The sequence below is a fragment of the Ambystoma mexicanum genome, chromosome 10 (genome assembly GCF_040938575.1).
Source record: "Ambystoma mexicanum isolate Mex_15411 chromosome 10, UKY_AmexF1_1, whole genome shotgun sequence".
NCBI lineage: Eukaryota > Metazoa > Chordata > Amphibia > Caudata > Ambystomatidae > Ambystoma > Ambystoma mexicanum.
The window spans coordinates 729,527,824-730,558,977 of NC_090932.1; the positions used below are offsets into that span (position 1 = coordinate 729,527,824).

At 45.9% G+C, this 1,031,154-nt stretch overlaps 2 protein-coding genes across 5 annotated transcripts; one reads left to right on the forward strand and one right to left on the reverse strand.

Annotated features, from left to right (window-relative positions):
• Positions 1 to 49,502: 49,502 nt before the first annotated feature.
• Positions 49,503 to 895,576, reverse strand: LOC138491689 (glutathione hydrolase-like YwrD proenzyme). Of its 4 annotated transcripts, XM_069618367.1 has the most exons (13): positions 895,496 to 895,576; positions 774,178 to 774,268; positions 512,607 to 512,753; positions 440,211 to 440,364; positions 367,656 to 367,809; positions 335,995 to 336,201; positions 299,559 to 299,711; positions 270,771 to 270,858; positions 261,185 to 261,356; positions 134,383 to 134,545; positions 89,180 to 89,350; positions 60,048 to 60,132; positions 49,503 to 49,841 (listed from the first exon to the last, which is right to left on the reverse strand). In XM_069618367.1, exons 3-13 carry the CDS (start codon positions 512,704 to 512,706, stop codon positions 49,597 to 49,599), a joined length of 1,692 nt encoding a protein of 563 aa, XP_069474468.1. In that variant the 5' UTR covers positions 512,707 to 512,753; positions 774,178 to 774,268; positions 895,496 to 895,576; the 3' UTR covers positions 49,503 to 49,596. The 4 variants fall into 4 exon arrangements, with proteins under 4 accessions (XP_069474468.1, XP_069474469.1, XP_069474466.1 ...); XM_069618368.1 differs by lacking the exons at positions 774,178 to 774,268; positions 895,496 to 895,576 and adding an exon at positions 644,909 to 644,927; XM_069618365.1 differs by lacking the exons at positions 774,178 to 774,268; positions 895,496 to 895,576 and adding an exon at positions 526,743 to 526,937.
• Positions 767,161 to 792,799, forward strand: TM4SF4 (transmembrane 4 L six family member 4). The gene is made up of 5 exons (XM_069618369.1): positions 767,161 to 767,492; positions 774,198 to 774,287; positions 781,594 to 781,730; positions 784,136 to 784,325; positions 785,393 to 792,799. The coding sequence occupies exons 1-5, from the start codon at positions 767,319 to 767,321 to the stop codon at positions 785,408 to 785,410; spliced, it is 609 nt and encodes a 202-aa protein (XP_069474470.1). The 5' UTR covers positions 767,161 to 767,318; the 3' UTR covers positions 785,411 to 792,799.
• Positions 895,577 to 1,031,154: the final 135,578 nt, after the last annotated feature.

Consider the following 1,031,154-nt stretch of genomic DNA (forward strand, 5'->3'; position numbering starts at 1 on the left):
TTAGAGTGTAAATAGAATTGTGGTAACCTTTATTGTGGTGTTGATTCATGTGAGAGGATATGTTAACAATAAGAATAAAGATCAGTAAGTACGTATAAATATAAGGGAAATGTTGTTAATTGTCTCTGTTTGTATGACGAGCACCCATGGTACCTGAATGAATTTAAGCATTGAACAAGATTTGAAAACTCTGGTTTTCTTATAATCGGATTTCAGTAATTGATGCATCTCCGGTGAGAGGATAGAGGATAAATACCCAGGGAGCATGAGATGGTTAGGCTTGTATTGATCATATGGAGTTGCCTCTTTTGTGAATGAAACGTTGCATAGTGAGTATTTTTAGTGTAAATACATTGGTACAGGACTTAACTGTACTGATGTACATTTTTGGTAGGAGAATTTTTCCCATGTAAGTAACACGTACATTAATGGTCGACTTACGATTGCTTAACATCAAAAACTCACCATTGTTTTCCAGCTCTGGTATTTTCCAGGGTTGGCCCATTACTGAGATAATTCAAAGGTAGTGAAGCACGCTCATTTCAAACTTTTGAACTATGGGTTTTTGCCATGGGCAGGCCGTCACGTGATGACTTCATTGTCACATGGGGCGGAATTGAGGAACAAGTATTATGTGCACCATTAGTCACGTGATCGGGCAGATCGCGTGACAAAAGTAAAAGATGTAATCTAACGCATCGCGGGACGGGAGGCTGTGATTGCAGCCAATGTGCCGTTCCCGCGATGCGTTTAAAACATACTGTGTTTCATAAATACCTGTGCTGATGTTTGTAGGTGAAGAAATGTACGTTGGGTCACGTGATCGGAATTACGATCACGTGACTCAGTGACTTTTTATTTAAAATGCACCGCGGGACGGGAGGCTGTGGTTGCAGCCCTTTTGCCGTCACCACCTTGCATTTGGGACTCCGTTCGAGTTGTAGACAAGTAAGTCTGTGAAGCGGGATTCTGGTCTAGTGATTTATTGACTCAGACATAGTTGTTGAAACATGTAGGTGGTGTCTGTGAGGAAGTTTACCGCCATTATTGTTTGTTCACAGAGTGACTGCAACGTTTGGTTAGAATCTTTGGAGATCATTCAGGAAGTGAGACTGAAGTCAGAATTGACTGAATAGACCTGGGATATTTCCAAGGTCAGTAAAATTATATATTGGTGGCTTAAAATTCATATATGGGAAATGGGCGTTCGCTGTACTCCAGAGACAAAATTAGTACAAATTTCTGTTTTTTGTCAAATTATTTTTAGGATACAAGAATATTGTTATAAACATCACATCAACACGTGAAGAAGGGGTGAAGATAACCCCGAAACGCGTAGTGGACAAACATCATGTGATTGTGATTGTGTGGGAAAAATAAAAACCCCCTTCTTGTTGCGAAATTCATTCTAGAAAGCATAAACTTAGTACATTTTGCTGAACCTTTCTTGGGATAAAAAAATGTTTTCTTAAAAAAAACATTGCCTGTTATAAAGAAGAAAAAAATCTTTTTGCTCTTGTTTGTTGAAATATTTTTGTTGTACTTGGTGAAAAACATTGTAGGAATGATGAATATAATTACCTACTAAAAGACATTTACGGTGTATGTGTTTTTTATGTTTTTTGAAACTTAGATTTAAAAGAGGTAATACATTTTTCGAACTGATTGAAATATCTTGAAGAGATTTTTTCTCAATTAGAGTGACCAGGTACATGCCCCATAGTATTTTGTGGCATACAATTGTATTGGTATTAAGTGCCCTCAGCATTGCAACGCTGTTAAAGATTCCATGTTTCACTTCATGTCTGTGTTGCTGATAACTGCTCGTCTTCCCACCGCAGGTGGATGACCATTGTCTTGATCTGCTGTACCACGTGGTTGAAGACCATGAAATCGAGCCCTCTGGCCTGTAATTTGCAAGGATTTATTCAGTTTTTCTGCAGATGGCTCCTTTTTGGGTTTGGAATGTGTGGTCAGTCTCTGATCTTGGCTGTGAGCCCTGGCCTGCAGTTCTGTGAAGCCTGGTTCTACCTGTACTTGTCTCTCGTCGAGGCCTGTGGCTTCATGTAATCCCAATTATAATCACACTATGATTTCTACAGATCTATACCGTGCTATGTTTCCCATAGGTTAGTTGTATGTGGTCCTTCCAAGCTTATTACATGATCCTGTATTTCAATAAGGTTAGTTTCAACAAGCATCTGCAAGCTTGCTCTGCATCTCTTTGCTGCCTTGTGTTCAACGTTTCTGCACCTGGCTAATTGAAAAAATAATAAAAAGCTTTTGACAGTATGTGTATGCAGCTGTCCTCTATCTACAGAACTGTGTAAGCATGTTCTTTGTGTGCGCGCGTGTATTTTTGTGTAACTTCGTGTTTGGCTGCGAGTATACTTCGTGACTAACGTTGCTATGTCGTGGTGTCACTAGTGACGTCAGCAGCATGGTTTCACAGCATTAGTCAATGTCATCCATCGAGGCATTTGGGTCAACGACCAATGTTGAAGCACCTGTATCCATAAACACATTCACCGGGTAAGGTTTGAATGGCTGTCTGAGGGAGTATCTTTCTGCGTATGTGGATGTCACTTGACCCTCCTGGGGGCTGTCCGAATAGTGAGTGGCTTTGTACTTTTTTGACTCTGTGGACCGTCATGTTCATGGGGGTGAGGAAGGGCATTCCAGGGACCCTCTCTTCATCCCGGATCCTCCTGCTCCTTCTCGCAGGTGTCACCGTACGGCAAATATCTCGTCCACTCACTTCAATAAATGAACACTAACTGATGTGTCATCTGCCTCCCCAAATCTCTGGTGCCTGCTCACACCAAAATGAGGAGAGCATGATTCTCCCACAGGCTGGGAAATCATGAATCTTGGCATGTCTCTCTCACAGTCACCCTAATAACAACATGAAAGGATCTGAGCGAGATCGAAGAACAGACAAGAACTTTATAATTTCAATCTAGCCTCCAGTTATAGGATTCCAAAAATCTCTCTCTTCCCCATTTAACCAACGCCACCTTTCAATCTACTAGGACCTACACACTACATACATATTACATACACACACACACACACACACACACACACTTTATACCTGCCAGCCCCAGAATCACCATATTAAGCTCAGTAGTAATTCTCAGAGCTCATTGCATGGCACAAAACATGTTTAGCACAGTCAGATCCCTCCTAAACCAATTCAGACCAGTTGCTCTTCTGGTGTCCCATCCCCAGCAGCCAATAATAGATCTTGGGTTTTCCTCTGTGGGCAAAATACACATGCAAGTGTCACCACCACCAATCCCCATACTGAGGACTTCAGTAGTTTAGGCCTGCACATATCAAAACCACAGGGTTTGCACCTGCTCTCCTTCTACCATACAACATGGTGGAAGTGCACTGCACAAGGCGGCTTTACATTGCATTGCATTGTCAACTTTTGCAGTCAACCAATCAACGGGGGCTGCCACATCCATACCTCCATTGTCACCCACCCAGGATTTTTCTCTGGTTTGCATTCAAAGTTTAAGCCAGTCGTCATTCACAAAACGGCCCTATCTGGGTCTGGCTGTTGTAGGCTTCTCTCTCTGTGGCTATTAGGGGCAATGTCTACATATGGCAGCAACCGTGTCTGGCTCCCTATCTTGAAGGAAAACCTAGTTACTGTCACTATGTTGTACTATTGGGCGCATTGCTGGATTTAAATTGGCTCCATGTTGGGACACTCACTGGGTACGGCAGTCTGGACCACACTCAAATTTGCAAGTGCTGCCACAAATTCGAGACGCGCACACAGCCATCTGCGCGATTGGACTCATATAAGGAACATACACCCTCATTATGAGTCTGGGGTAATATTTGGCTGAATAATAATGTCTGGCGATATCACTGATGTATGAGACCTTGGCTGGAGCGTGCACTCACCATTAGCGGTAACAGTAACCCCGTCTAGCAGAATTACATCTGAAACTTCGTCCACAGCAGTAATTGTGCCCATATTCGGTGTAATTACCGTTAGCGCCATACATTCAGGGCCAATTACATTGGCAGAATTCCAGTCGACGGAAATAGCACCAACTCATAATTCAGCGGTATGGTAAAAGTGGCAGTAATTCTATTACTGCCACTTTTACCATATAGCGTCAGACTCATATTGAGCCCCATAGTTTGTGGTGCCCTTACCGTCTCAGGGGCGCAGCTGGGATTCACACCCCTGACAAGGCCTTTGACGTGAACAACTCCGTAAGCATGTCAAGAAAAAAGGTGAAAAACACAGGGACCTTGCACAAGAGGCCCAGATTAGGACCTTCAGCCTCACAGTGCTTTCCCACTTCTCTAAGGCTGGTCTCGAATTTAAACTCTCTTTGGTGGTACGTGGAGAAAGTGAGAGGGGACCCCCTTAATGAAGGTGCTGAGATCGACTGCACAGTTCTGTGGAGCGCCACTGGCCCCTCCGGAAGAAAGGCCGCAGGAAGCACACTTACATCAATGGGGCCATGCTGTTTGTACTTGTTCAATAGGAGCCTGCCCCTGACCTTTAAAAAAGGACCTGCAGGAGGTGTTGCAGGAGAGCCTCAAGTCCAGACTCCGAGGTGTGATGCTGGCTCACGGCCGAGGTGCAGGCTGGAGGAGGGGCGCCGCGCGGGCCCTGTCTCGTGCATGTAAGAAGACACGGGACAACTGCTGCGTATGACTCCGGAGCGGGAACTGCCTTTCGGCGGGCTCCTGCTTCCCTTTATTAGCTTGCCCACGTGACTGAAGTCACATGGACATCACATCCCTTATCAACTTTAGATAAACATTCAACATGTGAAACATTAACACTAATCTAGAGATTGCGGCTGGAACAAAGTCTCATTGTTGCTGAGATGCGCTGGCTCCCGGTACAGCTTCTTGGTCACACGTACATGCCAGATGACGTATCCTTTTAGCCTTGTGGATGGCACAGGTCGTCTCCTGAGTGCGTAGTGTTCTCCACGTTCTTGTGGGGGGTTTGGTGTGTGTCACTGCCCCTTTCTTCTTCATTTTGGACAGGAGGCCCCGGGGATGGTTCCTCTGTGACTCCCTCTCTCGTAATCGGGCTGCCTGTTTGTGGCGGTTGGTCTTCTGCAGGGTTGCTGTCTGCTTTTCTTTCTTCCCATAGGGTCGGCGGGACTTTCTGTTCTGAAGTGGGAGACATTTCTGGTTACTGATTCATTCCCATGGGTGGCAGACACGAGGCCGTGTTCATGATGTGAGACTGTCCATGGTGCCGACTCGTATGGGAGTGACATCTTCCCTTTGTGTGTTCTGGTCTTTACTAGTACTGTGTCACCAATTTGGAGATCACTGGTTGTTGCCGTTCTGGCCAGGTCCTCTTTGGCGTTGTGTCTGCGCCTTCTGGCTTCCACGCTTTCTAGGTCGACTGGGGCTGGTCTCCAGGAGTGGTGTAGGTGCAGGCTCTCTTGGATGAGGACGCCAAACATCATGCCTGCTGGGCTGACGTGAGTTGAGGAGTGCAGTATCAGCCGTTATGCGCGTAGGAATCTGTAGAGCTATGGGAGCCACTTGGGACCTTTGTCCTTGGCGATTCGTACCGTCTTGTTAATGGATGCAATGGATCTCTCGGCATCTCCATTGGCTTGTGGCCAGTATGGTGTCACATGATGGTGGCGTATTCCCAGGTCGTCCATGAAGCGTTTGAAGCCCCTGCTTGTAAATGGTGATCCGTTGTCACTCCGGATCGCCGACGGGATACTGTGTGTTGTGAACATTTTCTCTAGTGTGGTGGTGACCGACGTGGCATCCGTGGAGAGGACAGGTTCAACTTCGGGGTACCTGGTGTGCTCATCAATCACTACTAGAAGGTACGTTTCATTGGCGATCGTGCAAAAGTCAACGCTGATGGAGTCCCACCTGCGGTTGCTCCGGGGTGGGCATTCTATGGGTTCTGGCAGTCCTGGTCGGCGTGTGGACAGGCATGCGGAGCAGGTTTCTACGTGGGCTATGACTTTTCTTCGCATCTGGGCCAGCCATAGGCATGATTTGAGATATGCCTGTGTTTTTACTATGCCCTGATGCCCTTCGTGCGCTAGTTGGATTGCTCTCTCGTGTAAGGACATTGGTAGTACAATCCTGTGACCTTTCAATATTAGGCCGTCTACTGACACGGACAGCTCGTGGTGTATTCCAAAGAGTGCGTGTATGAGTTCTTGAGCTGGGAGCGTCCTTCGGGTGACAGCTGTCAGGAATGTCTTCCATTCTCCTGATAGGACGGCAGACTTTGTCAACTGCAGGCACGGGTCTTTGTCTGTTTCTGGTTGTATCTCCTCCAGTGTCATGGTTTTTGGTCTGGCATTTCTACTATGTTCAGTCGTGGTGGCTGGACGTGGGTGGCGGGACAGGTAGTCCGCTGGGTTGTCAGCGGGTACTGGACATTTAAGTCGAACTGTTGTACTTGTAGTAGCCAGCGTTCAATCCTCGCCGGGGGGGGGTGCTGAGCCACCGAAGATGGGGATGAGAGGTTTGTGGTCGGTTAGTACTTTCGCCGGGTGTCCTAAGATGTATACGTGAAAGTGTTTGCACCCCCAGATAATGGTTAGCACCTCTTTTTCGATATGGGCATCGTTTTTATTCATCGGCGTGAGTGCTATGCTTGTGAACGCGATGGTGTAGACTGTTCCGTCTTGTCTCTTTGCGTCAGCGCAGCCCCTAGCCCTACCGGACTGGCGTCGACTACTAGTTCCGTGGTGCGGTTCATGTCGAAGAACGCCATGGTGGCATCACTTGAAATGGGGTCTTTAATCTTTTGGAATGCTTGTTCTTGAATGGTGCCCCACTGCCATGGAGCTTTCGCTTTTGTGAGTTCACGTAGAGGGGCTGCGGTGGTGCCCAGGTCGGGAATGAACCAACAGCAGTATGTGGCCATTCCTACGAAGCTTCTGACTTCTGACACTGTGGACGGGGCTTGCACATTTTTGATGTTGTTGACCTTGCAGGGGTCTGAGGAGACACCTTGCTCGTTGAATATGTGGCCGAAAAAGCTGAGTGATTTCTTGGCAAACTCACATTTTTCTTCGTGGAGTGTGAGCCCTGATTCCTCCAGTCGCTGGAGCGTCGCTGCTAGCCGGGTGGTGTGTTCAGCCTCTGTTTTACCATAGACCAGGATGTCATCGCTGACGTTGGTCACTCCTGGCAGGTCTTGGAGCACTCTGCGAATCTCTTTCTGAAAAACTTCTGCTGCAGAGGAAATGCCAAAGTTGAGGCGACAGTAGCGCCGCAGGCACAAGTGTGAGGAGAAGGTGGTAATGTAGCGTGATTCCTTCGCAATGCGGATCTGGTGGTAGCCTGACCGAAGGTCAAGCTTGCTGAAGACAGTTGCGGCTGCTAGGTCTAGGATTATTAGTTCGTCTATTGTAGGCGTGATATGTCTTTCTCGCCTTATTGCTGCATTGGGGAGACGCATGTCAATTCATATGCGGACTGCAATTGGTAGTTTCGATTTTGCTGTAACTACCATGTGGGAGACCCATGGGGTGGCACCTGATGTTTTGTCAATGATTTTGAGGTCTTATTTCCTAAGCTCGGCTTCCACAGCGGCTCTCATGTGGAATGGTACCCTCCTGTGTCGTACTGCCCTGGGTTCAACTGTCTGGTCAATGTGGAGTTTCACTGAGCGGCCTTTGAGGCATCCGATGCCGGTGAAGAGTTTCTTGTGTTTCTTGAGCAGGTGCTCAATATCTTCGGGATGGATGGCGAGGCTGAATTGTATAACTTCTAGGCGTTCCGCTGTGGCGCAGCTGAGGAGAGTTTCAATTCAGGCATCAACAACGTGGATTCATGTCCTGCAACTGATGCCTCGATGCGAGAGTGTCATTTTGAAGTACCATGCCACTGGGAGGGGCTTTTTGCATCTAGAGGCATAAAGTAGAACCGAGCGCCGTCGAAGCATCGGTTTGGGCTCGAGTTTGGTGAACCTGGAGACAGGCATGACGTTCACGGTGGCCCCTGTGTCTATCATCATGTTGACAGGAATGTCTCCTACCAGTATGGTGCATCGTCGTGATCTGGTACTGCTGTGGTTGTTGCTGTTTCCTGGGTTCACTGCTGAAATCACGTGCGCTCTTTCTTCCTTTCGGTTGCGGGTCCGCCTGTGGTGGTCAGGGGATGGCTCTCTGCTGGATTGGTCTTCGTCGCTGCTGGGGCTGTCTGAGTTTTCTCCATCGATGGCGCGGGCACGCATACTTCTGCCGTATCGTGTCCCACCAGTTTGCCTCTTTTAACGGTGGGCAGGTCTCTCCGGGTGCCTTGTGTGTCATCAGGTTCTCACGTCGTCTCTGTATCGCGCAGTGTTCTCCCTGTGGGTAGAGTCTTTGGGTTGTCTGGAGCTTAGACACACCGACGCGTAATGATTCTCTTTTCCACATTTGCGGCACGTGGTGCCATATGCCGGGCATGGGTTGTTTCTGCTGTGTTGTCCTCCGCACCATATGCAGTCTTTCGGCCTCGTACTGGGTGGTCCTGCCCGTGGCTTCTGTTGTCTCACGGCACTGATTGTTGAGGTGTTGTCCTTTGAAAGGTCGGTGTCTAGGGGCAGGCGGCTTACGGTCTGCTCCATTTCCATCGCGTACTCATCTGTCCTTTCTCGCAGTAGCCCTATTGCCAGGATGGTGTCGAGCGGGAGGTCTTCTTCTGCGAGGATGGTGCGTTTTAGCTTCTCAGAGGATAGCCCATGTATGACCTCACTGAAAATTCCTCGTTCGGGAAGTCGCACGATAGTGCCATTTCTCTCCGGCGGCTGAGGAAATAGTCTTTATTCTCCTGGGGGCGTTGTCGGGCCTGGCTCATCTTAAACCTTTCAAAGGCATGCCTGGCTTTTGGTTTGAATTTCTTGGTGAGGACGTCCTTGGCTGTTGCATAGTCGTCGTCAGTGCCACGGTTCGGTAGGGCATTGAAGATGCGAAGGGCCATCGTGCCTAGGTTGAGCATGAGAAACGCTCTCTTCATTTCTTCGTCATCGATCTTGCGATTGTGGAGTGATAGTTCAAACTGTTGTAACTACAGTTCGCACCAGAGGCCAGTTCGAGTGCCGAATGGCTGGAAGGGTTGCATGAATGTGCCTTGTGTAGTGTCCAGCCACCTGCTGGTGTCTGGGTTGCGGCCTTGCAGCCTCAGCGGCATACTGATGTTGTCCGTCATGGGGACTTTAGCAATGCTCCTTTAGACGCTTTTGGTGAGCACCCGTATAGTGTCCTGCTAAAACCTTGACTTTCAGGTTTCTGGTGTGTGCTGTGCGGCTCCTAGCCTGATTTGTAGTGGTGGTTCCCCTTGGTGTGGGGTTGTGGATTGGGTCTTGTGGTGCTTGTGCACATAGGCCAGGGGCCTTGGTGGCCAGTCTCTTGTTTGGGCCACGTGGTGCGCCCTTGCTGTGGAGCTGGGTTGATGTGCCTTCTGTGCCTCTTTGGGGCACCTGTGGCCACGTGCTTAGGCAGAGTCCTTGGTATTGTGTGGCCGTAGAAAGAGAAAAAACATTTTTTTTGAAGCGCGAGCTGGCGCCTGTGCTGGGGCGCTTTTGATGTGGCTCACGCGCATGTGTGGCGGCTGGAGAGGGGTCCTTATTCCCTCTCTTGTTCCCAGCGCGGCGCAGTGCACTTACTTCTGTGTTGTATATATTTTTTTCTGCTTCTCCCAGGCTTCCCCCTTGTGTGGCTCGAGAAGCTCAGCAGGCCATGGGGTTGCCCGGGAGGCACGGTCATTGGGCGGTTCGGGAATCCCGCCTCATCGCCAGTGTGATGCTGGTTCACGGCGGAGGGGCAGGCTGGAGGAGGGGCGCTGCGCGGGCCCTGTCTCACATATGTAATAAGACACGGGACAACTGCTGCGTATGACTCCGGAGCAGGAACTGCCTTTCAGGGGGCTCCTGCTTCCCTTTATTAGCTTGCCCACGTGACTAGAGTCACGTGGACATCACACCAGAGAACTCCAACCCTCATTTACAGATGACACTACTTATCTGCAAACGTATTCTGGACTATGAAGAGCTCAGGCACGGATGAATGCGTTTAGCACCTACATTCCAGATTGACACTGTTTACATAGAGTAATAAGGCAAAAGCCACCCCTTGACCTATAATACAGACTCCACGAGGGCTTTCCTTTGATGTTACACTTGAACCTCTTAGCATCAGACGCAGACATACCCCAGAGATAATATAGGTCATTTGCCCAAGACGGCACCAGCTGCAATATCTCAGCAAGCCAGTTGTGATCCCAGTACAATCCCGAGCACAGAGATGCAGTCTTTCATGTGTCCAAGAAAAACAAACCGAGTTTCAATTGTGGTTGGTTTGGGACACAATGTGTGGCTTGTCTGCAAAATGAGACAGCAGGTAATTGCCTCACTATTGTTGCAATTAGAAGCAGCCTTATAAGTATAATTGAACATTATAAATGTATCATTTTGAAGAAATCATATGCTTGAAGCAATAGGAGTTGGGGGATAGAAATACATAACATGCAGCTATTTGAGGTTCCATAATTTGACAATGTGATAAAGTACATAATTACCATGGGTCTTAAGAGGAGCGAAGAGGCACTGAACAGAAGGGTACACGCATAAGGCTAAAAGGTGATGATTGAGACTGAGATAGTCATTTGGAGCATTGAAGGCTGATGATCTAATCACACACAGTAGTGTGTCGCTGCCATGCATTTAAGGTTTAAACAATTACCAGTGGAATCCCTGACCTCAGATGCCACAAGACAACAAGATCATGGAACCTGTCTGGGCTTCATAGAGCCTTATAGTATATATATGGTTAGGCTTGTGCAGTTCATGTAAAATATCTTTATGAACATCATACACAATCAGGTATGCGATCGCTTCAATGCAATGTGAGGTGGGTGGCAAAGTGAGTAAGAGTGGGAAAAGGCCAGGAGTGGGAAGAGAAAGAAACTGCAGAGTGGGGAGTAATACAGAGGCAAGCCTCAGAGTGAGGAGAGAAAGAGGAAATGCCTGAGTAGGGAGTGAGACCGAGACAAGCCCGGAGTAGAGAGAGAACAAGGAAACCCCAAACTAGGGAGTAAGACGTAGGCAAGATCCAGAGAGGGAAGCAAAGTACAATTCTCCTGGAGTGGGAAAAAACAAAGAGAGAGAGTCCCAAGTGGGAAATGAGAAGAAGGAAAGTCTGAAAATGGGGAAAGACTGAAAGCCACTTTGAGTAGCCAGGAATGAGATTCGGACACAAGGGATTCATGATTTTGGTCAAAGACTTTTATTAAAATAAAAGGGGGTGAGGAAATGCTTCTCTGTCCCTGCACAAGAGGTATTTCCCTACATAGAACCAAAGCTACGGGTCTGTCAATGTCAGAATGTCCAAAGCAAAACTGTCTTGTGTCCAAAGTACTGTGCTGGCCCTCACATTCTAACAAAATAAAGTCTAAAGTGAAAAGGGTAAAACTTTGGCCTTGAGTGGTTTATAAATGTTCACAAAGGAAAATGTGTACCTCCAAAACAAAAGTTGCAGAAGGATAGATTTCCTTATTCCAGAGAGTGATTCTCTCTTCCCATGGATTTCTGTTCCCTCTGTAGTATATTCACAGATATCGGTTTCTTGAGTTTCTCCTTATCCACAAAACAACTAGCACACAAAACAACTTGGCTCTTTGTGTTGTAAGGATGCCTGGTGTACTCTCCTGCCAGGTGTTCACTCCTCTTCTTTTTGAATTCATACAACCTTTTGCTAGTCTTGATATATCCTTCTCGGGATCCTTTTACATAGAGGTATTTCTCCTATGCTATTTAGTTTGTCCTTTCCCGGTAAGCTTCCTCACCAGAGCTTTCTCACAGGAACACTGGTAATTGCCTGGTATACTCTCCTGCCAGGACATTCTTAAATTGACACACTTGTAACTTTGTCCTGGCCTAGTGTGTTTCTCTACCAGGACTTTCTTATGTGAACACGCTTGTAATTGCCTGGTACACTTTCCTGTCGGGGCTTTCTTGAACACACTTACAACTGCCTGGTATCCTCTCCTGCCACAGCTTTCTTGAACACACTTGCAACTGCCTGGTATACTCTCCTGCCAGGTCTTCCTTGAACACACGCGCAACTGTCTGGTATACTCTCCCACCAGGACTTCTCATAAACATACGTTCAGCTTTACTTTGTCTGTTTTACCCTCTTGTCTCGCCCACACTTCCAAACATTATGTCTTTCTGTCTTTGCTGTATATAATATTAGGTCTGCCTAATATACTATCCTGCCAAAGCTTTTCCTTAATATGCAAGTCTTCTACTTCTCTTCGGTTTTTCCATTCAACAAAATGCCTTCTGGCTTCATCTCTTTTCAACACTTCATTTGCTTTCTTAATGCTTGTCTTTACTGTATCTAATACTGGCTCTGCCTGGTATACTATCCTGCCAGGGATGTTCTTAAGTATGTATTGCATACACTCACAGACTGCTAAGTCATTTACTTCTCTTCGGTTTTCCCATTCAACAAAATGCCCACTGGCTTAGTCTCTTTTCAACACTTAATTAGCTTTCTTAATGTTTATTTGCATGTGGCGTGGGAACCCATATGCCCCAGTGTCCCTTTTTAACTTTCGGGGACTCACTGGCTCTTGCTGGCTTATTTCTTTCTTCCTGTGGCAAGCCAGTGTCGGGCAATCAGCGTCTCTTCTCGCCTCGCAGCTTTCGCTCTTTGGCTTCTTTGACTTGTCTGGCTCCTGTGGTTCTTGCTGAGTTCTTCGGCTCCTTGTCAGGCTTTCATCAGGTAAGCATTGTCGCTCAACAGCTATGAATGCCCAGGAGCCCTGTATTGGCTTTTGGCATTCTAGCAGCGTGTCTTCTTTCGCCAATGACCTTCCTCATCTGCCTCCTTGAGCCAGAAGGCTCCAAAACAGCTCTTGCAGCTCCACAGTCTACCGGTCTAAACTGACAGAAGGAGCCTTCTTCCTCTATCAGCGCACCTCCAGTTAGCTGTGGCCGCAGTTTAAATATCCGAGCTACAGGTATGCGCACCGAACAACTAGAGAGCAGACTGTACTCTTTGTCTTTTCCACTCAGCATTACCCGGCTCCTCTTCCTCATCCCAGTTTCCTTGTAGTTATGACAATGGTAGTCCATGCCTGATGCTTTACTTCTAATGTCTGGGTAAGTGTTCTTTAAGAGCAAGTCAGCTCTGACTGACATGCAGTAGAGTTTAGAAAAGTATTTTCATGAGACTTCCATACAGAATTTGAGTAAAGATCTTCTGTGTTCTTCTTTAATGGATGAGAGGTCACCTCTGGGAAAGGAGTGATGACACCATCAGATTCATCACACCACCCAGAGCGGGAAGTGGAAAGCAGAGAATCCCCAAAGTTGAGAGAGACTGAAAGAAACCAGACTTGTGACTGAGAAGAAGGAAATCCCCAAATTAGGGAGAGGGTGAACAAACTGAGTGGGAAGAGGAAAGGAGAGAAGCCCAGATTGCAATGAGACGTGAAGAAGTCCAGCTAGAGTCCCGAGACAGCACTCCAGTATGAGACGAACTGTGTGACTAACTGTAAACCTAAGCAAGCAGCCATAACCTTTCAATGGGTAGTTCTCATAATTATCCCTTGGCTGTCCTAGTTTGTTTTTAGAAATAGGGAAAATTACTAGGTTAGTGTAGGTTTCCGGATAGAGGACTTCACTTTTTGTGCACACATTCTGACATTCACCCTTTTTACCTTTTTACTTGTTTCTGTGATAGAGTAGGGTTTTAGATTAACAGTTTAGAGAAAGATGAGCCCCTTTTTTCCTTTCAAGAGAATAAAAGTCGTAAAACTCATACCTCCTTGTCCTTCTCCTGTTTCTGGCCTATCACAACACACAAATCTTCCACATGCACTCATTGGGCCTCATTATGAGTTTGCCGGTCCGAGTACCGTTGTATCCGGACCGGTAAACTCCGAGTTGTGCTCGCGGGTGCCTTTCATTCCACCAGGTCTGAGCTGGTGGAATGAAAGGCACCCGCGAACACAGCATTTCGGATGTACAGGTACCGTTGATAACGGTGCCTGTGCATCCGGCCTCCCCATTCCCATTGAGCCCTCCTGGGCTCAATGGGAATGGGGAATAATTTTTTCCGGCACCCAGGAATGGGCAAATACCGGGATTGGCAAGGCCATACTGACCCGTTAATTGCCCATTTCTGGGCTTTGAAAAAAATGCAACTCCGGCGGCAGCCATGCCTGTTTTACAGGCACGGCTACCGCCAGGGTTGTAATGAGGCCCATTGTCTTTCACTAATAGGCACTGCAACCTTTTGGACCTGCATATTGGTGACAACCAGTGTGTCACCAGCGGCCCTTGCTGGAGCCTGTGGTAGAGATGGTGCCTCCAGCACCATTGATTCTGCCTTCACGTTCCACTTGAACGTGCCCTCATTGGTCTAGTCATTTTCCTTTCCTACGGCCGCACCAGTTTACATCTATGCTGCGCAACTTCACCGTTGCGCGTTGCATCCCACGTTCTTGCCTCTTTGGGTAAGATGCAGTGTTTTCCAACCATGTGCTCTTCGCTTCTCTCCTTATTGTTGCTTTCTGTGCTTTGGCCCTCACTTGCTCATCTCTATCATCTTTGGATTCTCACGATTTTCTCTCAATGCCTCCCACACTGTGGCTCTTGTTATTCCCCTCATCTCGTGGTTATTTTTCCCTTTTGCCTTGCCTTTGTTTTCTTTTGTGCTTGGCTTCCTGCCTTTGTTCTGGCAGGAATTTCCTCTGCCTATTTACTTACCAGTTTTTGGAGGACGTTGGATTGCTCTTCCACTCTCTCGCTGGTCCCGCCATCTCAAATTGTGTACTGCTGCGAAAGGATATTGCCATCCCGTTCTGAATTTCAGGATTCCACAGCTACTCTGCAACACACATATGAGAAGGGTTTATTTTACAAGCCATTCCGGCTTTTTTTCCTTTCAGATACGAGTCTATTGCCTGGGCTATTGCTCTACAGGCATAGTGGCTTCTTCCCGAGATCGACCGTACCTCTACAAGGATCGGAAGAAAGGAACCTTACCACCTTTGGATGATTCCTCCATTCAACTAAGTACAGACGAATCAGGTGAGGAGGGGGCTGAATTGGACAATTCTGACAGTTTGCAACGCCTATCGCCTACCATCAGTATTGCTACAGTCGTACAAGTTCAGGAACTGCTTGCTGCAGTGCAAGGACTGTCCCTAGAAGTCCAGGGATTAAAAGCTGAAAACGCTGTGCTCCAAAAAGTAGTTTCAGCCCGAGAGGATAGAACTCCTGATCTTCCCCAAGCCAGATAACCAATATGGTAGGCAACACACTGGCTTGGGCTACTCCCTTGGTGACTGCGGCCAGTCCGGTCCTTCTGGACTTTAATTTTTTCATCACACTTCTCAAACAGAATTTTGAGATACCGTAGGTGACCTACACTGTGAGAACAGAAAAAGAATATCGTGGCTGAGTACCTCAAAAGGAAATACACCAAACACGGGTTACAAAGCAACATACTAAGTACTTTATTTTATACTGAATCCAGTTACAAAAAACAAAGCAAAATCAGATAGCTATCGGCCCTTTTTTTTATGATGACGTGCATGTTTCACTCTACCTTTAAGTTGTTGCAACGCTTCTTTTTTCCAATTCTGCAAAACATCAAATGCTGCAGGTCTAGCCTTTTTCTTTAACAAGACTGACTCCAAATATTCAATACGAGGGATCTCAAAACTACCATTGATTGGCCACTGAAGTTCAGAGGCATGTCTGGTTTGTCTGTGCCAAATATCATTAAATACTGTACTTCCAATGCCATACTTACAGTACATAGTACATGCCGGCGACCCCTCCTGTGGTGCGGGGCGGCTAAATTCCAAAGATTGTCTATCACTGCGGAATAATGCCCTAAAGCAGGTAGACAATTTCCCAGGCATATCTCAAATTCTTGGTGTTACCTGGTCAATAATTGTGTCTGCAGATACAATGCGCCAAAATTCAAATTGTCAGGGTTAAATTAAGAATCGGGTCACGACTCACCTGACCAAACCTAAGGAGGACCGATCGGTACTTCTAAGAATCTTACCTAACTAATCTTACATCGTGTATGGTGATTTCGGCAAATCTGCCCGCCTCGATAAGTGGACCCTCGTCAAGATGCCGTCTCGGACCGCACGCTTATCGTCCAAGGATCGGGTCGTGCAGCGCTGTTGACGTGTCGCGTCTCATTCAGGGGGCCCCTTATGTCACACCGTCCGATCCCGGTCTGATAGCGTGCGTCAACCTTCAACAATCCGGCATCAATCTTGAGGGTCCCTATTCAGGCGCCAACTGTGAAAACAGAAAAAGAATATCGAGGCTGAGTACCCCAAAAGGAAATACACCGAACACGGGTTACAAAGGAACATACAAAGTACTTTATTTTATACTGGATCCAGTTACAAAAAACAGAGCAAAATCAGATAGCTATCGGCCCTCAGTACAACACAACGAACTCCAGCGTGGTTCAGTGTGTTCAGTGAGAGACGGTGTACATTAGAATGCATTCGTTTTTTATACATTTAGTGGGCGCGATGTCCAGCCCCACTTCGGATTACTATTCCTTTTAATGCATCACCGATCTAGGGTTCGTGCCAAGTCTCAAATAACCGCATATAACTGGTTTGCCTTTAATACATGTATCAACAAGCATATGCAATAACTGTGTATTCTAAAGTTTTCCATGCAGGCCTTCTTAAACATTATTACAATGTAGTTAAACAGATGTTCTTCATTCAGTATTTGAATACATTGTCTCAACATATGCTCGTGGATTAGTTTTCATTGTACGAGTAATCCTTCTACACATAAGTCAATGAAGGACAAGGTCTCAGTTCATGACCTCAACAAGTGGCCTGCAGGCAAATTACACATTAGCTATGTACAGAGGTCAAGACGGCCATGTTGCATTCTGAAATGACATCGTCCACCATTTTAGCTCACAGGGTGACTTTTACACAACAAATCCTAAAATGGCGGTTTGACCTAAAATGGCGGCTTACATGGATTTAAGGTCAAGACCTTGCAACACAGATTTCTTTCGCAAGCGACTTTCGAGCAGCTTGGCGTAGGCCAATATTAATATAGTTATTACAATAGGAGGCATGATATACTTTCTATTTTGACTACACAGCCTGTGAAGATCTCCTGGACATACATCAAGGGTCTTCTGATTTGCTCACCTATATTAACAATTTTAAGAGGACTGCGTCTGAAGCTTTAGGAGAGGTTTGCATGAAGACCTTAAGGACGAATTGGCACGCTTCGCACGCCCTTCCTCCCTAGCTGACCTGATGTCTTAAGTCCACCAGATAGACTTCCATTTATAGGAAAGAAGCTTGGAATGAAGAAGACTAGTCAAGAACCAGGGATTCTCTCCGTCAATCCAAGGTCAGCCCCCTCTTCCTCCAAAGGAAAACCCCAAGGAAGAGCCTATGCAGATAGGGTCAGCCCAAGGCCCTTTGTCATCTGCTGAAAGACGCTGAAGAAAAGATCTAGGTCTGTGCATGTACTGCGGCTCAGGCAACCATCTCCTGAGGCATATCCAAGAGGTCCGACAGAGGAGGTCGGGAAACGAGCAACCCCGACCTTAGCTTGGACCTCAGGTCAGAGTACTCAACAAGGCCCTCTGAATTCCACTTTTACCAGCCTCACCCAATCCGATACATGCCTCATGTTGTCTGAGTGGTACTGCAGATCACCAAGAGGTCCATTGAAACTTTGGCTCTTATTGACAGCGGAGCAGCAGGAAACATCATGGATGTTGTATGGCCAAAAAAGGAACATATTCTCCTACAAATGCACTCTGAAAACCAGGCAGTTGATGGAGTAGATGGGAAACCCCTTTGCTCCAGTCCCATAACCCACACTTCATGCCCTGTGGATCTTTCTTTATTCGACCACAAGGAAACACTCTGTTTTGATCTTATAAGGGCAGCTAATTTTCCGGTAATCCTGGGTATCCCATGGTTAAGAACCCACAACCTTCACATCGATTGGGCCGATAACACTCTTCGCTTTGACTCTGGGTACTTTCTCAGACATTGCTTCCAGCCCTCTGTCCAGCCATCTATCATTGTCGGATGCTCAGAAGGGAATTCTTCTATCGCTGGGTCCCTCTGTATTACCATGCAATATCAGCGGTTCAAGGAGGTCTTCGAGGACAGGGTTCTCAAAGAATTACCTCCCCAACATCCTGAGGACTGTGCTATTGAAGTTGTAGCCAACACTCTAGTTCCTTTTGGCCATATGTTCTCAATTACCATACCTGAGAAGAAGGTTCTGAAGACTTACCTGGATGAAAATCTCCAGAATGGACTAATTCAACATTCCAAGTCTCCTGCAGGGGACTCGCTCTTCTTCATCGCCAAGAAGGATTTGCAGGAATTGCGAGACTGAATTGACTACAGAGGTCTCAACAAGGTCACTATAAAGGATTGATACCCCATGCTCCTCATAAGGGACATCATCGAAGCGGTGGAAGGGGCTGTCCTTTTTTCCAAGCATGATTTAAGAGGAGCATACCACCTCTGGCGCATTCATGCAGCTGACAAATGGAAGACTGCTTTATGGACCCCTTATGGACTTTTTGAATACCAGATCATGCCTTTTGGACTGGTCAATGCGCCAGCCGTATTTCAAAGATTCATGGACCGACTTTTTTCGATCTATTATTTAGGTCTGTCATTATCTACCTTGATGACATTCTGGAGTTCTCTCGATTCAGAGAACCCCATCAGCAACATCTCTCTGAAGTCCTGGACTGTTTGCAGAAGTACCAATTATTGGTTAAATGTGAGAAGTGTGTTTTTCGAGGAATTAGTGGTTCCCTACTTAGGTTTTGTTTTGTCAGATAAGGGCATTGCCATGGACAAACACAAGATCTCAGCAATACAGCAATGGCCATCCCTTTCATCTGGAAAAAAGAGGTCCAACGTTTTCTGGGACTAGCACATTTCTACAGGAGGTGTATTCCTGATTTCTCCAAGGTAGTCCTCTCCATTACCAGCCTTCTGTATGGAATTCAGCAGTTCAAACTGCCTTTTGCAACCTCAAAGGCTGTTTTTGTTCTGGTCTCATCCTTCGCCAACCTCATCACAGTCTCCCCTTAATACCCGAGATTGACGCCTCTGCTGGTGGACTGGGTGCTGTATTGAAACAAGACCATGGGAGCAGCAGCACCCCATTGCCTATGTCTCCAAAACCTTCAACCAAAGTGAGTTAAACTATTCGGTCACCAAGAAAGAACTTATGGTGATGAAGCAAGCATGTATTGTTGCAACCCACTTTCTTGGCACTTTGGGTAAGATGCTGTGTTTTCCATCTGCGTGCTCTTGGCTGCTCGCCTTATTGTTGCTTTCTGTGCTTTCGTCCTTGCTTGTTATCTCCTCTCATCTTTGGATTCTCACGATGTTCTCTCCCTGCTTCCAGCACTCTGGCTCCTGTTACTCCCCTTCCTCTCGTGGTTATTTTTTCCCTTTTGCCTTGCCTTTGTTTTCTTTTGTGCTTGGCTTCCTGCTTTCGCTCCAGAAGAAATGTCCTCTGCCTATTCACTTACCAGTTTTTGGAGCACATTGGATTGCTCTTCCACTCTCTCGCTGGTCCTGACATCTCAAATTGTGTACTGCTGCGAAAGGATATTACCATCTCATTCTGAATTTCAGCATTCCACTGCTACTCTGCAACACGCATATGAGAAGGATATTTGTTGCAAGCCATTCTGGCTTTTTTTCCCTTCTGAGGTCTTTTCGGACAGGAGTCTATTGTCAGGGCTATTGCTCTACAGGCATAGAGGCTTCTTCCCAAGATCAACCGTACCTCTACAAAGATCGGAAGTCTTTGAAGAAGAAAGGCACCTCACCACCTTTAGACAATTCCTCCATTCAACTAAGTACAGACAATCAGGTGATGAGGGGGCTGAATTGGACAATTCTGACAAAGTGGTCGAAGTGTACGAAAAGAAGTAGTGGAACTATGTTCCCAGCTTGCCTGCCCCTGCTCCCCACAAACCCCATCGCCACGCACAATCCAAACCCCCCAAAAAAACACACCTGGTCTTTAAGGGAATGTTTGCTGCAGTGCACTGAAGTGCAAGTATAAACTTCTTCCTACACTTGTATTTTAAAAGTAAAACATTCCGGAACAATTTGTTTTTAAAATTATAGTCGAAGAATAGCAAACTTGATGGAATTTCGTCTAGAAATCCCAGCAAATTGAATACTGTTACTGCACAAAGTAAGAATGTGGGAACATGAAAGGTCTTTATGATTCTGAGTCATGCAGATCCTTTGTATTCCCTATTTTGGTGTCCCATAGGACTCCATGGGGAAATGCTGTATTACCACGTGTGTAATATGGCCTTTATTATTATTTTTTGGGGGCGTAATTACCTCTGCACAAAAGCAGGTGGAATTGAGGAGTTTCGGGTTTGTAACAAGGAATTTAGTGCAGCAGTAAAACACACTTCTGTATGTTTTAATGTTGTCGCCTGTGATGAATCCTGCAGAGTCATCACTAATCCCCAGCTGAAAGCCCTCGCCCATGTGGCCAGAGGAAGGCAGCCACTACCTGAACCTTACCCTAGGGGAGGTATTCTGAGGGTGGATCACATCGGAGAAGATGGCTGTCGGGTGAGAGTGGTGACTCCAATGGGAGAGAGGCGGTATACTTATCTTTCTTGTGAGGAAATCCCCTTAATTCTAGAGTTTTTAATGGCCTGCTGTCATTACTCAGAATCATTTTATTATAAATCTCTGAAAGGCACTTTCATTAAACAAAACCCTATTCAATCTTCATGTGTACATGGTAAACCTAGGAAAACAAAAGATACAAATGAATAGGTCCAAGGATGCTAGGCTCAGAACAACACCTCCACATGTATTATCAAACTCTGCATTGCTAAGGAAGGAATCACTCTTCAATAGTATGTTGTAGAGATAAATCTCATTTTTTTATATTAGAGTTGTGTGCAAAAAGACATAAATCCAACATTTAGAGAAATTAAGACATCAAAATGGTTTGCTAAAACAGAACAATCAGACAAAAAAACAGAAAGATATTTACAACACACAGTGCCAAAAAAACATTTTTTGGGACAATCTCCAAATTGTGTGTGTGCAACAAACCCGACTCCTATTAGGATTTGCCAAGAAATTCACATATTACAGTGTGCATATTCAAGTCAACATTTGTGGAAAACACATAGAACAATGGTGGGTACACAAAATTATTTTTCTTGCGTAAACAGCATTAATGTGCTGTAGTTTTGGGGGGAGTAGTGCGTCCATTCATTCATGGTAAACCTAGAACATATGAAACATCTGATGTGTATGGTAATAGTAATTTAAATATAACTGCTCAACCATGTGATTTAAAAACAATTGAAACTTCCTTGGAGTAAATGTCCTAGAAAGCCTCAGGTACTGTGACAAGGAAGTGGAGCAAAGAGTCCCTATGGGGCAAATGTGAGATCAAGAATAATGAGCAGTCTAGTGGATTCCAACCTAGTCAACTACGCAGGAAATGTAAATCCTCTGAAGACCTGTGCAAGGGAAAGGAAGAAGGAGAGCGAAAGAAGGCTACAGAATGAGTGCTGCGGGAAGCGTGAGGCAGAGGAAATCCTACTTAGGGTCGCGGGGAGATCGAGAGACACTCACCAGAAGCGGGTTGATAACGTTTGGGATCGGAGGAGCAGAACTCCGGAAGAGTAAAGGCAGATGGTGCACAGCAGGGCTGTGTGAGGAGACGTAGCCCTGCAGACCTGTTTGGGTCTTGGCAACGAAGGGCAGGAGAGCTGACACAGAAAACTAATGAGACTCTGCCCAGAAGATGGAGCATTTTGAAAGCATTTAGAAAGTAGTTTTGAATACGGACCAAATTGAACTGAAATGAAAATGCTAATATGGTGCAGTTCTCCTGACATGAGATGCCACTTGGGGGAAACTTGGGACCAGTATTGCCTAACCCAAAAGAAATGAACAAGAGAACAACAGGGGCAAGCATAGTTCAATTCTCCTGACATTAAGAGGTCAGTTGGTAAAAACCTGAAATGCCAAGAGCCAAAAGAGATTGGAAAAGAAATAACAAGGCAACATTTGTACAATTCTATTGACATGAAGTGTCAGTTGGGGGAACCCTGGACCAAGCATTGACAACAAAGATTGAAAGATGGGTTCACAGACAGAGCTTTAACAACCCCTCATAAATGGGATGTAAGTATGGGGGAAATTGGCACACGTAAGTACTGAAGTCAACAGAGTTGTGTTGTTGAAGGAGTACAAGTATGTGAAACCTAAAGAGAAAGTGAATGTCGAAGAGAGGCCTGATATGAGTATCAGGTGGTGAGCCTTTTTGAAAGAAGGTATTCCTGGCAGGATAGTAAACCATGATGTCAAGAGTTTTCAGTTTGAAGAATGTGTATGTTGTACAGAGACCTGATAAAAGCATCAGGTAGTGAGACCTTTTTGGGAAGAGATACCTGGCATGAGAGTACAACAGTGGATCTGTGAGAGCCAAAAGGGTAGACATTCCTGGCAGGAGAGCAAACAAGGATATCAAGAGTTTTCAGCTGAGAAGCTTCCTGGAAGCAGAGTGTACAGGGACATGCACTTTGAAATAGTGTGATAAGAGAGACTTGGTCATATTAAGTTGAGGTTTCAAATAAACATTTTGTCAACCAGAAATTTTGAAAGATTGGCCTTTTGCCATACTTGAATCATCATTGGAGAAATAACATTTGTTTAGCTATCATGAAAAGTAGGAAAGACTTTCCTTTATCATACTCAAACCAGTGTTATGAAATAGACATTTTGTTTTGCCATCCTGAAAAGACTAAGAGAGACTTCCTCTAGCCTATATTTCAACCAATGTTGTAAAGGGAATATGTGTTATGCCATCCTGAGGAAAGTATTAGGTAAAATAGACATTTGAGTTGCTTTCAGAGACTGGCTTTGACACAAAAGATTGCGAATAGTTTTCCTGAACCAATCCAGGGGAAGGGATCCAAACCCTTGATGTATGGATTGTTTTGGTTGAAGTTATGCGTTTAATTTGTTGCACTGATTTGAATTGAACTTTGAAATATTTACCTTGCACTGTTAAATTGTATATGTAGTGTGAGGATCAGACAGAGATTGGACAAAAGGTCATTCTATTTTAGTTTTAGTGTCATAGGAAGGGAAATTCACAATAGTATAGGGAAAGTTAGGCCTTCATCCAAACCCCATTCTGTTAATAAAATGACTAATGTTGAAAAAGTTGCCTCTTTGTGTCCGCCTTTCATTTCTGACCCCTCACACGCCAAAGTAGTAATTAAGCCCTATTTGTTCTCTCCTACACATCTGGTCTTCTTCCCAAGCTATGGGTGGTATTCTCAAAAAGACATAAGGCGATCTTTTCAATTATGTGGTTTCAGTAGCATGGAATCCATAGAATGTAATGATTTTCTTGTAAGTGAGCATCATGGATGTGTTTGCTGCTTTTTCACTTACAAAACTTTGAAGATCTTTTTTCTTCAGGAGTCACGGTTACTACCACTTTTTCTTCTGTTACTCAGGCTAGTTACATTAAGACACTAAAATGCCACCTATAAGCCAAAACTATTTAATTGGAGTTGCAATATGGGGATGGACAAAAAGAGCTTTTTCAGGGGTTGCTTGGGTGTTTACTCTCCCATTCACTGCCCATGGCCATGCTAATCCCTATGACCATTCCACCCCATTCCTGTCCCTCCCTGCCCATAACAGATCCTCCTGAGCTGGGCTAGGGCTATTAAGCAGTAAATCAAACTTTGTGCTTAAAGTGTCTAAAAATGTTATAACAAAGCAGTCTTCTGACCAATTGTGCATTTACCCATAAGATGTATAACCAGTATGTGTGTCCTTTACTGAAGTCTGTTAAAAACAAGCCTCAGCAAAGCCACCAGTTTGGGCTTGTGTATAGGTGTTAGATGGGCATTTACCAGGCACTGCTATTATATGGCGATTACATCATTTTGCAGCAGCGCCCACTAATGGGCAGTTAGAGCCATTACGGCTGTGCCTAGCAAATGACTACCCAGTGCCTGCACAAAATAGTTGTCATTGACAATGCCTGTTTTTTTACAGCCCTGACAAAACATGTTTTAGCTCACTGTTTGTGGTAATCCCCGTTGCACACCCTTGAAGGACCTCGTTTATAATCCATTTTTCAATCTATTTTGGCACATCAAATCTAAACACAGCCCCACATTTTTAATTTGTCACTCGGTAACTCAACATTTTCACTGCAACTCTAAGTCCAGTTGGATTTTGGAAAGCATTGTTTTGCAAGAGATTATGATTTTCTTATATCACTATGTTTTAACGGCAGCGCGCAGTGTGCTATGTGTGAGGATACGTATAATACCAAAGCAGTGTTATGATGCACCCAGATAGATGCATGCACCCACACACACAGTGTCTCATGCATACACACACTTGCTCTCACACACAAATCATTGTATACTGACATTCAAAGTGGAGAACCAGTACACTGCCACTACACATACATTTGTGCACACCATCTCATTCATACACACTTAATAATTGATTTCTTCTGATCCACAAATCACTTTGACCAAAGAACAGGAGTTTACAATTACATAAGTAATGCACTTATGTTATTATGTGCACACAGGATGACTGATGCTTGTATAAATGTTATTGTTGAAGATGAAAGAAGAGCCGAAGCTACAAATACACTTCTAAGCCTCAATTCTGTGAAACTGTATATTACAGGTGTTAATGTTAACCAACTCAGTGGTATTTCCTCATCCATGTATAAAGCAATTCCAATATTCAAATCAGTAAAAAGAAATGTGGCAGGTACACCAGGCACTTATCAGCCTAGAAACAAATTCATACATATGTTCCAACACAAGTTCCCCGGAATTAGATATGGTTGCGGCATCACCAAGTTCTAATCAATAACATAAGCAAGTGACGCCCATGTGAGGGTCAGGCTACAGGCATACTGAAGTGGCATACCTGTGGAATGCTGCCAACATGTTTCAACCTGCAGGCTCAGGGAGTGGGGGACACAGCTGGTTTAAGATTAGTGTTGTTTTATTACGTCCTATTTGAAATCACGGTTTCAAAAGAATAAAGCGATGTATAGTACATTTGGGGGTCAAATTTATTGTGTTCACGGCTAGGAATGCCCGGTTCCCCGTCCAGTTTATCTTTTTAATGTTCTCTTTCCTTTGTCTACTCTGTGGCCTTCCAACTGTTAGGATAGGAACACAGGAGAATGTTGGAGCAGATGGGGAGGGGAGCAGATTTCAACCATTGTCATCTAGAATGGCTTGGACCTTTCTCTTTATTTACCACCACATTCAGGAATTTAGAACACTACCTCTGAGCAGGTACCATCAAAAAATGTTGCAGGCAAATCGCGGTTTGAAAAAGAAAATGACTGTACATGTTCATGGTCTTGCAATCTTGAGATCTTTCGAAATGTGCTTATTGAAACAATCATATCTAAGTGGCAGCTACTTAAAACACAATATTGGGCCTCATTACAAGTATGGCGGTAGGGCAACAACGGTGCCAGTATCGCTACTGCACCGTCATACTAGGAGTTCTGCTCTCGGGTGCCTTTGCAGCCACCAGGTCTGACCTGGTGGTTGTACTGGCAACCGCGAGCAGAACATTATGGTAGCACCGGTACCATTATTAACGGTAGTGGTGCTACCACCCTCCCCATTCCCATTGAGCCCTACAGGGCTCAATGGGAATGGGGATGTACCAGGCCCGGCACCTGCGAAAGGGCAACTGCTGGGTCCGACTGGGCCGGAATAGCCTGGTAATTGCCCATTCACAGGTGCCGGACCCAGATGCGAGTTTAGAGGTCGCCTTGCCGGTTAAACCGGCAAGGCGACCTCTAACCTCGTAATGAGGCGAACACCCAACAAGAAGATTTTGCTGCAGAAAAAGGGAGAATGTATTTATGCATTAACATGCAGAGAGAATAGTGCCACCTGTCCTATTGGTAACAGAGAAGAGGAACAAGACTAGACAGATAAGCAACTAATTTGATTAGTGATAGGCACAAATAGTGTATCTATTTTTAATGGCTCGTGTTTTGTCTGCTGAATTCAGTATAGCTTCTAATGCCACGGCGGAAAAACTCAACAACTTTGTTTAGCAACTGAAATTGAGAAAGATTTCTTTTCATAGCAGTAACAATCATGCATGTTCCAACAGAAATAAATATATGTAGAAATGTACTATTGTTTAGCAGGGGATGCACAGACTTCAGTTTTGGTGACTTCTAAAAAGGCTCCACAAATGGCAGAAATCTTATTTAATAGTGTACACTATTGTTCCTGTTGCTTCCTTTTTATGGAATTGTAAAGCATTGATTATAAGCAGCACCATTGCAAGATGGCTGCCTCTTGTGAGTGTTAGTCTGGTAGTAGAGAGTAGCAGTGGGTGGGTCTGACTTTAAATAGAGTCCTTCTGGCACTGGTGCCCAGAGGATATTGCAATGGATCAGCCATTTTTATTGCAAAGGGGGCCAATGCATCTGATATGATAGGTTATTTATAACACGCTTAATACCCAGAGGTTTCTAAGCGCGTACCTGGGAATCGAACCTGTGGTGCTCTGTGTTGTCTTGCTTCCAAGGCGAGCACGTTGCCCATAAGCTATCCAACCGAGACATAGGCATCTATGCAAGCATTATAGCTGCAAAGGAAGACGTGCGAACAGCTGCAAATTGTTAGGGGATTCATCGGGAATGGCTTACTGAGAGCACTACCCAGATGGGAGAAAAGCAAAGAGTTAGCAGTGCTGAGGGTCATGAACACAGGGGAAATCAATGGAAAGAAGAGGGTGTAAGAGTATGGGCAGCGTAGGATCGGAATGGGGTCAGTGCACCAGAGGGGGCAGGGCAGCATAACGAAAGACATGGACAAAAAGTTGCCTGCACTCCGAGGCACATTGAAGAAGGGGGGCCTGAAAACAGGGGAAGAGCAGCTGGCCCCTGGCCAACAGGAGCAGCAAACAAGATCACATGGAGGAAACATGGAAGAGGATCCTGTGAACAAGAGGGAGCATATGGAAACACTACATCCATATCTAACATCCATTTATTTTCTTATATCCTTTTTAAGTCATTTCTCCCATGCATTCTCCAAGGATATAATCTATGCTATTGTATCATAATGTTTATAAATCAGTGAATGTAGAAGAATTTTGAACGTATGTTTTCAAACGTTATGTTGAATATTCTTCCACGATTATTGTGTAATGTTTTAAGTCCTTCACTGATTGCTTAGCAACACGCTGTTTGCGCCTGGCACATGGTGCTCAATGCCTCATCAAGGAGAGTCTGCAGCTATTCCTGGACTTTCATGTGAAACAAGATTTACTATCACGTACAAGGTGATTCAGGCATCAATGACAACACTGGGATGCAGTTCAGTTTACCCTGATGAAGCATTATTTAGCCTATCTGAAACAGCGTTTAGACACTCCTCACTCCATGTTCTCTGCATGTAAAACAAGTTATAAATAAACATTTGATGTATACCTTGGTTAGTGTAGGGGAGCATTCAAAAATGTCCTGTAGGGAGTTTGCATCTCTATAAACAATATTTAAATGATGTGTTCCCTATTTTTCTGAGGGACCCTGCAGAGTGGAAACGTTGCTTGTAAAACCCGCAAGAGACAATGATTAGATTAATGTAGAGTATGACCCTGAATCTTTACGAGACGTCTGCTGAATTCTGTTGTAGGCAGTGTATAGCCTGAGCTATTGGAGCAGACTGGAGAGTTGCGGTAAAGGCTAGACAAGATCTCTCCGATCGTCTATTTGCAAAGGCCTTGGCAAGTTTTTCTTCATGCTAATCTAGAGTCAGAGCTGCCTCAACACAGGCAGGATTAAACAGGACTTGCAGCAAGGAGACTAGGCTCAGACAGGTCCCGCTAAACTGGAAATATCTTCAACTTCATTATTTGACAGATGCTTCATCGGCCAAAATGGCTACCGTCAATTGATATTATTGAAAAAAGGCTAGTACCAAGGGGTTACAACACACCTCTGGGAATGGAATGACTGGTCGTTCCCTCATGCTCCTTCCATGAATTTCTAGTTCATTTCAGAGCTGTACTGATCATTTCCAGAATGAATATTATGACAACGAATGTCATGGGTAAATGCTTTACTGGATCCTCCTGAACCCATGACATGTTTCTTTAAGGGCGAGGCATGAATGAAACATCAACATTTGTATATGTTCACACCTAAAATCAAGATGTTCAGGTTCAGCTGCTGCATGATTTCTGGTCTGTGATCTAACTAGAAGCAGGTATTTGGGACCATTCCTGATATTCCAATATGTATGTATGCATTTCTCAGTGTATTCAAAGAGAAAACCTCTAGTTACGAGATGAATTCTTGGGTTGTTTCCCCACAGTGAAAATACAAGTGCAGCATTGCAATTATTCAGCCAGAATTTACTCTGGACAAAGTGATCCTTGTCCACTGCCAAATCGCATGCAGAAAACAAATATCGTTTGTGCCACAAATCAACAGGTTCATTTTCAGCAAGACTATCTGATCTGCCAACTGAGCCGAAGGGGCTGAGTCTGGCAGTGTCCACAGATTCCCATATGGGAAGTAGATTCAGAAAACACGTGGTTGCATTATGTTCAGCTAATTTCTGGTATCATATTTGATTGCCAATTTGGAGGCATACGATTACAATCAGGAAATCTTTCATCTCTACAACAAGGCACTTTTTTAAATCTTGTTTTAAGGCTCATGGTGATTTGTGAGGTCAAAAGTCCAAATATGTACCCCTGGCATCTGGACCATGGCCCTCATTATGATTTTGCTGCTCTGGATAAAATGCCGGAGAAAAAATGCTGGTAATTCCAGCACCAGCATTTTCTCTGGACAAGCAAAACACAAGTTTAACGGTGGGGGCCACAGATCTGACCTGCCAATAGATAAAATACCGGGTCCGGCAAGGCCGTAATGACCCGGTAATTGCCCATTTCTGGGCATCGAAATAAAAATGCTGGCGGCAGCCATGCCTGTATTACAGGCACGCTACCACCAGCCTCCTAATGAGGCCCTATGTGTTTGCGAAGTAAGGAAACGGATCCATTGGTTCCCAGCAAGATAAACACATGCCATACATACAACATTTCTCTATTTTAACACACATGGTAAGTGAAAACAGGAACAAAACGTTTTCCCTTACCTAGTGTTTTTTAGCCTTGAAGGCACATGCCAGCTCTGCAAATAGCGTTGGTTTAACAAAGGTGGTGCCTGGGCATTTCAGACTGTAGGTAATCGGATCCATAATATCAGACATGCTACCTATAGAATTAGCACCCAATCAGAGTGCTCCCCTAATCACAGTAGACAGGTGCAGACCCTCACTGCTTGCCCCACCAACAGGGAGGAGTGCACCCAGTTTAAAAGCTCACTGCCCTAGTTGCCCAGTGTTGGCTGTAGGAGCATGAGGCTCGTGTTTAGTGAACGCTGAAAACTGGTCACAAGGATGATTATTACTGAAAGGTTTTTTTTTTGTTTGTCCCTAGGTTAAATAGGTGTTGGGGGGGTGTTTGAATGTTGGTTTTCTAGGGGCCAGGGTGACTCTTGGTGACGACTTACAGTGCTGGTATTCATGTGGTGTTCCTAGTGACTGACTCTTGCCTCATGGAGGATAAGTGGGTGTGACATAATATAAAAAAGAAAACATTTGAAGAATACTTTATTTCATTAAGGTTAATAAGCATTCAGCAGTGCAAGAATCATACTTCTCTTGAACCAATCACGAGATCAGAGCAACAAGCAAGAGTTTGTGTTCCACCACCCTCTAATAAGATAGTTCCAATAATGTGTCTTGTCAATATAAAAGGAAGATCTACAACAGCTTCGATATTGCTTCCTAACTTTTAGTATTTGGCATTGGAGAATGTGGGCAGTTGGCCATACACACAACTTACAGGGTAATTCATAGAATTTCGCAGAAAAGTGTCGCAAGCGGCTGGCGCAGAGTGTCCGCGTGCGATTGACTGCGCCAGGCACGTGCGCTAAAACCGATTTCCGCGCACAGCGCATTCATGGATTTCATGCTCCCAAACCAGCCGTGGCGCAGAGTATCGCAGCGACCCTGCAGCAGCGCCAGTAACGCCCCCAAGAACGCCCTCGCGCAAGGAAAAGCCAGCAAAATCGCTAAATCATCGCAAAGGGCTGCGCTAACCCTGGACCAGTTTACAGGGCAGCCAAACAAGGAACGCAAAGCGGGTAACGTGCATATCAGGGGTACACGTGAAGTCATACACGCGATTAGCCAGGGTACGTGTATTACAGGGGTACGCGGGAAGTTTAACACGCGATTGGCCAGGGTACGTGTATTACAGGGGTACGCGGGAAGTTTAACACGCGATTGGCCAGGGTACGTGTATTACAGGGGTACGCGGGAAGTTTAACACGCGATTAGCCAGGGTACGTGTATTACAGGGGTACGCGGGAAGTTTAACACGCGATTAACCAGGGTAAGTGTATTACAGGGAACACGTGAAGTAATACACGCGATTAGCCAGGGTACGTGTATTACAGGGGTACGCGGGAAGTTTAACACGCGATTAGCCAGGGTAAGTGTATTACAGGGAACACGTGAAGTAATACACGCGATTAGCCAGGGTACGTGTATTACAGGGGTACGCGGGAAGTTTAACACGCGATTAGCCAGGGTAAGTGTATTACAGGGAACACGTGAAGTAATACACGCGATTAGCCAGGGTACGTGTATTACAGGGGTATGCGGGAAGTTTAACACGCGATTGGCCAGGGTACGTGTATTACAGGGGTACGCGGGAAGTTTAACACGCGATTAGCCAGGGTAAGTGTATTACAGGGGTACGCGGGAAGTTTAACACGCGATTGGCCAGGGTACGTGTATTACAGGGGTACGCGGGAAGTTTAACACGCGATTGGCCAGGGTACGTGTATTACAGGGGTACGCGGGAAGTTTAACACGCGATTGGCCAGGGTACGTGTATTACAGGGGTACGCGTGAAGTTATACACGCGATTAGCCAGGGTACGTATATTACAGGGGTACGCGGGAAGTTTAACACGCGATTGGCCAGGGTACGTGTATTACAGGGGTACGCGGGAAGTTCAACACGCGATTGGCCAGGGTACGTGTATTACAGGGGTATGCGGGAAGTTTCACATGCGATTTGGCCAGGTACGTGTATTACAGGGGTGCGTGGGAATTATCACACGCGATTTGGCTTGGTACGTGTATTACAGGGGTGTGCGGGAATTATCACACGCAATTAGGCTGGGTGGGTCCTCACAGGTGTTCCCTGTACACCCTCCACAGCCCCTGCAGGCAGCCCACAAAACAGGGGACTACCCTGCACACCTGCTCATGTCCCCCTGCACCCCCACCCCCCAGCAGTGCAGGGGCACCCTCCACCAGGCCCCCACTCATGTCTCCCACCACCCCCACCCCCCAGCCACCAGGGGCACCCTCCACCAGGCCCCCACTCATGTCCCCTATCACCCCCACCCCCCCGCCACCAGGGGCACCCTCCACCAGGCCCCCACATATGTCTACCACCACCCACACCCCCCAGCAGTGCAGGGGCACCCTCCACCAGGCCCCCACTCATGTCTCCCACCACCCCCACCCCCCAGCCACCAGGGGCACCCTCCACCAGGCCCCCACTCATGTCTCCCACCACCCCCACCCCCAAGCCACCAGGGGCACCCTCCACCAGGCCCCCACTCATGTCTCCCACCACCCCCACCCCCCAGCAGTGCTGGGGCACCCTCCACCAGGCCCCCACTCATGTCTCCCACCACCCCCACCCCCCAGCCACCAGGGGCACCCTCCACCAGGCCCCCACTCATGTCTCCCACCACCCCCACCCCCCAGCAGTGCAGGGGCACCCTCCACCAGGCCCCCACTCATGTCTCCCACCACCCCCACCCCCCAGCAGTGCAGGGGCACCCTCCACCAGGCCCCCACTCATGTCTCCCACCACCCCCACCCCCCAGCCACCAGGGGCACCCTCCACCAGGCCCCCACTCATGTCTCCCACCACCCCCACCCCCCAGCAGTGCTGGGGCACCCTCCACCAGGCCCCCACTCATGTCTCCCACCACCCCCACCCCCCAGCCACCAGGGGCACCCTCCACCAGGCCCCCACTCATGTCTCCCACCACCCCCACCCCCCAGCAGTGCAGGGGCACCCTCCACCAGGCCCCCACTCATGTCTCCCACCACCCCCACCCCCCAGCAGTGCAGGGGCACCCTCCACCAGGCCCCGACTCATGTCTCCCACCACCCCCACCCCCCAGCCACCAGGGTCACCCTCCACCAGGCCCCCACTCATGTCTCCCACCACCCCCACCACCCAGCAGTGCAGGGGCAGCCTCCACCAGGCCCCCACTCATGTCCCCTATCACCCCCACCCCCCGCCACCAGGGGCACCCTCCACCAGGCCCCCACATATGTCTCCCACCACCCACACCCCCCAGCAGTGCAGGGGCACCCTCCACCAGGCCCCCACTCATGTCTCCCACCACCCCCACCCCCCAGCCACCAGGGGCACCCTCCACCAGGCCCCCACTCATGTCTCCCACCACCCCCACCCCCCAGCAGTGCAGGGGCACCCTCCACCAGGCCCCCACTCATGTCTCCCACCACCCCCACCCCCCAGCCACCAGGGTCACCCTCCACCAGGGCCCCACTCATGCCTCCGACCACCCCCACCCCCCAGCACTGTGGGGCACCTGCCAGCAGGCCCCCACCCATGTCCAACTCATGTCTCCCACCACCCACACCCCCCAGCACTGTGGGACACCTGCCAGTAGGCCCCGACCCATGTCCAACTCATGTCTCCCACCACCCCCACCCCCCAGCCACCAGGGTCACCCTCCACCAGGCCCCCACTCATGTCTCCCACCACCCCCACCCCCCAGCAGTGCAGGGGCACCCTCCACCAGGCCCCCACTCATGTCTCCCACCACCCCCACCCCCCAGCAGTGCAGGGGCACCCTCCACCAGACCCCCACTCATGTCTCCCACCACCCCCACCCCCCAGCCACCAGGGTCACCCTCCACCAGGCCCCCACTCATGTCTCCCACCACCCCCACCACCCAGCAGTGCAGGGGCAGCCTCCACCAGGCCCCCACTCATGTCCCCTATCACCCCCACCCCCCCGCCACCAGGGGCACCCTCCACCAGGCCCCCACATATGTCTCCCACCACCCACACCCCCCAGCAGTGCAGGGGCACCCTCCACCAGGCCCCCACTCATGTCTCCCGCCACCCCCACCCCCCAGCCACCAGGGGCACCCTCCACCAGGCCCCCACTCATGTCTCCCACCACCCCCACCACCCAGCAGTGCAGGGGCAGCCTCCACCAGGCCCCCACTCATGTCCCCTATCACCCCCACCCCCCCGCCACCAGGGGCACCCTCCACCAGGCCCCCACATATGTCTCCCACCACCCCCACCCCCCAGCAGTGCAGGGGCACCCTCCACCAGGCCCCCACTCATGTCTCCCACCACCCCCACCCCCCAGCCACCAGGGGCACCCTCCACCAGGCCCCCACTCATGTCTCCCACCACCCCCACCCCCCAGCAGTGCTGGGGCACCCTCCACCAGGCCCCCACTCATGTCTCCCACCACCCCCACCCCCCAGCAGTGCAGGGTCACCCTCCACCAGGCCCCCACTCATGTCTCCCACCACCCCCACCCCCCAGCAGTGCAGGGGCACCCTCCACCAGGCCCCCACTCATGTCTCCCACCACCCCCACCCCCCAGCAGTGCAGGGGCACCCTCCACCAGGCCCCCACTCATGTCTCCCACCACCCCCACCCCCCAGCCACCAGGGTCACCCTCCACCAGGCCCCCACTCATGTCTCCCACCACCCCCACCACCCAGCAGTGCAGGGGCAGCCTCCACCAGGCCCCCACTCATGTCCCCTATCACCCCCACCCCCCCGCCACCAGGGGCACCCTCCACCAGGCCCCCACATATGTCTCCCACCCCCCACACCCCCCAGCAGTGCAGGGGCACCCTCCACCAGGCCCCCACTCATGTCTCCCACCACCCCCACCCCCCAGCCACCAGGGGCACCCTCCACCAGGCCCCCACTCATGTCTCCCACCACCCCCACCCCCCAGCAGTGCTGGGGCACCCTCCACCAGGCCCCCACTCATGTCTCCCACCACCCCCACCCCCCAGCAGTGCAGGGTCACCCTCCACCAGGCCCCCACTCATGTCTCCCACCACCCCCACCCCCCAGCAGTGCAGGGGCACCCTCCACCAGGCCCCCACTCATGTCTCCCACCACCCCCACCCCCCAGCCACCAGGGTCACCCTCCACCAGGGCCCCACTCATGTCTCCGACCACCCCCACCCCCCAGCACTGTGGGGCACCTGCCAGCAGGCCCCCACCCATGTCCAACTCATGTCTCCCACCACCCCCACACCCCAGCACTGTGGGGCACCTGCCAGCAGGCCCCCACCCATGTCCAACTCATGTCTCCCACCACCCCCACCCCCCAGCCACCAGGGTCACCCTCCACCAGGCCCCCACTCATGTCTCCCACCACCCCCACCCCCCAGCCACCAGGGGCACCCTCCACCAGGCCCCCACTCATGTCCCCTATCACCCCCACCCCCCCGCCACCAGGGGCACCCTCCACCAGGCCCCCACATATGTCTCCCACCACCCACACCCCCCAGCAGTGCAGGGGCACCCTCCACCAGGCCCCCACTCATGTCTCCCACCACCCCCACCCCCCAGCCACCAGGGTCACCCTCCACCAGGCCCCCACTCATGTCTCCCACCACCCAGCAGTGCAGGGGCAGCCTCCACCAGGCCCCCACTCATGTCCCCTATCACCCCCACCCCCCCGCCACCAGGGGCACCCTCCACCAGGCCCCCACATATGTCTCCCACCACCCACACCCCCCAGCAGTGCAGGGGCACCCTCCACCAGGCCCCCACTCATGTCTCCCGCCACCCCCACCCCCCAGCCACCAGGGGCACCCTCCACCAGGCCCCCACTCATGTCTCCCACCACCCCCACCACCCAGCAGTGCAGGGGCAGCCTCCACCAGGCCCCCACTCATGTCCCCTATCACCCCCACCCCCCCGCCACCAGGGGCACCCTCCACCAGGCCCCCACATATGTCTCCCACCACCCCCACCCCCCAGCAGTGCAGGGGCACCCTCCACCAGGCCCCCACTCATGTCTCCCACCACCCCCACCCCCCAGCCACCAGGGGCACCCTCCACCAGGCCCCCACTCATGTCTCCCACCACCCCCACCCCCCAGCAGTGCTGGGGCACCCTCCACCAGGCCCCCACTCATGTCTCCCACCACCCCCACCCCCCAGCAGTGCAGGGTCACCCTCCACCAGGCCCCCACTCATGTCTCCCACCACCCCCACCCCCCAGCAGTGCAGGGGCACCCTCCACCAGGCCCCCACTCATGTCTCCCACCACCCCCACCCCCCAGCAGTGCAGGGGCACCCTCCACCAGGCCCCCACTCATGTCTCCCACCACCCCCACCCCCCAGCCACCAGGGTCACCCTCCACCAGGCCCCCACTCATGTCTCCCACCACCCCCACCACCCAGCAGTGCAGGGGCAGCCTCCACCAGGCCCCCACTCATGTCCCCTATCACCCCCACCCCCCCGCCACCAGGGGCACCCTCCACCAGGCCCCCACATATGTCTCCCACCACCCACACCCCCCAGCAGTGCAGGGGCACCCTCCACCAGGCCCCCACTCATGTCTCCCACCACCCCCACCCCCCAGCCACCAGGGGCACCCTCCACCAGGCCCCCACTCATGTCTCCCACCACCCCCACCCCCCAGCAGTGCTGGGGCACCCTCCACCAGGCCCCCACTCATGTCTCCCACCACCCCCACCCCCCAGCAGTGCAGGGTCACCCTCCACCAGGCCCCCACTCATGTCTCCCACCACCCCCACCCCCCAGCAGTGCAGGGGCACCCTCCACCAGGCCCCCACTCATGTCTCCCACCACCCCCACCCCCCAGCAGTGCAGGGGCACCCTCCACCAGGCCCCCACTCATGTCTCCCACCACCCCCACCCCCCAGCCACCAGGGTCACCCTCCACCAGGGCCCCACTCATGTCTCCGACCACCCCCACCCCCCAGCACTGTGGGGCACCTGCCAGCAGGCCCCCACCCATGTCCAACTCATGTCTCCCACCACCCCCACCCCCCAGCCACCAGGGTCACCCTCCACCAGGCCCCCACTCATGTCCCCTATCACCCCCACCCCCCAGCCACCAGGGGCACCCTCCACCAGGCCCCCACTCATGTCTCCGACCACCCCCACCCCCCAGCACTGTGGGGCACCTGCCAGCAGGCCCCCACCCATGTCCAACTCATGTCTCCCACCACCCCCACCCCCCAGCACTGTGGGGCACCTGCCAGTAGGCCCCCACCCATGTCCAACTCATGTCTCCCACCACCCCCACCCCCCAGCCACCAGGGTCACCCTCCACCAGGCCCCCACTCATGTCTCCCACCACCCCCACCCCCCAGCCACCAGGGGCACCCTCCACCAGGCCCCCACTCATGTCCCCTATCACCCCCACCCCCCCGCCACCAGGGGCACCCTCCACCAGGCCCCCACATATGTCTCCCACCACCCACACCCCCCAGCAGTGCAGGGGCACCCTCCACCAGGCCCCCACTCATGTCTCCCACCACCCCCACCCCCCAGCCACCAGGGTCACCCTCCACCAGGCCCCCACTCATGTCTCCCACCACCCCCACCCCCCTGCCACCATGTGCAGCCCCCACCAGGTCCTCACAATGTGCGTATTGGTCAGCCTCCACAGCCAAAAAGCCCTACCAAGTAACCCATTCACCCACATGGAAATGGAAATCACATGTTACACCCCCAATGTTCATGAAGCAAATGAACCCATGTCCGTCACACACATATTTTCCAATTGAATGGGAAAACACACAACATGACATGCATGAAACCAATGAGATGAAACCACACAGTGAACAATGTAAAAAAAAATGTATTAGAAAAAAATACAAATGCTAAAGAAAGAAAACTAACTACAATGTAAATGTGAAAAAAGAAGCTGCATGTCCGCATAAAAACACAAAACTAGAAAATCTAATCCAAAAAATGTTGTCCAAAGTGAAATGTCAAAACTCTCCGTGCAACAAAGAACTATGTACAAAAATAACAAGTGTCCATCATCACAACAGAACTAAGGAAACCTCCTAAAAAACCTACCTAAATATCAACTATATACAAAAAGTGGAGCAGTGTCCGTCGACTCCAAATCATAAGAAAAAACAAAGGAAACCTAAAACTAAAGAACTATGTACAAAGGCGGTGGGCAAGTCCAGCGGCTCACTCTGTGGTGTTCCGGGCCAGGGCATCATCGAACTCCTGTTCGATGTCCCGGAGGCGGTCCAGTTCCATGGCCCCGAGGGTCCGCAGGGACGACGCCGTGTCCTCCTCCAACCCCCTGCGGATTGCCTCGAGGCACTCGGCCCGCCTCAGGGCCCTCCGCATGGAGTTCTCCGCCCTGACCATTGTGAGCCGCGCCTCTTCCGCCCGCCGCCGCTCCGCACCTATGGCGTGGCCCAACCGCTGCCACACGGAAGACACTCTCTGTCCTGGGTCCTCCTGCCCTCCGGCCGATGCCTGCCCCTCCGATGTCGAAGGCCCCGAGCCTTCATGGCTCCCACCATCTTGCTGCTGCTGCTGCTCTGCCTCTGCCCGTGCACTGCCTCCTGCTGCCTGCACATCCTCCGCCGGCTGGGGTGCAGTTGTTGATGTGGCCACCCCTGCTGGACGTCCGACTCCCGACTGTGGCAGAGATGCCTCCTCCACCAGCCTGGCCGCACTGTCAGAGGCAGCTCCACAGGGCACCCAGGTGACTGATGGGTGGGAAGATGGCACAGAGGACGACTGGCGCGTAGGGGGTCCAGTTGAGGAGGGGGTCGGAACAAGCCCCATCAGACGGAGGAATCCGGTCTGGGTGACCTGTCCCAGCAGGCTGACGTGGTCAACGAGCCATTCGAGATGACGTGCAGTCTCTCCATGAAAAGACTGCAGGTCACCTCGCATGGCCCGTTGACGCAACGCCACACCAGCCAGGACAGGCTCAACCCGGACCTGGATAGCCACGTCCGCAGGCAGAGGAAGGCCAGTTGACGTCAGCTCATCCCCTGCCTGAAAACGGGTCTGGACGTAGGCATCCCTGCTGGTGCAAGATGATGCAGGGACAGGATCGGGGACAGGATTGCACACAGGCACCTCCGCGGCCGCCTGTGCTGCCTCCTGTCCCTGGTCCTGGACTGCACCACTAGCACCAGTGGGATCCCCACCTCCAGACCCAGTCTCTGGTGCTTGCACGGCCTCCTCCTCCACCAGACCCCCCACCAACCTGGATGACTCTGTGCCATCTTCCCCTGTTGGGCCCTGTGGGGTCCCAGCTGCCCCTTCTGCTGCCGAGGAGTCCAACTGCAACCTCCGCCTCTTGGACCTCCCCCCGGCAGCTGCGGCCTGGGACGCGGCACCGGACTCCTCACTCCCCGACGAGATGACAACACGGGAGGGGAGACGGGCCTTGCGTCTCCGGCTGGCGGTCGGATCCCCGCCGCTGTGCTCCACAGCACCTTCTCCGCCCTCTTCATCAGTTGACGCTGCAGACAGGGAGAAACAAAACACAGGCATCAGGGCACTGTACAATGGACACATACACGCATGACAGTTGCACATGAGTGGCATTGGCAAACCTCAGACATGTCATCACAATCCCCAACAGACATGTCATTGCAACTGGCACACATGAGCCATACCACAGCCATATCGCAACTGCCACCACCATCCCCACACATACAACAGCATCAGCAGCCAAAGGGGAGCCATACATCACATGCAACACAGGAAGTGCACCACACATGTACACACACCACCACACTTGCATGCATGTCTACACCTCTGCCAAGTGTCGCACTGTTCAGACGGGCATCCATGTCACATCTGCCAATCAGGCTTCCACATACCGCTGTCACATGCATCCATGTAGCATCACTGTTGCACCTTTGACAAATACACACACATGCACATGTACACAGTGCTCATACATGCAGCCGAAAACAACATACATGCCTGACATCACGGACATGTCTACTTACATACACATTCATCCAAACATGTGTGCACGCACAACTGCATTTGCCATGCAAGCCCACACACACAAGCACCATCCATGTCTCACACATTACAGCCCTCGCATGTGTCAGCCCCACGGCCCTGTACACCCCCACCCATACTCCACCCCATACAAACAGATGTGCAACTGGCACAATGGGGAATGATCACCACACGCCCTGCTCACAACCAGGATGCATGTACACTCACCGCTCGACTCCAGACGGCTCTGCTTCTCTAGGACCTGGACGTGGAGCGCTGGGGATATGCGTTCCAGGACCCCCATCTGTTCTTCCGACAAGTGGCCCCGGCGCCCCTTGGCATCCGCTGCCTTCAAGAGGCGCCGGGCCTTGTTCAGGGTCCTGGACCTGAAGTCCTCCCAGCGCTTCCTGACATGTTGTAAGTCCCGGACTGCCACCCCCTCCGCGTTGATGGCAGTCACGATGTCTGTCCAGATCCGAGTCCGTCCTTCCTTGTCGGCGCGGGAACTTCCAAAGAGGGCATCATACTGCCCCAGGACTTGCTCCACCAGGACACCAACTTCGGTGGCACTGAAGCTGGTGCCCCTCTGCCTCTCTGGCCGGGGGTTGTCAGTGGTCACAGATGGTGTTAGCCCCGACATGACAACCCCAGAGGCAGGAGTGGGTGGGCAACTGGGTCCTGGGGCTGGGCTGTGGAGCGATGGAATTCCAGTCGGGAGTCTTCTGTTCCAGCAGGGGTGGTCACAGCAACAGCACCCCTGGCTGATGTGCAGGCAGCAAATGGCAGTGCACGTGGGCAGCAGGCAGTCAGGCAGCAGCAGATAGCAGGTGGGAGCGTGCTCGGGGCTCTGGGGGGCAGTAATTCGGCCTTCTGGGCAGGAGCGTGGTCTCCCGTGTGCTCACGCGTGGCCAGCTTGGTACGGAGTGAATTGGCACGTGAAAATCCTGCACGTCAGCGTGAAAACCGAGGAAAGGCCCTTAGCGCGTAAGCGCGTCAGCACGCATACGCGATTCCATTGGACCAAAGGCCCTCAGCGCGTAAGCGCGTCTGTGACGTGACCCGCACGGGTGTTTCCCACACAGCACGTGATGACAGAGCACACGTGGAAAGACTGCACGTCAGAGTCTCATCGCGTGTAATTGGACAAAAGTGCGTGTACACGCGATTGGCCTATGTACGTGTATATGAGGTGTGCGCGGACACTTACACACGCAAGTACGTCAGCGCACCTGTATCCCGGTGTACGGCCATTTCCACCAATCACACGCAATGAGACTCTGACGTGCAGTCTTTCCACGTGTGCTCTGTCATCACGTGCTGTGTGGGAAACACCCGTGCGGGTCACGTCACAGACGCGCTTACGCGCTGAGGGCCTTTGGTCCAATGGAATCGCGTATGCGTGCTGACGCGCTTACGCGCTAAGGGCCTTTCCTCGGTTTTCACGCTGACGTGCAGGATTTTCACGTGCCAATTCACTCCGTACCAAGCTGGCCACGCGTGAGCACACGGGAGACCACGCTCCTGCCCAGAAGGCCGAATTACTGCCCCCCAGAGCCCCGAGCACGCTCCCACCTGCTATCTGCTGCTGCCTGACTGCCTGCTGCCCACGTGCACTGCCATTTGCTGCCTGCACATCAGCCAGGGGTGCTGTTGCTGTGACCACCCCTGCTGGAACAGAAGACTCCCGACTGGAATTCCATCGCTCCACAGCCCAGCCCCAGGACCCAGTTGCCCACCCACTCCTGCCTCTGGGGTTGTCATGTCGGGGCTAACACCATCTGTGACCACTGACAACCCCCGGCCAGAGAGGCAGAGGGGCACCAGCTTCAGTGCCACCGAAGTTGGTGTCCTGGTGGAGCAAGTCCTGGGGCAGTATGATGCCCTCTTTGGAAGTTCCCGCGCCGACAAGGAAGGACGGACTCGGATCTGGACAGACATCGTGACTGCCATCAACGCGGAGGGGGTGGCAGTCCGGGACTTACAACATGTCAGGAAGCGCTGGGAGGACTTCAGGTCCAGGACCCTGAACAAGGCCCGGCGCCTCTTGAAGGCAGCGGATGCAAAGGGGCGCCGGGGCCACTTGTCGGAAGAACAGATGGGGGTCCTGGAACGCATATCCCCAGCGCTCCACGTCCAGGTCCTAGAGAAGCAGAGCCGTCTGGAGTCGAGCGGTGAGTGTACATGCATCCTGGTTGTGAGCAGGGCGTGTGGTGATCATTCCCCATTGTGCCAGTTGCACATCTGTTTGTATGGGGTGGAGTATGGGTGGGGGTGTACAGGGCCGTGGGGCTGACACATGCGAGGGCTGTAATGTGTGAGACATGGATGGTGCTTGTGTGTGTGGGCTTGCATGGCAAATGCAGTTGTGCGTGCACACATGTTTGGATGAATGTGTATGTAAGTAGACATGTCCGTGATGTCAGGCATGTATGTTGTTTTCGGCTGCATGTATGAGCACTGTGTACATGTGCATGTGTGTGTATTTGTCAAAGGTGCAACAGTGATGCTACATGGATGCATGTGACAGCGGTATGTGGAAGCCTGATTGGCAGATGTGACATGGATGCCCGTCTGAACAGTGCGACACTTGGCAGAGGTGTAGACATGCATGCAAGTGTGGTGGTGTGTGTACATGTGTGGTGCACTTCCTGTGTTGCATGTGATGTATGGCTCCCCTTTGGCTGCTGATGCAGTTGTATGTGTGGGGATGGTGGTGGCAGTTGCGATATGGCTGTGGTATGGCTCATGTGTGCCAGTTGCAATGACATGTCTGTTGGGGATTGTGATGACATGTCTGAGGTTTGCCAATGCCACTCATGTGCAACTGTCATGCGTGTATGTGTCCATTGTACAGTGCCCTGATGCCTGTGTTTTGTTTCTCCCTGTCTGCAGCGTCAACTGATGAAGAGGGCGGAGAAGGTGCTGTGGAGCACAGCGGCGGGGATCCGACCGCCAGCCGGAGACGCAAGGCCCGGCTCCCCTCCCGTGTTGTCATCTCGTCGGGGAGTGAGGAGTCCGGTGCCGCGTCCCAGGCCGCAGCTGCCGGGGGGAGGTCCAAGAGGCGGAGGTTGCAGTTGGACTCCTCGGCAGCAGAAGGGGCAGCTGGGACCCCACAGGGCCCAACAGGGGAAGATGGCACAGAGTCATCCAGGTTGGTGGGGGGTTTGGTGGAGGAGGGGGCCGCGCAAGCACCAGAGACAGGGTCTGGAGGTGGGGATCCCACTGGTGCTAGTGGTGCAGTGCAGGACCAGGGACAGGAGGCAGCACAGGCGGCCGCGGAGGTGCCTGTGTGCAATCCTGTCCCCGATCCTGTCCCTGCATCATCTTGCACCAGCAGGGATGCCTACGTCCAGACCCGTTTTCAGGCAGGGGATGAGCTGACGTCAACTGGCCTTCCTCTGCCTGCGGACGTGGCCATCCAGGACCGGGTTGAGCCTGTCCTGGCTGGTGTGGCGTTGCGTCAACGGGCCATGCGAGGTGACCTGCAGTCTTTTCATGGAGAGACTGCACGTCATCTCGAATGGCTCGTTGACCACGTCAGCCTGCTGGGACAGGTCACCCAGGCCGGATTCCGCTGTCTGATGGGGCTTGCTCCGACCCCCTCCTCAACTGGACCCCCTACGCGCCAGTCGTCCTCTGTGCCATCTTCCCACCCATCAGTCACCTGGGTGCCCTGTGGAGCTGCCTCTGACAGTGCGGCCAGGCTGGTGGAGGAGGCATCCCTGCCACAGTCGGGAGTCGGACGTCCAGCAGGGGTGGCCACATCAACAGGTGCACCCCAGCCGGCGGAGGATGTGCAGGCAGCAGGAGGCAGTGCACGGGCAGAGGCAGAGCAGCAGCAGCAGCAAGATGGTGGGAGCCATGAAGGCTCGGGGCCTTCGACATCGGAGGGGCAGGCATCGGCCGGAGGGCAGGAGGACCCAGGACAGAGAGTGTCTTCCGTGTGGCAGCGGTTGGGCCACGCCATAGGTGCGGAGCGGCGGCGGGCGGAAGAGGCGCGGCTCACAATGGTCAGGGCGGAGAACTCCATGCGGAGGGCCCTGAGGCGGGCCGAGTGCCTCGAGGCAATCCGCAGGGGGTTGGAGGAGGACACAGCGTCGTCCCTGCGGACCCTCGGGGCCATGGAACTGGACCGCCTCCGGGACATCGAACAGGAGTTCGATGATGCCCTGGCCCGGAACACCACAGAGTGAGCCGCTGGACTTGCCCGCCGCCTTTGTATATAGTTCTTTAGTTTTAGGTTTCCTTTCGTTCTTATCATTATTTGGAGTCGACGGACACTGCTCCACTTTTTGTATATAGTTGATATTTAGGTAGGTTTTTTAGGAGGTTTCCTTAGTTCAGTTGTGATGATGGACCCTTGTTATTTTTGTACATAGTTCTTTGTTGCATGGAGAGTTTTTACATTTCACTTTGGACATTATTTTTTTGATTTGATTTTCTAGTTTTGTGTTTTTATGCGGACATGCAGCTTATTTTTTCACATTTACATTGTAGTTAGTTTTCTTTCTTTGGCATTTGTATTTTTTTCAATACATTTTTTTTTACATTGTTCACTGTGTGGTTTCATGTCATTGGTTTCATGCATGTCATGTTGTGTGTTTTCCCATTCAATTTGAAAATATGTGTGTGACGGACATGGGTTCATTTGCTTCATGTACATTGGGGGTGTAACATGTGATTTCCATTTCCATGTGGGTGAATGGGTTACTTGGTAGGTCTTTTTGGCTGTGGAGGCTGACCATTACGCACATGATTGGGGATTGTGAGGACCTGGTGGGGGCTGCACATGGTGGCAGGGGGGTGGGGGTGCAGGGGGACATGAGTGGGGGCCTGGTGGAGGGTGACCCTGCACTGCTGGGGTGTGGGGGTGGTGGGAGACATGAGTGGGGCCCTGGTGGAGGGTGCCCCACAGTGCTGGGGTGTGGGGGTGGTGGGAGACATGAGTTGGACATGGGTGGGGGCCTGCTGGCAGGTGCCCCACAGTGCTGGGGTGTGGGGGTGGTGGGAGACATGAGTTGGACATGGGTGGGGGCCTGCTGGCAGGTGCCCCACAGTGCTGGGGGGTGGGGGTGGTGGGAGACATGAGTGGGGCCCTGGTGGAGGGTGACCCTGCACTGCTGGGGGGTGGGGGTGGTGGGAGACATGAGTGGGGCCCTGGTGGAGGGTGACCCTGGTGGCTGGGGGGTGGGGGTGGTGGGAGACATGAGTTGGACATGGGTGGGGGCCTGCTGGCAGGTGCCCCACAGTGCTGGGGTGTGGGGGTGGTGGGAGACATGAGTTGGACATGGGTGGGGGCCTGCTGGCAGGTGCCCCACAGTGCTGGGGGGTGGGGGTGGTGGGAGACATGAGTGGGGCCCTGGTGGAGGGTGACCCTGCACTGCTGGGGGGTGGGGGTGGTGGGAGACATGAGTGGGGCCCTGGTGGAGGGTGACCCTGGTGGCTGGGGGGTGGGGGTGGTGGGAGACATGAGTTGGACATGGGTGGGGGCCTGCTGGCAGGTGCCCCACAGTGCTGGGGTGTGGGGGTGGTGGGAGACATGAGTTGGACATGGGTGGGGGCCTGCTGGCAGGTGCCCCACAGTGCTGGGGGGTGGGGGTGGTGGGAGACATGAGTGGGGCCCTGGTGGAGGGTGACCCTGCACTGCTGGGGGGTGGGGGTGGTGGGAGACATGAGTGGGGCCCTGGTGGAGGGTGACCCTGGTGGCTGGGGGGTGGGGGTGGTGGGAGACATGAGTTGGACATGGGTGGGGGCCTGCTGGCAGGTGCCCCACAGTGCTGGGGTGTGGGGGTGGTGGGAGACATGAGTTGGACATGGGTGGGGGCCTGCTGGCAGGTGCCCCACAGTGCTGGGGGGTGGGGGTGGTGGGAGACATGAGTTGGACATGGGTGGGGGCCTACTGGCAGGTGCCCCACAGTGCTGGGGGGTGGGGGTGGTGGGAGACATGAGTTGGACATGGGTGGGGGCCTGCTGGCAGGTGCCCTACAGTGCTGGGGGGTGGGGGTGGTCGGAGACATGAGTGGGGCCCTGGTGGAGGGTGACCCTGCACTGCTGGGGGTGGGGGTGGTGGGAGACATGAGTGGGGCCCTGGTGGAGGGTGACCCTGCACTGCTGGGGGGTGGGGGTGGTGGGGGACATGAGTTGGACATGGGTGGGGGACTGCTGGCATGTGCCCCACAGTGCTGGGGGGTGGGGGTGCAAGGGGACATGTGTTGGTGTTCATTAGTTCAAGGAGACATGTGCCTTTGCTGGGGGGCATGCCCATGTTGGGTGGGCTGCCTGCGGGACATGACCAGGGATGCAGGGTAGTCCCCTGTGGTGTGGGCTGCCTGCAGGGGCCGTGGAGGGTGTACAGGGTACACCTGGGAGGACCCACACTGTCAAATCACATGTGGGACTCCCCGGCACCCCTGAAATACACGTACCGTGCAGAAATCGCGTGTAAAACTTCCCGCGCACCCCTGAAATACACGCGCCCAGGCTATTCGCGTGTAAAACTTCCCGCGCACCCCTGAAATACACGCGCCCAGGCTATTCGCGTGTAAAACTTCCCGCGCACCCCTGAAATACATGCGCCCAGGCTATTCGCGTGTAAAACTTCCCGCGCACCCCTGATATACACGCGCCCAGGCTATTCGCGTGTGGAACTTCCCGCGCACCCCTGAAATACACGGGCCCAGGCTATTCGCGTGTGGAACTCCCCGCGCACCCCTGAAATACACGCGCCCAGGCTATTCGCGTGTGGAACTTCCCGCGCACCCCTCAAATTCACGCGCCCAGGCTATTCGCGTGTGGAACTTCCCGCGAACCCCTGAAATACACGCGCCCAGGCTATTCGCGTGTGGAACTTCCCGCGAACCCCTGTAATACACGTAGCCCGCTCCCCCAGGCCCGATCGCGTGAGGAACTTCCCGCGCACCCCTCAAATTCACGCGCCCAGGCTATTCGCGTGTGGAACTTCCCGCGCACCCCTGAAATACACGCGCCCAGCCTATTCGCGTGTGGAACTTCCCGCGCACCCCTGAAATACACGCGCCCAGGCTATTCGCGTGTGGAACTTCCCGCGAACCCCTGTAATACACGTAGCCCGCTCCCCCAGGCCCGATCGCGTGTGGAACTTCACGCGAACCCCTGTAATACACGTAGCCCGCTCCCCCAGGCCCGATCGCGTGTGGAACTTCACGCGAACCCCTGAAATACACGTAGCCCGCTCCCCCAGGCCCGATCGCGTGAGGAACTTCACGCGAACCCCTGTAATACACGTAGCCCGCTCCCCCAGGCCCGATCGCGTGAGGAACTTCACGCGAACCCCTGTAATACACGTAGCCCGCTCCCCCAGGCCCGATCGCGTGAGGAACTTCACGCGAACCCCTGTAATACACGTAGCCCGCTCCCCCAGGCCCGATCGTGTGAATGACTTCACGCGAACCCCTGTGATGCACGTACCCTGCAAATCGCGTGTGACACTTCCCGCGCACCCCGGTATACATGCACACGTATTTTTTTTCAGCGGGTGTCCGTGTTTGTGGGTACCCCTTTGCACGTCATTTTTCCTGGAGGGCCACAGTATGGGACATTCATCATGGCAGTATATAGGTGCTATTTGTTGGCGCACCTTTTGGCGCACATTTCTTACAGCCGCAGAGACGCTACCGCCTCCTTTCTTGTGGCGGTCGTGTTTGTGCCTGTGCGCTGGTTTGAGCGTGCGCTTTTTTCCCCTATTCTATTCCATGAATACGTGTTGTAGGCGAGCGTGTGGGCGTTCCGCGCACTTGTGCCCTGTACTTCCCCCGTGACGCCCACGTTTTGGCAAGTTGTTCCCCATTCCGAGTGTTACGCCCGTGTTCCGCCTACTTTTATTGCGTGCGCCGCGCTATGTGCGAATTTCGCTGTGGCCTGTGCGATTTTCGCTGTGACCTGGCGCACGCTGTTAGATGGCCTGTGCGCCAACGTGCGCCAACGTGCGCCGCGCACTTTTTTTTCGCACATCCGCTGGTTTTCTCGCGCACGGCCTTCCATGAATCGACGTGCGCTGCTTTTCGTGCGATTTTTGCACGTTCACTGCGATTTTCGCTATTCCACTGCGATTCGCACGTTTTTGCCCACTTGCGCCGCGCTAATTATTCCATGAATCGGCCTGCATGTATGTTGGATGTTAATCATTGCTGAATGTAAAAATTACAGTGGTTCATAATTAACGTAACTTTCTCCAATTATCCTCAATCAGCCATTTTACAACCATCGTAGCTTCCAAGCCTTTAATGATGTTCATGCCACTAATGAAAGGTGGTCTCATTAACCTTTTCAGTGTTGCATCTCAAAGGAAACATTTTGGTAGGGGTTCACCGGGACCTGGTGGAGCACAGGACCTTCTGCCCCATTCCCCCAAATTAGGATGCATATATACACACCTTGGTGCAAAACACAACCACCTGTTGAGCGTGTCTGGCGAGTTTCCTGCCTAAACCTGGGGACAGAGAGTGAGGCAGTCCAAGGGGAAAGGTGGAGTTAGTGAATGTAACTGATCCATAGACCACCCACACTGGGTCCCAACACTGAAGAAGGTGACATTGTCAGGCAAACTCCCCAGACCCTCTTCCCATCAATTCTAAAAAAAAACACAGGCTGAGGGATAGAGAGGAATTAATCCCCTGGCATGGAGAGAGTGTAAAACTCAATTTAAGCAGTCCAAAGGCCACAAGAAGAGAGAGGAAAGATTCTTCCCCTTCATTGAAAACTGTCCAGACATTTGGTTTTTATTCTTGTCCAGAGATCCAACTTACTACAGGGAAGCTTTCCTGTGAATTTGAATGCAACCACAGTGACCTACTTTGTTTTGGTCCCTAGATCTCAGGAAGCAGAAAAAAGACGCATTAGAGTATCACTATGACAAAGCTTCATGATCAACAAACAACACGTGGGTGAAAAAAGTTGCAGCGGCTAGACATTGATATGTTTTTCTTAATGAAAAGCACATCTACACCTTCTCAAAAGCGGTTAAGATGCCATAATTGCATGCTGGATACGGAATCTTCAGGGGCGCCGTAGAGGGCACAAAGGGGAGGGTCACAGTGGGTTTCCAAATGGTGGATAGGCCTTATGACAACTCTAGCCCGATCCCTAAGTTCAAGTCAAACTCAGGTGTCAGTCAGGCTCTTTGGCAATCTCAACCATTGCCCCATCAGGGCCCTAGTTGCTAATTATGCACCCAGGGCTGACCCACAGGGAGGAGTCAGGGCCTTATACAACCCAGCCAGCTCAGACTGGCAGGGTGGGGAGTTTGAGTAGGTGTTTTAGAAAAGTTTTTGATGGTAAGTGGACAGTAGGAGACATTTTGGGAGGATGATTCTTCTGGAGTGAAATCGGAGGCTGGAGGGGGAAAGTATTTTGGAGAGAAGAAGGAGATGTATTGAGGAATTATGCAGGAGAAAGAGTTCAGTAGGGCAGGTAAAGTCAGAGTTATTACATTCTGGATGGGAGTATTGAGCCGGGTGGAGAAGAACCTTGAGAAGAAGAAGAAGTTGAAAAGTTAGAAAAGAGGAGTAAAGTGAGGGTGATTAGCTGGGGTCGATGGGAGATACGACATGAGACATAGGAGGGAAGCCAGGTTACCTAAGTAGCCAGCGAGATCAGTGTGGTTCCAGTAGACCAGGTTGTGTCCTGGTTAGATTGTAGAGGCAGGGGAGGACGAAGACAGTGCTGCTTCACCAAGGGGAAGGGACCTTGCAATATATGCAGGAAGGAGGGTAGTGATCCCAAAACCGCGACCCTAGTGAAGTGGGTGGTCAAGAAATAGGGACATCCAAAGAACGGTTGTCTGGCTCCTGGTGGAGCTGACCTCTGAAGATGAAAGTGCACCTGTTCTTGACCCTTCTTACCGAGAGCCAGAAACATTGTCAAACCAAAAGCCATGGGCCTTGGAGAATCCCCAACTTGAAGCCTCCACCACTGGGTTCATGAACCCAGAAAGCCTGCAAGCTGAAGAGAAAGATCAGGGAACTGATACAGACTTCAAACGACGGCTAACAGGGGCCAATTTCTTGGAACTGTTGTGAGATATTTGTCCTGTTATTTGCACATCCTTTTGAGTACCCACATCACGTTTTGGATTCTTTTCCTCAGCCGGGTTTGAGCGCTGAACACCCAGAGAACATTGACCTTGCTGACAGTAGAGCTATTTGTAGTCGTTTATTCTTACCCCTATCTGCCTTAATTATTCCCTCTGATTCCATATACCTTACCTATATAGTAATTATGTTTTACAATAATCACATATTGATGCCCAGAATATGTTTTTGATTTGCTCTTGTGTCCAATCTTGGTAGTCTCAATGATAAGTGAATATGCATGCTCTAAAGGAATTCAAGGGTTAATAGCCCATTGCACAACCATCACCACGGGGATCTGAACCAGCCCACCGTACAATGCCATTGTAATCGGATAAGGATGTGTTTCTTGAGCTCCACCAATCTCCCATAGTGATGATCTGACCACGTCCAAATAGTTTCCTCTCTTGACCAGTCACTGGCCACTGAACTGTGTGGCCTCTAGCTCTTAGCTCCTCTGTGACATCTTCTGCAATTCCATCTTCAAGAAATAACTTCCATACTCCATCTGAGAAAAAGGCATAAGTATGTGTGTTAGTCACAACTAAAACAAAAGACTCAGTATGAACTAATGAAGAAAATGATTAACACAAATACGTCAAAATATTAATGTGCGAGTTTATTGCTACAAAATTACATATATTTTCACTCCAACACTCCCAAAGTCACAGCCTGAACCATGCTTGTGGGATACATTAATAATGGAGGTAACCCTGCAGAGATGGTGGATTGACGTAATGAAGCAAGTTAAGAGAGGTGGACTTATTTGTTTCTACTACTTAATATAACACAATAAAAGTTGTGGACAGAGAATGTAGAGTTTACACAATTCCTCTGTAGTTTATGGAAAAAGGTGACATGCACTGATACTGTGTTAAGTAGGTGGCGGTCCTAACTTTTAAGCAAATACATGATCCGTACAGTTGAAGCTAAATTAACAAGGTTGAGAATCTTGTGTGGATTGATATTTGTGTCAAGAATGTTCTTATACCGCTTCCTAGTCCAACACTTAATTTATATTTTTAACATTGTTTTCAGGCTGAGGTATAAGTTAGAGACTGGTGAAGAGGGAGTCAGGATCCTGGGACCCCCCCATCCCATCTAGTTCATGACAAGACCGAAGGCCAGAAATCATTGCAATCACCCATTCTACTTTGGGTGATTTCTGAGTGCATGAATGATCGATAAATGCACTGAGAGGTATCCCCTCAGTCAGCCATACAGACCAGGTGCGGTACAAATCTATCCATGCGTGATGGACAGCCTGGACTAAGCCCCCAGAAGCCACGTTGCTGACGTCATTAGAGACACCACGACATAGCACCGTTAGACATGAAGTACACGTTGAAGCTGCACCGTGCAACACAAACACACACTTGAATACATGAAGAGCACAAGCGTACAGCTCTACAGTTAGGGGACAGACACATACATACTGTCATTAGCCGAATGCAGTAATGCAGAAACCAAAAGAGGCAAGAGATCTTGAGAAAAAGCTTGCAGATGCTTAAACGCGAATAACTCTATGGAGCTGCGGGAGCACCTTTCGGACCTGATAGAGCCACGTGTAACTAACCTATGGAGAATATAGTATAACGTGGACAGTGTAGAAACTGCATTGTAGGGTTTAGGAACATTACAGCAGGCCTCAAATCATTGAGCAAGAGACAAGCTGAGCTGATTCAGGCTGCACAGGGAGCCAGACGTGTGGGACAGAGCCCACCACCAAGGACAACAGATATGGAGAAATTCCAATCCTCAGACGATAAGGGGACCAGCTGCAGAGAAAGGGAATAAATCCTCATAATTCAGAGCTGCAGAGCTCAATCTTACGGTCTCTAAACATGTGATGCAGCTGAAGCAGACAATGGACAGTGATCACTGGTGAGAAAGGGGAGCCGATCCCAGGCAGTCAGACACGGACTGCAAAAAGTATGCAACAAGTGTGGCGACGAGCGGGACATGGTCTCAAAGGCAAAGGTGGTGTACACAAGTTACAATACAGATGCATAATCATTCACATCACCTTGAAAAGGAGCACAGTGAGGTGAGAACCATTTTGGGTCCCAGGCCTGGGAACGTCAGCTCTAGCCAATCACAGTTTAGTACCCAAGGGGTGGGTAGCAACGGGAAACAGACAATGGTAAACCCATCATTCTGCAACAATGTAGTAAGTTAGATTTTGGGGAAGAGACAGGCCAGCCACATGACATGTAAGAGCCAGTAAAATAGCATGTATGTGTATCCATATAGGTTATTATGCTCCTAACAGCCAATCCCACGCCGCAATAGGTTTTTGGAGAGAGGTCCAAGTGATGACGGAGCAGTGACATGTTTTCTAGACAAAACTGGCCTGTGTGCCATTTACTGTGTGGCATGCTGGAGTTTTCCTGAGTTCTTGTATCGATCTCTGTTAGTTTTGGCTGGAATAAGCCGCAGTTTGAAATTGCCATTGACTGAGTCCTCTGTGTATACTGGGGGAGGGAGTTGGGCCCTCCAAGTCCGCGAAGTCCCAGCATTGCTTTGGCATACCTGGGAGTTACCCCCAACAAGTTGGTAGCAGAGTCGATGTTTCACTGCATCAGCCCGGCACAAGGTCGTCTCCTCTGCCATGGAACCTGAGAGGCTGCAGGACCCTCGCACATTTCGAAAAGATGGGAAACATGTACCCATGAAAAGGCAGTCAGGAGCCAGTTTCGAAATCATCCTGCCCCAAGTCAGCAAGGAGTCCAGGCAGACGAGGTCAGGGAAGTGAGCACCTTCTAAAGGATACGGCAGCCAAGCAGCGCAAGCAGACCACGGAGTGTAAGTATTGACCCACTCGAACGGCAACTGTGGGTATCGAGTATCGTTGAGTATTGTCAAAGCATTGTATAATGTTGTCAAAGTTATTAGGGACAGGAGCTGAGGTAGAAGTCCTTTTTTTCTATGTTTCGGGTACATTCAAGATTAAACGTACAGTTCTGGTGAATAACCTAGACTATTGACTCAAGGGCACAGATGACAGAAGATATATAAATAGTGGTGTTCCTGTCGGTTGGGCGTTTTAGCTCGGGTCACAGATGACGGTATCCCTGTAAGGGGTTTAGCGAAGGAAGCTGGCCTACATTGTGGAAAGTGAGTGGACTGGTTAAGTCTCCTGGAGTGAGACTTTTGCACACTAGTTGACGTGTATACACTGCCTGGAGGTGAGAATACAGCTGTGGGTTTTTTGTGTGTTTGGGGAGTAACGGGCTATAACAGTGGGTGCGCTGTATTTGATTTGCCAGCATTACCTTGGTTAGTAACTGGTGACGTCACCCATAGGTTTGCACATAGGACACAGAGAGCATGGGACAGTGAGGTGCTAGTTTTTCAAAATTGGGATTGGCAGACGAGGTGAAGCAGTGGGGGTGCGCTGAAGGTGAATGCACAAGATTGTGGGCGTGCCTGAGGAGGCATTGACGGCGAGTTTATGAAGGGGCGCTGAGTGGAGCATGCCTGGTAAGTTGTGCAGCCAGAGAGGCTCGAAGTAACCTGAAAAGTATTGTTATTACATTGTATCTTGCTCCCTAAACAGCGGACTGCCGAAACCCCCAACTTGAGGTCAGGTAAAGGAAAGAAAATTTAGAAGGGGAGGTGCGGGGGTGACACACCCCTACAGCACCTGTGTAAGACATGTCCACCTTACCGGGAAAAGATGTGTAAATATAGGATAGAATGGTCCAAAAGTACAGAGAGAAAGTTAACTAAACCATGGCCACCTTGCGGAAGTTTCTCTTAAGACGTGCAGCAATCACTACTGACACACAAACAGGTTGCCAATAAGGGCAAGAAGTTAGCAAAACGCTTGGCATTTATCCGATCTGTGGTGCATGTTCCACGAGGGTGAGGACGATGCAGTGAGGCGGCAGTGGATGCTGATCCAGTATGAGGTGAAGGAGGCAGGGGATCACGCCTCCGCTACTCCCCATGTCACTCTGAGTGTAGTATCTGATGACACGGATGATGAGCAAGGAATGTACCCAATACGGGAATTGAGAGCAGCAGACGGGTAATCAAATACGACATATAAATCACCACCATATACAAAGGAGGAAGGGCCGAAAGGTGCAGGGCAGCCAGCTACTGAATAATGGATAGGTGAAAGGACAGATTTGAGGGGGACAGACGAACAGAACCAGATAGCATGAGCACACAGGGAGCACACGGGGCAGGAGCACAGCGGAAAGAGACGGAGTTGTCTGGGCGGAGGAAGCAGGTACGACTTGAGGGATATTGACCTATCACGGACTTGACATCTAGAAGACCGAGTTTCGTAGACGACTTTTGCAGTAATATGACAGGGGAACATGGCGCCTGTAGGGTGTGTCTCCCCGGAGTACGTGTGACTATGCGTTTTTTGCTGGATGCAGATGTACTGTGTGCTGAATGGCCTCACACAGTCCTTGAGGTTGATCTCCCGTCATTGATTTTCATTTATCAAAAAAAGAAAAGGCATAGGCGAGCACACTCTCCCCTTGCAGATGGTCAAATTCATCATAGGAGGAAAGAGCCAAAGAGTGGTGTATGAAGGGCCAGCAGAAGTGGGTGCATGAGAGAAAAGAGCTGACAGGAGAGAATATCGGAGAAAAAGAGAATAAGGAAAGTGTGGAGTGAAGAGGAGGTGGAAACAGAGGCATAATTCCAAATGAAGAGAGAGGGTATAACAAATGTGACCAACCTGGGAGAGACAGAGTCAAAAAGGGCAAATGGAGGAAGTGAGAAGTTGGAATGGTCACGAGGAGAGGGGAGGGAGTTAGGAGGGGAGATGAAGCAAGCAAGATCACTGCAGGGTATCAAGCAGTCTCTTGGATCACTCAACTAGTGTTCATAAATCTTTGTTAAGTTACATATGTGCATCGTACCTGTAAACATCCACACTACAAATTGGTCCAGGCAAGCTTATTCCTGCTTGCCAATGTGTAGTGCAGAAAAGGAGGATGTTTATCATTTTCTCCTTTTTTGTCTGATACTGATGCCTCTTAGAAAAAGATGGCTTCTTCCTATTTTAAAAGCAAACAATATGGATACTTTAATTGCTGCCCTTGAGTTCTGTAAACACCTATTTGTGTCTCAAGAGTTTATGCGGTTGCATGCTATTTCACCAGAGCCCGGAACTGCCGGAGGATGTAGTGTAGATGAAATAATCTTATGATTTGGTTTGGATCTGCTGTCTTTCTACTGCGTTATTCGTGGTTAACTGGTTTATGTTTTATGATAATGCTGTACTGCCTACATTTTGATTTTAGAATTTAACAAGTATATCTTAAATATAGTGATTTGCCTTTAATCATTTGTTTTGATATGTGTTAGATGAATTTGTAAGATTTTTATGTTTTTAGTGGATTTTTATAAAACTGCTTTTATTGTTTCTTGATAACCGAAAAACAGCATCAATCAATCAATCAATCAATCAATCAATCACGAAGAAGAGACAGTGCAGCTAAAAGAGTGCAGAAAGACGGGATGTAAAGAGGTCCTGGTAAGGGACCTCTGTTTAACCTTTGCTCGCCAGGGCTTTGGCAGAGGTGCGTACCAGTATTCTGAGGTGCTCACTATGGGAGGATCAACAGCTCCGTAGACCCAAAAGATTTGGAGAAGCATGACCCAAGTGTGGCAAGATCTAGCATGGAGGTTGGGGAGGACCACTTAAGGAAAGCTCAGCAGCCTGACTTCATTGTCAGCGGCAGAAACCGGTCTATGGTGGCGGAAAATGAAAAGACCCAAACTAAACATGAAAGTGCAGGAGACACTTAAAACCTTGTTGAGTGTGACTGGTTTAACAACCAGGAAATGGGACATTAGGGAAGTGAGGTATGGACTGATGTACTATGATCCCCAACCAAGTTAGAGCTGCTTATTTGCAGTTTCTTTCAATACTTCTCCACACTTTTATCCAGTGCAGCCCAAAACCTGGGATCGGTTTTTCTCTAAAATAAATCTGAATGTACCCTAATTTCTGAGTCCTGATTTGCTTGTTAATCACTCATCTCTGCCTGTGGCCCCTTTTCATCAGCATGTGGGTGAGGAGCGGGAGCGACACTCAGAGAAAGACATGGTAACTATGTTTAAAGATGTGCTGATGAGACACTAAGAGGAGCAGGTACATCAATAGTCACCAAGTATCACTTATTTCTGACTCATGTTTGAGGAAAACTGCTCTTACACCAGAGCCAGTCTGAAGGGATTATTGCACACTCCTTCCTCTGCAACTAGCCCAAAACACCTCACTACAGCAGCCTATGGTAGCACAGACAGTGGAAGGCGAACTGCTCGACACGTGCCAGTGGGGAAAGGATGATGGCCCACCACAGTTTTGACCGAGTACGTGGGAATCATGACCAGCTGGACTACAATAATACGATTGCCTCTTAAAAGCCTAATCTGCCCCGCTGGTTGTCAAAAAGAGCCACGAAGCTTTTGGTTCTGTTGGCAGAAGACACATCTAGGAGTCCCACATTGAGCAAGTATATTTATTCAAATGAACTCGCATGCAGGCTATTGAAAGAAGCCTCAGTCCCAACCCCAACAAGAAGACACTGGACAGAGGATGTTGATGAGGTTCCAAGTTTGTCTCAGGCACCGACAATAGGAAGTGGGGTGATGGGTAGTGGTAATGATAACAGTGGACCACAAGTGAGCAAAAAAATCCTATTGGGAGGGCTACCTCCTTGTATAATTACATGAATAGAACCCCCAGCTCTCACACGAGAGTTTCCCTCTTTATTTCAATTTTTAGGCTTTTCCCACAGAGCGGAACCACTCCCACCAATTTGTCATGTTAAACCACATACCACAGCCACTGCTACAATGGTTCCGTCTTTCGCACACAGCCGAGCCCTTCCCTCAATGGTTCAGGTTCTTCTACAGAGTGAAGCCCCTCGCCGCCATTCTTCAGGCTCTCCCACAGAGCCAAGCCACTCCTTCCAATAGATCAGGTTCTCCTAAATAGCTGAGACGTGCCTCAATGTAACAGATGTGCAATAAATCTGAGACATTCCTTCAACTACTCCTAGTCACCCACAGAGAGAAATTCCCTCGCTTTTTCTAGCTCTCTCGCAGAGAGCCATTCCCTCAATGTTTCTAGCTCACCCTCAGAGTATAGCATATTCCTTAATTTTGTATACTTGCCCACAAAGGGCAATCATTTATTACCTCTTTTGGTAATGAATGCGCCCATGTCAAGCCGCCCATGAGAGGGAGTGATAGGAATGGAGCATGTTCTCCAGCACTCCATTCACTCGGTATCCAGTGATGTTAATGAATTTCAAATAACAAATAACTTTTTTTAACGAACCTACAATACCGAAAAACAATTAATTTTTTATTAAAAATATATATGGGGTGGGGCAAGGGATTAAATTGGGTGGGGAGGGGGGTTAAAAAATGTTAGGTTCGTCAAAAATGTTTTCGTTATTTCAGTTTTCGTTAAGATAACATTCAACCCAGTCACCCCCATCCTCGCGAATGACCATCTGAAGACAATACAGGCAGTGTATGCAGAGAGGCGGCGTCAAATGATCTGGGCTGTTTCTTAAATGGAAGGACAGACAACCACCACAGACTACTGGGGGCGTGGCAACAAAGCACTGCACGCGACTGTCAGTGGTGGGGTATGAGCAGGCTCAGACGTTTGGAGCACTGACCGCTGTTTCTGACAGCCTGCCTGACAACTGTGTTGGATGTCCAGTGCCTTGAAAAGGACACTGGATGCCTCATCAGCATGAACATGGAGGATGCCCGTGGGTGTCGGTTCGTAGGAAGCTGGTGCCGAGTAAACATAGGACACTGACTCCACTGCCACCTGCTGCTTCTCCTCCCTGAAACCACCAGCTGCCGAAGAGCCACCCCCTAAACATCTTCTGTGCACGAACCTTTTCAGAAATCAAAATTGGTCCAATGTTCATGCACCTGCTGTGGGCACCAAAAGCCGTACACTGTTGGCTAAAAGTTGTACCGGATGGTAACGCCATGGTTGTAGCCCTAGTTTAAGGCCTGGGCTTGGCTAGGTCCTTTAACTCAGGCTTTTAGGCCAGTGCCATTCACTATAAATCAGCAGGTGTTATCACTAAAATTATAATACAGAGTGGTGTGAGAGCAAGACAACAGAAAAACCATGGGGGCTTTCCATACCTGCGTCTTTCTCCCCTGCCTAGTTCACTTTTTGTGCTTTAAGAATCACAATTTGAGCTGTGCCCAAGCCCAAATCATACATCCAAGCAGCACTAGATGAATCGGGGAGAAAAGCCAAGATGCAATGGACCAATGAGGAGCACTACATGCTGTGGTGATCATCTAGGTGATATTTAAATCCAGGTAGGTGGCCATGCAACAGGTATTCTAAAGCTCAGCTGAGACCCGCTAAAAATGAAACGTTTGATGATGAAAATAAATGAAGTGTAGAATCACACAAGTGGTCGTGTGACAGTGAACTGGCATTTTTTTTTAAGTGCTTTTGGCAGGAGTGAATGTGTTAGGCGGTCTGGATAGAAAACCATTGTCAATGTGGTTTGCCAGGCGTAAATAGCAGGCGGCATGTAGGCTTTTTTGCAAAACGTAGTGCAAAAAAAGATGTAAACGCGATTTCTCAACGTCTTGCAAATGTGTAATACTGCATTGGGGGCATCGAAGGACCTATAAGTGCTAACACAGGTGGGCCCATCCAAGCAATTACCACTTTTTAGGAAATGATCTCGACCATGCTCTGATCAAGTGTCCAAGTCAGGAGTGCGTGGAGACAAGGATTTGGAAAGCAAGCTTTAAAATCAGTGACCACCCACTATCCACAAACGTAGTTGTGCTGGTTTCCTCTGCTGATTAATGGGTTTGGCGTTGTTTGATTGAGAAAATAGTGCTTGCAATAAAATGTACGAAAAAAAACTGACCGCATGAGCGTTTAAGTGGGCAATTAGATCGAAAACTGTGAAACACGCATTTGCGTGCTAGAAAGCACATGAAAACGTTGAAGGAGTTGAAGTGATGGCGCAGAAAGTGTGAAGATAAAAAAAAATATATAGTTATTCATTGCAGTCTTTCTAGTTTATGGGATTAAAACACTATTGGAACAAAAAGAAGCTTGGTAAGTGATGCAAAATAAGTAAAATGAAATTAATTAAAAATAATGTAATTGAAATATGTAACCTGACTGTGGCAATAAGACCCGAGGAGGAGGGCCAATACTGCCCCAGGTTATGCCCCTGGTGGTGTAGTTATAGACCCAAACGTATTGAGGGCCTTAACGAAGCCCAGGTGGCATTACCGCGGGCGGTATTGGCCCGCCGACTCGGGTCTTATAGCCATTAGTACCCCGGCGTGTTAGACCGGTGTACTAATGGCATTCTGTTTCGCCATGTTTCCAAACAGAAAAAAAAGGTGAAAAAAATGGCTGCAGGGAAAGGGAAAACGTAGTCCATTTTCCATTTCTATAGCGGCCATCGGGAGCGGACGCGCTGGGAACAGAAGTATTTCCAGCACGTTCGCTCCTAAGAAAAGAAGAAAAAAGAAGGTAAGTGGGGTTGGGAGGGTGGGGAGGGGATCGTTTGCGGGGGAGGAGGGTGGAGGAAAATAAAAACGTACTTTAGTCCCTGGCGGGGGACGAAGGCAGCCTCCAGCCATGGGGAGGCTCAGAGCGGGGATTGCCCCGTTTCGAGCCTCCTCATTGGCTAAGGGGCTGCCACCCCCCTCGCCTGGAACAGAGTACCCGGCACGCACGGGATGCACCAACGTACCCGGGAATACCGTGTGGTATGGCTCGGAAAAGAGCCAATCCACACGTAGTATTCCCGGTGTACAGCGCGCGCCGGGTACTAATGAAGAATATCTTATTTAATTTATTTAGGCAAAACGGCACGCAGAACATGAGAAAACTAGCTGAAAATTAGCTGAAAAGTATGCAAATATAACCATGCCTGATTACCTATCTAGCATGTCCTTCACAGTGAACTTCATTACAATGTAATTAAACGAACACTGAATGAAGACAATACAGTTTCAAAAACGAATTATTAGTGAAGAAATGTTTTTGGAATTTTTTTAAATGTTAAATTTGAGTGTTAAAATAAACTGTATTTTGTTATTTGTAATTGGAGGGAAAAGGGTCAATTTGGACCACACAAAAAAGGTCAATTTGGTCATTAGGTCAAAGGTTTTAGATCAAATAGGCTAATAATAATTAATGTAGTGTGAATGGCCGCATTCCTAGGCAAATTGGGTCAGTAACGGCCCACTAAACCAATTCTGTTAGGCACCAGTGGAGTGACGGCCTCTGGGAGGGCTTAGGTCCGTTATCAACCCCGGCCTGCCCACATACAGGTGCTAGTAGTGTACATTTTTATTTAAACATTTTTTTAGAAGTGTTGATGAAATGAAAAGTGGGTCTCCGTGCAGAACCCCTCTTCCATTTCAGTAGTTGCTGGGGATGTGTCAATGGAGCACACAGCATCGCTGGAATGAGAAGGAAGTCTGTGGTACAGTTGGGGAAAGTTGAAAGGGAACGGATGTGGGGCGGAGGGTGGTTGAGCGCAGTCGGCAAAGACATAGGCATGGTGGCAAGGAGAGAATGCACTAGGGTAGGCACCAGCTGTCCCTGGTGAATGTGGAGCCATAATGGTTATTGAAGCCAGCGTTCATTGGCTCCGGATTGACTGCCACCGTGCTCCGGTGTCCTAATGTACCCCATTAGAATGAGACATACCTTTCTTGCTGTACTCCACATAACAACGTGCTGCATCAACTGCTCGCTGTGGATTCATCCCAAACTCTAGCATGTTAAGAAGCACCTACACAAGAGAATAAAATGCATGATCTGAATAGCAATATACTGGAAAAACAAAGCAAAGTACGTACACAAATTCTCTGTCAAACGTTAAATCCCACCATTGCTATTTTGGGCCCTCACCAGTACAATTCCTGGCCACCCAAGAGTGGAGATTGGCTTTTTTTGGACATTAAAATGCTTCCTGGGTGTGCATGCCATTGAAGAAATTAGACAATTGTATTGGCAGCCTTATGCAAATGTGGCACTTTAAGCTGCTTGACAAAACATGCGTTTCTGTGCCCAATCTTACCTGGCTTTAGTATTGCACACGAGACAATGGCCAGATTGATTTGACCTTGAAATGTGGCACTTCATTTTGGAATATAGAAATGGTGGAGTTCATGGGTGGAGAGGGTGCACTAAAGAGACATCCTTCTGAGAAGAATGAAACAGGAAACAGCACAGAATAGGGACATTATAAGTGTACATGTCGAGAAATGATATGTAGCTCTACAGACATTATGTTACCGGTGTAGACATCAGAACTAGCTCTATACATGTCTCCCATATAGGTTACACTTTAAACCATTAAAAAAACATTGGGAAGTGGAAAGTGTGAAAAACAATCAACAAGAGCAAAACTGGTGCCCCCAACTGAACAAGTGGAGACTCGAAAACGGGTAAGCAAACCTGGGGATTTGGTTGAAAAATGAACAATCATTGTTGTAGCATTACTAATGAAATGCATTTACCAGCAGAGATGAATCAATTCTGTTGAGTTGCTTCCAATAACACCAGAGAGACTAAGTCCCTTGTAGAGGAGGTCCCAAGTATAGCCCACACTCCAACCGTCCATTTGGAAGTACCAGGAACATTCACACCGACATATCGCTGCAGCACACCACAGAGGAGGACGGAGGCCCAGCCTCTGGAGAGCCCAGGAGCGGCTCCAACTACACACGGATCAGCTGTGCACCGGATTGCCCCGTCACACAGAAATCCTCAAGGGTGAGGTCTTTTCATCAGTACCATATAGGTATGCGTCTTGAGCACACCTACATCCAACTGCAGCAGCCGCAAGCTGTTATTTCCACCCGAAGCCGAAGCGCACCGCATCGAGTGAATCGCCTGACCTTGGCAGATTCTTCCGCCTGACTCCGTAATGGCGGGCGCATAGCAACACCAGAGCGAGGCTCTGGCCGCGTGGCTTCGCTGCTGAGCAACAGAAGCTTCTTTTTACCGCTCCACTTCCTCCTGCAGGTTGAAACGCCGGCCTCACAACTAAGGCCCATACAAAGGCCCCTGTTTGCCCCCTGTTTGCGCGCTGGAGCGCCCTACTCTGCCCGTCCTCATACTCGAAGTATGTTCTCTGTGCCAACGTCTCAACTGAAGTCTAGAGGAGTAGGAGATCCCGCCATCCACTGCAGTAGTAGCAGACTCTAGGATCGATGGCCGCGGGCCCTGCCAGATGCAAGGTAGGCCATATGCCTCCCCTAGTTGTACTCCAAATTTCGGCAGCATGCCTGTTTCTTCTCATTCCTATAGTGCTTGGGCACCCACATGGGCCCTCACTAGCAAACGGCATCTAGCCTGTTTTTTACTGCCACATGTAGTAGAAACAGTAATTGTACCTGTTGTAATTATACAATTGTAATTGTAACAACACCCCAACTTGCCAGCTCGTGCCTTATAGACTCGCTCTCTGACACACTACTACTGGTCTCACACATACCACCCTAGCTCTATAGCTTTAAGCACGACTCAGAACCCTTGAACGCTACCCCACTATATGACTACCTTGATTGTGTTGTGCCCTATGTTCGCTAATAGACCACATTTGATTTGTGTTGTGCCCTATGGTCGCTAATAGACCACATTTGATTTGTGTTGTGCCCTATGGTCGCTAATTAACCGCATTTGATTTGTGTTGTGCCCTATGGTCGCTAATAGACCACATTTGATTTGTGTTGTGCCCTATGGTCGCTAACGGACTACATTGATTGTGTTGTCACTCGCTCACCTTTACTGTGAAGTTTGCACATGCCATCTTTTAGCCTGGGTGTGACCTCTAATTTAGGTTAACCCTTTGTCTAATTGCATCTGTTCACAATTTTAGCCTAAGTGTGATCTCTGATTTTAGGTGAACCCTTTGTCTAACTGCATCTGTTTGCACATGCCACTTTTAGCCTGAGCGTGATTTCTAATTTAGGTGAACCCCTTCCACTGAGAATTCTCCAAGGTCTTAGGCCTCTGAATCTAAAACACTGCCGGCATTATACCAATTGTTGTGCCTTACCTGATATTGCCTTATACTAGTTTGCACCTAACTACTACTGCTGCTGCCACAATCACCACTAGACGTTAGTTGCTGCTCCCTTCTACTACCGCTACAGCCAGAATAGCCCCGCTATACAATATTCGATCCACACTACTGTCGCTGATCCCAGATCCAAATCGTACAATGTACCTTAGTAAGAGCCAATCAGCCACCCTACCATACCTCCTCATACCCTTACTACACCTTGCCATCTTTACTGCTGCCATAACTATGTACCCTGCAGAAAATGCACCTTGTCCAACCTTAGAAAGAAACACCAGACTACGAGCCAGACTACCCCGCCTCTACGAGCCTATCTACCATAACAAGAGACCCACCTTGAAACACACTAAAACCCGCCCGAACCAAACCACACCCTGCTACAACTCCACTCAACCCAAACTCATCCCTATAACAATCCAGGACACACCCAACTCTACCACTATATCCAGAGCCTTGATCAACGCGAGATCGCTAGTGGCCCACGCCACAGAAATAGCAGACAACTTATCCTCAAAGAATCTCGACCTCCTAGCAATCACCGAATCATGGCTGCACGAAGCAGCAGGCCCAGCACTTTCAATAGCTATTCCAGAAAATTACCAAATAATCAGAATGGACAGGCCCAACAATAGAGGAGGTGACCTAGCCATCATAGCTAAAACAAACCTCGAGCTAAAACCACTGCCTCAAGCACCTCTCAAATCCTGCAAGCTCCTAGTAGCCAAACTGCCTATCTCCAACTGTCGCACCTTAACCATTTATCTAATATATAGGCTACCTGGCCCCATTGGCTCATTCGAAGCAGACCTATCCATCCTCCTAGCTAACAATATAAAAGACACCTCCCAAATATTATTGCTAGGCTACCTGAACCTTGGGTTAAATGACCCTGATGACAAACCAGCACAAGCCATAGCCAACATGCTGGATGAACACGGCCTAATCCAAAGACTGCTCACCCCCACCCATAATAAAGGTAGGACCCTGGACTGGATCGCCACCCTGAACTGCGATACCATCATCACCAAAACCACTCCCCAACACTGGACAGACCAACACCTCATTGACTTCACGTTATCTCTCAATAAAGAAGTCAACAAAGAAAGAATCATGGCACCACCACTGCCCACTAGAGCAACAATAAATATAACCCCAGACAACCTCCTACTACTACTACTACTGCCAACCCTCAATGATCTTCCCGACAACCTAAATCCAGAGTGTCTAGTAGAAAATTACAACAATGCCATAAAGAAAGGTCTAGACATCATTGCCTCTCTTAAACTGCAAAAGAGTAAACAACAAGTCCATCTGAACACCTGGTTCACCCCACATCTGAAAGAACTTAGATTGCACAAAAGGAAACTTGAAACCCAATGGCGCAATTCCCCCATTGAAGAGAACAAATCACAACTTGAACTTTTTGCAAACAACTATAAAAAAGAAATTCTACTCACAAAAAAGAATCTCTTCAATGAAAGAATCGAAAAATCTAGCTCCAACACCAGATAACTATTTGCCATACTAAGGGAACTAGAATCCCCCATGCCCCCACCAGACAATATAATCAAGGACAAAGCATGGTGCACCAGCATCCAAAACGCCCTAACTAATAAAATCAAAACTCTCCAAACTAAAATCGCACTAAAAAAAGACTCCCTCACCACCAATGAAGCATCTCCCAGCAACCACGCCAAAACAACCAACCCTCCATCCCAGAATCTCTTCAGGTTCACCAAAATATCTATCCCAGAAACAGAAAGAGTTATAGCCTCACTTAAACCATCTAACTGCAAAGGCGACAACTGCCATCCCCAGGTAATCAAGGATGCTGCCAGGGACCTAGCCCCCTTTATAACCAAGCTGATCAACGCATCCTTCTCTTCCAACACCATACCAAGCAACCTCAAAGAATCTTGGGTCTTGCCTCTCCTCAAGAAGCAAACCCTAGACCCTGCTATTCCCACCAATTACAGGCCCATCACCATGGTGCCGTTCCTGTTAAAGATAATAGACAGAGTAGCATACCTACAAATTCAGCAATATCTTGAAACTCACAAACTATTAGGCACCCGCCAATCGGGCTTCAGACCACAGCACGGTACTGAGACAGCCCTAATCGATCTTAAAACCCAGATCAATGACATCAACGACAAAGGGAAAAACCGCCATGCTACTCCTCCTCGACCTGTCGGCAGCGTTCGATATAGTGGATCACGCAGTCCTGTGCGAACACCTGGCCTCAGCTGCCCACTTCTCGAAAGAGGCCATAGCCTGGATCCAATCATTCTTGGACAATTGAACCATGAGGGTCTTCTCTACCCTAGCCTCAGCAGACCCCATCAAAATAACATGCGGGGTACCCCAGGGTTCCTGCGCCTCTCCCACCCTCTACAACATTTTTACCAAGCCCCTATTTGACAAGTTGGACAGACTGGGTGTCTCATATACTAATTATGCAGATGACACCCAGATCCTCATACCCCTTTCGGGCAACTTCGACTCAGATACGGCCTGGGTAAACAAAATATATCTCATCATTCAGGCATGGGTGGCCACACACGGCTTATGTCTGAATGATGAGAAAACCAAAATCCTGCTCCTCGGATCCAACACTAATCTAAAAAAACTCAGCTCCAATTATAAGGCCTTCAACATTGATGGCAACACCATCCCAGTGGCCAAAACAGTGAAAGCGCTAGGCTTTCACCTTGATGCAACCATGTCACTAAAAAAACAAGTCAACTCACTAGCATCCTCTACAGCCTACACATGCAAGCTAATCAGGGCAAGTAGAGCCTTCCTCACCCAGGCTAGCTGCATCATCATTGCCAATGCCCTAATACTATCCAGACTTGACTATTGTAATGCCATGTACCTAGGAGCCAACAAATACATAACCAACAAACCACAGACACTACAAAATAACGCTCTCAGAACAGCCCTTAACCTACCCTCCAAGGAACACATTTCCAACAAAAGGAGAGAACACAAATGGCTCAAAATCTCTGACCGCATCTCTCTCAAAACGGCATCACTCACTTTCAAATGCTTAAACAACGCAGCCCCCCCCTATCTCACATCCAGAATAAAGAAAAAAACTTCCTCCCGCCCCACCAGATCGATTAACTCCTACTGCCTGCAGGTACCCAATTTCAGACAAAAGAAAACCGGCGGCAGTAGTTCCATGTCTTGGCAGCCCAACATTAGAACGCCCTCCCACTCAACGTTAGGGCAGACCAATCCTACTAACACCTGGCTGCGGTCCAAAGATCCGCAGACCAATCCTACTATCACCTGGCTGCGGTCCAAAGATCCCCATGACTAACCCTGCCATCTCACCTGCCCATGCCTTTGCTCAAACCGGACTGCTATGCACAGCATTAAATATGTAAATATGTAAGTTCAACCGTACTGTCTCTATGCACAGCACTAAATATGTAAATATGTAAGCAATTTATTAACTATATGTATATATGCACATTCCTTGCAATGTAATGCTAAGCCTCTTTTTCATGTGTGCCTTATCCTGCAACTAAGTTTTTATGTAATCCTACCTTCCTGCTCTCTGTTGCGCCCTGTTACCTCTGGGTTTTGCGCGCCATACTAAATAAATAAACAAACAAACAAACAAACATATGCGACGTATGAGGAGCAAATAAACCAGCAGAGAGCCACAGTGGGGCTCTGTCCAGTACCAATCAGAAGAACAGCACCTTTTGAAGTACCAGTACCAAGGAAACCATGGACAGTAAGGTATCCATTGAGCAAGCCATATCAACCAATAAAACAAAATGAATATCATCTAAATACAGTTCCTGAAGAAACCAAGAAGGTCTTAATGGAAGACAAATGGTGACGTCACAAGAACCTGGACTGACTCACATATATAGGAAATGACAACCAGAGAAGAATGTAAAGAGACGAAGCGCCATGAATAAAGGATATCGTGAACCTAAAGTGAAAGGACAATGTCAAACATAAGCTTAAGCCATGAGCATGGTGAAGATATTCAACCAAGTTTACACATGTACATATGCTTGGAACCGCAAGAAAGCTAACAACATCGTGCGACTTGCTATGCTTAGTAGAAAGATAGTGCAGCAAGCGCCACTATACATAACCTACCTCAAAGAAGTACGTTATATAAGTATATTTCCACTTTGCACAAGAAGCAGAATCAACCAAAAGGTTACTAAAAGGCCACATGAGAAGAGTTTCATATTTGGTGAAATCAAGACTACAGCGGCAGAAACGAAACTCAGCAGAGTCAAATCGTGCCTGGAGAACCAAGGTCGTATCTGTCAAGATGGACGAACAGTGGCTACAATTAATTGAAGCAAAGAACAGAATATACTGCTCTGAAGGGTCAAGATAAGAAGCCGAAGGCAGGTGGAGGGTGAAACGAAAATCAAATACACAAATTGTATGAAGAAGAGGCAAATTCACGGTGTCTGAACCACGTGACCAGCCGAGCGAGCAGAAGTAAGCCTTTCACACCTAAGCATCAAGCCTTATCGTACCCATCCTCCTTAACTTTCTCGGACCAAGAGGCAGACTCAAGGCCAAACTACAAGGCAGTAATTGACACACGGCCACAAAGGTGATGAATAGCTGTAGCATAAATTGAAGGAAAGCTGGGGTACAGACTTACTCCCTGCACCTGGTCTCATTATTCTGCGTGCTGCTAAGCGAAGTGGAAAAGTACGGGTGGGGTTGGTGCCAACCCAATCACAAGGGACCAAATAATCTAGGGTCCTACAGTTAGTAGAACCAATGAGACGTCGTACTCTTTGTGACGTCTACAGTAGTTAGTTTGAAGGTAGGGCTTAGATGCCCCACCTGACAGTATTTACGCAATCCTCTTACTCCGTTACCAGATACAGATATAGTACCTATAGTAAAGTTAGCTTTCCTGACCCAATAGAATTGTATGCCAAATTTTAAGCATTACACGCCGACATGATGTGTTTTCAGTATAAATGTTATGATTTTTATGAAGTTTGTTGGAGTTGAAGCGAGAAGGAAGATCGCGCCACTGCTGATATTTATAACTCTCAGTTTTTTGTACTTGTCATTGAACGGACTCAATTTGCCAAACCGTCGAGTTGTCATTATTGATTTGGTGTTGGAGTATTTAATCTGCACCCCCCAATCCATCTCACGGGTGCTGCTATCTTGTCTTAAAGTGCTTCTGTGCAAACCCAGACTCTATGAGCCGGTTGGGGGTCCCGGAGCACACTTGGTAGCAGAGATTGATGGTTATCGATTATCGATTAGAATAAGACACCCATTGACCGTCAAAATAAAGTAACGCTAGGTCCTCGGTAATATCAAGAGTCCTTTGCCATCCGTCTGAGTAGACCGTGAAGCTCCCCGTAGACAGTGGTAGCATAAAAGTAAAATCTGCAGAACAAGGTCTGAAGGGACTCGTGTTACCCACATAACCCCTTCTCACTCCTACGGGCAGCTGAGCGGGTGAACGGCCGGAGAAGGTGGTGACGAAGGCAGTGATCCCGAGCATGCAGAGAGGAAACATGCGAACGGTGAGTGAAAAAGACTAAATGCTTTGGCAAAAAATATATACCTTAGAACAAGTAAGGGAAAAGGTAACGGAGGGAGGCGGGAAAACAAAATATAGTCAGAAGTAGAGTGGAATGTATACATATATAAGGGGAAGGAAATAGTGACTCAAAGGGTGACTAAAAGTAGCAAAAGAGGATACCGGGGAGGACACCCGAGAAATGAGGGGATACCGGGGGGGGACACCCGAGAAGAGAGAGGATTTGCCTTATTCCTACGCTTTAATGTAGCAGCTAGAAGAAACTTGTATCCAGAGTCCTGAATGAAGAGGAACAAATAGGTCACCAGAGCGGTTAAAGATGCCTGTGAAAGGGATACGTTTAAACTCCATGTCGGGGTAATATTAGAGGCAGAGGTATATGTGAACAGCTGGAGTTTGTCTAGTCTGTTAACGTCTGTTTTATGTGTTATTTGTTGTGACATCGTAGGTTGAAATTTTCCTTCAAGAACTAGCATAAAATGTACGCGATTAAGTAACTGAGATATTGTAGTGTACGAATTGATGTTTATTGATTAAAAAAGGAGATATCAAATTTTTGTGGAAAAAAACGGGATTGGAGCTTGCGACGATTGGTGCTCGCTCATATTGTTGGAAGTGGTTAAGTGACGGAAGACATTTACAGTGTTGTATAAAGTGAAAGTGAACAAAGTTAAATATGGAAGACATGACTCCATTAGTACACCTGTGCAAACAGTTGCCAAAACACGCACCTAAACTGAAAAAGTACAGTGCGGAATGGGTTAAAGGAACCCCCCACAAAATGTTTATGCCTTGGGCACAGGGTAGATCCTTATCTAAAATAGTCTTGCAACACATGATGACATACTTGCACGCCACATAGACGGGCAAAAAGTTAAACAAACGCCTAGCTAGTCTAGAGTTGTGGAAAATGTACTAACAGGATAAAGAGGAGGAACCGCCAGTAGATTGGATACTTAACGTATGTACAAAGGGGGTGTGACGCCCTCAGAGCCACCCGCCCCATCTGAAACGAAAACTGAAGACAGTAAGGACAAATACCCGTTAAGAGAACTTAAAGCAACCACACGGTATAGCAACCCGGCATATGAGTCACCTACGCAAAACGGTGATGAAAATCTAAAAAAAAATAGAGATAGAGATATCACCTCCAAAGTCCCGAGGGATAAGGAGAGACGTGAGAACGAGAGGAAAGACCAGACACAAGCCAGTACATCTTTCGACACGGAGAGGGAAGGCAAAAGATGGAAAGGGAATGAGGATAGAACTGATGAGATAGCACTCACACAGAACGAATGGATAGGAGGTCAGATTTTATTGAAACTCAATAGTAAAGGCATTGATGACGCGAAACAAAAGGAGAAGCTAGATGATGTACAGAGAAGGGAGAAGGAGAAAGAAAAAGGATTGAGAGATGAAAGAGTAAGGAAAAAAGATAGACAGACGAGAACAGTTACATTGTGAAGAGCAAGAAAGGCAACACGATCGTAAACAGAGAGTAGCCAATGATCAAGACATACAGAAGCAGCGAAGGATAGAGGAAGAACAGAGGATACGAGAGAAAAGAATAAAGAGACGAAGGGATGAGGAAAGCCAAAGGGCAAACAAACATTTAGACGCAAAGAAAGAGGAAGAAGATAGGATCAGAGAAGAAGCGAGGAAGCGCAGAGAGTTAGATGACGATGTAGAACGCAAGCAAAGACAGAGAGCATGCAATCTCGAATATCTGGAAAGAGAGGTTAAAAAACCTGAGCCAGTAGTAGATTGGGAAGATATAGAAGAATTCTTTCCTGAGTACGATTCAGTACCAGGCACGTCTAGGGCTAGTATCGAGGATGACTTCAACACCAGAAGCATCAGAGACGATCGATAGAAAATATGATGAAATGGGGCTAGAACAAGTACCCCAAGGGGAGGGGGAAGACGAGCGCCTGGAGAGCACTCAGCTTTACGATACTGAGGACGTATGATAGCAACCTCGTGTGTTTTCTCAACCCCCCCTTTACTGTTTTTCCCTCCTCACCACCCCTCCAGCACTATCTGAAATGTCGTCAGGCCTAGTATGATAGTCGCTTGTTTTGTTCCTCCCCTCCCTTTCTGCACCCCTCTCTCTCACCTTTTGTTTTTCTCCGGCTCTACCAGAAATGTCGTCAGGCCTAGTACGGTAGTCGCCTGTCTGTTTCCATTTCCTTCCCATTCTCCCCCCTCCCTTCCTTATCTATGTCTTAGCTCTTGCACTATCTGAAATGTCGTCAGGCCGAGTATGATAGTTAATTTTCCATCCTTACTGTTCATGGCCTGTAAGAATGTGGTTGTATTTTCTTTTGTTCCCTCCCTTGCCTTGAAGCGCTTTGAAACACATTGTGTTTAGGCCATGGGTGCACAACATATGGCCCGCAGGCCAGTTGCGGCCCGCCATGCTCTTTTGTCTGGCCCGCGAGGCACAAAGACTTTCCTAATGGAGGGCGGCCCGCGGCCTCCCTCCATTAGAAATTCTTTGTTGTCTTCCGGACTGGACAAAACACTGGCCCTCATTGGCTCAGCACACACACGCATCACGTCGCTCCTACGAGCCACGTAATGCGTGTGTGCTGCACCAATGGAGGGCCAGCACTACGGCTGGCGTGGTCCATAAGGCTTGATGGCGAAAGGCATTTCAGCCTTGGACCACGCCAGCCGTAGTACGATTCCAGCGTTCCAGCTTACCTGCCGCTTACCTGCCTGCCTTCCAGTACGTCTCCGGTAAGTGGTCTGTTTGTGTTTGTGTGTCGGATTTGTTTTGCTTTATGTTTGTGTGTGTATGTATGCTGCGATGGGGGGGTGTGTCGGATGTGTATGAATGTTTGGATTTGAATGTATTTTGTGTGTATGTTGAGATGCGGGGGTGTGTCGGATGTGTATGAATGTTTGGATTTGAATGTATTTTGTGTGTATGTTGAGATGCGGGGGTGGGTCGGATGTGTATGAATGTTTGGATTTGAATGTATTTTGTGTGTATGTTGAGATGCGGGGGGTGTGTCGGATGTGTATGAATGTTTGGATTTGAATGTATTTTGTGTGTATGTTGAGATGCGGGGGTTTGGGGGTGTGTCAGATGCGTATGAATGTTTGGATTTGAATGTATTTTGTATGTATGTTGAGATGCGGGCTGGGGAGGTGCGGCGGATGTGTATGAATGTTTGGATTTGAATGTATTTTGTGTGTATGTTGAGATGCAGGGGTGTGTCGGATGTGTATGAATGTTTGGATTTGAATGTATTTTGTGTGTATGTTGAGATGCGGGGCTGGGGGGGTGTGTCGGATGTGTATGAATGTTTGGATTTGAATGTATTTTGTGTGTATGTTGAGATGCAGGGGTGGGGGGGTGTGTCGGATGTGTATGAATGTTTGGATTTGAATGTATTTTGTGTGTATGTTGAGATGGGGGGTGTGTCGGATGTGTATGAATGTTTGGATTTGAATGTATTTTGTGTGTATGTTGAGATGGGGGGGGGGTGTCGGATGTGTATGAATGTTTGGATTTGAATGTATTTTGTGTGTATGTTGAGATGCAGGGGTGGGGGGGTGTCGGATGTGTATGAATGTTTGGATTTGAATGTATTTTGTATGTATGTTGAGATGCAGGGGTGGGGGGGTGTCAGATGTGTATGAATGTTTTGATTTGAATGTTTTTTGTGTGCTGAGTTGGGGGGTGGGGGTTCGGGTCTGTATGGGTGCATGTTTGTGTGTGTGCTGAGTTGGGGGTGTGGGGGTTTGTGTCTGTATGGGTGCATGCTTGAGAGTGTGTGTGCCGAGTTGGGGGGTTTGGAGTTGGGAGGGGTGGGGGGTTCGGGTCTTTATGGGTGCATGTTTGTGTGTGTGCTGGGTTGGGGGGTGGGGGTTCGGGTCTGTATGGGTGCTTGTTTGAGAGTGTGCTGATTTGGGGGGGTGGGGGGTTCGGGTCTGTATGGGTGCATGTTTGTGTGTGTGCTGAGTTGGGGGGTGGGGGGTTCGGGCCTTTATGGGTGCATGCTTGAGAGTGTGTGTGTGCTGAATTGAGGGGTGGGGGGTTTGGAGTTGGGGGGGTGGTGGGTTCGGGTCTTTATGGGTGCATGTTTGTGTGTGTGCTGAGTTGGGGGGTGGGGGTTCGGGTCTGTATGGGTGCTTGTTTGAGAGTGTGCTGATTTGGGGGGGTGGGGGGTTCGGGTCTGTATGGGTGGATGTTTGTGTGTGTGCTGAGTTGGGGGGTAGGGGTTCGGGTCTGTATTGGTGGTGGTTTGTGTGTGCTGATTTGGGGGGTGGGGGGTTTGGTTGGGGGTGAGGGGGCCATGGGGCATAGTGTTTGGTTGGCGGTGCGGGGGCCATGAGGCATAGTGTTTGGTTGGGGGTGAGGGTGCCATGGGGCATAATGTTTGGTTGGGTGTAAGGGGGCCATGGGGCATAGTGTTTGGTTGGGGGTGAGGGACATGGGGAATAGTGTTTGGTTGGGGGTGAGGGACATGGGGCATAGTGTTTGGTTGGGGGTGAGGGGACCATGGGGCATAGTGTTTGGTTGGGGGTGAGGGACATGGGGCATAGTGTTTGGTTGGGGGTGAGGGGGCCATGGGGCATAGTGTTTGGTTGGGGGTGGGGGACATGGGGCATAGTGTTTGGTTGGGGGTGAGGGGGCCATGGGGCATAGTCTTTGGTTGGGGGTGAGGGGGCCATGGGGCATAGTGTTTGGTTGGGGGTGAGGGACACGGGGCATAGTGTTTGGTTGGGGTTGAGGGGGCCTTAGGGCATTGTTTGATTGGGTGTAAGGGGGCCATGGGGCATAGTGTTTGGTTGGGGGTGAGGGGGGCATGGGGCATAGTGTTGCACTCCAAGAGTGAACCCAATAATAAAGCTAAAACAGGCACAGTTAGGAGATGTTCATCTTTGGCTTTTTGAGGAAACCTGACTCAACGAAGGCCATACTCTTCTTGGGCAACCCAAATAGCAAACTGTAGCAGTCCAAAATAACGGCATGTCCAATCTAGGGCCAATAAAATATATATAAGTTAATTAAACAGGCGAGATACAATAACTAAATAGAAATAAATTATAACAATGGAAAATGTGTAGTACAAAATGTAAGTTTGAAATGCAAATAAAAATCGTTACCCCTCAAAAACATTCTTTTTCCATGTGTTTAGTACAAATTGGGGGTTTTAAAAGCCTCCTGCCACGCCCCGCCTACCGCCCCGCCCACATTTACTTTTCGGCCCACTATAGCCCTCATGTAAGGTACTTTCGGCTCTCTGTCAAAATCAGTTGTGCACCCCTGGTATAAGCGCTATATAAATAAACTATCATATCATATCATGTCTCCCGAAATAATGGGACTAGAGAACAGTCCTTAGATAGGTTGGAAATAGGTAGGAACAAAGAGGACGCAAGAAGTTGCACGATTTGGGGGCAGACAATGTCTGACACCGAAAGTGAGGAGCATGAGGAAAAGGAGGAAGAGAGGAGATGCAAAAAGCGATTTTCAAGGGGGAAAGGAATAAGATGGTCAGACACTATTGAGTCTGCACCGAAGGCATCAGGATCAGCCAAGCAGTCAGACCGACACAAAGAAGTATCTCACGGTCAGTGGGGGGTGTCTCCATCACCCTATGTGAGCCGGCTGAGGATATTGCCAGGTAGACGGCGATGCGGGAATGTTACTCCTGCAATAGACAGAAGAACAATGAGAGAAGAGAGAGAGGGCTATACGTCCAAATTTCCATTGCTCGAGAAAGGTGGAGCAAGACCACAGCATATTCCATGGCCACACATGGATCGGGAAAACCTGAAAAATAAGCTTCCAATGCTGACATCGGGAGCCGGAAAATGGATACACGAGTTAGAAAAAATGGCGGGAGGGAACACGTTAGCTATAGGGGATATCAAAGGTCTCTTAATCGCCATACTTGGTGATAGAGCAGACAATGTGTGGACACGGGCAGGTTACCCTGGTGTGACCACAGTTAATACCGCACATGATGGAGCAACATTTAACAATTGTAGAGCCGCAGTGTGGAAAGCATTACGATTGCTGTATCCAGATACTTCTGATATGGGAGCTATCATGACTCGGAAAATGAAGGAGTTGGAAGACCCGTTGATTTACATACAGAATTTCCAAGACGCGTGGGTACTAGATACTCGGGAATCCTGGGGGAAATCTATACCCTTGTTCTACCATATATTATGCCAAAAGCTGCAAGAACCGGTGCAGAAACAGCTCAAGAAATTTGTAGGAATCGAGGCCAAACGATGGTCGGAAATACAGCTGACCATCGCACACTATTCAGGCTACTGCAAGAAAAGAATCGCAAAAAGGAAGCTGCACGGGAGGGTGAAAAGGCAAAATTAGTGCAGAAGAAATTGTCAAAATATGCCCTTGAAGAAGCAGTGATAACTAGCACAGATGGATTGAACATGCAACAAGCCAATAATCCCGAGATTAATTTCTCTTTAGGCCAAGGATACCTATGCACAAGGAAAAGGGACAAGTATTTCCCTTGATGATACACACAGCTGCAATATGAGGGAAAATGGCTTTGATAGATGATTGTGATGATGAAGGCCGACAATGGTGCACAGTAATCGCCATTGAAGAAGGATACAGATTGACTGACGTCACTGCTGACGTCACTGCTGACGATCTATTTGATGAGCAAGCAGATGAGGGAGAAACAGCAGTTGAGGTGAACCTCGCCTTTTGGGTGAGAATGATCAAAAGAGAAGTGCCTCAGAGAATGATGCTGGCACAGAACAGTCCTGAATGTTTCGAGGAAGACATGGCCCAGGTGCCTGTCTCAGTGTACACCACAGGCCCCCATGACGTAAGCTTACTGAAAGGAATTGGAGAAGTAAAAATTAAACTGAAGCCAGGAGCAATTCTACCAAAAGCACAACAATATCCCATGTCCAGGTAGGCAAGTGAAGGAATTTTTAAGACAATTTCGGCTATGATGGAGCAGGGCATCTTAGTGACGTCAGAGTCGTCATGCAATACTGCAGTTTACCCTGTCAAGAAATCAAAGGGAGGGTCTTGGAGGCTAATTCAAGATCTGAGGCCAATAAATTATATTGTTGAAGCCGAATTCCCTTTAGTCCCGAACCCGGCTACAAACCTATTTAATATACCTGTTGAGGCAAAATATTTCACGGTGATTGACTTGAAAAATGCATTTTTTCTCAATCCCATTGCACAAAGACTCACAAGATCTGAAATCATTTACATTCAGACAGATGTGTCTGAAAAGCATGAGTCTACCCCAGGGGTACTGTGAGTCACCTTCTATTTTTAACAGAGTCCTGCAGATGGACCTAAGAAATATTGCATTAGAGAGTGTTGTCCTACAATATGTGGATGACATCTTAATTTGCAGCACGACAGAGGAACAATGTAGACACGATTCTGTTTAGCTATTGACTATATTGGCTGAGAAAGGATATAAAGTTGACAAAGAGAAGTTACAATACTGTCAAGAAGAAGTGCTATACATAGGTCAGCTAATCTCACATGAGGGGGAAAGAGCTACCCCAGAAAGAGCTGAAGCCATACTGAACACAGCCAAGCCACACATGGTAAAACAGATGCAGAGTTTTTTAGGCCTTTTCAATTATATCAGGGCATGGGTTTTCGACTACAGCTCATACACCAAGCCTTTGCTTCAAGCTCTAAAGAAGGCACAAGTGACAAAGGAAAAGATTGAATGGTCTGAAACCATGGAGGAAGGATTTGCTGAACTCAAAAGAGCCATTTGCACGGCACCAGTTTTAGGGATTCCCAATTATGCAGAGGAATTCTACCTGTTCTCACACACGAATGGCAGTGTTATGATGGCAGTGCTCACACAGAGAACCACATTGGGGTACAAACCCCTGGCATACTATAATGGAAATTTGGACCCAGTGATGAGGGGCCATTTCCCGTGCAAACAAAGTTTAGCTGCCACAGCATTCACCATCGAGAAGGCTACTACCATTGTAATGGGATGCTCAATGACGTTGTACGTCGAGGACTCGCTATTTGCTATTCTAGAGAAACCGAATGGGCACACTGACATCTCAGAGAGCTTCTGCTTATGAAGTTATCATATCAAACCCATCGATCAAAATAGTCCGATGCAAAATAGTGAACCCAGCTATGTTCATAGCCGAGCCAGTCACTGAAGGAGAGCCAGTACAAGACTGTGCAAATTATAAAGAATTCTATGATGAGATTCCCAGATTGAAAGAAAATGCATTGGCAGCAGGAGAAATTGTCTTCATTGACGGTTCTTCGAGAATCGATCAAAAAGATGGGCAAAGATATACAGGCATAGCTGTGATGAAGCACACAGCAAATTGAGAATTTTGAGTACTTCTTAGTGCACGAATACCATCTCATTATTCAGCACAAGCTTCAGAATTATCATTGTTGATAATTGTGATTGAGAATCACGCAGACCAGGAACAGTTTACAGCGACTCCGCATATGTGACATCAACAGTGCATGCAGGCTTAGCGCTCTGGAAAAGGAGGGGCTACCTCTGAGCGGACGGCACGCCAGTGCAGCACGCAGCCTTATTGGACAGGTTGATTAAGGCACTACAGCTCCCAGTGGGCATAGCGGTCGTGAAATGTGCCGCCCACATGAAGGGGACCGATTTTATCTCACGAGGAAATCAAGCAGCAGACATGGAAGCCAAGCGTATGGCTTCCAAGAGTGAGACAATTATGGATGTAGAAGTCACTAACACAAATGAGAAAATGATTGTCGCACGGAGCAAACCTGAAAGCTACAATAGTATGGGACAGACACAGTTAATGGAACTCCAAGGGGACGCACCACAGGAGGAGAAGAACTTATGGAAATGGCAACGGTGTTCTTTAAACCCCTCTGAAAGCTTGTGGCGACAAGAAGGTACTGGTAAACCAGTAATGCCTATAGCCTTGTTAAAAATAGCGCTGGAGCGGCTACAGCATCCAGCACACATGACAAAAGAGAATCTAGCGGCAACGCTTGCGGAAGACTGGTTCATGCCGAACTTAGCAGAGCATGTTGCTTTTTTTATGGTGAACTGTATAATTTGCCAACAGTTCACAGCTGGGCATACACTAAAAGTAATCAGAGGAGTCATCCCAAGGCCCAATGGACCTTTTCAGCTCTTGCATGTCGATTACGTGGATATGATTCAAGTATGTAACAGGTGAAGGTATTTAATTGTTTGTGGTGTGTCCATTCTCTAGATGGATAGAAGCAGGTGCATGTACACACCCAGATTCTACCTGTGCAGCCAAATTCCTAGTGAGAGAGGTATTTCCCAGGTGGGGGGTATGCGAAGTCATGAGATCAGATAACGGGACTCACTTTGTAAATTAAGTTTTTTAGCAGATTAGCTTGTTGCTTGGTATAAAGCACAAGTTCACGTTGGCGTATCATCTGCAAGGTAATGGGATATGTGAGAAGCTCAACGGCTTATTAAAGGAAAGGATAGCCAAGTTGAAGCTTACTCTAAAAAAGGGATGGTTGCACTGCCTTCCTTTGGCACTGTATGCACTCCGGAATCAACCTGGTTCCGACCATCATCTTACGCTGCACGAAATAGCCACAGGAAGAAGAATGCACACTCCACTGACACCCCGAGACAGAGCTAGATGTGATGCCTTACTGTAATTTCAGGCCAGCTGCAGCGATGACGAAAAGGGTGCAGGGCAGCACGGAACACAGAAGGAGATCTTACTGCAGACACAGCTCAAGGACTACGTCTTCCATCCATCTTCCCTGGAGATACCGTCCTGGTAAAGAATCATACGAGGAAGAGGTGGGATGAGCCAAGGTTTAACAGTCCCTTTACAGTGGAAGACTGCACTCCCTCTGCAGTAAAGTTACAAGGAAGAAGAGCTTGGATCTTTTTGGGTGACATCAAGCCATACATCGGAGAAGGCCCACTGCCAGCACCCCACCGTGAAGAGACTACAGACGACAGGGAAGAACCACAGCACATGCAGACGAGATCCATGAGAAGGAAACAAGGACGCATGAGCAGCAGCAAAGCAAAGACAAAGAACTTCTGTGCAAAAGTTGTGGCTTCATCTCGAACATTCCTCTGAGCATAAAAGAGGATAAAGACATATAAACGGACACTGTGTGCGTCCTAGTTGCAGTGTGAAGAAGAAAAGTGCACATGGAAGCCAAAACATAGTCTGGTGACTTTGAACTTTGGACTGAGGCACACTGAAGCCTTGATTAGAAAAGGATATGCCAAATATTGATCAAGGAAACATAAATTGGAAGAAAATACAGTATCCAGATTCCTTCCACACAGAGACCTTATTCAGAATCACTTATGGTGTCCCACAGTTGCGATATCACCAAAGATGAACTATCATATTTCGATCTAGTACTAAGAACATACCCGCCATTGGTAGGGAGGCTCACCAGTGTCACTGACTTCCTTCAATATCCTGAAAATGAAAAAATTGTAAGGAGGCTGATAACTGTAATTGTCGAACAGTTCCTCCTACTTCTGGAATACAGCGAGGTAAAAGCAAATGTCCCAAGCGAAGGAAGAAGCGAATAGGCTTATCAACATACTATTCTTTCGCCTAATTGAGGAGTTTCCAAAGCTTGTGGAGAGACCTGCCAATGTTGACGTCCTCATATTCATCAGAGACCCAGCAAAGTCTACCCAGCTAAGCATGCTCCTGCATGGTATTGTAGTGCAAATTAAACTCTCCAATATCCACCAGAGTTTCCGGAGGAGACCGTGAAGCTTTCCGCCGAGGGACAAATCGCGAGAGCAGTGCCAAAGATTTAATTTCTTATTTTTATATTGACAAAGGACACAACATGTCTTCGGAAATTAAGCAGATCAGAGGCATGGACTAGGAGTTAATATATTTTGAACATGCAGAGTAAAGAGACTTACTGAATTATTGCTTGAGTTTGACACTTCCCATAGCCCGACAAGAGAACTGTGTCCAGAAATACTAGACAATCCAGTGTTCAGACAAAGGGGGCCAATTGTTTAGTACCTACAGCTCGCAACCAGAACCAACAGAATCCAGAGATAATATTCTTTACAAGTTACATTAAAAGTTAGCATATTTCAACAGATGATCGAGATGGGGATTCAGAGCAGCAATCTCATCCTCTGTAACGCTCACCTGATTCCCGTAGAGGCGCCGGTCTTGACTGGGCGTATACCGTATCTTCAAAGGTGATGTGTAACACACGGCTGGCTCTTTGGGCTGGACCTCTGTGCACTGTATGTCTGCCTCGAAGGGTAAGATGTCTGCAGATAGAAAATATGGGATTAAGGAACTGGGTTATTGAATGTCTCTCTCTTCTTCCCTTTCTCTTCTCCTGTAGAACCCCAAAGGTTAACGCTCTCACCTTAGGTAAGTGAACGCCGTGCTCTCCATCTGCCTCGGGGCAGGGTGCTGTAACCAGTTTCTTCACTGGATAAGGGGAGCAGGCCTCTTGACTTCAGAGGACTGCTGTCCGTCGTTTACTGCACGAACGGTAAGTTTCGAGTAATTCTAATGTCTTTAAAGTCTTTAGTAATGATGTTTCTTGTTTTGCAGGGTTCCGGCGATGGCGGATGACGGGCTGAAGTGAGTTGAAGATGAAGCCCGAGTGATGAATAGAAGCGCCTGGAAGCACGTAAGTAAGCGCTTGTTGCCTGCTTCACGATGCGCTCTAACTGTCTTTTTATTTTGCAGGTACAAGTTCAGAGCGGCTGCAGGGTGCCGGAATACCCACTGGGTTAGATGTGGAAAGGAGTAATGGCACGTGAGTATTAAAGTTCCCCAATGTCTTTAAACGCACCTTGTTTTGTCTTTCAGATGCGGGATGCAGCGCCGAAGGCCTCCGGAGCGTGCGAAGAGTTGGTAAGCTTTTGTCTTTCAGATGCCGGAATGCAGTGTGAAGACCTCCGGAGCGCACGAAGAGTAGGTAAGCCTTTGTCTTTCAGATGCCGGAATGCAGCGCGAGGCGTTGGTGACAGCCGATGGACCAGGTAAGTGAAGAGCTGTCACTGAAGACCGTAATGCTAACCTGTTCTTTCTTGTCTTTATAGGTGTTGCTGAAGACTGGATTCAGGATGGTAAGCCTTTTTCCTTAGGCCCAGGATCAGATGCAGAAGACACGATGAGCGTTCTGCTGCAGAGGATGCAGAATAACGCAAAGCAAGATTCATCCATCGGGTGTGGTTTAAATAGCCTCCTGTAGTGCTTAGGTTTCTCCTTCCACAGCCACGCCTAGGTAAGAAAAGAGTTCCTGCTTTCCAGAAGAGTTCCGGTGTTCTGAATCTAGGGAGTGGCTCCTGCCCCACCCAACAGGAAAAGTAGTTCCAAACAGAAGAGGATCAGAGGCTCAACTGGCAGGCAAGTAAGCAGCATGGTCTGCTGCAGGTAAGTCCACCCAAGCATTATGAGCCCGGCGCTTCCAGCGCTGGGACTGGGCATATTTATGAGCCTGGTGCCACTGGCGCCAGGACTGGGTCCAAAAGGTCCCAATTGGGACTGGTTGGCACTCGGAACCTGGGTTATGGATCTGCTTCCAAGGGAGTTGGGAAAACCCTGACCTTTTGGAAGCAGAGATCATGACATCCTCCTCCAGGTGGAGAGACGTCCATCCTTTCCTGGAAGTAAATGCTGCCAATGGACCTACAGGGGAATAATGTATTTATGTATTATATTTATCATTATTTTGCTGTCACCGACAATCAGAACTGTATTTTTTATTGGTGTACAAAGCGTTCCAATCCCAGTGCATCCACCTTATGTTGCATACATGAAACCTATGAAAGCACCCAGACCTTACATAATCATTTCCGTCCCTAGGAAATCTGATGGTGGAATGAGTGAACTTGAGATGGATGTGATTAGCAATGACACACACACTCCTATGGTGGCAATCAAAGTGAAAAGCCGGAGATAGGGTCAGCAGAGTATGAATGTAAAATGGTTACTGCCAACCACACGCACGCAAACATTGAATGCACACACACCAGGCCTAGTGTCAATAACTGCAGATCCACAATCCGAAGCATGGAAGAAGAAGAGACTGCCAACTATGAGAAGTTCCACTACAAGTGAAGTGAAAAGACAAGTGGAAAAAACAGAACTCCTGAAGAGACAAGAGGAGTCGGAGAATAAACCCACAGAGACCACATTAACAAGCACATATGTTCCAGCGAAAGGGACAAACACAAGTTCTACAATACAGCCATATACTAGCCCAATGACAGAGTGGATATGGACACTTTTGACCAAAAGAGAAGGAATGCAAGAGAAGCTGGAGAAGAAACCAATAGAAATAACATTAATGAACACCTCTAATGCGACACAGATGGAGGAGAAAACTAGCTCAAGGGACATTTCACAAGCACAGCTGATAGCCAGGAAGAGGCAAGAGGAAATAGAAAGGATCGTCAGGCTTTCCTCCACTCAACTAGCACAGATGAAGATACCTGCATCATGGACCGGGATACCAGAGAATCATCCATCTAGGAAAAGCCAATCAGATGCAATCATGGATGTAGTTATAGCAAACTACATGAAAACCTTAAGGATTAAGAAAAGCATACACGGAGACGACAGTGAACTAAACGATTACTTGGACAGCACAGCACATTTGGGAAACAACATTTGGTACCAGCACATGAAAGAAGTTGGAAGATGAATTTCAGAGGGGGAACTTTTTGTTTGTGCACTCCTATCGTATAGCATGGGGAAGTCCAAGATCTTCGTAGCTGTAGAGGTTGATGTCCAGTTACCTCAACTAAGGTAATCTCCCTTATTTTTGTTTTGGGGGATCTGTTTCTCGCAAGCGGGAGAGCAATAATTAGCTAAATATAACAAAAAGAAGAACCAGATTACCCCTCTCGTCGCCTATAAATATAGGGTTGTGTGATAGTTTCTATTATACAATTAAAGACATCATATTTTCTTTAGACATCAGACTACATCACAGTTGTCACATGACATACCAGGACACGTTTGAGATTACTGATTGACCACTCTCCACTATTTACCTTGTCCAAATTACTTTTTAATCAATCTTACAAAAATACAAAAAGAATTAGGTTGTTTTCTAGTCTTCTACAATAGTCTATTATAGAAGACTAGAAAACAACCTAAGTCTTGTATCTAACTGCTACAATCTAATGTGGTGTGTTGTATCTATGACAAAGAACCCCATCACAGATAGATCTGTGTTTTAATTATGCTGAACTGTGTTTTTCGGGAATAGTTATTCTGTTTTTATGTATAAATATGTATTGCTCACCTGAGGAAGAAGAGATCTGTGGAACTGCTGAATAGAATGAAAAGAGAACATTTCTTTTCTGCCAAATCAGAAGAAGCTTTTCATGCAATCCCATATGAACACAGACTGTTCAGCCTCACCTCATCAGTTTTCACAACAATCTTCATTCCAAGTTGGAGCAAACACTAAATGGTTGCAGATAACCAGATGGGAGTTACTGCAGACCATCAACACAACCATAAAAGGATTCAACGCCATAAAGGAAGAGTTAAGGGCAGTTCGACTGATGACTCTCCAGAACAGATATGTCCTTGACGTGATCACAGCTATGGATGGAGGTGTTTGTGCAAAAATCGGAGAATCATGTTGCACATTCACACCCTCTCATGACGAAGAAAATAGAATCTTAACAGAAGCCATAGGTATGCTGACGAAGCAACAGAACCAGATGATTGATGAAAGTGATGAAGCTGATGATGACAGCTGGTTTGGATCACTATTCGCATGGGTTCCGCAATGGATGGCAGATGCATTCAAGTTCCTAGGAGCCCTGTTAGTGATGATATTGCTAGGAGTCTGCGTCATCAAGCTAATAATCTCAGTGCCAGAAAACTGAGAAAAAAGCCATTGGGATGAAGATCATGATTGATGTCAAGCCAGGTTGGAAGCCCAAAGACTTGACTGACTTTGTGAAGGCCAGCATTCACGCACCAGAAGGAACAAAGTTTCGATATCCCAAGAAGGATAGAAATTATGTGGGAAGATGGGTTTACTGCAGCCCAGATGGACAGGGTCAACTAATGACGTGAAACAAAGACGAACATGTGAGAACAGCAGGAAGTTTACAAGGAGTCATAAAGATATGGACCCCAAAGAGACATTTCTTTAGACCATCATGAGTAGACCCAGAAGATGAAGAGAGAATGGATACAAACAATGAAGCAAAAGAGAAACTGAAAGAACTGAAGAAAGAAGGGAAAGTGGTCAATGAATCGCCCAGAGGGTGGAGTGTAGAGGAGGTCCCAAGTATAGCCCGCACTCCAACCGTCCATTTTGAAGTACCAGGAACGCTCACACCGAGATATGTGACGTATGAGGAGCAAATAAACCAGCAAAGAGCCGCAGCGATGCTCTGTCCAGTACCTATCAGAAGAATAGCACCTATTGAAGTACCAGTACCAAAGAAACCATGGACAGTAAGGTATCCATTGAGGAAGCCATATCAACCAATAAAACGAAAGGAAGATCGTCTAAGTACAGTCCCTGAAGAAACCAAGAAGGTCTTAATGGAAGACAATGTTGACGTCACAAGAACCTGGACTGACTCACATATATAAGAAATGACGACCAGAGAATGACGTAAAGAGATGAAATGCCATGAATAAAGGATATTGTGAACCTAAAGTGAAAGGACAATGGCAAACATAAGAAGCTTAAGCCATGAGCATGGTGAAGATATTCAACCAAGTTTACACATGTACGTATGCTTGGAATCACAAGAAAGCTAAGAAAATCGTGTGGCTTGCTATGCTTAGTAGAAAGATAGTGCGACAAGCACCACTATACATAATCTACCTCAAAGAAGTACTTTATATAAGTATATTTCCACTTTGCACAAGAAGCAGAATCAACCAAAAGGTTACTAAAAGGCCACACAAGAAGAGTTTCATATTTGGCGAAATCAAGACTACAGCGGCAGAAACAAAACTCAGCAGAGGCAAATCGTGCCTGGAGAACCAAGGTTTGTATCTGTCAAGATGGACGAGAAGAGGCTACAATTAATTGAAGAAAAGAACAAAATATACTGCTCGGAAGGGTCAAGATAAGAAGCCAAAGGCAGGTGGTGGGTGAAACGAAAGTGAAATACACAAATTGTACGAAGAAGAGGCAAATTCACGGTGTCTGAAACACGTGACCATCCGAACGAGCAGAAGTAAGCCTTTGACACCTATGCATGGAGCCTTATCGTACCCATCCTCCTTAACTTTCTCAGACCAATAGGCAGACTCAAGGCCAAACAACAAGGCAGTAATTTAAACACGGCCACTAAGGTGATGAATGGCTGTAACATAAATTGAAGGAACGCTAGGTTACAGACTTACTCCCTGCACCTGGCCTCATTATTCTGCGTGCTGCTAAGAGAAGTGGAAAAGTATGGGTGGGATTGGTACCAACCCAATCACAAGGGACCAAGTAATCTAGGGTCCTATAGTTTGTAGAACCAATGAGACGTCATACTCTTTGTGATGTCTACAGTAGCTAGTTTGAAGGTAGGGCTTAGATGCCCCACCTGACAGTGTTTACCCAATCCCCTTACTCCATTACCATATACAGATATAGTACCTATAGTAAAGTTACCTTTCCTGAACCAATAGAATTGTATGGCAACTTTTAAGCGTTACACGTCAATGATGAAGAGTTTTCAGTATAAATGTTATGATTTTTATGAAGTTCGTTGGAGTTGAAGCGAGAAGGAAGATCGTGCCACTGCTGATATTCATAACTCCCGTTTTTTTGTACTTGTCATTAAACGGAATCCCTTTGCCAAACCGTCAAATTGCCATTATTGATTTGGTGTTTGAGTTTTTAATCTGCACCCCCATCCATCTTGCGGGTGCTGCTATCTTGCCTTGAAGTGCTTCTCGGCAAACCCCGACTCTATGGGCCCATTGGGGGTCCCGGAGCACACCTTTATTACCCACTTGCAGGGGCATTACACAGTAGAAGTCGTATTTGAAGACTTACACAAGGAAAGACAGATTTAAATACAGTCAAGAGTGGGTAAGAAAGCTTGAGCTGAATACAAGTTTACCTCAAATGCCTCGACTAGATAAACTCAGATATATAAAGTGATGGTTCTCTTTTTTATGTATTTCCTTCTAGGGAACCTTGAAAATGAGATGCCTGTAAAAAGAAATAAAAGATGGCCCGAAAAAGAGAATCGAGATTCAAACATAAAGAAGAATGTTGTCTTTTTTAGATAGAATGTTAAAAACTTGATAATTTATGTCAAAGGTAGAGACCTGAAGAAAGCGGATAGCGACACAGATTCCGCTGAAACCTGTTGACACAAAAAAAGTTCAGGGAGATGACCTGACCTCCGAGACAGGCTGATTGGGTAGCAGGCTTGGTTGAATTATATCATTTTAAGAGCACAGTGTGATTTTGTAAGATTAAAAGTGTGAACAGATATACACACGGTTCCATCAATCTGCAAATTAGATTGTGTACTTTTAAAGAACACGAAAAACTAGTGATTGTAATTGATAAGTCACACGGCAAGGACGCAATAAGAATAAAGAGGACATAATTTAATTCCAAGAGTGTGCACCTATTTTTAGATGTCAGAAAAAGTAATGAGAGAGGACAGGGTGAGTCTCTTATCTATCGCCTCACCCAGATGGGCGACACACAAGTGCTTACTTAGAGAGAGTATCTTCTTGAGGGACATTTAGACTCTTTGATCATGGTTTTAGCGTGAGCATGTGTTGGGAGTAATGCAGCAGCAAACGATTTCTATATATGTTAAATTAGATATTGCTGGTCAAGATAAGGGGCAGTGAAAAAAGGTGAAACTAAAATGCTCACAACGATGAAGTGCCTTTTTGAAAGATGTTTGCTTGGAAATGTCATTGCTGTTTCATAAATACAGAGAAATACAGATAAGCACGGTCTGTTTCCCGGTCTGCTTCTGAAATCAGAATGCTTGGAATTCAGCCAATAACTGCCCTCACACTCACAGTATTTATTGGCTCCATTCTTAACGTTCTGATTGCCTCAGAGAAGGCCAAAAATAATGTACTTATATGATTGAAACTCGCCATTTTAGAACAAATCCAACTGTTGAAATGATTAACTTATCTTCCCCGCTTCGTGGCTCGCCACCTCCTGACCCGCGCACCGCACCCCGATGGGCCCGTAGGCCGCGTTTGAAGAAACAAACAGCCTGCATCATTCCCGAGTGCCCAGTCCACCTTTCCACCATGGCCCTCAGGTAAGCACTGCGCCCCGGTTGCCCATGCATTTGAATTTGCCCACAATTTCACCCAGTGCGGCCCGTGATTCTGCGAGGCTCCTTTCCCAACTTTCCCCTCGAGTACTGCCTCCCGTGCCCACCCCCCCACTCCCATTGGCTAACCCCCTCCTTATACTGGACTTGACCTGGGCAGCCCTCTGCCCGGCAGCCCCTGCGGCTGGGGGCCCGAGGCGGGGGGCGGCTCCTACATTGGCGGCTCCGGTATGTGTCTGCAGGTGTCAGCAGGGGAAGCCAATGAGGCCACCGGACACCGACAAAACTGTAGGTGCTGGCATGGGATGGGGGTAGAGCAATTGCTCTACTCCAGAAAGCTCCTGCCACTCTAACTTACCTTTCAATGGCCTACACTGCTACAGACCTACGCCATGCATTATTAGAGAGATATGTGACCACCAGCCTAAACCTATTCATGGCCGGACAGCAAACACTGCCTGCAGTATAATGATAACTAAGTACCATACCCCGAGAGAACCACAAAGATTAGCCTGTACCAAATCTAGACAGAGGTGTGATTGTTGGCATGTGCCACACTTGGATGTAATTTCCGAAATGTGATTGTTAGCATATGCCACACCTAGATGAATTCTCAATTTTAGTCTGCGCCAAATCTAGACAGAAATGCGATTGTTAGCATATGTGATCCTTAGCATGCACCACACTTAGAATTCTGAACCTAGCTTGTGTTGCATCTAGAAAGAAATGTGACTGTTAGCTTATGCCACACTTCGATGGAATTCTCAAGTTTAATATGCGTCGCATCTAGACAGAAATGTGATTGTTAGCATATGCCACACCTAGATGAATTATCAAGTTTAATCTGCGCCAAATCTAGACAAAAGTGATTGTTAGCATATGCCACACTTAGAATGAATTTCAGAAATGTGATTGTTAGCATATGCCACACTTAGATGGAATTTCTCAAGTTTAGACTGTGCCAAATCTAGAAGGAAATTTGATTGTTAGCATATGCCACACTTAGATGGAATTCCCAAGCTTAGCCCGCATCGCGTCTAGATAAAAATATGATTGTTAGCATACGCCACACTTAGATGGAATTTCAGAAATGTGAAAGTTAGCATATACCACACTTAGATGGAATTCTCAAGTTAGTATGCGTTGCATCTAGACAGAAATGTGATTATTAGCATATGCCACACTTAGATGGAATTTCTCAAGTTTAGTCTGCATCAAATTTAGACGGAGATGTGACTGTTAGCATATGTGATTCTTAGCATGCACCACACTTAGAATTCTGAACCTAGCCTGCGTCGCATCTAGATAGAAATGTGACTGTTAGCTTGTGCCACACTAGTATGGAAATCTGAACTTTAGCTCACGTCGCATCTAGATAGAAATGTGATTCTTAGCATGCACCACACTTAGAATTATGAACCTAACTTGCGTCGCATCTAGACAGAAACGTGACTGTTAGCATGTGCCACACTAGTATGGAATTCTGAACCCTAGCTTGCGTCGCATCTAGATAGAAATGTGACTGTTAGCATGTATCGCACCTAGATGGAATCCAACAATTGCAAGGACAGCAATGCCAACTAACCAACCAACTAACAATTCCATCCCTCTGCATACACCTCTCAAACTATAACCAAACACAACCACAAGCCTAAAACGCAGCAATCCGACAAACTTCACAACAATGCAGCAACAAAACAAACCACACATAGACTTGCACAACAGCACACTACGACTACGGACCATAAAACACCCCAAGCCCAGCCAACGGACCCACCGGGCTGAGGCTGCCAACAGCACATCACTGCTCTCTTGCACTTTTCCAGCTTATTCCCACTAACCCATCCCGTCTCCTCCCCTTTTTCAGAGCCGCCAGAGCGCCAGGGGACCACTTCGGTGGTGATAGTGCGCAGTACAAATGTCCTTTAACATTAACATCTACTCCACGTGGGGCGTGGCGGGCGCACTCGGGAAGGGCTCAGGGACATTTACCTGCACTGTATGCCACCAAAAAGGGGGGACTGGTATTCGAATAGTTCTCATTTTTTGGGGTTGTGAGGTTGCCAGGAGATTGGGCTAGCGCCATCCGCGCAGTCTAGTCCCGTTAAAAGAACAAAGAAAAACAAGATGACCGCTGCCCAATGGAAAAACAGCGGGCAGTTTCAGCCGCAAGCCCCAGTCCAGCAGGTAAATGGTGATGGTGCAGTGCCCTTCCCCCAATGTGAATATTCCATTTGAAATCAATGTGCTTTCCAAAGCAGAGGCCCAGGTGGCATCTAAGAGAGTAGGTTGTCCGAGAGTCTCAAGGTTGACATAACTAACATCTTAGAAGCAAATCTAGCGGGAAACTGATTACTTTAGCACATGTCAAAAACATGCATATACTTCTGGGAGAACATCTAAGTTTGGTAAATAAAAATTCCAAATGCAGTTCAACTCCCACAAGATTACTAAATAAGGTGTGCCTTAAACTATAACAGGCAAAAGGGGTGTTCGGGTCTCTGCAGTGCTCTTCCTTTAGAAAAGAACGATTAAAAAAATAATCATAATTAAATTGATGCACAACCTCTAAGTCAAAATATGAATGCTGTTTAATTCATACAAAGTGCCCGAAAATTGCCAACACGTGTTTCTTCTTCAGGCCTAATGATTGGAAAATGCTATTAATCATGTAATCAACAATAGATTTGCAAATTTAAATGTCCCTGCCCTTGATAAGCATTGGGTTTATTAATATATAGTGTGTAAGCATGAGTCTGTTAACTTAACGATTGAAACAGAGATTGCTGGCTAACAAGCTAAATAAGCTGCGAAGATTGCCTCCAGGCCGTGTAACATGGAGAGGAGACAGATGACTCATTGAGAACCAAAGATAGCGACCCCATCAGGGAGAGCAATTCAATGCCTTAAGCTATGTTCGCATTACCTGCACATGTCCTTGAGGCTGCATGAAACCCCCAACTACTCCGAAGGAACTCAACAGCTCGCCGGTGTCTGCGTGGGTTGCCATAGCAGGCAAGATGGTGTGGAAGGGACGTTTCCCTGGTGACAGGCAGTTCGGATGGCTGGGGGACAGCGAGAAACCAACGCCCCTGTTCTGGAGAAAGAAAATATGTATAATTGCTGATCAGTCGAAAATCGTCTGCTGCTCAGATGTTCAACTCTAATGGACATATTAAATGACTCATGGAAGCAAACAGTTTGATTAATCTCTGTAGAAGTACCGAGCGTTCAGAGCCTTGAAAAGGCATCAATAAATGCTGAGATAATCTCCTGCTCATCGCATGTTATTGAGACACTCCTATCCTTTCAGGTCTGTATCTAGACATACAGCTTTTCTTTCAATTAAACGTAGACTAGGCTCTTTCACACCGCCTTGAAGAAATCAAAGTTGATAGAACATCTTTATACAGGTTGCCAATAAAACAATAAATTGAGGTTAAGACTCTTTCTGGTCGACAAAATCTTATATGCATTTGTGATTAAACCCCTTTTTGAAATCGCCAATTAACAAGTAAACTGAGTTCAATACTCTTTTGGAATAATTCCTGAAACAATGTGACCTGTTTTAAATTACCACTCCACCACCATTTTCAATCTGCAATTCGTTATTGGCTTCGGTATTGATATTAACTAAAATACCGCCAGAAAAGACATCGCAAAATAAATACCTTGTCTTGTATTTACCACACAGAATTAGACAAGTTCAGAGCTAATCTCAGAAAGAGACCCCAACACAAAACCGTTGTGGGCCAGGTAAACTTTTTTGGTGGCCAGAACAACAAGATCAAACTGGCATGGAAGGGAACGGAGAGATTGAATGGTGCAATGAACTTAACAGCAAAAGCATATAACTCAAACATGCACACGTCACACGAAAATAAAGTATACCCGTGACTGCATCTTACAACATGGATCACAGGGTGTCTCTACTGAGGGAGAGGTGGGAGTGGAGAGAGGGAGCGAGAGAAGAAGAAGAGAGAGCGAGCGGAATAAAGAAAGATCGTGATAGAAAGGGAGAGAGAAATAATATAATGGCTGAACAGCAACTGGTGATTTGGAGTCTCGGGCACATCAGCAGACAAGGAGGTAATCCAGGCCCAGGATAACTAGGGGCGGGGCAGGGCAGACATCTCTGAATGTCCACTGGCAGATGGACGCCCTAGTCCACATTTTTTCGGGAGGTTATTCCGGACATACTGTGGAAGACAGACGATGAGCTAGCAGGAATCACCTACAGGGTTCATCGATTACCAGCCTGGGCGGTCCACATCCTTTCACGTCTAGGCCACTGGCAATTTCCTAACCACAGAAGCACAATGTTCAGGCACGTGAAAGCCACCCGGCGGCATCACCTTTCATTAGGTGGTCGCAATCGCAGGCAGTCGGCTCCTGCGTAGATGCCGCAGGTATGGCAGGATTTGCAGACCTCTTACCCAGGGCAAGACTATTTAAACTTTGACCTTGTGCACAAAAATGAAGCAAAGGAGTTTAGAGCCATTTTTCCTGCTTGAAAAATAGGCTTCCCCCAATCTGTACTATCTAAAAATGTTTACACTTTGGCAAAAATGAAGCAGGCAGTTTTTGACTATGTTGGTTATGATATGATATTTTATTTGTATTGCGCCCATACGCAAGTGTTTCAGAGCGCGACGAGGCAAAGGGGGGAAACATGGGACGACAAAACAACGATCTTACTAGGCCAGTGACATTGAGAACGTGCAAGTGCAGGGGAGAGGGAAGGGGGAAAGTGCGACTGCTAGGGGGGAGTGGAAAGTGCTGAACACGTGATAGAACAACAGCAGGTAGTGCGGCCAGCAGGTGGTAAGTGCAAGAGTAAGGTGTAGACAACGGGTGTCTGATAAGTGCTGGAAGGGGACTGTAGGTTTGCAGATACAGACCCAAGTGCAGGGGTTGGCCGGAGGCAGTGCGGGTGTGTGGTTGTGTAACATACAATAGAAACCTAGCAAACGCATTTCTCATAATCCTACGCAGCAACCATACTACAAAAAAAGTCTGCTTCATTTTTGCCCAATTACAAATGCTGTAAAATAATACCAATTGATACAATCAATTTCTCCATTCACTCCCATAAAAGCAACAACACCAAAGAATACTAATCATTTCATTTGCTAAATTATTTTCCACAAGTGCAAAGTTGTAACAGTCTGGCCCAGGCTGAGCAGTCTAAAAGATGGCTTGCAGATGAAATGGCGGTACGCTCCCCCAAAATGGGAACACAGGTTCCTTACTAGAGGGAAAGCAGTGTCACCAGGAAGACCCGCATTCTACAATTACTGAATGGAAGGGGGCATGTCGGGAAGGCAGACCGTTGTAAAGCTCAGGAAAGGCAGTGAGACGTGAGGGGGACAGGGAAGTAGACCACACGTTATAACCGGGGGTGCTGGAATACAGCAACGAGGACTTGGTGACTAGTCCATGGTATCAAAGCAGGACTGACTGCTGTGACTTAGGCGAGGCATGAACGATCTGCTGGAAGTATTGCAGCTTCTTAATTACCTCGATATCCGGGCTACACCTTCTAGCCAGATACGCACAGATATGCTAGGCTAGATTATTTTCTTTTTTTGGTTCCTAGCTCCCTTCAGGACAGGGCCAAAGATAGCAGTGAGGAAATGTCAGAGTGAGGAATTAACAAACCGGATACTCAAGAATAAGGCTTCAGGTAAGATTATTCTATAAAACAAATAAACCCAGGATTCGGGTGTCCACTGGGTAGAAAGATGAAGGATAATCAAAGGAAGTAGAATGGAGCAATTCCAGCTTCCCTGAGATCCGGAATCTGCCCGTACCTCCTCCCTCACTTTCCTGGGGCTCTGCCTCCTGGCGATCAAAGAATCACCGATACAAAGGGGTGTCACTTGTCCCCTGCACTTTTGGCAGGTGTGGTTTGGGTCTCTCGGCTGCCCTGGCGTTACTGCTGTTGTTGGTGTAGTCAGGATACTGAACTCTCTTTAGGTGTTTCTGCCCCCCTGCTGGACATGTAGGGTCCGGTCTTGCTTCAGGTCTTGTCGCACTTCGGCCACATGCCTCCAGATCTCTTCCCTGTCTAGAGGGTGGGGAGACCATGGGGTGCTGGTGACACAACCCATTGTATGATGTTGGAGCCAGGAGTGGAGTGGGGAGCATGCCCTGTGCCCCCTCAACATGCCCCGGCTGTATGGCAGGCCCTTGCCATCGCCTCTAGCTCCTTTAATGAACCTCCAAGCTCGGGGCAAGGCGCCATCCCACATGCAACCCTGTAGCACCATTGCTCCCAAAGTATGCCCAAAAAGTGTTGGCAGAACCACTACCTTCTGGAGGGCATTTTTATGTGGCACTCCTTAACCCAGATCATGTATTATTAGTGTTGCATGATGAGAGAGGTATGTTCCATTTGGACCACTAAGAATGCTGCAACAATAATCCTCGAATCTACAAAACACATGGTGTGCACTGGAAAGGGTGCTACCCACTGCAATAAACCATCCAGCGAAGGCAGCGCACCAAGAAACTCTTACTATAATTGATTTCAGTTACCTCGGAGTGCTGCCATGCACACACCTGAACAACAGAGCTCCGAGTAAGCACTAGTGCTCCCAGGTGGCGACAAGGCAACCAGTCTTAATCAATGGGTGACAGAATCAATCTGATCCAAAACATAATTATGATACACTAATGAGAATGGTTAGGCATGGGCAGTGCACAGAGGCGAGGCCTTAAATAATCTGGGAGCTTGGAGAGAGGTGCGTGGGTTTTATGAGAAGGAGGCTGAGTGCTGGCGAGTGATGTTATGGTACCTTATGTTTTTAAGTGCACGTTCGCCCGAGGGCATCTTGGCTTTGGCAGCATGGAGCAGCAATTATAAAAAAGGAGGCTTAAAATAGAAGAGTTTTCAGTAACCGCCGGAAAGAGAGATAGTCTACCGTCACCCGGAGCAAATAAGCAGAGCGTTCCAGGTCTCGGCAGCGGCCACCGAGAAGGCATGACCCCCAATACAGGACAATCTAACACGAGGGACAGGCACCCGGATGGCAGACTGAGATCGAAGACAGCAAGCAGGCACACGGCATGGAAACTTTCCTGTAGATATTGTGCCCCTGGCCCATAGAAGGCACAATGAACGAGGCACATGGATTTGAAAAGAATCAGTTTGTCAATGGACAGCCAATGGAGCTGTCTCAATAGATGGGACATGTGGGTGCCAAACTGGGAGTTAAGAATAGCCCTGGCCGCAGCATTCTGAAGCAGCTGAAGTCGGCTGATGAGAAAATATGGCTGAGCTAAGTAGAGTGAGTTGCAATAGTCAATGCTGTGAGTGAGTTGCAATGATGGAGGTGGATGGGAAAGGATCCCAAGGCAGATTTGGATGATGGAGGCTGGAGGGAGGTGGCCAAAGGAGGAGAGGAAGAGTGAGGTTGAGAACAAAGAGGATGTGATGCGAAGGAACAGCACAAGGTAGGAGTTGGCTGGAGGAATGGATGAGGAGTAGTATATTGGAGTGGTGGCAGGAGGAAGATTAAAGGGAGGAGAGGAAGATGAGGGCACTGGGCAGATGGTTGGAAAAGATACTAGTAAGACAGAGGAGGAGTATATTGAGGAGTGTTTAGAGACGAAATTGGGAGGACGGAGGTATCGAGCATTAAGGAGAAAGGTGGGAAAGACACACATGTGGGGACTGAAAATAAAACAAGTGGTGAGAGGGAGAAGTCAGAGGAGGAACATAAAGCCAAACTTGGAAGAGTTGAGATGGATCAGACATGCTGCAAGCTTGAAAAGAGAGTTAAGGAAGGGTGGAGATATGAGAACATGGGAGTAACAGGGAGGCACAGGATGAGGGGAAGGAGAGAGACAGGGGAGAGAAAAGGACAACAAATTCAGCTAAAATCCTCTTTGGCCCCAGATCATTGCGACTTGTAAGGAGGTAGAGGATGATGATATATTGAGCACTATAGCAGGCACCTAAGTCAGACAGGAGGAGAGGACAACTTGACCCAGCTTGTAGAAAGGATTAGCTGGAAAGCTTTCAGTGAAAGGGCTTGGGCTAGTTCTGTTGGCATACATCACTATGTTCTTCTGCTATCCCTGCTTAGTGGTTAGGGCAATGCAGGGCCAAATAACAGGAAAGTGGTCTCTGCAGAAGTTAGGGATGGGGAGCCTACCATCCGAGATGACTGAAAGGAGAACCACTGGAAAAGGGATCCCTGCACTCATAATTGCAAAACCAAGAGACTTTTATCTGTTTGATCCAAGGCATGAACGGCCTGTTCAGTTGTTTTCTTGAGTCAACCTGATCGTCCTTGAAAATTTAGATTCAAGATCACACACCACAAAGACTTTGTTATAATGTTCTGTCTGGAAACCAGAGACTTTCTTGGTTAAACTATGCCGGGGGCCAAACGGAATTGTAACATGACACCTTGACCAGGTGGAGATACCCGTTTAAAAAGCTCCGAGGCTAGTTATTTACTAAGCTGGGGAAAGAGTTTGAGATTTAATGTTCACATTTGAAAGAAGGGTGTATTTTCCCTTATTAAATCTTCCCCTTCGCTTACAGTTCCCATTGTGCATTTCTGATTTGTATCCAACTGCGCTTCATGCCAAGCTTTAGGGTTGATCCTCAGAAGACTGGCAACCGACTACCACAGCTGCTATCAGTATGCACTGGGGAGATTCTCCCTCTGCAGGACCTCTTCATTCCCAGTCTCAGCTTTCTTTACTGGGTCCCTCTTCCTTATCTATGTGGCCCGGGTCACCTCTCCACCTACATTTCAATCTTGTTTTCATGTGGGTGGTTCTAGCTTTCCATCTAGCTAGATTATTTTTCTTTCTTCTCAGGTCTTCTTTCTGCTCTCTCTGCCATCTGTCTCTTCCTTGCTCTGGTCTCTCCACATCACGCCACTTCTTTTATTTCCTCTCTGTCGTTTATACAGGTATTCGGACACTCTGGCCTGTTCTCCCCCCTCCAGAATATTTCTCACTTTGTTACTCCTCCTTCTCCACTCCAACACTTTCTCAGCCCCTTTTCTCCCGCTTGCCCCTCCCAGGATTTTTCCACTGCCTGTGCACTCCAGCAAACTCACTGCCTCTTCCATTCTCTCCCGCATGCACAACTTAACTGCTCTCCCCAGCTCCTCTGTTATTTCGGGTTTGCGACGGTCTCCTACTCTCCCTGCCTTTGCTATTCTTTCCTGTTCGTTCTCTCTTACTCTTCCCGCCTCTGTCATTCTCTCCTTCTAACTTGACTCACCTGCCCTCTCGCTGCCTACATCTTTCATAACATTGTACTAAGCCTTTTGTAATCCGGCTTTCACCTCTGATCTCAAATATGGTTCTTTCTAATCAAAGCAGTTTTGCATTCAGCAGGAGAACCAGCAAAATTATCATGGATATAAAGCCTTTCATTGACCAATCAATGGCAGAGCAATCTCCCATTCGAGGCTAGCATTAGCAACATAGAAAAGTCGCATGACCATGTATATAGCCACTCATGTGGGCTTACAAGGAGCAGCACTGAACTCTAACTTGCGAATATACTTCTCTCTGAAAGCCATTGTATTTATTCATAACACAGCAAGCTGCACATGTTGCCTAGGTGTTCCAGAGACCAGATTAAAAGCCCTCATTAAATGATGAATGAGAACAAGTTTGAAGTGAGATCACTGATGTTATGGCCATTATAACCCATAACCTTTCCTGGGCAAGCATATGGTCAGGAGGATCACACTGGATGAACAAAAGACTGAACTCGGGAAATATGATTCCCATGGTTTATTTACACACTTGGAAGGGAAATGACAGCACAATGATGAAACTAAAACCAAGTCACTCACACTGGGAGTGATAGCATCTCACATTCCGGTGGCTTTGCAGGATTCCCAGGTGTTCACAAACCCTGGAAAGTCTCTCCAATAGCCTGTTGCAGGTTTTCAAACCCTGGTGCCAGGCCTGATGCCGCAAAGCTCCACTGGTAAGTCATGTCTCTGCAACCAACTATTGACATAGTTGCCAATGATCTTTCGGTTTGACGTGGACAGGGAGTTGCAAACCTCTGCTTCCCAACACTACTTATCCAAAGGCCTTGTCCCTCTACTTCCACAAATCTTGTGGCTCTGCACAGCATTCCTGTCCTAGCCTCCTTGTCTAGATCTGTTCCTACTCCCACCTTCTCTAACTGCTTGGGCCAAGCCTGCCTACTTATTTCTGTCTGGCTGGTGGTCTACACTCCTCCTTTCCTCAATATTGCTCTCGCCATCTGTTCTTACCCCCTATGGGCCTCATTCAGTTCCAAACGTAGCCACCTCTACACCTTTGTGATTTCACTGCCTCCTCTTCTGTACTATTGCCATATTCTGATGTTGCTACCTCCTCCTCTTCCTCTGTGCCACCTTCACCACCTGATGTAGCCACCTCTTCCTCCCCTGAAACACCTTCGTTTGCAGTTACTATCTCCTCACCCATTGTACCCCATTCACCTTCTGCTGTTACCATCTGCTCTTTACCTCCTCCTGTCCCTTCTCCCCCATTACCTCCAAAACCTCCTTGATGCTCCAGAAATCGCCCATGAACTCCCCAACAACTCACACTGAGTGAATGGAGCCTCTGCTCTTTATAAGGCTCTGTTCCCTCCCCCTTGGTTGACCATCTACTAGTGTCTGCATCAGGGTTCTGCAATTGTGGATAGGCTGGAACGGGTTGCCTTCTCCGGGGTCACCTGGGTTTACTTTAGGCTTACAGGGCTGGACCAACCCTTTATTCGGTCTGGCCGCAATCTTAGGATTCACTACCCCTCGCTGTTAATACCTTGCACTCACTCGGAAGCACTCAGGTCTCCAGTTTTCCCAGCATGTGAATTGGCTGCTGGAACTCCTCTTGCTAAACCTTTTAACTCTCCTGAGTGTGTACATAATACTGGCTCCCCCCAACTTGCAACTTTTATACACTTGCCATGCGAATGCTCTATGTGGGGATAATGGAGCAGTAGGATTGTAGCACCCACAGTTTGGAAAGGTTCAAACCAGCAGCACTATTTCTAACATGGGTCTTGGGAGTTTACAGAGCGTATCCATGGACCTTTGAACTAACCTCCTTGCCACCGCAGAAAGTATTGTATAGGTGAAACGGACTACTTCTCGAGTGAAGGGTTGGTTTTCTCTCTCTAGAACTTTGCGTATGTGTAGAAGGAGCTTCAGGCTCTACGTTGGGAGGAAGTCCACAAGGAGGGCCCCAGTGCTGATCCCTGCCAAGAGAGACCATGGTATTCGATCCCATACCTACCCCAGGCCCATCATCCAATGGCTCAGGGAGGCATGCAACCCTTCCGCCTGCCCCATGAGGTCCCCTGAACCAAGAAGTGAACCATGTCATAATTTGTAAAACTCGTCATGTCTTCAGGTAATTTTATCATTTTCATTTCTTTTTTATTGTGTTTTGGATTTCACAAACCTTTTGCATTACAGAAAACACAGTTCATATTACAATTATAGCATCTCTAAAAACAAGTTAAAAAAAGGATTTCTTAAAATTCATCTACCTCATCAGCGATCAGCAACTCACTATTGTACGATTCATTATTTCTTGGAGAACCCTATAAAGAGCTATAGTTATTGAAGTAAGAGAGCCATTGAGTATTCTAATCCAGAAGTAGTCCAATGATAAAAAAGCAACCACAGCAACAATTCTACTTTAGTCGGTGGACCAGAATTCTGCCTGCACCTTAGTCTTATACAAATTACAATTTCTGGGCTCCTGACACCCATCCATGAATATCGCAAATTTCACCATTGATGAAGACATTCATAGGAAATCTAAGAAACGTCTCCCAGAGCTTCTGACAAGGAAATTGTTCCAGATAAGGCAGTAGAATTCTCAATTTCCTTTCCTGTGCAGGATGCAATTTGTATAATTTGCCTGAGGAAAGAGTCACGTGAGTTAATCCAGTCCTTTTCAAATACTTTCGCCCTACATCGATTTTCTTTCGAATGTTTCAAGGGAAATCCTCAAATCACACAAAATGTTCCTGGACCTGCTTACCAATTAGCTTTTGAGGAGAATCAATCTGATAGAACTTCATACATAGAGTTAGGGTGGACAATATAACATTTTAAAATACAAGGACACGGGGGGCGCTGTTGCGCACTGTTAAGATGGCTGCCTGATTAGTGAGCTCCCGCTCCGTCTCGGAATCCTGTTCTAATTAATCCTTTTCGGAGCCGCCGTCAGACCCATACGCCGGGGTACAGACTCACTAGAGCCCCGTCCTGCGAGCCTGTAAATCCTAAAATACTGCGCTGAGAGACACCAGAGCTGTGAGGACCAGAAGTTTGGCCGGCCTCTACTGCAGACGTGAGCCGCCTAAGGGCTCCACGAGGAAACATCTTGAGGCTGCGGTCACAATCCAGCACCAGGCCATGAGGGGGGCAGGGCCTGTTGACTCGGCCCGAGCCCTGTGGCCGGACACATTGTCCTGGAGAGGCCCTGGCCATGGGGGAGAGACGGCGCCGACGCCAAAGCGGCGCTGCTGCAACAGAGCCTCGGGGTCCCCGCTTGTCCTACAGCGCCCCGCTGGTGGGCGGCGGTTCAGGGGCGCTGCATGAGACACTTGGACCGGGCGGATCGGCGACGCGACCCGTCCCTCACCCGGGGGAGAAGAACTACTACGCCGGCAGCGGGTAAGAATACCCTGCGATTCGCCGCCCGCGAACACACAAATCATCTGAGCTACTGCATACCGACGATAGAGGCGACCCCTGTGGGGGGTACGGCCCGGCCCGCCCCGAAACACCGGCGGTTCGAGCCTGCGGATGCCCTCGCCCTCCCGGGTCACCGTGGGGGTAAAACAGGCAGAAATTGAAGCCCGAAATCACACGCAACCCGATTGTCAATCCTGCAGCCTGGAGCACCATACTTTTGTGCACACTACGGCTGAGACTGAGCTGGCTCCTAGCCCATATTTAGAACTGTGCCTGCGACCCACACCTGGCAGGCACGCCCCATAAAACGGGGGCTGGTGTGGTGGGCTGCTGGGAGGCGGGGGGCTGGTGCTCCCGCTCAACTAGATAGCATCCTACTGGCCTGGTCCACGATTGCGGTGCAGGTTGCGCCGATCCTCCCCGAGCTGCACACCACACTTCGGTCCTCCATTGACTTCTCGGGAGGTGTTCACCGGCCAGGACACAGATTTGAAGACAAGGGCAAGGCGGGGAGAGACCCCCCTCTGGCTAGTTGGCTGCTCTGGACACTGTTAAGCCTAGAACACCCCTCTGAACTAAATCACAGTGAGTGTGGTGAAGTAATAGTTGGAGGACACGGCCCACACGAGTTGACACGCCAGGAGCCCTGTGACAGGGCAGAACGCTGTGCTAGAACCGTGAGAAGGTGAACACAGGCCACGGCCAGGAAAAGAGATTGTGGCACAGCACATTGCGACTAGTGACATGGGTGAACCCAAAAATCGAGTAGGGGGACCAAAACCCCTAGCAGCAAGAAGAAAGGCCCTATGGATGTATACACGGCCAGCCAAACACAGCCTACCGGTGCAGATACACCCACCAATAATATGGAAACTCAGAACCCGGAGACCAGCGATAAGGAAGACAGATTAACAACAATCGTCCAAGATGGGTTTCAAGCAGTCAATACGAAGTTGGATGACATAGTGTCCACCATTGGCTCCCTAAAGGCTAGGGTGGACAAAGAGAGTGCACGTGTAACTGAAGCAGAACATAGAATAAGCACCAATGAAGATGCAATCGCACATCGTGATCATGATATCACCCAACTAGAACTAGCTATGTCCAAAATGCAAAATAAGTGTGAAGATCTAGAATCCAGGTCGAGACGCAACAACATCCGCGTGGTGGCCATCACGGAAACATTCGGAAGAGGCCAAATGGAAAAACAACTTGAACAGCTTCTTAAAACAATATTTGGCCAGGAAGCATTTTCCGAACATTTCCTGATTGAGAGGGCGCACCGCACGCTGGCCCCGGTCCCTAAACCATGGGCACCGCCACGCACAATAATCGCCAGGCTCCTTAATTACAGGGACAGAGACTTAATCCTTAGCCTGGCTAGAGAGGCTGGAATATTACAACATGATGGAAACCGGATACACATATACCTGGACTTCTCTGCCGGGGTCCAATCAAGTAGAATGAACCAGTCAAAAGACTCCTTAGAGAACGACAAATACCATACACTCTTATGTTCCCCGCCAAGATGAGGATTCAGCACGCGGGCAGGGTGCATTTCTTCGAGACCCCAGCTGAGGCCACGCAATACATTGAGGCTTCTATACCGCTCCCACCCAGGGGAGACAGACCGGCTCCAAATAATAGACCCAGACCAGGAGATTAAGGTACTTTTCTTGTTTAGCGGGTTGCTGTCTGCTCTGCTACACCATTAGGGCTACGGCCCTGGCGGTGCCTCGATTATGGCGGCTCCACTCCATTTGGTTTACGGAGATGTGGACACGATTGGGCAGCCACGTGATGCAACATGGCTACCCCCGGAAAGATCCAAGAGTTATTTTGGGTACATCGTCGAGTTGGGGTTGATGATGTGGGTGGGAGTGCATTGGCTGGAGGGGGGAGTTGGTTGATCTTTGGTGGGAAAAAGTCAGCTGAAGGCAGAAGTTCTGGTCACCTGGTGAGGAGTGACCCTGGTTACAGTTTGTTCACGGTTAGCAGTTTGTTCTATGTTATAAAATTGGCTGCTTCGGGAATGGCACCGGTCGTTTGGTACATACAGCACAATTTTTATGGTCAAAGATTCGGAAAGATCTATTATTGCTCGATACTGGTGACATGATGAGAATAAAGCTGCTTACTTGGAATGCAAGGGGTCTAAATAACCAAGTGAAGGTCAAGAAAATTGCTAATTATGTTACTAGACATGGCCCTCTGATACTAATGCTGCAAGAGACACACACAATGGGGAACGCAGCGTTTCTATACGGACTACTCTACACAGGCCAGATGGGTAATTACTCTTATTCACCCAAAATTGGGGTTCGGGCTAGAGGGGCATAAGGTGGATCAACATGGCAGATATGTGATTGTGTGGGGCATGCTCGCGGGGCAGCAAATGCTTCTAGTTAACACATATGGCCCTAAAATAGACGACCCTTCGTTTTATGTGAATATATACCAACTGATCAATGCCTATGGTTTGTCAAATGTGATATGGGCGGGGACTTCAATGTGGCGCTTGACCCTGTGCTGGACAGGTCCTCCAGGGTTACCACAGCCCCTAGCAAAACAGCTTCCACCCTGAGTAGCATTCTCTCACAACTGTCAATGATAGATGCCTGGCGTCTGTTACACCCTGGAGACAGGAGATATACTTATTACTCCTCAGTCCACGACTCTTGAGTCCAGGATTGACTACTGGTTTGTTACATCAAGCATGTCCCCTGCGCTGCAGAGTTGTGCAATTTTGCCCCGTACGTTCTCTGACCACTCCCCAGTGATGATAGAACTTGAGATTCAGGACACCCCTTGTCCCGCTAAGAGATGGAGAATGCCGAGCAGAATGCTGTGTGACCCCGGGGTGTGGAAACGGTACATGTTGAGACAGCAGAATACCTCATTAACAATCTGGGCACGGTACGCAAATATTCCACTGTGTGGGAATCATTTAAAGTTTGGATCAGGGGGGTGTTGCTGTCCAAATCGGTTGGCATGTTGAAGAACGTGCGGGCTGAACTGGCGGACATCGAATGTAAACTAGTGGTATTGGAGGGAAGGTATACCCAAACGCAAAATAGGGAACTACTAGCGGATATACATACACACTTACAGGAATTCTATAAACTGGCCGCTACGGAAGTGCAGTACATGGCTGCCCCCATGCGTGCACGCAGGTACGGAGAAGGCAACAAGGCCGGCAGGACACTCTCTAATCTTCTCAAACATGATAAGCAACCACACCAAATAGCGAGTATACAGACGCCACAGGGGGTAGTAATCATAAGGGAAGAGGAGATAAATCAAGAATTTGTCAAATTTTATACCAAACTATACTCGAATCAAGATAAAAAATCTTTGAAGACATTGAAAATTATCTGGCAACTCTCAACCTTCCCCAACTCGCAGAGGCAGAGCGTTTAGCGCTAGATCAGCCGATATCGGTGGAAGAGGTTACAGAAGCTATCAAAACATTAACATCGGGTAAGGCACCAGGGTCTGATGGGATAGGGGCAGAATTTTATAAAGAATTTCATGCAGAACTTGTCCCGATACTCTCCAAGTGTGGGAGGAATCCCTTGAATACAATATACTGCCCGCAAATATGAGGGAGGCAGTGATCACAGTGCTACCCAAGCCGAGGCGACCACCACAAGATGTGTCTTTCCTATAGGCCTCTATCACTTATAAACCCTGATGCTAAAATATTCACAAAAGTAATGGCCAATAGACTCTTACCAGCGGTCCCCGTCCTGGTCCACCCTGATCAAAATGGGTTTATTCCTGCCAGATCCACCTCCCTGAATCTCCGCAGACTCTTCGGGCTAATGGCACAGATAGACCCTGAGAGGAATGCTGCTGCAATATCCCTAGATGCTGAGAAAGCTTTCGATTCAGTTTCCTGGGTCTATCTTCTAAAAGTGTTGGAGGCATTTGGGATTGGACCGAACTTCATTAGATATGTTAAGTTATTATACACTGAGCCTGGTGCTCGAGTTCTGACCAATAGGTCCATCACCGAAATCTTCTTGCTGGGTATAGGCACCAGGCAGGGCTGCCCGTTCTTGCCCCTGTTGTTTGCATTAACCATGGAGCCTATGGCAGCTGCGGTGAGGCTAAAACACTCTGATGAAGGCATAAATATAAAGGGATCCGTCCAATTGATTTCACTATACGCTGATGACACCTTATTCTATATTCGTGAGCCTAACACAAATATAGCGCCCATAATGGCGGAAATACAAAATTTTGCTGACTACTCGGGTTACACGGTTAACAGAGCCAAGTCTGAAATATTTTCACTCACGCCATCCACTGAGTGCCCTGAGGAGCTGCACGGGTTTAGGTGGTCGGACCTGCAGATCAGATATCTGTGAATCCTGGTGTCTAGAGATAGGAACACACTGTACCTGAACAATCATGAGGCCACACTGCAGTCCATCACCACAAAGCTTCAGATATGGGGGCGCTTTCCAATATCTCTACATGGCAGAGTAGGGTTCTTAAAATGATAATCCTGCCCAAACTACTCTACCTGTTTGTCAATATTCCCATATGGCCGGGTAGAACCTTCTTCGCCAAGCTCCGTTCCATAGTAGTGATGTTCCTTTGGAATGGGAAAACTGCCAGGACAAGCTGGGAAAAGATGACTGAGCCAGGGCGGTATAGCGGCCCCGGAATTTGAACTCTACTACCATGTGGCCCAAGCACAGTTTGCAAAGCATTGGTATGATACCGCGCAGGAGACGCCCCATGCACTAATAGAAGAATTTACTACACACTCCACGAATATTCAATCAGTCATATTTGATACACAATACAAGGATACGTGCGAATATAACCCAGTTAGCTGTACGGTTAAAGCATGGGAAACCATATATAAAAGATTGTAAATAGAAATGCCATATAATCCAGAGATACCTCTTTGGAACTACCCAGGTATACCCCCCCCCCCACGCATGACAGCACTATACAAGAATCTTGGGACCCTAATAGCGAAATGAAAATAGGGGATATGTTCATAAATGGCAAATTTGCGACCCTGGGGGAAATAACAAGAGTGTTCGGAAGTGGGCCACTCACGACACTTCAGTATTACCGCATGCGGTCTGCATTTAAAAAAAAATGGCCGCTATTTCCAGACGAACCCCAGCCACACCCATGTGTTCAGATGGTGACCTCTATGGGAGGCCTGGGAATATCTAGGCTATACGCGGAGGTACAAGCCCAAACCCCCACGATAAACCATGTAAAAGACAAATGGGAAAAAGACCTACAGATACCCATTGAGGACGAGAAATGGCATAGATAGTGTTCCTTGACTAAGAAGGTCTCCCTAAATGCTGGCCTGCGGTTAATCCAATTTAAGATACTGAACAGGATGCATTACACCCCAACTAAAATAGCGAAATTTACTCCCAATGCATCGGATACATGCCCTAAGTGTAATATGCCACAGGCAGGAGACTTTCATATGTATTGGGAGTGTCGGGTAGTGATGAAGTTTTATGAAAGACGTTGCTGTAATGCTTGAAGATATCACACAGATCCCACCAGAGCTGAAACCCCAAAAATATTTATTTGGTGATATAGGCAAATGTTCCGAGAAAACTAGAAGATTGTTTAATGTCGCATGTGCAATTGCTAAAAAGTGTATCCTGCTGAAATGGAAAAGTGCGAGCCCACCCAATATGAACCAATTTCTTCGTGAACTGACCTATATAAATGAATCAGAAGAACAGTATGTAATGTCCCGACCCACAGCTTGCAGGCCTAAAGAAATATGGGGCCCTTTCCGAACTTACTTATGCACCCTTGCTTCCGATGATGACGAATCTATATAATTTTGTGTAAATATTGTGACCATGATACTTATACTTGCTTTGAAAATGTATGCTATTGACGATGAGGTGCTATGTGTTCCTATGTTGCCACTAATACAAAGAGTTTAACAAAAAAGAAATACAAGGACACCATTTTACACCTTATCGAGGCTCACAATGAAGTAAGGCCCAGTTTGTATCTTATTCTGGCTACTGGTACACTCTGTGGAAGTGCCAGAACTCTCCTCTGAAGAATTTCTTCTGGACAAACAAGCATTGCACAATCATCAAGACGCCAACAGTACAAGCCATACACAATGGCAGGCACAACATTATAAAAATGCAACAAAGGAGTTGCTAAGAAAATGACAGAACTTGTGCTTGATTCTTCACCCCTGAGCAGGAAAGAGAATCATTCTCTTTCTTAGCAAAGAGAATAATGAACAGTTGTTTAATTTGTAAAAAATTTAGAATCCAAGGTAGTGAAGATATTTAGTGACCTTCAATTTGTTTCCATCAAGGCTCCAGCAACAATGTGAATATTTTTCCTCCCTCCATAGAAACCAATTATATTCGACTTAGCAACGTTCACTTCCAATTAATTTCTTTTAAAATAGTTGTGAAGTGCATTCAATGCCTTTTGCAGCCCAATAGACGTAGAATCAAACACAAGAATATCATCTGGGTGCATCAGATACTGTACGTGTGAACAACCAATGCGTTGGGGGTTGTATAAAGGATGATCACAAATCCGACACATTGGGGCCTCATTACAAGTTTGCCGATCCGTTAACAATGGTACTGGTAAGCTACTGGCACCGTTGTTACCGGACTGGCAATCTACGTGGTCTGCGAGCGGGTGCCTGAATGGCACCCGCTCGCAGACCTTCACGGATGAACCGGCACCATTCATGAATGGTGCCGGTGCATCCGTCCTCCCCATTCCCATTGAGTACAATGGGACTCGAATGGGAATGGGGACTAATATTTTCCGGCGCCCAGGAATGGGCAATTACCGGGTCTGCGGGGGTTGTAATGCCCCAGTAATTGCACATTCCCAGGCACCGGGAAAAAAAATTACTCCGGCGGCAGCCATGCCGGTTTTACCGGTACGGCTACCGCCGGAGTCATAATGAGGCCCATAGAGTTTAAAGAGACAGGGAGCAAGTATGCATCCCTGTCTCACGCCTCTATGTGTCTCTATCGGGGCTGATTCAACCCCATTCTCAGGTAATTTGATAAGAATTCTAGTGTCTGAATGAAGGGGGATAATTAGCGAAAGAAGGCTCTGTTCAATAGCCCAAGAATCCATCCAATTTTTACTAACGCCACCCCCTATTTATAAGCTCAAAAGCAGTGGTCCACACTTTCAGTGTAAACATCTGAGCGTTCCATACATGTAGCTTGTGCCTGCACGCATGCTGTCAAGCACCCATTCTATTGGCAACCCAACTCCTTTTTAAAACCCGGTTGATGGGCGTCTAATCTACCTGATTTCACGGCGCAGACGAGCGGTCTCCTTTTTTTATAAATGGGTACAATTATCGCCTCTCATCAAGACAATGGAATCGTTTTTCCTGTAAAATGTGCTTAAATTAATTTGAAAGGACACGTGTCCATAATCAGAATCACTCTTTAAAACAATATTCGATATGCCTTTGGGATCTGGAGCACAGGAATCTTTGGCTCTATCAATACGCTCTTTTACCTCTACTTGTAAAATATTTAAAAGCCATGGTCCTTCCAAAATGCGATCTCTCAGTAATACTCATTTTAAAACTAATCAGGCAAATTAAGAAATTATGGCATGAAACATCAACCAAGATAAAAGTATTATCTATAAAATTGCAAGTACATTTTTCCAGTGTCACAGTACTGAAAGATACAGATCAAATATTCTCTTTATTCTTCCCCATCTACCCTGTTTTCAATTGTTGGGAGACTTCATTCTGTAAAAATTATAATTGAGCCCTAAATACTTATACAGTATTTGCCAATGTGAACACATATATGCCTAACAGATGTTATAAACACGCTTAATTCTAAAGCCATCAAATTTACTTGGGGAGGGAAAAACGCACACCTCAGTTTACAAATTAAAATAGCTGGTGAAAGACGGCCTCTCTTGCCCAGACTTAAAGAATCCTGAGCGGGACATTTTCTTAGGTTCCATTTTTGACATTGAACATAAAATGCGAGTACTTTGATTTCTCCAGTGTGTGGAATAGGCAGAGCCTCGGGCCGGCGCACCCCAACAGTAAATGTGTTTGCTATTCTTTTAGTTCCCTAATGAAACCTTTTCGTGGCAGCTGCAGGGCCCAGAAACAATGCTGGCTTTCTTCTGATAAACTCGTGAGAAAACAGACACAAACAAAAGAAATGTAGTGTTTATCTGAAATGTGTGTACATTGCCTGGTTGTTCCTTCAACTGAAATATTCCAAAAGAATCGGAGCCAAGTCCCTATTAAAAGAGACGCATGTAATTTTAGTCCCCAAATAACCAGATTGCTTGCTTATACCAGCACTTGTTTCAGGTCTTTCAAGGCAACTGTATCAATTCCCAGAATAAATTATGCATCCAGCATGATGAGAACTGTGATGAATTGCTGCATCAGAAAAATAATTAAAGAAAATAAAACACAATTGCGTGGGTGGTGTTGCTGGAATAGCAAAATAGCCATATCAAATACATGAAAATCTATTTTTGAACTAAAGTCTGTAAGAATCACAGATGGTCCATGGCATTGAACCATGAATGGCAAAAAAGTGAGAATAAATGCAATTAATGAATACTATTAATCAAAATGATTGTAATGTTAAGCAACCTAATGGTCATTCCACTATGTCTCTCCAAGTGTTTCCTGTAAAACTGTTAAGAAGCGCAGCAATTCATCCGTAATGCTCGACTTATTGGGATAAAACCATAGAGTGGTAGCAGTTATCCCAACTGAATACAGTGCACACGTAACTGAGGTTGTCACATTTGGGTCTGGTTCATTTAAAAGAAAAACACACGAGCAAGGCTAGGAGTGTCCAGTACATGGCAAGTTGCTAGTGTTCATACGGGTTTGCAAAAATATGACATAGGAGCACAGTCACAGTAGGAGTTGAACTTTCTACAGTGATTAGTATCTCTTGTCGCTGGCAAACACTTTACTATGAAAGGCATTAACTAAAGCCCTGAATGCGTGGTAGGCTCTTCCTCAGAGAGCGTCACTGTTGAATACTAGGAAATGCAAGGTTTACCCAATTGGGTAGGTCTATGCTTAGAATGCATTTGCCTCGGAGAAGCACTCATATGTTGGATAGATCATACTTGAGTAAAGAATAACTAGTCTACTCACAATATGGCAGCCAGCATGTTCGAGTGATTAAATATAATGGCATAGATTGGTAGTACAAGGTTTGCAATTGATCTGAGTGAATGCAATGGTGTATACCCTGCTCTTGATGTGTTTTTGTGCCCCTCAGCCCTGCTGTCCTCCGCTGGACTTCCTTCTTCCCCAGTGTTGACCTTCGTCCCGCCTCCCAAGCCCTACCACCAACCCTGATTGGTCCTCTTTGTTGCTTGTGCTGCTTGGGTTATCGGAAATTCACGCTCCCTGCTCGCACTTCCACCAGCTGACCAGGTGACCGGATCTGTTGTTTGAGACCCTCTGGGCCCATTTGCTTGATTGTGGTGTGTTTTTGTGCCCCTCAGCCCTGCTGTCCTCCCCTACCCCAGACTTCCTCCTTCCCCCGTGTTGACCTTCGTCCCGCCTTCCAAACCCTCCCGCCAACCCTGATTGGTCCTCTGTCCGGTCTTACCTAACCCTCCCAGGGCAGCCCCCTGCCCGTGCAGCTCTGTGGCTAAGGGCCCTAAGGCAAAGGCCGGTTACTCTTTGGCGGCTCCAGCTCATGTCTGCGCGTGTCCGCAGGGGAAGCCAGTGGACAGCCGTCAACCAGCAGTGACTAAACAAGGTAGGAGTGGCCCTGGTTAGTTATTAGAGCATGCACTCTACCTGGACAACCATGCCTCATAGCAGATTCTCAGACATAAAGGACTCTCAGATTTAGGGGTGTTGTTTCTAGGTGTGTTCAAACAAAATTGCACTATGAAAGTATTTAAAATTGCATTGTGAAACCTAGGCCTTTTCCCCCCTTACACGACTCTCAGACTTAGTTGTGTCTTTCTAGGTGTATTCAAACAAAATTGCATTGTGAAAGTATTTTAAATTGCATTGTAATACCTAGGCTACCCCCCACACCCCCACTACAGGACTCTCAGACTTAGGTGTGTTTTCTCCAGTATCTAAATATCACTGTGATAGTAGTGCCATTCTGTGGTTGACATTGTCTGAGCGCCTGTCGTCTTGTCCAATTGCCTGCTATTGTCTCATCTCTCCCTGTCTCGTCTGCCTGTGCCCCTCCCTGCGTCCTTCCCTAGTGTTCTCCCCGACCCCCCCCCTTCTTCTCTCCTATCCCCACCTTCTCTGTGGTGCTCTCTGTCTCTCCTAGCTTTTCAAACTGCTTCTCTATTGAATATCCTGCTCTCCTCACATAATCTGGTAGGATGAAGTTTAAAAAGGATATCCTGGTCTTCAACCCAGTCCTCCCTTTCGCTGACACCTATATCAGTGCCGCCTCTAGGCAAACCTTCACCCACATCCTCTGTCGTTCCCTCGCCAGGCCTATTGACTCTTCATATGGTCTCTGTGCTTTCTCCTTTCTCTTCTTCTCCCATCAATAGTGGCACCCGGTGGGAGGCCCTCCTGTCCTCCTTCTACTCCTCTAAGGTCATCATTAACGTTTACTTGAATGGTACCGTCTTGGTCCAAGGCCCTCAGGCCAATGCTCTCCTCTTTGATAGATGTTTCCCACACCTCATCAATGTCCTTCCTTCTCCTGCTGTCCCCTCTCTTCCCTCCACGGCTTCCTCGCCTTCCCCTGATGTCTCCTCCTTGGCTACTTTGCCCTCACCTCCTTCCTCTTCTACACCTCCGCAGGGCATACCTCTGATTTGTATCCCTCCCCAGAAGTCTTTCAAGGACAGCAACCATCTCCATATTGCCACTCTTAACTCAAACAGCTGACCTCTGCCGCCTCCTGGAGGAACTTGACCTCTATGTCCTCAGTCTCACCGAGACATGGTTAAAGGCCAGCTCTGTCACAAGCTTGGACACTCTCCTCGCTGATGGTCTACAAGATCCTCACTCTGCCCAGGTCCAACTGCTCCAGAGGGGCTGTAGCCCTGATCTTCCCAGAGTGGATTCCTGCTTCTGTCATTCCTACGCAGGCCTACTCCTCTTTTGAATGCCTCGTCTGCAGGCTCTCTATCTCTCTCCTAGCCATTCCCTTATTGTGGCTACTATCTATCGGCTACCTGGTCAGATCTCCTCCTTCCTCTGAATGGGTGGACCTTTCCTCTTCCCTCCTGGTCTCGACCACTGAACTCCTCCTTTTTGGAGACTAACATCCACCTGGATGCTTCCTGTCCTTCCTCTGGACTCTCTCGTGACCTGTGTGACTCTCTCTCAATCTCTATTCTCTCCTCTGGCCTGACTCACTCTCCCGGGCACACTCTGGATGTTCTGATCTCCTCAGACCCTCCCCTTTCTATCCCTCTCACCACTCCTCTCTCCTGGAGTGATCACTTTCTCCTTTCCTCCCACCTCACCCTCTCTTCCACCAGCCTAAGCCAACTCCAGCACTGCCACCCACCTTCTCGGTTATCTGACCCATTAAGTGTGTGTCAGTTGAGGTTTTCGCCGCCACTTTCTCACCTCCCTCCCCCTTTGTCTGACACACACTGACACAGCCCTTTCCATGCACCACCCTGCTATAGCTGATACTCTCGATGTTCTTGTCCCTTTCACGAGGATCCGCTTGAAGCCCAAAGCCAAGTGCAATTCTTCGTATGACTCAGACCTCATCACCCTCAAACGCAAGTGCAGGGTGGCTGAGAAGATACATCCTCCAACACACTGGCCTGCCGCCTGCTGCAAAGGCAATATGGGCTCTCTGTCCGCACCAAGATGAGAGCTCACATCCAAGCCTGCGTCTCTGCAGCATCTAACAACTCAGCCAAACTCTTTAAAATCTGCAAGGAACTGGCCAATCCTACTGCAGTCTACCTCTCCTCTCCTTTCGCAGGTCCTCTGCAGGGCTCTGGCTTCTCATTTCATTTCTAAAACTGAGGACATCCTGTCCTTCTCTATTCCTCGCCCTCTCACCCCTCTACTTCCTGCTCTTCCTCTGGCCCTTCTTCGGCAACCTCTCCTCCCTCCTTCTCTGCCTTTCCCCTGTTCTCCCCAGACAAAGTTTCTAGACCAGTCTGATCTATGAAAGTCTCATCAAAACAGGTTCATCCCTGTTCCTCAAAGCCATCAAGAACCACATTGACTCCCTGGCTCCTACTCTGGTCGACTTCTGCAACCAATCTGTCACCACTGGAGTCTTCCCATCCCCCTAAAGCACTCCCTTGTGCACCCTGTTCTTAAGAAACCCTCTGCCGACCTGTCCTGCCATGATAACTATCGCCCAATCTCCATCACTCCCTTCCTGGGCAAACTCTTGGAAAAGTTGGCCATCTCCCAGCTTAATCTTCACACTGAATCTGTTGGTTGTCTTCATGACCACCAGTCTGACTTCAGAGCTGCCAGAAGCACAGAAACTGCTCTCCTGAACATCTGTGAAGACCTGCTCTCCATCCTTGATTCCAACACCCCTGTGTCCTCATCTTACTTGATCTCTCTGCCTTTGACACCGTCAACTATGACATCCTGCTCAACAGTCTCCGTGATAACCTGGGTATCACCGGTCTGGCCTTGGTGTGGCTGACTTCTTTCCTCTCTGATCGACCCTCCCAGGTCCAACTTGGGTCCTTCCTCTATCTCTATCTGTACCTGTGGTGTCCGCCAGGGGTCTAACCTCCCTCCCTGGCTGTTCAACCAATACCTGGCACTTCTTGCCCACCGCATTGCCTCTCTCTGCCCCAACTTTCAGTGCAATGTGGATGACACTCAGCTCATTTTCAGGCTACCTTCGGCCACTTCTTCTCCATTTCTCATCCCTGGCTGTCTGTCTGCTATCCATGAGTGGTGTGCCGCCAATGATCTCTGCCTTAATGCCAGTAAGACTGAGATTCTCCCGATTGGCACACCCGCACCCTCCTTTCCTGTTACTCTCTGGCCGGCCTCTCTTGGCCCTCTTCCTGCTCCCACCTTCGAGGCTAAAAACCTCTGGGTCATTTTCGACTCCTCACATCTCTGACATCTCTAAGAAGTCACACTATCAGCTGCACCTCCTCAGAGGTATTCTTCCTTTCTTCTCCTTCTCCCAGAAGCTCACTGTCTCTAGAGCTCTAGTTCTTTCTAGGCTGGACTATTGCAACAGCCTCTTTCTAAATCTGACTGCTTCTAGTCTCCGCCCTCTGCAACTCATCCAGAACAGAACTGCGAGACTTGTCCTTGGCCTCAAGCCAAGGGATCGTATCTCTCCAGGACTGAAATCCCTGCACAGGCTCCCAGTGGCTGCGAGGATTAAGTTCAAGACCCTCTGCATTGTCCACAAGGCCTTCTGGGGCCTGGGCCTCAATACTTCAACTCTCTCTTCCTAAATATCTTCCTTCTCAAGCTCTTTGCTCATCCGCCTCCAACTCCCTCAGGGTCAGTCACTTCTCCAAGTAACGAGTTAGTGGTAGATCTCTTTCTTCGGCTGGGGCTTCCCTCTGGAACAGCCTCCCTACCTCCCTGAAACTTGAGGAGAACCATCTCTGGTTCCGGGAGCACCTCAAAACCTTCCTCTTTGCTTCTGATTTCTCTCCTCCTCTCCCCTGCTGAACTCGTGGCTGAAACTGCACTCCTGGCCAGCCTCTGATCTTGGGCCCAGGTCCCCTCCCCCTCCAGTTACACAGCTGCACTGCCTCCCTGGCAACCCCCGCAATTGGGGACTGTTTTCTGTATCCCTACAGTCCCCCACCAGCACTTGACATCTGATGTCTGCACTTACACTTGCACTTGCCACCAGCTGGCCCTACTTCTGTTATTGTTTATATGTATTCTATTATCCCATGTACTGCACTGTCCCCACTCCCCTCCCACTGCGACTTTTCCGCTTCCCCTGCACTTGTCGATCTAAATGACACTTGGCCTAATAGGATCGTTGTCTCTGTCTTCCATCTGTTCCCCCTCCCTTGCTGCGCCTTGAAACACTTGTCTATAGGCGCGTTATAAATGCCATATCAAATCATATCATAATATATTATCATGTCATCTCTTATATTGAAATGTTATTAATGACACTTAAGCAGTGCTATGTTACCAAGCATTGTATATTTGCATAGTTTTACACTGACATTCATCATATGATACAAAATAAGATTGCCTCAAAAGTGAAGTAAAAAGTAAAAAATATTAGTCCTTAGATCTAATGTGAAAATGGTTCATAGTTGTAACATTTGCAAAGAGTCGCTATAGTCTGAGTGTTCATTTTGATACCAGAGAACTCTGACGACTGCACATACTGATGTTCTTGGGTGGGTTGAAATAACCATTACAGCATACAAGATAATTGTCTAATAGCACATTTCAAATTGTGGCAGCATTCCCAGGGAAAACATAGATTCACTAGTGGTGAAGGAGGACTGGGGAGAGATATGGGTGGATGTGGGGAAGAGGGGCGGAATGCTTTGGTAGTCCCGGAATTAGAGAATGAGCTACTTGTATGTTCAAATAGTGTTTCCTATGGAAGGTGTACAGTAAACATGAGTACAGTGCATTGCATACTTTAAAAAATGAAATCAATTCTATGTCCTTTTTAAGGCCTGTTTCGGTAGCTTGAAGTGCAATGATCCCATATGTTTCTCTTTGGCTCAGCTTGAGTTCCAGTTTGAGCACTTTTCCGGCTACTCGGAAAAGAGGGAAGTTCAAGGACTTTGGAAGCTGTTTTTAGTACAGTGATGAAAATGGAAACAGAGGTGTAAATACTCAACCTTTAAGCTCCAATGCATGTATGACTGAGATTCTGCAAAAGGCCACCAAGCATGTCTGTGAGCACTCTCTGTGGGCAGCAGCCCGATTGTCTCACTACCGTCCACCCACCCCCACAGGCATTCAGTACCATTCTTACTGTCTAAAGCCAAGCCTCTTCTAAAAGGTCTGATACACTTCCCAAAACTGTCACCATCGAGCAACAGCCACCTGGAGCCCCCCTGCTGAGTCATCACTTTCCCCAGAATTGCATTGGCTAACGAACAAACTGCTATTTTGCACCCTAGAAGTGCCATTACCCACCTGTTCCTAAAAGATGACACAGTATGAAAACATTACAGCAGATTTAAACATTGTTCTAGTGTGAAATGCTTCCCTATATTGTAGTTCTGTCCCATTCTGATATAAAGTGTTGGCCCATTCTGAAATGTTCTCGCCTGAAAGATTGTTCTATTCTATAATGTGTTTTCTTCTTTGCCTGTTCTGAAATGTGCTGCCACATTCTGAAATCTGTGATCCCATTTTGGAACAGGCTTTCCCATTCAAAAACAAACTGCCCCATCCTTAAATGTGCTGCTCCATTTTGAAATGTAGGGATATCCCGGGGTACTGTCACTCTGAGCTGTCTGTTTTGAGCTGTTCACCTCCAATAATTATGCTCTCTGATGTCTTGCCCATACCAAATCATTGCATTCTCAACATCACTCTTCACCCTGAGTCAATGTTTATCTTGCATTGTTCTCGACAATTGAATCACATAGCTGCATCTACTTGCAACATTTCTGACAACGGTTGTACTATGTACGAGGACACTGCTGATGTCCTGTGTTTAACTATGTTGGGGATTTATCGGTTATTTAACCAGGGCAGCTCCTTTAGGCCCATCCAGATGCAGATTAGCGATTAATCACGAAGTGGCTTAGTCTAATTTCTTGATTTTTCTTATAGTTACTTGTTTTGGTTCATAATATGACATGATCTTAAGCTGAAGTATCTTTAATTTGATTGTTTGTGTGTTTTGTTCTGTGCTTTTTATGCATTTATTTAATGGAAGTTTAATTCCGTAATAAAGTAAACGTGACTTGACCATGTACGATATCGAGACAGCTTTAATGGCACAGAAATCGGGGAAAGCGACAGGTCTGGATATGATCCCCATGAATATAGACAGGAGGTGACCGCATGGCTCCCGTATTTGTTTAAACTATTTAACGCTTTGCTGGCAGCTAATAAAGTACCCTACTCTTCACCATTTACAAGAAAGGAGTTAGGGGTTGTCTGGCTAATTATCAACCCATCTCCCTCGTAGATGCGGGGTGGGAAAGTGTTTGCTAAGGAAGTGCTTGGTCACTTGGTAGCATGGAATCTGGAGGCAAGGCACTCCACCATCTACAGGTCGGCTTTCAGCGTAACATTAGTACGCTAGATCAAGCCTTGAGGTTCCAGCTGATTCTGGATAAGTATTTTGTATCAAAGTCCATGAATATATAAGCAGTCTTTGCTGATTTGAAGACTGCGTTTGACAGTGTACCCGGAAAGAGACTCTGCAATGATTTAATTAACAACGGTCTCCCCGCTGGTATTCTAAGAGCTATACAGTTACTCTATAACAACAATGGGCGGTAATCAGGTATACACCGGATGGCCTAACTTCCTCTAGAGTCAAAATTGACATGGGAGCCAGACAGAGTTGTATCCTTGCACCCTCCTTGTTCTGCCTCTTTATCAATGGGGTTATTGATCGGTTAGTGGTTGAACAGACTGATGCCCCATTGTTGGCATGTGAGCAAATATATCGATTCTCCTATTTGTCGATGATGCAGTTCTCCTTTCTTTGACTCATAGGGGCTTACAGAGGCAATTAGCATTTTTTTAAAGTTTATGTGAGGAAAATGGACTCACAATAAATGCGCAGAAAACACAGAAAACACAGTCAACAGTGTTTAGTACAAAAGGGGCTAAGAAAATCCCCAGGTTCAAAGTCAGTCTGGAAGGTGGTACTAGGTGGTACAAGCGCTACTTAATAAAATATCTCTCCTACAAACCAGAATAGAATAAAAAAATATTACTGTACCAACCGATATAAATTTTGCCAAGCATCTTGACCTACCGACCAAACTCTGCAATCCGTTTGAATTTGCCCCGGTCACCATAAGTGAAGTAGAAGACATCATATTAAGCCTTAAACCATCAAGATGCCAAGGAGACTCGTGCCCTGCAACAATCATTAAAGAAGCAGAGAAAGAGCTAGCACCGTTCATCACCTCTCTAATAAATGCCTCCTTCAAAACATGCACAGTACCAACCAACCTAAAAGATCCCTTGGTCCTACTGCTTCTCAACCAAGACTAGACCCGAACATCCCTACTAATTATAGGCTGATGACCACAGTACCTTTTTTATTGAAAATCTTGGCTAGGGCGGCATACCTACAAATACAAAGCCACCTAGAATCTAACAATCTTTTAGGGCTTCGACAATCAGGCTTCAGACCACGTCATGGTACAGAAACAGCTCCAACATTACAAGATTCCTCAAACCTTCATAAGAGTTTACTTTGTAACCCGTAACCCAACCATCTAAGTGTTTCAAACATTCACACACCCCGGTAGCCCAAGGGGTACCATCATGATTTTGAGGGTTCTAAACCTCTTAAGGTACTGGGAAGGGGTCTTCCCAAATCTAGCTATTCATGCTAGCTTCACACACTCATAATCCTGTTTATCCTCCTCCCCCAACTCCATTACAGCATCACTTGCAACAGGGGGAAGCCTAGAGAAAAGCCAAGGAATAAACTGATTCCCTAAAATACCTTGAATCCCATGATTGTACTCAAACATTGCTAACCAATCCAAAACATCAAGTTTAGTCTCATACATACCAATCATTTCCTTTGGCATACAGGGTCACTTAGGGCTTGAAGACCTAGAAGACTCTGGGAGAGAAGCATTTTCTACAGACAATTTCTTCATTTCTAGTTCATGGTTCAGCTCCATTTCTCTGAGCCTTAACTCTTGATGTTTCATGGCAGTTTGTGCATCAATACATTTCACTTCTAATTCAAGTCTCATTTTCTTAAGTACAATAAACTCAGGAGTAGGTGTAGGACCTGTGGGGTCCCTGTGGACAGAGATTGTGGTTGCTGAGCAGGCAAGGGAGTAGTAGGAACTCTTAACAAAGGGTTATCAACTTCTTCTTCAACACTCTCAGAATCAGAAACATAAGTATCCACATTTGCTGGAGGGTAGGCCCTTCTGACCCACTCTCCAGACTTTGTTTTCCCAATAATTTAGCAACCAGTTCAGATTTATTTCCTTTACCAGAGAGACTCCTCTCCCTACACATGGTTCTCAGAACCTCAGCAGTGTAGTTTGAGATACCCTCTACAGTGTAGCTTTTCATATTTGACATGATTTCTTTGTTAATAGAATTTGTGGTGTTTAGCCGTGTGGTTAGTTGACCCAAAGCAATTGCAGCACTCCAAGTGTAATCACTCTACTTTCAAATCCTCACCGCTGTACACCAGTGTTAGGCAGAATCCTGTGCAGTGCCCTTAGGGACCACTACACACAATTAAGACTACAAGTGGAAATACAAGTTCACCTTTGGTACAAGCCTGCACTACTATGTTAGAGTGGTAGCAGTAGCGGAGCAGCCAGGCTTATCTCAAGAGTATATGAGCTTTAGCAGAGATTACACAAAGGACCACAATTACTGTGACTCAAGCAAACACTGACTTAACGTTTCAGGTAAAAAAATATAAGTACATTTATTTTTAAACCATCTGTTATAAAACACTTCACTTCTATAACTTCGAAACCACACGTAAAATACACTACACACAACCAATTTCACTTGTGCCAGTAAATTCAAGGTAAGTACATTAGGATTTGACAGACCGGTGTTGCAATACTAACGCGTACCCGTGGATAGAAAGGCTCACGAATTTAAAACTCACTTTGTACTTAAGAATTTCAAACAAGGGAAAAGCGAATAAAAATCAAAGGCAATACTTTTTCAAGGCAAGGAGTCTCGAGGACTTGTTCAAAGATTCAGATTAAAATCAATAGCCATGCGCCAGTGTCAATGGAGCAGATGCTCAGTTGCTGAGGATCACATGGTGAACAGTTTGAGATTCCAGATGCCAAGAGTTTGTAAGATTGTCAAATGGAAGGAAAAGTTATAAGAATGAGGGAAGAAAGAACAAATCTTCGTGGAGGAAAAGGGTTCACCCCGATTCCGGCTGGTCAGACGGAGAGAATGGCCAAGTGTGCACAGTACCTTATTCCGTTGGAGAAAAGCTGGTGCCACCGCAGTTGTTCCTGGTAGTTCCTGCAGACTCACGGTTCCTGCGGCTTCAGTCGTGGGAACAAGAAAGAGGACATCTGGAGCGATCTGTCCTACCCAGGGATGAGGCCAGGAGCAGCGAAAAAGAACAATGATAAATAAAAGGTGCGCTCCTTTAAATCAGGAGAGGGCTCTTCTGATGGCTATTTGGACCACTACAGCACAGCAGTGATTTCGACCCAGGAGAGGATTCTCTGACTGAAGAAAAGACGGGCTGGTTGATCCCACCAGGGTCAAGGGAACAAGACTCCGGACTGGATCTTCTCTTGTCGTTGAAGGGTAGATAGCTTAGGACTGCAGCAGGGCTTCACCGGGACTCGGGGTTGCAGCAGCTGTCCTCTTCTCTGCTTCTCTTCGGTTCCTTGCAGTTCCAGTGGCGACTCGGACTTCTAGCCCAAGAGTCCTGCCTTTTATGCCAAAATCCCCCATTACACAGCCTGGCTGTCAAACACTCAGCAGGGGGGTTGTCCAGCCCAGACAATCACCTCAGCCAATCAACACAAAGTGTGACCTGGGTCTCCAAGGAGACCCTGTGCAAGGGGTGACTACATCCCTCCCTCACATTCAGCCCACCTAGACACCCAGACGCCAAAGGAGGGCTTCTGGTCAGAAGCCCACCAAAGGTCGGCGAACAAAGGAGGCAAACCTGGTTTGCCGCGCATAGAAAGACCCAAGCAGGATGTTAACAAAAAGAAATGGTGATTAAACCCAACCGGAGCCGAAATAAAAAGTATTTGGGCTAGCGGGTTTAAAGTTCGAGGCTACTAACATAGCCTAAAACAATACCACGTCATGTAATATAATCGCGGTAGGAAAATTAGGGTATATACCACTGCCACCAGCCAAGTCTTAATGTTAAGGGAGCGAAACAATGCTCCAGGAGGTACAGATAAAAAGGGCTAAGAATTAACCCTTTCCAATACTAGATGTAAGATGTGGTGTACTGGATCTGTGGTTAAATGACTATGTAAAGTTAATGGTAACTTTACCCTTTTCTGGGGGACAGTCGTCAGCCCCAGAAATGGAGTTCATGGGAAGTCTAAAAGACAACCCTGTGTCACTGCACTGAAGGTGGTGTGTAACACACAACAGAGTGGGACTACTGAAGTGGTGTACTTCAGAGTCCACAATCACAACAACAGATGAAATACACATGGCAAAGCACAGGTAAGAGTGGGGGAAAAGCTCACACTCTTACCAAGTGGAAAAAATAAACTCCAGAAACCCAGCAAAGCTGCTGGGGGACTCACTAGGTAAGGGAAATTAGCCATAGAATGAGGATTCTCCCTAACACTAGCCGATAGGACCATGAGGGTTTTCGCACCTACTGCCATGGCAGAACCTGTCCCAGTCTCCTGAGGAGTACCGCAGGGTTCTTGCATTTCCACTACACAATATAATATCTTCAGTAAGCGACTATTTGACCATCTAGATTGCCTGTGTGTCACCTACACTAACTACCCGGATGACACTCAAATCCTCATCCCCATTACAGGCTCCTATGACATAGACACCAAACTCCTTAACAAAATATACTTAAATATTCAGGCATGGATGGCCATCCACAGCCTCTGCTTGAATGACGACAAGATGGAGCTACTCCTTATAGGATCACAGACCCGCCTTGTTAGGGAGAATTCTCTGAAAAGGCTAATTTCCCAAACCTAGTGAGTCCTCCAGCAGCTTTTCTGGATTTTTGGGGTTTATTTTTTTCTCATTCTAAGAATGAGACTCTTTTCTTCCCACTCTTAGACATGATTTGGTGTTCCTTTGACTTTGTATGTGTTTTATGGGCTATGGGGTCCTTTACCCCATAGGGCTTCATGTGTTTTTGGTATATGGGTTACACAGCACCCTACGTGCCGTAACCCAGGGGTGTCGTAGCGACCCCCAAACATAGACTCCATACCCTGGGACTGACCACTGTCTCCCAGGGCATGTAAAGTCACCATTGGCTTTACTAGTCTCAAATTGTGACCAGAACCAGTACAAACCATCCTATTGTGGACGTACTAGTCGGGCAATTCGATTGCCCCGGGGTCTGTTGTTGAGGGGGCACTGTCCAGTCCCCCCCGACCGAGTTTTGGCTGGTGGCAGTGGATACTACTTTTTATATTCGACCGCAAATATATTCCTATGGGATTTTCCCATTGTTCGAGGCTACCACTTTTTAAAATAGCCTCGAACATACCGCCGGTTTAGTAAATTAATATAAATTCACCGGTTGGTATTTTTTGCTGAAACTTGGTTCCAAAATGGCGTTTGTGTTCGCTTCTGTGACTCCAACCCAAGTCGAGCCCTTTGTTCCACTTTTTGGCGGGCTTCTCCACAGAATCCTCCAAAAGTGGTGCCACGGGTGTGGGAGGGGGTTTAGGCACCCTGGACTGAGTTGCCTCGGCAACTCAAGTCGCACTCTTGTGTGATTGGCCCAAGTGGTGAGCCCCCCGGCTCACCACTTAGCATGTTTGAGTGACAGCTAGGCTGAATGAATGAATGGGGGTTTTCTGCATAAAAGCAGGGCTTTGGGGACTGGAACTTCAGAAGTCACCACAGGACCTAAAGAATCTGAGGAGGGAGAAGCCGAGCCGACCTGCAACGACGACACCACCGGTGGAGCCCTGCTCAACCGTCTCACCACTTTTGCCGACGACAGAGGAGATCTCCAGTCCGGAGAGTCTTCTTCCTTTGACTGGTGGGGATAACCAGTTTGCCCGTCTTTTCGCCTTCCTGGACCATCTCATGGCCGCCTTGCCCGTGCCAAGCACCCCGGCAACCGGAATACCACGGTTTACCACTACCGCGAAGAAAAGGGTGGTACCTTGGAACCGGGAAACTCCACGGCTGGTTTCTTCCCTGGCAGCACAACGACCTTCAGCTTTCCTCCACGTCGAGACCTCCTCTTCCTCTGGACGAAACACCGACTTGCACCCGCTGCCAGGAACAACTGCCCCTGCTGGAGCGTTCTTCCCACTTTCAGGTACTGTGTCCCGCCTGGCTTCCCTTGCGACAGATCGTTCGGGGTGACAGTAAATCCTCGACTTTCTAACCTGGGTTAGCCTGGGACCTGTTAACTAACTTTTCCTGACTTGATCTCAACCTTTTTGCGAACTATTTAGAAAGACTCTTTTGGCATAACCCCACTGTGTGATCCTGGACACATTTCGCTTGCTCTCCCTAAGAGTGGGCCTGGCATTTGAACTTCCTTGCTCTCCAGTAGACCTTGCCTAACCTGCCTCACTGTGGTTCTTTGAAAAGTATTGAAATTTGTGTGCTTTCATAACTGTGCCTTTTTCCCTCCCTTTTTAATAACTTATTAGAGTGCCATTTTATGTTAAGCGCTCACCTCTGTCTGGAAATAAGTGGTGTTTCTCATTAAGACTTGTCTAAAATAATGACTGTGTGTTGAAGTTATTTACCTCTCTTTGTGCTAGTGTAATTTACAAGTGTGTCTTTAAATAAATAATTATATACTTTTACACCAACGCTCTGGTCAGTGTTTGCTTGTACTACTGTATCTCTGTACCTATTGTGTATACTCTATATACTGCCTAACTCATCTTGAGAGAAGTCTGACTGCTCAGCCACAGCTACCAGGTGAATCTGGGTGGTACAGACTGCTACCAATTGGGTTTACTGCCAACCACCTGTAGTCCTAAATCTTTTGCAGTGGTCCCTAAGGGAACTGCACAGGTTTCTGCCCAACACGCCTTAATAAGCTAGACAACCTATTCAAAACTTTGAATATTGATGGAACATTTTCAAAGTCTCGATGGAAGTCAAAACACTTGGCATTTATCTTGACTCTCCCCTCTCTCTTACTAAGCAAGTTAATGCGACAGCCTCAACAACAGCCTACACGTCCAAATTGATCAATGCCTGCAGATCATTTTTATCCACCGACAGCTGCATTACCTTGGCGAGAGCACTTATCTTGTCAAAACTGGACTATTGCAATGCCTTATACCTAGGTACTAATAAACGTAATGTGAAAAAATGACACGTGCTTCAAAACAATTCAACATCCGAAAGCTAACCATATGTCCTCAGCAAGACACAATGCCCATTGGCTCCCACTGCAGGACAGAATCGCCTCAAAACGCTAGTCATCGCTCACAAATGCCTATCAAACTCTGCTCCAAAATACCTAGTAGACATATTTACTGGAAATCAATCTAATAGGCCTACTCGGTCTTTTCACACACACTACTTAAATATTGCTAGATTTAAGATACAAAAAGCAGGGGGCAACAGCTCCCCAGTACTAGCTGCTAAACTCTGGAACTCCCTGCCCACAGCCATTAGAGCGGAACCTTCCTTTTGGATCTTTAGGAAAAAAGTAAAAACCTGGCTCTTTGCACAGGACCGATAAGGTTCCCCTGATTCACATCTGTAATTGTTTCCTCACAAAATGCCCGTCTATGTACAAATACACGTTTGATGTCATGTTTTCCATTTTTGTCTCTACTCGTTTGTAACCAGATTGATTGTAACTACGCTGTATTCCTAAGTAATGCACACGGATACCTTTGGGTTAGGTGCCCTATATAAATAAATAGACAAATTGTGCAGGTTATGAGCTACGATTATTTGGGGGTATGATTAATGGCCAATTTTGCTTCGAGCGACCAGGTGAAGCAGGCAGGATTAAAGTTGACCACGTGCAGTGGGGCTGTATTTAGATTCATACAGGCCCATGGGGCGGGTCCAGTCAGCGTTATTTTACAGATTTACATGAGCCCGGTTCGGCAGGCTGCCCTTCATGGGGCCGAACTCTGGGGCACATGTAATTTAGGCATGCTCCAGGTTGCGGAGCAGACATTTATTTAATTAGTCCTAGGGCAGCCCGCCAATGCGCCCAATGTCCCGGTTTTATGGGAATTGGGTTCACAGAGCATTGGCTTTGTTTGTCGAACGAGGCCGACATTTCTACAGGCTAGATTACGATCAAATGGTTACTACAGAAATGCTGTTAGGGATGTTCTAACCCATCCGGGAGGTCCTGATTTACCCTGGTTTCTGGCCATAAGAAAGGAGCTGACTGCTATGGGGATGGAGGGCTACTGGTTGCAGCCCGATTCAATCCCAGTAAATGTCTAAGTGCTATTTAAAAAGGTTAATGCAGATAGGTCGGAGAGAGAATCTCAAGCGAAACTTGTGTGCTCAGCCAGTTTAGTCCCCTACCTTTATAGAAAAGCTGCTCCTGGCTTCGAATGTTATCTAGATAGAATGCAGGCAAAATTAATGAAGGTTCTATATATGAGGTTGTGCCTTGGTATCTTACCTTTAGCCAGCTTAAAGCACAACGGGAACCCAAGCAATCCTGCAGTTTGTCCCTTCTGCCCTAATGAAGAAGAAAGTAGTGTGCACTTTATTTTGTTTTGTCCAGCCTACGCTTATATCAGGAGGAAAGGTTTGATTCCGCTTTCCAGAAGAGGATGGTTTCCACTTGATCTACTTGATCTTGGCAGCCCGCACTCGTATATGCAAGTCTTCCTTCAATTTCCACTATTTTGATCGCGTCTGAGTGCGGTCAGCCAATTTCATCCCTCATGGCATAAATGTGCTGGAGCGATTGCCCGCACAGTGGACGGGTGCAGTGGGCATGCCTGCAGCGCACCAAAGGCGTGCTTAAGGCAAGTCCGTCTGTGCACGGCCAGGCCATGTGATATGCTTTCTATGCAGAATATGCAGCCATCTACTCCAATAACCTGTTGGCTCTATACACACAATGAACCGACAGCTCAGGCTCCCCTGGCCGCCTGTTGGCATCAGGGGTTCAAAGTTTCCCTATTCAGGGAACCCCATGAACGTATTAGCCACCATTCACATTTGCTTAACGGAAATCTGATTAATGTCAGATCTGCCGGAGCTCACCAACATGACATTTATTCCCTTTTGGAAGACTGATTTTTATGTGCATAACTGAAACATGGTTTAGTTCAGCTTCTGGCCCAGATATTGTTCAGATGATGCCTATCCAATATTATATTTTACTTGACAGACCCGCCCCTAAAACAGGGGGGGGACTGGCATACATTTTTCCAGACCATGCGGAGGTGTTCCTCTATTCCTATGGCTTATAAATTGCCATGTGAACTATTACTAGTCAGACTTCAGTCTTCCCTGAGTGCCTCATTTCACGTTCTTATAGTTTATAGACCACAGCTTGTGTTACAAATCAATTTCTTTTTTTAAATTTTTTTTTTATTTATTTATAAAGTTTACACATAGATAATCAATCAAACAATCAGAACAATAAATACTCAGCAAAAATACACAGAATAACAGAATATTATATATACATAACTTGTAATAAATCAGTAAATACTCAGAAAGTCATCCCACATCTTTCCGTACAACCTCAACTTCCCTTGCCTCTTGTAAACCACCCTTTCCATGGATGCAAGGGCAGACATCCCCTCAACCCAATCATCAAGAGAAGGCGCATTCCGCGACTTCCAGCCCCTGAGGACCAACTTTTTGCCCAGACAAGCTCCACGGAGTAAAAACTTTTTCCGTGACACAGAGAGATCATCCAGCAATTCTCCACCTCCCAAAATCATTGTCATAAAATCCAATTCAACATCCAAATTCAAAACACGCAGACAGGCACCACAAACATCCTGCCAAAATCCCTGTACACGCACACATTCCCACAACAGATGTTCCAGACTTCCCTGTCCATTCCCACAACACCAGCATTCATCCGAGTCCATCAGCCCCCTCTTAAACATTCGTTCCGGGCTCCAAAACACTCTATTGAGGATCTTTATCTGTCTTGACCGTTCCACCAGATCAATTGCACAGAGTTTAACATTCGCACACATATCCAGCCACATCTCAGGCGAAATCTCACACCCCAACCTCCTTCCCCATTCATCTCTCAAATCAGAATTTTCCTTATAAGCAGACACAATACAATTATATATCCTGCTAGCAATGGAACAACCACCTGGCTCCCTCTCCATAAGATAGAGATTCACCATTGAACTTCCTAGCTCCGCCACATCACCAATACATCTTTTCAATTTCCTGAAGTCTTCAGTTCTGAAATTATCAATGTGAAACTTTGCTCGTAACTCACGTTCCCCAATCCACCCTCCATCCACCAGAACATCATCAATCCAGAGCACCCTGCCTAGAAACCAATCCGGCCAGAATAAAGACCTTCCCCCGATAGCAATCAATGGGTTCAACCAAATGGATGAGTGAATGGTCCTTGAAGCAACCGAGCCCAACAATTCATGAACCTGTCTCCACGTCTCTCTCAGAAAAACCGTCAAAGGCGATTTATTACATGACTTGTTTGTCGCCGTGAGAATTGCCCTTGGAGGGAGCGGACCCAACATACTTGCCTCTGCAATTACCCATTTATCAGGCAAATCCATCAAAAAAGGCACAATAAAATGACTTGAAAAGGCTAAATGATATGCCCTGAAGTTCGGTACTCCCAGACCCCCTTTTACTACTGGCAACTGAAGTTTCCACAATTTAAGCCTAGGCGGCTTATTATCCCACAGGAATGACTGCAACAAACCATCAATTTTTTTCCAGTAATGTTGACCAATTTTCATCGGAAGCATACCTAGAACATAATTAATCTTTGGAGCTGCATTCATTTTGATAGCGTTCGCTATGAAGCAAAGACCACCTCAAGATGCTCATTTTCAAATCAGTACATACCTCATTCATGTTTACCACAACCATCTCATCCACCAGTGGGGTTAGCCATATACCCAGGTATTTCAGTTTCTTTTCACACCATTGAAACCCAATCCCAGTAATCAAGTTCTTGTCACAATATCCTGAAATTGGCAACACCTCAGATTTAGACAAGTTAACCTTAAATCCAGCCACCACATGAAATCTATCCAAAACATTCAGCAAGGCCGGAAGGGACACTGTTAAATTCCGTAACAACAAAAGTAGGTCATCCGCATAAAACCACAACTTTTGGTCAGCACCATGAAAACTCAGACCCTGTATCCCCACGTCACTCCTTAAGGCAATCGCCAATGGTTCCATGGCCAAAACAAATATCAGGGGGGATAAAGGACATCCCTGTCTCGTACCCCTCCGTAGCACAAAAGAATCTGACAATTGCCCATTAGTTCTGACAGCGGCAGTCGGACAAGCATAAAGCAAGACGATCCATGAAATAAACTCCTCTCCCAAATTCATAGCATGCAATACTGAAAAAAGACAGTTCCAATCAACACAATCAAACGCTTTCTCCGCGTCCAAGGAAAGCACCGCAACATCATCATCCATATCCTGTGCATGTGTCATCAACAACAATAAGTTCCTAATATTGCTAGATGTCCTCCGGCCATGAACAAAGCCCGACTGATTAGTGTGCACTAACTTCACAAGAAGATTCTGCAAACGAAGGGCCAATAGTTTTGCAAGGATCTTATTATCAGTATTAATCAAACTGATCGGACGGTAATTCGAAGTCAAACAACCATCTTTACCCTTTTTTAGAAAAAACGATATAATGGCATGACTAGTAGAAGCAGGAAGCAAACCTCCCACCCTGGATTCTATGAAAATATCCCGCATAAATTCTACCACTGAATCAGGGAAGATTTTATAAAATTCAGCAGGCAGACCATCCGGACCCGGAGACTTGCCCGAGTTCAACTTCCCAATCGCAGTTTTCAATTCATCCACAGTCAAAGCCTCACTCAGCATTGCATTCTCCAAATCATTCACTCTAGGTATCTCCAATCCATTAAAAAAGGAATCATTCAATCCATTGACATCCAACTCACTTTGATAGAGTTTCATATAGTACTCCTTAAAAGTCTCATTAATCAATTTCGGGTCACAAGTCACCTGACCATTCTCTCTTTTGATAGAAGTGATAGATCTTTCTGATTGCTGTTGTCTTAATTTATAGGCAAGCCAGCGATCGCACTTTTCACCATAATCAAAATAAGAACATTTCAATCTAAACAAATCCTTTTCAGACCTTGCTTTGAAAGTCTCATTCAGCTCCCTCTGCAGTTCCCTAAGTTTTCTCCTTTTCTCCAGATTAACTGAGTCATTTATCAAATCCTTTGAAAGCTGCTTAATATTTTGTTCCAAATCCAAACTTTTCCTCTCTATACATTTCCTCTTGCTACTGGACAAACTCAGGATCAATCCCCGCATCGTACATTTAAATGCCTCCCAGACTGTCCCAACACCAATTCCTTCTGTCCTATTTTCCACAACAAATTGATCAGCCTCAGACCTGATTTTATCTACTATCTTCTCATCCTGAAGAATTGAGGTGTTCATTTTCCAACAAAAAGATCTGGAAGTATCAAACTGCAAACCCATATTCATAAACACAGGTGCATGGTCAGTGACAGCAATACAGCCAATCTCACAGCTTACCAGATTCAAGGTTGCTGATCCAGCCGTGAGAAACATATCTATATGAGAATGTGAATCATGAGAGCTAGAATAAAACGTGTATTCTCTCAAATCAGCATGAAGCAATCTCCAACAGTCTTCTAAGGCAAATTCAGAAATAAGTGAGCTAAAAGAACAAAATGTCGGATCCCTCCTGCAAACAGAACTGGATCCACTCCGATCTTTGACAGTATCAATAACCAAATTAAAATCTCCCCCCAGAATAACATTCCGGCAAGCAAAATCCTGCAGCATTTGAGCAACTTTTCCAAAGAATGAACCATCATCCACTGAGGGAGCGTAAACATTGCAAAGAATAATCTGAATTCCCTGAACTTCCACCAAAAGTGCAATGACCCTACCTTCCTTATCAGAGCTAGAGTTTAAGACCTTAATCGGGGAATTCTTCCGAATCAGAATAGCAACCCCTCTACTCCTGGACGAATAGCACGAGACAAAAAATTCCCCAATCCATCCTTTGCGTAACATATTAACTTCATCCAGCAATAAATGGGTCTCCTGAAGGAAATAAACATCACTGCGCATATCCTTCAAACAATTAAAAATCGTTTGACTTTTGAGCGGATTGTTTAAACCATTTATATTCCACGAGGAAACAGACAACTGGTCACCCCTCCCAGACGGCATTGCAAGGGAAAGGAAAAAACAACAAAAAACCAAATCAAAAATACTGTACTTATAAATACCAAAAACCCTCCCCCACCCCCACCTGCAGAAGTATGAATCCAACGTCAACAAGAACTAACAAACCCCAAGTCACCCCCGATTCCCTTCCCAATCATATATAGACTTCCCAAACCAGAAAACACCAAAGTTTAAAAGAGCCCATGTAGACTACAAGGAGCCCTCCAGCAAAATACAACCTAAATCACAATTAAAAGCATCCCAATCACTGAAGGTGAAAAGGATCGCAAACAATAACTATATCTAAAACTGAATAAATACACCCGTCAGAGCATCTATCTAATTATCACTAACCCGAGAGAAGAGAAATGCCTACCCCCTCTAAAACAAAAAGAAAGACAAAGAAGAGGAAAAAAAGGTGAAAACAGCAACATAGTAAAATAGTAAAGCAAAAAACAGTTCTTTATGATTTTGCACCACTGGTGGAAGATTTATCTTTGAAATATCCAAAACTGTTTCTTTTGGGCGATTTTAATTTGCATCCAAATATTCCTACAGATCTTTTGGGCAAAAATGTTGTGGCTCTTTCAGCTGATTGTTCTTTTTCTTTGAGGAACCACCTTCCAACCCACAATGGAGGGAATATGCTTGATTTTATTTTCTAAGACTTTAGTGACTTAACTATGTTTAAACCCTTTCCTGTTTCCTGGTCTGATCATTATTTGCTTCCTTTTTCTATCTCTGTTAAGACCTATGGCTGGGGTCCCAGTATGTCATCACAGACTCCTCATTTTTGGGTAAGTATTTGCCCAACGTCTATCAGCGATTTGCTGATTTATCTGACCCAAGAAGGAGTAGTGAGTACAAACAAAGATCCTTTTACTGCCCTGGTTGAAGCCATGAATGATACTGCAGATCCCCTGGCCCCTATGAGATCATCTCGCGGTTGTTCTAAGCCCTTTGCCCCCTGGTTCTCGGGAGCACTAAGGTTACTAAAAAAAGACTGCCGTCAAGCTGAACATAAATGGCACATTGATTTTGCTCCTTACGCTAAAAAGATGTATACATATGTCCTTACAAAACACCAGGTGGCTATAAAAAATGCCAAATCATGTAATTATGCCACCGAATTTTGACAGCAACATGCTCGGCTAAAGAACTCTTTCAAGTTGCAAAGGAACGTTCCGCTTCCGTGCGACCTTTAGCTAAGGCTTTACACACGCAAGTCCATTGCCATCGGATTGTTCCTTTTTCAGGGATAAAATTAGCAACATTCGACAAATGATTGGGCCTAATATGTCTGATCCTGTTAACCCCTGTATTCTAGTTTCTGATACTGAAATGATTCGGACCAGTGCTTTTCGGTTTAACAGAATTACGGACACTATGGTTTCAACTTTGTTATTGAAACCTAGGTCCGCCTCTCCCATTGATCTGATCCCTCTCTGGATCATTCAATCCATTTTGACAGTATTGATCCCAGGACCCTTGAAGCATGCAGTTATTTCTCCACTGCTAAAGAAGGCACATCTTGACCCTGCGGTGGTAGAACAAAATGTATCAACCTATTTCTCTACTTCTGGCCCTTATGAAGCTGATGGAGGCTATTGTGAATCCACAGTTCTCTGATTTTCTGGAATCAAACTGTCTCCTCTACCTGTTTCAATCGGGATTTCAGCCGTGCGTCGGAACTGAGTCTGTTATGGTCGCAATTATGGATGAAATTGTTTTGCTTCAAGATGTTGACCTCTCCGCAGCTTTCAATACTGTTGACCATGGGATTTTGCTGCAGAGTCTGGAGAAGGCCAGAGTGGCAGGTGTTCAGCTTCACTGGTTTGCTTCTTTTTTTGGCAGACCGCCTTCAGACAGTCTCTCCCTCCCCCTTTCATGTCCCCCCTGCAGTAGTTAACTGTGGAGTTCCCCAGGGGTCGACTCTGTCCCTCCTTTCATTTAATTTATGCATGCGACCACTAGCAGACTAGGTCACAGATCATGGTGTACATTTCTACTCTTATGCCGACGATACGCAGATCCTTTTTTGCCCAAATGCTCCTGCTTCTGGCCCTCCTTCTAGACTGAAGGACTGCCTTTCCTCGGTTGGTAAATGGATGGCGAAGAACTGGCTCAAGCTCAACAGAGATAATATAGAGGTCCTCTTGGTCGGCTTGACCCTGCTTTGCATCAGTTCTCACCTATCCTCTATTTAGCGCCTAGATGCATTCTGGACTTAGTTTGGGCTGTACAAATACAATGACCATGCAACAAGAACATACAGGTTTGTGTGTGGTGCTGGGTGTGTTGGTAGGTTTGGCTTCGTACACTATGTGGACCATTCCCATAAAATGTTAATTTCATTATTTATATTTTGATTGAATCATGTTTGCATGCTTTTATTTCCTGAAAAGAATGGCTGTGTGTGTATGAGATGTGTTCACCATATCGGGGTGTGTTTATGTGTACGCCTCAGTAGTGTGTGTTTTTTTGGTCACGGCTTGCCTACCATGCATCGTTCTGTGCTGGTTCCTTAGCAATGTGACGAGGCACACTTGTGCAAGTGATCTGTTGCTGGCCACTTGCAGGTAAGAGCGTGTGCAGTCCTGTTTGGCTCGAATAGGTGTTGCACTTGCGGTCATATATTATGGCAGTGGTTCAGGTCTGTTTGACATTCCAAAGATTGTCGTTCTCTGAGTTGTTTTGCATCCTGCAACATTAGCTCATGCGGTGTCTTCCTCATGGGTCAAGTCCTAAAACAGAAAGTGGGGGGACTCATTACCATACCATTTGAATGTGGTCTTACCAGAAATAAGCATATCAAGGTGCGCTCTGAAAAAAGTCGGGAGACTTCTGAAAAAAGTGGGGGATTCCGTCCACCCACGTGTACCCTCGACTTGAGCCCTGGTCTTTCTTCCTTGTGCTTTTGTTATCCCAGTGTTTCAAAGGAGGTCAACATATCCCAGCATGCAAGGGTACGGCAGGACTTCACGACCTACTGACAGTCCATAGAAACACATCCAGGTTTTTTTGGGTGCGTTCTGCATGCCCCGGATAAGTCTGTGCTTTTTCTGAGCTGTACTGGGCGAGCTAGATTTGTGTTTTCATGGGCACATGCAGACCGGTTGTGTTGATTGTGTTTGTTGTCATTCTTCAGGGTAAACGTGTGACATGCTCTTCACTGTAGGTTTGCACGTCACATAAATGTTGACATGTGGTTGGGTGTTCCATTGGGTAATGCTCAGTCTGTAGTCCTTAAAGTATCTTTGTCCCTATCCTTATCGTCCCATGCTCGTACTACTCTAACTAGTCACATGTGCATCCCTCCATCTCCACAACTCTGAACCAGCCCGCTCATGGCAGATCCCATGGTAAGAACTTGTAGTTGCCTTCTCACATGCCATTCATACCATGTACGTATCCATTCTGGCACGCGTAAATGTGAAACCTTGCTCTAATGGCATGACACTTTTCCGATTGCAAAGCTTCATAGGCTTCAAAGCCCCGTTATGCCAACCTTTCATAGACTTGGGTGACTCTGCCGCTTGTGACATCACAAAGCAAACATGGCTGCCGGCGTTCCTTGCAGATGGCTGTTCATAGCGATCTCATCCCTCCAAAGGAGTACTCATAAATGATGCCATTCACAAGTATTGCAATGGCATGCTTGTTTGCACTTCTTGTTGGTGTGGTTACTCCTGTCAGTTGTTAATTGGACATGTGTGTTACTAGCATGTCATGTGTCATTCTTATTATCCCAATGTGTGCTGCATAGACAGGTTGGCTTGCCTGGCAGGGTGTGGGCTGTGTGATACTTGTCCGTCTGTGTTGTCTTCTCGTGGATACTCATAGATTCTGCTCTCTAGGTCCTTCCATGTTATGGGGCCAGTAGCAGTTAGTTACTGCTTTTTGCATGCTAGGTTGGCTAACAGACCCTGGCACTGTATGTGGTTTAACTGCTGCATGCAATTAATTTGTTCGCTCCAGTGCAGCAATTATTTGACCGCATGCCAGCATTTCAACCACTGTTGGTGGTAATCATGATGGATATACCAGGGGATTTCATATTTGCCTGAAGATTTGTTCCCACTTGGTGGCAAATTTAACCACTGGTTGTCTTCGGAGGACTCCTTCCACCACCTTGGCGCTGGCTTTTAATGTCAGCAACAAGATTTTATCAACCACTTTGGGGCAACAAGATTTTATCAACCACTTTGGGCGGTGTTACTCTCCGACATGTGGTAATATATTTTCTTTGACTTTTTTTCTGTAATGTGGTTTTCACCTTTCAGGCAAGGCAGGCACTTCTCCTGCAGACACATGGTGGATTGCTAGGCGGAAAACTTTCTTTAATATGACCCCATATTTTTCTTGGATGGGAATTGATGCTGGTAATGTATTTTCCACTGGCGATAATTGTACCACCAGAAGCAAATTAATGGTAAACTGCTGCAGCCCATTTTTCAGCCTTGTGATATTTGCCCCTTCTGTAATTGGCATAATTAACCACTTAACCCTTGAAGTAGCACTGCCACACTTTCAAATATTAGACCCTTTTTCTGGCTACCAAAGCCTTCTTTGGCACTAGCCAAGCCAACCCAGCAAACCCTTACCGCAAACATTTTGGTGGGAGATGCTATCATTACCAATGCTCATCTCTCCCACTTTCCCTCTACCTTGTTCGAATCTACCCCTGGAGATTAGACAATTGAACTAGCATCCTAACTAGGGCTTGGGCAAAAGGTTTTTATTTTTCACGACAAATTAACGTTTGTTGCAAAGCATTATTTAAGAAAATGTTTACATTTGGTTAATACAAACTATATTTAACAAAGTGATTCCTTTTGGCCTGAAAAATCTTTCTTAGATATTTAACAAGTGTATGTTTTGTAGATGTTATATTATATATAAATATATATTGTATATTTGTATATTTTATAGTTTTGATGAACAAACAATTGTTTGGTTCTTTGTTTTAACGGAAGTTTTGTTTGTTTTAGGTATGATGTGAAACCATTCAAGGTGTGTTTTATTTAAGTAAAACATGGCAAACTGAACATACCTTCCTCCTGTTATTAATATATGATAACTTATCACCATATAGGAAAATCATCATCAACATATTAGTTCAGCCAGATTCACAGTTATGTTGTAAAAAACATTCGGTGAGGCCAGTAATGTTAAACATTTTTGCTTTTTTTCCTTTGGAATCATACACTGACTTTCCTAAAGACGCTAGAGCAGAATTGGTAGGTTTTTTGTATACAAAAAAATGCTTTGACAAGGTGAAAGTGTAAGCCAAATGGGGGTGATATGCAATACCGAGCTGAATTAAATCTGAATGAAAAACGCCAATTTTGACTTTTCACTAATTAAATTTACCACCATAATCCTGACTCTCTCCTGCCCCTGCGTCCCTGCCAGGGCCATTTTCCTCACCTTTATGTTCATGGGGTGGGAGTCAAAGACCCACAGCTAGTCCACATGGTTTCTTAGAAGCTGTACTTACTCACCTTGTGATAGCGATGGCTGAGCAGTAAAGGTAAACACTTAATTGGGGAATAAATGGCTTCAGGATACAGCAGACCACATTAGAGCATTTAATGCATTAGTGTCCACGGTAATATTCTGTGAAGGTAAGCAAAGAATCTGCAGGTTACAGGTGGGTTTCGTTAGAAAAAGTGTTAAGAGGTCAGAGTCACAGCCATGGCTGCTGGGCTCACAGCCAATGGTTGAATCAATCAGGACTTTGGAGTACTATGTTAGGCAGCCCCTACTGGGCACTTTAGGATCTGTGACCGCACAAAAAGGTGTTAGTCTCCCATTGGAATGAAAGGAAGGGACAGACCAACTTCTTACTGGCAGAAGAGGATACTGGTTCTGATGTTGCAGTATCCACAATGTTACCTAAAGCCCCAAATTTAAAGGTAGGGCCTCAGACCTGAATTATTCGGATGTCTCATGAGATGTTTCCAGGCGCTAGCATTCAATGATTGTGGTCCACTTGCAGGGTCTTGTCCATGCTACAATATATAGTGCCGCAAATAAATAAATAAAAAACCTGAAATATTGCTTTGATAACTTAGTTATCAGCACATAAACTAATTGAATTGAGAAATGGTGGAGCAGGATGTGAATTGATTCACTAGTATAAAGGATATCAACATGAAATGACAAAAGGGAGTTGCACATTGATAAAGCTATGTTTCTTTAGACACTAAAATAGAATGATACCGAGTTAGAGTTAGAAAAATATGTACTCACTTGCAGGGTAAATCCGCAGCCGGAAGGAACTAATCCGGTGCCGAATCCCTTGTAGATGCTGTTTATGAAGGAGCAGGCATTGCCCTGGGCATCCACCACCGTAAGGTAAACCGTGTCACTGCCAGTTTGTAGAGGGCTCCCATGACCATATTCATTGTTTGCTCTAAAATGTTAATAGAGAAATGCTTCTTAATAGAAATGAAGATGACACGTAGTAGCTTGATCATACTTGATCTTAGCTGCCTGATAATTTTAAATACATGTCAATATGAAAACATGTTGCATAGTTCATAAGTCTGGCCCTGCTGTAGTGCACTAAATGTAAAATCGGTATTTTCCCTCTTACATGGTGAATGACCACTGCCACCATGCTAGGAGTCAAGACACTGCACACCAAACCCCGCCCCCCTCGTACGAGCTAGAGGGGACGGTATGTGAAGGCATCCTGCTTGTCATATATCACAGGAGTGGCTACTCTGCCACTGAGAAGGCAGACCCGAGCTCCTAAGGAAAAGCAATATGGCGGTCATAAGTGGGATCAAGTACCACCTGGACTGGCACCTGTAGAAAAAAACTGATAGCGTAACACATCACGTGGCCTGTAATATGCAAATTAGTTCATGCTTGCAGATGAACAAACCACTTGATTCCGGTAGACTTGTAATCCCAGGCGAAGATCTGCATTCCCCTTGTAAATAATAAACACTAGAGCATGCCCAATAAAACCTGTTTCATCTATACAGTACATTCACAGCTAAACACGTGTATAAATCAATCTGTAATAACACTGTGCCCCCAATCACTCACGTGGGCAGGTCGTGCAGGCATAGGTATCTAGAACGCTCAACACGATGCCGTCTAGAGTTGCCATCCACATTAATTCACCTCCATTTCTCACAAGCGTGGCTCAGGAAGAGCTACTGAGACTTCAGTGATTGAAGAAGGCCACATTGGAGCCTGCATTTGTGAATACACCCAGCAACCAGGGTTGGACTGGCTTATAGGGAACTTTGGAGATTTCCCGGTAGGCCTCTGCACCCTGGGCCTCTTTTGTGTGGTATACTATTTTATTTCCAAATGTTCTCACATGAAAAGGGTTGGGCTTGCTGAAAATTTGTAATATGGGGCCACTTTGAAAATAATTTCCAGTGCCTCTTTTAGTTCCCAGTTCACCCCCGACAACAACCCAAGCTGTGCACAGCAGCAGTCTACCACAGTTTCTCCAATGATATATGATATGATGTTTTATTTATATTGCGCCCATACCAAGTTTTTCAGAGCACGACGAGGCAAGGGAAGGGGGAAGAGGGGAGGACAAAACAACGATCTTACTAGGCCCAGTGACATTGAGAACGTGCAAGTGCAGGGGAAAGTGCAAGGGGCAGTGGAGGAATGGAAAGTGCTGAACACAAGATCAAACAACAATAGGTAGTGCGGCCAGCAGGTGGCAAGTTCAAGAATAAGCCGCAGACAACGGATGTCTAATAAGTGCAGAAGGGGACTGTAGGGTTGCAGATACAGACCCAAGTGCAAGGGTTGCCAAGAGGCATTGCAGGTATGCAGCTGAGGGGGCAGGCATCTGGGCCCAAATCAAATTGTTAATTTGCATTTTTAAGTAACTTTTGGTCTCACCCTAAGTTACTAGGGGAATCCAGACGTGGACCCCTTGCTCACTATTCTTAGAGAGGCACAGATCCACCCTACTGATGAGGTCCAACCAGACCGAACCACGTGTCTGGGGTTTCTGTTGGTACTCTTGTTCAGAGGAGAATTGCCTAGCATTTCGGTGCTGGACTGCCCCAGGGCAGGCCAAAGACTGATATGTTTGGGATATTTCTTCTCTGTGAAAGATAGTGAGCTAAAGACTCTGGGTAAGTCTCTCGTAACCAGGACTAATGTCTGGCAGAGGGACTCACAGGACCCCCTTGTTAATTTGCATTTTTAAGTAACTTTTGGTCTCACCCTAAGTTACTAGGGGAATCCAGACGTGGACCTCTTGCTCACTATTCTTAGAGAGGTACAGATCCACCCTACTGATGAGGTTCAACCAGACCGAAACACGTGTCTGGGGTTTCTATTGGTACTCTTGTTCAGAGGAGAATTGCCTAGCATTTCGGTGCTGGACTGCCCCAGGGCAGGCCAAAGACTGATATGTTTGGGATATTTCTTCTCTGTGAAAGATAGTGAACTAAAGACTCTGGGTAAGTCTCTCGTAACCAGGACTAATGTCTGGCAGAGGGACTCCCAGGACCCCCTTGTTAATGTGCATTTTTAAGTAACTTTTGGTCTCACCCTAAGTTACTAGGGGAATCCAGACGTGGACCCCTTGCTCACTATTCTTAGAGAGACACATGTCCACCCTACTGCTGAGGTCCAACCAGACCGAAACACGTGTCTGGGGTTTCTGTTGGTACTCTTGTTCAGAGGAGAATTGCCTAGCATTTCGGTGCTGGACTGCCCCAGGGCAGGCCAAAGAGTGATATGTTTGGGATATTTCTTCTCTGTGAAAGATAGTGAGCTAAAGACTCTGGGTAAGTCTCTCGTAACCAGGACTAATGTCTGGCAGAGGGACTCCCAGGACCCCCTTGTTAATTTCCAAATTCAGAGGGTAGCCAGGTGCCCAATGCTGAAGCAGACAGAGATCAGCAGGGGAGAGGAAGAGCAAATGCAGAACATCTAACAACAATAACAAAATGGGGGCCCAGTAACTACGTGTCCGCCTGCTTACTTGGTTTCCAGGGAAGGGTGCATGCCCTTCACATAACTTTCCTGGTCTCCAAGGAGAAAGTGATTAGAGTAACAAGTTCCAGCTGGGGAAAATACCATACCCACTCTGTCTTGGGTGGCCGTGGCAGGAGGACACTCATCCTTACCCATATGCCTTCTTTATGTAGGGCCACCTGTGGGCAAAACGGGAACACCCAGAAAATGTCCATGCCATCCACTCTGTCACTTGCTGTAGCACTAACTACTCTGGGTGTCTCGAGGCTACCATTTGGGAATCTATCCTGATGAATGGAGCAACGGAAACACTAGAATAGAGCCCACAGTGTGTGGAAATAGTTTCTACCAACTATAGTCAGGTGCGGCATTACTTTCTCATCAGAAGGGAGCTTGCAGACAGAAACCAGGGTGATGCCTATTCCAAGGGTCCAGGGCAGGTGCAGAACAGATTTGCATGGCACTTCCACTAGATGAGGCATCAAGGAAGCGCCTATGCAGCATGAGGAGCATTGATGAGGCTGCTAGTCATGTGACTATGCCATGCCACTCAGTTGGTCTGCCCACCACCTGTTTCTCGTGCCTTCCAGGAAGCTTCTTTTCCTTTGCAGGTGGTGCCATGGTGCAAGGGGATCTTGGTCATGTGAGCCAAGCCCCACCCATGAACTTGCCTTGATCTTTCCTTTCCTTTCTTAACTCTTAGATCAAGGGTGTCTCTCGACCAGGTTGTCCAAAGTGAAGGGCAGATGAAGAAAAGGGCAATTTCTGTTGGGACGTGTTCGGACTGGGAGCAACCAGGACGATAACACCTGCTCTTCTATCATTGGGTATCCTCCCTCAAATCTCTTCCCCTCTGTCCATCCCTACCATCACCACTCATCGTCAAGCACACCACTCACCAACAACATCATGGACACTGCATCGTGTTACCATAGAGCCCATCAGCAATCCATCATTCACAACTGCAAGAAAGCTGATGCTTGCCAATGTCTGCTCAGCATCAGCAATCAGCCATGTGGAAAACACTGCCGACTTCATCACCACACGTGACGTGGACACCATTTTCATTACTGAGACTGGAGGACTTCCACCACCACACACATCCTAGATGTGCTCATCCCCAATGGCTACATAATTGTACAACAGACCGTCCAGACAAGATCGGCAGAGGCCTCGCCATCATTCACAATTTCATCATGGCCATGCACCAAACTGCATGTCTCCACCATTGGCTCTTTTGAAAAGCTTGCCTGCCACTTCCCACTCTCTCTAATGGACACAGTCACTTTTCACCTGATTTACAGACCACCCAACCAAACACTTTGTTCATTGAAGATTTCATGGACCTGGTCAGCACCATGTCCCTCAAGCATGCCAACAACATCTTCCTCGGTGATGTCAACATACCTGGCAAACCAGCAACTATGTCAATGAAAGAAGATCTTCACTGACTTCTCAACACTCTAAAACACGAAAGACCCAGCTCACAGTAAATGTAACATCCTCAACCTCATCATCAACGCTCTGTCCACCCTCCATTACAGCTCTCCAAATCCTGCTCGATTGGTCGCATCATCTGGCAATCTCCTTTGCCAGTAGTCACACCACACCAGTGTATTAGGGGTCCTCTAAAGGCATGTAATCAATGATTTACCAGTAGTAGTTCAAGAAGGAGCGTACACCAGGCAAGAAATAACACAGTTTTTTTTTACAGCTGGGCAAGCACAAATCAAACAGCACAGTGGAACAGAACTGGTTGCTGGGAGCTGACAAACTGGCTAAAAGCTAACAATACTTTTATACTGCTAATACAATGTGTATACAGTTAGAAATAGTTGCACTTCAAACTTCACGTCTTCACGGTTGTCACAAAGCTGACTGGTTAGAATACGTCATGCCCCTATAGCTAAACATTTGTTAGTTGGACATGATTGGAGTGAAACAGATCTGCTCTCTCCTGGTTTGTCTCCCGTCTGTGTGGCACCACATTGCCTCCCGCTCCACCCCGCAAACTATTCGCAATTAGTAATAGCATAATTATGCTGACCTCCGGATCTTTATTCGTTTGACATTGGTCAGCCAAAGAAAAGAGGGAACATGAGACACCCTGAACTAGTCGGAAGAGTGGCAATCACAGGGCACCTGCCCAATGAGAAATCTCACAAACACCATTCTGGACACACTGTGTACTCGTTGCTTTTTGGGGACACTAAAACCTACCATTTGTTGCTCTCGCTTAGAGGTCGCTGGCACTGTATTAGAACAAGTCACCCAGTATGACTACTTAGGAGTAGGGTTCACAGATACAGGCTCATGGACAGCTCAGACAACTAGGTCACATTCCATTCTTGAAAGAAATGGTAGTGGCCTTAAGACATTCTTCATTTCCCATGGAGAGGGATCAGTGATTGATATTTACTCCATCCAGACTGTACAAGCTGTACTCTATGGAGCAGAGATTTGGGGTCACACTAAGAGCTCTAACTTAGAATCAGCAGAGAACACATTTCTGAAAAAGTTACTCAAACTGCCGTACAGCTTTCCGAATGCTCTGCTCCATATGGAATGCAGCCTTAACCCCAGTATCGACCAGTTGGCATGGAAACAGGTTTTTTATTGACTTAGGGCCTCATTACACAGAAGGCGGTAAACCATGGTGCTATTAGCACCATGGTTGCCGCCGGTACCATACCGGCACCACCACCATGGAGAAAAGGGGAATTACCACCCCATTCCAAGGTTGGCGGGGTGGTAATTCCCCCTTTCTTCATGGCCCTTCCCCATTCCCATTTTTGCCCCATAGGGAATAATGGGAATGGGGAAGGCGCTAATTACGGTACCGCAAGCACCAAGATCCCTTTGCGGGACCCAACTTTAACGGCTGGTCTACACCAGGCGTTAAGGTCGGGTCCCGCAAAGGGACCTCGTAGTAAGGCGGTAAGGGTTAACGGTCACCGGTACCCTTACCGGTGACCCTTAACCCTTACCACCTTCCATGTAATGAGGCCCTTAGACTTTGGGGGTCTCCCGGGCTTGTCATGTACAAAGCAGCATACAAAGATCTGATGAACTACCTTCTGGACGTTCACTTCAATGGTGGACACATGTTAGGCAGCATCTCAAACTGGCCGGCATGGCAGAACTATGTCATAATCTGGATATTCTATGCAGTGGTGCCAAAGGAGACATCAAGCAGTTTGTCAAAAGTGATACCCAAGAATGTCTCATTGCTGCATGTCTGAACCTAAAAGTAGGGCTAGCGTACCTCTCTACAAAACCGGTCTTGGGGGAGAGAGATAGCTGGACTTGGTTTCACCAGCCCAAGCCTGTACCCTCTTTGTGGAGTTTAGAACTGGTACACTGCAGGCTGCATCTTTCACGAGTGACTGGAGGCGTAGCAATACAGAAACCTGTCCACAATTTGGTATAGAAATTGAATCTGTTGTTAATTTTTTGCTCTTCTGCGAGTGCTACTGTGAGTTGAGGAAGATGTGTTACCCCTGTTCAGAAGAGCAAATGTGCAATCCACGCAAGAAGCGAATAACCTTTGTAAATCTACGTCTGTACTGAACGATATATATTTCATAGTTAAATGTATCTATCGTGCCTATTTGCATTTGACGTTGCCTCAAGTTAATGGATGAACTCACGCTGGATTTGAGCTTTTTTATTGCAAGTCCTATAATGGAGATGGCTTATGAACTGTGTATTTTATATTGTTGCATAACATGAAATGATATTTAATTGTATGTAATTCTTTCTTATGACCTATTTGCATGTGTGTGCTAAAGGCAAATTTGCCAAATGAAGCTTACTGACTGACTGACTTACCATTTGATTTGCTCTTCTCAGAGCGCCCATTCATTTCTCATCCTTGTTTCCATGCCCACTAGCAAAGGGGTGCTTTGAAACAGCTTTTGGTGTTATGCGAGTGCCTCCCCGGGTAAGGTTGATTTCCCCATCTGCCATGAGTCACTGTGGGACTGGCTCAGCAACCTTGATTGTATCGTCCAGTGCTGTTCCCAAGGACACATGCAGATGACTGATCACCACTGCCAAATACTACCAAAACACCATAGCCAGGGCCAACAATGAAAGCGGAGACCTCTTCAAAGCCATCATGCACTGCATCAACCCTTTGTTCATCAATAAGATCCACTAACACAAACACCAATGCTACAGCTGACCTGACACTACACATCCCATCTTGCAAAAACCACAACAACCAGGACAACTTTCAAGACACACACTATGGAAGACCTCACTGCCATCCTAGCATTGCTCAAGGCTACATTGTATGCAGACGACATCCTCCCTGCCTCCATACTCAAAACACTTCCAACTGAAGCACTAAACTTACCTCACAATCATCAACAACTCCTTAACTCAATGCACCTGCCACTCAACCCTCAAGACTGGAAAAATCCTCCCGCTTCTCAAGAAACTAACACTGAACCCTGATGACTTCAGCAACTGCTGCCCTGTCACTCATCTTCCAATCCTAGGTAAGTTCCTTGAGAAAGCAGTAACCACACAACTCCTTCAACACATCAAAGCCAATAACCTCTGTCAGTCCTACTCATCACACCCAGATACAGCACAGAAAAAGCTGCCATCAAGGTGACCGACCATGTTCTTAAAATCCTTGATGATGGCCATGCTTGCAACCTGGTTCTGCTTGACCTCTCATCGGCATTTGGCGCAGTAGACAATCAGACACTCACCGGCAATCTACACTGGGATCATGGGGATCAGCAAGAGCATCCTCAGATGGCTCAACTCGTCCCTTGCTAAAAACCACCAGTCTTTACATGGCACTGCTTGGATCCCTCCTCACTTTACACAATATCCACATCCACAAATAGGTAGATGACACTTAGCTCTAACTGAAGATATCCTCTATTGAAGACATCCAAAAGCTCAAGGCATACCTCTTCTTGATCCATTCATGGATGCCCACTGCTTACCTGAAGCTCAATCCCTCCAAGACAGAATTTCTACTGCTGACCAGCAACAACGAATTCAGACCTGGCTCTCCGCTATGCACCACGAGTGCTTCACACCACAGTCCCCTACCTGTGCCAAAGACCCCGGGGTTAGACATCGACAAACACCTCTCCTTCAAACAGCACTTAACAAGGAAGGCACAAACAGGTTGGTACCAACTTTCTCGCCTGCGGAAAAACAAGCCTTTCATCCTAGAAAACAACTTCAGATTTTCTGTCCAAGACTTGGTCCTCTCCCACCTGGGTGGTATAAAAGTCCCTTTGGAAGGCCTCCGAGCGACTACCTTGGCTCCTCTTAGATGTGTCCTGTATGCTGCAATCAAATGATGCAAATTTAATGAAATCACAACGAACCTCATCGGACTGCACTGGCACCTGCTGCAAGCTTGCATCTTCTGCAATTCCTGCTACATCATCTACAAGGCTATCACCCTGAAGTCCCCAATCTAACAGTGAGAAACACAACATCTCCGGAGGCCTACGATCCACCAGAAGTAAGGACATGTGCAGAATTGAACTCTGTCGGTGCTGGAAGGAAAAAAAACAAAGACTGGCCTTCTCTGCCTATGCTCCAAGACTCTGGAACCTCCTCCCTATCAAAATCTGACTCACCCTGTCACTTCTACAATTCAGGAAGGCACAGATGTCTTTAAGGGAGGGCAAAAGGGGCACTTGTTCCAGGGCACCTTGGGGGGGGGGGGGCAAAAGGCTTCCTGAGCTAAAGAAGTCAGTTCCCATTGCTCACCACCCTTACATAGCACACATCAGAATAGTAAATAGCATGCTGCTGCGGCTCTAAATGTATTGCCTATCTGTTGTTGACAAGCACATTCTGCTCTGATCAATTCATCCTGTGATACTTTCTCTGTGGTATACATAGTGTGTGTGCTCATAACAGCTCATTTTGATTGCTGCTAGAGAGCATATCAAGCTATGAGTTGTGATCGTGATGAGGGGGTGCAAACAGATATTCTGGAGACCTTCCTCCATTTGGTTCAGTGGAGGGGGGCCCCAAAGATGTCTGTGCCAGGGCCCCAAAAGTGCTTAAGATGGCCCTGCAGGATGGAGCTCAAGACCCCTCTCTTTAAGGAATAGCTCCTCCCTTCCATCAAGGTCCACACAGCCTCCACATCCACCCTACCTGAGATTGGATAATCTGATCCCCAATGTTTACTCTCATAGTTACTTGTAGATCCATTCCTGGTAATTGCCCTCTTTCCCCTGTTGTTAGAGCTCCACTGCCTTGTTTCTCTGCTCCTAAACTTGCTCTTTGCCCTCCTATTGTAAAGCGCTTCATTGCTTCCTCGAAGCTAGGTCTGTACTCAATAAATACCCTAATAATGAGAATAGTCCAGAGGTGAGCGCACGGCAGTCTCTCTGTACTCAATTCAGGTGCTTATTCACCTGGCAGGGGAGGCACTACCTAAACTGTAACTGTGGTTCATTATTTCTTCCCCTTATATAAACATAGGGCATTGTGCTTCATTATTGCAAGGACTTGCTCCCATCATCATGCATCCCTGGAGATTGTGTCACAGCGCCCCTCGACTCCAAGCCACCCTCCATTGAAGGTATGTGGGCTTAGAGAGATCCATAGCAGGCTCCACTAGCTCTGGCCCATGGTGGCAGCATCCCAGGGTGGTGTCCCCTACAGATGCTACACTCTCTTCAGCCCTTTTCCAACTGTTCATTGGTAGCCATTGAATCTGGCCGGGTCCATCCACTCAGCTTTCCGTAGGAATGACCCACTCTATTCTCTTCTCACCAGCATACTAAACATCCCCGCTGTGGAACACACCACAGTCCAGCCATCTCTGTGCTCCTGCTGGTTCCTCAATAGCTTCTTAACTAGTTCTTGCAACTTTCCAGAACACTACTCATAAACTCACCAACAAGACACTTTATACCAACATTATTACTGTACACTCATTAAATCTATAGTAATAAAATAGATGTCCTGGGTGCTTTTTGTTTTGCTCTGTGGAACCACTGGATCTTAATTGAACCCGGCGTACACTAACATTACCAGAAGCACTCCAAACATATTTGAGATTGATCCAACTTGGAAGGCGTTTTGAAAACATTTGCTCACATATTTTAAAAAATACCAGAACAAACACGTATACTACTGACATTGTATTTAGAGAAAAACATTAGAGCAATTCATAAATGATCGCTTCAGGCTGTCTAAAGAGAAATGCAGTGAATCTACAAAAAAGCAAAATCAATATCTTGATAATAAATAGCTAACCATCTTTAGATATAGAAGATTCTTGGGTGTTAACATGTGTAGAACTAAAATTTGTTGACACAGCAAAAGTACAATGATGCCAATGTGTCTTAAAATTGAATTTGGTGGAACCTTTAAATAAATTATGTTTGCCTGTTCCAAATTGATATTGAGTTAAAATCATTATTGTTATGTCCTTGAGCATTGCCATTTGCACAATTGCAGTATTAGCCTAGAGAACCTCTCAGTGAGCAACTATCAACTAAGCAGACAGAAAAATGGGATAATGTTTCAACCTCCGGAACCTTGGTCGGCCTATCAATGATATTAACTACCTCCTTGGCTTCCTCCTCACCTGAGTCTTCTGGAGAAGTGTCGCGGCGGTAAACCTTTTTCCCAATCTTCTTTTTCTTAGAGAAGAGGTATGGCCGTCCGCGGTAAGAAGCCACCCTGATTCCCTGCCAAGCAGGGAAGCAAGAGGCTTCCTTCCCGCAGGGACCGGGTAATGAGGGAAAAAAGCGGATGCTCAAAAAAACCCTCGGAGAAACAAAGTCACGATCCTGTAGTTTCGGAGAGTGATGTGAAGTAAAGGTAGGATGACTGGAGCGAGAATCTTGAGCAGGAGTCGGAAGGCGAGGCAGGTCCTTGGCAGAATCCAGGAGTGAAGGATGAAGGAGAAAGAGAGTGCAAGAGGCAAGGAGAAAACCAGAATGACGGCGGAGCACCACGGAAGGGAAAACAAGGGAGAAAGCGAACGGCGAAGGGACGCCGACTGGAGACCAAAGGGTAGCAAAAAATAGCACGAAGGAAAAAACACACGGAGCCAGCAACTCGGAAGAAACAAAGTTGCAACGCACCGAACCCGGAACTGGGCGGTGCTTAAATAGTGAAGCCGGGAAAACCAGAGAAAGACTAGAGCGGTAAACCTGGAATGGACAGGGAAACACAATGGATGACCTAATGACGCCGCCAACGCCAGGCGTTCCATAGCCCCCACCGGCGACTAGACGCTGGCGGCATGACATAATGACAATTGCTTGTTGAAAGTAGAAGGACAACAAACCCACATTTTCAGTGCATTACTAGGATGTTCCCTATAAGGAAGTCAGACAGTGTCCATACATTCCCAAGCAAAACATATAGGATCAACCCATCCAATTTTCAAAGGTGACATGTGATGCATTTCCTCTATAATAGTGACCCTCCCACCTTCCCCACTAGGCTGCAAGAAAAAGAGGTTCATGGTGAATGTCTTTGGGATAGTGTGGTACCAAGAGTGGCGTGGTCCAAATAGATAATAATAAGGGTTTTTATGCTGGTGCTTATTCTCAAGATGATGGTGAAACGCTGATGGGCGCACAGGATGCAGGCTGGCAGACAGAGAAGACGGCTGGGAAACCTTGCCGATGGTTGTGGAGGAGCCGTCTTCTGTTTTGGTGTCCGCAATATTCCCTCCAACCTGGAGGGGAGTGCTTTGAGAGTCTGCAAGGGGACAGCATGCTGCCGATTCTGTGCAATGCTACCAGTTGCGAATCAGTGGAGTAGCTGTGTTATGCCGGTTGTGGGCTTTGATATCCATCCCACGTAAGTGGCTGGGAAACCACCTGGCCCGAGTGCCCACAGGTACGGAACAGCAGTTTCTCACATGGGGAGCAGGGGGTTCCAGCCTTGGGTTTACTTTCACTCTCTCAGTGAACCATACATCTCTGAACCACTGCGGGAGCACACTCCCAGTGAATCATAGCAAACATACTGTGACTGAATGCCATCTTGTGAGTGGGATAGCCAGAACCCTTTTGGCTTCACTAATGAAATTAAGCTAGTAATTCTGTTTGTGAAAGTGGGTTCTGCCATTTAGACCCCACTTTCATAATGCTCCATGACCAAAACACAGTGTACCAACATAACTTGCTGGGATGGTTTACGGACATCCCCAAGCAGTTGCCTTGCAGTAGCAGCAGGGTAGGCTTATAGGTCTCATTTGTACTCCTGAACAGAGCTGCTGAAAGGCAAAGTTCAAACGCATAGGGGTGACTGTTTAACTATAAGCACCGCTGGTAAAAAAAATATCATAATTATGTGCCCTAGAAACCTAGTATAGGTTGTGAGTAGCTAAAGATAAGCCATGTCTGCTTATGCATTGGTGGCTACTGATATTACACAATTATATAGCCACAAGCAATTGATGTACTTTTATTGTCAGCTTGATGAACGATCACTCATTCATTAAAGGACCTGGTATGTATTAAACTGTCTGGGCTGGCAGGGCTGGCTACAACTACAATAACCAAGTGTATCCTACCAGGGAAGCCCTCACTGATCCCCCTGCAATGGCTTGGTACATCCTCCAGGGAACAGGAATATTCACTGTGGTTTCATTTGGGAACTGGCACGTCAAAGACAGTCCTATCATTACAGTGTCCAATTTTCAACGGGGTTCTGATTACCGGAGTAATGTTGATGTGGGCAGACAGAAGAAGGGGGTGGAGTTGGATGTAGTAATGGAAAAATCAGTCTGGTCTCCATATGCGCTGAATACTAGGGGGCTGGCACGAACAGTGGGTTTCTGAAGATTCTGGACCTACTTGAGTGCATGCATTGGACCTGGAGCTACTTAGTGAAGCTCCTATGGAAACAAGACTTGTTCTTGTCAGATTTCTGCATCTGGAGGTCAACTAGGTGATGGTTCACTCGAGATAAATACATGCAATGGAAGTGACTGGACATTGAAGTAGGTAAGTGGAGTCATCTCAAAGTGAGTGGGGAGTTCCTTTCTAAAGACACTACTGAGCCAAGTGAGTGGATCATTACACATCCTAAAACAATATGGTGGGATAAGTACCACCCTGACATTGATGTTACGGGACTTATTCAAGGCTCCAGAGCCCAGCAGGTTGGTGCAAACAGTAATTGCCGAATCGGGGTCCAAAACTATTTTAATAATATACACTCAGCTACAGAAGAATTGGCTGTCGGTGGCATTTCACTTTAGGTTTGTGGACGTGCATGAGACTTGGACAGTACAGAACGGCAGCCATGATCATAGCAATGGAGGTAGAACAGCAGCCATGCTGAGAAGTGGTGGTGCGGACTGAACACTGATATGTTGGCAAGAGTACTGGTGCCCACAAGGCTGTACAAAGATGAAGCAAGCCACTGTCCAAGGCCCAACTAGTCTAAACACCCAGAATTAGATCAAGAAATGGGTTTAACTCCATCAAAATCGGAATAGCAACCACCTGACTGTCGAGTCCACAGTTATAGTACCATTAGGTGTGATGGAAAGCTCCCAAAGTGGAGGTGGTCTGTGTTACATGGGTGGGCCAAGCAGTATTGTATCAAGCTCGGAAGGTTATGCAAAACCATGCGGCCAGGATATGCTGTTAGAAGGTCCATTGCAGCGGTAACAGATTAAATATATCATACTGAGTTTCTGTATGAGGTTCATTGTGCAGAACTCTAGAAAAAGCTAGAGGCTTTGGTGCTAGGGTGCGCCTCAATATTGGGATAGGGGTGTTATGCAGACTTTTCAACGCATTTCTGCAAAGCTGTATGGAAATAAACCTCGACTCTGAGTTTGTTTCCCTTGTATATGTCCTTTTCTCGCCAAAGCTTACATAAGGTATAGGGCAGGCATTGATGACGCACTAGGGGGAAGGTCAGTAGACTCAAATTTGTGTGCTTTCCAGGAAAGCTTTGCTTAACCCCACAGCTATTTTACTGAAGACTAAATAGAATAGGAAAGAAGGTAAGTGATAACTGTCCGAGGTGTAGGAGTTCCAGCTTGTCTACATGGAATCCCAGGAAGGGGCCAAATACTTGGTTGAGACGTTCCTAGGTGGTACAGTTGCCAAGTCGCCCATGGGATGTTTATTAGGTTTTTCCTTAAAAGACCTGATCAAAATAGGAAAAATATTACAATGGAGTTGGTCCTAGCCAGAAGAAGAGTAGCCATGCACTGGACAGAATGGTTTTGCGATCTGGTGTATTGCTAAGAGGCATGATCAGACTGCTGTGATTTGGTTGCCATCAAAAATAAAACCAAGGACATTCAGAATGTTCTGAGGACATCTCTACTGCCTACAGTAGCTTGAAATCTGCAACTGAGTATTTGTATTTGTATGTTCTTTATTTGTAGAGCGCGCCGGACCCGGAGAGAACTGGGCACTTCGTTTTTGGTTACATATATGTGATACTGTTAAGGTGCAGGTATATAATGCATAATGATAATAATAATTCAAAGATATACAATGAGGTAGATGAAGGGCATGTGATAATTACAAGATATACAATGAGGTAGATGAAAGGCATGTGATAATTACAAGATATACAATGAGGTAGATGAAAGGCATGTGAAACATTTTACAGTGCACAGGTATAATACAGCATGATGTAATCATTCTCAACTTTCTTTTATTCGTTTGAAGTGTAAATGTGGGATTAAAGGTTGTCAAATTATAACCATATAATCACGTTAAATAAATAAAAAAATAAAAAAATGCGGCATAATAATGACAATTACAAAGTATACAGTGTGATAACTGAAGAGCATGCGGGATGAGCATAGCTAATAGTACTAGGAGGTTCAGAATCTATACAGGAGCAGGTTGTTGTAAGTGTAGAGGCAGACGGCGCAGACTAAGCAGCCAGAGTCAGTTAGGTATTTAATTTTTACTAGAGTGCATCAGGAATGTCATGACATGTGAGTGATTCAGGTAATGCATTGATAGTTTGCTTCTTTCAGATCATGTGGCTGGGTGGGAAGGAGGCTTTGGTGCATTTGGGCGAAAAGGTGGGATTGAGAACTGAGATTTATTATTTGTTGATGAATTAAAACAAAGTTGTGTGTAATAAAAGTCCAACATCATATTTAAGTAGTCTACAATATGTGAGGGTCAGAAAATATCACAGTACGTCTTTACCAAAATGTAGGCTCATGGTTGGCCTCTCCCCTTTGTACGTACTTCCACGTGACATCCTTATTGTTTTAAATATGGAGAAATTCTTCGACGATGTGTTTAAGTGTTCTAGAAGTGGATTGACAATGGCAATTCTTTGTCATGAATGCAACATTCAATCCGTTAATCCTCGTGGCCATTCGACTTTACGAAGTGTGATGTGCAGTTGAGGGATGAAAAAGAATTCAGACCAGCAGCAACAAGCCACACCAGGTAGCCCATTGGCCCTCTTAACAGTAATGGTTTGTTGGGTTAGTTCTTTGGGTAAAAGGATAGCTCAGATCAATCTTGCTTTAGTATTCAAAAGAGGCACATTGAGAATGGATGTGCTGTGTTCCAAATGCAATACCACCATAGGTTCACACCTACACATGCCTTGGTCTTGCTCAACGATTCAGGGTTACTGGCATGGGACCTCCAGAGAGCTTGAATGGGTTTGGGGATTGTAGTTGGAACCTAAATGGGCCCTGTTAGGTAAATAAGGGGATTTGACCTGCACCTAGTTCTGCCACTCCCCATCACTGAGCAATGTCTCTTTTAGCTGTTCCTCACCATTGGCCCTTCCAACAGCTAAAAGAAACATTGCTAGGTGATGGGGAGTGGCAGAACTATCCACTGTGGCGGAATGGTGAGCAACCTGGATAATAGTATGGAACATGAGAGTGTGGTGTATAAACAAAGTGGCTACCCACAGAAGCATAATACAATTTGGGGCAAGAGATGTGATGTATTTGATTAATTTGTCTCACAGATGTTAAGTACAGGGGATTTTCCTCAGAATGCACGTGATGGAATGAGTACTGCCCTGCAGGAGTACAGGAATGAGTAGTGGCTACATCTCCTTCTCAGTGTCCAACACTGCTACTAAACCATCAGTTATTCCGATCATAAAGATGAAACGGGAACAGCCAAAAAGATATACCTCCTTTGCCTCTTTTGGTAACGAGGGGGAAGGGAAGGCTATACTCTTCAGGAAGGGTGTGAGATGATACAGGTAAAACAAAAACAACAATAGCGCAATGGTACAAAAAAATATATTGTCCAATCAAGGTTCTATTAAAAGAGGACTTTAATCAGAACAAACAACACAATCAACAAATTAAAAACACCAAGACCAATTCCTGTAAAAGACATACAGAGAATGTAGACTTTATTTGATGGGATCGGTCTGCCAGAAAATGGACCTGATGTGACAACTAGGCTTGGATGATCTTATTAATTAGAACTTCAAAGCACTCGAACTTCAGGTGATTAGATCAGGTTGAACCTCGGGTGAACTTTTCAAAATGTTTGCCTGAAGTTCGACCAAATGGTTTAAAGAGGGAAATTTAGGTTAAACTCTTCTTCAGTCTCAGGCAGCTTTCAGAGAGGCAGTAGGTGGAGGAAGGCATAGGAAATGTATCAAAGGATTCATAAACTTGCCCGGAGTTAGAGTAGCTGACTATGAAGGTGGTCAGGGGGAGTTAGTGAGTGACAGGGACCCAGTTAGAGAGTTCAATGTAGGGTTGGTTTTGCTTACAGAGCGCTGTGTGGCACATATTCTGTGTTTTGAAGTGAATGAACAAGACAAGTGCCATCTGGAGAGAGTTTAGGGAGAGGAAATCCCTTAGAGGGAGAGCAGCTGGGGTGACTGCAAGACACCCACAAATGTGTTTTTTAATTTCCCTGAGGGCATTGTGTCAGGTCAGAAGAATGACTTGGACCAGAGGACATGTGTTTTAAAGGGTTTTATTTAACTTAAAGAAACTGCCTTTCTAACCCTATTGCTATAAGGGGAGTTCCCTTCCTAACAAATTATACTAAAGGTGGTTGTCAATAGTCAAAATAACAAACATGGGGGCTCATTCCGAGTCGGGTGGTCTGGTAAAAAAAGTGCACTTTACCAGACCGCCCGACTACGGGTTTGCCAGTGGGGCACCTTGGCTTACCTCCAGCTAAAAGCTGGAGGTAACCCAGATTCCCTACTGGCAATAAAAGCCCTCATTACTGCCACTGGCAATGCCGGAAAATCCCTTCATGGAGTCTAATGGGACTCCATGAATGGGGATTTACACCGCACCGTCGGCACTCGTAATCAGGCGCCAATGCTGCCAGACCAAGTGCCGGAAACATGAACAGCCTTTTCTGGTATCCTAGCGGCTCTACCGCCAGGATACCTGCAAGGTTGTAATAAGGCCCTTGGTTCTCTGTCCAAATCCTATCCACTAAACTAGCCTTATCACTTATAAAAACATCAGAAAGTTGGGCAGTTCTGCCTTAAGAGTTGTTCCCCCCGCCCTCTCTCAGGGTTTGGAAGAATCCCTCCAGGTTTTAGATCCAAGGCTTTTCAATAGAAAATATTTCTCCCAGGTTTAACAGTTCTTGCCCAGAGGTGTTGCTAGGGTGGGGCTGAGGGGGCTATAGACCCGGGTTTTTTGGTTGTAGACCCAGATAGAAGCTCAGGGGTTACAAGCAAAAAGGCTAGCTCGCCCCCGGTCCAGAAAATCCCAAAATTAGCATAGCCCCAGTTCTTTTCCAGACCTAGTAACACCCGTCTTGCCTATCTTGTCAAAGTTTCAAAGGTTTATCTGGTTAAAAGTAAAGTATCAAGTTCCCAGAAAAAGATGAACAATCCAAGTTGTCGTAGGTGAAGGGATACCTCCATAATGCCTTTTCACCTCTTACATGGGATTCTCCACCCCCCAATACTTTAATGTCTTGCTTAATTCTGTATTACCCTTGTGGTTTTTGTTTCTCATGTGTCTTATTGGGCCCCTCTGCCTTTGATTTACTGTTCCCCATTGACTCCAAGAAGCCGGATGGATATGTGTGGTATTTTTGTGGATTGGGCTGGGTATGGACCTGAGGATTATTCTTGGGAACTGGCAGAAGCAGTACATGCACCCAGATTGGTACAACAATCTCACCTTTCACAAGCAGGAAACCCAGGTCCCGAGTGGCCCCCTGGGAAGGGGGTAATGTTAGGGAGAAGGGCAGTCTGGGGGCCATTTCTCACATTGTCAAGGCCTTTTGTGGCAAGAGCCACCAACACATGCTAATAAGCCCTGGAGGTCCTTGCGCTGGGGCCCAGACCATTCTGTTGAGAAACTACAAGCCCCATGAGGCTTTTGGGAAGGTAGTGCACGGATACACGCACATGTGCACCTGAAGACTTTTAAGGAAGCCACTTGCCCGTGCCAGGTGCTGATGATACTTCCTGATGAGGCACGGGTGAGCGGTGTGTACCGGTGATACGTTCATGATCCCAGGGGCAGTGGCGGTGGAGGAGTCAACTATGAAAGGTTATCCCAGGCTGCAGCGTGAGTTAGAGGCAACGTGCTACATGCGCGGTCAACGCAGCACTCCTGGTGGGCTTGGGGTCCCCGCAGGAGTTCTCCTATGACCCCCAGTGCATGGCAGAGAGTCGCCACGATGTCACGACCAACAACACTATTTCCACTGCATTCATCCACTCGGGGTGGCAATGGCACCCCAACCCTAAGATAAGTAACAATTGTGTATGTATCAGCGTTATTCCACTCAAGACAAGTGCTTGCTAAAGACTTTCATGCTATGGGAACACGTATGAGTTCATGCAGTAGAGTTTACCTGTGAAGCAACAGGGTTTTGGGCAGCAATACAACACACAGAGCTAATCTGTGCAGCTCATGGAACTGGGAGGCATGATGTTTATTTGGCATTAAGTGAGCTATGCGGCAATGTATAGAACTAAGAAGGCTGGAACCAGGGCAAGTCACATTAGGGCAGGCTTCTTCTGTTTGGGTCACGCTCAGTTGAAGGAGACTATTGTGTTTATGTTTGCTTCCCTCATGCTGCTTTTAGATGGACGTTCCCACTCTTCATGCTTCCATTTCATGTGCAACATTATGTTTGTTTATTTCATCAGTGTTTGTGATTTGTGTTTGTGAACATGGCAGAGTACAGAGCTTCCACTACAGGTCTGGTGCAGCTAAGAGACAGGAGTAGGGAGTGTGTGGAAAATGGAATCTAGGAAGTACATTTATGTTGTTGTGTCTTTCCTACATTTCCCCCTACCTATCCAATCATGTTGGCTCAACCGCTTTCTGGTTTTCCTAACCTTCCCCATACCCGTCCACAACCTCTCCCTATCCCTCTTGCCTCCATTGGCTGCCGCGTGGTGTTCTGTTAGACTCACATCAGGCACCCGTGCCAACCACGGTGGGAGGGTCATACTCGGCTTCCATGGCTCGGGAGGAGTTGTCTGACCACCCTCCCCATCCCCCAAGCTTGAAAATAACACAATTGAGTTAACAGCATAACCAATAAAAATAAGGACACACACATTCACCCAGATTGAGAGAACAATAAAAGAAAATCAAGCAAATTAAGTTTATTTTGTTAATTGCTTTTTGCCGATTTACCACACTGACCTTATGAAGACATTTACAGCCCATTAAACTGCTTTGTTTAGTATCAGGTGGATATAAAAAGTAGGTGTGTCATGAATTGCCTAAAGTCTCGGTTTATCGACAAGTGATGTATCCGAGTCAGGAATTACATCGAGCAGGAACCAGGCTGACTCGGTAAGTGTAAAAGAAAACAGGCTTTATTCTTCTTGGTTACATAGCATAGTCAATAAAAGGTAGGAGAGTAAGTAATAAGCCTCTGCCCTGGTTCCCAGTCTATCTCCAAGTGCCAACCGACACTCTCTGGAACCCTCATGCCTCCAACACTCTCAGCTTCACTTTAACATTCTATGAGGCCCTTTCACACACAAGCACTAGCTACAATCATACAAGGATACCACAAAAAGGGTTTCAACGTTTTCTTTCTAATATTGGATTATGCTGGTGTCACAGATGGCATCAACAACACACCAACTCACGAAGACAATTGAAGAGTTTGTATATTTCTTGTAACCAACAGGGCTACTTAAGAGCCATCTCTCTCATCTAGAAACTGACATTCTATGCCTAACCCAGGCATCCCTAAACCCTGGGTTGGTCACTACAGTTCAGTAACCCCTGCTATCTACAATCTATCTGTCTCCATATGATGGCCCAAAGGTGAACACCTCTCTATCTAGACTCCATAAGTGAACAATCTAGAGTGTCTCTGTTCTAAGATTCCCCAAGATGGAAATTAAGGGTCTCCTGCCGCTCAGACACTAAAGCCCATGTTGTTTTTATGCGTCCTTTCCCTACCATCCCTCCTCCTAGTTCTTGCAGTTACTCTCCCTTTCCTCCTCCTACTCTCCTCCCTTCTACTTCACTTCTGTCTCTCCTTCCTCTCCCTATTACTCTCTCTTCTATCACTCTGTGTTGTTGCTCTCTTTCTGTTCAACTTCCATCCTTTTATCGTACTTTCTGCTCTCCTTCTCTCTCTCTCCCCTCCAACTCCCTTCTTTTCTCAAATACGTCTCTCTCCCCTCCAACTACTCTACTAGTACTCTCCACACTAGTTTATTACTACTCTCAGCTCCACTCTACTACTACTCTCCTATCCATCTACACCTTCTCCCTCAGTCAGCCACATTTCATATCTCTCTCTCTCTCTCTCTCTCTCTCTCTCTCTCTGCCACCGGTCTCTGCAAATGACGGTCAACGGTAGATAATGTCCCAGTTTGGGTGAGTCCTTCTCAGCCTGTGGAAATGTCGGTTTCATGTGGGTGCTGCTGCGCAGCTCCCACACCGGTAACAATAATGTCCATTAATGCGCAGGTCTCATTGACTTACGCGTGGTGCTGTTGCAGATCATTCTGCCTGGGCGGATGCAACCCCTGGCCCTGTTCCGCACTTGCACTGATGTTTCTTTTCTGGTAGGACATGCTGGGGCATCCTTCGTTCAGTCTGCTGCCTGTCCTCTGCTTTTCTTGACTCTATGGCTCTTTGGTTGTGTGCTGGATTCTCTGGTGCATTTGCTCCTGGCAGAAAATCAGTGGCCAGAATGGTGCTGTGCAGGAATGGGATAACAGATAGTGGTACTCTTGCCAAACATATTAGCACAGGAGGAAGGGGTAGCAGGGTTAAAAATTGCTGGGAGCTGTTTAGCCTGATGAAAGCCTAGGCAAGCCTGGTTGACTTGACATCAACAGCTAGCAGGAGCTACATTTCGCTCCCCAAGTCAACTGGTATAATGTAAACATACATGTGTGACATTAAATCTGTATGGTTGACAATGCATATAAATGATTATTAGGACACATCTAGAAGACATTTAAAGCATATTTGGAGATCAATCATTGACAAAGTTATAGTTTGCATCTGATATGGGAGTTACATTTGCAGAAGCTAAAAACTCTTCCTGGTTCCCCAGAATTCGCTCCTGCTTACTGAGTGATGCTGAATACCCAGGAGCTGCTTTCAGCCCCTGCAAGTCAAATCTTTATTGCGATCCCTCGGTAGGAATTGGGGCCCTCCCAACTCTCACTCCCTGCCTCTTGGCTAGGACTAGATCTTTGGCTCGGCCACACATAGCAGAACTACATGAAATGTGGTTGTTGTGAAGGCTTTAAAACGGAATTACACAAAGGGAACCTGTTTGCCCCCCATGATTATCGGTCCCCTCAGTGTAATTTAGTGGGTTTTCCCAAAATAAGTCCCCATGTTTAACACGTGAAACATGAAATTCATTCAAAATCAAAGTATTACACTGGAGTTTTATGGTAGTTCACTATAGTAACTCAGACCCCTCACAAAGGATATGCATCAAATACAGCGATATAGGGAATCAACTATAGAAAAAGGGATGCAAACCTGTGGATATCTATTTGTGAATAATATATGCCTCTCATCAACTAATCAATGCACTGTTTTAGGAGCTGTCCATTCAACATTAACCTCTATTTATTGCTGGCTCTTGTCTGACAACCATGTAGCAAGAAATCTCTCTTAACGTATAATCTTCAAAACAATATCAAACAAACGACATGAGTGTCAGAAAACCTGCTCAAGTCGAGGGTACACGCAGGGCGACGGAGACCATCCACTTTTTTCAGAGGGTGGACTTAGGCCCCCCCTCCCTCAGCTAAAATGATAAACAGTGAATGTCCTCTTTGAATTTATGCATTAAAGCCGACCACGGGGATCGAACCACAGTCGTCAGGTTTGTAGGCTGGGCACTTCACCACTGCATTATATAACCTGATGAAAAATAACAAACAATTAAAGGTAAAATGTTCATTTCAGTACTGCAATTCCCAGGGAAAACATTTGTATTGGTTCTTGGAGTTTAAAACATGCACATCTTTTAACGTTTTCAAAAACACTTTTAGAAGAAAAAATCCTCGCTGGGCTTTGTGTGTGTGTTGTTTTTATGAAAGGCAAATGACATTCGTCCTGTGCAATTTTGGTGGTTATGCAAAGCAAATGTAATGAAATGTGGATATTTCACCTTGACATGCCAATTTCTGGTGACGTCACATCCCATTGCATTTGTTGACAAGTCCCCTCACTTTAATTGTTAGCACTTGACCCCTGGAAGAGCCTCAAGTGCATGCACGTGGTTTAGTTCAGCTTTGCTGGCCTGCCATTTACATCAAAGCAGAGTTCGCACCATAGACCGTGGAAGGGCAGGACAGCAATAACCTGAGTAGTGTTAATAAAAACCGATAGCGGAAGGCGGGGAGGAACAGCTGGTCACGGACGGAAACTCTTCATCTTCCAAGGAAAACCTTTGGCTACAGAAGCTGAATGTTTCAGAAGAATGACTGAACCATTTTCCGTATTTTATAGCGCTTTTGCCAAGACCCTCAAACACTATTGGGGGAAGGGGATGTTCTAAAACCCGGGATCGTTAAATTAATTAAAATGTAAAACAAGGGTGTATACCATTTAAGCTTTCTTTTAAGCTCTGGCGAATTTTAGCTCTCCAGCTCCTCATTCAAATAGCACCAAGATTTTGGGCAGCATGTTCTTTCATGCTGGTGGAAAACCAAAGGATTCTTGCTGAATCAGTCTGACTTAAGAACCAGGTAAAAGAAGGTGGATTCCAATGTAATACATTATTAATGCCGTTTGTAAAGCGTAATTTACATGCAGGATCTGTGCTTTTTCTAAAGCGTATTCAGAAAGTGAAGAGTAAAGGTGATTTCGGCTATGTTTTACTCTTCTCGTTTCCGCTCTGTTTTGGAAATGACAAAAAAAAGGCACAGGTTGGCACCTTTTGCAACGTGGATGGAAGGTTTCGGATTAATCCTAACCTCTGGCATTGCTCTGGGCAACCCTCCAGACCATCGTTCTTCTCCTGCCATGTCATTACAAAAGGGGAAAGACCATATGCAAATCAGGCTTGCTCCCACCCCAAAAGGGGCAGTCCAGTCCGAACTGCTTGGCCACATCCCTTCTGCACAAGACCACAAGTATCCCCCCAAAAATGTTTTGGCCTTGTTGGGCCTCATCAGTGAGGAGTAGCTTGGGTCTCTAGGCCCAGCAGGCACGGGACCCACTTATCGGCATATCCGTCCCACTCGGGGTGACTTATGCAAAACAAAAGAGGTGATGGCTGGAAGGTTTGGAATTAATCCTAACCTCTGTTCCTCAGCAGTGCCAGTGTTTCAGATTTATTCAAAACCTTACACCCATCCCTTTTTTGGTTGCAGTTTGTCTCCCTATGTGAGAGAGGGTATGCCCAGACATGGGTGCCTTGCTCGCTGCGCCATAAGGAACCAATCCGCACCTCACAGAGGAGGAGGCACAACAAGGCTGAAACATGTCTGGGGTTGCTTGTGTTTCCATGCAGAGGGGACCTGGCCTAGCAGTTCAGTCTGGCCTGCTACCATTGGTGGCAATACCTGACTGATTTGCATATGGCTGGACACCTTTTGCAATGGCACAGATGGGCAAAAACCAATGGTGTGGAAGGTTGCCCAGAGCAGTGTCAGTGGTTCAGATGTATTCAAAATCTTCCACACATCACTTTTTTGGTTGTAGTAAGTGCAAACTGACACAGTCCCCTCCAGTGCAATTTAGTGGCCTACAATATGACCCCATATGAATGGTGAGCAACAGAGCATCTAAATTAAATCAATCGAAGTATTAAATTAGTCGTTGAACTGGAAAAGATTTATATGAAAAGTTCTTTTATGTGTAAGAAACGTGAATGATTGTTTGATGTTAGACAAAATAAGAAGCGGACAAATGACTGATTAATGAAGACAGAAGTTGCAAGTTAACTGCAAGAGGCTGGATAGCCGAGGGCTGAAAGCTCCGATCACATCCCTACAAACCGAACAGCAGAAACAATCAAACAGTAATATTTGTGCATTTTAACCAGTACAATTGGCAACATCAACTCAGCATTCCAGACAATCTTTCTTGGCCCATTACTGCAACTCGGAGCCCCTGGGGTAGACTCTTGGCAGCGTTTCAGTCTCTCATCACAGATACGACACCCCTGCTGTCTCTACACGCCGATGCAATCGCTGCAGTAGGGCTCTTCCTATCCCACGAACACCCCCCTCTCGGTCACCTTTTCTTAAAGAGCCAAGCGCAGCAAGGCCAACAATAGATGGCAGGAGGACACTATACAAGACCACTTTACTTACTTGCTTGCCAGCAACATTAACCTATGCATAGTCTATACTTAACTGCGTCACTTTCACCTCATTTTTGGTAGTAACAGAATCAACAATTAAACCACCAAACCTCCAGGATTTCCCGGGTACACTTCCAAGCTCCTCAGGAATCCAACATTACATTGTGGTCTAGCTTACAATTCTCCACCTCTGCCCTGGAATACATCACAATTATCACAACACTTAAGTGCATATCCGCCTCCTACCTTTTGCAGAACTACTGTCCATCTAATAGGACTGACATGTACCAATGCTAGCACAAGAAATTCTTCCCCCGCTGCATCCCATCCTCCCTCCCTCCCTCCCTCCCTCCCATCATGTGTTTGCAGCATCTATTTCTTGCATTCCCATTCTCTCATCTTCCCCCTGCTTAAGTTCTTTGCTCCAGAGGAATAAGGTCTGGACACCCCGGGTGGTGGCATGGTGCACCTCTCCACAGACAAGGGTAGGCGCTCTGAAACTACTACAGATTTTCCACAGTAGAAAAGCATACTAATATAACATAATGTACTTAACATATAACAGGCAATGAAACACAAACTGATTAATTAGCAACTTACTGTTGCTGATTACAGCAAAGTACTGCAAACAGCAAAACCTTTGTTTTATTCAAATGTGGCTTACCTCTTTTTTCCTCGGTGGAAGAATACATTTTCAGCAGGAACCTCAGAGTACATATTTTCAGTTTTGGGGTATGGCTGCAACTGCAAGACTGGACCACAGGTATTTTGTTTTGGAGAAGGGAGTTGTGTACTACACGTTAGGCGTATATAGATGTATTGATATGATATGATAGGTTATTTATAACGCGCTTAATACCCAGAGGTTTCTAAGCGCGGGCACGGGGATCGAATCTGTGTTGCTCTGTGTCGTCTTGCCTCCAAGGCGAGTACGTTGCCCCTGAGCTATCCTACCGTGCTAATAATAACCCCTTGACCTATTTTACTGGATGGGAATTTCTGACCTGCAGTGTACAAGAATAGCTTGGCAGGAGGCACTTCAGCACTCCGGGCTATATTACATTACTTGGAATGTACAATGATTTATTTTTTATTTTTGTATCCTACACATGTGAAACCCCTAAGGTGTCTGTGCATTGGGAACTGAGAATGTACACAGTCATCGTTAAACTGAGAGTCGTGTGGGGAAAGCCTGTGGACACCAATGGAGTGACTGATGTCAAAGTCATTTTATGCTCACTTCGAAGTCCTGAGTCTGTACGAAACAGTGTATATATTGTTCAATGTCACATACATTTTAGTGCTATGGCGAGTGTTGTGAAAAATGAAATGAATACCAAGCCAAGTGTGCATTATGGCCTTACTGATACAAGCACATAACCATTTTCTTGCAGCCAGATTTCTTTAAATAAACTGTAGGATATGTGTGTACCGACTGCCTATCTTGGCATGATAACCTATCCGGAATGAATGTATATTGTTATTCTATGTTGTCATAATATGCATTCTGCAATTAGACAAGTGTAACACGATATCCAGTTAAAATGTCGAAAACATTTTTTCGAATGCAATAATGGGGAAAAAAAGAATGGCGAAAAAAAAATTCAAATGTTTTTTTTATTTATATGTTTTTTTTGGTTTAGCTAGTAAAAATGAATTGTAAATTTAAAAAACGGGGATTGGTGGGAACACCCTATTAAAAAAATAAAAATCATTTTTTTCTGGGTTTTTTTTGGCATCATGGCATTCGAAAAAATGTCATTCGACATATTCACTATAAACCGTGTAACATTTGTATTATGACTACATAAATACACTGAAAGTGATAATTAGAAATTACCTTTGTAAACGTTTAAAAGGAGGCTAATGACAATGGGCCTCATTACAACCTGTCAGGTCTGGACCGCAGTGATTCCGTGACGGCGGTAACAAAGTTTCCGCGTCCGCAAGGTTGCGGAAAGACCGTCCGATTACGTGCTGTCGGTCGCGCGCACCATACGGACGCGGAAACGTTGTTACTGCCATCACGGAAAAAGCCACGGAAATGGACATAGCGCTGCCACAAGTAGCATAAAACCCGTGTCTGCCACCGTCGCCACGGACACGGAACCGGAAATACTGTGATTGCCAAAACAGGAAACAGAGAGGCGGCCATCATATAAAGCAGAATCCATTGCCATCCAGAGTCAGCACAAGCAGAACCACACTGTGAGAAGGTAAAAGGGACCACCAACATGTCTGCCAGGATTCCAGCCCAGAGGCAGCGCAAACAGCCCTTTAATCAGGCGGAGCTAACTGTTCTGGTGGAGCACATAGTGGAGCATGCAGAGATGCTGTTCAGTGCCGATCAACGGCGTGCCACACAGCAGCGGAGGAAGGAAGTGTGGGCGGAAGCAGCACGCAAGTGCACCGCTGTGGGCGTGACTGTGAGGAGTGTAAATGACTGCCACCAACTGTGGGACGACCTCAGGCTGAGGGTGCGGAACCTGACATATGAGTATATGTTGATGGCATGACTGGGCCAAAGGACTCATTAACACCCCCCCCAGGCAGTGCATGACTGGGCCAAAGGACCCATTAACAACCCCTCCCAGGCAGTGCATGACTGGGCCAAAGGACCCATTAACAACCACCCCCCCCAGGCAGTGCATGACTGGGCCAAAGGACCCATTAACAACCCCCCCCCCAGGCAGTGCATGACTGTGCCAAAGGACCCATTAACTATTGCGGAACACCATCTCAATTGCACGTGGTACTGTCAGCTCAATGTGGGTGCAGTCAACTGCACCTATGCAATTTGGCATGCCTGCTATGGCATGGAAGGCCAACTGGGTGGCAATGACCTCGGGGAGGGTATGGGGTAGGGTTATCTGTTCCGACACATGGCACAACAGGGCATCCAGTACCTGTACCAGGATTTTTGAGAAACAGGGTTGTGATATGCCGTGCAGCTCACCAACCGTGTGTTGCTAGGTGCCAGTGCCAAGGAAATGCAGTACAGACACAACCTTCAGGAGGGGGGGTGGCGGTGGGGGTGTCTATGTGGCTGCTGATGTTGTCCTCAATCATGGTGGTGATGTACAGGATTGTTGGATGGTCCAGCCGGTATAGTGTGTGGATCTGTCCTGGGGTAAGGTTCCAGGGTGAGGCCCTGATGCGTGGTATTGCAGGCTGCCTGCGGGGTTGTGCCGGCTGGACAATGGGGTTTGCCATAGGTGCAGGGTTGGCTGGTTGCCGCCTGCACCTCCTCCGCCTCCTCCTCTGCACCATTACTGCCATCATGTGCAGTGCTGCCTGTTGGTTGAGTAGGCCCAGTCCCTGTGCTACTAGAGCTGCTGCCTGCATGGTTCTGTGTTGTGTTGGGCTTGGTGTGGCCCATTTATAGGCTCCCAGTGGGCTGCTGGGTCCAGCTGGGCTGATTTGGTGCACCTGTGCCCTGATTCAGTTCAGCAGGCACTGTTTAACGTCATGTTCGCGGTGGCAGCGGTACCGCCACCATGATCACGGTTTTAACGCCATTTTTCAGGCGTTGTTTCCATGTCCGCGCTAGTTGTGATGCTTGCGGTGTTTCGTATAGTCGGAAATGGAGGGGTTTCTGTGCAGGCAGACTTTACGGGACCCTTAACTCCGCGGTGGCGTTTAGGGGTGATGCTATTTCCGGGGCTGCAGGTCATGATTGGGCAGACGCGGTAACGGTGCCGGCATGGTTTTACTGGCGGCGTTAACTCCAGACCGATGTACTTGTAATGAGGCCAAATGTTTCCTTTTTTTGATTTTTGTATACTTGCTTTTGCAAAAAAGCCTAGCACCCCTGAACCACCCATTTCTCCACAAGATATATTCCCCCTAGTCATGCAGCTGTCAGCAATGGATAGAGTGGCTTAAGCAAATGCACACCTGATAATGGAACTCCCCCCCCCCCATCCTTCATTGAAAGACGAGTGTTTAGGGGCTGCATAATGATGGTATAGCTTCCAACACCTGTCAAATTTGAGGGGTTTTGTAGCTTTAAATCGGTACCTTAATGTCACTTAAAGTGTATTCACTGAATTTCAAGGGTTTTGCAATGCTATCCCTCCCACCACCTGCAATTCTAACTTTATTTCTTCTGATAGCATAACTGATTCATATACTTTGTATTTAATGTGTTCTTAAGCTATACAACATGGGGTTTATGAAGTATCTAATCTTATTTGTGTCCAAAAGATAAGAATAGATTACTAATGCAGTACTGGGGCAAGGAAGAGGGAGATGGGTAAGGAACATGTTACTTACCTGTAACTATTATTGTCCAGCATGGGTCTGGCATGGATTCACATGCTCATGAATATTCCCCATCGTCAGGATGGGAATCCTCAGGAAAAGAAAAACAGTTTCACTTGCACTTACAAACTGTTTTCCTCCTCTAAAACAATCACTGTCCTCTGGGTCATAGTGCCCCCATCCAATAACAGTCCTCTCCTTATGCCCCTCCTCTGGCAGCCATCTTCAGATTTGGTAAGCACGTAAAGTGGCAGTATGACCAAGAAGAGCCGCATAGCGGACAGAGGGAAGGTCTGCATGTGAATCCATGCCAGACCCATGCTGGAGAACAATAGTTACAGGTAAGTAACTTGTTCCTTCTCCAGCATGGGGTCGGCATGGATTCACATGCTCATAAATAACTAATACACAGCAGTAAAACATTACACAACCACGGGAGGTGGCAAGGCTCAACAGAAGCAATTAATCCTTACCGCTGGAACAGACTCACCTCAAGCGAAAAAGTTGTGTAGCACTGCTTGGTCGACTCTGGACTCCTCCCTGGAATCCCTGTCGACGCAGTAGGACATTTGTGAAGGTGTGCGTGACACTCCACGTATCTGCCATGCAGATGTCCAGCAGGGGCACACCAGCAAGGAACGCCATCTTTGCCGCTATTGCTCTGGTGGAGGGGGCTTCCCGGACGGCCAGGTAGAGGTCGGTTCGCCAACCAATGACAGTGCATGATACAGCCGGAGAGTCACCTTGAGATGAAAGCCTTGGACAAGGCCTTCCCATGGTTCACAGGACCAAAGTTCATGAACAGCTGTGAAGTTTTCTGAAAACTCTTTGTGCGTGCCATGTAGAACTTCATGGCACGAGCAACGTCCCGCGAGTGCAAGGCCCTTTCAGCGGGTAATGAAGATTTCGAGAAAAAACAGGTAACATCAAAGGTTCATTGAGGTTGAATTCCGAAGAAACCTTCGGCAAGAAGGAGGGGTCAGATATGGCTGTTTGCAGGATAGGTCCTGTATCTCACTCACCCTTCTGGCGAAGGTGATGGTTACAAGGAACTTGAGAGGGGCCGGATGCACAGGCTCGAAGGGAGACCCATAAGCCTCGTCAGACCCACGTTGAGTTCCCATACTGGGGCAGGAGCCTTCACTGGTGGGAAGGATTGAAAAAATCCTTTGAGAAACTCCTTGACGAGTCGATGAGACCAAAGTGAAGACCTTCCCGGAGACCTGGTATAGCGGGAGACAGCTGCCAGATGTAACTTGATCGAGGCGTGCGGCAGTCTGGCCTTGACCAGGGATAGCAAGTATGGAATAATCTGCAATGCCGTGACCCTCAGAGGGGTAATCTTCTGTGACCGGCACCACATAGTGAAATGCTTCCACTTTTATCAGTAGCATTTCAAAGTCGACCACGCCCTGGCCTTGGCAAGGACCTCCCTGCAGTACGCAGGCAACTCATATCCTTGAAACCAAGCCCTCTCAGGTTGAGTGATCCTGGGTTGTGATGCAGGATTGCACCTCCTTCTCTGGTTAGAAGGTCTGGGACCGCCAGTAGTTTGACGCAAGGTGACGCTGAAAGGCTGAGAAGGAACAGATACCAAATCTGCCTCGGCCACGCCAGGGCAATTAGTATCATCCTGCACTGACACTGTCTGAGTGTGTTGGTGACTCATAGCAGGAGAGGCAACGGAGGAAACTCATACAGAAACATACCTTCCCAAGGAAAGGAAAACACATCCCCCAGGCTCCTTAGTTGGTGGAATCTGCTGGTAAACTTCTGGCATTTGGGGTTCACCGCCGTTGCAAACAGATCTATCTGGGGCCTGTCCCAATTGGTGAAGATGCGGTCCACCTGGTCTTGCCGAAGTTACTACTCGTGGTAGGAGCGCAACTCCCTGCTGAGGGAGTCCGCAATGGTGTTCTTGACTCACCCTAGATGAAGAGGGATGAGTAACATTTCTTGTCCGTCGGCCCAGCTCCACAAGTCCTGCACTTCCCTGGAGAGCACCGGCAAACAAGTGCCACCCTTGTTTCATGATGTAGAACATCATGGTGGTGTTTTCTGTGAAGATCCTCACCACCTTGCCCTTCAGAGACAGAAGGAATGACTTGAGTGCCCAGAACACTGCCTGTAGCTCCAAGATGTTGATGTGGAGATTCTTCTCCTCCGGCAGCCTCTGCCGTGCAGACGCCTGATGTGGACTCCCCAGCTTTCATGGGAAGCGTCCCTGGTGACTGTTTCCTGGAATGAAACCCCAAGCGATGTTGGAGCAGACACCCCACCACCTTATCACCCGATGGAACTCGTCGTCCAGAGTGATCTTGTCTGTGAAGTTTCTGGGCACTTGTATCCAGCAAGCATTCAGGAACTCCTGAAGTGGTCTCATCTGTAACCTGCAGAGCCGGATGAGGTAGATGCAGGACGACAACATGCCGAGCAACGACTTGTTGGTCCGCACTGTGGCCGTCTTCATCGACAACAGCTGCTACACCTTCCCCTGTATGGCCTCTACCCTCTCCTCCGAGGGTGATGCCAGGCAGGACACTGTATCGAGTATGGCTCCCAGGAACAGTGCGTTCCTTGATGATGTAAAGCAGGACTTTGGATAAATGATGGAGAATCCTAGATCCGTCAGCAGCTTGACGGCCAGCTCTGTGTGTCCGACGGCCAACTCTCGTGAGCGGACCCGGATGAGCCAGCCATCGAGATACAGGCATACGTGTATCCACCGTAGACGCAGATGGCCCGCCACCAGTGCCAGGCACTTTGTGAACACTCTGGGGGCCGACTTCAAGCTGAAGAGAAGGGCCTTGAACTGGTAGTGCTGCCCCTGCACTACGAAGTGCAGAAACTTTTGGCGTTTCCTGTGAATGGGTACATGGAAGTAGGCGTATTACAGGTCCAGCAACGTCAATAAATCCTCTTTTCAGTATTGCAACGTGACAATCCTGAATTTCTGAGACTTGAGGTACTTGTTCAGACGCCGTAGGTCTAGAATGGGCCTCCAGCCCCCTGTTTTTTTCTGACCAAAAGTATCTGGAATATACTCCAGAGCCCCAGAGTCACTGGGGAACCAGTTCTATCGCCCCTTTTCGTAGCATGGCCAGTACCTCCTCTAGGAGCTGAGGGATGTGCTGCTCCAGACGGGCCACCGAAGGGATCCGCTTACACCTGTGCTGAAATTCCAGGGCATGTCCTTGGGCGCGAGTGTCCAGCACCCATCTGTCGGTGGTGATCTTTTCCCACTCACTGACGAACCTCATCAGCCGGCCTCCCACCAGGGTGCACGGATTGGGGCCCGATGTCCTGGCTGGTACAGGGTGGCTTAAACTCATCTGCCACAGATTTAGCATCACCATTCTGCTCTTTATTGAGAGGGCCTGCATGTCTATTGGGTGGGGGTCTGCATGCACATGGTATATATGTTGGGAAGCACAAGATGTGCAGTCAGATTGTAATTCCCGCCAAAACGATTTGGTCCAAAAATATACTGTGACAGATACATGGACAGCCTGAACATAGCTAGAAAGCTTCTCTCTGTGTGGAACACTGTTGAATTTTGACGAATAATAGAATAAAAGTCCTCTATTTAGCATCAGCCTTGTATGAATGCACATTTTTTTTACAGACAAAACACTGATTGGGAGGGAATTGGCTTTGAACCGAGGTACCAGGGTTGGACTGGCGGCGTCGGCCCATCGGCCATGGGCCGATGACCTTTGAGGCCCTGGGGGGCCGGTTTTCATGAGGCCACCCCAGGGCCGTTTTTTTTCCCAGTAAAAATGTTTTTTTAAAAAAAGAAAAAGAAATCACGTCAAAACTCAACTCATGTCTCTTGTGGTCCGCGCAGTGCAGCCCAAGCTGGACCATTTTTTTTTAAAATTACATTGTTGATGTTGACTTGTTGCTTGCTCATGTGTGAAAGATGCAGTGTGCGGCCGTCACTAGTACTGCCATGGGCTGTGGCGTCTATCCGCTCCCGCCCCGGACCCTGAAGTAAAATCACAGACATATCTCCCAGGCCATTACAATTTGCAGAAAGTAACTGGCACCCACTCTGCAGGGGGCGAGCGGGCGGGCTGCGGCGGGGCTGAGGCTGCTGTCTGCTGAGCTGTGTGCAGAATAATTATTCATCATCAAAACAAGGTAACAACACACACGCATTGTTACCTTGCTTTGATGATTTGATTAGCATGCATCATTCATATTATGAATGCATGCATATCAATGCATCAATGGCAAGAGGGCCGGGGATGCCGGCGGCCGTGACTAAGGCGTGGCAGGCAGCCTCAGGCTGCAGCCACTTGACTCCGGGGCTGCCGTACTCGCCTCGGGCCGGCTGGCTGCCCTGCTTCAGGTGCTAAATATTTAACACCTACTGGCTTGGCTGCTTCCTGTGCCTGCTGCTGGGCTGGGAGATGCCCTGCGTGTGGGTAGCCCCCTGCCCCCACCAAGAAGTTCATGCCATGTAATAACAAGTTGCTTTCAACTTTGCACTTTGCAAAGTTGAAAGCAACTTGTGCCTGGGGGCTAGGGATGCGGCTAACGGCTGAGTAGACTCTGTGCCGCCACCACAACACCAAGTGGACTACCACATGACTCTCTCTCAGACAGAGCCAGAGGATAAAGTTGGGCCTCTTCCTGGCCCTGACATGATTTTGGCCAGCGGCAGCCACCCACAGGACACGAGTCACGACTGTGACACCCGCCGTCCAGCACAGCAGCAGCAGGCCTTGGCCCTTGGGCCGTGTGCAGCAGTAGGACTAGGTAGCACCACTGGTAGTGGGCACACAGGGCACCGCACCGACCACAGTCTCTACCGGCCCACCCGGCTTCCACCCGGCTCAGCACTTGCTCCTCCACCTCTGAGTCCGAGGTGCAGTGCAGCCTCCGCTCAGGTCGGCCCAGCCCCCAAGCACACAGGCAGCCAGCAACAGCAGTGGAGAAGGAGAGAGACCCCCTGAGGCAGTCTGGACTGGAACTACTAGGTAAGATAATCGTGCCCCTGTGATCTCTGACCCCATGTGCGTCTGCCCCCTGAAGTAATACATTGCCAGTCAAGAGCCAGCCCTTTGTTTGTAATTGTAACCCACCTCTGTCCTCTGCATGCGATCTGCTCTGCAGCTGACCCTCACAGTTTCATTCCATGGTTTGGGGACATTTAAGCTCCTTTATTGCACAGTTAAGTGAACGTCCAAGGAAAATTATTCAATTAGTCAGGACGCCTTGCCACACAATCCTGCCGTTCCTGTTAACATGTCTTTCCTTATTAGATCCCGCGTGAACAGGCAGGCGGCCTGATCTACCAACATTTCCTCGAGTTTATCATAAAGTAAATGTGCAATGCTGCACTTCAGACATTATCATCATCACACCCATTATCATCATCACACCCACTTAAACACGTTGCGCTAGCCTCCCGCCTCCTTCCAACCCTCCCCAGAGAGTGCCCAGATTATTCTTGCCCAGCCCAGGGTCCAGGGATCTCTGTTGCTCATCACATCAGAATGTACGGGTCTGCATGACTGCGTCCTTGGCTCCCACCCTCTGAGTCTGGCCCCACACCTCCTGGTAGGAAAGTACAGATGGATGGGCTGGGAGTTAAGAAAAGGCAAGTGGCCACCTTAATGTTGCAAACGTGAGCCATCCAGACATCTACTCAGACCCGAGAGTCCCCCTCGTCAGCGTCCAGTGGCAGTTATTAATGTAGAGCATTTCATTGTTAGAACCTGCATTTGTATATATTTTCAGGCCATGAAGGAAGTGTGGTATGCATATGGTGAGCAAAAGTAATTGGACGGGACCCATGCTTTGAACTGTAGAGTTGGTGTGCGGTGCAGAGCAGCACCGCCCTTTGCTCGGGCAGTGCCAGTGAGGCGCCCAACCTGCGCTACCGAGTCAGCACATACCCCCATAAGCACTCTGTGCCGTGCATGCCCCGATCTCGCAAGCTCGTGCCCCTTGTCAAGTTGCCAGTAACAGTCACACTGCATTTAAGCCACCCTATAGGCTATGTGATCGTGCAGTGCAAGGCAAGGCACATCAGGGAGATCCACTTTGATAGTGTCAACTTGATACTCTCGGATGTTTCATATGCTGCTTGTCAACTCACTGCTTCATCCCATAAAAAAGGTGCCTCTGTTATGCAGACGAGAACCCCCCGCCCCCACCTCCACCCAGAATATAAGCAAGCGGCCGGTGCCTGCCCAACCCATCCCCTGGACTGTGACAACACATTTTTGTTTTAATATAACCCTTGTTCTAATAACAAATGTCATAGAATTAACCAATTTCCCAACATATAACCTCTCAGCAACAGTCGCTCAACCTGCTGGGCCACCATGGTAGCCGAAACTGCAATGTTCTATTGCTCCCTTATTGCTATCCTTCCTACCAATGGTATGTCTTGCCTCTGGCACTATATGTGAGGATGCAACATGCCACCCGGTTTCGAGCGCATCTACCCTCAGCTAGCTGCAGGAAGAACACCTTTTTTTTGCTGTAGTATTTAAGAAAGTGGGCCCCCCTCCAAAATGTGTCCTGCCCAAGTGCCTGCTTATTGGAATGTCTCTCGCCGCCCCACACAGAGTAGAACATGGAACGTTGCGACGGCGCTTCTCTGATAGTGGTGGTGGTTAGGAGAAGGCACAGTAAACTAGGCCCAAATGATGTGTATGGAAATAGCCTGTCCTCCATAGACACTCTCATGTGCGCCATGTGACAGAAACCATGTTGACACCATTTAAGAGATACGCTAATTCTAGCCATGTGATCCGTGTGTTATAGAAGCATCATTTGACATGCATTTGCATGCCCAATAGTTATCATGCTTCACATTGCAGGACTGTGTATTTAGTGATCTTTATTCTGCACTTCGATGCACATATTACAAGAACGTAACAAGTAAAATTACAAATATTTGCAGCAGTGCAAAAAAATGTACGCTTGCTGGTTTAATAATGCACAAAAAATGCTAACTACCTTTATTAATAGGGACCTGGTGAGTTGTTGCTCTACCTCTATGTACCGTTGATATGTTAGTTGGCCTTTGCATAGCACGCATCTCCAACTGGTTCTGCTTCATAGCACTGTGATAAACAAATATGAATGTGTCTTGACGCCAAGCACTTGTTTCATTTCTGCAGGGCTGTCGCTGATGTTAGACATTTAAGCCACCGAATTTGCAGTGCATTGCTTTAGATCCCTGCCAGCAGAGAAGATGCAAAACCAAAGTTGAATTGTTCATTCTCTTTTTTGTACTGCCCACCCCAACTGCTGCTGTCTGAGTTTCTCTCTCAGTGGCAAGGGTGTTGCATTCCAGGAGAGTAATAGTGCCCCATTAGTGCCTGGGGTGGGGGTGGGAAAGCTGCATGCGTAATGCGTTGTATGATCTGCATTTTCTGGTACAGCACATAATGGCCTGTACTCACCCGTTGATTGCACAAAACCATGCTAATGTACATTCCCACCAACGACCCGTCCCTGTCTGCAAAAAAAAACTCAATCCTGGGATCTGAGCTAGCTCTATCAAGCAGTAACATCAAACGTTGGCTGGCTAGTGTTATCTAAGCAGTCTGCTGAGAGTTAATGACTCAATTTCTGCTGTAAAAGAGCCCCTGTTGTAAAAAACATGTCTTAACTAGGTGTGTCTTTAGCTACTTGATGTATAAGTAAAATGTTTGTCCTTGGAATTGTTCCTTGCTCTGAAGTCCTGCTAAAAACAAGCAATGCCAAAGCCAACAGCGCTGGCTTGTGTATTGGTGAGGCATTTGCCAGGCACTGACATCAAATGCCCAGGTAGTACCATTAGGGCAATGCCTGCCAAATGCCTATTCCATGCCAAAATTCTTGGCTTTGCCAGTGCGTGCTTGTTTTAGGTCGATCCCAACCACCCTGCACACATCAATGTTCACTACTACTAGGTGAATCCAAGTCGTTGTATGCCAACATGTTATTACACTCAAATTTAATAATTCATCACATTCTCCCTGCGATAGAATTTCATATGGGCAGTACAATGGCAGCCATGCGGTGGAATTCGAGCAGGAAGGGAATAGGTTCTTACCTGTAACTCAATTTCTCCAGCATTGGTATCTTTCATGGATTCACATGCTTAGAATATTCCCCGTCGACAGATTGGGAACACTCGGTACACTTATAAAGCCGTTTCCCATAGGAAAACGTTTGACACTTTTGTGTCCTATCTACGTCATTTTGGGCCCGCGCACGCATGCCCCACTAGGACGTAGCGATATAAATGCCCCGCCCCTGCAGCTCCCTTCAGATTTCGACTCCACCAAAGCAGAATGGGGTGAAACTGAGATATACAAGACGATTGCATTCCGGGGAGGCCAGCGGGCGCATGTGAATCCATGAAAGATACCAATGCTGGAGAAATGGAGTTACAGGTAAGAAACTATTCCCTTCTCCAGCATTGGATCTTTCATGGATTCACATGCTTAGAATAGAATGCACAGCAGTGATCCTGAAAAAGAGGAGGTGTGAATGCAATCCGGTAACCTCCCAAGCATATGTATAGCGAACCACGCTTATGTAGGATGCCAATTTAAAATGTGCAACAGTACATGCACAGATCAATACCTATATACACAAATATAAATAAATATATATATATATATATATATATACATCCTTATATACATCCACATAAACATATGTCAAATTAAGCACAGACCCTTCTTGAAAAGGGCTTAGCTTATTGAAACAGATGGCACAAGACCGCTCTTCCCATTTTTATTTCGTCCGCATGCTGCCGTTCGAGCGTTCGAGGCAGTAGTGGCGGGTAAATGTGTGAGGCACTGACCATGTCGCCGCCTGGCAAATGTCTCTCAGCGGGATTCCTGCCCACAACGCCATCGACGACGAAGTTGCCCTTGTGGAATGAGCTCTCGGACGCCCATGAAGCGGCTTTCCCGCTTTTGAATGACAAACGGCAATCGTCGACGATACCCATTGGGCCAGTCCTGCTTTGAAATTGCTTTTCCTTTTGCCGAAGGACCATATGCAACGAAGAGTTGTTGCGTAGATCTAAGTTGCTGAGTTCGATGAAGGTAAAATTTTAGAGCTCTCTTGACGTCCAAGGTATGCAGGACTTTTTCCGCAGCCGATGAGGGAGTCGCGAAAAAGGTGGGCAGGACAATAGAAGAGTGCTTATGATAAGCCGTAGGAACTTTTGGAATGAAACGAGGATTCGTTGACAGAACCACTTTGTCCTTAAAAAACCTTAGGTACGGAGGATTTATGACCAACGCTTGCAACTCCGAGATTCGCCTAGCTAATGTTATAGCTATGAGAAAAGCCACTTTCCATGACAAAAACTTTATCGACGACGTGGCCATTGGTTCAAAGGGTGGTTTCATTAACCCTGCTAGCACCATATTCAGGCTCCACTTTGGTGAAAAGTGTATAACAAGAGGGGAACATCTGGAACAAACACCTCATGAAGTGCTTCACCAACCTGTCACTAAACAAGGGAGACGACTTCCTTCTCCTTGTGAACCTAGAGATGGCTGCCAGGTGCACCTTTATTGATGAAAAGGATAATCCGCTCTTCGCTAGGTGTAGCAGATACGGCAGAAGCTGCTCGGGAGTAATCCTTAGAGGTTGCACTCACGTCTGTCCTTGACACCACGTACAGAGCCTCCTCCACTTACACTTGTACGACTTGTTAGTGGAAGGGGCTCGCGCTGCCTGCAGGATCCTCCGACAGTCCGACGAAATGCTCAAGGCACCAAATTCTGAAAAGTTAGGAGCCAAGCTGTGAGATTGAGACTGTCTGGATTGTGATGCCACACTGTTCCCTCGCTCCGGGACAGGAGATTGGGAACCTTCGGGAACGTTATTGGTTGATCAACTGACAGGTGAAGCAGGTCGGAAAACCACGGCTGCCTCGGCCAACACGGTGCCACTAGGATGACCCGGCACCCGTACCTGCGTATCCACAGTAGAGTTCTCCGTATCAGAGGGAACGGAAGGAAGGCGTAGAGGAACTTGTCTGTCCATGGAAAGGCGAACGCTTCCCCCAGTGAGCCTTCCTGTGGCCACCTGCTGGCATACGTTTCGCACTTCTTGTTCCTCTTTGTCGCGAAGAGGTCCAGCGGAGGCCGTCCCCATTTCTCGAAGTCTTTCGATAACTGAACGCTGTCTATCTCCCATTCGTGAATTTGGTCCATATTTCTGCTGAGCGAGTTTGCTTGCTTGTTCTGCACCCCCGGAAGATGATGAGTTACGATGGATATATCGTGTTTCAGAGCCCAGTGCCACACCTTCTGAGCCTCGGTGGAGAGGGTTCTGGATCGCGTGCCCCCTTGCTTCCTCAAATAAAACATCGCTGTCGTGTTGTCTGTCAATAGTCTCACTATGGACCCTCTGATGTGAGGTAGGAACGACTTCAGGGCCCAGCACGTTGATGTGTAGGAGGGATTCCCTCTGAGACCAACAACCTTGTGTTTGTAGAGTGCCCATGTGTGCTCCTCAGCCTGTCAGGGACGCGTCCGTCACTATGGTTAGCAGAAACTCCGGCTCCTGTAGGGGTACCCCTCTGGATAGATTCTGGAAGCTTCTCCACCACTGAAGAGCTAGTAGGAGCTTGTCGTCATCGACGGTCAGTTTGTCCGACCAGAGCCCTTGGGCCTGCGTCCATCGGTCTGCCAGAAACTCTTGCACCGGCCTCATGAACAGGCGGCAGTTGCCCACCAGAGGAATGCAGGACGCCATAGCGCCCAGAAGTGACATATTTTCTCACTGACAGTCTGGTATTGATTTTCAGCTTACCTGCCAATCGATTGAGTTTGGTGATTCTGTCGAGAGATGGCCTCACTAACCCTGACTGGGTCTTGAACTGTGCGCCCAGGAACACCAAGCTTCTCGACAGCGTTAACGAGGATTTCTCGAAGTTTACCGCAAACCCCAGCCAATGTAAGAGGTGCATGGTGGCCTGCAAACTTGTGTGAGTCGACATAGGGGAGGACCCCCTCACCATCCAGTCGTCGAGATACGGGTATACATGATGGCCTTGTTTTCTCAGCCAGGCTGCCACCTGGGCCAAGCATTTTGTGAATGTTTTGGGAGAGGATTTCAGCCCAAAGGGAAGTACTGTGAACTGGTAGTGAGTCCGCCCTACCACAAACCTTAGGAACTTTTTGTGTCGCTGACACATAGGTATGTGGAAGTACGCGTCCTGCAGGTCCAGAGACGCCAAAATGTCCCCTTCTTGGACTGACCGAATCACTTCTTGGAGCGTGAGCATCTTGAATTTTAGGCTTTTCAACGATTTGTTTAGATCGCGCAGGTCTAGAATGGGACGCCACTATCCGTTGGGTTTATTCACCACAAAGTATCGGGAATAAACTCCTTGACCCCTCTGTGACGACGGAACCGATTCTATAGCACCGTTTTGTAGCATAAGTGCTACTTCCTGCTGCAACACGCTCAGATGGAGTTGAGCTACAAATGCCGGTGGAATGTGCGTAGGGTTGCTTTTGAATTGCAGGGAATGTCCGTATCTTACAGTGTCCAACACCCATTGATCCGTTGTTATCTGCTCCCATTCGTTGATGTAGCACGAGACCCTGCCTCCCAGAACGTTCCAACGCCTGTCATTGCTGGTCCTTGGTTTGCTTATCCCTCGTCGACGACGAGTAACCTGTTCTCTTCTTGGGGGCCTGGTAGTCCCGGTGTTGTTTTGCCGCTTGAGAAGCCCGTCTGTATCCCTGGGAGGGGTATGCTGGCCTACTGAAGGATCTGTCTCTCGATGCCGAGAATCTGGAATTTCCTGATGCTCCTCTGAAGGTACGAAAAGACTTCGACCACTTTGAAGGGCCCCCAAGGAACGCGCCGTGTCCGAGTCCTCTTTCATGCCCTTCAGGGCCTCGTCAACCTTCTCACGAAGGTCTCCCTCAAAAGGCATATCCAGCACCTTGTATTGCACCTCTGGTCAGAAGTTGGTGCATTTCAACCATGCCTGCCTTCGGAGAACCACACCGTTATTCACCTGCTTAAACCCCGATTCCGCGAGGTCCACCGCGATGTTTATGGCATGATTGGAGGCCTCTTCACCCTCTCTGACCAGTAACATCGCCGCCTTACGATGTTCTTCCGGAAGATGCTCCAGCATAGGAGCCAGTCGGTGCCACATCACCCTGTCGCATTTGGCTACTATAGCCAGGAAATTGGCCGCTTTCACAGTGGTAGCACCTACCGACAGCACTTTTTTGCCAAAAGCATCCTGTCTGGCATCAATTTCCGGGCGAGCCGTGCACTTGTGCTGGGCCCTCGCCTTTCTCGCCGCCGCTGCCGACACCACTGAGTCAGGAGTTGGTTGGGATGAGAGACACTTGGGGGTAGACTCCGGAGCCTTGAATTTTTTCTCTAGCCGACCTTTTATCGCTGGTTCCGAGAAAGGGTGGTGCATGGTCTGCAGCCCCTCTTGCCACACATGATCCAGGATGGGTACTGTAAACACCGACCTTCTCCTCTTTCCCATGTGGTCGAAAAGAAAACAGTCCTTTTTCTCCTCTTCCTGGGCCAGGCTGAATTCTGTACAAGCCTTGGCCATCATGGTGTGAAATTACCCAATATCGTCCAGGGGAGACGGCTGAGCCGGGCTTCTCGGGGCTTCTAATTCTGCTTCGGACTCCCAGGTTGGATCCCTGGAGGGGGATAGCGAGACCTCCAATAAGGCTCTACTGTCTGAGTCTGAATCCATCAGCTCTCCTTCCTCGCGGCGTGGAGCTGAGAGGTCTGTAACCGCTGGCAATGCCGTGGGGGTTGACTGAGGTAGCCGATGAGACGGGCCCGGGTCGTCGATGGTTGACCTTGCCAGAGTTTCTTGAGGTAGTCTGTCGTCCAGTGTCTTCAGCAACGTTTGCAACGTGGATAAGACCTCCAGCGACAAGAGCGACTGCGGATTGAGCAGAGGGGTAGACCCCGGAATGCTCCCGGAGAGAGGCCTGGTAATCCCTCGCAACCCGAGGTCTGCAGGGCCAGCTATTCTCACCTCCTCCTCTCCAGAGGACACAGACAAGGCCTCTTGTTGCAGTAGTATCTCCAGCAAAACTGGGTCGTAAACCTCTGGTCGCCAAGCCTCTTGCGGAATGTCCATCGACGAAGCAATAGCTGGACTCGTCATCGTCATTTGCGGTCCAAGAACGGTTGAGGCCAATTGTGCCAGTGGCAGAGACGTGGTCGACCACTGCCCTGCCATCGACGACGGCAGCGGTCGTGCTGATCCTTGAGGCGTTCCCGCCTTATCTGAACTCGAACTGCGCTTCTCTGCATCTCGACTCGAGGTCGACCTATGACGATCGCCCAAGGAGGATTTAGATTTTTCTTTTCTGTCTTTCTTCGTTGAAGATGAGGATGACGAGGCTTTCTTCGACGAAGAGTCTTTAGAATGGCTTCTCGATGATTCCTTCTCCGCCGGTCGTGATTTCTTCACCGGGGGTTCCGACGATGTCGAGCGGCGCGGGGCCCCTGAAGATTTTGACACTGAGGCCACGCTGCGCGTGGAGCCCACCTCTGAAGGCAGGTATTCCCCCGCTCCATCGTTTAACCATGCCACAAGTCTCCGACTTCGATCTTTAAGAGTCTTCTGGGAGAAGCCCTTACCTATGTCACACTTGTCCGCCGAATGATGAGGGTGTAGACAATATATGCAATCCATATGTCCGTCGCCCTCGTACACCTTCTTCAACCCGCACGTAGCGCACGGGCGGAACAGCGCTTTTCCTGACATCAGGAGAAACTCCACAGCACAACTTAGACAAAATAGTAGACTACACGAGGTGCTCCCACTACTTTGGAGACGGTTGAAATCTGAAGGGAGCCGCAGGGGCAGGGCATTTATACCGCTACGTCCTAGTGGGGCATGCGTGCGCGGGCCCAAAACGACGTAGATAGGACACAAAAGTGTCGAACGCTTTCCTATGAGAAACGGCTTTATAAGTGTACCGAGGGGTTCCCAGTCTGTCGACGGGGAATATTCTAAGCATGTAAATTCATGAAAGATCCAATGCTGGAGAATAGCAGTTTTCAGCAAGAGTGACATGGGTGAGGCAGAACTGGGACAATAGGCAGGCAGCATGAAAATGTGTTACAGTGGTAATGTGTTGTAATGTAACAGACACATGAACCCTCCATGAGTACCATTTTCTGTAAAGTCGTGAATTGATGCGATTCACTGATGATGGTTCGTGGGCCACTTTTTTTGAGGCGAAGGGTGGGCCACTTTTTTGAAGAGAGGGGTGGGCCACTTTTTTTGGGGTGTCCAGGCCTATTTCTTGTCCCAGTCCGACCCTGCGAGGTACTAACAATATCTTTACAGAACCCCAATTGATTCTGGGAGGCGATTGTGGGCATTTCTCTCCTTTGCTTTTATCGAACACAACACTTATTACAAAATACATGCATTGCTTTGGAAAACAATGAAACATCATCAACATAGCCCACAAACCTCCCAACGTTACTGGCATTGTGCAAAAGAAACCGGTACACTAAGCCAAATGGCTACTTATTAGTACTTTTCCCATCTTATCCAAGTTGCCGCCACCCAACATTACCCTCCAACATAAGGCTCTTGCCTCCTTAGCTGGCCCCTCCCTCCATGCTGCTTTTACTTCTCTTGTTTGTAAGAACCGCTCATTTCCTGTTCTTCCTCTTCTGTTTCTATGTACCGTGTTGCTTGCAGTACAGCCGTAAGCCATTTTAAGTTTTCATATAATATCACTACATCCCTTACTTAAAATAAGAACATATAATCACTCATCTAAATAGAACCTTTTTATGAATTGGAACTTTCAAGAGTACGTCTAATTTGAACAGGGCCAGATCAAGAAAAAACATTGTTAATTATTAAATGTGTTAAAATAATAGAGCCATTTAACCTTTACATTTATATAATGTTCTACATCGAGAAAATTGTCTTGTGTTGTAATGGATATGTATGTCATTGCACGTTGCTATAACAATAGGCGCATATTGTGTCCTTTTCCTCGATTTGGGACTTAGTAAAGAAAGGTTATTTTGTCATAAAAGGAGGGTTTTAAATTTCTACCATCCTTTGTTATTGTAAGTACCAAAGATGCTAATATTCTAATTGCCCCCTAAGGTCGTGCTAGCCCCTATAACACATTTGACAGATTTCAAAGTCCCCACTCGTTTGCTTGTTTTATTCCATAACTCTATTTATGAACATGTCATTCAGTTCAGATGATACACATCTAGTGTACTTACAGACTATTACGGTATGCCTCCACAGTTAATATTTTACTATTCACATTTAATATTATTGATATACTACTTTATGGCTGCATGATTAATAGCCCAAGAAATCAATCCCTGGCCATCTGCGTAGCATGGCCTTGGAAGTGCTGCAATAGCAGAGGACTGCATGCTTACGCAAGCAGAACGTGTGGCCACAGGGTCGGTAGGCACTCCCGGAGGCATTTCCAAACACAGCCTAGAGCGATTCTGTTCACACCCCTTTTTCAGGAATGCTGATGCAAACGAAATGTGAGTTCATATTTTTCTTGTCATAACTTGTTCACCTTAATGTGATCAATGTTTCAGACCAGTACAAGCAATCTGCATCGCTTCAATGTCCTGTTATGTTTGTAAATGTAATTGTTTTTTTATAACGCGCCTAATACCGTACCTTAGTTTGGTTTCTAAGCGTGGATCCAGGATTCAAACCTCTATTGTTCTGCGTGGTCTTGCTTCCAAGACCAGGGCGTTGCCCCTGTGCTATTCTCCGTTCACCGTTGACATTGTCCATGTAGCATTTCCCAACCGGGCTGACACTAAACACTGTCATCTGTATTTCAGATAAAACTTAGTGAAGGAATTGGTACTATCAGAACAAATTTAAAGAACTGGGCTTCAATTTACAATCTGAAAGAGTAATGGAGTTGGAGGGAATGGATTTGAAAAGGGATGGGGCCCTACAAGTCTCATTTATCCCTGCCACTCATGGCTTAAGATCTGCCAAACTTGTCGGAACACAAGAGGACGTGGATGACCACAATTGGGCTCTTGTCACGCCCGCCTTGTGGAAAATATCGGGACCATAGCGGCTTGAAAGTTAGAAATAGGAGTATCCAGCAGCTACGCTTGACAGTTGTATTCTGGAACTCCAGTGGAAGCCAAAATCTATTTAGTAATATCGATGCTATGCAAATCTTGAGATTGTGTAATATTTTAATTCAGGAGTCATGGTTGTTGCAATCACCGGTTTTCGATGGCTATCAGGTGTTTACTCAATTGGACAGGCCCGTAATGGGGGGAGGGCCTCGGGGGCCTGCTGATTGCAGTGGGCTCTACCTTAGGATTGAGGGCCTCTCTGATCTCTAATCTTCCATTCGGGATGATGGCTTTGGCACTAACTTCTTCAGAAGGGTCAATACATTTGCTGATTATGAATATCTATTGGCATTGTGGAGTGGCAGATTTGCAAGACTTCCTCCAGGTCATATCTGATTGTATTAATAGATGGGCTAACTCTTTCGCAAATGGACGACTTCTTGTAGGTGGAGATATTAATTCAAACTGTATTGTCCCAGAAATATTTGATAAAAATTGTTAGGTGATTGGGGGGAGCTTCCCCAATGAGCCAAAAGTACGAAATGGTTGGATGTGGTGGTCAACCATGGAGGCGTTGGGTTTGAGTGTAATTAACTCCATGTCAATGGAGGAGGGAAATAATAGCCCTACGTGGCGATGAGGGGAATACTCCTCAATTTTGGATTATATTTTTGCTGATGCAGTCTTAACTAGCTGCTATGTGAGTTTCTCAGTTCAACAAAATAACTGGAGTGACCACACAAACCTTACTGCTGAATTTAATTTGCAGACTAAAACGTGGCAACGTACGTCTGTGAGCAATCTAGAATCTACCTAGGCAGGGAATGCCATTCGGTGGTCAAATCAGAATATTGCTATTATGAAGAGTTGGATGGTGCTATTAGAGGTACCCCCTTAGAATGGAAGGTGAGGGTATTTAACCCTCTGTGTTTTGATTATTTTATGGGGAAACTAAATGAACAGTAAAACAGAATCGTAAATTCTCTACTAACGTCAGGGGGAAACTACTCATGTTTATAATTTTGAAATGGTAGGAAAATGCATAGAGACAATAGGGCTCTGAAGCTTGCTAATAAGGGAACATAAATCTTGGGTCCAAATTGAAGAAGTTAAAAGAAAAATACAGAAACTTCTGTAAATCAAAAAAAACAATGTTTTGCAGTTAGATGCGGAATGTATGCTTCACACTTTAAATATGATTATTGTGCATGCTGGGTTTTAGTTCATAAACTGGACCCTTCATTTCAGGCTATTGAACTAAATGCAGTTACTGAAACCCAATGGGTGGATTTCTTTAGAGATATCTACAGGTATGGATCAATAGATATCCCACTAGATGCAGAAATCAGTAACTACATTACTGAGCCCCGTGGTCCATTAAGATTGAGTGTGAGGACAATAGGGATTTAATAATGAGGTGCAAGAAGTATTGTGCCCCTGGCCTAATGGCCTTACAAATTAACCTTGAAACTGGACCCAGTAAATTGGTCTAGGGTGCTGTATAAATTGTTTGGAAGTATTATGGATTCAGGCATTCTCCCTGTGTCATGGTCTACTGCTAATATTGTTCCAATATTTAAGAGAGGGTCAAGGGATAACCCATAACATTATCGGCCTATTTAATTAATTGATGCAGATTGCCAAATGTTCTCTTCGCTTCTTTGGGCCATGTAGAGAATTGGGCGAAGCTTAATGGTAGACTTAGTCCTTTTCAGATGGGATTTAGGAAAGGACACTGCACAATTTTAAATGGTCTGATGGTGAAGGGCCTCCAAGCGTCGGCATGGAATAAGGCAATCGGAGGCACTTACTTGGCATCCATTGACCTTTCAATGGCCTTTGATAAGATATCTATGAACAGACTGTGGAGTAAACTTGCTAGTTGGGGTCACCCTGGTGGATTGTTGAGGCTCTCGATGGGCATCTATGAGTATTCTGGAATTTGCGTCAGATTAAACAAGGATGGTGCCCTCTCAAGCATATTAAAACCTTTACGGGTTTGAGACAGGGATGCAACCTGGCACCATGCTGGTTTAATCTCTACGTTTCTGACGAAGTAAATTACTTGATGGGGGCTGGACTGATTGCACCTAGGATAGGCTTGATGTGTGTGGAATGGTTGGCATATGCTGATGATTTTTTGTTATTTGACAACTCTTGGACCGGCCTACAATGCCTCCTGGCCAAATTCTCCTTATTTGCTAAAGATAATGACCTTGTGGTTAACCCTAGTAAGATTAAGATTGTAGCCTTCACCTGGGAAAATAAAATGAAAGGAAGAGTCTGGTCCATGGAGAATAAGATGATTGGAACAGTGGATTCTCTAGTTTATTTGGGATTCCATATTAGTGCTCGGCAAAGATGCTCTAATATTAGAGAGAGCCTACTAAAGAAAGGGAAGCTCCTGATTAATCGGGTACTGGAAATTGATAGGAAATACAGGTGTTTTTCAATAAAACCAGCTCTTATCTTTTACAATGGTAAGATTGTCCCGAAACTAATTTATGGCCTGGAACTGGCGGATGTACCTATTGTGAAGTTTGTCACCCTTATTGAAGCCAAGATTTGGCATAAAATATTGAAAGTGCCAAATGTCATACCGTTAGTGGCAATCGGATTCGATTTGGGGATTGTCTTTATGAAGGCACGTGTGCAGTGGCAGACACTTGCCTTATATTCAAAACTAATTGAGCCTATTCCTCATTCCCTTTATGAGCTTCTAGGGAAACAACTCCACTATATGAAGAACAACGGTGACTTCCTTTCGCAGTTGGAAGTAAGATCCTTAGCGATCCTGGAAAATGTGGTGATGGATAGGGCTGCTTTATTGGCTAACCCAAATAAAGTAAGGAAAGTTCTATATGACTACGATTGGTCTGTACCAGGACTTATTCCATTTGTTCCCATCCCTGCATGACTTGGTATTTGATCATAGAAGGAGGGGGGCCCCATCTATGATTCTCTCTCAGGTCCCAAACAACTACTATAGAATGATTCTACTGAGATTAAGATGGAATCTTTTATTAACTAAAGAGATCCTCTGAAGAAGAGGAAAAATTACTGACCTAGAGGCCAACTGCAGATTGTGTAACCAGGACCCTATTGAAACTGCATGACATCTGGTCTAACACTGTGAAGCTTTAACTACAACTAGGATGAAATATTTCGCAACTATTTTTGATTGAGTCTATAAATCAGGTTCACTGAACTGTGATTATATTTGGAATAAATGTCTCAACATTAACTCTATTAAGAAGGGTTTAGCTGTGGCAGGTTTTATTAAGACTGTGAATCTGATGAATTGAGTTTGATGAATTGAATTGATATTTATTAATTTATGTTAAATACTGATGAATTGATATCTCTTCTTTTTTAATATTGCTGCGCTTAGATTATGAATTTGATTAATTGAAATTGATGAACTGATGTCTTTTAAACAAGTGTAATTTTTCACTTTCCCTTGCCATATTTTTTTATTACGGCTGGTTTGAGATTAGTAATTTGATGAATTGAACTTGATGAATTGATGTCTTTGAACTAATATGTGATGTTACTGTTGACTTTGTTCTATTTGATGTTCTATTTGATGCATATGTATTAATAATGCTCCAGATTGACTTTGTAAAGGTTTTTTTTTATACCAAATACAAATAAATAAATAAGTTATGTTGACAATAATAGGGTGGAGCAGTAAAGTAAGTGACACATTTAAGATGGAAAAGCTATCTAAAGTCTATTTGCATACCTTTTGTGAATGCTTGAACAAGTAGGGGTACAGCCGAAGACTCCCTCTGGTAGAGTCTGGCAGCGCTCCTGGCGCATGGCCAACTTACAGAGCTTTGAATCATATGTAAAAGTGAAGTGTAGGGTGGCCACTGCCACCTCTCTCTCGCTGCTTTTCTCACGCCATGCATGACGCAGCAGATGACGTAGCTCCATTACAGCTCATTCAACCACGTAGGCTTGCATCAGAGCCGTGGTTTTCTGAACTGCTGAAAGCAGCCCGACTTAAACTCAGAAAGGCGGAACGGAAATGGCGTATTGCCTATGATCCCATTCTTAGAACTCAGTATGAGGCTTGTTCAGCAGCTTGTTTGACAGCCATTATAGCTGCAAAAAAATCTTATGTGTCCCAGAAAATTGAGTCATCCTTGTGTCAGACAAAAGCCCTCTTTTCTGTGGTTAAAACTCTTTCCTCTTTAACCAAATGTGTCCCTAATGTCACGCTTACTCAGGAACTCTGTGACTCGCTGTCGCAGTTTTTCATTATGAAGATTGAGAATATCCAAGCTAACATCTCAACGGCGGTTAACACTTCTATTCCTGAGAATAAGTCTCCAGAACTTAGTGGGCTAGCTGTACTGAACGGTTGGTCTTCTTTTCCTGTCTTTTCCGAGGAAATGGTATCCACTGCCATTCAAAAGATCAAGGGGCTCATCATGAGTTGGGCGTTATCCCAGCGGTATTCCCGCTGGGATACCGCCCGCGCTAATAGCGCTACTGCCAATGGGTCCAGCACTATTAGCGCCGGATCACCGGTTTGGCAGAATGGGAATTCCCCATTCCCCATTGGGCCCAATGGGAAGTTTCAGCGCGACTACCATCAGTGGTATTACTTTGGGGTAACTACACTGAAAATCGCAAATTCGCTGCAGATTTACCTCCAGCACAGAGGAAACCTGTGATTTGGCAGACACTTAAATGTGGTGGTAATAGCGTTACTGCCACATTTAAGGGTTACCGCCAAACTCGTGATGACCCTGCAAGTCTTGTGCACCCTCTGATGCCATCCCACTGGTAGTCATGAAGGAGATCTCCCCATATCTCCTGAGGGAGATCACAGTGGCTATCAACAACTCCTGCCAGTCAGGATGTGTCCTGTCAGAACTTAAGGTCGCTACGGTGATCCCTCCCTTGAAAAAGCCTTCGCTGGACCCTTCTATTCTATCTAATTTCCGCCCTATTTCTCTTCTGCCTTTTCTTATGAAGCTTTTGGAGTCTTTGATGTCACCTCTTCTCTCCTCCTTTCTTGAGTCTTCTGAGCTTCTTGACCCTGCCCAGTCAGGCCCTACGCCTGGCAGGGGCACAGAACGTGTCCTGGTCTCTGTCCAGGATGACATGGCCAGGCTGGTGGACGCAGGAGGGGTTGGCCGCCTGATTCTACTAAATCTGTCAGCTGTGTTTGACACTGTAGACCACTCTACCCTGGTGTCCCGCCTGGCCCAGATCGGAATATCTGGTCAAGTGTTGGCCTGGTTCTCCTCGTTCTTGGCCGACAGAACTCAGACTCTCTCTCTTCCCCTCTTTTCATCTGGTTCCTGCCACCTTAGCTGCAGGGTTCCGCAGAGCTCTGCCTTGTCTCCCTCCTTCGGCGTCAGGTGCTACTCTTATGCCGACGACACTCAGATCCTGATCCGTCTAGATCTTGATCAGGCGGGGGTGTCGTTGTGCCTTCATCAGTGCCTGACGGCCATGGGGGAGTGGATGAACCACAATTGGCAAAAGTTGTATGGAGACAAGTCAGAGGTGCTGGTGGTAGATCCCCCCCCCTGATCCCTCACTTTAGATATCCTCTTTCTGGCCTTCCTCTCTCAGCTCCCTTCCTGTTTCCGCAGTTAAGGTGAAAAACTTGGGTGTGGTTCTGTCAGCATCCCTTTCCATGGATGCCCAAGTATCGGCAGTATGTTACACTGGCCGTTTCCAGCTTAACATATTGAAAAAGGTGTTCCCTATGATACCAGCCCCTCTTCGTCCACCAGTGGTTGCAGCCATGGTGTTGAGCCGTTTGGACTACTGCAATTCCCCCTAATTGGCACAGCCTAAGGGGTTAGTACAAAGACTCCAACATTTGCAAAATCTCGTGGCACGGGTCGCAACAGGGTCACCTTATGGGGCCCACATTTCTCCTGTTTTACGGGCGCTGCACTGGCTCCAGGTGGATCAGTGTATTGAATTTAAGGAGCTCTGCATCATCCATCAGGCACTGCATGGCCAGGCAGCGGAACATCTCTGCACTAAGTTCATCCGTTATCTCCCCAAGCACTGCTTGTGATCTGCTTCAGCAGGCGTGCTTTGTGTGGCCTCCTTCCGTGCACGAATTGGTGGCAATACAAAACTGTCTAATCATTTGGCTTTTAGAAAGGCTGTAGAAACATATCTGTTCTAGATGACTGCTGCTAACTGGCTCTTGGCTCGCTGTCCTCCCTCTCCAGCGCCATGATACCCTCGGGTGACCGTGCGCTATGACAATTTCCTTAACATAACATTAGAATGCCCGATGTGTGATGTGGCAAAAGTTTATTTCACAAAAGTGGCCATTTTGGAATCAGGCACAGCTATTATTGCTTTGTTTAGTTACTTATGTAGAACACTACATTCCACTGTTCAGCTGCTTCTAAGCACATTGGAAGGGTGTACAAAGAGAATAATACACAGAGGTGGCCGGTTGATTTTTAAAATGGTGAATCGTGAATGTGTTCTCCCAAATTACTGCAACCAGGCAAGTCGAGAGTGCCACCGTGAAACCACTAAGCAGGGTTGACAGGGCATTTCCCATCGGTTAAATTTGACTATAAGGTTTGCACCAATGCACTCTAAATCTAAGCAAAAAGGGTTTCATTTAATGCTTTGCAGTAAGTTTATGATTCGAGTTTGTTTTTTTACAATTAAAATGTGTTATGCAAGGTGTGCATTGCGAGTTCGACCTGTTATGCATATGGTAACTTTTCTGTGTTCTAGAATCTTGGCATGGGTGGGCTGAACCATTGGGGATGGCACTGTCTGTAGATGCCAAAATGTTTGTTCCTGAAACTATTGCAACCCGGTTTACCATGTTTCACTAGCAGCAAGGCTTGCGCAGGACGATGACACCCCTCGTACATCATGGGCAGCCACCTCACCTGCCTCATCTCCACTTTGTAAGTTCTGGACCACTGTACCCCCAATCAGCATAGAATCCTGGAAGGGCGGGTAAGACTTTGCCCTTAACTCGACTGGTGACCCCAATCATTTCAGAGCTTGCCACAAAGGCCCCCATACTTGCTGTACTTACAGTACCACAAACTCAGTCGGGAGCAAGCTCCTTCGCGCCATATTCCCAGCCGACCGCTCCAGAGATCATGTGGGCATGCACTGGCCATAATGGAGAAGTCTTAACCGCGCGCCCCATTTTACCCATACTGCGGTGCTCCAACCCAGGTGCTAGTGTGTAACCAATGGCAACAAAATACAGTAAGGTCCTCACGCTGCATTAAGAATTAGTGTTTCTCATCTGCTACAAAATATTAGCATACTCAGCCTCTCTGTAACCTCGGACCAGCTCAGTGTATTAACATAAGATACACACAACAGCTTTCAACACTTGACAACTTAACAAGTTCAACTTACACAGCACCATGGCAGCTGATAGTACGGCACCCCACTGTCCTTTCTCTCCGTGCCAGGCCCACCCCCACTTTTGCAGAAAAAGATCCTTCTTTATACATACTGAAAAAGCCACTAGTGGAGGCAGACATGTTCTACTGCAAGCCAAGATGCCATCTTACTGCACAATTTAGGCTGTGGTGCAGCACAGCATTTATGTTGCCCTGCTTGAGTGGGAAGGCCCAGGTGCAGGCGAAGAAGATGAATACTCCAAGGCTGTGTCCAGATTGCAATAATATTTTGGACCCAAAGTGAATATAGTTTTTTAAAGACACCCATTCTTCCAGGGGATACTGCGAACAAGCAAACCCGTGAACACTATGGAGCTGCCTTCAGGGGTTTAAGTCCCACCTGTGTTTTTGGGGATCTTGCTTCATCACTCAGAGACCCATAAGGTGTACCAATAACTCCAAGATGCATGAGCGTCTATAGCCAAATTACTATGGAAGAGGCTATACCATAGCCCAAAGAATTGAACAAACTGCTATTTATATATGGCAAATGAAAGTAGACAGTCGAGTCAGGTGACAATAAGCCCACAGCGGGCAGTACAGAGACTAAATGCTTTAGGAGTGGAAACCCCCAACAGCTTGCCAATAGCTCGTTTTGTACAGCTAGTGGTGTGTCTTTCCCCAAATGCAAACAACAAGGGCAAGTTGCACGCTAGGAAAAGAATCCTCCAAAACATGCAGAGCTGAAAGTAGGAGTCATGTATTTGAAAGCTTCGTAGTTGGTGTAAAAGGCACCTCTGATCTGCTCAAAGTGGAGGGCACTGAGATTATGAGGATGATTGAGAGCAGATCTCTTTGGACTATCATATTTCAAAACACGGATGAATCTATGTTGAATAAAGAATTGCCAGACCATCAACCACCGAAACTGAGTCAATGATGTGTGGTGAAGTCAGAATCCATTTACTTGAGAAATTCTCACAACTATAACCAACCAGGACAGGGAGCCTGTATATACATTGCAGAGAAGGGATATTTGCTGATGGGGTTGAAGGGACAATGGCTAATTTGGATTCAAATTCAAATTGAAGCAGGTGTATCAACCATGTGAACATATTAGAGGTATCCGATTCATGCAGCAGGAATATCCAGAAGTGTACATTGAGGAAATGGGGGAACCAAAGGATTTCAATCACAGCCTGAAACTCAAGGACAATATCCAACAGGTTGTACATAAGGTATGGTCTATTCTGTGCAGCATACGGGACAACCTCCAACAGGCGTTGCACATCAAGTTTAACAAGCGGTCATCAAGGAGATTGAGAGATATGACTGGCTTGCCCCTGTTGTCCTTGTCTCCAAGCCCAACAGCAAATTAAGAGTTTGTATTCATTTGAGAGACCTCAACAACTCCATTTATGTAGGCAGACACCCACCACTTAAAATAGCAGAAGTGCTGGCCATGTTCGGTCTTGCCAACATGTTCACTGTGACTGATTTGTCTTGGTATCCAGTGATTTTCTCGAATACAAAACATCGAATGCAAAAGCATCAAATGCGAAAGCCTCAAAAAAATGAATTTCTTTGTAGGTAAAGTTTTTTTTAATTAAAATGGTTTTTAAGGGGGAAAAAATGGGGTTAGGGGAGGACCCCCACCCTTTAAAAAAAGAAACAAAATGCATTTTTTCGATGCATTTATTTTCGAGGCTTTTGCAATCGATGCTTTGGATGTCGAGGCTATCAATAGGAACCTTTTTCTTCTTTATAACATGAAGTAAGACTTGCTGAAGACTATGCCATTCGGTCTAGCCTCCACTGCAGCAGTGTTCCAGAGAGAGACAAAATGGGTACTGCATTATATCCCCAATATGGTAGCATTCCAGGAGGATGCACTTCTGTATGGAGCCCCAGAAGCTGAACATATCCACACGCCCAGAAAAGGGTTTGATCGTCTGAAAGAAGCAAACTTCACAGTGGAGACGGGCAAATGTAAACTAGCCTAGTTGATGCCATTAAGGTGGAATCCCCTTCCAGAGACAATAACTAACTGTGTTCCTTTCTGGGCTTTGCTGAAAATGTCCACAGGTTTGTGAGGAACTTTGCAGCCAATAACTCTCTTAGGGCCTGATTCACAGAGCGTTTTCCAATGGGATTGTGTCAATATAAAAACGCTTCTGTGAATCAGGCCCTTAGAGTCCCAAATAAAAAAGGTTCTGGATTTTGACTGGTCTGAGGAATGTCACCTGGCGTTTGAGGGTATCATGCATGACCTTTCTAATGATCCCACTCTGGGTAGATTTTTGCAAACGGCTGGACCATCCTCAATGTTGATCCTAGTAGATTCAACCCACCCTGACCTTGGTTGGCACCTGCTTGGAGAGAACAGTCGCCTTTGCCTCCAAGACCCTCAATCAGGTGGAAAACAATGACTCTGTAGTCAAAAGGGAAGCCTTCGCTGCAACTTAGGCCATTCGGTATTTCGGGTGTTATCTATAGGGCAACACATTTGCAGTCCATTCCGACCACAAACACTAATTACAAATACTCTCATGTGAGATGTGGCTCAATGCGTCACCAAATATATCTAGATGAATATTAATCCTACAGTGTTTTGATTTGACATTAGCAGCCTGTTAAGAATGTGATTGCCAGACCCGCCTTCCCATTGACTCGCTGTACAAAGTTATTGAGAATTCTGACATGGACATGGTAGTGGCCAGTGTAGGTCTGAATGTCATTTCAGGCGATATTGGGGAGAAAGCTCAGACAGGGGATACCACACTCCTGTGCATCAGGGAATAGGCAATAAGTAGGTGTCCCAGTAAGTCCACTTTAAAAAGGGAGTGGAGGCCCTGGTATGAAATGAAAGGTGAGAAATGCATCTTTGAGTGGAAGTTGAGAAGAAATAGCAAAAATATTCCATCTGACAGCTTGTGCAAACAGACCATGCACCTGGCTCATCAGGTGCACTTAGGCTTCAATCTAACTAAAAAGGAAACTTCGCCAAGCGTCTGGTGGCCAAGGATGCACTTTAATATGGAAAGGCTGCTTACGCCATGTACTGACTGTCAATAGCAACAGGAATACATTTCATAGAGAGCCCCTCCCCTTAAGCAAGTAGAGCCCTGGTTCAAAGTGGCCGCAGATGTTATGGACGCCATTCTGATGCTATAATTGTGTTGCCCATTAAATACTGGTTTTGGTGGACTACTGCTCTAAATGTGTTGAGTGGCGCACAGTAAAAGAGACCACCACTATGTAAATGATTAAGTTCTTAGAAGGCATCTTCGTTATTATAATTATTATTATTATAAGGGTATTTATTGAGCGCGGCCTAGCTTTGGGAAGCGATAGAGCGCTTTACAGTCATAGGGAGAAGGACACAGCGAGGGAAGCAGAGAAATAAAGGTGTGGGGAGCTAACAGGAAGGCAATTTGGCAACATTGGGGGAAGACAGTGGGGAGCAGATCACATCACCAAGTCTCAGGTAGGGTGTGGAGTGCACAGTGTGTGGACCTAGGTGTTAAAGAGGAGCAATTCCTTAGAGAGTGGTTCACCTGGGAAATCATCATAAAACATGCAGTACTGTTCACCTGCGATGCAAGGCATACGTTTAACCAAAATGAATCAATCAGGAACCCTAGAAAGTTCCATTATCACTTCAGGCCAACGGGCTCGGAAAATGCTAAATCGCTGGCTGAAAAGTGGTATCCAGCTAGCGGTGAGGGGAAAGGCTGGTCTGGAGAGATGTGGTAAGGCACATGGTTTGGGCAGACTGCCCCACCTTGCTGCACACAGTCGCAAAAGTGTCACCCTTTGTGTCCTTTAACTTTGTCCCAGCTGGCCAGGTATGGCTAGTACTGTGTCTGTAGATCGGTGTAGCAACATAGATGGAGTCGAGGTGGCTAAAGGCTCTTACAAGCAACGTTTTGACCACAATCATAATCTGAAGGTGTAACTTTGGGAGACTGGCGAATGTGCTCCAATGTGCAATTCCCAGCCTAAACCTGAGTGCTAGGGAGATAAATACTTTGGTCCTTAGAAAATAAAATGCAAATAGCAGCAATGTGGTGGTGTTGGAGGTTGGTGGTGTGTGGTCCATGGGATGTCCTACCAAACACAATGCTAAGGGTACTCCACTGTGGTGCGATGCTTCTGATTTGGTACCTTCTGTGCTTCTGTGCTAACTTCCTCGTCCCGGTTAGTGATTCCACCAAGTGCTCCCCTACTCCCGAAATCGCTCTGGCAGGTAGGATCAAAACCATGGAGCTGGGCTCCATTGCACGTCCCAGACCTGCGGCTGTCCATGTGGATTGGGGCGTCTCTAGGGCTGAGAGTGCAGGCTTTCCGAGATGCTGGTTTGGCTGAAGAGCTGGGTGTCTAAATGGTGTGCATAGTTGTTGTGGCATGGGGGAATTTTGTGGGGTCAACCAGTTGTGCCTATGGAATCTTATCTTTGGTTTAGAATCTGGGGGCAGGGGGTAGAACCATTATGATTTGAGTTATCGGGAGATCCCAATAAAATATGTCTCTGAAACGATTGCAGCCCTGCTTACCTTGTCTCAGTAAGCAAGACCACAAAAATCGGACTGGGGCAGGCAATTGTCTCCGGCACCAATGAAAAAGTGGCACACAGTTGCAAGTAGCAATTCAATCCTTTTGTGACACTGTTTGAATGGTACCGAAGGGGGAGGGGAGGGATTGATAAATGTGTATTTTAAAGAATATTTATTCAATAAGACTGGTCAAAACTACTGGCTGCATGGTGAAGTCGCTTATTAAACTGGCCCACACGAGCCAAGAAAGTGTCCCACTTTTACCAAAAAAACAGGCCGACACTAGCATTTTGTTTTTTTGGTTCGGTCATTGCCCTATTGCCCTACAGGCCAGTCTAAGCCTGAACAAAATGGTGCTACAAAAGTAATGTTGCCCTCTTGCAACAGCGCCTCGATGCCTTAGGGTTGCCAGAGAGCTTATAGATAGAAAATAGATTCACAAAAGAATGTGAGCTAGTAGTTCAATAATGATGGTCGATTCCCTTTGTTTTAAATGATGATCCGGTTTCAGAAGTGGCTTCTGCGTAATGCTGTGTCCCAGGCATCGGTGGTGTGTTATAGGGCCTTCGTAAACTCAGAATAATTCCCTTCTGTGATTTTAAATGTTGACAAATTCGTATGGGGGTATCCGCAGAACAAGACCTGATTCATGGAATAACTTGCGTGAAAAACGCAGATTTGCGCGCCATTCTGCCCGAAAATCCCTGTTTGAAGTATGGGGATATTCGGTGCGCAAATCTAGTTTATTCCTATGTGCTTATTTTGTTGGTGCTATTTTTGTTCATCACTGCATTGTCACCGAGCTTTAAAATCCCACCATTTTAAGATGTTTTGATTGTAGTGCAGCACTGCTCGATGGACGATCTACATACAAATCACCGCAGGTGTTGTCGGCCTCTTGTGTTATGGAAACTGACGCCACTGCAGTCGAGAGTTGCCTTTGCTCTCCCGGCTGCTGAGTTGTGAAATCACTCAAATTCAAAAAATTATTGTTTACTTCTCACTTTCTTCTTTTAGAAGCGTTCAAATATATGCTCCACTGTTACAGTGTCAAGGAATCACATCGATTTAATGGTTTATATATTAAATGGGTCCTTTTTAGGTTAGCCAAGCATTGCAGGCTTCAAGGACACCCACAAAGTCCAAGGGGTGTATTGACAGTTTTGGCTTTCCTGCAAATCAATATATACACCGTGACGTCTGAAACACGGGACAGGGCGTGTAGTATTTCACAATACAAAGGGAATCCCGCTGCATGAACACAGGCTGTGTGGAAAAAAAACGCAAGGCCAGGTCAAATGCAAGAATCGTACTGTCAGAGTTAAAAGGCCTGCTATCAAACTATCAGGAAAAGACAAACCGAATGAAACTCATCTACCAGCTTGGCTGTACCGCCAAAGGATGGCGCCCCAGCTTATATATCATAACACCAGTGCAGGGGGCACGCGCGTCGAGCTTGAGTCCGATGATTGCCCGGGAATGCTCAACCAACAGCCATTTCCATGGCGTCCCGGGTGTTGCGTTAGTGTCATGAGCAGGCCTGCTCTGCTGGCAGGGTTAAGTAAACTACCCTTATCTTAAGCACACAATGGCAGCCTAGCACACACTGATACACCGCCATAAATGTTTTATTTAGAACGGCCCGCCCCGTGCACTGTTGTCAGACTTGTAAACCGTGTCTAAGGGCCGAATTCACAAAAGCGTTTTTATCATGCAAACGCCCACAGGAAAACGCTCTGTGATTTAGGCCCCAGCGTTTAAAGCTAATGAATCTTGTTGGGATCCCCTGAACTGCACAGAATGTGTGACACACTCTGAACATTCTTGCACACTTCCATCGCCATCGGACATTTATGTATCATTCTAAGTGAATAGGAATCATTTAGCGTGTAGCAGCAGCACAGTTGCGAGTTTAGGACCCCTTATGAGTATAAAATGATTCTCAGCCACTCCGCTTGAACTCCGTGTGTCCAGGGCCATCTTGAGCACTTTGGGGCCCTGGGCACTGACATCTTTGCCCCCCCCTCCACCACCAAATCAAAAGAATTAAGGGATCAAGAATACTGGTCGCGCCCCCTACCCTTCACGCTCACAACCTAGAGGTTGATATGCTGTCACGCAGCATAATAAACACGTTTACTCCCTTTAAGTCCCCTTACCCTCTTCATTCTTGTTCTAATCAGAACGATAAACAAGTAGCATTTGAAGACCAGCACATTACCAAACATGACCATTTTTAAACAAAATATTATAGAAGGGCGTTATGCAAAATGGGAATGATTCTAGCTTCATTCTCTCCATCTTCAAGGGAAGTATATCAGCATACCAATCAGTTTGATTTAACAAATCTGGTTTTGTCTTTTGTATTTTAAAGCTTTAAATACTTCCAAAACAATGGCTTGTGACCAGTGCCGGCCTTAGTGGTAGCAGCACTCCGGGCAGAAAAATAACAATTTGGCATTGGCAACCCCCTCCCGCTGCACCCCCGGGCAATTGGAGAGTGGGGGGGTGGAATGTTTCTCTTTGTGGTGGGAGAAGTGTCATTTTAAAATTAAATGCGTTCACGGGAGCCGCCGCATTTAACAACAATAGGGTGCAGCAGCACCCTATTAAGATGAATATCGCCCCACTCCCACGCCGGAGCAGTTTGGTATTTATCTCAATGGGGTGCCAACACCCTGTTGTTAAATGTGCCTGTTTCTGCGAGCGCATTTAATTTAAAAAGGGCACTTCTCCAACCACGCCAGCTCAGGGGTGCCTTTGAAAGGCTTTGAAAGACTCCCCCGAGCTGGCGCCCTGGGGGGCTGATGGCGCCCTGGGGGACTATGTCGTCCTAGGCGGTCGCCCGGGCCGCCCTGCCCAATGGCCGGCTCTGCTTGTGACATTTTCATTCATAAACATGCATATAAACCTATGACTTTCATCAAAAAGCAAACCGTTTCTTGTGTCAAACAAGCAGACTTTAAAATATGCTTGCCCGAGGCCTGCAACATCGGGTCCGCTCTCTTCTGTTTACCTTCCCGAAAACTCAAATAGCCTAAATAAGAAGAAAGATCAAGTAATGGGCTAAACGATACCAGCAGCATGCAAGAAGGCAAACCTCACAGAAAACACCACAGTAATGTAAGATATATTAGATGATTCGACCAGGACCACTGTATCGTCTGCTGGCAAAGCCAGGATACAAGCATGAATGCTTTCATTCCATAGTCTTGAATTTGGATAACAGTTTATGCCATCGTTGGAGGTGATTGCCTAGGTTTTACAACACCCCATCTCAACAAAGCAATTTCTAGACCTTCACCATACGGATGATGTGTTAGTTTTTATAGCAACCCCTACCTGGTGCAGGTACATTGCTGATAATAGCAGATGCTGTTCTGCAAAACCAAGTAAATATGCAGACAGGTTTATAAACTTCAGACATATGAAAGCCTCAGCCAGCCTGGCTGGAATGTGATATTCTAATTTTGCATTTGAACACATATCTCTGCAATGGGTGCTTCACACACTGAGCTAACTTCTGAACCATTGTGGCAATCGATTTATCAATATGCATTTCACCACTGCCTATTGCACATGATCAACATAATTCCCACAGGAAGGAAAGAATGCTACAGAGTTGTGCCACAAGGAACACACAAACTATGTATACCACAGTGAACACAGAAAGCAGTACATGATGAATTGATCAAGCAGAATGTACTTGTCAAAACAGAAAGGCAATGGGTTTAGAGCCTCAGCAGCACCCCATAAAATATCCTGACGTGTGCTATTTAAGGCTGGTGAACAATGGAATCTTACTTCTTCAGATCAGGCAGCCCAGTGGGGACCCCCTCCAAGGTGGGGGCCCTGGGCAAGTGCCACTTTTGCCCTCCCATTTAAACGTGTCTGCGTGTGTCCACTGCCATGGTGGCAGCCCTCTGAAGCAAGGGTGGAATCATTTTCCATGTCCTCAGATCAGAATGCAGGCGAGACATATTAAAGCATGTCTGAACATCTTTTGCCAATCTTGCGCCTTTTCTTCTTTAGAGGCGGTCTTGGTGGCAATGAGCGGATTTACTGTGTCAGTGAAGCATCCATGCTATTCTCTAAAAACATGGCTTAACTCGAGCATGAAATTTAACGCCTCAATGGGTTTATCTCCAGCATAACATGTTCATGCCGGTGTAACACTAATGGATCTACCTATGGAATCCACCTGAGTTTTTACACCTGGTAAAGCAGGCAGAATCAAAAGGAATTCATTGTAAATGGCCCGTAATCATTCATTGGAAATGCATGCTTTTATTTCACGCTCAAATGCCTTTTGATCCAGTTCTGTATATACGCACAAAAGTTTGCACAGTCGATTCTAGGGGCACGATTGAGAGGTCCGTGCAAAAATTGAAATGTGTTGTTCCAAGCAGAAAGAACACATTTCTTAAATGCACCATATTCTGACAGGGAGGGAAAAATGTGGTGTAGGTACATAAAAGACTAGGCTTTTGCCTGAGCCTGATTTGCGGCTTGACTGTAGCAACCATCAGGAATGCAGGGCAGCCACATGGTGGGACTTATCCCTGCAGCACTGGTTTAGCATGTCAATAAAAGGAGTTAAAATATGACACCTCTGAGGTGCTGTTAAATTCCACTGCACACGGTTTACCTTTATAAACCTAGCATTCCTTAGACTGCAGCACCACTTTCCTAGTTTAATGAAAGTTTAAGAAAACTTTATTAAATTAGAAAAGTGGCAGTCTTGAAAGAAATGCTCGCAATGCCAATGGAGGGAGCGGTTTCCCCCACAAAGTGTAATTTTAGCAGCGGTTGCTGCTGGAAAGTACGACATCTCCCCTCCAATACTTCCACACACTTCAGAATGGTGGTGCTGGAAACTGGTGCGGGAGAATGTCTTACTTCCACACTCTTGTTATCATTAGCTCAGAATCAGCCCCTGAATTGTAGGAAGTTTTGCGCAGATTCATAGTTGGGGCAAAGTAAACAAATCAATTGGGCCATTCAACCTGAACTATGGGACAGCAAACAGGGCTCCAAAAAATAAATATATATCATAAATAAAAAAAATTACCTTTTTAAATCAAGTTCATATGGCGAAAAGTCAGTCTACAAAATGTGGGAATAACATAGGGTACTAAAGCGCACTGTATACCACTACAAACTGAACCATTAAACTCGTAAGTATAAACACTCTATCCATGTCACTAAATACTCTACCTCAGCACATACTTCAACTATGGTACTGAAGACTGCCCCCCAATACCCCAAGTCTTTTAAACCCACCACAAATTTGGTGGTGTGAGTTTTCGTGGTGTGGACTTCCTCAGGCAGAGATGGAATGAAACTTTGGAAAAATATTACATCTCATGTAGCCCATTCTGAGATGCCTTCCTTCTTTATTTCTTTATTTGGGCATGTCTATGTACCTGATTTGTAGCTTGTTTAGAGAGGCCTGCCTGTCAGATCTTCAGTAACCCCCCCCCCCCACCCCGTCCTGCCGCCGACCCCCACAGCAACCCAACCCCGGCAACCTAAATTAGAGGATCAGGGATTGAATGGTACAGGGTTTAGTGGTAGAATACAAATGTGAAAGTGCCAATGTTCACATTGAAAAAAGGGGAACTGATACAATGAGTTAAAACAAAATTTAAATGACCAATACTGATGTTATAGCTTATAATGATAATGCATTTCTTTTAATTTGATGCTCCTATTCAATAGGAATACATTAATTATTCCAATAGGAGGAATCTGAATTTACAACACATTTTTAATCACATTTAATTTATGAAACATTCATTTTTACTTAATCAAGTCAATATCTAAGTGCCAATGCAATGAACAATGCGACATGAAATATAACATTCAATACATTTGGAGTATCAGGGCTACATGAAATACAAAACAACACATATGGCTACTATTATCAAAATAACACACCAATTGCTTATCTTGTGAATGAAGGTAACTTCTCTAACTTTTGAAATACATTATAATGGCCTATTTGATGCAACAAACAAAGAAGTGCACACTGATATGAACACCAGCAATGCGATGCATCAGCTTAGCATGGCAGCAAAAGATTGTATGATTCACAACACCTTTGGATCAAAGAGCGCCTTCTGTACACTTTCCATTTTTTTCTTATGCACCGTACATGTCGACTCGGTTCAATATAATCCACGTACTGATCATAATTTTGAAGATCGTATCCATGGATACATATGAATTCTACATGTAAGATTCACACCAAATTCTTAAAACATTTTGGGAATATGTTTAGGTGTCCTCACTTATGCTGATAAAAAGATGGGTTCACAAGTCCATTCATCTGTTGCTTAGGTTGAAACAGTAATACAAGTGCACTGTTTAGAGTGTTTGACCTTTCGGCATGCTTTACTGATTGTGCAACAGATCTTTTCAAGCCATTTTACCGGCCTGGGTGTCTAAATGAAGACATAGGCACTCGGACAGGTTTCCTGCCTCTCCCAGTCAAACAACCAGTATTTCCACTGTAAATCCCTTTCATGATGTCACGCTCACGAAATATTCCAGGATTCCCACAGTAAACCCATTTTATGATGCTATGCACATAATATATGCAAACCAGAGGTGATAGCTGGAATGTTTAGAATTAATCTTAAACCTCTGGCAATTGCTCTAGACCATCATTCTTCACCTGCCAAGTCATTACAGAAATGGGAAAGACTATATGCAAATCAGGCTTGGTCCCACCTCAAAAGGGGCAGTCCAGACTGAACTGCTAGGTCGCATCCCTTTTGCTCAAGAGCACAAGCATCCCCAGACATGGTTCAGCCTCATTGGGCCTCATCATTGAGATGTAGCTTGGGTCTCTAGGGCCAGCAGGCACAGACCCATGTCTAGACATAACCGGCCCACTCGGGGTGACAAAGCAAAAAAAAGCGGTTATGGCTGGAAGGTTAAAATGAATCTTAAACCTCTGGCAATGGCACAGAATATATGCCAGTATTCCCACTATACGCCCCTTTTGCAATTCTATGCCCACAGTATATGCCAACTGGTCTACTGTAAATCACGTTCATGATGCAGTGCACATACACCCCTGCCAAACACATACAGAAGTCACAACACAGAGTCACATACACACTGATGCACTCAAACAAACACATACAGAACAACATACGAAACGTGCATGCAGACAGGCATGAAAACACTTTGATCAGCCTTCTCACCGGTTCAGAGCAACATGATTCAGAAAGACTGGCATAGGAGGCCTGCTGGCAGAAGTAATAATACACACGTGGCAAAGGCTGCAATCTGAAATTGATTGCCTAGCAATCAGTGAACTGCAGCGAGGGGAGCCTGATTGGCGCCACTCATCTTGCGGATGGACTCCCACACCAAATTCATTGCCAATTTAGTGTTATGAAAACAGGGAGTTGCCTCTCAGGACGCGGAGGAGGAGCTCAAGGGGTGGCCTTCCTCCTGGATCTTCTACTAGGCCCACATCATTATGTGGGCCAGGACAGAATTATAGGAAGGCAAGGGAGGGCCAGGGAAAGACTGCACATTACAGATGACACACAGTGTGAAATAAAGAGAAGGATCATTGCACAGTACCTCTGTATCTGTGTATTTTGGGAGCAAATATAATAATTTTCATATCTCTCATCATTGCCTCCATTAATATACAGCATAATTACTTAGTATAAATGTGCAATTAATGTCCATGTATGGGGTTGGGAAATGGAGGTGGGTAGGAATGGAGTCAAAGGACTATTCCTCCCATCATGGCATGCCTGCTGACAGTATCATGTAAGGGTGATGCAAAAGCACGAACGGATGAATGCACTAGAAGAAGGAAACAGCAAAACAAACTACTGAGGTCTCCGAATCTGCAAGCCCACACTACATAGGCATAGGAAACCTTTGGCCAGTTGGTTTCACTAGTTTACAGATTAAAGTTTCTTTAAAAGCAGTTGGGAAATGTAGCTGCATGTCTATTGAGCATCATGGCTGCCACTTTCTGGAGCCCAGCGCAGAAGACTAGCATATGCATGCGCGCCAAGGTTACAAACAGCACACACGCTGCCAGGAGAATGGGAAAAGACGCTCCATGCCACTGTTTCGCACTCAGATGGGATCCTCTCATTTAAAGGTGAATTAAATTGTCTCCCAAACTGCCCCGGGGAGTTGAACTTTTGGAGAGGACCCTCCTGGACCGCTGTATCTGGCTTTATTTGGCTAAAATCTTGCGAGCCGCTTGCCGGTGTCACGCTCCCTCTACCCGACCCGCTGGCACTTCCTGACTCCTTCCCGACTCCCAGCCCACCATCCTCCCCTGATTGGCTGTTTTCTCCTGCTTGCTGGCCTGGTACCCAGACTATGTGTCATGCTCACCATTGTCTCCTAAACTGCCCCGTGAGTAGAACCTTTGGAGAGGACCCTCCTGGGCATCTGTATCTAGTGTTATTTTATTTAAATCTTTTGAGCCGCTTGCCGGTGCCACATTCCCTCTGCTGACCTTACTTCAACCTTGTGACTCCCTCTAGCCTCCCAGCCTGCCCTCCTCCCCTGATTAGCCTTATCGGTGCTTTAGCCCATCCCTCCCAGGGCAGCCCTCTGCCCGTGCAGCCCCTGCAGCCAAGGGCCCTGAAGAAAAGGGCGGCTCCTACAGAGGCGGCTCCTGATAGTGTCTGCAGGTGCCAGCAGGGGAAGCCAGCGGCCAGCCGTCAACCAGCAGTGACTAATAAGGTAGAAGTGGCCTGGGTGAAGAACAGAGCAATCACTCTACCCTGAAAACCCTGCCACAGAGCAACCTTACCCTCACTAGAACAATACTGTTAGTATTAGCCTGTGCCACTCTGGAATAGCGCTGTGACATTTGTGAAACCTAGGCCTTTTTTCCCACTTTACAGGACTCTCAGATCTAGGTGTGTTTTTCTGCGGTATTTAAATTGCATTGTGAAAGTATTAAATTGCATTGTGAACGTTTTAAAATTATATTGTGAAACTGAGGCCTTTTTTCTCCCACTTTACAGGACTATCAGACCTAGGTGCGTTTTTCTGCGGTATTTAAATTGCATTGTGTAACCAAGGCCCTCTTCCCACTTTACAAGACTCTCAGACCTAGGTGTGTTTTTCTGAAGTATTTAAATTGCATTGTGAAAGTATTTAATTGCATTGTGTACGTTTTTAAATTACATTGCAAAACCTAGGCCCTTTTTCACCATTTTACAGGACTCTCAGACCTAGGTGCGTTTTTCTTTGGTACTTAAATTGCATTGTGAAAGTAGTGCTGTTCTTTGGTTTTGCCTTCTTAGCAAAGCATTCATCTAGTAAACTGTTCTACTATTGTCTGAGCTCCTTTCGTCTATTGTCTCGTCTCTCTTTGTTTCATCTGCTTGCTTCCCTCCCTGTGTCCTTCCCTAGTGTTCTCCCCACCCCCTTCCTCTTCTCTCCTCTCCCCCATCTACTCTATGGTACTCTCTGTTTCTCTTATCTCCTATCTCCTATTTCCTATCTTTTCTTACTGCGTTTCTATCGACTATCCTGCTCTCCTCACTAAATCTAGTAGGAAAAAGTTTAAAAAGGACATCCTGCTCTCCAACCCAGGCCTTCCTATCGCTGACACCTATACCAGTGCCTCCTCCAGGCAATCCCTCAACGACATCCTCTTTGTCGTTCCCTCGCCAGACCTATGGACTCTTCATATGGTCTCTGTGCTTTCTCCTTTCTCTTCTTCTTCCATAAATGGAGGCACCTGGGTTGAGGCCCTCCTGACCTCCTTCCACACTTCTGAGGTCATCATTAATGTTTACCTGAATGGTACAGTCTTGGGCCAAGGCCCTCAGGCTAACCTTCTCCTCTTTGATAGACGATTCCTGCACCTCATCAATTTCCTTTCTTCTCCTGCTGTCCCTTCTCTTCCCACCACAGCTTCCTTGCCTCCCCTTGCTGTCTCCTCCTTGGCTAACTTGCCCTCCCCTCCTTCCTCTTCTTCCCCTCCCTTAGGCTTCTTCTACTCCTCTGCAGGGTGTACCTCTGATTTGTACCCTTCCCTGGAAGTCTTAAGGACAGCAACCTTCTCATTATTGCCACTCTGAACTCTCGCTCAGCAGTCAAACACTCCTCTGACATCTGCTGCCTCCTTGAAGAACTTGACCTCGATGTCCTCAATCTCACTGAGACATGGTTGACGGCTAGCTCTGTCACGAGCATTGACACTCTCCTCCCTGGCGGCTACAAGATCCTCTCAGCGCCCAGGTCCAATCGTTCCAGACGGGGTGTAGCCCTGATCTTCCCTGAATGGATTCCTGCCTCTGTCATTCTTGTGCAGGCCTACTCCTCTTTCGAATACCTTGTCTGCAGGCTCTCTCTCTCTCCTAGCCATTCCCTCACTGTAGCTACCATATATCGGCCACCTGGTCAGATCTCCTTCTTCCTCTCTGAGTGTGCAGACCTCTCCTCTTCCATCCTGGTCTCGACCACTCAACTCCTCCTTCTTGGAGACTTTAACATCCATCTGGATGCTTCCTGTCCTTCCTCTGGACTCTTTTGCGACCTCTGCGACTCTCTCTCACTCGCTATCCTCACCTCTGGCCCAACTCAGTCTGCAGGACAAACTCTGGATATTCTGAACACTACAGACCTTCCCCTTTCTATCCCTCTCACCACTGCTCTCTCCTGGAGTGATCACTTTCTCCTTTCCTCCCAACTCACTCTTTCCACCCCTCAGGCCAAGCCAACTCCAGCGATGCCATCTACCTTCTCGGTTATCCGACTCATGAAGCTATTGTCAGTTGAGGCTTTCGCCGCCACTTTCTCACCTCCCTAACCCTTTGGCTGACTCACACCCTGACACAGCCCTTTCTTTGCTCCACTCTGCTATATCTGATACTCTTGATGGTCTTGTCCCTGTCATGAGGATCCGCTTGATGCCCAAAGCTAAGTGCAACTCCTGGTACGACTCAGAACTCATCACCCTTAAACCCAAGTGCAGGATGGCTGGGAGGAAATGGCATGCTTTCTGTACATCCTCTTACAAACTGTCCTGCCACCGGCTCCAAAGGCAATACCGGCTTTCTGTCCGCACCAAGAAGAGAGCCCTCATCTAAGCCCTCATCTAAGTCCATGCTCTCTGTGGCATCCAACAACTCGGCCAAACTCTTTAAAATCTGAAAGGAGCTGGCCAATCCTGCTGCAGCCTCTACCTCTCCTGTCCCCACCTAGGCCCTCTGCACGGCCCTGGCTTCTCCTTTAATTTCTAAAACTCAGGACATCCTGTCTTCACGCTCTTCCTCTCCTCCTCCCCCCTCTAATCCCCTCTCTTCCTCTGGCCCTTCTGTGGCCACCTCTCCTCCCCTCTTCTTTGTCTTTCCCCTGTTCTCCCCAGATGAGGTTTCTAGACAAGTCCGATTTATGAAAGTCTTGACAAAACAGGTTCTCCCCTGTTCCTCTAAAACCATCAAGGACCACATTGACACCCTGACTCCTGCTTTAGCTGACTTCTGCAAACACTCCTTCACCACTGGAGTGTCCCCCCCCTTCACCGAAGCACTCCCTTTTACTCCCTCGTTTTAAGAAACCCTCAATGACCCCTCCTGCCCTGCTAACTACCGCCCAATCTCCATCACTCCTTTCCTGGGCAAACTCCGGGAAAAGCTGGCCATCTCTCAGCTTAATCATCACACTGAATTGGTTGGCTGTCTCCATGACCATCAGTCTGGCTTCAGAGCTGCCAGGAGCACGGAAACTGCTCTTCTGAATATTTGTGAAGACCTGCTCTTCAACCTTGACTCTAATACCACCTGTGTCCTCATCTTACTTGATCTCTCTTCTTCCTTTGACACGGTCAACCATGCCATCCTGCTCAACCGTCTTCGCGATAACATGGGTATCACCGGTCAGACCCTGGCTTGGCCGACCTCTTTCCTCTCCGATCAACCCTCCCAGGTCCAACTTGGGACCTTCCTCTCTTCTGTCTCTATCTCTACCTGTGGTGTTCTCAAGGGGTCTAGCCTCTCTCCCTGGCTGTTCAACCAATACCTGGCACTTCTTGCCCACCGCATTGCCGCTCTCTGCCCCAACATTCAGTGCTATGCAGACAACACTCAGCTCATTCTCAGGCTCCCTTCTGCCACCTCTTCTCCTTCTCTCATCTCTTGACTGTCTGTCCGCTATCCAGGAGTGGTGTGTCACCAACAATCTCTGCCTTAATGCCAGCAAGACTGAGATTCTCCTCATCGGCACACCTGCTCCCTCCTTTCCTGTTGCTCTCTGGCTGCCCTCTCTTGGCCCTCTTCCTTCTCCCACCTGTGAGGCTGAAAACCTTGGGGTCATCTTCGACTCCACTCTCTCCTTCTCTCCTCCCATCTCGGATGTCTGTGAGAGGTCACGCTACCAGCTGCACATCCTCAGAGGTATTCTTCTTTTCCTCTCCTTCCCCCATAAGTTCACTGTCTCCAGAGCTCTGGTTCTCTCTAGGCTGGACTACTGCAACAGCCTCTTCCTAAATCTGCCTGCTTCTACTCTCTGCCATCTGCAACTCATCCAGAACAGGACTACAAGACTTGTCCTTGGCGTCAAGCCCAAGGATGGTATCTCTCCAGGACTGAAATCTCTGCACTGGCTCTCAGTGGCTGCAGCGATTAAGTTCAAAACACTCTGCGTTGTCCACAAGGCCTTCTGGGGCCTGTGGTCTCAATACCTCCAACTCTCTCTTCCTAAATATCTTCCTTCTCGAGCTCTTTGCTCATCCGCCTCCAACTCCCTCAGGGTCAGTCACTTCTCCAAGCAACAAGTTGGTGGTAGATCTCTTTCTTCGGCTGGGGCCTCCCCTCTGGAACAGCCTCCCTGAAACTTGAGGAGAACCATCTCCGGTTCCGGAAGTATCTAAAGACCTTCCTCTTTGCTTCTGCTTTCTCCCCTCCTCTCCCCTGCTGAACTTCAGACTGAAACTGCACCAGTCACCTGGCTACCCTCTGATCTCAGGGCCCAGGTCCCCTCCCCCACCAGCTGCACCCCTGCACTGCCTCCCGGGCAACCCGCGCACTTGGGAGCTGATTCTGTATCCCTACAGTCCCCCCAGCTCTTGACAACTGATGTCTTCTCAAAAGTGAGTTTGTCACCCTTCAAAGAGCTTGGCTGTTCATGATAAATTACTACGGGCGGTGCAGTCATGGTCCCTTGCTCTCGCTGCCTATTGAGATGCTGCACCTCACTAATGATGCCCAACAAGGCGGGGGTTGCTGTTTGCACTGCACTCTTGTTCACAGGAGAGTTGCCTGGAATTTGGTTGCTGGACTACTGTTCTGGGTGGCACCAGACTGGAATGCAAATTGATATTTCTCCTCTGGTATAGCACAGAGAGATGGAACATGATTGTAGATCACCACGAGTTATCACCATCCCATAGATCTGGTGATTTTTTTATTGTTTATTCTCAGTGCTGGGGCTCTCTCACTTTTGGCAAATTATTCAAGGAAACTTTGCACACTGACCAAAATGGAAAAGAAACCACACAGGAAGCCCCTTGGACTCCGAGGTTGACTGTGCACTCCACCACAAGAGTCAATCCATTTATGCTCATGTGGTATCGCCCACGTCGTATCAGGATTAATCCGGTTAGATCCGGCATGGACAGTCATGAAGAAACACATCTGGATGGATCTGTCAGAAGGTTCAACCGATACAGAAGCAGTCTTCAGTATCAGATATGACACCAACACCCCACTCCACTGAAGACTGCTCTGAGCAAGAGAAAAGGGAAACGCCTTTAAGTAGAGTCCACCATACAAAGTTATACAGGTCAAAACAACGCAAGTCACTGGAGAAAAGGGTGGAAAATGGAGTATCAATCAATCTCACTACAAGACAAATACATGGTAATGAGGGCAAAAATGAGCAACTTGTTGGCACAGTGGCGTTTGTAATGCACAAATGCTAATGTTTTATAGAAGAGAGAACATGAACCACATGGCCCACACCTTACACAGTAGAGGAAAGCATAGAAAGAGTACCAAAACAAAACAATGCTCTCCTCAATAAGTCAATTTAGGTCAATTGTAATAAAGACGGGAAGCCAATGGAGTCTGGAGTTGGATTGAGAATTGGAAAATGCTATAAATCACTTTCATGAAAGCCCTGTTCAGAAGTACATTTATCTTCTAGCATCTGCATTCCCTTTGTAATGCTGGAGTTGTATGCATTTTGTATGGATTTGTCAGTTATGCTGCGGGCAGGGAGGTTTGGACTTCTTTAGGTAGAGAGAGCATGTGCAAGTTTTTAGAAGAACAGATATTACTTGTTCGACCTGTTTGTAGTAAATGTAATTTATACTCTGTAAGGGAGGCTTTTATTGTTTGCACAAAGAATGAAAATAATGGAATTCGTATTTCTACAATTTGGGCACTGAAGGCCTTTCAACAAATAAAATCAGAGGAAACAAATGATGTGCCTATTCAGCTGACCATATCATGAATTTGGGAGCATTATTTTGTATTTTCATATACGTCTCAATTATTACTCTCAAGTATGTTTGCTTCTTTTGTTCATAGCTGGGAAATATTGTGTTATGATGCGATTTTGTGGGGGCTACTGTTTTTTGTTTATCTATAACAAAATAATTGAGATATATATTATACGAGAAACTGCACAGGTAACAGAGACTGTTAACATCAGCATGCTGAAAGCATACCTCAAGTCATCTGAAGAAATTAAGAAGACAGCAAGCCTTAAAGAGAATCGGATCAAGGATCAAGGAAAGGCCACAAACATTCTTGGACTTTGAGCATCCTTAATATTGCCAAGTTCCTACAAAAGGAGTTATATCGGCCATTTTTCAGTCCTGCACTGCAGCGCACAGCAGCATCCCTCCTTTTCACGTGAACCTCCACAGCTACCGTCCTTTTTCCAGACATCTTGCATGCAGAGAAGAATAGACATCAGAAGTGTGTGTTTGATGATGTTTAAACTGACTAAAAGATGTCACTATTTTAGGCATTTATTATTAGCAGGGCGTTTCCGTAGTCTAACCGTGAGAGAATAGGGGCCCTAGCAATTGTTATGCTGTTTTGTTTGTTTAGCAGGGATCTAATTTTTCTCCGGAGTTTCTGGTGGTACTGACAGTTCCTTTTTCAGATAGGCTACTTTGGCTTCCGCTCCAAGTGATGCCTGTAAGTAGATGCCTAGGGCCTTATTCCAACCCTGGCAGTAGCCGCGTCGCCGGTAACAATTTTTTAGCGGGTCCAAGAAAAGGACAATAACCGGATAATGCCGACCTTGGCAGACCAGGTAATTGCCATTTTCTTGGACCCAGTAAAAATCAATCCCCATTCCTATTTGAGCCCCGTAGGGCTCAATGGGAATGGGGAGGATGCTAACAACGGGCCGTTAATGATGGGCCCGTTGTTAGCATCCTGGCCTGCTAGCGGGTCCCGCTTTTCACGTCTGGTCGGACCAGACGTGAAAAGCGGGGCCCGCTAGCAGGCCTCGTAATAGGGCATCCCCTGATAAACGGTGCCGGTCCCGTACCAGCACCGTTCATTACGGGAGCGCCAGGGTCCTGATGAGGCCCCTAGTGTCTTAACTTTTTCTGATACCATGATTGGCGTCTCTTTGATGTTAAATGAAGAGTAGGCTGGGCTAAGTATTATTCTGGCGCAAGATGAGCCGAAGATCATTAGCTCTGTTTTGGTACCATTAAGGAACATCGAGTTAGCTTTCATCCATGATTCAATGGTGTTATATAGATGTTAATTTGTCACTGTCTTGGTTGTAATCTCCGTTGAGTTAGAATACCAACTGAGTATCATCGGCGAAGTTGGTAAAAAATATGCTGAGATGAGTCAACAAAGTGCATAAGCAGCGCAGGTACAAATTAAACAATAGTGGAGAGAAGCTGGCTCCCTGTGGGACGCCACAGTCCACTGGAGCGTCTTTATCTTCATCATCCCCATGATGGGTCACAGGACCAGAAAGTAAAAGGGAGTGGGGAAAGATGCACCGGAGGATGGGTCCACCACCGGGCAGGGGAGGGAGGCACCAGGGTGGTGCCCCAAATTCAAAGGGCAAAGCTCTCCTGCCAAAGGAACAAAAGCCCAGGTAAGGCAGGGGAATAGAAGCACATTTAGACAGGATGTATACGAATACAGTTATTTAATTTATGCCAACACACACTATGAAAAATGACTACTACCAAGTAGAGTTATCACACAAGAATAATAAACAATAGATACATACATACATGGTATAAAAAGGTTTTCAAAAGAGAGACCAATGGTTGGTTCTCCGGAGGCCTACAAGAACTGAAAAGTAATAAAACCAAAGCATTATATAAATGGAAACATTTGCTTCTGGACTGTGACAAAGAATTATATAATACTCAGATCAAACATTTCAAAAAGGCAGTTATTACGGCTAAGAAAAACTATCTTGATGAACGTATTGCCAAAGCTCAGTCTCAACCTAAGGAGATTTTTAAAGTCTTCAGGGAGTTCGATACAACCAAAATAATAACGAAAATAAAATCACTAGAGATGCTAACTAGTGCAATCTGGTGCAAGAGGCCATGGATGCCAAACCTAGTAAAATCAAAGCTGGACTCTTACTATCCAATAAAAGCGACCCACAAAAGAACAAATCTCTAATTTGCCTAATCTCAAAATCTGGAATCCAGAAGAGCTTTTTTCTTTTAAACCTATAGATGAACCGGGCCTCACGGTGATCATAGAGAAACTTAAACCATCTAATTGTAAGGGTGCTGTTTGGCCCGCATTAGCTATTAAAGCATGCTTGAATTCTATGATCTCCATACTCTGTAGGTTTATAAATGCATCTTTTAGAGCCTGCTTGGTGCCGGCCTGCATTAATCAGTCATGGGTAACACCACTGCTGAATAAACCTAGCCTCCCACCTACTGATCCTCTAAACTACCGTCCTATCTCTAATTCACCATTTTTGCTGTAGGTCTTAGAGTGGCTTATACACAAGTGCTTGCCCACCTAAGATCTGTCAACATCCTGAACCAGCGGCAATCTGGTTTTATAGAAGAACACGGGACAGAAACAGCCATGCTAGATTTAAAATCTAAGCTTTTACTACATATGGACCAGGGTAAAACGAGTATGCTGATGCTGTTGGATCTATCTGCTGCCTTCGACCTGGTGGACCACACTGCTTTGGTTGCCAGGTTGGAGGAGGTAGTGGGATTCCCATCCTCGGCAGCTCAATGGGTCAAATCATTTTTATTATGGGAACGCCTTTGGAGAGTCAGCATTGATATAGCTCATGCTATTCCGAAAGAACTGGCACAGGGAGTACCGCAGGGAGCCTGCCTCTCCCCTATATTTTACAATATCTTTACCGTTCCGTTCCTGGACTTTCTGGACATTAATGGCATCGAGTTTACGAATAATGCCAATGACACCCAATGTGTCATCCCTCTCACTGGTGTCTTTTCAGAAGAAGAAACTAACATTAACAGGATTTACGATCTTGTTCACATGTGGATGTGTGCAAATGGTATGTCATTGAACACGAGTAAAACAGAGCTGATGTTTGTAGGAACAGAACCTAAAACTCGTAAACTGGAAGGTCACTACACACAAGTCTGTACCGGGGATTGTATTATAGAGGTAAAAAAATAAAGTAAAAACACTAGGGGTCGTTTTGGTTTGCAATTTGAACATGAAGGCTCAAGTTGGCAGCCTTGTCGCCTCTGCAGCATATTACATTAAACTCTTGTCACATGCTCGACCTTTACTCTCAAGAATAAGTAGCGAAACTCTGGCTTGTGCATTAATAAACTCTAGATTAGATTACTGCAGCAGTCTGTTGGAGGGTCTTTCTAAAAAAGAAACCAACAGACTGCAAGTCATGCAGAATAATGCAGTGAGAATCATTGCTGATGCAAGAAAAGAGATCATATATCAGATGCAGAAAATACCTACACTGGCTTCCTATTAAGGAAAGAATCTGCTTCCGGCTAATGGTGATCACGTTCAACTGCCTGAAAAACTCGGGTCCATCTTGGGAGATGTATTAACCCACTTATGCTCTGCCCTGCGGCATCACTGTGTGCTGATGGTGCCAGAATCCAAAACCTATGAATATGGCGTTCTACAAAGCACAAAAAGATTGCTGCCAAATCTACCGTGCATGTTGTCAGTGGTGGAACAGAGACCGCACTCTTGAAACATGTCACTGGGCTGCACAACCAGTAAAAATGGAGCCTGCATGAAAAGCAGTGCTTTACTGAAAGAAATCCAGAATCTTGTTTCAAATCTTTTCTTGTTTGCTGAAACTACAGAATGCCGGTCCAAACACCATAAAACATCCAATATTCTTGCTGGGTGTTACTAGTCACTTCATTCAAGAAATCATTATGAACATACAATGCCATGAAAAGCTAAAGTGGTCATCAAAACACCCACAGCCAAAGTGCCTGCCTGTGGGAACTGTCCAAATCTGGGCGCAGTAACAGCGGCCGCCTGAATGACTGTTTCAAAAGCCTGCATTAAAACTGTAAACTTGTGCCACCGAAATCTAATGTCTGAAATCTAAGTGACCTATTATTGAAAGTAACCTAGGTTGTAACTATTTAAATCCCATGGTTTAGAATCTGGAATCAGTGTTCTAGCTGCTTGTTTGAAAATTACAAGTTTATTTAAACCAAGAAAAAAATGTAACAAAATAATTTAAATTAAGCCTGACCCCAAGCCAAACCAGTAGAACAACTTCCCCCACAGGGGCCAGGCACCTCCCTTCTGCTCTCTTCACCAGGATATCACACCCATGTGATGATTAAGGGGTGGGAGGAGAACTTGGGCTGCTGTGGGAAGATGACAATAGACTTCCTCCAAGTCAAGGAGATGCTAATTAGGAAGGATCGTAAATGGCCTCTGCCAGAGGGAAATGGGAGGAGATTGCTCCTGAGCTGCAAGAAGAGGAAGGAGGCGGGGACAGACAACCTTTTGTTGATTCACAAGGACAAAAAGCACATTTCTAAAAAAGAATGATTATTTACTGTGTACAATTGTGAAAAATATGTAAACCCCAGACTGGTGAATCTAATTTTTGGCTGCACATTTTAAGAGGAGCCAGAACTCTGTGCTATGTTCTGGGAAATAACTGTGGAAATTATGGTTTTATACCAAATGTATGCATGTCAAAAGCATGAAACTTCACATGCTTATGCCCATATACAATGCGCACAATTGTGGAAAATTGCTCCGAAATTGGACCATGTGATCAGGATAAAAAGGGCAGAATTTTGTCAAAAGCAGACCCAAGATCCTACAGCGACGGGGCTTGGAAGAGTATCTGCTCCACAGAATATGTGATCTATGTATGTTATTGTTATAAAGGTTGCACACAAGTAAATATGTATTATACTAAAAGTAGATTTCATGTTCAAAGGGACAAGGGGAGGATTCCCTGACTCATAAAACCACATCATCATGGTGACTCCCTGTTTTCTCCTCCATTCAAGGGAGAGAGGAGACTCTAGCCAATAGCCTACCTAGGGGGTGCGCTTAGGAAAATCCAGCACACACACCCCTTTACCATATGCATAAATAGAGAAAGCCGAGGACTTAGAAACACACACAGATTCACCCACTAACCGATTCCTGGCAGAGCACCCTGCGAGAGGACCATATATCTTCCTAGCTCCAGACTCCAGAAACTTGGCAAGCAGAAAGGCCCATCTATAGCTGAACCATTCTCAGCTATGCCTCAAAATTCCAGAAACCAGAATTCACCCCAGAAATCTAAGGGGAACAAAAGAAACAGCCGGGCTGTGCTGTAACTGCTTTCCTGCTAAAGAATTATTACCAGAATCAAAAGACCCAATCCAGTTGTGCCGTGCTGTGCCGTGCTGTGACCAGATAGCTGTGACCAGAGCCATTGAAGACCCTGTCCAGTCCGGTGTGCCCAGCAGAATTTCTGAGCAGAATCCCTGATCTTGATGGACCAGAATTCCTGACGGTTCTGTTCAAACATGTATAGTGAGTATCCATAGAATAGGATTGTCACTCGCCTATCTACTGTCCATAGTAATCCCTATTTAAATCCATCCTATCTTAAATTCAGAACTGCATTGTTAGAAATCTTTTTGAATTGCCTGAACATCCCTTCTATCTTCCTTCTGTACTAGTATTGTTAAAAATATCTTTGCACTGAGATATTTCATCTGAAGAAGGCAAGCTCCTCGGCAGGCAAAAACCTGATCCAGTGGCACCCTGGTCTAGTGGCTGTGCTTCCGTGTGGTATTTGCTTCTTCATAGTCATCCCCTAGTGTGAAGAAATCCAGTTTGTCTTTTGAAAGTGCAACCCTGTTTTCCGATTTTACACCTATTTGAAAAAAACGACCTCCACGAAAACGTTCATAACTTTCTCCATGTTCATGCTAGAAACGAAACTGCTACTTGTAGCTAACATCCACAGCTTTCCATAGAACCAAAGACCGCATCTCAAATCCATATAGTTTTCTCGCAATCGCGATAACAGCGCATGGAAAAGTTTGCAGTGAATTTTCGTTTTGGCAAAATATTACACGTGTAAAACAGCTTCCAATTGCACCCGACCTCAATTTTAAGTTTTCACATTGCTTATTAGTGTCAAAACATTGCTAGTGTTTGTCTGCAACCATACAAAGCAGCTCCCATTAGAATTTAAACAATTTCTGTAATTTATTCCATATTTAGAGTTTTATCCAATCCATTCCGACATAACTTTAAAACCATTTTGACAGTTTGCCAATCATTTCTGTTTCTCTCTTGCGTTTGCTGGGGGGAAATTGGGATTGACATTTGTTTGAATTCTGCATTCCTGAATACCTGCTCTCTCTCCTCCTCCCCCTTTACATTGCATATTGGGGGGTTGAGGGGTGTGCAGGGAGAAATAGTAACCACATTGCTATTTGATTTGGAACACACACCCACCAAAGTATTATTTCTGTGCTGCATTGTTTTTGCTAATTATTACTCCTTGTGATTAAAGAGATCGCTTAGTATACATCACCCCATTAGTGATTATTGTATATTGATTAAACATAGTGTGATTATATTGTGAACTACATACATAAATATTTTAACTTTGCAAACCAGCCTGATTCCTGGTTCAGTGTGACCGGGGGGGGGGCGGTTCCAAGAGTGGGGCGTGATATAAGTGGTACATCGTTCAGAATAAAATAACTTTTAGACACAAAATAAATAAGGATTTCAGTTGTGCATTACACACTAGGCATTGATTTAGGTGAAGTGTCGGATTGAAATCACTTACAATCTTTTCTCAAGGAGGTTTTGATACCAAAAGCCATTAATTACAGCCTGAGATCAGCTAATTGCTCTCAGTTAAAAATCCCCCCTGTAAATTAGCTCAAGTAAAGAATTGGGCCTTCTTCTCAGCTGCGCCAGTCTTGTGGAATAGACTGCCCATTTTTCTTAGCAAAGAGACTTCAATCAGAGTATTCAGAAAGGGTTTAAAGGCCCTCTTGTTTAACTAATGCTCCCGCCTGGTGCCAGCCTTGTGGAATAGACTGCCCATTTTTCTTAGCAAAGAGACTTCAATCAGAGTATTCAGAAAGGGTTTAAAGGCCCTCTTGTTTAACTAATGCTCCCGCCTGGTTCTCTGAGCTCTCCAACATTCCGTTACTGTTCTTTAGAATTTTTATTTGTTGTATACGTTTTGTCTGCCTAGCGCCCTTAAACCCCCGGGTCAGTGGCTGCGCTATATAAACTATAAATAAATAAAAATACATTCACTTGTAAAAAGGGCATAATATTCAACACAAACTCCTGCAAAGGAAAGGTATGTTATATTATGCACTTAAAGATCGACACAGCTTGACCCCTAACTAAAATTGCCCAGCCCTAAATTGTTTGGGGCCTTTTTCCCGATAGTTCAGGTAAAAGTTCCACAGAAGTTATGAAGCAGGAAATAATGCAGGTAGCGTTTCTGTGGTCCAGTGAAGGGTTCTTAGGATTAGGGTACGAGTAAGACTAACTACCAAAAGTAGCCCCAACTTTCAGAGGTCTTGCGCAAGCAAGTAATGGCAAAGCCAATATTGTTAGAATTAAGGTTTATTAGCCCATTGACTTATAATGGGAGTATACGGGTAGGTAAGGAGCTCTGTCATTTACCCCCATACTCCAATTCTTCCCCAGACTTGGCAGGACAAAGGAAAAGGGTCTGAGGTTGCTTTTCCCGCCGAAGGTCGCAGTCCTCGATTTGCAGGGGTTGCAGGTGTGAGCTATTCTTCGGTTGGTGTCTTTCACTGTTCCAAGGACTCTCGATAGAAGAATGCAGCAAAACTTGATGCAGGACCCCTCTCAGGTCTGGACTCGGATTTCTGATGGTGGTCATTGCAGAACAGCAACGCAAAGGGACTCAGCAGCCACAGTCAGACTTTCTCTCCTATCTTGGGTCGCCTCAATACTAGGACGCTGAGATTTCGTAGGGGTCAACCTCGTAGTGCCAGCTGAAGATCCCCCAAGTTCCAGGTCGAGACTCCGATCATTAATTCCGGCAGCACTGTAGCCCACAATCGGAGCTGGTCAGCCACCGGACAGTTCCAGGGCATTTCCTTTGGCAGGGCACCAAGCAGACGTCAGGAATGGATAGTCCCTCCACTCCAAGGGTCGCAGCTCCTTCGCAAGACTGCTAAAGATCATGAGCAAGACAGGGCTCCTCCAGGACAGCAGAAGAAGCTGGTCGCCAGACCTCCTTCAGTCAGGTCTCAGGTTTCTTTGCGGGTCTCACAGCTGGACAGGATTACTTGGCTCCTTCAGGTTTCTCCAGGATCTCTGAAGAATGGGTGCAGGGTTCCTCTGCTTATCATTAAAGCCAGGTAAGAGCAGCTGCCCTCACTAGCCAATAGTAGGACTAGCCCACACACACCCCAGCAGTGGTCCAATCGATCACTGGTGGGAAAATTCATGTATACCACTCAGACACACCAAAACCAGTTGGTGGATTGGGACCAGACAGTCCCAGCCCACATCCTGCCAGCAAACACACACAGCCCTCCAGTAGCCCGCCAAAAGCCCCTGCTTTCCCGGGCACTGGAAATCCTTATAAGGATTTTCCTGGCCCCTCAGGCCAGAAAGATGGCTAAAGAACCAGATGGCAAAAGGACAAGCGAATAATCTTGTGGCACAGCCATGTTTGACCAGTACCCACAGTTAGTAGCCAAATGCGGTTTACACAGTAAGGCTAAAACGAAAATTCCCAAAAAGTGGGAAAAAGTCACTGCTGCCACCAGCTTATCCTGTTAGCACACCTAGGGTAACCAAAAATCCTCTCAGTGTTAGTTTGGGGCGAAAAAAAAATGTACCCCATTGTACTGCAGTGTAAGCTGCATTGTACAATAATAAAAAAGTAACCAAAAGTAGTAACACAGTAATATGACTAAGGGAAATCATTTTTTCCAGTACTGACAGCCTGAAGGACATGTCAGTTTCCCCATGACATATGAACAAAAGCAAGCTTCGCTGCACTGCAAAAATTGCAGGTCAGAAAAATAAAAGCAAAAGGTTTGGGGGTTCCATAAAGTGTAAGGAAAGGTGCGGTAAAGAGAAATCTTTCCTCACACCCAGGTGTGGGCGAAACTGGCTGAGCTGAACAAAGGAAGATTTCCTCATAAAAGGGGACGTCCAGCAACAGAAAGTCACATTTTCAGACGCAAGCAGATCTACACGGATATGCATGCTGAAGGGTGGATGGAGCAATGGATCTGAATTTAACCACCACACCCACCTTAATGTAAGCAAGAATAGGGAAAGAGCAAAAACAAGAGAGGTAAACTAGGCGGCAAGATGGCACTTGGTAGTCGTAGGAGGAGACGATGGCACGTGTCAAAGGAGAGAATGCCCCTTTAGACACCATAAAGGGTGCCAGCCAGGAATGAATGGAAAACCTAGTGTGGCTAACGCCCAGCTTTCCGATGCAAATAGGACTTGCCAACAGATCTCACGGACAGTGAAAAGCCCACTGTGCAGGTGCAAAGAGGAGCTCTGGAAGATGAACTGGCTGGGAACAGGCATCACTCTCCCTGAACACGAGGTCTCCAAAAGCAAACCTTTTAGTGTTGTGAATTGCTTGGTATGTTGTTTTCTTACAAGCAAATAAAACCTACACCTGTATAATATTTTACAAAACAAACATCATTATGCAGTGTATTCAATTCAGGTACATACGCTCTAAAAGGCATGGTATGCCAACACTACGCAGCTTAAAGTGATTCTCAGGTTCTGATTGTCTAAATATTATAGCTCAAAGTACTGCCTCACTTTCGTAGGTCTCATTCCCTCCTGGGATACCCTACCCTAAAAAAGAAATGTTCAAACAATGTTCCCAGCGGAAAGTCTTCAACCTAGTCTACAGTCCGTAGCTTCCTGGCTACCCTAAGCTAGTAACACGATAGGATTGGTCAAAGCAAACAGTTCTTAAATCCTAATCTTAAAGTCCATCCCTATCCTAATTCAAAAATAGACTTGTTCCTTTGTTCTCTCCAGATCAACCACAGGTCCCTCCTAGACCATGGATTTCAGGCTTTGCAAATGTCCTTTTCCCAGAACTTGATTTTAGGAATTAGGATTAACAGTAGGCCTGAACCATAGTCTTTGGGTTTCAAAGTTCACAACAGACCTCTCCCAAAGTCCTTGAGCTTCGGAATTATCAATGGGTCTCTCCCCTAGGCCTTGGGTTTCAGGATGCACAGCAGGCCACTCTCCTAAGGCTTGGTGTACCAGATTCACAACATGCCTTTGCAATAGGCTTAGACCTTCTGCATTCAAAGCAGTCCTCCCTCCTAGGCCTTGGGCTATCAGTATTCCCCCCTGCTCTACTAGGAACAGGGGCAGTACTATTCCCTTTCTATCCACTTGGTGTCAATTAGGCTTTAGGGCTTGGCTCAGTGCTGTCCTTACAGGCCCCTCATAAAATGGCTTCAGGTGAGTCAGATTTCCCCTTGTCAGGCCTTCTTCATCCAACCATATCCTCCTGGCATCTGACTCTTCCTTGAGTTGGACCAACCAAGCAAAGGTTCCCCCTCCTCAGCATCAAGAGACTGGGGCCTTTTCCTCACTTTTCCTTATTGCACACTGCAGCAGGGACTCACAATCTTCCTGTCAGGATACACAATCTGCCCTGATCTCCCTTACATTTTATAGACCCTCACCAGGTACCAGGTACTCGCTCCCCTTTCCTGATTGCACCTTTCTTGAAAATGCCTTGCCTTTTGGCCCCTTACTGTTCTCTCTCATTTCTCCCTTTCGGTCTGCTTTACTCACATTGGCAGACATGACATCTAATCCTCCCTCTATTTCTAGACTAGTGGAGGGATTAAAATGGATGGCAGCCATTTTGGATGCAGTTGGAACCAAGTTGGTGGCTCTGCTTGGTGGTGTGCTGTGATCTACATCATGAATCTTCTCAAGGCCTGCTTCTTGGGCCTACCAGACCTATCTAGTCTTCCAACTCATTCTCCTGGGTCTCCTGGGTCTCCCTGTCCTCTGGTTGCACCCAGGTATTTGCTTGTGGGGAATTCCGGAACTGGAGCCACATTACTCCAACCCAGTGGTAGGCTATGATGAGGGGGGCCCTTTAGGTATTATGTATTTCTCCTGTCTATCTCTCTGTTCCCAAATTATATTGAAGCTGTCCAGAATCCAAGCTGGGTTTTCCTTCATAGGAACTGATGATTTATAGGAGATGGAGTCCAATGTGGCTCTTCGTCACCTCGAGCCCCCCCCCCCCACCCACCCACAGTAAGTAGCCAATTGTGGTAAAGTGCCACTTCACCACAACAACAGTCTACCAGTGGGAGCGGTGGTGTTGTTGCCATTTTCTGTGAGTTTGGGTCTTCTGTATTAGTTTAAGTGATATTCATGAAAGCATTCAGCTAGCAATGCTTATGTGCAGAAAGAGGTAGAGCATTTGTATTATTTACATGGATATTCCTGTTGAGTATGGGAAATATTTGCTTCCTGTTTGTCTATTTTGATTGTGATTTGGGGTGATTGTCCTTATTAGGGAGATGGGTGGCAGAGATCAGGGCAGATAATTGGGTCGACTGCATCAGGATTGGCTAGGTCTGTTCATGGACACCAACGCACGTTGTATTGATGATGGGAAACATTGTCCCAATGGGCCCGTGGCCAAGTACCCTTCAAGAAAATGTATATACATTTCATAATTTTGCTTGATAAATGCCTTGACCTTTTCCCCACTAGCAGAAATAAGATTACTAATGAAGCAACCTATCATTTGAAAAGGATCCATTCTGATGCAGGAAGGGCTCTTTAATCTTTAACATTTCTGGATATGTCAGTCCTTTTGGGATCTACTCTAAAACCTCTCCTAATTAAAATGGACATTCTGGGATAGGGAGGGAGGTTTAACTTGCGAGGTCCTTCAATCTGCCGACAAATGCTGTGCACTTTGCATGCCCAGAAGTTAATGGATTAGCTCTGTTGCCCAGCAGGCTCATACGCCATAAGTCGCTGTCTTGCCCAACTACACACATCTGTGCGCAAGTGCCCTGCCAAGCTGCAGCCCTGGCACTGCTTCCACTGGCGACCTGCGTGGTACAGTAGCTGGGTTGTTTCCATTGACCCCAGACATACCCAGAGTGGTGGACACCCCCTGATGACACAACCTTGGATGTGGATCCATTTCCACCCTGCTGATTCTCCAGCTGCTTGAACTGCAGCCCCTGACATTCTGTGTCATGGCTTTCAAATCGGTTACTGGTGCCTGTTGCTTCATTTTGGTCAGACATTATTTAGACGACCTAGACTATCTATTAATTTCCCTGATGAAGAAGTTATTTTGTCAACGTCGAAACCACTGAGTGCTCTTTTTTGGAGTAGCAGGAAGTCATAATTGGCAATATTGAGCCATTCCAGTCCTCTCCTGTCTACATTTCAAATGATAAATTGTTTCTTTTGGCTTTGTTGTTGTTTTATGTGTGGGGTGAAATGGCCCCTGGATGCCAGAAATAAAGAGGCCGGATTCAGCTATGAGGCCTCACCAAAATAAAAGTTACACGCAGAAATGATGCTGAACATAAGGCCTAGTAAATTCAAATCATAAGGAAAGAAAGTGGGCCTAAAAATGGGAAGATGACAAAATGTGTGCAATGCCTTTCATGAAGAAAGAGAAAGACACGTGGCAATAATGTATTGACAAATCCATGGAGAGCTGCAGCCACAGATTTAGAACCCGCAGGCAACAGCATCTTAAAGGAAATGCCAGCATTGTTTTTTCAAGTAGCCGCAGTGACACAAAGCATTTGACATGTCAAATAAATAAAATGTCATTTCGTTTTTCCCTCATCAAGATTAATAATGTGTACAGCAAAATGCTCGCCAGACTTTCAAAATGTGAATTTGGTTTCTGCCAAGCACAAGCTCACAAAATTGACAATTTTAAAGCAACTTGCATGAGTTTTTGAAACTGTGTATTTTATAAGGTGTCATTTTAAATGCATTTAGGTACGAGTTTACAGGCTGTTTGCTTCCAGACATTTTTTCAGATGTGAAACCAAGCTCTATCCGCCCCGTTGCCCTGGCTGCCTTCATTGTCAGTACCGTTCCTTAAATATACAAGAACAAAATTACTTCTAGATTAGAAATGCAGGGAAGACCAGATAAGATTGTGTCTGTTCTGCAGCCCTTGTGACCTCCAGGTCACAAATCCCATAAAAGGTGCATTAGCATGGCCATTAGTGGCCATTAGACCTTGAGGGGGTAAGATAATGTAAATGCAGATCCCTCTCCTGATGTTATATGCCTGAAGAGGGGAAGTGAAACTTAAAAAAGGTGGTGGCCAGAGACAAAGGAGTGAAACTGCACATTGCTTTTAAATAGGAGAATCACATTTTATCACATAATATGAACAATGTACATCGCACAACAGTCATTCTAGGCTTTTATTAAAGGTGACAGTTAACCTCTTCTAACCATGCTAAAACGAATTTGGTGGGAAACACACAACTAAAGCTATTCATGAAAATGTGATGTGGGCCTTCCTGTGATTCTCAGAGATGTGAACATTGATAAAAGTATGCCAATGATTCATATGCCGCCTGTAAAGTGCCATATTTTTCACTCATGTGGTTCCAGAGTAAATTAAGCAAAACTATCTCCGCACAGAAAGGACATGTGGAGTCCATTCTATTCTCATCTGATTTGCTTTAAGGAATAGTTGTCAAAATGTATTCATACATGTAAAGTTTTGGAAGTTAAAGGTACTTGCTATGTTAAGATATTTTGAGTCCAAAAACATGACCAAGCCCACCTGTCGGAGTAAGATGATGAAGCTCTCTCCTCCCCTTGCTTCCCCAAAGCACTCCCCTACCCCCATGTCCTATCAGCCCACAGGTGGGAGGAGGGTAGGGAAAGCTAACCAATCCCTCCTTTTACGAGAATTATGATATTTGTTATGTCATTTGCCCTATAACTAAGCCAGATTGGATGAGAGCTGGAGTTCTTCCATGAATTCCAAGAGGTGACCTGCTGCCAGAATCTGGTGAGAACATCCCAGCAGAGAGAGGTTTAATCTTGTAGTGGTGCCAGGGGACATAGAAGCTGATTGGGGCCCCTTGGAGGGAAGAGAGGAGACCCTTGACTGACCCAGTGGCTGTCCCAGCAGTGTGCCCTGATACTATGTGATGGCCAGTCCAGACCTCTCCTGTAAGTAGAACAACCTGAAAAGCTATAGATTTTGTATACCATATCATTTTAAAGTATTGTTTAGTTATTTCCCCATTGAAAAATCCCTGTTTGCATGTGTAGATCCTTAGCATATTTATCAAAGTAAATCAATTAATTCCCCCATTGAATTCACAGGATCTGTATTGGTGGCATTCAAAAACCAACAATCTTTTCCCAGTGTGTTATAAGCCAGTATAGACAAAGATTTGCCAAAAGAATTAACCCCCAACCCTGCTTCCAAATGTGTGCACAGGATGTAAGAAAACCAAATTCCCTATTGATACCCTTCATGTTAAACCTGAAGTGGAAAGCCCAGTAGTGCCTTTGCATATGTAAGTGTCAAAACGAAATTGCCCTTGTGTACCCCTTGTGCTCTGAAAAAAACAATTTCCTATTTGCATTGTTTTTCTTACATTGAAATTGTGCTAAACATCCCCAAAATTGATTTTTCCATTTTGTTCTGAAAAACGAATTTTCCCATCTGCATTTTCTTGCTCACGTTGCATCTGTGACTCCAGCCCAAAAAACGATTTTCCCAATGTGTGCTGACCAGTATCCCAAAGCCCTGCCTGTCCTTCCTAGGTGTATAAAAATGAATTTACCATTTCTTCCTATTCTTTCCCATTACAGCTGTGCTAACTAATTCAAAACCTATTTTAACATTGTGATCTGCAAAACAAACGTTCCCATTACCTTTCTGTCTCCCATATTGGTTCTGTGAGCAACACTCAAAATCCGATTTTCCCCTTGTGTTCCCACTCCCTGCCACTGCCTTCCATTCAAAGTAAACAAGCCTAAATTATGGTTGGAGGGCAAGGGTTGCTGGGAGAAAAGCGTAACCCTACTTGAATTCACTATGTGCCTTGAACTGTTCTTTCCTTCTGTTTTGGTGGGTGATGTAAAAAGAAACTATTGTAACTGCATATTGTAGTGTCATCTCTGTGTTGGCACTTTACAAAAGGATGTTGTGTTTTTGTGCTGCTACGTCTTTGGTGGCGGATGTAATCTGTTTGTCCCAAATTTGATTTTAATGAATTAATACAAATCTTCTTAATGCATACCGGCCTGGTTCCTGGTCCATTGAGGCACCAGGTATTTGTTGGGGTTGTGTGCCAGACAGGTTGGAGGCCTTACCACATTGAGCACTTTATTATGCGCCACATTCATTGTGGGGGAAGGAGCTCCCTGACTTGGGTGTGACTGTATAATAAACCGCGACATATGTAAAATGCTCCCTGATGTAATTTTTTTTGTACACAGTTCTATTGAATGTACAATTTATCTGTGTACATGGATGGATTGAATGTGTTATATGGGTTGAATTAATTGAATTCTTGAATGAGTAGTTGTAATCTGTCATTGTCTGTATCCCTTATGAAAAATGTTTAGATTTCAATAAATAGGATTGATTTTCACTTATGAGTTAATAATTCTAATGTACTGACAATCTATTGTTCCAGACCTCACCTATTCAGATATCACTATCTTCTGAGGACAGACACGGTTTCAAAAAGTGCACTAGTAATACCAACCCTAAGAAGGGTTGTGACTGACCAGGAAGTGACCACATACATCAGATGGAGCGGGAATTAAATAATGTGTACGCGTCATAACATCACAATTCCATTACTCAGTCCATTATCCACAAAATATCATGGCCTCAGGCCTCCCCCGGCAGCCTCCTCATGGGAGAGAGAGAGAGTTAAAGAGGTCAAACGCAGGCAGTGTCCATCTTAATTTGCTCATTGGCATTTAGACAGCTCACAGCCCGCTTCAAAGCGCTAATTGGAAAGACAGCTTTAGGGAGTAGGAATGGGTGCCTAATTGCATTTAATAGGTTGGGGGGAAAGAGCCATCACGGTTGTTGCTTGGTAATGGGAGTGGAAGGTAGATTCTAAACGTCTCCTAATCCTGATCCTAACCATCAAAGTGACATCACAGAGACCATATGTGCAGCAATCTCTTCCCAAAGTTGCAATAGCTGATGGTAGCAAATGATGATGATTATGATGGGTTTAAGTAGCCATTTCATAATTGCCAAGAGAATGTGAACAATGACTGACAGCTGAGCAGTGAGTAGCATGTGTTTGTCCTGCTAACCCTGCCAATATAAAGCAGCAGAGTACCCTCAAAGAGAACTATTACTTTTTAGCTGGAGTCAGAAGTCTTCCTGCTGCAAACCTCAGCCACTGCAAGTGCATTGTGACAGGTTTCAGGTCCTGCATTTATAAATAAGCTAAGTAGGGACCCCACCATTTCCGTCTTGGTAGCCTAAGGGTTCCTACTCATAACACTGTTTCCACCTACATATCAGTGGTTTAGTGCAAGTACAAAGATTCGCCCTGTATCAAAGGGGTTACCAACTAGGGTTTCTTAGTATGGGTGTCGGCCCTAAAAACCAGGCACCTGCCAGTTGAGGCTAAATTTTGTTTTATACCAGGTCAAATACAAACCAATGAACAATAACAAACCCTTCCTCCCATACCTGGAAGTATCCCATCCCACATCAGGGGGACCTCTAGGACCATGCAGCAGCGTGCAGTTCTCGTTGTTGCAAATCTGAGCTTCTGCATGCAGGGCATGTTCTCTTAGTAACAAAGGGGATGACCCAGTGATATCTCATTGGTGTTTAATGAAACATTGTATATTTATTTGCATTTGCCTCTGCTACTGCCACACACAGCAGCTACCTGAAACCTCCTCATTCCAAGGATGTGTCACTGTGGTACTAGCACGCTTTGCCTCCAAGAGCAGAGACTGGGCTCATGCCACACTGTTCTTCAAGGTTCCCACCAGAAGGAATCAACAGTCTCCATTACCCAAACACTGTCTGCATGTTACTAATTAGCTTGTAATGTATTGTGATGTACTTGCTCTATGGCACACTCAAAGTCGAATGGGGGGAGGGAGAAGTGTCATATGTTTAACTTACTAAACAAGGCAATTTCATGTTTTGTCTTATCGGTTGCCTTTTTCTTGTGCTAAATACCATCAATTAGCAAGGATGAGCTCCCTAAGAAATGCATTATTGTATTGCTTGGGGTGGGGGACAGAGGACTTGCATATGCATACTTACACAAAATAAATTAGCAATTTACAAACATCTCAAATCATCTAACACTAGCAACTGCATTATGCAGTACAAGTAAATTCCATGCTAGTATTGCAATTCCCATTACCTCTGAAAGCTTTAGATCAGTGGTCTTCAATCTGTTTTACGCTGAGCCCCCCTTGAGTACAGGTATTGGTGCTGGGCCCCCCAGGGGCAATTTCTGCTTATATTTCCTATTACAAGCAGCCAATGTACTCTGTTTTGGAAGATCCTCACACCCCCCCAGGATACCATTGCCCCAGAGGAGGCAGCCCCACACTCTGAAGGCAACTGCTCTAGATTATATAAACTGTGAAATCCTGCTGTGCCGCTTCATAGAAACTTAAATCTCTGCACTCCACTAGCTTATCTCTTGAGTATCCCTCTCTCACAGGCAACTCAAATATCGATTGCCTAACTTATCAAAACAGCACCTGTCAAAGGATATCTCTCTTCCTTGCCCGGCTGCACAAATATAAGTGCCCTATGGTTTCTCTGCTCTCGGCCATAGGGATGCATAGCATCTCGGCACATGCATTTGCACATCGTGGGAGAAAGAGTATATCCATGCCACCAGCTCACATTTTCAAGAAACAAACAGAACTCTGTGTATCCCAGCTGCTGCCGTAGAGTACATGGAGATTGTTTGGTTCCTTCTCAGATTATTGGGTGAATACCATATGGAAATGTAAAAAGTGCAGACCACCCACGAAAGCAGCCCACGCTGCAGAGGCCCACATGGAAATGTCCAGACATACTCGTAGGCAGGGTCAGACTGTGGCAAAAAATTGTGTCGGGCACCAATGAAAATGTGGCCCTCGAGTACAAAAGGCAATGAATTCCTTTTGGGACAGACGGTTTGAATAGTGCCCATGGGGGAGCTATTTGATCAAATGTAATGTAAATATAATGTAAATTGTGCAATGTAAAGAATATTTATTCAGAAGACTGACTCCGATCCGATACCCGCACCAAAGCTCAGCACCCGGTGTATACCGAGTTGAAGCTGCCAACAGAACACCGCTCCTCTCACTATCCTACTCCCTTCTTCACCTTACTAACCCATCCCACCTTTATCATTTACAGATCCGCCTGAGCGCCTGGGGACCAATTCCGTTGGTGACGGTGCGCGGTACAAATACTTTTAACATTTAACATTTAACAATGGTCAAAAAATGGAGGAGTGAAGTTGAGTGTTGGCTTTGTTGCCTGTCGGGACGTGGAGACGTGACGCTGCTGCCTGTGAGCAGTGTTAGTTTTCTCCACGCTTCTCCCTGACATTACACGCAGAGCATTTACTTGTTGCCCCTTCGAATCGAGCCTGTCTCAGAGGACTATACATTCAGCTCTTGGTGCGAGAGTTGCTGGGCAGGTCAGACTGAGTTAAACCGACGTGCATAGAGGTTAAACTCATGGCAGAACTCAGCCCTAGAACGTGGAACCAATGGAAAAGAATGCTTCCTGACAGTAATGTGGGTACCTCTTTAACGAGGGAATCATTGTTGCAACAATGTGGCTACAAAGACGTGGTCACAACGCCTTCACTTCTTCAACGTGCCAAGTCAAAGGTGAGTGCATCCCTGCATGACTCCTTTGTCTTGTCAATTGAACACTTATGTGCAAATGGCCCTGCCGGCAAAGGATCGATGCAAGAAGGCACAGGACTCTCTGAGCTGTTGTGGGGCCATAGTATTACTGTGAACCAGGAACCTGAGTCACCCACTAGCCTCCATAATCCGTGCAGCCCTAACAGCGAGCACGACTGGAACCAAGATGCGTGTGGGCAAACAGAGCCACAGATAGTGAGTCCGTATTCCAAGCAAACTGTTCAAACGGTCTGCGCAAACTCCACTCCACATTTGCCACTCGATAATGGAATTGAAACGCAGGGTCCATATTCTGAGGCTATCTGCAAGAAAAGGAGAGGAAAACAGTGGGGAAATAGAAATAAACCCCATATTGAACAAACTAAAAGACGTCCTCAAATTCATGTTTATAGAACAGGAACTGAAGATGTCTGTGCAGCGTTCAGCACGTCTTTCGTTAGACATTGCTGAAATTACTAATTTAATGCAAGATGCAGAAAAACGCAAACTTGTATTTGGTTCCACTACTTTAAGAAAGCCCCAAAAGATAAGGCGGTGGATGATAGCCTTGTGGACTCACATAAGACATTACAACAAAAACAGAACAAACCCCAGACCGACATATCCACCCTCGAGCATCAGACTACTACTCCATCATTAGAAATACTGCCTCCTTTTTTTTGATTGATTGATATTTTATTTCTATTGCGCTCGTACACAAGTGTTTCAGAGCGCGACAAGGCAAGGGAGGGGAACAGGGGAGAACAAAACAGCGATCTTACTAGGCCCAGTGACATTGAAAACGCGCAAGTGCATGGGAGAGAGGGAGGGGAAAAGTGCATGGATGAGAGCTAATGCACTACAAATAATTGTATTGGAATCCCCACCGCCTGAGCCCCATTGATGCCAGCTCGCCACGCTTGGTTAATTGTGAAAATTTGCATAAGCAAACAAGAACCAAACTAGAGGCACATACTCTTGTCCAATTCAAACAGCACAAAAAAGAGAATTCAGTCTCTACGGCCCAAGAAGACGATTTCAAACCTTAACATCTACCAGCATCAATGATAGAACTCCAAAATATACTCATGGTGTTATGCTCACCTGGTCTCTGCGGGAGTGTTGGGGAACGGTTGCAGCCCTCCATGAACTTGAATCACCCCCTTCAGGCCTCTCCCTCAGTAGAAAAGCTTGGAGAGGTGGTAGGTGGTAATACTGCACCTGCGTGGAGATAAGAGTGTGTGAGTGCGCCAATCTGTGATTGTTGTACCTCTCGAATCCTCCACCCGAAAGTACGGTTTCTGTGAGCATACGCCGGCCCATAAAGCTCACCTGTGAATTATGGAAGATAGCTCTCCGTCCTGCTACTTCTGGCAGGGGCGCGTCGAATGGGAACTAGTTCCTTCACTGATCTCTGATAAAGATTAGTCCAGTCCAGCTGCGACTATGCTTCTCCTTATGATTGGTAAGTCTTTCTTGAGCTCTTGTGATGCTGTTTGTTCTGTTTAATGTCTTTATATGTTGCTCCTATTTATGCCTGCAATAATGTCTCTCTTCTGTTTTCTTCCCTTAGATGGAAATGCGGCCTCAATGCAGCTGTGAAATGCGAGACGCGGCCGGATGGAAGATGGATGCTACCGCAATGTTCGACAGCAGGTAAGTGATGGTTTGAGGAAAAGCGCAAAGTATGGCAAAGCGCAACCTTAAACTGACTGTTTTTTCGATGTCTAACCTTGTCTTCTGTTTTTCCTTGCAGGCGCTGCTGTCAACGATGGAGCGTGTCATGCTGCGGTGCCAAGATTAAGATTTCGGCGTTCCGGAAAGTGTAAAGGTGAATACTTGGTTCGCCAAAGAGATGTACAGTTAAGAACAGCTTCCCCCAGTTGGTAAGTATGCTGGCAGGAAGCAGGATGTCCAGGAAACAGGATCTTCAAAGGTAAATCTGACCTCAAGCGACGGTGAGCGTTACGCTGCTTGCAAGTGCAGAATAACGCGAAGCGTCTGTCATGCGGATCGGGGCAGCTTATATAGCTGTGATCGTGGGCACGCCCATTAGGGCCGGTTTACCAGCCACACCCTGCCACTCCTAGAGAGTCAGCACGTGCAAAGGCAATCCATTAGCAGCCACACCCAAGAATACACTTGGGGCTGCTTAATGGATGGAATGTTCAAGGTTAATGCATCCTGCTTAATGGATGGAATGTTCAAGGTTAATGCATCTGAAGTGCTATGTCCATAATAAAAGCTTTTTGGTGTTAAATGGATGTTCTCGTTTAGTTTTGTTCATGAACCTGGTGCTAAAGGCGCCAGGACAGTGTCCACCCAGGTCTCCTGTGCATGCGACCCCTGGATGCCTGTGCCCCTGACTTCATGACCACGACACATGGCTATGTTGAACATCTCTCTAGCACCATTTATAAAATTATATGAAGGGATTAGCGAAGCAATGAAAGATCAGGATACCTTGTTAGCGCTAATACATCCCAAACAAATATTCATGGAATCCTTCTCAACTAATCTACAAACAAGACTTGACATTGAAGCAGAAAAATCAATGATGTGTCAAGCACGATTATTTGATTTGGCAAGAGCTGAACAGTCAGATAAAAACACCTTAATGACTGCACTCTTGGAAACTGCAAAATCTTTAAGAGCAGAAAGACTAACTTCCACATCAAAAAAAGCTGAAACGAATATTCTGCACAAATAATTCTACCTCAGACAATGCATCACAAAGAGAGTCGCTTCGTACGTCATTTCCTGAGAGGTCGTTAGAGAGGGTGCAACCTGCGAATAAAAAGAGAAAAATGAATATAATGATTAGAATCATAAAACAATAGATCTCACAAACCTCGAGTTCAGCGGATGCTGATGGAACCTACAAAAGATCTGAATCAAATTGCTCCCTCTAAATGATCCACAATTGTCACTGTCCTCCAAAAGAAGACAGGAGGGTTATTATTCTTTTGAACCTACTATGCCCACCTTAACAACCTCAATAATAGGAAATTGAGAGAAAGAGTCTTTCTCTATTTTTTGAAACAACAGCCTACAGTGCTGAAACAAGTGTCATGTGCTCGCATCCTAGACCAAAAGAAATCTAAGAACCTTCCCAACATCAGAAAATCTCTGCCAGTCTTTCTTAATGGAATAAAACTTACATAGGTATGCTCATATAAATACATAGGAGTGCTGTTGAATATGAGCATATGTGAACAAGCCTGGATGTCAATCCTTAAAGCTACAACAGACTCCCTCGCTAGACAAGGATGGATCCTTCACAGGAAATATGGAAGTTTCTCACTGTGCCCCCTTATGACGTTCTATCGCCAAAAAAGTTACACACATACTAATCTACGCAGCAGAGGCCACCTTAAATGTACCCTGGCAGATATGGGACAAACTAGAAGGCTGCTTCTGGAGAAAAGTCCTATCCCTTCTACAAAAGTTTCCGACTATAAGAATACGATTTGAGTTGGCACTGCAATCATTACACTCCATCGTACTCTGGAAATCCTTGGATTTATATTGGAAAACATTAAACGAGGACCATATACCTCCGTTAGATATATTCAGATCAAAACTTAAGGCTGGGCACAATGAGCTATTAAACAAATGGAAATGCAAATGTGATGAATGGCTGAAGACCTTAAATACCACAGCAGAAACCTTCAAAAATAACCTGATGCTAATCAAAAAGAAAATACAGTCCCAAGATTGGATTGAAACACAAAAACTCAAAGCCCAGTAGAAACTGTCTATTAACTGTATGCATGACATTCGAAAACTGAATCAACTTCAAAAGTACCTCAGACTATTTCCCTGCTGGAAACTGCATAATCTTTATTTACGCTTTAGATTAAACCTCTTACCAACAAAAGTAGTTCTGGGATTCACAAAGCAGCTAGGAGATACTCTGCAAAAAGACTACTCAGTTGGAGTCCCTATATCATATAATAATGGAGTGTGAAGCCGTGGCTGACATCCAAAATAAATATCGAGCCCAGATTCAGCGACCCGTAACACCACTTGCCTGTCATGATGCCTACCCCCGGGGAGCCAGACCAAGTCCAGCAACGACGGAAGCAGGCATCAAGTTATGCTAAGCAAACCCAACAACCCCTGCTAGGGGCTATTTGGGTGCAGTGCAGCCATAGACGCCAGGCTCATAGATTAAAACTTACCTGATGCAGACCATGCTGCAAACTCACCTGATGCAGACTATGCTGCAAGAGCTCCAAGCCAAAGGAGGCTTGGAAGGGACTACTTTACCTAAGGGACTATTTTTTACTCGGGTTAGGCTGGGGAGGAATACTTAACCTGGGACTACTTTGGAGGCTATTTAAACCACGCCCGAAGAGCAGCACATGCTTCGCGTTATTCTGCATCCAGCAGCGTAACGCTCACCGTGCCTGCAAGTCTGCATCCAGTCTTCTGCCACGCCCGCCTCGAGTCCGGATCTCCTAGAAAAAGGGGAGAGAAGGAGAAAAGGTTAGAACAAGAGCAATACCTTTGATCCTTACCTGAATTCCCGATACATCGCGCCTTCAAGCTGGAAGAAAGAAGTTATTTTATGTGCGTCGCCTCGCCTGCAGCAGCGCCGCGCTGAACTCACCGGCCTTCGCAGCATCTTCACATTCCACCACATCCTTCTGCATGCTCCCGCCGCACACCGGCAGAAGACAAGAACAGCAAGGTGAGCCAAGGGAATGCACAGAGGCAATATTAATTACCCCCCATAGACTTACCCGATTTACCACCGGGGGTACTATTCCTCTTCACGGGTCGGCGCAGCTTCCACTGCATCCTCGCCGAACCCCGGCCCCTAAGGGGAAACAAAAGGACAGCAAGGTGAAACAAAGGGACAAACAAGGGGAAACCTCCTCACCACAATAGACTTACCTGATTTTACCGCCAGAGGCATTATTCCCGAGACTTCATATTTTCACTCAGCGCCTCAATAAGGGAGAAAGCAACAGGTTACATATTGACATTATTTTATCAAACTGTGTTGGATAATACAAATCCTTACCTGAATATTACCGGTTGCCACGAGGACCTCTTCGCTAGGGTCAAGCTGCAACCTGCAAGGAATCGGACAAGAGTGAAAGTCAGACATTTGAACTCTTACGAACTACATACTTACGGCGTATTGCTGGGAATCTCAGAGTCAATATTGTTCTGGAACTCACCAATTCCGTCGAGCCAGTAAAGCAACTGGTTATCAACGTGCCCCTCCGCTCAATGCAGGATGGAGAGCTCATCTTTCCAAACCATCAGGTGAGACTATAAGAGGGGACATCAAAGGTGATCAGTGGGGTGAACAGCAGGAGTGGGGGAGGGTTAACGCTCAACTCCATGGGTGGTTAATTCCATTTCTCCATTTGCAGAAGAATATTCCTACGGGCCAAGCAAACGAAGCTAGGTGGGCCAGTCCAGTCCGTCATCTCGGCACTACGCGTCACATTGGTGGAGGCCGCAGCTGTCCAGTTCAGATCGACGCCCCTGTGGGAGCCAGGTGAGCGTAACATTGCCCAAGATGAAAGATGGCCTAAAATCCTCTTGGGTCAAGACAAGTCCACAATATTTGCAGTGCTAGGATTTTGGAATGATCTATCAAGTTCCAAATTATGGAATGAACTGTAACAATGTGGAAATAGATCTTCCGTCCTTTCCTTCTGTGTTCTTAGAGTTTTGGAGGCATACAAACAATTCCAATTGTAAAGAGCAATGTCCTCCAGTGATTATTTTTAAAATATAGTTTTTATTAACATTTTTTAAGGTTATTACAACAAACATGTCATTTCAATTCGATACCATTCCCAGAAAAAACTTTCAAACAATAACCCTTCCCCTCCCCCCCCCACCCTGCCCTAGCCAGTGAACAGGTGCCGATTTCAAACTTGTCTTGCAGGGACGCATTGTGCAATTATTAAGTTTGGGCTGTCAAACAGATTAGTGCACACATAGTCTCGGGCTCAACCTAGCAGCACCCCGTGAGGGGGCACGTGCCTCGTACAACGGATACCTGTGAGGTCCCCAAATTCCTCCTGGCTCAGAACCCAAACAGGCCAACAGATCAAGGGCTCACCCCTCAGGCCAGCCGCTCGTACTTTTCAAAGAAGGGGAGCCAGAGTTCCTCAATGTTAGATCTGGTTTCATCCAGGACATGGGTCCAAAATTCCATATCGTATATCGTCCGAACCTTCGCAACCCATTCCCTCTCATCAGGCATGTGCGGATTCCTCCACTTCTGGGCCAAGCAGCTCCTGGCCGCCACAAGCATGACCTGTAACATGTGGCCCTGGGTGTCCTCCTGGTCATCACCCACCTCGATGCCAAATAGAAGCAACCAGGGACAGAGGGGCCTAGAAACACCATCCACCCCCCTGATCCAAGAAAGGACCTCTCCCCAATATGACTGTACCCTCGGGCAAGACCACCACATGTGCATGTAATCCCCTTTTGCCTTTCGGCATTTCCAGCAGTGTGGGTCGTAACCCGGGCTCATCCTGGCTATCAACTGTGGAGGGTAGTGCCATCTGTGTAAAACCTTCAGAGCTTTTTGTCTGTACTGGGGGGAGGTCGTTGAGCGGTGGGCCCGGATGCACATTTTAGTCCACCTTTTATCATCTATTGCCGTGCCCAAATCTTTTTCCCATTGTGTCTGTGCTGGCGGGGGATCCCTGGGTATCAAGAGCAGGAGGAGCTTGTACAAACGGGATATGACCCCCCTGGAGCCCCGTGTGGAGATTATCGTTTTCTCGAAGTCTGTGAGTTCCCTCCTGAGTGTGTCCCCCCATGAGGGTTCGGAGAGGACTCCCTTCAGTTGGAGGTAGCGGAAAGGTGAACGCTTGTCCAGCCCCAGGGCTTCCTCCAGGTCCAGAAGGGGCATAAAGGAGCCGCCCACCCACAAGTGGCATGCCCTAACAAGGCCCACCTCGTACCACCTCTGATACACGACCGGCTCCGCCACCTTGGCTATGAATGGTGGTGCCCAAATACAACTTAATGTGGAAGGCCAGGTTGTGAGCCATCTGTAGAAACCCCCCTCCTTCCAGACAGACCACAGAACGCCCAATACCGGGTGGTCCAGAACCCGCCTGCGGATGTGTGTTCTAGGGACCCACAACCACTGAGCGTGACCGGGGCGAATAGCCTATTGTCCAGTGCTACCCATTGCTTTTCTGACTCAGGGTTGAAATGGTCGACCAAAATCCTCAGCTGGGAGGCCCTGTAATATGTGTCAAAATCTGGGACTCCCACCCCTCCGTCTTCCTTGGGCCTCGTTAGGACGTCATAGGAGATCCTATGTTTTTTCCCCGCCCAGAGGAACCTGAGCAGGGTGCGTTTCATCGACTGTAGGAACGCGACGGGGACCTGAGTGGGGAGCATCTGGAAGAGGAACAGGAATTTGGGAAGTACCACCATTTTGATCAAGTTAAGTCGTGTCATCCATGAGAACTCCAAGACTGCCCACCTCTCTACATCTCTCTTGACCTCAGTCCACAAAGGGGTGAAATTGCTAAGGAAGAGGTCCTTTGGGTCAGGTGTGATTTGAATGCCCAAGTGCCGGAACCCCTCTCTCTGCAATTGGAAGGGAAGACCCTCCACATACTCCCGCTCGGTGTCCGGCAATCGACCCCCCCATAAAAGCCACAGATTTGCCCAGATTGACCTTGTACCCCGAGAGGCTCCGATAACGCTCCAGTGCCCGCAGCACATGAGGGATCGTCCGTGACGGTTTAGTGACGTAGAGGAGAGCATCATCGGCAAACAGGCTGATCTTACATTGGATTGCCACCCATCTGTACTCCAGTGATAGCCTCGTTGTTACTCACCGAGATCGCCCAGGGTTCCATGACAAGGGCGTATATCAGGGGGGATAGTGGACAACCTTGTCTCGTTCCTCGCTCTAGGGGAAAGGCTTCCGATTCCAATCCATTGGTGGCCACCCTGGCCGTCGGTATTGAGTATAGTGCCGCTAACCATCCCAACCACCTCTGACCCATCCCTATTGCCGAGAGGACCTCCCCCATGAAAACCCAACTAACCCGGTCGAAGGCCTTTTCTGTGTCCAGGGACAGCAGGAGGACCCCCTCGTCCCGGGTTTCCCTTGAATGCAGCACATGAAGGGTTTTGCGCAGGTTGTCCGAGGCTTATCTATTTAATATGAAGCCCGTCTGGTCTGGGTGAACCAGGCGGGGCAAGCATTTCTCCAGGCGAGGGGCCAGGATCCTGGCAAATATTTTAGCATCGGGGTTTAAGAGGGAGATGGGTCTATAGGAGCCGCATTCTGTGGGGTCTTTTCCTGACTTGGGGATTACCGAGATAAGGGCCTGTGGGAATGTGGGGGGATCGTCTCTTTGTTGCGGATTTGGTTGAACAATTTGGCCAAGGGTTCAGTCAGCATGGGCTGGAATTGTTTATAGAAATCAGCCTTATACCCATCTCCCCAAGGGGCCGTCCCTGCTTTAAGTCTCTTGATAGCTGCCTCCACCTCCACTGCTATGTCCCCCTCCAAGCCTTGCAGCTCGGCCTCCGTTAAGCGGGGTAGCCGGTGTTCCTCCAGATAGGCCCAGATCTCCTCTGGCGATTCCCCCTCTTGTTTTGTGTACAGGTTCCTATAAAAGGTTGCAAAGGAGCCCACTATCTCTGCCTTTTTATTGAGGGCCCTACCCTCCCGATCTTTAATAGGTTCAACCCTCCTCTCCAGTCTACAACCCCTGGCTCTACGTGCCAGTAGGGTCCCCACCCTATCCCCCTTTTCGTAGTACCTTTGTCGCGTGTATCTCAGTTTCTTGACCACCTCCCTTATGAGGACCGTGTGTAGAGCTTGGCGCTTCTCGTGCATTTCCGATAGGAGGGATTCCTTGTCAGCCCCCTCTTGGGTAAGCCTACCCCGCAGGCTCTTGAGTTCCGTCCGCATCTTGGCCTCAATGAGCCCTCTTTCCCACTTACGCCTAGAACCCTCGGCTATAAGGAGACCACGAAAGGTGGCCTTCGCCGCCTCCCACACTGTCACCATATCCGTCTCCCCATTGTCGTTTGTCTTGAAATACGCCTCCATTTCGCCTCTCAGGAATTCCCTGAAGACCGGGTCCCTCAGGAGCGTGTCATTACACCTCCACTGGGCTGACCTGGGGTAGTGGGGGAGCGACCAGTCTGCCACAAGAAGCTTGTGGTCAGACCACGTTATTGCCTCAACTCTTGGGGCTGTAGCTACCCCACTCCCCTCTTTAGAAGTAAAAAGAAAATCAATTCTGGTGTAGGTGTGGTGTGGAGGGGGAGAAAAATGTGTACCCCCCGGGCTCCGGGTGTGCCGCTCGCCAGACGTCCTCCCAGTAGTGTTCCCTCAGCAGGGTCTGGAACGTTAGGTTATCTTTAGTTATCCCTTTCGGTTCGGTTGCCCTTGCTGTCCACCAGTCAAGCCCGGGATCTGTTATGAGATTGAAGTCGCCCCCCAGTATCATGGCCCCTTCAGCCCATTCATCCATTACCCCTAGGATCTGGGTTAGGAAACCTATCTGGCCTGAGTTGGGAGCGTAGAGGGTGGCCAGGGTTATGCGTTCCCCTTCGTAAGTACCCTTAATCCCCAGGAACCTCCCCCCAAAGCCTCTCTTGGTTTCTGTATTAGTAAGGTGGAGTGTGTTGCTCAAGAGAATCCCCACTCCTTCCTTCTTTGAGCTTCTGTGGGAGGCCCAGAAGTTGGCATCAATGTCCTACCCCCTGATGGGTGATTCCTTCCCCTGTCTGTAATGGGTTTCTTGGAGGAACAGCACCATTAGCTCCTGTTTGCCGAACATATTACTGGTCAGAGACCTCTTGTTTTGTGAATTGAGGCCCTTGACATTGAGTGTGCCTATCTTGCCTTCAACCATTGTCGTCTAGGTAGTCCATCTCTAACTTCACCGTAGTATAATGCTTGCGTGCGACCTGCTGTAAAATGGAAGATTCCTGTTCAGACTGGCTAGTCCCCTCAACCCCCCTGTGAATCCCTCTAAGTGGTATCGTTTTGACCTTGATGGTCATTCTCCCCCCTTCCCCCTTCCCTTTTCTCCCTCCCCCCCCCGTCTTGAGGCGTTCGTCCATATCACCCGATCTCCTTCGGGGACGGTCAACGAACCACCAAGGACTCTACCCCAGCCCCGGGTAGTGTGAACATATGGATAACCCATTCTCTTTAAATCAGAATGATCGTGTGTGAACCTTTAAACCAAACCTGTGAGACGTAACCTTGCTCTCGAGGTCCCCCGCCTCCCCCCGTGTCCCCCGGCGCAGACCCGACGCGCAGGTCCATCGAACCAGATAACAAACATTATGGAAAGAAAAACAGTGGACATACCCAAAACTCCCCGCGGGTCTCGCTTGGCTCCGATGTGGCGCTCCTCCATGTGGCCCGCAGGTCCCGGCCCTAGAGAGCCAGCGACATAGCCCCCATCGGCCATGGTCACTGGGAAATCTCATGCTCAGATGGTGAAGTGGTGTTACAGTCACTTCAGGTGGTCCTCAGAGGTCGATGACGGGTGCCTGGTTTTTTGGAACTTGCGCGCCCCTTTGACCTTGGTCTTGCCACTGGGTTGTCCCAGTCTGTCGGGGCCCTGCGGTGGGTTCCTGGCCTCACCCCCAGATCCGCCGGACGAATCGGCACGGTCTCCCACCAGGTCGCCAGTGGCACGCAGAATGTCCTCCTATGTCACCAGGTGGTGTCTTTCCCCCGACCACTCGAATGCCAGGTAGAAGGGGTGACCCCAGCGATATCTGACCCCCTTACCCTGTAACCATCTGGTAAGGGCTCCGCATTTCTTTCTCATTGCGAGGGAGAGGGCCGAGAGGTCCTGGTAGATTGCCACCTTAGAGTCTCCGTATTGGATATCACCGAAGTTCCTCGCCTTCTCCAGGATCCTGGCTTTGTCCTTATAGTAATGCAGTCGGGCCAGCACTGACCTCGGGCCTCTACCACCTCCGCCGGCTGGATGCACTCTGTCAAGTTTAATCTCGGTGTCAGCCTCCGCCCCCATGACGACTCTTATGATATCGTGAACCTTGCCTTCCAGTGCCTGCGGGCTCTCCCCTTCGGACTCCACAAGGCCAAAAATATGCAAGTTGTTCCTCCTTTCCCTGTTCTCCATGTCGTCCACCTTGAACCGTAATTCCTCCTCCCTTCGATGTACCTCCTGGAACCTGGCCTCCATTTGCGTCTCCAGGATCGCCGTGGGAAGTTGGTTGTTCTCAACTCCCTCCATGCGGTCTTCCAGGGTGGTGACTTTAGAGAAGCTGTCCACTATCCATCTACGGATCAACACAGTAACTTGCAATTCATCCATTCGTACAAACGCACAAGCACACTCCCACATCTATCCACACAAACCAGCTATCAAGCCATTCACCCATGTGTCTACACACACACAAAGAGTCACTCAGTACTCAGTACCTCCACAGACACACAAAATTACATACGTCAGTTCACACGCAACTAGCATGCCTAGGCATCAATCTCTAGAATCACACATATACTCTGCAGCCATTGTTCCATTTACTCATCTGCATAAACACACACACGCGCACCCCTGCACATACGCACACACACATAAAAGAACAAATATAACAATTATAATATATCACCATAAATGTCTTGCAGTAGTGTTGAAAGTTCTCATATAAAAAACAGAGGAAGATCACTGGCACAGGCCAACGAGTATTAGTAAAGCCTCAAAATGCCCTATCGGGATCTTGATTGAAGTCTTGAGACCTTACACTCAAATAATGTATTTTTGGTAGTTGTATTATGCAGAGGCAGAAGATAACCCTGAAACCTGTGTGTTGAGCAGTGGTTGAAGTGGAAAAGAATAACCACCAGTACTCTGGCTGCATGCAAAAAGGGGGGTGGCAGACCGACGCAGTGGCTGAAATTGTCATTTGTGAAATAATCAACCATTATTGTCTTTTAGGCTCACATCACACTGTATCTTGGTACGTGTCGGCCTGGATTGAGGCTGAAAAGCAGAATGCCTTGCGCTTAAAACACCAGGAAGTGCAGAACATTATTTAGAACTCTGTTTCAACGCAGTTCTCTCAAGAACGAACTACGACAAAAGGAATCACTCTGGTCTCCCTGGCTACTTGTTGAACCATCTACAGAGTAAAACGCTCAGCAGCCAGACCCCTGCTGAGAGTGGAAAGATAGGAACACATCACCCCAGAGTTTTGGACCCTTCCCTGGCTCCCAGTTAAACTCAGAATCTAATTCAAAACCATCTGCACCGCCCATAGATCCTGAAAGGCCCCTTCTTGTGAGTGAACTACCCGCACACATCAGACTTGCCCACACTCCCTGCTCAATGAGCACAGGACCGCAAAGCTTCCCTCAAACCCCAGACCAGCAGGTGACAATCACTAACAACAAAATACTACTGAACCCATCTGACACCCAGGACCATCTGGCTTGGCAATTGGCCTCACTCACACACGGATCGCACTTGCTCCCATGCCCTCCACTACAGACAGGGGACAACAAGGCCTTTTGCTCGGCTTCGGAGCGCTAACTTTACATGTATATTGCTGTTGTCCAGTCGAAGAGAAAACATTTACTGCGGCCAGTAAAGTGGATCAAATGGAATCCTCCCATGCAGTCAAGTCATCTTAAATGTAAATCACCAGAGATCTTTGTGCAAACGTTGTGCATATGTTGGAATTCGGGCAGGATTGTCCATTCCTTCGTTCCTTATTGTAATGTAGTGCCCCTTTAAGAGGGGCGTGGTGAGTCCTGAGGAGACATGGATCATCACTGTGTCACGAAGTTAATAAAAGGGGCCACTGCAGGCAAATGCGGCACTGCAGTGGAGACCCAGTTGGCGGCATCTCCTGGCTCCGGTCGTCTTTGTGTGTGCTGTATTACTGCCGTGTGATCACGGCCCTGTCAACTGCCTGGGCCTGTGTGACCACAGTGCCGGGGCGTTGTGTACTGTGTGCCCCCAGTGTACCATTGCCAGCGGGTGCCCCTGCTGCCAGAGGTTGCCCCCTAGACAGTCATTGGCTGCGTGTCTGCAGCCAACCCAGGTGATCCTGGGAACTTGTATTGTGCTCCGGTGCCCTGGAGCGCCCTCATAACATTGGCGACGAGTGGTGCGCAGCCCTGGGCCCCCGTGCTAACACTTGGCGCAGCATTTGATTGGGTAATAGTATCGTCTATTACGCTGCAGTCGCTGCTGTGATGCAGTGAAGTTTACTCTTTCAGCCAGGAATCCTAGCCTATAGTAGTGTTTTTGGAGTGGGGTACAAGAGTCCTACGAGATTGCCAGATTGGTCTTGTTCCCTCCTTTGACCACACATTGGGAAGACGAGTTCCTTCAAAAAGACAGGACATTTTCTTTGGTTCGTCCTTACTCTCCCTCCCACACCACACCAACCTCCACTCTAGCCAGGATGCATACATACCAACAGTTTCCATTCGTTGGACAATATCCCAGTCCTGATTTCAATTTAGCATTTTGGGACATGTAGTCTACGATTTATAATGGGAAAACCAGGATTACAAAAATCCCACAAAGCAAAGCTAAAACCAGGACTGGGCAAAGATCTCCCGAATTAAATGGGTGATGTTGGCATATCTGTAAATGATGGATACTTCCCTGCATCTGAGTCTGCAGGCAAGTCACTTTAAGGGGTCCTAAGTACATAGTGCAGAAGCAATGCCGTCTGCATTACAGCAACAGCGAAGAAAGCTTGTTTTGCGCCGAGTGCCATCTAACAGAAGCTGATAAAAGATAGGAAGAAAACAGGATCTGACCACCTTCGCTTCTTGAGTTTGTCATAAAAAATACAACATCCCGAGTTCCTTTTGATTTCTTGCTTGATATTGTAGAGCGCTGCACCACAATCCAAATTGCTTCTAGTCGCTAAGGACACATGGAGCTGATGCCAGGAAAGAAAAGTCAACAACTATTCAAATAAATTTAATAGGAGAGATTGAGAGTCCGTCTAAAAGCCAAGAGGCATGAGCTATTTTGTTTATAGTTTATTTGTACGTTTCTTTTTGTGTCTCAAAGTGGCCAGTGACTTTATACGTGAACGGTTTCCAAGCGGAGACACTCTGCATGCTGATACATGTTGAAACTGTGTGGTTTGCTTCTACCATACCGAAATTCTTGGGTTTCTGCCAGCTTTCTCTAGAAGTGGCCAAAGTGCCCTACCTTGCGCGAGGCCCCACGCAGCCTCTCTTTCAATTCTAGGTCACGCTGCCGGATGCGCTCGAGCCTGGGCGGGTCCTGCTGGAGTCAGTTCAATGGAAATCACGGTTCTCCATGGCAACAAGGGCACGCCCATCGACTTGTCCAAATAGCATTTCACCACTTGTCAAACAAGTCACGGGCTTCCCTTACTAAACACAGCCATGTTCAATTAGCTATATTATGTTAATGTCCCGCACACGGTCCTGTGGATCTTGGAAGAGTATAACTGGAGAAAGAGAAGCTGGCAAATATGAAGGGGTCCATCGCAGATTCATCACGCGTCCAAGTCCCTGTCTAGATTAATCAACAGCAGGGGCGGGGGGAGGGGGGATCACAGGTGAGTGTAGTGGTTTGTGAAGCAGCACTTGTGTACAGGCGCGTTATCAATGACATATATCAACACACACAAAGCTTTCTGTACAACTGTCTTTCAAAAGCTGCAATGTGTTCAACAAAATGAACTTGCAATGCACCAACCACACGTGACAATACACACAATCTTTTTTTTATAGCAGCATGCTAGGTAAAACAAAGTATGTTTCGAAGGGTGCAAAGGATAATGCTTATCTGCAAAACCAGGACAGCGAAATCCAGTTACATACAAGGATCAAAAACAAGCATATGTTCTTTGTCACAATACAATTTCAAATACAAAAAAGGGAAACAACTGTTTATAGTTTAATATCAATGAACTCTACTGATTTACCATAAGCAATTACTGAAGAAGTTGAAACATAAGATACGTTCTGCCGCCACACCACGCCACATCACGGCAAATGGCTTCTGCTAGATCCAGTTTCCTATGCTCATGGCCACACACAGAAGGGCAGATCACAGTCTACTGGGTTACAGGCTAAAGCCAGGGCCATATATATGTAAGCATGAAACCTTGGAGATGTGAGTATGATAAGGTTTACCAACTAGTAATGGGGGCAAGCAGTATATATTGGATTGTGTCATGCAAAGTATCTTCTGAGTAAGAAGGTTTGACGATCAGTAATGTTGAGAAACTACTGGCCAGACTTATCTAACTCCACTCCTTCATTTACCCATACCAAAAGCCTTGATAAAGAGCCACAAGGTCGAAACACGTGTCGGCTGACCACCCCTAGGACCATGAGTTCATAGCGAACAAATTAACAAATCTGCATTTGTTACAAACCGCAAAGAGCATGGAAAATCCATTTTTTTTCCAAAAAATCAAAAACGCAAGGTAGTGTAACGCTCACCTGGTATCCACGGGGACGTCACTCAGCCTGTTCTGACCTCTTATGACCTTGAACCCTTCCCTGGAGGCTATTCGACTGGAGACTGGGCCTGAAACACAGGATTGGTATAGTTTAACTCCCTATTGTCTCTGTGTGCTTGAACCCCTTCTTCCCCGGGGTCCAACCCTTCCCTTTGATCCACAGCTCACCTTGTTTTCTTGGATAGTGTGATCTCCGTCCTGCTTTCAGCGCAGGGGCGCGTTGATTGATGTGGGCTCGTTGCTGCCTAGTTACTTCACTGGCAAAAGTCCGACAGGTAAGTATAATGAGTCTTTTGAACAGTTCTCTAACTTCGTTCCTTTCCTTCCTTAGATGATGGCCGGCGTCCGGGGATGGCGGCGTGCTGCTGAGATGAGTAGTGCTGAAGGTGAGTGAGAGCGCGATGCACCCCTTTCGTATTTGTATTGAACTGAGTTATTTTCCTGTGTCTTTTAGGTGCCGCAACGTTTTCAGAGTGGATGCCGGTTATGAAGAACAAATGTGGTGAGTAAGCGCGGTATGCAGCGCCTCTAGATGTTTCCACGCTAACCTGGAGTGTCTTTTTCCTCTTGCAGATGGATGAGAAGTTCCAGAGACAGAGTTCCCCCAGAGCGGCTGGGATTCAGGTAAGCGTTTGAAGCTCATACAGTATTTAAAAATAAGCGAAGATTTGCAGAATGCTTACTAATGCCTTTTTTCTCTTCTTTTCCCTTTTCCTTAGGAAGCGGTGTGCCGGGATGGGAATGACACCGCCGAAGATGCCCGCAGAACAGAAGGAGCGATGAATGATGGGCAGAAGCGCCGCAAGGTAAGGCCGTTCCTAACGGTGTTCTTGTTCTTGCAGGAGCTGAGCGCAGAAGAAAGATGCAGTCCTACTGGAGACCAATCTGAACACGGTGAGTGTCACGCTGCAGGTGCAGAAAACACAAAGCATGTTTCTCAGCCTGGGCAAAAGACTAGACTGCACATGCAGTTCTGGGAACCGAAATATGTGGGGGCATCCCTCTGGTCCCCATCAATGCACTACAAGTCCAATCTCCAATATTATCCTATGGGAGTGAGTGAGTCTGGTGGTACAAGTGCCAAGTCTGACTCCAAGTGGGTCTTTGGAGGGATGGAGAGGTCCTTGAGGGCCATGTAGGTGATCGCGGCCTGGCTCCAGCCTGACATCTTGGAGGGCTGGGGACATGAGGGGCAGGAATCATGACAGGTAGCCAGGAAACCCCTTTTTCTTCTTATATAGCCTCTCACCCTGTTGAGGCCTTAGGGCACTTATTAAATGAAATGTTATTTTATATTGTAGTATTTAAAGACTAAGGTTGTCTTTGTAAGGTAAGCATTTTAATTGTGAGCTTAGTTGAACTAAACAGTTTTAAAATTAAATGAGCATGCATTGTAAGCGTTGTAAAAGTAAACGGCTTCTCCATACAAAGGTGAACGAATGCTTACATGCTTTAGCTTTCACTTTGGTGTGTTAAATTGGACGTTGGCTGTTACGTTGAAAGCATAGTGAAAAATGATATGGGCCAAGTGAGGGTGTCTCGCTGAATGAAATCTTGCTGTGAAATTGCATTCCTGCTTTGAATGTAAATGCATGTTTTCTGCTGTTTGCATCTGCGTTTCTAAAATCAGACTGTTTGGAATGCAGATAGTCATAGAAGTTATCGATTGCATTTCAAACATTCTAATTGGCTCATAGGAGGTCAATAATGACTTTCATGTGCTGACAGTAATACCAAACAATATCATAATGCCTTGCACATGAGAGTACCCCACGCATATGATGGTAATAGCTGGCAAATGGTGTGAGTACCTGAACTTTTCTCAGTCCCCTAGTCACTATCCCCATGTCAACGCCTCATTTCATTATCCATTCATCACCTGGTACACTCAATCCAGACAACCACTGTATATTGTAAAGGTGCCCTATACAGGAAAAGCCTTCATTTCCAATGTGTCCAATGCATGTCATTTTTGTTAGAAATCGCAGTTGATACCAATTGTTGATATATGCCTATGTATAGGGCCTATATGAATAATACCACTATTGGCTTTGTCAATGCATGTTTGCTATGTGATGGGAATTTTGCATGGCTTCTTGAGCCAGTTATTCTGATAAACACTGTATCACAATGCACAAATATACACCCTTATCTATGCCCGATAAAGACCACTTGCAAATGTGTTTGTCATTATGTCTGCATTTGGAGCTGGCCACACTAATCTCCCACACGAGTGGCGGAGCCAGGGTTGGGGCAGGGGTGTGGCTGCCCACCCCAGAGTCTCCCCTGGTGCCCAGTCCACCCCCCAGCCTCCCGCTGGTGCCCTATTAGACGTCCCCCCGCCCCCTGGCACCTAAAGCTGCCACTGCTACTGGCCCACACCTCTACATTCTCCTGCCATAAGCTAAAGTCATTCTGATCGCATGCAGATCGTAATTTACTGGAGGAGAATTGGTCTCAAACAGTAAGCTATGATTCATGCAATGTGCGTGCGTTCACTGCACACAGCAGGGTGCCCTAGCGTAAGCACCGCATCCGCCCCATGGCGAAAATGCACATGCATCTTCGCCCACATTGATTTCAATGGTGGCGGACAAGCAGGTTACACTTTAGTGTTCACTTAGGTGGTCCACTGTGTGTAATATACACCCAGTAGGTGTCCTCGGAGTTGCTACACGTGGTTGAGCATTCATCTGCATTGGGGTCCTTGTGGAGGGCGCCTCGTTCAGGTTGTACATTCAGGCAGGACTCAACCTCTGGCAGCAAGGGGGTGTGGCCAGAGAGCCATGGAGTAGGTCGCGAGTCTGTGAAGCTCCTGCAGATCCTAAATGATCCGGGCGAGTAAGGGCAGTATACGATGACCACTAATACTTCAATTGGTCCCAAAGCTGTCGGAACATCCCCGGAACTGAAGAGGGGCAAAACCGCAATACAAAAGTAATTGGAACGTAAAATGCAGACTGAAACCTTAGAGTGGTGCGGGACCGTGTAAAAACAAGATGGCCGTGACACTAGGACAAAGGACCAACTCGAGAGAACAAAGCCCGGGAAGCCGAGCAGCAGTTCGTACATGAGGAATTAGCAGGTGGGACACGGCGGACCGGGAAGGCAAGGTCAGAATCCCCACTGAGGACTACACTGGGCACTAGCAGCACTAGCAGCAGAGTGGGGAAGCCCAGGGTGCGTGGGGGCTGCCCCAGAAGCACAAGTGATTGCAAGCGGGGAGCTGCGCGCCCGGCCGGAGAGCTCCATGGATCCATAGATCGGCCCTACTGCACAGCGGAGGAAGAGCGCGATGCACCAAGAGCACACGAAGGAATATATATATATATATATATATATATATATATATATGGAAATAATAAAAGCCCGAGCCGGGCCGGCCCGGAGTACAGTAACACAGCGAGGAAATCACAGCAGAGACAGCGACCTGGAAGGGGCAATAGACCCCAAGCTGTCACGGGACCAGGCAACAAGCTCCTGATGTAGGGAGCACAGGGAGCTGCATTGGTACACAGCGAGCCTGACTGGGCCCAGAGGTCCCAGGGCCGACCCAGGCCGAACAACAAAGAGAGATGGGCCGGGGGCTCGGAGTACACGAGCGCGGCCCATGAGCCGGGGTGCCGCTGTCACCGGATGCCCCGGATAAACACTCGGGTACGCCAAAACAATCAGTGACGGGCGGCGCCTGGGTAAGGTGCAAGCCCACCGGAGTGAGGCGCGGCGGGAGGAGCACCCGCTGAGCTGCAGTGCAACTTGACTGGGGTGTGCGGGGGAGCAGTGGAGGACGGCCTGGCGCCGCCCCTGCGGCCGCAGGAGAGTTGCTTTGGGCCCACACAAGTGGATTTTGCAGCGGGCCCATGTACGTGGAATTCAAGTTGGGCTATGGGCACATGAAACTTGCAAACATTGGAGGTGATACTAGAGACATGTCCTGAAAGTCCCAGAAGTGGGACGGATTCACCTGCAGAGAGGCGTTACACGGCCCACAAGACAGCACCACGGCATTACCCAGTGAGAAAACTGCCAAACAGTGTCTGGCAGCAAGGTTGATATGAATGTTCAGGGAAAGGGAAAGTAGGGAGAGGACTTCCAGGTGGAACCACACCAGAGCACGCCAGGCACGTCCTGAACAGCCTAAACTAGGAACGCATAAGAACTTGAGGCACTGGTCTGGGAGACCAGCGAACACTTTGATAAGAGGCTCAAGATCTAGCTGTGACCCATTATCGCACGTGGTCGCCATAACTCCAATCATAACGTACACACAATATTTGGACTCACAGAACTAGACCCGGTAGATACCTGTGCCGGCCGTTTCCCCTGAGGGTACAAGTAGCCCTGTGACAAGTGCGACCAGGGGGCTCAGGAAGAACAAAGAGGGGACGGACTGTAAGAGACATCCTGAGCCCCGATAACAAGGTCCCCACATAACAGAGAATGTTAAGGACAAAGGCGGGCTCTGGTTCCCAAGCCACACTCGAGCGAAGATGACCACCAAACTGCTAAAGAGCAAAGGGAAACAACCTACCATTGAGACGGTCACCAAATCACCACAAGTGATGGAAGGGGCCAGCGGAAGGAATCAGAACACTAGAGAAAGCGAAAAGATGACGCCCAACGATCAGCAGATACTGGACGCCATAGCAGACCTGAAAACATCAATGGGAAGCCGGATGGACACGGCCATCTCAGACCTGAGGACTGGGCTAGAATTCAAAATCGATGCTGTGAGTGTGGACGTGAACTTATTAAGGCAATATGTACAAGCCCTGGCAGAATGCACAGGGACCCTGGAAAAGCTAGTGAAGGACAACACGAGCTCATGCAAGACTAATGCAACAGACGTCCACATGCTACAACAGCAGATGCGCAATCTTGAAAATAGAGCAAAAAAAGCGGAAGGGCGGGCCCGCAGAAACAACCTACGCATAGTAGGGCTCCTGGAAGGAGAGGAGGGATCCGACCCAACGAACTATGTGGAAAATATGCTATTGCAGGAGATAACGGATGGAGCACTGAGCCAAGGGTTTGCAGTGGAAAGAGCGCACAGGACCCTGACTAGGAGACCGCCACCAGGGTGCCCCAACGCGACTGATCATCGCAAAGATCCTGAATTATAAAGACAGAGAGAAGATCCTAGAACACTTCCGGAAAGGAGGTACAATCAGCAGGGCATCAGCAACTGTCACTGCAACCCTAGACTACACACTTATGGTGCAAAGACAGCGAATGAACTACGGGGCCATGAAGCGCAGGTTACGTGAAGCGGGCTAGAAGTATATGCTGTTATACCCGGCAAAAATGAAGCTGCTCCTAAAGAATAAAGCTCTGTTCTTCTGGTCACCAGAGGATGTGACCACATAACTGGATTCCAGGAACTGTCCGACAGGCTCCGCAGAGCGAGAGGAGAAAATGACAGAGAAATGAACAGGAGCCACGCAAGTGCTGCGCTGAGATGGAAGAACACGGTCCAAAAGTGGTAAGTACTGCTCACACAAAGACACTGGGACTATACTATAGTGAAAAGTTCATGCGACTGACGGGTCGGTCCGTATTGCCACTTTACAAGGAGATGTTAGCGCAAGGTATGAGGCTGCACCAATGACAAGCAACCTACCCCCCCGGAGATATAGTTGGGATACTCTTAGGACGGTATCCCCCTGCTGAGTACGGAGTACCGGTTATACCGAGAAAAGGGCTAGATGCGGGGTAGCCTGAGATCCAGGGACGGAGCTGAGCAACAGTTTGGGGAAGTTTAAAAGGGAAGGGAGGGGAAACAGTTGCGGAGGGGTAAAATGGTGGGACGGAATAGGGCGGGAAAGTTTGAAGGGTTAAAGGGAGAGATCGGGAAGGGAGGGGGGTGTTGTGTAGGGGTATTAAGGAATGGGGGAGGGAAGAGGGTGAGGGAGGGATCAATTAAGATGACACAAGAGCTTAATATGGAAGGTCCACAAACACAACTGAACCTGCCTAGGAAAAGGTGGGGGAGAAGGGTGGGCGGAGTAGGATATGGCTGAAATGGGGGACCTCAGAATTATGACCTGGAATGTACACGGGTTAAATACCTATATCAAGTGTAACAAGGTTATGATGTATTTACGCCGGCAAAAGATAGATATAGCAATGTTACAAGAAACCCACCTAACTAGAGAGAACATAGAGTTGATGAAGAGGAAGTGGAAAGGGACCATAATGGGAGCCACATATTCAGTATACCCCAGGGGGCTCCTTATATTGATCGTACCCCACGTCCCGTTCAAACTGTTGCAACATGAGGTAAGAGAAGATGAGAGAATGGTGCTAGTAAAAGGGATAGTGGCCAATAAAGTAGTCAACCTGATTAACATCTATGCCCCAAACAATGATACTGCACCTTATTTTAGAAATCTGTATGCCATTGTTAGCCCATACATGGAAGGAGCGGTCATAATAGGAGGGGACCCTAACTGTACACTAGACCCCAAGTTGGATAGGTCAGATGACAAAATAACCAAGCCTAACCCGGCTGCACAGGCCCTGACCACACTCATACGAGAATTCCAGCTCACTAAAATATGGAGGAAGCTCCATCCCAAATGTAGGGGATACTCATATTATGCAGCCCCACATGATTTATACACCAGATTAGACTACATACTTGTGTCTAGTTCCATGGTAGAAGGGATTCATACCCCACTGTTGGTGACATGGCAGATCTCGCCGCCCAGGCCTAGGATTCCGACATGGAAACTTTGTGCTGAAGCACTGAGGGATACTATGTTCAGGGAAGACCTCAGAAAAACAATACATGAATACTTTGAACTAAATGCTGGAAGTGTCGCGTTAGCTGGCACACTCTGGGAAGCATTGCAGGTAGTAATAAGAGGGGCAGCGATAGCAAAGTTGACTGGGCTGCTGGGGCGCATAACGGCAGATCTGCAAACCACAGAAAAAGAGATTGAGGTTAAAATGCAAGAGGGTCCAGACTCCCCGGAAAAGACTGAGGCGATAAGACACCTGCCTGAAAAATGTAAATCCCACTGGGAGAGATTGTGTAACCTCAACTATAGGAAATACATAGAGAGACAGCGTGCGGAAGGGGATAAACCAGGCAGACTATTAGCCTGGCTGTGTAAAAGCGAGACCCGAGACAGGTGATCCGGGAGAAGTGCTGCAAGGATGGTGCACTCGAGGACACACAAGAAGGAGTAAATGCGTGCTTTCAGAGATATTATCGCGAACTGTATATCGATAAAACAGAAGTAGAAGAAATTGAAAAACAAAGTGCTGGAGGACATCATCCTAACCAGGCTGGAGGAAGCCGATAGAGAACGGCTTGAGGCACCATTGGAATTGGAGGAACTGGAATATGTAATCCGTAACCTACCCACCAGAAGGTGCCGGGGGCCGATGGCCTCCCAAGTGAATTTTACAAGACATATATGGCAGACCTGCTTCCACCACTGTTGGCCATGCTAAACGAGGCGTTCGAACGGGGTAGGCTGCCGGAGACTCAGAGAAGCGGTCATCATCCCGCTCCTCAAGCTGGGCAAAATGGACACTGATTGCGGATCCTACAGGCCGTTGTCAATGTTAAATCAGGACAGTAAGATCCTTACCGCGGCAGATAGATTGAAATCACTGATAAGCGCCCTGATACATCACGATCAGACAGGATATGTCCCCCAGCGGAGCATTTCTGATAATCTTAGGAGATTACACCATGTTATAGATCAGACCACTGAAAGCTCCCAGGAATTGGCGATAGTCTCACTAGACGCAGTCAAGGCTTTTGACGACTCTCTTAAATGCCCTGGTTACTAGCGGTCCTGCAGAAGATTGGGATAGGACCTGTGTATCTGCAATGGGTGAAATTACTGTATAGTGCGCCGATTGCAAGAGTCCGGACAGGGTCAGTGATATCAGAGAGGTGGACACTAGGCAGGGGAACTAGACAGGGCTGCCCGTGGTCTCCGATGCGGTTTATTCTAGCACTGGAACCCCTGGCGGCATACCTCAGATATCAATATGGGGAGGTGGGCATCACACGAAAGGCGGACAGCACTTGATATCACTGTATGCAGACGACATGCTGCTGTACCTAAGCTACCCTGAAGAAAACGTACAATATATACTAGAGATACTAGACCGATATGCACTAATATCGGGTATAACGGTAAACCCACGGAAGTCCATAATATTCCCACTAAGGAGATATAGAGCAATACCTCAAGATAGGTTACCGGTGTTACAGATTAAATGGTCGACAGACACTTTCAGTTACCTGGGGATAAATGTGTACCACAAAGTGGGGGATGAACATAGAAATAACACAGAGCAAGCAGTAGAAGGGATTCAACGCAGTATGACATTCTGGACAAGGTTGCCACTAACCACGATGGGGAGAACGGCATTGCTTAAAATGATAGTATTGGCCAGGCTGCTGCACAAGTTCGCAATAGTCCCGTACCTCATACCTAAACGCTTTTTTAATAAACTACACAACATCTGTAGAGGGTTCATCTGGCATAATACTAGAAATCAGGTAGCCCTATGGAAATTACAAAACCCACATGATCGGGCGGGTATTAAGCTACCCAATTTTGAGGTGTATTACCTAGCAGGGCAATTACAATATGTGGCTAGATGGCTCTCCAAAGACACCACTTCGGAGTCCAGACTATTGAGAGCGGAATGTGCACTGTATTTCTTAAATGAATGGATGTGGGTAGCTGAGCCCCCGAAAAGCAAGAGAGTGGCGCTACTGACCCTGGGTAGGAAGATCTGGCATAGGACCTGTGTGATGCTGGGAAGCCAGACACCGTGCTCCCCGCAGGTCCCTCTTGTGACATTAAAAGAGATGGATGATCAATTGAGACGTGCTATAAGGGAACACGGGAGCCGGTGGGGGTGACGACAGTGGGAGATGTGTGGCAAGGAGATGGCAGAATAGAGTTTGATAGCTTAAGCGAAGACACAGGCCTACATAGCGGGCCGTATATCACGTATGCTAGACTGATGGCATTGTTAAAAAAGACATGGTCAAAAGTAGAACTGACCCAGCAGCCAGACGAGGTTATAGAATTGTTCCAAACGGTGTCAGACGGGGGTCACGGGGTCTCCAGTATTTACGAAATACTGATGTCTAAAGTGGGGAAAGAGGTGGCTCAGACGAGGCGAGACTGGGAAGAGGAAAGCGGGGAAACAATAAGCGATGGGTTATGGGAAAGGGCGCAGGGGTACCACAAAAAAGTGTCGAGGAATGGTCGATTACGACAAATTCAATTTCATATTACTCATAGAGCATATATGACCCCAGGGAGAATTGCTAAATTCACAAAAGCGGCTACACAACAATGGCCAAAATGTGGGGTAGAAAATGACGGGACGGTACACATGTTCTGGGCTTGTCCCGAAATTGCTAAATACTGGAGGGAAATAGCAGATCGACTGGCTTCTAAAAGGATTGAACTAGTGGTAGATTCCTTGTGGGCATGTATGGTGGGGGGCTTCCCTAGACCACGCAAACTCAAGCATGTGTGCAAACTCAAAGACCTGGCCTATATTCTAGCCAAAAGAAGGATAGCCATGGGATGCAAAGCTCAGGCGAGACCCAATGTAGACACCTGGTGGAGGGACCTTCTGCAGTGGGCCGAGGCTGAAACGGTGGTCTGGAGGGAGGCAGCATTTAGAGGGTGCGAGGAGGAAACAATCATTGATGGCGTGGCAGCATCTGATTGCATCTCTCACGGGTATAGGACCCGAAGAATTGGACACGGATAGCTACCTGGATTATGGAGAAGAAGAGACAGTTGTGGATAAGTGGACCATGTTGGCCTCTGTATAGTGACTCAAAGAGGGGGAGGGGAAGAAAAAAGGGGTGTTGGGGTTTGAATAGTTTATGCACCATGTTAAGGTGCACTGTTTGTTTATGATGAAACAAATAAAATGTTTAAAAAAAAACAAAACTCTGGCAGCAAAGACAGTGCCTTCCTGACACTAAAGTTAGCTCTACCATGGACTGTGCACCAGAATAAAGTGACTGCTCCCAGCAGGCTTTATGTCACTCCAGTCGCTTGCTGCAGACTTGTTTCTATACCGTTAGAACCGCAGTTGCAGGTGGAAGCCAATGGGAAAGCTCAGATAGCAGGCTGTAAACATTAGAGCAAGCCTACATTTGAGCTTTCCCTCAGCATAACATAGCTGCTCCTTCCTCTCTCTTTCCGTCACCCACCAGAATCCGCCCACCTCCCATTCTCAAGCACTCCTTTATATAAAAAGAATTCACTTAACAATGACGTCCTTTTTATCTGCCTAATGGCCATGCTCATATTGTGCCCGCCATGGAAATAGAAAAGAGACTGACAGTGTACCCACTTTTTCCCATGGTGACCAGCATCCATTTTGCACTATTATTTCTGCAAAGAAACTCAGCCACAAGTGTCTTTTCATCAAAGAAAAATGTGTTTGAAACAAAACTATTGGCACCACAGATATTTTGCCAGCGGCCCAATGGAAATAACCATTTAGGACAGGCTGTACTGGCCTGCAATGACCCACAAGCCCTCAATCATGGATTACTTTTTGCTTGGGCCATAACTCGAGGGGTTAAACCCAAAGATGTATTTTGTGAATGGAACAGCTAAGTACATAATCCCCGTTTTCATTCTCTGATGTATTGCGTGTGCACACATAGACAACTGCTCCCAAGGACACAGTTCCCAAGGTGGTGCAGGGGTGGCGTTGATCTGAGTGAAATAATACCTGCAGGTTTCCAGCAGTGTTGGCACACTGCTTATGAGCTAGTGACACAACCCCATCACAATGCCCACATTGAAGACAGAGGGTGGGTTTAGCCTTAAAAGGGGCAACTAATCTTAGCCTTATGTACCTTTCCAAAACAAACATGTGCATGATAACAAATGCTGCTGGGTCAATCTGCCTGAGTGGAGCAAAGCCATGTAACACGGGTGGCAGGCAGTTACCATCCCGGCGGTATGGCCTGACACCGAAGGCCGTATTCACATTAGTACCTGTGAAAAGTGCTACATTGCCACAGGCATACAGCTTCAATGCTGAGAAACATTCACCCATGAGCATTCTTTGCAAAAGTGAAAAAAACACCCAAGCCAAGATGGTCAGCAGGGGCAATAGAGCAGGGGGCTCAAAATAGAGCCCCTTTTCCATTTCCATGATGGCCAAAAAAGAAAAAAGGTTAATCTACAAGAAGCAGCTAAGTGACGGCGCTAACCTTGAGGCAGAGGCGGCTGGCGTTCTGGAGAAAGGCAGAGAATGGGTGTGTCGAACTGGATACAAGCCGGATTATGGTGGCAGTGGAAGAGCAAGCATGATGCTTCAGTGCACGTATGATATTTGGTATAAACAGAATGCAGGCTTTCACGGTTAGATAAAGCCTGCATTCTGGGCATCCAGAGGGCCTGCAGAATTGTACAAGGGTGCCAATTTAAACTCTAAAAATGCAGTCTCATACACCTCATTCTGGTCCTCTATCTGTAGCACCCTCAGATTCACCAAAACATCCACTTATGGTGTAAAATAGCCAAACCTCACAACACAATTTAGATGGGTGCAGTAGTGCGATCATCCTGCTAAAAGTGACGCCATCTGACCAGCAGCAATACCTTAAGATCTGCCTTTTAAAGAGTGTCACGGGAGGGCAGGAAGCTGACGCGCACAGTGGGTGCCAATCAGATTGAGAAGCTTGGTGGACCCTGGCCGGATATGTCATTTTTTAAAATTTCATCAGTGGCATTATTCATACATCCTTAAATTATTCAATTCACTGCCGAGCATTGTCCATGGATGAACACAGGGGGGGGTATTTAGGGAGCGGGTCTACTTTTTTGTGGCAGCGGTTTGGTGGACAGCGTTACAGTGACTCCAAAATAAAAAATCACAAACAGGGTTTATGGCTGTGTCTACTGTAAGGTTAAAAGAAAAGGGACAGGGTTGTCCTTTATGAAAGGACACCTCAACACCTCCTACCTCTGCTCTGAAATGCACAATAGAAGTTCAAGCATTTGGGATACTGTGTACTCCAATTAAATCATTAACTCTCAGAAGACTGCTTTTAACAAACAATGGCAGGCACTTTAAATGCAAAGCCTGATGGTAGGACTTGATCAAAGAGTGCGAGCTGTGGAGGTATTTTGGACGGGAAAAGGCAGGAATGGGTGGGAATGGCCGTAGGGATTAGCATGGCCATGGACAGGCAATGGGTGGGCTTCATTAAAATTATGCGTGCAACGCAGGGCCTTCTGGTGGGCTGTTAGGTAGGCATGCATTGGCTACGGGGACTAATGGGTGAAGGATGGGACGCAGTATGGGAGAGATGGAAAGAAGCGAGCAAGTGAAGCGTCCAATAGAGAAGGCTGCATGCGCTTTGTCATGCATTCTAGTACATCTGAATAAAGTGTTAGCATCTTACTCATCACCCTATACCTGGGTACTGGTACTGCCTTTCATCTTGGAGAAGTTCCAGTCCTCAAAAATGTGAAGAGCAGGTAGTGAAGGGCAGGTAGAATCACCCAATTCAAAGCCCAATTGAAAGCACAGCTCAACCTAGGGGACTTCGACCTAGGCTTTAAAGACCCCAAAGATCACCAGGCTACCCTCATCAATAATACTCTTTCTGAATTAGGCTTTACCCAAAAAGTATTTGGCCCCACCCACAACAAAGGGAGACCCCTCGACTGGGTAGCAGACTACAACTGCACAGCCTCCATCACCGATAACTCCCCTCAATCATGGTCCGACCACCATCTCCTCAACTTTACCCGCGAAGCCTCGAGCCCCATCACCAACAATGTGCTAGCCTCAGCCATCCCCACGAGAAGTAAAAAAAATATCACAGTGGAAAAACTGATACCCTCTCATCCTCCCTACTCTTAACCAACTCCCTGCTTCTTCCAACCCTCACGACTTTGTAGAAGGCTATAACAAAACTATGCGCACTGCCCTAGACTCCATTGCACCATTAAAACTAAGAAAATGTAAACCGAAAAAGCATCTCAACCACTGGTTCTCCAATCACCTCAAAACCCTTAGATTAGAAAAACGCAAAATGAAGCAAGCTTGGAGACATTCTCCCACAGACCACAACAAAATATTGCTCAATAAAATAACGTCCAACTACAAAAAAGAAATCATAGCCGCCAAACAAGAGTCGTACAACCTGAGAATCGCCCAATCCAACTCCAGCACCAAAGAGTTGTTTACGATCATTAAAGAACTGGAAACACCTGTGCTAACCCCAGACACCTGTGTGAAGGACAAACAATGGTGCACCAGTGTCCAAAATGCCATCAACAACAAAGCCACAAGCCTTCAAACTAAAATCAAAAATAAGAAAGACTCCTTAGCCAAACCAATCAACCCCACTAACACGACCCTGCGCCGCACGCCCCAACACCCTCTGCCCAACCCCTCTCGCTTTAGCTTCTCCAAAGTCTCCACTCTCGAAGTGGAAAAAATCATTCTCAGCTTAAAACCATCTAACTGTCAGGGCGACCTTTGCCCCCCACAAACGATTAAAGATGCAGCAAGAGACCTCTCGCCATTCATCACAAGACTCATCAACGCCTCCTTCTCCTCAGACACCGTCCCCAGTAACCTCAAAGAGTCCTGGGTCCTCCCCCTTCTCAAAAAGCCTTCTCTGGACCCCTCCATTCCCACCAACTACCGACCTATTACCACAGTCCCCTTCCTGCTCAAGATATTAGACAAGACAGCCTACCAACAAATCCAAAAATACCTTGAACTAAACCATCTCCTTGGTATCCGACAATCAGGCTTCAAACCCCAACACGGGACAGAAACAGCCCTTATCGACCTGAAGGCTCAAATTGACACTCTTAGAGACAACGGAAAAACAGCTTTACTGCTTCTCCTTGACCTCTCCGCAGCATTTGATCTAGTTGATCACAAAATCTTATGCAATCACCTGGATTCAGCTGCCCACTTTTCCCAAGAAGCCATCGGCTGGATCGAGTCATTCCTCAGCAACAGATCCATGCGTGTCTTCTCCACCACAGCTGCCGCCGACCCCATCCCCATCACATGTGGAGTCCCCCAGGGCTCATGCGTCTCCCCTACACTGTACAAGGCATTCACGAAGCCCCTGTTTGATGATCTAGATGGTCTGGGTATCACCTACACTAATTATGCCGATGATACCCAGATCCCCATCCCGCTCACGGGAGATTACAACCATGATTTGGCCTTGGTGAAGAGGGTGTACCTCATCATCCAGGCATTGATGGCATCTCACAGTCTATGACTGAACTCATTATACTTGGTTCCACTACAAACCTAACCAAACTGGACCACAACTACACCAGCTTCATTATAGACGGGAACACGATCAAAGTAGCTAAGGAAGTGAAAACCTTAGGAATATATATTGACTCCTCCCTCTCCTTCCATAAACAGGTTAGCTCTATGGCATCCTCCACGGCCTACACATGTAAGCTTATAAGAGCAGCCAAACCCTTCTTATCCACCCAGAGCTGCATTACTCTAGCCAGAGCCCTTGTATTATCAAAACTGCACTATTGCAATGCCCTCTACGTAGGAGCTAGCAAACAAGTTACTAACAAAATACAGACGCTACAAAACAACGCTCTCAGAGCAGCGCTCACCATCCCCAAGAGAGAACACATCTCCAACATTAGGAGAGCCCATAACTGGCTCAACACAACAGATAAAATCCTGCTCAAAGTAGCCTCACTAACACACAAATGCCTCAACAACGCTGCCCCCCGCTACTTAGTCGATAGAATAAGTAAACACACCTCCAACAGACCTACTAGAACCTCCAATGCTAATTTTCTCACAGTTCCCAGATTCAAACGCACCAAAATGGGTGGCAACAGCTCCCAGGTGAAAGCAGCACAACACTGGAACTCCCTACCACCTTCTCTAAGGACACCCCAAACCTACACACACTTTAGACGTAACTACATACACTGGATAAAGAACAATGACCGCTAATTCCTTTCATCCCACCTCACCGCTACCTACCTGGAAATATGCATATTTGTAAATCCGTAAACTTTTGCCTTTTCATGACTGCTTCAATCATCTATTATCCATTGTATTTACTGCATTGTATCCATAAAACCATTGTAATTAATGTACTGCATTGTAACATGTAACCAACCTGCGAATAAACTTGTTGCTCCTGCGCCCTCATACCCTCGGGTCTGGTGCGCAATACAAATGAATAAACTAAACTTAACTAAACTAAACCTGCATTGTGTGGCTTGTAATCCTGGATTCCTAGTGGGAAGTGCATAAATACAAGCCTGACAATGCAAAGAAAAAGCCAGGATAACGTGAGCCTCTCCTCAAAGGCACAAGCTTGTGTGCACCAATCGGCTTACTTATGGCAACTTCTTGCAATGTCATTTTTTATGTTAACCTCTAAGCATCAAAGACTGATAATGCTCCTTGCAATGCTCTCTTCTGTGATGTGACTTCGGTTGGTTTCAACGCATTTGCAATATAGGAGGTTTGCATGCATTTTGCCCCGCAGGGCCTGGACAGAGTTCTAATAGATGAGTTGTATGCATCTGTAATGAATGGACCTACAGTTTTATTGCATTTTTGTTATTTGTTAAAATGCCATCTGCCACTAATGTTACCACAAAAGCTGAGAAGGGGGTTGAGTGGGGGAGGGGGAGGCACAAATGATATCGTAGGGAAGTGTGCGTACTGCAGGCTGCTTCTAATGCGCTACCCCATCCAGAGTGCCCTGCGAAACCATTTTGTAAAGTGGACCACCTTAACCTTAATACTGAAAGTGAGAGAGAGAGGGGGCACAGCAATCCATAGCAAACGTTGTTGGAGCATAGTCCTTCATCACAGTCCAGTGAAGGAAGAGGTTTTCATTTATTTTCTCCACACCAAAGGAGTACTGGCATCCCCTTCAGCTTGTAGAGGTCCGGTACTTAAGACCGGCAGAATTATGAGCAATGGTGTTGAGGGCTAGTCAGGGCGGCCGGCTTAAAGATCTGGCTGTTTGGAACAACTGTTTTGAGGTAAAAAAAAATCCTAACTTCCAACTAAAGTGTTCTGTATTTGTGTGTAATAGTTTCTGAACGTTATAATTTTGAACATTCACACTTTACGTTTTCTGATCAATCACCAGCACCATACAATCGTTGCAACTTGATCTACCTCTTCTGTATCCTATGAACTGCATTTCAAGTAGATGTTGAGAGGGGCAGCAGTACAAATACTATATATGCCTGTTGCCCTAAGGACAACATTTGCGAGCTCTCTAGCTGAATAGCAAGGGTGAGCTCAAATAGGAAAAGGGAAATCAGGGAATTAGTGAAATAGTTTGCTGGCTGACTCTCAGCATCTGACTTTTGGGTAAATGTAAATGAACAGAGATCCCAAGAATGCCACTCCAGCTACAGGCGGGTCTATAATTGAAAGCCGTGTAGTCTTCTGCAGATGTCCCAATACCCTAGCAGCAGAATTCCTGTGCATAAATGAGAGCATCTTGATAATATTTAGCAGAAGAACAAGTAACTTACCCCTGGTAACGTTCTTTCTACTGGATGTTCCTCCCACGTATTCCTTTGATATTTCCAATATACAGCTTTGCTGTTTCAGAATATTTGTTTCAGCAGGGGGCGCTGTGTGTCGCTGCTTGTCGACTTGATGTCTCTAGAAGGCCTCCGTCTCAATGTCAACGTGCAGCGCCCGTTGGCCTCCGTTCCGATTTTACGAGTGAAGGATTATCTTGTGTCCGACGGTTACTGCTCCTTAGAGAGCGTAGACTGTAACCGCAAGGGAAATTCTACTGCGAGGTAAGTTAGGAGGGGCGATAAGGAATACATGGGAGGAACATCCAGTCGAAAGAACGTTACCAGGGGTAAGTAACTTGTTCTTCAAATGGATTGTGTCCTTCCACATATTCCTCATCTTTGATACACTCCCAAAGTAGTTTAACTAATTTGGAGGAGTGAGTAGAATTTAGTAGGACATGACATTTCATGTGTATGCACGGAATGCAACACTGCTTTGCCAAATGCAGCTTCTTGACCCCAAGAAGTCTTAACTGTAATGTTTAGCGAAGGTGTGTACAGACGACCATGTGGCAGCTGCACATATATCCCTTATTGGACTCCCCTCTGTAAAGAAGAAGAGGTTGCCATGCCCCTGGTCCTAATGAGCCTCTAGGTGTTCCGGAGGATCTTACCCCGCCAGTTTGTAGGATGCCCTTATTGTCAATATAATACATATGGATAGAGTTTGTTTGGTTATAGCCAAACCCAATTTGTGACCTGAATAGCCCACAAATAACTGGTCATCCTGTCTTAACCTTGTCATTCTGGAGATGTAAAAGCTCAGTGCACGTCTAGTGTTAAGCCTGTGAAGCCTTTCCTCTTCCTTCCCAGGATGCGGTAGAGGATAATATCTTCTGAGCGAGATGAAACTCAGACAACTTTGGGGAGAAAAGTGGGCTTCACTTTCAGTACCACTTTGTCTTTATAAAAGATAGTGTAAGGAGGCTTGCAGGATAAAGCCTGTAGCTCAATCACCCTTCTGGCTGAAGTAATTGCTACCATAAAGATGTTTTTTAAAGTTAGTAGCCTTAAAGTACAGGAGTGTAAAGGCTCGAAAGGCACTCCAATTAAAAAGTTTAACATTAAATTGAGATCCCAAAATGGTACTTGAAAAGGGATTGGAAGGAAAACATTTGGCAGTCCCTTTAAGAATTGCACTATTAGAGGAATCTTAAAGTAAGAAACCTCCTGTGAATTGCGCTTAAAAATGGAAAGTGCAGCCAAATATCCCTTGATGTTACCAATCTGGAACCCCAGATTTGCCAGATGTAGCAAAAATGATAACACCATCTGTGTAGTACATGTAAATAGGTCAACATTCTTATCTCTACACCAGCTGCAGAACTTGGTCCAACGGTAGCGGTACAAAGATTTACGTCATCCGGGAGGTCCCTATCTTTGTAGCTCAGCCTCTCAGAAACCATGCGAGAAGGCTGAGTTTCCTGATATCCGGATGGAGAACCTGACTCTCCTCTCACGAGAGAAGTTCCTCTCTTAGTGGAAGACATATTGGAGGGCAGATGGACATGTCCACAAGGTCCGGGTACCATGTTCTCCTGGCCCAATCCGGCGCAATTAGAATCATGGATTTCCTGAACTTTCTCAAATTCCTGATTACGTGAGTAATGCCGGGGACTGGAGGAAATGCGAATAGGAGTGGAAATTCCCAGTCCACTACGAACGCGTCTCCTAAAGCTCCTCTTGGGGGAAATTCCCATGAGCAGTACAGATTGCACTTCCGGCTGGTACCAATCGCGAACAGATCCACTTGACGGGTTCCCCAAAGAAGGAAGATCTCCTGAAGGACTTCCTGGCTTAGTTCCCACTCATGGGAGACTGTGCTCTGCCTGCTCAGAGTGTCCGCTGTTGTGTTCTTCTCTCCGGCTAGGAGAACTGCCGACAGAGAGATTCCTTCTTGAATTTCCCAGAACCAGAGCTGTATTGCCTCTCTGCACAATGGTAGTGACCCTACACCTCTTCTCTTGTTGGGTAGTACATGACCACTGTGTTGTCTGTCATTATCAGGGCATTCCTCCCCGTGCAGATGGCAGAAAGGCCTTCAATTCTAGTTTAATTGCCCTCCTCTCTAAAGGGTTGATATGTAGTTTGGACTCCAATGGAGACCAACGACTGCTGATTGTCAGATTGTTGGTGTGGGCTCCCCACCCCGTGAGTAAGGCGTCAGTCACTACTGTTATCTCCTGCCATGGTTGCCAAAATGGTTCACCTTTCAAGGTGTTCTCCCAACAGGCCCACCACTGAAGATCCAGTAAGACTCTGCTCAGGATTTGTACGAGGTCCGACATTTTTTCTGAGAATTATGACCACTGAGTGCTGAGAGCCCATTGGAGAAATCTCATTCTCAGGTGAGCCTTTGGCACCAGGAAGAAGCAGGATGCCATGAGGCCGAACAACCTCAGAAAATCAAAGGCCGGTAGTTAAAACCCTACTTTATTAACATCCAAATAAAGGTGGGACAGTATAAAATGCCATTGCTCTCAGCGTGCTTATCAAAAACAACTGTTTTTATACTTACTATTTTTCATAACTGACATCATGCAGTAATCGTAGCTACCAAAACTGACGGGTTTACCGGGATTGATTAAGGGGATTGACTACATATACATTCTATAGCGATTACACTTTTGATTGGGTAACAACAATCTTATGGCTCCCCCTCAGACCACCCCTAATTGATAATAGTAAAATGACATAATCTCTGCAATAGACCATTAGTTGGCATAGTGTGTACTGGGCGGCTTAGCTTTGGGGGGTTTGATTGGTTGGCTTTCTACTGACCAAACTTTGGCAACTGATAGGTTGTCAAGAAATGAGCCTCACAGGAGTAGGGGAAAGAGGTCCATGTAAAGCTTTCCCTTCAGTTAAAGAAAATATCATCCCTTATTCCTAGGCCATGAACTAGGGTGGTTTCTTTGTATTTGACCCTCTGTGGCGCCTTGTGTCTGGGAATATGCGTGAGGAGTGATGCAAATGTCCCAGCTGTGTTTGTTGCTCATGAACAGACAGTGTTCTTCAATTATGGGTTACGTGTGATGAGACCGGGTTTGGAAATATTTCACCCTGCATTTTTTGGGATTTTATCTAATATTAATGTGAATGTTACGGTTCCTTTCACTACTGGGGACACCCCTGGGTTATTCTTCATGTAGTCTTTTGACTTCTTGATGTCCTGCACCTGGTTTACAAAGGCAGGTTGTTCTTTTAATTAACCTAGGAATATATCGCTTGCATCTTGGAAATTGTTATATCGTACTTCTGCTGCAATGTTCCTATTCTCCGTTTTTCATGGTAACCTTGGCTTGGGTTGCTAACTACTACCTGGGCTATGCACATATGTATTTTGTTATTTCAGCATTTTGAGTTCTTGTGAAGCCGTCAGCCCTTTCCTTTACTTAGAAGCATGTTGCGGCTTCCATTTTGGAAAAGATGGCTACCCATTACTCTTGCATTTCTATGTTAGTAAGGTATATTCACACATTGTTCATCTTGCGCTCAGCGTATTCATTGCTTATTTTAGTATTCTTCATGTCTAATGCATGTACATGTGTTATTTAATTGTCGGTTTGTTTATTCTTGACATCTTGAATTGGTTAGAATGTGTCCATCTCCTGTTATACCTGCCTGGGATATGGGCGGTATGGTTGCCCTAGTGAGTAATGCTTCTCACCTATGTATTATTGGGCCGGGGGGGGGGGCGGGCAGTAGGTATGGATGACGTAACCATCTGCATCCAAACACCGGGTTCTCACCATTAGCCCCTCTCCACAGATAGGTGCAAAGTCTGGTCGCTTGCAGGGCCAGCTTTGCTGCTCGTGTCCACGGAGTTTCTTGCATGCAGCTTCCTCTTACTGTTTCCACCGCGCTTCTTGCAGGACATGCTGGTGAAACCATCATCGCTGCAGCCACAGGACACCTTCATGAGCGACACTGCAGGATCCATCCTACAGTACTTACTCGTGCGACCTGCCTATGAGCTTTGCATATGCAAAAGAGCTGAGCGGTTGTAGCCTGTATGCTCCAACACCAGGGGGAATGGAGATGACACAAAACCAGGCAGCCTGCTCCTTATGCCTGCACCTTATGCCAGCACGTGAGACGTACAACATGGCCACTACCACAGGAGGTCAAAGAGGTCTGCTATAGAGGACGTTTGGGCAGAAATAGGCAGGAATGGGTGGGATTAGCCATAGGGAATAGCGTAGCTAGGGGCAGGAATGAGAGGGCTCATAGCCAAACATCACAAGTCCCCTCCTCAAATGTCAATCGTCTGTGCCCTTCGTCAGATGACAGAGTCCTACCTAGATATACATGAAGCTGTATTTGAATACAATAGATTGGGCTTTATAGGTGTTGCAAGCGATACCCAATTGCACAAACTAAAAAGGGGTGGTGCAGCAACAGGTAATGGGTGCGGCAGAAAAGGCAGGTAAAGTTCCTGGGATAGGAGGACACAGGCAGCAGAAAGGGGAGTGGGCCGGCGCAGACATAAGGTAAGTGGGGTAATGTTCAGTGGAGAAAGCGTTCTGTAGAAAGATCAGCCAGAACCGGTTTTTACTCAAATTCTGAAGTAGACGTTTCCTGCAACATTCACAGAACATGTATTCCCATTAAGCAACTAAAACATCAGCAATCAAATCTTACCTGTGCATGGACACGAGCGCGGAGCGTCTTTTGGAGTAGTCTTTGGAAATTAGCTCTTGTGTGGGCACGGGAACGCAGGCAGGATCCGTACAGTACCACATTGAATCAGATACACTGAGCTTTAGAGCTTCAACCAAAACATGGAGATAATCGGCAGAATTATGATGCATCGCTATGGAAACCGAGAGGAGAAAAACAAAACTGAGAAAACAGAGCACAATGTTACCTGCAACAATTTATCATGTTTGCTTTATTTCTTTATTTTGCTAAATCAAATGTGTACTGAAAGGCACCTATTTGAAATAGTGTGCTTTCTTATATATGTATTGGAACCTGAGCATGTGCATAGCCATCCTTACCCTGAGACTCTGGGCAAAATAGTCTTAGAATGTCAATGAAGAGACTGATGCTTTAGTAACTGTCTGGATATTCAAAGCTAGAGGATGTCCGAATCAGGATGTATGGTTTAATGAGTGTTGTGAAAGATTAACGGAGCACCAAGCCCAGTGTACATTATGTATTTCCTTTTTTTCTCATCACATATGTATTTGTCAAATATAAAATACCTTTTGTCATTCTTATGTTCCCAAAACACTCTTTAATGTTATGCAAAGCAGGCTGGAAACCTCGCTGATGTTATTTGTCGCCTTCCCATTTCCTATAAGAGTAAAATAGGCGTGTACCAGAAAGTTCATCTTGAAATAGAAAACATGATAAAATATCAGAAAATATAGTACATCCTTATTCTAGGTCTTGGTAATGTGCTTTGCAGACTAGGGCAAATGCAACATTCTTATGATGGCTTCAAAAGATACTGAATGTGATCCTTTGCAATGAACATTGTAAAACTTTAAAAATAGCCAATTTCCAACGTTAGTAAGATTAAATAATTTCATGTTTTGTTCATGGATGCTGCTTTTGCAAAAAAAGCACAGACTCCTACCCCAAAGATTCCCGTTTTTTTCCCTCTGCTCACGCAGCTGTCATCAATGGCTGGGGTAGCTCTAGGCTCTAGCAAAGACACACACCTGACCTGACATCACTCTCACCCACATAGAAAGAGACAGAGAGCAAGACACATAGGGGAAGAGAGAGAGAGAGAGAGCAAGAGAGCTAGATCAGAAGGATGATGATGATAAACCGGGTGCAGCTGGTTTGTCAATATTCTTCTCCATTTTTTTTTCCAAGTGTCCAGTTTTTCGGATGCAACTAATAACAGTTTTAATTTGTTTCAGGTGAGTTTATTTAAGTGTTGCTCACACAACACCCAGGCCCAGAGAGAACCATAGCTAATGTTGATGGCCCAGCTTCCTCAATTTGAACATATCGTTGACTTCTCTTTGCAACAACACTACATTTGAAATGGTAGCAAGTGATCTCTTCTGGTGAATAAAGTAAATGTTTGTTTACATGATTGTTTACAATTCGTCAATAAAATACGAAGGTTAGCTTAGTGCGTAAAGTGCTAGCTGCTCTGATTGTTGCTGAATCCTGAAAAGCCTCTGGTAATCTGTAGAAGGCGCTGGGGTCTGAGATTATGCGAGGCCTGTCTGGTGAGGAGCAGGAGCGAGGACAGCTTGCAGCGCTACTTCCATCAGCGGCCGGTCTTGTTTCTCTATTTCTCTGACTCTCTCTCACTCTATCACTCTCTGATTAATGGCCACTGCATTGTCGATGTCAGTCTTGGTCTGCCTGTGGCTCCTGATAAAAAGTATGTCCACACCAATTGCTAATAAGCGCAGAAGGACGATACCACTTCAAATCAAGATCAGGACAAGTTCTCCATGCTAGTGACAAGGTTGTGCATGCTGTCTTTCTGTCTGCAATCAGTAAACTAGACCTGTGGTCCGTTTTTCCTGACTAGTACTGATAAAGACTGGCTACAGTACAATGCAAAAAAGGTATCGGGCGCCCCTCTCTCGGAAGAACATGGCATGATAACCTGTTCTTCGTTTTTTACCCACTGTGAGAGTCCCCATCTATCGCTTTTAGCTCACTGTACTTTTCACAAATGATGAAAAACCATTTGCATATCAGGTTTTTGTGCCGCCCACAAGGGCAGTCCAGCACTGAAATGCCTACATACCTCTTTTCTTCTATATCCACGTCTCTTGATTCTCTATACCCTGTTACTCTGTTCCATCCTACCCAGAAGCATAGTCTCTGTTCTGCCGAACGTCACTGATGCAAATCTGATGCAGACTCAGACTCTACTATGCTTTCCTCTGTGCACTCTGCCTTTGACATTGCTCTTAAAGTCTCACTATTCTGACCTTCTCCATTCCTACTCTTCATATCCCCACCGTCTCTTCCAAACACTATCTCATATTTTTCCCCCACCTTCTTCTGATCCTGCTCTTTCTTCTTACATCTCTGCTCATGATCTGGTCAGTACTTCTCTAAGGGCACTATACTTCATAACAATATCTCGTCCTCTTCCTGCCTGTCCTCTTTATTGCCTTTAGCTGTGGCTTCTCTGTCCACCTTCATAACTCTTTAGTCGATCCACTCCTTCTTCGCTTTCTTGCTGCTCTGCTTAATGCCTCTTTTATGAACGCTGTATTCCCCTCTCCCTCTCCTTTTAAATATTCCACTAACCTTCCCATTTTTAAAAAGCACTTGAGCCCTTCTCTTTCTTGTAGCGTCCACTTCTGGATTTCGTCCTCATCCCTTCACTGAGACTGCTCTTCTCTCTCTGCATCTACTTCTCTACTTTCTGCACTCTATGCCAAGCATTCTTCTCTTCTAATACTCCTCGATCTATCAGCAGCCGTTGGCACTGTAGATCACTCTCTTCTTCAGTCTTCTGGGTCCTCCTTTGGCTATCCCGGGCCTGTTCTAGCCTGGTTTGTACCCTGTCTGGGTGATCGCACCTATTCGGTTTCCTGGGCGGTTAATGTACCTTCTTCTCTTCCCCTCTCTCACGAGGTCCTCCAAGGCTCTGTACTTGGGCCCCTTCTATTCTCACATTACACTAGACCTCTTGCTGCTATTATCTCTTCTTTTGATCTTTCCCACAACAGCTATGCCGATGACACTCAAATCTTTCTATCCTTCTCTTCCTTCTCCTCCCAGATCCATGCTACCATATCAGTCTGCTGTTAGCCATTCAGACTTGGATGGCTAAACCCTACTTGGTACTCATTTCCTCCAAAACTGAGGCTCTATTTTTCCTGCCTCCTCAATCCCCCGCCCTCTGCCCTGTTTCCATTTCTTTTCCTCCCTCTCTCCTACCTACCTCTTCTACTGTTCATAATCCTGCTGTTCACTTTGCCTTTTCTCTTTCCTTTACTTCTCATATCTCCTGTCTTTCTCGCTCCTGTAGAGCCCACCTTTTTAAAATGTGCAAAGCATGTTCTTATCTTACCTTCAATGATACCAAACCTCTCATTTCCGCTCTCATGTTCAGTCGACTCTTCGCTGGCTCCCTTCTCACACCCGACTTAAGTTAAATTTTCTATGTGTGGTTTTAAAATCACTACATAATCTTTCTACTCCTTACCTCTCTTTGCTGCTCTCCTATTTCCTGTCCCGCTTTCTGCGCTCGCAATCCCTCTTTCTTTTTACTGTCCCTCATCTCCCTTATGCCCAGTCCTGCTTCTATTCCTTTACTCTTTTAGCCTTCACTGGAACACTCTGCCACTGGCTCTCCACTCTCTTCTTACCCTCTGTTTTGAACCCACCTTAAATAACTATTTTCTTTCCTCATGATGACTTTATTGTTTTTTTCCCATGCTGACCTTTGGTGTACTGTTTTTATTATACAGCTTTTTTGCATAAAGCGCTATAACCAGTGCTTAATTTGTGCCAGTGGTTGCCGGTGGCCAACACCGGCAGTCTTTTTTGGGCACCGGAACATGATTGGGCCGGCTGGCCACGTGTAATTGCTTCGGCTTCGTTGCAATTGCTTTGTTGTTCAACTTTCTTTCCTGCAAGCTTTAGCTTCCATCATAAATCATTCATTGCTTTGCAGGGCCTCAGCCTGGCCGGGCCTGGGAGTTCACGACAAGGACAGCCAATGAAAACCAACATTCTGTTGTGTTTGATACATTCTGTATAGTAACACAGAATGTATAGTTTTCATTGGCTGTTCTTCTTGCGAGCCACTGAAATGACATGGTGACGTGGGGGGGGGGGGGGGTAATGTGGGTCTGTTGAGTGGCGCGCCACCCTCACTTCACTTGTTGTTGTTAAGGCGTGGTTCACTGGTTGCAGTGACTCGTGAGAGCAGAGCCTCCCTCAGTCTCCTTGCACGAACGTGTGGTCCCGTGACGTGCATTGCGGCCTAGAAGGTCTATTGCCTAGTTGCTTCGCGTATGTTTAATTTCCAGCTCAGTAAGTAATTTCTTTTTGGACTGTGAAAAAAATGATGCATTTTTTGTTTGCAAATATTTTGTATCATCATGTCGGCTGCCGCCGGGCCTACATTACATTATTATTGCGGCGGCTCCGCGGCCGCTGCCGTGGATATGGTGCCGGGCCCGTGGCCGTGGCCGCCGGCGCTGCAATAATATTGTAAGTAAATGCTGCAGCAGCCATCTGATCATGATCATGATATGAGCCTCCCTTCTTCATGCCTACATGCGGCGGCCCACCGTAATCAGATGCTTAACCTGACAGCCATGATGCCCAGCAGACACGGACATCCATCCAACACCCCCACTTTCTAAAATGAAGGCCCGCGCCGCGTTCCTCCCGGCTGCAGCTTCTGCCTGCGCCTTGCGCTCGCGTGCTCTGACCGCTTTGGGCTTTCTAAAATGTCAGCAACCTGCCAGGTTTTATTCATGAGAATTTGGGAACCTCTGCCGACCTTTTCATTGATGAGGGGGTGTATTAAACGGCTAGAGGTATTATTAGAGGCAGTGTGAGTGGATGGACGCTCCCGTACCATGAGAGATGAAGTGGCGTATAGATAGGCCTCTTCAAAGCAGGCTGCGGCCTTTCATTGTGTCAGAAACGACACTTCCCGCCTGCACTTTCCACTGTGTTGACGCGAACAAACGTGCTATAAAACACGATTTATCACCTCTTCACGAGTAAACATCAGCCACGGCGTTTCTTTTTTCAAAGCCCGTTTCCAAGAGAGCCAGAACAGATAAAGGGGACGTGCAGTGCTCCTTTCTGACAAGCGTTTAGTCATAGGACGCAAGTTTCAGTGCTTTCTATGAAGGCACTGCAAATGTAATAAACAATGTCAAAATCTCCCATAAATCTATACAAAGTGGGTTTATTGATAATGATTTGTTACTGAAATAGCGCTTTCGCAAAAGCGCTGTAAATAGAGAATGTACATACACATTGGAAGCTGCAGAGGAATGCAGAGGAGTTAACAGTCCACTTTCTGTGATGTTGTCAGGGTGAAAACGGTGTGAAGTCCTTTCCCTATCAATATATTCAAAGGGCATATGATGCCATTTCCTGTTTGTGATGGTGTCCAACTAAGGGCACGTGAAGTCCCCTCCAATACAGCTGCTGTTTTGGCAAACTGACAACGTTTCTCGCACCCAGTAGCATGAAAGCCAGTTCCTACCTCCTTGGGAGGAGTGGGGGGTTGCGGCGAGAACTGCTGACTTGCCATGGGGGCAGATTGCAGCCCAACGCATCTGCCGAAACTGAATTACTTCAGCAAACCTGGCGCACACTGTTCTCCCGCTATTGTTCCTAATTCTTTTACAGTGGCTAACTACCATCAATTAACAGAAATAAAGACAGTTGATAAACGAGGTGCACAGTGGGGGAGTGGAGCCTGCTTCAGCATAAAGTGCTGGCATTTGGGACACTAGAAGAGGTTGGGGGCATCCCATAATGACGCACTAATATAGCACAGAAGACACAGCTGAAATGTGGATGTGACGGGTGTACTCCCCTCACACGCGACCTTTTTTTCCTCTAAGCCCCATTTATACATGTTTGAGTACACTTCATTGGTGTCCCTTCCAGGTAAGTGCCACAAAAGATGTATGATGTAATCTCCATCACCTCAATATAGATGATGGATTAGTTTCTCACTCCGCAAGCAATTATTGCTGGGCTGGTTTATTTATTTTGCATTTTTTAAAGCACTCACAGCCCCCGGGCATGGAGATGTTGTTACAGGTATTGTTTGTTTTTCAGTATCGTAATTGTTTTTTTTTGTCTTGGCTGCGTATTTATAATGCGCTTAAAAACCCAGAGGTTTCTAAGCTCGGACCCCGGGATCGAACCTGTGTTGTTTCGTGTAGTCTTGCTTCCACAGTGAACACGTTGACCCTGAGCTACCCTCTACTTTTGTGGCCGATTGTGAAACACTGGTTTACTACTGTCAAACTACATTTGCGTTTTTTTGTCTTTAAACGCACCGTTTTCAAATGGGATTACCGTACACCCTGGTTCAAAAAGGCGGCATCAAACACGTTCTCACATTTGCCAGAAAAAAGGCAAAAACGTGTGTTGTAATGCTTGGATGTGTAACTGGGGTTTATTTAAAGCGGGTGATGTAAATCTCAGTCAATAAACATGTGACCCAAGAGTGCCAGAATGAGTGAGCGATAATCCATGTTGGGGCCGGATATGGTGGCCGTGGCCCGCGGCCGCCGCAATAATAATGTAGGCATGAGCATGAATTGATTGAATCAATGATCATTCATGCCTACATTATTATTGTGGCGGGCGGCCCCGGGCGCCGTGGATATGGTGTCCTCCGGCCGCCCGCCGTAATAATAATGTAGCCCCGTGGAATGGATATTGTGGCTGTGGCCCGCGGCTGCCACAATAATAATGTAGACATGAATTGAATTTGAATCAATCATGCCTACATTATTATTGCGGTGGTCATGATGCCTACATTATTATTGCGCTGGCCCCAACCGCCGTGGATATGGAGGCCCGCGGCCGCCGCAATAATAATGTAGGCATGAATTGATTGAATCAATCATGCCGCAGAATACATTATTATTGCGCCGCCGTGTGGATAATATGGTGGCATTGGTGGCCCGCGCGCGGCCTCCGCAATAATAATGTTGAAGCAGACTAGTCAGCAGAGCAGAGGAATCAAGTCCAGTCATCAGCCGCCATTTCAAGTTTCTTGGCTATGCACTAGTCTTGCCGCTTGGTGATGGACAGTGTTATGAATGCCAGTCAGGATTAATGTCTATCCTAGAGTGGGGTGATTGAATGGTGATTTTGAAGGTTTGTACTGGAGCAAAGTGATTCCGCGTCGAGGGCCTCCATACTACAGTTGGGTGATTGATTGGGGTTTAAAGTCTATCCTAGACCTAGAGTGTGGTGAATGATAGTTTTCACGTGTTGTGCTGGAGCGGGGTTGTGGGCTGGTGGTGGGCCGATCTAGGTAGGTCTAGCACTGAACTGGCGCGGGCCGCGCATCCGCACTGTTGGGCGGGGCCGCGCCCGGCATTAAGGGGTCAATATTTTTTGGGCACTGGCACTTATTTTTTTACAAATTAAGCACTGGCTATAACTAAATACAAATACAAAAACACAGCAAGCTACCTACTTTGTACTAGTGGATTAGAGGTTGCTTTACAGCCTCTACCAGCTCAGCTCCAGAGTGATGTAGGAGGGGTTGTGTTGAAGATTTTTCAGAGAAGCAAGCACAGGATCATTAAGGATACTGTGTCTTCAGGTAGCAGAAGTTGGATGCTCTTCAGATCTGTGAATACCATGTCCCTTCTATTAAACCCTACCATCAACTGTGCTGCCCTGTTCTGGAACAATATAAGTGTTTCAAGGTTTTCAAGGCAGTTAGGAACTACCATGTAGATGCTGCCACAGTGGACCAATCCTGGATAGAGGCAGGGGTCTGGTGGCTTCCACATTGTGTTTAAGGTCTGATTCTAGACAGCCTGTATAGATGTGCAACCCACTTTATTTGGTATTTATAGTTGCTCCAGCAAGGTTTGCTGTTAGTTTCTTTTCGAGTCTCCCACAAAAAGGGAACAATGCAACAGGAACTAATTATACCTTTATCTCTGATTGCCCATTCATAGTCTCCATAAAACACACCAATAATTTGCCCTCCTAACGTGAGGCAGTCCAAATCTGGAAAATGTTATACTTCTGCAGAGTCAGACATTTCATAGTTACAGAGGGAGGGGGACATCTGCTGAAACTATCCAAACATTTGTGTTCCTAAGAAATCTAGATTTGGACTGTCTCTACTTATTACTGCTCCTTAGCAAAAAAATATTTTTTCCACATGCCCTACTCAATGGCCCACTATGCCTCACTCCCTAGCAACAGCCTACATTATTGTGAGAGTAGGTAAGGAACATGTAACTGTAAGTCACAACTTTACTGTCTAGATGTTCTAGCACCCTGTTCAATTCTCCTACGGACACTGCTTTACCTCTCATTGAACTCCACACCTCAATCGATACAAACTTTCACCCAAAATCTATCTGCAAAATCATACATGGAATGTGGTCTAAACATTAATTATTGCGGCCCTACTAATTGATACGCCCCCTTCATTTTAATTTGAAGCACTCATCTCTAGCTTTCCACGACCTAGCTTCATACCATTAGTCCCAATAACGATTTGCTTCTTTCAAGCAAGAAATACAAAGTTCCTTAAATACAGATCTGATCTCATTTTGAACTTGCAGAAAGGCCACTCAAAATCCAACTAACTTGGAACTGTACCCTTCGAGCAGATGACTAATGAGACCTCTTTACCACTTTCCTCTTAAACTATATCTCCACAATTGGCCTCTCTTAGCTACTCCAATTACCAACTCATAATGCTGGGGATGCTTGTAAACCTGACATCCCCTGTCCATCACCCCTTTCCCTTCCCTCCAACAATTATTCCTCTGATCCATTTTGACCACACAATAAACACCCTATTGACCAATGGCCCCACCCAAACCAAGATCACAATGTCACAATTCAAAAGAAAGCAATTAAAGCCAGCCTCAAACAATGTCGTGTATATTCTGTGATATAAACACAGGGCTTGAGGCTTCATTGTGATATGTTGTGCACAGTGTCAATGTCTGAATTATTAAATAAATAGATCTCCAGGTCACACTTTTGACTCTTGACAGGGTTGACTCAAACCTTCATCTTTTTGGATGAAGTTAATAAACTGAGGATCTTTCAATTGGGTAATAGTAACACCGGATCCTACAGAGATATTATTGGGTAGGGTGGCAATTCCAAAGCCATGTGCACTAGGTCTAAAAATACGGGCGGTCCAGATGTCTGCTTCAAGGAGGCACAACAAAGGTGTTTCAAACTCTGGTTTATACTTACCTGGATTGAACAAACAATTGCCCTGGTCAATCCATGTGACTGAGTATTGCATCTTAAAAAATGTAGTTGTAATGCACAGACTGAGCACAGATTGCCCACCTTGAATCCAAGTACAGATGGACACAGTTTTGGGGCCCATGGTGATCAGCGTTGACAACTATTGCAACAATTTCAAATACATTAGGCATCAAAAATGCTGAAGTAGTGCACTAGAGGTCAATGTTGAGTCACTGATAATAAATATGAAGGGAATTGGGTTTAACAATAAGGCCAAGACTGGACAAAGGCTGATCATGATATATTTTAGATGTTCAAAGAAAATATATAGATATACCTTTCACGTTCAAATCTTCCAATAGATTTAAGGTCATCAAAGCAGTGAGTCCTTGTCCATTTGGAGGCAACTCCCAGACTTTCACACCCTGCAGGAATGATACAAAACCATCGGCATTGTTAATCAAATTGTTTCCTTCCAGTCCTTGTCTCAATTAGCCTGACCGGCCAAATAAATGGAAATTGTATTTTGCACATTAATAATCAATGGGACTCATTACGAGTCACCCGGTATGGAAATAACGGTGGTGGTAAACCTGCCGGCACCGTTGTTTCCATACCGGGTGATCTCGAGTCCTGCAGGCGGAGGTGGAAACACCGGCCCCATCACGAGATGGTGCTGGTGTTTCCACTTCTCCATTCCCATTGAGTCCTATGGTACTCAATGGGAATGGGGATTTACCGAATTCCGCCTCTGGAATTCCCGGGTCACCGGGGTTGTAATGCCCCAGTAATTCTGGGAATCACAGAGGCGGAAGGGTAATACGAGTCTGGCGGTAACCTGCCAGAAATTCAGGCACAGTTACCGCCAGACTCGTAATGAGGCCCAATGTTTGAAAAAGAACTGGGAGTTTTCGGCTTAACAATGAAAGCCTAGTTCCTGGTACTGAAGTCAATCACGAAAACGTTTTAAACATATCTTCAATAATGACAAAGAAAGGGCATATATCTATGGGATGCCAAATTCACAAAAATAAGGACTACGTGTGTTTGCTGTTTTGATTAGGGTACAGAGTTGGCATATTTGGAAGTTCCCACAACATATCAGCGTTTACATCTTCATAATAATTGGGATACATGTATAATTTGCTCAACATAGTGATAGAGATTACACCTGCCCAGATCTATCACTCATCAGCAAAATGGGTGTTGCAGCAGGATTATACCAATCATACCTCTAACTTGACATGACACCTCAGCTGCAGTACGCAAAAGTCACTTTCCCAATAGGAATTTGACAAGTGCACCTCTCACAGAATGGGACACTAATACTGAAAGCTGCCCCTCAATGTAGGGCAGTGGTCTTCAAACTTTTTTGGCCAGGGCCCCCCTGAGCAAAATTTGGGCAGGTCGGGACCCCCCAGAAATGCCAAATGCACAGTATATATTGCACGCCGTCACCTGCTCCCATCACAGTCGCTGGGCTCCCTCATCCCACTCCTACCTAGTCGCTGGTCTCTCCCCACCCCATCACACACCCTGGGCTCTCCCCACTCTGCTCCCACCACTATCCCATGGTTCCCGCCCATTGTGCTCCCACCATAATCCCTGGGATCCCCCATCCCGTTCCCAACAGTCTGAGGGCAAGTGGCGGCTGGTGATTTTTTATTTTTTTTTTTTTTTAAGTGGAGGGCATAACTATTTCTGCCAAAAATGCAATAGCGACCGAGCATAGTGAGGGAGCTCGAACCAATAAGGGGAGGTTAGGGGGGGTTTCCCCCTGTGAATTTTTTTAAATAATGGGTTAAAATGTTGCATTGTAGAGCATACTTTGAACAAAAAATGGGTAAATAGCCAAACAGTTTGCAATTGGTGCTGGGAGTCCAGGGGGCAGGCATTGATATTGATATTTATATTTTATTTCTATCGCGCTCGTACACAAGTGTTTCAGAGCACAAGGCAAGGGAGGGGAACAGAGGAGAAGAAAACAGCCATCTTACTAGGCCCAGTAACATTGAGAACGCACAAGTGCGAGGGGGAGGGGAAAAGTGCATTGAAGGGGGGAGAAATGGAAAGTGCGAAGCAAAGGAGAAACAGATAAATAACAATAAATAAATAAATAATAAAGGCAACAAACAGTGGTAGTGCAGCCAGCAATTTGCAAGTGCTACGTTTAAGGCAGCAGACAGGGTAGGTCTGAGAAGTGCCGGAAGAAAGATGGTTCTCCTCAAGTTTTAGAGTGGCAGGGCGCTGTTCCAGAGGGAGGCCCCAGCCGAAGACAGAGATCTACCCCCAGCTTGTTTCTTTGATAAACGACTGACCCTGAGGGGGTCTGTACCCTGAGGGGGTCTGTATGTCTGAGGAGCTCCCCCTCAGACATACAGACATGCAGTGCCCCAGCCAGCATTTCCAATGAGCTATGCAATGCTGGCGAAGCAAAACGCCCCAGCACTTGCATGGCTCAGTGAGCATGTGCGGCTGGGGAACTAAACTAAACTGTCAAAGGGAAACTGTTTCCCTTTGACAGTTCAGCCAGCCCAGGAGCACTCCATTAGCTAGATAAAACAGTTGAGGGAGTGCCCACTGTTTCACTGGGCAGGCTCCTTAGCTCCTCCATAATGGGTGAGGGGCCACTGGGTGGGCGCCCCCTCGCCATTATGGATGAGCCGCCAGGCTCGGACAGGCCTATAGGGCAATGCCTGTATCAAAAATGTAAAATGCTAGTGTGGGCCAGTCAAAATGGGCCACCATTTTGGCCAATGTGGACCAGTTTGATGAGTTACTTAACTATGCAGTTAGCTGTGTTTTTCTCAACTTTCCTCTCCCCGTTCTACGATGTGCGGACTAGTATTTGTAATGTCCGATTTACATCGCACAATAGGTTTCTGTACTGTATGAATTTTTTCCTTTTAATTTATTTAGTTACGCACCTTTACGCTTCCCGATTTAAGTTACTTCTTGTCATTGAATGCCTAGAGATCTACACCTTCATTACAATATAACCTCGTTCCAAGATGGCCGACCTTGAGGCCCATTTACTTCTTAGTCCTTTTTCTTCACCTATTACTTCAGTCCTCTATTTATCTCCATGGTCACATGTAGTCTCCATGGTTTGTGAACAACAAGCCACTCGGCTGAACAGACTCTGCTCAGGATTGCCCCCCCATGCTCCAGGTAAGCGTGAATGCATGTGCATTTATCTATCTAGGGACCAGGGAAATAGTTCCTTAGTCTCATGATTCTTTTTTTTCTGTTTTCCTTACACTTTCTTTAGTTGATACTCTAACTGACCTATTACTGCCGGATTCTTCAGCTGTTGACCGGCCACACAATCTTGACATCAGTTGCATATCAGCTTTGAGAATTGTGCCATTTGCACATTCTTACCACGGTAAATCTTTACATTTTTTGCCTTGATTAAACACCATATTGTGTTTCCATTACTTCGTATCAGATTGCTAGGTATATTATACTAATCAGGACTTCATTCCTGTTCAGTTTGGCTATTCGTATGACAGAATTCCCACATACTGAGGCACCTCTGTAGTGACGGCGGGATACTTAAGTTCTACATCCTTATGTGGGCCGCTGTATTGATTATTTTCCGCCCTCCATATTTTGGTTAGGTATGTTACTCAATTTTTTATCTCACACCTATGACTGTTACGTTTGAACATTGAGCTTGGCATTGATCAGGCTTTGTTTTCTTTAGATTTCTGGTATCTTTTTGGGAATTAGCCATGTTTTAAGGAACTAACTGATGTACGAAGACTGTCTATCTATTTTCACCGCTCCGTCCGGTTCTCTGTTTCCGGCACTTTCTACTCACAGAGGTAACGATTTTTGTATTTCTTCCATATTAGATTGATACAGCCTAAGAACTATCTGTGTGTTGTTTTACCTACATATTTAATTTTCTTTAGCTTATGTTTCACCATCCACGTGATAGATCCCATTAGAGGTAGTACTCTACTAAATTACAGTATGATGGACGTTATACAGTCAATTTTGCAGGAAAAGATGCTTCAGTAGACCTTCAGCCGCTCTCTCGAGCAGGGGCAACCTAGTTAATCTTATAATGTTGCATGAATTACAATGCATATTAGAACATGCTACATTGTTTCAATTCCCTATTTTTTAGGGACAGATTAATGTTCTAAATACAATTAATGCCATTTATTTTTTAACTGTATACATTTAATATGACATGAACAGTCTATGCATTGTGCTTACAAAATTTTCTTTACTGAATATATGCTTTCCTTTTTAAGAGTCCAAGTGTGGCCTTATGAAGAAGAGGAGAACTTCCTCGAAACGCGTCGCTAATCAATTTGGACTCCATTTTTCTTCAATTTGAGCTTTATCTATTGATACTGTTTCTATGCACTGTAAATAATCTTTGTCTGAACTATAATTCTTGCTGAATATAATACAGCCTGACTATAAAGATATATATTTTTTTATCTCACACTCCTGTGTCTGACCATATGTGTTAGAAACAAATGTATGTACAATGTATATAACGCAGTTTAAACAACTGTATTGGATTAATCCAAACATTTGAAAGTGTGCAGGGGACGGGAGGGTTCCCAAGTTGAATCCTCTTTCTGTTTATTATTAACTATGCAGTTAGTAATGTTGACCGTTGTTGCTGAATATATCACAATTTACTTACATTTTAACACAAAGCACCCCCTTGGGTACTATTGAAACAGTGGGCTTCATTAGAACTCTGGCGGTAGCTGTGCTGGTAAAACCGGCACGGCTGCCGCTGGAGTTGCATCCGCGTCCGGCACCCGCGAATGGGCAATTACCAGGTCATGCCGAGTTAGGCGGACATAATTGACCTTTCGTGGGTGCCGGTACCGGTAGATCCCCATTCCCATTGAGCCCCATAGGGCTCAATGGGAATGGGGGGCTCGGATGCACCTGCAACGTTCGTAACGGTGCCGGTGCAGCCAACGAACTGTGCTCGCGGGTGCCGCACGGCCTACCAGGTCAGACCTGGTGGGCTGGCAGGCACACGCAAGCACAACTCTTACTATGGCGGTACGGTAGCCACGGTGCCAGTAGCTTACCAGCACCGTTGTTACCATACAGCCATAGTTGTAATGATGCCCAGTCTGTGACTAAAGGAATGAATATCCATTTACAACTGTGGGTCACTTTTTCATTGTTGCCTGAGACAGTTTCATGCTTCAGCCCGACCATGTGAGCCACCCCTATCATTTCTACGAATTTTTAAATTCATGCTGAGATCTCAGGGCCCCCCAGGGATGCACCCGCGGACCCCTAGGGGGTCGCGACCCACAGTTTGTAGGGGTAAAACAAGTGGAGAGGACACCACCAGAAAAATATTGAGTCTACATTGCTCCACAACATAGACTGAAACAAGTGTGCCCTATAAAGGACACCAACACTTCAATACTGAATATGGATTATACAGGACAGGACTGCATCACCACAAACGTTAAAGGATATGATGTGATTGGTTATTTATAACGCGCTTAATACCCAGAGGTTTCTGAGCATGGACACGGGAATCAAACCTATGTTCCTCCGTGTCGTCTTGCTTCCAAGGCAAGCATGTTGTCCCTGAGCTATCCTCCCGAGAAAAACTGCTGTAGGCCTAACATAAGTGCACTTCATACAGTTGTCACAGATGGCACAGAAAAGAGAGTCTCAAGGACGGTTCAAGGGTTTTTTTTTAAAGTCTTTGTGAGGCCTATGGCCATCGCTCTCTCTCTGGACTTCCCATGAACCTCCTCTCTGATCCAGGCATCCTTTAAGCCCTGGTTAGGTCTACCGATCGTTTACCCATATAAAGACCTCCTCCCGCCGCTGAGCGGCCGCGGAGTCAGAGGCAGAGTCTTGGGGAGAATATCTGTTACCTGCAATCCTTCCTGAGAAGTAGTATGCCACCAGTCCACTTTCTATCTTCACTGAAAGAATCATAGAAAGACCTCCTGCTGCCGCGGAGCTGTCGAGGAGTCGGAGGCAGAGTCTTGGGGTCTTTGGGTCCTTTGGAACATTGGAGCGTAAGAACCACAAAAGACTCCAGGACTTCATGAAAGATGAATAATCTGTACTGGTAAGATCCTGTGCAACATTTAGATCAAACATACTGTAAAGTGGCTTTGGTCGACTTAAGCTTTCGGTCGAGACAGAGAAACTAATCTGTTATTGTTACCATCGTGACTGAAAAACTGTTTCTCTTATTCTCAGACTTGACCTCTAATAATTGGAGCTTTCGACTCCCACCTTGAAGAAAAGTGTGTTATAGTTGAAACAAAATACACTTTAATTGATAAAGACGGGCCAGCGGGACTATAACCTTTAACCTGTTTAAACGAAACGGGGACTCTTGGTTCCAATTTTGTTTCCCTGTTATCGATAGAACTTGGATCTGTTTGAAACGAAAAGAGGACTGCGGGCTGAGTGCCGTGGACCCGTTGTGATAAGGTGGGAGCCGCTGGAGTGAAGCAGGGACTGTGGGTTATAGTCTTTGACCCGCCTCAAGGTAATTTCTAAATACATACAATTTTTACCGCTGTCCTGGAAAAGCAGCAGCCATTGGAACAAAACGGGGACTGCGAGTTTATAGCCTTTCACCTGTTTAAATGAATCTGTAAATATACATAATTGACATCGCCGTTGTGTTGTAAGTGATAGAAATAAAACAGAGGAATTAATTTACAACACAAAAATGAAGGGCTATAATTTAAATAGGCACAATGGGAGGACTTGATAATCGAGCACCAGAGCTTAATGACGCAGTTGTGAGAGACCACAACTTACCAACTATCAACAGAACCATATTTAAATCACCACTACCCGATAGATAAACTAGTTTCTTTGGAGTACAAAGTATATTTCCAAACGACAAACACTTACCTTCAGGTTCTGGTCTACCACATTCAATCACGTCCTCTGAGGAAGGTTAAAATCGCAGCTTATCACATTTTACTTAGACTGAAGTGTGTGAAATTAGGATGAAGCTGCCCCCTGCAGGCCAGATGATTTGGACATGTGGATTTCGAGCCAGAGAAACACCCTGTGACACTGCAGGTTGGAATTTGCAGAGCAAATTTAAGTAACAAGTGGTGAGTTACCTGAATGACCATGAGCTTGCAAGACTTTCGAAGTTGTAGATGGCAACAACGTGAATTGGATGCTCTGAGAGCCTACTCCCTCCTAATCCCCTGGGGACTGTTAATGACACCCACCCTCTACCCCCATGTACTCCTGGTGCCCCAACATTGAGGAGGTCATCACACAAATTTGTATGGCTTTTCTCTGGGGCTTTTCATTGAGAAAGCGGTAGCTGCACAACTGCAGCAAAACATCAACACCAACAATCTCTTCCAAACCTACCAATCCGGATTTAGACCCAGATACAGCATGGAGACAGCAACCATACAGGTGCTCAATGATGCCCTCAACATCCTTGATGACAGTCACCCATGCCTCCTGGTTCTACTCGACCTCTCGGCCGATTTCGACACAGTAGACCACCAGACGCTTACGGACACTATACATTGGCGCATGGGGATCAGCAATCTTGTCCTACGCTGTTTCAAGTCCTACCTCACCAACGGCAAGCAGTTTGTTCCTATGTCCTCCTCTAGATCGCCAATGCTACCCGTCACCTGTGGAGTCCCGCAGGGTTCCATCCCCTCCCCAGTGACCTTGAGTCTATACATGGAGCAGCTGGGAGCCCTCCTAACCACACACAACATCCACATCTACCAATACACAGATGACACACAGCTATACCTCAAGATCAACTACATCAAGGACATCCATAGGCTCAAAATCTGCCTCACACGAAACCAGTCTGGGATGTCCAGTGCATACTTGAAGGTCAGCCACTCCAAGACCGAATTCCTACTCCTCACCAAGAACACGAAACATCCAGACATACAGACCTGGCTATCAACCATGAACTCTGAGGGCTTCACACCCGAGCTCACCTCCTGCGCCAAGTCCCTTGGGTTCCAAATCGACAAACGCCTCTCCTTCAAGACAAACATAGGTAAGAAGAATCAGACAGCTTGGTATCAGCTATCCCCCCTGTGAAAGGTCAAGCCCTTCCTCCCTGCGGCAGCTTTAGATCCACTGTTCCAGCACTGGTCCTATCCTACCTTGATGGGAGCAATGCACTCCTCAAAGGCCTTCCGTCATCCTCCCTTGTGCCCCTGAGAAGTGTCTTACAGATGGCTGCACACCTCATCCAGGCTGGGAGGATAGCTCAGGGGGCAAAACGTTTGTCTTGGAAGCAAGACAACACATAGCAACAGAGGTTTGAATCCCGGTCTTGCGGTTAGAATCCAGTCTCTGTATTAAGCGTGTTATAAAAGAACAATTATAGGGGTCTACGCAGATAAGACCACATCACCCTGGCCCTCATCGACTTTCACTGGATCCCACTGCATGCACAAATCACCTTCAAGTCTTGCTGCATCATCTGTAAAGCAGTTGCCCTCAAGCAACCCAGCTACCTTGTGGAAAAACTCTGCATCTCTGGTGAACAGCGCACCACCAGAAGCCAGAATGCATGCATACTTCAAATCCGCCACTCCAAAAATGAAAGGACCAGAAAACAAGCCTTCTATGCCTATGCCCCAAGACTATGGAACCTCTTCACCATCGACATCAGACTCGTCCCCACGCTCCTACAATTCAGAAAAGAACTCAAGACCTACCTCTTCAAAGAGTCTCTTGTCTTCAACATTTAGGACATCATGTCCACCCTAGGTGCCGCCCACCCCTCTCCTCCTCGCCATCCGGTACAGCTGTACCCCTCCTCTGTCCCCCTCTGTATCCTACCCCATGCTGTATATCTGTTCTGTAGTTACCACTGAAAAGCACTCCATTATACATCTGTAATGTTGAAGTACTCTGTTATGTATCTGTATTGGTGTATACCTCTGTAAAGCGCTCTGTTGCTTATCGAAGCTAGGTCTGCACTCAATAAATACAATAATAATAATAATAATAATAATAATAATAATAATAATTGGCTGAGATCCTCACTTGTTTTAATTCTGTGGGCCTCTTTTAGTGGGAGTGACAACCCCTGCCTGTTAACATTTCCTCTCTTTCAGCTCCACCAGGAGATTTTCTTCTGAAGATGTCCCCATGTCCCAAGGTACAGTCACTATGGACCACTAGACATTTGATGAAAACTCCCTCTGTTTGATCCTCATTGATTGATTTTCTTCCTGCTTCCATGAATTCTTGTTTTAATGTTAATTTCTTATCCCATTGTTAAAGTCTTATGCTGCTCGGTTTTACACTGCAACCAATAATACAGCTTTTGTCCAGCACCAAAATGCTACCTAGGAGTTCAACAAGTGCTCTTTCAAATAAATATACTATACCATACCACACTTTTTCTGGCCTTCTCTTGGACCCCTGGGCACCAGACATTTGGTAATTGATAGTTTCTCTGCATCACAGATTTGTAGGGGGTGGAGGGTCTCGATTTGGAGTACAAAGCCTTCAGCCACACCTGGTTTGTTGAACAAAACCTCCTGGAAATGAAATAGGAAATCTAATAGAATGAATTCCTGGGTTATCTTCAGATATTTTGGAACCATCTTTTTCTCAGCCACTCATGCAAAGCTATCTGTGACAGGGTAGCCTGGTGAGATGCACCAAGAGGCTGACAGACTCATAGTGTTTAGCTAGAGTAGAGAATTTCTCTTCAATGCAAGTAACAGCAATGTGTTTTTGAACCGTCATCAGTTGGGTACGCAGGAAGGGGGCCTTCTACAGCCAGTACATTTCAGGCTTAGATATGTTGATTGGTCTCCTCCAGCAGGCCAAGACAATGGGGGAGTTTTGCCAAACCTGACCCACTCTGCCATTCTCTTAGAGTGAGGCCTGGGGTGTTCTTAGCAGTTTCACCACTTCTCTACTCCCTGAAATACCTCTCTGACCCCTCGTAGTGTAAACCCTTGTCCACCAGTGAGATTGCAATATCTCATACCTCCTGTTGCTTCCTCAGAGTTCTGTCCTGGACCAATCTGGTCTGCTGGAACCTCCCAGTACTCTCGTGCTAGCTAGGGGACTTGTTCTCCTCCTTAGGTCTAACAATGATATCTCACCCTCTAGCTCGTTCCTGTCTGCCACAGATGTTGAGGGCCTCCACCTCATTTCTCCTTCTGGATGGTTAGCTTTCCGATGGCACCTCTTGCCCAACCTCGCCACCAATCTTGCTCTCCTTCTATTAATCTGCCTCCTCCACTCTGCAATTACTCGGTGGGGACTGGATCCCTCAGCTCTTCTGATATTCAAATGTAATGCTGGAATTACCATACCTGAAGAGGCGACCAAATTCATTGAGGAGCACTTCCCGGGATGACTCGCACTCTATATATGCACCGGGAGGCATCCCGCACAATGGCCTCCCTGATACCTGCCATTCACGACAGCCCTGACCACGGATGGCTCCTCATTTTACGCCCTTCTACTGGAGGACACCTCACATTGTTGGGACCACCACTTGAAACCACCACCCCCCCCCCCCCCGGAAGCCTGCTGTGCCATACGGCTTCCCCTGGGAGTCAGCGCCCAGATGGACTTAGGTCATACATCATGGTCGAATAGACTGCACTGGTCCACAACCGGGTCCCAATGGGACGACCCATTCGGCAGGAACGAAAGAATTGCTCAGCGATCCTAGCCCAAAACGACCAAATCAATACCCCAGTGCGTGAGCGCTATTGTTCGGTTGGCACCAAAGCCCCCAGGCGAAGTTGCCAATGGTTAAGTGTGGGTTCAGTTCACGGTTGGGATTCATCCCTCCGATTGGTGCAGGGGTGCGGGTGGGGGGCAGTGGGGATTACATTAAGGAAATTGCTTGGCGAGCACCCGGGAACTATATCTTGCATACATCATATGCATGGACCATTTGATTATCGCTACATGCACAGGCCAGGGGACAGAGGAAGTAAATGGCTGGCCAATCACCCTTAATGGTAATACACGAACCGGGGAAGGGTGGCCAGGACTGTAACTTGCATGAGCTGGAACATAAGAGGGCTGGAGAATCCTGTCAAAATGCGGAAACTGCAGCTCTACGCAGAAAGACACCATGTCAATGTACTTTTCCTACAGGAGACAATCGGCCTCGCACTCCCATGCGAAAAGTTTGCCAAGTCCGGGGGGGTCTCAATGTTACTATACTACATACTCATCCCAGAACTGGGGTGCCATGATCATCATACACAAGAGTCTTCAATTCAAACAGCAGACAGTCCATATCGACCATGTGGGGCTTTATGTTTTATTATTCCGCACCTTGCAAGGCAAAGAGGTGGTATTGCTAAATGTGTATGGTCCAAACGTAGATGATCCCGATTTCTATGAACACCTACCCACACTTCTATCTGGGTTCCCTCTGGTCCCGATACTCTCGGTGGGGTGGGTGGTCTAAATACCATCCTTGATGTCCACTATGATAGATCTGGTTCCAAGCCCCGACAACTATCTAAGGCTGTCAGAACTATCCTTAGGATACGAACTCACTTTCCATTGACGGATCCATGGCACATATTTCATCCTGACTCCCGTACTTTCTCCTTTTATTCATCAGTACATGATTCTCACGCCCACATTGATAAGTGGCTTGTCACAGACACCCTATTGGCTACCATCAATCATACCGCTATCCTTCCTAGGACGTTCTCTGATCATTCAATGGTCACTATGTCCTTTCACTGGTCCGCGGACGCACCCACGATCAGGACTTGGAGATTCAAACCACATTCCCTACTGGACGTTTCATTTGAAAATGAACACAGTCTCTGTCACATCTCAGTCCACCCTATGGGAGGCATTCAAGGCTTGCATAAGGGGTATGGCAATCTCTAGAGAAGCTGGGTGCTCCGGACTCTTAGGAGGGACATTGCCAACAGCGAAATAAGCTTGCCACCCTTGAAACACAATACGCTGACACGCACTCACCTGACAAGTTAGCAGACATCAGTAGTCAATTGAAAACATTCCGTACATATGCCGAACGCAAGCACAAATTCCTAGACAAACCACAGGCAGCGCGTCGATATGGCGAGGGTGAACGCCCAGGCCAGGCCCTCACCAGACTGGTCCGATCTGAAAGGGGATTGACGCACTTCCCAGTGGTAGGAAAGGCAGATGGTACCCTAGCTCTGACCCCACATGAGGTCAATGAAGAATTCCGTTCTTTTTATGAGAAACTATACGACAATGATGACATAGACACAGATGACGACATTGTGAAATTTCTGGGCGACCTTCCGCTCTCGATCCTATCTGCCGACACCACGGAGGCTCTAGACACATGATAACTGCAGAAGAACTTTCAAATGCCACAGACTCACTATTCTCTGGAAAAGTGCAGGGATCCGATGGATTCCTGATCGAATTTTATAAAAATTGTAAATCTCGTCCACACACTGCTCGCCCTTTGGAACAAAGCTTGCCTCACGGGAACACTAACACCATCTCTCCGTGAAGCTATAATAACAGTCCTCCCTAAACAAGATAAGCCCTCTACGAAATGCAGGTCGTATCATCCCCTCTCGCTGATTAACTGCAATGCTAAGATATATGCCAAGGTCCTAGCCATCAGACTAGCTCCATACATGCATTACATCATACACCCAGATCATTTGGGGATTATTCCAGGCCGCTCCACCTCATACAACCTGTGCCGGCTATTTAACATACTAACCCCCATCGATCCCAGCGCACTAGCTGTCGCTGCGGCCCTTGCTATGCAAAAGGTGTTTGACTCCGTCTCATGGAGGCTTCTGTGGCAGGTGCTCGAAAAATTGTATTTTGGTCCCCAATTCAGAACATGGGTCAAGCTATTATACTCGGCCCCAGTGGCGAGGGTTCGCACTAACAATCTGTCCTCGACCCAATTTCAGGTAGGGAGAGGGACAAGGCAAGGATGCCCTTTCTCGCTGTTGATATGCCCCTGGCCATGGAACCGCTAGCCGATTGTATATGCCAATGACACTCACATCGGGGACTGCGCCTTGTCGGCTCCCCCGAGATAATCTCATTATATGCAGAAGATGCCCTTCTTTTCATCAGACAGCCTGAAATAAATCTTTCCCCAATACTGAAGAACGTCGTCCAACCCGCGACCTTTCAGTTCTCTGAGTGAACTGTACCAAATCAATTCTCTTCCCGTTAACGGAGGCTGCGGTTCCCCCCCTGACCTTCAGGGCTTTGTCTGGGCCCAATCCAAATTTTCATACCTAGGGGTGGTGGTCACGAGAGATCCTTCCTCCCTATATGAGAACAATTACGGCAACTACCTGACCAAATTGGCTAGGAAGTGTGCCGGATGGGCGACTCTCCCAATAACCATAGCAGGCAGGATTGCCGTCCTCAAAATGGTGATACTACCTCAGCTCGTATACAGATTCTTGAATGTCCCGATCTGGCTGGGCCGAGATTTCTTTACAATGCTAGCCCAAACCACTAATACATTTCTCTGGCATTCGGGCGCGGTCCGCCTGAAGCTTAAAATGCTGATGACCCCGGTTGTGAAGGGAGGCCTCAGAGCTCCCAATTTTGAGGGGTACTGGATAGCCTCCCAAGCTCATTATGCATTGTACTGGTTTGTCCCCACATATCCGCCCCTGCATGTGAAACTGGAACATCTAGCCGCAGACGAGGTTGATATCCGCTCGTGGGTGCTGCCCAGCTGCATCGGTCGGTTCAAGCACTCAGACCCAGTTGGCGCGACGGTCCGTGTCTTAGCCGAGATCTGGAAACAAACGGGCAATACACACCCATTTCATGGAGACTTCCCCCTCTGGAACTTCTTCCCCAATGCCCCCAGGGTCGACTCCAGAACAGTGGATCGCTGGGCAACCGCAAACTACTTAACTACCCGTGATCTATTCGAACAAGGGGTCGTTACAGAGTGTAGTGAACTTCCTAGACAACTACGAAGTAGACACACCTGTTGGCTGCAGTTTGCAGCCTACGGCGAGTGTTAAAAGCTAAGCTCCCGGACTTCTCCACTATACCAAAAGATGACCCAATCCTATCAGAAATCATTAGCACCACGGCCATGGAGGGTAAGGTGTCCAGAATATATACTGCATTGCAAACCCAAACATCTCCACCGCTCACCAAACTTAGGGAAACCTGGGCCAGAGACTTGGGGGTCGAACTGATCGATCAACGCTGGGACTACATCTGCATCCGCCGGCGGACAATTTCCTTCAATTCCCGTTTTAAGCTAATCCAAAGTAAACTTCTACATAGATTCCATCATACACCAGCTAAGCTTCACCGAATGTCCCGGGAACAACCGCACACATGCCCGCATTGCAATACACACTATGCAGATTACATACACATGCTGTGGGCATGCCCTCAAGTAGCCCAGTTCTGGTTCACAGTATGCGCTTCTCTATCAGACATGTAGGAATGCACCATCTCCCCATCACCACTAACCTGCTTCTTTTATGACTTGCCTTCATTAAGCCGTGACTGCAAGAAACTGGCGAGCCTGGCGCTCCTCCTGGCAACCCGCTGTATCCTACTGGTATGGCTTCAACCCAGGCCCCCCCATGCACGAACAATGGCTGCGCGCACTCACGTGGGCCTCAGATACTGAGGAGTGCTGGATATTGACACAGCCGAGTAGGTCTAGGCCGGGAGATATTTGGAGCCCATTTCGACAATATCTCTCCCCCCATCTGAAGATTCTTGTGAAGAAATGGATGCACCCCCTTCCTCCCTCACCCCACTGTTTAGTGGAACTGCATAAGGAATGCATGGTTAATCAGATGCTTACTGTTCATACATGTTCCAACTTTACTATGTCCCCCTAGATGGTTCCAAATTGCAAATGTAGATGAACCATGAATGTCGTTATGATTAGTAATGTTGAGAGTGTTCCCTGATGTGATGCCAAGCTAAATGTTAAATAAAGTTTTTTGTTTTTTTTCAAATGTAATGCTGGAAAAGGTCTTGGTAAGTATGGAAGTCCTCCTTTAAGTTTACATTTCTTTCAAGGGGGTGAAAATGACAAATCAAGTTTTCTTGCTTCAAAATGGTGTCTTCAAAAAGTCTCTTGGGGTCTCTCTCCCAGTGTCACTCATAGTCTGTGGATGCCCAGTGGCTTTTAACGGTATGGTCATGGTTGCTGGTTGCTCCTTCCTTGTTGACCACTGAATGGGCGGCCCCTCTGTGTGTCCCAGCCTTTCACATTGAAGCTTTATGCCCTATTGCAGGATGTCATTCAGTGTTTCTCAGAGGCCAGGAAGGTCCCTCTGTGCCTAGGTATGGCCATTCTTACCTCCCTCTCCAAGAATCCTGATCCTAGTGCCCCACAAGCAGGTTTTACCTTCCCCATCACCAGTTTGATGCTCACTTGTGCCTACTGGTCTACTTTTAAAGTCTGACTTCAGCACTCGAGCTGGCTCTTGACTAACCTCCTCTTCACTCTGCCACAAACCTCTTCTTTATCTGAATTCTCTCAGACAACTGGCAGGCTGTTGTCTTACTTTCAGACTATCAATGTCCCTGCTCCTCTAAGGGACCTCCCGCTATCCTCCTGTCCCACTTCCCGCTCCTACACTTCTCCTTTACATAGTCTTTCCTTGTTGGCAGCTCACCTCCTTCCTATCATCTTTTTCACTCTCCCTTCGCCTCCTTGAACCTCTTCTGTTCGCTCCCTTCCTCTTTCATGTTTCCTTGCTTCAACGATTTCCGTTTTCCCCCTCAGATCTCTCTGCATCTGTTCCTGCAACTTCAGCTCTCTGCACCTCCACCTCATCTTGCACCTTCAACTCCCTCCACACCAACACCTCTTGCACATTTAGCTCTCTCTGCCCCTCCACCTCTGAACTGCTTGCTGCTCTGCTGCTGAAACACTTTCACTCTCTGTATCTCTGCCCATGCTTTTATATGGCTTTGCTCCTTCCACCTATGCCAGGCTTACGTTTATTTTTTGACGTGTGTCTAATAATCATTTGTGGCTTGGGATTGATAAAACTGGAAGACTCTTGGGAATTCAGGTGTGGCTACCGATTTCCTAGCTGAGCACTCTGCTAGGAGGAATGAGCCTTTGGTAGACCAGTCCGCCATCTTGGAACTCTCATTCCCACACACGTACATTGAACCACACATGCAGGGTTTAGGTAAGGGAGATGGTGGGCTGGCAGCTCCTCAGTGGGCTGCTGGCGGCCCCCTGCATCTGCGTGGGAGAGGTTGCATCGGGAACCACGATGATAAATACAAACTCCCTAATGTCAGTACATGATTTCTGCAGGTCTGCATGTACACCAGCCACCGCGGTTAACTCTGTCTCTTGTGTTAGTCCATTTAAAGGATCAGTAGTGGAAGCAGCGTCAATGTGGCAGTGCTTTGCCCCAGGCCACCAGTACTGTGGGGTGGGGGTGAAGACAAAGGGATCCTACACATACAGTCCGAGCCCCCCCACACACCAAAATGGGCCAAGCAGGGGACACTGCCACTTAACCACCTCCAATAGGTAGCTAACATGTTATCAGTAGCTCACTGACTGCATTTATGTAGCTTGCTTACTGCATAAAACAGTGCCTAACATGCTGCCTACCCACACTATCAGACTGAGCGAAAATGTAATGAAACCAAATAAAAGGGGCACTGGTTATAGAAACCCTCAAATAGGGTCATGTCTTCCACTCTGCTGCTAAGAACGAATTACATGGATTACTATATGGCTCCTGGTCCCATGTGTTCACCATGAACAGACTCAGCAAGAAGGATAAAAAGAAGTGCACAGGCAGCTGAATGCAAGAAACCCAATGGAAAGTGCTCAATGCTCTCTGATTTCTGTGGGTTCGAGGTGAGGAGCCCGGGAAGCGGCAGTTTGCTGCAGGAGTTGAATAAAGGTAGTTCATTCTAGTGCAGGCTCTTGGTCTTAATGCAGGCCTATGCCTGGTAAATGTGCGTGTGCGCTGGATATCCTCACTACATGCCGCCTTCCCTCAAGAGTTGAATTAAAATAACCCACAGAAATCGGACAATGGCGCGAAGGTGGGATTTCTCTGTTGAAAATAAAGGAAGACAGGAATATACGTTGCAACATGCTCTGCAAACGAGGTGGTGAATTGGTGCCAAATTCTACTAACCGCCGGGATGTCAGAAAATGAAGAACCAGGTAGTGCTGCAGCTTTTCACCAGCCTGGACCATTTGATGTTGGGGCCCTGATGGGAAAGATGGATTCGGAGATTTGAAAATTAACTACATGTCCACAATGAGACCCCGCCTGACAAGTTCGCTAGGCGCCTGCTGGTGAATCTGGTGGGAGATGAGGTGGAAGACCTCATTCCCACTTTCCCGCCTGAATCTGTGGGAAGCTACAGTGGCCTCAAAGAAGCACTGGGGAACTACTTTGACCCCAGTGCAATATTGACCACGAGAGGCACACATTCAACGTGGCCTGTCAGATGACTGGATGCAATCGCCACCCGTCTTCGAAAACTAGTGGCGCATTGTGAATTTCACAAGTTCACAAATGAGGAAGCCATCAGACTGAGGATTATAGGAGGGTCCTCCTTGTTCAGGAAGAAGTTACTATGCGAACCGCTCCCGCTGGCAACGATATTACAAACGGCTAGGATGGTGTTACGAACAGACACGCAATCTTCATAAATCGAGACCGGTAAGACTCCAGGCCGAGACCAGGCCTACCAGCTCTCTTCGACAGCACCAGCTTGGACAAAGCCTACCAGCAACATCACACCCAGAGGGTTCCCCTCTTCTGGAAGATGCTACAGGTGTGGCCTACAAGTTCCTCACCAGGAAGGTGCGAGAGATCCTGCTTTTGGACAAGCCTGTGCCAAGTGTGGTCGGGAGAAACACCTAGCGGTTGTCCGCAACTTTCCACCAGACTTTCACAGGGATACAGCTCCACAATATACCGGTCGGAATCCAGTGCACGCAGCACCACTGGGAGAAGAGACGCAGTCACAAGGAAATACCTTGTAAGACACTTCAGGCATGTGACCGCGAGGTCTCCAGAGCCCTAGCCATCTACAGAGGGCACCCCACGGGAATATGTATATATGATGAACGGCATGACCTCAACCTCGGAGGGCGACATCACCTTACTAGGGGGTGATCACTGGGCCAAGTTCATCATTAATACTGGCGCAACCCTCAACATAATGTGCATAGGGGAACATCGCAAAATGGTGTCTCCACCCCAGCTGAGGTAATCGGATCTCAGAGTCTTCCAGCGGGCTGCGAGAGGTCCCATGCAGAACCAAGGGAAGTTCGTCATGACAATCCGCTACAAAGTGAAATGTGTGGAAGCCAAATTTCATGTCCTACAAGGGGAAGTACCAGAGGTAATCTGCTAGGGCTTCACACTCCCCTTGAGATGGAAATTGCGGCTGTCGTACACTATGCAACATGGACTATCAGTCACGCAAGCTTTCCCGACACTGTTTGAAGTTATTGGATGCCTCAAAGGAGAACATGTGACACTTCACATCGATTAGTCTATAACGCCCGTGGCTCAGCACCCGTGGAGAATTCCAGTTCACCTGCAACCTCATGTGAAGACGAGATACAGTGGTTACTAAAGGAAGGAATAATTGAACAAGCTGATGGTCCGACCCCCTGGGTGTCTCCCATATATGATATGATATGATAGGTTATTTATAACGTGCTTAATACCCAGAGGTTTTGAAGCGTGGACCCAGGGATTGAACCTGTGGTGCTCTGCTGTGTCATCCTGCTTCCAGGCGAGCATGTTGCCCCTGAGCTAACCTCCCGAGACATAGTGGCTGCACCCAAAGGAGGATCATCTGACAAGATACGCATATGTGTGTACTTGCGAAAGGCGAACAAGGCCATTGGGCATGAGAGGCATCCAGGAATGTACCTGGATGACATGATCAGCCTGCTGAATGTGGCAAGAGTATTCTCAAAGCTTGACTTGTACAAAGACTACCACCAGATCATGGAAGACCAACAATCTCGCTAAATCACTACATTTGCCACGCCAATCAGACTCTTCAGATACAAGAGACTCAGTTTGACATCTGCTCGGCAGCGGAAATATTTCAGGAGAGGGTACGAAGAGTGATTAAACATGTTGGCAACTGTTTCAAGTACAGTGATGACATCCTGGTATTTGGAGCCACCCTCGCTCAATGCGATCAGGCACTTCACCAAGTAGGCATGGGGCTTACAGAAGCTTGCCTGACACTGAACAAGAACAAATGCGCAATTCATAAATCTCACCTCAAATTCTATGCACACATTTTCTCACAGGAAGGCATGAGCCACGATCCATGAAAAGTGACTGCCATATCCCATCCTCGTCACTGGAAGCCTGCGGGGACAAGGGCGCGGAGTGTTGGCATCCCGCTGGGGGTGTGCTGGTGGTGTTCACATCTATTTTGCACCAGGAGGGCTCCCATGCGCTGCTTGCCATCTGTTGATGGCCACGTTCCCTCTGCTATTAAGAACCTGGACCCTGCCCCGCTAGGCTAAAGCCCGCGGGGACAAGGCCGTGGGTTGTTGGTGTTCCGCTGGGATCCCCACACCAGACAGGAAGGACTGTCCCCCCAGGCAGATCTGAGGTGAGAGCGACCCGAAACTGGGAATTAGATACAGCAGGGAGTTTCAATATCTGAAAGAGAATTGTCATAAGAGTTACAATGGAGACAGTGGAGTCTCCACCCACTTCCACCTTTCCTCACTTTTTTCTTTGTAACTCTGCCCTTCTTTCTAACCTGCAAACTCACCCGGACTCTAAAACCAAACGCAAGATCAAGGTGGCGTGAAGAAAAGGAGGGTCATTACGTGATAAAGGGTAATGGTCACTCCTCTGATATTGTCATCGAACCTGGTAGGACCCCTGCCCCAGTAGCTGCTGCCTCCTTCATCCCTGCTGCAGAGAGATATATTTGCGAGTTGTCCAGCAAGAAATCTAACAGTATTTCCAACCCGTTAGGGGACGTTTACTCCTGGACATTTGAATCTACCCATTTCTCCAACCCCACTGCCTCGGGAGGGAAACCAGTGGCCCCAGCTGACCTCTTTGGGATCTACTGAATACTAAAGCCAATTCCCCCGTTGCAAACCTTGGGGAAGGCAGCCCACTATGAACAATTGAAAGCCTACACACAACACAGGTTTGCTCCCCAGTCCAAGGAGACCAAATTGTAGGGCAGCTGCAGGGATTTCTGATGCACTGGACAACGGAATTGAGAAGGCGTTCATTGGTCTATCAAAACATACCAAGGACTGTGTTTTACCGGCTCCCCCTTTGGTTTCAATAGTGCCTCTTGTCTTGCCACCTAGGTCCTCTTCTGGCACGGTTCATCTGACCCCCGATTTACGGACCACAGCCCACCTTCTGGCTACTCTTGTACCACTTGTACCCCCTGCACTGAAGTCCATGGACTAGGATATGGTCATTGAGGGAGTAAACAAAGAAAAGCCCTCCCGCAGCTCCATCTGCAGTTCCATCTGCAGCTCTTGGAGCGAGTCTATGTCGGGTGCCAGCTCCTTAATCCGATGAATCCCTCTTTGGGACCCCAAGCCTCAAAACCAAGGCATTTCACTTTCCATGGATCCCCCATGCACAGAGGGCCAACCTGCTTGGGGTTGATGTTATGATCTTGTGCTGTGCGAGCTGGCAGTTATTACAATGCTGTTACTAGATCTGATTGAGGCCCAGGGAAGAGGAGAGGGTGGGAGGGGAGGAAGAGAGGGCACATTGGGGAGGGAGAGGGGGGTGTCCCCTGGTACTGCTACTGTGGGGTGACATCCCTCACCCCCCCTCCTGAACATGTTGCCTCCTGTTTACAAAGTTTCCACCCTGATGAGCCAGCCCCAGGCTGACGAACTCCTAAAATCTAACACACTTGGAGAACCTCTGAGGCCCCTTACTGCGCATAGCAAACCCCTACCTTGGTGGACTGTGCCCCCAGTATTTTGAGCATTAAGCGCACCAGGGTGAGTGCCATTGGTGCTTGTAACCATCAATCTGGGAGGTGTTCACCCAAGTGCCAAATACAGAGGGGGCCAAGTGGGCCTGATGTATTTCTCCATGGGGTACCAAAACTGTCCCCTGGTAGGCGAGAACCGAGGGACGCCATCTTGAATAAATGCCTTCACTGGCTCCACTCTGTCTGGGACTGCGCCTTTGTGACCCGTGAAGCAAAGATGGGATGTCATAGATTGATCAGTGACAACCCCAAGGATTCTGTTAAATTAGTTTTCAGGGATGGACGAATGGCCAGGGCTGTTCTGGAAAGACTAAAGCATTATGGCAGGTCCTGCAATTGTGGACTTGTTGGCAGCCTGTCCTCCGACCCTGGTACTGTGGAACCCCTCAAAAAAAAATGCTCACCAATAGAGTTCTATCTGGTGGGAATCTCATCCCACTGGCCATTCGGTAATCAGGCAATTAACCCGGAACTGTGACTGTGGAAATGCGATCTGAGAATTGTTCCAAGCCACTAAACAAGGGTTGTGTTTTGCTCTTTTGTAATGGTCTCAGGGTTGGTAACGTAGATCTCGATTAATGTCCTTAGAACGATTTTACCCCTGAAGCCTATGGGTGTTCTAATGCTTTTCTCTCCCCCTGATCCATTTTCTTATCGAGTATGTCTACTGGGCATGTATGTATGTGTATGATAATGAAATGCTTTGATGGTCACCACGGCCGAATAAAGTTATGTTTAACATCACATAACATTGTCCGATTTCTGTGGGTTCTTTCAATTCAACTCTTGAGGGAAGGCAGCATGCAGGGGTATATGCAGCACACATGGACATTCAACGGAGCCTGCAGTAGGTTGAACTATGTTTATTCAACTCCTGCGGCGAAGCTTCCCGGGCTCCTCACCTCGCACGTGCGATCCTCGCGCATGCTCATTGGGCCAGCCAGCAGAGCTCCAGGTTCCCATTACCTATGTCCTTGCCAGGACACTACAAATGCTGTGGGCAGAGAGGTGGGAGGGGACAAGGGAAGAACCAGGGAGAAAAGCAATGTGTGGGCGTTGATTGTAATCAGCAGGGACTGGTATGGCAGCACTGGGACTTTGGGTCAGAGTCGAGGTGTGTGCTCATTTGTGATTGAAAAAAGGATTAACTTTCAGACAAAAAGAAAGGCCACTCCTAACAAACAGTGCTACTATAAACAACATTCTCACAGACAGAAGTTTGGATTCCTGGACAGGCAGAGAAAGAACTTGTCCTAGCTATCAGTGCACTGCTTATGCGTTAGTGAGCCTATCAGGGTGCATTCAGTCTTTCAGAATTAGTTCTAATTACAGAAAAGGTGGGAGGCTAGGCTCTAACGGTGAAATAATGTCATTTTGATATACAGAAAGCACCAATCAGTGGAAGGTAGAGACTCCCTTTCAAATAATTCCAGAAGGTTAGGCTACGTGAACACGTAAAGTTAAACGACACGTCACGTGGCAAAGGTAGCCAACAACCCTGCACAACGAGTAGCAGTGCTGGATGTGTAGTGTTCCCGGAAATGAGACCCGAAGGCACACTGTCACCGGGTCCTTGCCCTCATGGCATCATACCATTACTGCGACCACTTCACTGGGACCCCTGGAAATGTCAATTTTTTTTTTTATTTCGACCCCCTTTACACCCCATATATGTGGAGGGTGGGTGGCTGCGGGGATCGCCTCCTGCAAATATGTAAGTTCTAAAGGGGGTCGAAAAGGCAACATTTTCGGGGGTCACAGTGAAGTGGTCGAGGTAATCACATAGATCCCTTGCTCATCACACCTCAGTGTGCTTCTGCGAACCTGAAACTGACGTGCTAGCAAAGCTCAATGCAGGCTCTCAGGCACTGCTGGAAAGTTAAGTCTAGAAGAGGGAGGAGGGAGCAGGCTAGTCTTGGGAGGATAGCTCAGGGGCAACGTGCTTGAGCAACACAAGTTCGATCCCTGGGTCCGTGCTTATAAACCTCTGGGTATTAAGCGCCTTATAAATAACCAATTATGAAAAAAATTATATGTAAAGCAGCAGAGGTCTTCTTGAGAGTTATGTGTCACCCTTTCAAGCCAGCTCATTACCTGTTTTTCCACCTAACAGTCATGTTCAGTACAAACTGTAGCCTACTCACGTGGTGCTCTCTGTCTTGATACTAAGCCAATGGATCGGAAAATCACATCAAACAGCAAGTGAGATTCATGAAGAACCCCAGCGTTTCTGCACTGTCAGGCAACCCAATGCTTTTAAAATAAGGCCTGTGAAATGTTATAACAGAAACGATTCAAAAATGAAAAAAATAAAAAACCAAGCTCTAGAACATGAGAAGGAAGACCACCTGTGATTGCATGTCTTCCATCACCTGTCATTTGACATCAGCAACGGTACCCCTCCTAATACTTGTCTGCAACCTTTGGCTCTCCAGATGTTTTGGACTACAACCCCATCACTCCTAGCCAGTTTAGTCAATAGTGAGGGATCATGGGAGAAATACTCCAAAACATCTGGAAAGCCACAGGTTGCAGATCCATTCTGTAGGGACTCGGAGGGGTCCCATAGCTCCTGAACAAAAGAATTCCATAGGGGCTCACGCATAGGCATACTCCTGGGCTCAAAAGAGGCACCCCATAGGGTTTTTACAGGAGTTTCTAAAAAGGAATCAGAGGTGTCTTGTAGTGGCTTAATGGTGGCATTCTATTGTAAGTCAACAGATTGCTCCCAATTTGTGGTCAGAGACTGTCACACAACATTTCTCCCTAGGACGTGGACCCAGAAGGGCTCCAAATAATTAAAATACTCGATACCAACGTGAGGACCCACGTTCTGTGTGATTAAATATATTGCCCAATTGAGTTCAAATTGTGTACAGTTGGCTTAGATCAAAATGCTTTTCGACTGCGTTTATTTACCAATTACTGACATTTGGAAATCATCATTCATGAAGATACAGAGGTGAAAACAACCTATTAAAAATGAGAGGATAGCAAACTAATATCACAATAGATTAATGGCAGGAAAACAAATGTCAAGAAGGTTTAGTGACACTCAGAAGAAAACTCATTTGGATTGGATCAAGAACTAGACAAAAGCCCCCAAAAAACCTGGCGATTTACCCGAGGGGAAGACTAATTGGAATATAGTAAACCTCTTCTACCATAATTGGGTGTGGCAGACTAAACTGACCTGTAGCAAGTTTAGTAGCCTTTAATATTGTAATCCAATGTTATATTGGCACAAACATCACGTGGCAAGAGACCCTAACTTTAAGAGTAGATCAGTGCAGGTAGGAAGTGCATCTGCTCTATAGTTTTGCTCATTTTATTGACTGTCTGGAAACAGAAATTGCACCACCATTGGTAGAATATGAAATTGTACTCTTCGCTCCTGTCTAATGGGCAGACAGTGCCATGACTTATGAAGCTGCAGGGCTAGAAAGGTGATGCTTTATGACAACTGTGCTGCAGGTTCATTTTTCCATGACTCACTGTCTAATTACAGGTTCGATACACAGAGCAATTTAGAGTAGATACAGCAATATTGAACAATGACTCAACTTGTTCTGGTTCCAGATGTGGTCTAGCAGACATATGTCAGTGTGGTGCAGATTTCATGTGTGCTCTGCATGTAAGGACAGAAGGAAATCATTTTGAAAAATCAAAAGCCTTCATCACTGTTCACGTATGCTATGTCATCAGAGCCCACAGAATGTCCTTATACGTGTCCTTGCCTACGGCAAGCCATTGGCACACACGACTATGCCTGCACTCATATGGGCTGGGTGGGAAAAGGAGGGAAAACTGTTAAGAAGCCACTTTCCAACGACACTGTTACACCATATCTGCTAGAATATGCTTTCCGTACATAGAAGCTGGTACAGTCTCTAGCATATAATTGGTGGTTGTTGTTGCAAGCTTCGGGTGTCATAAAAGCACATAACATTACAACATTTCATATTACACGAGATACTTAACAATCAAGGCCAAAGGGGAGTTGTGGAGTCCATGCTTGCACATATCAATACAACATGTATAATATTTAACTGCTCATGTTTAACTTCCTGTCGTATCTGGCTGTATCTAGATTGGTGTGTCAACTGTGACAAGGCAGTAGGATTACTTATTTACTCCATGCTTTAATCCAGAAACGTCACACAATGCCTGCCTGAGACATGCTCCTACAAAACGTTTCTGCCATGTAGATGCCACAAACCCGATGGTTTACCAGACACGATTCCTCTGTCTAATCCACGTGCAAATTGGACAGATGAACAGAAAATGTTGGACTGTCTCTCCTCTACTGGGGCACAATGGGAACATTTTCTAAGAATCCAGTTTCCAAATGCCTGTCAAGGCAGCCAGCGGTAACAGAAAATGAGCAGTTTTCAAGTTCTTCTAATAGGTGGTAAATGCCCACCAATGGCCTACTCTCAATGTGTCTAACATGTATTGCACGGTTCCATGTGATTTTACCGGAAAACATTTTTTGGGTGGATTTTTTACTGAAAAACATCAATCGGAAAAAAAGCACTGCATTTTTTCTTTTTGGTTTATTTGGGGGCTTCCCCCAAATCCCAGTTTTCCCTATGTTTTAACCCCCACAAACCCTCTCCCCACCAGTTGTAACCCCTTACCCATGTATATATTTTTTTTAACCAATGTTTTTCGATGGATTTTTTCTGTAAACAATCCATCAAATGGTGGTGCATTGCATAAATCCGCATATTGCTGCTCTGTAACTTGCAGCCTGCCTGGTCTCTCTTTACTTGCAAGGTTGGCCCCACTGCCCTGTGTCCATGTTTGCTCCAGAATCTTAGGGTCGATTCCGATTTGCGTCTTAATGTACATACAGATTTGCTGACTTGTCGAGTCCAGTTTGCATTAATATCACAAGGGAAGCCCAAATAATCAAAGGTTCTCACGTGTTCAACAAATTCAACATTACATTGGTGCTCTTTTTCGGGCAGACCATGGTTTTTGTGACCTTGAGTTGAAGGCCTTTGCAAACACAGAGGTCTATAAATCTCCCTGTTAGCTTTTTAGCCCACTTATTGTGTTTGGCAGCAGGACCACATTGTCTGCTAACAACGAGATCGGTATCTTTTCTGTGCCAAGTGTGGGTGCGTTCACTTTTAAGCCCAATAAATCTAATGCTATTTCGTTCACATAAATGCAGAATAGACTTGGAGCAAGAACATATCCTTGTCTAACCCCTTTCTCGACAGGAAAACACTAGAGGGTCATCATGAGTTGGGCGGTAACCCTTAAATGTGGTGGTAAAGCTATTACCGCCACATTTAAGGGTTTGCCCAATCACGAGTCTGGCAGCATTTACCCCCAGCTCCAAGCTGGAGATAAATGTGTCGGAAAAATTCCCATTTTCTGGCGCAATTAGCACGCACTAATTCCGCCGAATATTCCGCATTGGGTCCAATGGATCCATTGGGGAATGGGGAATTACAGTTACCGCCCAACTCGTGATCTAGTGCTAATAGAGCCGACTGGTTGGCGGTAACGCTATTAGCGCGGGCGGTAACCCAGCGGTAATACTGCTAGTTTACTGCCCAACTCGTGATGAGATCCTTTGTGTCCTCTCCGCTAGTCCCCCATCTAACAGAGGTACTATTGTTTTGCCTTTATCAAACTAGGTGAAATATTTTGTCTCGCCAAGGCTGTCTTCAATTCAGATCTCGTTACTCCATCGAATGCCGTTTTTAGGTTAACAAGGCAAAGACCCAACTTTTCCTTTTTTGAGTCAAGAGGTATAACCTGGATCCCTATTCAACAGACATTTAATTTGTCACTTTATATGTATCTAAGTCTTTGCTTTACAGCGGGAAATGGACAAAAACCAGGAATATTATAAGGTGCTTTAGTGCTTTACCAAAGGACGCAAAACGAAGAGGTGCAGGATAACAGGAGATGAGAAGGACCCTTCAGGAAAGATGTTGAGTATGAAAATTATCAGGGGGACATGTGCCAACACTGTAGAGGCTGATGGGGAGGGAAGGCATGGTGCCTTACTTAAAGAGATGGTTAGAACTGGTTTAGCTCCATGGAATAACAGGATACAAACTACAAGACAAGCATTGGCACGCGCGTATGATTATATTAAAAAATAAAGCAGCACAAAATGGCCTTAAGGAGAATTTATTGGTCATGAAAATGGGGATATAAATCTAGGAAAGTTACTGTGAGTAAAAGGGCAGAAGATCGGATATCAGGAGATCTACAAATTAGTTGAGTTAATCGAAATGTCACTCGTACTTAAGCAATATTATCCAAGCCGGGGGTGGGGCATAACCAGGCAAAGTAATGCCTGAAGTGAGGGCTGTAACGTAAGCCCTGGGGCATTACCAGGCCCGCTAATGCAACCCCTGCTCGGGTAATATTGCTAGTAGTTCCCCAGCATGTTCTACCTGGGTACTAATAGTGGGTTAGTTGAGAAACGTGATTGCCATTTCCCACCCATTGCCGGGTCAGTGACGTGCCGGAACACTAGTGTTCCCAGCTCCATTCCCGGTGCCAGAGAGGGAGCAGGCCGTGCAAGGTAAGTGGGGTGGGGGTGGAGAGGAGATGTGGAAAAAGGGGTGAGGATGGGAGGAAGATGAAGGAGACGCAGGCAGCACTCACCTGTGTGTGACCTGTGATCTGGCAGGGGAAGAAGGCAGCCACCAGCTCCAAGGAGGCTCGGGACAGGGGCTGACCATGTGGTAAAGCCGCCGTTCTGAGCCTCCTCATTGGCTGGGAGGACTAAGCCATGCCTGCGCTTAGTGCTAATCTCTAAAAGTACACCGGGATTGGACGATTTGTGAAGCGGTAGACACTTATAATGTTTAGTGAAAAACTATGCAGCACAAAAACATAACTTCCACAATGTAGACGAAGAAAGTTTTTGTGAATTTGTTGTGGGGTTAAAACAGGCTACAGGGGTATACCCAACCACAATGGAATGAGAGCAGGGTGGGTTTGAAGAAGTGCTTTATATGTTTTTTTGTTGTTGTGATAAGAGGGGCATTTGTTATTTGAGGCTGTGGAGGGTGGCTTAACTTCATTGATATTCGAGGAGGGGCAAAGGTTCTGTATATTTTTAGAGTAAAATGTAGGAAATGGATCAATCTGGTCTACATTGCTTTTTGAATGTAGATATGCCACATGTAGATATTTTGAACGTCCACATTTCTTAGTTAATTATTGTCGTATGTTTTTGTAGTTCATTTTAGCTACTTGTTTTTTGGAATACAAGTAGCTTTCATAGAGTAGGCCTTATCACGAGTCAGGTGGTATCCCGGCGGTAATACTGCTGGGATACTGCCGGGGCTATTAGCGTTACCGCCAAACCCCCGGCGCTCCTAGCGCCGGATCACGAGTTTGGCGGAATAGTAATTCCCCATTGGGCCCATTCGCAAATTCCCATTCCCCATTGGGCCCAATGGGGAATTTTCTGCGTTACTACCGCTGGCGGTATTAGCGCATGGCAGTACTACTGAAAATCAGCAAAATCACGGCAGATTTACCCCCAGTTTAGAGCTGGGGGTAAATCCTACCAAACCCGTGATTTGGCGGACCCTTAAATGCGGTGGTAATAGCTTTACTGCCGCATTTAAGGTTTACCGCCAAACTCGTGATGAGGCAGAGTGCGTGATTACGGAACATAATAACAGTAGCAGTACATTCTTTTGGAGAAAATAGGCCACAATCAATGCTTCGGTTTCTACAGACTACATCCCAATCGTTGGCCATAACATGTGCTACGGACTTAGTAAATGTCCTTTTCATATGAAGCTATGTCACAGATACTGGTGGGTACTCAGAGGAAACCGGCAAGGCTGGAAATTCCAGGATGACGGCAGGGGTTCCCATTTTCAAGCAAGAGTTCCTTATTGGGACAGATATTAATTATATGCTACAACATCATTAGTACTGCCAGCGACGAGTAGGCTCATGTTCTATTAATGGCCAAGTGCGTTGTCTTTGATCTATGAATAGATATCCCATAAATGATGACAGTCTACAAGGCTCTAATTAGCCGGCGCACTCACTTCTGAAGTGAGATCAGTCCATCCTCACCAAGAAACTGACCAACCCAGTAAGAAATTGAACCCTCATCAAACCAGTACACTTAGGGCATGGAGACATAATAGCTAACCTTATAGGTTGTGAAGATGGGCTGCACTTGTTCAGTCTTGTGGTTTTTCAGGTCCTCCAGGGTCATTACTGAACCATTGCTCTTCAGCAGTTGCACGATAGCCTCCGCAATCCGACCTTCATAGAATCCTTTCTTCCCCGATTTTGACAGCTCCTGAAAAAGTAACGCAATTTAGCTTAAATATTATGTTTAGCCCTTTTTATAACACACAGTGCAGTGGTTTTATAGTGCATATCGTAGAGGATATGTGTTCTACTTGTACATTTTTTTCTATGCGTGCCCTACTTGTAGTGACTGCTGGCCACAGCCTGCAACCATGTCCATTGATCACTGTGCCCGCAGGAAAGTATCCCCTAAACTCAGGGACTGGTGCTAGGCATAGAGAACCTAGTAGAAGGTAGTGGCCAGTGGGCACGGTGCCCAAGCCATGGCCCCAGGTCACGCCCGGGCTCCATAACTCCATCCGTCAACTCCTCATTCATGAATGCTTTCAATCAACCAAACGATTTTTGTCCCACCTGTCTGCAAACATTTTCCATAAGATTATTAAAAGACCAATGATTTTGGGTCTCACTCTGCTGTCCAAACCTCATTACCCGAATATTATCTAAAATGGAAGGCCTCTTCCACAGAGCTATGCACTTTGCAGCGGCTATTTAGCAAAGAAACCTCACTTATCTAGAAGGGTGATGTGCACAAAAACAAATCCACATTATTCCTGCAATAAGCAAAATTTGGGAAATGTTTGTGTTACGCGTGGCCCCCCATTTGCCTAGAAGTCCCTATCCATCATACTCAGCACCAAATCCTAATTTATATCTTCTGAAAGAAGGGGAAACATGTATATAAGCTCCCACTGAAGAAGCAAATTAAGTTGTAGGATTTCTGCTTGACACGGCATCAGTACTTAATTTGTGGTGGTGTTTGCCAGGGCTGAGCCCTGGCACTTATATCTGAGCCCTGGCACTTATTGTCTCAGACTCAATGCCAACGGTTCACAACATAATACAGTTGTATTATGTTGTGAACAGTTAGCAACTTTCTTTTTTTAACTGTCATTCAGTCTTAGTCACACAACATGCAACAACAGTCTGAGCCACACCGGTGATGTTGTGCTAGTTATTGGGTTTCATGACCAATCCTGGGGTTTAGGGTGCCAGTGCTGGGAGATGTTGGTGGTCATGCCAGCACACTGCCATATTTGGCCTCGCTGACTAGCAGCACTGGTGCAGAAGGGTGGGTGGCTTTGGTGTGTGGTGCGCGCCACCATGGTACCAGGTGCAGCTCATTAGTTCAGGAGCCAGGCTGACGACATGCAAATGTAGATGTGCCAGTTTTAGTAGGACTCTCGCTTTGCTGGGCCTCTGCAGCTGGGACTACTAAGTGTGCACGTCCAGGTCCTGGAATATATTTGGGCACTGGCACATACTGATTTACAAATTAAGCACTGCACGGCATGACGTTCATAACACAGGACTGGCAGTATGCACTTTACAAATATCAAATAACAATATATTCAAATGTGTTCATTTGAACTTGCTCTTCATTGATGTAATTAATGTTGACGTAATTCTTGACCTATAAAGCGCTCATCTGTTCATACGTTTGTTAAGTTATTATGCTTCAATGGAGAAAAAACACGAAGCAAATACAATCCAACACTCCAATGGTGCTCAACGTGTCTGACATGAGTAAAGAACATTTATAGGAAAAAACTACAGTTGAGGGGTTTGCAAAAGTGGCCATGTTTCGGCCTTATTGACTGCTAGAGTTACGTAACAGTAAATGTGAACTTATTTGGCAATGTGATTGGGAATGCAAAAGCTTTTTTAAGAATAGGCAGATTGTTAGGTCTTATCAGACTGTTTGTTTTACTGAGCAGCCTTGTTTTGTGAGACTGATTTGCAAGGAAATCACCAGTGTAAAGATTTTAAATAGCAAGTAACATGTGCACCGACTACTTAAAAAAACACGTTAAAAATGAATAAAAACCGAAATGCCTATTTGTAAAGAAAGATGCCAAGGGTCTTGTTCTTCAAAACATATGATGGGATAATTGTATGTGAGATAAAAACCTCTGTTGGTTTTCCTCTAGCAGTAGTGAATAATACATGCGCCATAAAACCGTGCCCTGTACCAGGCTGTCCGCTGGCACAAACGGTTAATGATTAACACAAGATTAGATAGGAAGTTCCTGCCGAACAGGTCAATGAACCTGGACTCATTTTCTTCTTAAGGGAGCACCCGCACAGCAGGCATGCGGTGCAAGTCCCTTGTGTCGACAGCAGCACCTGTATCATCTATGTGCGTAAAACAGGTAACCGCTAGCCGTCACAAATGAGATTATCAATAACTCATCATAGAGTCATTAATGATCTGGGTTCAAACTCACACTGAGGTCTCTGGCGATGCCCTACCCATACTGTGCAATGGCAGCCACTGATAAGAACATTCCGGCCATCATTACCATAGATTTGTATGAGCTGGGCATTCCAGCCATCATTACCATAGATTTGTATGAGCTGGGCATTCCAGCTATCATTACCAAAGATTTGTATGAGCTGGGCATTCCAGCCATCATTACCATAGATTTGTATGAGCTGGGCCTGCTTCTTAGCGTTGGGGGAGAAAGCAAGCACGCACGGACCGGAGGAATCCAGACTATGTGGAATTCTGTGTGGATACACTTTCAGTTTCCCACCTCGATCAGGAAACCCTAAGGGGATTTTCTGGTCCAGAGTTTTCACACCCTTTCCCTATGTAAGGGCTCATTTAAGAATGGGGCAGATGGGGCGAAATCCAAATTAAACATTTTCCAGAGGCATTCTTTTGGCTTACTGCACAAAACACCCAGACTTGCCTATAGTGGAAAATGTCTCTTTAATGTGACAGGCCAAAGCTTACAAATAACCACTTACCTGGCTCCCATGGCCTTACAGACTAACAAAATATTTTAACAACCAATTAATAATTCAACACTTTCATTTGTCTCAACAAATAAATAATGAAATAGTTCCACTTCCTCCCTAATTATCCCTTGGTCCCAAATTTCTTCTTACCACTTCTCAAGACATCCCGCTTTCTCCCCGGGGCCATGCTCCTCCAGGTTCAATACCTGTTCCCCGGGGGTAGCCCGTTTGTGCAAACAGCACCACCCCCATCCTTTCCCGCTCTATTCCCCATTGTGCTTCCCTCCCCCACATCTAAAGGAGCCATGCCCCCGGCAATCAAACAACTTCAAAACCCATAAAACTCCCTTCTACACCAAACTCCACCTCCCTATGACCTGCAGCCAGTCTGACCTGCCACATCAGCAACAGAAATTTTACATCACAACTTCCCCAACTAATGCCCCAACCTGTCACACAAAAACTGCCCAAAAACCAATAAGCACCTTAACCAGAGACTAACAAACCCATGACAATATGAAAAGTGGGATAACCAGAACCGAGACTAAATTAAAAGGAACCCCTCCCTAGAAATTAAAACCAGTTGCCTGACAGAGAATTAAAAGGGGTGGAAGGGCGGGGTGAAACTCACATCCCGTCGCCTGCTCCCGAACCTTCCCTGACCCCTTAATTACCCCGCAGGGCGCTCTATGCGCAGGCCAGCTCGCTGGCCTATGCAGCGCCAAAATCACCCCAGGGGGAAATGCTTTGCGTTCCCCACTGGGGCCCCCTTTTGGCTTACTGCACAAAACACCCAGACTCGCTTATAGTGGAAAAGGTCGCTTTAATGTGACAGGCCAAAGCTTACAAATAACCGCTTACATGGCTCCCATGGCCTTACAGACTAACAAAATATTGTAACAACCAATTAATAATTCAACACTTAAATTTTTCCCAACAAATGAATAATTAAATTGTTCCACTTCCTCCCTAACGATCCCTTGGTCCCAACCGTCTTCTTACCACTTCTCAAGGCGTCCCGCTTTCTCCCCAGGGCCATGCCCCTCTAGGTTCAATACCTGTTCCCCCGGGGTAGCCTGTTTGTGCAAACAGCACCACCCCCATCCTTTCCCGTGCTATTCCCCCATTGTGCTTCCCTCCACCACATTTAAAGGGCACATGCCCCCGGCAACAGAAAAAAACCCCACTGAGGTGTTCTTTCTGCCTCACCCCTACCATTTCTTTCTACTTCAAACTCCTGCTATCTCTTCCACCTGCAAGGTCAAATCCGCTAGATAATAAATATTCCCGAAAACTGAGAAATGGACACCATGCTCTCTGAAGGTCATGAAGCCTTTATAAACTATTTCTTTGTGTTCCAAAACCTTATCCGCCACTGAGGCTCAAAATTTTACCAACTCTCTATTTATTCCCTTCCTCGCCCTCTCTATTCCACCCTCACTTCTCGCTCCCCTCCAAACTCTCTGCGGCAACACCTTAGTCCACACTACACATGCTTGGGGCCACATTTCCCGGATCCATACCAAATCCCTTTTCATTTTATTTTTTTAAGAAGAGCCACACCTGTATCTCTTACCAGGTCATTTTCCCCTGCATAAATGATCACCCCCTTTGTAGACCCATAGCGTTCCCTCACCCCGCCCACATAGGCAGCAGCTGATCCCATCGAAGCCCCCCTAAACCGGACCATCTTACCAATGCCACTTTTTAGCTGCAACCCAATTGCCTGCCAAAGACCCTTTTCTCTGCCTCCTTCCCCGCCCACTTAACAATAGAGTGGCCCACAAACCAAATCTGCTGCATTTCCCCCGACCTCCGCGCAGCATCTGAAAAAGAAATTACAATGTCACTTTCCATTCACGACCACCTCACCACATTCCGCCCTCCCCTAGACCCCTGACCATATTTCAAACAGCCCCTTTACCCAAGCCCTAATATACCCTTTGTAGTTCCCAGACCTCCACCGTCCTAAAGTCTTCACCTTATCAACCAATAAGCCCAACCAGCTACTTCCAGGTGCCTTACCCATCCTAAATCAATGAGTTTCACACTCCTCCACCTTTCCCACACCGCTACTAACATCTTCCTCATTCAACCCATCCTCACTTGGCCATCTCCTTATTTCTTCTACAGAAACACCCCTGGTCCTCTCCTACCTGTCCCCCTATACTTCGCACCTTTAACACCCATCCTTTAAACAAATGCACCTACTCCCACCTAGACCCCCTTTCTCCTCTATCCTATTACCCTCCTGCTCACCCTTGCCCCCCACCTTCCCTCACCTTCCTACTATGGCCCCGTGTTGCCCACCCTGCACCGGGGGCCCACGTGCACCCCCGTCCATGCAGGCCCTTTTCCTCATTACTCCTCTCCGCCGCTGCACCAGGGGCCAAACCTGTGCCCCCGTCCATGCAGTCCAATCCATATAACTTACTCTTCCAGTCCCTTGTGTCACGTTACCCCATTTTTTCCACCTGCACCAGGGGCCCTAGTGCACCCCCGTCCATGCAGTCCCATCTCATCATTTCCCCCTGCTGCACCTGGGGCGCTCCCGCACCCCCATCCCTGCAGTCACCTCTCTTCCTTCCCCCCAGCTGCACCAAAGTTCAAATGAGCTAAATTCCTCCCGTGCTGTGCACCCTATCCTGTGCCCTGTCTCCTTGCGAACCGGGGCTACTACCGCACGCTCAAAGTTGCAATATCCTCTTAACCTCCGTCAGTCTCTCCGTATTTACTCTGTGCCCTAATAACCCTCTCCCATCCCCCTAAAGCTTTCTCACCTTGTCGTGCAGCAAGCATGAGGTCTTCGCCACCGTTGTCCATGCCCTCCAAACGACGGCCACTACCCTTTAACATTTTCACAGTTGCATCCCCCCTACGGCCCTCTCCGCCCTACCTAAGCGTCTTCCTCCTCACCCCTTTCCTACCCCTTTGGGATCGCCCCCAAAACCTCTCACCAAACTTTGTGCCCCCCCTCCTTTTCGGATAAACTGAGCCCGACCTACAGGCACCCCCCCGCTTTAACTGGCATGCAGTCCTTCCCCCCCACCTCCTTGCCCCGCTCCTCGCCCTCTCCCACTGTCCCCTGCCTGAAAACAATATGCGATCGGATGCCGACCCGCACACCTGCTGCACTCCTGTTTAAATTTGCACATCATCCTTGTGCAGCCTTCTTTATTCAAAGCCCAACATGCTGCTGAGGGCTGACTCCTGCCTCCTACCCCCGTCCCTTCCGGGGAAGGGCGACCAAGAAAGGGCCGGTAAGGCAAGGGTAAGCCGCTTGCCGTGTGTACCGTTGGAGCTGGCCTCGTCGGCACCATCCATTGCAACCAGAGATCCTTATCTATCTCCCCCCAAACCGCATGACTGTCCTCCGCCAACCTTGCTCTGAACTCATCATAAGGCGCCCAAGCGAAGCCCCCAAAACTTGTAAATGCCTTTCTAATCACATCATGTATTTCAGCAGAGCCACGCATCGCTCCGGAAATTTCTTGCAATAGACACTGGCGTAGATAATAAATGCTGAGGTCCAATTTTCAATTGTCACTGGGACCTTTGGGCGCGAGGCCAGTTCTTTCTCCTCTTCCTTAGAACCCTCCTTTGCTCTCATTTCCATATGAAGCAGCTTAAAAACATCCACAAATTCCCCATGCCTGAATCTTATTCTTAGTTGCTGCCATCAAGTGTGCTCCCAAAGGTGTTGTGATGCCCATGTATGGTAGCTTTTTCTCCTTGCCCTTCACTTCAACCTCTTTTTCCTTTGAAACCTGTACCTCGAGTGCCAATGGCTCAATCCCCTTGTCCGTTTGTACCTCCACCGAGCAATTTTCCCTTTCTCCCACCAAGGCTCCAATAGCCTGTACACCAATCACTCTCTCCTCACCCCATGCAAACCAAACCCTTCAATTCTTGCCCCCATTCTCATGTCCCCCCTCTGCCATGCAGTTGACCAGTCCCTATCCCGCCCATCTCTTTCAGCCCTGCCATCGCCCGTCTGCAGCCTGACCTCCGCTCCGATGCTCCTCATCTCCTTCCTTACTGGGCTCCTGCTGCAGGGACAAAACATGTCAGCAGTCTCACCCAGCCAATCATTCCCCTGACCCCTTGCCCACCAACCCCTTTGCTCCTCTCTTTCACAATCCCTACTAAAACCCCTTCTCACCCTCCCCCTTCTCCTTACTGACCTATATCCTTCATCCCCCCCTTTGCCCCAGATATTCCTCCATCCCATCTTCCTCACCCCTGAAATACCATTGCTGCTGCAAACACATGCTCATGCCAAGTAGATCCTCTTCTTGTGAGCGCAGGGCGTCCACCCTGCCAATCCTTTGGCGTCTTTTCGGCAGGGCTGCAGAAACCCCTTCCTCTCCTCCACCCTGTGGTCTTCCTCGCTAGGGGGCGTGCTGTGCCCTCTAGACTGTCCTTGCGCAGTTCGAGGAGGGGCCGTTCCTAAACCCTTTCCATATTCATCGTCTGCAACAGCAGGGGCTGCTCTGTGCCCTCCACCTGAAATTCTCCTAGCCGGGGGGGACCTCTCTATCATCCTCCCACCTGCACTGTTCTGCATACATTTTCCACCCTTGCCCCTCTGCCCCGTCACCCCTCTCTGCACCCCGTCACCTCCGCCTTCCTGCCCCACCCCACCTGCCCCTTTTTGCAAACTCCTGAAGTACCCAATCTCCGCCTGGTCATCCTGCCCCAGATCCATATCCGCCCCCTCACCCAAATGCACCCCCCCTCTGGATGCTCTCCTGTCTCCCTCCTCAGCTTCCTACCCCGGATTCCCAGACCTCCCCTGTACCGCCGCAGGGCTGCAAGCCACCACAGCTGCGAGAGCACCATCAGCCGCTGCTCTCCGCTGCGGCCTACCCCCCCATCTACCTCTCCCGTGACCTCAACCACCTCCCCTTCCAGCTGGCCTTTGAATGCCCTGCTAATAATCTCCAAAGCTTCCCTAAGGGCCCTAGCATCCACCAGACCCTTCTTTTCTGCTCCCAGCCCCACCATCCTGTTTGAGCAGTGCTAATGCGCACCTACGCAACGCCCCGCTGAACTACCTAACTAGTACCAAGCTTTTTCCCCCTACCAAGCGCTGGGCAATCTGAGTAACCTGAAGCTGACCATAGACCGACAATGGCCCCTAGAAATAATCCGACCACGCTTGTAATAGAAACAGGAAGGCTGCCAAAGTTACCTGGCCCGCCAAAATAATGTATTGTTCCTATAATCTCCTCTTATTTAATTTGTGTCCCAACCTGACAAGCCCACCAGAGCCATAAAGAAGGCCAATATCCTCTAGTACAATTCCCTTCAACTAATAGCTAAAGACAGCAGTCTCTCACAGATAAACATGATATTTAAATCTGATTATTATTTTTTTTATATATATCCTTCCCTAAATGTGGAAGTCTGGAAAGATGCCCCTTGCAGCTATCTGGTCCACCAAAATTGCACCCCTGTTAGGAAAGATTTTTTAATTGTGGGTAATTTTCCTTCCATGTGGCAACCCCTAAACTTTTTGCTGTTGTTTTCACCATGATCTAGACTTTGCCATAGAAGTGCAGGCTTCTGCCGCACTCCTCTGGGCTTTCACTCCATTCTTACGGGGAAACTGACATGCCCTTAAGACAGTCAGTACCGGGAAACGTTGTTTTCCGTAGTTTCTTTATCATGTTGCAGCTTTCGTGCAACATGGCACAAGAGGGCACTGTAAGCTAAGTTACTGCTCTCTTGGGTCTCTAGTCTTCTACAGGCCCTAGATATTCTCTTTGGATTGTAAATGAACGGTGCAAGTGAATCACGGACGGGATTGGTGGCAGCGATCGTTTCTTGTGTTTTTGAGCTCCTTTTGGCGTTTTAAGCGTGTTTCTGGCGCTTAGCCCAAAATGGTGGCCTGGCTCCCAAAATGGCCAGACCACGAGGCTCTTTGTCCTGTCGATCTCCTGAGTTCTCACAAACAAAGGAATACAGGAGCCAAGTATCCTGCAACCACGAGGCTGAACCGAGGAATCGCTGGTGACCCGCTGAAGGACTGCTCCTCTGCACTGCTGTCGCTTTGTGAAACCCTTTCTACCTCTGATCGAACAAGAAGGCCTGTACTGGTACTTCGACCCTTGGAATAGTGGGAACAACTATTCTCGGCATATTCACCATCTCCTGCACGTAAGCCTTCGGAAGTGTCTCTGGGCCATCCAGCAGACTGACCAGCCTACCCACGAGTCTTGCTCTGTAACCGCCGTCAGGTTGTGTTGTATTACGAGTCCTTGTCACTCTCACACGATTCGTACACTTGGCATTCCCAGGTCTGAAGTGAGTAGTGTACATTTGGCTGAAATACACACGGCCGCTCCGTTGCCCTGCTGTGGTAACAAACTGCGCGGGTTCACTGCGTTTGGGACGCCCTCAACTCAAGTTCTGCTGCTGCAGAATCTACACGACGACGAGCCGTCCCCTGCTCCTATCTGAACCTGCCAGCACTGAAACTGACGCGGAGAAGCCTGGGTCTGCTTGCATCGGGGACCGGTGAGTAGCATTGCTAGGAACTGGTCGCCCCCCTGCAGGAGCCCATAGCTTTTCCCCGCTGTGTCTAACAGCACGCCTTTCCGTACTCGCACTCTGCTTCTGCCCACAGTGGAGGCTGCGCTTGAGTCGCGGAGCTCTGTTCATCTTCATTGGTTCACTGAACTAAACTGCCTGATTCCCTCGAAGAGGCTCCCCTTTTTGCCCGTTGGCACCAGCGTGTGCAGGTACTTTTGAGCACAAGGCTCCACTCTTCGTAGGGCTTGGACTTCCATTTAGTTAGGTGCCTCTGAAGGCGGACTGGGTCTAATTATTATTCACACTGCCTGTTTTCCTCCCCATCTAGGTGGTCTACACATTTTGTGCGTCTAACTCGTTAGACTCGTTTGTATTTGTATATATATTGTATTGGTTTGGTATGTGTTGGTTTACTGGAGTTTTATTGTGATTTCTCGCTACGGTCAATGTTACAAAGGCCTTGTAATAAATGTGTATATATTTTAAATATAACACCTGCTTGGAGTAATTTGTAAGTGTCCTTGCTTTGTGTGCTCATTGCAGGCTTTCAGTCACCCTCACCCCTCTTGAAACCTAGTCTTGACCGCCGCGATCGCTACCCTGATTGGTCTGGCTTGTCCAGAGGTTACCCTGTTCCAAGAAACTAGGCTGGCCTTCTGAACCTCTGCCCCTCCAGGACAGAGTTCAGAAATCTGTCTTAACAAATTGGTGTACAGCGGTCAGATACGACTAAAGGTGTCCAGTGTTGCACACGAGCAAAGGCATTTCAAGTTATTCCTACCAGGACAGGTAGTGAATTGTCGTAGTATAACTTTTAAAAGGCCATAGTCCTTTCTAACAGTATGGAAACAAATACCCTGTTAACTTTAAATGCTTCTAAATCCGAAACATTGAAAAAGATGTGTGCGGAGAGAGGTGTCTCCTCTCAAGGCACCAAATTGGATATGATCCAAAGAATCGTGGCGTGGCAAGAAGCGCAGCTTGACGCTATAACTTCTGAGGACCGTGCAGAAGGAGGTGGGGCTGCTCTCACTGGTAGAACCGACGGTTCTGCCGCTGCACTGATCCACCGCGACCACGAGGAAAGGGAGGATGAGATGTCTAATGTTTCCTCTGCCAGTGTCGATGGGGAGGCCATGCTTGAATTCAAGAAGCAAGAGCTGCGGTTTAGGCAGAAGGAGCTTGAGTTCAACATAACCAAACTAAGAATCGAACAGGCCGAAAAACAGAAAGACAGGGATCACCAGTTGGAACTGGCCAAGCTTCAGGTTGCAAATGGATCCAAGGGTCCTGGACATGGGTCTGGGGCCTCCTCTCATCCACGGTTTCCAAAAGATCTGCTCAGTGTGTATGAGGAAAAGAATGACATTATGGACTGGCTGAATACTTTTGAGTATGCATGTGAGGTTCAACAAGTTGACAATGCTGATAAAATTGCCTGGTTACTCAGCAGACTGCCCCATTCTGGCTGTAGTGCCATTATGGAAATGTCAAAGGCTGAGCGAGCAGATTTTGCAATGTTAAAGCAAACTCTCATTTTAAAGTTTGGAAAGACTCCTGCCCAATATTTAAAACGATTCCGAGAGTATAAGAAAAAAGAAGGTGGTACTTGGGTATCTTATGTAACCCAATCCTTAAAAAACTTGACTGGCTGGATCGAAGGTTATAAGGTTTCTACCTTTGAAGGCATGATAAGTCTTGTCATGCTGGAACATATTTTTGCATCTTCTTCCCCGGAGCTTAAGCAGCATTTGGCCGATTCTTAGGAGATAGATCCTAAGAAGCTGGCCATTGCCGCAGATTTATGGGTGTCACATCGAGTGTCCCATAAGGACAAAACTCATCCTGGTAAGCAGGAGGAAGGGAAAAAGTCCAAAGATAAGGAGGGTGGAGAATCTGATAAACCTTCTTCTCAAAAGGGCCATAAAAAGAAAAATAAGGGTAAGACACAAGAGAACTCACAGGGTAGTGGAGGTCAGACTCCGAAACAGAACTCTGGTTACAGTAAGCCTCCCTATGTAAACAGACCCAAAGGATCTTGTTTTGCTTGTGCAGCAACTGACCACGTGAAGGGGGATCCCCGGTGTAAGGTTAGACCTTTGGGGGTCCACTCCGCTAATCTGGCCTTCTCCTCCTACGAGGAAGAAGAGATTACAGGAGCATCCTTCTCCTCAGACTCCTTCCCCAGCGGGATAGAAGCTGAGGTAGTTTTAGTTTCCCTAGGTTCCTGGGAGCCTAAAGTCGCAGAGGCTTATGCTAGGATTCCAGATAATACCAAGCGCTACTTTAAAGACAGTGTGCTGATCAATGGAGTGGATACTCCAGCTCTTAGGGATAGTGGGTGCAGTCGAACTGTAGTGGATTCTACCTTGGTAGACTCAGAGGAAGTTGCCAGAGCTACTCTGATGCCCACTAAGTTGGCTGACGGCCCACCTCGCATGTTCCCAGTAATACCTGTAAATCTTACTTTAAATGGTACAGCATTCAGGATTCCAGTGAGCATTCAGAGAAACGTTCCAGGAAAGGTCTTGTTAGGCAATGATCTCAGAGCTTTAGGGCTCGTAGGAGACACTGCCGACAGACCCTGCACACGGTCTCAAACACGGGCAGCATTGGCCAAGACCAATATGCCGCCCCAGCCGAAGGGGAAATCCAAGGCGAAAGGAGTAAGCAAGTCAAGACGAAGGAAAGAGAACATTCCCCCGAGCTTGCCTACCACTGCGGTGGAGGAAGTTGGTCAATCGCCCGGGCCTGACGAGGAGGTGGCGATGCCTGAAGTATTTGACCCCAACGACCATCCGGAACTAAAAGACTTGTTAGTAGAAGGTGGTCCTGACAGGGAAGAATTCAGTAAAGGCCAACGTGAGTGCCCATCTCTGGAAGGCCTAAGGAGACAGGCCTGCTCCCAGCTTGAGGGTGAACCTCCTGGGACGCATCAGATTTATTGGGAAGGTGGACTCCTGTATAGTAAGCCCACAGAGTCTACAGAAGGAGACCATAGGAGATTGGTGGTTCCCCTTGCTGTAAGACCCTTCCTCCTGAAGCTGGCGCATGAAGTACCCCTTGCTGGTCACCTTGGTATTAGGAGGACCAAGCAAAGGTTATCCATGCACTTCTACTGGCCCAAGATGGGAGTGCAATTAGAAAGTCACTGCAGGAGTTGTGCCTCCTGCCAATTATCTGGTAAGAGTGGCTCAACAATCCAAGCTCCATTGGTACCACTCCCAGTGGTGGGAATACCATTCAAAAGGGGAGGGATTGACATCGTTGGTCCCCTTGACCCGCAGACATCCTCAGGCAATAGGTTTATCTTGGTGCTAGCCGACTATGCCACCAGATATCCTGAGGCCATCCCATTGAAAACTGTAACTGCCAAGTCAGTTGCAAAAGCGTTACTTGGCATTTTTACTAGGGTTGGCTTCCCTAAAGAAGTTGTGTCTGACAGAGGCAGCAACTTTATGTCAAAGTATATGCAGGCTATGTGGAAAGAATGTGGGGTCACCTACAAGTTCTCTTCTGCATACCACCCCCAGACCAATGGTCTGGTGGAACGTTTCAACAGAACGATAAAGAGCATGATTGGGGCTCTGGAAGAACCTCAGAGAAGAAAATGGGATCTTATTTTACCATGCTTACTGTTTGCCTACTGAGAGGTACCGCAGGAGGGTGTTGGCTTCAGCCCCTTCGAACTTCTGTTCGGTCATCCTGTACCGGGACCCTTAGCCATAGTCAAAGAGGGATGGGAGATGCCCACTCCCCCTGTTACTACCAACGTAGTAGATTATGTGCTGGGGCTCAGAAAATGGATGGTACTTCTGATGGGCTTGGCTAGTGATAAATTGAAAGCAGGACAAGCGCTGGTGAAACATTGGTACGACCAGAAAGCTTCCCTCATCAACTTTACACCTGGTCAGAAAGTCCTGATCATGAATCCCATAAGGCCTCGAGCTTTACAGGACAAATGGTCAGGCCCTTACACAGTGGTGGAGCCCCTGGGTGAGGTTAACTATTTAGTGGTCCTTGGAAGGCCTTGACAGGCTCCAAAAGTGTTCCACGTAAATAGGCTGAAGGCTTTCGTCCCAAGAGTCGAAATCACAGCACTGCTACTGGATTCAGATGTTGAGGAAGAGGAGTCTGAACCTCTCCCCGACCTGTTCCAAAGCGGTCCTTCAGATAGCTCCTTTGAGGGTGTCCGAGTGGCCCCTCACCTGACTTATAATCAGCAGGCTGAGGTGAAAAGTTTGCTTAGGCAGTTTTCCCCCCTGTTTTCACAGTCGCCTGGTTTGACACCTTGGTGCAAACATAACATAGACATGGGAGACAGTGTACCTACCAAAAGTAGGGGATACAGGATGTCAGACAAAGTACGGTCTTACATTAAGACCAAGGTCAACAAGATGTTAGACCTTGGGGTGATTGAACCCTCTAGTAGTCCTTGGTCCAGCCCTGTGGTTTTGGTTCCAAAAGCAGGCACTTCTGAATTGAGGTTCTGCGTGGATTACAGGGCTCTGAATGCTGTCACCAAGACAGATGCACACCCCTTGCCTCAAACAGATGAGCTGGTGGATACTTTGGGTGCCTCCAAGTACCTCAGCAGGTTTGACCTCACTGCTGGCTATTGGCAAATAAATTTAGCAGAACATGCCAAGGAGAAGAAAGCGTTTTCTACTCCAGACAGCCTTTACCAATTCAGGGTAATGCCGTTCGGGTTGAAAAATGCACCTGCCACTTTCCAGAGGCTTGTGAATCATGTGTTGAATGGGTTGGACGAATTCGGTCTTGCATATCTGGATGATATAGCAGTTTTCAGTGCCACCTGGGAAGACCATTTGAAACACCTTCGGATTGTGCTCCAGGCTCTTCAGAAAGCACACTTGACCATAAAGGCTAGTAAATGCCAGATTGGACAAGGCTCAGTGGTTTACCTTGGACATGAAGTAGGTGGAGTGAGGATACAGCCTCTTCCCAGTAAAGTACAAGCAGTACAAGACTGGCCTACCCCCACCACACAGACCCAAGTGAGAGCCTTCTTAGGACTCCAGGGGTATTACCGCAACTTCGTGGCACACTATGGCACCATAGCTGCCCCTCTGACTGCCCTCACCACTCCGAAGAAACCCAAGAAGATAACTTGGACCGACGAGTGTGAGAAGGCCTTCACTGGCTTAAAAGACTCCTTGTGCCAGGCCCCTGTCCTCAGGGCCCCTGATTATCAAAGACCTTTTATTGTGCAGACGGACGCCTCTGACACTGGGATAGGAGCTGTACTATCGCAAGTAGATGAGAAGGATAAGGAACACACTATTGGTTTTATTAGTCGCCAGCTTAAGGACAGAGAGCTCAGATGGTCCACAGTGGAGAAAGAATGTTTCTCTGTTGTGTGGGCCCTACGGAAGCTGAGGCCCTACCTCTATGGGACCCACTTCACTGTGCAAACTGACCATAAGCCCTTAAAGTGGCTAATGAACATGAAGGGAGAGAATCCAAAGTTGCTTAGGTGGTCCATAAGTCTACAAGGCTTCAACTTCACTATTGAGCATAGGCCAGGTGTCCAACATAGCAATGCTGATGGGTTGTCCAGAATGTTTAACCAACCTGAACACAAGACTCATCCAGGGGTGGATTAGTTCCCCCTGTCCATAGTCTGGGAGGGGCGAGTGTTAGGAAAGATTTCTTAATTGTGGGTAATTTTCCTTCCATGTGGCAACCCCTAAACTTTTTGCTGTTGTTTTCACCATGATCTAGACTTTGCCAGAGAAGTGCAGCCTTCTGCCGCACTCCTCTGGGCTTTCGCTCCATTCTTACGGGGAAACTGACATGCCCTTAAGACAGTCAGTACCGGGAATCGTTGTTTTCTGTAGTTTCTTTATCATGTTGTAGCTTTCGTGCAACATGGCACAAGAGGGCACTGTAAGCTAAGTTACTGCTCTCTTGGGTCTCTAGTCTTCTATAGGCCCTAGATACTCTCTTTGGATTGTAAATGAACAGTGCAAGTGAATCACGGACGGGATTGGTGGCAGCGATCGTTTCTTGTGTTTTTGAGCTCCATTTGGCGTTTTAAGCGCGTTTTTTGCGCTTAGACCAAAATGGTGGCCTGGCTCCCAAAATGGCCAGACCACGAGGCTCTTTGTCCTGTCCGCTGACTGTCTTGCCCCCTTCACCTCTCCCAGGTCGAGCCGACCCAGGGCCTTCCTTATTTGGGCATGTACTTTCCCGCGAAACACAGATGCTTTCACGGGCTTCTACAGGCCTGGTGTGTGCCTCCAGGATGGGGGCTGGGATGTCTGGTCCCAATACACATCCTGGGCGCCAGAGAGTCTAGGGTGGTGTGAATGCCTGGGACCCCCGTGGTCCGTGATGAGGTCCACAGATGGTGTGAGTGTTTTATGAGCGGATCTCCCATTGGGTCCCCTCCGTTTTGGCGCGAAGGGAACCGTGGATAAGAGGGGGCTTGAAACGCCACTACCATGTCGATCTCCTGAGTTCTCACGAACAAAGGAATACAGGAGCCAAGTATCCTGCAACCACGAGGCTGAACCGAGGAATCAATGGTGACCCGCTGAAGGACTGCTCCTCTGCACTGCTGTCGCTTTGTGAAACCCTTTCTACCTCTGATCGAACGAGAAGGCCTGTACTGGTACTTCGACCCTTGGAATAGTGGGAACAACTATTCTCGGCATCTTCACCATCTCCTGCACGTAAGCCTTCGGAAGTGTCTATGGGCCATCCAGCAGACTGACCAGCCTACCCAGGAGTCTTGCTCTGTAACCGCCGTCAGGTTGTGTTGTATTACAAGTCCTTGTCACTCTCACACGATTCGTACACTTGCCATTCCCAGGTCTGAAGTGAGTAGTGTACATTTGGCTGAAATACACACGGCCGCTCCGTTGCCCTGCTGTGGTAACAAACTGCGCGGGTTCACTGAGTTTGGGACGTCCTCAACTCAACTTCTGCTGCTGCGGAATCTACATGACAACGAGACGTCCCCAGCTTCTATCTGAACCTGCCAGCACTGAAACTGACGCAGAGAAGCCTGGGTCTGCTTGCATCGAGGACCGGTGAGTAGCATCGCTAGGAACTGGTCGCCCTCCTGCAGGAGCCCATAGCTTTTCCCTGCTGTGTCTAACAGCACGCCTTTCCGTACTCGCGCTCTGCTTCTGCCCACAGTGGAGGCTGCGCTTGAGTCGCAGAGCTCTGTTCATCTTCATTGGTTCACCGAACTAAACTGCCTGATTCCCTCGAAGAGACTCCCCTTTTTGCCCGTTGGCACCAGCGTGTGCAGGTACTTTTGAGCACAAGGCTCCACTCTTCGTAGGGCTTGGACTTCCATTTAGTTAGGTGCTTCTGAAGGCGGACTGGGTCTAATTATTATTCACACTGCCTGTTTTCCTCCCCATCTTGGTGGTCTACACATTTCGTGCGTCTAACTCGTTAGACTCGTTTGTATTTGTATATATATTGTATTGGTTTGGTATGTGTTGGTTTACTGGAGTTTTATTGTGATTTCTCACTACGGTCAATGTTACAAGGCCTTGTAATAAATGTGTATATATTTTTAATATAACACCTGCTTAGAGTAATTTGTAAGTGTCCTTGCTTTGTGTGCTCATTGCGGGCTTTCAGTCACCCTCACCCCTCTTGAGACCTAGTCTTGACCGCCGCGATCGCTACCCTTATTGGTCTGGCTTGTCCAGAGGTTACCCTGTTCCAAGAAACTAGGCTGGCCTTCTGAACCTCTGCCCCTCCAGGACAGAGTTCAGAAATCCATCTTAACACCCCTGACCCCACTTATCTGTCCAGTACCAAAATACGGTACAATTTTCAGCTAAAACCGCCACCTGTAGGCGTGCCTCAGTCACCGTATGCCCAGTACAGCTAATTCACTTCCCTACAGCGTGCGGCCCCTTTAAGAATATTAACCTGCCTCTCTGGCTGAGACTGGCTACCGCACTGCTGAGACTAAGAGCCTGCCGACAGAGCTCGCGTGCAAGCGGAACAAACCGCTGCTACACCCTCTCGAGGGCAAATCAAATACCAGGCTCCCCCCCCTAGAAACCATGCAAAAACGCGCCCGGACCAAACGAACTGAACTCGCTGGTGCCAACAAACCGAAGGGGAAGCTGCTCCCCACTCACCCACGGGCACCCCGCTAAAACCCCCGCACCAGCCAAACAACGTACTACTCGAGGTAGAGAGGTTGTCTTATGTACGGCACCTCCAATTATATATATCTTCTTTTTTTTATTGAACTTACTAAATAAACCTACCCGCCTTCCTCTCTAACTAATCTAACCTTGCCTCACCTACAAAAACGAAAAATACGCGAACCCAGGCGCAGGGAAGGCTTGGGCACAGGCGACCAGGTCAAACTCACGTCCCAACCGTCGCCTGCTCCCGAACCTTCCCTGACCCCTTAAATAACCCAGAGGGCGCTCTATGCGCAAGCCAGCTCGCTGCCCTGTGCAGCGCCAAAATCACCCCGGGGGGAAATACTTTGCATTCCCCCGGGCCCCCACATCTGCATCCGCTTCAGTCAGAATGTGGCAAACAGACAGAGTCAATATCAAGATGACAACTCAGGCCAAACCCTCAAGAATCTGTTCAAATTCAAATTCGAATTTAATGAAAAAAAATCTGCCAATAACATTGGTTAATATTAAGGCAAACTACCACGCAGGCCCAAATAAGGCTGGGAAACTATTGGCAAGATACTTAAAAGTAAAAAGAGAAAGAACAAAAATGTACTCACTCAAAATTGAGAAATGGGAATCCCTCACTGAGAACGGGGAAGCAGCACATGTTTCTACTGATTTCTACAGTTCTCTTTACTCCTACCACTTTAGACTCTCCAAACATACAGACAGCAGACCTGTTTCATTTCGTATTCTGTTAAATAGGACAAGTAAAATGGACCTCGAATTCCCGAATACCCCATCACAAAAGTAACCTCAACTATGAAAAGTGGGAAAGCGCCAGGTCCAGATGGCTACCTAGTGGAGTTGCACCAGTTCTTCCTGAACTGTCGTTCTCCTAAGTTACTAAAATGATGTGAACATTTAGCAACAATGCACCCCCAGAGGGACCTTTGAAGAAGCCAATATAATTGTCCTACCGAAAGACAACGAAGACCCCACCAATCCCAAAAACTACCTCCCATTCTCACTTATCAACGTTGACTGCAAGATCTACGCCAACATTCTTGCAACCAGATTAGAGAAAGTCCTACCAAACTTGATAAAAAATGATTATGTAGGATTCATCAAAGGAAGGCAAGCCAATGCGAACACTAGACTCCTATCCGACATCATAGCCCTCGCTAACCCTCACTTAGAACCAAGATTGATTATGTCTCTAGTTGCTCAGAAGGTGTTTAATCGTCTAGAATGGAACTTTCTATTCCAAGCACTGTGGTGGCACGGATTAGGCGAGGCCTTCAGTAACTTGGTCAAATTCCTTTACCACCCCTGAGGGCTTCAATCTCAGTCAAAAGTACACTCTCCTCCATGTTCCCCATCAGAAAAGGTACTAGACAAGGCTGCCAACTATCACTTATTCTTTTTGTACTGGCACTCAAACCTCTGCTGGAATCTATTAGAAATGACCAGAGCATTACAGTAATCCAAATCCAAAACCATCAATTCAAAATAACTGCATATGCAGATTAATTTATTCTTATTCTCCCTAACCCCGACTCTTGTCGCGTGGTGCGCTATGACACACATAGAGAACTATGAGAGAGTCTCGGAGTACAAGATAAACAAGGAAAAAACAGAACTCCTACCGCTATCAATTACATGCATAAAAGAGGACTTGGAGGATTTAGAACTCTGCTGGAAAAAAGACCACATTAAATATCTGGGAACTGACTTCAAACCAAATTTAGAATCAACCATTTCCAGAGCCCAAACCTCCACAATTCAGAAAATAAAGAGAAAACTAGAGAAATGATGCCCACTGTTTCTTTCATGGTGGGGTAGACTGGATACAATTAAAATGATGATCACTTTGATAATGCTATGCCCTCTTGCAATGATCCCCATCCCCTTTAACAATAAATTCTTAAACACAGCTGTCTCCACTGAGCGATCACAGACAGGTAGGAGACCCACTGATGATTGGGCAGGCATTGGCCATTTTCTTCCCAGAGCTCCATAAAGCAGCAGGAGCCCACTCGCTAATGCAAAAAGCGAAGCCCTGTGCAATTGAGCACAACGCAAGAGACAAGACTAATGGTTAATAGGGAGAGTGCTATATGCCATGAAGCTACGCAGCCAACTAAGATGCCTAACCCAAAGATAAGCACTCTGTCACCATGCAAAAAACCTAATTAGAATTTATAAGGCAAGGGGGGAATGGAGGACACACGCCGGGGTGAATGAACAGGGGGGAGGCTCAGGCACCTGAGGAAATTAAGGGGGAGACAATACAGACCCAATCCCAAAGTGGGAGGGACAGGGGAATACATTAACACCACCAGAAGCCTTGTTAGATAAACCAATGAAGCCAAATTTTATCAGAAGCAGATCATCAATTTCGAAGCGAGGGCTACAGAGGAGTGTCGTCTCTGCCCCTTTTACTCCCTATACCCAGGAACATTCTCCTAAGAAACAAATAGGAAGCAGCATAGAAGCAGGTTTATGCCCCATGATGCTATTTGCATTGCACCCATGAATAGCATGTGGACAAAGGGGAGATTGCTGTAGTGCTAGATCTGAAGGTGGACTTTGGGATATAGACACGTCTTTTCATTTATGGGAATTACAAGCTACAAAAAAACCTGTGCATTGCAATGGAAAATACATTTTCTTTTTTATATTACAATATTTTCACCTGCTTAGTAGACCCCAGTCCCTCGTGCTACAATTCATTTTACCCTCAACTTCCAAATGTAGGGAGAGAAACACTCAGAATCTGAAATCTTACGTTGACCTGTGGCCTGGAACATCTTACAGTGGGATGGCCATAGTACACACTGTAGCTTAATCAGTCAAACCCACACCTGGCACACTTGGTCAGCCCACTCAAATCTGTCACTGAATGTCAATATGTAATAGAGGGCTGCCCGGAGATCACCAAATATCAGTCTGTTAGGCAGCAACATCTTTGCCATTTAAGAGCTCAAACAAGTGCCCATTAGCGCGTAAATTGCGTTTAACCCTGGGACGCTCTATAGACGGTGAAAAAAGGTTCCATAGAACAGAGCTCCAGAGACAAAGTTACTGGCCGAGATGTTGTTAAGTAATGCATTTGAATACCCCTGCTTGTAACCTTTTTAGACTGACTGCATAGCATCTTCCTCACAAGCTACCACACATTTCAAATGTATTTCACACACACTAACGCTACTGGCCTTTGGTGCTTAAGGATAGACATAAAATAAAATAAAATCAGCAAACATCATATGATAAGATAAGAGGAAATGCAATGGTTTGTAGGTTGTTAAAATCAATATGTTTCAGGGAGAAGAATACTTCAAAGGAAATGACAAGCACTTGCATGTGGAGAAGTGGGAAAAGGGATCAGACCAGTACTGATCCTGCCAGGAGTTTGGAGTGGGAAAGACATGGACTAGATAGGTAGTGGCAAATACAGCAGACATGTAGAGGCAAAGTGATAAAGCAAAAAGAAAGAGGTGATGGCTGGAAGGTTTAGAATTAATCCTAATCTCTGGCATTGCTTTGGGCATTGGGCAACCCGCCAGACAATCGTTCTTTTGCCTGCCAAGCCATTACAAAAGGGGAAAGACCATATGCAAATCAGACTTTGTCCCACCCCAAAAGAGGCAGTCCAGCCCGAACTGCTAAGTCACATTCTTTCTGCACTAGCTCACAAGCATCCCCAGGCATCTTTTGGCCTCATTGGGCATCATCATTGAGGAGTAGTTTGGGCCTCTAGGCCCAGCAGGCACTGGACTCATGTCTCGGCATACCTGTCCCACTTGGGGTGACTAAACCAAAACAAAAGAGGTGATGGATGGAAGGTTTATAATACATTTTAACCTCTAGCATCGCCTGACCAACCCTCCAGACCAGAAATGTTTAGACATGGAGGGGGAACAATTACAGGGACGAGGAAATATTTTTATTATTAATGATAATAATAATAATAATAATAAAAACGGACAGCATCTGCATGCTTCGATCCAACACCACGAGGGATCAGGACCACCATTTGACACCCCAGAAAAATGGGTGCCATATAAATAAACATATGTGACATTACGTCAGTGCGTATGGGAGTGTGAGTGTATACAATTACAATACAACACATCCACAATGCATTTAAAACATATTAGAACTTTGGCCCTCATTACGACCCTGGCGGAAATCGAAAAACGATGGCGGAAATGCAATACCGCCATCGAATAGCGCTCGGTGCGACTATGACCCGTCACCGCAAAGTACGAAGCCATTAGCGACACCGTAGTGAACGCCAACGCTAACTGCACCAAGCACGCGCGCGCGCGCCATGCCAAACCGCAAACACCACCATGGTGCAACGGTACGCCAATTCCGACCCTAGCGGACATGTACCTAACGCCATCAGGCATGGCGGAATGTACCATTCCGCCATGGCGAGAAGTACGGCATCGCGAATCAACCGTAAACGGCCCCACTGAGTGCCTGTACACCGCTCCCTGCCCACAAAGTACAACTCCCGGTAGGTGCAATGAAGTCACAATGCAACCATTGAAATGTACAAAGCACCCATGCATGCCAACGAACAAAAGCAACACAAGAGGGGCCAATGGGAGCTGCAGGTCACAGAAGGCACGAATACAGAAGCCATCCCAATGGACATGACCACAGTCCCCCACCAAGAAACGCACGCAAACACAGGCACCTGTGCCCAGCAACATTCCGAAAATCACATCATTCCACCAGTCCACCTGGCTGACCGGCATCTGTTACACAAAACCCAATCCCCCGCCCCTGAGCATGACAACATTCAAACTGTCATATAGGCAGCCCCCATCCCTGACCTCACGGGCTCAGTAGGCAAACGCGCCCAGTACAGTACCACGCAACTAAACCCCGAAGCTGGAACCCAATGCAGATCTCCTCACAATACATCGCCCCCCAAATAGGCATATGCCACATCACTTGCAAAGAAAAACGCTACACGGGCCAAATCAGAATAGCAATTTATGCACATCAAAGACACCAAGCCCATACAGCCATCAGGCCATGAACTCCAAAACACTAATCACCATTGTGGGCTGCATCCGCAAGAAATGACCAGCCACTACCTGTGTGTCGCCCTGTACCCCCATGGTACACAGAGCCACATTCACGTACGAAAAGGCAACATGGAAGCGCACAGAACCGCAGGGCTGTCCCAATGGGGAGGCACTAGTCCAGCTGAAAGGCCGAAATGTTGCTCCGAGACACCAGTACTGCGTAAGGGCATGTGGGCCATTGGCGATCGTCCCATAAGATCGTAATGCTGCTCCACCGATTAACACGAAGCAGCAGGTGTCGGGAGTAAAATCCATCTGCAGGAGTGGCATACAGATGGCAGTGGCAAAAGGGGAGGAGATACCTGTCAACCAAAAGAAAAGAAAAAGAACAGAATGGCCATCAGAACTACATTCGAACAACTCACTTCAATGATCACACGAAATCCACAGCCATATGCATGCTAGCCCACTCAAAAGGATCATCACCACCCCAAAACCACTTGCGACTCATAACCATCTATATCGAGGTGCAAACACCATCACAAACGAGTGTACCTGTGCATGCGTCTGTCAAAACAGAATCCATCAGATGGGAATGTCAACGTGCATGGACACAAGTGTCTGAGGGCGCCTCGAGACAGGGAGGGCTCAACAAGGCCAGATAGACGATGGTCCCACTATGGCAGACCTGCATCACATAGCGTAGGGGAGGCGGATAGATCCCAAGAAGCCCTGTACATGGCAAACTCTGTATCAAATCACCTGCCCATGCATCCATTCATCATTCCCTCATCCCGGGATCAAAACGCCTGAATAATTACTCACATGACATTAGAAACATCCATTGAGTCTGTGCGTAATGCAGCCTGCAAAATCCACAGTGCCCCAGCCCGTAATTCCAGTGTTGTGAAGTAACATGTATTTGGGAACGGCCGGCCTCATCGCCCACGTAGCTAATGCGCATCCCAAACTATTCATATCAACCATTGCTCCCTCGCCATGGGCCCTGTCTCAAGGACATTGAACAATAGAACGTTATATTTGCAGTCAGACCTGTGGGCATCTCCTCGCCGCCAGCTGAAGACCGAAAGCGCCGCCCTTCGAATTCCTCATTTGCAACACCACGTCGGAAAGGCATCTGTGGCCGTTTGAAATCACTAATTATTCCATCGAGTGCGGCTGTGTGTGAAAATGGCAACTGCCTTCACCCACAAATGGGACGCCCCGCCCGTCGTTGCAACTCGGTACAGTGATGCATGAGGGCCCACCGTTACTCGAGTACTACGTTCCACTGACCCTTCACAAGTCTGTTCGCGACTGCACAGATAGTATGTGCAACAATGGGACCACAGCAGAATGAACATATCAACCAATCTTACACGGCCATCGGGTACAAATACATGATTGCAATAGCAAGATACCATTCCCCGAATTGCAGCGTTGTGCGCGGGACGTGCTCGGCCAAAGGGGAGAGCAGTTTGCACAGGTGGAATTAATCACCACAGGTGGAGGCCATACAGCCTGAAAACACATAAATTGCACAGCCAGTCTCCTCCCACAACCACACCGAAATGCTACCGGCAGGACTCGCGATGTTGGCCCTGGGGGACCTGATAGCACTGCAAGTGCTCCAACTCCAAGAGGAAGACGAACACCAACTACAACCGGCCGCACGGAGGAGACGCAGGAGGAGGAGGAGGCCAAGGCAGGGCCAGCAAGGGCCGCCAGCACAGCCACTACCACCACGCAGGCAGCCCGCAATCCCACGCCTCCGAGCACATCCGTTCAACCTCACTGATGAGCAGATCCACACCCTCTACCGTTTGGACCGGGACACCATAGCCGCCATTGTGGACATGACACAGGCTGACCTTGTCAGCATGATAGATAGCCCAACCGCCATCCCACCCCTACTGAAGGTGGTGTCTGTACTCCACTTCCTGGCCACAGGCACCTACCAGCACACAGTCGGACAGTTGCATGGCATTTCTCAGCCACTGTTCTCACGGACACTATTGCAAGTGCTCGATGCCCTCCTGCAGCACGCAGACGACTACATCTCCCTACCACGCTCGGAGCAGGAAATTACAAACACGAAAGTGGGATTCCATGCACTTGCCGGCATACCTGGTTGCATTGGTGCCATCGACTGCACCCATGTGGAATTGGTCGTCCCACATGCCATGGAGGCCCAGTACCGCAACCGAAAACAATTCCATTCCCTGAATGTACAAATGGTGTGTGACTCCAACAGGATCATTACACATTGTTGCGCCCGATTCCCTGGATCAACCCATGATTCTATGGTCTTGAGGAACTCTACAATACCACGCTACATGGAGCGACACGCAGGGAACAGATCCTGGCTACTCGGTGAGTCTCATTACATGCATGATGATGTGGGGTATGTGAATTGGCAATGACCTGGCAGGAAGGGGGGGGGGTGTGCGTACGTATCAATGGCATTCCACATCATACGTTTCTCGTCCACATACAGGTGATGCTGGATATCCACTGAAGAGATGGCTCCTCACACCAGTCCGGAACCCACGGGACCAGCATGAGGAGGACTACAACCATGCCCACTCACGTACCCGTGTAGTCATAGAACAGGCATTCGGCCTACTGAAGACTCGTTTCCGCTGCCTCAGCAGGTCTGGCGGGGCACTCCTGTACCGCCATGAGAAGGTTGCAAAGATGGTGATGGCATGTGTCATGCTCCACAACATGTGCGTACGTAGAAATGTGCCCATGCCCCCTGACGCAGAACTGCAAGCACCTGAAGATGGTCATGATGAGGGTGGGGATGTGGCAGCACCTCATGGAGTCTGCGAGGCACCGGAGGCCCGTGACATTCGTCAGCATCTCATTGATGTATGCTTCTAGCACTCACGCCTGGTGGCTGATACATGGACACGGGACTCGTGGCACTGCGTGTGTCTGGGACATGCACAATATGGACTGTACGCCTATGATGGCCTAGTACACAAAGATCAATGTCCACACATCTCATTGGTTGATCGTGCACTTTTTATGGCATATGTGATGTCATGTTGAACACCCTATCGACCCGCCACCCAAGTGAGCCCAACACACCCCCTCCACCCCCCTACCTCCCCCCCGAACACCAGTGTCCAAAGATGCTCATTGTCAGTGGGCTGTCGCTATTGCAAGCCCCCTCTGCGGGTATCAGGGGCACCCCTGCCTGTGGAGCGCAGGTTCCTTCCAGATCTACGTTGGGGGCTGCCCTGGACGGAGCTTGCAACGGATGATGTGTCTGCCTGCTCACGTCCATGCATGTCCCTAAGGGTTTGCGAGAGCTCAGTGAGCACACGGCGCACTGCGGCAAGTTCGGCACATACGTCCTTGGCCGTCGCATGCAGTTCCCCCCTGAGGCTCTCGGTGCTTCTCTCCATTTGGACTCTCAGGCTCTCGGTGCTACTCTCGATTTGTGCCCTAAGTGTCTCAGTTGATGTTTCTATGTCTGCCTTAGTGGCCCCACATTCATCAGCATGGTCCTTGAGGAGCGTGGCCAGTTGCTGCTGTTGTTCGATCAGCTGGTCGAGGGACTGTTGCCTCTGCTGGGCCATGGCCATTTGCGGGGGTGTCACAGAGGGGCTGTTGTCCTCATGTTGCCTTGCCACAGGGCTTGTGGGGGATGGCCAGTCGTCGTCTTGTGGGTGCACCTGCGTGGTATCCTCATGTTGTACGGGATGGGACAGACAGGGGGATTGGGACAGGTCATGGAGGGATCTGTCTTCGACATCCCCGTCTTCTGTGTCGGAGCATGCTGCCATCAATGGGGTGTCACCTATGGTGCTGCTGCCACCAGAGGCAGTGCCTTCTGTGGCATCCATTGGGGGGACCTGTGGTGGTGGTGTTGTGGGCATGCTGGCTGCTGGGGTGCCTGTTGATGTTCCCTCCTCTGTGCTGCCACCTGATTTGTGCTGCTGCCGTGTCTTGATGCGTGCAGCTGAGGTGGAGGGTCTCTGGCCGTTGGTCTTGGCCCTCTTTGCAGGTGTGCTGGTAGGGGTGTCCTGTAGCTCGTCGTTTGGATCGGACCCTGTGGTGGAGTAGAGGAGGGCGAGGGTTATTGGTGGGTCTGTGGGAATTGGAATGGCATTGTATCACATGCATTGGGGTGGTACCTGAGGGTGATTTGGGCCGGGGCCTTGGAGGTGCTTTGATTTGTGTGTGGAGTGAGGGTGCAGTTGTTTGGCAGCCTGCAGTTAGGGTGTGCCTGCTGCACGTGTAGTGCGTGTATTAGGGGTTTTTAATTATTTATGTATTTATTGTGGGTTTTAACGTGCGCTATCAGGCCGATGTGTGTGGACGTTCTCCTGGACATGTGTTTCTGTTGCACTATGTGGACGCATGGTACTTCACATGGATGGACTGTGTGGATTTGGCATTGTTTTTTCTGGCCCACCTACCTGTATCTTCGGATGTCTGCACTCCTTTCTCCATCCCTCCGACTCCCTCTATGCTCTCCATTCCGATGGTGGAGGCACAGATTTCTTCCCAGGGGGTCAACTTGATGGGTGATTCAGGACCTCCCCCGGTGGCTGTGGCAATGTTGCGGTTGGCAGAGAGTATGCTGCGGACGCGTATCCGCAGGTCGTCCCATCGCTTGCGGCATTGCTGTGGGGTGCGGGGTGCGGTCCCCACCGCACTTACCCGCTGTGCCACCAGAGCCCATATGGCCTTCTTGTTTGCAAGTGCCGTCCTGGTCATTTGCGTGCAGAAGACGACGGCAGCATTCTCCTGGAGGGTCTCTGTTAGCACGGTGAGTTCCTCACGGGAGAAGTGGACCTGCCGCTTGCGGTCGCACGCTTTCTTCGCTGCTTTTCCCATTATTCTTGGTTTCGCTAGGGTGGTTGACGGGTTGGGGTGTGTTTCAGGGTAGTGATTTTAGTGGTTGTGTGGTTTTGGTGTATTTATAGGTGTACGCCGGGATGTTTCCCGTTCCGGGCCCATGTTTTAACTTCCGTTTCCGTATATTTCCGGGCACCGTACTTTCCGGTAGGCGCACACTGCGGTGACCGCTAAGAGGGGTGGCGGTATTGCACCTGGGGCGCCGTACGGCGGCGGTGTGGGCCGTTTTGGGGTCATTTCCGCCATCGCGGACTTTGCACTTCCGCCATGCCGTGGTGCTCGTGCCCGATGGGTCGGAATGGGCCGCACTTTGCTCCTTCGTGCAATGGCGGAAACGCTATTTACGCTGTGGCGCTCCGGTCAGTCGCTTTCCGCCAGGGTCGTAATGAGGGCCTTTGAGTGGAATGTTAAAGCCCACAGCAAATTAGAATGCAGGCCTTCTTAGAAATAATCGCTGATATGCCCATCCATTCTTTTGCCTCCATGGATGTCAATTGCCACTGCCGATGCCTACCACTGCACTCTGTCTCCTCCCCCTCCCTCTGGTCTCCTTAACTATGATGCCACCATTCTTGCTTGCTGCACCCTGCCACCAAATTGCAACCTCACACGCCTTCTATGGGCCCACTGCATCCTCCATCGAAACAAGGGGCAGTCTTTCAGCATGAAGCTGATTGGCCTTTCTTTCCTTAACTCTGCTTTTGGACAAAGTAGCTTTACCACCAGCACCAGGCTCTGTGGCCGGGTTTGAAAAGCGTTCAATTGCATTGTCACTGGACAATACTTGTACCTATGCTACCTTAACACTCCACGTGCACACTCGACGTTTGCTCAGGGTCCTAAGTAGGGCTTCCGGTACAAAAGTAATGGTATAGCCACACAAACGGCCTTTAATGCTTAAACTGGTCATAGATAATGGAACAAGAGATTGTTTGCCTCTTGTTAAAGTTAGACATAGAACATGCTATGTACTAGTTGCTGGGTCCCCAGGGGAAGCTCCTCACACTTGTCCTTGCTTGTCATAAAGCATCTGTATTACACAAAAATGCCTTTATCTAGGACTCCTAGAATACTACATGGACAAGCTATAAAGAGTACAGAATGAGGTGGCTAAACTACTCCTCAGGATAAAAGGATTCAACCACATTAACCCACATACTCCCCATGCAGCATTGGCTCCTGGTCACAAAAGAATAGGCTTCAAACCCCTCTGAATGCCTCACTGTACTTATCATTGAACTGGGCCACCTTGCTTCACTAGGATTTTTCAGCATTGCACAACATCAAGGACTCTAAGTCCTTGTCCTCAACAACAAAAAAACAAGGGCATCCACTTTCTCCATATTTGCATGAGATCAAACAGATGATCCTTGTAGTTGATGTATTAGTCCACTCAGCCACATATCCAGCTATTCGCACCTGTTCAGCTTGTTGATCCTCCCAGTTGGGAGCAAATGAGAGTCCCTTCCGGTGTTTTTATATCATCCCATCTTGGGGATGTACTGAATTGATTTGAAGTGGCATAGACCCCATCCCTTAGCACCTGCTGATTCTCTGAGCTTATGAGTGTGCTTGGATTGTCGTAGATAGTGCTTAGAATGGGGGAATTTAGACTGGTAGTGCTGGAGTTGTGGGTGCTGCATTACAAGGGTATCATTATAGTTGTCTTTTATTACGTGCTTAATAATAAGCCCAGGATCGATATTCGAACGTGCGTTGTCTTGCTTCCAAGACAAACGTGTTACCCTGAGCTATTCTTCCTCTCCTTGAATGTATCTAGATAAGAGTGAGGATTCTCTCCCATGTGTCACATAAAGATACCAAGTACGAACCACATGTGACAGAGGCAGGATTTAAAATGTTTAACTTGAAAATGAAAATGATGGAGGGACTACATTAAAGGGACATATAGATATGATAGAAATACACTACGGAAAAAGTGTAATGAGGTAAAATTAGTTAAGAAGACGCCCGATATGGGTGGAATTAGAACAATCTCGCCTCCCACTTCCCCTGCGTTTCCTGCCACATGTCTCACCTCCATTACGCCAAACCTGGAGTGGCACCTTGGCCTCCACTAAACACACCCCTTACAATCTGGGACTAGGCGTTAAAACATAAGGGCATCCAGAGGGGGTTGGATCCTTCTCCCCAATTTTTTACAATCTGGCCTTCTCTCCTGGATTCCGTCCACTGAAATTCAAACACTGGACTGCGGAGGGTGAGGGGGGCTTGAATCCCTTAATCAGCTTTTCGAGGATGGTCAGCCACGCTCCTTTGAACAATACAAAGCAGCCTTTCACCTAATTGAGGCGGAGAGGTTTCCCTATATGCAACTTCGACACTGGTGTTCCCACCCCCAAACCCATCAAGCAGCAATGCGCACCCCGAGCCCTCTTGAACTTACACTAAAAGAACTACCAGTTCGGGGGAAGATCTCCACGCTCTACAAATGTTTGCAGGAAAACACACTTACTACAAGGGTTCCCTACATTTCACAATGGGAGGCAGACCTGGGACATCCGCTTGAAGACCAAATGTGGGTGTATATGTGGTCTAGGACTCACTCCTCATCCTTCTGCATCACTAATCGGGAATGTGCCCACAAACTGCTTCTGCGTTGGTACTACCCTCCGGTACGCCTGCACCACTTCAATCGGGCGCTGGAGCCCCGGTGCTCGCGCCACTGTGGACAGCCAGGATCATACTTCCATATGTGGTGGTCTTGCCCAACAGTACAAGCCTTCTGGGGTCAATGCATTGCTACTATAAAGGACATTACCCAGGTGGTGCTCCCAGTGGTGCCGGAAACCATCCTACTGGGCGCCGCAATACCAGGGGCTTACTCGAGATCGGGAAAAACAGCCAAACTTCTTACACAACTGTTGCTGGAGGGTAAAATTACAGTAGCCCACACTTGGAAGACAACTGAGGGCCCCTCGATGACTCTTTGGTGGGTCAAGCTCTGGGACCGCCTGGTCGCGGAAAAAGTCACGGCAGCCAAGCCGGGCCTTTCTGCATTGCTTTGCAAATATATGGGCTCCATTCCTAGACTATTATCAGAACTTCCTGGCTATGATCCACAAATCCCAATTGGCAAGAGGGATCCTTCATTTGGGCAATGATCTGCACACGGACACGCCCGCTCCACTGGGTCCAGGGCAAAGTTGAGTTGGTGGGGGTGGGAGCCACAGGGTCTCTGTACTATGCTCGCCCAGTCTCAGTTGATTGATATGAGGGTTACTTTGTGCTTCTGATATGCTTTTATTGTTTTCATCTGTGCTTCCGGTTTAAAATAAACACGTTAAAAAAAGTAGTTTAGAAAGAAGTGCCTCCATTGATGACATAAGACTTTGTAAGTTAATGAATGTGATTCTATACTCGCCAGGAAACCCTTCTGCAAAAACAACATCTATTGCCTCGAAGAAGGTTCAAATCAGGGACGGACACATGCAAGGCTTACTCCGCTTCCGCTTCTACAACTGTATATACTTTTTGAAGAGGAATATCAACTGGTGCAGGCGGAGCCAGTGAGAGATAGGTTTCCCTTAAAAGCTTCTGATTGGATGGATTACGCACATGTATTATATGTTATATTGTGGGGATTACTAGAGTACATTTCTAATATTGTAAATGTACATGTAATTTAAAAAGTGTTTTGGAAAAGGTGTCACTTCATGCAGACTGGTGATGATGCAGTGTCTTTTGCAAAGGGATTGGATAATAAATGTCGACATATAAGTGTAAAATACAAATCTCCACTTGGGCGAATGATGCAAGAATAACATTGTCACTATTCACACAATCAGACAGACACCAGATCATGCGGGTTTAGAGTTAGTAGTTTTAGGTGCTTTTTGCGCCATTGTTTGCTCTTCTGGTGCCGCCTTTCTGACTAGTGGGAGTTAGTTTTTAACTGGTCGGTGTCCGAGATGCAGGCTTCAGCATGGAGTTGGGCGTCACATTTTTGTTGAGATATTCTGCACTGTCTATATGAAAGGGAATAAATACTTCCCTTCAGGAGACAGGCTAACATGGCCTGCAGCAGCTCATAAAACATGCTTATTGGATACTTGAAATTAAACAAAGTGTATTGTGGACATGGCAGCCTAGTCCATAGGATTTGGGATTGGCAACTGGCACGCTTTGGTATTGTCATGGCCACGTGATCAACAACCAACTCAAAGCTCAGAGAATGTGTTCAGCGTGATCTATTTTACAAAGAAAATATGACATGGGTTTAAGGTAGACTGAAATTAAGGGTGTGGAGCACTTAAAGAAAACAATGGCAAGTGATCCAGGCGTGCTTAGTCATTCCATCCCACTCTTTTCTTTGTGCCGCAACCTGGAGGTCAAATAAACTCACTCACTGTCTTTGATGTTTTAAGTGCCTCAACACCTTTTTCTTGTACTGGTTAAGTGGCCACTCCTTCATTTCACTTGTCAGGATATCGCTCTTCTTGGTAGAATATTCATCCATTTTGTGGATCGAGGGGTCTCCGAGTCGTGGGATTTTTTGATGTAGCCCCACACCTCACTAGGCTTGGGAATGTCAAGTAAGACTAAATTAAAGGTTTTCTGTTTTGCTCTTTTTGCACCACATGGTAAAGTAAACACAGAAAGAATATCTAAAGAAATAAAGGACGGAAAGATTCTGCAAAAAAGGTATTACTAAATAAAAATAGATCCATACCTAAATAAGTACAGCTTGAGGGACCATTAATATAGGGTTTACTGCTGCCTTTTTCCAATTACAAATCTTGGCCGCGCCACCAATCAACAAAGTCATGGAATGAGAAGCCATTAAGCTCCACAGTAAAACCTGGTATTGCTGGAAAGTTAGAGTATAAGTAGTCCTGATGAATGCGGAGAAGCAATTTCAAGCAGAAACCGATCCACTATAAGAAGGAGTGTACAATCATTTTCAAGGGCACCATACTTCGAAGAGGAAAGGCTTTCACTTTTGTGCTTATTCAATGAAACCAGTGCAGATATTAAGAAACATGATTCTAACCAGGTGAATGCATAGTTTATTGAGAACTATATTTGTTATTCTTTGCACATCGGTAGAAACAGATATATACAACACAGGTTTCACATAGCTTTAAGAGACATGCTATTTTTCACAAGAAATAAAACAAACTTCAGGGGATCTCTTTCCTGACTTTTTGATAGGTTGTGCATGGTAGCAAGTCTTAGTTCCCTTTTATGGGAGTCAAAGAGTTTTCCTTCTCATATTAAACAGACAAAGGAACTTCCTTGTTCGTGCTCCATTTTGGCGTTGTATAACTTTCAAGGCAAGGAGGTATCTCTCTTGACTGCCTCCCCGTTCTCCTGTGGGTTATGACGTTTTTCATATGCGCAGACGTAAGTCTGTTTTTGCTATTCACATACCCTGATCAGATCTTGGTGGTCTATGCTCCCACCTCAAATGAAATTGGAGTTTTGACAAAGAATCTATTGTGGCCTGGTTGACAAAGGATTCGGCTCTAGCTGGTACAGAATGCAGCCACACACCTCCTCCAGTGTATGCCAAAATGTGATCACATTTCACATTCTTTGGCTTCACTTCACTGACTTCCAGTACCCAGTGGGGCAAAGTAAATATATTTAGCACACAAAGCTTCAGCTGACTTGAGATCTTTTCCCCTAGCTGTGAGACTAAAAATACAACCTACTCCAAAACACCTGCAATTAGCAAATAATACCACTTTCAAGTTTCCCTTTTTTCAAAAAATCATGGACTGGCGTCAGGTGGCCCTTTGTTCTGAAATGTGGATGTCAACCAGTATCAATTGCAAAACATCTCATTGACAGCACAGGCATCAGCATCTGGGAAGAGATCTGCCTCCCCTCTTCCCCAACATGTAATGCCTCACCTCTCATGCAATGTTAATTATTCTTAAACACACAGCATTTCCCTTAAAATGCCTCTAAACAAACCTAGTTTGTTTGTTTATTATGTATAGAGCGCTCCACACCCTAGGGTATCTGGGTGCATTAAAAGACAGTTTAGCATCACAGTTTGATACATACATAACAGGAGAAAAGCACTGTGGCGTCGGTACAGATACAATCTGACACGGGAAATGCATACAGGCTATAAACAAGAGCAAATGACTTGAGGTGAAAATAAAACATCAGTAGACGACAGTTTACAAAGGTCATAGGACAAGTGCGTATTCAAGCAGGAATTGAAGGCAGACTCATCTTCTCCAAGTGTTCCGAAGAGGAGTGCCATTCCCAGATAGCCATTTTTTGGTATTGGACCTGAAGCTTTGGAAGGACTGCAATGCGTAGGTCTATGGGGAGAGCGTTCCAGGCTAGGGAGGCTTGAACAGGGAAACTGTTGCCTCCAGCTCTTTTCAGGTTAAACCGTGGAACGGTAATGAAAAAGGAGTTACTAGACATGGTAGGTTGAGATGAGGTTTTTCTTGTGATTTTCTTGCTGAATTATAGTGGGGCCGGTTTATTGAGGCATTTATGTGTAATAGAGACTCATTTGAAGTTAATCCTGTCCTTAATAGAAGGCCATTTGTGATTCCTTCTAGTTTCTGAGATATGGGCCCTCATTACGACCTCGGTGGTAGCCATGCCGCTATTAGCGGCATGGCTGCCGCCGAAATCGCGTCCGGGTACACCGAATGAGGAATTACCGGGCCATTCCGAGTTCGGAAGGCCCGGTAATTTCTCCCTCCAAGGACCCGGACCCGGTCCTTCCCCATTCCCATTTCAGCCCCCATAGGGCTGAATGGGAATGGGAGAGGGAGCAAACAACGGGCCATTACGAGTTGGCCCGTTGTTTGCTCCCTCTTCCCCTCGCGGGACCCGGTAAGCACGCCTAGTTTGACCAGGCGTTACTTCCTGGGTCCCGCGAGGGGACCTCGTAATGAGGCGGTACGGGGTAAACGGTGCCGGCACCTTTTACGGCGCCGTTAACCCTGTACCGCCAGGGTCGTAATGAGGCCCATGATCTCTCCTAGTATGTCTGTGGGCCGAGATGCTAATTCGGTAAAGGACAACTATCACATATAATTTATGCTGTTCATGCATAGATCCGCAACAGTCGCCACCAAGGTTATCTATGTTGATGCGCTTTCACAGTGCCCACACCGCATGTATTGGGGTTGCCCAATTATTGAAGCGTGGCAATACAGTTACCACACTCTGGACTGGTTCGTCAATTTCTTTCATCACACTCCAAAGTAGAGTTCTGAGTTTCTTTTCTTTTGAAATCTTTACAGCAATCGTTGTTCGTCCTATTTGAGGGCTCCACAAGTTTTTCATTTGGGCCTGAAATAAGTCAACCCCTCTCTCACCCTTGAAACCTTGAAAGGTAGGAGATCCCTTAGCATATCCAACCAGTTAGCTGTAGATCTGAGGCAATTCTGCAATTTATCATAGAACAAGGAATCACTGTCTTAGGAGCCTCCACTATCCCAATCAAGCATTTGCAAAATAAGCTTTGATTATATGAACTGAGCATATTTTTTATTGACTTTGATATTCAATCGTATTATTACTGGATTGCTATTGAGCCACTTTTCCATCCAATTTTGCAATAAATCTGGTTTAAACTATTTAAATGACTGTATGTGCCATCAGATTTAACATGTAGGCCCGTTTCGTGCAATAATTAGTTTGTAAGATGGATTTATTTCAGTATTTTTCGAAGTTTAAATGAATGGAGCCGGGGACTTCTCGTCATTATACTATGATTTCTGCCCATTGGTGACTGCATTTAGGGTGTCTCTTATTGTTGTTCTTACACTCAAAAACATCCTAATTATTTAACTTGTAGAATGGTAGACAACACTCTTAGTCCTAAATACCAATACATTGGTATGTACACTTGGTTTCATTTTGTGGGCTGATTTAAAATGCCCTGATCAGGGAGCACTGAGTGCTAGACTTGCCTGCAACATGTTTATTGCAAATGCGCAATGTGGCCTAGGAATATGATTGCACTATCCAAAGCTAAAATAATGCACTCCTTACTGGACGGGCGTGGCTTATGTTGTTCTCATTTAAAACTCAACAAAAATGTATTTCTTTAATTGTTTTTTTATAACGCGCCTAATACCGCACCTGAGTTCGGTTTCTAAGCGCGAATCAGGGATTCGAACCCCTGTTGCTTTGCGTGGTCTTGTTTCCAAGACCAGCGCATTGCCTCTGTGCAAAAATAGAACTGTACAAAATGCAGCCCTCTGATTATGGCGGCAATGACATATTATACCTATATTAAGACAGAGTTTGTGCAATAATTGTGTTTTAACATATGATGGTAACAATCAAGGATTTTGTTTTGTAGACGTGCTGAGTACAATTATGTAATGATTATGTAATTAGTGTATGATTGTGTTTAAGTATTTATTTGTATATATATTTATTATATTTGTATATGGTTTTAACACGCAATTTTATATGTTAATAAAAAAGAAATTACAAGATGCATTGATGTCAGTTATGTGGTGGCCATTGGGCCCCCATATAACCAATGTTTGCTGAAAAGCCACAATGACTGGCGATGCTGTCTTTTGAAATGATCTCTACAGCAGTGAACTGAGTGTCGACCTCCCACACACGAATAATTTCAGATGACTTCATACAGAAGACATCACAAGAATAGCATTGTTGTGTTTTTATTGGCTTAGTCTTGCTTCCATTGCAGTGCCTGCGCGTGCATGCCAGGGACAACAATGTCATCGGTTTCATGATGTAGGCCTCGTTTTGCCTCTCTGGAAAGGCTACACATTTCTTGGATTATGAAATAGATTCGTCCTCAGACATGAAGGAACTCCTGACAGCCAAGCCATGCTATGGTGAGGGCGTAGTCAGGCGGCTGTAAATAACTAATTTGGTACATTCATTGGCATTGTATTCTAAATATAGGGTGCACTGCCCGCAAGTACCAGGTCACCTACACATTTCTTACCTTGAAGGTTTCTGCCAAAAAAGGATTTCGGAAAACCTGCCCATGTCTGGGGGCCTCTCCCTCGATCAACAGCTCGGCCCCGTGCTGGTTATTCGCTGCCTGCAGGGTTGCCCAGTCTTGCTTCCACAAGTAGGCCGTAATCTCTGACACAGGGAACCCCTTTTCAGCCAGTTCGATGGAAGGTTGCAATATCTCTGCCAAGGTTAGCTGTGGGATACACAAAGCCAAGCACACAAAACGTTTAACCTCTTTAAATGTCATCATTCATGTTAGCACCACCTGCATAGTGGTAAATACAATGTTTGCATTGTCATAGGATATTCTCATTTGCTCTCCAATTAGAAACATAGCTCAATTCAGAGACCTCAGCTCAAAAACTATTCATTTAGAAATATTTATTTCACGTAGTTGTGATCAAATAATTGAACTCAACTGACTTCATTGTGAGTTTGCAAAGGATTTGGCTGAACAAAAAGACTTGGTAATTTCGTTTTTCATTCAGTGGTAAAATAAAAAATGCAAATTATTGAATTAAGTGTTTCACTGACACAGTCCATGCTTGTGCAGTAGGACAGGTAGCTGTAACCCCACCCATTCTTCAACCTGCATTTATATTTAGACGAAGCAGACATCCAGGGTCAGACTGGGCCCAAAATAGTCCCTTGGACGAAGCGAAAAAAAGTGGGCCCCATATATAGTAGCAATTTGTGACCTTACAACAAACTGAGTAGTAACAAGGTGGGTATTTTAAGCACAGTCCGTAGAAAATAAAGTATTTTAAAGCCCATTAGGACAGTAACAGATTGAAGCCACTACTTGGCACCAATGTACCCAGCCCCTGGGCATTGCCCCTTTGCCCCATGGGCCAGTCCATGCCAGCGGATATCTCACACCGTGGACAGTGCATGGCTTTGCTGCACATAAAAGTGAGCTTCCCACAGAAGCCACCATATGAACACCATGCAGCAAATGCAACCGGACGATCCCCAGATGTAAGCAGCAAAAGAAAGGCACAGGGCTTTGAGCAAAAAGGCAAACAATTCAGACATGAATTACAGACAGCAAAAATCATACCCTTAATGAAACAGCAGGTAATTCACTGATTGAGGATGACATTATGTGAAATGGTACAAACAATCTTCCAAAAGGAATAGTAGAATACCAACACAAACCTGGCAATATTTGTTACTGGAGCAACAAGGAATGAAGGTTATATTGTGGGGTGAAATAGCCCTGAATGCCATAACTAAAGGCCGGAGGCAGTGGGGGGAGCATGCCCCTCAGTAAAAGTCCTGTGCTGGAGTAATGTGCAAAATGAGGCCATTGCCAAACAAAAAGGAGAGAATTTGGGCCTCAAAACTTGGAGATGTCTAAAAATGTTCATTGCCCGGCATAAGGGAAAGACAAATGCTATAATTTGCCAAAGTATGAGAAAGCTGAAATAATATTCTCCAGAACTACAGTTCACAGAACCCTAAATGGGATGGCAGCATTGTGAGCTACAGTTACTGTGAAGCAGAATGCACTTCAGCAGAAATATTAACGGAAATGTGTAAATCCGTTTTTCCCTTTATATTAAAGACAATGCTCAGGAAAATGTGTGCAAAATGTGTAATAGACGAAGTTAGGCTTTGTCCGTCATGAGCCCATCACAAGAGGAAACAATAAGTTGCAGAATCTACAAGGAGATGTTGAATTGCAGCAGAGGGAAAGCCATTCACGGCTGGAATTGGCAAAGGACATTTCCATTGTGTCTTTAAAGGAATACTTTGAGCTTTAACATGTACAGCTAAAGTCTTTAAAATATATATTATGTTGCTCTTCTGTAATAACCGTTTGCAGGTAACCACTGTGCGAGGGTTTTACATGTTGAAATTGTGCAATTCTAAGAGTTGATTTAAATGTTAAATCCTTGCAGTGAGGGGCACGTCGAAATCCTGGTTTAATTTCTCTGCTGTGGGTTCCCCAACTGTGAAACTAGATTTCAAAGCTCCATTGTCAGGGGGACGAGATGAGGAATTCTCCTGCCCCTCCCACCCCTCAGGTTTGATGACAAAAACCACTTCGGCGTCATAAAGCTGGCCATTAGCCCTTGAAGCCTTTGGCTAATCTAAACACAGGAACTCCTCTTGATGTCAGAGTCAGAACCAGATCCCTTCGAGGGGTGGGGGCCAGAGCTAGGGTTAGTTGCACAATCATTGCACAGAATGGGAGTTATGCCGTTTATGGGATAACTTGGGCAATATTAATCGCACACGATTCATGTTTGGGTTTCTGAAAAGCTGTCAGTTGGCCGCTTCTGGTGAGCCAAAAATGATTTTGGGGACACCAACATACCAAATGTTATGAGGAAAAAATTGATTGTGATCTCTGTATTAATGTGAGAACCATAAGGATTTGAGAAAAGATGTAAAATGTTAGCCATATTCCACCCACTGCGTGTCATGTTTTTCATTAATATAGTTCGGGAGAAAAAAAGAAAATACTGTAGCTTCACACTAGTAGGTCACACAGACACCAGACAAGATTGAAAAATGCAGTATTAAAAAATGCTGGCATATGTGTCATAATATGATGAGAAAGGGAATTTGTCATACAGTGAGATTTCTGTGTGCAAAAACCAGCCCCAGCCCCCTGTGCCAGTTAGATGATGGATTGGGTTTCCTCCCTTGGCTTCCCAGAACACACCCACCTTCTCTGGACCTATTGGCCCACGGATGGGAGGGGACCCTTCAATACTGCCCAATCCATTCAGCGAGAACTATGACACATCAGTGATATCACTTGCCTTATAAATGAGTCACTCTGGCTCAAATCAGGACTCTCCCGACCAATTCTTGACGTGTGCAGCTGACCAAATCTGGAACCATAATTGCAGAGTGAGGCCTACATCTTGGAGTGAAGCCAGGAGCTGGAGTAGCTGACTTGGGACCACTTTGGCGGACAGAGAGAATCCTTGACTGAAACCTGGCTGTTCCAGCAGTGAGGCACTGATGCTCCCTGGTGCCCCATTCAGCCCTCTGTTGTAAATATAGACATCCCCAGCCATAGATTAAATAAGCCCTATCTTCTTCAGCATTGCCATAGGGATGCCCCCATGGAAAAATCCCCCATCTTCTTTGCTTGTGTAATTCAGTCATTTCCGATTGAAAAATATTTCACTTGTCTGTGCAATGTAGTAATTTTCCCATTTAAAAAAATCATTTGTCTCCTATGCACTTCAGTCATTTCCCCTTGAAGAATCTCCAGTTGCTTGTGTAGATCCCTAGTATATTTTCTCAGTAAATCAATTAATTTCCACATTATTTCATTGGACCGAGATATTTGGAATTCGAAACTAAACATCTCTTCCCAGTGTCTTGTGAGTCATTATAGTTATAAAGTGTTCCCCCAAAGAATTAAATTCATTGTGAGCTGAAAAGGGATTTGACCGTGTGTTTAAATGGTGTTTTCACAAAATTAATTTCTATTTGCATTTGTCATTTTAAACCCAAACCAATTTCCCTTTGCGAGTATTCTCTTTGTCTAGAGCCTACCTGTCATCTGCCTCTGTCATTTGAACTGAAAACTGAGTTATCCGACTGGGAGTTCCCCGTGCATAGAGCTGCCTTTCATTTGCAGCCTTAGTAAAAACGAGTGAAATTTGCATTTGCTTTTCTATGGAAATTTTGCTTAATCTTTTAAAAAACGTTTTTCCTAATCTATTCCTCTTCCCCAACATATTTTGATAACGAATTTCCAACTGCATTCCCTTTCCATTTGCCCATGTGTTGCATATTCTGAAGTTGATTTTCCTATTGTGTGCTGGCGAGTATGTTCTGAAGCCCTATTTGTCTTCTAGTCTAAGCAGCATGAAGTACCCTTGTGTGCTGTCCCATAGCAGCTGTCCTAACTAAATAAAAACCCATTTTACCTGGTGTAGGAAAACAAATAGTTTCATTAATTGCTGCCTCCCTATATTGTTTCTAAAAACCCCGCTCAAAATCCGATTTTAACCTGGTGTTCCCATTCCTTGCCACTGCCTTACATTCAAAGCTGACAAGCCTAGTGAAGGTCTAGGTTGGGGAGAGGGGGGAGGGGTTGCTGGGACTCATGAATCATTTGCGTGCACATGCATTTTCCTGTGGGTTGCATTCATTTTCTTGGTGTTTTTAACTGTTGATAGGAGTGGTGAAATCAGTAAAGTAAATCCTTGTGGCATACATGTTTCAGTTGTCTTAGTGTGCCAATTGACTAAAAGGACTCTAAATTTGTGTTGCCACACCTTGGTGGCTGTGTATTCAATATGCCCATTAAATCACAAGTTAATAAAATCTTAATTGATAAAACACCGGCCTAGTTCCTGGTCTATTGTGACACGGGGTGCTTGTGGGGGGTGGGTGAAAGATGGGCTGCATGCTTCCTTAAAAAACGATTTGGGATTGTAAAAATAAAAAGCGGTTTTATTGTGCGCCCCATTCAGCGCAAGGGAAAGAGATCCCTGACTTACATGTGCTGTAATATATCGTGACAATACATGGACAAATCTTTCCATCAAATAATAAAATGTATATACGTGTGCAAAAAAATAATGAAAACCCTGAAGAAGGCAGACAATAAAAACTGATAATGTCCATATGCCGAAACAAGTCAGCCTACTATACATGAATAATATGGTTGAAGAATAGTGGGGCAGCAGTGCCTATTTATTAGAGGTACTCATAGTTGTATAGCCAAACACTTAATTCAGTGAGCGGAAAAAGATAGCACGCTGCCTCATCCTGTGAATAAAAGGCAATGTGAGCACCACAGCCCCTGTGGCACACAAAATTGGCCTTTCAGTATAAATTGAATAAATGTGCTCCCCAATTTTGTTACTGTGTTTTATTTAGAGACTTTGTGTGTTTAGACAGTGATTTTGTTTGATTCAGATAACATAGTTTTCAGTTTTATGAATGTAGCCAGATACAAATAGCAAACTGAAAAAAGTGCCACTTATTTTAGTTTGCCATCAACCTATGTTGATAAATACACTACAGGGAACTTTCGTTTTCAGTAATTTTCTATTTCCTCCTGTGGTAGTAAGGGATTTCTTGTATATTTGAGCAGCCATGTAAGAGTTTAGCAATTGCCACTAGTCTACCTATAGTCTGTGGGACATAAAGAGGTAAAAAGCATTCTAAATTAGAACAGCACTTCACGTGGAACTTCATTTACCTAAAAATGAAATTATCTTTTTTAGGTCACTACACGCATATTGTATTGATTTTTATAACACTACCAGCCTAACTTTCGAAAACGAAATTGGGACACTAACAGCATATTGTACTGCTCTGTCGATCGCTACCAGTCTCTGTATGTACATTTTTGTGGTGAGTACTGACCTATTGCTTTGTTGGTCGATAGCAGCATATTTTACTGCCTCGTTGATCGCTATCAGCCCAATCCTTGTGCTATCTCCACTGATCTGCCTGAATGATGCTGATTCATGGCACACTCTTCCCGCACTCTTGCCCTCACGGCACTCTCCTTACTGCGAAAGAGAAGGAGGTGGGAGGCAGGGTACAGGTGCTAGAGAGTGCCCCAGGCAGAAGTGCCAGAGGTGCCTGCTGCAGACAGAAGGTAAGTGAATGGGCAGAGGAATCCCAAGTGAAGAGGGGGTCCAACACTCAACAGGTAAGTGCACGCCTGAGACAAGTCACTCAACAGGCAGATGTGAGCCCGAGGCCAGTGCAGGGGGTGTGTGGATGCTGGTGGTGATTGGGCAGAAGGCCAGGATCCTATTTGGACTCCTGAGGGGCCTGGCTGGCACTCTCAGCACATGTGTGGATGGCTAGCATAGTAGGGAGAGAGGGAAGGAGGAGAAGATGAAGTCTTGAGTTGTTTGCAGAACTTGAGGTGAACCGGTTCAAGATGGAGATAGAGATGGAGACTGTTCCAGAAGAGGGAGCTAGCGGAGGAGAGAGATCTGTCCCCAGCTCTCTGCTTGGAGAAACATTTCCCCAGCAGAGAGTTGGAGAGAGAAGATCGAAGGGATCTGGAATGACAGAATTTAGTGAGAGAGCTGCAGGTAGCGTGGTTACATGTCCCAGACAGACTTATGGGTGATTTGAATTTGATCCTTGAGGCAACCATGAGCCAGTGTAGAGATTTTAGAGCTGGAGAGATACGGTCCCTGGGCTTGAGGCCAAGGATAAGTCTCACAGCCCTATTCTGGATTAGTTGAAGGGGGTGGAGAGGAAGGTTGAGGAAGAGGCTGTTGCAATAATCCAGCCTGAAGAGGACTAGAACTCTAGAGACATTGAGTTTCTGGGGGAAGGTGAGGAAAGGGAGAATGCCTCTAAGAAGGTGGAGGTTAAAAGTGGGCCTTCTTGGCAAAGTCCAAGATGTGAGGAATGAAAGAGAGAGAGGAGATGACCCCGAGATTTCTGGCTTCAGTGAAAGGAGGAGAGCCCATAGAGGGCGACCAGAGTGCAGGGGGAAACGGGGAACATGCGTCCCAATAGGAAGAATCTCAGTCTTACTGGCATTAAGACAGAGATAGTTGGAGTGCACCAGGGCTGGATAGCAGATAGACGAACAAGTTACTTACCAACTGGTAACGTTCTTCCAACTGGATGTTCCTCCAACGTATTCCATATCTTTGACATGTAATGGCAACAGCTGTGCTTCTTCAGAAGTTTTTCGGCAGAGGGCGTCCTGTGTCAATAGCGTTGGGTCGATGTCCCTCGAATGTCTCCGTCGAGGGCGACATCACCGGATGTTATAAATAGGACGTACGATGCCCGTAGCCTCAGTTTATGTTTTTTCCTCCATAACGTGTGGCATGCTCGTACACAATGCCTGCATGACTGCACATAGCCTTGAGGGAACGCAAGCTGCAATAGCATAAGAAATTCTCCAGAAGGGCAGACCGTCAGGGTGATGTGGAATACGTTGGAGGGACATCCAGTCCAAAGAACGTTACCAGTAGGGAAGTAACTTGTTCTTCGAATGGATTGTGTCCTCCAATGTATTCCACATCTTTGACACATCTTAGACAGACTCCCAAAGCAGTACCAGAAAATGGAGGAGGGAGAAGAATTTAGAATACCCAATCAGATGGCAGAATAAAGAACTTACCAAAGGCCATATCTTGACCATGGAGCGTATCCAGGGAGTAATGTTTGACAAAGGTGTGGATAGAAGCCCATGTTGTTACATCACAAATATTCCTAATAGGAACTCCCCGCTGCAGGGCTATGGAAGTAGCCATGCCCCTAGTGTAGTGAGCTTGCAACCCCTCAGGAGAGTCCTTGCCCGCCAATCTGTAACATTCAGTAATGGTGAGGATAATCCACCCGGACAAGGTCTGTTTGGTAACAGCCTGGCCCAATCGGTGTCCAGCGTACCCCACAAAGAGTTGATCGTCCACTCAGATCCTGGACATCCTAGAAATATAAAAGCTCAGAGCTCACCTAGGGTCCAACCTATGGAGTCGCTCCTCTTCCTTACCAGCATGAGGAGGAGTATAAAAAGCAGGAAGTACCACTTTCTGTCTTAAATGAAACTCAGACACTACCTTAGGTAGAAAGGATGGATGTACCCTCAGTACAACCCTATCCTTGTGGAACAGAGTAAAAGGTGGCTTAGATGAAAGTGCCTGCAATTCACTCACTCTGCGAGCGGATGGAACCGCAAGCAAAAAAAACGTCCTTGAAAGACAAGTCTCAAAGGACAAGAGTGCAAAAGTTCAAACGGATCAGCCATAAGGAATTTCAAGACCAAATTCAGATCCCAAACCGGCACCTGAAACGGGGACGGTGTGAACACATTAGTGAGCCCTTTTAGAAATTGGGAAATCAAAGGAATCTTAAAATAAGAACATTCTTCAGATGAGCGCTTGAAGATAGACAGCGCCGCCAGGTAACCTTTAATGGTACCTACTTGAAGACCACTGTGGGCCAAAGAAAGCAAGAAAGACAGAACCATGGGAATGGAATACTGAAAAGGATTGACATCGTGTCGCCTGCACCATTCGCAAAAAGTACGCCAACGGCAACGTTACAGGGATTTGGTTGCAGGCCGCCTGGCCGAAAGCAACACCTCCATCACGTCATCTGGGAGGTCCCAATCCTTATATCTCAACCTTTCAGACACCAAGCCTGTTGAGAGTCTTGACCTCTGGATGGAGAACCCAAACCCCCCCCTCGCACGAGAGAAGATCCATTCGGTAGGGAAGACGGGCTGGAGGGCAGATGGACATTTCTAGAAGGTCCAGGTACCACGCTCTCCTGGCCCAATCCGGAGCAATGAGGATCATGTGGGATCCGAACCTCCGCAACCTCTTTGGCACCTGAGGATTGACGGGGACCAGAGGAAAGGCGTACAGAAGTGGGAATGACCAATCCACGACGAATGAATCCCCTAAGGCTCCTCTCAGAGGAAATTCCCTTGAACAGAATCTCTTGCACTTCCGGTTGGCACTGGTCCTGAGCAGATCCACTTGTGGGGTTCCCCAAAGGGCGAGGATGTCCAGAGGGACATCCTGAGCCAACTCCCACTCGTGAGAGATCGTGCTCTGAATGCTCAGAGCGTCTGCTGCCGCAGTCTCCTCTCCGGCCAGATGAACTGCAGAGAGTGAGATTCCTTGCTAGATTGCCCAGAATCAGACCTGCATTGCCTCTCTGCACAACGGGAGTGACACTACCCCCCTTTTTTGTTGAGGTAATGTATGGCCACTGTGTTGTCCATCATGATCAGGACACTCTTCCCCCGCACAGATGGCAGAAAAGCCTTCAGGGCCAGCCTGATGGCTCCATCTCCAACAGGTTGATGTGGAGTTTGGACTCTGACGGAGACCAACGACCGCTGGCAGTCAGATCGTCAGCATGAGCCCCCCATCCTGTGAGTGAGGCGTCTGTCACCACCGTCACCTCCGGCCAAGGTTGCCAAAATGGCTCCCCCTTCATCAGATTCCCTTCTCTGGCCCACCACAGAAGATCCTGCGAGACCGAGAGTGGAACCTGAACGGGATCCGACATCTTGCCTGAGAATTGGCACCATTGCATCTTGAGAACCCATTGCAGGGATCTCATCCTCAGTCTAGCCTCTGGCACCAGAAAAATGCAGGATGCCATGACGCCGAGCAACCTTAAGAATACGAAAGCCGGAAGACTGAGCATGTTGAAATTTGTCCACCATCTGTACAATGTGATGAGCCCTTACCTTGGGAGGCGAGCACTTTCCCAAGGACGTGTCCAACACAGCCTGATGTACTGGAGCTGTTGTGAAGGTGTCAGATGCGACTTTTTAAAATTGAGGGAGAAGCCCAGCTTGAGGAAGGAGCAGCAGGTGAGGCTGAGATGATCCAGAGCTTGCTCGGAAGAACGTGCTCGGATCAGCCAGTCGCCCAGGTAGGGGTAGACGTGAATCCCCCTCACCTGAGATACGCTGCTACCACCACCATTAGCTTGGTGAAGACCCTCGGGCGGAGATCAATCCGAATGGCAGGACCCGGAACTGAAAGTGCGAGCTGCCAGCCGCAAACCTCAGGTACTTTCTGTGCTTTGGATGAATCAGCACATGAAAGTAAGCATCCTGTAGGTCCAGAGACAACAACCAATTTTGAAGTCGAAGGGCCTGAAGGACCTGAGAAAGAGTGACCATCCTGAACTTTCGGAGGAACTTGTTCAACCAACGCAAGTCCAAGATGGGTCTCAGTCCCCAGTCTTTCTTTGGAATAAAAAAATATGGGGAATACTATCCCTTGTTCCTCTCCGCTACACGCACTAGTTCTATAGCGCCTTTCTCCAACAGGGTCAAGATTCCTGCACAAGGAGCGGATCCGGAAGCTTCAAAGAGAGACTCCCCGGTGGATTGTCGCGAGACTGCTTTAGGTAGGGAAGGCAGCAGCCGTGGGCTATTGTATCCAGAACCCATGCATCCAAAGTAATAGCTCGCCATTCTTCGAGATGCTGAGACAGACTGCCCCCAACCGGCGTACAATGGAACATGGCCTCATAGCTGTTTTGGAGTGTCTGTTGCAGCGCCTGAAGGCAAATAGGCAGATGCTTGAGTGGCTTTGGCACCTCCATTTCCCCGACCACCACGGGTACTTTTTTGTTGACCCCTTTGATTGGTGGTTCCTCTCGTCCTACCAAAAGAGGAGTAATAACGAAAGGAACACCCCCCTCCACTGTTGTCCCCTAGGACGAAAAGGCGGAGGTTGACGCACTGCTGCACTCAAAGATTTAGCAGCAGCTTTGGAGGTCTGCAACCTCTCAAGGCTCTCGTCAGCCTTGCTGCCAAACAAATGAACGCCATCAAAGGGCATGTTCAGAAGATGGGCCTGTACATCCGGAGCAAAACCCGACTTCCGCAACTACGCAAACCTGCATATAACGGTGCTCACAGCCATGGACTGTCGGCCGTGTCCAACCCAGACTGAAGGGATTCACACATGGCATTCATGCCATCCAGCACGAGAGCAAGGAACCCATCCCTTTCTTCCCCCTTGGGAATATGCTCAGCGGCTAGAGTGACGCAATTCCACAGAGTGTGTGAAAATCTTGCCATGACACAAGTGGAGTTGGCCGACTTCAGCGCCATACTCCCAGCAGAAAACACCTTGCGTCCCCAACCATCAAAGCGCTTGTCATCCCTATCAGGAGGGATGGTAGGGTACGCTGCCTGCCTCGAGGTGGCCGTAGCTGCCTTTACTACCAAACTCTTGGGACTGGGGCGAGTGGACAGGTAGCTGGGGTTGGTACTGGAAGGGCATTATTTTATAGTTAACGACTTGTTGACCGCCGGAAGAGACTCTGGGGTCTGCCAAGTAGCCGCCACCCTTTTTTGCAAAGTCAAATGAAAAGGCAACACTGGGTCAGTGGACGGACCTTGATCCAAAATATAAGTTAAGTCAACCTGAACAAATGTATCTAGAGGACTAGACTAACCAAGATACTCAGTAACCCTAGCCATCAGTTTATAGTCTCCTATAAAAGGATTCAGCATGAGCCCCAGGCTCAGGCCTGCCAAACTCCACCTCAGGAGATGTGTCTAAGCCACTGGCATCATTTAATGATTGACGTAACTCTACCAACTGACTGTCACCTGAAAAGACAGGCGCCACATCCGGCTCAACATGTTCAAACTCCAAATCTGACCTCTCCTCATCCTCATAGATATCCAGAGGAAGAAAAAACTCCTGCCTAGGGACAGAAGTGGGTCTGGAGTCCCCCAACAGGCCTCACCGACTTGGATTTAGCCTTCCTTGGAGGATCCACAGTACCAGGGACCTCCATCGGCAAATTCCGGGCAAATGTCCCCGAAGGCGTCGAGGGCGCTGACGGCTTCGGCATCGACAACGGCGCCAACGGCACCGAGGGCTGGAGTGAAGGCAAAGCAGCAACCTCCATATCCGACAGACACGGCGTCGACCTCAAGCCCTTACCAGACTTCTGCGGTTTCGCCGGGGACGAAGACCGAGACCTGGATCTGGCAAGTCTCTGGCGATGAACCTGAACCTTGTCCGCACGGGACCTCGACAGTTCCCGATGTATATCGCGCTGAGGACCCAGGCCCGAAAGGCGCACGAGCATCAGACCGTGACCGTTCCCTGCCGGCTTCTTCCGAAGGCGCGGACAGAACTGTGCGCTGGGATTGAAAAATTGCTAGCATGTGCTGCCTGAAGGCCTCCCATTCCTCAGGAGTCGAGGATTTAGCGGGACAAGCCACTTTGCTCACAGCGCCATCATCTGACGATGACGGGGAAGGCAACCAGTGACACCGCTTCCGGGAGTGCCGAGACGAGGAAGACGAGTGGCGGGACCCACTCTGTGATCGAGACCTCCCTTTCACAGCTTTTTGGGACTTACTGGGTTTAGTACCCCGACCTACCTGTAACTTTCCCTTACGCTCAGGCAAGGCCTTAGCAGTCAGCGACTGGCATTTCGAACAGTCGTCAGTGTCATGACTCTCGCCCAGACACCACAAACAAATGCAGCGTGGGTCTGTAATCGACATCTTAGACTTACAGTCCCAGAAAGTCTTAAAGCCAAACCGTGGAGTCAGAGGGGTAGATGAAGAAGACATATGCACGAAGAATACACGAGGCGCGCCGAGTTCTCGAAGCAAACACGTTTGTGGAAAAAACAGACCTGAGGCTACGGGTGCCATGTGTCCTATTTATAACATCCGGTGACGTCGCCCTCGACCGAGGCCTTCGAGGGACATCGACCCGACACCATCGAAACAGGACGCCCTCCGAAGTAGCACAGCTGTAGACATTACATGTCAAAGATGTGGAATACGTTGGAGGACACAATCCATTCGAAAGTCAGGTATGATAGAGGAGAAAGAATAGGAGGAGGGGAGCTTGAAGAAGAGTTGTGTATTGAGGGCAGAAGGCAGAGATCAAGTGAGCAAGAGGAACAAGGTAGCAGTTGAAAAGCCAAGGCGAGAGGATAGAGCCCTGGGGAACACCACAAGTAGAGAGAGTGGTGGTGGTGGAGAAAGAACCCAGAAGCACCTGGGAGGGGCGGTCAGTGAGAAAGGAGGTCAGCCAATCCAGTGCCCGGTCTGAGATACCCAGGGTATTATGGAGCCGCTTTATGAGCATAGAGTGGTTGACTGTGTTAAAGGCGTAAGAGAGGTAAAGGAGAATGAGAACAGCAGGAGAATTAGAGTCAAGATTAGCAAGCAGTTCTTCACAGGTGTTCAGGAGAGAAGTTTCCGTGCCTATGGATGCTTGGAATCCAGATTGATGGTCATGTAGACAACCAACGAGCTCACTGTGCTGGATCAGTTGGGGGAAGAACAACTTCTCCAGGATTTTCCCCAAAAAAGGGAGTAGTATACATAGGGCAGTAGTTGGTTGGACATGAGGGGTTGGCAGAAGGCATTTTTAGAAGGGGGTGCACAAGGGAGTGCTTGAGAGAGGAGGGGAAAGAGTCAGAGGCTAAGGAGTGGTTATAGAAATCGGAGGGAGCCGGAGCGAGGGCAGAGATGTTGTCCTTAATGGTTCTGGGGGAACAGGGAGGAACCTGTTTGGATAACAAAAAGAAGATTGTAGAATACCTCTATGCTCACATGCCACAAGAAAAACAAGTGTCTTTTACAAGCTTCAGGATGGGCTTTTTTGGCAAACGCTCAAATGTCTAATGGATCCCCCTTGTCAGTCTTCCAGCTGTGGGTTTTCCAGGTTCTCCAGCCCTCTTCTGCTGAGTCTGAGATACAATCTTTTGCACCTATATATATATACTCTAAAAAAAGAGAAATGACAGTCATCTGGGGTAAGTAGGAGGTTCATACAGGGATCAATGAAAGGTCTACGGGTATTTGTGCTGGTTTTCATTGTTCCCTGTTTTCGTGCAGCACTTTAACGATCGATTTCTCCGCCTACCTGGTCCATGACTGATTCTGCAGTGTGTCTGCATGATGTGGGGATCCTCCTGCTCACTGTCCATCAACCAGAAAGATGTAGTACTCCTATGGGGATTAGGTGCCTATCACCTTTCCTTCCAAGAATGTTTTGAAACCCAGTCCATCTTCAAGCCTGACAGATTGCAAATACCTATATTGTTCTCCCAAGGATGAAGAGATGATAAAGTAAATGTCCCTGCCCATCAGTAATCACCAAGGGGAAGTGGCAGCCTTCTGCCAGGAGAATGAGGTGGTGTGCAACACTGTAGCTGCAGGTAAGAGGCAGAGTAAATCTCCTAGCATGGGTAATCCATGGGAGGACAATTGATCAAAACAGGGGGGACACTTGCAAGCACTTGCCGAAATGCTTTTGTGATCCAAACCACTACCTGCCTACTTTAACCATAGCTGTGTCGACATCCTTAATCCCAGCTCTCCCATGTCCCAGTAAATACGAGGGTGAAGTCTAACGAGTTCAAGACTTTCATGACACAATTTGAGATTCATTTTTGAAACAATCCCATTGTGTAAGCGTCATACAAGCGAAAGTTTTGATTATCCGCTTTATCTTAAATTCCACAGTCATGGCCTCTCCATATGTTGAGGCATATGACCCCATTCTCAGCAAGTATGCCGTGGTTTTCACTGCTTTACAAATTATGGCATCATAAATAACAGTTCTGGGTGTTAGTAGCATTGCATGACCTGAAGAAGTACAGGTTACAATCTTGTGTAGGGGCCTTACAGCAGAACTCAGGGATTCCTTAAGCCAAGCTGTATCCCCTCCTGACAAACTAACAGAGTTAATCATCTCCGGAGTTCAATTAGACCAGCGGTTAGGAGATCGGAAAGGTGGACGGAGGAACTTTGAACCAAGATTACCCAACTTCATAACAGAAAGATATCCCTTTTCATGTACTAACAGACCAAAAACCATACCATTACGCAGTAAAAGAGGAATCCTAGAATTGGAAGAAAGTTACATAAGAGTAACTAGAACTCTGTTTTAACTTGGGGAAAACAGATCATTCAGTACGTCTGTGTCCTGAGAAAATTCCCAGTAAACTTTGAAACAAAACCACTCATCTGTAGCGTGGGGTCTATTGATGAACCATAATCTTCACTTTCTAACCCCTTCCCATCTGTCCAAATGCCCATGATAACTAACACCACTTAAACATTTTAATTACCATTGCAGGACAGGAAAACACTGGGATCAGGCACTGACAATTGTAGATAGAGGGGCCACAGATAATTTAATCAATATCAACTTTGCCTAGTCCCCCAGGGCCCAAACTATTGCTAAGATAGTGAGCCCAAACATTCAGGAGAAATATCATTCCTTACATCAGACCCTGTCTGGCATCAGACTCTACCTCTTATGACCTGCTCCTTGAAATACCCAAAGACTCTTCACTTTGATGCCAGAGCTGCTCCTCATTTTCAAGTAATCCTGTCGATCCATTCACTTGATACTCACAACACAGTGCTAGACGGGTGACGGCTCTTTATAGTTACATTGATTGAAATTAGGCAGTTTCTCCTCCACTCCACTCTTTGATGCATGCGAACCAGATACCGTGCCCCTGCATCGAGCATACGATTGCCAGATTTAATTGCTACCAGGCACCCAAATGATATATCAAAGGAGGTATGCATTGACCGAGAAAGAGCACCATCTTGAAACAGTATGACAATGATAACCTAGCCAAATAATTGCACTTCTCGTGGAGCTTCGCATCTTCGCTATCCCCAAAAACAATGAAACAGAATTGAGGCATTGTGTGGACTTTCCTAAATTTAACGTTATCATGATCGAGAACAGATGACTGTTGCCCCTGATCCAGATGTTGCTACAGCAAGCCAACTTTGCCTGCATTTATACCAAGCCAGATCCAAAAAGGGCCTGTAATCTTGTTTAATATTTATCCTGGAGGTTAATGTAATATGGCATTTCTGCACCAGACTTGGACATTATGAATATTTGGTTATGCTTTTAGGCTCTGCAAAGCCCCTCCGGCATCTGAACCCTCCCACTATTAAGTATTCCAGGATATACTCTGTGTACATGATTATCTACCTTGATGACATTCTGGTGTTCTCCACATCCCTCCAAGAACACAATGGCTATGTCTGAGATGTACTACACCATCTGCACCTGTATATCTTGTATCCCGAAATCACCAAATGTACCTTTCATCAGCAACTCAATTCTTTTTTGGATTATATGCTCTCCCCAATCGAGGTGGAGAAGGAATCTAGAAAGATCCAAGCTGTTCTGGATTAGCTACATCCAAAAACACTCAAAGACCTACCATGATTCTTAAGTTTTGCCAATATTTATAGGTGTTTTTTTACTCCTGAATATTCTCACTTGATACTGCCTTTAACACTCATACTGAATAAGGGCAACCCATTTCATTCCATTCAGACACCAACACAAAGGCAGCCATTAATGCTCTGAAAACGCAGTTTACCACCACCCTGGCCTGAGAATGCCAGATGCATCCTTAACCTATACGGTGGAGGCGGATGCATTGAATCTTGCAGCAGGCGCTGTACACTGTGAAAGGGACCCTGCCTCCCTGAGGTCTGCTAGCGGCTCTTCATGCCCAAACCCTGATGATGTTGAAAAGAACTATTGCAATTTGAGCTAGATCTTCTCGCCATCAAACATGCTTTCCTAGCATATCGTTATCTCTTAGAAGAAATCATGGCATCTAGTAACTTTTCTTAATGATCTTCAAATGCTATGGTTTCTTAAAACTGCAAGAACGACGAATCAAAGATAAATATGATGGATTCATATCTTTGTCCCTCCTGACTTTCAGGCAACCTTCCGACCTGTCTCACAGAAAACAAAAGTTGATGCATTGTCAATAACAATAAATATCATCCAGATTAGCCCAACGGCATTCCCTTTGTACCTGAAAGCAGAATAATTTCAGTTACTACCAATCCCATCGAGGTATATGATTAAAAGTTGAAATCATTGTATACACCTCACCAGAGGAAAAATGTCTTGCCAACAACCCCTGTCATCAAGAACAGGGGCTTGCTATTGCATGAAAATAAGGTATGTATAAATGTATAATGACACCCACAAACCAACAGTCCTGCCTCCACCTATGCCACGACACTCTAGGAGTGGGATGTCTCAGGGTGAGGGTACAGTTATGTCGAGTGGAGAAGAGTTTGTCAAAAAGCCAATATAACTAATTGCGCTTTCCAAGTCGTCTCTTGCGCACTTGTGTTGTGCTAAAAAACACATGCTCTATTGCCTTGGCCAGATGAAAATGAACATTAATTTTAATAGGTTTTCTCTGGGTGGGCAGGTGCAGGTTTGCGTTATTAAAACAGTGAAGAATTTTCTTCAGCGATGAGGGCTAGAGAACGACCAAACCTAGTGCACAACATGAACCGCACAGGTTACCCTCGTTCTGACTAAGGACCCCCTGCCTAAATATCTAGGGGCCTTTCCTGTTTGAGGTGAATTACCTCCAGAGAGAACATCGCTGAAGAAAATTCTTCACTGTTTTAATAACCCAAACCTGCACCTGCCCACCCAGAGAAAACCTATTAAAATTAATGTTCATTTTCATCTGGATGGCAGCCAACACATGCAAAAACCAAGGCGGTAGGGCATGTGTTTTTTAGCACAACACAAGTGCGCAAGAGACGACTTGGAAAGCACTATTAGTTATATTGGCTTTTTGACAAACTCTTCTCCACTCGACATAACTGTGTCCTCCTTAGTGTGAAAACGATTTTGGGCAACACACAGTTGAAATAACCATAAATAGTCCCTGTTGATTTTGTTTAGTCAGGGTGAGGGTAACCACACACCTCGTACAGAGAGATCTGTTTTAAAAACATGAAACAAGGTATCCAGGATCACGTCCCAGTTCCGTTCAGTTTATTTCGGATATAAGTAATCCATAAAACATAGGAATAGGTGTAATATATTACAATCACAATGTTCGTAAAAGATCAGCATACAATATTTATAATAATAACATTGGTACATCATGAAATTGACTAATACATGTCGGCATCAAGCACAAAGGTGTACACCCAAACATTTCAAACAGCTTGTAGAGTAAAATGCATTAATCATGTTCCCTTTGCACAGGCTTTCCTCAAAAATCTAGCAAGGCCAAATGCCACTTTTACCTCAGAAAATGCTAGTAAAAACAGAAAGGCTGGTTTGTAGTGTTTAATGCCACTTTCCCTTAGAATCACCTGTAACCACATTTTCCTAATCTAAGAATAAATGGGACAAAAGATATTGACATGCAGTAGTGACAACATTGGCAACAAGGAATTAAGAGACTGACCAAGTTGTGCCATGGTGATTTCTATAAACTTTTATTCAAACGAAAGATAAACCTAACATTCCTTAACTCTAATGTGATTTCCCTACCTAAACTAAAGAAACTCAGGTACTCATTAGGAAGTCTGTACAAGTCCAAATAAAAAAGCACTGCCCCAGTTAGAAAATGCTCCCAATGCTATCCCTGTCACTACAGTAAACAATAATAAAGTTCTGGTTCTCCTCTTGACCCAGGAGAATGACCCCCTTCTTCTGGATGTAAAGTTTCCCAAGACGTCAATTTTTCTCAAAACAAAAGTTCCATAAAGTCTGAGGCTTTTTGTGATACAAAAAATAAAATAAAACAGCTCTACAGGATCCTCATGGGGACAATATTCCTTATAGTGTTTTAGCAAAACGTGCAACTTCTTTACGGAAGTTGTCACGCTTTTGATTTTCTTTATGTTCTTCATTACGATCACAGCGGGATGACAAAGATGCTCCCTGAGTCCCTCTCAACTCTCCAGAGCCACACCTTTGAGGAGCTGAGCAGGAAATTGTGGTTCAAAGTGATTCACTACTTTCTAGTATTTCTTCACATTTACAGTCTCAAGTTTCTCGATTCCCCAGATTTTACCAGGTTACTTTCTAAAAGAAAGGACCTGATTCTCAACTTTTCAAAAAGAAAGGCAGCGACAATGGTTTTCTTATTATTTCAAAAGGGAGTGTCAACTCTGTGGATTGAAGGGATTGGACTCTTGACGGGATCTGGTGTCGACTTACACACTATATGTGTCTCTTTACAGGGTCCCCAACACAAAGCCCTGATGAAGGCGGCAATCAAGCATCTACAGACCGCCGAAACGTGATGTCATCAGGGAACAACTCGATCTGGAATTGACAGCTCCTAGACATTTAACTATATTTGTTCCCACATCAAAATCTTTAAAATTAGATCTTACCACGTTGGCTTTGAAAAAAGACCCTGATAAATACCTGTCTACTGAACACAGTTTCCATTTAGGGTAGAAGAATGACCCTAGTTATCCCAGTTTGAATAATATGGGTTAAGACTAAAATCAATGAGTAAACGTTGACGCAAAGGAATAAAGTCAACCATTTCTTATCCTCATCATTCTTTTTAATTTAATTGTGTATTAGATCTGAGGACAAGTTGTAAAAATAAGGACACAGGCTCTCTAGATCTATATTAGTCTCTTGAAGCAAATGTAAGGAGAAAAAGAGACCTAATTGGAGAATAACAGTCCCAGAAAAAAGAATATGTACAAATAACTTGAACTTTTCATTTCTATTCCTTGTCTTTTTACACAAGCTTTTTGAGCATTTTATGTTCTGTCATATACTAATCAAATGTGAATTTTTTGATCCACCACTGCACACCCAGGTACAATGTTCCAGGTCTGTCTGGAACTTAAAAACTATTATTATTTTGGATGGAGTGTCATAACCATTTGCAAAAAACCTCAGGGTTGTTGATTTTATGATACTGTAATGACTATTATTAAATTGTGATTTGAATTCTCTTTTTCAATTCTGTGAATTCTTTATTTTCAGAAATCCTGTCTTATTAGTATTAGTGCTAGGGACTCGTAGACCCTCACTTGTGGATCTCTAACTCAAGAGACACGATAATATGACTGAAAATATCCCAAATGGATGGGTCTATTCAGTGAATCACACCTTTTCCTTTGAGTATAATATAGAGGTACACCCTCTTGTTGATAGGATCTTTTGATAGAGGGTGATTGGTTTTTGCTCTAAAGACAACCGAGATTATTCTGCGGTGTGTGCAGGATGTTATTACCCACGTGTTTTATGATGTTATGTCTTGGTCAACGATTGTCCTTGAAAGTACCCTCAAGAGCTCTGTTCTTCTCAATCATGCCCCAGAAGACCCCTGAAAGGGTTTCAGTTCCTACAGCGGAGTTCGAGAAGATAACACCTCATATAACAATTCAGGGGGATGAGTTTGGAGTTTTAAAGACAGACTCAATTCACAACCGCTCAGGTGAGTGTTATCTCCCTGTTAGTTAAATGTTCTTTATTCTTGCTTGCTTAGTTAACCATTCTTCATACTAGCTTATTGCTGCTTGTTTTCCAAGTCTCTCTTAGCTTACCCTCGGCTCCCTCACTGACTTAACAACTCCTGTTACCTGGTTTTGGAGTCAGGATGCTTCACTGGTTCTGCCTGGGATCTTGTGACGATATATCGTTTTTCTCTCATTGGCCACTTGTTTCCTGAGCCATGTACTCTTGATTGTTCTGAAGTTGGTAATGAACTCGACCGTCCCTTCTGTACGGGTCATACACCCACCACCACTCTAGATGCTTCTCAAGTCCATTTATGTGACTTTGTGAAAGGCCTGGGTTAGCGGTCTATGCGCAGTTGTCGGACCTCAAGATCTACCCACCACAGACCACACCACCACAACCCAATCGCCGTCCTTCCAATGGGCTGACTGAGATGACTTTCCGGGCATCTCACAACCAACATAGGTTTGTTTCGCCAGGACGTTGTGCTGAGTCTCTTCTTCCTCTGCCTTACTCTCAGACACCAGATTTCACTTCTATAACGTTTGGCGTTCTGCCTCAAAGCGTGACGCCGTCTCCTCTTTCTGCTTCTGCTTCCACTACTGCCAAAACATAGTCAGCATGCAAGATGTTGTCATGTGTTCCCTTGAACCACACCCTCCACGTCTCTCCCTCGAGCTTCTCCGGTCTTCATTCTGCTTCTACCCTGACCTAAATCTCAATCTCACTTTCCAAAGCTTTCTTCCTCTCTGTCTCTCTTCCCCCCTCGTTTGTTTCTGGCATCTTAATATATCAGGGTCCGGCCTACCGTAACATCAGTTTCATTGACAAGAGCTGGTCGAGCATTGTTCCTGCTTCACTGTAGCATTCTTCAGTTCTTCCTCGTCCCTGTACTTATCACATTAAGATTGTCTGACCCAGCACAATAATACATGGTTTCCGATATAACTCTAGAAAAAAGATTTTGGGGCGTTGTCAGTACCTTATTGGGTTGGGAGTTAACGGGGCAGTGTTCCCGGATTAACGTCCCTGTTCCCAGGCGGGGAGTTCCTCTACACAAGGTCCTCCCGCATATTACCACCCCTAGGGGGACTATTGGTTAACGGCCGCACTGCCTAGTCTCATTGAAAGGTTCCCGGCCCTGGGGAAAAGTAACACTATCTGAAGGATCGTCACAGTCCCCATATAGACAGTGTGAAGTTTTGCCTTGATATGGGTAATTTTTTCATCTTGATGTAATCGACATCAGTGGGTCACGAAGACCGAAGTGAACCGAGGTACTGACAGCAAGTGAGTCAAGAATTGATTTTATTCTATATGTATTGGATCCAGTTTCCCGTAACACCATATATTGCCCCCGTATGTATCCATCAGGGACCGTTTTATCTCTGTAAATTGCCAACATATGGTTGGCCTGGTAGTGTTGTATAATATTCGCAAATCTGAATACTACCCCTGATACCTGCCAGACTTTCACAGTTGACTTTTCAACATGGTATTTGCAGGGTAGCCTATGATTAAATCATCTGACGACTAAATAGTCAAAACATTCAAATGTATCAAGTGGGTGGTCATCCATATAGATTCATGACACTTTCTTTCTTACACCAGAAATACACATAACAAAACAGTTATTATGAATGGCTGTTAGGCCCCTTGCTGACATGCAGTGGAAATATTCATATTTAGTTGTTGCAGTGACTATGGAATCCTTGCCAAGAGGACAGCATCCTCTGCATACCTTAAAACTGGCAACATCCAACTCCCACATCCAGGCAAGCCAGCATTGTAGCTTCCAAACTGTTGGCAAGAGAGTTTAAATATAGGTTTATGAGAAGGGGACACGACACAGCCCTGTCAAATCCATTTGGCCACCTGAATACACCTGCTCAGTTCGTCATCAGTCTTATAATGGACACAAATCCTCAAGTCAGTCTGTAGGGCAACGATCATTGAAAGCAATTACGTGTCACGTTGTAAGATGTATACCCTTTCCAAGATGTGTCGAGCACGTCCTGTGGGGTTACTACAACTGCTGCCTATTGCGTCCAGGCACTAACAGACTTGTAAAATGGATTTTAATACAGGTCTAACAAAATACATGGGAAAAACAGTAATTAGGCCTATAATTACTGTTATTCTAAGATGTCTTACTTTGTGCCTTTTCTAGCCTTGCCCAATGCTTCTACTTTAGCCAACACCTGTTTTCCTCACTTTTTTAAACTCCCCAGACTTCCCAAAAACTTTGCTACAGATCAAGGTACTGAATTCGTAGACCAGCTCTGGAAAGGCATTAGTAATTGTGTGAAGATTAAATTGCATTTTCCATTAGCATATCGTCTACAGAGTGACAGAGCAAATGAACATGCAAATCATACTCTCATCCATAACTATCAATGCTATGGTACCCAGGCCCCCTCGGATTGTATGTGCAATTTGCTGAGTTTGTGTACAATAAATCACTACGTACCTCATTGGGGAGGCCAGCCGGACACCTTTCCCAAGTGGCATGTGGCGTCAATGTTTGATTGCTCCTGAATCCTGATACACCAATGGGTGCCTTCCCAAGTTACAGCTATTGATATCTTTATACAACAAATCCAAGACGGTTTCCAAACCCAAAACTATCATCATGCTCAAGATAGTAGTCAGAAGAAGGGCATCAAGAAAAGACAAATCGCACCTATGAAAAGTCCCATCAGGTCTGGCTGTTGTGAAGGCATCAGGAAAAGGACACAGACAACTGAGGAAAGTTTGGGCTGCAAACTTTTATTAAAATCACAATGAGGTTAGTGTAGGGCCTTTCTTGCCCTATGCTGAGGTGGGATTTCCCTACCTAACTAAAACTAATGATATTCTGTGTCAGAGAGTCCAAAGTAAATGTCTGTCTTTGTCCAAAATTGATACTTGCCGTCACATCTATTTGTTCAAACTGTGTAGGGATGTCAGAATCAAATGAAAAAGTGTTCAAACAAAGGTTCAGAGCTTCTACCAGCACTTGGTTGGAAAAGGGTTTCTCCCTTCCCCAGGATTCCAAATAGTTCACTTTCAAACACAAGGGGTTCCCTTCCTCTAGCTTTCAAGTCTCTCACTGTTTTCATAATAAAACAATTCCTCTGGATTCTTCCCAGCTTTCAGGCTCTTTGGCTCGTTCATCAATATCATAAAGTTCAACTCTTTAGGTTCATAAGGTACAAGCTTCTCTTGATATTCTACCATAAACGTATAGATGAGTGAAGTGGCTTCTCTTTGGTGGGGTGTATTCGGTCTAGGTGCAGTTGTCAGACCACATGGCCCACCCATTACAGCTCATGCAACCGACACACCTGATTGACTTCTTTTCCACAGTTACACCACCACTGCTTCCGCTCAACAGTGGTATTGGACTTATATTCTTGCAGTCCTTGTCAATACTTGTTTTGCCATCATTCACTTGCTGGAAGACCTCATCATTTGGCCACAGTTTCAACTTTCAATTTGTACAGTTCCTCATTTCCTTCTTGCTCTTGCGAATGCCCACTTTTTCTCAATTTCTATAATTCACAGATCTTTATATTCATTAACAATGTTTGCTTTCCTTAGTTTCCATGATTCACAGTTCGTTTGTATCAAAAGAACGCTTTTCTCTACTTTCCATTCATGTGACATTCACTCATTATTACTTTCTATGGGTTTGGTAATTCATTCATATCAAAACAATGGCCCTCATTACGAGTCTGGCGGTAACCGTGCCAGAAAACCTGGCAGGTAGCCGCCGGACCCGTAATGATTTACCGGCGTCTGACTTGACGGAATAACCGGGGCATTACAGCCCCAGCAGTCCAGTAAATCAACCGCCGGTAAAATGCTGATCCCAATTCCTGTGGAGTCCAATGGGGACCACGGAAGCACCGGCCCTGTTAATAACGGTGCTGGTGCTTCCGTGAAAGTCTGCTGGCGGGTGCCGTTCCACCCACCAAGGTCACACCTGGTGAGCAGAATGGCACCCACCAGCAGACTCGTAGTTTGACCAGTCCGGAAACAATGGTGCCGATAAGCTTACTGCTACCATTCTTTCCAGACCGGCGAACTTGTAATGAGGGCCAATGTAACTGCAAATTCCTAGTTCACTCTCCTGCTGGGAATCTGCACCCTTCTCACAGGCTTCTCATTCACTTCACAGTTTGATGATTTTCTGGCCCTTCCGCTGCCTTCTCAATTTCAATACAATTTGGTATTCACAAACCTCTATGTTCTTCAACCTTCACTTTAACGTAGTCATCAAACATCAGTGTTTTACATTTGGACCGACAATCCCATTGCCTCCACTGTCCTTGGCTCACTCACAAGCATTCCGACCTGCATTCCCAACATGGCTCACACTACTGTATCCTGGAGTAATTCAGCCTTACTGGATTCACCGGGTACGCTGTATTCATTTCTGCTCTGGTCGGCTCTCTGTGGCTGCTGCTGTTCTTGGCTCAGCAAGCCCCTCCGCCATGGTATACGACACCTCAGGCTACCGGAGAGGGAGTCCTCTTGACTGGCCACTGGAGACCTTCTGACAACACCAGTCAGACTCTGCTTCCGCTGTAAAAACTGTGCAGAACTGCAGCATTTCGGACACCCGTCTCTCTGTCTTCACCTCCAGCTCATTCATCTGCAAGCACCCCACAGGCGATCTCATTGACCTTACTTGAGCCGGCCAGTTGTACCGCCTATTTGGCCTCAGGTGCAGGCCATTCACATTGATTTGACAACAGTGTTGGTACTCAGCATCCCTCTTCCTCCTCCCATTACCAGAGTGGTGTTTCTGTATGTCTGAGTCAGTAAAGGGTTGGTGTATGTTTCTATGTGGTCTCTTACTCGTCTCAGTACCATAATGGTATGCATTGGGAGATGGTTTGTTTTCCAATACAACAGGGAAGGGATTGGTAATATCCCATAAAAGCCTGAGGGACATTTGATTCCTTATGAAAAGGAAATGGGGGATACCGCGTCTCACCCAAGGTTGCTTCATCCACACTCCCCAAGCCTCCTCCTCCCCTGTGATCCTCCCTCGCATATCCACCCCCATTGTCAGGATCCGAAAGCGACAGACATTCGCTAGCCACCTGGGGGGAGAATATTTTGGCGAAAGTACTGAGGACGCCCTCAGATTCCTGACATTAGTCACAGCTAGCATTCATATTCAGAGCAGCCCTAGGAAATGCAAACTCTGGTACATCAGCCCTTTTTGGAAAGTTAAGATCATTAGCCTGGTAGCTGTCAAACTGGGCTTACTAAACCAGTATCAAATCCACCACATCCTTCATATCTCACTTCTCAAGCCATTCTTTCAATAACAAGACTATCCTAGAATCTCATAAACCCAACCATTGCAGTACAGTTGGGCCACAAGAGGAGTATGAAATAACCAAGATCATGAACTTCAAAGGACAGGAATGTCATCTCCATTATTTAGTTGAATGGAAAGGATATGGGCCAGAAGATCAGTCCTGGGTCAAGGCAGAAGATGCAGTAGCTAATAGGCAATCTCATGCCCTCCACCCTAACAAGCCCAGACAAGCAAACTCCTTGTGACGGTGGGTTTTGGGGACGCACCCAGTTAGGATTTCCGCCCTGCATGGCCATTCCCTTTTGTGCTCTGTGGTCAAAAGGGACATTCCCACTGGACAAGACAGTATGAAAGAGGCTACAGGGTTGTGACAAGGACCACAGTGCAATGCAAAGCCCCCAGAAGGAATGAAGGTTCCAGGAAGGGATCACCCAGTTCTCCCCTGCAAAGGTCTATGTAAGTCGTATGTGGATTTGTTTCTACTGTCTACCTGCAGCTCTGGTGTTCTGCTCTTTCTGCCTACAACATTCACAACAGATTTGGCATTGTGCCTCTCCCCCAAAGGGGTGTCTCTCCTCTGTTTCTTGACAGTCTATCAAACAGGAAATGCAAGCACTACTACTGTTAAAACTGATATAATATTGTTTCGTCCTCATTGTATATGTTGGCCTATGCCCAGTCGCTTTGTGAGGAAATCCGCATCGCAAGATCGTGACCTTAAGTTCATCAAGCCTCCATTTTAGGTTAAAGCCGCCATTTTAGTTTGTCGTGCAAAGTCACCCTGTGTCCTAAAATGGCCGACCTGTGTTTTCTTGTTCTTACTTAACCTCTTCAACCTCTGTAGGTGAGTTAATGTCCAACCTGCCTGCAGGCTACATGTTAGGGTCATGTAGACCTTGTCCTTTGTTGACCTCGGGATCAGGGGATTACTTGAATCGCCGATGTTAACCTACAAGTATACAAGAACAATAACGCTATTTAAACATGACATGCGAAACATCTGTTTGACCTGCATTGAAGCAAATGTGTAAAGAGTGTAAAGTTAAACCCAGAGAATAATAGTATTTGTTAGTAAATGTATTAAGAAGTAAACCACATGCACGAGATATGTAAATTAGGAATGAACCTGGCGCGAACCCTAGCCCAGTACATGATTAACTTGTAGGAGGCTGGACATTGTTATGAAGAAACCGTATAAATATGCTGATCTCCAGCTAGCAATTCCTGTTCACTGCTCACATTGAACCTGCTGGTGGTCTCTCTGATGTACTGATGGCCAAATAGCTATTTGTGTACTTTGTTTTGTAAACTGTTCAGTGTTGCAATAAAGATTATGGGAATCTTTACAAGCCCGTGTTGGTGTATTTCTCTTTGCTTGGTGTAAAAGCCTTAATATTGTATTTTCTGATTCCACACTACAAGTTTAAGGTACCCATCGTCCATCCTTCGGAAAAGTCCTGCAAACTAGCCCCTATTAAAGCTTAATAGGTGCCCTTCCTTGGAATGGCCATGGTGGGAAAGGGCATGAAGTGGAGTGGGGGAGACAGAATGGGCAACTATTTGTTTCGTACTATTGTTTCACAGGTCCGAAATGCATTGGCCAATTGGCATCCACCTGTATTATGACTAAATAATGATACATACCACTAGACTATGTTTGCAAAGCAATGTTGAGGAGGAGTACAAGCGTCTACGTTCTATTTACATTTTGTGAATAATCAACAGTTAATTTACTGTTCAGTTGTGTGCAGCCCTTACCGTGGGTTAACACCCAGGTCTTCTTTGAAGGTGTACATGATTTGTTAGTGTGAGATGCGAACCGTCAATCAAATGTCTCTGGATGCAGGCAGCACATTTGTGAAGAAGGGCCATTTTCCAAGTCAAGTGATTGGTGGAAATGCACCTCCAGGGTGCAAATTAAAAATACAGTATGATATCCTTTCAGTAGCAGTTTCAGGAAAGTAAGAGGCAGCACTTGAGGTCATGCAACCAAATCAAGTTGGTCATGGATGATGCTGAATCCTAAGAAATGAAACTTTATTAAAGCAAACTTGGCTAAATTGATGATAAAATGACATGGAAGTCTACAAACTGCGGATCATGGATTATAGGTGCATCTGACAGTGTATTGTTTATAGTGCATTTATATGTAAGTATTTAAACAGAGACAGAATGCTCTTAGGTTGAGCAAAGTGGATGATGACCCTGCATGTCGGATACGGACGGCACTTTGGGCCTGCGTAGTGGGTGAAGATTTTGTCATAAACGTGACAGATGCTCTTCGGCAGTGCAGAGTGGATCAAGGGTCTCACAGAGGTATACAGAAAGCACTTAATTTGTGCCAGAACTGGGGTAGTCCAGGCAGTAGGATGCATAGTGTGCTTGGGGATTACAGAGCTGGATACAGTCCTGAAGGCAGGTTTATGAAGTTCAGCATGGATAACATTTCTGACAGCAGGATACTTACAGGGCATGTGGGGTGAAGAGACTACGAGATCTTGCCCATCTGAAAACAGAGGGCACTCAAGGGATGTAGAAAGGTTGGAATTTTCTCCAGTGACATTTGGGAGAGCACAGCATGTGCACATATATCTTAAGTTTATTTTTTTGGTTTGAGCCTCATCCCATGGAATGCAATCAACGTTATAACAGGTGCCAATCGTGCCATAGGCTCCCAAATAGGAATCATGCTGTAGAAATACATTATTTTGCTCTGACCTTAGTATCTGGGGGCCTTCGACCTTGAGATCTCTGGTGACAGCCAAGATACCATAACTCGATATCAGGTACGAGTTCACAATCGTAGTAGTAGGATGCAATAAGATACGCATGGCAGGAAAAGTGCAGAGAGCTCTGCTGTTCCGACAGAAGGACGCAGAAGACACCAGGGTGTTTAGAACAGGTGGCAGCAGGTTACTGATGCCACTGAAGAATGGAGAGTAGGTTAAAGGTCTGGGAGTAACAAAGCTCCTGTTACCTGCAGAGCTTCCTTTGTCTGAAGGCACTTTACTCTGCTGCTGATGCTGCTGCTATGATATGGTATCAGCAGCAAAGCAGCACTCTGCAGGCACTTCCTTTGCAGCTGGTGTCTGAGGAAATCTACAGCTCCTGTTAGCCCAGCTACTGAGAGCTGCAGATCCTAGACTATTGCAGCAGATATATACAGAGTTCCTCTGAGATAATATAGATCCTAGAATTCACTAGAATCCAGACCGAAAATCTTGACTTCTTGGCCATTACGGAATCCTGGCTCCATGCCGCTGCAGGACCTGCCATCATGTTAGCTATCCCAAATGGTTATACCATCCTAAACTCAGAAGCGAAGCCCGCGGAGGCGACATAGCCCTTATTGTCAAATCCAACCTATCTATCAGGCTAGTTCCACCTAATGACACTAAATCCTGCGAAAGCCTTACAGCTAAGCTAGTTATTAATAACTCTCAAACCCTTACCATCCATTTGATTTACAGACCTCCAGGCCCCATTGGAACCTTCGAGGAGGATATTTCTACTATTCTATCTCATAACCTAAAAAAATCATCACAGGTGCTCTTTCTAGGAGATGTCAATTTGGGTTTCAACGACCTCAAAGACCCTCATGCTAGTAGAGTGGCTAACCTACTCTCTGAACTAGGCTTCGCACAAAGAGTGCTTCACCCTACCCACAATAAAGGTAGGATACTCGATTGGGTGGCAGACCACAATTGCAATGCCTAAATCCTATCGATCTCCCCTCAAATATGGACAGACCACCACCTTATAACATTTGCTCTAGAAACCAATAGACCTATTCCTACTAGCGCCCAGTTAGCACCACCCATCCCGACAAGGAATAAGAAAAACATCACCCTAGATAATCTACTCCCGCTCATCCTCCCTACACTTAATTCACTACCAGACAACCTGGACCCTGAAATTCTAGTGAACGAGTACAACAAAATTATGTCCTCCGCATTGGACTCAATTGCTCCACTTAAAATGAGACAAGGCAAACCCAAAGCCCACCTCAATTCGTGGTACACCCCCCACCTGAAAACACTTTGCATTAAAAAAAGGCAATGTGAAGCTGCATGGAAACTACAACCCTCGGAAGAAAATAAAAGCATGCTAAAGGATATATCTATCCTCTATAAAAAGGAAATACTGTCGGATAAACGGGAAATTTACAACACTAGAATAGCCCAAGCCAACTCTAGTATGAAGGAACTCTTCATCATCTTAAAGGAATTAGAATCTCCTATCCCAGTGCCAGACAACTGTGTCAAAGCCAAACTATGGTGCACTAATATTCAGCAAGCCTTGGCTAACAAAGTGACTACACTCCAGTCCAAAATTGCCAAGAAACAATCCTCACTTAGTCTGGATACCATGCCTAAAATAACTACCACCCCTCCTAAAAATAACATTGACACTCCTCGCTTCAAGTTCTCTAAAGTATCCATTATTGAGACTGAAAAAATCATACTGTCACTCAAAACATCAAATTGCCAGGGAGACCAATGCCCAGCCCAACTGATAAAGGACACAGCTAGAGACATGGCTGCCTTCATCTCAAAACTTATTAACGCCTCATTCGCAACAGGGTCTATACCAAGTAACCTAAAAGAATCCTGGGTACTCCCACTGCTTAAAAAACAGACCCTAGACCCAGCCATTCCCACGAATTACCGCCCAATTACCACTGTGCCATTCCTCCTAAAAATCATAGATAAAGTGGCTGCTAGGAGTACGGCAGTCTGGCTTCCCTCCTCAGCACGGGACCGAAACAGCCCTTTTAGACCTAAAGGTACAAATTGACGAGCTAAGGGATTAAGGGAAACCAGCCCTACTCCTCCTCCTGGACCTATCAGCTGCATTCGACCTCGTCGACCACAAGGTCCTTTGTAGGCACCTGGACCTGGCTGCGCACTTCTCTGAAGAAGCTACAGCATGGATCCAGTCCTTCCTCAACAATAGGACCATGAGAGTCTTCTCCTCCTCAGCGGCAGCAGATCCCATCCCCATTACATGCGGCGTGCCCCAAGGATCATGTGTCTCTCCTACACTCTACAATATCTTCACGAAGCCCATTTTCGATGATCTGGACCTTCTTGGTTTCACCTACCCCAACTATGCAGATGATACTCAGATTCTCCTACCACTTACTGGTGATTATGACAAGGATTTGGCCTTGGTGAACAGGGTGTATCTCATCATCCAGGCATGGATGGCCACTCACGGACTATGCCTGAATGATGACAAAACTGAAATCATCATCCTTGGCACACCCTCTACCCTAAAAAAACTGGGCCCTAACTATTCCTCTTTTAACATTGATAACAATCAAATCACCTCCGCTCACGCGGTCAAAACTCTGGGTTTCTATCTGGACTCCACCCTATCTTTCAACAAGCAGGTCAATGCGATGGCCTTCGCCACCGCTTACACCTGCAAATTGATAAGAGCAGGCAAACCCTTCCTATCCAACAATAGCTGCATCACACTTGCTAGAGCTCTCGTTTTATCAAAGCTGGACTATTGCAACTCGCTCTACATTGGGGCCAACAAGGAAGTTATCAAAAGAATTCAAATCCTGCAGAACAACGCGCTTAGTGCAGCATTAGGTATTCCCAGAAGAGCCCACATCATTGAATATAGAAGAGCCAATAATTGGCTTTCAACTCATGAGAAAATCCAGCTAAAAGTAGCCTCGCTTGTTTACAAATGTCTAAACAATGCCGCACCTCGATACCTCTCCACAAGACTCACGAGTACAAATCCTACAAGACTCACCAGGTCCTCGAACACTAATAACATCACAATACCCAGATTCAAGTTGTCCAGAGTTGGTGGCTGTAGCTTCCAGGTCAAAGCAGCTCAACTTTGGAACTCCCTACCATCCACCTTGCGGACAGATCAACCATACCCCACTTTCCGACACAAACTTACAAAGTGGATCAAAGACGTGGATAAACAATAGACTACTAACTGCCCTGACGTATTCCACATGCCCTGCCACTATTTGCATGTTTGCACATGCCTACCTCTCAGCACTTACCGCCTGAGTAGGATTGTAAATACTTGTACCATTATTTCTTTGCATGTATATACTTTTGTCCTCTTATTTGCCCTGTGTTCTGTAACTAAGCTGTAAATTGTAACTAAGCTGTAAGTTGTCACATGCAATGCGCCCGGTTACCCCTGGGTCTGGTGCGCAATATAAGTAATAAAACAAACAAACTGCTACTATTTGGAGTAGTCCCATACACGCTAGGACCTAGACTCTTCTGCAGCTGCCCGAGTAGCAGGTAGTGGAGTTTGCTGCTCCTGCCTGCAAAAGTGCCATTAACTTCAAGTCCCGGACAGCGCTTCAGCTTATTATAGGTCTTATGGTGCCAGGAATCGCTTTGCCACTCTACCCAAGTTTCAATTTTAAACAGGGATCGAGCAGTGCAAAAATATTGGCCATCAGATCCAAATATCCACCATTCTCATTGAGCACGCATTCTGTAATTCAACTGTACACCACTGCCATGCATCGCTCAAGGCGTCTACATTTGCAACAATTCTGACGAAAGATGGCATAAAAATAGAGCTTATTTGTTTTGAGCAAGTCACCTTTTTACTTCCAAACAGGGTTATCGTATCACACCAGGCAGCTGCCGCCCCGGGAACAGTCACAGTGTGGGCATGCTGTTGCGGAAGAGGGTTGGCCTCGTCGAAGCCTTGCTGTTTCAACAGATCAATGCTCAGTTTTGTGGGACACCTGCCACTGAACACAAAACAAAAGAACAATTAATTGGTATCTAATAGATGACACGTTAAGGCTGAGCAAACAGGTTTACTGATAAATGTGATGCAACGTCAAAAGCAGCTGGAGCCTTATCATACAATGGAAATGTATCCCAGCGTACTTGGGCGCCAGATATAAGAATACAAAAACAATGCAAGGTAATGGCATACTGAAACATCTCTAGGCCTGCGTCATTACAGGGATGTCATTTCACCAAAATCATAGGGGTAGCGGAAGTGACATCGAACGACCTTAGACCACACACTGACAATGCAGGAAGTGATTAAATATGCTCTTTGACACTGGTACAGGCCACTGTATGTTATAGTAAAATGGATTTTAAACTGGAAGCAACAGGGAGCTAATAGCCAAAAATATTCAGTTCAAACCAGAAAGGTCCCTTGCTTTCAATAAATTGACCTCTAAATTGGTTAGATCACAGAGGCGTTAATGGAGGCGGCAGAGGTTGCCGCCAGCAACAGATTGGTAGCGGTTTCTAGATGTAGAGAACATCAAATGATGCCAATGCCTGTTGCATCATTTTACGGAAATCAGAATGAGATGATTCCTAATGGCCTTAATGAAGCCTTTTAAAAGGTAATGGCTTCTTTGTAGATATAAACCAACTTCTGAAGTAATAAAACTGTTTTAACCAAGTGTGCCCTTAGCCACTGGATTTATAAATAGTGTGTCCTTGCATCTTTTTCTTGCACTTATTACCTGTTTAAAACAAGCATTGACAAGACCAATAGTGTGGTTTCTTGTATATGCAGAATATAGAGATTTTCCAGAAATTGCCATAAAATGCTCTAACAAATCCAGGATATTCGTCCCTTCTCTCCAAGTGGGAGCCACACCCATTGGGACTAGGGAGGAGGCCCTGCTACACTTAACACCCCGTAGGGCACAGGGCAAATGGCATCTTACTGGTGGAAACGCCCCCTTAGCGGACAAGGAATAACCAAGAAGGGATTTTAGTCAATCTCCCTTATCTAAAGAATCCCATGTGTCTGTTGACTTTATGGGGCTTGGGCAGGGCTATGAGGTGCAGGGCCCTATAAAAGTGACTGGTTGGGATTCTGAATCTCATCCGTTATCATCCTTGCATGATGCAGAGTACCAATGGGTCGCCACGTCTCGTTACAGATGAACGAAAAGATCCTGTATGCCGGATGCAAAGAGGAAGCCAGAGAGAATGAGAGAGATGTAAACTTGCAGAGAACTTCAGAGGAGAGATCGTTCCTCACTGAGGAGGAGCCTGGAGGCAGCACCATGCAGATGGTGTTGAGAGCAGATGAGCAAGACAGCCCGCAGAACACTGCTGCCTTCATCTAAGGCAAGCGCCAGAGGAGCTTGGACCCGCCGAACACAGAAGAGAAATGACCAGCCCAGAAGCGGTTGACCAGCACCTGCGGGAATCACCGCTGAAGTCCTGTCATGCACCGACAGTAGGAGCTGATGCAAAGGAACCAATGCAGAGGCCCAGAGGGAACCCAGATTAGCGGTTCTGTGCCTCCAAAAAAAACCACCTCTCCGTACGACAGCCGCCACAGAGAACAAGGTACATGGCACAAACTAGATACTGGGAGAAGGACGGTAAGATCCAGTAGTAACCGAGGAAAGGGTGAGAAGTGAGCCCAGCACAGGGCAACAACAGAGACTGTAATCTCAGGTGCAGAGAAAGAGCACAGAGGCATTGGGCTACCCTGAGGTGTAAACTGAACCCCCAGGCAGACAGCCTGGCAGAAAAGAGAGACATTTGGGTGGGGGCCAGGACCAAGCACCACCAGGAAATCAGAAAAACTCAAAAGAGACCCTTTGAACTGAGTAATCAGACATGTGGCCGGGTAGAATCCTGTGAGATACTTGAGTGGGGGTCAAAAACCAGCCACCATTGCCAAGATTAAGCAAAAGGCCTTTATAGACCTTTCTGGTTTAGTTTATTTTCGTCATATGTATTAGTGGTAAGGAACAGATCTTGGGTAGATTAGGTTTTGGATGGAGGACTGCTTTTTTTGGAAGACATCCTGAAGAGCACCCTTTGCTATTTTCCTTGGACAGGGAAAAGAATCATCGTAGAAGAAGGGATATGATCAGCATTCTTTATGTTGGTAATAAATTCGCAAAATAGGACCTCTTGCCCGTCTCCAGAGTCTGATTTACCACAATGCCTAGGTACTAAAACCATTTGCCAGCACTTGCCATTTTATGGCCAGGTAGGACCATTATGGCAGTGCCTGGAACATGCTAATGCCATGCCTACACAAAAATCAAAACTGTTACCAATGTTTAATAATATGTTTTACCAGTACCCACAAAATGTTTGTCTGTACTGGACTCTGAATGATTTACGTTTACACTTCTAGTGTCCGAAGTCAAGTGAGAAGGGTGGAAAATCATAACCTTTTTAGTTGAATCTAAGTAATGTAAAAATGAACTGTGCTGATTTACAGACATTCCATCCATTGATATTGTCAACATATTTATGTGTGACTATCAAGATAAGTTTGGCAAAGGACCATATGAGACAAGTATGACTACAGAGATACATATGTATGAATCTATGTTAAAGATGGCTCCATGGAAATGTGTGCTTGGAGAGGCTGATCAATGCATGAGGTGGGTGTGAGAGTCAAGATGATTGAGGAATTACCTGGGCACCTTGATGACCAATTAGAATACTGAATGTAGGGGTGCGACCACTATTTTACACAGGTTCGTTATATCAATATCAGCTGTGATTTGTGAATTTCTCAATGAAGCAATTGGATATAATGAAGTGTGTCCAGGCAAGGGGCATGTATAGTGAACTATATCAAGAAAAGGGGCAGAAGGGTGTGATGAAATTAATTAAAACTGTGTTTGTATTAAAAAATTCAAATACAGTTCTAAAACAATAATGGCACATGGCTAAGGAGACACACCATATGCAATACGACATCGTACAATCTCAGACGACCACAATACCTAAAGCACACCCACAATCCATTCCTCCTGCCTCATCTTGCACTCGTAGCTTCCATACAGTGTTCCTTTGCATCCCTCACAGTTCAAAAGGTAATGGCTTGTATGGGAGAAATTCGGTCCAGGTGTCTTTCCCTATAACCAGCACTGGAAATGTGTGGCAAGCCGTCAAAACCATGCCTCCCAAAAGATAGATTCCAACACTTTATTTTATAATCATAATGGGGGGTGGGATACAGGCCTTCGGGGGCAAGGGGTTTATTTACAACTGAAAGGGGATTTCCTGTTTTGGAACTAACTGAGAAAAAGGTGACTGGTTTGTTTAAACTGTAGTGTAAAAGGTAAGTCTGTTCTAATAGGGATACAAATCTATATAGATCAATAGAGTTTTCTCTACACAGTTCCGGGGCTTAAGTGGACAGCTCACCTCTCGACCCTCATCCCAGTCTCAGGAATACAGCTCCCAGCATGCTTCATCCATCACCGGAATTACAGTCTCTGTGTAAAAGCGCCCACCTCTCCACCTTTTGCCACACTCACAGTGCCCAGCTCACTTCTTTGCCACACTCAAAACAGGTCAGGGTTATATTGTCTGGCTCACGGCATGCTTCCAGGCACATGGGGACCAGTTCATCCTCTCCACATACTGCCAAGCTCACTCAGGTAGAAAGTCACAGGTTTGTCAGGATCCACAGGCTTTCCAGCCACTCAGCTCCCTTCAGCTCTGTCACCATCTCAGTCTCTAGGGGGCGATCAGCTCACTTAGGTTTCACGGCCTCTTAGGTCCCTTCAGCCCTCTAAGGACTAGTCTTTGCCTCTCAAAATGCAGCTCCCTTCCCACCTCTCAGCCCGTGAAGTACTGCCTGCTCTGCTGACTCTCCCAGTGTGGATGAGTGCTCAGGTTGATCTACAGGCTACTTATTCTTCCAGCTCCCTGGTTTCTGGCTGACTCTTCCAACCTGCTACGTAACCTGTTGCCTTCTATAGGCCTTCTCCAGACTGGGATATTCTCCCAGGCTTCTGCATTGGTTATTTTCCCCACTTGTCTCATTCAAGCCTTTTGAATGACACAAGGCCTAGTAAGATCGTTTGTTTTGTCCTCCCTCGGTCGTCGCCCCCTTGTCTAGTCGCACCTAGAAACACTTGTGTACAGGCACATTATAAATGACTGAGCATATCATTTACCACAGTTTTATGGGTCTGTGGCAGTCAGTCTTCAAAAGGGAAGCCAGAAGTCCTGCCTTCAGTGTCAGGTTTCACTCCTGCGGCCTGTGGCTCGTTGGAAGCTTTACTCTGATGCTGCAGCCATGACATACCCAAGGTTCAGACTCATGCTTGCACAGTGGTCTTACCTATGGGATCCCGCAAAGCTGCACATTTTCTTGCATCTTGGATCGCACCATTCAGGGCGTGTTATTCCTCTGCAGTTTTCCGCGAAAGACGGTTCAGACATATTAGACGCAACAGAAAAGTAAAATGTCTCCCAGCTTTCCTGATCACTAATCCTATCTCAACAGAAGGTAATCTCCCTCAAGGCCCCCACGGATGGATTGGGTCTCTGTGAGAGGTAGAATGGGGCCACCCTGTTGTTGTAGGGTATCCAGTGTGTCTGTAACAAGGTCACAGGACTTCTATTAGTATCCCTTTGCCTCAGGTAAAATAGGGGAACAGCTATTTGGCAAAATGAAGGAGATGTCTCGATAAAGCCCAAGAATTTACAGGTAGAGTCACTGGACCTGGAGAGAAGGCATTGACAGGGTGGGATACCCTGTGAATCCCACCATTTACTGCCTCCAGGAAACACACGGCTCTGGCCCTCAGGCCCTGAAATGCCGGCATTCCTGACTTTCCCACACCTTCAATGCCATGGGGTGCGTTCAAGCACCTCACTCCATCACATAGTCAACAAAAGTCCTCCTCTGTATCATTATGATTCAAGGAATATTTAAGAGTGGCAAACCAAGAATGTGAACAATTGGGGGAGATAGAATCTGGTTATGTTATGCTATGTTAGGTTAGTGAGTTTGAATAGAGGCTCCATGGCTATGCGCATGACCCTTTCAAGCTCTAAGATCTAGAAGAGAGGCAGATTGGGTTTGGTTAATATGGACAAACAAAAGATGCCGGATAGCTTTGCTGATGTGTTTGTGCATGCAGGTTTTTTTAAATTATTTGTTTTAGATGATTTGCATCAAAGTCACAGAGGTATCTGTTTCCAGAAGGGAGTCTCATGTGCCCTTAGTGGGAGGGTGTGTTGGAGATCGGATTGGGTTGTGCAAGTTATTGGAAGGGATGTAGAGTTTTGATATTTTTAGTGGGTGTGGTTGAGAGCGGGAGTTGATGTGTCGTGCATACTGTAAAGTCGAAAGCTGAATTTGAGAATTTTACTGAGGGGGCAATATTTTGAGTATCCCACCTAGTTGTGATAGAAGGATTCTGAAGGAAGAGTAAGATATGTCTGAAAATCTTAGAAATTTAAGATTTAAGCTGTGTTAGTCTTTCAGTAGCCACTCCGTGAGTTTTTGTAGCCCTCAACAATCAATCATCATGCCTCCAGACTGCTATATTTCATGAAATCTCCAAAGGGCACAAAGAAGTTTTAGGTTTTTCTGTAACTCTCTTATATTACAGCGTTTCTATGTTGTAAATGCCACACATGGCCTCTAAATTGAAACTGAAGAAATACGAGTCGAGTGTATGATATGATAGGTTATTTATAACGCGCTTAACACCCAGAGGTTTCTAAGCACGGACCCGGGGATCGAACCTGTGTTGCTCCGTGTCGTTGCTTACAAGGTGAGCACGTTGCCCCTGAGCTATCCTCCCGAGACGAAAAAAACAGATAAATATTAAGTTAAAGATCATGAACAGAATGATCTAAGAAAGGCTTTATGCTTTTCTACCGTATTAGGCTGGCCAAAAAGAACATGGAAAATTGGTCATCCAATCAGCTAGGATTGTATTTTGGCTGAAGAAAGCAAAAGTAGCATCATGCATCTTGGCAAGCTACCTCCCATACATTTATCTATTTCTCATCCTGGTAGTAGGTCTAATAGAAAGATAACTGCACTCTATCCACAGTGAGGTGCTACGTGCACAGGACAACACCCATGCATGAGGTTTAGGCACACCAAGCAGTTCTCATTATCTACTGTTCTACTCAATACCATTCCCATTGGACAGTGATAGAACGTGGTATGTTTGGGGTTATAATGCTTGCACACACTTCATAATTAAAGCATTGGCAGTGTGGAGGACTAACCATTTGACTTGGAAAAGAAGGAACAACCTTACTCTGTTCATATTTTTTCATACTGTAGCAGTCACCATTCCAGTGGTCTTACAGCGCGGACGCGTGCCCGGAAAGTAGTGTATTGCATCCCAGTCAGGTAAATTAAGAACTTAGTCCATGTGTAATAAAAATGGGCACCAGGTGTGAGGAAGCGTGAAGGAGGAGCAGAGTTACACAAACATGAAAGATTTGAACAGGCCAGGAAATGGATGGAAGGCAGAGATGGAGATTGTGATCGACTGCATGTCTGTAGGTTCAGTGAAGATTGATCAGTGTGTTATGCTGATCAGGAACGGGGCAGATCCTAATATTCTGAAGGATGACCATACAACCTGTGGGGGCAGATTTTAGAACTTTAAAGAACTACTTACATTTTTCAATAAGTGATTGAATGATGCACTTGAGTAGTGCTCCTCCGTACCAATGAAATATGGAGGCTTGTTCGTCTGTTAAGTATTACCATAACCAGTCAGACGTCTGATAGAAAAATATGGGATTGCAGAGAAAGCTGACCAAAGAAAAATAGAGTGAATTGACTCTATTAGGTCTGGTGCTCTCAGTTTGCCCTAAAAATAGGGAATGTCCACTATTGCAATGTATATTCGTATTTTCGTGAAGATTCAAATTAGAAACTGTGCATCATTTTCTTAAAAAATATATTTTTATTTTTATTTCACATCTATCTGCTGTGACGTCTTTCTTGAATATTCTACTCCATATTCAATGAGGCCTGGCATAAAGATATTGGCTCGAATTCTATGTACGTTTGCCAATGCATTTCGGTTATTAAAACCTTCGTCGGGGCCATACAATTATTTTGTTATGCCTAATCGTTCTCTATTTCAAACAATGAATCAACATAATCATAAAATAATCATTTGACAGTAATTCCAAAAACAAACGAATGCAATCAAACATACCGGTTCCAACAGTGAGATGGTGAATGGGAAAAACAGAAAAGAGAAATCTTTATTAGAGATCGGTAATGTTACTCGCCTTGCGATATTCACTTAGACCGTGTGGCAATTAGGTAATTAGTTAAAAGTACCTTATGGTTCAAAGGACTCTGGGTCCCGTAGAAGAAGTGTCCAATATGTGTATACCTGTTAATGCTATGTGAAAAGTTATCAGACCGAGGTATATCACTCAGCACATTCTGATCTGGAGCGCGAGACACACTCTTACCGTTACTTAGCAAAATCACTCCTTGCTGATCAAACGCATCTGCAGGGGTGCAAGGGCGAATGACGGGAGCAGAATTTATGCGTTGCCATGGGGATCCAAAGCAGTCGCGAGGGAACACGTACGCCTTAGGTCCCACCCCTGTGCATGCACAGAAGGTGGGACTGTCGCCATGACAACGTTGTCCTAATTAGAGTAGAACTGGATGTGGTGACGGGAGCAGAATGTATGCGTTGCCATGGGGATCCAAAGGCGTCGCGTGCCAACACGTACGCCTTGGGTCCCACCTCTGTGCATGCACAGATGGTGGGACTGTCGCCATGACTACGCTGTCCTTATTGAAGTAGTACTGGATGTTGTTCATCGGCGGTCTAACGCCTGTGTGTGTTGAAAAATCTCGTTGTGCATTGCATGAATGCAGTGAAAACCAGTACTGGATAGTTGAAGAGGTACAAATCTTGATAGCGCAAAACGAGAATGTAGTGAAAACAGGTCCTTAGTAGTTAAAGTGATACACATCTTAAAAGCGGGGTGTCTACTACACCCAGGTGTCAAAAAATGCTCCTAAAGGACCCAATGTTAGGACAAGTTATCAAAGGTATTATTGCGGGCAGAGGAGTCAATATTCTACAAACAAAATGGGAATGTTTTGGCATGAATGCCTTGTCTGGAAGGGTGGGAGGGAGTCAATGATCAGTAAGCAAGATAGGAAAATTGCAAAGGCACATGTAAGGGTCAACTCAAAAAAGAGGTCTGTAGATACAGTTAGGCCAAAGTCAAATTATGACGGGATAGTGATACTGGATTAGAAGAAGACAACTATGCTAATCCACAAAGTGGATACTCATAGATAGCACATATAGTTTATTTCTTCGTTTAGTCCATTAGGTGTCAGGAAACTCAGTCGATCAATCCAAAATGTTTCTCGTTGGTCGAGTCTTTTTTTAATATTCTCATATTTGTTGTATTTGCGGACCACTTCTAAGATTACAAATCTGATCTGTGCCAGATTATGGTGTTTTTCTTGCCAATGCCTGGTCACCGCCGAAATTACTGTGTGATTCCTTATGCATGAACGATGTTCATTCCATCGAATTTTAGCAGTTTCTTGTGTCTGGCCAACGTAGAATAGCCCACAGGGGCATTTGATTCCATACACAATATTCTGTGTATCACACGTGGCATAGTCTTTCAACTTGATCTTAGTTCCAGAGTGTGGGTGGTTAATGCTCGATCCTTTGATGATATAATTATAGTTACTGCAGTTAAGGCACAGAAATGTGCCTATCCGCTCTGTTGCCCTTTTCTTGCGTATTGGTTTCGTGTAAACCAACTTTTCTTTCAGGTTCTGGCTCCGTTGATACGCCAAAGTAGGGAGTTCTTTGAAGAGATGTTCTATTCTTTGATCACAGGTTATGGTATTCCAATTTTTCTTGATTATGGATTTTATCCGACTGCTTTGCCTTGAATATTTTGATACAAAGACCAGTGGCGGCAATTGTTCTGTTTTGGGTTTCAAGAGTTCTTCTCTGTTTTGTGTGGCTGTGCAAGCAGTAGCTATGTCTATTTCTTCTTGAGAATACCCTCTTTCCAAAAATGTGTTCCCATCTCCTTCAATCATTCTTGGCAGTCCATAGGATCACTGACCATTCTTTTTACCCTTAGCATTTGGCTATAAGGGAGATTCTTAATCAGGCTGGGTTGGTGAAAACGTAATCTTTGTAAGAGATTATTGCGATCAGTATTCTTGCGATAGATCGTGGTGCGGTATTCACAGTTAGTAACTTTTATCTCCACATCCAAAAAATGTATGATTTTATTCGAGTGTTCATGTGTAAACTGGATGCGGGGGTCTATGTTATTCAGATAGTCAAAAAAAGTTAGAAGTTCGGATTCTGTGTTTGTCCAAATGCCAAAAATATCGTCCATGTATCTGATCCATATCGACAGATTGTTTTGCCATTGAGGATTTGTGAGTACATGTTCCAGTTCAAATTTGTACATAAATGCGTTGGCATAAGAAGGTGCCATGGTGGCCCCCATCGATGTGCCTGCACTTGTAAATAATATGAGTTTTTGTATTGGAAGTAGGAGTTATTGCTGATAAATTCTAAGAGTGCCATTATGAATTCTTTCTTTGCCTGTATCTCACCTTCTTGTAGTAATAACCATTCCACTTCCTCCCTACCCAAGTCATGCGGGATGGAAGTATAAAGACGCTTGACGTCTACGGTGAAAAAGATGTGGTTGGGATTAAATGGAATTGTTCTCAGTTGTTGCAAAAAATGAGTCGAGTCCTTGATGTATGTGTTTGTTTTTTGGATTAAAGGTTGTAAAAAATAGTCAATATATTTTCCCAACGGTTCCAGAATACTGTTCATACCTGCAACTATGGGCCTCCCTGGTCGTTTGTGTAGATCCTTGTGGACTTTCGGTAGTGTATAAAAATGCGGTATACGAGGATGTGGGTTAGTAAGGAACTTTTTTGTGTTATGTGAGATCCATTCTAATTCCTCAGCTTTTGTCAATAAAGTCTCCAGGTTCTTTCTTATTTCTTCTGTGGGATCTGTGTCCAAAGGAGCATATGGGTTTGTATCATTCAGTTGGCGTGCAAATTCTTGGTCATAATCTTGACTGTTCAAGAGAACTATACTGCCTCCTTTATCCGCAGCTCTTATTGTTAATGATTCATCTCCGTATAGGTCTCTGATCAATTTAAATTCATGAGGTTTCATGTTGCTGTTCTTCGAAAAGCCAAACTATTCTCCAAATCTCTTGCGACTTGTTTTTGGAATGTGTCGATCGATGGTACACTGATAGGTGGTATGAAGTTGCTTTTTCCTTTGAATTCTTTGAGATCCAAAGGGTCCTCATCAGGTGAATTCACCTGTTCTAGTTCACTGAAGAACACCTTCAGCTTCATTTTCCGAATCAGTTTATACAGTTCGATTTTTGAATCAAAGAGAGTGCTGTTGTGCGTGGGAAGAAAGCTAAGTCCTTTCTCAAGCGTTTGTGTCTCTGTGGGAGTGAGTACCCTGGAAGATGATTGATTACTAATTTTTCTTTTGCTGCAGTCTTGTGTTTGGTTTTGCTTTTTGTTTTCCTTTTTCCCCTTCTGGTTCTCTTCTTCCTCTGTCTAAAAAAGGGATTGTATCTGCTCTTGGTGGTTCTGTTGTGCCTGTGGCTCCTGAAACGCTTCCACCTGTTTCTTCTTCCTGATTTGTACTATCTCTCTCTGTGTCTGTTTCTGAGCTGGATGTTTCACTTCTGTTGTTTGGATTGGGTTTCCTCAGTGGTGGTCCATATTTATCCATCCAACTGTACACCTCATCTTTTAGATAATCATAAGTATCGCGTTTGAATTTTCAAATTTGTGTTGAATCCAGTGTCTTGAATCAAACCCAGTATCTTGGTGGCCTCTTTGGCTGAAAAGCCTAAAGTTTCAGTTAAAGCTTCAATTTCGGCAAATGACATATTTAGTTCGAATGTTCAATGTGTGCCTCTACCTTGAGTTATGCCCAGAAGAAATGCAAACACAAAGGAGTTGAAGGAGGGCACTACGTGTCGTGTCTGTGCGTTAATTGTACAATCGTATTGCACTTGTTGAAATTTTAGCCTGGGGCTACCAGTCTATTTCAACACAATCAGTACCAATAAGGAAGACCCAACACGCCAAATCAAGCAATTGGAATACCTAATCCGCAAGGAAAGCAACCGCAAATTGCATGCAATCATGCTGGGCATATACTATAGAAACCAACAAATCCCTAGAGGCTTGCGTATCCAATTGAGACCTCCTTTGTGTAAAGAGAGCAAAGAGTTTGTAAAAAAATGGGAAGCTATACTTAACAAGTGCTCTTTAGACCCTTTTTTACTAACAATACAAGAACTGGCAAGTAACCTTCAGGATCTGAGTAAGGAAATCGAGGAGATAGAAACCCAACTAGTTGCCACACTCAACAGGGAAGAGGTGGATGCCATCCTTGAAGATATCAACAACAAATTGTCAGAATACAAAACAGAGCTTGAGAACAAGAAAATTAGAAAATTCAAACGCGATACTTATGATTATCTAAAAGATGAGGTGTACAGTTGGATGGATAAATATGGACAACCACTGAGGAAACCCAAGCCAAACAACAGAAGTGAAACATCCAGCTCAGAAACAGACACAGAGAGAGTTAGTACAAATCAGGAAGAAGAAACAGGTGCAAGCGTTTCAGGAGCCACAGGCACAACAGAACCACCAAGAGCAGATAGAATCCCTTTTTTAGACAGAGGAAGAAGAGAACCAGAAGGGGAAAAAGGAAAACAAAAAGCAAAACCGAACACAAGACTACAGCAAAAGAAAAATTAGTAATCAATCAATCTTCCAGGGTACTCACTCCCACAGAGACACAAACGCTTGATAAAGGACTTGGCTTTGTTCCCACGCACAACAGCACCCTTTGATTCAAAAATCGAACTGTGTAAGCTGATTCGGAAAATGAAGCTGAAGGTGTTCTTCAGTGAACTAGAACCGGTGAATTCACCTGATGAGGACACTTTGGATCTCAAAGAATTCAAAGGAAAAAGCAACTTCATACCACCTATCAGTGTACCATCGATCGACATATTCCAAAAACAAGTCACAAGAGATTTGGAGAAAATCAAGTTTGGCTATTCAAAGAACAGCAACATGAAACCTCATGAATTTAAATTGATCAGAGACCTATACAGAGATTAATCATTAACAATAAGAGCTGCGGATAAAGGAGGCAGTATAGTTCTCTTGAACAGTCAAGATTATGACCAAGAATGTGCACAGCAACTGAATGATACAAACACATATGCTCCTTTGGACACAGATCCTACAGAAGAAATACGAAAGAACCTGGAGACTTTATTGACAAAAGCTGAGGAATTAGAATGGATCTCACATAACACATAAAAGTTCCTCACTAACCCACATCCTCGTATACCGCATTTTTATACACTACCGAAAGTCCACAAGGATCTACACAAACGACCAGGGAGGCCCATAGTTGCAGGTATGAACAGTATTCTGGAACCGTTGGGAAAATATATTGGCTATTTTTTACAACCTTTAATCCAAAAAACAAACACATACATCAAGGACTCTACTCATCTTTTGCAACAACTGAGAACAATTCCATTTAATTCCAACCACATCTGTTTCACCGTAGACGTCAAGAGTCTTTATACTTCCATCCCGCATGACTTGGGTAGGGAGGCAGTGGAATGGTTATTACTACAAGAAGGTGAGATACAGGCACAGAAAGAATTCATAATGTCACTCTTAGAATTTATCAGCAATAACTCCTACTTCCAATACAAAAACTCATATTATTTACAAGTGGCAAGCACATCGATGGGGACCACCATGGCACCTTCTTATGCCAACGCATTTATGTACAAATTTGAACTGGAACAGGTACTCACAAATCCTCAATGGCAAAACAATCTGTCGATATGGATCAGATACATAGATGATATTTTTGGCATTTGGACAAACACAGAATCCGAACTTCTAACTTTTTTTGACTATCTGAATAACAGACGCCGCATCCAGTTTACACATGAACACTCGAATAAAATCATACATTTTTTGGATGTGGAGATAAAAGTTACTAACTGTGAATACCGCACCACGATCTATCGCAAGAATACCGATCGAAATAATCTCTTACAAAGATTAAGTTTTCACCAACCCAGCCGGATTAAGAATCTCCCTTATAGGCAAATGCTAAGGGTAAAAAGAATAGTCAGTGATCCTATGGACTGCCAAGAAACATTGAAGGAGTTGGGGAACACATTTTTGGAAAGAGGGTATTCTCAAGAAGAAATAGACATAGCTACTGCTCGCACAGCCACACAAAACAGAGAAGAACTCTTGAAACCCAAAACAAAAACAGAACAATTGCCCCCACTGGTCTTTGTATCAAAATGTTCAAGGCAAAGCAGTCGGATAAAATCCATAATCAAGAAAAATTGGAATACCATAACCTGTGATCAGAGAATAGAACATCTCTTCAAAGAACGCCCTACTTTCGCGTATCAACGGAGCCAGAACCTGAAAGATAAGTTGGTTTACATGAAACCAATACGCAAGAAAAAGGGCAACAGAGCGGATAGGCACATTTCTGTGCCTTAACTGCAGTAACTGTAATTATATCATCAAAGCATCGAGCATTAACCACCCACACTCTGGAACTAAGATCAAGTTGAAAGACTATGCCACGTGTGACACACAGAATATTGTGTATGGAATCAAATGCCCCTGTGGGCTATTCTACGTTGGCCAGACACAACGGACTGCTGAAATTCGATGGAATGAACATCGTTCATGCATAAGGAATCACACAGTAACTTTGGCGGTGGACAGGCACTGGCAAGAAAAACACCATAATCTGGCACAGATCAGATTTGTAATCTTAGAAGTGGTCCGCAAATACAACAAATATGAGAATCTTAAAAAAAGACTCGACCAACGAGAAACATTTTGGATTGATCGACTGAGCTCCCTGACACCCAAGGGACTAAACAAAGAAATAAACTATATGTGCTACCTATGAATATCCACTTTGTGGATTAGCATAGTTGTCTTCTTCTAATCCAGTATCACTATCCCGTCATAGTTTTACTTTGGCCTAACTGTATCTACAGCCCTCTGTTTTGAGTTGACCCTTACATGTGCCTTTGCAATTTTCCTATACTGCTTACTGATCATTGACTCCCTCCCACCCTTCCAGACAAGGTATTCATGCCAAAACTGTCCCATTTTGTTTGTAGAGTATTGACTCCCTCCCACCCCCATAGACATTGAACTGGCCCCCTATTTGGTTTCGACCTCTGCCCGCATTAATACCTTTGATAACTTGTCGTAACATCGGGTCCTCCTTTAGGACCATTTTTTGACACCTGGGTGTAGTAGACACCCCGCTTTTAAGATGTGTATCACTTTAACTACTAAGGACCTGTTTTCACTGCATTCTCGTTTTGCGCTATCAAGATATGTACCTTTTCAACTATCCAGTACTGGTTTTCACTGCATTCATGCAATGCACAACGAGATTTTTCAACACACAGGCGTTAGACCGCCGATGAGCAACATCCAGTACTACTTCAATAAGTAAATAATTAAATCAGGTAATCTCCCTTAGTTTTTGTTAATGGGGGGTCATAGTCTCGGCACGGGAGAACAAGGCACAAAGCACTTATACTAAGAAAGACTAATGACTACCCCTCTCATCGTCCAGGCAGGTTGGGTAAAGTGATATATATCTGTTAGTCACATTTGTTTATAATGCAAATCTCCTATTGCTAAACCAGCGTACATAACCGTCTTACTTATACACTTTCACAAAATACAAAACATTACAAATCAATAATCATAAATGTGTCTACATCAATTTATTGTCAAAGGCACATTTAGAAAATTAAAAAGAGAAAAGAACGATATATAGATATCAATCAGTAAGTGCATAATCAGCTGAGTCTAATCTTAAAAACATGATAGGGGTTAGAAAATACAATGAGAACTGGCTGGTATTGGTGCAGCCGTATTCTAGATATTAGACTTTAGGAATTAATAAGTCTTGTCTTGTGTCGACATGTTTCGGCCTTGTTGGAGATTGAGACACTATCTCTAGTGTCTTAACACCTGTGGTTTTTCGGCCTTCTTCAGGACAGACAATTTCTTTTATTCAAAATGGAAATCTCTTTCATATACCCCGGTCAATTTGAATAGTCTAAAAAAATACATATAAAAATATTGTAAGCAACAATAGTCTCAAATACCAATATAACATATGTTGTCCAATGTAAGAGATTATTTGTGCAAATGTTAACAGGTTTGTACGCTATCTATCTCCTCTAATTCAAAAGTTCATGCAAAATGGAGAGAAACACATATTTAAAACACATCGTAACTAGCATTAAAGTCCCACTTTTGGGACACCAAGCACACAGTATATATCACACTAGACCACAACTTACATCCTGAATGGACGTGAGAAAAACGGCTACAAATAGCTGTAATAGTGTAGAACTTCTGAAATAATACAGACTTGTGGAGACAATAAGTGACATAAGATTTGTTTTCCACTCAAATGTAGGTCCCATTAATTGTCGGGCCGGGTGAATAAACGAACAGGCGATCTATGCACCCCCGGTGATAAGAAGTTCTACACTATTACAGCTATTTGTAGCCGTTTTTCTCACGTCCATTCAGGATGTAAGTTGTGGTCTAGTGTGATATATACTGTGTGCTTGGTGTCCCAAAAGTGGGACTTTAATGCTAGTTACGATGTGTTTGAAATATGTGTTTCTCTCCATTTTGCATGAACTTTTGAATTAGAGGAGATAGATAGCGTACAAACCTGTTAACATTTGCACAAATAATCTCTTACATTGGACAACATATGTTATATTGGTATTTGAGACTATTGTTGCTTACAATATTTTTATATGTATTTTTTTAGACTATTCAAATTGACCGGGGTATATGAAAGAGATTTCCATTTTGAATAAAAGAAATTGTCTGTCCTGAAGAAGGCCGAAAAACCACAGGTGTTAAGACACTAGAGATAGTGTCTCAATCTCCAACAAGGCCGAAACATGTCGACACAAGACAAGACTTATTAATTCCTAAAGTCTAATATCTAGAATACGGCTGCACCAATACCAGCCAGTTCTCATTGTATTTTCTAACCCCTATCATGTTTTTAAGATTAGACTCAGCTGATTATGCACTTACTGATTGATATCTATATATCGTTCTTTTCTCTTTTTAATTTTCTAAATGTGCCTTTGACAATAAATTGATGTAGACACATTTATGATTATTGATTTGTAATGTTTTGTATTTTGTGAAAGTGTATAAGTAAGACGGTTATGTACGCTGGTTTAGCAATAGGAGATTTGCATTATAAACAAATGTGACTAACAGATATATCACTTTACCCAACCTGCCTGGACGATGAGAGGGGTAGTCATTAGTCTTTCTTAGTATAAGTGCTACTTCAATAAGGACAGCGTAGTCATGGCGACAGTCCCGCCTTCTGTGCATGCACAGAGGTGGGACCCAAGGCGTACGTGTTGCCACGCGACGCCTTTGGATCCCCATGGCAACGCATAAATTCTGCTCCCATCACCACATCCAGTTCTACTCTAATTAGGACAGCGTTGTCATGGCGACAGTCCCGCTTACTGTGCTTGCACAGGGGTGGGACCAAAGGCGTACGTGTTCCCACGCGACGCCTTTGGATCCCCATGGCAACGCATAAATTCTGCTCTCGTCATTCGCGCTTGCGCCCCTGCAGATGTGTTTGACCAGCACGGAGCGGTTTGGCTGAGTAACGGTAAGAGTGTGTCTCGCGCTTCAGATTAGAATGTGCTGAGTGATATACCTCGGTCTGATAACTTTTCACATAACATTAACAGGTGTACTCAGATTGGACACTTCTTCTACGGGACCCAGAGCCCTTTGAACCATAACGTACTTTTAACTAATTACCTAATTTCCACACGGTCTAAGTGAATATCGCAAGGCGAGTAACATTACCGATCTCTAATAAAGATTTCTCTTTTCTGTTTTTCCCCATTCACCATCTCACTGTTGGAACATTTAAAAACACATCTTGGAACGGGTATGTGTGATTGCATTTGTTTGTTTTTGGAATTACTGTCAAATGATTATTTTATAATTATGTTGATTCATTGTTTTGAAATAGAGAACGATTAGGCATAACAAAATAATTGTACGGCCCTGACAAAGGTTTTAATAACCAAAATGCATTAGCAAACGTACATAGAAGTCGAGCCAATATCTTTATGCCAGGCTTCATTGAATATGGAGTAGAATATTCAAGAAAGACGTCACAGCAATTAGATATGAAATAAAAATAAAAATATATTTTTAAAGAAAATTATGCACAGTTTCTAATTTGAATCTTCATGAGAATACGAATATATACATTGCAATAGTGGACATTCCCTATTTTTAGGGCAAACTGAGAGCACCAGTCCTAATAGAGTCAATTCACTCTATTTTTCTTTGGTCATATTTTTTGGGTCCTTATGCCATAGGACCTATATAGACTGGTAGCCCCAGGCTAAAACTTCAAGTGCAATACGATTGTACAATTAACGCACATAAAAGACACGTAGTGCCCTCCTTCAACTCCTTTGTGAATGCAGAGAAAGCTGACAGAAGTAAAAGAGCCCAGAGTGGACTGTGTGCAAGGTGAATACAGTGGGCAATGGAACAGGAAGTGTGGACAGGGTACTATACCTGCATTGCCACCTGCTTAAAACCATCACAGAAACTTGAACCAGGGCTCATTTTGCTCCACTTGATTTTGTCAATGCAGAAATGTTTCCCACATTGAAATACAGACTTAGCTTCACAGTTTGGAGCCCCTCCCCCATGCAATTTACCTCTGCCCCTGATGTGAGGTGAATATGATTTGTGTTTTTGTCTCAGCATCAAATTCCCTATACAAACACAGTTTGTTTGACTTGATTGGAGAAAGTGTATTTATTTAGAACTCTGCTTCATTGTTAGTTTTGCACATTCCTCTCAAGGACAACATTGGCTCTCTCGCCCTGCTCTTGCTGATCTCTGTAACCACTTCGTGCTAATAGTTCTTTCCCCTCCACTCCCTTGTGCACCCCCTCCTTAAGAAAACGTCAGCACACCCTACCTGTCCAGCCAACTACCTCCCTAACTCCATCACCCCCTTCGTGGGGACACTGCTAGAGAAATTGGCACTGTCCCAACTCAATTTTCACACTGAACTTGTTGGTGGTCTCCACAACCATCAATATGGATTCTGAGCATCCAGAGGCATGGAAACTGCTCTTCTGAACACCCGTGAAGAACTGCTTGCATCCCTGGATTCCCCTGCTGTCTTTATCCCTTTTGATCTCTCCTCTGCATTTGATACATCCAACCACTCCATCCTCATAAAAAGGCTCCTCGACGCCCTTGGTATCTCGGAGTGAGCACTGGACTGGCTGACCTCCATCCTAACTGATCTCTCCTCCCAAGTCATCCTGGGCACCTTCTGCTCTCCTACTTCCTTCTCCACCTGTGGTGTCCCCCAGGACTCTATCCTCTCGCCTTGGCTCTTTAACATCTAACTTACTCAGCTGGCACTCCTCATCTCCTCCTTCTCCCCCAACGTATAGTGTTATGCTGATGACACACAACTCTTCTTCAAAGTTCCTGCTGACCTTCTTGCACCTTCCATCATCTCCAACTGCCTTTCTGCCATCCAGCCCTGTGAACTTCCAATGATCTCTGCCTCAATGCCAGCAAAATGAAGATCCTTCCCATTGGGACCCCTGCTCCCGACTTCTCCCTTCACTCTGGCCTTCCTCCATGGGCCCTCCCCCTGCTCCCTCTTCTGAAGCCAGAAACCTTGAAGTCATCATCATTTCTCTCCTTCCTCCCTCACACTCAGGACAAGTCCCACTTTCAGCTCTTGCTTCTCAAAGGAACTCTACCTTTTCTCACCTTCTCTCAGAACCTCAATGTTACCTGAGCCCTGGTTCTATCTAGGCTTGACTATTGCAATAGCTTCCTCCTGAATTTACCTTCTTCCACTCTGCGACCCCTCCAGCTAAACAAGAATAGGACAGCAGGACTTATCCTTGGCCTCAAGCCCATGGACTGCATCGCTCCTGCCCTAAAAAGTCTTCACTGGCTCCCGGTTACTTCAAGGATTAAATTCAAATCCCTCTGTATCATTCACAATGCTGTCTGGGGCCGGGGACCACACTATCTGCAACTCTCTCTTACTAAATATTCCCCCTCTAGACCTCTGCGCTCCTGTGGCACCAACTCTTTGTGTGTACACCGTTTAGCTAAACAGAGGGCAGGAGGTTGATCACTTCCCTCAGCAGGCTCCCTTCTTTGGAACAGCCTTCCCCTCCCTCTTTGTCTTAAGCAGGACTTTCTTAAATTCAGGAAGCTCCTCAAGACTTTCCTCTTTACATCCTCCTTCCCTTCCTCTCTCCTCTGCTAATCTCACAGTTGCTTGTTTGGTGTTCAGGGCCCTTATGCATCCTCGGGGCCCTCACATCCCACACTGAATCACCCCCAGCTTCTGTCTATCCTCAGCACTTATCTTGGCTCACCCTCCACCCTGGAGGCTCACACTTACCTTACATTGCACTAACCCTGTTGATCACCCATGAGCACCCCAGCACTTATCCCATTCCCTCTCCCTTCTGCACTTGGATGTTCTGAACACTCACAAGGCATAGTAGGTTCATCTCCCCCCTGTATTTAATATTTTATGTATTTTAATTTGTTTCTCATTCCCTTGTCCCCTCCCTGTTGCCCTGTCAGTGCTTTGAAACAGTATTTACTTCCTGTATAAGCGACTAACAACCGAACAATAAATAAATACAAATAAATAAATAAGTACAGTTTGCTGCTTGTGAGATACCACTTTATGAACCTTTCAAATGTCATTTAAGATTCTAGTTTGTTTATGGTATGTTACTCTACTTCTATGTGTCTATGTGGATTTCAAACTTTCTCTGAATCAAACTTTTGAGGTGGCTTTTGTGAGGGATCAGAAATGTGAGGCGACAACTTGGTAGAGGTTTTTCATAAGATACCATTTTATTAACTCAAAAGGGTTTAACAAACGTCTCACTATCCCTACCCTGATGAGAATGTCCCTGCCTATCAAAATAAGCTAAAGGAAACACTCTAGTAAAAGGAATCTGTCCCTCACACTTATGCATAGAACAAACTTAACAAGGTAATATATGTCAACCCAAATATAACTGAAACAACAGTTATGTTCAATATAAACCTGATAACTGTTTCTCCTTGTAACCTGGGTGAGAGCTCCTTCCCCAGATTGAAACAGGATTTTCAATCAACAGTTCAAAATAGGAAAGTTCTGTCTTGCAACAAAGTTCTATTGACAAAGTTCTACTTATTCCACAAAGACACTCCCTTGGACTTTGATCAACATTTCACATTTTTCTAAAAAATCTTTATCTCCCCACTTATAGCATAGAGTTCAACACAACTTCTTCTTAGAAAACAAGAATATTTCCACAGTTCATCTGTATCAACAATAATGCTTTTGTCAAGATGATTCCACAACAGTTCACAACATACTTGCATCAGCAATAATGATTTGTCACATGGTTCCACAACAGTTCACAATATACTTTAGTGGTCTTGCCACTTCTTCTTCACAATCTTTAACCACAACACAGTACTTCATTAACTTCTTCCTGGTCCACTCAACTGTTAGGACTACCACTACAAAGTCCCTTGCCCTGGTATACTCGCCTGCCAGGACTCAATGAGAAACTACTACAAGTACATCTATGGTAGTGTTTACTTCAAACCTAGCAAAATGTTTTGACTTTTCACAAAATCAGTGTTGACTACTTCTTCTGGGAAGACATGAAACACATTGGTGCTGTTTGTTCCACACGTGTGATTGCCACATGCAATGCATGTTATGCTCCTCTCCTCCTGAATACTTTATATCAGGAGGGCAGCTCTCTTGCCACTCTTGTTGTCCCACTGTTAAATTAACCAATGCTGATAAGGGCTTTTTCTCACACTTGCACTTCTTGGGATCAGACAATGCTTGCTTAGGTCAATTCCAACTATTGCTTCTTTGTTACTCTGGCAATAGGGTTTACAATCAGCTTGCTTCTTAATTTCTCTCTCTTGGCTTTGGAAATGTTACTTCGTATTAAATTCGTTTTATATTGCCATCTATTGACTTTATCAATCATTGTTCATATTAGCGTCTTGTGATATTGCCCTCTCTTGGCTTGATCAATTGCTCTGACCTTTATACGTATAATGATACCTTTCTTGTCTGTTCCCCAGTTCTTATTCTGCCACTTCAGCTTCTTTGAATCAGTTTGGTATTCAAAATTATTATTAGTCTGCCACTTCAGTTTCTTTACATCAGTTCGGCATTCAAAACAGTTATATCTGCATGTGGGCAATCATGGAATGTTCCGGGGGTCACACAATGCTAGTGAACTCACTGGGTATCGCATACGCGTCCGCTCGCTCTGCTACCTTCGGGTCCTCAGGTTCCTCTGCCTCGGTCTGCCTGACAAACTGCTTCTCTTCACTTCTCGCAGCCCACGCAGGTCGGGAAAGGAGAGTTCCTCGCTCCAGGGACACTCCAGTGCTTGGCTGCCACTGGCACCCAACTGACAATGGGGGATCCTTTTCAAAACAATGCTTCCCGCTGTACAACTTCTGCATACAAGGTCTTTGAAGGTAAAGACCCTCCCAGAACTGGCATCTGATCTACAAATAGCGAGGGCTCCGATGTCTCTGCTTTCCTTCAACTTCTGCTGCAACTGCAACTTGCAGTAACTACAATCACTCCACCTCCCACTACAACTCCTCCTTGCATGCACCGCAGGGGGCCTTTTATACCTCCCAGTTCCTCTCAGGTGTGGGTCCTTAGTACTATTAGATTGCAACGGGCAGTCCCATGCCTCTGCATCCCTCTTCTTCATCCCAGTACTTTGGGACATGTTCAAATTACCTCTTTTACTTTGAATGTTGTTACCACATCTACCAACTTATTTTCTATCATTAATTACATCTTCTAAAGGAGTTTCATAAGGACTTTGTGAGTGGTTCTGATTTACAGGGGAATTAGAGTGTTCCGAATTTAGGATGTTAATGTTTAGAGATTAGCATTTAACATTTCCCTGTTGATCACAGGAACTTTCACCATCATAAATGTCAGTGACTTTGTGAGGAGGGGGTCTTACTCCCAATAAATGATTGATTATGACAGTTTTCACCATCACCAAAATAATTAGCTTCTAGAAAGAAAACCTCCCTCCAACAACAAGCCACTACACATTCTGTCATAGGAAATGTTTTGGCAACTGTAGAATAAAATTTAACAGGATGCTCACACTTGCAAGGCACAGTCAGGGTGAGTAGAGCTGGGATGTTATCGTCACTGGAGACAGTTCGTATGCTATACCTCACAGCCCACCTTACTGACCATAGTCCTATGTAGTCAATTGAAGCAAAAGAAGACTATATACATTGATGGCGAAATGAAAGGCCAGGACTGGCAAATGAAGCTGTGATTCTCCATTCCCTCAGACTACCTTCATATAATTAAGTGTGGACAAGGGAAAAATGAACAGCGACTAGCCACACTCAAGCCACTGCAGCCGGGGGAAATGCTTATGAAGGAAGTGAGAAGGCCAGAAGAGAAGCATCCATAAATAATGCAGCCAGGTGATTTTCAAAAACAGTTATGGGGCGTAGTCATTACAGATTCCAACCAACATGACGGTGTTGAACACTGCCTATCCTGTCATGTAGAGAAAAAATACTCTTTGCAATGAGGTCATAATGTGCTTGTACAGTCATAACTTAGAGACAGAAGTTAAGAGGTTATGATATGACAATGCAAATAAAGTCTCCTTTAGATTTGGGCCAAAACATATTATGCTTGCTGACTCGGTGAATAGACTTGGTCAAATATACAATTTCTTTAATTGTTTCTGCTAAGATAATTCTTTACATCAATGGCCAATAGGGTTGTAAAATAATGATCATGTATAGACGACTGACTACATTTCACAGATTCAGGGATTATAGTGCCACCAAACAGCTTCATCTGCTCCCCTACAAGCCTTGGTCACCTGGGAGGGATCACATTAGGCGAATGTATGTGCTTAGGCTGAGCATGACATTCTATAGAGGTAACCATTTCCCTAGACTAGCAACATCATGATTAAATCTACGGAACAAGTTCATACTCTGAAGAAAATTAACATACAGCATTTCTGTGCAATAATGCCCTTGTTTTATTCTATTTATGAACTAGAAAAAGTGAGTAGGCTGAAAAACTGCCTTCATGGCTGCTTGCATCCCCAGGTGAGCGCTATAACCTCCAGTTGCCTTATGCTCAAGCTATGGCATGCCCCTGGGTGCTAATCTGCCTGAGAACAGCGCACCTGTGTTTATTTGGAAGAGGACAAGGCATGTGTCAGATGAATGACCACAAGATATCTAATGGCAAAACAATAGACAGTGCCTTGTGCGGTGCATTTGCTGCTTCTCATGAGAATTCTGGAGGCAAGGTTTGGTCGATAGGTGTCCCTATAGCTGTTTTTCCAAATGAAAATAAAAAGTGATATGTTTAAATGTGACTCAAGTACTGTACAATAACAGAGGTCTAGAAAAACTCCATTGACCCACAGTCATTGCACATGCTATGTGAGGCTCTATGACTGAAGAAAAATTGAACAATCTTGTCCTCATGGTAGATCGAGCAGAACCTCAACCTCAACCCAGGGGGAAATGATATCCCAAACAAAGATGGTCAGAGATTATTTGAATGTTCCACAGGATGCCGCTTTTGAAAAAACATGTAATTAGGAAATATTATTATTTGAAGGGTAGTAAATGCAGGAACTATTGACGTTAGCAGCTGGCAACTACTGGGGCGGTCAAGAAAGCAGTTTAAATGATGTGTGTGGGACTGTACCTCAAACAGGACTATTTAAATTCATAAATTAGTGATTGGCTTCAATGTTAATGTGGTGAGAGAGAGTGAACTACGCCCTTCGGCAACACATGCATGTTATGAATAGGTGTGAGAACGAAGCTTTTAAGCTCAACGGAAGTGCAAAAAGAAGGAGGGCCACATCATAAATTTGGTAATATTCCGGTGGTAAATATGCTGCAATACCTCCAAACGGAATTACTGTTACCATCACTCCGTCCATCTGAATTACCACCAGATTACAAGTGGTGCTTTGGCAGTGTTAGTCTCCATAGGAGTCCAGGCGGATTTCAGTGGAATTACTACAGGCGGTAATTCCGCCGGCTGCAATTCTGCAGACTTTTGTGATTTCTGGCTGCAAAGTAGGAAAATGACCTCCAGAATTATGCTGGAGGTTTTTACCACCAAAGTTAAAGTACAGCGTTGCAGTAATGCAGTGGTAACGATGCTACCACTGCATTACCACATTTCTTTCCTCCACCATTATACTTGTAATGAGGCCCTTAAACGTACAAAGCCTGAGCATTGGAGGCTTCCCCATCTCCCTGGTTTGCAGTGCAGAGTTTCTAGCTTGCAACAAACAACACTCCCTTATAAGTAACAGCATCATAGAGCTCATGCATTATGTTTGGACACCAGAGTTATCCCGGCCATATCAGCACCAAATTCCTCTCATTTCATTGTGCAGGCGTGACACAGCGCAGAGCTATTGCTGAACAAGAGTCAAGTGTTTTCAAGAAATAGATGCTATTAGTATGACCTTTATTGGCTTAGCAATGCTATACCTGAAATGGGCATTGGAATGAGGACTAAAGTATTTTGCTTTGAGGTTAGCAATACAACTGAAACACTTAGCAACAATATATTGTAGTGAGATTAATAGATCTAGATCTCATGCTACAAATGTGCAGATGACAAATAAATAATCTACAAATTTGTGAACCCCCAATTGCCAAACGCTCCAGACATTAAAAACTGCCTTTCACAGATCGGTGCATGGATGACAGCAAACAGACTAAAAATCAACCAAGCAAAACAAAACTGATGCTTTGTAATCATACGGCTTCTAAAGCCATCACAATCCCTTGTCCGAATGAGATGCGCCTTTGCACATACCACTACACTGCATCTTACCTTACTTAATATTACCCCACAGGGCCATGGACATACTTTCTCTAATACAATCCATACAAAACTACGCAAACAGCCTCAGTCCCAGACTTCCTAATGAGGAAAATTCAAAGAGTTAAAAATGCAGCAACAAGAGTACTTCTCATAATGAAGCTATTTGAAGATATGACAGCATTATTTATGCTCCACTGGCTACTGTAACGAGTCACGGTATCTCGTCGCTTCTCCCCAGAGGGGAGCCCTTCCCTGTGAGTCTAGGGAGGTGAGACTGCTGCCCAACATTCCCTCTAGGGGTGGCTGAAACTGGAACCTTACAGAAAGAGACTCCACTCTTGGGGACCAGGGCTCCCATTCCATCCAGGAACTCACTAGACCCCCTTATGAGGAGTTGACAAGAACATCTGATGAACACTCAAGTCATTCCAAACCAGTTTATATCTGTTACTGCAATATCTTCAAGAATCCACCTCCTCAGGTCAGTTGTACTTGGAAGAAGAAGAATCTAAGAACAATGCAGAGTACGCAGAGGTTGGCAGCCAACCGCACTGGGACAAACAAGATCTATCAAGGAGCTATGAGTCCTCAAGTGAAAGAAACAAAGGATTGTGTGCCTACGCTGGGGAGAACCCAGCGTGGTCTAATAAAAACAGAAGGACCAATGAAGTCACTGGAGCCTGGGAAGTTCGAACCAGGGCTGATGAAGAAGAGAGGAGATGCTGAAACATCCTGAGCGATAGGACACTGGAAGAACGGGTTATGCCTACCCGATTCAAAAGAGGTAACTGGAATAGCGGCAGACCCGGGTGGGGGACAGGACAAGCGAGTGAAGATTAGTAAGGGTCCAATCATACTTGTCCCAGTACAAGGGAATGCTATAAAGAGAGTGGAGATTGCCAAGGGACCAATCATACTTCTCCCAGTATGTGTTTATGTGGGAAAGAGAGGGAAGATTACCAATGGACCTATCATACTTGTTCCAGTAAAAGTAAATGCTATAAAGAGAGTGGAGATTGCCAAGGGACCAATCATACTTATCCCAGTACAAGTGGAGGATATAAAGAGAGTGAAGATTGCCAAGGGACCAATCAGACTTGTCCCTGTGTGTGTGTATATGGGAAAGAGAGGGAAGATTACCAAAGGGACCATCATACTCGTCCCAGTACAAGTGAATTTTATAAAGAGAGTGAATATTGCCAAGAGACCAATCATACTCGTCCCAGTGTATGTCAATATTGGAAATAGAATAGAGACTGTCAAGGGAACAGTCAGACTCATCCCAGTGTCGGGGTGATTATCCCGGGGGCCGGCAGAGCCGTCCGCGGACCTCCGGGCTGGGGAGGCCCCAACTCCTCCCGCGTCCCAGAAGGAGTATGACACACGCACACAAGGAGCAAGGCAATGACTGCTGTTTATTAGAGTAACGGCAGGGATACGCTTAGTCCGTATGCATCCGGAAAAGCTCTCATCATTAGTGGGGCTCGCAGGCCCTTTTTAAAGCAGTATGACGCGCTATTTGCGTCACCTGGGAAAAATCATCACAAAAACTATTGCCACTTCGGATTGGTTCCCCGAGTGGTAGGGTTAGTATATGTCCCCTATAGGGAGAGATGTTAGTGGTGGAGGACAGGTCAGGTGGTATACTTGGGCTGTTCCTAACAGTTGCTACTTTGAAATTGTTACAAGGGGACCCTTGGTGATTGGCTAGGAGTAATGCCGGCAGTAATAAGCCCCCTGTATTCTGATAGGTTCTCCCGTGAGCCCCCAAGCCTGGGCCCCTCGCTATTCCCAGCCCGTGGTGTATCTGACATTAGCAACAATGGGCAACTATGTGTTAGTGCGGACAATGAACAGGTCTGCTTATGGGCTGGTGAGCAGGTCTTTCCCATCGGTGTAGGTGTCCATCTTTGCTGCTTCGTTGTTTCAACCTGTGTCCCAGACGTGGGACCCTGGCGGCTTCTCGTCTCGTAAGCTTGGCATCTTGTCAGTTTGGCTTGGTCACATGTGTGGAGACCGTAGCTGGAGCAGAATTATGAACATTAGATTTTGTATTCTGTCTCTGAGGCCTTGGCACCTGCAGGTGTAACCTTGGCGCTGGGCGCGCAGCGTGCAGGTTGCAACATCTTGGCCTTCGCTGTGGGCTCTCGTTAGGACTAGTTCTGCATGGTCAGCACTTGTATTTCGCTCTGGGAGGGTTTTCGTTTGCGAGCCTCCTGCCTGGGGACTCTTGCTTGCGGCCTACTTGGGCCTAGTTTCGGGGTGGCGGTACATAATCCATAGTATGGAGGTCGCGGGGCGACAGAGTGTCAGAGGCAGACAGGCAGCGTTAGATATACATGGTGGTGTCCACATAGGGATGGGTGGCGAGAAAAAGCGTCAGCAAGCATGTACACAAGCTCTTCGGGCATCTTGCGTTTCTGCGGTGCTGTAGAAGGCCTATGTGAAAAATAACAACAATGCATGTCTGTGGGTGTGACTGTCCGCTGCGTCGTAGCACTGAGTATGTTCTTCGTGTGGGTTGGTGTGTGAGTGACTAGTGGGCATGGTGGCACGTGTATTCTTGTCTGTTGGCTATTTCGTCATGGCATCTCTAACGATGTGAATACCCATGGCTGTTGTTTTAGTCGAGCTGATCCATGTCGCAGGTGTTGGTTTGAGCCTGGCGTGCTGGTCGGCATAGTCCTCGTATGTGTAGGTTTTTGAACCAGCCTATTTTGTTATCTGGTAAGTAGATGAACTCCCCTTGTGGGGGGTGTCTGGGCTGTGATCCCCTAGGCCATGGTCTGGATGAGATTGGGGGGAGGGTGTTATTCCATTCTCCCACTTCAGTCCCCCCTCTGGTCGACTTGTCGACCACAAAACCATCCTTTTCTTTATCACCTTTCACTCTGCATACTTTAGTTATTCTGGGCAAGTGCCCATAGTGGTTGACATGATCTTCAAATGACCAATACATGTAAACGCAGCCGCTGCAAGGTTTGCAGTATACCCATCTTCCAACATAGCTCCTTGGGTTCCTCGGGTTCTCCACCTTCACAGACGGTGGATCTATGTGATTATCAAGTATCTGTTTGCGCAACCTTTCCCTTTCCTGTATGATCATGTCTGTATGCTTGTCATCATCAGCTGGCAGTAAGGCGTGCATTCCAACCATTTCCATCATTTCGTCCGTCATATGAGCGCTTCTTCCTTTCCATAATCTCATTCCAATCATTATAACCACTGCCAATATAGTACATCCTGCTATTAACTTCAGGCCGTCTGATAGCCACGAAGGCATCCATGACCACAGGAAGGAAAACCAACTGCTGTCTCCTTTTACTCCTTTACTTTCATCAACCATTTTCGAGTGCATCAGGGCTAGTTGAAATACTGCTTCTGTAAGTGTTCCATTGTCAGTGTCATTAGCGGGGATGAATGTGCAACATGATTGTCCAATTTTCGCACAAACCCCTTCTTCCATTGCCGTGAGGATGTCCAGCACATATCTATTTTGTAGTGCTACCATTCGTACTGCCCTCAATTCTTCTTTTATCGCATTGAATCCATTGACGGTTGAATTAATGGTCATCATTAGCTTCCAGCGGGTAATCTGGAGCCATTTTGCATTTGCATATGCCTGCAGTCCTGGGTGTATTATTGATGAGAAGAACATTGCTGCTCTGCTAAATAGTCTGTGTTCTGGTGGGATGGAAGTGAGAGCTGTTTCCGATCTTCCCCACAGGTAGTTTCCGGTCAGGGGTTCTCCTTGTCTTTTCACTATTGACGGAATTGTCTTGCCGTGCTCCTCGTCACCTTCTTCATCTTGCACAGATCTTTTCCTCCTTTTATTACCTTCGTCCATCTTGGGGAAGTTGGCCATGTTGACGTGTCTCTGAGGCACAACCAGAGATGGTTCATTAATGTGTACCATAGTGCATATCCCATTCCATGACGGAGGTAACATGTGATATGCCTTATCGCCGCAGGCCCAATAGTGATCCATTAGAACAGCTGTCCCGGCACCCCCCTCAGCGATCAATATTACACTTCTGCAGTTGCGGTTATTTCTAAAATCAACATCGCCAATGTGTTGATAGCACAGTGTGGGTGCAGTTAGCGGCAGTATAGTTATTGGGTCTCTGTCTTTTTCCAGCCATGTTAACAGCGGTACATTTTTTACCCACTCCATCCAACGCTTATGGTTTGTGTCGTTGATTGAGTGTGCAGTTTAGTTTGTCACCATATTGCTTCCCACCACTCCATCTGTCCATCCTTCATTAGTGTATATCTTCCCATATATTACAATGAGTGCTCTTTCCCAACAACCTTGTTCACCTGCAATTTCACTTGCATACCAGTCACAAGGCAGGTATTCTAATGTCACGTTCTTTGTTTCTCCTTTATCAGGGCCTTCTGTTATGTATCTAAATCCTTGTGTGTGTAGGCGGTAGCTGTTGTACATCCTAAGCGTTTTTATGAAATTATTTTCATATGGGTATGAATCTCTTGTCTTCCATTGTAATGCAACCAATGTCCCTTTAAATCGTCCTTTCGTTTGGAATAATGTCAAATATATCAGGCATTCAACTGTCTTTGCTGGTACTTCAGTAGCTACAAAAGTCCTCGATGCGCTCATGGCGTACGGGATCAACAAGCACACATAGCAGTTGTCCTTAGTTGTCTGCTTTCCAATTTTGGTCATGTACTGATACCACATGTTGTTCGAGACGTGTGCTGAATCTGTGAGATATGTGTCAATTCCCTTATCATCTCCATATGTGCTGCGTTTAACCCTACTTCCCTTATTTCTGGGGTTGCTTTTACCACCTGACACCATACCTGTTGCAGTCGTGGGAGGTGGTGTGTTAGTTTTAGGTGCAGCCATAACATCGGAAGCATAATTTTTCTGCCAGACAGAGGCAGCCAATAGACCAGTGATAACCAACACACCTATGAACTTTATTACAATAGCTAATCTCACTAGCATTTTGCTCTTACCTTTGCTACGGTCCTGCAGCTTATTCTTCTGATATTAAAGATGCCCGCCTGAAAATTCTGAAGATATGCGTTACTTTGTTATTTCTCTTTAGTCAAGCTCTGCCTATCAAATAGTCATTTAGTACCCAGGCGAAAAGCTGTTCCCACGCTAATCTCAGGGACCTATCTCTCAGAGCTGGTAAGTGCTTGTGGAGATGCGGGAATGATTGTTCTATGGCCAAAATGAACGTGTTATAGTACACACGTAACCTTCACTTTTTTAGATACTTTGGTCTCTTTATATGGTATACAAATTGGTGTGACAGGGCTTCAGGGGTGTTCTCATCTGTGGGTAGCATTTATCTCTGGGCAAAACACGACGTTAGTAACTTCACCTTCTATACAACACATTAATGTGCGATACCTGCATGTGCGAGACAAAAGAGAAAGAGCGCATGCATGTGTTATATGTGTGTGCAGCATTCAAGTTTGTTAGACAATGTCCTTTATTGGGTGGTGGCAGGGCCGGGGCTGGTGTCACGACCCTTGCCCAAAACCCCCTCTGGCAAACCCATTGGCAAGGTGGAGTCAGAACTCGGGCCTCTAGAGCCTGGCAACCTCTTCAAAAGCCCTCATGGGGCCATTCCTGGCACCTATGGCGCCAGGCTCATACACCATGACCAACAATGTGCTTGGGAACTACTTTATTGTATTGTCAGCCAACATGGAGGCATCCACATAGCTTGGTTCCTAAGAACCAAGCTAAGCGGTCTGGTGTTTTGGGTGTGGCAGGCCTGGAACTACTTTCCCTGGTACCACTTTACCTGGGCTATATAAACCACACCCTGACTGCAGAACATGCTTCGTGTTACTTTGCAGCTTGCAACGTGACGTCACCGTGTCCAGCTATTCCCTCGAACCTCGGAGAAGCAGAACCTGCAAGGAGACTAAAGGAACATCATTAGCAGCAGCATCTTACCTGCAGTCTTCATCTTTAAACACTCGCAGCTACTGAGAACAGCTTCCTCGAATCTGTACGCCTCCCGGACAGAACGACCTGAAAGAGGAAGATAGAGGCAACATTAATGAAAGCTGTAGAGACATTTACAAATTGGGAACTGCTCAAAAGGCTTACCTGGCTGGTCACCTCTCGGCTGGCACCACTCCGGACATTCCACTCACGCTGAAGAACACCGTGACCTACAAGGAAGGAAAACACAGGTTAGCAAAGGCAGGACTTCGCAGCGCTGCGCATAGCGCTACTTAGCGCATCATAGCGCTCTTAATGCGCCATCATTTACCAGCGGGGCTCAACCAAGCCAGTTCGCCGCGCTGAAGCTCTGCATACCTAAGGGAGAAAAAAGAGACATTTTAAACAAAGAAAGGCATGCAGGATAGCAACAAAACTAAAGAACAGCAATAAGACCTACCTGAACAATATCAAACGGGCCGGTGTCAGTGAAGTAACTGGACTGCACTCGCCCATGAAAGACAGCGCGCCCCTGCAAAGAAGGCAGGACGGAGAGCATGCATCTACCACAAGGTGAGGAGAGGGCGCCAGAGGGACTGAAAGCATACAGGGGTGGAGGGAGGCTACTTATCCCAGTCGGTCAGTCTTGAACACAGTCCTCCTGTATTTTCAGGCAGAACCTTCCCCGCAGACCACATCAGGGCAAAGCTGAGAAGCATACCAGCGAGTAACCCAGCTGGGTGGCGTCCCTGTGGATACCAGGTGAGCGTAACAGCTGGGCGGGGCAGCGGTTTGTTTGCTTTGAGATCTCGTACCCATGGGGTGGGCTATGGGCAATTGTCCAAAGTCTATGGCTGTGCCTGAGGCTGGGGAGGGGTCAGGTGCAGTGGCACAATGGTCTCTTGTTGTGGTTGCTGCGTCTTCATCTGTCGTTGATGTTGCTGATGCTGTTGTTGTTGCGGTGTCCCTGTCGTCAACGCGAGGGCGGGTCTGGCCTTTGTAGGGCTTGACGTTGTGCAGGTGATTCCAGGCTCTTTTGTCGGACAATTTAATTGCTCTGGGAGCCACTGCTTCCACCAAGTGGGGCCCCTTAAACCTGGGGCTGTTCCACTTCCTGTTGAAATTGCAGAGGAGAACATGGTCTCCTTCCGCAATAGTCCACTGTTTTTGCTGCTCTTTCCTCGTTTGTGTCTTCTGGTTGAGTGATCCACGACCCGCCCCGCGTGCGCTCGAGCTGTTGAGAGATAAAGGCAACACTAGTAATCAAGGAAGACACATATTCATACATTTCGTTACCAAAACATTTGCAGAGCTGTCATAGTCGGTGAAGGCCCTTGATGTTGGTGTTAACGGAAGGCCCATCTGACGTCCAGTCACCATCTCGTGGGGAGTGAGGTGGTGATCAGATCCGGGCATATTTCTCAGCTCAAACAGAGTCAAGGGGAGACAGTACAACCAGCTTTTCTTAGTTGTCTGCTTTATTTTTGCAATCTCTTCTTTTAGCAGGCCGTTCAGACGTTCACAAACACCAATTGCCTGCGGGTGGTATGCGCATGCGAACTTGTGTTTGATGCCGAGCATTGCAGTTATGTGCTCAAACATTTCATTAGCAAAGTGTGGGCCATTGTCCGACCGTGGCACTTCACAAACTACCCACCTTGGGTAAACTTCCCTCACTAGGAATTTTGTGGCTCTGAATGCGTCCGCATGAGAGCAGGGCCCAGCCTCAATCCACCTTGAAAATGGGCACACCACTACAATCATGTATCTTTGTCCCTGACATTCGTTGATCATGTCAACGTAGTCAATGTGCAGATGTATGAAGGGTCCTTCCGGCCGGGGCATAGTACCTTTTATCACTTGCAGCGTGTGACCGGTCGTAAACTGTTGACAAGTTAAGCATCTGCTGATAAAGTTTGCGACATGTGAATTTAACTCGGGGCAGAACCAGTTCTCCTTTATCCGTGCTGCAATCACTTCCTTCCCTGTGTGCGAGGGGTGGTGTAGTTGTTGCAGAGCTGTTTTCAGTAGGGCCAGGGGCATCACTACCTTCCCTGTATTATTCTGATGCCACAATGCATCTGTGGGTGACATTGTGCATCCTCTTTTTACCCATAGCTCCTTTTCTGCCATAGGTGCTGCTGCCTGTAATTCTAGTATCTGTGTTTCAGGGATGTGTGTGTCTCGCTCCCACCCTCTCCCTATCTTTTCCTTTTTCTGGGGGGGTCCAAACTTCTCCAAAATATGCAGCATGCTTAGCATCTGCGTCTGATGTTTCGTTACCTTTGAGATAGGGTCATCCCCGTTGGTGTGGGCCTGACACTTTACCAGGGCTATCTCTATCGGGTCATCAATTACTTCAATTAGCTCTGCAAGTAGTAGAGCATGTTGTACTGGCGTACCATCCGCTCTTCTGAACCCTCTCCTTTGCCATTTAATTAATCCTGAGTGGACTGTTGACGTGACATATGCACTGTCGGAGTATATCATTACTCTTTTATCATAGCTCTCTTTTAGTGCTAAAATTAGTGCCACTAGCTCAGCTGCTTGTGGCGAGTAATGTTGCGGTAGTTGAACACACTTTACTGGCACATAAATCCAGTCTTCTGTCAACTTAACCACTGCTGCTCCTGTCCTTCTAACACCATCGCTCTGGTCGATTGTTGATGACCCATCAATGTACATTATTTCTCCCCCCACTAGGGCATTTTCCTCACCTTTTCTTGTGCTGGAGTACATTTCAATTGCCTGTGTGCAATCATGAGCATAGTCACCATCTTAACTACCTCAGCTATGAATCTTGCTGGGTTTACGTTGCTGCACCTTACAATTGTCAACTCTGGCCTGGAGAGAATAATCTCATATCCTGATGCTCTCTGGCTGGTCAGTGTTGATTTGGGCTTGTTCAAGATGGCAAAGAGGGCGTGTTCTACGAACAGTGTAGTGGGGCACCCCATTGTTATCAATGATGATTTCTCCACCGCAAAAGCTGCGGCTGCAAGGCTTTGTTCGCAAGGGAAGTGACCTAACATTACAGGGTCCAGGTGTCTGCTGTAGAAAGCCATGGGCTTGTGTCCCATGCTTGTTTTTTGTGTCAGCACTGCCTTCATTACTGCTAAGCCGCAATGTGAAAAAATGAAAAACTGGTGTTCGTAGTTAGGGGTAGCTAGCACTGGTGCTGTGGAGATGACGTTTTTTAGTTCATCAAAAGCCTCTCATTTGTCTTGTCCATCCCAACTTTTTATCCCCCTTCTGTGCTTCTCTGATGGCCTCGAGCAGGGGTTCTATGTATGAACTGTAGTCAAAAACCCATGCCCTGCATTCCAAGATGGCGGCCGAGCTGGGTAGACGTGCGTGTGCGTAGCTCCGTCCCCCAGCTCGGGCCGCGATAATAAAGAAAGAATATATGCAGGCTGCGAGCCCATCAAGGCGACTCCTCTATCCCCCTCTCATGGATAGAGAAAAGGGACCGTGCAACCGCCAAACTGAGCAACTCAGAGGAGGTTGGGCCGTAGCCGAGGCCCCGACACAGCCCTGCTTTCTGCCGGTGCGGAGCCCCGGACTGTGATCGGACGCCACGCACCCCAGCCAAGCGAGGCGCCTCACCCCGGGACAAGCGAACTCTCCAGAAGCAGCGGAGAGAGCCCCGCAGGAAAGATCCCGGCTCCCCGACGGAGGGAAACACAGAGGTGAGCAGCGACATTAGGCTCGGGACCCCGCCCAGCGGATACGCCGCCGAAGAGGACGGGCGAGTTCCAGGTCCGCCGCTGCGCCGAAGGGGAGTGCATCAGCCGAAAAAGAAGCCGACCGAGAAAGGGAGGCGGCCAGGAGGGAGAATCAGAGCCCACGCTTGATCGGGAGGAGAAGGCACCGGAGAGAACAGCAAAGAGCAGTCGACAGAGCCCTGTGGATACAGAGACAGACGTCAGAGCCCAGCAGAACCCAGACAGGGACCTGAAAAGCAGGTACGAGGCGAGGTGGAGCCCCCGGGACATGCGGGAAAAGTCCCCCTCCCAAGCGCAGATCCCCACGCAGCCCCACAACACAGAATAGGGGGCTCCACGGCAAGGAGTAAGAGGAGGGTGGCATTGCCCCCCCACGGTCACACAAGGGAACGAAGGAGAACCTCCGAAATTGCCCACATAAACGAACAGAGACCCGGCCCCCTCCCCCACGGGGCGGGCCAGAATCAGAACAGTCACGCCACAAGTCGGGTCCGGGGCAATATCATACGACGGACCCGACGGCCCCCAGAACCTTGAGTGCCAGCGCGGAGAAATCCCGCACTCCAACACCAGGTAAACGTACCCTCACAGTGATAACAGGGTCAGGAAGGCCCGGAGAGAAGACCTCACATAAAAAGCACTCCGGGCTTAGAATATACCCACATGTCCAAGGCCAGGACGAGGCAGGGGTCACAGGCACTAACTAAAATTAAAGGAGGCTCCAATCAGACACAAGATCTGACCCACATTTGGGGAATAGGAAACAGAGGAACGAAGCAATCTAACAAACAGAAAAGCGCAGACAAAAACCCCTTAGTAGAAGACGAAAACTTAGACATGGCGGCCTCACGAGATGACATGAAAATGTGGTTCAAAGAGCTGCAAGATCAATTTATCGCCTCAACACAGTCACAATTTGACAATATGAAAGGGGAATTGAAACAAGCAGTACAGGATCTAAAAAAAGACATAGTATCCCTAGAGGAGAGGATGGACAACTTAGAAAAAACGATCCAGAACATGGACGAAGAGGCAACCTTACAAGCCGAGGGACAAGATCGCCTCGCACGTCTGGCGTTGGAACTCGAAACACAATGTGAAGACTTAGAAAATAGATCTAGGAGATCAAACATACGTATTAAAAACATGCCGGAAACAGTAGAGGACAAAGATCTCCGTGCAGCAATACAGCAAGTATTCCAAGAAATATTGAAAGACGTCTCAGGGGAAGACATCCACATCGACAGAGTACATAGGGTTGGCCCACGGCGAGCAGGGGACCCCGGGTCCCGCCCCAGAGACGTCTTAGTGGCCATGACAAAATACGCACAAAAGGAAAGAATATTGCGAGAGGCCAGGACATTGGAACAAATTAGAATGAACGGCAAAGACATATTACTATTCCAGGACCTTGCACAATCCACGCTCAGAAAGAGAAGAGAAATGAGCCAACTGACCAAAATCTTGTCAGACAAACAAATCCGATATAAATGGACATTCCCATTTGGCCTTCTATTCGCATGGGAAGAGAGACAACACCGAATTACAACATGCGAAGAGGGCCTAAGGATAATAGGATGCCAGGAACCCGAGCCAGACCCCACAAAAACAAGGGAACCTTCCAGACAACGAAGACAGCCGAGGGGGTGACAAACGGTGAAAAGAAGAATGAGACTCCAACCACGGATCCCAGATTAAACTTAATGCCCCAGGAGAAGATATCCAAGGTAGGCCAGGAGGGGGAGACAACAGGACCATGAGCACCTCACCAAGGGCAAGAGCCGAAAAGTAGCGCGGCAGAGCCACGGGATCATTGTGGAACACGTGCCACAAGCAGGGTTTAGGATCCCCTGCGAATAGTCACCTTGAGATGTTAGAGGGCATGGAGCGAAGGCGCAACGCCGGAGCAACCATAGGGCCCAGGGCCCTCCTCAGGGACAATGTTGGGGGGAAAGGAAGGGAGGGGTGTGGGGAGGGAGTCAAGGGGGAAGTTTGGGGGAGAAAAGACTCAATCACCGGCTCGAACGCACACATTTGCGAATCTCTGGATGATCCCAGCAAGGAACCACCAAAACACAAGGAAGAATGGGGCTGAAAATCTTAACATTTAACATCAGAGGGCTGAATACGCCCATGAAGAGAAAGAAAACTGAACATTTCATACACAGAGAAAAGTTCGATATAATATCGCTCCAAGAAACCCACATACAGAAGAAGAGGAAGAACCTACTCCGGATAAGAGGATACAAACAGATAATTCAATCCAATGACGAGGAAAAAAAGGTGTACTCATAGGGTTTGCCAACCACCTGCAGGTCCAAATCAAGGAAACTTTAGCAGACAAAAATGGCCGCTACGTATTTGCGAAAATACAGATTGATAACCGCAAGGTGACCATCGCAACCCTTTACGCCCCCAATACGGGCCAGGAAGGATTTATCAAAGCAATGGTCAATAAACTTGAAAACTTCGCGGAAGGAGAGGTGATCCTGACAGGTGACTTCAATATAGCGTGGAACCGGACAGAAGATCGCTCGAACCCAAAAACATCCCAACAATGGGCCCCGACACCAACGCTCAGATCGGCGATGCAGAATCTGGCATTAGAAGACATGTGGAGAAGGCTCAGAGGATCAACCGAAGGATTCACTTATCACTCACACGTGCACGATTCAAGCTCCAGGATAGATTATATATGGGCATCAGGAGCCATAATTGGAGAAATACAGGAGATCGGAAAAGGCATAATATCACTATCAGACCACGCCCCACTTTGGATCACCCTTCCCAAACTGCGACATCAATCAGGGCTATGGCGATGGACTCTCCCGGGAGATATATTACAAGATATAGCGTCAAGAGAAACTATCAGGGAAAAAATTGACGAATATTTCGAGTACAACAACACCCAGGATGTCTCCCCGAACACCACGTGGGAAGCCTTCAAAGCAGTGATAAGGGGTCATTTAATCGCTTTAAAAGCTTGAAAAGATAAGCTCATACACAAATGGGAAGATGAGCTGGGGGAAAAACTGTAAGAAATAAGGGAAGAAATGGCCAAGAACTCCTCCAGGAAATTGAAGAGAGCATACCGACACATTCAGAGCCAGACAGACCTGATCAGGACCAAAAGAGCCGAAACGCAATTACTCCATTCAAAACATTGGTACGCGATGAAATCAAATAAAGCAGACAAACTACTAGCAAGATTGCTAAAAGGTAGACGGCAAGACCAAGCAGTGAAAATCCTGACAGACGGACAAGGAGAAAAGAAAGCATAAACGAAAGACATAAAAGAAGTTTTTCGAGAGTATCAATAGAACCTATACACGTTGCAGAGGCCGGGTAAGGAGGAACAAATGGCATTCCTAGCTGGGGTAACACTCCCAACAGTAACCCCAACAGAAAAAGAATCCCTCGACCAACCAATCACGACAGAGGAGGTAGGGAAGGCAATAAGAGAACTACCTAAGAATAAAGCCCCGGGACCAGATGGCTTTACTGCCGCATTTTATAAAACTTAGGCGGACATATTAACACCCCATCTAACCACCCTATACAACACCTTCAAGAATACGCGCAACCTCGCCACTTCAATTAACGACGCAAAAATACTAGTCTTCCTCAAGAAAGGGAAGGACCCAGAAAAACCCGGATCGTATCGCCCAATTGCCCTAATCAATGTGGATGCCAAACTCTATACAAAAGTCCTGGCCAACAGATTAGCTCCGCTGCTCCACAAATTAATCCATCAAGAACAATCAGGCTTCATCCCCAAAAGAAAAACCCACGACAACATAAGGAGAATAGTTCACCTAATAGAGAAGACCGGAATCATGGAAATCCCCTCGGCAATAATAGCGTTGGATGCGGAAAAAGCATTCGACTGGGTAGAGTGGTCAATGCTGTTTGCTACTTTACGGAAAATGGCCATGGGAAAGGACTTCATCGAAATGATCCGGGCCAATTACAATTCCCCGACGGCCAGAATCGCAGTCAACAGCGAACTCTTGACCCAATCAAAATAAGCAGGGGAACGAAACAGGGATGCCCCCTATCACCTCTACTCTACGCAATCTTCGTAGAACCTCTCCTAGCCAAGATCAGAGCGGCACCGAACATTAAGGGCAAAGAAATGGGTGGACACATGCATAAAACGGCGGCATATGCAGACGATATGTTGCTGACAATAGCAGATACAAACAACGCGCTCCCCCTTCTCATCCAGCAAATAGACGACTTCGGAGCAATCTCGGGGTTGAAGATAAATACGCAGAAATCATCAGTAATGTCCCTAGCGGGAGACAAAGAAGGCATATACAAGACAACTACAGACCTCCAACTTCTAAAAGCCGAAGAAGGAGTGAAGTACCTGGGAGTTACCCTGACACCACAGATACAGAACCTCTATAAAGGAAACTACCCCAAACTCTTGGAAGACATTAAAAAAGATTTACTCAGATGGAACCCACTGTCAATCTCATGGTGGGGCAGAATAACGGTCATCAAGATGACGATATTACCCAGACTGCTTTACTATTTCCAAGCCCTCCCCATCCGAGTCCCGCCAGAATTCTTTAAATACCTCTCCAAAATTATCACGAAATACATATGGCAAAACAAAACCCAGAGATTGTCACAACAAGTGCTCATGGCACAAAAAACAGACGGAGGCATGGCGCTCCCCCATATGAAGAAGTACTACGAGGTGGCACAACTGTGGGTCTTACACGAATGGATCACGGATAACTCGGAAAAAATGTGGGAGGCACAGGACAGAGCTGTCGCAAACACTAATCTACGCCACCTCCTATGGAGGAAACCCGAACACAGACACCAAAACATCAAACTCAGCGAAGTCATGAGCTCCACCATGGAAATCTGGAACAGAGCAACCAAAAAGGGAACCCCAACGATAGACCCTGCCCCCTTCATACCACTCCTAGACAACCCAGACTTCCCCCGGTCAAGAAAAAGGATCCTTTAAGAAATGGCAGGAAGCGCACTGTACAAAAGTGGGAGATATGATTGAGAAACACCAGATCAGATCCTTCCAAGAATGCCAGGAACTGCTGGGCCTCACGGAAAGGGACAGATACCAGTATGAGCAACTCCACCACTGGCTCACAACACCAAGAATAACAAAGGCATGGACAAGAGACCTCACCCCATTTGAGACCTACATATTGACCCAAACGGGGGAAACAAAATTTGTATCCACTCTCTACAAATTCATTAACACACAAGAAGAAGAAAAGATCACCTGGCAGTACATGAAAAGGTGGGAAGCAACCCTAGGGAAACAAATCACGAGGGACCAATGGTTATACCTCTGGCAAACAATTCCGAAATGGACACGAGCAGTACAAACGAGGGAAGCCTGGACAAAAGTGATGATTCAATGGCATTACACGCCAGAGAGAATCCACAAAATGTTCCCCACAACGCAAGGGAAATGCTGGAGGGGATGTGACACACTCGGAACCTGGAGACACATCTGGTTGGACTACATAGAAATTCAACAATTTTGGGAAGAAGTGAAAGCACAAATGCAGGTAATCTTTGAGGGAGCTGCCAACCTAGGAGAAGAAATTTGGATGTGTGGCATGTGGGCCCCCCGAGATAAGTCCCTTACAAAGACACAAAAACAGAACTTTATGGGCCTCCTCATAGCAGCATGGTTGGCAATAGCACAAAAATTGAAAAAAAAGGCCCCTCCAACCTCTCAAGAATGGCTTCGAAGGATTTGGACATACGTAGCGATGGAGAAGATCACGTATAACCTCCAAGGAGACAGACAGAAGTTTATCACGGATTGGGGAGAAACCATAGAATTCCTGCAAAGCGATTACATACAGCAATGGTGCCCCCACAACATCCGCATGCTGGATATGTTCACAGCCTAAAGTAGAAACACTTAAGGATCGCAGAGACTTTGCAAAGACGTTAATTCCGGTGAGGATGGAGGGGGCAGGGGAGTGGGAGGACAGGTGGGGGGTGTTTTGAGGGACACTGTTGAGTCCCGAAGTTCATGTTTGAAGAAAAGCCAATAAAATGATTTTTAAAAAAAAAACATGCCCTGCAGTAGTTGCATAGGCCCAGAAATTGCTGAAGTTCTCTCACTGTCTGTGGTTGTTGTGTGTTGGTTATGGCCTGTGCTCTTTGTGGTGCAATGTTCCTTCAATGCTGAGAGATAAATTGACCAATGTAGAGTACCTGTTCCTGGCAGTACTGCAACTTTCCCTTGTCCACCTTGTACCCCTTCTCAGCTAACACTGTGAGCATCTTTACTGGGTCCTTTCTACACCTTTCTTCAGTTGTGCTGCAAATGATAATGTCATCAACGTATTGCAGCACCGTGCTCTCCATCTCAATGTTTCCCAAATCCATTTGTATCACTCTGTTGAAGATGGATGGTGACTCTCAGTACCCTTGGGGTAACCTTGTGTGCTTCCACTTTGTGTTTCTGTATGTGAAGCTTGTCAGGTCAGTGAGTCAGGGTGCGGAGGTATCGAGAAAAATGCATTCTTGAGGTCAATCACGGTAAACCGTGATGCCTCTTCTGGTATTCCACATAGTATGGTGGCTGGGTTGGCTGCTATGGGGTACTCTGCTTCTACAATGTAATTCAAGGGCCTGAGGTCCTGGATGAAACACCAAGACCCTCCCTTCGCTTTGCGCACTGGGTACACAGCAGTGCTGCAGGGTGATTCTGATGGTATCAGTATGCCATTGTTTATCAAGGCCGTTATTGTTTCATATATGCCCTCATCTGCCTCTTTCGATAGTGGGTATTGTTTCACTCTCGGTAGTATGGCCCCTTTTTTCTATTTTATTTTCACTCCACCAATGCTTTTGATGCAGCCAACGTCATATGGACTGGTGGTCCACAGGGATGCTGGTACTGCTGCCATGTCTTCCTCATAAAATGGTACTGGTATAGGGGCAGGTGCCTCTAGTGCCATTGCCATTTTTAGTGCCACTTGCTTGTATGTTACCTTCAACGAGATGTCAATGCTCATCATAAACACCATCTCTCCCTCTCCTTTATCGTCTGAGAAGAGCTCCTCGTCAGATACCTGTGTGAGCCTGCACCCCTCAGCCAGTGCTATTACTGCTCTCCAGGCCCACCCCTCCCTGTCCTGGGCATGTACTGTGATGTAATCTGCAGTTGCCATAATGCTCCCAATGCTTACTGAAATCATTTTCCCCTCTTTTTCACCTGCTGGTGTTTCAGGTCTGAATAGGTAAGCTGCTGGCCTTCTCCAAACTTTGCGCTCAATTCCAGGGAACCATGCAATTGCCATGTCTGTCCCATATTGGAAAAGGTCTTTGTCAATTGGCTCAGCCCGGGCCACTTTTTGGCTGCAGTACGCCTGCAATATTTGCTGTGCTGTGACCATGTTGATGCCTGGTGTAGAGCAAATTATGCCCTTCTCCGTGAAGGAGATGGTCATATTCAGTCTACTCATTATATCTCTTCCAAGTATGTTTACTGGTGACTACTTCGAGTATAGAAGTGGAAGAGACATGTTGTGATCGCCTATAGATAAGGAGATGTTATCAGTAAAGGGAACCAACCCTCGAGCCCCAGAGAATCCTTGAGTGTACATAGCTTCACCTGACAATTTAAACTTCCCCTCCCTTATGCAAGACCTAGTGGCCCCGGTGTCAACTAAGAAGGAAACATTTTTGTCACCTATCGCCACCTGTATACGTGGTTCCTCCGCAGTGTTAGGCATTACCGATAGGATGGGACACATCAAAGACATCTGTTGGCTGTCCTATTGTGGGTAAAGTGACTGACCACTACCTGTGTAGGGGTTGTGACCCAATATCGTCACCTTCCCCAACTATGTATGCTGTAGTTGTTCATTAGTTGTTGATACTGCATTGTCCTGTACTTGTGTGAGCTGTTGTACTGGTTGCACTTGATGGTGTAGTGTGGCTATCGTCTGTTGCTGTTGTGGTGTGTTTGTTTGTACCTGTTGCTGTGGTGGTGTGTATGTTTGTATCTGTTGCTGCGGTGATGAGTACGTTTGCACTTGTGTCTGTGGTGGTTGGTGTTGTATTGGTGCTTGTTGTTGTGGTAGGCATTGTTGTATTCCCTGTTGTTGTTGAACCTGTTGTTCTCCAGTGTGTCCTTGTTCCCCCCAGGCTGGTTGTGTGGGCCTCATCCTACATGTGCGTGACATATGTCCTACCATCCCACATATCCAACATATTGGTGGTTCTCTGGCCTGCCATGGGAAATCCCCCGCGTTGTCTTGGTATCCTTGCTGTTGTTTGGTAGTAGCCCCTGAACCCTCCTTGTTGTTATGGCTGTTGGCCATAGCCCCTCCCTCTCGTCACACCACCCCTCCCCCTGTAGTTGTTAGAGTATCCGTTTCCCATTGGCATGTATCCTCCTCCTGTGTATCCCGTGTATGGTGGGGGTGGGGGCATCTGCTGTGTTATTACTTGTGCTGGCTGTTGTAGCTATTGCTGCCTGTTCTTGTGTTGTGTCTTGTGCAACCGTGACCTGTGTGGGGGCGGGTGTTGTTATTAGTGCTCCCTCCATGACATATTTGGATAACTTCTTTTGTACCAGTTTTGCCTCTTCGGCCTTCCTATCTTCCTCTTTTTGTTTCATCTTTTCCTGCCACAGCCTGCAGTGGTGTACTATAGTCAGTTGTATTTCCAGCCAGGCTTTAACTTCCATACCCACTATTTTCTTCATCTGCCTTTGCACTTGCTCTGGGAGTCCTTGTATTAGTATATGGTAGAACATTGCTAGTGTTTTATCCCACAGTTCCCGCGTTTCCAAGCGCCACTTCTCCTGAATCTCCTGGATGTAATCAACAGGATCCTCATTCTCACGCATCTTGCGTGACGTTATTGCACCTATGTCTGACGTGTCTGGGTACTGAACACTTAAAGCCTGCCACAGCGCATGTCTGCAATTTGCAAATGGCGCTCCATCATGTGACGTGTCTGTTACTGTGACCCTGGGAAGCCCGTCCTTTTCCAGATGTCATCTGCAGCATCCCCCAGTATTGATATTACAAGCCCCTTCACGTCCCCCACCGCTAGTTTCTGTCCCAGCGTGTGTTTTTCCATCTCATATATCCACTTCCCTGCTCCTCCGCTTAGTGATGGGAGTCCTCATTTAATATTCTCTTTATCCGCATGCTTCCAGGGGACATATTGTGGTGTGGCCCCTCCCCTTTCCAGAAGTGGTATTAAATTGTACCCCCTCATTTCCCCCCGTGCCCGTGGGGTAATGTTGGTGTATTCATCCTCCTCCTCTGTGTCAGGTAATTCTTCAATCATATCAATAGTACAGTGGTCTGTTTTTACATCCCCTCCATCCTTCCATCCTCTCCCGTTACCCTCTTGTTTTACCATGGGCGTGCTCGCCCATTCTTCCTGCCTGCGTCCTGGGAGGTCTCTAAGTCTGTCGACATATGGGGTGTGTGCAGGGTTGGGTGTGTGTGGCGTTTGTACCGTTGTCGGTGGTGATTGTTGTGACGCTCTACTTGCTACCTCTTATCTTCTCTTTACCTTTCGTATCTTCTTCTCTTCTTTCGCACGACCATGGTGACTCGTGGTTGGTGCGTGCAATGTACAGTTTCTCTAAACTTTCCCCATTGCCATCTCCTCTGCTTTTCCCTAAACATTCTTCCTCCTCGCTGCAAAATCCATCAGGAAAAGATAATCTCCAGTCTGTGCGTTTTCCACCCACTGTCACAGTCTGTAGATCTATTAAGTCTGCTTCCTTGTGCTCTCCTCCTTTAACAGCTGCCCCTTGTGTTGACGTTGTGGCCACCTCCAAATCCTGGTTTGTGTATGTTCTTACACCATGCTCCACCCTCCTATCTCCACTCTCCTCATCCTTTTTCCCTATTATTTCACCACCTATTTCCTCTCTTTTTCTTTTAAGTTCTTCCAACACCTCCACACTTACCTTTGCTAGTATTCTTTCTTCCTCTTCCTTCCTTTCCCATTTTGCCCGTTCCCTTTTTAATATGCTCTCTATTACTTTACCTTCTTCATATTTCGAGGCGCTTTCAGATAGTATTTTCTTTTTCCACAGTTCCATTTCCCTTTCATTCTCTTCCTCCCTCCGTTTCATTTCTCGTTGCTCCACTCGTGACACCCTTTCTGCTATTGCCTTCATCCGCTATGCTTCCTCCTTCCTTTCTTCCATTTGTTCCTTCATCCTCTCCTGCTCGTCCCTATTCTCCTTTCTCTCCTTCTTTCTTCCTCGTGTTTCTTGCTCGAACTGTCTGATCAGTGCACTTCGTGCATCTCTTAATTCAGCCAACCTCTCCTCCAACATTTTTTCCTCTGCCTGTGACAGTTGACCTTATCTTGTCTTACTCACCTCTGTCCTTGTGTCACCCATTTCATCCTTTGCCGTCCTTCTCACTACGTCCTCTTCTTCTCCTGTTAATGTCCCTCAGAGTTTCAGGAGCACCTGTGCTGCTATCCATTCGTCTGGTCCTATGTTTGCGATGTGTTCCCCACTTTCTTTCCCCCTCTTCGTTCCTGCCTGTGTGGAGTTTAAGTTCACTGTGCTGGTCACCTCCTCCCCCCTCTGGTAGCTATCCGTAGGGGCATATGGTGGAGGGCTGTATTCGGGGTTGGAGTACCCCTCGGCAGACGTCAGTTGTTGTCTGTCGGCTTCTCTTAATTCCGTTACTGGGTACAACCCCCCCTTCTTCCTTCTTCACTACTTTTGCCAGAGGCATATCTTCTGTCCCTTCCTTCTTCACCTTCTCTTCTGATACTTGACCCGATCCTTCCTTCTCCTTCTTCCTCTCGTCTGTGCATAGTGCGTTGCTGCTCGCCGTGCCCATGCTCTCTTCGTTATCTTTCTCCTCCTTCACTCCCTTCGTTTCTTCGCTCCCTTTCTCCTCTGTTGTCCCTTCCATAGTAAACAATCCCATTGCCCCTGGCCTGGCTCCCTGGAACATCTTCCATAAATTGAACACTTCTATATGGTGAGCTAATTTCTTTCCCTTGTACGTGTTGTGTATATATGTCAATAACAAATTGTGTGTATGAGTCAAAACTGCCGTTAGGCGGCCATGGTGTCAGTATTTTGTTGTCTGTTCCTTGTGTCCAGTCAATACTGTACTTGATAATTTTCTCCTTGTATGGTGATGGTGACGTACAAATGTGTTGGAGGGGTGTAGTTAAAGCGCTTCCCCTCACCCCAGACCCCTACCCATAATATGTGGCCATGTTACAGTTTTGTTTTCACAATATCAACCTTCTTTACCTGGCCCCGTAAACTGGGGACTTCCGACCGTTCGCTGAAAGGTAATACAATCGCAAAATATACAGTTCTTTTCCTTTATTGTTTGTCCCCCTTGTTGTCACCAGTATGGCCCCCTACGGCCGTGGCGCACCAAGCCCACTGCGGCTACGTGCTCTGTGTGGCGTGCTTTTACAGCCGCCCCACCTTTCCTTCTTCTTCAAACCTCTCCTTCCCCTTATTCAACCCCCTTGGCTTAGCCTGAACGGCGTTCTCTGTGCGCAGCCACATCTCACTTTTCACCCCTCCCTTATCGAGAGCTGCCGGCGTTCTCCATGCGCTGCCCTCTCACCTCTTCTATCCCACCCTTCCCTTTTCCTATCCCCCGGCCACTCATGGATCAACCCGAGATGGTTGCGGTGTCCTATACAAGCCCTACGGGTGACATCACCAACTTCTTCAACTACTACTGGTAAGAAACCTTTATAAGATGAAAGAGCGCGCAATATGTTTTAACTCCTTTTGTCCCTCATAAACCCCACAGCTGTCCTCTCGCTACAACCGGAGCAAGGAAAACCACAATAAAATTGGACTGCGCACGCTGTGTCGCCTTGCGTGTGATACGCCCCTCACTAGGGGAGCTTAACCAGCCAACTATCTTCCGTACTTGGAAACAACTAGCTACCTCCTGCGGGGAAACTTCATCTACCTAACGAGCTTCAACACTCAATTAGTAGGGATCCACATCTACTCATTGAACTAAAACACCAATTCATAGGAAAGCCACACCCCATCCTTACAGGTGCCCGCCATCTGAACAAATCAGTGCCTTCTAACAACCACACGTGGTGCCTTTCAGCTCCACTCACGTCACTCCGTGACACGGTAGAAGGCGGCCTTCGTGCCTGTCCTGCCACCACTCACTCGCCTATCGTCACTTATTTATCAAATCTTTTACAACACACTGTTACACCTCCCGCCACCCTTTTCACAACTCCTCCCTCCTCCCGCATAACATTACGTTGCTTGTTGGGTGTGTCACACTCACCAAGTTCTCTTGAGGCGGGGCCGCTCGACTGCGTGCACCCCTCTAAAGTGGCTCGCCACCTCCCCCTGTCTGGACCACTTCTGGACACTCGCCAACCGCGGGCGGGTTACTTCTCAAGCGGCTCCCGAGGGCCAATATCCGGATTGCGCTGTCTGGTCTTCTAGCAGTTCCATGATGGTCCTGTAGTCCTCAAAAGGGGGCAACAGCAGGGGGGCCGTGCTGCCGTGTCGCCTCGTAGCAAGAGGCCTTGGAATAATGCTCTCCGGGGGACAGGCCTCAACAGATCTCAGCAGTGCCTCCAACTTGTCGGGGTGATTATCCCGGGGGCCGGCAGAGCCGTCCGCGGACCTCCGGGCTGGGGAGGCCCCAACTCTTCCCGCGTCCCAGAAGGAGTATGACACACGCACACAAGGAGCAAGGCAATGACTGCTGTTTATTAGAGTAACGGCAGTGATACGCTTAGTCTGTATGCATCTGGAAAAGCTCTCATCATTAGTGGGGCTTGCAGGCCCTTTTTACAGCAGTGTGACGCGCTATTTGCGTCACCTGGGAAAAATCATCACAAAACCTATTGCCACTCGGATTGGTTCCCTGAATGGTAGGGTTAGTATATGTCCCCTATAGGGAGAGATGTTAGTGGTGGAGGACAGGTCAGGTGGTATACTTGGGCTGTTCCTAACAGTTGCTACTTTGGAATTATTACAAGGGGACCCTTGGTGATTGGCTAGGAGTAATGGCGTCAGTAATAAACCCCCTGTATTCTGATTGGTTCTCCCGCGAGCCCCCAAGCCTGGGACCATCACTGGTCCCAGCCCGCAGTGTACCTGACATTAGCAACAATGTGCAACTATGTGTTAGCTGCGGACAATGGACAGGTCTGCTTATGGGCTGTTGAGCAGGTCTTTCCCATGGCTGTAGGTGTCCATCTTTGCTGCTTCCTTGTTGCAACCTGTGTCCCAGACGTGGCGGCTTCTCGTCTCGTAAGCTTGGCATCTTGTCAGTTCGTAGCTGGAGCAGAATTATGAGCATTATATTTTGTATTCTGTCTCTGAGGGCTTGGCACCTGCAGGTGTAACCTTGGCGCTGGGCTTGTGGCGTGCGGGTTGCAAAATCGTGGCCTTCGCTGTGGGCTCTCGTTAGGACTCGTTTTGCATGGTCAGCACTTGCATTTCGCTCTGGGAGGGTGCGAGGCTCCTGCCTGGGGACTCTTGATTGCAGCCTACTTGGGCCTAGTTTCTGGGTGGCGGTGCATAATCCATAGTATGGAGTTCGCGAGGCGACAGTGTCACAGGCAGCGTTAGATATACATGGTGGTGTCCTCATAGGGATGGGTGGCGAGAAAAAGCGTCAGCAAGCATGTACACAAGCTCTTCGGGCATCTTGCGTTTCTGCGGTGCTGTAGAAGGCCTATGTGAAAAATAACAACGATGCATGTCTGTGGGTGTGACCGTCTGCTGTGTCGTAGCACTGAGTTTTTTCTTCGTGTGGGTTGGTGTGTGAGTGACCAGTGTGCATGGTGGCACATGTATTCTTGTCTGTTGGCTATGTCGTCATGGCATCACTAACGATGTGAATACCCATGGCTGTTGTTTTAGTCGAGCTGATCCATGTCGCAGGCGTTGGTTTGAGCCTGGCGTGCTGGTGGGCATAGTCCTCGTATGTGTAGGTTTTTGAACCAGGGTATTTTGTCATCTGGTAAGTAGATGAACTCCCCTCATGGGGGGTGTCTGGGCCGTAATCCCCTAGGACATGGTCTGGATGAGATTGGGGGGAGGGTGTTATCCCATTCTCCCACTTCACCAGTCAAGAGGAATAGGATAAACGAAGTAAAGAACCCCACAAAACCCAAACAGGGGTTTTCTAAGAAATACAGAGACACTGCAAGCTTTAAAGGAGGATCTGGAAAAAACACCTTTCTTTGTGGAATAAAGGAACTGTTTACCAGCAGGGGATAGGGGGGGAGAATTAAAAAATCTCATAAAGAACATTATTAAAAGCCATCCTAAGATGAAACTGTTATGGCTATGAAAGACTGTCCAGGAAAAGGGAGTCATTCTCCTGGACCCCTGTTTTATTTGGGTTTTCACGATCAGTGGTAGGGACAGAATAGGATCATTTTGGACAGAGGATGGACTGTTGATTTGGACAACCTCACTGATGATGAGCACTCTGGTTAGTTTTGTATTAGGTAGGGCAAACACCTTATTGCTAGGGATAGATAGGCCTTTTATTTATTATTTGAATAAACAAACTTTAAGAAATGCCACCTATTGATCTGTCTCCTTCTGGCCTACCACACACCCAGTAAAACAAAAAAAGGGTTAATTTCAAAACATTGTGCATCACCCATCATTCACACCATGGAGGAGGCCTTCTTCTTCCAAAGATTTCAACACTACACTCCCTCCAAAACACTTAGGTCTAGCAATGCTGCACTTGCTCCCAACTTCAACAGGAAAACAGCAAGGAGGATACACTTTTTCTGCTCTGGCCACAAAACTGTGAAGCACTCTACCAACCACCCAAGCTTCAGTAAACAGCCGAAGACTTGGATTTTCAACCAACCCTTTGAAAGAAATGAAAAATAGCGACCAACTAAAAACTGTACACCAGAAATGTGGGGTAATTTACAACAAGCAATTTTCGAAACTCTCAGCACTGCCATCTACGGAAAATCAATTTGATTAACGCATCCTCTGCTGCATGACAATGGTCCACCCCAGGCTGCATTCCTCAATTAACTCCTTACTTCTAAAATCTTGCATCCTTATACTTCGCACTCTCCAGCAGACGACCTCCAGGTCTAATGTACCTAACAGATTCAGACCATATCCATCTTCATCAACAACCATGCTGCCAATTGTTGCACTCCACAATGCGGGGGCTGCCCACATGGCTAACCTGCCCGGTTGGTACCAACCACAACCAACAGAGATTTTCATATTGGCACAGAGGTAACCAGTGCTTCCAACTTTCGTCCATCAACACCAAAGGTTTCTGCATCTACCTTCCCGCTATTCGACTAACACAACCTGCCATCTTTTCTTACAGAGCCATGTGCAGCGAGGCCAACATTATTGACAGAATGGAGAGAGAGAGAGAGAGAGAGAGAGAGAGAGAGAGAGAGAGAAAGAGAGAAGACAACTTGACATTACAATAAATCATGGGGCAGTCATCTGCAGCCACGGTACACTATTTAACCACAAAAAATAATAAACAATTTACTTAAGACGTGTGCTATTTTTGCAAATTGTTTTTTCTCAGTGCATGTGTGCCCCAAAAGTCCCCTTAAGGACACAGTAAAAACGCACTTACATGACATAAAGATTGCAATGCAATGTAATATTTCAGAGAACTTTCATTTTAGCATGAAAGAGTGGCTGGCCGAAGAACCCAGTTGGCAAACCACTAGATGAATACTATTATTTAAAATGTGTAACCACAAATGTGTGCTGCTCTTGCACCTAGCAAGAATGGACAACAAATGAAAAAAAGCATATATTTTCATGACAAAAAGTTTTTTTCTTATTTTAAAAATAAAACACAAATAAGTACAATGGAGCATTAGAACTAAAATAAATTACAGTTCATCAACTATAATGCATACATTCTCATTATTAAAATTACTGTACATACTGTTTATTTATGCATGTATATTAAATTAACGTAGCTACTCTCTCCCGAGATATTGTGGATTTCTATAAAAACATTTATCAAAGCAATAGTTAGCAAGGTTGCTTTACCCTCCATTAATCTCGCCAAAATCTGATCACTTGTGTAGAAGACAGAATTATTAGCGAATTTGTTGAATGCTATACTACGCAAGTTTACAGTGGCGGGCCATGATGTTAGTCAATGTTTTAAAATTTCAAGTGACAAGTGTCTCCACTTAACCTACAGTTTCCATCTTGCAAACAAAGTCATCTGATCGGTCCCCATTTTTGAGAGTCCCCAACAAATTTAGACAAAAGCCTAAAAATATATGTCCATAAACACGGTTAGGGAATAGGATTAGATATCGCTTTAGACAAGTAAGAGGCCTATGTTTCCGAGAAAAAGCTGAGTTTAATTTATACCCTGCAATTTGATTATGATCTGGAGACCACTTGGCAATTTTCATCATCTAATAAATACTTGTGGGGTTTGCCACTTAACGTATTTGGTTAGATACATCAGTAAGGAAATCCTCACATCATTGTACAGATATATTGAACATGTAATCAATCACTCCTTTTGGACAAAACTTTATTATGGTCAACGAATAAGGAGGCCATAGGAGGATCAAGAAGCTTATGATAAATCCTCAACTTTGCTATCTCTATGAGGGATCTCCATGATAGTAAACTCAATTTGTATCCCAGTACCACACAAGGCACGGCACCAGGAAGTCCCAATAGTCTTTTTTTTTTTTAACATGCCTTCTACTCTGTTCAACTGGTTTCAGTCTACTGATAACAGCTACAATTCGTGCATTATTGATAGTATTACTTTGCCCACATATCATCTCAGTGCCGGCAGCATGGTGTATTTGCAAAATGTACACAGTATTTTGCGCATTTGAGTGTAGAAAGGAGCTAGTTTTGCTTTTATTCACGTTATGATGTCACCCTTCCTTTTTTTGCTGAAGATCGGAAGGCCCAAATATAGAAGTTTAGTTGTCAGATTAATGTGATGGCACTCTATATGCCATTTGCAGGTGGGCTTTGATCTTGATGAAGTGGTTACCAGAATTGCAGATTTACCACTGTTTAGCTTGAGCTTATTCAATGTCACATACTCATGCAAAACATCAATAGCTTTTTGGAGCTCGATGGATGTTCAATCGAACAATACAGTTGGTGAACAAAAGGAAAGGAATCTAAGTGTCCAATCGCTGGACAAAATGCTAGACAGAGAGTTAAGTGATCCACTAAGTCTATCAAGTATGAATTGAACAGACTGGGAGCCAACATGCAGCCTTGTCTAAGTCCAGAATAGATGATGACTGAGGCACCCAAGTTACCATTGTTATCAAGCCTGATCTGGACTGTAGTGTTCGAATGTAGTTCTATAAGTAACATTAAGAGACCATAATCTGGTGCAATCTACAAAATCGAAAGCGTTGGATAAATCAACACACACCATGTACATAGGTGGCTGATCTTTATCTTGTGCACATTTTTGTAAAATGTGTATTATCAATATATATAACGAGGCCTGCAGTGTTTCTGAAAACCAGTTAGCAGTGTTTAACTGCAGAACAACGCCCTGGCCAAATTTGGCACCTAAAAGCACTATGTATGGAATAATTGTTAGGGACAAGACTGTCAAACACGTGTTGGTTGGTAGGCAAGAATCAAGTCTTGGTTGCAAATAGGTGGGCATGAGTGTAGCGAAAAAAACAAATAGGCAGTGTAGGCATGATGAACAACTGATGATTGGCAGTTTGAGAGCACACAACTTAGCCACCTAGATGGCTCCACTGTTCCACAGGTGGATGCAAGAAACGTGAATATCTGTTAGGCTACGCGTGGTGCAGGGGCAGCTTGGCCTTGAGGAGCTTCAAGGCCACTAGTCTTGAAGAAAATTGCCAAGATATAACCCTTACCCAACGTCACGGGAAAGGAAGGGGCACAACGTTAGACTCAGCCTTGTTTGCATAGGACCTACTGGTAAAAGCCAAGAAAAGTGAGCTGAGAAACAAGTGCAAAAGTAGGGAGAAGCAAAAGCAAATGGAAATCACTTGAAGGCAGATGTGAGCTTGCGAAAAGGCAAGCAAAACAGAGGTTCCAGGCAAGTACAGTTGTGTAGAAATGGTTGTATAATCCCCAAATCTGGTGGGATTTATACAATGCACAGCTGTCATTTGCATGGGTTCCAGTATGCAGCAAACACATGTGCTTTCAACAAGAGTGCATGAGTCCAGCACAGATGCAGTTGCTGTGGGGCATTCTCGGTAATAAAAGTGACCACCGTCGGCGCATACCCACAGGACTCTTTCGGATGCCATCCTGATGTTAGTGCCATCACTCCCCCCTCCCCCAGTCAGATCTACTGATTTGTTGCAAGGCCCAGAACCAGGAGAGATGTCCATTTTTTTTGTTGCAATGGCATGGGGAATCGCTTAAAAAAGGGCCCAACAGTGGAAAGGGGTCTGGTCTGAAGGCTGAGCTTGTGGTGGCACGTTGATAATGCCTTACTGAAATTATAAACAATTTGTACTGATGCATGCAACTCGAATATAACTTAGGCTAAGGCATCAAAAGTAATTTTGAGAGCAGTGTAACAGACACATTTTAAGAAGTGATAATGGGCTCTGAACACATTAAAATGGTTTCCTGGATGGTGAGGCACACTCTGAGCAAGCCCAGAAAAGCAGTGACCTTTGAGAGAGAAGACCTGGAAGAGACCAGAATGCCAGGTTTGCTTCTTCATAAGTACCGTATGACAGGCATGTGACTGCCTTAACTATCAGTTCGTCCATGATGTCTGGTGTGCGGGACAGAATTTGGTTACAGCTTTTAGAGTAAGTAAAAACATAACTTTAATGTTATCACATGGCTCCCCCAGAGGAGAGCGCTAGCTTAGGATGAATCCATGGGTTCTCTGGGTGTACACCCGAGTGAAACAGATTGCATAAGGTTTTTGCTTAATGAAAAAAAAGAAATTACAGTGCATCTTCTATATGAAAATAAACCATATTTATAGGGTTCTTCTAATGCACAAGCCGTAGCATCTTTTTTGTTAAAGATCTGAAGGGCCAAGCCCACAATTCAAGTACAGTGTGGAGATTTATCTCAAACCACGTATTATTTTCTGACTAGGCAATGGTATACCAAATCTCGTGTGCCCCATTGTGCAGGGCTTATGATAAAGATTGAAATCCTTAAGACATGCCCGAGTCGAATCTGTAGATTGATTGATTCAGTCCACTCAGGCTCTTCAACCACGACGGTAACAATCCAGTGAGCCGTCGTGCCACATCACAGTACTTCTCAATTTACCATGATTCGCTATCAACCTCCAGCCACTGGCACTTTTTTGAGTTGTTCACTTCAAGAAGGTTTAAGACAAACGTTGCTTAAACTTCAGTGGCAAATCTGGTACTGGATGGAATCTATATTTTCTCTGATAAATTACATCATTATTTAACCAATGGCCAATACTGGTATTCAGCGAACATCGACCCCCACTTACTTTTTGGTTGTCTACTTCGACACTTCTTGGTCAACACTTTTTCAATTTATATGTGTGTGTTTGGTGGGGATAGTATTGGTTCCATCCAATAATGTCCATGCAAAAATGTCTCCTGACCAAAAAGTCGTCATTTTTTGCGAAGACATTATTACATTGAACATGCGGGGGACACACCCGCAACCCCCAAATTTTGTTTTTTTTTACAAGGAGAGCAGGTGCATCTCTGCATCCCGTCCCCATACATAATGTCGCCATATGTCACCATCCAGGAATGGTGTGCCGCCAATGACCTCTGCCTTAATGCCAGTAAGACTGAGATTCTACTCATCGGCACACCCACTCCCTCCTTCCCTACAGCTCTCTGCCGGCCTCTCTTGGCCCTCCTCCCACTCCCACCTGCAAGGCTAAAAACCTCGGGGTCATCTTCGACTCTGCACTCTCCTTCTCCCCTCACATCTCTGATGTCTCTAAAAAGTCACACTACCAGCTGCACCTCATCAGAGGTATTCTTCCTTTCCTCTCCTTCCCCCAGAAGCTCTCTGTCTCCAGAGCCCTGGTCCTATCTAAGCTGGACTACTGTAACAGCCTCTATCTAAATCTGCCTGCCTCCACTCTCCGCCCTCTACAACTTATCCAGAACAGGACTGCGAGCTTGTCCTTGGCCTCAAGCCCAGGGATCGTATCTCTCCAGGACTGAAATCACAGCACTGGCTGCCAGTGGCTGCAAGCATTAAGTTCAAAACCCTCTGCATTGTACACAAGGCCTTCTGGGGTCTGGGGCCGCAGTACCCTCAACTCTCTCTCCCTAAATATCTTCCTTCTCGAGCTCTTCGCTCATCTGCCTCCAACTCCCTCAGGGTCAGTCGCTTCTCCAAGCAACGAGTTGGTGGCAGATGACTCTCTTCGGCAGGGGCCTCTCTCTGGAACAGCCTTCCTGCCTCCCTGAAACTCAATGAGAACCATCTCCAGTTCCGGAAACACCTCAAAACTTTTCTCTTTGCTTCTGCTTTCTCCCCACCCCTGCCCTGCTGAATTCCTGACTGAAACTGCACTGGCTACCTGGCCACCCTTTCTGATCTCTGGCCCAGGCCCCATCAATTGCCCACCTGCACTGCCTCCCTGGCAACCCCTGCACTTGGGGACCGTTTTCTGTATTCCTTCAGTCCCTCTACCAGCACTTATGTCTGCATTTCCTTGCACTTGCCACTAGCTGGCTGTTTTATTTGTCTTATTTATCTTATTTATTCCACTTTCCCATGTACTGCACTTTCCCCTCTCCCTTCCCCCCGCACACTTTTCCTTTCCCCCCTTCCCATGCACTTGCACAATCTGAATGACACCTGGCCTAGTAGGATCGTTGTCTGTCCTCCCTCTGTTCCCCCCTTGCCTCGTTGTGCCTTGAAACACTTGTGTGTAGGCGCGTTATAAACGCCATATCATATATAATTTTGCCAATGGCTTTTCCCGGCGACATTATGTATGGGGATGTTATTACCTTATACTGTAGTATCCGGTGGGTAGAGTCAGAGAGAAGAGAGAGCATAGAGGGAGCCCCCATAAAAAACTTTTTTTTAAAGTTGACTAAGAAGAGTCAAAGTAGAAGACCAGAAGGTAAATGTGAACGATGGAATCAAATAGAACCACCCAAACTCTACACGGAATGCCTCTCATAACCATGGCACAGCTTGATGCTTTTTATAGGTAGGCGTAATTGATTACTTTCCCCAGGCAACAAGTTGTTTGGGAATGCAATATGTAAAGAATAATGTACCACTCATTACATATTATAGGCAAGCAAGAAAATCTGCACCTTATAAAGCATGAAGCGAAGTATTTTTTACAGATTAAGAAATCCAGGATTGCTCATATTATGCCTAAACATACACGATGGGGGTATGTTACTCTCGGTAGCACCTAAACAAAGGGAGTTTTCTTGATACGGTGCCGTGAAGATAGGCAAATGATAATGCGTTAAAAAGGGATGTTTTGGAAGTGCAATGGCCGGCTCTTTTCCTCAAGGTGCAAGAATGGACACCTTTCTCTCCATTGAGCAAAGTGTGATGTTCGAGAATTAATAAAAGAGCCATACAAATATCCTGCACCATAAATAATATGTATGTTATTACATTTGGTGTTATAAACGGACTCCAATTCCATAAGGACAAGTAAAGACATGGATAATAGCAGGTGACAAATAAGCTACATGAAAAAGCTGAAGAACTCCAGGGTACAATTTACAGCAACTTTCAATAAGTGGTCAACAGTTGGTAGCAACAAAAAGTATGGTGGCCTTCTAGGTTGGGTAATTTACAGTTACAATAGACAATACAAAGTAATGAACAGAAATCTATGAATTAATCTTACTCACTGCCATGCAAATGAGTCTTGGTCCTGTTGCCATTGACAGCATTTCGACTCTGGTAGGCCATGTGCTCTCTGCTAGAGAATACAAGCAACCCAGAGATAGTCTGTACTTTTTTAGCATCATCAGCAAGGTGAAGTTGGAGTAACTAGCCAGTGCAAGTCTGGGAACCATGTATGAGCACATCCGCTCTATCAAAAAGTAAGGAATTAAATGCTTTCAATTAATCACAACCTCTGGCATTGCTTTGAGTTTCTTCCAGTTCATTGTTTGATTGCTTGATTGCTTGTGCCATTAGAGAACGGGATGCGCCATATACAAATCAAACTCGGTCTTGCCATCACCGCTTTGTTTTTGCTTTGTCACCCCGAGTGGGACGGGTATGCTCAGACGTGGGTCCAGTGCCTGCTGGGCCTAGAGACCCAAGCTACTCCTCACTGATGACGCCCAATGAGTCCGAGATGGTTTATGGTCATAAAACCGAAAAAACAAATCTCGAAATCAAAAGGTCGAAAAAAAAAAAGTCGCATTTTTTTTATGACGTTTTTTGTTCTAAATGTCGGGGTTCCCCCCCAACCCCCCCTTTTTTCATTTTTTTTTATTTTACCCCTTTTTTTTACTTACCTGACCCCAAAAAAGCATATAATTGAATAAATAAAAAATTCGACTTTTTTTTTTTCGATATTTTTTTTTCGAGATTATTGTAATTCGAGATTTTTTTTTCGGTCTTTTGACTGACCACTGTCCGAGACATGTCTAGGGATGCTTGTGGTCCCGTACAGAAGGGATGCGACCTTGCAATTCGAGCTGGACTGACCCTTTGGGGGTGGGACCAAGCCTGATTTGTATATGGCCTTTCCCCCTTTTGTAATGGCTTGGCAGGCGAAGAACAATGGTTTGGACAGTTGCCCAGAACAATTGTCAGAGCTTTATGATTAACTCTAAACCTTCCAGCTATCACCTCTTTGTTTCTGCTATCTCACCAATGGCAGCAGTCCACCCCAAACTGTTAAAGGTTACATCCCCTCTGCATAGTAATTCAAGTAATCCCAGATATGTTCAGCCTTGTTGGACTGTAATCTAATAGTTGAGAAGGATTTGGAAATGATCTGATGCGCACAAAGATCTCCTTTTGCAATGATGCAGCAGGGTGGAAACAAGGTTTTGGGGGGATGACCAGGGCAATTCCAGGGGTAACTCTGTTCTAACAGCTTTCATTCATCACTTTTCAGTGTTTCATCGGTCACACTGTGTGCGGGATGGGGGTATACCCAAATGTGTTCACAAGCTTGCTGTGTCTACAGTGGCAAACTGTACCTCACTTATTATGGACACGGAGTGTGAAACATTTCTGTGGTTGCTCATGGCCTCGCCTCTTTTGAATTGGGAAAGACCTATTTTCATGTATTTTTCTTAATTAGTAATGGCAAAGCAGTTTGGAAAAACAATGGTATCGCAAATGCCTAGACCAATCACATAGGTAGTGATTGAATCGAAACCTTCCAACCCTCACTCTTCAATTTTGCATAATTCAATTATGCCTTTAAGGCAAAAATTGCTATAAAGACATGTTATTATAAGAACGTTCCAGGTTGAGGTCACCCACTCTTCCAGCACAGCTTCTGGACAGTGATCATATTTTATGGCCATGTACTAAACATTAGAAATCATTTATTTTTGGCTTTCTAAAATCGCATAGTGCATTTCTACAGTTGGTTCATCCAAATTAAATATCACAACCTAAACAGTGATAATTAATGCACCAAACATTTCCTCTCTTCATATCTACGAGTCAAATTTCAAATGACAGTTATGAGGACACAGATCCGACTGCGACATTAAAATCATTGCAGTGGATCAAGACGTTCCATAGTGATCTCAACATGGTGACCCTTACTCGTCTCTAGTGATTACTCTTCTCTAGTTAGGTTTCCATGATTGGCAATAAGGCTTTACTGCGCCTTCTGATAACAGTGGCTCGAGTGTGTGAATGCAATGCGATGGACCACTTACTTTTCACTAGGGACCTCCCAGCTAACCTAGCTGTGGACATCGCTTGTTAAATCACCCAGACAATCCCATATTTCTACTCTAATATACAGCTGCCTAATCAGTTACTTGGAGGTATTTTCTTTCTAGCATTATATATTTTGTGGAGGTTGATGTAGTGCCAGCATGTTGTCTTATTCTTGTTTCAGGGCACTTCGAGGCACTGTGAGTATACAGAGATGAAAACAGATGGGGGAGGGGGTTATGGAGTGTTCTAATTTATTGCAGGGTGCCACCTGAGTCTTTAATCACGATAATGATGACATCATCAATGTGATTGAGAAGTTTAACAACTCTAGATCGAGTGGTCCGGATGGGGTATCACATTTATTCTTCAAAAACAATGCCCCATTATGGGCCGATATTCTACTTTGTTTATTCTCTCAGAGTTTGGCTTCTGTAGAGTCCAAATGTTCAAATCAGAAACTAGATCGGATCCAGCTAATTATAGACCGAACGCTTTGATTGATTCTTCAGCCAAGGTCTTGGCTAAGTTAATTTTGAAAGATCTTAATAAATGGGTGGAAAGTAAGAACTTACTGAACCTGCTAAAAACAGGGTTCATGAAAGGGATGGGGACCTTGATTGGTGTCCTGGCTGTATCCACATGCACCTCAGACATTGGTGGGACATTTAGCAAAACGCTATATGTAGCATTTTTAGATTTTACGGCAGTCTTTGACAACATTGGCCTCACTTTACTTGGGGAGAAGTTTACGAGGTGGGGTATTTGTTGAGGCCTCCTGAAAATGATCCAGCTACTATACAGTAAAAGTACTGTAAGCGTTAGACTAAATACCCTTGCCGATTTATCAAGACCAATCATAGTTACAAGAGGGTTTCGACAGGGTTGTATTCTCGAGCCCATCTTCTTTAATCCCTTCCTGGCGATCTGTGGACGGAGTCTCTTATGGGGGGCGTGCACGCAAATGGGGTGATTTAAAAGTAAATATCATTGCTTATGCGGATGACCTTCTGTTAATGGACTACACCCCTGCAGGGCTTCAAAGACTACTGGATGGGATAAATGGGTATATGGAGAGAAACCATCTAAGAATCAACCCCCGGAAATCATTTGTGTTATCTTACTCCACAAAAAGAAGGCCTAAGTCATACTCCTGGACTTTAAATCAGACCAAAATCGAGCAGGTCCCCGCAATAATCTATCTTGGGTTTCTGATCTCCCCAAAAAAACAATATCAGCTTAAAAAGGAAAGAATGATTACAAAACTCGGGCCTGGTATCGCCCATATGAAGGCCCTTTGGAGTAAGCTTTGCTCCTTCTCTTTACTGCCATTGATTGAGTTGTACAAACACAAAATTACTGCTATTAACTTGTATGGTTGCGAATTGATGTCATGTCATGACAGATCCTTTTTTGATAGATTCGAAGGGAACATTTGGAAGACTGTTTTAGGGCTAGCCAAATCTGAACGCATTAGTGCTATTAGATTAGAACTCTGCCTCACTTCTTTGTCGGCCCAATATATAAAAAGGTGTCTGTCTCTGCACCAAAAAATTATGGGGGCCGAGGGAAACTCCCTTTGTTTCTATATGAAGAACCTCTTGAAGTGTAGTTTACCTTACTCCTCATCACTAGCTAGAAATCATAGGAAATGCATAAATCTTACCAATATCATTTCATTGGATTCCTTAGACAGCGATAATGTGAAAAAAAGGAAAATAATTTCCTGGGATAGAATTCAAGATCATGAAGATTTAAATAGACTGGTATTGTATAAAGATAACCACCATTTATTTGTTCCATTGTCTATGTTGAGATCCTATCTATCGAGGTTTCCATAAAAAAAACATCTGACCTGTACTTTAAATTTCTTACCCACTTTGGAAGTCATAGGGCCCAAATTGGGCCTATCGAGAAGCATGTGGAGTTACCGGATGTGTGGCTTAGAATACACGGAATCATTATTCCATCTAGTGTTAGAGTGCCCCTCGTTCTTACAGCAGAGAATTAACCATCTGGGGGTACTCTTACACTCAATTGCTCGTGTATTGACTATTGATCTGTGGAAAAGGCTTATGACCACTGCATAGCAAACTTTAATAATTGCTTTGATATCTTTGATAGAGGAAATTCTTTGGGGCTTGAAGAATAGAATGGCTGAGGGTGAAGCCGCATGGACAGAGATATGGGCTTAGTTACTTGATTAATCTGAGTTACGTTGTGAGAAAGGATGTTGTTTTGATAGTTTTTGCTCATTTTTTGTTGCAGTAATTAGTAAAGTTAAGTACTTTTATATTATTAGTTGAGTGTAAATGTTTCTTGTAAACTGTAAAACACTTAATAAAAAATATTTAAAAAACAAAACAGATCATAGGCATATTTGTAAAATAGGACCTTTGCACCAATCAGAGTGTGTCCTGGACGAATAGTAATGTTTGGTTCTTTTGCTTCCCATCAACTTTTCATCTGGAGTATCTCATACTTTCTTTTTTGGAGTCAGTACAGACTACAGATCTAGCAATCAGAACAGTGTGTCATTTAACAATGTGACAATCAGGCCAGTGAATCATTGTACACTGACAAAGTGCCACATTTTAGGTCCGAAGCCACAGCACCCTGAGACCAACACCCGCTACATGAATCAGGCTCAGGAGAAGCAAATGAGGAATCACCCAGGCCATCACTAACCTTTAGAGTATAAGAGGTAACAGAAGGCCCATTAAGCCCGAGGAAAGCCCTAACCCTCACCAGAGTACATTTAGGTGCAAGCCGAGGGAAAATGCTCCAGCCTGGTGAAAGTACATTATTCCCATGTGCCAGATACTGTACATACATCAGCCTAAAACTGCTGCCTGTGGCACTCACCAGGCCACTGCTGAAAGACTTCACAAAGAAAGCTGCTCACATGGGACCTGCTGGCGGATGAGCAAATGCAGGACCCTGCTGACAACCTGACAAAAACATATTTGAGTGACTTGCCTAACGAAGCTGTTAAAGAATAGGGCCATCTCATGCAGTCAAGTGCAAGCTGATAACTTTAAGGGTTGCAGGTGCCAACACAGAGCAGACATGGAATATTCTAATCCCACACTCTCCTGGAGCTGTAGGACAGGAATACAGCAGTGCCAAAAGACAACAAAAATCCAAGATGGCGGACTGCTCATTAAGGGTCTGGTCTGCAGAGCTGCATGCAAGGGCGGAACCCAATTAAAGGCAGCTGATGAACCAGATTCAAACCAAGTTAGTCAATCCCCGCACTCAGACAATGCAAGTGCACAGCTGAATATAATACCTCTGTTGGTGATCCAACAAGTGGAATAGAAACGCACAGCTCACCAAGCAAAATGTGTGAGTTAAAGGTTGAAGTTCACAGAGGCAAAGATTGGGGATCAGTGCAGCAAGGAGGTTGGGGGAGATCAGGGAGTGGCTGATGAGAATGTTGGGAAGGAGATGGCGTGGGGAGTTTTTCAGAGGAGAGCAACACCTTGACAAACACAATAAACAACAATTGCCATCTACTAGTGCCAAGAAAGAAGTGCAGCAGCATTTCAACCCAAAAGCAGTAACTCTGTTTGGCCACTAAGTGGCAAAGGCTAACGGAGAGAGAAATGGGCTGATAGACTACGACCTTCAAGCAAGTTAGATCTTCTCACTTATTGCTCCAATAACTCAGCTGTTAAAAAGGGGCAGAACCTGTACAACCGTCTAAAGAAGCGTAATTTGGATACTGCCCCTTGCAAATTCAACGTCTGTATTTTTTATAAAATGTTTGTAATGACCAAACCCAAGGGTATCACAGCGTTTGGTACAATAGCAATAACAAAGGGTGAATAGCAGAGACAGGTATTAGTCGTGCTTAAGCAATAGGCCGAAAGGTATTAGTTGTTCTTATCAAACTGTTTTATAAGAGTTTTTTGAAAATGTGGTATGATTATTCATTCCTGAGATTGGGCGGAGGCAAGTTCCAAAGGGTGGGACCAGTGACACAAAAACTGGCACCTCTGGCTCCACAGGGTGGTCAGCCAGATGCTGGATCTGGATGTTAGGGAACGCACTGGACGATTTTGCATGATGTAGTCAGTGACATAGAGTGGCGCATCCTTGTAGATACACCGGTGGGTGATAGTCAAGGTTTTAAAGTCCACACAAGCTTTGTAAGGGAGCGAGTGGGCTTCACGTCTGGATACTGAGATGTGAGAGAAAGAGCGGCCTGCAGTGCTTTGTTTTGCAACAATTGTAGTTTGTTCAAATTGGAGGCAGAGGTGCCCCTCAGGGGCATGTTACAGTAGTCAAGTTTTGTGAGGATAAATGCTTGTGTGAGGGTGAGGCAGTTGCTGGGAGAGAGGAGTTGTCTAGTCAGGGAGATGAGTCTGGATGTATAGGTCGAGGCAGAGGCGGAGGCATTCATGTGCCTGGTCATGGTTAGCTCTGCATCCAAGTGGACCCCCAGTGTTTTGGCATATTTCAGGACCTGGATGTGTGTGCCATCAATGCATACATAGAGTGTCGAAAGCAGGATTCAAGTTTTTTTGTCGATAAGGGGAACCAACAATGAGGAGCTCAGTTTTGTCATAATTTAGACAAAGGTTATGGGAAGCAGTCCAGCTTTGGATAGTGCTGTGCACTGGACTTATTGCAGCAGTGTCCTGGGTGTATCACCAGAGATGGGGATGAGTATTTGGGTATCATCTCTAAAGTTCATGTAGATGATTCCCAGTGAGTCCAGTCGGTCAAAATAAGGCTTTGTGTATGTATTGTGGAGTGTGGGTGATAGGTAGGTGCCTTGTGGGACACCTAATAGAGCTGGCATAGGGTCAGCAGCTGCTTCCCCAATGAATACTCTAGTGATGCAACCACTTAGGAAGAATTTAATACAGGGCTCTAGAAATCTTCAATGTCACACTGATATACGTGCTATTAACGAGTAACCAAAATATCTGATAAGATTCCCAGATTCCACTATTCGTGCAACCTACATGGACCTTCGATTAAACACTCTGCCGACTAGAGAAAAACTAGTCATAGCGCGAGAAATACTACCTCATCAGCTGCACTGTCATTTCTGCAAAAGACCCTAGACACCGGAAACGATATACCATTTGTTAATGGTCTACACTGAACTTACCCAAAAGAGTCTTCTCTTTGCACACACTTTAACATCTCATCGCAGCATATGGATGCTGAAACAGGATGGACACTGATGAGTGAACAGGAAAATATACTCATTTTCACAGTTCTGCAATTCATACAGAATGTGTTAGAATTGGATCCTAGAACATCTGTAAAATCCAAAACTGGCCCATTGACCGTTAGATGAATTTATATGAAAATACAAGCATCTACGCAGATTCCACATTCTGTTTCATCGAGAAACAGAAGTGGAACTCAATAAAACCCATAAATGAAAGGTTTATAATAAAGTATATCATTTTAAATCAAATAAAAAAAAACAGGAGGTAGCTTCATCTGAGAACTGGAAGTGATGGCTAAGGTGTTGGCAAAAGGTGCCATGGTCCACTAAGATCTAATAGGAGGAGGATAGCTAGGTTGCCAGAGACACAGATATTATCCATTTGTATTTTAGATCCAGTAGTGCTGTTTCCGTGCTATGTTTTGGGCAGAAACCAGATTGCCTCTTTCCGAGCAGGTGATTTCGGTCTAGGAACTGTTGCACTTTTGTGGAGGCTAGGTGATCGAGTATTTTGAGCAGGAACAGGACTGTGTTGATGAGGATGTAGTTTGTGAGAATGGCAGGATCTAGTGAGGTTTTTGTTTAGAAGTAGGGTGATCCAAGCAGCTTTGATACTAGAGGGTAAGTTACTTGTCAGGAAGGAGGGGCTAGCAAAGTCAGTAATGATGGGAGCTAGGGTGACCATGCAGAGTTTCGCTGTGTGTGCAGGGCATGGGTCACCTTTGCAGTTAGAGGGTTTTAACGTCCAAATGGTTTTGAGAACATGTTCTTTTGAGACTTGGGAGAATGTGAATGTGGTGATGGATGGAGTAGGGGCTGCACTGGAATGATCAGGGACTTTGGCAGCAAGTAAGGCTTGTTTGATGCTGATTTTGGTGTGAAGAGTCTATTTTGTGTGACAAGGCATCTTGTATGGTGGTACACCAGTCTTTATCTGAGCAAGTAGTGGTAGCACTGGGGATGGGGGTTTTTGAGTTCTCTCAAGATGCAAAAAAGCTCTTTGGTGTTCGAGCCGCATTGATATTCTGACATTGTAGGTGTTAGCTTGGGAAGGGTGCCTTTAACACAAGTGCTCAAGAGCCCTCTTGTTCCTTCGTAGCAAGACCAGTTCCTCTCAGAACCAGTTTTAGGTTTATGAGGTTTAGGTATTTTGGTTTTGTATGGTGCATGTAGGTCCAGTTTGTGGAGCAAACAAGAGTGGTTGTGATTTGCCAGGTCTTGCAGGATCCTGTTCAGTGGCTGGGGCATAAGCGGAGGGAGGCCAGGATAGTGGGCTTTAGTACCTCTTGTGTCGATTTACGGGTGTTGCACACTCGAATGGGCTTCAGCGCAGGTTCATGGGATAGGAGGGGATTGGCAAGGGAGAGATTGAAGAGGATGAGAAAGCGATCTGACCATGGTACTGTATTAATGGATGAGATCTCAACGGTTGCGTTCGCCATGAGGATCCAGTCCAGGGTGCATCCTTTGGAGTGGGTGGGTGCTTTAATCAGTTGCACAAGGTTCATGTCTGCTAATGCTGACACTAGTGCAGCAGCTTTGGGGTCTGACATATTGTTAAATCTGAGGTTGAAATCACCCAAGACAATGAGTTTGGTCCTTGGTGTCATGAGTGGAGTGATAAGGAGTGGGATGTCAAGCGAGGTCTTCTTGGCTAGGTCCATTCAGTTGTCTGTAGATCAGGAGTATGTTGTACGTGGTTTGGGGATTGGTCGAAAGCTTGAGCAGCACCATTTCAAATCCTGGGGTAGCGGGTGTAGGCGAGGATCTGATATGTAGGGAGGTTTTGGCTATGAGGGCTATACCACCTCCTATAGCGTTGAGGCGGTCTGCCCTGTAAATGGTGTAGTTAAGGGACATGGCAATGTTGAGGAGTGGGCCAGAGGAGGAGTCATGAAGCCAAGATTCTGTAGTGGCTAGAATATCAAGGTGTTATTCAAGAATAAGGTGGTGGACGTCAACAGAGTGTGCTCCCAGGGAGCGAACATTGATTAGCTATCAACTTAGGGCCTGTGTCTGCTTGGCTGGGCAAGTAGGTGTGGGATCCTGTTGTTCGTCAATGGCGGGTGGTAGGAGGGGAGCACTGGTGTGAGAGCAGATTCTTGATAATCTGGTTGCCACTAAGGAGGGGAGAGTAAGATTGTTGTCAAGGAGTGTCTGAGAGAAAGTTCTGATCCTGAGCATAAGAGAATGAGTTCATCCTGTACATGGCTGGGTGGATCCTGTTCTGAGAGAGGTTGGTCGAGCGACAAATGCATGGCTAGTGGGATGCGTGATTGGCGATCCTAGCAGCACTAAGGGGGCAGGGAGCTGTGTATACGTGTCAGTGATGGATAGGGGTGCAGACCCAGAGTGTGGCAGTCTAATCTAATGGCACCCATATCAACATATATCAGCAACCAGTGAAGATATGCTTGACAACAGGAATTCTATATCTCCACCTGTGTCAGAAGCATCAAGGAATGGATGAAATGTTAGAAATCTGAACATCATTAATATTAAGGTACTGGTGGATGACAAGGGGGAAGAACCCAATAATAGAGAGTTGTTACACAGGCATCTCTACCTTTGGAGGTCCCTCCTCAGCCATTCTAGTGACTATGGGAACATAGTACACCACTAAAATTACATTGTTAACAGTTTGCCATAAATGACACCTTGAAAAACAAACTGTAATAAGAAAAATATAACAATGGGTGTGTTGTGGCTTTTTAAATTATGCTTTTTTCCTTCTCATTGGCCGTGGAATAGTAGAGGACTTTTGGTCACATGACAGGGCAATATTATTTGAAAAGGTAAGTCATTCGCTAACAGTTCATTTGATTAAATGTGTAAGCTTTGACACATTTTCACCTGCTTCGATTAAGATCTCCCAAGAGCAACATTTCAATAGAGGACTATGGATGAATAGGGACCCAAAAATATAAAATTCTCAGTCTTTATTTCATACAAAAACCTTTAAAACATCTCATGAACATAATTTCCATAAAGAAACAAACTGTACTCAGAGGGGTTAGTAAAGTGCAAGGTGGTAAACTGCAAAATCAGTCAAAATCCTTCAACAGGTATAAAATCACAATTGCTTTCTCTATTTAACATTGTCAACATTTTAGACCGGTCTCTGTTTCATTTTCAAAATAACCCCAAAGTAGTCTGACGAAACAATCTGCACATCACTTGAAGTGAAGCTGATGTTGACATCTGTTAATGCCAAACCATGACAGCCTATGGACTTTGCCCTCATTGAATACATTCTTTTTCTTTCTTTTTTTTTCTTGGTTAAAAATCAATTCAATCCTCAACACATTACAAAAATACTTAAGCAATCATTATAGAGACAAAGGAGAAGAAAAAAAGAAAAAATAACACAAAGTGAATAAGTCATACATATACTACCCAAAATGTGGCTTAGAAATATGTTGCCTAATCATTATTGCAAATTATATTCAGTCATAATTGATTCAATAAATGAATCAACTGCATTTACAATATGTGTGGTTCATCCTGATAAACAGTAATTCCACATTTGATCCATTGATATAAAATGATCTTGTAAAAACATAAAACCACTTGGGCCTTATTAGTAGTTTGGCGGTAGCCTTGCCGGTAAAACCGGCAGGCTGCTGCCAAACCTGCACATTTTTCCAGCCCATGGCAATGGGGAAATACAGAGCCATTACAACCCTGGTGGATCCTGTATTTCCCCATTGCCAGGGGCCAGAAACTTTTCCTCCCCATTCCCATTTGAGCCCCATAGGACTCAATGGGAATGGGAAGGCTGGATGCACCGACACCATTCAGGATGGTGCCGGTGCATCCGACATGCTCTGCTCGCGGGTGCCGCTCCGCCCGCCAGGTCCGACCTGTGGGGTGAAAAGGCACCCGCGAGCAGAACTCGTACCATAGTTATCAGACCGGCAACCATACCGGTACCATAGTTATCAGACCGGCAAACTTGTAATGAGGCCCACTCTCTCTGAACTGATTGAAGGTTTCACACATTAACAGCAAATGCTTAGCTGTTTCTCTCCGTTTCACATCTTTACAAAATCAACAGAACACTGCCTCTTCCTTAACCAAACCAAATCAAAGCAATGTTTAATTTGTCCTGATCAAGTTCAGGAGGAATATTAGGACCCTGGAGTGAACTACTCTGCTGGATTAAAGCGACAAATATGGAGCCAGGGTTATGCATGGAACTCTGTCACCATATTAACCCAGTCTGCCATATAGAGGGCCTTCTTAACTTTGTCTGGATTACCTGTTAAATCTGGGGCAGAGCACCCCACCTCTGCCAATAACGTTGAAGCCAGTCCCTTTATTTCAGATAAAGCTCGGAGTCCACCATGCTCACATGCTTCTCTAAAGTCCAACATCAGAGAATTTGCTGATGGGTCTAGCATCTTCCTGTAAAATGACAGGTAACTGCAAAAGGATCTGGCCTTCAGGGAAATACTACCCAACACATATGGATAGTTGAATGCGGAGTAGATGATGGAAGATGAAGGACTCTTCTCCAGATCGAGGCTTCTAGATAGGGCAAGCAATCTATCACTGCTAGGTCATATATTTCAATCCTGTACAGCATTCACGAGCCTTCCCCCTTGACTATTTCCGATAATATTAATCAGTGACCAGAAAGATTTTGAGTTACTGTGCACCAATGCTGCCAGTATTGTTTCAGAGTCCAATTGAAGGGAAGGAGCTCTAGATGAGCGTAACCAGTTTAATATCCCCGATATACTTCCTTCATTTTCATTTCTTTAGATAGATCAGATAAATCATAGTTATTTTTGATCTGCCTAAGTTGGTGTCTCATTTTTCTTCTTCTGTTGACCACCTTCATATTGTGTGTGTCTAAGTGAGCAGAAAGGCGCAGCTTCCTACTACCCTCCTTTGGGATGTTGGGGGAAATTACTCCTTCCACAAAACACTCAAAATTCTCAACTGAAAATTCTGTCTGCATTTCATGTGTAGACATTAATGCAGTCACTTCAAGTAGTGTTTCAGTGACTTTAGTTAACATATGTAGTGTCCAGCATAGACGGTCACCCTGTTTATTCAGGATGAGTGCCTTCCACCCCGAGTTCATGGCAGTATAGCCTTTAATAATCCCAAGTGGTTCAAAAGGAGCTATCAATGGGAAATGGTCACTCAACTATTTTATTTTTGCACTTAAAAACCGGTACAGTTTTCCATCAGCCAATGCACCACAAAGATGTAATCTAAAGTGGAGAAGCTCAGCCCGTTGGACCAGGTTGCTGATGGGGGGGGATATCCCCTCTTACAGCCCCATTCCAGGGACCTAGCCCCATACCTGACAAGCAATCGGACCACACTCTTCCATTCTTCACTTTCAGACCCTTGGTTCATAAGCCTATCTCATTCTGATTCAACGCTGAAATATAATCTGAGTTTAAATAACCTGACACCGGAACATGCCCGGATGGTGTAGTATTGGACCATTCCGCGAGACGTGCAGAGATCAATTCTACCACTTCCGCTATAGCACTCATACCATGATGCCAATAGATGCTGATCACCAGAACGTTCACTATCAGATTGGAGACAGACCTAATATGGGTAGCTAATATTTAAAACATGACTTCAAATGATGTTAATATCTTGATTCAAGGAGAGAGTTTCACCAGTGTCAAAAGACCACCAAAAGGATGTCCACTGTCGCCCCGTCGAGTCGCTTGATGAACCACCTTATAACCATCAAAGGCCGGCTGCGACTTAAGCCAGGTTTCCTGCAGATTGGTTACTTGTGTGGTGTTAATATGCGAGCCAGAAATACATTATTAAACATGTGCGTGTGTCCTCTGGAGTTGAACGAGCGTTCCAGCTCCTTGTTTGGAAGTTCAGGCGTTTCGCACTCCAGTCTATTCCGAGCAAGTGGACCTAAGCCATGACCAATCTCGGCTTTCTTCAGAAACCATGATCTTTCTTTTTAAGGTGAGAACGTGTTCCTCTACTGAAGCCCTTGTCCCCAATTGCGTTATTTGTTTTTCACCATTCTTTGATTGTGAATCTTTCAGTTGTGTCTCCCCCATCCAAGAATTGATGTTGAATGGCAATAAATCAAACCCAAAACATCTCAAGTTATCTCGCTCTTTGAGTAGTGTCCATAAGTAATTTGGATTTTAAGACAATCACCACTTGGTGAAGTATGGGTCTGTCAAGAAATAGTAATCTAGCCATGTCTCCAGACTTTATTCCACTCAACATGGATATTTCTTGCAGGAGGGACAGGATTTTTGATTGATTCAGGAATGAGGAGTCGGTTTCTGGAATCACACTTTCTATTAATACTGTTAAACTTTCTTCATGCCTTTTAGTCTGATTTGTACGATGCACATTGAATAAACCCATGGGACAATGTAGACAGCGGTCCTGTGTTGGTGTCTCCAGCCTCTTTTTTATAATCTTTAGTCCTGGACTAGCAAAGGACACAACCCCTTGATCGTGGCGCGGATGCTGATAAGATGGATTGAACAAAGATGGCATTCCCAGACCACATGGCGCCACTGCGGGTGCCCAATGGATAGGCATTACATGTGTTGATACTGTTTGAGTGCCTGCCACTTCACATTCCTCTTTCCTCTCTGTGCCCCCTCCTTGGGACTTGAGCCGAAGATGTAGAGGACAAACTGGGGGGTCCACTTCTGTGGCTGACGCTTTCTCCCTGGACAAACTGGGGGCCACTTCTGTGACTACAGCTTTCTATCCAGCCAAGCGCAGCTGTGACAAGGCAGCCTTGACTGTTGTCTGCGCAAATAGTGAGTTGATAAAGCTTCGCACACCTTGCCTCTTTAAGGTTTTAGAGGGCATATTTTTGCTTTTTTTCACCTGGACAGCCCTTGGTCTTTTGATCAAACGGGATTTCCCCAACTGTCTGAACTTTCTCAGCGATTCCATGAGATTTCCTCAACCAAGTCCTCAGTTGGTCCCTCAACTGGTGCCTCAGATGGTTTTTCCTGAACAATGATTTCAAGTGGTTTAAGATAATTTGCTGGGGCACGAACAGCTTTTTGTGTCTCAATTGATGGCCTCTTAAAAGTCTGCAGCTATCCCTGGTTGCTATTACTTACAAAGGGATGGGTCAACAAAGCTTTGTCAGGGCCTGGACAGACTTGTGATCCAGAGATCTCTTGAACTTCCTGAACAGGAGCCAGGCGAACTTGTGTTCCGGGCGTCGCTTGCACTTCCTGACCAAACACTGAAGCTACACCTTGTGCAGTTGAGTTGTTCAAGTTATTGTCCATTGAGCAGAGTTGTCGTGAGAAGAGAAAATCACTGGCTGCCGCATGCAGGTCAATGTGATCACATTTGAACAATAAAGATTCTATTCTTCCTCTCCACCTCCCAGAATAGAACAATAAAGCATACTCCACAAGGAACGCCCAACAGCTTCACAGGTCTGTGTAGGTACTATAGAACGTAACACACTGCACACACACTTTGCGTGCTGCGCGCCGGTGTGAAAGTTGCATTCTTCCACTCCGCCTCCAAGAATAGAATGAGAAAACAGACTCCACAATGAATGCCCAACAACTTCACAGGTCCGTGTAGGTACTGTAGAACCTAACACTGCACACACTGCAAACGCTTTCTGCCGGTGTGAAAGTTGTATTCTTTTGCTCCGGCCACCAAGAATAGAATGAGAAAGCAGACTCCCCAAGGAAAGCCCAACAGTTTCACAGGTCGGTGTAGGCACTGCAGACCCAACACACTGCACACAGTGCATGCCCTCTCGGCTGGTGTGAAAGTTTTATTCTTCCGCTCCATCTCCAAGAATAGAACAAGAAAGCAGACTCCACAAGGAAAGCCCAACAGCTTCACAGGTCTGTGTAGGTACTGTAGAACCTAACACACTCCACACACACATTCAATCACTGGTCTCCTAAACCATATAAAGTTGACACCATGTGTTTCAGCCACCTCACAAGGATACAGTCACCTAACTGTTCCTCTTTTTCATATACCAAGGCCTTCATCAGGACAGTAAAACACTATACAACATAAAATGTGCCCCTCGCATCTCCACTCTACAATGCGTGTTTTAATCTGTCATATCTTGAGTCTTGATTGATTCTGAAGTTCAACACATATCTATTAGTACGACGGCTCGACATTCAGAGTCAGGAGTCTCTCATTCTGCACGGCTGATTTATCTGCCACCTCATTACAGGATTATGATTTCTTCCCAAATCAAGGGAATAGAAGTTCCTAGAACTTGATTCACATTTCCTGTCTTCCACTAAGGTTAATGCAGCATCTCACTGCTTGTTAGTTCCGCAACCGCACTGCACTGCACCGAAAAACAAATCAATGACACATTGTCATCTGCCCATTATATTACTTGTCATCTGGCCATTATATTACTTGATATCTGAAGAACATTCATCTTGAACAGTTAAACGCAGGTTGATTATTTCAGGACAATAACCCAAGTTATCTACTGAGAAAGAGAGCTATCATTTAATAATCGTCATAAAGTAAATCTAGCACAAAACAGATGCTCACAGGTTTATCATCATCATAATTAAACATATTATAAAAGTCGCATGTTACCTTCCATTGATACCAGAGACTTGTTTGGTTTTGGCATCATAAAAGAGACAGAAACAGTCCCCACCGACACCAGTGCTGAAAGGTTCAGTGAGATTCAAGGCAGCAGCTGCAGCCACAGCTGCATCGGCTGCATTGCCACCTCGCTTTAAAATATCTGTAAAATAAAAAATATCAGAGGGTTTTATATTCCGCACTTGGCACAGGTGTATTTCCAGGCTAAATTAAAGCTGTACCTAAATTAAACATAATGTACTTAACAGGATCTGATGATATAACAATGAATTAAGGTTAATATTACCATGTTGACAGGGGTAAAGGTTTCCTCTCCCTTGCTTTAGGAATGGATCATTTAAAAAAAAAAAATTGCCTGAAAAGGTCTTTTCCACTCTATGACTCTTAAAATAGTATTCCTCCTAATTTATCCCTTAATGGCATAATGAACAGCCACACTCTTTTTAACATATTAATTGAAAATGTAATTATATATTACCATATACAAAGAACATTCTGAATTTGAGAAAACAGTACATGCAGCCTTCTATGTATGCTTCATATTATTCCAAACCCATGAGATACTATACTATGCAGAAGAGATTTATTGGCTTTCGTTTTGGCCTGAAGAAGCCTCGTTCTCCTTTGTTTGAAACAATTGCTAACTTAATCTAGTGTGATCACTGGTGGCATTCACAGATTCATGGTGCCCTCTCGTCCCATCTGTCACAGTCTCCAGCAGCACTTTGGATCTAATGCATCTTCACCTCTCCTTTAGTATGCACAATAGTTGTGTGTGACATTGTAATCTAATTATGTTATGGAATTATGTAATATACTGGAGGCTAAGGGGTAGGTGTGGGGTGATGACGAGGGCTGAGGAACACCAACTGCTCTTTGATGCAAGCCCTGAAGGAAGTAAATGGGCAAATCACAGATTCAACACTCCATCCTTAGTCTTGTCTGTAGGACCATTCCTACGACTAGGACATTTCTATGTCTGCCTGAGAAGCAGATGTGTAGCATTGAAAACACAGAATAATTGAATGAGAAGCAAAACAGCTTGCTGACAGGCCACAACACGACTCTGTGAGCCATGTAGCACAGCTAGAGACACCTGGTTGTCTGAGAGCCAGAAGTTTTGTGAACGTGTCTGGCAAGTAGAACTGGAGGCCACGCTTGTACCTGCTTGAGGGCTCTATAGAAGATCGGTGGCGAGTAAAGAATGGTCCCTTACAAAGATTCAGAGTAGAAGAAGCCAGAGAATGAGCATCTGGCAGAATGATTTATGGATGGCAGTCAAATTACAGGTCGGTCCGCTTGCCAACATATGTCAACTCAAACATCGGTAGCTTGGTCAGGCCACCCACAAAAACAGCACACAATCACACCACTCACGCAGCTGCTCACAGTCAAACAATTACATGGATTAGCTCCAGCCACATTGCTCTGTGAAAGGGGAGTGCAGCAAAGGGGGCTTGTTGGGGTTGGGAGTTACAGTGCAGAAGTGCAGGGGCAGATTAGTGTATGGCAGACAGCGAGAAGGGAGGACAGAGAAAATGGAGATCAGCAGAAGCAGAGGTAACGGATCAGAGAGAAAGAGGAGTAGCTAGAGAAGTAGGAAAGGAGAGAGTGGGGAAGAGGAGGAGAAGAGAGAGGAGAAGAGGAGAGACAGTGGGGAAGAGCAGGAGGGGAGCGAGAGCATGGCAGAGCAGCAAAGAGGTGGGAGAGATAAAGCAGAAGAACAGATGAAGGAAGAGAAGTGGAGGGGAAGAAGTGAGGGGGAAAAAGAAAGGAGGGGTGGAAGAAGAGAAACAAAAGGAGGAAAGGGGGAGAAAAGACAGAAGGGGACAAAGAGAGACATAAGAAGGAACGGGAGGGTGCGAAAGACAATGCCCAGAACCTTGTTATTAGGAAAGATCGTACAGTGGTGGAGAGGTCTAAGGTTACAGGAGCAAAACAAAATAAAACAAAAATAACACAGCATATCCTTTACAAGAATGGTATATAAATGGATATATGAACTACACACTTATTTGACTGAGGAAACTGCATGATCTGAGTGTTTTGAGGAAACAGAAATTCTATTTATAAGGAACTTGAGAAATCGTGACTAAAGATAATCTTGTCACGCTTGGTGGTCTTCTACTAGCAAGAAATCAGTTAAGGCATTCCTGGCTAGATGGATTTGCTCTTGCATAACTTGTTCCTCTGAGCAGTGTGGTATTCCACTGCCTCCATGGTTTCATGTCGATTCTACCGGAGCAAATCTGGCATTGGTGGACTTTCGTCTGAAAGTTGGTTGAAGAAGTGGCATACTGGTGGAACCAACAAGTCTGTTTCCATGGTAACAGTAGTAGAAGGGTGGTTGTCAAGACAAAAGAAACAGCCCAAGAAGAAGCATCCTGACCATATACCAAATGTACTGCAGAGGCTACGAACACTTGTAGAGTTGTAGAAGGAGAAGTTCTATTCTTCCACTCTGAGTGGGTGGACCTCTCCTCCTCCCTCCTGGCCTCGACCACTCAACTTCTCATTCTTGGAGACTTCAACATCCACCTGGATGCTTCCTCTCCCTCATCTGGGCTCTTTCATGACCTCTGTGACTCTCTCTCTCTTTCTATTGTCCCCTCTGGCCCGACTCATTCTGCAGGTCACACTCTGGATGCTCTGATCTCTTCAGACCTCTCCCTCTCTACCTCTCTGACCACTCCTCTCTCCTGGAGTGATCACCCTCTCCTTTCTTCCCATCTCTCACCCACTACCCCTCAGGCCAAGCCAATTCCAATACTTCCACCTACCTTCTCGGTCATACGACCAATGAAGCGTGTGTCAGTTGAGGCTTTCGCTACCACTTTCTCTCCCCCTTCTCCACCTCTGGCTGATTCACATCCTGACACACACCTTTCCATGCTCTACTCTTCTATCTCTGATACTCTTGATGTTCTTGCCCCTGTGATGAGGATCCGCTTGAAGCCCAAAGCCAAGTGCAACTCTTGGTACGAGTTCTGACCTAGTTACCCTTAAACTCAAGTGTAGGGTGGCTGAGAGAAAATGGCGGGCTTCTTGTGCATCCTCTGACAAACTGGCCTGCCGCCTGCTCCCAAGGCAATACCATCTCTGTCCGCACTAAGAAGAGAGCCCATACCAAGCCGCGTCTCTGAGTCATCTAACAACTTGGCAAACTCTTTCAAATCTGCAAAGAGCTGGAGAATCCTGCTGCAATCTCTACCTCTCTTGTCACCTCCCAGGCCCTTCGCACGGCTCTGGCCTCTCATTTATTTAAAAAAAAACAGGACATCCTGTCCACCCTCTCGTCCTCTACTCCTCCACCCCCTTCTATCCCGGATATCTTTGCCCTCCTTCAGCTGCCTCTCCTCCCTCCTTCTCATATTTTCCTCTGTTCTACCCCGATGAAATTTTCAGACATGTCCGATCTATGAAAGTCTCGTCAAAACAGGTTCTTCCCTGTTCATCTAAAAGCATCAAGGACTACATTGACACCCTTATTCTGGCTCTGGTCGACTTCTGTAACCATTCCTTTGCTTATGGAGCCTTCCGCTCCCCTCTGAAGCACCCTCTTGTGCACCCTCTTCTCAAAAAACCCACAGCCGACCCCTCGTGCCTGGCTATCGCCCGATTTCAATCACTCCTTTCCTGAGCAAACCTTTGGAAAAGCTGCCCATCTCTCAGTTTAATCCTCACACTGACTCTGTTGGTTGACTCCATGACCATCAGTCTGACTTCAGAGCTACCAGAAGCATGGAAACTGCTATCCTGAACATCTGTGATGAACTGCTCTCCAACCTTGACACTAACATCCCTTCTGTGCTCATCCTACTCGATCCCTCTTCTGCCTTTGACATGGTCAACCATGCCATCCCGCTCAACCGTCTCCTTGATAACTTGGGTATTCTCGATCAGGCCCTGACCTGGCTGACTTCTTTCCTCTCTGATCAACCCTCCCAGGTCCAACTTGGGTCCTTCCTTTCCTCCATCTCACTCTTTACTTGTGGTGTTCGCCAGGGGTGTAACCTCTCTCCCTGGTTGTTCAATCAATACCAGGCACCCCTTGCCCACTGCAGTGGCGCTCTCTGCTCCAACCTTCAGTGCTATGCGGATGACACTCAGCTCGTTTTCAGGCTTCCCTCCACCACCTCTTCTCCCTCATCTCTGACTGTTTGTCTGCCATCCAGGAGTGGTATGCCGCCAATGATCTCTGCCTTAATGCCAGTAAGACTGAGATTCTTCTCATCGACACACCTGCTCCCTCCTTTCCCGCCACTCTCTGGCCAGCCTCCCTTGGCACTCATCCTGCTCCCACCTCTGAGGCTAAGAACCTCAGGGTCATTTTCGATTCCACGCTCTCCAAGAAGTCAAACCACCAACTGCACCTCCTCAGAGGTATTCTTCCTTTCCTCTCCTTCCCCCAGAAGCTTACTGTCTCTAGAGCTCTGGTTCTCTCTAGGCTAGACTACTGCAACAGTCTCTTTCTAAATCTGCCTGCTTCTACTCTCCGCCCTCTGCAACTCATCCAGAACAGGACTGCAAGACTTGTCCTTGGCCTCAAGCCCTGGGATTGTATCTGAAATCTCGTCATTGGTTCCCAGTGGCTGTAAGGGTTAAAATTCAAGACCCTATGCATTGCCCGCAAGGCTTTCTGGGGCCTGAGTCCAAAATACCTTCAACTCTCCCTCAGTAAATACCTTCCCACTCAAGCTCTTTGCTCCTCCAACTCCCTCAGGGTCAGTCGCTTCTCCAAGCAACGAGTTGGGGCTAGATCTCTTTTCTCGGACAGGGCCTCCCTCTGGAACAGCCTCCCTACCACTCTGAAACTTGAGCAGAACCATCTCCGGTTCCGGAAGCACCTCAAGACCTTCCTCTTTGCTTCTACCTTCACTCTTCCTCTCCCCTGCTGAACTGTCTGCTTTGGCTCTGTGCCAGGTGGTTGCCCACCCAGACACACACCGGCACTGCCTCCTGGCAACCCTTGCACCTGGGTCTGTATCTGTAACCCTACAGCCCCCTTACCTGAACTCTTTGACACCCCTGTCTGCGCCTTAAACCTTGCACTTGCCACCTTGCTGGCTGCACTACTAGTTGTTGTTATTATCCCTTGCTCAGCACTTTCCACCTCGCTCTTCTCTCTTGCCCTTTCTCCCCTCCCTCTCCATTGCACTTGCACATACTCCATGTCACTTGGTCTAGTAAGATCATTGTTTTGTCCTCCCTTGTTCCCCTCCTTTGCCTCGTTGCGCTCTGAAACACGTGTAGGAGCGCGATACAAATAAAATATCATATTATAACTGTGGCAAACAATCTTGGAAGGAAGACATCCAGGATTGCCATTGGTGCTATTTTCTTGGCTGGAATTGGGAGGGGATCGTTTCAGCTAAAAGCTGATGAACTGCTACCAGTGGATTTTTAGTTGGTGATCTTTTGTTTTATTTTTAACTTACTTTTATTAAGACTTATTTTTCGTTTTGAACATTTGGAGAAATTGACTTTGAATAATCCTGGGGAAGGGATTTACCCAGGACAGGTGAAGGTCATCCAAATTACTGGTTGTCTGTTATTCACTCTTTTTTATTTTGTTTATAAATCACTTTGAATGTTTTGTTGTTTAGTGTGAGGGCAAGTTTGTTTATGTTAGGAGTTATTCCCTTAGACTTTAGATGGTTCCATGTATTAATATGCCCGCAAAAATATCACCCTATAAAAATATCGCCATATTTTTCCGGCGATATTAAGCCATGGAGCTTGTGGGGGACACCCCCGCAACTCCATATTTTTGAAAAGGGAGCGGGGGAAACACCTGCAACCCCCGGACCCATTTCACCATAAATTATCCCACCAATAATATCGCCTATGGCCTTACCCCACGACCATATATATGGCGATATTATTGGTGGGGATAATATTACATGATACCCATTAGACAAGGTAGGGAATTCACTGATAGAGTGGGTTTTGCAAGCATTTATTTTAAACAGTTGTCTTTAATAAATTGTTTAATTGTGCGAAAAACATAAGCAGTGCTTTGCTTTGCATAACTGACCCCTCAAAGTATATATTTATATATTAGTGAAAAAAACAGTTACGAGAGTTAAGGTGATCAGATTTGATGCAACAAAATCCTTGAAATTCAGTAGATGTGGGAAGTGATGACCATCCTAACTCTGCATCCCCCTGTTGATGTCCCCCATGATGTAATTGTATATTTAGTATTTAGTATTTATTTTATTTGTATAGCGCACCAGGCCCAGGGGCAACCGGGCGCATCACTTACAACATAAGAAAAACAGACAGAGCAATAATTACAAAAGTTTACAGGTATAATACAGAATTTACAGGCATAATAAAAGCAATGAAAAGACAAGCAGATTGTATATACATGGGTACGGCTGTGTACAAATAAGCAAAGAACCCAGAGCTAGATGTCTTGGGAGGCCAACCAGGTTTTGGTAAGGTGTTTGAATCTCAGGAAGGAGGGTTCTGCTCCAAGCTCATTAGGAAGCGTGTTCCATAATTTAGCTGCCATAATAGGGAAGCTGGTTCCACCTGATCTTTGGAGATTGAAACGTGGAACGACAAGGCAGTTTGAATGAGCCATTCTGCGGGGTCTAATGGAGTTGTGGAGGGCAAATCGGTTGGCCAGGTAACAAGGAGCTTGGTTATGAAGGCATTTGTGGGTGAGAGCCAGGGTTTTCAGGGAGATTTGGTGTGGGATTGAGAGCCAGTGAATGTTGCGTCCAGTGTCGGATATGTGTTGGCGCCTGGGAATGTTGAGGGCAGCTCTAATCGCATTGTTTTGGACAATTTGTAACTTGTTTAGGTTGCAGCGATTGGTGCCTAGGTACAGTGCATTGCAGTAATCAGTCTTGGATAATACAAGAGTCCTAGCCAGGGTAACACAATTGGTTGCAGAGAGTAAAGGGCGACAGGCTGTAATAAGCTTGCAGGTATATGCCGCTGTGGATGAGACTGAGTTAGTTTGTCTGGTCAGGGATAGAGTCGAGTCAATGTAGATCCCTAGGGTTTTGGTGTCCTTGGCGGTTGGGATAGTATTCCCATCGATGATGAAGGACTTAAACGCAGGGTCGAGTTTGGTAAGTTTTTGTGGCGAACCAAGAATAAGGAGTTCTGTCTTTTCATCATTAAGACAGAGTCCATGTTGTGCCATCCACGCTTGGATGACCTGGTAGATGACATTGATAGCGAGGGAGTCAGCAGTGTAGTCACCTGAGATAGGGATTAATATCTGGGTGTCGTCAACGTAGTTGGTGTAAGTGAAACCCAGATAGTCCAAGATATCGAAAAGGGGTTTGGTGAACACGTTATACAACGTGGGTGAAACACAAGATCCTTGTGGCACCCACAGGAGACAGGTGCAGGTGGGGCGGCTGCTAGTGGAGAGAACACGCGCATTGATCTATTGTCTAAAAAGGAGCTAATCCAGGTTGTAGCTTTATCGGAGAAATGTGCAGCTAATTTAAGGTGGTGGCAAAGAATTTCATGATTGACGAGAGCAAAGGCCGCCGAGATGTCCAAAAGGAGTAAGAGAGCAAGTTTGCCTTTGTCTTTTAGATCTTCAATCTGTGTTTTTAAATCTATGAGGGCAGTTTCGGTGCCGTGACGTGGCCGAAACCCAGATTGCCTAAGTCCCAGATATTTGTAGATATGCAGCACGGTTGAGCATTTTTAGTAAAACGGGACCGTGGTGATTGGCCTGTAGTTTGTGGGTATGCTAGCGTCCAGGGTAGGTTTTTTCAATAGGGGGATGACCCAAGCATCCTTTAGATTGTCAGGCACAATCCCAGAGCTAAAGGAAGAGTTGATGAGCTTAGTGATGAATGGCGCTAGGTCATGAGCTGCTTCCTTAATAATGGGCGCCGGGCAGAGGCCGCCTTGGCAATTGGACTGTTTAAGGCTGGCGATGATCTTTTCCACTTCGGAGATGGTAAGTGGAGAGAAGCTACAAGGAGTCAGAGAGTCTGGGATGGAGTGGTTTAGGGTGGGGATAGGGTTGGGTTGTGGGTTGGATTGTAGGCTTGTTTGTTTGTTATTGATTTTAATTTGGAGAGTGGCAATCTTGCCGAGGAGAGCCTCTTGAATTTTGGTGCACCAAGTGCTATTTTTAATGCAAGGATCTGGTGCAGTGACAGGAGTTTCAAGTTCTTTTAGGATTCTAAACAATTCTTTGGTGTTGGATTTGGCTTGTTCGATACGTTTATTATAAGTGTCTTTTTTCACCTGGAATATGGCTTCCTTGTAGTTAAGGGTGGCCAGGAAGAGACACGATTTGTTAGTTGCGGGCTGGTTGCTTTTCCAATGTGATTCCGCAATTCGTTTTTCTTTGCGCAGGGTTCGGAGCTGTGAGCCAGAAGTTCAAGTGGGCTCGAGGTTTGGATTTTCTCAGTTTGGATGGGGCGATGATGTCTAAGGCTTTTTGCAAAGCGAGGTTAAAGGTGGCAACCATAGCCGTGGGGTCAGAGCATGAGCGAACCTGGTCATTGAGAGCAGGAAGGAGGAGGGGGAGGAGTCTGTCGCAGGTGATGTCACGTTTATTGCGGGTGGCAGTGGCCGGTGCAATGATAGGAGAGGGGCTGGCAGGTTTGGACTGAATGTTAAACGTAATTAAATTGTGGTCGGTCCATGCATACTGTTGGTTAGAGATGATATGGATGGGGCAATTGTGGGAGGCTAGCCAGTCAAGGGTTCTGCCCTTAGCGTGGGTAGGTTGGTTGATAAGCTGTGTGAATCCTGCATTCATAAGAATATTATCAATGGTCGTGGCAGCAGCGTCATTGGGATCAGTAAGGCCAAGGTTAAAGTCCCCTAATATCGAGGCTTGGGATTTGTTTTTGGTGTTATGAGTGATGATGTTAGAGAGGTCCTCAGCGAAGGTGGATAGCGGTCCAGGTGGCCGGTAAAGTAGATGGAAGGTGATAGAGTGGTTAGGGGTGACAGCTAGTTTGGCTGTCAGTGCTTCCATAGAGGAAAAGTGATGCACAGAGGAGAGGTGGAAGTTTAGAGCACTTTTATGGATAATGGCAATGCCACCACCTTTGGACTGGTTAGAGTTACGATCATGTCTGATAATATTGTAACCTGGAGGGATGGCAAGGGAGAGTAGTGGGCCAGAGGCTGCGTGAAGCCAAGTTTCGGTGATAGCCATGAAGTCGAGGTCGAGAGTTAGGATAAGGTCAGCCACTTCTAGAGCGTGTGCCGTGAGTGATCTGACATTGATTAACGCACCCTTAATATTGCTAGTGTTAGGGATGTTGGAGTGAGGTGATGATGGGTTTTGCATGTGTGTGGACGAGGTGGAGGTCAAAAGCTGTTTGTTAAGATGCACAGAATGATGGGATGCGTGCGTGAGTCGCGAGCCAAGTCTAGCATTTCTCAAGGTGATTGGACATGGTATGTTTGGTGAAGGTCTGGATGCAAAATATTGGAGCCATAAGGCTGGGTTGTTAAGGTAAGGGTTGGTGTGGTGAGCGATGGAAGGCATAGTTATGGTGTTGTGAGGGTTGGGGTAACGGAGGGAGGCGGTGGTGTAGTTGAATACGGTCCCACCAGGGTGCCGTGTGAGGTAGAGTAGGGTGGGAAGTATTCTTGCAAATAGAATAGTGAGGGTGGAGGGCATGTTGGCCTAATACAGTCTAAAAACAGATGCCTACCAGATCTACAAAAGGGTAGTTGAGGTAGAAGTACTGTCGTAGGCAATTACACACAATGGCATGCACACAATGTTAAACATCAATAACAATGACCACGGTAGATGCAATGGCATGCACAGAAAGGCAGCAGTAACCACGGTAGCAGTGTATTAGGGTACAGATACCTAGATACCTAGATTCGAATATAGCAGTGGGAGCCAAAAAGGCACTAGATTAAAATGTAGAAAGGTACAACTTCAAATGCATAATCCAGAGATACCTAAATTCGATTTCACTAGATTAAAATGCAGAAAGGCACAACTTCAAATGCATAATCCAGAGATACCGAAATTCGATTTTAGCAGAGGGAGCCAAAAAGGCACTAGATTAAAATGCAGAAAGGCACAACTTCAAATGCATAATCCAGAGATACCTAAATTCGATTTTAGCAGAGGGAGCCAAAAAGGCACTAGATTAAAATGCAGAAAGGCACAACTTCAAATGCATAATCCAGAGATACCTAAATTCGATTTTAGCAGAGGGAGCCAAAAAGGCTCTAGATTAAAATGCAGAAAGGCACAACTTCAAATGCATAATCCAGAGATACCTAAATTCGATTTTAGCAGAGGGAGCCAACAAGGCACTAGATTAAAATGCAAAAAGGCACAAATTCAAGTGTATTAACAACGAACACATAAATGTGATTTGCCTATGAGGAGAGGGCATAGTAAAGATGTCCACCGGGATGTAAAGTACATAGGTCCGACTAAGGTGGCGCACTGTTGCGCATGTTTACGCAACCTTAACGTCCAATACAGTGACTGGAACACATGGCAGGTGCCGGAAAGGTAATTAAGGGAGCCGATTGAGTGGATAAGGTAAAGGGGGCAGATGGAGTAAGTAAGACAAATATGGATTACTCACAACCTCATAAGATGCGAGCAGGGGGTATGGCCCTGGGCTCTGGTCAGCTCAGGACAGTCTCTGGACAGTTGTTGGCCTTGCCCTCAGGGCCTTACCAGGAAGGGCCGGCTTGCGCCTCCCGGCGACTGATGGGTGGAGAAGTAGGGTGGAGGAGCCAATCGACCGGCGTCTCTGGTCGGGTGGTGAGGAAGCACCGAGGAGGGGAGGCTTCAAAGGGCACGGGCGGCCATCTTGGAATGATTTCAGCCTCGTGTCCTCTAATGGCGCTTGTAAGGAGGTGGCTTAGTCAGAGGGACAGCCACCGCTTTGCAGTAGATGCAGAGCGCAACAAACGTGAGCGTTTGAATTATAATGATTAAAGGCTTAGATTCAGTTAAAAATGGTTACCGCGCCTAGCCTAGGTGTCATTGTGAGTCCAGTCTGTTATATTCTGTATGTGCTCATGGGCTCTGCAATGGAGGGAAGCAGAGTTAAGATGGTCATCACTTCCCACATCCACTGAATTTCAAGGGTTTTGTTGTGATAAATCTGACTCACCTTAACTCTCTCTTACCTAAAGATTTTATTTTTGCTAGATTTTAAGGCTTTTGTTATACTATAGTTTATCTGGGGCCCATACCTCTGTACATGCTATGCTACACCAATATGTTACTTAGAGGCCCACTAGTCATGGCCACTGTATATGTAACACCAATCATGTTTTCTCAAATACCCATTGCCCCCTGCCTACTAGATGTGATGCCTGCAGGTGTGGAATATTGTTTTCCACTCCTATTCCTGTGATAATTGTCTTTAAATCATTTTCGATTATGTTGATTCCCCCGGTAGTGTAGAGGTGTGCTGATTTCTGCGATAACGGAAAAAACGTCTGAAAATTGATAAGTATTCCCCATCCTCACAGGCACTCACCATGTTTCCACTATTGCCTTTTGTTGGTAACTCCCACTCCGCTCAATTGTTTGTTCCCATACCTGACCCTCTCCCATAACCTATCACACTTCGGTCTGTGTGATGCTGTTTCTTTTCCGATCTCGTCTAGCGATGTTGCTGCGATAATCTTGCGAGAGTCCAGCAGTATTCCCCTGATAAACTGAAAATCGTCTTACCCATAACTGCTCCCCAGAGCAATCCCAACTCCTAAACTCCACATGGTGTCTTCTTTCCCGCTAGCCTGATGAGATTACATCCTTTTTCCTCCTCTAAATAGCATTTTGAGCACTTTTCATTTTCATCTTGCTCCGCTATTATCAATGGTTGCAGCAAGCAAAAAGAAAAAATTGTGTTTTTTCATTTCTGAAAAGTTTCTCAGCCTCCCTGCTGCACAGCACCATGGGAGATATATACAGGTGTTTGGGGAGCATGGGACACCACCATAATATTTTAGGAGCCTCAGGAATAGCATTATCTTGAATATGGTATCTTAAAACGGTTGATGTTTAATGTGAAAAGTATAATCCCAAGCCTAAACATACACAGAGAATCACACTGACATGCAGGCCCATAAGCACTCTAAAAGATGTTCTTTCACTTTAAAGCTTTTACAATCTGCTCAATGTGCCACATTCACTCATGCCCCCATAAAAGCATTCTACCATCACCCTTGGTTCCATAAGGTTGTTTACCCTATGACATGCCAAATTTGATCATGGCATGTGCTTGTGGAAGGTGTTCTGAAGGAGGGTGAAAATGGACTTAGAGAACCAGAATCACCATGAAGGTGTTTTGGCAGTTTCTGTCATACTGCTTTCTCTTCTTCCAAACCTATTTGGGAACTGGATTGGATAAATTCTATATGCTGGAAGAGGGTGACATCATATGCCTATCAAGTTCTTCGATGAAGGATGCATCCCTTCTGAAGGAAGGATCTAAAGATCAATGATTGCAGCAAGCATCGGGGGTAGGCCAAGAGGCTGCTCTGCAAGTGTGCAAGATAAGGGCAGTTAGACAACCTCTGGCCCAACTTCAACATGACATCAACTGACAGTATTATACACAACCACAGTCCTGGTATTTCTGCTTCAACTTTACACTTCGGGATGGTTAGGCATTATAAAGACAAGACACTTCAACCTCTACAGGTAGGTAAGGCACTCTTCTTTTCTATGCTTCAAGAAAAGGGCAGCCTCTTTGCTTCTTCTGTCTGCCTTACTGCCACAAGGATAGCCTGCATCTGCTTCCAGACTGACTTTCTCTCAACTTCAACAGTCTCAGCATTAAAGATTACGTATTCAATCTTTTTACAAACACCCAGCTCCCTTCCACAGCTTTGTTCACACCTTCTTGGTTCCAGTAGCTACCTTGGAGCTGTTCTACCACACTTCCAACTCCAGATAACAATGCCACACTTGTATCAGAGGACAACTTCTTTAACAACTTTTCCAGTTAGGTGAATGGGTTTAAACAGGGTTTGCTTCACTATAGAGAGGGTTCGCCTTCTGGCATGGGTAATGCATCTTCTCGTTAATACAACAACTTCTGGGGAAAAGAATACTTGTTCTTAATGTTACAGGGTTCAACCTTCAAAGGAGAAACAGATTTAGGCAAACGCAACCACTCTTTAAGGTAGATCTTTAACCTTAGGTATCTCTAGGTGTTTGTATTCCCACGTATTAACAAAGAGACACTTTCCAACTACGGTCAGGAATCACAATTGGCCTCACGCAACCTTCCTTTGATGCTGTAAGATCTTGTAACAATCGTGAAAGACAAGATTAGGGTTTTGAGAATACTTTAGAAAGCCTTCTTCCTTTTATCAGAGACATGCAGCCTCTCCATCAAGTTTAAATGTTCAACAAGAACACTATAACTTTTACTAGAAGTGCGTGTGATACATTTACATTTTAAAGAATGGCTTTCACAACGACAAACAGTTTATACTTGCTTTTACTCTTCCGTGTGCCACATTAGAGCAAGTAACAGTTACCAGAAAAGGTTTTGAGTGAACGTGAAAACCAAGCCTCACTCACCGGCTCCAGGAACATTGCGGTTTCGGGCTGCTTCAACTTCCCGACTTCTTTCTCTTCTACTACGGCTTTGGGCACACTTGGGAACCACACCCCTCGGCAGCACGGGTGTCTCGGGTCCGGCCATGCTAACTAGGCGTCTCCTTCACTCCTCTGTCCCTCAGCTTGCTTCTTGCTATGGGCTTTGGGCTTCAGCATCGTCATGTCTCTGCAATTACAGCCACTAGCTGTACCTGGGAAGACCTTCACATTCAGCACGTCCCTCTCAGTGCCACGGCAAGGCAGGGTTTGTGAATATAGGACCCTCTCAGAACTTGTAGGTGAAATCTGCCTTCTCCACGTCCCGGTGTCCCTTAAGTGATTACACTTCCTCATAAAGTGCCAGCCTCATGCTCTTCTGCTTCTGCTACTACTGCCAGTCATCCAGCTCCTGCTCCAGCTCCCTCCTTATTCCCCCTCCTGCTGCAGCCTTTTATGCCTCTTAGGTGTGGCAATTGATTTCAGGTGCAGGACATTACTATCAGTTGCCTGACCCTTGCAAAGGTTGTCACGCCTAACTGCTTATCCTCCACTTCTACATGCCTCTTCAGCCCTCTTCTTCATCTCAGTTCCTTTGTGATTCTGGAACATGTAGTTCACTTTATCAAAGTTAGGTTTCTCAACTTCTTGTTTATTCTCAAGGGTAGATTTATTTCCCTTAGTCATTTTAACAGAGGGGCTGCAGGTTTCAACTCTATTAGCGGAAGAGGGCGTAGAAAAGGCCACACTTTAGCTATTCCTTGTAGTGTACTCTTGATTTTGGGGAAGTCATTTGCTTTTAGGGACCAACATAATTATTTTAGTATAATAGGTTCAGATGTCACACAACCTTAGGTTTTACCACCTTAGATTTAACAGGAGGTTGAGAGATATTAAAATGGCAATATGCCTTAACCTCTTCTGGCATAGTGGTAAGAATATCCCCTTCAGCGGAAAAAATATTGTATCACCCCACAGAATCTCCCCACTTCACTGGGCTTGTCTTTACCCAGGTGATCCGACTGCCGTACAACACCCCCAAAGTTGGGATCAGGAAGCATCTGCCCTCCCGTAGCATCCTGGGACTAGACTTTAGGCAGGGTTTTAGTGAGGGATCTGCCGGATTCTTCACAATACACACCCACCAATATAGAATTTTATTTAGGAATTGTAATGGAAGGCATGTAAAACCTAGGAGAATCATAGTTGTACAGTTCGAATACATATCCCTGAAGTACTACTTGAATGCATCCTAGAATCTGTGTAATGAAGACCCTGGTCCCTCTTTTTGTAGTGAAGCAGAAGTAAGACAAAGCAAATAAAAGCAGGTTTCTCAGTGGGCGAGCCTTTAGAGTGCTCTTTTAGTCTTTGAATTAAAAGATCATCCTTAGTCTCAGGGCATTCAGGCCCACACACTAGGAAATTGCAAGAAGTCATCACCCCCAACCTCTTTTTAAGAGGCAGTTTCCTTCACCTCACATCTCCATTACTTACCCTACCCGCACACAGTGTCTATTGGCAATGTGGCGATCAGTTCAAGACTTGGCGAATAGCTTGCAACTCAGTCTTCCCGGCTACCACTTGTCTTGAATAGTGCACATTCAGAAGGCTGCTGCACAAGTGCTTACCTGCACTAGAAGGATCACATTGTGTCAACTATGCAAAACTTTCACTAGCTTCATGTTTCACAGACAGTTAAAATTAAATCGTTCTGCACTGATAAACACCCTTCTATTCTCTCCAAATGCAGGTGTTATGTGCCTGCCCAGGGTCATAAAGCCTTCTACCTTGAACTTGGTCACTATTGCTTGCTTAAGTGTAAGATACTCATCAGTCCTGGATGCGCTGCTGTGGAACATTTTTCTCTTGATATTAATTACAATACATCGGGTGCAGGCATGGCTACCCACCCACACACATTAGAATGCAGAAAGGACTTACAACAAATTTGGTCTAGCTGGGCATATAACGTTTCGCCTCCACCAAGAAATGCCATTAGATTACAGTGATGACAGACGACATAAATTCGGTCCAGCTGGACACACAATGAGTCTCTTGCTCTCTCACTCTCTTCTGACCTCCTCAGCACCCACCCACATGCCTGATCTCTTGGGTCGCTTATTGGAGTCCGGCCAGCCCTGCTAAGGCCAAAATGCACACATGCATTCTATGCCTATGCCAAAATGTTCCCATATTTTGGACTTAGGTCCCCAAGGGCGTTCCCACAACAAGCGCGTTGAGGCCATATCAATGGGAAACGGTGCTATATAAATGACTAGTGCTACTACTACAAGGACAATCTTAAAACAGGAGTCTATCCCAAAATCTAAGTACATGCCACAACTTAAGTACCAACTCTAGCATGAATTGGTTGAAAATGTTGCCATACCTGCACTCTACATAAATACAGAACATGCAATACAACAGACCTCTATTGTGTTATGTTATCCAAAATTGTAATTTCATATATTTTATTTATTTAGCCCTTTTAGAGATGCAAATCTCAACCAAAAGGGTAACAGAGTAACACAAAACTACAGAACAAAAAGGGCAACACTTTACACATGTGACAATTTAAAGAATACCTCAAAAAGGTCAAAACAGCTTTTAGATTATTATCCCAGATAAAAACTGTTCATCAGATAATACCTGTTGCAGAATAGGAAGATGTTCACTTCCTTCCCAAAAGATGGAAGGGAAGGAAAAAGATGGCCTGTTACTGATAGTGAGTTGCATAGAATGGAAGCATAATCGTTGAAAACGTGTGTACAAGCTTTTACCCCTTTCAGCTTTTGGGATCTCAGGTCTTAAGATATTAGGACTGCGAGCCTCACCTTATACCCATCAGAAATCTGAAGCTTTTGAGCCAAATACAGAGGTTTCCCAACTTGATAGCTTTACAAATAATGCAAGTTGCCTTGAAAAAAATACGTGCTTCCATTGGGAGCCAATTCAGCAAAGCTAAAATAGAGGCGACATGATTGAATGTCCTCTTCCATAACCCAACTTCGCTGCAGCATGAAATGCAGTCTGTAGAGGCAGTAGTACGATTTCTTAACCTACCTCAGCAGAGCATTCCCCTGCATCAATGTGGGCAATAACCAATTCCTGCCAGGGGTGGACGGGCCTATAGGGAACTCTGGAGATTTCCCAGAAGGTCTCTGCACCATGGCCCTCTTTTGTGTGGTAACCTATTTTATTTCCAAATGTTCTCATAGAAAACGGTTTGGGCTGGCTGGAAATGTGTAACACATGCCATACTAAATATTATTTCCAGGGAATCTTTTGGTTTCCAGTCCACCCTTGATTCTTGCACAACAGCCTGATAGATGGATCTTAAAAGGAAGTTGAGCACTTTTGTTCTACCTTTCCCTGCACACCAATGTTTCAATGTACATAGTTGGAAATGTTTTTCAAAACGGTACCAGCTTTCTAACTAAGTTCCCTGCAAGTAACAGCGCCTCGATGCCCTTGGGCTGTTTGTGCGCTATACAAATGTAATAAATAAATAAATAAAATGAACAATTAGCATAGGAGGCTGTAACTAATTCAGAGGCATTAGTCCACTTTGCTGAGGACAAGCATATGGTCATTGATCAAGATCATTAATGAGTGGAATGTGAAAAAGAAATGTTACTTTTAGAGATTAAGTAGGTGGTAAACGACAGTGGTCATCAACAATACAGTTTCTCTGCCTATTAAACGAAATTGATACACTAATGCAACACAATTATCCTAGGCATTTAGTGCAAAAGTATTAGGGCAACAATAACAAAAGAGTGACATTGTAAGCAAATGCCTAGCACAATTGTGTTGCATTAGTTTATATCAATTTCGTTCAAAAGGCAGGGACACTGTATTGTTGATTGTTATTTACTCAATGTCCTGCTCTTATGGGAACCTGATTTGAGGTCAGTGGTGCTAAGTGAACTGGTGGTGGCAGAGTGGCACATGGGAAAGTCGAGTTGGATCAGCAGGAGATAGTACAGTGTGGCGAGAGAAGAGAAGGTTCAGTAAAGACTGCCTGGAAAATGCACATTGCCTTGTCACCTCGGTTGGGAATAAAAGCCAAGAAATTATTTTATAGAATGAATTTTGTTTTGGTATCCAAAGCGTGTAATGTGCAGCTCGGAATGCAATCTTTCATCTTCGGTCTAGTTTCAGGCTCCTATCTAAACAGAAACCACTGAACTTAAATGCAAAGAACAGCACAGTGATTAGATGGTTTATACATGAATTTTGTTTGCTCTCAAATCTGCTCTGGTAGATTATCTCAAGCCGGAACTGTGTGTGTTGGCACCAGAAATCCTGCATGCAAATAGGTTGGACGTGGAAAACTGATGTACAGTAAGTGGTTGTACTGAGTTATGAGCTTTGCAGAGATGCACTTGAAGCGGTCTCGGTTGGGTCTACAAATTGTTATTCTTAACTACAAGATCCCCATTTATCAAGGCCCATATTCCTTTTTTATTGATTTATTTTTTAAAGCCTATTCCGAATCACTGCTACCTATGTGCGTAGGACATAGGTGGATGGGGGGGACAAATCCCCCCCCCACAATTTTAAGTGCGGGGATATAATAGCTTTTATCCCCCCCAGAATTTGTTTCTCTTAGTGCAGCGGTCTATACCGAAAAATAACTTAACTTATAGTGTTTATTTAATGGTGTGTTTTTATGCCATTTTCCGTGTTCAGGATCTGAACCCTGGTTGTCTCAATTGCAGGCGGGGAGCTTGGCTACTGTGCCCTGTGGAGCTGCTTGTAAATTTGCTGACAGATGTCAGTATCACGTTCTGCACCTGCAGGCCGCCTGTAGTACCACAGTTGGCCTTGAGCGCCCCCACGACACTGTCTTGCTTAAGCAAGCTGTTTTTGTTTGCAAGAGATGTCGGAGGGGCTGGGACAGGATCAGGATCATTGTGACCTCGCAATGAAAATATCACAGTAGCACTGCCGCTCGCCTGGAAATGTTCAAAATAATATTTAAAAAATTGGCAATTTCTTTCATGTGGCTTCTTTCCAAACTCCACACTGTACATTTCCTCTTTAAATCACTTCCATGACACATGTACACCCACTTTTAGTACATTAAGCAATCCATAGACACGCTGTACAATAGAATCCTACCAGGGTAGGTCAGCAGGTTTACAGACCGATGCTGAGATGTTTATATTAAAAACTACAGGTTGTTAATCGTATGACTTTTTGCAATGCCTTATAAAAAAAAAAGTGTTATAAAATGTTTTTGGCCAGGGTATGGGTTGGGCTGGTTGCTTGCTTATATTCAGGGCGGAGGTGGGGATATTTCTGCCCCTGTAGTGAAAATCAAAAGTTGGCACTCATGAACTCACTGTTTAATTTTCTAAAAACTGCTGTCAGCACAACAGAAGCATTTATTTGTGATTAACCAGTTTGACAAGCATAGAACATCTTTATAAATATAACCTGTGATAAAACACAAAGGGGCACACAAAATAACAGAGTATGTGTGGTATCTGACAATAAAAAACATTTCAAAGGAAACTAGAGAATGCAAGCAGCATTTTTCAATTTGGAAATTACTTTTGGTTTTTTTAATGAAAGTTTGAAATGCACATTTGGAAAACAATAGTGTGCCTAGCATATAAAACGCCTGCATAAAACGCAATCGAAGGGGCACAAAAATTACAGGATATTTGTGTGGTAGTCCAATAATAGGCCCAAAAAATATTGGTAAAAATTCCGATGTTTATTGATATCCCCACCCCGATATCACCCGCTCGTAGCTCTCCACTGTTGGCCTCCACTACAAGTAGCTCTAGCTAACCTAAAGGTTGGAGACCCCTGCTCTAGCACCTTCACCTCAATGCCACGTTTGTGTGTCTTTCCTGCGGTGCCATAAAACACCCCACCCACTCGGTCCAGGACCAGAACGCCCCGCCCCTTGCCCGCAGTAACAGAGGACGCTGGGTGTTCTCCATGCAGCCCAATACACACACACACCTTTTCATCCGGTGTCTTTGTCGCTGTAGTCCTGGGTCAAGGGCTGTGGCGAGGAAGGGGGCGCATTGCTGACTGCCCCCCATTCACATTGGCTCTGTCTTCCTTGGTCGCATGTAGTGGCAGACCACACCATATTTTTACCACCGGATTCAGTACCCCAACAAAACCCATCTTTCTTTCCACAGTGCATACAGTGCCAGCACACACACCATAGAACGTTCGTCCCCCAATGAATGCAGTGTTAGATCACCCACACTCCCCAACATAATGCATGCAACGCATAAAGAAAACACCCCCAGAACCCACGCACCATAGCTCATTTTAACACTTACATGCAGTGACCAAACACAGCCCATCTATTTCACTGCACCCCACTACACACATTGTGTGAAGACACACCCTTTCTCTCCCCCCCATCAAGCGCATGTAATGCCAGAACACACACCCCTCTGACTCCTTTCACCCTAATGCTCCATTGCGGGCCCTGTCTTCTCCCTTCACCCCTTGGCCACAATGCATGCACTGCCACACAAGGTGACTCGCCCACCGCTCCTTGCTGTATGCAGTGCCACAGCGGCACCCGTGTGCCCTCCACCCCCCCTTCCACTGCAGTGGTGCCACCCTTGCCCCTCCCAGGGTGCTCCATCGCCTCTGTATGGGGAGCTGCATGTGCCACTGCCAGGATGCCCCCACTCCCTCGCTCAATGCCAGGGTCCACTTTTTGTTGCCAGGCCGCTGTGCCAGTGTTGTTGTCCCTTCTTGGCCACATCAGTCACCATGCCGACATTCTGTGTTGCCTCCTGTGAGATATTTTTGGAAGCATTTTGATAACAAATGATTCACCTTGAAAGATGAGCCTAGTCCCAAAAGAAAAAATCTTCCCCTTGTGGCGATATATTTTAGCGCTTTTGTATATTCCTGGCACTATACAATACTCAGTCCAATATTTGGAGAACCAGCATACGCTGCCTCGTACAAACTGGGGGCAATACACGGCCGGGAGAGAGAAGCGGGGAGGGGTTAATGGAACTACAGCACAGCGCTGGTAGGTAGAGGGGGTGTCGCATAAAATTGAAATGCATGCATTTCTTATGCTGTCATTGAAAGGCGGAACTGGGGGAGAAGAGGCAGTCACGTGTCAGGTGAGTCGGGTGCGTCCATGTATCTTTCTGCAGGCAGTAAAAGAAAAACTGATTTATAATATTCCAGAAGTATTATAGATGCTGGTACTTCAGAGACTGTGCTGGGGCTGGGGTAGTTACATGTTGGTTGTGCCTACATAACCTTCTGTTCCTCTGACGGCCATCAAATGTCTGCCATGGAATTGTGTAATGTACGAATGCATGGGTTTTATAAAGCGTAAACCAATGTGGAAAGCAGCCCATGTACATAGGCGGTGCACCCAGGTGGGTGGCTATTATTAAGCACCGGTCCCTCTTAAAGACCAGTAGAGAAGAGGAGTCAATCACATGTCACATGTGCCCAACTGAGCCCTTTATCTCGCTTAGAACAGTAAAATGAGAGACATTGAAATGGGGAGGATTAACATGTGCAGGCTTCCTACAGTACTTAAGGCCATTCTCAAATGGTGCCGACTAGAATGGCTTCATTGCGCCCCTGACAAAGTGGTCAAAATATAATGAAGATTTCTCCAAAATGTGTTTACGCAAAGCACAAAAAGGAAGCCGCACACCTCTCACATCACATTAATCATTTGAGGGGTGCCACCCTCATGAAAAACCAAAGGTTTTTCACAATCTAGAATAGGGTGGGTGGACTAGTAATCCCTCATTACCGCCAGAATATATGTGATCTAATTTGCTTGTAATGGGATCACCACTACCAACATCTGAATTCAGCCATCTTAAAGGGTCAGGTGGTTTAGCTGTCCCTGGAACACCAGGCAAGTATCTGCAGCGTGTCAAATACGATGTCAGCTTGCAAAAGTTAAAGTAGACTGCTGCAACTTCTGCTGCGGTGCCCCTCGCCTACGCTTAATGAACGTGCCCAGGCCGGGGGACAAACTGCACATGTCCTTGTTTTTCCTGAACAAAGGAGAAGCCAGGCAGCGACACGTGCTCCAGTGACTCTGTGACAGCGTGTGTTATTGAGGGAGACGGAGTGAGACAGACTCCTAATCCGACTGCTACTCGACCTCCACCTGAGTCCTCAGCTACCGTAAAGAAAGTCAAGTGGCGTGGTCCCCCTCTCCCAGGTGCAGGGCGGCATGGGGAGGATTTATTAGAGGCAAAGTGCCATTGCCAACGCCAGGTCAGTTTCTAAGCATGCATGGCGCATTGCAAAACTGATCAGGGCATCCTGGCCTCCTAATGTTCCATCATGAAACAAAAGGCCAGGATTCCTGATCAGTTTGCAACGCGCCGCGCGTGTTTAGAAACTGTATAGCTGACGTTGTGACACTTTCATGAATTAAAAAACCTGTGCCCCTGCCAAAGAGGAACATCACATTGGAATGGCTCTTCCTTACTGATGGGCAGCCAGGGCTCACATTTAAGCTACAAGCATTGGCCAACACAGGCTTGCAAGGCTGCACAAACAAAATATGGAGGCCATTCACCGATACAGCGGAGGATCAAGGGTGCACAATGGGAGCTGGTATTGACATGTACATGCAGTTTCTATACAAATGCCAGGCACAACACTGTTTAATATATTATGTATTGCCTTTTTTAAGAAGAAGGGCATGGTGATTATTTTTTGCTGCTTACACTAGTGCCCCTAAACCGTGAGGTTACTTTGAGATTGATTATAGTTTATTTCCTTAGAGTTGAATCAAGCTGACCGCACCCGACACGTTTCTCTGCAAAAAAAATTACAAATTCTATGAATGTATCTATAATCTATAACTGCTTTCCAAAATGAGACCCGGTCCCCCAGCTGGAGGTGACATCTATTGCTGTGACACTTTGTCCCTCTTCGAACTCACTCAACATGCTTAGCATACATGGATCAACAAGAAACTCTGTTAGAACATTTAAGATTGTGTTAGAACATGCACGATTGAGGCATTTCATTATAGTGTACGCTGCTAACTGAGTCACTTCTAGGTGATCCCAAGTAAACATATAGAGAAACGAAAATGCACAGTGGGGAGGTCACACGATTCGCTCAGGATCAAACAATCTGGCAAAGACTGAATTTTCTCCAAGATGTCCCTGTACCCCAGGCCTGGATTGCAAAGTACAGACACTGCCTGAGATATCAGCCTGACATAGCATACGAAATCCTCATGAAACCATATAAAGTAAAATGAGGATGAGCTAATCTCAAGAAGGGCTGCTACGTGGGATGTGTGCTCTTTTCCATAGTAATGTCTAAGGTAGGCAAGGGAAAACACTTGATGTATACTCTAATATCAGTAGGCCTCACTTAAGGCACACCCCTCCACCTCTTCCCACCAACTCACACCTGCTTGAAGTTTGGATGGTACCACACCTAAAGCTTGGTCTCTGACATGAGGGCTACCTGCATTTTGCTAGTTCAAACCCAGCAGCAGGGTCTATTTAACCTTTCATAAATTCAGTACTGTTCAAATGAGAGTAATAATACCTGTTATTACATTGCCTAGAAGCTGAAAGCATCTAGCATGAAGCGCTATGACCAAAGTGTTATTATATTCCATAAAACAAACTATTACCAGCACAGACCTGAACTCTGTCCCTGCCCAAAATAAACCATTTGTTGGTGCCCATCCTGCGCATCTCTCAAAAGAAATCAAGCGCTAATCTTCTGTAGGTCTTGGCTAAGCTTCATCCTGTTTTATTCAGCTTGGCTGTTTCTGTCAGAGTACTTGAGTGGTCGCAGTGCGATCAGATTTTGGGGGTAGAGCCTCAGCAGTACGTGAATGTAGTGACTTCTCTGTCTGTCCCCCCCTTCCAAATATCCATGCCTCTGACTATTTCTTAAGAGTTAAGGCTTGCAGATATCAATGGGCCCTTTAAAGGTCATGGATCTGGCATGCCTGTTCCAGCTTATTCTGAGAAGCTATATGGAGTGGTTGGTCATGTAATGCATGAAAGAGAAAACCTGTGAAATATAAGCCAGGATATTGAAGGTGCTCTGAAGACTGAGGTGAAAGTGCTGAGTAAGTGTACAGATGAGAGTTGTGGAGTGCTGGCCATGGGGGAATGGGAAGGGAGGGACTGGGGTGCAGTAGAGTGTGGGACTGCAAAGTGAAAAAGGTTAGAAAGGGTGCAGAGGACAGAAAAAAAGAGAGGAGCAAGGGAGGGGAGAGATGGGAACAAGAACGGAGTGCAGATGAAAGATAGGGATGGTTTGCAGCATAGGGTGACCGGTGTTTGCAGGGGAGGGAGGGGTGTAGGAAAGACCAGAACACAGGGAGAGTGGTGTAGGTCAGAAATGGCATAGGAGGTGCTTCGGGTTTTGCAAATGAGGGAAGTACAGGCAAGTGAGAAGAAAGTGCAGTGGGCAGAGGGCAGAGAGTCCAAGAGGAATGACTTGGTTTGGGGTGCAGGGAAGGGACTTGGGAGAAAAGGGTGTACAGCAGACGAGAATGTAGAGTAGAGAAGGGTACAGAGGGGAGATTTGTGCAAGGAAGAATGGTGTCTCGCCTGATATTCCCAGATAGGGGTGCAGTCACGAATGCGTCTTCTTCTAATGCTTGATCCATGCTTATGAGGATGATAAGAAGTCGTTTGTTGAAATAATTGCAGATATATAAACTACACCATACCTGTCTGCGCATTGATTGGGCCTGATAATACACAGAGCCCCCCCCTCTCCCATGTGCAGGCCGGCATGGGGAGGATTTATTAGAGGGAACATGGGCGCTCGGGCTCAATGCTCTCCCACTGCCCCAGTGTCATTTGCGCTCCTGTATGGTTCATCTCCAGGAAGAGACAGTCACAGCAGGCTGTTCCTGCATCAACTCCCCTTTCCCTCAATCCTACCTGCAGCCTAGGTCTGAAGTCAGGACTAACCTTAAATGAGGTATATATTCACCTCTGACCTGTCCTGTAGTGGGAGCTGGTTCCAGGGTGCGTGGTATCTTGCCTTGCGACACAGCATCATGTTATTTGGGCTATTTTAGCAACTTTCATGGGTTTTTGGTGGATGGATGCCACACGGGCCGCAGACTCCTTTTACACCATAACCTATTCCTTTAAAAAACACTAGAATGTTCTATAAAGGGCACACAAAGTGCCAGTTCTGGTTTAGATAAAGCCACTGATTTAAGGATGTTTACCACAACGCCCTGTGTAGTTAATACCTTCATTGGAGCTGGGAATGTACTACTGGTGTAATCCAAATGTCTTATCCAGGGATGCCTTCATCCACTCTATTAGCACTATGGATTTCCTTCACTGAATTCCTGCTAAAAACCAGCAATGGTAAGCATTTGCTTGTGTATACCTATTGGGCATTTGCCTGACACTGTTATTAAATGTCCAGGTACTTGCACCATTGTGCAGCTGCTACCATCAGTGGGTACCGAATACCACTATGGCGGTGCTTGGCAAGTGCCTTTTCCATGCCTACATTAAAGCCCAAATGGTTGGCGTTGCCAATGCTTGTTTTAAAACTGCATTTTTGGTACCCACCACCAGCTGACTAATGCATTGTAGACAAGTTTTAATAGCGGCCACCATAAGCCATCTGGGTGACCCAGAAAAAAAAAAGCAGAGCCTCGAGATTCAAAACCACTTGCTCTGCTATCCATGTAAATACAATGAATACCCTGGTGCCAAGGTATAATTGCAGCCCATACACTACTGTAAAGGAGCTCAAGTCAAATAGGATAGGATGGGTTGGCAAAACTCCATCAAGCATTTGCACTTAAAGTGCAGGTGAGTGTATTATAAAAGATCTTTCTAAATGTCAATCGCTGGGAGGATTTTATACTCTGAACTGCTTTTCTTTTTCTTAATTTTCTTCAGTTTTCTTTTCTTCTTTTCTCTTGTTTTATACAGTGATGATATATGTGATTTAATATGTACTGCTATTTTAATTTTGTGAAAAGTCGAGTTCTTTGACTAAAACACAATGTATAAATTAAAAAAGCAAAGTCCCCAAGGTGTCCCCTTTCCCCCCCAGATTTTATGGGTCTCCTATGCCCCTGCTGCTACCACCACCCTCACCTGATCGACCCCACACCCACCCACCTTACCGGAAACCATTGCTTACCGGTACCTTGTTGTGGGCTTTACAGGGAACGTGAATGCTGGGAGCTGTATAGCAGGGCCTGCAAATACTCTTCTAAAGAGATATCCGCTCGCAAAACTAAAACAAAATGTCTGCATAAAATCACACAAGCGTACCTATATTTTTCCCACTCCACTGACTGCAGTCGGTCAAAGTCTTTAAACACCTAATCAGGGAATAACATCCACGCGAGACTGAATTGCATGCTTTTCTACTTCAAAATCTTGTAAAAATCACAACAGTGATTAACTCAACAATAAATAAATAAAAAATAAAATAATTTTGGGAAAAAACATTTCATGCTGGCTGTGCCCATAGATTTCCATGCAGGCGGCACCATTTCAAGCCAATATTCCCATATACCAGGCTGCTCATGTTTGTTATGCGCATACTGTCAGTAATGATACTAAAAGAAAACGTGCTACCAATGTATACTACAATCTCCACACAAGAACATACTCCTTCTGGATTTGTCTGTTGGTTCCTGTAATAAACTTCTACAGATCGAAGGTCGTTCCGGATATATCGTACGGAGTGAAAGCTATGCCATCTCTTCCAAAAACAATCTGGCAGACTCTGGAAAGCCACTCCTGGAGGTCGGTTCTCATTTTGTCAAGTCAACTCCTATGGTCCTGATCAGACACGAAATGAGCCAACCATCTCTCCAATCGACTATCGAGACAAAGAGCATTATGTTGTACAGGAAAACTCTCCTGGAAAACCGCCCCTGGCTTCTCACCTTGTTAAATAGGGAACAAGCAGGAGGTCGTTTTAAGTTCCTTACTCTTTGGGAAAGAGAACAAGATCACAAACTGTTAGAAATTCTAAGCTCAAAAAAGGAATTGATCGAAAATCCTACAAAAGTGCAAACCAAGATAAATGAACTCGATTGGACAAACATTCTCGACAAGGCATCAAAATACAAATTGGTCTCTCACTTACCACCTCAGACAAGAAAGTTAAATGAGACCCAAGCCTTCTTGAAAAACTATCCAAGTAGAGAGCTCAGGAATATCTTTTTGAGGACACGTTTAAATCTCATGTCCACAAATGAAAATCTCGCAATTAGAGGGCAATCGACAAGAAAAAATTGTAGATTCTGTGAAAGCAAGGACATCATTGAGACTGCAAGACATCTCTTGCTGTCATGTGCAGGAATTGACAGTATTAGAGCACCTTTTTTGAAAAATCTTCTCTCCACGGCGCACACCTTCGAGGAAGACTTTTGGTGGGAGCGCTTGAGCGGAGGCGAAAAGACTACCTGGGTGACAGCGAAAATCATGGAGCAGGCTCTGCTAAATAAGAAAGACGAGAATCATGAAGTTTCCAACTAAGAAAGCTACTTTCCATGACTTTTGCTACTTCCGAGGAAAGTGCAAACATCAAAAGGGAAACAGGTTTTTTTGGGACTTTTAGATTTTTTTGGACTTATGAATTGCATGCTTTTCTACTTCAAAATCTTGTAAAAATTACAAGGGATTAAATCAAGAATAAATAAAAAAAAAAAAATTAAAAAAAAGGAAAATTCATGCTGGCTGTGCCCATACATTTCCATGCAGGCGGCACCATTACAAGCCGATATTCCCATATAACAGGCTGCTCATGTTTGTTTTGCGCATAATGTCAGTAATGATACTAAAAGAAAACGTGCTGCCAACATATGCTACTATCTCCAAACAAGAACATACTCCTTCTGGATTTGTCTGTAAAAATGCCGTGCCACAAGAAGATTGGCTCCAGCAATATAGGTCAGTATGGCCATGTGAGAGGGCTCATAATATTTGCTTTACGCTTAATGCCCAATAAAAACTGCCATGCCACATTCAAAATATATAGGCACAGTGGCTGCAATAAAGTGGGCAAGTCTAGTATGTAGTATTTAGTAACATTTATCAGGTTTCATTTATTGTTGGTGTCTACTAAATAAACCACTAAAGCAGGCCAGTCCAGCACATACTAACACTTGTGAATGTTTGCTTTTACTATTAATGCACATTAAAAAAGACAAGGCACAGTAAGAAAAAATAGCCACACTGGCTACACTATAGTAGGCCAGTCTAGTGACATAATAATACTATCTTGCTTGTTTTACATTTGATGCTCAGTAAAAAATGCCATGTCACAGTATGAAAATATAGCCAGACTGTCCGCACCACAGTAGGTCAATCTAGCATGTAATAACATTGATTTTCAGTAAAAATGTCATGCCACATTAGGAAAACATGGCCAAATGCCCCCTCAGTGGCTTTTACAGGCCTGGCTCAAACACCAACACTTTCATAGAGCATGCACTTCCTCATTCACACACGAACCAATACAGCATGCACTTGCTCATTCACAGCGCACCCATACAGCATTCACTCCTCATTCAACCGCACACACAAACATACACGTCCACCTACCAATAAACTCTCTCATTCCCACACGCACGTACAGGCACAAATCCATGCATACACACATGCATTCATACATTTTCTTGTAAGCTTTAGCCCCAGTCTGGATTCTTCTTATCAGTCTTTGCAGCATCTACCATGCAGCACTAAAAGAGAAACCAAGAAGCAGGAAGAGCTTTCTGTTTTTTACACGTACAGGAAAGAGCAGGAGCACTCCCAATGAAAGCACCAGGACATCTAAACATAGTGCATTGGGTACACTCATTGGACATGCATGCTGGGGAACAGAAACTGTCAAGGGGAATCAGTTTCACTTGGACAGTTATAGCCAGCCCAGGAGGTTTCCCTTAGCTGCTCCCTGCAGCTGGGGGAGTGCTCAGTATTTTCCATGGGCTGGCTTGGCTCATCCATAACGGGTGGTGGATCGGCACACGATCACCCATTATGGACGAGCTGCTCAGTCCACACATGACCGAAGCACAGAGGACAATGAAAGCCAATAATGTCAACCAAAGAGACTCATGCATATGATTATGATAATAATAATAATAATATCTTAATCTTTTTTTTAAACTCCAGATGCACGTCCATTTTAATTGTCTGCACTCCACATTACATTTATCCAGAATTTCATGTTAAATTATGCATTCTTTTTTAGTCCCCCCCTGCTGCGAATACATTTAGTTACATTTGCAAAAAGCTTATTTTTATGGTCATTATCATGCATAACTTAACATTTAACGGAAGCCAACTACCATTTTGGACAACTAATTCAGCCGCCTGAGCATGGGAAAGACAACAAACAGGCAAGTTGAGATGAAACAGCCATTGTTGGAGATATTTAGACCTCGGTTGAGATGCATTCTGAAGTCTGTCATGGTGAGAGCTGGTGCAGTCAATGTTCCCCACCTTGCACAATCTCTAAGACCTTCTGATGCTTTTCTCAAACTGTTAAGATTTGAAAAAAAAGAGTATTGGTTTGCCCCGCACATCATTAGAACGTGGTGGCACATATCTCATTCTAAAGTGAGGTAGTGGCAACCATAAATATTCTGCAGTACCAGTTCTGCTAATATATTTTTGGTAATGACCTAAATACACCAGCAATTGATAGCCGCTTGAAGGAAATTTCTGAGGAGGATTAACTCGTGACCTAGCCACCAACCACCCACTTCTGCCAGCCTCGCAGTTGGCACCCTCACCCTGCGTCCCAATGCACCTCCTGTATTTATTAAACAAAGGGATGACATTTTAAGCACCCACGTCTGTTAAAAGATGTCTACAGCGACTTGCTAGGCCTAGGCCACTAATGCTGCAACTGGACGGGGACACGGATTTCGAAACAGCAAGCTATTTAGGTCCTGCTTCTGGCTTGCAAGAGCCTCGCTGGATTGATGCCAACAGCTTCTCAGGAGCTAATGTTTATACTCCCCAGGTCAACTAGTGCCATGTCAACATTCCCTCCTGACATTAACCCTGAATGTTTGGGTACGTGTTTAAAAATGCATAACGACAAATGTATAAGATATTGAAAGCACAGTAGGTCATATATAATGAACAGAAGATAACAGTGTACATCACACATAGAAGTTAAGTTTGTGGCACACTGTGTACTACTATGTACTAGCTCCTAGTCTCCCCAGGAACACCACCTGTTTGCAGTCGCATAACAAAAAAATTAGGGTGCTCTCCTACAAGCTCTGCTGAAAGCCCCTCCCCCCAGCTCATCAAAGAAGCGCATTATGCGCGACAGAGTCTCAGACCTACCTGGACCATGACTCATGCTTCCTGTAAGATGAATGTGCTGCTGCAGCGGCATGTCGCAGACAGCACTACGTGAAAAATGTAAGGTTTTAAAACAATTCTTGCAGCTTACACTTAACATAGACAAGCATTTTGCATTTATAGGCACCAGGGTGCAAGGAGGAAAGTGCACAGTTTCAAAGGAAGTAGCGATAAGGGGTGCAGGAGTGCAATATAATAAGAAGGGTTACAGAGCAATGGCAGACGATATCGATAGAGGGTCCCATTGATGCTGAGCAAGAGAAAATTTGGGCGAGAAAGCGCGAGAGTGTACGAAATAAAGTGAGAGTGTAAGAGTACGAATGAGAGAGGATAGAGACAGAGGGTAATGTGGCTGGAGAAATAGAAGGTGTAGGGTTGTGAAAGGTGGATGGGGGAATAAAGGGTGTAGGGTGGGTGGAGCCAGAGAGAGGGAAGTAGGGTGCGTGGTGGGGTAAAGAGAGAAGGCAAAGTTTGAATGAAGAAAGAGGGGATAGGATGGGTGGCAGTAGATGGAGGTGATAGGGTGGAAATAGAGAGATATAGGGTGGGTGGATGGTGGTAGAGAGAGGGGGTAGGGTGAGTGAGGTTAGAGAGAGGGGGTGGGATGCGTTGGTGGTGGTCAAGAGGGTGAGGGTAGGGTGGGTGGGGGTAGAGAGAGTGGGGTTAGAAAGATTGGGGGTAGGGTGGGTGAGTGAGGGTATGGTGGGTGGGGTACAGAGCATGGGTGGGGATCGAGATGGGGTAGAGTGGGTTGGGTTAGGGTGGGTGAGGGTAAAGCAAGTGAGTGTAGAGAGTGTGGCGATAGGGTGGGGGAAGAGAGAGTGGGGGTAGGGTGACTGGGGTGGAGAGTAGGGTCAGGGTGGGTGGGTATAGAAATTGGGGGTAGGGCTAGAGATAGAGAGGGTGGGGTAATGAGGGTGTGGGTAGAGAGGGATGGGTGGGAGAGCGGGAGGGTAAGGTGGGTGGAGGCAGAGCGGGTGTGGGGTAGAGAGGGTGGGGGTAGAGAGAGTGGGGGTACAGTGGGTAAGTGGGGATAGGGTTGTTGGCTGGTGGTAGAGAAAGTGGGGGTAGGTTGGAGGGTGGGGGTAGAGAGAATGGGGTTGGGTGGGTGAAGAGAGAGTTGGGGTAGGTTTGGAGTAGGCAAGGTGGGTGGTTTGGTCATCCAGAGATTGGGGGTAAGGAGGGTGGGGGTGGTAGAGACAGTGGGGGTAGAGTGGGTGGGAGTAGTGGGAGTGGGGGTAGGGTAGGTTGGTGGTGTAAGGTGGGTGGGGGTAGAGAGGGTGGGGGTGGTGGAGGTAGAGAGAGTTGAGGTAGGGTGGATGGGGATAGAGAAAGTGGGATAGGGTGTGTGGGTGGAGGTAGAGAGGGTGGGGCTGGATAGGTGGGTGGGGTAGAGAGAGGGGGTTAGGGTGGATTCATGGTGTAGAGAGTGGGTGTAGGTTGAGTGGGGATAGGGTGGGTGGGGTTACAGAGGTTGTGGGTAGAGAGAGTGGTGGTAGAGCGAGCAGGGGTAGGGTGGGTGGGGGAAGAGAGCGATGGTAGTGTGGATGGGTGGGTGGTCATAGAGAGAGTGGGTGTATGGTGAGTGGATGGAGTAGAGAGAGCAAGGGTAGGGTGTGTGGGGATAGACAGAGCTGCAGTAGGGTGGGTGAGGGTAGAGAGCTGGGGTAGGGTGGGTGTGTGGGGTTAGGGAGAGTGAGGGTAGGGTGGGTGGGGGTAGAGCGAGCAGGGGTAGGGTGGGTGGGGGAAGAGAGCGATGGTAGTGTGGATGGGTGGGTGGGCATAGAGAGAGTGGGTGTATGGTGAGTGGATGGGGTAGAGAGAGCATACATAAGGTGAGCGGGTAGGGGTAGAGAGAGAGGTGGTAGGGTGGGTGAGGGTAGATAGAGTAGGGGCAGGGTGTGGGGTTATAGAGAGTGGGGGTAGGGTGGGTGAGTGCCTTTGGATAGATTACGAGTTGGTAGAGAGAGTGGTGGTAGGGTGGGTGGGGGTAGAGCGAGTTGTGGTTGGGTGAGTGTGCATAGAGACAGCAGTGGTAGGGTGAGTGGATGTAGAGAGAGTGGGTGTAGGGTGAATGGGGGTTAGAGAGAGTGGGGGTAGGATGGGTGGGGGTACAGAGAGCAGGGTTAGGATGGGTGTGTGGGGATAGAGAGAGCAGGGGTAGGGTGGGTGGGTGCATGTAGAGATAGTCGGGGTAGGATGGGTGTGTGTAAGAGAGCAGGGGTAGGGTGGATGGGGGTAGGGAGAGTGGTAGTAGCTTGGAAGGGGGGCAATGAGAGAACAGTGGTAGGGTTGGTGGGTGTCAATAGAGAGAGCAGGGGAAGGGTGGGTGGGGATAGAGAGAGTGGGGGTAGAGAGAGTGGGGGTAGGGTTGGGGTAGAGAGAGTGGGGATTAGGATGGGTAGGTGTAGAGAGAGCAAGGGTAGGGTGGGTGGGGGTAGAGATAGTTGTGGTAGCTTGGGTAGGTGGGCATAGAGAGAACAGCAGTGAGGGGGTGGAAGTCGATAGAGAGAGCACGGTAGGGTCAGTGGGTGGGGGTAGAGAGAGAGGGGTAGGGTGGGCTAGAGAGAATCATGGTAGGGTGGGGTAGAGAGAGTAGAGGTAGGCTGGGTGGGGTAGACAGAGCAGGGTAGTGTGGGTGTGTGAGGTTAGAACGAGTCAGGATAGGGTGGATGAGAGCCTGTAGAAAGATATGGGGTTGGTAGAGAGAGCGGGGGTAGGATGGGTGTGTGGCCAGAGAGAGAGCATCGTTAGGGTGGGTGGACTTAGAGTGGGTGTAGGGTGAGTTGGGGCTAGAGAAAGTGGGTATATGGTGAGTGGGAGGGGGTACAGAGACGTTGGAAAAGGAGGGGCTACCTCCGAGCAGACAGCACTCCAGTGCAACATGCTGCATCATTGGACAGGCTCCTTAAAGCACTACAACTCCCAGTAGTCATTGCAATAGTTAAATGCGCAGCACATACTAAGAGAACTGGCTTTATCTCGCTCTGTAATCAAGCCGCAGATGAAGAGGCCCAAAGGGTTGCAAATTCATCTGATATTATCAGTTTTGATACTCTAAACGTGAAGATGGTCACAATTATGGTTGTGAGTGAAGGATTTAACCATTTGTCTAGAACGCAATTGATGGAAGTTCAAGGCTGTGCTCCACAAGAAGAGAAAGAACTGTGGACGTCGAGAGGGTGTTCTTTATCCCCCTCCAAAGCATTGTGGTGACAGGACAGTACTGGAAAGCCGTTGATGCCTGTAGCCTTATAAGGGTGGCGTTAGAACAGCTACACTACCCCATGCATGTAACTAGGGAGAGCCTTGCAGCATCTATTGCGGAGGACTGGTTTGTACCAAACCTGTTAGCACACATTGCTTTTTATGTAGTAAATTGCATCATATGTCAAATGTTTAGTGATGGGCACACATTGCGACCAATCAGAGGAGTGATTCCTGGACCAAACATTTTTTTTTAGCATTGACATAGTGACTAAGTTGATATGCTGCAAATATGTAATGGATACAGGTATATGATAGTGGTAGTGCCCCTTTTCGAGATGGATTGAAGCTGGTCCATGCACACATACTAATGCCACTTGCGCTGCAAAGTTTTTAGTTCCGGAAGTATTCCCTAGATGCTGAGTATGTGAGTTGCTGAGGTCCGACAATGGTCCCCATTTTGTGAATGAGGTATTCGAGCAGATTAATCTATTGCTCAGTATTAAATATAAGTTTTCCTCTGCTTATCACCCGCAAGCAAACGGCTATGGGAGAGACTCAACGGTCTTCTCAAAGAGGATAGTCAAGCTTAAAATGACATTGAAAAAGGGGTGGCTGCACTGTCTGCCCCTTGCATTATATGCATTAAGGAATCAGCTTGGGTCAGACCACCACCTCAAACCCCATGAGTTAGTTACAGGGAGGTGAATGAGAATGCCTCTCCATCGAGGAATAAAAGTTAACGGTTTATAGTGAAAATGTTGAAAACAAAAATGTCGAAAAAAATAATGTTGAAAAAAGAAATGTTGAATGTTTTTCTTTTTCTTTTCTTTTTAATGGGGGGTTCCTTTTCTTTTTAATGGGGGGGATTCCCCCAAACCCCCATTTATTTTTTATAGCTAAACCCAAAAAACATACAAATAAAAAAGAACACATTAGATTTTTTTTCGACATTTTTTTTGACATTTTTGTTTTCGACTTTTTGCAGTCGACATTATAACTGCACACCCTACTTAACATGTATGACCGCTAGTTTCTCTGTCATTTCAGATCAACTCAAGCAACAGGGGTGTCGGTCTCAGGACACAGATGAATACAATACAACAACCCGACCTCAAGAGTTATGTGTTCCTAGACTTTTTAATTGGATACTCTATACTGATTAGAAATTTCACAAGGAAATGACACAAGGCTAGATTTAGTGGCCTGTTTGCAGTGGAAGACATTACTCCTTCAGCAGTTAAAGTCCAAGGGAGGCGAGCTTGGATTCACTTGGCAGATGTGAAGCCGTTTGCCGGTGAGATCGTCACACCCCCACCCCATTCAGAAGCAAGTCAAGAAGAAGAAGTTCAGCACGTGCAGACTAGATCGATGACGAGGAAGAAGGACGCAAAGACTGCTGAGCAGACGAATACAGATGTGCTTTTGGACTGTGGCTCCTTTTGAACACTCTTTATAGATATTTTAGTAAGAGTATGCAAGTAACTGTTTTTGAGCCGTAGAAATCTTTACACTGGATGTTGGAAAAGTGCTGATAAGTTAAAGGATGCCAGACCTTCACTTTATCTTTGATGACTGGAAGAGAGAGCAGTTCCCGGATTAATTTCTCATAGAATTTCTTTTTGGTCAGGCCTATGGTATTATCTGATGTTGATGTTCACAGACTACTTCTAGCTGTCTTCGTTTTTATACTCTGACCTTACTCTGCTCTTGTTGGGAGGAGCACTGATATGCGTACTTTTATTCAAGATACTAAAAATGGCCCGGCAATTAGACAATTAGTGGCAGCGATATTAGAGCAAATAAGATTTCTACCTGAAAGCATAACGAGATTGCCTGATTAAAAAGAGTTTTTCATTCCTTAAAAGCAATTACAGGTATAATGTGGTCTATTGAACATAATGCAATTCCAGAAAGTGAACAGACTCAAAGACGTGTGGGGAGACGCAGACGGTGGGGTCTAATGTATTGGTGCATAATATATACGTGTTCAGCATTTATTATGGTCTTGTTGATTTTGCCAAACCACACTGTGTATTTTGTTGGTCCCAAGAAAGAGAGAGTCCCTTTGATTCGTCCTACTCCATTGACCTATGCAGAGCCATATATTTCAAGAAGGCCTACACCATATGTGATTGTCCCTACACCAGTGACTTCTGAAAAGTCACTGATTTCTCTGACAAGTGTTCCTATGATTCCCTTTGCAAGATGATCTATTTTAGATATTCTCTATGATCATCAGAAGACGACCCTAACAAGAAAAGCCAATCTAAACCACAGCTCCAAACTACACTGCAACCTAATAAACGCAAGATCCATGTCAAAACACTCTACAGAGATCTTCGACCTACTTGATGACATTGGTATTGATATCCTATTCATCACAGAAACTTGGCTGGACGACAACTACAAATCACACTCCAAAGCTGCCTTCCAGCAAACTTCAAATGCCTTAGCGATAGCTTTCAAAGAACACCTTAAAATAAGAACAGACAAACCACTCAACATCCTCAACTGCGAATCCATGATCATACACCTAACAGCGAGCCCAAAAACCAACATCACATTCATCCGGTCTACAGACCTCCAACTTATGATGCATCCTTCGTCGACAACTTCATAGAAGCCATCACCAACATAGCCATCAACCATGAACACCTAAGCATCCTGGGGGACTTCAACATCTGGTTCGAAGACAATCACGCCAACTCCCAAAACTCACTGAATGAACAACTCACCACCATGAAACTACGACAACTAGTAAAAGGGGCAAAACACTCGGCAGGATACACTCTGGACGCAATCTTCGCTGAGGAAAAACTCATCACCACGCACCACCAATACAAATACTTTGGAGCGACCATCTCATCATCCCATTCGTAATCAGTCTGCCTACACAAGTTTCAATCCAACCCCCTAAACTCTCACCCACCACAAAAAGAAACTGTAAAGACGTCAAAAAAAGGAACCTTTTCGAACAACTGGAGTTAACCAAACCCTCGACAACAGAACTAGAGCTAGCTAATCTAGACGGGAAAGCAGAGATATTACACAAATGGATTGCAGATACAATTGGCAAGATAGCCCCGGAAAAACCATTTACACCATCAAAAAAGAGAGCAATGGCTAAGTGGTTTACCCCACTATTAAGCACCATGAAAAAGGAAAACAGAATGATGGAACTTGAATGGAGAAAACATTACAACCAAGACAAAAAAAACACTGTTCCAGAAGCAAATCCCTGCATACAAGAAGGAAATTCTAAAAGCAAAAAGAAGGCACTATGCTGACAGAATCACAAAGGCCACCAACACACAAAAAGAAATGTTTCACATCATTAAAGAAATGAGAAACCCACCAGGCTGTGACAACACCCCTACCCCCTCTGAGAAACTCTGCAATGACCTTGGAGACCACTTAAAAAAAAGAAAAATCAACGACATCCAACAAACCATCCAACAGAGGCCAGCCAACAGCAACATACAACAAAACGAACCTACCTCAAAACCACAACAAACTCAATAACTTTCCTGAAATATCAGCAGAGGCATTCGCAATGCTGGTAAAACACAGCAAGAACGCGGGTTCACCGATGGATCCCTGCCCCCCGGACATCTACAAATCAATCCTTGCACAAGGAACGCCAGCGGAATACTACAGAAACCTTCTAAATCTATCACTAGCAACAGGTACCGTTCCAAGGATCTTCAAATCAGCCTACATCAAACCACTTCTGAAAAACACAAGCGGCGACGTAGATGACCTCTCCAACTACAGACCAATCTCCAACATCCCCTACCCGGCAAAACTCCTCGAAACCTACGTATACAAACTAACGCAAGAATACGTTGAAAAACACCAACTGCTAGACCAAGCGCAAGTCGGCTTCAGACTCATAAGAGGTACAGAAACAGCACCATCATCGATCTGGGACGACCTAAAAACAAACGCAGACTCCAACACAACATCAGCCCTCATTCTGCTCGACCTCTCTGCAGCCTTCGACACAGTTAGCCATGACACCCTAACCAAAAGACTAGAAGACATAGGCATAACCGAAACAGCGCTACGCTGGACTAAATCATTCCTAGCAGACAGAACAGAAACCGTTTGGATTAAACCCTTCAAATCCACCCCACGAATTAATGACTGTGAAGTGCCACAAGGATCCTCCCTATCACCACTGTACTTCAACATCTACCAAACCCCAGTTATCAGAATCTTCAAGAAACACAACATCACATGCTACAACTACGCAGACAATACTCAAATCCTCTACAAAATCAAAGACACCCAAGCCGATCTTTCTAACCTAACCGACTGTCTGAAAGAAATCTACAACTGGATGAATACCAACAACCTGAAAATCAACCCAGGAAAAACAGAAATCATGATCATATCCAAAGACCAAGAGAAGGAAACCGCCATCCCGTGGCCAACGGAAATGGGAATCGCACCATCACCATCTAAGGTAGTAAAAAATCTGGGAGTCCTGATGGACAACACCCTAACCTTAGAGCCGCAAATAAACGCAACAGTCAAGAAATGCTTCTTCCTCCTCCACACGGCAAGAAAAATACTACCTTTCCTCTCCTTCACACACAAAACACTCACTATCTTCGGCCTCATCATGTTAAGTATCAACTGTGCAAACAGCCTCTACCTAGGAATACCAGAATACCTACTAAAGAAGCTACAACGAATTCAAAACACAGCAGCCAGACTACTCCTCAAACTATCCAGAAGAGACCACATCACCCCTGCCCTAAAAACACTCCACTGGCTCCCAGTAAAACACTATCACCTTCAAAACAATGTGCATAACGCACAGGGCAATCTGCGGACAAGGAGCAGAATTCCTTCAAAAGAAAATAACAATCTACAAGCCAACGAGACCCCTCAGATCAGCTAATGAAATCCGCCTGGAACTAAAACCTTACATCAAGAAAAAACTCGGAGGCACCGCCTTCTACCACTTAGCCGCAAAAACCTGGAACAGCATCCCAAAAGAATTAAGGAACACCAAAGATCACCTTAAATTCAGAAAATTACTAAAAACCTGGCTCTTCGATAGAGACTAAAACCAAAGCAGCAGTAAGACAAATGACTAAACGGGAAAGGACACTGACAAGCCCCAGAACCGACTGATAAGCACTCAGGGCACCGGGAGGGGTGACGCCAGACAGAGTGGTACACATGCAAGACCCACGGAGACGGAGGCAACAACCCCAGCCAATTCTTACCATCCCCAACCGCCGTATAGCTACAACTAGGTACCACTGGGTTGTGGAACTAGCGAGATACCACCAATCACTGCACTAACTAAGATATGGACACTGGCAGGTGCACTGGCCATGTGGGTGGGGGTGGGGAGCAGGCAACACTGTTGATGGAACGGGCGGAAGAGGCAGTGAGATGCTCAAGGGGCCTCGTATACAAAACGAGCACGAACCTCCAGAGGCACATGATGCCCAAGCACCCCATCGAGTGAGATTACGCGAGCACAACTGGTCAACCCAGGATATAGATGCCAACTAACCGAGACCACTAACAATTTCCTCCTCCGCATACACCTCTCAAACTCCAAACCAAACACAACCACAAACCTCCAGCACAACAAACCGCACAAACTTCACCACACAGCAACAACAAAACAATAAATGCACATAGACCCGCACATCAGTACACGACGACTACCGGCCGCATACACCCCAGGCCCAGCCGACGGACCCACCGGGCTGAGGCTGCCAACAGTACATCACTGCTCTCTTGCACTTTTCCAACCTCCACCCACTAACTCACCCGCCTTCCCTCCCTCTTTCAGAGCCGCCAGAGCGCCAGGGACCACTCTGGTGATGATAGTGCGTGGTACAAATGTCCTTTAACATTAACATTAACATCAGGTACAAGCTCTTTTAGCAAAGCAGAGAATGAGACCAAAGAGAAGTGCAAGAGAGGATGATTATGAATTAAATGATTATCTAGACAATAGAGCACATTTGGGAAATAACTTGTGGTATCAACACATGAAAGAGGGGGGAAAGAGGACCTCTGAGGAGGATTGCTATGTATGTGCTCTCCTACCTTATGCTATGGGGAAGTCCAAGATCTGCATAGATGTCCAAACGACTCATTGCCTGACTCACCTTGCACTCTGTCATACACAAGGTCAATTCCAGGGTCGAACACTCTCTTTGGTATGGGTGACAGAATGGTCAGCACCCGAAGAAGATGACTATGTTCAAGATTTGAAGACAAGAGAAAGAGCACACACCAGAGATCATGTGATGAGATACAAGCAGCCTGGCATGAAGGGAGCAGGAATCAGATGGAAGATAAACAGAAAACTTTGAAACATCACCCCACAAGCATCCTGATCTGCGCCTGCACCCGCGCCGACATTCTCATGAAACAAAATGTCAGGTGGGATGCGGCGCCAAAGCGAGGCTTGGCGTGGTAGGTGTTGCTAAGCAACTGTGACTTTATTAACTTCTGTATCCGCCAGCAGGCGGAGGAGCCGGCCTAGTTAAAAGGTCAGTTTAGGCCCTGTTTTACCCCATTGCCCCACAGCAGCCATGCCAGGGTGGAGGGGGCAGGAGCCCCCACCCAACCGTACCACGGAGGATCAATCTATCGGAGTAGTCCACAGCTAGATCCACGAGCCCACATGCTAATGATCCCTTCACCCACAGCCTGGCAGCTACGGTGAGACCAGAGATCATCACAGCATCTTCCCCTGTTCTGCGAAGCCATCTGCCGCCCATTTTCTTTTGAAACATCACCCCACAAGCAGCCTGATCTGCGCCTGCACCCGTGCCAACATTCTTATGAAACAAAATGTCGGGCGGGATGCGGCACCAAAGCGAGGCTTGGCGTGGTAGGCGTGGCTAAGCAACTGTGCCTTTATTAACTTCCGTATCTGCCGGTAGGTGGAGGAGCCGGCCTAGTTAAAGGCCACTTTAGGCCCTGTTTTGCCTCCTGTTTGCCGCACTGTGCCGCCGCACTGTACCTGACTGCATTCCGTGCCTAACTTGCTCTAACATGTCACAATGTCCCGGCACCGTCCATGCAGTACTCAATACAGCCTACGCTGTACACCAGAGCGAGTCCAAGATCTACTCATCTTGCCGACTCCCCTTACCTGTCGGCAGTGAAGCGGATGGTGTGAGCTGCACTTCAGAGTGATTCTGGAGACTTGGAGGCTGAGCGCTGCTGCAGTTCAGTGGTGTATGGGACTTGGAGTACAGCGGTAGTGCTGATGCAGGAGACGTGGTCCGATTGCGTGGACCATTAGAACAGAGAGCTCTGTCCTCTTTTGTGTGTCACCAACAGTGATGACTTAAAGGATATTGCCTGGGGAGTTGGCAATGATGTCGGTGATGTGAGGACATCATCCTTCTAAACGTTCTATCTGACAGAACAGTGGAACAAAACAAAAAAAGAACCCTGCAATGTTCAGAGACGTTGTAGCGTGGCATCCATGAGGCTTAATGGGTCCTTTCTTCTTATGTGCGCAGTGCCAGGAGGAAGGTGCGGCGTGTCGCCTGTGAGGATGCCGCTAATTCGAGGCTACGTGTGAGGCAATAAAGAAAAGGAGCCAGCAGCAAAGGTGGAGGGTGCCGCGTGGCCAAGCTGGCAAGACAGAGAAATGCTGGCAAACAGAATCGGAAAGAGAGAGTCTCAAATTTCATCAGCTGAAAAAAGGGCCCGTGTCCCTGGAGGTACTGTGCTGGATCTGGCAAGAAGAGGAAGAGTGTTCACTTAGAGTTGTGATCGTTGTGTTGAACTTGTGCCAGTTCAATTGAATTACATTTCAGCAATAAGAGCAATTACCAGCTGCAGTTGTGTCCTTGATCTTCCGTACATTTATGATGGTGTAATCATATTGGTATAGCAAAGTTTGTGTTGTGATGTGAGGCCTTTGCAGCGTGTTGGGTCATGCAAGGAGTGAATTGAATGGATGCTGTGACCTCCGTGAGTTGATCATTGTGCACAGTGTATAGGATGTTTAGTAATGCTTTAAGGTTTTCTTTCAGGTTGGACTTTTTAGGAAATTGATTTTACTATATGAATGTGCAAGTATGGATACATGCCAAAACACTAACAGATGAGTTAGGAAGCAATCATTTTACATCTTTCTTCCACACTTGGACTTTAATATGGATAAGTTAGAGTGTGGACTTTAAGAGAGTAGCAAGCTGCTGTGCAGATTGTGAAGCACACACTGTTAACTTTTGTTTTTGCAAGTTGAACATTATGAACAACATTAGTTGTGCATTAACTGTTTAGGTGCAGAGTTCAATTTGTTAGCTTAGAAAATAAGTAAAAATTGTTAATGTGGTTTAGGACAATATAAGTTGCTGATGTCCGCTATGTATGATGTGTGGTTTTACTTGGCTCCCTAATTTTCAGGTGTTGTAGTGTGGAATGTGCTCTTTTGGCACATGCGTCTTTTGGGGTGTCGACACTGGGGCACTTGGAGTGCTTCTTAGTTGTGGTGTCGGTTACCGGGATATTTGAATACCTTACTGTGTTGAAATGGGGTACATGCTGGATGGGCAGCCAGCGAGCTGTGAGTGAATGGCTAATGGGTTTGTAAGGGTGCCTAGTATGGTGACTGTGTGGTGTTCTGCGTGTTGGGCAGATTCGGTGTGGGGCTGGTAGCCTGATGCTGTTGAAGAGTTATGATGTGGTATCCTTTCTTAAGTTGTTGGCGTTCCTCCCTTACTCAGTAGAAAAAGGGAGAGGCAGAAATTGTCCCACTTGGTTGAGAGATGTACAGGTGTTGGGACTGTATGTATGTGTATGTATGTCTCTTGCTTTGTGGTGTTGTCCTGCGTTGCTGAAGGGGGGAGATATGTTGTGATTTAGCTTTACCTGCACCCTGTTTAGTATGGATGGAATGCTGTGAGTGACTGATGTGGAATGCTGAGTGAGGGAATGTTATGTTATGAGCGGTTCTTTGAATGTCAATTGAGAAGATGGGGTGACAGAGAGGATGCCGGTGGATTTTCCTGTCCTTATGTACTTACCAGTGTCAGTGTCATTATTGGCAAGGGACGCACTACAACATACCACTAATGGCAGAACTACTCCTACTACCTCTTCTGGCAGCGTTACTGGTGTTTGTAGTAATACGACCAATGGTAGTATTGCTAAACACTCAATAGTGTTAGTTTTGATAGTAGAGGTTTCAGTAGTACTGCAGCTGGCAAAGGTGCTACTACAGATGATATGTCCACTATTAGTAGTAAAGGTCAATTTACTACTAAGACTGAGTAGAGGTAGCTCTACTATTGCTGCTAATAATAGGATTAATATTAATGTTAATGAAAGTGCTACTACAAGCAGCAGCATTACCATTACTACTACAGGTTGCAGTGGTACTACTGTTAGTATTGTTACTATTACATCTAGTGCTTCTGCTGCTACTGTTGGTCAGGCAGGTTTCCTGGGTTAGTAAACTTGTTGGTGCAAAGTAAACACAAATGCAAACTTTTATGTTGTTTCTTTGCTACTATAATGGACCTACAGGCCGCAATTCCTCTCCTCCTATGATGTCACTTCCTCTTTAAGGGCAGTTCACAAAAAGGAGGCCATTCATAGCAAGAAAGACGTGTGCAAAAATGTTTAAAATAGGATGGGGGTGTTTTTTTCACCCAAAAGTTGGAAAAAGATAAAACATGAACAGTAAAGAAGAACATATTTAATTTGTGTTAAAACCGTGCTGTTATCTGGTAGCAGTGGATGGATGCTACTTTCGGTTTTACCTAGACTGCACCGGGGTCACCATTTGAAATGGAAGAAAGAGGAGCTATAAAGTCAAAGGTGCTGCGCGAAGCACACACGCAAAGTCCAAACCAAGAGCAGCCATCTGCAGGAGTGGCTGGCTTCTGTTACACCTAGACAGCACCTAGAACGTCATTTGATTTGACGATGAGGAATGGGGATTTATAAATTAAAAAAAATTGTAGGTCACCTTTAAATGGGCATCTCTGGCAGTCCTCTAGATTGCTTATGCTTGGATCTCTAATCGTGTACTTCTGCAGTTTCTTGGGAATAATTTGTATCCAACATAAGGGTGCAGAAGGCTCGGGCACAAAGGTAACATAGTTTTGGTTATAAAGTGTTATTAACCAGTACACTGGTTGGAAAAATGGATCTCTGTCCCTGAAGCTAAGAAGAGTACCCTTGCCTCAATGAAATCCAATGAAAACGTCAGGATGTCAAATAGTCAGCCAGTGTCATGTCCACAATTCTGCTTCTGACCCTAACACTAGAAACTATCTAATGTGCAAGGATGTTACATTCACAACTAAAGTGATGAAGACAGTTCTTGCCAACAGAAAGTTCCCAATGCCTCAGGTTGTCAAACAAAACAAATGTTCCTTTCCTCATAAGGTAAAACGTCCAATGGTTAGGGATTAGCTCCTTTACTCTGGATTCCTTCTTGCTCCACCTGACAGGTTTAGGAGCTTGTTTCCTTCTTATTTGTTTTCTGTATTTTGTAAGCTTTCCCCAAAGGTACACAACAAAAGCTTCCTGCTTTCCTGTGAATGCCTCTTCTTTGTTTGCGGCGGGGTTATTTCTGGTTCAAGCTCCTGCCAAACACATCCCAGAATATTATAACGCAAAGTCACTCTTTATTTTCTCTTTTCATCTCTTGGGTCCCAGACCCGGTACTTTCTTGACTGAGGTTCACCTTATCCTTACAGCTTCAAATGGGTGCGAGTCCCAGACTCGCTGTGTTTTATCACACCTGCATGGTGGACTCTCCTGTCGAGCACATGGTTTCTTCTGGTCTGTCTCTTTGGCTTTCAGGGTCCCAGACCCTCTTATTCTCTGACTCTCGTATGGGTGCAGGTCCCAGACTCACCATGCAGTAACACAATAGCTTGTTTTACTCTTCTGCCAAGCATATATGCCCTTCAGGACTGTCTCCGTTTTTCGCAAGGTCCCAGATCCTCTTATTCTTGGGATCTCATATGGGTGCGAGTCCCAGACATGCACTAATGTTTCTGGCCTGCTTGGTTTACTCTCCTGCCAAGCATATACTTGTTTATATCTCTCTATGCTATTCCCATGGACCCAGTCCCTCTTATCTTGCACTCTGTAGATATTCCCGATTCCTCCCAGACCTCTAGCACCTCTCAGTCTGCCCACATACCTGTTTGTATGGGTTGTGTCTTTCGAGTGGTAGTGCTCAGCTGCAAGGCTCTGGTACTGTTTCTCGTGTTCTCTCGGGTCAGCGGAAGCTCCGCCGGTCGCTCCTTCTTTCTTGGGCTGTGCTTTCCATCTCCAGCCACATTCAGTTATCTCTTCTCTTTCTCAGCAGTTGCTCCGCCAGTCACTGTTTCCTTCTCAGGCTGCGGTTTTTCTCTCCATCAGCTCCCCCGGACTCTGGGATGCCCAGAGGGTTTCTTGGGCAGCAGCCGAAGTAGCTTCTTCCTTGACTACCTTTATGCTCTCATTCGCCTCTGTGCACTGAGTCTCTGGGGGCTGCGCTTCCCTGCTCGCCGGGTCAGAGTCTTCCGGGTTTCCTCTTCGAAGGATCGCTCTCTCCATGTTGCTTTCCCTCTGCTTTTTTGTATTGCCTTTGACCAATCAAATGCCATGAGAGACTAGATCATTCACTCCGGTTCATTGGAGTGATCTTCATACTCCTGGTCATCATCTTCTTCAAAGTACTTGCATTGTAACTATATGGAGAGCATATTATATTCTCTGGGGCTTTAGTCAGGTCTAATATACTAGGTTGGCTGCCTTTACAATAAAAGGTACCTCCCTGTGTCACTGTCCTTAAACCAGAAGCAGTGGCCCGTTTGACATGCGCCTGACACTCTGCCGGCCTGGCCTCCTGACACGCTGCCTGCCTGCCCCCGAACCCCTCTCCCCCGACTGTCTACAGGTTGATTCACATTGGTGCTATCCGCTGTGGGCCCTAGCTAATGATGGAAACATTTCTGTGACTACATATAACTGCAAAATGTCAGCCGACATTTTACATGTGGCCCCAATATACTTGTAAGTCTGCCTCATTAAGAATGTATGGATTTTGGCAAAAGAGTCGTTAATTGTTTCCCTCTCTCAATCTGCTTTTCTTATTATACTCCCACACACTCATGTAATAGTTGAATGTGTAAAAGATTACCAGTCATTCTGAGAGGAATTGCAGGCAATTATTTTAAGCTGAATTCCACAACTCGTCTTTATGTTTTTTAACCCCATTCTTACCATGCACATTAGGAAGACCACTCATACCTATCCTGGTGTTTATTCATGACAGGTATATTTTACTCACTAAACACTGTGAAACAGTGTTTAATGATAATTCTTACATTTTTATTGAGGGGTGTAAATGTTGCCAATGAATATGCAGGAGTGACTTAACGTTGGGAGGAAGCCCGAACCAACAAACAGGGTTTAGGGTAGGTTGGGGGGGCTTCTTCCATGCAAGAACATTTTAATAGAAAGGGTTAAAATGGTGCATTTTACAGCCCACCGTCTGTGAAAAATTTGGTAAAATGCTAGTTTGCAATCGGTTTTTTTAGGGTAACACAACATTTCATGAAAAAATACAATATATTCCAAGTCACCGACAGTGCACAGGAGCATCTTACAATGCATTTTCATGATGCATTTGCCCACAACCTATGAGAGTATAAAAACACATTTTCATGCTGGCTGTGCTCATATATGTCCATTCTAGCTACACCAATATATGCCAGTAGTCCCATATAAGAGCACATATGTTTTGCCCATAATGCAAGCAATGATAGTATTAAATAAATGGTCATACTGGTCATGCTGGCTCTAACAAAATATGCCTGTCTCTCCATGCAAGAACATACTCCTGTTGGCTTTGCTAGTAAAATATATATATACCACAAAAAGAAAACATGTTCTTGCTGGCTGCGCCAGTAGGCCAGCATGGCCACGCAAGCAAAAACATGTTGGTTTATCTTTGATGCCATTACAAATGCTGTGACGTTGTAAGAAAATATGCCCATACTGCCTGGACCAATTTACCTGTCCATTTCCATGTATAAGCTCTCATATAATGGCTTTACCCTTGATGCCAGTAAAAAATGGCAAATAACATAACATGCTCAGACTGGTTGCACCAATGTAGGCCCATACTGCCACATAAGAAAACACATATGCTGGCTTTGCCCATAAGCATAACAGTATTTTTACTGGCATTTGACCCATAATGGATAGTGGCAATGCCCTTTTGGATGGCCTTCCAGCAACTACCCTGGCACCCCTGAGATGTGTCCTGTATGCTGCAATACGATTCAAATTCAACCAAATCACCCCGACCCTCCTCGAACTGCACTGGCTCCCGCTGCAAGCCTGCATCATCTTCAAATCCTGCTGCATCATCTAGAAGGCTGTCACCCTGAAGTCCCCAAGTGACCTCAATAAGAAACTCAGCCTCTCTGGGGGTCTACGATCCACCAAAAGTAAAGAAATGTGTAGACTTGAACATTGCTGGTGCAGGAAGGAAAGAAACAGGAGACAGGCCTTCATGGTCTACGCCCCCAAGACTCTGGAACCTCCTCCCATCAAACATCGGACTTGCCCCATCGCTTCTACAGTTCTGGAATGAGCTGAAGACCCTCCTCTCCAAGGAATAGTTCCTCCCTAACACCGATGTCAACACACCCTCCACTCCCCACCCTACCTGAGACTGGGTGATTTGATCTCCACTGTTTCCTCCCGTGGTGCTTGTAGACCACTTGTTGACAAATTGCTTAGTCTCCCCCTCCCCTGTTTCTCTGCTTCCCTCAACATGTTCTTCCCCCAATGATTGTAAATCACACGCTGCATCCCAAAGTGTTAGGAAAGATTTCTAATTGTGGGTAATTTTACTTCCATGTGGCAACCCCTAAACTTTTTGCTGTTGTTTTCACCAGGATCTAGACTTTGCCAGAGAAGTGCAGCCTTCTGCCGCACTCCTCTAGGCTTTCGCTCCATTCTTACAGGGAAACTGACATGCCCTTAAGACAGTCAGTACCGGGAAACATTGTTTTCCGTAGTTTCTTTATCATGTTGCAGCTTTCGTGCAACATGACACAAGAGGGCACTGTAAGCTAAGTTACTGCTCGTTTGGGTCTCTAGTCTTCTACAGGCCATAGATACTCTCTTTGGATTGATAACGAACGGTGCAAGTGAATCACGGACGGGACTGGTGGCAGCGATCGTTTCTTTGTGTTTTTGAGCTCCTTTTGGCGTTTAAGCGCATTTCTCGCGCTTAGCCCAAAATGGTGGCCTGGTTCCCAAAATGGCCAGACCACGAGGCTCGTTGTCCTGTCCGCTGACCGTCTTGCCCCCTTCACCTTCCCCAGGTCGAGCCAACCCGGGGCCTTCCTTATTTGGGCATGTACTTTCCCGCGAAACACAGATGCTTTCGCGGGCTTCTACAGGCCTTGTGTGTGCCTCCAGGATGTGGCCTGGGATGTCTGGTCCCAATACACATCCTGGGTGCCAGAGAGTCTAGGGTGGTGTGAATGCCTGGGACCTCCGTGGTCCGTGATAGGTCCACGTATGGTGTGAGTGTTTTGTGAGCAGATCTCCCATTGGGTCCCCTCTGTTTTGGCGCGAAGCGAACCGTGGATAAGAGGGGGCTGGAAACACCACTACCATGTCGATCTCCTGAGTTCTCACGAACAAAGGATTACAGGAGCCAAGTATCCTGCAACCACGAGGCTGAACCGATGAATCGCTGGTGACCCGCTGAAGGACTGCTCCTCTGCACTGCTGTCACTTGGTGAAACCCTTTCTACCTCTGATCGAACGAGAAGGCCTGTTCTGGTACTTCAAACCTTGGAATAGTGGGAACAACTATTCTCGGCATCTTCACCATCTCCTGCACGTAAGCCTTTGGAAGTGTCTCTGGGCCATCCAGCAGACTGACCAGCCTACCCAGGAGTCTTGCTCTGTAACGCCGTCAGGTTGTGTTGTATTACGAGTCCTTGTCACTCTCACACGATTCGTACGCTTGGCATTCCCAGGTCTGAAGTGAGTAGTGTACATTTGGCTGAAATACACACGGCCGCTCCGTTGCCCTGCTGTGGTAAACTGTGCGGGTTCACTGCGTTTGGGACGTCCTCAACTCAACTTCTGCTGCTGCGGAATCTACACGACGCCGAGACGTCCCCTGCTCGTATCTGAACCTGCCAGCACTGAAACTGACGCGGAGAAGCCTGGGTCTGCCTGCATCGGGGACCGGTCAGTAGCATCGCTAGGAACTGGTCGCCCCCTTCTGCAGTAGCCCCTAGCTTTTCCCTGCTGTGTCTAACAGCACGCCTTTCCGTACTCGCGCTCTGCTTCTGCCCAAGGTGGAGGCTGCGCTTGAGTCGCAGAGCTCTGTTCATCTTCATTTGTTCACCGAACTAAACTGCCTGATTCCCTCGAAGAGACTTCCCTTTTTGCCCGTTGGCACCAGCGTGTGCAGGTACTTTTGAGCACAAGGCTCCACTCTTCGTAGGGCTTGGACTTCCTTTTAGTTAGGTGCCTCTGAAGGCGGACTGGGTCTAATTATTATTCGCACTGCCTGTTTTCCTCCCCATCTAGGTGGTCTACACATTTCGTGCGTCTAACTCGTTAGACTCGTTTGTATTTGTATATATATTGTATTGGTTTGGGATGTGTTGGTTTACTTGAGTTTTATTGTGATTTCTCGCTACGGTCAAAGTTACAAAGGCCTTGTAATAAATGTGTATCTATTTTTAATATAACACCTGCTTGGAGTAATTTGTAAGTGTCTTTGCTTTGTGTGCTCATTGCGGGCTTTCAGTCACCCTCACCCCTCTTGAGACCTAGTCTTGACCGCTGCGATCGCTACCCTGATTGGTCTGGCTTGTCCAGAGGTTACCCTGTTCCAAGAAACTAGGCTGGCCTTCTGAACCTCTGCCCCTCCAGGACAGAGTTCAGAAATCCATCTTAACACAAAGCAACGTCTGTGCTCAATAAATAAATTAATAGAAATAATAAGAATAATGGCAGTACACAATATATTATTCACACTGTAAGAAGTAAACACATTGATGCTGCCTGCAACAAAGTAGCCCTGACTCGTAAAAACACTATTCATGGTGGATTTCTCCATAATCACAGAAAAGATGTATGTCCACTGTAAGAAAACATGTCCAGGCTGGCTGAGATTTGCCAATGTACCTTCCTTCACCCTCAAATTACAGGTTCACTCACCTGCCCAGCATACACACAAGCACACACATTCATACAACACATACACTCTCTCATTGACACGCTCGCCCATAAATCGTACACGCTCTCATTCACATGGAACCCCAGAAGAAATTCTCTTTCCACACACTTATAGAAACAAACCATTGCATGCACAGATACATACAAACATTTGTTTTACCTGTAGCCCCGGTCCAGATTCTAGACACCACCTCGAGCCACCTGCGACGATGGCCATCCAGCTCCTAAGCAGCACTAAAACAGGACCCAGGAAACAGTGGGCACTTCCTGTACACATGCGGTGAAGATGGAGTACTACCAATTCGCTGCCCCACGCTCTTCAAATGTGCATGCTTGTGCAGAAGCGCCCATAGCACATTTGGACCCGCAGTACCCCCATCTGCATCCAGAATGGGCCATGCAAAAGAAGTGAAACAAAACACCCCAGCCTTGCATGGACACTGGGGCAGTGAACTGTCAAAGGGAAACTACGTTTCATTGTACGTTTAAAGCCAGCCTGGGCGAGCTCTTTCAGCCGCTTGCTGAAGCTGAGGGAGTGCTCAATGTTTTTACTGGGCTGGTATAGCACCTACATAATGGATGGTGGGTAGGCATCCCATCGCCCATTATTGATGAGCCACCCCCTGCCATGAAATAACTAGGGATGCTGTCTAACCTTTTACAACAAGGGGGAGCTTCACTAAATGGGGGAGGGGTCCTGGGAGATCCTAGTAGACTATCATCTGCTTGCCTTACATGTTGTGACATCTACTATACTTATTCCACCCAATAACGGGCTACACACATAAACTGAGGCCTCTTACAAATGAATTACTGCTATAATAAGCAACTTATACCACCACTCTTATTGTCCTATTGTTAGCCTACTACTCAGTCTGATGTACCTTTTTTTCTCTGTTGCTCAGTTGCTAAATTATCTTCTGCCCAAATGGAATGGTAGACTGTAATGCCACAATGCATGTGTGAGTGGGATAAAGGACGGGCGGGCCTGTTTTGCCTCCACCTTGCAATTTCAGCTTATGATTGGCAGGCTTAAATGTCTCTGTTAGACAGAGGCGGGAATTTGTAGTCCTCCAATGGGGGTTCCTAGGGTTTCCACACAGCATGGGTCACAAATGTAGCACTGCCTGTTCACTGCATGCCGGCAGTATCAGACAGAAAGTCCATAATGAGTGATAAGGAACAGCGGTTAGCAGTCCCACCTACCTCCAGGCAGTTAATTCCTCCCGTTTCTGTAATAAGGGTCTAAGTGCAAGGTGTGCAGGATTTTTTGCAGAATTTTTCTTCAAAAGCATATGAACTAAAATCATGGTACATTTTTCCACTGTGCACATTTTTTTAGTTTTGGTTATTAGGTGGCCGAAACGTTTGTCACAGGGAGGTGAGATATAGGAGATGGGATCGAAGGGGGAAGATATTTTGGGGCATACAATCTGAGGAGGGACACACAGCCTGTGGGTGTTGTTTGGTTCTTCCCCCACCGATTCCAGCCCATGGCCATGGCAAGGCCTATGTTTCCTCCCTCTCCACCCATCCTCTCCCAAAACACACCCACGGGGGACTCCTTTGCTTCCATATTGACTCCAGACCTAGAATTAGTGTGCCCATCTTGATGTGGCAACATACTGCTGTTTTTCACAACACTCTGACAGGGTTGGATAATATTGAGCACTGCATTGACAATTAATTTGACACTACAAAGAACATGCCCTTATTTTGTATTCATTTGTTTCTTTTTAAGTTAAAAAAAATACATATTTACAACCCAATATTTTAACACCATATTGCTGATAAATGCGGCCACTCAGCAATGCATGATGATGTCTGTGGTGTCACGTGCCCTTACGTAGAGGGTCACGTGACACGGAAGTAATAAAGGAATCACCGGAACTGGCGTAATAACGCCAGTCCGGGTTTAAGCACTTCACGAATGAGTCGCGTCTTTCTTGCGCTGCGGCCCACCCCGCGCAGCGCCATCAAGCAGGCCCGCTCGCGCTCCCCAGCGGCTGCGAGGCCTCATCAGCAACATCACACTGGCGACGAAGCCGGTTTCGGACCCAACGCGGATCCGCGCCTCCTCTACACGCGGAGCTGCGCGCCAACACCCGCACCCGCGCCACACCTCCGACACAGCCACACGTCACAGACACCAACCTCGCGACGTCACGTGGCTGTGTACAACACCAGCACATGTCGGCTGAAGCCACGCCGATACTCAGGACTGGGGCTCCCACACGCCGCATGGACAAAACGTCATTTCAACACTCCTCCTGCATCTCCTGGAGAAGTCTGGTGGGTCAAAGCAGGTACTACGCAGCTTAACACATACCATTGGCATTGCCCCCTACGGTGTTGAAGAGACACCTCTAGCACCGCCACCTACAGACTGCGCCCCAAATCTGGAAGGAACACACGGAAAACCGACATGTCCAGCCCAAGCACCAGCCCCGTAAGGACTAGGAGGAGCCTCTCCAATGAGCATCACGACCCAGCACAGACAACATTCATGCCGCCGTTCGACCCATTCACCACGGGAGCTGCTATCAGGTGGGAAATCTGGCTTCAACAATTTGAAATGCATCTCGACGCCAGAGACATCACCGTGCCGAAGAAGATATGCACTTTCCTCCTACTCAACATCGGAGCAGCGGCTCTGCGCCTCTTCAACGCCACACCGAACCGCGGTAACGAAGACAACTATGACGCAGCGACATCAGCACTCACCAATATGTTCAAACCTGATCTCAACCCAGACTATGAACGTTTCCACTTTTGCATGGCGAGGCAACGGGAGAAAGAGACAGTGGACAAATTTCACGCTCGCCTTCGCGAAATGGCAGTAGGCTGTGAGTTCCCAGACGAAGAATTCGCCATCCGTCTCCAGATCATCAACGGGATATCCTCTGAAAAATTGAGAAGGGCCATACTATCTGAAAGGAACATACGCCTGTCACGCATCCTCGAGATGGCTCGCCTCCGCGAGCAAACGGAAGACCAGGTAGCGATAATGGAAGCAGCAATCCAAAGACTGCCACTGGACAACCCTGGACCCGCAGAAGACGTGCCGGCCATCTCCAGACACCAGAATATTCGCACGAAGCAGGGTCAGAGGCCCCACCCATCACAGGGGCGAGACAAGAGCTGCAGATGGTGCGGAGGCCCGTGACACAAAGGCGAATCCTGCCCCGCATGGGGATCCACGTGCAGAAAATGCAATCGCCTCAACCACTATGCCGCGGTCTGCCTGAACCCACCTGACAAAGACTCGGCCCCACGCCCGACGCAAGAACGCCGGAAAAAGTTTGCACCCAGAGAATCCTCCCACCAACAAGCACGTAAAGGAAAAGCCAGAGCCGTCGATGAGTCCCAAAGGTCCCCAGACACGAGCGACAGTGACGACAGCGATAGCAGCACATCCCCCGAAAGGAGAGACAAAGGAAGACAGAAAAAGGGAAGCAGACAAGTACATCGCATACACCTAATATCAGCAGTAGAACCGCATCGGTCACGACAGAGGAAAAGACTGTCGTGCACTGTTCTCTCCAACGGGGAACCACTAAAAGTGGTCATTGACACTGGCGCAACAGTGAACGTCATGCCAGTGGCAGCATTCAACAGACTTCACCCGAAACCCAACCTTCACCAGAAGAAGGTCAGGCTATATGCCTACGGATGTAAGAAACCCCTCCCCGTGCGAGGGTCTTTCAAGTCAGACTTTGCCCACGAGAACACCAACTGCCGTGCACGCATATACGTAGTGGACGCCGGCTGCGAGGCGCTACTGAGCTGCAAAACGGCAGAGAAGCTGAAGCTAATACATTTCGCTTTCGGCCTCCAACACGACAAACTCAACAACCTACTAAGACGACACAGAAAGCTGTTCCAGGGCATCGGGTGCCTCAAGGGGAGAACCATCAAGCTTCATATAGACCCCACCATTGAACCGAAAGCAGTTCGACACAGACGGATTCCATTCCACCTGAGAGGCGCAGTAGAAAAGGAACTGGCCAAGCTCGAAGAAGAAGGGATCATTGAGAGAACATCCGGACCGACTCCGTGGGTCTCGCCCATGGTAGTAGCTCAAAAACCCAAACAGCCGAACGCAGTAAGAATATTTATAGACATGAGGCTTCCCAACGTAGCCATTGGGAGGGAACGCCATGTAACCCCCACGATTGACGAGCTCATCGTAGACCTCACCGGAGCAACAGTCTTCAGTAAACTTGACCTCAGATCAGGCTATCACCAGCTAAGACTATCCAAAGAGTCAAGATACATTACCACTTTTTCTTCTCACCTCGGCCTGATGAGGTACAAACGGCTCAATTTTGGGATATCATCTGCCGCAGAAGTGTTCCAACATGAAATCCGCAAGGTCATCACAGGATTAGAAGGGACCACCAACATCAGTGATGACATCCTTGTATACGCCTCAAACAAAAGTGAGCACCATCGACGACTAGCGGCAGTCCTGAAAAGGCTTGAAGAAGCAGGCCTGACACTCAACGCAGAAAAGTGCGAATTCAGCAAAAGTGAACTATGTTTCTTTGGCTACATTTTCAGCGCAGAAGGCGTGTCCCCTGACCCGTCTAAAGTGCGAGACATAAAGGACTCCAAAGCACCACAATCAGCCTCCGAAGTGAGAAGCTTCATGGGGATGGCAACCTACTGCGCACGTTTCATTCCTGACCTCGCTAGCATCGCGAGCCCGCTCAGGGAGTTGACAAAGAAAGACCAGAAGTGGGAATGGACCGCAGCTCATCAACAAGCATTTCAACAAATCAAAGACACTCTATCTGCCTCCACCACCATGGCCTTCTTCAACATAGAAAGGCAGACTGAACTCCTCGTTGATGCCAGCCCAGTTGGCCTAGGGGCGGTGTTAACCCAAACGGATAATGAAGGTAAAGTGTTCCCCATTTGCCAGTAGAGCACTCACAAAACCCGAACAGAACTATGCACACATAGAGAAGGAGGCCCTAGTCATCTTGTGGGGATGCCGCCACTTCAAATTGTACCTGCTAGGCAAGCAGGCGAAAGTCTTCTCTGATCATAAACCCCTGATCCCGATCTTCCGAGGCTCTGCCTCCCACCCGCCTGCACGCATACAGAAATGGATGCTGCAGCTACAGCCGTATAACATCGAGGTGGAGTATCGCCCAGGATCGGACAACCCGGCGGACTACCTGTCCCGCCACCCGAGGCTGGCTACCGACAGCGAACAACACCATGCGAAGGAAACCGATGAGCATGTCTGTCACGTAGTTGCCTGCGCAAGACCGCGAGCCCTGACACTGCATGAAGTGGTGCGAGAGACAGAGGAGGTCACCATCTTACAGCACACGACCGCCGCTATCCATTCCGGGAATTGGAAGAACTATCTCATGTCAATAGCCCAATGCACAGCATCAGCACAGGTCAAACTCAGAGCGCTGTTCGGGATCAGACGTGAACTCTCAATAGCCCCGGAAGGAGTGCTGTTAAAAGGGCACCAAATCATATTGCCAGAGTCTCTGGAGGAAAGAGCTCTCAGGTTAGCCCACAGTGGACACCAAGGCATCATAAAGTCAACAGCATACCTCAAATCCAGGATGTGGATGCCGAACATGCAACAAAGAGTAGTAGAGCTGAGAGAGTCCTGCGCGGCCTGCCAAGCATCCAGGAGGCCTGAAAACCCTGAACCGATTAGCAGTGTCCCAAGAAGCTGCAAACGCTGGGACGCAGTCAGCATGGACCACTGCACCATCGCCGGCGAAGGTTACCTGCTCGTGATAATCAACGAGTTTAGCAGATATCCTGAAGTAGATTACGTGGCATCCACTAACGCCGAAACCACCATCCTCGCACTGGAGAAGATATTTGCCACACATGGAATTCGAGGAAAGTAAAAAGCGACAACGGGCCATCCTTTACCAGTCAGGAGCTACGCGAATACTTCAAAGAAGTGAACGTCAAACACCAGCGAATCACCCCGAGATGGCCCCAGGCAAATGGCGACGCTGAACGATTCATGGGGTCGCTCAACAAGGTCATCAGAATTGCCAAGGAGCAAGGGCACCCGTGGCTGAAGACAGTATATCGGCTCTTGAGAACACACAGACAAACCCCGCACTCAGCCACCGGGATCAGCCCCGCTGCCCTCATGTTCGGGGTACCCATACAAGCGGAGCTTCCCATACACCCCCACTGGACAGCCCCAGAACCTGACATCCCAGCAATAGACGCAAGGCGGCTGAGGCGGAATGAACAAGAAAGCGTCACCAGACGAGCCTGCCACAGAGAACTGACCCCAGGAGACACCGTCATTGTCAGGAACCGCGCACCGCCCAAGAAAATGTCCCTCAATTTCGAGGTTCGACCGTGGACAGTCAGTACAACCAACCATAGCATGGTCACCGCCACCCGAGGGGGAGAGACAGTGACGAGAAACGTGTCGCACTTCAGGAAAGTACCCTCAGAAATGTGGGAAGAACCTTCAGCGCCTCCGAGAGGGGAAGAAGGAGGATCGCCGCATACACCTCAAGGACCGACACCACTGGGTAGTCTGACCACACCAAGAAATTCAGACAGACCACACCTGCAAGATGAGAGAACCGAAGCAGAGACCACCAAGGAGGACACGCCCAGGGAAAGAAACACCCGCTACCGTCTGAGAGAAAGGCCCAAACCGTCGTCCCGCCTCCAGGGATATGTAGTGGACGGAGTCTACCGTCAGAAACCCACGCCAAGATGAACCCTGAAGGCAGTAAGCAAGAGCAGATGCATTGTGATTGTGTGTCACTTTATATGTTATATCAGTTCAGAATGTTTGTTGTTGACAGCAGTATAAATACCTCCAAGTTGGGGAGGAATGTGGTGTCACGTGCCCTTACGTAGAGGGTCACGTGACACGGAAGTAATAAAGGAATCACCGGAACTGGCGTAATAACGCCAGTCCGGGTTTAAGCACTTCACGAATGAGTCACGTCTTTCTTGCGCTGCGGCCCACCCCGCGCAGCGCCATCAAGCAGGCCCGCTCGCGCTCCCCAGCGGCTGCGAGGCCTCATCAGCAACATCACAATGTCTTTGTCTAGATTTTTACATCACTCCAGTTGCAGGATTGATGGGCAGGCTTTGTTAGGAGATGGCGCTGATATTGTTTTTATTTTCAGAGGCCTTACACTCATGTGCACACAGCCTCACGTGATCTGAAACATCAACAGAGAGGGAGGGTTGCAGTTTAATGTTTAAAATCCGGTCGAGAAGTCCGGGGCTCTGAAGCTAGCAGCTTAAGACCTGCAAACACATGTCTTTTGTCCAGCAGAGCCTCGTTGCTGAAGTTAGTTTCTTATCACAGAGCCTTTCTTTTGTGGGATGAGTCATTTACAACTGAAAGGCCCAAAACAGCACCATCTAGCTGTTCACTTCAAACTCTGTTAAAGTGTGTTAAACGGAAATGTTTCAGGCTTGTATTATTTTGCATTTTGGGACTTGGAGGCTTCCTTCAGGATGTGAAAAATAACACTACAGTGGTATACTTTTAGCTTAACATGTTTGTATACGGATTTACATGTCAGGTTGTCCCAATTTCTGCATCCTGCGAGTAAAGTGCCTGGGAGCCCTGCCTCATGGAGATCCTTTGTCACACTGTCCTGTGTGGTGGTGTTGCTGCACGCTTGAGATTACCAGTATACATGCTTTGTCCTCAGGCACCCAATCAGATGTTACCTTGCAAACCAGCTGAGAGCACTTTGAGCTCCCACGTATGCATCATTTATCTTAAACCCGTCCCCATACAATGTTGCACCTCACCCTCTTAACCACACATGACGCACAGTCAGAGGCAGGCACACTTGTATGGCCCACCTCAAGCCAAAACACTTCCCAGAATCCCATGTGTGGATACTTGTCAGGAGTCCTGTGGTGGAACCTAAACTGGAATGGGGGTAAATCAGAGGGAAAATCAAACACAAACATCCTCCCTATTTAACTTTTAGCAACCTCCGCAGGGTTCTCCCTCATCGGATGCTAGATCTACTGTACTGGCATCCTACAAGAATTCCTCTAGGTTTATACATTTATTTCGGCCCATTAGTGCTACAGTTGTATAGCCTCTGTTTGTGTAGGTACACTATTTTTGACATCTGTTCAATTGCCATGCCAGCTACCAGGCCTTGCAGTAAATTGTGTAGTATGAAAATCAGGTACAGCAGTTTCTTTGAAAGGGCATCGATTCTTTGTCCCTGTCTTAACTGTAGGTTAATTGAACCAACCAAACAGTACTGTTCTCTCTTACATTTAAATGTTCCCTCTTGATTGTCCTCCAGCCGCTCACCCTACCTTTCCCTTTCCCTTGGCCTTTAACTACCACGCTTTGAAGTGATCAAATGATGACAAAAAGCACAGCTAAATAAATACATGTCACTGTCATTCCCATTACATCTTTTCCAGTTTTGCACGTTTTTATGGTTATGCTTATAAATACTATGGTCCTTATTCACAAAAACTAACACTGGAACAAATTAGGAGATAACCTTACGCATCTTGTGAATCAGTCAAAAAGGGAGCAAGTGGAATTCTGAGATGTTTCCGGCCATTTCCAAATTTGCTGTAACGCAAACCTCTGTGAATACGGCCAATGTAGCTCTTTCTCATATCTCGTTTCAATCACTTTTGTAACAAACTTATTTGAATTTTCATCAAGTAATTTTGAAGCATGTTCCTATGCATTTGTTCATTAGTAATACGACCCAATACATCTGGACTATATTTTGTATGCTTTAAAGTTTTTCAAAAATATTTGAATGAATGACCCTTAGGGTGCTTTGGACAAGTAGAAAAAACAGAGCCATTAATGGCCATATTCCATACGAGTTGGCACACGAGTCTTCAAGTCAACCTTTGGTTCTCCAGTTGTATTGGACCACCACTCCCATCAGTCCAAGCCAGCAAAGTCAAATATTGGGAGTTTTAGTCCAAAACATCTGCCGAGACACAAGTTGCAGAGCCGAGTGTACAGTAGGACAGGGATCGGCCAGTTGTGGCATGGCAGGCATAATGTAGGAGTACAATAAACACATCTTTAGGATATATTGCAGTAGAGATCATTTGCATACATGTAAATCATCTAAAAAACCTGGCACTGTTTTAACATTCAATGAGTTGACCTGCCTAGCACGATTGTGAAGTCCTAATCAATAAGATCACAGCATGCTCTATCAGCACATTATGTAGAATATTTTAAATGTTAAAGGTATTTGTACTATGCAGCGTACCCAACAGAGTTGGTCCCCAGGCACTCAGGTGGATCTGTAAACGAGAAGGCGGGTTGGGTTAGTAAGGTGAAGAGGGAGTAGGATAGTGAGAGAAGTGAGGTCCTATTGGCAGCTTCAGTTTGGTTTACATCGTGCGCTGAGCTTTGGTACGGATCGATGTCAGTCCTCGTGTGCTGTTGGTGAGGCTTATGTGTGGTTTGTTTGTTGTTGCGGTGTGGTGAAGTGCGTGCGGCTTGCTGTGTGAGAGGTGGTTGTGTGGGTTTTTGTATGAGTTAAGTATGCAGACATTTTGAGCTTTTTTGGTTAGTGGATTGTATGTCTCATAGCTGACCTCTGCAGTTTGGCTAAATGCCTTGATTTGAGAAACCTGTATGGTGGGTGTGAGGCCCAGGTCTCACAATAGACTACGTTTCATCATACAATAGACAAAGATTTAGGCCCCACCTAGATTTGAGGGTCCTGCAAAGTGGTGGAGAGCAGTCACTTTAGATTTCATAATGCATTATGTTTCACCATACAGTAGACAAAGATGTAGGCTTTACCTAGATTTGAGAGTCCTGTAAAGTCGGAGATACAGGCCTAGGTTTCATAATACATTGCGTTTCACTATACAGTAGACAAAGATGGAGGCTGACCTAGGTTTGAGAGTCCTGCAGAGTGGATCCAACGCAGTCTAATGTTCACAATTCTAAAAAATGTGGCACTTGCTAACATTCACAATTCAATCTAAGTGTAGCACTTACTATCATTCACAATGCTGTCTCGATGCAACACCGGCTAATGTTCACAACTCTATCTAAGTGTGGCACTTGCTAACATTCACAGTTCTGTCTCGATGAGACGCAGGCTAATGTTTATAAGGTATTTGTACTATGCAGCGTACCCAACAGAGTTGGTCCCCAGGCACTCAGGTGGATCTGTAAACGAGAAGGCGGGTTGGGTTAGTAAGGTGAAGAGGGAGTAGGATAGTGAGAGAAGTGAGGTCCTATTGGCAGCTTCAGTTTGGTTTACATCGTGCGCTGAGCTTTGGTACGGATCGATGTCATTCCTCGTGTGCTGTTGGTGAGGCTTATGTGTGGTTTGTTTGTTGTTGCGGTGTGGTGAAGTGCGTGCGGCTTGCTGTGTGAGAGGTGGTTGTGTGGGTTTTTGTATGAGTTAAGTATGCAGACATTTTGAGCTTTTTTGGTTAGTGGATTGTATGTCTCATAGCTGACCTCTGCAGTTTGGCTAAATGCCTTGATTTGAGAAACCTGTATGGTGGTTGTGAGGCCCAGGTCTCACAATAGACTACGTTTCGTCATACAATAGACAAAGATTTAGGCCCCACCTAGATTTGAGGGTCCTGCAAAGTGGTGGGGAGCAGTCACTTTAGGTTTCATAATGCATTATGTTTCACCATACAGTAGACAAAGATGTAGGCTTTACCTAGATTTGAGAGTCCTGTAAAGTCGGAGATACAGGCCTAGGTTTCATAATACATTGCGTTTCACTATACAGTAGACAAAGATGGAGGCTGACCTAGGTTTGAGAGTCCTGCAGAGTGGATCCAACGCAGTCTAATGTTCACAATTCTGTCTCGATGCAACACCGGCTAATGTTCACAACTCTATCTATCTAAGTGTCGCACTTGCTAACATTCACAGTTCTGTCTCGATGAGACGCAGGCTAATGTTTATATATATAGAATTGTACATGGGTGACTACAAATTTCAGGGAAATACAGGTGGAATATGTGCGCTTAGTTGATAAACACCCACATTCAAAATAAAACCATACATGGGTAACTATCTGCCCATTCTCGTTATAAATAACCTATCATATATCATTCTGGCCTCTCAGAGAATAGGTATGGTTCTTTCCTGTAAGTGGTCCGTTAGTTTTTGTTCAGCACGGCCTGCGTGCAGACAGGCATGAGGGGGGTCGTAGGCTGCTGTAACATGTCACAAGGAAAACTGTAAAGTGGGACCTGGTAAACGTTTGGCCTGGGGACAGATATGGTAGGAAGGTGTGTGATGCAGAGCCGGCCTTATGGCAATGCCGCCCAGGTGACAACCTGGGGTGCGATTAGCAATGCGCCACGCCAGCTCGGCGGAGTCTTTCAAGGAGTGGAAGGCGCCCTATTGAAATTAAATGCACCCCACTCTCAGGAGCATGACGCATTTAACAACAATAGGGCACTGGTGCTTTCGAATCAGCGCCCATAGAAAAACGTTCCCCCCTCTTCCCTCTGCATGACAGAGGGCGTGTGTGGGGAGGGGGCGTCACATTTTTGTTTTACGGTTCCGCGACGTCTGGCCCTGGTGAGATGTCACTGCAGCGATATACGTCTAATATTTCACTGTAGTAACATCATAACAGGAAATGTTGCTTTCAAGTATTGCACAGTTGTTGAATGTGTCCAATACAATATACAGCAACACAAATAAAGACACATAGCTAGTAGTGGCATTCCATGCTACTCAATGTGCTACTGCTACAAGATCTAGAGAAGTGATGTCTCCTACCAGCAAAATAGGTATATATAAAAATCTACCTGTTTATGCAGAACGTATAAAAAAGTACCACGATCAGTGGGTAACAGAATGAAAAGGAGAAGGATTACCCCAGGCATGGCCAGAAGGTGGATCATTCGATAAAAGTATCCTGGATATGATAGCCACATGTATATTCATGAAATACAAGGGGAAGCAGTTTCAAAATAGAAGAGAAATATTAGATTTGGGGAGGCTCTTCGAAGAAGTGCCTCCACTAAAAAAGAAAGAATTAGCACCAAACCTGACCTCCACCATTGACACTCCCCTAACAGTACATGAAAATGAAAGAGAGGATACAGGAAAAGAGGGATCAATAGAGGTAACACAATGGTACCCCCTCCTAAACAAACCAGTGCCAGCAGAAGGATCTAGTGATCCCACATATGTGCCCAACGCAGCCCCCACGACCAATTGCACCACCACCATATGAGTGCCCCGGACAGCGCGGACAGGTAAGCACCCTTGCAGTAGATATTGAGAAGTTAACAGAGGACCTAGATTCTAGGCTCTCAATGGCAAGAGAGGAGTTATCTAGAATAAGAAATATACGTGAGCACAGTGTAACAAGTGTTGCTAGAACTGAGCAAACACCTAGAGCACAGGTACTCGACAGGTCATCTGAAGAAGGATGGAAGAAAGGGGAAATACTGTTCCGGATTCAGGAAGAGCCAACTCGAATAATAGAACTGGGGCCACAGGAGATGGAAGAAAACACAGGTGAGGAGGGAATGGCTACCGGGGGAATGGAAGAACTGTGGTGCGATATTGAGGACGAAGACCAGGAAAGTGGAAGGTTGGGTGTGGCGATGGGAGGAAGATCAGGTAGAGGAGAGGAAACACCTCTGGGAAGGACAATGGAAGAGAAATGGACAGGAAGGTTAAGGAATAAAATGAGGAGAATGGCACCGTTAGGAAGGAAAGGATTGAAGGTGAGTACTGGCAGAACAACAAAGAGCAAACTACAACTCCCATTGATACATAGGGGAGGTGGGAGACCAAATTACATACCCTGGGCCCAGATGGATAAAGCCAATTTGTTAAAATCATTGCCCCCGCTATCAGGGGGGGCAAGTAAGTGGATATATGCATTTGAGAAACATACCGCGGGAGTGCCATTGGTGGTAGGGGATGTTAAAAGCTTGCTAGTGTCGGCAGTAGGTGATCAGGCAGATAGGGTGTGGGCAAAAGCTGGCTTCCCGGGAGCAACGTTGGACTGTGATCGCCATGATGGAGCATCTTTCAACACAGTGTGCGCAAGGGTATGGGATGCACTAAGGGAAACCTTTCTAGACACACCAGATTTACAGTTGGTAATGCAGTGCACAATTAATGATGGGGAGGATGCTATGGATTAAATTTTCCGGGTGCAGGAGATGTGGAGTGCCGAAACGGGTACACCGTGGTATCAGTCAACATCACTATTTTACTTTATAATAAAGAGAGGGCTCCCAAAAGAGGTACAGAAAGCACTCGACAAAATAGCAGGGATCGAAGCAAAAGGGTGGCCAGAAATACAAAGCATAATAGTGCACCACTGCAAACGAATAAAGGAAAGGGAGAAAGAAATTGCCCAAAAAAGGTTGGTGGATGAGGCCAAGTTAGTTCAAACGAAGTTGGTGAAGGTCGCTGCAGCTGTAGCAGCACTCCCCCAAGACAAGGAGGGGGAAGAGGAGGAAGAGCTGGTAACGATACAAGGGAGGATGGCATCAAATTGGGCAGGCAATGGGCAGCCACAGTGGAATGGACAGGAGCAATACGGAGGTCCGCAGTGGCAAGCGTGGCCCCCCGCAGAGGACAAGGTGGGTACAGGGGCCGTAGAGGGGGTGGTCAAGGATACGGGGGAAATGGCCGGTATGGAGGACAAGGTCCTAGGGGGGGACAAGGGAACTGTTGGAATTGTGGGAGGTGGGGACATTTCTCACGAGAATGCAGGAGCATACCAAATAATGTGTATCAAGACGATCAACCATGTGGTCATCCTCACCCGAGGAGCCCCTATGGATTACCGATGGGAGGGGCACAAGAGCAGCCAGAGCAGGGGTATGTAGAGCAGCGAAGAGAACCTCCTCACAATGTACAACAGCATCCACAAAGCTGTGATCATATGCAATACACACAAGGTAACCCCTTCGCCACGACTGCTAACGGTGCACCTGCCCCGTATGGCAGAGTGCCGGTGGTATCAGGGAATGTCTTCTGTCAAGGGGGGGGAACATGAGACATTCAGCATAGGACAGCCCACAGAGAGCACTTGCGTGTCCTGTTCTATCTACGACCTACAATGCAGCAGAGGAACCATTGATAGGGGCGCGGATAGGGAATAAACAGTTCATATTTATGGTGGACTCGGGAGCTGAAAAATCATGTTTACGTGAAGGCCGTTTTCCGCTATCTAATCGTAAATTGGAGACACAGGGCTTCTCTGGGGCTGTTGTCGAAGTTCCTTACACAGAAGATTTAGACGTCACCGTGGGAGGTAAGACAGTGAGGGCACCCCTACTGTATTATGAACAGTCCCCAATTAACTTGCTTGGAAGGGACCTTCTCAGTAAGCTTAATATGATTATCTCCTTTACAGAGAGAGGGATAGTTTGTTCAACCCCAGGAATTTGTCCCATGCGCGTAATGCTAGTGGTGCATGCACGAGCAACAGCACCAGAAGTGCGCGGCATACCGGTAGATCCCGATGTGTTTATTCAAGGACTGAAAACATTGGCACGGGTAGTCCCCGAGTTGAAAAAGTTAGAATGGCCAATAGCACGCCCAGAGATTGTGCCAGGGACAGTGATGTCCTTAGATTTGCATGCAGTTCAAATCTCAGCTAAACGAATAGCCATCATTGCAATGGATATACATGGCTGTGAGTGGCGCACAGTGTTGTGCATCAATGCCGACATTGCATTGCTAGACCTGTCAGATGAAGATCTTTTCTCAGATTCAGAAAGTGACGGTGAGATAATAATGAAGATAGCAATACCCTGTGACATCATGATACAAGAGAGGCAGGTGCCAGTACAGCTGATGGCAGTTGTGGGGGGCACCACCTTCCTTCTTTGATGATGATATGAAATTAGTGCCCAGTAATTTGTGGACCACAGGCCCCCATGACGTGGGATTATTACATGGAGTCACCCCAGTTAAAATAAAACTCAAGCCTGGAGCTATTTTGCCAAAGGTAAAACAATACCCCCTGTCCCCAGAAGCAGAAGAAGGTATAAAAGAGACAATAAGCGTATTGCTGATGCAAGAAATAATAGTACCTTCAAATTCGCCATGTAATACTTGCATTTACCCAATCAAAAAAGCAAAAGGAGGGGCATGGAGGATGATCCAAGACCTAAGCCCCCTTAATGACGTCATTCAAAAATGGTCCCTAATCCTGCATCCATACTGTGCAGCATCCCCAAGAATGCATCACACTTCACAGTAGTGGATTTGAAAAATGCCTTCTTCTCCATCCCATTGGCAGAAGAGTGCAGGTATCTAACAGCATTTACACTGGGAAGAAAGAGATACGAACACTGCAGGTTACCCCAGGGGTACTGTGAGAGCCCTAGTATATTCAACCGCATACTTCATGAGGATCTAGGGAACATGACACCAGAGAGCACAATTATTCAATACGTAGATGATTTACTCATCTGCGCAAGGAATGAGGAAGAATGTAGAAAAGACTCTATTGCTCTCTTTGCATTGCAGGCCCACAAAGGCTACAAGGTCGACAGAGGAAAACTACAGTACTGCCAATGAGAAGTGTTGTATCTGGGACAGCTAATCTCACAAGATGGCAAGAAGATAATACCAGACAGGGTAGCCGCAGTAAGACGGCCCAACAAAGTGAAAGATATGCAAAAATTCCCAGGAATGTGTAACTACTGCCGAGCATGCATATTAGATTAAACAGCATACACAAGACCGTTATTGCAGGCCCTCAAAGAGGCCCAATGAGAGAACAAAGAAATTCAATGGTCAGCAGAAATGGGTGATGCATTTACCTCCCTCAAGGAATTGATCTCGAGCGCGCCAGTGCTTGCGAACCCGGATTACGAACGCAAGTTTTACCTGTTCTCCCATTGCAAGGGGATCCTCATGACAGCAGTAATGACACACAAAAACATCCCTGGGGCACAAGCCACTTGCTTACTACAGTGGCACATTAGACGCAGTAATGCAAGGACATTTCGCTTGTGAGCAATCTCTCGCAGCCGCAGCGTTCGCCATTGAGAAAAGTGCAACAATAGTGATGGGCTGCTCCGTGACACTATTTGTGCAACACTCCCTATTCGCTATATATTAGAAAGATCAAAGAGCACACTGACAACTCAAAGAGCAACTGCTTATGAAATAATCTTGTCCAGTGCAAACATACACCTCGTCCGATGTAAAACAGTAAATCCAGCAAGATTCATTACAGAACCATGCACATTAGAAGACATGCAGGAACACGACTGTACTACTTACAAGTGGGAGGAGGGGGAAGGGCCGGTAGTAAGCAAAAATGCCCTAAACAAAGGAGAAGTCTTCTTCATAGATGGGTCAGCATCAATAAACCCAGACACGGGGGAAAAACATGTGGGGGTGGCCGTTGTGAGATTGGAAGAAGGTGAGTACGAAGTGATAGTACAACATCGCCTGCCATCCCATTACTCAGCCCAAGCAGCAGAGCTTATAGCGCTCATTGAAGCATTACGTGCAGCGAAAGGGTGCGCAGTCACTATTTACACAGACTCAGCGTACATGACCACTACAGTACATGGTGTGTTGGCAAGGTGGGGACGGAGAGTGTTCCACAGAGCAGATGGGTCACCAGTACAACATGCATAGCTCTTGAAAGAACTTATTGAGGCAATGAAAGAACCTACCATGGTAGCCATAGTGAAGTGCCAGGCCCATACGTCCAATTCGGACGTTATCTCTTTGGGAAACGCAGCAGCGGACGCTGCAGCCAAGGAAGCCTCCTACTTAGTGAAAGAACTAACAGGTGAGTACCTAATGCACCAACATGTAGGGGAAGAGCTCCCAGACGGATACAACACCATGCCCGTGTCACAAATACTGGAGTTACAAGAAGGGGCAAATGAGGAAGAAAAAGGGCTTTGGGAAAAGAGAGGTGGGAGCCAATCCGCAACAGATCTTTTGTGGCGTCAGAACAACACCGGGAAGGTGGTAATGCCACTCAAACTCTTAGAAATAGCGTTCCAGCAACTACACTTCCCAGACCACAATGCTAAACAAAAGATAGCAGCAGAGATTCAAGAGGACTGGTTTGTACCAGGCCTCCAGGAACATATATCAAAACTGGCAATGGAATGCACGACATGCCAAATATACAATTCAGGAATGACCCTAAGGACACTGCGAGGAACAATACCCAAACCAGTAGGGCCCTTCAGAGAACTGCATATTGATTATGCAGATATGGGAGAAAGGTGTAATGGTGCACGTTACATGATAGTGGTCGTTTGTCCATCCTCCAGATGTGTTGAAGCAGGGCCATGTGCACGACCTGATGCCAAATGCGCTGCAAAATTCTTAGTGAGGGAAGTTTTCCTGCGCTGGGGAATTTGCGACATGATTCGCTCGTATAATGGCACACATTTTGTTAATGAACTTTTTAAAGAACAGCGATGTTAGGAATTAAGCATAAGCTTTGCGCGATTTATCATCCGCAAAGCAATGGCGTGGTTGAGAAGATCAACGGCCTTCTGAAGGGTAGGCTGTCAAAATTGTGTTTTTCCCTCAAAAAGAACTGGGTGCATTGTCGGCCTCTGGCCTTATTCGAGATGCAAAATCAGCCTAGCAAGGACCACCATTTGTCACCGCACAAGATTGTGACGGGAAGACGCATGCACACAACACAATCCCCACTCCACAGACATTCAGATTTGCACAAATGCGCCACGATACTAGGAGAAGAATGTAATGAATATCTGACAAGACTCACCAGAGCAGCCCGCATGATATCAAGGCAGCTAGCACCACCATTTATTCGATAAGAAGGGAATGAGGCAGTAACATTTGTTGAGGAAAACCCACAAGGGCAGTTATTACCAGGAGATATGATTTTTGTGCAAAGTTTTGTACGGAGGTGGAATGCCTCAAGATTTCCTGGCCCTTATGAGGTGATATTTTGAACACCGACTGCGGTGAAGGTAAAGGGCTTGAGATATTGGATACATTTGAGCGACGTACGTAAATCATATGACAGTGTCAGAAAAGGAACGAGAAGAAGAAGCACAGACAACAACAGAGATCTCACAGTAAAATAAAAAGCGAAATGATTAACATTAAAACGGGTACAGAGTAAAAGAATGATAGCAAGAAAATATACATTGACGAAAATAGTTTTGTGCCAAATGGTAAATAAAAATGAAAATTTAAATAAGGTTGAATTGCAATTATGAAATCTCTCCCTCTCTTTCTCTTTCTCTCTCTCCCTCTCTATCATATAATAAAATGAAGAGGTCAACTGTTTAATTATGCTTAATGCACTTTTATGTTTTAACATATAGGAGTAACCATGGCAACGAACGGGAAGCCCGCAACGAGTAATATTAGGGCAGTTAGAAATGTAAATAATGTATTCGACTTACGTAGATATTCGTATGAATGTGGCCTGTTTGTGTGTGCTGTTTTATTCTTTGCAATGATGTTTGGAATTATTATTTATTGGTTCATTTCATTCATCTCTATCGAGATGAATGAGGGGGGAGGGAATGGAACTAACATGGGAAATGAAACCAAGGTGGTCAAAGAGGGTGATTACTTAATATGGAACGGATTCCAGCTTGTATGGGGCTATGGTACAGTCCCGCCCAACCCACAGCCCTCAAATAACATCAATAGCAGCCCGAGTATAAATCCAACTCCACTCTCAAATGTCTCTGAATATAATGTTTACAGTCTAAACGATCATAACCCCTCTGTCTTATCATGGTTATACAATACTATTGCCACACTGCCCTCACCAGAAGTTACCCCAACAGCGGAAACTAGACCACCTATAGGCGTAAAGGAAGCAAAGGAAGAAACGGCAGTGAGGTTTCTGTCTCTATATGATGAATGGGAAAAGGGGGGCGTGGGGAAAAGGGGGCCAATATCACATATAGCCCGAGAAGCAAAGAGCTACCTTAGAAGCAGTAGGAGGAAGAGGGAGGTGGGGAGGAGAAAATATGACGAATATTCTGGCCTGGCTCTAGACACAATAGAAGACCCCAGACATCCACACCAGTCAAACAAGTGGTATGCAGACATGAGTTCCACCGCAAAACAGACAACTAACGAGAGTTGTTATGTCTGTTCCCTGAGCCCCCACGCCTCGGGTACACCTAAAGTTCTGTTGCCTAAAGAATTGCCTCTTGCAGATGCCCAATGTCTCCTTCATCTCACTTTGTGCAGAATTAAGAACACCTTTCAGGCACACGAAGTATCTTTTGAAATGCTGCAAAATGAGAAAACCTGTTACTCGAGAGCCAAAGGAGAGATATGTTTGAAAGAACCTTTTTTCGTGATCAAAGGGACATTGTTTTTGGACAATAAATGGAAAGATGAAGAAATATCATGCAAAGCTGAAGCTCTGCGAGGACTGGCGGCTGAAAAACTACAGTGGATCGGAAAAACGTGCACACCAGTTTGGAAGGAGCACATCATGAAACTGACCTGGGTGACCGCCATAGAAAAGCTGTTCAAGCTGCAGAAGGAAATATCATATGCTCTGTGTTTCCAGGGCGAAGGGAAAAACTCAATGGGTGTAAATAAGAACTGTAACCGGACACTCACTATCCCAGACATGAAGAAAGGAACAGCGGCACTTATGGACACTTACTAGGTCTGCGGCAAACAGGCGTATTTGCACCTCCCGCAATCCTGGAGGGGCACATGCTCCTTGGCAACGTTGCATTCAGCATTAATGATGATTCCGGAGAGCCATATCAATGGGGGAAAAAGAGCGCCAGATGCCCTCCGTGAGCAAAACACCCAGCCAACAGAAGAGCCACAACTGTATGACCTGTCCCCCGGAAATATGCAAGAGCTGTTATCAAGGCGGCGAAGATCATCCAACTACATATCCAAAGCCTCCTCAGAATTATTGGCGCAGATTCCAGACAAGTATTGATTGTTCAATTCTGCAGAAATGTTCTTCGCCTCACTCGTTCCAAGCATCCAGGCGCGGGAAAACGCAAAATGGCTCCAAATCACACGTTGGGAGCTGATCCAGCTAGCTAACGACACTGAAGGAGGGTTTAACATGATCAAGGTGGAGCTAAGAGCCCTGCGGTTAATGACCATGCAGAACAGGTATGTCCTAGAACTGTTAACGGCGATGGACGGCAGTGTTTGCCGATAAATCGGGAGCGCATGTTGCACATTTGTACCTTCTGAAGATGCAGATAATGGTACACTGTCACATGTTATTGCAGCAGTGCACAACCTGGGGGAACAAATGAAAAACGAAGGTGGAACGGACGCCAGCTCCTGGTCCGACAACCTCTTCTCCTGGGTAACATCATGGCTTGGATTGGCGGTCAAAATGCTGATGCCTGTCGTAGTATTTTTACTTCTGATTTTTTGCGTGTACCAGCTAGGTCTTCGATGTTGCGCAAATGCAGTGCCTAATGGAGCAATGATGATGGTGACAGTGGGCAACACTAGAGGAGTGGCACAGATCATGCAAGAAGCTCATGTACAAACAGGTGAGGATCCTGAACCAAAGTATAGAATGGTGCCCATATATTATGATGGGGATATAGTAGACAGGATATATCACACCCCAATAAAGGAGCCCCACGAACGGGAGTGGTATACGGAAGTATGGGTGGACTTGGAAGGAGATGGGGGATGTATATGCATGACCTGCACACCAGATGAATATGCTAGGAGGGGGGAGAGCCTATGGGGGGTTTATAGAGCTTGGACGCCAATAAAAGGCACCCCAGCATGGGATGAGGCTGTTGCAAACGAGAAAGAACTCCAGAGGCTGGGCGAGTTACAGGATTCGTTACTTAAGTAACGAAAGGGGGGAAATGTATGGGAGGATAGGTCCATGAGACCCCTTCCCCAATATGCCCCACCTACTTGAGGTTCGTGGCTCATCAGAGGCCCCTGAGTCACCTGTGCTCAGGTGATAGGGTGGCTGCTGATCGACACACAGGGACAATCGAGTTGTGTTATAACAGACCATGAACTCCATCTTGGGAGCGTCAGGACTCCATTTTAGATAATGGCGACCTAAACCCCAACGAGACAGCCTGCCTGAGGATGCTGCAGCTTGGCCCCCACTCACTGCAAACAGGGAGCCATGCCCTCCCCCGGCACCTCCACTCCACGAGCAACCAGACACGAACAAGTACACGAACAAGTATCAGAACAAACACTGTATCATTTACCTTCCGCAGTACATCACTGTCCCCGAAGTGACCTGACTCGCGGTTCAAGTCTGGAAAATAACAAAAAACATCCTAATAGAACAGGCCTCGACCCCACATCCAACCCCTAACATGTAAAATATACTGTGTCAATACCCTCCTCGTATGAACCCCTGTCGATGTTCCCCAAATGAAGTATCAACCACACACCAAAGCCTAACGATTCATAGGGTTGCTATGTTTATTATAAACACCCGTGTTAGGGAAGGGATGAAAAAGTTCATAAGTATTGGTAAAGTAAGAATGACCTCAGCCCGTGTAAGATACCGTGTGCCTAGAAGCCTCAATGAAAGAGCTTGACACAGCCCACCTAGTGCTAACTAACGAATGCTGCTAAGTACCAAGAAAGGCGGAAAAAGCATTACCGAGAATATGTGTGTGTCATGCAGTGGGACAAGTTTAAATGCATGAACAAGAATGTAAATGTACTACCACCTTTGAACGTATTGCTTTTATGCTCCTAAGTACACCACCAAACCTAATGCTACCTCATGTGTTATCCAACTGCTACCATGTGTGATTGCTAAAATGTAGTTGTCCAATGTTCAGTGATGTATGAAACACTGCCAAACTTTCATAGTCGTATATGAAATAGTACATGAATGTATAGACATTAGAAATGTGTAACCACTCTAATATTACTAACTTTATTAACCGTCTCCTCATTCTGCATAGTGTGCAGCCCAGGCACAGGGAATGGCTCGCACACACAAGGTCATCTCCCCCTCCTCCTGCCAAGGTCCGCCAGGACTAGCTGGTGCGCGGGCAGCTGAGCCTCACCTCCCCTCATTCCGTTGGACCCGTTTCAAGTATTCACCTCCCCCATATCCGAGGCCCCCATGGTCGGCCTAGTGAAGAATTTACAACCTGGTCCTAAACCCCACCGCCTCAAGGGGCCAAAGGTGCAACTTCACTGATACAGTAGTACTCCGGCTCACCCCAAGTTAATGGGCCTTGGAGAGCAGATATGCAACCCTGTACTAACATATCATAAACTAATTCTTCACTACATCTAACAAGTCCAGAATGACAGGGCAGCTCACCTCATGCCCTTAGACCCAACTCCCAAGTTTATGACACCCGGTCAACAGGTCAGAAGTAACAGTGCCCTGATGTATTGGTAAAGCTTCAAAATGCATGTGTTTCTCCAGTATCCTATTATCCCGTAAAGTAACATATTGCAGGATTTGCAGGACAACTAGAATCGTCTAAACGGATGAGTGTTTGTGTGTGTGGCCACAAGGGCAGAATGTTAGGGCAACCATCTATCAACGACACGGACCGCTCCTGGCCGGGCAACCCCGACCCGACAAGCCCAGCTGACCCATCCGCCCCACATTGGCACCACGCTGATGTCCACCAATCATGGAGCTGCTCATCACTGCTGCGCCTATAGTTAGTCGACACCAACCAATCCCCGAGACTATGTGCCCCCGATAGTGTGTAGGACGCATGACATGGTTTCATAATAAATAAGACTGTCTGCTATTGTCAGACAGAGCGCTCTCGGAGCTTGCAGAGTCCTTTGTATGCCCTATTTGACTAGATAAAAAACCTTTTGCATTTACCCGCACTTGGTCGTGGTCCCATTCCCTCCTGGGGTGTGTCCTTTACTGCCTCTCCTTGTGGGGAGGGTAATGCCTTTTGGGGACACTTGCTTTCAGTATTTAAAATCCTACATAGCCACATTTCACTGCATGCTGTCCACCCCACACAGAGAGTGGTGTGATTAAAGAGGCCAGAAAACAAGTGAAATATACGGTCACCAATGTTTCGTCCAAGATAGTTACTAACCAGTGATGACCCCAGTTATACATACATCAAGTAGTAAAACGTATTTACCAAGACCAATATTAGTTGCCAGAGGTTGACTTGTTGCCACACAACCACCCGTACACAGAATTGGGGACCTTCTAGAAATGAACTCCAGCTCTGATGCCATTTCAGTCTGTTTCAAGCAAGTCTGATCAACGGGGTGTACTTTGCGACCTGGAACAAAGAGAAAATACAAACATGAATGTCAATATATGGTGTGCGCCTAGGGGCACTTATCAAGCAGAGCTTCATAGCCCAGCCCTTAACTATAATCTCTTGCCATGCCAACCAATTAGAGAGAACTGAATGCATTTCCTATTGTTAATGTTTATAGTGGAATGCTCTCAAAATGTACCCTCACAGAACATTATAGCAAACAGGGAGAATGGGAGAACGCCACAGAACCTCAGGCACAGATCACACTGAAAAAAAACTTTATTGGGGTCTAATAAAAATAATAAAATACCTTAAAGCCACAGCATCCTGAAGTGGTCACGAGTTATGTACAAGTAGTGCATCCAGCCCTGATTTTATTCTCTGAATTCTGGTGCTGGTAGTTTACACTTTCCCCATTACAAATTCAGGATTACCTGTACAGGTGGCTGGGTTCGGGTGCAGAGTTCTGCTTCAGGTCCCTAATGAATGAATAGATTTATGGGAAACTTAATTCCTACAGCAAATGCAAGTGGACTTTTGCACTTCTATAATACTTAGGGTCTTCACCATCGAATAGGCCCCACTGAACAACGACTTTGGTAATGTCTTGTATACCAAGTCTTTGGTATCTTCAAAAGTAATGATAGGCTGCACCACCCCCGGTGCTTGATCAAGCTTGCGCCCTATCACAAAGTTTAATTACTTGCTGAGGATATTTGCTTTTGTAGTTGAATCGTCCAATTTAGGCGATTTTCCACCTATTGAGTCACTGAGATGGCACATGTTGCTGTCCAGAACACCATGCTTGTGATCATGAGTAATAGAGAAACTGGGCTCTTAATGTTGCTGGATGACTGTACTGCCCTTGATATGGTGGAGCTGATACTGTTGGATGGGTTTTTGTGAGCAGCTCATGTGCCAGAGTTGGGGAAGGGTTGGATAAGATTGTTCTTGTTTTAGCAGATTATAAAGGCACTTCTTGAAGAGCATGCTGCCAACACAGCCTGTGGTATGTAAACTCCCACACGGGTAACGCCCTCGACCTCCTCTTGGACACATGTGTATATTTATTGTTTTTAAAGGGTGACACATTCATCCCTAAGTGGAATCACTGTGGTCAACAGATTATGACTAAGATTCATAAAGATAAAAAATACAAGAAGGAACAGGCATAAAATACAACCAATACTTAGACACCATGGTTAAAAGTAAAAAAAGAAAAAGAGTCCAAACATGATCCTGTAGGTGCACGTATCAAGGACCGGCTTGTAGTATACATCTTGGTCTTCCAGCGACCAAGGAAGTGAACACAAGACCTCCCACAGGATAAATTCCCAGGGAGGCCGGGGAGGTCGAGAAGCAATAATAACACTAGGGTATACCTAAAAAGGGGGAGGGGGATGTCTAAACTATATAGGGTCTCCAGCCCAAACATCTTCAAAAAACCCAGTCGGATGGAGGTCAGGTGACCAAATTTGTAATCAGTCAGATGTTTGTTAGATGTAAGCACTAGCTGTGCTTGAAATGCTGGCCTGGGGAGGATCAGAGGCAGAAAGTGATTGTGTTACCACCTAACCTGTTACTGACACAAGGGGATGGGCAGGATGGACAGGAGGCACTCACTGTTCCTCCCTCCCTCCCTCCCTTCCTTCCCTCCCCTCCCTCCCTCCCTCCCTCCCTTCCTCCCTTCCTCCCTTCCTCCCTTCCTCCCTTCCTTCCTTCCTTCCCCTGTGGTGTGTGGCGTGGTATCATCTGCTAACAACTCATGCAGCACCTGTCCCTTCTTTCCATCTTCAGTCCATGGCCAGCAAACGGCAAGCCAGCATTCCACTCCTTCCAGCATCTTTGTGATTCTTTGCGTCCCTGTGCGCTCCTTGCACAACAGTGGCTTGCTCTGGTAGCCGGCACAGTAGCTCTTGGTACAATTCTAACTCTTGCACCTGCTTTTTTGGCCCATCATGTTGTCCGATGGGCCCGCCCTCCTTTGTCATTTCCAAGCCGCTCTGCATTGCTTATCCCAAAACAGCACCATCACAAAGGTCTGACAACCACGGACCCTTCAGGCTCTGCCCCTTCCTCGCCGTTCATGCATTTATTTATTTTCTATTTTATTTTGGGGTTTTGTATAGTGCTCAAAACTCAATAAATCTGCTGGATACACATTAAATCCCCCCAGGATCTGCTTATGATAATGCCTCAGAGATTCTAGGTGTGGGTGCCAACAGAAGGTTTCTAAGCTAAACAACACACAGCACACAGTGCTCCTAAGAGCATCTTAAAGTCTGGGTTGCAATTTATGCGCCAGCTATACCATGCGGGTCAAATATCAGACGAAATCATGTTATTCAACATTTTTGTGTCAGAGACTCACTCTCCTAATTAAGCAAGAGCCTGCAACTCCTGCATACTAAAACTTTACAACCCCTTACACAAAAATTGAAGGTAATACAAAACTCAGCAGCCCGAGTTGTAAGAAACCCGTCTACTAGCGTGCAAATAACTCGAATGCTGAGAAGGCGCCATTGGCAGGCCGCAGGCGCAAGAATGCTTTTTAAAGCCCTGAAGATTATGCATAAATCCCACTATTGCACCACGCCTCCATAGATCAAACGCAGTAGCAGGTACTGCACCACTTTACGTCAGCTTACATCATGAAAAAATACAAATCGTCGTGTAATCTCCAAAAACCAGGCCAGTTATGGTTCATGCTAGGTCTTACATCTAAGTGGCTACAAAACGGCCGAACAAGCATTTAGCTGATCTTCCAGCACATCTTGTTTATCTGCTTGTGAGGGCACCCCCCCCCCCCCCCCCCAAGAAAGAAGCCAATAACATTTCGTAAAATGCTGCGATTTACAGAACATGCCTTGCCAAAGGCAATAAGATGTGTACACGGCATAACCACCACTCTGGCACTAATCATGAAAATACCGATAAATAACTGTGTAAAGTGGCGTTAGTGGTGTTAGTTTTCTCTTTCAGCAATTTCCCCTCCATATTTGAAGGACCTCCAAACGTTTTGCTTTTGTGTTTGCCCCATGTCCTGATTTTTTGCAGTGAACCCCCAGCTTCACTCCACTGGCCTTTTGCTCATTTTATGATGGGGGAAATGACTAGTCCTTAGGGCTGTCAATCTGGGAAACTGTGTTTCCCTTTTCTTTTTACATGTTATCTATTTTTACATGTTATCATGGTAACTTTTTCATATTGCACAATACATTTTACAACTACAATCCAAGGGATTTTTGGTTACCTTTAGATGTGCCTAAAGACGAACTGGTCAGGGCAGTTACTTTTTCAGTATGTTTACTGAATTTTACTTTAGCTCTCTCAAGTTTACCACATTTGGCTACAAACTGGCAAAGCTCTGTCAATCACAAATAAGTGCATCTCCAACACTGAACACCCTACTATTTTCAGAAATTCCATAAAGCAGAGTCAACAAGAACGACCAGAACAGCCTATGCCAACTGGCTTATCCTACCCAAATTCTGGCTGGGCAGAGCGGGTGGCTCGAGCTTCCAAGTCATCGTAGTGAAACTTTGGAATGTACTACCCCCTCCTTTAGAGTGGAACAATCATACTGGTCATTCCGCAAACTGCTGAAAACATGGCTCTTCCCCTAGAGCACACTGCCAATATGTCCAGCATATGACTGCCCAACATGTAACTTGTTCTGAAACAGCGCCTTGATGCCCTTGGGCCTAGTGCGCGATATAAATGTAAAAACAATTAATAAAACTGTGGTTGGTGTCCTAACATGGCCGTGCCACAAGGTTTCTTTGTTTTTTCTTTGCCCATCTTTTCTTTTTTCCTTCTTCCCCCTTCTCAGGTCAGGAAAATCCTTTTATGGTCATGCATTTGCCCAGTAAAGCCTGGCTTTCATTGGGCTTGTCCAGGAAATGTGTGTTGGAAGCCAGGAAGTGGTTTGGGAATGGCTGGTCCCAATACACAAACTGGTTTCTGTATATCTGGAGTGTATGCATGAGTTTCACCAACGTTTATCTGATTGGATTACTGCTGGGGTGTCTGTGAGAGGCAGATCATCCATTGAGTGGGTTAAAATGTGCGCTCACCTGAGCTTTTCCATAAAACGTGGAGTGCTGCAGCCATTCCCCAGAGATCTGACGAGGAGTCAAGTATCCAGCATAGCTGTGAAGACTTCGGAAGACCCGTGGACCGGTCCTGAGGAGGCCTGTTGACCAACCTTTGCTGCAGTCTGGATAGAGCCCTGTCTGGCTAGTGATCTTAGAAGTCCTTCAGTGGTGCTTTGGACGCTTAAAGTGGTGTGAAAAACAGTTCTCAATGTCTTCTTGGTGGCCTGCCATTTGAAATCTTTAGAAGTGTTCCTGGGCCATCCAGTGGATTGACCAACTTCAATTTGGGCTACTGCAGTAGAAGCATTATCATTCCGTGCTTCAGCTTGGCACTTCAGGGATCTTCACCTTGTCCAGCAAGTAGCCCTCCTGCGAAATTTCGCCATCCCAGCATCCAAGGGTCCCTAGATAAGAGGCTTCCTTTGACCGTGATATCTGTGACGCCTACTGTTGCCATGCATCAGTGACTATCCCTGAAAGTGGCTTTCCCTCATCTAGTCAAGGATACTGAAGAGTCCTGCACTGGTGCCTGCTGCGTTGTTGCACAAGAGGCTGCACACAGCTCCTGGACACGACCAGAACTCTTCTTTCACCCGCAGCTCCTGGGCTTCTTCGACTGGAACCAATGGCAGAAAAACCTACCTCAGGCGACACTCCAATGATCTGTCAAGTGTGAGGAAACACTGGAGTATGGGGGGTAAGTTGCAGCAGTACTTGCCTGCACCTGTATCTCCATCCTTTAAAAGTTTGTATAACTTTTAATAGTTTTGTAACTTTTGTCTTTGGAAATACTTGTTGTTTAAAGTCCTCCAAAAGGTAGAACAAGGTTTTACTCACCAGCGAACTACTTCATCTGTCTTCTGGCACCTTCATCACATCCACAGGACCCTCCTCCTAACTTGTTCCCAACTTTCTAAGCCTTTTGGAAACATTGTGAACCTTTGGGCACAAGGCCCCAGACAACTTAGGGTTGGACTTTGCAGCTTAGGGTTGTATTCCTGTGGAATGGCGGTGCAAACACTAATTACGTACCTTCCTTTCCAGGTATTGTGGGGGTGAATTGATAAATGTGCACTGGCCTTCTGTAATTGTATATATGTATGTAACTATTAGTTTTGTGTGATAATATTACCTGTTCATAGTCATTTTTCATAGTGTGTTTTCTTGGCCATAAATATAGTCGTTTTATAACTGTCAAAGTGCCATCCTTGATTGCTCACTGTGTGGACTCATTGTGGACCCCTGAGCACACTCACTGTCTCCTGAGACTTAGCCTTGGCCACTCTACATGCTGCCTTGATTGCTTTACCTTCAGCTCCCAGAGTTGTGCCTGTTCACCATAACTATGTTGGCCTCCTAATACCTGTCCACCAGGTCAGAGTTTAGAAATCCAGTCTAGTAAGTGGTAAAGAGTGGGGATAAAAAATTGCCACAATGTGTATCCCTCACGCAAATTAAGAGGTTAGAGGAAAATAGAAGGAAATACCAAAAGCATATGGCGGCAGGGATTTCCTAAAGAAATAGGGAGTAATTCTATAACATAGCATGGATGCTTCCAATTAACCATTTATAGATCATATTTTGCTTAATAGAAGAAAGGAGCAAAACAAAAATGTACAGCTCCCATAATACCACCCTTGACTCCGTAAATTCATAGTAATATCCCTTCATTATATCCTATTTCTATGACAGCTCATGTCTTACTGCTCCCTCACAATACTATTGCTCAGTAAACTTTGGACTTATTTGCTGTTATCAGATACTTTATATCTTCACCTTAGTTGCATGGATATTCGACGTGTTGGTTATTGCTTAGAGAACCCTTTAGTTAGAGACCTTTTACCAGCGTTAAATACCAGGTCTCCATCCCGCACTGATGATCACTAAGGGGACACTAACCATTAGCAACACAAGAATCTGGTTTTGGTTTTGCCATGGGGCTGAACATTTGCTCTTCCTTCCCTCCCTCAGGCAGCAGCATTTTTCATGGGGTGCATTCATTCTTGGCTAGAGGAAAGCCCCCAGTGTGCTACAAGCACTGCTACCCTGGAGCCCTAGAGTGGTTTGAACTGCATCCACCCTGCACAGGGTCAGGGACATCTGGCTTACTTTTTTATTTATGTTTTAACACAAAAAAAGTAGGGCGTTCCCAAACACTGAACCGGGTAGTCTTTCTTACCACACATTGGCGATTGGAGGGCTATGTTTTCAGTAGAGATGAATGTGCAAGATCAGGAGGAGTTCACCTTGGGCAGTGATATCATGGGGGATGCCTCAGAGCCAGAAAAGAAAGCTTGACAAGGACAGTTTGTTTCCTTCATTAATAATTCCTTAACACGGGCAGTAGATAAGACCTAAAAAGCTAAAATGTCAACCCTTACCCATTCCCTTAATGAGACGGCCACTAAAGCTGTGACACAAGGAAATGGCAGTGGCAATCCCATTTTAGATCAAGAGACAGGGGCTACAAATGAGAGACACCTTTGTGGGGTCTAGGTAAATGAGGATAAAAGCCCATGTTAAGAGCAATGACCCTGAGCAACTAATGGAACAGTGTGTGCTCCGGCAACCCCAGAACTTTGAGAGTGCTGGGCCATTGACAACAGTGCGGCTAAAAGTGCCCACAAGACCCCCATGCCTTAAGGAGACACAGAAGAAAGCCAAGGTAGCCAAAGTTTTGAACCAGTCACCTTGTGATCTGGCCAAACGCTCCACCTTTATTTACAGGTAGTACAGATAAAGGGAGGATCCCCTCACTTTTGACTCAGACCTGGGATTGAGTACATATGGACTCTAAGACTCTCTGGGTAAACCCTGTTTTGTCCTGACTTTATAGCACAGCCAAACTCTAAGAAATGGGCCAGTTTAGTCTGTTGGGGATTACGCAGATGTGTCTTTAAGTAATACAATGTAAACAGCCACCAGGAATAAAATGAAGGCTGAATTTCCAATGCTCTCTCTACCGGGAAACTCTTCAGCCACTCCTTCTCTATGGACCATAAGATTTGCCAAATTATTCACCAGATACGACCATGAGATCTCAAACGTTGCAACATGTTGTGGCCAGGAGAGTCTCCTGCATACCTCAAGACCCCATGTAAATATATTAAACTTGCCAGAGAAGCTAAATCCTCAGGCAAGTCTTTAGACCTCGAAGTGTTTAGTAATTCAGAACAAAAGGCTCTACGCTTTCTGGTGGAGGCTAATGCCCCCATTGTCCATGAACAAAGTAGGGGTATCCTACTCATGATTAGCCCTTAAGTAGGGGGTCTAGCAGAGTCCAGAAGCCAAGAGGATCCAGACACACATTTCTTTGGTGAGAGGTCTGTTCAAAAGCCTTGATAAATATGTTAATACCTTTGCCTCAGTGAACAGAGCCAAGACCACCAGCCACAACACATTCAGTTCTGGCCCCATAGAAAAAGATAATAGGATTCCAAGCCAGCCTTCCAGAACATCCTTCTTCCTGCAAAGATCCCAAGGCTTCAGGGATCAGGGATTGATGGGTGCTGGTAAAAGGGCACGATTTCACCAAGGTAATGGTTGATATTCAGATTACAATGGACATTACTACAGGGTGAAGATGTCTCTATTTTATGGGGTATGGATTTAGTATTAGAGTGTCCCCGGTGAGAACCATGCATTAATATCTCAGGAAGACAGGGATTTGTAGCAGGGGTCTGTTACAAAATAATGAATGTCAAAGACCTTCAATCACTTGGGGAGGAGGGTTATCAGCACTATTCTCACCGCAACAAAGACAGACACAGGTTACTGACAGATGATCAATCTCATCTGTGGTTCATTGCCATTTCAGGATGGAGATAATTGCCAGGATGAAAAGTGTTAAGGCTAGGAGATGGACTCTAGCTCACAATCCCAATTTATGAACCTTGCGGTTTCTGCAGTTCAATTGGGAAAGGACTGTATATCAATTATAGCCCTGTCCTTTGGCTTTTTCTTAAGACTGTGGGCCTTCATTAAGGTACTAAGAGAAGTATTAGTTAATATTGATTATATTTTATTACATGTAGAAAGTTGGAGGGTGGTAGCTGACCTCTAAATTATTCAATGAAAGCGACCACAACCCCCTTTTCTTTAATCTCTTAGCCTGTCTGTGAAACCCTTACTAGCTATGAAGGATGGGGGCAGGTGGAGGATCCTGTGGCACATTATTGGTTGAAAATAATGGTATTAGTAGATTATTCTCATTGTTAGTAACGCTCCTTGAATCTCTTACAGTGGGGACTGGATTATCATCTAGTGACTTTTGGCAATGTCTGATATGTGTTAAATCCTATTTTCACCAAACAAGGCACTAGGGGGGTGGCAAGTACTTTGTCTTATACTGGGTGGTTTGATCGGGAGTACCGGCAAAAGAAGTCTGAATTATTGTCAATTGTGAAACTGAAAGAGTGCAGGTGAGTTGAGAATATAAAACTTTACTGGTGAAGAAGAGGGAGTTGTTTCCGCAAGAAGAAATGGGAGGAACTTCAGTTAGCTACTAAAAGGAAAAATGCATCTGCCCTACATCTGCGAGGAAATTTGGTTTTCCCATTTCAGTGCACTCCATCAGGACTCTGGCGTACAATTATCAACTAATAGTGAACCCACGGGATGGGAGGCTCTGTTATCACATTATGTGTTGGATATCTCTCTAGATGAGGAGGAAGAAGCAATTCTTTTGCAGGACAGGAGTAAAGGGCCAGAGCCTGATACAATACCTGGAGAGCTTTTTAGTACAGAAGAAGGAATATGGGGTTCTGTTCTACAGCATGTGTTTCTAAATATTACAAGTACCCACCTTGTCCCCGAGTCCTGGCGAGGTACATTATAGTCCCCGTTTTCAAAGAAGGGGATAAGGATGACACCCACAATTACAGACCCATATCCTTAATTGATGTAGAAAGTGGTGTGCAAGTGGTGTTGGCTGGTGCCTGGTGCAACTACTGGCCCGTTTCCGGAGGAGGAGCTGCAGTGTGGCCGTGTGACCTGGGCTACACCCTACACCCAGCCACTTATAACCAGCAATCCTTGCAAAAAGCAGAGCGAAAGTGGTGCTGACTGGTGTTAGCTGGGGTTCGGAGGTTGAAAAGAGGAGATTCACGACGATGTGGAGGTCGACGACTGAGTTGGCCCAGACTGTCATGGAGCCGACTGGCACCAGGACTAGACTTCAGGTGAGGCAACGTACAATGAGGATGCAGTCGCCCCCGAAGGTCTGTGTAAATGGGGAACTAAGACCTACGAGACTCTTGTGCAGGCCCCGCGAGTTCGCACTGGCAACGATGAAATTATCTTCCGAGGCACTTAGCGGTAAAGCGATGAATTAACAAAGGGATAAAAATCTACTCCTAGCATAGAACGGGGAAGAATTGACTAAAAGTCCCCTGCTATGGTGCTGGATGTTCAATACGGGAGGTGGTGCGGAAGGGGAGAAATTAAATAAAGCACAGTCAAAAAGACCGACCAGAACAGCCTATGCCAAACGGCTTATCCTACCCAAAATCTAGCTGGCGAGAGCGGGTGGCTCGAGCTTCCAAGTCATCGCAGTGAAACTTTGAAATGCACTACCCACCTCCTTGAGAGTGGAACAATCATACTGGACCTTCCGCAAACTGCTGAAAACATGGCTTCTCACCTAGAGCACACTGCCAATATGTCCAACATATGACTGCCCAACATGTAACTTGTTCTGAAACAGCGCCTTGATGCCCTTTGGCTTAGTGCGCAATATAAATGTAAAAATATATAAATAAAACTGTGGTTAGTGTCCTAACATGGTTGTGCCAGAACGTTTCTTCGTTTGTTCTTTGCCCATCTTGTCTTTTTGCCTTCTTCCAGCCTTCTCGGGTCAGGAAAATCCTTTTATGGTCATGCATTTGCCCAGTAAAGCCTGGCTTTCATTGGGCTTGTGCAGGATATGTGTGTTGGAAGCCAGGAAATGGGTTGGGACTAGCTGTTCCCAGGCCTTGTCTCCCCTCTACACAGGAGGACAAGAAACCTTAGGGCTGGTCCAATAAGCTAGCAACCCCAGACACATCTTAACAGGGTTATACACAAATGTGGGTTTCTGCATCGCAGTGCCTAGGGTTCAAGCAGCAACTAACAGATAAGACCCAACAAGGTAAGAACATGTCTGAAGTTACTTGTTCCCTCATGCATTGTCACAACCTCTAGGTGGTCCCTTTGGGAGCGCTGGCACCAAGGCCTAAACATATTCTTTTCTGGGAAATCGAGCCACGCAAGGCAGTGCCATTATGTTAGTGGCAGTAACGGTCTAGTCTTTCCTAAAATGGACACCGCCAGGAAAAAGAGAAGGCTTAAAGCTGGCATGTTCCTAGCTACAGGTACGTTGCAACCCTCTGGTAACTTTCGCCCCCGGTTCATACGCTAAAGACATTCCGCTGTTTTACACTGCCCCGTTCCCTCTTCTGCTTCTCCTGGCTCCCACTACCTTGTGGCGTTCTTTCGTTTCTCCCTTTGCTCTGCCACTTCAGAGCTTTCTGTCTTTCCCCAGCACTCTCGCTGTGCTCTTCTTCTCCGACTGTGCATTGCGGTGGCTGGTCATTCCTGCCCTTCCCAGCCTGACTTGAGTTCTTTTCCTCCGGTTTGCAGGTCCCTCCAATAATTTTGTTCTGCGCTCGCTCCTCACATTGGAGTCTGCGTTACCAGCACAGCAGTCTATTTGTCTGCGATTCCTTGTGTATGTACACTCCCAGAGTGTACTCTCCTGGGTAAATTATCTGCTTATCCTTGTGCCATTTGTTACCTAGCCTATGTTCTTCTCCTCCTGTCAATCACATCATACAAGCCTCCTGCATTCTTGAAGGCTGTGCCTTTTGCTTATCCTCCGGACTGTTTATACTTCCGTGATCCATTGCTTCATGCTAGTGAACCCCACCAGGAACAACTCCAGGATAACAACTCTCTGCCTCAATGGACTGTTTGGTCACCTGAGGATCATACAGCAGTCAAGTCTTCATTCCGTGAGGGTTTTTGTGCGTCAGTGCTTTTCCCTCAATTACAGGACTCTCCCCCCCCAGACCGCCACATCATACTCCCATTTGTAAATTCTGGAGGTCGCAGTGGCGGCCGGCGAGGACAGGGCCTATCTCTACAGAGACCGTCTTCGGGACAAAAGAAAGGGAAAGAGGACGGAAAGAGACAAGTCCTCACGAAAGGACGACGGATCAACATCTTCAGGTGACGATTGTGAGATGCATAGAGTGAATCTAGCCTGGAGGGACCCGTGAAACCCCATGTCCACTTCCTGAGGGTCAATGGGCACTCTCTAATCTGTTCTTTTTGCATGCCTCACAACGCTTCCAGGATCCACTCTCACCCTGTCCAAAACCTGAATGAAGTATAAGTAAAAGCTACGTATTACATTCCTGACTGTTGTCCTTGGTCTCCATACCTGGTGAACTCTTTGGGCTAGAACATGCACACACTGCCTCATGTACTCAGTCTAAGCCGGAAACAACAAAGATGTGGTGGACCAATCAGATGGACTTCATTATTTCTATTTCTGCTGATTGACTGCCGAGGCCATGTGAGATTTCCATGCATTAGATGTGCAAGCGAGAAAACTATCGACAACTGGGCCTACACATCGGCAGATTGGGCTCCAGGAAATGCCTAGCAGGAATTAGAAATGGAACCACATGATGTGGCAGCGCAAGCATGGTTATCTTCTTGAAAAGACCTCGCGAAAAAATAATAACTCAGTGGAGTCTGTGGTTTAATAACTTCTTAGGTTATAATAACCCAATGATAATTGCATAACGTATCGCATAACCAGTTATGTCCAAAATGTGCAGTTATTAAACGTTTGACTCGTAGGCATCGAATGAGAACAAAAGAGGAACCGATAAAGGCAGCCCACTAGCGGCACTTTGGGAATTACGGATTAGGTGGTAATGAGGAGGGTTAGGGCAGAGATGCCAAAGTTAAGATTTTTACCCCTCAGACAGAAACCCCACAATCTCATCCATCCCACATGTGTATCACCCGTCATGAAAAATACGTACACTAGCTTTGTAATTTTGAACATTGTTTTGCCATTTCCGGGCTACTCAATGGCTTAGCCCATAAATCTCTCTATTTAGTTTAGTTGATAACATGTCAGCATACCTACAGAGACGCCCATATATGTCAACAGGTCCATTCCATTTAGTAGGAGCTAGCCCAATACTAGGTTATTTTTTTGCATCGTTTGACACTGAAGCGCCCAGATTTAGTATGAGGAAATGGTGGACTACATGTCCCTGAATGCAAAGAAAAACAGGACTGGATTCCCTTCCCCCATATAGAATGATCTATGTATACATGTTCCATCCACTCCGGTTCTGGTTTCATTATTGCACTTGTAGCTTTGCTTTTCCCATTATACACCCAGAACTTCAAGTGCCAGAATTCAGAGCAGAACTGGATTGGAATAACATCTCCTGAATAGTCACGTATGTGGCAGCTGTAGAACTGGGAAAATCGAGTTCTAATTTAGGCATACTCACTTGAATAAATTGTGTGATCCTCGTCAGAATATATTTTCCTGTGAGAGAATTCCTGGGAACCCTCAGAAGTCACCCTGCCTAGCCTGATTAATACATATTTTAAAAATATTCCTTCAATGGAGAAAAATATTTCACATCCTTTGATCGCCCACATAGCTCTCAGGTGACCCTCATTTGAGAGGTCTGGCCCTCAATAATCCCTTGGTTGTACTAAAAATAAATACCCCATTTTATGCTTTCACCCTGAAAAATATTCACCAACTTAATATAGTTTCTTTGGTGCAATTATCCCAATAGCTGAATATTTTAGCGCAGACTGGAGATGAAAAGCCAGGTTTTAAGAAGCTTTCCGCTGAATACGATGCACCATTAAGACATCTGGGCAACATTATCAGGATAGAGCACATATGCTGGCGCCCAAATTGTTGAAAGACTTGATTAACAAAGCTAGGCTGACAGTAGGAGACAACCAAAGATCTGAATTGTTAAAATCCAGTTGATTTGTATTGACATTTTGACTGCATTTTTAGTCTTGGTTTCCACTATTGTCTACCTTTTGTGGAGTGGGGGTCACCTGTTTTATGTCCTACACTTATGCATTGCTGTGAGGCTTTCATTTTTTTCAGTTGTGTGGTACAGCATTGCATGGCCTTTGTTAGTGGTGTATTGTGTCTTCGTTCCTTCTTTTTCTATGCTCTCGGTGTATTGATTCTCATCATTTGATTATATTGTACCATCTCACTAATTTATGTAAAGCACTTTGGTGTAAACACTATACAAATACAATCAAATAAATAAATAGATGTACGTCTCTGTGCATTTTGATTGTCTGGCATTAAGTCGGACAACCAATACAGTACCAAAGAACCCACGCAAAAAGAAACGTCCTCCACAATCGCTGCAAAAAGTCGGCATCTTTAGAAGAAGCACTGCAGAGGGTGTATACCATATCTGTCCGTCATCCAGTCCCTCTGTCTCACCAGAAACTTCCTGTTTTATATTTTTCGGGCTCTTTGGGTAGATGTATTTTCAAAAAGATTGCTAACCCCGTCTCCGGTTTCCTTGAGCGACACATACTGCCGTTTTCCCTGAAAGTAACCTCAGTAGTGTCTAAGAAGGAGGGTTTACGGCAGCACAGCCCCTCTAAGCTCCCATCCAGTCACTGACACAAGGGTCCACGCGTTTAATGCGAGTCTATGGAATGTTACTTACGGAGCTCCCTGGTGTGTCCCTGGAGTCAGACAACACAGCCAGACAGTGCAAAACGAGTCCTACTCTGCAAGAGACCAGTCTGTCTCCCCACAGAACTGCAAAGAGGCAGCCGTCGGTGCACGGTCACGTGGCTCGTAGCTATTTCAAATGTCAAAAGCAATTATGCTTAACTTAATTCTCACCTGAGGATTTTAGTTAATTGCAGGAGAGCAGGTGTCAGTTTCTTTCCGTGAGAAGTTCCAACGAGTTGCGGCGACTTGTCAGGATTGGCAAGAGCCTCGCAAAGCTCTTAGAACGCAGAAGCAAGGCAGGTGACTTCAGTACACCCCAGCCCTGGAGCCTAGGCTTACATTAACTTGACACCTGTAAACGATCTAGTTTTCAAACTGGCAAAAGAAAATGTTCAATTCGCAGCTACTCCACAGCTTTCAATTTGAACTTTGTTCACTAAAAATTACTGAAGCAGCAAAACCGGGTCTGCGGTTCATACATCGGTGAGTGCAGTAAGGACAGAGGGAGTGGGGGTGTTTATTTTGACATCTTTCCATGTGCTTTCTTAGTGAATCTGCCTGTTTTGCCAGCACGTGATATCAGCGTGGAGTCACTCAGTCAGATTAGTGAATAACATTTATGGGGGTCATTTACAATCAAATGCAAATTGCATGCAGGGACTGGCAATGTTTGCACTTGCATGCTGCCAGGTCTCATGCATTACATTTTTCAAACTCACAAAGCTGAGTACAATGGCAAACCGCCCGCACTAACGTGAGCGTGGGTTTAGATTCTACAAAGAGACACGGAGGCGAGTATTATGCAGTATGTCTCCTTTACACTTGACACAGCAGCAAAAGAAAAAAAAACATATGCTTTTAAACATTTGCTTAAAACATGAAAATAAACCAATCAATTTAACTATTTCCCAATGTAGGAGAGGACCCCATCCCAAGATGGCTGCCACGCGCCTCCCTATAAAGACCCAAGAACATAGTCCCTTGTACCGCGGCCTATCACTGCGAAGACCCTGTGAAACCAGCTCTACTTGACAAGACCACACAGACCAAGAAGAAAAGAAACCCACGACTACATACTCAACCCAAGAAGTTAAAGTAATGAGGCTCAAGCCTCGGTATCCAAAAATCACCGCTGATGGATAAAAATCTATCAGCGAGAAAAAGAACAAGCGCCCTTGTCCTCTTCTGAAGCTGCGAGGTCAAATCAAGAACAGCAAAAACGGTCCAAACGAGCCCTGAGACCCATCCAGCTAGTGATGTCCAGCTCCTATGTAGTTCCTTTGGGATACTGTGCGAAACTCCTCCACAAACTCCACCCTCAGAAGGAAGCTGCAACGAGGCAAACGCAAGATAAGGGAGGGTGGGAGGGATAATACTCGCCTCTGTGTCTCATAATAGAATCTAAACCCCCGCTCAAGTTAGTGTGGGGGGGTTAGCCATTCTATGTCGAGAACGAAGGCTTTATATTATGAAAGTTCAAAGCTCTTGCAGAACTACATTAGCAACATGCTGGACCTTCTTATGATTAAAGGTCTGAAAAGTAGACTCCCTGGACCAATCAGCTGCAAAACTACTGCCAAGGAGGACTGATTTGGAGGCCATAGTGCCTCTAGAAGAATGGGCCCCAAAAACAGACATCCACCCCTGCCTCTTTCATTATCCAACGCACCCAGCGAGCGAAAGTGGCAGAGGAAAGCGCCTCAAAGGGTTTTCTGCTGGAAATAAGCAGCTGAGAGGTAGAGGGAGGCCGGTGTGATGGGGCTTCCCGTGCCTCGGGCCGCCCTGTACTAGAACCAGTGGTCGAAGTGAGCGGGTGCGGTCGGGAGCGGTGCTCCTATACTTTTTTTAATTAGCTTGTATAGCTCCTATACTTTTATTTTAAAAAGAAACCGTTCCGGAATGGTTTTGTTTTAAAATAAAAGTGTAGGAACAAGTTCAAACCTTCACTTTCAGTGCACTGCACTGAACGTTCCCTTAAACAGCAGGCGCAAGTGTTTGGGGGAGTGTATTGTGTGTGGGAGGGGTTGTGGCAATGGGGTTCGTGGGGAGCAGGGGCAGGCCGGCAGGGATCATAGCTCCACTACTTCTTTTATACACTTCGACCACTGACTAGAACCAAAGCATGCGCATGGAATGAGACTCGGACACACACGTCTGATCGTTCCAGGGTCCCGGCGGCAACTGCCTCGCAGGCCATCTTTATTTCTTACACGCATGCGCCACCACAACGAGGCTAACGCATGCACACCTGCAATACGGACATAACATCCCTTTTTTTCTTTAAACAAAAACAACAACAACTTACAACTACAACACATTCACAGGTACACCATGAACGTTATGAACGTTAGCTTTCTGGATAGCGTCTCTTGGGCCACGGACAGTCACCTATTCAGTCGCCTGAATCTAGAATGTAGTCTTTGAGCCGAACAGGTATGGCGCGGCTTTGTCGCACCGGGTACCTCCTTTCCGCCGGCGAGCTGAGCGGTGGGTCCCGACTGTCGGTGGTGGATCTAAGGATGGGTCATCCTCCGGTACCTCTGCATCTTCCATCTGCAGCATTGGCCTCGTAGGATCAACTTCGGGAAGCCGACTGTGAAATCTTTTGAAGAAGGACTGGTTGCGGGTGATGGTTCCTCGTGCATTCGCCGCAGTGATCATAGATCCTTTGACGTGGATGACTACCCATGGTTGGGTTTCATATGGCAGTGATAGTTTCCCCTCTGGCTTGCGGTTGCGTACCAGTACCGAGTCTCCAACCGCTATGTCCTTTTCTCGCAGTCCTCTCCGTTCGTTCTCCTTGGCATTGTGGGCTTCTCGTTCCCTTCTCACCCGGTCATTGTCTATGATTCCCCGGCCCCCAACCTTCTACCTCCGGGAGGAGGCCCCTCAGACATCTCCCAAACAGAGCCTCGGCCGGAGCCACGCCGGTGGACTGATGCGGTGTCGACCTATATTCTCGAAGAAACTCAAATAGGGTTCTCTACAGTTCCACCCCACTGTTGCCCGCTATTCGAAATACCTTATTGAGGGTCCTCTTGAGCCTTTTCGGCCTCCCCATTCGCCCCGGGCCACAGCGGCGACACCTTCCGATGTTGTATGCCCCGTTCTCTCAGATACTGTGCAAATTGGGTCCCAGTGAATGGTGGCCCATTGTCCGAGCAGAGGATTTCAGGGAGACCATGTGTGGCACACATCTTTTCTAACGCACGGATCGTGTGATCGGTGGCGTGTGAGTCAACCAGCTCCACCTCCGGATACCTCAACCATTGGTCTACTACCACTAAAAAGTACATGCCCCTCCCGGATGACCCAAAGTCAGCGTGGACTGTGCCCCACAGCTTCTCGCTTCGTTCCATGGAATTTATCGGGGGTGCTCTTTCTACGGGGCTGGCTGCCTGGCACAGTAAACACCCTTTTATATTCCGCTCAACTAGGGCTTCCAGATCTGGGAACCAGACCTTTGTGCACAGCCTCGCCTTCCTCTTCCTCTTCGCCACTCCGTGGTGACCGGTATGCGCCAGTTCTATGACTCGGGCTCTTAGCGACCAGGGTACCACAATTTGCCGGCCTCTTAGTAGCAACCCATCCTCTGAAGTGGAGAGTTCATCACAAATTTTCCACAGTGCCTGAAGATCTCTCTGGGCTCTGTCCTCCCTTCTTGTATTATTCTGTAGAACACTTCTCCAATCGCCGCTCTGCATTGCAGCTCTGATGATTTTGAACACCTCGTCGCCTGCTGACTCCTGTGCCATCAGATTTCTGTCCAACGCCACCGGCATGGCAACTGCCACGACATTCTGTACGAATTCTTTGCACTCTGCCACATCCCCCTGATCACCTTCCCTCTCCCTGTTAGGATGACGGGACAAGTACTCTGCTGGATTATTCGTCCGCGGACGGTACACCAACTTGACCCCGTATTCAATGAGGGCCAGCATCCACCGTTCTATCCTGGGAGGAGGTTTCGAGGACACACCCGCTAGGATTGGAAGAAGCGGTTTGTGATCCATGATGACAGTTACTGGTTTCCCAAGAATGTACAACCTGAAATGTCTGCAGCCCCATAAAATGGCCAAGGCCTCTCTCTCTATCTGAGAGTAGCGACATTCAGTCTCTGTGAGGGCTTTACTCGCATATGCGATAGGTAGCATCTCGCCTCTCACGTCTTTCTGCATCAGCACAGCTCCTAGGCCCACCGGACTGGTGTCTACAACCACCTCGGACTCGGCCGCAGGATCAAAATACGCCACTGTGTCCTGATCTGACAATGCCTTCTTTATTACATCGAACGCATCTTGTTCCTTGGTACCCCAGACCCAAACAGCGTCATTTTTCGTGAGGGCCCGGAGGGGCTCAGGTAGGGATGCCAAACCCTTGATGAAGCGACCGCAGTAATTCACCATCCCCAGAAAACTGCGGACCTCTGTCGGCAATTGGGGGGGTGCAGCCTCGCTGATGTCTCTGACTTTGTCCGGATCCGGGGATACACCATTGCCATGAAACACAAAGCCAAAAAACCCAATGCGATTTCTGAAAAATTTGCATTTTTCCCGGTGTAAGGTAAGTCCAAGATCTTTCAGCCTCTGCAGGGTTGCTTCTAGACGCTTCAGGTGTTCGGCATGTGTGGTGGCAAAGACCAAGATATCACTCATATTAATCACTCCCCTTAGACCCAGTGCACCCCTGATGGCATTCTGAAACACCTCCACTGCGGAAGAAATCCCAAATCTGAGGCGCTTAAACTGGTACAGACCCTCATGTGTTGTGAACATAGTAATGTACCTTGAGTCCGCATGTAACTCCAGCTGGTGATATCCTGCTCTTAAATCAAGTTTCAAGAATACCTTGGCACCCTGCAGTTCACTGATGATATCATCTATAGTGGGGGTCAAGTGGCGTTCTCTCTTGATGGCCGCATTAGGCAATCGCATGTCCACGCAGATGCGAACCTTGCCCGGTTGTTTGGGCTTAGGTGCCACCACGATCGGCGAGACCCATGGAGTCGGCCCTTCCACCTTTTCGATGATATCCATATCGATCAGTGCTTTGAGTTCTTCTTCAACCTGGAACCGAAGATGGAATGGAATTCGTCTGTGTTTTAATGCTGTTGGGCGGATCGTTTCATCTATGTGGAGCCGAACTGGTTCAGCTTTTAGTCGACCAATCCCTTGAAACGTATTCTCGAATTTCTCCAAAAGTGAGTCTATATCACCTTGATAAATTGCACACGCAAAATGGACCAGATCTAATGCTTCCGAGGCTGCACAACTCAACAGGGACCGCGGGCTGACGTCCGTGACGAAGAACCTTGCCTTGATTGTCTTCCCTTCCCGGGCTACAGGAACTACAAACACCCCTTTGATTGGCAGGGGAGGGTCACCCCCGAACGTCAAAATCTTCGCCCTCGAATGGTCCAATGTAGGGGGGGCCTGGGAGGGCCTCGTAGTGTTCGGTGGCCAACACGCATACTGAGGCAATAGTGTCTATTAGTACCTGCGTGGGGACTCCTTGAATGTCGACTACACACATTGGTTGTCTTCGTTTTCTCGCCCCGGTCGCCAAACTTGAAATGAAGAAGACTTCTTCATCCTCTTCCTCCTCCTCGGCGATGTTGAGTCTTTGGACATTCTGTTCCACTGCAGCGACACTTCGTTGTTTCCTATATCCACCGCTTACCCTCGCAGGTCCCCGCTGTGTGGCAACTGGGGCAGCCGCTCTGCACATCCGGGCATAGTGCCCTGGCGTGTTGCATCTTCCGCAGGTCCTCGATTTGGCTGGACAGTCTTCCGAGTGCGGCAAATCATATCCGCAATACCGACAGATAACCGTATTGCCTTGGGGAGATGTCGGTTCCTGCCTCTTTTGGTTCCACCTCGACTTTGTCTGGGATTGTCTCCCAACCGCAAAAGCTTCCTCGAGCTTGCCTGGGCATGCGGCAGCGTCCATTTTAGCTCCTCTACTCTCAGCAAGTTCGTAGATCCTTCCACTGTCCAAAATCTGTGTCAGCGACATGCCTGGCTCTCTCAAAACCTGCCTCCGCAGTTTCCCTGAGCTGCACCCTTGGATTAGTTGGTGTCGGATCATTACATCGGCATCCGTCCATCTGCACGTGGTGGCTAGCTGTCTTAAACGTGCACAGAATTGATCTAATGTCTCCTCATCGTGCTTTTTTTCTCCACACATGACAAACCGGTCAAATTCTACAATAGAAAATAAAATGATCCCTTAGTGCGGTTTTGATCGCATTGTAGTTTACCACTGGTAGGGTCAGAGACTCATATATGCGCAGTACCTCTGTGCCCGCCGAGTACAACAGCGTCGCCACTTTGGCATCATCATCTGTTTCTCCGGTGGCGGCGAAAAACATGTAAAGTTTTTTTATCCAGAAGAGCCATCTCGGGCCCAGTTTCGAGGGGGGCCCCGAGGTGTCAAACTCTTGCATTGGTTGTAATGAACCATGTTGTCTTCTCACCTCCCTCACTGATCCAGAGGCCTCTCCTTCGTTGTCCGTCATGTTCACAGGTCGCACTGGCACCTCAGACCGTGTTAGAGGCCGCAAACTTGGCTATATTCGTGTCCGACGTAGGGAGACTGCCAAACATCCAAAACTTCAAGGATCGACCACCGCAGTGTTTAGACAGCGCACGAGCACCCTTGCGGGCCGCAACCGCCTTAAACACCATAAATAAAATGGCCGTCGTCACTCGTGTGAGGATCGTGGCGCACGTGAGATGAAATACCCATAACAACACAATTGTACTTGTCGGGCGTTTTTCTCCTCGTGTCCCGCCTCGTCGCCAGTGTGATGGGGCTTCCCGTGCCTCGGGTCGCCCTGTACTAGAACCAAAGCATGCGCATGCAATGAGACTCGGCCACACATGTCTGATCGTTCCAGGGTCCCGGCGGCAACTCCCTCGCGGGCCGTCTTTATTTCTTACACGCATGCGCCACCAAAACGAGGCTAGCGCATGCGCACCTGCAATACGGACATAACAACCGGTAAGCAGCAGTCATATGATCATAACATTGCAAAGAGTTAACCACGCATTGGGCCTCATTACAAATTTACCGGTCCGGAAACAACAGTGGCTTACCGGCTTTGTTGTTTCCAGACCAGCAAACTATGAGTCTGCCTACAAGAGCCGCTGTGCCCGACAGGTCTGACCCTGCCGGGCGGAGTGGCCACGGTAGGCAGACACGTCATGAAAGCACTGGCACCATAAACAACGGTGCCAGTGCTTCTGTGTTCCCCATTCCCATAGAGTTTCATGGTAATGGGGAACAACATTTTACCGGCGCCTGACTTTCCGGTCCACTTAGGTTGTAATCCCATGGTGGCACTGGGAAGTCAGGTGCCAGTAAATTATTCAGAGTCTGGCGGCAAGGCGCCAGTAGCACCGGCAGGGTTACTGCCGGACTTGGAATGAGGGCCATAATCTCTGATCCTCTCGAAAGGAAGGAAAAGAAACAGAGGTGGTGAAATTCTTTGTACAACGTGTGATAAAGAAAGGCACACCCTCAGCGGAATACACTATATTGTCAACATCCAATGCCCCGACGTCAGAAACTCTTGATGGAAATAAGACATAAAAGCCAGTTTAGCAGACAGCTGTTAACGTGAAAAATCCTCATTATCAGGTCAGGACTGGAAAAAGCAAAAAAACAAATGAACATTCCAAAAGGTAGAATACTTAGCCCTAGGTAGAACCTTCATCCTAGTGGACAGCAAGGCTTTCTTAACCGGGAAATGTTTCCCCACCTTTTCCCCCTTCACAAGCACATGACCTGCCGAAATTGCCGATCAGAAATTATTAATCGTTCTATAAGCGTTCCCCTCCTTTGAACAATGTCACCAGAAAATTACCACATCTACTGGAGGGGCAAAAACGGGATCGACACTCCGGTCCACGCACCAGCCCACCCAGCGTGCCCACACAGAAGAGTGGGAGATCGGAGTGGATCTAGCCCAAGAGTCCCTGAGACCCTGGAAAGCGTCACCCGAAAGCCCTGGGAAAGCCCAGGAATCAAAGAAATCTTCCAAGCGATGAGAGGAAGCAGACCCTGCAGCCAGAGCTAATGCGGACCCTGGATCTGTGAGAAGAAGGGGGAAGGACGGCAGCAGGCAAGGAATGTCCATTGCTAGCTCCAACAGAGCCGGGAACCACACTTGGGTTGGCCAGAATGGGGTGAGTAATACCAGAGACACTTGTTGTCTGCAAACCTGCAGGAGAACCCGAGAAATGAGCGAGAAGGGGGGAAACGCATATCCCGAGGTTCTTCCACTCCTGTAGAAATGCATCTAGTGCCTTGGCTTCCGGATCCGGACACCAACCGAAGAACTGTGACACCTGACAATTGAGGTGAGAGGCAAAGAGATCAGTGCAAATTGGACCCCAAGCCTCCACCAGGAGTTGGGAAACCCCCACATCCAGTTTCCAGTTGCTTCCATTCCAGAGAAACCTGGAATTCCAATCCTCTACTGTATTCACTAGACACAGGAGATACTCTGCATGCAGGGTTATTCCCCTGTTATAAATAATTATAATTGTTTTTTTATAACACACTCAATACCTAAGAGGTTTCTAGGGGTGGGCCCGGGATTCAAACCTGTTTGGCTCTGCGTCGTCTTGCTTCCAAGACGCACACATTTCCACTGAACTATACTACCCATGTTGAGACAGAAATCCCGAGCCAGATCCGCTAGCCCCTTGCACCGCGTCCCTACGAGCTTGTTGCTAAAACGTACCTCTGAGATATTGTCCATATTGTCCATCCTCAGAAGGATGCAACAATTTACTTTGTCCTTGGCTAAGCCCTTGACCACAAAGGACCCCGCCAGAAGCTCAAGAAAAAGACTTCTCTTGAATAGACCACTTCCCGTCTGTGGCTGTTTCATGACACCTTGGCCCCGACCTCGACAGACTAGCATCGGACTTCAACACCACATCAGGAGACAGACCAAAAATAGCTCTCCCGTTCCAGGCTTTGTTGTGCGGGAGCCACTGCTGGTGCTTCCACAAGGCTTCTAGAGAGAGATTGACAATGTGCGCGTATGGAGCCCCTTTCCTCAAATGAGCGATTTTCAGTCTTTACAGACTGCAATAATGAAGGGGGCCTGAGGAAATGGCCTGAATAAAAGCTGACAACATCCCTATTACTCACGCCAGAACCCGAGGGGAAAGCAATCCCTTCCTCAGCACGACTTGACCTGGCTGCGGATGCCTTGAATTCTTTTGTCGGTAAGAAGAAGCTGGCACAACTAAGAATTGATATTGAAGCCCAGACATTGGATGCATTGTGAAGGGACGAGGACCGACTGGTCTAGGTTGATGACAAACCTCAGATTTTGTACAAGAGAGATTGCCAGTTTGAGATGGAACTGCAGCAGATCTTGCTGCTGGGATAACAGAAGCATGTCATCCAGATACATTATTATCCTGACACTCTTCGCTCGCAAAAACGCCATCACTGGGCGCAACAGCAACAGCTTTGTGAAGCATCACAGAGCTGAGGCTAGCCCGAACAGGAGAGAGGCAAACTGTCAGCGGGAGCCTTGCCACCAAAACTGCAGATATTCCAGATGGGAAAGATTCACTCGAACGACCAGATAAACGTCCTTGAGCTCTACCTTGCACAGCCAATCCCCAAGAAGGAGAGAGCCTCTGAGAAGATGAACCCCCTCCATTTTGAAGTGTTGGTATACCACAAACATATTGAGTGCATTGAGATGTATCACAGAACAAACCCCTCCATCTGGCTTGGGAACAAGGAACATTTTCCTGAGGAAGGGATAATTACTGTGTGAGGTGGGAACAATTGCACCTTTGAAAATGAGATCTTGAATGTCCTTGTCCACCAGATCCTGCTTGTCGTGACAAAAGGATAGCGGGCAAGGAAGGGCTTCCTGAAGGGTTGGGGAATAAACATCTATTTGAAACCCAGATGCTGTCTTTAGAACCCAGGCATCTTTGGTCAGAGCTGCCCAGTTGAGGACAGCATGAGCTAACCGCCCCCCCAGATCTCCCTGGGAAGAAACACTTAAAGGCAAACAACTCAACTGTTGCAGATCTGCCACGACCTGCCCCTCTGACTGCACAATCCCTCCATTGTTCTCTCTTTGCTGAGGGAAGAAGATATCTGAGCTGTCCCTGGTCACAAATGACCCTGCTCGCATACAACTAGATGCCGGACGAGCTGAGCCCTGAAAGGGGTGGCTGGAGGAGCGGGCTCTGCCTCTTCCAGCCCTGGCAAATACACTAGGCAATAACACCTTCTTGATGTTGGTCTTAGCCTTGTCTAAGGCCGTGAACGTGTGCACAAAAGAGGACAGTTCCCTTACAAACATGCCCCCGAACAAGTTACCCTGTGCTCTAGGGCCTGCCTCAGATGGAGTCATATCTGCCAATTTAGGGTCCAATCGCATAAGCAGACCCTTCTTGTGCTCCGTATATAAAGCAGTATTGGCCTTGCCTGTGAGGGGGACACATCTTTGAAAGACAGCCCCTGAGGACTGACACATCCATTGGGGTTTCCAGAACCACACTTTCTTCCAATATGTCAAATATCTGCGTAAGGGGCCCCAGTACATCTATCAGTTTATCCTAGCAGGCACGAAGGGCTTTGTCTATGTCTATCCTCTGACCCTGTCCCTTTTTCGACAGAAAAACCACCATGGACTGATCTATTTCTGAGATAGCTACCACCTTATCTGGAAGGCAGGGACTCTGGCACTCTGCCTTTAACTTGTTACGTGCCTCATTTTCTAAAGGTTTTCTGGCCGAGTGCCTCATAAAGTACCCCACTGACTCTGATGGCTTCCACTCTGCAGAACGCGGGTGTTTAATATTTCCTGGATCAAAGAAGTGTTCCCCATAATGTCTTTCAAACACCCTGCTCTATTGTAACCTCTGCCTTCCTAGCCCTCTTTCTTCTGGGATGGGACCCCTCCGAGGATGTCTAGGAAGATGAGAATCCCTCTGCCTCCTGCGCCTTTTCCGGGACTGGGAACCCATATCCTCCCTGTACACCTTGTGTTAACCCCTTACTCCAAATGCTCAGTCTAGGCGACACACTTCATCTGAACAGGAACTTTAGCTCCTGAGGCACCCTCTGGGGCAGCCACTCCCCCGGAACGATAAACGGCAGTAACCGCAATAAGGCGGTCAAAGTACTAAGCCGCATCTACGGACTCCTGAACCACTCTACACACCTCCATTCTCCCTTCCTGACGTTCGGGACCAACCTGGATCTGTCAACTCCGAGAAAATACCATCCTCCACCAATACACTATTACCAGCCCCCAGGGCACCAGCACAAGCAGAAGTTGACATATTCCCAGTGAAGACACGCTCCTTTATGCTCACACTAGGAATAATACAGCATGCTAGGGAAAAAGGCCTAAGACAGACTTGCAAGGATAACAAGTATTTATTTCTATAAAACAGAGCTGCAATAGCAAATAACTCTGCTGCCGCCAAACATTCTGAGCTCTGTTTTGACGTGCAGCACATTATAAGCACTAACAAGGTCACTGATGATGTAATTATATATGATACAATTCTAATTGGAAGGGCTCTATACATGTCGGGCCTGCTCCATATGGGATGTCAGGCCATTGGTCCATCTTCATCTGTCTATCTCCGTCCACGTGAGCACTGCTGGGTTTGTCATCTGAGATGAAGTTGGCCTAACAATGATGAGGTCAGACTCACTCACATGCTTCACTCGCTCCCAGACAAATCAGCAACTTCCAAGGTCCTCCACCTTAGTTTTAGGATATAATTTTGATGCTACCCTGCACTTCGCTGCACAAATCACAAGACCCATTTCTGAAAGTGCGATAGCCTTGCCTTCTCATCTTATTTATCGATCGAAGGGTATAAAATTTTTATGGTCTGTGGTCTGGGTTTGGATGGTGCTGTGGCATGGGGGGTCATGGGATGAAAGCATGGCAAAGCTGTATTTCTCCTGTGGGGATCGTTGGGGGCAGGAAGGCCTTGTGTTCTGTTCCATGGGATGGTACTGCCAAGAGGCGCTATGCTCCCTTCTCATGACAGTGCAGGGTGCATTCTTTCCAGGGCACGAGGGCCTGTAACCTTCTGGACAATGGAGGGTGTTGTGGATCTCTGAGACCGGGCCAGGGTGGGGGTAGTGTTGGCGCTGATGCAAGGGGTCTAATACTAACCCACAAAATGTTGTTTGCCGCGCTTCGGCCTAAATTCTACGATGGCTGCCACTTGCCAAGATGGTGGTCACACCCGCATCTACCATATAGCTTGTAATGCATGCGCTAAGGTGATCATGCACCCTCCTCTATGTGCACCCTCTTCCCCTTGCTCCTGTGCTCTCTTAGCATTTTTTTCTCATTCGGTATCGCCTGGTGGAGGGGGGGGGGACCCTTTCTCCTTCCCAACAAGTGAAGATAATATCACTGCAAGTCCTTACCAAGGACTCCTCGAACAGAGGCTTTCCCTGCCTCAGCAGGCCATGGCTGCAATTCCGAGGACAGGACGTAAGGCCGAGCAGGTCTTGCCACAAAATGACTGGACCTTTTAACCTGAGAAGCACTCAGGCTATCTAACACGGCTCCTGCCGCTCCCACGTCCCTAACTGGCAACCTTCACAAATAAGAGTCCTGGTCCCACACATGCACCGCCAGCACTGACTGGAAAAAAGGGAGGAAGTAGGGAGCAACGCTCCGTTAATGCCAGCCAGTAAACACAAATTCACTAAAATATACACACCGTCGCCTAAGCCCGGAACCCCAGAGAGCAGCGCAGCACTAGTGTCCACCTTTGCGAGCGTGAGTAAAAAAACCTTCCGGAGTCGGCTCCTGGACCCTGCACAGAGATACTTTTACATTATTGAAAGAGTGTATGGTGATACATCACATTACTGAAAGTTTACACAGTTACACCCGTAAAACGTTTGCACAGAAAAGCTTCTATAGTAGGAAACCACTTACCTGCTGTGACAAGCAGCAAATAAGAGGACAACGGACTATGTGCTTGGGTCTTTATAAGGAGGCTCAAAACCCCATTGGTGGAGAGGGGAGCGACAGCCATCTTGGGATGGAATCCTCTCCTACATGGTTACATTTTTAAATTGATTGGTGTATTTTCATGTTTTAACGCAAATGTTTAAAAGCATGTGTTCTTTTCTTTGCTGCGGTTTCGAGAGTAAAGGAGACGTAATGCATAATATGAAGCCTCCGTTCTCGACATAGAATCGAGACGAAATCATCTTTACTCTTCACCTTTACTCTCTGCCTTGTGCGAAGTAAAACCCTGTCTGCAAATTAGCTTTGCAGGCAGCTTTTTGTAAGGGATTAGAATGGAATCTGCCTTCTATTTACCATGTGTAAATGCAAGGTATATTTCATAAGAATCGGCTGGTTCTACGCCTTCATGAAAACCCCATGCAAGCATTACAGCGGGTGCTCCCTGATCCAAGACGCAGGAGGAGTGAAAAGGAGAGATGCAAACTGTACTTGGTTTTCCTCCCATGCCTTGGAAAGTCACAAAAATGAGATGGAGCACAAAACAAAAAAGCGTAAAAGCACTACTCCCTACTTTTAAGCTTTCATTTTGGGCACCATTCAGTTCAAAATGACCACCTTTGCAGGAAAAAACACCACAGCGCATAGAGTGCACCCAGAAATGGTATTGTGAGGGAATCGGGACCTAAGTGTTTTCTTTGGTACGACGTTCTTTCATCGTCAGGCATTTCAATTTCAAAGCCTGCAGTTTATACGTGTTTGACAGTTCATCATCACATTTTTTTTTGGTGGGGGGGATTGAAAGGGCACATAAGTAGTTGGGGTGGTTGGGTATGGGTAAAATAGGTGCAGGAGGAGGGGATGGGGGGACATCAATGAACTGTCAAACACGTTTAAATTGCAGGCTTTGAAATGCCTACCGATGAAGACATAGGGCCTCATTACAAGTGCTCCGGTCCGGAATTAACGCTGCCGGTATAACCATGCCGGCACCGTTTCCGCGTCCGCCCAATCATGACCCGCGGCCCCGGAAATAGCACCTCCCCCAACCGCAGAGTTAAGGGTCCCGTAAAGTCCACCTGCACGGAAACCCCTCCGTTACCGGCAATACGAAACACCGTGAGCATCACAACTAGCACGGAAACACCGCCAGAAAAATGGCGTTAAAACCGTGATCACGGTGGCGGTACCGCCGCCAACGCGAACATGACGTTAAACAGTGCTTGCTGAACTGAATCAGGGCACAGGTGCACCAAATCAGCCCAGCTGGACCCAGCAGCACACTGGGAGCCTACAAAAGGGCCACACACAGCCCAACACAACACAAAACCATGCAGGCAGCAGCTCTAGTTGCACTTGGACTGGGCCTACTCAACCAACAGGCAGCACTGCACATGATGGCAGTAATGGTGCAGAGGAGGAGGTGGAGGAGGCGCAGGCGCCAACCAGCCAACCCTGCACCTATGGCAAACCCCATTGTCCAGCCGGCACAACCCCGCAGGCAGCCTGCAATACCACGCATCAGGGCCTCACCCTGGAACCTTACCCCAGGACAGATCCCCACACTATACCGGCTGGACCGTCCAACAATCCTGTACATCACTGCCATGATTGAGGACACCATCAGCAGCCACATAGACACCCCCACCGCCATCCCCCCCCTCCTGAAGGTTGTGTCTGTGCTGCATTTCCTTGGCACTGGCACCTATCAACACACGGTCGGTGAGCTGCACGGCATTTCACAACCCTGTTTTTCAAAAATCCTGGTACAGGTACTGGATGCCCTGTTGAGTCATGTGTCGGAACACATAGCCCTACCCCATACCCTCCCCAAGGTAATTGCCGCAAAGTTGGCCTTCCATGCCATAGCAGGCATGCCAAATTGCATAGGTGCAGTTGACTGCACCCACATTGAGCCGACAGTACCATGTGCAATTGAGATGGTGTTCCGCAATAGGAAACAGTATCACTCGTTGAATGTACAGATAGTATGTGATGCCACGCTACTGATAACACACTGCTGCGCACGTTTCCCAGGCTCAACTCATGACTCAATGGTACTGCGGAATTCCACGTTGCCACGGTACATGGAACGCTATGCTGGACAAAACACATGGCTATTAGGTGAGTACAGCTGACAATGCTCCGACCCTGTTGAAGTGGTGTGTGTGTCTCCAGGCCAATGAGCAATGTGAGTGTGCCGCTGTGACCACACATGCATCACCCCCCCCTGCCATCAACCAAATAGACAGCGGATCCCAACCATCACAAAGGAAGACATGACAGGTCAACACAGTGTGCCCGTACACACCCTGCCACATGACACACACACAGCCGATACTGTCACTGTCCCATACGCCTTGTGCCACTGCAAACACCCACCCACAAATGGAACACTGCCCTCCCAATGCACATGATGCCTGTAAATGAGACGTCCTGCATTAACTACTTCATTACAGTGGAGTGACTCTGCCATGTGTGCACATCGCTGCGCTATGCCATACTCACAATCAAATGTCACCCGCAGGGCAGAGTACACATGCACGTAAATGTGAAGTCAATATCGATTTGGCTACATCCACTGTGATGGCCGATAAACACTTCCAACCACTGCATGGCACACGTGCATGAATGAACAATTAAATTATTAAAATAGCACAGCATCAGATTAAGACATGATGCAACAAACACTGACATTTCCCCCCATCTACATCCCATGTAGGTGATGCTGGATATGCACACACGCCATGGATGATGACACCTGTACGGAGACCAAGGAACAGGCATGAGGAGGCGTACAATAGGGCACATGTCCACACACGTGGAATGATTGAGAGGACATTCGGACTGCTGAAGGCCCGATTCTGCTGTTTGAGCAGATCTGGCGGATCACTGCTGTACAGCCCAGTGAAGACGGGTAAAATCATGCTCGTATGTGCCATGATGCACAATCTCTGCCTGCGCAGGAACATCCCAATGCCCCCAGATGCAAATGAAGAAGATGGGGATGGAGATGGGGATGGGGATGGAGATGGGGATGGGATGGGATGGCAGCACTTCCCCCTGGGGGTCCACTTGATGGCCAAAGAGCACGGGATGAACTGATTCGCATTTACTTTTGAGACACAGCACATTCACAGCAATGCATGATCATGGTGATGACAATAAATGATTGGTTGTACTGCAAATGAAATGATGGATGTCCACACATGTATGTTTTGATTTCAAATGATGATATATTGATGAATTAACAACAGGGAAGGAGGTGCAATGGTTACGGAAGCTGTACACCCATGCCCACCCACTACCCAAACGTACCCACCCCCACCCAGGAACCAATGTTCAAACACCCAAAACAACCTCCCCACCACCCAAACGTACCCACCCCTAACACCTTTCAAGTCCACGTGTGTCCTGCAGTGCCCCACACACATGCCATCACTTCCGTGTGCGCTTCTGTGCCTGTGCATCCTTGCCCGAGAGCCCCGTTAGCCGACTCGAGCGCCTCCTTGGACTGGCAGTAGTGGAGCTGGATGGGGTGGTGGTATTGGATGGCACAGAATCAGGTATAGATGGCATACGTGCAATATTTGCCTGTTGCCCAATCAACATGGACTCTATGAGCCTGGAGGTGTTGTCATTACCCTCCCCGCACATGGCGTGCCAGGGTGACAATATTGCTGGCAAAGCGTCCTATGGACCTTGATAGGCGACGCACTGACGTGCTGTAGCACTCCCTCTGCAGCCTAGATTCCTCGAGCTGTCTCTCCACCAGCTGGGTGAGGGCAGCCTACTGCTCCTCCATCCGCTGCATGCGGGAATTAAGCTCTGCCATAGATGGGGTGGGTGACCTCATGGGACTTCGGAGTGATGTGGGACTAAACTCCAGCTGATGGAAGGATCCCAGGTCATCAAATGTGGGCATCTCCCCCTGTGGCCCAGTATCAGAGTGCTCTGCCGGGGCACTGTTGTCACTACAGGCCGCCTCCTCTGCAGTGCAGCTGCCTTCTGTGTTGGTTTGGGTGGGCACGATGGGTTCCCGTGGCACCTGTGTTAACTCAGGCAGCATGGAGACGCTGGGGATGTTGGTGGTGGTGGCCGGAACATTTGTTGCAGTTGGTACTGGGGGCAGAGATGCCGAACTGCTGGCAGCATCCTCTTGTGCAGGGGCGGTGGCTTTGACACGTGCCGGTGCAGATTGCCTGGCCTGTTGTGCAGTATCACTGTCACTTGACACGGCTGTGGGGACACAGAGGACATGCAATTAGTGTTGTGGTGGTGGCTGATGGGTGCATCACATGCATCAGACAGGTTGATCATTCAATAGTGTTAGTTACATGCATCTGATTGTTGGGGGGTATGGGTCCTTTGGCCCAGTCATGCAATGCTTGGGGGGGGGTTGTTAATGGGTCCTTTGGCCCAGTCATGTACTGCTTGGGGGGGGTTGTTAATGGGTCCTTTGGCCCAGTCATGCACTGCTTTGGGGGGGGGGGGGTTGTTAATGAGTCCTTTGGCCCAGTCATGCACTGCTTGGGGGGGGGGGGGTTGTTAATGGGTCCTTTGGCCCAGTCATGCACTGCTTGTGGGGGGGGGGGGGTTGTTAATGGGTCCTTTGGCCCAGACATGCACTGCTTTGGGGGGGGGGGGTTGTTAATGGGTCCTTTGGCCCAGTCATGCACTGCTTGGGGGGTTGTTAATGGGTCCTTTAGCCCAGTCATGCCATCAACATATTCTCATGTGGCATTCATGTTTCACCACTTACCAGCATCTGCAGGTGGGCTCACTCCTGCCTCAGCCTCCCCGATCCCATGGATGCCCTCAAGGTGGAGGACACTGCTGCAATGCTCCTCCCATGCTTGCAGCCTCAGTGGGGAAGGGGGTCCTCCACCTGTCCCACTGCTGCGTTGGCGGTGTGTGGAGATCAGGTTCCGAACCCTCAGCCTGAGATCGTCCCACCACTTGTGGCAGTCCTTGACGCTCCTCACAGTCACGCCCACAGCAGTGCATGTGCGTGCTGCTTCCGCCCACACTTCCTTCCTCCGCTGCTGTGTGGCAGGCCGTTGATCGGCACTGAGCAGCACCTCTGCATGCTCCACTATATGCTCCACCAGAACAGTTAGCTCTGCCTCACTAAAGCGCTGTTCGCGCTGCCTCTGAGCTGGAATCCTGGCAGACATGCTGGTGGTCCCTTTTGCCTTCTCACAGTGTGGATTCTGCTAGTGCTGACTCTGGATGGCAATGGATTGTGCTTTATATGATGGCCGCCTCTCTGTTTCCTGTTTTGGCGATCATGATATTTCCGGTTCCGTGTCCGTGGTGACGGAGGCGGACACGGTTTTTGAGCTACTTGTGGCAGCGCTATGTCCATTTCTGTGGCTTTTTCCGTGATGGCGGTGACAACGTTTCCGCATCCGTGTGGTGCGCGCGACCGACAGCACGTAATCGGACGGTCTTTCCGCAACCTTGCGGATACGGAAACTTTGTTACCGCCATCACGGAATCGCTGCGGTCCAAACCTGACAGGTTGTAATGAGGCCCATAGAATCTTTCTTTCACTCTGCATTGACGTTTCTAAATAGATTCTTCTCATGATCTGCATCACACTGCTTGAATTTAGGCATGCCCTTTAATCCCTAAATCCAACCAAAAACCACACCTGGATTTAAAACTGGTTCAGAAACCCCTGCAAATTGCAGAGATGGTTTTTGCAACTGATCAATTGCACAGAACTTTGTGTTGTGTAATTGGAGTGCATTCCATGCATCAACAACGCGTTCCTTGATTTGTTTGAAACTCATACAGGTGTGTAACAAACAGGAATCATTTGCAAATGCTTTGTGGCAAATATGGTTGTTTTAGACATTTGGTTAGTGACGTAATATAACATGAGTTGCCCCCCCCTTACAGAAAGCGTGTTATAGTGCCACCACCTAATTTCACTCCAGTCAGAGAAATACGAAGGCCTTGTCGGCAGGTAGCAAACAATAGCAGTTGGTTAATCCCAATTCAAGCTACTTTGGACTTCAAAACATCCGGTGCCACATAAGTCACGCGTACACATGTGACTTTACACCTTTGTTGGCCATTTGGGGTTCCCAGTGATATGCTTCTTAGTTGCATTTTTAATAAACTTTTGATCAACAAGGCAGCTTATGTGCTTCTTTGGAAGTTACATAACATCCAAGTAAAGTGTTGATCGTAGGCATAATATGTGGAAGCAACCGATTATACTTTTTTCCTTTCCTCCATTTGGAGCCCTCGGGAGTATGGTAAAACTTGTAATGGGTCAGAAACTTAGTTCACCTACATGACGGAAAAGCAACATTGCTTGATTCACAAGTTGAAGTTATATTTGCTGCTCACTATATGCACTCCTTGTTTTCATGAACTATTACCCACTCACTGTATAATGTCCTGAAACTGTTGGAAATGATTCTAATTAAGATGGTCAGACAATGATTTTCAATACATGGTTTTTTTCCACAGTGCTTGTTAGATGGTCCGGAACTCTAATATCTGTTTCTTATGTATATTCTCACTTAGGATCACTGAGGGGCTTGACAAATCCCAGGGCCACATCACGAGTTGGGGGGTTGCCCTTAAATGCAGTGGTAGTGGGGTTAGCGCTACATTTGAGGGGCCTCCCAATCATGACTATGGCGTGTTTACCGCCAGCTCAGGGCTGGGGGTAAACACGCTGGAAAAATGCTGATTTTCGGCGCAATTACCTCATGGTAATAACGCTGGCGCTAATTATGCAGAGAATTCTCCAATGGGTCCAATGGACCCAATGGGGAATGGGGAATAACGTTTACCGCCCAACCTGTGATCTGGCGGTAACCACTGGACGGGTGGGCGGAAACGCAAATAAAGTTGGGGAGTATGCCAGCCGGGATACTGCCGAAATCGTGATGAGGCCCGGCAGTGTTTTCTCATTCTAAGTTCAATCTATTTCTTAAATAGCTCTTGTAACTTTACTGCTGGAGTACATGCTTCTCACGTCAATCTCTTTCTCAAATGGTGCTTGGAAATTTGCCAACAAGTTCTTGGCGTTGGTGCTTCTTGGTCCAATTTTTCTAAAATGGTACTAGTAACTTTGTCTCCAAGTTCCAGGAACCAGCACATATCAATTTGATCACCATATATGGTTGTGCACCAGACTTCCTCCTCTAGAGCCTCTTATCGGTCTTGTCACCCTTCCTGGTTTCGCCTCAGATGCCTCGTCTCTGTCCTCTGACTGTCTCCTCAGCAGGCCCTCACCACAGCAGCTGACATCCACAAACCTCTCTTCTCTCATAAATTTACTTGCCATTTTCTCTCCATGTCTTCTCTGGCACACATCTGGTTCAGGGCTTTCTGCCTATTGTGCTTGTCACAGCAGGCTCTGTATCGGATACCAGTCATTTCTGCCATTCTCCATCTGACTTCTCTGGGTCTCCAGAGCTGCCCAGCTTTTTCTGGCAATGTAGCTCCATTAGGACCCCCCTATTCTCTGGATCCTCCACTGCAATTTCGATCCACAATACTGCAGTTCATGTTACCTGATCATGGAGAGGAAAATCACTGATCACTCGATGTATTTCTAGGTCCCTCAAGAGGTCACTTCACCATACTAGGCCACTGCTAATCAACTATCAGACAAAACTTTCTTAGAGATCAACAAAGTGTGCTACTTCAAGACATAATATTTAATTTGTCAATGTGCAAAACATGTGTTAGCCAGCTTAAAAATGGTTTAAAAATTTTAAAAATTGGAATTAACAATATGTTGAATTGAACTAATGAATTAAGTTGATAGTAAGTCGCTGTTTACCGGAAAAACAACAAATATTGTGATCCAACGAACAAAATTGTTCCTTCTGGACACAGTTTATCAAAACAAGTTTGTAAAATATCAATTAAATGAATTTTTGGATGTGAAAAATATATACATTTTTGGATATAAAAAAATATTTTTGTTATTTATTTTTGAAACATTTTTGAATTTGACAAGATATTGAAGATAAACCTAAATTGATGCTTATGTATTCTTGAAGAAGAGCACTTTGTCGATCTCTAAGGAAATGTTGTCTATCGAGTGATTCATCATTAAAAGGTATGATGTTTTTACATAGAAAGTAGCAGCACTTCACACTCATAATTATATACATGTAAGTGAGATAGCACAGTCTTAGACGCCACCTCTGTGTAATTTATGAGTTTTTAAATCTTTATGTATATCCTTCAAAACCTACTTGCATTTCTATTTGTACTTTGCATTATATAAGTGCGCACTTCACTTCAGCCGACTTGACCGTGCTTGACTCATCAGAAGTCCTGCTTTTGGCACTCTAATATTCTCATTTGTTCTTCGATCCATCTCAACTTGACCAACGGCTCGACTCTGGGTAAGCATCCGACTCACTGCATCTTGAACGTTGACTCAACCCAACAGAAGCATCGACCACACTAGAAAGCCAACTCAAACCGCTGGAAGCAATTAACTCGCCCATCCCAAATAATCTAGTGGAAGCATTGTCTCAAGCCGACTCAACTGCTGTCTCGACATGTTGGAAGCCATCACCTGGATCTGTCTTGAACACTGACTCAATTCACTAGAATCCCTGTCTCGAAGTCACCTCGATGCTGACTTGCCATTGGGAAAGCCCAAATCAACCATCTTGACACTGGCTTGATCACAAAAAAGCACCAGAACGCCTGGCCAAATGCTCTTTGGCCCCAAATATGAGAAACTGAAGTCATTTGAAGGGGTCCTGTACACTTTGGTTCTCCTTAAAGAACCCTTTTAACTGATCCCTCCTTCTATACCTTTTTAAAAGATCTCTTTATAAATGGACATTTTTCTGCTGGAATCTTTGCCTGAGCACCCCTGGCTACAAACATAGAATGCATATTTTATCTGAAACTCTGCATTTTCTGTTTTTTCCCTCCATGTGTTTGCTGTTCACAGACTTGCAAAGCATTACACAAAGGAAAAGGACCTTTGAAGTAATGGAACAGTATCTGCCCTCCAGATGCAAATTGTGCAGAGAAACAGTCAGTAGGCTGGCACAGACAACAAAGAGCTTTACAATACCATGTGACTGGGTAGGGATTATTGTAAACCACTGCTGGAGCCGCACATCACAAACCTGCAAAACTATGACTCATTCTAAGGGCAAGCTAAGTACATAGGGAAAAGGGTGGATAAGCAAACATAGGCGGTTAGGTTCTTTGGAGACAAACCATAGGTCTTCTTTGCTCTTCAGAACCAGAGTGCAGCCATCAAAGTTGTCCTTTGGAGGCGCTGCATCACAACACCTCTGCCGAGTGGTTACCCTTCCCTGACTTGTGTATCTATTAGAGGAGGTGGTGTGACCGACAGGTTTAGGTATATATTCTTCCCTTGTTCCTAAGGACATATTGTATCCTGCCAGTAAATTTAGTACATTCCCACTAAGTGCCGAATTTGACAGTTTCAGAAAGCTCCCTATTTGACATTCCCTCTAAGCTCCTTGTTTGGTCTCCCTATTAAACTCCCAGTTTAACATTTCTAGTAAGCCCACAATTTAGCATTCCGAGTAAGATCTCAGTTTGGCATTCCCAGAAAGCTCCTATTTGCTGTTCCGAAGAAGCTCCAAGTTTGACATTCTCAGTAAGTTCCCAACAAGCTGAACATTCCCAGTTGCATTTACAGTAAGAACCCATCTCCATTATGTTCCTTTGAGCTTTTCATTTCATTTAAAGGCCCAGTAGGATTGGCATTCCAAGTGAACTTGAAATTCACAGTAAGCTCACAGTTTGCCACCCTCAGCAACCTTTCCCTTTGACATTCTCATGACCTTTTACTTTGACAATGCAAGTAAGTTACAAGTTTGACATTCCCAGTAGGCTTGACATCTTCAATAAGCTCCCAGTTTAACATATATAGTAAGCATGGACTCTGTGTGAGGGGTAAGAAATGAGAGACAGACACCAAGTTGAAGTTTTCTCAAGGTTTGCCATATTTATTGAAATTAAATAGGGCTGAGACAAACGCCTATCTATCGTTATCCTAACGAGAATGTTCCTACGTAGCAAACTAAAACTAAAGAAAAATAATGACCTTGTGTCCAAGTGAATTTGACCCTCACACTAACATATACAACCAAAATACATAAGGTAAATATGTTTGCTTTCAGTTCAACCAACAAATATGACTCGGTTTTCCTATAAAGCAATCCTTGTGCCCAGGGTTGGATTCCCTTCCCCTGAATCAATTAAGGAAGGCTTTTACAAGAGTTTTGTTTCAACAATGTTCTTTTCAGTTCAATGAAAAAGGTTTCTTTCATCCAACACTTCTTTCAAATGAGTAAAGAAAATGTCTCTTCCACAAAGCACTTGTTCAAAACCAAACCACCAGTTTCTTCCACAAAGTATCCTTTCCAAATAGCAAAATGGCTTCTTAGAAAAATGGCACAACCTTTCTTTTCATAGGATATCTTTGTCAGGAAAGAACAGCAAATGTCTCTTGTTACACAATAGTTTGTAAAAAGGATAAAGCAATGATCAGGTAAATATCTTCTTTCCTCAGTACTTTCTCTTTGAAGACAACTATTCCTTTCCTTGTTTACACACCTGCCAGGAATGATTTCCACTTCACATACAACCCTTTTATAATAGCAAGTTCTCTTCTTGAAAACCACAATCTACTAGCCTGCCAGGAATGGACTTCGACTTCATGTATCATGTTTCTCTCCTGATTTACTTGCCTGCGAGGAATGGTTTTAATTTCACATACTTCTCAATGATTTCTCTGTTTGTAGCAATGGAAAAGGGGGTTCCAGGTTTCCCCAAACTGGGGTCCACTGTGAGGAGAATTACACCCATTTTGCCCTTTTTTCTCTGCTTTACAGTCTTTTGGCTGGTGGCAATGCAGGTTTCAGGTTTTCCCAAACAGATGTCCCGGGTTAGGATAATTGTACCCTGTTTGGCCTTCTTTTCTACTTATTCGGATTTCACAATAGTCTTTAATCGTAATTGTTCCTTATGGAGTGGCCCAGGGTTTCCTCTCACTCTAGGTAAATTCACCAGCTTCATTCAGTGTCTACTGGCGTTTTAACAATGCTGCAGTGTGACTTCAATACAAGTGGAACCTCGGCCTACTTGCTGACAGCTCTCCGATGGTTGTTGCTGTTCACGCATCGCTTCTGGGAGCTTGCTAGGCTCCCCTTGGTGTCCAGGTAAGCCAGTCTGCTGCAGCAGTTCTCCTTCATTCAGGAGTGCTTCTCCCTCTCTGCTGGGCTTCTAGCTCCTTAGCATTCTTCCCAGCTTCCTGCTGGGTGCACACTGCAGAATCCTGTGACTTTGTCTCCACCTGCAAACTCTGCTGTGACCTCTGTTCCGGCTTCTGCTGCTTTCCTTCTCCTTCCTCTGCTCGTCAGCGGCGACTGGGCTTTCCATTTAAATGTCCTGCTCAGCTGTTTCAAAGTGCAACAACTAGAGCGCATGGTCTGCTTGACATCACTAGTGATCCTTATCAACTCTTCCCTCCTTTTCCTCGTCTCAGAACAATTGGCATTCTAGGCATTGAAGAGGGAGACCTAATTGTGGCCCTCGTTGCACCAGTCCCGCCCTCATCTCGATGCCATGGAAATGTAAAATGTACATCCTTCCTGGCCCCCTCACCCCTATCATCAATATACTGTGGATGTGAGAAACGCTATGCCTTCAGACAGCCATTTAGACCCTATTCTGATGACATTGTTGAAGAGATACATTTGCAATTGATGGAGCAAACAGACTGACTGTAACCACAAAGAAAAAGCTGATGACATCACGAGTCACGACTAAGACTACAACGTGGATGCATTAGACATGAAGCACACACACATTCCATCACAAAGTTACACAGACAGCTCTTAGACACGAAGAATGTGCGTATGACTCACCTAGCTAGAGGACGGACACACCTTTGCTATGCAGTAACCGCAAGTTGCAAAAGAAAACATGTAAACTGCGTGCTGATGCTTAAATGCAGCTATCATGAAAGGCCAGGTAAATAAAGATAGAAGCCACAGCTGCATTGAAATGAATGGAAGACACTGGAAGAGGTTGTGAATACAGAGAGAGGCCTGACGTACTGACTTTGCTGAGATGCACAGACCAGGCTGTCAGTGCAGCTATTGTGCACAGCTTTGCCAAGGACACAGAGGGAGGGAAAGTTTCACATTCATAGAAGAGATAGGACACCTGGAAGAGGAAAAGCTGAAAATCCTCATAATGCAAGCAGGAAAATTAAGATTGTAGTCCCTACACGTGACTTGCAACCTGTAAACCAAAGCCTATTCATTCCAGTCAAACAGTGACCCTCATTCCTATCCAACTGAAGGCAAGATGATACAAAAGTAGTACCAGGATGAAAGCTTAATGTTCTGTCTCAAGGCCTAGAGGATCAGAGGTGGTAACTTGTTAGGTACAAGCAGCACCTCTGTGGAGTTGGTCACAGGAGGAGCCACCACATATGGACTAACCAATAGGGTTATTTACCCTGTATGTATTACATATGTAGTTTACCTCACTAACCAATCCCATGTTCTGTTAGGCGTTTTGCAATGTATTTTGTATTTTGCGACATCACAGGACCTTAAAAGACTATCACGAGCATGTGAACAACGAGAAAGTATTGGAGAATTGCTTATTGTCCATAACTTGATCCCTGTATCAAAAGCTGTCAATAAACAGTGACATTTGTCACAGTGTTGGACTCTTTTGGTGCAGGATATTTCCTCGGCCTAGTTCCTCTTGCTTGTAGTTAGGGAGATTACCAAATCCTTCTCATGATTTCAGGTGATAGCAGAGGACATCTCTAAGAACCCCAGCGCAAATATCACTTTTCCCGTTGTGTGCTTAAAGGGATGCATCGCAACCCGTGAGGACTGGACCAACTGACCACACGTGAAAACTGAGATGGTGGTCAGGAGCCCCCTTGTGAAATTCCTGCCTGCTCCCCGTGGGACACTGAGTAGACCAGAAGGCAGAGTGGCAGTGTCCGAGGGCTTCAGCGGATCTGCACAGTGTGAGTATAAGTCCAAGAATTTCAAAGAAATTTAAGCAGGGAAAATTGTTCTGGTGTGTTTTATGTTATTTATGAGCGATTCCCTATTTCCGAGCGGTAGCTAGGTTACGGCTGATGAGAGGATTCCCTGTTGCTAGGCTGTGGAAGGTGGTACCTCATTGAAGTTACAAAAAAAAAAACTGGGCACTTTTAAGAGACAGATTCCCCTGTAAAGCAGGAATACGGCCTTATATGTGGCGTCTTTGTCTTGTGTTGTTGTGTATTGCAGAGTTTAAAAGTGCACTCAGATATATAAGTACTTACATTGTTTGTCATGCACAGTGGATGGTGACATCATGTAGGGGTTGTTATTAGGATACAGTGCGTTGACGCAAAGATGAAGGCCCGCAGTGGGGCACAGAGTTGTTGGTTAAGAAAAAGGGAGACGTTGTTGTTTAGTACTGAAACGATCTGGAGGTGAAACATTTTAGAAAATGACAAGGTTATTGTATTGTTTTTGGGTTGACCACCTGGAGAGTTATGGCTTGGCCTTTGAGGGCGGGGACTAGAGTGTGGGTGGTGTGTGGTGATCCCGAGAGGCAGTTGGAACAAAAGTTATTGTTTCTTTGGAGATGTTGATTAATTGTTGACAACAATTGTGGCATTGAATTTGACATTGTTAAAGTATGTAAACAATCCCGATTTGAGGTCAAGTAAGTATCGGTAGTGAGATGGTGACGGCCCCACCATGGGCGATACACCCCTCAAGCACTTGTGCAAGTCCCTTCCACGGTAGAAGTACAAAACATGCAAGCATAGAATAGAATGTACTCACGATATAGAGGACAAAATGATGAGGCCATGGCCCCGGGAAGGCAGTCTTTTTTTAAATCTTTGCTGCAACACATGATCATGTATTTACATGCTGCATATAAGGGACATAAATGAAGCAACAGATTACCAATATTTGAGTTATGGAGGATGTTTGAGAACAAGGAAGAGGATCCACCCAGAGAGAATGGAAGCTTACCCAGCATGTTGTGGGGCACGAAGTGCCCACGGCTCCTCCTCCTGCGCCTCAAACCGCTGACCCACCAACAGGAGGCCAGGGATTTTGCGCCTTGAATGAGTAAAAGCAGGGGCAGAGTACACTAATCCCATTGATGCACTGCCTGTGTATAGTAGCAAAGATGCACTTAGTAGCGCTAAACCAGCGGATAGCAAGACAGTGGCTTTCATTCATGAACGTAAGGGGCGCAGTGGTCTGCAAGCCTAATTAACTGGGGGTGACGAGGTGACTCATGAAAGCATGGGGGACAATGAGACAACAAGCCCGCCGAAAGAGTGGATGGGAGGACAGATATTGCTTAAACTTGATGGAAGGAGTGTAATGGAGCCCAGAAACATCAAGGAAGAAGTTAAGAAACAAAAGGAGAAGGAGGAAGTGGACTGAGAATGTAAAGAGGTAATGGAGGAAGTGAATAGGAGAGGAAAGAACAGGAATGGTTGAGAAAGTTGACAAAGAAGGTGGAAGAGAAGGAGAGAGAGGAAAGCGAAAAAAGAAGACAGAAGGAAATAGAGGAAGAGGTGATGAGAAAAGCTGATGAAGAAAAGGAGAAGCAGTTGCAATTTAAGAGAGAGAAGAGGAAAATGGAAATTGAGAGAATTGTTAATGAACGGCGATGTAGAGGAAGAAGAGAAGGATTAAAGACAGCAGCGGGAGAGAGAGAGAAGTCAAGATAGATGCCTCAAAGAGATAGAGGACATAATAACAGAGCACACACTTTTAGATGATGAAGAGGAAGCAGGAATACAAAGTAGAATAGGGATACTGTGTAGGAGCTGGAAGGATAGTGCTTCTGCCCCTAAGGCAAGCAGAAGTGTCGCAGGGACCCCATTGAGGGGAGGGGGTGACTTGCTGGACAGAGTGAGGGGGAGACAACAGGGGAAATGCATGTTGGGGAGGCTTACTTTGAGAATGAAGGGGGTGAAGGCAGTGATGACAGTTTGGAAACAATGGGGTCAGACAAATACCCTTAGGGAGAGTGATGAAGGGAGTAGGCCACACCGCCCCTCCAGAGAAGTAATCCTAGAGTGGGAGAAACTGTGAGGTATTGAAAGAGTAAAGCTAGGACCTGAGGGACACCTTGAGCGTTCCAAAAGCAAATTGCATAGTGCAGACAAACGTACTCCATACGTACAGAGGCTGAGAGCATTACCAGGACAAAAGAGAACTAGCTTGAAGAGAGCATATACAACTACAATAGATGTTGGGAAATATGACAGAGGTGTGGGCCGAACACAGTTTCTGTGTCTAGAAAAGGGCGGTGGGCGATCACAAATAATACCGTGGCAACAGATAGACAAAGATAATCTGAGGTGTAAATTGCCATCGTTGACTGCAGGAGCGGGGAAATTGATTTATGAACTAGAAAGACTGACAGCAGGGACGACACTGGCAGTGGGTGACATCAAGAGCTTACTCTCTGCCATCCTCGAAGAGGTAGCTGACGATGTTTGAAAACAGGCAGAATATTCTGGAGTGACAGCGCACAACACAGCACACGATGGGGCGCCTTTCAATAATTGCAGTGCAGCTATATGGTAGGCTCTGAGGGTACAGTACCCAGACATATCTGACATAAGCGCAATTATGGCACACAAAATACATGAGGACGAAGACCCACTTCAATATATTTAGGAGATACAGGAATGTTGGCGTCTTGAGATGCAGGAACCATGGGACAAAACGGTGGGTTTACTTTACCACATACTAAGCAAGGGCCAACCAGAGCATGTACAGAAGCAATTTAAGAAATTTGTGGGGATGAAGGCGAAGCCTTGGTCAGAAATTCATTGACTATAGTACATTATTGTCGCTAATGCAGGAGAATGCGAGAAAGAAATGTGAGAGAAGAAAATAGGATGACGCAAAGTTGGCTCAGAAAAAAACATCAATATACAATAGAAGGAGCAATGTTAACGAGCGGAGAAGGAGTGGTTACTCAGAATGCACAGAATCAGCGGCAGATAGTATGGGGACATTTTGTAGGAAGGAGAGACACTAATTATTGGCCGCGAGGAAGAGGTGGTGTGCCCAGGGGAAGAGGAGCCGGGTACTCAGTGCAGCAAGGTGGAGATGGGTTTAACGGGGGACAGTCTAGACCCCTAGGAGGTCAACACAGTGCTGGACTTGCAGAAACATAGGCCACATATTGCGAGTGTGTAGGAGCAGAGGGAGAATACAATAAATGGGGGGGCGACATACACACTGCCATACCATGCTGAGCAGCCGGACTGTTATGCCCAAGATCACACGAAGACACATGTGCAGCAAATGGCGCCAGCACAACATGCAACAGCACAGTCACAACAGACCATGATGTATACATCGCAGGCACAGGGGTGCACACAACCACTGCACAAAGCACCACAACCACTGATGTAGCAGAATGCTATAGCCACGAGACACGCAGACACCACAATGCAGACTAGTGTACAGAGACCAGGGGGCTGTACAGAGACTAGGGGGAGCGACTGTAGTGGGAAGGATCCCTTTCACTAGATTGGGGATGACTTTATATCACAATAGGACAGCCCACAGACTGCCTTGATGTGTTCATTCCTTTCTTTTACACACAACCCGAATGAGGAGCCATGTGAAGTGGTGACCATAGGTGACAAGACTTTCTCTTTTCTTGTAGATACAAGAGAGCAACCAGATCCCTATGTCAGGCATTGCCATGAGTGCTCAAGATTTCTCTGAGGCTACGGATTTGGTTGCTTTTACTGACAAACTGTACATTTCCATAGTGGAGCATGAATTTACCATGCCACTGTCATATTACCGATAGACACCACTTAACATAATCGGAAGGGACATGATGAGAAAACTTAATATGACCATCTCCTTCACGGAGCAAGGGATAGTGTGTTCTACCCCAGGAATTCACTACATGAATTCACAAGAGTTAATTCATGCAGTTCACATTCAGACTGTAGAGAGGGGGGTGCCCCTTGATCACAAGTTATTTTACTGAAGCGTGGTTGTGCTATTAGCATGGCTCCCGGGGATACAGGGCAAACTGCTTCGCTTACCCAACAAATTCTTGTTTAGATCAGAGATTCCCCTAAATGAGGAAGAAGGACAGTGTTTCCACTATAATTGGAGACAGTTATAGGCAGGGATGAAAGAATAGTAGTACACGGGACCAATGATACAGGATGTATGTGGAGAGCATTAATTACAGTAGGAGAAGGGCATAGACTGACTGACTTGACAGATGAAGAATTGTTTTGGGATGGCGTGTCCGATCTTGAGACAGTGTTCTTTATGAGCATTACTTACTGAGTGAGAATTTATTACAGGGAAGCCCCACAGAGAATGGCCTTAATGAAAAAGGCGCCAAGACCATTTCTGGAGGAAGACCTGGCACAGATACCAAGATGGACCAACAGCCCGTATGACGATGGCCTGTTGAAAGGGGTGGGAGCTGTTAAAATTAAGCTCAAGCCAGGGACAATTTATCTAGGGAAGCAGACAAAGATATCTTTGAGACAATTTCCACGCTAGTGCAGCAGGGAACTTTGGTGCCATCAGAATCACGATGCAACATGGCTGTGTACTCGGTGAAGAAGGTGACAAGCAGCATTTTATTCAGCTTTTGTGCCCTTTGAACTACATTGTTCAAGCCGAAATGTCCTTTAGTTCTCAATCCAACTGACAATACTGCGTAGTATTCCGCCAGAAGCCACTCATTTTACAGTGATAGATTTGAAGAATGCTTTATTCTCTATCCCACTTCATGAAGAATCACAGGATCTGACGTAATTTCTATATAGAAATAACAAGTGGAAAAACAAGAGATTTCCCCTTCTATATTCAATAGGGTCCTCCAAACGGACCTAGGGAACATATATTTGGACAGCAAGGTAATTCAGTGCGTAGATGACATTTTGATACATAGCAGGTCAGAAGAGCAGTGTCAAAAATACCCAGTAGAGTTACTAACAGTACCAGCAGAAAAGGGTTACAAGGCTGACAAGGCAAAACTACAGTATTGCGGGACGAGGTTTTATACATTTGGACAATTAATATTGTAGAAAGGCAGGAAGGTGACCCCTGAAAGAGCAGAGGCAATTTTCAGAATTCCGCCACCAAAGACTGTGAGAGAAAAGCAGCAGTTTTTAGGTCTCTGTTTTTACTGCAGGGTCTGGGTGTTCGACTACAATACATACACTAGAACTCTTTTAAACTGGCTCAAGGAGGCCCAGAGGGGGGACAGTAAAGCAAAGTGGACAGGGGAGATGACAGAGGCATTCGAAGAGCTAAAAAGGGCGATATCCACAGCCCCAGTATTAGGGATTCCAGACTAATGCAGAATTGTATTTGTTTTCACACTCCAACGGAGTAGTGATGATGGCAGTGCTCACACAGAAAACGACCCTAGAGCACAAACCAATAGCTTACTACAGTGGTCATTTAGACCCGGTGTTGAGAGGTCATTATCCTTGCAAACAAGCATTAACTGCTGCTGTCTTCACAGTAGAGAAATCAGCAAGTGTTACAATGGGCTGTAGCACCACGCTGTATGTGGATCATGCCTTTTTTGCCATTCTTGAAAAACCCAAGAGTACATGCACTATACAGAGAGCATGTGGATATGAGGTGATTATCTTGAATCCGGTGATAAAAGTAGTAAGGTGTAGAATTGTGAACCTAGCAACATTTATAGCAGAACCACTAGAAGAAGGAGACTATGTACACAACTGTACCACATACACAAAATATTCTGCTGGCATTCCTAGAGCAAGGAAGAATGCCCTCAGAGAGGGGAAGTACTTTTTATTGATGGCTCTTCAACCATTGACCAGATGATAGGAGAGAGACATAATGGGATGGCAGCTGTAAAGCTAAAGCCGAGTGCGACAGTTGAAGTAGTGGTGAGTGTGAGATTACCCTAGCATTTTTCAGCACAAGTGGCAGAATTGGTAGCACTTAGCACATGAGGACGAGGAGATCACAGTGTACTCCAGCTCTGCCTACGTGATGTCAACAGTACATGCAGGACTGTCACCTTGGAAAAGGAGGATCTTTTGATGTGCTGACGGCATGCCAGTGCAGCATGCGCCCCTATTGGAAAGGCTCATAGATGCGCTGCAGTTCCCTTCAGCCATCACGGAAGTGAAATGCCAAGCCCACATGAGAGAAGAGGACGTGCATTCCCATGGGAATGTAGCCACACACACAGAAGCAAAGCAAGCAGCATATTTCACAGAGTTTGACACCCCACCTAATAAACGCATATGACCGCCCAGCATGATATTTTGAGAAGGATATAGTTTGTTGCCCATTAATCAAATAGTAGAATTTCATAGATGATCCCCAGCAGAGGAGAAGGAGTTGTGGATAAAGAGAGGATGTTCGATATCCCCACAGATGCAATGTGGCAACAGGAAAGCACCGGAACGCCAGTTATTCCCTTTGCATTATTGCAGATTGTACTCATGCAGCTGTACTATCTGACCCACCTTAGCAAAGAGGTTCTTGCAGCACTTATAGCTGAAGACTGGTTATGCCCCAACTTGGCAGAAAACATTGCCACCTTTTATGCATAACTGTATTGTCTGCCCAAAGTTAAATGCACCTCATTGAGGAGGCCCAACAAGGCCGAAATATGTCTGGGGTTGCTTGTGTTTCCGTGCAGAGGGGACCTGGCCTAGCAGTTCGGGCTGGGCTGCCACCATTGGTGGCAGTACCTGACTGATTTGCATATGGCTGGACCCCTTTTGAAATGGCGCAGACGGGCTAAAAAACGGTGGTGTGGAAGGTTGCCCAGAGCAATGCCAGTGGTTCAGATTCATTCAAAATCTTCCAACCATCACTTTTGTGGTCACAAAAAACTGCAGGACACACTTTGTGCACAGTGCGAGGAGCAATACAACACTCTAATGGGGCCTTCCAACATCGCCACATAGATTACGTGGATATGATCCAAAATTATAGTGGCTACAGGTATATGCTTGTTGCAGTATGCCCATTTTCTCGCTGGATCGAATCTGGTCCATGCTCACACCCTGATGCCCTCAGTGTGATGGGAGTGTACAAGGTCCTATGATCAGACAATGAACCTCACTTCTTAAGTGTTTGAGCATATCACAGCCCTGCTGGGGATCAACTATAGGTTTTTCATGTGCTTATCAACCACAAGAAAATGGAATTTGTGAACGCGTCAATGGCTTTCTCAAAGAAAAAATCACAAGCATAAAAATGACACTGAAAAAGGGGTGGCTTCATTGCATGTCCTTAGCATTATTCGTATTGCACAACCAGCCTGCATCTGACCACCATTTAACTCCTTAGAGGTGGTGACAGGACGACGCATGCGACCCCCACTTTCTCCTCCTACTAGAATGCTGACGGATGCCCATAATGTTGCTACTGTTCTTGGTAATGAAATGCACGAATATCTTGCTTTGATGATGGCTAGTTCTCAGCTGGGGAGGTCGAAGAAGGATGATGAAGATAACACACATATACAACAATCTGAACTGCTTAAACCACCACTTCTTTATCCAGGGGATCAGTTCCTTTTAAGACGTTTTATTAGAGCGTGGCACAAGTTGTGCTTTGATGCCCCTTCACAGTAGAGCAGGCAATAGATAAGGGTGTCAAATAAGTAGGGAAGACGGCGTGGAACTACCTGGGAGACATCAATCCCGGCCGATGGTGAGACACCCTTAGCCCAAAACGTGGACGATCCAATGCAAGAAGAACAGGAACAGCAGCAGATTCAAACATGTTCAAAGACCAGAGCTAGGCAAGAGCACAGAGATAGCTAGATTGGGTACATTGGGCCCCATTACGAGTTGGGCGGTGTCCCGGCGGTAAATCCACCGGAGCACTGCTCAAAGGAATTACTATTACTGCTACTTAGTCTGGTGGAATTTCCACTGGATTACAAGTGGTGGTGGTGGTGTAATTCCCCATTTATGTTGGACCCAATGGGGATTTTTTGGTTGAATTACTGCAGTAAAATTCTGCCGATTTTGCTGTTTTTGCAGCGGTGAGTTGGAGGATTTACCTCCGGGGTTTTCCTGAAGGCAAATCCTCCACTCCATGCCCCATCTCATAATTTGGCATAATGGTAAAGTTAGAGTTACCGCCAACTTTATCACTTACCTTGAAACTCGTAATGGGGCTGATTGTTTTTACTTAAACTAGGTCATGCCTGCAGTATTTAAACTGAGTTTAATTAGCAATTTTACACTTGCACTATCAAAGAAAAAAGCAAAGCACCTTATGAAGTCATAGTAACCCACAGCCAGTGGTACCAGAAAGGTTTTTCATTTATGCTTTCCTCCTTTACGTCACACACACGTACACAACTCTGACAAGAAATAATATGTCTACTGTTGCCTTGCTTGGTAATCCTAAAGTTCAGTTTATATTTGAGTGATTCTTTATTGCCACTACTATCACAGAAGAGCCTGTTACAACAAAGAAGACCTCAAGAGTTATGAGTTTTGGTAAAGGTTTGTGTCGAATTCGTGGACAACTTCAAGAACGTATCTGTATACAAACTATGGGCACTGCAGCAAGAATTATTGTAGTGAAATTTTTCGCATTCTGCTGTCTCTACCTCGTTACCCTCTTTGTGGACAAAAGGCTGCATTGTATCACAAACACTTTAAAGAGTATGCTAATACAACCCCTATTCCTGTTGTCACTAAAGCCATTCCTGATTTAATTACCAGCACTGCCCGTGAAGTAAAAAGACTTAGGAGAAGCGTGAATACTGACTTCGAGCATGTAAATGCCTATTTACGTAATTCGACCCACGTCACCAACAATATGCGGTACCAGCGCATGACAAAGGTGGGGACAGAAAACACAAAAGAGGGCTGCTATGTGTGCTTTCTCCTCCCCTAGGCCATGAGTACCTCCAGAACATTCATAGCAACAGAAATTTCAGCAGCCAAAGCCAAATGCATTATGCGCTTGGCACTATGTGCCACGAGAGGCCAATTTCAAGGATGATGGGCCACACCGCAATGGATGCCACAGAAGATGTTCCTGTATGAAGATGGCTACATCAAGACTCGAGCAATGATGGACGATTACTGGAGGTCAGACAAAACGATACAGTATATCGTGGACGGCCCAAACAAAGGGGAAGCAAGAGTAGTGACCCAAAAGGAATTGCAATGCCCAAAAATGGGGGAAAAGGAAATGGGAGGACTGCAGGGTTGCTGGGAGAGACCTCAATTGTTGGTGTATGGACAGGTGTTCACAGGAAAAGGATGGATGGAAGGGATGATGGGGTTCAAGGCACAGGCACTCCTAATGGTTCCGGTAGAAACGGTACAGAAGGAAAACGATGACTGCGTCAAACAACGGGTGGCGAGTGCCAAGCTGCTCATGTGGGTTGAGAATGAAGCAGATCCTATGTCAATCATACCATTTGAGAATGCTTCCCTGTGTTTCCGGAATGATGGTCCAGTGAAGGTTGGGAAGAATAATGAATGCAAATGAACATCGAAGACATCGGGTATGAAGGTCGTACCACAATAATAATGCATCATTACTGGGCCTGTGTTACTAAAGCCTACATGCAATTACCACCAAATTGGTGAGTGATATGCTCTTTAGTACAGTTTATTACACCAGCCTTGATATTGCCACCGAAAGACATACAAGTGGATGGGTTTCCCAAAATGGATACACACCAAAGGAAGAAAAGATCTGTAGGGCTGACAAGGGTGAAGTGAGGAAACTACTTCTCATACAAAATGGAAGGAACACTCAATGCAATACCACCAGAGCGCAGACTGTTCAGCAGAACTGAAATGTTTTTTGCACCAGTTATTCCAGGGGTCCAGGCCAATGCAAATGCCAAATGGCTCCAAACCAAACATTGGGAACTGTTGCAGATGATCAATTTGACAGTTAAGGGGTTCAGTGCCATCAAAGAAGAATTGAGAGCTGTCAGACTCATGGCCCTCCAGAATACATATGTTTTAGATCTCCTCATAGGTATAGGAGGCATGTGCACACAAATCGGCCTGTCTTGCTGCACATAAATGCCCTCCCACAATGGAGGGAATGGAACCCTCACAGAATATGTGATGCAATTATCAGACTTACATGCCAAGATGGAAGACATCATGAGCCCAGCAGGGGAAGATGAAGATTGGCTGATATACATATTTTCCTGGATACCATCATTGATGGCCAACAGGATAAAAGTACTGGTAGCTCCCTTAGTGCTAGTGCTACTGTGTCATCAAAATACCAATAACTGATTGCAAGAACACTACTAAGAAGACAATAGGGATGAAAATATTGCTGGGCGTAGAGACAAAGGCAGACGGAGGGACACAGACTTTAAAAGTACTACAGTCTCACTTGAAGCAATGTCCCCTCTTCCCGCAAGGCACAAGATTCTCATTTCCCCCGGATCCACGTAACTACATGGGACGTATGCTGCAAGGCTGATGGAGACTGCTGCTAAATGACATGGGGTTTCGATGAACAAGTGAGGTATGTAGATAACCTGGGAGGAGTGGCCAATGTATGGATTCCAAAACCGTACCTAAGCAAGGAAAACATCTAAGGAAGTATGGTTGATTACTTGACCAGAGGGGGGATGGAAGGGGGAGACCTCAATGTGGCCCTCATTGCACCATTTCAGCCCTCATCTCAATGCCACAGAAAGATGTACATCGTTCCGGGCCCCCTCCTACCATTCCTCGATGTACCGCAGATGTGGGAAACACTATTCACTTGGACAGCTATTTAGACCTTATCCTGATGACATTGTGAAGAGATCCGTTTGCAATTGATGGAGCAAGTAGACTGACTGTAACCACAAAGAAAAGGCTGATGCTGTCACGACTACGATGTAGATGCGTTAGACATGAAGCACACATGCATTCCTGCACGAAGTTACGCAGACACTTAGGCCACACTGCTCTTAGACATGAAGAATATGCTTATGGATCACTTTGCTAGAGAGCAGACACACCTTCGCTATGCAGTAACCACACGTTGCATGAGAAAACATATGAACTTCTTGCTGACGCTTAAATGCAACTATCATGAAAGGCCATGTACATAAAGATGGAAGCCACAGCTGCATTGAAATGAATGGAAGACAATGGAAGAGGTCGAGAGTACAGAGAGAGGCCTGAGATACTGGGCCTCATTACACGGTAGGCGGTGAGCCATGGCGCTATTAGCGCCATGGCTCATGCCGGTAAAATACCGGCACCGCCTTGGCGGAAAGGGGATTTACCGCCCCATCCCAAGGTTGGAGGGGCGGTAAATCCCCCTTCCGCCATTGCCCTTCCCCATTCCCATTTCTGCCCCATAGGGCTCTATGGGAATGTGGAAGGCGCTAATTACGGCACCGCAATTTTGCGGTGCCGTAATTAGCTCCGAGGTCCCTTAGCGGGTTGGTTTTTACTGCCTGCAAAAAGCAGGCGTTAAAGCTCCAACCCGCTAAGGGACCTCGTAGTAAGGCGGCAGGGATTTACCGGTACCGGTATTTTACCGGTACCGGTAAATCCCTACCGCCTACCGTGTAATGAGGCCCAATGACTTTGCTGAGACGCACAGACCAGGCCATCAGTGCAACTATGGTGCACAGCTTTGCCAATGACAGTGAGGGAGAGAAAGTTTAAAGTTAATAGAAGAGATAGGATACCTGCAAAAGCCAAAAATCCACATAAATGCATGTAGGAAAATTAAGTTTCTGGTCCCTATACACGTGAGTCGAAACCTGTAAGACAGAGCCTATTCATTCGAGCCAGACAGACACCGTCATTCCCATCCAACTACAGGCAAGATGATACAAAATTAGTACCAGGATGAACGCTTAATGTTCTGTCTCAAGGCCTAGAGCATCAGAGATGGTAACTTGTACAAGCAGCACCCCTGCAGCACCCCTGTGTCTGTTCCCTCCACCATGGGGTGGTAAGCTTCCAAGAACTCCAGGTTGAGAAGACCCCTGCTGACCAATCCCTATCCACCTTCCACGCTAGGTCACACTTTTATGCAAGGCCCAATGACAGCATGCTAACCTGACATACCTGTAGTTGCAACATTTAGGAGGTGGTCACAAAAGGAGTCACCAGATATGGCCTAACCAATAGGGTTACTAACCCCATATATATGACAAATGTAGGTTACCTCAACTGATGGAAACAGCAGATGCCATATACATTTTATGCGCAATAATATTTCTTGGTTCTACTTGGCAATAGGCCATCAAAGCTTTCGGACAAATGGAAGATTCTAATGGAGTTACCACCTTCCCTTGATATGGGTTTCACCCCCACAAGATTCTCCCTCATGAGCCCCGAGGGCCAGCGTCAAGTAGTGACTGCCTTCCCCTGGCCATGTGAGAGGAGTCTCATACCGGGGCTTTGGTGATGATTTCATAGTATTCATCATAGTTGCCAGTCAGCTTCTAGTTTGGCAATACCAGTAAGCCACCAGTGGGGCACTGCTAATAAGCACACATTCCAAGTAAGCACCCGGTTAGATCTTCCCAGTAGGCTCCCTGTTCACCAATCCCAATGTTCAAAAAGTGTGACCTATCCAGGAAACTTGCCATTCCACGTAAACTCTCAGTTTGACATTCCAAGCAAACATGATATTCCCAGTAGGCCCATGTTTATGACATTCTAAGTAGTCTTGACATTCCAAGCAGTCATGATTTGTATCATACCATGCATTCCAGAGCCTAACCTCCACCCTAAAGGTACTCTATATGTCGACTTTGGGATATGGGAGGTTCTGTTGCAGAAATTAGTGCTGTACCTAACATACGGCTGTGGTAAGAGATGATCTCTGCGCTTAGTACAAGAGAAACCACTGCCCCTTCACACCTGACAGGTTTACTATTTGACAGCAATATTGTCGTGGATCTACCTTTGAGAGCACCTAGAAACCTATTCTTATTACCCTTGTGTATATGATTAACATTAGATTGATCAATATCTTCTCTACAATGTTTTATCACAAAAACAAGTCTTTAAATTTCCCATTTGCTGCCTTTTCTATTCTCATGAATAGAAACACATTAAGAATGCCCTCACTCTTTTTGTTTAGCATTTATTTACACATATTCTCCTGAACAGATAATATATGAGCATTAAAAATAATATAGTGGAACAAAATGCAGTTCCCAGTATTAATAATTGTTTAGTTGAATATATTTCAACAAGAAAAGGTAGCAGGCGCTCCTCTCCAGAAAGAACATGGCATGATAACCTGTTCTGAGATGAGAGTTTGCACCACACGCTTTTTGCTCACTGTACCTTTCACAGATGGGAAATATCCATTTGCATATCTGTCCTTGTCCCGCCCACATGGGCAGTCCAGCACCGAAATGCTATGGCAATTCCTCTCTGAACAAGAATACCAACAGCAACCCCATACACACGTTTCAGCCTTGTTGGGCCTCATCAGTTAGGTCAAACTGTGCCTATCTGAGCACAGTGAGCAGGGAATCCATGTCTGGCTGCCCCCATGTAACTCAGGGTGACCAACCCCAAGTTTCTTGCAAATATTTCAAAAAAGGTAGCAGGCGCTCCTCTTCAGAAAGAACATGACATGATAACCTGTTCTGAGATGAGAGTTTGCAGCACACTCTTTTTGCTCACTGTACCTTTCACAGACGGGAAATATCCATTTGCATATCTGTCCTTGTCCCGCCCACATGGGCAGTCCAGCACCGACATGCTATGGCAATTCCTCTCTGAATAAGAGTACCAACAGCAACCCCATACATGTGTTTCAGCCTTGTTGGGCCTCATCAGTGAGGTGAAGCTGTGCCTCTATGAGCACAGTGAGCAGGGAGTCCACGTCTGGTGACCAACCCAGAGTTCCATGCAAATATTTCAAGTTACCAGGGCGATTCAGACGTGGACCCTTCGCTCACTGTTCTTAGAGAGGCACAGCTTCACCTCACTGATGTTGCCCAACAAGGCTGAAACATGTGTATGGGGTTGCTGTTGGTACTCTTGTTCATAGAATTGCCTAGCATTTTGGCACTGGACTGCCCCAGGCAGGACAAAGGCTGATATGCAGGGAAATGTCTTCTCTATGAAAGGGACAGTGAGCTAAAGACTTGGTAGAGTCTCTACCAGGAGTTATCCACCCAAGAACAGGTCATTGGGCTGTGTTTGTGCTGGTAGAGAGATTCCCAGACCCCCCTTTGTTTAGTTGAATATAGTCCTAGCATCCTTCTCTTCTCCTGCATGCTTCTAGAATGTTAAAGCAACCTGCAACCAATTAAAAACATGTGCAGCCACCTACAAATGTGACACAGTAACTTTTCAAATTAAACTCAGAGCATTGCTGTCAAGATTCATGAGCTAGGTGACAGGTGAGGTTATGCCAACCCATGTAAACCCCTAAATGATTAAAAACTAAAGGTCCATAGCTTTCTAGGGTAGTTACTTAAACAAAAAAACTTACAGTTAATCTAAAGCCATGAATCTGATTACTGGCCATGGCCACAACTATGTACTTCAAGCATTTCACAAACAAACATTCTACACACTTCCATAGACACAAAACTATATATTTGTATTAGTAACACACATAAATATTGGTCACACTTACTAGTTTCATTACATAACTATAAAATCAAAAGTAGTCAATGTTGTATCACAGCACATCACACCCTTATGTTAAAAAGTCCACGGATACATGCTCATGTCCGTACCACAAAAGATGCCTGTGGAGTACTGTTTGCGTCCGTATCACTTGTGAAAAGTAAAAAAAAGACTGCAGACTCTGCGACAACCCTACGGCCATTTTTCAACCATAACACTGCTTCCATTTTTCCATCTTTTCTCTCTCCCACCCTTCCCTGGCACTCTTTCATCCTCAAAATAACCCCAAATTTCGTTTAAAAATAAAATGCAATCTTTTTATTGCATTTAGGTCAAAACCGTACTGAACAGAACATCACAGAACTTGAGCAAGCATGCCAAAATGCACATTTTAAGGTATTCTTAGCACAGCCCCATATGATAGGAATTGAAAGGCATTGCATCTACTGGAAAGGCGCCCTACAGAAAATGACAGGCCTACAAACCATAATACAGTGAAAGGGCCTGGTGAATGAACATATGTGTCTGGCTGAAGTTGACCCAAGGAACAGTGGAACAGTGGAACAGTGGATTAAGGAAAGTATGTGTCTTTCTGCAGTTGAAACCATGAGAATGCTGAAAAGTATAACCAAGAGTGCAGATTGGAAAGACACATCACATTGCTGGCTGAGAGGTAAAGGCAGCATTTTCATTGAAACTGCCACACATTGAAATGCTGTGTACACAGAAAAGTAAGGGAAACTGGGCTCACATTTAAGAGGTAAAGGCAAGTAACATTTTCATTTAAAGCAAATAAGGCCCACCTTTCAATACAGAAGCCCTTCATTTTCAATTTTGCCACAGTAAGAATAATTCTGGAAGTGCAACACAGAGAAAATACCTTGATTCAAAAATATATTTCACCATAACAGAAAGATACAAACTGCTTAAATAAGTAAGATGCAGCATTGAGAAAAGAATGCCTCAATTGAAAAGGCTGTTTTGTTGCAGATACAATATATGAATCTCCTTCAACACAGACAATTGCACTTCTTGTTATTGGGCAGATTCTTAAGTACCTGCCATTCAAAGTACAAAAGGCTAGAGGATTTATTGCAGGCAGTTTCAATGTTGCTGCCCAACAGACTCTATATCACTGGGTTCCCAGAAATTAAACTCCTCAAAAAATGTAAAGTGAAGCTAGCTGTGGAATTAATGAGGGAGAATATGTATCATGTATTTTGCTATTGAATTGCCCAAAGGACAACATTTTCGTGATATTTCTCCATCATCTTAACAGTGAGAAAAGCCATTGAGGTGTCAGTTGAAAGCTAATTTAAAGGGGAATCTGTGCGGGCAATTTGCATAAAAGTCGGAAACTCAGAACTCTGGTACCTAGCCAAAAGGTGATCATAGCTCCTCAGAAAGTGGGAAGAAGCTGAAGCTTGGGACAATAGTGGCTAAATGTATTACATAATTGGTGGTAAAGTTTGATCATAAACACTGCTATTGGTTTCATGTAATTGAGAATAAACACCAATTGCGCAGGCAACATTGTATGAACATGAGAGACCTCTAGATGCATTTGTCTCGATGAGAGGAGCACAAACATATATACATTATGATGATAATTTGTAAAATAAAGATAGTTACCATGTAGGGACCTTTTTAGGTGAAATTCTGCAAAGTAACATATAAAACACATGTCATTCTAGACAGTGGATTTATTTCCTCCCTTCCTTTTTCCATAATGTAAATGTCACCACTGCTGTTTACCTATTCGTAGTCAGGGGTGTAGAGAGAAGGGTAACTGTCCAATCCTGGTTGCGAGATAACAAGTTGGCACCTCCTTAGATTATTATGTTTCTGGGTGTGATGCATGTTATATAAAGTGGATGCACTATAAGAGAGGGCAGAGCTGCTAAATATTACCAAAGGAGATCTGCTGAGATTGCCTTAGGATGGAAATCTTGTAAGTGGGCTGGACTGCCTATTGCTGGGAGACTAGAAAACAGAGGCTGTGAGGCTTCCCTGGGACCATTGCTGTGGAATTCCATTTGACTGAAGGGCTGGCCAGAATCCTGTTTTTTCCTTAGAACGACGACATGTTCAGTTTCCATGAGCGCAGAGCCAAGAGATTTCCAAAAGTAAGTAGATTGTGCAACCAAATGTCAGTGTGGGGATCTATATAATTAACCCATTCGCTTCCATAGTGGGTTCTCTTCCATTAGTGGGTGCTGGCGTATAATTGTGTAGGCCCTTAGCATATTGGGATGTATACTAATTTAATTAACTCCCTAATAGATTGGCGGAGGGGGGAGCTTTGTAGAATTCAAAACTTTCACTCTCTCTTCTAGCGGGAAGATACAAGATAGTCAATTAAAGTAAATTAGGGTGACTTGATTTTCCTGTTCACCCCTGACTTCTTTAACGAGAAGGGGTGTCACTTCCTAAAATGAAAATTCCCAACTTAACCCCTATCAAAACTTGTTTTTAAACAAAACATATACTTGCCACATGAATGAAATTGATAATTGTCACTATCCCCAAACCTTGCCTTTCAAACCAAAAGATATTTATCCCTAAAACAAAAATTCCCAACTGAAACTCATTCCCAAAACTTGCTTTTGAATAAAAGGTAGTCTTATGTTCCCAATTTTCACCACTCTTTCAACATAATATTTAACCTCTGGGTGCCCTTGGCCCCACAAAAAGAACATTTTAATCTGCCCAACTTCCCCAACACTGGCTTTTAAGTGAAGGGGGGTTAATAAATCTAAACTTCAAAATTGTCCCCACTCCCTAGAGCTGGCCTTTGAACAGAAGGGTGCTGCATGTCATTTATGCTTGGGTTTTTGGGGCTGGGGTAGAAGTGCTTTGCTAAAGTGAGACCTCATGTATCCAACACTGAACGTGTGATGTATGTCTTGTTTTTAAATTAGCACTGTGTCCATTCCCAAGTTAAATTCTGGTGAAGTCCTATTTTCCAAATGCATTTTTACAAATCTGTTATTTAAACTCCTAGCATTTTGAGTTTGCAGAGAACTCCATATAGCAAGCCTTGAAGGTGAACTAGTTTCCACAAAAAGAAAATGGTGCTTATGTTTTGATACTAACCCTCTCAGCCAGTAGTGTTGAAGATCATGTCCTAGCATTCTGTCATATTATTATTGAAATTCAACATTCCACTGGGTTCAGGGGAAAAGACTTTTGGCTAGTTTATTCAGCCTGTTTTTCTTGTTTGTGAGATGAAGGTATATGTAGAAAAGTGTGTTTTGTAATTCAAGCTGTGTTTTCTGCCACAAAGAAGGTGGTGGATGTGATTGAAAAAATTATTGATCATTGAGCTTATCATTAAAATAAATATATAGGGCCTCATTACACGGATAGCGGTGAACCATGGCGCTATTAGCGCCATGGTTCATGCCGGTAAAATACTGGCACCGCCTTGTTGGAAAGGGGAATTACCGCCCTAATCCAAGGTTGGCGGGGTGGTAATTACCCCTTCCACCATTGCCCTTCCCCATTCCCATTTTTGCCCCATAGGGCTCTATGGGAATGGGTGAAGGCGCTAATTACGGTACCGCAAATTGCGGTACCGTAATTAGCTCCCTGGTCCCTTTGCGGGTTGGTTTTTAACGCCTGCAAAAAGCAGGCGTTAAATTTCCCAACCCGCAAAGGGACCTCGTAGTAAGGCGGTAAGGATTTACCGGTACCGGTAAAATACCGGTACCGGTAAACCCTTACCGCCATGCGTGTAATGAGGCCCATAGTCTTTCTATTCCCAGGGCTGGTTCTTGGGTCACTGTGGGCACCAGGGGGAGATTTAGGCGGTTCTATATGAGTGTTCAATAAGGCCAGCGCAAAACAAAAACGTACGCAAGTTTTGTTGGACTCCTTGATTGGGGGTGGGAATGCAAGCCCCAGGTTAAGGGTGGTCTCAATGTAACACGACAAATTGAGGGCGTGTGCGCAGGGATGTGGTCTATTATTGTTGACTCATGACAAGTGCATTGGTGACAGGATATTCATTTTGGTGTAACTGTATCGAGGTAGATAAAAGGTTGCTGTGCATTGTTAAACTGTCTCTGTAACGCTTGACCTTGAGTTCCAGGGAGGTGCGTAGGTTTTGAAAAATAAGACTGTGTAGGGTGCTAAAATTAAAAGGAGCTGGAGTAAGAATTGATTTTTTATATGCAATTATGTGTGGAAATCAAGTAAGAACAGGGGGAGTTTTGCCCCTGCGCAGAGAAAGTTTTACAAAAGTTGCAAAAGCCATTTTAAAATGACTACCATAGAAGTGTGTGATGTCAGGAAGCATCTCCTGGCTAAGCTATTCATTCAAGGATTCAAGGAGAATGGGGCGAGGGATAAGCTAGGAGCTGGCAAACCAGAATAGTGCAACAGGTAACCTCAGTGAGCACTGACATTTGATGTGAATGTGGGATTTTGCACAAAGCATTGGAGGAATTTTATATGACCCAAGACGCTCATGAAGAACTAAGTCAAATGGCTCAGCTCACAGCTTATGTATACTTCCACTTGCAGTTAGTGGAAGAGTGAGTGTAAAGGAGTGAGGCTGATGTGAAGAAGCAGACTGAGGCCGGGAAACAGGCTCAGAAAGAACTCACACAGCTTGCAGATTAAGTACAGCAGAGCGAACGTTTTGAGTTACAAGAAGAAAGGCTCATTGAGCAACTACAGGATGAGCTGAAAACACAACAGCACGCCAGTGCATAGAAAGACATAGGGCCTCATTACACGTTGTGCGGTAACCATGGCACTATTAGCGCCATGGTTGCCGCCGGTATTTTAACGTATCCGCCTTGGTGGACGGCGGAATTACCGGCCTACTCCAAGGTGAGTGGGGCCGGTAATTCCCCATTCACCAAGGCCCTTCCCCATTCCCATTTTTGCCCCCATTGGGCATAATGGGAATGGGGAAGGTGGTAATTACGGTACTGCTAATTGCGGTACCGTAATTACCACCAAGGTCCCTTTGCGGCACCCTACTTCAACGGCTGGTAAAACCAGCCGTTAAGGTCGGGTCCCGCAAAGGGAACTCGTAGTAAGGCGGTAAGGGTTTACCGGTACCGGTGCCCTTAATGGTACCGGTAAACCCTTACCGCCTACCGTGTAATGAGGCCCATAGAGTTTGCTGCACAACATAATGCATGCACTGTGGGTCCAGACGCTGTAAGTCACCTACATTTCCAATTGAATGACCAGATTGGTGATACCAAAGGGTTGTTAGATGACTATGGCCCTCGAACAACAAATTAGGGAATTGGAAAGGAAACACAGTCAGTGCATCATGAAAGAGATGGACTCACAAAAGGAGTTTGATGAAATGCGGCAGAATGTAAATATTCTGAAACAACAGAATTTACAACTGGTCAAAGACCAAGATGCATTCAGGTTGAAAGTGGATGCAGAAAAGGAACAATCAGGTTCTCAGCAACTGATCAGAATTAGAGAAGAAAGGAATTAGCTAGTAGAGTGTGTGAATAGAGGCTGAACTATCAGAGGCAGCAAACTGTAGCGATGAGCAAAAGAAAGACATTAGCCTCCTGAAGGAAAAGTGCTTTGAATATGAACGCATCATACAAGGCTCACAAAGGGAGAATTAATTACTTCAGTTTGAGGTGCAGCAAACAAAAGATCTGTTGGTAGCTCAGAGCAGGGTGCTTGAAACTAATCAGACCTTACTGGCAGAATTAAAAGCCAGCTCATTGACTACCAACAGGAAATAAGGAAAGAGAGAAAATTATAAACAGGCCCTGAGGCACACTGACCAATCAGGATATGGGACAAGGCCCACTGATCAAGGTGAGACGTCCCTCCGAGCAAGGGCCTCAGGCCCGTCATTTACAACCTCTCATGTACAAATGGGAAACAATCTCATGCATGCCACCTATCAAGAACATAGTGTCATAAGGCAGGTAGACTTGCCCAGACCTAACCCAACTGATCCAGAAGGCCAGCCCCTGTCGGATATTGATAAGTATTCATTTCTACCACAAAGAAGGGAAGGTGGCCGGACCAGTGTGTCCTAGGAGGCCAAAAGGCATCTCAGGAGTACCTCTGATGGATCTACGTGATCCGACCGTGGCTGAATGTCCTGTGGCCGGAAAGTTCGAATGAGAAATGTGCGAACCATCAAAGGTCTGCACATTTCACATGCGAACACACGTACACAACCCCTACATACCCATACCCCCATCCACACCCTCAACACACCCATGACACAACCCCCAACATAAACATACCCTACTTACCTGTTTCTTCATGCTGAGTCCCTGCAGCGCCAGTTCCCTTTCACTTCCGTGATTGGGAACCGGCGACGCTGGGTCCTTTTCTTTTTTTTACGGGGGCGGCAGGGGTTGCCCCCGCAACCCCTGCACACTATACTGTAAAGTATAGTGAGCAGGGTGTTGCGGGGGACACCCTCGCAGCCCCTGTTTTTTTTCGAGTGTGCTGCGAGGGTGTCCCCCGCAACACCCTGCTCACTGTACCACACAGGATAGTGAGCGGGGTGTTGCGGGGGACACCCCGCAGTCTTTTTTTTATACTTACCTACAATGCTACCACCAAAGGTTCGAACTTTTGGTGTTCGAACCTTTGGTGGTTGCATTTTTAGGTTTTTTTGTACATGCAAACTTTTAGGTACAATAAAAACGTGCAATACCCCTCTGACCATGAAAATTCCTGTGATGAAAAGATCAGAGAGTTAGACATGCAAAAGATGAGGCTACAAAGAGACAACCTGGCCCGCTTAGCTGGAAAAGAAAAGCCAGCGATTCAACCCAGGAAGAACAGATTAAAAACCTCCATCCATTCAGAGGGGTGGTGGGATTTAACAACACTACCTGAAAGGAGGGAAGAAGAGACTGAGTTTAATCCTGGGCCTAAAAATGACAACAGGGAAAGTGACCCTGAGAACTCACTGCGGTCCAGGCGATATTCCTGATCTCACAGAGATAGGGAGCACCTAGAGGACAGGGAATGGAGTAGAAATAGTAGCTCAGAGTCAGAAAATGAATGGACTCCGGTGCAGAGGAAGAAAAAGACAGGGAAACTGATCAACGGTTTGGTGAAAGACCCAATAAAACAAATCAAGGGCATGAAGAGCTTCCTGACCCCATATACGACAAGAATGCCAAGTATTCGTTATGGGAGCACCTGGAAATTTCGGAGCAGATGATGGCATCATTCCAGATCAGAAATGATGTGAATTGCATAGCGGGACTGGAGGACTAGGATCATTATAAATGGTGCATCTATAAGGCAGCCAATTAAAAACACTTATCCTCACACAGAAACCCACAAGAGGCCCGTAAGGCTGCATATAATTTACAATGTGGGGAGGAACAGGCGCTTAGCGAGTTTATGCAAGAGCTAAAGGGTGCATTTGCGCAGACTTCACGGCGGGTGAACACACATAGTAGGGAGTTTGCGACCACCTATTTCCATGCGCTACCCAAATACATAATAACTCAGCTAGTATGCAATTTCCATGAACACAGGACCCTGCATAGGGTAGTTGAACAAGCCACTAGGATCCATGAGAACCAGTAGCCCACTGAGAATAAAAACACCCCCAAGACCCCACAGCCATCTAGCACATCTGCTGCTGCAAAGGTGGTAGTGGTGCAAACTACCCCTCCATTGGACCTCGAGACAGGAGGGCCTAAAAGTAACCCTCCTGCCAACAAGCAAACGGAAGGCAGAAGGGACTTCCCACCATGGCCCAATCAAATGGTAGTCAAGCAGGAGCCCAGAACAATGATCCATCTGACCCTGCCACCTATGTGAGCCCTAGATACAAGGGTACCAAGCCAATACTGGGGTATATGATTGCTCCCCAGGCCCAGGGGGGTGGGGACAAATTAGGTAAGTACTGCCCTGGGAAACTTCCCTCCAAACTTCTCTCAGGATAGAAGTATCATTCCACCTCCCAACCTGAACCTTTTCCCCAGATACCCCCCAAACCAGAACTTCCAAAATAATCCTGCTTTCTCTCCCCGTTTCCAGGGCAACACATCCCTGAACCCAGGAAAAGGGAGATTCAGGGTGATAAATTATGGGGGGAATTTACAGTACCCGCGCTAATCCAGGAGAAGGGACAGTTACCCTTTTTGGGAGCAGCAGAGGTATGGCTCGAGACCTCCATACAACCTTGAAAAAGTCTTACAGCTGGGGCGACAGGTCCAGCAACTGACTCAAGACATGTATTCTAATTTAAATAAAAGTACTCTCCAAAGTGAAGTAGCTCTTGACGCATCTGAAAAGCAGCCTCTCTTTGTGCAATCCACTATAAAGTGCCCACTTAGCAAAGATAGCCCTGGTGCAGACAGAATGAGCTCTGGAACAAGAAGGGGACGGCCAAGTTTGTGTCAAATGCCGAAGTCTTCTCCTAAGCGTGTTCCAGATTCATCAAGCCAGAAAAGGTACCCTGGGAGAAGTGTATCGCTTGGCTATGAGTCTGAAAAAGAAACTTTGCTGAGCCCTTCAAATATACGAGTGGGTGTAAAATCACCCCACATAAAAAAGGGTCAATCTAGTATATCTAGTGTAGGTGAGATTAAATCTGTCTCAATTTCGTCCACTCGTAGAAGTACTTCCTTTGATGCATCCCTGCAAAGTGAATCAGAAAGTGTCTCTATCATTTGGGGTATCTAAAGCGATGTTGGTGAAACTACGAGGTAGACCAAGTAATCCCTCAAAATTTCATTCATTGTCACGTAATCGTTTCTCCCAAGGTTCAGATTTTGGTGTTTTGGAGAAGTCAATTGAGACTCTCTCTGCTGATAAAAATCTGGCTTCATTGAAGCGAAGGAGTAGACCAAGTTTAAGCCAGTCTTCAAGTTCCACTAAGCCCAGAAGTCTTTCGCTTGGTAAAGAATTTGAGTACCACCTATTGCAGCAATCCAAAATGCCCGAAACCCCAGAAATAATTGATAATAATGTGTCATCTCTTGAATGAAGAGGTAGGCAAAGTATAATCCAACTGACTGAAATTAGTGTTTCAACCAATCCAGGCACAAGCCGACTGGATGCTTCTTTAGGTAAAGAGTTTAAAAATGCCACTAAATTGGAAAAATCCTCTCCAGGAGTTAGACAAAGTATGGCACAGACTCCAAAACCAGTTTACAACTCCACCCGTAAAAGTCCATCTCCAAACAGTAAATCCCCCTCTAGACTACCCAAAATGGACCTTTTGGAAAGGTCTACACCGCTTCAAAAGACAAATTTGTCTCCTGAACAAAAGGTCATCTGTGCATCTCGAAGAGGTAGACGGAGTGTGCATCTATCAGTTAAATCTGAAAATTCGCTCTTGGTGCCTACACCAGAAACTCTTCCTGATCGGCAATCCTCTTCTACAGCAAACAGACTGAGAACCAATCGTAGGTCAAATTCTATTTCACTGCATAGTCCAAATGCTCTTTCTCAGTCTGCACCAAACAGTAATCTAGAGACCGAAAAATCTGCAAAGGGTGGCAGACTAAGTTCTACTCCTACCCCAATATATAATTTGTAGTACCCAGAAAAATCTCCAAGAGGTAGACCAAAAAGAACTCTAAAATCGCCTGTTTCACCTGCTCGTAGTGCATCTGAAACTTGCACTGAACAGTCTATACCAGTGCAGACATTTGAACAAAAATCCTTTTCAACCCGAAGGGCTACCCTGAGTTTGGGGAAGATTTCAGGCCTTAAGTCTCCTGGAACATCACCGCATTCAAGGCATTCTACATCTGGTATTATAGGAACACCAGAACAGACTCCACCCTCTTCCTTGCGAAGGGTAAAACAACGCTTGGGTCGGGTGGCATCCGTTTCCCCACACCGTGAGGGCTTTCCAATGAGTTCATCTGGCATAAGCAAATTGAAAAGTACTCAAATGACTGAGCAGTCTTCACCAGCACTTCACTCTACTGAAGAAAATGTGTCGCCTAGATGAAAGGGTAGACTAAGTTTAATACTATGATTACTGCATTACCTCACATCAATACACCAGAAATTGAGTTGGAGACTGAAAAGAAAGCAACTTCATCTTGCAGAGGTAGACCAAGTAAGAGGAGCACTCCTAAATCTAGTTCTGTCTCACCCCATCAAAGAGATTTGCCAAATGTGTCACATTCTAAACCATTGCAATCTCAGTTGCAGAAATCTTTAGATGACATTTTTTCCACAGGTATTGGTGGTAAAGGTGCGGTCAAACTTTCCAGGTCAAATTCTTCACCTACTGCAAGATCCCAAGATTCTGTGCAGACCACCTTGGTAACACCAGAGAAGTTGATGTACACTGGGACACGAAGTTGTAGACGAACCATGGTTTGTATGCTAAAATCCTCTCCTGTGTCTCCTTTGGAGTGCTCTTCCAGAAGTGTGCATGTTTGTAGAGAGTCTGGTAAAGTTCATGCCACAGAGAAGACCACTTCATCTGGTCTTAACTGGTCACTTCATATGTTGCACTCTGTTCCAGTTGAGACATCAGAGACTCAGGCTTCTGAACAGAAAACTTCTCCAGCTCGAAGAGGTAGACCACGTTCAGGTAAAATGTCCCCTTGTGATACAGTTTCACCAAAAAGTAGTTAATTCACGAACAAAGATGAAAACGTTAGTTTGTCACAGTGCACTCCATTGCAGCAATCTGAGACTCCAACTGTGACAAGGAGAGGAAGGCCCAGTATTGGTCAAACTGGATTGAGTGTTTCGCCCCTTTCTAAAAACCAAACTCTTGCTGAGCAGTCCACACCTGGAAATGCTTTGGCAACACCAGAAAAGTATCAAAACGTCCCTGTAGCACGAAGAGGTAGAACAAGTACGCATAAGGTTCAGACTTCAAGCTCTGGTTCGTCGTTGGTTCAAAGTTCCTCTACTGGCAAGTCATTAAGTAGAGGCTCTGAATTTGATCAATCTGTGAAGACTTCAGACACACCAGAGTACCCTGAAAGGACATTTAGTTCTAAAAGTTTAACTATAGTTGAGACTGAAAAGCCTAATTTAGTCTCCCCCCATTGGAAAACATTGCCTCTGAGGCATTATACTCCAGAAAAATAGCTTGAGAACCGCCTTAGTGTAACATCTGTAACACGAAGTAGGTCTGGTATGAGTGCAATGCTGAAATCTTCAGTTTCATCTCTCTCAGGAGTTTCCACACCCTTCAAACAAATGTCCCCTGCCACCCAAATATGTAGATCCAAGTGCTGCTGGACAGGTGGTAACTGAGCCGGGTACGAACATTGTACCAACTCTGAAAGAGCAGATCATGGAAGATGCAAGTTCTGTGAAGTCTCCACGGCTTTCTGGAAAGGTTGCAGCCAAAATAGGTGAGCTTCATCACAATTCTTGTTTTGTTTTATCCTGTACCGTTTCTTCTATTTCTTGGAATATGTTAGGGCAGTTTTTCTGAAGTCCAACTAAGGGCTTAGTAAAACCATTCAACTGAGGCAGTACAAGACTCCACTCTTAGTATAAGGCTGTACCAAGTGAGTATATGGTAGCATAGACAGAGCAGCCAGGCTTATTTTAGGAGGGAGAGAGGGCTGTAGAATCAGTATAAGTGAAATTGGCATACAAATGATCCAGAGAAACACTATGTATGTAAAAATAAAGGATTTATTTAAATAAAAGTAGGCCCAGATAAATCTAGGGGTAAGTAAGCACTAACACATTATATGAAATCACAGTATAAAAACACAACACTATACTTGAAAGTACACAGACCCAAGTATAGACCTTATTTGAAGTACCTAACAGTAGTTTCAGGAAAGTCAAAACCTTTTCATACACATTCAGTATAGGTCAAGCCTATTCTTGGGGAGTAAAAACCAATGGTTACTATTTACAATTAAATTCAGTAATGCAAGGGCAGTAGACCCTTCCAGTGGTATAATGATGTTCAGCACTAATCACTTAATTAGTCAACTGGACAATATATTTTTGATGAATAGTGAAACACTTATTCTAGGTGCAGTAGAAACCTATAACTACTTTTGTGATAAGTTATACTAGCTGTGTAAAACCTAAAGATGTAATATACAATTACAGGTGCTTTTGAAATCAGGGAACCCCAGATAGAGATAAGCAATATCTCTAACTTATTTTGGATGGCACACAGCTAACACAATGTAAGTAAAACCAGCATACTTTGTTTAACCTCACAATGGAGAGGGAAAGTAAACCCCAATGTCTGTAGTTGTTCTAGGTAGGCAACAACCTAATGTAGACTGATTCTGGACAGGCTAGCAGCAAGTCAGGGTAAGCAAGACCCAATTGGGGGACACTCATACATTTATCCTCAAGGGACTGATCTGGTGATACCAACACTTTACTTTTGGGAAGATGCACAACCTAATCACAGGAGACTAAAATACCTTCACATCTACTTTCTATTAGACTGGCAAAACAGTTTCTTAGGAAGAAAAGATGTTAACCATACTTTTAAGAACAGGGCATCACACATTCAAGATCAGTAAGAACTTTTGTAACTGTTCACTCTTAGAATTACAGTTACCAACCACTCTTTACAAGTAACTTTGAAACACATATTTTCTTTTCTAGGCAGAAGTCCCAATCCCTTGACAGTCTTTCCCTTATTCTTGGAGCATGAGTGTTCTCAGTGGCAGAAGGGGGGTTACTAGGACTAGTGACCAACAGGCAGTATCAGAATAGGCTCTTTAGTAGCAAAGGTCAGAGTTCCTTAGGAAAACTGGGCAAACAGGTAAGTACTTTACTTCTGAGTTAGAAGAGGGTCCAGGGACCTCACAGAAGACACTCTCGCAGGATTCTAGCAGTGGGACTGGGTGCACTGGGTGAGAGGCCTCCCCATCACAGAAAACACTATGTAGCTACACAGAAATCCTAATGGGCTTAAGGTAAGTGCATACCCAAGCCAACACAGTACCTCAGGATTGAAGATTTTGCAACAGGAGAATCTCAGGATCTGCAGCCAAAGACCCGGTCAATGGATTCCTTGTTGTGGAGACTGAAAACAAGATCTCAGAAAGGACTTTGCAGGGATTGATGAAGAAGGCTCTAGGCAAGGTTTCCCTCGCGGCAGAATGGGGTTCTGCGAATCTGGCACCTTTTGAAGGAGCACAGAAGAAGACAGAAAATCACGGTTGATTTCTCATCGTTTTAAAGGTCCAGCACCCTGGTGAGGGGACCTCTTGGACTCGATTCATGTCTCTGGAGATTCACCAGGATGCCCACGAAGTTTCAGCGAGATTTGGAATTCGGAAGACTATGCACCGCACTATGGCTTGAGGTCCCAGGGTATTGGGGTATTGCAACAACGCAAGGTCGCAGCAATGCATGGGATGGCACAAAATGCAGGTCTCCTTGAGTCTGGTGGGTCTCACCAGCCTCTGGGTCAGGTCGTTGTTTTCAGAGTCCCCAGGTCGATTGGAAGGAAGGGCTACAGCAGGCTCCAGTTACACAGCAGGCTCTCAGAGTCGCTAGAAATTGTTTCAGCTGCTTTTCCTTCGTCATCCTCTTCAGTTTAAGTTCCAGTGGTCGACATATCTTCAGCTTCCAGGTTGTCAGTATTTATCAGGAATTACAACACAACCTCTGCCTTTTACAAGAAGGGGCGGTCTGGTTGTCCAATCGGGACAGCCAGCCCCCCTCTGGGATTTGTCCCCATTCAAGCAAGGCGTAAGAAAAAGGACTGGAATTTTGGACTCCTCCCTCACTTCCTGCTCTTACAAATAGACTGGAGACTGGGCGGGGAGTCCAGGGGACTCCCACTGAAGACAAAAATCACACAAAGGAATTTCCTGCCCTGGATGTCAGGGCAAGGTACAAGAAACAACAAACACTAAAATGGCAAAAAAGAAGACTGGGGCCATTTTGGTAAAAATGGACACCCTCGGGTGCCTTTGCTGAAGCTGTGAACACAGCCCGCAGTAAAGGTGCACCAAATTAATACAAGGTATCACTGCCACCAGCCATTGAATGTAAGCTTGTCGCTGTAACATTTGTTAGTTTTAGTGTGAAAGGGGATACATTGTATCTCCCCATCACTCCACATAAGGTGGGGTGTGCTGGTTTCACTAATTAACATGTAAAAGGGATCCAAAGATCCTTTCTACCCTTGGGCACTGTAGTTCACTCAAGGTTAGCACAAGAAAGTTAAACGGGGAGCCACTAGGGCAACCCAACAAGAGGCACTTATTGCCAGTAAGTTGTTAAAGATGACAACTTTAAAAAGACTCTATGGAGAGTCTTAAAAATGACACCCATAAAAAGAGTTAAAGATTATGCGAGTGTGGAAAAAGTTTCCCACTCACTGAGGTATTAATTAAAAATATCCCACTAGTAACACGCTGCCTGCATTCCCCATCGGCATAGCCTGGTGAGTGTTGCGCCCCCCGGGCCCCCTCTGAGCCCCCATTGTGAGGATTGTTTGACCTGCTTTGAGGCCCCACAGGTCCATGTGTTCTCCCAGTAACCCCCCTAGCCTCCCCAACCCGTTCCACTTCCTTGTTCTCCTCCTCCCCTCCTGCCTCCAATCCGTCCCCCTGTGCCTGATTGGTGCACTAGAACGGATCAGCTGGGCCTACCGGGCCAGACTGCAGACGCTGCCTGCATTCCCCATCGGCAGAGCCTGGTGAGTGTTGCGCCCCCGGGCCCCCTCTGAGCCCCCATTTTGAGGATTGTTTGACCTGCTTCGAGGCCCCACAGGCCCATGTGTTCTCCCAGTAACCCTCCCTCCCCAACCTCCCCAACCCGTTCCACTTCCTTGTTCTCCTCCTCCCCTCCCACCTGCCATCAGTCCCCCTGCACGTGATTGGTGCATTAGAACGGATCAGCTGGGCCTGCCGGGCCAGACTGCGCACGCTGCCTGCATTCCCCATCAGCAGAGCCTGGTGAGTGTTGCGCCCCCGTGCCCCCTCTGAGCCCCCATTTTTAGGATTGTTTGACCTGCTTCGAGGCCCCACACGCCCATGTGTTCTCCCAGTAACCCCCCCTCCCCAGCCTCCCCAACCCGTTCCACTTCCTCGTTCTCCTCCTCCCCTCCCGATTCCTATCCGTCCCCCTGTGCCTGACTGGCCAGCTCACCGGTCATTACTGACCTTCCCAAGGCAGCCCTCTGCCCAGCAGCCCCTTCAGCTAAGGGCCCCAAGGTAAAGGGCGGCTCCTGCAATGACAGCTCCAGAAAGTGCCTGGCTTCCCCTGTGGCGGACACCTGCAGTGAAGCCAGTAGTCAACAGACACCAACCCATAAGTGTGGCATGGGTGGGGTGTAGAGCAATTACTCTACTCCAGAAAGCCCCTGCCACTCTACCTTACCTTTCCATAACGTAAACTGCCATAGACTCACTCCATGCACACCTAGAGAGACTTTGACCATGAATCTAAATCCATTCAAGGCTGGACTGTAATTGTTGTCCTACATAACATACTAACATACTTGCCAATGTTAACTAATGCCACTCCCAGAGACAATGATGAAGATTAGCCAGCCTCACACTAAGACAGGTGCTATAATGTTACCAAGTGCCACACTTAGATGGAATGGCGAATGATAGCATGTGCCACACTTAGGCTGATTTGTAAATTATAGTATGTGCCACACTTAGATGGAATTCTGAATGATAGCATATCCCGCACTTAGATAGAATTATGAATGATAGCATATCCTACACTTAGATAGAATTGTAAATGATAGCATGTGCCTCACCTAGATAAAATTATGATTGGTAGCATATCTCTCACTTAGATGGAATTGTGAATGATAACATGTGCCCCACTTAGAATGAATTATGATGGATAGCATGTGCTTCATCCAGATAGACTTATGATTGGTAGCATATCCCCTACGCAGTTGGAATTGTAAATGATATCATGTGTCACACTTAGCTGGAATTCTGAATGATAGCATATCCCGCACTTAGACTGAATTGTGAATGATAGCATATCCTGCAGTTAGATAGAATTGTGAATGATAGCATGTGCCACACTTGGATCGAATTGCAAATGATAGCATATCCCACACTGAGATGGAATTGCGAATGATAGCATGTGCCACACTTAGATCGAATTGTGAATGATAGCATGAACCACACTTAAATGAAATTGTGAATGATAGCATACCTGTACCCACATAGAATTGTGAATGATAGCATGTGCCACACTTATATCGAATTGTGAATTATATCATGAACCACACCTAGATGGAATTGTGAATGATAAGCATGTGCCACACCTGAAAGGAATTGTGAATGATAACAGGTGCCCACTTAGATTGAATTTTGAATGATAGCATATACTACAGTTAGATAGAATTGTAAATGATATCATGTGCCACACTTAGATGGAATTGCAAATGATAGCATGTGCCACACTTAGACTGAATTGTAAATGATAGCATGTGCAACACTTAGATGGAATTCTGAATGATAGCATATCCTGCCCCTAGATAGAATTGTGAATGATAGCATGTGCCACACCTGAAAGGAATTGTGAATGATAACATGCGCCCCACTTAAATTGAATTATGATGGATAGCATGTGCATCAGCCAGATAGACTTATGATCGGTAGCGTATCCCCAACTTAGTTGGAATTGTAAATGATAGCATGTGCCACACTTAGATGGAATTGTGAATGATAGCATATTATTGGTAGCATATACCTCACGTAGTTGAAATTGTAAGTGACAGCATGTGCCTCATCTAAATAGAATTATGATTGTAGCATATCCCTCACTTAGTTGGAATTGTGAATGATAGCACATCCCGCAGTTAGATAGACTTTTGAATAATATCATGTCTGTGTGTCTCACACCTATTGTTGAACTTAGAAATTGTGCCTAATGTACGCACCTCTCCTGCTCTTGTGCTTGATCGCAGGTGCTTACTGATAACCACCATATCACACTACTATGCTTACTCTCCCCTATACACCATCATTCAACTACAACACAGCTGTACTAGGACACATTAGGTCTAGCTGTTCTCATAACAACATGACCCCACTACCTCCACATCATCCTAATAAAACACAGCTAGCTGAACACATTCGGGATACATTAAGCGTCTCCTCAGGCCTAACGCAGCCAGACCTCAGTCCGGGTGTCCACCCTGCAGACTGAACACATTTAACAGATTTCTTCAGCACCACACCTACCGCTAAGAAGCAGCTGTCATGCAACAACCACACCAGCTGCACACATATCTGGTGCACCCACGCACCATACCACCTCTCTCTCTCTCTCTACTGACTGAACTGTGGTTTCCGAGGGCGTTCAACCTACCAGCGCTTTGAGATCATACGAATGATACATAAGTCGCTATATATATGCAAAATAACAAAACATAACATGCTCAGGGCTCAGTCCAACCCTCAACTGAACCCTGCTTCCCCGAATTTCCCAACACGAAGGGCTGATGCCTTGGGCAAGGGAAATGATGGGAGGAAACGTCCGACAAACCACAGGTTCCTGAGGAGCAGACTGGGTGGAGGGGAGATGCCAAGTCCTAGAGGAAGCTTCCTTTTTCACCCAGACAGAACCCCTAGAAACCTCTCAGCCTGAAAATGATTCTTCTACCCCTGGAAAGTTGGAACCCAAAGAGCAAAGGGTAAGTAGGAGAGGCCAAAGAAGAACACACTATATGAAAGAACTCAGTATCACTCCCTTTAAGATAGAAGAGTCCCCGGAGGATTCAGGTAAGCAGACCTCTTTCAGAAATAGGGAGATCCCTTCCAAAGACAAATGGGTCCCAAAAGACCTTGAGTGGGACAGGGTAGTATGGAGACCGACTCAGAACAAGAAACTATTCAACCCCATAAATGTGAGCCAGAAAATATAGAAACTGACGTGTCCTTTCTCTAAACAAGTTCTGAAAACTAAAGGGGGACAGCAAATAATTAGGAGAGAAAGAGGGTTCCCATAATCCACCCATTGTTAGCTGTTTATTTTCCGTACAGATTCCCAAAATCTGACACGAAGAATTGCTCAAGGTCACACAGTGCCAGAGTTAAATATGAAGAAAATGACCACCGGGCTGGAAAAGAACTCGCACTTTCTCTGCACCCTAGAGGAGAAAGAGGGCACCCAGTATAGGGAGGCTCACCAAATTCCCCTCACACCACTTCGCAGACAACTCAGAAAATGTTGACGGCATTGACATTTCCGTCAAAGGGACTGCGGATCTGGAAATAAAAATTGGGCGACACTGATTAAAACATCCAGTGATAGTCGTGACTCCAGAAAGCACAGCTTGTTTACTGGGGAACGATCTCCTGAGGAGGTTATCAACTCCAATCGACTATGTCAACACGGTCCTCTGGACACAGACTTACCGGCCTATCAAATTACAAATGAGTACCAATTATGTGAGCACGAATGGTACCTGCCATTTCATTGATCAGCTGTCCGAGAAAGTAGAATTCCATTTCAAGAACAACCAGGTCGCAGACATCACTGTCATCTCTGTAGGAAAACAAAGTGGTGATGGGAACCCTTCTCCATTCTTGAAAATCAACTTTCCTCCCAGTTTTAAGTGTCAATACACACTGGCAGGGAACACCCTAAAAATGTTATACCAGTCTAAAATCAGAAGAAACATTGAGTCCCATGAAACCAGACGATGAAGAGCCTGCTCAAAGTCTGACGGACATTAAAATAAAAGGCGAACAGTTGTTTTTCCTCTGGCAATGAGTTCAGCATCTTGCTACATAAGACTATAACCGACTTGGGTAATATGGGAAACCTGGCCTATGTAGATGATGTTCTGATCAAGAGCTCAACTGTGGAGGACCATATCCGAGAAATCAGCTATGTTCCAACCCAGTTGCAGAACGCTGGAGCAAAACTATCCTTTCAGAAGGCATAGTGGTTTAAGACCCGAGTGAACTTTTTAGGGCATGAGATCACCCGTGAGGATCTTAATCCCAAGGGGAAGAAGGTGGAAGCCTTAATGAAATTAAAAGAACCTACTACTCTGCAAGAATTAAGACGCCTTCTTGGAATCACTAATCACAGTCAAAAGTTCATTGAAGACTACGCAGAGGACACTCGACCTTTGGTCCATCTATTAAAGGCTGGAGTCAAGAGGAAGCGGGGTCTGGAACAATCCGAGGCAGTTAAACAACTGACAAGAAGCCTTTCCCAGGCTCCTTGTTTGGCCTACCCCATAAAGAACAAGGAGTTCATCTTGGAGACAGGGTTCTCAGATACTTGCCCAACAGTGATGTTGTACCAAAAGCACAACAAAGTCATCTTGTATGTGAGCAACACTTTATCCTCTGTAATGGAAAAATTCAATGACTGTGAAAAGGCACTCCTGTCAATAGAGTGGGTGCTGAAAGAAAACACCACCCATTCATCTAGGGTGAGCACATCATTGTTGTGACTCCTCACTAGCCCTTCCAATATCTACAGTGACAGAATCCCGGCGGGGAACGTCAATAATTCCAGAATTACTTCCTGGATTCTGTCAGTGCAAGGCTTTCCTGAGGAGGAGAGATATGGCCAAAACAAGAAGAGTCTTCTAGTACATGGGTTGGTGGACTTGCATGATGATCTCGAAGACAAAAGTCTAATGACCAACAACAAATTAGGCATACTTAACTTCCCTGCACAAGGTATATGAAGAAGCACGTGTCAAGGGATACCCAAGGTTTATGTGGATGGGTGCTCCTACCATATTGATCACAACGCAGGTTAATAACTAGTGGCTGGCATTGGGAATGCCTGGTTGAACGATACCCCTGAAATTCTGGTTACAAAATAGGGCCCCGAAATAGTCAGGTTGTAGAGTTGATGGCCGTTCATCAAGCCATCCTCACTGCAGTGCACTACTAACTCAATGAATTAGTCATAATCACTAACTCCTATTATATCAGGAATGGGTTTGTGGAGCACCTGATAAACTGAAAGAATCGAGGCATACGTCATGCCAACAATAAACCCTTAAAGCAGGCCAAAGTGATCCAGTCAATTGACAATCTGGTGACCTCTAATAAGATGACCATCTATTGGAAGAAAATAAGAGGTAATTCCAAAATAGAGGGGCCAGATAAGTCCGTGAATGACCTGGCTGACCAGTTGGCTAAAACTGGAGCACTGCAGGGGGATTTCATACAAACAAAATCCGTGCTGGGTGAAATCCAAGTGGCTGCTGTCACCAGGTCCCAAACCTGCACAAATAGTGAACTCTTGACCGCCCAGTGGAGTAAAAATACCTCATATGCAGATTTGTTCACTGCACAGAAAGGGGACCCGATTATTGGAAAATTCTATCGACACATTGAAGACCCTGTGAGTTTTACTCTAAGAGAATTTGATTATGCTGTTAAAGAGGATCTTCAGGTGTTGATGAAGTTTTCTAAGAGGTTCCAGATCCAAAATGGTTTGTTGGTACGGAGAGCCCTATCAGGATGTGGCCAGTGGGTGGTACCTCCCTGATTCCTAAGCCGGATGTTGAGACACGCCCATGACGTAGCCACTGCTGGTGATCGGGGGTTTCAAATGACATTAGAAATATTGCTCAAGGACTACTGTCCACACATGGGCCAGGACGTCAACATTTACCTAAAGGGGTGTCTTGTGTGTGATCAATTTCAACCCAGTTCACTCACACACAGAGCTCCCGTACAAAAAAGGGGAATGACGCTGCCTTGGTCAGATTTGCAAGTTGATTTAATCGGGCCAGTAATTCGCTCCTCTAGAGGACACAAGTACACGATGACTGTAACATGTTTATTCACAAAGTGGGCAGTGTCTTCCAGCCCTGAATTGTAAGGCGGAGGCATTTGCCGCCATAATCATCAACCACATCTTCTCTCGTTTTGGCCTCATGCAGAAGATTGAGTCAGATCGAGGAAGTAATTTTACCAGTGAGGTGATGGCGAAGATGTGGGAGATTCTAGGGTTAAAAAGAAAACTCCACATTACCTACTTTCCAGCATCGAACGGGGGATAGAGAGATACAAGAAGACAATTTTGAGCACCTTAAAGAAGTTTTTGGAAGACTCTGGACCCAGCTGAGACATCCAATTACCACTTGTCCTGAATGCCATCAGGTCTGCACAATCTTCTACAACTAAAATGTCTCCAATCGAGCTCATGACCAGACGGAAAATGGTGTTACCTCAGCATCTGCTCTACAGAACTCAGGAGCAGGCCCTGATAAGGGCATCCACTACTCATGAGTACATTAAACATTGGAGGAAGCACTTTTAGCATGCTTTTGCTTATGTTCAGCGCAATTTAGAAAAGTCGGCTGAAGGGGTGAAGACATATTAAGATCACCAAGAAGAAGTACAAAATAGGTCACAAGGTTTACCTGTACAATTTTCAAAGGAATCAGACTAAGGAGTGGAAATTTCTTCCATCTTGGCGTGGTGCAGTTGAAATTGTAGATAAAATATCACCTGTTGCCTACAGGATCTGCATCCCAAAAAGGAGAAAAGACAGAAGAAAAATGGGTCCACATCAGTCAGTTGAAAAGCTGTCATCGCTGACAAGCTTTTTGACTGATTGAGGAGCCAAATGAAAGTCGTGCAGAGGAACTGTCCGATGAGTGAAAACCCCAGATGGAAACTTATAACAGGTAAGTAGTTTAATCAATATTCCTTGGAAATATTAAAAAAGAAAAATTAGTTATGTTATGTGCTGAAATGTTAAGTCTATTTCTATGTAATGTGTTTTCTCTCATATGCTATGTCGTATCTTCTGGGGAAATATGTTGTGGAAGAAGTACTGAAGCTTTCTTTTCTTTATATTGCTAGACAATTAACTTCCTTCACTTCCAGCCTGGGGGCAAGAGAGGAGTCCGGGGAGGACACCAGGGACCTCAGGAAGGAAGGAAGGGCGTTCCATGACCATACCCCAAAATCTAAAGATCCAGAAGTGGAGGCCGCAGCTCCCAGTCCCTTAGGAAAGAAAATGAGCTGGATGGGCTCCAACAAAAAGAAAAAAGATGTTAAGCAAAATGCCACTCTTCCCCTTTTCTTTCCCACAACTCACTGGGGAAAAGAGCCAGGGGGGAATATGTGGGGTTAAATGACATCCTCAAATGACAGGAACTGAAAGGTCAAGTAGGCCTTTGCTGCAAGAGGCATTGCATCTACTGGCAAGTGTGAGAAACCTGCAGGTGTCTCACCCGCTAGTCCCCGGCGATCTGTCATCCAGGTGGCCAGGACACAGCCATCGCTATTGGATCCAGTTCCTGGGGGTGGGCCAGTGGGGGAAGATCACCTGGATGAGTGGGTCTTCGGGGAGTGGAAGTGGGACACCGAGACGTGGTACCCCCTTCCTTCTAACCCCTTTTCCCCATCCTACCCTGTAGGATACCTAGAAGCTCTACCCTCCTTTTCCAACATAACAAATTCCTACCCCGTGAAAGACAACAGACTAACATCAGAGCCTTTTACCTGACATGTCCCAACACAAGGGTCAGGCAAAGTCAGGCAATTGTCAATAACTACGCACACCTGACAGCCCTTTTCCTTTCCCACACAGATAACAGGCAGAGCATGAGAGCACACTTTGAGCAAGGCCGAACGCATAAGGAAACAGCTAACCCGTAATGGCAGTTAAAACGGAGGAGAAAGGTGGCGAGATCTGGAGGGACGACGAGGGGGGAACTGCCCTTACCCTTTTCAACTCAGACCTGCAAAGCCTCTGAAAGGGAAATCACAAAACTGTGAAGTCCAGCTGGAGTGTGGTGTGACAGGTGTCAACGGCACACAATGCCCTTCTGCACTGATAGCCAAAGTGGGGAGAAGCGCTTGCTGTCGTGGTGCCATCCTTGACTCCTGAGACAAGAAACTCCAACAGTTCAGCAGAGCCGGTGAGTCGGAGAAGACAGATAGTAAAATCGAACTGTGCTGAGCCCGAGGTTGCAGGCAGCAACCTTGTTGAACAAAGAACTTGTGTAATTGAACTTTAAAGAAACCCTAGTAGAAGGTTCAGATGCAGAGTGGTCAGGTGTTGCGGGCTCTCATTAGAAGGAATCTGACTGAAGCCTTTGTGGGTTGTGTTGTTTGTTGAAACTACAACAACCAAGAGGCCTTAGGAGAGGCCAGTGTGAAGTGTCAAAGTGGTTCTATGAGGGTCGAGCAAAAACCCTCATACACTCGAAAGTCTTTGACATATTGGAGAAAAATGACTGAACTGTGAAACTGGCAAATGTGAACCCGATAGAGGGATGCCTCCGAATTCAGGCTAAACAGGGATATACCCGTGAACATTGTGACGACAAGTGTGAGCCCGGCTGAGGGATGTCCACAATGGATAGTTGTTTAAAAGGATATTGAGTCTGTTGAATTATATGTTTTGAGTGAAAGGCTGTAGTGAACCCGACTGATGGAGGCTAACATTTCAAGGAGGGTCAGAGCCTGGCTGAGTGGAATACAAAGGGGCGAAGAGCAATCTTCCAACGTGAAAGGTTTCCAAAGGAACTTTTGTTTGTTTATTGTTTATGGTACAGCAGGCCTTCTAAGGCAAGAGACTTTGGAGGAAAGAGACTTGGCCTCAGAAGGTCCTGTCACCATTGAAAGGAACGGTAACCTCGTGCTGGCGAGGCCCAGGAGTGTGCTGTGCTCAAAGATACTGCCTTGTCTAACAACGTGAGGCAGGGAGGCCCAAGCCCTTTCATCCTGACTTTTCTTGTGAACATTATCCCACACTACTTTGAAACTTGTAAATTGTAAGGATTGGCAATAGTTTTCTTTTTAGTATAGGCCATTTTTATTTGACAAGACACCACTAGGACTGCCTTATTATTATTTGATGGTCGTAGCTTTCTCCCATCTTAGATATAGGTTTAGATTGGGCGTTTTTCTCACCCATTATACAGTTTAATAAACAACCTTGAACTGAGATCACTTGTGTCCGTCTTTACTGTTGCCACCATGCGTTCCTTACACAAGGCACCCTAAAGAAAATGACAAGCCTAAAAACCTCAATACACTGAAAGGGCCTGATGAAAGAACATATGTGTCTTGCTGAAGATGACACAAGGAACAGTGGATTAAGAAAAGTGTGTGTCTTTCTGAAGTTGAAACCAAGAAAATGCTGAAAAGTGTAATAAGAGTGCTGATTGGAAAGGCACATCACATTGCTGGCTGAGAGAAAAAGGCATAATTCTCTCTGAAACTGCCACACATTGAAATGCTGTGTGCACTGAAAAGTAAGGGAAACTGGGCCTCGCATGCGAGAGTTAAAGCCAAGTAACATTTTCATTTAAAGCGAATAAGGCCCACCTTCCAATACAATGCCCTTCACTTTCAGTTTTGCCACAGTAAAAAAAATACTGGAAGTGCAACACAAAGAAAATACCTTGATTCAAAAATACATTTCACCAAAACAGAACGATGCAAACTGCTTAGATCTGTAAGATGCAGCATTGCGAAAAGAAGGCCTCAATTAAAAATGTTGTTTTGTTGCAGATGCAATCGGCCTGATTTACAGAAGTGTTTTATAATGGCGCAATCTCATTGGAAAACGATCTGTTAATAAGGCCCAATATGTGAATCTCCTTAAACACAAACAAATGTACTTCTTGCTGTTGGGCAGATACTTAAGTGCCTGCCTTGCTCCTTATCTGGAAGGGAAATCTCTGTGAAGCTGATGTACACCAAGTGTGCACCAGGGCCAGATCAACACCGTCCCAGCCCGGATGGGTGAAAATGTTTGAAAATATACAATATTAGATCAAATTTGGGGTCAACTCAAGATTACCAGGACAGAATGTCAGATGTTAGCATGGCCTTGTGACATCACAGGGCCAGCCTGGCTCCTTATCTGCAATGGGAAATCTCTGTGTGGCCGATGCATCCCAACTATTTATGACCAGCAGCGAGGATATATTGCAGACAGTATCAACATTGCTGCCCAACATACTCTGTAAAAGATGGGTTCCCAGAAATGAAACTCCTCAAAAAAACTAAAGGGAAACTAACTCTGGAATTAATGTGAGAGAATATGTATCATGCATTTTGCTATTGAATTGCCCATAGGACCACATTTTTGTGATTTACTCCATCATCCTAAGGGCCCTAAAAGCCATTGAGGTGTCAGTTTAAAACTAATTTCAAGGTGGTTCTTTGGGGGTAATTCACATAAAAGTCAGAATTTCAGAACTCTTGTACCTAGCCAAAAAGATATCCCAGCTCCCCAGAAAGTGTGAAGAAGCTGAAACTTGGGACAATAGTGGCTAGTTGTATCACATAACTGGTGATAAAGTTTAATCATAATCACTGCCATCATTTTCATGTAATTGAGAAAAAACACCAATTGTGCAGGCAGCATGGTGCGAACATGAGAGATGTCTAGATAGATTTGTCACGATGAGAGGAGCCCACCCATATATACATTATGATGATAATTTGAAAAATAAAAACAGTTACCATGTAGGGACCTTTTCAGGTGAATTGTGTAACATACACCCAAAATGTCACTGTAGACAGTGGATTTATCTCTGCCCTTCCCTTTTCCTTAATTTAAATGTCACCACTCCAGAACGTATTGGTAGTCAATGGGTGGAGAGAGAAGATTACATTTCCAATCCTGATTGTGAGATAATAAATTGACACCTCCTTAGAATATTAAGTTTGTGGATGTGATGAGTGGTATATAAAGTGGATGCACTATGAGAGAGTGGAGAGCTGCTACAAAATGACCAATATACAGCTGCCAAAAATCACCAAAGGAGATCTGCAGAAATTGCCCCAGGGTGGAAATCTTGTAAGTGGGCTGGAGCTGTCTATTGCAGGGGAGGCTAAAAACCAAAGGCTGTGAGACTTCCCTGGAACCATAGAGGAAGGATCGCTGTGGAATTCCATTTGACTGAAGTGCTGTTTTTCCCTAAGAGCGAAGCCCTGCTCAATTTCCATGAGTGCAAAGCCCAGAGATTTCCAAAAGTAAGTACATTGTCCAACCAAATATCAGTGTGGGGATCTATTGAATTAACCCATTCCCTTGCATAATGGGTTCTGTTCCATTAGTGGGTGGAGGGTACAATTGTTTAGGCCCTTAGCATATTTGACTGTATATTAATTGAATTAACTCCCAAATAGTCTGACGCATGGGGGAGCTTGGAAGAATTTGAAACGTTCACCCTCTCTTCTAGCAGAAAGATACAAGATAGTCAATTAAACTAAATTGGGGTGACTTGATTTTCCTGTTCACCCCCGACTTCTTTAATGAGAAGGGGTGTCCCTTCCTAAAATGAAAATTCCCAACTGAACCCCTACCAAAATGTTTTTTAAACAAAAGATATACTTGCCACCAAAACAAAATTGATACTGTCCCCAAACTTGGCCTTTCAAAGCAAAATATACTTGTCCCTAAAACAGAAAATCCCAACTGAAACTCATTGCCAAAACTTGCTTTTGAATAAAAGGTATTCTTACATTAAAAATGAAATTCCGAATTGTCACCACTCTTTCAACATTGTATTTAACCATGGGGTGCCCTTGGCCCTACAAAAAGAACATGTTAAACTCCCCAACTTCCCCAACACAGGCCTTTAAGTGAAGGGGGGTCAGAAACTTCTAAATTGTTCCCACTCCCTAGACCTGGCCTTTGAACAGAAGGGTGATGCATATCATTGATGCTTGGGTTTTGGTGCTGAGGGGAGAAGGGCTTTGCAAAAGTGAGACATCATGTATATAACACTGAATGTGTTATGTATGTCTTGTCTTTAAATTAGCCCTGTGTATATTCCCAAACTAAATTCTGGTGAAGTCCTATTTGTCATATGCATCTTTACACATCTGTGATTTCAACTGCTAGATATTTGAGTGTGTAGGGGACTCCTTATAGCAAGCTTTGACGGAGTACTAGTTTCCACAAAATGAAAATGGTGCTTCTTTCTGTATACTAAACCTCTCAGCCAGTAGTGTTGAAGATCATGCCCTAGCATTGTGCCATATTATTATTGAAATTCAACATTCCACAGGGTTTATGGGAAAAGAGTTTTGACCAGTTTATTTAGCCTGTGTTCCTCGTTTGTGAGACAAAAGTATATGTAGAAAAGTGCGTTTGTAATTGAAGCTGTTTTTTGCCACAAAAAAAGGTGGTGGCTGTGATTGAACAAGTTATTATTTATTGATCTTATAATTAAAATAAATATATATTCTTTCTATTCCCAGACCTAGTTCTTGGCTCACTGTGGGCACAGGGGGGAGATTTAGGTGGCTCTATATGAGCCTTCAGTAAGGCCATTGCTAAGAAAACGTAAGCAAGTATTGTAAGGCTCCTTGATCAGGGTTGGGAAGGAACTCCCCAGGTTAAGGGTGGTCTCAATATAACGCAACACTCCCCCAACTGGAACTTTTGTCATGCGTACATGCTCTGTTTATGGGTCAGCCGGAGCATTCAATTTCGATAAACATGTTGGCAAGCACCCAGAATTTGGCAGCCCACGAGGGGCCTGCAGTTCTGCGAAAACATACATGTTCAGCCGTGCAGACTTTTGAAAGCAGTGTCTGCCTTTCCACTGAGACAGCAGGTTTGTCCCCTTCCAGTCTAATAGGATGTCCTTGCGGGCTGTAAAGAGAGCTATGTGAAACAATCTGCGGCCCATTACATGCAAATGCCAGTCTTCAATGCCCATCCCAAACAACATCGATGTCGGGGTCACCTCCAGCATGATTCCTTGCATGTCCCAAGGTTTTTGAGTGACCCCAGCCCAAAACGGTGCCAATTTTTGGGCAGAGCCAGAGCATGTGACCCATGATCCCCAGTTTGCCATAGCCCCGCCAACATTCCACAGTCGAGGCAATACCCATACTATATAGGCAGGAGGGGAATAGTATGCCCTGTGAATAATTTTGAGCTGCATCTCCCTGTGTTTCAGGTTACAAGAGGTGCGAAGAAACAGGGAAAAGAAATCATAAAGTTCACCCACATTAAGCACAATACCCAGGTCTTCCCTCTACATATCTGCCTGGGTCATACTCCTTTTGTAATTTGTATGCATGCTGTGGGCATAAAATGTCTGAATCATAGGATATTCAGTGGGATCACTCGCAAATTTCACCTAATTTTTCAAGGGGTTCCCTCGTTCTGGATTCCCTTTTGGTGTGTGCATTAATGATCGAGGGTATGGTCTTGTATCTCAACCAGTCATTATTAGCTAGCCCCAGTATGATTCTAGCTTCTGAGAAAGGGACAGGTTGATGGTCCTCAAAGAGGTCCATTACTCTGACATCTTGCCATTGGACCTGTTGTCATGTGTGGATCCGCTCCTGATCACCATATGACATCAGGGCACGAAGGGAGATCCATGACGGGGTAGTGTGTAAATCAGTCCCAGATATCGTACACATCCTGTGCCATTCTGTGAGTGTGGGGCAGACTATAGGGATAGATACCTGTGGGGAATAGCCAGGACATCCGGGGTGATAAGGGGAAGGAGTGTCTGTAGCTCTACTGCACGCCAGTTCGTAGTGTCCCCTGTGTTTAGCCATCATTTAGCTCATACAATCTGGGCTGACATGTAGTAAATCCTCCATGAGCGCAACACAAGCCTCCATCAGCTTTGGCAGCTTAAAAGACCATCCTATTCAACCGTGCTCTATTACCCCTCCATATATACTTCATTGCCTGTTTGTCAAAGTCCAAATACATTGCTCTTGAGGGGGCATTGGCAGCATAAAGGCCAGGTAAATGAGTTTGGGCAGCAATTTCATCCTTAGGGCGTTAATTCTCCCTGTGAGCGACAGGGTCAATGCATCCCAAGAGATAATATCTTGCTTGATCTTAGTTAGTGTAGGTTTATAGTTCATGTCGGCCATGTTTCAGAGGTCAGGCTGATCAAAACTCTCGGGTATTTGATATGTTGCGACTGAAGTTTGAATGGTGCCACCCCCTCCGGGTCCCAGCGGATGTCAAGGCGCAATGGCACGACCTCAGACTTATCCCAGTTGACATTATAACCGGCTATGCAGTCATATTTGTGTAGGATAGCAGAGATGTGGGGTAGAGATCTAGTACACCGACTGAGATATAGTAGTATGTCATTGGCATATAACACATTTTTGTGCTCTTGCATTCCCTTGGTAATGCCTGATCACTCTTTATCTGACCGCACTTTGGTAGCTAGGGGTACAATTGCTAATGCATAGAGAAGGGGTGACAGGGGGCTCCCCAGGTGAGTTCCAGTGTGCAGTGGGAAGGGATCAAACGTGATGCCGTTGATGATCACTGAGGCACAAGGGGCACTTTAGAGAAGCTGTACCATGTTCAGGAAGTAGCCTGAAAAGCCAAATTTGTGGAGCACCGCAAACATGTGGTCCCGAGCAATTTGGCGAAGGCCTTCATGGCATCAAGTGGTAGGAACACATTGTCAGGGTGTGTGCTGCCTTCCAGGATGTGTAGAAGGTGTCACAGGTTATCAGAGGCGTGTCAATTTAAAATAAAGCATGTCTGGTCCTGGTGGATAAGCCCGGGTAGCAGACGTTCCAGTCTGCCTGCTAGACTTTTCGCCAGCACCTCTTCATCAGCATTAATAAGGGAGATTGGGCAGTAGAAGCCGTGCGGGGTTCCGGCCTTTCATGTGGAAAACCACGATATTGGCTTTCAGTAACAAGGATGGAGATGGTGGGATTCAAAGGCTTCCCGAAACATCTGCCCCAAATGTGAGGTGAGTGCATCTAGCATTAGTTTATAAACATAAATAGGGAGGCCATCTGGTCCGGCTGCCTTACCCGAGGCCAACCTCTGCATATCTCTGAGGACCTCTTCGTCATCTAGAGTAGCATTCAGGAGCGCAGGTTTTCATGACCAAGTGTGGGGAGAGGTATCTCATCGAGAAAGGCTATAATCTGGCCCATGTCTCTCTCCGGTGGGGCTGCAATAAAGATCTTGATAAAATAGCTGAACATTGCCCATTAATAGCTTGGACCCCCATTAGCATCTCACACTTATCATCCTTGATTGATGTAATCAGTTGTCCCCATTATCTACCCTTAAGGGAGAGAGCCATCATGCAGGGGGATCTGTCCCCTGCGATGTAGAGATAGAGTGCCCATTTAGAAAAGGCTTTCTGGGCACTGAGCATGGTAATATGCGCAATATCAGACAGCGGTTTAAGCATGCAGGAATATATTTGGGGGTCTCTATTGATTTTTTGGGTGTGTTCAGCCGCATGCAGCTTCACAGTCTGCTGGGACTCCTTTGCAGTCTATAACCTTTTCTTCTAAGCCCATCGTGATATAAATTGCCCTCTTAGGAATGCCTTAAAGGGATCCCAGCATCTAAGTGTGTTGTATCCCTCCACTAGGTTGTCCTGCCAAAACTTGCCAGAATCCTGAACAAGGAGCTCCATCATGTCCGGATATTGTAGTGCTATAAAATTCAGTCTCCATGTGGGGGCTGTGTGTGGTGTGTTCAGCAGGGTGATTTGCATGAGCAGCGGGGCATGGTCAGAAATCGTCATAGGAAGAATCGAGCATGTCTCTACCATGTACATCATGGTGCACGGTAGTAGCCAGTAATCTAGCTGGGAGTAGCATTGATGGTGGTTGGAATAGAACATGTAGTACCTTTTTATTCCCATGTAGCTGCCTCCATACATCAACCAGTCTGAGGGCTGACATTAGGGTGCGGAGCATATGTCCCTTCTTCGGGTTAGGGGGTGCTCTGCATCTGTGCAGGATTGAAGCTATCGACTTCAGGTACTAGCACAAAATTTAGATCGCCCCCCATTAGTGTAAAGCACCCCATGTTTTGTAGCAAATAGGCGTGTAAAGAACCCAAGGGCATCTGTTGTGGGACCATAGATATTAATAGGGGTGATGAGTTGTTGGAAGAGAAGTCATTGCAGGAGCACAAATCCCCCCTCTTTGTCGGTTTTGGTGGCCAAGATTGTAAGGGGGACCCGTTGGTGTACCAATATAGACACCCTTGTTTCCCAGGTGACGGGGAGTGAACAGCAGTTCCCACCCAACCCCTACATAGTGTAGTCGACTCCCCCGCATCTAGGTGCATTTTGTGCCGGAAAATGATATCCCCGCTCAGATCTCACAATAAATTCAGCAGACGGCGCTGTTTGATGCGGTGGCCAAGCACCTGAATATTAAGAGAAATATACGTAAGTGAGGTAATTTCTCAGCAATCCAAGCAGCGCTCACATAGGCTCCCCTCACTGGCGGGAATTACATTTCCCACACGAGTCCACAGTGGAAAGTCTGGTCATGCTCCGCAGCAGACATTCGCAGTTTGATGACAAATGTTTCCCTAACTCAACCATAACATCCCCAACAACAAGCACAAAAACAATGGTGCTTGGAACTATGACTCCAATATAAACTGAAAGTAGACAGTGGATGGGTGAGGCCTCGAGGCCAAAGCTTTGGTCCATGCATAGCAGTGTCCTCTGGGATGGAACATCAGCAATGTTACTTTAATATTGCATTGCAAAGATATATTTGAGGGAAGGATGGTGTATCCCCGGTGATGAGCTCTGCATCGCGGCATATCCCTGTAATCATAAATCAAGGTGTTCAGCAGATCAAAGGATCGTAACAGCAAGTCATGTTGGTCATAGGCACTGGCATAGGGGTACTGTGCCATTGTTTTTTCCCTGGCATACCAGGCTGTCTTTGATGGCATAGTAATCAAAGAAGTTTTGCTACAGTTTATATTCATCAGAACATGGAGTATGCACATAGGCGAGGCGTTGTGCAGTCCTCATGTCATGGTTCCTTCCTGTCTGCTGCGAGAAAGGCATGGTATCAAGCAGTAGACACCAGACACAACGGATACAAGTTTCAAAAACCTTTATTCTATATATTGATTGGGATGTTAGAATTCCTAACTGGCCCTAACTCTAAAATGGGAGTAATCTCGACCATTTAACAATAACAAATGTTTCCAAGTCGGGTCAAAATAAAAAGGCATACAAATTAACAATAACAAATGTTTCCAAGTCGGGTCAAAATAAAAAGGCATACAATAAGAAAACCCAACCTTGCCCTCTTTCTCAAAATAACAAATATGTTCAGGGAATACAAAAGAAAATAATAGTTTCTCAACTCCCTTCCCCAGTTTCAACCTCACGGGGTCTAGAGAGTACCTTCAAAAAAACAAGATAGGTGAATGGCACAGTTCATCAGTCTTGCACACTGTGGCTTACTGGTTCAACAGTTCAATCTTAGGATTTCAACTTCTGGTAGTTCAATCAATTCTTTAGGCTTCACCTGCCTTCCCATCAATACTCAGTTCATTTGTTCTCAATTTCTCACAGTGCTGCACAGGCTTCCCTCTGCTGGGCTCGAGCCTGTCTCTCCTACGTGGGGGTTCCCTTCCCCATGTTTCATCTAAGATTTGTTTTCACCGTCGAAGACTTTTGAAACTGCAATTAATTTACATGGACCTCTGCATGACCACTTCAACCTCTCTTTCAATACTCCTTCCACTCACAATCAATACTCATCTTGTGGCACCAATACATCTTGGTACTTATGATTCCCAATCTCTTTAGTCTGCCCTCTTGACCTTTTTGAAAAGTCCATGTGTAACACCAATACCTCTTGTTATTTCTTCCTTCCCCCAATGCCTGTAGCTTGCAGCACCAATGCCTCTTGTTAATTGTAGTTCTTATTCTCTTTCACTTGCCTTCTTGGCCTTTTCCAAATTTCTTATATATTACTTTTTCACTCTTGGCATGTTTCACAGTTCAAATGTATTTGTCTTTTGCCATCTTGCATATTTCACAGATGTTTCACAGTTCAAATGTATTTTACTTTTGCCCTCCTGGCATATTTCACAGTTCACTTGTTTTCCTTTTTCTTATTCTACTTCACATTTCACTTATTTCACTTTCCTCTTATTAGATTTTCTTTCCTTTGATCTCTGCTTGTAACATCCTTCAAAATCCATTACAGTTCACAGAGACTTTCAAATGTGTGACTTCTTCTAGCAGGACCACTCTGCTACTTTGTATCCGTTTCATTCAACACCTGTCCTCTTCACCCCCGTTTTATTTGCACACGCGCAACCTTCAAACTTCCAAATTACAATCACTTTCCCTTTAACATCAACTGGACTTTTGTTGCTCTCCGTAACTCACTGGTCATGTTAATTGGATTTTTCATCTTTTCCCTGAAGCTCAAGACCGTTACCAACGCCTCCTCTGATCCTCCCCAACCCGTTCACATGGGAGAGTCTCGAGATGCTTCGTGGCAACCTGAAGGTTTCTTTCCTCCCCTCGCTTGGCTCTGCTCTTCGAACACTCATGGCTTCCCGAAAGCTTGGAAATCTTGCCTGGCTTTCTCTTGATCCTTTCAACTGTCAAACAGCGCATTGGCCTTCTAACCTCCACAGCTTGGTTCGCTGTCAGGCTCACTCCTGGATTCCGTCAATTTCACCCCACTTCCCTGAGTGCCCCTCACACCCTCCTGCTCACCTGTGGTCTCCTTGTCCGATGTGAGTCCGAATCTCTTTATCCTCAATGCCTCCTCTCTGGAGTGTGGATGAGGTCTGCCTCGAGAGGAAGCCACCCTGCCCCTCTAACACGGGGCCAAGGGGGCCCCCGTACCGGGGCAGACCGGTTAAGGGGAAAAAGCCGATAGGCGCAAAAAAAACCCTTCCTTGTTGAAGATGGCAGCAGGATACAAGGCGGGACTGTGTAACTTGAAGGATCCAGCTGATAAGGAAATCCACAGAAAGTGGTGTATGGCGACTGTTCCAGGGGAAACCAACAGTACATAGATGGGGTGACTAATGAATGAGCTGAGAGGGAAGGAACCAGGAGAACAGGGGATAAAGAAAAGAGAGAGAGCCAAGGTGGAGCGGAGAAACAGCTCCAACAGAGCGAGGCGTGCCAAGAGCAAAATGAAAGCCAGCAAGCAAACGGGAGAAAAGGAAAGGGAGCGGCGGCAGCCGCGGAGGAAAGGACTGAAGCGTACCAACCCGGAAGCCTAATGCGAAAAGGTTGCAACGCGCGGGCTTCCGGGTTGGCGCTGGTAAAAAAGACACCGCTGGTCGGAAGGGCTGGAGAACTAGACCGCTGCCGAGGAAAGCGCGGGCGGCGTGACGGCTACAGTCAATGGCCGCTCTCCACAGCTGCCAGCGACCACCATGCATGACAGTATACCCCCCTCCAGACCCGAACCCTCCGGGTTTCCCTGGATGTGTCCGGTGAAAACGCCTGACAAGCCTAGGCGCATGTACATATGACCTGGGCTCCCAGGAGTCCTCTGAACTGGGATAGTTCTTCCACGACACAAGGTATTCCAACCTGCCCTTACGATATCTGGAATCTAAGATGGCAGACACCTCATATTCTTCAGGTATAGACTTGGGATTACTCAATAGCCCTGTAGTCTTACTAACTGGGGTGTCTGGATCAACTGGGCAGAGAAGGGAGGAGTGAAAGACCGGGTGCACCCGATACATGGACTTGGGAAGTTGTAATTTGAAAGCCACTGGGTTAATCCTCTTGATTATCTTGAAGGGTCCTATAAATCGGGGGGTTAGTTTGGTCGAATGTACCCACCTAGGCAAGTATCTAGTAGATAACCAGACCCGATCGCCCTCGTTCCAATCAGGACAGGGTAAACGAGCTCGATCAGATAGATCTTTATAGCTGCGTCTAGCCGAAGCTAAACTCTGTTGAACTGTAATGTGGGCTGTAGTTATTTAATCCAGGGTGGATTCGATGGTGGGTATATTAGTAGGTGAGGAAAAAACTGGGAGAATACTGCGAGGGTGATAGCCATAAGAACAGAAAAAAGGCTGAGTCCCGTTGCCGAGTGCACAGCGTTATTATACGCAAATTCGGCGGTGGGCAGAAGGTTCACCCAATTGTCCTGATTTTTATTGACATAACACCTGAGGTATTGCTCGAGAGTGGCATTGAGCCGCTCTGTCTGACCGTTGGTCTGAGGATGGAAGCCTGATAACAAAGCCCTCTCTATCCCTAACCGTTGACACAGGGCGCCCCAAAATCGAGATGTATACTGACTACCCCGGTCAGAAATAATCTTGTCAGGAAGTCCGTGGAGCCTAAAAATGTCCCTGAGGAAAACTTCGGCCATCTCGGTGGCAGACGGCACTCCCCGCAGTGCGGAAAAATGGGCCAGCTTGGTGAATGTGTCATTCGTAACCATGAGACAAGTCGACCCCTGGGATTTGGGCAGGTCTACTATAAAGTCAGTGGAAATTTGGGACCAAGGCCGGCTTGGCAAGTCCGGCTGCATAAGCAACCCGTAGGGTTTGTGGGTGGAGTTCTTATTCTGGGCGCAAACCACACACGTTCTACAGTGTTGCCTTACATCATGGGAGAGTGAAGGCCAAAAAAAAGATTGAGAAATTAACTCTAATGTACCTCGGACTCCCCTGTGCCCTGCGGTTACATGGTTGTGACCCCATTCCAGAACCTTATGTTGTAAGGACTTAGAGGGGACGTACAAACGCTGCCCCACCAGTAAAAGACCCTCAGACCAATGGATTTGAGAACGTAAGTCACCGGGTACGGTGGTTGCCAAATCAGGTTTGGTTACTGTCTTAATCTCTTGCAGAAACGAGGAAACTATCCCCACGATTCTGTTTCGGGGAAACATAGGGTGGCTAACGGAGGGAGAGTGGTAGTCTGCAGACCGACATCTAGACAGGGCGTCCGCCAAGCTGTTTTGGGTGCCAGGAATGTAGGTAATGGTAAAGTCATACTGGCTGAAAAAATGCGCCCAGCGAGCCTGCCTTGAATTGACGCATTCCATATTACGGAGAATCTTCAGATTCTTATGGTCAGTACGTAATGTAAACGGATGCGCTCCGCCTTGTAGCAGGTGTCTCCACTCTTCACAGGCCACCTTGAGAGCCAAAAGTTCTTTTTCAATAACAGAGTAGTTCTGTTGACTTGTGGAAAGAGTCTTGGAAAGATATGCTACAGGATGTTCCTTGCCATCCTTCAGTTGAAGGAGTACAGCACCTAAGGCGCAGGCCGAGGCGTCGGCCTCGACTATAAAAGGCTGGTCTTGATCTGGTTGAGATAGAATAGGAGCGGAGCAGAATCTCCTTTTGAGATCGATAAAAGCTTGATTAGCTGGTTCCGACCAGAGAAAAGGTTTGGCGTCTTTTTTAAGTAGAGAGGTAATGGGCAGCACAATCTGCGAAAATTGTCTGATGAACTTCCTGTAGAAGTTGGCTAGACCCAGGAACCATTGAACGTCTTTCAGAGAGGTGGGTGTGGGCCAGTCCAGGATGGCAGATACTTTCCTCGGGTCCATGGTGATGCCTTCCTGGGAAAGAATGTATCCCAAATATGGAACGGAAGACATATTGAAGAGGCACTTCTCGGGTTTAACTAATAAATGTTGTGACTGTAAACGATGTAGAACCGTCTGAAGATGTAATGTAGGTTCAGAGGTGGACTTCGAAAAAACTAAAATGTCATCCAGGTATACTATGACACTGAGGTATAACAGATCAGAAAACAGGCGATCCATAAAACGCTGGAATATGGCAGGAGCGTTAACCAAGCCAAATGGCATCACTCGATACTCGAAAAGGCCAAACGGAGTCCGGAAAGCAGTCTTCCATTCGTCCCCATCCTTTATTCGGAGAAGGTGGTAGGCACTCCGGAGGTCTAATTTAGAGAAGGTGGTAGAACCCTGGACTGCTTCCAATATGTCTGTTATCAAAGGCATTGCATAGCGGTCACAAACCGTGACCTTGTTCAAACCCCGATAGTCAATGCATGGCCTTAACTCAGAGGAATCCCTCTTAGGTATGAAGAATAGAGAGGCTCCAGCCGGAGATTTGGAGGGACGAATGAGGCCATTGGTCAGATGGGAGTCCAAATAATTGCGAAGAGCCCTCTTCTCCAGTAGAGACAAAGAAAACATGCGGCTAAACAGAACCAGGGCATCTGGCACCAGCTCGATGGCACAGTCTTCCGGCCTATGTGGGGGTAGATCTAAGACAAGATTGTCTTTGAAGACTTCTTTGCATTCGGCCAACTCCGGGGGAACCTTACAAATTTCATTTACTCCTTCTTGTTGGGGAGTAAGGGCTTGGACCAAATCTTCTGAAGAATGAAACAAACAATTTTGTTTATAGTATGGGGAGGTAAAGGCCATGGTGTTCTGCGCCCAATCGATGAGCGGATTATGCCTCCTCAGCCAAGGAATCCCAAGGATTACTGGGAAATGGGCTGCTCGAATCAAGTCGAATTGTATCTGTTCCGAATGCTGGAGAATGCGGACCTTCAAGGATACTGTGGAATGGTTAATAGGCCCCGACGAAAGTCGGGAACCATCTACTCCTTCTACCTTCTGGATTTCTTCCCGTTTTAGCAGAGGGAGACCTTGTTGGTGCGCCCACATGGTATCCATAAATACCCCAGCGGCACCACAATCCAGCAAAGCCATGGTGGTGAGTACTTCTGTCGGAGTTTCCAACTGGATAGGAACAGCCATGAGGCGAGAGTCCAACGTGGTTGGGTGTGAAGCTACCGTCACAGTGACATAGGGACTAGCGCTCTGACCTCGGTTACTCGTCCCCTTTAGTTCGGAGGTCGTTCGTTTCCTGACCGTCTAGGCGGGACTTCTGGACAGTTTCGAAGTAGGTGGGCGCCTGATCCACAATACATGCAGAGGCCAGCATCCCTCCGACGTCTTCTCTCTTCGGGTGTCAAGGGGGATCTAGCGGACCCCACTTGCATCGGTTCTTCCTTGTTACTGGAGTGAGGCAGGGAGGGCAATGAGTGGGCACTCAGTAGAAAGGGGCCAGGGGCTTTTTGCTTCTTCCTTTCCGCCTTGCGTTCACTGAGACGATAGTCAATCTGAGTAACAGTGGAGAATAAATCAGACAGGGTGGTGGGGCGGGCTATCCTTGCCAGTTCATCCTTTATCTCCTCTTTCAAACCTCGACGGAATATTGTATACTGGGCCCGTTCTGGCCATCCAGCCTCTGAAGCCAAACGTTTAAAGGTGGAGATATATGTCAGCAAATCACTGGAACCCTGATGCACATCCAAGAGTTGTTCCGCAGCCACATGTATTATCTCAGGTTGTTCAAAAGTCTGGCGCAGTAAGGCCAAAAAGCCCTCATAGTCTCTGATAATAGGATTATTGTTGGTCACTAGAGGGGCGGCCCAAGCTAAGGCATTCCCTGTCAAGTTGGATACCATAAACCCCACCTTGGTGTGATCATTGAAAAACAACTGAGGTCTAAAGGCGAAATAAATGGAGCAGGCTTCCAAAAATTCCTTGAGGCGCTTCGGAGTTCCGTCAAATTTGCCCGAGGATAGGGCCATAGGAGGTAAGTCGGAATCCCTAGTTTCCCGAGTAGAGACCATCTGCCTCAAGACTGCGTTATCAGCCTTCACGTTCTGTAATTCTACGTTCATGGCCTGGACTGCGGCCACTAGTTCTTGTATTTGTTCTGGGGTGGCCATATTCCCTTTTTGGCGTTGCAAACTGTCAGGCTCACTCCTGGATTCCCTCAATTTCACCCCACTTCCCTGAGTGCCCCTCACACCCTCCTGCTCACCTGTGGTCTCCTCGTCCGATGTGAGTCCGAATCTCTTTATCCTCAATGCCTCCTCTCTGGAGTGTGGATGAGGTCTGCCTCGAGAGGAAGCCACCCTGCCCCTCTAACACGGGGCCAAGGGGGCCCCCGTACCGGGGCAGACCGGTTAAGGCGAAAAAGCCGATAGGCGCAAAAAACCCCTTCCTTGTTGAAGATGGCAGCAGGATACAAGGCGGGACTGTGTAACTTGAAGGATCCAGCTGATAAGGAAATCCACAGAAAGTGGTGTATAGCGACTGTTCCAGGGGAAAACAACAGTACAAAGATGGGGTGACTAATGAATGAGCTGAGAGGGAAGGAACCAGGAGAACAGGGGATAAAGAAAAGAGAGAGAGCCAAGGTGGAGCGGAGAAAAAGCTCCAACAGAGCGAGGCGTGCCAAGAGCAAAATGAAAGCCAGCAAGCAAACGGGAGAAAAGGAAAGGGAGCGGCGGCAGCCGCGGAGGAAAGGACTGAAGCGTACCAACCTGGAAGCCTAACGCGAAAAGGTTGCAACGCGCGGGCTTCCGGGTTGGTGCTCGTAAAAAGGACGCCGCTGGTCGGAAGGCCTGGAGAACTAGACCGCTGCCGAGGAAAGCGCGGGCGGCGTGACGGCTACAGTCAATGGCCGCTCCACCGCCAGCGTCTCCACAGCTGCCAGCGACCGCCGTGCGTGACACGCATCAGCCTCTGAAGAGCTGTTAAATGTTGTACCCAGCCTCGCTCAAAGTGTGCCTGTGCACACCACCTTTTATTTTCACAGCAAGTCTTAATAAGTGGCAGGTGTACCTTGTTAAAGCTATTTTGTTTTGTATTTTTTCATTTTTTATTCTTGTGTTTAACCATTTAAGATTTTTACAAGCTTCCTTGTGGGGTCACAGTTGATGTTTTGTACTTTAGTCACCACTTATTTAGAAGAAAGAAGAGAAGAGCGCACGCTTTATCACCCGTGGCCCAAACAAGCTGTTGGCCGGCTGTGAAGATGCGGTCATGGTCTAATGGCGAAGTGTGGATTACGGTTTATGTTGGATCTGCAATTTCCATTCAGAGTTTGGTTTTTTTTAAGAGCTAGATCTAAGAGTTTTGCAGCCGCCATAGACCATCTAGCCGAATCCCCTGCTATTAGTTGTCTCCAGCCGGTTTCTTTGTCTATTGCAGACGGATAGAGTATAAGTGGTGATAAGTACGCCTCTCTTTCCTTGCTCATTTGGGGACAAGTCATGAACAGGTGCCTTATGGTTTCTGGTTGATCCTGATGTTCACATAGCCGACAGACATTTGTGGTGGACAGAGATCTGATGGCTAAGACTTCCCTGGTGTGTAACAGATTAAGTCGGGCTCTCATGAACAGTTTCCTCAGTGTTTTGTCTGGGAATTTTTCACAGTACTTCAACAGAGTTTTTAGTTTGTTGTGGCCGGGCGGGAGGTGCTTTAGTAGCTTGTTGGTCAAGATCTTGTCGTTCGTGGTGATCCAGTCTTGCAGCTCCATCTTGGTTTTCACTCTTGCAGGGTTACTAATAAGCTGATCTTCAGTGCAGGCTAACTCTTCCAGTTTTCCTTGGAGTTTTTTTGTCCACTGCTCTGGTTTGGGCCGTGAGATTTCTTATTTTGTCCCTTAGGGAGTTTTGCATGGTGTTTTTCTTTTAACGAATTGTCGATCCATATGCCGAAGTATTTATATTCTTTGACCACTTCGATCTTAGTGTTGTCAAGGTACCATGCTGGATGATCTTTGTTGTTTCCTTCTTTGGTGGATTTGGTGAATAGGAGGACTTTTGTCTTTGATTTGTTAATTTCAAGGTTGTTGCTTTTCATGTAGCACGCCAAGTTCGCTAGTTGGCGTTGAAGCCCGATTTTGGTCTGGTCCAGTAGGATAAGGTCGTCTGCGTACAACAGTCTTTACACTCTGACCTGGCCTACCTTAGGAGGAAAGGATCTGATTTTGTTCTCGGAGACTTGGAGTCTCCAAGGAAGGCGATGAATAGCGCCGGGGCAAGCGGACAGCCTTGTTTGACCCCTCGTTCCGAGTAAATAATGTCCGAGAGCTGTCTTGTTGGCTTAAACGGACGCGCATAGATGTTTTTGTATTCAAGGCCCTTATCGGTTCAAGTATTGGCAGAGGGCATTTCCAGGTTTTTAGTTTGGACCACAGTTTGCTGCGGTCAACCTTGTCAAAGGCCTGCGAGAGGTCTACTAGTGCCAGATGTACCTTAGGCGCGCCTGCCTTTACTTTTGATTTTATTATGTTCAGGAGCAATAGGTTGACCGCCGTGCTGGCGTCCTTTAGAAATCCTGTCTGGAACAAATCTGATCTCGGGGATCTTCTTGCCCATTTCTGAAAATGCAAGAGCAGCAGAGTCGCAAAGATTTTGCCAATGATATCTAAAAGAGCAATGGGCCTATAGTTGGTGGGCTTTCTCTGCAGCCTTTTTTGTATATTGGGACGAGAACGGCTTCTGTCCATGATTCCGGAATTAGCTTTGATTTTTCACAGTGTTTGAAAATTTCACTGATCACTGCCGCCCACTCTTCTGGATGTCTTTTCAGATCAATGTTTGTGAGGCCGTCAGGGACTGGGGCTCTCGAGGACTTGAGTTTGGTTATTACTCTTATTATGTCTTCTTCGTCAGTCAAGGATATCCAGGCTTCCTGGCTCGGTTGTGTTTTGGAAGTAGCTGCCCCATTTTAGTTCTGGAATGACGTTCGAAAGAGGGGCTACTTTCTGGCCCTTGACACTCTTGAGTAGGTTCCAGAAGTCTCTAGTTCTTTTGGTGGCCAAAGTTTTCAACATGGATTTGGCGCCGTTTTGGTATAAAGTCAATCTGTGGTGTTTGATCCAAGATTTGTAGATTGTGGCCCCCTTGTAGTATGCGGCCCATGCCTCTTCTGTTTGTCGGAGCAGTTTTTTTTAGGTTTCTCATTTCACGGCGTTGAAGAACAACCTTGAGGTCGAAGGTATCAGTGTATGGCTGTTGTTTCAGTTTGCTTCCTGCAAAACTGACCCTATGGGCCATCAATAAGGGTAGATACTCTGGTCTCTGAATGTGCAACGGGAGTGCCGTAGTAACTGGCGCTGCGTTTAGTTTTTATTTTATTGTTCGTATGTTTCCTGATGTTAGGCGCAGGCGAGTTTGCTGTTTATTTGGTTCCACTGCCGATGGGTTGGGATCTACGGCTCGTTTGCTTGGAGGGCTGCCACGTTGTAGAAGTTTCTGGATTTCATTAATTTGGTCCAAGCCTGACCTCTTTCGTCGGCTGAAGGACGGAGTGAGGAAGAACTTGAGACTGTGTTTGAGATCTCACATTTAGCATTCAAGTCACCATGGATGATGATGTTGGCGACGTCGTGGTCCACGTAGATGGTGTTGGCGACAGACTTACAAAAAGGCTTTGGTAGTTGTTCTTTTGGGGTTCCAGTATAGATTGATTATCGCCAAGTTTGAAATGGTCCATGTGTCATGTCCTGGATCTAGATGGTGCCATGATGTTAAAATGGCGAGCATGCCATATGATTCCATTATTTTACCTCTTATAGTTAAGCCTGAACCTGTGCGGATCGCTGTCAAGAGGCCCGAGGATGGTCTGCCCACCAAAGCCCTGGATGCTGGAGACAGTTCAACACAAAACCCGTCCAGCAAGGGTTTGTCGATTAGCCAGGTTTCTTGCAGGCATATAATGTCAAAAGCCCCCAGGCTTACGTCACTAGGGCAAGTTAGGTGTCTGTACCCTAGAGTGTTCCAAGATCCATTCGTTTCTTATGTGCAAGTATGCCTTGGCTCTATGTTCCCAATGGTATGGTTCGATCAGCTGGAAATCTTCTGTGGTCAGATGTCGAAGAGTACTGACTTTGCTCAGTGTTTTTAAGACCGTTTTCCTGTTCAGTACTATGTAGTCTTCTTTGCTTGAGATTTGTGCAAGCTTGAAGGTGGAGGTCCCTTTCAGTTTTTCGTCTATCTTTTTGCCACTCGACTTTCCATTGTTGTTAGTAGTTATGGTCGTGGGTCGATGTGTTGAGGTTGGATGATCCTTACCATAATGGATTGTTTTAGCCTGATCCCCCCTTCGGATTGGAGAGGCCGTTTGGTTGTTCCTTTTTTCTTCAGAGATGTCATCTCTAGCCGTGCTCGACAAGAGCCTTTGCTGTGCACGTTTTTCAGGTTCCTCGGTTTGGTTTAGGTTTGAGTCTTGCAGTGCAGGGGATTGCACGGTGGAAGGGGACTAAAGTACCTTGTTATTGTGCACTAGTTCTTTTGGTGAGTCTAGAATCGCCTCCGATGTGTCCAAATGTTGTGAGAGGTTCATCAATTTCCTGCTGGACTGGAATTCTTCTATGGTTTTAGGCGATTGCCCATGTTTAGAAGGAACTCGGCGCTTGTCCTATTAGGGGCTTCGTCCATCGCTACTGTTTTGTCTAAGGGGACATCGTGGCTAAGTACCAGCAATACGTTGGCCGAGTTTTCTCTTATTTGTTTCATTTCGTTGGTCGGCTCCGATTGCTTCCTCTGATTTTGTTTTCTGTTCGATGTTGTGGCTCAGTTTCTGGCGGCCTCTTTGTTGGAGCGTCGGGCTTTGACACAGTTAGCCGCGTAGTTGTTTTTGTGAAAATAGGTGGCAGGTCCCTCTGCATAAGATCTTCAGAGGTTTGCGTAGCCTTTGGGGACGAAGTAGTCAAGCTTCATGGTATTTGATTTTTTTCCTTGAGCTTTTCTTCAAGTTTGGTCATTTTGGCTTCGAGGATAGTTTGGTTCTTGATGGAGTTGGTTTTGAGGGCTGTTAGGTATCCTTCAACAAATATCAATTTGGAGGTCATCGTAGCTATCATTGAGGTGTTGTCTTTTAGAGAGTCGTTGATTGCCTCATAAAGTTTTCCAAAATGGGCTAGTGCAATGGTTACTGCTGACATTAATGAAAGTGGGTCTGTTTTTTTACTGGGGGGTGTCCTTTTGGACAGACGACAGGATTTCACTCATTCGTCTATTTTTAGCTGGTGTATGCGTGCCCGTTTGACCCGGGTGCTGAATGTGCCTGTCTGGAAGTGATTTTTCCGGTGAGGTTATGATATGATATGATATGATATGGTATTTGTAACGCGCCTATACACAAGTGTTTCAAGGCGCGACGAGGCAGGGAGGGAGGGAAACAAGGGGAAGACAGACAAACGATCCTACTAGGCCAGGTGTCATTCAGATCGCGCAAGTGCAGAGGTAGGGGTAAAAGGAGAAAGTGCAGGGGGAGGAGGTGGGGGGAAAGTGCAGTACACGGTAAGTAGCGTAATAAAATAATAACTAATAAATAATAAATAAAAGGGCCAGCTGGTGGCAAGTGCGAGGTAAGTGCAGAGCAAGTGCTAGGAAGGGGGCTGTAGGGATACAGTGACAGTCCCACAGTGCAGGGGGAGCAGGGAGGCAGTGCAAGTGGAGAGTGGCTGGGCCCTGGACCGAGGTCGCTGAGAGTGGCCAAGATGCAGGTTTAGTGCAGAATTTCAGTGGGGAGTTAAGCAGGTTTAGCAGGGGAGAGGGAGAGAAAAGGCAGAAGCGAAGAGGAAGGTTTTGAGGTGCTTCCGGAACCGGAGATGGTTCTCCTCAAGTTTCAGGGAGGCAGGAAGGCTGTTCCAGAGGGAGGCCCCTGCTGCGGAGAGAGATCTACCCCCAGCTCGTTGCTTCGAGAAGCGGCTGACCATGAGGGAGTTGGAGACGGATGAGCGAAGGGCTCGTGAAGGAAGATATTTAGGAAGAGAGAGTTGAAGGTATTTAGGCCCCAGGCCCCAGAAGGCCTTGTGGACAATGCAGAGGGTTTTGAACTTAATCCTCGCAGCCACTGGGAGCCAGTGAAGAGATTTCAGTCCTGGAGAGATACGGTCCCTGGGCTTGAGGCCAAGGACAAGTCTCGCAGTTCTGTTCTGGATAAGTTGCAGAGGGCGGAGAGTGGAGGCAGGCAGATTAAGATAGAGGCTGTTACAGTAGTCCAGCCTTGAGAGAACCAGGGCTCGGGAGACAGTGAGCTTCTGGGGGAAGGAGAGGAAGGGAAGAATACCTCTGAGGAGGTGCAGCTGGTAGTGTGACTTCTTAGAGACGTCAGATATATGAGGAGAGAAGGAGAGTGTGGAGTCGAAGATGACCCCGAGGTTTTTAGCCTTGCAGGTAGGGGCAGGAAGGGGGCCAAGGGAGGCCGGCCAGAGAGCTGCAGGGAAGGAGGGAGTGGGTGTGCCGATGAGTAGAATCTCAGTCTTACTGGCGTTAAGGCAGAGGTTATTGGCGGCACACCATTCCTGGATAGCAGACAGACAGTCGGAGATGAGGGAAGAAGAGGAGGAGGCCGAGGGTAGCCTGAAAATGAGCTGGGTATCGTCCGCATAGCACTGGAAGTGGGGGCAGAGAGCGGCGATGCGGTGGGCAAGGAGTGCCAGATACTGGTTGAAAAGCCAGGGAGAGAGGTTGGATCCCTGGGGGACACCACAGGTGGAGAAAAAGATGTCGGAGAGGAAGGAGCCCATTTGGACCTGGGAGGGTCGACCGGAAAGGAAAGAGGTCAGCCATGCCAGAGCCTGACCAGTGATACCCAGGTTATCACGGAGACGGTTGAGCAGGATGGCATGGTTGACAGTGTCAAAGGCAGAGGAGAGATCGAGCAGAATGAGAACACAGGGAGTGTTGGAATCGAGGTTCAGGAGCAGGTCCTCACGGATGTTCAGGAGAGCAGTTTCCGTGCTTCTGGCCGCTCTGAAGCCGGATTGATGGTCATGAAGATTATCAACATATTCAGCATGGAGGTTAAGCTGGGAGATGGCCAGTTTCTCCAGGAGCTTGCCCAGGAAGGGAGTAATGGAGATTGGGCGATAGTTGGCCGGGCAGGAGGAGTCGGAAGAGGGTTTCTTGAGGAGGGGGTGCACAAGGGAGTGCTTGAGGGGGGATGGGAAGACTCCAGAGGCGAAAGAGTGGTTGCAAAAGTCAGCCAGGGCAGGAGCCAGGGAGTCGATGTGGTCCTTGATGGTTTTGGAGGAACAGGGGTGAATAGGTTGCTATTTCTTGTGGTAGTTCTACCGGGGACTCAATTATCCATGGGTTCCGGGGCACCGGGGGTTGTGTCACTGGATTTCCTGGGTCGCCCCCCCCCCCGTAGGTGTGGTCTGGTCCACGCAAATCGCTTTTCAGTTGGGTCGCGGCCTATGGATGTCCCGGCCTGGGAGATTGATGGTACCGTAGTACCTGTCTGAGTATATGCTCCAGGGCCCGTTCGAGGCAGAGCTTTTTTCTGCCATTTCAATATTGGGATCTGGGGTGTGCTTTGAAGGTGGTTGCTTAACGGTAGATTTCCCAGAGGCTATTGGAGGTTGATCGCTCGAGGGCACTATTTCAGGTGTCTTTGTTTGGTCTTGTACATTCGGTGGTGGGGGTCTTTGGTTCAGGCAGAATGTGGTTCCAATTCGGTCTGTTTTTCGTGATTTATTCACAAGTGGGGTCTCCTGTATTGCCTCCAAGATCTCTGCATCAGATAATTCTGTATCTCGATCAAATTTCCTTTAATGTTGTTTGAAGAAATATTCTTTTAAGGATGATGAGATCAGCAGTGTTGAGAGACATTTGGTCCCTCCCAGTGGTTTGATACCACCCTTGCAATGTTTTTTCGTGTGAATTTTGTTTGCTACAATCTTTCTTGCTTTTGGATTTCCTTTAGTATTGTTATCCCTTTGAGGTAAAGATACCCTTGTCATTGTTGTTGGCTGTTTCCCTTTTTTCATTGGACTGCGAGTTGGCAGTCGGGTTTGGAAGTGAACAGTTTGCTGTGGTCTTTGAGGGAGTCTTTGTGGCGTCTCCATCGCTTTCTGGGCCCACTGTGGTATCAAGATGGTCGTCCTGTTTTCCATCATACGTCTTGAAGACGGCGTCATCTGGATTTGGTGAGTCTTGTGATGCAGATTCGTCTTCCGGACCTGAGTCCAAAGAGTCATTGGAGCTGATCCTTATTGGAGGCTCTGAGCTGGTTTTTGGTGGCGTGAGACAAGCGAGTGGCTTCATGCCACTATGAATCTGGGCTGGTATCAGATGCATTCCAGGGGTAATGACATTTTGCGTGTTCCTGACCGGGTCATGCGCACCCGCACTGGAAGTAGACTGTAGGTTCTTCTTACAGGTCACTGTTTCGACCATTGCCTCAGACGGCTCAAAAGCCCCCGGCCAAACAGGCTCCCGCTGAGACCGTCCTCCGACAGGCTCAGGCGGGCTGCCACTCGCCAATGCGGTAGAAATGCCAGGGGTCGAAGTTTGAGCCGGTGAGGGCAAGTCCCGTCCTGTTGAAGACTTTGTTGGTTCCGGGATCAATGCTGGAAGGGCCCCGCCTGGGGTCAGTGCTCCCTTGACAGGAGAGAATGGAGCACTTGGGGCCGGGGTCCATGTTGAGTTAGATACTGGAGGAACTGGTAGGTAATGTGAAGGTACCGTGACCGTGTCTGCCTGAGATGGTGGCGTGGGGGGGCGGCAGTAGGATGCTCGGGCGTCATGCCCCTCCCAGCCCCGGCTTCGGCAGCAGATTTGCAGCTCCTCAGGTGGCGTTTCCCTGGCTCCGCTTCACTGGGGGAAAGTGGGGCTATCCTTGCCTAAGTCTGTACCACGGTGGTAGCAAGGGGGGTTAGTAGGATTGTTACGTGGACCTTACGCCTTACTTGTTAAAATCGGCAAGATTGACTTGTAAGGAAATCTTGATGGAAGAAAAATAGGAGTAGGCGCTTTCCGCTCCTCACAAACTCTGGACACCAGACACACTAATCGCACTCTGCGCATGCGTGGTGTAGATGAAGGCTGGGGAGAAAGTTCACCGAAGTAGAAAGCGGACCGGAGCAGGGAGGTGAGCAGGCTTCAGCTGGTCCACGATGGGAGAACAGTAGAGCCTTTCACAAGCAGTCTGTCCTCTTGACCTCTCTTGTTAGAGCTATGTGCCTGACTCTGCCTGGCCTCATTACAGGGACAGGGCCAATACAAGCCACGGGAGGTAATGTTTTTAGCCTCATTTCTCATCTTCCATTGGTGCAGTATTTTTGTCACGACAAAGTGGGGAGGAATTATGGGAGTTGTAGTTTCCCATAAAATAAACAGGGATAGGGGTTAGGTGAGTTGTGGAAAAAGGGGATATCCTGTCTCACAATTGGGTGTTTCTCCCCTACTCCCTGAGGACCCCCTTCCCAGGTGACCCATCTCGCTTGTCCACCCAGGGTCGGGATCCAAGAGAAATGGCCTTTCCCTGGCAGCCGAGTATGGAATCCCTGTAGACTAGGTTGTGAAACACCCTCTGTTTTTTCACATTGAGCTCAGGGCCTCATAGCCCTTTCCCCACTTTCTTCCATCCATTCCGAGCTCTGGATTGGTGTTGCGGTTGAGGTGGATGGTGTGGTCTATCTGTTTGTGAATTTTTTGTCCTCAACTGGGGCATAATCGGTGGTGACCACCTCCAGCTATCTAAGGAATTGCCAAGCATCTTCCGGGTCCTCCAAGGAGTGCCACTGCAGGTTGAGCTGTATGCACCACATTTCCGGGAATTTAGGTTAATAACGCTTATATTCCATGCCTTTCAGTGCTTTGAATAGAGGATTGTAGGCTTGTCTGCACCTGAAGACCTCAAGAGAATAGTCATTAAAGATACGTACTGTGGCACTTTCCAGCAGTATAGCCCCAGCCGCCCGGTACACCTTCAGGGTCGCCAATTTGTGCTGAAATTTCAACAGGTGCATTGTGATGATGCGCAGGTGGTCTCCGGGTGCGGGTTTAGGATTAGGGCCCCTATTTACTTTCTCAATGTAGGAGTGAAGGTTGACCAGGTGCAGTTTGTCTTGTAGGAGTCCGTAGATGAACCACTCCAAATTGTCCCCTTCAATGTTTTCTGTAAGACCCACAAGGCAGATATTGTTGCGCCTGGACCTATTCTCATGCTCCGCCAGCTTGGCCCCAAGGCGCTGCACCTTCCTGATGGCCCCATCAAGGTCAGTGGCAGCTGCGTCATAATTATTCTCCAGGGTGCTAATCCGTTGCTCATTGGTGATAGTGCTTTCTGCCTGGGCGTTGAGACAGGTGTTCACATCCTGAATTCCTTTTTTAATGTCCTGAAAGGTGGTGTTGGTTTCTTGTGTCCGCTGGCCAATGAGTTTAATTTAGCTTGGAATCGCCTGCAGCTGTGTCTGTATGTCCATCTTTGTATGTCGTCTGCCTGATCGGCATAGTGCTCTACAGATGGAGTTGCTGTCCTCTCCGCTGTCATTATCAGGGGCCTGTAGCGACGTTGCATGCCCCTACACTGTAGAAGCATATAGTTGGATAAATCCAGAGCTCATTATTGTATACCCCAGATGAGATGGTCGCAGGCCTTGTGCTTAGGATGCACCACAGTACTGCTCGCTCTGTGAGAGAAGGGCCTGGCAAGAGAGCCAGGGGCTCCTTTGGTGGTGTGCCTGTGGTCAGGGGTACGGTGTAAAGTGATTGGCTTATCTCCCTAGTTGCAGGTCGTGGCACCCCCAGCACATTCACAGGTCCGGCATTACATTTCAATCTGACTATCCCCAATTAACCATGGCCACTGTCATCTCAGAGAGTGTGAGGTACTAGAGGGGGTGAAGTATAAAGCAGCAGTGCTTCACTGTACAGAATCAAAACTGCGTACATATGACCTTTGTGCAGCGCGTTTCAATGAATTTTCCCAACTCTGGGTCGCATTTGCATCCATGAGGTTGCTCCGTAACATGCTCAGGGAAAAGTATCCATTGTCCGAGGTTGCACTACATGTTGGTTGTTAGGCAGCAGTGTTTCGCTAGGCAGTAACCATGTTATAGATAGGCAGCATCTGCATTCTACATTGTATCACCTCTTTCAGGAGCTGGGGTGTGTTTATGTCGGTGAGGTTGCCAGCGGCGAGTTCAGGAGCAAGTTCTATGGTGTTTAAATATGGTGGGGAGAGTGTGTGGGGATTGTGGGGTGTCTCCCCCCTTATTTTACTTGCAAGGAAATGTGTTTAAACAAAGATATTGCTAACAAATGGGCCTCAGGCAAATTTACATGAACAATCAATGTAGAACCCTTAGGATATCCTTCTTCTTTGCCAGCACACAAACGTGTGAAATGAAAGACCAGGTGCATTGCACTTGAATTATGATGGTCACTGCCTCAACCCCATGATACCCTTTGAGAGGCATGTAACATGCTCCTGCTGCCCCTCCCCGCAAGAGGCCAAAGGCTTGTTTGAAAATGTCCATGGCTCTATAAAGCGCCTGAACCAGGTGGCTGGTTCGACCTTAACTCGAGGTTCAAGGCACTGGCCACAGAAAACAGAAGCTGGGGTCGATTAATCACCTAGGAGAAAAATGAATTATTAAATGTAAAAACGAACATAGTTGATTGAAGGTGGGCAGCATCTGTCTGACTTCCTGTCCTGCTGTCACCTTTGAAACTCGCTACTTTCCCAGCCCTCACTCCACCTCTGCCGCTCCACCCCCCCAGTGTGGTCTGGTCAGACACTGAGCATGATCTGGCATTGGAGCCTGCAAATCCCTTTTGTCTCATCACATGGTTATCTAGCAACAGATTTAAATTGGAATTTCTTGAGATACACATGAGTGTGAAACTGATCCCTGCGACAACAGTGGTCATTGTGTGATAAAGATTGGCTGGGTGTTTTTGTAGCTGAAAGACCATTTGCCACTAGACCTGCAGCTAACTATCTGGGCCGTCTTCCAAGATAATTACACTGAATCGCAAAATAAATCCCCCTACTTAAACAGTTTACTTTATTTGCTTGAGGTCTGCTGGTTTGAACTTCATATTTCAAAGTGTGTACTCTCTAGGAGCATGGAACTCAAACAGTGACTATCATTTCACACATTTTCTTCAAACTATGCATAATAAATAATGAAAGGATGCAACACTACTATCAAAGGTAGGTTGACAGCTGAAATGTATCAAGTTAAGTTCCTACAGCAAAACCCCCAGCACTCAGTCGTTGCCCTGATCTTCACCAACGGACCCTTTTCCAACAATCCCATTCTTATCTGGAAGGTGCCATCTGTGTTCCACTATCAAGGTTCCATGGTGAATTACATCATCAGGGCCCAGGAGGAAGCCCATCATAACACATCTCCCTCCCTCAACTACATCTAACAATATTTGAGGTTTTCAATGACAACTCTCCACAACGCAACTTTGTACATGCAACATTTTATTTGGAATGACACCTCAATGCATAATGGTGCTATAAATTCTATTTGAATTGACGGAACACATCTCGGCTGTCAAGTATTTCACACAAGTTTAATCAGTTCCACTCTTGACAAAATCCACATCTGACCTCCACGCACTCTCGCCGCCCCTCTCAAAATCTCCATTACTTGCACTGGGCTAGAATAAAACAGATCCCCTTTCTTTATGCGAACCCAATCACCCACTGACAGCTTGATACTCCTCCTCTTCGATTTTTCATTCACCTTCTTTACCCACTTACTTTTCTTCTCATCCATTTTCAACCTCAGCTCTTCCACAACACAATCTGTGTCACGCGCTCTACCTAACCACGGGTGCGACACTTTGTGTTGGGTTTCCTTCCCCTCATCAATTCAAAAGAGCTCACACCTGTGGACACATGGGGCGCCAGTCGCAAGGCTTACAACCTATCTCTCACGGCAACCTTTTTATCTTTCCCACATGCACCCACCATCCGCACAGCCTCCATCACACAACGACTTACTCTCTCCACCACACCATTTGCTTTGTGATGATATGCTGACGTTCTTCTGTGCTTCACCCCACATCACTTAAGATACTCTTCAAAACATCCTCCAACAAACTGCCTACCATTATCCGTTAGGATGGAATTGGGCAATCCCTCTCTCTCAAACAAACTCTGTAAAAACTCCACCATTGTTGCCGCCTTAATATCCTGCACAATTTTGAACTCAGTCCACCAAGAAAACAAATCAACAATAATCACAATATACTTTCCATGTCCACCACCTACATCAACAGGACCTGGGGGGGCGTGGCTTAATGGCTGCAGTGTAGGACGTGATTCCTGGGAGCTCCTGCAGATCCGCACATGATCCTGAGGATGAAAGGCATTTAAAGTCAGCTGTGAAGTGCTAAAAAAACAGCCACTGTAGCATGAAGAAATGAGGTGTGCAGCAGGCTGAAGTTCGGGATAATTAACAGCCAGAAGGAAGTACGGAGGAAGAAAAAAGCTTGCCGTGTCTGGGCGGTGGGTGAAAACAAGATGGCGCCCACAGAACAAAGGGTCTGATGTGTAATCAGCCGTACTGCCGGGAGAGGAGGTTGCAGAAGGCTAAGGCAGTGAAACCTGTCGCTAATACGAACAATCGGAAAACTGGAAAGTAAATGCACAAAGAGACAACAGCAGTGTGAAAGGCAGCCGGACTAGTGGAAGCCAGCAGCGACGTGGGACAGAACGAGTTGGTAATTGGGAGTAGCGGATGCGTATTTCGGAGGACTGGGGGCATCAATGGGAGCAGTGGACACATAGACGGCAAATACATTATCATTAGAAATCAGTGTATGCAGCCCAATGTTAACACTGGATCAGCTGTGGGACATTGTGAGCGCAGCTGCCTGTAGTCTGAAGCCTGAAGGAGCCACAAGATCAGCTGCTTGGATGCGGAAACAGTAGCAGTAGCAGCGAAGTCATCAGAGCAAAAGCAATGCAGATTGTGTTAGTTGCAACATTGTGGCCAGCATGGAGCTGCAAGGAGCGAGCTGGCAAGAGAACAGAGTGTGAAACTGACATCGGATTGGAAGGTGGTACTCGCGCCTGCTAAGGAAACAAAATAAACTTACAACACAGGCAAGCAGGCCATAACAGAGGATTACAGGTGGAAAACAAAGATACTGCTGGCTCGTGGGGGCACAAATACTACACAGAGAAATGTGGCGAGCCTGAAGCCGCACTAGGGGATGAGTCAATGAAAGTCATGTGAGGTGGCAGCAGGGCAATAACTCATAATAATAGCACCCATCAAGAGAGGTAACTTGTACTGTTGGCGCTGGAAGACACTCGCCCCAGGAGGGTTGAAAGAAGGCAGCGGAAGCCACGGCCCGAGAAGAGCACAGAAGTGGACTGCGGTGTGGTCAGTTAAGAGCCAAGCTCCACAGAAGATAACAGGCCATGGTGAGCGGGGACACGCTTGGGCATATCATTGGGAAACAGCGCTGTCTGGGGTGTGGTGCACAGTCCGCTCGGGTCGCATAAGGCAGACCGCCCCTGGAGTTACAAGTGTGGACGACAAGCTTTTCCTAACCGAAGGAATGTCCAGCAAGCCCCTGAGAGCGAAGGCCAAGCAGCCTACGCTGGACGAATATACCAGAACGCCAACTGGCCCCGAGGGAGCCAGGAGCAAGGATAAGACCTCAGCAGGGGGAATGGCCACTGTGAGTACTAACCAGGAAGTCCTGGAGGCAATCGCGGATTTGAAGGCGGCCTGGGAGTCCAAGCTTCAATTGGCTGTGACGGAATTGAAAACGGCGATGGAGCTTCAAGTGAGGGCGGTACAGGAAGATGTGAACCTCCTCAGGCAGGATGTTAGGACTTTGGCGGAGCGCACGGAGACCCTGGAGAAGGAGATGAGCCCAACTGCTGCGGACTGTGCTGCACACAAACGGGAGCTACATGCCCTGGTGCAACGAGTGGGCAATCTGGAGAGTAGGGCGGAGGAGGCAGAAGGGCGCGCTCGAAGGAATAACATTCGAATCGTCGGACTGCCGGAAGGGGCTGAGGGCCACAACCCGACGGAGTACGTGGAAAACATGCTGCTGCAGGAAATCACCGGGGGGAACCTCTCTCAGGGACTTGCTGTGGAAAGGGCGCACAGGGCCTTGACAAGGAAGCCACCGCCAGGTAACCCGCCCAGGCCAATGATTGCCAAGATTCTCAATTATCGGGATCGCGAGCGAATCCTTAAACACTTCCGTAAGGGAGGAACTATACAACGTGGCGCAGCGAATATAACTGCCTACCCGGACTATACCCTGCAGGTACAGCGAAGCCGCATGAACTTTGGATCGGTCAAGAGGAGATTGCGGGAAGCTGGCCACAAATACATGCTGCTCTATCCGGCCAAGCTAAAGGTTTTTTACAAAAACAAGACGCTGTTCTTTGAAACTCCAGAAGACGCCATGGGGTGGCTAGACATGCAGAGCTGCCCCCAAGAGCCAGATGTTCAGAAGGAAGATGGAGCTGGACGAGACAAGTAAAGTGGTGAACTGGTGGGATTGAGGAATGTGGGACTTGATTATAGTCATTGATGCAGCTGGACGGCTGGAACGCCCTGAATGGTGGGAAACATGAGCTGTGTGCACGGAGATTGCTGCGTGAGGTAGGAGCCTCCTGGGGCCGATCTTTATGCCCTCATTTAGAGTATAGTTAGGTCACTGTTAGTGCGGTGACACCCTGCCGGGTTCTCGATTGGGGTTGCCAAGAGAGAGCCAAACGCGGGTATGCCTGAGATCCAGGGATGGAGCTGGGCAGTTAGTTGGGTTGGGGTGTTTAAGTTTATATATGAGCCTTTGTGGAAGTTCTATTATTGAGAGTCTGTTTGGTGTGGGGGGAGGGCTGCATGGGGAGGGGAAGGGGAACCATCGATAGACCATGGGGGACCTTAAGATATTAACATGGAATGTTAGAGGGCTCAACAGTTACCTGAAACGTAATAAGGTTATGTTGTACTTGAGGCGACAGAAGATAGACATCGCCTTGTTGCAGGAGACACATCTGACGAGGGAGAGGATGGAGATGGTGGGGAGGAAATGGAAAGGGATAGCGGTGGGTTCGTCGTACTCTGCCTATGCAAGGGGAGTGCTTATCTGGGTGGCGCCGCATGTCCCATTTAAGTTAACTGAAGACATTGTGGATGCAGATGGGAGGTTGGCGATAATTAGGGGGCTGTTAGAGAACAAAGAAGTATGCATAGTAAATACCTACGCTCCTAACCAAAACACGGCGGCATACTTTAGGACACTGTGTACCAAGCTGAGTGTGGGTGTGGGGGCTGGGGTGATTTGGGGAGGGGACTTTAATTGTGTCTTGAATCCAGGAGTAGACAGGTCGGATGGGGGGGCGGCCAGGCCCAGCCCAGCAGCCAGGGTTTTGCAGAGGTTGCTAGCAGACTTTGGCTTGGCAGATGTGTGGAGAGTGAAACACCCTGAGGGGAGGCAGTACTCGCACTACTCGGCCCCGCATAAGCTACACACGAGGCTTGATTATATCTTTGCCACCCCGGACGTGGTTGCTGAGAGTACTCATATAGAATACAAAGCGAGGGTTCTCTCAGATCACTCGCCCCTGGTCCTGGGGTGGCAGTATTGCCCCCCCAGGGCGCGAATACCGACGTGGCGCCTCCAGGCAGAGGTGCTCAAAGACCCCGTTTTCAGGGAGGATCTAAGAGATGAGATCATTGCTTACTTCGAAGTGAATACTGGCAGTGTGCAGTCGGCGGGCACTCTATGGGAGGCCTTTAAGGTGGTGATGCGGGGGGTTGCCATTGCGAAGTCAAAGGGGTTGCTGGGTGGGGTTCTGGCTGAACTACAGGCGGCTGAGATTGAACTGGAAAAAGAGCTGGAGGGAGGTGGGGCAGAAACGGAGGAGACATTCAGATTACAGCGGAAGTGCGTGGAACACTGGGACAGGCTCAGTAACTTAAACTACAAAAAATACATAGAAAGGCAACACGCGGGAGGAGATAAAACGGGCCGGCTCCTAGCATGGCTATATAAGAGTGAAGCCCCCAGGTCCCCGATTCGAACTGTAACCGGTGAGGAGGGCAAGACGGTGGACACTCAAGAAGGAGTAAACAGGGCATTTGCGGAATATTATACTGCTTTATATGAGGATGATGGGGGGAGCAGCCAAGAGGAGATTGATGAGGTACTGGAGGACATAGGCCTGCCCAAGGTGAGTGACGAGGAGAGGGAGGAGCTCGATGCACCGATCATGCTTGAGGAACTGAAAGAGACGGTGCGGCAGTTGCCCACCAGCAAGGCTCCGGTGGCGGATGGGTTCCCTAGCGAATTCTATAAAATGTATGAGGAGGAGGTGCTCCCACCCATGCTAGAAATGCTCAATGAGGCGTTTGAAGTAGGACGGTTGCCGGAGTGCTTAGGGAGGCGATTATTATACCGCTCCCCAAACCTAATAAACCGGGACATAGCTGTGGCTCCTACAGGCCCCTGTCAATGTTGAATCAGGACAGTAAGATCCTGACAGCTGTTTTGGCCAACAGAATGCGCAGAGTGATCGGTAAGCTGATTCACCCAGACCAGACGGGCTATGTCCCGAGTAGGAACATCACTCACAACCATAGACGACTCCACCGAGTGGTTGAATGGGGGTGCAGTCAGGACAGTGAAATGGCGATTGTGGCATTGGACGCAGTCAAAGCGTTTGATTCTGTTAAATGGCCGTGCTTGCTGGCGGCCATGCGTGGGTATGGCATGGGGCCAGGCTATGTTAAATGGGCTGGAATGCTATATAGCGAACCGCTAGCCAGGGTCCGTACGGGTGCAGTGGTGTCGGAGAGATGGCAGCTGGGCAGAGGCACTAGACAAGGGTGCCCATTGTCCCCGATGTTATACATTCTGGCCCTGGAGCCCCTATACCTCAGGCAACAATATGAGCCGATCGGCATCGAGGTAGGAGGGGAGAGGCATCTCATATCCTTGTACGCAGATGATCTGTTATTGTATCTAAGGTACCCGGAAGAGAATCTTCAGTATGTGTTGGAGGTGATGGAGCGGTATGCCAAGCTGTCCGGTATAGCAGTGAACCCTCAAAAATCTTGTCTATTCCCGCTGGGGAGGTACGTGGGAAAGCCTGTAGAGAGGTTACCTGTGTTGCAGATTCCGTGGGCGACAGGTTCATTCCGCTACTTGGGGATAGACGTGTATCACTCTATTGAAGAAGAACACAAGCACAACAATGAATCGCTATAGAAAAAATTGGGAAATGCATGAAGTTTTGGGAAAGGTTGCCCCTAGCGATGATGGGTCGAGGGGCTATGCGTAAAATGGTGGTCCTGCCCCGACTTTTGCATTATTTCAACAATATCCCTTATATGATCCCTAGGAAGTTTTTTTTTAAGCTGCACAGTATGTGCAGAGACTTTTTGTGGCATGGTACCCGACACAGAGTTGCATTATGGAAGCTGCAGAACTTCTATGAGAAAGGCGGTATTAAACTGCCTAATTTCGAGGCGTATTATGTATCAGCACAACTGCAGTATGTGGCTAGGTGGCTCTCTGATGAGGAGACCCCTGAACACAGGTTGTTCGGGAGGGACTGTGCTCCTTTTTACTTGCAGGAAATTATCTGGGTGGCTAGCTCGGATATGAGCGAGCGCCCTAAGATGCTGTTGGTGGGATGGAACATGTGGCGCCGAGCCTGCCGCATGATGGGAGACCCTTTCCCGTGTGTCCCGCAGATACCGCTGGTCGTGCTGACGAAGGGGGACAGGCAACTGAGGGTAATCATTAGGACTTATTGGGAGTCGGTGGGTCTAGTCACCTTGGGAGACATCTGGCAGGAAGGGGCTATTGCGGAGTTTGGGGAACTTGGGACAACGTCAGGACTGGACGGTGGCCAATATGTCACTTATCACAGGGTAGTACAGGATATTAGGAGTAGGTGGCCTGAAGCCATTTTGGCGGAGGAGCCGGACACCGCCGTCGAGGTGATATACGATACATCAGAGGGTGGGCATGAGGTGTCCAGGTTGTACGAGATGTTGATGACTAAGATCGGGAGGGATCTGGTGCATTTGAGATCAGAATGGGAAACAGAGATGGGAGGCCCGATGGAGGATGGGATGTGGGAACGGGCTTTGGGATATCACAAGAAGGTGTCGAGAAATGCCAGGTTTAAACAACTGCAGTTGTACATAACGCACAGGGCGTACATGACCCCTCGGAGAATATCAAGGTTCAGAAATGTGGGGCGCCAGGCTTGCCCCAAGTGTGACGAAGAGAACGCAGACATGATACACATGTTCTGGGCGTGCCCGGTAATTGAAGTCTATTGGGGGGAGGTTGCACAGAAGCTAGCGGAGAAGGGGGTCACGCTAATAATAGACTCGGCCTGGGCCTGCCTGCTGGGGGGGTATCCCAGAGCGCGGAAACGCAAACATGTTGGGAAATTGAAAGATCTGGCATACGTGCTCGCGAAACGTAGGATCGCCATGGGATGGAAGGAGTGTCACAGGCCGCGGGTGGAGGTGTGGTGGAAGGACCTACAAAAATGGGCGGAGGCTGAAACAGTTGTGTGGCAAGAGGCTAGTAGCACGGGGGGATGAGGAAATGGGCTCCCTCATGGCATGGAAACTGCTGATAGCTGAAATGTTTGGAGCAGTATTGGCCCCAGCAGAATCCGGAAGCAGCGAAGCCCTGACACACGGAACAGATACAGAGGGCGAGGAACAAATAGGCTCATAAGGGGGTGGGGGGAGAGTGCAGTGGTTATGTTGTTGAAAGTTTTTATTTATGTTTTGTTGTATTGTTGTTTTGTTTGAATAAAAATAATTAAAAAAAAAAAAACAGGACGTAGAATATCCAATGCCAAATCACACCACACTTTCTCTGGCACATCTACCTTTACCATTGGTTGCTGACAGGCCATAACATTCTTACCTGGAATCTCACATTCAAAACACTTTTCCAGCAATCTCTCTACATCTCGATCGAACCCAGGCCACCAATACTCATTTCTCAACACTGCCTTGGTTTTAGTAAACCCGATGTGGGCCTCATGGGTAATCTCTACCAACCTCCTCCCAACACTGCCTTGGTTTTAGTAAACCCGATGTGGGCCTCATGGGTAATCTCTACCAACCTCCTCCTCAGATTCCTTGGCACAACAGCCCTGTCCGACCTGTATAAAATGCCATCCTTGACACACAATTCAGATATCACTTTCTATCTAAACAGCCTGTTGTCGCCAACAGGTTACCCATGTGCACTCCTTCAGGACAGTCTCAATACAGTTTCACTTTATTTTTAGAAAAACATTCAATATTAATAGTAATTAAATATTAATCAGTATCTGATAATTTGGTAACATGTTCAAAATTAATTTAATTTACATGTGATTTCACACGTTTTCATATAAATCTATGTAATAAAAGTAAGCTATTACTTTGCTGTCTCTAGCAACAAATTTCATAAATCCAAAGAAAAAGAAAATCATCACTTCTTCATGTTATCAAACAAAATACATTATTTTCATGGGGCCTCATTACAAGTTTGGAGGTATCCATGCCTGTAATACAGGCGGGCTACCTCCCAACTTGCGAAAAAATCCGGCAACCGCGAATGGGCAATTACTGGGGTATTCTGGCCCCGCTGGACCCAGTAATTTCCCTTTCGCGGGTGCCAGAATAGGGCTCAATGGGAATGGGGATGCCTGTAGCACCGGCACCAATCATTACGGTGCCTGTGCTACAGGCATGTTGTGCTCGCGGGTGCCTTTCATTCCGCCAGGTCAGACCTGGCGGAATGAAAGGCACCCGCGAGCACAACTCTGAGTTTGCCGGTCCGGATACAACGGTACCGGTAAGCTTACCGGTACCGTTGTATCCGGACCGGCAAACTCGTATTGAGGCCCATGGTAATTAACATAGTCAACTATAAAAGAGATGTTATTGGCGACCCGTTTTGGACATTAGGGTCCATCTTCAGGGCATAAGAGTCGGAGCTTCCTCCAAATATAGAAAGTTTTACTCAGATATTGATCTTTATGCGTACGGTAAATTACAAATAATAATCTCACTTCCCACAAACTTCTCTCCTCCCCATTGAGTAATCTCATCTCTGGCCAACCTTCATTGACAAACCGCACAACTCTCTTAAGTGCCTCCTCCTCCCTCAAGGCACTTTCCCACTCTCCATGCGTCACAACACCATCATGCATTACACAGTATCAGTAACCGACTCCTCCGTAAAGCCCACACCATCACCATCCTCACTCCCAGCTAGCCTGGACACATGATCCGCCAAGATATTCTCTCTTCCCAGAATCACTTCTATAATTAATTTATACCCTGCATTCTGGCCACCCACTAGGTGACCCTCCTAGACACCTTCTCCAGACCCTTCTCTTAGAAAATCACCTTCAACGGCCTGTGATCAGTTCTAAGGGTAAATTCTGCACCCCATACACATTTCTGAAACTTCTCCACACCCCAGTGACACACAAGGGCCTCCTTCCCAAAACCGAATAATTCCTCTTTGCTCCTCTCAACATCCATGAGGCGTGTGTCACAATCATCTCACAGCCATCTTGTCCAACTTGTGTAAGCACAGCACCAATCCCTGTATCACTAGCATCCAGGGAAATGTTACTACTCCTTCTCGTGTTGAACATTGCCAGGGGCCTCGCCCTGTCAATTTCCCTCTTGATCATCTTAAATTCCTTCTCACATTCTACATCCCAAATAAATTCTACACATTCCTTAGCAAGCTCCTCATCTTTACTATCTTATCTCAAGTATTTTGCGCACATCTCTGATAGAACTCTATCATCCCCCAAAAGGATCTCAACTCTCCTTTACTTACCGGGGATGTCCCTTTCTTAATGCCATCCACCAAATAATGTTTGGGCCTCAGCCCATCACTTGAAATCTCATGGCCCAAATACTCTACGGCCTCCCTTCCAAACATGCACTTTTCTGCCCTCAGCACTATGCCTCTCTTTTCTAAAACTGCCAAAAACTTCCTGACATTCTCTTCATGTCTTTCCCATGTCTCTCCACACACCAGTGTATTATCCTGGAAAGAATGTACATCCGGAATATCTTTTAACAGCTTATCCATCACCTTCTGGAAGACCGACGAGGCAGAAACCAATCCAGCGGGCATCTTGCAAAATTGGAACACACCCTAATGTGTGATAAAAGCAGTCAATTCCCTGGACTGCTCTTCTATTCTTACCTGGTGGTATGCAGATACCATGTCTAACTTGGACAAATATTTCACCTTTACAATCATTGCCATCTCTGTCATGTTTGGGAGTGGATGCCTCTCTACTACCACACATTTATTGAGTTCCCAAAAGTCCACACACATCCTTGACTCTCCACTCGCATTCTTCACTACCACCAAAGGAGACACCCATTCCATACTCCCAGCAGGTTCTATCACACCCGACTCTCTCAATTTCTGAATTCGTGTTTAACTCCCTCTCTCAACATCATTGGCATGGGACATAATTTTTCTGCTACCGGAATGCTCCCTTCCTTGAGGACAATCCTGTGCATCATACCCGTCATGCACAATAATTCCTTAGAGAACACTTTGGGAAATCTTTCCACCATGCCAACACGTTCCCCAACGTGTAACACTTGCTCATCAATGTTGGGATCCAGTCTTATTTTCAAAAACATCTGTTCGCTCCATCCCAACAGGGTTTCACCACTCTTGGTAACATAGATTTTTCGATCAGTTGCTCTGCCCTTGAACTTCAGATGAGCCACAAAATAGCCTATAAAATCTATTTTGCCTAAATTATATCCCCCTGGCCTTTTTGTCAGAAGGTAGCAAATCACACAACTTCTCACCCACCTTCCTTTCGTATACGTCGCAAGACATCAAGTGACAACGTTGCTCCCAAATCTGCCATCATTCGAACACTCCTCCCTTCCATGTCAATTTCTGCATATGGACTATCGCATTCATCATTCTCATTACACTTAACCATGTTAACCGTAACCACTTCTACTTGTTCCTCCTCATCACATGATTGTTGAGCTTCTTCATTGACATATAACACGTTCTTACTTCCTCCAACAGAATAATTGTTACAATTGGCATAGTGGCCCCATCTTTTGCATTGGGAACATATTATTTGCCTCATACAGGAGAACTTGCAAAATGATTTGCATGGGCACGCCTAAAACACAGTCTCTCCTGTGTTTTATCTTCTTTCATGTCTGCTATATCACAAGAGCGTTCCCCGTTACCTCTCACTTTCTTTTTATTTTCCTTTAGCACTATCTTTTCCCTGTCCTGCACCTTTAATATCTCACTGGCAGTGTTTTTATTTTCCTTTTTGTTCAACTTAGCTACACATGCCATTGAGTGTTCTACCCGTTTGGCAATGGTGACCACTTCATCTAGATTAGGCCTATCCTTAAACTATAACTCTTCCCTTATTTTATCATCACAACAATGGATCATAAATTGATCTCTAATATATCCATCCAAATGTATGCCAAACTTAGAAGTGAGGGATAAATGTCGCAAAGCAGTTAGGTATTCTTCGACTGTCTCACGTTCTTCTTGTACCCTCACTTCAAAATTATACCTTTCTAGAACGGTGCTGGTTTCTCTGCCCTTGATCTTCAGATGAGCCACAAAATTGCCTATAAAATCTATTTTTCCCAAATGATATCCCCCTGGCCTTTTTGTCAGAAGGTAGCAACAGAGGATAGCATAGGAGCAACATGCTGGTCTTGGAAGCAATACCACCCAGAGCAACAGAGGTTCAAATCCTGGATCCACGCTTAGAAAGCGAACTCAGGTACGGTATTAGGTGCGTTATATAAAAACAATTTAAAAAATACATTTTAAGATTGAAATGCAAGTTAAGTTTATGTAGGGCTGCATCAAATTCGTTGGAGCCTCCCTCTGAATCCAATTCAGATATTTCCGGTAATGTTTCATAAATTCATTGGCCCTCATAAATAAGGAAATGCATTAACAGCAACACCTTGCGATCCGATGAATTAGTGTTTCCACAAGCTGCTCTTACGCATTGAAGAACATCTTTTTTCCATGAAGCCCATTTAATCCTGGTGGGCTCCGGTGTCGGCATGAAGGCTGGAGGCCCAGGGACTCCAGACATTGCCATTGCCCGAATGTCAAAGGTCACTAAAAAAAACAACAACAAAAAAGACTTCTCCTCCAGCTCCACACTAAATTCTTAAAACTCTGCCTTTTTGTTTTGCTGTTCTACACCATCTTTCCACCACAGCCTATGATACTTCTTGTAGTCAAACTCAGCTTTTCTCTTTGTTGCCCTCTATCTCTGACAATGATCTGCAAAGGCTGCTTTCCCTGTTGCCTGGTGACCGTGTCACATATCAGGAAGCAGTGGCTGTGGCAGTGCACGTGAGGTGGTTCCTGTTGGTGTGAAGCCTTCCTAGAGTTCCCTTCTCTAATGTGCTTCCTAGATGTGAGCGCGATGGGCGCAGGGCATGCACTATCTTTGATGAGGGCACCAATATACCCGGCAGTTGCAGGAACGCTCGCTCTGCGGCACACACTTCTTTTATGCGCAGATGAAACCAGAGGATACCAAGGTGCATGCGCAGCTGCGCGCTCACCTCTCCAAGTTCCGCGGGGGCCCACGCGAGCACTAACTTTTCTCATGGTGGATGCAGCCTAAGAGTTTCTCTTGCTCTCAGAGAACTAACCGGAGCAACACATGGTGCAGGGGAGGGGTGGGATTCACCGTTGTTTCTTCTGTACACTCCTCACTTCTTTTGCAGCGCCACATTCCACAGTGTACCACTCGCTCCTTGACCGGTGGGGGCCGCCTCCCAAACTCCATGGCAGCTCCTCTACTGGATTGGAGCTGGCCTGTGCCCCCACACTGCTAGTCGGCAGGGCACAGCGCTGCCCGTTGCTCGGGTCTGCTGGGGGTTGCTGTCTGAAGATTCGTGACCTCGTCGCTAGTGAAAGGATGCAACACCACTATCAAAGGTAGGTTGGCAGCTGAGATTTATTAAGTTAAGTTCCTATAGCAAAACCCCCAGGACTCAGCCTTTGCTCCGATCTTCGCCAACTGACCCTTTTCAAACAATCACATTCTTATCTGGAATGTGCCATCTGTGTTCACCATGAAGGTTCCATGGTGGATTACATCATCGGGGCCCAGGAGGGAGTCCATCATAACAAATACCAAGCTGCATGGCTGTGATAAACATTGACTCCAAGCAGGTGACCTTATCACACAATGACATTTGTTGTAGTCTTTCTTCAAGCCTTCAAATCGAAGTGACAAAACCAAGAGAAGTTTTTTTTGTCTGACATTACTTTTCATTGTTGTATTTACGGGCTTCCATGCAGGAATTCTGGGGTTTGTAGTAGTGTCTTTTCCATATTAATAGGTAGTACTACAAAACTTAGCTTCCTCATACACAAACTGGGAAACTTGGAGCTCTGGGTATGGGTTTACTGTTCTAGGATTTAGGGAAAGATGTATGCCAATTATGGTTTTATGTTGTGGGGGTAGGCAGGACACCAAATATGTTTTTTTGTTGTGGGCATGAAGTATGCTAGGTATGGGTCTTGATGGGACCAGGGAGGTAGGACGCAAGGAATGGGTGTTTTGTGAGATTGGCTTATGTTTGGCTCTTTGAGCCAAGCCGGACTGCTCCGCTAGCTAGCTCTGTCTGGGACTTTATCAGACTTCATTACCTCTGCAAGCAAAAATGTGATGGGTGGAACGTTTTGAATACATCTGAACCACTGGCACTGCTCTGGGCAAGCTTCCATGCCACCGATTTTAAGCCTGTGTGTGCCATTGCAAACGGGGTCCTGCCATCTGCAAATCAGTCAGGTACTGCCACCAATGGAAGAAGCCCGGCCTGAACTGCTAGTCCAGGTCTGCTCTGCACGGAAACACAAGCAACCCCAGACATGTTTGTTGTGCCTCATCAGTGAGGTGAAGCTTGGTTTCCCAAGGCACAGAGAGCAAGGGACCCACGTCTGGGCATACCCTCTCTCACACAGGGAGACAAACTATAAAACAAAAAAGTGATGCGTCCAAAGTTTTGAATACTAGTTGGGCCTCATCAGTGAGGGGGATGTCTGTCAAAACACAGCACAGCTGTCCACCCCCTGACCAGCATACATGCCAGCATGTCCCATTACATTCCGGAGATGCTAGGCCCGTCCTTATTTTTTTCTTTGCATTCTGGGATTTGTAGTCCTAGGTTTCCACATCATACAGTGACGATTGTGAGAAACCGGAAGGTGTCTCCCTGGCTAGTCCCCGGGGATCTGTCATCCATGTGGCCAGGCCACGGCCATCACTATTGTATCCAGTTCCTGGGGGTGGACCCATGAGGGAGGATCACCTGGATGGGGGGTCCTTGGGGAGTGGGACACCGACATGTGAGACATAGTATCCCCCTTATTTCAAAACCTTTTCCCCATCCTACCACATAGGATATTCCAAAATACTGCCCTCCCTTTCTGACACGAACACTTTCGCACAACAGGAAAGTCAACAGACTAACACCAGAGCCGTTTACCTGACATGTCCCCATAAAAGACAGGCAATTGACCAGAACCACACACACCTGACGGCCCTTTCCCTTCCCCACTGGGATAAAAGGTGGAGCAAAAGAGCACAGAACGAGCAAGGTAGACTGCACAATGTGAGGGCTAACTCAGCACAGCGGTTCAAGAGGAGGCGAAAGATGGCGAATACCGAGAGGGTGACAAGGAGAGACGTGACCTTTGCGATCCAGGCACATGAACCCTCTGCAATCGGAAACATAAGACATAAGACCGCAATCAAAGGCCAGTGTGTTTTGCAGCAGATGTCTACGGTACACAAGACTCTCCTCTTCTGATAACCAAGCAGAGGAGAGACGCTTGTCTCAGTGGTACCAACCTTGACTCGAAGGAGAAGCAAGCCAAGTGGTTCACCACAGCCGGTGAGTCAAGGGGAGAGTCGATAAGAACCCGAACTGTGTTGAACAAAAAGAAGCAAGAGCTTATTTGAACTTTGAAAAGAACTATTGAGAAAAGGGGGGGAAAACCTGCAACTGAGGCGACTGGCACCACATGGGTGCTCACACAGGAAACTCTGGGCGATTACCTCATGATAAGAGACTACCATAACCAGAAGGCCTTGGGAAGAGGCAAAGAGAGGTCAAAATGGTCATACAGGGGTCTTGTAAAATCTTCTGTACCACCGAAAGTCTTGGATCGACCGATGATTGTGAAAGAAAGGGAAATGGTGTAAACTAGTAACAGAACTGTTTGTTAAAAGTTGGCGAGAGTGAACCCAGCAGAGGGAAGCCAACACCCAGAATAAAGCATTAAGCAAAGTGAACCTGACCAAGGGGTATCCACAGGGAACTATCTGTAAAAGTTCAAAGAAGAAGAAAACATTGCAGCCATCAATTCCAGGGGAAGGGAGAAGAACTGGCAATGTCCGCCACGCTGGCAAAACAGACAGCAGGAATCCTGCAAATGGTGTGGAGGCACATGCCACAGAGGGGAGCCCTGTCCAGCTCTAGGAGCCACCTGCTGAAAATGCAAACGACTGAAACATTTTTCAGCAGTCCGTCTTAACCCACCCCTCAGAAGGAAACGGTGCGGTCAAGCACCAACACGTCCAGAAGGTGAGACAAAGGGAAAGCAAGATCCGTAGCAGCAGATCAGAGACAGTTTTGTGTCAGTGAGGAGGAAGAAGCATCAGAAGAAGAGTCATCCCCGAAAGGCCAGGAAATCAGCCGAACAAACGCAGTGAGCGAGTCCACATGATCTCAGCCATTGAACCAGGCAAAAGGACTCCCAACAAGAGGAAACCCACTTAACCAACTTGTCTGATTCTAGCTGACAGAATCCCCACGAAGGTAGTGATAGATACCAGAGCCACAGTAAATGTAATGCCCCTGAATAAATTCAAAGAACTGAACCCGTTACCTCAACTCCAGAACAAGAAAAGTGCAGCTATTTGCCTATGTTTGCAAGAAGACTCTGCCCGTAGTAGTACTGTTCCAGTCAGACCTCACCCACAATGGAACCACCTGCATGACCCGCATATATCTAGGTCGACGTGGGTATGGAGACCCTAATGAGCTGTAGAACAGCTGAAAAACTCAAAGTGGTACACTTGCATTCAGCATCCATCCACCCAAAATTGATAGACTATTGGAAAAACATGTCAAATTGTTCCAAGGGATTGGGTGCCTGAAGGGGCGGACAGTCAAGTTGCACATTGACCCGACCATCGAACCCAGAGCAGTCAGGCGCCGATGTGTCCCTTTGCACATATGAGAAACCATAGAAGCCAAATTAGAGAAACTAGAAAACATGGGGATCATTGAGAAAACGTCTGGCCCACCCCCTGGGTGTCCCCCATGGTGGTATCACAAAACCCAAACAACCAAATGCTGTCCACATCTGTATAGATATGCGACTACCAAATGTGGCGATAGGACGCAAACGCCACTTAACACCAAGCATTGACGAACTAATCGTAAATCTGATGGCAGCAACAGTGTTGAGTAAACTGGACTTACGTTCTGGGTACCACCAAATTTGCCTAGCACGTGAACCAAAATACATTGCTATGGTCTCGAACCATCTGGGCCTCCGGAGGTATCGCAGGCTGAATTTCAGAATATCCTCAGCAGCCAAGGTATTCTAGAACGAGATCTGGAGACTGCTACATGACTTAGCAGGCACAGCCAATGTCAGCAATGACAACTTGGTCTATGGGAAGATGCCACTGGAACTCAATGCCTGGCTAGGAGCCATATTAAACTACTAGAATAATGAGGTTTCACACTGCATGCTGTAAAGTGTTAAGAGTGAACTTGCCTTCTTTGGATATGTATTCTACACTGAACATGCGTCACCTGATCCTGCCAAAGTCACAGACATTAAGTGAGCAAAAGCCCCTACATCAGCTTCCAAAGTCAGGAGCTTCCTGGGCATGGCCACGTACTATGCCAGTTCCTCTCAGACCTGGCCACGCTTGCGGCCCTGCTGAGAGAAAGTACCATGGGAGTGAAGAACAAGAAAAAGCTTTTCAGCAGATCAAAGACTCTCTAACTGGAAAATCAAAGATGGCATTCTTCAACAACAAACTGTTGGCGGACGTCAGCCCTGTAGGCCTAGGGGCTGTCTTAACCCATGTAGACGAAGAAGGCACCATATACCCCATTGCGTACGCCAGCCGGGCGCTCACCAGGACAAAACAAAACTGTGCACATATTGATAAGGAGGCCCTGGCAATCTTGTAGGGGTGCCAGCATTTTCAAGTGTACTTCCTTGGTCAGCAAGCCAAAATATTCACTGATCAAAAACCTTTGATCCCGATATTCAAGGGGTCACCACTGCACACACCAGCCCGATTGGAAAAGTGGATGCTACAACTGCAGCATTTTGACGTAGAGGTCATGTACCACGCAGGAGTAGATAACCCTGCAGACTACTTGTCCCGGCATCCAAGACCAGCAACACAACAGGAACGAGCACACACGCAAGAGACTGAAGAACAGGTGTGCCATATAGTGGCGTGTGCTCTCCCGAAAGCGATGACTTTGCCAGCAATAGTTGAAAAAACAGAGAAAGACTCATGTCTACAGCGAGTAAAATTAACAATACAGTCAGGAGACTGGAAGAACTTCTTGTCAGCCAGCCATAACACACCGCACAGCAGCGCCGCAAGAAAAGCTGCAACCCCTATTCGGGATTTTCAAACGATTTGACCGTCTCGACCGAAGGAGTCATTCTAAAAGGGCACTGCATCGTACTACGTGAGGTGCTGTAAGAGTGGGCACTCAGGCTGTTACATGAGTGACACTAAGGGATAGTGAAGACCCAGCCATACCTAAAATCCCAAATCAACACGTGATAGGAAGGGGAGCCTGCCCCGCGTGATGTGAGGAAGGATACAACAGTTAAATAAAATGTGCACGTGTGCCGAAAGCGGGGCAGTGTGGATAAACAGCCGACATGTGTGTCCATGTGGTTCATGTGTGACTGGTATCCAGGCCGGAGATCCCTGCTCGTGTCTGTACGCACGAGCGAGGGACATCACACAGGGAATGGTTTCCCTTACCAAAATGTTTTCTTCACATTCTGTATACTTGCCAACCTTACAGATTTAGGCATTAGGATACTGCTTTTTAAGCAATCCTACCGCATACAGATTTGGGTGACAGATCCTACTGCTTTTTACAGTGGCAGGTAATTTATGTGACTCTAACGCAGGCATGTAACATATTAATTTGTCTGTACAGTGGGCTGGTAGGTGATTACTGTTGGTACTATCTGATGCCTCGGGCCGCCTCATTCATAAACACACGCACTCACACTAAGGAATATGCGGAGACACGTCTGGTGCTGCTGAGGCCCGGGTGGCAACTGCCATTCGGGTTGCGTTTATTCAAAACGAGCATGCGTGAGCCTAAACAAGGCTTTGCATGTGTACATGTAACTCCCACTGCAACATCCCTCCTTTTCTTTAAACAGAAACAATTAATCAAATGTAACTTAACCAAGACTCAACGGGAGTCGTTCACTTCAGTGTGCTACCGGCTCAGTCTCCTGAGTCCATGATGTAGTCTTTGAATCGCACCGGGGGTTGTCGCCCCTGCCTCGTCGGGTACCGACTGCTACTCCCTGTGGTCGGCAGCGGTGCGACCTCATTTAGCATGGGTTCCTCTTGCCCGTCGGCCTCGGGGATACCTCCTTGTGCTTCTGGCTGTGATGTCTCTTCCGGTGACCCCTCCACGGGACTCAAGTCCACTTTCTTGAAAAAGGATTTGTTTCGGGTTACTGTTCCTCTTTCATTGCCCGCTGTTACCATCGCCCCTTTCACGTGAGTGACTGTCCAGGGTTGTGGCTCCTATGTGAGTGACAGTTTCCCTTCTGGGTGGCGGTTCTTGACCAGCATGGTGTCACCCACCGTTACCTCTTTTTCCTGTAGGCCTCTCCTCTCACTCTCCTTCTCATTCCTGGTCACTCTTTCCTGCCGGACCCGGGCGTCATCGATCACGCCTGGCGCTCGTCCTTCCATTTCAGGGAGGAGTCCTCTTGGGCAGCGTCCAAATAGGGCTTCAGCTGGGGAAAATCCTGTCGATTAATGGGGAGTGGTTCTATACTCTCGCAAGAATTCGAACAGGTTTCTTCTCAGTTCACCTCCTCCATTCGCCGAGATCCAAAATATTTTGTTCAATGTTCTCATAAATCTTTCGGCTTCCCCGTTCGCCCTGGGCCATAGTGGTGTTACCTTCCTGTGCTGTATCCCCCTCTCCTCCATGTACTTTGCAAACTGATTCCCCATGAACGGGGGCCCATTGTCTGAGCACAGGATGGTCGGGAACCTATGGGTCACAAACATTTTCTCGAGGGCCAAAATGGGGCGATCACACGCCGTGGAGTCTACCAGCTCTACTTCAGGGTACCTCGACCACTGGTCCACGACCGCCAAGAAATACATCCCTCTGCCTGTTGAGCCAAAGTCTGCATGTACTGTCCCTCCGGGGAGTTTGCGCCTGTCCATAGATTTGATGGGCGGTGCCCTTTCTGCCGGGCTTGCGGCCTGACACGGTAAGCATCTCCGCACATGCCCCTCCACCCGGTCTTCCAGGTCGGGAAACCACACCTTAGGCCTCAGTCTCGCCTTTGTTTTTGCAGACCCCTGATGACCTGTATGCGCAAGCTCAAGTACTCTGGGTACCAGTGCACAGGGAATCACTATCTGCCTCGTAGGAGTAGGCCTTCCTCTGAGATCGAGAGTTCATCTCTCACCTTCCACAGCGCCTGCAGATCTCGTTGTGCTCTCGCCTCCCACCTCGCATTGTTGTTCAGAACCTCCTTCCACTCTCCACTCCAGATGGCCGACTGGATTACTTTGAAGATTTCATCTTCTTTGGACGCCCTGGCGACGACCTCTCTTGACAGCGCTACGGGCATGGCCACTTCCACGATGTTATGTATAATTTCCTGACATGCCACGATCTCCCCTTGGCCTTGCTCCCGTTTGCTATTTGGGTGGCGGGACAGGTAGTCTGTGGGGTTGTTTGTCCCAGGCCTGTACAGGAGTTTTACCCCGTATTCTATGAGTGACAGCATCCAGCATTCAATGCGTGGTGGAGGCTTCGATGACGCCCCGGTCATAATAGGGATAAGTGGTTTATGGTCAGTGAGCATGACCACCGGCTTCCCAAGGATGTAGAGGCGGAAGTGCTGGCAGCCCCACAAGATCGCAAGCGCCTCTCTCTCGATTTGGGAATATCTTCTTTCCGTCTCTGACAGTGCCTTGCTTGCATACAGAATTGGACGCATACTTCCTTGTGCTCCCGCCTGCATCAGTACAGCTCCCAACCCCACAGGGCTGGTATCCACTACAATCTCTGATGCAACCGTGGGATCGAAGTAGGCCATGGTGTCCTGATCAGACAGCACCATCTTAATGTCTTGGAACGCTTCTTGTTCCTTTTTGTCCCATGTCCACGGCACATCATTCTTCGTTAGAGCTCAGAGAGGTTCCGAGAGCGATGCAAGTCCTTTCATGAAGCGGCCGCAGTAGTTCACCATTCCGAGGAAGCTGCGCACTTCTGCTGGTGACTCAGGTGCAGCGGCCTCGCGACTGTTGCAAACTTTTTCTGGGTCGGGCGAGATCCCGCCTGCATGAAAGATGAATCCAAAAAATTCTATGCAATCTCTAAAGAACTTGCACTTGCTGCGGTGCAGTGTCAGACCTAAATCATTCAGTCTCTGCAGCGTGAGTTCCAACCGCTTCATATGTTCCATTTCCGATGACGCAAACACCAAAATGTCGTCGCTGATGTTGAGCACTCCACGTAAGCCAGCCAGCGCACCCCTGATCGTGTTCTGAAACACTTCGGCAGCAGAGGACACGCCAAAGCTAAGTCGCTTGAATTGATAGAGCCCCTCGTGGGTGGTGAAAGTTGTTATGTACCTAGATTCTGGGTGAAGCTCAAGCTGATGGTATCCGGAACGTAGGTCTAGCTTTGAAAAGACCTTGGCCCCCTGCAACTCACTAACTATATCGACCAACGTTGGGGTAATGTGGCGTTCTCTTTTTATTGCCGCATTGGGTAACCGCATGTCAACACAGATGCGGGACAGCACCTGGTTGCCTGGGTTTAGGCGCTACTACAATTGACGATACCCAGGGCGTGGGCCCTTCGACTTTCTCAATGATCTCCATGTCAATTAAAGTCTGCAGCTCTTTTTCCACTTGCGGTCTGAGGTGAAAGGGTATCCTCCTATGCTTAAGAGCGGTAGGTCTAATAGTCTTGTCTATGTGTAGGCAAACGGGTGCCGCTTTAAGTTTGCCCACCCCTTGGAATATGCTCTCAAACCTGCTCAGGGGCTGTTCAATGTCCGCCTGATACACTGCTAGCGTAAAGGGGAAGATGTTGAGGGCCTCTGACGCTGCGCAGCTCAGGAGAGAGTGGGGACTGACGTTGGTTACATAAAAACGAGCCCTGATTGCATTGGGGCCGTGGATAACCGGTGCAACGAATACTCCTTGGATTGGCTGGGGCGTGTTGCCTCTGAACGTGTAAATCCTAGCTTTTGACTGGTCCAGCTGCGGTGGGCCCGGGATGGCCTTGTAGTGCTCAGTGGCCAGAACACACACAGATTCTCCTGTGTCAATAAGGACTGGTGTGGGGGTGCCCTTAATGTCCACTACACAGGTGGGTTGCCTCCTTTTCTTGGCTCCCATGGCAATGTTGGATATGAAGAAAATGTCTTCGTCATCTTCTTCCTCCTGAGCAATATTTAGTCTCTGTGTGTCTTGTTCCAGTGTGGCTATGCTCCGCGACCTCCTTAAGTTACTCCCACTCGCCCTCGCAGGACCCTTGTGTGTCATCACTGTAGCTGCAGCTCAGCACATTGTAGCGTAGTGGCCTGGTGTGTTGCACCTCCCACATACCCTTGACTCCGCGGGGCAGTCCTCTGCGTGTGGTAGATCATACCCGCAATAGTGGCATACAGCTGGGGATCCCTGGGCGGGAGATGTATCCTGGCGCTTTTGGCTCCAGCAGGACTTTTACTGGGTGGACTTCCCTAGGGCGAATGCCTCCTCCCCTTTGCTTGGGCGTACGGCCGTGTCCATTTTCGCTCCCCTGCTTTCTGCTAGTTCGTATATCCTGCCATTGTCTAGGATCTGGACTAGATCATCCCCGGTTCTCGCAGGATTTGCCTACGCAACTTACTTGAGCTGCATCCTTGTATCAACTGGTTCCTCATCATAACCTCCTGATTGTCCCACCTGCACATGCTCTATAGTTGGCGTAGACATGCACAGAACTGGACCAGGGACTCATCGTCGTGTTGCTTTTCCCCACACATCACAAACTGTCAAGAGTTTTGACCCATGTTGAATTATTAGGCGACAACAAAAACTGAATCAATAGACTGGGTAGATGTAACGATGAGCTGTCGCCGCCCATCATTCTATCCCAGAACAAAACTAAATCAATAGACTGGGTAGATGTGGGGATGAGCTGTCGCCGCCCATCATTCTATCCCAGAACAAAACTAAATCAATAGACTGGGTAGATGTGGGGATGAGCTGTCGCTGCCCATCATTCTATCCCAGAACAAAACTAAATCAATAGACGGGGTAGATGTGGGGATTGAGCTGTCGCCGCCCATCATTCTATCCCAGAACCAGGAGAACCGCGCAATTTTGTGCACACCAAAATGGTCGCCTAACCAGCCACCCACCAGTGCAAGCGTGATGGACCGGAAACGCCAGGGGTGAAAGGTGGTGCCAAAGGAAAAATAGCAGTGCCTGTTAGATCAAAAGCACCTTGAAATCACTGCTGTTTCTCTGAAGTGCAAGCTCAAAATGTCCATTTCAATTTGTTCAAAATCCGTTTTTATTGATGTCAACAAGTTGCTAAAATCAGGGGCACAAGACCACTCTAAAGATTCAACCTTCTTGAGGGGGGTTCCACATCACCACTCTACTGTAAGGATGCCCATCAAAACAATGGCGGCAAGGATTAGAGCTGTCAAGCAAAATCCTCCTGTCAAATTCAAGACAACTCCTAAAAAAAAAAATGGGTGCTGCAGTACCAGCTTTGGACACAAGCCGCGCTAGCGGTCTAAACTCTGACAGTAGAACTGTACTTCAGGAGTTGCCAGCCTCCTGAGACAGCTGGAAACTTCAAAGCCTTTTTGGTTAATCAAATATTTAAACACTTGCTGTTCCCTGAAGACAGGCTGAGAGGCCGGGAAACCTTCTCACCTCAGAACTACACACAAGAACCCAGGAGATCACATGGACATGCTAACCAAATGCAGAGTGGCCCCCTGGCCTGCTGACCTCAGCCGACACAATAGACTCTTGCAATTGAATGGGGTATGTTAATTTGGGTGTGGACTGTAAACAGAGCTCTGCCTGGAAGAAGAGACATGTGATCCCTGACTCCCAAGTTTCTGGGGGTGGACCCAAACACTGAAGTGAATTGAATTGAAGGCAAATATATGTTTTATAAAAACACTGATAACTAATTGTAACCAGATGACAGGAATGTCCAATTTGGAGAGCCTTAAAATGGAAATTGTACCTACAATTTGAGTCCAAACTCAATTCCGTACGATGTTCTGAGGCAAAACCCCATGAATTATGGAGATTGCAGACACAGGGTTCATGCTAGAAAAATGAAAATTTACTGGAATATGGGTAGAAAGACGGTGTACATGTGTGCCATTTTTGGTAAACGTCCGATAATGGTAAATCAACCAAAAACGAAAATAAGTTGTCATTTTTTAATGCAAGCCCCCAGGAAGATCAGAGTTGGGCCAGAATGTACCTTAAGTAATCTGTAATATGTGCATGTAATGTCAAACACCTGTGTATCTGGGAAATATGTGTAGTTATGAAAAATGATTTCTAAGGTAAAAGCAAGGGGGCGTTTCTTCAATAGATCGTAAATGGCTGACATCACTCTGACACACTATCCGTTCTCAAATCAGGGACCAAAGAATCCTTTGGCCTATCAAATCTTGAGAGGGTTGGGCATGCAGAATTAGCCGACCCACCCATTTTCAAAATAAAAAGAGCCACTGGAAGCCAGACAGGGACATTCAATTCCCATTTCCTTGCGGAGCACGCTGACAGACGACTTCACATCCAGAGATCCAGACTTTAAATCCATCAATCTCCAGAGACCGGTGCCTGACAGACCCAGAGAGCAGAGCTGACCCAGATCGCTGGGACTTCAGAACCACCCGCCAGAAGTCCAGTCCAACCTGTTGATCAGATCCGTAACGAGGCCCAGTCCTTCCAAAATTAGGAGTGAGTATCCTTAGGACTGTGAAAAAACCCAATCTCTTAGTTTAAAATAATCTAATTCAAACTATTTTAACCTATTACAATTGCATCATCAGAAATCGTGTCCCTTCCTTTTGATTCAAAGCTGAAAAATGGTCATCTGTCATTCTGAGCTTTACTTTTAATTTGAGAATCTACCTTCACAAAATCGGCCGTATCTCAGGAACCGTTTGTCCTAGGGACAAAATGTAACTTTCAGCTAAGATTCTAAGCTTTCCAACGAGCCTAAAACCGACTTGCTACTCCTTATAGTTTTTCCGTAATCGTGCTCGACGCACTCAGAAAAATTGCCGCGATTTGCGATTTGGCTCAATTTCTTCACTTGTCAAAATAGCAGAGTCTCGCTTTCCTTTGCTGAAATTCGTTTGCAACCTGATAATCATTCATAGAGAATTGCTAAAGTGATCCTGAACTAATACAAAGTAGCTGTCACCCACCCTGAACCTCTAGAGGGAATTAAAATCATTTTAGCATATTTTTCACTTCATTGCATATCACATTTAAAGGATTTTGCCTGTGTTTAAAATCATACCTGTTTTCCTCTAAGCTCGCTGGGGGGAACTGGAACTTTGTATTGCATTTGTGTGTATTCCTGAGAATTGTGTGTGTTACTTGCATCTCCTTACATTGCATAGGGGGGGAGTGAATTGTCTAAGAAAAAGTGATCACATTATCTTTTGCTGAAATCATATCAAGTTTATTTCTGTACTGCCTTTTATTCATCTTTGCATCTCCTTGAAACCATAAAGCATTCTCTGATACCTTATTCCCCTGTTCCTAGTCCTAAGTCACCAGAACTGTGCTATTGTAGGATTACCTATTGCTGATTACTGCTCATATTCACAAGTGTGATATCAATTATTAATTTATTATAAAAGTGCGATATACATATATATTGTTTAATTCTCAAATAAACCTTTTAAATTTGCAAAACAAACTTACTTCTTGGCTCAGTGGGGTCAGGGGGATTCTAAGAGAGGGGTGTTATATAAGGGTTGTCATCCAGAGTACACGAACTGGACATAAAAATATATAATTAAGGGCTTCCCTTGAGCAATCCCAGACAAGGCACTGACTTAGTGGGACTGCTTGATTGGAGTCTTTAACAAAACCTATCAAAGCCTACATTCGAAAGTGGAATGAAGTGATTCTGCAGGGCAGTCTTGACGGCGGCATATGTTACCACCTGAACGTTTAGTGACTCATAGATGCGTAGCACCTCAGTTCCTGCTGAGTACAGAAGCGTAGTGACCTTGGCATCGTCGTCATCTTCCCCGGTCGCTCTGAAGAACATGTCCAGCTTTTTAATCCATACGAGCCAAGTGGGCCCTAACTTGGAGGGAGGGCCTGAAGTGTCGAACTCTGGCATGGGTGCCAGAGTGCCATGCTGCCGATGTGCCACTCACGCAGGTGCCGCCGTCCCCTCATCTGGGTCACTCATTTTCGCAGGTCGCACAGGCACCTCACCCACGTGACTGATGCCGCAAACCTGTTCTTCTGGAGTGTCCCTTCACTGTTGACCACTGACCTGAACGTCTTGTCTGCGTGGTATGCAGGCTCCTCCTTCAGTGACCCTCTGTAGCTGGGCCTTCAGGCATGGATTGCTGGCTCTTCATAATTGTTGTGAAGAAATGGGCCCTCAGGCCAAAATCGCAGCTCCCCTCCCCCGAGAACCACAAAAGTTCCAAAAATTCTTGAGTTTTCGGCCCGTGGGCAGCGCACGAGCACCCTCGCGGGTTGCAACTGCACCACAAGCAGATTCCAAAATGGCTGACCGTCTCAGCGTCGGATTCGGGCCGCATCGGAGGGAGGAATGATGTTAATTGCGCTCGCATATGCAATTGTGATCCTCCCACGAGCAGCCGTCCTCGTTGCCAATGTTGGTACATCTGATGCCTCGGCCGCCTCATTCATAAACACACGCACTCGCACTGAGGAATACGCGGAGACACGTCTGGTGCTGCTGAGCTCCCGGGGGCAACTGCCGTTCGGGACGCGTTTATTCAAAACGCGCTTGCGTTAGCCTAAATGAGGCTCACGCAAGCGTACATGTAACTCCCACTGCAACAATTATTTTCATTGGGCTCAGACCAATCCACGGACCTGACAGCTACATGACTCCATAGCTCTCAACTCACATTCTTTTGGCAGGTGTAACCCGCCTTGTAAAGAGCTGACTCACCCGCCAAGACTCCTGCACGCCCATTCATTCCAATGGGTTCTCACCCGCCAAAAACAAAATTGGTTGTTTTCCCCCGACTTTGCGACACAAATGGTTGAGAGCTATGTGACTCAGTCCTGCACTCTTGCCGGTACAACCCTTAGGTGAACCACCAGGAAAGTCAAGTGGCAGAGCGTAACACCATCACACAGCATCTGCCTATCAGACTGAGGGGGGTATCAGTCTCCCATGTCATTAAGTGTTCAATTTGCACTGCAGGAATACATATATATTGCCCAGGCTGCTGCTACAGAGCAGTGGCAAACGTAGCCTAATAGCTCTGTGTGATTACCTTCTGTGCAATTGAATTTGGTGTTACTTTACCATTCAGAATTATACATTTTTAACATTTGAACATCTTTCCATGTTGTCCTGTTTGATGGGTTGTGTATTTTAGAATGCTTCAATGGTGCCAACAATGTATGCTTTTTATTTTCCTGTGATGCCATTGCTTTGCGAATTATTTTTGAAACTTGAAAAATCCTACATCTTTTTGGTCACAGAACGTTGGCAAGTACGATTCTGGAATTTTTAATTCTGCTTTTCGCTTTATCAAGTCAGACTTTCGAGTTCCAGAAAGCAAAGGGAAAACCTGGATTGGATAAATAGATCGTAAATGGAATGGGGCTTGTGACGACCGGTTTATTTATGTGTCGTTGTCGCAACGGGCTGTGTAATATGTTAATGGTTTTCGAGTAGGTCTCCCGCAGCAGCTCAAACGTTCCCGCCGTCTTGGTTCACATTGAAAAGATTAAATATAAAAACTCGCAGCGAATGTTTTAGTTAGCGGTCCTGTGTGAAGACGTATTTAAACCATTTTCGCTGGAATAAAACCAACATTGGGAAAGCGTTTCATGGTCTTTGCTACAAAAGTTACACATTTCCTGAAAAGGCACGCCGGCTATAGCTGAGCCTTACCGTATCTGACGAGACATGGCTGCCACGTTGACTCACGTGACTTGCGTTTATGCTACTGCCAAAGCAGCTCACTGAGGAGAGCTGAAATGCGGACCGATTTCACTAGTTGATCACCGGAATCTTATACAACATTAGAATCCTGCCTCCCTGTCCATGCTGACTTCCGGCTGCTGCAGAAAGAACCACATAAAATAGCCTCAAATGATGATCTGCTGCCCGACTAGCATATCATTTGATTTGGGGCACCACCGATAATTTTGTGAACCTTGCTCTCAGGATGGGGACTGGATTAAAGCCTGCAATGGATAGGCCGTTTTCTAAACATTACCGACTGACATTTATGTTGTGCTTTTTCACAGCACCTTGCCTCTGCTGCATACCTGCTTACATTTGAACATCAAAAACCCTGAGATGTATGCCCCGCCCAAAGCCACACAAGGCTCCGCCCACATGCCAAAAGGTCTACTCCATTGTTGTAGCTGCCATTAGAAAAACAATAGAAAGTAAAACAAGTGCATTGTGTGCAACCAGTATTCAAATATTTTTTTTTAAATGAATGCAGTTAATAAAAAAAAGTATAAGGATTATTTGTGGGTTTTTGAGATCAGCTTATTGTAAAAGTTCAGAAGTTGTGAGAAGAGTTGAGGGCCTGAAACTTTGCTGACAATAATTAGCCTTTCAATGGGTCATAAAGGGTATTGCATAGCTCTCACCCTTTTTTGTCAGCAAGGCGGGTGAAAACAGCCGATTTTCTTTTTGGCGGGTGAGAGGCCCATAGAAGTGAATGCTCTGATTACTTACCGGTAATCTTCATTACTCCTAGTCCTACTCTTCCTTGTCACAGTACTTACTTCATGAGGCCCCTGCCTCCGACACAGGACCTTCTTCTATTTCTTTAAATTCCTATAACTCCTCCCCCACATCCACGTCACTCAGTTTCATATTACCAAGCCAGAGCATGGGACCTTCCCCGCAGGGAGGGTGAGGAGGGTCGTCAGTACTGTGACGAGGAAGAGTAGGACTAGGAGTAATGAAGATTACCGTAAGTAATCAGAGCATTACCTCCACGTCCACTCTTCCTCGTCCCAGTACTTACTTCATGAGGTATACCAAAGCAGCAACGGGGAAAAGGTCCCAATGAGAAACAGAGCTAAAAACAGTGCAGCAAACACACCCACAATAACTCTTAATTCACATCCCCACAGATAAAACTCCAACCACGAAGGAACTAACCCCCCCTCGAGTGGGAGAAACTCAACCCATAGCGGTTGATGGAAATCCCTAGACCAGCCAAGGCGGCAGCCATACAAATCTCTTGCAGAGAAAAACCCTCCTTGCATCGGCCCAGGAAGCCGCCAAACCCCTGGCGGACCGCCCCTGATCGTGCGCAGGCACAGGCAGGCCAAAAGCCATATAGGCACTGGGATCACAACCCGGAACCATCGGAAAATGGAAAACCACAGATGCGTTTTGCCCAGCCCCAGCCGGACCACAAGCAATCAGAAGACTATCAGATTGGTGGGAAAAAGCAAACCTAGCCAAATACTCCAACACGTCCCACCGGACATAATGTTAAGCCAAGACACCTCCTCATGCATTCTCGGATCATGAAAGAAGTCAGGGAGAACCAGATCCTGAGAGGTATGAAAACCGAGATACAATTTAAGGGAGGAACTTCGGGCCACACCTCAGCAGCACCGAGTCTGGCAGCACCCTCAGGAAAGGAGGGTGACATAAGAGAGCCCCAATCTCCCCAAGCCTACGGGCAGAAGCGAAGGCAATAAGAAAAGCAGATTTCAGTGTAAGATGTTTGATATCAATCTCGGAAAAGGAGGCCCTTGAATGAACCGTAATACAAGAGGGAGATCCCAAGGGGGAAGCCCTTTATCAGAACACCTTCAGAGTGGAGGGTCTAAGAGCATCCATTATGTACTCAACTACAGGATCAGAGAACCCCCGAGATATCAACCTAGACTGAGCAATAGCCACACTGCCCATTGCATCCAGTGGAATTCCAACCGCAGATCTCCTTGAAGGGGACACGGCCACCTCATAATCAGCCAAGGTTCCTAGGACCGAAGCTCCAACAGAGAGGGGAGCCAACTCCGGCGGGACCAGAACTGAGCTAACGACAACACAGTCACCCTGGACACTCTGATGCGCCAAACCATGCGGGGCAGAAGGGGAATAGGTGGAAAGGCATAAAGGAAAACCCCAAGGCCACTGTACAGAGAGGGCGTCCATTCCCCAATCCCCCCGTCCTGAAACCGAGAGCAGAAGAGGCGAACTTCTGCTGAGGCCGGGGATGCAAACAGGTCTAGAACCGGGGACCCTAATCTGACACAAGTCACTGCAAAGACCTGGGCCAACAGGGCCAGTTCCGCTGAGGAGTGAAAACCAGCATCTGAGAAGATCCGCTTGAACATTGTCCACCCTTCTGATACTTGAGGCCACCAGAGACACCAGATGAGATTTCTCCCAGGTGCCTATCAGCGCTGCCAGAGCATGCAAGGAACAGCTGGAACCCCTTTTGCAGTTGACATATGCCAAGGCCGTCATATTGTCCGATCAGATCAAAACCGCCGACCGTCCAGCAACTCCTTGTAGTACACCAGAGCTTGGACAATGGCACAACTCTTGCCAATTGGATGATCGCCGGCTCTCCCCAGATCACACAACCCTTGAGCTGAGAGGACCCCCAATGTAGACCCTTTCTGCTGGCGTTGGTAGTAAGAGAGGCCACAGGAGGATGGACCATGCACACCTCAGCCTGTAGACCTGAAACCCCCGCTACCACAGCGGGGAGACTCGCAGCGCTGGGGACATCGAAAACACAACTACGAAAGCTGAGACGTCGGAAACCAGTGGGAGAGAGTATAAGACACCAGGGGACATAACTGAAGACAGGCTCAAGGAACCGAAAAACGCAAGACGCCACGTGCCCCGTAACTTCAGCAACAGGCGAGCCGAGACACACTGCCTTCTGAGAACCCAGCGCAGACCAGCCAGCAAGCGCCCCCCCTGCACAACATCCAGAGTACACTCTCCCCAGATGTCCGGACAAGCAGTGCAGGGTCTTGAGACCCATAAGCAGTTGACACATCCTAGAAGGCATAGGGACCAGGAACACCCGCAAGTAGAAAACTTGACCCTGAACAGGGAGAGGAACGGGCAAGACGGTAACTACTTGGACCGTGAGCTGGGTACCAAAGTCCTAACCATGCAAACCTGGACAGGAGGAGACAAGAACTGCAACCGATACCCCCCTCCGGAAGGAGCCCATTACCCAGGAAGCCGAACCCCACCGGTCCCATACACCTCAGAGAAGATAGAGACGAGGAGCCAGGGAAAACCGCCAGTCACTGCACTTGCACGAGAGGAAAATCACAGGACGTTGAAGCATGCCTGCGCCACAATATAACAGCATGCTTGTCAGCCCACAAAAAGATCAGACTTATCAAAAGGAAGATACAGGACAGCCCAGAAGTCCAGCAGACCAGGGCCCCCCCCCCCCCCAGCCGACAGAGGAGCCACCAGGCTGGTGTCAAAAGGGCAGAGTACTGTCACAAAGCAGGGCAAAGCAATCCATCCCGGATAGCAGACATCAAAGGCAACCCCCCACCTGTGGTATTCCTACACTGGAAAAACCCACTGAAGTGACATCCCCCTCCACCGGCACCAGGGGCTCTGAGAACCCCTCTAAGCACAGACATGTGCCACCATGTGCCATATCACTTCCCACAAGTCTGAGAGGAGGCGTGAAAGCAACACGTCAGCACCGGAGGACCTAGGCCCTAAAAGAAGAGATACTGGGAACCGTCTGAATGGCCATTACTTCCATGATGCATTTTCTATAATTCCATGCCGGACAAGGGAAAAGAAAATCATCTCCTTTGACCTTCCCTCGTGCAGTTCAGAGGAAGAGGACAGGACAAGGAGTCTGCGTCCATAGCTAGCACAGACCCAAACACACCACTAACTCGCCACATTACTGAGAGGTGGCTTGAGCCCTGTATCCAGTAGCTGGTAGCCCCAAGCTCTAAATCGTTCCAATGCATCCGTCTAGGAAGGATGAAATGCTGAGTAGGCACCGCAGATACTCGAACCCAAAGTGTAGACTATGCCAGGCCGGTACCCTTCAGGCCGGTTGCAGACGCGTCCAAAGCTGCGCCGTTTCACAGGCTGCACGCAAAGAATGCAGCCAACATCCGGTGCATCCTGGGCTGCGTGTGTCTGAGGAGCGGGTAGTATGTGACATGCCTGTGACAGAACAGAGCCCCAGCACTTTCAAAAACTCTCTGCCACTGTCACCCCACGACAAGAAGCAGAGAGGCCTCACAACAAAAAGGGAAGGCTAGGCCATACTGCCAAGTGCTTGCCATTATTTCCAATAAAGATGTGTATACAGAGCACGAGGAAACGGCATGTTGAAGGAGTCAAGATGGCCATACCAGCAGGAGAGGGGAAAAATATCAAGCACAGTCCTCCCCTCTCCTTACCTTCCCCCAGAGAATGCAGCTAACATCCGGTGCATCCTGTGCTGTGTGTGTGTCTGAGGAGCGGGTGGTATGTGACATGCCTGCGACAGAACAGAGCCCCCGCACTTTCAAAGACTCTCTGCCACTGTCACCCCACGACAAGAAGCCACACAACAAAAGGGAAGGCTAGCCCATACTGCCAAGTGCTTGCCATCATTTTCAACAAAAATGTGTACACAAAGCACGAGGAAACGGCATGTTGAAGGAGTCAAGATGGCCATACCAGCAGGAGAGGGGAAAAATATCAAGCACAGTCCTCCCCTCTCCTTACCTTCCCCCAGAGAATGCAGCTAACATCCGGTGCATCCTTTGCTGTGTGTGTCTGAGGAGCGGGTGGTATGTGACATGCCTGCGACAGAACAGAGCCCCCGCACTTTCAAAGACTCTCTGCCACTGTCGCCCCACGACAAGAAGCAGAGAGGCCACACAACAAAAGGGAAGGCTAGCCCATACTGCCAAGTGCTTGCCATCATTTCCAATAAAGATGTGTACACAGAGCACAAGGAAAAGGCCTGTCGAATCAAGATGGCCAAAACAGGAGGAGAGGGGAAAAACATCAAGCCCAGTCCTCCCCTCTCCCTACCTTCCCCCGGGCCATGCAGGACCCGGGACACAATGCTCACGCTGCGGTCCGGAGCCCAGCAAAGAACCGAGCGAGGCAATCCCGCTCAACTGTGACCCCAAGCCCCGCAGGTGGCCCAGGAGCAGCGCCGCACCTGAGGGAGCCGAGGGCCCCGCCACACAGCCCCCCCCCGGGGGCCAGCAATCGGTGCTCCCCAGTGCCCCGCACCGGGAAGAAAAAGTCCAACCTGGCAGAGGCAGGAAAAATTAAACTGAGTGACGTGGATGTGGGGGAGGAGTTATAGGAATTTAAAGAAATAGAAGAAGGTCCTGTGTCGGAGGCAGGGGCCTCATGAAGTAAGTACTGGGACGAGGAAGAGTGGACGTGGAGGTAATGGGCGTATGAAGGACTTGGCGGGTGATTCATCTGCTTTCAAGGCGGGTGACACCCGCCAAAAGCGGGTGAGTTGAGAGCTATGGGTATTGGGTGAAAGCTAACGACAAGTATGGGCCCACGTTTCACTTTAAGCGCATTATAAATACGCAACTAAAAAAAAACTATTGCGCAACTAAAAACAATTCCTGTAACCGCGCATGCCCGCGGGCTGTGTGCGCGCTTTAAAAATGCTAAATAAATAAATAATGAAGGCTCCTGGGGTGAGCTTACAGGACACACGCTGCAAGCAGCAGCAGCAGATCATCAGCCGAAGTGAGGGCCTCCTCTGAGGGGGGGGGGGCTAGATGATGGATGGATTGCACATGCACACACGTAGGGGCAGCGCCACAGCCCGCAACGAGTCCACAGCAGGATACTCGCTCAGCAAGTCGGCAGGCAGGGCGGGGGTGCCGGCAAAGATGTTATGCTGGCAACTGGCTGCAGGTGGCGGATTTTCTCCCCCATGAAAAGCGAAGAGACTTCATGCTCTCGGAGACCCGGTGAGGAGCGTAAAAACTGGGAGTCTCTGGGCTAAACCCGTAGGTTTGACAGGTATGCTCTGCTGGTGGTCTCTGGCTTAGACACAACTCTTTTGTGTTGTGTGCTCACGGGACGTCCCTCGGAACTGGGACAGTACAGGAGCGTGTTGCCAAATATGCCCACCTTTCGGGTCTTGCTTGACTTATAAATCACACCAACTCTCACTCTGTGTGGCATTTGTCTGTGTTCTGCTACAAGCTTCACTATTCAGGTACTACACAATCGTTCTGATCCCATGATCTACCATTGCTCGCTTCCATACATTGTGTTGAAAAGAAACCATTAACATGATGTAGCATGCATGACTGGAACTGAGTGATTTTGTAAAACAATAGTTCTTCCTCTTATAATCATGCAGGAGATTTAAGACTGAAACACATATATCTTTAGCTCCAAATGGATATGTATTAACTGTTGTCGCGTGAATCCTCCCTCCCTCCCTCCAATTCACTACACTGGGCCCGATGCAGTGAAAATCAGGCAATTAAAAAGTGACTTGCACTTGTTTGGGGGAGCTGTATGCCAGCGCAAATGATGGAGTGGCCAACCCACTTCCACGAATTTGTGTTGGGAGCACACTACCGACCCTAATGCTAACGTATGACAGGCTCCCAACACCCGCCAGGATCCTGAGAGAGTCTTTCACAGTGACTGTTCGTTAAAGGTTTTTACTGGGAAGTTGAAATATACAAGAGAATCATTTCTGTCCCTGTTTGACATGTAAGTGGAATGGCAGTGGTCCACACCGCTGCTGTCCCACTTAAAAAATGCAAGAAATTGTCAGAAATTAAACTCTCATACATTGTGCACCCCCCACCGCCTGTTTGAAGCAGGCACACGGGGTTCCTTTGGTTTTCTGCCCATGTTAAGGCTCATCCTGTTTGCTAATTAGGGATGCACTTTGAAATGTGCAGAAAATGCTCCCAATCTGTGCAATTTTGCAAAGAGAATTGAAGCAGGCATCTCAATAGGCATAAGCAATAAGCAATACTACTATATTGGAGACCATACCTCCTTATCCTTTATATACCAGATTAATCCTGTTGAATAATTATAGTCGAGGTGATCTGAGTCTGTGACAGACAGCCACAACAGAACAAGAAGCACTCTTGGCCCTTGACAATATAAGACGAAAACAAGATACAACATTTGTGGCTGACGATCACTCTCTAAGCATCCATAAGGACCATACTGTCACATAGGAAAATCCAGATCCCTGGGTATTCCTTCTTCAGCTCATCTTTTAAGACAAGTGGGCACTGCCCACCAGACTTTAACCTTAACTTTTTAGAAATACATTTTAATAAGTGTATGGTTGACACACTTCTCTGGAAGGTCAATAAAGCAAGATATGGCCTAAAGGCCTTATGGAAATAGTTCCTTCAGGATATGTAAACTTGACTTAACCCTTGATATTTGCTGTGAACAACTTCCGAAGCAGAAGGAACATTGTATATGTAGGGATAGTACTCTTTGTCTTTCCCTTTTAGATAGGCAGTCCATCACGCGCCACCTAGGGATCGACACCTGACACTAGGGAAAGGGTGTTCTTCTGTCAAGGGATCTGTAGTTTACACATTCAGTGCTATGGAAAAATAATATTTTTAAATATTCTTCACTTTCAAAGAAGTGTTTTTGTTTGTTAACATGTCTCCAGAACCAACAAGACATCATCAAATAAAGGGACATTATGCAATTATTATCGGTTATTGGATTGTTTTCATTAAATGGCACGTTTTACATGCTTTTGTATAGAGGCATATATACACGTTTTCTATAGTGCCTGCCCCTCACCTATGTCATATTGGAAAAAAAAGAAAGCACTGTGTATGACACCTGGTAGAGTCCCAAAACTGCACCGAGGATATGAAAGACATTATGCCTTTGGACAACCGTATCGAATGTACCCTTGAACGGATGTGGTAGAAGGATGTCTGCAGACACTACTGAACATACAAGAGCTGGAAGTGAAATCTGACGAATGTAAAGCGACGTCATAAGGAGAAGACACAAGGACGCACTGAAACGACATGCAAACACTTAAAGAATGAAGATGGGACTGAAGTAACAAAGTGAACATTTATGCAAATACAAGGAAATCATGTGCACTGAGAAGATTAGTGAGAAGAGATACGGTAGATGTATATATGCAAAAATGCAAGGTAGATGAGATATATAAAAGTTTGCTGCAGTAGAAAATATAACACAGGTAATGCAGCCATGATGGGAAAATGGACGTTGACTCTGTAGAAATAGTAAGAAAGAAACCTGAAGAAAAGAGACCAAGGCTGCAGAGCTGAAAGGCTCTAGAATACAGCTCTGTGCAAGAACAAAGAAAATGTGCTTGTCTCAGGATCAAGGATGCCACAGCGAGAAGTAATTGCAAGGCAAGAATGGAGTCAAAGAGGATAAGCCACATATGCACGACATATTTCTTTTAGATTTAGCAAAGGAGTGAACATTTGCAAGTACCAAGTATTGAATAATCAAAGATGCAGAAAGCATATGTAAAACGGTGCAGTCAAGTGTCCAGAAGCCAAGAGGAGTAATACCACCCAGTATAATTGAATCAAATAGGACTAAAAAGAAGGACTGGATGGACAAAATCATGGTCACCTCACACGTGGTGCAAGACCATAAAACAAGGCCTATTCATTAAGCTTCAGATGAAGATAGCAATGTACCTTCACTCCCTGCAAAGTTCTGAGGAAGAGAACAGTCAGCAAGGTCCTCTAACCTTGGCTTTGGGGCCTAACTGATGAGCGATGGTAGGCGAATTGGCCAAGTGGGTGGTTGCCTGATGTTGTTCCCTGCACCTGGATTTCATTTTGCTAACGAAATGCCCAAGGTTGGGAGAGAATGCCAACCAATCATAAGGGCCTATGCAATGATGGGTTATACATTGTTGCAGAAGCCAATCCGTTGTTGTTATTCTACTATTATCTGTATTATACACAATTAGAGGTAGTTCAAGGCATGCTTACCAAATATGGGGCAGCCAATAATGCACCTAAATAAGTTACAGGTAAATATGTTCCCCTAATTAATCCCTCCGTCTGATAGGTTTTACTGTTTGCCCCGTAGGATGACATCATAGCTTACGTATATTGAGATATAAAGCTTTTTTGTAACCAAAATGTATTTGAGAGTGTGAGCTGCAATCTCTTTGTTCACCAAGTTTCCCTACTTTATTGAACTGATAATAAAGTAGTATTTTGCCCTATTCTTTGAGTCTTTCTGGTTATTTGGGTCTGAGATAATTTATTGGTAATTACATCTGGTACTTGGAAAGCGCCAGGTGCTACTCCACATTTTGGTAGTGGTGCAGATGGTTCTGATCCAGTCTCCCGTGTTCAGATCCAGACTCTCTGATTTTTGACGCCTTCCACCATTAGCCAGAAGATCGCTGAATTTCCTGTGTAGAGCGGAGAAAAATACTTGTCAGAGTTTATTATATGGTCACTCTCAACTCAGCAAGTTCCCCCTGAATCCCAAGTAAGGTGAGGCACAACAAAACGCTTTACAGATTCAACTTTAGTGAGGCCTCCACTTCTAGCGTACCCTATGTCAAAATACCTTCTTTACCATTATTCAGCTAGGAACCAGGCCGGTGTATAGTAAGAATATATTTTTTTTATTGCAAAGAATCATAGTCAATCACAAAAAAATCACCCACCAATGGCACTACAGAATATCCCAAATTTCTTGCACCAATTGACTAATATAGGTTTAAAGGACTTTCAGTTGACACAGGTAATATTTTGAAGTTTGCAGTTTCAATTTACATCAGATTTCTTACAGATTAACCAATAGAAAAAATACAAAACACACACTTAGATGGCACAATACTACTTTCTCCCAGCAACCCCCCACCCTCCAGGCATCAAATATGTATGACCCCCCTGATCTGAAGGCAAGGTAGAGGGAGTGGGAACACAATGGAACATCGTTTTGAGCTTTTTATTTAGGTAAAATGCAATGTTTTGGAATTCTGATTTGGGATGCAAGGGAATAAATGAAATGCAACACTTTGGGATTCTTGTTTGGAGAAAAAAGGGAAAATTAATTTTGCACAATTTGTTTTCAAAGGCAATGCAAGGTGTTGGGATTTTCCTTTTTGGGCAACACTAGCACATTCAATTGAACAGCAGGGTTACCCAATTACATTATAGACTAGAGTCATTTACAGTCCCCTGGGATAATCCTTTGTCAATTTCGAATTTTTACAAAAAAAGTGTGTTCTTCTATAGAGAATTCCTTGTGTTCACTTTTTAGTTCAATATGGACAGGGATGACCCAGTTTACCCCCTTTTCACCACTTAGGGAAAGGTATTAAGGAAGGTATCTCCCCACCAAATTGATAGTTTTGGGATATATCTACTTACATGGGATATCTCTGTTCTTAGCTCAGCAGGCATGCCAGATCCTAGGACTCTCTTTCTGGCAGGCAGCTCACACCTCAAGCCTCTATTAACCAGCCAGGTCTCTGCAAGCACAGGGCTCTCAGATAGGGCTCCCAGATTTCCAAGCAAAGTCTCTGTTTCTCCTTTTCTCCCTCCTTCTAGGTAGGCCTTGGTTTAGCTTTGTTCCCCTAGCCATGTGGTGCCCCAATGGATTAGGCAGCTCTCCTGGTCTCTTTCACTATTTGCTTTCTTGCAAGTCCCCTCTTAGATTTGAAATTGCCAAGATAGAGGGCTGATGACACCTACATATTATCATAATTCCCATGATACAGATTGGCTAGCTCACTCCATTCACCTCCCACCAAGACACCCACTGGCTGCTGATAGGACCAGACGTTGGGAAGTAGGAGTTATGGAAGCTGAGGGAGGAAGACAAATACATCATTTCAAAGTGAAAGGTAGTTTGTAACGCTCACCCGGTATCCACGGGGACGTCACTCAGCCTGTTCTGACCTCTTGGGACCTCAAACCCTTCCCTGGAGTCTACTCGACTGGAGACTGGGCCTGAAATACAGGATTGGTAGAGTTTAACTCCATATTGTCTCTGTGTGCTTGAACCCCTTCTTCCCCGGGGTGCAACCCTTCCCTTTGATCCACAGCTCACCTTGTTTTCTTGGAAAGTGTGCTCTCTGTCCTGCTTTCAGCGCAGGGGCGCGTTGATTGATGCGGGCTCGATGTTGCCTAGTTACTTCACTGGCAAGAGTCCGACAGGTAAGTATAATGAGTCTTTTGAACAGTTTTCTAACTTCATTCCTTTCCTTCCTTAGATGATGGCCGGTGTCCGGGGATGGCGACGTGCTGCTGAGATGAGTAGCGCTGAAGGTGAGTGAGAGCACAATGCGCGATGCGACCCTTTCGTATTTGTATTGAACTGAGTTCTTTTTCTGTGTCTTTTAGGTGCCGCAACGTTTTCAGCATGGATGCCGGTTATGAAGAAGAAATGCGGTGAGTAAGCACGGTATGCGGCGCCTCTAGATGTTTCCACGCTAACCTGGAGTGTCTTTTCCCTCTTGCAGATGGATGAGAAGTTCCAGAGACAGAGTTCCCCCAGAGCGGCTGGGATTTAGGTAAGCGTTTGAACCTCGTACAGTCTTAAAAATAAGCGAAGATTTGCTGAATGCTTACTAATGCCTTTTTTCTGTTCTTTTCCTTAGGAAGCGGCGTGCTGGGGTGGGAAGTGACACCGCCGAAGATGCCCGCAGAACAGAAGGAGCGATGAATGATGGGCAGAAGCGCAGCAAGGTAAGGCTGTTCCTAACGGTGTTCTTGTTCTTGCAGGAGCTGAGCGCAGAAGAAAGATGCAGGCCTACTGGAGACCGATCCGAACATGGTTAGTGTCACGCTGCAGGTGCAGAAAACACAAAGCATGTTTCTCAGCCTGGGCGTGGCTTAAATAGTCTCTGGGTATCCCAGGTGTCTGTGGGCTGAACCACACCCAAAAGACTAGACTGCACATGCAGTTCTGGGAACCGAAATATGTGAGGGCATCCATCTTGTCCCCATCAATGTACTACAAGTCCGATCCCCAGTGTTATCCTATGGGAGTGAGTGAGTCTGGTGCCACAAGCACCAAGTCTGACTCCAAGTGGGTCTTTGGAGGGATGTAGAGGCCCTTAAGGGCCATGTAGGTGATCGTGGCCTGGCTTCAGCCTGACATCTTGGGGGGCTGGGGACATGAGGTGTAGGAATCATGACATAGTTTTACACTTTTGGGTTCTGAAAATCTAACAACATGGCAGCTACCCTAATTTTTCAGATAATTGGCAGCACAGATATATATTTAAGTTCTATATTTTATGGCGAGTCAGAAAATACAAATTTATTTGGGCACGCCCTTCCTGGGCGGAACTATCCTTTTTCGTGATTTGCTCCTGAGCCGAAATAGTCACAAATCTGCCCCTTCCTGATTCAAACCTTACTTTCATAACCTATCATCACAACAACTTTCTATTCCCTCAGAATTATGTGAAGCCAGGAATCATAATGCTTCACATAACTCGAGTTGTATCCATTGCACACAATTTGTGTTTACTTGGTCCTGGTGTGATGTGTATCCTCTTTAATCTGAGTCCTGGGTGAGCTCACTGGGACATACAATTCTCTTTTAATTAAAGAAAAGGTGGCCCAATGTTAATCAATCGGAAGGCATCACCTGGGTCACTCAGTTTCACATAGCCCCCACCAATTCTTAGGTTTCATTTCTCTTCTATGACCTGATCAGGACATCTGGCGGGCACATGTGATCATGCCTTCCCTTCATGGGCTTCAAAGGGTTTTGGTCGAAGCTAATGGGGAGACCTGACTTTAAAGTTCATTTTGGCTGGCTGTGTTATCTGCAAATCCCACAATTCTGATCTAATTCTCTTTATATCATAGCATTTAAATTGAAAAGCAGACCTTCTCCTAGAGGTCCTCAGCCAAGGGTCTTAAGGTCAATATTTCAGAGTCACAGACCTTCCAGTTCAATGGGGAAAAACAAGCTACATACATAAGTCTAAAAGAATAGCATTTTACATTGACACAATGGGCCTCATTACGACCCTGGCAGTAGGGGTTTAACGAGGCCGGTAGAGCTGCCTGCCCTGATAAACAGCTACCACCTCATTACGAGGTTTGCTCGCGGGATCTGGTATGGACGCCTGGTAAAACCAGGCGTCCTTAGCGGGTCCCGCGAGCAGACCAGGATGCAAACAGGCCCATTAACCGTTGTTTGCATTCTCCCCATTCCCATTGAGCCCTATGGGGTCTTGAATGGGAATGGGGATGCACCGGGTCCGGGTTCCCTGAATTGGGAAATACCGGGCCCTCCAAGGTCGGAATGGCCCGGTAATTCACCAAATAGCGGCATGGTTACCTCCAGGGTTGTAATGAGGCCCAATGTGTTTAACACATAACATTTTGTATTACACCTAGGCCTGCTGTTCATTAATACAATCTTTCTTTTCTACTGTATTAAAACAGAAGTAAATGTATTATTAATCTTATGCACACAGATAGGCCACAGTTAACATAGGAAACCAGTGCTCACGTCTACAAAAACGAAATAGGCTTTTCTCTTTACAGGCTGTCATTTTATATGATGAAAATTAAGTCTCTTTATTCCTGATAAACACGATCTGTCACCTTGGGGCTGTCATTTCACCACACAATGTGTGAAACCGAGACAGTCAGCAGGTGCCCCTTTGAAGAAATTCCTGTCCGGCGCCCCCCGGACTGACGGTGAACTGGTCAATTGGGGAAGAGTCGATACCGAGAACTCGAACTGAGCAACGCAGATAAGTAGAGCATTGCAAGTGGCAAATAAAAGGGCAGGGATTATATTGTAAGTGTAAATATATATAGTAACAGGATTTGATTTGAGAGAGATACCTCGATCTCTAGTACCAAGGAGACAGAAAGGCACACATTACACTCCCAGAGGGGGTATTTTTTAGGGATTCCTGAGGCAAGGCCAATATGAAGAATGCTTGTCACACTCCAAGATGGGGTAAACTGGAGTTAAGCTACATTTACTAGAGAAAGTAAGGGAAGATGATCATACAAAATTACAGTGCACATTTGTTTGGGGTTATAAATATGTCAGCGTAAAACTTTTCATTTGTTTAAACTAAGAAACATAAAATGATAGTAATAATCTAGTTGGTTATCAGACACTAAAAATAAGCGATTGGCATCAATCATGGAAGAATAACAGTTAAGAAAAAATAGTAAGTGAAAGAAGATTTTTAGAGTGTCAATAATAAAATAGGACAGCAGGAATCGATAGAAGTGTAAACAAAGGTATAAGGAGAACATTATTGTATAGGCTTAAAAATTAGTTAAAGAATTGTTTTTTGGGTCACGGACGGTCATTGATGGGGCTGGCCCGAATTGATTGTTGTGGTATAAATAATGTAGGCAATAACAGAATAAAAGACCCGGTAAGTATTGACAGTTAAAAATGACTTGTCATTATGGGGGACACTCCCATGCTACACTTGTTTGAAACATTACCGAGATACACACCCAAGATTATGAAGTACCATGCAGAATGGGTAAAAGGCACGGCTGACAAAATGTTCGTGTCTTGGCCTCAAGAAGGTTCGCTATCAAGAACAGTATTACAACACATGACAACATGCCTTCATGCTGTGTATATAGGGAAGAAGTTTTAGAAAAGCATAGCCATTTTAGAACTATGGAAAATGTATCACAGCGAGAAAGAAGACCCGCCTGAAAAGGAGTGGGTGCTTAATCAGCCTAAAGGGGAGGACGTAAAGCCCTCAGCTCCTCTTTCTCCTCCTAAAAATGATAGCACAACTGAAGACAAGCAGGTATTTTTTACTTTTAAGGACTTAAAAGCTGCAGAGGGGTTTATGAATCCGACATATGTGCACTGCCCTTATAGCAGTGAGAACAATATAGAAGAGAGCAAGATTAAAGAATGAAAATATATGTCAGCACGCAATGAATATAAAGAGTGTGATGAAAGAAAGGACAGACAGATGGAGATATAAGAAGAAGCCAAGAGACAAAAAGACGAGAATGAAAAAGCCAACAAAGTGACAATAGTTCAGAACGAGTGCATAGGAGGACAGACTGAACTCAGATTAGATGCAAAGGGCACTGATGATGGTAGAGAAAGAGAGGAAAAAGAGGAACGGGAAAAGAAGGAAAAGGAAATTGAAAGAAAATAAAGGAGAAGAAACATGAAGAGATAGAAACAAAGAGATTAAAAGAACATAGGTTGCAAAGAAGACAAAAGGAAGAAGAGAAAAGGGAGATGAGAAGAAGGGAAGAAGAAATGAGAAGGAGTAGGGGACAAAGGGATGACTAAATAGACCACATTGCTAATAGATGTATAATACCAATCGAAGCACGAGAATGATGAGAAGAAGAGAGAGGGTCACAACAGCCACACAGGAAGCTGCAAGGGATAACAAGAATACAGACATGGGCTGATGAGCATGAGGCAGAAGGCATAGGGAATAGGATTGGGGATTTATATAGGCAAACGAGGGAGAAAGATGGTTATAAATCCAAAGGGAGCATCGAAAGATCTCCACCTAAAGAAACAGGAGAAAGGTTGGATGACATAATGATGGGCGAGCATAGAACGCTGCACTTAAGTAGACTACATATTGAGGATGAGTTAAGGGACAACAGCCATACCAGCTGGTGTATAATGTTGTCAGATGAAGAAAGGGAAGAAGATGAAAGAGCGCAAAGAGAAGGCACAGGCATTTTTTCAATAGATCCAGATAGAAAGAGGCATAAAGTGATCAGATTTAGAAGACCAAAAGAAAAAGCACCATAACTGGCACCATATTCTGAATGACCACAAGCACAGTCACGCAGTGCAGGGGATATATCTGCACCTTATGTAAGTAGATTAAGGTCATTGCCAGGATGGGGACGAACAAGCAAAACTATTCGCACCTCGAAAACAGGTGTAGGGGGGTATGATTGTAGATCAGGATTGACACTATTCCCATTAGTAGAGAAAGGAGGAGGACGTCCACAATATATATATATATATATATATATATATATATATATATATATATATATATATATATATATGGCCACAAATGGACGAAGACATTTTAAATGTAAATGACCCAGTCTGACTGCAAGTGGAGAAAATGGAATTATGAGTTAGAAAGAATGACAGCGGGAATGATGTTAGTACTGGGTGACATAAAAGGCCTACTACCAGTTTTTCTAAGGGACCTAGCTAATGACATTTCGAGACGAGCAGGATATGTGAGTGTGACCGCGCAAAACACGACACATGATGGAGCGCCATTAAACAATTGTAGAGCAGAGGTATGGAGGGCGCTTAGAGTACTATATCCTGACACATATATGGGTGCGAGTATGACAAGGAAAATGGGTGAGGAAGAGGATCCTGTTGCTTTTATTCAGGAGATTCAAGAACTTTGGCATCTTGAGACGAGGGATCCGTGGGATAAAACGGTAGCATTATTCCATCATATTTTATGTCAGGGACTGCCCAAGTCAATGCAAAAGCAGATGAAGAAACAGGTAGGGATGGAAGCAAAGCCATGGCCAGAAATACAGTTGTCTATTGTACATCATTGTCGATTATTACAAGAGAAGAATAAGAAATAAAGCTGAGAATAGAATGCAGGAGGAAGCAAAATTAGGTCAGAGAAAAGTGTCCAAATTTGCCATATAAGGAGCAGTATTGATGAGCAGTGAAAGCATGGCCATCCAAGAGTTACAGCCAGTGCAGTCAAGCAGTGTAGGGTACCCTATAGATCAAGGTGGGTACAATTTTTGGCCACGGGATAGAGGGAATGGACTTAGAGGAAGAGGAGGTGGATTTCTAAACCCTCAAGGGGGAGGAGGATTTAATGGAGGACAGCTGCTACAATGTTGGAATTGTGGGAGGACAGGACATATGGCACGAATGTGTAGAAGTAGAGGGGGCATGCAGCATAATTGGCAAGCTCCAAGAGTGGGATATGATATGGCATTTATGGCCACCTGGTCATATTTCTTCCTTCCTCTCAGAGTGGGCAGACCTGTCCTCCTCACTCCTGGCCTCAACCACTCAACTCCTCCATCTTGGAGACTTCAACATCCACCTGGATGCCTCCTGTCGCCCCTCTGGACTCTTTCGCGACCTCTGCGACTCTCTCTCACTCACCATTCTCCTCTCTGGCCCAACTCATTCTGCAGGACACACTCTTGATGTTCTGATCTCCTCTGACCTTCCCCTCTCTGTCCATCTCTCTACTCCCCTCTCCTGGAGTGATCACTTTCTCCTTTTCTCCCACTTCACCCTCCCTACCCCGCAGGCCAAGCCACCTCTGTCACTGCCACCCACCTTCTCGGTCATCCGACCCATGAAACGCGTGTCAGTTGAGGCTTTCGCCGCCACCTTCTCACCCCTTCCTCCCCCTCTGGATGACTCTCACCCTGACACAGCCCTCTCCACGCTCCACTCTTCTATATCTGACACTCTTGATATCCTTGCCCCTGTCCTGAGAATCCGCCTGAAGCCCAAAGCCAAGTGTAACTCCTGGTATGACTCAGACCTCGTCACCCTAAAACATAGGTGTAGGGTGGCTGAGAGGAAATGGCATGCTTCAAGTTCATCCCCTGACAAACTGGCCTGCTGCCTGGTGCAAAGGCAATACCGGCTCTCTGCCCTCACCAAGAAGAGAGCTCATATCCAAGCCCGCGTCTCTGCGGCATCTAACAACTCAGCTGAACTCTTTAAAATCTGCAAGGAACTGGCCAATCCTGCCGCAGTCTCTACCTCTCCTATCCTTTCCCAGGCCCTCTGCACGGCACTGGCTTCTCACTCCATTTCTAAAACTCAGGACATCCTGTCCTCACTCTCCTCCTTTCGCCTCCCCCCCTCCATCCCCTGCTCTTCCTCTGGCCCTTCCTCAGCCACCCCTCCTCCCTCCTTCTCTGCCTTTCCCCTTTTCTCTGCAGACAAGGTCTCTAGACAAGTCTGATCTATGAAAGTCTCGTCGAAACAGTTTCACCCCTGTTCCTCTAAAACTATCAAGGGCCACATCGACTCCCTGGCTCCTGCCCTGGCAGATTTCTGCAACCACTCCTTCGCCACTGGAGTCTTCCCTTCCCCACTGAAGCACTCCCTTGTGCACCTTCTTCTAAAAAAAAACCTCTGCAGACCCCTCCTGCCCGGCTAACTATCGCCCAATCTCCATCACTCCCTTCCTTGGCAAGCTCCTGGAGAAACTGGCCATCTCCCAGCTTAATCTCCACACTGAATCTGTTGGTTGTCTTCATGACCATCAGTCTGGCTTCAGAGCTGCCAGAAGCACGGAAACTGCTCTCCTGAACATCCGTGAAGACCTGCTCACCAACCTCAACTCTAATACCCCGTGCGTTCTCATCTTGCTTGACCTCTCTTCTCCCTTTGACACTGTCAACCACGCCATCCTGCTTAACCGTCTCTGTGATAAGCTGGGTATCACTGGTCAGGCTCTGGCATGGCTGACCTCTTTCCTCTCCAACCGCCCCTCCCAGGTCCAACTGGGGTCCTTCCTCTCTGACATCTTTTTCTCTACCGGTGGTGTCCCCCAGGGATCTAACCTCTCTCCCTGGCTGTTCAACCAATACCTGGAACTCCTTGCCCACCGCATTGCCGCTCTCTGTCCCATCTTTCAGTGCTATGCGGATGATACCCAGCTCATTTCCAGGCTACCCTCGGCCTCCTCCTCTCCTTCCCTCATCTCTGACTGTCTGTCTGCCATCCAGGAGTGGTGTGCCACCAACAACCTCTGCCTTAACGCCAGTAAGACTGAGATTCTACTCATCGGCACACCCACTCCCTCCTTCCCTGCTGCTCGCTGGCCGGCCTCCCTTGGCCCTCTTCCTACTCCCACCTGCAAGGCTAAAAACCTCGGGGTCATCTTCGACTCTGCTCTCTCCTTCTCCCCTCACATCTCCAACGTCTCTAAAAAGTCACCCTACCAGCTGCACCTCCTTAGAGATATTCTTCCTTTCCTCTCCTTCCCCAGAAGCTCACTGTCTCCAGAGCCCTGGTCCTCTCTAAGCTGGATTATTGTAACAGCTTCTATCTAAATCTGCCTGCCTCCACTCTCCTCCCTCTGCAACTTATCCAGAACAGGACTGCAAGACTTGTCCTTGGTCTCAAGCCCAGGGATCGTATCTCTCCAGGACTTAAAGCTCTGCACTGGCTCCCAGTGGCTGCAAGGATTAAGTTCAAAACCCTCTGCATTGTACACAAGGCCTTCTGGGGTCTGGGGCCACAATACCTTCAACTCTCTCTTCCTAAATATCTTCCTTCTCGAGCTCCCCGCTCATCCGCCTCCAATGCCCTCAGTGTCAGTCGCTTCTCTAAGCAACGAGTTGGTGGAAGACTACTCTCTTCGGCTGGGGCCTCTCTCTGGAACAGCCTTCCTGCCTCCCTGAAACTCGAGGAGAACAATCTCCGGTTCCGGAAGCACCTCAAAACCTTCCTCTTTGCCTCTGCTTTCTCTCCCCGCCCCTGCTGATATCCTGACTGAAACTGCTCGGGTTACCTGGCCACCCTTTCTGATCGCTGGCCCAGGCCCCGTCAATTGCTCACCTGCACTGCCTCCCTGGCTACCCCTGCACCTGGGGACCGTTGTTCTGTATCCCTACAGTCCCCTTACCAGCACTTTGTCTGCACTTCCTTGCACTTGCCACCAGCTGGCTGTTTATTTATGTTCTTATTTATTCCACTTTTTCCCATGTACTGCACTTTCCCCTCTCCCTTCCCCCGCGCACTTTCCTTTCTCCCCCCTTCCCATGCACTTGCGCTATCTGAATGACACTTGGCCTAGTAGGCTCGTTGTCTGTCCTCCTTTTGTTTCCCCCCCTTGCTTCGTCACGCCTTGAAACACTTCTGTATAGGCGCGTTATAAATGCCATATCATATCATATCATAGAATTTATTTATGGAATAAGGACAGTTTTCTCATCAATAGAGTAACAGTCACATTTTTCAAAAGATCTAACACCTTATTTTTCTTAAAGGAGGCATTGGTTTAGGGCAGCATAACAGGGGCAAACATGTCTCCATCTTGAAGTATAATCCTGGATGGAATAACTGCTCCCTGGCATATAGTTGGACACATTCCTTTGAGCGTTTTTTGCATGTGCTTGATGGTAATAGCATGGAAAGCAAATGGGGGTTTTCCCGGGACTGGGGATTCTCCTGATGGTAGATCAGGCCTAATGTTCACACTACTCTCAGTACTCATTTTTTGCTGTGCAGAATGGATCTTCTCTAAGAAGACTTCCTGAATGTTTTCGCAGTCAGTATTAGTGGGAACAAATTGGTTTAGTGATATTGGAGGCTTTTCCAGATTTCTCAAGACTTCAAATATCTTTTGTTGTATTATTTCACCAGTTAGTGATTGCTACCTGGAAGAATTCTCTTTTAGCTTTAAAAATCTTGTCTCTGTATTTTCTTTCAATTTTCTTCCATTTGTCTCTATTTGTCTGAGTTTGTGCTTTGACTCGGAGCCGCTCTGCTCTTTTTTCTCTTGTTTGAGGGTAGAGAGAGTTGGAGTGTACCATTTATAGCTATTGTATATATTTCTAACCACTCAAGATTTAAAAGGAACAACATTGTTTAACATCTCTGTTAATTGTATCTCATAGTTTGTTACCAAAGAACATAGTGAGTCGGAATCAGAGGAAGAATCCCAAAGACCCCCAAAAGAGCTTCCTAGGTAAGATTCAGTTATGTTTTTAAAGTTCCTACTTATGCCCTTTTTTACTGCATCCTCTTTAGGCTTAGTCTTAATAGGAAGAGTAAGCACAAATGTGATGGTATAGTTCTATGACCAAATACATGGTTGAATATATGTCAATTGAATAGGCAATTCTTTTTGCAGCCACCCAGTCTAGCATGTTTCCAAGTATATGTGACTAGGTATACTAAAACCATAGAGATCGAGAGTGCCTGTTCAATGATAATGGCTTCACAGTCTAGTGGATTTCCCAACCACATGTTAAAGTCATCCAAGATGACAACTTGGCTGTTAGGTTTACTGTAGGATAAGATGGACAGCAAAAAGTTATACTTATAAAAAAAATATTAACTCATCATCTGAATACTCATCTCTGAATAGCTCAACATCTGTCAAGTATGTTAGACTGTATCCTTCATCAAGTGCTATTACTATTCTCCATGCTCTTCCCTCATTTTCTGTCCCATGAACAACCACCCTTTCCACTCTTCCCACTGATGCCTCTAGTTCTTTGGGGATAACGTGTTCTTCCTCATCATCCATAGGCATTTGTGGCTTAAACAAAAACGTGTCAGGTATTCTCAACAGTTTAACTATCAATCCAGGAAGCCATGTCAACAAAATAGTTACTCCATACAAAAATACTTCTGGATCTAAAGGGACACCTTTAAATGCCTTTTGGCTTGTAAATGCTAATATAAACACTCTTACATGCATCCCTGGAGTGGAACACACTATCCCTTTGTCAGTGAAAGATATTGTCATGTTAAGTTTTGTCATCAAGTCACGTCCTAATATGTTTACTGGTGTCTGCCAAGAATACAATAGTGACATAGACAGGTTATGTTCTCCTATAGAGATTGGTAATTTTTCAGTCAGTTAAAGGAACTAAACTCATAGCCCAGAGAATCCCTGCACATTCATGGCAATGCCAGACATTGGGTACTTTCTCTCTCGAACAGAGGAACGAGTCGCTCCAATGTCTACAAGAAACAAAAATGTCTTTCCTCCTATTATTACCCTGACTCTCGGTTCCCCTTGGGGGTCTGGTGTCACAGATAGTACTGAACACATCAGGTCACTCCGTGTGCTTCCTTATTGTGGATACAATTTCATCCCTGTACCTGTTAAAGGATTTCCTCCCACCTCAGTCACACTCCCTATCCTGGTTATGGATGCCTTTGGGGCTCCTGTATTCACATTCCATTGTGGCACCATTGCTTGTTGTGTCTGTGCTTGCAGGGTCTGTACTTGTATTTGCATAGGCACTTGCTGTGGTTACTCCTGTGGTGACTGTGATTGCAACAGAACCTGTTGCGTTTGCTGTATTTGCGGAGCACGTGTCTGATTAAGCGTGTGATCTTGGGCATAATATTCCTGCGGTTCTGTATTTTACTGAGGCGAATAGCCCATCCCATAAACCTGACCAACTATAGGCCGATTACCAATGTTCCCTTTCCCCTAAAGCTGCTTGACAAAATAGCTGCACTACAATTACTGGACAAGGAAGGCATATTGCATGTCAGTCAATCGTGTTTTAGATATCGTCATAGTACTGAGAGCGCCCTACTTGACGTAAATACCGGTCTGATAGCACAGCAAGTAAAGTGCTCACTTTGACATTTGTGCAGAGGTTGCTGATACAGGTTTCGAATCCTGGCAGGGCCAAACTTAGCCTTTCATCCTTCCGAGGTTGATAAATGAGCACCACACACCGTGGGTAATAATAAGCAGCGCTCAGATATCTGAGGGTTCATAGTGCTATATAAATGCTAAATTATTGATGATCATTATTATTAAAAACGGAAATGTTGGCCATCATGGGCGAACGTAAATCTGGGCTGCTGATGCTGCTGGACTTATCAGCGGTCTTCGATTTAATCGACCATGAAAAACTAATAGGCTAGCTATCACCAGACGATGTTCTAAAGATGCGATTGTGTGGTTCGAATCGTTCTTAAAAAATAATAATGCTAAAAATCACCTGAGGGAATGCCTTGTCTGAAGCCAAACAGATACAATGTGGAGTACTGCAGGGTGCTTGTTTATCCCCAGCACTTTTCAACGTGTTCTGCCACCCTTTATTTGACCTTCTAGATTCCCTAGGACTGTATTTTACTAACTATGCAGATGACACTGAGCTCTTTTTTGAGCTGAGTGGTAACTATGAGAAAGATGCTGAGCGCATTTCTTTCGCCTAGGACTCCACCAAGTCCTGGATGACTGAAAATGGATTCTGCCTAAACAGTTCCAAGACTGAACCGCTGATTTGTGGGTCTGGTAAATCACAGGACAAAATGGACATACAGTTTTCAAGCTTTAACATTGATCAAAGTGGTGAATCAGGTTAAGACACTTGGAGTAATACTAGACTCAACACTTAGTGCTGATGCCCAAGCTACAAATATAATAAAAATGCCCAATACTTTCTAAGACTCCTACGTCTGATGAAACCTTAAGTAGCCCACACAAATTGTGGGACTCTGGTTCGAGCCATTTTCCTGCTGAGGCTGGACCACAGAAATGCCTTTTTGGGGGGCGCTGGAAAGGGCTGTATAAGGAGATTACAGATATTGCAAAAAGATGCAGCGAGAATTGCAAAAAATATACCTAGGAGAAACCCTATTTCTGAACACTGTAGGGAGCTTCATTGGCTACCGATGGATGCAAGAATTCAGTTCAAGATAAACCTCATCACTCATGGATGTCTGTTTGGTCAAGCGCCTCTGTACCTAAAAAAAAAAAACACGTCTTGGTTCAAAACTCGGTAATAACCACTCGATCCACAGACACGATACCGTCAGTTTGCCCGAAAATAAAACATGCCATAGGAAATGTGTTAGCAGCATGTTTCTGGAATAAGCTTCCAGTAGAATTATGGTTAGTAAGGAACGTACACACCTTCCGGAAGAAGTTGAAGACGGTCCTGTTTATCTAGTTAGTTTTCCCCCTTTACTGCCTGTTGTGGAAGGTTTGTACACTGATGTGTTTTTTTGGATTGCCTTCCCGTACCCTGAGGCCTGTGGGCTTTCAGCACGTAACAAGTATGTACATAAACATACATAAACATAGTGTGCAACGAAAACAGAAGAAAAATGCAGAAAAGATTCAGTTCAACTAATGACCATGCTAGCAGAGAAGGGATACATAGTAGACCAAGAGAAATTTCAATATTGTCAGAAAGAGGTCCTGTATATAGGACAGATAATCTCTCAAGACGGGAGAAAAGTGACACCTGAGAGAGCAAAACTCCAACACCTGAGACAGTGAGGCAAATACAACAATGTTTGGGCCTATGTAATTATTGCAGGGCCTGGGTTTTTCATTAAAGTACATATATTCAACCACTTTTAAAAGGACTCAAAGAAGCACAGATAGGTAAAAGTGAGCCTATATGGACAGATGAGATGACTTAAGGATTTGAAGAATTAAAAAGGGCAATTTGTACAGCCTCAGTGTTAGGAATTGCAAACTGAAAGGAATCATTTTACTTATTCTCACATTTAATGACAGCAGTCCTCACACAGTCCTCACACGTCCTCACACAGACGACGACAGTAGGACATGGACATAAACCACTAGCCTACTATAGTGGGATTTTAGACCCAGTAATGAAAGGACAATATCCTTGCAAACAAGCGTTAGCTGCTGATGCTTTCGCAATTGAATAAGCTGCACGTATTAAATGGGCTGTTCAATGACGTTATTTGTCGAGCCTTCCTTATTCACTATTTTGGTGAAACAGAAAAGTACATTGACTACACAAAGAGCATCGGGATACGAAGTGATTATCTTGAACCCAGCAATTAAAATAGTTAGATGTAGAGTAGTGAACCAGCGATATTCATAGCAGAACCAGTAGGGAAGCAGGACTATGTACATTACTTCACACCGTATACTGAGTTCTATGACGATATTCCTCATGTTAGGGAAAATGCTCTTGGAGGGAGGAAATTCTATTTATTGACGGTTCTTCAAAAATTAACCAAACGACAGGAGGAAGATATACAGGATCGGCAGTATTGAAGCTAAAAAAGTATGGTGAATATGAGGTAGTAAGACACACACACGTTTAGGACTGTTCAGGGTCTCAAACTGGAGACTCCCCTAGTCATACTTTTCACACAATAAAGTCTCCAGTAATTTTTGATGGTAGATCATTTCCATTGGCACTAAATTTGGTCCTAGTCTTACTTGTCCTTCAACCACACTAAACTATACCCTTGTGTTTTTCTTACACTAGATTGCGCTGGTCGCTCCGCTTATCTAGGGTGAGAGGATAGTGAAGAGGTAACTTGCCCTATTGCTAGCCTTCTACATACACCAAAGAAAAACTGACTATTCAGGTTATCTTAAAAGGCACATGCCATTACCATGAGGGCATGTGTCGTCTGCCTTACAAATTAAGACATTTATGTATTTTATTCAGTTTCTTTGTTTGGCAAAAATGTTTTAAAAGTCAACATCAAAAATAATAATAATAAATAAAACTGTTCAGTTTGTGTCTTTAGTTTAGTGGGAAACACGAGACAGAACACGTGTACTGTCAGACATTTCCAGACAGAATTTGAGTCCTCAAAAACACAACCCCATCTGTTTACATAGTAAGTGTCCCCTTTCTGTGGACTGTGGACTCTATCTGTGTTGTAATATATCAGTAGTTAGGTCTGACTCCTTCCCAGGTTTGTTGGAAGGATCTGTTTGCGACCTTTCACCATCTCATTGGTCAGTTTTTTGGAAAAGCCGAAATAAGCCTACCGGTTTCAGTGGACAAATATCAGTGCACCACTTTCTTCAGGGCTAATTTGCAGCACAATTCTGTGTGCTGTTTATGGCAATTTCAGCTGTATGTGCATGCTCTTTATGGTACCCCACCTGGAAGGGAGAGATAATAGGGTACGGGGTGTAGAGAGAGATACATGACTTGATTAGCTCTCAGTGTCTATTTGGTTATCACAACATTGCAGTACATGCAATAAGAGAGGGTTAATACTGCTTACCCTACTCGTTTGTTCAGAGGGTCAAATATTTTGATCTTGGGAAGGTGCAGATCATGTGGTTGAACGTCTTCCTGGATGCACCCAATTATTGGCATTCCATGGTACCTAGAATGGTAATCAATAGATTACTAGGATATCTATGGCAAAAGCGTTATTTCTATTTCATTTTTTCTTTTTATCCAGTGTTTCTAGTTATGAGAGCCATGCTCATGCGACCGTGGTTCTGTTTTTCTCATCAATAGATATATGTAACTACTCGTTCTTAGTGAATCAGGCATAGTGTGCTTTTTATCAAAGTGTGGAGCTGCTCATCTGTGCGCCGTTGTTTCTTGCTACAGCATCGAGCAGTTTCACACAAAATCTAACATTCGTTTTTGCTACAGAACTGTTTGTAAGATGGTTGTCAGGATGGGGGCTTTCTTACCTTGCATCAAGCTGTGCAGGAGCTCCTCCGTCTCTATCTATGTACAGAGCGGTCTACGAAGATCTACGCATCGGTTCCGATCGGGTGTTTTTCTTTGTTACTTTCCATGCGCATGCGCCGGAATGGGACACAATCTTGTTTCCCTCCGTGCGCGTGCACTGCAGAGGGACATAGTCTGTTTGGGGACACTGTGTGCAAGAATTATTATGGGTCACCATCTTGGAATGGTCTCTACATAGAGGGTCTCCTGTTACTCATTGGGTGTGTTTGCTACAGGCACAACCCAGATAATCAATGCGGCACGCTGTTGACACTGAGTGGTCTTGTAGATAAATTGTAATGGGTCAATTGCCGTTTTTCTAGATATTCCCCTGATGAGTATTCACTCGTATCAGTATGAGGTCAAATTCATAAATGAGTGTGCGGGAACCTTTCAGGTAGATATCTGTGTTAACCTCCACAGTGGGAACCTCCACAACCTACTCTACAGAATAGAGTAACTGTGGATTTTTAGGTTAAAAATGGACACACTTGGTTTGAACGAACCTGCAAGCTGGCAAACCTTGGCCACACTGGATCCGCTTCAATACCCTGCCCACCCAACTAGAGAGAGTCTTGCTGCCATGATTGCAGAAGATTGGTTTGCACCAAATATGTTCGAACACGTTGGACAGTTTATTGTGAATTGCATTGTCTGCCAGAAGTTCACAGCAGGGCATACCTAGCGAACAGTGAGAGGAGCAATTCCTACACTCAATGGTCCTTTTTAGCATCTACATATACATTATGGTATGTTGCAAACATGCAACGGTTACAGATACATGTTAGTGGTAGTATGTCCCTTTTCTAGATGGATTGAGGCAGGTCCATGTACACACCCCAATGCCACATGTGCTACCAAGTTTCTCCTACTTGAGGTGTTTCCTAGATGGGGTGTGTGCAAAGTCCTGCGGTCGGATAATGGGCCACATTTTGTAAATTAATTGTTTGAACATATAACTCTTTTTTAATTTTATTTTATTTTTGCATTTGTTTCAGCACACAAAACCCAGAGGCATCTAAGTGCTAGTTACAGGAAGTGCATGTACAATAGAGAAATACAAGAGTCCTCATAATTGTTACAGACAAAATCATTGCGTGTGTAGAAACTAGCGAAGCCACCCTCATGGTATGGGGGCTACATCAAATATACAGGTAAAAGTAGGTAAAATGCTTCATACTAAAGATGCACAGATTGGGGAAGCCTCCCTTCATGGTACGGGGGCAACATCAAATGTAAAGGTACAAGTAGGTAACATGAAACATAATAAGGATGCACAGATTGGTAAAGCCTCACCTGAGTAGTGTGAGAGTGGACGCATTCTGTGCAGTCCCTGTCTCTGTGGTGCCGGTGCTGGAAGTCTCTCTACACTACATATGTTTTTTGGAGGAGGAGCATTTAAAATTCGAAAAAGTCAGCGGAGTAGTGTGAGAGTGGACCCAGTCTGTGCATGTCACGACTCGCTCCCTTCGTTCCCGTTCCCACCACTTGGGGGCATGATTTGGGGTTTATTCCCTACTGGACCTTTTCTCCGAACCTTATGCTACAGTGCTGTGATCAATTGGGAGTGCTTAATCCCTATTTTCCAAGATAATTCCCTTCCGGATCCATTCCAGGTTTTTGGCAGCCAGCATGCTTCTTTAATCAAATGACTATGCTTCACAGAATGCCTGGCTCACTGCTTCATCTCCACCCTTGCAGGACAAGGTTGGGTGGAGGATAGACAACACCTGTGGCTGCCGGTGCAGCAAGCAGCACACCTGAGGCGTGTCCTCGTTAAAAGCCTCAGTTTGCTTCAGTCCAGCGCTGGTCATTGATGCAGTGTTCCTGTTTGTGACTGGTCCCTTGTTCCTGGTTCTTAGCCTTGTGCCTAGTTCCAAGTTTCTATTCCTTGTTCCTTAACCCTGGATTTCGAATTTATGTACTTAATTGATTTCTGCTTCCTAGATTCCCTTTCTGTATTCCTGTTTACAGGCAGCTTTTCTCAGTGCTTTCCCTTTTGGTGCAGCCCAGTTTGCCTGTGTTCTATTTTTCTTTGACTTTGTCCTTTGCTGCTGTAAACATTGAAGCTTTAGTCTCTCCTCTTTATAGATTTAGCTTCCTGCCTTTTTCCTTGGATGGGTGGGGGAAGTTTGCCTTTGTAATTTCGTTTTCCCTGCTCCTTTACTTTCTCTTGGAATCCATTACATGTTTTCCCTTGCACTTATGCATTTATTTCCCATTGATTATTAGTTGTGGTGTGCTGTTGTAGCTGGCTCCTGTGTGAATGCCCATGTTTTCCTCACTATTCTGTAATCACTATTCCTACTTGCCCCTTGTCTTGAGTCTTATGTATTTAGTTATTCTCCCATTGCTGTTATAGCCTTTCTGGGTCCCTGTTTGATCAACAGGCTTCGTGGGCTTGCTGACATTCAAGTGGTATTTCTCGTCCTTGTGAGTACTGTTTTTAAGTTCTCTTATTCAATACCATCAAGAGTGTTAGCTCAAAGATCCTGTCGTTGCGTGCCCTCTACGTGGGCTTAGCGCTGTCAGTAGCTGTACCAGCAATTGTGGTTAAGGAGCTTGCCGACTTTCCTTGCAGTCATTAGGAGTTTCTAAGTGCTTACCCCACATCCCTTTTCATATCTTTGTATTGTTGTACCACTCTGTTTGCACTCCTGGGTTTTAGTATACATGTGTCTTGGTTCCTGTGTGCATGTTGTTTGATTCAAAGCTATTCACTGTGTTATTCTGTGCACATTTCACTGCCTTTGTCCTCACCTGACAGTGCAGTCCGTGTTGTGCTGTCGGCTGGGGCTGGCCAGGAGACCTTCTACAATCCACTCCCCAGGTAAAGCCTCCTCAACTGTTTAAACTTAGAAATCTGCTAGTGGCAGGTGGGAGGTCTGCCTAAGTTCCTTGTGTACTCTTGCTGTGATTCCTGGCACTGGCGCTGGTGCAGTCCTTTAGACCGCATTAGGCGGCATTAAATTATGCCTATTCGACCTGAAACTGCATTGAGAGCATGGGGGCTTGTCGGGAATCGGTGCGGCGACTGTGGGCCTCCGGCCTTTTGAGCCGCACAAATTGTTGACTGTCTGTATTTGTGGAGTAGGACTTAACGGTGCCCCCATTACACAGCGGAAGACTGTTGGAACTAGGTTCCTTTGATTCCACCGCGTTGCAGGTAACTGCCATTTTGGAGCTGCAGATCCATGCAGTTCAAGGAGTTCAGGGATCACTATAACCACCAAAAGACCCTAACTAGGCACTTGGGTGCCGGCAAGGCTTTCTAGAAACTGAGATAAGGGAAAAACCTTCCTACTGGATAACTCTCATTAGGAAGATAGAAGGGGCCATGAAGCTGCAGAGTAATCCAATCCAGGATGACCTCAGAGCCCCAGAAATGGAGGAGCCCAAAACGGCCAGCAGGCCCATTGCTAGTAGCATAGAGGGGCCCCTTAAAGTTATCGGGGGGATATGCTATCAACTGCTGGGAAACAGCAGGTACAAGTGCAAGGCCATGCAGAATCGTCCCTTTTTACACCTGTAAGAACTTTTGGAGTGCAGGAAGATGAACCCACTTTGGCAGAAAATTGGAAAAGAGGGTTGGAATTCACAATTACAACAACAAAAATACAAAAAATAAAATAGAAGAACATTTTGGGGAAAAAAGACTGCCGAGTGAAGTGGATCCTAATAGGGACAAGGGGCCTCATTAGGACCCTGGCGCTAAATGTTTAACGGCGCCATAAAAGTCTGCGGCGCCGTTAAACACTTAGCACCTTACTACGAGGTCCCTTTGCGGATCTCGACCTGAAGCCGTTAAAGTAGGGACCCGCAAAGGGACCTTGGTGCTAAGTACGGTACCGCAATTTGCACCTTTCCCATTCCCCATAGAGCCCTATGGGGCAAAAATGGGAATGGGGAAGGGCCATGGTTCATTGGGGAATTACCGCCCCGCCAACCTTGGAATGGGGTGGTAATTCCCATTTGAACCATGGCGGACCCGTTACAACAACGGCACCAACCGTGGTGCTAATAGCGCCATGGTTTAGCGCCAGTGTTGTAATGTTGGCCAAGGACTGCATGTCAAGTTTCAACAAAAGACCTAGAGGCAACAGCTGTTCTGCAAGGATACTATAGGACCTGGATACAAGTGAACAATTGCCAGGAAAGCTGGACCTCTCTGGCACAGAAAAAAAACAAGAACTGCTAAATATTGGTCAGGAAGGAGTCTTGGCAGAAGCACAAATATCTTTGGACATAAGGGACCATCAAGCTGAATTAGTCCATGTTGGGGTACATTCAAATGAAAATACTCTGAGTGCATTCAACTATGTGTTAAACTTGCTAGTCTCTGTCTTTGAACTACTAAAGGGAGAAGTCCACTTGCAAACTGGCTCCCTTTTGGAATTGACGAAGGAGGTAGCCTCACTGGATGGGGCCGTGGTTGGCTGCTGCAATGCCATCAATATAAATGTCATGCAAAAACTGCAGGAGCTGAAGCACAAATCAGTTAAACAAGGTCTGGACCTTTCAGCGATCCAACGGTCCCTGGCAGCCAAAAACAAACTAGAGGAGACAGACAGGGCGGTGACACGACTTACTGAGGCATTTGCAAATCTTGAATTAAAAAAAACCCAGCTATGGGCCAAAAGGAACCAGAGGAGGTGGAAAACTCACAGATGGACGACACTCCTCTCTCTGAGACTATATTGGAGGAGTTCCGGAGACTGGCCAATGTGGTGGAAGGTCTTCTAGATGAAGAGCCAGTAGAAAAATGTCCACTGGTTAACTCCCCAAGCCAAAAGGAAAACCATGTGGAGGAGGCAAAAGAAGCCTGTCCGCAAAGTGCTCCTCTATGTGGAAAAAAAGAGAGAAAGAGGGTAGCGGGGAGGCAGAAAAGACTAAAAGGAAAAGTAGTTCAAAAAAACGTGAAAAAAAATGAAAGAACCAAATGAAATAAAAAAATAAGAACTCGGATACTAATTAATTCCCGAAGAAAATAGTCAGCATACAAACACCAACAGTAGAGGAGGATCAGGAGATCGTCGAGCTAGACTCAATCGACAGTTTACATAAAAAATGGAAACAAAAAGAAAGAAAGAAGAACAAGAGAAGGCTTCCAAGGAAGTCATAGAAGGGGGAGGAAAAATTGGTACAAAAAAAAAGAGGTCAAGACTACCATGACTTCGAGAGGCTCACAAACTGAAAAAGTGATGAACAAGCAGGCCGTGTATATAGCCTCAGTAAACCTGAAGGTTGGATTCAAAATAGCCCCTATATTCCTTAAGGCCAGGTCGAAAATGGGGGTAACGATACAACCAGTCAAGGATGTTATCATTGGAGAAGCAAAAATAAGCAAAAATATTGCCCCTATTTTTTTGAAAAGGCCACAAGCTCAAGCACAGAAAGGAATCCCACATCAGGTGGAAGAAATAAAACGGGGGGACGGCAAATACAGGAGTCTGGGAGAAACCGGGTTTGGAGTGGAAAAACTGAGAGAGCCGGATGAGAAATTGAGTTCAGACTCTGCTACTTCATTTACAGAGGAAAAATTGGCTGTGCAAGAGTGTAAAGAAATCATAACTGGATCTCGTTTTGCGATGCCAATTATTTGGTTAACACTTACTACAAATAGAAATCACGCAAAATTTCTAAACCGTGGGGCAATCCTCTCAGTGTTAAAAAAAGTACTGAGTCTCTTCCTAATTAACAGCAAAGATATAGAGTCTATAAGATTCCCAGACCCAAACAAGCCCCTGATGGCAGAAGTGGGTTGTGCTTCAAGAGAGGTGTTTGTGGCAATTGAGGAAGCAAAAATGGACCTGAGGAAAATGGACTTGCTACTATCAAAAAATCAACCTGATCTTTTGCGGAAGACAGGTCTAGATGGTGGAAAGAATGTGCAACGACAGGGTGGGGGTATTTGTCAACAAACCCTGGCTCTGAAGTCTGTTGGTGCTGGAGACTCTCCGAAAGACATCAACAAGGACAACACCTTGGCCCTATTACCGAGCATTCTAACTGAAGTCCTTCAGAAATTTGGTCTAGGCCCACAACACCTTTGAAAATGAAGGGCTAAAAGTTATTTGCTGGAACACACAGGGGCCCAATAACTGTACATCAAGGTCAGTGAAGAATTGTATCTTTGGGGTGGGGGATGTCCTCTTGTTGCAGGAGACATGGTTAATTAACTAAATTGCAGTAGAGGGCTACCATATAGAGGTACAAGGGGCCATCCAGAAAGCAGGAGGGAGGCCAAGTGGGGGGGGGGGCTGCTCATTGCTTTTAAAAACTCTAAATTTAAGGATGTCATCATTGCAGACTCTAATATACAGGGCTTGCAAATATGCAAAGCAACACTAAGAAATAGCAAAAGTGATCGGGTGATGATTTTTTTGTAATGTCTTTTGGAATCCCGCAAGTGTAGAGCTCCGTGTGTTTCTGGATCAGCTTGCTAAATCATTTAATGATATGAAAACAGCATTCCCAGGGGCAGATATAATTCTGGGGGGAGATCTGAATACACAATGTATCGAACTCTCAAGAGACCAAACAAAATCAATTGGGAGGAGAATTACTAAAAATGGTCAGTTATGGGTGGATTTTTTAAATGACTGGGACCTGAAAATGTCAAATGGGAATTTGCCAGGAGATACCCCTGCTAAACCTGCTAGGATCCAGGGTACTTCGGTCTCGACACTGGATTACCTTTTTCTCCCAGGTCGTCTATTTGAATATAAAGTCAGTCTGAATATTAAAGAAGGGGGAGGGAGTGACCACCTTAGGCTAGACCTCTTCTTCCCAGAATTAACATCAGAAACGCTGCTAATAAATACAAATACCCAGAGGATTGAAGCTAGGAAGGGTAGAGTTCGCCTACTTAAATATAAGGCAGGGGGAGCAAGTCTCAATGAAAGGCTGTCAGCATTGCCTGAACATATTCAAAAGGAGAATTGCTCGCCCTCAGGCTTTATAAAATTTATTTGGCTAACTTGTCCCCCAACCTCCAATGGTGGTGGCCCCAAATACGTTCACCGGCATGTCTGACGAGGAAACCATGGCAAAGAAAAAAGAACTTAATAAGAACCTGAGACTGGTAAAAAGAAAATTCCGTACGAAGGAAGAAAAAGAGGTGGAAATAAGATTCTTTACAAATTCCCATAAACGGTGGTCCGTGGCCAGGTATATAAAAAGATACCAACAAGATGGGGAACATATCCTAGAACTACTTGGCAAAAGGGATGCAAAGGGTTTTGGGCCACAATGCTCAAGATGAAAGGGGCCAAAACAGCTCAACACTGTAATTTGGTTCCTGAGAAAGAATGGATCAAGTATCTAAGTTCAGTCTTTGGTAAACCCGAAAAAACAATTTGCCATTATAATCCACAGGCCAACTGGCATCTTGATTTCAATGACTCAGATATTGAGGAACTTATTCTGAAGGGTTCCTCCTCAAAAGCAGCAGGACCAAATGGTTTGACCTATCAGGTCCTGAAAAATAGTCTGGGCTTTTGGGCAAAATTGCTTAATTGGTACTTTTGGGAGGTTCTAGTGAAGAAACAACTGCCTACCTCATGGCGAACTGCTATGGTTATCCCGCTGTTCAAGGAGGGTGATAGGGAAGTGGCAACCAACTACCGCCCTATCGCCCTCCTAGACATTGACAGCAAGATTTTTATGAAAATCTTTTTGGGGGAAGTGGAATCATGGAAAAAAGAGTCGGGATGTTGTCTAAGTGTCAAACGGGCTACAGGAGGGGGCTGTCAACTGCAGTAAATGGTATGGCGTTGAACCTTCTGAGTGAAAAAACTCAGGAAAAGGGGGAAAAACAACTTTATGCTGCCTGGGTGGACTTCTCCAGGGCCTTCGACCAGGTGGACAGGGGAAGGCTCTGGCAGAAGTTAAGAGCAAAAGGCATTCCGGGGGGGCTTCTGGGAATGCTCATTGAATTCCACAAAGGGAACAACATCAGAATGAGATTAGATGCAGAGGGTCACATGTCTGAACCAATTGGAGTGAACTGGGGGGTCAGGCAGGGCTGCCTGGGGGTCCCACTATTCTTTAATTTGTACACAGCGGACATGGGTCACTTTTTAGCGCTGTATGCGTTGGCTGGACCAGTATTGAATGGAAAGAATATCCATTGGCTCGCCTACGCAGACGACATGGTGGTCATAGTTAGAACGGCTATTGGACTGCTACGATTGCTCAATGGCATACACCATTATGCAGATGAAAATGGGCTTTCCCTAAATTCAAATAAATCTAGGGTCCTGGTTTTCAGGCAAAAAAACAAAAAAATGGAATGTCCCAGATGGACAATGGGGGGTGAGGCGATAACAAGGGTGGAGGATCTGGTGTATCTGGGGAACAAAATCTATGTGCTAACCCTGCAATTTTTAAGGTGGAGCTGGACATTGAAATAAAAATAAAACATCTGGCAGCACATGTCATGATCTCTGCTTCCAAAAGGTCAGGGTTTTCCCAACTCCCTTGGAAGCAGATCCATAACCCAGGTTCCGAGGGCCAACCAGTCCCAATTGGGACCTTTTGGACCCAGTCCTGGCGCCAGTGGCACCAGGCTCATAAATGTGCCCAGTCCCAGCGCTGGAAGCACCGGGCTCATGATGCTTGGGTGGACTTACCTGCAGCAGACCATGCTGCTTACTTGCCTGCCAGCTGAGCCTCTGATCCTCTTCTGTTTGGAACTACTTTTCCTGTTGGGTGGGGCAGGAGCCACTCCCTAGATTCAGAACACTGGAACTCTTCTGGAAAGCAGGAACTCTTTTCTTACCTAGGCGTGGCTGTGGAAGGAGACACCTAAGCACTACAGGAGGCTATTTAAACCACACCCGGTGGATGAATCTTGCTTTGCGTTATTCTGCATCCTCTGCAGCAGAACGCTCATCGTGTCTTCTGCATCGGATCCTGGGCCTAAGGAAAAAGGCTTACCATCCTGAATCCAGTCTTCAGCAACACCTATAAAGACAAGAAAGAACAGGTTAGCATTCCGGCATCTGAAAGACAAAGGCTTACCTACTCTTCGTGCGCTCCGGAGGTCTTCACACTGCATTCCGGCATCTGAAAGACAAAAGCTTACCGACTCTTCGCACGCTCCGGAGGCCTTCGGCGCTGCATCCTGCATCTGAAAGACAAAACAAGGTGCGTTTAAAGACATTGGGGAACTTTGATACTCACGTGCCATTACTCCTTTCCACATCAACCCCAGTGGGTATTCCGGCACCCTGCAGCCGCTCCGAACTCGTATCTGCAAAATAAAGACAGTTAGAGCGCATCGTGAAGCAGGCAACAAGCGCTTACTTACGTGCTTCCAAGCGCTTCTATTCATCATACGGACTCCATCTTCAACTCACTTCAGCCCGTCATCCGCCATCGCCGGAACCTGCAAAACAAGAGACATCATTGCTAAAGACTTTAAAGACAATAGAATTACTCGAAACTTACCGTTCGTGCAGTAAACGACGGACAGCAGTCCTCTGAAGTCAAGAGGCCTGCGCTACCGATCCAGTGAAGAAACTGGTTACAGCACCCTGCCCCGAGGCAGATGGAGAGCTCGGCATTCACTTACCTAAGGTGAGAGCGTTAACCTTTGGGGGTCTACAGGAGAGCAAAAAAGGGAAGAGATAGGGACACCCCAATAACCCCAGTTCATTAATCCCATATTTTCTGTCTGCAGACATCTTACTCTTGAAGTCAGGCATACAGTGCACAGAGGTCCAGCCCAAAGAGCCAACCGGGTGCTACACATCACCTTTGAAGATACGGTAGTCGCCCAGTCAAGACCGGCGCCTCTGCGAGAATCAGGTGAGCGTTACAGAACGCAAAGCCTACCGCAAAACTCTCGCCCAGGCACTATGGAAACCTCGGATACTGACCATCTAGCCCGGTTACTTGGGGAACTAAGGGCAGAAGTACATGCAGCTCGTCAGGAAACGAATGCTCTAAGAAGGGAACTAATTATTTCCAAAGAGAGAACAGACGGTCTTGCTAGACAATTGCTACAGTCACAAGCCGGACAAACCCTGTTACCCGCATCAGGGGCAAATCTTCCTTCAACATCCTCTATGAATCCAGTGCAGATCAACCTACCTGGGAATGTACCTCTGGCTCCGCCCGAACGATTTTCTGGTGACCCAAAGAGGTTTGCAGTATTTATCAATCAGTGCCGGTTGCACTTCTTATGCCGGCCAGCAGCCTTTCCAACTGATCAAGCTAAAGTAGCTTTTGTACTTTCGTACCTTAGTGGCAATGCGGCAGACTGGTCGATCCCTCTAGTTAATCAAGATGATCCGGTTCTCCATGATTTTCAAGCCTTTCAGCTTAGTATGGAAAAACTGTTCGCAAGACATTCACAGGGGCAGGCCTTGGACAATGAGCTTCTTTCGTTGCGACAGGGTAATCAAGACCTTTTGGCTTATATTGCATCTTTCAATAGACTAATAGTGGAAACTCAATGGCCTGAGGACAAAAGGATTACGCTGTTTTACAGAGGTCTACGTGGAGAGCTCAAAGACGTTTTAGCCCAAGTAGTGAATCCCCCACAAGACTGTTCGGATTATATAGACTTGGTCGTTCAAATAGATCATAGACTGCAGAACAGGAAGGCCGACCGTTCCAAGTTTGATGCTCGAGTATTTTCCAAACCGCCAACTCCTTCCAAAGGAGTAGACTCCGGGGAACCCATGCAAATCGGGGGTCTGAAAGGTCCTCTAACACAAAAGGAGCGGGAAAGGAGAAAACAGTTGCAATTATGCCTATATTGCGGAAACTCAGGGCACTTTCTTCGAGACTGTCCCGTGAAACCTGCCAAGAAGGCAGTAGGAGCTGCAGTTACCAAAGTTACAAACTCTGAGCAGGGAAACGACCTCGCCCGACAAGAATAGAGGTCCTCTTGCCGAGCGTGAAAACCAGTTCCGTGACCTCGCATTTCGTGATACCTATGGTCCTCATTAGCCCTGATAATCCGGATCGATTACATGCAATTGAAGCTTACGTCGACAGCGGTGCCATCGGCAATTATGTGGATCATGAAATGGTTTTGAGGATGAATCTAACTCTTTGTCCCAAGGCTGTAAAGGACGTCATTACTACAGTGGATGGTACGGAGATAGCCTCCGGGCCAGTAACGCATACCACTCAAGAGGTGACGCTAGTAAGTCAAGATGGACACCATGAGAAGATCGTGTTCGATGTGATCAAGGCCCCTCAGTTTCAGATTATTCTAGGAATACCTTGGTTAGAGAAACACAATCCTCTGATCGATTGGCGAGCAAGAACGGTCCAGTTTCCAGAATGTGTCTCTACTTGTCACCCTCCACCTGGTGTTGCACTGGCAGCAATTTCTTCAGAGACTCCCCAGTTACCTCCCGAATACCTTGAATACCAAGATGTTTTCCGGAAGGATCAGGCTAACACTCTACCTCCTCATAGGTCTTATGACTGCCAGATAGACCTGATACCTGGATCTACTCCTCCTTGTAGTAGAATTTATGCCCTCACCGAGCCTGAGAACCTTCACCTTCGACAATACCTGGATCAATACCTGGCGAATGGGTTTATTCGTCCTTCCAAGTCCCCTGCTTCTTCAGCTTTGTTCTTCGTTCCGAAAAAGGAAGGAGACCTTAGAACTTGTATCGATTATCGCTCCCTAAACCAGATCACCGTTAAGAATAGATATCCGTTACCTTTGATCCCTGAACTCCTGGACCAAGTCAGAAAAGCATGCATATATACAAAGCTGGATCTTAGAGGAGCTTACCACTTGGTACGAGTAAAAGAGGGCGATGAATGGAAGACTGCCTTCCGCACCAAGTATGGGCTATTTGAATATCAGGTCATGCCCTTCGGACTTTGCAATGCCCCGGCCGCCTTTCAATATTTTATGAACGATGTCCTCAGAGAGCTCATAGATGTGTGTGTTGTTGTTTACATTGACGACATCCTCGTTTATTCTTCATCGGAATCTGAACATCGGAAACACGTGAAAATGGTCCTCGAAAGATTGCGTCAACACAAACTTTTCGCTAAGTTGGAAAAATGTGTTTTCAACATGACTGAAGTTGAATTCTTGGGATTCATATTATCACCTGGCGGAGTACGTATGAATTCAAAGAAGGTCGATGCAGTTCTCAAATGGCCATCACCATCCTCCGTAAAAGGTGTGCAAAGCATGTTAGGCTTCGCTAACTTTTACCGCAGGTTTATCCCCGAATTCTCTCGAATAGTCCAGCCCATCACTGCCTTGTTAAAGAAAAACAAACGTTTTGAATGGTCTACCGAGGCGGAACAAGCTTTCCAGGATTTGAAGACTAAATTTATCTCTGCACCAATCTTAAAACACCCTCGCCCCGAACTCCCCTACATCGTGGAAACTGATGCTTCAAGCCTTGCCATGGGGGCAGTTCTATCACAAAAGGACCCGGTAACCAATCAGTTGCATCCCGTGGCATTTTGGTCCCGCAAATTCTCGCCTCCTGAAATCAATTACACGATTACTGACAAGGAACTTCTGGCTATCAAGTCTGCCTTTAAGGCTTGGCGGCATTATCTGCTGGGGGCCCGACACACCGTTACTGTGATTACGGATCACCGAAACCTGCAATATTTGAAAACCGCAAAAGCCCAATCCTCTAGACAACTCCGTTGGGCATTATTCTTTGCCGAGTTTGACTTCATAATTACCTATCGACCTGGTACAAAGAACGGTAAAGCTGATGCCCTTTCTCGGATGGGAGTGGAAGAACACTTGATCAACCCTAAACCTGTACCAATCATTCCCGAACAAAGAATTCTGGGTGTAATCGCCACAGAATCCATAGAGGAAGTTAAGGATAAAGCCAGGCAACTTGTAACTCCAGCAGACATACAAAATTGGCATCTGCAGGGAAAGGACTTTGCAGTAAAGGTCAACTTATTGTATTTCCAAGAACGATTATACCTATCCAGCACAGATTTACAGAAAAAAGTAATCTCCTGTTATCACGATTCTTTAATGGAAGGTCATCCCGGTATTGCTAAGACCTCAGAAAAGATCAAGCGCTACTTCTGGTGGCCGTCTTGGAAAAAAGATATTAGAGACTTTATAATGTCTTGTGGAGTATGCGCCCAAAACAAGAGTCAAAAGGAAAGACCAGCAGGCCTCTTACGCCCTATTGACATCCCACCTCGCCCTTGGCATACGCTTTCTATGGACTTCATCACCGATCTACCTCCATGCTCCGGATACAATACGATTCTAGTAATCGTGGACTTATTCTCCAAGATGGCGCATTTCATTCCGCTCAAAGGCTTGCCAACAGCAGCAACTCTGGCCCGAGAATTTCTCGAAAACATCGTCCGACTACACGGTTTTCCTTCGGTTCTAATTTCGGATCGAGGTAGTCAATTTATTTCTCATTTTTGGCGAAGTTGCTGTCGGTCGGCTCAAATTGATGTGAGACTATCGACCAGTCACCACCCTCAGACCGACGGACAAACCGAGAGGACCAATCAAACTCTGGAACAGTATTTACGCTGCATGCTGCAACAAACTGAAAAAACTTGGAAAGACATCCTTTGGATAGCCGAATATGCCTAAATAACTCTGTCCATTCGGGAACTGGGAAAACACCGTTTTTTCTTTTGTACGGCAGTCACCCTCGAACCTCGGAGTTGGATCCCCTCCAAGATCTTGAAACACCAGCAGTAGACTACCTGCATTCTACAATCACCCAAGCCTTTAAGGAAGCTGTTTCTCACCTTCAAAGGGCTAAAGAACAATACAAGAAAGGAGCAGATCAACATCGGAAGGAAGCCCCTCAATATCAAGTAGGGGACCAAGTCTGGCTATCCACCAAATATCTCTCTCTAAAAGGGCCACGCACATTCAACCCAAGATACCTTGGTCCCTATTCCATCACTACCATAATAAACCCAGTAGCGGTCAAGTTGGACTTGCCCCCTCACATGAAGATACATCCGGTCTTCCACGTCTCTCTATTAAAACCCGTGCAACCTCAAACCCGACTAACTAAATCTCCAAAACCCATCCTAGTTGATGGAGAACTCGAGTTTGAAGTCAAAAGCATTCTGGACTCCAAGATCTCCAAATCTAAACTATTTTACCTAATTGACTGGAAAGGCTACGGCCCCCAAGAGAGATCCTGGGAACCTGCTGAATATGTCCACGCTCCTCGCCTAATCAAAAGATTTCACCGAACATTTCCTGACAAGCCAAAACCCCCGGAGAAGCCCGGTTTGGGAGGGGCCTTGAGGGGAGGTACTGTCATGATCTCTGCTTCCAAAAGGTCAGGGTTTTCCCAACTCCCTTGGAAGCAGATCCATAACCCAGGTTCCGAGGGCCAACCAGTCCCAATTGGGACCTTTTGGACCCAGTCCTGGCGCCAGTGGCACCAGGCTCATAAATGTGCCCAGTCCCAGCGCTGGAAGCGCCGGGCTCATGATGCTTGGGTGGAATTACCTGCAGCAGACCATGCTGCTTACTTGCCTGCCAGCTGAGCCTCTGATCCTCTTCTGTTTGGAACTACTTTTCCTGTTGGGTGGGGCAGGAGCCACTCCCTAGATTCAGAACACTGGAACTCTTCTGGAAAGCAGGAACTCTTTTCTTACCTAGGCGTGGCTGTGGAAGGAGACACCTAAGCACTAAAGGAGGCTATTTAAACCACACCCGGTGGATGAATCTTGCTTTGCGTTATTCTGCATCCTCTGCAGCAGAACGCTCATCGTGTCTTCTGCATCTGATCCTGGGCCTAAGGAAAAAGGCTTACCATCCTGAATCCAGTCTTCAGCAACACCTATAAAGACAAGAAAGAACAGGTTAGCATTCCGGCATCTGAAAGACAAAGGCTTACCTACTCTTCGTGCGCTCCGGAGGTCTTCACACTGCATTCCGGCATCTGAAAGACAAAAGCTTACCGACTCTTCGCACGCTCCGGAGGCCTTCGGCGCTGCATCCTGCATCTGAAAGACAAAACAAGGTGCGTTTAAAGACATTGGGGAACTTTGATACTCACGTGCCATTACTCCTTTCCACATCAACCCCAGTGGGTATTCCGGCACCCTGCAGCCGCTCCGAACTCGTACCTGCAAAATAAAGACAGTTAGAGCGCATCAAGAAGCAGGCAACAAGCGCTTACTTACGTGCTTCCAAGCGCTTCTATTCATCATACGGACTCCATCTTCAACTCACTTCAGCCCGTCATCCGCCATCGCCGGAACCTGCAAAACAAGAGACATCATTGCTAAAGACTTTAAAGACAATAGAATTACTCGAAACTTACCGTTCGTGCAGTAAACGACGGACAGCAGTCCTCTGAAGTCAAGAGGCCTGCGCTACCGATCCAGTGAAGAAACTGGTTACAGCACCCTGCCCCGAGGCAGATGGAGAGCTCGGCATTCACTTACCTAAGGTGAGAGCGTTAACCTTTGGGGGTCTACAGGAGAGCAAAAAAGGGAAGAGATAGGGACACCCCAATAACCCCAGTTCATTAATCCCATATTTTCTGTCTGCAGACATCTTACTCTTGAAGTCAGGCATACAGTGCACAGAGGTCCAGCCCAAAGAGCCAACCGGGTGCTACACATCACCTTTGAAGATACGGTAGTCGGCCAGTCAAGACCAGCGCCTCTGCGAGAATCAGGTGAGCGTTACAGCACAGATGAAAAGAATTCCTTGGAAATATGGGAAATTCTCAGTCATCCCAGTACTTAAGTTCTATCAGGCCAAGGTAATCCCTGTCCTGTTATATGAACTCGAAGCAAAGCCGCAGTTATGGAGCACGTCTTCGCAAAAATGGGAAGGCCTGCTTTGGAAGCATGCTTTGGGTCTTCCAATGAGTCTGTCTATGGACAACCTTAGATTCGAACTGGGCCTTAGATCCTTAAAATGTCAAACGGGGTGGAAATTGATGGTATTGCAACATCGTATTACCACAACCCAAGATCAATCACTATATACAGACATGAGAAAAACATCTGGAGGCGGGTAAATCACAATACGTAAGCAAGTTAGACTCACTGGTGAAAGAGCAGTCATTGAGCGTGGATATAGAGAATAAACTGAATCCAACAAAGGCCAAAAAATGGGAGGAAATGGATTGGATCCAGACCATGGGAAAATAAGATCAGGGCCCAATCCTAACCCGCTCCAAACATCCGAAAGAAAGTTGGGCTTTCTTAGTAAATATTTAATTAAGTTTCCAGACTGGAGATTAAGGAATATATTCCTCAGACTAAGACTAAATATTCTTCATATGGGAGAAATCTTAGCGAGAAGAGGAATGGGAAAGCTGGCCCTAAATCTAAGTCAGATATGTTCTAAACCAGAAAATCAATCCATCAAACATCTGATGATGGAGTGCGAAGGTACTAGAGGGGCCAGACAACAGTTCTTCAGCAGATTTGTCTGCAAGTCAACATACTGGGCTCATGACTACTTATGGGAAACATTGATAGATGGTCAATCCCAGCAGAAAAAATTAGCAGTGATATAGATGCTGGAGAACGGTAAGTTAGACCTGTAAGCCTTGGTCAAAAAAAGGGCAAACCTCCACCCTGGCTCAAGATAAGATTCAAGAATTTCCACTGTTGAAGGCTTTTGAGGGCTTATAGTGCATTTAGAGTAGGGTCCTGGGAAGAAATTAAAACTGTTGATAATTAATTATTTGTAGAAGTTTTTTATTTTTCCCCTCTTTTAATGTTTTAAGTATTTGGAAAATGTGGTTAATTTCCATTTGATCTAATTGTTTGGACAAAATTGTTTGTGTTTCCTGTCTCTTTTCTTGGTTGAAATATTTCCTTTGTTGTTTGTGAAAGGTTATTTTGTAACCCTACACAATAAAAAAAATGTTTTTTAAGAAAAAGCCTCACCTCATGGTACGGGGGGGCTACAACAAATGTACAGGTACAAGTAGCTAAGATGCGACTTAATAGAGATGCACAGATTGGGTACGCCTCACCTCATGGTAAGGGGCTACATCAAATGTACTGGGGCAAGTAGGTAAGATGCAACATAATAAAGATGCACAGATTGTGAAAGCCTCACCTCATGGTACTGGGGGCTACATCAAGTGTACAGGTACAATTGGACGAGTTAGGTATTGTGAGTAGCAGAGGGCTGCAAAGTCAAATCAAGTACAGTTGGTCTAGTTAAGTAGCAGTCCAGTAGTATTGGATACATGGGCATTGACAGTAGGGTGCTGCAGCTCAGGACAAGTGAAGTAGCAGTCAGGTAGCAATCCAAGTCAGAATATTAAAGCCATAGGAAGCATTGACATGTGAAACGGATACAGTGGCATTTGCAAAATAATAGCGTGGTGATGCAGCTAATCCAACTACAAGGTATAGCACTTGTAGCAAGCCAAAAGGCAATTGTTAAATTGTTAAATTCAGTTAAGTTAGAGATAACATCCCTCCTGTGCTCCGATGCGAGCAGTGGCGTTTAAATTGCCAGCAAAGAATTAGCAGAAGGCGCTGCCAAGCGCGCTGAGCACGAGAGAAGTAGATAGTGTCCAGTACCAGGGTAGGGAGTAGAGGGATGTAGGGGGTGGCAGTACAGGAACTACTGACCCGTGAGCAGAGGGCCAGATGAGAGGGGGTATGACAAGCCAATGTGGCCTTTGGATGCAGAGTACAGGGATTACCTTTTTTTCCCGTGGTTGTGAGGCAATTAGCTGGAACTGAAGAAGAGGAACATTGGACGGCGGCCTGGTGGCTTCTATGGCATAGAGCGGCTGAGACCCATTGTGGTTAACATCAGGCTTGATTAAGGGCCAGCTGCACCTTGTGGCTGGAATGGGCCGGTTCACTTGTGCAGAGCCTCTTCCAATTTGATTCCTGCACGACAGCTGCAGGCTTGTAGTGGTGTCCTGCGCACGGCAGTGCAGCAGCCATGGTGGAGAGGCATCAATGGTCCTTTCTCATAATGCAGATTTCTTCAGAGGTCAAGTATAGTGTTAGTATGCAGGCGGCTTCACAATGTTCATCCTAGTTGGCAGAGACCCATTGTGGCACTGGCCTTAACATCGGGCCATAGAGCACAAGTTTTCATCTGGCTATCACCCACAAGCGAATGGAATTTGTGAGAGATTCAATGGAATCCTTAAAGATAGGAGAGCAAGATTAACATAACTTTGAAGAAGGGATGGCTACATTGCCTACCCTTTGCTTTGTTTACCCTGAGAACCTAGCCTGGCTCAGATCACCACCTGACTCCTCATGAGTTGGTGACTGGACGCCTCATGAGAGCACCCCTTGATCCTCCCACTCAAATAGAAACTGATGCCCACAGTGTAGCAAAAACATCACGGGATGAAATGCATGATTATTTAACAAATATGACTGCTAGTGTGTCTTTTATTTCCCAACAGATCAAAAATCAGAGGAAAGGGTTGAAGAAGATTGATAAAGACAGCCAAACAGTTGATCCTATAGACTTGCTAAAGCAGCCTAGTTTGTACCCAGGGGACCAAGTGCTTGTAAAAGGTTTTGTACGCACTTGGAATAAGCCCCGCTTTGAAGGACCGTCGTAACTAGTAGAGCAGGTCACTCCCACTGCAGTGAAGATCGAAGGAAGAAGAGTTTGATTGCACCTGAATGGCGTAAAACTTTACAAAGGAGAGACCCTGATCCCTCCTGCACCCGCTGATAGTGAAGCAAATGAAGAAGTTCAGCAAGTCCAGATAAGATTGGCTACCAAGAGCCAAAACAAAGAACAGATGAAGTAGAAAATATTTATTTCAACTTCTAACTATTGACTCTTCCCAACTTTAAAGGGAAAGCGAATGAACTTTACAAAGTATCAAATGAACAGTTCCAGTATGGTGAAAGAGACAATGTGTTGGAGATAGAACACAAATATTTCACATGCCACTTTATGTTGCCTATAACGTTGCACACATTCTGTATGCTGTTTTTGTATAAATGCTTCAGTCTTACCCAGCTCTAATAAGACGAGTAATTGATATTGTAAAACATGTGGGAAATCAGTATTATTATTTTCAGGAACATCATTGCGATCATTTTACAATTTCTATTATAAAAGAGTGTGGTTGTTATAAAGAATAACAAGAATTACACGTTGATGAAAAAGGAATAGGAATTTCCCAATTTATAAGAAACACGTTGCCAACAAGAAGATCGATATGTTCTTTTACAATACTTCTTGTAACATCATTCTGTACAATTAATTGTCTTTTCCTCCTTATTATTATCGCATTTCGACAAATAATGTTCTATAATACAGATTAAGTGTTTAGAAATTAGACATTTACTTTTATCCCTAACAAAAGCATGAGTGATGTTTTTCCTGATATTTCCAAGCAAATTATCTGATTTAAGAGAGATGCTCATGAAAATAACAAGCATATAAATACATGCCTTGATAACCCAGCCAATTTAAAGAATAACATGAAGGAGTGGGGAGGAGAACGTTAGATGAGAGCTGCTATCTGTGTTCTCTCATGCCATGAGCAAAGCCAGAACATTTAGCGCAAAAGAAATACCTGTACATGATGCAAAGTGCCTTAGCCATCTAGCAGCATGCATGACAAGAGGACAATTTGAGGAAAGGTGGGCAACCCTACGATTGAGGTTGTAATGGACATTCCCATATGAAGATGCATATGTAAAAATGCAGAAAATGGAAAAAAGCCCAGATTGGGAAAGCAGAAAGCTCATGTATTCATTCAGTGGTATGACTGGAGAACAGATAAGGACTGTTGAACAAAAGAGACTGGGTTGTGCAGATACATAAGAAATGCCAGGATTGCCAAGATGCTGGGAGAGACATCAACTATTACTATATGGTTGAGTAGCCATTGGTACTGGATGGGAAGACAGAATGTTAGAATGCAGTGCACACTTATTGATGTCAGTACCCGTACAAGTAGTGTTAAAATTGAATGATGGATTCCTGAAAGAATGCACTAAGTATTCAAAATTATTATTGGGGGTTCAAAATGAAGCAGGACCTGTATCAATATTGCCCATGAAGAATACAACATTGTGTTTCAGAAACAAAGGCCTGACCAACGTTGGAGAAAACAAAGAATGGCAGCAAATAATTGATGTACCAGGAATGAATGGAGGAAATTCCATGCTAATGGACCAATATTGGGCCTGTGGATCCAAAGGTTATATGCAGCTACCTACAAATTGAGGAGGCATATGCTCTATAGTGATCATACATGTTCCTGCATTGGTAATTCCCCAAAGTGATCTCCATATTGATAGCTTTCTGAAAATGGATCACACCAAAGAAAGAAAAGGTCACTTAACCTCATCTGATTGAAGAGAGAGAACTATTGTTCAGCCCGATCAATAGAAGCCTATCACGACATTTCAGCTGAGCATACCTTGTTCTGTAGAATGGCAGTGATATTTACAGCCATATTCATGCCAGGAATTAAGACTGAAGTGAACCCCAAGTAGTTACAAATAACCTGGCGGGAGCTGTTACAAAAAATGAATACGACAATCAAAGGATTCAATGATATGATATGATATGATATGGCATTTGTAACGCGCCTATACACAAGTGTTTCAAGGCGCGACGAGGCAGAGGGGGGAACATGGGGAGACAGACAACGATCCTACTAGGCCAGGTGTCATTCAGATCGCACAAGTGCAAGGGTAGAGGGGAAAGGGAAAAGTGCAAGGGAAAGGGGAGAGGGGAAAGTGCAGTACATGGTTAGTAGAATACAAGATAAATAATAGGGCCAGCTGGTGGCAAGTGCAAGGTAAGTGCTAGGAGGAGGGGCTGTAGGATCCAGAGACAGTCCCGTAGTGCAGGTAGGCAGTGCAGGGAAGAGTGGCTGGGCCAAGGACCGAGATCGGTGAGTGGCCCAGTTGCAGATTCAGTGCAGGTTTGCTGATTTTAGCAGGGGAGAAAGGGAGAGAAAGCAGAGGCAAAGAGGAAGGTTTTGAGGTGCTTCCGGAACCGGAGATGGTTCTCCTCAAGTTTCAGGGAGGCAGGAAGGCTGTTCCAGAGGGAGGCCCCTGCTGCGGAGAGAGATCTACCCCCAACTCGTTGCTTGGAGAAGCGGCTGACCCTGAGGGAGTTGGAGGTGGATGAGCGAAGAGCTCGAGAAGGAAGATATTTAGGAAGAGAGAGTTGAAGGTATTTTGGCCCAAGGCCCCAGAAGGCCTTGTGGACAATGCAGAGGGTTTTCTCTCTATGATTAGAGAAAAATTCAGGGTCACCAGACTCATGACTCTCGAGAACAATATGTGCCAAGATCGAGCCTTCTTGCTGTACATACAGACCTGCACATGATGGAGAGAATGAAACCCTGACAGAAGCAATAACAATGTTGTCAACCATACACATGAAAATCGAGGAATAAGCAGATGAGACGGAAGATGAAGACTGGTTTTCGTTCTTGTTCTTGTGGGTTCCAACCTGGTTTATGAATGCTTTCAAGCTGCTTGGAGCAATACTAGTGTTAGTATTGCTGGGATTCTGACTTGTAAGAATAATCATAGCACAGTGCAAGAAGACAGCAAAGAAAGCTATTGGGATGAAGATAATGATCGACATGAATGCTGTGACTAATGAGCACACGCAGACTGAAAGTACACATGTGAGCACCGGAAAGAAAGTACTCTGGCACCGCCAGGAATAAAGTTGTATTGTCCCAAGGATCATGGCACCTATGTGGAATGTTGGGTATTCTGTCAACCGTCTGGAGAGTGTTGCCATATCACCTGGAGGGTGGATAAACACATAAAGAATGCAGGTGACCTGAGGCGGGTGATGAAGATAGGGTTTCTGAAGAAACCACAATGTGAAGAAAAGGTGAAGAAAATTGAGGAGGTGATCAAGGACTTGACCAGGGGGGGGAATGTAGAATGCAGATGTATACGTCATCTATAGTGCCCGCCCCCCCACCTCCTTCAAATTGGAAGAAAAAGAAAGCGCTGTGTTTGACACCTGGTATCGTCCCAATACTGCACCAAAGATAAGAAAGACGTTATGCGCTTGGACAGCCGTATCAAATGAACCCTCATACTGATGTGGTGGAAGTGTAAAGTGACATCATAAGGAAAAGACACAAGGATGCACTGAAATGATATGCAAATACTTAAAGAATGAAGATGGGACTGAAGTAACAAGTGAACATTTATGCAAATACAAAGAAATCAAATGCACCAAGAAGATAAGTGAGAAGAGATAGAGTAGATGTATATGCGCAGAAACGCATAGTAGATGAGATATATAGAAGCTTGCTGCAGTAGAAAATATAACGTGGGTAAAGCAGCCATGATGAGTAAATGGATGTTGACTCTGTATAAATAGTAATTAAGAAACCCGAAGGAGAGAGACCAAGGCTGCAGAGCTGAAAGGCGCTGCAATACAGCTCTGTGCCAGAACAAAGAATATTTGCTTGCCTCAGGATCAAGGATGCCACAGCAAGAAGCAAATGCAAGGCACGAAATGAGTCAAAGAGGATAAACCAGATACACACAACATATTTCTCTTAGATTAAGAAAAGGAGTGAACATTTGCAAGTGACAAGTATTGAACAAAGATGCAGAAAGCATACATAAAATGGGGCAACCAAGTCTCCAGAGGCCAAGAGGATTAATAGCATCCAGTATAACTGAATCAAATAGCACTACAAAGAAGGACAGAATGGACAAAATCATGGTCTCCTTACATGTGGTGCAAGACCAGAAAACAAGGCCTATTCATTAAGCTCCAGACAAAGATAGCAATGTACCTTCACTTCCTTCAAAGTTCAGAGGAAGAGAACAGTCAGCAAGGTCAACTACAAAGAAGAAGCCTTGGCTTACAGCCTAACTGATGAGAGATGGTAGGCTAATTGGCCAAGTAGGTGGTTGTCTGATGTTGTTCCCTGCACCTGGGTTTTGGTTTGCTTACGCGCAGCTAACAAGTCGAATGTCCAAGGTTGGGAAAGAATGCCAACCAATCATGAGGGTCTATGCAATGATGGGTTATTGATTGTTGCAGAAGCCAATCCGTTGCTGGTATTCTGCTAAGGGGAGGCCAATAATGTTAATAGCACCTAAATAAGTTATAGGTATATATGTTCCCTTAACCAATCCCTCCGTCCGATAGATTTTACTGTTTACCACGTAGGATGACATCATAGCTGACCTATATTGAGATATAAAGCTTTTGTGTAACCAAAATGTATTTGAGAGTGTGAGAGCTGCAATATGTTTCTTCCCCAGGTTTCCCTACTTTATTGATCTGATCATAAAGTAGTATTTTGCCATATTCTTTGTATATATGTGTGGTTATTTGGGTCTGAGATCATTTATTGGTGATTCCATCTTGCACTTGGAACGCTCCAGGTGCTACTGCACACTTTCCTACACTGCATCACCACACACCAAGCATTTTCACTGCTTGGAATGGAAAAGATTAGTGAGAGAAAGTCAATTTCCTTCATAACCTAGCCTTAATGAAATCTAGATGACCGGAAGCACTTCATCTCTGAAAGGACAAAGGGAGGAGCTGCAGGGCTTCACAGAGTCAGAGAAGTAGACGCACAAAAATCTGAGTTTGACGGCTCAACAGGGTTGGACTGGCCCTATCGGCCGCTGGCCGATGGACCTTGAGGTCTGTGGGGGCCGGTTTTTCTGAAGCCACTGGTGGGCCGGTTTTTAAAATAATTATATTGGTTTTTTAATAGTTTTTTTATTAGAGTCTGAGTCTCACTCGCGTGCGGTACGCTGATGCTAAGCGAGCGGCCTGACTGAGCAGCAGTAGTCCAGTCACAGTGACAGTGTTGTTATGTCAGTAGGATGGCCGTGGGCAGGTTTATTTTTTTTGTTTTTGTGATGAATCTGAGGCTGTCTGCCTGCTGTCGTGCCGAGCCGCTGGCAGCGCTGTGGTCACTAGCGGGCCGGCCCAAGCAGAAGCAGCAGGGAGCTCCCTGAGGCTGAGCGGCTGAGCTGGCTGCTTCGCTAATGGATTGGCGCCGGTCGCGGAAGTAAACTTGCACGCACACACTAGTAAGGCGGGCCGGGGCTTGGAGCATATTCATCAAAGCAAGGTAACACATACATGTTGTATTACCTTGCTTTGATGTGATGATTTGATTTCCATGCAGCATCGATTCATGCATAATTATTTGCATTTTGCATCATGCATGCATGCTCCTCCTCAGCCTTCGGCCCCGCAGTGGTCGGCGGCCGTGCAGCTACTTGGTGAATCGCAGCTCGCCTCCAGCTCTGTGCTCACCGGGGCCTGTCCCCTGGCCCCGGCTTGCTCTGTGATTAAGTAAAGTCACTCTCTGAAGTGCTAATATTATAGCACCTGATGCAGGCTGGCCTGGCTGGCGTCCTGCAGGGAGGCTGCTGGGGGCGGGCTCAGCCGAGCTGGCCTGGCCCGGGCCCCCCTGTGCGTGTGTGCGGCACATCAACAACAAGTTGCTTTCAACTTTGCAGGAATGTGTTACTTTGCAAAGTTGAAACAAAGCAACTTAGTTGTGCCTGGGGCTGGGCCTGGGCCGCTGACAGACTCTGTGCTGCCATGGACTACACGTGACGTGACTGCTCAGAGAGCCTCTGACTTTGGAGGATATAAGTTGGCCCCCTCTCCTGACCTGGGCATGAGGATTTTGGCCAGTCCGGCCCACGACTGTCACCGGCGTGCAGCATCACAGCTCAGCAGCAGCAGACCAGCAGTCAGCAGCAGACCAGTCTACCACGTGACAACGTCACTAGTGCACTGACAACTTGTCGCACAGTCACACAGCAGTGCTGTGCTAGCACTAGCAGTGCCAGACAGTGCCCCTCTGACTGCCGTCTGCCAGCCCCACCAACCCCCAGCCACCAGCCGGTGGCGAACCCGGCCCGAAGAAGTCCAAAAGAGGACCGAAGAAGAGAATCATCGTAGACTGTGTCTGTGGAGACTCCTGGGCTGAGGACAGGTAAGAATTTGGGAGTGGTGGTGGTCGGTCTGTGTGTGTGAACCTGGCCTGCCTGCCTGGTCCGGATGATTTGTTTCCAGTCCCACTTCAGAGCAGAATGTCAATAATAGAGTACAGGTGTAGAATGCTGACCGTGTTTATTTATTTTGCTTTTCCTGGATTGGACTTGTTTGGTTACAGCTATTAACCTGGTGCAAGTTGGTGAAACAAGACATACACTTGTCTGTCTGCTCTTTGTGCCTGGAATTAATACGGCTAAAATATTCAATTATGGCCACTATACAATTTGTGTTTTTATTATGTCCACCCTTGTTTCTGTTATGCGGCGTGATTGTAGGAACTTTGACCCAGCAGTCTGCACAGGCCTGCATTTTTGCACCATGGCATGTACAAGAGGACATTTATCTATCTGAAAAAGATGGCAGCGGGTTCTAGGCCAGCTCCAGCATTCTACACTACATTTATGACAAATGGCTCATGCTTGTTGTTGTTATAGCAGATGCATTTTGGGGTTCATTGTATGAATGCTTTGCTCGCTTGTTATGATGACAATCAGACGCCAGGTGCTGTCACTGCTGTGAAAGTGAAGGCTGCATGTGCAGAGCCAGTGTCTGTGTTGTCAGCTGACTCGGCTGGCTTTTCTCTGCAAACAAATTCAAATTCCAGACATATAGCGCCTCCGTTACCAAATGCAAAATCTGGAGCGGGTGTTAGACAGCAGTCCAAATCCTTCTTTGTTGAAAGCCTGCGCGTGAAACTGGCCTGCCGCCTGCCTGGTCCGAATTATTTGTTTCCAGAGCAGAATGTCAATAATAGAGAACGGGTGTAGAATGCTGACCGTGTTTATTTATTTTGCTGTTCCTGGACTGGACTGGTTACAGCTATTAACGTGGTGCAAGTTGGTGAAACAAGAAATATACGTGTCTGCTCTTTCTGCCTGGAATTAATATCGCTAAAATATTCAATTATGGCCACAATTTGTTTTTTTATTATGTCAACCCTTGTTTCTGTTATGCGGCATGATTGTGGCAGGAACTAGTCTGTGACCTGACCCAGCAGTACAGCCCCGCATTTTTGCACCATGGCATGTACACGAGGACGTTTATCTATCTGAAAAAGATGGGAGGGGGGTTCTCAACCAGCGTTCGACATTTATTAGACAAAATGGCGCATGCTCGTTGCTCGAGTCTAAGGAAAAATACTATTGGCCTGTCCACTTAGCCACCAGAACTGAGATGCTCGTACAAAATTAGACCTGAGTCACCTGACCCCTGCCATGCTTTGGCAGCCCCCACCCCCACAATGAAATCAATTCACCCCTAACCCATCCATGCATTTCAATGTGTTCATCTCATCTGCCATTAACAAAATCGTCGTTTTTTCACCGGCTCTGCTGCATGGGACTACAAAAGGTTGAAACTTGAAGTATGTAAAACATATGGAGGGAAGGGAAACGCGTGCTTCCAAAATGTGGCAAACCGCACCCAACTATTTGTCACCCAAGTTCAGTAGAATAATGGTGAACGCTTATTTGGGTGTATGGTAACAGAACTCGCCAACGGTGTACATAATTTAGTGGTGGGTTTCTCCTATTCTGTACTTTGGTCCCTGAGCCTGAGGCTGGTCACAAGGAAACAAACACTTGCTGGACCTGGTACTTCACAGATGAACAAACAAACGTTTCATAAGCAGAGAAAGCACTGCGATGAACGCAATTTAAACATTTATTAATATGACTAGAGAGTAACTTATGAAACATGGCCATGAGCAATAGTAGTGAATCAATATACTGGTTGTACACTACCTTTCCTGTCCCCACACTTCATTCTCAGTTCCCCAATAGTAGGCCTGTTGGTAATGGTAAATGTATCTTGGTGTTTCCTGCAGAGGCTGAAACTTAAGGAGAATGGGAAGTTGCAGTTAAACGTGTATAGTGGACACACACGTACGTCACGCACTCACGCTCATCATGTTTTGAAGGAGTTTGGAGTTTTGCATGGCCGGGTACTACCTGCGGTCTGTTTTCATTTCAAATACTGCCTTCTTCCTCCCATTACTTAAATGAAGGGTTGATCATCTACCGTGCAGCGTGCATATAGACTGTTGTAACTTATTGTGCATTGCTTTACAGTCAGGCTGTGAGTTGCAGCAATTCGGGTGGCGGCGAGGGGGGCGATACTCAGGGCTCTCCTATCTATTGCGGCATCATCTCACACAAAGGGGAAAATAGCATTATTCATATAGTCAAAAATATAAGGTTCCTAGTTGAGAAAATTCACTGAACAGTCTAATGTATCTTGGAAGATGTTAAAGGGCGGAAGTGTATTTTATTGATATATTGTGCATCAAGTAAATTGTGTTTCAAAGCTCCCCAATTGTTTCTCTCCCTCTGTGTCTCTCTCTCTCTCTCTCTCTCTCTCTCTCTCTCACACACACACAATGTTTTTTACCCCTTGCTGTCTATTTGAAAGCTTATGTTCAAATGACCTTTACTTGTTTACTGCAATCCCAGTTCCCTGCACTAGCATGTTACTATCTCTATCTGGAAATTGTTTAGCAATTTGCACCCTCAAAACGAAACAAGGAATACATCAACATGTGCCAAATCACTATTATTTTTGTCTCAATTTGTATACAGCTTTTATGGTCCTGGATGCTCGACTCCTTTTTTTGAAACAGACTATCTATGGTTTAGACCCTATCTATTGGGGGGTGCTTCAGTGGTCATCATATCTTTGTTACAAGCCTTGCACTGTATGTATATGCTATATACTGTGTTTATTGGGTTTTTCTCATCTTTACTTTTGTTTGTTTTTGCAGGCAGGTCGCTGTTCAAGTATCCACTCTAGTTGGGCTTAAGCAGAGCTACCAACAGCCAGCCGGGCAAGCCCATCCCTGCGGGTAAGTAACCACTAGTGACTGTATATCTTCAATGCAGTGTAATGTAATGTGGTCCTGTATAGCACACGTAAACCACTTTGGCGCCGCAGCCTTTATTATGCACACCTTTAGTGTCCCCCCCCAGGAGCCCAGCCACCCTAGGCTCCGGTCCAGTCTATAAGCAGCAATGACCAGGCAGAACTCCTAGCCTATTCCTCAACTCCCAAATTAGAGTTTGAGAATCAGTCGCTCTCCTCTTTCAATCTGGCCAAGTTTTGTTATTGTGAATTTGCATTCCGGCTTAATGTGTGCCAGGGCAAAAGAAAAACCTGGATTACACCTCTCTCAAAGGCCCTGTTGCAGAGCACCCACTGGGGTGGAGGGTAGAATTATTACACAAATGTGTGCATTTGTGTGCATGCAATAGGAATTCACTAGCTATATATATATGTATGTATTGCTGCATGGCCCTTTGTGTTTTTCGTAAGTTAATGAAAAGGCTAAAGCAGCTTTTCTTTTTGGCTACTATTTTTTTCTGAGACATCACGTCAGACCATAATACAATGTCCAGGCCACTGGCCAGGAGTAATAACATGCATGCATCTAGTTAATTCACCATGCCATGGCATGGATGGGGCTGGATTACTGTTAGACTCAGCGTTTTATAGACCCAGCTGGATATTGTTCTCTTTTTTTGGGGAGGGAGGTTATGGTGAGGCTGGGGAACAGTCAAAACTGGAAATGCTGACATTGATCTAATGGAAAGCACTTGTCTCTTCTTAATGAAATGATAGTTTAGATGTCGGCAGCCAGTTACTTAGACCTGCTGTGATAAAGGCAGGAATTGGATGCCCATTTAAGGTACTTTTATTTGTTAGGAGAGAAATAGATTAAAAAAAGGAAAGGGAGGAGCAGAAAAACTAAGAGAAAAGAAGAAAAAGCGGATTGAAGAGGAAATCCGGCAAAACAAAAAAATTGAAGATCTGTTTACAGATCGGACCCACAAAGTGTCAAGTGGTATTGCTGAGAGAAAAGTGGATGAGGGTGACCAGCCATCTTCTTCAGGTACAAGTGTTAAACCTGGTTCTTCACTGGACTCATCAACAAGAGCTCAAGATGTGAGAAGACTAGAAGCCAGAGTCTCTGCAGTTATTGGAGACATCTCAACAGAGGCAGATGCTGCAGCAACTAAAATGTCAGCAATCATTGAAGGCGCCCCCCCCCCCCCGGGAGGAATTGTCAGAAACAAGTCTGCCAGAAATAATTGAGGTTGTCCGTCTCGAGGGAGTGGCAGCCAGTGGTGGTACCAGTCTGCCACAAACGATTGAAGATTCCCCCAAGGAAGAAGTGTCAGAAACAAGTGTGCCAGAAATAATTGAGGCTGTCCTCGAGGAGGAAGTGGCAGCCGGTGGTGGTACCAGTCTGCCACAAACAATTGAAGATTCCCCCAAGGAGGAAGTGTCAGAAACAAGTCTGCCAGAAATAATTGGTACTAGTCATTCAGAAGACTCTTTATCTGCTTTACAACATACTGAAGACTCAGGGAACGGGCGTGTGAAGCACAGAACATGGAAAGATGATCTACAGGTGGCAGACTATTTGTTTCAATGGCCAAAACCAGATCAACTTTCCCATTTCTTTCAGCACCATCCAATTCAACCTCCCAAACATAGACACATTAAAGCAAGCTTAGCCTTTTGGAGGAAAGATGGGGGAAAACGGTATTGGTTAAGTTACTCTGAAATACAAAAGGCCCTTTTTTGCACAGTTTGTTTAGCGTTTACTAAACGTGGAGAGAGGGGTCTTTTCATCAACGGGATGAAAAACTGGAGGCGTATTTGCCAGCGCAGAACATGAGGCAGGCCGAGGTCACCAGAGGTGCACAGATTCATATATGTTGAACTTTTCAGGGGTCGACATAGGCGGTTTACTCTTTCATCGACAGAAATTAGCTCGAAGTGAGCAAATCCGAAAAAAGAGAGACATATTGGAGCGCGTTATTGACGTTGTAAAAGTCATTGGGAAAAGGGGGCTCCGTTTTCATGGGAAATCAGAGTCCATGTCCAAGCTGGATAATGAAGAGCTGGATCATGGCAACTTCCTTGAAATCCTTATGCTCCTAAGTAAATATGACAGACCTCTAAAGGAACATATTGAGGTCATTCAAGCCAAATCCAAAAAGAAAACTGGGCAAGGCCGGGGTGCTTCTATGACCTTCATGTCAAAGACTACAGTTGGGTATGTGATTGAAGCCATTTCCAAACTGATCAAAATGGTAATCTGTCAAGAAATAAAGGAAGCAGGGATATTTTACGTTCAGATAGACTGAACCCAAGATGTGAGTGTTACTGATCAGTGCTCTATAATTATTAGATATGTTACTGACACTGTACATGAACGCCTACTAGCAGTAACCAACTGCACTTTGTCTACTGGAAAGGGGCTGTTTGAGTTGGTGCAGAGTGTTATTTAAGATAATGGTCTGGACCTACGCAAGTGCATGGGTAATTCAACCGATGGTGCATCCAATATGCTGGGGCAGTACAATGGTCTCACATCCTGGCTCAGTAAGGAATCTCCTGGTCAAATACATGTCTGGTGCTATGCACATGTATTAAATCTTGTACTTGTAGAGGGGACACAAGTATCAAATGAATCCATGTCTTTGTTTGGCCTGTTAAACTCCTGTGCCATTTTTTTCAGGGAGTCCTACAAAAGGATGGATGTGTGGCGTGAGCTGTCTGTGAAAGGCCGCACAATCCAAATAGGAGAAACAAGGTGGTGGGCAAAGGATGCAGCACTACGGGAAGTTTTTGGCTCCTTTAATAACCCAAACAAAGCAATGCTCATTGATGTGGTTGTTGCACTCAATAATATTGGCTCAAATACAGATAAATTCAATGCAAACGTCCGTTACCAAGCTTTAAACTTTTCTGAATCTCTGTGCAAATTCCAAACAGTGCTCACAGCCCAGTTATATGTCAGAGTATTTCATTCGACAACCCCATTATCTAAGTACCTCCAGACAAGTGGAGTGGACATCCTACAGGCATAAAGAATGGTCTTGGACACTACAAAAGCACTTGCTGCACAGTCAAGAAATTTTGATTCTGTGAATTCTGCAGCTGAATAATTTGCAGAATGGGCCAACGTGGGCTTGGAAGAGAGAGGCTATGATAAAAGAGTGGATCTGCACTTCCAGAGGGGAGAGTGTCCCACAAAAAGAGGATGCCTGGAATGAATGCAAGGGATGAGTCTATCACCTTGGCTAAAGTTACTGTACATAATGCCATTATGGACAACATTCTTCAAAGCCTAACTAGTCGTTTTAAAACCCACTCATCACTTGCCGCAGATATAGCATGCCTGGATCCCAAAAATTTCAATGAAAGTCTACCCGACAATGCTCTTACAAATATGTGCTCCTTGCTTGAAAGACTGGATGACTCCATAACGCTACAGGGGTTAAGGGAAGAACTCTGAGACTTTGCAAGTAAGTGGACTAAACTGAGGAGGACACTACCAGAAGAGTATGCCTTTGAAGCCCTACATAGTGGAGATCCAGCACTACAAGATTTTGGAGAGCTACCTTTAGTACAGAAATGCAATACATGCCGTAACTGTGCAATATGTTGCTATGCAATTCTAAAAAGGTATGAACTTTTTAGTAGTGCTTACCGGCAATTGTATTTGGCATACAAGTTCATCTTGACCTTATCTTGCACACAGGTAGCATGTGAAAGAAGTTTTTCAAAATTGAAGAATATTAAACCCGCCTAAGAAACCACCTCTGCCAGGACAACCTCGAAGCCTTTATGCTCACGTCAGTGGAGCATAATGTGCTTGTCCAATTGCAAAATCCAGACATAATCGACCTGGTTTCACATAAAAGTGCATTGTTGCAGGAACTCTTGATTGAGTGATTTCCAGGATTTTCATGAAGCTGTGGACCCTTTCACAGAACTGTATGCAACGTTATGTTATTTTATGAGTTGTGTTGTTATTGTGTCATCATTTGGCTGTACTGCTTATTAAATGCAACTCTATTTTCATTATGGTGTCAACGAGTAGACATGCTTTGAGTCTGGTTCTGCAAAATAAGTATTTTACTATGTGATGATGTTTTTATTTTTTCAAAAGAACAAAAGGAATGTTATAAAATAATAATAATTTTGCCTTTATATAGCGCTACGAACCCTCAGGTATCTGAGCACTGCTTATTATTATTAACGATGTGTGGTGCGCATTTATCGACCTCAGAAGGATGAAAGGCTGAGTTTGATCCTGCGTCAGCAGGCTCAGGGTCGGACTGGGACAAGAAATAGGCCCGGACACACAAAAAAAAGTGGCCCACCCCTCGCCTCAGAAAAGTGGCCCACCCCTCACCTCAAAAAAAGTGGCCCTCAAACCATCATCCGTGAATTGCGTCAATTCACGACTTAACAGAAATTGTTGCATGTTATATTTTGTGTAAAAACGCCTGAGAAAGTGATAACCGGTCCGATAGCACAGCGAGTAGAGCGCTTGCTTTGACATTTGTGCAGAGCCTGCTCTGGGTTGGTTGGACATATCAGAAGTTCACCAGAAAACAACCCTACTATAGTATACACGGCCATCTCTGCTTGAAGATCCGTCCACTCGAGTGCAGTGTCGGCTTTATTCATCGTTCACACGGTAGGGCTGCTAGAAGCATTCATTTCTGCTGTGAAACGGTCTATCTGCAGTGTGACGCTTCAAAATTATTCAAGTTCCTTTCTAGGAGGCTCTTTAAAATGAATCAGAGATGAAGTAGATCATCAGACGTTAAGAAATATGTACATTTTTCTGGGCTCATCAAAACATTGACTGTGTTCTAAAGAAAATTGTTAGCTTTGAGAATCATTTCATAATTTTCTGTGTACAGCACTCTAAATGCAAGCGTTATATTGAAAGGCATGCTGTCTTATTATCAAAGAGTGAACCGATATATCCACTCTGCTGTGATGCTTATGTTTCGTGCAGGTAATCCTTGTTTTCAAGACAGCATAAAAGCACCTCACGTTAGTGATATTAACACCATGCACACCTAACCAGAAAATACCCAACACAAGTTTCACTAGTGAATGAAATTCACCCCTCACCCCTTAGGTCTAATTGCAGTATTTAAATTGAAAATAGGGGATAGGTTCAAAGGTGTTCCTCTCTTTTTGATGAAGTGGATGTAGCCACAAGATATTAAGGGGTACTCTCTGAAGCATACAAGAATTCCATTTGACAACAGCCACTGCTTATAGGTATGGAGGTTTTACGACTCTCCCCGTCCTTCTAGACTGAATCATGAAGGTACCCTGGGCACATGTCTATTGTGCCTGTGTTGAAATCCAACTCTGAATGGTTCACAGGGGTCCAGTCTTAGCTGCCCTGAGGATCCAGTATGAGCCTCCTAAAAAGGAATCCAGCCGCAGGCCATCTCCACAACATAAGCGCTGCCAGTGTCACTTGTCAGTTGTTCAATGACGTGAACGTCTCACTAAATGTTCAAAACCCCTTACAGTAAGTCCACTGAAAATGTTCTAGCTTCCGGCCTAATTTTTTTAAACATTATTTCAGTGAGTTATGAGCTTGTTATAAAGAACTGTGTGTAATCTGCTGATGACAGGTTCAAATCCCATCCTTCTAAGGTCCATAAAATCACAACTTAGGGCCTGATTCATGGATTTATTTGCACGTTAAATAGGGGCTTTATGGACCATTCTTTGCACAAAAACCCCTCTGTCGGTTCATGGAATCTTTGCAGGACTTTTCTGGACCTTGCGAGGACTTCACACAGTTTTGATACGCTCTGCGCTCAGTCGAGCGCCTTGCACGAGACTCCACGCAGAGTGTGGGTGGGGCCTGCGAAGAGATGTAAATAGGGGGCAGAACATGGATATTCTGAGGAAGAACTAAGCATTACGAGGGCGTATCGAGGGACGGCATACGTGAGGTAATCACGCTCACAGTACCACGCAAGAACAAGCGTATTCATGGATCTGACCGTGCAACATCACGTCGGGGGAATCAGCATGCAAAGCTCTGGATCACACTTTAAATCACGTGAAAGCAGGCATAAGGCCCCAATTGCATAGGAATCACTGTGAAAATGTAAGGTCCAATCGGATATTTAGTTGTGCGTGCACGCAGTTGAGATGTCATTTGCAGTTAGGGGTGCACGTATGCAGAGTAGCTGGGTGCAGCTGCGGTTTACGGTGGTTCACATGCTGATTAACTGGAAAATTACCTGAGTTACGGAAAATGGTGCACATTTTGTCAGGTGATGTTAACAGTTAAGGGTGACCCCGCAGGGTGTCGCCAGGGTGCTGGCTTGGTTGTGGGGAAACCCTCACAGCATTACAAGGGAGCATGAGTTGGTGGCTGAGGAGCCCGCAAAGGTAGGTGTATGTTGCTGGATTTGCTTTGCGTGGGGGCGTGTCAGGAATTTTTCCGACTGCTACTTGCACATAGGGTTACTTTGTGGGAAACATTCCATGAATACGCAGAGTGCGCACAAACTTTTATGCATGCAGGGATGCGCAAAGCCGCTCTCGGTGCTGGGACTTTGTGGGATCAATGCAAAATTTTCGATGAATCAGGCCCTTAATGTTTTGAAGTGGAAATGTTGTTGCCTTGCATTAAGAATCTGAAGATAGGACCAGTTCCAGGCAGCCATTAGTAGGAGATGTGACGGGCAGCAGACTAGCCCATACAAGAGTTATGTAATATCCCTTCACCAAGGAGGGGGTTTCCAAAACGTCCTTTGCCGATGACGGCATATAATGGTCCTCTGGTACTAGTTAAGGGTTGAAGGTACTTTCATGTGCCACACTTCTCCACAAATTTGGATTCAGGTGCAGGTTTTGGGGGCATAGGAAACTGAAAATAAATCTGTTGGGACCAAGTGCATGATTGAGTAACATATGCAAAGTGGCACGGGTGCGTGACCTGAGCCCATGTGGTGAGGCTGTGAATCCACAGACCTCCCATCGTGATCCTTTATTGTTGCTGAGGTTTGGCATGTATGGACAACTCTGACCACACATAAGAACAGAAATCTATAGGGGCTACCGATGCCCTGCTGTGTGTCGTTGCTCCGGTTGAAATCGGACTGTTATATTGGAGTGTGTGCGGTTGGGAGCCCGGCCCCATAAGGAGGAAGATGGCGGCCGGGGCCGCATCGCAGTGAAGAGGAGGAGGTGGGGAGTAGATGCGGCCGTGCTGTACTAACACACCTTTTGTGGCCTGTGTGCCAAGTGAAATCTGCAGTGTGTTCGCCACTGGGAGCTGCCTGGATTTCCGTCCGGCTGGTTGACAGAGATCGCATGTCAGACTGAGGCACATACTGTACCCTCGCCTGTGCGCTGTCCAGCCCGTGGAACTAGCGGATTGGCGACCGTGGGCGCCTGATCTGAGGGGCGGCGAGCGGACCAGAGAAGCATGGCTGACTGTGCGCTTGCTCTCTGAGGATCGGTGACGGAGCCTGGAGCAGAGCGGAGGTGAACCGGCTGGATACCCAGTGCTTGAGAAGGGACCTGGCGTAAGAGCTGAAGAGGGACTTCCCGCATTGTCTGAATGACCTGCTACCCTGAAGCAGGCTTGGCTGGGGTCTGGGACAAATTCACCACGCTGCAGACCTACGTGGTGAGGGATCTGGGTCCTTGCCCTGTGTGAACCCACTCAGCCTGAACTGCCCTGCAGTGTCTGGGGCTGGCGGTAGCCTGAATGGGGCCCCGCTGCAACCCATAACCCACCACGAAAGTGTTACATGCTGGCTGGAGAGACCTGGCACTAGGCGGTGCGGCATACACTACACCTCCCTCGTGCCTGTACTGTGGGGACCATGAACGAGGATCCAGGTGACAGCGGGACCCACTATCTGCTGTTGACGGGCAGTATTGTTCCTGAGTACCTCCGCTGCATTAAAGACAGAAATGGTAGGAGAGAAACCGGGACTACTTGCTTTCCCCTTTTGTGATGACTGGGCCCTCTAGAAGCACATTTACTGAGCGCCTAGTGCGAGGCGAGTACCGATTCTGTAAGACTTGGGACCTCAACCTGTTCACACCAGGGGCACTGGACTGGCCATAAGGAGAAGGCAGCTACTAGTGCTGAAGCTGGGGCATGCATGTGCAGGAAAGAAGTGTGCATGCAGTGGGAACGGTGCAAACTTCTCCTGCAACCATTTGAGCTTAAGGATATAGAGGAAGAGAGGTGTGCTGGGGGAACAGTTGTGCTATTGTGTGGCTGGCAGTTGCTAAAACCTTGGATTTTAGTATCTTAGCACTCAAGCTAACAGTACCCCAAACAATGGGAGGGGTGGACCCACCCTCGACTATGCCCAGCTCAAATCTGAGGACAAGCATTGAACTTCTGAATTCTGCCCTGCTACCTGTATTGCACCTTATGTAGGGAGAAGGAAGTGTTGTGTTGTGGAGGAGCTTGTACTGAATGTTATGCTACTGAGTAGACCCTAACCTGGCTTCTGGTCGTGTGCATTTTGAGGGGGCGGTCTGCTCCCTGTGCTGGCTAAGGTGCAATAGATCTGTGGGGCCTGTCCACCTTGACTGCTGTACTCACTTTGGTGGTTATTCAGAGTGCTCTCGACAGTCCTTCCAGGAATCAGGGACTTCACTAAGGGCCACCTTCTGTCTCGTAGCTGCTGAGTTTTCTGGTTGTTGTGTCCTGATAGTTGATCAGGCTCACTGAGGCACAGGTGCACAGCGGTCCCATGACGCTGCCTGAAGTGCAGGACCACTTTTGTCAACCTGCAGTGCGCTTGGATCTCCACTGGGACTTAGGCCACTGGCTGCTTTGCCCTCATTTGATATATGTCCCCCACCAAGGGCAAGGGCAAATCCACAATTATGGATTTGTTTAACAATACGGGTAGCCCCGTGAACCAGCACAGAGTACGCCTGCACCACAGACAGAGCTGCTTGGGCTCCAGGAGGGCCACAAGAGCTCGAACACCACTCAGTATGTCGAGAACTTATAACTGCAAGAAATAGGTCCTGGAAACTTATTACAAGGATTCGCGGTTGAGCATGCTCACCACTCACTGCAGAAGAGGCCCCCACTGGGATCACACCGCAGACCTGTTATACCGAATATTTTGAACTTTCAAGATTGGGAGGTGATACTGAAACACTCCAGGGAAGGTGGTGAGATCCAGAGGGACAACTCCAAAATTTTCATTTTTCAGGATTACACACCAGCGGTCCAGAGGGCCAGGAACTCTTTTGTACTGATCAAAGCGAGACTCAGGCACCTAAATGTCAAATATATGCTTATGTATCCTGTCAGGCTCAAAATCATTTATAAGGGCAGATAACACTTCCTTGAAACCCCTGCAGTGTGTAACATGTGGTTGTAACACAACAATCTGGCTAGCGGGGAGGAAACTAACACTTGATTCAATGGGTGCTAACCTTGAGGCGGGTTGCATGATTTGGGGGGATGCCACACACTGACATCCCATGTAAAAGAAACTAAGGCAGATATGTATGTAAGACACGGCTGGGTGGGGGGTTCGCGGCTATGCCCCATTGACTTCTCTGATGGCATGGTGCACCAGGAATATCTGATTATTGGCCTACTGCTGTGCTGTATGAGGTATGCGAAGTCTATTTCCGCCTGAACAAACTGCTCTTTCATATGATGGGGGCAACGTTTGATCACCCACCATTGGCCTTACTGGTCTGCTCCACGCATAGGCTGGTGTTGGCCTGTTGCTGACACCCACTACTCGACACACAATGTGCTGGATAGGCCCTAGTGGTACGGGTACGTCTGTGTACTGTACACACCGTGCAGTTGCTTGGCGAATACATATTGTTTGTTTTGTTGTGTTATTGATTTCATGGGACGTCAACCTACGCCTCCTTGACTGCAAAGACTCAACAGCTAAATCCCTTGACTCAGTCCTCAAGGCACTAGGCTACAAAAACACCATCTTCAGCCCTACCCACACCCAGGGACGAACTTTCGACTGGATTGCACAGCACAACTGTCCACTCACCATCACTGGTAACACCCCCACCCCGTGGTCTGACCACCATATCATCACCTTCAGCATCCCCACCACCAGCCCCTCCACCCCGGCACCCCAACCCTTGCCACCCTGCCTCGCAAGAAGCTCCCATCACCTCACGAAGGAAAGGCTACTGCCTTTCCTCCAAGGCCCAGCCTTCAGACCTCCTTTCTCCACAGACCCAGAAATACTTGCAACAGCATATGACAGTGCCATCAAAGGAGCCATCAACTCCATTGCCCCACTGAAACCCTGCAAATCCAAACCCACCACCCACTCCAACTCCTGGTTCACCCCAGACCTTCTCACACTTCGCAACGAGAAAAAGGTTGCACTCACACAATGGCAAACATCCCACTCGGACAAAGATAAAATGATCTTCAAAGCCCGCTCTACCAAATACAAAAACGCAATCACCCAAGCAAAGGCTAAATCCTTCGAATCCAGAATCTCGGAGGCCCAATCTAGCACTAAAGAAATCTTTGCTATCTTCAGGGAGCTGGAGACGCCCACTCCCACCCCCCAGAATTTCACCAAAGACAAAGACTGGTGCGACGAAATACAAACTACCATGCAAGCCAAACTGAACCTCCTCCAAAAGAAAATATTAGCCACTAAAGAAGCCATGCCTAACACACACATCCCTGTCCCCCCGCCAGCCTCCAACCCCCCCAACCTTTTTCTTTCAAACCCATACAGCAAAAAGACATCATCAACATAATGAGGAATATCAAACCCTCTAACTGTAAAGGTGATGCATGCCCAGCTACCCTCATCAAGGACTGCACTGAAGCACTAGCTCATTTCCTGACAGCCTTTGTCAATGCTTCCTTTACCACAGGCAAAGTCCCTGCCTCTCTCAAGGAAACCTGGGCCCGCCCTCTATTTAAAAAAAACAACTCTTGATCCCACCTCCCCTAACAACTATAGACCCATAACCACTGTCCCGTTCCTCCTCAAAATACTGGACAAATCAGCCTATCTGCAGGTTCAGCATTTCATTGAAGAGAATAAACTCCTAGGTCTCCGACAATCTGGCTTCCGCCCCAAACACGGGACTGAAACCGCGCTACTTGACTTGAAAAACCAGATGGGCGACGCCAGAGACATGGGCAAACCAGCACTTCTCCTACTTCTTGACCTATCAGCGGCCTTCGACCTCGTAGACCATGACGTCCCATGCCACCACCTCTCTGCCACCGCTAAATTCTCCCCTGAGGCCACAGCATGGATCACGTCCTTCCTACAAGACAGAATCATGCAAGTATTCTCTGACTTAGCCTCCGCCTCACCCACCATCATCCTCTGTGGTGTGCCCCAAGGCTCCTGCCTCTCCCCCACTCTCTACAACATCTTCACACGACCCGTCTTCCTCATCCTCGACGCCATGGGCATCTCCTACACCAACTACGCTGACGATACCCAGATCCTCCTCACCCTCACTGGCAACTAGGACACTGACCCTCAACAACCTTTACACCACCATCCAAGCCTGGATGGCAGACAATGGACTATGCCTCAACTCTGACAAGACCGAACTCCTACTGGTAGGCTCCCCAGACACGCTAAAAAATCTAGACTCCCAATTCAGTCATTTCACCATTGACTCCATAAAAATACCTGTCTCAGACTCGGTCAAAACTCTTGGTGTCTACTTGGATTCCAACATCTCTATGGACAGACAAGTCAACGCAATAGCCTCCTCACTGCGTACCAAACTGATCAGACCCTTCCTCTCCAAAGAGAATTGCACAAACATAGCCAGAGCAATCACCGGCTCCAGGCTAGATTACTGCAATGTACTCTTCCTAGGAACTTCCAACAAAAACCTGGAAAGGCTACAAATCATACAGAACAATGCCCTCCGCGCTGCCCAAGGTATCACGAAAAGAGAACACATCTCTGAGGCCAGAAAACTAGCCCACTGGCTACCAATAAGGGAAAGAATCATCTTCAAAGCTCTGACACTGACCCACAAGTGCATCCACCTCACCGCCTCGGTCTACCTCTCACAAAGAATCCACCCGTCTCCTCCACAAGGCAAACCAGGTCACCATATACCAACATGCTCTGTGTGCCACTAGTAAAAAGAGCCAGAGCTGGAGGATCCACCTTCCCTTATCTCGCACCATCACACTGGAATGCCCTACCTCCCACAATCCGAGGTGAGCCCTCCCTCATTGCCTTCCAGAAAGCTATGAAAACCATCCTCTTCACATAAGGTCTCTCGCAGCACCATGTTTGCCAATAAACTGTCTGTAATGTAATAACCAAAGATGCATGAGCTGTAATGACTAATCTGTTTGTAGCAATCATAATGTGCCAACGACTGCTACCAATCCTGTACCCCCTGTAACTAAGTTCCTGCAAGTAACAGCGCCACAATGCCCCTGGGCTGTCTGTGTGCTATATAAATATAAATAAATAAATAAATAAATGTCCTCCACGCATTTTGGTACACATGTCGCACGTAAGGTTTCTCCGGTCGGGTGGGAGATGGGTGATTGGGCATTGGAGGAGGATGCATGATCTGGGGTCAGCCATGAAAAGTTGGGTAGGGGGTTGCGAATTTGGTACCTACATTTTGTAGACATTTGCATTATGACCCCCCATTAAAGTACTGACCTGGAACATGCGGGGGCTTGGCATGTACCTACATAGGAATAGGGTGAAATCTTTCCTAAAGCATAAGAAGATATCTATTGCCCTGCTCCAGGAGACCCACCTGATGGCTGAAGATCTAGAGGGGGTCCGGGAGCATTGGGGGGCGAGGGCGTACAGGGCGGCATACTCTAAATATGCTAGAGGGGTGTTTACGTGGATAAATGATTCTTTGCCGTTCTAGCTGCTAGAGGTGAATACGGGCATGGACGGGAGGTACCTCATCCTGCGGGGTTACATAGACCACATTGAGGTGTGCATAGTTAACTCTTATTTCCCGAGCCTTGGCATTGCATCTCATATTCGCACACTCTGTGCTCGGGTTGCGCGCCACCGAGAGCGCTTTTTCCTACGGGGAGGTGGTTTTAATTGTACTAGAGATCCTTTGCTTGAGAGATCCTCTCCCCCTGAGGGAGGTCTATCACCAGCAACAGCAGCCCTCAATGCGATGCTGACAAAACTTGACTTAGTGGATGTCTGGAGAGAACTGAATCCTGAGAGTAGGGGATACTCTTTTTACTCTTCACCCCATGTCCTGTTCACTAGGATTGATTACATCGTTGTTGGGCAGAGTCAGATGGCTGATATAGGTGGTGCAGAGTACCTGGGTCGAACAATATTGGATCACTCCTCTCTAATGGTGGCATGGCACCTAAGAAGTCCTCGGCGCCCATCCCAATTTTGCATATGCCAACAGATTCTTTGACAAAATCTTCAGGAATAAGCTGCAGACAACACTGGTTGAATTTCTAGAACACAATGTGGGTAGTGTAAAGGAGTGGGGTACTGTGTGGGAAGCCCTGAAAGTGGTGGTCAGGGGAGACATTATAGCCAGTGCTGTGGGTATCCGCAGAACTCTGAGGGTTGAACTTGAAATGTTAGAGGATGAAATCCAAGACATTGAGGCCCGGAACGCGGGTCAGCAGCCAAGTGAAGAGAGGTTGGCCGAAACCCGGTACCGCTGCCTTGAGGCATGAGAAAGGTTATCCAAATTCGATTATATTGAAAGAACTACCAGAGTGCATGCAGAGGGAGATAGACTCGTAAGGCTTTTATTGTGGCTTTGTAGGAGAGAACACCCTAGACACTTGACCACTGAGCTAAGAGAGGAGAATGGGAGCATATGCAGGACACAACTCGAAATTAATAAAAATGTTGCCAAATACTACTCCCAGTTATACAGTCATGATGAGCACGTTCCTCTAGAAGACATGATGGATGCCCTCTCATTAATTGTGCTCCCCAAACTAGAGGTCGCACAGCAGGTCGCATTGGAGCAGTCCATCACGGTTGAAGAAGTGTGCGATGCGATTGCTTCACTCGCTACTAGTAAAACACAGGGTAGTGATGGACTTCCACCTGAATTTCATAAAACATACAATTCGGCAGTGGCCCCAGTGTTGCTCAGGGTCTTTGAGGAAGCCTACTCCAAAGGTATACTCCTGGCAAGTATGCGGGAAACCTTGGTGGTCCCGATTCCTAAGCCAGGGAAACCCAAGGATAGATGCCAATGTTAAATTATGACATGAAAATATTGACCACGATACTGGCAGGGCTGCTCCGCAAAGTGATTGCGGATCTGATACATAGTGATCAGACTGGTTTTATCCCTGGCCGAAGCACCACCCTGTATTTGCGTGGACTGCAAAACATTATTGCACAGACCAATTATAGCCCTGAGCTGTGCATGTTGGTTTCGCTAGATGCGATTAAAACTTTCAATTCGCTTTATTGGGAATGGCTGTTTGCAGTACTGCAGGAATTTGGGTTTGGCGAGCAGTTTATACATTGGGTAAAGATCCTATACTCCTCGTCGACTGCAAGGGTGAAATCTGGGAGACAGGTGTCAGCGGTGTGGTACATACAAAGGGGACGTGCCAGGGATGCCCGCTATCACCCATGTTGTATGTATTGGCACTGGAGCCCTTAGTAGTCTATCTACGCCAAGAACTCCTAGAGGCAGGCATTTCGGTGGCTGGCACTATTCACTTAATATTGTTGTATGCCGATGACGTTCTGCTCTATGTTGGGGAGCCACAGAACAATCTGTCAGTGGTCATGGAGGTATTGGGCAACTTTGCTAAATTGTCTGGAATATCGTTCAGCAGGGAGAAGTCTTGCCTATTCCCAATGGTGGGGTTCCACTGGGTCGAGATTAATGCTTTGCCGGAATTAGGTTTTTTTGTGGAATGTGGAATCATTTAAATACTTAGGGGTATACGTTATGCATACACCTGAAGACATGCACATACGAAACACAACTGGGGTGCTGAAAGGTCTGAGAAGGTCAATGACATTCTGGTCTAGGCTTCCAGTGTCATTGATGGGTAGAGTTGCGATTATAAAAATGATTGTTCTACCTAGATTTCTGTACTTCTTTACTAACATCCATCATTATAATATCGTCTCCTTCTTCTGCTTATTTGACTCATTGATCGGGGAATTTCTATGGGGCTCATCCCGTCATAAGATTGCCCTTCCAACACTGTGCCTGCCTTACAAGGAGGGTGGTATGCAACTTCTGAATCTGGCATGTTATTACCTGGCGGCGCAACTTAACTTTATTGCAAAATGGCTATCAGATGACGTTACGTCTGAGTCGCTATTGCTACAGCAACTGGTGGCCCCTGCCCACCTTAAAGATGTGATATGGCTGCCGCTGATCTGCCTGGATTCTACACCCTTATTAGTTAGCTTGGGCAGGAAGGTGTGGCTTAGAACACTGAAACTACTGAAGATTGACTGCCCTTACTCGCCCGAGGTCCCGATAGTGGCAGATGTATGTAGGAACATAGAGGATCTTGCGGTGGCATGACGCTGGAAGGGCTGGGGCATCCCTACTTGGCACGACATGTTCAAAAACGGTCAATTAAAATAAATAGACACCATAGCAGAGCAGACCGGGCTAATCAGTGGGCAATTCTTGCGATATATATGCAAATAGTCGGGGCGGCTAAACGCAAATGATCTGGGTGGCCTGAGGAACTGGAGGCAACTCCGCTACTAGCTTTAATGTACTCCCTGGAAGATGGCTGGCGACCGGTGTCCAGACTGTATGGTAGTATAACTAATAGACCGAACCCTTAGAGCTCTAAATTGAAATCGTGCTGGGAATCTGACCTCAGAGTGAATATTGGGGAGCAGGAGTGGGAAAGTATACTTAGTTTCCCTAGGGAGGTGTCTAGGAACCCCTGCCTCAAATTGATCCAAATGAATGTGCTTCATCGCACTTATATAACACCTAGTGAGGGCGCCAAATTCAACAGACGCAAACAGCCGACATGTGCCTGGTGTGGTGGTGATGGCGCTGATCTGGTTCATAAGTTTTGGAGTTGCACAAAGGCGCAGGGTTTCTGGTCCCTCATCGAGCAAGCGTGTAGGAAGGCTGGGGTTACAAGGTATTCCTGGAGTCCAAAGGAGTGCCTACTGGGCGCATGCCCGAGAAACAGCAAGCATAAACATGTTATTAAGTTTATGGACATGGCATGCATCCTTGCTAAATGGTGCATTGCCATGTCCTGGAAGTCAGATGGGGGTCCGTAATATTTACGCTGGCACAGAGATTTCGAGACTTGGGCTGAGGCAGAGACCAGGGTGTGGGTCAGGGCAACACAGAGTCTGGATGCGACCTCAGGTGGAGCCTATGAGTCCTGGAAGCTACTGATTTGGGATACGTTTCACCCCTCAGATGATAAACCGCCCTGTGCACCATGCCATTGCTTAAAGTGTTGCATTGTTACTTGGATTCTCTGCCCTTCTTGCCCCTTCTGTGTGCTCCAACACCTCTAGACCAAGTACGAGCATGGGTACCACGGCCCAGGTACGTAAGAATGGACCGTTGCCAGTGTTCCCACTCCTGGCCTGGCCACAGAACTGAATAATTCTAAGACCTAGTTTACATGCGTGGAGAATTGTTATGTTATTAGACTCTGTTTTGTCTGTTTATTATGTTGGCAGATTGCTTTGACTACAAGCTCAAGTATGCTTGCAACTAATGCATAAAGGTTTTTTATGTACTAATGCATGCACATAAATGCCAATAAACAAAATTTTAAATACATGCAAAGTGGAGCAAGTGTGGTTGTCTCAGCTGTGGGGTAGTGTCAGTTTGTCTCACCTATTTAGGAAGAATCATGCGGTTGCATTCTGGTCTTTCAGAGTCATTATATGCAGTAGAGGACGGTCCTGAATACCTATGTGGTGGGAAAGTTCAACGAATTGACATCTGTGAACGGTGTAGTAGCCATGGCTTTTTTTTGTTTTATCAAATAATAAAATGATGCTGAACATCTCAGAAAGGATGGTCTGCTAATCAAACAATGCTTTCAGAAAGCACTATTTTATTTTTTGCCTTTTTTAAGCGCTCACACAGCCCGGGGGCATTGAGGCGCTGTTACAGGAACATGTCTTAGTTGCGTATTTATAATGCGCTTAATACCCAGAGGTTTCCAAGCACAGATCTGATACACAGATTACACAGATCTGATACACAGATTACAATTAGTAAAGCAACTGCTTCTGATTTGTATCATGCAACACTGCAAGCCCAGATTAGCCAGGGAATGGTTTTAAGCATTCTTTTCAGACTGCCTGACTCTGCCCATCCAGCAGAATAATGTACAGGGAAACTGTGCCTCTTTTTGCTTCTTTGCGAGGTCAAGCAACACCATCGTCAGCAGGGCAGCTTCCAGCCAGACCCCCTTGGAAACAAGCTTTAAAGGGCAAACCCCAAACTAACGAGCCATCCTCACACCCAGGTATTGTATACCCAAGGGCCTTTTAAGTGCACGGTTAGGCAAGGGTGTGGGATTAGACAGTCAGACAGAGCAGAACAAAAAGGAGGAGGAATTCCTCCATCTTGGTTTTCTGTGGGTTTCTCTTTCCTTCCTGTCTCCTGCACAGCAAAGCGCTTTGGGTATGTTCCCAGAAGGAAAAAGTCACTTATTCCATTAACAGGTATTGGGCTCCTTAAAACAGGCTTGATTTTGGCCATAACTGGGTGGTGTGAGAAACCTGAAGGTGTCTTACCTGCTAGTCCCTGGGAATCTGTCATCCAGGTGGCCAGGACACGGCCATCGCTTTTGGATCCAGTTCCTGAGGGTGGACCAGTACGGGAGGATCCCCTGGATGAAGGGTCTTGTCACGATTGTGCCACTGGCCCAACAATTGGCACCCATCATGGACTATTTGGGACTCATTTGTTTCCGTAATACTCCCTGGACAACACCTATTCATGTTATTGTCTTTACTCTCCGTTTGCAAGGCTTTGGAACTTTCTTATCTACTTTTACAAACTATATGTCCCATAATGCACCTTGTGGCAGTTCCCATTTCCTGGCTATTCCTATGAAGCAGTTCTAGCACTACACTCCCCAGAAGCCTTAGAGAGCAGTGCAGCTTTCGCTTTCCTAGGACTTGAGAGGGCGGAGGCCAATCACATTCAGGTGTGATGCTCCAGGTTCTGCTAATTAGCCTACTTCAGCACAGGGCAGCTCAGTATATAAGCAGCTGCCCGCTGGAGCACAGGTCTCTTGCATTGAGCTTTCTACCAGCCCTTTGTTGCCCTGTTCCTTGGATATTTGCTGTGTTCAGTGGTTTCCAGTTCCTGCTCTTGTTTCAGAGCCCTGTGCTTCCTTCCTTGTAGCCCTGCTTCTCAGCCCTCTCTCCCCTTCCTTTTGCCTGCACCTCTGTGCTTTCCACACTGCTTCCTTGTTTGCAGCACTCTATTCCCTGGCTACAGCCCCCTTGCTCTCTTCCTTGTTTGAAGCCCTCTGTTTCCTGGCTACAGCTTCCTTGCTCTCTTCCTTGCTTGCAGCCCTCTGTTCCCTGGCTACACCCACTTTGCTTTCTACCATCAATTATCTTGTTCCTTGCCATGTGCTGCGCCCTCTGCCCATGATTCCTGTCCTTAGCTTCCTTGAGTCTTCAGTCCTCCCCTTTTTTCATCCACTTCAGTAGTACTATTTTTCCTTGATCTCTCTCTGCTAGCTTTCTCTTGTCTTTTCAGCCCTGAGATACCGTTCTTGATTCCCATGTACTGTTTTCCGGTCGGCGTTCCCTGCATTTAGATACTAGGTTTCTGCCCTTCCTTTCTTCCGGTTCTCTGTCCTGAACCTTGCTCTCTCTGACTTCCCTTTTCCCTGGATATTCTGTTCTTGTCTTCACCTGTGTTTTATGTAATTCCTATGTACAGAGTTTGGCTGCTGAATTTCCAGCAGGCAATCTCTGCCACTTCCCTTGTCGCATTTTAGTGTTGTTCTTTGGACCTTGTTTACAGTGTACTGGTTCCTGTTTCAGCAAGCAATCATTGTTCGGTTCCTGCTGGACCTGTACAGGCTTCAGTCTTGTGAGTACTGTACCCTGGTTCGTGCCTTAGGGTTCAGATACAGACACCCACTGCTGTTGCTCCTAGACATGAGCATTCAGAGTGGGCCCCTGTAATAGCAATCTGTGCAAAAGGCTGGAGTTTACCAAGGTCCGTGGAACACTCTTTCCCCATTCTGCGTACACCCCAAAAGGGAACCCAGCGTGTTTGTTATCTTTGTATTCCCTGCCCCTTTTTGTTCACAGCCTCTCTTGCCTATCCTTTCTTGTCTACAGGACTCCTTGTAATCCAGCTTCTTATGTGCCTTTCTCCCTTTGGCTTAGTGGGCACGCCTCTACCCTCAGACCCCTCCTGACAGGTTTTCGGGCAGTGGAAGTGGGAAACCGGATGGTGAGATGCGGTATTCCCTTCCCTGTAACACCTTTTTCCCATCCTACCTGGTACGATACTTAGAGACTCAACTCTCCTCAACCCCCTTTCCTGACATGAAAAGATTCTCACGGACAGCTCAATGCATTGTGTTTCAGAGGCCCGGGACTCTCCCGCGTTGATAACCAAGGCAGGCTTGAATGGTTGCCGCTGTGGTACCGTTGTTGGCTCCTACAACAACAAAGCAGCACCAGTAAAGACAGCAGAGCCGGTGAGTCAGGGAGACTGATCCCAGACCAGCCTGTGTTAGAACAAAGGTTTCAAGCGACAACATTGTATGAAGAAATCTAAAGAGAACTGTGTGTGAAAAGTATGGAACGAGCGACACGAATATAATTGAAAACCAGAGGAGTGACAGAACTTTTGGAAGCCAAGAAAGATGCCCTAGAAAGAGTGATCGGGGGCCACGTGGGTGCTCATTCAAAGGTCTCTGGTAGGTATCCAATGGGTTGGCAACTGTGAAGAGGGAAATTGGAGACTGAAGTGGTCCTGCAACGGGTCAAGCTAATCCCTGTGCCCAGCTGAGGGGGATCCAGGGTGAACTGTGAGTCACCCGAGAAAGAATATTCTCTAAACATTGTGAAAAGGGGGATCTGAGCTCAGAAGAGGGGGGATCCACAGTAATGAGCGTGGTATGAAAGGGATCTGAGCCCAGGTGAGGGGTATCCATGGTGAAATACATGAACTGAGTACATATAAGTACATTGAGTATGTGTGTTGCTGTGTACCCTGCCCTACTGTTACCGTGATGCTGCTATATATCCCTCAGTATTACCCGCCCCTCTAGTCCAGATTATCCCACTGTGTACCCCACTATACCCATGTGTCGCTGTGTACCCCCTCCAGCCCCTGTGATGTCGCTGCATGCCCAACAGTACCTGTGTATCGCTGTGTGCCCTCCCCTTGTCTTACCCATGATGTCGCTATGTATCCCTCTACCCCACCGTCCAGTCACTATAAGCTCAACCCTCTGTCTCTCTGTCCCCCTTTTGTGCCCATTCACAAAGCATATACACTCTATGGATAAACTATCTTATCACACCATAACATATCACTATGCTTACTCTCTACTCTACACCATCACACAATAAGTACAGCTATACTCCTTGATAAATTTGGCCCAGCTGCTCATATGCGAACACTACCCCATAGATGCCTCATCACTCTAATAAAACGCAGCTATATCCCATGACAAACTGGCCTAGCTGCTCACATAAGCGTCCTACAGGCCTAACAAAGTCAGAACCCAATCTGGGTGCCTACCCATCAGACTGCACACATTCAAATGATATCTCCACCACCACACCTAATGCTAAGATGCAGCTCCCATCAGGGTATTACATCAGCTGCACACATAACTGGTGCACCCATGCACCATACAACACTACCCCCCTCTACTCTCCACTGACCTGGACTGCGGTCCCCGAAGGCATACAACCCACCAGCGCTTTGAGGTCATACCAATGATATTTAGAGCGCTAAATGCCAAATGCCAAATAACATAACATAAGATAAAAGGAACTTTGTGCTTTGTTTTGGTACATCAGGCCCTCTGAATCAAGAGACTTTGAAGTAAAGAGACTTGGTTACAGATGACCCTGATGCTGGTCATGGAACTGTATCCTCGTGCCGAAGAAGCCAGAGTGTGTGCTTTGCTCGAGTGAACCACTGTGTCCCATGCTGAAAATGTAGGGAAGGGAGGACAACAGCCTGAACATCCTGACATATCATTTTGTGAACACTTCCGTCTTTTTCATGAACACTACCCCACGCTCTTTTGTATTTACCGGTAAGGATTGGCAATAGGTTTTTTTAGTATAGGCCCTTCTATTTTGACAAGACTGCACTAGGACTGCATTATTATTATTTGATGGTCGTAGCTTGCTCCCATCTGTAGATTTAGGGTTAGATAGGCGTTTATCACACCATTGTTGAAGTTCAATAAACATCCTTGAACTGAAGTCACTTATGTCTGTTTTACTGTTGATACCATGCCTTCCTCACAGTGGCCTTTTGACTTTATAAAGAAGGGGTATTCCACTCCTATTTTGATTTAGTTTGGCGTTTCAAGGACTTTGAGAAGGAATTAAATCGGACCTCTATTGGGAGAGCAGTCCTTTCTAGAGTCCTCCACTAGTGAGGTCAAGCTATAGTGTTCCAATTCAGAGGCAGGCTAATAATCCCTTATAATCCCATATAATCTGCAGGGCACATTGGGGTGAACTGCTGTTGGACCAGACCTGCCTCTCAGCCAGCTGCAATGATACCCAGGCCCCTAACTGGAGGTGAAGGACTCCTGTAAGTGCTAGCTAGCTTCCGATGGTTTTGGAGTGAAGAGAACAAGGAACAAGGGTCATTCTTGTCCCTGGGTCTCTGGATTGAGACTCACAGCACCAGAAAATACAAAGTTCCGGGACTCCTCATTTCTACAGCTTTGAACCATCATCAAACTGTGATTCGACCACGTTTGAACACCTTTGAACCACGAGGTCCTAGAGAGCAGCTTTTGGCACTTCTTCGAACCTGCTGCATTGTGCCCACCAAGCACATCACCTGATTAACTCAACACCGGCTTGCTGCTGAGGATGACTTCAACCACTGTCTCTTCAAACCTTTCGTCGACCATCATGACCACAAATCCAAACCTCTTGGACATCAGCTGGAATCGTTGGAAGCATCACATCACTGGTCGACCCCACCCAGCAGTTACCAACATCTAAAACCGGGTCAATCTTCAAACTGACCTTGGTTAGCCCTACAAACTTCATTGTTGACCGCCATCTATGAACAGCATGGAGCTATGCTTCGAGCCGTCTAGACACCCGCCACGCCAGCATGACTCACTGCATCCAAACCTGGTTCAATCTGCATCTACAGCATCCAGAAGCTTGCTTGAACAGCCAAGAACTGAGAAAAGTACTGTTGAGAGGCCCTATCCCCTTGGTCCACTTTTGGGACCCCAGAGAATGTTTCCATCTCTACAGACAGCTAAAAGTGAAGAAGGACCAGTATGCCTTGGAAATCTACCCTGAGCCCCACACGTGGCAGTGCCATGACTGCGTGTCATCCAAGGGACGAGCCTTTTGCTACAGGCTGGAACAACCCCTCGCAATTCTGGCAGTGAAAAATTCAAAGCATGTTTTTTTTGTGTGTGTGGTTGTGGATTTGACGAGACTTCCGAAAACAACACAGAAATGGAGGCAATGATGTAAACATGAATCTTTTGAAGACTTCGGTTTTACGTCTGTATCTAAAGGTGTGAACATGTCTTTTACTTGTGCTTTTCATTTAAATATGTTTACTCATGACGGAAATGTAATTCCCTGAGCTTGTGGGTTGCACTTCAACCATAACAGATGGTCAACACTAGGTTCATAAGGAAATGCTCTCTACAAAGCCTCCATTTACACATCACTGAATTGTGCCTAATCCCCAAATCAATAGAACAACCGTATTTCAATAATACTTTAATCAAGTCAAGATTGTCCCTCGGCTTTTCCTGGATCATGAGCGGTGAGATAGCTTGGCGAGTTCAGCACCGGATGCTGAGATGTGTCAGCAATCTACAGTCATGGGTTGAAATCCAGGAACACAAACTCTTCCTGCCAAACCTCTTAGCATGTTAAAATAGGGCCCATTCAGCTGGGAATATAATAACGCATCTACCTTGGGTCCTGTTTAGTGCAAATATTTGGTAGTAAGTACTGCACACATGTTATGTTGTTAACCCGATTATAGTGTTGGTTGCGATGGACTGTAAGAGAAGAGAATCCATTTGAGACAAGTGTGCCCTGTGCCAGCCACTTGATTGTGGTGGCCTCCAAGATATTTAGGTGAGAACAGAATCCACCTGTTATGTGGCCTTTAATGGCGCATCTAAGTGCTGCCATAACATGCGTATTTATCATCCAATGTGAAGGCACTGAATATATCAACCTGGAAAAGGATGAAGGTCTGAGTCGTCCCGGCGCGCGACTGCGGGTCGTGCACAGACACCCTAAGCAAGGCCGAGCTTCCGCATTTCAACCATCTAAGATCAGTCGTGAGACGCATTAGTTTAATGATAAAGAGCTGATGAAAAAACTGTGGTTTTATTCCAATGCATATTTTTAACTACATGGGTTGAATAAAATCGTACCTCTTTGTTTTGCGATCAATAGTTCAGAGTCATTTGCTCATCTCAAACTTGGGACCGGCTCTGTGCAGACCGGGGGAGGGCTTGGGGGTGAGGTCACCCTGGAGTGCCGTTAAGATCCCGATATCCCCCCTCTGCTACCTGCAAAATATTGACTGGTCCCACACGAAGAGCCCGCCAGCACCTCTCACACTAAAACCTGCACCCACCACGGGGCCGGACTGCACATCTCTCCTCGCAGGGCCGACTCCGCTCTTCCATGATGAACACATTGAGTACCATTACAACGTTGGTTAATAATAAGGCGCCTGGAAGTGGGAGGAAACGCCAAGAAGCGCTATATGTGATACTGTCTGAAAAATGTAAAAAGGGCAGGTAACTGGAAACACCATACTGGACACTCTTCTCACTGCCCTTCACTTGCCTCACCCTATCTTTTCTTACTCCCATTGCCATTTTCTCACCCGTACTCTCTGACCAGCACTCCCGCGTCCACCCTCTTGCCCCTTCCTGCTTTTATCTTCACTCTACAAAAAAAAGTGCTGCCCGGCTAAAGAAACCACCTATTTCAACGAAGATGATCTGACATGATAGGTTATTTATAACGCTCTTAATATCCAGAGATGTCTAAGCGCGGGCCCCGGGACCGAACCTGTGGCACTCCATATCATCTTGCTTGCAAGAGCGAGAACGTTGCCCCTGAGCTATCCTCCAGACATGCGCGATGCATGTCCCCTGAGTCACAAAGGTGGAGAGGATTGTTGCGTGCGGCTGCCGGGTGGACAAGGCTTGCACAGTCCACCCGGCATCGGACACGCCGATACTAAGCCATGCTTTGCTCCTCCCACGTGCTTGAGTGGTGGGCTGGATCCTATAGGGCCCAGCAAGCTCCCGTATATCAATCCATGCGGGTGTGTTGGTGAGCACAATCCCAGGGACCATCCTTAAGGGGCCCATCCTCTTTGGTGCTTATTGCAGGTGGAAATGTGAACCTGTACAGTGATCCCCAAGGCATCCATGGGGCTGGTGTGGCCCCTGTCTTTCTTGGGTGTTCTTTTGCACATGGTCTTCCCTTGTGGGTCTGGTATTGGTCTCAGGTGGATAGCTCAGGGGCAACCCACTGACCTGGGAAACAAGACGATGGATCCCTGGTCTGCCCATAGAAACCTCTGGATGTTAAATTGTTATACATTATAAAGAAAATGGTGAAAGATATCCAACCTCAATAGGACCATGTCTAGCTGGCACCCCTGATACATTTGCGGCCCTTGACACTATCCCTCCTGCCCCGCTCCTAAGTGGCCAGGAGGAGATGGGCTTTTTATCGACCTGATCCCAGTCCACACCTCTACCTCCATATGCTTCTAAGCCTCTGACTCGCCAGTGGTGTCCTGTAGGGACACGCACTATCCTCTCGTTTTTGAGCAGCTAAAGTCACCCCCTTATTCACTTCAACTGTGCATATGGACTGCATTTCTAGAGCTGCTTGCATTATAGCCGTGCAATTCTGTGGCACGGAGCGGGACCAGGATCTCGCCATCCAACCTTTCCTGGTGCCATTGGAACATTTAGTTATGAACCAAACCCCAAACCAAGTGAAAGCGGTCACAGTTGTTGTCGCATTTTCATCTTCTGGCCACAGCACTTGGAACCCCCCCCATTCTACCCCCCAGACCTTCAGCAGAGGTGAAGAATCTGCTTGAGGTTCTGGAGAATAGCTTTTCATGTCTGTGCCAGATTACCAGTGGCTCAAGGTTTTGGTTTCCAGATGTGGATCGTGAGAAATACGTTCAAACATTATTCCTACTTGTTGGCCACAGCTGGACTTTTCTTTGCCTTTGGCGTCTATTTGGTCTTGCTCAAGTTGACTGCTGGCAAACTGCAAGAAGTTGAGTCGAATGCTGATTGGCTCCTTCTTGGGCATCCCTCTCAATCGTCTTCTTCAAAGGTGCTGCTCACTCTTCAGTGCCTTCCTAAGGCTTAGAGGATCCATATCAAGGTTCTCTCTGTCGGCCACCATACAGTCTTCTGACAAACACCCCAGCTCATCTAAAAAATATTCCGGTGATATGTCCCTGGATGTCCTCCCCTCCTGTCCGCCTCCAACAGATGTTGCCCAACATAAAAAGAGTGCACTTGAGAGCACTCTCTAACATATATTTAGGGATGCATTCGGAACTCGCTTCTGGCCACTGTCCTCTCTATCTTATCTGACCGAAGATTCAGAAAAGAGCTTACAGCGTTCTTGTTTATCACACTTTCATGATGCCCTGGGCCACTGATGGCAAGGCTACCTCCAACCTCGTGATGAGGCTCTCACCTGAGAAAGGTATCGTTTAACGTTGGCAAGTGCTAACAATGGTGTACCCATTTCTTCGTACTGTTGGGGACAAGAATACAATATTGCATCGATGAATTGCAATCATGTGTCCCAGCATGTGGCATTGTGGCATTGCGGAAGAGTAACTATCATCAGGAGGGTGTTATCCCCAAAGAGTTCCGAGGGCAGTATTAGACAAGGGGAACCAACCTCGAATTGGCTACGGCATTCGAATTCCAGCAGGTTCAGGGACCCAAGGCAGGCAGATGGGTCCTGAAGGCAGCACAACAGCACCCTGACCTACACTACGTTCCGCAGCTCCAGGAGGACACACAGTGCCCGGTGGGTGAGTCGAGGTGAAGAACCCGTCAAAGGGATTCCTACTGGTGTGTAGACTTAAGGTGGTGACAGAGAATACCCAGATCAGGGTTCTGCAGTACCCAGCCTTTCGGCTTACTGCACAAAAACACCCAGGCCACTTTAATGTGACAGGCCAAAGCTCACAAATAAACGCTAACCTGGCTCCTTGGCCTTACAGACCAACACAACTGTTTTAACGACTTGCCAAACAAATGTAATAATTAAACACTTTCAATTCCCCCAACAATTAAATAATTAAATCAGTTTAACTTCCTCCCTACCTATCACCTCTGCCCTACCGTCTCCTTACCATCTTCTGAAGGCCTCCCGCTTTCTTCCCGGGGCCATGCCCCTCCATCTTCAATACCTGTTCCCCCTCTTTGTACCCTCAGGGTAGACGGTTTGTGCAAACAGCACCACGCACATCCTTTCGCACGCTATTCCCCCATTGAGCTTCCCTCCCCCCTCATCTAAAGGAGCAATGCCCCCGGCAACCAGCAAACTAATACCCTTCCAACTCCCCTCTACACCAAACTCCTCCTTCCTAATGACCTGCAGCCAGGCTGACCTGTCACATCAGCAATCAGAAAACCTAACATCATAACTTCCTCAACTAATGCCCCAGCCTGTCACACGAAAACTGTCAAACCCCCCCCCTCCTCCCCCGCCCCAGGCCCTTTAGCCTTTCGTCATAAAACCCCCAAAACGCGATGTAGGGGAAAAAACCCAAAACATTCCTAACAGAAACCTTCCTCCCCCCAATAATCTGCACCCACTGCAGGCCCTAAATAAGGGGGTGGGTGGGCAAGGACAAATGCTCATCCTCAACCGTCACCTTCTCCCGAACCTTCCCTGCCCCCTTAAATACCCCAGGGGACACACTATGCGCAGGCCAGCTCGCTGACCTGTGCGGCACCCAAAACAACCCAGGGGGAAAGGTTTTGCGTTCCCCTCGGGGCCCCCCTTTGGGCTTAGTGCACAAAAACACCTAGACTTGCTTGTAGTGAAAAAGGTCACTTTAATGTAACAGGCCAAAACTCACAAATAAACGCTAACCTGGCTCCCTGGCCTTACAGACTAACACAACTGTTTTGACAACTTGCCAAACAAATTTAATAATTAAACACTTTCAATTCCCCCAACAATTAAATAATGAAATCAGTTAAACTTCCTCCATACCTATCCCCTGATCCCTACTGTCTCCCTACCATCTTCTCAAGGCTTCCCGCTTTCTACCTGGGGCCATGCCCCTCCATCTTCAATACCTGTTGCCCCTCTTTGTACCCCCATGGTAGCTCGTTTGTGCAAACAGCACCACCCCCATCCTTTCCCGTGCTATTCACCCATTGAGCGTCCCTCCCCCTTCATCTAAAGCGGCCATGCCTCCGGCAACAGAAAAACCCTCCACTGAGGTGTTCTTTCTGCCCCACCCCTACCATACTGCCTTCCACTCCCAACTCTTTATTTTCTCTTGCACTTGCAAAGTCACATCCGAAAGGTAATAACTGTTCCCAAAAATTGACAGATGAACGCCATCCTCCCAGAAAACCACAAAGTCCTCATACGCTATTTCTTTGTGCTCCAAAACCTTCACCGCCGCCAAACCGCAAAATTCTACCATCTCCCTATTTATTTTCTTCCTATTATGCTCTATTGCTCCCTCACTTACTGCTCCCCTCCATACTCTCCTCGGCAACAGCTTGGTCCATACTACACTTGCCCTGGCCCATATCTCCCAAAGCCATACCAAATCTCTCTTCATTTTCCTCAGCAGAGCCACACCTGTGTCTCAGACTAGATTGTTCTCCCCCACATGTATTATCAACCCCTCTGGAACCATGACGCTCCTTCTGCCCCGCCAACATAGGCAGCAGCTGATCCCAACAAAGCCCCCCTAGACCCGACCACCTCACAAGCGCCACCTTGTAACAGCACCTCAATTGAGTACCAAAAATCCTTTCCTCCGCCTCCTTCCCAGCCCACTTCACAATAGAATGACCCACAATCCAAATCTGCAGCATCTCCCCTGGCCTCTGCGCCGTATCTGCAAAAGAAATTGCATTTTCACTTTCCAGTCCACAACTACCCCAAACATTCAGCCCTCCCCTTTGCTCCCTGTCCCCCCTTCAAACAGCCCCCTTTTCCATATCCCTGATATACCCTTTTTACTTCCCAGACCTCCACCGACCCAAACCTTTTACCTTATCCTCCGCTAACCCCAACTGACTACGTTCAAATGTCACACCCATCCTAACGGAATGAGTTCCAAACTCCTCCACATTTTCCCCCGCCGCCACCAGCACCTTCCTCACTACTCCCAACACTTGGGCTGCCGATACTACTGCCCCATCCTCATGCCGAAAAGACAACCCTGACCTTCCCCCACATAGCTCCTTCAAGCCAAACCTGTCCTAACAGGGCACAGTTCCTTAATACCCCACCCCAGTAACACCCAACAGACCTTCCCTTTTTGATCCGTCTTTGACCTCTTAATCTTAATGTCGAATCCCAACTCAGAGAAATAAATATCTTCCCAATGCAGGCCACCTGCTCCTCACTCCCCCCCCACCTGTTCTGAAATCCTAAACGCCCCAAAAAACAACCACGTAAAGCATGTCGCAAACATGACTCCGTCCCAAGTCGGCCAGCAAACCCTGTCCAAAGCCCGGCATAATCTGACCAACAGATCCACCAATACTGTCCTCCCGCTATCCCTCCTCCTATTCTCCCTCGCCCATCCCTCTAACATGCTGCTCGCCATTTCCCCACCGCTCTACTGGAAGCCCCAAAACCATTTCCCACAGAAAGCGATACCCGCCAGCTTCCCGGCTGTAGTTGCTTTCGACCAACCCTTGTCCATACACCCCAGAAGGAAATTGACCACATCATCCCTTCTCCGCTCTTCACAACATCCCCCCGACCCCTCCAACTACTCGCTCCCCCTTTTGTGAATTCCTCCCATGCTCTCCTGTATGCTGCCCTAGACGCCGCGGCCAGGGAGCCCGCCACTAACGACTGCGCTCTCAACGTCCTATCTTCCACAGCTCCTCTGGAATCTGCTGCTCTTCTGTTCCGCTCCTGGTGCCAATCCACGGAATCTCTGGCATTGAAAACGAGATAATGCATCAGCGATGCCATTATCCTTTCCCGGCACGTGTGTTGCCCTGAACACCACATTCCATTCCATACAGTGCAATACAAACTCCCTCAATAACCTTGCCACCCTCTCGTCCCTTGCCGACTGCCTGTTCACCACACTGACCACGCATTCATTGTCAATATTAAAATTTACTTTCCTGTTTTCAAATTCCCTACCTCACAAATCCAACGCAACCAACAAAGGAAAAAACTCAAGAAATGCAATGCTTCTTCCCTCTTTCAGCCACCGCAGCGGCCACTTTTCCACGCACCATCTGCCCCCCCAAAAAACTCCAAATCCCCCTGCGCCTGCCGCATCTAAAAATATTTGCACTTCCCATGATACGGGATCCCCTTGTAGCCACATGGACACTCCGTTCAAATCTTCCGGAAAGCGCAGCCAAATCCTACAATCTTCCCGCACCGTCCCTGACACCCTTACCCGATGATCTTCCCGCACCATCCCTGACACCCTTACCCGATGATGTGGGCACTTCACTCCCGCCATCGACTCCGCCATGTTCCTACAAAAAGTGTGACCAGGGGCCTCTACCCTACACGCAAAAGTCAAATGCCCTACCAGCCGCTGCATCTCCAGTAATGTCATCTTCCATGCAACTACTGCCTTTTCCAGCAAACCTACCAACCTGCTCACCTTGTCATGCGGCAAGCGTGAGGTCATGGCCACCAAATCCAATTCGATCCCCAAAAAGATCCACACAACCACCGGCCCTTCAGTTTAGTCCTCTGCCAATGTCACCCCCAACTCCTGCATCAAAGCCTGGAAAATCCCTAGCATCTTCTTGCATACCAATTCATTGCCTGCCCCACTGATTAACAGAAAATCATCCAGGTAATGCTCGAACAATGCACAAGAAATAGCGCAACCCATTGGCAAAGCCTTGTATATGTAAATGCGGTCCTCGAATTGCATTCCCAGCAACCAAAAATCCTCCGGGTGCACCGGCAGCAACCTAAACGCTGCCTTGATATCGCACTTAGCCAAGAACGCCCCGCAACCTGCCTTCCTCACCAAATCCACTGCATGGTCCACGCTCGCATATGACACCACGCAATCCTGTAGGGCAATGAAATTGTTTACCGACATGCCCTCAGGCCACGATAAATGATGTAGTAATCTGAATTCCCCATAACCTTCTTGGGCACTACCCCCAATGCGGATACTACTCGATCGCCCTGCAACCCTCCCCGTGGACATCTCCTTGTGCAACTTTTCCCTTATCACTTCCACATTTTCCCTGGCTGATTTCAAATTTTCCGCCCACCTACGCACCCTGATAGCCCAGTCTGAAACCTTCCCGAAAACCCTCTCCCAAAATCTTCGCTCTTTCCCTGCCTGGATAAAAACTAAGCCACTTCTCCAATACCTCCACCTTAACTTAACCCCTCGTCCTGCTCCTCGCCCCCTACCCCTGTCCCCCCTACTGAAAGCACTGTGTGACCGGGTGCCGTTCTGCACACCTGCTGCACTCGTGTTTGAACCTACACACTGCCCTTTTGCAGCTGTCCTTATTGAAGGCCCAGCACGATGCTGCTTGCTGACCCCTGCCTCCTCATCCCGCACCCTCAGGCGCGGGCGACCAAGAAAGGGCCTGTAAGGCACGATTAAGCCACTTGCTGTGTGTACCATTGGTACAGGCCTCGTCGGCCCAATCCATTGCAATCAGAGATCCATGTCGATCTCCCCCCAGACCGCCTGGCTGTCCTCTGCCAACCTTGTTCTAAACTCCTCGTCATAACGCACCCACGCCTAACCCCCAAAACTCGTGAATGCCTTTCTAATCATGTCCCTATACTTCAACAGACCCACACACCTCTCTGGGAATTTCTCGCAATAGATACTCGCATAAATGATAAAAGCTGATGTCCAATTCTCAATTATCACCGGCACCTGTGGACGCGAGGCCAACTCCCTCTACTCCTCCTTAGAACCCTCCTTGGCTCTCACCACCCTATGTAGTAGCTTGAACACGTCCACAAATTCCCCTGCCCATATCCTATCCTCTGTTGATGTCATCAAATGCGCTCCCAATGGTTTTGTAATGCCCATGTACGGCAACTTCTTCTCCTTTCCCTTACCCTCTGCATCCTTCTCCTTTGGAACGTGCACCTCAAGTGCCACAGGCTCAATCACCCTTTCTGTCTGCGCCTCCACCAAAGAAACCTTCCTCTCCGCCTCCAAGGCCACCATAGCCTGCAAGCCAATCTCTCTCCTCGCCCCTTGGACCACTACCCTTCTTGCCCCCAACCTCGTGTCCCCCCTATTCCATGCCACTGACTATTCCCCTTCCCACTCACCTCTTTCTGCCCTGCCTTCACCCGTCTGCAGCCTGGCCTCCACTCCAACGCTCCTCATCTCCTTCCTCACTGGGCTCCTGCTGCGGGGACAAAACATGTCAACAGTCTCACCCAACCAGTCTCCACCCTGACCTCTTGCACCCTAGCCCCCTTGCTCCTGGCTTTCGCCTTCCCACCTTAACCCCCTTCTCACCCTATCCTTCCTCCTTGCCAAACTGTGCCCCTCATCCTCCCACTGCCCCATATACTCTTCCACCCCTTCACCATCCCCAATGCAATACCATTGTAGAGGAGGCCCCAAGCATGGCCCGCACTCAAATTGTTCAGTTTGAAGTACCAGGAACTTTCACGCCGAAATATGTGATGTATGATGAGCCAATAAAGATTGAGCAACAGCTGATGCTAATGAACTCCCAGTTTTTTGTAATTGTCATTAAACGGACTCCCTTTGCCAAACCATTGAGCTGTCATTATTCATTTGATGCTAGTGTATTAATCTGCATCCCCATCCATCTCATGGGTGCTGCTGCCTCATCTTAAAATGCTATTGGGCAACCGCCAGCTTTATGGGCCGGTTGGGGCCCTAGTTCACACTTGGTAGCAGAGATAGGATGGTTTATCGATTACTTTTTGCCATCCGGCTAAGTAGACCGAGAAGCTCCCCGTAGATAGTGGCTAGATTAAATTGAAAAACCTGCAGGGTAAGGTCTGAAGGAACCTGTGTTTCACCCACGAACCCCTTCCCACTTCTACAAGCAGCCGATCGAGCGAAAGCAGGAGAGGCGGTGACGAAGGCAGTGATCCCGAGGATCCAGAGAGGAAAACATGCGAATGGTGAGTGAAAAAGACCAAAGGCTTTGGGAAAAAGTTGCATGCCTTAGAACAAGTAAGGGAAGGTAATGGTGGGAGACGGAACAAAAATAAAGTTAGAGATAGAGTAGAATGTATATATATATATATATATAAGGGGAAGAAAATAGTGACTATAAGGTAACCTAGCAATATATAGAGGTTTCCCCGGAGGATACCCGAGCATAGAGGAGGATACCAGGAGGATACCTAAGCAGAGAGATGATACGCCCAAATGCCTACGCTTTAATATATCGGTTAGAAGAAGCCTGCATTCAAAGTCCTGAATAAAATAGGACAAAACAGGAGACCAACACGGTTAAAGACGCTTTGAAAGGGATGGGCTTACACTCCATGTCGGGGTAAATCATAGGGGCAGAGATATGTGTAGCCGGCTGCAGTCTGTCTAGTATGTCTAGTGTGTCTCGTCTGTTTTATGTTTTTTTTTTACTTTTTCCTTTTTCTTTTTCTCTCTGACGTCATAAAAAATAAAGACATTTTTGGAGGAATTAGCACGAAAATTACGCAATTGTTTAGCCAAGACACTGAATACTATAAATCAATGATTATTGTTTGAAAAGGAAAAAATACATTTTTGTGGAAAAAACGGGATTGGAGCTTGCGATGATTGGTGCTCGCTCATATTGTTGATTTTGTTTAAGTAACGTAAAACGTAACCAAGTGTTGTGTGAGGAGAAGTGAGATAATTTTAAGTATGGAAGCGATCACACCGTTAATACACTTGTGCAAGCAGTTGCCAAAACATGCACCTAAGCTGAAAAAGTACAGTGCAGAATGGGTTAAGGGAACAGTAAACAACATGTTTATGCCATGGCCCCAGGGTGGATTGCTGTCTAAGACGGTCCTGCAACAAATGACGATATATTTGCACGCCATGTACACTGGCAAAAAGTTAGACAAACACCTAGCGAGTTTAGAACTTTGGAAGATGTACCAAAGAGGTTAAGGAGGGGGAGCCACCCTTAGATTGGATACTTAACGTATGCACAGAGGGGGTGAAATGCCTTCTGCACCACCCGCCCCACCTGAAACAAAAAGTGAAGTCCGTAAAGATGAAGGATTATACCCGCTAAGGGAACTTAAAGCAGCCACGGATATAGCAACCCGGCATATGAGTCACCTAGGCAAAGTAGTGACAAAACCCCAGATAAAGACAGAGGCAGAGATATCACCTCCAAAGTCCCGAGGGACAAGGAGAGACACGAGAAAGAGAAAGGAGACCAGGCACAAACAAGTACATCTCTAGACACCGAGAGAGAAGGCAAAAGATGGAAAGGAGATGAGGATAGAACTGATGAGATAGCATTCACACAGAACGAATGGATGGAGGTCAGATTCTGTTGAAACTCGATGGTAAAGGCATTGAGGACGTGAAACAAAAGGGAGAGCCAGATGATTTTCAAAGAAATGAGAAGGAAAAGGAAAAAGGATTGAGAGACGAAAGGATCAGGAAAAAAGATAGGCAGAGACGAGAGCAGTATCGCGAGGAGCAAAAAAGGAAAAACAATCATAAGCAGAGAGCAGCTAATGATCAGAACAGGCAGGAACAACAGAGAATAGAAGAAGAAGAACAAAAGATAAGGAAGAAGAGAATAAAAAGACAAAGGGATGAGGAAATACGAAGGGCAAATAAACGAAGAGATGCACAGAAGTGGGAGGAAAATAGGGTCAGAGTGGAAGCGAGGAAGCACAGAGAATTTGATGACGACATAGAACGTCAATGAAGACAGAGGGCATGCGATCTTGAATATCTGGAAAGAGAGGTTAAAAAACCTGATCCAGTAGTAGATTGGGAAGACATAGAAGAATTCTTTCCTGAGAACGATTCAGTACCAGGCGCGTCTAGGGCAATTATCGAAGATGACTTCGACACCCGAAGCAGCAGAGAAATGATCGATAGAATTCATGATGAAATGGGGCTAGAACAAGTGCCCCAAGGGAGAGGAGAGGACGAGCATCTTGAGAGCACTCAGCTGTACAATACTGAGGATGCCTCTCGAAGTAGTAGAAATAGAGAGCTGTCCCTAGATAGGTTGACACTAAATTGGAACGAGGAAGATGAGAGGCGTTGCACGAGTTGGGCACAGACAATATCAGATGCAGAAAGAGAGGAATATGAGGAAAAGGAAGAAGAGAGGAGACGCAAAAAATGCTTCTCCGGAGGAAAAGGGATAAGATGGTCACATTCTAGCAAGTCTGCACCTAAGGCATCGGAGTCAGCCAAACAGTCAGACCGACATGAAGGAATATCTTACGGCCAGAGGTTGTGTCTCCACCACCCTATGTGAGCCGACTAAGGACATTGCCAGGTAGACGGTGATGCCGGACTATCACCGATGCAGTCGATAGAAAAATGATGAGGGAGGAAAAGGAGTGCCATGTATTACAATTCCCGTTGCTCGAGAAAGGAGGAACGAGGCCACGGTATATTCCATGGCCACACATTGACTGAGAAAACCTGAAAAATAAGCTGGAAATGTTAACCTTGGGAGCTGGAAAATGGATACATGAGCTAGAAAAAGTGACGGGAGGGAACACATTAGCTATAGGAGATGACAAGGGTCTTTTAATCGCCATACTCGGTGATCGAGCCGATGATGCGTGGACACGTGCAGGTTACCCTGGCGTGACTACAGTTAATTCTGCACACGATGGAGCTCCATTTAACAATTGCAGAGCTGCAGTATGGAAAGCATTATGATTGCTATACCCGGATACATCTGACATGGGAGCTATAATGACATGAAAAATGAATGAGTCAGAGCATCCTTTGCTTTACATTCAGAATTTACAAGATGCATGGGGGCTTGAAACTCGTGAATCCTGAGGGAAATCCATACCCGTGTTTTACCATATATTATGCCAAGGGCTGCCAGATCAGGTGCAGAAGCAGCTAAAGAAATTGGTAGGAATTGAGGCTAAACCATGGTCCGAAATACAGTTGACCATAGCTCACTTTTGCAGATTGCTGCAGGTGAAGAATTGCAAAAAAAGAGGCTGCACGAAAAACTGAAGAGGCAAAATTAGTGCAGAAAAATTATCAAAGTATGCCATTGAAGGGGCAATGATAACTAGCACAGCCGGATCGAACATACAGCAGGGCAATAATCAACAGCAGGTTAATCAGGGCAGTAATGGGTTTTACCCCAGAGGGATAGGCTTTCGATGAAGAGGATGGCAGAGAAATCAGGGAGGCTTTCAAAACAATCAGGGAGGTTTTCAAAACATGCAGGATATGTCAAATGGGCAAATAATCAGACCACCGCCAATATGTTGGACTTGTGGGATGACAGGGCATCTAGCACGCACATGTAGAAGTCAAGGCATGGTGCAAAACGACCAAGGGACAAGAGTAGGGATGCTGAATCCACCTGTTTTTACAGCAAGCGGGAAATGGAGTTGCACAGAATCACACAGTGCAACAGCAAGCGCCAGGAGCACAGCAAAGCTTGCAATCTCAGAACTTGAAAAGTTTTCCACAAGGACAGTCTCAACAGTCGCCGATGCAACTGTCACAGATAACAAGTGCAGGACAGGCATTGAGCTCTGGAATGCGAGCTGACACTATTGATGGAGGAAGCCCATTCACGCAGCATGGGACAAAGTTATATATGAACTAGGACAGCTCACTGGGAACCTGATGTGTTCTATCCTATCAGTGGCACCTAAACCTCACGAGGAACCAAGGGTAGATGTCGTTATAGGGGATAAAGAATATTCCTTCCTAGTAGACATGGGTGCAACATGCTCGTGTATACATGAAGGCAAGTTTTCCTTGTCCGGCGATGCCATAAATACTCAGGGCTTCACAGGAGCAAAAAGTTGTGTTCCTTTTACAAATGAACTTCCAGTCTCTATAGGAGAATGTGAAATGAGTGTGCCACTGTTATATTCAAGGCAAACCCCAGTAAATATCTTGGGATGAGATCGAATGACGAAGTTAAACATGACAATCTCGTTCACGGAGCAGGGCATAATATGTTCAACCCCAGGAATTCATTATTTGAACGTATGCAAAATGATTAGAGCATACGCGGGACAAATAGCTATGAGGGCTGTCCCATTGGAACCAGAAATATTTACATATGGAGTGCGTGTGTTAATGGCAGGGCTGCCAGGCCTTGCAGGGAAATCCATGAGAACCCCAGATGTATTTCTATTTAGGCCAAGAATACCTATGCTTGAAGAAAAGGGACAAGTATTTCCCTTGACGATACACACAGCCGTAGTGCGAGGGAAAATGGCACTGATCAATGGTTATGATGACGAAGGCAGACAATGGTGCACAGTAATCGTCATTGAGGAAGGGTACAGATTGACTGACATCATTGGTGACAATCTGTTTGACGAACAAACAGATGTTGAGGAAACAACAGTTTAGGTAAAATTACATTTTTTTGGTGAGGATGTTCAAAAGAGAGGCGCCTCAGAGAATGATGTTGGCACAGAACCGTCCTGAATATTTTGATGACGACATGGCCCAGGTGCTTGTCTCAGTGTGGACCACAGGCCTCTATGACGTAGGCTTGTTGAAAGGAGTCGGAGAAGTGAGGATTAAATTGAAACCAGGAGCAATTTTACCAAAAGCGCGACAGTATCCCATGTCTAGAGAAGCATATGAAGGGATTTTCAAGACGATTTCTGCTATGATGGTGCAGGGTATCTTAGTGACGTCAGAGCTGTCATGCAATACACAGTGTACCCTATCAAAAAATCAAATGGGAGGGTCTTGGTGTTTAATCCAGGACCTAAGGCCAATAAATGATATTGTAGAGGCAGAGTTCCCTCTAATCCCTAAACCGACCACAATCCTATGTAATATACCTGTTGAGGCACAATATGTCCCTGTGATTGACTTGAAAAATGAATTTTTCTCAATCCCATTGCACAAAGACTCACAAGATTTGACGTCATTTACATTCAAACAAATGCGTCTGAAAAGCACAAGGTTACCACAGGGGTACTGCGAGTCACCCTCAATTTTCAACAGAGTCCTGCATATGGACTTAAAGGAATGGTTCGGTCAGAAATATTATTGTCCGTATGGTTCGGCCATGTGTTTTTAACCATATGTCGATCTATCGTACAAACATTTCCTATGCACCTTACCCGAGTTTTCGTCTCTTGAACACAAGCGAAATCAGGCAGCAGGGCGTGGCCATTTTGTGATAATCTTATCACTTGCCGCATCGCCCTGGGTGAACTGCGTTTGCGGCACTAAATCATATCCTCCGCCCCTGAGCCTGACATCACTAGACGCGTACCGCCCATTTCACAACGCCAAAGCACGTCTCGTGTCAACATTCTCTGCACCTCAGCTAATGACGTGTCACCATGGAAACGTCAAGAAGCCTCTTTCCTCGATAAGTATAAACAGACCGTTTCACAACACACAACAGCAGATTTTCTTTTCCATTCCTCTCACTGTATTTCTTTGAGTATTCTGTGTCTCGTTTCTGTGCTCTGGTCAGCTACCTTTGTTGCTTGTAGCCCGTGTGAACAGATACCAGTACCACCGCTATAAATTATTTTCGTTTGTTTACCACACAATGGCAACAATAATGCCCTACCTGTATGAGCCCGAGTATTCCGAGGAGGAATTACTGGAAAGAGAAAGCTGCGTAAACGATGGGGCTTTGGACGACAGTTGGGCAGACATCTCAACAGATGAAGGGCCTAGTTGCATGGACAGTGTTTCCACCTGGTGTACCTGCAATCGGTGCGCACTAATGCCAACCGAGGAGGAGAACTGCTGCTGCCGAGAAAACTCTGGATGCTTGTCCTACATATCGCAAGGCGATACACAGCCGCAATGCATTACCGAGCTGCCAGACTTCACAGCAGCCTGCCTCACATGGTCGGTGTTGAGGATTTTGATGGTGCTTATGCACAAATATCGCGCAACAGTTCGCCCTCGTAATCCAAGTAACGAGTAAGTATAGTCTGGTTGTGATGTCAGTTAGGCCACTACTATTTCATGGTTGTCCCCTATATTCTCCTAACTTCAATATATCATTGTCATATCAGTTTAGTCTTGCAATTCTCTAGTAATAGTCGCATAAAAGTCGTTCAATATTGTGCAGTGTCTAGTTAGCCTTTGTCCTGGCAAAAATGCCATTGGATACAATAATTGTCATTGACAATTAAGGTTTAATAAACATATCTTGTTCATTTCAAAACAGTTTGTATCTTTCTCTTTCACAGGTGGTACCGGCTGGTGGCCTATCGTTCGTACACATGGTGGCTTCATGGGAGGCTTGGGCACCGCGTTCGACGAGTAATACCCGCCTGTGTCGTTGGTGCCATTAGACAAACTTTCCCCAGTGACAGCTGTCAGTACAGGGATTTTCCCTCGCTAGGCTGAAACCAGACCTTTACAATGTTTAGTATTTTTGTGCCATCAAAATAAGAAACCAAATAAAACGCAACATATTTTTATCAATGGTTGTTTCATTTTTTAAGTGAATCAAGTGTGTCTCCATTCCGCAGTGTTCCGGTGCCTTGTCTGCACGGCCCCGGCCAATCCATCCCCCCTCCACTATCTAAGGCAGTTCGCACCAGTGGATGTGCGCTTCCATGGGGTGCTGTCACGGGCGCGACAGGCCAAGGTGCCAAACACCATGTACACTTCAAAAGGTATGTTACGCCCAGGGGCCATTGTTCACATGGCCTCCTCAGACCTCGTGTCTCCAGGCAGGCTCACCTTCAAGGAGGCCGTGCCCCTGCAATACACATAAGTGTGTCTCCATTCCACAGTGTTCCAGTGCCTTGTCTGGACGCCTCCGGCCAATCCATCCCCCCTCCACTATCAAAGGCAGTTCGCACCAGTGGATGTGCGCTTCCATGGGGTGCTGTCACAGACGTGAAAGGCCAAGGTGCCAAACACCATGTACACTTCAAAAGGTATCTTACGGCCAGGGGCCATTGTTCACATGGCCTCCTCAGACCCCGTGTCTCCAGGCAGGCTCCACTACAAGGAGGCCGCGCCCCTGCAATACAAATAATACCACGACATATACACATCATTCATTCACAGAAACACCCCTTTTTGTTATTCTTTATAAATCACTTGATATTTACCATGAGAACATCTTTGAGCACTGCAAGTCATCTCGTGAATGTGCTACTCTGTGACCACTTCGAGTTAACTCGTCAGTGTGTGTTACCTGTGAACATCTCCCTGTTCTCCTGCCACTAATTACTGTGCTTGCTCAATCTAACTGTTTGTTGTTCAAGGTAAGGGCATGTATCCTAATCACTTGTGTATAGGCGCGTTACAAATGCCATATCATATCATATCAATCATATCTCTGTGGTTTGTAAATTTATATCTATTTCGAAGTAACGTACTCAGTAGTGCTATGTTAATTTGTCTCACTGCTATTGACTTGAGTTTCTTTTGTTATGTTATCGATATATCAATTTTTATCAATGTTGATTGGCATCGTATTGCATCCTTCGTGGACCGTGTCTATAGTATAAGCATGTTTCCTTTTCGTTCACGATAGAACATTCAAGGGACGAGTAACATGTTCTGATTTTCAACACATCAATGAATCGTTTGTGAAATTTATCCCATAATGCAGCCGCACACGCTGCACTGCTTTTGCTGTGCTGCCCAAAAGAAAGCGTGCAATGAACAATGTATGGTCCAATTCATTCTTTTTCACATGTTTGTGCAAAAAAAATTCTAATAACGTTGACCTTTATTTTGCAGAATTTACAACAATGCCTGCATGTTCTATTTTCGGTTGCCCGTCGAAGACCCATTTTCAAAAGGATCCCACAATACAGCTTCCTTCCCTTGCTGTTCAGAGTGAGTCACCCTAGATGCATATACACTTGCTCATGCTCGCCTCTTAACCAAACAAAAGGGGCGAAAAACCATGTACTTATCAAAAATATATACTCATATTTTAATGTTTATCAAAAAACACATCACATTCACAATACATTTTAAAACAACACATCATTGTGGTCAAAACTCATTGTGAACCACATATATCTGTACATACATTTTCCACTATTGGCATAGAAGCTGACACTTCAAAAACCTTGTCTATGCCTAAATATGGGGTATTTATATATTTCAAACACCACTGTTACTCATGCCCTCCCTGATTTCTGTGGGCAAAAAGGCTGTGCCGACACTTCAAGAATGTGTTTCTAGAACCAACATAGATTTTAAACATACGAATATACATAGAAATACATCCGCTCTGTATATCCTGTTGGTGCTATCTTCAGGGCACTCAGTCTTTATACATGTTCTGGTTTTCACGCGTGTCATCACGTGTCAGTTTGCCACAATTTCAACATTTCTACAAAACAAACAAACATTGAATATTAAAAACATGGTTTCTTTTCTTTTGTGCATAACACATCGTATATCACATCTATACCAACTTCACCTCCATTTTCAATGCAAACAGCAGGGTTCATTTCTTCCTGGTCTTATTACTTTCCCAGCTTTACTCAATATTTACACATTTTGCATATTCTCATTTTTTACCACAAACTTATTTCAAGGAGGCACTATCACATTTTTTATCGCCTCTTACCACACTTTATGTTCATTCTATCGTAGGGCTTGATTACCTCTGTCTGTCTCTCTAAAATTTTCTCTGATCTATACATTTACTTACTGTCTCAATGTTACAGTCTATTCAAGTAGGTTCTATTGTTTCCAACCAGATAACACCTACTGACCCTCCACATGTCTGCAGTATATGAGGGCTTACCTATTAGAAGCCGGGCAATAGTTTCCCACTGCTATCCTTCCTTCAAAAGGTGTGGACTGTACTTTTACTGTGGGTCGCTGCGGCGCAACAATCTGTTTGGATACCTACACCAAAGATCTATAAAAAATAGAGATCCATGTTGTAAAAAAGTTTACTCTTTGAAAAATGAAACGTGTTTCCTCTCTACCTCGTGCTGCTTACCTATTTTACTTCGCCCCACGATCTTCTTCTCTGGAGAAAGATTAGTGGTTTTCCACCACATTCAGCATTGTATTCTTGCTACGAAATCTAAATGGCCAAACACAACCAAAGGCACTTATTAGGTTTCCCTTGTGATGGTGCATCAGTAAATCTTCACACAACCCGCATCCTTCTTACCTAATAATCTCTGTGCTGGTCTCCCGTGTAACTCGCGTACGCTAGTCTCCTCTCGGAACGCTGGAGCGGATAGTTCGTCCCAGCTGCCGTCTAAAATAACCAGCACATCTATCTCACGTGAGACGTACGTCATCGCGTGCGTTTCTCGCTCACGTGACCGGCACCATCTTGGTTAGGTTCCCTCATCCGCCATGATGGAGCGGGTGCATAAACTCGGTACTTGCTTCAGACATATTTGTATGCATGTAGCTTCTATTAACCATGGAACACAAATCCGCAATGATGGAACGGGTGCATAAACTCGGTACTTGTTTCAGACATGTTTGTATGCATGTAGATTAACCGTGGAACACAAAAGATATAGGGTATCAATCTGCACCACTACCTATGTATTTTCCAAGTGTGTGGTCAAATATCTTTTACGTTTTTCATTTTTTATGGTGGATGAATAGGGACCATTCAATCGAAATGTTTAGCCCATTTTTTACACTGTCTAGGGAATGGATCCATTTCTGTTCCACCTGTCTTAATTTCAAATCTCTGTTACCCCCTCTAGGTTGGGAGGGGGTATCATCTCAATGATGAACCAGTGAATATCATCCACTCCATGTCGGGCGCTCTTAAAGTGTGCTACCAATGGTTTCTCCGGTACCTGGTTCTTCACACAGGATCTGTGCTCACAGATCCTTTGACGAATCGGTCTCTTGGTTTTCCCAATATACAGTAAACCACATGGGCATCTGATGCCATAGACAACCCACTTAGAATTACAATTCGTGAAGTTTTTTTATTCCCATTTTCTTCCTTTAAGGTCGACTGCTCTCATATTGGATGTTAACTTGCAAACCGAGCAATGCCCACAGGTATAATGACCCACTACCGGTGGTAAATAAAACAATGTTGGTTGGGTCATGGACCTTTCTTCTGTGGGAGCTGTATAAGTATGCACCAGTTTGTCTCTGAGATTAGGCATACGCCGAAATGCAAAACGTGGTTTACTGATGGGAAAATCATCAGTATTGATAGTGTTCCAATTTTTCAAGATGTACCGGCATAGCTCATTACTAACCGGTGAAAATGTGGATACACACGTAATCTTGTCTTCTGTAACTCTTGGTTGTGGTGTAAGACAATCTTGCCTTTGGATGTTTTTCGCTCTTTTCACGGACCTACGTACGATAAAAGGTGGGTAACCTTTAGCCTTAAGTCTAGTTGATAGATCTTTAATGTTCTTCTCAAAATCCTCTTTATGGGTACAATTTCTTCTTACGCGTAGGAACTGTCCAAACGGCAAATTTTGCCACAGAGATTGAGGATGAAAGCTTTCAAACAAATGTAATTGTAGAGCGGATGTATTTCTATGTATATTCGTATGTTTAAAATCTATGTTGGTTCTAGAAACACATTCTTGAAGTGTCGGCACAGCCTTTTTGCCCACAGAAATCAGGGAGGGCATGAGTAACAGTGGTGTTTGAAATATATAAATACCCCATATTTAGGCATAGACAAGGTTTTTGAAGTGTCAGCTTCTATGCCAATAGTGGAAAATGTATGTACAGATATATGTGGTTCACAATGAGTTTTGACCACAATGATGTGTTGTTTTAAAATGTATTGTGAATGTGATGTGTTTTTTGATAAACATTAAAATATGAGTATATATTTTTGATAAGTACATGGTTTTTTGCCCCTTTTGTTTGGTTAAGAGGCGAGCATGAGCAAGTGTATATGCATCTAGGGTGACTCACTCTGAACAGCAAGGGAAGGAAGCTGTATTGTGGGATACTTTTGAATTTGTACTTTATTGTCCTCACCCAATCAGCCCCTAAAAAGAGGACATTCGTAGCTCATCAGAATTGATGATATAGGACAACCCTTTGGTTGGTTGAGCTAATTAGCTTGTCAATATGGAAAATGTAAATATAGTCTCCTTTACGGAAGACAAGTTTAAGAAATTCTTTGAACTGCCGTCGATTCTAGGACAGTCCGCCCCGGCAACAGCCAGTCCCACACCGCCAAACACCAATGACCTAGATCTCTTAACTCAAAAAGTTAAGAAGTTGATACGTACTGAATCACATGGCCAGTTAATGGTGGAGTATTTGAAAGCAGGAATCATCCCGGAGGGTCTCCAGGTAAAGAACATACCCAGGGTCTTTTTAGATAATCCTAAATTTATGGCTAATTTTAGCGGTGTAGGGAATATGTGTTCCCGGGATTGGATTATTTTGGTCATATCGACGGCAGAGGAAGAAGCGAAAAAACAGAAACAGAACTAGAGAAAAAAATCCAGGAAGATTCGGTAATACCCAATGCAAAGGCACTATTGGAAAAAATAGAGGAAGATATGGGAAAATTCAAGACCTTTACTATGGACAAGAAGTTATGGAAATTTAAAAAAGATGTCCAAAATTATAAGGAAGAGGTCACATACCCCTATCTAATCCCAGGTTTCTTCACACAGAGTAACATGAATCAAGGTCATAATCAAGGTTCCAATAATAGACGCCCATTCAGGAAATTTGTCACGTTTTTGAACTCCTCGAATAGTAGTGATGGGGGCTCAAGTACAGGCCCAGTGAACACAGGAAACCCACAAAGAGGCCCTTTTCAGAACCGGGGCAGACGAGGGAAGAACCGCCAACCAGCCAACCACGGGATGCGAACGCGCCAGTGGCAACCGGGTCCTCCGACCTGGTGATCCCTATCTTTAATCTAAGTAATCATACCCTTACACCAGCAGAGATCCGTGTGTTAAGTAAAGGCCTCTCCTTTGTACCAGTAAGTAAGGCTGATCTTTTTACCACTGAAATTGAGATGCGGAATTTTTTCCGCACTATTCGGTTGAAATATTTCTTTAAAGATCACGATGATCAAAGACCACGAGATAGGAGTGCCTCAGGCTTGAAATTACCCTCCACCTTCACCCCACTAACTTCGATGGTTTCCCCGGAAATCATCTGTTTTGAGAACAAGATCATTAGTGAGATGAAAAAACTTGTCCAAACTAAGAATACACATAAAGATAATTTATCTAAAGAAGAAAGAGCAGCCATGAAAGATCTAGCTAAGAATACTCTTTTTGTTATTAAACCCGCAGACAAGGGTGGAGGAGTTGTCCTATGGGGTATGGATAAGTATCGAACCGAAGTCAAGAAACAACTGGATAGAGTCACTTTTTACAAACCTTTGCCCTGTGACCCAACACCTAGAATTCGAGAAGAAATTGAAAGTCTCATGAACCATGCAGAAAGTGAAGGGTGGATTGATACTGATGAAAAAGCATTTTTGATACAACAACATCCAGTTACACCTGCCTTTTACTGTTTACCTAAGATTCATAAAAACAATGAGGTGCCACCTGGACGGCCTATTGTGGCAGCCATTGGCTCCATTTTAGAGCCTTTATCGGTCTACACCGATTTTTTCCTAAGGCCTTTCGTGAAAATGATGTGCTCTTTCATTCAGGACACGGCACAGATGATCAGAGTGTTAGATACGATAGATGTGGGAACTGAGGATATTCTAGTCACCTTAGATGTTGAATCGTTGTATACCAGTATCCCCCAGATGAAATGTGTTAACATAATGGGCAAGTATCTTGAAAAGAGGGAAGATCAGACGGTTCCATCAGCATTCATTTTGGAATGCATTAGACTCGCCTTAACTAACAATTTCTTCATTGAAAAAAATACGTTCTACTTGCAACAACATGGAACAAGTATGGGCTCAAGTTTCGCACCAGATCTTGCGAACCTTTTTATGGATGATCTTGAGATTAACTCAGTCTATGCGGAACATAACCCATTCAAACACCTGATGAAAGTCTGGGTCCGTTACATCGACGATGTGTTTATGCTGTGGGGAGGTACCTCTGTACAACTTGACTCGTTTCTTACTTGGGTCAACAACCAAGAACAATGTATTAATTTCACTATGAGTTTTAGTGACAACAAGATCTCATTTTTAGATCTTGAGATCTATAAAGATGCTAATAACAAATTTGGCACAACTTTGTTTAGAAAAGCTACGGATAAAAACACATTACTATTGTTTGAAAGCTTTCATCCACAATCTCTGCGGCAAAATTTGCCGTTTGGACAGTTCCTACGCGTAAGAAGAAATTGTACCCATAAAGAGGATTTTGAGAAGAACAGTAAAGATCTATCAACTAGACTTAAGGCTAGAGGTTACCCACCTTTTATCGTACGTAGGTCCATGAAAAGAGCAAAAAACACCCAAAGGCAAGATTGTCTTACACCACAACCAAGAGTTACAGAAGACAAGATTACGTGTGTATCCACATTTTCACCGGTTAGTAATGAGCTACGCCGGTGCATCTTGAAAAATTGGAACACTATCAATACTGATGATTTTTCCATCAGTAAACCACGTTTTGCATTTCGGCGTATGCCTAATCTCAGAGACAAACTGGTGCATACTTATACACCTTCCACAGAAGAAAGGTTTATGACCCAACCGACATTGTGGAATTTACCACCGGTAGTGGGTCATTATACTTGTGGGCATTGCTCGGTTTGCAAGTTAACATCCAATATGAGAGCAGTCGACCTTAAAGGAAGAAAATGGGAATTAAAAAACTTCACAAATTGTAATTCTAAGTGGGTAGTCTATGGCATCAGATGCCCATGTGGTTTACTGTATATTGGGAAAACCAAGAGACCGATTCGTCAAAGGATCTGTGAGCACAGATACTGTGTGAAGAACCAGGTACCGGAGAAACCATTGGTGGCACACTTTAAGAGCGCCCGACATGGAGTGGATGATATTCACTGGTTCATCATTGAGATGATACCCCCCCAATCTAGAGGGGCTAACAGAGATTTGAAATTAAGACAGGTGGACCAGAAATTGATCTATTCCCTAGACAGTGTAAAAAATGGGCTAAACATATCGATTGAATGGTCCCTATTCATCCACCATAAAAAATGAAAAACGTAAAAGATATTTGACCACACACTTGGAATATACATAGGTAGTGGTGCAGATTGATACCCTATAGCTTTTGTGTTCCATGGTTAGTCTACATGCATACAAATATGTCTGAAGCAAGTACCGAGTTTATGCACCCGCTCCATCATGGCGGATGAGGGAACCTAAGCAAGATGGTGCCGGTCACGTGAGCGAGAAACGCACGGGTTACGTACGTCTCACGTGAGATAGATCTGCCGGTTATTTTAGACGGCAGCTGGGACGAACTATTCGCTCCAGCGTTCCGAGAGGAGACTAGCGTACGCGAGTTACACGGGAGACCAGCACAGAGATTATTAGGTAAGAAGGATGCGGGTTGTGTGAAGATTTACTGATGCACCATCACAAGGGAAACCTAATAAGTGCCTTTGGTTGTGTTTGGCCATTTAGATTTCGTAGCAAGAATACAATGCCGAATGTGGTGGAAAACCACTAATCTTTCTCCAGAGAAGAAGATCGTGGGGTGAAGTAAAATAGGTAAGCAGCACGAGGTAGAGAGGAAACACATTTCATTTTTCAAAGAGTAAACTTTTTTACAACATGGATCTCTATTTTTTATAGATCTTTGGTGTAGGTATCCAAACAGATTGTTGCGCTGCAGCGACCCGCAGTAAAAGTACAGTCCACACCTTTTGAAGGAAGGATAGCAGTGGGAAACTATTGCCCGGCTTCTAATAGGTAAGCCCTCATATAGTGCAGACATGTGGAGGGTCAGTAGGTGTTATCTGATTGGAAACGATAGAACCTACTTGAATAGACTGTAACATTGAGACAGTAAATAAATGTATAGATCAGAGAAAATTTTAGAGAGACAGACAGAGGCAATCAAGCCCTACGATAGAATGAACATAAAGTGTGGTAAGAGGCGATAAAAAATGGGATAGTGCCTCCTTGAAATAAGTTTGTGGTAAAAAATGAGAATATGCAAAATGTGAAAATATTGAGTAAAGCTGGGAAAGTAATAAGACCAGAAAGAAATGAACCCTGCTGTTTGCATTGATAATGGAGGTGAAGTTGGTATAGATGTGATATACGACGTGTTATGCACAAAAGAAAAGAAACCATGTTTTTAAGATTCAATGTTTGTTTGTTTTGTAGAAATGTTGAAATTGTGGCAAACTGACACGTGATGACACACGTGAAAACCAGAACATGTATAAAGACTGAGTGCCCTGAAGATAGCACCAACAGGATATACAGAGCGGATGTATTTCTATGTATATTCGTATGTTTAAAATCTATGTTGGTTCTAGAAACACATTCTTGAAGTGTCGGCACAGCCTTTTTGCCACAGAAATCAGGGAGGGCATGAGTGGTGTTTGAAATATATAAATACCCCATATTTAGGCATAGACATGGTTTTTGAAGTGTCAGCTTCTATGCCAATAGTGGAAACTGTATGTACAGATATATGTGGTTCACAATGAGTTTTGACCACAATGATGTGTTGTTTTAAAATGTATTGTGAATGTGATGTGTTTTTTGATAAACATTAAAATATGAGTATATATTTTTGATAAGTACATGGTTTTTCGCCCCTTTTGTTTGGTTAAGAGGCGAGCATGAGCAAGTGTATATGCATCTAGGGTGACTTACTCTGAACAGCAAGGGAAGGAAGCTGTATTGTGGGATCCTTTTGAATTTGTGCTTTATTGTACTCACCCACACAGCCCCTAAAAAGAGGACATTCGTAGCTCATCAGAATTGATGACTTCGAGGACCCATGACAAATCTGAAGGCAATACAATGCATGTATTCCCTAAATCAGTTAATCGAATAAGAGAATGGGTCAGGTATTGCGGGTATTCACTGACAGAGCTTGAAAGTAGAGTCAAACAAGTCTTGGAGGACAAGAAGGGTCATCGATACCACATCTGCAGCCTGCAGTTCAACCCGGATATGTACGACACATCCTTGTACACAAAGAGGAATCAACTGAGAACAACTCGAAAATTGCTCACAAACGCTATTCCGACTAATTTCGTTCACATGTCGCCACAGATGAGACACGCTACCGGATGTAGCTTTATGCCTGTATTTTAGGTGTAAATGTCACTTATAATACTTTTGATATTTATGTGATTGAAAAGCTGTTTAAATAATGACTATTTTGCTAAACTTCACTCCTTGTTTTTTAGAACCCACATAGAAAATTGTTTTATGGGGACAGATAAATATGCTATATTATGCATTTACATAAGCATAATTTTCTCGTATTCAGTCTCCTTACATGCCACTTTTTAATGTTGGAATTTCTAAATCGAATAATACTTTCCCTTTACAACTCCATGACTATCCACTGAATATGAAGCAACAAGATTCAACATCCATGTCTTGCCTGGAGTCATGAACCACTTCGAGCGCGTATCATGTCATCTTACCTAGCTATTCTGTTCCAGACTGGTTTTATGCACTGAATTCTAGATAATGTGATCATATTTTCACAACGTATCATTGCTTTACACAATTATTATTATTATTTTTTTATTTATTTATTTGTAATGCGCCGTAGCTCGCAAGCATCAGGGCGCGAAAAAAGACACGAGGACGAAGATTAACAGGACGACACAAAAGAAAGTAAAGAGAGGGGGGCAGAAAGATGGCAACATGATTCGATGTAGAAATTGCCAAGTTATTTGAAGAGAACGGTCTTCAGATGCCTCCTAAAGAGTTGGGTGTTGCTTTCCAGTCTAAGGCTGCAAGGCAGTTTGTTCCAGTGGGAAGTTGGCAAACTCGGAAAAGCTCGACCGAGACCAGTGGCTTTGCCTGGAAGGCTCGGATTGATCAGTCCTTGCTTGGCGGATCTCAAGCTACGACTTGGCTCATACCACCTGAACTTTTTGTTAAGGTATGCTGGTGCCGTGCCGTAGAGACATCAGTGGGTTAGGGTTAGTGATTTAAACAGGATCCGTTCCTTCACTGCCAACCAATGGAGATCATTTCTGTCCTTGGTTATGTGTTCTCGCTTAGATTTGTTAGTGATGGACCTGACAGCATTATTCTGAATAATCTGGCATTGTTTCAGGCAATTATTGCTAGCGCCAAGCATTAACGCGTTACCATAGTCCAAGCGAGACAGGATGGTAGCTCTCCCTATCGTGGCTCTGTTCTTGATGTTAAGAAATGGTCTGATCTGGCAGAGAAGCCTTTGCTAATATTGACAATTTCGCTTTAAATAAGCGGTTTGGGCTTCTGCACCTAGGGAAGATTGTAAATAAATACCTAGGGTTTTGACCTTATTTGAAACCTTAATGGTGGAGTCTATTATAGTGAAGGTGGAATAGTCCGAGCCAAGGTTTTTTAAGGCTTTAGCGCTTCCAAAGGTCATAAGTTCCGTTTTAGAACTATTAAGACACATCCAGTGTGTTAACATCCAGTTTTCAATGGTGTTATAGATAATCGATAACTTCTCATTGTCTAAGGAATGGTTTCCACTCAACTCTAAGATGAGCTGTGTATCGTTAGCGAAATTGGTGAAAAAAATTCCGAGCTGAGATAAAAGAGTACAAAGGCAACGGATGTATAAATTGAAAAGCAAAGGGGAGAAACTGGCTCCTTGATGGACGCCGTAGTCTACAGGTTTGGGTGAGGTGGAGTGATGTTTATCGTGGTTTGATATTGATATGTACCTTTGTCGTCTTTCGAAATTGTGTGTCCAGTTTCCAATATTTTCATCCTTACTAATGCAAGTACTGTGTTTCAGGGAGATGCTGAAGCGTCCACTACAATTACAACATCCCTCTTAGTAGATCCGGTGCCAGTGGTATGGGTCTTCAAAGTTCAATTGGATGAGATAATCTGATCATATTTACATATCGTGTAATTGTTTTACACAATGTTTCATTCCTACTTTACTATTGATATGTACCGTTGTCGTCTTTCCAAATTGTGTGTCCAGTTTCCAATATTTTCGTCCTTACTAATGCAAGCACTGTGTTGCAGGGAGATGCTGCAGAGTCCTCTTCAATTACATTATCCCTTGTAGTTGTTCCGGAATCAGACCTTGCAGTTGATCCAGAGCGAGAGGTATGCGTACTGACAGTACCATCTAATGAAAGAAAGTCGGTCTAATTATATGTGTAATGCAGATGACTTATTTTAAATGGATACTATTTTTTGCAGGGATGTATACAAGATCCGTATATTGAACCGGAGGCACGTGGATCCGAGTCGATGCGCCAGCTTGCTGATGTTGATGTTAGAGTAAAGAAGGTTTCAAAGAAAAGAAAAAAAAATAAGGTTAGTTGTAAACACTTTATATTGTTGGCAATTGTTTTGTGTTGAGGCCTTCATTATATGCTTTTTTTTTAATGTAAATTGTACAACACTGTATGTTGGATTTACACTGAACATCCCTTTTCCTATCTGTCCTGTAGTTGCCCAATGGTGTACGGACTATGAAGACACAGACAGCGATAGAAATGACAGATGCTGCTTGCCAAACTGTTTTCACCATGTAGGAACTATTAATTGAGGCGCAGCGTGTTCACACTCGAGATGCCTATGTCCAATGGCCAGAAAATGAATTTAATATGACCGGCGAATCCAGCAAAGTCCTTTTGGACCATTGCTACAATGCGCCTGCTCCGCCAGATGAAGGTGAAATTGAATTTATAGAAGATAGTTTTACATTACTCGATGAGCACTTGACACAGTCGACACCCGCAAAAAAATGCCCCCCAAAAAACAGTCCACATTGATATTTTCTCCTATCCATGGTCAAGTAACAGATGTTGAAATGACAGAGACTGAAGCATCAACACTATTGACTGACGAACCAGACACTGATATCGACTATAGTATGTCCAGTTTGGCTGATATGTCCACAACGGTTCAGTCCGAAACAACAGTGTTGCCGGATGACAGTCTAATAAAAGAGGCCAAATACATGGTATTCGACAGCAGCTTGATGGAGATTATAAAGATGCTGAAATGTGTGCATTCAGTGCGAGGGGAAGTATGTGGGAGGCCATTGGTGAGCATGACTCATCTAACACAAGGCAGTAACCTCAAAATACATGCCACCTGTAAAAAGTTACATAAAACATTTTCATGGTCTGCTCAACCGATGCTGGGGAAACTGCCAGCTGGCAATCTACTGTGTGCAGCAGCTTTAATTTTCAGTGGCTCTAGTTTCATGAAGTTATCCAGTTTCTTTGAGTTTGTGGGACTCCATTTCATTTCTAAAACGCAATACTACAAATACCAACGTGATTATCTATTCCCTGCCATCAGTGAAGCTTGGAAAATTGAACAATTGGCTATTCAAAGTACATTCCCCGACAAACTGTTCAGGCTAGCCGGCGATGGACAGTGTGGCAGCCCCGGATTTTCTGCTAAGTACTGCACCTACCATTTTCAGGACATGGAAAGTAAGAAAATTGTGAGTTCGGTGGTCGTGCAGGTGTCCCAATGTAAATCCTCAGTGGCCATGGAGAAACGTGGTTTTATAAAATCAATGGAAGATCTACAATCGAGGGGAATGCAAATCGACCTCATAGCAACGGACAGACAGGTTTCAATAGCCAAGACAATGAGGGAGCACTATCCAAATATTAAACATCAATTTGATGTATGGCATGTTGTCAAATCAACAAATAAAAAAATCTCGGTGGCAGGGAAAAAAAAAGGTTTGGAAAGTATTTCACAGTGGTCTCAGTCTTTCAGCAACCATCTTTGGTGGAGCTCTAAAACATGTGATGGGTCTGTGGAAATTCTACTGGAAGAATGGCGGTCACTAATGCACCACTTAGCAACTCCACTGTAAATAAGCCAGAACAAAGCAGTTTAAGTAGGAAACTATTATCTTTAATCTCGCAGGCCAAAATACTTTTAGCCAAGTTTGGCAAGTTCTCTTGTTCTCATGTTCTCACATTTTACCTACAAAAGGTAATTCCCATTATGAATTATGGGGCTGAAACTTGGATACCCCAAAAACGAGAATACTGGGATAGAATCGAAGCTCAATTTTGGAAAAAAAACCTTAACCTACCGAGCTCGACACCAAATGCTCTTCTGCGGTTTGAATTGGGTACTCTTTCGATGCATATTCAAGCAGCCTGGAAAAGATGCAATCTTCTACGAAAATGTTTTTTGGGACTAACTGCAAATAGTGTGCTAGCAGTACTGGCAGACTATTTGTTACGTTCCCAACATCCATTTCCAAGAAATTGGAGAACTACTGCTCTCGATAATTTGAGTGAAGCAAATATATCATTGGAATTGCTATTGTATAATCCAAATAGGGTAAACTTGAAATTGTATATATCTGATTGGCAATGTACACAACAAAAATGTCTAGCATTAAAAGATTTCGATAGAGCACTGTTCGGTCATAAGAAATTCCGACAGGCGGCTGACTATCTATTGAAATGCCCATCAGCTATACTGAGAAATCAGATCTTAAGGTTTCGTTTAAATTTGTGGCCAACAAATCAAATACTGTTGAGAAGAGGTCTAATTAAAGCAGAAGTTGCACACTGTCGATTCTGTAAACTTGTTGAGATGGAAGAGACTCTTAAACACTTACTGATTGTATGTGTTGGTCTAAAAACACAAAGAGAAATGATTCTCCGTAAACTCACTCAGTCATATTACATATCTCGCTCTGCTAATGAATTATGGTAGGAACTGTTTGCCACACCTAAAATCTCAACAAGAATAGCTACTATGCAGTTTTTAAAATCAATACTGCTCCCAGCTGAATCTATAATTAGTACTCTATGTTGAAATATCGTGTTATAATAATGCAAACTCTGTTAAAACTGAATTTTCCGGTGTGTGGCTTTTGAATTATGAATTGATTAATCATTACTATTGTGAAGGTAACCATTGATGAGCATAACTCAGATTCCTTTCTTCCCTTTTTTCTTAGTTGTAAATAATTGAAATTGATGTGATGTGTACTTATATATTATGGAAATTTGTGATGTGAATGTACATCATGATGATTGAGAATGGAAACTATGTATTTTAATGAATAATTTTTTTACAAAAGTTTTTGTTTTGAAAGGTTAAATTACTTTGACCAACCAAAATAAATAAAAAAAAAAATTCAAAAAAATGCACCACTGTTCCAACGTTCACCACTGGACAGAAAACCAACATTTCCACCAATGTGAACATGGTACTTTGTCCACGGAGCAGGCACGGATGAAGAAGTGGTTGATCCCATCTTCACCTCCACACAAAGCCCTTGAGAAGATTGTGTTTGATAAAACTCTATCAAGAGATCTGAAGGGACTCACAGAATTCTGTCACACAGGGGATTTGGAGGTGTTCCACAATATGTGCCTAAAGTACAGACTAAAGAGATTTCATTTCGGCATCCAAGGGATGAAATCTAGAACTTTACTAGCGGTATTAGCACATAACGAGAATGTAGGCCGGGAACAATCTAGGACTGCAGGAAACTTAGGGATGCTTCGCTACACTATGGCCTTTACGAAAAGAAGCAAGAAATGGGTTGTCAAACCAGTATATGAGAGAATGGAATTCGATTTTGTGAAAGATGTTATTGTTAATGTCGTCGAGATGCATACTCATGGAATTGCGCACAAATCTGTTCAGAGCACACATACATTGCCACAAAACATTGCCAACGTGCCATGTCCACCCAAAGCAGAACTCGTTAAATCGTTCAAAACCCGGTTCAAATGATTACCATCTGTTTTTATTTTTGCAAAACATGTTTTTATACACTGTACAAATAAAGTATGCAATTTGTCTTTTGGAATCTATCCTCTTAGTCCTTTTCTTTAAAAAAATTACAATTATTACGATTGCTTTCACATTTCACAGTTTAGTCGAGCTACAGTGGGACCTTCATTTATCGTGTTAATGACCAATGGATAACAGTGTGTAAGAATCGATGGGTTTTGGCAGTTGCCTTGCCATAATGTTCCGCACAAAGCTGAATATCTGCTCGTCCTACAAAAGGGTTTAGACCTAGGCCACAAAACATTCTAGGCATGCAAGAAGTACTCACTGTGAAAACATGCCATGTGGTAGGAGGCCATGAGATAAGCAGAGGTGGGCCTATTACTAGACACATTTTGACTCAGTTTTTGTGTTACATCGACTATAATTTGGGAATAGGGGGCATTCTGTTATTGGCAAGTTTCCCCTACAGCTCAGCACCGCCACGAACAACGAGCAGTGACAGCCCCCAATTTCTTGTGCCCGTGCTTCAAAATTCATGTTCTCATGAATGCGTTGACACGGGATGTTGCAAAGTAAGAATGTATGTTCATTTTGAGTGAAGGTCACCAGCTTTGAATTTTTGCTTGGGAGCTGGGAGGCCCAGGCGTCCTGCGCACAGTATAAGGTTCTATTGTTTTTTGACCTTGAGAGGCAGGGACCATTCCGAAAGGGATTGAATTGAAGGGGGGGGTGTAATAACGTATGCTATGATAAGGTTGCCCATTTCAAAACTGGACCTAGTTATATATAAATTCAGTTTATGAAAAATCGTTGACACGAACGGAGGAGTCTACATTATGGTCTGCATTGCGCCAAGAGAATGGAAATGCTGAATATAATGTAAGTTTCTCTTTAAACGATTTCATACCAGAACTAGTCGAAATACGAATAGCTGACCGTTATTGCTGGGTCACATTGTACTTATTCGTTCTGTGTGGCATATTGCAATGAAGTGCTAGTACAACCTTTGTGTGCTGGGCTATCTACTGGGCACATGGGCAGGCCAGCATCGAGACACATGTAGACCACCACTCATTTCTCACTGGTTCTATGCTAATAAATAATTACATTTTTTGTGCACCTCGAATTCTTGCCCCAGTTTACGCATTACGTTTAGAGCTCAACATAATCCATTGCACTATCCTCGGAAGCAAATAGCGGAGTACTTTGATATTCCACGTTGTATTCTCTCGGTTCACATTGTGTCACCTCTGCGCTAATAAAGAAAATGTTTAACTGTAATAAAGATCGACTACTGAGACACATTTCTATTTTTATCTTTTGTAAACAGGTACATCGTGCTATTCTGCGATTGTCATCTATTCCAGACCCCGAACGAAGGATTATTCAACCGCCAGCTGCAGCTTCATGTCAATCACAGGATCTACTTAACCGTCTTTTGGGACGACAGACAGGGTCCAATATGCCTGTACGTGGTACCAGCGATTCGGGGAAACATAACATCCTTTACGGTGGTCTAGTGCCAAGTTCATGCACCAGCTTTGCAATTCACTGTGCGACCGAAGTGCTTCATTTAGACAAAACGAACACCCTGTGTACCCAAAAGGAACAGCGTGTGACTCACGATAAACATGTGCGGATTTGCGGAACGAGAGCAAAGAAAAAAAGTTCAATTTTCATTGATTATGTCAGACGCCGAATGTTATCGAAACATTTAATGTGAAAAAAATGTACTTTACCAATTGTACAGTCTTGTTGTTTCCTTTTAAAGTACAGTTTCATATTCCTAATTGTGACGCGCTGTGCTGTGAGACAATGTGTGTTGTTTTCTGGGTTCTGCGTCTAGTCGCATAGGTGACAACTGGGCGCGTTTGGCTACGCTGCCCAGTAAAGTCACGGAGAGAGGCGGAGAATATCAATGATTTGGTGATGTCAGGCTCAGGGGCGGGGGATATGATTTAGTGCCGCAAACGCAGGTCACCCAGGGCGATGCGGCAAGTGATAAGATTATCACAAAATGGCCGCGCCCTGCTGCCTGATTTCACTTGTGTTCAAGAGACGAAAACTCGGGTAAGGTGCATAGGAAATGTTTGTACGTTCGATCGATTTATGGTTAAAAACACATGGCCGAACCATAGGGACAATAATATTTCTGACCAAACCATTCCTTTAAGCAATGTTTCATTAGAGAGTGTTGTCTTGCAATATGTGGATGACATCTAAATTTGCAGCACGACAGAGGAAAGATGCAGACACGATCTATTCAGCTATTGACTATATTGGCTAAGAAAGGGTATGGAGTTGACAAAGAAAAGTTACAATATTGTCAGCAAGAAGTGCTGTATATAGGCCTGCTGATCTCGCAAGAGGGGAAAAGCGTTACCCTTAAAAGGGCTGAAGCCATACTGAACACAGCTAAGCCAAACACGATAAAACTGATGCAGAGTTTTCTAGGACTTTAGAATTATGTCAGGGCATGGGTCTTTGACTACAGCTCATATACCAAGCCCTTGTTACAGGCCCTAAAAAAGGCACAGGTGACGAAAGGAAAAATTGAATTCTCTGAGACCATGGAAGAAGGGTTTACTGAACTCAAGAGAGCCATTTGCAATGCACCAGTTCTACGGTTTCCCAATTATGCAGATTAAATCTGCCTGTTTTCACACACGAATGGCAGTGTTATGACGGCAGTACCCACACAGAGAACCACATTGGGGTACAAGCCCCTGGCATACTACAGTGAGAATTTGGACCCAATGATGAAAGGCCATTTCCCTTGCGAACAAAGTCTAGCTACTGCAGCATTCACCATAGAGAAGGCTACAAACATTGTGATGGGATGCTCAATGACGTTGTTCGTCGAGCATGCACTATTTGCCATTCTAGAAAAACCAAAGGGCACATTGACATCTCAGAGAGCTTCCGCTTATGAAGTGATCATATCAAACCCATCGATTAAGATAATTCGATGTAAGATAGTGAACCCAGCTATGTTCACAGCAGAACCAGGTACTGAAGGACAGCCGATCCATGATTGTGCAACTTATGAGGAATTCTATGATGGAATTCCCAGAGTGAGAGAAAATCCATTGGCAGAAGGAAAAATTGTCTTTGTTGACGGTTCTTCAAGAATCGATCAAAATGATGGACAAAGATACACAGGCACTGCTGTGGTGAAGCACACAGCAAATGGAGAATTTCAAGTACTCATTAGTGCACGATTATCATCTCACTATTCAGCACAGGCTGTAGAATTATTGGCGTTGATACTCGCCATCGAGAATCACGCAGACCAGGAAGTGTCGGTGTACAGTGACTGTCTGTGTGACATCAACAGTGCACGCAGGCCTAGTGCGCTGGAAAAGGAGGGGCTACCTTCGAGCGGACGGCACGCCAGTGCAGCACGCAGCCCTATTGGACAGTCTCATTAAGGTACTACAGCTCCCAGTGGGCATAGTGATTGTGAAATGTGCCGCCCACACGAAGGGGACAGATTATATCTCACAAGGAAATCAAGCATCAGGCACAGAGGCCAAGCGTATGACATCCAAGGGTGAAACCATACTGGATGTGGAAATAACTGAGGTAAATAAAAAAAATATTGTTGCATGAAGTGAACCTGAGGGTTATAGTAACATAGGGCAAGCCCAGTTAACGCAACTCCAAGGGGAAGCACCACAGGAGGAAAAGAACCTCTGGAAGCGGCGAGGGTGTTCTTTAAAGCCATCCGAAAGTTTGTGGTGACAAGAGAGCACCGGTAAACCAGTAATGCCTATAGCCCTGTTAAAACTAACATTGGAACAATTGCATTATCCAGCGCACATGTCAAAAGAGCAGCAACAATCGCTGAAGACTGGTTTGTACCGAACTTAGCGGAACACGTTGCATTTTTTATGGTGAACTGCATAATCTGCCAACAGTTCACGGCTAAGCATACACTAAAAGTAATTAGAGGTGTCATCTCAAGGCAAAAAGGACCTTTTCAACACTTGCATGTCGATTTTGTAGATATGATTCAAGTATGTAACGGGTACGAGTATCTAATTGTTGTGGTGTGTCCATTCTGTAGATGGATAGAAGCAGGACCATGTACACACCCAGACTCTACCTCTGTGGCCAAATTTCTGGTGAGAGAGGTATTTCCCAGGTGGGGAGTATGTGAGGTCATGAGGTCAGACAATGGTCATCACTTTGTAAACGCAGTATTTGAGCAAATCAGCTTGCTGCTTGGTATAAAGCACAAGTTCTCGTATGTGTATCACCCACAAGGTAATGGGTTATGTGAGAGGCTCAACGGCTTGTTAAGGGAAAGGATAGCCAAGTTGAAGCTTACTCAAAAGAAGAGATGGCTACACTGACTTCCATTGGCACTGTACGCACTCAGAAACCAGCCTGGTTCTGACCATCACCTTACGCTGCACGAAATAGCAACAGGCAGAAGGATGCACACTCCACTGACACCCAGAGATAGAGCTAGATGTGATGCTCAGCCAACAGGAGAAATCTTAGGGTCTGAAATGCAAAATTACTTGAATTGCATGACATCTTGTCTTACTGTAATTTCAGTACAGCTGCAGCGAAGACAAAAAGGGTGCAGGGCAGCACAGAACACAGAAAGATATACTAATGCAAACTCAGTTCAGAGTGTATGTGTGCTATCAATCTTCCCTGGAGACATGGTCCTGGTGCAAAATCACACGAGAAAGAAGTAGGACGAGCCAAGGTTCAACGGACCCTTCACAGTGGAAGACATCACTTCCTCTGCAGTCAAGCTACAAGGAAGAAGAGCTTGGATCTTCCTGGGTGACATCAAGCCATACATAAAGCCATACATCGGCGAAGGCCCCTGCCCACACCCCAATGCGTAGAGGCTACAGACAACAGGGAAAACCGCAGCCTAATTTTGGACCTTTCCTCTATGCAAAAAAGGGGATAAGGACATAAAAACGGACACTCTGTGCATCCTAGTTGCAGGGTGAAGAAGAGAACTGCATGCATAAGCCACAACATAGGTCATTAACTTCGAACTTTGGACTGAGGCACACTGAAGCCTTGATAAGAAAAGGATATACCAAATTTTGATCGAGGACACACAAATTGGAAGAAAATACAGTATCCACACTTGTTCCAAACAGGAGCATTGTTTGGACTCGCTTATGGTGTCCCAGAGCAGCGACATCACTAAAGACGTTTGGAACTATTTTGACCTAGTCTTGAGGTCATACCCCTCACTAGTGGGAAGGCTCACTAGCATCACTGAGTTTCTTCAAGACCCTGAAAATGAAAAGACAATAAGGAGACTGCTCACCATGATCGCCGAGCAGTTCCTCCTGCTTCCGGAGTATAAAAAGGAAAAAACAAATGTCCCAAGCAGAAGAAGAAGCGAATAGGCTTGTCAGCGCGCTATTCTTTCATTTAATTGAAGACTGTCCAGATCTTGTTGGGAGGCGCACTGCGGTCTTGACATTTCTTCGAGATCCAGCAAACACAGAACACTTGAGTATAATGCTGAACGGAATCATAATTCAGGTTGCTCTTCACACCCATCGAGATCACAGAAGCTGCTTACAATGAGTATCGAGCAGTTCCAGGATTCAGAAAGGGCAAGACAAATGTCCCTGTCACCAAAAGATAGCGGATTGGCGCGCAATGTGTTTTTTCACCTAATTGAGGACTTTCCAGAACTTGTGTGGAGGCCCACCAGTGTTGACGTCCTCACCTTCATCAGAGACCCATCAAATTCTACACAGATGAGCATGCTCTTGCTCGGTATTGTGATGCAGGTTGAACTGTCTAACCATCATCAGAATTTCTGGAGGAGACTGTAAGACTTTCTGCCGAGGGACAGATCGAGAAAGTGTTGTCAGAGACTTCACTCTTGTTTATATTATCAAGGACACAGCATGTCTTCCGGAGTGAAACAGATAAGAGGAATAAACTGGGAGCTTGTGTATTTTGAAAACGTACAGTGAAAAAGGACTTGCTGAACTTATTGCCTTAATTGACATTTTTTCAAATATAGAAAAGGGAACTATATCCAGAAACAATAGACAATCCATTATCCAGGTAAAGGAGGACAATTGTTCCAATACCTGCAACCGACAAGCAGAGACATGAGAATCCAGAGATATTGTTGCATAGAATATTTTAATGTTAGTCTTTTTTCCCTTAGATGATAGAGATGGGAAACCAGAGCAGCAGCATTGTCATCCCTCAGGAGGGGAGACATACTTATTGTTCCAGAACGAAGTGCTGCCGCCTAACCTACAGGGGCATAATCTATTTATGCATTATATTCATCATTTTATTATCACTGATGATTGGAACTGCATTCTTTATAGGTGTACAAAGTGTTCTAATTCCAGTGCACCCACCTAACGATGTACGCATGACACCCACAAAAGCACCCAGACCCTTTATAGTGATCCCAGTTCCTAGAAGGTCTGACAAAGGAGTGAGTGAACTTGAAATGGATGTGATTAGTAATGAGACACATGCAGTGACAAGCAAGTTGATAAGCCGGAGACAGGGTCGGCAGAGTAAGAATGAATGAAGGTTACTGACAATCACACGCATGCCGAAATGGATGTGATTAGTAATGAGACACATGCAGTGACAAGCAAGTTGATAAGCCGGAGACAGGGTCGGCAGAGTAAGAATGAATGAAGGTTACTGACAATCACACGCATGCAAACTATGAGTGCACACACACCAGGTCTAGTGTCAATAACTGCAGAACCACAATCCAAAGAATGGGAGAAGGTTGGACAAAAGTTCCACTATAAGTGAAGGGAAAAGAGAAACGGAGAGAGCTGAACTGCTAAAGAGACAAAGGGAGTTGGAGAAGAAGCTAACTGAGCCAGCATTGATAAGCACCCCTGATACAGCACTGAAAGAGGCAAGTGCAAGCCCAGAGAAAATCCCACAAGCACAGATGATAGCAGAATAAATATGGTCGTTGATAACCAGAGCCAGGAAAATACAAGAGGACAAGGAAAGAATTGCCAGACTTTCCTCTACTCGACTCGCACAGATGAAGATACCTGCACCCTGGATTGGGTTACTTGAGAATCCTCCAGCAAGAAGAAGCCATAAGGATGTGTTCAAGGACGTAGTTATAGCAAACTACATGAAAACCTTGAGAATCAAGAGAAGCATACAAGGAGATGACAGTGAACTAAACGACTACTTGGACAGCACAGCACACTTGGGAAATAACATATGGTACCAGCATATGAAAAAGACGGAATTCAGAGGAGTAATGCTTTGTTTGCGAACGCCTACCTTACAGCATGGGGAAGTCAAAGATCTTTGTAGCAGTAGAAATTGACGTCCAGACAGCACACTGTCTATCACACGTAGCAATGTGCAAGACCAGAGGCCAGTTCACGGGAGGTGATGCCTCACTGAAATGGGCAACCGAAGTGACTGATCCAAATGAAGACGATTATGTCCAGGACATAAAGACAAGGAACAATGTAAGGACAAAGCACATGTGATCAGATACGAGAAGCCTGGAGTTATAGGAACGGAGATCAGAAGAGAGGCAAATCAAAAACTAAACTTCCAAGGTCAAACTCCAGAAGAAGCCAGAAAATGGAAGAACAGAGATAAAATGCAAATTTGGGGCACAGTGCTTTCACCAGACTGATGGGAGAAAGGAGTGGTGATCTGCAGAGCATGGATGGTCTTCGGTCAGTAGGAGCCCACCATCAACATAGTGCGAAATAGATGCAAGCCATTGTGGCCAAAACCCTCTAAATTACTGACATGGGTCGAAGACAGGGGAGGACCCTTGCAGATAGTGCCACTGGAAAGCCCCTAATTGTGCTTCAGGAATAATGGCACAAGGAAAATGGGGGAGAATCAAAACTGTGGACGAGTTTTGACGCCCCAGGAATGGTACATGGTACCGCAGTGATCATGGATCATTTTTGGGCATGTGGATCCGAAGAAACTGGGGAGTTATATGCACAATAGTGAATGTCCATGTTCCAGCATTAGAGATTCCAAAAAAGTGATCTGAATATTGACAGTTTCAGCCTGACCTTGTCAGTGTTCACAACAATTTTTATGTCACGAGTTCAAGTCGGAACAAATACTAAATGGTTGCAGATAACCAGATGGGAGTTACTGCAAACCATCAACACAACCATAAAAGGATTCAACGCAATTAAAGAGGAGTTGAGGGCAATCCGAAAAATGACTCTCAAGAACTGATTTGTCCTTGACATGATCACAGCTATGGATGGAGGTGTTTGTGCAAAAATTGGAGAATCATGTTGCACATTTATGCCTTCTCACGACAAAGAAAATGGAGCATTGACAGAGGCCATATGTATGCTGGAAAAACTACAGAGTCAAATGATTGATGAAACCAACAAAGTGGACGATGACAGTTGGATTGGAGCAAAATTCTCATGGGTTCCACAATGGATGGCAGATGCATTCAAATTCCTAGGAGCCCTGCTAATGATGATACTGCTCGGATTCTGTGTTATCAAGATAATAATCTCTCAGTGCCAGAAAACTGCGAAAAAGGCCATAGGGACGAAGATCATGATAGATGTTGAACCAGGATGGAACCCTAAAGACCTGACTGATGAAGAAATAAGAAACTTTGTGAAAGCTAGGATTCATGCGCCAGAAGGAACAAAGTTCTGGTACCCAAGGAAACACAGAAACTATGTGGGAAGATGGATCTATTGCAGCCCAAAACTAATGACATGGAACAAAGATGAACAAGTGAGAACAGCAGGAAGCTTGAAGGGAGTCATAAAAATATGGAGCCCAAAGAGGCATTTCTTCAGACCTTCATGTGTGGCCTCCGAAGATGAAGCAAAAGTGGATCCAGAAGATGAAGTGAAACTGAATACAGAGGATGCAGAAAAGATGGATACAAAAGAAGAAGTGAAAGTGGTCGATGAATCGCCCAGAGGGGGAGTGTAGAGGAGGCCCCAAGCACGTCCCGCACTCAAATAGTTCATTTTGAAGTACCAGGAACTTTGACACTGAAATATGTGATGTATGATGAGCAAATAAACCAGCAGAGAGCCGCAGTGGGGCTCTCTCCAGTACCTATCAAAAGGACAGCACCTGTTGAAGTACCAAGGCCTAAGAGAACATGGACAGTAAGGTATCCATTGAGAAAGCCATATCGACAAATAAAACTAAATGATGAATGTCAGAGCACAGTCACTGAAGAAGCTAAAAAGATGCTGAAGGAAGACGAATGGTGACGTCACAAGAACCTGAACTGACACATATTTAGAAGATATGACGACCTGCGAGTGACGAAAAGAGACAAAACACCATGGATAAGGGACATCATGAACCTAAAGTGAAATAACAATGTCAAATGTAAGAAGCTTATGCCATGTGCTTGATGAAGATATGCAGCCAGTTTTACACCTGTACATATGTTTGGAACCGCAAGAAAGCTAAGAAAATCGTGCGGCTTGTTATGCTTACTAGTAAGATAGATTGCGGCGAGCGCCACCTGTACATATCTACCTCAAAAAGGAGCATTTTATATAAGTATACTTCCACAATGCACAAGAGCAGAATCAACCAATGGTTACTAAAGGTCTCAGGAGAGGAGCTCCTCAGCATGTAGATTGAAAACCAAAGACAGAGAGAAACTCAGACGCATGCAAATCGTGCCAAGATCGTATCGGCTGAAGTAGATTAACAGTAGATGCAATTAATGAAGCAAAGAACAGAATATCCTGTTCAGAGAGGTCAAGATAAGCTGCAGAAGGCAGGTGGTGGGCAAAGCTAAATCAAATACACTAATTGCATGGAGAAGGAGACTATTTCACGGTGTCTAAATCACGTGACCAGCCAAGCGAGAAGAGATGAAGCTTTCACACCTATGCGTGGCCTTGTGCCATGCAGAGATATCTGAACTTTTCCAGACAGAGATGCAGTCTCGAGGCCAACCACCAAGAAATAATTGACACATGACCACTAAGGTGATGATTGATTGTAGCAATAATTGTTGGAAGGCTGTGGGAGCAGACGAGCACCCTGCACCTGGCCGGCTATTCTGCATTCTGCTAAGCTGGTGGAAAAGTATGAGTGGGGTTGGTGCCAACCCAATCATAGTGGACAAGTAATGTAGGGTCCTATAGTTAGTAGAACTAATGAGACGTCATACTTTTTTAGTGACGTCCACAGTAGCCATTTTGAAGGAGGGGCTTAGATGCCCCACCTGACATTGTTTATCCAATCCCCTCACTCCGTTACCATATACAGATATAGTACCTATATTAAAGTTACCTTCCTACAACCAATAGAATTGCATGTGACATTTTAAGCGTTACATGTCAGTGATGATGAGTTTTTAGTATAAATGATGTATTTTTATGAAGTTCGTTGGAGTTGTTGAAGCGAGAAGGAAGATCGAGCAACAGCTGATGTTCATGAACTCCCTGTTTTTGTACTTGTCATTAAATGGACTCCCTTTGCCAAACCATTGAGTTGTCATTATTGATTTGATGCTAGAGTATTAATCTGCGTCCCCATCCACCTAACGGGTGCTGCTGCCTCATCTTAAAGTGCTATTGGGCAACCCCCAGCTTTATGGGCCGGTTGGAGTCCTAGTGCACACCATGGCTGTTGCGAGCACATGATCTGGCCAGGCGGCTCCTCTTCCGGTGAACCTGGGTCATCCACCCCGTCACTCCATTGCCGCCTTCTTGGCGGGGCTGTGGAAACCCCTCACCTGCTCCTCCCTTCTCGAGCGAGGGCTCCTCACCTCCACCTCTTGGTCCTCTGCGCTAGGGGCCGTGCTGCACCCTCTAGTCTGTTCCCAAACCTCCTAAAGAGGGGCCGCTCTTAAGCCCTCTCCTGTCCGCTCCTCCGGAACTGCGGGGGCCGTACCATGCCCTCCACCTGAAGTCCTCCTAGCCAGGGAAGCTGTTCTGCACCTCTCCCTCTCCTCATTACTCTCTGGCGACCGCTCCCTCGGTCTACCCCTCACACTCTTCTGCAGGTATTTACCTCCCTTACCTCTCCGCACTGCCGCCCCCTTCTGTACCCTGGAACCCCTGCCCTGCCCTCCTGTCTGCCCTGCACCCTTTTGCAAACTCCTTTCACCTACTTCCTCCACCATGTCATTAATCCCCCAAACCCATCCTTTTCTCCCTCCCACCTCCCCTGCCCCCATGGACGCTCTCATGGGAATCTCCCTCCTGCCCCCTGTCTCCCAGGCTTCCCCTCTACCCGCCGCAGGGCTACATGTCACCACTGTGGCAAGCGCCCCATCCGCTGCAGCTCTCCGTTGCGGCCTCCCCCCAGCATCCTCCTTCTCACCCGTAACTTCCAACACCGCCCCTTCAAGCAGTGCCTTAGTTGCCCTGCTGATGATTGCTAGGGCCTCCCTCAATGCCTTGGCATCAATTAACCCTTTCTTATTTGCCCCCTGACCCACCATCCTGCTGCAGCAGCGCTGCTCCAAATTTTGCACCGCCCTGCCGAGCCACAAATGACAGCAAAACCCCTGAGCCACCTATTCCCCTAGCGTGCTGCCCATCCAGGGGAAGAAAAGCCTCTTATTGGAAGCCAGGCAAAACCCCTGGCCAACTGCAACCCTAAAATTGACCCTGATTAACTGAAGCCAACTACCTGAGTTAGAAATAGCAGAAACTGGCTGTCATTTAATTACTAAGCTTATTTAAGCTGCCCAGATCCTAATGGAACCAAGTAGGGCCGAACTCCTGACTGAAACTCCCAAAAATTGGTTGCTGATAAAATGCTACCTGTCCTGTAAATGCTTCCCTGCTAACTATGGCGGCCTGATATTGATACTATTAATTTTTTATTTTTTATTTTTATTTTTTATTTTCCCCTACCAGCCCCCAGAAAAAAAAATGCTATCTGCCCCTTATTGCAGGAGGCAATAACATCCCAAACGAAGGGAGAGCCCTGCCTTGGAACGTCCCGTCTTTAAAACACGTGTGCGGACCTTTAAGGCCTTGCACTGCCCCCAAGTGGCTGCCGCGCATCACCGCGCGTCAGCACGCCACAAGCCAACAGCTACAACCGCCCGCATGCAAATCCTGCCTGTCTACACTCCTCTCTGCTAAACCACCCAACAAAACCCTTAGCAGGGACACCTACCCCCAGCTTAGCCCAATGGAGCGGGGCTTGCCAAGCACAGGACCCGATGGAGCTGCACTGATAAAGCAGCGTGACCCTGCCGGGGTGCCTCACTACACGCGGAGACGCCATGCTGGCAAGACCAACGACCCCACTTGGGCTGCCTCACACCTTGTGAAGCCGCGACACAACAAGCAGCGTCCTGCAAAAGCTGGTAAGCGTTGGGTGTGCTTTATTTACAGCACACCCAACTATACAGAAGATGTAACAAATACCGACCTTGCTATCAAAAATGCCCACCCGCCCCCAAACTAAGACAGCTAGACACCAGCCTTGCCTACCTCAGTGACCTGACGCTAAACTGGGCCCCACACACGGAAGGCTCGGTAGTGGGAGACCTGGACAAACGCTTGTCCTCAACCGTCGCCTGCTCCCAAACCTTCCCTGCTCCCTTGAATACCGCTGGGGACATGCTAGGCGCAGGCCAACGAGCTGGCCTGTGCAACGTCCAAAACCTCCCCCGGAGCCACCTTCTACGACTGCCGTGAGCCCTGTGGAGACTCCGACCTTTACATGGCAGGGAGGGGATCAGTGCAACTAATTTTAATTATTGTTACTTAAAAGTCGGGAACATCTGGTTTCACATTCTCACCTTGTGAATGCTGTCCTCCAATGAAAGACACACAAAACGCTATTATTATGTGTCTGCATATTCATCCACAAATATGGCATACAAACGATATTGAGGGTTATGGATCGCCGTTTATGCTGTAGCCTCCCTCCACCCAGCCTGTCCTTCTCAAATACAAAACTTGTACCACAGAGAACATTGAACGATGTCCACCTCGAGCAAAAAAAGTAAGTAAGGATTAGTCTCATTTTCGTGCTCGGAAACATTGGCCCTCATTACGAGCATGGCAGTCTGGGAAGTACGTAATGGTAAGCATGCTGGTACCGTACTTCCCAGACCGCCATACTACGGGCTCTGCTCGTGGGAACCCGTTTCACCCGCTACGTTTTTCCTGGTGGGTGTAACGGCACCCGCAAGCAGAGCACGTCGGATGCACCGGCGCATGCAGATTTGTGCTGGTGCATCCGACATCCCCATCCCCACTCAGCCCAATGGAGCAGAATGGGGATGAGGAGGCCCGTGATTCCTGCACCCGCAAATGGGCAATTACCGGGTCCGCCTAACTCGGCATGACCCGGTTCTTGCCCATTCACGAGTGCCAGAAAAAATGCAACTACGACAGCAACCATGCCGTTTTTAACGAAACAGCTACCGCCAGAGTTGTATTGAGGGCCATTGTAATTACTCCAGCTCCTATCAGCCCAAGTGAGCATAGCCAATGATAAGGGATCACTGGAGCCAGAGTCCAAAAACACTGACATGGTGAACAGAAGATGGGCCTGCCCGGAATGCTGAAAGTTAGGTGACTGCGTGTATTGCAGGGAGAGAGCTCTGCTAGGAATTCTCCTCAGCAACCGTTCATGTTCAGGGTGTGGACGGCTGGCAGGTTGCAGCCGCGATATCCCAGCACAGCCTTGGCGCTATCGAACCTGCAGCTCCAGGCAAAATACACAAGGGCGAGTATCTTGTCCAAGTCAGTAGAATATTAACAGGGGTGATTAGTTGTCATGACAAAATGAGAAGTTGCTCCACACGTAATCACATATGAGAGGCGGTGTGGGGGGGGGGAGATATGCTTTCCAGCTAGGAGGGCACATAAATACCCTGGTCATTTCGCTGCCACCTCGCCTACTGACACACCTGCAACGTGCACTGTACCGAATAACGGCCCTCATCAAACGGGACAGGATTTTCCCCAAAACATCTACCGCGTCCAGGCCACAAAGACCATTTGAAGCCTCCATTTTCATTCATTTATTTATTTGCAATCGCCTGCAGTCATGTGCTCCGGGGGCTGTGCAAAGTGCCTCGGGATCACCCTTATCCCTCTGGCGGTGCTCAGCGTTCTGGCAAATATTTTGCTGTTTTTCCCTGGAGGAAAAACGGCCCAAAGCAATGACCACATAACGGACGAAGTGTGGTTTTTTGGCGGTCTTTTAGGCTCTGGAGTTCTGGTAAGTGTACTTTATAATTATATTTTTTGTAACTATTTTGTATAACTGAAAAGGGAAGGGTGTATTTCAATGCTTAGATGTGAAGAGTACAGAAGTACAGGGATTGTGGTAATGGGTCCTCATTACGAGTTTGGCGGTAAACTCGCATTTCATCTGCCGATTTATCACCAAACTCATTTACCGTTACCGCCACTCGATCCCACGGCATACTGATGGGATTGCAAATGGTGGCATAACGGTGTAACTCCCCGTTTTTGGAGCCCATAAATCTCTGTGGAGATTTTTGGCAGATTTACCACGAGCAGTATTACTGTGTGGTGCATCCACCAATTTTGGGAGGTAAAAGTTAGGAATCACCTCCGGCATTTTGCGGTGTGGTAAAATGACAGTAATTCCGCTACCGTCAAAAAATGTGGTGCCTCCACTTTTTAACCACAACACCAAACTGATAATGGGGCCCATCAGAGGTGTTGCTGGGGGGTTGAGGGGGTTATAGCCCCTGGTCTTTTAGTTGTAGACCTGGATAGAAGCTCAGGGGTTACAACCACAAAGGCTAGCTAGCCCGGAGTCCCGACATTTCCAAAATTAGCGTAGTCCCGGATCTTTTCCAGACCTAGCAACACCCCTGGGGCCCATGCTGTGTTTTGTGAGCCGGCTGCAGGATAAGTCCATGCGAGGTAGTTGTCTAGCCTGCCACCAGTGGAAATTATAGAAGGCAAATTTCCCCCTACAAGCAAGCAGGGCCTCTTTCGCATGGGAGACGCGGCAGGGCAGTAACAGAGGCAGATTTTGGTGCCGGGTCGGGGGGGGGGCTAATAGGGCACCAGCACTAAACTGGGGGGCACACTGGACACGAGTGGGAAATCAGGGGGGTAGCCGCCGCACCTCCTGCTCACCCCCTGGCTCTGCGGCAAGGTTTTCCCTTTTGCAGACGGCGGCAAACATCCTTAGTAGGCTCTGCATCTGCCCTACTCGATAAGGAATCTACATTAATTAATGGGCCGTGCTTTATAGTGATGTGTAAGATGGGAGGAAAACAGTTCACAGAACAATGAACAAATGTCAAGCGATTTTTCCTCAAACCTGGGAAGCAATGGGTGCTGTGCAACAAGGGAATACGCAATGGGCTAAAACAATATGATACACGAGCGCCAGGCAGAAATGTTGCTAGGGGGGGTGGCTGCGGGGGCTATAGCTCCGGGTCTTTTTTGTTGTAGTCCCGGATAGAAGCTCAGGGATTACAACCAAAAAGGCTAGCTATCCCCGAGTCCCGACAGTCCCTAAATTACCGTAGCCCCGCATCTTTTCCAGACCTAGCAACACCCTTGGTGCCAGCGGACCACTCCTGTGTTGCTAGTGCACGGTACTAATATCCTTTAACATTAACAAACATGCAGAGAGCAAGAATGTTAAGGGTACAGCTAGGAGGATATGGGGGCATATAGAGGGTGAAGTATAGGAAGGGAAAGGGGGGACTCGGTCTGGGTCACAGAGATTCCTCAGATGATCGCTTCCTGGAGTGTTCTTTGAAGGCTTCCAACATTTTAATGAATTGCAGGAGAGGGTTGGGGGAGGGGCAGTCTGATGCCCAGGTGATCAGTCGGCAGACAGTTATTACTGATCCACTGAGAATTTGGTTGAATTCCCAGCATAACAGTTCTGCAATGCTTCCGATGCCGGCGCAAAGCGTCATTAATGATCTGCAGGAGATCTATTGGTGATATCGAAAAAGAGCAAATTGGAAGCCTGTTGTCCTGTTGGAAAAATATCTGTTTCTGTCAATCTCACATAATTAATGTTATATGGCCAGTTCCAGAGGCCTAAACAATAGTGCATTGCACACTGAGTCTGTCAGGGTCCTAAAGCAGCTAGGCGAGATGTACTAGGGCCGTCATTTGCCAGTGCTGGTTGGATCATTGGGGAGCTTTTGGGAGCCGCTTGTGATGCACCCCCATATGGCCAGTTGTTGTCTTGAGGTTGAATACAGCCCCTTTGTGAGTCGCGGTAATTGACGGGTAAATCGCAGGTCGCCCAAGAAACCTGGAGGGAATTTATTGTAAAAAAGAAATGTCCTCATTCCAGAGGTTGGCCTGTTTTTAGTCGGGTCTTGCTCTGGTCTACCAAAGTAGCAGACTAGGAGATTTGTTAGGCAGTCATGAAGAAATTCGAAAGAGGAATGGGTTATGCTGTTACTTTAAGAGCTCCTCTATAGTGCAAACTACCATGGCCAAGGTCGCCTCTGGACACTAAGGCCCTGATTCACAGAGCGTGGTCCAGTGGGGTTTTGCCACGGTAAATCACTTCTGTGAACTAGGCCCTAAAACCGTACACACAGTCATTCCAAAATTAAGTAATGTATCAAGTTCAGAGATGGAGGGAGGAAGGAAAGAGGTAGGCTTTTGATGTTTGATGATGAAATGGTCTCCTTGGCTACTTAGCCTAAACTCAGGAGTGTGGGCAAGCATCACAGAGGCTCAGCTCACCTTTCAAACCTGTGGGGCGTAGACGCGGTTCTCAGATTCTGTGACACTGGGCATTAATGCATATGACGGAGGCTCACATTGGCAATAGGGGAATGGCGGGAGGGCTGGCCAAGCAGGCCAATCTGGTGTGGTTCTGTGGACCACCATTAGTCACTGTGATGGCATAGTTTTGAGTAATATTGCTGACCTGATCTTCTGTTAAATGCGCCATTTGCCACGAACCTATCCAGAAATGGGGCCGCAAGTAATACTGTCTGTTGGTGATTCGAACATGTGGATGTGAAGAACAGTCACACTTATATTCAATTCCGCAATTCCATTAATAATGTTATTAGGTCCACACCAGAAAATCTCTGCTAATCAGAGAGTGACTGAAACAAACAAATGAATCTGGTATACCTTGACAGAACCTGGGAAAACCAATTGGACCCCATAGAATAAATTCCACACCAAAATACAAATTGTATCAAAACAAAAAGTATTAGTTGAACGTTCTCCATCCCTTACAACGTATAAAACCTCTTCAACCAAATTGCATGTCTTTAAAATAATCATCCTTTAATCGTAGACCCAGTGAATCCAATGTGTTTCAGTCAGGGAAAAAATGAAAGAAACCATAAAATGACATAAGGTTACGCTCCAAGTCTGTCCTCTGTAATGAATATTTACAGTAAAAACTTAGATCCCACCTACCTCCACCGTGTCTTCTCTAAAAATCTGCAAGGAATGGAAAAAGTTGAGAAAAGACTGAATACCACTCCAGAAACATCTGGTACTCCTAACAAATAACTAACAATGGGACTCATTACGACCCTGGCGGTAGGGAGTTAAAGGGGCCGGTCGAGCTGCCGGCCCTGTTAACCCCCTACCGCCTCATTACGAGGTTTGCTCGCGGGACCCGGTAAGGACGCCTGCGAGCAGACCACGATGCAAACAACGGGCCTGTTATTAACGGGGCGTTGTTTGCATCCTCCCCATTCCCATTGAGCTCTATGGGGGCTCAAATGGGAATGGGGATGTACCGGGTCCGGGTTCCCTGAATGGGGGAATACCGGGCCCTCCAAGGTCGGAATGGCCTGGAATTTCCCCATTCAGGGAACCCGGACGCGGTATCCGGAATGGGGGTAGCCATGCCGCAAATAGCGGCATGGCTACCTCCAACGTTGTAATGAGGCCCAATGTCTTGAAGGCAGGTGGGCTCATTGTAAATTGAGGTACATTCACACATATGCATGTCTCCATGATTAAAGTGTGATTATCTAAAAGACAAGACATTTTGTTGCAGAGGTGTAAGGGATTGAATAACGTCCAATTACTAGTTTTTGCTGTTGTGCCACCACTAGTAGTTTATGTGTGGGATGTATACTGTTGCGTCACAACTTGGGTTCACCCAGGTTCTGATTGGAAAATGGGGGCCACTTTTGGGGGACCTCGTCCTATTTGCGGCTCAGTCCTGCGTTCATGAAATGGTGTGTGTCTGATGACGTAGCCCCGTTTGCAGTGCTGTCACCAGAACCCTATAGTTGGGCGCTCTGATCCAGGAATGCAGGATCACAATCAGAAGTGAAGTGCAGAATGGAATGGACCGCACACCTGCTGCAATCACATGCCAGAAAAGATACGTGCTCACCACCAGCGAAAGAACACGGCGACGGCGTGCTAGGAGGATGCAAGTGTGTTGTGATATAAACCCACGCAAACCACTTCTCTCAAGGACCCAGTATGTTTTCATACTTGAACGTGTGCCATTTTTGCCGAATGGCAATTTCATCAAATGTGTTCTTGCTGCATTTTGTGTGCTTTTTTTTTTTACCACAAATTTACAGATAGTGAGTTGGGGTAAGGTAGTGAAGGAGAGGTGAGGGGGGCGGTGGTGTCTCTCCGCTATTTGCGGTAAAAAACATGGCAAAATCAGCCAAAATCCAAAAAAACGGGCTAAGGTTCATAGGTCCGTTTGCTTGACTTATGCGCCATTTTGAAGGATCTGGTGAAACTGGGCGGTGGGAGTCAGTGTATTCGTTTTGCTGCGTTTCTTGTAGGGGAAAGGGCCCTTCTGGCTCCTTTCTATGACCTCCTACACCTCTCACGCTTCCACTGCCCTAGAATCCAAATAAAATGATGCCCTTAACCTGAAAGCACCCTGAAAATTGCATTAAAAAATAGATAAACGGGCTGATCACCAGATGTAGTGAAACGGCGGGGGTAAATCGGAGACATGCCGTTTTTAAGTCTAGCAAACTTTTGTTTTGTTTTTTTAAGTAAAAAAAAAGGAGCCAGACATTCTGAGACTTTAAAGATTCTGGTGAAATCTATGAAGAAGACTTTGCAGTTGGAGCAAAAACCACGGTAGTGCGCCCCGCATTTAAAGAGGGCGTTGCTACGACTTAGACATCCACAGGACATGTGCTGTGTACACAGAGCTCCAAAACAGAAGGCAGCAGATGTGTACTTATCCTGTTGCTAAAATGTTGACTTGCATTTTTTCATGTGTAAACCTGGAAGCATTTTGTCGTCCAGAAAAATGTTCCAACATCCCTATTTTTTAGACCTGGAATATTTTGATTTCCACTCCCAAAAAAAGGTAACTGGAGCTCTTGTCAGGTCTATACATTTAGGGCCCGATTCGTGGAATGTTTGCACGGTTCAAAGTGACTTTGCACTGCTGAAAAATGAACTTGCACTGTCAACACAAACCCTGATTCAAGGAACTGTGCAAAGTGTATTTGTGCAGTGCAATGTCAGTGCAATGTCGCTTTGTACTGACTTTGCACTTCAAAAACACACGTTGCACAGTTCTATGACTCAGGGTGTGTGTCAGCAGTGCAAATTCACTTTTCAGCAGTGCAAAGTCACTTTCATCCGTGCAAAAAATGACATGAATCTGGCCCTTAACAGTGCATCCTTCTTCTTGCTGCCACGCAACCACCTCTAGGAAGCTTTTTTAATAATGAACTTGAGCTGGGAAGAGATTCAGAGCAAAATAAGCAAATGTCGAGCCTATGCGGGTTATGGGAGGTTATATCGCAGGAAAATGAATCGAACACGAATTCGATGAATTCTTTTCATCCAATTTGGAAGTAAATATATGTGGACGGGTGCCTACTCATTCAAATTATATAGGGGGAAGTTGGTGGGGGGGAAATTTCCAGGGGGGTCTTCGCCCGCATAAATTTGCAGCCAAATTGACAAAAAGAAATGTGACGAATTTGTAAGCGTTGAAATAGATTCGATGAAATCACACAGAGCCATGCTATGCCAGTGGGAGTTCCGGATCCTAGAGTCTGGCAACACTGGCACAATTGAATTCGGAAACACAAGATCTACCATGATCATGATGGCAAATGTTCTTGGTGTTTTGCCAGAAGCTGCGTTAGGAGAGACAGCAACACCTGACAAGGGACCACCTTGAGTTCTAAAAACCAAGTTGTTAGAAAATGGTGGGGGAGTCATCCGTTCTAGGCTACCAGGAGAATTCTTCCCCGGGGAGGGATTGGAGACATTGGTCTCGTGCCACACATTCTGGCACTGACCTCTGAACTGGCTGATGCAAAATGTCAATTGTCCCGGGAGGATAGCTTAGTGGCAACGTGCGCGCCTTGGAAGCAAGACGACACGAAGCAACACAGGTTCATCCCCGGGTCCGCGCTTAGAAACCTCTGTGTGTTTAAGCGCGTTATAAATAAGCAACTAAGACACAAAAAAAAAACAATTACGCAACTAAAAAAAAACGAACAATTCCTGTAACAGCACCTCGATGTCCACGGGCTGTGTGAGCGCGTTAAAATACAAAATAAAAAAATAAATAAAAATAAATCGAGGCACCAGTCAGTTGAGGCAAATATCCTTGTAATTGAAACGGGTTATTTATAACACACTTAATACCCAGACGTTTCTAAGCGCGATCGAACCTGGGTTGCTCTGTGTCGTTTTGTTTCCAAGACGAGCGCGTTGCCCCTGAGCTATCCTCCCAAGACAAAGATATCATTGTACTGGTCAGTTGGTGCAAATGTTGTTCACAGACTTCCTCACTGGCGCCAAATTTGATAGATTCTAGCTTTGGATCGTTGTGGAAGATCCCCCCCTCCTTCTTTACTACACTTTATGAGATTAAGTCCAGTGTTTAGATGCCATCGGGCCGTAGTGCCTGTAATACCAAAAACAATAGCAGTAACAATAGGTGGCGGAAGCCTTGAGTGACTGACCTTTGTTCTCCTTTTGGTAGATGATCTTCCCGGCTCTGGTGTTTCTTGGCCTTAAGAACAATGACTGCTGTGGCTGCTGTGGCAACGAAAGCTGCGGAAAGAGGTTTGCGGTGAGTATAGAAACACAGGTCATATGTACATGCAAACTTCTTGGCCGAGTGTAGTGTCTCTCTAAAGTGTGGGTCAGGGGTTGAAGAGAATATTTCACAGTTCCTATTGACATGCCCTTTCTTGAATGCTCTTAAAAGACAGTGGGCCTCATTTCGATAATGGAGGAAGTCATGGCGCTATTTGCGCCATGACTACCTCCCATACCGGTACCGAGTCCGCCCTGGTTCAATGGGGACTTACCGGTCCATTCCGACCTTGGAGGGACCGGTAAATCCCCAATGAAAAAAACATTCCTCATTCCCCATAGGGGTCAATGGGAATGGGGAAGTAGCTAATAACGGTACCGCAACTTGTGGTACTGTTATTAGCTCTAAAGTCCCTTAACGGGTCCCGTCCTTAACACCTGGTCAGACCAGGCGTTAAGGAAGGGACCCGCTAAGGGACCTCGGAATAGGGCGCAAAGGGAGATTACCGGCACCGATGTCCTTAACGGTGCCCGTTATCCCTTTGCGCCCACCGCGTAATGAGGCCCACTGTTTTAGAAATCCCTTTATGGAATCAGAGACATCTTCAGTGCTATGTGCTTATTTATGAATTTTAAAGATTTGAATTGTATATTAGATGTTTGTACAGGAGGGTCTCGGAAGGTATGGTAGACCTTTTTTATATTCGAGTTTCAGTTTTATACTTGATGCAGCTTTCTGTATTGATGTGAATTTATTGGTAACGGTTGACGCAGAATAAATATTAATCTCCCTCTCTAGCACTTGGGAAGAATTTAGGAGGTCAGTTTAAGTTTCACAAGGTCACATTTGCATAGGTGCCCAAAGGCATTCATTGGCGGTAAGGTGCTATGCCCGAAAATAACATAAGTTCACAAACCCACTCATGGCCAGTGCTCCTATCAGTGAAAGACACAAACAAAGACTGTGATGCTAGTATGCACATAAAATGTGAACTAAACTGTGGACCGTGTGCGGTCTAGTGCGATCCAGTAGTGCCTCGTCTACAGGTCCAAGCTCGCCACACTGCATCTACATGTCTGCAATCTGGGACCCAATATGCACTTCACCTCATGTTTGATGCTCTCTGTACAGCGCTCCAGTCTTCTCGGAGCTATACACGCTACCAGTATGTGCCGCCAATGCAAAGCTAACAAAAGCCTCCGCCCCCACAATACCCATGGGCCTCCACCAAAAGACTCCTTGCAGGGCGTCCCGGAGTGGCTAGCCCACCTTATGCAGGCATAGAAAACTAGGAAAGGAATACAATCATAATACAGTAGAAGCTTGGGGGCAACACCCCTAGAGTCCTCCCATGGTGGGAGGTGAGTGTTGCCAAACAGTCACATCCCGGAGATCCTCTGCAAAGACCCAGCGGTCCATGGGGGCATCCCCTCATGGTGGCGCAGGGCCCTGTCGATCAAAGCTGGAGGTAGGCATTTGATATTTGGATCAGTAGAAGCAAAATAAAGTTCCGCTAAAATTTAGTTTTTTGTTTTTAAATAAAGAATAATGTGCCACTGAAGCTTGGTCTGGCCGCAGCAGAAGCTTAGAGGAGGGGGCAAGTTATGCGAGATGGTTTGGAATGACGTAAGTGGTGTTCCCATGATCAAACCAACCCATCATGTTCTTGAACCTATGTGTGTTGTCTGCACCAGTGATTATTAGGATCTCTACTCCCTTGGCCCCTTCTGCCCCCCGCCCCCCACTTCAACCTCCCATCTCTCACTAAGCAATTATTTGAGTGTCATATTTCACGCATCTTTCTCATTGCTGGCTCAAATCGCCTTAATTCTTCACTCGTGCGATGTCATCCCTTTAACATTATGAAAATGAGTCCCCTGCTTACGTTTCCCTCCACTACAACGCTGCCTCAGACTCGCTGCTTCTATCTCGCCTCCGTTATTGTTGTTCACTCTATGGGTCTTCCGGATGACGCTGTTCTTCCCGTACGTTCTGTTTTACACTCTACGGCTGGGAGTCTTCTTTTCGTCTTCCATTTCCTTTTCATGCTTCTCCCCATGGTGCTCGACTTCACTGGCTGCCTGTTCAACCGCGCTGCAAATTCACTTTCCCTGCCTTGCCTTTCAAGGCATCTGCGCTCTTGCACCCGGCTACCTCCAGTGCTTAATTTGTACAAAATGAAGTGCCAGGGCCCAAATATTTTCTAGCACTCCCGGGACACTGTGGGTGGGCATTTCCCCACCACTGCTGCCACCATCCATAGCTGCTCCCCACAGTGTTGACATATTTGGGGGTTACACTTCAGCTCGCACCTGCTCATTCTGGTTGATGGATGCTCTGACAATCCCCACGACTTCGTAATTAAAGTGAGTCTCCGACAATAAGTGCTGGGGCTCAAAAATAAGTGCCCGGGCAGAGCCCTGGCAAACACTCGCACAAATGAAGCAGCGCCTACCTCTCTCTATGATCACACTCATAACCTTCACTCTGCCTCACAGCTCTTCCTCTCTGTACCTCATCCTCTTTCTCCAGCCTCTCGCGTTCACTCTTTTCAACCCCTTGGCTCCCAAACCCCGGAGTTCCTTACCCATAGATGGTCTACTCTATTTCATTTTTATAAAGCGCTAAATCGCACACAGGCCTCAAAGCGCTATTCGTTCTTGCCTTGCTCTTGCCAGGGGCGTTGCTAGGGGGGGCTAAGGGGGCTATAGCCCCTGATCTTTTGGTTGCAGCCCCGGATAGAATCTCAGGAGCTACAGCCAAAAGATTAGCTAGCCCCCAGTCCCAACAGTTCCGACATCTGCTTAGCCCCGGGTCTTTTCCAGACTTAGCAACTCCCCTGTCTTGCACAGTTCAGAAAACGGCTTGAAAATCATCCATCACAGAGCGTTCTTCCCCTGAATTGTCAGAAGAACAAAAGGTCAGGAGCAGGCCTGGTTTCCTCTTCATCTGCTCCTTTTCGTTTGTAATTGTACCGCTATTTTCTCCGTTTTTTTTGCAAAGCGCCTTGGATAAAAACGCTATATGAGCACTGTCAAAATAAAAAATAAATAAAAAAATGATTATGATCCCCCTAGTATAGAGAGCCCAAGACGTGTGTTCATGGGTCAATTTTGAAAAGAGAGCGTTTCATGAAGCTAATGGCGCTTGGGAAGTGGGTTGCAAACTGCAAAATCATCCACTTTGATTCTGTATGTAACAAAAATGTCAAGTGGGCTTGCATAGTTCCCCCTCTGCCATGTTGTCAGCCTCTTGGCACATGGAGCTAGAAGAAAGAAAGGGGTAAGAGAGGAGAATGCGAGTGGGCGAAGAGGGAGAGTCAGGTACAAATGCTGAGGGGTTAGTAGGTGCTGACTAACCTAATTCATGCAGCTTTTAGCGGACAAACACCCCGATTCACAGAGCGCCAAAGTCACTGCACTGCAAAAGTACAACTTGCCTATAGGCCTACTTTGCGGGAACAATGATGCGCGCAGGCTCACTCAGAGTCATTCTCGGCATGTGGCCTATATGCGTGGATTTCCATTAATCAGGCCCACAGTTTCTACTAGCCCCCCATTTACTGGTTGGTACATATTGAAGGCTTTAATAGGTCTTCCCTGTGAAATACACCACCCAAATAACCTTCATCTCATATGAGGGAACACCTTGGATTCATGAAGAAACTGACATTTTGAAAGACTTCTATTTCCATTGCTGAGCTTATGAGCACGCTCACCGGAGTTCCTTGTAGACAGCACCATCCCGCTCCACGAACTCATGAATATACTCTTTCCCCAATCTAATGCAAGGTCTAGTTTAGTGCAGATCTCCATAGTCGCCCTACACGTTACTAGCTCTATTTATTTATGTATTTATTTAAGCATTTATAGCAGCGCACAAAGCCCTGAGGTATCTAGGCGCTAGTTAGAGTGGATAGGATATTACAAGAAGTTGCCAGGTCAGGTGTTACATGTAAGTTACATATGCAGCACAAGGCTGAACGTGCCATAATCAGGTAGGTTGCAGGTAGGTTGCATAGGTAGCACAAGGCTAAAAGCATCATAATAAGGTAAGTTGCAGGTAAGTTACATAGGCAGCACAAGGCTACAAGTGTCATAATCAGGTAGGTTGCAGGTAGGCTACATAGGGAGCACAAGGCTAAAAGCGTCATAATCAGGTAGGTTGTGGGTAGGTTGCATAGGCAGCACAAGGCTGAACGCATCATAATTAGGTAAGTTGCAGTTAGGTTGAATTGGCAGCACAAGGCTGAAAGTGTCATATTCAGGTAATTTGCAGGTAGGTTACATAGGCAGCACAGGGCTGAAAGCATCATAATCAGGTAATTTGCAGGTAGGTTACATAGGCAGCACAGGGCTAAAAGCGTCCTAATCAGGTAATGGCTACATATGCAGAACAAGGCTGAAAGTGTCACAATCAGGTAGGCTGCAGGTAGGTTGCTTAAGCAGCACAAGGCTGAACATGTAATCATCAGGTAGGTTGCATAGGCAGCAAAAGGCTGAAAGCATCATATTCAGGTAGGTTGCAGTTAGGTTACATTGGCAGCACAAGGCTGAAAGCATCATAATCAGGTAGGTTGCAGGTAGGTTACATAGGCAGCACAGGGCTAAAAGCGTCATAACCAGGTAGGTTGCATAGACAGCACAAGGCTGAAAGCATCATAATCAAGTAGGATGCAGTTAGGTTACATTGGCAGCACAAGGCTGAAAGTGTCATAATCAAGTACTTTGCAGGTAGGTTACATATGCAGCACACGGCTGAAAGCGTCATAATCAGGTAATGGTTACATAGGCAGCACACGGCTGAAAGCGTCATAATCAAGTACTTTGCAGGTAGGTTACATTGGCAGAACAAGGCTGAAAGTGTCATAATCAAGTACTTTGCAGGTAGGTTACATAGGTGGCACAAGGCTGAAAGCGTTGTAATCAGATAGGTTGTAGGTAGGTTACATAGGCAGCACAATGCTGAAAGCGTCATAATCAGGTAGGTTGCACGTAGGTTACATAGGCACCACAAGGCTAAAAGCACCATAATCAGATAGGTTGCAGGTAAGTTGCGTAGGAAGCACAATGCTAAAAGTGTCATAATCAGGTAGGTTGCAGGTAGGTTACAAAGGCAGCACACGGCTAAACACATCATAATCAGGTAGGTTGCAGTTAGGTTGCAGAGGCAGCACAAGGCTAAATGCATCATAATCAGGTAGGTTACATAGGCAGCACAAGGCCCAAAGCGTCATAATCTGGGAATTGCTGGCAGGTTACAAATGCAACACAAGGCTGAGAGAGTCATAATCAGGAAGGTTGCAGGTAGGTTACATAGGCAGCACACGGCTAAACACATCATAATCAGGTAGCTTGCAGTTAGGTTGCAGAGGCAGCACAAGGCTAAATGCATCATAATCAGGTAGGTTACATAGGCAGCACAAGGCCCAAAGCGTCATAATCTGGGAATTGCTGGCAGGTTACAAATGCAACACAAGGCTGAGAGAGTCATAATCAGGAAGGTTGCAGGTAGGTTACATAGGCAGCACACGGCTAAACACATCATAATCAGGTAGCTTGCAGTTAGGTTGCAGAGGCAGCACAAGGCTAAATGCATCATAATCAGGTAGGTTACATAGGCAGCACAAGGCCCAAAGCGTCATAATCTGGGAATTGCTGGCAGGTTACAAATGCAACACAAGGCTGAGAGAGTCATAATCAGGAAGGTTGCAGGTAGGTTACATAGGCAGCAAAAGGCTAAAAGCGTCATAATCAGGAAGGTTGCAAGTAGGTTACATTGGCAGCACAAGGCTGAAAGCGTCACAATCAGGTAGGTTGCAGGTAGGTTACATAGGCAGCACAAGGCTAAAAGCGTCATAATCAGGAAGGTTGCAAGTAGGTTACATAGGCAGCACAAGGCTAAAAGCGTCACAATCAGGGAATTTGCAGTTAGGTTACATAGGCAGAACAAGGCTAAATGTGTCTTAATCTGGTAGGTTGCAGGTAGGTCACATATGCAGCACAAAGCTAAGCGCATCATAATCAGGTAGTTGCGGGCACGTTACAAATGCAACACAAGGCTCAGAGCGTCATTATCTGGTAGGTTGCAGGTAGGTAACATAGGCAACACAAGGCTGAAAGCGTCATGATCTGGTAGGTTGCAGGTAGGTAACATAGGCAACACAAGGCTGAAAGCGTCATGATCTGGTAGGTTGCAGGTAGGTAACATAGGCAGCACTAGGCTCAAAGCGTCATAATCAGGTAGGTTGCAGGTAGGTTACATTGGAAGCACAAGGCTGAGAGAGTCATAATTAGGGAGGTTGCAGGTAGGTTACATTGGAAGCACAAGGCTGAGAGAGTCATAATTAGGGAGGTTGCAGGTAGGTTACATTGGAAGCACAAGGCTGAGAGAGTCATAATTAGGGACGTTGCAGGTAGGTTACATTGGAAGCACAAGGCTCAGAGAGTCATAATTAGGGAGGTTGCAGGTAGGTTCCATAGGCAGCACTAGGATGATAGCGTCATAATCTGGTAGGTTCTGGGCAGGTTCCAAATGTTTTCTTGTAGAAACTGCAACTCAGAATCACCCGTTAATTTGGCAGTGAAGATGAAGCCAGAATTCATCATTAAATAAAATAGTTTCTATTTTATTACTCCAATAATATTAAACTCAAAATAAAGCAGCGTAAATAAAGAAGTCAAAATAGCTAATTTTACATTGAATGTATTGTAGACATTAAAAGCATTTTAAAGTCAAAATAACGAATGTGTTATTTTACTCTAAATAAGGACATTCTCTTCTACTGCACGTCTTTGTTTTCAAATTGTACTTTTGGTTGCCCATGTATTTAGTACTACTGGGGTTACTAGGACCCCCTTCTTTTTCAGTTACATATTTCCATCCGTGAAAGGCGATATTCTTTCCAAACAGGAGAAACCCCCAGTCCCCAAGCACACATCCGACCCCCCATCCTACACAACTCTTTGAAACAATAAATACTGTTCCTGACCGGTAGTGTTTTTCCATTTGTTTTAATTAAATGTTGGACTCGGTTGATTTTTATTTTCTGTCCCTCTTGCATAGTTGCAGCAAGTAAAGGTAATTTTTACCTCTTCATTTTCTGTTTTCTTGATTTTTGTGGAGTTATTTTTACTGTTTTCCTTGGGCGCAACTGATAGTGGCATACCCCTCACATATCACTTAGTTGCTGGCATCCCAACGCCTGATGATTTCATGCCAGGCGATCTAAGTGTGTATAGAATGCTACACAAACTCCACAATGCAGCATGTGGCAATGTTTCAATGATACACAGACGCAAATGCGGAACTCATGGTCCAATATTTCCTCCCCTGATAGATGTTCTCGTCCATTCTCTTCGCCGCCATTGGATTCCTTGGAGCCGGATACTGCTTCGTCGTGTCTGCGGTCGCTATAAATAAAGGGCCGAAATGTGAAGTGGCAAATGGCACCTTGGCCTATCCCTTCAGCAATGGGTAAGGTACAGCTGTGCATTTAAGGCTCTCTTTCAGCACTGCGCATGGCTCTGCATCCTCTCTCCCTTTGTCTGGAGCGCTTGTACCCTCTACCCCCTCCTATCTTCTCCCTACTTCTTTTCCTCCACAGAGTACAGTCTGGATATCCCGGCCGGGGCGCAATACGCCCACTTCCAGGCACGCCTAGGTCCTCGGAGACCACTAGGGTGGTGGTTTGGCACAGTATGAAAGCTTTGTAACATAAAATAGCATAGCTGAGCAAAATAATTTGCCAGAACAGCCCTATTGATCTACAGGTTGATTCAAGAAAGCTGCTTACGTGTATTCTTTACAGCACTGTGGTTGGGAAAGAAATTCCTTTGTGCAGGTATTAACAGATTTTTTCTGCAAATAAATAATATGCATTTTTGTTTTTAAGCCATTGGCTCAAATTTTACATTCATGGCAATGATTCTACTTTCTAAGGTTTCGGTGTATGCAAACACGCTGAAAGGTGGGCAGCCATCACAGTACGCTTTATGCTGTCCATCTTAAAACACTATGGCAGGACCATCATGTCCAAAAGATATACATTATGTGTTTGTTTGATTGAGGAATCATTCTTTTTTTATGAATGTTGGCCACAGTTCAATGTTTTCCTGAATCTGATTTTTGTTTCTGGAATGTCAAATTGCCTTGAATAAAAGCCGAGTTCGCTCTCACCTGTACATACACACACTAGCTCTACAGCAACTTTGGAGTGACTGTCAGCAAATGTTTCGCACAGCCAGGCACTTTTTCAAGGCATGCTGCTATAAATATACAGGCGTTTTAATAACGACAGAAAAAAAACTGTGTTCGAGGCCCAACGGCTATGTGTAGAGCTAACCAGTTAGCACCAGGGGGCATCGAGATGAGAAGACTACTTTAGCCGGACTTCAAAATGGCAGACGAGCCTTTTGAATCCTTGTCTGGCACCGCGTGGCTCCCAATTAGCAATCATTACCAACCGAGAGTTAACAGTCAACAAGAGAGGGGAACATTAATTGTGGCAGTAAAACACCTGACAAGAAGACATTTGGAAATGGCTACAGCTTCTCACAAAAGGTATTGAGCACTCATCTCCATCAACAGTACTGTAAAAGAGCTCTGTGCTGGGCAGTTGGCGTCACAGACCAGATTACCAACCACAGGATAGAAGAGTGAGAGAGATAGCCTAAAAGAAGGAGCTTGCAGAGAGCTCCATTCCAGAATCAGATGCTGGAAAGACCAAGCCAGGAGATCCAAGCCCAGGAATGTGATCCATGGCTGGAGGGTTACATTATTTGACATTCATTTATGTATGTATAATATCACAGCCTGGCAGAATCCCTACACAAGGGGGAAGACCTAATTGACCCAAAAGGATGTCCTGTAGATGGAGGGCGAGAATACTTATGCCTCAAAGATACCCTTTTGCACGGAGGGAGAAGCCCTTTCTGGTAGGAGAGATCAAGATGTGATCATGATGATATATCCTTGAGACTGTTAAGTCAAAAAGTGCGCTCGGTGCTATATACCGTAGGCTGCATGATTGAGCCAAGAAGCTTGTTTGGCACCACATTCCTGGCACTCAAATGTGTAGTAAGAAACATGGGGAAGATCATTATCCCCATTCTTAGAACTTTGAAGACCCCTTGAGGTATACCAGCTGTGCCCCATTTTGTCAAAGTGTAATCTCTGTTCCTAGTGCAATTCCCCTGGACCAGAGGTCCTGAACCTTTAGCTCTCCAGATCTTTTGAACTACAATGCCGATGATCCCTCACCATTGACTATGCTGGCCAAGAACGGTGGGTGTTTTAATCCATGCGTTCTGGAGAGCCAAAGGTTGAACACACCTGGCCTAGATTCTATATGTGATTATCTCACCCACTTTCTAAGTGAAGTCGGAGCACAGACGTTGTGTTGGATGGTCCAACAAACGAGGCTAGAGAGTTCCGGAGGAATTTCCTGTTGAATAAGGATGCTGATATTCATTGTTTAGCTTATCCAGACACTTTTGTGCTTAGCTTGTTTGCAGAGGAGAATATCCTGCTATGTTGTGGAAAGACCTGTTGCCCTCATATGAGCTTGTCACAGCCCCATCTTGACAAAGGTGATGAACCCTAATTTAAAGCCTATATACCAGTTGTCTGCACTTTGATGGCCCTTGGGAACCCATGAGTCACATTTGTGTTTTTTCTGATCGGATATACTGTTTCCAATTTTCACTTCAGGATTCCCGATGAGCTGGAAAGCCCAAACATGTTCTTACTTGAGGCAGAATTTGACACCAAACTCTAGTCCTCCACAATCCAAGAGAATGCATCAATATGTGTAATTTATACAAAAGCGCATTATACACTATGACATCTAATGCATTGTTGTTATGTTTGTTTTTCTAAAGGGATTACCTGGGTGACCATGGCTTGTGGAGCTTTTGTGAAGGTCCTGTGGATGTGATCCCATGGAATTTGACTCTCTTCAGCATCCTCCTGATAATGAGCGGGGTTCAGGCGGTGCTCTGTGCCATTCAAGCTATCAATGGTCTCATCGGCACGCTCTGTGGAGACTGCTCGTGCTGCGGATGCTGCGGGGTAGGTTTGGGTACACACAGCTATTGGATTGTATTGTTTAATGATTTTTTAGAACTATCAAATTGTACTTATTGAATAGCTTTTTACAAGCATAGAAAATGCTTTCAGACTTGTTTCTGCATCGTTTTTAATGACATGACTGCACTTGGCATTTCAATGCAAGATGGAAATCTTTTTTTTTAAAAAAAGGTTTAAACAGCAGTATTTTAAAAGGATCATTTGAAAATGTTGTTCGAATTTGAAAAACTTCGAAAAAGCACAATTTACAGAAATTAATAATCCCTAATCACGACCTGGGAAGATGTATTTACTGATAATTTGTAGAAGGGGAGTATTTACAACAAAATAGCATTTTAGAACAATAGAAAATTGATACCAGACTTGTTTTTGTATCTTTTTTAAATGACACGACTGTACTTGGGACATAAAGGCAAGTTGTAAGCTTAAAAAAAATGGAAACACCGTTGAAAATGGAACATTTTTATTTAAAAAAATCATAATTTGAATATTTTTTAGCTTTAAAAACGCTAAATAAACAGAAAGGCACAAGTAGTCAGGGAAGATGTATGTATCTACTGATAATTTTAAGAAGGGGGTTATAGTGTGATTAAAGGACACTAATCAACACTATTAAACAAAATAATTATATTACATATATATTGTAGGAGAAAAGACACCTAAAATGTTTGGATCAATATAGACACTCTCTTTGCAATGTCAGTAAAAAGGGCTTATGAATTGATTAAACAAACTGGTACTGTCTAGAGCACTATGATGACGCGTTTTTACCATGTTGTCGCTTTGCTTTGATCATTGTTGTATCTGGGCGTTCTCCAGGTGAGCCGCCATCTTGAGAGGCAGGTTTTGTTGAGGACGTCGCACTTGTGGGCTTCCTTCTCCCCGCTGTTAGTTAGACACATGCACCACAGGAGACTGCAGCAGCCCAACTCAAACAGCACAGATCTGTGGGTTACATATGCCCACTCTTGTTTTCTCTGTACACATGTTTTCTGCATGTAAACAATGCAACATCTTTTAACCTAGACTCTGTGTTTTTATTTTACCAGGGAGACGGGCCTGTGTAGCTCCCAGGCGGCTTTAGCAGGTGCCCCCAATGCACCGCCTGGCTAGATTCCATCAATGAAGAGAAGCATCACCTAGGAATTGCCTCTGGTCCAAGGATGACTGACCTGTGGAATGATGGGGAATAACTTGAATGAAGGCTCCCCACAGAGAACCTGACATTTTCTTCCCGTTCAAAAATCAACAAGGTTATGAATGCAACGTGAAATATTTATATTTATTTTTGTAATAAAACGAAATGTCTTCAAAAGATTATTAATAGACTATATGTACAGTGTAAAAAGTACTCTATTACTGTGAGAGCACCATCGGTTATGAAATCTAAGCTGTGTATCTATGGACATTTGCATAAGCGCATCATTTTGTTTTGTAGACACGGATGTACTCACCAATGGGTCATTTTGCAAGTGTGTGATTTTCACTGCTTCTTGATTAGAAACCGGGTGTGTAAATCACACAATCCAGAAAATTGTGTCAGTGATGGCAACCCCTTTGATCACTCATATGGGAACAATTTAATGACCCCTACATCCCTCTTTCTGATTCCAGTACTTACTTTTCTGAACACTGTCTTCCCGCCACCATCACCCCATCAAGCCTCTTTTCCTTTCCCGCTTCTATATTCCGTGGCGCCACCCACATCAGGCCTAATACGTATACTTAGCAACATCATACCCTGTTTTGGGCAGTGTCTCCAAGTGGCACTAGAAACACTTGTGTACAGGCGCTTTATAAATGGCATATATCAAGTGGGGGCCTACTGTGGTTGGGCTGGATGTTCAGAAGGTTTCTTTGATGTATGTGGAAAAGACAATGCCGTTTCGGTCATTGGATCATCTTTTTGTGACCGATGGGTGGGGTAGCAAAGAACAGAAGACCTCTAACCTTTTCATCAGCAGATAGCTAAAGGATGTATTCTCTTTGGGTGTCCGGGGCCACTCCAGGTTCACTTTTTTGGTCGACGCTATGGGGGGATACTGGCTAGGACATCTACATGGCGGCCACCTGGGCCCCTCTGTCCACTCGCGTGGGTCCTTAATGCCAAAATCTTCCACGCCAGGCAGACCAGGCATTTGCACATGCGGTTCTCCAGGCTGCCTGTCCACCTTGACGCATGTCTGTGGTGAAATAAATATAGCCAATGGTTGTGCAGCATTCCATCTATGTGTGTTTTTATTTGGGAATGTGTTGGCTATGATCGGAGGATTAATCTTGTCTTTGGTGCACTTCAAATCAGAAGTACTGGGATGAGGATGTGGGATGGGGGGGTTCAAGATTTTATTACATACCTGTAAACTTACTTACTCCTAATCCTGCTCTTCCTCATCACAGTACCTACACCCACCTCGCCGGGCTATGGGGAATGTTGTGTATGGTGAAGGATAGGCTGCAGTAACACAGACTTATACCAGAGTGTGGGCAGGGCCACAGAGTGCATAAGAGGAAGGTTTAGTTGGAAATGCTGGAGGGAAGATGGAGCCTCTGAAGACAAGAACTTTGACGAGAAAAGAGTAGGAATAGGGGCAATGAAGATTACCAGTAAGTGATAAAACCATTCAGAGTTTATGGACCATGGCTGCATTTCAATGTATCCTAAGTAGTGAGACCTGGGTACTAGCTGACCAGGTTGGCTAATCAAGACTTGCGTGTTAGATTAGCAGATGAACAGAAACATGGGTATGAACTATATCCTGCAACTGCGTCTATGCTTTTGCAGTTCAGTTCTGGAAAGAGCTCAGGACCGTACCCTTCGGTCAATGCCTAGGTGCCACCTAAGGTCCTTGCATTCCTGCATCACATCCCACCACCATGGGCGGAACATCCCATGCCACATACTGTAACCCCCCTCCATAGCTCACATGCTACCCTCAGAGACATGTACAGTGCTCTGTTGCTTCCGAGCTAGGTTTGCACCTTATAAAACTCCGAATAGATAAACAACACGAATACAACCCTGCACCCATAGTTAAACGAGATCAAGAGTGAGTGCACTGGCATAGGGCACACTACTCTAAAAGCGGGTCTCTTGGTTCTTCTATGCGTGCTCACTACTTCAGCAGGATATTCTAATGGACATTTTAGGGCAAGTGTGATTCCAGCAATGGCCGGGAAGCCAAAATGGAGGAAGGTTTGAAATTGCCAGAGGCTGTACTGCGTCCTGGCCGGTTGGACGGCAACACATCGGACACCTTTGGAGATGAGCTTGGCTACTAGGCTTTCAAGAATAATTGGTTTAAGTAACACCTTTACTTTTAGAGCATTACCTCTATGTCTTAAAAGTATGTGTGAAAGAAAGATACATGTTCCTTGCAATTGTCACAAACACAAACGGAGCACACACACACGCCCGAATAGTAGGGTCTCTTTTCCTCCAAATAGCGAAGACCATATTAAGTAACGTCTCTTCAGTGAGGGCACCCCCCATTCAGACTATTGAACATAAATGATTTATTCATATAGTGCATTTGCCAAAGCACTGCACATAGAACGTGTACATACCTTTTGGAAAACTAGTACCACTAAACCAAAGTCGGTACTCATTTCTCGACTTGAGAAAGATGAGAGGCAGCCAGCTCCACCTCTCCAATGCGGTTTCTCACATGACAGATCATGTGACCGGATATCTGGGCTCTCTTGCCCTTGGACTCTTCTGGCTTGATATCTGCTTGTGCTCCAGCCCAACAGAGCTAGGGTGTCGCCCGAGGAGCCTTTTAACACCACTGCGGTCTGGCCACTTCAGGCCCACCCCAGGACCCTCACCTACTGTGGGCCATGTCGCCTCAACCCCTCCAACGTGACTTCCCACGTGGCATGTCACATGAACAGATAGCTGTACCCCCAGCCCTTGGACTTGCTGGCTCACTGCCTGCTGGAGCTCCAGCCCAACGGAGCTAGGGTTGCCCCCTGAGGAGCCCTTTAACACCACTGTGGCTCTGCTGCACTAGCCCCCACCCTGCTGCCGCCACTCCAACACGTCTTCTCACATGGTGGGTCACATGCCATTCCTCTGCCCTTAATTGCACCTTGTCCTGGGCATCCTAGTCCTAGGCGTCCTCATCAAAGGGCAACCCATCTAAGGGTGCAATTCATTTCCTGTATCCCAATGTGCCCTGGTGCGCACAGGTCTTATGTTCCCACTACGCATCTCTTTACTATCTACTTCCAGCTACACCTCCCTCTGCTATATTTAGCTGTCTTATGCTACAGGGTCCTTATGCATTCTTTACTGTCTGTGCTCCTTCCGTTTCCCTCCTCCCTTTCCTGATGCCCTCCTCTGCTCCAGTCCTCAGGGACTCATCCAGATGTTTCGCCTCTCCCTCTCCTTGTTTTCACAATCCCACTAATCTCACTTATCCTACCATCTGCTCAGCTCCTCACCCTGTTACCTCTGTTGGTCTCTGGAACACCTGCTCCATCTGCAACAAAGCTCTCTGACTGAAACATGGCGCGCCTCTTCTACTTCCACCCAGCATTTCTCAACTATATACCCACAACATTTTCTCTCACTCCTCGACTTGGTGGTCAGGGCAGCAGTGTTCGAATCCTTTGCCAATCTTCACGGTAATGTTCTCCTCCTGCACCTAACCTCCTTCTCTTATTATATATAGATCCCTGACTGTCTTTCTAGTTCCTGGGATGACCTGGACTCTCTTCTTTCCTTTCTTCGGCCATGTTCGTCAATGTTTTTTATACTTGGTGACCACAATCTCTACCTCTCCAATTATTCATTCAGCCTCTCCTCTCTTACCTCGTCTAGATTAATTTCCTCTTACCTCTCTCCTCTGCCCTCCCTCTTCTATCCGTGATTCCTCTCTTGATCTTATCTTCTGTTCTTTACTGCTCCATGCCCTGTGTACTCACGCCCAATCTACTTAATTTCCTTTTTTTCTCTGCACTCCCTCTCACTCCTGTTCCCTAGCCACCCCACCTCATTTCTTCAACGTAATTTACACTGTTTTTCTTACTCCATTTTTCTTTCCTCTCTTTCTTCTACTGTACCTTCTATTGCATACTTCTCCACACTCTTTCCTGAGTACGCTATTGCCACTTTACACACTTGTCTTCTTTCCACTCTTGAGCTTCACTACCCGTCTTGCTCTTTTTGCCCCTCTGTTTAGCACCTCAACCATGGCTATCTCCCTCCCTCCATTCTCTCGGGTTCTCTCTTCGCAAAGTGGAGCAGCGTTGGAAGAATTCTTGTGCCCCCTCAAATATTAGCATTTGTTCTACACTACACTATGATTCTCTTCTGCTCAGTGCTAAACAATCATATTTCTCATCCTTATCCCTCATCTTCCCTCTCCGTACCAGCATCCCCTCTCTGCACCAGCATCCTGCCATCTTTTCAGCTTTTCAATAAAAGGCTCTCCCATTCCCTGCTACTTCCTCTGATCATTCCTCCACAGATTTTGTTGACTACTCGACCTCCAAAGTCTCATCTCTTCACTCATTCTTTCCACCCCTTCTACTTCTTCACCATCCCTATCTACTGACTGCGAGTCTCCACGAACAGCTAACTCTCTTGGTAGTTTCCTCCCTCTTTCTTCTTACTAACTCTGACACTGGTTCTCCCGTTTCCTGTGCTGACACAGTGTTCTCCGCCTCTGACCCTGTTCCCTCATCTCTTATCCCCATTATCTAGCCTTCTATAATTCTGTATTTTAGCTCTCCTCTCAATCTCTCTCTATCCTCTTCCTTCCCTAACCGGTTTAAACATGCAACTATCATTCCCATCCTCGAGAAACCTTCACTCAACCCTTCTTCTCCTTCTAATTTCCATCCTATCTCACCTCTCTCAACTCTTAGAAAGAGCTGTCTATTCCCAAATCTTCTCATCTCAATTCCCACTTCTTGCTTCTATCAATTCAATCTGGTTTATGTCTGGCACACTCCAAAACTGCTGTGCTATACGTCTCCAATTTTTTTTTTTGCCCAACATAACCCGTTCTCATCAAATCTTGTTCTCCTACATCTTCCTGCTGCTCTTGATACTATGGATAACCCTGGACTTCTCTCTGCTCTCACTTCTCTTGGCTTCTCTGATGCCGTCCTCCAACGGTTCTGGTCCTACCTGTCCTCTCTCACTTACTCTGTCTTCTGGGCTGGTCATACATGGTCATCTTGTCCTCTTCTCTGCAGTGTCCCACAGGTTCCATCCTCTTTCCATTACATTTCCCTATTAGCAATCTTCCACTATCTACACTTGTTCAGTCCATCAATCTTTGATGTCATTTTTATGCTGCTGACTCCCAGATCTTTGTCTCTTTTACTTCCTTTTCTGACTCTCTTCGTTGTACCATCTCAGCCTGCCTTTCTGCTCTCCAGTCTTGGATGGCATCTCATTTTATGCATCTGAACCCTTCCAAAACTGAAATTCTCTTCTTCCCTGCTTTTTCCCCTCCCTGGCTTCTCCTCCCACTGGTCTCTCCTTTCCTCTCTCTTTGCTTCATCGGCTCACAATCTTAGGTCACGTTTAATTGAAGTCCTCAAAAGATCGCCATGAACGCTCCTCTACATGCAGAGTCCAGCAGGCCTTTCAGGTTGTTAATCAACAAGAGCCTCACGCAAGAGCTCACCACCATAACATACTTTTCTTGCATGTAACACACGCCTTGAAAAGAACCATGTTGAGTCCAAGCACGTGTCAGCTTAAGTGTGTAATTAAATCACCCTAATACCGAGTTACAAGACTTCTCATTTTTTCTTGAGTTTTAAGAAAACCATACAGCTAATATCATCACTGACCCAGCGCCTGTGTGATTCTGGTTCTTACCCGAACCCACTCTAACCTCTCCGAGATGGAAGGGCACCGCCTCTTAAGAACCCCTCACCGGCAGCAGGAACTACTATATTCATCCGTGATCAGCGCAGTGATCTGCATATTCTAGTGCTCTACCCACTTTGTACTTTAAATTCCTCTCTATCTTTCTCCCTTCATATTTCTGCATCTCCTCTCATTTGTCAATACTACCTTTACAACATAGGTTACTTACAACCCTTGTTTATCTTTTCAAGCTATCAAACTCCTCATATTCTCTTCCATTCTTTCCCCACTCAACTATTGCTCAGCCATTCTAGTGGGTCTTTCTTCTCTCTTCCTACCCTCCTCCGCTCTGCCTTTAATTCCGCAATTAGAGTTCTATTTTCTTTACCTCCCCAATGTTCTACCTCATTGTGTCTTCTCTCCATTCCCTCTTTTTCTTTGATTCCTTCCTTCTTTTTCACTTCCTCACTGTTGTCTTTAAATGCTATCATGGTCAAGCTCCCCCCCCTACCTGTCCACTCTTGTGTCACCCTACCGCCCCTCTCAAACTCTTCGCTCACAACGTCTCTCGATCCTTAGACCTTCTTGCGCCCCTCTTGTTTTTGCTTCTTGCCCCTAAAGCCCACTTTGTTTCCTCTCTTTCCGCTAACTAATTTTACAGTGTTGTCAATGAATTGTGCCTCTTACCAATTTCTTATTTTGTACCATTCTTTGTAAACCATTTACAGCGCTTTGGCTGTAGTGCTTTATAAATCTCAATGACAAATAAATACACAGGGCCTCATTATGAGTTTGATGCAGTAAAGAAGTGGTGGTAATTCCGTTACCTCCAATTTCTTTGGCGGTAACCGAATTACTGACATTTTTACTGGACTGCTGAATTCTGAGTATGGAGGAAAGTGGAGGATTTACCTTCACACTTTTCCAACAAAAATCAGGGGAATTACCGAGGTGGGATTACCACTTACTGCTTGCGGTAATTGCACCGAAATCCTCATGGACTCCTATAGGCTCCATAAATGAGGAATTACGCTGGCCCACCACCACTTGAAATCCTGTGATAAACTAAATGGACTAAGTGGTAGTAACAGTAAACCATATTGGCAGTAATTCGGCAGAATTACCACCGAATTACCACTAAACTCGTAATGAGGCCATAATATGATAAAGCACTCAGCTTAATTTTTGCTCTAGTGCAAGCACTTTTAGAACAAAGAATTGGGACAAAAATGGCTTACTCCATTCCATGTGACTTCAACGCCGAAACTGGGGCTAATGTTAGATAATCTGGCTCTAGGAAGTAGTTTTCTAACAACGTAGCCATGGAAACTGTACACTATACTCCCACTACATCATTCACAGCGGATGCAGAAAACGTCCATCTTTTTAATGGCAACCATAAAGATCTGCCAGACAGTGTACTTTTACTCTGATTTCTTGCTGTATTCACAAAGGTACCAAGCACTGTGATTTTTCAGTAGAATGCACTTGTACCTAATGATATGTATAGAATGTTTAGGATCGAACCAAGTGAATTGTTTTTTTTATACATGACAGCTAAATATTGTACTTATGTATATTCGTAACCAATGTAGATTTTGAATCAAATAAAGTTTGTTCATTGGAAGTATCTTGGATTTTGGCATTTGTTTATTAAAAGATTTGTTGTTTAATTATTAGTTCGTTGTTTTAAGGGAAACACAGAGTAGCCCCAACATTTAACCTCTATTTGTATTGCATTTCCTCCCTTAATTCTTCGTTGGAAGCTGCTTCAAAAACTTTAACATTATTTTGGCTTCTTATTCAAGCCTTCGCTTTAAAAAAACAAAAATAATTTGCTGGGCTTCTTCAAACTTTCTTCTTTTACTTTCCACACTACTGTCAGACACTTGTAAAAATCACCTCAGTGATTAAAATTTCGTAAACATCTTAAGCACAGCAAAATGTACTAATAATTCCCTGTTGAGCATTGGTTGTAGTAAGAAGCCAATCCTGAGCAGCAAGTATTCATGATAGAAGTAAGGCAGTTTTGAGGTGCATCGTGGCCTACGGAGTGTCTCCAGAATGTAAATTGAATGTTAACCTGGCTACTAAACCATAATAGTACCCAGTGAGGGGCGTGTGGCAGCCTCCCAGCCAATGAGGAGGCTCAGAAAGGGGTCTTTACCACACCGGTAAAGACCCCACTCCGAGCCTCCTCAAAGCGGGAGGCCACCATCTTCCTTCACCAGGAATCAGTAAGTGCGCTCCCTGTGCCCCCTGCTCCTCCTGCATCCCCCGCATCCCCACCCCCCTTTTACCATATATTTAAGCCCCCCAAATCCCCACCCCACTAACCTTGCGCTGCGTTGTCCTTCACTGGTTCCAGGAACAGTAGTGTTCCCAGGGCATCTCAGACTCTGGAATGCCTGCCACTGAAAATTAGAAGGGGCTATGAGTAGTTCCCTTCTCCTCCATCCATAGCGCTCATATTTCTTTTGTAGTTTTATCATGAGTTGAGAAAAGGCGAACACGCCATTTCTCAGGTTGTGATAAAACCACTATTAGTACCGCAGTACAACGTGCAGAGGGACCAATAGCAATATAACCCTTGAACGGGGGACTTATCAGTGAGGTAATGTCCCGGGTCTCATTTAAAGCTCTTGCTTCGTTCAGGCTTCTATCTGCTACCTCAGGGAATTACCTTACCAGTAATGCCCCCTCCACGGGTTACATTGTTTAATTAATAGCATCATATTTGACATCACTCCTCAGGATATCTGATTTCAATTGAAATGGAGGCATGTTGGTATGTGTTCATCAGTTGGGTGGTCCATGGCAACAGAGCTACACAACATGCTTAGCACAATTCCTCCAGAATATTCTTCCCTATTTCTTGGGGACAGTTATCTGTACTGCATGAATATTAGTTCCAAACACAAGAAGTCTTTCAAATGTTTGAAGTACTACTGTTAACACTATGGGTCTGCCAAATGATCAATGGTGAAACAAAATCCACACCATTGGTCTCCTTTTTTAGCTTCACTGGCGGATCTGTTTTTTTCTCCTGGTTTGCCACGATTGGGCACATATCATTTTTTTAGGCAGTTTTGACTGAGGTGTCCGAAATCTTAGCCAATTACAGGCCAAAATATTTTGCATACCCTAATTGGCTGACATTTGGGCACTACAAGCAAAACAGCACAAAAACCAAAATATAGGTTAGGAAAACGACTGAAATGCAAATGTGTCTCCCCTGAGGAAATCTAAAAGCAGGTGAATTTTGTCCAGAATTTGCCAATGTCTGCACGCAGCAATTTTTGGCATTTTAGTACACCCCTTGTAAACACCACCCAGGCAGGATCTGAAGAACTGTGTTGTAATGTATCTGCAAACCTTACAACACCACGAGCCTCATTACCAGCTCATTACCAGCTAGGAGGATTTCTGACTTGAGATACCACATGTGGGACTGACCATTACCGTATGTGGCATTTATGGAAATTCGCCTAATTAAGTGGAAGCTGTCAGGCTAAGAGTAACGGATTCAGAATTCCTGAAATATCCAATGTCATGTTTCTATATTTACACATTCTTTAGCATAATATTTTTTGGTGCAGTTTTCACAATGTTTACTTCCACCTGTTAAATGGAGAGAAAAATTCGAGGTGTTTAAAAAGGCATTTCAGCTCAACATTTTGTGATCATTTCCTCGTGGAATTCCTAGCTTTAGCATATGTATACCCCTATGTATACCCCACATGGCGTCTTAAGGCAGACTATTAAAACAGACGTATTCTGAAATACCACCTGTTTTAATGTAACCGTCTAAGTCATAAGGTGACTGTTTTAATATTAAATATCACTTTAACATAGGGTGTGCTGATAAGCTTTTATAAGCACTCATGCCGAGACGTCTTGACAAAGATTTTGTTGGAGATATTTATGCGGCAACAATCTGTACAGGGAATTCTTTCCCTCCCCAATCAAAAGCGCCACACCAATATGCCTTTGATGTTCAGTCTAGACCTGTCTGTGATTCATATAAAACCATATAGGTAAGCCAAAAACCAGTCCAGCATATAGAAAGAATACATTTGTATTCATGAATAAGAACATTAATATTTGTACAAAATCACAAATCACGCTACCTCACTCCGTGGCCCAAATACTTTCTTTCCTAACACCTCCCTTTTCACACAAATTGAAAACACTAGTTGGTTCAGAATAACCCACATCACAGAATCTTTAACGCCACACCATGTACAGTCAAAATACTTTGCACGAGGTTCACTTTTGATAACATGTAGCAACCTTGAAACATGGCCAGATCATGCACTTAGCAATACACTTTACTTGAAGTTTAATTTAAATAACATGAACTACTTTCCTGTTGGCAAAAGCAGTTCCACACGTGCAGTGCTCTGTGTTTTTAATGTTCCTGCGCATTTGGAAATGCTAGCAGTGTTGGAGCACAACAGACTTCACAATACACTTTTTGTTCATAAAGAACCCTTCCTCCTTCACCAGAATGGAATGAAGACTCTGGGCCTCATTACGACTCAGGCGCAAAGCGAAAAACGATGGCGGTAAACGATTACCGCCATCGTCTTCCGCTCGGGCCGATTACGACCCGTGACCGTAAACTACGATGTCACTAGTGGCATCGTAGCTAACGCTGCCGCTGACTGCGCCAAGGGCGCGCGCACGCGAACATCCACACCGTACTTAGCGCCATGGCGGAAAGGTGCCGGAATCCCGACCCAAGCGGACATGCCCCTAACGCCATCACCCAGGCCGTTAAGTACCTTACCGCCATGGTGCAAATTACGCCATCGCGAACCAACCGTAAAGGGCCATGTAAAGTGAATGCAGCTGCCACAGGTGCACAGAAACAGCACAGGTGAAGGCAATACAGACACAGGAAGTACAAAAAGAGCACACCCCACCCCTTCCCACACCCAGTCACACTCCACAATGATACCAATAGGACTAGCAATGTTGGGGCTTGAGGACCTGATAGCAATGCGAGTGCTACAACAGCAACTACAACAACTACAACTACAACAACAACAACAACAACAACAGGCTGCACAGAGGAGACGCAGGAGGAGAAGGAGGGCAAGGCAGGCCCAGCAAGCCCCACCAGCACAGCCAGTGCCACCACGCAGGCAGCCCCCAATCCCACGCATCAGACCCAGCCCATTCAACCTCACCGCTGAGCAGATCCACACCCTGTACCGACTGGACCGGGACACCATCACCACCATTGTGGACATGATACACAACGACATCGTCAGCATGATTGATACACCCACTGCCACCCCCCCCCTACTGAAGGTAGTGTCCGTGCTCCACTTCCTGGCCACAGGCACCTACCAGCACACAGTGGGGCACTTGCATGGCATATCACAACCATTATTCTCGCGTACACTGATGCAAGTGCTCGATGCCCTCCTCAAGCACACAGATGACCACATCTCATTACCACGGTCTGCCCAGGAGATTGCCAACACCAAAGTGGGTTTCCATGCACTGGCCGGCATACCTGGTTGCATTGGTGCCATTGACTGCACCCATGTTGAATTGGTGGTCCCACATGCCATGAAGGTACCGTACCGCAACCGTAAACATTTCCACTCAATCAACGTGCAAATGGTCTGTGACTCCAACAGGATCATCACACATTGTTGTGCCAGATTCCCCGGATCAACCCATGATTCTATGATCCTTCGGAACTCAACAATACCACGCTACATGGAGCGACATGCAGGCCCAAGATCCTACCTACTCGGTGAGTCTAATGACATGAGCATGGAAATGCTAAGTGGGTGTTGAATGACGTACCAATGCATATTACATCTGGCAGATACAGGGGGGTGGGTGCAACTAGCAGTAGCCAGATCATTCCCTGTGGCAGCACTGACGTCAACAGAGAAGTGTACACATCATGCCTGACCTAATCATCCCAACATGTGAATGAAAGTGCATCCCAAAAACGACACAACCATTTGCAAGTGCATTGTGCAAATTGTGGCCGCATTGACCCTAAAGAATAACACCAACATGCACGTCACCATGCACCAACTACTGAAAGGCCTGTCCCCCACAACTGCGCACAAAGGAGGCACATGACAGACAGGGACATCAATGCACCACTACAAGACCCACAAACTGTCCCCATTGACACCAGTAATGCTCACTGGGGTCATAATGAGCCAGACATCGATGTTGCTATCATGTGAGCTTCAAGCTCACAGGACACGTGCAAGGTCACATGAATGACGTCCTGAACGGACACAGTGGATGGCCACTCACAAGGCAATCGTCCCCCCTGCATTGTGTTTTAGCATGCAAAACAGTACATGAGAGCCATGAACACATACTGGTTGCACAGTGTAAATCCATAACCACAACTCCAATTGGTGCACAGTAACAGTCGGAATCAAGGCATGGTTCTGCGTCATGTTCACATTTCAATCTCGTTCCTGACACATTCTTTTCTCACATTTTACAGGTGATGCGGGCTATCCCCTGAAGAGGTGGCTCCTCACACCAGTCCGGAACCCATCGAACCAGCATGAGGAGGACTACAACCATAACCATGCACGTACCCGTGTGGTGATAGAGCATGCTTTTGGCCTACTGAAGGCACGTTTCCGCTGCCTCAGCAGGTCTGGCGGGGCACTCCTGTACCGCCATGAGAAGGTTGCAAAGATCGTCATGGCATGTGTCATGCTACACAATATGTGCATCAGACGAAACGTGCCTCTGCCCCCTGACGCAGAACCACAACCACCTGATGATGGGGATGATGATGATGGGGATGGGGCAGCACCTCAGGGAGGCAGCGATGCACAGGAGGGCCATATAATGCGTCAGAATGTCATTGACCGATACTTCTAGCACACACAGCGAGTGTGTGACATATGGATGGCACTTGGGGCACTGTGTGTGTCTGGTATGTCAACACTGTGGACTGTAACAATAAAGCACACATACGCAATGAGCAATGTCCACACATTTAGTTTGTGAGAAAAGAAAAAGTGTATTGTACTACTGAATAGGTATAACAGTACCCCTCCCCCTCCCCCCTGCACACTCCAACACACCCAATACCCCCCTCCCCCTCCCCCTGAACACTCCAACACACCCAATACCCCCCTCCCCCTCCCCCCTGAACACTCCAACACACCCAATACCCCCCTCCCCCTCCCCCCTGAACACTCCAACACACCCAATACCCCCCTCCCCCCTGAACACCCTGCAAACATGTGACAGTGCCCGTGGTGAAGTGAGTATAGTTCAGCACACTATTGACTGGCCCCTCTCCCGGAACCTGGGGCCCCCCTGCCTGTGCTCCTCAGGGTCCTGGATGACCTGCGGACGGGAGAGGCTTGTGCTGAACTTGCAGCCGAGGATGTACCGGGCTGCTCAGTACGGCATGTGTCCAGAATTGTCTGGATGAGCTGGCTCATCATCTGCCGCCCTGCAGCAAGTTCGGTGCAAATGTCCCTGCTGGCAGTTTGGATGGCAGCCCTGATGCCATCAGCACTCCTCTCCATGGCTGCACTGGTACTTACACATTCTGCTACATGCTGCGTGAGGAGTGTGCCCAGTGCTTCCTGCCTGTTGGCAATCTGCTCCAGCGACAGCTGGAATTCTGGCCCAATGGGGGGTGCCAATGGGGGACCAATGGGACTACTCCCATCTTCCACAACTCCCACTGGGCTTGGAGTTGCTGGCCATGAATTAGCTGGCGATGGGCCCTGGGTGTCATCTCCATGATGGCTGATTGGGGATAGGTGTGGTGAGTGCAGTTGTGTGTTGTGGTCAAGTCCGGTGTCATCCTCCACATCACTGTCGGAGCAGGCAGCGATGGCTGCAGTCTCCCCAACAGTACTGCTCCCTGCTGACGCATTGCCCTCAGTGGGCAACAGTGGGTGTGGTTGGGCTGCAGGTGCTGTCACGACCCCTTCCTCGGGGGTCTTTGCTGCCCTGGGCTCTTCAGCCTGGCGTGGATTCTGCCTGGGTCCAGCAGAGGTGGATGCATGGTTCCCCTCTCCCACTTTCCTGGCCTTGTTGGCTGGGGTGCTGGTGCTGTCGTCCCTGCCAGTGTCCGATTGCGAGCCTGTGGTGGAGCAGAGGAGGGTCACTGTTATTGATGGTTCAGCGGACATTGAGCAGGCATTGTGAAGAGTGAAATGGATAGATGGTGGAGTAAGTAGCCCGTGACATACAGGTTGCCTCCCTTTAGGTTCGGTTTTGCATGCAGGTGTGTGTCTGCCTACTGTACAGTGTACATGCTGCATGTGCGCAGGGTGTGGCTCATCTGCTGATGTGTTGCGTCTGCCACATTGTGATTGTCACGTGCAAGTGTATCAGGGTGTCTTGCAAGGCTGGATATGAGGCACCTACCTGTGTCTCCAGATCTCGGGGCCCCTCTCTCCATCTCGCCGACACCTTCGATGCACTCAATGCCAATCAGAGAGGCACATGTCTCCTCCCATGGCTGCATCTTCAGTGGGGAGTCTGCTCCCCCGCCAGTTCCCAGGGCCAGGTTACGGTTGGCAGACATAATGCCCCGGACCCTGATCCGCAGGTCGTCCCATCTCTTGCGGCACTGTTTGGAGGTGCGTGGGGTGGTTCCAACTGCACTGACACGTTGTGCCACAAGTTCCCACACCTCCTTTTTGCGGCCTATGGCTGTTCGGGTCATCTCATTGGAGAAGACAACATCAGCCTTCTCCTGGAGCGTGTCTGCAAGCATTTGCAGTTCCTCTCGACTGAAGCGCTCCTGCCGCTGCCTGTCACATGCCTTCTTGACAACTTTAGGCATGGTTGGCTGTGGAAATGGGTGGGTTATGGGAATGTCAGGGTTTGAGGGTTGGTTGTGGTGTGGTTGGGTAGGATGGCAATGGATTGTGTTTTTTAAGATGGCCGCTGTGCTGTTTCCCGTTCCGCCGCGATTACGCTATTTCCGGTTCCGCCTAATTGCGGTCACCGCTAATTACGGTGACCGCTGACTACGGTCGGCGCAATGATGGGTGGCGGTAGGTCACCCTGCGCTGTTAACGAGGGCGGTAAGGGCTGTTTACGGCATGGCGTAGTTTACGTTACCGCCATGGCGTAATGCTCGTGCGCGATGGGTCGTAATGTGGCGCTCTTATCGCCATCGGACCATGGCGTTAACGCTCATTACACCATGGCGGTAATTTCAATCACTTACCGCCTGAGTCGTAATGAGGCCCTCTATCTTCTACCAGCAGTGACTTTCCCACTCCCATTAGAGAGTGTGCTTTTCAATCAGGGACATCACATTATTTAATTTTGGCGAGACACTTTGCTGCCCCAGCACAAAAACCTAGATATTCAGTTTACATTCAGCACCCCTCTACTTTAAGGCAGGGTCTGAGAAATGGTGAACAGTTAGGAATTCTGTTTTTTAGGCATCCCTCTCTTTAGGGAATTTTGGGGTTAGCAAAAATAACCAAGAGTACCCAATGACTTTACAGACTATATTTGTATTCACACTGACAGTGATATTGTTGGTTTCAAATTTCAACAAAATCACCCCATGTTAGTTGGATATAGGGGAGTTAATTAAATTATTATTTAGTAAAAATAGTAAGGATCTACTTTGTCTGCCCACCGATTCAATAATGATAAAACTACTCAATCAAACAGATACTCACAAGACTTTGATTGGTGGGACAAGTTTACTTACATAGGGCCTCATTACACAGACGGCGGTAAGGGTTTACCGGTACCGGTAAGGGCACTGGTACCGGTAAACCCTTACCGCCTTACTACGAGGTCCCTTTGCGGGTTGGTACTTTAACGCCTGCTGTTTAGCAGGCGTTAAAAACCAACCCGCAAAGGGACCAGGGTGCTAATTACGGTACCACAATTTGCGGCACCGTAATTAGCGCCTTCCCCATTCCCATAGAGCCCTATGGAGCAAAAATGGGGAAGGGCAATGGGGGAAGGGGGAATAACCGCCCCGCCAACCTTGGAATAGGGCGGTAATTCCCCTTTCCTCCAAGGTGGTGCCGGTATTTTACCGGCATGGACCAAGGTGCTAATAGCACCTTGGTCCTCCGCCTACCGTGTAATGAGGCCCATAGAAACTTGGGGGTTTTGCCCTCATGAAAAAGTACTGAATGCTTCTGGATAGTGTGGGGAAACATCAGGACTTGGTTAGAGGCCTCTCCAGGTTTAGCCGGAAATGGCCTCTAGCATTAATTCCTTTATTTGAGTCACCTTGTATAGATCCCAGCCAAATGTTCTTCCTTCCCTGATCTCCTCCAGCAATTCGGTCAGCAGTTCCAACTCAGATGATGTCAGGCAGAACTCCCTTTTCCATTGTACAACACCTTATAAAATCTTTACTACTCCCACAAATTGTCTAAATTATCAGGTGCCAGCTTATTGGGCCACATCACAAGTTCTCCGGTCCGGAATGCGGTGATTCCGTTATGACGGTAATACAGTTTCCGCGTCCGCAAGGTTGCGGAAAGATCGGCGATTATGGCCTGTCTGTCGCACGCCCCACACGGACGTGGAAATGGTGTCACCGTTGCCACGTAAACACCCATGGAAATGGACATAACGGCCCCACAAGCAGTGTAAAAACCGTGTCTGCCGCCGTCCTCACGGACACGGAAGCGGAAATACCATGACCGTGAAAACCGGAAATAGAGAGGCGGCCATTATATAAAGCACAATCCACTGCCATCCAGAGTCAGCACAGGCTAAATCTGCACACTGAGAAGCCAAAAAAGACCACCAGCATGGCAGCCAGGATCCCTGCCCAGAGACAACGCAAACAGCGCTTCAGCAAGGCGGAGCTCACTGTATTGGTGGACCACATAGTGCAGCATGCCGAAATGCTGTTTAGCGCAGACCAACGGCGTGCAACACAGCAGCGCAGGAAGGATGTGTGGGCCGAAGCTACACGCAAGTGCACAGCTGTGGACGTGACTACAAGGAGCGTTAAGGACTGCCACAAGAGGTGGGAACACCTCAGACTGAGGGTGCGAAACCTGATCGCAACACACTGGCAACGCAGCAGTGGCACAGGTGGAGGGCCCCCTTCACCACTGAGGCTGCAGACATGGGAGGAGCACTGCAGCAGTGTCCTCCACCTTGAGACTATCCATGGGATTGGGGATGCTGAGGCAGGATTGAGCCCGCCTGCAGATGCTGGTAAGTGCACACATATGAATGCCATATGAGTACTTGTTGAGGCCAGGAGTGCTCCAAAGGACCCATTAACAACCCCCCCAGCCAGTGCATGAGTGCCCCAAAGGACCCATAAACAACCCCCCAGCCAGTGCATGAGTGCCCCAAAGGACCCATTAACAACCCCCCCAGCCAGTGCATGAGTGCCCCAATTGACCCATCAACAACACTTCCCCCCCCAGCCAGTGCATGAGTGCCCCAAAGGACCCATTAACAACCCCCCCAGCCAGTGCATGAGTGCCCCAAAGGACCCATAAACAACACCCCCAGCCAGTGCATGAGTGCCCCAAAGGACCCATTAACAACCCCGCCCCCCCAGCCAGTGCATGAGTGCCCCAAAGGACGCAATCATGACCCAGACGATGAGCAACATCCCTACAATACATAGCCGTCAACATTCATATGCGTGTAAATGCAAATGTTCACTGATCAACCTGTCTGATGCATGTGATGCACCCATCAGGTACCACCACACAACTAATAGCATGCCCTCTGTGTCCCCACAGCCATTTCAAGTGACAGTGACAACGCACAACAGGCGAGGCAATCGGCACCTGCACGTGTGCAACCCAGCGCCCCTGCCCAGGAGGAAGACGCTAGCTGCTCAGCAACTCTGCCACCAGCTGCATCTGGTATGGATGTACTGGCCACCAGCACCACTATCTCCACGCTGCCTGCTGCCACACAGGTGCCATGGGCACCCATTATGCCCACACAACCCACCCCAGAAAACATCTGCACTGCGGAGGAGGCTGCAGGCAGTGACAACAGTGCCCCAGCACTGCAGTCTGATGTAGGGCCACAGGAGGAGGTTCCCAACCTGGATGACTTGACATCCTTCCATGACCTCCAGTTCAGCCCAACATCACTACGCAGTCCAATGAGGTCGCCAACCCCCTCAATGGCTGAGCTGAATGCCTGCATGCAGCGGATGGAGGACCAGCAGGCCACCCTCACCCAGCAAGTGGAAAGGCAGCTTGAGGAGTCCATGCTGCAGAGGGAGAGTTACAGTGCATCTGTGCGTTGGCTCTCCAGGTCAATTGGATGCTTTGCCACCACCATAGTGACCCTGGCACGCCATGTGCGGGAGGGCAACAACAACACTTCCAGTATTGCTGAGTCTATGTTGCTTGCCCAGCAGGCATATCTGGGATGTTTGCCACCAATGCCAGCAACAGTGCCATCCACAAGCACCACCCCATCCAGCTCCACATCTGCCAGCCACTGGAGGCGCTCAAGTTGCCTAACAGGGCCCTCTGGCAAGGATGCCCGTGCGCAGAAGCGCACACGCAAATTATGTCATGTGTGTTTGGCACTGCAGGACACATAGGGACATGAGGGGTTTAAGGGGTGTGTACGTTTGGGTGGTGGGGGAGGTCCATTAGGGGGTTAGTGAATTGGGGTCTGGCTGGGGGGGGTACGTTTGGGTGGTGGATGGGCACGGGTGTACAGCTTCCCTACCCAATGCACCTTCTTCCCTGTTGTTAAAAATATATCATCATTGAAAAAAACATTCATGAGTGGACATCCATCATTTCATTTTCAGTCCATCAATTTATTAACTGGCATCGTCATATCCATGCAATGCTGTCAAAGTGCAGTCTCTCAAAAGTAAATGCGAATCAGTGTATCCCGTGCTCGTCGTCCATCTTGTGCACCCCCAGGAGGAGGTGGAGCCATCCTATCCCCATCCCCATCCCCATCTCCATCCCCATCTTCATCCTCTGCATCTGGGGGCAGCGGAATGTTCCTGCGCAAGCACAGATTGTGCAGCATAGCACAAACAAGCGTAATTTTACCCGTCTTCACTGGGCTGTAGAACAGTGATCCGCCAGATCTGCTCAAGTAGCGGAACCGGACCTTTAGTAGTCCAAATGTCCACTCAATCATGCCACGGGTGCAGACGTGTGCCCTGTTGTACGCCTTCTCATGCCTGTTTCTTGCCCTCCCTACAGGCGTCATCAGCCATGGCGTGAGTGCATATCCAGCATCACCTACATGGGATGTAGATGTGGAGGATATGTCAGTGTTTGTTGTATCATGCCTTCATCAGATACAGTGCAATCTTGTGTCATTGATCATTCATCCATATGTAGCAAGCAGTGGTTGGACCGGTGGGTGATTACCATTCCTGGGTCATTGTAGTCGATGTTGGCATCTGGACATTGACCAACGAATTGATGTGCATGTGTAGTTGCCCCTGCGGGAAATATTGGTTGGTAAGTATGGCATTGTGCAGTGATGTACACACATGGCGGAGTCAATCAATTGACTGTGATGATGTTGTCGATGCAGGATGTCTCATGTGCAGGCATCATGTGCATTGGGGGGGCAGTGGTGCATATTGTGAGTGGATGTATTGAGTGGCTCCAGGTGTATGGGCCAGTGGTAGTATCGGCTGTGTGTGTCATGTGGCAGGGTGTGTACGGGCACACTGTGGCAACCGGCCATGTGTAGCTTTGTGATGTGTGGGTTGTGCTGGCTATTCACTAAATGGGTGGGTGGTGATGCATGTGCAGTCGTAGCAGCCCGCTCACATAGATCATTGCCCTGGACACACACCCCCCTTCCACAGGGCCTGTGCATTGGCAGTTGTACTCACCCAATAGCCATGTGCTTTGTCCAGCGTAGCGTTCCATGTACCGTGGCAATGTCGAATTCTGCAGAACCATTGAGTCATGTGTTGAGCCCGGGAAACGTGCGCAGCAATGTGTTATCACTTGTGCGGCATCACATACCATCTGTACATTCAGTGAGTGGTACAGTTTCCTATTGTGGTACACCATCCCGATAGTACGTGGTACTGTCAGCTCTATGTGGGAGCAGTCTGCTGCACCTATGCAATCTGGCATGCCTGCAATGGCATGGAAGGCTAACTTGGTGGCAATGACCTGGGCAAGGATAGGGGGTAGGGAGATGTGTTCAGACACATGGCGCAACAGGGCATCCAGTACCTGTACCAGTATTTTAGAGAAACAGGGTTGTGATAGCCCCTGCAGCTCACCAACTGTGTGCTGATAAGTTCCAGTGCCAAGAAAATGCAGTACCGACACCACCTTCAGGAGGGGGGATGGCGGTGGTGATGTCAATGAGGCTGCTGATGTCATCCTCTATCACGGTGGTGATGTACATGATTGTTGGATGGTCCAGCCGGTATAATGTGTGGATCTGTCCTGGGGTCAGGTTCCAGGGTTAGGCCCTGATGTGTGGGATTGCAGGCTGCCTGCGGGGTCGTGCCGGCTGGACAATAGGGTTTGGCATGGGTACAGGGTTTGCTAAGTGCTGCCTGCGCCTCCTCCCCCTCCGCCTCCTCCTCCTCTGCACCATTACTGCCATCATGTGCAGTGCTGCCTATTGGTTCAATAGCCCCAGTCCCAATGCTACTAGTGCTATTGCCTGCATATTTCTATTTGGAGTTGGCCTGGGTGTGGCCCTTTTGTAGGCTCCCAGTGGCCAGCTGGGTCCAGCTGGGCTCCTTTGGTGCACCTGTGGCCTGATTCAGATCACCAGGCACTGTTTAACGTCATGTTCGCGGTGGCGGCGATACCGCTACCATGGTCACGGTTTTAGCGCTATTTTTGTGGCAGTGTTTCCATGTCCATGCTAACAGTAACGCTCGCAGTGTTTCGTATTGCCGGTAACGGGGGGGGTTCCATGCAGGCAAAGTTTAGTGGTGCCTTGACTCCACAGTGGTGGTTTATGGTGGTGGTATTTCCGGGTCCGTAGGTCATAATTTGGCGATCGCGGAAACAGTGCCGGTAGGGTTATACCGGCAGCGTAAAGTCCGTACCGGAGAACTTGTAAGGAGGCCCATTGACTCTTGATCTGGATTGGACATCTGCTGTCCTCCCCTTGCAATTATTTGCTCCTGAAGTTAATGGATATCATCCCTATGGACTTATAACTCCGCCCTTTGGAAATTGTATTTCTTTCACTTCTGTTATGCCATTAAAAATTACAATGGGCCTCATTACGAGTCCGGCGATAACCGTGCCTGAAATTCTGGCAGGTTACCGCCAGACTCGTATTACCATTCCGCCTCCATGATTCCCGGAATTACCGGGGCATTACGACCCCGGTGACCCGGGAATTCCAGAGGCGGAATTTGGTAAATCGCCATTTCCATTGAGTCCCATAGGACTCAATGGGAATGGGAAAGTGGAAACACTAGCACCATCTCGTGATGGTGCTGGTGTTGGTGTTTCCACTTCCGCTTGCAGGCGGGTGGTGTTAAACCCGCCAGGTCAGACCTGGCGGGAATGACACCACCCGCCTGCAGGACTCGAGATCACCCAGTATGGAAACAACGGTGGCAGCGGGTTTACCATCACCGTTATTTCATACCGGGTGACTCATAATGAGGCTTAATGTGACAATTTTCTCTCATTTCTGAATAAACTTAACAATGCATATATTTTTGAATTCTTCTAATCATGCCGAAGTTGATGACATGAGTCCCATGTCGGCACAAGGTTGGAGGTTTGAATGGTTGATTTTTAGTGATTCATTCAAAAACTATAAATGTCAGTGTCACAAAATCTTACATACAGTTAAATAATTCCCTAAACTACTATGTCCCACAATCCCTGCTTCAGGACATTTTCTGGGAAGTCCTTATCACATTTGAGGTTGCAACTCTTGTTAACAATGTTGAATTCTTATGAGAGTTGAATCAACCTGTCTTCTAATGGGCTTTTAAATGATTATAAAACATAAATGAGAGGAGGATGATTGTTAAAAAGTTATTCCTACAGCTGGGTCCCTAGCGATAATTTGGTTAGCCCTAAACGTGAGGAACCTCCTAAAAAGTCGATACCAGCCCTAGTTAGTGCTGGTGTGCCGCCTACAGATGGGGTGTAGAGGTCCTGTCCCTTTCCTCTCTCACTACTTTCCTAGATTCTAAAAGTAAGTGCACACATGGTGGGGGTCGGTATGAATATTTAATGTTGCCGCCTCCAGTCGGTGTGTCTTATCACAAAAAGGTTCTATGACCAATGGTCAAAGAATGTTTAAAAAGCTAATTTTCTGTTCACCTAACAGTGAGTTAGAAATAAGTAGCTATGATAGTTTCCTTGTACGAGCCCCTTCATCTATGTATGTGGGGTATCGGAGTCTGGGTTATCCATCCAGTACTGCTTAGCTAAAAGTCAACCGGTTTCAGTGGGATTACTTAGTAGCCGCTTTCTTCAAAATGAATACTTGTGAATGTATTATTCTACATGCGATCTTCAAGTCTTTGAAAGTTGTGAGGATATCTTTGGGTGTCCAATGGGCTTATTGAATCAATCCCTAAGTCCTAAAAGGTTAAAAAGATAAGAAAGACAAGTGGAACTGTCATCAGTCTTAGGGTGCTTCTAACATCGAGTTTCTGCTATTAATATGTGGAGTTATTTGTCCACATACTCTAAGGGTAAGTAACTTCTTACCTGTATTTTATACAGGATTCTCTTATTTCTTCCTGCTATATGGTGAGTGGTTCTTGCGCTCAACTAGATGTGTTCCTTACTGGAATCTGTGAATAAATGGGTGATATATCCCATTCTCTTGTACTCTTGATTACTGCCCCAAGGGGAAGTATAGCATAACAAGACAAAAACTCAGAAAACGTCTTCACCTGTCTTCACTGCTTGATCTTGTTGGAGGGAAGATACAGGATCAGTTCCTCTGTCCTTAGGGGTTCGCCTGTAACGAAACAACAGGGTCTCTTAGGAAGTTACCTTTGTGCCTGTGTACCTCTACTGTAGATGAGGTGTACATTGTTGTTTCCGTTGCGGATATACGGCACCATTACCCCTCTTCGTATACTGTCACGGAATTCCCCTTTTCTCACCTGGCAGTGATCCTTGTAGGATTTCTTGGGCAGTGTCTTCTTACGCACGGACCTGGTCTTGTATAAGCCTGCGCAAGCCTCTTCTGGCTCCAGCGTGCATTCAGAGCTCCAGGATTCGGACACTCCGGGATCCAGGAACAAAGAGGGTAAGCACACAGCACACGAGTCCTGGAAACAAGGAGGAAGGAAGAGGGTAATGGGAATGGAATTAGGAGGTCCAGGAACAAGGACAACAGTGTCGCGAACTAAGGAGCACACGTCTAGTCGCTGCTTGCAGTAGCATTGAGACGCACCGGCCCGTGGGGGCGCGGCCTATTTGTAAATACGCTACGTCTGACGTAAGGACAAGGAAGATGTTGCATGTTAGACGGCCATGTTGGGAATATCAAGGAGTGCAAGCCCTGTTGTGACAAGGACCATGAGGTCCAAAAGGGGCGTGTCCTGCGGATCGTGACAGCATGCCCCCTCCGAAGACTCGTTCCACCGGGTTTGCCCGGGTGTATGAGATGGTATCTTCTGAGCAATCAAGGGATATTTAGGTTAGAAGCTGGTTCCCAGGTACTTTCACTTGGAGGATATCCTTTCCATTCAACCAGGTATTGAAGCTGACCCCGTTTATACCTGGAATCGCATGTTCGGGACACTTCATATCCCACTTGGTTGTCCACCACCACCGAAGGGTGTCTGCAAGATTCCCCGGAAGATCGGATGTAGGGTTTTAATAAAGAAGTGTGAAAAACTGGGTGAATCTTCTTCCAGGAGTCGGGTAGCTTGAGTCGGTATGAGACAGGATTATAAGCTCATACCGACTCATACCAGGAGTCGGTATGAGCTTAACGGGAAATGGATCATAGTACCGGGGGGCCAGTTTGTTTGGCTGTAAGTGTCAGGGTAGTAGCTTCGAGGACAACCAGACTTGATCACCAACTGCATAGGAAGGCCCTGGTCTTCTTTTAGAATCAGCATTTTGTTTAGTTCGCATTCTGGCCCTCTCTAAGTGTTCCTTGGCTTCCTTATGTACATTGAGGAGTGTTTCCATCCAGGAGTCAACGGTAGGAACAGGTGTGGGATGTGGAAGAACAGAGCTTAACACTGTTATATGGAATCATTGATTGCAATAAAAGGGGCTGGTGTTGATTGCCGAATGATCGGAATTGTTGTACGCAAACTCAGCCACGGGTATTAGGAGCGACCAGTCGTCCTGAACCTTAGTGGCGAAACAGCAAAGGTATTGTTCCAGAGTATGATTTACACGTTCCGTAGCTCCATTGGTTTGTGGATGATAACCTGATGAGAGAGCGCGTTGGATTCCCAGAATGCGACAGAGATGTTTCCAGAATTGTGAGACGTATCGAGGTCCTCGGTCTGATATGATCTTGGAAGGAAGTCCATGTAGGCGGAATATGCGTTCCAGGAAGATTCCAGCTAGCTCTGATGAGGACGGTAGTTTATGCAGGGGTATAAAGTGAGCCATGTGAGTGAACAAGTCAATGGTAACCATGATAGTCGTGTATCCCCTGGAAGGTAGCAATTCCACAATGAAGTCTGTAGCAATGAATTCCCATGGTTTTGTTGGTAGAGTAGGTTGTAGTAGGAGACCTGCTGGTCTCTTGTTATTGTGTTTGTTCTGACTACAAATAGAACAGGCTTGGATGTACAGTTGTACGTCTGTCTTCATTCTAGGCCACCGCAATTGTCTTTGTATAAGACAGAGGGTGTTGGTGATGCCACAATGTCCAGAATGAAGGGTATCGTGGCAGAGGTTGATTATCCTTTGTTGTAATTTCTGTGTGAGGATGACTAGAGCATTATCCTTGAACAAGTATCCATCCTTGATTCTTAGATTCCATTGGTTCTTCCTTGAAATATCCTTCCAGAGTTCAGAGCTTTGGGTTTGTATCCGAATTTCTTCGAGGAGACTGACTGCTTGGGCTACAAAAATCGTTTGGGGAAACATCTTGGGATAGGTCCGGTCTTCAATTGTTTCGTAGTCAGGACGTCAGGCCTGACGACTGTTCCTACACTCCAAGGATTGTAGAACTTTGTGCGAACCTGGACTGGATGTCTCGCTCCCAGGAGTAGGTATCGCCATTCGGTGAAGGCTTGACGGATGGCTAACAGTTCCTTTTCCAGGTCAGAGTAATGTGTCTCACTGTGAGTCAGAGTTCTTGAAAGATAGGCAATGGGGTGTTCCATCTTGTCCTCAAACTCTTGCTTCAGCACTGCTCCTATGGCGTAGTTAGAGGCATCCGTCTCCACTATGAATGGTCGATTTATGTCGGGTCGTGCTTGGATGGGGGCTTGAGTAAACTCTGTCTTTAAACGTTGGAATGCCTTGTCTTGAGGTGGAGACCAGAGAAAGGGAGTGTCTTTCTTCAAGAGTGCAATGATCGGCTGAACAATCTCAGAAAAGGTGGGTATGAACTTCCGGTAGAAATTGGCTAGCCCTAGGAAGGATTGAACTTGTTTCACAGAAGTGGGAGCCGGCCAGGATAATATGGCTTTTACCTTTGACTGATCCATACCAATTCTTTCTGGACTAAGGACAAATCCTAGGTAATGAACAGAGGTCACATTAAACAGGCATTTCTCGGGTTTGGCTAGGAGTCTATGTTCACGTTGTCGTTGTAAAACAGCCTTAACATGTTCTTCATGCCTTAGAAGATCCTTGGAATAGATCAGGATATCGTCCAGGTAGACGATGACGAAGATGAACAGCATATCGGAGAACACCCTATCCATGAAACGTTGAAAGACGGCAGGGGAATTAGCAAGTCCAAAGGGCATTACCAGATATTCGAAGTGTCCAAAGGGTGTTCGAAAGGCTGTTTTCCATTCGTCTCCTTCCCTGACACGGATCAGATGATAGGCACCCCTGAGATCCAGTTTTGTGAAGATTACAGCTCCTCTCACCGCTTCCAGGATATCAGAGATCAAGGGTAAAGGGTAGCGGTCCTTGAGGGTGCATTGATTTAATCCACGATAATCAAGGCAAGGTCTAAGTTCCTTGGTGTCCTTCTTGGGAACAAAAAACAGTGAGGCTCCAGCTGGGGATTTCGATGGTCTTATGATGCCATTTTCAAGGTTGGTATCCAAGTATTCTCGTAGGGCTCTCTTTTCAGGTTCAGATAGGATGAACATCCTCCCAAAGGGAATCCCTATTGAGGTTTCTGTGTCTATGGTTCTGTGTCTTCAGGTCTGTGAGGGGGTAGAGCCTGGACTATGGCGGTTGAGAACACATCAGCATAACTCTGATAGGCCTTTGGAACCGATACGATATTGGAAACCATGAGTGTAACTTGCTGATCTATTGATGGTTCTTTGGAAGGTGTCACGGATGATTCCAGGAATAGACAGTGAGTCATTCAAAACTCAGATCCAAGAAATAAGGATCCTGCTGCCCAGTTGATACAAGGATTATGCTTCTGTAACCAGGACATACCCAGAACCATGGGATAATGAGCAGATTCAATGATGTCAAATCGGATCAGCTCTTGGTGATGGTTTATTGAAAGTTGGATCTCTTTAGTCGGCAGGCTTATAGGCCCTGAACTGAGGGGTCTTCCATCGATCGCTTCCACCGGTTGCATGGTACTTCATGTCTCATATGGAATGTGGTGACACGTAACCCAATCTTGATCAATGAATACTCCCATAGCTCCACAGTCAACCAAGGCCAAAATGGACTAGGTTTTATTCTTGGATGGCGATAGAAGGGCCTGTACAATCACTAGGCTGTTTTGTCCAGGAGAGTTCAAGGATGGAATAGATGTGGAGCAAACATCTCTCTCCCGAAGCCTTGCTCCATCTAGGATCGGGAGCTGGCGTTTCCCGGATGCCAAGGATGGGCTAAAGGGCATTCTCTAACCAGGTGTTTATCCGAGGCACAGTACATGCATAGCCCTGTATGAATCCTTCTCATCCTTTCTCGCGGGGATATGGGTCCATGGAAGGCTCCTATCTGCATAGGCTCCGGTTCAGTAGCTGACCCTGGATTTGTGTCAGTCTTGGAGGTAATCTTGAAGGATGCCTTCGGGGGGGGGGTTACTTTGAATTTCCTTTTTTCTGCCTTTCTTTCCTGGATACGAAAATCTATTTGCATGGCAAGGTCCAAAAGGGCCTGTAACGAGCTTGGGCGAGCCACTCTGGCCAATTCATCTTTGATCTCCTCATTCAGTCCCCTTCTGAAAAGAGTAAAACTTACTTCAGGAGACCAGTCAGCTTCCTTGGTCAATTGCTTGAATCGGGTTACATACGTAAGCATATCTTAAGATCCTTGATGAAAGTCTAGCAGGCGCTCCTGGGCACTATAGACCTGCTCAGGGCGGTCAAACATATTTTTAAGGGCTTGTATGAAACTGTTGTAGTCATCCAGGAGGGCATCACCAGAATTGACTAAGGGCATAGCCCAAGTTAGAGCATTTCCGGAAAGGTGTGAAATTATGAAGCCAACCTTAGCCCTAGGGGTTGAAAAGTAGTAGGGCTTAAAAATAAAGTGAACCAAATAAGAATCAAGGAATCCACAAAGAGTTTTTGCCGACCCATCATATTTGGCAACAATGCCGCCCAGCAATACGCTTTCCTTTGTGGCAGAATCACGGGATAGAACTAATTGTTTGACAGCGGCGTTTTCCGCCTTTAAATTTTGTACCTCGCTCGTTAGTTCTTGCATGCCACGGATGAGATCCTGAACAGCCGCTTCCATGTTGGCTTCGACTTCGGTCGTTTGCCGTCTCAAACTGTCACGAAATTCCCCTTTTCTCAGCTGGGAGCGATCCTTGTAGGATTTCTTGGCCGGTGTCTTGTTACGCACGGACCTGGTCTTGTATAAGCCTGCACGAGCCTCTTCTGGCTCCAGAGTGCGTTCAGAGCTCCAGGATTCAGACACTCCGGGAACAAGAACGAAGAGGGTAAGCACACAGCACACGAGTCCGGGAAACAAGGAGGAAGGAAGAGGGTAATGGGAATGGAATTAGGAGGTCCAGGAACAAGGACAACAGTGTAACGAACTACAGAGCACACGTCTAGTCGCTGCTTGCAGTAGCACTGAGACGCGCAGGCCCGCGGGGGCGTGGCCTATTTGTAAATACGCTACGTCTGACGTAAGGACAAGGAAGATGTTGCACATTAGACGGCAATGTTGGGAGTATCAAGGAGTGCAAGCCCCGTTGTGACAAGGACCATGAGCTCCAAAAGGGGCGTGTTCTGCGGATCATGACATATACTAATGGTATCAGTCCATTGTCAGATACACCATGGTATGGGTGTAAGGCCAAATGGGCTGCTACATCATACATATAAGCTCATTTAGCCCACATGCTCATGTCTACTATACCGCCAATAATACGTAATAAATTACGGCCATCATACAGTGTTTAAATACGTTTTGGATGTGGCGTAGCTGGTGGTCAGTAGCCTGTGAATGACACGAATTTCTTAATGCTCACCTTGATTCCTGCAAATGACGCGTCTTGTGTGTCGGTTGTTATGGACGCCATCTTAGATGGCTGTTTGTTTATAAGGTGGCGTCACGCTCACGTGACCGAGTTCCTAACTTTTTGTAAGAAAGTTTTTGCATATATTTCAGGGAGCCATAGTTCAGAGTGAGGTTTGTAGTTGTTCACGCATATCCATATTATTAAATGCATATTTCCTTGTGCCTGCTGATATCGCGATTCACACAGTGACTACCAATATGCCCCAAAGTGTGCTGGGAATTGTAGTCCAGTGCTCTATTGCGGGTGAACCTAAAATCACTTGATTGGCCCCAAAGAGGGTTACAATACACAGGAGAGGATTCTCTCACAAAGTGGAGTTTGTAGTTATTCACGTGCATCCGTATTGTTAAATGCATTTTTCCTTGTGCCTGCTAATATCACGATTCACAGTGTGCCCCGAGAGGTGCTGGGAATTGTAGTCCAGTGCTCTATTCTGTGCTTCTCTTATATGTAATGTGTTCTATTTAGCCAGCATGCTCACTCAAGTCATTTTCCGTAATGGTGGTAAATGTGTATATCATAACCCTGCATGTGGTTGAGTAATTGACTCGTGTTCGCTCCTCATGTCAGGTGTGTTCAAAGCCCACGTGATGTTGTGGGAGTCAATACACATTACTTACACATCCAGTAGTGTCAAGGAATGCTCTTTTCCAGGTAAAGAGCTATGGATATTTGCGGGTAAACCTAAAATCACTCAGTTGGCCCCAAAGTGGGTTACAATACACAGGAGAGGGGTCTCTCACTTGGATACAATTTAGTGGATTTTTTTTAAAAAGAACCCAACCCCTGGATGGTCTTATGTCTATGCCTCCTTAATCCTAGGGGGTTGGTGCATCGCTATCCATTCACTGGATCGCCAAGTATTGCCAACAGATTTCTTCGTTTAGGCCAAGTAGATGGCTACGTAGTCTAAAAATCCATTATTGTTCTCTTCTCAATAAGAGAGCTGATATGTTGCCACCTCTTCCAATATTGTCCATATGAGGTCATTTTCTGTATGTTCCATTTCAATGTAGTGTTCTACCAGAGGGGCAGTTCTTTTTTTGGTCCTGATGTTGGACCTGTGTTCTCCAATGCATATTTTAATGGTTCTCATCGTCATTCCTTTGTATTTTTTATTGCATTGATACTGGATCAAATATACCACACTGGTGGTGTTGCAGTTTGTAAAATTCCTCTGTTCCCAGAGATATTTCCAGCCTATGTCTATGGATGTAGTACGTTGAGTGAATTTGCCATCTCTACAGTTCCCACACAGAGTATGATCCAGTGGCCTCGGTGTATTCCAGAGTGTTGTTGTATCAGTCAGGTGTATGGCATCTTTGTAGGTATGCACCAGGGTGTCCCTCAGATTTTTTCTTCTTCTTATCGCAAAGAGGGGTTCGGGTAGTCTGTTTTCTTCTACATTCAATATAGGCCAGGCTTTCCGGATTTCTTTTTTTAGATGATTGGTAACTGATGAGTGACTAAATACTGCTGTGATTGTATTTTCATCTCTCTCTCTTTTACCATGTTGGTTGAGGGTTATTTCTCTCAGTATATTTCTTGCCCTTTTTCTGGCTTGTTTTATCATTCTGTGTGGGTAATTTTTGTCCTTCAAGTTGTTTGGGAGTCTTTCCGCTTGTCGGTCATACTCAATTCTGGTGGTACAGTTCCTTCTGAACTGAAGAAACTGCCCAAAGGGTACATTTTCTTTCAATGATCTTTGGTGGAAGCTGGTATATTCGAGAAGAGAATTTCTGTCCATCGGTTTTTGAAAGACGGTGGTCTCAAAGGTCCTTATGACTTTTAGATCGAGAAAGGTGGCTTCGGTTTTGCTGGCCTCATGTGGGAATTTGAGGCAGGGGTTTAGTTCATTGATCCATCCGATGAAATTGTTCAGAGTTGCACAGTCTCCGTCAAACAACAAGAGTATGTCGTTGATGTAGCGGTGCCAACTCACAATATTGCTGGCAAAATGGTTGGTCTCAGGATATATGTGTTTTTCCTCAAAGTCTGCGACATATAGGTTGGCTAAAGTTGGTTCAAAGGTTGCGCCCATTGCTGTTCCGGCTATTTGTTCATAATAGTATTCTTCATTCAGGAAGTAGTTTTTGGTCAGGGCTATTTCTGCCAGTTGAATTATTAATTAGATAGGCATGTCAAGGGTTTTAGTTTGTAATACCTTCTCAATAACTTTTAAGGTTTCTCTTTGCAGAATTTTTGAGTAAAGAGACTCAATGTCCATGGTCACAATATAGATGTCCTGGCTCTCCAGCATGAGGTTGTCCAAATGGACCAAGACTGCCGTAGTATCTTTCGTATACGAGCGCATCTTGCTGACTTCTTCTCTTAGGAAAAAAATCGGCAAATTGTGACAGTGGTTCTAATATGGAGCCAATACCTGAGACTATCAGGCGTCCAGATATTGGGGAGGTTCCCTTATGTATTTTAGGCAGGGCGTAAAAGGCGGGTCGCCTTGGATTTTGCAGACTCAAGAAGGCTGCTTCTTTGGCACTGATGTAGCCTTCAGCTTCTGCTTCCTCAATAGTTGGATTAATCATATTCCTCAGTCTCTCTGTGGGATCACTTCCAAGTTTTTGATAAGTAGCTCGATCTTCTATCAGGGTATTCACCATCCCATCATAGTCCAGTTAGTTCATGACAACAATGGCTCCCCCTTTATCCGCAGGTTCTATGACTATATCTCCATTCGTCTGTAGTTCTTTCAAGGCTGCATTCTCCATTCTTGTCATATTGTGGAAGTCGCCGATTGTTTCTTCTGTTTCAATTTCTTCTAGCTTTTTGAGAATAATTTTTTCGAAGGTCTGGGATTCCACTGCTATTGTGTGGAGGCGGATAGTATGTGGATTTGTTATGTAGTCCCGTGGGTGATCCTTCATAGGTGTTCTTAGAGAAGTATTGTTTCAGCCGTATTTTTCTCATGAATTGGGTGATTTCAATTCTGGTCTGGAACGGGTCATGTGGTGATGTAGGTACAAAGGAGAGGGCTTTTGGAGGACTCTTTAATGTGTTGTTGACAAGGTAAAGGCTGAGAGGTTGACTACCAATGATTCTTTCCCGGGTCTCTCGGGGTCTGTTCTTACTCTTGAGGGGCGTTCTGTGTGTATGTGTTCTGTTGGTACCACCCTCTCCCTCTGTTCCTGGTGACCCAGGGTGATTGTTCCTGCCACCAGCCTCTGGCTCTGCCGCATCCTCTTGGGGTTCTGCTGTTGATCTTCAAAGCAGACGTTACTGTTGGTTCTACCTGTGTCCTCATCTGAGCTGCTGCTACAAAAATTCCAGTTCCCAAGTCTGGGTCTTTTTCTTTGTTGGTATTGTTTGCCTCTCATGGGTCCTGTGTTGGGCATATTCGCACTTTTCTCTTGTTCCTCATAGTACGCATCCGTTGTGTACGGTTACTTCTTTTCATGGGAGTATGCTGTGATGTCCTTTTTTTAATTTGATCACTTTCTTGTTGAGGTTCAGATCTTTGAACTCTTTGATTGTTGCATCCAGAGCTGCCATACTTTTGTGGTAGTCTCCTACAATCATTTTAGTGTTATAGCATCTTGTTTGGCAATGATGTCATTCATTAGTCTCTCTGATACAGTTTTTGCCGTATTTATGATCAGTATGATCCAGTCCCTTGTACACTTATTAGAGATAAAACTCCAATCCTTTCTGAATTTAAGTTCTTCCAGGAAGATTCTGGGTTCTATTCGGATGATGAGTCCATTTGGGGCTATAAGCGCCCGAAGATATTCGGTCATTATGGTCCCATGGAGTTCAGTTCTAATAAACTTTTTTCGTAGGCCTCTAGTTCGTTCCAGTCATCGCCTTTCGTAGCTATGGCGGCTTATTGTTCTATGCCCAATATTGAGGGGTTAGCTAGGATTCCCTCTATTAGTTCCTCAGCAAAGGCCAAATATGTAGTCTCTGTCATCGCGTTTGTATCTGTTGTCTCTGGTTTCTGTCTGCTAGGAAGCACTTAGGTGTGTAGTCCACGTCTATTCTTGTTAATTATTCTATCATTTTAAAGTGTCCTATTGGTACACTGACTCACGGTTTTCGACACAAAAATGTGTCTTTTAAAGGATACCTGAACCATGACTATGCGGCCTATGGTTCCTCAGAAATTCAACAAAGCATGATCCTCTGTGTATATGGAAAAATAATGATATACATATTTTCCTTCAATTGCACATTACGTTCTTGGTCCTCAAATTGAACATGTGATCTGGCAATCTGCTTCCTTTGTTGGTTTTGGACTGGTGTAAATCCATTAACATTCTTGCAAAGTCACGGGCTGGACCCTGGGGCTCCTTATCTCTGATGCAGATGGAATTACTTACCCCTCCTACCATCATGTGACAGTCTTCATTACAGGCCATATGTCAGTCAGCCCAGGGATGGACTACGAAATAGATTTAGTTTTCAAGGATTTTAAAGAGTTTAACCCAATAAGGGCTGGCATTATTTACCCGGTTTTCATTATTCCACCCCACTACATTCCTTTCCAAACCTGCTTTGGCTTCAAAGATCTTTGGAGATGTTCTGATAAACTTAGGGGGAAGGTCACTGTTTTTAACTTTCTGGGGAAAAGTCTTTAGCACTCAATCAAGCCTTTGGTGCTCTGTAGAATAGAAATACTTGCTTTTCAATCTGTTGCATTGTCTTTACATATTACAAGCCTGATTACATGGTGCCTTTCAATTGCCTTCTGTAGTTTAGTTTAATTGTTCACATGTTCCTTTTTCCAACTGCAGAAGTGCATGCATTTCCATGGTCTCTCTGCTATTAGTAAGCTGTCTCCAGGCTGTTTCAGCCTAGTCATTTTGAATTCACTCAGCACATTGGTAGTGTTGAAATGTTCCTGCTGACTGTTTAGTCTGCCAGCCCACAGTGGGTTTTCCAATTGCCCCCAAAATCGATTTGAGCACTCTTAGGCCCAACTTGGCTAGGTGCTGATAATTTGATCCAAGGGCTACCTTTAAACCGTAAAGGTCCCCCATGTCCTTTATTCTCACAACATAGCTGGTAAGAAAGGGCAGGGGAGAGTGTTTTCTTTCTCACAATTAAAATACTTTGATGGAGCATGTCCCACTCTCTTTTCTTTCTCAAAAGAGTGGACGATCTGGTCTCCACCTCCTGATTTTGAATTTCAGGGATACACAAGGCACCTCCTTCCTCCTTTCTCTCCGCCCTTTCCCTTTCGGTTTCCTGGACCCTTTTGAGACTCCTCTTTTCCCTTTCACCAGACTGGAATGGAAGGATGTTAATGATTCTAAAGGGAGGAGTAAAAAGAGTTGTTCAGTATTTTTGTTTAAATCTTCATTCCCCGGATAACATTTCATGTAAATTTTGACACATTGATTTTATTTCATGTTTTCCATAAACACTCTTTTCGTGCACATTTTTAGACGAACATTTAAATGTAGGACTCACCTGTTATATCTATTTTAGTTCCCATTTAGGGTTTTCGATCTTGCCTTCATTCCTAGATGTTCTTACTTCAGTGGGTTTTCCCATCACTCTTAAACCCAATCTGGAATTCCCAAAAGGAGATCAGACAGAAGCAAAATGGACCCATATCAATCAGTTAAGAAACTGATTGATATGGGCCCATTTTGCTTCTGTCTGTTCTCCTTTTGGGAAGCAGATCTTATAGGCAACATGTTATATTTTATCCACAATTTCAAAACTACCACACCAAGACAGAAGAAATTACTCGTCTGTGGTCTGCTTTATCTGGAAATTGTACAGGTAAACTTTGTCACCTACCTTGTACTCCTTTTTCATGGTCTTCAGGTCATAGTATGATTTCATTCTGTTAGCCGACTTCTATAAATTGAGCTCTGCATAAGCAAAGGCATGCTAATGGTAATTCCTTAGGTTCTCAATGTGCTCCTGAGTCCTATAGAGAAGATGCTGGGGTAACACTATCTTTCGTTCGGTCATAAACTCAAACAGAGATATTTAAGTTGCAGAAGATGGTGTACAGGGGCGTAGGAAACCCATAAAATCTGGGGGGTACGGGGGGAACCCTTGGTACTTTGCTTTCTTTCTTTATTTATTTATTGTATTTTAGTGAAAGGAATTGACTTTTCACAAAATTAAAATAGCAGTAGGTATTAAATCACATATATCATCACTATATAAAAGAAGAGAAAAGAAGAAAACAGAAGACAATTAAGAAAAAGAAAAGTAGTTCAGCGTACAAAATCCTTCAATTCAATCGTCCCTCTTAACTACCTTTACTTTTTTCAATGTTATAGTCGTATTCACCATTTTTTTAACAACACAAAGACAATAGTTTCAGGGTGTTTAAACAGCATGGGTTATTTGGGCAACCTCAGGAATAAAGCACCAATTCTATTCCACTCGCAATCAAACCTGTGGACCACATGATCGATAGATCTTTTATGTCTTCCTCGAAAACACCCGCTCTCAGGCTCCCTTCACTGGGACGCAAGCTAGGGTGAAACCAGACAATTTTGCGCCATGAGGGGGGCAGGCTCTGTCTGCTGCGCTCCTCTGAGCAGTCTCTGCAGCCACAGGACTGGAGGGACTGTCTCAGCTACCACATCTGCCACGGCGGGAGCAGCCACCCAGCTAAATGTGACTTGCACGGATACCCTTACGTTACCAAGAACAGTAAGTTACTTACGTCTGGTGACGACAGTAAAACGACTTGAATTCTTGAATGAACTTTAAAAAGCGCGGGCGAACATTGCACAAAAAACTGTAGGAGACGTTTGAAAAGGACAGGTTGCTTTCGACATGTATTAGTGGTTGCGGGAACAAATCTGCCTCCAATGGGTCTAAACTGATTTACAACTAAAGGTAATGCACACACCTCCCCTCAGCCACAGTCACGGTCTTTTCCTGTTATCATAATTCATGAAATGAAACAAAGGTATGCCCCTCAAGTTTCTCAATTCATGAAACAGTTTAAGAGGCCAGGATTCCTTCCCTGAAGTGCCCATCTTCCTGTAGATACCAGAACAAGCAACTTGTTTGTTGGTCTCAGTCGCATCTCACAATAACTCTGCACTCTCCTACTACTCCATGCTCACACACTAGGGTGGGGACCTCTCTACAAGCTCCACTGGAGGCACCAATGTTTAAGCTTTAAAATACATATTTAAGGTCTCCAAATCCTTATTGGAGTCATCAACCATGGGAGTGAAGCAAACAAGGTCTCCTGTTGATAATTAAAAAGCTGCACTCACGCAGCAGCATTCTCAGTGACTGTTCGCCTGCATTTGCTGCAATTATATAACAGAACCAGAACCTGTGTACATTCTGATTGGAATGTAGACTCTGTGCCCGCTTGGTTTCTGTTGAGTTGAGATGGGCTGGATGTGCTAAGTACTGGGAGTATGTAAGACTTCATAATGGTAGGTGATCCCCAATCAGGAAACACTCCTGGTTTCAATACATACAAAGTTTTGAAAGCTTCAAAGCAGTATCTAAGAGACGCATATTACTATTTAACATATCGGCCAATAGGAGGCAACCACTTCTGGGGAGGATACCATACACAAACTCCTTACTCTGAGGCATGACTCAGCATTTCCGAGTATGGCCATTAACTGAGCTGAACTATTAACACACTTTAGAAACATGATACACCAAAGGAATGACAGAGCACGATGTTAGGCCTTGTCCTAGTGATAGATTATCCTGTATGTGCAGGCAAATAAATAGTCGCTGAAAACAGTAAACAGCAAAATTGAGAGGAGAATGCTTAATGTAAAACTCTGGCTGATGCTGGTCTTTCATTGTGGTGTGCGCTGCTCCATCTAGTCTTAAACCTGCCAGGAGAATGGCCCCTTTTAGCAGAGTTACATCTTGAAAACATTTTAAAACACACAGCATTGTGTTGATGTTTGTTGTGGTAGCCCAGGTTTGTTGGTGCATGGCGTGACGTCTGCTTAATGGGTTTGAACTGTGCAACTTGAACAGAAAGCTTTTTGATGAAAGTTCACAATGTATTTCTCGCTTACACATATTTGAGTATAAATAGTGCACTACACGCTGTAGTGAGTGGACACACGGGGTGCAATGCAGTGGACCTGCAGTGCATACACGCTCAATGAATTTCCTTCAACTTAGTTGCCATCGACTCATCAGCGCACAATACATCTCCATGACTTGTGCAAGTCTTGTAAAAAAAAAGTTTGATACATCTCTGGATGTGACAGCCAGGTGAGGGGGCCTCTGCCAGGTGAGGGGCCTCTGCCAGGTTGCAACATCTCTGTGTATTCAGTCCAATAGCCTTATGGCTTGCACAAGTTCAGTGTCCTGAATGAAGAGGAGGGATCACAATGGGAACACCCCTTTTGTAGTCCGCTATCACCCTACTTCCTCCCAATAAGGTGCGTGCTGCAAAACACACATGTGCAAGGGAGCACACGTATGTGACTGCAGTCAGAGCGGTAGGAAGGCATCTACCGCAGCGTGCAAGGCCCCTGTGCCCTTCAAGGCTTGGGGCAGTTTGCCGTCTGGCACCCACCTCATGATGGCCTGTACATGATCAGTCATGCCATGACGTTTGCATGTGTCAGAATGTAAGCAATCACATTTTGCTTCGTCGCTAGCCATAGCAGATTCAAAAACCATGACTACACTGGGCCTCATTACAACCTTGGTGCTAAGTGCACCAACTTTACCACCATGGTGTAAACTCTGTTTACACCATGGTCGATGGCGGATTTACCGCCCCATTCCAAGGTGAGTGGGGCGGTAAATCCCCATTTCCCATATTCCCTTCCCCATTCCCATTTTTGCCCCATAGGGCATAATGGGAGTGGGGAAGGCGCTAATTACGCCGCCGTAAATTACGGCGGCGTAATTAGCACCATGGCAGGTTAGCGCCATGGATTTTAACGCCTGCTAAAAGCAGGCGTTAAAATCAGAATCAGGCGTTAAGGGTTAACGGTGGCGTTAACCCTTAACGCCTGAGTTGTAATGAGGCCCACTGTGCGCAGTGCCCTAAGTAAAGTGGGGCAGGGAGATTTTCTAGTATATAGAACAGAACATCAGGACTCATGTAATGGGACATTGTTTTGCCAAGGATGGCTCCTAAGCAGAGGACATTGCATTGTTGGTGGGTGAATGACTTCCTCCCATAAACTCTTCTCTCACAGCCCAAGTGCGAGGCCTGGCAGTGGCTCACAACCAAGCTTGGGCGACAGTCCAGCTAGCCTTCAGCATTTAGTGTTCTGGGGTCGCAGGGCCTGTCGTGCGGGGGAGACAGGCAAGCACAGGCGGGAGAGGGTTCATCCAAACCCTGGCCCTGGGCAGAACCCACTGGGGCATGGGCCTGTTCCAACGCCCAGTTTGGAGCTCGAGACTCATCCCGTCCACAGCTGTGCCAGAGAAGATATTCAGGGTCCTACTTGCCAACCATTGTCATCTTCTCTAAAAGAGGGAGGCCTGAGGACAGCTCAACGAGGGGCATCAGGGCAACCAGTGCCCACGAGGAGAGCGTGGAAAAATGGAGGAGATGTTGGTCATCGCCTTTCTGGCGCTGTCGAGTTTCTCTTTGGGTAAGAATGATGCAAATACCACTCTCGTCACCATCATTAGCAGCCGATAGGGGTTTGGGGATTTTTTGGCATGTTGAACGAAAAGAAGTCCCAATGGCTGTTTAACGTGTGCCTTATTCTTTTAATATGCAGCTGACATGAGGAAGGAAGGAAGGAAGGAAGGAAGGAAGGAAGGAAGGAAGGAAGGAAGGAAGGAAGGAAGGAAGGAAGGAAGGAAGGAAGGAAGGAAGGAAGGAAGGAAGGAAGGAAGGAAATTGAAGGAAAAGGAAGGAAGGAAAAGGAAGGAAGGAAGGAAGGAAGGAAGGAAGGAAGGAAGGAAGGAAGGAAGGAAGGAAGGAAGGAAGGAAGGAAGGAAGGAAGGAAGGAAGGAAGGAAGGAGAAGGAAAAGGAAGGGAGGAAAAGGAAGGAAGGAAAAGGAAGGAAGAAAAAAAGGAAAGAAGGAAGGAGGAAAGAAGGAAGGAAGAAAAAAGGAAGGAAGGAAAAGGAAAAAAGGAAGGAAGGAAGGAGGGAGGAAGGGAGGGAAGGAAGGAAGGAAGGAAGGAAGGAAGGAAGGAAGGAAGGAAGGAAGGAAGGAAGGAAGGAAGGAAGGAAGGAAGGAAGGAAGGAAGGAAGGAAGGAAGGAAGGAAGGAAGGAAGGAAGGAAGGAAGGAAGGAAGGAAGGACCTTGTTTACCTGCTGCAGCTGTCTGAAGTTTGTTGCACGCATCACTGCACAGGCTGCAGAGCGACACAAACTGAAGGAAAATGGGGGGGGATAAATGCCATTGTATCCCCCCACTTAAAATTGTGGGGGGGGTTTGTCCCCCCTATCCCCCATGTCCTGCGCCCATGATGGTGTAGACCTAATAGCCATCATGACAAGCAGTAATCGAAGGTCCCAACTGGGTCCAGAGTCAGCCACAAACTTCTTCAATATGCTTACAATAGTCTTATTGTATTTCTCAACCCAGCTGCTTGATGCCAGGCAGTAGGCGATGAGAAGTTTTTGTTTTTCCCCTAGAATCTCCCGCATCTTGGTCATCACCTCACTGGTAAAATGATTTCCTCAGTCTGACTTAATCCTTTGCAGGAGTCTGAAATGAGAGAAGATGTGGTTGATCATTAGCACACCAACTGTCTCCACCTTAAAATTTGGTGCAGGAAGACATTCGACCTACTTTGTAATGTATGGCAGCCCCTGATATAAGGGCAGGACAAAGACTGATATGTAGTGGAAATGTCTCTTCTGTGAAAAGGATGGTGAGCTAAAGACTCTGGTTGAGAGTCTAACCAAGGGATATAGGCCAGTAGAGAGACACTCTGAGGACCCCCCTTGTTTGAGCATATTAAGTAGCTTTGGGTTACTAGGGGAATCCAGACGTGGACCCCTTGCTCACTGTTCTCAGAGAGGGACAGCTCCACCTCACTGATGATGCCCAACAAGGCTGAAACAAGTGTATGGGGTTGCTGTTGGTACTCTTGTTCAGAGGAGAATTGCCTAGCATTTTGGTGCTGAACTGCCCCTGGGCAGGACAAAGACTGATATGCTGGAATATTTCTTCTCTGTGAAAGGGACAGTGAGCTAAGGACTTGGTTGAGACGCTCCCGGTGGCCATCCACCCACGAACAGGTCAATGGGCTGTGTTTGTGCTGGTAGAGAGACTCCCAGAACCCCCTTTGTTTTACACTTTGTAAACAAGCATGTTACAGTCAACATGTACTTGTTTCCTCTAGAGGAGCAAATCACTGGCCCGATGAAATTGGCTTGCAAATCTGACTAAGGCAGTATCATTCCTCTTTTTTGTAGGGGAGCTCTGTGTGGGGGTAACACACTTTTAAATATATGTTTGGGTCCTGGCCCATTTGTGGCCAGCATGCACCCTCTTGCAGGATTTCCAATGTTGTGTGAAAACCTCTATGACCGGCAGGGGCCGCGTCATGGGCACGATTCAACATCAGGCTCTGGAATGAGATAGGTACCACCCAATGGTCATATCCAGATAGGTATCTCCGTACAAACAAACCATATTGGTTTCAAAACATTTTGGAAAATGTCATCAAAACCCGGAGATGCTCTTTACCAGTACAATCCGGTTGTGTTAGAGGAAAACTCATGGGGTCTTCAATGTGTTGATAGAATTTTCCAATAGTAGGGTCCTTTTTTGTGCAGGGATCAAATCTGCCCCCAGGGCATCTCTACTCCACTGAGCAGTTGACAGTTCACTATTGGACTAGTCAGAGACCTGCTCACACCTGTGACTTGGATTTCACCCAGCAAGGATTCTGTAACTATCCACCTGGAGAGCTCTGGTATTAGCCAGCTGGTTAGCCAAGTCGTTCCCAGTCTTATCCGTCTTCTCTATTTTAGAATGACCTCTCATCTTTTTCCAATAGATGTTCATCGCAGTAGAGGTCAACAAATCATCAACAGACTTGATCAGTTTTCAATGTTTTAATGGTTTGTTGTTAGCACAAAGCATGCCTCTATTCTTCCAATGTATCAGGTGTTCCAGAAACCAATGCCTGTCAGAGTCAGTGATTATGACCAGTTCTTTGAGTTGGTGGTGTACTGTAGTGAGAATGGCTTGATTAGCGGCCATAAACTCTGCGTCCTGACTACTTAAGGGTCCTATTCTTTAACCGGAAGAGGTCTCTGGGGTATCATTCACCCAAGCATTACCAGTGCCAGCCACTAGTTATTTTTCCCTGTTATTGGCAACATGGTAAGAGTAGTGTGATGAATCTTATGGAGTTCTCACGAAAACCCTACCTAAAGTTTCCTCTCAGGTGGCCAGGGAAAGGCAGATGCTTCCTGATCCTGGGACGGTGTAGCCATGAGGATCACCTGAGAGGAACAGGGAAACAGGAGGACTTTGTGGGATGAGACGCAGTATTTGTCTACCAAAAGAAAGGGAATATCATTAATACCAGCATATATAATGGCATGTTGTCTAAGAGAAAGATTATCCACTAAAGTTAATTGTCAGAGTGTGAGTGAAGGCAATAATAACCGGTCATGTATCAAGAGTGAGAAAAACTCTTGTGAAATGTATATCACTACCAGAAACAGGAAACCCTATGAGTCCCCGGAAAAGCATGCAGTGAAATCTCTGAAAGCTACCAATTTAAATCTTGCAAAACCTCATTCCTCTGTAAAACCAAATATATATTTTAATCCTTATGATACTCCTTTAAGGAATATGCTTAAGGAGAGAAAAGAACTTGTTGAGGTAAATACCATTGAGAAAACTGACTTTGGTGTTATGGACATTGAGTCCCAGAATTTTCCAAAGTAACGGGATGCTGAGGAGGGCTGCAGAGGCACAAGGTTGCAGAGTGCAGCCCATTAAGGTTGATGACCCACACCTGAGGGTGGCTGAGAGGCACAGAAGGCCCCCTCAAGTGCAGCCCATTAGACCAAGGTGAAGCAGCAGAAGCAGCAGGAGGAGGTTAGTAGTAGTAGTGCCTGGAGGAGGTTTGAACCCTCCATCAAAAAGCAGAGGAAGAAATAGCAAAGAGCCAGAATACCAGGACCAGAGTGGCGAGAGAAATTGATGCCAGTCCTGAGAGGGTAATATTGGCTCGAGATTTCAGCTGCAGAGGTCGCGCAGCGGTAAGCACATCTTCTTGTAACTTTGCACACTGTAAAGTGTTCAGCAGTGGCAGGCGAGCACCAGATCGCTGGGGAGCCGCTACGGCTCTGAAAGTAGCAGATGTGGGCTGCCAGAAACTGTGCAGGAGAGGTTGCCATGCCATGCAGGAGAACTGAAGCAGTTGAGCTGGAGACAGTGATGCAAATTGATGTGCAGGCCAGACCTGGCGAGTTTACTGTTATATTGTGACCCCAGAGCACTCTCTGACTGCCTGCTGACAGAATCCAGATTTAATTTTGAACGTCGAACTGATGTAAAACAGGTTAATGATTGTGATGCTTACCAAGCTGATTTACATCAAAGCAGTTGGCATAATAAGACTCTAAAGAGCCGACCTGAAGGCAGTGATTGTTATACATTGGGTATAATAAATGCCAACCACACAAAGGGGCAATACCTCGAGAAGGGAACACAAACCACTATTTCCAAAGCCAAAAGGGGCTCATAGTAAGGGAATTGACAAACAACTAGTGTTGCCCAAGCCAAAAGAAGATAAATGAGCATAACAGGGTGTGTGAAGAATATTGCCCAGGTATTGAGAATGTCTTAAACCCACATTGCCAAAGCCAAAGACGTGTGAAGGAAAGAAAGAGTTATTATCAGCATTTTGTTAATAATATGTTAGGGAGGACTCCCAGGTAGGCCAGAACGATGCTGTGGGTTTGCGGACTCTGAGGGCCTAACTCCCTCCCTAGAATAAATGGAGGACTCAGGCAGATGCCAAGTACACACTCGGTTTGTTGCAAACAAAACCAACAGGGATCAGTACACAAACACAGACATATTCAGGTACAGCTCGAGGTTCCATGGCACACAGGCCAGTTTTCTTGTATTGTGGCATCATCAATGGGCCCTCCCCCTAAAAACCTATCACCATGGGGGATTGGCCACCAAGAGTCTTTACCACCTATAGTGGAACCTATAGGTGTTATTCTACTGGTCCTTGCATGTCAGGTGGCTGGCCTGTCCCATCCCCAAGACCTAACTATTGATTGTTGCAGAGTAGTGAGCTTACCCCCCTGGAATACTAAACTGTGATTGGTTAGAGCAGCTTCCCCCAGGCCTGGGACTCGATCGCGTTCTCAGTTAGCTGTGCACCTCTTCAAGGTGATGGGAACGATTATGTATCTGTATTGTAACTTGTGTGCACCACCTTGCCTTATGAGAATATTCTCCTCACGATAGCAACACTTGTTGCAATCTGCATCTGGTTTGCTGAGACCAGCTCCTCTTTCTCACCGTGGGTGACTGTCCATTGTCTTGCTTGGCTGCATCACGTGTTTAGAGACCACACATTTGAGCTCTGCAGCTTCTAATTATGAGGATTTATTATGTCTTTCTGCAGCTGCTCCCTCTGTTGTCTGGGGATTGGAATGTGTCTTCATATCTCTGATCTTGGCTGTAGGTCTGTCTCACGTGCCTTGCTCTCTGTGCAGCCTTAGTCAGCTCTGTTTGTCTCTTGTTCAGTGGCTTGAGGCCTGCTGTCATTTTCCTGAACCTTATACTGAGGTTTCTACATTGTCCATGTTATGCTATGTTCTCTATAGGTTAACTATGCATGGTTCGATCTGGTTCCATATATATACTTCTGTATGTCCACGTGAATACTGGCGTTAAGCATCAGCAAGCTTGCTCATGATCTCTTGTGCCTTGCAGTTCTGCGTTACTTCATTTGACTAATGCCAAAATAATAAAAGCATTGACAGTATGTATGTGTATCTGTCCTCTAGCTGTAGAACTGTACACTCATGTTCTCAAGTGTGTGTTTATGTAGTGCAGGGCTTCATGTCTAACACTGCTATGTCGTGGTGTCACTAATGAGATCAGTACCATGGCTTCTTGGTGCTTAGTCAAGGCTGTCCATATAAGTGTCTCGGTCCACGATCCCTGGCTCTTCTCCCACAGTCAGGAAGACTTGCATTGTATTCAGTCTGTATGGCAGGCTCAGGGGTTATCTTTCAGTGTACTTGTCGATTATTGGTGCACTCGGTATTCGTGCAACATAAGATGAATGGCGGCTAGCGTTCCTGCCTCTTCGTACTGGCCAGAATTTAGTGGCGCAGAGGGGTGGTCTCGGGACTTCCACTTCAAATACAAAGGTGGAAAAAGATTAGCAGGAGGTCTGCTCTTCTGATGAAAGAGGTTCAGGAGGAAGGAAGCATTGCCTGTCTTGTGTGTGGCAAACACTAAAGTGAAGTAAATAGCACTAGTGTGATTCTTGTTTCCCTTGAAAACATTCTCAAAACTAATTGTGTGAAGCAGAAGACCCTTGAAGTTGACCCTTACCACAGAAGAACTTAGAGTTAGTAGTTTGGCCTGTCAAGAGAGTATACCAGGTCATGAGACTTTGTACCAATTTGTTCTGTTTGAGCAGGAAAGTACACCCGAATAGAGAACTACAGTAGTTTCTCTTGGCTGGCAGGAGAGTATACCAGGCCAAGAACATTTGTAACCATTGGTTCTGTTCTTGCAAGAGTACAACAGAGCAGAGAGTTATAATAGTAGTAAACCTAGCATGAGATTAAACCAGGTGGAAGTTCATGAAGTACTATGGTGGGGTAAATGTTATGAAGAAGCAGTTGAAGAATCACTGAAGTGTTTTGCTGAAGTAGTACTTGAAATAAAAATGGTGCAAAAATATCCTGACAACGAAATTTGTTTCGAAACTAATGAAGTTCTGAAATATTGTTTGTTGATAACAAGAAACTGTATCAAGATCTTTATTGAAATATACATGGTGGATGACAAGTAGCTGACTCAAGACCTTAGCTAACAGTGTAAAGGGGAAAGCTTTGTTAAACAATTGTGAATAACCCTTGGAATCCCAGTTGGAACTTTGTGTTGTCAAGTTGGATTAAAAAGAGAACTGAAGTGGTACTTTTTGTTATGACACAGGATTACCTCATCCTTTTTGAACAGTTAAAGAAAAGCTGGCTTGAATCTGTGGAAGCGGTGTTCACCAAGGTTATCAGAAGAAGCAGCTATTGTGATGTGAATTATACTGTTACATTAATTGTTGTTAAACTGCCATATATTTCCTTATTGATTTGGTGTGTATACAAGTGTGAGGTACAGAAACCTTTTCTTAGAGTGTTTCCTTTAGTTTATTTTAGGCAGGTAAATCCTCAGCAGGCTGGAGATAGTGAGGCGTTTACCCAAACTTTTGAGTTAATAAAATGGCATCTTTTGGAAAGCCTTCCCAAAGTTCTCTGCCATACACTTCTGACCCCTCACAGTACCCATTCACATAAACGGTGGGGATCCCCTGACAAGTGTCTTCTTCACAGACCTTGTGCGGGGAAGTTAGGTACGCCTCCATATTGACTTAGGTCATTAGACATGCATCCTTGGGACAGTTTTCCTGAGCACAATCATGCAAACCAGCCAATCCTTGTGCCAGAGGACTCTTCTTGTCTTGGCCATATCTGATCTCCACAAGAAAGCCTTGCATGGACAGAATCCATGAAGTAATTCTGGAATTACATACATTCCCTGCCATTATCCTGTCACTTTGTTAATACTGCAAGGGTTGGCGAGGAGTCTCTATGATGATGTGCTCCTCCTGGATAAATGGTTAGTAGTTTTTCAATGCCCATACCATAGCTTGGAGTGCCTTTTCACCTTTGTTGAATTTTCCCCCCACAGAGGACAACGTTTTTTGCTCGCATACGAGGTAACCTTGTTCACTTTGTCGTGCTTTTGGTACAATACTACTGTTAGGAAGGTATCTGAAAACCTTATCTCCAAGAAGAACTCCTTATTCTTAGTGTGGTAAGCCAAACAAGGAGCTTGAGAAAGGCTTCTTTCCAGTTGTTTAACTGCCTCATATTAGTCCAGACCCTACTACCACTTGCCTCTGGCCTTTAAAAACTGGACCAAGGGTCAAGGGACTTCTGCAAAGTCTTCAATGAACTTTTAACAATAATTAAAGAGTCCAAGTAGCCTCCTCAATTTTTCGCAGAGTAGTAAGGTCTTTTAATTTCAATAAGAATTCCACTTTCTACGCCTGGGGGTTGAGACCCTCAGGGATGAGTTTGTGCACTTAGAATTTCACTCAGGTCTTACACCACTGTGCCTTCTGAAAGGACAGTTTTGCCCTGGCTTTCCTCAACTGGGCCAGAACAGAGAATTTCTGCAATACGTTCTTCCATCATTGACCTCATGATCAATACATCATCCACATAGGCCTAGTGTCCCCTTTTGCCTAAATCAGGCATGCCTTATGCAAGAAGATATTGAACTAATTTCCGGAGTTTATGCATCCAAAGGGTGTTCGGGTCCACATTTATTGCTGCCCCACAAACGTAAAGGCAAGCTTGTATTGGTCTTCCCTACTCATGGGTACCGTCCAGTAAAAGTTGGTCAAATCAATGGCTGTGTACACTTTTGACCCTTGGATCTATGCCAGCCCTTTATCGATATAGGGAAGTGGCCATCTAGACATGGGGACACGTTTGTTTAACTCCCTCTGGTTTGCACATATTCTCCATTGCCCATTTGGTTTTAGAATCCCCAGTACCAGGTTGTTAAAGGCATTGTGGATTGGATGAATTATCCCACGTGATTCCAAGCTCTTGATATTCTCTGTGAGTGACTCCAGGAACGCGAGAAGTAACCTGTATTGTTTAATGAATACTGAACCCATCTTTGTGTCCGTGGGTATGGTGGTTGAATGGATAGATGTATGTCCACAGTCATATGAATCTACTGAAAAGATAGCCTGGAGGTACAGGGATTCCTGTTTCAGTTTCTATCTTTGTTCCTCAGTCTCACAGGCATCAGCAAGATTGATCCGTTAATTGACCCTCTGCTTGAAACCTGGAAAGACCTTGGGTGAGGCAATTTCAGCGGTATCCTCCAGTTGAGTGGAGAGATCTCTTTTTATGGTGTTCACCTGGACATGAGGTTCCATGGATTTGGAGCAGTGGTTGTTAAATCTAAATACCACCTGGTCCTTCCTAATGTCACAGGTTACCTCTTCCACCTCAAAAGGGCATGAGGAGGACACCAAGAAATTCCCCCATGACGGCTATAAACCTTTTCTGGAAGAATACGGTCACTGACGTCTAAACAGTTGTTCGACATTGGTCTAATGATTTCCTTACCCAAATCAATGGCATAGTGTTGAGCATCAACCACCATTCCAAAAGAGTAGTAAACAACCTTTATTTCAAAGCATGTCAAGAACTTCATAAAAGACATAAAAAGCATATCAAAAACACACAGCAACAAAATACACAAAAATACAGTAATAAAGCTGTATAAACACATTTGTAAAATGCATTGGCTAACAAGCCGACATAGATTATCAGCATTGAACCCATTTTACCCATAGATATTCAAACAGTTTCTCATGATCAACTGTATAGTTGCTTCTAAAAACATATATACAGTGTGAAGGCATCATGAAGGAGGACACAGGCAACAGATTCCAAATTCAAACAAACAACTTTCTTAACTTAAATGTCAGGATGGAAAAAGGCCTAACTTGCTAGGGCAAGTTAGGCCTTACCTACTAAAACTAAGGAGAGTCTGTCTGAGTCAAAGAGTTCAACGTAGGAATCTGTGTCCAAACCTCATGCTTGCCCTCACAACTATGACTATAGAACGTGTTGGGATGTCAGCAACCAAAAGGAAACAGTGTTCAACACAAAGTCGTGAGCTTCTATCAGATTGCAGCTTACTCACAGCTTACTTTCAGCTCTCTTCATCAAGCATAAAACAGTTTAACAAAATAAAGTCTCAAAATCCCCTTATGTAGAATAAGAATGCAAAGAAGTCTCTTCAGGTCTCGGGGTTTCCTTCCGCAAGTTAGGACTCGGTATTCCCTTCCCCAAGTTCCAAATCACACAAAATGACCTTGAAATGAAAGTCTTCTTATCAGGACACAGGGTTCCCTTCCCCAAGTTCCAGAACACAATTCCTATAAAACACAAAATTGTCTTTATCTTCCACAGTTTCATTAATGTTGTTTTCAAAGGATCTGCATGAAATGACCAAATTCAAAAGTCCGACTACCAAAAGTCTGACTTTTTTTTCTTCTTTTTTTCACATTTGTTCGCAAATATATATGTGGGGGGAGACCTCCCACAGCCCCCACCTTACCCCTATACATTTTTATAAACTTTACCCCCTCAAATATATATCTGCAAAGAAATAGGAGTCAGACTTTTGGGCCTCTGACTTTTTGCCCTCGGTCATTTTGTCCTGTTCCGTTTTCAAATGCACAGTTCAAATGATTTTGTAGTTTTCCCACAGGTTAAAATGATCTCTGTGTATCAGGCTGTAATGTCCTTTGCCTGTTCTTGTTACCTTTTGGTTTCATTGCTGTGGGTTTGTTTTGCAACCAAGTCTCAATTCAATTTGATGTTCAATAATTACCCGCTGGCTTAAGGCTTGCTTTCCCTTCATATGAAGTTCAATAATTGTTAATTTCTCTTTAAGTTTATAATTCAGTGTGCGGAGACCTTCTAAAACGTGTTTCTCATGACCACTCCGATGCAAGATATTCTCTTTTGTTTACTGGTAGAAAAATATAACTGTTCGTTTTGGATAGTTTGGTGTTCAGAGACTTTTGAGAGTGTGTTCGTTGCCACATGCCATCACTCTGATACAAAGTATTTCCCTTGCTTGTATACTTAACAGCTATATATGTTTGTTTCACTTTATTTAAGCTGTTCACTGTTTGGAAACCTTTGAAAACATGCTTTCTGCCACAAGTGAGCACTGCAATACAATGTATTTCATCAAATTCTTAAGTTCACACACGCGCACCGGGTTTCTTTAGCCCCAGAAACTCACCAGTCATTTAGGATGTTTGTGCTACAGTGCGGATCCCCCGGCCTCCTTCCTCTAGTGCTGGGGCTCCAGGTTCTGCTCCTCAGACACTCATGGGGTGGTCCTCCACCAAACAGGAATGAGCACTTTAAGTAGAAAGGAATGGGGCAGCTTTCCGGCACGGCTCCCTTGACCTTTCTTGTTCCACTCCGGGGAGTCCTCACTCCCATGCCATGCTGAATGGTCCTTTGCTGCATGCATCAGCCTCCTGGTCCTTCTCCTGTCGATTCCCCCTGCCACTGGGTTGGGCTCCATTTATACACCTGCAGCCCCTTGACAGGCTGCATGTGTGAATGATTATTCAGTCCTGCCTGACTCCCATTAAAGGGGCATGCCTGACGTTCACTACTCCTAGCAGGCATCTTCCTCTTCCCAGTACTAGAGTGGTAAAATAGCATAGTCTCTATTGCTCTCGGTTGCCTCTTCTTCGTGCCAGTACTGTCAAGTGTCAATGGTGGCCAAATGAAGGGAGCTGACTAATACATAAAGGTTGGGGAGGGGTTGGGTTGATTGTCACCAGGGAAAAGGGGATAGCATGTTTTCCCCAAGGGCACCCTATTCTTTCTCACCCTCCTTCTGGGTCTTCGAGACTTGTCTTTTCTCCTGTTGTTATTCTGACCTGAGGGAATGGGGTAACAGTATCCCACAAACGCTTCTGGGACCGATATTTCATCATGGCCTGGAAGGGGGAAATACTGTGTCTCACCTGGGAACATTTCACTCCCTTTCCCCAAGAACCCTCCACCCAGGTGATCCTCCTTTGCTTCTCCGCACCCAGGTTCGGGATCCAACAGCAATGGCCTTTGCCTGGCCACCTGCACAGAGGATCCGAGAGAAGTAGATGTGAGGACGCCCTCAGGTTTCTCACAACAGTCATTGCAACCTCTCTTGTTGGCAGTGAGTGTATATATTTAATTGGCTCCTTAACTGCTCGGCAATTTGATTCCCTTAACATTGGTATTAGAAACATCAGCCTTGGGTTATAAAAGAATGGGCAAAAAATCAAAAAGTACGTAAAATCGTCTGTTGAAATAACATTACATGGTAACTAAAAGCTTGATTCTGAGCCAATAGAATTCCTACCATCATGCATGTTAATTAATGACAATAAGAGGCTTGTCCTTAGATGAAACAAAACACTCCTCTTACATTTACTAACAAACCAATGTAGGTAGTCAGCATTAAGCCCATTGCAGCCATACTTCTTGTACTTAAAAACAGAAGGTTTCTTGGACTGTGAACTGTCATGTAACTCCCTTCTACGATACATATATTTTTGCCGGACCAGGGATATATCATCCCGTGAGTCACTCGCAGGAGTGACATAAAGACCCAGGAGACAAGATATCTTAATACTTTTTTTCAGATTTTTCACTCCCATGTGTTATGTGATGCTTAGCTAGAGACCATAATCAAATCCAAAATGTCTGAGATTTTAGGTTTATGTGGTCATCTATGTAATCCAGCCTTAGTTCTTGATGGGAAAATTAGTTTAAGTGCTCTTTACAGCCCCCAAAACATTTCAAAGGAATCTATTTTCCTTCACCTGAATTGATAGTACCGATGATTGACCCCACAGCTCGGCCCAAACGCCCAACGCTATGGGCCTGGCCGGATAGATGTCAAGTGCGGTGTTGATGGCTAACCCACCCATCTCTGATTCAAACCTATGTAACACACCACAGGCCTGGGTAGATTTCAGCACTGTCTCTGATATATGGTAAGTCCAATTTGGCCCGCTCTTAAATGCCACCCCTAAATAAGTGCATTTTTGGACCCACTCGAGGTTTTGGCCAGATGTAAAAATATGTAGTACATTTTTACTTAGCCTGCCAATTCACATAACTTTGGATTTCTTAACTTTTATTGCCAGGTCCCTGCTTCCCATAAGCTCGGCATAGTTAGTGACAAGTTCCTGCAGTGCTGATGGAGAACTTGCCTGCAGAACAACATCATCGACATATAACAACACAGGGATGTTTCTCCCTGCGACTCTATGCACATACCTTGTTTAACAGCAGAGGGACGAGGGCACATCCTTGCCTGACACCTGGCAATATGCTAAAAAAAAGGAGATCATTTACCTCTGTTATCTAGTCTCACTGATGCTTTAAGATCAGTATGCAGGGAATCAATAAATTCAGAATGGGCATACCCAATATTTGTAGCGCAGCCCACAGCCTTTTGTGAATTACCCTGTCAAAAGCTTGGCTCAGGTCCATAAATCCCAGATAGATTGGACAATCGTGGCCTTTGTTATATTTGTCCAATATCAGACTGAGGTTCAGGACCTATTCTACTGTTGCAACTCCTGCCCTGAACACATATTGCTCCTCAGGCAGAATATTATTTGTTTGAGCCGAGTTGACAATGCAAGTATGGATCACCCTGCCCATCCAGTTCACAGTGGAATCAATCAAGGATATTGGCTGATAGCAGCTTGGATCCAATCTATTGCTTTTTTGAATATAGGAATTATTATAGATTCCTTCCAGCTATCTCAAAACGTATTGCTGACCAAAAACGCATTGAACATTTTTCGTGAAGACCAGCGCCCCTAAAAAAGGTGGTCCTACCGAAACACATCCGTCGCCACCTGATTTTGGCCCGGCGCCTCACCCTGGCGAATGGAGAACAGGGCTTTGCTTACTTCATCAACCTAAAACTTCACAAGGAGTTGGTTGGTAGAAGACAAGTCCTAATTCAGACAGCTGAGTGTCTCTGGAATGTCTACATCGCCACTATGGGTAAACAACCTGGAAAAATGATCAATCCAGCTCGTGGCCTGGGAGCCATATAAGTGTTATCTTTTAGTGGGCGGTTACCCTGGGAGACTATCTGCCAGGAATCACTTTTATTGGGTTTATTTGCTGCTGCTTCCAGCTGCTGCCAGCACTTCCACGCTTATTTAGCCTGTTTCAGTACGATTTTATAAGACTGCCTCGCCATGCCCATACAGGTTTTATTTCTGTTCGGGCTTATAGATATTTCCAGGAGCTTTGTCTTCATGTTCCTACATTCCTGGTTCTACCACAGTGAATTAGAGTTCACTTGTTCACGAGGCCAGTAGGCAGGTTTGACTTTCAAATATCAATTAAGCTATTAAATGCTTGTAGATGGGCAATATCTGATTCTGTACTGGACAAACAGACCTCAATGAATGGAAGGTATGCAGCTATCAGTCTATCTTTTTTGGGTACTTCCCACGTCTCTGATATTGGGGGACCAGTTTCAATTTGGGAAGACACAACAAGAATATCTATATACAGGAAACTGGTTGCCCCTCCCTTACTATTAAACGCAAGAATGTGCCCACACTATTCACTAGTACTGGAGCTAACCACATTGTAAGCACACAACTGGAGAAAGATAAACAAAATCATAATATAAACACTTTTTGGGTTTTTTGCTACATGATGAAACAATTTTTTGAAAAGATTTTTTTTTAAAGTGTCAAAAGACGTGACTGAGGTTTAGTATGTAGTGACTTGACAAGATACAATGCAACACAAAAAAATTGACTAGTAGTCTGTACTAACGCCTCGCTAGACACAGGCTCTTACTGAAACTCTACATCAGTTCAATTTTCAGGTACAGATGCACTTGCTACAACATGACAGGTTCTGTTCTGGTCGATGCATGTTTCGGCTCTTTATTTGTGATGCACTTTCACACACATGCTCACGTGGCTGGTTTCTAGGGCCATCATCAGAACATACACTGTATTCTATACCAGGATGAGTCTGTAGCAAGCCCCATAGATCACATCTCCTGGACCTATGGTGCAGTTACTGTAGGGAGCAACAAATCTCAAAACCGGCAGATCCACATCATTCCACAAACCTTGTTCTGGAGAGTAAACACTACTTCCCTCTGCCTAGCCTGTCGTATTTCATTCGACTGGCAGATCACATTAGAACAAAGGTTCTTTTCCACACGCGTTGGAATCGGATCACATAACCTAGTCAAATCGAAATTGAGCTCCCAATAGTCAGTGCAGTTATTGGCGTGCTATTGTGCAGCAACCAACTACCAGGAGCTCAATTTCGATTTTGACCAGGTTGTGCGATCCCATTCCAATGCGTGCAGTAAAGAAACTCCCAGAACACCCTGTTTTGCATATTAAAATGTAACTTTAGTTCTCACCCTAAGTTACTACGGTAATCCAGAGAGACTCTCAGAACCCCCCTGTTTTGCATATTAAAAAGTAACTTTGGGTCTCACCCTAAGATACTAGGGTAATCCAGACATGGACCCCTTGCTCACTGTTCTTGGAGAGGTCCTCATTGATGAGGCCCAGCCAGGCCGCAACACGTGTCTGGGGTAGCTGTTGGACTCTTGTTCAGAAAAGAATTGCCTAGCATTTTGGTGCTGGACTGCCCTTGGGCAGGACAAAGACTGATATGTTGTGGATATTTCTCTTCTGTGAAAGGGATAGTGAGCTAAATAATCAGGTTGAGACTCCCCCACGACTGAGGCTGGTAGATAGCCTCCCAGAACCCCCCTGTTTTGCATATTAAAAAGAAACTTTGGGCCTCACCCTAAGTTACTAGGGTAATCCAGACGTGGACACCTTGCTCACTGTTCTTAGAGAGGCACAGCTCCACCTCATTGATGAGGCCCAGCCAGGCTGAAACACTTGTCTGGGGTTGCTGTTGGTACTATTGTTCTGAAGAGGAAGAGAATTGCTTAGCACTTTGGTGCTGGACTGCCCCTGGGCAGGACAAAGACTGAAATGTTGTCGATATTTCTCTTCTGTGAAAGGGAGAGTGAGCTAAAAAAACCTGGTCAAGACTCCCCCGCGACTGAGGTGGTAAAGAGACTCCCAGAACCCCCCTGTTTTGCAGTCTTTATTGCAGGCCATCTGTCAGTCAGCCCAGTGATGGATCACGAAATAGATTTAATTTTCAAGGATTTTACAGAGTTCAATCCATTAAAGCGTGCCATTATTTACCCAGTTGTCATGACTCCACCCCACTACCTTCCTTTGCAAGCCTGCTGTGGTTTGGAAGACTTTTGCAGATATTCTGATAAACGTAAGGGGAAGGTCAAAGCAGAAGGTCACAGTTTCTGGGGAAAAGTCTTTAGCACTCACACAAGATTTTGGTGCTCAGAAAAATAGAAATACTTGCTTTTTATTCTGTTGCATTTTCTTTACATATCACAAAACTGATTACAAGTTGCCTTTCAATTCCCTTCTGAAGTCTAGTTTCATGTTTCACATGTTCCTTGAATCAACTGCAGAATCGCATACATTTCCACAGCCTCTCTCTGCTCTTAGTAAGCTGCCTTCAGGCTGTTTTGGCCTAGTCCTTTTGAATTCACTCGGCACATTGGTAGTGTTGACATTTGCATGTTGGTCTTTTAGTCTGCCAGCCCACAGTGTGTTTTCCAATTCCCCAAAAAATATTCCGGCACTCTTAGTCCCAACGTCGCTAGATGCAGTTCATTTAACCCTGGGGCTGCACCACAACTTGAGCATAAGAGGTGATGAAACATCTTGAAAACCATTGACTGAGTTCCTGAAGAGCATTAGAGGTGCTGGATGACCTTGATTAACAATTGAGCTGAAAATGTTTTGAGAAGTCTTGATGATCACTTGGCCCTTAATGGTGTGGAGAAGTATTGAAAAGCACTTGGGCAGAGAAGGCACTGAGAACTCTTAAGTTGGACTTGACCGTAAGGGGTGCTGAGAAATCTTAAATAGCTCTTGACTGTAAGAGTTGTTCAGAACTCTTGATGAGCACTTGTCCCCAAGAGGTGTTGAGGAGTCTGGAAAAATCATTCAACTTAAGCAATGAGGAAGAGCCTAATGTTGCCTAAATCCAGGATATCCGAAAAGCTTGATTGAAGCGTGAAGCACTGATGAGCCTAAAATGGCAAACACCTGTGCGCTGCTGATATTCCTACAAGGGACTAGAAGTAAAAGGACGATCAGAACATTGAGATGCCTAGAATACAAAAGGTAGTCAGGGCCTGCAGTGGTTTCACATGTACAGTTTTTATAGTTGACTGTTTAGTCGTAGCAATTTGATCGCCACAACATAACAGACATAAATGTAGTTACAGGAAAGAGGCCACAAATAATCAGTGCACTATAAGAATTGTGAAGATTAAACCACCTAGAACTGTAGCGGGAACCATGAGATGCACCCTAATCTTGGAGGCGCTGAGAGGTCTGACAAGACCTTTAGTTATTTTTGCATAAGATAACTGGCCTATCAAATGGAAAGCTCCTGATTTGGGATTTAACCATGTGAGATTTGCAAGAATAGTCCAGAAGAGGAACCAGGTCTGCCAAAACTTGAAAGAGTTGTTTTCGTTGAAGAAAGTGAGAAGAAGGAAACGCCAAGAATTGATATTTTGCAACTAGAGGATAAGGATAAAACCGATGACCAAGGAACATGAAGCTAAGCAGGAAGATCGAAAAAAGTAAGAGAAACGGAAGATACCATACCTCCCTGTGAGTCCTGGTGAGAGGAGGAGCGGTGGCATTGACATTTCCTTACATTTCCTTACAGCAAAGTTAAAAACACAGTAGATTGTGAATAGAACTAAAGGTTGGTATGTTTACACAATAGTCCAAAGACAAAGACTGAACCGCGGGCTCACACTGGGTGAGAGATGGCAGTGAGGGGGGAGACGGCTCACAGCAGATTCCTTGCGAAGAAGGGCCACAACTTGGCAACGAACAAGTCAGACAATAGATGGGGAGACAGGAGAAAGACCCAGTAGAGGAGCTGGCTAAATGCAATAGTCAGTGTTAATATTTGATGGCAAGATACCTTTGAAGTTTGAGAAACCCATATTCGTAATCATACTGCAGATGTGCTAAGTAGCATGGCAAACGGATATATGTAATTATTAAAAGTTATGGTTATGTCTGCCTGCAGTGAAAGGCATAGAACCAAAGTTCTTCTTGAATTTCCATGAATTTCATCACATGCATGTGATAAGTGAAATGTGATCCCACCACGTCTGTACGTACAAAGCAGTGATCTGCACTGGTGGCCACCATAACTGCCAGCCCAGGTTGAGGTTCAACCAGGCCATAAAAATTGCAAATTGTGGCATTACATGTTGACCTCTTATCATCACAAACAGGCACATGCCTCACTGTCTCACTTGGCATGTCTGTAGGTCACAAATCAAGCGACTATGAAATTTGCATCATCCTATTTTAGATGAGGTGGGATTTAGAGTGGGTGACACAAATGTGTTTGCATTTGAATTATATTTATATTTATTTAATCGACTCTAAAGTATCTCAACCAAAAATGTTGCATGTAAGATGCATGGAGGATGGAACACAAGCACTTGAACGTATGGTGCGACTAATGGTGATGACAAAAAATCTTGATTGCCGGGATGCTGGGATTGGAGAGAGAGGATGCTCAGTATGGAGCAGAATGGTCAGCACAAATAGTTCTGTTGTCTCTATATTTCAGCATAGTGCTTGCAGCACCACCGGTTGTGGTTGGGTCAATAGTTAAGTAAAGCATTACATAGGAGCAGGTGGATTTCAGGTTGTGGGTGCGAGGAGCCCTTTGGTATGTAGCGACAGCTCATTCTTGAGATTTTAAACAATAGAATTCTAAATGCTCACTGCAGATGAAAGCTCATGCAATGAAACCATAGTTTGAGTCAGACTTGGCTGGTGTTGCTGTCAGTTAATGTCCAGGTGAAACAGCGCCCCTCTCTTCCTCTAATCACCCAGGCGCGGTAATATCAAAATCAAAGACTAGCAGAAAACTCACAGGAATGAAACTCGAATGGCTGATAAAAACGCTTTGCTCATAAAATCATACTGAAGCCAGAGAGACCAGCAAACAACGACACCCTTGCAGCAGTGCCACAAGCCACCTCGTCCTACCATCAACTCCCTGCAACTTGACTTCTTATTCGGAAATAGTATCACCCAAACCCAGTGGAACATACCTGGCATTTAAAACGCAATTGTGACCATGGCCCTGTCGAACAGACATACACATTCCTGAAAATAGGATATAATTACTACCAGTCTTACTGCCACTGCTTGTACAATTCTACTGCAACTACTGCTACTGTATGTATTAGTACTGCTTCTGTTACTGGTAGAAATACCAGTAATACTATCTCTAAAGGTAATAGCATTACTAACATTGCTATGACTATTTCCACTAGTAATGCTGCTACAACTAACAGTAGTAATATTAAAATGGGTACTGCTACTGCTGCTAGTAGTAACAGTGCTACTACCAATACGAAAAAAGAAAGTGGTAGCACTGGTGGTATAATTATTATCGTAAGACTAAAATTGCTATTTTTACTAGTAATGCTGCTCGTAGTAGTACTATTAATGTTTCCTTCGCTAATTCTCTCTGGGTTTCTCACAAACAATGCGGCTGAGTCTTGACGTCTTCCCTTCCCAAGGCTGGATCATTATAGTTGCTTGGCTTCCAGGGGACTGGAGATGCCCATTTCATGTCTTTTAGCAAATAATCAGCATGCTGGGACCTGAATGCCCAAACCCACGTCTGCTGGTAAATTAAGAGAACGCATCCGACTGGACCAGGAGATCAACCTGTGCATTGTGCACGTGAGGGTCCAAATTCACAATAACCTGAACCCTCAAAAGCAATTATTATTATCGCTGGTGGTTTTAGTACTGGTAGTGCTAGTACTACTGCCACTATTAGTACTACTACTATTGGTAATGGCATTACTACTACTAATAGTAGTACTAGTGCTGCTATATATAGTTGTATTATTATTGCCATTGGTAGAAACAGTGTGGCTGCTGTGAATATTACTAATACTACTAGTAGTAGTATTACTGTTGCTGGTAGTATCAATGCTACTATAAGTATGAGCCATAATTATGTTATTACCAGCAGTAGTACCAGTATGATTACTATCGATAGTACTACTTTGACTACATCTAGTTGTAGTAGTTTTACTTCCACAACTACTGACACTCCTCCTACTGTTAGTAGTGAAACTACTACAGGTATTACTACTACAATTAGTAGTACTATTATTGTCTTTACTAGCACTTCCACTAATATTATTGGTGCAACTATTGGTATTATGCACGTCATAAAAAAGGCAGGTTTTGGTGCCTTATATTGGAGTAAATGTAAATGTTATGCAGAGCTGGAACAATGCGCAAGCTTTCAATACACCATAGACTTCTTCATCAGATGGTATGGACCGATGCAATCTGCACCATCTGATGAAGAAGTCTATGGGATACACTTTCATTGTATTCACTGAAGATGAAACAATAGGAATGATAGGGATATTTAAGTAGACAAAGCAAAATCTTAACATTACAGAAAACCCTGAACAGATAATAAAACAATCTGATAGATTAATAACTTAAATGCCTTATCCAGAAAGAAATCTATCGAAAGCAATGTACATTCACTTTAGTTTAGTATTATGAGGCTTTACGCATACAGCAATAACTGAAGAGAGCATTAAATTGCATGCTTTGAAAAAATAAAAAAAGGTAAAACAATCGCATCAGATTGCTATCAAAATGTTTGATTTCATTTTATTCACTAACAAGAAACTTTCATGAAATGTAGGCCACATTAATACATAAATAGAGTAATTTAAATACCATCTCAGCACAGTGAGCAAATCAAATATGTTACAAATACTTATGAGCAAATGAGTGTACAACTTAAGAGTTATAATAGGAACTAGAACAGTAGTTTATCATTTAGGTTGAGATAGGCTCGACCATGAATATGTCAATGATTTTACACTTAGGATATCATCAAATAATTGACAAGTTACCCAGTCACTCCTTCAAGGAATAGTCCTTGGATTTTTATTCATATGTTCAATACTAGAAAATAACAAAAAGTACCTTCTAAGTATTTTCATACAGAGACATTTTCATAATAACGAAGCAGAAAAGAACGTAATATACATTTCCAAAGAATCAGCAACAACCTCTGACCCATCGTTGATGACCTATTTTTTAACAATACATTAATCTGCTGAGACAACAATTCCATAACACATAAGAACAATTCAACATCAAGAAAGATGGTTTTTCCATTGAAGTGCCCTCCTATCCACTAGATGTTTGGGACACCCAGTCCCTTCATCAGGTGATATTGTTATGTTTTCAAATAATCTAATAAATAGAAAGGGATAGCATTTAGACTAATATCCTTACAGAAATGTAAATAGAAGATACCAATGATTTCCGTGCACTAACCTGTACCCTCCTGTGCTATCAAAAAATGCCAATTGGAGAGCTAAAAACAAGCAGATATAGTCCTGTATAGTCAAATTATACACAACCACATATTCAATAATGTCCAATTACCAAACCAGGAATTCAATAAAACGGTCCTTCCTCCTCTCCGGTCTCTTTCCAACACCCAATGCTGTAAACAAACTAGCCAAATCATACAGATATGAAAACCAAGATATAAATACAAACTCCAGCAAATTCAGTTGCTACAAGAATGCGCCCAAGAACACTTTCTTGCAGAGGATGGCTTCCACAACAAAGATTCACTCACTCTCAACTCAGTTCCACCACAGTAATTTATTCTGTCAGTAAAATATACCCCATTGTTAGCCTATTGTTAAATCAATAACACTAAACTTACTTTCTCCAAAGTAGTCAGAGGACCTATCCTCAAATTCCTTACCTTTAAACAAATGAACGATACTGGAAGTGGGATACGACTATCTTAAACAGTCTCCCGTCATGTATCTGTATAATGTACTGCTGGACGCTAATCACGTGACGCTCACACCGCGTGTTGCATCCCATTGATTAGAAATAAACCTTGCCATGATTGCGGCAGCCATCTTTAAATGAGACGAAGTCTCAGGCATACAATAAGTAACTCTGCATCATTACCATTGCGCATAAAGTGTCCCCAGTGTTTCTATTACGATACTAGTGGGAATTGAAATCTGCTTATTCTGTTATTGCATGTATCGCTACATGCATCTTTACATGAGATAAAGTCTCAATCACATTATAAACAACTCTACTTTGTTGCCATTACACATAATGTGTCCTCAATAAGTACAATATGATGCTGCAAAGGGATTCAATTCGCCTCAGGGTAATATCGTAAATTCTAAGGGAATATGCAATGTATCTGACATGAATCAAGCTACTATCCTCGAATTCAAAGTGGTACACAGTGACCTGTCAGCGGCCATCTTTGATTTGTGTTAATTCATCTACCCAAATACAACATCATGTTTTAATGTTATATTTAGATGTTCCAATATCAACAATACCATGGACAATGTTAATTCAATATCAGCATTCCTTAGAAGATCAGATAATGTAGGCGAACCAATGTCATTTTTACACAAACTACTATAAGATTCACCATCTGTATTGATGTTCACTTGCCAACTTATCACTTGTGTTGCACCATCTGTTGTTTACTACACTTAAAATTAAAATAACAAAGATTATTATTTGAATTCTCGATTTCTGTAACATATTGTCCCAGGTATTCACAATAAGTGATATCATTTGTCATTTTAGATTGCCAGCACATTAGATAAACACAATTTTGTTCTGTACATTTTACAATCAATGATGTCATTTGTCATTTTATGTTTCAACACATTAGGTAAACACCAATGTATACATTTCACAGAAAACATGTGAGATCAAATTCTAGATTCATCCCTCTTGGGCTTAAAGCTTCTTAGCCCTCTATTCAGAATATTTTTTTGATGAAGTATGATGTTCAGATCCCCTCCTCACTTGGGGGACATAACTTGTTCTAGAATTATAAACCTCATCTGAGTTATGGTGTTTTGTGCTGACTCAAAATATTGCACTACTGATGAGTGGATCTGACACATTCGGATGTTCGATTTGTGTTCCGTCCAACTTATCTTAGCCTTTTTTATTGTTAAGCGGACATTAAAGTTGCCAGAAAGGACATCTAATGCTGTAGATGGCATTAGTGAGTCACACGTAGTTGTCTATCTTAGTTCTATCCTTCTGCCATTATACGGATGATTAACATAATTGCCTTTTATAACATTGTGGCAATGCTGGCAGTTGTTAAGTGATAGTGTACCTTTGAATGATGTTTCATGTGGTTTGTGTGTAGTATATTCTGCTCAAAACAAATAGTCTCTCAGTGACTTACTTTTCCTGTATGCAAAGGTTGGAGGTTGTTCAAATAACTGAGCTAGAGTAGGATCTATTTTCAAGACATCCCAGTTTTTTCTCACTATTCTCTTGATTTTTGTTCAGAATAGGCCATTACACATACCAGCTTCTTTGTTGAAGGTGTTTGTGTGGGTTTCAATGCTGCATTTCTTGTTACTGCTGTAGCTTTTTGTATAGCTGCTGATATTGTAGCTTCAGGATGACCTCTTTCTGCAAATTACATTTGCAGATTCACTTTTCATAGTAAATTCCTGGTCCTCAGAAATGGTCCTCTTGTACCTCAAGAACTGGCTGTATGGGATACGTCCCATTGTTCCTCTTGGATGAAAGCTTGAAACAAGTAGAAAACAGTTCCTGTTTGTTGGTTTGGTGTAAATTGTTGTTTCCAATCTTCCATTCTTGACGTACACACCTACGTTGAGAAACAGAATTGTACTGATACTGTGCTTGGTTGTAAATTGATTTCTTGCGACCAAATGATTCATAAATTCAAAAAATGGTTGCAAAACATCAAGTGTATCTCTGCAGACTCCAAAAACATCATCGATAAATCTGTATAAGCACTTAAGGTGACCCTTCCATCTGGTACTGGTCAAGACAAACTCTTCTTTAAGATAAGCCATGTAGACATTTGCATAGCTGGGTGCCAATACAGCACCCATCGAAGTACCCGAAATCAGAAGAAGAATCTGTCCTTTGACATTACTAGTTTTAGCAGGCTTGGTACAACAATCTTATTAGCAGTGCAATTCTCTGTAGATAATAGGAGCCTATAAGTATATACAAGCTACACGCATCGATTGTAAATAACACGCCCTGTTTCTAATCAAACTGAATTTCTTTGATTTTTAATAAGAAATCTGTAGTAGATTTTATATATCTTCTAGATTGAATCAGTGTTTGGACAACCTTATCCATATATTGCACCGATGGTTCTAACAGGCTCCCTGTGGCGGCTATTTTTGGTCCCCCAGTGGTTCAGTCAAGCTCTTGTGAATTTGGGGTAAAATATATATTACCAGCATCAGTGGATGCAATTTGGTAAGAAAAGCTTTGGTCTTATGAGTAATGCATTCATTTTCCTCAGCTTCATCTTAGAGTGTTTTAATAATGGATCGAACTTGTTCTGTTGGATCATGGAAGACCTCCATATAAGTATCTTGATTGGCTAGTTGTCGCTTAATCTCCATTCGATATTTGTCTCAATCCATGATCACCAATGCTCTTCCTTTGTCCGCAGGCTTCAAAATAATTTGAGGGTTTACATGATTTTACACTTGGCAGGAGGTTTACAATAAGAAACAATAATCAAGTAACAACAGTGGCTGACTATCATTACAGAATTAAGGACTCTCAGATAAAATGAGGAGTACAGACAGAACTACACGTGTACCTGCATCTAACCAAAATCAATAGGGAACACACAGTGATGATACAAGAAATATGTGAAACAGAAACTACTGGTATCACTGAGGAAACTCCTCTGCAAGTAGGGTCACCAATGGTGAAATACAAGACAAGGGGAAATAGATCTATCTGAATCTACAGCACACTCGTGAAAATAAGAAACCCTAGTAAGCAACATATTTAATGTTCCTAATAATCAGAGTTTCAATTGAAGATATTAGAGAAAGGACTACCATTTGTATCCACGTATGACGGCACATTCTTTAAAGAGGGAGTGAATCTATAGCGGTTGCAGTACAAACAAGAAAGTTACTTTTATTTCAATTTGAGTCCTAAAAGCTGTGAACATACCCCGATTACACCCCTTTCTTCACTTCTCTGATCTCAATCCTCCGCTTCCTTTCTGCCACCATTTTGAATACAGCATTTGGGTCGGCTGTCCTTTCTCCCATCCCCATCTCCCAGGTGCCTTGAAGCAATATGTGTTGAAGGTAGAGTGTTGTTGCTGCATCCTGTCTTGTGACAGTTGCCTGTCAGGTACCTGTCCTCTTAACCAATACCTTCATGTCTGTGTTGTGCCTGATTGGCTGATTCATATGATGCATCCTGTATAGTTACAAGGGGGACCTTGAATTCCCACCTGCAAGGTCCCATGAGGGGTTAGACAAGTTGAGCTGAGTACGGACGGTGGTGGTGGTACATCATCAGAGGAATAAATCCTCTGAACCCCTTTTCTGCCTCTTTGTGACTGGTGACATACTTCAAGAGAGGTGGAGGGACTACTGGCAGCTGCTAATGAGCCTCTCCTGTGGTTCCATTTGCAGGAGCATCACATTGCACTCACCCTGCTGCTAGCCACAAAGGTGAGAAGAGCTTCCAGCCAATGATATCAGGCCTGTCCTAGACTGTGCGCAAGGTCCTAGATGGGAACGGCCCATATGATGAGGGCAAAAGGCTAGGCCCCAGGGCTTCGACGCAGTCCAGAGGAGGAACTGTCTCGACAGCAAATAAGATCACTGTCATGGAACCACCCTCACTCAGAGGGTTTTTGCGTCACGGTTCACACTTGTTTGTATTCAGCTTATCGTCAAATTCTCTTTTTTGGTGAGGCCAAAGACTACACCATCTTCTTTGCCCTTGGTGGGTATGTTCCGCTTTCCATGCATGGTCTTCGGCCTTGCCTCTGCAGCCTCTGTGTTCTAAGGAATCATGCACAAGCTATTGGAGGGGGAGCTAACAGTGTGCTATGCTTCCAAGATGATATCCCGATTCATGCTTCCTTGAAGAAAGAACACATGAGAGTAATGGAAAAAGTGTTGACCATATTTTAGTAACATGACATGAGCCTAAAACAAAAATGCCAGTGGTTTTAGAAATAAGTGAAATATCTGGGCCACATAAGATCAGAACAAGGAGACAGGCCAAGGAAGACATGTTGAACGCAATCAAACAATCACCTTCTCCCAAGGACAGAGATCAATTCTAGTCTTTCATTGGTCTTTGTAATCATTATTCCAAATGTTTGCCATTGTTTGCCTCCATTATCAGACCTCTTACTATTCTGACCAGGAGACAGCATTCACAATGATGAGGAACAGATTGTAACTAACGCAGCACTACACACTTTTAGTACCCCATCTCCCTCTGTCCCGACAATTGATGGCGGTGTCTATGGGGTAGGAGCAGCTTCTTTATGGACTCAAGGGAGGTGCAGAGGAGAACTACCCTATGCCTCACAAGAGAGTTGAGAGCTGAGAGTTGAGCGGGATGTCCTAGCCTGTGTCTGGGCATTAGATACATTTAGGCAATGCCTCTGGGGAGCTCATTTTACTCCCATAACTGATCCCAAACCCCTAGTTGAACTACTGTTCAAGCCCACTTTGGAGAATATTTCCTCTAGTTTGATTGGGCTCATTTCTAAGCTGCAGGTGTATGCCTCCATGGTGCTGCATGTTCCAGGGAGAGATGATATAATTGCGGACTGCCTCTCCCGATTACCAGTGAAGGACACGGGGGAGGGCACTCCCATCACACATAATGTTCTGTCTATGAAAAACAAACAGAAGAGAGGAACAGAATGGGGACAATTGTCTGGAGATAAGTGGAAGAACGAAGTAAGGGAGGTTACCTGATGGGGATGGTTGTGGGATATGTAAATGGGGGCTGGCCATCAGCTAAATTGATGGAGCAGGGATTACACACTTACCAGCAGTTTCAGAATGAGCTTTCCTTGGAAGAAGGTCTGTTACTAAGAGGAGGCAAGATATTCCATCCTAAAGGGATGAGGAAGGAGCTACTCAGTGGTCCTCAAGCTAAGCACAAGGGAATGTCCACCACAAAATGCAGTTACTGACCAGAGTACTGGTGGCCCAATGGGGATCTTGACGCTGGTAGGTTAGTGAGGCAGTGCTCGGTTTGTGCTGGCAGTGAGAAGTGAAAGAAAATTCGGGATGTGCCTTTGGTCCCGGTTGAATTATCACAGGGTGTTTGGAATAAGGTGTGCATTGGCACAGTGCGCCCCTTAAATTCCCTCCGACAGTGAAGGCGCTAGGGAATTTTGCCCATGGACTATTGTAGCTAATGGAATGAATTGGCCTTTGCTGATCCCCCTCATCAGAGAATGTAATTAGTTTCCTGCAATCTGTTTTATGATGTAAGGATGTCTGTTGCACATGGTGTCAGAAAATGGGACCCATTTCTGTTCCAGACAGATGGAGGCATTCCTAGAAGGGTGTGGAAGATGACACATTACGATTTCTGTCAACCATTCTTTCAGTAGTGCACAGGTAGAGCTTTTCACTAGAGTGCTCAAAGAGATCCTAGAAGTGAGCCTCACGGCTGGTAAGTGAGTGAGGCAGTGGTGCAGTTGGTGCAATGAACCCATCACACCCCGCTCCATCCCACCACAGGTTTATATGATGCATTCTGTATAGCTACAAGCGGGATCTGGAACTCTTACCCTCAGGGATCCATGAGAGTTTAGCCAAGTTGAGCTGAGTAGGAAGGTGACAGTCCCTCTGTTAGAGGAATAAATCATTTGGAGGAAAACAATCATCTGCTTCCATTTGCTGGCCCTGTGTGTCATTCCTCAAATGTTATAAAACACCAATAAATAACATGACATGCACCACCTGAGGAGAAGCAGAAGCTGTATGCCTTTTATGCCTGAATAGAAAGAATTTCTTCATAAAAGTACATTCCCCTCAAAAATGCAAAATGCTGCACTGGATTCCTCCCATAAAGATAAAATTAGGGGTCTTGAATAGAATTGAATGGAACAATACACACACATGGTTATGACTACGAATCACTTGAAAGTACTAAAGGCGCATATCTCAAATCGCAATATTACATTAAGACACGCTGCTAAATTACATACCTTGTGATTCAGAGGGCTATGGGCTATAGCAATACAAATTTGGGACAATCGAACACCCCTTCTAATTCCACGGAATGGAGTGATGTCTCAAGACACAAATGTGCACCTGTAACCGGAGAGATACTAGAAGATAAAGCAGATTCTACGGGATGGCATGCTGCAATACTAAGTCATTATTACCAAATCACCACCCTATGGTGGCAGAAGTTTGTGCCCTTTCAAGAATTCATAAATATTTGGAACACCCTCCTTGGCTTCCATTAATTGCTGCAACTAATACCTTATTCGAATCACTAACTAAATGTATCATTGGGCCTCATTACAACTGTGCCAGTCCAGTAACAACGTTGCCGGTTTAGCCTACCGGCACCGTTGTTACCAGACCGGCAAAGTACGACTGTGCGGTCGGGTGCTGTCCTGCTCGCTAGGGTCAGACCTTGCGGGCAGAACCGCACCCGCCTGCAGAATTTAAACCCGTGCTTCTGTGGTCCCCATACCCTTTGAGTCCTATGGGACTCAAATGGGGATTTACAATTTACCGCCGCCTGACTTCCCAGAACGCCACGGTTGTAATCGTTACGGCAATCCAGGCACCGGTAAAGATTGCAAGTCCGGTGGCCAGCCGCCGGTAGCTTCGGCAGGGGTACCGCCGGACGTGTAATGAGGCCCATTGTCGTTTTACAACCATCAATATAGGGCAGTGAAACATGTGTCAAGGATACAATGTGATTTTTTTATTTATTGATTTTTTAAAAAATTATTTTATAGAGTTGATACAAGATACAACTTTTAAAATCACAGTTTTCCATTTACACATCAATTATCTATTAGTTAAAAAGTATATGGAAGATTGAGTTCACTTTCCTCCACAAATATGAGGGATGGAAGATTAGGCCCTCCCAATTTCCCATCATATATGTCCGCCAGACCTCCTCCACAGGGGTGTTCATCTGTGTGCCAGCGTTTCTAAGTGCTATGATCCTTAAAAGTAGAAGCGCTTTGCAGTATAGCAGTAAGTGCTTGATGGTTTCCGTAAGCGACACAGCCGGGACGCACGAGGGATGTTCTGCTGAGCACCAGAGATTTCAAAGGATCTGACGCTGTTAAATTTGATTTTTAGGTAGTCCCATATTGCATAATTTCCTGCAAAGCACTCGATATACCCCGGATCCCCAGTGCGAGAGGGATGATATTCAACGAAAAATAGTGCCTGCATCCTGCCAGACATTAGTAATGCACTGTTCATGTCGCTCCTGGTGTAGGAGCAAGGCTATATGGTTATTCAATTTGCTTCCTGGCAAATTCATTTTATGATCCAAGTCACTCAATAGTTGTGCAAGGCAACCCTTTTGAATTTGTGTAAGGCAACCCTTTTGAATTTTCACCACATTACTGGTTGGCATTAGGCTGCCCCTGGTTTGGACTGTGTCCAGAAGCAGTTGTGGCAAAGATACATCTGGTGCGGTGTAGATTTTCTGATACAGCAGTATGCAGCGTGATTTTAATTTGACCCAAATTGGAGTTAGGTAGAATTCCAAATATATATAGTCAGTAGGGACGTAATGTGGTAAACTGAGTCGTTTTCTAAGACATTTTCCTTCAAGTTTACCTAGACTTTACGGATGCCTCAGGCTTTCCGAGGGCATCAGTGCTCACATTTCCACCCCATACAGCATTATCGGGCCACTTTTGCTGTGTAAAGTTGGAATCCAATTTTTAAAGAGAATCCACTTCCTTTTGCTGACAGAGCGTTTAACAGACCGGTTGCCATTGCTGTTTTAAGGCGAACATATTCAAGTTGCCGGGTGCCCCTTAACTCTGCATCCAGGTATACCCCAAGATATTTAAAGTCGGGTACCACTTCCACTCTGGAGCCTCCTATGAGCCAGGCCATCATCTTCACTCTCCTGCCCCTCTTAGCGAATGACACAATTTTGGCGTTTCTGTGTCGATTATTAAAGAATTTCTTTCTGCGTAGTTTGACAGCCTTTTTAATGTCATTTGTAAGCCACAGGGAGTAGAATCAAGGATTACATCATCTGCGTATCCCAGCCAGTGTAAAGCAGTACCTCCCAGTTTGGGTGGGTTTGCTGAGGGGTTGGATAGTTCTCCTCCAAGATCCGAGAGATGGAGGTTGAATAATATAGGGGTGAGACGGCATCCTTGTCCATCCATCTGGTCAATCTAGACCTTACCTTGTGTGTGATCGTGCAAAACAGTGATCCTTTTATGTAACCCTGGTGGGATATCCCAGGCTGTCCACTTGGGCCACAGTCTTGGTCTGTCCACTGTATCGAACGCCACACTAAAATCAATAAATGCAGCATACACCAGCGTATTACGTATGGAACAGGATTGTTGTATGACCATCACCACGGCCAGGCCGTTGATGGTAGTTTCACAACCCTTCTGAAATCCTGTCTGGGTAAACGGAATGATGTTGTTATTCAGGGTCTAGTCCCCCAGCTCATCTAGAATGATACATGTGAAGATTTTCGCTGAGATGTCCAGCATTGCTAACAGCCGATCATTCCTGGGGTGTTTCTAACAACACAATTGTTTCAATTATTTGATAGATGAGTGCCTTTATTCACATAAAATGCTGTAACCTTGTATACTTCCCAAATTTTAATGCAGGATTAAAACTTGCATGACTAAAACATCAACATAATCTTGCAATGTAAGAGTTGATTATTGCTGGAACTTAAAAATGCCATATTATCCCCCATTTTGTTTTTTTATTTAAAACACAATTTTAGTAGTGACCTTGGGAACTTCGATGGGTGCTAATAGTGACCCATTAAATTGTTTTAAGTAACATTTTGAGAGAGAAAATGTTTTGTGCCAACAGAAATTGAAATCTAAAATGTCATTGTGGGGCAGATCCATTGATGATGGCTTTTAAATTTGGACAAGCTCGGGGTTGATGGAGATCTTTGAAGTGATCAATAACTTGTGTGACCAGATTAAATTCACCTTTACTATTGCACTACACAAGGTTCATTTTCGAGTCATATCACTGCAATGAACTGATAGGATTAATGACAAAAAATAATGAACAACAAACATATACTTTGAAACAGCTGATCCAAATAATACTTTTTGCACATATTGTTTTCATGAGGCTCATATTGTACGATGTCTTACACACAGTCAACTGCTCTGCATGAAAAGAATAACCTCAGACCCTATGGAATTACAAAATAAAGTCACTATGTTGATGCACAAATGTGCACAAACAGAATACAAGCATAGTATTTTAAATGCAGCTTATAAAGAAATTCAGAAGAAAGACCATCTGGAAGTGTTAAAAAATACTAATACACCTAACTTCATGCATCTAAAAAGAAACTCAAGACAGAGCGGTTATATCAAAACGTTCACCCAAAATATCAGAAATGTTTGAAAAATGACAGACTTCAAAACAAACTCTTTCTACTGTTTCCTCCTTTTTCTGGTAGATGGAGTGACAATTTAACGAGCTGTGACATTTGATTGTAAAAAAATTGTATATGGCATCAGATGCCTGTGTGGCGCCACATATGTTGGCCGAACAAAATGAAAAGTGAAGGTCGGATGGACTGAACAGAAGTCTAACATCAGGACCAAAAAAAGTCAATAGTGGTAGATGGTCTTGCTGATAAGGCAAACAATAGTAGTAAAAATGTGTTTTACATTCGTAGAATTGTGTGATGAGACCAGTGCAAGGCATTATCCTTGAGTAACTATTGCTCTAAGGTGAAGCATGTTAGATGGACAGTTTGTTCATCTGACCGGTTTGAATGAAATTATTGAATGCCCTTCTTTTATTTGAGTGGTGTTCTGTGAATCGCCAGAAGTCAGGCCCTGGCCAGAATAGAGCAGCAGAAATGCAAAACATAGGTAACTATGAAACAAAAATACTTTGTCTATGCCACCAAATGATGCAACATCATACGCATCTATTAGACTTGCTGCCACCCTCTAGCAATTCAGAAATTAAATCAAGGCCTTCCTCTTCAGAAGGCATCATCTTCGCACCACGCCATGTACACTCACGAAGCCTACCCAGTTCAGTTACCATCTTAGTGCTAAGAGTGTGCACCCTGCTCTCCTTTTTCTAACGCCATCCCTCCTTGCAGCACTGTTACATGTTTCCCACTATAAGGAAGGCATGGTATCAAACAGTAAGGCAGACACAAGTGATCACAGTTCACAGGTGTTTTTATTGAACTTCAATTGGGTTTGAAAAACACCTATCTAATCCTAAATCTAAAGATGGGAGCAAGATACGACCATCAAATAATATTAACGCAGTCCTAGTGATGTCTGGACAAAATAAAAGGCCCTATACTAAAAAACCTATTGCCAATCCTTACTTCCAAATACAAATAGTGTGGGAAACAATGTTATGCAAAAGAAAAGTGTTCAAGAAATTAAATGTCATGATATTTAAGCCATTGGCTCCCTTCCCCACGTTTTCAGCATGGGACAAGGCGGCATACTCTGGCTTGGCACAGTCTCTGGCTTCTCTAGCATGAGAGTGCAGTTCAAAACTTCAACATAATGGCCTTCTGTGCCAAAGTCTCTTTACCATCCAAAGTCTCTTTTTCAGAGGGCCTGATGCAACACGACAAACATCAAAGTTCCTTTCTTCTTAGGTTTTCACGTGTGCCAATACTCAGATGATGTGATGTGATGATTTTCTTTTCACCCCGGGTCCCACTGCGCTGGGCTCAGACCCACTTTAGCACTTTAGCACAAAGCTTTCAATTGATCTCTCTCTGCCCGGCTCGGACCAACTTTATCTACTTGCCCCAAATTTCTCTACTGTATCAACATCGAAAACTTTTGACTGCGTGCAGGATTTAGCTTGACCCGTCGCAGCATCACTTCGATTCCCAATTCTCTACAACTCTTTTCACTTCTCAGCTGGATACCTTACAGAGACCTTCCATTGAGCACACATGCAGTGCCGGACCACTCTGTCAAAGGTATTGTATCTTGGTTTCAAAGTTCAATCACTCATCAGCAGTTCAACTTTACTTGCGTTTTTTATCATATGTATTTCAAACAATGTTTGTTCCAGCGCTCGCCATACAATGTTGCTGCTTGGAACCTTGCCTTCAACATAGACTGTTCTTGTATTGGTCTCCCCAACTCACCGGCTGTTTTGAATTCACTGATGCTGCTTTGTTCTTGGAGCCAAGGACGGTACCACAGCAGCTGTTGATTCTCCCCACCTTGATTATCGATGCGGAAGGGCCCTGGGTATCTCCGACTTACAATGTAGGATTCTTCAGCCTGTTTTCCTGGTCTAACGCTTTCCAATCTCGAGCGCACATGAAAGTAATGGGTCCTTGTCGAAAGGGTCAAGGGAACTTCCCTCCTTGCGATCCCCTTTTGCATCTTTTCTTCTCTCGTTAAACTGTCATCTTGGAACTGCTGTTTCGTCATGTGTTCTGCCTCGCTCAGAGTGTGCTCTTGTGCTCTGCCTTTTATCCATGTGGGGAAGTGTAATGGAAGTCAGGTGTGTGTGATGCCTGACCTTGCCTGACCATTGTATTGGGACATGTCAGGTTATACGGCTTGGGTGTTAGTCTGTTTTCTCTCATAGCGGGCTGTCCGTGAGAAAGTGTTTGTGTTGTAAAGGGGGGAGGAGAGGTAGAGTTCCTAAATATCCTACTTGGTAGGATGGGGTAAAGGTGTTATAGGGAAGGAGATACCACGTATCACCATCCGGTGTCCCATTCCTACTCGCTGAAGACTCCTCACCCAGGTGATCCTCCCACACTGGTCCACCTCCAGGAACTGGATCCAAAAGCGATAGCTGTGTCCTAGCCACCTGGATGACAGATCCCCGGGGACTAGTGGGGGATACATCTTCTGGTTTCTCACACCAATGACTAGAAATATGTACTGTGCCCTGCTACCTTAAATGATATGCTACTAAAAAATAAATAGGTCATATTGTAAGGTTGCTCCTCTTTAACCATCTATTGTATGCCTCCAAACCTTATCAATGTACAGCTCTCCTCAGCTTCCTGTGTGTACATATATTCTTTCACTTTCAACAAATCTGGACAATCTTTATGTTTTCATCAACGCCTTTCGAATTGTACTTCTTTCAAATGAAGAAGATAATCAGCAAGAAATATACTATCTATGATCTATAGATATTAGAATACAGCAGGTAGACCATCAAATGTTGACAGGTGGCATTACCAGATTAAATGTCTTAAGTAAGTTTATTGAGTGATTTGAAAACATACTTGGTTGTAGGACCATCATTGTGTGCCACATACATGGGTGCAAAGCCAGGGACGCTTACCTACAGAATGGAACAAAATGTAGAAGTCCTTACATAATAAACACAGTATAAATATTGGCAAAAGAAATACCTATTACTAAGCACTGCAAAAGGTTCACAAAGCATTGCGGTCCAAAGCATATCCCTCACATTCTATACCAAAAAATTCACCTGGTGAATTCATCAAAATGATCAAAAGCAAACCTTGCCCATCCCAATGTTCTGTCTGTAAGTAATATCTATTTAAAGGAAATTACCCCTCGCCCTTCTACTCCTTGTGATACACTCTGTTTATTGGCACTTTACTCCAGCATTTTATCAGTTCATTTAGGAGAAGCAATATCCCCAAACTGATACACCTGGTTAACATGGGGTTGCTAGACATGATATGATTCAGATCCAATGTCCGAAGGATCCCAATGATGTCCACTTATCCAAAGCCGATGGAGACTCTAGCACCATTGTGAGTCTTGAAGTAAATGAGGCCTCATGTTAGGTACCTTGGCCTTCCTTCGATTGATGTGTGTGGTGTCTTCAAAACTGTTTTCTCTGGCATACATATGGTGCAAATATTACTGCTTCTTTCTTTGTAGAGCTAGTGCCAAGATTAAAAGACAATATCAAAACGTCGACATATCGCACAGAGTGATTACGCTTGACCCACGCAATCTTGTTCTTTTCACAGAGTTTAAAGAGGATAACTTCATTGAAATGCACATTAGATTTCTTTACAATATGGTACTTCAAATTCTTGAAAGAGACAGTAACTTTCACTCTCTAGTTATAGACCTTCACCAGGATGCCTTTTCTGGTTAAAACATGTGGTTATGTGTGAATAATGGATAGCTGAAACACAGTCCCATACTGATAAGCAGTAATTTAGGGACCACCCAAGGATGACCATATAGCTAGCCCATACCTCTGCCCTGTACCTATTAGATTAAGGATTAACACATCAAAGGGTCTTTTGGATCTGTCATAAAAAGTCAATATGGCAAGCATCTCTTGTTGAACAAAGCAACACATTCGGGAGTAGTTCTGTGTGCTTTAGTGAAATACATTGTAGAAAATCAGTGCAATGTCTTCCTCTCTTTTCCTGTAGATTATTTGCGTTTTCACCACATGGAAAGGCATGTGCTATGAAAATCTGCAATACCGAATTGACGGTGTGTCAAATACACAAATATATTATTGTATATGCATTGGGGATGGACTGATGGTGGATTGTAACTTTAACCACTGACTTCAGGATACAAGTTCTTCAATTGAGTTCAATTTCCCCAAACTTAATAGTGTTATGACTGAGATCCGGAGAAATGTACGATAATGGTGTTAGTGATCTTATTGTATTTGTAGGTTGAGAAAAGTTAATAGCTACACAATTTTGTTGAAACAAAACAATGCTGTATTCAATGTGGTGACCACTATGCTGCAGCCCATGCCAAAAAGCTACAAAGCTTATGCATTTCGGACTAGTGGTCCATCATCATGGCATATAGCTGTGAATGTCAATAGGAAGGCCATCAGGACCCCAAAAATCAATGGAGCAAGGGCAGCCCCGTGCCGATAACAGAAAGATACATCAAAAGTGAACCATGTGGAAACGTTGCAAAATGCATGCAGTGGTTACATCCCGCCATTGCAATTACATATTTGATATGTCAAACATGGTTAAAAAGAGACAGCATGGGGGTTATTACGAGATGGGTGGTAGCCATGGTGCTATTAGCACCATGGCTGCCTCCCATACCGTGACCGAGTCCGGTGTTGTTCAATGGGGACTTACCGATGTAGTGCGACCCTGGTTGGACCGGTAAGTCCCCATTGAACAAACCATTCCGCATTCCCATTTGAGCCCCCATAGGGCTCACTGGGAATGGGGAGGGCGCTAATAACGGGCTTGCGACTTGCAAGCCCGTTATTAGTGCCCTGGTCCCTTAGCGGGACCCGTAAGGGATGTGTGGTCAGACCACACGTTCCTTACAGTCCCCGCCAAGGGACCTTGGAATAGGGCGGTAAGGGATTACCGGCACTGGTCTCCTTACCGGTGTCCGGTATCCCTTACCACCCACCTCGTAATGAGGCCCCATGTCACAAAAATGTCAATGATCACATGGTCCAATAGGGCAATATCATTCTGTAGTGGGCATCAATAAATCAAAGCAATGAAAACAATGGAAAAGGGAAGGAAAAGAAAAAGGGAGAACAAATAAACAGACTGGAATTAGGCAATGAACAGTACCAATATCGGTGCTGTAACTGACTGGAAATGAAATGCACCACAAATGTAGCTGTTTCTCAATAACACATATTTTGCAAAAATCCATCTACCCAGCACATAGAATGTACGTGGTGGTCAGGGGGTCTCAATGTGTCACAATCATCAGTTCCCCCATACTGAATCAAGAGCTTGGGTGGGGATCAGAAGAGTTCCTCAGAATTTATGCGGAGGAACACTGGGAGCTTGAGGTGCAACTGAGTCCTGCTAAACGGGTGGAGAGCCTAGGCAAAACCTCTCCACCTATGGCCATAAGTAAGACCAGCAATATCAAACAGGAGAAAAAAAGCAAAATTAATGCAATCACAATATGCAAGCAGTGAAATCAAAAGACAATCCCTGAAGCCTACAAGAAGCAGGTGCAATCATGGGCACAGTATGGTCTTGCATACTCAACTGCTTTAGAAGTTAATTTACAGGTCATATAATGATGCAGTGGCAGATCTATGTTGCATATGTATAGAGAGTTCATGCTTTTTTTTACGGAATTTGTTTTGAAAAGTAAAGTGTTGAGTTATAATAGATTGTGAATGGATAAGAATTGAAGAACAACACTATTACTGATCATGAGCATCCGGATGGGGGGCGCCAACCATTTAGCATGCTCGGAAGGCAGGCTGTACTGTATGGTACAATCCACGTTCCAAGCAGCCTGGGAAACATGCACCCCGGGAAGCTGGCACCCCTTCCCTTCCTAGCACCCCATTTACCTTAGCACCAGTGTAGTTTTCTACATGGGTGCTAATGGTGTCTTTTTTTGTAAAGAAAAAGTATTTTTACATTGGCTGCATGGGCCGGTGGCATGCAGTGCTGCTTTCCCTGAAGTCTGTTTTCATATTGATGGCATCACAGTCATCACCAGTGAAAGCAGACTTCCAGGACACCAGCAATGCGCAGCACCGGTCTGCGCAGGCAAGGTACCTTTCCATTTGCACCGTGTAGGAATCTACACGGGTGCTAATGGCGATATGCCCCACAGGGCGTACGGACCCTGTCAGTTATGGCACTGCCCCTGAATTAAGGCAGGGGAATTATCAATCTCCCTAATTACTAGCAAGAGGAACTGGGCCGAGGAAATCCCCTGCATCAAAAACGGAAGAGTCCATCCATGTGACAAAATGTTTAATTGTCTTTATTCAAAAATAATCAACACGGATTGAGACATGAACAATGCAACATTCTTCAGTGCTCTCTCTCCAACCTCGAGTCTGTCATCCAGTTTTGATGCTGCGTGACATCATAAAATAAAGAAATACCCAAAAAACCGAACTAGGATCAGGATTGATTAGTGAGGTAGACTACATATACATTATGTAGGGAGTTAGCAGATCAATTGGATAGGACATAACTGGTGGCTTCTCCTGCGACCACCTCCTAAATGTTGCAACTAAGATATTTCAGCTTAATGTACTGTAATTGGGTAATGCAACAAAGTGTGAACTTAACATGGAAGGTGGATAGGGTTTGGTCAAAGAGGGTCTACTCGGCCTAGGATCTTAGGAAAGTTACCAGACCAAGTGCAACTATTCAAGGTGGTGAGAACGGCCCCAAAGATGCTGCATGTTCTCACCAAGTCCTCATTTCCGATCTCCTAGGCTTTGAGACAGAACATTCAGCTTTGAACATGGTATTACGTTTTGTATCATCCTTCTTTCGGTTGGTTGGGAACAGCCACCTTAGCCTGGCTTGGATTAAAAGGCTCTGTCTCCCAGGTTCAGATCACATGTGCAGGGACCACAAACTTGATTTCTCCTGCTTGCATTTATGAAAATGTTCCGCTTATATCCTTGCATGTGCCCTATCTCTTCTGTTGACTAAACTTTCCTTCTCAGTATGTCCCTGGCAAGGCTGAGCACAGTGGCTGCACTGGAAGCCTGGTCTGCAGGATCAGACTGTCAGCTCCTTTCTATATCGTCAAGCCCTTTTCAGCTTTCTCCATTCACTCCAATGTAATAGAGGCTCAAATCTTGAATTACATGGCCGCCCATGTTAGTTGTGTTTAAGCAACAGCAAGCAGTTCATATGCATTCTTGTGCGACTTGCAATTTCTGCATAGCAAGAGTGTGTCAGTCCTCTATCTAAGTGAGTCATAAGCATGTTCTTCATGTCTACCAGCAATTAATCTAAGTGTCCATGTAACTTCATGCATGGATGCCTATGTGCTTCATGTCTAACGCATCTGTGTCATGGTGTCAGCAGTGATTTCATCGGCTTTCTCCGTGGTTACAGTCAGTCGACTTGCTCCATCGATTGGAATCTTGTCTCTTCCCTGAGGTCATCAGATAAGATCTGAATGCCTGTCTGAGTGAATAGGTTTTCTCACACCTGCGATACATCGACGATGGGGAGCAGGGACCCAGGAACAATGTACACATTTAATTTCTCTGCTGCCGAGATGAGAGAGGGATAGGTGCAACGAGGGCCATGTTCAGGTCTCCCTCTTCACGGCCCTCATCAAGGGACCCTTACTTCACTCGGCCCTTAACTTGGGTGGAGGGCTGTTACCGACATAGTCAGTCGACCGCCTTAGGGCATATCACCTCAATATGAAGTAATTCGAAATTATATGCTATTTGTTCCAAATACGTGGTTGGCTTATTTAAAAGAAATTGGTACTGAAGAAAGCAAAGGTGGTTTTGTTTTTCATAGATAGAGTACCAGGTAACTACTATAACACTTTTTGTCCAGAAATGCACATTTTATGATAGTAGAGGCACAGAATCCCCCTCAGGATCCTGGCCAGCTTCCATCTTCCTCAAGAGCCTAATACCCACCTACCTTCATCCCCACTGATTTCCTTAGTGATGATGGGACTGTGGTTTGACTTCCAACTACAGCATGTGTTGCAGTAATTCGTGATTGTGAAGCTTGGGCACATTTTCTGTAAGAGATTATACAGAAAATATTAGCGTCAGTGTCTCAAGCAACCATGTGACACCCAGTGACGGAGTGGGGTCCAGGACACAATCATATGAGATATGCTCATCATAAAGGCCTAACTTCTAAGTCAACTGTGGGACCGCCACAGTCAACTTATTTTAATTGGCTTTTAACAGACGTAAAAAACATGCTTGGAACATGTATAGGTGTGGCCCGCTGTGTCCTGTTGTTACCTTTTTAATCCCTGACCAAAGGTAGCCCCTCATTCTGAAGCTAATGCCCTGGAGGCATGTGGGGTTAGTCAAATCCAGACCTGCACATAGAACCCCTATATTCTATGAGTTGTTTTTGGAGGTGCCGTTTCCCGGTGTGGGGCCTTCTGACCTGCATGAACAAATGCACCCTACTGTGTACTCACCATATTTAAAAAAAATAGTATTTCTGGATCAATAATTTATTGATGGTAAACTTACCTAGAGTTTTGCCACTTAAAGCTAAAGGGGAGGTTTATTGTATACACAGGCCCATATTGCAGAGTGTGGCACAAAACAATTCTTTTAGTGTATTTTTGCACCCAGGTACATTTCCCAATAGTGCTACAACTAGGGAACAAATGACTCTACTGCAAAATTACATTGCCAGAATATGTGTTATGACTACGAATATTTTTGCCCTAATGTTAATAGCACTTGCGCCAGTGGAAGGTTTCTGTAAATCAGCCCACAATGTCTTACTGCTTACATCTTAGTTTTTGCAGGCTCCCTTAAAAATAAAAAGTAACTAGAAAAAGAGCTGGGCCCAAAAATGAATCAATGAGCAACAATGTTATAAATCAGCTGGCAATGGATGGGTTCTGACAACTGGTTAAAAGTTAACGGTGACAAATCAGAAATACTTGTCATCGGAAAGACAACCACCGGCTGGACTCCTGACTACTGGCCTTACTGCCTCGGCCTTGCCGTCAACTGGCCATTGTAGTAAAAAGTCTGGGCATTAAGATCATGTCATCTGGCTCTAGAGAGGCACGCATCTATGCAGTATGCCGCAGTGGTTTTGCTAAACTCAAGATACTGAGGAAGGTGCTTCCATTTCTCCCCAGTGATGCCAGGAGCAAAACTGACACCGCCGCCATCATGGGTGACTGACTATTGCAGTGACATCTATCTGGGTCAACCGGTGGCACTATTGCACCGACTTCAAATTTTACAGAATGCGGCAGCTAGGCTGGCCCTCAATGTCCCTAGACATGCTCACTCGCGAGACCTTCTGCGGTGCCTCCATTGGCTCTCAGTTAAGTCCCGGTTTGAGTTCAAGTTCTTGTGTATTGCTCATTGGGCTATTTATGCAACAGAGGCTTTGTTTCTTCAGTCTGGGCTCTCCTACCAACCTATGAGAAACCTTCCTTCAGCTGATCAGTTCCTGCTGAATGTTCCCTGCTTTCGGCTTACCTGGAAGGGTGGCAGATCCTTTTCAGTGCTGGCACCCATATTATGGAATGCAATCCCGTTGCATATTAGGAGCACTCAGGCATTATTTGCCTTCCAGAGACATTTGAAAACTTGCCTGTTTTGAGTATGCCCCCCGTGCCTCTCTCTCCGGCAGTTATCTTTTCTGCTTCAGCCCCATGATGCCTTCGAGCTTTTGCTGCGCTCAATAAGTCATATATACATACAATATACACATACGGGTTCCTCCAAAGGAGGTCACAGAAATTGACAGCATGCTGTCAACAAGCAGCGAACCCTGAGGCCATAGTCACAGACACCGCTGTCACTAACAAACTATTCTCAAGAGATTATTGAAACTGGGAAGCAGCAATCATGCTACATTGCCTACAGTTTAGTGAGCAACATTAATTAAGTATATTCTGTGGCAGGGCGAGGCAAATGTTTTGTTCGGTAATTCTGATCTCAGCATGTCAATTGGCATCTAAAAAACTGAAAATCATCCATTGCTCCCATGTATTTCCTAAATATCATTTTCTAAACTATTTTTATATATTACCTTTATATACGCCTAGAGTCAAAAGTAGAATGTCTTGTCACAGGCGCAAATTATAGAGAGCATTCTAAGAAATCTATGCATGAAGGACCATTTATATAGATTTTTGAAAGCTTTTAGAGAATCTGCTCTCATGGAGTTATTTTTAGTCAATGGTTAAGAAGAGCTTGGACTCAGATGTCAATGCCCTGGGAATGAGAGGCTCATGGCTACTTGGGGTCATGTACATAGCAATGGTCAAAGGTACTTGGAAACCAGAGAATCCCGACTCAATACCTTCTTGTGACAGATTCAGTGGCCGGGGCAGTATTCGTTAAATTGAGGAAAAGCTGGGGCCCATTTGAGGCTCAGGTGATACGAAATGCAAAAAAAAAGGTTTTGTCCAGCTGTTCAAAATTTTTGCACAGGAGTAAAAACAATCTTACTGTCTATGTACTGTTTTCTGCCTGATATAAAAAAAAGAAATGTTTCTTTTTATGGTATCATCAAAGTTAGTGAAACAAATGTCTACTTCATTTTTGCCCTAGTGAAAATATTTAGATAATACAGATTGGATCAACGCCTGTTTACAGATGTTCCTATTATATAAGTAGCAAAACGTGGGTTCAATTTCTTTGCTAAATTTTTTGCACAAGGCCACCATTTAGATAATCTGGTCCTAGCTGTTAAAAGAATACTGTTTCTTTGCACATGTCAACAGTCATCCATTTCCTACATTTTTGTGCACCAAATTTTTTGCTTCATTGAGTATCTGCCAATATGGAGGTTATGGTTTCACTGACAAGAAGTACATTTCTAAATGTCCTTAATTCTCTTATTCCTGAAAAGCTGGGCTGAATTGACTTGTGTTCAAGTCATCTGATTATTCTTCATTATGAATGAAGAAGGAAAACAGAGGATGTCAATGTCAGTTTCAAAATTTGCCTTTGGTATGACTTCCTCATCCAAAGGTCCAATCGCTGCCCGGGTCAGGCGCTTTGTAGACTTGACTGTAGTGTCTCAATGCACAGTGTTGTGAACGCGGAGTATGTTGACTTCCAGATGTGAGCTGGTCTGGAGTACGCTCTGGACCTGTGCTGCAAGTTTTCCACTGTGCCTGCGTGTGCTGTGCTAAGCTGTGGGAAAGGTAGTGCATGCAGTGATCGGCTAAGACTCTGGTCAAGGGTTTCTCATTCCCTTCCATGTGGGAGAGCGATACCTATTCAACAGGGTCTTGCCTGAGTGCAGGTTGAAGGTATCCGACATTATTAGTATCTGTGGGCTGTATGAAATCAGAGTTGTGCTCTGCACATAGGGGTACTACTGGTACTACGCATTCGAGACATGAGTGCATGAGTGGTGGCCACTGCGGCCCAAGCAGTGACGGCTGGTGAATTTTTTTAATGTTTAAATGGAGGGGAGTAAATATTTCTCACGAATATGCCAGAGCGACTGAGCATAGCTAGGGAGCCTGAGCCAACCAAGTCGGCTTCATACAGGTTACCCCCGCCCAAAATAACTTTTTTAAAAAAAATAATGCATTATACAGAGCACTTTCAGTGAACAATTGGGCAAAAAGCTAGACAGTTTGTCATTGGTTTTGTAGGGTAACACCAATCCTAAAATGAAATACATGCAAGTCACCAGCAGTGCACTGCAGCATTTCCCAGAGCATTTTCATGATGCCTTTGCCCACAATATATGCTAGCATAAACATATTTTCACGCTGGTAGTGCCCATACATTTCCATGCTGGCTGCACCAATATATGCCACTATTCCCATTTAAGAAGATACAGATATTTGCTTTAACATAATGGCACTATAGAACAAATAGGTCCATGCTGGTTTTGCCAATACATGCCAATATCTCCACGCAACAACATACTTTTGTTGGATTTGCCATTAAAAATGCCATGTCACAATATGAAAACATGTTGAAACTGGTGGAACCAAAATGCCAGTCTAGCCTTGTAAAACACATAATTCTTGTTTATCATAGATGCTCAGTAGAAATGCCATGTCGCAGTAAGAAATAGCTAGACTGGCTGCACCAAAAAGTCACTCTCACCACATAATAACACAATAGCACGTATCATGCTTGCATTATTATAGATGCCCCGTTTAAAATGCTGTGCCAAAGAAATAGCAAGATTGGCTGCACCCAAATGTCAGTCCAGCCAGGTAACATGTATGCTCAAAGATGCCCAGAAAAAATGTCATGCAATAGTTTGAAATGTCTAGACTGGCTGCCCCAAAATGCCAGTCCAGCCAGGTAATGCTTGCATAATCATAGATGCCCAGGAACAAAACTATCTTGGTAGAATATGAAATGGCTAGACTGGCTGTGCCAAAGTGTCAGTCTAGCCACGTAAAAAAAACATATGATTTTCTTTTTTAAATCAACTGCATTTTTTATTGGGCATCTCTAAAGATGTCCAATAAAAAATGCTGACTTTACCATAGCACCCATCCCCGAGCCACCCCACCTTCCTTCACCCTCACCGACCAAAATCAGCTCCTCTGCCCAGAACAGACACACCACACACACATTCACTCGCTCATTCACACATAGCATTCACTCACTTATTTAATGAAAAAATTACTTTTAAAAAACTCATTGAAATACATAGGTGGAAGGGGTTATAAGAGGTGGGGAGGCGGTTGGAGTAGGGATAGTACTATAGGGAATGACGATTTGGGGGGACACCCAAATATAAACATTTCCTTTTGTCAAAATCTTTTTATAGAAACATCAAAAACATTGAGTTCATTAATAAACAAGTCAGTGGCAATATTGATTGATTAAAACAAGACATTGGTCAGTCACCCCATTGGCGCCTGTCCATAGAATCAATTTCTGCAACTCATAAAGTTTCATAAAGATCGGCGTTTGTCACTGTTCATTCAACTTCAATTAATTTGTGGCAATGCATTAACATTTCATTTTAACATCTTTATAATTCTTGGTGCTAAATCTGTTTCATAGATATCCTTTGTGGTATAGTATTATCGCTTTGAGTTCCATAGCGTACCTAGTTAGAAGGAAGAAGGAAAGAGAAGAAAGGGGGTAAAAAAATAATAATTAATTTATGTTACCACCTTCATCAGAGTCACTGTTAGATTCAGTTCAGATCACCCCCTTCCTCAATTTCATCCTTAGTTCCAAGTATTGTCTTCAGTGTCCCTCAGAATCCCTTTATTTTCTCTCAAACAAGTAGATCGTCCCCTTATTCCCAAGGTGTTCAGGGTTGAAGGAGGAATTTAACCAGTCTGGGTTGGAAGAACATGTGTTCCCTTTCCTCCACATGGTCTAGGAATGGACCCCAAATGTTCTGAAATTTGTCCGATCGGTTTTCCATGGCAGCCGTTAGTTTCTCTATTCCCAGAATGTCCCAGACTTTGACCAATGTGGAGGCCCTCCTGCTCTTTCCAGAATCGAGCGTGCGTGAGACGGGCCGCCATTAATAGCTGTGTGATTAGCCGTGCTCTGGGACCAGATTGAGGGTAGGATCCATCGTCTGGGGTGTCACCCAACACCATTATTAATGGGTCCAAGGGGAGAAGAGTGCCACAGATATCCTTAATTTTGGACCTGATCTCTAGCCAGAAGGATTGAATGATTGGGCAATGCCACCACATGTGCCCCAGATCCCCCTTAGCCCCACAACCATGCCAACAATCATCTGGGTGGTCTACGTTTATTGCATGCAGTCTCTGTGGCGTAAAGTACCATCGATAACATATCTTAAGTGCGCACTCCCTAATAGTTGTGCATCTAGAGGACCTATGTGCCCTGTCCCAAATTCTCCACCATGATTCTGGAGCTATCTCTCTCCCTAGCTCCCCTTCCCATGCTAACATGTTAGACAGTTTTTCTTCCTCTGGGGCATTTTCTAGCAGACGGTAGCAGGTTGCCACTTTGTGTAAGCATTGTCCCGCCGCAACAGTTATTTCTAGACCCGTGGGCTGCCTGGAGGCCGCTTTTTTCACAGTCGGGTTAGTGACCCAGTGTCTAAGTTGTATGTATCTGAGCCTCTCCATTTCAGGGAGGTTGAATTTTCCTTTACATTGGATAAACGTTAAGGGGTCATTATCAACATATAATTCCTGTAGTCTCAAGGTCCCCGTTCCCGACCAGTTATGGTAGGATCTAGGTTGGAGCCCTGGGGTGAACAATGGGTTCTGCGTAATCGGGGTCAGGGGGCCCAATCCCGGGGCAATCCCTCTTAGAGTTATCTGCCTATCCCAGCATTGGAGCGTGGGGCGCGTAGTTGGGAGAAAGGGTCCCCGGGAACCCTGTGCTTCCCGTGGTAGAAAGGGGAGGTGAAAAAGAGGAGCCCCTGCGAACAACTGTTCAATGTCTTGCCATTTGGGGGGATCAACTTGAATTGCCCAGCTCAGAATGGGAGCAATTTGCGTTGCTCTGTAATATCTTAAAATCGAGGGGAGCCCTAGGCCTCCCAATTGCCTGATTCTAGTGAAGATCCTGCGCTGTATTCTGGGTGTTTTACGATGCCAAATAAATCTACCTATTTCTTTCTGGAAGTTGTGTAAATCTCGCTCCGGGATGTGAACTGGGAGCGCCTGAAATGTGTAAAGCATTCGGGGTAGTAAGGTCATTTTGATGGCTGTTACCCGCCCCAACTAAGATATCTCCAGAGGGACCCATTTTAGTAGCGAATCCTTCGCCTCTTTTATCAATGGAGGGATATTGGCTCTCACAAGTCCTACATATGTTGGGGTTAAGTGCACCCCAAGGTACGTTATTTTGGAGTTTACCCAACTAAGAGAAAAGGTGTTCTGTAGGACATTTAGCGCCTCTGGTGTTTCAGAAAGATTCAGACCCTTTGACTTAGCCATATTTATTGTGAATCCCACTATCTGCGCAAACCTTCCCAGCAGTCTCATGAGCAGAGGGACCGAGGTCTGAGCCTCTCTCGGGAAACAAAGCAGGTCGTCCGCATATAACGCTACTTTGTGGTTTTGGGCCCCCACCTCGAACCCTTGAATTTCAGGATGAAGACGGATGTGTTGGGCTAAAGGTTATACAGCTAAAGAAAAAACCAAAGGCGATAGGAGACATCCCTGCCTGGTCCCTTTACCAAGTCGTATCTGTGGTGTCCAGTGGGCATTGATTCGTAATCGAGTAGAGGGGATCTGGAAGTTGGCCAAAACCAATTTGGAGAAATGTTGGCTGAAGCCAAACCCCTCCAGAACTAGGCGCAGGTAGTCCCATGACATTCTGTCGAAGGCCCGGTGGGCATCTAGGGAGAGCAATGAAAGGGGGCCTGATATAGAGGGGGCTAGAGCTATTCAATCTATTGCTCTCCGGATTTGTTATCATGGGCCGATCTTCCCCGGATAAATCCCGTCTGGTCCCTGTCTATTAGTGTAGGTAATGTTTCTCCCAATCGCTGTGCTATGATTTTTCTAAACAATTTGGCGTCCGTATTGAGCAAAGCTATAGGCCGGTAGGAAGTACAGTCTGCTGGGTCTTTTCCGGGTTTCAGAATTAGGGTTGTGGTAGATTCAGCCATAGATTGGGTGACAGATCCCGTTTCCCAAAGGATGTTGAACAATTTTGTGAGGTGTGGTATGAGTTCCTTTGTGAATGTTTTGTAGAATTTGTTTGTGAATCCATCTGGGCCCAGAGCTTTGCCAATAGAGAGAGTTTTGATGGCGAGTTCGACTTCTTCCGTCGATATTGGGGTGTCTAAGACTTCTAATGAGGATTGAGGCAGCTGTGGAAGATCCGGCTTGGATATAAATTCTTTAACAGACCGCGGATCTCCCTTGTATGAGCCCGTATGTTCCCTAAAAAAGTATTCTATAATGCGGCATTTGCTCTCCTCAAAGTATGTGCCTTTGCCCGATTTATCTTGCAGGAAATCTATTCTGTTTTGTTTAGTTTGCTTACCTAGTTTGGCTGCCAGTAGTTTGTTAGCTTTGTTTCCCTTTGTGTAAAAAAATTGTTTGGTGCGCATCATACCATATGCCACCTTTCCCATATGGTGCGCTTCCAGGGCCTTTTCCGCCACCCTCAGGTCCCTTAATGAGCGCCGGGAGGGTTTCTTCTTGTGCTCTTCTTCAAGTCTGAGTATTTCCCCTTCTAATTGCTCTCTCAGTAGCCTCCTAGCTCTCCCTCGTTGTGTTGCCTGTTCTATTAAATGTCCCCTGAGTACCGCCTTACTCGCATCCCAAATCGTCCCCCAGTCCACATCCCCCGTGTCATTCTCGCTAAAGTATGCTTCCATAGTTTCTCTAATGTGGGCGCGGATCAATGGGTCATCTAGCAGGAAGTCATTTAGCTTCCAAGCAGGTTTCATTGGCAGGACCGGTCTGAGGGGGGTTATAGCCAACAGGACCGGAGAGTGATCTGCTAGCGCTTCGGGAAGTATGTCCACCTTCTGCACATATTGGATCAGTGAGTCAGATATAAAAAACATGTCTAGCCTTGAAAATCCCCCGTGGACCGCTGTAAAATGTGTAATCCCTTTCTTCCTGGTGGCAGTATCTCGATACCTCAATCAGGGAGTGGTCTTTCAATAGGGAGGGGAGGGCCCTGAAGTTGTTCCTATCATTTGCTGTTGGCGGTAAAGTTTTATTGACTAAGGGGTTGACCACAGCATTGAAGTCCCCCCCTAAAATCGCTTCTCCTTCAGAATGATCAGATACCGCTTTTGACACCATAAAGAAGAATTGGTGCTCTGCATGGATGTCAAAGCGAGCACTCTACTCGCTGTGCCACTTGACCGGCTATTATGGTTTTGGTTATTATTGGGGGCATAAATGGAGATAAGTGTTACTTTACGGCCATCTAATATGGCGTTGATCAACAAGAATCTCCCCTCCTCATCTCGGACCACTCCCTGAGTTTTAAATGAGATCCCCTTGCGCACCAGGATGGCAACCCCTCGCTTTTTCATCCCGCTAGAGGCGAAACATTTAGTGGGATAGTGCTTATCATTAAGGCAGAATTCATCCTCCGGTTGTAAATGGGTCTCTTGAAGGAACAGAAATGATGCGTCTAGGGATTTTAATTTGTGGAAGAGGGCTTTGCGTTTCAGGGGGGAGTTTAACCCCTGAACATTGAGTGAGATGAATTTATAGCTAGAGGTTGCCATGGTGTAGTCGCACAGGATTTTGCCTTACGTAGCCTCTCTTGGTTAAATCTGACGAGGTGTAACTTTTGGGGTTGAACTTTGCAGTGCAACACGACTGAGTATTGTCGTAAATCAAAGCATAATGTCCCCCTACCAGCTTCAAGGCGGGGGTAAACACAAAAAAACCAAAAGAAGAGTTATAATAGAAACAGGTCATAGCCAATGAACATGTTACCTTCCTCAAAAAGTGCATTATCATTAGTCCCCAAGGTAATTTAAACCTAATACGAAACATGTCGGGCGTCATCCATTCCGACGCCCAAGTCAACTTTCAAACAGAATTTTCAGAATTTTCGAGCCCGAACTCGAGTTAATCTAAACATGGGCTCAAAGGGGGCGGGGGGGCGCATAAACGCCCGAGCAACTCTTGGCCTGCAGTTGTGTTGTGGTAGTCTCATGTTGCTGCTTCATTTTTAAACATTTTAAACTTCCAGCGAGAAGTTCCCAGGTGCTCTTCAGGAGAAGAGAGAGATTTCCAAATTGTCCGAAATTCCCCATCTCATGAATCCCATCGCCTTCCCTGGGTGCTCATTAAAGCCCAACAGGGGTCCGAAAGATGAGCATCTCTCCTCAGAGAACCTTCAATCTCCCACCCTTGGACTGTTCAAGTTGCTGCCCAGCTCTCTCCCTCTGATGATACTGGAGGCAAAGCCTCTTCCGAGGGTTCGGGTGTTTTCTCCGGATCGGATCCACGGTTTGGGGTCGTGGAGTGCTGTGGTCGACACCAGGACCTTCCCCGCCTAGGTTTTGGTGGGATGCATAAGGCAGAGCCATTCTCTACTTGGGATCGTGGATTGGGGGCACCATCCTCGGGTGGTGTCTCACCCATTATACCTTTCGCTTCCTCCTCTGAAGAGATTATGTGATGGTGGTGATGGAGCTCAAACATCAACTTACATGCTTACATGGGAACCCCCAGCGGTAGCAGATTTTCCGGTCTCTCAGCCAGGATTTCACTTTCTGTAGTCGCCATCTGCGCGCCAGTGTGTAAGGAGCTAGGTCTTGAAACAGTTGGATCTCCGTGCCCTAAAACCGTATTGAATCTGAATCCCTGGCTGCAACCATGATCTCCTCCTTTTTGCCGATAAAAGTGCACTCGAGTGAGTACATCTGGGATTAGGTTTTTCTTCATTTGGGCCGTTGAGTACACCCAATGTGTTCTATCTAGCTTCAGGTCCTCGTTTGGTGGTAGCTCTAAGAGAGCTCTGAAGAATGTCTCTACGTAGACAGTGCTAATGCTTCACTGTCATGAGATTGGACGCAGGTTACATTCTCTAGATCGTTGACTCTGGACTCCAGTCCCCCAAGGTGGGATGTAAGATCTGCCAGTGATTGGGCCAGGGAGTCCTTGGAGGTTTTGATCTCCTTTTTTATTTCTTGAGTGATGTCCTGTTTAAATGATTTAAACATTCCCTCCAGATCCTCCCTGGATACAGCCATGTTGGTGGGCCGTTTCGGGGGTGGGAGCGGGTGAGTTTCGGTCATAATAATGCTTGTGTGGAGTGGGTCTCGGGTTGTGGTTGTGGTTTTAAATAGGCCTGAATGCTATGTGACTTCTTTTTAGCTATTGGTTTGGGCATCACTTGCCAAAGTTGTCAATGTCGCCTATTTGCCTTCACAGACAGAACCTCCGGGTGCTTCCCAAGGGCAAGGCATGCAGGGATTCCCAGCGTTTGTTGTATTGTTCATAAGAGCCCTCCAGGTTGTATGAGGCTTCAATTATATATTGGGGTGTCCGTTTTCAGCCGTTGACGTTGCCCTCCAGAGTTCCCTTTTAGAATGTTGACGTTCCCATCAATCAGCCATCCCCGTCCTAGCTCCGGGGCTCCCGCATTCATCTGGTCCCCATGTCTCTGCGGGCCTCTGGTATGTCTTTCTCAATTATCCCGCCGTGTATCTCTGGTGCCGTAAAACCCCCGGGGTCGGCGAGGCAGCAAAAGCTCTCCTCTCTGCCACCAGGCCGCCCACCAGGCTCCAAGGCCAGCCGGCAGCGGGGGTAGGTCCTCCTCACCTCCAACCAAGCGCACCGCGGAAGTCCTCCCAGGCCGCTCACAGGCCGTCAGCTTCACGGCCTCCTCAGAGGGGGAAGGGTGGGAAGGGACCCCTTCAGGCGCTGTCTCCGACTCCCCGTGCCACCCTGAACGGAGCACCCAGGGATTGGCAGAGTCGGCACCTAGTTGCCAATGGGGCCGGAGGGGGCACAGAACTCCCCTCCCCTCCAGAATGGAAGTCTTCTCCTTTCAGGTCGCAGCTCTCAGGGGGGGCAGTTCGGCGGCTCGCTGTCACTGCGCCGCTGCTTTTCCTCTCCGGTATGCTTCCCGCTCTGCACCCCCAGGTCGGGTGAAGCGGGTGCCTCATTTCTGGCGTGGCCGGGGTTCTGACTGCAACAGCAACTCTGCTCCTCCTCCCGATCGGAGGTTCTCTCGCCGCTGCTTCTCTCCCAGCCCGCTACACCAACCCTGCTCGCCCCACGATCCCCCAGCGGATCTCTCAATCTGTTGCGAAGGACTCAGCGTGGTCCAGCGCAGTCCTCCTCGTCCAAGGGGCTACTCCGGGTGGCACGCGCCACCATTTTGGGATGTCTCTCCGGCCAGCCTTTTCACTCAAAATAAGGCTCCGGGTAAAGCGTTCGGGGGATCCGAGTTCAGCAAGAGTCGCACCACCATTTTGTCTTCATTTTCTCGTGCTCCTCGGGCGAAAAATCTCCCATTATAAGGGGGAAATTAGTTGACTTGGGCACTGTGGCATGGAGCTCACGGGAAGCACGACCGCATGGTGTGCTGCCTAGCCACGCCCCCCCCCAAATATAAACATTTGAAGAAACTACTTCAAAAGAACATAGAACCTCATACATCATACACTCACACATACACACACATTGATAATCATAATATATTGTTAGAAATGCTTACCTGTATGGATCCCAGTTTATATTGTGCTCTGCTCAACCGCCTCCACAAAAGCCTCCGGCACCCTCATAGTACAAACAAGAACCAGGAAGCCTAGAGAGTTTCCTTGTTACTGAATGTGTGCACAGGAGCCAGAGGACTTCTGATGTGGTGCCCAGACCGATTTGTATTTGTGGGGAAGTGCAGGCGCGTCCCTTGAATGTTAATGCTATGGGGTCTTGTACAGCGCGCTGTTGACACTTGCATGATCTCTTGGCGCTCTGGTGGATCTGCAATGGAAGGAGGGTTGGGGGTTTGTTAGTGGGATTGAGAGGAAGAAGAGCAAGAGAGCTTTGATGTGCTGCTAGGAACTTCCATTCGAAGAAACCGGTTACTGAGCGTTGGTGTGTTTTCGGTTGGTAGTCGTCATGTGGTGTTGCGGTATGATTGTGCATGGTTTGGTTTCATTTTGGGTATTGTGAAGTGTGTGCGGTTTGTGATGCGGTAGAGGTATGGTTGTGTTTAGTTCAGAGTTTGAGGGTGAGTCTGCAGAACAGTCAGTTTCTAGTAAGGCTAGTTAGGAGCAACTTGTTTCCTTCCCCTAACAATCCATCTAAGTGCGAAACATTTCCTACCCCCAACAATCCATCCAAGTGCGATATATTTCCTACCCCCAACAATCCATCTAAGTGCAATACATTTCCTACCTCCAACAATCCGCCTAAGTACGATACATTTTCTACCCCCAGCAATCCATCTAAGAGCAATACATTTCCTACCCCCAGCAACACATGCAAGTGCAATACATTTCCTACCCTTCAATCCATCTTAATGCGGTACATGTCCTACCCCCACCAATCCAGATAAGTGTGACACATTTCCTACCCCCAACCATCCAACTAAGTGTAATACATGTCCAACCCGCAACAATCCATCTAAATGCGATACATTTCCTACCCCCACCAACCTAAGTGAGATACACAAATGTGAGTTTTCCCAGCCTGTGTTCCCAATGGGCCATGCAAGGCTGGGGAAGCCAAATGCCCCCCCCTGTACCACCTGTTGGGCGCATATGTGCTGGGGAACAGAACAGAATGCTGTGTTTCCTTTTGACAATTCAACATCGGCCAGGAGCAGCTGAGGAAGAGCTTCTGGGCTAGCGGAGCTCCTCCATGATGGGCAAGGGTACAGGCGGGCAGGGTCAGATTGGCCCCTCAGCCTTTCGGCCTGTGGCCGGGCCGAAATCGTCCCTGGGGAGTAAGGGCCGGTTTGAAAAGAAAAATATGAAAAAAAAAGATCTTTTATTTTTCACATTTCTTTTTTTTCTCCAAAAAGCCTTTCATCCTTCTTAGGTCGATAAATGAGTACCAACACCGGTTGGGAGAGATTGTATGCATATTTGATCTATAAAAAAGAGCTTAAGCGTAAGTTCTATACAATAACATATCATTTGGCCTTGGAGGTCTGCTTGGATTCACAGTAATTTGAAAGTATGGATCCATACATACTGTTATTAACGATACATATGGTGATCCATTCTTGTATGAAATGTTTATCACATTAGTGAAATCATAACCATATTTTTCGTAGTGTACTTAGGAACAATGATATTTGATGCCACTTCCTGTTTTGTCAGGGGATGAAGGTCGTGTTTCATCGCTTCCTGGGATGTCACTTTGGGGTGAGGTCAAATGATATCACTTCCGGTGATGTCTTCAGAGGTCAAGGGTTGTGAGGCAAGGGGTGGCCCACTTTTTTGATGCGAAGGGTGGGCCACTTTTTTTTGGGTGACCGGGCCCATTTCTTGTCCCAGTCCGACCCTGCAGGCGGGTGAGTTCCCCCTTGCCCATTATGGATGAGCCACCCCTGGTCAACATTCACACAAACAGGATACCCCTCCTCAACCCCCTGAAGAGACTGCATCTTGGGCTAAGGTCTGGAAGTGATTTTCAGGGTCTTTCCAATCCTTGCACTGTTTCTAAAGCTCTGTAGGATACAAGTATCAGATTCAGCATGGTTGACTAATCTGATGTAGGCATTGTGTGTATTAAGAGTGTCCTGACAATTGGAAGCAGAGTTGCCCACAAGACTCAGGTTAGCAAGAAGGTGGGCAGATGAAAGCTCCTCTGTAGTCATCTGACGTGTATGTGCCACTTGCATTCCAATCAACATACTGTACATCATGCCCAGTGATTTCCGTATCCTGAGGGACAGTGCTCTCCCTGCCCATGGGTTTTTGAGGTGCCTGGGAGAATCACTGGTTTCCATCTTTTATTTTCAATGGCATTAATTGCCTACTTTGTAATTTCTCTAAGACCTGCCAAGGAATGGCAGAGTGGGTGGGAGCCTGTGGAGTGCAGACAGCAGGTACAGTAATAACCAGTGAGGAGCATTGCTTACTTCAGGAGTGATGATGGTGCTTCATAACAAACCACCAGAGAGATACACAGATCGAGGTCCCAACATGCTCACCTTCTTTTCCTTTGCTTCCTTCATCATGGGCATCTCCTTGAAGATCATAGTCTCGCTGATGTCTACCACATTATCTGACATCGCTAACTTATGCTATCTTATGCTCAACCCCACTAAGACCACAGCCATATATCTCACTGCCCCAAACGCCCCGACCCACCTCCCCAATTTCCATTTCCCAGTCTATAAAACCCTCCCTCTAGGTTCCCAATATTGCGTTCCACATCGACAGTGAGTGGAGCATCCAACAAATCATGACCTATAACCTTTTACACTTATCACGTTCAACCAGTTTAATGTCAGGAAGATCTGCCGTCTTCTCATCTACCATTCCCTAAAATTCTCATCTCGGCCCTGGTACTTAGCCCACTTGACTACTGCCCGAATCTCCTTTTGGGCCTTCCACTCGACTCTTTTTGCCCGTTTGAAAAAATGATAAACTTTGCAACTTCCACCCTCTACTACCTGCCCTGTTCTTTACCCACCTCCTCTCACCACCTTCATTCTAGTCAGCTCTCTATGCACAACTCGTCCCACTACAATTTCTACTGCTCATCTTTGCGGGCTATAGTCTTGTCAATCTGGGAGGAGAGAAAAGATAGCTCAGGGGCAATGTGTTTGTCTTGGAAGCAAGACGGCGGAGCGCAAGACAACACAGGTTCAAATCACGATCCCGCACTTAGAAACCATTTGTTGGTATAAAAGAACAATCATGTTTATAATTTATAATCATCTGGATGCCTTCATCACCCACAATATCCCACCTTCTAGCATTCTTCTGCGTCCCTCCAACTTTGCAGACCCGGTCCATCCCCTTGATTTTGCTACTTCTGCCTCTTTGCCCCAAACGAATCGAATATCTGAAATCAAGAATACAACCAACATCCCTGCATTCAAGATGGCCCACAAGCTCCATCTCCTTCACATTAAAAGTGCTCCACATAATCCTAGTACAGTCTTCCCCTCTTGCCTCTTCAACCTTCTATCCCCCTTGCTATAATGACTGTGACAGCACTGTATATGTCTGTTCATGTAATTCAAATTCTACCTCGCCCATAACAGCACCTATTTATTTATTTATTCATTTATTTATTTATTTATTTATTATAACTCGCCACATGTGCATGGGCCTCAGGCTGCATAAGTAACAAGACAAGACGAACAAACACATGTCAGAGCTAAGGGCGATCAAGACCAGGAGAGAGGAAAAAAGAGCACCTTAGGAGGGGGGAGCCTATTTATGGCCTGTTAAACAGGTAGGTTTTAACAGCTGTTTTGAATGCCAAAAGGGAGTTACAGGCCCTGATCGATAATTGGAGGGCATTCCAAGCTTTAGGGGCCTGTAGTGGAAAGCTAGCACCTCGAAATTTAGACAGCAAGAAGCAAAGCTTCTGAATTTGTAGTTGTCACTGGAGAGAAGGGATCACAATGGTCGATCAACCGTAAGCCGTTCGGAGAGATAAGCAGGGGCAGTCGAGAACCAGTGTTTATAAGCTAGTGCCAGAGTCTTGTGCAGAATCCTGTGCTTAATGGGCAGCCAGTGCAGAGCCCTCCTTTAATCAGAGATGCAATCCTGCTTACGGAGACCAAAGACTGCTCGCACTGCATTGTTCTGTGTGGTCTGGAGGGTAACCAAGTTTGTTTGTGTTGTCCCACTCAGAACACTACTACAATAGTCAAGTCTTGATTTGACTAAGGCAGATGCTAGGGTGGATCTATTGTTGAGTGAGATGTAGGGCCTTATTTGGTTGAGTAGCCTGACCATGTAGCCACATGATGAGAATGTGTGTGACGAGGTTTTGACACAATCTGAGGCCTTAATCTGATTGTTTGCAATATCGACATTTTTGTAGGATGTATCAAGTTTCTTAAGTCTCTAACTAGTAGCCACAATAAGAAGCTCTGGCTTAGTGTCATTCAAAGGCAAGGAGTTTGAGACCATCCATGTTTGTATTGCGCATAGACACTATTCAGGATGTCCTCATCATGATTGCCTACACGTTCAAATACCACATGAGTGTCATCAGCACAGTTGGTGTACTTGACACCAAGGTGGTCCAGTAGGTCAAGCAGTGGCCGAATATAGATGTTAAAAAGAGATGGTGAAATGCAGTATCCCTGTGGGACTTCTGCATTAACGACACATGGAGATGATTGGACACTGTCCCCTGCCACTCTTGAAAGTCGAGGACCGAGGAAGGAGGAGAGCCAGTCTGACGCCTTGGTGGAACAAGATTGTACCTTTTTACTGACAATAAAGGTCCGCAAGGACCAAAAGTTCTAAAAATGCTACCACCAAAGGTTCGACCCCTAAAAGTATAATGTGTGGTATAGTGAGCGGGGTGTTGCGATGAACACCCCCGCAGCACAGCTGCAAAAAAAAAATGGGGGCTGCGGGGGTGTCCCCCGCTACACCCCGCTCACTATACTTCATAGTGAGCGGGTGGCCAAAGTCTGGACTTCATAGTATAGTGAGCAGGGTTTGCGGGGGAAGCCCCCGTAGTATGTACGTGAGTTCGCATTAGAAAGGTGCAAACTTTTGGTAGTTCACACCTTTCTCATGCAAACGTTCCGACCGCGGCAAAATCAGCCACGGTCGGATCACGTATATCCGGTGGAACAGCCCTCTATATACTTTAACAGATCAACAATAATGGAATGATAGACCAAGTCAAAGGCTGCGTATTATACCATTCCAATATGGCCGACGTAGCAAATGATAAACATTGCCTTGGCAACCCAGGCTCGGCATCCTTACAGTAGAAGGTACAGCTTTGCTGCAGTAATATACGTGCTCCTAGTATTTTCTCCGGCTCCGGTTTTTCGACTATTAGTGGTAAGATCGAAGGGCTAACACGCTGATCAGGGGTCATATGTTGACACCTTATCTTTTCATTGTCTTGTCGCTGACACGGCACGCAACTGCAGGCACGAGCGGGTATTTGCAATCACCTTTTTATCTTGTGTAGAGGTAACGGACACAGTCCTCATATTTGATAATACGCAATGCCGGCATGTGGGGCTCTTCCTTCCACTATGGTGCATAAGCCTCATCTAGAATTACACCTTTGAGAGCCATTTGGGCCCCCGAATGATAAGATGCATTCTAATGAGGACACACTGGATACAGTTCCCTGGGAGCAGGGGCTAAATTGAATATAAGCCATGGCTGACTACACGACCAGTGCTACCAAGTGTAACCTAGTGGGACACTCACATGTATTCAGGATTCTTTCTGAAAATGTTCTTTACCCTCTTTTCAGTTCATTTAATCACGAAAAGCTCCAGCACAGCATAGTGGTCACCAGACCGCACTGTACCACATGCTTATCAACAATTCGATTAAGAGCTCTGGGGAATACCCAGTAGGTTAGATTGTTAATTGACTGTGATATTTTGACACTCACAGCACTACTCCAGTGCCCACATCCTAGATTGCATGGTTTGGAGACACATTTGATGCATATACAAATGGGGAAGTCCAGCCCAATATTTACTCAATTTTTCTGTTTTCAGGGACCATTGGAGTAAGAAGATTTACCTACTGTCATGATCACTGCTTCCAAGGAGCCAGGACCAGCCCAACGTCCTTGGAAGCAGGCCCCTAACCCTAATCCTAGGCACCAGCAGGTCCCCACTGGGACCTTTTGGACCTTGTCCTGGCGCCGGTGGCACCAGGCTCATCAAAACCATCGGTCCCGGCACTGGAAGCGCCGGGCTCATAATAGGTGTGAAGGTGCTTGGGTGGACTTACCTGCAGCAGACCATGCTGCTTACTTACCAGCCACTTAGAAGTCCTCTGTGAACAGGAACTACTTCCTTACCTGGGTGGGGCAAGCTCCACTCCCTGGATACAGCACTGGAACTCTTCTGGAACTGGAACTCTTTTCTTACCTAGGCGGGGCCGTGGAGGAAGACGCCTCATCACTCCAAGGCTATTTAAACCACACCCGATAGATGAAACGTGCTTCGCATTATTCTGCATCTGCAGCAGAACGCTCACCGAGTCTGTTCCAGCCTTTCTTCTTTCGATCCTGAACCTGCAAGAATTATACTTACCAGTCCTGTATCCAGTCAACAGCAGCACCTGCAAAGACAAGAAACAGCAGGTTAGCAAGGCAACCTTACTCGCAGTGCTTACTCACCTGATCCATCGGCTGCGGCCACTTCTTCACGCTGCACCTCCGCCTGTGAAGACAAAAGCATTGTTACTTCTTACCGGCACTCCGCGAATTCCGGATTTCTTCACGCTGCATCGCCGCCTGTGAAGACAAAAGCATTGTTATTACTTACCGGCACTCCGCGAATTCCGGATTTCTTCACGCTGCATCGCCGCCTGTGAAGACAAAAGCATTGTTATTACTTACGGGCATTCCGCGGACTCCGGCGCTGCAACCCAACTTCTGAAAGACAAAAGAAGAGACATTAGGCATGTATTTACTTACGCCCATCGCGCTCGTCGCAATAGAACGCCTGCAAATACTCCGGCGTCTCTTCAGCACGAACTAAGCTGCAAGGGAAAAAGACAGTTAGAGTGCTTGCATTTACTTACGCATTTCCAGGCGCTTCACTCCATCTTCCATCTCAAGAGCCCTGCAAGACAAAAAGGGGAAAGCATTATACAGAGTCCTGTTCAATATTAACGTGCCACGCACCTAAAGACTATAAAGACTAAAAAGGTGTCTGGAAAGTCACCGCTCGTGCAGTAAACGACGGTAACGATCCTCTGAGTTCAAGAGGCCTATGTTTCACCAGTGAAGGAACTGGCAACGGCACCCTGCACCAGACGCAGATGGAGAGTCCAGCATTCACCTATCTAAGGTGAGCACGTTGACCTGGGGGCTCTACGGAGAAGCTAGGAAGAGAGAGAGAGGGACATTCAACAACCCAGACCATTAACCCCCATATTCTTTCACCTGCAGAAACCTCACCCTACGAGTTCGACACACAGTGCGAAGAGGTTCGACCCCAGAAGCCACTCGAGTCCTGCACATCACTTTTCGAGTCACAGACACCTTCCTGCCAAGACCAGCGCCTCCGTGGGAATCAGGTGAGCGTTACAGAATGCGAAGCCCACCGCAAAACTCCTACCCAGGCGCAATGGAAACCTCAGACACTGATCAATTAGCCCAGTTGCTCGGGGAATTAAGAGCAGAAGTACATGCAGCTCGTCAGGAAACAAACTCTCTAAGAAGAGAACTGATAATTTCCAAGGAGCGAACAGAGGACCTCGCTAGGCAATTGCTACAAACGCAGGCAGGACAGACACCTCTGCCCGCTCCAGGAGGAAGTTATCCTTCTGCATCATCTTTAAATCCAGTGCAAATCAATCTACGGGGTAATGTGCCCTTGGCTCCGCCCGAACGCTTTTCTGATGACCCAAAGAAATTTGCAGTGTTCATCAACCAGTGCCGCTTACACTTTTTATGTCGACCAGCTGCATTCCCAACAGACCAGACCAAGGTGGCTTTCGTGCTTTCTTATCTCAGTGGCAGCGCCGCAGATTGGTCGATCCCTTTAGTCACCCAGGATGATCCGGTTTTACATGATTTCCAGGCCTTCCAGTCCAGCATGGAGAAACTGTTCGCAAGGCATGCACAAGGGCAGGCCTTGGACAATGAACTTCTTTCATTACGACAGGGTAATCAAGACCTCTTGACTCATATAGCCTCATTCAACAGACTTATAGTGGAAACTCAATGGCCCGAGGATAAGAGAATAACGCTTTTCTACAGAGGCCTGCGTGGAGAGCTCAAGGATGTGTTAGCTCAAGTTGTGAACCCTCCACAAGAATGCTCAGACTATATTGACTTAGTTGTCCAATTGGACCACAGATTACAGAACAGGAAGGCTGATCATTCTAAATTTGATACCCGAGTGTTTTCTAAGCCACAGACCTCTACTAAGGGAGCTGACACTGTGGAACCCATGCAAATAGGGGGCATAAAAGGTCCTTTAACCCAAAAGGAGCGGGAAAGAAGGAGACAGCTGCAATTATGCCTCTATTGCGGGAACTCAGGGCACTTTCTTCGAGACAGTCCAGTGAAACCAGCTAAGAAGGCTGTAGGAGCCGCAGATACCTGTACCACAAGTTCTGAGCAGGGAAACGACCTAGCCCGGAAAGTGTAGAGGTCCTCTTGCCGAGCATTAAGATCTGTCCCGTGACCTCGCATTTCGTGGTGCCCATGGTCCTCATTAGTCCTGAACGTCCGGATCGTTTGCATGCAATTGAAGCTTACATCGACAGCGGAGCAATCGGTAATTATGTGGACCGTGAAATGGTATCAAGGATGAATCTACCCCTTGTCCCTAAGGCAGTAAAAGACGTCATTACTACAGTGGATGGCACGGAGATAGCCTCCGGACCAGTAATGCATGCCACCCAAGAAGTGTCGCTAGTGAGCCAAGATGGACACCGGGAGAAAATCGTGTTCGATGTGATCAAGGCCCCTCAGTTCCAGATCATTCTGGGAATCCCTTGGTTAGAGAAGCACAATCCTCAGATCGATTGGCGAGCAAAGACGGTTCAGTTTCCAGAATGTTTTACCACTTGTTATCCTCGGCCTGATGTTTCACTGGCGGCAATCTCTTCTGAGGTTCCCAAATTACCTCCCGAATACTAGGAATTCCAAGATGTCTTTCGGAAGGATCAAGCTAACACCCTGCCTCCTCATAGGTCTTACGACTGTCAAATAGATCTGATAACCGGAGCAACTCCTCCGTGCAGTAGGATTTATGCCCTCACCGAGCCAGAGAATCTTCACCTCAGACAATATCTGGACCAATACCTAGCTAACGGGTTTATCCGTCCTTCAAAATCTCCAGCTTCATCGGCTTTGTTCTTCGTTCCGAAAAAGGAAGGAGACCTTAGGACTTGTATAGATTACCGCTCCCTGAATCAAATCACCGTTAAAAACAGATAACCGTTACCTTTAATCCCTGAACTCCTGGACCAAGTCAAAGACGCATGTATATATACAAAGTTGGATCTCAGAGGAGCCTACCACTTGGTACGAATAAAAGAGGGTGATGAATGGAAGACGGCCTTCCGCACCAAGTATGGGCTATTCGAATATCGAGTGATGCCCTTTGGACTTTGTAACGCTCCTGCCGCTTTCCAGTATTTTATGAACAATGTCCTTAGAGAACTCATAGATGTGTGTGTTGTTGTCTACATTGATGACATCCTTGTCTATTCATCATCTGAAGAGGAACATCAGAGACACGTTAAAAAGGTTCTCGAGAGATTGCGTCAACATAACCTTTTTGCTAAGCTTGAAAAATGCGTTTTCAACGTAACTGAAGTTGAGTTCCTGGGATTCATATTGTCACCTAACGGAGTCCATATGGATTCAAAGAAAGTCGATACAATCATCAAGTGGCCATCACCAACCTCTGTAAAAGGTGTTCAAAGCATGTTAGGCTTCGCTAACTTTTACCGCAGATTCATTCCTGAATTTTCTCGGATAGTCCAGCCCATCACCGCCCTGTTAAAGAAGAACAAACATTTCGAGTGGTCTACTGAAGCAGAACAAGCTTTTCAGGACTTAAAAGCTAAATTCATTTCTGCACCTGTTCTAAAACATCCTCGCCCAGAACTCCCCTACATCGTGGAAACGGATGCTTCTAGTCTTGCTATGGGGCAGTTTTATCACAAAGAGATCCGATCACACACCAATTACATCCTGTAGCCTTTTGGTCCCGCAAATTCTCGGCTCCTGAGATCAACTATTCAATTACAGACAAGGAACTTTTAGCTATCAGATCGGCCTTTAAAGCCTGGCGGCATTATCTTTTGGGAGCCAGACACACAGTCACCGTAATGACTGATCATCGCAATTGACAATATCTGAAGACGGCCAAAGCTCAGTCTTCCAGACAGCTTCGCTGGGCTCTGTTTCTGGCTGAGTTTGACTTTATAATTACTTATCGACCAGGCAGTAAAAACGGAAAAGCAGATGTCCTCTCCCGGATGGGAGTAGATGAACATTTGACCAATCCAGAACCAATACCCATAATTCCAGAACCAAGAATTTTGGGTTTGGTCAGCGCTCAATCCTTTGAAGACATCAAGACTACAGTCAAATCACTCCTAACTCCGGCCGATTTGCAGGACTGGCAATTAAAGGGAAAAGAATTCTCAGTGGATCAAGACCTAGCATATTTCCGAGGACGATTGTACTTGCCCTGTGAGAAAATACAAAAACAAGTAATCTCCTGTTATCACGACTCTCTAATGGAGGGTCACCCTGGCATTACCAAAACCATGGAAAAGATCAAAAGACATTTCTGGTGGCCATCATGGAAGAAGGATATTAGAGACTTTGTAATCTCCTGCGGTGTGTGTGCCCAGAATAAAAGTCGGAAGGAGAAACCAGCCGGCCTATTACACCCTCTAGACATTCCTCCCTGTCCATGGCATACCCTGTCCATGGATTTCATCACGAACTTACCTCCATGCTCAGGGTATAATACCATTTTAGTAGTCGTGGATCTATTCTCCAAGATGGCTCACTTCATTCCCCTGAAGGGCCTACCTTCAGCTTCAGTATTGGCCGGAGAATTCTTAGAAAACATCGTTCGGTTACACGGTTTTCCCTCGGTTTTAGTCTCCGATAGGGGAAGTCAATTCATCTCCCACTTTTGACGAAGTTGCTGTCGTCTAGCCCAAATAGATGTAAGACTTTCAACCAGTCACCATCCCCAAACTGACGGACAAACCGAGAGGACAAATCAGACTCTAGAGCAATATCTACGTTGCATGCTCCAACAAACTGAAAACCCTTGGAAGGATATTCTTTGGATCGCTGAATACGCTTACAACAAGTCAACTCATTCTAGAACCGGGAAGACTCCCTTCTTCCTATTATACGGACACCATCCTAGAACCTCTAACCTGGATCCACCCCAAGAATTCGAAACACCTGCTGTGGATCACTTGCACTCGGAGATCACCCGTGCTTTTAAGGAAGCCACTGCCCATCTGCAAAGAGCTAAAGCTCAATTCAAAAAAGGAGCAGATCGACACCGTAAAGAGGCCCCTCACTACGCAGTAGGAGATCAGGTCTGGTTATCCACTAAGCACCTGCCTCTAAAAGGACCCCGCACCTTCATCCCGAGATACCTTGGACCCTATCTCATCTCTACCATAGTTAATCCGGTGGCTGTCAAATTGGAATTACCTGCGCATATGAAAATACTACCAGTATTCGATGTCTCCTTATTAAAACCAGTACAACCAGAAACCCGATTGACTGAACTCCCAGAACCTGTTTTGGTAGATGGAGAACTTGAATTCGAAGTAAAGAACATCCTAGACTCCAAAATCTCCAAATCTAAGTTATATTATCTGGTTGATTGGAAAGGATACGGCCCCGAGGAAAGGTCTTGGGAACCCTCAGAATATGTCCACGCACCTCGTCTGGTCAAGAAATTCCATCTGAATCACCCCGACAAGCCAAAACCCCCAGAGAAGACACGCTTAGGAGGGGCCTTGAGGGGGGGTGCTGTCATGATCACTGCTTCCAAGGAGCCAGGACCAGCCCAACGTCCTTGGAAGCAGGTCCCTAACCCTAATCCTAGGCACCAGCAGGTCCCCACTGGTACCTTTTGGACCTTGTCCTGGCGCTGGTGGCACCAGGCTCATCAAAACCATCGGTCCCGGCACTGGAAGCGCCGGGCTCATAATAGGTGTGAAGGTGCTTGGGTGGACTTACCTGCAGCAGACCATGCTGCTTACTTACCAGCCACTTAGAAGTCCTCTGTGAACAGGAACTACTTCCTTACCTGGGTGGGGCAAGCTCCACTCCCTGGATACAGCACTGGAACTCTTCAGGAACTGGAACTCTTTTCTTACCTAGGCGGGGCCGTGGAGGAAGACGCCTCATCACTCCAAGGCTATTTAAACCACACCCGATAGATGAAACGTGCTTCGCGTTATTCTGCATCTGCAGCAGAACGCTCACCGAGTCTGTTCCAGCCTTTCTTCTTTCGATCCTGAACCTGCAAGAATTATACTTACCAGTCCTGTATCCAGTCAACAGCAGCACCTGCAAAGACAAGAAACAGCAGGTTAGCAAGGCAACCTTACTCGCAGGGCTTACTCACCTGATCCATCGGCTGCGGCCACTTCTTCACGCTGCACCTCCGCCTGTGAAGACAAAAGCATTGTTATTACTTACCGGTCCTCCGCGAATTCCGGATTTCTTCACGCTGCATCGCCGCCTGTGAAGACAAAAGCATTGTTATTACTTACCGGCACTCCGCGAATTCCGGATTTCTTCACGCTGCATCGCCGCCTGTGAAGACAAAAGCATTGTTATTACTTACGGGCATTCCGCGGACTCCGGCGCTGCAACCCAACTTCTGAAAGACAAAAGAAGAGACAGACAGGTATTTACTTACGCCCATCGCGCTCGTTGCAATAGAACGCCTGCAAATACTCCGGCGTCTCTTCAGCAGGAACTAAGCTGCAAGGGAAAAAGACAGAGCGCTTGCATTTACTTACGCATTTCAAGGCGCTTCACTCCATCTTCCATCTCAAGAGCCCTGCAAGACAAAAAGGGGAAAGCATTATACAGAGTCCTGTTCAATATTAACGTGCCACGCACCTAAAGACTATAAAGACTAAAAAGGTGTCTGGAAACTCACAGCTCGTGCAGTAAACGACGGTAACGATCCTCTGAGTTCAAGAGGCCTATGTTTCACCAGTGAAGGAACTGGCAACGGCACCCTGCACCAGACGCAGATGGAGAGTCCAGCATTCACCTATCTAAGGTGAGCACGTTGACCTGGGGGCTCTACGGAGAAGCTAGGAAGAGAGAGAGAGAGATGGACATTCAACAACCCAGACCATTAACCCCCATATTCTTTCACCTGCAGAAACCTCACCCTACGAGTTTGACACACAGTGCGAAGAGGTTCGACCCCAGAAGCCACTCGAGTCCTGCACATCACTTTTCAAGTCACAGACACCTTCCTGCCAAGACCAGCGCCTCCGTGGGAATCAGGTGAGCGTTACACCTACACAGCTTTGTATCCACCATTAACCACAGAGCGGATCTTGATAACACTGTGCCACACTGTTAAGGATAACCACCTCACTCCACAAGAGGGGAGCCCTGTTTAAATAATAAGCATCCATTGCTTCATATGAATCACGTAATTAATTCCAAATGAACACACGCCCTTATACTCCTTTATTTGTTCATATTTTGACAGAGAAACAGGACTTTGTCATTGAACCTTTCCTTTTGGTCCTGATGAAAGCCATCTATCTTTCAGCACAATAGACCAGCTGTCAATTGGCCGAAACACTTTTGTGTCGACATATTTCTCAATGTTTCATGTCAACACTGTTACTATTGTAAATTACCTTTTCACGAACACTGTTCCTCTTGAACCAGTTTACTTGATTCCAGAATTTTTGATGGGACCTTGTTTGTCAAATGCCTGTCCAGTTAACATTGTATGGACTGAAATGCCACACTACTATGTATAGGCACTGTATTTATACTATCATTTGTCCTGTTGACATTTTGTCTTATTATGAATATATGTATTGAAAATGTTCGTTATCACTAAAAATTCAAAAAATGGGAAACGGTGGGATTGTACACCTGGGGAGACATGTTCGACGAAGGAGTTTTTAGGGACTTTGAGGCACTACGTGCACACGAGGGACTGGCAAAGGGACAATTTCTATGGTACCAACGGATCAAACATACTGCCAAAGGGAAATAGGATACATGGCCGGAAGAGCCAACACCGAGCCCTATACTGGAAGAGATGTACAATTTAAGCGATGGCTGGAAGCCTGTGTCCAGATTATATGGCCAACTAATGGACATGGCCAACCCCCGTAGCGCCACACTGAAAGGAAAATGGGAGAAAGACTTAGGAGTCACTGTAACTGAGAAAGAATGGGAGAGGGCACTGATGCATCCAAAAGAGGTGTTCAGGAACGCCAGATTCAGACTAATCCAACTGAACATCCTATATAGGGCCTACATGACCCCTCTTAGAATCGCAAGCTTCAACAAACAAAGCCGGCCGAAGTGCCCCTGGTGCAGTATTGAAGCGGTTGGCATAATGCACATGTTCTGGTGCTGCCCCAAAATACAAGGCTTCTGGGCTAAAATTGAGCGAACCTGCAGGAAAGCGGGAGTGAACAGATACGACTGGTCCCCAAAATAGTGCCTATTGTGCACATACCCCAGACTGAGTAAGCACAAACACATGGTGAAACTAATAGACCTGGTGTGCATCTTAGCAAAAAGGGCAATTGCAATGGCATGGAAAACACCCGGAGGCCCACAATATGAGCCATGGAACAAAGAACTGGAGAGATGGGCTGCAGCGGAGACCAATGCTTGGAACAAAGGGATCAAGGGGCCAGAAGGCGACATAAGCGCCACGTCTGAAGCATGGAAAGCCATAATAAGAGACATGTTGCTCTCAGAAGATGACAAGCCCCCCTGAAAACTGCACAAAAACATTACACAACTACATCATAACACAAGGCGAACACTGAAGGACCACCTAGTACAGGCACCTCCACAATAAGCACTTTAACACCAGAACCACCACATCACCTAAACTACAGCCGCTACGAATCTACTTTAGCAATAAGGACAGTCACTGTTGTTTGTTGTTTAAGGTTTAACCGTTGTTAGATACCAGTAGCACAGTCATTATAATACAAAATGATTGCAGCAATGCGCAAATTTAACTCTGTATGTTTGATAATAAATGCAAATAAAATACTTTTTAAAAAAATCACTAAAAATGTATTTGCCAAAACCAAAAAGTATGATATATATTTCATGAACTAAACCAACACTAGAGGGTCGTGTGTTTCGTTTGGTCGCCCTGATCAATTGTGTTTTTAGTATGCAGTGTGTGTGGGCCTCCATCATTACTGTGGACTATGACGCGATGAAGGGTGTAATGGCCAGGATAATACACTTCACTTAATATTTGGTCTCTATGTGGTGGCCCTGTGCATACTAATGAAGAATGACATCTTTAAAGTAAAGTCATATTTAAAGATGTTGTAAATTCACAAAATTAAGGAGGAGGCAAACTATAAAAACCATCAACTTTCAACAAGCGCCTCAGAGGAACGATTTACTTATGGGAAGATTGACGCTACGTCTGAAAATATAAACATCTTCGCCTTGCATGTTGGGGTAAAGAGGTTCCTCACATTAATGGCATTCTTCTGATATGGAGAGGGCTGATTCCAAAATGCCTATTGAAGGTCCAAATCTCAATGTGCGATTCATGTTTACATGTCCCAAGTCAAGCCCAGTGAAATGAGGCACAGTTCCTGGTGCTAGGCTCTTCCTAGAAATAGGCAAGATTTGAAGCAATTTTAAGGATTATTTGACTAGGCAATCAAAATAGGACATGTAGCCAGAACATGTAATTTTATAGCTTTTGGAACTACCTTCAAAACAAAGGAACCACAATCTTGAAATGATATACTCTACGCCCAACCCCTTTATTTCACTAGCAGGATTTTTGTCTTCACCTTCTCGAAATACTGCACCACCTTTAGGACCAGGGATTGTGAGGCCTGCTTTGTGGCTCTTTTTGAGAAATCCTACTCCACCTTTTATCTTTCCTGCTCTTCATCCCCCCCCACCCAGTTAAGAACCTCCTGCAGGTTTGTATCAAAATTCTGAAACCAAATTTATGGAACTGTGAGAGCACGGGGTGGGTACCTTTTGGCTTTTGGCATTGTGTACCATGTGAGTGTGTGTGAAGTTGGTTGCAGACAGTGGGGATGACTTCTGGGAGAAGCAACAAGGGATTCTGGCCCCAGCACTGATCGCCTGACAGACAGCTGAGAAGTGCTGTTCTTTGCCGGAAGGGCATTGCCCTTATGGGCAAAAGTTCCAGCGGCCCCAATGGGCACAGCCAGGAGCAAGTTAAAGAGAGGTTTGAAACAGATCTCAGACTGCCAATCAGCACACTAGGGAAGGTAAAATGAGCACACGTAGTTTTGATATCTTGAACAGCTCTTTATCTGAAACAAAACAAGCATGCCACCTAAAACCTACAGCATTTTATTATGGATATTGAGTGGAGTCTCCGTCAACCCCCCCCTTCCCTCAACTGCTATTCACAAATCTTTGTTGACGACAGTGTATAAAGGAGGAAGGGGGTGAGACAGATAGAGAAAGTGAAAAAGCGATAGAGGGGTTGATAGTGAGAAAGGCAAAGTGAGAAAGGGAAAATGGTTTTGTCTGCAAAGACCATTTGGTAGGAGTGTGGGAAGGAGGCAATGGTGTTCCTTCTTGGTCTCTCATTCCTTGCTACACGTTTTAATGTTTGTATGCCTTCTATGCCTTATATGCCTTATATGCCTTCTATGCCTTTTCATGCCTTTTCTTGAGTTGATAAGCCACGTTATGTCTTGCATGATGTAGATTTTTGATTGATTGCCCCTCACTCCCCTGCTCATCATTCGTTTTTCTATCGTATACCACACACATTGACTAGCCACTCTCACACTACAGGAGAAGACCACATAGTACCCCTTCTCTCATGACTATCACCATCTGGACTCGACCCCTCTGCCACCAGCTGATCACACACAGCCCTTAAGCAAACTTTAACCAATCCTTGCTTTCAGAGAAGTCCTTAATATTGGCATACAGAGCAGGAAACCTACACCTGGGCTTCCTTCTGGATACACATGCCCCAAATTCCCTGACCGCAACCCACCTACAAGTATACCAGTACACAGTACACTGGTACTTCCATCTGCACAGATGGACACAACACCAAAGCAAACTTTCACTACTCTCTGCTTCTGCCAACCAAACCCAAACCATTTTCCTGCAGGTCCCAAAGCTGCTGGAGTCAGGGGCAGTTTGTCCATAATGGGCAAAGGAGCGCCAACCCACCTGATCTCTCGCCCATCATGGAGGAGCCCCGCCAACCCATTGGAAACACTGAGCACTCCCTCAGCTGCTGCTTGTTGCAGTTTAGGGAGCACTCCTGGGCTGGTTCAAACTGTCAATGGGAAACATGGTTTCCCTTTGACAGTTTAGTTCCCCAGCGCACATGTCCAATGCACCATGCAAGGCTGGGTCATTTTGCTTCGCCAGCCTTTTATGGACCATTGGGGATGCAGGCTTGGGAACTGCACATTTGCATGTGTGCGGATTGTCATTGTGGAGGCCCCGCGACATGTACTGAAGGGATAGGGGGGGCACCCTTGGACTTCAAAAATAAAAAATATCTCTTTGAAGTCACTCTGACGAACCAAAAAATAACATCTCTTCAGAGAGATCCAAAAATAAATTATTTCCTTTTGAAGTCAGAGGGGCCCCCTGCCTGCAGGCCTCTGGTTCCTCTGCTCTGTGCATGACAGGAACCAGAGCTGGTCCGGCTGCAAGGAGCATGGAGCCAGAGGCCTGCCTGCAGAGGAGTTCCTCGGAACAACGTATTCAGGAAAAAGGTATGAAATTTGTTTTAGCAAATGTGTGTGCATGCAAGGATGTGTGGGTATATGTATATTGTGAAATGTTTGTGAATGAGTGAGTTCATGATGTATGGGTGGCTGGGTGTCCGTTGTGTGAGTGCATGGTGAATGGGTGCACATGTAAATGAGGAGTGAATGGTGCGTGAATGTGTGTGCGCTTTTTTTTAATGCCTGGATTACTTCCCAGTAATCTTCATTAATCCTAGTGCTACTCTTCCTCGTCCCAGTACTTGCATATGAGGCACCTTGCCTCATGTGTGAGTACTGGGATCGGAAAGAGGATTGTGGAGGTAATACCTGGATTATTTACTGGTAATCCTCATTACTCCTAGTCTACTATTCTTTGTCCATGTCTTACTTATGAGGCAAGGTGCAGCAAGTATAGCATTTTCTTACTGTGACATTGTATATTTGTCTGGGCTTCTATGGTAAAGTAAGCATGGCAAGCGTTATTACCTTACTCGATTGGCATTTGGGTGCAGCAAGTCTAGCCATTTCTTACTGTGGCATGGCATGTTGTTCGGGGCATCTATAATGAAGTAATGCCGCATAAGTGTTATTACATGGCTAAACTGGCATTTTAGAGCACCCAGTCTAGCAATTTCTTACTGTGGTTTAACATATTGTATTAGGCATCTCTGATAAAGCAATCATGATAAGTGTACTTATCTGGATAGACTGGCATCTGGGTGCAGCAATCTTAGCGTTTTCTTACTGGGACATTGTACATTTTTCTGGGCATCTATGATAAAGTAAGCATGATACGTGCTATGTGGTTAGACTGGCATTTTGGTGCAGCCAGTCTAGGTATGACTTACTGCTGCACAGCATTTTTTAGCAGTCATCATAAAGGTTAAAGCAAACATAATGACTGTTATTACCTGTGTAGACTGGCCTACATTGTGCAATCAGTTTGGGCTTGTGTTCATATTGTGGCATTGCATGTTTAATAGCAAAGCAGTAAATTAATAATGCATTAATGCTCCTGTGCACGCACTGGTGGAGGCTTGCACCTATTCGATTTCTGGATTGGAGGTGCCCTACAAGAACAATTGCAGAATGCTTTGGCTTTTTACACAATCTTTCACAGAAAGTGTGCTGTATAATGCATCATTTCAACTCATTATTCAAACATTTATCTTGTAGGAGAAACTCTCCCGAAACTCCTTTGAATGGCTTGGGCTCCCTCGCTACGCTCGGTCACTCTGGCATATTTGTGGGAAATGTTTATGTCCCTTCAATAAAAAAATGTGCCAACTGCCAATGGGTGAGTGACTGGTGGATGAATGGGTATGAATGTGTGCATGAGAGATGGGGTGGGGCTAGAGGCATTGGAACCTGAACATTTTCTTACATCTTATACCAGCATTTTTTGGCCAAAGTCAGCTTGATGAATGTTAATCCATGAAGGAATGTCTGGGGTGGGGGGGGGGGGTGTTTATAGAGCAGGTGGGCAATGTTTTACTCACATAAGGGTCAATACCACTCTGATGTGTGTTCATACAAGGTGGGTGGTGGCATTCGTGCAGCCAAACAAGGCAATGTTTCCATGTTTCCTTACTGTGGTTTTGTACCATTTTACTGGCATTGAGAGCAATTTGAAAAGTATTCTTGTATTGTGGTGCAGGAGTTGGGTAAGCATTTGTGCATCCAGAAATAACATGTTTTCTTCCTGTGGCAGGAGTTTTTTTACTGGCATTAAGAGCAAAGCCAATAAGAGATAGTTTGTAAATGTGGATTCTGGCATATACTGGCCGAGCCAGCACGAACATGTTTTCTAACGGTATAATTTCTGTGCATAATGTTACTGGCCACGCATAGAGTTGACTGGTACATTTGAGTGCCTGGAGCCAGGCAGAGCCCCCTTGTTTCTACGCTATGTGAAAGATTTAAGGTTTGATTAACACACATAATCATAACTATCACCTACTGCAGTGCACGGAGTGCCTCTGCAGCAGCATGATTACAATGCATTTTGCACATGCGTCGTGGTACAGGCAAACCCATATTGTGGCGCGGCCCATGATTTTTTGCCGATCTTACGGGTTGAGGCCTCAGCATAGCTCACAAGGGGGTCCTCACATTTTGTGCTACACCACTGTGTGTGAGGGTGTGCTCCTGTACCTCCTTGCACATACAAACGGTTTGATGTATCATTTCAGAAGTGCTCTGGTCTGGCTCCTGCTTGCATTTGCAGGAACCAGGAAGCACTCTTTGCTTCCTGTTCATGCTGTGCAGGGGAGGGCTTTCTTGGAGGCTGTGGAACAGAGCAGAGCCTGGACCATGGCTGCATGCGGGAATATTGGTATTTTTTACTGGACATCTATCATAGATGTTCAGTAAAAAATGCCACTGATTTTTTAAAAGGGGACGATATACGATATTGGCTAGACTGGCATATTGGTGCAGCCAGTCTAGCTATTACTTACTGTGAAATGGCTTTTTTTTACTGGCCATCAAGGGTAAAGAAAACACGATAAGTGTTATTACATGTCTAGCCTGGCCTACATTATTCAGCCAGTTTGGACGTGTTTTTTTATTGTTGCATGGCATTTTTAAAGGCAAAGCCAGCAGAAGTATGTTCCTGCATGGGGATACTGCCAAATAGAAGACCAAGGCTGGACATCTTTCTGTATAGTATTATTACTAACATTAGCCGCAAAGCAAACATGAACAATGTTCTTCTAAAGTAATACTAGCATATATTTGTGCAGCCAGCATGGAAATATATGGATACATCCACCGTAAAAATGTTTTTATAGTGACATATATTGTGGGCGATGGCATCATTAAATGTTTTCGGAAATGCTCCTGCGCACTGTAGGTGACTTGTATCTATTGCATTTTTAGATTGGAGTTACCCTACAAAACCACTTGCAAACTGTATAGGTTTTTATCCAATCTTTCACAGAAAATCTGCTGTATAATGCACCAGTTTCACCCACTACTTAAATTCTCCTGGTGGAAACTCCCCGAGGCCCCACTAGTTATGTTTGGGCTCCCTCACGACGCTCGGATGGTCTGACATATTTGTGGGAAATATTTACACCCCTCCAGTTTAAAAATTCTCCAGTCGCCACTAGCTGCAGCGCACTGTGTAAAACCCAATTCTATAACATGACAAATACCAAACACTTTGATGAGATTCAGTAACTCGCATGCGAAAGAAAAATGACAGCATGTATTTGACAAAGGTAGATAAGGGTAGGCCATTGTTGAATGCCAAATCAGTTCCACAAATAAACTGGATTTTATTTTTGGAATTAAATGATTTAAGTTTTCGTTTGTTTTCCAAGAAATATATGAAATAGTCTCTTAACGCTTTGTATCACATATGCAGAAAGCATGAAAGTACTTTCTTACTGCACTTACCAGATAAACGATGAGCGCAGCATCATGCGAGGCGACTTTAATTGTCCTTTAGCGCAGTGGTATTCAAACCTGCTTATGCTGAGCCCCCCCCCCACCGAGTTAAAAGATTGTTGTTTAGCCCCACCTTGATCATAAATAGGGCTGTCGCCCCCACTCCTCTTCCCCCCAGCCCCCCCCCCCTCTCCCCCCCCCCCCCCCCCCCCCGCAGGTATCATAGCTGCTTAGATTTTCTATTCAGATCAGTCATCGTACTCCTTTTTAAAGAGTTTCGCGCCCGCATCCGCACCCCCTCCCGCGGGCATCCTTTGCGCCCCGCTAGTGGGGCCGCCGCCACAGATTGAAGACCACTGGTTTAGCGTATGTACACTGAAATCTCGTTAATTCTCGGCAATTCTCGGCCACCTCGTTACATACGACGAAATCATTGACATGCATGGGCTCTTATCGCCATCTTGTGGAAGCTGTGGGAAGCAAACGTGAGAACTAAGGTAATTTCAATGCGTTTTATCTTGGCAACTCTCCCCACTTCTTATTACAAATGCCATTGTTTAACCCTTGGTAAATTGTAAATCGCTTAATGGGCTAGTGTGCAGGTTGAAAAGTCAGCTTTTTATTGTCATAATAGTTGTTTGAAAATTTAAAATTGCAATGGTTAGATACGATTAAATATGGCATATAGCATTACATTATATAAATACATGAACATATGACAAGACATCAAGGTTAGTGCAATAAACCAAAATTAACGCAGGTAAGGACTCCAAGTTGAATAGTCGCATCTTGATGTAATCAAACCCAATACCAAATAAAAAGAGTAGTCAGACATAAGTGCACAACTGCCCGCATTTTTAGGGGTGCTTCAAGAACTGAACAGCTAGGGCCCCTCATTGCCTCCAATACAATAATGGCCCATGGTTAAACAAATGACGCAACCATTAATCAAGATTTTGTGAGACTTTCAGGGCCATATTTACAAAGTGTTTTTCGATGGGGGTTCCCATTATGAAAATGCTTCGATAAATCAGGCCCTCAGTCACTTGAAACCACTATGATGATTGTCTTAATATGGGCAAAAATCAATCACATGCACAGGGTCTCACCTATGGACTTACATTGTTCATTTACAACATCATCCAAACTTCCCCAGGTCAGAATGATCCAATTTGCCAGTGGAAATGTGATGATTCAAGCTAATAATTAGAGCATGAAAGAATGTGCATGCAAAGGGAAATGAAGGAGTACACGATTTGGGTGTCATTAGCAAAACAAAGATGCAAAAACCCAAAGGAGGAGGAAAGGATCTTTCCAAGGGGGTGAGGGGTGTGAGGAGTGAATTAATGAGGGCCTTATAAGCCAGCACTGCCATTGTAAAACGCAATTTCTCAATCCCTGTGCCCACAATATCTACCAGCATTGTCACTGTGAAAGCACACTTTCCTGAGGCATGTGCCCCCAATATATGAAAGAATTGCACAGAAAAAAATAACTTCATGATGTCTATGCCCACAATAATTTCAAGCGTTGCCACTATAAAACACGTTAGGATTTCTGTACCCACAATATTTATCAGCATAGTCACTGTGAAAAGACACTTTCATGAGGCCTGTGCCCCCAATATATGAAAGAATTGCCACGGAAAAAACAACTTCATGATGTCTATGCCCACAATAATTACCAGTGTTGCCACTGTGAAACATGTTATTTATGTCTATGTCAGAATTGCCACTGTAAGTGTATTCCCATGATGCCCCAGCGCACGCTATTTGCAAGCATTGCACTGTAAAGCAAGCTTGCTGTGCCTGTAATATAGGCAAACATTGCAGCACTGCAGTAAAACATGTTTCATGCCCATGAAACTAATACAGCTCTACCCACAGGCCCCTGAAAATGCACACATCCATACAAGCACACCCACTCTCTTGTACAAGTGCGTTCTCCCTCACACACACTAAATAGTGCATATAGTACAATGAAGTACTGGTGCCTGCTTCTGTCTTGATCCAGATCTCCTCGTCATGGTGGCTACTGGCAGGCACACTCAAGGACACACTTCTGCAGGCCTCTGCAAGGCTAAAACACCGACCTTGGCACAGGGTGCCACTCTGAACCTCTCCATATCAACAGGCTCGGAGTGGCCTAAAGGGCAAAAGGCCCATGACCGTGCCAAAAATGCTAAATGTTGGTGTGGGTTCGTTTTTATGGTCAAAGTGGCCTGCCTTTGTTGGCCAACGTAGCCCAGTGTAATGAGTTACTTCACTGTGTGGCTACTAGTTTTGACCAGTGTTGCTGAATAAATATTCTTTAAAATGCACAATTGGCATCACATTTAATCAAAGAAACTCCCCCTTGAGTATTATTCAAACTGTCACAAAAAGTATGAATAGCCATTTTCAAGGGTGGGCCACTTTTTCATTGGTGCCCGAGACAATTTTATGGGCCAGCATGGCCAATGCTTCTGCACAGGCTGCGGTGGGAATCAGCACGTAGACCCCTTGCCCAGCCTGCACGAGAGACACGGTGGGAGAGGGGATAGGGTCTTAAATTGACAATTGGGCACTTACATTTAAGCTCCCCAGCATACAATTATTCTCCAGTTTGTGAAACACTGCTCCACAAGGCTGTGATAAACCTGTACTATGCATGTGCACTGGTATTGAACTAGCCAGCCCTCCCTATTGCGCATACACTGTAGAGAGGGGCACTGTCCATGAGTGAGGAGGGCAGTGCTGAGTCTCGTAGAACTCACAGGGCATTGCCTCTCACACGGGGGCTGAAAGAAGGTTTGGGCCACAGCATCCTTCGTACTAATGGGAAACCAAATCAGGTATATCGACCCTTCATTTTAAAAAAACAGACTAAGCAAGCTTTAGCAAAGCCAATAGTTTTGATGTGTGCAGCAATTTGTAGGCAAGAATACAGCAAAGAATTCAACAAAGGTAGCAGGCGCCCCTCTCTCGGAAGAACAAGGCATGATAACCTGTTCAGTGGGTGTTAACCATATTGAGAGTTCACAGCCATCTGCATTTTGCTCACTGTACCTTTCACAGATGGGAAATATCCATTTGCATATCAGTCTTTGTCCCGCCCACATGGGCAGTCCAGCACCGAAATGCTATGGCAATTCATAAACAAGAGTACCAACAACAACCCCATACACGTGTTTCAGCCTTGTTGGGCCTCATCAGTGAGGTGAAGCTGAGCCTCTCTGAGCACAGTGAGCAAGGGGTCCACGTCTGGTTGCCCCCAGAATAGAGCAAATCCATTGTTGCTGCATACTCAGTGATTAGAGATCCGAGTTAAGCTGTGGGTGAAATTTGGAACTTGCATGGATGACTCACTCTCTCATTCTTCCAACAATGATAACATTTTCATAATTGACTGTGCAATTACGTAAGTGCCGAAAGACTGACTTTTTTTTCATGTGCTATTTTATAATCATAGTCACACTACTCCTCTAAGGACTCCCCACACTTCTTCACCGAGATAGACTGATAGCCCCGTAAGAACAGGTTCAAAGGTCAAGCGTGTCAGGAAGACGCAGATGTTAAATGATAGGCAGGCCTGGCGTGTACACACACGGCATAAGGGCATTCCTCCTCCCTGACCAGAATGCCACCAGCAGAGGGGCACCAGGTAGCACCATGCTGCCACTAAAATCTTCAAGTCCTACCACAGTGTTAGGCAGTGGAGGGGAGGCCAATTGCTCCTCTGCCTGGAGCCTTGTAACTCCGTGCATTGGCCCTGGGCAGGTAGGTACAGCCAGAGCTGGTCTGGCCATCCTTGTCAGTGCAACTTTGAAGGGAAGGCACGGCTAGTGTAGATGGACATGCCCGTTATGTACAGCTCTGAAGGACAGAAAAGACCTGTGAATGCAGATTTAAACACTAGGCCTGCCGAGTTTGGACAGGATTAGGGTACACGTTCCAAATATGTACAGATTTAAAGGCGCACGCCTAGCATGAGCAGCGCATCAGAGCTTCCAATGCAGGTTTAGCTCACTGGCACGTGCCGTGCACGCAAGCACATCTCATCTATCCCAGGGTGCAACTCTGTACATTCGTCTGTCTGCTGCTCATCCAGGGCCCTTATGTCTGCCTTTGCTCCATGGGCACCGCCTCACATTTGCTACCACGCTCTTTGCCAGCTGGGCCCTCTCGAATGCCGCCATCTGCTTGCTTGTCTACGCCCAGCGCTGCGCATTCAGACTTCCCCGGGCACCTTCCTCTCGTCAGCCATTTAATGAGCGCTCTGCTGACAGGTTGTCATATAAGTCAAATCGGAACAATGTGTTCACTGCTTGTGCACTAGGCTAAAAGCCACGCTACAATTGGGTTGGACATGTTACATATTGCATTTCTTTTTTGTGTGTCAAGCACATACACAGACTGTGTGGTCCACTGTGGCCTCCCTAACATGCATGCCTGCCAAGCACAGACACACGAGGCTAGACATGACGGAATTGTGCGAACGGACTGCAGCCAAAAGTTCGCATGGACAAAAAGTCCTACAAATGCTACCACCAAAGATTCGAACCACCAAAAGTTCGAACCTTTGTTGGTAGCAAAAAAAAGGACTGCGGTGGCAGAAGGGGTGTCCCTCTGCAACAAAAAAGTTTAAAAAACATTGTTTTTAAGCCCAAGTAGCTGGTTCAGACCTATTAATTACTGTTACTTTTCAGCCGAAGTAGCTGGTTTGGGTCTAAACAATTATTGTTTATTTTTCAACACAAGTATTTGTTTATTTATTTATATACAGGGAGGAACAATGCACTATTTATCATAAAAGAAGATACAATACATAACACATCAGACTGAGGGATATTCTGACCAGGTTGTGGAGGGGAGTAAAAGGAACAGTCACTGGGGACAATACATAAGTGAAACAAACCTCAAGCAGCTGTTTCCTGAACCCCCAATACTCGTTTATAAGAGAGGAAAAACCCTCAGAAATACTCTAATCAGAGCAGAAAAACCAAAAAAACATGGACAAACTACTTTGAACAAACCCAAATACAGTACCCTCGCTTGTCTCAACTGCCAACATTGTACAAGCATAATTAAAGGGGATCACATCAGACACCCCTACCAGCAAAAAATACCACTAAGGGAATTTGCCACCTGAGATAGTAAGAACATTGTTTACACATTACGTTGCCCGTGTGGCAAGTACTAAGTGGGCAAGACGACCCGTTGAGCTAAAGAACATTGAACTGAACATAAGACCAACATTCGAACGGGAAATACAAAATCACCGGTGTTTAGACACTTTCAAGAAAATAGACAAAACATAGCACAGCTACGATGTATCATCCTGGAGGTCATGCACCCATTACCAAGAGGTGGAGACTTAGCGAAAAGATTGGCCCAAAGAGAGTTATATTGGATCCATAAACTGGATGCCATGAGCCCATTGGGAATAAATGAAGAATACTACTTAGGCCACTTTCAGTAAAGGCAACCAACTATTGGTTTTACCATTAACCAATGACGGTATCGCAACCCAACACCATTATAACCTGGCACTACTTATACTGTGAACCCTCAGTTCACGATGGTGTCTACCTAGATTGTGAACCCTCAGGTGGCAGCAATAAGTGTCATGATGATATGTGAAAAAATGCCTCCAACTAACTGAGCTCAGTCTCGTCACATGACTGTATTGGAACCCAACATCTTGCACTACCTATATTGTGAACCCTCAGTTTATGATGTTGTCTAACTAGATTGTGAACCATAAGGAGGCAGCCATAAGCGTTATGATGAAATGAGAAATACAAATTTACAATTAACCAAGCTCAGTCTCCTCATATCTAGAATATTTGAACTAAGAATGTGAACTCTCTTTTGAGACAGGATGATGAACCCTTAGGAAACAGTTACGTGTATAGTTAAGAAATGTGGAAAATATACCTACAACACACTTAGCGCAGTATCTAAAAACTAAGAATAGTTAGACCATCAGGTGGCAAGGCATAGACTTATCTTCATACTTGGCCAAACACAGAGTCTTTACACCTTGAATCGATCTTTGTATACACCAGAAGGTGAACGGATCAGGGCCATTACATAGACACCAGACCTATGTATGGCAAGAATGTGGGTGCTACACTTCACACTATGTCTTCTATACCACCAATTATTTGTTGGCACTCATGCTTCACCTTGAGCACCTCAATAGGGCTTGCTGACTACCCACATATATTCCTATGAGTTCTAACAATGGAGCTTAACAATGGGGTGGAACGACTGAATTATATGTTACAACTCAACAATTTTGGAACTTTTGAATGCGGTTATTGACCCACCACACTTTACTTACCTGACTTTTATGTTTCTATGAACATCCTTTATATCTGGAAAAAACATATTTCTATTATGACTATCAGTTTGTTCACTACGGGAACTTGGCATTATCAGATGCCGCCCCGACTTTTAATTTCTATGTTTTTATTATAAAATATGACATTTTACAGTGCATCTTTTAAATATAAGAGATGCCCACACAAGCAATACATTTCTAGATTAGAAAATAACTGAATTAAAAAAATCACAAGTAATGTTTACAACGATGACATCATGCACGGTCTAATGTGATGCCGTCATCAAATAACGCCACTATAACTAGCGGCCATCTTTCATTTTTCAAATCAAGCTCGGCACAGAATTTGGAGCCGTTTTTAGACCTTGTTCAGTAAGTATTTCCCCTGAGTGTCACTCTTGACTTCAGAAAGCCTTTTCTGAACACTAGGACGAGGAGCTTTAGCCCTCATACTTGCTCTAACATAGACTTTTTGTAAAAAAAATTACCTTTTATAGATGCACAATGCACAGTTTGAAGATACATGTTGTATCCCTGACACAAGGCCATGGACCAGAAGCCTCAATTTTGAGGGTAAGAATTATTTGGTACACAATAGCATGCATTTATTTAATTACAGACAGTGGGCCTCATTACGAGTCCGGCGGTAACCGAGGCAGTAAAACCGCCTCGTTACTGCCGGACTCGTATTACCATTCCGCCTCTGTGATTCCCGTAATTACCGGGGCATTACAACTCCGGTTTCCCGGGAATTACAGAGGCGCAATGGTGTTAATCCCCATTGAGTCCTATGGGACTCAATGGGAATGGGGATCATGGAAACACCGGCAGCATCTCGTAATGCTGCCGGTGTTTCCTCGTCCGCCTGCAGGTCAGACCTGGCAGGAACATCACCTCCCGCCTGCAGGAGCCGGGATCAGGCGGTCCGGAAACAACGGTGGCGGCGGGTATACCGGCACCGTTATTTCCGGACCACCTGATTTGTAATGAGGCCCAGTAACTCACTAAAGCTTCTTTATATGTTCTTATCCAGAAATTGGAAACGAATTTCAGACTACATGGTTCCTGAGGTTATATATAGTGATCTTTTCTAAAAAAAAAAAGAATGAACTCCAGACCACTCCTGACAAATGTCGAGGTCTGTGGACTGCTATCAAGGTTAGCATCTAATTACTTCTATCCTGACATGTTCCTTTACTTTAGGTTGAAGTTTGAATAGATTAGGTTTAGGCACTAATTTACTCAGGAGAAGAACCGCATTATAAAAACATTAACTACCTCTATCCTGACATGTCCTTTTACTGTGAATAGGCAACAATTGGTGGAAGTTTGAATAGTTTAGGCTCAGCACTGAGCTGCTCAGGAGAGGAGCCATATGATCTATAATTCACTAAAAGCATCAACATAACCAAAGGGTGTGTTTCTGCTATTATATCAGAAAGACTATCTGTTATTACCGCCATATGAATACACATATTGAGACTTTTTGAAATCTTACAAATGAAATGTTTTGATTGATTGACAGGCGTTGTAATAAGTGTTGATCATCAAAACAATGTCTTGATGTATATTTGTTTGAATTTTTCTAGAAAATATTGACAAGCCTGTGATGAAGAGAGTTTCTCGAAACGTGTGGGCCATTTGAACATTACATTTTGTTTGAACTATTGGTTGCATTTTTATTCATATTTATTGCAAAAAGTGTATCATTTAAATACTGTATATCTATATTCATAAGACATAAGTGACCAATAGTCTTCCTAACACATTTATGTGGACTGTTTCTTGGATATAAGTGCCTTACAAATGCACAATAAATAAATACATGTCCGGGGGAAGAGAATTCCATGCAAGTGGAGCAAGAAGAGAGAGATAGCAGAAGTGAGTGGAAGCAAAGCGAGGGCGAGGTGCCACAAGAGTAGTCGAGGAAGCAGAACAGAGATTACGAGAAGGCTTGCAGAGTTGAATAGATCTGTGGTGCCTTACCAGTACCTGGGTTGGGCCCATGGGAGGATATTGAGTTTACACTATGGCACAGCCGGCAATGAGAAGTCATATGATATTAGATAGGACTGATTCCACTCTGCGTAAATCACTCCAAATGGATGGATGGGGACCTAGCTCCCTGAATCTCTTTGCTAGCAGATTCTATGCTGGGAAGAGCTGGACAGAACTAATGATTACTGGGAAGGCCCGGGGGCAGATGGGTCCAGAAGCTTTTCAGATAGATATTTCCACCTGTATCCTGGTTCTAAAATGATTGGATTTTCTCCAATGTATAATGTTATTCTTTTTTCTATGCCTTTGAAGCTTGAATTTGAATGTTAACAACATGCGTTCCAGCTAGCAAAGTTTATTAAATAAATGCATAATTAATGATGGCCTGACTAGGCCCGATGGGCGGGGATGGTGTCAGTGCCTTTCAACCGTTTCAATCGAAATGGGAGACAAGCATAGGGGGGGGTCCTGAGCAGCTGCTCCAGGTGGGTGGATTTACAGAAACATTTTACTTGTTTTAATTCGGGACATTAACCTGATTCAAAGAAGCGTTATATAATGGTGCAATCCCATAGGAAAACGCTCTGGGAATCAGGCCCTAATGCATGCGTTTTGAGCGCACATGGGTGCATCTGCAAGCTTCTGTCACCTTAATTCAAGACTTTAAATGTGTGCTTTGTAGGGTGCACACTGCAGACTGCCTTTGCTGGTGCCCAGCATTCAGAAGTGTTACTATCACTTTGTTGCCTTTTACTCTGTTTCGTCCACATTAGCACCTTCCTGACAAAGAGCATTTACTAGCTCTTGAGTGGACATTCAGCTTTTCCGCTACCCGTGATAATCTCCAGAGATTAACATGCTCTCTGCATTCCTTTGTACCCTCCATTATTATTTAAGCCCTTCATGGGTGCAACAGACCGTTTTGTAAGGGGGCTCCAAACATCATATTGAAAGGGCCCGACATGAGCCATGACAAATCTTCAGCTAGCCCTGCCGATTGGGCTGGCATGCCATGCAGGCACAGGGGCCCGTCCCATATCATGGATTTTTTTCTTTGTATGATGCATTGTGGCCTAAGGGCTCTGCGCCAATAGCATTATCATTTTTGTTAGGAGGCTGGAGAGGCGCTAGAGGTCTGGCTCCACCAGTATTATTGTATGTGTAAACAGAACAGCGCAGTGTCAGCAGCCAGGCTGTGCATAGTAGCATAAATTGTTACATATATTTCATTGGCTGTGCATGTTTTAAGGTTGTGTCTTTTTTTGTCACAAAACCGGGGCCATGTAAATAACATGAAAGCAGCAGAGTGCGAGAGCATATTAGTACTCAGTGAGGGACAATCAGATTGTAACAATAGATCTGATTGGCCCTTGCTGGGCCGTTTCCCGCCCAAGAAAGATTTACCTGCTACGGTTCAGAGCGCCGTGTCCGGCAGAGTTCCTTCACTTTCTTCGTTTGGCCGCCATGGAAAGGGAGAAGGAACTACGTGTAGTCTCATCGCCCTGATCCATGGCAGCCATTTTCTTTTTTTACTACCTTTTTAATGGTCGTCATTGAAAGTCAGAATGGAATATGTGTAGTTCCTTCTCCTCGATCCATAGCAGCCATTTTCTTAGCTTTTTTTTAATCAGAGTTGAGAAAATGTTTACACGCCATTCCTCCACTCGAGTACAAATACTATTAGTACCCCCTGTACAAAGTGCTGGGGTACTAATATCAATAGAACCCTCAGACGGGGGGCATTACTGGTCAGGTAAGGCCCCCTGGGCTAGCAAAGCCCTCTCTTCACTCGGGCATGCAACTCTCACCCTGGCAGCATTACCCGACCGGTAATGCCCCCCGTCCTCGGGGTCTATTGCTTTAAAAGAATGCTATAAAACATGGTGGCATTTGGCAATATGCCCTCAATTATTCGCAAGTCACAATACGATTTATTATATGCTCTAGGTTAATGTTTAGAGCGAACACAATGGGCAGATCTCGCTCCAGTTTTTCACCAAAAATCATGCATGTTTATATATAACGCCATTTTTAGGCAAATACATGTCTGGTGGCTTTCTCTTAAGTGCCCCTATGCTGTAAGACAAAAGTGGTCTATAGAATAAGAAATCCGGTTTCTTTTTCTTCTGCATCACATCACACTGCAAAGTATTTTCTCTATTTCGATGATTTTATGACACACTTTACCAGGGTCATTTGTGTGATATACGTAAGGCAGGAAAACATACAATACCTTTACTTCTAGTAATATGGGGGGCCATTGTACTGAAGACCAAATATGCTAGCAGTGCGTGCAGATCAGCAGTAAAATAGACCAGCCAGTCCTCACTTCAGAAATGTGTGTTCAGCCTGCAATAACAGGTTTAGATACTGTCACGGGGGACACTTAGGTGGGCATCTCATTGCTAGGTGGCTACCGGGTTTTGGGGTGGCGTCCATATTTTGTCTGCCTTGTGGGGGAAGCATTGGATGAAAAGGCTAAGGTTCCTGCTCAGTTGCCTGCAGGATAGCGATGTGTTCTGTTCACCCTTTTTAAAAGGGCCCCCTTAGCAGAGACTCTGCAATGCCTGGTCGATACATCGTTCCTTGGAAGATGCTGTTCCATCAGAGCCTGCCCTCTCTGTTATGTTGAATTGCACCGGAAGTTATCAAATGTGCACAAACACCTTTGTGCTTCCTGCGAGATTTCTGCTGTGTGGCCCCAAAACTTCATATCGCAGCCAGGGCGAAAACCGGTGTGCAGTTATAATGTCGACTGCAAAAAGCCAAAAAACAAAAATGTCGGAAAAAAAAAGTCGAAAACAAAAATTTCACATATTTTTTTGTATTAGTATGTTTTTTTGGGTTTAGCTATTAAAAATAAACGTGGGTTGGGGGAATCCCCCATTAACATTTTTTTTTAAAACATTGAAAATGTTTTTTTTTTCAACATTATTTTTTCCCACATTTTTGATTTCGACATTTTCACTATAAACCATGAAAACCCATTCAGCAAACAGCGCAAGATGCAAAACCAGAGACCAAGTTGGTCCTGTCAATCGGTTTCTATTGTCCTTGCTTACATCTGAAGACAGGAAGGCTTTACTGTGGTCTGAGGCAGCAAAGAATGTTAATGGTTCACTTGCTGCCTACAAATGGCGCCTCCATTCCCATCGTTTGCATGCAATGCAACTGAATACAATGAAGGTCAGTTGTGCGTACGCCATTTTGGTACCAGCTATAGTCAATACAAAATATACAAAAATGTGGAAGCGCCTCGACTGACAGCGAACACTGCCAAGTAACCGGTTCTATTGGAATGTTCCCACTGAGGAGGCTCCAGAATCCTGCTTGCAGGCACTCTACCTTTCACAGCAGAGAGAGAGCCATTTGCATGCCAGTCTGGTACATCCCACCAGGACAGCCCAGCAGTGAAAGGCTAGGCAATTCGCCTCTGAACAAGGGTGCAAAAGTAACCTTGGGCATCTTCAGTGAGGTAAAGGACCCCCCCCCCCTCCATAGAACTCAATATTTGTCCATGTTTCCTCTCAGTTCAGGGGCTCCCACATTTTTGTAAATGTTTTCATACAGGGTTCTCTAAAATGCACCATTGTACATGTCAGAATCATTTACAATCTCTGGTACATAAAACAATGCTTTTTAGGCAGTTTTTTTCTGTAAAAGTTTGCTTACATTGAACAGTTAAGACAACATATTTCTAAAAAGTTTTTCTCCCTGCCCCTCACCTCGATTCCATCCTAGGGGTTCATACTGCACTGGCTCACTCACTCCAGAATTTGGCATCAAGCATTTATACCCCACTAAAATACTCCAACAGCCACTGGGGCTTACTGCCATAGCACATTGTTTCTGGCGAATGCGCCAACGGCCGCAGGTTCATCAACACAGAGAAACTCCTTCCATTTTGCAAGTGAGCGCCCTCGCACCTTTTCTGTTATGCTTCCGGATCCGGTCCGTGGGTAACAAGTGGGTTTGGTACCACAAGGAGGGGGTGAGCGGGGAAGTCTCAGACCTCGCCCAGGGGCAGCATGCATTGTGTACAGGGCCGGCCTTAGCGGTGGCAACGCCCCAGGCAGCAAATCCGAAATTTGGCACACCCCTGTCCCCCGCGTACCCCTGGTCATGCAAGAGGGGGTCGGATGGGGCACCACATTTTTCAAAAGACACTGATGTCAAAGCATCAGCACCCTATTGTTACAAAATGTGCCCGGCTCTCGGAAGCGGGGCTCATTTAATTTCAGTAGGGGGCCTGCCAGTGCCCTCTCCCACCACCCCAGCTTGGGGAGACCTGGAAAGACTCCCCCGTGCTTGCGTGGCGGGGAGCTAATGGCACCCTGGGCGGTCACCCGAGCGACCCTGCCCATAGGCCCCCTCTGATTGTATGTCAGCATGCGGGTCCTGTTAAAAGAAAGACCCTTTGCATACTGACTGCATTACTAGCATATGTCATTTAGACAAAAGAGCAGTGAGGGGCTGTGTGTGTGTTCTGTGTGAGGCACAGTAGCCACAGAAGGAAAGGACCTGCAGCACCAGGGAATGAACCTAGGGGTAGTGCGCAACAGACAGTAGAAAAAGGGACAGGGAGGGTTCCTTTTTCAGAAGGATTGAGTTTGGGGACACATTTTGCTACTCATGCAGCAGTTATGGCTATTGCTTCTTCTATGTCAGCATTTTCAAAGGAATTTGACCGTGTCTAAAAGGATTGGTCCCGCAAAGCTTTCATACATCGAAGTTCTCAATATGGAAGGTCAAGGGAAAAAAATCACTCACAAAATCTGGAAAATCTGGAAAATCTGGAAAGCAAGGTCTTTCCTTTACAGGCCAGACACTCCAGAACTGAGACAGAGCTGGCACCAAAGGAGACTTGTGAGTCTCATACACCCCTCCACGCCCCTCCACCTGTCCCTTTCAGATCGGGAGTACGTGCAACATTCGGCTAAGAGAACACAAACATCTATTGCCTTGAGCTTGTGAACACGTGATGATTGGTGGAAAATGTCCACTTTTGACTACTCTGCAGATGAAATACCTATATTTGATACGCAAGATACCCTGATTTTGTGTCCATATGGTAATCTGGATGAGACTGGCCTTTTCCTTCTAGTTTAATGCATCGCACTGGGAATCTGAGTTTTAATCTCTCAGAATGATAACAGCCAAACACAGGTAAATGTTTGACAATGACACATGTCCATCGGTTTTCCCAAACCTTTCTCAGGAGTGAATTGGATCCTGCAGCCAGGCAAAGTATGAACGCTGATTTCTCCCCGAGTGGTAGAAATCACCAGGTACAATTAGAAGACCCTAAACGATCAATAGTTTTCCCCATATAGGAAACACTTTCCAAAAGGCCTTCAAAAGGCCTATGCCAATTGTCAAGATAGGTTACCAAATATGACCCGCTGTGGCCGGCCGACAAAACTGGGGCACAGGAAGTGGGGTTTCAAACTAGATGCATTAATAAACAGGAGGTGGTTAGAATCAACACCTGTAGGGGAATGGCTGTTTTTATTGCTAAACAGGGTGCTCGCCTCTGGGAATGCAGTGAGTAAAAGGTGTCATGATGGGTTCAACACTAAGGGAACAGGATTCTGACTCTAGTAGGCACAGTCGTCGCATTCTCAGGGATCTGTCACCCACCTGCTTCTTTCTCGTAATCAACATCACAGGGATTTTATTGCCAGCCGCTTTGTGATTCCCTGAGTTAGCCTGGAGGATCTATTGCCCACCCGTTTCTTAGCTCAAATCACAGGGATAAAGTCTGTAGCGCGCTACTTGCAATCCTTCCAGAAGACAGTGCGTGGCACTCTTGTTCAGAGAGGAATTGCCATAGCATTTCGGTGCTGGACTGCCCATGTGGGTGGGACAAAGACTGATATGCAAATGGATATTTCCCATCTGTGAAAGGTACAGTGAGCAAAAAGCGTGTGCTGCAAACTCTCATCTCAGAACAGGTTATCATGCAATGTTCGTTCTGGAGAGGAGAGCCTGCTACCTTTTTTAACATGTTTGGCTTTGTTGTATCATTGCCTTCAGTTCTCCACAATCTCTATTGGAGCAGTGGAGATTCAAGGTGGTTTTCAATCGCAGCTTCAGAAATCTGAATCGAAGAAAAACGACTTGCAGGTAAGTGGGGGCCATTGGGGACAACGACGCTGGTCTTTGCTCTATTGAAGGCAGTCCATGGTTCACAGGAGCAGTGGTGGTTTTCAGTGCCAGGTTTGGATCTGGATAGCAGTGAGTCTGGTTCTGGATAGCAGTGAGTCTGGTTCTGGATAGCAGCGAGTCTGGTTCTGGATAGCAGTGAGTCTGGTCTCTCACAGGATGATCAATTTCAGAGTCCCACTAGCTGGACAGGATTCACAACAATGAAGGATGACCAGTTCGATGCCCTGGACATTTGGGGACCCCCTCAGGACACTTCAGGCGTGGTGGGTTGCTTTGGTAACTCCACAAAGGGTCAGGCAGGCTACAGACCAGAGGAGGGTTGAACACAGGCTTCAGGCAGGTCCCTGTTCATGGTGGAAAACAGCAAGAACAGCAAACGACCAGGTTGGGTCACAAAAGGAATGGCTCCGCAGAGTCTCGAGCCTCCAGGTGAGAAGGTATCCTGGCTATCCCTTCTGGGAATGGTGCAGGAACTGGAGGGTTCCAGTTATGCTTCCAAGGTCTAGCGAATGCAGGATGGCGCTGTGCAAATCTTCATACTGGTTAAGCCCACCAGCCTAAGGGAGTGAAGGCAACCAGTCACTGTGTAGACATGTCACTAGATGATGGCGCAGAGTTCCCTGGTGGGTGACTTTGGCAATGCTTGTGCGCAGCTGGATTCCTCTGACATTCCATCATTGCGTCATCATTTTTCAGACTGGTGTTTCCAGTGGGCGACTTCCAGAATGGCCCCAGTCCAGATCCTCTCCTAATATGCTAAATCTAGGCAGGGACTCAAATGTTAAGGATTTGCACCAAACAGTCAGCCGCTGTCTATTCATTCACAGACTGCTGCCCGACATCTACCCAGCAACATACATCCCCTGGATCGAATGTGGCTTGAGGTCGGATAATCCCAACACCCGGTTTCAGCCACTTTGGACACACACACACAACTGACCGTGAGTCCATGGCCTAGCCCTGCAAAAGGGCATGACCAAATATGACAATCTGCATCCTGGTTATTTAAAGACCAATTACATGACTCGACCCTGATTTTGCCAGTACTGCTAATAGGCTGCCACACCCTGAATCTCCTTGTTCATGCATTGAGAGTTGAACCTCTAGCAGCTTGAACATGTGTCAAATTCCTCTCTGATTTGCTGACTATTCTGCCGTTTGCTTTTCCGGGTGTTTGTACCCCACTCCTGTGCTGCCTTGTTCCATTTTCTAAAGCACCTGCCTTGGAAGCACAGACCTTGTACCCTGTGCTACCATCCAATCCTCTTAGTCCTTTCCCTTTTGCTATGTCCCATCAGCTTCTGGCCCCAGCACCTTGTGCAGTGCCCATGCAGCCTTTCCTTTCTCTTTCTTTCACTGTATTCTTGCAGCCCACACTACTGCTTCCTGTTTTACTATTTCCTGCTTTTTCAGGTTTAGACAGTCTCAGGCTTTGCTTCCTAAATTCAGCCTCTGCTTCTCGTTCTTCTGTTTACTTATTTTGCCTCTTAGTTCTGAGTCCAATGCCCCTTTACTTAGTCCAGTTATACAGCTTGCTTCAGATACCTAGATTCAGTCCCTTGTTAGATTCCTAGCTGCCTAGATTCAGAACCTTGCTACACATTCCTAGCTGCCTAGATTCAGTCCCTTGTTACAGATTCCTAGCTGTCTAGATTCAGAACCTTGCTACACATTCCTAGCTGTCTAGATTCATAACCTTGTTACAGATTCCTAGCTGCCTAGATTCAGTCCCTTGCTACACATTCCTAGCTGCCTAGATTCAGTCCCTTGTTAGATTCCTAGCTGCCTAGATTCAGAACCTTGCTACAGATTCCTAGCAGCCTAGATCCAGGCCCTTACTAGTTAAGTCATTCTAGCCCCCTGCTACAGTTACCCATTTGTAGTGCTTTCCTAGCTCCTGTTCTGAATTATTGATGTCTTGATCCTTACTGCTCTGTTGCCTGCCTTGTATCCCTATTGCGTTCTTTGTATCTGGTAAGTGTTCTATAGTGTTCTCCCCTTTGCATCTGTGTATTCATTTGTACATACATTTGGGGCTATGCCAAATTGGCCAATCTATGTCTCTTCCTTGGTCTTGTCTTGCCTGTAGTCCGCAGTGTATTGAAAGGTAATATTGTTTTGCTTGCTCTTTCTACAGAAGGCATCCAAATCAAGTTCCAGATTGGTCTTATCGGCTTGTCTGGTGTAAGTCTATCCCTTGTTTATGCCATAGTGTCCAGAGACTCTTGCTGCTTCTCTTCCATGGGCTTGCAGGGTGACTACATTTTAACCTGCACAGAGGCATTAAGCTTCACTTTAATTCCATGGGTAATCTCAAGTCCAACCTGTGTACAGACCTAGTGGGATTTGTGACTGTTTGTCGAGAACATGGGTGAAATCCCTACTTGTTTTCAACTCGATTTGCCCTATTCTCCTGAATGCTTGCAGATATTACTTTGCAGTTTCTTTTTGTCCTCTGCCCAGCTGTGCACGCATCGACAGTCCCTTAATATCAAGACACCAGTTTCCAAACCCAGCCAGAGGGTCCCCTCTGACCTGACAGGAGGCAAGTACAGAATCTGTATCAAAGTAGGTTACAAAACAAAATGCATAAAGAATCTCTCTGGAGAAAGAACACTTACAAAGTTGTATGTGTTGATCCCAATGGTTCTTCTTGGCTTCCGTTGAGCCAGAAACGTCTGACCCTCACTCACAAAATCAGGCTGTGATGTATGTTGTCACAGCCTGATGAAATAAATTACCTGCCCAGAGGCTCGAGTGGCAGATGCAGGGGATCAAGAAAACTCGCTGCATGTCTCTCATGTCCTTCTTGTTCTTCCTCACGTGATGCATGTTCTTCCCATAAGTGCTGAGCAAAGCTCCCTATCTGGCTGCCTCCCAAATTGTGGACGCATTCCACTACTCGCACAGATTTCTATCATCATGAGTGAAGCAGAACCAGGGGCAGCTCCTGCCTGGGCCGCTGTTTTGCGTCTTGGCGCTGCATCCTCCATAGGCACCAAATGGCTCCGCGTGAGAAATATACAGTGGTAATAGGTCCGTGCTGCTCATGGCCAGCTGAAAATACTGGGAGATCCATTTCAAAATGGACCCCTTGTCCAAAGGGTGGACTGGGACCCAAAGGTGGTCCTGGAGACGTTTTTCAAAGTGGCCTCATATGAAAGTATGCAAGGCTAACTCTTGTTTGTGGGGGGTGCTACCACAAGAAGACCTGAAAATAATGGGTCCATATAGTGCATTTTAAAACACATATGTTCTATATAGGCATTAAAAAGTAGCTAAGCATACCAAAATAAATTGGCATATAATATATGTTAAAAGTGAGTAATAAAATAGTGGAAGCTTTCTAACAAATTCTTAACTTCGAAGCATTGGGATAGTGTAACAAGACCAGAAAGCCACGGCACCCACACGAAAGCAGCCCAAGGTGCGGAAGCCCACTGGGAAATATCCAGAGTTCCCTGTGGGACAGTTCACCACTTCCCTCGTCCCCTTGTGTCCCCCTTTTCAACAGCTGGGTGAACGTCCCTCCATATGTCAACAACAAAAACTCACTGATGTGTGATAGTTTAAGATTTTCAAAAGTAAAAGGTGTGCTTATTTAGAGGAACTCCCCATCTTGTTGACACTAGGAGCTGGCTTGGTGCAGCCACTACATATTAGCCTGAATATGTACATCCACTAATATGTGTTTATCAAGGACGACTAAAGGTTCACCTTTGCAATCAAGTAACATCTCCTTATATGAGTTTCAGAAACACCTAACCCCTAATCAGCGAGAGACTTTGCTGGGTGAGCAGCTAACACGCTCTTCTCAGAACAGCACAACAGTCATTGATACATTTGCAGAGTGCGCGGAACACATTGATACACATCCCAAACATCCTGCTTGAAGGGAGGAAAACAACAACACGCCCCACGGTTGAAAGGAGATGCAGCAAGACCCTGAGCACCACCTGCCGAAAGACATGGAATGCGATGAATGGACAAGCACTTCCGGGAAGAAGTTCAAGATGATTGGAATGTGGCAAAAAGCCTATAAGATCTAAGAGCAAACAGGTGAGCACGATTCACAAAATGTTGTGCAGCAAAGAGCTTCAATTGAGATAATTTAAAAGAAACTCTAGGTAGAAACCAATCCTGACCAAGAAAACCAACAGACCAAGAACCCTAGCAATTAGCAGGGCTCAGACACCAGAAGAAAGGGTACGAAATATATAAAAATGCATCAGAAGGCCTGGAAGAGGCAGAAGGCGAGGAAGAGTGGTACGAAACAAACTGTCCTTTGACATTTTGTGGACACACAGGGAAACCATTACCTGAGAAGAGGTAGTATATGTCCTAGATGCAGTTCAGTCGCTACTATGGAAAAGGGTGTGCCAGAGACCCGACCCACAAGAGGGTAGGGTTACTGGACATAGATTGACGTCCCAAAGCAAAACAGTGCAACCAGAAGGAAGACTGAGGAAGGTGAGAGATGTTCTGGAATCTTCTGATAAGATAGGGCCCGATCAGCAGGGAAAATAATATCTCTTTGAAAAGGAATCTGGATGATGTGGGGGTTGGGGACACCCACTCTTGTTAGAAGTGAATGCTGGGAGGCAAAAGGGCTGGGAGAGACCCAAAGAAAATGCTGATAAACCTAAGGTCCGCGAGGGACTCAAAGAAAATGCTGAGAAAACCAAGGCCTGGAAGAGACCCAAATCGAATAACAAAACACACAAGGTCTGGGGAACCCCATATGAAAAAAATGAAAAGTCCATGATTTGAGAAAGACCCATCTGATAATCTGAACTATCTGAAGTTGCGGCTAAGACCCCAACAGTTGCCACAAGAAGTGCAACTGGAAGACCAAGTCAAGCTGAAAGCACCCGAGGCTGGTATGTAGACTGATAAGAGAATTCTGGGAATTATTACACCTGAGAGTGGTTTTAAGAGGCATTGTGAAAGGAGGAAGGACAAAGATGTCTCCGGACTGTGAGTTGCCCTGGAAGAACCTTCCCAGGAGACTCTTCTGTTATGTCATATTTGTCTAGGGCTGGGTAGTTAAGAGTAGGATTTGTGAATAATTTTGATGGCCACTGCTTGGAACATTTTGTGTTATAGTTTAGGGTAGCCAGAGGAATTAGGACTCATTAAATACAGCTTTTTCACTTTATGTTGTCCACACCGTTGTGATTCTGTTATAGATTTTGGCTTCCCAAGAGTGACAATGACTTATTTTCTTCCCACCTGTCTACTATCCAGCTACCTACATTAAGACCAGTGCTTAGATGCAGTTCAGTCTGCAGGAGTTCCCCTCTTGGAGGAGAATATGCACATGACAAATGAAATGAAATTAGAATAGGTTGAACTTTATGATTTGGACTTGGGCCACAGGAGATGGTGAACACTAGAAGAACCTTTCACTTTACGCTGGTCCTTTTCTGACTATTTATGATCAGACATCCCAGTACAGCTGTAAAGACTCTGCAAGTCCTTATAGGTTTTTCACCCAACCTCTACACTGAATAAACTATGAAGAGAAACCATTTGTTTGAATCACAAAATAGTTGTTATCACAAAGTACAATGGAAAAAAGGCATATGGGATCATTTTGTAATCCCGGGAGTGCAAATGTAATGTATAAAAGCAAGGTGTTAGCCATTTGGCTGAAATGTGTTGGTCAGTATACATGCAATTTTACAGTGAATTGGAGTCAGCAACGGAGTATGAGATGAAATTAACATATCCTCCGTGCATTCCTGCTGTGACTTCAGAGTACAAATGCTTTTATGCCTACATGAGATTTTCAAGCAGGTGTAAAAGGAATGGATTCACATGGACATCGCCTGTTCTGTTTTTGGCACGTTCTTAAACCTTGCATATTCCATAGGAATCAATTGTAAATGTCACCTGCATAGCATGATTTGGAGGTTAGAATTACATTTTTCAAAAATCAGAGATTGAAAGAAAAGAAAAGGGGTGGCTCATCCATAATGTGGGACGGGCTGCCTATCTGCCCATAGCCCATTATGGACGAGCCAAAGCCAACCCAGGGAAATCACTTCCAAATACTCCTGGGCTGTCTCTAACTGTCAAAGGGAAACATCTCTTCCCTTTGACAGTTTCACTTCCTCAGTACGCATGGCGAATGGCCCATCCAAGGCCGGTTGTGTTCTGCTTCCCCCGCCTTGCATGGCCTATTGAGGATTCTGGCTGGGGAACTGCGGACCTAAATGTGCCTAGGGGTACTCATATACCTCCTGCACATTTATACCTCCCTGGGCAGTGTTTAGGAGGCGATATGGCTCGCCCGCGAATGAACTCAGGAACCAGTAAGCTCTCTGCTGCCTTGTTCCTGCTAATTCTGTGCAGGATCTGGCAGGCATTCATGGAAGAATGGCATTCGGACCGGGGCTGCCAGTACAAAAATGTATCTTTAATGTTTGTGTGTGTGTATGCCTACCTGCAAGTATTTAATTATAGATGTATGCATGCGCAAGTGAATAAGAGTGTCTGTTGTATGTATATACTAGGGAATGGAGGTATGAATGCATGTGTGAACGAGATAAATTAATGTGTATGAATGCATGCTTGTGTGCCGTTAACTGGCCCTGCCTCTGATTGTGCAAAGAGAAGGGGGCAGTAGGAGGGGAGTGAAACTACAATGCCATGTCCTGACATACCCACCTCACCTTGATGGTGAGGGGTGGAGTGGGGGGTGCCAGGACACGACATTGATCTACATCATAAAAACAAGCAAATATGATAAGTGTTATTATGTGAAAAGACTGGCCTACCTTGGCTGGCCAGTCTGTATATATTTTGATAATGTGACATGCTATGTTTTAATGGGCATCAAGAGTAAAGCAAACATGATACTCTTCTTGCCCATTGTGTTATTACATGGCAAGACTGGCCTATTTGGGGGCCACTCAGGATATATATTTTACTGCAGCATTGGCATGATTTAATGGGAATCAAGTTTCAAGCAAACATGATAAGTGCTATTTACATGGCAAGATAGTCCTACGTTGGTGGGCCAGTCTGTATACATTTTGATATTGTGTCATTGTGGCATATTTTAATGGCCATCAAGAGTAAAGCAAACATGATTCATGTTTGCTTTACTCTAGATGCCCATTATATTACTACGTGGCAAGACTGGACTACGTTGGTGGGGCAGTCTGGACATATTTTCATACTGTGGTGGCATGGTATGCTATAATGGGCATCAAGAGAAAAGCAAACATGATTCATGTTTAGTTTATTCTTGTTTCCTATTTTGTTATTACAAGGCAAGACTGGCCTTCGGTGGTGAGCCAGTCTGGATATATTTTTTACTGTGGCATGATTTAATGGGCATTTAATGGTCATGAAGAGTAAAGCAAACATGATGTGTTACTACGTGGCAAGACTGTCCTTCTTTGTGGTGTTTACTGGCATGTAATCCAGGATAGGCGTCCCCGACAACGTGAACCCAGGGGAAGCACAGAACAATAAGCACAAGAAAGGGAGGGAGGTTCACGTGAATCAAACCATTGAATCAATCAACCGAATTAAATACTCATTGAGTAGACGCTGGATGGGTAGATAGACCAGGTCAAGACGAATAAAAATATTTATCAATTAATCTTTAATAAACACATATTCAATTCTATTACACATAGTACAAAAATCACGATAAAAGCAGCATAAAAACACACAATCAATATTACGCATATCCAATTAAAGTGCATTTAGGTTTAGTAGACGTCCTAAAGTGTAAAATGGACACACTGTGCATAAGATGGTTCAAAAACATATTGCATCAGAGGACAGCTTGAATCTCTAATCAATGCCTAATCTATATTCAAAATCAAAATTACATAACCAAAATAAGGCAAAGAGGAGAGAAAAAAGTAAAAATATAAAGGAAAATAAGTAAAGGCAAATAAACAAAAAATCATATATATGTATATGGCGGGCACCATCCCACACAGGTCAAAACAATCAATGTTTCCTGTAGGATAAATAAGTTGTCCCCAACCAACAAATCAATTGTATTATACAAAAGACAAACAGAGATGCATCAGTATATATCAAAGCAAATGCAGAACTTGTCTCCAATCTGACCATGGACTACTATGATTTTGAATATAGATTAGGCATTGATTAGAGATTCAAGCTGTCCTCTGATGCAATATGTTTTTGAATCATCTTATGCACAGTGTGTCCATTTTACACTTTAGGACGTCTACTAAACCTATATGCACTTTAATTGGATATGCGTAATATTGATTGTGTGTTTTTATGCTGCTTTTATCATGATTTTTGTACTATGTGTAATAGAATTGAATATGTGTTTATTAAAGATTAATTGATAAATATTTTTATTCGTCTTGACCTGGTCTATGTACCCATCAAGCGTCTACTCAATGAGTATTTAATTCGGTTGATTGATTCAATGGTTTGATTCACGTGAACCTCCCTCCCTTTCTTGTGGTGTTTACTGGCATCAAGGCTAAAGCCAGTATGAGTGTTGTTATGTGTCAAGACTGGCCTATGTTTGTGCAGCCTGTCTTGGCATATTTTCAGAATGTGGCATGGCCTTTTACTGGCAAATCCAGCAGGAATATGTTCTTACATGGGGATACTATCATATTGGTACAGACAGTATGGACACGTTTTCTAAAAGTATCCTTACTGCCATTATGGGCAAAGCAAACATGAGTCAATTCTGATATGGGAATGCTTGTAGATATTGGTAGAGACAGCGTAAACATTTTTTTATGCTGACATATATATATATTGTTGGAAAAGGCACCATGAAAATATATTGGAAAATGCTCCTGTTCACTGTTCATGACTTGCATCTATTGGATTTTTTCATTAGTTCCCAACAAAAGCAATTGCAAATTGTGTTGCTTTTTCTGAAAAGTGTGCGGCACCATTTTAACACATTTAAAATGTGTTCTCTGGAAGAGAACGCAGCAGAACCACCTTTGGTTGGTTTAATTGCTCGCGCATATGTAGGGTTAACATTTACGCCCCCCCCCCCCCCCCTACCGCCAACTAAAAAAATCTCCAGCCGCCACTGGCAAAGAGATGAGGTGATTTTGCATGTTTTTATTCTTTCCTTTTGCACTCTAATTTGTAACATTTGCGAATTTAATACAGGGAAGTCAAAAGTACCTAAGTGCTAAAGTTGGCAGTCCAGTGCGTGCAATGAACACTTTAAAATAAATAACCCCCATACACATTGTTTAGGGCTAAGCCAGTATTAATGAGTGCAATGTTGTATGCCCTCTGATTGCACAATTGATACATGAAAAGGAATGGCAACATGTTTTATTTCTCATGCTTAAACAAAACAAAAGAGGTGATGACTGGAAGGTTTAGAATGAATCTTAACCTCCGGCATTGCTCTGGGCAATCCTCCAGACCACCGTTCTTTGCCTGCCAAGCCAAGACAAAAGGGGAAAGACCATATCCAAATCAGGCTTGGTCCCACCCCAAAATGTGCAGTCCAGCCCAAACTGCTAGGTCATATCCCTTCTGCACGAGACCACAAGAATCCCCAGACATGTTTCAGCCTTGTGCCTAACCAGTGAGGAGTAGCTTGGGTCTCTAGGCCCAGCAGGCACGGGACCCACATCTGGGCATACCCGTCCCACTCAGGTTGACTAAACAAAACAAAAGAGGTGATGACTGGAAGGTTTAGAATGAATCTTAACCTCCGGCATTGCTCTGGCCAACCCTCCAGACCATCGTTCTTCGCCTGCCAAGCCATGACAAAAGGGGAAAGACCATATGCAAATCAGGCTTGGCTCCACCCCAAAAGGGGCAGTCTAGCCCAGGCTGCTTGGTTACATCCCTTCTGCACAAGACCACAAGCATCCCCAGACATGTTTCAGCCTTGTTTTGCCTCATCGGTGAGGAGTAGCTTGGGTCGCTAGGCCCAGCAGGCACAGGACCCACATCTGGGCATACCCGTCCTATTCGGGTTGACTGAATAAAACAAAAGAGTTGATGGCTAGAAGGTTTAGAATGAATGTTGACCTCTGCCATTTCTCTGGGCAACCCTCCAGACAATCGTTCTTTGCCAGCCAAGCCATTACAAAGACCATATGCTTGACAACACTTTTAAATTCTCAATATTAAGACTATGGCCTCCTGAATTAATATATGTAATCCCACAGGCTAAATATGATTCTTATTCTGTGGCCAAATCCTAAATAAATGGCAGATTATCAAGGGGACATGTTTAATGTCCTCTGCACAGCGAAACAAAGAAAGACAGCCACTGGGGTGAGTGGGAATGAAACTCTAAATCAACACTTAAGAAAAGCCTTTAAGCATTCTTTGCCAGAGTCAAAGGGCCCCACACCTCCAGTTCTGAAGGCGTGGAAGCCTATTTAAAAAATAAATATTCAAAGACTCTAACCCACGGCCTGTTGCTGCTACCGCGGGCTGTGTGTGAGGTACACAAGCGTTCCCTGTCCTTGCTGAAGATTGGTGATGACAATAACTGCACGGCTACCACTGCCGGTCAACTTTCATCCCCAGACCAGTCCAGACTATGGCTACCCAAGTTTTATGTGAGCCAATGGGAATTTCCATGCACAGATGCATCACTTCCCCAATCATAGAAGGCTGCAGTTGATTATGTTACACACAAACATCCCATGAGACCCTCTTATCCCACCGAAGAAAGATAAAGATGACCATGCACCATATACAGGCAGCATCACATACTCAGAGACAATAAACACCTCACCAGTACTCCTACAACTGTAATAATGCAACCTGCCCACTTGGTCGCTGATGTTTCACTGCATTAGCTGAAACGGCCATGTTGCTGCATTTTTCACTGTGTTTTCTATAGGGGGGAGCTGGGAGGGGGATCGGGGAAAGGTAGATGTCATATTTTTTAAGTTAGGGGTAGTGAAGGAGTGTGGGGATGTGGGAGGGGCATATGGGGAAACGTGCCCTTCGTAAAAAAAAAGCCACTAAAAAAAATGAAGCAAAAAGGCCAAAGCGAGCAGATGTCACTGATGGTATCCAGTCAATATGACGATTTTTTTTTTCGACATACCAATATGTCGAAAAAAAAGTGACTACATTTTTTTTCTTCGAATGTATTGTTTTTTTATTTTATAGGGTTTAGTTTTGTTTAGTTAGAAAAAAAAGATGTTTAAATAAAAAAACAGTGCTTGGGGTCATCCCCCCAAATAATATTTTTTTTAAAAAAATGCATCCGAAAAAAAAACATTTTCGGAACTTTTGGTTCTACATATTGGTATTTCGAAATATTGACTGTCGAAAAAGTCACTATAAACCCTCCCTGATACTGTAATCATTGCGCAGTTTAGCTCCTCCAGTACAGATTGGAATTGTTCTATGAACGTGCCCAGTAGAGATGGAATAATGTCCGACCCAAAAAAGGTTCCAGACATTAAAGGTGCAATAGGTCCACAAATGTTTTGGAGGAGAGGTGTATGCATGGTATTGTAATCTACTGCCGTCATTTGAATTCCCCAACTTGTAACGCTGGTGGAAACACTGAGGGACCTTACGAAAAGCGTCTCCAAATGTGATTTAAATAACACTATCCACTGATGCCACAATGTCACAGCAACAAAAAGTAAAATATGGAAATCGTGAAGGATTCTGGTGCATGTGTCAGTGATGCTGTGTAGGCTGATCAGAAAGCCCAAAAGTACATAATCACTTAATCCTGGAGGGTGCTCACACTCACAGAACAAATGTATACTTAGACGTGTTGCAAAGCCATTTTGGTTTTGAGGGGCGTACATAATTTCGATCTCTAGATATGCACACACAGGGGTGTTGCTAGGTCTGAAAAAGATCTGGAGCTACGCTAATGTCGGGACTAGCTAGCCTTTTGGTTGTAGCCCCTGAGTTTCTATCTGGGGCTACAACCAAAGGACCCGGGGCTATAGCCCCCTCTGCCCACCCCCTAGCAATGCCTCTGTGCATGCAACATTTTACGACTGCCACTGACCGCAAACCACTCCTTCCATCTTCCCAGGTCCAGCATCTCGCCCTTCTGTAAGAATTGATAAATGGATGTTGCAACGACAAGGGTATGATTCTCAACTGGTTCCTCGCACCAGTCAAGAAAAGGCAGCCGATTGTCTACACTCCAGACTAATCACAGCATAAAACCTGCAAACAATTGCAAATGCAGAAGAAGGCTTGCCTTTGATCACAGAGAAAACTGCTCCCAAGGCATTGACATATATGTTGCACCAGCCACAACACAGGAAGACTGTCTGAAGAAGGTCGTGGCATCTTCGAAGTAAGTCCAGTGGATGACCCACAGTGCAGCCCTGAGGCAAAAACTACCATTACAGCCACATCGGCCTCCCAAACTGAGTGGTTGAATTCTAAATGTGAACGTATTGTGTGGTTCCCACAAAAAGTGTTGTGTCCTGGACTACGAGGGGCATTTGGGGATAGCTAAGACAAAGGCACGCCATCATGAAAGTGCTGTTTTCACGTTTTGACCAGATGGTGATACTGGATACTGTGATGATAGAAACAATAATTACACACTATAGCATCCCAAAGTTGTTGAAAACCGATAATGGGACACCCTTCCAAAGCCAAGAATTCCAAGAATGTCACAAAAGAACGATATGCACATGGGCGTAATTATAGGGGAGGTGAGGGGGGCCAAGTCCCCCCCAACATTTGTGGCCTGCCAAATTGCCCCCCCCATCTTTTGGCAGGGGGAGGAGGGCCACATTGCAGCTGCTGCATCAATTAAGTAATTGGGCAGTGCAAGCGTTTGAGCTGTCCATTACATTCAAGCCGGCGGCAGGGATACCCTGCGCGGCTCAGTCCCTCACCCTGGCTGGTAGCCTGACTCAAAGTCAGCAGCCACTGCCCACGTGCTGGACTGGGTGGTATCCATAGTATTCATCCATGTTCACATTAAGTGTGTTAAATAAAAAAAGAATTTTGGGGGGGAGAATGTCACATTTCACTCGCATCATATAAAGCATACCTTTGTCAAACGATGCAAAAGGTTACCATATCGCCTTGTCTTTTGTTATGATTAAGTCTTCAAAGACAGCCTACGAGCCATTCTTTATAATTTTGTGGAATTGCATTCTGGTATTTGTAGTCTTCGATATGCAGTGACAATAACGTAACATTTGTACTCTTATTTTTTGTCATATTTCAAAAAGGACTCCTATATTGCTGGAGTACTTTAATTATGATGTGTGTACTTTTCAGGTCCGATGTATAAAACAGAGAATTGTTGAAAGCCAAGGGTTGTGGTGAGGCGGGGAAAGGATCAGAGGGCACATTTGTTGTGATGATTTACCAGGTCCATGCATGTTGGACGAGATGTTCTCCCTGGTCCTGTGTTGATTTTCAGGGTACAAGTTGAGATTATATGTGGGCTGACAGCATCCGCTCACTTGTTTCATAGTGCTGACTCCATCCCCCTTGGGTGTTTTTGAGGCCAACATGCAAAAAAGCCTGCTTTCTCAAGTTTTCGTCCCACCAGGATTTGAACCCACAAAACCACATGAAATTGTCTTCAAAGCACATGTCTTGTATTGGTAGTTTGCTTTCCATAAAATAGTTCAATATAGATTTTTGGGTTAAAAGGGTGCAAACCTTTTATACTTTGCAGCAGTGTTCTAGGAAAATCTCCTTTAGCCGTTTTTTTTTCCGGTATTGATTCATTTTGTGAACGACAATGCTCATTTCTATTTTGAATTTTCTTCTATTAGGAAAGGCCAGTTGAATTCAATTTGCGTATTCCACTTTAGGATATGTTCAGTCCCTGTGCTAATGATCCCCTAATGCTAATGATGTTAATGATCCCCCACACTTTTTTCTGGACTTGAGCCCGATGGATGACATTTGAAGACCTGCGGAATTACTTACTCCGACTGCCTCAGTACCTTTCCGGTAAATAGGCTTGGTTCGCAGCAAAATCACTTTGCCCTGTCTGGCCCAGGGCCAATCCCTGCCCATACAACCATGGAACGTGCAGTCACATTAGGTATGTTTGGATTACTTACCGGCAATCTTCATTTCTCTTTGCCCTGCTCTTCCTCATCACAGTATTATCTTTTGAGGCCCCCATCTCTACAAATGATTCAGCTCACTCGGTCGCCTACTCCAAAATAAGCTTCACTCCTGATATTCTACAACCATAATATTAACAGTTAAAATTCAGAAATTGAAGGTCAGTTTATTTGATCCCTACGGATATTAATTACATTTTTTGACATCATTTTCTGCGATGAGCCCCACACATCTTTTGTCGCCCATGGCCCGCAAATCCTAGGGCCGGCCTGACTGCGGGCTAACACTGTAGTGAGGGGCTAACGTTTAGAGACTGCAGGAGTTGCCGGGAGAGGGGCAATCTTTGTGGGTGCATCTGCATATTCTAATGAGACTATTCTAGTCAGCTTAAATGTTGAAAGCTGTTGACTCTCTGTGTCAGAAACACACACTTAAGAACTGTGAGAATGAGCTGCCTTCTGTCTCCCATGCCCTGCTCACTCCCCTGACATGCAAGTACCAAGTCACCCATCATGATTTCAATTGCCTAAAAATGTGTGCATACAAACTCAGATGCTAACAATGAAATGCGTTAAATTATTACTAATTGACAGGCCCTTGTTAAAAGTGCACTCCTGCCCCACCCCGTCCAAGCACTGTCCTGCTATGGACATCTAGTTCAGCCAGGTTAAGTCAGTATAGCTCAACATTTTGGGTGTGTTAACTTTTGTGTCTGAATGAATGATAAATAATGCATTGGTTGTATGTTCTGGGTGGAATGAAGTTTGTGAATGTTATGTTGTTGTGTCACTAGGTGGGTGGTTGGCAGGCAGGAATGAAGATGTGTGTGGGCCCATTTTCAACATGATGGTTGGAGGGGCCCCTGCTTAGAGCGAAAACAGTCTGAGGCACTCGTAGTTCTACCATGAACTAATGCTGTTTCCCTGACACGCTGGTTCTTCCTGCGCTTTTGACCTGTGTCTTTATGTTTGTCCACTGTGTTTTTGTTTGTGCGCCCTGATGCCAGCGGGCTTCGGCACCCTATAAATTAAATAAATAAATAAAAATAAATAATAATTACAATGGTGACAGAGATAAGGTTAATAGCCGCTAATTATCTCGAGGCGGACAGCCAGCAGGGAGCTTAAACACTAAATTCCCACTGAAGAGCTCTAAACCCTTCTTTGTCAGCAAGTGGCTGATATGGAAGAACCAGTGTTAGAAGGCAATGAGGTGATAACACTTCGGTGTATACTGTGGGAAGAGAAAATGCACTTTGTAATTTGATCGCTGCAAAGTGCACATTTTAAGCCCCAGAACGAAAATAGAGAGACATGAATATATTGCTGTGTTACAAGACCGCTGAGTGCTGACTGGCAACATGGGTGCAGGTGCTGGGGGTCACCCCTGAGGATCGAGGACTCTTCTATTTGAAAAGATTGAAAGGCCCTGATGCCGTCCATGGTGAAGGGGTATGAATTTTGAGTGTGTGTGTGTATGTATGTATATGTATGTGTGCACGAGAGGCGCTTGGCAAGTGCAGCATTTGTTTATGGGTATCGAGAAGGCAAATATGAAATATTACATGACTAGACTCAGACTGGCATTTTGGGGCAGCCCATCTAGCCATTTCTTACTGTGACATGACTTTATTCTGGGAATCTTGATAAAGGAAGCATGGTATGTGTCATTAATTGGCTAGACTGGTATTTTTTACTGTTGTCAATGCAGTGAATTCTAAAGACACTCTGTGGTGTTATAACTTTCAGAAGACTGGCGTGTCTTTAGAATTTAATTTTAAAGATTGGCCGCCTGTCTTATGCAAGTTATGACAGAGCATCAGCAAGGGAGTCTTGTGGTGTTGTAGTTTAGTGTTATCCCACGGAGCCACCATCCACCCCGCTTCTTTCCTTCAGTTGTCATGTCCCCCCTCCAACATTTTCAGTAAAGTTACTCCACTGGATATGCAACACATTTATATAACCCCATATTGGCCCCATGTCGAATGCCAATGCCGATTGGCTCAAGAAGACCCTAAATATAGTGATTTTGATTGCATATGAAAGCGAACAACATTATTATTGGAGTTATTCCAATTTCTTCTAAACTAGCAGATCACAGCATAGATGGCGATTGGGTACACTCTTACTATCCTACAATGAGTAGAACTGTAAGATCAACTATAGCTGGGCAAAGCTCATGGACGCCAGTAGCCAGGCTCGGACTGGCCTATAGGGCAATAGGCCCATGGCCGAACCAAAAACACAAAATGCTGGTGTGAGCCACTTTTATTGCCCAATGGGGACCAGTTTAATGAGTTACTTCACTATCCAGCTAATCTTTTGACCAGTGTTGCTGAATAAATATTCTTTAAAATGCACAATTGCATCACATTTTATCAAAAAACTCACCTTTGGGTACTATTCAAACAGTGTCACAAAACTAATGAATAGCCATTTGCAACTGTGGGCCACTTTTTCATTGGTGCCAGAGATAATTGTATGTCCCAGTCCGACCCTGCCAGTAGCCCTTTCTGAAGAAGTGATAGAGCCAAGAAGATAAGTACACAACACACACGCCAGCATCTGGAGGGGAGTGTGACCCTCAAACATCCTCCCAGGTGGCATATCGAGCATGGCTCTGGGAAGTTAAACTGATGATGGTAACATACACTAAGGGGACGACTGTCACCGCCAAGAACTCATAAGGTTTATTTTACTTGTAACTGCTCCTTTTTCAAGAACCTAATGGCCACACATGGGATGAAGCCCCCTGCTCGCAACATGACCCGAGACCCATCTCTGAAGATGGATACTATGAGGGGGCAGTTTGGCCCCTACTCCAGATAGACTCACTGAGGTGACAACAAATCCTGCATACCTCGGTTGACAGCCAGGTCCAAAATGAGGTCACACTCCCGAGTCACCCATGTCACCTAAACCCATGATCCGGCCTCCTAAGCAAGATGCCGCCTCAAAGACCACCCATCAGCTCCTGAAAAACTGAAAAAATTAGCATCCGAGTCCCTGAACAACATTTTCACTCTGAAGAATATATTATGTGCTTCTTGGCTCCATTTGGCCATGCATGCACTCACAAATCGGCAGCAATACACGTTTAGAGAACCAAGTTAATTAAAGTGCCCAGCCCACGCTGAGGTGGGAGATTCAGAGTGGAAAGAAAACATACTACATGTCTCCTCTGTCCTTCTTGTTCTTCCTATCACCAAACAATAACTTGCAGGAGCATTTGCACATGCGCAAACACTATCTGACACAGCCAAACCTCTGTGGCAGCATGTGGACACCCAGAAAAGGGCTAATAAAGCTGGTTTGGACCAGAAACCTGGGTGTTTAATTAAGCCATAATAACCATGGCAGCAAGCTTCATCAGCCGGTAAAGGCCCTGGGTACAAGTTACAATCCAAGCGACGCACGGGCCTTAAGGACAGGCCCCAGTGCCACAACCAGTGTTAGGAAAGATACCCCTTTACTGCACCTTTCCTGCCATCTCTATGATATGCGATGGCATTTGTAATGCGACCTGCACACAAGTTTTTCTAGGCGCGACAAGACACGGAGGGGGAAACAAAGGTAGGACAAAATAACGATCTTACTAGGCCTTGTGTTATTCAGATCGCGCAAGTGGGGGAAGAGGGAAGGGTAGAAGTGCAAGGGGAGGTGAAGGGAGAAGTGCAGTTAACTTACATGTGCAGCCAGCGGGTGGCTCATAAGTGCAGAGAGAAGGAACTGTAGGGTTGCAGATACAGACCCTTAAGTGCTGGGGAGTTGGAGGCAGTGTGAGGGCAACTCAAACTGTTTGTTTTTCTTTTTGTACCTGCCCTGTTCTTTTTACAGTGCAGTGAAGCCTTAAGCTTCACTACACTGGCTGTTGCTCCTTTGTTATGGGGAAACTGACATGTCCTTCAGGCTGTCACTACTGGGAAACATTGTTTCCCTTAGACTAGTTACTTTGTTACTACTTTCGGTAACTTTTTACCACTTGTGGTAGCATTTATCACTTTACAATGCATCTTACAATTCAGTACAATGAGGTACATATTTTGTTTTGCCCTAGATTAACCAGATTTAGGTATGCTAAATGGACAAGTTTGTGGGAGCAGTGACTTTGTATCATTTTTTGGTGTATTTCGTTTTAGCCTTACCACATTTGCCGGGTTTGCCTACTAACTATGGCCAGTGGTCAAATATGGCCATGACACAAATGATTTCACTTGTCCTTTGGCCATCTTGTCTTTTAACCTTCATCTTGGACTGTGAGGCCAGGGTCATCCATATATGGACTTCCAGGGCCCATGAAAGCAGGGGCTTTTGGCAGGCTACTGGAGGGCTATGTGTGTTTGCTGCCAGGAAGTGGGCTGGGACTGTCTGGTCACAATCCACATATTGGTGCCAATATGGCTGGGTGGAATGAATGAGTCTTGCCACCATTGGTTCTGATTGGACCACTCCTGGGGTGCATGGGGCAGATCTGTCATTGGCTAGTGGGAGCTGCTGCTCCTACCTGGCTTTTAGGATAAAAGGACCCCTGTACCCACTCTAGAGAGATCCTGGAAGAAACTGAAGGAGTCAAGACTCCTTTCTAGCTGCAAGACTTGCGAGGAGACCGTGGACCCGTCGGAAGAAGGCTTGGCGACCAACTTCTGCTGCTTGCCCTGGTAGAGCCCTGTCCTGTGGAAGATCTCCAGCAGTCATGTAAAGGAGCTACAACCCTTTGGGTGGAGGGAACATCCATTCTCAACATCAGCTCGGAGTCCTACGAAGAAGAGCCTTAGGAAGTGCCCCAGGACCGCCCTGTGGCTGACCAGCTCAGAGTTGGGGCTACCGTGCTGCAAACGTCGCCATTCCGAGTTGAGGCCTGGAACTTGGGGGGGATCTTCAGCTTGTGCAACAAGGCTTACTTCAGTGAGATGTTGTGGTCCTAGCATCAAGGAGAACCGAGATAGGAAGGAAAGTCTGACCGCAGCAAGTGAATCCTTTTGCATCGCTGTGCATCGGTGCCCATCGTCCGAAACTTCTTACTTGCAACCATTCCTGTCCTGAGAGGGGCCCTGCATCAACTTCTGCTGCATTCCTCAACTGGGAGACCTTGCACCAGAATTAGACACTAACCGGAGAACTGCTCGAACGTGCAACCCCTGGGAATCAAGGGCTGAGGCTGACTGCGGAAAAGCGATCTTGGACCTTCTTCAATTAACCTGCCAGAGTACAGGGGGTGGTGAGTTGTAGCAATACTTACCTGAAATTCTTTACTCCCTTTTAAAAGTTTGATAACTTTTAGAAACCTTTAATTACGTTGGCATTGCTGTTGCTTGTTCACACAAGCACTCTGAAAGTTGGGAACACGTTTGCTATCTAGTTTAACTCACCTCCTGACAGTTGGAACTGTTCACTGAACCCCAGAGACTCTACCTTCATTGTTTCCATCCTCACAAAACTGTATGGAACTTTGATGAACTTTTGGGCACAAGGCCTCATGCAATTTAGGGATGGACTTCTGAAGTTAAGATTGAATATCTGTGGACTAGTAGTGCTAATACTAATCTGTACCTTCCTTTTCAGGGGTTTGATATGTATTTTGCCCTACTCCAGTAATTGTATATATGTATCTAATTTTTAATATTGAGTGATAGCATTCCCTGTTAGCAGTCATTTTTCACTGTGTTATGTGGCCATAAGTAAAGATGTATTTTGTATCTGTTTGTCTAAGGGTGTTCCTTGACTATTTCACTGTGGCTGCTACCGCCTTGTCAAACCCACCACCAAGTGTATTATTGCTATTAGCACCCTGTGGCTAACCCACAAAGTACACATACTTTGCAAAAGTAAAACCAAAAGACCTGTGGCAAGCACACAGGTGGTTTAGAAATGGTTGTAATCTGGGACGTGATTTCACCAAAATGCCAGGGGTAGCAGAAGTGACGTCACATGACCCTTGACCTCTGATGACATCACAGGAAATGACGACGTTTGACCCCACCCCCAAGTGACAGCTGATGGTGCACAACCTTTCACCCCTTGCCAAAACAGGAAGTGGCATCACATAGCATTGTTCCTCAGTACACTAAGAAAAATATGGTTATGATACCACTCTAAGATGACATACATTTCATGCACGAATGGGTCACCCTATGTAGCGTTAGTATCAGTATATATAGGCGAACCCTGATATGAATTGTGCCCGTGTATTCAGCCTGTGGGCACCCTACATCACCACCGTCACTCACCTGCTGCAGGGAGAAGGTGGCCGCAAGAAGAGCCCGGGTGATGAACGGTGCCCTCTGTCCTGGGGAGACCCGAGCTGCCCTGCACATGATGCGCCGCTCCGGGTGGCCTCATTGGCCTCGCTCACGAGGGCCGGCTACAAAGAACAGCAGCACCTGCTAAGTGCTGCTGCAGGGCCCTGTGGTACCCGTGCCCCTCGGCTCAGTCTGCAGAGCTACTGCCCCGGTGCAGAAGATGAGGCGCCCCTGTGCAGCGGGTCTGGCTCCCTGACTGATGCTGCTCTCCCGTTAGCACTAATGATGCTTTGCTGCGCGTGGTGGTAGCACCGGGCTTGTGAGGGTACTGTTTGGGGGGAGGGGTACTGTTGCCTTGTGATAATACTGCCTGGGCTGACTCTACAGCAAGCGTACCAACCAAGGCCGCTTTAACGAACGCTGAGTTGACCCTGGCAGGATTCGGCCCTGCCACAGCAGGCTGCGCACAGAGATCAGGGGCGAGTGCTTAGCTCCCTGTGCTATCTGACCGGCTAGGATGGACCACGACTTGACCTTATTCATTCAACAAAACATGCTGGCTCTTGCCTCAATGTGCCCTCAGTGCCTAGATTTGCACTGTTACACGAACGACAGGCAATGGTGTAAAGTCAGGGAGGCTGTATGGTGTCTTTACCCAACACGAGATTTAACGAGTTTCTGGGAGATGCATAAGCACGGTTACTCAAACTCTCTGCATGACACCTCGCAGCGGCAGAGACACTTATTATAAATATTAGGCATGCAGAGAGAGAGTGACTCACCAAGTTACACGTGCACTTCCTATTCTGGTCTATTGTGCTGATTTGGCAATAATGTAGACACGAGCTATGATACTGTGCGATATAATTGCACATGCGATATGATAATAGTTCACCGTTATGGACACCTCATAAGAACAGAACCATTTTATCCCAACTCTGTTTATTAAGGGATACAAAGAACATACTGACCACAGTAATTCAGAATGACGTAACACATACACCCAACTATATACGTTTCATTTCCACTTATCAATCACAAGTGTCAGCTCATCAATGTTGTAATTGCACTCACTCCCCCAACTGCATCCTCATGACCACCTAATGGAGCTTACAACCACTTTACTTATAATGCTGACAGAAATTCACATGAGCCACACAGGATCCTGTGATCGGCCGCGCTGAAGTAAAAAAAAAAACAAAAAAACATGGCAGCATGCTGGCCGGAAAAGACAAGAATGACCTCACTACATAGACCCAGAGGCCATGTTTGGCTGGTTGGTCTTCCGGGGCAGCACCACCTGACAGCGAGAGTGATGGCAGTACGAGAAACAGCCCCACTGCGGGGTTACCACTTGTGGCGTGAAGTGGGCACTGAGTCCGGAGAATACAAGGTAGTAAACACTGCATCAAATCACCCCGGGGCCCTGCACTGTGCTGTAAGCAGTACTCAAGGCACGGTGGCACCTATTGAAGGGCTCGGGGTGGAGGCGATATGGGCAACAGTCCAGACAGGACTCAAGTCGTGAGTACACGTGGGGGGACGGAGTCCACCCACTTTATTCAGAGGGTGGACTCAATTCCCACCCCCCAAGTCAAAATGATAAACATTGAATGCACTCTTTGAATTTGTGCGTTAAAGCTGACCACGGGGATCGAAACACAGTCATCAGGATTGTAGGCCAGACAGTTCACCACTGCACTATATAACCTGATGAAAAATAAACAACAAAAACAAAATTGGCCGATTTCGGTACTGCAAGTCTCGGAAAACATTTGTATTGGTTCTTGGAGTTTAAAACATGCAACTCTTTTAACGTTTTCAAAAACACTATTAGAAGAAAATATCCTCTTTTGGTTTTGTGTGTTTGTTTTTATGAAAGGCAAATGCCATTCGTCCCGTGCAATTTGGGTGGTTATTCAAAGCCAATTTAATGTAATGTGCATATTCACCTTGATATGCTAATTTATGGCAAGGTCACATCCCATTGCATTTGTTGATGAGTCCCCCCAATTTAATTTTTAGGACTTGGCCCCTGAGTTCAGACGAGGATCACAAGCCCCCTCTGATTCTTTACATATTGAGGGTTGGTTTGGCACTGATCACTCAGGTGGAGGCGCTTTCCTAAAAGCACCCTACTCATCTGAAACTTCTCAGGTGGTAGTCCCTTGTCGATGTCCTGTCCCTCTCCTGTCCCATCCAAGTGCAGCTCCATACGCTGTTCTCGCGTGACATCTAGGGAAAAGGGCGCTGGATTTAGCACTCTCAATACTCTCTTATATTTTTGAGCAGAGAATTCCTGAAAACCGCATCAAGAGCCTGCTGTGCTTCTGTGATGTCCATAACAAAAAATATGTGTATGCACCATATTTAATTAATAATTTCCCACACAGATATCGGGTGAACTTTACTTCAAATTCTTCCTTCTCACATGCAGCGGAAGATACTCTAATTTAGAAGTTCTGCTCCTCAGTTCAACTTTAGTTGGAGCAAAAAAAGGGTTGCCTTCTGCTATGAACCTATAAATCCAATCCAATCTATTTCAATGCTGGAGCTTTTCGAATGCCAGGAAAACCCCTGCCGCAACTTCACAACTTCACTGGGTTGGGAGCAATGCTTTCACAGAAATCCAAACTTAATCAGCGGAAATTAACACCATGAACCATGCTTTTAATGATAGAAAATACAGAGGGGGTAAACGGTTAATAAACTGAAAACAAACACAACAATGTTCAGGTTTTGTGTAGAGATGGGTTACCGTCACAAGAATGTTCACCTTTCTGCTGACAGCTATAGCATGCATAGCCTGTCACAAATTGGCTGCTCCATATCACTACATCAGCACATCGCCATCCCCCTCACATTTCCATTTTTGCACCCGGTGTGGTGCCAGTCAGTCAGATTGCTCCAATTACTGACCTCGGCCTGTGTTTGTGGTAATCTGTGAGCCTCAGGCAACCACCCAATCACCATTGTTCATTTAGAGCTCTCCTGCAGCCCTTCTCTGCCCAAAGCTGTCCTGCTCTACCATCACTTCAAACTCTCCTCACCAAGCACACTTACCAACTGGTAAGTGTTTTGTCCATCTCCTTCCTGCGGTGCCATTGGATCGCACTGCTTCACATCCCTGCCAACCATGAAAATGGAGGAGGGGCCTTGCTTGGAGCCCCGGTTTTAATTTCCATTACAGCCATGGCATGTTATTTGGGGTCACCAGAGGTTGCAACAGTGACCCCTGGTGGCCCCTGGCATCATTCTGTGGCCACTTTGCTTAGACCTTGCACTTTAAATAAATAAAAAAAACAGGGTAATCCAGACGTGGACCCCTTGCTCACTGTGCTTAGAGAGGCACAACTTCACCTCACTGATGAAGCCCAACTAGGCTGAAACACGTGTCTGGGGTTGTTGATGGTACTCTTGTTCAGAGGAGAATTGCCTAGCATTTTGATGATGGATTACCCTTGTGGTGGGGACAAAGACTGATATGCAAATGTATATTCCTCCTCTGTGAAGGGTGCAGTGAGTCAAAACGTGGTTATGGGCCCTCCTGAGTGGAAGAAATTCCATAGAACAGAGTATTTGACCCATGTTCGTTCTCAGTAGAAGGGGCTCCCACACACCATTTATTTTTTAAAAATAGTTTGTGAAAACAACACTTTTTAAGAAAAAATTGCAAGCTCTGTTATCGGAGCACAGCACCACTGTCTATGTCTGCAGTGTTCTCTCGAGCGACAAGCTCATGGTAACCATGATCTCGTCTGAAGTCTGTGCAGGACTGGCACCCGACACGCCTGCTCAGTGCTCAACGTCGCTCCCTGTCTCGCTGCAGCTTCCGGCGCCAAACGTGTCTTCATCTGTGATCGGGAGATTTGTTGGCTCTGGCGCCGTCTTGATCCAGTTTACTGTTGGGGCCGTATGATTGATTTTAGCAGCTCCAGTACGTGGGACATGCAATGCAATTGGGGTATTTTCCGGGTGTGTAAGCTCTTCTTGCGGTGTGTGCATGTCTTTTTCTGTATCATCTGGTCTATTTCCAAATGCTTTGTATAACAAAAGGTACATTAAAGCAGGTCGGATTTAGGATTAAGACAATTCCGCTTCCTCTCATTTCCGAGTGATGTATATATTGGTTTCAAAACAAAAAGAAAATTAAATAGGAGACCTATTTTCTGGTCAAATGATGGAATTCTGGTTACACAACACTGCTTTGAAAATGTGTGTGTAGCATTGTCTGAGAGGCAGAAAGGAGGGCTCTGCTCACTAAATCTGAGGGAAAGCTTTTGCCATCTGCTGAGCAGCACCACTCACACACCTACTGCCACAACACTAAGAGGAAAGGAAATGTGCATTTCATCAGTATAAGAATGCCTTCTGCAAGTACAGCAGCAAGGACCCGAGAGAAGCAGGGCAAACCATGAGTGACAAATAATCCCTGGTGGTGTCTGCTTGGACGTCTACCAAGAGGAGCTCCAGAGTCGTATCATGCAAACCAATCGTTCTGTGGCGTGGATGTGCTCTTGGTAAGGTTCCCAGAAGACCTAATTTCACCGGGGACACACTATTCCATTCAAGGGCTTGTTTTTACTTATGTCATTTTATTATTTTGAAATGACCCAAGACTACAATTCCTAGAACGCAATTCACAGAGAAATGAAGGCACACGGCAGGGGCATATTGTGCACAGTGACATGTACTCATATGGTAAATTTATGTCCGAGACAACCCACACATGGAAAACCACCTGAAACATATTGCTTTGTGTGAAAATGATAGAAAGATGAATACAATTACTCAAGTTACAAATGCAGTTTATTTAAATTTACTTTCACTAAATGTCCATATATATACATTCACTAAAAGAAAACGTTGTTACAGGGACGTTATGGTTAAGTTGCCCTACCAAAAACCTGTACACTTCACTAAAAAAACTTTTCAAACGTGCCATTATGGTTCAAAGCAAAACCGAAAACCCCCTGAAATTCGCCAGTTATGGTAGGCTAAGCAACCATAACTGCCCGCACCACTGTGCACTGCTAACACTAACACCCAGGACATCAAAGATGACATCACAAATGTCATTGATGATATCACATGTGTATTTACTTTTCAGACAAGGGGTTGTGAATGTAATTTTGGCCAAAAAAGTATCAGGGGTTATCGGGACATGCGTAATAACGTACATACTCCATCACGCAATTTAGTGTTCTAAAGAAAATTCCATTGCAGTGTTCTTTCTAGTACAGGAAGCTACTCATACAGAAATGTAGGTATTGGCTGCAGCATACACCACAGAGGTGCTATATTTGTACTTTCCAAAGTTGTATAATAAACCAGTGAATGCTTCTGTATCAGACTTTTCTGGTCTGTGAAATATGTACTAAGTTGCTAATAATGCATCACTTACTACATATTTCTAGTAATACACACAAAACATAAATAGACTACAATGCATACAAATATGGGGCTTATATATGGGGAGTAAAGTAAGCAAACATGAGGCAGTATCATTAGAAACTGTGTATAATCTACATGATTGTATTCACGCACAAAAATTATTGCTGTGCTTCAGGCCTGCTTTTTCCCCTATATATGTACACCATAAGATGCGATTAAATTCTAAGGAAAGTATTGTAAGAACATGTGAGAATAGCAATATCTGTACATGTAATACCTTTTGAAAGTTAAGTTTCTGACTGTCAGTAAATAAACCCACCTGGCCTAGATATAGCAGTGAACAAAAACAAAGGGGCTACACATGTGATGTCATCAGGGATGTCATCAATGACATTTGTGATGTCATCTTTGATGTCTTGGGTGTGTGGGATGTTTTTACCCATACATCCGAGCCCTACCTCAAAAACTGTGCAGTACTGACATGGAAAACATCATGATGGCCAGAGCTTCCCAGAAAATGCACAGGGAAATGCATGAAGAATAGGCTGCCACTCATTTTTGCCGATGTTATGGGCACAGAAGGGCACTGCCTAAAACCACCATTGGGCTACCCACACAGTAGTCTGAAACCATTGGGAATGGCAATGCTGAGTGCCAAAAGCAACCTAGAATTGTGGGGAATTCATTTTCTTAAATCCCTAAAATGGGTGCAGTACCAGTACTCACCACTATCAGAAAGCCGGCGCTTTAAAACAGCACCAGACTTTTTTCTTTTTGTGTAAAACTGAATAAATGAATGAAATAAATGAAGGCAGGCCAAAGAAAGACTTACTGAGAGGTGGATCCAATGTAAAGTTATATTCTGAAGTGACTTGAATGTTCATAACAAGACTGGCTGAGCTCTGCAGGTCTGCAGCAGCCTAACAAACTGGATTTAAAACTACCAAAAATCGAAAATGTTTAAATTAACTGAGTGACCTACTTTTGAGTGGCACATAGTTGTCACTGTTGAAATGCCATAGTTTTGAACTTAGAATCAGCATTCTAGCTCCATATGTAAACATTGTCTTGACTTAAACTGGGTAACCAAAAGTGACATTTTATCTGAAACCTGGCTTAATGAAACTGAATTCTGCCCACCAGCTACCCCCGACAGGAGATGAGACTTGCACAACAGCTATGTTCCCAGGCCTAGCTGCCTTTTTGCTGCTCCCACCAAAAGGGATCTGACACTTCTCTGATTGGATTATCAAGGGACTGCTAGAGACTAAACAAAGGACCCAGGCAGAGGGTTTATTGAAGTGGCCATAAATGGCTTCCTCTTGAACAATGGGCCTTCCAGGGCCCAGGCAGATGGTTTATTGCAGGGGTAATAAAAATGGCTTCCTCTTGGCAGAAACTGGGAGGGGGAGAAACTGGAGACAGAGGCTGAGCTTGAAGAAAGTGGAAAGACTGGTTTATGTACCATGTGACCTGAAAAGACACACCCCTGTAGCCAGAATATGGTCTTAGAAAAAGATGAATAACTCATAGTACAGACTTGTCATGATTATTTAAATGATACCATAATTCTTGTGATTTTTCTGGCCACATTTTAAGAGGTTTTTAGAACCGGTGGCATGATCTGGGGGCAAACTAGCAGTTAAGAGGGTATTACTTAAAATGTATGCATGTGAAAAGTCTGATACTTCATCAATTAATGCCTGCATGCCTTGCGCACATGTGTATAAATTTGAGTAAGAATCTGATATTGGTAACCTGACCAAAAAGTGAAATATGTTGCCATTTCTCAATGCAAGCTCCCAGGAAGAGCAGATTTGGACAGGGTATACCTCCTGTGATATGTGATGGGTGCATGTAATTTTAAACAAATGTGTACCTGTGCAAATATGTCTTTTGGATCAAATATAGATTGTGTGTAAAGTTGACAGGGGTGGGTTCTCTGTATCATAAACAGACCTCATCATGATGACACTTCATTTCATTCCCCCAATCAAGGGGAAGAGGATGAAGTGGCCAATGACAAGTGGAGAGGGGTAAGGCCTAGTGATGCTGCACACACACCCATTTTCAAAACACATAAAAGCAGACAGTCAGGACAGATAGGGACATTCAATTCCATTTGCTGCAACGCGCTCTGCCGGACCATACAACATCCAGAGATCCAGACTTCAAATCCATCAATCTCCAGAATCCAGAGAGGCTAGACCAGCAGAGCAGAGCTGACCCAGGCCACTGTTAGCAGAACCAGAGAGCTGACCCAGATCACTGTGAAGTGCCGAGACCAGACCGGAGTCCAGTCTAAAACCTGACCAGATCCGTGGCGAGGCCCATTCTATTTCTAAAGATATTGTGAGTACCTAGCGGAACTGTGCAGAACCAATCCCTTAGTTAAAATATTATAATTCAATCTGTTTTAATCTAAGTAGAACTGCCTAAAAGCTGTCACCTGTCATTTTCTAGCTGCTAGCTGTCACTTGTCACTTTGAACTTTAAAATGTCAAATCCGAAAAACAACCTTCACAAAATCGTTCATAACTCCGTAACCGTTTGTCTTAGAGACTTGCAGTAACTTTCCTCTGAAAGCTTAGAATCTAGGCTTTTCAACGAACCTAGAACCGCATTCCTATTCCATACACTTTTGCCGCAATCGCGAAAAACGCACTCGCGAATTTACCGCGATTTGCAAATTTCTCTACGTGTGAAAACAGCAGTTTCCTTGCTAAAAATTCGTTTGCCTCTTAAGAACCATCCCTGAATCATTGCTAGAGTGAGTCTGGACTAATATTAACTTGATACCACTCACCCTGAACCTCAAGAGGGAATTAAAAGCATTTTAGCATATTTTTCACTTCATTGCCAGCACATGTAAAAGCATTTTGGGCCTGTGTTCCAACTTCTGTGGTCTAAGCTTGCTGGGGTGAACTGAATTACATTTGATTGCATTTCTGAGAACTGTGTGCTTTCCTTCCATTTCCTTGCATTGCATAAAGGGGGGAGGGGATTGCCAGAGAAAAGTGATTACATTGTTTTGTTGAAATCATATTGAGTATTTTCTGTATTGCATTTTCATTCAACATTACATCCATCTGAACTTATATAAAGCATTCTCTACCACCTTATTCTTCTGTTCCTATTCACAAGTGTGCTAGTGTCAGACTATCCATTATTGATTACTGCTCAGATTCAGGGTGATATTCAATTATTAAATTATTATAAAGCGTGATATATATATATATTGTTTAAATTATCAAATAAACCTTTAAACTTGCAAAACAGAACTACTTCTTGGCTCAGTGGGGTCAGGGGGATTCCAAGAGAGGGGTGTTATATAGGGGTAGTCATCCAGAACGCATGAACTGGACATAAAGATATATTAATAAGGGTTTCCATTCATTATCCCAGACTAGGCATTGACTTAGCTGTAGTGTTGAATTGAATCCTCTTACAAATTGGGGGCTCGTGCCGGACGTTTGGGTTAGATCTATCACTTGTGCAGATTAATACAGCGTGCCAGCTGACCAGATACACATATCCGGTCGGATCACCACGCTGTGTTACGCTGTAAAGCACTCCTCAAAGGAACGCTCTAAGGAAAAGGTCTGTTTTGCAAAAATAAAACACAAACTTCTGTAAGTCAGGAAGGAACTCAAATTCCAGAATGACGACCTTAGTAGACATGAAAATAGCCAGAGAGCACTTCTTACATAAGTTATTTGTGAGAGGTGAGTGGACTCATCAGGACCAGACGGTCTGGTTGCAAGCAATCGCACCCCAGGTCACTGAAACAGGGTCAGATATATGGGGAGATCAGGGTCCCCTACATGTGGCCCTGAGTGAATTATATTTGGCCCCGAAGGCCAAGGATGAGCACCACAAGATTGCCAGGGTAGCGGCATATTTATATTTACATATGGGAGCCATGCAGGACAAATGTGCTGAAGGCCAAGATCTGGCGAGTAGGCAACTGCTGGCATTACAGAAGGCCCAATCTGATCTGGACTCTTCTGAGCAGAGGCTGCTCAGGAGCCAGGAGTCAGAAAATGACAGCAGACGGTACATCACTAAAATAAAGGAGGTTATGGATGTGCTGCAACAGGAAAAGGCGGACCAGGATACCAGATTTCTGGCCTTACAGAAGGAGTACCAAGAAGGTTTGGACTCCCTACTGCAGAGCCAGAAAAAGCTGGAGCAACAGTTAGACTTCAATAGGGCATGTGCTGAGCAGGTAGTCACCCTGCAAAGCCACCTAGATAGGGAGAAGGCAGAGAGCAATAAACTGATTTTGAAAGACCTGGATACCCAGGCAGAGTTTGACCAGGAGCGCCAGAAAACTGGTGCATTCCAAAGGCAAAGGGACGACCTGGCGGCACAGATGCAGGCTCTTAGTCAGGAAAGGGATTCCTTAGGCCAGGAAGTCTGCCACTTAAAAAGGAAAATGGAAGAAAATCACCTGGCCCTCCAGGGACTGGGTGACCTCCAAAAAGAACACCATAACTTGTTAGAGCACACCAGGAAGGTGGAGGATGCTCTGGCAAGAAAGGAGCAGGCCAATAGGGACACAGCTCAGGAGGTAACCCTCCTGCAGCAAAGACTGGCCCAGTGCTCCAGGACCAATCAGGAAACGCAGAGAGAGAATGAGGCTCTCTGCCAGCACAATGATAGGCTCCAACAACAGGTAGTGATGCAGGAGAGACTGATAGAGTCTAGTAAGGCCTTAACTGAGGAACTGAAGGCACAGGCTCTTGCATTGCAACAGGGAGCAGGGGCGGATAGAGACCAGGTTCGCTGGGAAAGGGAAACTCCTGAGCATAACCTCAGGAGCCCTAGTACCAGAGGCCTTTTTCTCTCTCAGTCCCTGGACTCTGCCACCCCCATGTCACCTGGCGCACATGAGCACAGGGCCACAGGGATGGCAGATTACTATCCACCCAGAAGCATGGGGCTCATAGGCCAGTACCACCCAGGAATGGAGGGGCGGGCATCCGGGTATGGGCACCCAAGCACAGTGCAATTTAGTGGGGAACCCCAGGAGAGTAGGCCCATTAAGGGCATCCTGAAAACCTCTGCCCAGTTAGGTCAGTAGGGGGGGTACCCATCAAATCCTGGCAGCAAAGAGGAATCTGAAGACTCCTCTGAACGGTACAGGACACAGGAGCCCAGGTCCCCACATTCTGCCAGCCATTCCCAGGCTCGCAGAATCCGGGAAAACCTGGAAGATCAGACGGGAACCTCTGGGAGCAGTGCCTCTGAGTCAGAAGAAGAATGGACAAGGGTTACCCGAACCAAAAAGGCCAATAAGGCAAAAAGGGCCTTGATTAAGGACCCATTGAAACAGATTAAGGCAATCAGGAGTGTCATCACGCCTTATCATAAGAACGCCAAGTACTCTGTTTGGGAACACTTGGAGCTCTATGAGCAAATGATGGAGACTTTTCATTTGAAGGACAGCCAAAACTGTATCCAATATGTAAAGTGGACATTCTCCCCAGAGTACTCCAGTTTCTTTGCAGGGCTGGAGGACCAAAATCATTCCAGGTGGTACACCTATAGGGCGGCCATATTAAAACATTTTTCTGTTCACAGAAATCCCCAAGAGGCTCGCAAGGCAGCCTACAATTTGCAGTGTGGGGAGGATCAGGCCCCACAAGAGTTTGTGCAACAACTGAAACGTGCCTTTGCGCAGACCACCAGAAGGGTGCGCACGGATAGCAGAGAATTTATTAATACGTTTTTCCATGCCTTGCCCAAATACATAATGACCCAGCTCGTGAGAGATTTTCATGAGAAAAGGTCTTTAGAATGGGTCATTGAACAAGCCACGCGCATCTACGAGGTGCAGAAACCGGTGGAAAACAAAAACCAGCCCAAAAACCCCAAAACTAACAGCACCCCTGCTGCTGCCAAGGTGGCAGAGGTAAAGGTTGCCCCCGTTTTGGATTTGGAGATGGGGGGGCCTAAAAACCTACCTGCAACTAATAATGCTAGGCCCAGAAGGTCCTCGGGCCAGTGACAAACAGGGAGTCAAGGAGGTAGTCCCACAAATGGGGTCCCTCGCTCTCCTGACTATGTAAGTCCCCGTTACAAGGGAAATCGACCCATCCTGGGTTATGTGTGGACTCCTCCAGCCCAAGGGGGGGATCCAGCCAAGCACCTAACCCAGGGAACTTCCCTCCCAACTTCCGACAGGAGGGCAGAAATTCTCCAAATCCTGGGCAGAACTTCTTCCCCAGGTATCCACCCAATTTCCAGCCCCAAAATCCTCCACCCTTCTTTCCCCAATTCCCTGAGCCCAGACAACCGAATCCGGGAGAGGGGAGGCCAAGGGTGGAGGGGTATCCAAATCTTCCCAACCAGGGGTACTACCAAAGAAGGGATAGCTACCCTTCCCGGGATCAGCCCAGGGGAGAAAACAGGGCCCCGTATCAGCCTGAGCGGGTTTCTCAGCTAGAGCGCCAGGTTCAAAACATGGCGCGGGATCTGGGTCACATACTGAGGGCTCAGCAGAACCCTCAGATCGGCATGCCGGCGCAGAACGCACCCAACTCTGGACCTGGTGCTCCAGAACAATGACGGGCGCAGCACCCCGATAACTCACCGGTTCCCAGGGAGGAGGCACAAAGGGAAGGGGGGTGTAAAGCCTTGGAGGAAGCTTCCTTCCTCACTTGTAAACAGCCCCTGGAAACCCAGGAACCGGAAACAAAATCTCTTGCCCCTGAAAGTCTGCCTCCTAAGGAGCAGAGGGGGGGTAGGAGAAACAAAAGACCCAAACAGACTCAGTTTGAGGAGGAGGTACAGATCTTCCAATTTGAGGGAGAGGGATCCTCAGAGGATCCTGGGAAAAGGATCTTCTCCTTCAGAGAGGGGGGAACTCCTCCCAAAGAAAAATGGGTCCCTAGGGATGCAAATCCAGACTGGGGAGATGTGGAGACCGAGCTACCGCCGCCCACCATCTCATCCCAGAACCAACAGCAAGAAAATCCCCTGGTTTAAACCCATCCTGATGACTGCCTCCAAAAAGGGGGGGAGCGGCCCAGAACCGGAGCCAGGGGAACCCACAATGGCTCTGATCTCCAGTTGCCAACTTTTTCTTTCAGATTCCCAAGGCTCTCCACAGAATTCTGCCCAAATCTCTTCGCTAGCGATGTCCAAAACCAGAAAGTTAGCCCACCAGTTGTCCAAAAATGTGCATTATCTGTGCCCCCTTGAGGAGAAGGAGGGAAGATACTATGCCCCGGTACAAGTACAGGGGCAGGGTACAATTTTAGCGCTGGTGGACACGGGATCTCAAGCTACCCTTCTGTCCAGAAGGTCCTTTGATGAACTGAATGCAGGAAGGGGAGGGAATTACCAAATTCCTCTCACCTCACTTCCTGGACAACTCCAGAACTTTGACGGGAAGGAAATTCCCGTCGAGGGGACGGCAGACTTGGACATTAAAATTGGGCGACACAAGTTGAAACACCCGGTCATAGTTGTGACTCCGGAGGGCACCCCTTGTTTACTAAGGAATGACCTACTGAGAAGGTTGTCACCCCTAATAGATTGCGTAAACAAGGTCCTCTGGACCCAGACTAGCCGACCAATAAAATTGAAACAGAGTGTCAACCATGTTAGTTTAAACGGCACCTGCCACATGGTGGAACAAAAATCTGACCAAGTAGAATTTCACTTCCAGAATAGCCAAATTCCAGACGTGACGGTAATAGCAGTAGGACAACAGACTGGTGATGGAGGGTCCTCTCTATTTCTGAAAATCAACCTTCCTTCCAGTCTAAAGTGGTACTCCACGCTGGAAGGAAACACTCTGAGATTCTATACTAATCCACAATCAGAAACTCCCACTCCTATAGTCCAGAAAGATGTGAAATCAGCTCAGAGCCTGGCTGATGTTCAGCAAATTTGAGAGCAGTTGTTCATCCCTGTCCAATTAAATGATGGGAAGGACTCTGTTCTCGCTCGAGTGTGTGTGAACAACGGTAAGAGCTTCATCAGCGAAGCCATGTTCCGCCAACTCCCAAAAGATCCAGCCATTCCCACATTCAAACTGATAGACAAATGGGAAATGGACCTGGAAGCACCTAATTCCAAACAGCTCCCGCCAAGCAGGTGTATGCTCAAAATCTCCATTGGCAACAAGAGCATAGTCCATAATTGTTGGGTCGTGCGAGACGTCACTGCCGCCTTTTACTTAGGCAGTGACATTCTCAATCACTTTGCCATTAGTTTGGACCTAATAAACTTCAAAGCTTGGTCCCGGTTAGCGGATAATCCCATGGGCTTTGATGATCCAGAAAAAGCATTTAGGTCAGCTCAATTGCTACCTTATGCAGTTGAAATTCAGATCAAAGAGGAAGTCACCATCCCAGAAAGGACCCGACAATTCTCCCTGGAAGTGAAAGTTAAGAGAGGACAATATCTGCAAAACCCTGATGCTTACATACATCTAAACGCTTCTCTCCAACAGCAAGGGTTGGGGGTAAACCCAACTCCATTAGTCAACATAGAACATGACACCATTCCAATAGAGGTGGATAACAGCGACTTAAAGAGTATTACTCTAGCCGCAGACACCATTATTGGAATGGCGGTTGATGACCAACATTTTTCCATTGATTTAGGTAATGAACTGTTAGGGCCAATCCCCAAGGACTGCTTTGACGGCGACAGTGAGGACAATACAACACCAGACAGGATTTTTACCCGGCATGGGGGGAACTTCCTGGTGTACACTTCTTGCCCTTATGGTAAGGAAGATGTGACTTGTGACTTCAGAAGGGATGAGGTGATTTTCCAGGTCCATGAGGGCTGCCTTTCCCACCTGAAGCCTCCAGTCCAAATCAGCACTCTGACCAGGGACTTCTCCACCCAGCTGGAGGAGGCCGCTGAGATAGCCAAACCAGAAGTCTTTCCAGGCTTCAGGCAGATGGTGGAAGAGAGAGTCAACCTAGCTGATGCCTGTGTGACTCTGGAACAAAAGCAAAAGTTGAAACAAGTTTTCTTGGATTTCCAAGATCTCTTTGCGGTAGACTCATATGACTGTGGTCGCACTGACATCCACACAACAACAATCCCCACGGACCCTGGCATGACTCCTGTGTTTGTGAAGCAATATCGTTTGCCTCTCGCATCCATGGAGTCCCTTACTGAAATAATTAAGAACCTTGAGTCCCGGGGAATAATCCGTCCAGTCCACAGCACCTTCAATAATCCGGTGCTGGGAATATTGAAGCCAAACGGCCAGTGGAGACTCTGCGCCGACCTCAGGGAGCTCAACAAATGGGTCCATACTTCCCGATGGCCTCTGCCCTACATTGACCAAGGGCTGGCCCAGATCCAGGGGTCACAGGTATTCACTGCAATAGACCTGACCAATGGATACTGGACTGTGCCCGTCAGTAGGGAGGACCAATACAAGCTGGCTTTTACCTTTGGGGGCCAGCAGTATACATGGACCCGGACTCCCTTCGGATACCTTAACTCCGGTAATGAGTTCAATATTTTCCTACATAAGGCCATGCCCGACCTGGGTGCGAGGGGTAACCTGGCTTATGTAGATGATGTCCTCATCAAAAGTTCATCTGTGGAGGAACACATAGCGGAGATCCGTTATGTTCTGACGCAGTTGAGGGCCGCCGGAGCAAAACTTTCCTTTCAGAAAGCACAGTGGTGTAGAACCCGTGTTAATTTCTTGGGGCATGAGATTACTCCCCAGGGTCTCTGTCCCCAGGAAAAGAAAGTGGAAGCACTTCAGAAACTGAAAGACCCCACAACTCTGCGGGAATTAAGGAGCCTCCTTGGACTGACTAGTTACAGCAGAAAGTTCATTGAGGGCTACGCAGAGATCACCAGACACCTGATTCATCTCCTGAAGGGGGGGGTCAAGTGGGAATGGGGTCCAGAACAAGCCGAGGCAGTAAGACAACTCAAAAGAAGCCTCTCACAAGCGCCCTGCCTAGCTTACCCTGTCAGAAACAAGGAGTTCTACCTGGAGACGGGGTTCTCTAATACGTGCTTGACGGCAGTATTATACCAAAAGCATGACAAGGTCAATAAAGTAATCTCCTATGCGAGCAAAACTTTATCCTCTGTGGAGGAAAAATTCAACGATTGTGAGAAGGCACTCCTGGCAACGGTGTGGGCATTGAAGAATTACCGCCCGTTTATCCATGGGGAACACATCATAGTGGAGACTCCACACCAGCCTCTGCAATATCTCCAAAGTGACAGAATCCGGGCCGGAAATGTGAGTAATTCCCGAATTACTTCCTGGATTCTGTCAATGCAAGGCTTCCCTGTGGAGGTCCGATATGGCCAAAACAAGAAGAGTCCCCTCGCGCAAGGTCTGGCTGACTTGCATGATTGTGCCAGAGAAAACTGTCTCGAGGACGAAAGTCTAAAAATAAAGGACAACACGGAGGCATAGCTTAATTCCCCACACAAAGTCTTCGAAGAGGACAAGTGTGAGGGAATGCCCACTGTCTATGTGGATGGATGCTCTTACCATGTTGACAACGACGGGGAGAAAGAGCTGGTGGCCGGCGTAGGGAATGCATGGGTGAATGAGTCCCCAGAACCCTCCGCTGGATACAAAATTGGGGCCATCCAAGGGGATCTAATTGAGATTGAGTCCCTGTTGGGGGAATTCCAGGTCACTGCTATCACTAGGTCCCAGACAAATGCTCACAACGACCTTTCAATTGCACAATGGAGTAAGGAGACCCCTGATGCGGATTTCATTACCGCTCAGAAGGGGGATCCAATAATTGGTAAGTTTTACCAACACCTTGAGGACCCTGAGAACTTTCCCCTGATGGATACCGATTACACTGGGAAAGAGGACCTAAGAGTGTTGATGAAATGTCCAAAAATGTTCCGAATCCAAGACGGTTTGCTGGTAAGGAAATCCAAAGCTGGCCACGATCAGTGGGTGGTTCCTACCTCATTCCGAAGCCTGATGTTAAGTCACGCCCATGATGCGGCCACCGCCGGTCATAGGGGGTTTCACACAACACTGGAAATCTTAGGAGAGGTTGCATACTGGCCACACATGGCGCAGGACCTCGACCAATACTTGAAGGGGTGTCTTGTGTGTGCACAATTTCAGCCATCATCCCTCACGCACCGTGCGCCTCTCCAAAAGAGGGGGATGACACTGCCATGGTCAGATTTACAAATCGACTTTGTAGGCCCCGTGATTCGCTCTGCTAGGGGGAATAAGTACATGTTGACTGTGACATGCTTGTTTACCAAGTGGGTGGAATGTCTCCCAGCCCCAAATTGCAAGGCAGAAACTGCAGCTGCCCTGATGATTAACCACATCTTTTCCCGTTTCGGTTTACCTCAAAGGATTGAGTCAGACAGGGGTAGCCACTTCACCAGTGAAGTAATGACAAAGATGTGGGAGATACTGGGGGTCAAAAGGAAGTTACATATTGCTTACAGGCCAGCTTCTTCTGGGGCAGTAGAGAGATATAACCGAACCATTGTGAGCATATTAAAAAAGTTTGTGGCAGATTCAGGGCCAAGTTGGGATATCCGATTACCTCTGGTCCTAATGGCCATCAGATCTACCCCTTCATCTGCAACCAAAATGTCACCATTTGAGTTGATGACTGGGAGCAAGATGGTGCTTCCTCAGCATTTGCTCTACAGGACCCAAGAGCAGACACTGATAAATGCCTCCACAACTCATGAGTATGTGGAGAATTTAAGGAAACACCTTCAACATGCTTTTGCTTATGCTCAGCGGAATCTAGAAAGATCAGCTGATAGCATGAAGACCCACTATGACCTGAAGACTTCCAGGAAGGAATATCAGGTGGGGGACCGGGTCTATCTATACAATTTCCAAAGGAACCAGGCCAAACAGTGAAAATTTTTGCCTACATGGAAGGGACCCTTTGAGATTATAGACAAAATCTCCCCTGTGGCCTACAAGATCCGCATCCCCAAAGGCGGTTTGGCAGAGGGGGAAGACAAGTGGGTCCACATAAACCAGTTGAAGTGTTGCCATCCCAGGCACACTCTGCAACAACTGGAGGAATCCTCTGGAATCCTAGAGGGTACTGTCTCAGATTAATTCAGTTCTAACTTAAAATATCCTACATATCGCCTATCAAATTCTGAGTTTCTCAATGTGGGTGTTTTCGTTTTTGAATGCAAAAAGAAATGTGCATGTCCATGTGTTTTGACTATAAATTTATATGCCACCCCACTATATCAATGGTGGGGGAGAAATGTCCATGAATAGGTATTGCCGCTCTTCCTTTGTCGTCCTAGGAGAAAGAAAACCTGGAGACGGGCCAAGGAGGACGATCCGGAGACCGCGAGCAGAGACGCAAGGGGCCCAGGGTACCGCCCAATATTCCCATCAGGACCGGCGAGGAGAACCGATCGATCCGACCGTATGGAGGAAAAGTGCTGAACTGTGCCATCTATTGGAAGAAGATGAGGAAACATCCCAGGTCTTGCGAGTCCCATCAGGGAAACAGAATGGCCATCGCAAGAGGGGGGCTTGTGGGATGTTTTTACCCATACATCCAAGCCCTACCTCAAAAACTGTGCAGTACTGACAAGGAAAACATCATGATGGCCAGAGCTTCCCAGAAAATGCACAGGGAAATGCATGAAGAATAGGCTGCCACTCATTTTTGCCGATGTTATGGGCACAGAAGGGCACTGCCTAAAACCACCATTGGGCTACCCACACAGTAGTCTGAAACCATTGGGAATGGCAATGCTGAGTGCCAAAAGCAACCTAGAATTGTGGGGAATTCATTTTCTTAAATCCCAAAAATGGGTGCAGTACCAGTACTCACCACTACCAGAAAGCCGGCGCTTTAAAACAGCACCAGACTTTTTTCTTTTTGTGTAAAACTGAATAAATGAATGGAATAAATGAAGGCAGGCCAAAGAAAGACTTACTGAGAGGTGGATCCAATGTAAAGTTATATTCTGAAGTGACTTGAATGTTCATAACAAGACTGGCTGAGCTCTGCAGGTCTGCAGCAGCCTAACTGAAACTGGATTTAAAACTACCAAAAATCGAAAATGTTTAAATTAACTGAGTGACCTACTTTTGAGTGGCACATAGTTGTCACTGTTGAAATGCCATAGTTTTGAACTTAGAATCAGCATTCTAGCTGCATATGTAAACATTGTCTTGACTTAAACTGGGTAACAAAAAGTGACATTTTATCTGAAACCTGGCTTAATGAAACTGAATTCTGCCCACCAGCTACCCCCGACAGGAGATGAGACTTGCACAACAGCTATGTTCCCAGGCCTAGCTGCCTTTTTGCTGCTCCCACCAAAAAGGGTCTGACACTTCTCATTATCAAGGGACTGCTAGAGACTAAACAAAGGACCCAGGCAGAGGGTTTATTGAAGTGGCCATAAATGGCTTCCTCTTGAACAATGGGCCTTCCAGCGCCCAGGCAGATGGTTTATTGCAGGGGTAATAAAAATGGCTTCCTCTTGGCAGAAACTGGGAGGGGGAGAAACTGGAGACAGAGGCTGAGCTTGAAGAAAGTGGAAAGACTGGTTTCTGTACCATGTGACCTGAAAAGACACACCCCTGTAGCCAGAATATGGTCTTAGAAAAAGATGAATAACTCATAGTACAGACTTGTCATGATTATTTAAATGAAACCATAATTCTTGTGATTTTTCTGCCCACATTTTAAGAGGTTTTTAGAACTGGTGGCATGATCTGGGGGCAAACTAGCAGTTAAGAGGGTATTACTTAAAATGTATGCATGTGAAAAGTCTGATACTTCATCAATTAATGCCTGCATGCCTTGCGCACATGTGTATAAATTTGAGTAAGAATCTGATATTGGTAACCTGACCAAAAAGTGAAATATGTTGCCATTTCTCAATGCAAGCTCCCAGGAAGAGCAGATTTGGACAGGGTATACCTCCTGTGATATGTGATGGGTGCATGTAATTTTAAACAAATGTGTACCTGTGCAAATATGTCTTTTGGATCAAATATAGATTGTGTGTAAAGTTGACAGGGGTGGGTTCTCTGTATCATAAACAGACCTCATCATGATGACACTTCATTTCATTCCCCCAATCAAGGGGAAGAGGATGAAGTGGCCAATGACAAGTGGAGAGGGGTAGGGCCTAGTGATGCTGCACACACACCCATTTTCAAAACACATAAAAGCAGACAGTCAGGACAGATAGGGACATTCAATTCCATTTGCTGCAACGCGCTCTGCCGGACCATACAACATCCAGAGATCCAGACTTCAAATCCATCAATCTCCAGAATCCAGAGAGGCTAGACCAGCAGAGCAGAGCTGACCCAGGCCACTGTTAGCAGAACCAGAGAGCTGACCCAGATCACTGTGAAGTGCCGAGACCAGACCAGAGTCCAGTCTAAAACCTGACCAGATCCGTGTAGAGGCCCATTCTATTTCTAAAGATATTGTGAGTACCTACCGGAACTGTGCAGAACCAATCTCTTAGTTAAAATAATATAATTCAATCTATTTTAATCTAAGTAGAACTGCCTAAAAGCTGTCACCTGTCATTTTGTAGCTGCTAGCTGTCACTTGTCACTTTGAACTTTAAAATTTCAAATCCGAAAAACAACCTTCACAAAATCGTTCATAACTCCGTAACCGTTTGTCTTAGAGACTTGCAGTAACTTTCCTCTGAAAGCTTAGAATATTGGCTTTTCAACGAACCTAGAACCGCATTCCTATTCCATACACTTTTGCCGTAATCGCGAAAAACCCACTCGCGAATTTACCGCGATTTGCAAATTTCTCTACGTGTGAAAACAGCAGTTTCCTTGCTAAAAATTCGTTTGCCTCTTAAGAACCATCCCTGAATCATTGCTAGAGTGAGTCTGGACGAATATTAACTTGATACCACTCACCCTGAACCTCAAGAGGGAATTAAAAGCATTTTAGCATATTTTTCACTTCATTGCCAGCACATGTAAAAGCATTTTGGGCCTGTGTTCCAACTTCTGTGGTCTAAGCTTGCTGGGGTGAACTGAATTACATTTGATTGCATTTCTGAGAACTGTGTGCTTTCCTTCCATTTCCTTGCATTGCATAAAGGGGGGAGGGGATTGCCAGAGAAAAGTGATTACATTGTTTTGTTGAAATCATATTGAGTATTTTCTGTATTGCATTTTCATTCAACATTACATCCATCTGAACTTATATAAAGCATTCTCTTCCACCTTATTCTTCTGTTCCTATTCACAAGTGTGCTAGTGCCAGACTATCCATTATTGATTACTGCTCAGATTCAGGGTGATATTCAATTATTAAATTATTATAAAGCGTGATATATATATATATTGTTTAAATTATCAAATAAACCTTTAAACTTGCAAAACAGAACTACTTCTTGGCTCAGTGGGGTCAGGGGGATTCCAAGAGAGGGGTGTTATATAGGGGTAGTCATCCAGAACGCATGAACTGGACATAAAGATATATTAATAAGGGTTTCCATTCAGTATCCCAGACTAGGCATTGACTTAGCTGTAGTGTTGAATTGAATCCTCTTACAGGTGTTAGTGTTAGCAGTGCACAGTGGTGCGGGCAGTTATGGTTGCTTAGCCTACCATAACCAGGGAATTTCAGGGGGTTTCGGTTTTACTTTGAACCATAATGGCACGTTTGAAAAGTTTTTTTAGTGAAGTGTACAGGTTTTTAGTAGGGCAACTTAACCATAACGTCCCTTTAAAAAAGTTTTTTTTTTACTGAATTTCACAGGTTTTTTGAAGGGGAACTTAATCATAACATTGTGTTAATAAAGTTTTCTTGATGAATATGCACTATCATCATGTGATCTTGGGAGATATGTAGTATAATTTACTTACTTTATATACATGAAACATAGAACATACAGAACCCCCTCGCTATTGATATTTGAAAGGCACGGACTGAGTGCCTGTCTGCGGACGGGCACGGACGAGGTCAACAGTACCCAAACAGTCAGGGGGTATCTGAATTTGTACTATTGTCTTACACAAAAAATAGTCAACTTTGACAAAGGAACACATGAAGACATTGTAAGTACTAGTAAATAAGTAGGGAAACCTAAACATGTGAAATAAAAACCATGCATTTAATGACCATGTAGAATGAAATGGATTATACCATTACAAAAAAGTATGCCTCCAACGTAATTACCTCACAGAAACTCTGCAGCCAGGACCGACAGTAGACGCACACAGTACAGCGAAGGCAAAATGCAATAAAATAGTAAGTGAACTTCATTTTTCTTATATGTGGGTGTACTTTTTTTGGTATGTGGGGCACAAAGAAATAATTTCTTTCTGTTGTTTTGACACAGAAATGTGCAGTACGTTGGAGTGGCTGGAGGAGAATTTTCCACATGGGGAAATGTCCGAAGATAGCGATAATAATGGTAGACACTGCTCTGCACAACCAAAATAAAGGTCAGTATTTTATGGGCATTTAACATATATATATTTATTTTTAATAGACCGGGAAAAAAAAGAAGGCCAACAAACACAGAGGAAGACAGGCTGAAAATGATAGAACTGAAAATGGACACACTGAATGACAATTTTAATAGTTTACGGCAATTTATGGAGGAGTTTGTGAGAGGAAAAATACGTTATCACTGTCCCACCTGTACCTGCCCCGCTTCTCCATTCCCTAGTGAACCTTCCCCAAACCTTCAAGAAGAAAACAGACGTTTTGATGAAACATCCATCCCTTCTTCCCCTCACAAATCATCCCCTCACAATCAGCCCGTGTTGAATCCGAATTCCCCTATATTCGAGTCAGTATCTGCTCCCCCCTGTATTTCTGTTGATTGAAGTGTGTGTGTGTTTTTAGAAAGTTTTGTATATTAGTTGTAGTTGAAGTGTTTGAGGAAAAACATATTTTTTAAAAAGACTTAAAATGTCTGCGAACAGCACGCCTGTTCGAGATATCCGCAAGCAATAGAATATGGATGTTCTAACGGCAATATACCTACCCGTACCAATGCCAACCAAGATGGAACTGATCTTAGAGTACACCATCTGTGCAAGTTGTGCGTAAATAAACAGAATGGGGAGGCCTAATGATATTATACCTCTTTGTACTGCTCACAAACGAGATAAAACATGTTCTTAGAACACACCAGGTGTCTGGGATGTCTGCAAATGAGCAAAATGGGAGTGTCCTACGGACACTATACCTGTCCGTATCGTCCGCAGCCAAGATGGAACCGTCCGTAGAACAGGCGTGGTGGCTGGCATGTTCGTAGTCAAACAAAATGGAGGTGTCCTAAGGACACTAGACCTGTCCGTACAGTCATCAGATCATGTACACACATGCGCAGTACACACATAAGGACTGCGAACATCGCGCCTGTCCGTAACTGTCCGTCTCACTTGTGTCGCACTTTTAATCAGTTCCAGGACCCGAACACTGTCCGTAGAACACCCGCGCGCATGCGTACGTCCGTTACTCTGCATTTGCTGTCCAGCGGCCACGCATTTCCTTCGCGGATGTGTTCAGGATGTCATCATGTGACCGCACCCACGCTGAGCGTGTGGACTAATTTGCGCAGTTTGTCTGCCTCTGCAACATTGCAAAAGAACTTCTACATAAATGAGAAATTATTTTACAGTATAAAATGACCATTTCACATGTCCCATACAATAGCTCTACCTGTGAACGTGTCTTTTAGAAGTTTAGCAGCGCTTTTGGCTGATCAATATGGTCACGAGGCGCACCCCTCCACCCCTATAAATGGCCACACCCCCAAAGCTAATCTTCATTGTGCTTCTGGCTATAGCAGTTTAATTTGTGCTGCCTTTACTGCTGTAGGGACCATTTGGCAACTAATCCTTATGGCATCCATGTCTACCTTTGCTTCATTAGCCTCAGTACCACCCCCAAACCCTCCACCACCTCCCCAAGGGCCTGCAGAGGGATATACGGGTGAGGATGAAGAAGAGAATGAGGTGGAGGAACTCTGCACTACAAACACTCGCCGAGAGTCGTGGGTGTGGCAGTTGTTTTCCGTTTATGGGAACGTACCGAAAGCACGTGCGAACCTGGTCAGGTGTAACCAGTGCCAGTTGGTGCTGAGTCGTGGGAGACCTGGTGCGTACAGCTTTGATACGACAACCATGGAGCAACACCTAACTTCGTTCCACAGTGCGGACATTCGCAAGGTGGTGCCATGCAAAGAATGTAGTAGATTGAGTTCCTCCACAGCATCCTCCGTGTCCGATCCTCTCACCACAAGAGACACTCCTGTGGGGGAGCACATCCCTACAGCTACCTCACAAGCTATTCGCAATGCTGTTGACCCTTACCTTTCGAGGGTGACAATATTGTGTGTGTATTGTGACGCAGTACTCTGCAGGGGTAGAGTCTTTGAAGTGCTTTTGAGGCTACGGTCACGGAGCACCAGAAGAATTGCTCCCTATCTAAGTAAAGCCCACCCTATATTTTTCTCTCTCCACCTGGCCCTTCTTATCCCCGTGGTTGGTGTCCCTTCCTTACCCTCCTTTGCCCTCCTCTCCTAGTGTGTCATGTCCTCAAAAGCAGTAAACTGGAAAATAACAAAAAATATTTTTAAAAAAGGCTCTTTTCAGAGCCGCCTTTCTCAGTTTAACAATAGAACTATCAAGTGACCAGTGTAGGCCCCCACGCATTTTTGGAAAAGTCTGCGGACAGTCGTAGGACACACAAAAATGGAGGGTGCAAGCGTAGCAAAACCAATGGACTTTTCGCTGGGAGTAAGTGGTGGCTCTGAAAAGAGCCTTTTGGTGGTGTTGTGTGTGCTTCAAAAAATGTAGGTTGGAGAAAATGGATTGTCAAATAGGTGACTATGATTCCAAAAAAAGTCGCAATGCATTTTGTACATTGCGAAGAAAAATCTGATTGCCAGCATATGCGAGATGTACTCCATCTCTGCGAAAAATGAAAGCGCTACGAAACAAAATATTTTCATTGTGGAACGAGGACATGCCAACATCCCTTAGAAAGGCACAAACAGCCTTATTGACATTGCGCCACGTTTTCTCCATTTGTGGACTAAATGCAGAAGAACGCAGCCATATTTGTCTTTGTGCAATACGGGAAAAAACTATTTGGCAATTTGGAAACATGTCCACGACCTTCGCAAGTCCTTTCTTCGTTGCAAATTGCAAGGAAATTCCAGAGACATGGCCTAAACTGTTTCCTCCGCAATGAATGATAAGTATATCAGGATGACGCTCTGTCTGTAAAGTTGCACAGAGAGGTACCAAGTCCTGCCACCTCATTCCACGCATGCCATGCCAGTGCACTTCCACATAAGGAAATCCAAGATCTGCAGATAGACCGCAACTTTCTGCATGCACCTTCAACCAATGTATCCATGAGTCTCCCAAAATCCAGATAATCTATTTTCGAGCACACAGAGCCATGGCTGTCTGGTCTCCTGTCAGGGAAAAGATGTTCTCACTAAATTTCTCTGTACAGAACACACCCACTGAACTTTACTGACCAATCCCTACCTTCGAACATTCTCATTTGCATGCGTCTCCACCCCAGAATCCCTGTTGGTAAAACGCGCCGCCTGCAAACTACCGCCATGTTCGTGGACACGTACAGGATCAGAGCGTGACAACTGTACATTTAAATATTATTCCCCCTTTCTCCTTTAAGGTGGGCTCTGAAAAAAGCCTTTTTTTTTTCTTTTGGGAAGATGCCTTACAGACACCTGTTATTTTGTGTTTTTTTTTTAATTTTTGTTCTTACTTTACTCCTACACCCATTAGAGAACCTTCTCCAAAGCAAGCCTCACATTCCAAAAGAACATGGCATTTCTCAAAGAAGATGACGCAACACCATCTGCTTCAAAATAAGCCGCCTTACTGTGAACAATGTTCTCGTGGCTGCAGAAAAACCTACCAGCGGGTAACATAAAAGCATGCATGCCGCGATTGATGTTACACCTCCCAATACTTTGATCAGGACAGAAAAAATAATTGTTGTTCCATTTTCCTCTAGGGAGTAACCCAGAAAAAAAAATTGCAGTTGGAAAGATGTTCATGACTGCTTGAACCAACTGTTTCAAATCTTCCAACAAAGTACGTGAACTCACGTAGCCCAAATGGCAAGCGCCGTAGTGCAAAATTACCACATGAGGAGTGGTCATCATACGCATCTCGGTGCAAACTTGGAGAATTTCCGCAACATTGTGATCAGTCTCAGCGCTCCACACCACCTCCACTCCTCTCACATCAAAATGGTGTGCCACATGCCGACTTTCGGTATAGTGCTGTAAACCGTGCACAAAAATATCTCCAAGGACCAAAACCCTGACCTTCTGCACCACTGCCATCTTCAGCATACGCACCGTCTTTCGACACAAAAGAGCAATGTGAACATCTGATTGGCTGATGCCTACAGTCCCCTTTCCATGCTGGATTTGCTGTAGAAACCCGTATGTGACACGCCCCACCCGTGGACAAGTGTTGTCTATGTGCGGCACGTAACTCTTAGCCAGTCCTTCTACCCTTTCCACATCACTCACGAATCCATTCCCTCATTGGACACAGCTAAGCAGTCACACAACCATCCACCAATCACATTCAACATCCCTACATCTAACTCCGTCATCAAAATTGCACACTTCAAATGCACTATTGATCACTCTGCATGCAAGTCGCATATCATTGCAAAGCACCTACTTCAAAAACTACTGTGCAAGTGTTGCGGATTACTACGTACAGCTCCATGCATGCGTACATGCATGCGTATAAAGTACAGGTATGCATATTTTAATCAGAGAACATGTACAACCCTTATGATTGCATTTAAACAACTTAATGCCACTAAATCTGTATAGCCAATACATACCAACGTTCCCCCTTTAAGTGCAAGATGTCCGATTTGTCATTGACAAACCGCACTACTGTCTCCCGCATAACCTATACATACGTTACAACCCTCCCTATTAAGCGCAAAACTCGATTTTCCATTAGAAAATGGCACAAGTTGTTACTGTGTACCGCCTACATAAATGCTACTTCCAATACGATCTTTTGAGAAAAATAAAGGCTCCCGATTGCTGTGGTGGCATCTCCCTTTGAGGCTTTCCCGATTTTTCAAAATCGTACTTATAGTATGAAAGTGCCAAAATAATTTCCATCTACTATAATGGCCTATTGCTTACAAACCTCTCTGCTATAGACAATACAGCTTAAAAGAAACAAGGCATTTTCATAACCTAAAAATTGAACTCATTTCCGAAGCACGTGCAACTAACATACGGAAAGTAACATACAAAAGCAGCACATAGTGAAGTGAAATGCAGACATGCACTGTGTTCAAATGTCAAAGGAGAATACTACGACAAAAGATGCAAAATTAACATATACAGTAACATCACTGCTTTAAACACACAAAGTTACTAACTTCTTCTTTTTACAATCGCAGTGAAGACTACTCTCCTGAAAATCAACAGCATCTACACTGCAAACTACATATCCGAAGAAACCTGGTTATTCAGCCAAAAAAAGTAAGTACAGTACGACCTTTATATTCTAACTATTCCTCAGACGGTGTAGGTTATGTATTTAATTTGCGCACCAAAGCAAACAGTGATTTCTGAACCATTCTACCCACAAATCCCCATTTAGTAAACAAAGAATAACAGGCAGAATGGCTCACAAATCCCTGTGTGTTTGGAACTCAAATAACATACAGAAGCCTTAGAATGTTAGTACTATCAAACAAATAGCTGTTTCAATTTTATGCCATTACATTTACTGTTAATGCTTCTCCTCACCACTAGCCCACTTTGTACTCTCATTTGAAGCACAGTGTAGTGCTGTACAAACAGAAAAATAGCCTTCCCAAATTATTGTAAGAGGCCAATGCACATTCACACACCACCACAAAGAGCTTCCCCATGAAACTCATGAACGCATGCACACAGCACACATACATTGTACAACAGACCAAACCATGCCTTCTTTTTTTCAACAGACCCCAAAGAATGCCTACCAAAAAGCAAGTCCATAGGAAGGAACGCAAATAAAAATAAAGGTGTGCAACCTAAGCATCCATCTGTAGCAGAGTTTGTAGAGAAAATTAGAACAAAACAGCTAATACAGTCGTTTAGCAAAACAAATGAAGCATCAACTACCGAAACTTTACCTTCTCCAACAAAATGTGGCACGAAACACAAAACACTTTACAAAAAAATATTGGCTACCAGTACTGCTAACAATGCTCCTATTAATCCGGATATAGTAACAAGAACCTATAGTAAAAAAAGTATTTTTAGCAAAAATGTTTCGCCACAGAGTCCTTCAGAATCTAATAAGAAGAGGCCCGAAATTATCCTTAAACCTTAAAACCTACCATAGAAAATTAATCCTACAAGCTCTCGTTGACAGTGCAATTCTTCTCAAAAGGAAGTTGTTTATATTAGTGTTAAATAGGATGAAACCACTTACAAAACTAAGTACCAAACTACAAAAGAAACTTAATAAACGGAATGTGAACAAAAATAACTTCTTACATATTTGTGGAGGTGAATGGACTCACACAACAACCACAGAACCATATTTTAATGAAGAAGCATACAAACAAACTCAAACAAACACAATTGCCATCCATAGCAGTGGACGAGGGTATGAAAAAATCAATAATAGCATCATGTAACAAGAAACACTGCTTAGAAAAGTATCCACTGAAAACTCAGAATTACCCCTCGATTCGACTGAACCACACCGTCCAGTGTACAAATGGCTGTGCACGTCAATGTGTGGCATTTCTAACAAATCTTTCAAATCTTTACTTCAGTTCCTCAATCAGTATGTAAAAGGTAAAGACAAAATTAAAATGAAAGTGCTGCAAAATATGGATATCTGTCCAGTGCGCAAATACACAGGACTACAAGGACATTCATTAGCCTTCATTTCTGGACCTATTTGCAAAAGCACCTTCCATGATATTGTTATTGTTATTGCTATTTTGCATTTATATAGCGCCTTATATACCATTGGTATGGTCTAAAGGTGCTGGTAGGTTGAACGCCCTTGGGAACCGAAGTTCAGATTAGTAGAGAAGGTAGAGAGAGTCAAAAGGTGTGTGTGAGCACTGGGTATGTGTGCAGCTCGTTCGGGATCTGTGTAATAGCTGCTTCTTAGCGGTAGGTGTGGTGGTCGAGAGATCAGGAGTATGTGTTCGTTCTGGCAGGATTTATCCAGACCAGATGTGGCTGCGTTAGGCCTGAGGAGAACGCCTGGCTGGGGGGTGCGTAACCAGCAGTGTTTACTTAGAATGATGTAGAGTGCGCGGCAGATGTTGGTATGGGAACAGTTATACCGAATGGTGTCATAGTATCTCTGTGTTCTAGTTGAGTGGTGATGTAAAGGAGAGAGTAAGCATGGTGGTGAGATATGATGGTTATATGCTCTTTCAAATACCTACGCGCTCACTCTCTCTACGCACTCACCCCCTCTACGCACACACCCCCTCTACGCACACACCCCCTCTACGCACACACCCCCTCTACGTACGCACCCCCTCTACGCACACACCCCCTCTATGCACTCATCCCCTCTATGCACTCATCCACTCATCCACTCATTCGTTCTATCCACTCATCCGCTCATCCGCTCACCCACTCATCCACTCATCCGTTCTATCCTTTCATCCACTCACCCACTCATCCACTCATCCGTTCTATCCGCTCTATCTACTCATCCACTCATCCGCTCTATCCATTCATCCACTCATCCGTTCTATCCGCTCATCCGTTCTATCGCTGATCCACTCATCCGTTCTATCCTTTCATTCACTTACCCACTCATTCATTCTATCCGCTCTATCTACTCATCCACTCTATCCATGCATCCACTCAACTGCTCTATCCATTCATCCACTCATCCACTCACCCACTCATTCATTCTATCCACACATCCGTTCTACCCACTCATCCACTCATCTGCTCATCCACACACCTACTCATCCAAAAGGGTATCAATACATCATTCAAATGTAAGAAATCTGGTGTATAAAATATACTATGCTAAAAGTACAGCTTCAGAATTAGCCAATTTAAATCACACTCTTCTGCATGGTACACCCAAATATATACAAGAAGAAATTGACCGTATCCAGAGAAAATATTTTGGAAGTGAAAGCCACTTACAAAATGCAATAGTTCTAGAACAGACTATCAACAATTCTGCACATAGCATCCTTCTATTACACACATACAAAAAAGAAATACTAAAATTTAAAAGTGCATCGGCTGAAATACCAAACCATGTGTGTGTGTGTGTGTGTTACCGCAGACCATTTTATAAAAGGAACACAAAAAATGTAGACATAGCATACAAAATAGAAGACAATGAAGATTCCAAATGGTTTGAAGTAGCTCTCTACCTTTTAGCTGAAAATAAATATCAAATAAGTGAACCCCTAATATGTTGCAGTTACTGTACTACAAAACTAGACAACAACCAAACTCCTTCACGTGCTATCACAAATAATTTGTAATTGTTTCCACTACCAAAAACCCTGCAACAACTCAATTTGTATGAGAGCATCATAATTCAAACAGTTCATCCATTTAAAGCAATTATACGCCTCCATCCAAAAACAGCAAAATTACATTGGTGAAAGGCATTTGTGGCAAAGTAGTTTATTTGCCATTAGATCTAACAGACAAATGTACCCACTCTAGGAGTGCAATATTCTATAGAACATTCTTTAATTGTCTTGGTAAATGGTGTACCAACAAAAGACAAAAAAATTTGGCAACAACTGGTGGACTTACATAAAGTTAGACAAGCCTTGCAATATCTAAAAGAGTATAACGATTTTTACTAGGAAATAAATATTGAAGAAAGCTTAAGGGAAACAACTGAAATAATTGAAGAGTCATCAGAAACTGGACAATTCAAACTTCTGAATCCTGCTGCAGTATCCATTCTTTTGGACCAGTACACAATTCATCCATTGCATTCCAATGAAAGCATACATGATGCACTAGAAACGTATCAAATGCGACAAACCAAAGGGTCACCAATGAGTACATGGGAAAAAATTATAGAAGCATGTGCTTTTCCATTGCTATTTCCTACTGGCAAAGGTGGTAGATACGATTATAGACCCACTCTGATTACGGCATCAGAATACCGCTCATTACGAATGTATTCGGAAGATCGCAGGTTTAGACAAAATGTGGAATACATATTCCACCTAGTCTTTGAAAGTGAACTAGCAACCCTATGTTGCGGAGTTGCACACATTTTGAAATCTGGAACCCACTTTCAAAATATGTCAGCTACGCAATTAATACAAAAGTACAAGAAAAAGATGAGGTTTTACAATCAAGTACAACAAATATGTTTGCAAACATGCGTAGTACAAAAGAATACTGGTTCCGACGGCACGGAGACGTACGTTGTATGATCAGAAATCTTGGACCACCGACTTGGTTTGTTACACTAAGTTGTGCAGAATATGCATGGGAAGATTTACATGAGTTCCTACGCATATCAAACCGCAACAAAACCAACATACATTTATTAACATCTGGAGAACTTTGCTCTCTAGATCCAGTTAATGTCTCAAGATATTTCCATCATCGTTTCATTGCTATGCTACACTTTATTTGCAATAAAACTGTTCCACCCCTTGGAGAAGTGCAACACTTCTTTTGGAGAAAAAAAAACCAAGCGAGAGGAGCACCACATATTCACATGCTTTTATGGATGAAAGGTGCACCCAAATTTGGTCACGACACTGATGCCACTGTTTTGAAGTTTATCCAAAAATAGGTCACTTGTGAAATCCCTTCAAACCGGACACATAGTGAACTGCATGGGCAGATTTTACAATTTCAAAGACACAAATGTGGCAAATATTGTCGTCGCAAATACAAAAACAAAGAGAAATACAACACCAAATGCCGGTTTGGTTTCCCTAGACCAGTTACAGAAACAGGTGAAGTGAACAACTTCATGTCTTCAGTTCGACATAGTGTTAAAGGGAAATCACCTAAGAACACGTATTACATAAAAAGAACAGAAGAATCAAAATATATCAATGATTACAATCCAATCATTGCCCTCTTATGGAATGCAAACATAGATGTGCAGTACATCGCAGACAATTCCACTGCTGTTGCACGATATGTTACAGCCTACTTAACAAAAGCAGATAAAACACAGCTTCAAGACCTCTGGGATGACCTATCATCAGACAAAACATTATCTCAGAAATTGTACAGCCTAGGCATAAAAATGCTCTCTCAGAGAATGTGGCGCCTATGAAGCGGCAGATCGTTTAACCGGTACTGCTTTGTACGGAAAATCAGACAACATAGTATGGCTAAGTCTTGGTCCTGCTAAATCTAGAAAAAGAGTTCTGAAATCATATGAGGACATAGAAACAATTACCAGAAATGATCCCAACAGCCAAGACTTTTTAAAAAACAATTTACTGGACACATACCATCCGTGCAGAAGTAGCACTTTGGAAAGCATGTGTCTATACCACATAGCTCAAAACTTTGCATACAAAAATAATGTAAAACCCGATGAAAGCAAAGGCAGATATAGAGTTACAGATTGTGAAGGCAGCTTAGTGAAATTTACCAAACAAAGCTTAATTAATCATGTTAAATTGTCATTAAAAACTCCTCAACAGAAAGAACTATATTACATGTCTCTCCTACAACTTTTTAAACCATGGAGAAAAGAGAAAAAGATACTAGATATCTATGACTGCTATGAAGATGCTTTCAAAGCAAATTAAAGCGCTATAACCGATGTGAACTTTACACAGTACAAAACAATGGTGCACAATGAACAGCAACATGAAGAAGAAATTCAGGCCCAACTAGAAAAGGACTCTTTCGACAGTAGTCAACGTTCTGTAACAGGAAGCCAGAAACCACTAATAGTAAATGAGGCAGAATTAGCTATGACAGAAGTGGAAAACACCATGTGTCACTATCAAGAAAATATAGAAGACTTCACTGTACAATAAGCAAAACTTAAAGATCAGCGCACCATTTTTGAAGACGTAACAAAACATATTGCACATGGTGTACAACACGAAAATAAAGAATGTACCTGCCAAAATTACAAACCAATACTTCTGTATGTCAGTGGAGAAGCTGGGTCAGGAAAAACATTCTTAATCAAAAGCATCAGCAAGTTCCTTCAGCAATTGACAAACAACAAACTGTCAGCTGTTGTAACTGCCCCCACAGGATTAGCTGCCTACAACATAGGCGGTGTCACTTTACACCAATTACTACTTCTTCCAGTAGAACACCAAAACAAATTAGACTAATACAAACTTTCTGCAGAAGCTGTAATGGAACTACGCACAGTATTAAAGCAAATGAAAATGCTACTAATAGATGAAGTGAGCATGGTCTCCAACCTAATGTTGGCTTTGATTCACCTCAGATTGCAAGAAGTACTTAAAACAAACTACCAAGATCTCTTTGCAGGGAAACACATTATCGTTTTCGGAGATCTTCTACAATTGACACCAGTGAAAGGTGAACCTATTTTTAAAACCTTAGGACACAAACTCTGCCGTAAAACTGTTGGCAGCATAGGAAATGTCAACCTTTGGCAACATTTCCAATACAGAGAATTAACAGAAAACATGCGGTAATCTGCAGATCTCACTTATGCCAACATCCTAAGAAGTATTAGAGTTGGTGTACTATCTCAAGAAGCACAAGCAATATTGAAAAACCGGCACATTCATGCACTTTATGGCAATAATGCATGTGCTACTGATGTTATGGAACAATTAGCGCACAAAAATTTCAATTGTATGGCCTTAATGCCAACTCTTGCAAGCTGTTTCAAATTCAATGAAACAATGTTAAATAAAGAAATGCAACCAATAATAGAAATTTGCGCCACAGACGAACTAGACGTACATGTTATGACACTAGCCATGTGTGAGCAAGCCACAACAAGACTCAATAGCTTAGAAAATGCAATCTCCAACACAGCTGGGTTGGAGAAAATATAAAAATTATCCTTAAATTGTAGAGTAATGTTTAAACGTAACCTTGATGTGGAGCAAGGGCTAGTTAATGGGGCACTGGGTACAGTTGTTGGCTTTCAATCATACCCACGTGACAACAACATTCAGTTTGTCAATATTCGCTTTGACAATCTTTCAGAAGTGAAAAGAATAGGGCGCTCAATGGCTCGATTCCTTCTGTTCAAAGACATGCATGCACGTAGAGAACAATTTTCTCTAACTCTTGCATATGCAGTCACCATTCATAAATCCCAAGGTCTTACCCTAGACAAAGCATTGATAGATATAGGAAACACAGTCTTTAAAGAAGGCATGAGCTATGAAGCACTATCACGCTTACGTACACTTGAAGGTCTATTTCTAATCAATTTTGATGCAAGTAAAGTGAATGATCAGTCTCCCCTGCACTGCCTTCGGGCCTACTGCGCACTAAGGGGCTGTAACTGTTACCCACAGTCCCCTGCCTCCTTGCACGTACCCTGCGCTGTGCTGCCCTGCTGCACCTACTCAGAGCAATGCTGCACTGAATGCACTTCCCCCTTCCCTCTCCCTGGCACTCCCCTCCTCCCTTCCCCTGCACTTTACGTTGTAGCACTTGCACGATCAGATTGACACAAGGCCTAGTAAGATAATTTATCTTGTCATCCCTCTGTCTTCCATCCCTTATCTTGTTGCGCCTAGAAACTCTTGTGTACAGGGGCATTATAAATGACATATCATATAAAAACATACACACATCACATTCACCCAACATACACTGAGCTGTCATTCATCCACATGCACCAACATTCTACCAGCAGCAGGCAAGGAGGACCAGTGACATTCACTCGATATAGCAAACCTCCTCCTCTTCCACAACACACACACACACACACACCATTCACACCAGATATAGTACAGGAGTCGTAGGAGGGCTAAAGAGAGCACCGTATTGCCCCATCCAGGAAGAACTATAATGGCTATAGGTAGCACTGGGTCATCCAGAGCTCCTGGTGGAATATGCAGTGAGCACTGGGGAGGCTGCATCCAGCAGTGAAAGGGAAGAGGAAGCACCATATTAGGGACTAGTGTAGAGCCTGTGTACACAGGCCAAAGTGCAGGTTTTCATTAGCACAGTAGGACCACTATATATTGTAAGGCTCCCTATAGCAGTGAAAACAGGCGAAGCAATGCCAATTGGCATTGTCTCTATATATCGTAAGGTAACAGCTCCCTCTAGCGGTGACAACAGGTGAAGCTACTGCATTAGACAAACATACAAAACAAACATATATCTGGCCTTTTATTATATTGTTAAATGGGGTATTGGGCATTCTGAGGAAGCCATTGGAGGGGCGCAGGGAGGGTTGGAGTGGCATTAAGAGGGTCACTATGAGATGAGCACAGGGATGGAGTGCAGGGGGTACTGGGAGACCTGAAGAGAGCACTGGGAGTCGCAGAAGGAGCAGTGGATGAGAAGCAGGATCCACTAAAAAAAAGATGGGTATCAAATGGGAGACTGCCGGGGCAATGGAGGCCCATAAAGAATACTTGGAGGTAGAAGGAAAGCAACAAGGTTGCTGCAGAATGCACTGGGATGACGTTACAGAACACTGTGTAGGCTGGTGAGTCCACCTGGAGGGCCACAGAGTGCCCTGTCAGTGGCAGAGGAAGCACTGGGAGGAGCTGCAGGGATCACTAAGAGATGTGCAAAGGGCACTCAGATCATTGCACAGTGCACTGGGGGGAGATGAGCGACAGAAGAGTACCAGAGGGTACAATTAGAAGGGAATTAGAAAGCACTGTGTGGGCGTTTGGGCCCACTATGAGAGAAGCAATGAAAACTGGTATATCTGTGTGTAATGCTGGCAGCTGCTCGGTGAATACTGGGAACCTACCTGACAGGGAAAACTGTGAGGGCTGCAGGAAACGCAAGTAATGCCAAAATGAGCAAATAGATGAGTACTAGGAGTAAAAGAGTGGAAGGGCCACACGGAGCACTGGGAGGCTGCAGGAAGCCCCAAGAAAGCTGCCGTGAGCACTGGGATGGCTTCAGGAAAAACGGAGTGGTATTAGAACACTGAAAGGGCCTAAGAGAGCACAGACAGGGGGGCCCGTGGTGAACTGGGTGATGCTGACAAATCACTGGGAGGGCCTGAGAGTAGTGGGAGATATGCATGTAAAACTAGGAAGTGGGTTAAGGAAAAGGACCACCATTGGAAGACCTGGGGGAGATACAGAGCACTTGGAAGGTCAGAGTATGAACTGGTAGGGGCACTGGAAGGGGCAATGGGATAAGCACATCGAGTACTGACTGGGTTGGAGGGAGCCCTGGGTGCCACCGGGAGCACTTGTGAAGGTAGGATTATACTATAATTGTCAACTCGGAAGGTACAGACATTGAGTAAACTGGTTAGAGAGCAATATGAGCGGGCACCACTTAAGTCAAAAGAACATTTCAAATAGTCAGCAATTCAAAACTATATTCTTCATCAATATTTGGGGTCTATCGGTGACCTGGGTTGCACTATGCCAGAGGAGTAGTACAACATGAAGAAAGCCTGCTGACCGAAGTTCATCAGAACCGGCGACTCCCCTTGTAGTCACAACTACCGCATATCACACTATAGCTAATACAATTCAGTTAGAACCTCTTTACAAAAAAATATGTGGATGTTATGAGATTTTCTTGGTGACAGTCTTTATTGCCAGTTAGTAAGCCTTCGTATAAATTGGAGATGCAGAACCCGAAGCATTTCCGTCTCAACTGTCCATCCTCGGGGCTAAGTGAGCATGTAGATAATGTGTGTGTGTCATCACCAACTAGATCATCTGTATGGTCAAAATGTTGAGCATTTGTGCATAAATGAGCTCACTCCATGTGTGGAATGGTTTCTCCAAATAGATAACCGGGCACATTTTGGTCTTTCCTCTTTTGTAATGGCTTGGCAGGTGAAGAATGTTGGTCTGGAGGGTTGCCCAGAGCAATGCCAGAGGTTAGGATTCATTCCAAACCTTCCAGCCATGACCTCTTGTTTTGAATAAGTCACCCCGAGTGGATGGGTATACCCAGAAATTGGTCCTGTGCCTGCTGGGCCTAGAGACCCAAGCTACTCCTCACCGATGATGCCCAATGAGGCGGAAACATATCTCGGCATGCTTGTAGTCTCGTGCAGAAAGGATGTGACCACGCAGTTCGGGCTGGACTGCCCCTTTTGGGGTGGGGCGTCTGATTTGCATATGGTATTATCCCTTTTGTAATGATTTGGCAGGCGAAGAACAGTGGTCTGGGGGGTTGCCCAGAAAAATCCCAGCAGTTAGGAATCATTCCAAACCTTCCAGCCATCTTTGTTTTGCGTGGGTTCACCATGACTGTCCTCTTTGAGGGTAGAAAGTACTTCCGTGGAAAACTCAGGTTCTCCCTCTAGTCTAGCTCTCCCAAATCTGTAAGTGCATTTTCTGGTCCCAGTTTTAACTCCATAGAAGAGTGGGATTATGGGAAATGTAGTTCTTCTCATGGTGGACTGATGGCCAGATCTGAATAACTTGTGCTTTGATCATGTTCTTCAACATCAATCCTGGCTTCACGGACCTGACCAGGTTTCTCCATAGCCCTCTTCCTCCTGAATTCGTAGTATGCCAGTATTTCCCTCTGAAACCACGCAGAATTCTGTGAGGTGTAGTCACGCAATGATGGGTTCCCCAAAATAAAGGGATAGTGATGTGGCCTATGGGGATAGTTCTCTAGGGTATGGCTGGCTTTGTGGACCTGGGTTGTTAAATTTTAGGATGATCCGATGATGACTGTGAGGTCACCGTTACAGAGTATTTTGGCTTCCTCAAAATGGTAGTATACTTGGTCATCAAACAGGGACCGGGGTTGTGTAGGCTAGGAATATACTGCTTTGTTGGAGATTGGCGTCTTTGCTGGAGCCAACTCTGTGATAATGATCAGATTTGCTCTGGTCTGAGGACTACCAAATTGAAAGGGTTGACACAGGTGTTAGTGCTAAAACAATTACCACACTTTTGCTGGAGTTATTTTCAGTCCAATAATTTCTAAGCAGGGGCCCAGGTCTGAAAACAAGAGCCATTCCAGGATATGAAATTTTATGCCAACATAACCTAAAATGTCTCCCGATCTATGTCAACATGTTATTATCAACATCAGTATTCACTGTTATTTCATCTCTCATGTAATTAATTTCATATCAACATATTACTCTCCATCGCTGCTATGTAAACCCTTCCATGTGTGCAAAACGTGCCTGTAAATCATACATCAGCATTGAAATATTTGTGTTATTCAATTATATGCTAATGATCACTTTCTGTCACTTTTATATTCGCACAGCAACCATATAATCCTGGCTCTGCTAGCCTTGTTAATATTGTCACTCCAACACATTTCAGTCATTCTACCTAATGGACCTTCCTCAGATGGAACAACCTTTCATAATTCTTAGGGGGACCAGCGCTCTTCTGACAACTCATTAAGCTTTAATTTTTCAGGGTTTAGGTAAATGAAAACAAAAGTCAATGAATACACGATGCCTAAAACCCTCAGTGGTATTGCGTTTTAGCTGACTTCCACCACACAAGTTATTGTGAAATGCCTCAGTTATTCCAGCAGCTTCATTCCTACCTCGGATTACAAACTCTACCTCTTTTCTTATGCTGTGGACACTTGGTGAAAAATCTGTGTGTGGGAGCATGCACCCATTACTTCCCACTTGGACATTTGTTCAGGATCTCTAAAAATTCAGCTCCAACGGGGAACTTAATGTCTGCAAAATCGACTGCATCCTACTGTGTGCTGCTCATATACATTGCCAGGTCTGCAAAGCTGGTGTACCATCCTGGTCCCCTTGAGCCTTCCCCTCAAGACATCTCTGTCAGCTCCTCCGTTGTCACAGTTTAAGAGGGGAGACATGATGATGTTGGTCTGAAGCTATCCTCTCGTTCCATCTTTAAAAATCTCCAAGCACTTCTACCTGACTTTGTGGGTTATTCTCCCTGCATGCCATGTGCATTATTATGCACAGGTACCCATTTCACAGTGTCGTTCTTTCACGTACATTGTGTTCATCTTCCTTACCCTCATGCACCACGCTTGCAGATGCTGCGTTGGACTAAAAACCCAAGGACTCCAATACAGTCCTCTCTCTACTTCTGGGATTAGGTGGAAACCACGTCATTGCTGTGGATCATAGAAGGTGTGTGGCCTCCCTTAGTCCTCCCACTAAACCTAGCATTCCCTGTCTAAAAGAGTGGCAATGTCTGATGGTCTAAAGAATGGCTTTATGCATATTTAAATGTGTTTCTATATGACTGTGCTCTGCTTATGTCATATCAAATTAGAGGATGTACTCTTATGTCCCTTCAATCTACCGCCCGCTATTCTTTTTGTATATGTGTAAACCTCATGCAAACATGTGCTCACAAAAAATCCCCAATTAGCTTGTTTCCAACGCTCAGCGGGAGGGAAGCCTCGCTGCAGCCGTGAACATAGTTATTTTGGTACCAAGAATGCAATTTAAATATATGTTTGTGGAACATGTGCTAAAGGGGTGAAGCAATGATAAAAAGGTACACTCCAATAACCCCTCTGAGGTTTTGTCATAGCTGTAGGTCAATGTACTGTTCCGTATTTATTTCAGTATTCACACTCTTAGAGCCGAGTCCCGTGTTTAAAAAATGTAAAAGGTTGAACGGTTTTAAAAATGGTACATTCCGCAAAGCTGTATGGGAAAGTGCTCAAACCGCGGCTCCCATTGCCAACATTGTTGGGAATGTAACATTTCAAGCTGCCTGTCGGGAACTGTTCTGAGGACAAAGTTTACATTTGAGAGTTGGTGAGGCAGTGGCTGACTGACAGAATTGTTGTTACCGGAAGCTCTCTCAGGCTTAGTTCCCTCTCCTGGACCCCAAAACCAAGGTCCAAGCTGTCCATCAACCTGTCCCCTTTTCGGTACTCCCTGAAGCAGCTCTTTTTAGTGACATTACTGAGACGTCGGCTGTGAACCTTCCCATTGCTGCACAGGTTGTCTTGCTCATTAGTGAGACTAACCGTGGGTTTCCACTGAGGGTGATACACAAGACACAGATATTCTCCACCCTGGCCCTGCAGCCGTAGAGTCATGCTAATCTGCACCTTTGAACACTCTGAAGATCAGCAAACCCGGTTTTGACGCGAGCGGAGCACGTGGGGTCGTCGTCTGAATTAATCTTTGAAGATTTGTCCATTCGAGGAACCTAAGTTGAGAGTACCTACAGGCCGGAGAGCCCATGTCCAACTGTCAATCAGAAAGCCAAGTAAGCTTGATTCCAGATATACACTGAGCAGTTTTTTTAAAGTGTGCAACATATGTTATGCTATATTGGGTTACATGTGATTTTACTGAATTAACAAAATAACGAAAACATTTTTATCTGAACATTTTCAGCCAAAAAAATACCAATTTAATTTTCATTTGGCGTGGTCCCTCCCCAAGCCCCCCATTTCCTTTTGTTTATAAAACCGACCCCAACCCCTTCCCCACCCTGTTTTAACCCCTTACCTCACCCCACCCCATATATATATATTTTAAAAAATGCTGTATTTTTTTCAGATAAAAATTGCATTCGTTATTTTTTATTCGGTAATATCACTGCATACCGTTATTATATTGCCAGGCAGACAGCAACTACCTTGTTTTGCCCAATGACTTCACCTTTTTTCTTTTTCTTGCAGGGCTTTTCTCTGTTACTGGGTTGAGTAAGACCGTCTTCCTTGCACTACGAGCATTGTCCTTCATGCACGGCACTTGTTGAAAGACTCTGGAAGGAACTGCAGGAGCTGCATTCCTGGAACTGGGTCTGTGAGGGCAGTGAAGGGGTGGAGGTGAGATGTATGTAATACCATTGTCATCCTAGGGGGACCTGTAGTTATGCTGTAACTCTTTCTTCTTTCTGGTTTTGGCATTATATTTATCCTCAAGAAAGCACAGATCCCTCAAACCGAACCCTCCAAACCTACATCCTCGCTGCCGACAACCACCATTCCCACCTTCCAATTCACCCCCATCACCACAGCAGAAACTATTACCATCACCCAACACCTCAAAGCCTCCAACTGCACTGGTGACCTCTGCCCGCACACATCAACAAACTCTGTGCCAAGCCCCTGGCCCCTACCATTACTAAATTTATCAAGCACTATACCTACCTCCCTCAAAGGAGGCTGGGTCAAACCACTGCTGAAAAAACCCTCTCTTGATCACACTCTCCCCATCAACTACCGCCACATCACTACAGTCCCATTCCTCTTGAAAATCCTTGACCGCACTTCCTACCTACAACTCCAAACCTACCTCAAAACCCACTTCCTACTCGGTCTATGCCAATCCTGCTTTAGACCTCGACATAGCACGGACTCCGCCCTCCTCGATCTCAAGATACAACTTGACCTCATTTGTGACAAAAAAGACCTCGCCATTCTCATGCTACTCTACCTCTCAGCAGCCTTCGATCTCGTAAACTATGATATCCTCTGCCAATGCCTCACCACCTCCTTCAACTTCTCCCAGGAAGCAGCCAAATACCTCTAGGGTATGCGCCGGCACGGAAGCAGCAGACCCCATCCCAGTGCCCTATGGTGTCCCACAGGGATCCTGCGTCTCACCCACGTTCTACAACACGTACACTAAGGACCCGTTTGATCGCCTTGACAACCTCAACATCCCTTACACAAATTTTGCTGATTTCACCCAGATTCTCCTTAAACTATCTGGCACCTATGACCTCGACTGCGCAAACATCAATCACATCTACAACATCATTCATGGATGGTAAAGCACCACCTCTGCCTCAATGATGATAAAACCGAGCTACTCATTGTCAGATCCCCCCCACCACCTCAAACATCTTGATTGCGCCTGCTCCTCCATCATCGACGGAAACAGCATCCCTGTCTCCCCTCATGTGAAAACACTAGGAGTCTACCTAGGTGCAGAACTCAACCTGAACAAACACGTGAAAGCAATTACATCCTCCACTGCATACTCCACCAAACTCCTCAATATATCTAGAAAATTCCTCACCTCTAGCAAATACCTCATGCTAGAGCAACCGCCAGCAGCAAACTTGACTACTGCAATGCCATCTTAGCAGGGACCTCCAACAAGAATCTCAAACTACAACTCACACAGAACAACGCCCTCAGGGCAATTTGGGGCCTCAATCACTCAGAGTCCAAATCAGACGCAAAGCCCACTGGCTTCCCATCAAAGCATGCATTGATTTTAAAATACTCTCCAGCACTCACTGCTGCCTGTACAATGCTGCTCCACCTATCTCACACACTGCATCTACAAAAAAACCCAATCTGCAAACCTTACGTTCAACTTCCTCCATCTCACTTACTGCACCTAGATTCACCAGAAAACGATCAAGGGGCTCCTGCTTCACTGTCATCGCGCCCACATTATGGAACACTCTCCCTCTCGCAATCAGGAACGAACCTTCCTACCTTGCATTTCGCAAACAATTCAAAACTGCACTTAACAAATATGCATGATTACCTCTGTAACTACTGTTGAACCAAAACCCTTGGACTGTACTGTAACTACCAATGCTTTACTGTATGTAATCTAGCGCCGTGATACCTGCGGGTCCTGATCGCGTACAACAAATGAAATAAATAAATAAAAAGAAATTAATGAGAACATACACATGCTTTCTGGGAAAAAATGTGGTCTACATTACAAAAGATGTTTCTATTCCTGCACCCCTTACTATGAGAAATGTAATTATCGGCTCTTTAGTTAATTCAATTATTACCTTTAATTTAAAAGTATTTATTTGTTGCAATTGGTTTTCATTTAATCACATCAAATTGGAAATATTCGAATAAGCTGAATTATTCAATGTGGTGGAATTACATTTGTTTAACACACAGAATTGGAAATTGTCATGCTGAAAATGTTAATGAACTGCCTAGACATAACGAAACATGGTTGGTATGTGTTAACTTTCTTAACTTGTCTACATCAATTTGACACTTTATTGCACATACTTAATGTTCCAATTAACCTGCACATTCTCTCCTATGTACCCCGATGTTCCTGTTGTCTTCATCTGCCACCCTTGATTGTATAATATATTAAATAACATTGTAATGTTCGATACATTCTATTGAAACATTCCTATTCAATTATCTTATTTTTACATGATGAAATCGTATTTAAATAATTTGTGTACATTTTAATGAGATCTTTACTCTTTTAATGTTATTACATACATAATATATTGTATTATCTTACGTATATTGTAACTCATTGATCTATGACAAACTTTAATGAAAATATTTTAATGCAAAACAAATAAGAAGCACGTTTTGAACCGCCATTCTGTGTAGGTGAATTTGAGAACCAGAGTCGCTGTTTCTTGCCCAAGGACTTCTGGGAGAGCCCCTCAATACCCCCTGGGGAGGCAGGCCACACACTCTCTGGTGTTCTGATATACAGAAGGATTCAGGTGCTCTATCGTTATTGGTTATGATGGGCCATGTCCTGCACATGAGCAGCGCCAGAGCACATCCCATCTCACCATCTGAGGTGGCACCTAAAAGTGGTGACACTCTGGGGGCAACAGCTGTGATAGAAGCCAGGGTGTGTTTAAATATTGAATAATTTGCATGTTAGTGAAAACTGAAACCTTACACAATGTTTGTTGATTACCAAAGTGATATAAAGGTATACTCTTAAAGTTGGCTTTTGTTGTAAGAAGAAAAATCAACACAATGGATAAGCTGAGCTTTGTTAAATGGGAAAAAGCAGAAGGGATTGATCCTGCACAAAGTTTCTTAGTGTTGGGGTTCTCGGAGGAGATGCCCACAGCAAATCTGTTGCATATTTTGACCAGTGCAGAAAAGAATTCTGGGAGAATCCAAACGTTTGGTCACATCGAAGACAGTACCGCAAAAATCTGGTGCGTTTTCTGCAAGGAAATGATACTATTGATGAGCGAGAAATACCCAGTGAAGTAAAAGGAGGCATGCCAGAATAGGCTTCCATCACTTCCTCAAATGCCTTACCAGGTGTAGGGACTCCTCAGCCCCGAACCCCCGAGCCCAACTGATCCAGACTTGTCCTTGACCTTAGTAGCTGATGCTTTCAAGAAAGCCATGAAGGAAGTCATCACCACACCAATGTAATAAGGCACCTTTGTGAGCTGAGGCCCTTCTCCGCTGATCTACCTGAAACCCAAAGGAAAGGGCTAGTGATTTCAAGTAACAAAGCAGGGGCAATGGCACAAATGACTTTGGTCTCATCATCACTACTTAGAAGAAACACATTGTTTGTGCTAGTCAGGGAGAGCGCCATGAACAGGTTTGCTCTGCTGGGAGTGCCAGTGCCAAGAGCCACCTGTACATGATCATTATGCCAATGCTTCTCCCCGTGCAACTCCTGAAATGCACCACTATGAGGACCCACCAAATATCCTCACATGGGCCGGTGTCTCTCTTTCAGTCAATCAAGGGACCACCGCCGCCTCACCTTGCAAGCGTGAACCAGGCCCAATCGTACCCAGAGACTGCCTCCTAATAAATGCCAACCCCCACAGCAGCAACCTCCCACCAAAGTCCAACCTTTCACAACAAACCTCGGGCTGCAAAGTATCCAGAAGATGACATGTTTGGCAAATGACACACTTTTACTATTGATTTTCCCTTTGCATTCTCTGATCAGAGAAGCATATCATTTAGAATGTAATTGCACACAATGGAAGACTCTCCATTTCGATCCAGTTTAATTGCAGGTAATAGTCATGTATTTCATATGATAATTGTGCTCAGAAATGAGAACAAAGTTAATGTGGTATTTTTTATCAAAGGTGCATGCTGATATCAAAATCTCTACATGAATGGAAAATACACTTTGATTTCGTTTTCCTTCGTTTTCCTTTAAAATAAAGATCTGCTTCAGTTGCTTGATAGACCACCCGAATGAAAATGTTATGAGGTCATGAAAGACAAAGAAAAATGACGTATTAGCCCAATGCATCGCCATCCTCATGATTACTTTGCAGCCCATTCTTTGTTTATCTTATTGATCAGATTTAGGCTTCATTATGAGTATGGTATGGGAAATCAAGCCCTCTCCACCAGACACCAGCTTCAGGTCCCAGGTGCAGGCCCGGGGGTCCCACCTCACCTGCATGTAGGAAAGCCTCGCTACAGGCTCAGCCACCCGTCCTAGCACCTATAGAAAGAACCCTACGTACAGACGCCATAACATCACAACATTTCTCAAATAAGGGTCAATTTCTGCTCACACTCCTCGTACTTCAATGGCAACCCCAACAAGCATGCTTCAACTTCAAAGCCAACTACAACACATATAAAGCTCTCACCATGCAGGAGCCCTCCTAGCTAGCAGACAAAGTCACTATCTATGGAAGTCGCCACATCACCAGAAGTCAGGACTTGGCCAGACTAATGTAATGTAATGCAAGTGGCCTTGTCTAGTGTCCTTCGGTCACTTTTGCTATCCTCAATGCATGTGACTGTAAGAAAAAGGTGGGGGTCATTATTGGGAGAGGAAGATGCGAAACCTGTGGAGTTAATTTGTGTCCACGTTGGAACTACCTGGTTTGTGTGCATCAATCTGCTTTCTCGTGGTTTAGTGGAGAGACTTGGGAGCATGCTTTGCATAGGGCAGAACCCAAGATCTTATAGACTGCAGTGCTTTGGGTCTGGTTAGACGCTGATGCGGGTGGGTGTGATAAGGTTAAAGAGGAGAGTGTGTCATTGCTCAATTAGTGCTACTGTGTTAACAGCTAGGCCTCTGATGGATGGCTGTGGGACATGTGTGTGTTATGGAAGATGATAGGAGATCTTAAAGGGGAGTCTAAAAGCTAGAAGGGGTGGTTGGGGGGGATGCAGCCGTCCCTCCTGACTTCCCCCCGGTGCCCAGTGCGCCTTGAGTCTGCCGCAGAGCTACCACTGTGAGCACCAGCCTAATACACACACTGAGTGGTGCGCCAGCGTGTATAGCCCAGCTGGCCACTCACAGGATTGCTTTTAAATATCAGCATTGGCTCACACTTAGGGCACTGACTAGGTGCCAGCCTGCAGCAATTTTTTTTATACCCTGTAAGTCGTACGCCGTCTTGTGTGGCACAACTTGGCACTCATAGGGTTGCCATGGCAACCATGTTGGTGTTGCGGTGGCAGTGCACCCTGGCGTTTCAGGTTTTTTTTGGTGCGTCGGTACTGCTCACCTACATTTGTCCGGTGTGCTGCTGCCTTGTCAAGCCCCAGCCCAGAAGACCAAAGATAAGTGTATAGTATGTATGTATGCATGGTTTTGAATGTATATATGTGTGTTTTTCAATGTATGTATGCATATATTATTGTGTGTTTGCAGGACTAGTTGAGTGGGTGTAGCTGTGTGTATATGTATGCATGCTCATATTAGGGTGTGTGGTGTCATGTATGTAGCATCTCTGCAGGGGATTTATAATGACCAATACTTGGTTGGTCCCAGTAAATCCCCTGCATAGAGTGCCGGCACAAGTAGGTTGTATGTCAGCATCCTCATGCATGCGATTTAAAGTCACCATTCCTGGCAGAGGTCGATTATCTATCTTTGCAAGTAATGGTCACTTGAAATCACATGCATGAAGATGCTGTCACAACCCATCTATGCCAGTGATGGTCCCTTTAAATCATATAACTGAAGCACTTCAGCCTTCACACATGTTAATTAAAGTGACCATTACTAGCAGAGACGTCTTTATGGGAGGGCAAAAGGGGCACTTGCCATGGGCCCCCACCTTGGAGGGGGCCCCACAAGGCTGCCTACTCTAAATAAATCAGTTCACATTGTTTATCCGACTTGAATAGCACACTTGAGGATAATTAAAGGCTTGCTGCTGAGACTCCTATCCTATTGCCTGACTGTTGTTGAAAAGAAAATTCTGCTTTGATCCATTAATCATGTAATGCTTTGTGTTCACTGCGATATTCGTAGTTTGTGTGTTCGCTAAAACACAATTCTCACCTTTCTGTTGTGATTATATTGATCATGTGCAATAGCCAAAGTTCAAATGCGTATTGAGAAACGTGAGTGCTCCAATAGTTCAGAATATAGTTCAGTGAGTTAAGCACTCATTGCAGAGGTCTGTGTTCATATGCAAGATTACAGTAACAAATCCCAGCAAAGTCAACTCAGCATTTCCTATATCTGAATCTGATAATATCTGTGTATATGTAGTTTGTTTTTTAGCACAACGGGTGCTATTATTAGCAATGTACATGCACCACATAATGGTTGCTGTAAAAGCAAACAAAGCATCAATATGGTGAAGGTCTAGAAATTGGTTTGTTCAGATAGGGTTTTGTAAAACCTAGGCAGCCACCCCAAATGATGAACATGAAGTGTTCGTTTCGAGAGGTGATAAGCTATCCACATTCAAAAATGTGGAACCAAATTGTTCATGCTTGTATCCTGGCAATGCCAGCAGACGTCACACTGATCCTGGACAAATCATTTATATCACCGACATTACTGTGGTGTCTTCTGTGAAAAGGAATGCCTTTTCAAATGCTGGTGGCATTGTTTAGCCCATTACCTGATCATCATTGGCATTGTTTAGCCCATTACCTGATCATCATTCTTTTATGTAGGCCACTTGCGTGGAAGGGCTTCTAGACAGAAGAGAGGACCAGATATCGAAGGCTTCTGGCAAGCATATTTTAAAGTTTACTTCTTTGACATAAAAATGGTTGGCTTTTTTGCACAACTCAAAAGGTGTGTCTGCTCATTTATGAATAACAATTTCACAAGCCTGTGTTTTGGGTGAATTTAAAGCTTTAAAATAGAAAAGAGAAACCCAGAAAAAGTATTTTAAGATTATGTCAATGACTTCCCTTGTTGATGGAGACAATGAAGCAACAATCATTACCATTTTGCATAATACGCTTCTATATCATTTTGTTTTTCAAAGTTGACATGATGGGTTATACAATGTGATTATTTTAGTTCATTGTAAGTGCTAAAAAAAAGAAAGTGGTGAAGTGCAGAAATTGCAGAGTGGGTAAAAATCCCAGCTTCATATCTTAACCAATGTGTGATCCTAGGAATCCCATTCAATCTTGAATTGCCTAACCTATCAAAATTGCCAGTCTCTAAAGCTTTCAAAATTGTCGGTATTTAGAGTTATTTCGTTCTCATGGTTTCACTGGCTATAGTGCTGCTTCCTCTATAAAAAAAAATAGTAGACATTGATATACTGCACACCAAACACCAAATCCACTTGTTTCTTTGCTATATAATGGGAATTCTGCTTGAAAGCCATGTCCCTCTTATAATCTCAATGTGTCTGGATAAGGACCTCTCTCTGGCAGCTTCTAATCTCCATCCATTATCAACTATATGGTATGTGTAGCTTACTCCTTGCATCCAGTGTGTCTCCTATAGCCATGCCTGAGCACTTTTGCATTCTGTGAGGCAGCTAATCTGTCTATTCTGGATTATGTGCACATTTTTCATATGATCTGCGCTGCATTTATACTATGGCAGGTATACCTTCCTCGTGGCAGCTATTGGTGAACAGTGTACTGTACTTATGCTAGACCATAAGTACCCTCATGATGGACTGCTAATGTTGGCCTTGAAATTCTACTTGTTTATCATTCTGATTACAGCAAGTATGAAGAGGGTAAGAGGACTGAAAGGGTACCCTTGCCTATTTTGATCGCTGTGAGGCAGCATATAAACCAATGTGTTGATTGTGTTGTTGGGGGCACGACCAGGTACTCTGCACCCCTTATTTTCCTGGGTTCAGGGAGAGGGGGCCCCAAATGTATCTGTGCCCCAGGCCCCAAAAGTGCTTAAAATGGCCCTGGTTACTAGCAAGTTGTGGCAGCAGCTTCATGCATGTGGTTTAAAGTGACCATTACTGGCTTAAATATGCCAGTAAAAGTCACTTTTAATCATATGCATTAACCACTTCATCCTTCATGCACGTGATTTAAACATGGGTGGCTCGTCCATATTGGGCGAGGGGAAGTCAGCCCTCCTAAACTCTCATCTATCATGAAGGAACAACACCAGCCCAGGAGCGCTGCTCAGCTTCATGCTGTAACTAAGTGTAGTGCTTGTGGTCTTGCATGAACTGTCAAGGGGAAACGCGGTTTACCTTTGACAGTTCGTAGCCCAGCCATGCATGTCCAATGGACCATGCAAGTGACCCAGGCACGTTTTGCTATCGTAGCGTTACAAGGCCCATCAGGATGCAGGCTAGTGTATTGCACATTTGTAAGTGCGAGCAGTGCTCCTGTACTTCCCTGCACATACAAAGGGGACGGGGGGTGCATTAGTAGCGCTTCGGCTCCTGTGCACGTATGTGCAGGTACCAGGAAGTGCTGCACTTCAGCCTGAAAGATGCCTAGCACCTGAGAGGGAATTGGAGCCATTTTAGGAAGTGCTTAGAGCCTGTGGGGGGGGGGAGGGGTCACAGAAAAGACTGAAAGTGCCTAGAGTCTGAGGGGAGAACCCAGAAGCCTGAACACCACCAAAGGCCTGTTCCAAAAAGGTTTTGACTGGAGCCAAACAGGAGATGCCCATAACATTTAAAATATGGTCTTGCTACCTTATACCTTATTAACAAAAGGACTTAATTCATCATAAAGGACATTTTAATGTAAGCAACCTAAATCCCACGGCAATACATGGGTCTAGAAGTGTTGTTCAATAATGCTTTTAACGTGCCTAAAGACATTGCTTACTAGCATGCCGTTGTAAAGTTAGCAACCATTTTGAATGTGGACTTTCTCTGAGTGAGTGAGTGAGTGAGTGAGTGAGTGAGTGAGTGAAGATAATAGGTGCTGGACTCTAGTACCCAGAATCCAGTTACATTTAGGCGGATCCCCAAAAATCTATTGGGCAGGCGCAAGTATCATGAGCGTAATTAAAGTGGGGGACAGAGGGTTTTGTCCCCTCCCCCCAAACCACTGTGGCATGCGTTTTTGTCCCCCCCATCTTTTGGATGGAGGGCAGGGGGGCCGCAATCATCAATTATGTAATTGGACAGTGCAAGCCCAGCTGGGGAGCCCAGCAAGGCTTGCGCGGTCTCATTACATAATGCTGAGATGCTTGGCAGCCGCGCTGCAACACATTCAGGGCCGGGATACCCTGCATGGCTCAGTCCCTCACCATAGCTGGCCTGACTCTTTCAGCAGCAGGGTGCTGAACTGGGTGTTGCTTGGCCTGGCACCTGTGTTGCCATGCTAGCAGCAGCACTTCCAAGAGCCACGGCGCAGAGAATCGCTTTCCGGCTTTGTGTTTGTGCGACACACACACAGGAACTAGGAAGCTCATTCAGCTTGCTGGTTCCTGTCTGGAGGTGCGTGAGGGCGAAGAGGTTAGGTCGGTGTAAAATGAGACATGGCCCGGGTGGGATTTGAAAGCAGAGCAGAGGTAAAACATTTTTTTTAAATAATGTTTAATTGTGTTTGTGTATGTTTGTTGGGGGGCTGGGCTGCGGACTGACCCTAGTGAAGGCACGTGTCACATGTGGACAATGTGAGCAGAACTCACAGCCCACATTAAGGCTCCAGGTATCAAGACAAACTAAAATAACAAATGGTGCATTCTCTGTGGCAAGCCACAGCTCTGCAAAGCCTCTAAAATTAGTCTTGCCACTTTTCAGATGCTACTAAAGCACCACCATCCTAATTTCAAAATGAAGTTGGCGGATGGTGCGCCTTCTTCCGGTAGAGTGAAAAGAGTCAAGCTGAGAAAACCTGTGACCAGGGGTGTTGCTAGGTCTGGGAAAGATCAGGGGCTACGCTAATGTCAGCACTGTCGGGACAGGCAGCCTTTTGGTTGAAGCCCCTGAGCTTATATTCGGGGCTACAAACAAAATACCCGGGGCTATAGTCCCCCAAACTCCCCCACTAGCAACGCCTCTGCCTGTGACCCAAAACTGTCGTACTCTGCAAATTCTGTGAAATGACGCTGTGTGCTATACTCCTTCCAAACATGATGAACTTTTGTTAAGCAGCTTTTTGCTCTAGGTGCGCAGAAGGAACCGTATGGGATTTTGTGTTAAAAGCACACTTTTAGGAGCCCTGCATAACTTTTCCCCCTGTCAGCAAAAATAATCTTCACCAAGCTGGCAAAAAGTATTTTGAATTTTGCAGACACTTTCAGGACGGTTTGGTGCAAATTAGTAAATGGTGTCATGGTTCAGGTTACAGGCCACAAAAAACTTCTTCACTTACCAAACTAAGAAGGGGAGTATCCAGCATTGTAAGAGCGGGAGTCAGGGGGAGGGTTGGTGGTGAGCAACGAAATGCAGTGTGTGGAATACCACATGGTCTCATTGGCATCCCCAAACCACCCACTCCTGCCCCAATCTACTTTTTTGGTAACATTAGTGGAAGATGGCATTTTAACACACAACAAAAAAAAACTGCAAGTTCATTCGAGATGCAGGAAACTCATCAATTAGAGCTCTGTCCAAGCCCGCCGAGGCAAAATACATGCATATCTCCTAATTATTGTATGGATTGCACCAACAGAAGGGACTAAACAGAAAAGGACATTGCAAGGCTCATCATCAGTCCTGTATACTTGGAGGCACCATGGAAGTGACTGTAGAAAAAGTTGTCATAAATAAGCCAAGTGACAAATAACTTTGTGGTGCAAAATACCTAAATTTCACTATTGTTAAATGTGGAGCAACTCTATAGCCATTGGGCTTTTCCATTATAATACTATGATACATTAACTTGAGCTTTGAAGTGAATCCGAGTCACTTGCAGAGCTGCAAATAAAGCACAATGTGATTAAATGATTTGCTCAGGATCACACACTTGGTTAAATGGTAAAACTGGGATGTGGACAATTTAAGCGACCACACACATCTTTCCAGGTTTAGTTTAGATATTTATTAAGGTTTTGCTTTACATTTCATGTGCTTAAAATAATTTATAGCAATTGCTTGGAAGCAAACCACATTACATAATAAACTAGCCTTTCATAGTAAACTTACCATAAACTATATACATTGTCATAGAAATATGTTGAGCAATGGGAGTATGGCTTTAGTTTTATTCTCCCCATTCTGCATACAAAGCCACAATCACATCATGTAGATTAATGTGAGCCTAAAACATCCCCCTTGGGTTTTAAAGCCATAGTCATTATTTCATTAAGCATGCAGCATTATGCACCCTTTTCACTCCCAATCACTCCAACCCATTCACATTTCTAAAGGGACAAAAGTCCCTGCTAATAGTACCCCCAGCCTTACCATCAGTGCCTAATGGCTCACATTGTAATGTTCTGTTGCTACAGAGCAACGTGAGGAACCTCTGCTGCCCGCAGCTCCTTGCTGCCAGGACAATGAGAGTGCTGAGCAAGAATTGCCATTGGGTGCCCTCTTTGATGTGCCGAACGGGAGAGGTGTCCCAATGGCAATTTTCCCGCCTGGCTCTTAAAAGAACCACGGGGGCAGCTTGCTCCGCCCCCTGCCTCTCCCACTTGGTACTCCAGTGCTTCGAGCCATTTGAAGACAGGAACACATACCTTAATTTTAATCAGTCAGAATCTTGTAGAAAAAAATCTATCAGCACGTACACATATAAGGTGCTGTGCAGAACCCAAGTTTGGAGATATATGGCATTTAGTTTAGTTTCGTTTATTATTTGTATAGCGCGCCATACCCTGGAGTATCAGGGCGCAAACAGACAAGGATATGCTCAACTTATTTACAGGTACATAGAAATCAGATGAAGGTACAGAGATGCGCTGAGCTTGGTTACAGATATCCTCGGCTAATTGCAAGTACAGGAAAAGGCAGGAAGTGTAGACATAGACATCAGCAATATTACAGCAAGCAGATATGAACAGGGAGAGATCAAGGACAGGGGAGCAAGGAGCATGCTCCTGTTCACGTAATATATAGTTGTATACAGTAATGTACAATGAGACAACTGGACTAGTTAGCTGTCGTTGGCTCTCAGCCACCTAGTGAGGTTTTGTCTAAATTTTGTGAAAGGCTGAGGTTCTCTGACGTCATGGGGGAGGGAGTTCCATAACTGCGCAGCCTTGACCGGGAAGCTATTTCCTCCTATAGTGGCAAGTTTGAAACGCGGGACTTGGAGGCAGTTTGCGTTGGCTATTCTGGTAGGTCTGGAAGAAGTCCTTTCACGTAATCTATCCATGAGGTAAGGTGGAGCTTTGTTGTTGATACATTTGTGGGTGAGGGAAGCGATTTTGAGATGAATTTTGTCTACGGTGGCGAGCCATTTGTATTCTCTTCTTGTAGAGGATATATGCTCGTTTCTATTAATCTTGAGTGCTGCTCTCAAAGCATTGTTCTGGAGCACTTGAATTTTGTGGATGGTCTGTTTATTAGCTCCAATGTAAAGTCCATTACAATAGTCTAATTTGGATAGTATCAAGGCTCTGGCAAGTGTAATGCAACTATCTGTGGAGAGGAATTGTTTGCTCGCTCTGATAAGTTTGCATGTATATGCTGTGGCAGAAGCTAGAGAGTTAACTTGTTTGGTAAAGTTCATGGTGGCGTCTAGGTAAAATCCTAAGGTTTTTACTTCACGAGCTACTTTTATGTTGTTCCCATCAATAATGAAGTTGTCGTAGTCAGGGCTGAGTTTGGATATATAGGTAGTGGTGCCCAGGATGATAAGCTCAGTTTTATCATCGTTCAGGCATAGGCCGTGTGTGGCCATCCATGCCTGAACGATGCTATAGATCCTGTTCACTAGGGCAGGTCCTTGGCGTAGTCTCCTGAGAGCGGGAGGAGGATCTGGGTATCGTCTGCGTAGTTAGTGTAGGCGATACCCAGATGATCCATTTCATCAAAGAGAGGCTTCGTGAAGACATTATAGAGGGTGGGTGACACACAAGACCCTTGTGGAACACCGCATGTTATGGGGATTGGATCTGCTGAGGCTGATGGAGCGAAGACTCTCATGGTCCGATTACTCAGGAATGACTTGATCCAAATTATGGCCTCTTTTGAAAAGTGGGCTGCCGAGTCGAGGTGACTACAGAGGACTGTGTGGTCCACTAAGTCGAATGCCGCTGATAGGTCCAGGAGGAGAAGTAGGGCCGCTTGGCCATTGTCTCTGCAATCGTCTATTTGGGCCTTAAGGTCTATTAACGCTGTCTCGGTCCCATGTTGCGGGCGGAAACCTGATTGACGGGTTCCAAGTAAGTGGTTAGACTCTAGGAAGCTTTGAATTTGCAAGTAAGCCACTTTATCTAAAATTTTTAGAAGAAAGGGCACAGTCGTGATGGGCCTGAAGTTAGTCGGAATGGCAGGGTCAAGGGTTTGCTTCTTTGGTAGTGGCAGTACCCAGGACTCTTTTAGGTTGATCGGTACTGAACCTGAGGTAAAGGAAGAGTTGATTAGTTTGGTTATAAATGGCGACAGTTCTCTCGCAGCATCCTTGATGAGTTGTGCTGGGCATTGGTCGCCTTTGCAGTTGGACGGTTTGAGTCCCAGGATGACCTTTTCTACCTCTATGGTCGATACCTTAGAGAAGCAGAATCGGGCTCCCAACTTGGGCTGTGGCGGTGGCGCTGAGCTCTTAGGCATGTGTGGTGTTAGTGATGCCTTCTTGATGGCAATTTTGGTTTGTAGGTTTGCTACTTTGTTTGTTAAAGCAAGTTGTATGCTAGAGCACCATTTTTTATCCTTGGTGCAGTTTTCTTGGGGTACAACGGGTGTTTCCAATTCTTTCTGAATGCTGAACAGTTCTTTGACACTAGATTTTGAGTTGGATATTCTAGTATTGTAGGTTTCTTGTTTGGCTAATAGTATTTCTTTCTTGTATTGGGAGGAGGCTTTGGAGAGGTTGAGTTTATTTTTGACTGATGGGGAAAGTCTCCAAATAGTTTCAAGTTTTCTTTTGGCCAGCCTAAGATTTTTTAGGTGGGGCGTGAACCAAGAATTAAGGTGTTTTTTAGGTTTGCTATTTCTTAGTTTGAGCGGGGCTATGTGATCCAAGGCTGAGGACATGGCTGCATTATAATGTTCGACTAACAGATTAGGATCCATGCAGTCAGGTAGTGAGTTTAATTTAGGTATTATAATGGGCATCAGATTTTCTACTATCATTAGTTTTTTATTTCTCGTTGGCAGAGGTGGGGCAAGTGAGGACGGGGCAGTGACCCGGTGGGTTGTCACTGAGAATAATAGCAGGTGGTGGTCAGTCCAGATCTGCGGTACAGAATCCGTAATATTTACTTTGCAATTATGTTCTGCTATCCAATCAAGGATGCGACCTTTGTTGTGGGTGGGTAGTTCAACTTTTTGGGAGAATCCCAGCTCTTTCAAGGTCAGAGCAATCGCTGACGATTGGGTGTCCTTATTGTCATTATAGCCTAGATTAAAGTCTCCTAGCACTATTGTTTGGGATGTATTTTTTAGGTTATTGGACAGGGATGTCGACATGTCCTCAGAGAAGGTTCCGATAGGACCTGGTGGTCTGTAGATGAGGATGATGTTTAGGGTTTGGGAGTTGGCGATGGCTATTTTGACCGTGAGGCATTCACAGGATTGCATATTGGTAGTAGTGATGATCCTCATGTCCAGGCTAGTTTTAGCTATGATTGCTAGACCTCCACCTCGGGAGGTAAGTCTGTCCGCACGTAGGATTGTATAGTTGTCTGGGACTGCTAGTGATAAGGCTGGGCCAGCCGCATCATGTAGCCAGGATTCTGAGATGGCCAAAAAGTCTAAGTTGTCTGTGGCAATGATATCGGAGATCTCTGTGGCGTGTGCGACTAGCGACCTGGCGTTTATAAGTGTACCTTTGAGATATGGTTTGTGGTCAGCTAAGTTAGGGCTGGTGGTGTTATGACTACCTTTAGTTGTCTGTCTGGAGTTATTTATTTTGGGTCTGTTGGGCTTAGGCTGTTTCCTAGTAGGTTCCGCAATACCCTTCAAGGGTAACTGTATTTTATTTCGGGATTTTGATAGTTCAGCCTTCTTGGCTGGTAGCTCATGCAGTTTGGACAGGCGAGCACGTAGTCTAAGGTTTCTGTCTACAATGTTGCATGGCCTTTGTAGGGTGGTGCTATCTGGATAGTGGGTCATTTTAAGTCCAGTATTGGGTTGTTGTCTGTTGAGCATGATATGGCAGATGCAATGGGTGGAATAGGACGTGGTGCGAAGACTCAGGGTGTTAACTTTGGTGCTTATTTTGGGTGGTTGTATTCCTAATGTGATGAGGAGGGCGATATACAATGGTAGCCAGGGTGACCTGTAGGCAAGACCCAGGGAGTACATGCTAAGTGACTGGATAATAATCCGATAGGAGTAGTTTCGATGGCAATTGAGGTGGCTAAGACTAGGCAGGCTAGATGCAACTATCAGGCTAGGTACGGTTTCAGTAGCAATTTGAAAAGGCCAAGAACAGGCAGGCTAGATGCAGCTGTGATGCTAGGTGCAGTGCCAAGGCACAAGGGCACAATGCAAGTCAAGTGTGGTCTATTACCGACCATGGGGCACAGTACAGGGCAAGTGTGGTCTATTAGCGACCATGGGGCACAGTGCAGATCAAATGTGGTCAATTAGCGACCATAGGGCACAGTACAGGGCAAGTGTGGTCTATTAGCGACCATGGGGCACAATGCAGATCAAATATGGTCAATTAGCGACCATAGGGCACAGTACGGAGCAAGTGTGGTCTATTAGCGACCATGGGGCACAATAGGGCACAGTACAGGGCAAGTGTGGTCTATTAGCGAACATAGGGTACAATATAAGTCAAATATGGCGACCATAGGGCACAATGCAGATCAAATGTGGTCTATTAGCGACCATAGGGCACAGTCCAGAGCAGGTGTGGTCTTATTAGCGACCATAGGGTACAATGTAAGTCAAATGAGGTCTATTAGCGACCATAAGGCACAGTACAGATCAAGTGTGGTCTATTAGCGACCATGGGGCACAATGCAGATCAAATGTGGTCTATTAGGGACCATAGGGCACAGTACAGGGCAAGTGTGGTCTATTAGCGACCATAAGGCACAGTACAGATCAAGTGTGGTCTATTAGCGACCATGGGGCACAATGCAGATCAAATGTGGTCAATCAGCGACCATAGGGCACAGTACAGAGCAAGTGTGGTCTATTAGCGACCATGGGGCACAATAGGGCACAGTACAGGGCAAGTGTGGTCTATTAGTGACGATAGGGTACAATGGAAGTCAAATATGGCGACCATAGGGCACAATGCAGATCAAATGTGGTCTATTAGCAACCATAGGGTACAATGTAAGTCAAATGTGGTCTATTAGCGACCATAGGGCACAATGTAGAAGTTGAAATACATGTACTGTTTCTGCATGTGGCAATGGTAAACCGGCTGGATGCCGTATGCTAGAGAGGGCCCATATGGGTGGCCAAGCGCTCTAGGAAAGAGAAAGAAAACAGGCAAGTGGCTGGAATCTGGAGTACAACTAGGGGAGGCATATGGCCTACCTTGCGTCTGGCAGGGCTCGTAACCAACGCTCCCGAGACCTGCTGCTCCTGCAATGGGTTGCGGGATCTCCTACTCCTCCGGCCTTCAGTTGTGATGTTGGCATAGAGATCATACTGCAGGTATGAGCACGACCAGAGTAGCGCGCTCCAGCGTGCTAGCAGGGGGCAAACAGGGGCCTTAGTAAGGGCCTTCGGGTGAGGCCGCCAGCGTTTCCGCCTGCCGGCGGATGTGGCCTATTCAAAAGGCTGCTAGTAGCCTAGCAATGAGGCACCAGCCTCGATATGGCGCTGCGCTGCGCCCGGCATCATAGGGTCAGGCAGAGGAGGTCAGGCAAAGCGATGTCGTGGTCCCGTGCACAGAGCCTTGTGCAAAATCGGGTGTCTTTATATAGGCAAGGGTGCTCAGGGGCATGGGAGCCTTACCATGGTGGATGTCTCTCCAGAACGTCGTGGTGTGGCTGGATGCCTTGGGTGGACATCGGCGTGGGTCGGCTTGCGCTCCGGATGCGAGCTGCTGTTTGCGGAGGAAGGAGGGGCTCCTGCCCTCTCCTCGAGGTAGCTGCTGGTGTTGACTGGGATCCAGGGGGCAAACAGGGGCCTTAGTATGGGCCTTCGGGTGAGGCCACCGGCGGATGTGGCCTATTCAAAAGGCTGCTAGTAGCCTAGCAATGAGGCACCAGCCTCGATATGGCGCCGCGCTGCGCCCGGCATCATAGGGTCAGGCAGAGGAGGTCAGGCAAAGCGATGTCGTGGTCCCGTGCACAGAGCCTTGTGCAAAATCGGGTGTCTTTATATAGGCAAGGGTGCTCAGGGGCATGGGAGCCTTACCATGGTGGATGGCTCTCCAGAACGTCGTGGTGTGGCTGGATGCCGTGGGTGGGCATCGGCGTGGGTCGGCTCGCGCTCCGGATGCGAGCTGCTGTTTGCGGAGGAAGGAGGGGCTCCTGCCCTCTCCTCGAGGTAGCTGCTGGTGTGACTGGGATCCAGGGGGCAAACAGGGGCCTTAGTATGGGCCTTCGGGTGAGGCCGCCGGCGATTCCGTCTGCCGGCGGATGTGGCCTATTCAAAAGGCTGCTAGTAGCCTAGCAACGAGGCACCAGCCTCGATATGGCGCCGCGCTGCACCCGGCATCATAGGGTCAGGCAGAGGAGGTCAGGCAAAGCGATGTCGTGGTCCCGTGCACAGAGCCTTAAAAATTGATACCCAGTATACTTGGTCACTTGCTGCACTGCATTAACTGATGGCTTCTTCCTTTGAATGAAAGGAAAAATCAAGGGAATTGCTGACATTGCAGTGAATTTGTTACTTTCAGCCATGGCTAGGGATATGGGGATGATAAAGTCTGGTCTGCTCAATGGACGTTGCACCACTATTTCCATGTGTTATTGTATATGTACATATAAATGTGTGCACACAGTGTATGTCAATGGAGGTGCTGGGTGCATTTGTGTGTGAGAGTGTATGCAAGCATATGTGTTGACTTTTGTGTCTGAATGAATGATAAATAATGCATTGTTTGTATGTTCAATTGGAATTAAGTTTGTGAATGTTATGTTATGTCACTGGATGCATGGCAGGCCGGCTGAGGATGTATGGGGGCCCAATTGAATTTTAACGATAGGCCACAAGTCTTATGAAAGTTATAACAGAGCATCACCAATGGACTCTCTTGGTGTAATAGCCTATTGTTAACCCTCAGGGATTTAAGTTGTTTGTTTGAGGTACAAAATCACGGCGAAATTGACCGCAGTAATTTTCGCTGCAAATACATTTTTGCCTCTGTACAAAAAAACAAACCCTTGTCCCCCAAACCACCAGTACACCCATAAACCCCCCCTACTTACCTTTTCTCCGCCGCCTCTCCTGTACCATGCAGCGTCCGATCCATCCATCTAACGCGGGTCGGATCTGACGCTTCAGGGTCCCTTTTACTTTTTTGTTTTTTGTTGGGTCCCCTGCCACAAATGCTGAGGAAGCGGGGGACACCCCTGCAACTGCCGAAGCCATAAATACCAAACACTTGGAGCGGGGGACACCCCCGCAACCGTAGTTCTTCACTTTCGGTATCTTCGGCTTCAAACTAATGGTGGTGACCGAATTCAGTCAAATCTACAATTCCACCAAATTTTATCAAACGATTTGGCCGAAACGATCCCCAAGAGCACCCACCCCGCCTCCCTCCAACCCTCCCCACCCCTGTCCCCCCAACATGTTCAGCAAAGTTACTCCACTGGTAAGTAGAAAAGGGGGAATTCATATCAGTTGCCTTGACTGTGCCATTGTGTATTCACAAAGCAGGGGGCAAATGTCAGATAATGCCCGACACATATAAATTCAATGAGGCCAGCATAAGCAGCATTTGCATGGCCTGCCAGTGCCCACATAAATGCACAGCTCACGTTGGTGAATAGGATAACTTGCACATTTTCACAGTTTGGGCCTCAGGGCACAATGCATCGTTTGTGCTTCTCAGATAGCCCCATGTCTTTGTGAATCAGGCCCAAGAAGTCAATGGACCATGCTTTTTCTTTACAAACATTTTGTGAGAAAAATCCAGATGAATTTGTGCGCATCTTCAGTCGGTGTATAGTTTGAAAATGTTAATCGTAGACATAATCCACTCCAGTCCCCTGTGTTCTTCTAATAACATAAGAGGCGGTGCGATAAACGCGCCGTCTTAGATACCCTTATTATTGTCCTCCAGCACCGTTATTATTCAGAGCGTTCTTGCAAATAATGATACCCTCTCAGAAGACGACCACAAAAGGTAGATTGGTATGCTGCGTGGCAGCCTAAAAAAGTACATTAAATTAGGAACGCTAGAGAGCCTTTAATATCCAAAGATAATTATATACACTCATAGATTGGACAGCCTGGCAGATGGCATTCCTAAGAGTGTTGATTCGTAGACACTACACTTAAGTGTGTGTCTAGTAGCAACATTTAGGAAGCCGAGGTAATCATCCAGGCCAAATCCAAGGATACGGGATGAGCTGCAAAGATAAGAGGAACTGGAATGTTCGCTCTAAGAGACGGTCAGAGCATCTTTTAAATGATGTACAAACCTCAACGAGAAGAATCTGTTTTTTTTATGAGGAAGCCTATTTATGAGTATACGAACAAGTAGGTAAAGCAATGAAAGATCTAAAAATGGTTTTCTGTTAGACTGGCAGTTTTCTGTGTTTGCAAAATGTTTTTTTCCTCCCAATATGTTAATGAAATAGGTGTTTCTACTGAAAATTAGAGCACGTTGTCTTCTCGTTTAGACAAACAGAAAGTGTGGAATTCCTGCTCTAAAGACCATTTGAAGCCGGCATTTCCACTGTCTCTATTGTTCTTCTCGCATTTTCTAGGTCTCTGGCTAATCCGCAAGCTTGGAATTCAGGCTCTAACAACTTGTAAAAAAAAAAGGCTGGGTTCCAAAGCTTCATTTTGTGACAGACACGTACACACTGGGCAAAGAGACATGGACAAACTCTGTCACAGTACAGAACAGGTGAGGCGTCCCTTTTTCCTCGCTGCTCATGTCTTACCATCAGGCTCGATTATCTGCTGGGTGGCCGTCCCCCCTCAGAAGAGGAACTCGCCTTTGGCTCACGACTACTAACTTGGGGGATGGTTAACTAACACACAACAAACCTCTCTAATGCGGGCTCTAACACGTCACTGAAGCATTCTGGCACCAGCAAATCCAATCTTTATGATCTGAAACACCACCTCCCACAGTGACAAGCTCTTTGTTGGATTTCTGCCAAAGTTTGGAGGCTAGAATGATTGGATGTCCTCTATACTGGATCCTGCAGAGCTTGGAACACGGGACTGAAGCTGGAAGCACAGGATAGGTACCAACGTGCGCGCCTTGGAAGCAAGTCGACATGAAGCAGCACAGGTTCGATCCCCGGGTCCGCGCTTAGAAACCTATGGGTGTTTAAGTGTGTTATAAATATGCAACAAAGACCAAAATAAAATAATAATAATTCTATAACAGCGTCTCAATACCCACGGGCTTTGCGAGCGCTTTAAAAATGCTAATTAAATAAAAAATAAATTGGAGTATGAACAACAGGGACTGGAGCTGGGAAGGCAGTGAATGAGCTAGGTGGTTAGGCAACTGGGAGCTTAGACGACAAAACACGTAAGCTAAGAGTGCACCTCAAAGGCAGAATCTATCAAGACGGGGTGCAAGGTAGGAGAATGGAGGGCAAGGCTGCAGCTGGCAGGGCAGGACTGTCACCTTGTCAGAGATTAACCTTGTCCTAATGCATGGAAAGGACTTTGCGGCACAGAAAAGTCAGCCTACCTGGGCATATTCACTACACTTGTGGAGGCAGATTATATTTCAATCTTAGGGCACCTGGCTAGGTCCCGATTTACCCAGGTGGGTATGCGTAGTATAAACAAAATAATCGGGATGGGGAGATCCAAAACAACGATACAGAAGTGCTAAGTGTGTGGGTTTATTATGTCTTCACACAGGACGTGGTAGATAACTTCACAATTTAATGTACATTACTTCCGATAAGCACGAAAGTTTAGTTGAAAAAGACGGACAGGGTTGGTTTATGCAGTAGTGATCTTATTTATATTGGCAAAACCATTAGACCTGTCAAACAAAGGATTAACAAACACAGATCATGCATCAAAAACCAAGTCGAGGACAAACCCTTGGTCGAACACTTCACTAAGAAGAAGCATACCCACGAACAATTCACATGGACCGTGGTCCAACAACTCCAGCCACAAAGACGAGGAGGTGACATAAACATTGCCCTCACTAAACTCGAACAAAAATGGGTCCACAAATTGAACTCTGTGCAAGACGGCCTAAATGTCACTGTCAAATGGAAACACTTCTAGAGTACTCCTCCAAGTGGCCTCCACGCTCGACCATTTAGAATGAACTTGTGTCCTGACACACATTAGAAACCAATGTTGTTCACCTTGTGAACATTATTATACTGGCACTAACTCCTCCACCTTGTGAACACTATTGTATACGAGAGTCTATTTTGTTTAACCATCTGTAGTGGGGGTCGGCTTTCGCCCATCCACATGGCACACGTAAATGACTTATGTTTACAACAATGTATCCTGCCTGTTATGTTGTGCAAGTATCCAAGAGCAGGAGTTCCCATACACCGCACCGGACTACATTACCCAACATCACACACGGAGTATCGCCTTTTCATTGGGACACGGCGCACAGCTATCCTATTGGCCCAAGCTGGGTGTCGCCCTTGAATCGCGGGTTCCCATTCGCCTGTCCCCAGCCACTGGCTGCCTTTATACAGTCCAACACGGCTCCCTCGCTGTCCGACTCATCCGGCTCCCAGCAGTCCACGTCCAGCACGGCAGCGCACCAACCAGACAACAGTAAGTTCCCCTTGACTCCTACGCGGACATACTCCCCGGCGCACTTGACCTTCACAGGTTACTTACACCGGTTTTTAATTTTCATTTCAGACTTGGGTCCAATTACGCCCAACTCCGGCTTCGTGAGTCTTTGAACCACGCCAGCCCCTAGGAAACTAAAGCCTTTCACCAAGTGCTAATCCCAGCACCGGACGTTCCGCACTTTTCGCGGTTTCCCTGACAGCACCCACCTGATTCCCTGCACGGCAGGTAAGCTGTCTTTTAGACACACCACATGGTGGGCAACAATTAGGCCCGTATTTAATACTTATAGTACTTAACGTACAACTATTCGAGATCCTAATAGCTCTGTTTTACCCACAGACAGCACGGACAGCACCACCACTGGTGCCCCTTTTTCCTGACGAAGGCCAGCACAAAGACGGCTACAACCCAGCCACTTTCTTTGGCCGAAACACACCTTGTGTCACTCCCTGTGTCGAACTTCCCATCACAACTGTATCATTACTTGCACCCGTTAAAATTCAAAGATTGTTGTGTGCACTTTTTGTTTTGTGTAACTGCGGGTTCCTATACCCCCTCGATTTATGAGGCAACATGTATCCCAGTGTAGTGCCGACCTCTATACTTCAGAGGCCTACACCCATCTGTGTCACTACTGCATAAACCAACCCTGTCCGTCTTTTTCAACTAAACTTTCGTGCTTATCGGAAGTAATGTACATTAAATTGTGAAGTTATCTACCACGTCCTGTGTGAAGACATAATAAACCCACACACTTAGCACTTCTGTATCGTTGTTTTGGATCTCCCCATCCCGATTATTTTGTTTATACTACTTGTGGAGGCAGTACAGGAAGGGAGCTGTAGAGTTCCCCTAGGTGTACCCATTAATCCTACCCCCAAATCATAAATGCATTTGGGAGCTGGTGCACTTAACATTAATAAGATGGAAGAAATAGTGGATAAAGTCCAGAAGAACAGCAATCAACCCAGGAGCTGGGGTTCCTCTACTTTTAGGTCAGTATAGACACTGGGAGACACTTACAGGCATTTCCTAGTGGTTATAAAAAACCATGATTAAAAAGCCTATGCCATCAAAAGAAACATCACAAATCATGTTTACCATCAGTGAACCTTGTGAAGAAGAGCTACATGCATTTAACACAGTCTCCGGAACAAAGTGAAATTCAAGCTATAATGAACAGACCCTTGGTCCTATATGCCAAGTGGTATCCCTGGCACATGTCATTTCCCTACCATCCGTGACAGCCCCAGTATACACAGCGTTATATGGGGCAGAGCATCTATAGTTGAAGAAGAGCCATGGACAGGGGATGTGAAGGTTGCTGAGCTGAGAGGAAATGGCAGGGTTTCTATCTGGAGTCGAAATGGCTTCCGTCCCTTATCCAGCCTTGGGAACGCGCTGCTCTGCAGCAGTTGGGAAAATCACCTGATTGAGTCTTCAGGCCAACCTGAGCTCTGTACAAATAGGGAACTGTGTGAACCAATGGATGAACAATACAGAGACAGCATTAGAGAGCACAGCCATAAAAAAGGCCAGTGTTTAATAAGGTAGGGTTTGTAGGTCTCCCAGAGTAAGTGGCCCAAAAAGCCAATTGGGGAGATAATTTGACTCTGGCACCTGGCATGTCTGTGATGGGGACCAAATGACCTGACAACCACAAAAGTAAGCTTCAAGTGTTTTATTTGGGAACTTGTACAGTGTGTGGGTCAAATAATAACTGGGGTAGGTATAAGACTCAATTCTAGTGTTAAGAGAAGTGTGGTGCTTACTCCTAAGGCAGGCGTAGGGAAACTAAACATTCTAAAATGGCTTCTCTCCAGAATCACAAAGTTCAGGGGCTCTCTTCCTGGATGGACATTCCAATATGCACATAACAAAATACTTTAGTAGTAAGTCTTCTGCTTCCCACTGTCTGGGACTTGCTTTCCTCAGGTAGCATTGAGTCCATGGTACATCCCTTTTCATCATCCCTTTTCTCCTTCTCTGTGAACTGATCCTGTTGGTCAGTTGCTTCCTGTCCTTCGCATGTTTTCCCAGCGCTGCTCCTTGGAATGCTCTGCAAAAATGGGCATGTAGGGGTCCAGGGACCAGGAGGAGAGAGACCCGGGTGGCAAGCATGGAAACTACCTAAGTTCTGGACGTTGACTAGGGGAACTTTATGGGGTTTGATGTCGGCCAGCTATACTTTGATCTCCCTGCTAGCTAAGGGTACCTACATTCATCCCCAGTGCTATATCCTTCCTCCTGATCTCTTCAACACTTTATTTCTAATGCATCATCTTCTCTCTTCCAGTCTTCTGTTCGCTCTTCCCTCTCTGGTGGCTGCTCCTCCAGTATTTTACTCCTTTTTGCCCCCTCTCTCTCAAATGTCCTTTTCCACTATTTAGTGTTGCACTCGTCTATTAGTATAGGTACAGTCTGCTTGTCCCCTCTCTCCTTCGATTGGCACCGCTGATGTGTATACTCCCAGTCTCGATCCTTTGGACCACCTTCTTCACCCGTGTGGGAGCCACTTTCATTGCCCTCACCTACTTCACCCCTTATGGAACTGAAATCACCATCCTTGACTTCTTCACTCCTTTTCACACTACTAGTATTACCCTCTTATTCTTGACCCATTGGGACACTTTTGTAACTACCCCCACCTTTTTCAAATTTTGGATACTGTTGTCCTTATTCCCCACATTTTTCATCCCCCTTTGGGCACTATTGTGACTGTCTCCACCGTCCTCACCCCCTATGGGCAATGTTGATGCTACCCCCACCTTTTCTACCCTTTTCATTACTGTTGTTACTATTCCCCACCTTCTTCTCCCAGTTAGGCACTGATGTTATGTGGGGGTGCATTTAAAGGCCCTAAACAGGAATCTCTCATTTGAAAAACCGCATTGAAACTCTGCACCAAAAAACGGCTGTGCTTTGCTTTCCCTGTCACATGAGTGGCAAGCAGTTGAACCCTGCAATCCAAAAACGGTTCTGCATTGCTTTTGCTTCACTTGCATGAAATGAAGTTAAGCACTGCATCAAAAACTGCCTTATTGTACTTTTCATTCACATGAGGGGCAAGAATTGCAATCCTACAACTAGACACGGCTTTTGCTTTTCATTTCACTTGACCATCTGACCTTTAAAACATTGCAAATGAAAAACAGCTTGGCTTTTTCTTTTATTCAGTGTCAAATCAAAGAACCATGTGGAAAGATGCCCACCCCTCATTGTCAATGGACCATCAGCAAATGCAACTCACTCATAAAAGGACAAATTAAAGAATCCTGTGGCATACAAGGTAGGAGTTTAAACATCAGACACAGAAACGGCTTGCACACGTGTAAAAAAATAAATAAAGATAGGACTTTAAAAAGCCACTGTGAAAGAATAGATTTGCTCGCACAGAAATGTCAGTAACAAATGATGTGGGGTGGGGGTGACTAAACAATGTACATTATGTTCCCATCCACAAGACTTTAATCACCTTGGAAGAGGCTCACAATACCGGGAAAAAACAGTTTTTGAGCTCAGGCAGGAAACTTCTTAATTGAAAGCCCCGCTCTCTACTGAATGTTGCACCTACTAGTGAATCAGCCTGCAATGACATGTGATGTACAGAGGGCATAATAATTCCCTGCATTGCCAGACTTGAAGGCAGGGGCTCAGAGACTTCAAGGAACGCCAGTGTGGATAAAAACTTGACTGGGAGGTGCGAGTTCCTCCTGCACCCACTACCAAGGACAAACTGACAACTACAAAGGTGGTAATCAAAATCTCTGGTCACCGGCTGTGGGGGATAAAGCACTCCTCCCACAGAGGGGGACAGATCTTCTAAATTGACATTAAAGGACTGAGTACATTTTTAGGCATTTTTGTAACAATTAGAATGAGAAATAATTTTGTTTTATGCTATGTTTTGATGTAATTTCCAGGCGGCTTTTAAGAGCTATATTGCATTTTCCTAGGACTTTGGGGTCTGAAATAGCCAGTTAAGGCTAGTTTTCTGGCTGCTCGGAAGATATGACAAGTATGAGATTTGATGGAAAGATGGAAGGCGAAATAAAGAATATGCTTCATCATTTGCAAAGTCATAACTATTATATATTTTAAGAAAATGGCAAAAATGTGCCAAAGGGCCATGCTACCTCGTTCGGAGTTGGCGATTGGCTTACCTAATTCCCTATGACCCCCTCAAACCGCATATCTAATGCATATGTCAGGGGCTGGTAGAAATATGGAGCTATGAGACATAACTGGGTTTTTGTCAAAAAGTGGCCAAGAGAACAAGGAAGGGTAATAAAATGCCACTAGACAGATGGTGCGCTCTTACCTATCATGCCAAGGGGCGGAGAGATGAATGGTAAACTGTCCTATCCGAGGGCTGGGGGTAATTATAGAGTATTCCCCCTAGATTGTAAAGTGAGTGATGTCATTTGGGCTATATAAGGGGGACTGTACTAGGTCAGACACACAGAAATTCGGGGAGAAAGGAGGAGGACGGAGAGGAGGCAGCTGAACCATACCAAGGAGAGTGCAGTGACCAGCCCCCTTGACTAGCTGCCCAGAGGGTCCTGAGATCCAGCTGACTTTCCAGAATCCCAAACCAAGGCTTACTTTGTAAGTAGCAAATAACACCAGCCCAAAATTGCATAAGCTCTTTCTTTTTGTAGCATTGCACCCATAGGACACCACCATTGAACACTCAATTGACAACCTATTGAAACCCCAATTGAAAACCTCACATTGCTAGTGTAATCAGTCACCTTCCCATAGAATAATCTGTTTTTAGCCTGTGTATATTAGCATATTCACTTTGGTAAACCTCAGTGTCTGTGTAAATCCTTAGCATATTCTTAAGTAAATCAATTAATTCCCCCATTGAAATTCATGGTGCAAGTTGGTTAAAATTCAAAATCAACCCCCTTTTCCCTGGTGTCTTTCTTTAATAATTATAGTCATTAAAGTATTGCCTCAAAAGCATTAGTCTCCTTGTAACTGAAAACTGAATTTGCCTGTGTATTGTGTGACTTACCCCACAAATTCCTATTTGCATCTGCCCCATTGAAACCCCCAAACCATAGTCCCATTGAGAGCAATCCTTTTTACTTACAAATCTACCCGTCATGTGTCGATGAAAACCGATTTTCCTATTCTGAGCTATACCCCTTCCCTGAGCTTACTGTCATAGTAAATCCAGTGTAAACCCGAATTTCCATTTGCTGTTTGTATTTTTTCCTTTTGCATTTGCTTTCTCTCCAAAACAGACTTCCCTACTTTATTTCTACGTTGCCCTGGTGTGCAGAAAAATTGAGTCAGTGGGAAGTCTAGAAGACAACCCTGTGTCATTGCACTGAAGGTGCTGTGTAACACAAACAAAAATGGGACCCATAGAGTGGTCTGTTCCAGAGCCCAAGATCACACAAACAGTAGAAATGCACATGGCAAAACACATGTAAGAGTGGGATAAAACAAATATATTACACTCTTACCAAGTGGAAAAAATAAACTCCAGAAATCCAGCAAAGCTGCTGGAGGACTCACTAGGTGAGGGAAATTAGCTACAGAATGAGAATTCTCCCTAACACTGATCGACCGCGAGTTCTCTTGACTTTGCTCAGATGAGCCAATCATCCAGATAGGGGTATACGTGGATCCCCTGCAGGCGCAACCGTGCCGCCACCGGTGCCAGGCACTTGGTGAAGACCCTTGGCGCCGACTTCAACCCGAAGGGCAGGGCCTTGAACTGGTAGGGTCGCCCTTGTACAACAAACCGTAGGAACTTTCTATGTCCTTTCCGTATGGGGATGTGGAAGTAAGCATCCTCCAAGTCCAGCGACGACAGGAAGTCGCCTTGCTCAAATTGTCCCAGCACGTGCTGAAGAGTGACCATCCTGAACTTCTGAGATTTTATGATCTGTTGAGGCAGCGAAGGTCTAAAATGGGCCGCCAGCTGCCGGTCTCCTTTCGGACGAGGAAGTACCGATAGTATATTCCGGAGCCCCGGAGCCTCTTTGGGACGATTTCTATTGCGCCCTTTTTCAGCATTGCTCGTACCTCCAGAAGCAGCTGTGGCATGTGGCTTTCTTTCCTGGCCACAGGCGGGAAACAGGGACACATTTGGAACTCCAGGGAGTGCACATGGGCCAGGGCATCCAGCACACAACGGTCGGTGGAAATGGACTCTCACACGCTGATGAAATTCGCCAGCCGGCCTCCCACCGCGGTGTTCGGGTGGGGGCCCAACGTCACAGCCGGTTCAGTCTGGTTTTGCCGAGGCCTTGCCATCTTGGCCTCCTTGGCGATGACAACGGTGTCCTCCTGTCTTGTTGCGGCCTCTGGAGACTTCCTGCGACGAGGCGCGGGCTGCCTGGGGGTACGAGGAACTGTCAGCGAATCCTTTGGAGGCACCTTGAGACTTGTCTCCGGAAGTCCAAAAGGGTGGCCGTCGCTGATGGAGAACCCAGGACCTGGTCCGTCTCAGTGTCTGCCTTGATGGCCTGCAGTGACTCTTCCACTGCCTCGCCGAACAGGTTGTTCCCGTCGAAGGGCATGTCCAAAACCCTGGTCTGCATGTCCTGACGTAAATCAGTGGCCCTGAGCCAACTGCACCGGTGAAGGCAAACGCTGTTGCCCATCTGACAAAAACCGGTGTCAGCGATGTCCATGGCCACAGTGATGGCGTGGTCCGATGCCACCTCACCTTCCTGCAGGATTTCAAGGGCTTCTGCCCGCTTGTCATCTGGGAGGAAGTACAGGATGGGAGCGATCTTGAACCACAGCTCCCTATCGTAGCGCGCCACGATCGCGAAGGCATTGACCGCCTTGATGGTCGCCGCTGCCGACGAGATGACCCGTCGTCCCATGGCATCCAGCTTCTTCCCCTCTGCGTCAGGCTGGGAAGTGGAAGTTGATGCCGTCGCCCCCGCCCATTTCTTCTTGGCTGCCGCGGTGACCACCGAATCCGAGGACGGCTGTGCCCTGAAGCACATGGGAGCGGAGTCTGGGAACGGTACTTCTCGTACCGGTCCCTCTTCGCAGGGGCCATGGACGGGTTCTTCAGCAGACACAGTCCTCCGTCCCAGATGTCGTCCAGTAAGGGGACCGAGAGGACGGTCTTTCTCTTGGTCTCCAGTCGTTGGTAGAGGAAACCTTCCTTCTTCTGCTCTTCGGGGCAAAGCTGGAAAAGCTCTGATGCCCTGGCAATCATGGCATGAAAGGAGCCAATTTCGTCGGGCGGGGAGGCCCGGCCCGGGGGTGATGGGAGATCCGTCCCATCACCACTGTCGTCGTCCGTCCCCGCCGTCTCCGTCCCGTCCCTCGGAGGAGGAGATGGGGGTGAAGGCTGAAAGTGAGGTGAAGGATGGATTCTCCTCCGCTTGTTCGGTGGGCTCCCCGACGGTGCAGGCACTGCTGGATCGTCCGCTGGTGGTTAGGGCAACCTTGTCCTTATCTCCATACACAGGGCCTGTAACGCCATCAAGATTGCTCCCGAGTGGTCTTGTGGCATCGGTTGCGATGGGCGCGTAGGCTGTGGCTCTGGGTCCTCTGCTTCCTCCACGGTCCACAGTTCCTCATCACCCCCACCGTTGCTCTCTACATCTGCCTTGTTGGGATCCCTCCCATAGGACCTGGCCTCCTCGAACTTCTTGTCCAGGTTCTTGTTGATGCCAGCCAACTCATCTTCAGAGGTGGTATCTGTGTCCGTTAGGACTACTTTGCCCCCCTCTTTCTCATCCTGGGGTTTCACAGGGGTCTTATCGATATGCTGGAAAGATGTTTCCCTCCTGGGTGGCAGGGAAACTCTAGGCCTGGAGGTAGTCTCCACTGGGGTAGCCTCCGCAGGCTTCGCCAGGGCCGCCACGACTCCTTAAATCGAGGCCTTAGCCGGGTGAATCTGGGCCTTCACAACCTTGGGCGCGTCTGAGGCCTCAGATGGGATCGACCGGGGCTTCTCCCCAAGCTTATCCGGGTTCTCAGACTTCCTCTTCACTGAGCCAGAGAGTTGGCTCGTGGATGATGGCATTGGTGACATTGCGCCCCGCCTGGCAGGCGAGGAGCCCAAACCAACGGCGCTCCCGGTGCCCGCGGACTCGCAGTGCTTAGCCTTTTGTTGGGCCCCCGTAGCTGGAGCGCCTTCAAAAGTCTTAGAAGACCGCTCGGACCTCTTCTTCTCACCTGCTGCTGGGCTCTTCCCCTCCGGCCAGTTAGTGAGCCGAGTACGACAGTCCCTCATTGTCCGGACGGACATGCTCTTACGGAACGCACAGTCCTTTCCCACGTGCGATGTATCATTGTGAAGGCAGCAGAGGCACAGGGAGTGCTCTTCTTCCTTGAAGACATTCTGTAATCCACATCCAGGGCAGATCCTAAACAGCTTGGTTCCAACAAGCGTCATGTCTCCTTTGTCCTGGGCCATGACCACGCGGGGTAGGCCTCAAAGATCTTCCCGAATCCTCCAAGAAGGGAAAATACGACGAAAATTCGCCCTTGGGGGGGCGTAGAAAATTCCAAAACAGGTCCCTGTTAATCGGAAGAAGAATCGGTGGAGCTTGAGGCTCGAATTGACAGAAAAATGAGAGCAAAACTCTTTGAAAAAACGCAATACACAGTTAAAGCTCGAGAACTATAGCACGAGGACTCCCAACACTTGAACGTGCGGTAAAAATCTGAAGATGGCTGCCAGAGGAGGGGCTTAGGTAGAAGGCAGTCATTGGCTGGGGACAGTATGACCCAGAGACCAGTGATTGGTTATTAGTAGAAAGACAGTTCAGAAACTAAATTGAAATTGATTTTTTTCCTTAGCGAGGATTCCCAGCCTGACGGGGAATATTCATGAGCATGTGAATCCATGCCAGACCCCATGCTGGAGAAAATATGGTTACGATATTACTGTAATGTGACGTACATTTCATACAAGAATAGGCCATCATATGTAGCATTATTATCAGTGAGCCAAGGCCTAACGTTACCACAGGAAGTGCATGAACCCAAGTCCCCTCTTTATGTGAATCCGCTCTGTTATTTGAACATGGCTACACAGCGAAATCACATTCTAGAGGACAGGGGCGGGGAAAGCCAGGACAGAAAGGGAGAGAGAGAATATTTCGCCAGAGAACATGTGTTCTTATAGTCGATGGCATCCACAGTCTTCAATGATTTTGGAACTTCAGCATTTTTTTCTGATTCGACAAGTTATCTTCAGGGTTAACCTCTCAAAAGGACGTGTTGCATTGTAATGTTTGCAGTTGTTTCATGGACTTCCTTATTCCCGTAAAAAATAGCTAGCCGTCTGATATTCATCTCCTTCAGAACCTACAGCTAAGTTTAAAATGGTTTTGATTAGCGCCTTGGCAAATACTGCTACCTGTCCTGATCATCTTCCTGTATCTCTTCAAAGTGCTTGCATAACACAAGAAGAACGAAACATGTCAAGTTCGTATTTTTACTGCCGACATTTTAAACTTCCACTTACCAAGTGCCACTTAAAGTTTCCAATGTTTTGCATCTGCTTTTTCTTTCTTTTACAAAAGTTACACACCAAGCTGCTATAAATGTACATATGCATTTTTTCACTTTAATCAAAATGCTCCTAAAAAGAAACGCACAGCATTTTATATTTTTCATTCAATATAAATGTCACACTTTCAAATCTTTCAGTCCAGTCCTGTTTTTTTTCTTTGCATTCTGGGACTTGTTTCAGTTTTATACTGGGAGAAGTGGAATTACAAGTAGAGCAGGAGACTGGGTAAAAATACTAAGTCACACAGCCGCTCTCCGTTACACCCAACCTGGGTTGTGGAGTTAATCAAAATATAAATGGATTAGATAATGTTATCCAAAAATGGTGCAAGTCTTCAAATATTGTTGTATTTCACAAATGATTATTTATCGAAAAAACAATCTCAAAATAGAACAATCACTAATGTGTTCTTAGTGAGGAAGCAGCTGCCACAGCTTGTAAGTAAAACAGACTTAATATGTCAATGCATTCCGGAAACCAATTTCCTTCGTCAGGGCTAGTCTGTTGTTAAAACAATCAAATGCATACCAAAATGTAGTTTTCAAATGTGACATATAACAGAAGATGTGACACACCATTATAATGAATGGAAATAACAAAAAAAGGAAAGAAAACACATAACATCCGTATCAGAGGTTTCAATAATGGGTGGAGTGCCGAAAAGAATAGGAGAGAAAATGAGAAATAAGAGAAAATCCATGGTGCTGATTAAAGTGATTAGTTAACTGCTCAACTTGTGCGGCAAAAGGTGTAAAAGAATGGATCCTTTACCTGTGTGGTGTGGCAGGTTTCAAAATAGAAGCGAAATGGTGTTGCAATGGTACTGGTAGCCCTTAATGGCGTTCATGTAAATGCGCAATGCAGATGGGGACAGGAAGATCACGTCCCTTTGCAGCTAAATGTAAAATGATAAACCGCTGTTATTAAGGGTATACGGGTGGTGTTAAATACAAAAATCCCTAATGGATAGAGGACGTACCATGGACTGCACGGTCGCAGATCTTCCGTGCTCAGACGAGCGAAGCCTCAGTCTGCCGGGTTACCGTGTAGAAACGTTGCTACGGCAACGGTACTCTTAAGTACCACGTGATCACCTCGCATCCCGATTGGGCGCGGGGCGACGGAATAATACAAATACTGTTTGCAAGGATCACTGGCTATGAAATGGTAATCCGATCAATTATAGAACACTAATTTACATGGAGCAGTACAAAGAGCTAAAAAATAATGGAAATGGAAGAAATCCTGTGTGATAGGGAGACAGGTGTTGAAAGTAAAAAGTAGAAAAATAGTTTTAAAAAAAAGGGAGGGAGCAAATAAATATAAAGGAGACTCCCTGTTAGACTGAGTTGTGTGAAATAATTTGGGCAACATTGTCGCGGGAGGTGTCGCCAGGAGGCGGCACCTTGGGTCCCAGACGGGAAGTCCAGGAGATGTGACAAGGCTGCAGCAGCTTGGTTATTAATGAAAAAAAATGGTAATCACACTACAAATAGAGAAATGCAATGTGAGCAAAAAGGATGCTCAAACGTTTGCATTAATGATCAAATAAATGAGCAGAACAGCAGGTAAATATAGAATGTGAAATCACACTCAAGCAAAAATAAAAAGAGAATCGAACAAAAAGAAATATAGGTAAAGCGAATGCTCAAACGTCATACATAAATAGGAAACAATCATGGACCACAAATATACCGCAAAAGTATCAACAGTATTAGGATGCAGAGTCTATCAAAACAGGAAATAAATCACATTTCAAATGAAGCAGTGGTAATTAATTTCCTCGTTGAGACCATTAGGCGTTAGGCGGCCGAGTTTGTCAATCCAAAAAGTTGCCCTGCGGTTAAGTCACAAACACAAATCTTCATGTAGGTTGTTTTTTGCCAGAACCTCGAGGATCAGGAACCTTATTTGTGTTAGGTTGTGGCTATTTGCGACCCAATGGCGGGCCACAGCAGAGTTGGGGCTAGCATTGCGGATGCAAGACCGATGTTCATTCCACCCTGCTTTGGCCAGCTTGGTTTATTGGCCCACATAATATTTCCCACATGGGCATTTGATGCCATAAATGATGTTGCCACTGTCGCAGGTGCCAAATGTTTTGAGGAAAATGTTCTTGCCTGTGCGTGGATGGTAAATGACATTACCTTTAATCACCAAGTTGCAGTTGGTGCAGTGGAGACAAGGAAATGTCCCAGTGCATTGTGTGATGGGTTCTTTAGATGGTGGTCTTGGGTGTACTAGTTTGTCCCTGAGATTTCTGCTTATTTGGTAGGCAAACACCAATAGTTCACTGAACAGATTTTGTACCCTTGTGTCAGTGGAATTACAAGTCACAGAATGCAAAGAAAAAACTGAAGACTTGATAAGCACCTACAGATTACAATGGGTGATTTTGGGCTCCTAAAAAGAAATTTTTTAAACGCACAGTATTTGCCGTTTAATGTGAGTAGGTGCTAAATGCTGCAATGCATGGCATTTGCTAGAGTTGTTAAGAGAATATGCTTATTGAGAAGCTTATTATTACAGGTCAAGTAGCAAGAACCCTCTATATAACCACCAGACACAATGACAGAATAAGGTTTCAAGGATAATGAAAGCAATATAACTATTTGATGAACAAACACCAATAGCAAAACAAAAGAACACTGCAGACAACATAGAAGATACAAGAAACAAAACAGCAAAGCAACTAATGATGACACTGCAAACACTACACAGAGAAGAAACCTCCAAATGGTAAGTAGCGACATCCCTACAGAATTACATAGACATGCGCAGGATCCCAAGCGGACTAAGGATGCTAACCATCCCATCATATGAGAACGTGGATCTGGAAATGCTAACAGAATTCGGAGAAACCACCAATGCCTGTTCTTTTAAAATCCTTGAGATACTGGTAAGATATGCGAAGAAGGATCGAGAAAAGATAATGAATCAGATAAAAAACAGACGAAACCGTCTACACAGGAACAAGGAAAAGAAGCACCAATGCTAAAAACACAGATGAAAACTAACTTAAAAGGGGTACGAGAAGGAAATCAAGGAACGCAAACAGAGAACATTTATACAAGACAAAGAAGACTATGAAGAAGGCGGAATCTACATATTTGCAAAAAAGTATGATCAAATAAGAGGAACGAATAAAGGTGACAAACAGAATAAAACGGCACCGGTGGAATCTACGTCACATGACCAAACTAGCCCATCAGCAGTGTTAGGCAAAGTTTGTATGCAGTACCATCTGGGACCACTACACACAACTCTGACTACAGGTATGGGAAAACCAACCTTTGGTATACGCTTGTACTACACAGTTTTGGTAGCGTGTTGAGCAGCCGGGCTTATCTCAAGAAGGGTCAATGTGAGCTGTAGTGGAGTTACACAGAGATTCACAGTTACAGGTATTCAAATAAACTCTTACACTCAAGGGTTCTTGCATAAAATATTATTAATATATTGATTAGTCAGTTCGAATAAGCCTTCTTCAGAAGGGTGCAATATAATAGTAACACACAAATACACTTCAATACTGTACACTCAGTTTCTAAATCAGTAAAGACCCTTTTTGGGATGGCCCACAGACACAACACAAAAGTTGGTAAAAGGCAAAGGTTAATAGAACAAGGAGAGCACAAATATTCTTAAGCAGGCAAATACTTTTAGAATTTCCTAGAAGTCATTCAGTTCAATAGGCTAAGCCAAAGTCAATGGGCAAAAGTCTTGTAAAGGATGAATCACTTCTGGTAGGTAAATGGAAAAGTCTTTGCACAAGTTCTTAGGAGTCTTTGATGAAAAGAAGAATCAAATGTAGGGTCACAAGCTGAATAGACTTGCGAGTTGCAGAAGTGGCAAGCACTCTACAGTAAGAGATAAGTTCTCTCAGACTTTTTACAGTACCTTAGAAATGAAGAAAAGATGCAGCTGACGACTTTTGTTCCTGGGCCTCAGTCGTGAGGACAAGACGGAGGACGTAGGGGGACTCCTGCAATGCACTGGGATGGTCAAAACTCTCAACCAGCGAACTTCAGTCAGTGGCTGTTCAGTGTATCAACTCCTTGCGTCTACCGCAAAATAGCAACACTGCGGTTCCTGGCCGTCTAGAAGGACTTTCCTTGCTTCTGGGGTCCCGCACTCTGTTGAGGGGGCTCAGGCTCGGTCAGTCCTGCTTGCTGGGAGTCCGGAGGATCTTCCTGAAGCTCTAGGCCAGCTTGAATGCAACACACCCAATCTGGTGTTCCTCTCCCTGTCTATACGGTTTCCAGCAGCAACTCTGTGGAAATTCAACCAGCTCTGAGATGGATGTCCAGGTGGCTTACTTTGGAGTTGGGGCCATGTCATGGTTCAATTGGAAGGGAAAGGACATGCCTAAGCCACTGATGACCAGTCGGGAGGTATGGCAGGGTTGCGTACTCGCCCCATCACTTTTTACATTTTATTTGGCAGATCTTGGGAGAACATCTTAGACAAGCCAAAGCTTTTCCGCCGAGATGGGGTACCCTGGGGATAGAACATCTTGACTATGCAGTGATTCGGACATCTTAGAGTGGTCCGTTTCATCCGAACAAATCTAAGATCATTATTTGTACAAATGGCAAATAAAAACCTATTTTGTGTGGAAGCTTACTGGGGAAACTCTAGATATAGTGCAAACTTATGTTGATCTATAGCTTACATCATACACAATCATCTGAAGGACGTTGGGCACTTTGAATATCTAATAAGGAAAAGTGGGATTTGTATAGGACAAATGAAAAGACATACCGAAAACCATTTGGCCCACTCTGGAAAGCTTTTTTTGGAGATCCGTACTAAATCTCCCGAAATCGACCCCAATGGCCTTGGCCAGACGTGAATTGAACTTGTCTTTCCTCCAGGCAATTGTGGACCGAAACAGCATCATGCTCTATAGAAAGATCTTTGAACCAAATGCCCCACTAATATTTGCACTGATAAACACAGAGCTTAGAAATGGGTGTTGCAAAATGCTCACTCAGTGGGACCGAGACTGCAAGGAAAAAGTAACCGTGATTCAAAGCTCAGTAGATTAATTTTTCCAAAATCCCACCAAAATAAAAAGGAAGCTGGATGAAACAGATTGGATTTTCACCTTGTATACAGCGGCAAAGTATAAACTCACATCTCATCTCCCACTGCAGGCGAGAAAACTAAACGTAGCCCAGGCATTTATGAACAAATACCCAGACAGAAGACTACAGAGTATTTTTTTAAGGGCACGGCTAAACCACCATCAAATGAAATCTTGATTAGAGGGCTCTCAAAAATTAACAAGTGCAGACTCTGAAAACTCTCTCAAGATCGAATCACTACGACGTCTTCTATTGACGTGCCATGGCACAAGAAGCATCAGAGCCCCATATCTGACAAATCACTTGGTCTCAACACAAATCCATGAAGAGGAGCTCTGGTGGGCTTGCCTGATTGGCGGTGAGAAGATGGGTGACAGCAACTGCAAACATTTTAGAACAGATTCTTCTTTAAGAAAAACAATAAATGTGATACTTAAGTTTTCCCAAACTTCAGACTTTACAACACACACGATTCAGGAGACTTGTACAAGTATCATGGGAGGAGCCAGTCAATTTTTCTTTTTTTTCTCATTTTTGTCCACCCCTTCGATCCACTTTCAATAACCCTGTCTCTTTCTGTATTAGCACCTTGTAAAAATTGCTACGGCGATTAAATCAAGTAAAAAAAATAATAACAAAAAAGAAAAAAAGAAAAAAAGAAAAAAAAAAAAGACACCCCAAATTTGTCTGATTTTCCCAGTTGCCATTGGTTAAATATAACAGAGTCAAAGTTATCCCCGCCCTTTGATACGATATTGAAATATTTTTCCCCACAAGGGAGACTGACTGGCAGTCTTTGGAAAGCTTGATCTGGCATAAAATGCTGGGATGGCCTACCTGCGTGACAGCCTCAATTATTCACTGGGAATTTGGTCTACTCACTTTGGCAGCTCGGATCAAATGGAAAATAGAGTTTTTACAGGAAAGAATCTATGCCACCAAATAAATCTTGTTTTGCAAGTTAAATTAGCTGATGGCCTCTAAATGTGCTAGTCTCTTTTCCACTTGGGTAAGTGGGTGTGAATATATGTTGGAAAGTGTACATTTGCCTAAGGTAACCCTGGTATTAACTCCCCAAAAAGGCTATCTGGGAAAATGATTGGTGCAGGACAGGAAAAACGAATTTGAACTACAGGTTGTTTTATAATATTTCATGTCATTAAAAAACGTTTTACAGGAAAGATTATATTATGAAATGTCCTTGCCCTAAATGGAGAAGCTGGTATTTGAGATTCTGCTTTAACCACCTTACCAGAGAGGTCGAGAAGGCATGGCAGAGCATTGAAAGGGAACAATGAATATGCAGGTTGAGACTGGAGCATCTTTAAGCTGAATGTCAGAAAAACTCTTTGAATAAGGTAATTACAGTTGTGCAATGAGATCTTAGCTGGAACCCATTATCATTGTTTCTGGCAGCATTACGGTGTATAGATCAAATGCTAGCAAATGATATGAAATCTATTGGTTAAATAATGTATATACTTCGGTTCCATTTTGTATGATCAAGTAATACATTTTATATGAAGTTATGAATCTTTGTATGAATAGATCATGTATATTCTTTGAATAAATTATGAATGTAATATGAATGATCAAGAAATTATGAATTTTATGTGAATATGAAGATTATTTTATCTGATTTTGGAAATGTTTAAGTGTTAGGACAGGATCTGGACCACTGGGGCTTGTTATTCTAAGAACACTGAGAACTCGACCACTGTTGCCAAGTAAACATGTTATGATATGGAATGTGGAATCAGTGGTGGTTTGGAGAAGAGAAGCCCAGGAGAGCGGTTTGAGCCTAGATGTCAAGCTGGGGGTTGCCTTACTGCATGACTTAATAAACATCCTTAAGTCATCTCTCGGTTTGACGTGTATTTTCTGGTGTAATCCCTTCACACCATTTTGGCGACGAGGATTAACTGACGAGGAGACAACCCTCAGCAGTTGTACGACCAGCGGACAGGAATGGCGAAATCCTGTGAAGTAGCAATGACGGCTGGTAGGCAGGATTGTTAAAGGTTTTGAAGGCGATTCACTGCAAGTGACAGTGACTAGCCACGACACTCATTGAGCATCAAGGAAAGAAACTGGTACTGTGCAAACCGGCTGGCAGTCAGGTGTGTAAGCTGTGACAGCCTACGACACCTGTGGGAGTGTCCAGGAAAGTGCTGACGGTCCAGGAAGCTCCGACGAGGAGGAGGGAGTCAGCGCAAGCACCGAGCGTGTGTACAAGAGCCGAACATTAAGCAGAAGGAGCGGCAGACATCTGGCAGCAGCGGAGGCATGTCTGAGGCGTGTGTCTGAGGCAGAATCATTGATTACAGACAGTACGCTGCAGTCACATGTAACACGTTGGAATATGAAACTTATCACATGACCTAAGCAACCCGTCTTCACTTCCCTGAAGCTGGTGAGAGTTTGGAAGCCACCCAGCACTCGAATCCTCAACTATCTTGGGAAAGATTGAAGTTCATTACGCTCTCCATCAACGGTGATTGATATGTTTACAGTATGAATGGGAAATGGAATGATCTCAGTGATACAAGTGGAGACAATTGACTGCTAACTGGGGATCCCATTTCGGGATACTTAAAGCTGAATATTTTAAGCTGCAGCTCCAGGGTGGTGGAGGATTGCTAACCAGAGTTAGTTCAGTAATCACTGGGTCCATCAAAACAGCGGAATTGTGATCTGTGTGACTAAGAAACATGGCGACTATTCCTGCTCCTGTTTTATTTTTACCCAGTCCAGGAGAGCCCAGAGTTAGATGGGTTGTTTGGAAGGATGTGCACTAGCAGCTTTTGGAGCAACTATTCTTATGAAAGAAAAGAGGCTCTTTTATTCCATTGTTTGGGGCCTGCTGGCCAAGACATTTTAAGGGAGTTAACAAACAACAGATCTTGGGGACGCTGGTCCATAAGAGAAAACCCTTGCAAAATTAGCAAACATTTTAAAATAGAAGAGAACATCATACTTGAGCGCTCCAAGTTTGACACCAGAGAACAAAGACATGTGAGAGCATGGAGGATTTTGTGACAGCACTCAGAGGATTAGTAGTGAAATGTAGGTTTACTCACTGTCATGATGAACATGTTAGGGATCAAATCATGATTGAGTGTGTCAATGACAATATCAGAAAAGAGCTGTGGAAATAAAGGAACCCCACACTTGACAAGCCCATAGAAATTGCAAAGATGGTAGAACACACAGAAAAATGTGGAGAGTGGAGATCAAATTAGAGACAAATCCAAACTAGAGGAAGGTCTAGTAAACAGGGTTTATAAGCCACCATCAAAGTCATTCCATAATGACCTACCTAAGAGAGGCGAGAGAAGAGGGGAAGAGCGAACGTTTCCCGACAACAGAGGTGGAAGACAGTCATTGGGGTTGTCAAGAGACTCCAGATTGCCATTAAGGGGTGGAGGTGGCATGTTTAGAGATTACAGGAATACACCCAGTAAAAGATGCTTTAGATGTGGGAGTACCACACATCTTTCTTTTGACAAGGAATGTTTTGCTTGGCACATAATTTGTCATGAATGCGAGAGGGAAGGGCATTTGGCTAGGTGCTGTAAGAATTTTACTGCTGGTCAACTCAATGAAGTGAGTGGATGAAGCTGAAGGTACCAGCAGAGAAATTGTATTCTCAGTTAATGCAAGAGTGTGCAAAGTAAACATTTCTAAACCCTATGCTGTGGTGTTTGTTTATGTTTATTCATTTGTATTGGGTGCCAGACCCGAACGTATAAGGGCGCAGGAGCAGCAGGGTTATTCTCAGCTTGGTTACAGTGCTGTATAGTAATTACAGTGTGTACATAGGTTAAAGCAGTTGTGGCAAATACAGTGATCGACAGTTTACAAATATACATATTTACAAGTATGCGTGGGTAGGCTGAGGGAGTTAACGGTCATTGTCTTTTATCCACTGAATGTAATTGCGTCTAAAGAGGGGATACGTTTGGGGTGACCTTAAGAAGGTGGCAGGGAGTTCCAGTGTTGGGCTGCTTTCACCTGGAAGCTGTTGCCACCCATTTTGGTTTGTTTGAACCTAGGGACTGAGAGCAAGTTGGCATTGGCCGTCCTGGTCATTCGGTTGGGGGTGTATCTTTTTATTCTGTCGACTAAGTAGCGGGGGGCTGCATTGTTGAGGCATTTATGGGTTAAGGAGGCTACTTTGAGCAGGATTTTGTCGGTGGTGGTAAGCCAATTATGGGCCCTCCTAATGTTGGAAATGTGTTCTCTTCGGAATGCTAAGCGCAGCTCTGAGAGCATTGTTTTGCAGGGTCTGGATTTTATTTTTAACATATTTGTTGGCTCCTACGTAAAGGGCGTTACAATAGTCCAGTGTTGATAGTATGAGGGCTCTGGCTAAGGTGGTGCAGCTCTGGGTGGACAGGAAGGGTTTGGCTGCTCTTATTAGTTTACATGTGTAAGCTGTGGAAGAGGCCATGGAGCTAACCTGTTTGCAGAAGGAAAGGGAAGAGTCTAGATACATTCCTAGAGTTTTCACTTCCTTGGCTACCTTGATAGGGTTGACATCTATGATGAAGCTAGTGTAGTTGTGATCCAGTTTATTTAGGTTGGGGGTGGAGCCAAGGATAATGTGTTTGGTCTTGTCATCATTCAGGCATAGACTGTGGGGGGCCATCCATGCCTGGATGATGAGGTACACCTTGTTCACCAAGGCCAAATTCTTCTTGTAATCTCCCGTCAACAGGATGAGGATCTGGGTATCATCAGCATAATTAGTTTAGGTGTTACCCAGACCGTCGAGATCATCAAACGGGCTTCGTAAACACATTGTACAATGTAGGGGAGACGCAGAACCCCTGAGGGACCCCGCAAGTGATAGGGATAGGGTCAGCAGATGCTGAGGTAGAGAAAACGCACATGAACCTCTTGTTCAGGAAGGACTCAATCCAACTGATGGTTTCTTGAGAGAAATGGGCTGCTGAGTCTAGGTGGTTACAGAGAACTTTGTGATCCACTGAATCAAATGCTGCCGAGAGGTCAAGCAGAAGTAGTACAGCAGTTTTCCCGTTATCTCCAAGGGTGTCGATTTGAGCCTTGAGATCGATGAGAGCAATCTCTGTCCCGTGTTGGGGTCTAAAGCCCGATTGCCGGATTCCCAGGAGATGGTTTAGTTCAAGGTATTGTTGTATTTGTAGATAAGCTGTCTGATCTAATATTTTGAGCAGGAAGGGGACGGTGGTGATGGGTCTGTAGTTAGTGGGCATAGATGGGTCTAGGGAGGGTTTTTTGAGTAAAGGGAGAACCCACAACTCTTTGAAATTGTTGCGGATGATGCCTGAGGAGAAGGAGGCATTAATGAGTGAATGGTGAGACTTCTCTTGCAGCATCTTTAATGCTTTGTGAGGGGCAGGGGTCGCCTTGGCAATTTGAGGGTTTAAGGCTGAGGATAATTTTTTCCACTTCTAACGTGGAGACTTTGGAGAAGCTGAAGCGGGAGAGTGGGTTAAGTGTAGGGTTATGGGGTGCAGGGCTAGGAGGGGTGTTGTTGATAAGGTTGGTTAAGGATTCTTTCTTGTAATTAATTTTGTTTTGTAGGCCGGCGACTTTGTTGGAGAGGGCGCTTTGGATGCTGGTGCACCATTGTTTATCTTTCACACGTGTCCGGGACAGGGACGGGTGATTCCAGCTCTTTGATGACAGTAAACAATTCTTTAGTACTAGAATTAGCGTGTGATATTCTCTGGTTATACGATTCTTGTTTAGCGATTAGGATTTCTTTTTTTGTAGTTGGCAGCTATTTTATTGAGGATCAGCTTGTTATCATCGGTGGGTGAATGTCTCCAGGCTTGTTCCTTTTTGTGTTTCTCTAATCTGAGAGCTTTCAAGTGGGTAGTGAACCAAGTGTTCAGGTTTTTTTTGGTTTGCTTGTTCTCCGTTTTAGCGGTGCAATGGAGTCTAAGGCTGAGTGCATAATTTTGTTGTCACTCTCTACGAGATGGTGAGGTTTGGAGGTAGCTGGGAGTTGGTTCAGGGTAGGGAGAATAAGGGGGATGAGCTTCTCTGCTGTGTTTTTCTTGTTTCTCGTTGGGATGGCTGTAGCTAGAGCATTATTGGGGGTGGGACTTGAGGCCTTTGATGGTGAAGGTAAGGAGATCATGGTTGTGGGGAGATGGCATTGATGGAGGCCACACAGTTATGGTCTGCATCCCAGTCAAGGGTCTCCCTTTGTTGTGGGTGGGGGTGGACACTCTTTGGGTAAAACCTAGTTCTGACAGGGTATTGGCAATGAGTGCAGCCTTGGAGTCTTTAAGGCCTAAGTTAAAATCTCCTAAAATGAGAGTCTGTGAGGTATGTTTTAGGTTGTTGTGAGGATGGTAGTGAGGTCTTCCTGGAAGGAGCCTAAGGGCTCAGGAGATCTGTAGAATAGATGAATGGTGATAGTTTGGGAATTGGCGGTAGGCAGCTTGGCTGTAAGCAATACGCAGGATGTGAGGTTATTAGTGGTGTTGAGTCTAATATTGAGATGTGCTTTGGCAATTATGGCGAGACCTCCGCCTCTGGAATCTATTCTATCTGCTCGGATGATAGTGTAATCATCAGGGATAGCCAGTGAGAGGGCATGGAGCTAGGACTCAGTGATGGCTAGAAAGTCTAGTTATTCTTCTAGAATGAGGTCTGCTATATCTGAAGCATGGGCTACTACAGAACATACATTAATTAGGGCGCCTCTAATGGGCGGGGCGATAGTTTTAGTGTGGGTAGGTGTGGTGGCTGTATTTTGAGGCTTGGTCGTATTATTAGCTAGGTTGTGCTTGGGTCTGTTCATGGGACAGTTGGTAGCTATGTGCATAGGTGGGGTCCGGTTAGTCAGTTTAGACTGGGTGGAATCCCTGGCACGAGGTTCATCTAGTTTGGGTAGTCTGGCTCGTAGTCTGACATTTCTGGTGGATGGATTACATGGCGTGGAGAGGTGAGGCAAGGTGGGCGTGATAGCGATTGTAGTCGGTAGAGAGTAGGAATAAGGCATGATGGTGGGGGAAATGGTGCCTGTAGAGGCAAAGCTAAAGGTGAGGCTTGAATAGCTAGATGAGTGGATAAGGTGGAGAATTACTCTCAGCAGTGCTGAGAAGATGCCTGGTAGGTACATTCTGTTGGGTGTAGGTGAGATGCAACAGTCAAATGGCAGGGCAGCTGGAGGCTAAGTGCAGCATAGATGCTAGATGTAACAATCAAATGGCGGTGCCGCTATGGGCTGAATGCAGCAGTCAAATGGCAAGGCAGCTAGAGGCTAAATGCAACATAGATGCTAGATGTAACAATCAAATGGCGGTGCCGCTAGGCGCTAAATGCAGCAGTCAAATGGCAGGGCAGCTAGAGGCTAAATGCAACATAGATGCTAGATGTAACAATCAAATGGCGATGCTGCTAGAGGCTAAATGCTAAATGAAACATAGATATTGAATGCAGTAGTCAAAGACAGTGCAAATAGAGGTTGTATGTAACAATCAAAGGCAATAGCAGTGCATAGAGTTTGGCAATACGTGCATGTGGGCAAAGTGTAACTTACAGGTGGGAGTTAGGTGGCTTGGCCTTCGGGTATCCTAGTGCAAAGGGTGACTGGTGGGAGACTTTGCAGGAGATCATTGATTAAGTGTCCATAGTAGTGAGGGCTGTATGGTGGAGTCAGTAGAAGGCATGCTTACTGTGTGGATGGATCGGTTACAAGCAGCGTTTATGGCGCACGGGGCACGTCCGGGTGAGTTAGGCTTGAGTCGGGAAGCCTTTGTTGTTGCCTTCGTTGGGGCTGGCTCTCGCCTGCTGGTGCCCCATGATAGACTATGAGGGCGGGTCTGACCAATCAGGAGGCAGGGGGTGGTTGCTTCCCTAGAAGCAAGACAATCAGCAGAGTTTCATGGATTGCGTCGACTAGGATGTCATCTTGGAGAAGCGAATCCTTTGTTTCAGGCTTCACCAGGATTCTTAAACCATTGCCTGCACAGCGGATGCAAGGGCATGTATGCAGGTAGCTTCACGCTAAGTGATGAAGCTTCAATGAACTAAATTAAGCGGTGGCTTGCAGCATTCCGACCGGGAGATGGTCGTGAGGTGTAGAATAGCCCTGTGGCTTACCTCGTTATAATCTGATCAGCTGTGCAAAGGGCAGGGCTGCTCCGGCAGCCTGTGGAAGAAAAGAGTTCCTGCTCCTGGAGGAAAGGCACGTTGGTCAAAGGCACACCTGTTAGAATGTTAATTGACAGTGGTGCTGATTATACTTTGATTGGTGTTAAAGTGTGGAGGAATAATTTTCATTGTTGTACATTACGTGAAAATGATGTCAAAGCGAATGCGTATGGAGATATTCCCATTGAGATTGTTGGTTATTTTGAGGGGGACATACAGTTCAAGGGAAGGAAGCTATGTCTCCCATATATGTTGCGACCAATGGTGGAGATTTGTCCTGGAGTGACCAGGCAGACCTTAAGATCAGGTTAGAAGCTAGTAATCCTGAGCAGGTGTCTGTGGATGATGCCAAGAAATATAAGGACGTCATGGAGGTTATGAGTGAGCCCAATAGAAGCAAGCTTGGTTGTTTGAGAGGATTTGTTCACAAGATCCGGTTAAGGAATGGAGTTATACCTAAGATTGAAAAACTGCACACTGTGCCCTTGGCGCTACGTACGGAAGTGGAAGAAGAATTGTTGAGAATGGATAAGGCTTTGCATAGACCTCAGGTATCTTAATAGCATGGTGGTTGCAGAACAATTTCCTCTTCCCAGGATAAATGATTTGTTGGTGGGAGTATCAGGAGCAACAATTTTCTCAATATTAGACTTGAAGTCTGCTCATCATCAAATAGAACTCCATGAAGATTCCAGAGATCTTACGGCAATTATAATGCCTATAGGACTGTTCAGGTGTGTGTGCAAGCCTTTTGGGCTAGTATCTGATGCCAGTGTGTTTCAGAACAGTATGTACAGGTTGTTAGTGGAGAATTAGGAGTAATGTGTTACCAAGATGATGTTCTGATTTGTGGTGCAGATGAAGTGGAACATGACATGAGATTGAAGAAGGTCATGAGAATTTTAGAGGGGGCTGGCCTTACAATAGCTAGGGAGAAATGCATTTCCAGTGCCCAGAAAGTGGTTTATTTAGGTCACGAGATTTCGGGAAGTGGTGTTGGACCTAAAGAAGATGCTGTGGAAGCAATTAGAAGCAGGTTGCTGCCGAAAAGTAAAGGTGATGTTTTGTCCTTTTTGGGCTGGATTGAATTTTAAGGAAAATGTATCAAAGGATTGGAAGACAAAACAAGAAGCATGCGAAATCTCACAAGTAAAGGTGTACATTTTCATTGGAATGAGAAGTGCCAACTTGAGTTTGAGGAGATAAAACATTCTGTAATTAATGCTGCAGTTTTGGAGCATTTTGAAGAAAATCTGAGAACTTTGCTATTTGTGGATGTAAGTGAATATGGGCTTGGAGTTGTGTTGATGCAACAAGAGTGTGGAGGTCTACATGCCATAGCATTTGCGTCCAGGAGTTTGAAGAGAGCAGAGTGCAGGTACTCAGTAGTAGAGAAGGAGGCTTTGGCATGTGTGTGGGGAGTAGAGAAATTAAAGAGATTCTTGTGGGGGTGGAAGGTTTGTTCTTTGTACTGACTACAAGCAGTTAGTCAGTATATTCTCCAAGGGTGGCTTGGAGGGAGTGTCTCGCCGTATCATGAAATGGGTGACCTCAATGCAAGGTTTGAAATTCTCCATGGTTCAGGTTTGTAGTGAGACCAACGTGGTAGCTGATGCTCTGTCGAAATGTGTGGAGCAGAGCAAAGTTCATGAGATTCACGAAGAAGCGATTTTCTAATTCAAGACAGCATACAAAAATATATGTGGGATACTGCATGTGGGGAAGATGTTTTATACAGTATAATGTTGTCGTTGGTGAAGAACAAGAACATTAAAAAAAGGTGATCCCATATTAGAAGGCTTTGGGAGAGTCAAGGACGAGTTATATGTTCAAGGAGAATATTTCTTTCATGGACACCAACTTGTGGTCCCTGTGGGAATGAGGAAAGCTGTAATTGATTTGACTCATGTTGGTCATTTGGGTTTGTCACGTACCAAAGGCCTAGTGAGGGCTGATTTTTGGTAGCCAGGATTGGATAAAGATGTGGAGGTACAGGCATCAGCTTGCTCAGAATGCATTGAAGGTAATAGAGGTTTGACAGTTCAAAAGGTACCCATGGTGGTGCATGAAAGTCCTAAGTTGCCGTGGGATGAAGTGGCTCTGGATTTGTTAGGACCATTTAACATCCGTGGTTCTAGGGACATTTATTTGTTAGTTGTAGTGGATTTGTTTTCCAAGTGGCCAGGAGTATGTGTGCTTAAAATAATATCAAGCCACAAGATCATACAGTTTCTTGACCAGTTGTTTTGGAGGGAGGGATTCCCAAAGAGATGCGCATCTGACAATGGAACGCAATTGGTATCCAGCGATTTCAGGGAATTTCTTAGAAAGTATGGGGTAGAACAGGTGAACACAGCACTTTATCACCCCAAGCAAATGGTTGTGTCAAGCAATTCAATAGAACGCTCATGGAAGCAATAAGAATTGCGGTAGCAACTGGAGGGGATTGGTTTAGGACAATAATGGAGAGGACGTTTCAATATTGTTTAGCCTCTCATAGTGTCACTGGGGTATCCCCTTTTGAGTTGCTGCATGGAAGAAAACCCAATTCACATTTATGTCCGGCTTGGATGGGGAGAACCAGAATGGTGAATGTTGAGGAAGTAAGAGAGGATGCATGAGAGTGGGGTTGAATCTCAGACACGTTATGATAGGGTAAACTGCTGTAGGGACTTGATAGTGAAGGAACGTGAATGAGTCAAGATAAAGTTGCCGGGTAAGGTGCAAAAAGGAGCAGCTGTATATTCAGAACCCAAACTTGCGGTGAAAGATTTGGATTTGTCTGTGTTAGTGAAGGGAGGAGTTGTGTGAAACAAGGAGAGAGTGGCTGTCATCAAAAGTGGAATGAGAGAAGGTGAGTTGGTGACTTAAAGCTTTACCTTTTGATTTTCGTCTTTCTTCACAGTTTACAAATTCTTTTGGAAAAGGAGGGGAGGTGTTAGGAGAGGATCTGGACCACTCAGATCTCCATGTAAATGATGTACATAGTTCATCTATTGTGATTGTTATTGTAAGTCTCACTCTGGGGCTTGTCATTCTAAGAAACACTGTTGCTAATTAAACATGTTATGATATGGAATGTGGAATCGGGGGTGGTTGGAGAAGAGAAGCCCAGGAGAGCGGTTTGAGCCTGGATATCAAGCTGGAGGTTGTCTTACTGCATGACTTAATAAACCTCCTTAAGTCATCTCAAAGTGTGACGTGTATTTTCTGGTGTAACCCCCTTCACAACAGTAAGGTTTTAGTGTAAACCATATGCACAATAGAAAATAAATACATTTTACTGCTGCTAATGATCAACTCAATTGATGCCTAAATTAACGTGAAATACTCCAGCCACAGCCAACCACTCCATAGCCAATAGCCAATAGTAAATGCATGCGAATATAAAGGAACAAAGCTGAAAATATGAAATATCAATTACCTGATGATCTAACTAAATGTATCAATATACTATGCTGTAGTCGTGGGTAAGGGCCTTCCTGAATTTGTAATCTTAGAAAGGCTCCACCAGCGATTATAAATTAAACGTTTGCTTTACACTGACTAACACGCCAGCTAGCAACTTAGCCAAACAATTAATTCCAATAGCTTCTGATTTGCACCGTTCTATAGTGAGAAGATTAAAGGTTTCAATCAATCAATGTTCTTGTCCTTAACAAGACAAACAAAGGCAAACTATCAAGTATGGATTACAGATTTTGGCTCTTGCAGGGAAGCATTATTTTACGATCTCCAATCATTTTTACTTAAGGTAAGGTTTAAGTTACTAACCTGTAACTATTGTTTTCCAGCATGGGTCTGGCATGCTAATAAATATTCCCGCTCGTCAGGCTGGGAATCCTCAGTAAAAGAAAAAAAAAACTGTTTCACTTTAAAACTGTATTTCTCATCCAATGAAAGTCCTCTCCCGAAGCCCCACCTCTGTCAGCCATCTTCAAATTTGGTAAGCACAAAGTGGCAGCATGACCAAGAGCCGCTGCAGAGGGGCCGGGAGGGTGGGTTTGCATGTGAATCCATGCCAGACCCATGCTGGAGAACAATAATTACAGGCAAGCAACTTAAACATTCTCCAGCAGGGGTTTGGCATGGATTCACATGCTCATGAATAACAAATACACAGCAGCACACATTACACAACCACGGGGAGGCGGCAAGGCTCAACAGAAGCAATTAACACTTACCCCTGGAACAGACTCCCCCTCAAACGCAGCACCACCCTCGATTTGTGGACAGTCAGATACGGCTACCTACAGGACAGGGGCTGTATCTCACCCACTTGTCTGGCTGAGGCGATGGCCACAAGGAACACTGTCTTCCATGAGAGACACTTGAGTGGAGCCGGATGCGTAGCTTCAAAAGATGTCCCCATGAGTCTTGTCAGGACTGCATTGAGTTCCCATGCCGGGGCAGGTGCCTTCACCAGTGGGAAAGACCGAAAAAGCCCCTTGAGAAACTCCTTGACGAGTCTGTGGGACCACAACGAGGATCTTCCCAGCGATGTGGTGTAGCACGAGATGGCCGCCATGTGCACCTTCATGGACGCATGAGCCAGACCAGCTTTTTCCAATGAACGCAAGTATGGAAGAATCTGTGGGGGCGTGACCCTCAGGAGGGGTAATCTTCTGCGACTGGGAGCACGTAGAAAAACACTTCCACTTATGGCCGTAGCACTATAGTGTCGACTATGCCCTGGCTATGGTGAGGACCTCTTCGAAGTCCGCTGGCAGCTCATTACCTCCAAACCCTAAGGCTGCAGGGAACATGAGTCGTGATGAAGGATTGCGCCTCTCTCTCTGGTGAGCAGATCCGAAAGGATCAGCAACTTGATTGGAGGCAACACCGACAGGCTGAGTAGGCCCGGATACCAAATCTGCATCGGCTACGCCAGGGCAATGGGTATCATCTTGCACCGACACTGAGTTGATCACACGTAGAATGAGGAAATGGGTGAAACAAGACTTTCCCACGGGAAGGAGAACGTGTAACCCATGCTCCTCGGTTGGTGGAATCTGCTGGAAAACATATGGAATTTTGAGCTTGCTGCCGCTGCAAAAAGAAAGATCAAAAGTCAGCCCCATCCACCTGATCCTTTTCGAAGTTCCAACTCCTGGCAGGAGCGCAGTTCCCTGCTGAGGGACTCGGCGATGGTGCTCTTGATGCCTGACCGGTGGAACGGGACGAGGAACATCCCCTGTCCAATGGGCGAATGCCAAAAGCCCTGAATTCCCTTGGCAAGCGCTGGGGCTCAAGTGCCCCCTTGCTTTCTGATGTAAAACATGGTGGTGGTGTTGTCTGTGAAGATCATCACCACCTTACCGCTCAGTGACGGTAGGAAAGACTTCAGGGCCCAGAACACTTCCTGTAGCTCCAGGATGGTGATATGCAGATCCTTCTCCGGAAGCCACAGACCTCTGGCGTGTAGACATCAGTGTGAGCTTCTCAACCTTCCATAGAGGCGTCTGTGGTGACCGTCTCCTGGTATGGTGCAGTTTGAAATCCCGTCCCCAGTCGAAGTGGCAGCATACCCCCCACCACTCATCGTCTGCCGAAACTTCTCATTGAGCGGGATCTTGTCTGCAAAACTCCCAGACATTTGTATCCAATGTGCATCCAAGAATTCCTGTAGGGGTCGCATTTGCAAACCGCAGAGACAAGCGAGGTAGATGCAGGACATCGTGCCAAGCAACTGTCGGGGTTATTTACCGGGGGTCGGCGGGGCCGTCCGCAGACCTCCAGGGTTGGGGAGGCCCCAACTCCTCCCGCGTCCCAAAGGAGTATGAGGCACACACAAGAGCAAAGGGTTACTGCTGTTTATCGAGGACAAACAGGGATAAAGTTCTCTGATCCTAGGCGTCCACGGAACCCCTCATCTGAAGTGGGCTAGCAGGCCCTTTTTCTCCCCGAATGACGCCACAGCCCGCGTCATCCGAGAAACTTCCCCAAAAACCGAACGCTACCTCGGATTGGCTCTCCAAGTGGTAGGGGTCAGTATAGCCCCAGATAGGAAGAGATGTTATTGGTAGAGAAAGGATCAGGTGGTACGCTTGGGTTGTCCCTAAAATTCGCTACAAAAAAGAGTTACATGGAGGGGGTTAGTGATTGGTGGGGGTGTGGTATCGTCAATGGTTAGCCCCCCCCCGTACCCTGATTGGTCAATCCGCAAGCTCCCAAGGCTGGGACCATCGTCGTTCCCAGCTCACAGTGTACCTGATGCTGGCAACAATGTGTGACCATGTGTCAGTGATGGACAATGGACAGGTCTGCTATTTGTTGCTAGAGTGCACTTTTCTCACAGCTAACAGCGTCCAACTTGTAACTTAATTGCTGCAGTGTGGGTCCCAGTCGTGAGACCCCAGAGCTTCTTTGGTCCTTGGGGCTTGGCATCGTATCAGGTCGGACTGGTCAAATGTTGCGAGACCATGGCTGAGGCAGAATTACGAGGATTTGATTTTATATTTCGGCTCCGAGGAGAGTCTTGCTGTGGCAGGTGTAACCTTGGCGCTGGGAGTGCAGCGTGTATGTTGCAACTTTGTGGCCTTGGCTGCAAGGCTCTCGCCAGGGTTTGTTCTGTGTCGTCACCATCTTGCAGCTCTGTTCACGCTGCTCGGGGCCTGGGGACTTTGGTTTGCGGTCTACTTTGGCCTAGTCCATGGATGGCGGTACATGATCCATAATACGGGGATCGCGAAGGGCGATACGAGTCCTTATACATTAGTCCATCTATATGATTACATCCTCATGAATCTATAGCAAAGCAGCATCTGCAAACATGTGCGCAAGCTTTTCTGGCGTCTTGCGTTTCTGCGGTGCAGTGGTTAGCCTATGTGAAAAATAACGATGCGTGTATGTGAGTGTGAACAGTCTTCTTGTCACGTCCGCTCCCTCTAGGGGGCGGCTTACGTGGACTTTCTGGCACAGGTGGAGACGAATTTCATGCATCGCCTCTACCTCCTCCAACATGGCGGTAGCAAGGAAAAGCAGCGCTCCAGCCTTCTGAATCCGAGAGTGTCGGATGACTCCGCCCCCAACCTTGCAGAATGGATTTCCTTCGGCGGCGTCTTCGGTCCAGCGCGTTGCTACTGTTTTCAGAGGCCACGCTCCGTGAGTTCGTAATTCTAGGATAGCTCTCTTTACCCTTCGAATACTCCGCTGGTCTGTAATCTTTCAACCGTCTCTCCCTTTTCTCAGTATCAGACTCCTCTGTCCTTGGTCCTCTTCCCTACCAGCTCTCCACACACTTACACTGAAGGCATTGGTTCTACACTCTGCAGTACGTATAGTTCCGTACCCCCCCAGCATACAACATACTTTCATTTATTCCATCACTAACCTTTCTCCATTCTTCAGTCTCTTCAGCAAGGACAGGGAGTTACTTTCTACCACGCGCTGAACAGAATACAACCTTCGTGCAAGCCGTCTTACACCCCCTCAACAGACATTCAGACTTAAAGGTATATCGCTCACCAGAGTCCTACTGCAGCAATCTCTCCCTTTTCTAAACACCACCTGGTTTCTCTCTTTAGGATAGTTTGCGATCACAAGTCCAACTCCCGAAGTCACTCCTGGGAATCAAGACTCGCCGATCGCTTCTTTTGGGTTCCTGGCACAACAGGGTTTTCTCCCCCACAAGGGTTTCCCTGACTTCCCCTCCTCGACCTGGGTTTCTCCGGCGCGGGGAGAGGTTAGGTGAGCTTTCCATTCTTCACTACGAATTCCTACTGGACCAGGTTAGTGTTGTCTTGTTGTTTATCTGATATCTGCAGTAGGGACTGTGAACACCAAACCTTTGGAATAAAAAGGTACATAGATTGTAACACTTCTAGGGCATCGCACTGGGTATGTTTTTCGTGTGGATTGGTGTGTGTTTGATCTGGGAGGAATGCGTGTTACAGTCTGTCGTGGCCATGTCGTCATGTCATCTCCAACAATGACGATGTTTGTGGGCGGTGCCTAGTCGAGTTGATCCATATGGTCAGCTTCAGCACTGCTCAGGGTTTCACCTCATGGTTTGTGCTTAGGTGGGGCCTGGCCACGGTGAATCTTGTTGCCCGGGGCATCGGTGAGCAGGTCGAATTCATGTCGTGGTGGGTGCTTAGGTCGTGATATCTTTGGCAATAGTTTGTATGGGGACCGGGGAAAGGGATTGTTCCATTTTCCCTCTTCACAACGATTTGATGGCCCGAACCATGGCCATATTCGCCGAAGACAGTCGCTGCACCTTCCCTTAAATGGCTGATAGCCTCTCCTCGGAGGGGGATGCCAGGCGCCAAGGAACAGCATGTTCTACAATGGCATTAAGCAGGACTTCAGATAGTTTATGGAGAACCCCAACTCCATCGTCAGCCAGTTCCTGGGAGCGGGAGAGTATCAGCCAATCGTCCAGGTACGGGTATACGTGTGTGGGCGAGAGCATCCAGCACCAATCTGTCGGGGATCTTTTTCCACTCACTGACTAACCTAGTTAGCCATCCTCCCACCAAGGTGCACGAGTGGGAGGCTCGACATCTTGGCCAGTTCAGGCTTGCTTTGGTGCCGGTGCCCTGCCCTGCGGGTGACGGCAAAGCTGACCTCCGCTACCGTAGGTCTGGCAGCAACCCCTCTAGGCTTCCTGCATGGAGGATCGGGGAGGTTGCGTGTACAATGGGGAGTATCCCTTGATCTGCTCGAATTTCCCCTCGAGGATCGAAAAGACGACTAGCAATGCTGCTGCAGCATGTCAAGAGAATGTGTTGTCTCTGTGTCCCGTCTTTATGGCTTGAAGGGATTCATAGACCACCTTCCACAACAGATTTTTGCAGTTGAAAGGCATGTCCATATCCATTTGCATGGATGTCCTGGCCAAAGTTAGTGGCCTTTAACCATCCCTGCCTATGAAGGCGAAAACTGTTCACCATCTGCCAGAAGCCCGTGTCGGCAATGTCCACTGCCATCGTAATGGCATGGTCGAATGCCACCTCCCCTTCCTTGAAGAAGGGGAAAACCTTGGTTTTCTTGTCATCGGGAAGGAATTCCAGGATAGGGCCCAGCTTCTACCAAAGCTCTGGTCATATCGGGAAAAGATAGCCAGAGCATTAGCCGCTTTGACCGTGGATGCCGTCGTGTAGATGACCCTTCCCCATGGTGTCCATCTTCTTCCCCTCGTTGTCTGGGGGGACTGATGATGCGGAGGCCGGGTTGGCTGAACGTTTTTTCTTGCGGCAGCCGACACTACTGAGTCTGGCAATGGATGTGGCCTCAAGCACTTGAGTGCTGAGTCCGCTACCCTGTACTTCTCCAACCAGTCTCGTTTAGGTGGAGCCATGCATGGGGTTTTCATGAGAGCCAGGCCTTCCTCCCAAATGTTGTCCAAAAAGGGTACCGACGTAATCGTCTTCCTCATGGACTCCCGTCACTGGTATAGGAAGCCCTTCTTTTTGGTTTCCTCGGGCACCAGCTGGAAACACTCAGAGGGCCTGGAGATAGAGTAGAATGATCCCAGTTTATCTGGCGAAAAGCCTCTATGAGAGTTCTACCAGTTGTGGTCATTTGAATTCCTCATCGTCGGTTCCCGTGGCCGTCATGGCCGTCATGGCTATGTCTGTACCAATGTCCCTGCGTGTATCCGATTCCACTGCTCAGGGGCCTGCGATACAACAGGTGCCGGTGTTGGGAGCAACCTTTGCTGGATCTCATTCACTAGGGTGTGGAGAGTTCACAGGATGTCCATGGATATGTCCCTCAACTGTGGAGGAAATGGAATGCTAGACCCTATGCCATTGTCCTCCTCCTCGTGGACTATATGGACAGACGCTTGGTCGTCATGCGTGGAGTAGATGTCCATTCGCTGATCGTAAATCTTGGAGGGCTGCTTTGGGGCCTCCTCGCCACCCAGCTCCCCCTTTCCCCTCCTGATGGACGTGTACCCGGATGTGAACTGGTGCCCCCCCACACCCCAGGGGGTTGCCTCAGTGGCTGTGTTACACCTGGGAGGCAGGGATATCTGATGTTGGGACCACCCTCGTCGGGTCAGTACCACTCACCATAGCGGTCACCCGAGAGGATGTCGACAAAGCGATCGACAGCGTGTTTGGCTGCACCTGGTGAGCCTGCTGTGAGGCCTTCTCTTCCTCTGGCCTTTGTTTCTCCAATTTGTCTCGCAACTTGGCTAGGGTGGAGGACTTCCTCTGGGTGCAGAACCTGAAAGGGTCCTTCCCTCCTTTTTCGCCTCCATTATGGCCAGAGGGCACGAAGTATGTACAAGACGGTCTTCCAGGAACTTCGCCGAACAACCGCCCTTGAGGGGAGTGCAATTTCACAGACCACGGATGCCCGTTGCCGGCCGATGATAGGAGCACAAGGGCTCCGATGGAACAAAAATAGCTTTTCCATGAAAAACTTGGAAAAAAGTAAAAATAGCTTGGAGAGCAATTCGAGGACTCCCAACACTGGAGCGTGTGGTAAAAATCTGAAGATGCCTGCCAGATGCAGGTCTTAGGAAGAGGACTGTCATTGGATGGGGGGGGGGGTGGAGTATGACCCAGAGGACAGTGATTGGTTTAGAGGAGAAGAACAAGTTACTTACCAACTGGTAACGTTCTTTCAACTGGATGCTCCTCCAGCATATTCCACATCTTTGACATGTAATGTCCACAGCTGTGCACTTCAGAAACGTTTTCAGCAGAGGGCGTCCTGCGATGACATCGGGTCGATGTCCCTCGAAGGCCTCAGTCCAGGGCGATGTCACTGGATGATATAAATAGGACGCACCATGCCGGTAGCCTCAGTTTAAGTTGTTTCCCTCAGAACGTGTGGCACCAGTCTCATGTCTGCGTGACTGCACATAGCCTTGCAGAAACGTAAGCTGCAATCGCATAGGAAATTCTCCAGAGGGGCAGGCGGGGAGGGCGATGTGGAATACGTTGGGAGGAACATCCAGTCGAAAGAACGTTACCAGTTGGTAAGTAACTTGTTCTTCGAATGGATCGTGTCCTCCAACGTATCCCACATCTTTGACAGACTCCCAAAGCAGTACCAGTAAATGGAGGAGGGAAAAGAAGTTAGAGTACCCAATTAGATTGCGGAATAAAGAATCGCCTTGCCAAAGGCCATATCCTGACCATGGATCGTATCCAGGGAGTAATGTTGACCAAAGGTGTGGAGCGAAGAACAAGTAGCGGCAACATAAATATTCCTAATAGGAATACCCCCGCGCTGGAGAGCGGTGGAAGTATCCAAGCCCCTCGTGGAATGAGCCTGCAGCCCTTCAGGAGGGTCCTTACCTGCCAATCAGTAACACTCCGTAATGGTGAGGATAATTCAGCCTGGCCCAATCGGTGTACAGCATATCCTACGAAGAGTTGATCGTCCACTCTGACCCTGGACATCCGAGAAATGTAAGCGCTCAGAGCTCTCCTAGGATCCAACCGAGGGAGTTTGGCTCAAATGAAATTCAGATACCACCTTAGGCAGAAAGGAAGGACATACCCGCAGTACAACCCTGTCCTTGTGAAACACAGTAAAGGGTGGCTTAGAGGAAAGTGTCTCCAATTCACTCACTCTGGGAGTGGAAGTAACCGCAACCAAGAATACAGTCTTTAAGAACAATAATCTCAAAGGACAAGAGTGCAAAGGTTCAAACGGAGCACCCATGAGAAATTTCAAAACCAAATTTAAATCTCAAACCGGCTCCTGGAAAGGGGGGGAGGGAAGAAAGAGAGAAAGAGAGAAAGAGAGAAAGAGAGAAAGAGAGAAAGAGAGAAAGAGAGAAAGAGAGAAAGAGAGAAAGAGAGAAAGAGAGAAAGAGAGAAAGAGAGAAAGATTCTCTCGGTAGGGAAGATGGCGTGGAGGGCAGGTGGACATTTCTAGAACGTTCGGGTACCATGGTCTCCTGGCCCAATCCAGAGCAATGAGGATCATGTGGAACCGAACCTCCCTAACACTTGAGGAATGACGGGACTGGAGGAAATGCGTACAGCAGTGGGCATGACCAATCCACTATGAACGCATCTCCTAAGCCTCCTCTCAGAGGAAGTTCCCTTGAGCAGAACCTCTTGCACTTCCGGTTGACACTGGTGGCAAAGCGATCCACTTGCGGGTTTCCCCAAAGGGCGAAGATCTCCTGAAGGACTTCCTGAGCCATCTCCCACTCACGAGAGATCGTACTCTGCCTGCTCAGAGCGTCCATCGCCACATTTTCGTACCCGGCCAGATGAACTGCTGAAATCGAAATTCCCTGTTGGATGGCCCAGAACCAGAGCTGCATTGCCTCTCTGCACAACGGGAGTGAGCCTACACCCACTTTTTTGTTGAGGTAATGCATGGCCACTGTGTTGTCCGTCATGATCAGGACACTTTTCCCCCGCGCAGACGTCAGGAACACCTTCAGGGCCAGCCTGATGGCCCTCAGCTCTAACAGACTGATGTGGAGTTTGGACTCCGATGGAGACCAACGACCGCTAGCGGTCAAGTCATTGGCATGAGTGCCCCATCCTGTGAGGGAAGCATCAGTCACTACCGTCACCTCCGGCCATGGTTGAAAAAACGGCTCCCCCTTCATCAGGTTCCCCTCGTTGGCCCACCACAGAAAATGCCTGGGAGGCCGAGAGTGGAATTTGAATGGGATCCGTCAACTTGCCTGAGAACTGCAACCACTGCATCTTGAGGACCCATTGCAGGGATCTCATCTGCAGCCTGGCCTATGACACCAGAAAAATGCAGGATGCCATGAGGCCTAGCAGCCGTAAGAATTCGAAAGCCGGCAGACTCTGGGCATTAGCCCTCAGCTTGGGAGGCGAGCACTTCCAAGGACGTGTCCAATACAGCCCTGATGTATTGGAGCTGTTGGGAAGGTGTCAGATGAGACTTCTTGAAATTGAGGGAGAAGCCCAGCCTGTGAAGGGAGCGGCAGGGCAGGTATGACCCAGGTGATCGAAGGCTTGCTCGGGAGGGCGCGCCCTGATTAGCCAGTCGTCCAGGTAGGGGTAGACTTGAATCCCCCCTTGCCTGAGGTACGCTGCCACCACCAGCAGTAGCTTGGTGAAGACCCTCGGGCAGAGGTCAATTCGAACGGCAGGACCCGAAACTGAAAGTGCTAGTCTCCAGCTGCAAACTTCAGGTACTTTCTGTGCTTGGGATGAATCGGCATATGAAAGTAAGCATCCTGTAGGTCCAGAGACACCAACCAATCCTGAAGTAGTCCAGGATGGGTCTCAATCCAGTGTCTTTCTTCAGAATCAAAAAATAAGGGGAATACCATCCCTAGTTTGTTTCGCTCCACTACAGGCACCAGTTCTATAGCGCCTTTCTCCAGTAGGGTTAAGATTTCCTGCGCAAGGAGCGGATCTGGACTCTTAATTTCAACGGTGGATTGTCATGAGGCCACTGTAGGAAGGGAAGGCAGTAGCCGTGGACCATAGTATCCCGAACCCACGCATCTGAAGTAATGGCTCGCCACTCTTCGAGATGCTTAGACAGTCTGCCCCAACCGGCGAACCATGGGACATGGCTTCATGACTGTTTGGAAGCGGATGCGGCAGTGCCTGAAGGTAAAGAGGCAGCTGCCTGAGCAGCTTTGGCACCTCTCGTTCTACCAAAGGACTAGTAGTAACAAAAAGAACCTTCCCTCCACTGTTGTCCACTAGTACGAAAAGGCGGAGGTTGACGCACAGCTGCGCTTAAAGATTTTGGTGCAGCTTTCGAGGTCTGCAACCTCTCAAGATTCTCGTCAGCCTTGTTGCCAAACAAACGTGCGCCATCAAAGGGCATGTTCAGAAGACGGCTTTGCACATCCGGGGCAAAACCAGACTTCTGCAACCACGCAAATCTGCATATAACGGTGCTCGCAGCCATGGACAGCTAACACTGTCTGCTGTATCCAAACCAGACTGAAGGGATTTGCACATCGCATCCTTGCCGTCTTGCATGAGAGCCAGGAAGCCATCCCTTTATCCCCCCTTGGGAATATGCTCAGCCACTAAAGAAACAGTTCCAAAGAGTGTGTGAGAACCTTGCTAAGGCACAAGTGGAGTTGGCCGATTTCAATGCCATGCTCCCCGCAGAAAATACCTTCCGATCCCAACCGTCGAAGCGTTTGTCGTCCCTATCAGGAGGGATGGTAGGGTACGCCGTCTGCCTCGAGGTGGACATAGCCGCCTGAACCACCAAACTCTCGGGAGTGGGGTGAGTGGATAAATAGTTGGGGTCGTTAACGGAAGGGCAGTACTTTTTTGTCAAAGATTATTTAACACCCGGAAGAGATTCCGGGGACTGCCAAGCAACTGTCACCCTTTTCTGTAAAGTGAGATGAAACTGGTAACACCGGGTCAGAGGAGGGACCTTGATCTAAGATGTCCATTAGATCATCCTGTACAAAGGCTTCAGGAGGACTGGACCAGCCCAGATACTCTTGAGATGCTAGCCATGAGCCTCCTGTATGAAGACTCAGCATGAGCCCCAGGCTCAGGCCTACCAAATTCCACTTCCGGAGAAGTGTCCAACCCACTGAAGGGTTTGCCTCAACTCCTCCAATGGACTGTCTCCAGAGTTAGTAGCCACATCAAGTTCACCAGGGTCCTCAAAATCAGACCTTTCTTCCTCTTCATAATTGTCATCCAGGGGAGTTGAATCGTTGGCCTGGGGACAGAAGAGGGCCTGGAGTCCAACACTGGCCTCAGACTTCCTAGAAGCCTTCCTAGGAGGATCCAACACATCGGGGTACTCCAACCGCAAATTTCGGCCAAAAATCCTGAAGGCATCGAGGGCACCGAAGGCTTCGACACAGAGCCTTGTCCGAACGGGACCTCGAAGGTTCTCGATGCGAGTCACGTCGCGGACCCGAGCGCAAAGGTGTGCGAGCCATGGTACGAGACCGATCCTGGCCAGTTTTGTTAAAAGGTCCAACCGGACCCGTGCCCTACAATTGAAATATCACCAACATTTGCTCCTTAAAAGCAGCCCATTCCTCCAGAGTCGAGGACTTAGTCGGGCATGCCACTTTCCTCACGGATCCATCCTCCAAGGAGGATGGGGAAGGCGACCAGTGACGGCACTTCCGAGAATGCCGGGACGAGGAAGAAGAATGGCAGGAACCACTCTGGGACTGAGAACCCCGGGCCTCCTCCCGACGCTGAGTCGCCCCTCGAGTCGTCGGACACCCCTTTGGATTTCGACTTTGATTTACGGGACTTACTGGGCTTAGAACCCCTACCTACGTAGAGCTTCCCCTTCCGCAAGGCCTTGGCAGTCATCGACTGGCATTTAGAACAGTCGTCGGTGTTGTGACTCTCACCCAAGCAACACAAACAAATGCGATGCGGATCGGTGATCGACAATTTCAACTTGCAGTCCCGGCAGGTCTTGAAGCCAGAGTCGGAGTGGTCGAAGAAAAAGACATTGTAACGATGAACACACGAGGTGCGCCGAGTTTCACAATGTTTTTTTGGAAAAAACGGAACTGAGGGTACGGTTACCGTGCGGCCTATTTATAACATCTGGTGACGTCACTCTCGACGGAGGCCTTTGAGGGACATCGACCCGATGTCATCGACGCAGGACGCCCGCTGCTGAAAAAGTTGCTAAAGTGCACAGCTGTGGACATTACATGTCAAAGATGTGGAATACGCTGGAGGACAATCCATTCGAAATACAGTTTTAAAGTGAGAGTGAAACAGTTTTTTCTTTTACCGAGCATTCCCAGCCTAACGAGGAATATTCATGAGTATGTGAATCCATGCCAGACCCCATGATATAGAATAAATGTTGCAACCAACAACAATTCGTATTCAATTTTATCACTAGACACAAAAAGGAGGTACTATTTTGAAAAATATTGTGTGGCCATATTTTTT

Bases quoted from the DNA above. Each gene is read 5' to 3' on its own strand.
- LOC138491689 (XM_069618367.1), bottom strand. From the start codon at position 512,706: ATGGCATCAGAGCTGGAGTTCATTTCTAGAAGGTCCCCAATTCTGTGT. The intron at 299,712-335,994 runs GTAAGAAATGTG...TTACTTTTTCAG, and splicing joins TTTTGGCAGAAACCTTCAAG to GAGCTGTCAAAATCGGGGAA. The intron at 270,859-299,558 runs GTTAGCTATTAT...TCATTCCTGCAG, and splicing joins CCATCTTCACAACCTATAAG to GGTGTGAAAGTCTGGGAGTT.
- TM4SF4 (XM_069618369.1), top strand. From the start codon at position 767,319: ATGTGCTCCGGGGGCTGTGCAAAGTGCCTCGGGATCACCCTTATCCCT. The intron at 767,493-774,197 runs GTAAGTGTACTT...TCCTTTTGGTAG, and splicing joins TTTTAGGCTCTGGAGTTCTG to ATGATCTTCCCGGCTCTGGT. The intron at 774,288-781,593 runs GTGAGTATAGAA...CTCCCCTGATAG, and splicing joins GCTGCGGAAAGAGGTTTGCG to ATGTTCTCGTCCATTCTCTT.